The sequence below is a fragment of the Castor canadensis genome, chromosome 7 (genome assembly GCF_047511655.1).
Source record: "Castor canadensis chromosome 7, mCasCan1.hap1v2, whole genome shotgun sequence".
In the NCBI taxonomy this organism is placed as follows: Eukaryota; Metazoa; Chordata; class Mammalia; order Rodentia; family Castoridae; genus Castor; species Castor canadensis.
Window position 1 is genome coordinate 9,272,302 of NC_133392.1, and position 1,057,774 is coordinate 10,330,075.

Below are 1,057,774 nucleotides of genomic sequence, written 5' to 3' on the forward strand. Positions count from 1 at the left end.
ACCCTTTACCTCCACCCCGTGGGCCTAGAGAATGTCCAGACTATACACTGCTTCCTGGTCTCAGATCCCAATGGTTTTCATTCTGAAGAGCCATGATGGCCTCAGTAGCCACTGATACCCCCTGTTCATGACCTGCACAGACAGGCCAAGGCTTAAGTCCAGGTCAGTTACTAGAGGAATGACTCAGTGCCTCCTGTGTCGGCTGCTGAGAGTGGGAGGACATGGGCTGGGCCCTGCCTGCAACCCTTCCAGGAAGTAGTTCTAGGAGTAAGTGTGTACTCCTTGGGACCGCTGGCAATGGCGCAGCCCCACAGCTGCTCTGTTCTCACCAACATCTACCCCTTCCATGGCCAAACTGACACGTTTCCCTAGAGGTGGCCAGGAAGCTTATGAAACCAGATAGTTATGAAACCCAGAGAAGTATAAAAGCCTGCCAACCAGTCTCTGGGGCTCACCTTGACAAAGATGGAGGTCATAAGAAGGCTCATTCTTTTGGCCCTGTTCATTGCCTACTGTTTGGCAGAGCTGAATCCCACTGAGGGTGAAGGTAAGAAAAGTGAATGAGATTTCTCAACACAAACAGGGAAGACCTTTCGCCAGGGCTCTTCCAAGAATTTTCAAAGATTTCTACCTGCTATTGGCCCCAGAACAGAGAATAACTTACCCAAATGCCAAGGGTGGATTTTGGTTTAGTACTAATGTTATTCAAGTGGATGTGACAATGTACATTGAAATACAAAAAATGAAATTTTACTGGGTAATTTCTTTATGAAGAGTTTGTTTTAGGAAGTAATCATAAAAGTGCACAAATCTATTTGTATAAACATATGCATTTGTACATAATTTAAAAGCAACATTAATTTCCTTCATTGATTTTGCTATGGTACATCCATATAAAGGAGCATTCTTTAGCATGTTTTAAAAAATATCTATCTATAAATAAAGAATTATTAAAGAGGATCTGCTTTAGTGGGAAATACCTTAAAAGTTTGCAATATGATAATGTTTCTATTTAAAACATATGCATTTGAGCATTTTTAAAAACTGGAAAGAAGAGAGGAAAGAATCTAAGTACTTACAGCAGGGTTTTAATGATGTGTTCATTCTGGGTGGATGGAATTCCACTTTTCATCTCTAATTGCTCTTGAGTTCTGATTTTTTCCTATAAACATACTGTTATTCTTAGGTGAACATAAATAACAGACTTATTACATAGGCATTTTCACTCAGTTACAGATGAAAAAGAAAATAAAACTTTGTTTCTATATACCTGGATTTTTTTTTAAAACTGGGGTTTGAACTGAGGGCTTTCATGCTTGCTAGGCAGGCAGTGTAGAGTTAAGCCTTTTGCCCAGACCATAACTGGAGTTTTTTCCTGTGGTATGGGGGGGTTTGAACTTGGGGGCTTGGTCTTGTAGCGCTGTACCATTTAAGATATACCTCTAGCCCTGTAACTGGAGTTTTTGATCATTAGATCTTTTCTGGAAATGTGTCTATCTGGTCCTTTGTACATTTTTAATTGGATTCTTTGTCTTTTTTCTTTTCCTCCTTCTTTTTTTTTTTTTTTGCAGTACTGGGGTGTGAAGTCAGGGCCCACACCTTGAGCCACTTCACCAGCCTTTTTTGTGATGCATTTTTTTGAGATCGGGTCTCCCGGAACTATTTGCCTGGGCTGTCTTTGAACTGGGATCCTCCTGATCTCTGCTGTCTGAGTAGCTAGGATTATAGGCATGAGCCACCAGTGCCCGGTGGGTTATTTGTCTTTTAGTTATTGAATTTCAAGAATTCTTTACATATTCTAGATATAAAAAGCTTCCTTTTAAAACTGACTCTTTAGGCCTTAATATTTTCTTTTTTATGAATCACATGTGGATACCAAATAATTTCTCCTGAAGGGCTCCAAAAAAGTAAAACTCATTGCTTGTTACTTGATTTGGAGTGAAGTACTACTCACAATTAGCTGCATGCTTGTATGAATATTATGTGTGGGAGGCAGATTCTCAGTCACTGCTGGAGGGGATAAGGGCTGCCAACTTTCCTCAGTGACAACTGTGGCCTCTACCAGCCAGATCAAGCTGCACGGCCAATCTGGGAGGGTCCAACCAGGGAGAAAATCATAAAAGCCAAATTCTGCAACTCAATGATGATGAGAATTGCACCTGGACAATAGAAATACCAGAAAACAAGAACATCAGAATCATCTTTTCCAATGTCCAGTAAGTAATGGCTTCAGTTTCCCAAAGAAGGTGCTTAACCTCTAGCCATATTGGGGTGAGGGTACAGTCCCTGTGGAGAGAGTTGAGTTACTGCAAGAGGTAGTGGTCACCTCCATGATGATGATGACAATGACTACAATGGCTGACAGTTTTGATGATGATAGTGCTGGTGGTGGTGGTGGTATGATTGGTGATAGTGGATGATGATGGTGGTAATAGTGGTGATGGTGATGGTGATTATGGTGGTGGTGGTGGTGGTGGTTGTTGGTAGTCACTGATGGTGACCACATGCCCAGCACAGGATCACAGAGGTCCTGTGAGCTCAATACTAGGATTACAGACACAGGGAGGTTGAGAACTTGCTGAAGTCACACAAATGAGTGGAATGACCACAGTTAATACCCAGCTAGTCTAGTTCTAGACTCTAGGCCTTAAAACTACAATTTGGTTCCAAATTCTACAATTTGTTTCCAAATTTTGGTGTATATTAGAACCATCAGGACAGCTTCAAATATCCCAAATTCCCAAGCAGTCCTCTATACATTTATATTACAGTCTCTTGTGGTAGGAAGAAGACATCAGTAGTTTTTATTTAAACATTTTTATTTTGAAATAACCATACAATCATAAGTGAATCTTGCAAGGGCTCTGATGTGCAGGAAAGCTGAGAACAAGCTATTGGTCTAGGCACCACATTTTAAGAATCCTGGCCCTATATACAGAAGTTGCAATAGACTGATCATCAATGAAATAAAGAAGGAAATTACAGACTTCTTAGAAAGGTAAAAATTAGGAAACACAGACATTATTTTTGATGTGTAAGAAGTGTGGGTAGAACAAATGTAGGTAGACTTTAAGATTTCACATTTATTGGACACTTCAAAAAAGGAAGTTGTAGGTGTTTCACATTCAGAATACTGAAAAACCACATAGCATTAAAAACATTCTCATTTCACAGAAGAGAAAACTGAGGTAAAGAAAAGTACAATGCTTGTTCAAAGTTACACAATAGATAAGTGCCTAAGGAGAAAGAGGACATGGTAATGAATAGAAGGGACAGCTAGAGAGATGTTAACATTTTCTTTACCTTGAAAGAGCTGGCTATACAAGAAGAGTTGCTTAACAGTCTTGGATGTCAAGGTCAATGAAGATCAATTCTAAATTAGAAGGTTGTACAGCAAATAGTCACATGGGCATGGGAAACAGTAGTGATCAAAGCAGGAGAAGCAACAGAATCCTGGCTTCCAGGCCTATATTTACTATTTGATATAAGGTATAGGCAAATCAGCTCACCTCCTTGAGCACATGAGGGTTGTTTCGCTGCTGAAGATGATGGGGATGGTGATAGGTCTTAGAGGCTTAAAGGGAAGCATATGTCAGCCACTTAACACATGGCCAGCCAGTATGAGCAGACGGCTCTGCTCTTTGAAACCCACTTTGCTAGTGGCTCTTGTCCCGTCACAGGTGTGTTCTGTCCACAGGTTGAATCCAGATGGAAGGTGTGAAAGTGAAAACATTAAAGTCTTTGATGGAAGTTCTACCAGTGGGCCTCTGCTAGGGAAAGTCTGCAATAAAAATGACTTTGTTCCTGTCTTTGAATCATCATCCAATTCATTGACTGTTCAAATAGTCACTGACTCCACAATAATCCAAAGAACTGTCTTTGTTTTCTACTACTTCTTCTCTTCTGACACCTGTAAGTTGTCGTTTATGCACCATTTCCCTGCCCCTTCTGAATGCACAGGTCATAGCTGCTTCTGCCCAGGTTGTTGTAATCTTGAGTCTGAGTCTGCTTCCTCAGAGACCTCTCTGCAAGAGGAGCAGTCTTCTATTTTGAGTGTGCATAAATCACAGAGTCCAAGATTCTGATTCCTTGATTCTGGGGAGCCCATAAATTTCCCTTCTAACCAGCTCCTGGTGAAGCAGAGGGATGGAGCTTTTTGGATGGCTCTAGGTTGAAGGATGCTGTGTTAAGAGTCTAAAGCAGAGACTCCATGTTCAAACCTAAGGTTTTTTTTTTTTTTATCAACACTAAGGTTTGAACTCAGGACCTCATGCTTTTTAGGCCTGTGCTCTACCACTTGAGCCACACTTCTAGCCCAAAACCTGAGATGTTTTTGAAAGCCTGTTCAGAAACCACACATCCCCATTGTCTGATTGATTAGATGTGGATTGGGGCTATTCATCCTTTATGCGTATCTAGTCCCAGGGTGATTCTGAGAAGACCAGAGGTCATGGGTTGAGAAAAGTTGACAGCTGTTTCATGGTTCTGCTATCTCAGTACCTACATTCCATTTTTACCCACTGCCAATGCCATGAACTTGAGCAAGTGAGTTCATGAGGAAAGCTCCACTCTAGTTTTCTCTCCAAGGTGCAGAGCTGATCTTGACACTCTTCTGCTCCAAGTACTGATTTCTTGATGCATCAAATCTCTGGAGTGGAGTAATCAATAGTTTTAGAAGCTGGACCCAGGCCATCTTTTCAAACCTGATATCTAACCCTCATCTGAAAGGCATCTATTATTTACTGGATCTAAACCATTTTTTATGTTCCTAAAAAGAGCCTTTAGTATTTCTTCTTCGTGTGTGTGTGTGTGTGTGTGTGTGTGTGTTTTAATCTCTTTGTTTGCCTCGCCTACTAGGGCACGGAGGAAGAGCGCATTCCTGAAGGTTGTGTCTTAGCTTAGCTTTGAATAATAATGCAACTAGGGTAGGGAGAGGTGGAAGTAGCGAGGACTTTGCTGGAGCCAGTAACCCTGAGCCTGCCTGGGAAGAAATGACAGAGTGGAATAGAGGGTCACATTTTAGTGGTCCTCAGATTGGATAGCAAGACTGGAGTTTGGTGAGGGAGATTGGTGAGTAAGAGTGACTTTATCTTTTATGGCTCAGTCCTGAGCCATAAATGAAGGGTCTCTATAGCTGGGACAGGTTGTTTTAGTTTCATTCATTTGGCAGCAGTAGACAGATTCACTCTCTGCCCTGCACCAAGGGGCAGAAAGAAGGATAATGAAGAGAATGAAAACTTCATATGTGACTCATGAGAAAGTCAGAGATGGGATAATAGTCAGCAGAAACATTGTGCATATCTCCATGCACAACAGAGCTAGTACACGAGTTCTCTATTTTGATTTGTATTCTTAATCACCTCCATATCCCTTTCAGCTATTCCGGACTGTGGTGGCTACCTGAGCACTTTGGCAGGGTCCTTTACCAGCCCCAATTACCCAGAACCACATCCTGAGCTGGCTTATTGTGTATGGCACATACAAGTGGAGAAAGGTTACAGGATAAAGTTGGATTTCACAGACATTTTGTAAGTACTAAGGTCCACTGTCCCTGGAGAAAATGCAGTGAACTCATCTGGCAATTGGGGGACCAGTCTGGGAAAGAGAAATAGTCACACACAACCTCCACATGTGAGTACTTTTCAAAGCATTAATGCAGAAAAGCAAACACTTAACAATACTATTGCATTGAAGTTGGTTATTTTTTTCCTGAAGATTCTGAGGTTGCATCAGGGACTGAAAAAGTCCTGGGCTTGTGATCATAAACCTGAGATGCCATTGTAAGGAAAAATTCCCAATCACTTAAAAAGGGTAAGAGAAAACAGAACTGAATTAGTTTGAAAAAATTTTACACCAGTGGTCCTCATTTGTAGCCTGGAAGTAGATGACTACTGCAGATTTGATTTTATCGCTGTTTATGATGGCTCTTCCACCAACTCTGACCTGATTGGACAAGTCTGTGGTCGTGTGACTCCCACCTTCAACTCTTCCTCAGACTCCTTGACTGTTGTGTTATCTACAGATTATGCCAATTCCTACCGGGGCTTTTCTGCTTCCTATACTTCCATTTATACAGAATACGTCAATACTAGTAAGTCACATTTTATGATCCTTGCCTATTTTGAGCTGTGTGAACACTGCATACATAGAAACTGCTCCTTAATTCTTAGCATGTCAGTGGTTATCCCTGTGTGTAATATTGTCACATATACTTGGGAACATAGTCATAACCAAGGCTTGAGAATCAGTTCAGTACATTGTTTAATCGAAGAGGAAATAAATGGTTTATTAAACTGAAAAAGATTTCTGTAGAACACAGGAACTGGTTCCCTTAATGCCTTCTGCAAACCCACAGTTTAAAATATTAGATTTATAGGTTCTAGTCCCAAACAAGATGGCAGTGAACATTGTAAAAAGTGCATCAACTGGCTGACTATCTCAGGCTTCTAACTTCCATTTAGGGTAATATGAGTTTTGGCTTTTTATAGATTGTCTTCATATGGAAGTTTTTATTACCCAGGGTTTCTAGCTGTCACAAACATGATCATATCTCTCCCTTTTTTCCTGACAGCATCTTTAATTTGTGTCACTGACAAGATGAGAGTTATCTTAAGCAAATCCTACCTAGAGTCATTTAGTTCTGATGAGAATAATTTACAACTAAATGATCCAACTTGCAGACCTGAAGTATCAAATGTTGTGGAATTTGCTATCCCTCTGGATGGATGTGGTACAATTAAAAAGGTATAGTGAAACTCTGACAGCTGAGTTCTGTCAAATGCCAAGTGCATGCTGGTGATCCATGAGTGTAATGTTTCCTAGTCACTTTCACAAACTGCTGCCATTGCTCAGTCACACATCATGTGTGGACGTGTGACAGCATATACTCATTCACACACACATGCCAAACTGTCTTATTTATTTTCAGGCTAACTGGAGAGTGGTTATCATTCCCAGAAGGTAAAGAACTCTGAAAGCTCTCTGGAGAAAGTTTGAATGTCAACATGTTAGGGGTTTATCAGCCCATCAGGAATGCTTGTGTGGAAAATGTTTACAACTAATAGTTAGTTATAAAGATAGAAGGTGAAATATCTTTATTTTAAATTCAAAGAACTTTACTGTAACTGTGATTTGATCTACACATTCTAGAAATCCCATGTAAGATCTCAAACATTTTAAACTTGTAGGTCCCTGCAGGCTACATCCTGTGAACTTTTCACTCAGGATGTTAAACAACAGTCTAATTTAAAAGGATGGAGGCTATACCAGAGGAACTGATCAGCACAGAAGTGCCTCATGTTTTCTGTCAAAAATGACTACACAGACTTTATTACATTAGGGAAGAAGTCTGGAGAGCACCTACCTCAAGTTTTGTCTACGTACACACTAACTTGGTACTCCTTATGGAGGGAATGTGTCATAGGGGTTAAAGTTTTTATAGGGCTGAGAACTGGCATCCAAAATTGATTTTAATGTAACTGAGACAAAATTCTGTCCAATTCTCTCTTCAGGTCTCTCTAATAGAAGCTGTATCCTTCATCTCACATTTTCTTTCTTCCTTTCCAAAACATTTCTTTAAGAAAGTACATTTAAGGTTTACAGTACTTGACATGAAAGCTGTTAACTCATGAGTCAAGGAAATTTTGTCTCTGTCTACAAGTGTTATTATTATCTGTGCTCTAAAACATTACTAGACTTCTAAAAAATTTGAATTTTGTCTTATTTTACAGGTAGAAGACCATTCAATTACTTACACCAATATAATCACCTTTGTTGAGTCTTTGACTTCTGCAGTGATCACACGTCAGAAACACCTTCAGATTATTGTGAAGTGTGAAATGGAACATAATTCCACAGTGGAGGTGATGTACATAACAGAAGATGATGTAATACAAAACCAAAATGCACTAGGCAAATATAATACAAGCATGGCTCTTTTTGAGTCCAATTCATTTGAAAACCCTATCGTAGAGTCTCCGTATTATGTGGAATTGAACCAAACTCTTTTTGTTCAAGTCAGTCTGCACACCTCAGATCCAAACTTGGTGGTGTTTCTGGATACTTGTAGAGCCTCTCCCACCTCTGACTTTGCATCTCCAACCTATGACTTAATCAAGAGTGGGTATGTATTGAGAGAGTTCGTGTCTGATCTTTCTTCTCAGCAGTAATGATTTTAATAGAGTAATATTTTTGTATGTATCTCTGTATAAATTTTTCCAAGTTCCACTATCATGGAATTTTATTAAATTTATATCGATTATTTTATAAAACACGGTATCTGTATAATAGTTGCAAATAATTAAAATGAAAACATTTATGTAGATATAACCCATACCCTCTAGGATTCTCCTTTTCTTTTTTAAATCTTTTGGGATTTGAACTCAGGACTTTGTACTTGCTAGGTAGGTACTCTATCACTTGAGCTACACTTTCAGCCCTGTTGGTTCTGGTTACTTTGGAGACAGGGTCTTGCTTTTTGCCTAGGTCAGTCTGAACCAAGATCTCTCTATTTTATGTACCTGCTATAGCTGGAATGACATGTGCATGCCACAACCCCAGCTTTTTTCTGTCTATATGGGATCTCAAGAACTTTGCCCTGGCTACCTTGAACCATGATCCTCCGAATCTCAGCCTTCCAAGTGGCTAGGATTATAGGCATGAGCCACCAGTGCCTGGCTGCTCTAGAATTTTAAGTGTATTTCTAAAATATTTGGTAGTGGAAAATGAAATTTTTTTGTGAAGTCTCTATTTGCCTTTTTAATTTTTGTACATTTTGGCTATTTTCAACAGAAACCTGTAAGGTTGCTTACAGGTTTGTGTGCCATCTTTAGAACATAATGTTATCTGGAAAATATGTGTAGCAGTCTTTAAAAAAAGTGTACATTTTTTTTGGAAGGAAAAGTTTCCTTCCCCTCCTAAAAGCTGATGGATTTTGAGTAAATCAGCCTTACTTATATATTGATAGCAATCATGTAAGGAAAGATATTTGGTGTTTTTTTTGTGGTACTGGGTTTAAACTCAGAACCTTACAGTTGCTAGGCAGGTGCTGTACGACTTGAGCCATGCCCTGTCCCTAGGAAAGGTATTTGAGTCCCAATACATTGGTATGGATTTTCTGATTAGTTCACATACACAGGAATTTCAAAGCAAGAAGGAACCTTACTATTTCACCCAGGAATCAGACCTATAGCTTTAGCTTCCTATAGTCTGAACTACAGATGTCTTTCCAGAGAGACTTCTAATTCACAAATTAGACAATTCAGCAATAGCCGAACTCTTTTTATCATCTTTTTAGTATAAAAAGACTGAGGTGGTGTGCTTCTTCTCAGTGTGTCCATAAATTCTGTTCTAGATGTAGTCGAGATGAGACTTGTGAGGTATATCCCTTATCTGGACACTATGGAAGATTCCAGTTCAATGCCTTTAAATTCTTGAGAAGTCTGACTTCGGTGTATCTGCAATGTAAAGTTTTGATATGTGATAGCAATGATGATCAATCTCGCTGCAATCAAGGCTGTGTCTCTAGAAAGAAAAGAGACATTTCTTCATACAAGTGGAAGACTGATGCCATCATAGGACCCATTCGTGTGAAAAGGGATCGCAGTGCAAATGGAAACTCAGGTAAGACAAAAGCTATTTCTTTTTTTTCCTCCTTTTATCATTTTTACATTTACTTACATGTGTAAATACTGTATGTGCTACCTCCTCGCTCACACCCCCATCCCCTCCAACACTCCCTTTCCAGGCAGAACCTGCTCTGCCCTCTTCTCTGATTATGTTGAAGAGAAAACATAAGAGATAATAAGAAAGACATATCGTTTTTGCTAGTTTGGGATAAAGATAGCTATACGGAGAGATTCCTGGCATTGCTTCCATGCACTTGTGTATTACAACCCACACTGATTCATCTCTGCCAGACCTCTTCACTACTTCCTGGTCTCCTTCCCATAGTGGCCTCTGCCAATTTAAGATTACTTTATTCGCTCCTCAATAGGGAGCACATCAACCACATTCAAGTTTGAAGTTTCCTTTCCTTTCCTTATTTCTCCCATGCATGTTCTCCCCTTAGCGTGTGACCCATGTCCAATAATATTATTGCATTTGTTTTAGGTCTATAATCCATATATGAGGGAGAACATGCAATTTTTGGCCTTTTGAGCCTGGCTAACTTCGCTTAAGATGATGTTCTAGTTCCTTCCATCCATTTACTTGCGAATGACAAGATTTCATTCTTCTTTGTGGCTGAGTAAAATTCCATTGCATATAAATACCACATTTTCTTGATCCATTTGTCAGCTTGCACATCTTGGCTGTTTCCGTAGGTTGGCTATTGTGAATAGTGCTGCAATAAACATGGGTGTGCAGGTGCTGAAAAAAAGCTATTTCTTCATCTAAGAATATACATCATGGCTCAGAAAATGCTGCTCAAATCTAGTTGTTCTTATGTACAGTTTAGAGAGTTATAATAGAAGTTTTATCAAGTAAGAGATGAGTTTTAAGCATGCAGGATAAATGTTTACTTCCATCAGTTTACAATATGCACACCCCTCTGGTGTTAGCATGTGATCCATGTCACACTTTTATTCATATGACTTTTGGATATATGTGTAATGTCCTCATTTCTAAAAATAAATTTCTTTTAGCTTTCTAACTCAGAAGCAATGTATTTTAACTCCTAAACAAGTAAAACAAAATCAATCAGCATTCCATAGGATAGCCTGTTTGAAGAAAAATTGGTTTTAAAAAATATTCAATTATATTAACACAGTACAATGTAGTTTCTTTTGAAAGGATTGAAACCTGAAATCTGGCAGGTTACATGGGAAAAAGGCAATAGTAAATACTCAAGGATAGTCCACAAAGAAAATGGCCTAATATAAGCCATAATGAAATGAGAACTCCTGATGTAAGTGATTTTGGCATTAGAAAATCCTATCAAGTATGTCTTTTAGTAGTAGTAGCATGGACTCTAGGGAGTGATTCTGGTTCACAGCAAAATATTTCTATTGAAAAACAAGAGAGTGCAATCAAAAATTAAATTCAGCAATCTTTGTAAACAGATTCATGACAAGGCTTGCATGGCAAATCTATAGATACTAGTTCGAAATTAGTTGAAAATTTGTGGATGGAAGTCATAATGGAAATATCGAGGTATTTGAAAAGTATCTGTTTCCTGTTTCAAGAGACTAAAAAAGTTGTTTCCTTTAGAACAAATGTATATGACAACTGTGAGCTTTAGTGACCATTAATAAATGAATACTCACTTCCATTTGACAATTTTGTTTGAATTCCACGTTTTTTCCATGTGATATCAAGGAACCAAACTAAATCAACTATTTGAAAGAAATAAAGTAAAATGAACATAAACTAATGCAAATATTTGATAATCATTCCTCTATATCATGTTGCAATTGTGCATTAATTAATTCATAGGGTATAGAGAGATGTTGCAAATGTTACCATGATTTTGTAATACTAATTAAAAAATTATTTCCAATTACAGGACTCCTGCATCAAGCACATGCAGAAGAAGCTCAGAAACAGCCTTTCAATAGCTTGCACCTATTTTCATTCATGGTGCTTGCTCTGAATGTCGTGATTGTGGCCACTATCTCAGTGAGGCATTTTGTAAATCGACGCATGGACTATGAATACCAGAGGCTGCGGGGGCGCTACTAACTGTTGGGTCTCTCCTGGTAGTTCATTAGAAGACATTTCCCCTGGATATGGAAAGAAACGGTACCTTGTGTCTACATAAGCTTTGAATAAACAGTGATACACAGGCCTCGTGTTACTGTGACAGTGTGTTTCATTGAGGACTGAAAGAAATGAATATTATACCCATTAGCTCTCATCTTAGGAACTGAAGGCATCACATGAATTAAAACAAGCATCTCTTCACAAACATAGAACATCTGAACCAAGCATTAGATGAAAAGAAAAAGTTATTTTACTTATTCAGATCTGGTGGTGGTACACGCCATCTATTTAGGAGGCAGGGGCAGAACTGAAATTTCAAGGCCAGCCCAGGAAAAACTAGCAAGACTCTATCTCAAAAACAAAATAAAAACCAAAAAGACTGGGAGTGTAGCTCAAGTGGTAGAGCATTTGTCTAGCAAGCACAAGGCCCTGAGTTCAAACTCCAGTACTAGAAAAACAAAAGTCAGGTGCCTTTGTCTTTGAGATGCTAAATGAAACTTTCAAATATAAAATGTAAACAATAAATGGCAAATACGCTATGTTTTGAAAAGTCAAAAGTTCTCGTTTGAAATTCAAGTGCACCACCACCTCCTTGATTCCCATGCCTTACTCCTGGCAGACCTGCTCAGTGTTTCTCACCTCGAGCAGTTTAGAAAAGGGCTTTAGACAGAAGAACCTGACAATGAGATGCTGCATACAGTTACTGGGTTAATGAGATGGGAACATTTCTCTTCCCATTTAACAGGAGGCTGGAAAGATATTGTTAAAGACCCTAAGGTGGACTGATTTTATATCTGCCAAGGATTGAAGCTAAGCTAATTATGTCAGGTGAATAATACAACTCAACCATGCTACCTAACAACACTTTTAGGTTCTAATATAAATCTAAGCAGGAATCCACATTCCAGAATACCCAAAGACTTTCTTTCTTTCCTTCATGCTTCCTGTCTTCTTCTTATCTTCCTTCTTCCTGTCTTCCTTCTCTCTCTCTCTCTTTCTCCCTGCACTCCCACATAGACATGTATTCACACAGAGGACACTGGAAGTAATATAAGTGGATGTGGTAGAATCTTTCACAGAACAAGTCCTTAGGGGCCTGGTGGTTTTCCAGATCCAAATCAAGTCAGATCTTCCCCATTTTCTTTTCAGTAGCTCATGTAAGGGTAGGTGGTGGTACATGCCTATAACCCCAGCTACTCAGGAGGCAGAGGTAAGAGGATCATAGTCCAAGGCCTGCCTGGGCAAAATCATCAGACTTTATCTGAAAACAAACTAAAAAGGATTGGAGGCCATGACTCAGTGGCAAAATATTTGCCTAGCAAGCATGAAGCTCTGAGTTCAATCTTAGGTACCACAAAAAAAAAAAAAAAGACTCAGGTAGATCTTCCAAATTCTTCCCCAAGCAGACATGCAGTGACTCTCTCCTCTATATTTATCCATATGATCTAAATTGTGAACTTTTTGGGGCTTGAACTCAGGGCCTCACACTTTCTAGGCAGGTGCTCTAGCACTTGGGCCACTCTACCAGCCCACAAACTTCTTTTTAAACCTAATATAAAATACCTAATATTTTAATTAGAATGGGCAGATCACAGTAAATACTTAAGAGAGCCCAACATCTGGTTTGGTCTCTACACTTCAACCATCTCTCCATCAGGAGCTGACCAGATGTTCTCTACTGGCTACCATGGCAGGTAGTCAGGGGGATATTATAGTTTCAGGCACCAAAGTATAATTCTAAGAAAATTATCAAATACTGTGACTCACTAGATATTCATATTAGCATGAGTCAAAAAATCCTTTGTAGTAGAAATAATGAAGTATTCCAATGTGTTATCAGTACACAGACTCCCCCCACCTTGAGGAAGAACTCCAGTGAACGTCTTAGATCTAGAGTTGATGGCCTAGGTTCTAGTTCCTCCACTTTCCTGGTCAGGTATGCTATCTAAAACACCTTCAGCCCTCAGTCTCCACAAGTTAAAATAGGGGATGTTAGCAGATACCTCCCTGGGGGGTGTGGGAGGATTAGGAGAGAGAATTTATTAGTGATTGGGTCATCCGTGTTCTGCTTACTGCCAGTGAAGGACTCTCAGTTCTTATGCCAGAATCCCATGTTAGAATCTGCTTCCTTGGGACACACCTACTACTGTCACAGGTCAGGATCCCAGGACACAGAATGTACTCAGGGTCAAGCATTGTGAGGTGTGAGGGAAGTAAGACCTAGGGGCTGATGAACTAGAAAGTAGCTGCAATAAACAGGGCCAGTCAATTCTCTGGGGTGTCCTGGGGCTGAGCTGGCTGTTCAGAGATGGCCCACTGAGGCACAGGGCTCAGTCAGACCTTTATTTACCTCTGTGGTTAGTATTTGAATGAAAGCTGTACAAACTGGGGCTGTGAATTTGGATAACAGCTATCTTGGGCTGAAGGAAATTCCTGAGGAGAGGTGTCACAGAAAGCCACCAGCCACTAAAACTCCTAGCAGCTTAGCGAATGAGTGACTTCATCTTAGGGGCATCTGGGTGTAAACCCCAAGCACTTACTACCTCTACTTCCTAAAAGAGCAGGATTTTTCAGAATGTCTTGCAAGGCAAAATCTATCTCTGTGCTATATTCAGGAGACTTGCTTAGCAAAGCATTTCAAAAAGGCTACAAACAAGCTGGGCACTGCTGGCTCATACCTGTAATTCTAGCTATTTGGGAAGCTGAGATGGGGAGGATCATGGTTCAAGACCAGCCTGGCCAAAAAGCTTGTGAGATCTCAAATTGGGGGGAAAAGCTGGGTGTGGTGGTGTGTACCTGTCATCCCAGCCATGGTGGGAAGCCTAAAAAAATAGGAGGATTGTGTTCTAAGCCCGCCTGGGCAAAAAACCAGAGCGAAAAGGGCTGGAGGCATGGCTCAAGTAGTAGAGTGCCAGCCTAGCAAGTGCAAAGCCTTGAGTTCAAATCCCAGTACCACACACACACACACACACACACACACACACGAAAGGCTATGAACAAAGGAATGGGTAATGGAGCACCAGACACATGAAAACTAGAGGAGCAGGGGTAGAATCAGGCTACTCACACAGTCTCTGCTGCTTTGATTGGGCTTCATCTCATTACTGCCAGGCAAGGGTGAAGTCCTGGCTCTCCACTGGGCCTGCTCTGACTAGCATGGAATGAAAGGATTACCCATCCTCTGAAAGGGGTGGAAATGAAAGTCCAGGCTCCCCATCAGGTTTGTGCCTGACAAAAGGGTGCAGGTGAGGTCCTCACTACCGTCTGGAAGTTACAAGCAACCCTGTCTCCATTCTGCCTTCACCCTGGTGAGGCTGAGTAGGAGAGAACAGGGACTGAGGGGAGGATGTGAAACTGAAACTAAGCTCCCAGTCAACCTTCACTGGCTGTGGTAGAGCAGCACTTGTGTTCTCTTGGTGTTTTGCTGGAGCAGGACAGTTTTCTGTCTTGGTAGGTCATCCCCTTACAGAGAGAGAGAAAGAGAGAGAGAGAGAGAGAGAGAGAGAGAGAGAGAGACAGGAGAGAATGTGCAGGCTTTTCTTGGGTCTTGTTTGGTTTGCACCCTTGGTGTTCCTTGACTGCAGGCTTCTCCCTCTTCAGGGCATGGGATGCTGAATAGTGGTCATGGCTTTTAAGCTTTCTTGTCCTAGGAGTCACTTGCAGTATTTTTAGAGAGGGCTGCCTTCCAGATCCAATCCTTTGAACCACACCAAGAGGAACTGACCTAGAAGTGTGTTTGGACTCATTTATTTATTTGAATATTACAGTTCCTTTATAATTAACATTTTTCACACCAGGGATTTGTTAAAAGTCACAACATGGTGGATTTTGGTAGCTGTTAGTTTCTACCTCCTTGACATGTTATGGATAGATACAGTTAAAGACAGACAAACTTTTAAAAGTAGAAACTGTAGCCATCTACGATTCCTTGGGAAAACCTCATTTTCCTTTGAAATATTTGCATGAAGTAGTAGATGGCCTAGGCTATTGTCACTGTTTTATGTGACTAAAGATGAAGCTACTTGGGGGCAAATAAGTAACTTTGACTTAAAGATGTCTTTTTCACCAAACCAGCCACTGGTCACATTTCGTCAATTTCTATGTATAAGTGGGGAACTTCATCAAAATAAATATTAGCATCATATTTTTATCAAGGCAGTTATCAATGAAGGAAATATTTATAATGACACTGAAATGCTCCCCTTGAGGCAAGACCCTTTTATGTCATTTTCACCACCCAGGACCTCAGGGTTAGCTCCTAGTTTCCACCAGACTCAGCCCTCCTCACTCTGCCACTTGACAACACTGTAGTCTCATCTCCTACACACTGTTTATTTACAAAGATCATAATCATTTATTGGAGATGGGGACTGAGATTTGAAATATTGCTACTGAATATATCTTGACAAGTGAAAAGAAAACACCCATCTGACTATGTTCAAGACTGGGCCTTAGAGATGACTTTGAGGATAGTGAGTCTAGCACAGGCCTCTTCCTGGCAAGGTAAAAAGGGAGATTGCAGAGATGCTATCCTCTTTTTCCAGGAACACAATGGAATATTCCAATCTGCCTTTGTTTGCTATTCAGGTTTCTGGTGCACTTTTCATGTTTCTCAGATGCACTGAGGTCTGGGAAACAGGCCTGGGTCAAAGAAATCTCAAGAGAACAAGATCACATGAGTAACAGTTGGTAGCTCAGAGGGCAGGCACCCTGGGTTCTTGATATTATGCTTTAGGCTCTCATTTGAAAGGTGAACTCTAAACCCAAAACAGTGGGGCTCTGCTTTGTTTCTGTTGAAACAAAACAGTTAAAACTTGTTTTGATGAATCAGGGACATATGTGATTCAACTGTCCTGTCTTAGAGTTTAAAGAAAAACGAACAGTCACTTCCTGATACAGTTTATTTTTCACAAGACTCTTGGCAATATCTGGAAATAAATTCTCACACCACCAGAGGAATAAAACCCTATCCTACCCAACTATCAGGATCTGAGTAATAATATCTAATATTTTGTATACTGTAAGACAATGATCGAGTTCTTGTGAAGCATTAGAAAATTTTTTAGCTTAGGAAGAGAGTAACTGCCTTAGAAGCTTAGTAATCAGAGAAGATTTATTTAGTAGCAAACCTCAGAGAAGCAATCCCCTCTGACTCTTTTGCCTGTCTCTACATGGATAACTTCTGCATGTATCAAATATCTTTTCCTTGAAAGAAATAGACTTTGCTTCCTAATTTCTAACAGGTTCACTTGAAAGTTGAAGAAATCACACCAGGGTCTTGCTGTGGCCAGATGCTCTGTGGATCTCCAGTGTCCTCACTGTCTGGAAATGCTCAGAATGTTTTTCCTTGGCCTCTGCAGAGACTGCACCTCTTCTGTTCCACCCTGCACAGCCCTGGGAGCAGCGAGAAGAATAGTCCCCTACTCTGCACACAGCAATCTTACACTGCAGATATACCACATCATAGCTGTCAAGAAAGCTGAAGGCATTGAACTTGAACTGGGCCACATTCTTCTGTGGGGAGTGGAGGTTGGTATAGGTATTGTCTTTGATGCACCTGGTGGGAAGAAAAGCCACAAGTCAAAAAAAATTAAAGTCTGTGCAAATTTGCCTTAACCAAAATAATCAGGCTTAGCCACAGCTTCTGAATTCCAAAATGTAATTCTTTCCTCCAGTCTCTCTTTCTTTTATAATGGAACAATTACTACTATGGTCTTAGCATTACTATGAGTGGAAACCCATATTCCTGGCCATAAATAGAAGGGAACTGTAAAATAAATGCAATGAAAACAAAACATGGTTTTGCCTTTAGAAAGCCTACTCTATTTTGTTCAAAGGCAAGATTATATGTGGTATTATTATTTATATGTATTGTTTGAAGGCGAACTTAGATTATTTAAAATATGCATTGTAAACCCCAGGGCAACCACTGAAAAAGTTAAAGAAAGATGCCTAATTGATACATCAAGAGCAGATAAATGGAATCATACAAAGTGCTCAATTAAAACTAGAAAAAGAAAGAAATGTGGGGGAGAAATGCAATGAATAGGTGGTAGATTTTAATGTAGCTAAATGAATAATCACTTCAAGTATGCGTCTAAATATACCAGCTTAATCTTTAAGCTGAAGAAGAGTAGATTTAAAAATGTATAATTATATATTGTCCATAAAAACCTACTTTAAATATAAAGGCACAGATAAATTAAAAATAGAGGGAAGAGAATGATATATCATGCTGATACTAATCAAAAGGAAGTTGCAAGTAGCTCCAATAACTTTACACAGCAAAAAACTTCAAAGCCGGGATAATTATCAGTGACAAAGTAGAAGGACACTACCTAACAATAAAGAAGTCAGCCCTCCAAGAAGACATCCTCAATCAAAATGATCAAGGTAAGGATTAACCTTTAATATGGTATAACAATCTTTAAAGTATACCTACAAACAGAGCATCAAAATACCTGAGCAAAACCCAGCAGAACTGCAAAGAGAAATTGACAAGTTCACTATTATAAGTGGATATTTCTGAGTCCTGAGAAAGTAGCAGGGAGGTAGGGATGGCATAGCAGAGAGATAAAACCTGAGAAATCTGAACATGAGGAAGGTCATGTAACACCAGGGAGGGAAAAGTCACGTAGCACTAGGATAAAGTAGCCAATAAAATTAAATATAATCATATATGCTTTTTTCTTCTGTTATCTGCTTGCAAGGGTATATAAGGTAAGGCCCCTTTGTTCTCAGGGCTCAGTCTTTGGACATAAGTCCTCTGAGTCTGTGCTGGCACAGTAAAGCATTGCTTCCTGCTATTTGACTCAGAGTCTCGTATCTCAGCTAGGAAACTCCTGCAACATTTCTTGGGGGCTCATTATCCAGGATTGTGGAGATGGTGAGTTATTACTTCTTGTGTCACCAGGGTGCAGCCCCCTGGACTGCCAGGAGGAGATCCCTGCAGGTATTAACAGACAGCTTGATCCTGAGGGGGATTCATCCTCCTGGTGAATCAGGGTGAGGGCCTTGGATGTACAATGGAACCCAGTGAGGTGCAGGAACCAGTGAGGGGAGGGGAATACCACTCATCAGATTGGTAAGAACTTGGGTTCAAATTCAGGCCTGTCCCAGGAGGCAGAAGGGGAGACTGATCACCTCCCTATGAGAAACCCTAGTAACTGCCTTTTTTGGAGTGAAACCGTGTTTCTCAGGTTCAGGGAACAGGGTGGAAGTGCTGTGGTATGTGAGAGTATATGAAAATGTGAGCTGAGACGCAGCCCAGCTGCAAAGTGAGTGACACTTTCCCCACTCTGTGTCTGTCTGGCAGTCTGGTAACAGGAGGAGATAGGTGGAAATTAGAGTAAAAACACTCCCTTGGAGTGTATCATTAATAACTTTAAAAAGGGATTTAATGGAGACTATGGAGTTAACTCAACTCCTAACAAGCTAAAGGTCCTTTGTGAGGTAGATTGGCCTGCTTTTGGTGTAGGATGGCCCCCCAGAAGGGTCACTAGATAAAAGTGTGGTTAATGAAGTTTATGGAGTAATTGTAAGAAAACCCCTAACACCCAGCAAAATGGGAAAAGCCAAGAGGCTAAAATTGGTCCTCAAAAACCAGACTTTGCTGTTTATTTAAATTCAGGTAGCAATTTATTGGGTGAGCTAAGGAAAAATCAAAGTCTTTCAGTCTTGATGGGTAGCTTAGGTGCTCCAGTTTGCACATCTTCACCCAAAATGGGCATCCTGAAGGAGGACTGAGGCTCAGCACTAACTGAGCTCTTACAAAAATTAACACATGAAGGATGGACTTGCACTGATACATAAGATCTGGTCAGACTTAAAAGAAAATGAATGTTGCAGAAGGGTTGTGAATGTAGACAGCGGGAAGTGGAGGAATTGAAACAAAATTGGGATGAGCTCTTCATGGATGAAGCAAAGAGAGAGCGAGAGAGAGAGAGGGGAGACAGAGAGAGAGAGAGAGAGAAAAGAGAGAGGGAAAAGAGAGAAAAAGTAAAATGTCATGAAATGTTTGGCGATAGAAAGGGATAAAAGGTTTACTATACTCCTTCAGTTGAGTTTTTATGTCTTAAAAATAAAAAGTAAACAAAAAAGTTAAGATTATTAAAATATGCCAGGAATACTGATATTGCTGGTACTTTTACTTCTAGGAAGCATAGACAGCGAGAACCTACCTAAAAGGGTGAGAAAAGGAGCAACTTTGACTGTTGCTTGTAAAAAACTGTTCTAAAAGGTTGGTGCAATAAGCTTGGTCTGTTATTGAGACAGTCATGAGATGCTTATGTTTCCCTTGCTATGGCTGGTCAGATTATACATCCATCTAATGGTGTGCTCACAGTGTGCGTGTATGTGTAAGCATTTTCAAAATGGTTCTTAAACTGCAGCTATAAGGTTGATATGATACTCGAGGTAACAAAAAATGAGGGTATTTGTTTTACAGATCTCTGTTATAAACTGCTTAGGCTTTTTACATATAAATATGTGAACATCTTGAGAACAGTTGTTATTATAGAGTCAATGTAAAAAGTTATTACTCTGTTCTACTGCTACTTTTTAAGAAAAACAGGTTTTCAACCTTATTTCAATCAGGTCTCACTAGGATGCAGGCATTCAGGGGTTAACACTATAGCTCAGGCAAGAGGGGGGAAAAAAAGAAAAGAGGGGCCACAGCCTGCAGTAGGAATCTTGGAATTTGAGTATTTAAAGAAATGACCTTCACATGTTTCATTCTGTCATAAATACAATCTGGAATTTAATTTTCTCTTATAATACATGGGTCTATTAACAAATGGGCTTTCTACAAATTGCTTTTATACAAAAATAATTTCAAGGTTGCTTTCTTTCTTACAAATGTAAGGCTCTAAGTTAAAAGATTTTATGAGTTATTCTCTGTTTTGTTTTTTTCTTTTTGTTTTCTTGCAGTGCTGGAGATTGAACCCAGGGCCTTGCACATGCTAGGCAAGTGCTCTAGCTCTGAGCTACATCCCCAGCCCAGTTATGAGTTATTCTCGACAAGCAACAAAAATATATAAAAAGTATTAAGGATATGGTTTTTAAAAAGTAAAAGGTAAAAAAATACTTTAAGATAAAAAAACATAAAGACAAGCTCCCCCAGGGGATACAAAATAAGTTGTCATAAAGGTACAGAGTAAGTTGTCATAAAAGATGGAGCTTATAGATGCTTATGTAAGTGATTAACTAAAATCCAGTTGCATAAAAGGTTTTGTAAGGTCAAAATTTAATGTACTGATGTTAAACTAAAACTTAACTCTCTAAGCTCATAACAGCAAGGCTACCTTTAAAATATTGTATTGTTCTTGATATCTTTTACAAAAAATTGTCTTAAAATGGTTTTTGTTTTGTAAAGATAACTGTCAGTAATTTTTGGTGCTACAGGTTAATCCACAAATTTGTCAAGACAAAAAGAGTTTATTAAAACAGAGAAACAAGAGGCAGCTGAGCACAGGGAATACGGCTGCACTGATGTGAGGGTTAGGACAAATTTACTTATGTAAAGCCAAAGTGCACCCTCAAGATAGGATAAAAAAAACTCAAAATGGAACACAACACTGGAAGTCAAGACCTCCAGTTTTTACTGGAATCAACAGAGTGGAGATGTTAGTCCTACTCCTTCCACATGTTGGATGGAGGGAATCTTTGCCCCGGGATGGCCAGATCGGGCTGTTATTTTAGGGCGGCTCCATGGGGTACAGGTTGGTGGGCTCCTGCTGTGTGTCATGAGCCATCTGTTAATGTCAACAATCTGGGATGTGATTCCTTATCAACATCTGAGTCATGATTCTTGGCCATTAGGTTTCCTAACTCCATACTACATACTAAGTATGTGCTCTCTGGTGATTTTTGTCGGGGTTTTAACTACTAAGGTAACTGAGTCATGTTCATTTAAGAGTGGTTTATGTTGGGGTAAACAATGAAGACAGCCATGTCAGGACTAGATCCCCTCCCTTTTGCTGATGGCTCACCTTCATCTCCCTGGATAGATGCCAAGGACAGTTGGACAGACAGTGACCTAACTACAACTTATCTTTCTTGGTTGCCCAGCATATCCCTTTGACCTTCCTGGTACTTTTCCACTAGCCCCCTACATCTAGCCCAAGCCTGTGTATGGCAATGGTCTCTAGCTCTCTTGCTGGGGTCTCACTCCACAGGGTTCCTGCCTAAACAATAAACCTTGTACTGGTCTCTCTGCCTCTTCCATGCCTCTTATTTTCTAATAGTTTATATAAAACTTTGTAGATGACCTCATGGTTAAACAACTGTTATCTTGTGTGATTCTAATACATTTGGCACCCTATATGTGTCTGTGACTGTGCTATTTGGGTTTACTAAAACGTTCTTTCCCCCTACAATTGATAAAAATCTAAGGTTTTACTTCAAGAACAACTAAACTAATATGTATATATAACCTCTATAGAGTTGTAATGCTGTTGCTGGTTCCTATATATTAAATATATTTATGTTTTTCAAGTATATCAAGCCTTCTAAAATACAAAATTTAGATAAACATGGTAACAAAAGTTAATGGTACTGATATACTGTTCTGTTAGTTGCTAAATTGTCCATCAGAATTTCAACCATGACTGTTAAGTTTTTGTCATTACAGTTCTGATCCTTCTGGGGAATTTACAATCAAGTCCATAAAAAAATGACTCTAATAACTACTTATGTGTCAACCAGGTTAGCTTTTTAGACATCTGCTTTTGTTAGATTTTGTTTTGCATTGTCCTTATCTAGCCTGCTGCCTAAGAGCCACCCCTTCTAAGCCTCTATGTTGCTTAAATTTGGCCAAAAGGGTCAAGTTGGCACTGAGTCTCACCTGATCTGTTCGTTATTTCCACCCACCCCCCAACATGCATGGGACCAAAACTAACCAAGCACACAAAATCCAGAAAAGAGCAACCAGTCAAGAACGATCTTCAGTCTGAGCCCATATCACCCTGAATGTGCCTATCTTGTCTGGTCTCAGAAGATAAGCAGGGTCAGGCCTGGTTAGTACTTGGATGGGAGACAAATCTTCAAAAGAGACTTCTCAGAGACAAGCAGTTTGGAGACAAAGGGGGGAATGCCATCAAAGTTCACATGGAGTCACTCATGCCAGACCTCTCAAAAGTAACCAAGGCCGAGAAGATTTAAGAAATGGTTTTTATACATGTGTGGCTATCTGGCATTAAAGGCCTTCCAGACACAAACTCATATTTTTAGACAGGGTCTTCTACTTAAATAGAGACAAAATAACTATTTTTACTGAATCTAAACATGCTCTTTGATACTTAAAGACAAAGGTTTTAACTTTTGTTTTTTGATTTCACAAACACAAATTCAATGGGAAGAAATCAAGCCCCAAAGAAAATATATCGTATAATTCCACTTACATAAAATCCAAAATCTTCTAAAACTAATTAAAACAGTTATGATAGAAGCTAACTTTGGATAAAAGGGAGTAGTGATTGGGAGGAAACAACAGGAGGATGTCTGACGGTATCAGTGATGGTGTAGTTTTGAACAAAGCCCTGAGGTTTGAACTCAGGGCTTTGTGCTTGCTAGACAGTTGCTCTACCACTTGAGCCACACCAGCCACAGCCCTTGGTTTTAACTTTTTTAAAACAACACGTTTTCTTGGACAAATATACTGATAATATATTGCTGCCATGGTAATTCTACTCAGTTAAAAAAATTGTCTAAAAAAATAATAAATAAAATGTCCACCCATTAAAACCCCATTGGAAGGGCCCTTTTGTTGTCATCTTGTCTACTACTCCCACCACAGTTAAAGCAGCAGATATTGCTCCTTGACTCCACTGCAGTTGAGTCAAGCCAGCTTCTCTTGAGTGAAAATGCATCCCTGATCCAGCTTCACCACAAAGGATCACCCTCCAGAACCCGAACATCCTCCCTCTGCAGGACTCCACTTCCCTGGAGACAACAGGGGACCAAGAATGTAGGGGCAATAGCCCTGCTCTAGTCACTCTGGAAGCTGACTAGTCTACACATAGCAGAAGCTTGAGGAGTCAACTTTCCAATGGGACAAACGGGTTGATTTTCACACCAGTTATCTCACTGTACTGCACTGTCATCTCTTGTCTGTATCTGTTGCTGTAGTTTTCACCCTGGTTGTTGCCATAAGCTTGGCAGAAACTGCCCCCACTGATTGGTCTTATGGTGAAAGGTTTTTCTTTGGTCCCTTCTCTTTTGAGCAGGATGCATAATTTTTATTGTTACTGATCTGGTTTAATAAAGGACAAAATACACAGCCCTCTTTCACAAGAGAAAAGCTTCCCTTAATTACACCTGTGACACCTGTGACTCTGTAAATTTTACTGTACTTAAGCTATCTGATTAAACACAGGGAAAAGTAATTAATATAAAAATAGATAAAAAGGGTCTTGACCCTGAGAGTCTGATGCACCTCAAATTAGTAGCTGTTACCCATGGGAGTTCCTCATACCAAGTTTTTCACTCCTTTTAGAAGGAAGAGTGAATTTTCCATCTTTATCAAAGCTAAAAACTTGTTCCTCTCACTGGCTGAGTCTATAGCCCAGACACTGAATGTCACTTCGTGCTATGTTTGTGAGGGAGCCAACATGGGAGACCACTGGGCTTAGGAAAAAGATGACAAATGGCCTCCTGATCGAATCATCCAGTACTATGGTCCTGCCACCTGGGCAGAAGATGGGTCCTGGGGCTATTGCACCCCTATATATATATATGCTTAACCACATCATCAGGCTGCAGGCTGTTGTTGAAATTATAACTAATGAAACTGCAAGAGCTCTCGATTTGCTGGCAAAACAAAGGACTAAGATGCCCAGTGCCAGCTATCAAAACCACTTGGCTTTAGACTATTTGCTTGCTTCTGAGGAAAAATAAGTTTATAAAAAATTTAACCTAAACAACTGCTACTGACAAATTAATGATAAAAAAGTTTATAAAAGGGATCACAGACAAAATAAAAAAACTTGTCCATGTCCCCGTACAGACTTGGAGAGGATGGAATTGCAATAATCTGTTTTAAGGATGGTTTTCTGCCTTAGATGGATTCCAAACCCTGATAGGGGTAATGGGCCTAATTCTAAAAACATGCTTAATACTGCTCTGCCTGGCTCCCCTGGTGCTGTGGCCTATCAAAACTATCATAAAGGCCATTATAAAAGAAAAACGGCCACACATGTAATAATGCTATAAAAATAAACTCCTAAATAAAGATAATGCTCTTTGACCCTAGGTGGGTCCAAGCATCAAAGGGGGGGAACAGAGGATCAGAAAAAAGCAGACTAGTCCTGAGTCCTGAGAAAGTAGCAGGGAGGTAGGGATGGCATAGCAGAGAGATAAAACCTGAGAAATCTGAACATGAGGAAAGTCACGTAGCACTAGGATAAAGTAACCAATAAAATTAAATATAACCATATATAGATTAGGCCTTGTTTTTTGCTTCTGTAACCTGCTTGCAAGGGTATATAAGGTGAGACCCCTTTGTTCTCAGGGCTCAGCCTTTGGACATGAGTCCGTGAGTCTGTGCTGGCACAATTGTTGCTTCCTGCTATTTGCCTCAGAGTCTCCTATCTCAGCTAGCAACTTCTTGCAATAATAAGATACACCTTTACAAATTAAAAGAATAATATTCACACAAAACACTCTCAGATAACAATGGGTTTAAATGAGTAATCAAAGAAAGAAATACTTGTGGAAAATTCCCAAATGTTTGAAAAGTAAACAACACACACACTTTTGAATAACCCATGAGTCAAAGAAGTCTCAAGAGAAATTTTTAAATATTTTGAGTAAGTGAAAATGAATATCCAACTTATCAAAATTTGTGGACGCAGCTAAGGTAGGACTTAGATGGAAATTCATAGCATGGTGTGCCTATATTAGAAAAGAAAGTTCTAAAACTCAGTAATTTAGCCTTTAAAAATTAAAGAAGAAAAAAATTAAACTTAAAGCAAGCAGAAAGAAAGTGTTGGTTGTTAAATTCTATCAGCAAATTGAACTTCTTGCCTTAATATATTCAGAAGGAGAATTGAAAGGGAGGAACTTTCTTTCTTTGGGATTCTGGGCCACTTCTGTCCACTCCTCATGGTAGGCTCACACTATCTGTGTTTGATGCTGTCCTGCTCCTTTGGAAGGAGGTACCATAATGATTTTCATGGGCTTTAGGCTGCCATGGCCCTTACTGTGCTAAAGCTGCCACTGAGGGAGTAATGAGTTGTTTATGATCTGGTTGCCAGTTCCTTGTTGTAAACATTTGGCTCCTGATAGAGAACCAAAGATCTATAATGGCAAACAAGGTGCCAACGTCCTAACTTAGCAAAACCAGTTGATTAACCAAAGGAACCAGAAGAAATCTCAACTAGTACTACTAATGGGGAGGTCATCAGCCTCTAAAGGTAAGCTCAGAAGGCCTGCACCATGAGTGGGAAGTCTAATAAGGTTCTCAAACTAGAAAGGAAGGGAGGCATGAGCTATAAAGGAAGGGTGGGCCTGCAGGATCCAGGGCAGCAAGGGTCCTGTCAACAAGGAAGGGCCTTCTGTTTTCCTTACCCTTGCCGGATCAAATCGTATGTGACAGTTGTAAAATCACTGGGATCTGGAGAAGCCACACAGGTATCCACAAAGAGCCTCAGGTTGGGATCAGAGCTCTGGAGGGTGGCCTGGAGGAAGACCTCTTTCTTCTGATTAGCATAGTGAGGCACCATGCCTCCTACATGCTGGGACTCAGGCATTTGGAGGAACAAAATGGACACATCATAGTCAGCACCCTCTGTCCGGGCATCAGACCCATGAAGGATTTCAGCTTTGGATGAGCCGTCCACTCTGCAGGTGAACTTCACCTGGGGCACTTTATGCCTCACGATGACTTGGCCAGGGTGGCCTCGCACTCGGCCTCTGATGGAGTTGGAGTAGCTGAGGGAGCCAAGGTGCTCCTGTGAGGATGAGAGGAGAGTTGGTGGACAGTGCTCTCAGTCCCCTGATAACACCTCCTCTCTTGAGTGGAGACCTGGCTTTCCTAGCTCCGCTTAGCACCAGCTTGTCAGTGTGCTGGAGGCCAGGTGTCTCTGGCTGACCTCTGTGATGCTTAATTCCATGAGGGGGTGACATCATGTGGGAGTGCATGTGAGGAGGCCTCAGTAGGTGGAGATCCTGCCTCCTTTCCTGCAAGGACCAAGCTGTGGAGCTATGAGCTAACTGCCTGGAGCTCCCTCTGTCTTGGATTTCTGCATGCATTCTATTCCCTCAGCTACCCCCAGGTCCTCACCCTGCCCTTGACTTGAGGCCTGAGGCTCGTTTCCCCCAGGGCTGGACCTTCTGACCTTGGCTACCAGCCTTGCTCCTTCGACTCCAGCATAACTTGCAGGAGCTGAGGGGGAGCTGATGGCCTAATGGGCAGGAGCCACTTATTACTACAACCTGCTTCCTGTGGTATGTTGGACACACAGAGGATCAGCCTGACCAGGGACATTTTCTGGATGAAACAACAGCTTATGTGGTCAGACCCTGAGACTTTCTGTCTCAACCCTTCAAGGACTGCTCTCTCAGCTGAGACCAGTGATTCTCAAACTTTTTCCATCATACCCCTTGAACACCTTTGTTGATGTTTTCTTTCCTAGTCATCTTGCTCTCTCTCCAGCCTCGACTATGAAATTTTAATACAACAAATATGCTGTTTCTGTACTATATAAGGATTGCAGTTTACCCATAAAGAGAGACTCGATTGCTTTTCCCCCCTAAGAACCAATAGCTCTCTCTCTCTCTCCTCACTCTTGAGGGTGATCTTGCCTTAGTGAGAACACACAGTTTAGAATGAAAGCCAAACTCCGTGGCCACATGGCCTCATCCTTCTCCTGGTCTGACTGGGGACTTCTGGCCTTAAGTCTCTTCCTTAGCTCTCCCACCTTCAGGCTTGAGGTGGCCTTGGCCCTATGCCAGTTGATGCCTTGTATGGAGCTCTCTTCCTCCCCTCTACTTGGCTGCCTGACCTTACAATTCAGGCTTGACTCCTTAAACCTCCCCCCACCACACACATTCTATTCAAAATGGCTTCCTTTCCATCACAAATCACTCTCTCCTACCCCATTCCTTGGTTTAGGATTTTCTTTACCCTCTTTCCTATAAAGGAGACCATCATCTGTGTTTTTGTTCAGTGCTTATCGACCTCTCTTTGAACATAGGTGCATGGAGCAGGGACTTAGGATCTTGTCACTCACTTATTTGACTCCTTCCTATAACAATGATTTTCCTCAGGGTGCTCCTGATTAACTGTTATGACCTCTGACCTCAGCATTGTGAATGGCATATGGGTCTTTTTGACTGGGCTGGCTAAGGTCAGAGAAGACATTTGCTGGGTTCTCCCTATGGCCTACAGTGTCCAGAGGCTTCTCTCCTCCAAGACACAGGGGGACTTCTAGCATGGCCTCTGGGACAGAAATCTCTGAGGCACAATGTGGTAGTTTTAGAGCAAAAAAGAATAGGAACAACCATGGTCTGCCCAAACAATTACCAGACAAAAAACAAAGCACGTAGTTAGAGTGGACCATCACGTGGAGCACATTTGAATGAATATGACCCCTAACAGTGTCAAGTAGGCTTTCGTGGGTATCTAAACAGGGATGCAGAAGAGTCACACCTTGAAACATGTCACATTGTTAAATATGCTGGGCAAAAGAATGTCATGGTTATATTCTTCCTTCTCTTTGATGTTCTTGTACTTAATTTTAGTGCAGTTGTTTTGTGAAATAAGCAGGTGGTGAGGAAAAACTAAATAGACACATATATTACATTACTCATAAATGTCCTAAAGGTTTGCTTTTCAGACTGTGGTTAGAAACACAACAATCAGACAGACAGACATACCCAGAGATTGCACATGGTAGGTGTGCCCTAATGCTCAGTCAAGAAGCATATTGTAGCCAGGCATGGTGGCACATGCTTGTAATCCCAACACTAAGGAGGCAGAGGCAGGAGGATAGTGATTTCAAGGCTAGCCTTGGTAACATAGTGGGTTCCAGGCTAGTCTAGGCTATGAAACCTGCCTTTAAAAATTGACAAAGGAAAACAAAAACAAAATGAAGCATGTTGTGAGAATTTGTTAAAGCACATCCCATGTTCAACTTGTGTCCTAAAGTCCCTGAAGGAAGTTTCCAGACATATTAAGAAGCTGTTCTTGGTTTCACCAAATTCAGAAATGAAGTCAAAGCTTGTGTCCTTCCTCTGTCCCTATACAGGTGTTTAGCAGACGGTTGACTTTTTCAAGCCTCTCCTGTCAGCCTCCATCCACAGAAGGGTACTACTGCTTTGTCAGTTTCTCACCTGCTGGACAGTGCCACAGTGGCCATAGGGAATGTTGAAGATCAGGTAGCGCCCAGTGACTTGGGGGCGACACATCTTATCATTTAAGTGAATGTCCCAGGAGGAGTAGCCCAGTCTCCGGAGATAGCCTCGGTCAATGACAGCTTGGAAGAGGTGAGGCAAGCAGGAGAGCTGGGCTGCAGAAGGGGAGGAAGGGAGAGCTTCACAAAGAGAAGCTGGTGCACTGGACGTGTAGGTCAGGGTGGGGGTACGTTCACTATCTAAAGCACCACAGGAAGTGCTCTGGACTGAGGCTGCCTCAGCTCTCTTCAATCTACACCCTTGACATGACTTCCTTTGACTTTATTCTCCAAAAAGGCTTTGAAGTCTCAGACTACATCCATAGGGAACCTGACTCATGGCACATGTCCCATGGGCCGTGAGCCAGAGGTTTGCCCAGGGATTTAAATGGACAACAGCTCATTCCCATGTTGAGAACACCAGTGCTTGAACACAGTCAGCTGGAAAAAGTGGAAACAAAGTGGGAGGGAGCCTGGGTGAAAAGGGTCTTCTTTCCTAACCCCCAAACCCCACAAGTGAATGGGAACACAAGAGCTCTCAGTGGGACCTATTTTTGGTTCTCCACTCATCTGCTCTTAGCTCCCGCTTTGATGAGCCTCAGACCCCAGAAGGGAACATGACTTTACCATTGTCCTTGGGTACAACAGAGTCAGCTGGACCTGTGGAGGGAGTGAGATGATGAAAAACACATGTCAGTGTTTCATGAAGAGGATGATGTAGCTAGCCCTAGACAAGGTATCAGCCCTGCAGTACAGTGGTCTGAGGCTATTCCAGGGCATGCAAAGGAAAGGAGGGCGCTGGGCCTTCTGGTGGAGCATGTGTCAAATAGTGTTGTGAATATTGATGCCATCAACACAGAGATTTTTGGAGCAAGAGAGTAGTAAACCAGCGCTTCAAAGGTTATAAACACCATCACGTGTCTGCCATCTTGGCTGGTGTGGCTTTCCAAGCACACTTGGGACCTCTAGCTGGAGAAAAATGGACTTTGTGGCTATCAAGGGCTTCTCCAGCTCAAAGTCAAGACAGAACAGTGTCCCAGGGCCAAGGCTCAGCCCATGAAGTGCTGATCACTTCATAGTCCAAAGAGATAACCTCTTTGGACACTCAGGACCCTAAACCACTGGTCCTTCAGACACAGAACTAGATGAAAGAAAGTCCCGTTGGCATGGAGTCCAAGAATGGAAAATGGACTGTCATGAGAATGGGTCCTCTGACATGGCAGGAACTGCAAACAGACAGAACAGAGGAGGCGCTGGGGAGAAGCCTCGGGACATCCCCAGGGACCTGGAACCGTGTGCGGGGGAACCTGGTACCTGCGCAGATCACGCCCGCATCCTCCTCGTGGTGGGGGCGACAGTTGTGTCGCGCCCAGCCCGCATGAGCGCAGCGCTCCAGCGCGTCTTCCGCGCCGGTGCAGCGCACGTCGTCCAGCAGGATGGGCCCTGAGCCTGGGCCGAAGCGACTGCGACCCGGGGCGCCCAGCGCGCGGCCGCAGCCCAGCAGGCGACACACGACGCGGGCGTTCCTGATGTTCCAGAGGTCGTCGCACACCGTGCCCCAAGCGCCCTGGTGCCGCACCTCCAGCCGGCCCTCGCAGCGGCTCCTCCCGCCCACCAGGCGCAGCGGCGGGTCTGCGGGGCAAGAGCAGTCGTCAGAAGTCCACAGTCACCATGGACATCATCACCATCTCAGGGTGTCACTTGCCATTTGTAATAGGAAGACTAAGACTGGAATGAGTTTCATTCCCAGTTTTACTGTTCTCTCTCTCTCTTTCTCTCCCCCTTCCTCTTTCCCCCTCCCCTCTCTCTCTCCTGCTCTAAGTGACTCATCAAAATATGTCTTATGAAATTACTTTTTACTCTTGATGAATAAGAGGAATATTTTAACTATAAAAGCCATCAGATAACCTGTCTGTTCCACTCCACACCATGCACTCAAGATACATGAAAACCTAAGTCCACAGAAAGATGAGGGCAGGCAGGATTCCCCACAAGAGCCCCAAGCTGGAAACAACTCAAAGGCCCATCCACACAGTGGATAAATTATGGTATATGCACACAGTGGAATATGGCTAAGCAATAAAAGGAGCATAGTCACTAATTCATGGGAGCACATGGACAAGTCTCAAAAGTTACTTAAGTAAAAGAAGTCAGATACAAAGGGTATGTATTATTTAATTTCATTTTTCTGGAATTCTAGAAAAAGCACATCTAAACTATAGGGGAGGATGAGAGAATTACTGCAAGGGGGCATGGGGGAACTTTCTTGGGTGATGGGAAGGGCTTGCATTTTGAGAGGTTGTGGTTACCGAGTTGCATACATTAGACCAAACTCATAGATATATGCAATCTCTTGCATATAATTAATGCTTCATGAGAGCCAGTTTTGAAAGTAAAGACAGTAAGAAGTAAAACCCATACAGTCATGTGTTTCTTAACAACGGGGATACCTCCTGAGAAATGTGTCACTAGACAGTTTCATTGTGCCACATTGTAGCGTGTGCTACAAAGGAGATGGCTGCAGTTTAGTGAGCAACATAATCGTAGGGTACCACTGCCTGTGGTTGAGCAAACCATCTTTATGGCACGTGTGATTGTGTTGTGTTGACAGTGCCAATCCCACAGACATGTGTAAAATGATTTTTCTTCATATTAGTTGGTCTGTAGTGAGTGTACCTTTCAGTTTCCTGCACTGTTTGGCACATGAAAGAGGCTTAGGGAATGTTAATAAACTCACTGGCATTGGCTTCTCTGATTTGCAGCCTGCTGGTCTAGGATGACTACTATCTCTTGGCCTTAACTGGGCTGCAATATTGGAAGCAAGGTAACTGTGCTTGCATGAACTATGAACATGGGGGGAAAGTGTAACTCAGTAGTAGAGGTCTTGCTGACATGCATGAAGCCTTGGGTTCAATCCTCAGCACTGGGAAAAAAATGTGATATTTACAAGGCCCTGGGTTTGATGCCCAGCACTGCCAAAAAGGAATAAGAAAAAGGAGGAGGAAGAAAAAGAAAAGGAAGAGAAGAAGAAAAAGCATGAACTCTGAATACAGGTAAATGGCTTCTGAGTGACATGTTGGGATGTAAATTTTGGGTGATTTCCAGCCCACAGACTGTGTTTCTCTTCACCTATATACTTATAAGCCCATAATTTTTTTCTGTAAGGAATAGGAAATTTAAATGAAAATGACATCTCATCTCAATAATATTTATTAATAGATCATTTCAGTAATTAGAAACAAACAAAAATTACCAGGCAAAGGGACCATTTCTTCATCAACTGAAATTGTAACTGTAAGAAAAATAATAAAAGCTTTAAAATGAATACCCTCAAAGTCATGTATTTCTGTTCAAAGATGAAGAACCAAATATTTAGACACCAATGATTTTTTTTTTAAGTTTTTACTTTGGTTTGAGTGCAGAAATACTACCCATTAAGTTTTATTTTCTTGGCATCAAAATGTAACAAGTGGTGTTATATCCTATTTATTCTACAGAAATAAAAGAATTTGTTAAGTAGTTGTAATAGAAGTTTCATAAATATATTGTTTTGAGAGAAAGAATAAAACATGATCAGATTTTATAAGAAATATTTTATAGGACTGAAAATGAATTGAAGAAAAGTGAAGTCAGACTTCTCAGACATATTTTTAGAAGAGAGGCATAATAATTCTACATTACACTATGTAGAGGGAAGCCAGGTAGGAAAATTAGCAAGACTTCATGATAAAAATATGGTGGTATAAATGATAGAACTAAGCTTTAATCTAGCAACAGCATGTGATCATTACCAGGTAATGGTGTCACTTTTGTCCAATTTGGATCTGTGGCTGCCAAAAAAAAAATAGTGAAAAAAAACCATTAAAATTTGGCTTCACTGAAATTTTACACTGTAGACTAAAAGCTTGTGAGAACAAGTCTCTTTCATAAGAGCTATGCATTTATTTCGTCGATAAGCACTTGCAGGCATGAAATGGTGCATGACAAATTGGCATTTTCCAAGATGATCAAGATTTAAACAGCTGCAGTGCATCAGGTAATTGACATCTCTAATCTTTACAAAGCCTAATCCAGGTAAATATTGTCACTATGTTACAGGTGAAGAAATGGAGACTCAGACGGATTGTATGGCATGCCAACCAGGTCATCCACACTTCACTCAAAACACATATTCTTTTAATTTCTCTGCTTTCAGGAGCATAAAATGTGAGAGTTGCATATATCCTGGGCTCAGGGTGGTGAAGCAGAGATGAGGAAAGAAGGTAAGGGTTTATGGCCACCACACCTGTCTTCACACTTCAAGAAGCACTTTCTGCAAAAACAGGAAGTGATTTGGGCTGTTATGCTTTTATAAAGGAAGTAAAACATATGAGTGCCACCTAATCTGTGTAAAAAGTACCCAGTGACGATCAACAAGGTCTACAAAGAAAAGTTCGCCTTGTGTGATGTTAAGATCAAGTAAGAATTACAAATAAATGAATCTTCTGGCAAAAAATGGATTCATGGTGGAAGGCAGAGAGAAGGAAGAAAGTGAGGAAATGAGGGATGGAGGTAGGGAGAGAAAAAAATGGAGAGAGGGAAAGAGGGAGCAAAGGAAGAAAAGAAGGATGTAGGTGAAAAGAGATGACTAAACTTTGGTTTCATTGAGTTTTACCCTAGTACATTTAGAAAAAGAAAGAAAAGAAGTGAAGTAGAAGAAAGCAGAGCCTTGTTATTGAAGACTTCACTGTTAAAGGGACTGGGAGGAATTACACCAGTGGATTCACCAGCAAAGCCTGAGAGCTAAAAGGATCTTGGATGGGAATTGCTATACCCGGTTTTGTGTTTCCCTAGCTCTGTGACCATAGGCAAATGTCTTTCTTTTCTGGGCCTCATTTCCCCCCAGACAAGGGTGGTTCAGGTCTTTAATCTTCCATTGGGACCCATGACCAGCAGCACTGGCGTCACCTGTGAGCCCGTTATAAATGGTGAGTTCAGGCTCCACCCAGAGCCAGTGCATCCATATTTGACATGTTCTCCAGGAACATGTGCGTTCATGAGCATGTTAATACTTGAGAATCTCTGGCCTAGATCATCTCTTTGTTCTCCTGTAGGGACTACATTTGAGGTTCCTTTATCCTGTTCATCCTGTCCCCAGCATCTGCCTTCACTGTGTTCAGTTTCATAATTAGTGGTGGGGGAGTGGCCTGAAATCCTCTGGGGAAGTTGGCTGGCTTCTTCTGACCTTTCCTGGGAAAACAGGAAGTTTTCTTTTGGGCCTGTTAATTCTTGTTAGGCTGGGGGCACTCAGAAAATAGCTCCAGGGACTGTAAAGACCAGAGGGTGTACCTGGTGAAGAAGGTGCTTCATCTGAAGTGGGTGTTGTATCTGCAAATGGAGAAGAATGATTTGGTTGGAGCAACAGTGTAGTGGAAAACAAGAGCAAACAAGTAGAGTAACATGGTACAGTAGTTCTCTCCTCTGTGTGTGTGTGTGTGTGTGTGTGTGTCCTGGTGTGCTGCCTGGGTCAAAGCATGACCTGAGACAACACACATAGCCAAGCAGGTGAGGTGTGGATCCCCAGCCCTGCCCTCCCTCAGAAGACATATCTGATCAAGACCAGGGCAACTGGCAGAAGGCACCTATATTGAGGGGCCACTCCTCAACAGAGGAGTATGGCTGAGTGAAGGGAATGTGAGCTTCATCTCTGTGAAAAGAATGCTGGGCTTTCTGAATCCATTCGGGCTTATACCATAGACAAAGTATACAGAACTTGGGTTTATTCTCCAAATACAAAGATGAAAAGTTGATCATATTTTACTTAACAAACACAGGCAGAAAACATTACCAGAGGGACTGTCCTCTTCTGCTGAGGTTGAAGATGCATCTGTGTATAAATGAGAGAATAGCATACTTAAAAATGAGTAGAAGAGTTGGAGGTATCTGCAAATGTGTAGCTCAGTGGTAGACTGCTTGCCTAGCATGTGCAAGGCCCTGGGTTTGATCCCCAGCATCACAAAAAGAAATGAGTAGAATGATACTGGGCACGTCTGCTCATTGATCTTTACTTTGTGGCCAATATGATCATTTAAATAGGCTCATTTTCTAAATATAACATGACAAACAGAAGCTCATTTCATTAGTTTAAACAGCGCACAAGGAGAGACTTTACCAGTTGGAGAGGTTGCTTCTTCTGAGGTTGAAGAAATGTCTGTGCACAAAGAAAAGAAGAGACTTAAATACCAGTGGAGGACACAACCATATTTCTATTTTTACCAATGCTATACTGGGGACAAAGTATGAAACAGCCAACTTCCATAAATGAAATTCCAAGATGCACTTAAGAAATTAGCAAACTGAGTTGTACCTGATGTGGAGGTCACAGCAGCTGAGAGTGAAGCTGCAGATGAACAAAAAAGAGAAGGCAGCCATTACAGTTATGTCAGACATGCATCTTCTAAAAGATACAGGAGGTGTTTTGTTGGTGCCATAGATCAGCACAACTAGACAGGCTTGTCTTCTTGCTTTCCAGACACTAGTGTGGCAGGCTGCTTCCAGGTTCTCAAGCCATTCCCCCCTATCTCCTTGGGTCTCCATTCCTGTGACCCATCCTTTCCTTCTTCACATGGAGGTGGAGATTACCTGTTTCTCAACCATATGGAACTAATATAAGAAAAGTTCTGTGTAGGGACTAGTTTTTCCCAGTGTTCTTTCTCTTTTCAAATGTGTGGGAGGCAGTGACTCAGGAAAGAGTCAACTCTATGGTTGGAACTTTCTCTAGATGGGCTCAGGGTGGGGAGGGAGGGCAGGTCCATTTGTCTTTTATACTAAGTGTTCCTCCAAACCCTCACTGATACTTTATCAGTAATAAAAGCCATATTTTGGTGCTGAGAGTGATATTCTATCTCTCATTTGCTATAGCACCTAGAGTGGGGGGAATACTCTCTATTGCACCTTTTCCCCACACCAAAAAAACACCTTCACATTCTATTTGCAAAATTTGATCCTAAAGTCATGTTAGGAACATCAGATAATTCCACTGGCAACACTCAAAATCTATTACACAAGAAGTGAGTTTCTTGTTATCTTAGTTAACTCTGCATCCTCATTGCCTTGGTGCAGATCTGGCACATGGTCATCCTCACTGAATGATGGTGAAAGGATTACTGAAAGCTATGGCTTGATGTTTCCCTATTTTGAGAGCACCACTCAGTGACTGATCTCCAGGAGAAACTCCCTCCACATTTGAGTAAAGAATTGTGTTAGAACCCCAGTTGATTAAGTGTATGTTTTCATAGACTTGGCTTAACCAGGCTGAACAAATGTTTCCTCTGGGCTATACATTTTGCTGGACCACCCAGAAGTCCTTCACACCAGGGGATCAAGAGATTGGCCTATATGAGTCAGACCAATACAAACACATCTTAAAAACTCAAAAAATTTACTAAATAATCAGAGAATTTGTCCAAGACATAAATGGTTAATTAATGAATTCACTGAAAATTAGTAAAATGGAACCCAAAAGAACATTTAAATTACCCGTTGAAGTGGTTACAGTAACATCCAAAGATTCTAGAAATAAGAAGAGGCAGTTGGTCAAAACCTACCAAATGCCTTTATCATTACTTTGCTTTCTTCTCTCTGACCCTAAAGCACAGAAACCTGGCTTTCCTTTATAAAACTGATACATTTTGATTGCCCATTCCTCTATACCAGCCAGTGGGCTGGTGCTGGAGTGAAACAGTCAACAAAACTGCCTATGGTTCCTGTCCTCACAAAGACCACCATGTGGGAAAGACAGGCCAAATAAAATGTTCAATGAGTAAATGTACAGCTCAGTGGTGACAAGCTCTAAGAAGGAGAGACTCGTGATGGTATGAGAACCTTGGACTGGTGATCTGACTTGGCCAAAGACGTATCCTCTTTATGCCTGGCACAAGGTCTGGCCTGGACTAGGTGCTCCGCTGAAAGACAATGACAATCTGATACTATACCACCTCTAGGCTTGTCCTCCTTTGGGCCCCAGGGGCATGAAGACTACCCTGCTGTTGTACATATTCAGAGTACAACATTACCAGGTGCATTACCAGGTGAAGGAGTTACTTCTTCTGAAGTAGAAGTTAGGCCTGAAAATGAAATACAAGCAGGAATGCTAGTCAATTGATCAGAATGCTTCTATTCATTTTCTTGTAACACTCAATTTTACCTTTGCTATGTTCTCATAGACCAGTCTATGTTTTGGAAAAATTCTAATATGAAGACTAGTTATTTCCTGTCTTTCCAAAAAGAGTTTAATTATCAAAATTATAAAACACACTCACTGTGATATTATAAATGAAATCTTTCACGAAACAAAGCCTGCTTCCTGTTCTTTTAAACAAAAGGTTCTGATCATTTTTTAACCTTCACCATTGAGATTCATTAGGAAGAATATCATTGTTTATGTTGGAATATGATATAGCGGTATCTCAAAGGACAGGGAGGTAAGTGGGCATTTTCGTTACATATTGTTATTTGGAAAGTCTGGTGACCCTGAATCATGTTTTTCTGAGCCTTTGTGGCTATCAGAGCATCTGCTAGCATTTTCTACTATTGCTGATATGGCTCCACTATCAGATGTATCTTGTTCTGCCCCTTGCACACCATTTCCAACCTATATTATCCCCTAAAATACAGTCAGTAGGGAGGTCAAACAAGCAATGCTACATGTGTGTACAAAGTAAGAAGGGCAATCTCTGAGAGCCTCTCTGGAATGCCTCCATGTATATTTAAACACTTGAACATGAATATTGGTGGTCTCAACTTGACTTCAGAGATCCCTCCTTTGACTATTTTTGGAATCTATTTTCCACAGGACTAATTCAGGCAAATGACTCCCAAATAAGAATGTAGCTTGTACTATCTTGGTAGAATTCAGCACAGAAATATCCCTGAGATAGGTAGTAAGAGGACAAATGAACAGAAAATTTCTTACCAGTTGTAAGAATGAAATCTGTGGCTAAAATTGAGGTAGGAGCTGTCAAAACAAGCGAAGTTAAGAAAATTATAATTAAACACCATCCTTGTCAATTAAGTTCATTGGTAAATAACTTTTTAAAAACATGACCCTATTTTAAAATGTGCTCTAATACATTTAATTATGCTTTGTTCTTGTTTGATTGTTCTAGTCTCTATTAAGTAAAAGGAAATGAATAATAAGGGATGTGACTGGAATCCAAAAGTCCTGGCTGGGTTTTAGTCACTAGTCTTTGTGTAATGGAGCATGTGACCTTAAGCAAGTCCTTTTGTGTCTTTGAGCGTTAGCTGCTGCACTGAAGGGCTACTCCATGGACCAGCAATCAGAGTCTAGTTGTTAGAAATTCAGACTGTTGGGATGCAATGAACCAGATCTGTATTTTAACAAGATCTCCAAGTGAGTTGAGTGCATGTTAAACTCTGAGAAACAGGCAAATGGAGATGCCTACAGGCCTGGATAAAAATGGCATGGGCCAGGAGGAAATGGAAAAGCCCATATAAAGCCCCTCCCTGCTCAGCCCCAGCCAACTGCTGGGATGATAGAATTTGTGCTACTGCTGACCATTTTCAGATTTTTCAATCAAAGCAGGAAATTTTGAGCAAAGGATGTATCTCAATGGCAGAACACATGCCTAGGATCCACGAAGTCTTGGGTTTGATCCCCACAACACACATACACACACACATGCATACACAAGCTGGAAATCTGGATTCTTCCGGCTTTAAAAGTGGGGTTAAAGATAACTTAAACATGCATAGGTCAGATTGGGTTGTCTGAATCTAAACTCATTGGCGGGTCAAAACTGGCCCTGGGCTGCCCATTTGTGTGTGACTTCTGGCCTGAGCAATCTCTAAGGTTTCTTACAACTCTTGGAAAAATGTCACACTGGTATGGTGCCATATCTAACTTGTCCTTGCTTAGAAGACTTGGGAGGCAATTCTCACAGATCCAACCACAAGAAAAGAAGCACATTTCATTGTCTGATTTTCGTTACAGGTTGGTCTCCACTAAGGTTGGCAGAGGGCTGGTGTTTTGGAAATATGGACCACAGAACACTTTCATAACTGCTTAGAGTTGAGAAAGGTTGAGTTGAGCTGCCTTCCATCGAAGTGGGATTTCTCCAGTTTATGTAGCTGTATGGTGATCAACTTGAACCCTAAGATACCCCCAAGTGTCCAGAAGAAGGAAGTTTACAAAGGGACACACAGGCTGCTTATACAGAGCCAACCAGGTATCTGTGGGCAGCGGCTCACACATCCTTAAGGAGTGTGATTGTGAAGCTCTCAGCAGTGTCCTACACAAGTGTCAGCTACTTGGTCCCTTGAACATAGCTTTGAGGTGACTGTCTTTATTCTTCTGCTATCCAGATGAAGAAATGGCAGCTTTGTGAGATAAGGGGATTATGGACCATAATCCAGGTGGCTACTGCTGGAGTCAGAACTTAATCCCAGGTTCTCTGGTTCTGAATCCTGCTGAATCTTGAATCCACTCAAAAGGTGATCAAAGAAGTTTGAACAAAGTTGGCTTAAACCAAATTTGGAAAAGATCGCTTACTGCAGGACTTGCCAGAGATTTTCATGTGCTAACAGACTGTGAATCTTCAAGATAGGGATATGGTTGTCCTCAATTTATCTAGCCATGCAAATCCTTATCACTGGATTAGTTTCCTGCGCTGTGAAACACACTTGGGAGATGTCGTACTCCTTTATTTCTGAGACTGTAGATTAGAGTTTTGATTGAGATGTCTGAAGTCCTGTAATGATTGAAAATAAAAACAACAAAAAAAGCTGACTGAAAATCCCACGTGTGGACACTGGTAAGAATGTGAGTCACTCAAACTTGATTCAGAGACCAGCTATTGCACCGAAGAAGGAGGAACGAAGTGGATATGCTGTATCCCTCCTACAGAAGGCGTGTCATCTGTTCAATTTACTGCATCACTCAATGGATAGAGAAACACCTCACAATGGTATTTAGTTTCATAGGAGGTATAAACTACAAGTATAATCACATGAAAGGCTGTCTCTATGTATCTAATTTATAAAAAGCAAGAAGGAAAATAAAAATTACCTGGTGAAGTAGTCACTTCCGTAGCTGATCCTGAAATTATAAAACAAACAGGAACTGAGAAGATACTTTTTTGTTTAAAAATTTGATACCTCACCTACATTTAAATTAGATAAAACAACTTCTGAAATGCAAAACTAACAAGAAGAAAGGTTTCTAAGCTGAGACTAAAATGGAGACAGGGTGCATGAAGACAGACAGTGAAAAACTTTCACTGGTGTGGGAACAATGTAACTTCCCTGGAAGGATCAGAAAGGCTATTTCATTAATGCAATAAAAGAGAAGAATTTTCTAGAGTGGCAGCATACCAGAACCCTTTCTCATTTGACCTTAGATTTCTATCACTGATTTCTCATTTTTACCAAACTAAGTTTCTAACACATTACCAAGTTGTCTGGACAGTAAAGGAAAGTGGTTCCTTAATATAATAAAACATTATGACCCTCAAGCATTAAGACCCCCGATTCAGAATTTATTTACATCATTTCATGGTCTCTCACAGCTGAACTGCAAAGGTGACTCCAACCTCCTACTGAATGCAGGAGCCTATGCTGTTGTGTTCAGTGCTGCTCACCAGTACCTACACTTGTGCTTGACACACAGAAAGTTCGTATGTTAACATATGTTAAATAAACAGATGAATATGCTGGGCACTGGATATTTTCATTTCCTCTGATTTCCTTTTTCTATTCCACTTTTTTGGAAAAAGAAAGGAGAGACAGGTAATGCACAAACTGTGCTGAATTAAATATAAAGGAAAAAAAGAAGAAAAAAATCTCAAATCAGAGGCCAAAAGGAAATAGTGTGGAAATAGGTGAGAGGAATTCCCAAGAGCAACACTACAAAGTCAGCTTTAAAGCTCAAAAAAAAGCAATTTAAAGACAAAATCTAGGAAATTGCATTACCCCAGTAAGTGGTGGACAGATGGTCTCTGGTCAGTCCTTAAAGACAGCAGAGCCTGAGGGCTCTATGGTGAACTCATGGACGTTGGGTCAAGAAGGAGGTGATCAGCACATAAAGGGAGGCTAAGAATGGTAGGCCTCCTGGAACCGAGGTCAGGGAAGGCTGTGAGGTTATTGTACTGTACTTATTAAATATCTGATGCTCCCATGAGTCTCAAGATCTTGAGATCCCAATGGGACCCAAACTTCCCTCATGTCAATTTCCATGTCCTTCGCCTCTGGAGAAAGCTGGGAGTGAGTACCTGAGCAGATGACCCCAGCATCTTCATGGTGGCCACAGTTGTGGACAGACAGGCCCCGGTGGCAGCACTGGCCTAGCGAGGTCTCGTTGCCCCGGCACTGCACATCGTCCAGGAAGATGCTCCCCATGCCTTCCCCAAAGTGGCTGCTCCCTAGTGCACCAGTGCCTTCCCCGCAGCCCAGCTGCTGGCACACCACGTGCGCAGCCTTGATGCTCCAGAGGTCATCACACACGGTGCCCCATGTGCCATTGTGGTGGACTTCAACACGCCCTTCACACCGGTTCCTCCCATCCACCAACCGGACAATTGGCAGGTCTGGGGAATACTCAGAGGTTAGTGGCAGGCAACTTATATTGGATTTTTTTTAGTTCTTAATATAATGCACCCAGAATTCCAGAGCCATAGGGTCTTGCTTCCTGCTTCTATGCCTCACAGAACTAAGTCAAATGAGTGCTTATGAATGCAATGACTGGTTTCTTCCAGGCTGTTTTTGATTTCTGATATTTCATTCCCATCTTAGGATTGGAAATTTGGTAAAGATAAATGTTTATTTTGGAGCCAAGCAATCAAACTGATAAGAAACAGCACTGGCATAGACCAAACTCAAGTTTTCATTATTTCCTTTAGGCCAAGCTTGACAGTTGACCAAGTTCAAAGTCAAAAACACCTTAGAAGACCCAGAGAGTAGAGAAGTAGCAGTGAGCCCTACTCATAGCCTCCATTTCTGTTTTAGCTCTATTTTCCCAGTCCCAAGGAAGTGTGGATCTAGGTAGGCTCTGGCATCACCAGCTATAACCTCAGGGTGTTAATCCAGTAAGCTTCAAGAGAAACAAGGGGAGGCTTACCAACTGTGGGAGCTGTTTCTGCTGGGGAAACTTCAACAGCTGAAAGAGAAAACCCCAGACATGCTGGTTACTGGAGGTGAACACTGAAAAGATGCCACAAGGTGAGTGGGTGCTGAGTCCTGATCTGAGAGGTCTGGCAGGTCAGTCCGCACAATGTGGTCATAGCAGGCCAGCATGTTCAGAGATCCAGCCATCTAGATAGTGTGTCTGAGCTGCCTTCCCCTGCCTGGCAAGACTCCAACTTACTGGCACTCAGTGTAAGTGTGTTTCCAAATCTTACAAGGTATTGTCTTGGGCATTACTCAGGGAATTAAGGCTACAAAATAGGACAATGAACATTGGATGCCATTTTAACTCAGGGTTATCCCTAGACACCATGAAACAAACAGTAAATCTTCAGATTAAACGAAACAAACTGACAGAGGGGAGTAGAAAAGTCCTTTCCTCATCTTCACCCCATCTTGGAATTTCATCTCTGCCCCTCCCTCTGAGGAGGTAGAGGTGGTGCTGGGCAGTGGAGCAGTTGTTTGGAAATAATTAGTAACAAAAGGTAATAAAACAGGGGTTTGACATTTTTGTTGAACTTTTTTGAATGGTTGCCTAAAATTACTCCTTGTGGTAAGAGAGTCTCAGTCAATCAGCAATCAGGAGATTATTCATATGATATAGCTTTCTTTGGAAATATATTCATGAGAAATTTATGAGGTTGACATATATAGGAAAACCATTCTAGAAGTTAGCATCTGTTCTAGGTATAATTTTTTTTCTCTTAAGGTCAGGAACAAGCTGAGATGTTGGGCAGGAGACCTTCCTTTCCTGACACTAGAGTGACCAATGCATGGGGGCTCCTGGGATGTGGGAGTTTCAATGCTAAAGCCAGGACAGCTCCAGGCAAAGCAAGACAAGTTGTTCACCCCATGGACCCCATGCCATTCAGAGTTGGCCTGCCTGGTAGGCACGGCTGTGCTGTTTGGAAGGGAAACACAGAATTGACAGAGTTCAGTTACCTGAGCAGACGACTCCAGCATCCTCACGGTGTCCACAGTTATGCACAGACAAGCCAAGGTGGTGGCACTGCCCCAAGTTGGTCTCATTGCCCATACACCTCACATCATCTAAAAAGATGGGGCCCGAGCCATCGCCGAACAGACTTCCCCGGGGGGCTGCCAGGGCTGTCCCACAGCCCAGCTGCTGGCACACCACCTGGGCAGCAGGCAGGTCCCAGAGGTTGTCGCATACTGATCCCCAGGTGCCGTTGTGGTGGATCTCCACGCGGCCCTCGCACTGGCTTCTCCCATTGGCCAGCCTCACCACTGGCAGATCTGCAGGAGCCAAGACACAAGTCAGCGTGAGAAGGCTCCTTCAGGGCTCAAAGGAGACAGTGCTTCTAGCTGGAGAATTCTTCCAGGCATGCAGTCTGCTGTTGGGATAGCAGACTCCAGTCCAGATAGGGCTATGCTAATGTGGGAGCCTTGTGTATGTAGAGAACAGTACGACTGTTTTTGAACCTGAAATTTGGTGCAGCCCTTACAAGGGTCTCTGCGCTGGGCAGTTTCATTGTGGGAATGCAGACCAGTGCAGGCTTTGTGAACGACACTGAAAAATAACATTCTGCTTTTACTCTGTTTGAAGTATTATTTTTCATGTCGTTTTTCTAAAAATTCAAAACAACACAGCCAAATGTTTGGAGTTTGGACTCTGCATTTCTAACCCAGGTCTGTTGAAGAACGTGTTGAGATCCTCAGAACAAAATGATCTTTGGTTCATTCCTATTTGGAATATTGTAAAGTATTTATTGGGGATAATGGGGAAGGGGTGGGAAATCCAACAGAGGAATGCATGGTGCTGCTGTGGCAAGAAAGTAAGGAACCTGGTCAAGTAAAATGCCCTTTGAGCCCAAAGAAAATGAAGTTGACTTCCCAAGACTGGCTGGTTTGTGGGTCCCCTTTTGGAGGCTCTACAGAACACAATGTGCAGCCAGGTTTCTAACTGGCCCTTGGGTACTGTGGCTGAGAAGAGTGGGGAGTTGGCTCTGTCCTTGAAAAGACCCCCACACTAGCAGAACTCACCACATTACCAGCTTGCTTCTCCTGAGCCTGGCTTCTTTTCCATACAGCACCAGGGTCACAGAAATAACATTCGCTACAGTTTTTTGGTCACAAATGGAGGGCCCCCAGACTCAGAAAAACAGTCACACAATGTAAGAATGGGAAAAGTACCTATAGGTTGGAAAACATATGGATGCCCCCCAGGAGACGGAGAAACTATAGGCATAAAAAAGAAAAATAGCCACCTGTAAGTATGTTCTAAACAAACACAATACAAATTCATATTCTTTCAAATACCATCTAAATCACATAAGTGAGTTTGCCTTTAAGCAGCCCCATCCAGCTGCCCCAGGCCCTCCTGCCCCCAGATCTATCTACCCCAAGTCCTTCTGTTCCAGGTCCTACTGGCCCCAAGTCCACCTGCTTCAAGCCCTTTGACTCCCAGGTCCATCAGTCCCCACGCCCACCTGCCCCAAGTTTCATCTGTTCCCAGGCACACCTGACCCAAGGTCCACCTGCCCCAGGTCTAGTTGCCCTCCAGGTCCAACTTCCCTCCAAGTATGCCTGCCCTCCCTTGTTCTGTCAAGACCTCTGTTGCACGAGGTTCCATTTTTGGTCAAGGGCTGGTGTTTCAGAGTCCTGTGGATATTCCTGGGTTATATGCAGAAGGATGACACCTCAGCCTAGTGGAGCAGCCTTTCCTGCGGGTGCATAGTAGGAACCCAAGGAAATGGAAAACAGCCCTGAACCTTCATCTTCTTAAAGAGTGTGGAGCTCAGGGCACTTCAAGGAGAGTTAAAGCTTGGAAGAGAGACCCGGTATGGGGACCCCTGCACTAGATGTTATTACCAGCCAGCAAATACAACAATGTGAACTCACAGACAGTTGAATGTCCAGCATCTACAGCAACTGCAGAGTGAAAGGAAACATGAGAGAGGTGGCCATTAGAAACAGGGTGGTGGAGTGGTTTAAAGGTCATTGTCTCTGTTAAATTCGACTCAAAAAAGGTGGATGTAAACACTTGTTCGTAAGCATCTGTGGTTTTTCCCCTGGTGTGGGTTATTTTTATCTGCTTCAAAACTCTTGAGAAAATTGTTCTGAAAGAACTAAAATAAGAACAACAGATTAGCAATATTTTTGTGTGCTTATAGTTGTTAAAATTTTGACCAAATGTCAGTGTGGGTTTTCTCACTCCTTCCAGCAACTCTATGACATAAATACTATTACTTTCTTTGTTTTACAACTGATTGACCTCTGCACACCCTCAAGTTGCCACCCCATATATTGCATAGTGGGCATACATTTTTAAGCACTGGAACAGAAATCCACTACATCCATGGATGTAGGGGAAGGCTCAAGGCACGGAGGCATTTCCAGATTTATCAGTAATTCTGGGTTTGGCTTGGGTAGCTATATGACAGGCCATTGTGGACCCAAGCAGATGACACCAGCATCCTCATGGTACCCATAGTTGTAAGGAAACCAGTCCTGGGAGGGTGTTGACCCAGGAAGGACTCCTTCCTGTGCAGTTAACATCATTGAGGAGGATGCTTCAGCTGGCTCCTGGGAGGGCAGCCATGGCCAGACCACAGCCAGGATGTCTGTAGACCACCTGGTACCTCAGGTATTGGCATGGTGGACCTTGACTCAGCCCTCATACCTGCTTGCCCTGTTCAGCAGCCTCAGGCCTAGATCTTTACGGACATTCAAAGCCTCCATGAAGGTTCATCCCCAGAGGTCACCAGAAAAGCCAGCTATTTCCTGGGAATTGTGCACTGAGAGCCAAGAACAACAACTCCACAGGCCTGTTTGTTCTGTTCACCTCATTTCAATTTTTGCCTTGGGTCCAGTCAGTGGGTTTTTCAAGGTTATGACTGGTTAAAAATATGACGATTGTTCCTTGGCCAGCTGGGCCAGTGACATAACCCACTATATAGCTGTCCTTTCACTGCATGTTGTAAAGTCTTGGTTTCTGACACTCACTGAGTTTGGTGTAGTTTTCATGGGAAGCAATCAGATACATGCTAACCGGTGTGTGTGTGTGTGTGTGTGTGTGTGTGTGTGTGTGTGTGTGTGTGTGTGTGTACTACCTCACTTGTTGCTCAAGTGAGGATAACAGTAGTTCCAGTGTATGTTGTTTCTAGGATCAAGTGTGACCCACGTGTAAATATATTCCAGGGAATATGAAAGGCAGTTATTGGAGGCTGCTGCCCATGTTTAAAGGGCAGCATGTCACAAGGGAGTAGAAGTTTTGTATACTCTTAAAATACAGCCAAGGTGAGTTTCTAGGGGGACTGGGTAGAGATTGGGAGTCAGCAGGAAATTCTGAGCCTTTCTAGGAGCCAGCTTCTCAATCAGTCCCTATAAGCCATTGTTATACCTTACAGCTTTTTCTTTCCTCTCATGTCTAGTCTCAGATTTTCTAGGTAAACCCAGAGAGTCTAAACTCTTATTCCAGAAGCAGTCACTTACAGGGTCAGCCTGAGGCCATGCAGGAAGATGGAAATGGACACTGTCTCCATGATGGAGTCTTTTGACCTCACACTCTACAAGGCAAGGCAACTGAAGAGGGAAAAATGTGTTACCTGTTGATAGTGGCACTTCTGTTGACTTTGGAAAAGATGCTAAGGGCAGACACAAAGAAAAGAAGAAAATTATACATCTTGATTGTCAGACACATTCTTGGTCAATTGTCAATGGGCTCTCCAACTTCTGGATTATCTACAGATAGTTTCTGGCTCTAAACCAGTTTCCCATCTGGTGTCCTTACTCTGTAGGGGGTACCCCCTTCATCCTCCAACCAGTGTGTGCACAGTGAATGAGAGCCAATTCATCATACAAGCTCAAGAAACCAAAGCTGGGGGTTGACAGATTTTCATTTTTAATGGGATTTGAACTCAGGGCTTCACACTTGCTAGGCAGGAGCTCTACCACTTAAGCCATTGCACTAGTCCTTTTATTGTGTTGTGTATTTTTGAGATAGGGTCTCACAAACTATTTGTTTGGGCTGGTCTGAAGCACAGTCTTGGTATTTGTCTCCTGAGTAGCTATGATTACAAGCATGAGCCACTAGCACCTGGCAGAAGACCTGTGAAATAGCAGCTCACAATGGTGAAATAGAACAACCTCTGGGCCAAACAGAGTCAAGAGCAAACTAAAAAGTGATACTTTGGACTTTCTCATTCTTAACGTTGCCAAGTACAAAGCAGTGTACAGAGATAAATCCCTGCAGTGTTCTGGCCTTGGACAAAGTCAGAGATAATGGATGACGTCAAGTTAGCATGCCCTGTTGTACATCAAGCACTGCTCTAGTCACTCTTTACAGAGAGGGCTACCAGATCCCAACATGGCTTTAGGAGGTAAGTGATCCATCTCAGCCTCATCCAGCATAGGAAACTGAACTGTGAAGCTGTTCAGAGATTTGCTGGAGGCCACACAGCTGGTAAATGAGGAACACAGGGCATTTGTCCTGTAAACTGCTACTGACTGCCTGTGGCGGTGACTTTGTGAGGCAAGTTATAGCCAATCAGTTAAGAACAACTGAAATTACCTGAAGTTGCATAATTCACAGCAGCTGGTGGTGTAGGGTGAGGCAGAGAGGCTACGAAAGACACAAGGTTAAGTAAGACACCTAAAAAATTAGCTAGCATTTGTTGCCCTTAACGCAGAGAAACTAAAGCAGATACCGTAAAAGCAACTGAGGTCAATAGGAAAAGGGGACCAGGAACTAGAGAAAAGGTGAGATCAAAAAGAATTAACCTAGAAGGTAACACACACGCACAGGAAATCAATGTGTGTCAACTCCCTATATAGCTATCCTTATCTCAACCAGCAAAAACCCTTTTTCCTTCCTGTTATTGCTTATACTCTCTCTACAACAAAATTAGAAATAAGGGCAAAATAGTTTCTGCTGGGTATTGAGGGGGTTGGGGGGGAGAGGGAGGGGGCGGAGTGGGTGGTAAGGGAGGGGGTGGGGGCAGGGGGGAGAAATGACCCAAGCCTTGTATTCGCATATGAATAATAAAAGAAAAAAAAGAAAAGAAAGACACAAAAAGTGTGGCTGGTTATCTCCCTTCATTCTTCTTAAACCTTAGTGGTTTAAGACTTGCTTATTCAAATCAGAAATGTATTAAGTCTTGTTTGGGGGAAACCCCAAACCAGATACACCCCATCTAGGCCCTGAGTTACCATGGTAATTTCTGTCTTGCTGCCAGATACTGTAATGTTATTTTCTTTCATTTTGGCAAACTGTGGCCACTATGGTGGTCACCTTGTGTGGGATACTATCTTGCCAGTTGGTTTGTTTTTGTAATTCTTCCTGCTTGTGTGGGTGAGGGGTGGGGGGCAGTTTGCCTCCCTGAGTAAATGTCAATTTGTAAAGGGCAGGACTGCATTTGTCTTAAGGATGGAGACAAATAACAGCACAGGGAGAGAGGTATGGACAGTGGAGCTGGGCCAGGTCTTCCATGAGGACATGGTAGAGACACAAGAGAAATCAGAGCTGCTCCTCGGTGGCCCTTGTAGGCCCTAACAGCTAAGGGCCCTGGTTCCAAACTTCCTGGCTCTATAAGCCACAACCTTGTCCTCTGATTCCACACTGGGTATATGTCCTCAGCTCCTGCTTTATTTAGAATACTAATTCTGTCCCTCTACTTCTGTCTTCTTCTCTCAGAACCTTCCAGTAGCTCCATCCTCCTTTCCTCTTCATCCTATCCTCTCTAGCTGATAAACCAGTTTACCTCTTCCTAGCCAGCCCAGCAGGATGCAGGATAGGTGGCAACTTTAACTCCAACGACTGAGTTTATTTGCAGAAACCCAACTGAGAAAAGCTGAGGAATAAGGTCCCTGAGCCAGGACCTTGGCTCCTGAATGTTAGGAAAACTCTCTGAGTTACATGTAAAATGAGTGGCCTTGGTTCCATCTGGGATTCCCCTCCTGCTTTACGTGCACTTACACAGAAAGCTCCAGAACTGGAAGGTCATTACTATCCCGCCTACTACCTTACCCACCCCCCAGCTCAGAACTTGGCTCACGTGAGCAGATAACACCTGCATCCTCATGGTGGCCACAGTTGTGGGAAAACCAACCACTGTGAAGACACTGCCACAGCTTGGTTTCTGTCCCCATGCACTCCATGTCATCCAGGGCTATGGGACCCATGCCTCGCTTGAAATGTGCCCGTCCAAGGGCTGCCACAGGTCCACCACAGCCCAGCTGCCTGCACACCACCTGGGCATCACGCAGGTCCCAGCTGTCATCACACACTGTGCCCCAGCTGCCGTTGTAGTGCACCTCCACGCGGCCCTCACACTGGTGGCTGCCACTGGTCAGCCTGAGGGCCACACCTAGGGAAGACAGGCACACTTGGTCACTACCCTCAGGTGGAATGACATTTGTTAATACCACTGTGAATGAACCAGGCTTGGAGACAGGGTTGTGCATAGTGTAAAGGCACTCTAACCTCAGAAGATGTATGTACACGCGTCCAGGGCAGTCTGGGTGCTCAACCAGTTTCTCCAAGTCACACTGGGGAGCTGTGACTCCTAAGCAGCTTGGGAAACTCATGCTCAGTGGAGTGAGTGGTCAACCAAGTTCACCATTGTCACCAAGCAGGGTCAGGGGCTGAAATGATTGAAAGACCTACCTGTGTCATTCTCATCTTGTACCAGAGACTCATAAGATGCATTAAAGCCAATGTTGGTGACAATTTCATCACTGTGGAACACCACGGTCATGCAATTTGACGAGGAGGTAAATATTGGGGTTGTTCCAGAGCAGAACCTCCCCAGAGAAAAAGATTCATTTTGTGGCCCATCAAAGATTTCAATGAAGTCATAGGGACAGCCGTAGAAGTTTTCCATTCTGTGAAGTGAAATGGTGTCATTCAAACTCAGTCCATTGGGCTTTTCTTCAGTTAGCAATTACCCAGATGAGCCCAGGAAGGGTTGGGAAAAGTTACCCAAAGCCTACACCTCTTCTTGTGGGTTGGAGGAGGGAGTACCCTGCTGACATGGGCAAAAGGTACTCTCCTGTTTCTAAATGTCTTTCAATTTTTGAAGTTTTAATTCAATGGTATTTTATGGCTATGTATTAACAAGCACATGTAATAGAATTTAAAATGGCATTCATGTCTTATGTAAAAAGTAAAATTTTCTCCTGTCTCTTACTAGTCCCCCCCACTCCACTCTCCTTCCCAGGAGCAGGTCCAGTGAACAGTTTCTTTTTATTTCCTTCTACAGAGTCCTAGAACAAAGGGCATCAGAAAGTACTATTGACCACGGTGTTCTTGCAGCTCATCTGTGGCAATTCCCACCATGCGTGGGACGGGATGTGTGCATACAAATCTGTTTCACTGATCCTCTACTGATAGACAGCCACTTTAGTCCCAGTCTTTGCTGCTATATGAACTAGGTCTATGCTACCATAACTATCCTCAGTGCATTTGAGTTTTGTATTTGTAGACAAAACTCATGGGACTGGAATTTCTGGGCTACAAGGTCTGTACATTTAAAATACTGATCACTATTACAATGAACCTCCAGGCCAAGCTCACATTTGAAAATTCAGTAGGGAAGTTTTTCGGAGGACAGAGGAAGGGAGGCAGTAAAATAGAGGGAACACAATAGGACAATCAGGAATAGCTACTTACTTGATCACTTCAAATGTAAGTTTGACGTGAGCTCTGGTATCCACTTGGATGACCCAGACACATACCACATTCGTAGGGTATTTTTTAGGATACCAAGGACTGGAGAGAGATCCTGAATCATTTGTAAGCAAACCACCACAATGGAAATTCTCATCTGTAAGAGAGTGAGGAGATCCCCTTAGAAGGGGACACTGACCACTGACCTTCTCTGTCTTTTTTTTTTTTTTTTTTGGTGGGGTCCATCAAAATGGAATACAATGAGAACAGAAGTGAGGAAAACAAGCCAGGCGTGGTGATGCATGCCTGTCATCTCAACACCCGGGAGGCTGAGTCAGGAGGATTTTGATTTGGAAGCCAGTCTGCATATAATGAGATCCTGTTTCATAAAACCAAACCAGAACAACCTAGACTACATAGCAAAGATCTGTCTCAAAACAAAAACAAAAAACAAAACAAAACCAACAACAAGAAGAAGTAAGGAAAACATGTCAGGACTGCATTTGCTAACTAAAAGGAAACTCCTAAGTTCCCAGCACGGTCCTCCTGAACAAATCATGTTCAACACATGTTTTGTTTTGTTGTTGCTTATTTGCTTTTTTGGCAGTACTGGAGTTTGAATTCAGGGCTTCATACTTGCTAGGCAGGCTCATTACATGTGTTTTTGTGAAGAGAAAGTGATAGTGTACGTGGTTGAACGTGTTCTATGAACCCACATTCACAGATAGGCATACACATGCAAATGCAGTACAAGATACAGTACCCTTTCTTAGTACAGTGTGATGTAAAACAGCTCACATTAGAAGATCCCTAGTTGAATTTGTTAAAATAATTAATTGGAAGGATATTAAACTGACCCAGTGCTCTGGGTTCCTACATAAGCAAACTGAAACTCAACTCACTGGGAACCATCTTAAGTAATCAGAAACTGCCAATTGACCTCTAGCTAGGGACTTTCACTGAAATGAGCCAAAGAAGTCCACTGCTCCACTTTCACCTATCAAACATTGTCTTTCCAGGCTCCACATTTACTCAATCTTCTCTGCTCCCTCGGTGAGGTCTCAATTCAAAATTGTTCTCCACCCAAATGAATTCTTTAAAATTTTAATGTGCCAAAGTTTACCTTTTAACAATGATGTACAAATCCTAGCTGAAATCAAGGCCAAAATTACTTAAAGTATCCAATTACAGCTACAATATTGGATTTGGTGTGGGGTTGGTTAAAATCTCCCTGTGTGGCTTCTTCTCATACATAAAAGGAGAAAAGAATATCCATCTAGACACAGAAAAGGTTAAAATGGAAAACAAAGCACATACAAAGACCACACAAAGAGCTTAAGCAAAGTTGAAGTACCTGTAAATGTGTTATCATCAGTGCTGCCTGTGAAAATACCGAAAAAAATACCATGAGCAAGAACTTTCATCCAGAGCATTTGTTTTAAAATACTTAAGAACACTGGCCCTCAAAAGTGATAATTCTCTGTGCCCAGTGGACAGAGATGACTCTGGCTCCCTAAGTGTGTGGACAGGTGTGGCTCCACCCAACTCTTGCTGAGGATTTTTAATTCCTGGGACTTTTAATTCCTCACTGCCCCCACATCTCAAGGCATGACCATTGCTCTAAGTAGATGCTGACTTGGGGAGTAGCTGCGATGAATCTGAGCCTCCTTTCTTCCTACCTCTCTTCCCACTCTCAGTCCCACCATCTTGTCAGCCCCAAATGGGCTGCATTTCTCTTGTTAATTACCAAAAGAGAATTTAATTAGGTTGTGCCCCAACCTCAGAACTATAGCCAGGTATTAGGGATCTGGCAAATAAATAAATGAACTGTATGGACAAATGGTACCTGTTGGTCCTCCACTTGGATTGCCTTTGATACCTGTTCCAAGACAGGTGAGAGGATAAGAGGTGGGTTGAGTAAGGTGATCACATAATTCATAAGAAAAATCAGGTATGTTGTTCAGGATAAAATATATTTCTCTTTGGGTCATTGGGAAAGTAGCATCAAGTTCTATACAAGTTGGTTGAGATCAGTGACATCTGGGTGGCTCAAATGTAGCATGGCATTTATCTGCTTTTGGTCAGTTATTGGGGTGATTGACTTCATGTAACAGAGTCAAGCTCAGTTTTTGACACTGAGCTGAAGTTCAGTGAGGCAATACTTTTGGAGTGCAGGCCTGCATGTGATCTTGGATATGCCTTTGGTGCCTTCCCAATGAAGTACAGATGTGAACAGCTGACATTATTAGAGGTCGTGAAAATTAAATGAGAATACAAATGTACTGGTTGCAGAACAGGGCTTGGCATGGGTTTAGCACCCATTGGGAACTAGCTACTGTTCTTACTCAAGAAAATGGATTATTACCAGTGCTTGGGCATTCCCTGCCAGGAATACCATGTTTGATGACACTAACCCTCTATTTCATCATAACTCTTTGGATGGGATCTTGAGCATTAGTTTTCTAAGAGAAAGAAAACTAACTCTTTAACAAATGGACCTAAAATACTGTCTCAAAGTCCAGAGCTCATTACTCTGGACTGTTGGTGTTGAGGCTACAGGTAGGTGAGTCTCTCTCCCACTGAGGTGTGCTACGTGCTCACAGTGCTCACCTGAGCAGATGACGCTGGCATCCTCTTGGTGGCCACAGTTGTGGGCAAACCATCCATTGTGTGTGCATTGCCACACCTTGTCTTCATTCCCCGAGCACTGCACGCCATCCAGCATGATGTGACCAGTTCCTCCATCAAAGTAGCTCTGAGCTGGGGCTGACAGAGCTTCCCCGCAGTCAAGCTGCTGGCACACCACCTTGGCATCTGTTAGGTCCCAGCTGTCATCGCACACAGTACCCCATGTGCCATTGTAGAAGACCTCCACCCGGCCCTCACACCGGTGGCTGCCATTTACCAGTCGCAAGAACATACCTGGAGGACAGGAAGACAGGGACTTCTGAGCAATGGAACTGTTCTCAAACTCTAGGACCTTCTACAGGTTGAAAATGCCCTCCAGTGCTCGGGTACATTTTGCCCTATTAGACTGTTGGACCTTAGGTAGGGTGGACCTGTGTCCAGATTTCCTAGGATAGTCCTGGCTGAATTCAGCAGGAAGCAGGTAGACTGATGTAGTTAATTTTGTGATAGCTTTGTTCAAGAATGATTTTTCCCTTTTCTTTGGGAAAGGAGGCTCTCAAGTAGGTTCTCTATCAACACACACAAACAATGTAAGACAGGAGATGTCAGCCACATGTGTTTTCAGTGGAGATGCTGTGGTGGACGAGGGTGACAGTTGGTGAGAAGGGGTAGGGATTGGGACTGAGGGCTGTTTAGTGTCAGGGTGGATGCTGCTTGGGATACCATCAATAAAGCACTTATCAGGTCATATTTAGAAAGAGTCTCCTCTCTTGAGCTGGGCATAATGGTGCACAACTGTAATGCCAGCACTTGGGAAGCAAAGGCAGGAGGATTGCCAGTTCGAGGCCAGCCTGGGCTACATTTGAAAAAGAAGAAAGAGTCTCCTCTCTTAAAAGGACACAAGCTAGACATAACTACCCATCAAGGCACATGTTAGGATACCCACCACTCTGCCTTTCAGCTTGCTGAACTGCATTGTACAGAGCATAAAACCCTGTGTTGGTGACCATGGCATCACTTCTAAACACTGCAGTCATGACATTTGAAGAAGAGAGGAATGTGAGCTCTGTCCCAGCACAGACTCTGCCCATGGAGAGCGAGGCAGCTTGCCGTCCATCGAACACCTCCAAAAAGTCATAAGGGCACCCATAAATGTCCTCTAGTCTGAAGGAATGAAGGAAGGCACCATTAGTCTCCCTAAGGGACACAGCAATCATCCATGCCATCAACTTTCAATCACATTCCCACTCATCACTTGAGTGCTTCCCTCCTGGGACTACCTTGTCCCCTTCTCACTCAGCCAATTTCAACTGCTTCTCATTTGGAATCCTGGCTTCCAGTCTCTCCCACCCTCTTCCTCTCTACCTTGAGTGTCCCCATAATGCCTATGACTTCCTGAGGTGGTGGCAAGTACCCAAGAAGGTCTCAAGAAGTAAAATGTTCAGGACCCTGAGCAGAGAGAAATGATGACAGCTGTAAGATGCTCCAGGGCCTGGTGGGAGGACTCTCCAATGTTCAGATTGTCACATGTGTCATCTAACCTGGATGACCAGAGGTGTTCCAACCTTCCTACCTACTGCTGTCTCCTTCTCTTCAGTGAAGCATGATAGGTTTCTACTGTGTTCACTTCACAGCACTTAGCAGCTTATCACGTTCTGAAATTACCCTGTTGAGTTAATGGTTTATTCTGATACTACTTGTCTTTCCATTTAGAATGTAAACTTGCAGAGGCAGACAGCTTGTCTGTTCATTCAGCACTGGACTCTTCACTCTGAGTGAGGGCTCAATAAATACATGTGGAAAGCACACCAACAACTATCTAACAAAATGTGAAATATGCATCAAAGGAGCCTCTGATGCCTACATTATAAAGTCTCACCATGTGCAGTGGGGACAAGTATCTGCAGAGGAACTAAAAACTGAATTTGGAAACCCACTGTTGCCGAACACACTTATTCCAGTGAAGTAGAAGTCAATCTAAAAATAACCATTTTTTAATTTTTAAGAGAAAGTGAGTGATAATATTTGTGTGTAAGGTGCAACAGTGTAGCAGCATCAGGCCTTAAATTAAAATGGAAACCAGGTCTGAAGAATCTCTGAACAGACAAGCCAGCTAGGACACTCATAAGTGACCTCATTTGATTTACAAATGTAAGCAAAATTCAACTTGAGCTATTTCTTATAAATGTCAGTAGCAAAGAAAACCAAACTTGAGCTCAACCAGAAGCGGCTAACAAACTTAAAATTACATAATATGGACTTTCCAACAGGATAGACCAACTGTCCATCCCATCTGTAATCAAGCAGATGTTTTCCTTGCTTTACTTCTATGTGCCCTATAAAGGCCTTCTCCTCACAGGCCTTGGGTTGGAGCTCCTGAACCACTTCTGGTTGGAGCTGCCTGATTCATGAATCCTTTTTGTCAAATAAATTCCCCCCAAATTTTATAATACATCAGTTTACCCATTTTCACATAGATGACACTTCAGTCTGAAAAATTATTTCCTCAGAAAGCAGGATATACTTAGGAAAAATGAAATGGCCTTATTTAAATATGGATATAATATTAAAAGAAATTGAGTGTGAAGTAAAGTTCTATAGGAATTGAAATAGAAAAAACAAAGTAATGTTCAGTGTCGATCAGGGTTTCCTTAATCTCAGTACCACTGACATTGGTGCTGGGTAATTCTTTGCTACAGAGGGGAAGGAAGGGGATGGGGCTTGAGTATTGGAAGACTCTTAGCAGCACCCCTGGCCTTTGTCCACTAGATGGCAGTGGCGCTCTCCAATTGTGACAATCAAAAATGTCTCCAGACGCAGCCAAAAGTCCTGTAGGTGGTTATAATCACTCCTTGTTGAAAACTACTTTGTAAACAATAACTAATTTTATGTCCTGAGAAACAAAAATCAAATATCAATAAATTTAGTCTTAAAGCTTCCTCCACCCCCCAAGCAGTGACTATCCTCTGGTTTTAGCCAACAACTTAAACAACTCCTTGATTTGTGTACTTCAAAATTATAGTAGGAATTTATGTTGGGACACCAGTCTTTAGATTACAGGTGGGTGTGGGCCATTACAGATGTTTGGAATAACTGTTTTCCAGAAGTGTGGAAATAACATTCTGTGACCCAAATATTAAACTGTGAATTTCACAGATTTGAAATATATGGTACCAAATCTTCTCACATTGTTTTCAACAAATTTATGTGTGATGAATGAATGAATGGTAAATATATTTTGCTCTTAATAAATAATACCTCCTGACATTAGGTTGTGTCCTCTCTATGCAAAAGGAATTTAGACACAGGTTAATGTAGTTAATCTACTTCACTCCATTGCCTACCCTGTTTACACCTTTGAAGGCAGCATTTATAAAGTTAGACTCTTGTGGCCAATAGCACAGATGGAAAATAATGCAGCAGTCTGGGACATACTGTGCACAGGACAAAATCAGGAAGAGAGAATGACCCAGAAGTGACCCAGTATTGAAAGAGGAAACCAGGGTTAAGTGTAGTCCAGAAAAAGTAATTTTTCCATAAAAATTATTCATGCAAATGAATGCATACATGAATATATGCATGTGTATGTAGTTAGCCCTCTATCTGCAGGTTCTGCATCTGAAGATTCAACCAACTGTGGATCACAAATATTTGGAAAATAAATTGTGCCTATACTGAACACGTACAGACTTTTCTCTTGTCATTACTTCTTAAACAATAGAACAGTTATTTATAAATTATTTATATTATGTTACATATTATAAGTAATCTGAGATGATTTAAAGTATACAGGAAGATATGTATAGGTTACATGAATATAATATGACATTTTATAAAAGGAATTGAGTGTCTGTGGATTTGATAGCAAAGGTGGATCCTAGAACCAGTCTCCTACAGATAGCAAGGGACAGCTGTGTACACATACATATAAATATACATGGAAATTGAATGAATTCCTTTAAAAAATGGGTGATGGTTAGAGAAAGAAGAAGGAAGTACAATGTACATACATGATGGGAAGAATGAATGAACCCTGTAATTTGTAGAGGAAAATTTATGGTAGAGACATGACAGAAATTCTTGAAGGGAAAGGAAGCAGATTTGCTTTTGTAGCAACCAAGGGAATGATGAAGAACAGATCACGATTGAGCAGGAGGAAGAAGCTGTGTTTCCCATGCAGCTGGGTGAGGGTGCAGGGGTGAGGTCTTCAGGTGTGAGCCACCCCAGCAAGGGCTCCACGGCCTGGTGTCTGGATGCTCATAGGATATTCTCTCATTTAATAGAAAGTTGAGCTAGATGACTAAAACACTGCCACAACTTAGATGACTAGACCAATTCTCACCTAAAACGTGTAAGGATGTTCCATGGAAAGGCCACCACTTTGAGGAAAGCACAGACTCAAAAGTAGCCTGGTCTTTAAGGTAGAGAAAATCAAAGCTGCTTACTTCAGGCTTGGGATCATCAGCTCTATGTGGAACTTCTCAGCCACGTGTATCACCCAGATGCACTCCACATCAGTGGGGTAGTTCATAGGATACCAGGGGCTGGAGAAGGAGCCTGAAAGACTGGAAATTACTCCCCCGCAAGAATTACTTCCTTCTGTGAGAGTAGACAAGAGATCTATGGTTGGTTTTGCATGCACCTTGCATTTTCCCAGGTGTAGAATCCAGAATTCCAAGTTCAATGGTGGAATATTGGGAAGGGATTGTGCTGGTCTGGACATAGTTGTGGCTTGGCATAGTGAATGACTGTTTTTTCTGAAATAGCATAAGACAAGATGAAATGTGTATAGCTGGCAGGCAGGCCCCCTAAAATTGATTGTGAATGAGACTGGAAATGAGATTGAACAAGTGTATGTAGCATGTGTGGGTATCCAAGCTATACTTCTTTAATGCCCTCTCCATTTTGCTGTCTTACAAAGAGTTTGACTTCAGTGTGGACAACCCACCCCACCCATTCCTTCCCATCATAGCAGACAGGACAGACAGAGGTTCACTCTGCTTGGATGAATTACTAAAATGAACCCACTCAATATAACACTTTACAGGTCACACTTTGAATATTTAGTTACCTTGTGGTGTAGGGGCTTGAGAAATGGAAGCTGCAAAAATCAAAACCAAAGAAAATCAGGAGAGAGCTTAGCATCACGAAGTCATTTTATACTTAAGTACAAACAAATGAACATACTACAACTCTAGTTTTAATAAATGGTGTGGAGACACTCATTTCTCTCTTATCTGGTATGCAGCCTCCCACTTCTTTTAGTTGATTCATCAGTGAATCAGACAATACACAACTACTTAATTTTTTTTCTCTTACATGCTAGGGCCACCAAGTCAAGGGCTGTTTTGAGACTGATCAGTCACTAGGAATTACCTATGGTGACACTATTGGATTTGTGAACATGCCACTGTGTCTATAGAAATGTACCAAGTGCCCAAAATCCAGAAGGTCAAAAACTAGAAACCTTAGAGCCAAGATAGGGAAGGGTAGGCTGGATAAGGGCTCCCGTGAAGGAAGATGGGCCTGAAATGGGGAACTCCAGTGATGCTTAAAATCCCTTCTTTTTCCTCTCATGTGCTTTGTTGGTTTTGACTTTAATGTGGCACATATTTCAACATTCACTAATCTGCAGGTAGTTTTGAAAGCCTGACCATTGGATTGTTGATACCTGCTTGAGCTTTACATGAAGTGTTTACAGGGGAAAGAATTTGAAGCAGACAGGTAGGATGGATTGGGAATTCTTAACCTCATTGTCAGCCAGCTCTGCTGTGAGAGGAGAGCAATGAAGGAGACAAATGCTCCACTGGCCGTCCTTCTCAGTCCTTGTCAAGGACAGAGTTGTCTATCAGTAGAATGAATTTTTTTTCTAACATAGGTGTCTCAGGAGCAATTTGCTTTGGTTAAAATGCTTGATATACAATATTGCCCTTACATGTCATGATTAAATGCCTAAGCAGATGTATCATGTTCTATCAATAAGTGGTTTTCTGAAATAATGTTCACAGAGGGATTCTGTTTGTCACAAAAGTTCCATTTCTTCCTACAGTTTCTTTTATTCCATGACCCATTCTCTTCTCTAGCCAGCTATACCTATGACTCAAAAAAGGAATATTATATTAGAGAGAAGAAAGAAAGGCTTTCTGAGATTTGAAATTCCAGGCACCAAGGGATTTGGGCAAAGAGCTAGCTGATGAACAAAAAGCCATGCCCTTCCTTCTCCTATCAAGCATTCCTCTTCTATGGCCCAGGCTAAAATGGATCCTCCCTGGAAAAGAAGCGGAAAGCCAGAGGCAATCAAAAGGGGCTTAGCCACTTTTTAGATCTTCATAAAGGGTTCTGTGTGCCCTGCCTCCTTTTGTGGGCTACTACATAATTTGTGGGTTCCAGTTCAAAATGAAAATGTGAGGTCTCAGCCAGGTGGCTGCTCCATTCCACAGCAGATGGCAACCCTCATGCATGGTGACCTCCACCCTGGGATGCACTCAGGACTTAGATCAAAGTGGACAAGAGATCATCACCACGTTTCTATTAAATGTACCATAGACAGGGGTGTATGCCAGCCACCTTTCTGGGCCCTGAAACACTAAGGTACACTGTCAACTTTGACATGTTACTGGTGCCCAGGCCCTTACTGGGGCAGAGGGTGGTCACCGGGCAGGGTTAAGGAAGAGCTAGTATGAGCCCCTGGAGCAGGGGCAGGGAGGAAGGCAGCTGAGAACCCATCTATGAGAAGAAGAAAGAGGTAGAAGGAAGGATCACATGTGTGCTGCATTTAGATGGAATCCTGAGTTTAGAAGATTATTGCTGCACACCAACTCTGAGAATGTTACCAGAAATTTCTCTGCTGTGTTGGCTTAGTCAGGAGGCCCACAGACGAATCTCAAAAGGTTTACTTCTTGCCATCAGTCTGTTCTTGACCCACTGGGAGAGTTTGATTGAATACATCTTCGTTTTCCTGCATGCTTTCATTTTCTAACTCACATCCCCAAGATGCAACCTTTCTACCTTCTCTCCTTTCCACATCGACTGTCTTCTCAGGCAGGGATTGAACATTTCCCCTCCTGTCCTTCCTTGATTTGCCATCAGAGAGGAGAGTTTGGGATCTAATTCCATTTGGGAAATATGACTGTTAGCTTCCAGCTGAGCCACTGGTTTTTAACCTTGGCTGGACATTGGAACCACATGGGGACCTTAAAAATATTACTAGTGACTAGGAGTGACTCCAGAGATTCTGATGTGACCAGTCTGGGAAACAGCCTGGACACTGGAATTTTCAAAAGCTCCCTGGGTGATTCTAGTGTGCAGCCAGAATCAGAAATCACAAGTCTGGTCATTGTTCCCCCATTGTCTAGGTCAGGACACAGGTTAGATTTCTCTTTTACTTTGCAGAGATGGAAACTCACAGTATTGGACCTACCTGGGGGTGGAGGAATCACATCTGCAGCCCAGTCTCCAGCATCTGCATGCATGAAAAATGAGTAAATTTAGAGAATCTAAATTAAATTAGATGAAGACAAAGAAGTGGTGGTTTTCTAGTGAGGGTGGGCCTCGAGCAGGCAGACTCCCCTCCATGTTACGTAAGCAAGCAAGCCACTACAAGGACATGATTTTATCTGGAAATTCAGCTCACACCTGGGGAAGATGCAGAGAACAAGACCACCTAACTGAGTGACCCTGTTGTGTTTGTCCGAAGAACCATCAGGCTGTCAGCATTCTCTGCCTACTTGGCTGAAGTGACATTCATCTGTTGACCACTGTCCTTAGGTCCCTGGCCCTGCTCTGGGCATGGCCTCCATCCATCACTAGGATGCCTCATAGAAAGAACCAACCATGGAAAGAGAGGATACCTGAGCAGACAACACCAGCATCTTCATGGTGGTCACAGTTGTGGTCTAACCAGCCGGAGCTGGGGCACTGGCCAAGGTGGCTCTCACTTCCAGAGCACTGAATATCGTCCAGGAGGATTTCTCCAGAGCCTGGGCCAAAGTGGGCCTCTCCTGGAGCAGCAATGGCATGTCCACATCCCAGCTGTCTGCACACAACTTCAGCTTCATTCAGGTCCCAGAGGTCATCACACACGGTACCCCAGGTCCCCTGGTGGAAGACCTCCACACGTCCCGAGCACTGTCCAGAGCCACCCACCAGATGTAGTACTGGTTCACCTTTTAAACAGAGAAGGCTTTTATTTTTGAGTTTGGGAGGTTTTGTGTAGGATGTGATTTTTGATCCAAGCTATGGACAAAGCTGTCATACAATAGCAAAAACCTTAAAACTGTCTTGATTCTATAACAGGCTCAAGGAAGTTAGAGTGAGACAGAAACCAAGATGAATCCTAGTTCTACTGCTTCCTAGTTCTGTAATGTTTGACAAGTTATTTTGTCCCCCTGGGCCTCAGTTTCCTCATCTGTAAAACGGGGACTCCAGCAACATTAATCAGAAGGTTATGGGAATGAGTTCACGAGTGTGCATTTAAGGCTCACATCCTGACACCCAACACATCATGGTTACTGCCGAACTTGTGTCGTTATCCGTCAAAATGCTAGTTATTGGGAAAGTGGCTTCCCAGCTGTTTTCTGGGGGGTGTATCTTGGATAAGTGTATATTTGTGGCACTGAACCACAAAGGTAACCGTGACTTCATTGAGCCCAGGGGCAATGGGTCAAAGGGCTATGGCTAGTTAGAATTATCTGCTCTCTCCTGGAGACACTGTAGGGACAGTATCCTCTTCTTATGCCCATGGGCTCTGCCACTCTGACCTTCCTTCTGTTGCTCCAATATTTCCAGCTCTTTCCCCATGAAACTCTTTGCATTTGCTGTTCTCTCTGCCTGGACTGTCCCTCCATTGTCAGTCATCACATGTCCCCTCCTCAGAAAGGTCATCTATTCCCAGCCAGTCCACAGTAGCCCTTTCTCTACCCAGGCATGCTCTACTATGCCTCCTGCCTTTTTACCCCTGCCATTATCTAACTATTTACCATCCTTGCTCCTACACAAGCTCATTATTTGCTTGTTTCTTATGCTTTAATCCTTCCTCACTGACTCACATCCACACTACAGTACAAGGCCAGGAGCTGCTGGAGTATTCGCTTTGTGTCCCCACACTTAGCTGGGTCTGGTATATAGCAGACCCTGTGGCATGTAACCATTGTGAGACAAGTGAGTGGTGGTCTTGAGACAGTGAGTGGTCTGGATTTCAGATGCTGGAGCTTACTTAGCTTCCCCAGGGCAGGATCTTAAACATAACATTTAGGATCCTATACAAAGAATTACCCTTCTCAGAAACAAACTCAAACTTCATCCAAGGACTTGCTAGCTGGTTTTCTGGTGGCCTGAAAAAATTGCTGGGTTCCTGAAGGGAACCCCAAGGATCAGAAGTCCTACAATCTGCCAGTGGTGTGCTTGCAGGGTGAAAATTTGACCTGGCTTTGCAATGACTGCCTACAGGGTCAAGGTTAACAGGAGTCCCCAAGCCTCTCATTTGGATGAGTCTAGGAACCAGTGCATGGAAGGAATGAAACGGGCTAGCTGGCAGAGAGAAGTGCAATCTCCTGAGTGTTGGGCTTCCATGTGTCAGCACTTTGGACAGTTCCCAATGTGCTGGTGATACAACCTCAAAACCCATGTAACATATAGCTTTCCTACAGACCTTTTGAGCAGAGATGACGGAGCTAAGTATGGAGGTCCCAGACCTCTGCTAATAAAGATTCTCTCAAGTCAGAAGCTGTTCTCTTTTATAGATCAAAAGCTACTTGAAGCTTCCTACCTGACTTGCTTTCACCCTGTGGAACTGCATTGAACAGAGCATAGAAGCCAGTGTTGGTTATCATATAATCGCTTTGGAACACCACTGTCATGATGTCTGAGGAGGAGAAAAACATCACAGCCACTGGGGCACAGAACCTCCCCATGGAGAGTGAGGCAATCCTGGGACCATCGAAGATTTCAACTGAGTCATAGGGACATCCAAGAATATCTTCCAGTCTGGGAGGAAGGGAAGTGGGGAATTAATGGCAGGTAACAAACATCCTCAAAATCAATGCCAAAAAAGTGACAATCAGAACTCAAATATTTAGATTATAGTTTAATTGCACACTAATAACTGAATATTAATGAGCTTTTTCAGGTGCTTTATCAGAACTCTATTTTCCTTACCTGAGGAACATGTGAAGATTATGGTCACAACTTTCTATCAGAATGCTTAAAATATTAATAGGTTTGGCCAATTGCAACATACACAGGGTTTCAGTCAATAAAGAAAGATATGGTTTAGGACTTTTTGTTTTGTTTTGGGTGAGCCTGAACCCAGGACCTTGGTATAGTCATGATTGAAGAATAATTCAATGCCTGATGAGGCTGGTTTATCATGGAACTCCATGGCCTTACTGTTTTGTAAGATGACATGTGTCATGTACAACAAGAAGAGCTTTATACAGGCGCTGCTCAGAGAATCACGTATGCATGTATGAAAATGCCATAATGAAACCCATTAAAATCAAATCAGAGTTAAGAAGATGCAGTTAGCATCACTGATAAAGAAATTCAAATGAAAAGCAAAGAACCACTTATTGGTGAATGGCTGGGGCTTTTGATATCTGGCAGACGTACATGGGTTGTCCTTGAGCAAGTGAGCTATCCTTTCATCTCTAATGAAGGTGACAAGGACACCTATCTTTGGGCTATAATTACCCTGGAATGTGACAAAGCATAAAAGCATACAGCACAGAGTCTGGGCATTGAAAAGTGTCAGCTCTTGTTTATGTCATGGAGATAAAAGTAGCAGTGACTTTGGAACATCTATTCTGTGTATGTCAGAGATGAGGCAATGGTTCTTCTCTCCCCTTTCACTTTGTGGAACATTTAGAAAATGCACAGCCCAAGGCTGAAATAATTGTCTAATGTATGTATAAGGGAAGTCTCTTACTGCTTGTTTAAAATTTGAAGAAAATCTAAGAGGACAAATATTGGTACCCAGTGTCCTACACAGGTGAACATGTTGAGCACTTTTGTGAAAATTTTAGAAAAAATTATCAAAAGGGAAACTATCAAAGTAAGGTTAAGTCAAATATGTTAATAGCTTATTGAGTTTTTCAGGCTAGAAGTGACTCACTGGATATCACTATAAAATTAACCCAATCTGAACTCGGAAAAACTGTAGAGTTTTGTGTTCTTCTGTTTATATTCTTAAATGTTTCTCACTAGAAGAAAATCTTTATTATAATTTCACAAAACAATATTCTTATTTAGATAGAATTTTCCTTTCAAAGTTGTTTTCTTGGCCTATAATTCTGGTTGCTTGGGAAGCAGAGATTGGGAGGATCTCAATTGGAGGCCAGCCCAGACAAAAGTTCTCAAGACCCCATCTCAATCAATAAAGCTGGGGGCGGGGTGCATGCCTGTCATCACAGCTACCAGGGAACTACAAATAGGAGGACCATGGTTTGTGCCAGCCCAGGCATAAAGCAAGAATCCATCTGAAAAATAACCAAGCAAAAAGGGCCATCAGAGTGGCTCAGGTGGTAGAGCCTAAGATCAACCCTCTGTACTACCCCCCCACAAGGCATTTTCTTACTTCAAACTTGGAATTATGAGTTCTATGCGAAATTTTTTATCCACATGGATCTCCCAAACACATTGGATGTCTGTTGGGTAGTTTTCTGGATACTGTGGACTAGAAAATGAGCCGGAGAGACTAGAAATGACTCCTCCACAAGAACTGCTTCCTTCTGAAACAAAAGGGAAAAGGATGTTAGGAAGTGGCCACATGAAGTCCCTGTGTGATCCTAAGAATGACAGCTCATAGCCAGCGGTCAAGTGTTGTTGGGTAACAGTCAGTCTGGGTGAGGTGTGACTCATACAGCTATCTGAGCAGATAATTTAACACCTGAGGAGAGTTCACACATTCTGATGGGTCAAAAAGTATCATCAGCCAGGTGCTGGTGGCTCATGCTGTAATCCTAGCTACTTGTGGCTGAGATCAGGAGCATTGTGGTTCCAGCCTGGGCAAATAGTTTGCGAGACCCCCATCTCCAGAATAGCCAGAACAAAATGAACTGGAGGTGTGGCTCAAGTCAGAGTGCCTGAATTCCTACCGAAGTCCTACAAAAACCAAAAAGGTATTAACATGTGAGAGTTCCCTGTCTTTCCCTCTCTCTCTACTACATGATAAAGAAATGTTATATTTGTCCTCTCTGCTTACTGCCTCCTCCCCCTTTCTTCAGTGCAAGGACTTTTGCTTGCTGGAAGAGAGACAAAATAGACCTCCATAATGAAAAATTTTAAGGTAGAGACAGGCTGAACATGGAGAGGTTTGGGGAGCAAAAGGCTGTAGAACAGCTCTGGGGTCTGATGAGTCAGACATGGAGGGAAAGGGACACTGTGCATTGTTTTGGGATGTTATGATTGGGATCTCCTCTAAAAACTTTTCCACACTTATTCTGAGTAGATCATGTTTCCTTTAACTCAGTATACTCAGACTGGAAGTGGCAGGTTTGGGGACTTATAAGGGTTTAACAAAATATCAGTGAAATTTAATTCTTTCACATTAGTTGTCATATTGTATAAATATATATATGCATATACATGTGTTTAAAGCAGCATGCTACATAAAGAAGTGGAAAACTATGATGGAAACATGAAAACATAATATCCTTTATTGACCTTGTCCCTAAATATTATGAAGTTGCTTAATTTTTCTCCTTTCTGTCCCTCCTAACTTGTAATTCCCCCAGAGGCCTTCAGTCTCCTAGTCTTTGCTGAGATGGATGGTGGGCGGTAGCAATGCTCTCAGGAATCCTGTGATTCTGTCATTGATCACATTTGTAGCTTACAGTAATGGGGGCAGGTCAGACTGATGCTGAGTCCCTTGGAGTTGAACTTTCTATAATCCCTCCACATGCATGGCAGGGATATGGACTGTGCCTTAATGAACGCTTGCTAGGACTGTGCTCAAAGAAGGCAGGGTGAGTGGGGGCCAGGGTGAGTGTGGGGACTGGAGGTCACATTCGCTCATTTTTTGTCACTCTCCTGTCTACTCTGACCTGGGCAGATCCAACTCATTCCTGCCCAGCTTGCTCCTCCTCTTAAGAAATCAGAAGTCAGCATTTACATAGTGGCAGCAGAGAAGCAGATCCTTCATCTGCTTTGTGCTACTCCCCAGGCATACTGCCTGGTATCTGCTGTGCTGCTTCTTGACATGGAGTTATCATTTTAACTTAAAATAAGTTAGAAATTACCTGTTACATGATCTTGAGAAGCTGTAGAAGTACCTGAAAGTAGAGGGGGAGGGAAGAAGATACTAATGACATCTGGGGAAAAATATTTAGTCTCATAGCGAAGTGTAAAGAGTTTTCTTGGAAACATCAATGTACTTGGTACAAACTGAGAAGAGGAGAAGTCTGAAGCTGCTGAGTGAATATTCTCTATGGTTTTGTGGCAAGATCAAAGCAGGCCACAAATTCTTGAACATGCTTCCTGTCACCAGATGAGGTCTAGATTCCCTCCTTGAAACATGAGTAGGCTCTGTGGCTGCTTTGAACAATGGCAGAAGTGGTCTGTGCCTTAAGGGACCAGTGGCTTCCACTTCCTGTCTCTGAGGCTGCTGACTTGCTCATGAAGTACTGAATCACCTTGTAAGAAGTCTAATCACACTGTGGGAGAGATCATGTGAAGAGGCCCTGAGACCATCTAGAAAGGAAGATGACCCTGGTTGAGCCCATCTTCCCAGCTGTCATCACCAAGGCAGAAAGCAATCCTTCTCAGTGCTCTGTGGTGCAGAAGAATCTTCCAGCTGAGCCTTGCTCAAATTCCTGATCCACAAAACCATGGCATATGCCTAAATGATGGTCGTTTTGAGCTACTAAGGTTTGGGGTAGCCGTAGATAACCGGCATGGTTTCTTCTACTCAACATTGTTTTCCTCATTTCTCTATCATCTATAAAATTTATATGAAATGAGAAAACTACAGATGAGCCTTCATTTGAATATTGGCATTGAAGCATAACTTCCAGTCAGCAATGAGACCATGAAGGTAAACACCAGGTACTTTTGGTGTGCTATGTTGCTAAGCTATGAAGTTCAGAAGGCTAGGTGTATGAAATGCATTTTTTGTCCTATATGATATTTTAAAATTTGCAGTCTGTATAGGGACATAACCCCATAGAAAGTTGGACATCTGTATATATGTGAAAAGCTGGATCTTAGCATTTATAAGTATTTGTTATTATTAGTAGTAGCATTGTATAGTTTCCTGAACTAGGGAAAAATATGGACGTACCTGGAGGTGTGGGTGGAGGCGGATCTTTTGCATCTGCAAGCAATGAGAAGATGGGTAGATGAATGGAAAATTCTACCCATGAAAGACAGTTTCAGATGTCTTCAACTGTAACATCAGAAAGTGAATACCTGAGCAGATGACACTGGCATCCTCATGGTGGCCACAGTTGTGCTCCGACCAGCCTGAGTGGGCACACTGGCCCAGGTATTGTTCTATCCCAGAACACTGGAGGTTGTCCAGGAAGATGTCTCCTGAGCCTGCACCAAAGTAGGCCCCCCCAGGGCCAGAAACAGCCTGACCACATCCCAGTTGCCGGCACACAACTTCAACTTCATTCAGGTCCCACAGGTCATCACACACAGTGCCCCAGGCCCCTTGGTGAAGGACCTCCACGCGACCTGAGCACCGACTGGAGCCGCCCACTAGCCGCAGCTCTGGCTGGTCTCCTGCAGACAGAGATGTAGTGTGTGACTCTTCAAAGCCCAGTCTGGCTTGGAACAGCACCTGACTCAGGGGCTGGGCTGGGGAGGGACATCCCTAGCCTTGAGTCTTGGAGCTTGTTCCTTATACTTCTCATGGGCTCTTGAATTGCAGGGTGTGGGGACTGCAGTACACTTATTTCAAAATTATTTATTGATTGTCTCCTATGTTAGGCTTTGTAGGAGCCATAACACATGAGAAATGGTTTCTGTTCTCAAGGAGTCCAAGTCTATTAACTAGTAAAATACAGACACCAGTACAATGCTATGATAAATGCATAGAAGGGAAAGAACAGAGTGCTATGAAGAGAATGACAGAGAGGAGGAGCCTGGGAGACACCTCTTTGAAAAGTGAGAAGGAACTAGCCAAGGGAAGAGGTGGGGAAAGTCCTTTGAGCTAGCAGGAAGAGCAGATGAAAAAAAAAAAAAACACCAAAACAAAACCCTTACAATGCCTCTTCACTTTTTGCATGAACTTTTTTCCTTAGTGCTATGATTAAGTGAAGAAAATCATAGTAAGAATGATCAAATATGTAGCCTCTCTGTCACATAATATGCAAGTGCTTTACAAGCTACATGCAAAAATATAGAAATAGGGACATACATGTGACAGCATACATGAACATACAATGCCATTGTCACGTGAAACATCAGAAGTAATTCCAGTAAGATTTTTCTAATGGCATCTCAACAGTGTGACAGTTTCTGTACTTTGGAAAAAGTACAGAACAAAATAGCTCAAGGACAAAGTCAAGTACAGCTGATATTTAACTCCCACCAAACACAAGGTGCTACCAACCTGAACTGTTAAAGTGAGATTCTTTAGCATCTGTAAATGGGGAAAAGAAACAGTCAGTATTTTTGGGAATTGCTGACTTTATTTATTTATTTATTTTTATTATTCATATGTGCATACAAGGGGAAATGCTGACTTTAATAAGTGAAGATGAGGTTCAGTTATGCCCTTATACATATTTACCAATCCAATATGGGAAAATTAGTCCCTCTAAATAACAGCACTGGGAGAAACAGATTCATCTATGGTCACAAAAGTAAGCTTCTCTCTGTGCTGGTTTGCTACTGTGTTGTGAGAAAACACCCACTTGTGAAAGGGTACATCTGACTCAACTATTGATTTTGTGGTGGATGAGTGTCACTTTGGATGTCTTTGGGGGAAATCTCAGGTTAGACAATCATCTTCTAGAACTTGCACTGAATAACATGTGCAGATGAGTCCGTGACTAGGTTGTAGATGGCACATACAATAAGATGCCACAAAACCAACGGATGAACAAATGACTACGCTAATACACAAGACAGCACTTTATTGTTTCATTGAGTTTTTGATACAGAGCCTTGGTATGTATCCTAGGCTGGTCTCCAACTCTTGCTCCTCCTGTCTCAGCCTTCTGAGTGTTGGGATTATAAGTGTGTACCACCATGCTTGGCTTAGACAACACTTTTAAACATAAGCCTTAAATGAAAAGCCGCAGGTAATGAGGACGGACATACAATGGAGCTGCTGCTCACACGGGCAGCTCTGTGGAATGAGCACCAGTTCAAGGTACAATTACCTGATCGTACCTGATTCTTTCGAGTCATGTCAGAGATTGCAGTTGTTAGCTCATCAAGGTCATCCCATTATCAGAAAGTTATAATAAACATCCCAGAGTTGAGCAACCTACTCCCAGCTGTTTGCACATGGGTAAACACAGGGTATTAAAATTGTCATAAGGCAATTTTAAAATTGGTGACTTTAGTTCACAGGTTTCCTTGTGTTATGACTGAATGAGGTAAGAATAATTAAATATGTAGTCTCATGGTCAGGTACCATGTGAGTCCTTTGCAAAAGACATCTCTGCTGCTTTCAGCGATCCTGCAAGAAAGTAACTTGTCTCCTAATTTTATAGACAAAGAAACAGATTCTGAGAGTTGAAGTGCTGCCCAAATACAGTCTGGATATTTGCACAGCTCTGAGACAGAGCCGCAGGGCTGCCCGAGATTACTGCATCAGGCTGTCTCCTTCAGCGAGCTTTCTATCAGCTCCTGAGCACATCCTCTGTGTGCATCACTAAAGCACACACACTTTTGGTGATTCTTAAAACCCTGTGTATTTAACCAAGTCAGAAGACGTATGGCAAAAATCTGTGTCACATGTTTGAGGATCCTGTCCTGTGGCTGCCTGACTCTAGATCTTAGCAGGTAGTCTTGGGATACTGTGGCACTGGTGGTGCCCACCTGAGAGGGGAGGGGTACCTGAGCAGATGACTCCGGCATCCTCGTGGTGGCCACAGTTGTGCTCCGACCAGCCTGAGTGGGCACACTGGCCCAGGGAGCGCTCCACCCCAGCACACTGGAGGTTGTCCAGGAAGATGTCTCCTGAGCCTGCTCCAAAGTGGGCCTTCCCAAGGGCAGATATGGCCTCACCACACCTCAGCTGCCGGCACACAACTTCGGCTTCTTTCAGGTCCCACAGATCATCACACACAGTGCCCCAGGCTTCTTGGTGAAAGACCTCCACACGTCCTGAGCACCGCCCAGCACCGCCCACCAACCGCAGCTCTGGCCAGTCCCCTGCAAACAGAGACCTGGTGACTATTGTCCTCAGGGAGCATGACTCTCTTCCACAAGCTGGTTGTGCTCCCATCCCTGCACTACTACTAGAGATAGAGAACCAATTAGAGTCAAACAGTCAACCTCAAATTGAAATTTGATATCATTAAGATTACCAATAGCATTTAGTCTGCAAAAAAAATCCATCAACTGAGCATCTATTTTGCCAGAGGTTATGTGGCAATCTGTTTTGGCTAAACAAGAAAAAAAAAACAAATAATTTGCACAATGCTTTGTGATTTTGTGAAGCACTTTCACGTGTGTGTGGTCAACTTTATAACTTAAAAAGATATAGTGGGATAAAGAACAGAGCACTGGTTATTATTCTTATCTATAAGGGAGCTGAAAGTTGGAGATGTAAGATGATTAACTCCAAATCTAAGATCTATCTGAAGTCCCCTTAGTCAGAAGTTCCCTGTGCTTCTCTGTTATTCTGTCCTACTTTATCTCACTACACCTGGAATGGCTCTAACACTCTGCCCACTTTGGAAAAGTTGATTAGTGGTGCAGATGTGAGGCTAAAGAGGATGGAGACTGGCTTGAGAAGAAAAGAGAAACTCCACGGAAGGCATCAGGCTTTGAGGGCTTTGAAAAACACCAGGAAAAAAATGAACTTTGATCCTTCTGGAACACTAAAACCAGTAGATTCTAAAAGTTTTGGATAGCCCTAAAAGCTTGAGTGCACTCAGCTGGCCATCTGCAGATAGATGCACGTCTAGTGTCTGCACACAGAGCAGGTGCAAATGCAGATGGCAAAAGGAAGGGGCATTTGGTACACGAGTGTGTACATTCCATGGCTTACCTGGTCTTGCTCTTATTGACTTGGGTGCTGCTGTGGGGATGGCTATGGAGACAAGAAGACACCTTGAATAAGAAGGGAGGACTTGGGCGAGACAAGAGGTAGCATTCCAGGATCAGTCTATTAAATGCTCAGACTCCAGCTGATTCTTTCTCCCTTACGTATGTATAGTAAGTGACCTCCCAAGTCAAGTTCTCTTTTCATGTGGGTCTTATGTTTCTCTGGTATGTGGGGGGCAACTGCAATAATTTCTGCTTGGTCACTAAAAACACCACAATATTTAAATTGTGAAATTTTGTGCTAAAATGCAAACCTTCACAGTCAGTGTCCTTTTGGGGAAAACAGTTGCTTTTCTGCTTGCCTCTGCTTTGTTAATTTTCCCTAGATGTGGAATAGCTGATTAGGTGTGTTTCATTGTCTTTATAAAAACAAGGAATTAGGAAATCAAATAGAACCATTATCAACATACGGTGACACGAGTGTGGATAGGTGTAACTTGGTTCCAGTATGAATGGGCATCAGACTTGTGCAAAGACCATGCAGACAGAATCCCAGCTATGGTGAGTTTGTACAGGGAATTAGAAACACATGAAAGAGATCAAATGATGACAGTGAAAGCACCCAGAGAGGGGACAGAGGAAGAAACATGAGCTAGGGATGAAGATTAAGTAACAGCATGAAGGTCAACTCACTGATCAGATGTGGGGTCTGTGACACTGTCCCTGTAAATACAAGGAAGCTTTTGTCAGTGGCTGTTTGATGCCAATTATGGTGATTCCTCAGATCTACTTTGTGATACGGAAGGTCCCCTCAGTTTTATAGCATGTGTCCACAGCTTGCTCACTGAGTCACTTGGTACTTGCTAAACCCACTGGAGACCATTCTGAACAGTGAGCTGGACAAAGCAGACCTGAAGCCTCAGCAGTTCTATGAGCTCTGCCTGTTTGTTCTCAGTGGTTAGCAGTGCAAGAACTCAGATGATTACTGAACCTCTTAAGCCTCAGGTCTCCCACATATAAAAGGGAAAGAACCATGGGTTCATACGAGAATAAAACATGCAGAGAGCTTAAAATGCTGCCTGGCATATAATAGACATTCAACAAACATCAGCTGTTATTTTGAGTATTGGGATCACTGTTGTATTATTGTTGTTTCTAACTTGAGTGCACTGCACTTCATATAAACCCCTGCCTTACCTTCCATTTGCCTTCCTGGCACATGCTTTCTACATCCCACTCTAGACTCACACTGTTCTTGCTCCTCTTTGTTTCTCTACCCAGCATTAAAGCCAAATCCAAGGCCAATTTCCCCTGAGGCTGCCCATATTAGTGTCTCCCCTCCTAATATCTTTTGCTAAGATGTATGCATGGGCCAATTAGCACATACAAGTAATGTTCTGTGCCATTGGTTTTTCTCAATCCAGTGTATTCTTTTTGTCCTCAGTTATGCTGTGTGCATTTCTCTTGAACTCCCTCTAGTTTCTGCATGAGCCTCACTTAGGTTGGGGCCTCATCCTCTGCAGGCCCTAAACACCCATCTTGGACTAGATTCAGAATAACACCAGGAATGACTTGCTAATGAGCTGACTGTGATGAGACATTTATATGGAATTTAAAAGCCCAAGATAAAGCTGTCAACTGTAGGATGGGTCACCACTTTGCTAAATGCTTTGATTGTGTCATTGCATGGAACTCTCATGGCAAGCCTAGGAGGTAAGGTCCTTCTGTTATCCCCATTATACAGGGAGGAAATTGAAGGCAGGAGAGATCAAGTAACTTGCTCAAGGTCACAGAGCAAGTGATGGTACTCAGGAGACAGTCCAGAACTCTGACTCCTTGCCAACCTTCTTACCTTTGGTTGCAGAATAATAATAAACAATAAAGTTTTTCCCTATGTTGTTGAAGTTTCGGAAGTACACGAGGGTCATTGTGTTGGAGGAGGATGAGAAGGTGAGGTAGAAACCAGAGCAGATCTTCCCCAGGGACTTTGTGGAGGATGGAGGGCCATCCAGGACTTCAAAATATTCATTGGTGCAGTCGAGGCTGAGGAGGCAAACACCCATGCATGCCTCTTTGTTTCCTCATCAGAAGCTATAAGAGGTATGCAGTAAAACGGTCCTTATTTTGTGACTATAAGAATGCTGGGAACAGGTTAAAAGACGGTCAGTCATATAGACACAGCAGGATCTTTTTACCCTGCTTTTTTCTGTGTGAAAGACACTTCCTTCAGGGGGTGGAATTTTAACTGAAAGAGCAGAGAAGGGGCTAGCTCCATGTGTACCCCCTGCTGAGGGGTACAATTAATCAAGGTAATTTTGCAATGTGCAGTTCGTGGTGACTGCAGCAGGGATGGGGAAGCTGTCTAGAATGACGGACAGGCTGATGGGCCTCTCTAGGCCTGATAGTAAGATGTGGCTCTAGGTTCCAAACAACCCAACCTTCCTAGAGGGAAGTAGGCCATGAATCTGCCCTGCTCTCTTTGTGGAAGTCATCCAGTTTCGTCAGCTGTTGTGTTTCTCTGTGAACTTTTGCACAGCTGCCACTGGTGCTAGAAACAGAAGCTATTCCCACGCCACAGTCCAAGAGCTGCCTGTTCCAAGGTATCTTTCGATGGCATAAAATTCAAGAGTAATAAATAATTTGGAGTTTTCCTAGGGATTAAATTCCATATGCTTTTCATCTATGAATGACCCCAATCTTGAGTATTTACAGTAGTAAAATAAAAAATTTCCTGACTTAATAGGTCTGAAGGTATCCTAGAATCTGCATCTTTAACTAGCTGGTTAGAACATACATAGTCTCTCTCTTTCTCTCCCCGCCTCCACAAACACACACACCCCTACCTAAAGCTATAAGGCGAATTTCATTTTAATTAAAAATTCGTGGAAATATACAAAATCAATCACATTTCTATATACAAGCAATAAATATGTGGGAACAAAACTGAAAACTGTATCATTTATAATCACTCAATAACAATTAGAACAGAAACAAATACCTATATAAAAGTCCAACAAAATATATGCAGTATTTGTATTCAAACAACTAACATAAAAATAGTATTAGTTGCTGGTGGGAACATGAATGAAGTGGCAGTCACTCTGGAAAACAGTCCAGCATGTTCTAAAAAGCTAAGCGTGTACTTACCACACAATCTAGTAATCACACTCTTGGCCATTTATTACCAAGAGATGCAAACTTCACACAAAAACCTTATGTGAATGTTTATTTATGATAGCCAAAGACTAAAAAAATGACTCAAAGGCCCTTCAAATGGGGAAAAATGACTAAACTAACTCAGGTACAGCTATATGAGAGGAATGCTTTTTAGTAGTAAAAAGAAGCAAACTGTTGACACTGCAAAAACCTGGATGGATCTTATGGACGTTGTGTTGAATGAAGAAACAATCCCCCAAAGCTACAGATGGTACATTCTCAAATGTCAGACTGTAGAAATGGAGAACAGGTTATGGTTAGGAGAATGGGAGGGGTCAGCCTGAGAAAGCAGAAGGTAGAAGGGCCATTCCTTTGGGTAATGAAACCGATCTCTATCTGGAATGTGGTAGTGGTTATGTGGGGTAAAACTGTGTGGCACTACAGACACACACACATAAGTACATGTAAAAATTGGTGGAAATTGAATAAGATGTGTAGTCTAGCTAACAGTATTGTGTCACTATCAGCTTCCTGGCTTTGATATTTTTCTGCAGTTACATGCAAATGCTACCATTGGGGGAAGTTTGGCGAGGGGTGCACAGACTCTGAAATACTTTTGCAATTCCTACGTGTGTGTACTATAGTTATTTCAGAAAATAAAAGTTAGAATGCACTAAGGACTCTTGCTTATGTGAATCAACCAAAGGAACAAATTATTAGAGTTTTATACTGCATGGTGTATGTGTGTAATTACTGTACTTAGTACCTACTTAAGGTATGGAAATGCCAGCAGTATATGATCAGATGCATTTGTCTTGATTTCCCACACGCAGGTTATGTTGTCGTGCATTTCATTCTTCGGGGGATTCCTAATCCCTCCAGATGAGTTGGTGATAATGCTGCCACACTGAGATTTTTCTAAATGCAGAGAGATATTTTAGAATTTAAGTTTTCTCATTGTTCATTTTACTACTTTCATGATTCATACTTTTTTCCTTTTTGCTTTTTCCTCCAAAATTTCATCAGTCATCACTCTGAGGTTAACTAGTCTAAAAAGTATTGTAATCTTAAGAGTTAGGGCATAAACATATCTGAAGTTTGAAACATCTCCCACCTCTTTGGAGACTTCTATCTTTGACATAAGCTTTCTGGGAAGAGCTGGCCTCTAATATTGGCCAGAACCTTTCCCTCTGGTTACTTCCTAGTCATGAGTCCTATAGCTCTGATTTTTGTCAGTCACTAGAAGTAATGAGTGAGTCCTGCTTCAGTTTTCCCAATTAGTGCTGAGCCAATGTGGACCTTCTGTGTATGTAATGATGGCAGTACCCCACACCATCAGTTGTCATTTCTTATATGATGTTCTTAAAAATCTATTAAGTAGAAAGAAATTGCCCTGAGTCATCCACCCCTCCAAGGCTGATAATATTTTATGTCCACCTGTCCATCCATCTGTCTATTTGTTTCTTCATCTGCTTGTCTGTCTATCCATCTGTCCAACATTTGGTCTAAGATCAAAGGTGATGACAGTGGCAATGGAAATAGCTGACTACTCCATCAGATTACCTGACTATGTGGGAACTGGACCAACACTTGATTGGCCCTGGCCATCATCTACCTGTGTCTGTTCTCTAGAAGGACCAGCCAGGCTCTCTAGACATCAGCATTATTTTATCCCTCTATCCCCAAGTGGTACTAAGAAAAGTCCAGTGGAGTTTCTGAAAACACAAAGCATAAGAGAAAAATGCAGATGAAAAAGAAAGTGTGGAGAAGGAGGAGATTATTGGAGAACAGGAAAAGATAGAGAAGGAAAACGTGCTCATTGTGGTGGGCACCCTTTAGAATCATGGCCTTGGGTACCACCCTGGCAGCATCTCCAAAAGTGGTTGTGTGTCTTCCCTTCAGTCACAGTGTCTGGGCTGGGAGTCTAAGAAAGCTGGCATCATTTATTATTTGGACTTCCTTCTTTGATTAACTAGAAGTGGAATTGGAGCCCCAGGTTTATTGGCCTTCATTATTGGGCTCTTCACCCAAAATACAGTTCAAGAGGGGTGACCTAGACTGAGCAGTAGCATTTTAGCATAATTTACTCAAAACACCACTTCACAGCTTGAGTTATAAGACAATGAACAGAGCTTCCAAGGACACACAGTTCTCACCTGTAGCCATTGTCTCTTCCATGCCAGCCAGTGGGTAACCTGCCAGATACAAAAAGGACATGTGTACCAGAAGCTGGTGCTGAGGTCCATAACACTGTCTGTTCATGAGAATCCTGAGGAGCTGGCACCAAACATGCCATCTCAGCTCCTCCCAGAACTACCAAGTCAGAGTCTCTTGGGGAGAGGTCTGAGGATGGAGGGCATTTTGGTGCTCATAAATCAAGAAGCAGCAATCTAGATCCTTCCTAGACTTTGATACATTTTTCTTTTGTCATAGATGAAAATGAGTTATTTTTTAACTTGACGGTTTTAACAAAACTATAAACATTAAATTCTGACTTTTAGAGCCTCTACCAGTAGCCAAAATGGTTGGGGTGTAGGAACAGGAAGACACACTAACTGAGATATCCTTTGACTTGGTGTTGCTCAGAGATGTGGAGTCAGGACTGACTGAGCTCCAGGTCCCCAGTACCTCCCCATGAGCAAATACTCAGCTCAGTACCTTCCACTGGAGATTTTCTTCATGGATCAATTCATTCCCACCTGATAGAGTTGACAACCCAGGAAGGGATATGAATGAAAATTTACCAGACTTTGTCATGCCAGCTTTGTGATGGATAAGAGCAGGGCATCATGGGACTTTAGGCTTTAATGAGAGCATAAGAGGGCACAAGCATGGCATACCCCAGGTGTTGGGACTGGGAGTGTATGGGAAAGCCAATAGCAATTGAAGCTCTGTGGGGCTGGGACTGTGCCAGGAACAAGGCAAAGGCAGAGGGCATGAAAACGGGTTGACTTACCTTGCCCTTGCCCAGATCTGTCCTATTGGCCATTTGCCACTAGACAGGAGATATGCTTAAACATCTTTCATAACTTAACTGTCTCCTACCCATTCATACCTCATTCTATGCAAACCTCAGAACCAACAGAGCAAAAGAGCTATGTAGAAGTCTGAGAAATCAAGGATCTGTTTCTTGTGTGTAAGGCGCACAGTGGAGGAGGTGGAGGAGTAGCAAGTAAGACTGGGCTAAATTATTTCTAAGGCATTTTCTACCTCTCCCACTGGACAGCCAGGTGATTTCTCATCTCTTAGCTACTCCAGCAGTTTGGAAAATAAAACATATCCAGTTTCCAGCAGAGGCTTTTCCCTGAATTGTTGATAAACTTCAGGGAAATGTTGCCTTCCCTACCTGGTGTTGTGCTCATTGAATACTCAGCATCTATAAACATGAGAAACGAAAACATCTGCTGTTAGTGAATGACATACTGGCTCACGTTCAACAGTTCTTCTTGCACTGTTGTGTATATGGTATTCTCTTGGAAGAACCGAGGCTGGGCTTTGCAGTGAGGGGAGCCGGGGTTTACCTGAACAGATCACACTGGCGTCTTCCCCATGACCACAGTTGTGGGAGAACCAGCCAACATGGGAGCATTCCTCCAGGTGCTCCTCATGTCCCTTGCAGTGCACGTTGTCAAGGAGAATCTTCCCAGTACCTTCTCCAAAGTGGGCTTCACTCAGGGCTGAAATGGCCCGGCCACACCCCAGATGTCTGCAGACGATGTTTGCTTCTGGTAGGTCCCAGAGGTCATCACATATGGTTCCCCATTCTCCCTGGTAGAAAAGTTCCACACGCCCTGCACAGCTTCCATGGGTGCCTACCAGCCGCACAGGAGCCCAGCCTCCTGGGGAAGAGTAAGAGAGTGGAGGGGTGATAGCTTCTTCCTCTGTTGATAACAAGCTATCATCTATACAACCTCCTTGCTGCCTTATTTTCCTTATGCTGCCCCAAGAGAGCTCATGCCATCTGCCCAATGTATCTGCTCTAAGTAACCTATGATGGTTTCCTTACCCTCACCTTATTTTAAGATTTCTTGGATTGATTACAGAACTGGCCCCAGTTGTCTTCCCTATATCCTCTCTTTTTACAATGTGACATTGAGGTCTTCCCATTGAGAGGTTAGGCTTTTTTCCTTACAGCATGATGAAGGGCTGGAGGTTTTTGGCTCACCTAGGCTGTGATTATATGGCAGAAGTACTGTGCACCCACAAACAAGAAGACTATGAGAGATCTCTCAGACTGCAGCTCACTCTATGGGCAATCTGAAAGTACTATATGGATGACCTTGAACTAGCTGGGTGATGAAAGACATGTGGCTTTGTCATCTCTGTCCCTCAGGTAATAGCTATAGAACTGCCAGACATGTGAGGGAGGCCATCCTAGACTAGGAAGTCTTCATCTGTCCTTCCAGCTAGCCACAGATGGATGAGAAAACCCAGTCAAAGTCAGAGAGCCTTGCCCAGATCAGCGGAAGTGCCCAACTGACTTGTAGACTTGTGAGCTATTGCAGAGGGTGACTGTTTTTAACTCACTATGTTTTGGGTGGCTTTACATGGCAAACAGATAATTTACACAGTTCTTTACCTATACTCTCTTTTTAGATAACCTGTTCTACCCACAGGTAAGAGGGGGAATGCACTCCAAGATGGAGTCTGCCTGGTCAGGTTCAGAGGACTGGAGTGAACATCTGATTCCAGAGGAACCAATCCACAGCTGGACTGCACCAGGTTCTCTGTTGAATATTTGGAATTAGAAAGAGAACTGGACAACTTAGGTCCTGACCTTTCCATTTGGGGCAGCCATGATAAGCCACATAGGGGTGGCTAAGTGAATAGAGAAGTTGCTCAGAATAATGACTCATGAGAGGCAAGAAACAAGGAGAAGGGAGATCTAGGGTTTGAGAGAATGCCTCCACCATTCTGGGTTCTCATACATCCTGCTGTAGACTCCTTTCAATTAATCTTGCTTGACTGGGTATTTGTACTAAGAAACCAAATGATCATCCATTAAGAAATGACTCATATTTCCTCACATTCACTTTTTTAAATACCATTAACTTGACTTTATGTACACTGTCCCAGTCTTGCTCACTGAAATCTTTCCATGCTTCAGATTCCATCCCAAGCCCTTCATTCCATGAAGCCTTTGTGATCACTTGGACTAGAACTGATTTTCCTTTCTCAGCCCTTCGCTGTGGTCCTCCTGGGTTGGCCACACTATCATGTATAGGACCAGTGATGTATCTGTTTCATCAGCTTTCATCTGTTTCAGCAGATGACATGGGAGACAGGGAGATACAGTGGAAAGAGCAATGGATGATGGGTCAGAGAGATTGGACTTGAAGTCCAGCATCCCTGATGAGTTCTGTGACCTTCAGGATAGTAGTAATTACTTCATAAGCTGCCATGAAGGCAAAGAATGTGAGAGCACTCAGAAGAGGGCTTGTTCAGCGATTGTACTTGTTTTATAGGTGAGTAGGGATGAAGAAATGGGTCAAGATCTCAGCAGTTCAGGGTGAGATAGACTCATGATGACAATGGGTGTGGTCATGACTGCTGCAGAAGTGTATGCAGAGAGCATTCCCCTGGGAGCACAGAGCATATGAACCCAGATCTGAGGATGCAGGAAGAGCATGTCAGGGCCTCTCTCCTGTGGTACAGACCGCTTTCTCCTGTACCATAGCTTTCTGTGAACAAGACTCATCTCCTTAATATACCACACATTCCCTGAGACTTGGGACTGTATCTGAGTCATCTATGTATTCACTCCAGGACAGTGCTCAGCACAAAGTAGGCATACAAGTTAAAAAGTGGTTAAGCAAGGTGAAGAAAAGAAAGATGTACAGTGTGAATTCAGGTGAATAAAATTCATAGAGCCAGCAATGGCACCTTTTGTGCTTGCCATGTTCGCAAGGCCATGATCAATGGCCAGAATCTACAGCATCTGCTGGACACTACTCAGCCAAGGATGTTCTCAGTCCCTGGGGCAATTACAGTGGCTCCTCTGGGTTTTCCCTGAATTTTTTTGATATACAGATAGATTAAGGGAGTCATCGGGTCCAATATTTTACACCTGCTTTATCTAGCCTCAGACTGAACCTAGCTTGTAAAAATCCAAGACACAACTCATGGCTCAATACTCCTAAAAATTACTCATCCCTGATCACAGCAGAAAGCTACCTTAGAGGACCTGAGCCACCTCACTCTTTCTGACTGTGTGGTTACTGACCAGCCCTAAATTCCAATCTGGAAAGTAGATTAATGTCTGTCAGTCAACAGCCCCTAAGGGGTCTACCCATCTGCCTTCTCTTTTGTCTGGTACAATTCCACTGCCCCCCAGTCTTCAGGTCTTCTATAAGGTTGTGTTTCCTCTTGCCCTGACTATTCAAATTTGGATAGAGACCCTCTTCTGGGCACCCAAGGCACCTGCACTCCCTCACCACAGCATTCATTACATTGTTGTAAAACTGCAGGGGACTTAGCCTGCATGAGGGCCTGCTTTGTTCATTGCTCTGCATGTTCTCAGTGACCCATGTTTATTCACTCGTTCAATGTCACATTGTAAAAAGACATGGCCCTACCTGGTGGTGCAGAAGAAAGTGGCTGTGGAGCTGTTGATATCGATATCACTGGTGACGTGGTAAGCAGATTCTTATGGAATACTGATGGCAAAAACAAAGACCTGTCATCAGGGAATGCTCACAACATTGGGAGAGGAGACACAGTTACTTCAAGCCTGTGCCTATGTCCTGTCAGGATTCAACAGGAAAAATGATGACACTGCATTATAAGACCACTGACCTCATATCCCCAAGGTCCCTGGTTAGGGCAGAACATGGCATTGCTGCTGTTGACATACTTGCATGCATCACGTGGCCACTAGAGAAAGCAAAGCTCCTAGGGAGCTGGGTCTAATTGATCTGCTATATGAGAGTCCATTCGTTGGCTGCCATCTCTTTTTTCTGCCTTCTCCTTTCACATGCTAAAGTTATGACCTCACCTGAACAAAGCAAGGAAGGTCACACAACAGATCCATGGGGGAGAGGGTCAGCTCTGACCTCTTGCTGGGTGAGAAAACTGCTCCCTGCCCTGACCGTGGAAGTGGTTATGCAACTATACACAGTTACTAAAATTCACCAAACCGGAGCTTGTATGGCATACAAATCAAACCTTAATAAAAATGAGATGGATTGACACATGGAAGGATGATAAATAGGTTTACAAACTCATCACAGAATCTAGGTAGAAGTTTATTGTTAAGATTTTCAGTTTGTTGTAGTTTTGAAAATTCTCATAAATGTTGTGGGGAGGGGGAGTGTCCTTTAATGTCTACTATAAGACCTATGTCTCTGGTTTTTGATGATAGCCCCTTGCTTTCCACAGGGGGACACATTTCATTCAGCCAGTCCATGTGGCTGCTTATGGTCTCCTTGTTAGTCACAGAATGTCAAAGGCATCAAATTGTAGGGAGCATGGAATCCAATGATCCTTATCTAATGATAAGAGGTTGATGGCCACCTTCATTCATGTGGTGAGAGGTCAACTGGGATCAGACTCCTGCAGCTTGGAGCCCTTTCCAGCCTCCACACATTGCCTCCCTCAGGTCATGAGCTGCTGGGTAGGTGCCTATCAGGTGGGAGGTACTTTTAGGCACTGTCATATTCAAATCCCCATTTCATCCTCTATATTATATACTACACTTGATCTTAGCCAAAAGGCCAAGAAGTTTGCTGCACAAACTTGTGGTTCAAAGATAGAACCACTAAACTGTTCTACTAACTCACCTAGCTTATAATTCTGGCCAGTCGCTACTATATTAGAAATGAGAGATTGATTGAGAATCTGTAGAAAGCTTTGATTTTCCCCTACCCAGAAACTGGAAATTAATTCTCTGGAGAATTAAATCCCAAAAGTCAATTCTTGCAAATATCAGGAAAGACAAAAGTAGAGTTGAGACCTGGATATGTCACCTGTCTTTTCCCACTCTGCTGTTGAAAAACCAGCAGTCAATACATTACCTCATCCCATCAGATCCTTAATGCCTCATTCTTAAATCAAACACACAGCCATTAATGCCCAGATCTTTAAGAAAAGTCTTCCACTCCAGAGACATAATGGGAAGGAATAGGATACAGAGGGAAGAAACAGGGACAACAGAAGAAATTTTGAGTAGAAAGCTATAAAGGAGATACTGAGTTAGAGAAAGTACCACATCTGTGAAACAAGAGCAGGAAGTTATGAAAAAGGAAAAGTCAGGCAACAAGAAAGTGCTCTTTCTAGAAAAGTTATTTTTCTTGTGATTTCCCATGTGAAAAAACAGGAGGGTGAGGCAAGGGTAGCTTGCAGATTTCTATGAGAAGGGAATGAATTGTTAGTTATGCAAAAATATCTGATTCTCTGCTCTTCATACTTTAGTTGTTCCATAAATGTTGGCTCCTTCTCCCTTTTTCTTGAGGACTTACCTGACAGGGGTGTGGACGCAGATTTCAGGGTGTCAGGCTCTGTAGTGACTATGGTTGTGGATAGTCCACCACCTGGCATAGGGACCAACGGAGGCATCCTAGTAATTCGAACATAACTAAACACATCTTTGAAAAGACCAAGTTTTGGAAACAGACTCAGTCTGAAGGTAACAGACAAATACGCAATGCCAGTTCCTGATTCAGCTATTTCAGAAGCAAAGAGTCCCTGCAGTAATACAGCCAGCGCTTTGTGTGGCTTCAGGGCTGGACAGATGGCTCCCTCTCTGCATCTCCCTCAGAGCAAAAACCAACTGACCTGCTGGGGTGGAAGTTGGGGGAAGCACAGAAGACTCCATGATGAACATAGTTGCTGATAGTGCCTGACCTGTGAACATAAAATGAAAAACACATACAGGCCTTGTTCTTTGCTGAATATGGCCTCACTGCATGGGGAGAGTAGACTAGTGACAACAGCCCAGAGAGAACGTCTGGGCCCCAGTCTGCCGTGCCAGTGTTCTGGTCGGCTTTTCCTCCCACCCTTTCCCCTGCCACACTCATCTAGCAGTAGATGTTGGGTTGTTCACTCTTTTCCTTTTGGCAGCAATCTAGGTATGTTTGTAGGGGACCATGGCAACTGGAGGAATGAATGGATGCTTGTTTTCCACCTAGGTTTTTGGTGGCTGTGTCTCAGCTCTCAGGAGCCTTAGCCACATGAAGTTTCCACAGGGCATGAGCAGCCCCACTTTCATCTTACCAAGTCCTAAAATGATCAGGCATTATGTTACCTTTAAAAATGCGTCCCAATAATTACGGCAAAACATTAGGATAGGGTAAGACTTAGTAGTGGGATCTCCAAGCTTCATCTACTCTTCTCAAAATTTGTCAGAGAGTTGGATACTTTTCAAAATATTCCTTTATATATGCAGGTAAACAAAACAATTGAATGGCCACTTCATCACTGTGATCAGTTTAACTAATTTGGGACTAGACTTTCCAAAAGTAGCTAAACCATCAAACTGGTGGCTTAAGATGGGTTGCATAGAAAAAAGACACAATTGTATAGTCACACTTTTCAATTGGCCCACATGGTTCAATGCTGGAAATGAACAGTTTTTTTCCTGATGGTGAAGTGACTGAGGTAGTGAGCTCTTGTCAGGGTGAAGAGAAGGTTATGTGTGTTTCACTGGCCAACTGATGGGCACACTTATTGCCAATTCCTCATTTTCAATGCAAAATAAAAAGCAAAGAGAGGCCTTGTTATTTATGCACTGGAAGGAATGGGTGTCTGTCATGGCTATCCTACCAAATTTGTTCTCTGAACTCTCTTTCAATCACTTATTTGATTACTTCAGTATTTTCCAGATTCTCTAATGTAAAGGGTGCTAAAAATGACGATACAAATGTCTACCGATTTGTGAATCTATAAGTATCTTTTAGAATGTATTTGATCACCCTAAGCATCATTTGGGAATGTTAATTCATTCCTATCTGAAGGAAGGAAAATCTACAAAGCTCAAGAACCAAGTGAAGATTGGACTAACCTGACAGTGTAGATGACAGGGTGGCAACTTCGGGCTCTGTTGTTTGAGAGGGGCCTGATGAATTGTCAGTACCTGGTAGTTGAAAGAAATCAACATATTAAGGTCTATAGAACTATTCACACTATGATTTTCAATGACTTCTGAGAATATAAGTTGAATATTTCTGAAAAGACCTTATGCTTTTAATGCATTGGTATCTGGAGAATAGTGCTAGCCCCACATCCCTGCAGGCAGTGCTAGAGTTTCATGAATAATATCAGAGTGCATTAATTACTTAGAGACAGTCAAAATATTCTAACAGCTTGTAACAAACAAAAAACTTGACAATTCTTAATAGATCTCATTTGATGTAATAAATATTCCATTGCCTAAATGTCTTACTCTCTGTTTATTCTTATCTCCTCACCTGTCAGGGACATCCTTCTTTGTGATGTGGAGTGGATTTTTTACTCTACTATTCTAGAAAGAACACTACCATGACTCCACAAGATGAGTTTTGGAAGAGAAAGTTCACCTGAAGCAAACCACCCAAAGACTGCACCAACCTGGGAGCACGTGGGATGGTGGTGCAGCTTCAGGCTCTGTGGTGGGCATGGGGACTGAAGAATCATCAGCACCTGATGGTTGAAAGAGCTCAATAGACCAAGATACATGAGGCTATTTGTGTGTATTATTCACTGTTAGCGTTGGCTGAGTGTGACAAGGGTGAAGTCCTGGGAGACCAACAGCCCCTCACCAGAGCACATGACCTCAGCATCCTCCATATGCCCACAGTTGGGTCCAATTTGGCTCCCATGCATGCCCTGCCCTAGGTGGCCCTTGCTGCCTACACACCGCACATCATCGAGCAGGATCTTTCCAGAGCCTGCCCTGAAGTGGGCCCCTGGGGGGGTTGCCACCACCTGGCCACAATGGTGGCCATACAACGGTGGCCTCGGCCAGGTCTCAGAGGTCATCACACACTATCCCCCATAGTCCCTGGACAAGGACCTCCATCTCCCTGTGCCATTCAGCAGCTTCACCTCCATCCAGACTCCTGGAGGGACACAAAGGATAGGGACACTAAGGACTGTCTTCTGGTGACAGGGATATTTTCCTTCAATCCTTAGAACAATAGGGGGGTCATGATTTCATTTTATAAAGATGCTCATAGTAGGGAAATGTTAAATTGGCCCTGCAATCCTGAGCTTACAACCTAGGTGAGCAAGTGCATACTGATCAGACTAAGCAGAAGTGCTTGGAGAACTCTATGGGTGATATTCACTTGCTTTTGCAGCCAGGAAAGCCTTCCTGAAGGAACTGCACATCCAATAAATAAGAGGAGTTTAAAAGTAAGACCTATGATCCCCAAGAAGGGCCCAGCTGCACTTTCTCACTTTATGAAGTGAGAAAGGATGGAGCCCTGTTCACAGGGGCAGGAATGGGTTCACCGGGATCATGGCTGTTCATTCTGGGCAATCAGGAGAGAAGGCAGGAAATGTGGCAAAAATGCAGATGGTTTGGAAGGTCCAAGGGAGAAGGATCTGGAAATCCTTTAGTGATTGCTCCTGTTTTATTGCCTGGACCTGTGTATCCCTTAAGAAAGATCTGTGCAAAGCAGTTGCTTTGAGACAAACAGTTTAGTCCCTTCTGGGGCCTCACAGTGTTAATTAAAATATTAAAGGGTAAGAAAAGCCCTACACTAACTCATGTTTAAACCTGTTTTTCCCAGAATAGCTCAATGCTATGATGACTCTATATGCACAGTACATTAAGTTTTGAAGAACTTCCACTTCTATTTGGAAAGATTGTCATCTCCTACTTACCTCCTCATAGAAAAAGAAAAAAGCCTTTCACATTGTCCCTAAGACTGTTGCAAGACCAGGAAACAGAGAATGATCCGTGTCCCATGAAGCAGCATCCTGTGCTGGGGAGGGGAAGAGTGTGGAGGGACACCCTGTGAGCATGCAGTAGCTGAGGCTGGGAAGGAGCTGGGACACTGAAGTCCTCTCACACTGCAGCCCCTGCAGCAGGTGTCCTGTGGATCAAACCTTTTGATACCGCTGGTGTGACAGTAATACCTAAACCCACCTCAATTCCTGACTAGATTGACTCAGTCTGTAACACAGCCTGACAGAGAAGAGGTATGCCTATTTCTGTGTGTAAGTACATACGGTTTACTTTAGTAACTATTGCTCTACACGCGAGACTCACAAAAAAGCAAACAACCTCTCCCACAAAAACCAAACAGCCCCTTATCAAGAAACACAGCAATCAACACAGACTGAAGGTGACCCAGATGCCACAATAATCGGACAGGAACATTAAAATAACTACGATGAACATGTTAAAGAATATGGAAAACATGAACAATATACATGACTAAATGGTAACTTCAGAAGAGAAATAAAGGTCCAGGCACACACCTGTAATCCCAGTTACTTAAGAGGAACAGGTAGGAGGATTGAGGGCTGAGGCAGGCCCAGGAGAAAGCATGAACCCTATCTGAAAACTAAACTAAAAAACAAAAACAAAAACAAAAGAACTGGAGGCATAGATTAAGTGTTTAGAGTGCCTGCCCAGCAAGCATGAAACTCTGAGTTCAATCACTCCCTAAAAAAGAAAAATATAAGAGAGTCGTATGGAAGTGCTAGAAATAAATAATACAGTATCAGAGATGGAGAATTCCTTCGGTAGACTCATCAGCAGACTCCACACAACTGAGGAAGGAATCGTTAAAGAAGCAGATAGGTAAATAGGAATCAACCAGGCAGAAATATATAGAAGATATTGATAAAAAGACCCAGGAATTCCAAGTGTGGTGTGACCGTATCAAAGATACTGGTCAAGAATCTTTAAAAGTAATAGATACGTTACACCACAGGTCCAAGGAGTTCAAAGAACTCCAAGCAGGATAATCAAACTGTTGAAAACCCAACCTGAATACAAGGAGAAAAATCATGAAATTAGTTAGAATAAAAAAAGAAACATAACATGGAAAGGAACAAGGATAAGAATTACAGCAAACTTCTTTTTCAGAGGCTATGTCCCAAAATACAAAGGCGCTTATATTTTAAAAAACAGACTTGTCAATCCAGAATCCTATACTGAGCAAAAACATCTTTCAAAGATGAAGGCAAAATTAGGGCTTTTTTCAGAAAAAAGGAAGCAGATCTGAGCTCTAAGAAATATGAAAGGAAGTTCTTCAGGCAGAAGGAATATATATACCAGATCTGTATAATATAGATCCAGAAATCTGATCTACCCAGAAATATCATAAATGTTAAAAGTAAAGGTATACATAAAAGACAAGTTTTTCATGGTTAATCACAAAAGTAGTAACAGAATATTGTGGGGGCTATAAGGTAAATACAATGAAAATATATGGCAATGATAGAGCAAAGAATTGGGAAGGGGGCTGAAAATTTACTATTGGAAGGTTCTTACACTGTGCATGAAGTGATTCGATATCATTTGAAGGCAGATGTAATAAATAAAGGATGCATAGTGTAAACTCTGAGTCAACCAGTCCATAGGAAAGAAAGAGGGAAGTCAGCTCAATCCTCAAAAAGGTAGGAATGATAAAAAGAGAAATTAGTGTTCACTAAAAGCTTCTTCCATGGTCTGTTATCAGACACTGGGAGAGGGGAAGAGAAATGGGGAGGAGAGATTAGTCAAGGGGTACAAAGTTACATTTGGAGGAGGAATACATTCTGATCTTTGCTACATAGTGGGGTGACCATAGTTAACAATAACTAGAAGAGGGAATTTTGAGCATTCTCACTATGAAGAAATAATGAATGGTTGAGGTGACAGATATGCTAACTATCCTGATTTGATCACTGGTTAACATATACATGTATCAAAGTACCACTTCAGACCCTCTGAATCTGTACAAGTATTACATGTGGATTAAAAAACAAAATCTGAAAAATATCTCCAGGAAAAAGACAGACGAAAAGCTTGTTCCCCAAAGCCAGACAAACCAGATTTGTGACATTGGTGGCAGTTTGACTTTTTAAGTTTCTATGTACTGCCCCCACCCCTCTCTCTCTGGTTTTTTGAGACAGGGTCTTGTTATGTAGCCCAGGCTGGCCCCCAACCCATGGTGCTCCTGCCTCAGCCTCCCAGGTGTTGGTCTTACGTAAGGGCGTGCTCTGTAGTAGGCTCCTGAATGGGGCAAGTGAGTCCTTCTTCTCTGGGGCACCACAGAGAACGTATACTATGAGTGCCTTGCTGATACAGTCCCCTTTGCTCATTTTCTAAGTGCAAGCAGGCATCAGTTAGGACTTACCTGCCATTGTGACTGTGGAAGGAAGGCGGGAAGGCCCTGCCGAAGTCGCGGTGCCTGTGAGCCAGAACAGAGAAGACATTCCTCATGGGCTGATGTTTTCCAAAACCCACAAAAGAAAGTACAATGAAAACAGAAGCTACCTAAAGAATGTAGTAAGCACTCTCCATCAAATCTTTTTCCCATCAGAAGCAAATATTCAGACGAACACTCCCTTACCCACCTCCCCTTTGTTTTTCAAAGCCACAGACCTTTCTAGTCACCAGAAAGGTCCTCTGGGTTAGTGCATTCTGATGACTCAAATGTCCACGTAACCAATTTTGGAATTTCTTTGGTACCATGCTTGTTCTTTCCTCACAGAGACATTACATCCAGTTAAACCACCAAACCTCTACATTTCCAAATACATGCTTGTGAATTTGCTTAGGTTCTGTTACCTAAATACTGTGGCACTCACACAGGACTTCTAGGCACTGCCTTTTCTCTCCTGTCTTCTTTTATTATCTCATAAAACTTAAAGTATCTTAGAACTCCTGTTCAAAGTAGCCACTAGACTCTCAAACAGCAGGTGGCTAAAACTGTTTGGTTGATTGTGGAGGCAGATCAAAGACCAATTCACTTGTTTGAGTTTTTTTGATTGGGGAAAGAGAGATTGGTTGTGTTGCAGTTGGCCACACAGTGACTTGTAGAATTGTCTTTAATGCATAAAAATATACAACTTGTCCCACCTGTTGGTCATGCTGAGGTCACTTGCTCTGATTCAGTGCCAGGAAGACCTTAGTGTGAATGTTACCAACCAGGGCTTTCCTCATTGCTTCTTTCCTGGGCCATTTTGTCATCCATTTGAGGAAACAGCATTACTGCGTCCACCCTGATGGGAGCGCACAAAAGGAAGAAGCTCTCCCGCCTCCTCCCTCTCCTTCCTCCATCCTCCTCTTCTCATCCCCAAAGAATCCACCTGTCCTCCCTCATCTAGTGTCTTCAGCCCCTCTCAGGTGTGTGAAATTAAAGCAGAGCCAATCATGACGCAGCCAGTGTTCCTAACATGAGAATCTGCAGGAGATGCTTTACTTTTCTTTGCCTATAAAAAGAATCCACTTGGTGATCCATTTCCCGTTAACTGCTGCCATTATTTCTGAGCTCCTAAGTCAGCTTGATACTATAAAACTTTTCTGAAGTTCATTATTAGCAGACAAGAAAAGGAATTTGGGTGGGGGGCGGTTTGAGGTAGGGTATCACTGTGTAGTCTAAGTTGGACTGGGACTTGCTGTGTAGCACAGGCTGGCCTTGAACTCACAATCTTCCTGCCTCTGCCTCTCAACTCCTGGGATTATAAGCGTGAACAGCTACACCTGGCTAAGGAAAGGAATTTTTAAAGAAGTCTAAGTGATAGGAGAGACTCTTATCCTCCAAAACTTTGCACCTCCATTTTTATTAACCTCCGGAACCTATTTAACTATGTGCTTCTGGATATGAGGAGGAATTGCTAACATAGTTTCAGAAAATAACCATCCCAATCCATAGGACCCAAAGATCTGAACAACCTGGCAGTGTGTGCACCATGGCAGCAGCTTTAGGCTCAGTGATAGAGATAAAGGTTGCAGAGCCATCAGCACCTGAGAATTACAAAATATCTTTTACAATTATAGTGACAATAAACTGTCCAGGGACTTCTGAGAAAGCTGAATGAACGTATTTTTAAACACACAAAAGCAGCAATGTCCTGGAAGATGACAGCCCTCACTTATCCCTAAAACATAAGCATGTATGTGCTTGACTGCACACACACGTTAGCAACAACAGATGCAGTGGACAGGGAACTGTGACTTTTCAACCTGCACAGACAATGCCATGTTTGAGCAAGCGACTTAGGGATGCCCTTCTACAGGGACAATTGAGATCCCAGCATGAGGACAGAATTTGTGTAGCTCAAAGCTCAGTCATGACTCCACCTTTAATCACATCTGAATCTCACGCTCCTCAACTGTACGATGGGAATAACATTCTCCCTGGCTAGCAACAATGTTGTAAGGAACATATGATAAAATATGCAGGCAAATTTGGCAAGACTGGTTACAAGAAGAACTTATGTGCTGATGAGTAGGTCTAGGTACACTTGAGATCAATTTTGCCCAAATGAAGCAGTGAGAGGCAAAAATGGACAATCCAAATTAACATTTTATCTTTCATCCTTGATTATAATAAATCCTCTGTTGTAGACAGACAGCAATTAACACTTCCATATAATTTTCTCAGATTTTCTTGCCATGAGAAGCTGTGATCCATGTCACCTGGAAAAGCTCAGTGAAACCAGTGATCCTAAAGTCAGACAGGTCTGGATGGATCCAGCCTTTGCCACCTACTGGTGGTGTGGCTGTAGTCATATGACCCATGTCATCTGCTCACCTGTTTTCTCTGAGCCTCTGTTTAACCATTTGTGAAATGTTAAAAATAATACCTTCCTTCGAGGCTGGTATGGAGTCACAGTATTGTGACAGCACTTAACTCTCTTGTGGCACATAGTAGGAATTCAGAAATTCTCACCTAATGCTAGCCAAGTCAAGGAGGCATTACCTGCTGGCAGAAGGATGGAGCGAAGGCTGGGGATGTCTGTCGTGGGTGCAGGAGATGAGAGTCCATCATCTGTGACAGGTACAAAAGAGACATCACTCATGGCCAGGGTCCCCTGACCCCAGGGAGGAAAAGATGCTTTCAATGGGAACTTTGAACAGCAAGACTCAAATACAGAATCAGATCTTCCCTGGGTTTCTCCACCAAAGTTTAAGGCAGGGAAGCCCTTACTTCCCCCTGCTTTTCAGTTTATTCAGTCTCCAAAATGAAGTTCTAGAATATTCTATATGGTCTGCCCATTTTACTTCTCTGAATGCCCACAATCCCATCTCCTTCTGCCACCTCTTTGTTTCCTTTTGGGAAACAGCCAACCCTGTGGAATCACATGACAGGACATTCATTTCTGACATTCATGTAAGTGACTGAGCTTTTCAGGATGTCCCTAGGTATTTGGCAAATTTATCTAGACCAGTCATTACTTAAGCGATGTGAGATGTGCCCAGCAGCTAACTTTCCTTGTTTTGCCTCAGAAAACGCCTACCCCAACAAACATGCATACAACCACCTCATTGTGGGGTCAGTTACACCAAATTAGACCTTAAAATGTCACATGGCAATTGTTTGGCAAGCTAGTTTTCCAATGTGGAGGACTGATTAGTGATATCATTTTTAGGTGGCAGTCATGATCCCGGACAGAGCTGGCTTTAACTTTCTGTAAGGATTGGCTTGTGTCATGGGTGCTTGGTGGAGTCTCAGCACAGGCCAGATATGACGGTCTCGGTGCCTCAGCTGTGTGCCTCCTGAAAGGAGCTGTGCTCTTCCCCATCCCTGGGCTCTGGAGCACCCCATTTGAGGGCACTTGCCTTGTCACCTTGTCTATATCTGATTGGTGTACAAATAGCCAAGGTGTCATCTGCTTTTTCATAATGTCATTTAACACTGCCTACACTTTTCCCCTAGGGACACATCCATTAGAAAAGCAAGGCTTACTCCACAATGATGATATTAGGCCAATTGGTTTGCATACCAATATGTAGATCTTTTGCCTTCTTTAGACACTTTTAATACAGCTCCAATAACAATGGACTAAGTCCATGAATCGGTGGGATAGAACTTGGATTTACAGTAATAACTACTGACAGAGGAATTCTTTGAGAATTTCACGTGATGGTGGGCCAAGTGCAGTGGTACATACCTGTAATCCCAGCTACATGGAAGGCAGAGGGAGGAGGATCAGGGTCAAACAACAACCCAGGGAAAAAGCACAAGATTCTTAAAAAAGTAAGCCAAAGCAAAAAGAGCTGGGGATGTGGCTCAAGTGGCAGTGTGCTTCCCAAGCAAGCACAGGCCTTGAGTTGAGTTCCAGCCCCACTGCCTGTCTTTTTTATTGGGTTTAATGCAGTATTTCCTAAACTATAGGACCACATGTGTGTGTGCACAACTGACCCTAACACCTAGTGTTTCTAGAAGCTCATTCTCAAAAACACCTTTATTTCACTATTTCAAGGACCCTAGCAGGGCTAGGGATGCCTTGCAATATTTGTTATTAAATTTCTATTTTTGTTCCTAAGTCTCATAAGCATTAATAAATATATAGAATATATGATTTTGATGTAAACTAAAAAGCAGATGTATTTTGTGTACCTGTTAGTGTTTGCCCTTCCACATAAGTGATGGGTTCAATTGTTACTTCAGCATCTAGAGTGAAAAGGAAACATCAATTAGTGATGGACCTCACCCAAAGAGACAAACTAAAGCTGAGTAAAGGGAAAGCTATGTGGCACCCAAACCAACGTCTAGTGCTTTTTATGAAAATGCAGGTCTGGTGTGGGTGTGGTGTCATACGCCTATAATTCCAGCTACTCAGGAGATGGAGGAAAGAGGATCATGGTTTGAGGCTGACCCCAGGCAAAAATGTGAGACTCTATTGAAGACAAACTAGAAGCAAAAAGGGCTGGAGACGTGACTCAAGTAGAGAGTGCTTGCCTAGAAGGCATAAGAGCCTGACCAGAAAAAAAAAAATGGGTTCTAAAACACTTTGTGAGTTTCTAGACTAAAAACATGATTGTTTTAACTTGTGATCTAATTCTTATTCTGTCATGTATTACACATAAACTCCAGTTTCTTGGTCTTAAAAACTTGGAATGAGATCTGATAATGAATAGGAAAGACATTTATAAACCAATATGAAGCAAATAAATTATAATGTCCTTAATTCAAGAAATACTTCATTAGTTTGGAAAAAAAACTCACTAGGAATAAAAACTTGATATTGAAATTAAACTTTTAAAATGTCTTTTACCAGAACATCAGAACTAATGAAATTCTTATGGCTGAGTTTAATAAACACATGTGAGCCTTGCATGCAGAAAGCTGCAGGATATTGATCAGATAATGGTCTAAAGAAATGAAGAAATGACCCGTGTTGATGGGTTAAAAACACTGTTAAGAAGTCAAATTTTCCCAGACTTACATATAGACAATACAATCCAAATTAAAAATCCCAGAAGACATTTTGTAGAAACGTATGATTTTTGTGGGAATCATTATACAAGGTAAACATATATCAAAAGGACATGTTATATATTTAAATATATATAATTTTTGTCAACTTTCCTCAAATTAACATAAAAATTCAGAAGAATCCAAATAAAAAATTTATAGACATTTATAAGCTTTTTTTGTGGGAATCATAACATAAGGCATACACATATCAAAATAACAAGTTAGATACCTTATTTATACATTATGTTTTTATTTGTCAAGCACACATCAATAAACCTGGGAAAATAAAATTTACGTGAAAGGCAAATAGGTTAGTTATGCAAACAATTCTTAAAAAGGAGAGAAAGAACAGTCAGAGGACTCACACCTTCTGATTTCAATGCTACTTTGAGGTTTCAGACAACAGTCCTGAGTCAGTGGGACAGGGGAGAAAGGAAGCACAGCCATGTGTGCACAGTTACTGAATCCTTAGTGAGTGTTAAGGAATTTCAGTGCAAACAGGAGAGTCTTTCAATGGATGGTGTCGAAGTGGTTAGACATTTAGATGAAGAAAAGTTCTTTGGGCCATATGATCAACCAAACACAAAAACCCACTAAATGGGTCATAAGCTAAATGCTGTCTGAATGCACTCGATACATTTCATCTGTGTGAATAGCTTCCTTTTGCATAGAAACACAGTTTTAAAATGTGTTACTGTCACCTATTGTGTTAGCATTGAAGTGCCACACCCAGGAAAAAACCCACTCTTCAAAAATGTGAATGTTTCTTCACTGTTAAGAAATCTAAAAGAGAGGAATTTCAAGATGGCGGCTAGAGGGAGGAAGCAGAAAGCGTGTCTCCTATAGTCAAATTTTGGAGAGACACTGGAGACACACCTTGCAGGCAAAACCACCGAGAAGAGGCAAAACTTTGACCCCTCCGCACCTCCAGCCAGCACAGAGCATCTCCACTTCATGTTGAATGGAGAAACCAGGAGGGCCCTGGGGCCACCAGTCACCTGCACCCAGATGGCTTAGGAAGACATGGACAAGGTGAGCTAAGTGGTATGCAGTACTCCCACAGACAACCCTGGGCCAGATCAGCATAGCCCCCTGGACAGACCAACCCCCACCTGGGGAAAAAAGAGAAACTGAGTAATAAGCAATAAGAACAATAAAGACATGTTGCAAAGAGGGTGGGGCACCCTGAGTGCCCAAGAGGGGGGGAGGGGAAATCCCTCATCAAACTGTAAATAAACAAGCTAGGCCAGGCTGGAGAGGCTCTGGTGGGAGCGGGGGTGTGCGCCCAGCAACCAGGAGCAGGAAAGCTCCACTCCACAGGAGAGTGGGGAAGATCCACTTCCCACATGAACTGTAAACAAACATGCAGGACAGAGAAAGCGAGTGCAGTGTCACCTCTCCCACTGCTTGGAAAGGGGAAAAGCTTGTAGCAGAGGCTCCTGCTCAGGAGAACTCTGAGTAAACAAAGCCTGCAGGGCCAGGTAAGTGTTAAGCTCACCCCAGAGATCTGCATAAATAACGCCTCCAGCAACAGCAGGCTGACAGCAGTGGACAGGCAAGCCACAGCCACTGATAGCCATTCACAGACCTGTCTCCAGACTCTATTTTTCTCTCTCCCTACCTTTGATGAGAAAACAACCAAATTACACCTGCATGCTGAAAAACTTACTGAACCTGTATTGCATTTGAACTTGGGACACTTTGTGGGATTTTTTTTTTGTGCAGTTTTGTTCTACTTTATGCGTCCCCTTTGATGAGACAACTACAGAACAACATCTGAGGCACCCAAATTATTAAGACTGAAACTTGCATTTGAACTTGGAGGTTTTTTTTTTTTTCTATTTTTCATTTTGTTTTATTTTATTTTATTTATTTATATATATTTTTTCTTTCATTTACTTATTTTTTATTTTTATTCTTATCTTTATTCTTTTTATTTATTATTTTCAATCCTCTCTCTGTCTCTCTAATGCCTTTTCAGCTTATGGTTGATTAGTACACTGTCTCTCCCTCTTTATATCTTTGAAACTTCGTTTGTTTCTTTGTTTTTTTTTTCTTTCTACTTGATTATTTGTCTTTCTCTTTTCCTTTAACTTCTTTGCTTTCCATCCCCTCTCACCCGTCCATTCTAAATATCACTAGTGCTATTATTACAAGCCAGAAAATACTTAATTGAACACAGTACAGGGACAATAACAATACCAAGGGCAATGATGGGAAGACAGAAAAAACTAGGAAACCAGTTTCCCAACAGCAAAAAATTAGTACAGGAACCAGAGGGAAATGAAGAAAACAATACTCAGATCCAGACTCCAACAAAATGAAGATAAACTATGCCAAAGAACCCAATGAAGCCCACAAGAATAATTTAAAAGAAGACATAATACAGGTATTCAATGAGAATTTTATAGAGATGATACTGGTTATGGTCAACCAAAATGTACAGGAGACACTCAAGAAATTCCAAGACAACAAAAATAGAGAATTTGAAAAAGCAAAAGAAGAAATAAAGGAAACCCATAGAAGTACTGTATAAACACCAAAGTGAAACAGAGAACACAATTAATAAAGAGATAAATGAACTCAGGACAAAAATAGACAACATTAAAGAGGAAACCACCCAGGCTATGGAAAACCTCAGAAGAAAGAATGAAACAGAACTGCAAAACAAACTGGAAGGCCAATCCAGCAGAATAGAACAAACAGAAGACAGAATCTCAGAACTTGAAGATGAAATGGTAATTAAAGGAAAAACCGAAGAACTATTAATTAAACAACTCAAGACCTGTGAAAAGAAAATGCAAGAAATCACCGACCCCATCAAAAGACCAAACTTGAGAATCATGGGCATTGAAGAAGGAGAAGAGGTGCAAGCAAAGGGAATGCGTAATATATTCAACAAAATAATAACAGAAAATTTCCCAAATCTAGAGAAATCTATTCCCATACAGATGCAAGAGGCCTCCAGGACACCAAACAGACCAGATCAAAATAAAACTACCCCATGACATATCATCATTAAAACAACAAGTTCAGAAACTAGGGAAAGAATATTGAAGGCTGTAAGAGAGAAAAAACAAATAACATACAAAGGTAAACCCATCAAAATTACAGCAGACTTCTTAACAGAAACATTAAAAGCAAGAAGAGTGTGGGGTGAGATCTTCTGGGCACTGAATGAAAATAACTTCAACCCCAGGATACTCTACCCAGCAAAACTATCATTCAAAATAGATGGAGCAATAAAAGTCTTCCATAATAAGCAGAAACTAAAACAATATGTGACCACAAAGCCACCACTACAAAAGATTCTTCAAGGGATTCTACACACAGAAAGTGAAACCCAACTTAACCATGAAAAGACAGGCAGCACCAAACCACAGGAAAAGAAAAAGCAAGAAAGTAGGGAGTAACCTCAACTTAGGTACACACAATCAAACCTTCAAACAACTAAGACAACTAAATGACAGGAATCATCACATACCTATCAGTACTAACACTTAATGTTAATGGACTTAATTCCCCCATCAAAAGGCACCGCTTGACAAAATGGATTAAAAAGGAAGATCCAACAATTTGTTGCTTACAGGAGACCTATCTCACCGACAGAAATAAGCATAGGCTTAGGATGAAAGGCTGGAAGAAGATTTACCAAGCCAATGGCCCCCGAAAACAGGCAGGAGTAGCAATACTTATCTATGACAAAGTAGATTTCAAACCTACATTGATCAAATGAGATAAAGAAGGACATTCCATGCTAATAAAAGGTGAAATAGGCCAAAAGGAAATAATAATTATCAACCTATATGTATGCACCCAATGTCAATGCACCCAATTTCATCAAACATACCCTGAAAGACCTAAAAGCATATATTAACTCCAACACAGTGGTTGTGGGAGACTTTAACACCCCATTATCATCAATAGATAGGTCATCCAAACAAAAAATCAATAAAGAAATCCAAGACCTAAAAAATACAATAGATCAAATGGACCTAGGTGATGTCTACAGAACATTTCATCCAACTTCTGCACAATATACATTCTTCTCAGCAGCCCATGGAACCTTCTCCAAAATAGATCATATCCTAGGGCACAAAGCAAGCCTCAGCAAATATAAAAAAATAGAAATTATTCCGTGCATACGATCAGATCACAATGCAGTAAAACTAGAACTCAACAACAAAAGTAAAGACAAAAAACATGCAAGCAGCTGGAAACTGAATAACTCATTACTTAATGAACAATGGATCATTGATGAAATAAAAGAGGAAATTAAAAAGTTCCTGGAAGTCAATGAAAATGAAAACACAACCTACCAGAACCTATGGGACACAGCAAAAGCAGTCCTGAGAAGAAAGTTTATAGCCATGAGTGCATATATTAAAAAGACTGAAAGATCCCAAATCAATGACCTAATGATACATCTCAAACTCCTAGAAAAACAAGAACAAGCAAATCCCAAAACAAATAGAAGGAGAGAAATAATAAAAACAAGAGCTGAAATCAACGAAATAGAAACCAAATAAACCATACAAAGGATTTTTGAAGCAAAAAGTTGGTTCTTTGAAAAAATAAAGAAGATTGATAGACCCCTGGCAAACCTGACTAAAATGAGGAGAGAAAAAACCCAAATTAGTAGAATCAGGAATGCAAAAGGGGAGATAACAACAAACACCATGGAAGTCCAGGAAATCATCAGAGACTACTTTGAGAACTTATATTCAAATAAATTTGAAAAATCTTAAAGAAATGGACAGATTTCTAGATACATATGATCATCCAAAACTGAACCAAGAGGAAATTAATCACCTGAATAGACCTATAACACAAAATGAAATTGAAGCAGCAATCAAGAGTCTCCCCAAAAAGAAAAGTCCAGGGCCTGATGGATTTTCTGCTGAATTCTATCAGACCTTTAAAGAAGAACTGATACCAACCCTCCTTAAACTGTTCCATGAAATAGAAAGGGAAGGAAAACTGCCTAACATGTTTTATAAAGCCAGAATTACACTTATCCCAAAACCAGGCAAAGACACCTCCAAAAAGGAGAACTATAGGCCAATCTCCTTAATGAACATTGATGCAAAAATCCTCAATAAAATAATGGCAAACTGAATTCAACAACCCATCAAAAAGATTATTCACCATAACCAAGTAGGCTTCATCCCAGGAATGCAGGGGTGATTCAACATACAAAAATCAATAAATGTAATAAACCATATTAACAGAAGCAAAGACAAAAACCACTTGATCATCTCAATAGATGCAGAAAAAGCCTTTGATAAGATCCAACACCATTTCATGATAAAAGCTCTAAGAAAACTAGGAATAGAAGGAAAGTACCTCAACATTATAAAAGCTATATATGACAAACCTACAGCCAGCATTATACTTAACGGAGAAAAACTGAAACCATTCCCTCTAAAATCAGGAACCAGACAAGGATGCCCACTATCTCCACACCTATTCAACATAGTACTGGAATTCCTAGCCAGAGCAATTAGGCAAGAAGAAAGAATAAAAGGAATACAAATAGGTAAAGAAACTGTCAAAATATCCCTATTTGCAGATGACATGATCCTATACCTTAAAGACCCAAAAAACTACTCAGAAGCTTCTAGACATCATCAATAGCTACAGCAAGGTAGCAGGATATAAAATCAACATAGAAAAATCATTAGCATTTCTATACACTAACAATGAGCAAAGTGAAAAAGAATGTATGAAAACAATTCCATTTACAATAGCCTCAAAAACAATCAAATACCTAGGTGTAAACCTAACAAAAGATGTGAAAGACCTCTACAAGGAGAACTCTAAACTTCTGAAGAAAGAGATTGAGGAAGACTATAGAAAGTGGAGAGATCTCCCATGCTCATGGATTGTTAGAATCAACATAGTAAAAATGTCAATACTCCCAAAAGTAATCTACATGTTTAATGCAATTCCCATCAAAATTCCAATGACATTCATTAAAGAGATCGAAAAATCTACCGTGAAATTTATATGGAAACACAGGAAGCCACGAATAGCCAAGGCAATACTCAGTCAAAAGAACAATGCAGGAGGTATCACAATACCTGACTTCAAACTATATTACAAAGCAATAACAATAAAAACAGCATGGTACTGGCACAAAAACAGACATGAAGACCAGTGGAACAGAACAGAGGACCCAGATATGAAGCCACACAACTATAACCAACTTGTTTTTGACAAAGGAGCTAAAAATATACGATGGAGAAATAGCAGCCTCTTCAACAAAAACTGCTGGGAAAACTGGTTAGCAGTCTGCAAAAAACTGAAACTAGATCCATGTATATCACCCTATACCAAGATTAACTCAAAATGGACAAAGGATCTTAATATCAGGCCCCAAACTCTAAAGTTGATACAGGAAAGAGTAGGAAATACTCTGGAGTTAGTAGGTATAGGTAAGAACTTTCTCAATGGAACCCGAGCAGCACAGCAACTAAGAGATAGCATAGATAAATGGGACTTCATAAAACTAAAAAGCTTCTGCTCATCAAAAGAAATGGTCTCTAAACTGAAGAGAACACCCACAGAGTGGGAGAAAATATTTGCCAGCTACACATCAGACAAAGGACTGATAACCAGAATATATAGGGAACTTAAAAAACTAAATTCTCCCAAAACTAATGAACCAATAAAGAAATGGGCAAGTGAACTAAACAGAACTTTCTCAGAAGAAGAAATTCAAATGGTCAAAAAACACATGAAAAAATGCTCACCCTCCCTAGCAATAAAGGAAATGCAAATTAAAACCACACTAAGATTCCACCTCACCCCTGTTAGAATAGCCATCATCAGCAACACCATGAACAACAGGTGTTGGCGAGGATGTGGGCAAAAAGGAACCCTCTTACACTGTTGGTGGGAATGTAGACTAGTACAACCACTCTGGAAAAAAATTTGGAGGCTACTTAAAAAGCTAAACCTTGATCTACCATTTGATCCAGGAATACCACTCTTGGGGATATACCCAAAAGACTGTGACTCCAGAGGCACCTGCACATCCATGTTTATTGCGGCACTATTCACAATAGCCAAGTTATGGAAACAGCCAAGATGCCCCACCAGTGACGAACGGATTAAGAAAATGTGGTATCTATACATAATGGAATTTTATGCAGCCATGAAGAAGAACGAAATGTTATCATTCGCTGGTAAATGGATGGAATTGGAGAACATCATTCTGAGTGAGGTTAGCCTGGCCCAAAAGACCAAAAATCGTGTGTTCTCCCTCATATTCGGACATTCGATCAAGGGCAAACACAACAAGAGATTGGACTTTGAGCACATGATAAATCTTTAGCACACAAGGGATGGGTGAGGATAGGTAAGACACCTAAAAAACTAGCTAGCATTTGTTGCCCTTAACGGAGAGAAACTAAAGCAGATACCTTAAAAGCAACTGAGGCCAATAGGAGAAGGGGACCAGGAACTAGAGAAAAGGTTAGATCAAAAAGAATTAACCTAGAAGGTAACACACACGCACAGGAGATTAATGTGATTCAACCCTGTATAGCTATCCTTATCTCAACCAGCAGAAACCCTTGTTCCTTCCTATTGTTGCTTATACTCTCTCTACAACAAAATTAGAGATAAGGGCAAAATAGTTTCTGCTGGGTATTGAGGGGGTGTCGGGGAGAGGGAGGGGGCGGAGTGGGTGGTAAGGGAGGGGGTGGGGGCAGGGGGGAGAAATGACCCAAGCCTTGTATGCACATATGAATAATAAAACAATAAAAAAAATAAAAATAAAGATCCAGTCAAAATAGAAAAAAAAGAAATTGAAAAGATAAGTCACAGATTGAGGGAGAACGTGTAAAAGCATTTATCTGATAAGGCCCTTGTTCATAACATATAAATAACCATCATACAACATTAATAAGACGAACAAACCAGTTTTTTTTTAAAAAGATAGAAGATTTGAACAAACACTTCATCAAAGAGAGGCAAAACAGCAAGGGAAAATGCTCAGTATCATTAGTAATTAGAAAAATGAAATTGAAAACCATAAAGAAGCACCAGAATCTTATTATAATAGTAGCACTGTAATGATCAAACTTAAAACAGAGAATCCAAAGTCTCGGCAAGCATCAAAACAACTGTGATTCTCATACATTGCTGGTAGGACGTTTAGTAGCTTTATTCATAAGGATAAAAATCAGAAACAAACTTAATGTCCATCAAGGGGTGAACAGATAATTTTGCTACTTTCATACAGCGGAATATTGCTTAGCAATAAAGAAGAACGAATGACTCATTAGCATTGTGCTAAGGAGTGCAGTACAAAATGCTAGGTAGTGTCTAATTGCATTACTTGTGTTCTGGGACAGGCAGAGCTACAGAGTCAGAAATCCCATCTGTGGTTGGACAGAGAGTCAGGCTTAATGCAAAGGGGCACTGCACGACACAAACAGTGAGAAGCATAAAATGGGACGTAGAAATGAGTCTTACCTGGTGGGGAGGGGCTTGCTGTTAGAGAACCTGTTAGTGTGGCGAGAGAGGCGGTCAGCCTCTCAGAAGGAGGTCACTGCTCCAGAGCCACTCAGAATGCAGAAAGACCCCTCACCGGAGCACAGGACCCCCGCGTCCTCCTCGGGCCGCAGTTCCGTGAGAACCAGCTGTCATGGGCACACAGAGCCAGGCGGCTCTCTGCGCCTGTGCAGCGCACATTGTCCAGCTGGACCTTTCCAAAGGCCAAGCCAAAGTGGGAGCCAAGAGGGGTAGATGTGGCCAAGCCACACTCGAGCTGCCTGCACACGACCTGTGCCTCTGGCCCCAGCCTTCACCACACACCGACCCCCAGGTGCCCCGGTAGAAAACCTCCACCCTGCCAGAGCATCTGTCCCAGCCGTTCACCAGCCTCAGCCCCCGCCAGCCCTCTGCGGAGACAGAAATAAGGCGAGCCTTGGAAACCTATAGAACTTTCCTATAGAACTTTCCCTACTTGCCTGGCTCACAAATTGAAGTGAGTCCTTTAATTACCTCAGAGGTATAAAAGCATTATGGAAAAAATACTTCATAATTATGCCACAATATGCTGTGCTCTTTGTCAATCACTAAACAAAGCAGATTAGGTATTTCTCAAGCACTGGAGCGTTGCCACTTAACATCAGCAGGGGAGATACGAAATGTTTTTCTGACCTTGTGGAAGTAGATTAAATTAAACAGTATATTCCAAAAATGGAATATTCTATAGCCGTTAAGAGCAGTGAAACACACCACACACAGACACACACACACACACATCAAATGGATTTATCTCAAAAATATCACATTGAAAATGATATATAGACTAATATAATTTGTGTGAAAGCAATATGAAAAAAACAGCATATATAGAAATCATGAAATTCCTATATGTAAAAGTATTTTTTAAAAAATGAAACCTAAGGACCTATACAAAATTCAAAGGAACGTTTGTCTATGAGGAAGGAGGGAGGAGACACTGAGATTGGGGTCTTTAGGGACTTCAAAATTTTTTATTTTTATTTTCTGTTTTTAAAAGTTTTTTTTTTATGTATTTGCTGTGCTGGGAATGGGACTCAGGGTGTTTCATATTTAACTGTTCATTTCTTGATGAGAATGGACAAGCAGTACAACAAAATGTAAGTATGGCTCAGAACCAGGGGGGCATGGTTTTGGCCTTCTTATTCTTTACATTTTCTGAACTTCACACTTCTCCCCCAGAAGAGCAGATGACCAGATACAAAAGGTGTCTGGAAGGACCGGGTAATCAGCCCAGGTCTGAAGGCCAGTGACTGTCTTCCCTTACTACAGTGCTTCTCCCTGTGTCTCAGCTGCCTCCGGCTCCTTACTGGTCATGGTGGTTCACAGCAGTAAGGTGGGTCCCTGGGGAAGGCTGCTTACCTGAGGGGCTGGGCCCAGGCACACTGGCTCTGCGCCTGGCAAATGCTGAGTCAGCCATGGGTGGACCTGGAGCAACATGCAAAGGGAGATCAGAACTGGTTTCCTTTCTTGGGACAGACACGGGACACATAAAAGGACTCAACTAGCAGCTGGCAAAGAGCTAGCAGCTTGGCCACACCTTAACCTAGACATCTGGAGTGACCACGAACTCCTAATGAACTGAGTAATTTCTGATGAGGTTGGAGTGAAGTTCAGTAGGCTGGCAGCAAGCCCCTCAGCATGATCCCGCTGCCCTAAGTGCCTTTCCTTTTCATAAACCTGCACCAACTCCAGCTTCTGCACGATGGTGCAGCAATAACATAAGTCATTCAAGAACTGGGCAAAAGCTGTAAAACTCATGGTATCTAGAAGGATGCTGATTTTCGTTGATGACCCCACAGAGGACATTACACAACCTGGTGATCTGTCTGATGCTCGTTCCATCTGGATGGTGAAGCTCGGTGGACTAATTGTGTTTACCTGATAAGATAGTTGGCAGCCTGTCATCTGTTGAGACTGAAATATGAGTGATATTTGTTAGAAGCATCTGGCTTCATTAATTTACTCTATGTGAAATACTAACATTTCTCTCTGAGGAGGGAAAGTCTTGCAAGTAGGGGCCACTGGCATTGAGCAGAGTGATGCCTGTATTTCTCCAGTGGAGGGATTTGCCTCCATGACTCTGTCTAGCAGGATTATAGTTGGTTTTTATGGTTTGGATCCAAAATGTCCCCCAAAGGCTCATTCATGTGTTGAAAACCCCAATGCATCAAAAGTTGGAGTTTTTGGAAGGTGATTGAATCACTAGGACTCTGACCTCATCAGTGCATTAAGCCATTGAAGCCCTCATAACCTGCTAGCATCAGTGGGAGGCAGTAGAAACTTTTGGAAGTGGGGCATAAGTGGAGAGCAGGAATGCTGTGTAAGGGTTTATCTTGTCCCCTGCCCCTTCCTCTCTTCTTCTTTCTCTGCTTCCTGGCCACTTTGAAGGGGAGCAGCTTTACCTTACCACATGTTCTCCACCATGATGCTCTGCCTCAAAGAAGCATCAGAACCAAGTGACTGTGAACTGAAACTTCTGAAACCATGAACCAAAATAAGTCTTTCCTCCTTTTAAGTTGTTTCTCAGGTATTTTGTCACAGCAATAGAAAACCGACTAACACATTGATCAAGACTGAAGCCATCCCAAAAGGAGTCAGATGTCCTGTCTACTCATGTAGTAAGCACATTCTTTCATTTATGCAATGAAATGCTTGCCTCATGGGGTTAAAGTATGGTGCCACAGGTGACATGGGTCACCACACATTCTCCTTACATTCTTTGTCAGTGACTTCACTCTTCATCATGAACATCAACTCATCCTTTCTATGGTCTTAAAATGCCAGAAGTGGCATATATAATGAATCATACTTAGTTTTTGTTGTTTTAACTCCTAGCTCTTTAGCCTACCTGATATGTTTGGGTGGTTAACATCTTCTGTGGTGGTAGAAGCTGAGAGAGCTGTTGGAAAAACAATATAAGAAAAGTGATTCCTAATATTTAATATTGAACAGAAAGTAAAGGACCCTCTTCATTTGTTTCACATTTCCTGGAAAAGGATTTTATTACTTTCACACAAGCATGTTCAAATTGGAGAATCTTAAAAGGAACCAGCAGTCTTAAAAACATTATGCCAGACACGAAAACAGCATCACCTGTGGTATGGTTCCATCTTAATGAAATATCCAGAGTAGACAATTGTATAGAGACAGAAAATAAACTGGTGATTGCCCCTGGGGGAGAAACGGACAAGGTGGCATGGACAGTAGCAAGGAGCAGAAGCTCCATGCCTCTGAGCAGAAGCCTAGTCCCTGAGCAGTGTCACTCAACAGGACACACTGTGAGGACAGACAGTCACACTCATGGAGTGCTGACTTGATCAGACTGTCTGCAAAGTGCTTTACTGACTTAACCCTCATAACTCCTTGACATAAGCGATTGTCCAATTTTTCAGAGGAAACAAATGAAGCATAAAGAGATAAAGAGACCTCACAGAGGTAAAGAGAGGGTCACAGGGTAGGAGGTAGTAGAGAGTGGGTTCAACCATCTGAGCACTGTACTGTCTGCTGGATGGAGTTTTCCTCTTAGACTTAGCCCTACTCTTATTTCGTCATTTAGAAGAGCTAAGAATGTTAATGTGTTTACGCTCTCTTTTGTTAATGTTTAGAAATGAGCGTAAGTGTGTGCATTGGCAACAGTCAGGTAGTCTTCTTTTATTCCAGCATTTACTTTTTAACTCATTTAACTAGCCCTGAATGTCCAGCAGAGAGTAAGCATTTCTTGAGATTCTCTGTGTGTAGGGTGTGTGTGTGTGTGTGTGTGTGTGTGTGTGTGTGTGTGTGTGTTGGACAGGGGCAGAGACAAAATCAAAATGACAAAGATACAGGGTCTTCTCTCAAGAAGCCTACAATATCATTGGGAAACAGTGGGTTCAGACTTATTGTCTGAGAAGCAGGAAGTGAGGGAAGTGAGGGTCAAAGAAGCACTGCAGCTACACTGCAGGCACGGGTGTGTGAGACAAGGAGAAATGCGAGAAAGTGAGAAAATCAAATGCAGGCTACATTCAGAGATGAGCCCCTTCTACTCAAGCATCCTACATCTCAAAGGGGTCCCCTAATTTCTGAATGGCAGCATGACTAGTCATTTTTAGTAGCTGATAGGATTTTAGTGTGGTTTAGTGAGTTTAGCACAGTTCAAAGATTAAACTCTAGGGCTCCAAAGTCGGATTGCTAGTGTTATCATTCCATTGACCTTAGGGACAATAATTGTCCTATTTGAACATGAGTCTCCTCATTTGGTAAAGGGACAGTAGAGGTTCCCTTATCTGACTGTTGGAAGAATCAGATAAGAAAACCCACAAAAGCACTCAACATAATGATTGAAATGGTGTGAAGCAATGCTGTGCAACAGAAATTACATTGGACTTACGCATGTAATTCGACATTTTCTGGTGGCCACATTTTAAAAGGGGGAAACAGGTGAAATTTATTTTAATAGTGTATTTTACTTAATCCATTGAACCTAAAATATGATAGTAAAGTTCAATATGCTATCAATATAAAAATGTCAATGAGCAATTTTACATTTTTATAGTATTATCTTTTAAGACAACTTCATTGAGGTATAATTGATTTGCCAAACTCTGTACATGCTTAATGTACGCATTTTGATGAGTATGGACGTGTGTGTGTGTGTGTGTGTGTGTGTGTGTACCATCACCATGATGAAAGGAATGAATACACGTATCACCTCCAAAATTCCCTGTGTCCCTTTGATGTATATAGTAACAACATTTAATGAGATACACCACCTTAATTTTTTTTTGTTTTTGCTGTGTAGATCAAGGTCTTACTATGTAGCCCAGGATAGCCTCAAACTCACTATTTTCCTGTCTCTACCTCCCAAATGCTGGTATTACAAGTGTGTACACACAAATTACAAGTATGTAGTACCTCCTTATCAAAACTTGAAGTGCACAATACTGTGTTATTTACTATAGGCACTAGTATACCACAGACCTCTAGAATGTATTCATTGTGTATGACTGAACAGCAGCTCCCCACTTCCCTAAGTCTTCAAAAGATCCGTGTGTATTTGACACACACAGCTCACCTTGGTCCCACTACCTGTGTCTCAAGTCCTCACAGCCACACGAATAGTCAGGAGAATATGATTGAGATACATTATATGCACGTGTGAAAAGGGTCTGGTGAAACCCACTTAAAAATTTGCAAGAAATATTTGCAAAAGGGAGTAGGGGATGGATGGGGATAAGAAAGAGCAATAGAGGGGGTGTTCATGATATATACTTACATACATAGATGTATATATTAATGTATGTAAATATCTTAAAGAAACCCCCCACATCATACTAGCAATCAGACTGCTTACCAACCATAATTAGTATGTGCTAATAAGAATGTGAAAACAATGCAAGTAGAAGAGCTCACTACAGATTACCATTGGCCTTGTCAGACTGTGATGGCTCATTGATGGTGCAATTGAAATGTCAGCTGTTACTGATGATGGAGTACTGGAGACAGCATCAACTAACATGGTGATAAAATGAAATGGACCACAATGGTGACCACTGCTCCCTGCAACTAGAAAGAGACAGGCCCTCTCCATGTGACTCACCACTTTGTGAAAATATGGCCATCTTACCAGTTGGACACTTTACAGACATTATGCAGATACTATACTTTATATCTTGAAATGATATCAGGTGATCCTTTAAAATTTCCTCTTTCTCTAACACACACACACACACACCTCTTTACATTTGTGGAAGCATACTGTGAAATGAGAAGCTTGAGCTGCCATGCTCTTTGATAGTAAAGTTACAGGTAGTCAAACATAAAGTGAAGTTAGACAGCGTGAACTGCAAATCATCTCAGTCCTTTTTGTCTCAAATCACTTGATCTCAAATGAAACATTGTATGTATCTGTTGATGGTGGCAGAACCACTGGCTACCACAGTGTACAACTTAGGAACCACAATAACTTTGGTAATGGTGGTGGTGGGATCCTACCTGATGAAGTTGACCGTGTAGCAGTTACAGGAGACAGTTGAGTTGAGATGGCAACAGGTAGAACTGGAATAAAGAAACACGTGTTACTAGTAAGTAACTTTTCACAATCACTCAAGGGTTGCATGGCCATCCAGGGGCTCCTCATGATTCTGCAAGATATAGTTTTGCCTCAATTCCAAAGTGATCACCACATAAGTGATAGAAATGCTAACCTACTTCTTAGCTCCCAATCATCAATCCTGCTGAACTCAATATTCTCTGTCCTGGCTCTGCCAGACTGAAAGTCCAAGTGGCAGGTGTTCAGTGTCTTGTGGTGAAAATTATACAATTAGCCTGATGACCTGGATTTTCAGCATCTCCTATTGCTTTTATTCACTTGTTAAGCTTACTTTACTCCTAAGCTTGTTTTTACCACTGACCATTGTTTGTAGGTATTGCACTGTTTGTAGATCAACACTTTTTGCAGGTGTTCCATGTTCTCTCCTACCCACTAGATTGACTCCATGCCATATCTGGCCTTGGGAATTACTTGCAGTACCTACAAGGAACCTTGACAGAGGACACTACAGCCAAAGACACCCACATCTTAATCCCTAGAAAGTGTGAATATGTTAGACTACAAGATAAAGGGGGAATTAAGGCCACAGATGGAAGTAAGGCTGCTAATCAGCTGCCTTAAAATAGGGAGATTATCCTAGATTATCCAGGTGGCCCAGGGTCCTTAAGATTGGAAGTGGGAGATAGAAGAGTCAGAGATTACAAAATGCCCAGCCGATGGCTTTGAAGATAGAGGACTGGGGCCAAGAGCCAATAGACGCAAATTGCCTCTAAACACTGGAAAGACAGGAAATGGATTCCTCTTTCCCAGAGCTTCCAGAATGAACACAGCCTGGCTAACACCTTGGTTTTAGCTGAGTGAAACCCATTTTGGACTTCTCCTTCAGAATTACAAGGCAACAAATCTGGGTTGTTTAAACATCAAGTTTATGGCAATTTGTTATAGCAACAATTGTATGAGTTCATATAATAAGTAAACATTACATGTGAGCAAATGATTCTTTTCCAAAGAAAATGTGAAACCTCATTCATCAAAATTGAGAGAATTTGGATACTTTCAGAGCAGCTGATCAGACTGAAGCTTCAAGACAATTACAAAACACTTATCTTCAAACTGGTTTCCAGTATTATGTTTTTTCAAAACAAAGGTATCGTTCTCTAGAGAGAGAATACCTCTCTGCCTCTCTCTCTTTCTCTCTTTCTTTCTCCGATGTTAGTAAATCTATTGTAGTGACACCCTAGAAATTATTGATGAGTCACCCAGTGAAATAACTCAGCACCCACTCTTTCATCTACTTCTCTCCTGCATTTGGATGAACACACAGACCTGTTCAGGGGTAAACAGCACAGAAAGCCTCTCTTACCTGATAATGTAGTTGCTGAATTTCCATCACCTATTGGTACAAATTGAAACATTTCTTATTCAGTTGAATTGAATAACTTTTATTTGACCTACTTATTCATTTTCAGTAAGTCTTTAATCTGACAAGTCTGAAATACAAAATGGAAAATAAAGTAAAGCGCCTACACAGACCCTAAGGTGAAACTACATTATCTATTTCCAGGACTAGAAAAGATATCAGTGGTGGAAGATGAGGTGTTTCCTGATGATCAAAGACAGAGACAAGGATTAGGTTATGTGGGTTTAAGAAGTTATGGTAACTGACTTGGAAATCACTCTAATACAATGGAAAACCTTTGGAAGGCTTTGAGCATAGGGGATTGATCTGATTTACAGTTCACCTGCCCCTTCTAGTTTCTATGACAAAACCAGATTATGTGTGTGTTGGGGAGGATAAAGAAGTAGATGGCTGTTTAGAAAATTGTCATCATAGCAAAACAGATGAAAGATGATGGGCTTTGGGCGATGATAATTAGTAAGGTTGGGAGATGCAAGTGGGTTTTAGGACATATTTTGGAAGTGAGGACAGAGAATGTTCTGATTCATCAGTTGTGTGGAGTGAACAGGAAAGAGAACTATGAGATGGCTCTGATGAACAGGAGGAACAGATGCTATCTTTAGCATCAGTTGTCTGCAAAAGCCAAGCTAGGTACCATAATATCTAATAGACTGGTGGCTGCTCCCCTGGGTAGCTACATGATTTGAGATGAGCTCATTAACTTTTATGTGATTCCCTTTCATCATCAGTAAAATGGAGATTACAAGAGTACTTACCTCATAAGTTTCTTGCAAAAATGAAATAAGTAATACATGGAAAATGTTTAGAATTAATTAATTTACTTAGGTCTGGGGTCATGAAACTGAAGTCTGTTAATCAATTCTAGACCAGAACCTGTTTTTGTAAGAGAAATTTTATTGGGACATGGACACATCCATCAGTTTATTTTTTCATGCTATCTCAGCAGAGTTTGGTAAATGCCATGATACCATTTGGTCCATGAAACCTGAAGTATTTATTATGCAGCTCTTTGTGGTAGAGTTAGAGAGTTAAACAACTAGTAACTATGGAGGTAAAGTTCTTAGAACAGAACCTGGAAGATCATAAACTTCAATAAAAACTGTCTCTTTTCTTCATTCCATGTCTGTGGTCTCCCTGGACCCAGATGGAGCACTCTGGGTAGATGTTTTTATTCCTCTCCTTGTGAAGAATGTAATTAACTCGCTTGGGCCACACTTAAGTGGCAGAGTTGCACTCAAACTCATAGACTTCTTGTTGACAAACCCATTGCGTTGGGTTTGAACCCACTGAATCACTGGCTGAAGGATGTATCAGCTTTCTAATACATTCAGAAATCGATACAAATATGACAAAATATGTCATCTATTTTCTCAAATTTGACTTCACAATTATAAAAAAATTGGGGGAGTTTAAACCAAAAGGAAAATTTCCTCCAAATAAGGATTACTGGTGGACCTTCACGGAAATGCCTCCTACCTTGAGGTATTGGCAGTGGTTCTTTAGCATTCTCTATAGAGAAGGGTTGAGAATTCGATGCTGTTAGAATGTAAAAGAGCTGATAGCGGTAAGGTCACATCCCTTCCCTGCCACCTTGAGTTCCATACAGTGCAAAAGAACATTTACTAAACAGTCATAAGAACTACAAAAACAATTTACCAAGCTTTTTCCTGAACATGGTGGTAGGAATTCTTTTAAAAGCAATTCCATTGAAAAATGAATACAGCAATACTAGAGAATAACTAAAATCCTCATGATTGAAATGAAAATTATGCCAATTATTTGGAAGGGAGAAACTGACACAACCGCATTTTCAACTTAATGGTAAGATTATCTTAATGGCCCAGGAATGCGAAAACGGCAAGTGGTGACCATTGAAAAATAGTCATAGGATTCCTCCTACCACTTATTCCCTCATTATCATCCCTCACAACCTGCCAGGCAGATGTTAGAATGGAAAGTGTCCTCCATCAAACAAAAACATGAACTTACCTGATGTGGGCTTTGAGAAGTCAGCCTCTATTAACAAGTAAGAACAGATCTATTTAAGAAAAGTGTAGTTATTGCTAGAGATTCCTCAACTAAAAATGAATTTTAGAATGAAAAAATATAATTCTCAGGAGTAAAAATGTTGACTTTCTCCATGAGGTCGGGTGACTTCAATTAACCATAAATGATCATTGGCATAGTATATCTAATGACCAATGTCAGATCCAATTGTGGCTATTCAGTGTCCACTGGATTAATTCTGTAACACTCCCAAATGAGAGTTAAACACTCATTTCACCTGCGGAACAGTTCAGTGGAACTCAGTGGCTTTATATAGCTGACTGCTTTAATTGAATTCTATACCAATACCCCAACTAGATTTTAAAAAAAATCAACAGGGGAGGGGATTAAATAAAAAAAAAAAACAGCATACACGCACATCAATAATGGAACTTCTTGAATGAATTTAAGAAACTAATTCATCATATTAGTATCTTGTAGGTCTTTCTGGTTGAACGCAACTGGAAATTTTGGCAAGGGACCAAGTTCATTGCTCTAGACACATTAAATGAGTTCCTTTCCCGACACCAGCACAAAAATGTGTATCTTCAGCATTGGTAGATGCTGAAAATTAGTCATCTGTATGGTGGAAATTTGTTTGTATCTCTATACCAGTAGCTCTTACTTGGGGACAATTTGCTGACATGTTGGAAGACATTTTGGGGTATTACAACTAGAGTGAGGATACTACTGTCATTTGGTGGGCAGAAGTCAGAATACTACAGAATAATCTACAATGCACAAGGCAGTCCACCCACCACAAAGAAAGACTTAGCCCCAAATGTCCAGAGTGTTGAGATGAGAAATCCTGGTCCACACTTATTGTGGTAATTACTATTTGGTCAAAGACTTGAGATTTGATCAATAGGACACCTAGAGCTGTTCTAATTTATAAACTCTTCCTTTCCTTACCTTTGTTAGACTACATACTTTTAGTGGGAAAAATCTTTTCCTCTTCCTTCACCACAGCATCCTGGAGTGATTGACCTCACTGGTGATACATGCTGTCTCTTCATGACACATTTTGAAATCTAGTTCTTGTAATGGAACCATCATGTTTTTCCACTATTTTTCTCTGTATAAAATCTATTTTAACATCTTGTGGCCAATAAATTTCTAAACCCACGTTGAAACTCTCAAATCACTAAAATCTCTTTCCTTTTCGCTCGTGCAAGTGGCAGACAAGGTCTACAATTACATATGTGACAGTGGGGTTGGTGGAGATACAATTTTAATAATGAGGTGTGCACCCTCAAAGGCCTTTACCTGCACAGATGACACTGGCATCTTCTCTGGGACCACAGTTATGCAGGTGCCAGCCAGCATGAGGACACTGCCCCAGAAAACTCTCACTTCCGGTACAGTCAATATCATCCAGCAGAAACTTGCCTTTGCCATCACCAAATTTTGCCTCAACTGGGGCTTCAAGAGCACGTCCACAGCCCAGCTGCCGGCACACCACCTGAGCTTCACGCAGGTCCCAGTGATCATCGCAAACCCTGCCCCACTGGCCATGGTAGAAAACTTCCACTCGCCCAGAGCATCTGCCTGACCCATTCATGACTTGCAACTGTGGCCAGTCTTAAAGATACAAAACTATCACATGTTAGAAGGAATAGCACTGGCGACACTGTGGTTAACAGAGCAGGCCTCATCCTAGTTGCTGCAGAAGTTAGAGTTTAGTTTGAGACTCTGGAGCAGTAGTCACATCAATCTAGAGTTAGGTAGAGATTTACAACTATGCCAAGTACCAAGAATCAAAGGGATTGGGGGCTTCTTAATGTTTTGAGAGTGCCTAATGGGAGCCAGGAGTTGGGGATGAGTTCCATAAGAAGGGAGAATGGAGCCAAGGCTTTGAGAGGAGTAGGAAGTAGTCAAGTGGACAAAGAAGGGAGGGAAGAAGGAGACCTTCCAAAGATCATTAAGTAAAACAAGGCAATCAAAACAAAACCCACAGTTTTATGAGCAAGGTGAATGCATAAGGGTCTTGGGGTGAAATCATGCTGTTTGATGGTATTTGTACTGTTAGAGATCACAGGGAGTTTGAAAACCTCAACTCACCACCAGGAAATGGTGTTAAGATTTCATTGTCTAAAAGCAAAGAGAAATAAATAATAAGTCACTGCCTGTCCAAAAGTTCAGCCAAGTTTACCGGGTAAGCCTCCCCGTGTGTATGGAGCTTGCTTTGGGGGAATATATCCAGTAGATTCTGGTCAGTAGAAAGTGAGAGATTGTGTGTTCAGGCCGTTGAAAGTTGGGTACAGGTTTCTCTCTTAAACTGGATTGTCTGTGCCTTCTACAAGAAAGGTGAAAAGGTCAAGTGCTTATAGGAGAGTGCTCTCATGGCACTCGCAAAGGGACTTCAAGGAAGGACACTGGAGGCCTCAGATTAGTAAGTAAGCATAGGCAGCTCTCCATTAATCTCTGAATTTACTACATGGTGACAGAAAGGGACACAGTGTCCTGGGGCTACAGTCACTGCCCTCCCAGCCTCAGACACATTATTCAGGTATCTGAAGCTAGGATTTTCTTTAGTCAATCTGGGTTCAATTATATTTTTGAATGATAATTTTCTAATCTATATTCATATCCTCACTCTATAATTTTCTGAAATACATTTGGGCAAGAAGAACAAATTAGGTTGGGGAGGAAATATTTTCTGCATGGTTAAAGGCAGGGAAAGTACCTTTTCTTTTGCTTTCCTTTGTGTAGTCCTTTGTGTTAAATCCATTCTCGGTCTTCTGTCCCTTTCCCACCCCCTGCTCTGGTTATGTTGATAAATACAATCAGAGGATAAGGGTGTGTTGGTGGATGTTCTGTTAAAGACATACTTGGGTGACTCTTACCAAAAACTCCCGAAGTGTCATGCTCAGATTCTATGAGAAAGAAAAGGATGTGGAATGTGACTTGAGTCTCTTACAGATGAGACAATTCTATAATGCCTTGCAGTTGTTGAAAAGTTTGCTGCTATCCCACTGCTATGACCCAGGGGAAAAGTTCAGCCTGGAATTAGTCTAATATAGGAGTATTCTGAAAAAACTAGAACTTTTCCTGGAAGGAAATCTCTTTCAACTGTGTTCAATATTTGCTGAAATGCAAACAAAGTAGCCTATACTCCATTTTGAGGAATAACTCATTTCTTTCAATGAGGGTTAGATTCCCAAGTTTCTCAAACAGAGATTGGGGCAGGGGACACCCACAAGCTCTTTAGGGGTATCTGGTTTCCCCATTGGAAGTTTTCCTCTCACTTGCTGGTTTCCCCAATGAGCATTCATTGACTTTCTGCCAATATCAGAGGGTCAGAACACTTAAGGAGACAGACCGAAGGAAGTGTGTGTTTTGATGATGAGGGAAGGTGGTTCTGAGGGCTCCAGGTTATAAAAACTGGGACTGATCAGCAGTTCCATACATCTGGGTGCTTGCGGGGGCTTAGAGTGTGTGACTGAAGTTTGTGAGAAGGGTGAAACTACTAGCAGAGCATCAAAACAATTCTGAATATTTGCAAATCTTGCTGAGGTTCAGGGCAAGTTTTCCGAAGTGTAGACATATTTGTGGGGAGACAGAACACTGGATATGGGGTATACAGATCGGATTATTTGCTGTGTAACTTTGGCCAAAGCACTTGACCTTGACTTAACTTTGACTCTGAACCTCAGATTCCATATTTGCAAAACAAGAAGCCTGAAACAATCCCACCTGAGTTGTTGTGAGGATGGAGTGGGATGATGGATGCAAAGTACTAAGCAAACTAGAAAGTACCAGGTGACCAGGTGGGATTGAGGCTTTGAGGCAGTCTCTTAGACAAACCCATTCAGAGATTTGATTCCCCTGACCTTGAAACAAATGGCATGCTATGATTTCAATTGTAATTCAGTTAATCTGTCATAATAGCATGTAACAAGAAATTATATTACCACTCAAAAAAAGAGGCAAATGTAATCAACTTCAATCAGTAGAGGAGACAATCCAAGGAAATTATTGGGGAAAAACTGGATTGAGACTAAAACTTGAGGAAGGAGCCATAGACAACTTAGCTTTTACTATTAAAGGGATTATTATCGATTATCAATTTATTAGCTAATAAGAAGTCATTAAGCACATTAGAATACATCTAACTGTCTATTCTTGATTCTAAAGCAGCGTTTCTCACCCTCAGCACTATTGACACTTGGGGCTGGAGCATTCTTTGTGGGACGCTGTCCAGATCATTATAGGATGCTTAGTAGCATCCCTGGCCTCTACCCACAGATGCTAGTAGCAACCGCGTTGTGACAACCAAAAATGTCTCCATACATTGCCAAATGTTTCCTAGAGGACAAAATTGCCATGCAAAAAATATACTTTGAAGTGCTTTTAAATTCCCTGAATTGGGATTTATATTTAGAATAATTTGCTAACTGGACTACTCTCAGCTCCTCCCTCCTTGTTTTCCTCCTTCCTAGGTCTCCTGGCCCAGGTACATGCTGCCTTAGAAAAGACAGAATCTTCTTTCCACCCACTCAGGTCCCCTTTGCCAGATAAGGCAAAGTTGAATTCTGCTCTGTGCTACCCTGGCTGAGGACTCATAAGAAGGGATTTGGGATGTGTCAAGGAGGCTGGAGGGACTGGGGCTGCCAGCAGGCTTGTGAGATGTCTTGCAGATGGTGGTTTCACAGACAAGAGCTCTCTTCCATCCCCTAAACCTGCTCCCAAGACAGTACTGCTTACTGTGGGAGTCCTAGCCAGGGCAAGGTTCATGTCCTCACAGTCACCAAGAGAGGGATCTTCTGCTTTCTGACTGAAAATGGCACATGCAGGAGTTTGTAAGACAAGCCTATGGAGCAGGGACATTGCTCACTGCTGGGTCTCCAAACTTTCCACAACAAAAATTGTTGGCTCTTGGCCACTGAAGGATACTTTCTACCATGTAGGATTTGGAGGAGTGAGCAGAGGAGTCAGGGAGAAATGACCTCCAACTCAATCAGAGTTGGCAGATGAGGAGCAAGGAGGGGACTTCCTCCTTCTTGTCTTCCTCCTGACCATATGTCTTGCTCCATCACCCAAAGTTGTTTTATCAGAATCCCAGCTACTCTGTCTCTAGGAGACTGATTCTCCAAAAGGAAAAAAGCTTGGCACAGCGCCACTGGCAGCCTGTTAGGTTTCACAGAATATGGAAAGACAGGTTAGCGGAATAGCGTGAGTGGTGGTTGTTCTCAAGCAGTACTATGAAAGATAATATGATTACTGTTAGGACAAGCACTCTCATTTGCTTAGAAAAGGGTTAAATGATGTGCAAAAAGCCACATTAAGCCCAAGGGATGGTGTGGGAGAGGATTGTAGAGAGAGACCCCATGGAAGCGAGTTTCACTGCAATTGCACAGGGCCCATGATCAGAAGGGGTTCACTGGCTGTCATTCTTTTGATGCTCTGCTTGTCACTTCATAGTTCTTCAAAGAGGAGATCTGCATTTTTGTTTTGCACAGGGATGCACAGGTTGTGTAGTGTCTTCTACCACTGGACTGGATATTTTCATTTCAAATTTAGAATTCTTTCCAACGTGGGTACTGTTGGGTCTTCAAGTAGACACAAGAGGACTTGGGTAATATGGGGTATCCAGCTGCATCCTAAGCCCTACAGAGGAGACGTGCCACATGAGTATCTTTTTTGGGAAGGTGGCTGAGGCTCTGAGCAGACAAGGCTTTTGTACCAGTCAAATGATACATTACAAGCTATCCTCTTGTGTCAAGTCACAGGGAATGATTGGATAAAGTGAAAAATCAACTCAGAAAGATGTAAAGCAATTTACCCGAGCAGATGACACTACTGTCTTCCCTGTGCCCACAGTTGTGGATGAACCAGCCGGCATGGGAGCACTGTCCCAGGGAAGTCTCGGTCCCAGAACACTGCACATCATCCAGAAGAATGGGCCCAGAGCCCTGGCCAAAGTAGGCGTCTCCAGGGGCAGAGACAGCTGTCCCACAGCCCAGCTGCTGGCACACGACCTGCGCTTCTTTCTCGTCCCATAGGTCATCACACACCGTGCCCCACACACCTTCAAAATACACTTCAACTCGGCCAGAACACCTGCCAGAACCTTCCACGAGCTGCACAGGAAGCCAGTCTTTGGGAGAAAGGCAGCCCCACCCCCATTTGAGTGTTAGTGAGAAGAGTCATCTTCCCCACCATCTCCCCCATCATCCTGAACGCCATCTGTGATCCTAGCACTGGGTTAAACTCTTTATAATGACATCTTTTTAAGGCTCACAATTACCTTGTAGGGTATTATGGCTCCCATTTTACCAGGGAGGAAACAGGATGACAACAGCAGCAGCTTTCTGGATTTTACACTGTTAGTTTGTGAGGGAGAAGAAACAAAACCCCATCATATCTCTATAGAGTCCCTCTGTTTTGGGTGGGATTATCCAAGGGCCAATTTAGGTCATCCTGTAGTGAGACATCGCAGGAACTTTGCTTTGTTCTTTTCAGAGGCACTGGGTCCTCCCACCTACTCTGGCAAGAATATTGACATCTAAGAAGACAGAAACTTTCCAATCTGCGTGTCTTGATATTGTAGCCTAAGAACTCTCCCCTGGATTCTCGGATAACTCACTGTGTCACTGTTGGTGTTGAGTCAAGGGCATTGGAAATACAAGTGCCCAGCAAAGGCTCACTGTGTGTTAGTCCCAAAGATGCTGTTAACCTCTTTTGTCACCTGGTGACTACATTTCACCTCTCCCCAGTACTTTGCTGGCCAGTATCTTACTGGTTCTTCCCATGATCTCAGGGGTCAGCAAACCTTACTAGGACAGAGGGTAATGAGGCACCTAAGGTGTGGCTGGAGCAGGGGCCACAGCCACTGAGGTTGAGTTTGCTTCTCAGCTTGGCTGCTTGCTAGCTGTGGGGGTTGTATGGGCTGCTGAAGCTCTCTTTTCTCCCCTGTAAATGAAAGCAGAACCTACCTGAAAGCAGATTCTGAAGCAAATACAGGTAAAGTGCCTGTCGCAGAGGCAGCACGCAGGAGGTGGCAATTCTTATTATATCCATCTTAATTAGACAGATGAAGGGACAGTTACAGATTCCTAAGACTGCTGAGAGAGAGCTATGAATGGGCTAGGCCCCTGTCTTCTCTCTTCCTCCTGGTAGCCAGAGGGCCTTCAAAGTGTGGCTCTCAAAAGCCTCTGTTCGCATCTCTGGGGAGGCTTGCTAAGTGTGCATATTCTTGAGGTACACAGCATAAGAGAGTGGGGCCTAAGATGTTTGCATATTCAATAAGCTCTTGGGTTGATTACCATACACTCCAACATTTAAAAACATTTGAAATCGAGACTTTTAAGCCATTGTTTAATGTATAAGAACTGTGAAGACAGAGAAAGAGCTCTGTCTTATCAACCAGAAGTTAACCTGGAGGGTCTTTATTTCTGGAGATGACTGACTCACCTGCTGAGTTCACACTGTCCATCTGCAGGGCCTTCATGTCCTTCACCATAGTGGTACTGCCTGCTCCAGCCCCCTCCTCCTGCAGGCCAAAGGCATTGTCTGACTGGGACTCACCTTCTTGCTGCTCCACAGATGTGGCTTGGATGGAGCTTCTCTTAGGACGTCCCTTCCCCAGCCTTCCTCTAGATCCTCTGATGTCTCTCCTGTAGCAAACTGAGATTCGTCAGCCATGTTAGAGCCCAGCAGGGACACTGAGCATAGCCTGGCCCCTGACAGCAGCTTCTTGGGCTCAGCTCCAAACCCACCAATTTGCAGGTGCATCAGCTGGTGCCCGGGAATTTGAATTTTTAATAATTCACAGCAGGGATGCCAACAGGAATCTATTGTGGAGTCAAGTGTGAGGACCCGTGTTCTGCATTCGCTTTTCTTTAAGCTCTTGCCTTGGGGCATATGTGGTCTTACAACTCTCCCTTTTCATCAGAAGGTGTTTGTACAAGTTATCTCAACTTTTTCCCAGCCACCACATTTCATTACAAATCTCCAGCTATCTATAGTTAATCTTGAAGCATATTTGTCATTATTTAAAAATAAGAAATATCCTCCACAGCAGCCTCTTTGATGGATTTTGCACTGTGAGTCCATCTGCACTTCATTTTACATCTGTTTCAGCCATTGCATGGTGACGCCCTGCTCTCTAGACAACTAGGAACATAGGCCCATGATGCTGTTGGGCCTGGATGGATTTACAATAACCCATTTTGCCTTCGGGTCTCTGGTGAGGAGGGCCTCATACACCCTGCCACTGGACACACCCTTGGAAGTATCAAAGGCATTCAGAGCCTGGTTCTTTGTGCCCACTCCACCAGACTAAGCCATACACATTCAGTGGCCAGAGGTGTGGTCTGGGCTGCAAGACAGAGGAGAGGTCTCTTAGTGGAGGAGGGGGGAACTTGTGAAGTCAATGAAGTTGGTGCTGTTAAACCTTATCAATGCCACAGTGTGCCAATAAGGAGCCAAAGTACTTTCTACTTCATATTGCTTTAACAGAAAAAAAAAAAAAGCCAAGAAATGCTCCCAGACCACACAGTCTTGTTTCTTATTACAAACAAGATTTGGATCCATTTAGCCTCTGAACCACCTGGTCTCCCTAGCCTGCACCCCTCCTTACATTCCTTGCACTATGGCTTCTTCACTTTGACTTCTTTCCCTTCCACACTTCTCATATGCCGTCACCATGTCAGATCAGTTCTTCCATTTACACTTTATCCACTCTTATTTTACACTGATGTGCTTGAGACAGGGTCTCCTTGTGTAACCCAGACTGGCTTTGACCTTGTGATCTTCTTGCCTCAGCTTCCCAAGTGCTGGGATTACAGATACGTGCCATTTCACCTGGCACCCATTCTTTTTCATGAATAATATTAAATCCTATGTGTACATAGAACCTCATGTTTTTTGGAGAACTTTCATAACCATCATCTCATTTGATTATCAGAGGAACCCTGTGATGTGTGCTGGTCAAGTCCAGCAAGGTGACCTGGTTGGTCACTAAAAATTACAGAATCTCTACTGCTGCCTTCCAAATCTACCCTGTCCACCTTGATTTAGGGTGTGTGTGTATGTGTGTGTGTGTGCATTACCATTATCATGCTTCTTCAGTTTCCTGATTCAATCTTTTTCCTACTCTAGTCCATGTCACCTGCCTTCTCATCTGTAAAAGCCACTTTAATGTCACTTCGGTGCCTATCGTTGTTACTCATCATCTACTGAGTAAAGATCAGCGTTCTTAGTCTGAATTTCAAAATCATCTGTATTCTGACCACTGCTTCCTTTCCAGCTCTTCTCTCATTGGTAGACTCTTCTCCCTCCTCCAAGGAAACCTTGTCCTGCCCACTTCTAGAACTTTTCTTTGGCTATTAAAGTTCCTTGGAATGTCACAGCCCCTTCTATGAATGTGGCATCCAGACATTCAGATAAGACCGACTCCAAATCAGAAACCTATTTCCTGCTTTCTTTATCTGAGAGCATGGCCTTCCAAAATCTTGATGGTCATTTAAGTCTGACAAACACCACTGAGCACTTAATGTACCAATTCCTGAAATCCAATGGCAAATAGAGTATCTCAATAACTCATGGGTACCACTGACTTCGCTCATGTTTTCTCTCTCCAACCAGACTGGAGGGTCCGAAGTTGAATGGCCTGTTCTCCCACCACAGAGCCTGGAATGTACCAGACGTTCACTAAATGACTAGCAAATCAATTAATGGAGTGAGATGTGGCTAGGCCTTAACCACTTGGACATTTACTCTGAGATAAGGCACAGTCTAGGGTGAGGTAGTGTAAGGTGGCACATAGTGGTTGGATTCTGGTACAGCCAATAAGATGACCTGTTGATAGAATGTGGGATACAAGAGAAAGCACAGAGTTAAGGACAACTGGAGGATTTTGTCCTGAGCAAGTGTATGGGTGGAGCCATTATCACCATCTGGATCATGAGTCTGAGTGCAGTCCACAATTATAATTTTGTATCCTTCAAGAAACCCTGCAAATTAGTCCTCTCACTGTCCACATTTTATCTGTGGGGAAATTGAGACTGTAGACAGTTAACTGACTTACTGTGGTCAACATAGCTTCTTTTTTTAAAAATTATTTTATTATTCATATGTGCATACAAGGCTTGGGTCATTTCTCTCCCCTGCCCCCATCTCCTCCCTTACCACCCTCTCCGTCCCCTCCCTCTCCCCCTCACCCCCTCAATACCCGGCAGAAACTATTTTGCCCTTATCTCTAATTTTGTTGAAGAGAGAGTATAAGCAATAATAGGAAGGAACAAGGGTTTTTGCTGGTTGAGATAAGGATAGCTATACAGGGAGTTGACTCGCATTGATTTCCTGTGCATGTGTGTTACCTTCTAGGTTAATTCTTTTTGATCTCACCTTTTCTCTAGTTCCTGGTCCCCTTTTCCTATTGGCCTCAGTTGCTTTTAAGGTATCTGCTTTAGTTTCTCTGCGTTAAGGGCAACAAATGTTAGCTAATTTTTTAGGTGTCTTACCTATCCTCACCCCTCCCTTGTGTGCTCTTGCTTTTATCATGTGCTCAAAGTCCAATCTCTTGTTGTGTTTGCCCTTGATCGAATGTCCGAATATGAGGGAGAACATACGATTTTTGGTCTTTTGGGCCAGGCTAAACTCACTCAGAATGATGATCTCCAATTCCATCCATTTACCAGCGAATGATAACATTTCGTTCTTCTTCATGGCTGCAAAAATTCCATTGTGTATAGATACCACATTTTCTTAATCCATTCGTCTGTGGTGGGGCATCTTGGCTGTTTCCATAACTTGGCTATTGTGAATAGTGCCGCAATAAACATGGGTGTGCAGGTGCCTCTGGAGTAACCTGTGTCACAGTCTTTTGGGTGTATCCCCAAGAGTGGTATTGCTGGATCAAATGGTAGATCAATGTTTAACTTTTTAAGTAGCCTCCAAATTTTTTTCCAGAGTGGTTGTACTAGTTTACATTCCCACCAACAGTGTAAGAAGGTTCCTTTTTCCCCGCATCTTCGCCAACACCTGCTGTTGGTGGTGTTGCTGATGATGGCTATTCTAACAGGGGTGAGGTGGAATCTCAACATAGCTTCTTAACAGTGGAGCTGGTGCTAAATGCAGCTTAAATCACATCTTAACCTAGAAAAGGAGGAGTGCTCACTGATGGGATTTTCCAGCTCTGGGAACCAACCTATCTGGACTAAACTTTATTTACATTTGAGGACCAGTAAATTTCTAGATCCTGTTCTATCAGGTTGGAGCATCTACAAAATTCAAATCCCACAGATACATAACATCAGAAAGAGATGAGTTAATTTGATATGTCATTAGACAAGATCACAAAGCACTTGTGTATGTGAAAGAAAGAGAGATTAGCAACTGATCTATTAAGGTTTGCTTTGTGTATTTAAGCAGGTGAAGAATTAACTTTCCAAAGACCATTTGAAGGGAAGTTGGATGAGGACTTGTCACAGAATGACAGCAACAGGTGAATGAGTTATTGGAGTTTAGTGGTGGACCCTGTTTCGGTAACTCTTTTCAGAAAAGCCCATCACAATCACACACATGCACATTTCCATGGGCTCTTTCTAAATGTTTGTTTAACATCCTGTAAACAAGTAAATCCTAAACTAACGTAATGAATATGACCAATGTTTGCCTAGAGGCCTGTTTGCCGATTGTCTCTATGTAGGGCTGTTTCCTTTGCCTGTGTTCCAGTATGTCATTCATTCCTCTCTTCAGATTCTTGTTTTACAGTCTGGGGATACAATGAAATTCAAAGGATATTTACCACACAATTTTTGGTAGCATGTGTAGGAGTAAGACCCAAAGATGAGTAAGATAAGATATCCTTCCTACTTTTCAGGTAGGATGTATAAGGCTGCTTACTGTGGAAGATGCTGTTGTCAGGATGTGTAGGAGAAACAGGAAGACAAGGAGAAAGGCTGTCCACTATAGGTATGTGCTGAATCTTGTAAACCAAGACTGTGCCAGGGTAACAGGAAAAGCAGATTATGGCCAGAAGGACTCTGTGTAGAAGCTCTGGGGTGTGAAATCAGAGTATGTTCAGGAGATCATCAGCAGTGAGGTGAGACTTGGGTTGCAGGTAGAAAGCTAGTGAGCTCCCAGCACAGTGAGGGGGCTCAAGCAATCAGAGCCAGACCACAAAGGTCATATATATCATGCATGCGAGCCTAAGTTCTAGGGAATAAGGAGAACAACGCAGAAGCTGAGGTTGCAGAGTAGAAGGAGGTTGGAGTAGGGACTGAGTTGAGGTGACTGGACACAAGGAAGCCAGTCATGAGGTTGTTGGAACTGCCTGGGCTAGACCTCTCAAGGAGGAAAACTAAGGCAGAGTCAACAGGAACATAGAAGAGGGCATGAAGCTACATTTGGAAAGTGGCCTCTGTGCAGTCCTTGCTGGGCTCTGAGCATGAAGGAGACTATGAGGGAGTCACAAAGGACTTCTAGACATTTTCCCATAAGACAGTCAGTCCCTGAGGGTGGGTTTTCCATGTTCTCAGTGGAATGCTACTGACTGCTAGGCTATTGTCAAGTCATGCACAGTAACTGTTAGTAGAGCACCTGCTTTGCTGGTCTCCCTAAATCACATATACGTGCACCTTTGGGCAGCAAAATGCATTCCAAGCTTATCCTTTCTCTTCAGTAATTTCAAATTTAAGAGGGAAAACTGCTTAAGATACCGTAGTGTAAATTATCCTATGTGAAACATGCATGTGCTGCTCCCCAGTACGAAGAGTTCATTACTACAGGCATTGCAGATGGGAAAGCCCAGTGCCAAGCTCCCAGAAGTGCCACTGGCACAGACATCAGTCTCTTTCTGAGACAGTCAATGAGGCACGTGGTTGAAGGACCAGGGAGCAACCTCCCCAGCAAGCTTCCAGAAGACTGAATGTCGCCAAGTGAGGCAATTTGAAAAAGTGGCTGTATATCCCCTAAAATGGATGAAAAGAAAGGAGAGAACCAAGCCCTGGTCAAGTAGTAGGAATGGGAGGAAGACTGAGAAAGGGTGTGACAAATATGTTGCATGTAGACATGATGAGACTGGCTAAAGGGGGAGGAAAATGTGGAGGAAGAATTCAAAGTGCAGCCACAGGACCAGGAGAGGCAAGCCTGGGGTAAGAGGGTCATCAGGGGTAGAGACGGTCATCTGGATGGCTTGTATGACTGAAGAAAAGGATTGGTAAGTCAGGAAGCAGATTGGATCATTGAGAAGAAAGTACATAGAGGAGGGCAAAGAGTTCAGGTTGGAAGAGATGATGGGTCAGCAAAGGTGAGGCCAGGAAGCCAGGAACTGATGAAGAAAGCCATGTCATGGGGCCAAGGAGGAGTGAGGATCTGAGACAGGGACGCTAACATGACTGAGGCCATTGGCCTGACAATTGAAGGCCAGTGGCAGCTTCAGAAAGGAGTTGGGGTGGAGTGGGACGCACAGGGCTAGGAAGTGAGGAGTAAGAACAAGGCCAGAGAAAAGTGATTTTCCAAGAGGGGCAGCAACAGGGAGGAGTGAACTCAACTGCTGGCTGTTTTGTTTTGTTTTTGAGACAGGCTCTCACTATGTAGTCCAGGCTGGCCTCCAACTCAATCCTCCTGCCTTGGCCTCGCAAATGCAGGAATAACAGACAAGCACTACCATGCCAGGCTTTGGTCTATTTTTTTTTCTTTGTTAGGGGTCCTGGGGGGTTGAACCCAGGGAAATGCACATGCTAAGTGTGTGCTTCCCTTGAGCCACACCAACTGCTGGTCTTTGAACAGAAAATTGGCATTCTCTGTCTTGAGTAGGGCACTTTGGAAATAGCATGACGTCTCCCCAGTCTTCCCAGGCACTTTTGTACAGAATGTCAGGGTGCCTCCTGCAGGAAGGTGGTATCTTGTCCATTCCGTTTGGAGTGTTTAGGGAGTGTTACTTGTAGGTGTATGGTAAGGAGCCAGGAAGAGGAAAGACTTAAAACTAGGCAAGTAACAGGATGCAGTGGCTCATGCCTGTAATCCCAGCGACTTGGGAGGTGAGGATCAAGGAGATTGTAGCTCGAGGCCAGCCCAGGTAAAAAGTTAGCAAGATCTCATCTCAACAAATAAGCCAGGCATGGTGGAGCTGCCTGTCATGCCAGCTGCACAGGAGACAAAGGTAGGAAGATCACAGTTCAAGGCTGGCCTTAACCATTACTGCCTTCCCCTCAAAAAAAAGACAAGGAAAGGAGATATCTGATACCCTAGTGAGGAGAATGGCATTGAGGAGAGAGGACGAGGACAACAAGGCTTCTTGTGGGATGGGAACAAGGGAAAAGTGAATGGAACTTGCTGGTCATGAGTGGTGAGGGTGTGTGAATGAGTGAGTGTGAATGTGAACGAATGCGTATGAATAGAGGTGTGAATGTGTGAATAAATGAGTGAGAGTGTGTGTGTGAGGGGCCCTTAGAGTAACCAGCACAGCAGGGTGGCGTGACATCTGCCTAGCATCTGACTAGAGATGCATGGGATGACAGAGCAGCTGTGCACATCCGGGAGTCGCCATCTGACCTGGGTGAGGAGGTGGAGTAGACAGAGGTCAGGTGGGCCTGTTGGGAATGTGGGAAAGAGGGGCTGTGATCCCTGCAGGCCTGGTGCAGAACCCTGAAGCACTACAGCTGGACAAGTGTCAGCTAATCGTATGGGGTTCACAGAGGCTTTTTAATGACTTAGCTTGGATAGTGTCAGACAAATGCTACCCCAGGGAGCAATCACATTCCCAGAAACAGTCCTTCTTTCCTGGGGGTGTTGGGGGGCAGACAACAAGTTTCCCTTTGTCTTCACTTCTCATGTGAATTGACCTAGTATTAGCTGAATTCCAATGGTCTGCAAGTTCCCCAAATCCCTTCTTGTGGCATGTGACATGCAGGAGGCTGCAGTGTCTCTGGGTGGTTTTTTCCTGGAAGGTCACACTGGCCCCATTGTCTGTGAACCTCTTGTGAAATCATTAGGAGGAGGCTGACAAAGCCTGTTTGGCCATATCACGTCACTAATCATGGGCTCCCTGAAGCTGAAGAGCACCCCCACTGGAAAACTGTAGGGCGATATACACAGCCTGGGGGAGGAGGATGGGGACAGTGAGGTATGGACAAAAGGGCAGCAAAGGGGGTGAAGATAAAGGAGGCTCCCAGGAACCAGGGGACAAATGGCCCCACTGATACCGGAGACTTGTAAATAGCATTTATTAGATGTGTTGATCCTGTCAAATATCTTTAGATTCACAGTAACTCAAAGGCAACAACGTCATAATCCTCTTAACTTTTTATTTTGGGAGAGTCTTGGGGCAGACCAGTCAAGGGTGTGATATTCTTGCTCTTTGTCTTTCCATTCACGTATGCAAACGGTTTATGCAGTGCAGCCCCCACCCCAGCCCATCACTATTGAGCAGGGAGCTGTGCTGAGAAATGGAGCCACTGCAGAAAAGTACAAGCCCTCAGCTTGGTCAACAGCCCTGGTACTTGGCAGAAAGTTGGCAAATTTCAAAGAAGACAGAAAAAAGCAAAGAAGACGAGAGCTGACTTTGTAACTGGACCATGGAAGTAACCCATCCAGTGTAATAGCAGCCTTCTCATTTGGGCTGATTTCCCCCATTGGAATTGGTTGATGGGCGGTGCAGGTGGGGCTCTGGGGGGTGGGGACCATGATTGAGGCTGACTCTTGCTCTGAGGGACCCACTCTGCTGTCCCAATACATTATCATATAACTGTCAGAGTGTAGACTTAGGAGAATCATTGAATTTGGGAATTTCTTTTTTCCAGGTCTCAGAAATCACTATACACTCGTCACAGACTGGGATTTGTCTCCTCATTTCCCACCCCCACATCTATATCCTAAATCCTTTGGGGGCTCGGTTCACCCTAAGAGCAGTCCCAGACTGGGGATGGGGAGGGAAGCAGAGCTCATTGAGATTTCCGGGTTGGTTCACAAGTCACTTTCAACCATGCTTATAACAACGCTCCCAAAGCCAACACTTTGTCAATTTGAGCACATCAAATTCAGCATCATCTTTGCTGTGATGGAACAAATATGATCAATTTGAATTTTGAATTCTCTCAGAAATTTCCAAAAGTTGTTATGCATCAGAAAGCCCTGTCAGTTTCATATGCAGCTAGTGTAGTTTATAGATTCACAGAGTACTTACTGTCATAGAAAAGACATACTGGAAGGAAAAAGTTCCTTTCCTTTCGCAGGGCCAAAAAGTGACCAGCTGGGGCCTAAATGGCCCAGACCAAAAGCCCATGATTCCAGGCTCAAACCTCATAGGACACATAGAGGAGAAAGAAGTCAGAGGAACAAAAGTTTCAAGAAATCATTAAGTTCTTCTTGATACCCTAGTACGTCTTGATAAATATGTTTGAATATTGGACAGCAACATATTTGTATAATTACTAATAATTACTAATAAAATAGAGTTTGAGTATAAACTACACTAAATCCTTACTCTGTGGTTGGCAAGTTATGGTTCTCCTTTATTGTTAGTAAGAGTTATACTCAAGCTATTTGTTGGTCAAGGCTGGTGGCGTGGCTCAAGTGGAAGAGTGCTGCCTAGCAAGCACAAGGCCCTGAGTTCAAATCCCAATACTGCCAAAAAAAAATATTTCCAAATTTCTATTTGTTATTACAAGTGGGAAAACTAAGTACTAAAGATCTTTAATATCCCTCCTCAGCTTCAAAATAATGAAAAAAATCATTGAAATTATGTAGATGTTTTAAATTAGTTTAGTTCCAAATTAAAACTTCCTTAAGAGCACTAGATGTAGAATACACAATAAGACCAAGAATATCAAAGTGATCAATCTGTTTTTTATAGAAAGGTATAGATTTTCAGATTAGAAGTCTTCATAAATCAAGTCCAGATAATTTTATGGAATGCCAAGTATTTCATGCTAAGATATGATTTTAAGGTGTATTTTCCAGTTCCTTTCAACAACAATAAAGAGATCATAACTATAACTTGATAACATTACTGGATTCTTTTATAACCAGGTATTCCTTCTTTATCCATTTCTCTCCAGAGCCCTGCAAAAAGAGCCACATTCTACAAAGCAATAACTTGGTTAATGCTTTGTTTACACAATTCAAATCTTATAGAAAATATTTGACCCATCACTCCTAAAATTGGTCATGATGATGTATGGTTGATAACCACAACAGTATCTCATCAGAGGTTGGATTGCACTAAACAGAGCAAAAACTCCCTTTGTCTGGTGTGCTAGTGGACAAGGTGCAAATAACCACACTTTCCCTTTCCAGATTGTAACATAGCATGAGCAAAACAGCCCCAAGGCATTAGCTGAGTTACCTGCTTCAGGTAGAAGAGTGGCAAGGAAGAACAACAGCCAAAGGAGGCGGGAGTGGCAGCCCATGTTGGCAGTGCTTCCAGCTACTGGCCAGCCTAGAGTTTCAGCTTTATATGCTCTCTGCGCTGCCCTGGTGGGGGTGGCTGGGCAACACGATGCTGTTCTTGGGCTTGGATTGGCAGGAGTCCAGAGCACATTTACTATGGCATTGTGAGTATATTTGCTATGGGGAGAGAGGGTGATTCCACCTATTAGAAGCATTTCATGGGACAATTGGAAGAGAGAAGAAAAGCTAAATAGTGTGCTGGCTAGGCAGGTGGGACCCTCTAGCCCCTTGGGGGAAAGAGGTCACCAGGAGCCCCAGATCTCATTGAGGACATCATTTTCTGTAGCATGTGGCTGTTCCCAGTGGAAGAGGTTGCTGGAATTCTGCTCACCTTTCAATGCCTATGCCCTACCACTTCTTTCTTGAAGTTTTCCTACTTAGCCCCAACTACATGTTTGTCCTATTCTCTGGTTCTCACAGTGCCCACTTGGTCCCCTTCTAATTCTTCCTTGATTGTCATTAACTAGCATTGTAGTCTTATTTCTTCCATTAGCTTATAAATGTTTTAAGGGCAGGACTTCTCTTTAGGTTGTTTGTAGTTTTATTTATAAATATAGCTTACTTCTAATATGCTTAGCATGATACCTTCTACTTAAATATTTGTTCAACTGAATTGTGCAGTACATATGGATATCTAATGTTCTTTAAATTATTGCTTCTGTCACAGTGGTTTCTCTCTACCTAGATCATTGGCTTGTAGTAACAAATTATCCCATAAACTCATAGAATTCTCTGCACTGAGCCTGTGTACAACAGTCAGTCTTCTGATAGAGATCACACTTCTAGAGCTTATATCTATCTCCATGAGCCTTTGAATGAAACAGGGAAAAGGACAAGAAAGTTTTCTAGACTCTTGGAAAATGGTTGTGAAAAAGGAATTGCAAGAAAGCATTTCCAGCTGAACAGTCTAATCTTAGTTATCAAGACCACTCTGCAAGGGGAGTGACACCAATGTGTCCATCACCACATCCAACGAGAATGGCTACTGGGCCTCTATTATGTGTGGAATAGCTCCACACCTGGTCATAATAGCAAAAATAGGCTATGGGTAGAAGGGTGTAAGAGTTGGGACTTGGGTTTTAAGTGCCTGGGCTTTTTCTATACGTTGTTGTTTGAGGTAATCCACGTGGCTTCAAAGAGTCTTAGTTTCCTCATCTGAATAAGTGAGATAACACCATATGCCCTACCTACTTTAGAAGACTGGATGTTGGGAGGATAAAATTAGGTATATTATGCAAGCAAGATTACTATTTCTCAATAGATATCAGCATATAGAGATATTTAGCTTTTCTGATGATCCTTAATGCTATTAAATCATAGAATAAATTTAGTCAAATTTGACCAAGGTGGAAAAAATAAGCATCAAGGGAGAGGGTATATTACATAAACACACATAACTGTAGCTAATAACTTCACAGACCCAAAGTGAATCTCTGCTTATTTTCCTATGACTCAGCCTCTCTGTGGAGGCCTATGTCCAGAAGTAGACTGTAGAGTTATGTAATGATAAGTTGAAGGAAGCTCAGTCATGCCAGGCCTACTCTCCTTACAGCCAGGATTTCCCCTTCACTCCGTCAAACTACCTAGAAGCCTCAGGCAGGTCATGGCCCACAGTAGGGGAACCCCTGGTTCTTGGATGTTAGTTCTGTTCACATTGAAATCTATGAGACACTTGCCTAGTCTTGTCCTGTCTTCAGACAAGATTGTCCCTGGGTACATGCTGAGGTGTTGGTGTCCCTATGTGGTCCCAGGTGATAGGGTTCTTTTTGCTTTCTTCAGCATCTCAGGTTCTGACTATTATATCATCCCACTTTTGGTCCTCCAGTTTCTTCACTCTTCCTTCTTTAACTTCCCAGATCTTTCCAGGGAGATGAGCCAGTCCAGGGACTACCTTGGCTCTATGTCTCTCTTCTCTCATCTTCTCTCTGCAGGGCAATGGGGAACTCTTAAGGTCTGATATGGTGAGAGGGACACAAGTCTACTTTAGATTCCACAGTCCCCAATTTATCTATGTGTTCTATAGTCCTGTGGCCATTGGAGTCCCACCAGTGGGGGCAGTCTCACTTCTGCCCCTTTCACATTTCAGAGGACCAGATGAGATTTCTTTTAAATATTTTGATTCTATACCCCTGAACAGTAAGTCCATAATATGATGCCTTTACTTTCTAGTGCCATTGGCCCTGGAGGAGATAAATGGCAAAATGAAGTAAGAGAAAGTCCATAGATAATTACTTCACAATATCATCTTGTCATATAATGAAAGAGGTGAATCATCCACTTAGAAATCATCCTGCTGGTGAAATGGAGGAAGACTGTAACACCAGGAAGGGCATTGATTACAGACTCTCCCAGCTGTACTGCTTCAACTCTCAGCACCTCTGTCCTCCCACAGAAGAACAGTGACATGCATCTTGCAGGGTTGAGTGTGTCTGAAGAGCACCCAGGAGAAAGGCAGAATGGTAAATGAGAGCTGTTGTTCCTAATTGCTATGATTAAGAACAACCCCCCACCAACTCACCCCACCCATTCAGGCAATAGAAATCTACTTGAGATGTCATGTGAGGAAGGGATTTTGAGGTATTTTTTATTATAATAAATGTTAAGAAGTCGAATTTTACATACAATAAACTAGTCTGAGTCTTGGGTAATCCAACAATGAACACAATGTATTACAGATAAAATTTATGTTCTCCCAATATTTTAACATCTCCTCCTCCTGTTCCTCCTCTTTCTGGTGATACTGGAATTGAACTCAGGGCCTTGGCACTTGCTAGGCAAGCTTTACCAATTGTGCTACACTCACAGCCATTTTGCTTTTAGTTTGGTTTTCAAATAGGGTTTCATGCTTTTGCCCTGGGCTAGACTTGGGCTTTTGGCTCTAAGGAGCAGAAGCATTAAGTGCTGAAGGAGGGTGGAGACAGATCTCTGTGAGGGAAACTGCTCCTGGAAAGGGACAAGAATGAGCAGGAAACTCCCACTTTCTGGTTATTTACCATGTACAGAAGTGATTGATTTCTCCCTAGAATAAAATACAGTTGAGTTGGCTTATGCTGTTGTTTAAAGAAATCAACACTTGCTGTTCTTCATAAATCTTCAGAACACACACACACACACACACACACACACACACTTTCCCATTGGTCACCATTTCAGATCAAAGCTCCATATGTTCCAGTAGGTTTGTGCTCAACTTGCAAAACTTAACCTCATTCAGGAAGTTAGATCAAGGTGGACAGCAGTGTTTGGTCAGATGGAGTTTTGTGGGGTCTGGGCAGCCTCTTGGTTCCTGGGTCACAGGTGGCCTGGCGAGGCCTGAGTCTGCTGAGGAGCTAACCTGGAATGGCTGACATTCACTGAGTGCTCCCTATGTCCCCACACATGTTTTACACACACATCACTTGATTCTGCCAGTCCTCTAGGAGGTCGATGCTGTGCTATTGCATATACGGGATTTGATGATATACTAATTTGCTAAGGCAGCTATAACAATGAATGACAAACTGGGTAATTTAAAAGCAGAAATTTATTGTTTCACAGTTCTGTAGGCTTGAAGTCTAAAACCTAGCTGGTTTCAGCAAAGTTGGTTCCTTGAAAGGACAGGGATAAACAATCTATTCCATGCCTCTCCCCTAGATTCTGACCATTCATTGGCAACCTTTGGTGTTCCTTGACATTATGTCTGCTGTCTATGTGTCATCTTTAGTTGGCATATTCCCCGTGTGCACATATGTCTCCAAATTTCCCCTTTTTATAAGGATATTAGCAATATTGGATTAGGTTTAGCGACCTTTATAAAGACATTATCTCCAAATAAAGTAACATTCTGAGAGGTACCAGGAGTTAGGAGTCCAACATATAAATTTTGGGGAACACAATTCAACCCCTAAAGTATGACATTTGCTGAATGTTCAATTCCCATGGGCAAGGCTGAAGTGTTCCTCTTCACAGTCAGCATGTAGAATAGCAAGCAGAAACTCCTCAGTTACAGTGAAATTCATCCAAGGCAAAATGGATGGCTCCAAGTCAGACTCAGTTCCCTCACTGCTGTATTCTGGCTCTTCCTTCACTCCACCTGCTTCTGCCATGTCGTCCTCATGCGTGTCTTTGGAGGCATGGTAGGTCTCTGCAGATCATAGGAGCATCAGTGTTCTCACCTATTCCACTATCAACACGTGAACACATGTCTCTTGGTGTCACCATTCTCAATGCTTTTACTCTGTTCTCCTCATCCTTGATACTCCACAGCTAATGGTTTCTTGTCAAACATTTTCATTTCCTTGTTATTGCATCAGACATGTTGAAAGAGTGCCTCACACCTCAATTGCCCAGAGGCAGCGACTACAGTCAGGTTGTAGTGACAGCAAAAATGGCAGACAAGAGTGAGTGTGCCAAGGTGACCGTGATGACAAAAAGTGGCTTCAGGTGTTGCTGAGGTACCCACATCTGACCTAGAGGAAGGAGCTGAAGTGATGGTGGCAGTAGTGATGCAAGTTGCTATGAGGACATATCAATGCATGGTAGTGGCTAAGGAGGCTGCAGCTACAAAGTCTTGCCTGTGACAATATAAAAGTAGGTGGCGAACCTAGCAGCCACCATAGCATTCCACAGGTAGATCTTTTGTTTTGACCACTACTATTAAAAATGTTGCCTGCTGAAAGAATTGAAAGAAACTGAATGAAAAAGAGGCAAAGTGTTGCCCAGTTCATGCAAGAGTTCAGCAGGTCATTTTGAGCTTCCCAGAACTGACCATGCAGGGCTCTTCCCAGGACTTCATTCCAAGGAACACACTTGAAAACTCATGTAAGCATACTCTCCTTGGCATTAGATCCCAAGTTAGATATACCGTACGTCCCTCCCTCTCACCCACATGATCACCAATATCCTTAGGAGAGGCCTTGCCAACCACGGTTTTAAGATAAGATGGTTTCATGTTTGTGCAGTAAAACTCATCTGATCTTTTTATGCATGCTTAATTTAGCCTTCTTGGAAAACATGACTCCTTTCCTGGTGATCCCTTGAAGGAAGAGGGATCTATGCAGAAATTCAGAGCGAGACTAGGCCTTTGTACCACCCTCTCACTATAATGAGAAGCCCAAGTCCTAATAACCCTTAAGTTCCACTTCCATTTGTAGAAAAGGCCAGAGTGTCACACAGGAATTTCCAAACTCTGGAAAAACAAATAGGGTTGCTTTCAGACAGGTAACACATCACATTTCTAGGCAGAAAGAGATGGACAAGGGAGGTACATTTGTATTTGGTGAAATACATGGAAAGCACTACCTCAAGATAATGGTGATAACAGGCAAGGTTTCCTGAAAAAGTGAAGGTGAATTGGTATTCCCTAAAGACTGGTATTCAACCAGTACGTACTGCCACAGTTGTCCCATTGGAAAAGGTTACACATCTTTCCCACTGACGCATAAGAGTCTCAGAGTACCTCTGTGACCCCTGGATCACCAGCCCCTCTCTGACCCAGACCTCCCCAACATAAAGCACAAACACAATATTAGCCTGGTCCTTGTCCCTGCTGTGCCCTGTACCAGGCTCCAGTATTTCCAAAATCACCTGCCCCTGGCTGTTGTGATAGATCATTAATGCTGTTAGTCTGGTTTGTTTCAGAAGCAGGTATCTTCCAAGAACTTTCCTTCACATTGTTCTATGAATATATGTTTAAATGAGTTAATGCCTATGCAGTTTATAGACTGGTGCCCATTGTAGTAAATAGTCAATGTATGCTAACTATTGCTATTATTAATTTCAATGGTGTTCTTTGTTTCAGACTAAAACCTGTCATTTAAGAGTGGCGACAGTGCTAAGCCCTTGGCTATCAATATTTTCCTGTGTGAGGTTCCTCAGCGTCATATTCAATTTCAGCCTCCTAATCACACTGCTTTGCATCGCTCAGTCACCACACCATTTCCTGGGGGAACTGACCTCAGATTATATTGAGATTGGTGGAGATTTGTTTTGTTTTGCTTTCTCTAATTTAAAATAGTTGTGACCTTGGCAAATCATTGGAACTTTTCCTCAGTCATTGGTTTCTTTTTCTGCAAAACTTTCTGAACTAGAACTCCTGAGAAAGATTGAGTAGGAAGGTTGCCTTGGGGACCCCTGCCCTGACACAGGGTTTGATTGGGAGAGGTAGCCTTGGCTTCAGTGCAGGCTCAGCTGTGACCAGGTGCTGGCCTGCACTTCATCCATGCTACCTGGGTAGCATGAGCTTCTGTAGTTTCCTCTATCCAGTCTTGTCCATCCAAACGCTGCTTTTATAGATTCACAGATGGGACCAACTAGAGGTCCACACCCTGTAAAGGCAAGATCACTCTTCCTTTTTTTTAAAAAATGAGGTACCATTTATTAGGCTCTGATGGAACAGGCACTATGGTGGGTGCTGAGGGGCTATACCAATGACAGCGACAATGACATTGCTGTCACTGTTATTTGAGTGTTTAATATGTGCCACACATTGTACTGAGCATCATGACATTTCAATTTCACCATGAATGGTGAGACAAACATTTTTCACTTTAAGAGCACTCCTCTAATTCACAGTCCTCCTTGAACTGTGAAGTAGTGGGCAGGGGCAGAGGGGACTTGTTCTCTTTTGAGAAGTCTTGTAATTCTAAATCTAATACAGTTTTCTCCACCATTTCTTCCCTGCTGTATCTTAACCACCTGTTCCCTTTGTCTTGTGTAAGATTTGTAGCAACAGAGTTGTGACTTGAACCCAGGAGAAATCCCTTCCCCTGGAGGCTATGGTTTTCCTTTGAAAATGGAAAGGCCTGACCTCTCTCTCTTCTTCCTCCTCTGTGTCTCATTTGTGTGGATTGTTCTTGGGGTGGCCAACAGTCTCACACCTCTGAGATACCCTGTTAAAAGTTAAGGTCACGTTACCACGTTGACCACATAGGGTTTTGACCACTGATGGGCACAGCACCTAGATAGATGACTAAAATGGTTTGTTTCTTTTATTTGTACTTTAACCTTATAGCTTTTTTTTTTTAAACTAGCTTGAGTCTTTGTGTTTAGTCTGTAGAACATTACCTTTTATTCTCACTTTCTGGAATGCTATCTCTTAATTAGACATTAGAGAGAAATATGTATAGGTCTTAAGTATTAGAAAAATTACTTATCCTGAAGCATTGTGTCAAGTCTTGAGAGAATAAAATAAAGTTGTCATCTCAGTGTTTGTGTGGCAATTTATGTTGACTATCCCTTTGGCTGACTTCAGTCTTCCTTTTCTCCATTTTGAGTTGGCAAACTGGTTCCGTATAACTTTACAAAATTGGTTTTAAATTTTATTCAAAAATTAAGCATAAAAACTACTTTCAGTTGTAGAAACTTACTATAGTATTTGTAGAATCAGAATAACAAAATGAACACTTTTAAAAAATGTTTATTAATTTCAAAGTGCCCCCCAAAGTAGACCAGGAATTTAAATTCAGTGACTGCACATGAAAACCTGAACAAAAACTTGGTGTTTAGTACTTTCGGTCTATTTAAAGACTGACAAAGTCAGGTAAAGTCAGTATTCATTATACACTTAAAAAACCTGGTTTGCTTTAATTTTCCTAAAACCAACATCCTTCAAACCATAAATGACCTTTTCAATATCTAGAAAGGAATTTGTTAAGCTTTACTAAACAAAAGCTTCGATATAAATTGTGAAAGTTTGTAGAACACCACCCACATATATTGTTTGGCATACAAAGAACAAATATTCTTTTTCTGTTTTCTTATCTTTTAGAAGAGTTGAATATATCTCCCCAATAACTGCTATATCAGGTCATAGTACAGATAAGTATATATTCATTAAGAAATTTGCAAAAAATTTAGCCATACATATAAAATTTCTCAAGGAAAGGAATGCCCTGGTAACATCTGTGTGACTTTTACATCTACAATTTGTTTCCTTTAATTTTTGTTGATGTTGAATCATAATGCAGGTTGCCTGGGCTTAAGCTACCTTAGGCTATACTACGTGTTTTCAGGTGTAGTTATTTTTCAATAGTTTTTCTCTAAATTGTGTCCTCACTCTTCCCAAGAAAACCTATTTGTACATAGTAAATCGCAGCAAAAGGCCACATTGCTGAACAATTACTGGGAAAGTGCAAGAAAGACTTTACGGAAAGTTAGCGTTAAGGAATGTTTCACAAATGTGTGGAAATAATCATCCTTAGGAAAATTCTTTATAGGAACCACTCATATTCAGCCTGAAAGGACTGTGATCGAAACTTAATATGAGTTGGAAGTGAAAGTGGAAAGAAAGGAAGAAAAGACAAACTGTAACTACAGAATAAGTCACACTACAACTTCAACTACAGCCTAAATATCAACATTTAACAGCAACGTCTGTTGACTTCTTACTTGTAGTTATTCAAATAAATTTGGGGAATAGTTTGTACTTTTGAGGTATCAAATAACCTACCTATTGTATTCAACAGCTCAATTCTACTATCCAAAAGTTCATTAATACTAGCTCAGTGTCTAAATGCAAAATAATACAGACCTGTACAAGAAAGAAAAGGATCTTGTCTTTTTGGAAGTTGTACTCTAATAGGAGATGAAAGAAACTGAAGTCAACACATAAAATGAATAATGCATGATGGCCCAATGCAGATTAATCTAGGGATACAAGGTTGGCTTAACATTTGAAAGTCAATCAGTATAATTCACCATAATAACAGAATGTAAGAGAAAAATTAATCATCTCAACAGACACAGAAAAAACATTCATCAAAATTCAACACCTGTTTTTCATAAAAGAATCGCAATAAAGGCAAAACACTAAATGTGTTTCTCCAAAGAATGGGAATAAAACAAAAATGTTTACTTTCACTTCTACTCAACATTTTATTGGAGGTCCTAGCCAGTGCAATTAGATATGAAAGAGAAATAAAGAGCATGGAAATCAGAAAGGAAAGATTAAAATTATCTTTACTTTTAAATGACATTATCAAAAATTAGGAAATCTAACTGAAGCTCAGAGAATAAGAATAAATTTTAGAAAGGTTGTAGGAATTAAAGAAAAACTGAAAACCAATGGTGTATCTATAAATAATTGGAAATAAAAGAAAATCACCCCATTTACAATACTATAAACAGTCATAAAACACAGGGTAAAATTAACGAAGCATGTATAAGAACTATACATTGGAAGCTACAAAACATTGCTGAGAGAGATTGAAGAAGATCTAGATAAATGGCACATCATACCATGTTATGGATTGGAAAGCTCAATATTATTAAGATATCAATCCTTCCCAAAAGACATCTGTAAATTCCATGTGATTCCATCTGGAAGTCCTTGCAAGATTTTCATAGACACTGACAATTTCGGGGCTGAGGATGTAGCTCATTGGTAGAGCACTTGACTACCCTGTGCAAGACCGTGGGTTCCATCCCCAGCACACAAGAAAGCAAAAGAACTTGACAAATTCCTTCCAAAATTTATACAGAAAAGCAAAGGAATCAGAATAATTAAAGCATTTCTGAAAAAAAAAGAACAAATGTGGAAGGCATACATGGCCTGACTTTAAGACTTGATATAAAGGTTGTTATTATAATGTGGTACAGACATAAACTAGACACACAGATCAACAGTATATAGAGTTTCCAGACAGATCACGATGATCATATATGATCATTTACTGTTTTTGTTTTTTTTGGTGGTACCAAAAAAAACCAGTACCATGATAAGCAAGTGCTCTACCACTTGAGCTATGTTCCCAGCCTTTTGGTTCTTATTGTTTTGTTTTTGAGATAGGGTCTTGCTACATTTGCCTGGGTTGGCCTCAAACTTGGTAACCTCCTGCCTCTGCCTCCTGATCTGGGATTACAGGTGTGTACCACAAAGCCTACCTGATCATTTGCTTTTTGACACAGGAAATTCATTGAGAAAAGGACAGTCATTTCAAAAACTGATGCCGAAACTAGTGCAAACAAAACAAAACAAAACCACCTTGGTATTTTCTCTACCATATATAAAATTAACTTAACGTGGTTCATAGAAGTAAGCAGAAATAAAATGGGAATAAGAGTCAGGCAGAATCTCTTGTACTATTTAAATTTTGTATCTTTTTTCACTGAGTGTCAGAAGTTGAATGCACATTAATTTTACATCTGGTAAGTATACATATACTTTTTAAAAGCCTATTTCTATTTGTCACTTCTCTTCAATTTTCACTTTTTTAAAAGGCCACTTTGAAGAGTATTATCTGGGTGATATCTGTACAAAGGGTCCATCCTCATCTTGGTCCATAGGGACAAGGATTATAAATTCTGCTAGAAAGGTGTATTCATGAGGTTTGCATTGGACCTTATTCTGTCATTGTTCCTGACCATCCAGACCTGCTGTGTCCCACCCACACTCTAAGCCACGAACAATTCTCAAATGTTCCTCAATGTGTCAAGTAATCTGTGCTCTTCCAACACGAAAGCTAGCATTGTAAGCCAGCCCTCTTTTTACATTTAAAACATTTCTTTTTTAAAGGTGATGCTAGCACTTTACTATCCACCTAAATTAAATTTCAGAGTGATGCAGAATAAGAAAATTCTAAAACAGAGACAATGCTGAAAAGCTGGGAGTGCTGCAAAGGCTTTTGGAGGTCTTCCTTTGTCTGGTTATAACTTGTTCCAGGCTCCCCTGGTCCTCTTTGGGTTTCTGGCATAAAGTCATATTCCAGACACAAATCAGTGGGACTTGCCCATCCTTTATGTTGGGCTGGAACCAAAAAGTTCAGTTGTAAACCCTGACCCTTAAGGAGTCCACTGGAGGGACAGGACAGGGAAGAAGCTGAGTGTCTAGAGCTGGGCCTCTTAGCGAGCGCCCTCTGGTTCTGGGGTTTAATGGCAGTGGAGTCGCTCAAGTGAGGCCACTGAGATGACAGAAGGCTCAGGGATTCCAGGATGAAGGAAAGCTCCATGGGATAATAGCAGACTTAATTCCTTGCTCCTTGTTGGCAAATCTCATTTATAGCTCTGCTCCATTGCAAGAGAGAGCTGCATGTGAGTGATCAACCCTCCCTTGCATAAACTTCAACAGCCAAGTGAAGATTCTTCCCAACAGAGGTCACTCATTTGGAAAATTTCTTCACCCTGGTATGTTCACCTATTTCTTCTTCTGCTGCAAGGCCAAGAATTTGTATGGAGTCTTCTCAGTGGCAAAAATTCACAGTAAACAAAGCATACAAACTTCCCTAAAGTTTTCTCTGAACACCCTTAGTTTTACACAATAAGAGGTTTCTCTGAGTCCCTAGCTCAGAGTTGCCACAGTACCCCCTTTCTTGCATTGTTACACTCTGCATTATACTGTACACTTCTCTTGCATCTGCCTGTCTCATCATATCTTCTGGAAGGGAAGGACACTGTCTTTATCTCTGTGTCTCCAACATCAAGCATAAAGAGTTGAGCTCGTGTAAATGTATGAGTGCACACATGAATACATTGATGAATATGTAAATCTTAAATAAAGCAGATCTAGGGGAAAATATTCTCCCTTACATAGCATTTAAAAAGACTAGTGTCCTACTCTAAACCCTGCAGAACAAGCTGCAAGGTTTTGCCAGCAATATCAATATTTATAAAACATAACTGTTTAATGGTTAGTCCATCCCCCATGGTGCTTCTGTAAATATGGAAGAAAACTAGTGAAATGTTTGCCCACGTACCAAATACTGAGCTCCTTCCATCACTATATCCCACACCTACATGTGCTTGGTCTTTGCCTCTATATTTGGAGATATCACATCACTCTGGAGATCCTGATCTGCTGATCTCTCTTCAGTATTTTCTCTTTAAGCCTCCACAGAGCCAATGCACCTCTCCCTGAGCCATCACCTGGTGAGCTACGTGAGATGCACTTCCCAGAGATGGCCAATTCCTTTACTCCCATGTGCAGCAACCCATATAGGAGACAGAGATGAATGGGATGGTCAGTGGGGCACGGGGCATAACAAGACAAGAGTGGTTCTTGGTCCCTGCTAACCCTGCCTTTCCCCAGGCCATTCCCATCCCTCTCCACCATGGGAGGAAGTGTAACACCACATCCTACTGTCTTGACCGGGTGTGGCCCAAGGGGGGTGTCTTCTCTCCTACTTTGTGTTCAGATGTCACAAAGACTGACAGGCGAAAAGAGGTGTTCTAAATACAGGGAGGCTGCCCTACTCCCCCACCCCCTATCTCCTGCTTTGTCTTGTTGTGGTGGGACGGAGAGAATCACAGTTCTCCTTGCCTGGCACCATCTTCCTGCCAGGTTAATGCAGGAAGTTTATTTAAAGATAAGGGAAACCACAGTCAACACCCTTCCTCCATAATCTGATGGAGCCTCTGAACTGTGTCAGCCTATGGAAAGTTAAGAGGCTCTGCAGCCAGGTTGTCCAGAGAACCAGAGGGTTTGTGAGCTTAGGTATTATCACAGCTACAGGCTCAGGCTTGACCCTAGACATGCCTCCTATGGCTACACAGGGACAAGAAAATATCCAACTGACTCTGCTGCAGGAAGCCAAGGAAGAAAGGTATCATTTAATATCATTTAAAAATGAAATTTGAAGACAGAAAGTAAACTAAGGGTTGCTTGACAATTAACTAACTGTAAAAGGGGAAAAGGGATCTTTATGGGTTGATGAAAGTGTTTGAAACGGAACTGTGATGCTGGATGGACAATTTGGTAAATTTATCAAAAATCATTAACTGCATGCTTAAAATGAGTGACTTTTATGTCATACAAAGTATACCTTAATAAAGTTGTTCTTTTAAAAAGGAAAATGTTTAGCATGACACCTCTTAGTTATGCAGGTCTTACTGCCCCACAGGAAAAAGCACCAACTCTTCAGCAGGGCCTAATAGGCTCTTCTAATCTCTGCCAGCCTCTTTTGCTAGCCTCACCCCCACCTCCACACTCCCATTCCCTCTGCAAACCAAACTGCTTTCGGTTCTTGAACACATCTTATTAGAGTGTTCATTGGGAGGACCTACAAAGAACCCAGCAGAAATTCTGGTGGGGAAAAGTAAAAAAAATGTGCTGTCAGGAAGACATCATGGATAGATTCTGAAGTTGGATTAAGTCCCCCTTCCAGGTTTAGTTTTCAGAGATTATAATCTGTTCCCCTCACAGAGACAGAAATGAATCAGAGATTGTGTTTCTGACACCTGGGCATAGATGAAACATTTCATGCTAAACCTGGGCATAGATGAAACCTGTTCCAAAGGTCTAAAGGTAAATTGGCTTTCTCTGTTCCTAGGACCCATTCTTCTGGGTTGATCTCCCCAAAACAGCATAGCTGACCCCATTCCTCTGTAGCTATTTGTAACAACTCTGCCTGAGTATCTCCTCAACCCTAATGCCTAAAGGAAGGAGACGATGTTTACCACAGAGGACCCTTTGATTGCTAAGAAAGGAGGCTGGGCCTGCAAACCAGAAAATCAAAGGCAAGTGGGTATGAACAGCATAGAATCCTGACCATGCATGGCCAAGTAACCCCCTAGCCACCCACGAGGAGGTTGTGCATTGTTTGGTTCCTCAAGGGTGTCAGCGGAGGTTTTGCCAGAGCATCTTTCTTTCCCATTGTTTCCACATACGTGATTCAACTGGGGAACTTGGTGAAATTTAGATTGAGACTCAGTAGTTCTGGGGAGAGCCTGAGAGTCTGCATTTCTCGGGAGATGTTGCTGCTGACAACAGGACATGCTATGCCTGACACCTCTTACAGAACAGCCCCATGTACAGAGTCACAGCTTTGTTTTTCCTGGAGAAAGTAGCCACTGGCCTCACCTGGGAACTTGTTAGAGGTGTAGAGTTTTAGATCCCACCTCAAACACACAGAATCGGACTCTGCACCTCCACAAGATCTCCAGACCTGTACGTACCTTAACTGCAGATTTATATGGCCATTAACATTCAAGAAGCACTGACTTGGAAGGTACTTCCTACAGCATGGACTGCTCAGAGCCAACTGCAGAATGTTGTAGAGGAGACTGTGTTCATCAGCTTTTCAGTTTTCTCTGTGACAAAACAAGGGAGTTCATAGTTTCAGAGGTTTCAGTCCATGATTGCCTAGCTGCATTATTTCTGGGCCTATGGTATGAAGACCATCGTGGCAGAAGGGTGTGGGAGAGCAAAGCTGCCTACCTCATGTGCCCAAGAAAGGGAGATTCTGAGAAGGACAGAGAAGAGGCGGCCAGGGCCAAGATATAGTTCCCAAGAGAGTGACCTTTAGGACCCATTCCTTCCCACCAGGTCCCATCTCCTAAGATTCCATCCCTTCCCAATAACCTATCATATCCGCATCAATGGATTAATCCATTGATGAGGTCAGAGCTCTAATGACCCAATCACTTCCAAAGTCTTACGTCTAAACATTGTTGCATTGAGGACTATGCCTTCAACACATGAGAATCTTGGAGAGATTTTAGACCTAAATTATAACAAGAGCTATGATTTTAAAGTACACAGCTCCTCATGTAAGCTCTGTATATAATGCAATATTAAGAAGAAGCCCATATATCATTGATTTATTATATAGACTTAGTCTTGCAGGGGTCCTTGTAAGTTATACTTTAATGAGCTTTAATATTCACCCATAGCCCAGAGCCCCGGAGGGGGGGGTGTCCACAAGGACAGCTGTGGAGAGGGGCAGGAGAGTCCTCAACTTTTTGTGTTTGGCTTACACACACACACACACACACGGAGTTTCTAATAGCCATTGTAAATAAGTTGGAAAACATATTTTTAAAAAGATGGAAAAATAACAGTAGTAATTATAATCATATTACTAATAATTATCATAAAGTGAATTATATATGTGTAAGTAGGAGACAGTATCATTCCTACTTGGGGTAAGAGATAATTTCTTAAACAAGACATGGAAAGTACTAACTGTTAAAGGAAAGGTAAATTGGAGTGCCATTGGCCTAGAAATGAGAATTTCCATTCACCAAAAGCCATCTTGAAGAAGGTAGAAAGGCATTCACAGATTAGGAATAAATATTTGTCATATGTTTAACTAACAAAAATAAGAGTTCCTCCATGTCAACAACAAAATAAAAACTTATTAGAAAAAATGAGCAAAAGACTTAAATGGACATCTTGAAAAGGGTAATATCAATGGCCAATTGAAAAAGTGTCCAACTTCATTTGTAGCCAGAAAAATGCAAACACTCTCTCTCTCTCTCTCTCTCTCTCTATATATATATATATATATATACAGGCAGAACTGGAGTTTGAACTCAGGGCCTTATGCCTGTTAGGCAGGCACTCTTACCACTTAAGTCACTGTCACTCCTCCAGCCCAGAAAAATGCAAGTTAAAGCTCTGTGTGATAGCACGACATGTTGACAAGATGAGTAGCATGAAAATTCCCAGATCTCACTAGTGGACTGTAAATTAATAGGACACTTTGGAATATAGGTGAGAATTTTCCACTAAATTGATGCTACACAGACTCTGTGACCCAGCAGTTCCACCCCTAGGTTCACACTCAACAGAAAATCATGCACCTAACCCTAAGGAGACGTATAAAAATGCTTCCCAAATCAGAAATGACCCAAATGTAAGCAACAAGAGACTGATGGAAGAATTATAACACAATCACACTAAACAACAATGAAAATAAGGGAACTAAAGACAAAACCAAACATGTCAATAAAAGGATATTAAACATTTTATAAGCAGAAATGAAACAATGCACATTTTATGCAATAGGTTATGCATACTGTATAAGTCTATTAAATACAAAGTTCAAAATCAGGCAAAACTATGTGTGAAAACTAAAAGCTTGGTATTAAAAATTACAAAAATACTAAAGCTAATCATGAAAAAACAAATTAATATAAATAGGTATGATTAATTTTTTTGTGTCAGCTTGATTGGGCTACACTGCCCAGATATTTGACCTGATCTGTTATCTGCACGTTTGCAGGTTTTTTTTGTTGAGTTTACCATTTAAATGGGTGGACTCTGAGTAAAGCAGATTGTCTTCCATAGTGTGGTTGGGCCTCATCCTAGTCATTTGAAAGCCAGAATAGCATGAAAGATTGCCCTCCCTGAACAAGAAAAAATTCTATGAGATAGCCTTCATACTGGAATGTTGACAATGACTCCTCCCTAGATCTCTAGCCTGCTGGCCCATCCTGCAGATTTTGGGCTTGTCTGTCCCCAAAATCACATGGGCCAATTCTCTAAAATTAATCTGCCCCTGACTAATGTCATAGGCAAAAGTGCTTTAAAATAGTAAGAATAGCAAGAAGCCAAAAGAACAAAATAGACATGAAAGTTAAAGATACAAGATTAAAATGAAAGTCAGGTAAGAAGGAAAATTTGAAAATGAACCAAGAGATAAGGCTGATGAGTATGAAAAAAAGTCAAGGCAAGACCAGGGAAAGTCAAGAATAAAACCTAATGCAAGAATCATGAGTGAAAGATCTCTACAACTCAAAAACGAAAGCAAAGTACCTGAGAATGGAAGTGAGAAAAAGAGAATGAGGCAAGGAAGCGAGTTAAAAGCGAGGTTCCTGGAACTGGGTGTAAGATAAATTGACTTCCTAGTGCAGAGATGTTCCTAGATGCACCCTTTCTCCCTTCTCTTCCTTGAAGTCTGGGGCACTCAAACCTCCATGGCATTCTTTTCTTTCTTAAAATATGTTTTTGTTTGTAATGGGCATGTGATAGTTGTCCATATTTATGGAATATGGCATTCCATATTTCAATATGTGTCCAGTGTGCAATATCTGTTGTAACAAGGTCATAGCTTCTCCAGGTGGACACCTGGAGTTGACAGTTTACATCAGCCAGTAATGCCTCCATAAGCCCACAGCCTGGAGTAAAACTGATGTCTTTGTGTTTCCTTTCCCCCCTCTTGCACATTTAATATACTTACAGCATCCAGATCAAACTCCATGTGTTTTATATTCTGCCTCTTTTGTATCAAGTTATGTCATGAACATATCAGTACAATTTTTAAAGACTTGATTTTTGATGGGTACATGATATTCCTTTGTGTGCATTCATTGACTTATTGACTGTTCCACAAATCCTTGTTGCATGCATTTGATGAGTCAGGTGTTGTGTGGCTCGTCTGAGGTCCCTCTTAGTGGCTGAGTGTGGAACAATTGGAAAGACAATGAACACAGTATGAGAGGCATTTGTTTTTCTGCTTAGAGGCCCTCTGCTGAGTTCTGGGTTAACTGATGGCCCAGGTAACTGAATTTGCTTGCGGGCAGGAGGAGCACTTCTGTATTTCAGAATGCTACATGGGTCTGAGCTCTGGATAAAATGTAAATATTCCCACTGAGGGTTTCTGGAGGAATCAAAGAAGTTTCAAGACCAGTACTTGTCAGAGACATTACACCATCTTCTTCTATGAGCTGCTCACTCATTTACTTTTGGAATTCAACTTTTTCAAATATGTAATACATTCAGATGGTTTTATTTTTATTATTCATATGTTCATACAAGGCTTGGGTCATTTCTCCCCCCTCCCCCACCCCCTCCCTTACCACCCACTCCGCCCCCTCCCCTCCCCACAACCCCTCAATACCCAGCAGAAACTATTTTGCCCTTATTTCTAATTTTGTTGTAGAGAGAGTATAAGCAATAATAGGAAGGAACAAGGGTTTTTGCTGGTTGAGATAAGGATAGCTATACAGGGAGTTGACTCACATTAATTTCCTGTACGTGTGTGTTACCTTCTAGGTTAATTCTTTTTGATCTCACCTTTTCTCTAGTTCCTGGTCTCCTTTTCCTATTGGCCTCAGTTGCTTTTAAGGTATCTGCTTTAGTTTCTCTGCGTTAAGGGCAACAAATGCTAGCTAATTTTTTAGGTGTCTTACTTATCGTCAGATGGTTTTAAGTTCAAGACAAGAATAAGTCTCATTCCTACCACTTCTTCTGCTGATGCCTGTCCAAGGTGACTGTATTGTTTATGTGTACTATTCCATAGTTTCTTTATACAAATACACATGCTTATTTTCCTCCCCAACACAAAAAGTTAGTCTACAATTTATGCACTTTTTCGCCTTGCTTTTTGCATTTAGCAATAATTCTCAGAGATACTTGCACATAAAGATCTTCCCCCCTGAACTCTTATTCCTGTAGTCTTGTTCTCCTATGCAGTATTCCATCATACAGCTAACCAAAAACTCCATCCAGTTCCCTATCAATGGACATGGGGGTTTTCATTAAGCTTGTTATTCAAACAAGACTGCATTAACTAAACTTTTACATATTTGATTTTGCAAACGAATTGGGTCAAAGAATATGTTCACTTGTAATTTTGACTATATATTGCCAGATTGCCTTCCACAGGAGTTGTGGAAATACCCATTTTAACCAGGAACATTCTTGACCCCACCTTTGACCCATGACCCAGAATGGTTGTTTATTGAGCCAACAAGCTGAGCCCTACCAGAGACTCCATGATCAGCAACTGAATGGCAAGAAATAAGATGCTGTTGTTACCCGGCTTCCAAGTACAGGGATAGACAGACTCCTTGGACAATCTAGCCAGCATGAGGCAAAGCACCACAGCAGGGTACAGAAAGTGTTACAACAAACAGACAAAGGGCCGATTTGTTTGGCCAGGAGGTCTTCAGAGGAGGTACCAAGCAAATGGGGCCCTGAGCAACAAGCTCATTGCCAAGGAGCAGCGAGGTTTTCCAGATACAGTGACTGAGAAGAGTACCCTAGACATTCGTTCCCAGAGCCATGGACAGAGGGGCACTGATGAAACACGAGGCTCCTGGAGAGGCAAGTAAATACCAGAAGAGAGACTTTAGCTGACTGCAGTCTTTTTATCCTGGAAGAACGGAGCAGTCAGATTACCTCCAGGCCCCACTCTCTTCACGGAGCTCCAGGCCTGGAGTGTGGGAGTATGTGCCTAGTTCACCCCAGGAGCATTTGAGGCTTTAACCGCAGACCTCACAATAGCCCCCAGGTAGGCCTGTTATGATGCAGTGTGCTTAACTGTCCCTTGGGCTCCCAGCAAACTGTCTTAGAAACAAACTCTAGGCCTTAACACCTCCCATCAAGCCTATTTCCAGAGTATGATTGGAAAATGGGAGAATGGCTGCCAGAGGACTGAAACACAGAGGGCTGGACATTCAAGGGCCCAAGAAAGGAACCCTGCACAGGGGAAGTCAAATAAGAAAAATATAAAGTCAGATAGAATCCTTAGTGCCAGCTATTCCTTCCCAGACCGAGAACCCCCGTACTGCCAAGAGAACCTATGTACCACATCACCATTGGGGTAAGTATTGTTTGGGTTTCCAGTCTTTTCCTGGATGGCCTCGGTTTGGCTAATGTAGAACCATCCTCTGTGAATTTCTCAGTCTGAGAAGGAGAAATATAAAGACCCTTCCCAGAATTCTAATTTGCCTACTTCTCTACCTTCCAGGATATGGACCAAATTCTACAAATCAGACCCTCGCATTGCCCTTGGGAAATACTCTCCCTTGGAAAAAGAGATCTTAGTAAGTGTCCCGAGGTTTACACATGGAGAGGCCCCTCAACTGCGTACGTTGAGCTAGGGGGAGCCCCAGGTCAAAACCCACTAATGAGAATGATAGAGCATCAGTAATATCATAGACTGTAACATCTGTGAAGGTAGAAGCATATAAGAAAGCATATTGAAAGCTGTTGAAAAATGGGGGATGGGAGGTAAAGGGGTAAGGGAGAGTAATGGAAGGGGTTGAATGGACCAAAGTAAAGTACACTCACAGTGGGGATACACTGAGAAACCCCTTTGAACATCAACTTAAATATTAATAACAAACGACAGGACTGTAAAATAGGTACGGTGTGTGTGGGGGGGGGTAATAGTGGGAGGGGGAGGGTGGATGAAGGAGATTAAGGTGAAGGTATATGGTGGATGGACTTCATATACCTATATGAAATAGAACAAAGAAACCTCTTGCAATTCCTTTAAGTGGGGCAGGGAAGGGGTTGAGGGGACAAATGATGGGGGCAATGTAAATAATGTACAATAATAGAAGCCTAATCAGAATTGTCACTATGAATCCCCCCCCATAACAAATATACTCTAATCTAAAAAATTTATAAAAAAACCCACCAGCCATAGAGAAGTCTCCCTAACAGTGTACTCCAGTTGTCTGAGTCTACCAGTGGATTCCATACTTGCACAGCAAAGTACTGTCTTACCTAAAAGTCCCAATTAGGAATAACAGCATTAAGAGGTAATGAATGATGAAAACTGCTCTTTCTTGAGTTCTTCTTATCTTGTGTTGGTTGCTTTCATGTACACTGACTTGTTGAGGTTTCCAAGTAACACTGTAAGGCCATTAAAATTCCTCCATATTCATAATAGATGAGAGAGGGTCAGGATTTAAACCCAGGCCTGTCTGACCCCAAAGCTCTGCCCTCTTTCCCCAGTACCAGGGACTCAAATGGTGTCAGCAGTGGAGGAAGACTCAGCCATTATCAGATTCTGTCTGCAGTGGCTGCCTACCCCTGTGCAGTGGGTTGTTAACAATCCCCTTTCATTCTCAGCGTCTAGGTGGTGTTCACACTGTAGCAGCAAGAAGGTTTTTGGCTGATAAACAAGAGGAAGAACGGAAAATGCTGAAGGAACTCCAGTTGATGTCTTCAGACCACAAACAGATGATAGAATGTAAAAAACAGTCCTCCCCTCCCCGCACTGTGTGTGGACCCATAGAGAAAATATGGACAGCAAAGGTGGTGGTACCTGCAGAGGAGTTTAAAATGCCCCAGCGAGAGAAGGTCAACATCAACAAGCACATAGAGCGGATGCAGCTGGCACGAGCCCTGAGAAACAACCAGCTGCTTCCATATGTTAAAAGATTCAGGAACTCTTCTTTTCTGTCTGGAACAGGCCTGGGCCTAATAACAAGAGACAAGGCCAAGGAAGAGGAGGATAGACATGATAATGGTTACTGTGATAATTCCAATCAGAAGGAGGAGAAAGGGGAGTCGGAGCATAAAACCACAAAAAGACAAGAAATAAAAATGAATGTCAGTTTCAAGTCAGAAGAACCCCCAAAATGTATAATATGCCATCCAAATGAATGCAAACCATTCATTCACTTAAGGAAACGGGAGCGGTCCATCACAGGCTCAACAAACCGAAATCTCTTTTCCTTAGCTGAGTTTCCTGGAGACCTGATGCTCATGCACCAGGATTTTATATCTAGAGGAATCCACCCCAGTGTTGTGACCAAGAACTACCTACTGGAAGAAGAGAGCACCTGCAAAGAGCGCTTGCACAATGACACTCCCTATCCATATTAAAGCATTATTTATTCCCCAGGCAACCAAGTGTCCTGGTCCTTGCTTCTTCTGCACAATGTGCCCCAAGCTCCTTTCTTCCTGTCTTCTTTGGAGAACTTGGCTTTCCCTGCCCTGTTTCCAGGAGATCCTCAAAGTGAGACCTACTTCCTGAGATTTTCTGGGTTTTGGCAACTCTTGGCTCTCAGTTCCCACCCTCACCAAAAATCCAGGCCTTCCTAATCTCACCTACTCCCACTGGGAGCAGCCCTCTGCCTCCTCTTTCTCTTCTGGAGCCTGTATCAGTTATCTATTTCTGCAAAACAAATCAACCACAAACTTAGTGGCTTAAAACACCAACCATTAAACTGACTTTTAATTCTGTGTGTCAGCAATTTAGGGTCAGCTCAGTGAGGTGAGCCTTCTGGTCTCAGCTGGGTTTCTCAGATATCTGAAGTCAGCTACAGGTCAGTGAATGTATCTGGGCCATACTCTTCCTTCCTCCTGGCTTGTACACAGAGTTAGTTATTGTAGGGACCACAGGGTAAATGGAAGTTGGCAAGACCTCTTGAAGCTAATGTTCAGCCACATTCTGATGGCCAAAGCAAGATGTGAGGTTGCCTCAGATGCAAGGATGGGTTAGTGAACTTTATTTCTTGATGGGAGACCATGTTGCAAAGAACATGAACGCAGGGAGACAGGTACAGTTGGGATCATCATCATAATCAATCTACTGGTGTCCCTTGGGCTGGGACCAGCCTGTATTCTAGATGCAGAAAAGAACAGTTTTCAAGGAAAAGACCCATAAAAGTCTGTTCTGTGCTCTCTACTTCCTGCCCAGGCATAGAGCGTCTGCCTTGGAAGGCAGAGCCAGCTCATTCCAGCCTTATTTCTTTGCAACCCTCCTCTTCAAGGGAGCCAAGTGATTCATGCCCTTCCCAGCAAGTTAGATGTAGCTTCAAGGAAGGCATGGCTGTAGCATGCACAATGCCTTTGGGCATGTCAGAAGGAGGTGCCAGAGGCCTCTGAAGTCAGCTTTTGTGACTCGCATTTAGGCCTTGCTCCTGCCCCGAGGTGGAAGATCTGGGAGATGGCAACTGGAGCAGTAGGGCCTTGCCAAGACTTGCACTCTTGGTCCTTTTACAGATGTGTGGTCATCAACAAAGAGGAGGGCACAGAAAAGGGATGACCCTTTCGGGTATACTATGAGATACAGAGATGGATTCTTAGTGGAGAAAAGAAAATAAAGCCTCTTACGTGTACACTGCCTCCTCTATGCACACACAGAGATACACACACACACACACACACACACACACACACACACACTGCCATAGTGCCCTGATCATTGTACAGTTCCTACACCAGTTCTCAGCTCCTCACCAATGACCCTCACATCCACTCTAAGCCATACTCACAACCAGCCACCAAGTCAAAGTCACCAGACTCTCATGGCTAGCATCGACTTCTTCCAGTCAGAAGCATAGAATAGCCCATATAGAACGTGAATGCTTCTCCTCTTTCCTTCCCAGTGATCAACACAAAAGATAGCTGGGCATGTGGTATATACCTGTAATTTCAGCTACTTGGGAGGCAGTGGTAGGAAGATCATGGTCTGAGGTCAGCTGAACAAAAGCATGAGACCCTATCTAAAAACAAACAAAAGCAAAAAGAAAAAGGGCTAGGGGATGAGGTTCAACTGATAGAGTGCTTGCCTAGCAAGCAGGAGACTCTGCATTCAAATCTCAGTACTGCAAGAGGGAAGGAGAAAGAGGGAGGGAGGAAGACAAGGCAAGACAGAAGATAGCTGACCACTGTCCATAAGCTCAAGTAACTTTTCCAAATTGTGGGCTTGTCTCCAAGATGAGGCCATTTTCTTCATCCTGCGCTGTTTAATGAAAATCTAAAATGTCCATTAAACATTGAGCTGTGGGACTGGGGAGATAACTAGAGCCTGAGTTGGACAGAGAATGAATTCTCAGTTTCCCAACTATCTTCTGGGTCAAACCTGAGTGCCAGGTATGGATAAAAGGTGCAGCATCTGGGAGCATCTAGAACAAATGAGGATTTTTTTTTCCTAAAAGGTAAAAATCTGATGCTGAGTCTAAGCCAGGACATTCAGCATTTGAGGACAATGACACATTCATCTATCCCTTCATCTGAAGTGCACGAGAATCCCTTAGTCATGCTCTGTCCTCAGAAGCATCTCACAGAGGGGGAAACACCGAGCTTGTCCAATAGGTCCTATGGCACTTGGGGACAAGCCAGGCTCCTTCCTGGCCTCTGTCATGAGTGAGTTTTGCATCGCCATCTCTTTTAGAAGCACAATTCCTCCCAAGCAGAAGACAAGGCATGAGCAGGAGACTGCATTTTCTCAGTTTCCAGAATAACTCTGTTGACCAAAGCTACAAGCAAGGAAAAGCATTTTTATTAATTTATTGTTAATTGTACAAAGGGGCTTCATTGTGATATTTCCATACGTGCATATAGTGTACTTTGATCAAATTGACCCCTCTGTTACTCTATTATCCCCTTCTCCCCCTTTTAAACAATTTAACAGGTTTCATTGTTCTATTTTCATACATGTGCATGAAGTACTTTGATCACATTCACTCTCCCCTTCACCCTCTCCTTTCGTCCTCCCTCCACCCACTGGTTCTCTCCCCCAAACAGTTCCCCCATTTTACACTTGTGTCACTATTATTTTTTAGGCATATGAGAGAAAATATGTGATATCTCAGTTTTGATTAGCATGAAGATTTCCAGTTCCATTCATTTTCCTGCAAATGACATAATTGCAATCCTCTTTATGGATAAGTAATACTCTATTTTATATATATCACTTTCTTTATCCACCTATCAGTTGATTCTATAACTTGGCTCTTATGAACAGTGGTACTATAAACATGGATGTGCAGATATCTCTATTATATGCTGACTTACATTTCTTTGGATATTTGCTCTAGTTTTTTAAAGAAGACACTCCTAGCTATAAACTTCTCTCTTTGCTGTGTCCCAAAGTTTCTGGTAAGTGTGCTTTCATTTTCATTTGGTCTTAGGAATTCTTTTGTTTTCCTCCTCATTTCTTAGATAGGAAAGAATATCTGATCATTCAAGAGTGAGTGTTCAATGTCCATGCATTCACATATTTTCTGTGTTATTATTTCTAGTTTTATTCCATTGTAGTCTGATAAAATACAGGAAATCTTTTCAACTTTGTTGTAGTTGTTAAGGTTGACTTTATGTCAACCCTATGATCTATTTTGGAGGAAGTTCCATGGACTGCTGAGAAGAAAGTTCGTTTCATGGATATTGATTGGGTAGAATATTCTGTAGATGTCTGTTAAATTCATTTTATCTATAGTGACATTTAATTCTGAAGTTTCCTTGTTAACTTTTCATCTGCATTACCTGTCTATTGGTGAGAGTTGAGCATTAAGGTCACCCACTATTTTTGTGTTGGATCTATCTGTGTTTTTATGTCTAGTAATGTTTGCTTTATGAAATTAGGTATCCTGTCACTCAATGTGTATATGTTTTAAACTTTTATCTTCTCCTGCTGGGTTATTCTATTTATTGCTATGAAGTGACCTTCTTTGTCTCTTCAGATTAATTTTGGTTTGAAATCTCTGTAGTCAGATATGAGTACAGCCTACAGCCATCCTTGCTTGCTTTTAGACTCCATTTGCTTGGAAAATCTTTCCCATCCTTTCATTCTAACCTATGTTTGTGTTTGCAGGTGAGGTGAATTTTTTTGTAGGCAACAAATGGTAGGGTCTTGTTTTTTTAATTCAATCCACCAGTATGTCTTTTGATTGGAGAATTGAAACCATTAACATTCAGAGTTATTACTGAAAGGCATGTAGTAATTCCTGCCATTTTATTGGATTTGTAGTGTTTGGTTAATTCCCTTACTCCTCATTTTTTTTCTACTCAGCTAGTAAGATTTATTCTTTCCTGTATTTTCTTGGTTGTATTTATCTTCCTCTTCTGTGTGTAGGATTTCTTTGGGTATCTTCTGTAGTGTTGCTTTAGTGACCTTGACTTGCTTTAGTTTTTGTTGGTCATGGAAAATTTTCACTATCCCTTCAATTATGAAAGATATCTTTACAGGGAACAGTAATCTAGGTTGGCAGTTATTTTCTTTTAGGGCTTAAAATACATAATTTCCTGCCTTCTTTGATTTTTAAGTTTCACTTGAAAAATCTGCTGTTATTCCAGTGGCTTTGCCTTTATAGATGACTTGGCATTTCTCTCTTGCAGTTTTCAATATTCTTCCTTTGTTCTGTACGTCTAATGTTTTAGTTATAATATGATATGGGCAGGTTCTTTTCTGGTCTTGTCTTTTTGGAGTCCTAAGAGCCTCATGTACTTGGATGATCATCTCTTTCTCAAGACGTGGGGCGTTTTCTGCTGTTATTTTACTGAATAAGTTTTCCATGTTTTTAGTTTGCAACTCTTCTCCTTCTATACCCATGACTAATAGGTTTGATCTTTTAATAGTGTTCTATAGGTCTTGCATATTCTGTCTGTATTTCTTTACTTTTGTTCAAACACACATACCTTGTCTTTAAGCCCTGTTATTCTGTCAATTTGATCCAGTCTATTGAAGAAATTTTCAACTGAGATTTTATTGACTTATTGAACCTTTCACTTCCAAAATTTCATTCTGATTTTTTCAGAATTTCTGTAGCTTCATTGAATTCCTCTTTCAAGCCCTGCATTGTATTCTTTATTTCATTTAGCTCTTTGAGTTTTCTTAGAATTTATTCAGGAATTTGTTCATGTCTTCTCTAATTTCATTGATAATTCTTAGAATCATTTTTTAAATTCTTTGAGATTTCATCCACTTTGCTATAATTAGTGTTTGTTATTGTTGAGTTGTTGAATTATGAAAAAGTCATGTTGTATTGTTTTTTCATATTTATTGTATTTCTATATTGGGATCTATGCATTGGAGACCAAGTCATTTGTTGGAAGATTTAATTACTTGTAATCTGTCAGTTGAAATATTCTCAATGTTCAGATAGGATAGAGCAGTGGCCAGGTTGGGGTGCTATTTCTCACCATGGGACTAAGGGTATTGCTTAGTAGCCAAGCATTCACCCATTTGATCAGGGAATTGGACCTGATCCCTAGCACTGATTTGATTGAGAAAAACTAATTGGAGTCTCTTATAGAAGGGCTCATTGTCTGCTTCTGGGCTACTTTCTGTATAGAAAGTGTCCTTCTTTGTGTATTCGGATCTGGTGTTGGCTACAGGGAGGTTTATGGTCTGCTATCCAGGCAGGTTCCCACTTGCTCCACAAGACCCCAGTTCGTGTCCCCATAGATAGCAAATGCTCAAGCCTCAGGGTGACCCCCAAATGCATCAGACAGTGGGGGAGGCAAACAGAACACTGAGTTCTTCACTTAGTGGAGGAGAACTGAGAGACCTTGGCACTCTGCCTGATGTTCTCAATACTTACAGACCCTTTCCAGCAGTTCACCTCTATATGGGGAGGAAGAGGCTGTGGAATTCATGTGATTTGGCAGACCTAGGCTTGGAGCCCTTATACCTTCTTGGCAGGAAGCACCTGCTAGGATGCAGTTCCTGGAGGTGGACCTCAGTGCTTTCAGATCTTACCCGGAAGTTCACCTCCCTGTGTGAGGAAGGAGGCTGTGAATATCACATAATTCAAAGTGTGATATTCAGACCTACCTAATAGCTCACACACGTAGGCAGGAGGTCTAATACTATGCCAGCTATAGGTCAGTACTTTGTTTCCACCACATTCCCAGGAGATGGGACTTCTCCCCAAAGAGGGCGGGGCTTCTGCTCTTTGCTGCTGGACCTTCCTGCTGCTTGAACTTTTCTGCAGGACCATGTCAGACCCTTTCCTTCTCTATGATCACCTCTCATGGCCACTTCCCACCCAGACCCTGTGTCAGGGTGTTCCAAAACTTCCTAGTGAGTTTAAAACTCTGAGTGAGTTTTAAAACCTCACTCTTAAACAATAGGCTCTTTCTTAAGATGGCCTCTTGCTACAGCTCTCAGAGATGAGAATGTCTTTCTTTACTGAAGCTAGCCTTCCACAGCAGTGCCGTCACCGTCCCATAAATCCCCACACTGGGCTTAAGACATGTGGGAGGTATGGGCTTATTTTGCATTTCAAATTGCCAATCTGTCACCAGGGCTTTCGGGGTTACCTTGTGTTGCTTCTTCAGCTTCTCTTTCCCCTCCTGGGAGTATAGCAGGGAGGAGGACCAGAAGAGAAACAGACAGGCTGTGTTCTAATAATGAGGCAGGGGAAAGGGATGGCAAAGCAGAGAAAGAAAACTTAAAGAATTGAAACATGGAGAACATCACAAAGCACTGGGGAAATGAAATAGCCAATGAAGTCACATGCAGCCATATGTGGGTTGAGCTTTGCTTTTGCTTCTGTAACCTGCTTGCAAGTGTATAGAAGGTGAGACCTTTTTGTTCTTGGGGCTCAGACTTTAGACACGAGTCTGCTGATTCTGTGCTGGCACAATATAACTTTGCTTCCTGCTAAACTGCCTCAGTGTCCTGTATCTCAGCTTGAGATTCCTGCAACAGGGCTTGGGATGGGACTTGGAACTTTTTTCTGCTTTTCTTTATTGTTCCATTTCTAAATTCTTTTTTACTGTTCTGTCTCCTCTTTCATGATTGCTGATGGTCTTTATCTCTTCAGAATATAGTATCTCTGTTGTTACTGACTCTTCTCATTCCTGAAGTCAAAATGATGAAAGTTTCTAATCTACCGTCTTGCCCCACCTCTCCCAGGGAAAGCATTAGCAACTGCAATGGCCAAAACAGTGATTTGGGGAAATGTAGCATTGTTCAGAATCATCAGTGGATTCTAATTAAAGAATAGGTATAAACAAAAATATAGGTTGATTTTTCAATTAAAACAGTTATAAATTGGGGGAAAGGAAAATATTATATTCAATATTGTATTAATTTCCAAATATGAATAAAATCATTAATATCAAATCATCATCTGAAAACTCAAATCAGTTTGAAAAAATTAAAGACTAAGTTAATCCTAAAAGTTCCTCAGATATACAATGTAGTACAAAGTTCTTTGAGTTAGAAATGAGATCAGGGCTGGCATTACAACTCCACTGACAACTAGTGGTATGTCATGCATAAGCCACTGGGTTCTCTGTGACTTGACTTCCCTATCAGCTACACGAACACATTAAATTATAACTAAGGCCAGTTTCCTCAATGCTTTTAATTAGATGTTTTCAGTGAATTTAGTAGTTGACCAAATTCTTTCCCACTCCCTCACTGTCTGCTTAGTATAGACATTTAGAACCCAAGTTAAGTACCATGTTACAAGAAAGCCAAGTGGTGCTGGTATAGAGATGTTTTCACCACATTAAATTCTCTGAGATTCTGAAGCCATCTCTGAGAAAGGGAAGGGGATAACAGAATGCCAGGATATTACCCAATTGGCTCTTGTTATTAAGTGCAATATTCATTACAACAAACATCAACATACATTACACCAGTCACCCAGCTGTTTGTTCTAGTCATCTGATCATGAATGAAGACCATACATCACTAGAGAACTTATCATAGTCTCTCTCCAGAAAAACTGGTCTAAGTTCACTTTGCCTTGATCAGGATGAATTTCTCACCTGGCTCTTGGAGGGCAGCCCCAGTGGCACTAGGATGAGCTACTGTTTGCTCTGCACGTGGTGTTTGACATTGAAGTTGTTCTGAGCCATCTTTATTAAGAAACTTGAAGGCATTAAACTTAAACTGAACCACTCTGGAGTTGATGGAAAGGTGAGCAGAAGAACTTGAAAATAATATAGATAAATGGATGGACAGATAGCTAGATAGATGTATGGATGGATGGATGGATAGATAGATAGTTAGATAGGTAGATAGAGGTGTATGTATAAATAAGGACTCTACTTTCAACAAGCTTATTGACAATTAAAGAGCGAGACAAATACTTCTAAATAATACTAGGAGCCTTATCTTCCAATCAGTCTCCTTCTCTGTGCCATAAATCTCTAGTTCCAGTAGCAGGTCTTCAGAGTGCCCTGAAGCAGCATGCTGGGAGGTGATCAAGAGCCTGGGCTGTAGCAGTTGTAGTCAGACCTGGGTGTGAGCCACTGTTCCATTATGTGTCAAGCCAAGTTCCTAGACATCTCTCAACCTCAGGTTCCTCATCAGCAAGTGGGGATGGTAACAGCATCCCCCTCACAGGGATGAAAGAGCAGTAAATGAGATGAGCCATGGGAAATTCAGGAGGCCTAGCAAGCACTTCATAATGACTTCCTATTGGCTAAGTGTTTACCATACCTGAATCTTGCTTAGTATTATGGATTTCAATCTGGTAGTTCCCACTAAGTGCCTTGCATCCTGCCTATTTCGCAAGACTAGGGCAACGCCCCTCTAAGCAGTCATTTCTTTCCATCCTCACAGTCACTTCTGGGTCCAAACCACTACCATCCCTTACCTGAACTAATGCAAAATGTTTCTCCAAGGACTCTTTTAAAACTCACAACCCACCCAGCAGCCAGAGTGAACATTTTAAAACAGAAGTTATGTCACTTCTCTGTTTAAAATTGTTAAGGCTTGAGTTGTGTTCCTCCAAAAAAGATACGTTCAAGTTCTAATACACCAGAACATGACCTTATTTAGAAATAGGATTTTTACATAGGTAATTAAGTTAAAACCCAGGGTTGTAGTCCAATGTTAGAACCAGAAGTATTTACTAATGTAACCATAGATTTTTCTCAGCATTTAGTCAGTTTGGAAAAGGGGTTTATAGAGTTAGAGAAATATATTGGTTTTATATAGAAATAAATACTGGTGGTACTTCTTGCTTGAATCATTACCGTTCTTTGGAGCAGCATGACAAGTAGCATTGGGTCAGAATGGCCAGCCAATCTGTTGGATCACTAACATAATATAATATTAGCTGTTGTATAGTTCACTGAAACACTGAACTTTCATATCATTAGAAGAGAATGTCATCTCAGAGTTACCACAGACATAGAGAGGAAGTCCTCAAAGTTGTAGACATGAACCAAAGAACAATTGGAAAAAGTCACCAGCCTCAAGTGATGAGTGAGAAGACAGGCTCCTGCCTAGAATATCTAAGACAATGTTTGAACTCAAAGCAAGGAGCCTTCAACTGCTTCTCTTCTTCATAAATGTCGTGGGAAGTTCATTTTATATATGGCAGAAACTTAATGTTAATACATTTGTAGGCCATCTACTGTTATAAGCAAAGCACAACTCTGGGTTTTGTGCAGAGTTGACTATGCATTTGGGCATGGTGGAAAAAATTTCTATCCCCTACTCTCTGCACTTCAAAGACAAACCCTAGCTGGGATATCCAAAGGAATGCCAACGCCTGTTCAAAATGCATGGATGATCCGAGAGTGATCATCTCCAGACAGAGTGACCTTTTTCATTTGCTGTTTTCAGAGCTTTTCAAGGGACTCATAAGTGTGTCCAATATAATCTATTTTTGTTTTGTTGTGCTAAAGATGGAACCCAGAGTCTTACACATGCTAGGTAAGTGTTTTACCACTGAGCTACATCCCCAGGCCCTATAATTTATTTTTGACCAGTGGAAAACTTTAACATTCCCTCCCAAAAGCATGTCATCACCAACCATATTGCCAGAATGGACAGCAAAAAGCCATTTGTGTGTCTGTAGGTCCTTTCCTGGTACAGAGGAAATAGCAAAAGACAACCCTCTTATCTCAGGAAAGGCCTCAACATATGAGAATTCAGTTTTAAATCTTTTGTGTTTATTTGGATTTTTTTTTTTTGAGATAAGGTCTTGCAAAGTAGCCCCTGCTGGCTTGGAACTCATGACCCTCCTATTGCAGGCTCCAAATGGTGAGATTAGAAGTGAGTACCATCATGCCTGGTCGTCTATCTTACTTAAAGATAGGTCAAAGGGACTTCAAGGTCACTTTCAGTGATGCCTGTGATTCCAACTTGGTGATACTAAGACTATCAAGTAAAAACAACAACCACAACAAATTATGACTTAGCTAAAGAGTTTATTCGAAAGGATTATGGCAACAAATAGAATGGTCCAACCACAGGACTAGCAAGTACCTCAGGGTCAGGGAGAAAGGAACCTCATCTTCCAGGGAAGAGGACAGAGGCTGCAGGACTGAGGAAGAGAGAGAGAGCAAGCAGATGGTGTCATCACTGGTTGACCAGAAGGGTCTTCAGGAGGGCTGCCCTGCTTTGCAGTGTTGCCCTGAGGGGTGAGAACCCAAGATTCTGTCAGGAAGGAGGAACTCCATTAAAGCTTGGTTAGGCCAGCTGAGAAGTGATCCATTTGGGAAAACAGAATCATTTCAGAAGAAGAAAAAAAGAATGTGAATTTGGCAGAGTGTGTTTAGGTTGTTCTAGGAAAAGGAGGAGACATCCCAGTCTTCTTGAAGCCATATGGAGAAGGGTGGTTCTTTACAGTGAGCCTTTTCTGGAATACAAAGGGAGGGGGTATTTCCGTCACACCCCTATTTCCCAATATCACAGGGCAGAGGTAAAGTTCAGCCTTTTCACCACCCCACTGGGGTGCTGTAGGATAAACTGTGTTCTAGCTTGTATCAGGCTCAGCTCATAATTTGCTCCTGACTAAGCACAAGACAGATAAATAAACTAAAGTCAATTCTAGTCTGCATCCTCAGGCTGCCTTCAATGGTCTCATTTCTCATTCTGAAGATGGAACTGCCCTCAGCTCCTCAGACCTCCAGGTATTCAGAGGAGATTCCACCCTCCTGTGACACAGGCTTTGTGCAGAGGTGGCTCCTTCCCTGCCCCGTGAGGCTGGGCAGAGGGGTGGGTGTAGGAGGCTCCCTGGGGTTCTCAGAGAAGTGAAGACGGATGTAGATGCAATGAAGCCTTGAAAAGTTAAACTGGAAAAGAGTATGCAGAGATTGTTAAAGCTGCTGCAGTTGCCACTTTTGGGGGGCCACAAATGTGCAAATGGTGAAATAATTTTAGAAACTTACCTTTTCTCCTGGCAGGTAAACGAAATGCTGCTGAAAATTTGCATAGACAGAAAAATCAGATGAAACTGATGTTAATGAAGGACAAGCTCACTGTAGAGAGGAGCCTGAGCGCAAAGAGCTAAAGATGAGCAGAGAGAGTAGGTGGCATTACTGTCCCCATCCCTGAGAGCAATCCTGGGCCCACAGAGGGGAGAGTGGGAAGCAGGCCCAACTCTCAGCATCCAAACACCAAATCATTCCTGCCTTTCTCCTTTCTTTGATTCTACTCAAAGTATAATACCTTCACTCTAGAGCCACAGTGAAGAAGTCCACTGCGACGAGTGAACAACCTGTCCTGATTTTAGTGCTAAGTCTCATGTCCCAGAAAACACTCAGCTTTAGGCAAACCAAGAGAGTTGGTGAAAATCACTTTGACTTAAACATGCCCTCTTTAAAATTCTGTAATGAGATCAAGGTTCAATTTGGTGTTAGGGAAAACTGAATGCAATTTTATAGAGAGGAAAAATCAGTGATCTCAGTTTAGGAAAATTACACCTTTATCTGGGGTCTAACTACAGTACCTAAAATGCACAGAACTGAATGAAACCCATGGCATCTGAGGTGAGATATCAATGTTGCTTTTCCTCATGATCTATTGTGCAAAATCACAGTTCAAGATCCAGGTGACCCTGGGTTTGAGACCTAATCAGCACTTAGTAATTGTGTGGCCTTACACAAGTTATTTACTCGTTCTGAACATCAGTTTCCTCATCTGTAAAGTGAAGATAATAATACCAACCACACAGAGTTCTTTGTGTGTGTGTGTGTGTGTGTTACTGGGGTTTGAACTCAGGCACTCTACCACTTGAGCCACACCCTCAGTCCTTTCTACTTTTAGTTATTTGTTTCAGAGAGGACCTTATATTTTTGCCTGGGTCTGGCTTTGGACTTTGATCCTTCTCCCTATGCTTCCCACATACTGGGATTACAGAAATGTGTCACCATGCCTGTTAGGAAAAACATCGCTCTCAAAGAAAGCTTACTAGAAAAGTCTCACATCCGTAGAGCAAAGTTTAATGGCAGGCTCAAACTGCCGGGCTGGCCGGGGGAAAGATGGCGCAGCCCAGAGTCTGGGCAAGCAGTGGCTTTTATAGAAGGGGGAGGGTAAGGAAGTTAGTACATGTGCAGTAGTCTCTGGTAGGGGTGGGGCTGTCTTAGAGCTCAGGAATTTGTTTAAGGGCAGGGCTGCCATTTTGGCTGATTCACAAAATGGCGACATTATTGTTCTATCATTCCCCCATTTTTTCTTAATAATGATGAGGGTAGGGGCTGAGGATCAGGAATTGGGGCGAAGCATCGATCTCTTTAGCTGCTTCCTGCTGCTGGTAGGGGGCATTGTATGGGGCAGGATCCTCAGGCTCCTGTGTCCTGATGGGGGCCCTCATAGTAGTCCTCTGGACGGTTTTGGAGAGGTTGGTAGCAGTGTTTTTCCTAACATTTGGTGCCAAAACCCAGGATCGGGTTGAGTTCCCAACACTGATCTTGCTCTCACAGCTTTCCTCTGGGATCTGAGCTGCTTTACCGGGACCCCCGATCCTAGAAAGCACCACTCTCTCACTAGCTCACAGGGAAGTTTCTCCACCCCAGCGTGCCTCCAACTGCCATCCACCACCGGCCAATCTTCCCTTAAGGTCCGCTCTCCCTCAGTGAATCCTCCTCGCACTCTGAGCTGTGGTCTCTCTCTCATTTCCTCGAAAACCCTAGCACTAGATCGCAGCTCGCTCTCATCCTGGGAACTGGGTTTCCCACTTGGGACTGTGGACCCCCTGTGGTGAAGACGTTCCCTCTGGGGGTTGTGTTCCACATTTCTCTCTCTCTCCTAAGGACTGCCATATCTCTCTTCAGGTCAGGCCTTCACCATGGGAATTGGACTGTCCCAAATTCCTTCAGGCTCCCCAATGGGATGTCTCCTGGCCAACCTTGGGCCCCTCCACCTAATGCCTGTTCTTAAGCCAGGAAAGCTCACTTTTCTCTGTAATCAGGCCTGGCCCCAATATCCATTGGACAATGCCTCCAAATGACCACTTAATGGCACTTTCAATCCCAATATTTTAAGGGATCTACGCAATCTCTGTGAGTATGCTGGTAAATGGAAGGAACTTTCCTACATCTAATCCTTTCCCTATCTCCGCATCAAACCCTCCCTCTGTACTTTCTGTTCCCCTGCATAGATTCTATCAGCCTGTAAACCAGTTTCTAAATCAACCAATTCCTCTCCCAAACCTCCTCCTTGCCCATGTAAACAGACTTCGTGCACTGCTTACCATACCTATCTCCTCCTATCTTCCTGAAAAACTTTCCCTGTCATGGAGTTAAGCAAGCCACTCCTTGCCAACTCTGGCCTCAAGGCAGTTCCAGCTCTGGGAGAGCTCATGCTCCCTCCCTGTGGGCTGAGACCAAGCACTGGATCTATTCGGCAACCAGAGAGTGGAGGTTTTGTTTTGCTGAAAGCCTGCTAGTACCAATCAATGGGAGCAACCTGGAGACACAGGTGATGGCTAATCCCTTAAGTGTGTGTCATGCCTCCAGGCTCTGCCTTCCCCTCCCTTACCTAAGATGTCAGCTCACCTTTCTGCCTCCTCTATGGTCTCACCATGTGTCCTCTGTCTCTGTCTGCCTTCTCCTCCCTGGGCTTACTGGGACCCTGCCTCCCATGAAAACCTGTAGCATGGTACCTTATGACTTAAGTTATTCCAACTAGTTTGCCAGGCCTCTCAGTCTAAAGTAGCTTTAAGTCAGGTGCTTTACAAAAGCACTTACAAAAAACTGCAGCTGCCACGCTTACACTCTAACTCTGCCCCCACAAGGGGAGGAGGGAAAACAAACAGGTGCACCTGTGCACAGGATGCCGGCTTCTGGACACAGCAAAAATGCCTGCCATAGCTAAGAAAATCCATAGAGAGGACCCAACACATCCTGGGCCGCCAGCCACATGTGGTGATGGCTGTAGCCCGCCGCCACTTCCCCTAGAATAAATGCGTGCAGAGTACACAGGAAGGGGGGAAGGGTGACAGGCTGCAGGATCAGGCCTAAGCAGTCAAGGTCATTTGTCCCAGGTGTGTGTGGAGGGAGTGGCGCCTTGCACAAGTCCTGCTCCTAGCCCCACCTCACACCTCGGAGCATCAGACCCTTGTAAGTCAATTGTTAGCTCAAGGTTATAGTTCCAGAAATAACTAAATAGACATTACTGTGGTCTCTAAACTTCTCATTTAGAATTTCCTACACCTTTGACCTCAACATAAATTTTTCCCTCCAAATATTAACCCTAGTTGTCCCGTATGGCACTGTTATTGGCCTGAAATGCCCTCTGAATGCCCTTCTCTAACTTTACAAATGATTTCTTTGTTAAAAAGGTAGCCTTTATTAAAGAGGCTGCCTGCTGTTAGCTAAAAGACAGGATCCTAACTTTTTGTTCTTTCTAGATGGGACCTGCATCTTCCAGTCTTCTGTCTGGTGGATGTTGGAAGCTTTGTACTGAGGTCAGCCTCAGTATGCCTTGGGTGACCAAGAGAAGTGGCCTTCACAGGGCTCCTTAAATTACAATAGACCTTTTCTATAAAAGTAAAAAAGTAAACTGAGGTCCCCTGTACAAATTTCTACCTTCTAAGCCACACAATACTCAGAACCTCTTAACGGGTGCTTCCCTCTTCAACAGGCAATGGTAGGAAGAGGGCAAGTCTTATGTCCCCTTCCAGTTATCAGATCTAAGAGAAATTTAAAAACATCTAAACAGCTGCACTGATGCCCAAACAAATACATTCAAGTCTTTATCTCTTTGATCCAAACTTTTCAACCGACATGAAAGGATATTATGCTTCTGCTAGACCAGACCCTTATCTCATTAGAAAAGCAATGGGTTCTGGCCCAGGCCACTCAGGCCACTGCTTGATTATGTGGCTCAAGCAGTAGAATGCCATTTTACAAGCATAAAGTCCTGAGTTCAAGCTCAGTACAGCCAAAGTAAAAACTAATAACAATATTTGGGGCTGAGGAAGTAGCTCAATGCTGAGAATGTCTGCCCAGCATGTGCAAAGCCCTGGGTTCAATTCCCCAGCATTACTAAAAAAATAAAAAATAAAAAATGGTAAAGAAGATAAGTGGCATTAATGTCACTTCAGCCATCTCATAGTGGAAAAATGTAGTTTAACCTAGACCAGATCCCTCATTCTTCAAGTGAGGAAACTGAGGCCCAGAACAGTTCAGAGACTTGCTCTCCAGAGTGTCAGGTGTCAATGTAAAATAACAACTTTACTTTACAGCAACAACTTAAAAAGAAAAAAATCCTCTTACCTTTCTACAGCATCTTAAGGATGCTATCAGAAAGCATATCATGGTGGACTCAGAGTCACAGGTGAGAGAGTTTCTCCTCAAAGATAAATTTCTAACAGTCAGCCCCAGATATTCGTAAAAACTCAGACTGTTGCTGAAGGGAAAAGTCACTGAACCAAGTAATACAGCTAGCCATGTCTGTATTTATAGCTATGTCTGTATGTCCAGGACCTTACTAACAGGAGAGAAAAAGCAAGAGACACAATGGCCTCACTGCTGCTCTCAGAGAGGGCCCCACCTGACTAGGGCCAGTATCCTGAACTTGCTACCATGGTGGACAGGAGGGGCACTTCTGCAGAGAATGCTTAAGGGGGGACAGCCTGGGAGACAGCCCTGCCCCCAATCGGGACACTGCCCTCTGCAAGGGTAACCACTGGAGGTCTAAGTGCCCCCATCACCAGATGGAAGGTGAGGTGCCACCTCCTATGGATTCATGGGTGATGGGTCCCAGCCTCCTGTCCACTTCTTGGCATCAATGTTGAGGAGTCATAATGGCAGAAAAACAAAAGGTCATTTTCCTCCTAGACAGTGGAGCCCATTTCTCTGTTTCACCTTTTTCTCCTGGTCCCCGGTCCAATGACAAAAGTTATCATTCGGGGCAAATCTGGCTAGCCCCTAGAGCACTAGTTTACCTGGCCTCTGGCCTGCTCTTGGGGAGACCTCCTCTCTGTCACTCTTTCCTCATAGTACCTAAAACTCCAGTGTCCCTGCTGGGACAGGATTTACTATCTCAATTAAAAGCTCAAATTCTCCTCCCCCCAGGCAACTATCTCTGCTGCCCCCTCCTTCAGGAACAAAGAGATTCCACAGTGTGAACTGATGGGATGAGTGTAGGGTGAGCCAGGACGGCCCTCCCTATTCAAATAAAACTCAAAATCCCTCACAGTTTCCACACCTAAAACAATATCCCTCAGGCCTGAGGGACATGAGGCCTTATGCCTATTCCTAAAAACAATAAGGGCTACTAATTAGTTGCTTCAGCCCCTATAATAAATTTAAAATTCTTATAAAAGTTAATTTTAAAATACAAGTTACAAAGTAAACAACTGGAAAGGATATGGATAGGTTATAAATGTATTTTTTTTGAAAAGTTAAAGGAAAAATAAATGTTTTTGGATAAGAAAGGATTTTGTAAAAAAGGGTTTATCCTAAAGATTGTTTCAAATAGGAGGGATAAAAACAAGCCATCAAAGGGTTTAGTATGTTATATAAAGGTCTCAGTAAGTTTTAAAAGTGCATAATAAAAAACTTTGGTGTGTGATAAAGTTAAAGTTGAATATAATCTAAGAGTTGCCTAAAAGATTTTTAGGGTCATGTCAAACTAAAATCAAATCCTCTATGTCTATAAAATAACAAGGTTATCTTAATATTGTTCTGCTCTGAGTAACATCTACAAAAAAAGTTACAGAGAAAGATTTTATTAGAGAAATTATTTGTTTTTTCTGCTGATCTTGTCAAGCTTTAAGTAAAATAATGAGCTAAAGCTCTCTTTTATCCAAGAGTGTTACCTTTAAATCCTGACAGCCCTTGCCTCCCACAGGTCACCTACCTAAGTGTGGCCTTAAAGAGACAGACTCACTCCCTGAGTCATAAATGCATCAACCCAATCTTCCGTTTCCCAACCCCCATACCATTAGACAGCTTACAGCTTTCCTGGCAGTTATAGGATTTTGCAGAATTTAGATCCTTAGGTATGCAGTCCCTGAACAGACACCTTTTAATGTTCCTCCTAATATTCCTATTTGGGTCTTAGATAATGTATGGCCACCCATTTCTCTTAGAAAACTTGCCTCCAACAGACTCTGCTCCTCTGGCTGACTACCTGCCTTACCTTAACCTTCTCAGGAAACTTCTCAGAGAGCATGCAGACCAGATCCTTCCCCACCCTATAACAATTTCTGTTAAACCAGGGCATCTTGTTCTCCAAAAGGGATCTTCTACCCTCTCCATTGGGACTTCAATGGACCAGCCCTCATCTGGTCATTCTCATGACACCCACTGCTGTCAAGCTCAATGGGTCCCCCAATGGCCGCACTGCTCAAGAAACAATTAGAAAAATGGAGAAGGGAATTGGCGGACTCTTGAAATTGTCTAGGGAAGAACATTTCACAGTGGTTCTCCTGGCCAATGTCCATCCTAATGCCTATGTTTCTTGCTCTCCTATTCTTAAGCTTCCTCCCTTGTATCATACTGCATGTCTGCTACTGCTAATCAAAAATTTAACCAGTTGTACCTCCAGGGATACCAACCTCTCCCTACACAAGGATAGTTGGCTGATACCCACCATGCGGAGGTTGGAGGATTGGCTCAAGACTCTTTACGACCTATGGCTACAAGGGACCTTCATCAACTTCAGGGAAGAGGAAATCTTCATTTTCGGAGCCTGGGTGTACGCCATCATGAGGCTCACCACCCCAACATTGTTTGCCAACTAACCCTCCCTTCCCCTATACCGCCCCTTGCCAGCTTGAAGAAGCCAGAGCAAACACAACGCCCTTCTTCCTTAACAAACAAAAAAGGGAGGAATGTTGGCAATAATGGTGCAGATGGGTTTCGGTTCTTACTGCACCCTTAAGTTTCTGTTTCCCAGGGTCATGGTCCTGCCTCAAGTCTAGCTTGAATTCTCCTTCTGCCCCAACCTCCAATCAGCATGAACCATAAGATTCTAACCAATCAGATCATGCCAAGTCTCACTGAGGAGTATTTAAGCACCTGCCCTTCTCTCTCTCCCTCTCTTGGCTCTCCCCCTCTCCCACCAGCAATAAAGAATCTCTTGGACAGATCACTCCTCTCTGAGTGGTCACTTTGGGTCCTACAATGCCTGGCTCCCCCAACCACATAGAGCTCATTTCATAAAATAATCATTATCTAAAAGTTGTTATGTATTGCTGTTGTGGCAATATAGTCAGAGGAGAAAACAAGTGACACTCGGAGGAGTGGAGAACTCAGATTTTAATTTTATGCTAGTGGGCCTAGACTTGTACCTGTGTCTGAGCACTGAACAAAGGATTCACAGGATATTTAAAAGGCAGTACAGGGCATCAGGTTACAAGGAATGTGCTCTCCCATAAATTAGGGGCTAGTAGTGGAATAGAGACCTAAGGTTTAGATAAGAACAGCAGGGGAGTCCTGCTTTTGAAAGTTTATTTACAAGTGCAAGTGGAGAAGAATGCAGGAATTAGTGTTTATCTCTGCATGGTGCCCTTCACCTGGATCCTGAACTTTTGCATGGCTCTAATGGGCAATTCCTCATGTTTTACAGCTTTGTCTGAGGTTACAGGTTTTAATTGACAGTTTACCATGTTTTACAACCCTGTTTCAAGGCTATCTTCCTCTTTATTACCTACAGTACTATGCATACTATGCACTGTTTATGCCACACATCATGTTCAAATGCATGAGCTAGTAAAGACATGTTATAATAAGACCAATAATGATAAAGGATTATGTATTCTGAAGATTATATGTCCATCATCTGAATGAAAGTACAATTCAGAAAATACTTTTAATAACAGGTTTACCCAACCCAGAAAGCCTTTTTATGTTGAATTGTTGGGATAAGACCTCTCCACAAAACAATAGGACCTGTGTATATTTCTAGAGAAGGACCAGAATCATAGTGACTCTCCCCCACCCAGTGGTGGCCCAGCAGCCATTCCCCTCAACCTTATTTCAGTAGTCACACAGCCAACCTCATACCCATGATGCCACACAGAGATGATTGGGAAGGTGAGGAAAGCATCAGCAGTTACTCCGCCCCACCTACCTTTTGAAGAATGATAGAAGTATGCATCTACGTGAATGGGAGGATGGATGGGATTTCAAAAGTAGGAGCTAGTAAACTACTGGGAAAATGGCTTGTATGCAAAATGGATGCCATTACAGATTTTTGCAAGAGAATACAATCCAAGAAGTCTATTTGACCCTTCTTCTTCTTCACTTACACAGGTGAAGCTGTTGTGGAGTAGAAGAAAAGGCAGACATTAGCATATGGAATCCTTCCTCCAGCCTATAATCTTCCTCCACTAATGACCAGAAGCCAGGACGTACTAGCTCAGCTTGTGAGATGAGGAAAAGGCCACGTGTGTGTGGGTAAGGGAAGAAAAGTCTCTCAGTTCTTTGGGACAGAAGACAGTCATCTGGAAACTGCCCCCCCGCAGGAACCCTCCCCCATTCACCAGGTCTGCAAGTTGCTAACAGGTCTCATGGTTTCCAGTCTCTGGGGGAAGTTCTGCCTATGGCTCTGGGATTCCCACACAGAGATTTTAGTTTTAAGGACTATACTGTACTTCAGGCGTGCTCATACATCAAAACAATCTCAACCAGTGGTAAATTTTCCTTGTCCATGACCCGAACATTAGGATGAGAAACCCTCAACGTGACTGTGGTATTCTGGGATTCTACCTTCCCTTCCTATGGCCGATGAAGCAGGAAGTGGAACAATATGGCCCAGCAGTTCAAGCTTACTCTCCCTGACATGGGCACAGGAAAGAGTTGCACCTCCCTACACGGTGAGAGACAAACTTCTCTCAGACCTGGAAGGTCTCCTCATTTCTCCCTCCACCTTTTACTCATCCAAAGCAATCTTTCATTCCTCATTTTTATGTACCCATCTCCATGTACAAGACAATAGGTGGAACCTCTTACCAGGGCACACATATATGACATCTTTTATACTAGTTGTGCTCTTAACCGAGCCTGGATTCCTCCTTGGTGCTAAAGACAGGCAGATTCAAAAGCAATCTATGAAAAATACATTTCAAAACAGTCCATACTCTAATACTTATTTCATGTCTAAGTGTCTCATAAATCTCTTTCTCTCTTATGTACAGAAACCTGGTCTTCCTCATGACACATTTTCTTTTTCCAGAATCTCTGTATCAAGATTTAGTAGATGAAGGCAGCTTTAGTTTTGATACAACAGCTCTACGTTTTCCTTCATCCCACAGAGCACTTCTGTAACCTTACTCCTGATGTAAGTCTGGAAGAGCAGGGGCCCTCTGCCACAGGGATTACATCATTTGTAGCCCACCACTGTGAGCTGTTGATCCCACATTAAAATGGTGAAGACTGTGGGATATGCATGCTGTGAGTTGCATTGAGAAAGTCTTCTGTGACCTCAAACTACAGCTTGCCTTCCTCCCTTCCTTACTTTCTGTGGATTTTCCTTCCTTCTTTCTTTCCTCCTTCCCTCATTCAAGAATTAATCCTTGATCCCAAAGATAGATCCTCTATTCCATTAGAAACAAACAAAGAAATAAGCAAAGACAATTGCATGCTTTAAATTCTACATAGGGAATTTAAAGGGATTCAGATAAAGTACAAAGAAAATGGAGCATGATTTACCTGGAGAGAGAATGAGGAAGACCTTTGGAAGAGTTAGAACTGGATCATGAAACACAAACAGAGGCTCTTAAACATAGAATAGATGCGTCTGGTAGGGGTACAAGGATGCATTTTAGGCAAAGGAGACAGACTGAGAAAAATTATGGACCTGTTAAATGGTTTGTGTCCATAAAACTCAGTGTATATTAGCTCAAACACAGAAAAAGGAGGCTGGGGTGGAGGAGAAATACAGGAACCAGATCATGAAAGACTGCAGAATATTCTAAGTAAGGTTTATCTGGAAGACAGGTAATCATTGAAAGGTTTTCAGCAGGGAGTTGTTGGAGACTAGGCATGGACCTTGGACTGGGAAATGATGGAGCTTACAAAGTCTCTCCATGGTAGGAGCTTGCAGAGCTCTCCTACTTTCATTCTTCCCAGCACCTGGTGTCTTGACCTTTTTTCCCACATCTCCCTTGAAGAAAACGACCTGTTGTGACCACATACCAGCCCCCTGATGCAAACTAGATAAAGTACCAGAACTGTTTGAAGACTCCTTGATGCCAGATTAATCAATACCTTAGATAAGGTGTCCTGTGTGCCTTGACAATTTCCAGAACAAATGTGTTGTAATTAAGCTTCTATAGCCTTAGGAAAATTAGCCACCAGACCTCATTCCTTTTACCTTAGATCTAAGAATTGTTGAAGTTTGATTTTTACCTGATTCATTTCCTTGTACTGACCTATAAAATAAACACTCTGGCTCAGGTAGATGCTCACGTATCCCATCAGCTTCATGTGTCTATGTCTGTGTGTCTTATTTCTCATCCCGCATCACTCCCAGTCAGATTCAGCAGTTCCCCATGCAGGTCATGGCAGGGAGTCAAAAAGTGAGTCAGGAGAGTGACACAATGAAAGATGATGGGAATTGCTCCCTGTAGTGAAACAGTGACTGAGCCTGTGAGGTCTTTCAGAAATTATTATGTCAGGGTGATGGAGTCTACTCAAACTGTAAAACCAGGGAGTACTTGGTGAAGAGAGAGGCTAGCATTAAACAATAGTAAGTAGAGCCTAAGGAATCTATGAAATATCATAAAGCATATCAAGACATACATCATGGTAGTCCCATAAAAGGAAAGAAAGAAAAAATAGAAGAAATAAGAAGAAAACTTTCCAAGTTTGATGAACTATCTAAATGTACACATTCTAGAAGCTTAACTCAAATGGAACCCACAAAGACATATTACAGTCAAACTGTTAGTAGCCCCAAAACAAAGAGAGGATTTTAGAAGCAATGTAAGTGAATCAATCTGTGATATACAAAGAATCCTTAAGATTAAAAGAGAATTTCTTATCAGAAAACATGGATATTGCAAGGATACAAGATCATATAGATTTAAAATGCTGTCAGCCAATAAATTACAAAACACTAATGACAAATTGAAGAAGATACAAACAATGAAAGACATCCCATGTTCATAGATTAAAATATCCATACTGCCCAAAGTGATGTGTAAATTCAACGTAATACCAGTGGCATTCTTATAGACCTAGGAAAAAAAGTCACAAAATTCATACGGAGCCACAGAAGATCCTGAATAAGCAAAGCAATCCTGAGGGAAAAAAAGAACAAAGCTAGAGGTATTACAATGCTTGACTCAAAGATGTGTTATAAAGCTTTAAAAAACTAAACAACAGGTACTAGAAGAACAACATACACAAAGACCAATGGAATGAAACAAAGAACCCAAAAGTAAATCCGCATATTATAGCCAACTGATTTTTGACAAAGCCAGTAAGCATATACATTGGAGAAAGGACAGTCTCTTGAATAAATGCTGGAAAACTGGTTATTTATATACAGAAGAAAGATATACACCCCACCTCTCACAAATCAAGGCAAAATGGATCAAATTGTTAAACATAAAACAAAAATCTTGGAAACTCCTAGAGGAAAATGTAGAGGAAGTGCTTCAGGACATCGATCCATGCAAAGAATTTTTGCTATGACTCGAAAAGCACAAGCAACAAAAGCAAAAATTGACAAATGGTATTTCATCAAATTGAAAAGCTCTGGGCAGCAAAGAAGACAAACAACAGAATGAAGAGATAACTTACAGAATGGGAAAAATATTTTCAAAGTATTCATTTAACAATGGATTAACTGTAGAACAAATAAGGAACTTAAATAACTCAACAGTGAAACAAACAAAAGCTTCCTACATATAATCTGATTTTTTTGACAGGTTAATGACCCAAATACACATTTCCAAAAAGAAGATAGACACATGGCCAACAGGTATATGAAAGACTGCTGATCATCACTAATCATCAGGGAAATGCAAATCAAATCACAATGAGACATCATCTCATTCCAGTTACAATGCCTATTATCAAACAGTCCAAAAAAGGGGGGTGGTTCTGGGGAGGATGTGGAAGAAGGGGAATTCTCTACACTCTTGTAAAAATGTAAAGTAGTATAGTTATTATGGAAAACAGTATAAATGTTCCTCAAAAAAATCAGAACTAAGGGCTGGGTTCATGGCTCAAAGTATAAAATACCACCTAGCAAGCTCACAGCCTTCAGTATTGGAAAAAATAAAAAAACAAATACCACAACTAGAACTACCACATGATCCAGCAATCCTGTATATACAAGGGAAATGAAACCTGTATGTTAGAGAGACATCTGTACATATGTGCTTACTGCAATACTCTTTGCCACAGCCAATAAATGGAAACAGCCTAGGTATCCCTCGATGGCTGACTCAATAAAGACAGTGATGGTAGGTATGGTGGCACACACCTATAATCCCAGCACTGGAAAGGTGAAGGCAGGGGGATAGAAGGCTAGCCCCAGACTACATAGCAAGTTCATGTCCAGCCTGAGCTATATCAAAAGACCCTATCTCAAAAACCCAAGGACTAGGGATATAGCTCAGTGGTGGAGCACTTGCATAACACATGCAAGGCCCTGAGTTCAATTCTCAGAACCATTAAAAAAAGAAAAGAAAATGTACACATGCACAGTAGAATATTATTCAGCCATAAAAGAACAAAATGTTGCCACATGAAGCAACATGGATTGAACTGGAGGATATTATGTTAAGTGAAATAAATGGTGTATATTGAAATTACACACCATACTCCCATCATACATAGTTAGCATCTATTAGACATACATATTACATTTAAAAAATAAGGAAAGGCATCCAAAACCAAATGGCACATCACTGAACACCTATAAGCTAGCTATAATTTTTTAAAAAGCAAAGCAAAGAAACAGGTGTTGGCAAGAATGTGGAGAAATGGTACCAAGTATGGTTGTAAAATTGTGTCACTTCTATAGAGAACAGCTTAATGAGTCTTCAAAAACCTAAACAGAATTGTCAATATGATCCAAAGATTCCACTGTGAGTTTTCAATTTAAAACAAGGACTTAAGCTGTATTTGCTCATGAATGGTTATAGCAACAGTACACACAATAGTTAATGCTAGGAACAACCCACAAGCCCCTCCAGCAAGAGATGAACACATAAGCCATCTGTGGCATGTCCACACAATGAAATATTGTTATTGCTATTATTTATAATTCAGTAATTATTTGGTTTTATCCCCAAAAAGCACAAAAATATGCTACTACCTATATGAACCTCAAAAATACTGTGAAGTGAAAAAAGCAAGACACAAAAAAGTCATATATATATATATATATATATATATATATAGAGAGAGAGAGAGAGAGAGAGAGAGAGAGAGAGAGAGCCTCATTCCCTTTACATGAAATACCCATAGAAACAAAAGCAAATTAGAAGTTGCCAGGTAATGAGGAGAAGGGACAATGGGGAGTGATTCTTAACGGGTACAGCTATTCTTCGCGGGTGATGAAGAAATTCTGAAACTAGAAAGAGACAATGGCTGCATAGTATCACCAGTATACTAAATATCACTGAATTACAACACTTTAAAATGGTCAACTATTGTGTTTTCAGTGCTTCAGGGGGTTGGGTGAAGGGTGAACTGAAAGCCCGAGAAGGGTTCCTTCCTTGAAGATGACAAAGTCAGTGAGCCAACCTGAAAATGTGTACACTCACCTGTGCATGGGATGTGCCCAGATGTCCCCTGATGATTTGCGAAGGATGCTCCAGACACATATGATCCTGGGCCCAAAGGAGCTGAGGTACCTGCCTGAATAATGTGTGAGGAGGTCACCACAGTCTCCAGGCCCTGAAGACAGAGGACGAGCACATGGAGGGGTTCAGAGCAGGGCCAGCTTCCTGGGACGTACCATTCCTGATCCTCCTAACTTCCTAGAACTCAGAGAAAAACAGCATAGATGTCCAGTTCTGGCAGTCCCCTGACAGTGGGGAATTCGTTGCTTTTCTCTTGTTATGGATTTTAAGGAACCTGTACCCATAAGTAGTGCAGTCTAAATTTTTTGTTTTTATTGTGGGGGTTTTTTGGGGGGGGGTTGGTTTTTCAGTACTGGGGATTAAATTTAGGGCCTTGTTGCTAGGCAAATGCTCTATCACTTGAGCCACACCCAGTTCTTTTGCTTTTAGCTTATTTTTCTCACAGGGTCTTATGCTAACCTTCCCTAGTTGGCCTTGAACCACAATCCTACCTCTGCCTCCTGAGTAGATGGGATAACAGGCATGCACCACCATGCCCAGCCTTCAGTTTGTTTTGATAAGTTTAAGTAGAAGAAATGCAAAGTCATTTCACCAGAACATTCTTTACAATCAATCCCTGTTGCCAGGTTGGTGGGCAGAAAGTTGACACAAACACCTCACTTCTGCTTCCCAAATAGCTTTCCCTGGAAAGTTGGAGAAACAGCAAATAGGTAGCCCTTGTGCCCCAAGAGAGGCCTGACTCCTCAGACAAACAAGAGTCAGTATCACTGGCAGTCATGTAGGAGGGGACCCACCAGCCTGCTCAGGGCTGTCTCCAGCTCCATCACTGCTATGATAATAGCCCCTTCTTCAGGTATGTTCCAGAACTCACTGAGCTCCTGTTTGTAAAGTGGGAGGCCTGAACTTAGCATCTCAACCTCATGAGATCAATCAATAAGCAAGTGCCTACACCAGAGGCAACCTCCCTGCTCCATCCCACATCCTCAGGTTGTCCCTTTGCCATCAATGCTCTCATTTCTCACCCTGAAGATGCAGCCACCCTCAGCTCTGCAGAGAGGGTGCCTATAGGAGGCTCCATGCTCCCCTGACACAATCTGTGCATAGGCAGCTGCTTCCCTACCTTGAGAGACTGGACCGCTGGGAAGGGTGTGGGGTTCCCTGGGCTGTGGAGGAGCTGTGGGCGAGGTTGGGAGAAAGAATAGGGAAGGAAGCCCTGAAAGGTGAGGAGAGAGAGATTTAGGGGTTGCAAAAGATGAAGCAAATGGTCAAGAATTTATTTTTGGTCAAGAAACAGGAACATCAGCTACCAGGTGAGTCATTTGGACTCTAATTACAAGACATATATTTTCCATCCAGGAAAAGGTGACGTCGTTTTGGCTGTATTTACCTCTCATTCATGATGGTGACTCAATATCCTCTGAAAATGCACCAAGAGAGAAGAACAAATGAAAATAAGAAGTTAGACAAGTGAAGGCTTGAAAATTGTATGCGAACGCCATACTGAAGAGGAACCTGAGGGCAGAGACAGGAGATGGCATCACTTCCCTATCCCTGGGAACAATCCGGGGTCTCACAGAGGGAAGGCAGGAAAGAGGGAATGCTCTCAGTATTCAAAGACCAGTTCACTCTCTGCTTTCTCCTTTTTAAACAAACAAAATCCACTTCATTGAAGTTCAATCCAATTCACAGTCAGAAAAGTGAAGTCTAACCAAGTTTGCCAAATTTGGATCCATTAGTCCAAAACAGTCACACTTTTAGCATGTAGCCACCTATGTCCCAGGAAAACCATCTGTCCTGGACAAAGGACAGTTGCTTATCTTAATTCTGAACTGAACATTTCTTGTTGTATGTTCTGCAATGGTTTCAAAAATCAATTTGATGTTGCAGATTGAGCAGGACCTCAATTTCAGAGAAATGGACAATCTGAATTTACAGAAGTTTCACTGTTTCAGAGGCTTGGATTAAATGCTTGGCTTCCAAGTATTTAATACTTGAGTTATCCAACTGTAAATGTAAATGCATGGCGTCCGTGGCTGATATGACACTATGACTTCGCTCCCAGATCATGTAGAGAATTTGGACACAGCTTCAGAATAAGACAGCTCTATGTCAAGTCCTTGTACACTTTAGAGCTGTATGGCTTGGGGCAATTATTTTCTCTCCTCTCTCTGTCTCAGATTCCTCATCTGTGAAATGAGACCATCATACTGACCACACAGAGTTTTTTTCCAAGATGAAATTAGACAGCCTATCTAGAACACTGAATATAATACCTTGAGTACCCTAGGTGCTAAAAAGTGTCACCTGGTCATTACCATGATTACATATTTAATGTTATCAATCAGACTTTTGCCCCAATCTGTAAATGACTAAACTAGATGTTTATTTGTTTGTTTTATGACAGGATTTCTCTATGTATCCCAGGCTGGCCTTGAACTTTCAATGTGGCCCAGAACTCTCAAGCATCACCACATTTACCACAGAAAACTAGATGTGAAAAGATGAAAGTTCTAACCTGTACCTGGCAACTGTGTTCCAGACTGAGACTAGAACTCTTGTTGGTTTTACCTCTTAAACATTTCACTTGAGTTTGATGGGACCCACTGTAATCAAAGACCATAAGCTCACTGAAAGGAAGCTGGGATTTAGGGGCTGAACAGTTGGGAACAGCACACACCAAAGCCCATCCTCATTGTGTATTGTCAACCAAAGCCATGGCACTGTGTTTATGTGAAGAACAGGAGCAGCAGTCCTGAAAAGTGAGGGCTAAGACTTGTTTTTCTTCTTTAAAATGTGACTGAGCTTTAGTCACATGCAGATTCAAATGAAGGAAAATGGAGACTGTTGCCCACTTACCTCGGGAGTGACTGTAGAGAGATGCATTGAAGAGTGTATACTGTTGGCTGGGATTTATAGAGTATGAGACAGTTGTGCAATTAAAAGTGGGTCCATAGATGAAAGACATGGTTTTACAAACTCTCGCAATGGACTTGGATCCTAAAGGCCCATTTGGGAGCTGAGGAAAAGGCAGGTGTGAGCATTTGGAGTCTCTCTTGGTCCACAGGCAGAGATTGAACCAGCAGCATGTGCAAAGAGGGAAACCAGTGAGGACAAGGGAAGGAAAGGCCAAGGGTTCTTTTGATAAAAGAGAGTCAGCCCAGGCACCATCTCAACCCTGGAAGGGCTCCCTCCTCCTGGGATGTGGCATCTTCCAGGGCTTTCGGGAGCTTTGCCTCTATCTCTGAGATTCCAACACAGGGATTTCATCTCAATATCCAAATGTGTTTGGGTCCCAACAAATCTCAAAATACAGTGGTGAGTTTCATCAGACCACAAAATCTGCATCAGGTTAAGACTCTGACACAATTGTGTGATTGCTACTTCCTGGTTTCTGCCTCCCTCTCCCCTGGAAGATAAGGCAAGCCTTGGGATAGCTCACCACACTCCCAGCCTAGGCTTGGGCTCCCTGACACAGGGCAGAGAGAGAAGGGCCTTCAGCTCCATCTAGTGAGAGACCAGCTATACATGGAGTTCATTCAGTCCTGGGAGGTTCCCCACTACTCTCTTCTCCCTGTACTTTTCAAGTCCTGATCACCTACCCAACTGCTCTCTTAGGACCCAGCATGTCTTGTGATTGCAGGAGAGGGGCCTTAACCTCTCTGGGGTATACAAGGAATCACGGGGACACACCACCAGGACACAATGACTTCCTTTAGACTAGTGTTGCTCTTAGCCCAGCCTGAGTCCTTCCTTGGAGCCAAGGACATTGACATTCAAAGTCAATCTTTGAAAAGGACAAAAAGACAGCATGGAGAACTATTCATGGTCTGGAGGGGACAGGGCATTTAGCTACATTCATTCTATCATCTGTCTTCTCTGCCATTGTGGGCTGTGTTTGGCTGTGTCTGGAATTGATGGAAATGTGGCTTCCATGCAAAAATCTGTGAAGAATTTCTGACAATAGAAATGCTGCATTTTATGGATGCATTGGAAATGTCATCTGTGGTGTTATCCTTGCATTCATTCATTGATTGAGTCACTCATTGAAAGTTAGAGCTTCTCTTCTAGTAGACACACAAAAAAAACTTAAGCAAATATATTTTAGGTTTTATATTCTACCTAGAGGTTTCCATGGAATACCTGAGAAGGCATAAGGTAGAGAAAGATCTATCCATCTGAGGAAAGAGTCAAGAAGACATTCCAAAAAAGGTAAACTGCAAACTGAATTTTAAGACACACACAGAGAGAGGGCGAGAGAGAGAGAGAGAGAGACTTAAGAAAGGGGGAGATTCATCTGGTAGGAATTAAAGGAAGTGTCCAGGCAGATGGCACAGCCTGAACAAAAGAAGACAGATTCTAAATAGTCCCTCCAAGGGAGGGAGGCTTCAAGAGAGAGGCAACTAGAAGGAAGAGAGACAAAGTCATGACAGATATTTCAAAGCCATGTCAAGAACCACCTGAAGGTTTTCAGCAGGGAGTGAAAATGGATTTTCAGGTTTTACTTTAAATGCCTGTTGTGGGTGGGTGGATGGGTAGAAGGTGAATCGGAAGAGACCAACATGAATTCTTCCCTAGGGCTGAAACTCCCATCCTCAGTACTCACGTGAGCAAGGGCAAGGCCTGCAAGCCCTTCTGAGTTTGCTCCACAAACAGAGACTGCTGTTCTTGATGGAGCTGAACCAGCCTGCAGGGTCTGTGAGAGGCCGTCACACTCACCAAGCTCTGAAAACATAAGGATAGACCTTGGGACTCTTCAGGGCAACTCCAGGCCTGTGAGGGGCTGTGCCATTTCTGGGTTCTCTTCTAACAGGAACTGCACACAGCATAGAGAACCCATGTTTGATGATTCCACAAACAATGTGGACTATTAATATTTGTTCTTCTCAGAAATGTTGAAAGGACTCTACTTAACTGTGAAGTTCAGTTTGTTGCTGATCATTGGGGAATAGAAGAAATTCAACATATCTAAAGTAAAACATTCTTTATATTCCCTGAATTGCCTGATTGAGGAGCAGAAAACCAGTGCCAACATGTCATTGGTGCTCCCTGGAGTTCTCTTCCTGGTGTAAGTCAGAGATAGGGAAGGAGCCAATTCTGCCTCCAGAGAAGCCAAACCCCTCAGGAAAGAGATTCCTTCACCTTATGCTAAGGATACATCTAAATGGGCTCCTGTCACTCTCAAGCATGGTGTCTTTTGTTTCCAAATTTCATGATGAGGACAAAAATATCAGTTTTCTCAAGAAGTGTTCTGGGATCATCTGTGTTCATATTTGTAAGGATTTTTTTTTTAACTGTAGCCAGCACATTCTAAGTACTGGACAAAGAAATTAGAAGGCCCTACATGCCCTCCTGCCCTCCAGTCCTCAGGCTGGCCTTGCCCCTCTGCCTTCAATGCTGTCATGACTGACACAGAGGATGGAGCTGCCCTCAGCTCTGCAGACTCATCTTCCTGTGGAGACTCCATGGCGAGGTGGCTGCTTTTCTGGCCTCCTGAGGCTGGGCAGAGGTTAGGCCAGAGGGACTCCCTAGGGCTGTGGAAAAGCTATGGGTGGAGCGTGGAAGGTGGCTAGAGAGATCTTCGGGATGTGGGGAGGGGGTATTAGGGATTGTGGAGGCTGAAGATGATTGTACAGAAGTGCCAAATTCTTTTGGTCAAGATCTGTCCCCCCCCAGTGCATGTACTTCTCAGTGAGCCATTTAGAGTCTAAACCCAAGGCATATATTCTCTGTGGAAATAAGATCATCCATATTTACCTTTTGCCTTTGTTGCTGATATCATCAAAACTGAAAAGACACCAGAACAGAAAACAAAATGAGAAGTTGAAGTGACTAAGAGGTCAAGGCAGGATGAACAAGGAGCTCACTGTGGAGAGGCCTCTGAGTACAAAGGGCTTGGGGTGAGCAGAGAGATGAGGTGGCATCTCTGTCCCTATGCTTGAGAGTAATCATAGGGGAGGATGCAAAGCAGACCCAGCTCTCAGCATCCAAACACCAGCTAACTCCCTGCTTTCTCCTTCTTTCTCCAAATCTGCTCACCGAACTGTATGATTCCTCTTCTCCACACATAGCCAGGAAAGTCATTAATGATGAGGGCAACCAACTGCCCCAAATTCCCTGGCACTTTCCTGACCTGAGCACTGAATGTTCCATTTCCCAGAAAGCTTCCCAGCCCTGGCCTTACCTGGAGAGCTGGCCACCTTAACTCAGACCTGAATGTTTCTTGTTGTAAATGCTCCAGTAAAATCAGTGATCCATTTGATGTTGGAGTAAACTGGTTGGATAAAGTTCTCAAGTAAGCAAAACTGAGCAATCTCTTTTTTTAAAGAAAATTTACCATTCAGGGACTCAAGAGTGCAATCACTTGGCACCCGATGGTTGACGTGGCCCTGTGGCCCATCCTCACAATATCACCTAATGGGCACAGCCTGTGCATCGGAGGCCTCTGAGTTACAGTCCTAGCTGGCAATAGAGCCCATGCTCTCCTAAGCTTGCTTTCCTCATCTGTTGAATGGGCATGCACTCACCCACCCTACAGAGCTGCTTCCAAGACAGACTGCCTGACCCCTCTGAAGTCTCTAAAGTGGGTCTCAAAACATGGCAAGTACAGTGTAAGTGTGTTAGTTGTCACCACTATTGTGTGTTTCATTGTTACTTTGTTCTTCATCCAATTTATAAGTGAAGTAAACCAAGTTAGAAAGGGTGAAATGACTCACTTAAAGCCACTTGGCAGATAGGTAGCAGAACAGAGGCTAGAACACTGTTACTGATCCATCCCTAGCTCCTTGTGGCTGCAAGGACTCTTTTAGCCAAAGACCAAAGCAAGCCATCCAGAAACCAGGACTGAGCTGATGTAAGCTGATAGAACATTATATGATTTGGTATCAAGAGTTCTCCTTGGAACATCAAAATTTCAATGACTATACACTAAATCACATGCTTATTTTGTGCTTCTAGCTTATATAAATATTTCTATCTACACACAGACACAATACATATATATATGTATGTAATTAAAAAAATGTATAAATGAGCAGGGACACACATATGTAGAGTATGTGTACATTGTACATGTATACAATACACTAAGTATTATGAATAAACTAGGAAATGTGAACTGATATAACACTGTTGATAAAAAGAGAAAAAATTATATTTTCTGAGGAATTCATACCCAGTCAACTGGGCAAAAGGAATACTTTTTCTTCTTTTTAAAAAAATTATATTAGGATAGATTGTACAAAAGGGTTTAATTATGATATTTGCAACTTGCATATAATGTACTTTGATCAAATTCACCCCATCTGTGTTACTCTTTCTTAGCTACCCTGCTTCCTCCTCCTTGTTAACAGTTTTTTGTTGATTTCATCTACTTCTATAATATACACTTCCTGTCACCGCTTTTTTCCCCTTTTCCTGCCTACTGGTCCCCTTTCCCACATAGCCCCCAAAAGGAATATTTTTGAAAACAGGTTTCATATTGGCTCTATCCAACTATGAAAATCCGTGGGCCTTTGGAAAAGCTGGGGTCAGTACATCCATAAAATGTAGGACTGGTGTCTCTGTCAGGAATCTGTCTCTTGGTCACAGTCTCCCTCATTCAGTCATGGTCCAACAGAACATTGGCTTAACTTTATGTGAGCTAGTCACACAAAGAGTCATGTGTACATGATGTTACCAGAAATTTAGTACAAGTGTATACCTGGCTTCTCGTGTCCAGCAAGAGAGTTTAGGTCAGACGTGACAATGATAGTAAAGGTAATTAAGAAAGGAGTACACTTTCAATAGACTGAAAGCAGGTTGTCTCTAGACTGAGAAGACAGGTATCAGCTTTTGGAGCTTATTGGAGAATTCTGAGCTCCAGATCTCTTTGTCCCTAGGATGAACTCCTGGGCCTGGGCCTTTGTATTGGTAAGGTAAAGAGTTAGCTGTATGAAACTCCCAGCTCCAGGTCTAGCTGATGTTTAGGGTGTGGTTTCCTCTTGAGTAAAGAAAGGATTAAGCTTGAGTTGCGTGGCTGACATCAAAGCATCCTGTGATAACCCCTGAATGGACTACTGTTATCTTAACAGATACAGGTCACCTGTGGCATTGGGAAGTTTAATTACAATGGTTTTTTTTCCTCTTGTGGCCATCACTTATGTTTAACTGCTACCTATCAATGTCACAAATTCAGGAGCGAGGAACACATAGGCTATTGCCTCACTTACCATCTGGGTCTCCATAGTAATACACATCGAGAAAAATGTGTGGTTGGCTGAAATTTGAGGAATATTTGATGGTCATAATGTTGGAAGTCAATTTGTAGACTTGACAAACTTTCCCAAGGAAATTGGACCCTGGAGTTCCATCCAGGATTTCTAGCTGCTCACTTATACAGTTGAGGCTGCCAGGGCACAGGTGAGGCAGGTATGAGTGTTTGGAATCACCCTCCCTGCTGCAGCCTCCTTCTACAATGGCTGGAAAGCAGATCACACCAGCTTTGCTTGTGTGGAGTGCAAGGTCAGCTGTGGACAAGGGAAGGAAAATCTCTCAACTCTTTGTAAAAGGAAAGTTATTCCAGGAACTTCCATCATGCATGGAGGCCTTTCCTCCATCTGAACAGTAGGTGACTTTCAGAAGAGCACAGGCAAGGAGCAGCCGAAGGGATCACTCATCCAGGAATATCAGAGTGTTAGGACTCAGCACAGAAAGGTGACCAGAGAAAAAGGTTACTCTATGCAGGAGAGATGAAGTAGTCAAAGTAGGAAGGATCTTGCAAAGTCATGTTTTAATAGAACAAAGTTTACCCAGAAGGCAGGGTACTATGGAAGGGTTTACAGTAGGAAGTAATATGGAATTAGACCACCTAGAAGCCTATGGTGGAAGGGTAGAACATGAACTGGAGGGCCCAAGGTGACTCCTTCCAGAAACTACAACACTGTTGGCAAAGAAAATTCACTCCCTGAGTACTCACTTGATTTTGGGCAATTTCAGAATGACTTAATATCGTGGTTTCAAAATTATGATCCAAATACAGCTGGTGCTATTCTCTGGAGGGATGCTAAAACTTCCAAAGGGATCTGTGAAGCAGCCCCGACATTTGCCAGGCTCTGCAGAAGGACAAGAATTCAGGACAGTGCAACAACGAGCTATGCCATTTGAGGGTAGACTCCTTGTTGCTCATCCTAGCTTAGAAGTTAGCTAAGAAGGCCGGGCATGGTGGCCCACACCACTGGGAAGGTGGAGACTGGGAAGATCTCTTTTTAAGGCTATCCAGAGGAAAAAGTTATGGAGACCCCATCTCAACCAATAAGCTAGGAGAGGTGACACTGCCTGTCATCCCAGCTATGTAAGAAACATAAGTAGGAGTATCTCAATCTAAGCTGGTCCAGGCAAAAATGCAAGACCCTATTCCAAAAATACCTAAAAAGCAAAAAGAGTTGAGGGAGTGGCTCAAGTAGTAGAACATCTGCCCAACAACCATGAGGCCCTGAGTTCAAACTCCAGTACTGCCAAAAAAAAAAAAAAAAGTTGGCTAAGAAAATGTAAAGTGGATGACCGGAGGCTGCTGTCCCACACTTGGGTAGAGTTTTCACATTCTGTATCTCTCACTGATTTTCAAGGAGCTCTAGTTACTTGTCCTACAATTTACTTTTGACCAGTGGAGAAAATACAAAATTTAACACAACGCCATCAGAATATTCTTTATCATCAACCCAACAGCCAGGCTGGTGGGCAAAAAGTTGGCACAAATGCTACACTTCTTTCTCCAAAATAGCCTTCTTTGCAAGCCAGGGAAATAGCAAATAGGTAGTCCTCATGCCCCAAGAGGAGAGGCCTGACCCCTCAGATAAATGAGAGTCCATGGCATCGGCAGACCTGTGGGAGGGGACCCACCGGCCTGCTGGTTCCTACACTGGGTTCCAACACTGGGATGACAATAGCACCTTGCCACTGAGTTCCTGTTTGTGAAGTGCCAGGCCTGTACCTGACATCTCATAAACATGAGGTCAATCAATCAACAAGCAAGTGCCTGCACACAAGGCAAACTTCCCTTCCTCTTCTAGCCCAGATCCTCAGGCTGCACTTGGCCCTCTGCTTTCAGTGCTCGCATTTCTCCTCCTGAAGATGTAGCTGCCCTCAGCTCTGCAGCTTCAGGTGTTCAGAAGATGCTCTGTCCTCTTTGACACAGACTCTGTGTAGAGGGGTCTCCTTTCCCTGCCACCTGAGGCTGGGCAGATGGGGGAGGGTACAAGGGGCTTCCTGAGCCCAAAGGAGTCACAGTGGGTGAGGAAAAAGGCTGAGAAGGTTGGGTAGAGGGTGTGATTCTGGAATTGTGGAGGTTTAAGCAGAAAGCCAAAACTTAGTCCATATTCCCTTGGCCAAGAATGCATCCCGGTACCTGAGTTTTCCCAGTGAGTTTTTTTGCTATCCAACCAGAAGGCTTATGGTCCCTGGGAGAGGAGAGGGAAAGGGTGAAGCGACGTTGCCTGCATTTACCTCTTGTCATTTTTGGTGAACTGCCTTCGTCTGAAAAGACAGAAAAACAAAATGAGAAGCTGAAGTTACTTACGGCCAAGGCAGGAGATAGACAATTAACTCACTATGAAGAGGAGCTGAGTGCAAAGGGCTGGGGCTGAGCAGAGGGAGATGGCATCACTGACCCCATCCCTGTGAGTAATCTTTTACCTACAGAAGGCAGGGTAGGAAACAGGCCTGGCTCTCAGCATCCAAACACCAGCTCAATCCCTGTTTTCTCCTTCTTTCTTGACTCCACTCAAAAGACAAAGTCCCCACTCTGGAGCCACAGTGAGAAATTCCACTGTGATGAGGGTGACAAACTTGTTCCAATTTGCCCATAACTTTACCACTGAAAGTCCTCAGTCACGGATCCCCCACAGTCCTGGGCAACCCAGAGTAGCCAGCCACTCTAACACTGACCTGAACATATCGTTTTAAATTTTGCAAATACCATGTACCAATCAAAAATAAATAACTAATTCTGTGAGGAGAGCAATGATTGATTTAATGTAGAAGTAAACTGAGTAAACTTTTCACATGAGAAGAAATGATCCATTTTAACTCGTGAAGTTTCATTATTTCGGGGACTTGAGTTAGCATGTGGACATAAGAGTCCTGAGTTCAACCACACGGCATCCTACTGTTGACGTGGCACTGTGACAGTCCTTGTGACATGATGTAATGGGCATAGCCCCTGCAACAAGTGGCTCTGGGTTACAGTCCTCGTCAGTGCTAGAGCTGAATGACTTTGGACAAGTTATTTTCTCTCCGTAAGTCTCAGGTCACTGGTAAATTGGGCATATTAAGTCCAACTGCAAAGATTTCTTCTCAGGATGACATTAGTTACCTATTTTAGGTTCTTTTACTACCTAGAGTTCATTAGTGCTGTATAAATGTTGGCTGCTTTTTACCGTTGTTATCTATTAAGCTATTACTTGTTTCTAGCTCCAAATTACAACCGTGGTTGACAGAGGTGACAGGACCCACCTAAAGCTACATGGCAGGTCAATGGCAGAATGGAAACCATGTACATTGTTTTTATTTTCTCTTTGCCCTGAGTTTGACTGACCTCTTTGTTAGGCTGCTCCGTCATCCTGACATGCTCCTCCATGGAACTCTTTCTAATCAATGGTCATATGCATGCTAACTAGAAGCATGCAATTAATCTCATTCGATCTCAGATGTTGTCTGGGGATATCAAAGGTCTGAAACTGTTCCCACTAAGTTTCTGCTTTTGTATGCTATGAGGACAAGGTCCCCCTGCAGGGGACTTGAATCTTAGGAAAACCAGAATGTTCAGTAGAGCTAAGATTTATTTTTCTTCTCTAAGCATATCAGTGAATTTCAGGTGATCCTTCAAGTGCTAAGTCAAAGTTTCAGCTAGAATACAGATGGAGGAAAGTGAATCTCAATGGTGTGATTTATAGAAACCAGACACCCATTCCTTCTTTGGAATGTGCTTTTCATCCAAGGGCACATTTTATAAGGTCAGCTCAGGAAGGTTCCTTGACTCTGTGTCCATCTATCTCTCTCTACATTCAGAGATGACTGCATTTCCTCAGGGTCTGCAAGCTTCCTGGCCCATGGAAGGCCTACTGCAACCAAGAATTGAGTCAAACTCTCATTGTTACCCCAGACAGACCTCACCAATCATAAAGAAAGAGCAAACCAGGCCAGCAATGGGCCCAAAATGCCTTCCAATGCTCAATCCAGAAGTTCTGGTCTAAACAGGCCCTCATACAAGTTCCTCTCTTCTAGGAAAGCTTGGAGGAAGTATTGAAGAAGGGATTAGATGAGAGTCAGAATCCAGAAGCCACACATGAAGGATTTTGCAAGGCCATACTACAGTGAGTAAATTTTACCCAGAAGATAGGGAAGCCACTGAAGGGTTTTCAGCAGAAAGTGAAAGCATGGAAGTGTGGTTAGATACCACTAGAGGTTGGGTGAAGGGCCAACAGGTAGAGGCCAAGATGGACTCCTCCCTAGGAAACTCTGGAGAGCGGATTATGGAAAGTCCATGAGAACTGGACATAAGCAAGGCAAGATGCAGCTCACCAGCATTGAAAATCACAGCCTGAGCCCTCACTTGGGGTCAGGAAATAAAAGTTGGATTCCCCATGTTCAATTCACCAGGATGGTCCAGATGCAGGAAGTTCTGTGACTGAAAGCATTGACAATCTTGCCCTGTTCACCTGTGATGAAGCCTCCATAATCACTATTCCCTACGAGCAGAAGAAGAACATGTTGGTGAGTTCCGGGGCACTCTGGGTACTTAAGGGGTTTTCCCATCTGTGGCACCTTTAAAGTTGTGGGTCTTCAACTTCCTAACTTCCCTCACAAAGAAACTCAATGTAGGTAAACTGAGTCTCATGGCCCCACAAATAATGTGGACTTTTTTGTTGAATTTTTTTGAGTCATCTGGAGTCTAACCACAATGTACTTAGTCACTGTGTGAAGAGACAGAATGGGTGAGATAGTATTGTGTCCATTTTCCTTGTATCCTTTCAGGTGAACTGATTAGCTCTGAGTAGATGGGTGGACAGAAAAGCAAAATTAAAAAGCTGAAGTTGCTGACAGTTCAAGGCAGGATGGACAAGGAGCTCACTGTGGAAAGGAAAGGGCTGGGACTGAGCAGAGAGAGGAGGTGGCATCACTGTCCCCATCCCTGTGAGCAATCATGGGCCCACAGAGGACAGAGTGGGAAGAGGCCCTGCTCTCAGCATCCAAACATGAGCTCACTCCCTGCTTTGTCCTTCTTTCTCTGATACCTCTTAAAGTGCAATGTCCCCACACTAGAACCACAGTCAGAAAAGTCAGTGCTGATGATGGTGGCCAATGTGTCCTGGATTGACTGGGACTTTTGCACTTTTGGCACTGATACTCTCTTGTCCCAGTCCTGGTCAAGCTGGACAGTCACCTTAACTCTGATCTGACCATTTCTTATTGTACATTCTGAAATGACACAAATGATAAACTTGATGTTGGGACAACCTGACTGAACAAAATTTCCTTGTAAGGAGTAATCAATCATTTAATTTATGGGAGTTTCATCATTTCAGGAAGCTGAGCCAGGTACGTGGGTCTAACAGACCTGAATGCAATCATGTGACATCCTTCTGTTCACATGGTACCATGACGTGTCCTCAGGATGTGCACATTTCAGGGCATGAGAACAGAAATCTACAGACCTCAATGATCTCCCAGCTGTGTGCTTCTGAACAAGCCATTTACCCTCTCTAAGCCTCAAGTTTCCTGAGTGTAAAAATGGAAGATCCAAGATGAAATTTGATAACTCTCCAGAGTTTTGAAAGGAGTGCAGAATAAATGTCAACTGGCTATTACTATGATATGTATTTGTTACTTTGTAGCCAAAAAAAAAGTGAAATGACTTATCTATGGCCATGTGGCAGATAGGTAGCAATACAGAGACTAGAACACTTGTCACTGTCCTCTGCCTAGCTACTTGTGGTCAGTTTTGACTGAATTCTTCTAACCAAACAGCTGGGATCAATACATCCATAACATAGTAGGACATGCATCTCGTCAGCAGAGGGGGCCTCTGGGTCACACCCTCTCTCAGTCATAATCTGATAGAACACTGGCTCAACTTTATGCCAACAGTCCCATAAAGAGCCACATGCACATGTCACAAATTCAGGACAGAAGAACAAAACAGGGTATTGTCCCCCTTCCGGATCTACAGAGTAATGTCCATCAAAGAAACCAGAGAAGTTGCTAGATTTTGTAATGTACTTGATAGTCATGAAGTTGGATGATGATACATAGACCATGGAGAAGCCTTGACAAACATTCCCAAGGGATTTGGACCTCAGAGGACCATCCAGGATTTCCATCTCTTCGCTTGCATGGGTGAGGCCATTGGAGCAGAGATAAAGGCATTCAGAAGTGTCTGGAATCACCCTCCCTCCAACCAACAGACACTGGAAACTGTTCCCCATGATGTTTCATATGAAGGCCAAGGGTGGACAAGGAATAGTCTCTCCCATGCTGTCCACTCCCAGGAGGAAATTCAGAGCCACCTGGCTGCACTGCCTCCCAGGTCCTCCAGGGAGCCCTGCCTGTGGCTCTGAGAGTCCAACATAGGAGTTTTAATCTTGGGGACCAGACTATTTCAGGCCTCCCAAGAACATCATAATACATCCAACATGGGCCCAATATCTCCTTGGGCCACACAGTGGTGTCAGGCTGAGAGGCCCAGGCATGAGTATATGGGTGCTACTCCCTGGTGTCTGCCACCTTCACCCCAGAAGTGTGGGACAGGAAGTGAGTCAGTACATCTTAGAAGCCCAAGTTTGACCTACCTGACTCAGGGAAGAAGGGAGAAGTGCATTAATCTCTCTCTATCTTAAGATGTTTAGCATGGATGCAACACTCCAAGGAGGTCTCCTCACTCCTCTCCCACCTCTACTCTTCAACCTGACCTCCTGCTTCTCCTCCTCACTTAGCTCCCAGCACATCTCACACTCACTGGAGAAGGCCTGAGTTTCTCTGGGCTATAACAAAGCATCTCAAGGGAACATCTCACCAAGACATACTCACACATCCCCTCTTTAGAACAGTTTTGCTCTTGGCACAGCCTGAGCCCTACCTTAGAGACAAGGATAGTCAGATCCAAATACCTCCAAAATGGATAAAAGACCATTACACAGAAATTTTACAGAAGTCTCTCCCTCTGACTACTGAATAAAGTGGTAATGCAGCTAATTTCTATTGACTGCATCCCTGTTGCCCTCCTTAGCCTCCTCATCTCCTCGCCCATCTTTATAGCATCCCAGACACTCTCCCTTTTCTTAAAACCCTGGGGCATGCTTTGGATAGATGGTCTAATCCCTGAAGTCTGTGAGGTAACTTAGTGGAAGTATACACTTAGCATGTCAGAAGGAGTCAGGATTCCTTAATCACACCGATTCCATCATTTCTCTCTTCCCCTGTGGACTGTGTTTGGTTTGTCTTGGAATTGATGGAAATGTGGCTCCCTTGTAAAAAAAATCTTTGAAGACTGCCCTGGGGTGGACAAGTAGTAGATTATTGCCCAATTGCTAATGCTGTCTGCACTCTTAACTTTTCATTCATTCATTCATTTATTTTGGTAAAACAACTTAGACCCAATGTTGGAGTTTCCATGGTAGACCCAACAAATAAGCAAGTGATACTGTGTGCTTAAGACCACAAGTAGATGGGGCAACTCATGGGGCAAAAAAAGAGAGAGAGATTGTCTGTCCATCTGAGGACGTCAGGAAGATGTCCTAGAAGCGTTGGTTGTCCAGGATCATGAGATACTAACAGAGGACCTAGCAGAGGGCAGTGCATTTGGCAGTGGTGGAAGGATTCGTGCCTGGCATGGTATGATGTAGCAAAGGCAATGTGTCTAGAAAATCTGTGTGTTTTGGCTCATGAACAGAGAGGGGCCTAAGCTGAGCAGTGGTTAGAAAGCTGGAGAGATCAAGGGTCAGTACCAAGAAGGATTTTGCAAAGCTGAATGAGTACAATGAACCTTATGCAGAAGGCAGAGGGTCAACGAGGATTTTCAGCAGGGAGTGAAAGTAGAGTCAGATTGTGGTTAATTTTCTTGTGCATGGTAAGTGGGAAGAGGCCAAAATGGGCTCCTTCGTGAGGTTACCTTGAAGAAAACTCGCACTCACTTGACAATCGAAAATGCCATAATGACCAGCTGAGGTGGTGGCAACATGACAGTCCTGATACATACAGGTAGTGTTTTTACCAGGAGGGGTGTTCAAGTATCCTGAAAGTTCTGTGAAAAGGCCCCCACATTGCTCAGGTTCTACAAACAGAAGAAAAGGAAACAAATTCTTCAGAGCTCTGGACTCATGAGGACCTGGACCATTCCATGGTCCCACATCATCAGTCTTCCCAACTTAGCACGTGACAAGCAAAATGCAACGTGGATGACCCACCAGCAAGCTGGCTTACTTTGTTTTATTTCTGTCTAAGATTCTTAGGGTAGTTATAACATGTGTAGCAGTGGGAATGAGAAATTTAACACCTGGCTGGCTGGTGAGCAGAAACTTGGCACAAACACCTCACTTTTGCCTCCCCAAAAGCTTTCCCTGACAAATAAGCAGTTCCCATGTCCAAGAAAGGTGTAACCCCTCAGACAAGTGAGAGTCCATGTTATCGGCAGACCTGTGGGAGAGGACCCACCAGCTTGCTCAGGGATACCTCCGGCTCTAACACTGGGAACAAAGATGACAGTTGTCCCTTTCTCAGGGATGTTCCTAGTTGTAAAGTTCAAGGCCTGTACCTGACATCTCATAACTGCGAGGGTGATCAATAATCAATCAACAGGCAAGTCCCTGCATTATGAGGCAACCTCACCTCCCCCCCTTTAGCCTGCATCCTCAGGCTGCCCTTCTCTCTCTGCCTTCAGTGGCAGATTTCTCATCATGAAGATGGAGCTGCCCTCAGCTCTGCGGACCCTGGGTGTTCAGAGGAGACTGTGCCCTCCAGTGATACAGGCCGAGGCAAACACTTGCCTTTTGAGTCAGGCTATACCAACTCAGGGTGGAGGAGCCCTCCTTTCTGGAGCAGAGCTAACAGGGCCAGGGTGGATGTAAGTGGAAGTGGATCCCCAAGAGGGTCAGCCTTGTGTCTGAGCACCTCCAATACTCCATCTGGCACTCTTGTCCCAACCTGGTCACCAGGCGTACTTCTCTGGGCTCAGAGAGACTACAAGGAAGAGCCTTTCCTTGACTTTCAACACAACCACCTTTGCTGACCATCACCTTGGCTCATATGGCGCCTGTGCTCAGAACCTCTGATGCTTGATTATCCTAACCTGCTTAGGCATCTCCTCACTGGGACCCTCAGGATCACTCCAGCTGGGGAGGAAGCCGCAGGACCACGCAGCTCTCCCTTGCCTGGGGGAGGTGTCCTGGGCGTTGCTTTTTTTTTTTTTAACATTTTAGTAGCACATATTAGTTGTACAGGGGGACTTCAGTGTATCTTAATGAGATTTGTCCCTTCATCTCCTTCCCTCCTTCTTGGAAGAATTTTGACAGTTTCCGTTGTTCTATTTTCATATACAAAGTACATCAACCATATTCACCCTCCTTCACCCTATCTGTTTGCCCTCCCCCCTCCCACTGGTACCCACTTCTAGACAGGACCCATTTTACCTTCCTGGCCTTCAATTTCTTATGTTCATATTAATTGCTAAATGGGGTTTTGCCATGATATTTAACACATGTATATATCTTACTTTAATTAGATTAAGCCCCCCTTTATTATTCACTCTTTCTCTATCGCCCTGCTCCCCTATTATTCAAAGGCATTCCTTCTTATGCTACAAATTTGTCTCCTTTTTTGGTGGTACTGGGATTTGAACTCAGGGCTTCACACTTATTAGGCAGGTACTCTGTCACTTAAGACACATCCCAAACCCTTTTTCCCCTTAGTTATTTTTCAGATAGGGCCTCATATTTTTCTCTGGGGCCAACTTCAGCCATGATTCCCCTGTTTCCACTTCTCAGTAGCTGGTATTACAGGCATGCACCATGCCTGGCTAGTTGATTGAGATGCAGTCTTGCTAAAATTTTGCCAGGGCTGGCCTTGAACTGCAATCCTCTCATCCCAACCTCTGCCTCCCAAGTAGATGGAATTTTAGGCATGTACCACCATGCCTGGCCCCTGAAATTTGATCTTTTATGTATGGCTTCAGAACCTAACATAATTATAACCCTCTTAGAGGTAAAGATTGTGCATTGTAGTACTGTCGGTGTCTCGAGTGGTGAATTAAAATGTACATGAGTTAATCCAGGCTATAATCACATGCTATGGGTCTCTTCTTTGAAAGAAGAAGACGTGAGTGTGTGTTGTATAATTATGTGCACATTCATGCATAGATTTATACACATACATATTGATATATAATATCCTAGTTATATAAAACACCATCCATACTCTACACTATGTACAACATACGCTATGTATAGAGTTGGAAGAAAATGCTGAAGGGATCAACATAAGATCAATAAACACAAAAAGATTCCAGAGCTGGGCATGGTGGTTCAAGTCTATAATCCTAACTATTTGGGAGTTAGATATTTGGAGGATTTCAGTTGGAGGCCAACCCAGGCAAAAAGTCCAGAGCCCCCATCTCATCCAATGGCTGGGCACAGTGGTGTGTGCCTGTCATCCTGGCTATGAGTGGAAGCACAAATAGGAGAATCCAGGCTAGACTGAGTATAAAGTGAGATCCTATCTCAAATAAATAAATAAATAAACAACACAAAAAAGGTTCACAGAGTGGCTCAAGTGGTACAGCACCTGCTTAGCAAGTGGTGCAAGGCCCTAAGTTCAACCTCCCCCACACACCAGTACCAGAAAGAGAGAGAGAAAGGGAGAGAAAGAGGGAGAGGGGGAAGGAAGCAAAGAGGAAAGGAGAGAGAGAAAAAACAGATTCTATTTTCAGAGAGATACAGGCTCCTTGTTCTAGATTCAAAGTACAATTCGGAAAATAGCTTTCATATCAGGAGCACCCAGCCCCAAAAGGTCAATTACAGTTCAGATGCAGAGATGGGACCTCTCCACAATAGCACAGCACCCATGTATGCTACTGGAGAGGGACACTGGGTCACATTCACTGTCCCTTACTCAATGGAAGTCCACTCTAGGAGGTTCTTCCTCTTTATTTCAGTACTGCCACAAAGCTCTACCTTCCTGATATGTCACATAGCCAGATGGGATGGAGGGGAGCAATGTCAGCACCCCTTCCCCACATACCTTATAGTTTACTATGGAAATAACCATCGAAGAAGGAGGATAGGCTAGAGGAAGTTCTATTGTACAAGACAGTCATGATGTTGGAAGAGGAGTGGTAGAGTAGAAACATTTTCTCCAAGGACACAGAGCCTGGAAGCCCATCTAGGCTTTCTAACATCTCACTGTCTCAGTTGAGGCTGTTGGGCAGAGGGAAGGGTAGGTATTAGTGTTTGGGATTGCCCTCACTCCAGAAGACACCCTCCCTCCCTGAGCAGCAGACCTCAACACCTTTACCCATATGAAGTGCAAGTCCAGAGGGAAGGAAATGCTCTCGGTCCTTCTGGACAGGGGACAGTCACTTTCCACAAACTCCAAACTTCTCTCCACCAAAGCTGCGGGTGTGTCCTGGAAAGCCCTCTCCTATGGGCTGGTATTCCCACTCAGATTTTTTGGGAGCAGGGGGCAGATTGAACCCAGAGCCTTGCACATGCTAGGCAAGCATTCTATCACTGAGCTACATTCTTAGTGTGCTCCACACATGCACGGGAATTTTAATCCTAGGCAACCTGCTGTGTTTCAGGCCCTACATGCATCAAAAGCAGGGATTCCAGTGATGGTTTTTCAGCCACAAGCTCTGTGTCTGAATGTGAGGCCCCAACAGAAGTGTTTGCTTGGATGTTACTCCCTGGTTCCTGTGGCCCCCTCCCTTGGCAGATGGGGCAGGGGGTGGGATCGCATGGCCCTGGTTATCCAGGCTAGGGTGAAATTTGAGAAAAATTAATTAAGTCCTATTTTTAAGCAGTTGTTAGGAAGGTGTTCTTCCTCCCAAGAAAGCCTCTGGGGCTCCGACCCATAGGAGGTATGAGGGGCAAGGACCCTTAGTCACAGAGACGGCATCATCTGTTTCTTCCACCACTGAGCGCTGCTTGGCCTGGTCTGGAGCCCATGGAAATGTGGCTTTGGTGCTCAAGTCAGTAAGGACTCCTTGGGAGTAAATCACGCACGTCCCCTGCATTGGAAATGCCTTCTCTGACCTTATTGCTATAGCCATTCCTTTAGCCCTTCCTCTATGTACTCATTCATTCCAGAGATTTACCTTGAACCCCAAAGTTAGAGCTTCCATTCCAGTAGAGACAGAGAAGGAAACAAGTGCACATGTACAGTGCAAATCCCCCTAGGGGTTTTCTGAAGGTATCCAGTAGGGCACCAAGAAAGACATCCATCCATCTGGGAAGAGCCAGGAAGACATCATGTAAGAGTTGGCTCTCAGATGAATCATAGAACATGGACAGTGGACCTGAGCAGAGGGCAGAGAAGCCATACAAGGCTGAAGGATGCTTTTCTGTCAGAGTATAGTGTGAACAAAGGCAGGGAACTACAGAGCAGCCAGCTGTGTGCAGAACACTGGGAGTGTTGCTGCTCAGCACAGACAGGGCCAAAAGCAGAAGTGATGGAAGGAGGGAAGATCTAGCAATCCTACAACATAGCACGTTCTAAGCCATGCTAAGGGTGCACTTTACCTGGAAGACAGGTTGTCTCTAAATGGGATATCAGCCAGGACTTAAAAGGTTGAATATTGTTCTGGACACCTCTGGGGATTGGCTGGAGAGAAAACTGCTGAGATGTTCTTGTGGATTTCTTCCCTCAACTTCACTACTAACCACTAACCAAGAAAATTGCACCCTGAGCACTCACTCTGGAAAGTAGAAGGACAGCTGGATTTTCTGTGTGTCCTGCATATGGATGATCCAGACACAGTATGTTCCATTCCTGACTAAGTTGATCAGCCTTCCAGAGGATTGTTTGAGGACACCCCCACATTGAGCAGGAGCTACACCTGGAAAAACAAGAGACTATGGGGCCTTGGAGCAGTTCCTGAGCTGAAGGGGCTTCCCCATTCTACAGACAAGTAGTAATAGATTCCCCAAAATTTGAGGTCCGCTCTGGAAAAACCCGTGAACACATAGGCATGTCCCCAAACCAAGGATGGCTTGTTTCACACTCAAGAGATTTTGGGTTTGCATTCTCACTTCTAGTATAATTTCTTGTAGATGAGGGGAAAGAGAAGGAGTCTCACATCCTTCCTGAACATTCTTTATCATGAACCTATTGCAGGTAGAGACAGAAAGTCAGCACAAACACCTCATGTCTGCTTCCCTGAAGGCAAGTTCCCAGGGCAGACCAAATAAAAGCAAACAGATGGTTCTCTGTCCTGGAGAGACCTACTCCCTAGGACAAAGGAGAATTCAATTTAGTGTTAGACCTGAGGGACAGAACCTACCAGTGTCACCTGAGGCTCCAAAACAGGGGAATGATAACAAAAAATAGCACTCCATTGAGGGAACAAAAATGCTCCCGTTTAGGTGTTTCTCGGCAAGAACCCAAAATCACATTATCACTAGGTCAAAAAGTCAATGAACAAGCAAGGTCCTGTCTCCCTCCAGTCCCTAACCTCACACTGCCCATTGTCCCTCTGCCTTCACTACTGTCATTTCTCATCCTGAAGATGGAGCCATCCTCAGTTCTAAGGTCTCCAGGTGTTCAGAGCAGGCTCCATTCTCTCGTGACATGGAGGAGCAGAGATGGCTCCTTTCCCTGACTCTTGAGGTTGTGCAGACTGGGGGCGGTGTGGACTCCTTGGAAGAAAAGTCACAGGTGGGTGAGGAAAAGAACTGGGAGGGTCAGGTGGACACGACGGTTCAGGAACTGTGAAGGTTTTAAACAGACAGTCAAAACTTAGTCCACTTTCTTCTGGTCAAGAATGCATGCAGTACCTGAGTTCTCCCAGGAATCTATTTGCTATCCAAGCTGGAGGTACATGGTCTCTGAGTGAGGGGAGACAAAGGGAACATGGTGATGTTCCATTTACCTTCTGTCCTGTTTGATGAACGAGCGATGTCTGCAAAAACACAGTAACAGAGAAAAAAAAACGAGAAGCTGAAGTTACTGAATGTCAAGGCAGAGGGTGGACAACGACGAGCTCACTGTACAGAGAAGCCAGAGTGCTACGGGACAGAGAGTAGGTGACATCACTGACCTCATCCTTACAGGCAATCCTGGGCCCACAGAGAGGAGGATGGAAATAAGGCCTGGCTCTCGGCACCCAGACACCAGCTCATTTCCTGCTTTCTCTTTTTCTGATTCTCAAAATACAACGTCTCCCTCTGGAGCTACAGTCAGAATTCAGCTCTCAGGGGGGTGACCAACCTTTCTGGTTTGCCCACAACATTCACCCTTTAAGCATCTCTGCATGAGATGGCCCTGGTGTACTGTCCCTGTGTTTACAGATGGGCATGTCACAGTGTATGTCCCTCAATGAGATGTTTTCAAGTTCTTTACTTTCTTGAAGCATGAATAAATTAGGGCTAAGAACACCACCAGCACGAGCTTCTTGTCATGATACACCGAATGCCCTGTTTCGAATTATTAATGCTGTAGAGTAGGACATTTGCTGAATAAGCCTGAACTGATTTTTAACATTATAATCAATGTCCATTTATCCATTCCTGTCCCCAACTTATAAATGAGGACTCTGGTGGCAAAAGGTGAGAGGAGTTACTTAAAGTCACATGTACATTAGGGGCAGAATGGAGACCAGGTAGGTACCCTATCATGGTTACCTTCCTGGTCCATTTTTGGCATCAGTGTGCTACCAAAAGCCAGGAATCTGCTGGCCACAGAGTATTCCCTCTCCAGGGAGCTCTGGGGACATTGGATGTCTGACCTGTTTCCACTAAGTCCCATGCTAGCGGGTGTTGTGAGACACGGCAAGCAGATAAGTCCTCCCTGCTGTGGAGTCGCAGGAAAATCTAGGGAAGCCAAAGGGTCAAAGGGAGCATTTGCTTCTCCCCTGCAAACGTGTCAGTGAGCTCATGTGACGCCCAAGCTCCAATACAATGCTCCAGTCAGAACGCAGATAGAAGGGGAGTCAGTCTGACTTCACGTGTTTTAGGGGGACCAGACACCCTTTACTTTCTGGGTGGATGCAGGAACTGTAAGACCATTCAGAAAAGGTGCCTGACTCTTGTCCTTTTCTCTCTCTTGTCCACCCTTATGAAGATCTGAATATCCTTGCTCCTGCCCTGTTTCTCAGAAGCAAAGATGGGCCCAGCAAACCAAGATAGCGAGTAGAGACCTCCTCTGTCCCCAGACACTGCGCCAATCACCAGAGATGCAGCAGCCGATAGAGCACTGTACTAGACCTGTCCCTGTGCTCAGTCAGGATAGGTCCCCAATTCTGTGGGTGAGAGCTCATCTCTTCCCAAAACACTCAGAGGGGCCCTAGGAAAGCACATTTCTCTATGTCCTCTTTGTTCCTAAATTTACCCCCTTTCTTGACCCCTCACCTCTGCTCACATGGTATCTAGTACTCAGAACACCCACAATGACCTCTAAACCCCACAGGTACTGAAAGCCATGCTACAGCACCACCTCATGAGGAAGCCTCGAGCCTCGCTCATGGAGCAGGAGCCTCCACACCTCCCAGTGTCAGCAACTGGGCCTCTGCTTGGCAAAAGTGCCCTGGGCATCACTTTCTACCTCGCTATTTCACTTTTTATGTAAAAGGTTTTTTTTTTTTTAATTCTCAACTGAATGATAAGCTCTCTAAGGGTGGAGGATATGTATTGTATGTTTCAATGTGACTGAAGAGGTGAACGGCTGATAGTGCTATCCCCTGTGTGATATATACAGATAAATGTTTATAGGTTTATGTATGTGTGTATATATGTATGATGTATATCTTCTCATGAATGCCTATGTATAGAATATATATTAATATCTGTATATAATAAACTTTGTATCCTTTACATTTAACATAAAGAAATCACAGTAAGGTCAGTAAAGAAAGATGATACGATACGTTCTTACAGATACATGCTTTATCATCAAGGTGACAGGTACAAACCCATAGATGTGTGTATGCAGAAGTGCTGGGACAGATCCTGGGTGTGTATCAGGATAGTCACACATTCACTCTCACCTTTCTCAACCAAGGGTGGTCTAGGACACTGTTGGCTCAAGCATATCCCAGCAGTCACATGCATCCACTGTGTCCAACACCCCACATAGCTAGGTTTGCATATGGTGGGGGAACATCATCAGGAAGTCCTTCCACCACTACCTACCTACTGGATAACCAAAGTAATGTACATTGAAGATGGAAGGAGGGTGGCTTGGTTCTCTGGAGCACTTGATGGTCACAATGTTAGTAGTGGATTGATAGTTCAGTTGAGAGCTTTCACAAAACTTCCCTAAGGAATTCAACCCTGGAGGTCCATCCAGGATTTCCACCTTCTCATTCTCACAGGTGAGGCTGTGGGTCAGGGAGGAAGGGACATCAGTATTTGGAAATTTCCAACCTTCAGCCTGCAGAGTTCTCAGGAAGCCCAGCATAGGACTCTAGAATTCACACTCAAAATTTTAACTCCAGATACCTTATGTGGTTCAGGCCATCCAAAGTATAAATACAGAAACACAGTAGTACATTTCCTTGAGCTATATAGCCACTGTGTCAACTGGACAGGCCCCACACACCTGAGGTGATGCCACACCTGGGTTCCTGCCTCCCCATCCCCACTCCCCAGCCAGATGAGGCTGGAAGTGGGGAAGCATGTAGCCAACCTAGGCTTCTCTGACCCAGAACAGAGAGGGAGGGGACTCTGCTCAATCTAATGAAAGATCAGCTGCACATGCATGGTCTCTTATACTGGGAGTTACTCCACTTTCCTCTGCCCACTATACTTTTGAAGTTCTGATCTCCATTCTCTCCTCTTCACCTCGGCACAGCACATCTCATGCTCCCAGGATGTCTGGGATATAACAAGACATCAGTAGGACATTCCACCAAGACACAAACAACTCCCTTTAGCATTGTCCTGGTTCCACTCTGGGATCTGTCCTTCCTTGCAGCTAAGGACAGTCATTTAAAATCAGTCTTTGAAGAGAACAAAGTGACAATGGGAAAATGTTCATAGGTGTGCATTTGTGAGGCCAGAGGGAATGCCAACTTCTTGATCCAGGTTCTCTCCTCATCCACCTCTCCTAGTTTTCCCGTCATGGACTCCTGGACCAAACTCACTTGTGAGACCCTCTGGCCACAGTGAGTACTTCACTCAAACCCAGTTTTGAGATACTTACTGCAAGATGTTTTTCATCTCATTCAATACTCTCCAAAGGCATGTACCCACCCCACAGCACACCAGGAGAAGCAGGGACCTTAGTCACACAATTTTTCCTATGTCATCTACTACCACAGACTGCACCTGGAATTGATGGGAATGTGGCTTTCATGTGCACATCTGGGAAGAATGTCTGGGGAATAACATGTGTTAACATGTACTGGACAGGTAATGCTTTCTGTAGTGTTATCACTTCCTGTCCAGAAGCCATAGTGTGTTATGCTCAGTACAAAGACAGAGACCAAAGGGGAGAAGTGATGGGAAGGGAGCAAAGGTCAAGGTTCCAGATCATGAAGGGGTTGCAAAGCATGACAAGATTAAACATTAACCAGAAAGCAGGGCACAGAAGAGTTTCCATAAGGGAGGGAAAATGGAGTTAGATTGTAAAAGGTGCCTGTGATGTAGGGGGACCATGAATGGGAAGAGACCAAGATGGACTCCTTCCTAGAAACTATGCCACCACCAGTCAACGTATTCACAACTTCAGTACTCACTGGAGAGCAGGAAATGTCATGGCTGTTCAGTGACCGATGGTCATCACAATTGTCCAAACACAATGTTTTTTTTTTAGCTCAATGTAGTTTATGATCTGGCCTGCCAATTCCATGATGAGGCCCCCACAATCATAAGGTCCTGGAAAAGAGGAAAAAACCCAGGACTTCAAGTTCATGACAAGCTGTGTCATTCCTGGACTCCTAACTTCCTATCAAGCAGGTGCAGCACAATACTGAGGATCCCACTCTGATGATCTTGTAAGATGGGAATTTTTAGTCTTTACAGAAATTTGTAGAGGGCCCACACCCCTTGTAAAGTACCACTTGTGTTTGACCAGTTGGAAATAGAGGAAACAAATGTCTCCTTCCTAAATATCCTTTTTCATCAATCCCATTGCCAAACTGTGAGCAGAAAATTGGCACAAACAACTCATTTCCGAATCCCTGTAGGTATCTTCCTAGGATATGTTTGAGAAACAGCGAAGAGGCAGTCTTCTTGCCCCCAGAGAAAACTAACTTCTCACACAAATGAGAATCCGTCTCATCCTAACGCCTGAGGGGGAGGCCACCAGCCTAACAGGGTTACCTCTGGCTCCAACACTGGGAATGAGTATGAAAATAGCTCCTTCCTCAGGAACCATTCTAGGATGGGATGGGCTCAAATTCATTCAGATCTCTTCTGTACTCTTCCTGATCACTAAGGATATGAATCAGTCATGCAGCACCCACATCAGAAGCCACCATCCTCAGGCTGCCCATGTCCCTCTGCCTTCAATTCTGTCATGTCTGACACAGATGATGGAGCTGCCCTCAGCTCTGCAGACTCTTGTGATGCAGGCTGAATGGAGAGGCAGTTCCTTTCCCTGTCTCTTGAGCTCTGCCAACTGGAGGGTGCAGGGGGCTCACTGTGCCTGTGGAGTAGTCACGGTAGGTGAGGAGAAGGGCTATGAAGGCTGGGTAAACAGGGTGATTCAGGAACTGTGAAGGTTTTAAACAGACAGTCAAAAGTTATTCCATTTTCTTTTGACCAAGAATATATCCCAGGACTAGAGTGTTAGGACCGGAATCCTATTCCCCCGAGAGACAGAGAGCCAGGCGTGAATGCAATCAACAAAGCAGAGTTTATTGGGCTGGCTAGCCAGAGTCGAGCTCCCACACGGACACGCAGGACCGGTTAGGAAAACACGACCCTGAGCCTCTTTAGGGGAAATCTTAGATAGACCGCGGTGGCGTGCATATTTTCGTTATCAACATTGGGCAAGCAGGCAGAGCACATCTTGCACGTACCTCACATCTTGCACGTACCTCACATCTTGCACGTACCTCACATCTTGCACGTACTTCACATCTTGCATGCACCTCCCGCTCACATTCCTCACATTCTATATGCCCTAACCGAGCCCTGCCGCATTGCTTATCTTATCTACACGGGGTGTTTGGTACTGGTTTCTCCAACAAGGGGGTTGGGGCCCGCTGAGACCTCCTATTCCTTTCATTCCCCCCTTTTCTTACGGCCTAAATTGAGGAATCATTCTCAAGGGGATGAAGAGCCTGATATTGTTGGCGGAGGACCAGAAGTTGGATAGTCTTAATTCGACTTTTGACAAAAGTCATAAGTCGGTTTAGAATCCAGGGTCCTATGGTAACAAGTAATAGGATGATTATTATTGGCCCTGCCAGTGCAGATAAAAGGGTAGCCAACCATGGGGACTGGTTAAACCAAGACTCGAACCAGCTCTCCCCTGCCTCTTTTTCTCGTTTTCTTTGTTCCAGGCTCTTTCGGAGTTTAGACATGGAGTCACGAACAACTCCGGTATGGTCAGCGTAAAAACAACATTCTTCCCCTAGAGCAACGCATAGTCCCCCTTTTTGGAGGAACAACAAGTCCAGACCTCGTCGGTTTTGAAGTACTACCTCAGACAGAGAAGTGAGGGATTTTTCTAGGTGGCTAATGGAGGTTTCTATTCTCTCTATATCTTCGTCTATGGCTGCGCGCAGCGAAGACATCCCTTTATGTTGAGTAGCCAGGGAGGCTATGCCGGTCCCTGCCCCAGCCACCCCTAGGCTAAGTAGGGTAGCAATGGTTAGTGTAGAAATAGGCTCTCTCTTCTTTCTCTCACCTGTTCCTATATTCCAGTATGAATATAGACTTTCCTCCGAATGATAGAGGATGCGGGGCAGCACAACCACTATAACACAGAATTCTTTAGAGCTGTTAAACACCTTAGTTGATAGGCATGGGGTGAGTCCGGACCGCGAGCATAGCCACCACCCATTGTCCTTTGGAATTACCCATTTAATAGCATTTCCCCAGGTAGAACTGGCGTTAATAACAGTACATAAGTCCCGTCTGTTCTTTGGCACTTTTCCTAAGCAGGTTCCTTGGCCGTTTACCTGCTGTATGGTCAGACCTCTCTTACGGTCTCCCCAGGAACATTGAGTAGGGTTTTCCTCAGATGAGGTATCGTGAGTGGTGTTTAGCCCTATTGCCTCATAGAATGGGGGCCTCACATCATAACATAACCAACAGAAGTTAGTCATGTTAGGGTTGGTGTGGTTTAACGTCAGGAATGCAGTGTCCACTAGGTCCCAGAGGGGGTCTTTAGATCCGGTCATGAGACTGGGTCTCACCAAGGGAGGGCTGGTTTCTGATGGTCTTGGAGTTGTCACATTAGCCCGAGCTACGGTTGAGGGAAGGTGGTGAGTCGTGGAAGGTTGGGGAGATGGCTTTACATTGGGCGGCCTAAGTACCTTATTAGGGCCTACTGCTGTGGACGGTGGCCCTATGGGCTCAATCTTTAATCTGACCACTATGGTCGAGCCAGCATGTCCACCATATTTATAAAACACAAGTCCCCATACCTTACCTTGTATCCACCCAGGGGTGTCCTTCTTGCCAGTTTCAGTGAAAGTGACCTTGATTCTATCTAGATCTGTGGGCTGGCATTTATGGGTGGGTATTGGAATTCTGTGCCCCCTTAATATCCCATTTACAAAGGCAAATTTGACTAGGTCTGGTTTTGATATCCCCCATTTCCATTCACCATCATTGGATGTGACACATGCCCATGACCTACAGAAGGAGTATTGTATCCCCCCACATTCCTGGTTCTTTTTGTGGCCGGGGCAGGCATAAAACCCATAACGTCGGGCTGACTCCGGGGCAGTAGACTTGTAGGCAGGATTGATGTCTCTGAAGCAGAACTGAAGCTCCGGCCACCAAGTTCCTATGGGGGCAGTGCGAGTAGTCTCGTTGAGGGTGGTATGAGTCTCCCCATCGGTGAGTATCCAGGTTTGCTTATAGGGCTGGTGAGGGTTGGTTTCTGCGAGGCTCCCGTTCTGGGCATTGAGCAAGATCAGAACGATCAGCCACCCCATCCGTGGCTGCTCCTGAAGACTCTGCATGTTCCCGGGGCCACAAAAGCTTTAGCTTTAATGGGTTGTCTGGGTGCCGCCGTACAGTCCACTCCTTGACCCCTTCTTGTTTTTGATGATTGGCTCAACGCACGTGGGAGTAATGGATCCAAGGTCCGATGCCATCAACCTTGAGGGCGGTAGGGGTAGTAAACAGTACAACATAAGGTCCTTTCCATCTAGGCTCTAGGGTTTTGGACTGATGCCTTTTAACCCATACCCTGTCACCCGGGACTATGCCATGTTCCGGAGCCGGGACCCTCTCAACAGCGTGGTATGCTTGAATTAAGGGCCAAATCCATTGTTGTACCTTAGCTAGAGCCTGTAACATGGTCAGGTAATTTGGGGCCAGATCACCTAGTCCCGGGCTTAAGGTCCTCTGAATGATGGGGGGTGGAGCCCCATACAGGATCTCAAAGGGAGTTAGCCCGTGGACATATGGAGAGTTCTGGACTCGGAAGATGGCCAAGGGAAGGAGCGTCACCCAATCACCGCCAGTCTCCAGGGCCAATTTGGCTAAGGTCTCCTTTAGTGTCCTATTCATCCTTTCTACTTGCCCTGAGCTCTGGGGGTTATATTCACAATGTAGCTTCCAATTGGCCCCCATAGTCTGGGCTAGTCCCTGCAGGACTTTACTAACAAAAGCCGGACCGTTATCTGACCCAATTGCCTCGGGCACCCCATATCTGGGTATGATTTCCTCTAGCAAAGCCTTTGCCACTACCTGACTCATCTCCTTCTTTGTAGGAAAAGCCTCCACCCAGCCTGAAAAGGTATCTATAAATACCAGCAAATGTTTGTACCCAAACTTTCCCGGTTTTACCTCAGTAAAATCCACTTCCCAACTTCTTCCCGGAGCCCTCCCCCGTTCCCGAGTACCTGTATGGTGCCCCTCCCTTCGTCCTGGTTTCATGATTGTGCAGCTGGCACAATCTTCCACAATTTGGCGGACTGCTATGGTCTGGTTCAGAAATCGGAGCTGCGCAGATGTCAACAAGTCTAGTAATTTTCTCCGCCCCAAATGGGTGGACTTATGTAAGTTAGCCAACAGGAATCGTCCGAGTTTTTCAGGCAGAATTAACTTGCCTTCCAAGTTGCTTTTCCATCCGTCTTCCCCTTCTCTAAAGGGGGAGTGGGCTCTCATCCAAGTGAAATCCTCTGTGGAGTATTCTGGTCGGGGGGGTAGCGGAGGGAGCTCTGGGACCGGCACGTCTATCACCGCAACCGTGGAAGGTTGCCCTGTCTCCATGGGAGGACTCACCATTGCTACTCTCTTTGCTTCTTGATCTGCTCTGTTGTTACCGACAGCTTCCGGCGTCTTGGCAGACTGGTGGCCTGGGACATACATCACTGCCACTGCCTTCGGTTTTTCCACTGCCATTAATAGACGCTGGACTTCGGCTAGGTTCTTTAGATGTTTTCCTTCTGCTGTGCGGAATCCTCTTTCGCGATAGATGGCCCCGTGGACATGGATGGTACCGAAAGCATAGCAGCTATCGGTGTAGATATTGACTCGCTTTCCTTTTGCCCTCTCCAGGGCCTCTGCCAAGGCAATTAATTCTGCTTTTTGGGCTGATGTTCCGGGTGGGAGGGCGCTGCTCCATACTGTATTTCCTTCTTGGTCGACTACAGCTGCCCCTGCCCTTCGGGCTCCATCTTGGAAAAAACTGCTTCCATCCGTGTACCAGTTTAATTTGCAGCCGGACAGGGGGGTATCCTTTAGGTCACCCCGTACCTGTGTAACTTCGGAGAGGAATTCTTTGCAGTTATGGACAGGTGTCTGCAGTTCCGGGTAAGGCAACAAGGTGGCAGGGTTCAGGATTACGGGATCTGTGAATGTGATCCGAGGGGAATCCAACAAGAGCCCCTGGTAGTGGGTGAGCCTGGCATTCGTCATCCATTTCCCAGGGAGTTGTTTAAGGATTCCCTCCACCGGGTGAGGGGCCGTTACCCAGAGGGCCTGTCCAAAGGTTAGTTTATCGGCTTCTCTTACCAGCACGGCAATGGCCGCTATGATGCGGAGGCAGGGGGGCCATCCTGCCGCTACTGCGTCTAATTTCTTGGGAAAATATGCCACTGGTCTCTTCCAGGGACCTAGCTGTTGGGTCAAGACTCCTTTGGCTACCCCCTTTTTCTCATCTACAAACAGAGTGAATGGTCTTGTAGGATCTGACAAGGCTAAGGCAGGGGCCTGCAAAAGAGCGTCTTTTAGCTGATCAAAGGCCTGTTGTTCTCTCTCTCCTCAACTCCAATCTGGAGCTTCTTTGGTGGCCTCATATAGGGGTCTGGCTATTTCCACAAATCCTGGAATCCAGAGTCTACAGAACCCCACGGAGCCCAGGAATTCTCTCACCCCCCTAGTGGATGTCGGGGATGGGATAGCCAGAATAGTCTGTTTCATGGCATCAGTCAGCCATCTTGCCCCATCTGCAATCCGATAACCCAAATATGTCACTGACCTTTTACAGATGTGAGTTTTCTTGGCACTTGCCCGATACCCCAGCTCACCTAATTCTGTTAGCAGGTGTTCAGTAGCCTTGATGCACTCCTCTCGGGTTTCTGCCGCTAACAGTAAGTCATCAACATACTGTAATAGAGTGACTCGTGGGTGGCTCCGGCGAAAAGGTTCCAGGTCCTGGCTCAGGGCCTCATTAAACAGGGTGGGAGAGTTTTTAAATCCTTGCGGCAGTCTGGTCCAAGTGAGCTGTCCGGATTGGCCCCCATCTTCTTGCCATTTGAAAGCAAATAGCGGCTGACTAATTTCTGACAATGGAATGCTGAAGAAAGCATCTTTCAAATCAAGGGTTGTATACCATACTTGCGAGGGGGGTAGGTGGCTGAGCAAGGTATAGGGATTCAGAACGGTGGGATGAATGTCCTCCGTCCGCTCGTTTACCTTTCGTAGGTCTTGCACAGGCCTATAGTCCCCGCTTCCTGGCTTTCGGACGGGGAGCAGAGGAGTATTCCAGGCAGACTGACAAGGCCGCAGTACTCCTTCCTTTATTAGCCTGTGGATATGAGGGGCTATGCCTCTTCGGGCCTCCTCAGGCATAGGATACTGTTTCACCTGAATGGGGAGAGCGGAAGCCTTCAATTGTATAACTACGGGCGGGAGGTGTTTGGCGAGGCCGGTTCCCGCAGTCTCTGCCCAGGCTGTGGGAAATCTTTTTACCCAATGAGTCATGTCCCCTCCTGGTTCCTGTTGACTCTCAAACAGACGATGCTCGTCAGCCAATGATAGGGACAAGACATGAATCGGGCTCCCTTCTCGATCAGTCACAATTATTCCATCTGGTTCAAAATGGATATGGGCCCCTATTTTGGTGAGTAGGTCCCGTCCGAGCAGGGGAGCGGGGCTCTCAGGGACGACCAAGAAGGAGTGTGTGACCTGGTGTTTTCCTAAGTTCACCTTTCTTTTGGTAGTCCATGTACATAACTGCGTACCGGTGGCCCCCTGAACAACACTTGTTCGTGCCTTGTTCAAAGGTCCATGTGCCTTGTTTAAAACCGAATATTGGGCGCCGGTATCCACCATGAACCCCATCGGCTTCCCCTCCACATGTATTGTTACCCAGGACTCGGGGAGGGGGTCCGAGCCCCGTCTCCTTCAGTCCTCTTCTCCGGCTAGGAGGACTCTGGCCTGCTCTCCTGCTCGTTCCCTTTCCCTGTTTTCCCCCGGTCTCCTTCCAAACCCTCTTCTTCCCTTTAACTTAGGACATTCTCTCTTCCAATACCCCGTTTCCTTACAGTAAAAACAGTGTTCCTTATCCGGGGTCCTGGCGTGGCCCCCTCCCCTGGGTTGGTCCCGGACACCCGCTAGGAAAATACGGGCCATTTCTCTCTGTTGCTTTCGGTTTTCCTTAGCCTGGAACTCCCGGTCCTCCTTTCTCAATTTCTCCTGGGCCTCCCTGTCTTCCTTTCTCCGTCTTTCCTCCCTTTCTTCTGGAGTTTCCCTAGCGGTAAAGACCTTTTCCGCTACCTGTAGCATTTCCCTTATAGTCATCTCCCCTAAGTTTTCCTGTTTATTGAGTTTTCTCCTAATGTCTGGAGCTGCCTGATTAATGAATGAGAGTACCACAGCAGACCGGTGGAGGTCCGCCTCAGGGTCAATAGGGGTGTACTGACGGTAGGCCTCATAGAGGCGCTCTAAGAAACCGGCCGGGCTTTAGTTTTCCCTTTGAACGACTGCTTTCACTTTTGCAAAATTGGTGGGCCTTCTAGCGGCCGCTCGGAGACCGGCCATAAGAGTCTAGTGGTAGATCCGAAGACGCTCCCTACCTTCTGCGGTCCCGAAATCCCAATCAGGGCGGCGTAGGGGAAAAGCCTCGTCTATGGCCGGTTGGAGAGTTGTGGGTCTCCCATTATCCCCCAAGACGTTCTTCCTTGTTTCGTTGAGGATGCGCTCTCGTTCCTCCATCATAAAAAGAGTATTGAGCAGCTGATGACAGTCATCCCAAGTGGGACGGTGTGTATGCATGATGGACTCCAAGAGATCTATGAGACACTTGGGGTCTTCAGAAAAGGGCGGGTTCTGCGTCCTCCAGTTATATAGATCACTGGAGGAGAAGGGCCAGTACTGAAACTGTTGCCCTCCTCCCGGTCCCCCTTGGCCCACCATCCGGACTGGAAGTGTAGGGACAGTTTCCTCTCCCTGTGTTGATGAGGAGGGCCCGTCTTCCCCCTCCCTTTCCCGGATCCCTCGGGGGCGAAGTCTTCGACCCATTCCTCCTCCTGCTGCCAGTCCTGTTGAGGAGGATGAGGAAATTTCCTCCTCCGGGGCACTGGCTTGGCTAGGGGGAGTCATATATGGAGGCGGCCGATCTTCCTCTGCCCCTGCGAGGGATGGGTAAAGGGGGGAACTCTCTGGTAAGACCGGAGATGGTGAAGGAGATGCCCTAATTTGAGGACCGGTCAAGGTGGGAAGAGGAAGTTTTTCCTCCTCCTTTATGACCAAGGCGGGCGTGACTGGGGTTTTAGCCCCGGGGGCCGAACTGGAGGGGTGGGTCAGAAAAACTGTTAACCAAGGGGGAGGGTTCCTCACCAGATCCTCCCAAACCAAAATGTAAGGAACTTGGTCTGGATGGCCTCGATTGTCTGGCTGAAAAATGACTGCTTTAACCTTAGTGATCATGTCTAGGGAGAGGGAACCTTGAATGGGCCACCCGACTCCAAAGGTGGGCCACTCTGTAGAACAAAAGGTGTCGAACTTACCTTTCTTGATGACCAGACCCGCATTTAAGGCCCTTTCTTTAACTTCTGAAAAGTGAGAAAGGATCAGAGACTTTGGGGTTGTTTGTCCCTGTCCCATTGTGGAAGGAGAATCAAACACCAAGAGAGAGAGAACAAAAAGGGTGAAGACAACAATAATTCCACACACACAAAACACTCTCCAGCACTCGCTCGGACCGGTCCTTCTCTCACACTGGTGCGCACCCCATTCAACCTCCTCACCGTCCAACTGGGATATCAGGCCGAAAGGCGTCCACTTGACGGGTGGTCGGTCGACTAGTTCAATTAGTTCTTCACCTGGTGCCAGGGTTCCTAAAATGCTCGAGCCCAAATGAGAGGAAAGCCTCTCCCAATAGGACCCTGTGGTCCTCCTTGCAAGATTCCCAGAATGAATCTCCCTGGGGATTGGCCAAATCCCCGCCGCGGCCCAAATGGAACACTCAAGTTCCTCCAAATGAGGGTCTGGGATCTCCTCCCAACGCCTAGGACTTGGGATCGCCCCTGCTTTCTCGCAGGCAGGTTCTGTCTCTCGAGAAAATGAAATCTCGGTGGAACCTCCAAATGTTAGGACCCGGAATCCTATTCCCCTGAGAGACAGAGAGCCAGGCGTGAATGCAATCAACAAAGCAGAGTTTATTGGGTTGGCTAGCCAGGGTCGAGCTCCCACACGGACACGCAGGACCAGTTAGGAAAACACGACCCTGAGCCTCTTTAGGGGAAATCTTATATAGACCGCGGTGGCGTGCATATTTTCGTTATCAACATTGGGCAAGCAGGCAGAGCACATCTTGCGTGTACCTCACATCTTGCACGTACCTCACATCTTGCACGTACCTCCCGCTCACATTCCTCACATTCTATATGCCCTAACCGAGCCCTGCCGCATTGCTTATCTTATCTACACGGGGTGTTTGGTACTGGTTTCTCCAACAAGGGGGTTGGGGCCCGCTGAGACCTCCTATTCCTTTCAGAGCTTGCCCAGTGAACTTTTGGCCACACAACAAGAAGGTGTATAGTCTGTATGAGGAGCAGGAAAGGGTAAAATTATCTTGGCCATTTTTACCTCTTGTCCTTTATGGCATTGCAGATTGGTCTGAAAAGACTGGAAAAATTAAATGAGAGGTGAAGTTACTGTATGTCAAGGCAGAGGGTGGACAATGAGCAGAATGTTCCCATTCTGCCAGCGATCCTGGGCCCACAGATGGGAGGGTGGAAGAAAGTCTTGCTGTCAGCACCCGGACACCAGCTCACTTTCCTGCTTTCTCCTTCTTTCTGGTTCCACTCAGATTAATGTTCCCCTCGAGCCACATTCAGAAAACTCAGCTCTCAGATGGATGACCCATCTCTAGTTTGCCCATGACATTCATACTTTAAGCAGTAAAAGAGCCTCGTCTCAGAATTGCCCTCAGTCCTGAACAAGCCAGGACATTCAATCCCTTTAGGTAAATTAGGTCTAAAACCACCACCAACATAGGCTTCTTGTCATAACAAGATCAGTAAACAGAAAGATGATGTGTTCTGATATATATGCATATATATATATATATATATATATAATGTTTTCTCATCAAGGTGACAGGTACAATTTCAAAATGACTTTCATATCTGATCCACCAGTCCAAGATGTGGGTATGCAGAAGTGCTGGGACAGATCCTGGGTGTGTATCAGGATGATCACTGAATCGCACCCTTCTTTTTCACCCAAGGATGGTCTAGCAGAATGTTGACTCAAGCATATCCCAGCAGTCACATGCATCTCCTGTGTCCAAAATGCCACATAGCTAGGTTTGCATAGGGTTAGGGAGAATCATCAGAAGCCCTTCTACCACTACCTACCTTTCTCAAAAGTATAGAAATACAAATCAAAGGAAGTAGGTGGTTGGCTCGGGATTCCGGAGTACTTCACAGTTGCAGTTGGTAGTGGTAGTGGTTCAAAATACCAGATAAAAGCCTGAACAAATCTGTCCAAAAGAACATGACTCTGGAGGTCCATCCAGGATTTCCGCCTTCTCATTCTCAAAGGTGAGGCTGTGGGTCAGGGGGAAAGCAGGCATTGATGTTTGGAATTTTCCATCCTTTCAGCCTGCAGTCTCCTTCCACCTATGATCCAAAAATAGAATCTTATAGCTTTGCTTGTGAGAAGATCAAAGTTCAATGTGAATAAAGGGGAAAGTCTATCAGTTTTTCAGAAATGACAACAGTCACCTCAGGCCCTTCTTATGTTCCTGACTCATCTTGGCAGGAGGTGGTTTCTGTTTGTTGTGGATTGCAGAGCTCTCTGGAAGTACAGCCTAGGGTTCTGGAATTCCAGCTCAGAATTTTAATTTCAGGTACTTTGTGTGGTTCAAGCCATCCAAAGTGCAAATACAGAAATACAGTGGTGCATTTTTTTGAGCTACAGCCCCTATGTCAGCTAGACAGGCCCCAAGACACCAGTGGGTGATGCCACCTCTGGGTTCCTGCCTCCCTCTCCCATTCCCCTGCCAGATGAGGCTAGAGATGGGCAGCATAGGGGCAACCTTGGCTTCTCTACTAAGAGCAGAGGGGTAGAAGCCTCTAACTCCGTCCAGGGAGAGAACAGCTGCACATGGGTGGCTTCAGTCCTGGGAGATCTTTCCTTCCCCTGTATTTTCAAGTTCTGATCTCCATTCTCTCCTCCTCACCTAGGCACAGAATACCTCATGCTCCTAGGAAAAGGGCTGACAGTCTCTCTGGGGTTTAACAAGACATCAATAGGACATTCCACCAGGACACACACAGCTCCTTTAGAGTTGCCCTTGTTCCAGCCTGGGTTCTTGAATATAGGTTCTCAAAGTAGTCTCTGATGATTTCCTGGACTTCCATGGTGATTGTTGTTATCTCCCCTTTTGCATTCCTAATTCTACTAATTTGGGTTTTTTCTCTCCTCATTTTAGTCAGGTTTGCCAGGGGTCTATCGATCTTGTTTATTTTTTCAAAGAACCAACTTTTTGTTTCATTAATTCTTTGTATGGTTTTTTTGGTTTCTATTTCATTGATTTCAGCTCTTGTTTTTATTATTTCTCTCCTTCTATTTGTTTTGGGATTTGCTTGTTCTTGTTTTTCTAGGAGTTTGAGGTGTATCATTAGGTCATTGATTTGGGATCTTTCAATCTTTTTAATATATGCACTCATGGCTATAAACTTTCCTCTCAAGACTGCCTTAGCTGTGTCCCATAGGTTCCAGTAGGTTGTGATTGACTTCCAGGAACTTTTTAATTTCCTCTTTTATTTCATCAATGATCCATTCTTCATTAAGTAATGAGTTATTTAGTTTCCAGCTGTTTGCATGTTTTTTGTCTCTACTTTTGTTGTTGAGTTCTACTTTTACTGCATTGTGATCAGATAGTATGCACGGTATTATTTCTATTTTCTTATATTTGCTGAGGTTTGCTTTGTGCCCTAGGATATGATCTACTTTGGAGAAGGTTCCATGGGCTGCTGAGAAGAATGTATATTGTGTAGAGGTTGGATGAAATGTTCTGTAGACATCAACTAGGTCCACTTGATCTATTGCATATTTTAGATCTTGGATTTCTTTATTGATTTTTTTGTTTGGATGACCTATCTATTGATGATAATGGGGTGTTAGAATCTCCCACAACCACTGTGTTGGCGTTTATATATGCTTGTAGGTCTTTCAGGGTATGTTTGATGAAATTGGGTGCGTTGACATTGGGTGCGTACAGATTGATGATTATTATTTCCTTTTGGTCTATTTCCCCTTTTATTAGTATGGAATGTCCTTCTTTATCTCGTTTGATCAATGTAGGTTTGAAGTCTACTTTGTCAGAGATAAGTATTGCTACTCCTGCTTGTTTTCAGGGGCCATTGGCTTGGTAAATCTTCCAGCCTTTCATCCTAAGCATATGCTTATTTCTGTCGGTGAGATGGGTCTCCTGTAAGCAAAAATTGTTGGATCTTCCTTTTTAATCCATTTTGTCAAGTGGTGCCTTTTGATGGGTGAATTAAGTCCATTAACATTAAGCATTAGTACTGATAGGTATGTGGTAATTCCTGTCATTAAGTTGTCTTAGTTGTTTGAAGGTTTGATTGTGTGTACCTAAGTTGAGATTGCTCTCTACTGTCTTGCTTTTTCTTTTCCTGTGGTTTGGTGCTGCCTGCCTTTTCATGGTTAAGTTGGGTGTCACTTTCTGTGTGCAGAATCCCTTGAAGAATCTTTTGTAGTGGTGGCTTTGTGGTCACATATTGTTTTAGTTTCTGTTTATCATGGAAGACTTTTATTGCTCCATCTATTTTGAATGATAGCTTTGCTGGGTAGAGTATCCTGGGGTTAAAGTTATTTTCATTCAGTGCCCGGAAAATCTCACCCCACGCTCTTCTTGCTTTTAATGTTTCTGTTGAGAAGTCTGCTGTGATTTTGATGGGTTTACCTTTGTATGTTACTTGTTTTTTCTCTCTTACAGCCTTCAATATTCTTTCCTTAGTTTCTGAACTTGTTGTTTTAATGATGACATGTCATGGAGTAGTTCTATTTTGATCTGGTCTGTTTGGTGTCCTGGAGGCCTCTTGCATCTGTATGGGCATATCTTTCTCTAGATTTGGGAAATTTTCCGTTATTATTTTGTTGAATATATTACACATTCCCTTCGCTTGCACCTCTTCTCCTTCTTCGATGCCCATGATTCTCAAGTTTGGTCTTTTGATGGAGTCAGTGAGTTCTTGCATTTTCTTTTCACAGGTCTTGAGTTGTTTAATTAATAGTTCTTTGGTTTTTCCTTTAATTACCATTTCATCTTCAAGTTCTGAGATTCTGTCTTCTGTTTGTTCTATTCTGCTGGATTGGCCTTCCAGTTTGTTTTGCAGTTCTGTTTCATTCTTTCTTCTGAGGTTTTCCATATCCTGGCAGTTTTCCTCTTTAATGTTGTCTATTTTTGTCCTGAGTTCATTTGTCCATTTATTCATTGTGTTCTCTCTTTCACTTTGGTGTTTATACAGTGCTTCTATGGTTTCCTTTATTTCTTCTTTTGCTTTTTCAAATTCTCTATTTTTGTTGTCTTGGAATTTCTTGAGTGTCTCCTGTATATTTTGGTTGACCCTATCCAGTATCATCTCTATAAAATTCTCATTGAGTACTTGTAGTTTGTCTTCTTTTAAATTATTCTTGAGGGCTTCATTGGGTCCTTTGGCATAGTTTATCTTCATTTTGTTGGAGTCTGGATCTGAGTTTCTGTTCTCTTCATTCCCCTCTGGTTCCTGTACTAATTTTTTGCTGTGGGGAAACTGGTTTCCCTGCTTTTTCTGTCTTCCTGCCATTGTCTTTGGTGTTGTTACTGTCCCTGTACTGTGTGCAATTAAGTATTTTCTAGCTTGTAATAATAACAATGGTAATATTTAGAATGGAAGGGTGAGCTGAGATGGAAAGCAAGAAGTTAAAGAAAAGGGAAAAACAAATACACAGACAAGAAGGAGAAAACAGAACAAGGTATCAGACAAGAGAGTTTCAAAGGTATAAACAGGGAGCATTAGTGTACTAATCGACAGTAAGCTGAAGAGGGATCACAGAGACAGAGAGAGGATTGAAAATCAAAGATAAAAAAATAAAAAATAAGTAAATGAAAGAAATATCTATATATAAGAATGAATTAAAATAAAATGGAAAATAGAAAAATTTAAAAAAAAAACCAAAAAACGTCCAAGTTTATATGCAATGCAGTTTCAGTCTTAATAATTTGGGTGTCCGTCTCAGTCTCCAGTCCTGGAGATGGTGCCTCAGATGTTGTTCTGCAGTTGTCTCATCAAAACAGACACATAAAGTAGAACAAAACTGCACACACACACACACCCAAAAAAAAAAAAAAGCCCCACCAAGTGTCTCAAGTTCAAATGTAATACAGTTTCAGTAAGTTTTTCTGCTTGCAGGTATAATTCAGTTGTTCTCTCATCAAAGGTAGGGAGAAAAAGAAAAAAAAAGAGTCTGGAGACAGTTCTGAGAGTGGTATCTGCAACTGTGGCTTACCTGCCCACTGCTGTCAGCCTGCTGTTGCTGGAGGCATTGTTTATGCAGATCTCAGGGATGAACTTAGCAATCACCTGGTCCCACAGGCTTTGTTTGTTCAGAGTTCTCCTGTGCGGGAGCCTCTGCTACTGGCTTTCCCCTTTCCAAGCACTGGGAAAGGTGACACTGCCCCCACATTGTCAGGCCTGCGTGTTTATTTACAGTTCATGTGGGAGGTGGGTCTTCCTCCCTCTCCTGTGCAGTTTTCCTCCCACCGCCACTTTCACAAGCTTTCCTGCTCCTGATTACTGGGCGGTGCTGCTGCTCCTGCTGGCCGCCATGTTTGTTTACAGTTCACGTGAGAAGTGGGTCTTCCCCTCTCTCCTGTGGAGTTTTCCTCCCTCCGCCACTCTCACAAGCTTTCCCGCTCCTGTTTGCTGGGCGCGTGCTTCACTCCCGCCAGAGCCTCTCTGGCTGCCCGGCTTGTTTATTTACAGTCCCGGAAAGGGTTCCCTTCCCCCAATCTTCAGCGCTCAGTGTGCCCCACCCTCTTTCCAGCGTGTCTTAATTGTTCTTATTGCTTATTACTCAGTTTCTCTTTTTTTCCCTGGGTGGAGGTCAGTCTGTCCAGGGGGCTATGCTGCTCTGGCCCAGGCTTGTCTGTGGGAGAACCGTGGTACCACGAAGCTCACCTGGTCCGCGTCTTCCCAAGCCGTCTGGGCGCTGGCCACTGGCGGCCCGGGGCCCTCCTTGTTTCTCCGTTTAACGTGAAGCGGAGATTCTCTGCACCGGCTGGAGATGTGGAGGGGTCAAAGTTATGCCTTTTCTCAGTGATTATGCCTGCAAAGTGTCTCCAGCATCTCTCCAAGATTTCACTATAGGAGGCTCACTTTCTGCTTCCTACCTCTAGCTGCCATCTTGGAATCCTCCAATGCTAAACTTCTTGATCCGTACTCTCTCCCCAACCACTTCCTCTCTTAGTTTTCCCATATTGGTCTTGGGTCCAACACTCTTCTCAGAATCCCTGAGCACATTGAGTAATTTACCCAGCCCTATTTTTAAGGCAGTTCACTGTAGAGTTTCTCAGCTCACAGAACACATGCTTCTCCTAAGTCCACTCCAAAGCACACCAGGAGTGTCAGGGACCTCAGTCACACATTTTGACATGTGTCCTCTTCTATGCTATCTGTATCTGGAATTGATAGGAAAGTGGCTTATGGAAGGTCTGGGAAGAATGTCTGGAATTAGCATGTATTGACATGTACTGCATTGGGAATGCTTTCTGTGGTGTTATCACATCATTCATTCAAGATATAAACTACAGTCCTCTGAGATACCCTCTTTTTCTAGTAGGCATGAACATGGACTAGCAAGAGATGCAGGCACTTTAGACTCCACTGGTATTTATAAAGAGAGAGTGGATTTATAAACTAGAGAAAAGTCTGCTCAGTTCAGCAGTCTCCCAAGGAAAGGTGCTTGGCTGTGATGGAAAGTTTACTATTAGCAGAAGCATGAAATACCATCCAAGGATCCTGGCAGGGGCAGCTGAATTTGGCAGGTGTGAAGGGCACATCCAGACAGAGAGTATGGTGGGAGCAAAGGCAGGCTGCTGGTCAATTCTGCAGTGTCCAGAACTGTAGTGCGTTATGTTCTGCACATTGACAAATGCCAGAGGGAGAAGTGGCAGGAAGGGAGCCAAAGTCAAGGTGCCAGTCATGAAGGAGTTGCAAAGCATGACAGGTCACTTAAACTTTATCCAGAAGGCAGGGCCACTGAAGAGTTTCCAACAGGGCAGAAAAATGGAGTTAGATTTTGGTAGGTGCCTGTGATGGAGGCAGGTAAGGTGAACAAGAAGCCAAGATGGACCTGTTCCTAGAAACTACATCACCATCAGCCTACATGCTCACAACCTCACCACTTACTTGAGAACAGGAAGTGATATTGAAAGATGTTGATTGAGTTTCATCTTGATGACCCAGACACAATATGGTTTTGGCCCAACATAGTTCAAGATTCTCCCCACTTGTGCTGTGATGAAGCCTCCACGGTCACTATACCTTGAAACACAAGAAGAAGGACCCAGGACTCATGGCCCTCCAGGACCATGACAGGCTGGACTCCTAACTTCCTATCAAACAGGCGCAGCGCAACACTGAGGATCCCACTCTGTTGATCCTACAAGATAGGAATTTTTAGTCTTTGCAGAAATTTGTAGAGGGCCCATACCCCTTGTAAAGTACCACTTGTGTCTGACTAGTTGGAAATAGAGGAAACAAATGTCTCCTTCCTAAATATTCTTTTTCATCAGTCCCACTGCCAAACTATGAGCAGAAAGTTGGTACAAACAACACATTTCTGAATCCCTTAAGGTATTTTCCTAGGATACATTTTAGAAGTAGCAAAGAAGCAGTCTTCCTGCTCCCAGAGAAGGCTAACCACTCACGCAAATGAGAATCCATCTCATTCTAACATATGGAGGAACCCTCTCTCATCCTGCATGAGCTTGTCCTAAAAACCTAGCTGGGGGCGATGGGAGATGCAGAAAGGACAACAGACAGAAGACCAAACATTCATAAAGCTGGGGCCAGGTAGGCTGTGTGCTTGGATGGAGACACACCAACCCCCTCCACCTCCAGTGAGTTTATTATATGCAGTAGCAACACGAGGTGGAGAGCCATTTCTTGGGGGAGAGGGTGGGTGTGACATTGCAATCCTTGTGAACAAGAGGAACCTGTGGCAGTTTCTCTCTGAATGTAAACATTAAAGGAAAAAGCAGCTATACTGCATCTTGCCCACTTCTGCAGCTGAGGCTGTGCCAATTCAAGTGTGCAATTTATTGGACATAACTATGTTTGCTCCTTTCTGCGGTTTGGGGCTGTGCCAAACTCAAACCCACAGCTTATTTGATACCCCTGTTGGCTCCCCACAGGACAGTCTGGTTCCAACACTGGGAATGAGAATGAAAATAGCTCCTTCCTCAGGAACCATTCTAGGATGGGATGGGCTCATATTCATTCAGATCTTTGCTGTACTCTTCCTGATCACTGAGGATATGAATCAATCATGGAGCACCTGCATCATGAGCAAATCTCTCTGCTCCAGCAGCCACCCTCAGGCTGCCCATGTCCCTCTGCCTTCAATTCTGTCATGTCTGACACAGAGGATGAAGCTGCTCTCACCTCTGCAGACTCTAGGCATTCAGGGAGGCCTCTATCCTCTTGTGACAGAGGCTGTATGTATAGGCAACTCCTTCCCCTATCTCTTGAGGCTGGATAGAACAGAGTGCAGGAGATGCCTTGGAGCTTTGGAGGAGTCTTTGGTTATGGGTTTGATGGGAGAATTAGGGATTGCAGGGGCCGAGTAGGTTTTTGGGTACAAAAATATCAAGTTCTTTTGGGCAAGAAATGTCCCATACAACCTTTTCCCATTAAGCAATTTGGAGCCCAACCAAATAGGTGAAATTATAGTATCTACATTTACCTCTTTGTCTTTTTTTTGTTGAATTGACTGTGTCTGAAAAACATCAAAACAGAAAACCAGCATGAGAAGCTGAAGTTACTGATGGTCAAGGCAAGGGGTAGACTGTGAGCCCCCTATGGAGAGGAATCCAAGTGCATCAGGCTGGAGTTCAGCAGAGAGAGGAGGTGGCATTGCAGTTCCCATCCTTACAGGCAATCTTGGGCCCAAAGAAGGAAGAGTAAGAAGAAGACCTGGCTCTCAGCATCCACACACCAGCTCATTCCCTGATTTCTCTTTTCTCTGATTCCAAACAAGCTGCAATGCCCCCACTCTGGGCCCACTATCAGAAAATTCCCCTGTGATGAGAGGGACCAACCAATTCCAGTTTGTTATCACTTTAACACTCTAACTGAGCAGAAGTCTGGAGTCCCAGGATTCTGTGTATTTCTGGGTAACCATGGAAAAGCTGCCACCCAGAACTGACTTAAAAAGTCCTTTTTGTAAATTTTGTAAGAAACCAGTAATTAATTTGTTGTTAAAGTAGACTAATTGAACAGATTTTTAAAGTGTAGAGAAATGAACCAACTGTACTATTTGAAATTTCAGTTTTTCAGGGACCTGAACATGGTACCGTCATCCCCAAGAATCCATGGAAGATTGGTTCTAGTGCTTTCACACAGATATAAAAATCTACAAACACTCAAGTCCCTTATACCATGTGGTGTAGTTTTTGTATGTGATGTATACATATCATCCTGCATAATTTAAAATCAACACTATACTATGTATCATATTTAATACAATGTAAGTTCTGTATGAATAGATGTTAAACCACATTGTTTGGGAAATCATGACAAGAGAAGTATCTGTTCATGTTTAATGCATACACAAGTATCACATAACTAACTACATAATATATAGTCTGCATATGGTTGAATCCATGGAGGCAGAACCCATGAATATGGAGGGCTGAGTGAATTTGGATCCAAGAGACACCTGAGTGAAATAGGAGCACTGCTTTGGAATGAAATAGTCCCAGCTTATGGTCAGTCCCATAGGCAGTAGAACTGAATGGCGGAGGACAAGCTATTTACTCTTCCAAGGCCTTGGTTAGGATACCTGTAAAGTGCGTATATTGATAATAAGTATCTATTAGGGTAAAGAAGGATGGTCCACACAATACTAATTGCACAATGCCCGGCACAGAGTAGCTGGCCACCAACCTTCGCTGTCACTGTCATATTTACAGGAAATTCACTTTATTCCCAAATTAAATGAGATTTCTTCACTGGATGAGTTAGAAATCATCATAGGGCCTTAGAATCTATTACAGCACAGGTCAACCAGGGTATTTCTGAGTACAACTTACCCAATAAGCCTTCATTGGCTTCCTTTCTGCCCTACCTGAGGCTGAGTCCTTTGAGGTGCAAAGGAGAATCTCCTCCCTCTCCCCGTGATAGATTCTATCACTTTGTGTGACCTGTGGGGAGTGAACCCATATCTCTCTGCTCTCCTCTGATCTAGATTCTTAGGTCCAGGCCTTGAAGCATGGAGAACAGATTGCCACTAGCTCCTCAGCTCTCCAAGCCACCTCCAGGTGCATGATCACCTCAGGGATTTCCTTGGAGAGAATTAATAATTAACTCAGCCTCAGTTTGCCTCAGTGCAGATTCATGGTTCATAAATTCCTTACATCATCGCTGTTAAGTTCTCATTATTCTACATCTGAGGGTCAGAGAAGGTGAACAATATAACTAAGCTCACATAGCCACATATTAGCTTCTGACTGCAAAAATCAGAGCTGGCCTATCCTCCTGCATTTAATGAAACTCAGCATCCAAGCCTACAAGAGAGCAAATGCCTTTGCTGTTCTAGGGCATCTACTCCTGGTGGGGAATTCCTGTTTATTGGTGTTCCTCAAGTTACTGCAGATCCCAGGTGACAGTCCTCTAGAGAAGAGGCAAAGCCCCTGATGCTGCAGTCTCACCTAGGTGCCCCAGGCTCCCTTGGGATGTCACACCACTGGGACACCTCTGGATCAAGACATTCTGCTCCATCTCAGCCACACTCAGACAAGCAAAGATGTTCATCTCCCAATGTCAGCTGCATGGACAAGAAAGAAGCTCTCAGAACACATGTCAAGACAGGGGACCAGGAGCCCAGAAAAATGTTAAAAAATCAAGCTGGGCATGGTGGTTCATGCCTGTAATCCTAGCTATTCAGGAGGCAGAGAGTGGGGTGATTGTGGTTACAGAATGGTCCTTTCAGGATCATCTGGGCGAAAACTTTGTGAGAACTCATCTAAACCAATAAAGTTAGAAATGGTGGTACATGCTTCTCATCCCAGCTACGTGGGACATGTAAATAGGATGACCACAGTCCAGGTAAACATGGGCATAAACAGGAGACCCCATCTCAAAAATAACCAAAGCAAAAAGGACTGGAGGAGTGGCTCAAGTGGTAGTGGAACAGGGACTTAAAATCTGATTTGTTGAGGAGCACTGACTCCTTACTTGGGCCCACAAATTAACTAAAAGCAGGAAACACTTAAATTATGTCAATGCCTCCAAATGCCACTCCACAAGATGCAAGGGCCTCAGCATATTGGTGCTAATGGCATGGTCCAACCCAGGCACTCTATCCTCCATTACCAGCCTTTTAGTACAATTGGCCTCTTAAATTGGAGGAACCACAGACTGCCTTATTCAGAGAAGCCCCAGGTCATGATCGATCTCCTAGAATCCATATTTCAGAACCATCAACCTACTTAGGATGACTGCTGACAGACCCTCTTGACATTTTTCAACACGGAAGAACAACAGCGAATCCTGACAGAGGCCTGCTGTGGCCTCCAAGGGCAGGCCCCAGCAGGAACCCTAGACACAGAAGCTTGGGCAAGAGAGGCAGCCCCCAAAGCTCAGCCTCCCTGGGACTTCAATACAGCAGAAGGATGAGTACTCACCCAATATCATACTTATATGGGCTCAGGGCTAGAACCAGAAAGCCAACCAACATGTCCAAAACTACAGCAGTTACCCAGGAACCAGAGGAATCACCAACTGATTTTTATGAGAGACTCTGTGAGGCCTTCCGGGTATACATGCCCTTCAATCCAGAAGTACCAGAAAACCAGTGGATGGTCAATACAGAATTTGTGACCCAGTCATACATTGACATTCACCAGAAACTTCAGAAACTTGAAGGCTTCACTGGAATGAATGCCACCCAGTTATTAGAAGTGGCAAACAAGGTCTTTGTAAATCAAAACCATGAGGCAAAATGAGAGGCTGGTAAACGAATGAAAGCTGTAGCACTGGGGAAGCTGGACCCGACTAAGTAGTCAGCTCCACCATGGAAGGGAGACCCATGGAAGAGCCCCACTTCAATGAGAGCAATGTGCCTGTTGCAAGGAGATTGGCCACTGGAAGAATGAATGCCCCCGCTACAAGGAACAAACATCGGAGCCTAACAAGACTGATCCAGGAAAGAAGATAGGATGGCAACCTGAACCTGGGGCCCAGGATCTCATTGGCCTAGCAGGAATTGAGTCAGACTAGGGAAGACCAGGCTCCTTACTACTAGGCCCCCAAGAGTCCACAGTCAAAATGAAAGTTGGGGGGCCAACCAATGATCTTCATGGTGGATACTGGCACTTAGCATTCTGTAGTCACTAAACTTGTGGTCCCACTCACCGAGCACAGGCTACAATAGTTGGAGCCACTGGCACCCAAACTGCCCAGCAGTTCTGCTGACCCTGGACATGCCAGCTAGGAGGGCACATGGTGACTCACAAATGCGTGTACCTACTAGAATACCCAATTCTCCTGCTGGGAAGGGATTTACTAACAAAATTCAGAATCCAAATCACCTTCCCCCAGGGAGAGACCACAAGCCTTACAAGTGAGAGAACCAAACTTCCTCATCATGACAGTGACTACACCTATATAAGGTGAATGGCAGTTTTACTTCCAGGAAAAGGGGGACCTGATGAAGCCCATCTGCCTGCTGGAGGAGTTTCCTGATGTCTGAACTGAAAAAGGGATGACTTGCAACCATGCGCCCATAATGGTAGATCTCAAACCTGGGGTTCTCCCTGTTAGACAGAGGCAATATCCAGTGCCACAGGAAGCATGCCTGGGAATTCAGGCCCACCTACAGTGGCTAAAGGACACAGGGATTTTGACCAAATGCCAATTGCCATGGAACACCTCACTGATACCCATCAAGAAGGCAGGAGGAAATTACTACCGGCCTGTCCAGGACCTATGGGCAGTCAACAATGCCGTTATCACATTGTAGTAGTGTAGTCCTAACCCCTACACTCTCCTGAGCCTTCTACCACCATGGCAAGCTGGTTCACCTGTCTGGACCTAAAGGATGCTTTCTTCTGCCTCTGCCTGGCCCCTGTTAGCCAGCCTCTATTTGCCTTTGAATGGGAAGACCCCCATATAGAAAGAAAGACACAAATGACCTGGATCAGACTGCCTCAAGGATTCAAAAACTCACCCACTTTGTTTGGGGAAACCCTAGTGGCAGATTAATCAACTTTGCTGGAAGAAAACCCAAGCTGTACCTTGCTCCAATATGTGTATGATTTTCTCCTGGCAAGTCACAATCAAGGGAAATGCTGGGAGGGGATGAAGGCATTGCTAACCTGACTCTCTGAGGCAGGCTACAAAGTTTCCTGGAAAAAGGCCCAAGTTTGCCAGCAAGAGGTCTGATATCTCGGGTTCATCATTTCAGAAAGACGACATGCCCTAGGTCCAGAGAAGAAACAGCATTCCACAGCAAAAGACCAAAAGGGAGGTCTGAAAATTCTTGGGAGCAGCAAGATCCTGGCCAAACCACTTTACGAGGCCACAGCAGGCTCCAGAAAGGACCGTCTAAACTGGGGACCAGACAAGAAAGGGCCTTCCAGGAGATAAAGAGACTGTTAACCAACGCCCCTGTGCTAGGGCTACCAGATATAATACAACCATTCAATCTCTTCATTTGTGAGAAAAATCACATACCTCTGGGGATCCTCATCCAAACGGTGGGACCATGGCAATGGCCAGTGGCTTACCTGTTGAAGCACCTGGACCCAGTGGCCTCAAGGTGGCCTCCATGTCTTTGGGCCTTGGCTGCCACAGTAACCCTAATCAGGGAGGCTGACAAGCTCACCCTGGGACAGGACATTAATGCTAAGGCCCCCAATGCATTAAAGTCATGGCCCTAATGAATGGGCAGGGACATAATTGGCGACAAGTACCAGAATGGCCCATTACCAACGACTACTATGTGAGAATCCTTGAGTCAGACTTGAAACTGTACAAACTTTAAATCCTGCCATTTTCCTGCCAGAGAGGAAGGGCCCCCAGATCATAACTGTGAAGAGGTAATGGATGAGGTGTATTCCAGCAGGCCGGACCTAATGGATGCAGAGGCCCCCTCTTGGATGCAGAGCTCGAACTCTTCACAGATGGAAGCAACTTTGTCCAGGATGGATGGCAAAAGGCCAGGTTCACAGTCACCACTACTAATGACATCATACAGGCTAAAGCCTTACCACAAGGATGGTCCACACAATGAGCTGAACTTTGGGCACTGGTCTAGGTGTTGTGATACACAAAGGGAAAATGGGTGAGCACCTACACTGATTCAAAGTATGCCTTCACCACCCTACATGTGCATGGAGCAATGTACAAGGAAACATTCTCTCTGCTGACAGCAGAGAGAAGAGAGATTAAAAACAAAGAAGAAATCCTCCAACTGCTGGAAGCAGTCTGGGAGCCGTCTCAGGTGGCTATTATCCACTGCAGAGGCCACCAAAGGGGCACAGACTATGTTAGTAGAGGAAACTGCCTGGCTGACCAGATGGCAAAGAGGGCAGTAGAAGAGCTAAGCTCCCCTGGAGTGCTGGAGCAAACTGCTCCAGAGCTACCTCCCACCCCGAATTACACCAAGGAGGAAGAGCAATGGGCAAAAGAGGAAAAAGGAAAAAAAGAAAAGTGGGGGGGTTGTGGAAGTTGCCTGATCAGAGACTCTTTGTTCCCCGTGCTGCAGCAGCCCCTCTGGTAAAACAACAACACGAGCTAACGCACTTGGAGAAAATGGCCCTGGAAAAATACTATTCCATTCCCAAGCTCCCCATCCTGTGTGCTCAAATAAGTGCTAGTGCATTACATGTGCAGAAAACAATGCAATTCAAGGGCCTAAGCCAAGCCGTGGGCTACAAGCAATGGGCATCATGCCTTTTGAGGACCTGGAAGCAGACTTCACAGAGGTCAAGCCCTGTGGAGGATACCAGTACCTCCTGGTCCTTGTCTGCACTTACTCAGGGTGAGTTGAGGCTTACCCTCCGCCCTCCCCCCCCCCACACACAGAAAAGGCACAAAAGGTAATAAAGGCCTTCTTGAGAGAAATTATCCCCAGATATGGGCTCCCCTTTTCTATCAGATCAGACAACGAACCAGCCTTTGTGGCAGAGATAGTCCAGGGCTTGGCTAAAATTTTGAAAATAAAATGGAAGATCCACACAGCATACAGGCCTCAGAGTTCAGGGAAAGTAGAGTATATGAATCAGACCCTCAAAATCACCTTAGCCAACTCTGCCAAGAAACACAATCCCCCTGGATAGACATGCTACCATCTGCCATTGGCCCTGCTCAGGGCCCGCTATACCCCTAGACCCTCTGGCTACTCACCCTTTGAGATTCTTTATGGCAGGCCCCCTCCTATACTAAACAGGCTTAAAGGGAACCTCAGGCAATTGGAAATCTAGACATATCCTGACATCTCCAGGCCCTAGGAAAAACCCTGTGCCACATCTCCCAGGAAGTCTTAGAAAGGACCCCAATCCCCATGCGTAACTGGGCCCATCCCCACCAACTTGGGGATATGATATGGGTAAAAAATTGGAAAAAAGAACCACTCCAACCCAGTTGGACAGGTCCCCATCTAGTAATATTAGCAACTCCCATGCTGTTAAAGTTTCAGGTATCACTCCCTGAATTCATCACTCCTGGATAAAGAAGGCATCAGCCCCTACAGACCCTAACAACTGGCAGGCTGTCATGATCCAACTTAACCTCCTCAAACTGAGGTTCCAGAGAACATCACAGAAGCACACCCTCTTCGGAGAGAGCTCCAGCCCTGCTCCAGTCACCTCCCAGAAGCTGATGGTTGGTCAATGCACAGCGGAAGCCTGAGGATTTGCCCATCAGGACATAAATATATTCCCTTTTCTGCCACCCTTACTGCTCCTGCTGATTAGCATTGTTGCAACACTGTTTGCACTAGGACTGGCTGTCACTGCTCCCCAGGATTGGAACATAGGCCAAAGGGTACAGCTGGCTTCCTGTCATCTCCTCATAGTAGGAAGCCTTACTGCTGTTCGGTGCTATCCGTAGCCCAGACCCCAATCTCTGGCATGAGGCCTCTGATGTGCTTTTGCCTTCTGACTCTATTACATTTTAAGGTGGTCCCATCTAGAGCCTGGGATGACTGCTCAGCTTATGTAAAACCTCTCTCCTTCCAGGGAAAACCACGATATGCCTTCACCTATTACCAATACCTGTCACCAGCATGCAGCACATCAATTTCTGAATGTACCGGGAGGTGGGGGGACTATTTACTATCAAAGAAAATTGACAGGCCTGACAAGGTCCTGCAAGAACAAAGGCACTATAAGGCAGATGGTTTCCTGGAAGAAAGATGGGGAACACTTAAAGGCATGGAAGGACAAAATGACAAGTGGAGGAAATAAACCTCATTATGTCTGGGCATCCTCCCCAACCACACCATCCCCATGTCAGTCTACAAAGGGAAAAGCCATAAATACACAGAGGCCATCCAGAGATGATTACCTAGATGACTATGAGCCTATAAAAGACATTGATCTGCCACCACCATGACCCCCATTAAGGCTTCCTTCTGGGACAGGGAAACTTAACTTGGAACCTCAACTGTACAGGCTGTTAAAGGCAACTCACCACCTCCTTAATCTTACAAACTCACCATTGGTGGGTGATTGTTGGCTCTGCCTATGCTCAGGTCCCCTCAAATATGTAGCAGCCACAGTGAGACCCTTAGCCAGGGCATGCATGATGCTCCTCCCAATTCTACCAGCACGAAACTCAAAGTAAGCAATATACAGGTATCTCAGAGGGCTTCTAATTATATCTACAATTCAGGAGGAAACTATCCAGTGGAAGACCTAGCTGCTAGCCAATGTGCCCAAATTCAAAACTGTACAACCACGACCATTAGCTGTACAGTTGACAGACCATGGTACAGCAGCCCAAGAACTTTCTTTGTATGTGGGACCCTTGCTTATCAGTGCTTGCCAGCTAACTGGAAGGGCATTTGCACGTTAGCATTCCTCACCCTCTAGACAAACATAGTGCCTAACAATCAGACCCTCCCTGTACCTTTGACAGCCCACACATGGACAAAGAGAGCTATACAATTCATACCTTTAGTAATTGCATTAGGGATAATGGCTGGAGTAGGAACAGGCATAGGAGGAATTGCCTCATCAGCCTCCTATTATAATCAGTTATTTTCAGACCTAACAAATAATATAGAACAAGTGGTTAGGTCCATAGTGGCCATGCAGGACCAACTGTACTCCCTAGCATCAGTGGTCCCCTAAAATCAGAGAGGGCTGGACTTACTCACTGCTGAAAATGGGGGACTCTGCCTCTTTCTAAATGAAATATGTTTCTTTTATGTGAATCAATCAGCAATCGTCAGAGACATGGCCCAGTAATTACAGGACAAGGTTGCACGTAGGAGACAAGAATTAGCAAATTCCTAGAACAGGTGGAACAGATGGAGTGACATCTGGAATTGGACCTCATGGCTTCTCCCCTTGGCTGGTCCCCTTTTCATGTTCTTATTGGCCTGTTTACTTGGCCCTTGAATTCTCAACACCATAACTCACTTCAGTAGCTTGCAAATGGAGGAAATAAAGTTACAGCTCTTGGTGACCCAATACAGACCCTTGGGACAAGAGGAGCCTGATAGAATCCCAGGAAGTAAGGGAAAATGCTTGTCCACAAGTAGGAAAAGCATTGAAAGGGGGGAATGAACAGGAATATCACCCTAAAAGCAGGTTATGAGGACATGAGAAGTTGCTAGTTAAGCCATAAAATGGGTCCAGGACCAAGATAAAAGGCCCCATGAGGATCTAACTACCCATTCCTGCCTTTCTTTGTCTCCTTCTGTAAACAGACTTCCCAACTCAGGTCCCCTGTTGCTCCCACCTAAACCAACCCCGATCCCTAACCCCCAATGTGAGCCCACCTATTAGTGACCAGCACATTCACCCATAACCTGATCCCTTACACGTCCTATAAGAATCCTGTAATTTCACTGCTCAGGGCCCAGAATTTTGAGTATGAGCTCATCTGGGACTGCTGGCATCAGAGTCTGAGTTCTCCTACTTCTCTGAGTGACACTTGGTTTCTCATTGGACAATATTTCTACAACAGGTCAACCTTCTGATTTTGCCAATTTTTTAAAATAACTTGATCAACTACGTAAAAAATAATACCTAATTTTTAAAAGGTCTACTTCCTCCATTTCTGGTGGGCTTGGCATCTTTGCAATGATGCCAGTGATGCTGCAGCTCTTTTGTGAAATGTCTGGTTCCATTTTCTGGTCGCTTTCCCATTACATTGCTCTTCTTCCTCCTGTGGACTGTAGAAGCCTCCCTTGTCCTTTCCAACCCATCGATTTCTTTACCCAAGGCGCTAATGGGTTCACAGTGTGAGGGACCTTCACCCTCCTTCAGAACATGGTGAAACTGCTGAGCTCTGTGCCATCTGGTCACTAAAGCTGTTCTTGCTGAAGAATGGAGGCAGCAGCAAGATTGGGAAATTTTCTCCCTGTTTGGCATTCAATGCTAATTCTATTTTAGTCATTAACCCCCAGGGCATTGCTAATATAATGCATCACACTTCCTCATCCTCTTAATCCAGGAATGCTTCACCAGACCACCCTCTTCACCCTACTGCTGCCCCTAGGCTGGGGAGAGGACAAAAGTCTCCCCAGTTGGATGCACTGTCTAGGTGGACCAAGTGCTGGAGCCCATGGAGAGAGTGGAGTACCTCCTCTTGAATCCCAGCCCAAACATGGTGCCACCACTCCACAGATCAAGCCAAATATCTTGAAATAATTTTCAATCACAGCTTTTGACAATTTATCTCATCCTCCCATCAGGGGTTGTTTCAGCTATTTTTGATGTAAAGTATATATTATATTTATATAAATATATAAATAATATAAGATATTCTTTCTGCTCAGAGGGGAAATTTTTCCTTTTCAAACCTGAAATGCTCTCAAAGAGGAGTGGTAGTGTCTTTCAAAAGTTACAAAGCATTCCTGTTTTCAAAACTATGATGGTATTCAGTTGCTTCTAATGTGTGGGGAAAGTTTAGCCACTTATATTTTCTTCTTAATGAGTTCCTGGTTTATAACTATCAAAAGGTAACACTGTAACTTTAGAAAATATCCCTCAATAGGAAAACAGGGCAACCTGACTTAGAAACTGATGATTGTGCACATGTGTCTGGGACCACAGACATCTGTTACTACAGTTCTCAAGGTTTTCCCAACTCAAACCTGTATTTCCACTGAAGAATCTGTTTGTTTAAACAGGATGGGGGTGATGTCAGCAAGATGGCAGAAAAGGACATTTCCAGCACTCCTTTCCCCAGTAATTTGGTAACCATCCACAGGCATATATGTCTTTGTGGGAACTTCAAAGGCTAACTAGGTGGTTGTTATATACCCTGGTGAGCTAAAGACCTATGAAGTCCACTTTGAGAAGTCAGGCCTACAACCCATTAAGAGGGCCACCACCACAGGACCAGACCATACCCCAAAGCAGCCTCTCCCTGCTCTAGTCCCTGCTATTCTCAGTGCAGGGACTTCTGCCCATAGGCCCAGTAGATGGCATAACCACTCACACCCCTGATAACAGGATCATCAAGCACAGAACTAACAGCAGATAAGGAAGAAGCCACATGACCAGTAGCAGCCCTAATTGACTGCACTCCCATAAGCAATCCTTTCTGTCTTCAACCTAGCACAAGAAGGTCTTTACCTGCCAAATTAGCTAGCCTGTAGAGATCAGAAGAGGGGCTGTTCCTTTAAAAACAGACACCAATGAAAGGCTACAAAGATCAAGAACAATCAGGCAAATATGATCCCACTAAAAGAAACCAAAGTAGCTCCAGTAACCAATCTTTAAAAAATGGAAGCCATGAGCTGGGGGTACAACTCAGTGATAGAATGCTTGCCTAACATGCACAACACTCTGGGTTCAATCCTCAGCACAGAAAAAAAAACCTAAAGAAAGAAGGAAGGAAGGAAGGAAGAAGGGAGGGAAGAAGGGAGCAAGGGAGGGAGGGAGAGAAATTCATTGACAAATCAAAATAATTATCTTAGGCTCATACACAGACTACAAATAGACTACTAAATTAAATCAGGAAAGCAATAAATGAACAAAAATAAGTTCATTAAGAAAATAGAAACTATAAAAATGAGCAAAGTAGAAATCTTAGAGATAAAGAACACAGTGACTGAGTTGAAAAACACAATAGAGAGCTTTAATAGCTCACTCGGGCAGAAAAATCTGTGAACTTGATGATCAATTATTTCAAATTATCCAGTTAAGTAAGCAGAAAGAAAAATTTAAAAATGAGTGAAGAAACTCTATGGAATTTATGTGACAACATCAAACTAACCAATGTGTACATTATGAGAGTTCCAAATGCAGAAAAGAGAAAAAGGGAAAGAAAATATACTTAAAGAATGACTGACAACCTGCCAAGTTTATGGAGAAAAAGGGAATTCATATTCCTGAAACCCAAGGTTCCCAGTAGGTTAAATCTTAAAAGCTTTATACTGTGACACAGTATCATTAAATTTTCATGAGTCAAAGAGAGAATTTTGAAAACAGCAAATGAAATGTGAGTTATTATATATAAGAGAGGCTCCTTAATACTATGAGCAAACTTCTCAGCAGAAACTTTGCAGGACAAGAGAAAGTGGATGTTACATTCATGTAACTAAGAGAAAAATAAATCTGCAACCAAAAGTATTTTGCTCAACAAAACCATCCTTTAAGAATTAATAAGATTTTCACAAATAATCACCTAGGAGTTTGCCACCATCATTTTCAAGATAATAGTCAAATGGAGACAAAATATAGGAAATGATACTTTGGGGCTCTATTACAATTGTTTTTAATATAATTTACTAAATTGTAAGTCTCTAGAATTTAATTTTAATGGTTGTTTAATGGCTGGCTTGCAAAATATCTGAACATGTAGGAAATCCTGCCGTTGAGTCTCCCCAAGGTAACTCTCCCTCTGTCAACACACACCTGAGCTTCCTCTCCAAGCACATATACTCATACTTTGCTTCTGGACAAACATAGTCAATTGGAGGAGATGCTAAAATCAAACCCATCTTGGCCCGAAGCAACCAACTATGAGATAACATTAATCAGCATGCTCTAGAAGCCACACTGATGCCACCAAACCTTTCAGCATGAGTGCCCCTCTGGGAAGAACCCCATGATGACCACTCCAGGATCCTTTATCCAGAGACAAGATGGAGGGGACAGCATCTGCAGAAGCTTCTGGGAAGCCATCTTTGGTCTGAGATTGGAACAAAGGTGTAGAGTACCCAATCAGGACCAGTCTGTTGTGAAAGAACACAATAGGATTCCCTTTCCTAGGGCTGGAAGAGTGGCTCAAGTGGTAGAGCGCCTGCCTAGCAAGGGTGAGGCCCTGAGTTCAAACCCCAGTACTGCAAGTGGATTCCCTTCCCTTAGAACAAAAGAAAGGGGACAGCAGTGGCCCTTCCAGAGTCATTTGCTGGAGATGAAAACCATGAAACAGATTCCTGTACAAGACAACTATGAGCACTCCAAAGAGAATACCCAAGAAAAGAATGGCACTAAATTTGACTGTAGCTTCCTCTAGGTCCACAAGTGAAATAACAAGAGGGTGATGCTCTGCTTAGAAGGGGCACAACTCAAAACAGGTGCCATGTGACCTAGCCTTGCTGTTCTTTCCACTCCCCTCAACCCCCAGGGGACTGGGCTTAGGTGCCTGTCATTCTCTGAGGATGTAGCCCAACACAGAGTCACATCTGCTTAGACCCAGCCTCAGGCTGGTGCTTATATTTCACAGCATTGCCATTGCTGTTCAGGGCAGTCTTTCTCCCAGCGGGTGACTGACCCTCAGGGTTTCCTCAATGCCCCCAGCCTGGGAGGGCAAAGACAAGTGGACAATGACCAGGAGAATGGAAACCTGCAAGAGAGTCCTGGGACCCCTAGCTACACTGCCACCCTAGCAGGGCTCAGGAGCTTACCCTACATTTATGCAGACTGAAGACTTTTCACCACAGCTGGTAGCAGGAAGCTCTAGTCAGAGCTGGCAGTTGTGACTGAGTCTTGATGGAATTCTCTGTCCCTTTGTATTCTGGCCCCCCTTCAGCTGCTTCCTGGTTGGGGTTTCACCAAACTCAAGTCATACATCTGGAGTTAGGCTCATCCTAGCAGCCCCATCTTGGATTAGGGTTTCTGCCCTTGGCTGGAGGGACAGACATTGCACTGCTTTTGTATCTCAAAAGCTCCAGTTCCTACAGAGCTGACCTAGGGGCATGAGGTCTGCTGCCTTCTATTTTCTGGAAAATTCATTACCTCTTTGGGAACTTGCTCCATTCCTTCATCTCTTCTGAACTACTGGGTTTACCTGTTAATCCATTTCTCCCTAGAGACATCCTGAAAGCCCTTTTGTGACCTAGGAATCCTGAGGACTTTGTGACCTTCCCTGGACTCTCCCCAAGCCCACAGCTCTGAAAATGATGACACGAACAGAAGATGAAGTGGAGACAATCATTAATTTTAAATCACATACACCACAAATTATGACATTCTTATCTTTCTCTAACTTTCATCCCACATATATTTTTCTTGGCAGAACCCAAACATGCCATGGATACTTATCCATTCTCTGAAAGGTTCTGAAAGTCACACAGAGCCCTGTGCCTTCTAGCATTCCTGCTAACATCCCACCATAGCTGTCTGCTTATTTGAGGGGATCCAGTATATAGATGAGCTTCTGGGAAAAAAAGATCAGGTGAACACTTGCCTTGAAAAACAGTCTTTATTTAGATTTTCCTATGACAAGGAAAGGCTAAGACTTATATTGCTAAGACTTATACTGCAGGTCAAAAGCCAATTTATAAAAGATCACAGAGGAAATTCTACCTAGAGAAAGCTTTTCTGCTACTAGTGCTTGACTCATAGTTGCACATGGGATTGTAGAAACCGGCACAGTTTATCTGAGGTTCTGCCCAGTCTTGATCTTGTGGATCTGATGAAAACCTGACTCCTACCTTTCTTCACTGTCACCTCAACACACCCTACTGTACACTTGGGCCAAGGGAAACAGTCAGGTTGTAGCTGGGTGCCAAGCTGTATACCCTCATTTCCTCCATCTTCTTTAGGAACCTGTACACATGGATCCAATGTCTGAGAGCATTCTCCTGGCTTTACATCCTGGTGCTTGGAGGGCCACTCTTCGTGGTGCATGTCCTCCTTCCCAGAGTTAAGGCTGCCACAGCCAGAACCACAGCCAGGAAGACCCCCGCAGAGATGGCAGCACCATGATAGCTTTCCTGGGAGCTGGCCAGCTTCTCTGCATCCACTACTGCCAGGTCTAGGAAGAAGAGGACACCAAGATAATACAGCTGGGACCAAAGGAGAAGGGAAGGGGAGAAAAGTAAAGGTAGTGGTCCTCATCAGAACAGTTCAGTGAGAAAAGATAAAGAAATGGAATAGGGGAAGCAATGATGAGGAAACTGAGACCAGATTTTAAGGAGCAGTTGTCAGACTAGAGAGGTTTATTTCACATTATCTTGTCAGCCAGGGGAGCCAGAAAGGGTTTTTCAGTAGGAACTCAAAGCTGGCTTTTGGCAGAACAATTTTTCTTAGGCTTCACATGGCAAGAGAGGAGAGAGGGCTTTTAGACCAGTTGGGAAATGGTAGTCAGGACTTGAGCTAATGGTAGCTGCAGGGAATAAAGGGAGAAGAGAAGTGGGCACAGTTCACCCCTTCTTCCTTCCCCACTGTCCCTTTCTCCACACTTCTGACTCCACTGGATATATCATGCACTAGGCTTATTCTTACTGCATCTCGCCCAGCTGGAGCACGAGCTCCAGGGACGGGATTCTGATCTATATTTCCTTCTGTATTTGCCTCCTGACACATGATAGGCCTTCAATACGTATGAATTGAGTAGATGAAACAGTGAGGAGTCTCGAACCAGCTGGCCATAGAGATGGGCCTACACAGAGCATGAGACGAAGCTGCCAAAGGGACAGCTCCTCCAGGGGTGGAGGGGTTGTGACCACTACTGCTGCCCGGCCCCTGCACCGTCACCATGGCCACCACATCTACTGTCCCAGCCCCCAAATCCTGGGCTTCCCATTGTGAAGCTTCCCTTGTCCTTACCCACAATCAAATAGCACAGCAGAAATCAACTCCCTGCACAAGATGGGGAAAATGGAAACAGTGTGTGCAGTACCAAGCCCACATCCCACAGCCCACCCAGATCCTGATTTCAATATGCCTGGTGTTATAGTTTGTTTTCATCATTATGGTGAGGAACAATGTTATCATAATGTTGTTAAATCTGGTGACAATGACAATAGTAACTAAAAGTACCATTCACCAAGTACCAGGCAAGGGCCAAGGGAGTTTAATTAACATTACTTTATTTAATCCTCTCAACAGCCCTAAGAGGTTAGTGGTAGCATTCTCACTTTACAGATAAGAAGTATAGGGGTTCTGGGAGTACAGAGTATAAAGGCTTCAGGTCCATCTGCCTTCCACCTCAGAAATCTCTCGCCCATGCCTTGTGCATGGTTGCCCAGAAACCTTGAGCCTTGGGGAAAAGCAGGAGCCAGGCCTAATTCAACTGTGTGGACAGGCATAGCACAGAGTAGGTGCTCAATTTGGGGTAGAACATGACAGCGATGCAAGTGTCCAAAGTCCCCAAGAGTCATGGTCCTGGGCCCTAACGGATAGTGGGGTCTGAAGTTGACCACCTACCCAGGCTCCTCTTCTCTTTGTGGGGGTCCTGCAGCTGAATGGGTCCCAGGATGACATCCACCTTTTCCTGGTAGGAGCCCACATCCCTCTTGGATCTCACCACACAGCCTCTGTAGCACCGGGAGGAGTAATCATATGCTCTGCACACCACCAGTTTACACTGCAGGTACACTGAAGGGAAGCGGTTCAGGAAGTGGAAGGAATTGAACTTAAACCGGGCAATACGGGGTGATGGCTGGGAGTAGGATTGATAGGTTTCATCCCGTACACACCTGGAAGAAAAAAAATGCAACCCGTTAGCTCTCACAAGACACTGAACTTGTCATGACTCAGTTGTGTCAGGTGTGGAACTCCATGGCCAGCCCATCCTGGCAGTCCTCATCTCCTACACCACCTCGTCTTCTTTCCTTTACTTGCTGTAGGCATGCAGACAAATTCTGACAGCTCTGGTATGTCACCAACATCTTTCTGCAGCAAATTCCCTCCCCCTTCTAGGGTTTCCAGAATAACAAACAGGTCCCATGGCTCACAGTGGATTGGGACCCAATCCTACCATCACCATGAGCTCACTGGCCCCAGGCAAGCCAGCTAAGTTGGGGAGGTGGCTTGAGTTTGGAGCCCATGATCAGGCCAGAAATAGGACAGGAAGGAAGATGACTTCCTCTCTTTCCTGGTTCCAGGGCCAGAAGGCAACATCTGTTTACATGTTGAGCACCTTCGTCACTCCCTGGTCTGCTTGGCCCTCACTCTTCCAGTGCTACTCTCTACTGAGTCACCTAGGCCTGCCATGAGCCCTACCTAGGCGGAGCACCTGACCTCTGCATCGCAACAGCTGGACTGGAGGATTTCCATTCCCAGCCACTGGAGGGCGCAGGGACCTCCCACTGCCTTTGGCACAACGATGGACCATCTGCTGGGTAGGTTCTGTGCTCAGGGTCCATCTATTCTTCAGCATCTAATCTTCCCAACAGCCTTAATGATGTTAATGATGTGACATCAACTGGTGTCACCCTCCCCAGTTGATGAGTGAGGAAACTGCTCCCAAACCAGTGCTTTCCTTTCTATGCATACAGGTCTTTTTAACCCTAAAGTTAGAGATCAGTCACCTGGGATCTAATCCCAGTTTACAGACAACCTTCTGAGGCACCACTAAGAAGCTTTCCATTCTTCCTGAGGGATAACTGGAGGTGATGCATGATAACAGGCCCTTCTCATCAGGGATGTGGTCAAGGACACAGTGTGAAAGCACCTCAAAAGCTAAAAGCCACAGGCTATTATCACTGGTAGAAAGGGATCTGACTAAGCTTGAATTTCTAGGAACTTCAATAAACTAAAAACCTGCATTTCTCAGGCTTTTTGGGGCTACTCGTATGAGAGTTCGTTATAAGGCAAAAGTCTAAATTTGTCCCATAAAATCAGTCCTTACCCGCCTCGGATGAGATCATAAGTCAAAGATGAGAAGTCATGGGGGGATGGTGAAGCCACACAGGTGTCTACAAACAAGGCCAGGGAGGCATCGGAGTGGAGGATCTTGGCCTGAAGGTATAAGTTCTGGTCTAGGTCCACATAATATGGGCTGCTGGTCACAGGGTATGAGAAGGAGGAGGATGTATAAAAGGAAATGTTCACATCAAAGTTGCCATACTGGACCTCCTGAATCTCGATGGTGTCATTGGTAATGTACATGGTGTTGACCCAAGTGTTCTGGAGCATTTTGCAGCTGATGTGAATGTGGAGGTCCTTTTTCCTTTTGATGATGCCATCTAAAACAGCTGCTCTGAGGAAGTTGGAGTAGTTGATGGTGTCATTATCTACCTAAGAGAGGCAGGCAGGAGAGCAGAGTTGGGCATTGCCAATTTGGGTTAGAATAGGAAGCGTCTCATCAAGACTTCAAACCCCTCCTCAAACTGCACAGAGATGGCACCTGCCTACTCCCCTGGCTGCTATTTCCTTGGCTGGATGCCAGCTTATCTGAGCAAGACCCACCACACACACACACTCCCACTTCCCCCATCACATGATGGGGCTATAGTGTGGGCCAGTTGTTGCTCCTCCTTGTGGCAAGTTGGGTGTCTGGAGGGTCCCTAGTCCCAGCATCAGTGTGAATTCCCCATGGTTCAGCATTCAGAACGGAATGTTTTGTTTCATTCTGATTGTTGCTGGGGGTTTCAGGGAGGTAGCCACACACTTGTGAGAGGGGGCATTGGTGAGATCAGCATTGGTTGCTTTCTGTTTTGGTGGACCAGTAACTACTGCACCATGGTTACTGACACTGAGAGCTGGAAGCACAGAGATTCAATTTATAGTTGAAGTGGTCCTGACCTCTGGAGCTGAGACTTCCCCAGAGGCTCATAAGGACAACTGAGTGGGTCATGGCAACCCTGGCGGCATTCCTGTCCCACTTCCCTGTACCACAGGAACATTTGCTAATGTGCCTTCCGTGAAGCAGAAAAGTCGTAACAGTGTTGGTGCCTCACGCCATTTGATGTGCTTATCATATCTTAAGTGACCTGTCTGAGGATGGGAACATTAAACTTGGTGACTGTAATCATGTCAAGGAAAGAGTAATGTCTAAACATGTCTCTTTCCTCAGAGCTTCGCTCAGTGTCACCAACAGCATCATTAGCATCTGTAAATTTTTATGAGATAAATGAAAGGAAAGGGAGGGGGGTCAGTGGCCTGGCAGAAGTACAGTGATGAGTGAAGGACAGAGCAAGAAGACATCAGTCCAAATGGCCAAAGGGACACAAGTGAACAGTGCACCCCTGGAGGCTCCATGATTACAATCATCTGACCCCACCCAAGCCAAGTGAGCACCAGTGTGCTGTGGCCTATCTCGGCAGGGGGTTGTGGGAATTCTGTGATGATCAGAAGGAAACCTCCCCAGGGCTATACAGTAGGAGGCTCAGCACCACACAGGTGGTTTTACAAGAATGGGCAAGAAAATAACACCACAGTGATCTAAGCACCATCAAACTCCATTGCTGGCTGGTTGGGACATTGGACAAGGTCTCTCTAAAGCCAGTACAATATAATTATTCTTCAGAATGGATTAGGTTGGAGAGTCTTCCATCTCTTGCCTACTATCAAGCACTCTATTCTGAATGTATTCCTTCCAGAAAAACAAAAACAAAACTTGTGAAACAAGAAAATGAAAGTACTTTTGCCACATTGTCTTCTTTCATCTGCTCTCTCCTTGCCCTTTCCCCATATTGACTGAAGCCTGGAGCTGGGTCATCTTGGCCAGCAGAGGTCACCAGAGCTGGCACTCCTGGCCCAGGTCTCGGGAAGAACCAGAGGACTAGTCTCTGTGCTCTCCATGGGCTCATAGAAAGCACATTGTATTTTCTACCTTCAACTCCCTATTTTTTAATTTTATATTTAAGTACCAATGGTAGTCATAATAAACCAGATGAATTTTGTCACCTTACTTTTTCAGAGACAAGTTCAAATGCTTTCGATTTAACCATACATAACATGAATATATTCAAGGAACCCATGTTCATCTATGGTTTCTATGGTCGAGCTCAATTCTGAATCCATTTCAAACAATGGACATGGAATATGGACTTATTTCTTGATCAGAAGAAGCAGTTTTAATTCTAGATTAAAATCAATGTTAGGTCTCTGCTCATTTGGGGAGGGGTCAACTTAAAACGTAATGTAATAGAAATTCTTGCAGAAAAGTTGGCCAATATTTCCATAGAGAACTGGACTCTTCCTGTCTTGGGATACCACTCACACTGGGCAGTTCCATCTGTTCAATGACACCAGCCAACATATGTCACCCACCCAGTAAGGGGACAGCCAGATGGAGCTGGGGAAACTTCCAGTTATAGATCACATAGTCCCACCTTTGTGTCCTGACCAGACAGTTCATTACCATGTGGCCCTAGGCTACTGGTTTAACTTCTCATCCACTGTAAATAAAAATAGTATTAAGTTTCAGATTTTACAAAACCTAGAACTGTCCCCGAGAGCTGCTCTTATTTTGCAAATGTGAGTGGCAGTCTACTACGAGGTGCCTCTCTGCCTGACACAGCTGGAGAAGCTGCCTGCTGAGCCTCCTTCTTTCCTCCTCTTCCCTCTTATTTGGGAGTAGCTATAGCTTTCTCGGGATACCAAAGACATCTGTGTTTGTTTACAGAGTTGTAATTTCTGGATCCCCAGTATTCAAGAAGCATAGTGTCTCCCAAGAGAGTATGCTCAACAGGAAATAGAGCAGCAGCTCCAGGCTTACCTGCTTGCTAGTGCCACAGCCTGAATAGGGAATTGTGAATATCACCTGGCTCTGTGTTATCTGTGGCTTACACAAGGAGCTCCAGTTCCAGTTGGGAATGGCAAGGTCCCTGGCAGAATAGTGCAGGGATTGGAGGTAGCTCCTACTCACACTGACGTGCATGTGATTCGGCAGACAAAGCAGGTCTGAGGAACAAAAGCAGATAATGTGCTCAGTCAGCACTCACAAGCCCCATAGCCCTACTAGGTTCTCTCCCCACATGAAGGTGCACAGATCAAGATGGCAGATGGGGATAGTCAGCGTATGCCTACTGCTCCAGTGAGCTCCATTGTCATGAAAGCCCAGTGAGGCCACATGGGCTTAGGATTTCTCTGATGAAGAATTGGAGACAGGAGTTTAAAAAGTAAACTGTTTTTCCAAGTTGACATGTATCCATAAAGTACAGTAACTCTGCAGTTAAATTGTAGAGATGTCATGAAATAAGGTCATTTAGCTATGGAGAAAGTCGATGCTACAAACAGTGACTGCATAGGAGACCTTGGACATCACTTTGCTCAACCCTCGGTCAATGTACACATCAGCCCATATAGCATCTCAAATTGGGGTCATATCGCATCTGCTGGAGGTGGCTATGGCCAGCTCTGTCAGTCTTCAGATAGAAGCCAAATGCATTAAATCTCATGACATAGCTAATGTCCTATACTTTGAGAAGATCACCAAGTTTCAAGTCAGGTGGTGACCTCTGCCTTTGGCACTGACTTCTATCTATCAAAAGTATCACCTTACACTTTCTACTTATTCTCTGCTGACTACATTAAGTCCAACGCACTTCCAATCAACCAGTGCTGGCCTTTAACCTTGTTTTGGGCAGCAAGGGTCCCCATGGCCCATGCTTATGATCCCTTTCAACAGGAAATCAATTATTGGGATCTTGATAGTGCTGCTTTAATTTTTAACTTCACGACCACAGGACAGTTGAGCAGCAGCAGGCACCCAGTCCTGTCCAAGCGTTTTCACAAGGTAACTTACTGGTGGTATCATTGACAAGGCCAGAGTAGAATTCAGCCCGGAACCCTTTCCGTGTGATGCTGCCATCACTGATGAAGCGAATTGACATGAAGTTTGATGATGAGGTGAAAGAGCCCAGGGCCCCATCACAAACTCGACCGATGAGAGGGGAACTGTGGTGGGGGCCATCAAAAACCTCAATGTAATCATATTTGCAGCCTCCTTCAAGCCTGCAGAGACAAAACACACAGTTTCAGCTTCACTTCTGTTCAGAATATGATACAGAGGTCAAATCGGAAGAGGTCTAACCTTTGTGCTAGAATCCCTGACAAAGAACAGATTGAAAAGAATAGATGATTTCCCTAATCGAGGGGGATTCACCTTCCTAGGACTGCCATGCTAGGTCTTGATTCTGCCTTTTGAGAGGGCACACATAACAAGTCTGTAGCCTCTCTCCCACTCACTTCCCAATTTAGACTATTCTATCTCAGAGTCTAGTTTTCCCCCAAAATAAAATAAATAGCCATGGGTTCATAGTGAGGAAATAAGTAAGTATTGCCCAAGTCAAATAACCTCTTGGACACTCAGCTTTCTTAGTTACAAAGTGAAACAAACCTGTCCATGTATATGAAAGAGGGCTGTTGTGAGGCTCACCTAAGAAAATGCATGGAAAAGTGATGTGTAAAATTTCACAGATGGGGGTGGGCACTGTTAGTGGTAAGTCATTTAAAGAACCAGCCAGGAGCAGCCTTTGCCCATGGGATCTCATGCCTTTGTACTATAGTGACAAGGGCACTCAAATACTGTATCTTTTGCAAAACCCCAGATGAATTCATAAGGCAGAGACTTCCAAGACCACTGCAAACAGAAGCCAAGAGAGAAACACAGGATTCCAGGAAACATTGGTGCTTCCTCACAGTTGGCTTGGCTACCCTCCTCCCTGGATAGACCATGTACAATGCACTTTGGGACATGTCTCCTGTGCTTAAGGCACTGATTTCCACATGTAAGTACATGAGGAAGGGATACCCCAAGTTCTTCAGGAGAGATAGTGGCCAGGAAAGGTACCAACAAAACAGGTGCAGTCATTTATAGGATTGTTTGCATTATTCCTAAAACTATCATTATCTCTAATCCTAATGGCTTTCTCCCATTGGGTAACATTTTCCAAGTGTTTTCACAAACTCTGTTGTCTTCTTGGTAATCAAAGAGATAAGGAAACCAGGCATTTTGTTCCCTTCTTTTAACTGAGGTTCAGGAAAATTGAGTGACTTCCCATGGTCACACAGCAAACTAATGACAGACCTGGGACTTTAAGCAAGAGCCCTTGCCCACTTCAGGGCTCTTAGTCCTAATCTGCTCCTTTGGTCCCCAGGGACTGTTGCTATGCTAGGTTAAAAATTGAGCCCACATTTTAAAACATCACCTGAACAAATATCTTGCCTGAATTTCTAAGCATCACACAAACTTTTTCTAAATCTCTCTGAGGTCCCCAATACACTCTGCTTTCCACCCACAAACTTACTGCACGTCTCTGAAGATGACAACCACACGGTAGTTGTTTGGGACCTTGATGTCCCACACGCATCTGGCATTGTTCGGATAATTCTCGGGGTAGAACGGGCTGGAAAACTGCCCTGACTGTTGGGACAGGAAGCCTCCACAGGAATAGTCTGTTGTCAGACAAAATGGAAATTCTGGTGAACCCCAGAACACACTTCACAGTCACCTGGGGGGAATTCTCCACACAATTTCCAAGGCAGAAACCCAGAAGAGGTGGCCAAGACCCTGAGAGTCAGGGAGGACACCCTCTGGGGGGTTTTGCTTAGGGAAGCCACCATCATTTTCGTCAAACCCCCACAGTATCCTTGTCACTGAGGGGAAGGGAGTGGGACTTTCAGGTATCTCTGCCACAGACTTGTCAAGGAGCTCAGAACTTACAGTTTGGGTAGCCGGTGCTGAGAATAGAAGCTGTTGACAAGGAGACAAGATCAGAATGAGTTTTCTGGAATCTGTGACAAAATTGTTGAATGTTGACTTGTCTGTACCTGACATTGTGCCAATCCTGAGTTTATAGTGAGGGGCTGGACCCAGGCCTTTCCCTCTGGACTTCATAGGGTAGAGGAGAAGACAAAATGTCATGGAATGAGCTGGGATGGAGGGAAGTTCAGAGAAGGAGGGGAGCCAGAGGCTTGGCTCCTGACCCAGACTGAGTGGGGGAAAAAAGGGCAGATAGCCAGGGCCTGACAAAGAGAGAAGAAGGGCTGTTCTAAGCAGAGGGGTCTAGGTATGACAGGTGTGGTGACTTTAAGGCAGATAGCAAGGAGGCAGTGGAGGCCCTGAAGGATTTCTGTGCTAAAGAAAAAAACTTAAAAGAAAGGCCATGTGTGGAGGCTTATGCCTGTAATACCAGCTACTTAGGTAACAGAGATCAGGAGGATCATAGTTTGAGGCCAAGTTGGACAAAAAGTTAGCAAGAACCCATGTCAACAAACAAGGCAAACCTAGAGGTTCACATTTCCAGCCCAATCCCAGCTACTCAGGAGGCATAGGTAGGAGGAAGCTATCAAAGGCCACCAGGCAAAAACAAGAGACCCTACCTGAAAAATAACTAGTGCAAAAAAGGGCTGGGGACATGGCTTAAGTGGTAGAGTGTCTGTTTAACAAGTGCCAGCCCCTAAGTTCAAACCTCACTACTACAAAAAAATTGAGAAAATGTGAAAGATTTAGTTGTAAAAATATTCATCACAGAATCATTTATAGTTATAAAATATAAACCACTTACATGTCTAACAATTACACATCAAATAAATAATTCATGGCATAGCTATACAATAGAAAAAAATCCAAGCATTTTAAATGATGGAAAGAAAAGAATTAATGGCACAAAAAAGTGCCATTAGAAAGTTTAAAACATAGCCATACTGAAGAATTATACAGAAAAGTATCAAAACTTGTGAAATGATTCACTTATTATCTTATTCACTTAATTATTCACTTCTCTCGTCCTTCTTCCATAGCTTTGGAATGTTCCAGATATCAAATTCTTTGAGTCTATTACACAAGTTTATGTCTTACTGATTTAAATGAAGATGACATGGAACACCTTCCTGAAAACAAGGTCCTCCCTGCAGGAAGGACATGATAGGTGTGTGTGCAGACCAAGTACACTGGGCACACCAGGAGTAGGTCATATGTGAGGACTGAGGAAGACTGGGGGTGGGTCCATTTTATGGTGGGCCAGGCTGAGGGTCTGAGGTAAGTGTGGTGGCACACACCTGTAACCTCACTTAGGTGGTGGAGATCAGGAGTATGGTGGTTTGAGGCAAACACAGGCAAAAAGTTAGTGAGACCCCATCTCAACCAACGAACTGGGCATGGTGACAAGATTCTGAGATCCCAGTTATGTGTGAGGCACAGGAAATAGGACCATGGTCCAGGCTGTCTCTTGGCAAAAATGTGAGACCCTACCTGAAAAATAACTAAAGCAGAAAGGCCTGGGTATGTGGTTCAAGTGGTAGAGTGTCTACCTAACAAGAGCAAGGCCCTGAGTTCTAGTGCTAGTACCACAAAGAAACAAAGGAGGGAAGAAAAGGAGGGATAGAGGGAGGGAGGGCAGAAGAGAAAGAAATCCGGGTCATGTACTTGGGTGAAAAATGTGAAACTTACTGGCAGTTGTCATTATCGGAGGCGACAATTCTAGAAGTCGCCTAGTGAAGATGTTTTAGGATTTTAACAGATAAAATTTTCATTTCATGGTCATTAGTTTAATAGACCTGGCTAAATCCTTTCCCTGAGCTGAGAAGGGCAGTGCTCACCTGCACTTCAGCACTTGGAAGGCCGAGGCAGGAGGATCAGGAGTTTGACATGAGCCTGAACTACCCCACAAGCCCTGCATCCAACAAACTAAAGATCCTTTCCTTCCTACAAGAATTCTCAGAACCTTCACCACTTCAGGTGACACTGTCACATTATATAGTGCATCCCAACATATTTGACCCAAAATATTTTCATCATGTCACAGAGAACACTCTGGGGATTACACCCACCACCTGAGACCATTTTGTCTCTCTTTTTGTTTTGATTAGTTTGGTTTTCTTTGAAACAGGGTGACTAGAACATTTGATCCACCTAACTCATCTTCCCAAGTACTGGGATTACAAGAGTACACCACCACCCCAGTCATGAATGGATTCCTTATTAGACAATTATATGTTAGAGGTACACAAGTTTTACCAGGTCATGTTTCTAAAAGGAAGATCACTAAGCCCCATAATCTAATTCAGGCACAGTTTTCCATCTCCCATGAGTGGGAGCCCAAAGCATCCTTCTACCTGGCACTGCTGGGAACAAGCACCATCAGTGGTAAAGACAGCAGCCACAGGACTCCTCGAGGCTGAGCCACAGGCAAGATTGAGGGTGCTGGGAACTCAGCTAGTCATCTGAATGGATTCCCAAGGCTCAGAGAGCAATCTCTCCTGAGAAGACAGCTTACTTCTCTTCCTTCCAGTCAGGAGAGAGAGCAGAATCCCAGGGGGAAAACATTGCAAGGCTAGGAAAGACCAGACTCACCTGGCATTGTGTAACTTGGAGAAGCTGTGAGAGAGAAGGAACGTGAGTCAGACTCTGTAGGACCAGCCACTCAGAGTGATGAGCAAGAGAAATGTGGGAGGCCGATTCTCTCCACACCATTCTAAACGGCTCCCTGAGAGGTACTTGGAGAGCCATGTAGCAAACATAAACCCCAGATCTAGTCTCCAGAAAAGGAGTTGAAGACAATGATTCTTACATCCTTAAGGTCCGTTAATCCCTCATCTCCTGTAGGACCAGCCCAAGGCCTAAGAGGCACACAGGCCCCAAATCCATACAATGGGGACAATTGGTGATGCCAGTTCCCTGTGGAGGTCTCAGGGATATCCATTTCCTAGAGAGGCTTGGGGGTGGGGAGAGGAGCACTTTTTGATGAAAACACCCACTGTAATAGACACCCACTGTATGTTCACCTGAGCAGATAACACAAGTATCTTCCAGCCCCTATCTTAGCCCCTCTCTCAGGAAGTCTGCATGGAGTGTGATGTACTGATGAGCCTTGGCTCTCTCAGAGACTGTGAGCCAGAGGGCGATGGAGCAGTGAATATAAGGCTGTTTCTGCCCAACCTCGGTGGGGGAGAATCCCAGTCTTCTTGCAAGGCCTTAGTGCTACGGCTTGAATCAGAAGTGTCCCTCAAAAATCCCATGTGTTGAAGGCTGGGGCCCCAGCTGGTACCCAACCACTAAGATGTTACTGAGCCTCAGGACTCTGACCTAATCAATGGAGTGATCCATTCAATGGTTCCTTGGGTGCATGCCTGGAGAGATATATATATTCCTTGTACTCAACATCTTTGTGCTTCTGTCTGTCTCTTCTATCTATCTCTCTGCTCCATGCTCCTCTCCAGGCCATCATGAAATGAGCAGTGCTGCTACATCAGGCCCTTCCCCATGATATTCTGCCTCAATATCAGGCCAGCCTCAGTGGTACTTGAAGAAATAAAATCCTTTAAGTCTATTCTTTTTTGAATACTTATGTCATTGAATTAAATGAAGCAGCAACAGACACCTTAATGAAAACAAAAGTCAACCTCTTTGCAGGAGGGACATGAAGAGTAAGCGTGCAGACAGGGAAGGTTGTTTGTGTGGACTGAAGACTCGTGAAAAGGGGTCTACTTATGATAGGCCAGACTGAAGGTTTAGAAATCTAAGTCCCCAGCGCTCTCACCTGTAACCCCACTTACTCGGTAGGTAGACATTGTGAATATCACAATTTGAAATGAATCTAGGCAAAAAGCTAGTGAGACCCCATCTCAAACAACAAGGTAGACATGATGACAAGCTTCTCATGTCCCAGTTATGCTGGAGACAGAAGTTGGAGAATTGTGATCCAGGGTGACATTGGGCCAAAAACATGAGTCACTATCCGAAAAATAACTAAAGCAGAAATGGCTCAGTGTAGAGTGCTTGCCTAGAAAGCAAAAGGCCCTGAGTTCACACCCCAGTAACACCAAGAAAGGAAGGAAGGAAGGGAGGGTGGAAGGAAGGAAGGAATGAAGGAAAGAAAGAAAGAAAGGTGGGAGGGAGGGAGGAAGGGAGGAAGGGAGTAAGAAAGGAAGGAAGGAAGGAAGGAAGGAAGAAAGAAAGAAAGAAAGAAAGAAAGAAAGAAAGAAAGAAAGAAAGAAAGAAAGAAAGAAAGAAAGAAAGAGAAAGAAAGAAAGAAAGAAAGAAAGAAAGAAAGAAAGAAAGAAAGAAAGAAAGAAAGAAAGAAAGAAAGAAAGAAAGAAAGAAAGAAAGAAAGAAAGAAAGAAAGAAAGAAAAAGATCCAGCTTCTGTGCTTCAGGTAGAAAACGTGACACTTACTTGCAGTGTTGGGATATGTTGAAGTGAACTGATCTAGAAAGAAAATGAACGATGTTTTAGGATTTTAGTGAATAAAATTTTCCTTCTGTGGTCAGTAGTTTAGAAGGCTTGGTTAAGTTCTTTACCTGAGATGGGGATGGTGTGCTCACCTGCATTCCTTCATCAGAAGGCTGAGGCTAGAGGATGGACAGTTTGAGGCTAACCCCTAAAACCCCAGTAAGTCCTGCCTCTCCCAGCAAAAAATTCAGCTGAAGGTAGTACTCAAGCCTATAATCCAAGCTACTCAAGAGGTAGAGATCTGGAGAACTGTAGTTTGAGGCCAGCCTGAGCAAAAAGTTCACCAATTCTGTATCAACCGATCGTGGGCGTAGTGATGGGTGCCTGTCATCCCAGCTACTCAGGGAAGCACAAATACAAGGATCTCAGCCCATGCTGGCCAGAGCATAAAGCAAGACCCTATCTCAAAAATAACCAATGCACAAAGAGCTGCCAGATTGGCTCATGTGTAAGAGCATTTGGCTACCATGTCCTTTTCCTTACTATAGGATTTCTCAGAACCTTGAGGATTCCCATTGACACTGTTAATGTCCAGTAAGGTTAGAGTGTGTGGCTCATTCCAAAATGTTTGACACAGAATATTTTCATTATGACACAAAATACAACAATTTTTTCCATAAAGAGATTCTTTCCTTCCTCCCTCCCTCTCTCCTTCCTTCCTTCCTTTCCTCTTTCCTTCCCTCCCTCCCTCCTTCCTTCCTTCCTTCCTTCTCTCTCTCTCTCTCCTTTTTTTTTGAGAGCTTGTTTGGAGGTTCTAGCTAGCAGTGGAGTGCAGCTACTCATATACCCTTGACAGAAGAACGGTCCTCCTCTATCTGGGATGGTCGTCCTCTTTGACTGAGCACACAGCTTCGAGAGGGACGCACATGGCGCAATAAGTAAGGGAGGAAAGGAACACCCGCCTAGCTAGCCCGATCAGCCAAATCAACCCTGGCAATCAATGGGGTGACAGATGTCACAGATTGCCCTCACATCCTCTTCTTTTTTGTTGAGATAAAGTCTTGCTGTGTAGCCCAGCTGGCCATGAACTCCTGTCTCAGCCTCCTGACAGGACACCAGGAAGAGGAAAGGTTCCTTCTAGGGAGGGTCAGAAGGAAAATTGCAGCCAGCAACCAGCAGAGAGAAAAAGAAGGAAAGCAGGGCTATGGCTAAAGAATGCTTTCTCTGTCTTAACCTCCTGTTCTGGTTTTTATTGAAACAGAAACTCTCATTACTATTTTTAAAAATCACGAAAGCTCTGTCCTATAAAGACAACAGGGAAATAAGAAATACAAAAACCACTCAGTGAGAAATTCAAAATACAAGTACTTTCTTTCAGAACAAAGCCCACACCCATGAGAGCCCAAGTCTTGACTGCCCACCTGAGCAAATGACACCAGCATCCTCATGGTGGCCACAGTTGTGAATGCGCCAGCCACGGTGGGGACAATCCCACAGGTAGGACTCGTGCCCAGAGCAGCCCACGTCATCCAGGAGGATGGATCCTGTGCCCTGTCCAAACCAGGCACTTCCTGGGGCAGATACACCATAGCCACAGCCCAGCTGCCTGCAGACCACGTTGGCATCATTGGTGTCCCAGAGGTCATCACACACTGTGCCCCAGGAACCCTGGTACAGGATCTCCACACGGCCCTGACACCGATCTCCACCATTCACCAGCCTCAGGGCCAAGCCAGAATCCGTGTCTAGAGGGAGAAATCACCAGTCTTTAGGGACATGCTGTGAAAATCATAGTGAGGTATCATGTATTCTCTGGTGAGAAAGAGCTTTCCCTGTGTCTCTGGACTTCACTGACTTGTACACTGTGGTTTCCAGTCTCTCAGTCTGGTCAGGGGTCTGGACCATGGAGATAATGGGATCTTTCAGTCCCCACCTCAGCCTTTATCTCAGCAGGTCTTCCTAGAATGTGTGGAGTTACTCATGAGCCTTGGCTCTCTCAGGAGCCCAAAAGGAGACTGAGCGGTGACTCTGGCTGTTTCTGCCCAACCTAGGTCACTGAGTCCAGGCACCCCATAGGGTTGCAAGGCCTTAGTGCTATGATTAGAAATGGAAGAGTCCCACAAAAGTCCCATGTGTCAAAGGCTTGGGCCCAGCTGGTATGCAATCATTAAGAACTTACTGGAGCCTCAGGACTCTGACCTAATCAATGGAGTAATCCCTTGATGGATTATTGGAAGATGGGGCCTAGCTAGGGGAAGTAGTTCCTGGGGGTGCATGCCCTGGAATGATACACCTTGTTCTCCATCCCTTCCTGATCCGATCTCTCTCTCTTTTTCTCTGTCTCTCTCACACATACAATCTCTTACACTCTTGCTCTGTCTTTCTCTGTCTCTTTCTTGCTTACTGTGTCTCTTCTTCTCACGAGATTAGCAGGCCTGGCTACCAGGCCCCTCTGCCATGATGTTCTGCCTCTGTCCCTGGCTCCTGAAACATGCAGCCAGCTGACATGGACTGAAAACTGAAACTGAGTGAAATGAATCTTCTTCTTAAGCTATTTCTCTCATTTTGTCACTGCACTGAAAAGTCTGATGAACACACACAGTTGGGGTAAGCTTAGAATCTGCTAACAACAACCTACAGCCATGTTTAGAGGACAGAGTGAGGGTTTTGAGCTCCACCTTGGACAATCCACTCAGCCCAGGCTATGACCCAAGGTAACAACACATATAGGAGAAGACACCAAACATAGAAAAGTTCCACTGAGGGAGAGGAGGGGATCACAGCAACCAGCAACCAACAGAAAGAAAAAGGATCCTGATAAAGATATGTTTGGATAAAACCAAACATAACCACATCACTTTTAAGAGCATCAGAAAGCTTTTAAATATATCTGTAGTGTGAAGTTATGTAGAAAAGGATGATTGTGTGAAATTATCCATTGATTATGTCTCTATTCTTCCTTGCAAAACTTCAGATATAAATGAAGAAATAAAATCTTCTAAGTCTATACTTTCTTGAATCCTTACATCATTGAATTAGATGAAGCAGCAGAAGGCCTTAGTGAAAACTAAGGTCATCCTCCTGGCAGGAGGGATATGGAGGGCATGTGAAGATCGGGTACAGACTGTGGTTGGCACAACCGGGAGAGGTTGTTTGTGTGGAATGAGGGGGGCTGAGGAGTGGGTTCAACTTTATGATGGGCCACGCTTAAGATTAAGAAATCCAGGTCTTTGACTCTTGCCTGTAACCCCCATACTCAGTAGGAGGAGATTGGGAGTGCTCTGATTTGAGTTGAAGAAAGGCTAAAAGTTATCAAGACCCCATCTCAACCAGCAAGCCAGGTGTCATAACAAGCTCCTGAGGTCCCAGTTATGCTGGAAGCAGAGGTAGGAGAATTGTGATCAGGCTGGCACTGGGCAAAAAACATGAAATAATATCTGAAAATAACTAAAGCACAAAGGGCTCATTGTGTGACTCAAGTGGTGGACTGCCTGCCTAGAATGCACAAAGCCCTGGGTTCAAATCTCCAACAAGACAAACAAATAACAAGAAAGAAAAAGCACAAAGAAATGCAGATTCTGTGCTGCAGGTGGAAAATGTGACACTCACTTGCAGTGCTTGGAGATGTTGACGTGAACCAATCTAGAAAGTAAACGGAGGATGTTTTAGGATTTTCATACTGTAATCAGCTTAACAGATCTGGCTAAATCCTTTCTCTGATCTGACGATGGGTGCAAACTTGAATCCTTCATCTGGAAGGCTGAGGATGAGGATTGATAGTTTCAGGCTAGCCTATGATACCCCAGAAAGCCCTGCCTCTCAAAGAAAAGAAAGAAATCAGCTGGGTACTATGGTTCATGCCTGCAATTTTAGCCCCAGGAGTGGGGAGATTCATAGAGAATTGCAATTTGAGGTCAGGCCTGACAAAATTTTCATAAGACTGTATCTCAACCAAGGCTTGGGCACAGTGATGCATGCCTATCTTCCAGCTACACAGGGAAGCATAAATGAGGCTCACAGTCCATACTGGCCAGGGCATAAAACAAGACCATATCTCAAAAATAACCCTGCACAAAGGACTGCCATCTGTCTAGCATGTTAGAGGCCCTAAGTCCTCTTCCTTATTACAGAGTTTCTCAGGTACTTGAGAGGTCTGGATAACAAGGTAATATCCAGAAGTGGTGAGAGTAGTTAGCTCATTCCACCATATTTGGCACAGAATATTTTCACTGTAACATAAGGAACACTCTCGGGATTGCTCCATCAAGTGGATTCTTTTATTTATTTTTCTTTTATTTTTAAGACAAAGTGTTACCATGTAGCCCAGACTGGCCTTGAACTCCTGCTTCGGACTTCTGTGATGACACCAGGGACAGAGAGGTTCTCCTTCGGGAGGGTTCGATCCAATAGAGAGCAAAAGAAGGAAAGCAGAACTAAAGAGTGCTTTCTCTGTGTCTCAACCTCCTTCCCTGGTTTTTATTGAAACAGAAACCCTCATTCCTATTTTTAAAAAACACAAAACCTATATCCTATGAGGTACAAGAAGGGACAAGAGCCTCATCCTCCTCCCACCATGTCTTATGAAATATGAATTAGACATATAACTCTAGTTGGGCCATGAGGTTACTCAGATGGCTCTGAAGAAGGCACCTGTGGCCAACAGGATCAATTGAGTCTCCCCAGGCCTTAACAGCCAGAGCTATGGGGTCAGATAAACTCTTTTTCATGGGGAGATATAGACTTGGGGCCAATAAATGCTATATTCCTCCATGCACAAAAAGCAAGATGATGGAGAAGCCTTCCACACAAACAGTGGGCACAGAAATGTCTGGAAGTATTGGATCTTTTGGATGCAGTGGTACCTGAAGTTTCTGATCCAACAATAAACACCTGATATGAGAGTCAAAACTTCATTTTTAGATAAGACTTTGGGTTCCTATCACTTACAAATAAAAGCAACCTGACAAGCTTATTCCCTTAGAGTACAATTTCAGTGGTCAGTAAAGAAAACCCTTGACTTGGATGAGGCCAGAGACTTCACACAAGACCCAGGAAAATTCCCCAGACTTGTTGTTTAGCGTGCTGAAGGCTGAGGCTTTGTCTGAATCCAAAGATGCTTACCATAGATAATAGTTGTTGGATGCCACCAATCTGGAGGGGAAAATAAAACTGGATTAGAAGGGAGGGGCGTGGGTGACGATGGGTCCATGAGCCTATATCTGGGATCAGGACAGAGGATGTGGAGAAGGGCTGTGTCTGGGGAAGCAAATTCGTTTCTAGAGAGCCAGTGACAGGAAGCCATGCCCTTGAATGTCCACCACATTGAAAATGAAGTGGCCCAGTTCCCAGAGGGTAGCTGCGATTCTCCTGAAGGACGCATTTTACAAAACAATCCCTCCGTCTATAGTCAGGGCATATGACACAAAAAAGTGTCTGTTGTCCCCACCCTGTGGCTCTTGAACAAGACAATGCTTTCTAGCAAAAACGTTCCAGGACAGTACCTCATTCTCTACCAAAAGGACAGGCTAAGGGCCATTTAGCAACCCAGGTCAGGAGCTGGGACTTTCTTTATCCCATTGGGCAGAGAGAATGAGCAACACGCCTGTTGTGCACTCAGCATGTGCCACCTCTATCCCTTAAGGAGAATGCCAAAGTTTCTGGGACAGCCAGAACCCTCCATGGTTTCCTTCTGTAGCTACTGGCTGAGGCTGTGTAGCAGAGAAGGGACAGAAGGAGAGGGAATACACAGCAGATAGAGAAGTAGCAGGACTCACCTGTTGGGGGCCAAGGAGTAGACTTCTGTGGGGGAGCTGTGAGAAAGAGAAGGCCAGGTAAGATGCATTGCACTAAAGGAAGCAAAACTTGGATATGGAGGATACACTCAGCAAGTCAGGCATTCAATCATTCTTGTCTCTTGCCTTCAGTGAGGGTTGTTTGCTACCCACACTGCTAGAAATGTGTGCCTTACAAGGGGTCTATATTGATCGTGTCCCCTTCCCAACCTCAACGTGAGAAAACTTCTGCATTTGTCCCACCTGTCCTCACACAAGGTGCCCCAGGAACCCTGATACAGGATCTCTACACGGCCTGACACCGATCTCCACCATTTACCAGCCTCAAGGCCAAAACAGAATCTGTTCCTAAAGAGGACACACGGATTTCTCATTCAGTGATGCTTTCTGTGTGGATGGTCCAGGTCATGTGGTTTGTATGTAGCCAAGATCACATCCCATTGGCCAACCACCCTCATGCAGTTTGAAGTCCATACAGCATATGGATTATGAGCTTCTACCCTTCCTGAACCTAGGGCACCCTGTACTCATCCCTGATACTTCATTTTCCCAACTTCATTAACATGTCTACACCAGCTCCAGACTTTAAATGTGACTGTCACCAAGATGGCAATGGCTCTGCCAACAGCCATGACCTGGGCTAATATGCTCTGAATCACAGTCAAATATCCCTGCTTCCATCTTGCAATCAAGGCCTTGAGTACAGATGGCCAAGTCAGCTAGACTTCCAGGGACCACAAGAGTTGAGATGAGACTCAGAGCAGGACCCCCAAAACAATATGGGTTCCACTCATGTTTTCCATGCCTGGAGGCCCTTCTTGAAGATAATCTTTTACTGTTCCTTGTAAGCCCAAAGTTTGATCTTCTCAACAATAATCCTAGACATCACAGATTTTTGTGACTTTAGTACCTGTTGATGCTGTGGTTGATTCTCCAATAAGTGTTGTATCTGTGAGAGAACGGAAAGAAGGGAACATGTAAAGAGAGATCTCACTGGGGAAGGTGTTTGTACTGGTGGCAGCCTGACAAGGCCACGTGACCTTGTTTTGTTTATATTTTGGATGCTGGACAGCTCTTCCCACTAAACTGAGTGATGAAGAGAGAACATGTTTTTCTCTGGAAACTGCAGGGTAAGGACTGGATGGCAGTCTCTGTTACAACAGTTCTCAGCGTGGCATTGACCAAGTTCACTTGATCTAGTTCTTATTGAGTTTTACAATCAGAAAATTAAAGATCAGGAGCCCAAACTCAGAAAAGTCAACTACAGGTCTGGTCCTCAAAACTTCTCCAATCCAAGCTCCCAGCAGTATTATCAAGATCTCCAGGGCTCATCTTGAGTACCTGGAGAAGCTCCTCACACAGGATCCCACTAGACACAGGTCATCCCCTCCCTCTCCCAGCCAACCCAGTATCATACCAAGGACTTGGCCTTCAAAGACTCCATCTTCACCACCCAGCCCACATGGACCTGGTACAGCAGGGACCCACCTTCAGCCTTATCCCATCATTTGCAATGCCTAATTATTCCAGAGGTAGAAAGTGAGCTCAGGCCTGATGGAGAACAGGTATGGTTGTGGTTGGCCATGTGCCAGTGGATAGCAATGAAGAGAAAGGCTAAAATTAGACTTGAAGGGAAAAGGCCAAAACCAAAAGTTTTCTGCACCAGGAAAGCTTCATGACATTTCCATGTCTGTGTGTCTGCACAGGCTTCTCTTTCTCAGGTCCTCAATGGGACAAAGGCTCTTCTGACCATCACACTGGCCCTTCCATCTCTTTCAGTTTAAGACTTTTTCTCTTAGTTAGAAAACCTCTGCCCCTTTATCCACTGATCATGACCTCACCGTCCCACCTTATCCACTGATCATGACCTCACTGTCCCATCTGTTATCATTGTCCAGACTCCATTTGGAGACAGAGGCTGAGGCTCTCCAGAGAGTGGACCAAAGAAGAATCAGGTTAGTGGTGACAAATGCACCAGGAACTTTCATCATGTCCTTCCCAGGCACCTGCCTGGGCCTCTCTGGAAGCAGATGTGTGTGAATCAGGATGATTCAAGAAAGATGAGGGAACCAGAGCCATTCCTACTCCTAACACACAAGAGTGCACCACACACACATGCGTGTGCATCTGCATGTAGCCAGCCATACACCAGCACTTCAACATAGGAGAAGGAAAATGGATGCCCTGAGGTGAGAAAGTCCACCTCAGGAAGGGATGAAATAATGAGCCCCTAGGCAGAAGAGAAATCCTCTGAGTCTCTGGCTAAGTCTGTTGCCATGTGCTCATACAGGAGAGGCTGGAAGCTCTCATCAGACATCCCTTTTCAGGTCCAGGCACAAAGTGATTTAACTGTGAATAAAAGCTCCTATTCTTCATCCTTCAGAGCAGGGTGAGGTGGCCACATAGATTCATTTGCAATCTGCATTAATGTCAGAATGCAGGCTATACATAACTTCAGGTTTTGTCATTGTTGGTCCCCTGGACTATGCTGAGGCTAACAGCTCAGTAGAGTTCAGATTCAGGTACCCAAAGTGTTTAAGCAAGCCTACTGTCAGCAGAGCTTCTGCCCTGGCCCAAGCTTCTCACTCTTAAGGCATGGGACAACTAAGCTGACTAGGAGCAGAACATCCTGAAAAAACACTGGTTCCAAATCCTGGACACCTTTCAGAAAGATCATCTGAGCCAACACTAACCTTACAACGCAATGATTTTTGTGATCTTAAGAGAGAACATGGGGGATATTATCTGCTTCCACTGTGGTTAACTCTTCAACAAGGTTTGCACCTGGAGGAGGCAGAAAAGAAGTGAGCAAGTGCGGGGCACCACCAGAATTATGTTAGGCCTTCAAGTGGTAGAAATTACTCCTCCTAGATTGCATCCAAAAGAGGCTAGAGACTGTCTATAGGACCCTCTAGTGGCTCACAGGCAGGGGCCCATTTCCTTCAACTGGGGAGCCATGTGGCTCTCTGCTGAAGTTAAACCTGCTGACAATAGGATGTCCTGTGAGGAACTCTAATATTTTCTGGTGGTCTGGGCTTTGCTTAGAACACATTTTGCACTTGTTCCTCCTGGAATTATATCCAGGGACAATACGGTTGGGTGAGTACATTTACAGCGATAAAAGGTTGTCTCTGAACTGGAGAATTGATCCCTCTGATCTCTGCCTCAAAGCCCCCATATTCTTGAAGACTGACTCCTTAACATTTTAAGCAAAATAATCATGCTTAATCATGCATAATCAGAGCATATGACACAAACGTCTCTGTTGTCTCCGCCCTATGGCTCTTGGATAAAACAACGCTTTCCAGGGAAATGGACCAGGAGAGTACCTCCATTTGCCACAATAGCATTGGCTAAGTGCAGTTTAGCAACCCAGGTCAGGAGTCAGGATTTCTTATCCACTGGGGCAGACAAGAATCAGCATCCATGGTGTACGCTCAGCATGTCCCACCTCTAACCCTTAAAGAAAATGAGGAAGGTTCTTGGAGAGCCAGAACACTCCTCACTACCTTCTTGTAGCTACTGGCTGAGCAGTGCAGGAGAGCAGGGAGAGAGTGAACACACAGGCTGAAGAGGTGGCAGGACTCACCGAGTGTGGGCGTAGATGGCTGTGGGGCAGCTGTGGGACAGAGAAGGCCAGGTCAGATGCGTTGCACCAAAGGAGGCAAAATGGGCTGCAGGAGGAAGGTGCTTAGCAGGGCAGGCATTCAGTCCTGTTTGTCCCTTGCCTCAGAGTGAGGGTTACTTGCCAAAAATACTCTAAGACAGATGTTCATTTTGGGGGTCCAAGCAGAACCTGTCATCTTCCCAACCTCAAGGTGAGAAACTTTTGCATGGGATGACCATGCTGAACCAACCCCCTCCCCACATACACACTACAACCTTTCACTTATAACTGTCATGTGACTCCACTACATGGGAGCCCAGCTCCAGGTCAAATTCCTGCGTGAGACCTTCTAGGCCTCAAAGGATAGATACCCCACATCAAACTTGGGGCACACACAGAGAAGTTGGTCCCCTGCAGGGAGCTGTAGGCAAAAACAAAGGCACTCCAAACATGAGACAGACACGCATGTACACCCTCATGCAGTTCAACCCAATGAGCCTCCATTTTGAGCCCTTGGCCTTGGGGGCATCAGCTGAAGAGAACCTTCCTCACAAGAGCTTTTTTCTTTTTCATTTTTCTGCAGTGCTAGGGCTCAAACTCATGACCTTGTGCATGCAAGGCAAGTATTACACTACTGAGCTATGTCCAGATTCTCAGTTTATTCAGATGAATTCTCCCAAGTAGCCCAGACTGACCTCAAACTGATGACCTCCTGCTCAGCCTCTTGAGCGCCAGATTACATGCAAGCCCTACCTCTCCAGCCTCCATCAGAACATTTGGTTCAGACTCTTCTCAGTGATATCAGTATTTCCCTCAATCTTAAGCTTTATCATTCTCACCTAGCACCCACCCAAAGGGGAAAGGCAGCTGAGAGGCCAGAGTTTTCTCCTTGACTCGTGGTTGTACTGCCCCAGTAGGGGTCACATGCTACATTTCTCTTTGGCTTGGTGTCAAATAGGAGTGTTTAAGAACTAAAATGGACTCTTAGTGAAAAACTAAAAAGACTACAGGAAAAGAAGAAATACAAAAACCACTCAGTGAGGAAATCAAAATACAAGTACTTTCTTCCAGAACAAAGCCCACACCCATGAGAGCCCAGATTCTTGACTGCCCACCTGAGCAAATGACACCAGCATCCTCGTGGTGGCCACAGTTGTGAATGCGCCAGCCACGGTGGGGACAATCCCACAGGTAGGACTCATACCCAGAGCAGCCCACGTCATCCAGGAGGATGGATCCTGTGCCCTGTCCAAACCGGGCACTTCCTGGGGCAGATACACCATAGCCACAGCCCAGCTGCCTGCAGACCACGTTGGCATCATTGGTGTCCCAGAGGTCATCACACACTGTGCCCCAGGAACCCTGGTACAAGATCTCCACGCGGCCCTGACACCTGTCTCCACCATTCACCAGCCTCAGGGCCAAGCCAGAATCCGTGCCTAGAGGGAGAAATCACCAGTCAGGTCAAAAATGCTTTCAAGTCATAGTGAGGTATTATTCGCTAGTGAGAAAGACCTTTCCCTGTGTCTCTGGGCTTCACTGACTTGTACACACTGATTTCCAGTCTCTCAATCTGGCCAGGGGTTCTGGACCATGAAGATAATGGGATCTTCAGTCCCCACCTCAGCTAGTATCTCATGATGTCCTCCTGGAGTCTGTGGAGTTACTGATGAGCCTTGGCTCTCTCAGGAGACTGGAGCCCACAGGGTGATGGAACAGTGAATTTATGGCCGTTTCTGCTCAACATCAGTCAATGACACCATGATCTCTGTCTTCCTGCAAGACCTTAGTGCTATGTTTTGGATAGGTTTTGTCCCCTGGATGTTGAAGGCTTGGGCCCCAGCAGGTATCCAAATATTAAGAACTTACTGGGACGTCATGACTCTGACCTAATCAATGGAGTAATGTCTTAATGGCATTATTGGAAGATGGGACCTAGCTACAGGAAGTAGTTCCTTGGGTGCATGCCCTGGAATGATACACCTTGTCCTCCATCCCTTCCTGGCCGTCTTTCTCTCTTTTCTTCTCTGACTCTCACAAATGTTCAGTCTTTCACGCTCTTGCCTCCTCCCTTGTCCTCTGTTTCTCTCTTGTTCTCTCTGTCTGCCTCTGTCATGAGATCGGCAGGCCTACTCTACCAGGCCTTTCCCCCATGATGTTCTGCCTCACTCAGGCACAAAACATGGGACTGAAAACTGAAACTGTGAGTGAAATGAATCTCCACCTTAAACTGTTTCTCATGGACTCTTCACTGCAATGAAAGTCTGATGCACACGCACGGTTGGGGTAAGCTTTCACTCTGCTAACAAGAACCTTCAGCCGTGATAGTGCTCACAGTGAGTGCTCTGATCTCCTGCATAGACAGTCACTCAGCCCAGCCCCTTGTCCAAGGTGACAGGAGAGGACACCAGACATAGGAAAGGTTCCACTGTGGGAGAGGAGGGGATCACAGCAGCCAGCAGCCAACAGAAAGAAAAAGGATCCTGATAAAAACCTATTAAAACATAACATAGGCATATCACTTTTGAGAGGAGTGTAAAGCTTTTAAAACATATAAATAGTGTGCAATTATATAGAAAAGGGTGATTATGTGTGAAATGATCCATTCATTAATCTCTATTCTTCCTTGCAAAGCTTCAGAGACACTTGAATTTAAAAAATCTTCTAAGTCTATTCTTTCTAGAATCCTTATGTCATCGATTACATGAAGCAGCAGAAAAAGGCCACATGCAAAGCTAAAGTCATCCTCCTGGCAGGAGGGACAAGGAGGGCACGTGAAGATCGGGTACAGAGTGTGGCTGGCACAACCGGCGGGGGGTAAGGAGTGAGTTCAACTTTATGATGGGCCACGCTTAAGATTAAGAAATCCAGGTCCTTGACTCTTGCCTGTAACCCCCATACTCAGTAGGAGGAGATTGGGAGTGTTCTGATTTGAGTTGAAGAAAGGCTAAAAGTTACCAAGACCCCATCTCAACCAGCAAGCCAGGTGACATAACAAGCTCCTGAGGTCCTAGTTATGCTGGAAGCAGAGGTAGGAGAATTGTGATCCAGGCTGGCACTGGGCAAAAAGCATGAAATAATATCTGAAAATAACTAAAGCACAAAGGGCTCATTGTGTGACTCAAGTGGTGGACTGTCTGCCTAGAATGCACAAAGCCCTGGGTTCAAATCTCCAACAAGACAAACAAATAACAAGAAAGAAATAGCACAAAGAAATGCAGATTCTGTGCTGCAGGTGGAAAATGTGACACTCACTTGCAGTGCTTGGAGATGTTGACGTGAACCAATCTAGAAAGTAAACGGAGGATGTTTTAGGATTTTCATACTGTAATCAGCTTAACAGATCTGGCTAAATCCTTTCTCTGATCTGACGATGGGTGCAAACTTGAATCCTTCATCTGGAAGGCTGAGGCTGAGGATGCATAGTTTCAGGCTAGCCTATGATACCCCAGAAAGCCCTGCCTCTCAAAGAAAAGAAAGAAATCAGCTGGGTACTATGGTTCATGCCTGCAATTTTAGCCCCTGGGGTGGGGAGATTCATAGAGAATTGCAATTTGAAGTCAGGCAGACAAAATTTTCATAAGTTGTATCTCAACCAAGGCTTGGGCACAGTGATGCATGCCTATCTTCCAGCTACACAGGGAAGCATAAATGAGGCTCACAGTCCATAATGGCCAGGGCATAAAACAAGACCCTATCTCAAAAATAACCAGGCACAAAGGGCTGCCATCTGTCTAGCATGTTAGAGGCCCTAAGTCCTCTTCCTTATTACAGAGTTTCTCAGGTACTTGAGAGGTCTGGATAACAAGGTAATATCCAGAAGTGGCGAGAGTAGTTAGCTCATTACACCATATTTGGTACAGAATATTTTCACTGTAACATATGGACACTCTGGGGATTGCTCCATCAAGTGGATTCTTTTATTTATTTTTCTTTTTTTTTAAGACAAATTGTTAGTATGCAGCCCAGACTGGCCTTGAACTCCTGCCTTAGACTCCTGAGAGGATACCAGAGAGAGAAAGGTTCTACTTGGGGAGGGTTCGAGGGTAAATGGAAGCCAGGATCCAGCAGAGAGCATAAGAAGGAAAGCAGAGCTAAAGAGTGCTTTCTCTGTGTCTCAACCTCCTTCCCTGGTTTTTATTGAAACAGAAACCCTCATTCCTATTTTTAAAAACCACAAAAGCTATATCCTATGATGTTCAAGAAGGGACAAGAACCTCATCTTCCTCCCCCACAATCCAGTGAAATATGAATTAGACATATAACTCTAGATGGGCCATGAGGTTACTCAGATGGCTCTGGAGAAAGCACCTGTGGCCAACAGGGTCAATTGAGTCTCCCCAGGCCTTAACAGCCAGAGCTATGGGGTCAGGTGAACTCTTTTTCTTGGGGAGATACAGACTTGGGGCCAATAAATGCTGTCTTCCCCCATGCACAAAAAGCAAGATGATGGAGAAGCCTTCCACACAAACAGTGGGCACAGAAATGTCTAGAACTCTTGGATCTTCTGGATCTAGTGGTACCTGAAGTTTCTGATCCAACACAAACACCCTGATATGAGAGCCAATAAATTCATTTTTAGGTAAGACTTTGGGTACTATGACTTACAAAAAAAGCAACCTGACACACTAGTTCCCTTAGAGTACAATATCAGTGGTCAGTGAAGGAAACTCTTGACTTGGATGAGGCCAGAGACCTCACACAAGAACCAGGAAAATTCCCCAGACCTGTTGCTTAGCGTGCTGAAGGCTGAGGCTTTGTCTGAATCCAAAGATGCTTACCATAGATAATAGTTGTTGGATGCCACCAATCTGGAGGGAAAAATAAAACTGGATTAGAAGGGTGGGGCTTGGGTGACACTTGGGTCCATGAGCCTATATCTGGGATCAGGACAGAGGATGTGGAGAAGGGCTGTGTCTGGGGAAGCAAAGTCGTTTCTAGAGAGCCAGTGACAGGAAGCCATGCCCTTGAATGTCCACCACATTGAAAATGAAGTGGCCCAGTTCCCAGAGGGTAGCTGCGATTCTCCTGAAGGACGCATTTTACAAAACAATCCCTCCATCTATAGTCAGGGCATATGACACAAAAAAGTGTCTGTTGTCCCCACCCTGTGGCTCTTGAACAAGACAATGCTTTCTAGCAAAAACGTTCCAGGACAGTACCTCATTCTCTACCAAAAGGACAGGCTAAGGGCCATTTAGCAACCCAGGTCAGGAGCTGGGACTTTCTTTATCCCATTGGGCAGAGAGAATGAGCAAATGCCTGTTGTGCACTCAGCATGTGCCACCTCTATCCCTTAAGGAGAATGCCAAAGTTTCTGGGACAGCCAGAACCCTCCATGGTTTCCTTCTGTAGCTACTGGCTGGGGCTGTGTAGCAGAGAAGGGACAGAAGGAGAGGGAATACACAGCAGATAGAGAGGTAGCAGCACTCACCTGTTGGGGGCCAAGGTGTAGAACGCTGTGTGGCATCTGTGAGAAAGAGAAGGCCAGGTCAGATGCATTGCACTAAAGGAAGCAAAACTTGAACATGGAGGGATAGACTCAGCAAGTCAGGCATTCAATCATTCTTGTCTCTTGCTCAGAGTGAGGGTTGTTTGCTACCCACACTGCTAGAAATGTGTGCCTTACAAAGGGTTTATGTTGATCCTGTCCCCTTCCCAACCTCAAGGGGAGAAAATTTCTGGATTTGTTGACCCAACTGAACCAAACCCTCCACTCCCTACCTTGCATTCTGTCGCTGACCAATAATTCAACTAAATGGGAGCCAATCTGAGGTCAAATTCTTGCATGAGACCTTCTAAGACTCAAGGGGCTGCCTACCCCACACAAGATGGGTGCACAGACAGTGCACTGCATCCTCTGAAGGGAGCTAAGTCAAGCACACAGGTCCATCAAACCTGAGCCAGCCATGCAGGTATGCATGCCTGCAGTCCTAGCCAATGGGCCTCCATGTGAAGACCCTTGCCTTGGGGGCCTCAGCTGAAGACAATCTTACTCAACTGAGCTTAACCTTCTTTTTTTCCCACAAGGCTATGGTTGTAACTCAGGACCATGTGCATGCAAGGAAAGCACTCTACCACTAAGCTACATCCCCAGTCCTTGGTTTTTTGAGACAACTTCTCCCTATGTAGCCCAGCCCAACCTTGAATTCATGATACTCCAGCTCATCCTGTTGAGTCCTAGATTACAGGTATGTACCACCATGATAGACTCAAACAGAACTTTTTCATTCAGGCTCTTCTCAGTGATCTTAGGGTCCTTCCTTCACTCTGAAGTGTATCTACCTCACCTCTCCTGGCACTCACCCCTGGGGAAAAAGAAGCTGAGAGGCCTGGGTTTTTCTCCTTGGCTCTTGTTTGTACTGCCCCAGTAGGGGTCAAATGCTACATTAAGCTTGGGCTCAGTGTCTTCTTTACACATTTCTATAAGTAGCAATGTTTTAAGAACTAAAATACACTGTTTGTGAAGGACTGAAAAGAATACAGGGAAATAAGCAGTGTAGAAACCATTGAGTGAGAAATCAAATTGAAAGAAGGACTTTTTTCCAAGAGGGAGCCCTAGGTTCCTGATGGCCCACCTGAGCAGATGACTCCAGCATCCTCCTGGTGGACACAGTTATGAGAGAGCAGGCCACGGTGGGGACAATTCCACAGGTAGGACTCGTACCCTGAGCAGGCCACATCATCCAAGACAATGGGCCCTGAGCCTTGACCAAACCAGGCATTTCCCAGGGCAGATATGGCATAGCCACAGCCAAGCTGCCTGCAGACCACATTGGCATCATTGGTGTCCCAGCTGTCATCACACACGGTGCCCCAGGAACCCTGGTACAGGATCTCTACACGGCCCTGACACCGATCTCCACCATTCACCAGCCTCAAGGCCAAAACAGAATCTGTTCCTAAAGAGGACACACAGATTTCTCATTCAGTGATGTTTTCTGTGTGGATGGTCCAGGTCATGTGGTTTGTATGTAGCCAAGATCACATCCCATTGGCCAACCACCCTCATGCAGTTTGAAGTCCATACAGCATATGGTTTATGAGCTTCTACCCTTCCTGAACCTAGGGCACCCTGTACTCATCCCTGATACTTCATTTTCCCAACTTCATTAACATGTCTACACCAGCTCCAGACTTTAAATGTGACTGTCACCAAGATGGCAATGGCTCTGCCAACAGCCATGACCTGGGCTAATATGCTCTGAATCACAGTCAAATATCCCTGCTTCCATCTTGCAATCAAGGCCTTGAGTACAGATGGCCAAGTCAGCTGGACCTCCAGGGACCACAAGAGTTGAGATGAGACTCAGAGCAGGACCCCCAAAACAATATGGGTTCCACTCATGTTTTCCATGCCTGGAGGCCCTTCTTGAAGATAATCTTTTACTGTTCCTTGTAAGCCCAAAGTTTGATCTTCTCAACAATAATCCTAGACATCACAGATTTTTGTGACTTTAGTACCTGTTGATGCTATGGTTGATTCTCTAACAAGTGTTGTATCTGTGAGAGAACGGAAAGAAGGGAACATGTAAAGAGAGATCTCACTGGGGAAGGTGTTTGTACTGGTGGCAGCCTGACAAGGCCACGTGACCTTGTTTTGTTCATATTTTGGATGCTGGACAGCTCTTCCCACTAAACTAAGTGATGAAGAGAGAACATGTTTTTCTCTGGAAACTGCAGGGTAAGGACTGGATGACAGTCTCTATTACAACAGTTCTCAGCATGGCATTGACCAAGTTCACTTGATCTAGTTCTTATTGAGTTTTACAATCAGAAGATTAAAGATCAGGAGCCCAAACTCAGAAAAGTCAACTACAGGTGTGGTCCTCAAAACTTCTCCAATCCAAGCTCCCAGCAGTATTATCGAGATCTCCAGGGCTCATCTTGAGTACCTGGAGAAGCTCCTCACACAGGATCCCACTAGACACAGGTCATCCCCTCCCTCTCCCAGCCAACCCAGTATCATACCAAGGACTTGGCCTTCAAAGACTCCATCTTCACCACCCAGCCCACATGGACCTGGTACAGCAGGGACCCACCTTCAGCCTTATCCCATCATTTGCAATGCCTAATTATTCCAGAGGTAGAAAGTGAGCTCAGGCCTGATGGAGAACAGGTATGGTTGTGGTTGGCCATGTGCCAGTGGATAGCAATGAAGAGAAAGGCTAAAATTAGACTTGAAGGGAAAAGGCCAAAACCAAAAGTTTTCTGCACCAGGAAAGCTTCATGACATTTCCATGTCTGTGTGTCTGCACAGGCTTCTCTTTCTCAGGTCCTCAATGGGACAAAGGCTCTTCTGACCATCACACTGGCCCTTCCATCTCTTTCAGTTTAAGACTTTTTCTCTTAGTTAGAAAACCTCTGCCCCTTTATCCACTGATCATGACCTCACCGTCCCACCTTATCCACTGATCATGACCTCACTGTCCCATCTGTTATCATTGTCCAGACTCCATTTGGAGACAGAGGCTGAGGCTCTCCAGAGAGTGGACCAAAGAAGAATCAGGTTAGTGGTGACAAATGCACCAGGAACTTTCATCATGTCCTTCCCAGGCACCTGCCTGGGCCTCTCTGGAAGCAGATGTGTGTGAATCAGGATGATTCAAGAAAGATGAGGGAACCAGAGCCATTCCTACTCCTAACACACAAGAGTGCACCACACACACGTGCGTGTGCATCTGCACGTGGCCAGCCATACAACAGCACTTCAGTATAGGAGAAGGAAAATGGATGCCCTGAGGTGAGAAAGTCCACCTCAGGAAGGGATGAAATAATGAGCCCCTAGGCAGAAGAGAAATCCTCTGAGTCTCTGGCCAAGTCTGTTGCCATGTGCTCATACAGGAGAGGCTGGAAGCTCTCATCAGACATCCCTTTTCAGGTCCAGGCACAAAGTGATTTAACTGTGAATAAAAGCTCCTATTCTTCATCCTTCAGAGCAGGGTGAGGTGGCCACATAGATTCATTTGCAATCTGCATTAATGTCAGAATGCAGGCTATACATAACTTCAGGTTTTGTCATTGTTGGTCCCCTGGACTATGCTGAGGCTAACAGCTCAGTAGAGTTCAGATTCAGGTACCCAAAATGTTTAAGCAAGCCTACTGTCAGCAGAGCTTCTGCCCTGCCCCAAGCTTCTCACTCTTAAGGCATGGGACAACTTTAAGCTGACTCGGAGCAGAACATCCTGAAAAAACACTGGTCCCAACCCTGGGCACCTTTCAGAAAGATCATCTGAGTCAACACTAACCTTACAACGCAATGATTTTTGTGATCTTAAGAGAGAACATGGGGGATATTACCTGCTTCCACTGTGGTTGACTCTTCAAGTGTTGTATCTGAAAGAGGCAGAAAAGAAGTGAGCAAGTGCGGGGCACCACCAGAATTATGTTAGGCCTTCAAGTGGTAGAAACTACTCCTCCTAGATTGCATCCAAAAGAGGCTAGAGACTGTCTACAGGACCTCTAGTGGCTCACAGGCAGGGGCCCATTTCCTTCAACTGGGGAGCCATGTGGCTCTCTGCTGAAGTTAAACCTGCTGACACTAGGATGTCCTGTGAGGAACTCTGATATGATCTGGTGGTCTAGGCTTTGCTTAGAACACATTTTGCACTTGTTCCTCCTGGAATTATATCCAGGGACAATACGGTTGGGTGAGTACATTTACAGAGACAAAAGTTTGTCTGTGAACTGAAGAATTGATCCCTCTGATCTCTGCCTCAAAGCCCCCATATTCTTGAAGACTGACTCCTTAACATTTTAAGCAAAATAATCATGCTTAATCATGCATAATCAGAGCATATGACACAAACGTCTCTGTTGTCTCCGCCCTATGGCTCTTGGATAAAACAACGCTTTCCAGGGAAATGGACCAGGAGAGTACCTCCATTTGCCACAATAGCATTGGGTAAGTGCAGTTTAGCAACCCAGGTCAGAAGTCAGGATTTCTTATCCCACTGGGGCAGACAGAAGAATCAGCATCCATGGTGTACGCTCAGCATGTCCCACCTCTAACCCTTAAAGAAAATGAGGAAGGTTCTTGGAGAGCCAGAACACTCCTCACTACCTTCTTGTAGCTACTGGCTGAGCAGTGCAGGAGAGCAGGGAGAGAGTGAACACACAGGCTAAATTGGTGGCAGGACTCACCTGGTGCAGGCGTAGATGGCTGTGGGGCAGCTGTGGGACAGAGAAGGCCAGGTCAGATGCGTTGCACCAAAGGAGGCAAAATGGGTTGCAGGAAGACGGTGCTGCACACACAAAGGGCAGCACAAGAGTACAGAACACTCACGAGAGGACAGCAGGGACAAGAAAGGTTCCAATGTGGGAGGGGGCATGTCACAGCAGTCAGCAACCAGCAGAAAGGAAAAGGATCACGATACAAGACCTATTAACACCAAACATAGCCATATCACTTTTAAGACACCGGAATATTTTAAAACATATGAATAGTGTGAAATTATGTAAAAAAGGATGATTAGGCGTGAAATGATCCACTTGCTAAGTCTGTATTCTTCCTTCTAAAGCTTCAGAGATACCTGAAGAAATCAGAATAGGCTGATCCTTTCTGGAATGTTGACGTCATTGAATTAAATGAGCAGCAGCAGGCCTTCTTGAAAACTAAAGTCATCCTCCTGGGAGGAGAAACATAAAGGGCATGTTTGCAATTGGGCATAGAGTGTAGCTAGCACACCAGGGGAGGTGGTCTGTGTGGATAGAGGTAGGCTTGGGAAGAGGGGTCACTTTATGATGGGCCAGGCTTAAGGTTAAGAAATCCAGGTCCTGGGTACTCACCTATGATCCCACTTACACAGTAGGTAGACAGTGGGAGTGTCACCTTTTGAGGTGAACCTACCAAAAAGCTAGTGAGACCCCATCTCTATCAACAAGCTGAGCATGAAGACAAGCTCCTGAGGTTTCAGTTATGCTGGAGGCAGAATTAGAGAATTGTAATCCAGGTTAGCATGGAGCAAAAAACCTAATACTCTATCTGGAAAATAACTAAAGCAGAAAGGGCTCAGTGTACTGCTCAATTGGTAGAGTGCCTTCCTAGAAAGCACAAGGCCCTTGAGTCCAAACTCCAGGTATACCAACAGAAGGGAGATGGGGTGGGAGAGAGAGACAGAGGGAGAGAGAGAGAGGGAGGGAGGGAGAGAGGGAGGGAGGGAGGGAAGGAGGGAAGGAAGGAAGGAAGGAAGGAAGGAAGGAAGGAAGGAAGGAAGGAAGGAAGGAAGGAAGGAAGGAAGGAAGGAAGGAAGGAAGAAATTCAATTCCTGAGATTCAGTTCGAAAATGTGACACTTACTTGCAGTGTTTGGAGATGTTGAAGTCAACCAATCTAGAAAGAAAATGAAGGATGTTTTAGGATTTTAGCAGGTAAAATTTCCCTGGTTAGATGCTTCCCTGGATGGGGGTGGCCTCCTGCCTACCTCTCTCAGAAGACTGAGGCCCAAGGATTAACAGCTTGTGTCCAGCCTATTATACCCCATGGAGTTTTGCATCCTACCTCCCCAAAAAGCAAGTTGAGTTCAGTGACTCAAGGCTGCAATCCTAGATACTCAGGAGGCAGAAATCTAGAGATTTTGAGGCCAGCCTGGTCAAAAAGCTCACCAACTGCATACATCAACCAATGGCTGGGCATGGTGGCGGGTGCCTTATTTCGGCTACGCAGTGAGGCACAGATGTGGATCTCGGTCCATGCTTCCTTCCTTCCTTCCTTCCTTCCTTTCTTCCTTCCTTCCTTCCTTCCTTCCTTCCTTCCTTCCTTCCTTCCTTTCTCTTTCTCTCTATCTCTATGTCTCTTCCTCCCTCCCTCCCTCCTTCCCTTCCTCTCCCCTCCCTCCTTCCCTTCCTCTCCCCTCCCTCCCTCTCATCTTTATTTCTTTCCTTATTTTTCTTACTTTGTTTTGAAGAAAAGACTTACTATGTAGCCCTGTCTGGTCATGAACTCATGTCTCAGCCTCCAGAGAGGACACTAGGGAGAAGAAAGGTCCCAACTAGGAAGGATTGGAGGGTAAATGACAGTGAGCAACCACAGGAAAAAAAATAAGGAATGCAGAGCTCTGGGTAAGGAGTGTTTTCTCTGTGTCTAAACTGCTATCCCTGGCTTTGAATGAAATAGAAACTGCTTTTAAAAACCACAAAAGTATGTCCTATGAGGTTCAAGAAGAGCCAAGTGCCTCATCCTCCTCCCCCTCCCCGATTCAAGAGGATTTGGACATATAAGTCTGACTGAGCCATAAGATCACTCAGATAACTCTGGAGAAGGACTTATCAGCCGGATCTATGGGTTAAGATGAACCCTTTCACCTGGGAGATATAAACTTAGGGCTGATAACAACTGTCTTCCCCACTGTACAAAAAGCAAGATGATGGTGAAACCTTCCACATAAACAATGGGCAAAGAAATATCTAGAAGTCTTGAACATTCCTGATCCAGTGGTACCTAAAGACCTTAATCCAACAATAAACACCCTGCATATAGAGCAAATGAATTCCTTTCTAGGTCCGACTTTACATTCCTTTCACCTAGGAATAAAAGCAACCTGACAGGCAAATCTCCTTACACTTCAAATCAAGTGGTTAGTGAAGGGAACCCTTTACTTGGAGGAGGTGGTACACAGCCAGAGATCTCATACAAGTCCCAGGAATTCCCCCAGACCTGTTGTTTAGCTTCCTGAAGGTTGATGCTTTGTCTTACTCCAAAGATGCTTACCATAGTTAGGAGTTCTTGGATACCACCAATCTGGAGGGAAAAAAAAACTAATTAGAAAGGAGGGGTGTGGGTCAAGGTTGGGTCCATGGATCTATGTAGGGATCAGGGACAGAGGATGCAGAGAAGGGCTGTGACTTGGGAGAACAAATCCTTTTCTAGAGAGCCAGTGATGAGAAGCCACACTCTTGAATGTCCACTCAATGACAATGAGGTGGCCCAGTTCCCAGAGGACAGCTACAATTCCCCTTGGCAGGATGGTACTTTACCAAAACAATCACCCAGTATAATCAGAGCATATGACACAAAACGTCTCTGTTGTCTCCGCCCTATGGCTCTTGGATAAAACAACGCTTTCCAGGGAAATGGACCAGGAGAGTACCTCCATTTGCCACAATAGCATTGGCTAAGTGCGGTTTAGCAACCCAGGTCAGGAGTCAGGATTTCTTATCCACTGGGGCAGATAGAAGAATCAGCATGCATGGTGTGCACCCAGCATGTGCCACCTCTCTCCCTTTAGGAAAATGGGGAAGGTTCTTGGAGAGCCAGAACACTCCACAGTACCCTCCTGTAGCTACTGGCTGAGCAGTGCAGGAGAGCAGGGAGAGAGTGAACACACAGGCTGAAGAGGTGGCAGGACTCACCGAGTGTGGGCGTAGATGGCTGTGGGGCAGCTGTGGGAAAGAGAAGGCCAGGTCAGTTGCATTGCACCAAAGGAGGCAAAATGGGCTGCAGGAGGAAGGTGCTTAGCAGGGCAGGCATTCAGTCCTGTTTGTCCCTTGCCTCAGAGTGAGGGTTACTTGCCAAAAATACTCTAAGACAGATGTTCCTTTTGGGGGTCCAAGCAGAACCTGTCATCTTCCCAACCTCAAGGTGAGAAACTTTTGCATGGGATGACCATGCTGAACCAACCCCCTCCCCACATACACACTACAACCTTTCACTTATAACTGTCATGTGACTCCACTACATGGGAGCCCAGCTCCAGGTCAAATTCCTGCGTGAGACCTTCTAGGCCTCAAAGGATAGATACCCCACATCAAACTTGGGGCACACACAGAGAAGTTGGTCCCCTGCAGGGAGCTGTAGGCAAAAACAAAGGCACTCCAAACATGAGACAGACACGCATGTACACCCTCATGCAGTTCAACCCAATGAGCCTCCATTTTGAGCCCTTGGCCTTGGGGGCATCAGCTGAAGAGAACCTTCCTCACAAGAGCTTTTTTCTTTTTCATTTTTCTGCAGTGCTAGGGCTCAAACTCATGACCTTGTGCATGCAAGGCAAGTATTACACTACTGAGCTATGTCCAGATTCTCAGTTTATTCAGATGAATTCTCCCAAGTAGCCCAGACTGACCTCAAACTGATGACCTCCTGCTCAGCCTCTTGAGCGCCAGATTACATGCAAGCCCTACCTCTCCAGCCTCCATCAGAACATTTGGTTCAGACTCTTCTCAGTGATATCAGTATTTCCCTCAATCTTAAGCTTTATCATTCTCACCTAGCACCCACCCAAAGGGGAAAGGCAGCTGAGAGGCCAGAGTTTTCTCCTTGACTCGTGGTTGTACTGCCCCAGTAGGGGTCACATGCTACATTTCTCTTTGGCTTGGTGTCAAATAGGAGTGTTTAAGAACTAAAATGGACTCTTAGTGAAAAACTAAAAAGACTACAGGAAAAGAAGAAATACAAAAACCACTCAGTGAGGAAATCAAAATACAAGTACTTTCTTCCAGAACAAAGCCCACACCCATGAGAGCCCAGATTCTTGACTGCCCACCTGAGCAAATGACACCAGCATCCTCGTGGTGGCCACAGTTGTGAATGCGCCAGCCACGGTGGGGACAATCCCACAGGTAGGACTCATACCCAGAGCAGCCCACGTCATCCAGGAGGATGGATCCTGTGCCCTGTCCAAACCGGGCACTTCCTGGGGCAGATACACCATAGCCACAGCCCAGCTGCCTGCAGACCACGTTGGCATCATTGGTGTCCCAGAGGTCATCACACACTGTGCCCCAGGAACCCTGGTACAAGATCTCCACGCGGCCCTGACACCTGTCTCCACCATTCACCAGCCTCAGGGCCAAGCCAGAATCCGTGCCTAGAGGGAGAAATCACCAGTCAGGTCAAAAATGCTTTCAAATCATAGTGAGGTATTATTCGCTAGTGAGAAAGACCTTTCCCTGTGTCTCTGGGCTTCACTGACTTGTACACACTGATTTCCAGTCTCTCAATCTGGCCAGGGGTTCTGGACCATGAAGATAATGGGATCTTCAGTCCCCACCTCAGCTAGTATCTCATGATGTCCTCCTGGAGTCTGTGGAGTTACTGATGAGCCTTGGCTCTCTCAGGAGACTGGAGCCCACAGGGTGATGGAACAGTGAATTTATGGCCGTTTCTGCTCAACATCAGTCAATGACACCATGATCTCTGTCTTCCTGCAAGACCTTAGTGCTATGTTTTGGATAGGTTTTGTCCCCTGGATGTTGAAGGCTTGGGCCCCAGCAGGTATCCAAATATTAAGAACTTACTGGGACGTCATGACTCTGACCTAATCAATGGAGTAATGTCTTAATGGCATTATTGGAAGATGGGACCTAGCTACAGGAAGTAGTTCCTTGGGTGCATGCCCTGGAATGATACACCTTGTCCTCCATCCCTTCCTGGCCGTCTTTCTCTCTTTTCTTCTCTGACTCTCACAAATGTTCAGTCTTTTTCACGCTCTTGCCTCCTCCCTTGTCCTCTGTTTCTCTCTTGTTCTCTCTGTCTGCCTCTGTCATGAGATCGGCAGGCCTACTCTACCAGGCCTTTCCCCCATGATGTTCTGCCTCACTCAGGCACAAAACATGGGACTGAAAACTGAAACTGTGAGTGAAATGAATCTCCACCTTAAACTGTTTCTCATGGACTCTTCACTGCAATGAAAGTCTGATGCACACGCACGGTTGGGGTAAGCTTTCACTCTGCTAACAAGAACCTTCAGCCGTGATAGTGCACACAGTGAGTGCTCTGATCTCCTGCATAGACAGTCACTCAGCCCAGCCCCTTGTCCAAGGTGACAGGAGAGGACACCAGACATAGGAAAGGTTCCACTGTGGGAGAGGAGGGGATCACAGCAGCCAGCAGCCAACAGAAAGAAAAAGGATCCTGATAAAAACCTATTAAAACATAACATAGGCATATCACTTTTGAGAGGAGTGTAAAGCTTTTAAAACATATAAATAGTGTGCAATTATATAGAAAAGGGTGATTATGTGTGAAATGATCCATTCATTAATCTCTATTCTTCCTTGCAAAGCTTCAGAGACACTTGAATTTAAAAAATCTTCTAAGTCTATTCTTTCTAGAATCCTTATGTCATCGATTACATGAAGCAGCAGAAAAAGGCCACATGCAAAGCTAAAGTCATCCTCCTGGCAGGAGGGACAAGGAGGGCACGTGAAGATCGGGTACAGAGTGTGGCTGGCACAACCGGCGGAGGGTAAGGAGTGAGTTCAACTTTATGATGGGCCACGCTTAAGATTAAGAAATCCAGGTCCTTGACTCTTGCCTGTAACCCCCATACTCAGTAGGAGGAGATTGGGAGTGTTCTGATTTGAGTTGAAGAAAGGCTAAAAGTTATCAAGACCCCATCTCAACCAGCAAGCCAGGTGTCATAAAAGCTCCTGAGGTCCTAGTTATGCTGGAAGCAGAGGTAGGAGAATTGTGATCAGGCTGGCACTGGGCAAAAAACATGAAATAATATCTGAAAATAACTAAAGCACAAAGGGCTCATTGTGTGACTCAAGTGGTGGACTGTCTGCCTAAAATGTCCAAAGCCCTGGGTTCAAATCTCCAACAAGACAAACAAATAACAAGAAAGAAATAGCACAAAGAAATGCAGATTCTGTGCTGCAGGTGGAAAATGTGACACTCACTTGCAGTGCTTGGAGATGTTGACGTGAACCAATCTAGAAAGTAAACGGAGGATGTTTTAGGATTTTCATACTGTAATCAGCTTAACAGATCTGGCTAAATCCTTTCTCTGATCTGACGATGGGTGCAAACTTGAATCCTTCATCTGGAAGACTGAGGCTGAGGATGGATCGCTTCAGGCTAGCCTATGATACCCCAGAAAGCCCTGCCTCTCAAAGAAAAGAAAGAAATCAGCTGGGTACTATGGTTCATGCCTGCAGTTTTAGCCCTGGGGTGGGGAGAATCATGGAGAATTGCAATTTGAAGTCAGGCCAAACAAAATTTTCATAAGACTGTATCTCAACCAAGGCTTGGGCACAGTGATGCATGCCTATCTTCCAGCTACACAGGGAAGCATAAATGAGGCTCACAGTCCATAATGGCCAGGGCATAAAACAAAACCCTATCTCAAAAATAACCAGGCACAAAGGGCTGCCATCTGTCTAGCATGTTAGAGGCCCTAAGTCCTCTTCCTTATTACAGAGTTTCTCAGGTACTTGAGAGATCTGGATAACAAGGTAATATCCAGAAGTGGCGAGAGTAGTTAGCTCATTCCACCATATTTGGCACAGAATATTTTCACTGTAACATATGAACACTCTGGGGATTGCTCCATCAAGTGGATTCTTTTATTTATTTTTCTTTTTTTTTAAGACAAATTGTTAGTATGCAGCCCAGACTGGCCTTGAACTCCTGCCTCAGACTCCTGAGAGGATTTCACAGAGAGAAAGGTTCTACTTGGGGAGGGTTCGAGGGTAAATGGAAGCCAGGATGCAGCAGAGAGCATAAGAAGGAAAGCAGAGCTAAAGAGTGCTTTCTCTGTGTCTCAACCTCCTTCCCTGGTTTTTATTGAAACAGAAACCCTCATTCCTATTTTTAAAAACCACAAAAGCTATATCCTATGAGGTTCAAGAAGGGACAAGAACCTCATCTTCCTCCCCCGCAATCCAGTGAAATATGAATTAGACATATAACTCTAGATGGGCCATGAGGTTACTCAGATGGCTCTGGAGAAAGCACCTGTGGCCAACAGGGTCAATTGAGTCTCCCCAGGCCTTAACAGCCAGAGCTATGGGGTCAGGTGAACTCTTTTTCTTGGGGAGATACAGACTTGGGGCCAATAAATGCTGTCTTCCCCCATGCACAAAAAGCAAGATGATGGAGAAGCCTTCCACACAAACAGTGGGCACAGAAATGTCTAGAACTCTTGGATCTTCTGGATCTAGTGGTACCTGAAGTTTCTGATCCAACACAAACACCCTGATATGAGAGCCAATAAATTCATTTTTAGGTAAGACTTTGGGTACTATGACTTACAAAAAAGAGCAACCTGACACACTAGTTCCCTTAGAGTACAATATCAGTGGTCAGTGAAGGAAACTCTTGACTTGGATGAGGCCAGAGACCTCACACAAGAACCAGGAAACTTCCCCAGACCTGTTGTTTAGCGTGCTGAAGGCTGAGGCTTTGTCTGAATCCAAAGATGCTTACCATAGATAATAGTTGTTGGATGCCACCAATCTGGAGGGGAAAATAAAACTGGATTAGAAGGGTGGGGCTTGGGTGACACTTGGGTCCATAGGCCTATATCTGGGATCAGGACAGAGGATGTGGAGAAGGGCTGTGTCTGGGGAAGCAAATTCGTTTCTAGAGAGCCAGTGACAGGAAGCCATGCCCTTGAATGTCCACCACATTGAAAATGAAGTGGCCCAGTTCCCAGAGGGTAGCTGCGATTCTCCTGAAGGACGCATTTTACAAAACAATCCCTCCGTCTATAGTCAGGGCATATGACAAAAAAGTGTCTGTTGTCCCCACCCTGTGGCTCTTGAACAAGACAATGCTTTCTAGCAAAAACGTTCCAGGACAGTACCTCATTCTCTACCAAAAGGCCAGGCTAAGGGCCATTTAGCAACCCAGGTCAGGAGCTGGGACTTTCTTTATCCCATTGGGCAGAGAGAATGAGCAACACGCCTGTTGTGCACTCAGCATGTGCCACCTCTATCCCTTAAGGAGAATGCCAAAGTTTCTGGGACAGCCAGAACCCTCCATGGTTTCCTTCTGTAGCTACTGGCTGGGGCTGTGTAGCAGAGAAGGGACAGAAGGAGAGGGAATGCACAGCAGATAGAGAGGTAGCAGGACTCACCTGTTGGGGGCCAAGGTGTAGAACGCTGTGTGGCATCTGTGAGAAAGAGAAGGCCAGGTCAGATGTATTGCACTAAAGGAAGCAAAACTTGAACATGGAGGGATAGACTCAGCAAGTCAGGCATTCAATCATTCTTGTCTCTTGCTCAGAGTGAGGGTTGTTTGCTACCCACACTGCTAGAAATGTGTGCCTTACAAAGGGTTTATGTTGATCCTGTCCCCTTCCCAACCTCAAGGGGAGAAAATTTCTGGATTTGTTGACCCAACTGAACCAAACCCTCCACTCCCTACCTTGCATTCTGTCGCTGACCAATAATTCAACTAAATGGGAGCCAATCTGAGGTCAAATTCTTGCATGAGACCTTCTAAGACTCAAGGGGCTGCCTACCCCACACAAGATGGGTGCACAGACAGTGCACTGCATCCTCTGAAGGGAGCTAAGTCAAGCACACAGGTCCATCAAACCTGAGCCAGCCATGCAGGTATGCATGCCTGCAGTCCTAGCCAATGGGCCTCCATGTGAAGACCCTTGCCTTGGGGGCCTCAGCTGAAGACAACCTTACTCAACTGAGCTTAACCTTCTTTTTTTCCCACAAGGCTATGGTTGTAACTCAGGACCATGTGCATGCAAGGAAAGCACTCTACCACTAAGCTACATCCCCAGTCCTTGGTTTTTTGAGACAACTTCTCCCTTTGTAGCCCAGCCCAACCTTGAATTCATGATACTCCAGCTCATCCTGTTGAGTCCTAGATTACAGGTATGTACCACCATGATAGACTCAAACAGAACTTTTTGATTCAGGCTCTTCTCAGTGATCTTAGGGTCCTTCCTTCACTCTGAAGTGCATCTACCTCACCTCTCCTGGCACTCACCCATGGGTAAAAAGAAGCTGAGAGGCCTGGGTTTTTCTCCTTGGCTCTTGTTTGTACTGCCCCAGTAGGGGTCAAATGCTACATTAAGCTTGGGCTCAGTGTCTTCTTTACACATTTCTATAAGTAGCAATGTTTTAAGAACTAAAATACACTGTTTGTGAAGGACTGAAAAGAATACAGGGAAATAAGCAGTGTAGAAACCATTGAGTGAGAAATCAAATTGAAAGAAGGACTTTTTTCCAAGAGGGAGCCCTAGGTTCCTGATGGCCCACCTGAGCAGATGACTCCAGCATCCTCCTGGTGGACACAGTTATGAGAGAGCAGGCCACGGTGGGGACAATTCCACAGGTAGGACTCGTACCCTGAGCAGGCCACATCATCCAAGACAATGGGCCCTGAGCCTTGACCAAACCAGGCATTTCCCAGGGCAGATATGGCATAGCCACAGCCAAGCTGCCTGCAGACCACATTGGCATCATTGGTGTCCCAGCTGTCATCACACACGGTGCCCCAGGAACCCTGGTACAGGATCTCTACACGGCCCTGACACCGATCTCCACCATTCACCAGCCTCAAGGCCAAAACAGAATCTGTTCCTAAAGAAGACACACGGAGTTCTCATTCAGTGATGTTTTCTGTGTGGATGGTCCAGGTCATGTGGTTTGTATGTAGCCAAGATCACATCCCATTGGCCAACCACCCTCATGCAGTTTGAAGTCCATACAGCATATGGTTTATGAGCTTCTACCCTTCCTGAACCTAGGGCACCCTGTACTCATCCCTGATACTTCATTTTCCCAACTTCATTAACATGTCTACACCAGCTCCAGACTTTAAATGTGACTGTCACCAAGATGGCAATGGCTCTGCCAACAGCCATGACCTGGGCTAATATGCTCTGAATCACAGTCAAATATCCCTGCTTCCATCTTGCAATCAAGGCCTTGAGTACAGACGGCCAAGTCAGCTAGACTTCCAGGGACCACAAGAGTTGAGATGAGACTCATAGCAAGACCCCCAAAACAATATGGGTTCCACCCATGTTTTCCATGCCTGGAGACCCTTCTTGAAGATAATCTTTTACTGTTCCTTGTAAGCCCAAAGTTTGATCTTCTCAACAATAATCCTAGACATCACAGATTTTTGTGACTTTAGTACCTGTTGATGCTATGGTTGATTCTCCAATAAGTGTTGTATCTGTGAGAGAACGGAAAGAAGGGAACATGTAAAGAGAGATCTCACTGGGGAAGGTGTTCATACTGATGGCAGCCTGACAAGGCCACGTGACCTTGTTTTGTTTATATTTTGGATGCTGGACAGCTCTTCCCACTAAACTAAGTGATGAAGAGACAACATGTTTTTCTCTGGAAACTGCAGGGTAAGGACTGGATGACAGTCTCTATTACAACAGTTCTCAGCATGGCATTGACCAAGTTCACTTGATCTAGTTCTTATTGAGTTTTACAATCAGAAAATTAAAGATCAGGAGCCCAAACTCAGAAAAGTCAACTACAGGTGTGGTCCTCAAAACTTCTCCAATCCAAGCTCCCAGCAGTATTATCGAGATCTCCAGGGCTCATCTTGAGTACCTGGAGAAGCTCCTCACACAGGATCCCACTAGACACAGGTCATCCCCTCCCTCTCCCAGCCAACCCAGTATCATACCAAGGACTTGGCCTTCAAAGACTCCACCTTCACCACCCAGCCCACATGGACCTGGTACAGCAGGGACCCACCTTCAGCCTTATCCCATCATTTGCAATGCCTAATTATTCCAGAGGTAGAAAGTGAGCTCAGGCCTGATGGAGAACAGGTATGGTTGTGGTTGGCCATGTGCCAGTGGATAGCAATGAAGAGAAAGGCTAAAATTAGACTTGAAGGGAAAAGGCCAAAACCAAAAGTTTTCTGCACCAGGAAAGCTTCATGACATTTCCATGTCTGTGTGTCTGCACAGGCTTCTCTTTCTCAGGTCCTCAATGGGACAAAGGCTCTTCTGACCATCACACTGGCCCTTCCATCTCTTTCAGTTTAAGACTTTTTCTCTTAGTTAGAAAACCTCTGCCCCTTTATCCACTGATCATGACCTCACCGTCCCACCTTATCCACTGATCATGACCTCACTGTCCCATCTGTTATCATTGTCCAGACTCCATTTGGAGACAGAGGCTGAGGCTCTCCAGAGAGTGGACCAAAGAAGAATCAGGTTAGTGGTGACAAATGCACCAGGAACTTTCATCATGTCCTTCCCAGGCACCTGCCTGGGCCTCTCTGGAAGCAGATGTGTGTGAATCAGGATGATTCAAGAAAGATGAGGGAACCAGAGCCATTCCTACTCCTAACACACAAGAGTGCACCACACACACGTGCGTGTGCATCTGCACGTGGCCAGCCATACAACAGCACTTCAGTATAGGAGAAGGAAAATGGATGCCCTGAGGTGAGAAAGTCCACCTCAGGAATGGACGAAATAATGAGCCCCTAGGCAGAAGAGAAATCCTCTGAGTCTCTGGCCAAGTCTGTTGCCATGTGCTCATACAGGAGAGGCTGGAAGCTCTCATCAGAAATCCCTTTTCAGGTCCAGGCACAAAGTGATTTAATTGTGAATAAAAGCTCCTATTCTTCATCCTTCAGAGCAGGGTGAGGTGGCCACATAGATTCATTTGCAATCTGCATTAATGTCAGAGTGCAGGCTATACATAACTTCAGGTTTTGTCATTGTTGGTCCCCTGGACTATGCTGAGGCTAACAGCTCAGTAGAGTTCAGATTCAGGTACTCAAAGTGTTTAAGCAAGCCTACTGTCAGCAGAGCTTCTGCCCTGGCCCAAGCTTCTCACTCTTAAGGCATGGGACAACTCTAAGCTGACTTGGAGTAGAACATCCTGAAAAAACACTGGTCCCAACCCTGGGCACCTTTCAGAAAGATCATCTGAGTCAACACTAACCCTACAGTGCAATGATTTTTGTGATCTTAAGAGAGAACGTGGGGGATATTACCTGATTCCACTGTGGTTGACTCTTCAAGTGTTGTACCTGAAAGAGGCAGAAAAGAAGTGAGCAAGTGCGGGGCACCACCAGAATTATGTTAGGCCTTCAAGTGGTAGAAACTACTCCTCCTAGATTGCATCCAAAAGAGGCTAGAGACTGTCTACAGGACCTCTAGTGGCTCACAGGCAGGGGCCCATTTCCTTCAACTGGGGAGCCATGTGGCTCTCTGCTGAAGTTAAACCTGCTGACAATAGGATGTCCTGTGAGGAGCTCTGATATGAACTGGTGGTCTAGGCTTTGCTTAGAACACATTTTGCACTTGTTCCTCCTGGAAATATATCCAGGGACAATACGGTTGGGCGAGTACATTTACAGAGATAAAAGGTTGTCTCTGAACTGGAGAATTGATCCCTCTGATCTCTGCGTCAAAGCCCCCATATTCTTGAAGACTGACTCCTTAACATTTTAAGCAAAATAATCATGCTTAATCATGCATAATCAGAGCATATGACACAAACGTCTCTGTTGTCTCCGCCCTATGGCTCTTGGATAAAACAACGCTTTCCAGGGAAATGGACCAGGAGAGTACCTCCATTTGCCACAATAGCATTGGGTAAGTGCAGTTTAGCAACCCAGGTCAGGAGTCAGGATTTCTTATTCACTGGGGCAGACAGAAGAATCAGCATCCATGGTGTACGCTCAGCATGTCCCACCTCTAACCCTTAAAGAAAATGAGGAAGGTTCTTGGAGAGCCAGAACACTCCTCACTACCTTCTTGTAGCTACTGGCTGAGCAGTGCAGGAGAGCAGGGAGAGAGTAAACACACAGGCTGAAGAGGTGGCAGGACTCACCGAGTGTGGGCGTAGATGGCTGTGGGGCAGCTGTGGGACAGAGAAGGCCAGGTCAGATGCGTTGCACCAAAGGAGGCAAAATGGGCTGCAGGAGGAAGGTGCTTAGCAGGGCAGGCATTCAGTCCTGTTTGTCCCTTGCCTCAGAGTGAGGGTTACTTGCCAAAAATACTCTAAGACAGATGTTCCTTTTGGGGGTCCAAGCAGAACCTGTCATCTTCCCAACCTCAAGGTGAGAAACTTTTGCATGGGATGACCATGCTGAACCAACCCCCTCCCCACATACACACTACAACCTTTCACTTATAACTGTCATGTGACTCCACTACATGGGAGCCCAGCTCCAGGTCAAATTCCTGCGTGAGACCTTCTAGGCCTCAAAGGATAGATACCCCACATCAAACTTGGGGCACACACAGAGAAGTTGGTCCCCTGCAGGGAGCTGTAGGCAAAAACAAAGGCACTCCAAACATGAGACAGACACGCATGTACACCCTCATGCAGTTCAACCCAATGAGCCTCCATTTTGAGCCCTTGGCCTTGGGGGCATCAGCTGAAGAGAACCTTCCTCACAAGAGCTTTTTTCTTTTTCATTTTTCTGCAGTGCTAGGGCTCAAACTCATGACCTTGTGCATGCAAGGCAAGTATTACACTACTGAGCTATGTCCAGATTCTCAGTTTATTCAGATGAATTCTCCCAAGTAGCCCAGACTGACCTCAAACTGATGACCTCCTGCTCAGCCTCTTGAGCGCCAGATTACATGCAAGCCCTACCTCTCCAGCCTCCATCAGAACATTTGGTTCAGACTCTTCTCAGTGATATCAGTATTTCCCTCAATCTTAAGCTTTATCATTCTCACCTAGCACCCACCCAAAGGGGAAAGGCAGCTGAGAGGCCAGAGTTTTCTCCTTGACTCGTGGTTGTACTGCCCCAGTAGGGGTCACATGCTACATTTCTCTTTGGCTTGGTGTCAAATAGGAGTGTTTAAGAACTAAAATGGACTCTTAGTGAAAAACTAAAAAGACTACAGGAAAAGAAGAAATACAAAAACCACTCAGTGAGGAAATCAAAATACAAGTACTTTCTTCCAGAACAAAGCCCACACCCATGAGAGCCCAGATTCTTGACTGCCCACCTGAGCAAATGACACCAGCATCCTCGTGGTGGCCACAGTTGTGAATGCGCCAGCCACGGTGAGGACAATCCCACAGGTAGGACTCATACCCAGAGCAGCCCACATCATCCAGGAGGATGGATCCTGTGCCCTGTCCAAACCGGGCACTTCCTGGGGCAGATACACCATAGCCACAGCCCAGCTGCCTGCAGACCACGTTGGCATCATTGGTGTCCCAGAGGTCATCACACACTGTGCCCCAGGAACCCTGGTACAGGATCTCCACACGGCCCTGACACCGATCTCCACCATTCACCAGCCTCAGGGCCAAGCCAGAATCCGTGCCTAGAGGGAGAAATCACCAGTCAGGTCAAAAATGCTTTCAAATCATAGTGAGGTATTATTCGCTAGTGAGAAAGACCTTTCCCTGTGTCTCTGGGCTTCACTGACTTGTACACACTGATTTCCAGTCTCTCAATCTGGCCAGGGGTTCTGGACCATGAAGATAATGGGATCTTCAGTCCCCACCTCAGCTAGTATCTCATGATGTCCTCCTGGAGTGTGTGGAGTTACTGATGAGCCTTGGCTCTCTCAGGAGACTGGAGCCCACAGGGTGATGGAACAGTGAATTTATGGCCATTTCTGCTCAACATCAGTCAATGACACCAAGATCCCTGTCTTCCTGCAAGACCTTACTGCTATGTTTTGGATAGGTTTTGTCCCCTGGATGTTGAAGACTTGGGCCCCAGCAGGTATCCAAATACTAAGAACTTACTGGGACGTCATGACTCTGACCTAATCAATGGAGTAATGTCTTGATGGCATTATTGGAAGATGGGACCTAGCTACAGGAAGTAGTTCCTTGGGTGCATGCCCTGGAATGATACACCTTGTCCTCCATCCCTTCCTGGCCGTCTTTCTCTCTTTTCTTCTCTGACTCTCACAAATGTTCAGTCTTTCACGCTCTTGCCTCCTCCCTTGTCCTCTGTTTCTCTCTTGTTCTCTCTGTCTGTCTCCTCATGAGATCGGCAGGCCTACTCTACCAGGCCTTTCCCCCATGATGTTCTGCCTCACTCAGGCACAAAACATGGGACTGAAAACTGAAACTGTGAGTGAAATGAATCTCCACCTTAAACTGTTTCTCATGGACTTGTCACTGCAGTGAAGGTCTGATGCACACGCACGGTTGGGGTAAGCTTTCACTCTGCTAACAAGAACCTTCAGCCGTGATAGTGCACACAGTGAGTGCTCTGATCTCCTGCATAGACAGTCACTCAGCCCAGCCCCTTGTCCAAGGTGACAGGAGAGGACACCAGACATAGGAAAGGTTCCACTGTGGGAGAGGAGGGGATCACAGCAGCCTGCAGCCAACAGAAAGAAAAAGGATCCTGATAAAAACCTATTAAAACATAACATAGGCATATCACTTTTGAGAGGAGTGTAAAGCTTTTAAAACATATAAATAGTGTGCAATTATATAGAAAAGGGTGATTATGTGTGAAATGATCCATTCATTAATCTCTATTCTTCCTTGCAAAGCTTCAGAGACACTTGAATTTAAAAAATCTTCTAAGTCTATTCTTTCTAGAATCCTTATGTCATCAGATTACATGAAGCAGCAGAAAAAGTCCACATGCAAAGCTAAAGTCATCCTCCTGGCAGGAGGGACAAGGAGGGCACGTGAAGATCGGGTACAGAGTGTGGCTGGCACAACCGGCGGGGGGTAAGGAGTGAGTTCAACTTTATGATGGGCCACGCTTAAGATTAAGAAATCCAGGTCCTTGACTCTTGCCTGTAACCCCCATACTCAGTAGGAGGAGATTGGGAGTGTTCTGATTTGAGTTGAAGAAAGGCTAAAAGTTATCAAGACCCCATCTCAACCAGCAAGCCAGGTGTCATAAAAGCTCCTGAGGTCCTAGTTATGCTGGAAGCAGAGGTAGGAGAATTGTGATCAGGCTGGCACTGGGCAAAAAGCATGAAATAATATCTGAAAATAACTAAAGCACAAAGGGCTCATTGTGTGACTCAAGTGGTGGACTGCCTGCCTAGAATGCACAAAGCCCTGGGTTCAAATCTCCAACAAGACAAACAAATAACAAGAAAGAAATAGCACAAAGAAATGCAGATTCTGTGCTGCAGGTGGAAAATGCGACACTCACTTGCAGTGCTTGGAGATGTTGACGTGAACCAATCTAGAAAGTAAACGGAGGATGTTTTAGGATTTTCATACTGTAATCAGCTTAACAGATCTGGCTAAATCCTTTCTCTGATCTGACGATGGGTGCAAACTTGAATCCTTCATCTGGAAGACTGAGGCTGAGGATGCATAGTTTCAGGCTAGCCTATGATACCCCAGAAAGCCCTGCCTCTCAAAGAAAAGAAAGAAATCAGCTGGGTACTATGGTTCATGCCTGCAATTTTAGCCCCTGGGGTGGGGAGATTCATAGAGAATTGCAATTTGAAGTCAGGCAGACAAAATTTTCATAAGACTGTATCTCAACCAAGTCTTGGGCACAGTGATGCATGCCTATCTTCCAGCTACACAGGGAAGCATAAATGAGGCTCACAGTCCATACTGGCCAGGGCATAAAAGAAGACCCTATCTCAAAAATAACCAGGCACAAAGGGCTGCCATCTGTCTAGCATGTTAGAGGCCCTAAGTCCTCTTCCTTATTACAGAGTTTCTCAGGTACTTGAGAGGTCTGGATAACAAGGTAATATCCAGAAGTGGCGAGAGTAGTTAGCTCATTCCACCATATTTGGCACAGAATATTTTCACTGTAACATATGAACACTCTGGGGATTGCTCCATCAAGTGGATTCTTTTATTTATTTTTCTTTTTATTTAAGACAAATTGTTAGTATGCAGCCCAGACTGGCCTTGAACTCCTGCCTCAGACTCCTGAGAGGATTTCACAGAGAGAAAGGTTCTACTTGGGGAGGGTTCGAGGGTAAATGGAAGCCAGGATGCAGCAGAGAGCATAAGAAGGAAAGTAGAGCTAAAGAGTGCTTTCTCTGTGTCTCAACCTCCTTCCCTGGTTTTTATTGAAACAGAAACCCTCATTCCTATTTTTAAAACCCACAAAAGCTATATCCTATGAGGTTCAAGAAGGGACAAGAACCTCATCTTCCTCCCCCGCAATCCAGTGAAATATGAATTAGACATATAACTCTAGATGGGCCATGAGGTTACTCAGATGGCTCTGGAGAAAGCACCTGTGGCCAACAGGGTCAACTGAGTCTCCCCAGGCCTTAATAGCCAGAGCTATGGGGTCAGATAAACTCTTTTTCATGGGGAGATATAGACTTGGGGCCAATAAATGCTGTCTTCCCCCATGCACAAAAAGCAAGATGATGGAGAAGCCTTCCACACAAACAGTGGGCACAGAAATGTCTAGAACTCTTGGATCTTCTGGATCTAGTGGTACCTGAAGTTTCTGATCCAACACAAACACCCTGATATGAGAGCCAATAAATTCATTTTTAGGTAAGACTTTGGGTTCCTATCACTTACAAATAAAAGCAACCTGACAAGCTTATTCCCTTAGAGTACAATTTCAGTGGTCAGTAAAGAAAACCCTTGTCTTGGATGAAGCCAGAGACCTCACACAAGACCCAGGAAACTTCCCCAGACCTGTTGTTTAGCGTGCTGAAGGCTGAGGCTTTGTCTGAATCCAAAGATGCTTACCATAGATAATAGTTGTTGGATGCCACCAATCTGGAGGGGAAAATAAAACTGGATTAGAAGGGTGGGGCTTGGGTCACACTTCGGTCCATAGGCCTATATCTGGGATCAGGACAGAGGATGTGGAGAAGGGCTGTGTCTGGGGAAGCAAAGTCGTTTCTAGAGAGCCAGTGACAGGAAGCCATGCCCTTGAATGTCCACCACATTGAAAATGAAGTGGCCCAGTTCCCAGAGGGTAGCTACGATACTCCTGAAGGACGCATTTTACAAAACAATCCCTCCGTCTATAGTCAGGGCATATGACACAAAAAAGTGTCTGTTGTCCCCACCCTGTGGCTCTTGAACAAGACAATGCTTTCTAGCAAAAACGTTCCAGGACAGTACCTCATTCTCTACCAAAAGGACAGGCTAAGGGCCATTTAGCAACCCAGGTCAGGAGCTGGGACTTTCTTTATCCCATTGGGCAGAGAGAATGAGCAAATGCCTGTTGTGCACTCAGCATGTGCCACCTCTATCCCTTAAGGAGAATGCCAAAGTTTCTGGGACAGCCAGAACCCTCCATGGTTTCCTTCTGTAGCTACTGGCTGGGGCTGTGTAGCAGAGAAGGGACAGAAGGAGAGGGAATGCACAGCAGATAGAGAGGTAGCAGCACTCACCTGTTGGGGGCCAAGGTGTAGAATGCTGTGTGGCATCTGTGAGAAAGAGAAGGCCAGGTCAGATGTATTGCACTAAAGGAAGCAAAACTTGAACATGGAGGGATAGACTCAGCAAGTCAGGCATTCAATCATTCTTGTCTCTTGCTCAGAGTGAGGGTTGTTTGCTACCCAACTGCTAGAAATGTGTGCCTTACAAAGGGTTTATGTTGATCCTGTCCCCTTCCCAACCTCAAGGGGAGAAAATTTCTGGATTTGTTGACCCAACTGAACCAAACCCTCCACTCCCTACCTTGCATTCTGTCGCTGACCAATAATTCAACTAAATGGGAGCCAATCTGAGGTCAAATTCTTGCATGAGACCTTCTAAGACTCAAGGGGCTGCCTACCCCACACAAGATGGGTGCACAGACAGTGCACTGCATCCTCTGAAGGGAGCTAAGTCAAGCACACAGGTCCATCAAACCTGAGCCAGCCATGCAGGTATGCATGCCTGCAGTCCTAGCCAATGGGCCTCCATGTGAAGACCCTTGCCTTGGGGGCCTCAGCTGAAGACAACCTTACTCAACTGAGCTTAACCTTCTTTTTTTCCCACAAGGCTATGGTTGTAACTCAGGACCATGTGCATGCAAGGAAAGCACTCTACCACTAAGCTACATCCCCAGTCCTTGGTTTTTTGAGACAACTTCTCCCTTTGTAGCCCAGCCCAACCTTGAATTCATGATACTCCAGCTCATCCTGTTGAGTCCTAGATTACAGGTATGTACCACCATGATAGACTCAAACAGAACTTTTTGATTCAGGCTCTTCTCAGTGATCTTAGGGTCCTTCCTTCACTCTGAAGTGCATCTACCTCACCTCTCCTGGCACTCACCCATGGGTAAAAAGAAGCTGAGAGGCCTGGGTTTTTCTCCTTGGCTCTTGTTTGTACTGCCCCAGTAGGGGTCAAATGCTACATTAAGCTTGGGCTCAGTGTCTTCTTTACACATTTCTATAAGTAGCAATGTTTTAAGAACTAAAATACACTGTTTGTGAAGGACTGAAAAGAATACAGGGAAATAAGCAGTGTAGAAACCATTGAGTGAGAAATCAAATTGAAAGAAGGACTTTTTTCCAAGAGGGAGCCCTAGGTTCCTGATGGCCCACCTGAGCAGATGACTCCAGCATCCTCCTGGTGGACACAGTTATGAGAGAGCAGGCCACGGTGGGGACAATTCCACAGGTAGGACTCGTACCCTGAGCAGGCCACATCATCCAAGACAATGGGCCCTGAGCCTTGACCAAACCAGGCATTTCCCAGGGCAGATATGGCATAGCCACAGCCAAGCTGCCTGCAGACCACATTGGCATCATTGGTGTCCCAGCTGTCATCACACACGGTGCCCCAGGAACCCTGGTACAGGATCTCTACACGGCCCTGACACCGATCTCCACCATTCACCAGCCTCAAGGCCAAAACAGAATCTGTTCCTAAAGAAGACACACGGAGTTCTCATTCAGTGATGTTTTCTGTGTGGATGGTCCAGGTCATGTGGTTTGTATGTAGCCAAGATCACATCCCATTGGCCAACCACCCTCATGCAGTTTGAAGTCCATACAGCATATGGTTTATGAGCTTCTACCCTTCCTGAACCTAGGGCACCCTGTACTCATCCCTGATACTTCATTTTCCCAACTTTATTAACATGTCTACACCAGCTCCAGACTTTAAATGTGACTGTCACCAAGATGGCAATGGCTCTGCCAACAGCCATGACCTGGGCTAATATGCTCTGAATCACAGTCAAATATCCCTGCTTCCATCTTGCAATCAAGGCCTTAAGTACAGATGGCCAAGTCAGCTAGACCTCCAGGGACCACAAGAGTTGAGATGAGACTCATAGCAAGACCCCCAAAACAATATGGGTTCCACCCATGTTTTCCATGCCTGGAGACCCTTCTTGAAGATAATCTTTTACTGCTCCTTGTAAGCCCAAAGTTTGATCTTCTCAACAATAATCCTAGACATCACAGATTTTTGTGACTTTAGTACCTGTTGATGCTATGGTTGATTCTCTAATAAGTGTTGTATCTGTGAGAGAACGGAAAGAAGGGAACATGTAAAGAGAGATCTCACTGGGGAAGGTGTTCATACTGATGGCAGCCTGACAAGGCCACGTGACCTTGTTTTGTTTATATTTTGGATGCTGGACAGCTCTTCCCACTAAACTAAGTGATGAAGAGACAACATGTTTTTCTCTGGAAACTGCAGGGTAAGGACTGGATGACAGTCTCTATTACAACAGTTCTCAGCCGTGGCATTGACCAAGTTCACTTGATCTAGTTCTTATTGAGTTTTACAATCAGAAAATTAAAGATCAGGAGCCCAAACTCAGAAAAGTCAACTACAGGTGTGGTCCTCAAAACTTCTCCAATCCAAGCTCCCAGCAGTATTATCAAGATCTCCAGGGCTCATCTTGAGTACCTGGAGAAGCTCCTCACACAGGATCCCACTAGACACAGGTCATCCCCTCCCTCTCCCAGCCAACCCAGTATCATACCAAGGACTTGGCCTTCAAAGACTCCACCTTCACCACCCAGCCCACATGGACCTGGTACAGCAGGGACCCACCTTCAGCCTTATCCCATCATTTGCAATGCCTAATTATTCCAGAGGTAGAAAGTGAGCTCAGGCCTGATGGAGAACAGGTATGGTTGTGGTTGGCCATGTGCCAGTGGATAGCAATGAAGAGAAAGGCTAAAATTAGACTTGAAGGGAAAAGGCCAAAACCAAAAGTTTTCTGCACCAGGAAAGCTTCATGACATTTCCATGTCTGTGTGTCTGCACAGGCTTCTCTTTCTCAGGTCCTCAATGGGACAAAGGCTCTTCTGACCATCACACTGGCCCTTCCATCTCTTTCAGTTTAAGACTTTTTCTCTTAGTTAGAAAACCTCTGCCACTTTATCCACTGATCATGACCTCACCGTCCCACCTTATCCACTGATCATGACCTCACTGTCCCATCTGTTATCATTGTCCAGACTCCATTTGGAGACAGAGGCTGAGGCTCTCCAGAGAGTAGACTAAGGCAGAATCAGGTTAGTGGTGACGAATGCACCAGAAACTTTCATCATGTCTAGCCAGGCACCTGCCTGGGCCTCTCTGGAAGCAGATGTGTGTGAATCAGGATGATTCAAGAAAGATGAGGGAACCAGAGCCATTCCTACTCCTAATGCACAAGAGTGTACCACACACACGTGCGTGTGCATCTGCACGTGGCCAGCCATACACCAGCACTTCAACATAGGAGAAGGAAAATGGATGACCTGAGGTGAGAAAGTCCAAGAGGGATGAAATAATGAGCCTCCTAGGCAGAAGAGAAATCCTCTGAGTCTCTGGCCAAGTCTGTTGCCATGTGCTCATACAGGAGAGGCTGGAAGCTCTCATCAGAAATCTCTTTTCAGGTCCAGGCACAAAATGATTTAATTGTGAATAAAATCGCCTATTCTTCATCCTTCAGAGCAGGGTGAGGTGGCCACATAGATTCATTTGCAATTTGCGTTAATGTCAGAATGCAGGCTATACATAACTTCAGGCTTTGTCATTGTTGGTCCCCTGGACTATGCTGAGGCTAACAGGTCAGTAGAGTTCAGATTCAGGTACCCAAAGTGTTTAAGCAAGCCTACTGTCAGCAGAGCTTCTGTCCTTGCCCAAGCTCCTCACTGTTAAGGCATGGGACAACTTTAAGGTGACTCGGAGCAGAACGTCCTGAAAAAACACTGGTTCCAAACCCTGGGCACCTTTCAGAAAGATCATCTGAGTCAACACTATCCCTATAGTGAAATGATTTTTGTGATCTTAAGAGAGAACGTGGGGGATATTACCTGCTTCCACTGCGGTTGACTCTTCAAGTGTTGTACCTGAAAGAGGCAGAAAAGAAGTGAGCAAGTGCGGGTCACCACCAGAATTATGTTAGGCCTTTTAGTGGTAGAAACTACTCCTCCTAGATTGCATCCAAAAGTGGCTAGAGACTGTCTACAGGAACCCTTAGCAGATCACAGGCAGGGGTCCATTTCCCTCAACTGGGGAGCCATGTGGCTCTCTGCTGAAGTTAAACCTGCTGACACTAGGATGTCCTGTGAGGAACTCTGATATGATTTGGTGATCTAGGCTTTGCTTAGAACACATTTTCACTTGTTCCTCCTGGTCTTATATCCAGGGACCAAAATCGTTTGGGGTGAGTACAGTTACAGAGAGGAAAGCTTTACTCTGAACTGGAGAATTGATCCCCCTGATCTCTGCCTTAAAGCCCCCATGTTCTTGAAGACTGACTCCTTCCCATCATGGGCAATGATGGAGGTCCCTTAACTCAAGTCCTCATGTTCAGAATGCATCTCCCTCTGATTTTTATTATTATTATCTCCATTATTACCACATCTACTTGCCCCATCTCCTAAAAGTTAAACACATGATAGCCATCATGACTTACAGAGAGGGACTCATACTAAATTGTTCTCTACCTGATTTAGCAGTCTCAGGATGTGTTGTGGTCACTGCTGCATATTATAATTGTAAATGATGAAAAGCAAACAGAAGAAAATAAAACACATAATGGTAAGTCTACTCTAAGAAGCATCAAGACTTGTAAACTGAAATCTGTTCAGATGATATTCCTGCTCTAGATTTTGTATTGCTTTTGTGACTTTGGAAAAGTCAATAAATCTGTCTTGCCTTGAGTTTTTTAATTCAAAAAAACTATTTGGGGATTAAAATATTTCTGCATCAACCTACTGACTCTGATTCTGTCATGTCTACATGTAACCTATGAAAGGTTACAGGGGATGAATAACTTTTCCTATCCTTATACTTCTAATTGATTTTTCTTATCTAATTGCATTGGCTGGTATCACCAATAAAATATTGAATAGTGGGGATTGGAGGGCATACTCACCTTGGGTTCTTTTCAGTGTTTGTTTGAGACAGGGTCTCAATGTGTAGCCCAGGCTGTCCTCAAACTCTCAATCCTCTTGCCTCAGCCCATTGACTGCTGGGATCATTGGCATACACCACCATGCCTGGATAACCTTGTTTTTTATATTAGTGGGAATATTTCTAATATTTCTCCTTTAAGTAAGATACTGGCATTGAAATTGCTCTTAAAACCCTGGCACTTGTCCAGGTCACCTTCAAGAGTGGACTGAATGCTGGGGCTTGGATAGGAGATTACTGGAGAGCTATCCCCAACCCCCTGTAACAGGGCACTCAGCTTCTCTCTGAGTGACCAGCTGGACTTCTTCATAAGGCCTCTGGATGTGGAAGAAACTGACCCTTCCCCATTCTGGAGGTCCTGATAGGAACAGCTCTAGGAAAGTCCTATCTGCAGCCCTGTGTCACAGGCAGATCAGCCAGGTCCACCCCCTCACTCCTGACTGAAGTTTACCAGTTACAGCAAAGGACTTGTCAGGCCCTGCTGCTATTTCTGCTACCAAACAGTACCCTCAGGGGAAACCACTACAGAGGAGAGAACAGGTTCTCCTCTTATAGATGCTGTAAATAAGAAAAGTTAGTATCTTGGAAAGGGACATGGGTAATTTAGAATAAATCCAATGCCATTCTCAGCTCTTGTGACATCTCTTTCCTTAACTATAGAGAAGAGAAAGAGAAGGTAAAATCAGGGATTCCCTTCCCAACAGACCCATGACCAGGAAACTTGATGTGGAAGTTGCCCTTGATTTTGTCCCAGGGACTTTTGTTCCCAACAGTTCCTATGGGAAAAGGGAAGTGACTTCCTTTCCCAACAACCAGGCTGCCAGAATCTCAGGCTACATTGACTGCATCTCAAATCTTTTACTGGAAGTGCACCAGGGGGAAATGGAGGATGTCTGGTGCCCCAGGCTGAAGGATGATGATTTCCAGGGTGGCTTCACAAGGGTTCAGGGAAAGGGAAGGGGCAAGGATGCTACCTGGGCGGGTTTGTACCTGCCTCTCCAGGTACTGCAGCCAGAGACCCAGCTCTCTAGACTAGCCATGGGTCAGCATGGATGGGCAAGGACCTCAGAGGACTGAGCTTGTGCTAGGGACAAGATCCCAGGCTCCACCTTGGAGCTCCTTGGAGAAGCCTCCCCATCCCAGGGACAAGATCCATGGGAGAGATGCTTGTTCAGAGCTGAGGCCTCCTGGGGAGCTGAGCATCCCATCTCCTATGCTGTATGCCCTTCTTCTGGATCAGAGATGAGCCTATGGGTACAAGGGGACAGTGAGCCCACAGGGATCCCACACAACAGACATTACCCTCACTGGGTGTGAATAATGCCTTGGAGGAAGGCAAGGCAAACTACCTACAGAGTGGAGAAAGGATGAGGTCATTTGATGTCAGGCCTCATATGAGAAGGGGTGGTCCTCTGCTTCCTCAGCTGGGAAGCAAAGACTGGAAGCACACCCCCAAATCCTCCTCCATTGCTGAAATACTATGATTTTTCTTTGTGAAACCAAACACTGAGTGCTCTTTCCCTTTGCCACTGGGATGCCACCATGAGCATCTTTTGTTTCTATCACCATCCTCCACCTCCTTTGCTTCTAGTCTCCATCAAAAAATACTACGCAATTCATTCACAGCCTCATCCTAGACACCAGATTTTATTTCAAATGACATTTGGCGATTTCTGCTACCAAATGACACCCTCAAATGACAACTCTTTGCCATCACTGACATATTCCTAAAAAGGTATCCCCAACCAGGAAGAAAGGACATTTCCAGAGATGCATTCTGGAATGCCAAAGTAAACCCACTCACAAAGTGGCTGCTTGAAAGACCACACTACCTCAGTTAGCCATTTTTGATGGAGGTTGGAGTATCATAGTCGCATCCCGTGCATGATGGCATGCGCTCAGTCCAGACCACCTGGCAAGTATCAGTGGACAGTTTCACAAAAAACCCCTCTTTGTGGGATACACATAGGCTGCATTCTGGGGGCGTGCTTTCTCTGTAGATTGAAGGACACCTTGTGTTCAAACACGTACTAGCACCATTAGAATGGATGCCAAACACAGCTTTGGGGTTCACTGGGTGAAATCAGGGACAATTCCTCCTTTCCACTGACAATTTAATGTCTTTTGCTTGTCGTTTAATCCCCAGTACAGAGAACACTAAGTAGTAAAGGCCAGTAGTTGCCTCATCCTCTTCCACCTTTAAAGGAAGAGAAGCTGTCACTTAGGCCAGGATGGTCCCAATAACACTCCTTAGAGACAGCCCACTGATGATGGCATAACAAGCTTGGAGGGGAACAAGGCTTTGGACAATAGGCAGGTCCCTTGACCTCTCTGAGCCTCAATGCCTTTGTCTGTGAAAAGGGACAGCAATATCTGTCCTATAACATCAAATAAGTCATGTACAGCAGAGCAAGTAAACTGCAGTATGCGTGCACACACACACACACATGATATTCCCTTGGCATGCACATGCAACAGCAGGAAGCAATAGCTGAGCTACCTGAGCACACGACTCCAGCATCTTCCCTGTGGCCACAGTCATGGTTGTACCACCCGTCGTGGCGGCAGCTTGACAGGTAGGGCTCTCATCCCGAGCAGTAAATGGCACCCAAGAGAATGTTCCCTGAGCCCTGACCAAAGTGAGCCCCACCCGGTGCTGACAGAGAATGACCACAGCCAAGCTGTCGACAGACAACATCTATATCTTGGGTATCCCAGTTGTCATCACACACAGTGCCCCAGTAGCCTTGGTACAGGACCTCCACCCGGCCCTGACACCGGTCACCGCCATTCACCAACCTCAGTGGCAAACCTGCATCGACACAGTAGGAAGTCCTCATCTCTTACCCTCTGCTTGGTGGCTACAATATCCAGGGCTCCCCTTTTCCTTCCTCTCAACCCCCTGCACTGTCTCCTTCACCAATTCTTCCCCTAAGGATCTTAAGGTCACAGTCTTTGCTCTTTTCTCACTCCCCCACCACCCCACCAGAGAATTTCTGAGGACCTTCCAGACAGAGAAAACCATCCCTCCAGTCCTGACTCAGCTCTGAGAGTCCCAGCCTATATTGTAGTGGTTCTGGGATGTCCCATACTCACTGGTGCTGTCCAAACTCTACAGTCTGTTTCCTCCATTGGGATCCATGATACTGCCATGCGCCACAGCAAGAGGGCTAGAAATTTGGCCATTGTGTTTGGTTCCTGCTTCCCTCCATCTCTCTACCCTATGTATCACCAAGGCCACTCATTCTTTTTTATTTCCACTGCCATTTCACTAGCTGAGATCTTCATCCTCTTGAACCACTCTACTCCAAGGGCTCTTGATCTATCTCTGATTCTCCCTTCTCTAAATGCATCTACATTCGTTGATCCAACCAGCCTTTAGGGGGGCTTATTCTGCACCATTCCCAACCTATAAGGATTTATCAGTCTCCACCAGTGGCCCCCAAGTTTTACCTTTTCAAAGTTCAAATATATACAAGTTACTTCCTTGTTTAAAATGCTTCAATGGACTCTACCCCCATTAGGGTCAAGTACACAATGGCATTCTTCTGAGAGTGGGCCTCAACCTACCCTTCCAACCTCCTCCCCCTCCGTGAAGATGCCAGGGCTGGGGAGTCAGCAAGCGCCATGCTTCTGCCTGTCATGATGCCTTACAGTCACCCACAGTGTAAAGCTACCCTGATTATGCAAGGAAATCGACATAGGTCCTGGGGATCCAGCCCAGCATCCAAACAGCAAGAGCTGGATCCTGCTTGTGAATTTTTAAAGGTTAATTTGGGAATGAGAAATCTGTGGTCAGAAAGTGACAGTTTGGAATGGGATGCAAAGAAGGGGGCAGGTGGTTGCCATTGTTGTGGAAGGAGGATTCATGGGAAGAGGGAGCAGAGGCTAATTTGATCATTTTCGGGGTATTCCCAAGGTATCTTCTGGGACTGCTGAGCCCTTCTTGCTACTTCCTTCTGGTTGCTTCCACGAATGTCCCTCAAGAAGGGCTCTCAGTCTCCTTGCCTCAGCCTGGTCAGTGCTGGGGGTTCAATCAATAAGTGACCCTCAAGTCCCTCCCAGGACATTTCTACATCTTTCAAGGTATGTCCTGGAAAAGGAGGGATTGCCCTCAACATTCCTGGGACCCAATGCCAAGTCAGTTGTCCTAGTGACACTAACATGTCACACTTGGGCACAGAGGTCTACACACTCGCAGTGCAGAGTGCAAGAGGTGGTCTTTGTTAAGAAGAGCCATAGATGGTAGACCAGTCCTGTGTTCAAATCTCTGCCCTGTCCACTGGGAAAAAAATCTCTGCCCTGACACTTACACCCATGAGACCTTAGACATATAAGTATTGACAAATTACCTAACCATGCCCTCCTTTTCCTATCTGCAAAATGGGCCCAATGTTACGTACCCAGAATTGTTGGAAAGATTTCATGATAATAGCACTTACTACTTGCATTAGTTGAGCACTTAAGATATGACAGGCAGTATTTTAAAGTTTCTATATATGAACTCATTTTTTTGGTGGTACTGGAGTTTGAACTCAGGGCCTCACACTTGCAAGGGAGGTGCTCTACCACTTGAGCCATACTCCCTGCCCTTTCTGCTAGTTATTTTCTTGAATGGAGTCTCACGTTTTTCCCTGCATGGTGATCCTCCTATTTACTCTTCCTACATAGCTGGGATGACCAGAAGGTGCCACCATTCACTGGCTACTGATTGAGGTGGAGGTCTCACTAACTTTTTTCCTTGGCTGGTCTCAAACTATGATTCTCGCAACTTCCATCTCCCAAGTAGCTAGGATTACACATGTGAGCCACCGTGTCTAGGCTAAATTAACTCCTTCAATGCATGAAAATAATTGTGCAAGTACATAACTAGTGCTTGGCAGGTGGTGTTCACCTTTGAGAGAACTGTCCTTATTGTATGGAATACGTTTTCAACTATCTCTTCTGACGCTAGGCTGAAACTAACTTCATCTACCCAGTGATTGAGAGACAGAGAGAACTAAGAAAGAGAAGGACAGATGAGATTGGCCTAGTGTACGCTGTGGCATGCCAGGGGCTAGGCGCCCACATCTCCTGTCCCCATTCTATCTGAAAAGCAGGCATTTTGTTCTGCTGCCACATAGGATCACCACAACCAGTAATCAAATCTCTGAGAAAAAGAGCAGAAGGGAAAAGGTCTTATCATATGCTGCAGACCGTGAGATCTGTTCACCTAGACAGAAAACAAATTCATCTTAGACAAGAGGTCCTCAAGAAAAGTAATCTCCTTAGTATAGGTCACAGAAAATGGCTTCCACTTCCCCTGCAACGCTGCCAGGGGGCGCTGTGGTTCAATCTTGGGTATGTGCACCTCCAACATTACTGTTAAAAGTGCTTTGTATTAACAATTCAAGCAAATTGGTTGGAGATGAGGTGGTCAATAATTTTAGACATAATAAACAAAATTCCAGGTGCCAGTGGTTCACACCTGTAATCCTACCTACTTGGGAGGCTGAGATCCGGAGGATGACAGTTTAAGGCCAGCCTGGGCAAATAGTTCCCAAGACCCAATCTCCAAAAAGGTAACCAGAACAAAATGGATTGGAGGTGTGCTCAAGCGATAGAATGCCTGCTTGGCAAGCATGAAGCTCTGAGTTCAAACCCCAGTGCCACAGAGATAGACAGACAGACAGACAGACAGATAAAAATACATAGCACTTAAAATATGTCCACAGGGCCAGGGGTGTGGACAAATGATAGAGAGCCTGCCTAGCAAGCATGAAGCCCACTTCAAACCCCAGTACCATGCCCATAAGAAAAAGCATACATATTTATCCCTTGTCATTTTCTTTGGAAAGTCTTAGCAAAGTAGTGTTTCCATAACTACATCAAGGAGTCAAAGTCAGTACTGGGACAAACAGGGGAGTTTCCCAAGGTGATGTGGGCAGTCTAGCCCTGTGGACCTGAAGAACGTCAGGTTGCTGAGCCCTATCTTAGGTCCCCAAGTCAGGATCTCTCGAGGCAGGGAGGTGAATGCCAAGGACCTTCATTCGAATTCTCTACGTGGTTTTGATATACACTGAAATTTTAGGTACAGGCAAGATAAAATTGATGAAGAACATGACTCTGTTACCACATGGTCCACTTATTGCCTTTACATTTCTAGAAGGGATACGAATATACTTTCATGCAGTCCTCATATTGTTCATTAAAGTTCAATGGGGCAGCATCTACTTCTTGATGGGTTTAGTCATGACATTTGAATTATCCTTAAGATAGAAATAACTGAGTAAGGTGAAAAAATAAAGTATAAATCAATGCAGTTCTTTTCAAAGTACTTACTGATCATGGAAGTTGATGCAGTACCTATAAAGGAATAAAAACAAAATCAGACATATGTGTGTTTCACCCACAGAAATCCTGAGGAGAAACCCCTTTGTGAAGCAATACATTTGATTCAGATGCAGAGACGTAGCAACTATGCATGGATCAGCAACTAACACCTGAGGTCAAGTGCGGTGACCTCTCAATGCCTCTGCTATTCTGCCTCTTGAAAAGCCAAGTTAAAGCAATGAGATTTCATTTTAATTCATCCAAAATAGCAAAACACTCTAAAATAATAAAACAGTCAGTCTTCAGTATTTACAGGTTCCATGTTCACAAATTCAACAAGCAGTGGACGGAAAATATTTGGGGAAAACATTGCATCTGCACTAAACACGCAAAGGCTTTTTCTCTTGTCATTATTCTCTGAGCAGCACAGTTACAACAATTTACACCGCAATTTACCTTGTATTAGGTGTGGAAGTCATCCAGAGACAATTGAAAGTACTCAGGAGGGTGTGTGTACACAGGAGGGTGTATGCAAGTTATACATTATCTTACATAAGAGACTTGAGCATCTGAAGGTTTCTATATCTCACAGGGGTCTTGGAACTAATCTCCTGCAGATACTAAGGGACACTGGATTAATATATTGTTCCTGGATTAGTGTTTATCCCCCAGGTGAGGCACGAGGTCAGGGCAGCTCACAGACACACCCTCTGTCCTCCCCACCGTACCAAAGCCTGGCACCAGAGCTTCGGGCTGCTCCACTACAGTCTTGCAAGCCAGGCATTCTGATAGGTTCTTGGTAGTGCACAGCTGCAAACTGGGTACCAAAAGAGCAGAGATGGTCCCTGCCCTCCAGGACTTCCAGCATAGCAGGTACCCTGCAGACATCCAGTCTAGTACCAGGGGTGAATGCTGGCCAAGATCCTTTGAGAGAATGTGAATGGCAGCCACAGGAGGACACACAGCGTGTGTGCATGTCCGGGTGTGTACCTATGTATCCATGCACAGAGACATTAGTGTGTCTCTGTGTCTGTGTGTAGGTGTGTATATATGAGTCTATCTCTGTGTGTATATCTGTGCATATCTACCTGGGACATATGTTTGTGTGTGAGTATGTATATGTATGAGTGTGGCTCTCTGTGTATCTCTGTGTGTCTTTGTGAGTTTATGTATGTACCCTGTGTGTGTCTCTGTGTGTCCTTGCATGTATCTGTTTGTATGTACATGTATGAGTGCGTCTCTCTATATATGAGTATTGTGTAAGTGTGTGTGTCTAAGTGTGAGGCACATAAATAAGGGAAAGATTTCTGAATGGGACAGTGCCATGGTACTTAGATGAAGCTGGGGAAGACAAAGGTGACAATGAGGCTGGCCCAGGCAGTAGGAGCAACATGGGTGAGGCAACCATGGCTAGAGGTGGTGTTGTAGGAATGTGGGAGGTGGCTAGTACAAGTCCTTTCAGGTTATGATATAGTGAGCTATCTGGGAAAACAGCAAGTTTAAATAAAACCAGGAGGTGAGCCAGGCATGATGGTGCACACCTGTAAATTCCAGCACTCAGGAGGCTGGGGTAGGAGAAGCCTGAGTCTGAGGCAGTCCAGGCTGGGCTACACAGCGAGACCCTGTCTCAAAAAGGGAAGGGAAGGTAGAAAACAAGGAACATGTGGGAGCTGAAAGACACAGTTTCTCCATACAGGGATGGGACAGTGGGTTCCTGGATACCAGGCTGCAGCTTAAACTTGGGGCCAAGGTGAAGCCTTGGGCAACTCCATATCTCACAGTGTTCTGCAGCTACAGCAGATGAGTTCTGTGTGCTCGCACACGAAAGACAAGGTCAAGAAAGGAGCACTGCCCTGAAGAATAATTAGACAGCTATGTGGCCTGTTAATTGAGTGACTCAGAAAACACCCCCCCATCCACCCACCCATCCAGCATCTCTGTTAAAATATCCTCACAATGCCTGAAAGTCCCTCTATCAGACTGTCTCCTTCTTCTCAAAGTGTCACAATGTCAGCCACAACTCCAGTTAAATTGAAGGAAGGGTAAGTATAAAGATGGGAATGAGCCCATAAGCAATCATTACTCTGTCATTTTTGCAAAACATTGACCTTGAAGAAATGGGACCAAAGCAAGCAAGGTTAAAAATTTTGGGACTAATTTTAGATTAAAAAAAAAAAAGTAACAACGATTCTACAGAGAGTTCCCATCTATCCCTGTCTCCCCTAACACTGACCTCTTACATTCTCATGGTCTGTTTGTCACAATTGACAACCAGCATTGGCACACTCCTGCTTTCTGACTACACTGCAGGATTTGTTTGGATTTCTCCTTTTCCAGGAGCCAATCCAAGAGCCACGCTGCATTTAGGAAGTTGCATTTGGATAAAACATTAAGAAAATGCCTAGAATAGGAACACTGGCCTCTCCAAGACTCCTTCTATGACGTGCCAGCCACTGCCTGGGTGACCTCGTTCCTTCCCAACCTTGTGTAGAACAAGGAACATAACCTCACATACAAATGAGTAAACTGAGGCTTGCAGTGGCCCCATAACTAGTCAACAGATTTAAGGACAATTGCTGGGACAGCAGTGGGTGCTATGGCCTCTCCCGCCCAGCACACCCTGGCCATGCTGAGTTCAGAACTTGTGAAGAGACAGGGTTCGGAAGATCACCTGCAAGGCAGGGCCTGTGCTGAGCTGAGTGCACCAGCTCATCTCTTTGCCCCCAGCAAGTGGCATCAAGGATTAACAGGACATAACTGCTGTCCCAATACCAGCAAGTCTTGCTCCAGGGTCACATCCTGGCTCAGCCACCCAAAAGCTGCTGTCCTAGGACCAGCTTTTGTCATGGGACAAGCTGCAAACCTTTGTGAGCCTCAGAAACTGGTTGCTAATGGTCCCTAACATTGGGGTGGTTGGCAGGATCGAATTGAGAAGAGAGGTACACTTGGTAGTGGGTTAGGTCACACCTCTGAACTGCAGCTACAGGCACACAGGTGCAATGTGCATGGCTATGCATAAGCACAAATGTAGCAAGTGGTAAAATGACAAATTCCCTGATCCCAGAGCATTGCTGCCTTTGTCCTTTTGTAGGTAAGGACAGGGCAATTTGCAACCTGTCCGCTAGGGCTGGCATGACTCCCAGGTTACTGTTCAGAACCAGAGAAAGTCTGTCCCAGTGAAAGGTGAAACTGAGGCCCTGACTCCCATTTCATACTCACCAAGGATACAGTCTGTCCAGCCCTCACACTGCCCCAAGCAGAATCCCAAGGCCCTTCTGACAAGAGGGGACAATAGGTAACCTCATGATGGGTACATGCACACTCACCACAGCCTGTAAGAGCCAGGCCTCAGTTTTGGGTGCTGCTCTCTCAAAAGCCATCTCCCAAATGGACCTGGATCTTTAACACTCCCCCAACCAGACTGGAGAGAGCAATTGTTCTGGAAGTTCTCTGAAAATTTGGTGATTTTTAACCATGTCTCCTGAAATTCATGAATCTAGCCAAAGGTGACACTGAAGAGAAAATATGAGAGGGAGAATGAAAGAGAAGAAGGAAAGCAGAAATGAAGGGGGAGAGGGTAAGAAGGAACAAATAGGGAGGAACAGAGGAAGCAAAAAGGAAGGAAGGAAGGAGACCACAGGTGCTAAGATGAGAGATACACACAGGGAGAGAGACAGGGAGAGGGAGACAGAGATAGGAGGGATTGAAGGAGAGAGAAACAAAGAAAGAGATAGAGACAAAGATAGAGTGACAGAGACAAAGATTCAAAGAAAGAGAGACAGAAAGGGAGACAAAAGGAGAAAAGGAGAGGGAGAGTCAGAGAGACTAACAGAGCCAGAAACTCAAAGAAAGAAGCAGACAGAAAGAGAAAAAGACAGAGAGGAGAGAGAGGCAAAGACAGAGCAATTCATAGACACACAAAGAGCGGGACAGAGAAAGAAAGAGAGACTGAGATAGAGAGACAGAAAACAGGCAGACAGGCAGATCATCTTGCTCATGCAACATCTTTGTAAAATAACACTGAGATTCAGTAATCACTATGATTCGCCAGTGGCCCTTCCATGTTTATCACTTGACAACTGAGAAAACATAGCCATCTACAGTGGCAGTGCTGCGAAGTCACTTGTCTGGGCAGTGACTGACCGGCAGAGTTGGAATTGTAATGCTCTTGCCTGTGTCAGTTACTTGACCCAATTTTGCTCAGCAAATTTTGGTCATGGAGCCAGACACACCTGCAGAGGGAAGCCACAAAAGAGCACTCACATAAGAATCTTTCCTGCCTCCCATCGGGACTGAGGGATTGGGATTCCCAATGGGAGTCTTTCCTGTTTTCATAGCACACAAACCATGTGTTTAGCCCATTATGCTAAAGTTTTTGAGCTTTTTAATAACTTACCTACACCTTTCCGGAACTTACCTTTTGTAAGCCCCATCAATCATTTCTTTCACTGAAAGTCTCCCTGAAAACGCTGACAGCATGGTTAGCTTGTTCTAACTACAACCATTTATATTTCTCAGCGGGAAACAAAACAAAAAAAGAGGCATTTCTTCTAAACACTTGCAAGTATTGACAATGATCAACAAAGAAACTCCCCATGAGATGAAAACGGATGGATCTTAATATAACAATGAGCCACAATACCTTGACCCCATAAAAGACACAGTGCAAGGATGACCAGGGAGATCTCCATTTTGCTGGTTCCTCTCAACTGGAGTAGAAACTCCTTGCCATTTATAAGTTCTCAGTTGAAAAGGGGTGTGTTCTTCAGTGGTGTATTTCTATTGCTGCCATAAATCAGTATGAAGGAAGTAAGGGACTTTGTTAATCTGTGGGAACAACTTAGGTGTGTTTGATTGATTGCCATGTGAACAAGCTGGCCATCACCCAAGCACTGACATTAGTGATACAATTTCCAGCTTCCTTCTAGGTGAACCTCGAAGACTCTCAAGTGCTCCCTGAAAATGGACTTGATTTTACTCTTGGAGAGTGTGAATTAATCTGTGGGAAGCAGGATGTGGGCTACTGTGCAAATAAGAGACATGGTGCCAAGGGGGAAAATATCTCTTTGAGACAGTTTGTCCTGGTAGGGCATTCTAGAGTTGGCCCTTGTGGGCATAACCTAATCTCAGAGGATTGAGAATGACATTACTGACCAGAGAGTAGAAGGCATGAGGGATGATTCCATAGAGACCATGGACCAGCTTGCATGAGGTGGGCCACCATCTTCTGGATCTCACATGGATCCCATAACCCAGGAGCTGAGAAACACATGTCCTCAAACTGAACCACCTCCAATTATCTCACAGGGCTTGGATTTCTTGTCTTTGGCTTTCACACTATATGACCCTCAGAGTTTGGCAAACCCACAAAACCTCCCCCAACCGCTGGCTACCTCTCATAATATCCTTCTCCTTGGCTTTGTGATGCAAATGCCACCTCAATCTTTGGGATCCCCAGGGCTGCATTCTCACTCTGATAGTCCCCATGTTCTACAGAGAAAGTTGCCTGTTATTTGTTTGTATCAAGATACTCTCCATGAGGGGTGAGGATAGGTAAGACACCTAAAAAATTAGCTAGCATTTGTTGCCTTTAATGCAGAGAAACTAAAGCAGATACCTTAAAAGCAACTGAGGCCAATAGGAAAAGGGGAACAGGTACTAGAGAAAAGGTTAGATCAAAAAGAATTAACCTAGAAGGTAACACCCACGCACAGGAAATCAATGTGAGTCAATGCCCTGTATAGCTATCCTTATCTCAACCAGCAAAAACCCTTGTTCCTTCCTATTATTGCTTATACTCTCTCTACAACAAAATTAGAAATAAGGGCAAAATAGTTTCTGCTGGGTATTGAGGGGTGGGGGGAGGGAGGGGGCGGAGTGCGTGGTAAGGGAGGGGGTGGGGGCAGGGGGGAGAAAGGAACCAAGCCTTGTATGCACATATGAATAATAAAAGAAAAAGGAAAAAAAAAAAAGATACTCTCCATGGTGGGGAGTCCTGGTGAAAAAGCAGCCATTGCCTGTGCCACCCGGCCTGGTGAGCCGAGCCCCATCTCTTAGCTGGGACAGTGACACTAGCAACAATATCTTGACTCCCTCTCCATGCACTGTCCACCTGCAGTCTGTGTGCTGCATTCTAGGACACCGTGAACCCAGCCTTATGTCAGTCCAAATCCAGGGCTGAACTCCACCTCTGGCTTCATCCAGACACAGGTTCCACTCCAGCTTTGATTTCTGTCCTACCCTACAGCTCTTCCTGATGTTCACAGTCTCCTCTTCACTCCTTGAAAACAGTCACAGGTTTGTAAGTCAGGCCCACTATGCTTCTCCTCCTATCATTCACCTAACAATCGGGAAGTGCCAGGTGACAAGAACAGGATGGCACACCTACTAGACAATGCTGATGGCCACATACATTGCAGCCCCTCTTATGGGGCTTGTGACCACTTGGTTCCTGTGACAATTATTGTGAAGTTGGGTCTGGGGTCATCAAAGAAGTGTGTCATGATAGATTAGCAGTGTCTGCTGGAGCCCGGCAGGGGAAGTGGTGGGAGGGAGGACGGGAGAAGAGCCCTTCCCACTCAGGAGAATCCTGCCTGATCTTGGAGACAAACATAGCAGGGGTAGTGTTCATCCACACTGCTATGGGGACATACAGGAAAAAAGCATCTAACCAGATGGCAGAGGAAGGTTCTCAAACAGGACAGCAGCTAAACCAAGTCTTGAAAAGACAAATAAGGATCAGCCCAACATGAAAGAGAGAGATGGGAGGGGGGGACTCTATGAGGAGCAGGAACAGAAGCGACTTTGTGACTTTTCCAGGCTGTGTAAGAATGAGGGAAGGGAGGCACCTTGCCCAGAGCCCCAGGTTGCATCAGCATCTACTCATTAGGAACATCTGTCTTCCTCCTTTCCTTTTTTCTTTTTCTTTCTTTCTTTCTTTCCTTCTTTTTTTCTTTCTTCCTTCCCTCCCTCCATCTCTTCCTTCTCCTTCTCTTCCTTCCTTCCTTTCTTCTTCTCTCCCTCCCTCCCTCTTCCTTTCTTCTTTTCTTCTTTCCCTCCCTCCCTGTCTTCCTTCCCCTCCTCTTCCCTTTCCTTCTTTCTTTCTCCTTCCTTCCTTCCCTTCCTTCCTTTTCTTCCTTCTATCCTCCCTCCCTCCTTTCTCCCTCCTTCCTTGTCTTTTCCCTTCCTTCTTTCATTCCCTCTCTCTCTTCCCTCTTCTCTTCCCTTTCCTTCTTTCTTTACCCTTCCTTCCTTCCTTTCCTTCTTTCCTCCCTTTTCTTCCTTCCACCCTCCTTTCCTCCTTTCTCCTTCCTTCCCTGTCTTCTTCCTTCCTTCCTTCCTTTCTTTCAGCCATTAGCACAGTCTTCATTTACACCATAAGAGTAATGAGTGTGTGATGTGGTACAAAACACTGTACTTCCACAAGGTGGAAATAGGTGACCATCAGAGAAAGACACTGTTGGTCTATGAAAATCCACCCATACAAAATGAAACAAGAATGAGAAAACCAAAATAAGATCTCCAACTTACACAAGAACTGAACACAAGAACGAACTGTAGGGAGGTCCAGTCAAAGAGAAAACAGGTTCAGTTCCAAAAGCAAACAGTGGCTCACATGGAACCCACACAGGGATCAAGTAGGGTCCAATACAATCACAACTATTTCTAGCACACATCTGTAATAAACTCTTGCCTGAGTGAGATTTAAGTAACCTTTATGTATACATGCATACACACACACACACAAACACACATATTTCATTCTCATAAATTGGAAAATAACACCTCCACTCTGGAACACATACACCTAAGTAAATAAATAAGCCCAAAACAAAAACCAGAACCTATTTGCTTTCTTTTCTTTTAATAGGAGACTTTTGATCCTCTGACCCAAATCATTGCTCAGCCCTAAGGCTGATACAACTCAGCTCCTGGCCACACACCATCCAAAAGTCATGAAAAGCCAATATGGCTGTGTGGGAAACTGGTCTTGAGTACTCTGCACAATTTTCTCAGCCATACAACTTTCCCATTTCTGTTATTTTGGTGCTCTTGTTCTTCCTCTGTGATAGTCAGCAATAAAGACCCCAAGACAACAAGGACTTGGGAACTTCTTTTTCAGGGGCTACAGAAAGAAGGAAAAGGAGTAAGCCTGGCTGTCAGTTCAAAGCCAGCCCAGGCAGGTGTCCCAGGTGGGAAATGGGTGATAGCAGTAGATCAAGAAGGAAGTAGTGGTCTTAGAAATACAGGAAGACCATAGTAGGGTCACAGCCACCTGGTACCACCATGGGGGTCTTTGGACTTCGTGATCAGGTATATCCTTGTCTCAAGGCCCTTTTGGTTCATAAACCATGCTCAGGGTGGAGGCATGGTTCAAGTGGTACAGCGCCTTTCTAGCAAGCACAGTCTTAACTTCAAACCCCACTACCACCAAAAACAAACAAACATGTTTTTTTAGAGAGGTATGAAGAGGAGGGTCTCGGGAGACACAGCCTCAGGCAGCAACTGCTTACCCTCTAAAGAACTTCCTTTCCCCTCCCACTGCTTGGAAGCATCTGCTCCAACCACACACATGTGGAGGATCACAGCGACAGCCTTCAGTTACTAAGGCAAACCAGGAAGAATAACAGGAAAACAGGGGAGCCATTAGAACTTGAGGAAACTTGGCACCTGGGCCATTGGTTGTGCCCTTTCCCCCTGGAAAGCCAGAGCCCATGACCCCATTCATATGAATTCACCTTATTTGGTAAATATCATCATTCCCATTTTTTGGATGAGGAAATTGAGAAGTTGTGGAACACAGACTGATCAGTTCACATACACAGCAAAGGAAGGATTCAAATCCATCTCCACCCGGATCTACCGGATCATCTCCGCTCTGATCCGGTAGATTGAGCAATGCTACACCCAAAGGTAGAATATGACTGGAGAAAATTTAGCAAGTCATAGTAATAAAACACGTCTTTACCAGGCAGACCAAGCCCTGGAGTCACAGTTCCCCAGGTGTGCCTTCAAAGGGAAGAGACCCTGTAGGAGTTTTACGTGGGGTGGGGTTCATGCATGTGTGACAGAACACTTTCCTAAAAGCAGAACTGTTCTGACCTTGCTGGGGGTAGCCCCATCCCCCAGCTCAGGTACTCTTCCTGTTTCTGGCCCTCCATCCCCACCACCACACCCCTTCCATCCACCAAGCTCCTCCTATCACTGGCAAGACAGCTAGTTAGGTGAGGTCCCTGCGTTGCTCTGTCCTGAGGGCTGGCCGGGGTCCTGGCTGGGAACCTCCTCTTCTATAGCTTGTCTCCACCCAGACAAGTGCCTGAGGAGGCTGGAGCAACCTCTCCCACTTCCTAGGATCTCTGATTTCTAAACCCAGGAGCCATGACACCAGCCAGACAGGGCCACCAAGCTAAGAGTATGAGAAGCAGGTCCAGAAGCCTCCATGGGAAGTGTCAGAAAGCTGTGGCTCCTTCAGCCTTCTAGTTACTGGATCACAGAATGCCATATAATGGTGGCCTCCCTAGGTATCAGACCCTGGAATCTAATTCTGCCTTGTTGCAGCATACCATAATTGTTAGTCATTGCTGCCATTGTGACAATCTTTTGGTTCTGTGGCATCTACAATGTCCCTCAGTTTTGCCCACAGAGAGCTTATCTCCTCAACCAGGTCACAAGGACCCCTACCCCACCTATCACTACCATGCTTGGAGGGACAGATGAGTGTCCTTGTCCTGGCTCTTCCGTCATTGCAGTGCCCCATATGTAGTAGGTGCTCACCAGGCATTGGGCATTGAAAGTGATCTTCTAGAGCATCTGGTCCCTGTTTTCCAGGGTCACCAATGTGCAACCTCCAGTTGGGATCTCTGAGGCCCAAAGAGGTGACGTGGCATGCAGAGCTGGCATGGTGTACAGAACAACGTTTAATGTAGAAACCACCTCCCATCATAAGGATGGATAAGTCCAGTGTCCACCAGGATGCAACCCAAGCACAGAATCTTCCAGCAACAAACCTAGTGACCCTGAAAAATAGAAGTGTGATTGCATCTCTCCCATCTGTCTCAGAGTAAGGCTGAAAGCCTTCACTATGGCTATTGGGCCCTGTACAACCAGATCCCATGGCCTCCCCCACTCTGCACACTAGATAGTCCAGCCTCGGGGCTTTTGCACTTGTGGGTCCCTCTGCCCCGATAGCTGCAGGCTCATTCCCCACTCCCTTCAGATTTTTTTTTAGCACACCATCTCCCCTATGCAGCCTTTCCTTACCCCAGTCCCCAGCACTCTCTAACCCCTCTCTCCATCCTTCTCACCATCTCCTCCTTGTATGGTACTTCTTGATTCTTTTTGTTTGTCTGCTCCCACTGAAATGCAAGCTCTAGAAGACTGGAAGTTCTGCTTGCTTTGTTCATTGTTATAGCTCCAGAACCTAGCACAATGCTTTGGCACACAGTAGGTGCTCAAGGAATATCTGCAGACTGGATCGATTGAATGTGAGCAAATCTGGAAGAAGAGAAGCAAGCGTCTCTGCGTGGATGGTTTGAGTGAGTTCTACATTCACTGAGCGCTGGCCACAGACTAAGGATCACGGCATTCATCATCTGTTCACTCAGCAAATAACACTGGGCTCCAGGTGAGGGGTACAGACCAAAGCCAGATGGACAAGGTCCCTGGCCTTACTGTGTTTACGGACGAGGGCAACACAGATGACAGACATGAAACAGCTAAGTGGGGAGAAGCACTTCAAACAGGGATAGGAATTATGAAGGAACTAAACCAGGTGGCTAGAGAGGACTTGGGGTGGGGAGGGACACTCTGATAGGGCAATGGAAACATCACATTAACACAATAACTTCCCCAAGGATGAGGACCTGAGGCACAGGGAGAGCAAATAACTTACTCAAATCACACAGAAAGTGATAGACTTAGTTTGAATGGAAGTCTGACTCCAAAGCCTGGTGTTTTCCCACTAGACCCCAATGTTCCTCTTACCCCCAATGACTGCGTTTCCATTCAGATGGTGGGCCTGGGGCTTGAGTTCCCTCCACCAATGGATGTCTTGCTCTTCAGAAACACACCCAAGCAGAATGGGAAGGAAAGAACCACACCCTGGGCCACTGGAAAAAGTCCAGGCTTGCTTGTCATGAACCCTGTAAGACACCAAATGGCCTAGCCCCAGAAGAGCAAAGAGAGAATATTTTTAATGGAACTGTAGGTCTAGACTAACATGGTTGGGGTCATAAGGCAGCTTGTGGCCCCAGATCAGCTTGCAGCAAAGTGGGAAATAAAAGATGGCAGCTGTGACTCCCTAGCCCCTCTCTGCTGTCCTTGGTTCCCTCCCTCTCTCACCCTCAGGTCCCAAGATCCATTTTTCCTTCCCAGACAAGCACCATCCTCTGAAAGTTATTTTATATCTCTTTCCCATTAAGGCACATGAGGTTGGCAAAGCCCCATGCACTGCCTGTTCAAGGAGCTACTCTAACTGAGCAGGTAACCCCAAGAGTAAAGACCTGGGGATAAGAGAAGGGAGCACCAGCCAGGGACTGGGGACAGTGGGGATGGCTGCTTCAGGGAGATCCTCATGGGGGATGGCAGTGTCACCCATGTCAGCCTTTCAGATCCAACTTACCCCAGGGCAATCAGATGATAGGAACCTAGTTGCGCTAATTACACTCCCCAGACACTAATTGGTAAACCAGGAAATCAATTCATCACTGACAATAGCAGTGTATTTTGGCTCTAGAACTAGAGACCAAATTATATATCAATAGTTCACTTGGGAGCAAAGAATGAGAACAAGGAAACTGAATGGTATCCAAAAGCAACTTTTATCAAGATAAAGGAGCCTGTCATGGTCCTTCCTTGGGCAGTTTGTGCATAAAGAACTGTTCTGGGCACCTCTGAATGTTTGTCCTCATGACTTCCTGCCCCACTCCACCCCCAATTCTGGACATATGGTCCCTGGTAGGCAAGAGACACAAGAGACTTGAACAGACCACCTCCAAATCAGAACACAGCTGAGCTTGGGCACAGCCAATTCAGTTCCCTTCACAAGGATCAGTATTGAATTTCACTTGGGTCAGATGGTGGCTTTTGCTGGTGTTTGAGCTGAATTTAGAAAAGGGCTTGGTTCCTCATGCAGAAATCTTGTAATCTAGAGGGGATGCCAAGATGTAGGACCTCCCTCTTCCCTTTCCATCTCCACCTGTGACTGGGAAGGACATTGGGGAAGGATGAACAAGAAGCAAAGACAGCAGTAGTACGCATGGGTCTAGAAAGATAGAACTATCTAGAAAAATAGAGCCAGAATGTGATTAAGTGTACCCCAAATTAGATCTGTCTTTGAGTCTGAAAAGTGGCTGCACCACTCTTTGACAGTGGAGGCGGTAGAGTGTGTTTTACCAAGGCATATAGGAAAATAGCTGCAGGACTGCAATTCACTGGAGTCCTGTGGAACAGGCTACCACAAAACAAACAAACAAACAAGTGAATCACAGGGTGTTCCAATCCTGCAGGGGTCTCTGAATGAGGAAGAGCCACTTCCCTTTGGAGGGATCAGACCATACGTGGAATACCCAACTTAGGTGCCTCCATTTGCTAAGCCCCTGGTTCTCATAGTATGGGCTCTGGACCACCAGCATCAGCTGAGAGATATTAGAAATGCAAAACCTGAGGCTTCAGAGTGAGCCCCTGATTGTGTTTCAACAAGCCTTCCAGGAGATGGTGAGGTTTGCACAACCTGGAGAACACCAGTGCTAAAAAACCTGCAAGTGAACCTGCCTATGTGCCAAGCTTACTATGTCTCCAGGGACACAAAGGCAAGTGAGACATGGTCACTGCACTCCAAGGATGAGGCACAGCCAGAGGCCATGGGAAGAGTTAAGAAATGGCAGTAACATATCCAGAAACATAAGCTGGAGGCCAATGATGTCAGAGAAGCAGGGACAAGGGAAACACAGGAGCTTACAATGACTTCCAGCTGGGCTGTAAGTCATTGCCACCAACTAAAGGTGCCACCAGGGTTAGCATTGGGACAGAGATTATCTTCCAGGCTCTGTCCCAGCCTTCTCTTTCTCCTCTGAAGGTCTTCATCTACTCCCACAGCTTCAGTGGACCCCAAAGCCCTCTTCTCTCCAAGCCACTGCTATCATCTGCCTAGAGGGGAGGCACAGAGCTGGGTGGTAGATGGGAATGGGCCACAAATAAGAGGGGCCCACTGGACTGTGGTCTACTGTACCCACACTCAGATCCCTGCAAAGGAGGGTGGGAAAACAGGGCCAAGTGGTCCCAGAGCTGTAGGTCTCAAAGGCAGAAACAGAAAGGTCAAGGATGTAGCAGAATAGGACCACAGTGAGGCTGGGTCAGGGGCTGGTGATTGAGGCATCAGGAAGATGAAATGAGGCAGAGGAAATGTAGGTCCTTTACCACCCACATGACGGGACCAGGGCAGAAAAGGGACCAGGGCAGAAAAGGACCAGGAGGCTGTGGTCTTGGAAGTGGCCATTGCTGAGGTGTGACTTTGGGCCAAGAGGCCAAAACAGAAGAAAAGGATACTGGGCGAAGGTCAGATAACTAAGAGGCTCTTTCTGAGCTCTACACTTCAGGTGTGAATTTTCAAATTAATTTCACTTCCGAGACAACACAAGGCTACCATTTCTAATTTGATAAATGGAGAGATAGTTAAAGCCTATTTTCATCACCACCATGTCATAAACTCATGGATGTTTAAACAAAATGCAAGGGGAGTAATGTAAATTCAAAATCAATGTGGACCTTGGGGAAAAGGAGGTTCATGTGGTTTTTCCCCAGACCAGTGCATCTTCATCTGTGAACATGTCTGGGTGAGTGATGGAGATCGTCAGGAGCATTCCCAGCACTGACGGGGCCAGGGGGTGGCCAACAAGGGCTCCATCTTTCCATAGCTAGTCCCCGCCCCCTCATTAGCCATTCCTAATGCACCCTGTGTGTGTCCTCCTCCAATCCTGCTTAAGCCTTCAGTGGCCACCGCAGTGTGTCTGCATGAAGACTGAGCTCCATAGCAGCCTCCAGGCAGAGACCTGGGGTAGTCGGTGTTCCTGCCACTCCTCTCAGGGTCATGAATGCCAGAGCCCACTTCCCTTACACGTACTTGGGTTGGGATTATTATATGGTCCCCTCTCCCAAGGCCATTCCCAGGGTTGGCTTTAGCTGAAGCTGTTACTTCCTCATGCTGGACTTTCAGGCCAAGGCCATCCCCGGTGCACATCTGGCCCCTAATCCTCTTGACTTCCTTCCTTTGGGGTCCAGAAGGTTCTGCTCACCTCCCTTTTCTACCTTTGACAAAGAATACATGACTTTCAAGCCCAAGAAGCCATGGGCAGGGGGCAGAAGCAAGAAGCAGTATGAGAATGTGTGGGAGAAACACTGGGGTAAATGACTTTGCATCTGCCCCAAGGTTAGAGGCATGAGAGAGCCCAATCCTCAGCAGGACCCCTGTCGGGCTCTGGGCAGAGCATAGCCGATGCCATGTACACTCCAGGCCTGGACCGGCCGTCTCCCCCAGCCCCTCTGAGGACAGAAGCAGTGGTTCAAGACTTCTGGCAGAATGGACCACACAAAGAATGACCCAAAGGACCCAGTACCCAAAGGAAAGCCTCAAAAAGAGGGAGCAAAACCAGCCACTGTGGTTCATGTCTGTAATTCCAGCTACTTGGAAGGCAGAGATAGGAGGATCTCCATTGGAGAACAGCCTGAGCAAAGCTCAAGACTCTAGCTGAAAAATTACTAAAAGCATAAGGGGCTGGGGGCAGGCTCACAGGGTAGAGCACCTGCCTAGCAAGTGTAAGGTCCCGAGTTCAAATCCCAATACTGCCAAAAAATACCACATTACCACAGAGCCCATCATAGCCCTGGAGACCCAGAAGCCACCACCATGGTCCCTCCGCTCCAGAGGGCTGATTCACACAGGGTTTAAGGCAATGGCTTAGCCATGCTGGTTTGCTCACCAACAACTACCAAGTCAGCCTTTATCTTGAGCTTGGCAGGGGCTGTTGAAAACCACAACAAATACTGTCACTCTAAGGAAATTGGAACAAAGGAAAAGTTTTAAATGTGTATGGGGCAATGGCAAGTACACAACACTCAGCCAAACCAAAGAAAACAAAAGTGCCACTGGTGTCACCAAGCTAAAGGTCAGCACAGCTATAATGGGGCTCTTATGCATCGCCAGTGAAGGGGTAAACCGCGATGGCGGCCTCCTCAGAGCTCACTGACACTAGGGCTGCTTCCTTGAGTGGAAGCCTTATTTTATTTGTATTTCCTTCTTCCTCATCACAACACCAGACCCAGAGAGCCAGCACTTAAGTGTGTGTATGTGAACACATGTGTGTGTTCGTGTACACATATGTATGATATCTGCCTGTCTGTGCACATGTGTTTGGGAGTACATTGTGTGCTTAGGTGTAGATGCCTATGAGAGGCAAATGTGTGTGCAAGTCTGTGTGTCCACTTAAGAACCCATGTATGTGTGTGTGTGTACTTGTGTATATTCATTCACATATGTGTGCACACAGACAGTAACACACAGCAAATGCATTACCAACACAAAGCCAGCTTGGTGGTTGTAGTTGAACAAACACATGTTCATCCATTGCCTTTAGGCCACCTGGCTGGTGACTTTGATCAGACTGCGTCATCCCCAGGGGTCCAGCTAGCAGGTAGCTGGCCCCAGCAGGGTGGGGACAGCCCAATGGGATGAACTGCTCTTTGCTCTTTCCCGGGGCTGAGCAGTTGTGCTCTTCACTGCCTCCAGGGTCACTCCCAAGACCCTAAGCCCAGCAGCTTGGGCTCTGCCCAGAGGCTCTGGACTGGGAGACCTGCCAGTGTGCCACAAGTTTAAGGGCTTCAGGAGGCCTTGAGCCCTTTTTGCCCAACCAGAAGAGACTAATTCAGAGTCCTCTTCCCTCTTTTTGTGGCCACAGAAAATGGATTTCTTCCTCTGCCTCCTTCCATGACACCTGTCCTCTCTCAGGCTGTAGCATAGACATAGGTAGCCTCACTCTCCTCACACTGCCTCACACCCACACCATGCTGGCTGCCCCATAGGTACACATGCATCCTTTTAGGGTCCTCCTGTTGGGTCTGGAGACCTAAGGCAGATAAGTGAGTATCCCATCTCCCATGGAGAGCACTATGATTCCTGCATTCTGAGAAGGAGTTGTAAATCTGCATTTCTGCATCCTGAAGAGGAGATACAGGGTCTGATAGATCTGCCACAGGGCTGATGAGCAAAATGCTCTCAAGATTGTTTCCCCTCCCCCCAATAAGGGGCAAACAGACCAATTCATCTTAAGAAAGACTGTGAATCCACAGCCAATGAAAAGAGCCCACCTAACGCAGAATTAAAACGTCCATAAAAGCCCCAGCCTTCACCTGAGCAGGGAGCCACTGGTTTCCAGGCTCTGCTGCTGCTGTACTGCTCTAGCTATAGCCTTTCCTTTTTCTCTAGTAAATCCTATTTCATATTTCAGCTTTGGCTCACAAGTCAATCAGCTGTCTCATGAACCAGTTCTCTGGCCTGTGAAGGCAAGGACTCTCACCACAGGCCCACAACACTTCAAACTGGCACATAACACTCCTGGGAAGCCAGAGACCACAGCATCTACTCCCAGCTCTGTGATCCAAGCAGGCTTCCAACAGGTACTGAGGAGGCCTTAGAAACACCACCATCTCTCTACACTCTGCCCTTCATGGCACAATTTCATGTACTCTGCCCAGGCAAGACTTGGAACACACTAGGGCAACCACTGCAATCACCATCTTCTTAAGAAATTGAGGCTCCAAGAAGGGAAGCAATGATTCCCAAGATGGAGGCTGCCTCAGGAACTGAGCTGTGACTGCATAACTCAGACCCTGTATGCCCCTGGTGGTTCTCACTGCTGCTTTCAACTGAGATTCCCTGATTGGGTTTGGGTTTTTGATCCTTGTTTGTACCCTGACTTGTTCCAAAATAATTTATTGTAATTTTCAAAACCACATACAAAGCAATAGCAAAGAATGAAGTGGTTAAGAAGATCACATAAATAAAGAAAAATAATGGTTGACTAGGAAGAGGATGCCAGGATAAAATTAGAACATAAAATTAAGACATATCATAAGGTCCTCCCTAAAGGAACTTAGCTTCTAAGGATCAACTGTAGTTGTAGCTTTATGCTTCCTAGCAGTCAAAGCAAAGAAGGAAACGAGATCTGTGTTCTTAAGATTTAACACACTTCTTGTTCTTAGAGGCATCACTTCCCCTATTACTCCCAAAGTTTTCTCCCACACAGTCTCATGGAGGGCTCACCTGGGTGGGAACTATGGCTTTGAAACAGTGTCCCCACATCCCTCATGCAATAAAGGGAAAGATGTGAGCTGACCATATGCTGTATTTCAATTCACAACCCACAGACATTTTGACTTTGGCTTTATTAAAATCTCTTTTGTCTTATTTTCTAGCATCCAAGATTCCATGGGGCCAGCCTTCCCTTTTTCATAAGAACAGAGCCCTGAGTCACACCTGTATCTAGTACGTATCTCCTCTTCACTGCTCACAATCACAGTCCTGGGTGAGGGCCTCAGGCCTCACTGGAACCCCAGGGACGGTAGTTTTTCTTTTAATATTGTTTGTTTCTGAAGAATTCTCCTCAAGAGCTTTTGTCTCGTCCCTCTTCAGAAGACAAGGAATGTTTGTGCAAAAGGTGTCCCCACAAACATTCTGAACGTTCTAATTATAATACACCATAGGTTATATGTAAGTTAATAACCACAGTGGGGGAGTAAAAGAACAAAATGGCACATTAACAGTGTATCTCGATGAGGAGGAGGTTGAGGGTGCGATGAATCCCCCCTTGTACAATGAATGTGTATTAATAAATATGAAAAAATGTATCTTAATCGTAAGACAACTCCCAATTTCAGATATGTAAAAAATGGAACAAAGCCTATATGTGGTAGACTCAAAAAAGGAGATGTATTAGAAAGGACTGTGTGCTGATGTTTCTCCCCAATCTAAGAAAAATTTTAGAGTCCCTCTCATCCATGCTGCTTCTTTTCCAAGGAGGAAATTAAGCCTGAAAGGTTAGGACTTTCCTACCTCTCCTTGTTAAAGGCCTCGATTTCACCTGCTTCCACCTTATGGCCTTCTAATGGTTTTTCACCTGGTAGCTGCTTAGATTAAACCCAGCCTCTCTAGTAGCAGCTGTAAAGAAATCTAGTAAATAAGTGGAGATAAGATAGTGGCAAAGAGAGCCAGATTTTTCTGCATTGGTTTCCTGGTTCAACCAGGACCTACCTTCCCTCTCTTTGCCTTATGGCTCAAAGGTTAGGAGGACTTCTCTAGCAATGGGGAGACAAGAAGCCATTTTCTCCAAATCCTTCTGGAAGCCGTTTTAAGTCAACCAGAGAAACTTACACAGGGTAGGAGCCATTTTAGAGTTGGCTTCATTTCTCTATGGTGCTAAATGCCGTGGCAGAACTATGAGGTCACATGGTACTGGTTCCAAACTCAGAGGCCACTGAGCTGTGCTGGGTGATTATAAGAATTGTCAGGAGTCTTCCTGAGCCCTGTGTCACACAGGCTTGGATGCACTAAGGTTAATATTGCTCCTAGATGTAACAGGTACTTAAAATCTGCTTTTGCTGAGGAACACTGACTCCTTACTTGGACCCAGAAATTAACTAAAGGCAGGATAAAAGCTTGGCACCCCACCCTCAATTTTGTGTGATGTCTTTTCCCCTGAGCTATTCTTTCCTGCAGTCTTCTATGGCTACCTCGGAATCCAGAAGAGACCAGGACAGCAGGCAAAGACCACCTACCCAGCAGCAATGACTCCTATTGTAAGGAGACCCCACCTGATCAATCAGGAGACCTGCTAGACCACCTGTGACCACTGGAACACATCTGTGACTAAGACTATTTCATAATTATGTGCCTCTCTGCCTCTGCCCCCAGTTCCTCCTCCTACTTCAACCTAAAGCAATTGTCTGTTTAGGAGGATGAGCTGAAGCTTTCTTCCTACAGTGTGTCCCATGTCACATAATAAACCTCCTCTCTCTGCCCTTCACTATTACTTGTCTCTTTATTTGGCATGTGGGGGCAAATGGTTGGTCCTGACCTATGAACCTTGAGAGTTTTAGCCTGGAGCCAAAAATCTCCTATAATGGATACTTTTCAATTTAAGATTCCCAGATGACTTTTTGAGTGTCTTGGGGATCAAATCTAGGACCCTGTGCGTGCTAGGTAGTTGCCCTACCACTGAAGTACACCCTCAGCCCTAATTTGGTAAAATTGACACAATTCCCAAGTGACTTCGATGCCCGGCCGGGTCTGGGAGCTGAGAGACATAGACCCTGAGCATAGACCCTGAGCAGCCCACCTGGCTGCAAACCAGGGAGGAAATTCAGATCAATGCAGCATCAGCTTCATTCCAAACACAGTAGTCCCCCTTACCTACAGTTTTACTTTCTAAGGTTTCAATTACGTATGGTCAACAAAGGTCCAGAAATATTAAAAGGGAAAATTCCAGACATCAAGATTTCACAAGTTTTAAGTTGCACAGTGTTCAAAGTTGCATGATGAAATCTTGTACTGTCCTGCTCCATCCTCCTGGGATGTGAACTAGCCCATTGTTCAGTGTATCCATGCCTATATGCAACCTGCCCATTGGTAACTTAATAGCCATCTCAGTTACCAGATCCACTGTTTCCATAGTGCAGTGCTTGTATTCAAGTGACCCTTTCATTGCAGCCTATTGCTACATCACAATACCTCTCTCCTCAAACAGGTACTAAATTATCTCACATCAGTACAGAAGGATAATGCAGTATCACACTTAGAAGAGAGACCACGGTCACATAACTTTTGCTACAGTATGCTGATTTTATTAATAGTTGTTAACCTCTTACTGTGAACTAAACCTCATCATAAGTATTTCTGCATAGGAAAAAACACAGTATGTCATTCATGGTTTTGGGCACTCTCTGAGGGTGTTGGAACAGATCCTCCATGGATAACATTGAGGTTGCAAGGCAGTAGCCTTAAATAGCTCAGGAGAACTCTGGCTTTACTTCAGTGGGAAATGGGGAGTTCTAGCAGGTTTTTGAGGAGAGGAGTGGCAAGAGATGAGTCTTACAAAGACAGACGATGGAACAAGAAATGGCAGTGTGCCTGTGTTGGGAAGCAGGAGATGCACAGACACACGTTGTGTCAAGAGGCTGGAGAGTTATGAGGAAGAAGAAAACAATTCTGCCCAAAGGAATTTACAATCCAGAGGGAAGAAAATCTCTGGATATCAGAAAACAACCAATGGAAACCACTCAACACTTCAAGCCCTTTGAATCAAATCTGCACTAAAGAAAGCTCTGTAGACCTAAGATCTCTGATTCTAAGGAAAAAGACACGGGTCTAATCAAATTCAGCAACCAGCTTCCCATTTACCTACATTGAAAAGACCAGCATCCACCACTCTTTGGGGGTCCTGCCTCATACCAGGGTCCCAGGCTACAGATGTGCCCCACCCTGTCTCCTGCAGGTAACTGGTGGCATTTGGTCCTTGTCCTCCCTACTTCCCTATCACTGTAGCTTTGTCAAAACAGGTTGTCCAGCTCTGACCCACATTTTGCCTGGACCCACTGCTCCTCCAGGGACAGATGACTCTTGTATCCAAGCCCCTGGACATGATGTCAAGTATTTGCTGGTGCCCAAAATTCTGGTCTGTGATTTAAAGTGCCCATAGCAGTCTGACGAACCACCTGCCCAAGTTTTCTTTTATGATCAGGGAAAACACCCCCACTGTCTAAATTTTTGAGACAAAGACAGAAACAGATTTGTGTTTTGATTATACCATGGATTATATTCATTCAATGTGTCAATTATATGAGCAAATTTCTAAAGGAAAATTTGTTAAATAAGTTACAATAAAGTTTAAATAAGTTACAACTTTTAAATAAGTTACAAGTACTAATATGACTGGTTTCCCATAATAAACAGGCACCCACGTGTTCCCAAAGGATTCTTGTTCATGTGCCATCCCCGGAAAGTCTCTTTTTTACATGAAAGATGTGCTCCTAAAATTTCACAGGAAGTGTGAATAAAACCCTGTTCATCAGGGAATGAGAGATAACACTAGGTCCTTGAAGGAATCCATCTGGACTCCCCATGTAGATTGACAAATGTTTGAGTCAATCTGTCTTCTTAAGCTCAGTTTACTCACAGAAAAGTTTAAACTTTGCTTTCCATTTTGGCTAAGAAAATGCAAGTTAAAGTGGTAGATTGGTTGGCCTTAAAGCCAGAGAGCTGAAGCACCCAATCTTACACTACAGGAAGGCCCAGCTCCTTCGCCCAAGATTTCAAAGCCCCTTTGTCTGCCTGGAACTGCCATACTCAAAGTTAAAGCTTCTTATGAGTCATGGGACCCTAGACCTACAAGGACCTCAGTGAACATTTAGGTCCAGCCCTTCTTCTCTTTCCCCCCAAACGTAGCTTTAGAGAGGTCAAGGCCACATGCCCAAATTCAAACACAAGGTCCTGCCTCCAGGCCATCTCTCGGCCTCTGAACCATTGCCAGGCCATGCAGGGGCTGCTGGACATTCCAAAGAGGAAGTCCACTGTAGGTCCCCACTTTCTTCTCCTTTGCACCAAGTTCATGGGGGACATCTGTGATGGGAAAGGGAAGAAGAGGCGGTACAAGGCCACCATGGGGCAGGGGCACTTACTCAGCCTCTGAGCCTCCCAGCAAGAGGCTGTCAGTAGGTTCCAATGTTCCAGAAGGAGGACTGAGCAAAAGGTCTGTGGCCTATTGATGGATGTCCACCACAGCCCTGCCACACCCCAGAAATCCTGGCACACAGTGAAGTTATCTCAGCTTTCTTTGTGTGGCAGTGACTGTGGCCGAGACTGCATAGGAATCAACGGCAACTTCCTGCTCGTGCTGCCAGTGCAGATTGCTCAACTTCCCTCTGTCATCCTCAGCAACAATGCCACACACAGTGGCTTCCCCGAGCTTCTTATTCCATGCATGAGGTCTTCATCTTTCCAGTCCACCTCCCCTCTTTCTCCTTGACATGCTCTTCTGCAGCTGACGAGGTAGGTTTCCTCTTCTTTGCAATGCCTGTCTTTCTTCCAGGACCTTCTTCCTCACCCCCTCTCCACATTAATCCATGTTCAGCTGCCTCACTCAAAATGTAGACTAGGTATTGCTGAGGCACCCTGAGGCCTGCCTGCACCATGGGCACCTGCCTGTCTCCATCCTAATTGCTTTCCTGTTGGCATGCAGCTGGAGCAAGTAGCTCTCCCTCATGCCTCTTTCACAGCCTTCCTGTGCTGTTCCCACTCTGTTTTTCTTTCCCTCCAGGATAAGGGCAGAATGTTGCAGCCATGTGTCATCACTGACTTGTGCAATACCACTTAGAGCTCCAGGTGTGCATTTCAATGCTGTCTGTTAGGGCGTTTGGCCAGGGCTTGCAGGCCACAACTGTATTCATCACTGAAAATGATATGTAAAGTCTGAGGATCTCTGAACAACAAGGGGCTTGCTGAGACGCCAACTTGTCCACCCCATGGTCTTCCAGCTAAAATCTCTCTTTGAGCCACCCCAGATGGCAAAGCCTACCCATTACAAGACATCCAAATGAGGCTTCATGCCTGGTTTATTTGACTTAGCATACTGTTCTCCAGTACTATTTATGGTGTGGCCACTTCCAGGACCTCATTCTTTGTCAAGGCTGAATAATATTCCATTGTTTATATATACCACATTTTTTTTAATCCACTTGCCCATCAATGGACACCTAGGCCGTTGAATGTTTTGGCTACTATAAACAGGGTTGCAGTGGACATGGGCATGGACTCTCATCTTCTTTGGACATGTACGCAGAAGAATTGTTGGGTTGTATCAAGGTTCTATTTTTAATTGCTTTAGGAGCCTCCATCTGTTTTCCATAATAGCTGCACTTGTCTATCCCCAAGGGTAAGCCAGAGTTGCCTTTTCTCCATGTCCTTGCTTACATTTGCCGTCTCCTATCTTTGATAAGCCAGACATGGGAAGAAAAGCACTGCATGATTTCACTTAAATGTTGAATAGAAAAAAAAAAGAAAAAGAAAAAGAATCTAGGCATGGTTGTGAACACCTGTTATTCCAGCATTCATGAGGATGGTGAGTTTTGGGCCAGCCTGGACTACATAGAGAGACCAAATACACTGAGATGAGACTGAAAACAGAAATGAGAGGTGGACAGTGGGGAGGAAAGGAAATGAAGAGAGATAGGCCAAAGGATACAAAATAGCAGATATGTAGAATAAACACATTTGGAGAGCTAATGCACAAAGTCTAAAGTAAATAACACTGTATTGTATTTAGAATTTTTGTTAAAAGGGTAAATTTCAGCAGCTCTTGTCACAAACAAAGTAATCAGGTGAGATGATAGATATGTTTGTCTCCTTTACCATAGTAAGTATTTACTCTCCACATGTATCCCATAATATTGTGTTGTAAACTTCAAATGTACTCAATAAAATTATACTCAAGCAAACACCAAATGTACTCAAGCAAATCCCAAAACTAACAGAAGGAAAGAAATACTTAAAATAAGGGCTGAAATCAATGAAATAGAAACAAAAAAATTACAAAGAATCAATGAAACAAAAGGCTGGTTCTTTGAAAAAATAAATAAGATTGACAGACCCCTGGCATACTGACTAAAATGAGGAGAGAAAAAATCCAAATCAGTAAAATCAGAAATGCAAAAAGAGAAGATAACAATAAACACCACAGAAATCCAGGGAATCATCAGAGACGACTTTGAGAGCCTACACTCTAATAAATTTGAAAATCTCGAAGAAATGGACAGATTTCTAGAAACTTACAACCACCCAAAACTGAACCTAGAGGATATTAGTCACCTGGATAGATCTATAACACAAAAAGAAATTGAAGCCGCTATCAAGAGCTTCCCAAAAAAGAAAAGTCCAGGACCTAATGGATTCACAGCTGAATTCTATCAGACATTTAAAGAATTAATACCAACTCTCCTTAAACTGTTCCATGAAATAGAAAGGTAAGGAACACTGCCTAACTCATTTTATGAAGCCAATATTACTCTCATCCCAAAACCAGACAAAGATACCTCCAAAAAGGAGAACTACAGGCCAATTTCCTTAATGAATATCAATGCAAAAATCCTTAATAAAATAATGGCAAACTGAATCCAACAACACATCAGAAAGATCACACACCATGACCAAGTCAGCTTCATCCCAGGGATGCAGGGGTGGTTCAACACATGCAAATCTATAAATGTAATACAGCAGCACAGCAATAGAAGCAAAGACAAAAAACACTTGATCATTTCAATAGATACAGAAAAAGCCTTCAACAAGATCCAACACCACTTCATAATAAAAGCTCTAAGAAAACTAGAAATAGAAGGAATGTACCTCAACATTGTAAAGGCTATGTATGACAAACCTATAGCCAATATCATACTTAATGGTGAAAAACTGAAGCCATTTCCCCTAAAATCAGGAATGAGGCAAGGGTACCCACTATCCCCACTCCTATTCAACATAGTACTGGAATTTCTAGCCAGAGCATTAGGCAAGAAGAAGAAATAAAAGGAATGCAAATAGGTAAAGAAAGTGTCAAAATATCCTTATTTTCAGACGATATGATCCTATACCTTAAAGACCCAAAAAACTATACCCAAAAACTCTTAGACACCATAAACAGCTATAGTAAGGTGGGCAGGATACAAAATCAACTTACAAAAATCACTAGCTTTTCTATACACCAACAACAAACAAACTGAGAAAGAATATATGGAAACAATTCCATTCACAATAGCCTCAAAAAAAAATCAAATACCTAGGAGTAAATTTAACAAAGGATGTGAATGACCTCTACAAGGAGAATTAAAAACTCCTGAAGAAAGAGATCAAGGAAGACTACAGAGATGGAAAGATCTCCCGTACTCATGGATCGGTAGAATCAACAGAGTAAAAATGGCTATACTACTGAAAGCAATCTACAAGTTTAATGCAATTCCCATCAAAATCCCAATGACTTTCATCACAGAGATTGAAAAATCTACCCTAAAGTTCATTTGGAAACACAAGAGACAGTGAACAGCCAAGGCAATACTCAGCAAAAAAAGCAACGCTGGAGGTATCACAATACTTCCAGGAAATACTCTGGAACAAATAGGTATAGGCAAAGACTTCCTCAACAGAACCCCAGCAGCCCAGCAACTAAGAGAAAGGATGAATAAATGGCACTTCATAAAATTAAAAAGCTCTGCACAACAAAAGAAATGGTCTCTAAACTGAAGAGACCACCCACAGAGTGGGAGAAAATATTTGCCAGCTACACATCAGACAAGGGACTGATAACCAGAATATACAGGGAACTTAAGAAACTAAACTCTCCTAAAATCAATGAACCAATTAAGAAGTGGGCAACTGAACTAAAGAGAACTTTTTCAAAAGAAGAAATTCAAATGGCCAAAAAACACAAGAAAAAAATGCTCACCATCTCTGGCCATAAAGGAAATGCAAATCAAAACCACACTAAGATTCCACCTCACCCCTGTTAGAATAGCCATCATCAAACACATCACCAACTACATGTGTTGGTGAGGATGTGGGAAAAAGGAACCCTAATCCACTGCTGGTTGGAATGCAAGTTGGTGCAACCACTCTAGAAAAAAAATTGGAGACTTCTTAAAAATCTAAACATAGATCTGCCATATGATCCAGCAATCCCACTCCTGGGGATATACCCAAAGGAATGCAACACAGGTTACTCCAGAGGCACCTGCACACCCATGTTTATTGCAGCACTATTCACAATAGCCAAGTTATGGAAACAACCAAGATGCCCCACTACTGATGAATGGATCAAGAAAATGAGGTACTTGTACACAATGGAATTTTACTCACCCATGAAGAAGAATGAAATCTTACCATTTGCAAGTAAATGGATGGAACTGGAGAATATCATTCTGAGCGAGGTCAACCAGGTTCAGAAGACAAAAATCATTTGTTCTCCCTCATATTTGGACTTTAGATCTAGGGCAAATGCAGCAATGTGGTTGGACTTGGATCACATGACAAGGGGAGAGCACATTTCAGTGATACAGGAATAGGTAGAAAACCCAAAACATGAAAGTGTTTGATGTACCCACTTCAGAGGAACTAAGACAGAAACCTTAAAGCAACAGAGGTTATCATGAGAAGGGGATCAGGAACCAGTGTAAAGATCAGTTAGAGTTGAATCAACATGGGTCGTAACACATGGGCACACGAAAGCAATGTTAGGAATCTCTCTGTATAGCTATCCTTAACTCAAGTAACAAAAATGCTTTGTCTTCCTTATTATGCTTATGTCTTTTCTTCAACAAAATCAGTTATAAGGGCAGAACGGGACCTGCCTGAAACTGAGGGCAGGAGAGGAGGGGGGGGAGGGGGACAGGGTGGAGAAATGACCCAAACAATGTATGCACATGTGAATAAATGAATAAAAAAAATAAATAAAATTTAAGAAAAAGAAAAAAATATGTAAACAAGGTTCCATGACTCTTACTCATCCCCTGTCATGGGAAACAAAGCACAAAAGACAGAAAAAATGTTATTAACACTACCCAAAATGCAGAAGAGAAAATATCCATCTCCCTTTGTCCCCATTCTGCCAGGAACAAAGCAGTAGGATGAATTTCCCCATCTTCCTCAGAGACCTGAAGATACAGGAAGCTGTGTGCAAACCTTTCATTTTCTGTCTGTCTGAGATAACAGCCTTTCCCTTGTAAAGCACACCTGCTCTGTATGCACAAACACACACAGAGAACCAAATGAGATTTGGATGGAAAGCAAGTATTAAATCCAGCCTGTCACACAAACTTTTTTCAAAATTCATTTGAACTTCATATTTTAGCATTAGCGTCTCTTAGGCAGACAGGCTCCTTGGACTTGGACTTACCTCTTGTCACATAACATGACTAGTGTTTCCTTTCCTTGTTCTAAATGGACTTCAAAGAACAACTCTGCTTTATCATTTCACCATCCCTGATTTTATAAACCTTTCTGTAATCACACTCCAGCTTCATCTTTCTATTCTGAAGTTTCTTGCTTTGTCTTTCTTCAGATGGTGACATCTCTACATGCACAAAATGCATTCAATTTCTTGACTGTAGGATTTAGGTCTGTTTTTTCCATCCAAGTAGCTTAACCAAACCACTGCCATCTTGAATCAGTATCCATTTTAGTTTCATAAACTTCAAGTTTCATTTTCTTAAGCTTCATGTTCCTGGAACCTTGAGTTTCATTTCTTTGCTAAGCTACACGTCACTCCTCCCCTACTCCAAATGATAGCCAATTACAAAGAATTGTGAATCCTTCTGAGGGGCAGGGTTGTGTTAGGGATAAAACCCAAGTGGACTTCCCACTCGGTGTGCTTGCTTACCATACTTCTTGTCGGTTGCACACCCTTCTACAGAAGTAAACTTTTGCCTTGCTGAATGACTCTTGAGTGTTTCTTATTATTACTGTTTGGGAATCCCAAGACCCCATACTCTATTTCTATCATTGACCATGCCCAGTCCCAGTATTCCTTGAAGATCACTGATGACAAACAATGATTACAGTTCTCTCTTCTGGTGCCTTTCCTAAAGATCTTAGTGGCATGCAATGCTTTGCCTTCTGAAGGATTTTATTGCTTTCTTTCTTCACTGTTTTCCATGGTGGATGGGAGAAATACTACAGACAGTATTCATGCCATATTTCACAGTATCTGTTAAGAGAGAGGACAAGCCCTCTTTCTTTCTGTTCCTATTCAAAAAAATCAAGAAAGGAGTTTCATCGGCCAAATTAGGTCACATGCTTACCCCTGAGCCAATCAGCCAATTTTTGCTCTCCAAAAACATGGCAACTCCTACTCAAATGGATGAGGCAGCTTCCTGAAGCATTGGGAAAGCTGCTGGCAAAATAAGTCAAAACAATAGACACCCACAATAAAGTATCGGTAAGTCTCTGTGCAGGTATAATATCCTATGGTAATATCTCTGCCTTAAGACAACATGTTCAAACATCATAAATACATTGAAAAGAATGTACCAAAATGCCAATAGCTATTACACTAACATGGCAGAGTCTAAACACTGAATAATTTTAGATTTTTATAGAAAAAGTTAGGTATTAAGTTTATACATTTAAGGATAAGAGCTAAAGTAAGAAATGTGTAATTTATAGCTTCCACATTAGTAAAGAAGAAAAAGGAGGAACATTAATAGACTCCGTCATCTGAATGAAGGCAGAATGGAAAAGAAATGCAAACAAATCCGGATATAGTGACACATGCCTGTAATCCCAGTGCTCAGAAAGCTGAGGTAGGAGAATTGAAAGTTTGAGGCTAACTTTGGTTTTCTAGTGAGTTCAAGACCAGTCTGAGCTGCGTAGGCAGACCCTATGTCAAAAACAAAACAAAAAAAAATGATTAATCTTGATTGTCACTTGATTGGACTGAGAAGCACCTATGACATTAGTAAGGCATACCTCTGGGTGTGTCTGTGAGGGCATTTCCAGAGAGGATTAATGAAGGAGGGAAGACCACTGACAAAAAAGATTACAACAGAGTTTTTGTGCTGGATGTGAGTGGCACCATGCTGTAGGCTGAAAGCCCAGATAGGGTGAAAAGGCAAAAGATCACTAATGAAGCTTTCCAACTCTCTGCTTCCTGACCACTGTGTTATGAGCTGCTCTGCTCTGTCATTCCCTCCCTGCCATGCAGCACTGAAACCTCTGAAACCATGAACCAAAATAAATCTTTCCTCCTTTTAAGTTACTTCTGTGAGGGATTTGTCGCAGTGATGAAAGTCTGACTAACACAGAAATGGAAATAAAAAAGATAATAAGCAGAAAACATAAAGTAAGATCTTTAAAATAAGTTCAAATATGTAAGAAATCACACTAAATGTAAACAGATTAAACTCACTTTTTAAAAGAAACAGAGTATCTACTTGTATATTTTTAAATCAAACTACATCCTGTCTATAAAAGCCCTGCCTAAGACATGACAGAAAGATGAGAGACATACTCTGCAAATACTAGACAAAACCTTCCATAATGATATTTTTTAATTAGATATGTGATTTATAGCAAAAATCACTAATAAAGAGGGATAATACATAGTAATAAAAGAATCATTCTACCAAAATTTGATTTCATCTACTAAAATAATCTTCAAAAACAGGAAGCAAAAACCACTACCATCATCAGAGATTTTAGCTCAACACTGTAGATCAAGTGAGAACACAATTGATGATTACATAGAAGAATTACAGGATATTAAAGGGAGCTAATCACCAAATCATGACTAAAATCTCACAGCTGGTACAATTTCAGGCAAATTACAAGAGGCAGAAGTTTCATGCTGTGATTTCAACATTCCATCTTGTCAACATTCTTTCTCTTATCACTCTGAAAATCATTTACCCTTGAGTAGTATGGCCAAAAACTTATTGCTACTGGGGAATGATTAAATAATGCCAAATACCAGACATAGTTATAAAACTTGCCAAAGGGTGGCATTTTCATTAAAATGCAAACAAGTCTTTCATTTTTTTTAAATCACGTTATGTCATCATTTGAAAAATGACAGCAGGCTTAGGGAACAAAAAGGTTACTAATGTCCCCCACAGGCTTTGGCCCCAGGACTTGTGGCCTAAGGACTGGTGACCTGGTCACTCTAGGGCAGTGGTAACCATTTAGAATCTCTGCAGGAACCAGAAGAATAAAACCAAAAACAACACATTACAGCACATGCCTGTAATCCCAAGGATTACTGTATAGCCAGCCTGGCTACACAGTGAGATCCTGCCTCCAACTTAAAAAATTACAACAAAATTTTCATGCTGTCTGTAAAGCATCTAGCATTAGTGTGGTATCCCTTTGGCTACTCTTTACTGCCATGTCTCTGACCAGGAGTGCTTACTGCTCTGACGGTGCTCCCTCATCCATCCACATCCACATCTGTCTCTGACTCTGTTGTATGCTAAGCCTTTTAACTCTTCCTTTGAAGAAAGTCACAAAAATAATTATCTCACTTCACATGTCCAGCGTTTTTCAATGAACCTGTGATTGCCACCACCATAACCTTACATATTTTATTATAATAAAAATGCATTGTTGGTATTGATCCAAATCCACTGGCCCTCTTGAGAAGAGTTCACAAAACACTTAAGAACGACAGTTCTTGGTTTATAGCACTTCCTAAACATGACACTTTTCTTTAGTATACACTAGTTTTAGGAAGAAAGAAATGAGTAGCTAAGCTATCTCATCCACTGAGTAAGTACTTGCAGAGAACCTACTCCATGTCAGGTCCTGGGCCAGGTATTGCGAATCAAAATGAATTAAATTAGGCCCCTGCCCTTGGAGAGTTTATGGTGCAAAGGGGGAGAGCTATATAAGCAGACAATAACACTGCAGAGCAATAAGGCAGCCAGGGGGTGATAAAGGCACCTAGGAGAGGCTCCTCACTGGGGGAAGTGGCTCTGATTACAAGCACCAAGTCATAAAGTCCTGGCCAATTTGTGAAAGTAGAATAGGGAGGAGGGCTAGAGAGTGCAGAAGAGGAGGTCATGAGAGCAGAGTGATTAGTGTGTTTAGGGTGTGAAGATAAGAACAAGCACCACTCACCGGGAGAATGAAGGGCACAGCATGAAGTGGGAGGAAGCAAGGGGTGAGAGATGGGGCGGCAATCAGGGGCCAGGCAGCAACCTTGTGTATGCGGCTTAACAAGGAGCAATGCATGCTTGACTATGCAGGAGACCCAGCTTCATCTCTACAGCAGAAACACAAATTCCTCATGGATCTGAAGACCTGTAAGAGGCCACCTCTTAGCCTTGTCTCTTTTGGGCTTTGATTCATCTTTGGCTTTTTGGCCTCTGTTTCTCACTACCATTCGATGAATCTTTTAGAAGGCTTTATTGCTCATGTCTTACAGAAGAGGCTTCCACATTCAACATCACGGTCTGTCACCAGCTCCACCCAATCTACGTGCTGTTCCACAAGCTTTCTCCTCCTGACCAACCTGTCTCAGTAGCAACGTTCAAATTTCTCCAGCTCTTTTCATTTACTTAAAACAGCCCATCTGTCTCTCTGCAGCCTTCTCTACCATCTAAGACTCAGCTTGCACTGTTCACCAAAGGGTGGTAGAGCAGAAGGAAAAGTCTGCTCAATGACATGGCATTTAAAACGTGCCACCAGCATTGTCAAACTTTTTCATATGTTTATTTCTCTTCTCTTGAGCTAAACTATAGGCTGCTAAGGCAGAGAATGTGCTCAAAGGGACTCACTCTACTGTTCAACCTGACTTCTGTGCTCTGTCACTGTGGAAGGAAGACCCTTGGTTGCTAGAGTGTTAAAGACCACTACCAAACTGAGACGTCTTGACATAACAGACAGAATGCAGGACAAAGTGCAAGGACCCACTTCCTCACTTAGAGATAAAGACAATTTCACACTGGGTCCTCCAATGACAAGATCATCTCCCAGCTCACCAGTTATATAAGCAAACGCTGACATCCACATAGTTCTAGATCACTGAACGGCAGGATAGGAAGAATATTTACCTCTGAAAGTGGCAGTGTAAATTACTAGGAGACTTCTCCCTTTTGTTATATGAACTTTGACGTCATTTGAATGAGTAAAAACACCCTCATAAGCACAACAATAAATTTTTGAATGCAAATAATCAGAAAGCTCATAAAAAATATGACATAGCAAATTTTGTGTTCTTTTCTTTTCCTCTGAGCGCTTCAGAGCTTACGCAGGTGTCAAGGAGACAGACAGAAAGAAGAACAAACAGAATATCAGCCCTGCCACCATAGAGATCGGTGTGCATGTGTTTGAGTCGTGAATGTGGATAAAAGGAATCTGAGGTAGGAGAAGAAGACAGAAGTAGCAAGAAGCAGACACCAGCCAAGCCTAGTACATGGAAGTCCTGCCTCTGGCCCGCAAGAGAAAACACCCATATCTTGGAGCAAGAAAAGGCTGGAAGAAGATGAAATGTCAGTCTCTGAAGGAAGTTTGTGTATCTAGAGGGGAGAAATGGAGGTAGCACAGGGTAGATGTCCGAGAGAGACAAGATAACGCACGAGCTAGGGAGGCGTTTTCTGTCCAGTCTAGAGTTTCCATTGGGTTGCTGATGAGCATGGACTCCCAGTTCTGCATGGTGTTGAATCTCATGGGAAGACCATCCAGCACCTCACAGAGCTGGGTGATTTCTAGAACCATCTGAGGCCATCTGGCATAGCGGAGCGCACTCAGCTGTGTACCTTACTTCCCATGTACAGTCCCTGGGCCAGTCCTGTTGGTGCCATTGCCAAAATACGTCCCAACCAATCTAGTGCTCCCATCTTTACTGCTGGCATCTCAGTTCAAGCCAGCATCTCCTCCCCTAGACAACTGCAGGAGACTCCTCACTGGACCTGATCTCAAAATTTAGTCCCCCGCCCAGCTGGTCTCACAGCAACAGCAGCCTCAGTGATGTTTTGTTAGTGTGTGTGTGTGTGTGTGTGTGTGTGTGTGTGGTGTGTGTGCACGTGCCTGGGTCTGTGTGAGCAAATACTTACTGTTTTAAATGACTGATACATAATTATACACACACATATCATCTGCAGCATGTTGTTTTGAAACATATATATTGTGAAATGGCTACCAAGCTAATTACTGCATGCATTATGTCACATATTTACAGTTTTATGGTAAACTTTAGAATCTACTCTTGACAATTTTCAGGAACACAATACATTGTGGTTAGCAATAGTTGCTATGTTGTACAAGAGATTCCTTGAACTTATGCCTCCTACCTAAGTGAAATTTTGAACCCTTTGAGCAACATCTACCCAGTCCCAGGCCCGGTAACCACCATTCCACTCTCTACCTTAGTGAGTTCATTTTATTTTTTACCAGTCACCTTTCACTGGGCACTAGTTCTCCAGGATATGCAAGGGCTCAGCCATGACTGAGTTCCGCGTGGAGGGAAGCGGGGTCATGGTCAGGAGAGTGGTGTGCCCTCCACAGCCCCTCTTCCATGGTCTTTCCATCACCCTGGTCCTTTGTGTTTCTTGTAAGAAATGCATGACTGAAAGGCACGTGAGCTGCCTGCATGTTCCATGCCATGATCCTGTCTATCTTCCTGTTGATATACTTTTGTAATACTGGTCTCTGAGATGTTCCAACAATGCTGGTAGGGTTAGGAATGAAATCCGGCATCAGTACAGAGCACCACAGCTCCCCTAGTTTGACATCCCTGAGTTTCTTCTCTTTCATTCATACCACTGACACCATCTTGGAGTCCGGCCATACCAGGGCAGCTGGAAATACTTTTAAAATTCCACAAATAGGGCTAGGGGAATGGTTCAAGTGGTAGAGTGTCTGCCTATCAAATGTGAGGTCCACAGTACAACCCCGCTACTGCCAGGAAATAAAAATTCCACAAATAAGTAGATCATGAGGTAGCTTATTTCACTTAGCAGGTGCTCAACCTGTCCTCCAGGGTGATTTGTATTGTTGCAAATGACAAGATTTCCTTCTGTTTTCAAGGCTGAATAGCTTTCCATTGTGTGTCTGTACCACATTTTCTTCATCCATTCTCTTGTTGATGGACACTTTAAGTTGATTCCATATCTTGGCTACTGTGAATAATATTGTAATGAACATGGCAGTGCAGATGTCTCTTCAATATTTAATTTCATTTCCTATAGATATGTAAGCAGTAATGGGATTGCTGGATCATATGATAGCTTTATTTTTTTATTTTTTGAGGAACCTCCAAACTGTTTTCCATCATGGATGTGCTAACTTATATTCTTGCCAACAGTAAGGGTGCCTTTTTCTCCACATCCTCTCTAAAACTTGTTACCTTTCCTCTTTTTGATAACAGCCATTCTAATATGTATGAGGTGACATCTCATTGTGGTTTTAATTTTCATCTCATTGGTGATCAGTGACATTAAGCATCTTTTCGTATATCTGTTGGCCATTCATGTATATTCTTTTGGGAAACATCTATTCCGGGTATTTTTCCCTACATTTTCACAGTACTGGGCCATTTTTTGTAATGGGGTTGTTTTCTTACTATTGAGTTGTTTGAGTTGCTTATATATTTTGGATTTTATCCTCTTATCAGATGTATGATTTGCAAATATTTTCCCCCATCCTTTAGGCAACTATTTTCTCCCAGTGAAGGCTCTCTCTTCACTCTGTGGATTGTTTTCTATTTGGGCACAAGCTCTTTGTGGGGGGAAGAAATGACACAAACAATGTATGCACATATGAATAAATGAATTAAAAAAAGAATTTTTAGGGTATGAACATTTTAATAATAATTCTTCTAGTCCCTAAACAAGGCTTATTTTTGTATTTGTGTCTCCTTTAACTTCTTTCATCAGTGTTTTGTAGCTTTCAGTGGGTAGGTCTTTCACTTCCTTGGTTAGCTTTATTACTAAGTATTTCTGTAACTATTGTAAATAGACTTATTTTCATGATTTCTTTTTAAACTAGTTCATTGTTAAGTGTGTAGAAATGCTACTGACTTTTGTATATGGATGTTCTGTTTTGAACTAAAAATTAAACAACAAATAAATCATAGGTTTAGCAAAGTCTACTAAAGTAAATTGACCATAAAAATCATAAAGTAAACATTTTTGTTAGCATTAGCTATGTTAGCCTTCTTAGAATTTGTAAGGACTTTGGGGAAGATACATTGAATTATTCACTGCAGTATATGAACCTCTGACTTTTCTCTCAATAAAATTTTCTACTTTCCACCTGGAAGTGAAGGGGGGAAGAGAGGGGGGAGGAATGGCCCAAAAAATGTATGCACATGTGAATAAATGAATTTTAAAAAAGATTAGCTAAAAAACAAATAAACAAACAAAAAACTGGAGGCATGCCTCACATGGTAGAGGTCTTCCCTAACAAGCATGTGGCCCTGAGTTCAAATCCCAGTACTTCCAAAGAAAGAAGGAGGAGGAGGAAGAGGAGGTAGAAGAGGAGGAGGAAAAGGAGGAGAAGAAGAAAGAAGGGAAAGAAAGAAGAAGGAAGAAAGGAGGAAAAGGAAGAAGTAGGAAGAAAGAATAGAAACAATAAAGAACAAACTCTTCCCAAAGCTGTGACTTGGCTGTGTCCTGATTCTTCAGCATCCTTTCTTTATCCGCTCTCTTCACTGTAGCTACAGCAAATCATCAAATTCCTTACCACTCCATCAGGTTCATGCTGCTTTCCTGTCTTTATGTACATGCTGCTCTCCTGGTTCCCCTGGTGATAATCTGAGACCCTGCTCTGGTGTTACCTTTCTGAAGTCTCCCACAGAGTCTTCAGAGGAATTCATCACAAGTAGACCCTCTGTGAATAGTTCTTAAATGAGCCAACAAATTAAAATATATATTCTCAGCTGCAAAAAAATTTTTTTTTCTACTGCAATTAGGTCAAAACCATTCCATAGACTTTAGGTCCTTCCAACACTTATGGAAGCACCATCTACTGCTTGGTCTCAGAGTTTCTCCCATGGAACAACATTTTGAGAATCAGGGATTATCATTTTCTCCATAAATATTTATCATGCCTCTTGTGTGCCAGGCCCTGTGGAATGAACAAAGAACTCAGGTCCCTCCTGGGACTTCCAGAAAGTAGAGAAATAATTAAATAAGCAAACATGTAGAAAAAAAGAACTGAACCAATGCTTCTCCCTCTCATCCTCCCTATTTAGTAATCAAGCAACTTATTTAAACTTACTTATTAATGACCACTAGAAAATTCAGGATTTGACTCATTCTTCCTCTTAAGGGGTTCTTTGGGCTAGCTCACCTGAACCTGAGCACAGAAGTGCTTCTCATTTGAGTTGGAATCCATAAAGCAATTGTCATTAGTACAAGTGTCCTAATCTGACCACTCAGACCTTCCACTGGGAAGCTGGGAAGACAGTGGCAAGATGCTCTTCTCCCCTGAGGACCTAGATTATGACCCTGAAAGAACTATGGCTCAAGGAAGAGGACTAGGGTCAGTCCACAGCACACTCAGCTTCCAGACAGCAAAGTCTCATGAGAAGTATTTGCTGCTGGTGTGTTTTGTAGTCTGTGGATCTTCAAGTGTGGTGCATTATAAGTGTTCCATTATTCCTTTATTAATAATTTCTTGAGTTGGGCATTCCAAAACCTGTCTCCCAGACATATGGGTTTCAGGGCTTCATGACACTTAAAATGCAGGTGGGATGTATATTACCTATGCGTAGAGTTCATGGCTTTTATCTTACTCTCAGAAGAGTCTGAGTTTTATAAGGTACTGTTCCCATTTAACTAGCCCCTGTGAGAGGAAGCCCATGTGTAGAACGCAGCGCAGTAAATCCATGTTCTGCAGCCACATCACCCACGGGATGGCATTCAACACCACTGTGGAAAACCAGAGGACAAGGAGAGCAATAAGCTTTCTGAGGCTCCCTGCCTGGTGTTGAGCAGGGAGCTTAGAAGACAAGTACCAGCATTATCACACTCACCTCACAGATGAGGAAGCTGAGGCGTGGGAAAGTTCAGTAACTAGCATATTATTACAACTCACACATCACAGAGCTAAGATTCAATCCCAGGACTAACCATGTTCTTCCTATGGCCAGAAGCACTCATCAAATCTCCTGGGAACCAGAGTCCTAGTATTACAAAGAGCTTCTAGCTACCTCCTGTGCTGTTCAAACCAAGTGCTTCTGACCCCAGAAGGCCCCACAGGTGTGTCTCTGGAAAAAAATCTGATAAAAAGTAAGTAAATAAAAGAAAAGGAAAGGAAATCAAGACAAGTTCTCAAGCTTTCTCTGTGCTAGAAGCATTGATGCCTGGTGTGTGTGAACTTCAAAGAACCACTGTGCATCTTAATTACAGGTAAACAGAGGGACATAATAGTCTCTGTTGATTCATTTCAGGTATAACCACTTAATGGCGCTTTGTTCAAAGGGGAGAACCCAAGGTCCCCACCCCCTGTAAGACTGCTTGGCCTAAATGTATAATTCAGCTTAACTCACCCATAATCAGCGTTGTACCTACTGCAAGGTAACAGGCCCCAGGCACCTGTGGGAGGAAGACTGAATAACCCACTTCATAATCCCCTCTGGAAAGAAGCAAGGATGCATTTAGTGTAACTGATGCAGTCCAAAACCCTGGGTGCAAATCATTGCATCATCATCATCATCATCATTACTATTATTATTATTACAGCACCAGAATTAAACCTAGGGCCTTGTTCATGCTAGGCAAATGCTCTACCACTAAGCTACATCCCCAGCCCAAATCACTGCTTTAAATGTGTTTAAAGGTCAGATTGAAAGTTGATGATAATGACTGAGACCATGGTTGTCACCTTCAGTTACGAAGGACTGAATCAGGCCTGGCATTTTACATGCAGTATCCCCACAAAAATTCCAAGAAGCTGGTTTTTTTGGCCCATTTTACATTTGAAATAGTGTTGGGGGAATCACACAATGACACATGGCTAATAACCAAGTGGCTGAAGCAGAGGCTGAGCCCTGTCCCATGGCCTCTGCAGCTCTCCCTACTTCCCACTGCCTCCTGCTGAGAGCCCTTGGCTGCAAAGTGAACTCAGTTCTGAGTTTACCTTTTATCTACTGTTCTTCCAAGAAGCATATTCAAAATACTGACCTATGAAATACAATGAATTCTAGATGATTAGAGCATAGGCTATATGAATTTAAGTTTGCAAGTACAGACTTCCTTTTCAATGTCATTTTCAAGAATTCTACCATCCACTATTTTCTACTCACTTATCCACGTGCAATTCACATCTTCAAACACAAGCATAGCCTAGTGTTCCAGGTGCCTTCTCACCTCCAGGATTGCCTAACAGTAACTGATGGAGCTGATTTCCTTTGCCTACGATAAGCATGAGAAGTCATAGCAGCTTCCTGTCATCCCATGTGGGGATCTATCAAGTGACCATCTTTTCGTTTACACTATAGTTAATCATTTGCAGGATTTCTTCACAGCTCAGACAATGGCAGTAATGTACACCACAAAAAAATGACCTGCCAGAAAGATTAGTTTTCATTGCTTCATTACGTTGTAAAACAACCAGATTGCTGAGAGGAGGTTATCAAGCACTTGGGTTGTGGAGAAAGGCTTTGTGCAAGAGCTGCTTTATTGTTAGAGATAGCTCTGATTCCCAAAAGTTGTCTAGGCAAAGTCCAGCAAATTCTTCTTTCCCCTATCAGCAACTAAGAGCCACACACTTTCAAGTACTATACTGAGTATTGCATAAAATCTGAGTGATGTGTTGAATGGAACGATAATGAATTTTAATTGACTGAAGTTCATACATGTTGGTGATGCCATAAAACACCTGCTATCATTACTCCTAATAGTTGTTAATAGAGGGTAATTATGAGATACCTTTTATCTAGACTGATCTGTACAATATAGAAATCTAACAGGGAAATTAACCCTAAGAATCTTTTGGTTCAGCCTGGGCGCAAAGTCCCTAAACTTAGTGCTTAATTAACTAAGCTTATAAAATTGCTAAGGTTGTTAATATTTTGAAATCTTCTGTCTAATCAAGACAAAAGTTATTCTGTTCTCACATCTTGGGTGACATCAGGAATGGGTTCAAGAGTCCTAACATGTGCTCCTGTACTCTGGGGCAGGGGAGCTCTGACAATCACGTGTTAAAGGGATGCAGCTGGCTTACCTAGGATGGAGCAAGCCTTCCCCTAGCTACCCATCCACGATGACCGGGGCCCATTCCCACTCTGGTGTCTGGATCAGTAATTATAATGGGTTAGTCCTTGTCTTCTACAGCTAAAATATAAAGATAAAAGCCATTTCAACCTGGGAAAGTAGCTAATTTGTTCACTTCAAAGGGAAGAATGAGAGATCATAACTCACAGAGCCAGGATTGTAGAGCTGTTTGAGCCCTTCTTCATCCCAGAATTCCCTGACCTCTTGACATCTGCTGTCTTCATCTTTTAAAATAAATTTTTTTGAGATAGGGTGTTGCTATGTATTCTAGGTGAGTCTCAAATTCATGCTTCTCCTGCCTTCGCCTCCATAGTGCTGGAATTATAGGCATGTACCACCATACTTAGCTGCAGTCTTCATCTTATTCCTCCCTCCAGCCTCTCATCAACTCGCCCTATCCTTTACATCTCCCAAGATCCAGCTGTCTGTCCTTCTCCTTGTTTTTCATCATTTGAAGTTAAGTTTGGAGACATTTTTTTATCCTTACTTCCATTCATTTAAAAACCAAGGGGGTTGGGGGTGTGGCTCAAGAGGTAGAGTGCCTGCTAAGCAAGTACAAATCTCTGAGTTCAAACTCCAGTACTACCAAAGCAAACTCAAAATCAAGAGGTTCCTATTTCTAGTTGCATTTATAAAAGATCACTAAATTTATGGGGGTTTTTTTGTTTTGTTTCTTTGTATGACCTTCAGTCACTGACTAATCACACGTCATTTTCATACAAGGTTTTGGGTTGAATCTTCTAGAATACAAAAACTTAGACATGTTTTCTTGATGGCAAAGGGCACATTTTGTTCCATAAAGGTTGTGTCTGTAAAAGTATAGCAAATGATCAAAATATATCTACTAACCTAAATTAAGTGTATCTAGCCAGCAGAACTTCCATTTTGGCTGGAAGATGGATACAGAGGCAGAATAAGAAATCACAACACAGACTGAGTTCTCCGTGGCTCCAGTAATAAGTCACAACAAACTAAGTGGCTTAGTGTAACACACATTTGTTATTTTACAGTCCTGGAGGTTGGAAGTACAAAATGGACCTTCCACACTAAAGTCAAGGTGTTGTCAGGGCTGCATCTCTCTGGAGCCTCTCAAAAGAAGCTATTTTCTTGCCTTTTCTAGAAGCTGCTTGCTTTCCTTGGCTCATGGCCTCTTCCTTCATCTTCAAAGCCTATCACTTCAACCTCTGCTTCTGTGACCACATCTCCTTTATCCTTCTGATTCTCCTGCCTTCTTTTTGCAAGAACCTTGTGATCACACTGGGCTTATCAAGTAATCCAGAATGTTCTCTGCATTTTAATATCCTTAATTCAATTCAAAAGTCCATTTTGCCATATGGAATAATATATTCATAGGTCCCAAGAATTAGGATGAGAACATATGGGGAGATGGGCATTATTTAGTTTAGCCCACAAACAAGTACAGAGCTAGGAACCCAGAAAATAGGACTGGGGAATGGGAGCCCCATTAAGTAGTGTCACAGGAATGACTTTCTCCAAGACAAACTTGTCAGCTAAGCCATGGAGAACAGGTCAAGTGTGGTTACATTTTGGAGTCAGGGAAACTTGACTCAGTTTACTTATTATAGGTAGATAATAGAACATCTATCTCACCTATTATGAAGAGTAAGTAGGATAATGTACATAAAGGTACATACAATGTGACTAATACATAACACAGAAGACAGAGGGCTTTGGAGACATCAGAGATGACATCAGGAGCTCATTTCAGACTATGTCCCTTGAGGCTGAAAGGACACAGTAAAAGAAATAGCCAGTGAAAAATATGGTGTCCTAAGAGTGACCACAAAAAACACTGTGAGGTTCCAGTCTCCTTCCCAGAAATTGTAACTTCCACATCCAGTGGTCAAGGTGTCCTGCCAAATTACTTGGCTATTTCCATTGAGAAGAAAAGGAAGTGAGTATGTAGTCAAGCCAAAGGAAACACCACTTCCATGCAGCCCAGAACCAAGGTGGGGTTCTTTTAAAGCACCAGGCTGGGTTCGTGAGAAAAATAAGTGTGACAGGTACATCAGTTCCAATTCCAGTGGAGGGGGGCTGGCTGCACTGTGCTGCTCAGTGACTGCCTCCTATACAGGCAGAGCTGGTGAGTCTGGAATTTGGCACTGCTATAGGCTGGGTGTCTCTGTCCCCTCAAAGTTCACAAGGTGAAAATTAGTCCTCAATGTCATGGTCTTGGGAGGTGGAGTGTTGGGAAGTGATTAGGTACTGATGGCTGCTGGCTTAATACACTTGTTAAAGAGGCCCCAGAAAGATTTCTTGCCCATGCAAAGACACAGAGAAAAGATGGTGGCCTGTGAACCAGGAAAATGGCCTCACCAGACACTGAATCTACCATTGCCTTGACTCTGGCCACACTGAGCAGTTAGAGGTGGGACAGGGAGGGGAGTGGTATAGACTACCTTCTCAGGTGGCACAATTTTTGTAGCAACTGGATATGAGTGATGGAAGCAAGCCCAAGCATCAGTGTATTTCCTAAAGTCTGGGGCTGGACAGTTCTCCTGGTTGCATAACTCACAAGATCAGTTCCAAGCACAGGTGTCTCCTATCTGGGAGCTGATTTCCTTCTCTGGCACAGGTGAAGTGGTGGAATGGTGTCCCTATCAAGATTGATCCTTTTAACAGGGTGGTGACTTGAACATTGAGTTTCCCCTTTGGCGCCTACATCTTATTGATTCTAATGTCCTGCTGCCTTCAAGTCAGTAGAGTAGCTTAAGATAAAAACACATTTCAAAAATGGGCATTTGAAGACAGCAGAATAGAAGCCATGGGGGAGAACATGAGAAAGCAGATGCAGCTCTGGCATGGGTCCGATGGCCATTTTTAGCAACGGAGTTGGCACGTCTCCGTGTTCACATGAATCAAGACTGTCTCTTGTGGTTGCAAGAAACAGAAACTTAACTGGAACCACTCAATCAAAAAGAGGTTTGTCCAGGACATCTCATGGTCCCCAAGGGCCAGAATGCAGCCAGTCCCCGGGAGTGGATGGGAACTAGGGCCAGGCCTCCCTCAGCAGGCCATTCCCTTGTCTCTGCTCCTTCAGCGCTCTGGAACTCTCCTCTTGCCCACACTGCTTCCCTCCCCTTCTCCTCCACCTAGGTTTTCTCTGCTGCTTAAGGAGAACTCAGACTGCCAGCAGCTCTTGGGTTTATGTCTGTTCCTTTCAAGAGATGAACAGTCTTGAGCCCAGAATCTCTTACTTTCAACCTAAAAGGCTCATAGTTGGAAAAGCAGTCTTGACACTGCATTTAAGTGACAATTTACATAGGGCGGAGAGACCTTTCATTGTGTCTATCAAAGAATTGGGTTCAGGACTGACAGGGTGACTCAGGCTGTAGAGTACCTGTCTAGCAAGCATGAAACCCTGAATTCCAACCCCAGTACCACACATAAAAAAAAGAATTGGGGTGCAGAGGCCAAGGGAGATTGAAGAACTAGGGGAGGGAGTGTGTGCATGGAGGCTTTAACTTCTTCTGGAGCTGCCATCATCCTGGTCCAACCAGCTGCTCCAGGAGGCAGGGCCACATGGGAGGAAATGGCTGAGCCCCATCATGCTTTCTCTGTGAACTGGGTGAAAGGACAGTTCCAAGAAAACTTGGAACTGTCTTGGACAAACTATCTTGGAAAGAGCACTAGACAGAAAGATGAACAGATGCTCAGCACAAAGATGCTTGCACCAGGCAGAAAGCTTCCACAGAGGGTGCCTCGTGTTTATTTCTGTGGTCCCAAACATTTCAGCTGGAACTCACCAAGCAGGAATTCACCACCTACTATTGGAAACAGAGCCCATTCATTCATTCATAAGACAAACAGGATGGCCGGGAAGGGGAGCCCACATTCTAGGAAGGTTGCGTTTTTTTCTTAAATGGTGGCCCTTTAGCCTAGAAAATGAAGACAGGACTAGGGAAGTGCATAGCTCCCTCCTTAAATATGTGACATGCTGCTGTGCCAAGGGATAGAGAGAGGGACTCTGTATGGTCTCAGCAGGTGGCATGAGGCAAAAAGAATGGAACTTACCAAGACCCAGATTTTTGACCCAGTTATAATATTGAGCTGCTTTTGGGGACCGGGAGTCCCAGGTCCTGGAAGTGTTGCTCAGGGGTGGGCAGCAAACAGGGGTAACTCGTGAAGGAAATTGAATTAGATGACCCCCAAAATTCCTTCCAATCTTAGAGCAGTGCCCCAAGTGCAGACCTGTTTGCTGAATCCCACCCCTCCTGTCCAGGACCAGCTAGAAAGGCTGCCATCACTAGACTTGGGGAAAACACAGGGCACAGTGTATCCTGTATTGTCCTCATGCTGGGATCTGGAGAAACACTCCCTGTGGTAGGTCCTGAGAAGGATCTCTGGCCAATCACCATGTGCAATGTGTTCACCTGTGTCCCTCACAAACTCTCTACCGTGATGCCCAATCTTCAGATCATTGCACAGATCCCTGTCACCACAGGACTTCATCACTCAGGAAATGGCAAAACGAATTGTGAAATACTCATGTGACAGAGTGCTATGCAGAGGTGAACCGGAGTAAAATATAAGTACATATCTGAATACCGACATGCAGATGTGCATAAATACACAGGTACATATGTGTTACACCATAATTGGGCTCAAAAGAAAAAGTTATAGGATAATACACACTATAATATCACTTATGAAGTTCTTAGAGCTACATAAAGCATATGTATTGACCATGGATATGTATATCACACATAAGTATGAAAAACCAACACACCAAATGAATAGCAATGGTTGCCCTGGAGTGGGAAGACAGGAAGAATGGGATTAGGTGGAGGTGATCAAAGGAGGCTTCCTTTTTATTTATAGAAAAGCAAATAATCTGGGTATTGTGACACACACCTATACTTCCAGCACTTGGGAGGCAGAAGCAAGAGGACTGAGAGTACGAGGTCAGTTTCGACCACATGGCAAGACCTTGTCTCAAAAAAAAAAAAAAATGTTAAAAGGAAGAAAAGGTTTTTTTGGCTCACAGTTTTGGAGGTTTTAGTGCATGGTCCTTCGGCTCCATGGCTTTAGGCCTGAGACAAGGCTGAACCTCATGGCGGTGGACAAGGCTGTTCCCCTCATAGCAGTCAGAAAGCAGACAGAGACAGAGAAAAGGCAGGAACAAGATATGGCCTTCAAAGGCATAGCCCCCAGTGACCCACTTCTTCCTCCACCTAGGCCCTACCTCTTACGTCTCTACCACCTTCCAATAACACCATCAAATTATGACTTCATCAATGGATTCATCTACTGATCCTCAGCTGGTGACCAGCTTGTTGGATCCGTCAGCTGGTGACCAAGGCTTGAACACATGAACTTTTGGGGGGACACTTCATATTCAAACTGTAACAATGGCCCATGTTGCACACTCCTTTGGGGCTTATATTTTAGCAGGAAAAGCTAACAATAAACAGGCAAGTCAGTGAGGCTGGGGTGCAGAAGAGGTGGGTATGGCTGGTGCAGAAAAGGGACAGAAGGTGGTAAGTGGGCTCTGAGCCCTTGCCACAGGACTGACAGTGTTGTCCACTGTGGGGCTGGAAGGCGCTGCCCACTCCTGCTACCAGACTGCATGTTTGTTTTCTCTTCGTTGTTTCCTTCAGGCATGGGTCCCTGTCACACCCAGGTAGCCAACACCTCCCTGGAGTTACGTGAGATCAGCTCACCCCCCTAGTGGACTCATGTCCACTATCATCATAGCCACAACTGTTAATGGGTCCCTTCTGTCCTCCTTATCTAGAAACAAATATTTTAAGTGTTCTGGACCTCAGATGAAATATGCCTACCTTACTATATAAGTCAACATTCTCTACAGAAACAGAACCAACAAGATACATAGAGTTATACAGAAAAAGATTTACTGTGAGGGAAAGACTCACGCAAATACAGTGCTCAGTAAGTCCCACAACTACATCTTTAAGCTGAAGATCCAGGAAAGCAAGTGGTATTATTGCTGTCCAAACCTGAAGGCCCAAGAATCATGAACACTGATGCCTGAGGGTCAAAGATTGATGCTGCTACAGAGAGAGAGAGCAAGGGAGAGAAAGCATAAATGTACCCTTCTGGTGCCTTTTTGTCCCATGGTGCTTGGTGAACTGGCTGATGCTCACCTTCCGTGGTAGGGGTAAGCTCCTTTACCTAATCTCCTGATTCAAATGTTAATCTCCTCCAGAAACTCCCTCAGAAACAATGCTTCACCAGCTGATTGGGCACCCCTTAGCCTACTCAAGTTGGCATATAAAATTATCCATAGATAAAGAGGAGGGACTGGGGCTATAAAATGAACCAATGAGAGGAGGCCCTGTGTGCATAAAGACCAGTCTATACCAGATTTCGTAGCCCAGGCATTGCTAAGAGGCCTTGATGTAATAAAAGTAGGAAGGGAGGTGAATACATTAGCCAGGCAGTTGCACCTGGCTAGGTGAACAAAACAAGGAGGCAAGAGGCACCACATAAGAGCCTAGGAGAGGAGGGAGGTGGCTACATGGAGGAGGCAGCTTGGGTCTTTGTCACAGGACAGGTCACTTCTCCCTTCCCCACCACAGGAGGGGGTCTGTGCACCCAAGGCACAATCGTATGTCTACCTCCCCCTGGGCCTTATTAGCCCAGAATAGATTTTCTTTCTTAGGAACGTGTGTTTCTATCATGGAAAAAGGCTGGGTCGGAAGCACTGGCAGGTCAGGTTGGGAGGAATTCAGTTTGGAACTATGTGGGAGCCCTGTGAGTGCTGTTTGCCATGCTTCTGGCAATTGAAATGGGAGTCTTCATTTTTATTTTAGGTCAACTTGTGGGCTTGAGCCTGCTGGGAGAGTCCCTTCCTTTGGGAAGTTCTCTGTAAAGGGCACTGTGCTCACCTTTAGACACCTGTCTTAGCTCTGCAACCTGGCCCAGTGCAGGCTGCTGTGGGGGTATCATGACAGAATTCTCCCTTGTGGATCAAACAGGTCCTTCCTCTGACCCTAGGGCTTAATTGTGTACCTCATATCATTCAGTTTTAATATTTTAAATTATTAAACTTTATTTTTTACAGCAGTTTCAGGTTCGTAGCTAAATTAAACAGAAGGACAGAGAATGCCCATATAAGCCTCTGCACCCCACCGCCCCCCCACTATCCACATCCCAGACCAGAGTGGCACATTGGCTACAACCCAATAAGCCTACAGGGACACCTCACTGTCACCCACATTCCACAGTCTCTAGTGGGGCTCACTTTCGGTGTTGTACATTCTGTGGAGTTGGACAAATGTGCCCTTCGTGCTGTGTCTTTCATTGCAACATCATACAAAACAGTCTTAATGCCCGGAAACACCTCTGAGCTCCACCTACGCATTCCTCCACCCCAAGCCCTAGCCACCACTGAATTTTTCACTCTCCTCTGTAATTTTGCCTTTTCCAGAATGTCTGCTGGTTGGAACCATCTAGTATATAGCCTTTTCAGATTGGCTTGTTTTACTTAGCAATAAGCATTTAATTTTCCTCTATGCCCTCTATGGCTTGACAGTTCATTTCTTCTGGGTACTGAATAATATTCCATTGTACACATATATTGTAGTTTGTTTATCCGTTGGCTACTCAAGGTCACCTTAGCTCCTTCCAGTCATTGGCAACTATGAAAAAAGCCACTGTAAACATCCATGTCTATGTTTCTGTGTGGGCATGCATTTTCTGTCCAGAAGTACTTTCTTACACATTTGTATTCTTTGTGGATTTTCAGCCCAACACACTTTTAAGGTAATTTTTACTGATGAGAAAACTGGTTGATGAATGTTTACTTCCACATACCACACAAGTCCAGGATGGGGGCGGAGCTCTGTGGCTACAAGACTGCTGAGCCACCCAGGCAGCTGTGCTCGGCAATCTGGCTCACACACTTGGCAGCTGTGCTCAGAATCAACTTAAGGAGACACACACAGGCTGACTTCCACCCTCTGCTCTGACTTAAGTAGCTGTGCATCCTTGAACAAGGGGAACTGCTTCTCTGAGCTTTTGCTTCCTCCCCTGAGAAGAGGACCTGCAGCATCGACCGTGCCATCAAAATTCAATGGTGTGGTGATTTAGCACAGTGCAAAGCACAAAACTGGTGTTCCAAAACGGTTCACAGGAATGGAGTAAGACTAAGGTTAAAAGCAGGAAATGACCTGGGCCAGCCCTCAACTCAACCACTGCCTCTTAAAACCCATTCACTTTGCTCCACTTTCCTTAGACTAAGAGAGCTGCCTGTTTTCTTGCACATCGACCCCATCGTTCTCAGTTTCAGTCATCAAACCATCAGCGTGATTAATAGATGAGGGAAAGGGCAAAAATAAATAAATAAATAAATAAATAAATAAGCCAGCAAGCCGGATGCTGGTGGCTCACACCTATAATCCTATATAATTAAGAGGCTGAGATTGGGAGGATTGTGGGGTCTGGGCCAGCCCAGGAAAATAGTTCAAGAAACCCCATCTCCAAAATAAGCAGAGCAAAACGGACTGGAGGTGTGAATCAAGTGGTAGAGTGCCTGCTTTGCTAGCACATGCTTTGCAAGCTTGAAGGCCTAAATTCAAACCCCAGTCCTGTCTAAAAAAGAAAAGTAGCTGGAAAGTGAGGAGTCTTGACGTGGGAGTCTCAGAGGAAGTTGGAGCCCTATGCAAATGACCTTTCTGTCTGCTCTTCCTAGGACCCTTAGAACACCTTCTGTAAGTTCAGCATCAGCACAGGGCCTGTTCTTCACCCTGGGTTTCACTTCAGACTTCATGTCCAGGTCCAGTGATTCATCAGAAGAGAACAGAAAGATGAACAGGATAGCTTGAGCTCACACAGTCTGGGCAGCTGTGTGGGAAGAAGGTACCCACCCGCTCTCTCTTACTGCCCACAGAGGTGATGCCTGTGAGACATGGTGTGAACTTATCAGTCTTGCAAAATCCTTTTCATACACCAACCTCTGAGCCTGTGTCCGGTCAGCTTTTCTTTACTGTTATAGAGATGCCTCAGTGGAACGTCACCAGGCACCAGACAAAGAGATTAAGAGAAAGGGCTCTGGAGCCAGACATCATGGTTTCCAACATGTCAGTTACTCCTCCTGACTTCAGACTCCCACTTAACAGCTCTGTGCCTCAATGTCCTCTGTCAAATGGAGATTCTAACAATATTGGTGTCACCAGGAGACTGTGAAGTAATACCCAGCACATTGTCCCAGTGGTTGGTGACAATGACAAAAGTGGCGGGTGTAGAGGAACACATAGGATTACAGAGGATCAGTTGGTATTCATCCCCAGCTTACCTGACCCAGTGAGATACAGGGAACAGAAAACAGTTTCAACCAAAAATTGGAGACACTTTTACTTTGTCCTAAATTAAAAATGAGTTTGTTAATGTTTATTTCATTTGATCTTTGCTGGTTCCTGGCAGGGGTCCCACACTGAGACAATCACTTTTTAAAGTTCTAAATAAAACAACTTCCCGGTGGCAGGAAGGCCCCTCCTCTGGTGAGCTCCACCCACATTTTAATGGAAGCACCAGAGAGCTGTGTGAGTCAGACCAGCTGGGTCACAGACAAGATGAAGAAGGTGGGCAGCCCTGCTTGGCTGTCCCACAACCAGGCTCTGTGCCCTGGAAAGGCTGGGGCCTTCTGATGTGTGTTTCCAACAGGCTGACATGACTTGATTCCAAGAACTGAAATCTTGCTTGGCATCTGGTTTCCTTTCTGTAAATGACATCACCCCTCTGGCAGGTCCCAGGCCTCACAGCTGGAGCGGAGTCTGCTCACCTGGGACCCTTCTGCATGGCTGAGTGAGGCACCCAGGAGAACCGTCATGTCCAGACACACCACGAGGTGACTTATGCAGTTTTCCAAGGGGCATCTTGGATGCCCAGTAGCTGCCATGCAAACCAGACCATGCTTGTGAAGAGAGAGAGAGAGAGAGAGAGAGAGAAAGCAACGTACTTTTAGAACATTCACCAGCCTTGTGGCCATTCACACATTGGCAGTTTCCAAGCCTCAAATGACCATTACTTCCGTGGTTTTCTGAAGCCAGATAATTACAGGGACAGTGAAGCAGACAGAGGCAGATGTGGGATCGGATCTGGTCCTGCCCCTTTGCAGTTCTGGGCATTTCTGTTTTCCCATGTGCAAAAACAAACACTTGACATAACTTCACTCACAAGACACCTGGAAGGAGGGACACAGGTTAGTGATGGTAGAGCTGTTACCAGTGGATGGGTGTTCCAGATGTTCCCTGGTTCTTGGGTACAACACCTACAATTAGGATGCTGTCCTAGGTATAGCAAAAGAACCATGAAGAGTCAGAACATAGTAAAGAATAGTAAAGAGTGATATTTATTAGGAAAGCAGAATTGCACCTGGAGGCAGGTGAGGCGAGCAGTTCAGGAACGTACTGACCACATGGAAGCTGTGAGGCTTGGGGTGTTATCCAAGGAGGTGAGGTTATTAGGTGGCACAAAACTGAGGGTCCTCCTCTTGTGGCCCTCTCCAAATAGTTTGGCCACTACTCAAGGCTACCTGAGTGTGGGAAGGCATACATCTGCACATTTGATCCTCTTTATCCTTTCCTATTTAGACTTAATATGGGAAGTGGTCTCTTTGGGATATACTGAAGAGGAAGATAGCCTTGCAACAGGGCCACAAGGCAAGGTAAGCTGCCAGAGCATGAGGAATTACCCATTAAAGCCATACAAAAAGTTCAGGACTGAGATAAAGGGCACCATGCAGAGATAAGCACCCATTCCCGCCTTCCTTTGTCTCCACTTGTAAATAAACTTTCCAAAGCAGGTCTCCCCTGCTGACCTCATCTAAACAACCTTAGGTCTTTAACTCAACTTTAGGTCTCTAACTCACTGTTAGCCCCAATAACCTGAGCACATTTTTGTAACTTGATGCACTGCACTGCCTTTTAAATATCCTGTGAATCTTTTGTTCAGGACTCAGACAGTGTAAAATAAAATGAGTTCTCCACTCTTCTGAGTGTCGCTTGGTTTCTCGGTCTGTCAAAATATTCTCCCAATAATACAACCATTATTTTATGATTAGCCCAGGTGTGGACCACTTGGAGTCTTAGAATGGAGTCTCAGCCAGGCACCAGTGGCTCATGCCTATAATCCTATCTACTTGGGAGGTTGAGATTAGATAGATCACATTTTGAGGCCAGCCTAGACAAATAGTTCATGAGCTCCCATCTCCAAAATAACCAGAGAAAAATAGACTGGAGGTATGGCTCAAGCAATAAGAGTACCTGCTTTGCAAGCTCAAAGTCCTAAATTCAAATCCCAGTCCCCCCCGCAAAAAGAAAAAGGGAGTCTCATAGCCCAAGGCATTCCACTCTTCCTGCTCATGCCTACCTATCTATCTGCCTACAGTAACAGAGCAGATGATGAAGAACAGAAGCCTGTGTCTGCACCTCTTGTGTTATCATTTGGGGCTACTTAGACCAAAGCAGGTGTCACACTAACTGCTTCTTATGGATGAGGAAACAGCAGCCAAGAGAAACTAAGGCAGTACTGTCATGTCACTCTCCACACACCGCAAAACCCAGAGCTGGGATTTGAAGCCATGATTTTACAGGATGCTCATGCCATTGGGTCTGTCCAGGAATGTTTATGAGATCAGCAGAAACCAAGTGCAGACTAGGAGCCCCTCCCCTCTCTCTGTACCCAACTCTGTCCAAGGCCAATGTTTGAGGCCCTTCATAGTCTGTATCATGCATTCCTCACAAACCATACACAGGCACCAACCTGAGAGAGAGACCTCCTTCAGTGTGAACTTCCCAGGACCCCTGCTCACCTCATGCTAGTCTGGGTCCTGCCCCCCACCATACCCTTCCAGGTCCCCACTCCCCTTGTGCCCAGCACAATCCTGGGTACACTGTGGTCACTCAGAAGGTTCAGGGAAAGTGTGTGCCAGGGTGATTCTGTCCTAAGTAGACAGAGGACATCCACAGTGATGCAGGGTACCTTGTCTCTCTAGCTCATGCACACTGATTCACATCAGCTTTATCCACCAGTATGAGGCCTATGGATCCGGCAGTGGAAAAGGCTCTCTCTTACCTCCCTGACCAACCAACTGGCAACTATCTCTTATCACCTTTGACTATGCTTCTTTTCACAAAGTCAGGGAGAGGCTCTCTCTGAATTTCTGGAAATCTCCCTTATCTGAATAAGGGCAGTTCCTTTTCCAGAAGGAGTTCAAGTGTTAGGGATGTTGATAAATAACTAGGAAAGATTAATCAGGAAAAGAGAGGATTAAGGGTCAGAGTCCTCACCACACTCTACAGACTTCTCATCTACTCTCTGGGGGAGGCTCCAAGAGATTACCTGAAAGACTCCTTCTGCATAATAGACAACCTTTCTCCAAGTGCAGCCCCAACCCTACCTTTCAAAAACTTGTCCCAGAATGGAAATGAACTTTGTCCTTGGCCACTGGCTGTAATTTGGCTCCTCGTTTCTCCTAAAAATCATTTACTACCCTTTTAAGCCTGTCAACAGCACCATTCCATTTTTCTCTCCCCTGTGAATTGGATATTTAAGCTTCAACTGCCTGACTTTTTCATTGAGTTTTCCTGTTTTATACAGCTTCAGGCACAGGTGCAGTTAATACATTGGTACGCATCTGCCCTAGAAGAAATTGTTGAATTTAAAATAACAATTCATTGGAAAATGTTCAATTTTCTCAATCTAAAGAAAGAGAAAGTAAAATTTTAGAATATTTTAAGGGGGTGGGTGGTGGGTGTCTTCCTTTAATGTGCACCACTAGAAATGACTTGTCAAATTGTGTCCTCTGAACAGCTTTCTCCAGAATCCAGGAATGCAAGCTTGAGCCCAGATGTCATGTATCAGGTGATCTGTATGAAAGTTTGTTACTGTAGTGGAATAGTGTTTGTACAAAGGCTGAGAAGGAGAAGGGCGATTATGACTACAAAAATAACCCCTAAACAGGCTTGTATTGTTTGGATTGCCTCTGCAAATGGGGCAATTAAGGATTAATTATTTAGGGGTGATATCTACAGGAGGGGCCAAGTGTACCAGGGGGGCGGGTGTCAGTTCATTTGGAGGATAAACATCAATAGGAGTTAGCCCCACACAGAAAGAAGACTCTCAGTGTCTCTAAACAAAAGTTTAACACCATTACAAAGCAGAATATAAGAAAGGGTAAATAACTCCATGAGCATGGACTATTAAAAGGAGATGTCTGGAGCCTATAGAAATAGTCATACTGCCTCTGCTTAAGCAGAAGGTCCTGGTCAAAGATATGAATTCACTTTCTGTAAGAGATGCCTGGAAGGGATTTAGCTCCAGGAAGGGATTTAATTCCAGATAGCCATATGTGCATAAGAAACCCATCTTTAAACCTCTTGGCTCTGGTTACTTTTTGAAAGGTGACTCCATTTGGATTCTGACAATTTATCCCATATTTGAACAGTTTTTCTCCAAACTTGTCTCTGTACAATCTTCTCCAAAGATTTTGCTGATTAGCTATTCTGGTCCCTTATCACCAGTCTTAGCGTTCTCCCAGATGGTCTGATCTGGTCCCACATTGAAGGGGAAATAACAAACAGGTCACGTGGGACCCAGTGCCAATAAAACCATTTTAGTCAAATTTAAGCAACAAAGAAGCTTAGAAATGGCTCTTAGGCTGAGCCTACCAAGAGTCCATTTTTAAATCTAATTCTGACTGTATTACTGAAGATGTAGCATCTGAAAAATGTTTAGGCTGTCTGTTAGAAGGTGTAGTTTTGTAGAATCTCAACAGACAACAGTTACAAAGTTTTGCAAGGACAATACAAAATAAAACCCAATAAATGTAAATTTTTAAAATGTCTGACTCAGTTGACAGATAAGTACTTGTCATTTCTATGGGTTTCATTATCAGTGTTCCAGAAGGATCAGTAGTATGACGACAAAAAAAAAAAATCCTTAAAATAGCCATGGTTAAAATTTTGAAAAACAGTTTCACAATTGGCAGAACAGTCTAGTTATTACCACTGTATCCAGCATTTAGGACCATTAAACTCTCCTTATTACAATTAGGAAACATGCATGCAAAACTGCAAAAATGCAGCATCACTAACAGTTTTAATTTGTAAGATAACATTGTGGTAATGTTTTCCTAAACGTTACACTTTAGAAGGCTTATATGTTTGAGAATACAAATACATTTGACATACAAAGCAGACAACAACAGTTAGCATCACAATTTTACAGATGTCATACATGCGTGTTAATTTAGTCTGGTTTTTTTTTTTCTTTTACTCTTGGAGTAAAGCCTTGAGTTTTTGGATAGGTAAGGTAACAAGTGTACGTCATTGACAAAAATCAGAACCCTAGATCTCCCACAAGTTAGAGGAACAGTACAAGTGCTCTTAAACAGTTCCCCTTTTTAATATTAAATTGCATCTCATATATATAAAGCAATATTTACCTAGCTGAGATAGATTTAGTGCATGTTCTAAATAGTAGGATTTCCTAAATAGAAGGCCTCTCCCATCTGAATTGGCACTGACCATAAATAGCAGAAGTCTCAAAGGGACCATCCTATTGATCATTTCATATGTAGGAAATTTGATGCAATGCATCTTAGATAAAAGAGAACATTACCTGTTCATTTTACATGTACTAAACTTACACACTTCTAACTCTGCAAATGTTTGTACAACATTTAAAGTTTAAATACACAGCTCCACATATCTTTAGTCACAGACACATACAAGGCACACACTGCCTGTATTAGAATAATGAAAATAATAGTAGCTTAACCACAATTATGAAGTTGTCATTAAAAAAGAAACAGTCACTTAAAAGAACTTTCATTCAGTTTAGACTCAGTTTCCTCAATAGTCCAAACTCTGACGAAAATCAACAGAGAACATAGCAATTATTTTGATAAAATGCAAAATCTTTAAGCCAGTTTCTTACAAATGTTACTAAGAGCAGAACAATATTAAGATAGCCTTGTTATTATAGACATGGAGAATTAGGTTTCAGTTTACATCAGTGTATTAAATTTTGACCTTAGAAAATCTTTTAGGTAACTCTCAGATTACAGTAAAATTAATCACACACATAAGCTTTTATATGATCCATCTTTTATATAGTTTCTAAGATTTTTTGTGCACCTTACACAACTTTCTGAACCTTCTAAGATTTGTCTTTATCCTTCTCTTTCCATTTTGGAGCAATCCTTTAGGACAAACCTGATTTTACAAAAGCCTCTCTCATTTGAAATAATTTTTTTTTCCCTCTAACTTTCTTTTCCTAAAACCTTCCTATATCTTTCTTATTTGTTGATTTTTTTTCTGTCTCCTTTTTTTTTAACTTGTAGATTAAAATAGCTTTTATAAAATCTTGGCAGCACTGGGGTTTGAACTCAAGGCTTCACATTTACTAGGCAGGTACTCTTGCCACTTGAGCCATCCCACCAGCAGCTTTTATAAAACTTTGGAACTTAGAAAAAATTGTTTTTGCCACCAAAATAGAATACTCTTAGTAGCCTTATATTTTCAAACCAGGGTTTGAACTCAGGGCCTGGTGCTGCCAAAAAATGTAAAGGTCCTGTAAATAAAAAGTAAAAATATGCCCTCTAAGCATGAGCCACTCATTGCTAATAGGCCCTGGACAGAGAGGAGAGATGGAACTGGTGGAGTGACTCAAATGGTAGGGCACCTGCGTAGCACTGTGCAGGCTGCCTGGGCCAGTTGCAGCAGAGATGCAGGGAGCTACTTCCGTCCTCCATTCTTCATGATTTTGTCTGCTAGGGAGGAGGAGGAGTTGGAGGGGGGATAATTGTGGTTAGGAGCCAGTGGGTGCTCACACGGAGAGACAGATGTCACTCCCTATAACAGGAGATCATTTCCACATTTGGGGCTTGAGGGATTCCCTACAAAGGAAAGCGTCCTAAGATAAGGCTATAAAGGCTTGGACATATGGCACCTTGGGACATTTTCCTTATCTCTTTCTCAGGTTAGCAGGATCAAAGTATACCCAGTTTTTAAGTGTGGAGAGTGGATTATGGAAAGCCTATGAGAACTGGACACAAGCAAGGTGAGATGCAGCTTAATTGCTTTTACCTGTAGGCTGAGGTAGGCACAGCCCCAGCCATGAAACAGAAAAAAGTAGAACAACTGTGTCTCTTAAGTTAGCATTCAGAGAAGCAGGAACGCAGGTTTCTCCTGTCACAATGTCACGCCCCTCCCCAAGAGCCTCTGCCTCACCCCGTTTGCCACTGTTTATAAAAGAACTGCTGAAGGAGGACATCAGGTTTTTGGGGGGATTGGCTTTTGGCTTTTACTTTGGGCTTTTTTGGTGTGGGAAGCTTTGGGAAGGGAAAAGAATTACTGAAGGAAAAGAATTACTAAAGGAAAATTGCTGAAGGGAAAAGAATGGCTAAAGAGGGGTTGATAGAAAGTGTACACCAATGGGGAGAAATGGCCTAAACAATGTATGCACATATGAATAAAGAAAAAAAAAGTCTACACCAAGAACTTTAACATAGGCCTTAGAAAAACTAAGCTAAAGAAAGAACTTTAACATAGTCTTTAGAAAAGCTAAGCCAAAGAAAGAACTTTATAGTGCAAGTCTGAGCACCAAGGCTTTAAGAAAGCTAAAGAGAGATGGGGCAGTGCAAGCCTGGGGTCAAAAGACTTTAAAAGTGATTAAGATAAGCTAAGAGAAAACATGGGACAGTGCGAGCCTAAGGAAGAGGTTTTAAGCAAGGTTTTAAAGAAGTTTTTAGAAGCAAGATTTTAAAGAACTGCAAGGAGTAAGGCCGTAAAGAATAAAGATAGAGGGGAAAAGCAATGAGGGTTGGGTGTCTCCACCGGAGCACCCAACACACCTGACCCCACTTTCTGTCTGTCTATCCTATGTCTTTTCTGAATCTCTAGTCATCCCCGTTAGCTCCAGTTAGGTTCAGTAATAACCAGGAGTGAGAGAGAACACTCACTCCACCAAGGGAGGGAGAGAGAAAACAGTGCCCCCTCCATTTAATAATACAGACAAGTGGAGAATCCATTGGTCAGGGTTACCCCACACACATCCCTACTTACTTGCTAAAAAAGGAGACAGGGTCTACCCATGGAGATGGTGGGAATTTCAGGAAGCTTCAGGGTGCCTCCTTAGGTTTTTAAGGAATGCTGGGGTCTGGATGCATTCCTCCAATTTACCCTGACTATGGCCAGGTATCTCTGACTCTGTCTTGGGCACTAGCACTGCTTATACTTTTGGCTTCCTCTAAGGGCCATGTCTATTCCCTGTTTGAGGAGTTCTGAGGTGAAGGGCTCAGTTTTGATCACTGACCAAATTATTATATTTTTCCCTGATCCAAGATGCTTGGTGAAATGAGGTTAGAGAAATGTGTCAAATGACCAAAGTAAGCAAAGGTAGAATTATCAATTTCCCCCAGGAAAGGGAGACATAGGAATTACTTTAGGATCTAGTCTTGGAATCTCCTAGGGAATCAAGTTTCCACCCCAAAATCATTCTGTAGAATTTGGAGAAGGGCCTCAAAGGACCTTCATGGCACCTGGAGAGAGGGGGCTAGCAGGGAAGGTGGCTGAGACTGAGGCCATGGTGCCTATGGCTTCCACTTCATCACAGTGTGACTGCCCTGCATCTGCCATTATCCCCAAAACTCAGAAGGAAGGAGTTGCTTCCCCACTCATCAAATTGCCAATCAGACATTCAGTTCCACTATGGGAACAGTTGTCTAATACAGCAGAGGACAAAAATATCACAGCCAAGGTTGTCAGGCTCCAGTTACACTCTGAGCAAGTTCTTGTGCTTGTTGCCAGTGCTTCTGAGGGGTGGCTCAGCCCAGGGAGACCACTGCAAGCTTGGTGTTCAGCATAAACTGCAACCATCAGCACAAGATATGCAGTGGCTGCCTGGACAAAATAAAGAGAAGGAAGCATTCCCTGGTATCTCCCAAGCCCAGTCTAGTTTCCCATTCACCAAGCCAGGCTTGGAGAAAGGGGGCAGCTGCTGGGTTGGTACTGGCATCAGATACTGGCTTTGCTGCCTTGCAGTTGGTGCTTCCTGGTCCTCTTCCTCTTCGGTTTCCTACTGGGGCATGTCTCACATGTCACGTATGGGATTGTGTCGGGTAGTCACCCCTGGAGACAAGCATAAGACAGTGGCAATCAAAAGATTGATGGGACTGGTGGTACATGGTGTCCCACAGAGAAAGAAATTCAGTTCTGTGAATGCAGGCAACAGAGAATGTCATTTTGAATAGAAGGTTTACCTCCTGGTCGGCTCGCCAAAAATGTTACCCATGGGCATCTCAGAAGATCTCAGTTTCTTGCATCCCTTCAACAAAGAAAAAGATGGAGAACCACAGATTACAAAGTAGGAGAAAAGTTTTACTGAAAAAAAAGGGTATAGACAGGAAGACACACCACAAGGCAGAGAGTGGTGAGCTTTGGGGGCATAGAAGCCCCCAGTCTTTGTTCAAAGGGCAATTTATAAGTTGTAAGTGCAAAGGGCAGGAAAAATCTAGGCAGAAAGATTTTAGGAGAGGCTAGGATGATTAACAGGTGTGATTGACAAGGTCTTGTTATATAGCATGGGGTGTTCTGCACATGTGCTTATGCTGATTCCCAGGTTTTTTAACATATGCATGAGATGTGAACAATATTCATAAGGTCTTAAGTAGAGGGCTTTACCTGAAAGGTCAGATTGAGAACAGATTTCCCTTTACTGGACAAGCACCATTTTCTGGTCTGAACCAGCCAAGCGACTCCTTGTCTTTTGGGGGAATTTACAACTGCAGAGGAATTTACAACTGTAATCCTGACCATAAAATGACCATTAGAGGGAATGTTTGCGCATGGTACTGGGTGGGGACACGAAGGAGTTCAACATGGAGTGACCTTTTTCTAAGGAGGGTTGAGTCCAATGACATTTTTTTTTCTTTCCCTGTTACTACCCTGCCTCAACTGGGCTTCCTAGGATTTCTTACTTGAAGTACAATAAATATCTACAGAGTTTTACAAACTACATGACATTTTCCTGTTAATCCATCTACTGGCAGTGCTTTTCCATGAACTTCAGAAATTTTCTAACACCCCACAGCCCCAGGAACAATGGCACTTTCTGTATACAGTGGACAAGAGAATGGGAGGTCACCATGCACTCAGAAATCTCTGTGGGTTCCTGGTGAGGAGCAGCTGGTACCTCTGCTCTTGGAGGAGAGATGAAACTGTGCCAGGCAGGAGGGAGCAGAATGCTTAGTTAGGGTCTGGAGACATAAGGAACAGCATGTTGGAGGAATGGAAATGATATCCACATTACGGAAACATCCGTGGATAATTAGAGTGGTGACATGGAACATGATCAGCTTTTGTCCTTAAACTGGGTCCCTTTTCCTTCTTAGAACTGTGGAACCAATAGCAATAAGGAACATCAATTGAGCAGTAAAAGAGACTTTTATTCTTGACCGTGAACAGGAGAAATAAGAAATAAACTTACATATCAACTTCTTCGGGTTGGGAGGCTATAGATACAGAGTAAGAGAAAGGATACAGAGTAAGAGGAGGAGGGGGCGGCCAGTGAAGGGGAGGAGTATTTGTCTTTTCTGGGAATGGAAGGGGATTTCTTGGGAATTTGAGAACCACTTATTTTTGATCCTTTTATGGTTCTTTCCAGTCATCACTATGACAACTGTCAGCTGTCCAGGGACTGGAGGTGTGCCATTTAACAAGCAGATGGATTATAATGAAGTTAGAGGTTATCTGGCAGTCACTCTGGCATCTTAGGTCCAACCAGTTGTGGATAACCCATTTGAAAAGGGGCTTCTGGACTTCAAGCATCCTGTCCTCGAAAATAAACAAAATAAGGGTGGGATGGAAATTCAGGTTAAGTCCCCTAGGCAGCACTCAGGGTACAGGAAGGAAGGTCAGGACAAAATCAAGAAGAGCCTCATGGGTCCCAAGAACATATTCAGACTTGCTCCTCAGAGCCTATAGACTAAACAGGGCTCAGCTGTGTCCTCCTGACTCTATCTCAGAAAGGAATGGGACCCCACTGTCCCCTCACTGCTCCCTACCTGCATACTTTCCCACGAGGACTCATTCCACCTCTGCTGGGGACAAGCTGGATGAACTTGGGCAAGTTACTTCATGTCTCTGAGTCTTACATCCTCATCTGTGATACTGAGTGATAGTAGCTCCTCTTCCCTGGAGTTACTGAGGGCTAAATGAGAGATGTGTGGGAAACGCCTGTACCAGGCTCAGCACACACTTCCTGGCTGTAGCTTTGCTGCCAGCCTCCAGGTGCTGCATTCTTGTTCATTTTGGAACAGTATTTGCTGCCTTTGTCCTGTGTTCCTCTTACTAACATTACTGAGTCTTCCCTCTATGGGCCCACAGACATGAAGCTCACTTTTCCTGTCCCTCTTTTGACCATGTTAGGGGCCTGCTGAGCCTGGCAGGAACCCCAAGAATGTTTGTCAACACCAACAGCTGCCCATCTTCAACAGCAATGGGATGCACAGATAGAGAATGCTCAGAAAGGTAACAGGTGTCTGCAAACAGGGAAGAGCTGGTTCTCTCGGGTAGAGGGCAACAAACCAATTTATCCTGAGCTGATTCCAGCATCAGGGAGGCCAGGCTTTGGCCATACCCAGAACATTGCCAAGGTAGAGTGGCTGAGAGTGGGACTGGACATCAGTTCTCCCTCATTCTGAGATTACAGCACTCAGCCCAGTGCTCCAGGCAGCTCCTACGATGGTCAGAGTTGGCAGGGCAGACAGCAGAAAAATTCATCATGGGGTCGTCAGAGTTCTAGCCTTACTGATAGCCACTTTCAGGGGGAAGGAAGCTTCCATGTAACCTTGAATCTAGAGGGTCTGTTCACTAGACCCAAGTCCTCTGTCACACTGCAGCAAGGCTTGGCCGTGGTATTTGCCAAAATGGGGCCAGCACCCTTACAGGCCAACAAAACGCTATCATCCAAGACTGCCTGCCTACTGGGTTAACCAGGTAGGGACACAGGCTAGACAAGTTCCAATAAAAACACTTGCTTCTCCATGGTGGTCAGTGTCCCTTACAATTTGGCAAAAGCTGGTAGCAGAGGACTGGAGTGAAAGGAGCTGAGATTAGAAGAGGCATTGGTGAGCACACCCTTGGCAGTCAGAAGGGGACTCCTCAGGAGACAAAAAAGGGGTAGCTGCTGGTCATCAGCCAGGAGGCTGGGAAAGGGACACTGGAGGGGTCTGGAAAGGCCAGGAGGAACCAAAACTGAGCAGAAGCTAAGAGTCTTTGACCCCATGGTTACTTTCATAGATGTGGAGAGGCACCAGGCAGGGGTGAGGTGGTTTCAGGGTTTACTTGGTACCAGGAGTTGTGGTTTTAAGAAAGTGACAATGGGCCAGTGGCACCATCAGAGGCCATGGCACAGAGCTCCTGGGTGCAAGCCAAGGCTCTCACTAGCTGTATGGCTGCAGGTACCTGATTTCTGAGGTCAATTCCTTTACCTGATGAAAGGGGGTAAATATGGCTTCCACCTCAGAACTGCTCTGAGAATTAAACAACCCTCCAAGTGTTAAATGCTCAACATGGCGTCTAACATACAGAAAGCACCCAACAGTTGTAAGCCACTGTGACTGTCGCTGAAGACCAGAACCACAGCAATCCAATAATAAAAACGAGGGTACCTGTGTTTATCTCAAGCTCACATCCCACACCAGCCCCAGGGAATTATTATTCTTCCTCATTTTACATGGGGGAAATAAAGCTCAGACACTAATTAAAACGGACACCATAAGATGCAGGAAGTAGGTACTATTGTCATCCTTGTTTAATAGATGAGAAAGTAGCACAGAATATCTGACCACTTGCTCAAAGTGGTCACAAAGCCAGATACTGTATTGAAACACAAGTTCATTTGGCTCCAAAAGCCAAGTGCAGTGCCTTCTGGTTTTAAGATTACTTTATGTTGCAAAATTCTCCATCATAGCCTAAGGCAAACAGAAGAAACAATGGTCCTGAGAGGTCCCATGACGGACTTCAAGTTATGGAAACAGCCAAGATGCCCCAGCACTGACGAATGGATTAAGAAAATGTGGTATCTATACACAATGGAATTTTACGCAGCCATGAAGAAGAACGAAATGTTATCATTTGCTGGTAAATGGATGGAATTGGAGAACATCATTCTGAGTGAGGTTAGCCTGGCCCAAAAGACCAAAAATCGTATGTTCTCCCTCATATGTGGACATTAGATCAAGGGCAAACACAACAAGGGGATTGGACTTTGAGCACATGATAAAAGCGAGAGCACACAAGGGAGGGGTGAGGATAGGTAAGACACCTAAAAAACTAGCTAGCATTTGTTGCCCTTAACGCAGAGAAACTAAAGCAGATACCTTAAAGCAACTGAGGCCAATAGGAAAAGGGGGCCAGGAACTAGAGAAAAGGTTAGATCAAAAAGAATTAACCTAGAAGGTAACACCCACGCACAGGAAATCAATGTGAGTCAATGCCCTGTATAGCTATCCTTATCTCAACCAGCAAAACCCCTTGTTCCTTCCTGTTATTGCTTATACTCTCTCTACAACAAAATTAGAAATAAGGGCAAAATAGTTTCTGCTGGGTATTGAGGTGGGGGAGAGGGAGGGGGCGGAGTGGGTGGTAAGGGAGGGGGTGGGGGCAGGGGGGAGAAATGAACCAAGCCTTGTATGCACATATGAATAATAAAAGAAAAATGAAAAAAAAAAAAAAAAAAAAAAAAAAAGAGCAAGTGAGGGGTTCCAGGACAAGCAGCTGCCACAGAACTCAGTGTCCCCAGGTCAGTGTAACCATGCAACCAAATTTAAGTACCAGTGATGTGCTGAGCTGCCCTTTTCGCTGCCTGTGACTACAGGCAGGACTCCAATCTCCCCGAGTCCTGTGGACCCCAAGGGAAATGTGGCTAAGTGTTCAGATGACTCAGCCAGAGTCCCCAGGCTGCTTCAAGCAGAATCAGCTGTGATCTCCCAGATAACAATAGGCTGAAGACAGATGGGCTCAGGCCAGAGCTGGCTCTGACCTGGCCCAGTACTTTCTTGCACACCTGTGGCCATAGCTCAACTCAGGGACCCCTCAGAGGGCCAGGGACACATGCAACACATCTGAGGATGAATCTGAAAGCCACAGGCCATTTGAGTCATTATCTTTTTCTTTTCTTTTTCAGTCCTGGGGTTTGTCAGGGCCTAGAGCTTGCTAGGCAAGTGCTGTACTACTTAAGCTATGCCCCAGCCCTCTAGTTATTATCTTTAAGGGAGAGGGAGGGAATGCAAAATAATGCCAAGAGCCAAAGGACTTGTTGGCTCCTTTCTGACTCTTCAACGTCATCCAAACAGAGCACAGAGCTGGCCTGGGCTACAGCAGGCCACAGCTGCTTGGCACCGATACTGATGTAGGCTTTGCCGGACAGCATTGCACTAGTATTTAACTTGGGCCTTTGGCCTTCCACAGTCTTTCCAGCTACAAAACAGACCTTATGGATCTGTTGGTGGAGGAAGGATTAAGACATCAGTCTGGACAGTGAGACCCCCTCCAGTGCAAGGCCCCGCTTCCCACTGCTGAGGACTCTCCACAGCCTTTGACCCCCTGGCTCTTGGCATCAACAGCCTCCCCTCTGGCCTGTGTGCACACAGGGACATAGGCCCATGTACACTTCCAAGCCAAAGTTTTGCAACAGCCTTTTTGGGTCCAGCTTCCCAAACTCTTGGAAAGCTTTCCTGGAGAGAGAGGCGCTCTCAGCTGTGGAAGGCTGCACCTGTTGCCCCTGTTGGAAGACAGGTTGAAAGAACTCTACTCTAAACTCTGTACAGCTTGAGACCTCGCTCTTATTTCACACCCCAGACAAATGAGATCAGCTGCAACCTTGTGCATTCTGGGGACTTAGACTGGGCCAGTCCTGGGGCTGCATCCCAATCTCCTCATTGGCCTTTTAGAAGGAGACCTGGTTTCCAGCAGAAGCTTGGGGGAGAGAAGGTCTGTGTCTGTCCTGCTCTGGCTGCCCTCCACACTTGGCCCAGTGCCTGGCACACAGTAGAGGCCCAGAAAAATCTTTGTTGACTCACTGCATGATATATGGGGGGGGGGGTCAACAGACTCTTCATAGTTTGAAAAGCTACAGATGCAAGGAGAACTGTCCTTGAGCCCTATTCATAAAGTCAGGGTGGCCAAGCATGAGTGACTGTCTAACCGTGGCAAATCCCATGGGTGATTTTGAAATAATGCACACACAATATGGTTTAATAAGGAGCCTATTGACATCATGATCATTTAAAAAAGATGTTAACATTCAAATGAAGCATGCCAGAAAGCCAAGTATGAAGAAGTACTTTAATAGCTCAAATTCAAAGTCATCGTGCTCCCAGTTCGGAAGAGATTCCTAAAAGAGGCAACTTTGGCCATCTTGGAAGCCAGCGTTCCCCACCCATGGTCTCCGTGCGTCGACCTCATCTGGGTGCTGACTCAGAGGAAAGTGTCAACAGACTCAGGACCATTCTGGTTCCCAGGGGCCTTCCTCTTATCTATGCATTGTGTCAACCACATTAGTTGGGCTAAGATGACAACTCTGTTAAAGGAAGAGACAAATGTTGACTGTCTAAGCAGGAACAGCCCAAGCTGGCAAGAAAAAGCACGCTGCATACATAGGCTACAGAGGGCGAGCTTCTGCTTGCACACCTGCAACACTAACATTTGTTTTGCCTGCAAACTATCAAGAAGGATTCTGTAGGCCAGGGCATTTCCACCAAACAAGAAGAATGGCGGTCAAAAGTCCTCCGTGTCCCACTGGCCCAGAGTCCTTGTGAGTCATCCACTGGAGAGGCTTTGAGGGAAACATGAAGTCCAGCTCCTGCCTTTGCCTATGGGTCGACTTCTTCTGGAATCACTGTAATCATAATATCTTCATTGCCCCTGCGGACAACCATGTTCAGGATATTTTCCTTTTTGATGACGTCGCTAACATCATTGGCGGAGACCACCGACTGTCCGTTGATGCTGATTATGACGTCATTTTCCTTGAGACCACCACTGCAACACAAAGGGAAATACACTGGTAACATCTCCGTTCTTCCTGCTTATTGAGAGAGGCACAGTTTAGAATGAAAAAGCCTAAAGCAAATGGGGTCGGGGAGGACGGTGAACTCAGGAAAGGGTGACTGAAGCCATCCATTGCTGGCTCCTTTTCAGATTGTTAGGTCAAATCCTCAAGTGCTATGGCACTTATAACCTTATGGCAGACTGACCACAAAGGGGACGAGGATATACCAAGCACAATGGCTAATACTGTGACTGCAGCCAACTTGCTTGCAGTAGGAATTGTGACTCAGACGTCAATTCCTCTGTGAGTGGGTAGGGCACTTCTTTTAGGAGATACTTCCTTTATGTTGCTGTGGCTGTAACTTTAGCTCTTTTGTGTGACAATGTCAATATGCGGTCATGAATCTTCATGGTCTAACACCTGCAGTTGCAGGATTTTTCCGTAAAAGGCTAAACAGGAAATACTTTAGGCCTTGTGGAGTACTTGTTCTCTGTTCTAGCTACTCAACTGTGTCCCAGCAACAAAAAAACTGCCACAGACACTCTGTAACGGAAGGGACGTGGCTGAGTTCCAATAAAACACGTGTAAACGCTGAAATTTTCATTTCATACTACTTCATTATTTTGGAATTTTTTTTAGCTATGTAAAAATGCCAAAATTATTCTCAGCCATGGATCGTACAAAAGTAGGCGGCCGGCCAGGTCCAGTCCCCAGGGTCTCGCTTGCAATCCTTTATCCAACCCTTGCCTCTGGATATATGTCAACACAGGTAACAAGCCCTGATTGCTGGCTGAGCTACTTCTTTCATGCTTTTCTGATGTCACTCAGGTTGTTTTTCTAAAAGTGTTGACAGATGTGGCCTAACTGGTCACAGACATAGAGAAGGCTCTAGCGAGAGATGGGTCCTGAGGTGTTGGGGACACTGATCCATAAACCTCTCTTCCCAGTCTGGCCTCCTGACGAGCCTGCTATTGCTCTTCCCTTCTGCATCACCCTGAGTGAAGCAGTACTTTTGTGTGTGTGTATGTGTGTGTGTGTGTGTGTGTGTGTGTGTGTGTGTGTGAACAACAAATGTTTATTGCTTGTAAGTCAACCAGTCTACGGAAGTTTAGTATAGCTGCCACAAAAGACTAAGACAAAACTGGAACTGAGAAAGGTGGTAATGCTGTAACACATCTCTAAAGTGTAGGAGAGGCTTAAAGCAGGATTTTTAAAGACAGGAAATGTCCTTCTATGTATCAGCCCTGGGTCCAACTGGTGGGAAGATCTGGCTCACAGGAAGTGACCAGAGATATCCAAACACATGATCCTCTGAGCCAGTATAAAAAGTACACTGGGCCAGATACAGTAGGTCATGCCTACAACCCCAGCTATTCCAGTGGTAGGGATAGGGGGTGGGTCATGGTTTAAGGTCAGCCCAGGCAAAAAGCTAGTGAGACCTCCATTTCAACAAATAATTGAGGCACAGTAACTCATGCTTAAAATCCCAGTTGCACAGGAGGCACAGGTAGGAGGATTGTGGTATGAGGGCAACCTCAGGAACAAATATGAGACTCTATCTGAAAAATAACCACCGCTCTGTCCTCCACTCACTGCCCTAGGATCAAAATGAATATCAGGAGACGGAAAAGCACTTGTCACTCACACTTCTGCTGGGGTGTCAGGAATTACTTCAATGATATACGCTCCTGAAAGGACATCTGGGAAGTCTCGGTGGCGGTCCTTCAGCTCTTTGGCTTTGCTGCTCAAGAGAAAAGCCCTTCTGTTAATATTAAGCACCACAAGCTTCCTCTGACCACACTCAGCAACCACCAACTCACTTCTCCCCAAATCTAGTATAAAATTCCTCCACAAGTTCTGATTCTACTTGAGAACTGCCTGTCTACTGGAATCAAAGGTTTATTTCACAATAGCAGGGAAGTACTCTAATCATTATTACTATTACTAATTTGTTAATTACTTAATAGCAGCTACCACCAAAGGAACAATACTGGCCTGTAATGGCTGGCCTGGTTTGCAGCCCCAGCTCTGCCATTTGCTAGCTGTGTTACTTTGAGCAGTTGCTCAGCCTCCCTGTACCTTCCTTTCCTGAAAAATGGGGTTAGTAAGAGTGTTCTACAAAGTGGATTGTTAGAAGGATCAATGAGGTCATCTGTGTAAGGTTCCCACCCAGTGCCTGGCACACAGTAAGCATGTGACAGCCAGTATGATTGGGGTTCATTGCTTCTCCCTAACCCCCAACCCACGTCTGGCTGCAGAGTACAAATGCCACTGCTGTCCTCAGCCTGGAGGGGAGCCACTGGACACTGTAAGATCATAAGCCATCTGGGAAGCATCGGAGCTGTCCCCACAGGCTCCGCTCATTCCCTACACTTCCATCTCTCCCTGTTCCAAAGACAAACAATGGATGTGATTTTAGTCTTGGCAAATCACCCCATCTTCTGGGATGCTAAGAAAGGTATCATCATCCATAATAAGTATCAAATGGCTCAATGTTTTGACAATTACTAAAAATTATAATAATTTAGCAATGTATCTGTTGCTATATCCTCCTCTTTAGCTACTGGACCTACAACAGATTCAACAGATAAGTCAGTTCCTGGGACTGTGAGCTCACTCCCCCCAACCCTCATTGGTTTTCAAACCAGGCCATGTTCCAGTGTGTCATGAGCCTGGCAACCACAGGCGGCAACATCCAGCGCTAGGGAAAACAAGCCCATCCATCATCTGTGGTCCGCAGAGGGACCTGCCCCAGCATTCCTGCAGCCACAGCTCATAGCTCAGGGCGAATGGGAGGCAGGTGCTCCAGGCTGGGGCGGCACTGGGGCACTCCTGGAATGTGGGTTTCAACAGAACAAGTGGTGAAAGGAAGGCATGAGTGAGAGCAGGAGTGAGCAGAGTGAGCCAGCCCCTCTGCTGTCCAGGCCTGCCTACAAAGAGGAGGGCAGGCACTTCCAGATGGTCAGAGGCAAAAACAAAGATACCCAGGCTAACAGCCCCTCCTCTTCCCCAGTGTGAGTTAATTTTAAGCAAACACTGAGTTGTCCAAAAGCAGCTGAAAACTTCCCTTCAGAGATACCAGTGACAGCCTTGTAAGATTCAGATTTATTTAAATGTCAGGCAGACTCGAGTCCTGTTTACCCACCTGGATGTGAGTGACATCATTCGGATGCCTATATACTTCTTCTTGGTAATGGCTTTCCCTGGTGTGACAAAGAGATAACAGGTCAGCTCAGTAGGCAGGAATGGGGACAAGGGAGCCAGGAGTCCAATGCCCCAGTGTGTAGTGTGAAGTCAGGACCAGAAGGGGGCACACTGAGGCTGTGGTTCAGTCCTGGTCTGGACCCCCACCCACTGGAGGACCTTCAGAAAGTCCCATCATTTCAGCTACTGGCCAAAAACCTAGAGTGATCCTGCATTCCTCATGGCCTCAGCCTGGCCTCTGGCCCTTCCCCATGCTGGCTCTGCCCCCATAGATACTGAAATGGGACCCCTTTGCTCTATGTCCACTGTTGCCGCCATGGTCAGAGTTCCAACATCTCTCCTGTGAATGACTAGCAGAGCCTCTTAACTGGCCCCTATCTTCCACTCCCCTCCAGCAGTCCCCTCCTTCTGCCTTTTCCTCCAAAGACACCAGTCACACGGTGAACTTTCCTTTCCCAATGCAGCGAAAATGCAACCTAGGCCCCACCACCCAGCCTGCTGTGAACCTCGCTCCTGGCCCAGCTTCCTACCTGCCCTGTGTAACTGCATGTGCCCACTGTACTGCCGCCCAAGGGCCACTCGAGGACTCTGTGATCACTGGCTGTGTCCAATCCATTGTTCCTGTCTGCAATGCTTGCCGCCCCCTCACCCTCCACTTGCTGGCTCCTTCTCACTCAATCTCAGCTTAACAGATAGTTCCTACCCAGTCCCCCAGCCTGACTCAGAGCAGGTGGGTCAATCACTGCTCTGAATCTGTTTTCTCACCATTCAAATGGGACTGGTAATTCCTACTGAAGGGGCAAAGAAAGTCAGCAAAGTAAAATACTGCATTCTAAATCACATATGCTCGTGCATGGTACATATTAGATTGAGACCATGAGAAACTTCCATGATCATGGGACAAAAATGGACAAATGTCTGTGGTCTAACACCAGGGGCCTATCATGTACCTTCCCTTTCAATTCTTGAAAGGAGCTGACTTGGCTGGTGGTAGAAACTGTCATCTTCCCCTTCCCTGAGTCCCCAAGGTGCAGCTAAGTCTCAGGACCAACTTGAGGAGTTCCCAGGCTGCCTCAGGTTACCTTTGGCCTTCCTTACCTTTGGCCTGTCGGTCGTGGGACTCGGTGAGAAACTTTTTGATCTTATCAGATGGGATGGCAAAGGAGATGCCTGCTGTCACCTTCAGGGTATTGATTCCAATCACCTCACCATCCTGAAAAGCAAGGCGGAAATGGTATTGCGACACTATGAAGAAGAGGCAGGTGCATGCTGGGAGAGTGGAGGACCTGAATAGAAGAAGTCTTTGAAAAACATTTAAGGAGAAGGGAATGTCAGCTATCCTGATGACATCATTACATTCTGGCTACATATACTCAAGTATCATGCTGTATCCCATAAATCTGTACAATTAAAATTATCAGTAAAAAACATGTCCATGGGGTAAGTCAGAATGACAGGGGACTGGCGGAGGAAGTCCCGGGATGGTGATGGTAGAGGCATCGGGATGCAGGGGCAGTATCAGCCAGGCTCAGCCTTGAATGGATCGAGGGATCCTTCTGATCAACAGGTGGGAACTGTCACTGCCTCATTGCATGCACAGATAGCTTCAAAATCCACAATATTTGCTCCTTTCACATGGAAAATGGTTCCAAAATCTCTGAATTGCTAAGGTGGCCATCCGTCCTTCCTGCCTCTCCCATTTCCAATGACTTTGAGGTAATTGCAGATGTTGGGAGAAACTGCCGTTGGGCCTTGGCTGGCTTCACAGCCAGGAACGTGTGTCTCCAAGGGTGCTGTAAGGGCTGGGAAGGGCTGAGGGCAGCTAGGGGCACAGCTGCACCTCCTCCTTTCCTCTGCTGGAGAAGAAAAGCTGACAAGAGAGCATAAATTACTCCTGATGCACTTCCCACCAGTGGTAAGATTTTAGTCCCTTATGCCCAGACACCCTGCAAGAGGCACTGCCACCCAGGGCCTTGCTAATGATCACGATTTCAACCTTTGTAGGTGACACCCAGGCTGCTCACTAGCTCTGATAGTCTGTGACCTGAAGGCTTTGATTTTATGCTGAAGTATTTAAGGATACACTGAGCTAGATCTTTGTGAGCGGGTGACTTCCCACCACAAAGGGAGCCAGGCCAGCTCCTCCCTGCTTCATCACCCTGGAAACTTGCTCAGGAGGTATCCTTCTACAGCAGGGAGCACAACTGAGACCCTCAGCATGACACTCCTCCCTTTCTGCTTCACTGTGGCTCTGCACAAACTCGTCTTCTGACCTGAGGTTCCCAACCCACAACTTCACCATGCCTTACTCCTTCCAGAAAAGGAACATTACATCCACACAGCACTTTAGAATAATTACATAACATGTCTTGGCAAGCTCATGCTTAAAAGGAAAGCAAAACAAAAGCAGTATGTGCATACATAAAAACAAATGTTATGACATAGGTATTAAAAGACCTTACCAAATTCACTAACGGGCCTCCGGAGTTTCCATACTGAAATTAAAATAGAATTGGAAAGGTTAGACCTGTGTCATAACATGCTCAATCTGTGTCCCTGCCTGGCAGCTTTCTGAGCTCTGTGCCTAGCATATGGAGCATGGTCCTCTCCTGAGATCTGTTACTGTTAAACTCATATTTTGCCAGAGAAAAGGACCTTAGTGATTTTCACAAAGTCTGAGATGTGCCACAATCAGGAAATTTTTGGCTCTGAAGCCCAGAGGCCCACTGCACTCACTCTACAGCCCCTAACCAACCCACTTCTTCCTCCTGGGATGAGACTGGCTGCTCACTCACTCACTCCAGGATCACACAGTCCAAACCTGTACAGCCCCTCAGTGGAAACCCTGCCTCGCTCCAGGCTGGAGTCCATATGGTTTGCTCTACTTCCAGGATTTCACACATTTTGCAAGAAAGTTTGGGAATAAAACCTGTAAGAGGCAGCGAGTCCACAAAACATGCTGGGTTTCTTATTTATTAGACAGGTGTGGGGAGAGAAAAACCATCACTTTTCAGAAATACCAATCCTCCAGGGAGAGAGCTGAAGTAGAAAAATGTGATGATCAAGAGATTCCATTTATGAGCCCTGACCCTCAGCTCAGGAGGGAGCAGCATGGAATGCTGGAGACCTAATGCTCAGACTATGGTCAGGCAGAGCTTGTGCCTCCCCGAGGCTACATAGCCTTGCACTGAGTGTCCGTCCTGCAGGAAAGGGAGGCGCCGTGCATCCACAGTGTGCTATAGGAGCCACAGGACAGGGGAGCCGCCGACCCTCTTAGTAGGACAGGGAGCTCCTCTCTGTGCAGTCCTTTGGCAAATCCAAAGGGCCCTTTGCAGGCACAGGAATGATCGCTAATGGGGTGCTGACCCCTCAGTCTTCTTGGCTTTAGGAGTTCAAAGAAGAACCCCTTGAACAACGCTATGAGAACCCTGACTTGACCCCTGCTTCCTAAGTCCAGCATCCTCTGGCATAAACCTGCCCCAACCTCTAGCCAGTAGCAGGAAGTGGGGGCAAGTGGGTGGCTCACATTGATGATGGCGTCTGTCTGGATGTAGTCCATGTCCGAATTCCGGAGCCCAAGCTCTTTGCCACCTCTCTGGGTGGTGCTGACAATCCCCGTGGTGACTGTGTTCTGGAGGGAAAAGGGACTTCCGATGGCAACCACGAACTCTCCAGGCCGCAGCTCTGAGGAACGGCCGAGCAGCAGGACAGGCAGCTTTCCCTGAAACCACAAGGACAGCATTGCTGCATTCATTCAATTTAGCAAGATAGAGAAATGCAGAGACACAGTGGAAGAGCAAGCAGTGACCCGTCACTCAGAAACATTAGCTCAGGTCCTGGGGGAACTGAATGCAGGCCTTACACCACTGTCCTGGGGTCTGAGCCCCTGCTGTAATCTATACACTACATGCTCTTATGGAGCCAGTGAAGTGGGGGGCAGGGGCTGCATGCCAAGGAAAATGGGAAGATGACAGGAGACCATTTGGGCATCTAATCACATCTTGGAGCTACAACAGACTTGCCCTAAAAACTTCAGGGTAGAGGACTGAAGGAAATAACATAGACTGAGGATCTGGAGTAGGACCGTCTGGATAAATCTTAGAGAGCAAAGGCCCAGGGAACAACCCTGAGCCCAAGGGGCCTCGGGAAAGCAGTGAACCTGATCCACTTCCTACATGCACACCCCTCCAGTCCTGAGGATGTGGGTGGCCGGCAGGCAGGGACTCAGTGCACTCTGTGCTAAGCACATGACAGTCCTGGGGAGGCACCAGGCTGGGCAGAGGAGGCAAAGCCTCCCGGAACTAGATACCAGGCCCTGAGCAGTAGCTATCTCTCGTCCTGAGAAGGTCCCCATCACCACCTCTGCTTCCCAGCCTGGGTTGAGGAATGAGCCCAAGAAGCCCCATCTCCATCACCCCATGAAGGCTGTGCAGTCAAGAGCCCCAGAGAATTCTTTAGAATAAGACAGACCCAGTGGAGTTCTCCCCAGAGTCACAGGGCCAAGGGGCTTGAGGTCATTCCCACTCTGTTATGGAGGGCTTCAGGTCCTTCCTCTCACACAGCCCAGGAACCTCCTAAGTTCCTTCAGCTTTGCTTACTGAGTCCAACGTGGACCAGGCCATAAATCCAAGAGCTGTACCAGGCCTTGTGCTAAGAACAACTCAGGAGTCCTCATGTCTGTCCATCCTGAAAAAAGAAGGTGCTAAAGGGATCTGGATGGGGTAGAAACAGGGCAGGTAGAAACCAGTGGCTACTTCAGCCTCTCCTCTGCCAAAAACAGATAGAAACCTACTGGTGAGTGGGGTGATCAGTGTGCCCTTTTAACAGGTGAGGACAAGAAGCTGAGGGACCAGGTGGCTTAGGACACAGCAGGAAGGAATTTATCCCTGGGACTGAGACCTGCAACCTGATTCTCTTGTCCCGTGCATAGCACCGTGACTAAGATTCCACCCCCACATATGCATCCCCTAAGAATGATGCTGGCTAAGAACTCAGGCAGGAAAAAGGAATGTGGAGGACGGAGTGCAAGACCTAACTGATCTGAAGATGTGAGGAGGAGGGGAAAGAGCCCTTCAGGTCACAGACACCGCTCCACCCCACAAAAAGCTGTCTGTAGTCAAGAGCATAGGCCTAGGCCAGGCTGCCAACACTAAGATCCTGCCTGAACTTATAACCACTCAGACCTGTGGCTGCCTCATCTGAGAAGTAGGAGTAATGTCATCCACCAATCTCACTGGCCTACTGTGAGAACCAGGTGACTTAGGGTCTGAACAGTTCTGAACTTGGGGCTGGAGTGAGCATCAGCTAAGTACCGGCTACTGTTTCCAGTATTCAGGTCTGTGCTAACTCAATAGGAGAAGAGATCCACCAACTGTGCTGCCACAGGCCACTACATGTCACCTCATGAGACACAGTTCTACCCTGTGACTCTTCCTGCTTGGGGTCACCTGAGGCCAGAGCCTGTGGCATTCCCTTCACAGTCCCACACTCTATGCAGCAAGCTCAGTGTGGCGTGTTTACCCTGGGCCTGCGCCAGCAGCCCCTGCCAGGAATGACCTCAGCAATCATGGCAGGGTGGGGCAGGCGTCGTGCTGGTGATGTGCACCCAGCCACACTGGGGGAGGCCCATCCAGGACAATGGGCCTGGGGCTGGCTGGAAGCTCTATCTTTGAGCCTTCAGGACTGGCCTCAAGGGGTAGCCAAAGGATGGTGGCAGAAGCTGCTGGGGCAGGTCACACTGGCAGGACAAGTAAGCACAGTTATAGGCAAGAAGTCAAGCTCAGACTCAGACTGGTGGGCCCGTCCATATCTCAGCCACAAAGTGGAGGCTACATCAGAAGGTTGAGGTAGGTCTTGCTGTGGATAACTTAATCAGCATTTAGCATGTACCCTTTCCAGGCCACCCACTATACCTCCTGGGAAGGGAACCAGATGTAGCTCCAAGTCTTGGAGGACTTAGATGGCAGAGACCTAAAGACAACCCTGTCTAGCTCTTTGTTCCAAAGTCTGAGCTCAAGCCCAGAAAATGTTGAGAAAAAGAACAATTTGGCAAAGCTGTGAGGGCAGAGGGGAAAGAAGCCCACGAGATCAGTTGATTGAGGCCTGCATGCTACTCATCATGTACCCTGGGAGAGTCAGGCCTCCAGGAATACTGCCTGCCACCACAATGAGCCCAGAGCACTATGGACAAGCCTGGTTCTAGTACAGCAGACTTGTCCACTGTCATCACTGGGATGACTACATGGGCTTAGACAAAGTGGACACCAATGATGAGAACTGAGGACCCAGGGTCTCCGCAAGAACCATCCCCACTCAAACACAGAGGAGGAAACATGGACACACACACTACTCTCATTGCACCTGCCCCATAGGTGGCACCAATAATCAGAGTCCCCTTGAGTTTTTATTCACTCAGACATATCTATCATAGATTATAAAAGGTAATGGGAAGACAGAACTAAGGAATATACATGGTGGGGTGGAGAGTGGAGTTTTATCCTAGAGACCCTGAATTTATGTGAAAGGAACAAACCTTTTGCCTGACAGACAACAAAGCACATTTACGGCAAGTAAGCACTTAGAGCATAATTTTTCCCGTTTTACAGATGTGTAATCTGAGGCTCAGACAGAGGGACTTCTCACAGAGTGAACAACCTGGCTAAACAAGAGAATAGGCTCCCCAGCCTTGGACCTGAATCCCCGTAATGCAGGAACTCCTGGACTTCTAATTATAGACGGAAATCCTTGTGAGGGAGTGACATGGTGCCGAGATGCCGGCCAGGCCAGATTTATGGCTGTCCGTGATGTCAAGTGCCTTTGGGGGCCATGTGGCCCCTGACCACCACAGGTGCCAGCTGTCTGCACGAGCTGGCTCTTCAGCCCATTCAGATCCAAGTGGAGCTCATTCTCAGCCACAGTCCTCATCCCGGGCCCGTCTGCTCGGTAGCTACACCTCTGCTGGCCAAATTCCTGCTCCGTAATTGAGCTTTTTACTCCATCACTGTCTAGACATACACTCCATGGGGGACAGGGGGAGATGAAATGCACATATGGCTTCAAGGCACAGCCACGTTCTGGCCCTGCCCTGCAGATTCTGAGCTGCACTTCAGGGTCTATTCATACCCAGTCTAGCACTCTGCTCTGTGTCCATAGGCTGCTTCCCGTGGTGCTGCCCACATCAAAGCTGCCTCCAGGCTCCCAGCTGCAGACACTCTGTCTGAGGCTCCCTTTGAAGCAACACCAGCACAGGCCATCTCCAAGACGCCAGCCCCTCTCCTAACAGCCACTTCACAAGTCTCCCCATCCTGCTGGGGCCTCACAGCTCTCCTAAGAAGTACCCAGGGCAAACATCCATCCTCTTCCTGACACCTGCGATGGGAAGGCCGAGAGGAAGATGGGGCCTTGCAGTCCCTTTGCACATGTCAGAGTCTCACACTGAAGGGCAGCACGTGAAAACACAATTTGGGGATGCACAAAAGTTATGAGGTAGAAAAGCAGAGCTGTAAGGCTTCAGGTCACAGAGCCAAGAAGGAGACCTCAGATCCTACCGGGAGGGCCAAGTTCTTCTAGGATAAGGGACATTCCGTAGCGAGTCTGATCTCACTCACACTGGTGGAAAGCAGGAGCCTGGGGGCTCAGAGCACAAGGCTGACATCCAGGAAAGTGCCGCTCTGTGCTCCGGACACTGCACGGGGCAGGTGATGATAGCCAGTGTAACACAGAACAAAGCAATGGGAGCATCTGAGAACACTCAGAGACCAGAAAATGGGAGGGACAAGAGGTCATACTCAAGGTAAAGGACTGGCCTTTCTGTTTAGTGCATGGTTTCTCCACAGGAGTCTGTCTTATCCTCAGGCAATCCCTGGAAAGGGGGTGAAGCCAGGCATGCCCACAGCCTTGCTTTTGTAGGCTCTAGATGTGGCACAGCTTCTACATCTGAACAATGAATGAACCTTAGCTGCCAAAATTCCCCAGCCAAGAAAGTTAAGCCTGTTCCGAGGACTGTCCTGCTCTGATGGTGTGCCTTGGGCTCAGCGTTCAACACCGACAAACCAGTGCAGAAGTGAAGACAGATGAAACATACGTGTGTGCACACACTGCACCCTGGGTTCCACTAACCCTGGCCTAACGCTCTCCCAGGCAGCAGCACCTCTCGGTGGATCTGGATCCTGCACTAACTTACTCTGTGACCCTGGGCCACCCGATTGACTTCTCTAGGTCTCAGTTTTGAGGGAATTGAGTCTGTTGAATGCCGATGTGCTCTCAGCTCTGACAATTAGGGTTCTTTCTAGAAGACCTGGATGTTTCCAGAAATTTTATTAGTAGACAAGAGTTAAATGGGTAAGATAGAAAAGACACCAGGGGGCTTCAAAAATCTCTTTGTATACAACTCCCAGTGGGGTCAGATGTTTCTGCAAGCTTCTGTAGCAATAAGATGAAAGGAAGTGTCTAGAACCCTCCAGATGGTGGCTTGGCCAGTTGTCCTCTAGGGAGGACCACAAAAAGCTATAACCCATCACTAGTTCAGTTTCTGCTAACAGCCCTTCAGTGCTCACTTCATTGCAACCACATTCCCTAAAGCTTGGGGGAGGGAAGGAGGAGCAGTAAAATAAACCAGTAAAACCAAAATTAAGGGAAAGGTGGCAACTTTTTTTTTAACCTAATGAGCCAAGTCAATCACTTCTTTCTCGCCTTTGAAAACTATAAAGCACTTCTCAGTTACAAAAATATTTTTGTTGCTGAATCTGCAGAATCTACTGTATCTGCCAGCTGCCCAACACACTCGTGTTCAAGGGCTGGGGTTTCCAGGCTGGCCCAGTGCTGGCTGAAGTTTGCTTCAAAGGCTAATGTTGCAGCCACTGGCTGCAACTCAACTGAATGATTCAATGTGCCTTCTGGAAACAGTTATGCTAACCTTTCATTTTCTTTTAAAAAAATGTGCAATGGAGGAAATGCTGCGTCCCCCATACCCACCATGGAACCTGCATGCCTCCTAAGGAAAACAGACTGTGTACTGGAGAGTCATCAGGGACGTCCGCATCTACGGGCTTGCTTAAGGAGAGAGTGCTCCAGCCTGGGTAAGGAAGGATGGAGCACATGCACAGGTAAGAGGAAGTGGAAAGGTGGTGGAACTATGGAATGTGGATCAGGTAAGCCAAAGTTTAGCTGAGGACCAGTTACAGCATCCACAGGGCCCAGTGTGAAATAAAACGTATGTCCCTTCATCACAAAGTGTTTTCCTTTATTCTATACACACACTCTCTCTCATTCTAGCTTGATGCTTTTGTTATTTGCTAGTCATGGTCCTCTGAGAATGAAGACATTCCAAGAGTGGCAAGTAGACTCCCGGTTGGTCTTACAAGTCAGCTATAGGACCCATGCAATGTGCACCAATTGGGATAGGAAAATAGAGCCCAGCACCTCTCCTTTCTAAGATCCCACTTCCCAACCCACAGAACAGACACATGATGGCCACAAAAGCACTGCCACTTCTGTGCCAGGAAACATTAGGTACCTAGATCAGAAGCTTACCCCACCCAGTGGCCTACAGGACACACTACAGCATGGTCAGCCTGAGCCCTGCACATGTACGGCCTTGAGATGCTGTGGGATATGACACCCAACTCCCAATCTCCCCATGCCCACACTCTTCCCGGGATGAGATGTAGTTATGATCATTACACAGAGCAGGAAGGAAGGTCATGCAAGGACAGAGGTCCCTGGAGACAGGGGAATAGGAAGGCTGGGAACCCACTCTGAGGAGGGGGAGGAGGAGGAGGAATTGTGACTGAACCAAGGCTCCAAGCCGTCTGAGCATACGCCATTGTATCACTGGATGTTTAGGACAAGATACAAATTCAAAGATAAAGTTATGACAGTGGCCTAGAGTATGGGGCCTTTCTGAATCCATGGCCAGTAAGTGTTCAGGCCACATTACAGGGGAGGAGGTAGTGAGCCAAGAATAAGATGTCTGACATTTGGATTAGAGAAGAAGTTTATGAGTGATAGCAAGACTAAGAATATGACTGTGAAAAGGTCAGGTACTGTTGCAGTGAGTGGAGGGGTGAGACCAAGGAGCCAAAGGCCAAGATAGGAGGGGTGTGATATATCGCCACTGACCTCTAACCTATCCAGGTCAGGAACATTGTGTCATCCAGTCACCAGCATTCATTTCCCTAGCCGACATGCATTTTTGCTGTCAAGAAGTGGAGCAGAAAAGTAGGAAGATGAGAGGATGGCAGGGAGGGAGACGGGAGACATGAGGGAAAGAGAGAAAAGAAAAAGAAAACATAGGATGGTTGTGCAAAAACAGAGAAAGAATGCAAATGAAAAAATAAAGTCATCTTCCTCCTCACTGTTTGTGAACACCACCATAATATTTAGTCTCCTGTAAGATATATCAAGGAATGTTTGCCATTTCAAATATTCTCCTACTTTTGTTTAAACCACAAAATGTCAACAGCTCTATACAAGGAGCCCAAGCAGCCAGTGGTTGTATATATTCTGTGGCACTCAGAGGAGGAAAAACATGGTCAAGTCTAACTTTTGTCTTCTCCATACATCAGCCCCCTTGATCCAAGCCCTTCTGTCCACTGACCTGAGCACAGCTGCTGCTGCTACAGGGTCTGGCCATGGTGACACTCAATAAATACTTCTGAAATCAATAGAAGAATGAACGAGACAGATCTTAAAAGCTCTATTGGGGTCTTAAAACTGGGTAATACTCAGGTTAGCCAAGGTCTGACATTTTAATCAGAGTAGCTGACTCACACGTGACCTGGTTTGCAGGTGGCAGGCCAGGGAGCAGCTGCTATCTGAGTTGTGAGAGGTGGGCATGTGGTGTGGTCCTCCTGTTCAGTAAGCTCTGTGTCCAGCAAGCAGAAGCCCCTCCATGTCCGCCAAGCTAAGATGAAGATACTCAGGCCTCTCAGCACCCATGACCACTTAAAAGCGTGTGTGGCAATGGACTTTAATCAGCCATAAGGAATAATGACAACATGTAGTTTGAAGGTAAAGGGATGCAATTGGAGGACATCATGTTAAGTGAAGTAAGCAGGGCTCAGAAAGACACAGGCTGCATGTTTAAGATAGATCCAAAAGATAAACATATATACAAAAACAAACATGAGCATATGCAAACTCGTAAGTAGAACATGTCTGTAATAGTGGAACTGCTCTGTGGAACTCGGGGAAGGTGAGAAAAGAAAAGAGAATGCTAGAGCATCAACAATATCGTAAAACACATCTGTGAAGGTAGAGGACATAAGTTTATACATTAAAAGCTGTTGAAAACTGAGGGGTGGGAGGTGAGGGGTAAGGGAGAGTAATGGAAGGGGCTGAATGGCCCAAAGTAAAGTATACTCACAGCAGGGATACACTGAGAAACCCCTTCGAACGTTGACTTAATAACAAAAGACAGAACTGTAAAACAGGTATAGTGTGGGGGGGTACTTGTTGAGGGGGGAGGGTGAATGAAGGAGATTAAAGTGAGGGTGTATGGTTGATGGACTTCATATATGAAATAGAACAAAGAAACATCTTGCAATTGCTTTAAGTGGAGGGGGAGGGGGTAAGGGGGAGAGGTGGTGGGGGTGATCTAACAAATGTACAATATAAACCTATTTGGAAATTTCATAATGAATCCCCCCCTGTACAATGAATATATCCTAATAAAAATATTTTTTTAATAAAAGAGCCTGTGTGGGCCTCATATGCAGGGAAGTTGCTCAATATATACCATTTTAAAAATAGTTTAAACGTTTTAAAGATACATACCTTCCCCTATATAAAAACAACTTGAGATGGTCAATGACAAAGAGCGTATTGTAATTAAATATATATCCATAACATAAAATGGGGATGGAGAGATAGCTTTTTGTGAGCTGTTTGGTAGACAAAACAAACCAGGAAAATACCAGGTATTTAATAACATGTTCCTGTTATCAGATTCTGGTGACTTGTTAATTAACACATTTATTGGAAGAATCAGTCCTCAGTTCACCATGAGGTCTTGTTCTCCCTTGCTACAGAAAGAGGTCTGAATGGTTTTAAGAAAACAGCTATGAGGAACTGAATCTTCCTGCCATGAATAAGAATCTATGGAATTCTCTGCGTTTTTCAGACTCTCAGGACCTGACTACAGAAGACCTTGTAGCTTCCTGGTTTATGGGCAAGGGCCCCAAAGAACCAAGGTCAGTAAGAAACACAGACAATACTCGGAGTAATCAGCCATGCAGAAACATGGGCAGAAATGTTCCTGAAGGTTATCATAAACTCACTGGAAAATAACAATTTTCCTCCCAAGTGAAAAGGACAGGAAATATTCTCAGTGGGTGACTGCAAACCCATGGTCCAAGTTCTCCAGACTGGGCAGAATAGAAGAAATTAAGCAACTTCACTAGTCATCTCTCCTTCTGTCCCTGTGGCTGGCTCTCTCTGTCTGCCCTGTCTCAGCTCATGTCACCTTCTCAGGCGAGCTCCCCTGCCTACACAATCTGTGGATGCCTTCCACCCCTGCTGTCATCTACCTCTTCTTCTCTTTGTCTCCTTCATTGTACTTACTGCTGCATTTATTCCATTTCTCCTGCCTTCCACTCCAGGTCTTAAACTCTATGACTTTTATTCACTGTTGCTATATCTTCAGCACCTAATAGAGTATTTGGCCAAGACAGATGCTCAATAAGCATTTATAAAATCAGTAAATGAATAATGAAAAATAGAAATACATGAAACAAACTTTGGAAGATCCAGTAGGATCTGCAAGTTGGATAACTAAAACACTTTTGAATTCTGGAAAACTCCTTTCTACCAACATCACAGAAAAACAGGCAAATATAAGGCCTCTCTCTGTTTAATCTGGCAAGACCAAAGCTTGATCTTCAGCAAAGTCAATCCTTCCCAAATGATATCCACTTGTCTGTCCCCATTCCCCTTGGTCCCTTAGAGTTTCACCTGGTTTGGTTCTTATGAGTATATTCTTCCAGCCACTTCAAGCCCCTAGGGTTGGCAAATTCTTTCTGTGTAATGCCAGAACAATTTTTTTTTTTTGGCTTCACAGGCCATATAGTCTCTATTCCAACCATTCAAATCTGCTGGCGCAAGATGAAAGCAAGCATAGACTCTACCTAAATGAATGGGCATGACTGTGTCCCCCCAAAAATTTTATTAATAAAAAAAAGTTGGGCTACAGGCTATATTTGGCCAATCTGGGACTTTTACACACTGTCACACACTTACTAAACTGTCTCCTCTAAGTGAGAAGGACAGAAGACATTCCCACTGGGGCACCTATAAATTCACTCCCGATGACTTGGGAACTGCCTTGTCAGAACCATCCAATTCCCTGCAAAAAGTGCCAAAGTGAAAAAAGACATTACCATATTAAGAGAAAAATGAAGCCAAAGAATTTCCTTAATAATCAACGAAGTTCTTGAAATAGGGCCAGAGAACACACGGGGCTCCAGTGCTGAGAGTTTGAGGAACTGAAATATTTTCACATGCCAAGAGGAGCTGCAATCAGAACAATGAGGAACCATGGCCCCATTTGCCTCTGGGCAGAAGCTGGCTGAGCAGAATGCCAGCCAGCTTCCACTTCAGAGTCTAGATTTCCATTCCCTCGTGAAATATGGATTCCCACCTCCCTAAAAATGGTTAAAAAAAATTAATCCAGTAACAGGAGCCTGATGATATCAACAGGGTCTGCAGCACCTTTAGCAAATGCTGAGCTTTGGGAAAGAAAGAAGACCACAAAAAGAGAGGCATGGAGAGAATGAGGAGAAGCATCCAAAATGGAAAAACACCAAGCAAAATGAGAGGGGACAGTGTGTGTTCTGTGCTCCCTGCAAGCTGACTGGAATGAATGACAAGACTCCAAGGATATGCAGCTGGCTCCATGTTATCTGATTCACTTTTGGACAAGCCCAAGTGTCTTAGTCAGCATCCTCTGACAATCAGGTTGCCTGAGGAGAACTCATGAGTCACCATGGCCACCTCCGTGGAGGCTGCCTGGACCCCCCTCACTCAGATTCACTACAAGTCCTGCAGATTCTGAGAGCCAGGCTTGGTGAGGCTTAGCCATGAAAGGCCAGGGCCATTGCTGCCCCCCCACCCCCACCCAACCAAGTGACCCTGCTCTGAACTCCATGATCAAGTGTCAGCCTCTGGCCTTGTCAGCAAGCTCAGCAGAAAGAGGACCCTCTGCAAACAAGGCAACCCAGCACCCAGAGTCTGTATTTCAGCCACTTCAAACAAGTGTTGGGGGCCACTGAGCCAAAGGTGGCTAGGGACTAGCACAGGCCAGGGTAGGAAGAAAACCACCTCAAGCCTGGACAGGCTATTTCCAAATATTTACCTGATGGTTGGTGTCAGGGAAAAGCTTCCTCAGGAGGCCTCGGGGCCTCCTGAGTAACAGACCTACGGTAGCCCCAGCTCACTTGACCTCATGTCTACCAAACTCCAGCAGTAAGGCAGGAGGCAGGAGTGTGTACAGGAGGCAGGAGTGTGTACAGCCAGCCTGCTGCACCCTCTCTCTATAGCAGAAAACAGAAAGGGGCTGGGGCAGCAGTCCCTGGTACCCTCTCCACCGAGCAGTGAGTCTGCCTTCCCTCTGGGAAGGTGCTGGATAGATGCTCTAAAATATGCACTCAGTACACTATTGTTGGCAGCTACTACCTGATGTGTGAATGAGACAAATGTGTCCCTCACACTCAAGCAGCAGAAATAAAGTTGAATCAAAGCAAGAAATGAATCAGGGCATAGTGTTGCATGCCTGTAATCCAAGCTACTTTGGATGCAGAGGCAGGAGGATTGCTTGAGCCCAAGAGTTTGAGGCCAGCCTGGGCAACGCAGTGAGACACCATCTCAAAAAGAAGAAAAATAATAATAAGTAAAGAAATAAGACAATGATAAGGACTTGAGAGGGCGCAGGAACATTGGGATGGGATGGGGATGGCCTCTTGGGTTTTGCCCCACAGTGAGGGTGGGGTTGAAGGGACTGGGCATGGGAGCGACCTCATCCAGCGGGTCAGGGAAGGGATAACCCCAAAGTATGAGGAAGGATATGACTGCAGCCCTAAAGGAAGATAGGGAGGTCAGTTACAGGAGGGCCTGGAGGAAGATGCCCCAGGGGAAGGGAATGCCCAAGGTCCCAGGGGAGGTGAACTGAGGAGGGAGTGGCTGAGCAGAGGGAGTGAGGGGTGGGGAAATAGAGGAGAGCAGGGAGAAGATCTCTTTATGAGAACAGTGGAAATCCATAAAGATTTTCTATAGAAAAGGCAGCACGCCCTCTGAAAGAATCAGCACAGCTGGAAAAGCAGCTTTAACAAAAGTGACCTTCCCCTCCACCTTCTCACCTCGCCTGTTATTTCTGCCCTGCCCTCTGGCCTAAACAAACCAAATGGGCCACTTTTTTACATTTCTCTCCTTATACCCCCATGTCTCTGTGTCTCTCCAACTTGCTCAGGAAAAAAGAAACTTCATAGACAAAAAGCTCCCACCAGAGGAAGTTAAAAATACTCTGCACACATAGCCAGGGGCTCATGCTAAACACATCTGGAAGCAGTCTGTATTCAAAGCTGAGCTTCTTTGCCCTCAAAGCTGCTTTCTATTAAAATGTTTATATGCGCAATGTCCCTACTTCCTGCAGCTGTACCCTTCCCCACCAGGCTAACACTGGCCCCACTGAGGTCCATGGTTCCAGTCCTAGGATTAGGAGACCAGAAAGCACTGGCCATGTTGGAGGGATGGGATTGCAGGAGACACCAGCAAGGTGGGCACGGAAGGCCAGGAAAGAAGGGGCTGCTTGGTGAGCTTCCTCCCAAAAGTTCTCCAGGGTCTCAAAATGCAGCAAGGCAGAGTGAGTGCACATGTGTCTGCTCAGCAGAGAGAAACAAAAGAGAGTCTTTTGGTCACAAGCCCAGAAACATCTCTGGCAACTGCAAGGCAAGCAGCTTTAAGTCCCTGGAGACATGAGAAAGCGTGAGCACAGCAGCTCAGAACAGCAGGAGCTCAGGCAGGGCCCGTCTGCAGCAGAGGCTACAGTCTTTCTGTGGGCAGCATGCCACCCTTGCCCTACCACCATGTGCCCACACCTTGGCCACAGGGGTAGAACACCAGGACTAAAGTTCTCACTCAGGCTCTCTAATGGGGCAGAAGCAGATCCCCAAATGAAATGCTGGCTGCTGCTCCCAGGAAAAGGGGGAGATGGATAGCAAGTGGACAACAACAGATGTCCACCATACCTCCCATGTCAACAAAGGTGTCAAAAGGGCCACATTCAGGAAAGACAATGTCAGTAAATCCATGGTACTGGGGAGGAACTGGGCCCACTAGCTCCAAGCTAGTCACTGGGCCTGTGGACGTGGCAGGTAGCCACACTAGCTTCACCCGGGTTTTCTTAAATGGCCCTGGGGAGGTTGGGGTCATAGTCTCTCACTACAAGGTGCCTCTGGGAATGGTTTTCCTTCCTGGAAACCAACTTTTGCAGTCCTATTCTGCCTTCTCTGAGTTTCCCTGATCTTTCTGTTGTTGCCATTGTCCGTAAGATGTCAACGCCAGGCAAGCTACACCCCACAGCCTGTCACACAGGGTGAGGGGCAGATCTGAGCTAGAATTCATTTTCCTGGAAGCTGGCTTCTTCCAAATTGAGCCTCATTACAGGAAAGACTCTTCTCCCTAAATAACTCTCATTTAAAAAAAAAAAAACAAAAAAACACGGGACAAAATAGAAACAGCTGGAGAGAGGCTTTCTCTCCCTGCTTCCAGCTATCAGCAGAAAAAAGACAGTTTAGTCAGTGGAAACCAGGCCTTTGTGTGGGTGTCTACTGAAATTTAATATCCTTTCATTTCCGTTTCCATTTTGAAAAGCCACATCAGTTCAAATTTGAATTTTGAGGCACCCTTTTGTTGGGCATGCAACACGTCAAACAGCCTGTTGCTGGCTGAAGAGCAGTGAGTCTAGCAAGTCCAAACCCTCCGCACAGCTCGTCTTTTAAGACCTTCCGCTTCTTGCCTGGACATGCCAGGGGTAACACGAGGCTGCACTTTGGTTCATAATCTGAAAAGAATATCCCTGGGCCAGAAGCAGATGCACGGTGTGCACCCACACATTCCAAATACAAAATTACTCCGTGGAGACAGTGCACGCACCGCAGGGCCAGTGCCTGGCTTACAGATGGCCGTGGGCCCCAGGCTGGCTGCCTTCCAAGGACTCAGTGGAGGCTGAAAGTCCCACATGTGGCCATGGGCTGTGCTATTCTGGCCAGCCTTCTTCCGGTGTGACTTCCACATCCTCGACACCTTTCTAGCAGTGTCACTAAATGAAGATGAGCCAGCCTTTCCATGGGCTATTTAAGGTTAGCCTGTCCTATCGCATGCAAAGGCCAGGCTCTGTCCCTGTGTAATGACCACGGATTTGGACACCTGGAGAACTGAAGTCTGTCTTAGGACTAGGGGTATTAGGTATAGCTGTGTGGCCTCAGACAGGTTACTTAAGTTCTCTGAGCCTTGTTTTTTTCCTCTGTAAAATGGGGGATAATCCAGCTATCTTGCAGATTGCTGATCATTAAACACATTTTAAAAGATGAGCTGTTGCTAGAAATTCCACAGTAACCTAACAGAAATAACACACGTTTGTGATCTCACTAAGGCCAATTACCACATAGGCAAAGAGCCTATATTTACGAGGAGCCTCTTCAGCTTGTACCTGGCCACATAGCTTCACACACAGTAAGGGAACATGTAGGGGGTATGTGTAAATGTTTCAGCCTGTGGTTTTCTGAAAGGCTGGCTGTGAAGGAGCCTGGGATTGAACATCAGCTTGGTGCTGTTTAAAAAGAAGAAAAAAAAAAGAACCTAGAATCCAGGATCTTACTGTCCAAACCATAAACAGAGCTGTTCCCATCCAACAGTCAAACAGCCTGGAGAATAGACAGACAGACAGCGAGAGATGCCACAGCCATCTGACTTCCTAGCTGCTACCCAGGAGAAGTGAAGCAAGCAAGAGAGCTGGACAAGAAGACCTCCTGGCTGCCAGTCTAGGGTCTTTTCCTGGGCCAGCATCAGGACTGCAGCTGACCCTGATTCTTCCTTCCATCTGAAGTCTAGAAAATCGTAAGGTGGTGAAGAAACCACAGAGTGCAATGTCACTGCACATCCACACAGCAAACTAAACCTCTGCAACCAGAATGATAAGTGTAAATTTCTGCTGATGGTCCAGTAAGAACTGGATTTAGTTTCAGGCACAAAGACTTTGCTGAACAAATTAACAGAGCAAAAATGACTGCAAGGAGAATACTCAAACAGAAAGCATTTTCTTTTTCTTTCTTTACTTTTGTTGTTGTTTTACAGTGCTGGAGATGAAACCCAGGGTGTTATCCAAACTAGGCAAGTGCTCTATCTACCACTGAGCAATCCCACCAACCCTGAAAGCATTTTTAAATGTAACATTTCCCAAACTGAACTCACTGTGACTTAGTTTTGTACCTCACCTTCCCCCCGCAAAAAAGTTGTATATTTGGAGAATTATAATTTGGGCAAATATTGCAGTATACCCTCTTTTGGAGGTTAAGTTATGTGCATATTAACGTATCACACTCTGAGAAGTGCTATAAAGAAGAAATCCATTGACTTTAATTCAAGGTTTCCAAAACTTGTTTAAGTATAAAAGGTTGTTTGAAAACACATATAGTCACCTGAAATACACCACCAATTTGGGAGACCGAGTTGGATAGCTCATTCTAAATCCCAGCACATTCCATATACATTTTGAACCCACAACATTTCTGAGGAGATGAACAAAGATTGTAACAAATGACTCAGAAACAGGTATGGGAGCAGGGCCCAATTTCTACCACTTACCTACTAATTTCTTTACAAACCTATTGCTTTATTTTATAAACAGTTAAAACGCTATTTTAAAACTTTCTGATCTGATACCCAGCTTCTTCCAGAACCTACCCTGAGCCCCTTCCTCTCCCTCATCCAAGCCATACTCCTTAGGCCCCTCTGTGGTGAAGATTTGCTGGTCCAGGGCTTCAACACTCTCCCTGAAGACCCCAGGAGACCAGAGAGCTCTGCTGCCTCTGGGTAGACCCAAAAGCCTGACCAGGGCATATGAGAGTTCTGCTCTGCAGATGAGGGCAAACGTGCACAGCACCAGAAGCTGGCTCACCTGGTGGTCAATTTTGATAAGTGCAATGTCTGCCTTTTCATCCACATCCTTGATTTTGGCTTCATAGGTGGCTCCGTTCTTCAGTTCAACCTTGACACGGTGCTTGTTGGTCACCACATGAGCATTTGTCACAATCAATCCATCTTCTGACACGATAAACCCGGACCCACTAGCCACGGGCACCTCCCTCTTAGAAAAAGGAAGCCTGGAACCCAAGAGAGCAGTTAAGCCTGAACCACCTAAAAATGAACACTTCAACCCAGTGAGTACTGGTTCTGCAAGGGCGACGTGCTGCCTTTAACATTTTAAAACCAATGTTAAGTCAATTTTTGCAACACATCAAAAAATTCCATTTAGGAAACATTCTTAGGAAATCTCTTCAGAGCCAAAGATTCTTAAAACATCTGAAGGGCCAAGAATGTAGGTTTAAATAGTCAGATGCAAAAACGTCCTACGGGAGAAATATTTGTCATAATGTGGGGATCTATTCAGTGACGTTTTGACATTTTAATATGTCTCAAAAATAGCTCTGATGTTTTGCATTTATTAGCAAAAGCTTCAGAAGTTACAGAAAAAAAATTAGAAAGTTCTTTACTTTCGAAACAACTCGATGTGAACCACGGCAGGAGCGATCTTCTCCACCACGTCAGCAATAAAGTTATATTTATGGCGTAAACTGTTGGGATCTTCCTGCCCTAAGAGCAAAAGCAAAGACAAGGCAGTCAGTGATACCGGGCTTCGTGCTGTGGCCCCCTGAAGACAAATATGATCAGAGGGAGCCAAAATGTATCACAGCACAAACATACACACTCACACATGCACACACAAACACTTGGCCATGCATACTCACTCAGATACATAACATACACAAACACACATGCACACACACTCATACACAAACTCAAACACTACACACACTTCCACATGTGCATACACTCACATGGGCATGAACACATTCACTCACATACACACATACACACTCATGTACACACACACACATCTCCCTTAGTAGGAGGAAAACTGCCATGGCCCTGGCTCTAGGCTGTGAGTAAGAACTGGGACATTTCCAAGCCCTCTTGTGACCCACCACAGCTGCACCTCCCCAGGGTCCCCTGGCAGCAGCAGAGCACCTGTGGATTTATCTGCTGTGTGTCCAGGGACTGCAGTAACCCACCTTGACACTACTGGACACTAGGACATCAGGGACCATCTTGCTTCTCCCAAGCTTCCCCTGCCAGCAGTGAGCAAGGCTCTGTGAACGAAAGCCCCCTCTGGCCTGACTCCCCACTCTAAACTGCTTCACTGCAGGGTTGGAACCTGATCTCTTTTCGCATAGCATGATGAGCTCAGGTTCAGAAAAAGATCTGCAATTTCTAGGGAAAATAAACTAATTTGATAAATTCATGATAGCATCATTTTATTTTTTCTGTTTTCAAAACCCCTTCCACATGCTGCCTCATTTTAATTTGTCTACCTTCTTGCAGAATAGGAAAATCAGGTATGTTACCATATTATGTTTGGGGAAACTGACACTCACAGACTTCGAGCGATTTCTCTACGGATATTGAGAGTTCTTAACAGACAGTAGAAACAACAGGAAAACCTGACTCATGGTTCACCAAACCCACAGCCTTTCCACTTCAGTACTGGCCCGGTCCCTACCTGCCACCCTCCTGGGTTTCAGGTAGTTGTGATTAATTGGTGTCTCCCTGAGCACTCCAACAGAGATGGAAATAAGAGTGGGGGGGCAGGAACGTTCCTTCCAAACAGAGCCTGGTGGACATCACCCAGAGCCAGCTGGAAACAAACTGGCAACTGAGCTTCCTGGGACCAGCTTCCTGGGCATGGACCGAGAGGAGGTTTAACTCCAGCAAGGCAACCCCAGACAGCACGTGGTACTCCTGAGGCTCTCACCAGGGGCACACTACTAGCGTCTTGCCACTAAGGATCATTAACTCCTTCTTCTGACTTCCCAAATCAGGTGTGGGGAATTTGCTCACATGAGGGCAAACACAAACACGGGTTTTTCCTGGTCAAATGAGAAGCGGTTACTTTCTCACACAGGAGATAAAGTGGTTCCAGGGACTGTTGACCAGGAGAGCCACAAAGAGCATCTGGTCTGGGCACATCCTCAGTTCATGGGGTAGCTTCATTTCTCTCCTGTAAAATGGGGCCACTGTCTCTAGAACGAGCTATAGAATCTGCTCTGGCTCTAACACTCTACTGTCTAATCCCTGTCATTTGCTCTCACCCTGACAAACTGCAGCAAGAAAAAGAACAGGTAGGGTATAGGGCTCTCTGAATTCTGCAGATGAGCACATAGAACAGAGGAGCAGTGAGAAGACAAAGGGTGATGAAAACCCCAAGTGACAAGACTCGGGCCAGGAGCAGTGGTTCACACCTGTAATTGTGGCTACTGAGGAGGCAGAGATTAAAAAGATAATGGGGGGGGAGGGGGGAGGGGTGAAGTTAATGGGACCCCTTATCTCAAATATTAAGCCAGGTGTGGTGGCCTTGCTTGTCATCCCAGCTACAGAAGAGAAGGATTTTGCAGTCCAAGGCCTACAGCAAAAACACAAGACCCGACCTGAAAAATAACTAAGTCAAAAAGGTAGAGCATCTGCTTAGCAAACTCAAGGCCCTGAGGTCAAGTCTTGGCTCAGATGGAAAGGTGACAAGTGACCTCAATTTCCATCACTTGGTGGACCAGTGTCCATAGGGAAACTAAAATAAAGCAGAAATACTAAAAACAAGGAACATCAACAAAGTGTTCGAAGAGGGACACAATGTCAATACAAAGAAGAAATGTTTCGCTTCTCCAAGTGCAATTTCAGAATGAGGATTATGCCTGTCTCTAAAGGCAGCCTGCTCTGGTGTTCCGTTTCTGTTCTACTCTGTCTCCTGACCTAGAGCGAGCTGCTGCTGCCTTCAGGTCATACACACCCTGGCTGGCCCTGTTTACTCTGATCGCAACTGCTGGTCCACTGTCCTCTTTGCAGTGGGGTCAACCCAGGTGGAGACATCCTGTACATGAGGCCGGGTGGCTCTGCCAAGACCCACTGTCTGAGTAGAGGAATGGAGGCTGCGGTGTCCAGGCTGTTCAGCAAGGGAAGAAAGCTCATCATGGGCTCTGCCCTCAGACATAGCAGAGCTGGCACTGGGCATGGTGCCTTCTAGCTGTGTGGTCTCAGCTACAACACTAAGCTCTCCAAGCATAGCCCCTTGTCCAGACACTGCAACGGTAACAGCACCTACTTCGCTGTTTGGTACACTGCATTTATAGCCTACTGCATGGGAAGCACTGGACCGGGCAGTGGCGTGAGTTTAAGAAGAGAAGCAAAAGGACTGGCAAAGGTGTCGCTCACAGGTGGCTCTGGGCAGGTGTGAGCATCTCAGATGTCAGGGGACAGCAGAGGAGAGGGAGAGGTGGATACACTGCCTTGGCAAACTCACATGGGTCCTGGAGCCTCCTCATAGCACTGACATCATGGCCACCCCTGCAGAGACCTGATTAAGGGGAGACAGTGAGACTGGCCCATTTTTCTGGCCTTAACTTGTGCTCACGAGGTCACACCTGCCACTGCAGAAGGGAGATGGGATGCTGGTTGGGTCAGCAGATAATGTAGCCCAAACTGCAGCCCAGCTGCGTGCTCAATCCTGAAGGAACCAACCAGAAGCTTGGACCTGCACCCTCCCTGCATTGTTCCCTTAGGCTAGAAGTGATGTGAAGTCAGGAGGATGGAAGTCCTGGCAAAGTCAAAGCCTGGTCCTCATAACTGCTCCATTAACACACTGAGCAGAAAGTGGGCATTGGCTGCTGTTTGGATTAGGCCCACATAATAAGCTAAGAGAAAGTCATGGAGGTAGGAAAGGAGAACAGAACACTGCCTTTATTTTCAGATGGCATGACAGTTCTGGAAAATTCTTAGGAATCTACAAATATAGGACTAGAATCAGTGAGTTTATCAATGTCACAGGAAAACATCAATATTCACAACTAGTTGGATATCTATGTGTTTGGCAATAAATGATAATGATCGGAATAAAAAATGTGAAAATACCAATTATAATAGCATCAAAAATATTATTTAGAGAAGTTTTTAAAACATATGTGCAATATCTGTAAATTGAAAGTTCTAAAACTCTGTCAAAAAGAGAAGATGAAAGTACAGGCAGAGACACCGTACTTAGGGCACGAACACTACCCACTGTTAAGCCCAAATGGATCTGTACATCCAAACATACTCCCCACAGGAAATCCCAGCACGAGTTTTTGTAGCAATTGGTAGAAGGTAAAGAACCTAGACTATTCCAAACAGTTCTCACAAAGAAAAAAAAAACAGAATGATTTACACTATGGAATTTCACTTTTAAAGAGAAAAATTCTAATTAACTTGGATCAGGAGAAAGATGAGTCACAGCAATTTATAGAGATGGATCTTTCTGCTTAACTAATAAATATTTGTCACTACTGGTTTTTAACACAACAAATGGCCCATCAATTCTAGCCAACATTTACTATAGCATGATGAATCTAGAGCTGCCAGGATTTCATCCCAAGATAATAAATGATCCATCCTGAGTCTTTATAAACTACTTGTCAAGCAAACAACTTCGTAAGCGTTACTTCCTTGGAGCCCATCATCCCTGGAGGTTTACAGATAATATTTACTCACTACTTCCAAATACTGCTTTCTAGGAGGAAGGAGAGAAAAACAACACAGTGTAGAGAAGTTTCAGTAACTGTTACCCATTACAGAGTGTTTATCAAAAAGAGTAAGGCACTAAGTTCAGCTGACCTTTGGGACTGTAGGAGACTGGCACCAGGACCCTCGGCAGAGAGCAAAATCTGCAGATACTCAAGTTCTTTCTAGAAAAGGGCATGGTATTTGCACATAACCTATGTACATACTGTAAACCATGTCAAGATTATTTGTAACGTTTGTAATACAATGTATAATGCTATGTAAATAGTTGTTAAGTCTGTATTGTTTAGGGAATGATAAGAAGGAAAAAAACTTATACATGTTCAGGAAAGATAAAAAACCTGTACATGTTCAGGAAAGATGCAATTGGCTGCATCTTTCTGCATACAGAAACTGACTGTATTTCATACATTATCATATTTAAGAAAATTTGTTGCAATGAAAATAAAAATCACAGTGCAGGAGTTAATCTGTGTTTCTCTCAAAAGAATAAGCGTGCCATTGAGTATATGCTTTAAACACATCAAAACATATGCTTCTTTCATCTTTAAGGCAAAAAAAATGTCAGGTAAAGATTAGAACCAAGGCAAGAAGAAGAAAGTCCTTGTGATCCTAATGCCACTGTTCTCAGCATATGCCCCAAGACACCCCAGAACATGCGGCAAGGTCACATCTGATTTCTCTGAGGAGACACAGTGACACTATCTATTAGACCCCTTGGAAACTAGCTCCAGGTCCTTCACGTTTTCAAAATCAGAGGGCACCACGTTCCTTTCGATGAGCCCCTATCTTCTGAGACTGGATTTCTAGTAATTGCTATAATAAAAGGAACACACCACCAAAAAAATCACTCAACCTAGAATCAGGGGTGATTGCATCCAGTCTGATTCCCATATTTGAAAGGTCACATGGGACAGGTGCACACATCCCATTCATAGGGATGGTGGTTATGAGAAATAAAGTTAAATGTAATTTTTTCAAATGACTACTATGTTGTCAGAACACAATTCAATTTCTTAGATATAACTATTTGATAATGGAACTCTTAGGTATTCTTTTGGCCTGTGGGTACCATGGAAAAATTATTGTGACACTAAAAATGCCATAAACCATGAAAGTTTGGGAGTCAAAGAGTCCATGACCAAAATACATGGAGCAGGGGGAGGGATATTTTTAAAGTGCAGGTGTATCTGACAGTTAATACCAGCATCACAGTTTCTTGGATTTTGTGATGCTCATGGTATTTCACTGAAATTTGTTGTCTTTGATCGTTTCTTTTTTTTCTAAATAATCACTTTATCCTTAATGTTACATTAATAATATTGAGTTTCCTGATCTGTACAAGTTTGACATCCCATAAAACCTAGCCTGAGGGGAATGGTCCGTGTTCCTGCCCAGGTCACAGGTCCCATCCCTCCCTGCATCTCCCAGCACATGGCTGACTGGCAGGGGACACCTGAGTTACACCTACAGGACAGCCTGTCTCAACCAGCCAGCCAGGACCCCCAGTCACAATACTCCTTGGCCACTGCAGGAGGGCCATGGGGTCCACTTCAGAGGACTAGGGCAGTGCCCAGGTCCTCCCCGGTGTCCTGGAGACTCCCAGTCCAGTCCATACTCTGCACTAGCCAGCTGCTCTCCCAGACCTGGCCACCAGTCATTCCAGCACCATCTGCTCTGTTCCAGATCTCAGCTCTGCCCTTCGTCCTTCTCCCTACAGAGCTGCCCTCCCCCTCCCATCATCTCCAGGATGATGGACTGCCATCCCTGTATTCCCAGGGACAGCCAGGCCATAAAAGATCACATGCTCCTAGTGAGTGCCACAGTGGCTTCAGAGGCAGACCTAGCATCAAATCTCTGTCTGCTCCTTGTAGCTGTGGCACTTTGGGCAATGGTTGTCCCTGTCTAATTAGGCCTCAGTCTCCCTCCCCAGAATATGAAGACATATAACATGTGAAGGGCAGCTGGGGCTCCTAAGTGACATGACACACATAGAGCACTAAACCTCATGCCCTGCCCTCAAGGCCAAGGTCTTATCAGCTCCCAGCTGTCAGCCCAGCAATGGGTCAGTGCATTTCAACACTTCCAAGTGGTTCCTCTCATGCTTCTGAAACTTCTAAGAATCTCGAATTTCCTTCAGCCACCAAATACTGTGCTCCACCCAATCCTTGCAATCACACCTATTTTCCTTCCTGCCTGGAATTACTTTATTCTCTTCCCTTACCAGCAGTCAAGTCCCACCCAATCTTCGATACTGGCAATAAAATACACCAGTGACAGCACCTCTTTATTGAGCATTTCCTATGTACCAAGCACAATGGTAGACACAGATGTGATCTCTAATTTTTCCTGCAAGCCTTCAGGATGAATTTTATGCTCATGTTACGGAAAGGTGGGAAAAATAGAGGGTTGGGGAAGAAAAGCACATTGCTGAAAGCCTCATTGCTGGCGAGTGGCAGAGGCAGGAGGCTAACCCCATCCATGGGGAGCTCCTGCACTGGAGCTCTGTGCTGCCTCTGTGGCCTGGCCTCCTTTCCCGGCCCCAGCCCTTTCAGCCCCCTGCAGCCCACATCATTGTGAGAACTTGCTTCACACTTCCGGACCAAGAGATCAGGGCCAGGACACAGGATTAACAACCCAATCTTCCCTTCCAGCAAGAACAATCCCGCCATCCAATTTTTCAGCAGAATTGATAAGTACAGCTAATTTGGAAAACAGAACGCAGTGTATTCGAGGGAAAAAGAAATGAATCCTCTTTTATTCACAGGGAACAGTGCGTTCCCCAAATTCAAATCAGTTGCAAGAACAGACTAATCAAATCCCTGGCATTTTAATGCACTGTCCTACATTTAGGACTGGCCACATAATTTGTAGAGCCAGGGGGCAAATGAAAATAAAGTTTTTGTTCAAAAATTATGAAGCATCTCAAGATAGTATCAGCAGAGCACTAAGACAAGTGGGACACTTCTGACCACAGCATCCTGTGTGAACATACAAATCCAGGCTGTCCTACCTACACAACATACAGATTAGCTGCTCTGGGTGCCGCTGGAGGTGTGACCTTAGTCTGTGAAAACCAGGAGCCTACATCTGTCCTCCGGGTTTGCATGTGCATGCACGCGCGCACACACACACGCACACACAGCCCAGGCAAGCTGTGCAACCCCAGTCAGGCCCTCAGGCTGGAGATTCCTCAATGAAGGGATTTGGCAGGCTGCCCGCAAGGTCCCTCCCTGCTTGCAAATTACTTGTTATTTTTCACCTAATTTCTTCAAATACCAGCCCTGACATTCATACTTAAAAGACTACAAATGAGAGCACAGGCCAGTTCCAATAGCTACCAAGAGTCGGGGGAAGGAGAGCTATGAAGTCAGCCAGAAAAGTGGCAAGACTGGACCAGGTTCTGCTCAGCAGGAGGCCAGGAGGAGCACAGGTGCTGGCGGGTCAATGGGAACAGTTTGTCCTCCTCTCTGACACTGCCAGTTTTGTGTGGCTTCCTTCTGCCTGGTGGGCCTGGCTATCAGTGACACAAGCAAAATCAGTACAAGTTCTTTCAAACACAAGGGCACAAAATGCATTGTGCAGAGGTTAGAAACGTCAGTCGAGGGGAAACATGCCCATTCACACTTGCAAGGGCCACAAAGCCACCTGGAGCACCTGAGGACCACAAGAGGTATTTACCTGGGAGACTTCCTGCTGGAGACCCCACTGCTCTAAGCCCAAAATCCTACCCAGGAGTTGGGAAAAATTTCGCTGGCCTCTGTTCAACACAAGTGAGCACTCTCACTTTCAAGAAAAGCATAAAGATGGCAAATCCAGCAGGCCCCAGCAGGGTTGTAAAGGAAACTGGGAGTGACCTTTGGAAAGGGTCCTATGTTTAAGAGTAAGACACTCTCCTTGGTTGTAACAGCACCTTCCCACAACCAAAACCCCAGGCAGCAGGCCCTGTATGAGGCCCAGCCTCTTGTGCCCCATCCTCCAGGGGCCAGGGGCCAGCGGCCACCTAAAGGTCTTGAAGGCAATGACCTCTCCGAATCAACTGCGAAGAGGGTGCGTGCAGAGGTGTCCTCCTCATCTATAGCCCATCCAAGAGCCATACCTTGCATTTCTTTGATATTCCTGACTGTCCCTACTATGGCCAGATGAAAAGTAACTAAAAGAGCTACTAAATAAATTCAGGCTCAAAACCAGAGAGGACCACCAAGGGAAAAAAATATCACCATACTCCAGGGACTTGTCTGCAAGTGCTTATGTGACTGCTGCACTCACCACCCAGAACCTTCACAGGGGCCCAAGGTGAAGCAGGACAGCTGGGCCTGGACCAGAAGCCTAGTGCCCCAACCCCAGAGCTCTTCCTGCTGCCCGGGCATCACTGCCTGAGCCAAAGACCCCCACCCTCCGGCACTTCTGATGGTGGTGTGTCCGCTACAGAGGCATAACAATCAGATAAGAAGCAGGTTGCAGCCCCAGGTTAACTAAGACTGAGTACCTGGGCTGGTCACTCAGTGGGCTTCAGGAAGAGAGGACCTGAAATACTGATCTTTATGAAATCTAGGCCCCACTGCTAGACTTTCCAAGTCAGTATGGAACTCGGGCCCCGCCACTCTCACCAAGCATAGTCATCAGAAGCCTGGACAGCACACCTCTCCCAGGTGTGGGTGGCAGGTTGAGACAGAACCAGAACAGATGGTTAACTAACCTGACACCTGCAGCTGGGGAGGATACCCATTCAGGGAGGACAAGAGGGATGATTTTTCCCTAAGAAAAGCTCCCTTTGTGAGATTTCTTGCTGAATTTGAGAATGGTCTAAGAAGCATAGAACAGAAGGCCAGACAGGCTGAGTAGGGAGGCAGAGGCTAGGAGCTGCAATGAAAGGGGTGTGGACTGCACAGAAACTTTGCAGGGCTTCCTCCTCTTCCAGTGAACTTGAACTGTCCAAGAGAAATCAATTTAAATAAGTTCCTACTGCTGCTAATGAGGCTTAAAGGACAAAGGAGATGGGTGTCCTGCTTGCAGGAGGGTTTTCCTGGGAAAGAAAAGAGATGCATAAGCCATGAGCAAAGATGCCCCACCAGACTCATTTGCTCCATGTGTTCAGTTTGGGTGGCTGTGTTCTGTCTGCTCCACTCCATAAAATTCCAAGGAAACCTGTCAGCATTAGCCAGAGCCAGGCTCAGCACTGGTCTGCAGCACGGAGGCAGCGGAACAGAAGTGAGACCTTGCACATTCCAGGAAACCAGACCCCCATTCTAATTAGTGCTGCAGCTGCAAATTCCAGGGAGCAGGGGGCACGGGCAGGTGCAGAGGGACCTGGGCAGAGGCTTCCTTGAATCCTGCAGAGAAAATACATAGGAAGGACAGAGGCCAAGTTGTGGCCAAGACAGCCAGCAGAGGTTGAAAATAAACCTGAAAAGCCTGTGCATCACTTGGGGCACTGTTTGCAGATCGAAGGAAGAAGGAAATACAAAAGACACCACCATCCTTGGTGTGTCCTTCGTGTGAGCTTCCCAGGCGTTCACAAATAGTAACAGTTGTTTTTTTCCTAAGATTAAACATTGAATGATGGACTCAGCCATTCTCTCCCAAGCTTTTGCATAGAAATAAAGAAAATTCAGGAGGGATTCATGTGACCTCTTTCTTTCCTTTTAATGAATAAAGGAGGAAGAGGTGGTGGAACCAGGGAGCCTGACCTTGATTTCCAGCCCACACTGGCACTTCCAAACACTGGCAACCCTTCTCTTTCCGGTACAGTCTCCCAGACGCTCAGAGCGGGAAAAGTTCACCTGATGCCAGACCTCAGGCTGTGATGCCCAGGGGTGGAGCTCTGAGCTGTGACTGTTTGCAGGGGCTGGAGCAACGCTGCAGTGGTTGGTGGAGTTGAAGTTCTGGATCACCCAAACAAGTCTAAGGCAGTCTCCCTCAAACAGGCCAAATCAGGACCCAGCTTTAAGGGGCACCTGGCCAGCTGGCCTCAAGCCCCTAACTGTGCTGTGACTCACCAGCTCAGCCTAGTTCTGCAGCTTTGGCTTTACTGGGGGAAAGGTGCCTTTTCCAGAACAATGTTTAATAATGCCTTCATTGAAATATTACTTTCCAGTCTCAACGGCAAGGAAAAAAACGATTGTAATCCTTTATTGCATGCTGGTGGTGAATGTATGATTGGTCAGTGTGCTGGTATTTGATAGTCTTCTCTCGCCTCTCTTATGTACTAGAGGAAAGTTTCCAGTCAAGCCCACTGCACAATTTCTCAGAAGACTCTGAATGGCTGGCATGATGTGTCTATTATTATCTCCAGGGAAACAGCTGACTGCTCGGCACACACCACCATCAACTCTCCTCCGATAAGCATCTGACTCCAGTCCTGACCTTCACAGATTTCTCGGCTGGGCCCTCTTCCTGCTGCGACTCCTCTGGATGTTTTGTCTGGGGCTTGCTGGGCTGTTCAGCCTCTGACCCTACAGATGGGAGGCAGAGCAGTGGAGGCTGCCCTGCTACAGCTGGAGGGGAGAGGGAAAGAATACTCCAACAAGATGGAATATTCTTTGGTCATAAAATAAACTGAAGCACCAGCACATGTCACAATGCGAGTGGACTTTGAAGGCATTTATGCTGACCCAAAGAGGGGGGGAGGTAAAGAAAGGCCCTGTGTGTCCAGAGAGGCCAGAGCAGCCCCCTAATCCCCACTTGCTGATGAGCTGCTGTCCTGCAGTAAGTAAGGACAGTAAGGGGAACTTGTAAACCTGAGACCGATGTCAGAAGGAAAGTTCGCCTCAAGTAAAAAGTGAAAAAGTGGGCCTGACACCCCCAAAACCAGCTGTTTCCCCTTCCTGAGCTTCAGTTACTTTGTCCATCAGATGAGGGGGGGAAGGTAGAGCATTTCCAACATCCTTTCCAGCTCCCCAAAACAGTTGCATGACCTAATAAATCTGAAAAGTGCATTTCCTGATGTTTTCTTTTCAATGTGCAATTCCAATCCACATAGAATACTCTTATTTTTAATGCTGGCTTTCTGTGGCTCCAGTTTCTTCTGACAGAATCATAAGCACTGCCTGGGCAGTTTAGGGTTTCAAAGTGACTTTTATAGCTGGGGTCAGGATTTTGCAGCAGGGAGAGAGGCAGGGTCTTCCTATAACCACAGGATGGAATATTCTTTGGTCATAAAATAAACTGAAGCATCAGCACATGCCACAATGTGAGTGGACTTTGAAAGCATTTATGCTGAGAGAAATCAGTCACAAAGGACCACATATTGTATGGTTCCACTTACAGAAAATGTCTAGAAAAGGCAACTTCACAGAGACAGGAAGTGGATTGGTGTTAGGCTAGGGCCAAACAGAGGGAAGTATGGGGCGACTGCTAACCGGTATTGAGTTTCTTTTAAGGATGGTGATGGGAGAATGTTCTGGAATTAGGGGTGATAAGTTCACAAGTCAACAAATACATAAAAACACTTCAAAAAGGTAAGCCTTATGGTATGTAAATTATCACTTGTAAATTTACATTTGTAAATGCCTCCACTTGTATCCTGGACAGAGCTGGCATAGGAAGGTTCCATGTGGCCAGCCCTGAGCAGGGCACCCAGGAACTTAGGTTCTCTGTCGGGTCCTGGCTGTACCCTGGGACTTTCATGCTTCCTTACTCATTCCAGGCTCCTCCCCTAAAATACAAGTGTTGAATGATGACCTAACAGCCACACAAGCTGTTTTAGGCTAGACAGTCTGTGATAACAACTGACCCCATCCCCAAGTAAATACAAATTTCGAAAGTGCTCATTGTACCCCAAACATTGCTTACCTTTTGCTTACATTTTATTCTGCCAACTGAGCAGAATGACTGCCTCGGAGCCACCATCTTCCATTTATCCTGAAGGATTTCTTTGGCAGAAATTTCCTGTTGCCTTTCAGTGATTTACTAGGTCGAAATTCCATAGCTGATGACAACGAACATTGTTACAACCCTTTTGGAAAAGTAATTTGGCAATATACATGAAGGACCATAACAAATCCATATCCTTCTATCCAGTTACTGCACATCTTAGTATCTATCCTAGGAGAGGAAACGAGGCACAGAAACAGCCATGAACATGAAAATGCTCATCTCAGTATTGCTCACAGTAACAACCTTAGCCCAAATGGACATGAGCAGGGGCGACTATTAACCCTGGAATGCTTGGGACAGAAATGAAGCTGCTGGAATGATGGTGATGATATAATCGTGAATCTTTTCATCTCTTTATTTTTGATGTGATTAAATTATATCTGAAACTTTAAAAAACTGATACAGTACGATACAATATCAGACACATAAGTGCATATCCCATTATGGCAAAGCAATATGAATAAAAGAAACTAAAAATAGCCTCATGTTAACAGGAAAACCCTGGTAGGTTCATCCCAAAGAAAATCGAACCACAGGTTAAGACACTGACACATCTCAGCCCTGGTTCATCAGGTGCTCACTGTGATATTTACGCACATTTTCCCTGCATGGAGAGCATCATAATCACCATGCAAGGGTCCTGACTCTTGAAGGGAGAAGCCAATCATCGTATGGATTGTTGTGTGGCTATCTTCCAAACCGAGGAGAAAACTTTTTGGAAAAAAAAAATGATTACTTCAACATCATCTTGAAAAGAAAAGCTAAGGGGCTGGTGTAGTGGCTCAAATGGTAGAGCACCAGCCTAGCAAGCATGAGGCCCTGAGTTCAAACCCAATGTCACTAAAAAAAAAAAAAAAAAAAAAAGCAAAGAAAAGCTAAGTGAAGTCACCCACTATTCTTCAGGTCATAGGAGAAAATCTCATGTGTGAACCCCAGCCTCTCACAAACACCTAACTGCTCTAGCAGAAAGAGGTGAAATGGGCTCATGGAGTCTGTCCTGAGGCAGACTCCACGGTGGCTCACTGATGAGCTGTGCTTGCTTGTGAGAGTAGCGTTGCCTTTGGGTGTCTCAGTTTCCCCATCTGTAAAGTGAAGGCTTGGGCTACAGGACCTGTCAAAACTTCTAGTCTCAGGCCTCATGTTCTGGTATACTTCCTACAAGTCACTTGGTGCTTTGGCTAGCCACCAGTGTCTCTGTAGGGAAAGTGGTGTCCTCTCCCACAAGACTCAAGAAAACATGCAAATGAGGAGTTAATGTGGTTAGTGATACACTGTGGAAAGTAATAGGAGATATTTTCCAGAGGATGGAATGCTGTGGTGGCCAGGGAACCGACTGCAGACGGGAAGTATGCGAGACCCCTACAGACAGAAAGACATCAACAGGCCTGGGTCCGCTCCAAATCGTCTCAGCCCTTGCCCATCTTCCTGACCTCCTGGATTGAGATCGGGCTTTTCCTACTGAGTTTTTTCCAATGGGGTGCAACCATATTGGGCTACATTTTTTTCAGAGGCCAAAATGTCAAACTGGAGAATCACCAGGCTAGGATCTAAGGAAACTTAGCTCAGGCCATTTCTTGATCAGCGAACGTTGGGCAGGAACTCAGCCTGGGAAGAACAGTAGACATAGACCATAGCCTCCCCAATGAGGAGTACATGCCCTACTTCATAAAGACACAGGAGTTAGCTGTGCACTTGGTATAATAACTAGGATGCTGGTATTTTGTATTGTTTTATTTTTGGCAGTGCTGGAGTCTGAACTCAGGGCCTCAAGCATACTAGGTAAGCATGCTACCAACTGAGCCAGGCCCCCCAGCCCTTTTGCTTTGGTTATTTATTTTTCTGGTGGTACTGGGATTTGAACTCAGAACCTCACGCTTGCTACGCAGGCGCAGTACTACTTGAGCTACTCCACCAGCCCTTGATGCTGGTGTTTTGGAGCAGTTCCACCCTTTACACAGACTGAATTCAATTGCCTTGGCCAAGAGCTACTACCACGTCTCAGTGAGACAAGAAAACGTCCCTGCTATGGTTTGAGCATGTTTGTGTGTTGAAGTGTGGTCCCCACTGTGGTGATGCTGGGAGTTGGGTGTGAAACCCTTCAGAGGTGGAGCTTAGGAGGAAGTGACTGGGTGACTGGAGGCAGTGATCTTTGTAAGCATTAAGGTAGTTCTCCTGGAACCTGAGTTAGTTCTTACAAGAGGGTTACTGTAAAAGAACAAGCCTGGCCATCCCAGTCTCTCTCTTGCTTCCTGAATGTCATGTTATCTCTTTCTCTTGTACACACTCCCACCACTGTGATGGCACCCACTACAGAGTCCTCATCAGAGTGGAGTATATGCTGACATCATGCCCTTGAGAACTGTGAGCTGAATGACCTATTTTCTTTTTAAAATACTCAGCCTTGGCTATTTTGTTATCATGACAAAAAACTGACTATGACAGTAGCCAGAGGAAATCCATGCTTTGACTCCAGGAAGGATGAAAAATCCTTTTCCATCCTTCCAACTCATTCTTGGTGCTGGTTCTACCAGGAGTCCTAAAAGAGTCTGGAATTGCTATGTAAAGGTCCCAGTTCCTTGTGCTCTCAATGCTTCAGTATGCCCAGCTGACGAAGTTCATTCATGCTCATTAAATTATTTGACCTCACAGTGTCCTCGTGATGTCTCTCAGGCCGCAATCATTGTCCCTATGCAACATATGAGGAAACTGGGGCAGAAAGGAGTTAATACCTCATCCAAAAGGTTCAAGCAGGGCAAGACTAGGTGTTCTAATTCAGATGGTCCATAATGGAAACAGTTCAGTGTTTCAGCACAGACTCAACCTCCCTGCCAGACTCCCTTAAAATCCCTGACAGATCAGCAGGCAGAAAAATGAGTGAGGGTCTAGTTGACCTGGGCAGTGCTATCAACCCACTGCCTCTAACTACAGAACACACCATCCAACAATAGCTCAACTCATGTTCTCCAACCCACATGGAACAGTCACCATGACAGATCACACCCTAGACCAGAAAACACATGCCAATGAATATAAAAGAACAGAAATCACACAAGGCATGCTCTCAGACCACAGTGGAATCAAACTAGAAATTAATAGCAGAAAGATTAATTCTTTTGGGAAACCTTCCAAATACTTGGAGATTAAACAACATGCTTTGAAACACTGTGTCAAAGAAGCCTCAATAGCGGTTTAGGAGAAAGGCAGACTTGGGTTCAAATCCTGCCTCTGCCTCCTCCTACTGCGTGGCCTTGGGTGAGTTATAAGTAACCTCTTGGAACCTCACCTGTCTCCCTGGAAAGCCAAGAGGTAAGAAGCATGTCACAGTTAGCGCAGTGCCAGCTCAAGAAGACACTAGCGGTGGTAGTTCCTTTGGTCACTGTTGTTTGGTTATATTTTCCCCCATCTTAACTGTCGTAGGAATGAAATAACCCCTCCCCAAGAAGCTCCCTCTGCTAGAGAAAAGCAGATGTGACTACTAAATGCTGAGCCTTCCCTCATTGACATCCAGCTGGCAGCCATCTGTCCAGGCAGCCCCGACTAGCAAAACTCTGTATCCATCTGTCTTCATCCAGTGGTGACTGCCACTTAGAATACTGGCACCAGGAGAGAGATCATCTTAGTCATAGGGTGTGAGATGCCATAAGTGTTGGATAATGGGGTGAAATCTTGCCCAAGACTGTATGGAAGGGATTCTACTTGCAGGCCTCCCCCATACCGAGAAAAACACAGCTCATCACACAGGCGGTCCAGCATCTCCTTCTGGCGATCTATTGCACAACCAGTGAAAAGATGTTCCTGAAGGGTGAAATATTGCACAAGGCTCTGACTCATTAAGACAGAACTTACTCAAATACAGACATTATCAGAAATTCCAGTCCCAACAATATACCCTCAGAGACTTTCCAGCACAGGGAGATGTGATTCTCCTGTGGTAGGGGCCAGCTGCTGTGACACGATGCTGTCTGTGCAGAACTGTGTTTATGAAATATGCTTACTCGACAATTTGTCCCAGAAATTAAAATAACAGGGTATTCGTGGACTTCCAAAATTTTTTTCCTATACTTAAGATGTGACAAATCTTTTCCTGGGGAACTTCCAGAGCATGGAAAGCAAATTAAGGCATTGCTCAAAAAGGTCCCAGGGGTTGTACCAACTGCCATCTCCTGGGTGTCACAGACTCCAGGGAGGGTTAACAAGATGTCAGATATAAAAGTCCCTAACATGCATTCCCTAATTCAAGGAAAGCCATACATCTCAGATGACAGGGGAAAGGGGAAGGTGGCACCCAACTTCCTCTGCCCAGGAAATCTCCCCAACATACTCATTGGTAAACTCCAAATCAACCTCAGGACACATGCTCATGTCGCTTGTCCTTCTCCGTGAAGACTTCCTAACCCACCCACGCACCTCATCCCAGGGGACAAGGACATTTCAGAACCTTTTTCCCTGAGCTGACTTCATTATTAGCACCTTGATGTCGACGACAACGATGAGTAGACTTGTCATTGCTTTGACCAAGGGACAGGGCTGAGCATGTCATGAAACAAGGTCCTTCCTTCCATCCTGCCACACCCTTGAGAAGTGTGACAAACACAGTATTCTCTGCATTATTATTTTACTAATAAGGAAACACAGACTTAGAAATTAAGTCACATCCAGAAAAGGGTACTCTGACTCCAGAATCCCAGCCAGTATACCAGGCATCGTAAGACCTTCTTCAAGTACCTTGAGTCAGGGGCCACCAAGTCTTACTCATCTCTCATTCTCAATATCCAGTGTACTTCTGAGTACACAGCAGTTGTTCAACAAGTGCTCTGGATGAGTCTGGAAGAGGAACTTACATCACTGGTTCCAAAAGTGGAACTCTGCACCCTTCCAGCATGATAAACACACCTCTTTATTGCCAGTCATGTCTTTCCTGAGGCATGTTGTCCTGGCTAATGTCCCCAGGGGTTATAGACACACGTCACCAAATAGAGCTGAATCACATCAACTTCCCTACCATTTCCAGGAGTCTTTTGGGAAAGTATTTGTAATGGCTACACTTCTCAGTTACTCTATTGACAGCATTTTTCTTTTTTCTCTTCTAATGGCAGAGAAGGGTAGAAAAGGACAAGAAATGGCTCTGCTGGAACCTCAATCCAGAGGACCCAGAGGCAGCCCAGCCCCAGGGCCGCAGGGAAGAAACTATGGGTGACATACATCAGTTGCTTGACTTTGAATCCAGGCTTGCTGACAATCAGCTCTTGGGATTGGGTATATGGCCCCAGAGTCTCCCAAAGCCTTTCAGCAGCCAGCACGAACCCAAAGTACCAGGCAACCAAACTCAAGATGGGCTGCATCCGTTTAACTGCCAACCTTGGCTCTAACCATCGTAATTTAAGAAAGAAGTACTCCTGGAGCAGCCAGTGCAGCCTTCAAAAGAGACACAAGGACCACAGCCTCTTCAGAGACTGGTTTTCTTACAGAAATCACAGCCCATTCTAGCTAGAAGAGACCTAGTCCAGTCTTCTTATTACCAAGGCCCTGGGAGCCCAGTGGGAGTTGATCATTCAATCAGGTAACTGACTACACAGACCAAGCCAGATGTCAGCAGTCTGGCCTCTCCACTCCAACTGGCCTTCCAAGGAACCCTCACCCAATGCCAAGTGTGATTTCTCCTTCACATTTAGCCTGACCAGAGGTATTTATTCACTAAAAATATAAGCTCATGGAAAACCTGATTTCTGAATCCAAGGCACGGAACTTGTCCAGGATCACACAGCTCCAAGCAGATTCTAAATCCAGCCCCACTGGCCTGAGGCCTCTGGCTGCAGTTAGTTCATGGCTCCCCGGCATCACTTCCTGAGCACAGTTATTTTAAATCCCATGTTCTGGATGGAATGAGAGAAATCAATTGCTTGGCTTTTCATCGTGTGAACTTATTAATTTTACAAATCCTTAATATTTCAATTATTTAGCAAAAGCAAACAGAGGGAGAATAGCCTTATAAGCAGCTCAAAAGACCTAAGCGTTTGCAAGTTCCAAATGACTGAAACCTAGTGACACACTCTTTCAACCTTGTCCTAAGAGGAAAGCTGGTACCCCACACTTATTTTTATAACAAAAGATATATTTGAACCACCAATAGTGGAAATGACTTCCTAGCAAGTGCTGCAATTGACAAAGGACAAAGCACCTATGGGTGATGAATGACTGTTTTTTTCCCCACTGTCTTAAATATGGGCTCCTTGGGGCAGGGACTTTGTCTTGTTCCTTATTGTCTCCCACTGTCAGCAGTGCAGCAGTGTGCGGCACTCAAACAAGCAATGATTACTTGAGCAAGGATCCCATAAAAGAACCACCTAAATAAAGCAGATTTTTTAAACAGCCCAAGCCTGGGTGAGGCCAGGACCCAGGGCTCCTGAAACACTCCAGCAGGGAGTTTCTGGATGTCCTCTATGACCCCCGCCTGGGACTTGGAGTCCTCTAGGCTCATCGGGGGTGTCTCTGAGGCTGGATGGACAAGGCTTCTCCTCTCTGGGGAGTCTTTCTCAGGGCTCTATCCTGGCATCTTGTCCACGTTTTTAACAAAGATCTGCAGTGCCCCTGGCTGGTCTTTTGGATTCTCTGGGGATCTGGAAGAGCCTTTCTCTCCTCAAGAGCAGTCTGGGGTCTGAGAAACTGGTATGGAAACATCTTTACTATGGCCCACCTCTTCTACTCTTTTCCTCTTTCTTGGCAGGACTGCATGGATGGCAACCTGAGGCAAACTTGTCCTCACACTGTGCCTGTTGAGTGAGAGCTGGGATCTGCCCTGCTGGTCTCAAGGTCATCGATGGCCATCTGGAGCACTGTTTACTTCAGTATTAGCTGCAGATCAGCTGGAGTTGGCTTCTAATCTCTGTTGCTGCATCAACAGCACAGAGTAGTGGTGGGGAATGGAACTCTGGAACCAGATGCATGGATTTGAGACCTGAAAAATGTACTTTTCTGTGACTGCCTCCCATCCATAAGCCGGGAGGCTTACAGGTGAGCACTGTTGGGAGGATCAAAAGAGTTGGTAAATACAGGCTTGGTGCTTAGTAAGCATAAAGTAGATGTCAGCCCTTACTGTTATTATCCTATTATTAATTGCAATTCCTTCCTTCTTTTTTGAGACAGGATCTTGCTATGTACCCTGTGGCTCAGGGTAGCCTGAAACTTGAGATTCTTGTGCTTCAGTCTTCCAAATGCTGGGATTACAAGAGTGAACCACTACACCAAGCTTTTTTTTTTTTTTCATTCAACAGCATGGATGATTGAAAACAGATCTTTGTTCTCTGGTAGAACTGTATAGTTTCCCAATCAAACTCTGCCAGAAGAACTGATTTCTGAAATCAATAATTTGTCTTCATTTCCAAAACCACTAGTATAGACATTCTCCAATATCTTCATTAAACAGCTTATAAACAAAAGGGTTTTATTTTGAATGGTGACATTTCCTCCACTGAAAGAGCCACCATGACTCCAAAGTATGGCTCACCTGCCTGGGGACCTCTCCTCCCACAGCATTCCCACTTGTTCCACCCACCCACCCACACACACACACACACACACACACACACACACACACACACACACCTCAGATTTAGCCTCAGGCCTCAGAATCTCTTTGCTCTCTGTCTGCTCCTGCCCTCATCTTCTACTGCTATGGCACCTCCTGAAAGACCTCTGTGTCCACCCAGCTAAAAGGGCACTCTACCAACCCTTTGCACAATAGCAGGCAGCCAAGACTCCTCATTCAACTATGATGACAGGTGACCTGGCTTGCATACCAGCTGCTAAAAGATGGAGCAGGCTGGGGCCAAACAAAGGCTGCTGGCTCCCTAGTTCTCTTCCAAGAGATCCCTCCTCCAGCAAGTCAGCACACAGCATCAGATGGGAGGGAGCACGAGGTGCAGGAAGCAATGCCTTCTGCTAAGGAAGGACAGAACCTCCTGCTTCTTCATTCATTCATTCACTTACTCACTCATCTACCCACACACCTATTGCATGCTTCCGAAGTGCTCCGCAGACCCAGACACAGTGTCTGACACACTACAGAGCTCAATAAATATTTGCAAACTTAGGCGGGATGGATGAGACCAGCGGCCACACCCCCTCCCTCTCCCTCCTTTCAGGGCTGCCATGTTCATTCTTCTGTGGTTGTCCTCACACTGGCACACCTGGGGGCCACTGGAAGTCTGATGGCCAATGAGGAACCTGTTTATCTCCATAAAGCAGCTGAACCAGTCAAGCATTTGGCCTACTAACTCCAGACCTCACTGGTTTCACTGGCAAGAAATTAGGCGGTTCCCATAGTGCCCGGAACTCAGAACCCCATGCAGCGAGACTACAAACACTAACTGTTGCCTTGTTTTTGACCAAAATATGTTTTCTTAGTGCTGTCAGTGCACACTCAGATTCTCATAGCAGCCCAAACTCCCCGCCCTCCTGCATTCTGCCACAGGTTGGTCCCGCATCAGTCTTCCTCTGAGCTGTTCCCACTCAAAACCATCTGCACACCCCACATAGCCCTGCTTCCTCAGCCCTGGGACTCTGAGCCATCTGCCTGGCTGGCTCCTGGCCCTCCCCAAATGTCCCCCGCAACATGGATCTATTTCCCATTCCCCCAAACAAGTCTTGAGCTCTGCTGTGTTGTTACCCCACCCCCAACAGAACCCACTTTCCAGTCCCTCCAAAATCTCCTCTCCCAACAGTCTTGGGGTAAGGCCAGACTGAATAAAGCCATCTGGGTTTCTTTCCAGTTGAGTGACCTTGGGCAAGTTACTCAACTTCAGTTCCACTTTGTATAAAACAGGAATGAGAACAGGAGCTTCCTCCTTGTGAGGTTGTGAAGATGGAATAAGGTCACAGGGTAGCTCACCTGGCCTGCAGGCTGTTGCTCAGTTGTGCACCTTCTGATCTATCGTGCCCATTCTGCGGCCTCTGGATCATTTCTCCCTGGAAAAACTCTCCTCTCCCTAACTAAGCCGAGCTTCTAGAGGCCAGGCTCTGGCTCCCCCACTGAAGGATACCAACCTCCCATCTCTACCACTCTGCCACCTTCCTGCCCATGTAAGCCAAACTGTGCCAGGCCTGGGTGGTCAAGCTAGACCATACTCAGATAAAGAAAAAAGTGTAGACCAAGTCCCTCTGGGTTAGGCTCTCCCATTCCTGTCTCCATGCCCTAAGAGAGTGGTGCTGGGTCTGGGCAGCAGCTCTGTGGCAGAGACTAAGTGCACTGCCAAGTCCAGCTGGCTGGTCCCCACACCGCTAGACTGGCCAGGGCTGAACTCCGGGTTGTTTTTCCACAGGGCATCTCTGCATAAAGGCTGAGCATCTTTCCCAAAGGTCCCGCGAGTGAACTGGGCATCTCTCCACCCTCCTTCACCCCCTCACCACCACCTCCCTGCCAAAACTGTCTTGTTGGTACAGAAACGCTGCTTAAGGAGAAGGGATACATTTCTTCCAAATCCCTAACCTGCCCCTCCTCTGCCTCTTCAAATTTCGTGGTCCAGCGCCCGGTTGAGCTTAAAAGGAGCAACTTTCGGCTTTTTGTAGGGTTGGCTCAAAGAAAGGGAAGCAAGACCGGCAGCGATGCCGCCGCTGAAACGTCTACCGGTCCCCGCCGGGGGGAACCATCTGGAGAGAGTGCGGGCCCGGCGGTGAGCGCTGTTCCTTTCCTTAAAAAGTTAATTTTCATGGAGAAGATCCTGCCTGGTAAACTTTATAAATGGGAGGAAAGCAGAGACGTAGAAGGAAGGGAAAGCAACAGAAATGAGTTCTTGGGGTCCCCAAGCCTGAACTTCTCTGCTTCCTCTAAGTCTATATTCCCATCCTGTTTTTTCCCCGGGGTCCCTGGCGTTATGTTCCCAGCCGAGCACCCAGCGGCCACCGCTAGAGATGCGGTCACCCCCTCCCCGGGCTGCGGGGCGAAGCGCGCAGAGCACCCGCCAGGCCGTGGAACCGGCTCCCGGCTGGACGCTGCCCAGTCGGTTCCTAAGAAACTGCCGCCCCACGAGCTCCCTGACACCCCGCAACGCTTCGCTGCCCCGCTGCTTGTCGGCTGGTCTCTGGGAGGCAGGTCATGGCGGGGATGGAGGGCTGGGGAGCCGCCCGGGACGCAGCGCTGGCGGAGTACCTTGGCCGCAGGCACCGCGCTGCAGGACGATGACCGGCGGCTGGCGCAGCCTCTCGGAGCGGCGGCTGGCGGCCCGCAACTGGCACGGGTTGGCGTAGGTGTTGGCGTCGCTGCCGCACACCGGCTCGTTGCTGGCGCACACGCAGACGCCGGCCTGGGCGCGCCGCCGCACGGTGGCCGAGGCGGGTATCCCGAAGGACACCACGCACTGCAGCCCCTCGCCGCACGGACCCTCCTGCAGGCCGCACGCTGCGCCCTCGGGCGCGCCGCACACCTCGCAGCAGCCGCACGCGTCGCGGACGCGGCCGCCCTCGCAGTCGGTCGGTGGCGGAGCGCAGCGCGCCAGCTCGCACCGCTCGGGGCAGCTGGCGGCGGGGCCGGTGGCCGCGGGCGCCGATCGGCCGGTCCGGGGCGGCAACGCCGAGGCGGGCGCCGCCAGCAGCAGCAGCAGCAACGAGAGGAGCGCGGCGCGCGGGGACTGCATGGCGGCTCCGACGGCTGCGCGCTGGACGAGGGCCGGAGAGCAGCGCCGGGGTGAGCGCGGGAGGGCCTCGGGAGCAGCGGGTGCGAGTGCGCGCGGCCGAGCGGCCCAGCCCATTGGCCTCGCGGCGGTGACGAGCCGACTTAGGGACGGGCACCGCGGCCGCGAGGGGGGCCGGCCCGAGGGCGGGCGGCGGAACCGGGACCGCCCGCGGCGGGGGCAGGACGGGCGCGCCCGGCGCAGAGCGGCGGGACTCACAGATCGCGCGGGCGGGGCGGGGCGGGGCTCAGTTTCCCAGTCGAAGCGCCCCACGCGTTCACCTTCCACGGTTTTGTTTTGTTTTTTCCGAGACCTAAGACCAACAATCTTCCAATGGGGAACCTGCCACGGCCTCGCACGGGCGCCCGGAAAAGTTCCCGCAGATCGCCCAGCCCGGGAGCCGCCCTGGCAGCGCGGGTGGGACCGGCCTCGGGCGGGAGGGGCCACGACTGGAATGTCCCCTGTGTCCGGCATGTAGGACCGTGACAATGGCCCTGATGCAGCCATAGGAAGGCGGCGTCTGCGGGCTGGCCGATAGCCAACGCCCAGACCTGCTGTTAAGTGAGGAAAGCTTAGGGCAGACGCAGTTACAAGAATCCTTCGCGTGGGATTCTTTTTAAAAGTCGTTATCGGTGGCAGGCGTTCTAGTACCGCATCGCCTATGTCAGGAAGGACACTCAGGAGCCAGTACTTGGCGGGGCTGGGGACAGTCTGTGGGAGAAAGGTGTTTTTACGGTTTGAATTTTCACAAAGTTCGTGGTTGTCTTGTAACATTTTGTTATGGAATGGAAGAGGTCCGCGGGTGACACGCGCGCCTGTAGTCCCAGCACTGGAGAGGTTCACGCTGGAGAATCGCTTTGACGTCAGCGGTCTTCAGTGCATCCTTTGGGACAGAAGCGAGTCTAAGAATCACTAGGAAGGGTGGCCTTTCAGGCGTTTCCCTGTGCCTGGCAAGGTCTTTGGCCAACATTGAGCAGATGGGCAAAGCTTGTATCCCAGGACCTGGGAAGGAGGCGGTTTGCACACGCCCTGCCTAAGCAGAGGCACCCAAAGGCTGGTAGGCAGAGTGCTGCTGACCTTGGGACAGGAAGGAAGCTTAGGGACTTTTCTTTAATCTTTTCCATTTTCATTATTCCTTTGTGCACACAAACCTTTTCCAGTAAGAATAGCTTAAAAGATAAAATCCAAATACAGCTTCCCTCAAAGTGTAGCAAGGAGGAGGACCAAAAGAGAAACAGGCTGTGTTCTGACAATGAGGCAGGGGGAAGGGATGGCAAATCAGAGATAAAACTTAAAGAATTGAAACATGAAGAAGGTCACACAGCACTGGGGAAATGAAACAGCCAATAAAGCCACATGTAGCCATATGTGGGTTGAGCTTTGTTTTTTGCTTCTGCTTGCAAGGGTATATAAGGTGAGATGTCACTGTGCTCGGGGCTCAGCCTTTGGACACAAGTCCACTGAGTCTGTGCTGACACAATAAAACGTGGCTTCCTGCTAAACTGCCTCAGTGTCCCGTAACTCAGCTTGAGATTCCCACAACAAAAGCATGGCCCAAATGTGAGCCTTGTTAGCATCTAGATCCAGAGACTCCCACCACCCTCTGGGAAACAAGGGTCCCAGCAGCCTGGGGCCTGAAAACTACTTTGGTGCCCTAGCAAGACTCCTCAGACCCCACAGTGACATTTTACAAAGGTAGACCTTCCCCCTTGAGAGGGAGGCCTTGGCTCAGAATGCAGGAGGGGCAGGTACCCCTGCTAACTAGAGACCCTGAGAGTCCTGCTAGTTTTGACTAATGCGGGATGGGCGTCGGGGGGATGACACGACCAACTAACAAAGCTGATCAGAAACAAAAAGACTCCCAGTACACAGATGAAATAAAAGGGGATGTGGTGGTGAACAAAGTAGCCAAGCTTCTGTTTTTCCAGTTCCCTTTTTTACATGATAAAACTGAGGGCCAGAGCGGCTGACCTGTGTCACGCCTCAGGTTAAGAGTGATGGAGGCAGAACACCTTCTTAACCTTCCACCCTCCACCCTCCAGCCAAGTGGCCAGACTGCTGTGTGGCCAGCTGATTAAAGGCACAATTTGACCACAATTTCCCACTGCTTGCTGGGGTGAGTCACCATTGCCTCTCCACCCCATTCTCCAGCCTGCCTCTCACCACACGTACCCATCTCTGGTACTGAATAACTTTCCTGAGCATACCTTCCTACTTAATGTCTCTACCTTTGCTCCAGCTCTTCCCTCTGCGGAGAACCCCTTTCCTCCCCTTCGTGTGGACTAGGGTCATGTGTCCATAAGCCCCACGTGCGTGACCATTTGTGTGCACACGCGGGCATGTTATCGACCTTCCCTGTGTCCTAATACCTCCTTACCCGCAGGTAACACTTTTCTCTTTGAGATTCTTCCCCACCTGCTGCCTTATGAAGACAGCTTCTTGAAAGATGAATTTTTTGCATCATGAGAACTCATCAAATCTTGGCACTGTTTCACAGAGAGGATTTTTCCAGAGAAAAGGGGACTACAGGCGAGTTCCCTGCATCCTCTCTGCAGCCCTAATTTACAGCATTTAAGTTTTGATTCTGAACAGTCACATCTATTCATGAATAATGAATGATGAAATGCCATGACTGCCAAAGCTTTAATCAGGAAATGAGGCTTCTGAGTTGGACCCAGCAGCCATGGTGGCTGCCCAGTAAAGATCTGCCACCCACTTGGGGCATTCGTTCTTCCAAGAGCACAAAGAACCCAGAGTGGTTGGGGGCTCACATTGCCTGTCCTAATTCACAGAACCTAAAATCTAAGAAGTTATATTTATAATTTTGACTTCCTACTCTGTCATCCCCAGGGGCTCTCGGTCCCAGTGGGATGAAGTCCAAGCTTCTCTACCTGACTTCCAAAGTCCTCCATGCTCGACCCAAACTGCTCATCAAGGCAGGCTGTCACGTAGTCCCACAGCAGTATCTATCCTCCCATAGCGACAAAAGCCTGGCTGGGGACATGCCACCATGTAAGAAATGACTTCTAAGCTGGCCTGGGCTCCCCATCTCCCGAGTGCCAGGTACATGCCCCTCCCTCATACCACCTCAGCATCAGAAGGTCATAAGCTTTGGCATCAGGGACACCCTGGCCATCTGTGCTGGTGAGAGGCCCACATCTGCTCAGTTTGGTTTAGCTTGAGAGAAACTTCTGGAGCATCTGCAAGCTGCTGGAGATGCAGCGTTGAATGAATGAGCCTAGGCTCCGTGGAGCTCCAGGTCCAGCACTTTCTTCAATGATGGAAATATTCTCTCTGCTTGTGCTGCCCAAGAGGGTGGCTACTAAGTACGTTTGGCCACTGGGCATCTGAAGTATGGCCAGTGAAAAGGAGGGACTTGAACTTTTATCTAATTTTAATTAACTTAAATGAAAATAACCACCTGAGTGAACCCCACTAGGTATGTGACACTGGTGTCTACCACACCACAGAGAGGGAGGGGTAAGAAACCAGGTACAAGGTAGATTGGCGGGACTCCATTTGGCGGGGGAGGATTCGCACATTAAGTGTACGTTAGCTAAGTGAAATAAGCCAGGCATAGAAAGAGAAGTATGGCATATTCTTACTCATTTGTAGGAGCTGAAACAAATCCATCCCATACAAGAAGGGAGTGGAATAGTGGCCACTAGAGACGGGTAACATAGTCGGCTAAGGAAGAATTAATTCTGGTCTTCTGCAGCACAGCCAGGTAACTGTGGTCTACAACAATCTATGATATATTTAAAAATAACTAGAAAAGAAGAACCCAGAGTTTCCCAACATAGAAAAACGATAAATGTTGGAGGAGATGGAAATACTGTTTACTGTTGGTTTTATCATTACATGTCATATGCATATATTGTGTTATCATATTGTGCACATACTATGTATCAATTAAAATTTTTTTAAATAGATTGGGCTATAAATTGAGGGGAGGGGAGGGTTTGGGCAGGCAGGCAGAAAAACAGAAGCCAGAACTTGGGGTGGATATTATGAGTCTACCCAGGGAGGGAAGCTCTGAGTTGTGCAGTGTGGGGTAGGCAGGTAGCCAGGCCAGGGTCCCCAGGCTAGAGAGGTAGCTAAAGGGGAGGGGACCTTGAACCAGAATGTGAAGGACCCTGGCTGTCCTCCTAAGGAATCTGGACTTCACAAAGGTTCTGATGAGAAGTTCTAGTCTGATGTGTTTTGGCAGAATCACTTTGCTGCAGTACGGATGATAGGTTGGAAGAAAAATGGGCGGAATATATTTATAAATGTAGATACAGTGTTATATTTTATTCTTGCAGTACTGGGATTTGAACTCAGGGCCTTGTAAACGCTCTACTTCTTGAGCCACACCCCAGCCCATATATTTTAGGTGGAGGTGCACTCTGAGCTAAATTGAAGATGTGGTTAATGTAACCCAGCTGGCTAGGAAGGATTCCATTAGCTTTGTAATAATTCTTTTCAGCATGACCTCTTTAATGTCAGGTGAGGACATTTTTAAAGAAAAATACTTTAAAATATTTTTGAGAACTTCTAAAACACCTTAGAAGTACTGCCATTTCTAATATGAAATCATAAAACATTCATGTCTATTAACTAAAGAAACACCAATCCAGGTCTGGCTGCTGCTCTGAGTGTCCCTTTAAGCCTTTTATTCTATATATTTTCAAAATCTGTAATTCAGATCTTTCATTACTCTATCCCTTCTTCTTCTTAATCAATTGCCTAAGACCAACAGTCTCATCTTTGCACTGACTGGATCCTTTCAACATATTTGCTTTAGGAAATTAAAATGGCGTGTGACCAACTCTTTACTCTCAATGATGATCAGATAGACACAAGTTCCAATGGAACCACAGGCAGCTGCCAAAATGGAATGTATGTCAACTCATCAACGTTCTGTTATTTAGGAACAACAGGTAAAGCATGAGCAACATTAGGTTTAGGGCATGCTGCCTTTAAGCAAAATTGTTTGACTTTGAATCAAGGAAATTATAAGCCAGAATTTTAAATGTGTTAATAAAAAGAAGTTTTTCATTGTCTAGTTATATAGCCACTACAGTAAGCACAAAGGGCCAAAATTCTATAAGCATGAAAAAATATCTGCCAAGCTTATTTGACAACATCATGTGAACATTTTGAACCATCTTGACCTTGAAGGCCCAGAATCTTCCTCTACACACTTGCACTGCTATTTTCTTATACATCCAGCAAAGTATTTTTCTAACCCCTAAAAGAATGGGAACAATGAACCATGTAAAACTGTGAGAATACAGAAAGAGAGACAGCACCCTACAGACCTGGAGATAAGCAGGATTACGCCTCCTTCAGGAGGACCCCTAGCCTGGTCCACCTGTTTGAAGTCCAGTCCAACAGCATTCTGTGGGCCCACCCAGTCACCCTCTTTTACCCACTGTACCTTCCTGTTTTCCCTTGCCTGGCACCTAGTAGGTACATTGAGGATGTTTATACATATTCCTAACTCCCCAGCTGTAGAGAACATGGGCTTTGAAGAACTTGGTGCACAGGAAGACTACAGACTCCAGCCCTGCCTGGGTCTCCCTGCCACCACTGCAACTAGCCCTGAGGTTGTCAGACTGAGCATGCATCAGAAGCACTGAAGGGCAGCTTAAAATGCAGATCCCTGGGCTCCACCCCCAGCTTTTCTGGCTTAATAGGTCTGGGGTTATACCTGAGAGTATGCATTCCTACAGGTACCAGTAATGCTGGTTCAGGGATCTCACTTTGGGTACTGAGGCACCAAGATGAGTCATCTCTGTCCCCTTCCCATCCCTTGTCTACCTCTGCCTTGTTCTGGATCCTGGGGGAGCCGCCAAGGGGTTTCCTTAGAGACTTTTAGAGACTTAAATCTTGAAGAGTAAGAGGGGTTGGGGGCCAGAAATAGGGGAAAGGCTGAGCACCATTCATTGAATCTAGAGGAACCTGGATTTGATATAGGAGATTCCTAGGTGGGAAAGACCACCAGGCCCCTGGTGGAAGTTGGTCTGAGGGAGGGAAACCAGGAAAGAGGGAGACTCCAGGTTCTAGAAGGAGAGAGAGGGGGGGTGGTAGGGTGCAAATTTTAGCAGCTGCCATCAAGGAGTGCAGCAAAACCACAGTTGTCACACTGCCTGTCACCATCTCTCTCTCTTCCCATTCCAGGGCCAAGCACAGACCCTCCCAGGATGGACATGAAGGGATCTTACCACATTGTCCTCTGCCATCCCAGGTTCCCAGGACCTTCCTGTCCTTCTTCCTCCTGCCCCTTCTCCTTCTCAGTTACAGCCCACTGGTCCTGGAAGGAGAAGGTGCAGTGTGCTGGAGGCATGAAGCAGAGATGAAAATGCCAAACCCTTCTAAGCCAGCTGCCCATCCCAGCATGAGATGTCCTTCCCTAAGTCACATAAAGGGCCCTACTGTAAATCGTTGGGGGCCTGCCGAAGGGCATCCTCCCATCCTTGTCTGCAATAGGAGGTGACAGAATCATTCATGAGCCAACACCCACCCAGGAATTTAGCAAACCTGACTAAGTTGAGTTTGAACATAATACCAAACCGATGATGATTTTCTGTTTGGATCATGTTTCTGTGGCTGGATAAGAGAAAGATTTTGGGGTTTGATTTTTAAGAAAAAAGCCACTGAAATATTCAGACCTGCATGTCTGCAATTTAAATGCTTCAGAGGAAAGGATGAGGTACCAGTGTGGTAAAGGTTACCATTTGGGGAATCTGCACTGGGGCAAATGGGAGTCTCATATTGTATTTGCAGCTTCTTTCTTAGCCTAAAATCATTTCAAAATAAAGACAAATTTTAAGAAAGGACCAAAAAGTACTGTAGGTACCTGAATCAAAACTATAGGGGAACCAATGGCACATGAAAAGATACACATCACTTGTCATTAGCAAATTAACAAATCAACACCACAACCAGGTACCTTTCACATGCGCGAAGGTGGGTAGGACCAAAAAGTGAAGTAATGACAAGCATTGGCAAGAACATGGAAGCATCGGAACCCTGATACACCGCTGGCAGGAAGGTACAATGGTGCAGCTGCTTTGGAAGACAGTCTGGCCATTCTTCAATTAAACAAAAATCCTATGCTATAGGATCCAGAATTTCCACTCCTAGGTATATACCCAAGAGAAATAGAAACCAGCGTCTACACAGAGATTTGTATTCAAGTGTCTGTAGCAGCATTGTCACAATAACTAGAATGGGGAAGCTACCCACATGCCCATCCGTGAACTGATGAATGGATAAACAAAATGTGGCATATCCACAATGGAGTACTATTCAGCTATACCAAAGAACGGGGTACTGACATGTGCTACTGCATGAATGAACTCTTAAAGCACTATGCTAAATGAAAGTATCAGATCCAAAAGGCCACCCATTGCATGAGTGCATTCAAAGGAAGTGTCCCAAGCAGAGGCAGAAAGATTGGCAGCTGCATAGGGATGAGGTAATAGCTCAAGATTTAGGGCTTATTTTTGAGATAAAATGTTTTACAACTGGGTTGATGGTTGTACTACCTAAGGACCTTTTAAAAGTCGCTGAACTGTGAGCCTTTGGTGGTGAATTGAATGCTACTTGAACCATATATCAACAAAGTTACTTGAAAGTCTCTGGAGGTGGGGAGGAACTTAGCATCCTGGTGTCTCTGACTTGAGGAGTTTGCCACACCCACACACGCTGGGATTCCCATGAGCAGCAGGGCTAAAACCGCAGATAGGCCCTTTCTGTGTATCAACATCATGTAAATAGGGATTGCAACCATCCAGTCCTTCCATAGCCAGGGTAGTGACCTTAGAGGTCTAAAACTCAGTGATTCGGGAATTTCGTTTCACTGACAACCCTATTACTCAGCAAATCTATGTCCCAATGGGCCACCATATTGTTCTCCCCCAGCAGGACAGGCATTGCCTGACACAAGAAGCCTGACTTCCCCATTGTGCCTGACGGTGCCAACCACATAGCAGGTTGTGGTCTCACGGTGCTCTTGTTGACAGATAGTGGCAGCTGCAGCCAGGTACGGCACTGAGGGAGCACATTTTTGTCTTGATTTTCATTTGGTTTCTTCTCTTAGACTTGGTTCCATTTTTGATGTGACTTTCAGCTGTCAGCTGTCTGCATTCACAGACGGGTGGTGGCACGGCACCAACAAGGCATCATCCCTGATGAATCATGGCCAAGGTACTTTTCCACTCAGCCAGCTGCCACAGTCCTTCTCCATCCTTCCAGAGCCCTGTCACCTTGCATTGTGGAACCTGAGTCTCTCCCACTGCAGAGAGAGACTGGAAGCTCACTCCTAGTCCAGCACTTAGTACTGAGTGATGAAATTAATTTTCTAGTCCTTTAAAAAGAGTAATTATGAGTTAGAGAAATCAGGCCCCTAAAAGCTGCACCCCATACCCTTCAGGAAGACCTGCAGCTTGGAAGGAGGGGAGAAATAACCTGATCCCCCAAGCTTTGGGAAGACCATGCCCAGCCACTGTAATCATTCCAAGAAAACTCAGGAAATTTTCCCGAGTGGCAGAACTTTCCTGGTCTGAGATTCAAAAAGAAATTGGATCCTGGGTAATGCTTATACACTAAGAGAGAACTGCAGGATTCAAACTGTGTGCACTGTCCTTCTGATTCTTCAGTGAAACAACTCTCAGACTCAAACCTGGAAGGAACTGAGTTGGACCGTGGTTCATTCCAGGAGAAAGGCTGATGGAGGTATTTTCTGCCTTTGATTCTCTGTACTAACCATTAGCACCAGCAGAGATGTCAGTAAAAACTAGAAGGAAGAAGTAAAGAAAGCCACAGCCACTCTACCAGGGGCCTCACAGGCTGGCCCTGGGCAGGCCCTCCTTGAAGCAGAGCTCCTCTCTGTGGTTCTGCAGGACAAGACCTTGGTTAGGCTCCTGCTGGGTCACTCTTGTTCCTCTGGCACTTCAGACACCTGCCTCTGGAGCTCAGCACCTGGGCTGCTCCCACTGGTCTGTCTGCTTCCTCCCTCTACTTCCCTCAGTGTTGGCCGTAAGTGGAGGGTGCACCCAGTGCTCAGCACCCACGATGCCAAGATACTTGAAATCTCTGTTTTCCAGCCGTTCATCCTGGGGAGACAGCAGGTTCTTGATGATGTTTTCAAATGATGCCTTTTCTTTCTTTAATCCCTCTCACAGCTATGCTTCCTTTAAAAAGAACATTGGGGTCTTTAGAAAAACTCTGTGTCTGACAAGGCTCATTTGCTCTCTCTTCTATTTGGCCCCATTTCACCTTCACCATCGTGGCAGGTGCTTATTTCCTGGCACAAGAAATGGCCTGACAAACTCTCTGTAAAGAAGTGGATACCACCCCCCCCAGGATGCTTTTGAAGAGGGTGTCTAGCTTTCACTGCACAAGCTGACAATAACAGGGACAGTCAGGTATTGGCACATGGATAAACAAACCAATAGAATAAAAAGAAGCAGACTCACACATACCTAGTCACCTGATTTAACAAAAGCATAGCTGCAATTCAGCAGGGAAAGGGCAGTCTTTTCGACAAGTGGTGCTAGACCATTCATGAGGAGAAAAAAGATGAACGTTTATCCCACACCCACACTGCACACAAAAATGAACTCAAAGTGGATCATAGACTTAAATTTGAAAAGCAAAGAAAATAAAGAGACCAAGAGAAAAGGATCCACATAGAAAAATATGATTTGGGAGGTAAGCAGGAGATTTCATAAACAGGACACAAAATCACCAATCAGTAAAGAAAATAAAAGACTCCTAATTTTGTTTTCTCTGGTAGCACTGGGGTTTGAACTCAGGGCTTCATGCTTGCTAGGCAGGCGCTTTTACCACTTGAGCCATACTGCCAACAAAGAGTCATAATTTAAATGAGGAATTTGTGTTCGTCAAAAATTAAAAAACAAACTGGGAAAAATGTTTATAAATGGTGTCTGAGCAAGAACTTGCATTCAGGACATATGACTCAAAAGTAAAAAGGTCATAATCGACTAAGACAAAGTCTGGGCCAAAGACTTTGCAAAAGGAAATACAGAAATGGTCAATGACACCAGGAAAATTCAGCTTAAAAAACAACAGGCTACACCCACAAGAACAGCTGAAACTGAGAAGACTAAGCTCCATGAAAGGCAGAATCCTAAAGTAGCCCTGGAGGTTCCTTAACCCATAGCAGCCATGCCCCGTATGGAGTCCTCTATGGAATTCTCCCCCTTGAGTGTAGACAGGACTTTTGGAGAGCATGGATGTCACTTCTGTGCTAAGGTTACGTTATATGTCAAAGCTGGAGTGATTTTGCAGAGGTCATTAAGGTCTATAATCTAACTTGAAGTTCATCAAAAGGCAGAGAACTCTGGGTTGGCTCAGAAGAGCCCCTCAACACGGCAGGACCTGCCTGGACCTTAGTGAGGCTTTCCTGCTGGCCTTGAAGAAGCAAGTTGTACAGCTACATGGAAGTGAACTTGGCCAGCAATCCTGCATGTCTACTAGATGTACACCTCAAATGCCCATGACCTCCCATCCCCCATGCCACCTTCTGCAAATCATCTATGCCTGACAGTGGGACAGCAACCAGATCTGCTCCCTGAAGACAGGCACTGTATCTGCCAGTCTCTGTCACTGCCTCTCCTAGAATCTGGCACAAAGCCTACCACATTGCAAGAACTCAACACATTTTAAATGCATGGTGAGTGCCACCATGCCAGGCTTTTTTATTTATTATGGGTCAGATATAAATTATTCCTGAAGAAGGCTCATGTGTTGAAGACTGGGTTCTCAGTGCAGCAGTGTTCAGAAGTGGGACTTTGGGGAAGGGATTGGATCATCACTGGATTAATCCTGTGATGGATTTGTACTATGGATGGCATTCATGTGTGGTGGAAAGGATGAGGTGGGGCCTAGGTGGAGGAAGTAGGTCACTGGAGGCGTGTACTGGAAAGATACACCTGTCATCCCATACCCTTTCTTTCTTCTGCTTCCCAGCTGCCCTGAGGTGAGCTTCCTCCTCCACCACACACTCCTATCACCATGCTATTCTGCCTTGCTTCAGGCTCAGAGCAATAGAGCCAGCTGACCTTGGTCTGAAACCTCTAAAACTCACATGAGCCAAAATTATTCCTTTAAATTGTTTACTTCAGGTATTTTGTCACAGCAATGAAAAACTGATGAACACAGAAACTATTGATACTTTACAGTTTTGCTGGTGCCACTATGGAGTACATTGCATTGTTCAAATAGTCATTGCCCTACTTATAGGATTGTATCAGGTTAAACCTTACGCATTTGCAATTACTTGATCATTTTTGACTAGTAAAACGCCAGTCTCATGTGGTTCAACCTAGTACTCCCCTGACCCTTTGATGTCCAGCTTGACTGGCCAACAGAGAATATGAGCTTAGCGGCGTGTGTCACTTCTGAGCAGATTTAGGAGTATTGCTTGTTGGCCAGCATATCTTTCCCCTCTGTCATGACCATTAGACATTTCCCAGATAAAAGCTGCTCACTGCTAGGGTCCCAGGGTGAAAATGACAAAGGGCAGAACCATCGCCCACCCACAATGGATATCAAGCATGAAGATCAATGAGCCTTTGTGTTGTAACCTTCTGAGGCTTCTGTTACTGCAGCACAACCTGGCATGTTCTTCCAGTGAGCTCTGGTAGTCTTCCTTGCAACAGAAGTGCCTTGTGTGGTTGTGTCTGCCTCTCTTATATCCCAGAGTCCGGCAAAGTCCTTAAGAAGGTGTGGAAAAATATTGATTGTATTTAATTAAGCATAGTGTTTCTTCTGCTGAGCACAGCCACAGACATTTGTGGCACTCATTAGTGCCTGTCCTACTTTTAAGCTTAAGAACAAGGATCAACCATGAGCCAAGCTGTGTCAGGTCGGCAAAAGTCCCAGAACAATTAAGACTCCCTTAAGGGAGCTGGCATGGAGCTGTTCCCAGAATCAGAATGACCCCAGTTTTAGCATGTGGGTGCTAGCTGGTCTTCTTTGAGGGCCCTCCCAACACTCTAAGCAGGAGAATGACACCAAACACAGTCATCAGGAAGTTGGAAATAACTAGAGCTAGGCCATGGACGGTCTTTATGGCCTCGGCTCCAGTGCAGCAGAAAACTATCGATGGAAACTGTCAGAGGCGTTTATGCAGGAAAGGGACAAACCTGGTATTTCAAATGTTGTGAGGCCTTTTGGTGAGAGAATGGACTGTAGAAAGAGTAGAAACAGAAATGGAATAGAGTTTTTCTCAGAATCATAAATAGTGGCAAAAGAAAAACACTTTAAATAAACCAGTATCTAGAGAGAAAAAGAAATATTTAAGAACAAGATCCTCTTCTGCAAAAAATTATGAGGCCAAATGGTTTTGTGGTGAATTCTTTGAAAATTCAAGTGAACAGACATTCTCATGTTCTTTCAGCTGACACAGAGAATTTGGGAAAAAGTGAAAAACTTTCCAATTCATTTTACAAAGCAGGTTCATCCCAACATTAAAACTTGTCAAAGATAATAGCATCCTTTCTCACCTGCAAAAAAAAAAGGTCTGCAAATCAAAATCACTCATAGGTACAGATACAGAAATGCCACAGACAATATAAAACAAATCACAGACAATATAAACAAATTACCTTAAGGAATAGACTGTGAATGGAAGAATGGCATACTATTAAGGATGGCATACTATTTATTATAAGATATATTAATATAATTAATTGATCATATCATCTCATAACGTGCCAAGAGGTCTCTAGCAGAATCTCATAGCCATTTCTGAGGGGGGGTTATTTTTGATAAACTAAAAATATACGGAACTTCCTTAATGTGGTAAAGAAGACTCCAAGTCAATAGTCAGTCATCACACAAAATAACAATGGACTAGACACATTCCCTTTAATATCTGGACTATAGCAAGGATGCACAGCACTAGAAATTCTGGCCAATTTAGCAAAAAAGAAATACCAAAAATAAACATTAAGAAGAAGGAAGCAAAAGGATCATTTATTATAGATGATACAATTTTATTGCTAAAAGTACAAAGGAATCGACTAAATAATTCAATATGGTGACTAGTTTAAAAAATTAATTTATAGGAGCATCCTTTCCTCTATAGAGCAGCAATAAGTGGTTACAAAATCACATTAAAAAAACACCATTCAGTGGAACTAAAAATATAAATAGAAAAGTAAAATATAAATAAATATAACAAAAAAATTTTTGGCAGTTCTGAGGGTCTGTGCTTGCCAGGCAGGTGTTTTACATTGAGCCACCCCTCCAGCCCTTTCTGCTCTGGTTATTTTGGAGATAGGATCTCACTGTTTTAAGCTCCCCACCACAGCTGGGATGATGGGAACGTGTCACTGTGCTTATTATTTTCTACTGAGGTGAGGTCTCACAAACTTTTCTCCTGGGCTGGGCTTGAGCCATGATCCTCCTGATCTCAGCCTACCAAATAGTTAGGATTATAGGTGTGAGCCACTAGTGCCGAACTACAAAAAAATTTTTTTTAAATAAGATAGAATTACCTAGAAATTTACTTTACAAAAACATGCAGGAACTCTATTAATATAATTACTAAAAGATTAAAGACATGGCTAAATGAAAGACATATGACAATATTACTAGATGAGAAAAATATTGTGTGTGCATCTGGAACTTTCCATTTCATCAGCTCATGGGCCTGGAGCTCGTCAGTGGGTGCAGGGCCTTGCCCCACCTCACAGTCTCCGGATTCTGTCTGATAGTGCTAAGAGTGTTTCTTGCCACACATGAGCAAGCAGCCCCTTCTTTGTCTTTGCAGCAAGCCGAGCCAATTGTTGGTGAGTCCTCTGGACAAACTCACCTTGCCCTAGGACCAGTGGGATGTGGGTAAGGGAACTGCTTCCCTGACCAGGTGGCACCAGAGCCCCACTCCCCTGCCCCCCAATTTTTAAAACACTTGAAGCAGTGCTGTGCTGGTACGTGTTTAACGTCCAGATCTCTAGGGGGAGAAAAGCTCCGTGTAAATTTTATTGACAGGAGGGTTATGTATCCTGTGATTTACAAATATAATGCTCGTTAAATCTAACGTCATTGTTCTCAGACCATCTGCAAAAAAAAACATGGCTTTTATATTTCTGGATAGTTGAAAAGCAAGAATAGTGTTTCAGGACATTAGAAAATTATATGAAACTCAAATTTCAGTACCCACAGATAGTTACACTGGAACACAGCCTTGCTCATCCACTGACAATTGTCTGTTTGCTTTTGTTCTGTACAGCACAATTACTAGTTGTGACAGAGACTGTATGGCCTGCAAAGCCTAAAGTATTTGCTATCTGGCCCCTTAGAGAAAAAGTGTGCCAGCCTCTCACCTACGCAATCATCAAAACAATGAATCATGCCCTAATTTGTAGCATTTTCTGGTTTTCCGGAAATACTCCCACTGTGCCAATGTCAAGATAGCAATGTGACATTACTGAATGAGGGACTAGAAGAGATGTGCCATGGCACATTGTTCTGCACCTGTGACAAATACCTGAGAAGAACAGTTTAAAGGAAGAAAGATTTGTTTTGCCTCACAGTTTCAGAGGTTACAGTGCATGGTGGGCCTGAGGTGACACTAAACATCATGGTCAGGATTGTGGTGGAGCAAAGAACTCACCTCATGGCGGACAGGAAGCAGAGAGAAACAGTAAGGGACCAGGTGTAACCTTTAAAGACACTGTTGTCCTAGTGACCGACTTCCTCCAGCGAGGCCCCCAGCTCCTGAAGTTTCAATCACTTCCCACAACAGTGCCACCAGCTGGGGACTAAAGCTTCAGTACATGAACCAGTGTTTCAGATTCAAACCATAACTCTATGTTATAGAGAGAACTAGGTGCAAATCACCTCCAGAGCACAGGTAACAGTAAGGTGTAGTAAAATAACTAGGACGTGATGGGTTGAGTTGTGTATTACCTTTGCTTTAATACAATTAAAGCAAAGTTTAATTTTTAATAATGCCTCCACTTAACAACAACTTACAAAACTCCTGAAAATTTAACTGGCTTTCACAGGTCAACTCCAGCATCCCACTGATTTGGAGTGACAAATGGCATGGCAGGATCTCAGTTCGTGTGGTTTTTGTCTACACCAGGTTCCACAGAAATGGGGCCAACACCCTGCTCTGTGCCACATTCTGCCCCTGTGGTCCTGACACCAGCACTTCTTGCCATCCCCACCTTCAGTCTGCAGATGTCACAGTCCTGTGAGTGGAACCCCGACCCAGTCTTTCTCTCCCTCCATGCCCACAACCTCCTCGAGTTAAAGCTCTTCCCTCCAAGGCAGACAGTCACCTGGGAGACCCCTACGTGGGAGAACCATCTGTCCCATCAGCAGACAGCTAGGAATATGTTGGGTCCTAATGCTCAGTGTGATGGTATTAGGAGACAGGACCTGTGGGAAGTGATTACATCTGAGGGCCCCACATCATGAAGGAGAATAGTGCATGCAGAAGAGAGACCTGCCCCTGGCAAGGTGTGAGGACACAGTGGCAATGGGTCATCTTGGAAGCAGAGAACCAGTCCTTACCAGATTCTGAGAATGCTGGCAATTTCATCTTGGACTTCCCAGCCTCCAGAACTATGAGCAAAACAATTTCTATTGCTTAAAAATTACCCAACCTAAGGTATTTTGGTATAGCAGCCCCAAATGACTAAAAGACCATGAAACAATACATATAGATAGCATGGCTCCAAATATGTTAACCTGCCTGTACCTGTGCAAGCACAGGGTCACTCAGAACAAAGCGAAGTGATTAGAAATCAGGAAATTTTAATTGTTACTGTTTTGTGTGGTATATGATGTTTGGCTTGTTTACAAAGACGTGGAACATGTTTATATACACACACACAATTGGAGCTCTTTACATTCACCTGTAGTAAAAGACTGGGAAATCTTACCACTGAAGTGCCAACCCAGGTCATTCTTTGTAACAAGATGAAAGGTTATTTTCATTTCTTTTTGCTTACATGGATGTGACACAATAATATGTTCACTTTAAAATCAGAAAAAAAGTTAAGACTATCCTTTCTAAAACAAAACAACTATCCTTGTGTGCATCAGCTTATTGTCTTGCAAAAGAAGAACAGAACACAACAAAATGTGAGACAAAAATGTCTACAGTGGCTGTGTGTTCACAGGAGCATACCCCAAAGGGAGGGAAGAATGGGTCAGCATGAGCGGGGAAGGCTATGCAGACAATGTCACATGGATGTCACAGGAGGCAACAGGAGTTTCCAAATGGACCAAGAGAAGAACAAAGGGTGTTCAAGCCAGAGGGACATCATTCCCACAGAATTACGCTCAGTAGACTGTGCTTTGTTCTAAGGGTGAATATGGAAAGTGAATATGGAAGACTAGATGATTCTTTTTTATCTTCTGAAAGAACTGTTCAGGGCATTGGTCTCCATGTTACTCAGCCACTTGTAGCACAATCCACACACCAAGTTTCTATATATTTCATGCACAAAATGTTCTCTAGCTCAAAAAGGCCGTATGTTTCATCCCATTAGAGGGCATTACAGGGCTAGGGGCTTCCCCATTCCATAGCCAGGGGCTAAATTGGTGTTTATATGCCAGTAAGCACATTTCCTCAGTTCCTCATAAAATTTTCTCTATACGGATATTAAATAAAGGACACTTTTTATTCCAACCTGTTTCAAGTTTAATTGCTCAAAGCAGGTCCATGCATATAATCTTCATTTGAACCACAAAACACAATGGTTTGGTGACTGTTTTCTCAGCTGCCCTATAATGCTGTAACTAGTGCCATTGTAGATGCACTGAGGGGAAGTTAATTCATGACATAGGATGGATACCTTAGGGCAGGAGATCTCAGGCTTTAAGGGGCATCAGAATCACCTGAAGGGCTTGTTAAAGCACATATTACTGACCCCATCTCCAGAAGCTGTTTCCATAGAAGTGGGGTGGGACCAATGATTCGCTTTTCTAGCAAGTTCTCAGGTGATGTTATTGGTCTTATGGGACACACTTTGAGTACCACTGCCTTAGGGAAGTAGAGTTTAATTTCCCTCCCTGCAGGCTTAGAGGAGCCCATGAAATTGAAGATAAAATTAAACGCACTTGAGTGTGTAAAGGGATCCATGATCATATAAGACTTGCTATAAGCCTGTGTATAGCAGACTTATACAGAGGGACCATTACCACTAGAACCTGTTTGAATTCAGCTTCCTATTTTATTTATTTCATCTGGGCCAGTTTAATCAGTGAAGAGCTGGATTTGGACTACTTCCATTTTCTAATGTCTTCCAGATTTTGCAGTCATTGACTTTTAAAAGGGACTGCCGTGGAGAGAAGAAAGATATTGAGTCAGCCCCATGTTTAAGAGCAAAAGCTTAAGGAGAATCCCAGCTCCAGTGAGGTGAACTGGCACGGGGAGGGGGAGGAGTCAGGTCAGGGTGTCTTCATGGCTGTGTTGTGAGAAAGAGGAGACGGCAATTCCAACATCTCCAGGAAAAAGTTACATTTTGGTGAGAATTAAAGGGTAAGTGGAATTAACAGCAATGATTATTAGGATAGTGGGTAGCATTCCAGGCAGAAGGTGCAGCAAGAATGGCAGGCAGGTGGGAAAACCAGGAAACAAAATTATCTGATGACTATGCCTTTCCACCACAGATAACCATGTGTGCGAATGAAAAAGCCAAGACCAAGCCCTCTACTGTACCCTACTTCCCATGTCACCTCATCCCCTCAAGGACCTCTCCAAGTCTCCTGTCTCCCTCATCAGTCTTTCTTTTGCTGCTGGGTCATTCCATTAAGAATAAAACGTATTCCTTCTATCTTCAACAGCAAACAACAAAGAAGGCAGCTCCTATTTCAATGCCAGCAATCCTCCCATTTCCCTGCTCCCCTTGTGGCAGAATTCAAACATTTTATTTGCCACCAGTACTTTCCCTGAATTGCTCATTAAGATCCCCAATGACCTCTACACTGGCAAAAGCCATGGGCATTTGCTGCCTCTTAGCTTGACCCATGCCCAGCGTTTTGCACATCTGATCACCCCCTTCCTCCTTGGTTCATTTTCTTCACTTATCCTCCAAGACTGTTGGCAACCTATGGACTCAAGGACTCAGTGGTCAGGCCTTCCCTGCTACTGCCTCCTCTTGTCCAAAGCCCTGTCTTCTTCTTCCACCTTCTTCGCCAATGGTGATTTCATCTAATGTCATGACTTTAAATAGCATATAGTATGTTGAAGACTCCCCAAATTTTTATTTCCAATAATGATTTCTCTGAATTCCAAATTTGTAGAACCAACTGTCTGCTCAACATTTCTTCTCAGATGTAGAGCAGACATCTCAACCCTAACACATGGAGTTCTGCAACCCTGACCTTTCCCTCCAGCCTGCTCAACCTGCAGATTTGCTGCCTGAGCTCATGGTTTCTCTATGCTTCTAGTTGTTCAGGCCCCAAACATTAGCTGTTACCTTTACCATCTCCCTTCTTCTCCCTAGCCATGGAAATTCTTCCATCTTCAAAATATAAACAAGCAAAAGGAAGGTGGGAACAAAGAATGAGTGACAGCAGGAACCAACACCATGAGTGTATGTAGGTAAAGGTCACCAAGAACAGATGTCCCTGGGACCAAAGAAAGTACTAGTAAATAAGTTTCCAAGGCATTAGCTTATATTCCTATCATGAAGGTACCACAGACGTGAGAAAAAAGGCTTGATAGTGCAAGTTCCTGAATCATGGGAAGTTCCCCTCGTTGCCTACCTTACCCCATCCCTACCCCTAAAGAAAACTAGAGTGAGAGCTGTAAGCACCATAGCTTGGAAGTGAGAAAGATATCAATGAAACTTCAGGAGACTGCTTTAAATTTTATGTGACAATTTGGACCCTTCAGATTCCAAATAGACACTTATGAATTCAGTCATGGCATGCAGCTGACATTCAGAAGCACCTTTTTCTCTCCTGGGACTTTGTAAAGGCCCTGTCTACCACCCTCTGGCCATCTGAGTCTCTGGCTGCAGAGCTTTCTATGCTACTGCAGTTTTCCATGCTAGGTCTGATCACACATTGTACTTTTTATTTCTTTTGCCAAATTCCTTGTGGAGAGCTTCATCATCAGCTTTCATCTCCTATGTATAGCAAGTTGAACTCTAAAAGAAATGGAGGATCTGGCTTGAAGGTCAAAAGCTATTTCACATAGGAAAACAGCTTGCCCTTAGCCAACAGCAAGTGCTTATCTATTTCCAATGCAAGAATTTGGCATTTTAACCTGATTATCTTACTTACTGGTAACATTACTCCCACAATATCAAATGTCAGCTTGAAATCTTTCAAGGTGGTTATGATAAAGTCATCTATTTTTTAATTGTTTTATTATTCATATGTGCATACAAGGCTTGGGTCATTTCTCCCCCTTGCTCCCACCCCCTCCCTTACCACCCACTCCGCCCCCTCCCTCTCCCCCCCACCCCCTTGATACCTGGCAGAAACTATTTTGCCCTTATCTCTAATTTTGTTGAAGAGAGAGTATAAGCAATAATAGGAAGGAAGGACACCTACTATTGATTCTCAAAAGTTAATATAAAGGAATGTCTTTTGACTCTGGAAAATGTTGAAAATTTACCTCAGTCATCTGGAGATAATATAAACAAAGAGCAGTTTTCAAGACTCCTCCTAAGGTAGAAATACCATAGGGGTTAAGGGCTCAACATTGGTGTTGATAGATTGCATTTTAAATCTAACATGACGGCACAAGTGACTGAGTCTGTTCCTAAACAGCAGATGGATGTGACAACAGGGCAACAATGAGGGCTCCTCAGAATGATGGACTTGTCCCATGCCTCACAGTATCACTGTCAGTATCCTAGTTAGAATATTGTATGATCATTTTTCAATGTCATCACTGGGAAAATCTGAGTAGATTGTATACAAGTTCTCTCGCATTACTTATGTTCTTTTTTGAGACAGTCTCCCTATGTAACACATGCTGGCCTTGAACTCTCAATTCTCCCGCCTCAGCCTCCTGTGTGATGGATTACAGGCATGTATCACCATGCCCAACTTCTCCGCACTATTTCTTACTATCACATGTGAAACTACAATTAACTTCAAATAATAATTTTAATTAACAAGTCATTTGTAAATGATGGTTTTACTAGATACTAAGATGTTGGGCATGTTGGAGCATGACATTATCCTAGCTACTTCGGAGACAGGACAAAAACTTGAGACCCTATCTGAAAAGTAACTAAAGCAAACAGGACTGGAGGCATGGCTCAAGTGGTACAGCACTTGTCTCAAAAGCACAAGGCCCTGAGTTCAAGCCTCAGTGATGAAAAACAATATAAATTTCAAAGCTATCCTAGGCAAACACATCTTCAATTTTCTTTTGGGTCAGTTACGTTAAATGTAGCAAAGAGATGACCAGAAGGTGGCGCTATTATCACATGGACATCAGTAGTAAGGCACTCCCCATTAAAAACTGTAAGACTGGACTACTAGGATTTCATCAAGTGACATTGCAAATGCTAACCTGAGTTCAGCAATATTTTCAATACATGTCTTGATGTTTGGGAAAAATACAATTTTATAAATAATTTTAAAAAGGACAAATCAGGTAGCACCTGGAAAACACAAGCACACCTAATTAAGTGTGCTTTCAATCGTATCTTATAAAGACGCCAAAAAGCTCTGGTATTAAGTTGTTATACAAAATCTGTTACTAAGCCACCAAATCTTTGCATTTTTATGTAACTATTTCCTGTCTCGACTGTTACCCGCTTTTGTTGTTTGAAATGGTCCCAGTGATCTTCCTTCTTCAGCCTCCTGACTAGCTGGGACTCCAGGTGTACACCACCACTCCTAGCTTGACAGAACTTTGAGAACATTTAAACTCCAGAGAAAATTCCTGAACTGCAAGAAGTAAAAGGGAAGCAAGGGGAAGGGCTCTCCTTTTTGTTAAAGAAAAAAATCTTTAGAATTTTCCTCCTTAGTTTGGGTTTCTTTAAAATTTAATTCTTAAGGAAAGAAACTAAGTCGTATTAGTTAATAACATTACCAAGAAAGGTATCTTTTGTCATTTTACACAACGTAGAAAGTGGAACTTACACTTTAGACACATGCCTAAATTGAGATGGTAGAGCTGAGGCTGAATGCAAGCCCCAGGATGCCCAGTGTAAGACAGCCATTGTAGACAGAAGCATGAGAGGAGACGCTAAGGCAAACAGAAACATTTAATGCAAGAGGCAGTACTTTTGTTTCCACTGAGTACCACTGGGTTAATTTTAATTCAAATTGGTCTCAAGGAGGTTTTTTAAAAATGGATAAAATATAGCTGTGAATAACTTTAAGTAAAAATTACTTATCTATAAAACACTGCTACTTATTTGGAGGACCCAGAGAAGAATCAACGAAACTACAGCAGCAGTAGACAGACACAATGGTAACAATGAGGTGTCTGTCACCCAGTGGGACACAAAGGACCACTTCGGAGGAGGGGGCTTCTAGACGAATGTAACAGTGCTGTCCAGGTTACACTTTGACCCCATGGCTGAAGCAAACAAGGAAACATGGGCTATGCATGCAGTAGCACTTTGATAAGAAAATCTTGATCTTCTAGAAAAACAAATTGACAGGGAGGACCTTATAAAAAAATTAAAACCTCTTTTGCTAAAACCCAGAATTAAAGCTCTTTCCACACAGTACCAGTTTTAAATATTCTCCCTTTTTTGGGAATCACTGAACATGCTTACATAGGAGTGTCAAATATATCCATGGCATAAAAGAAACCAGAGCTGGGTGTGGTGGCTCACACTTGTAATCCCAGCTATTCAGGAGACAACGGATCACAGTTTGAGGCCAGCCTGGCCTCAAAAGTTAAGCAAGACCCCATCTCAACCAACAAACCATCTGTAGTGGTGAGTGTCTGTGGTTCCAGCTATACAGGAATCATAGGTAGGATGACTGTAGTCTGAGGCTGGCCCCAGACAAAAAACAATTACAAAACCTATAGGAAACCCAGTAAGAGAAACCGGTCCAAACATCAAGTTCTTTGCATTCTGGAATAGGTAACGTTCCACTGCAGGAGGGACAAATGGGAACAGACACACTAAGCAGTTAAGCAGAAGTCATTTGGAAGAGCAGAGACCTGAGGGCCTATGATGAAGAAAGCGTTTCAGAGAAATTGTGAGGAAGAGTTGATGAGTGAGTGTCTGGGAGAGGTGGGGAAGAACTCCCATAGCACAGCGGGAGCCAGTCTAGTACATCTGACCAGGTCACCCTAGCCAAGCCCAGGGTGAAGATCCTCATGATGACTCAAGTATGGTGGGAAGCCAACAGTTCCAGTCTTGCTGCTACCTTACCCCATGGGCCAGTACAAATCCTCTTCCTTCCTGAGGGCTCCACTTTTTTCAGTCAGCTAGTTCTCATGGTGGGGGCTTGTACTGGCTGATCTTTAAGATGTCACAACTTTGTGAAAAAAGCAACAAATGCCTGCCCTCACTGTGCTAGACTCTGAGCAGTAGTCACCATGGCAGCTAAGTACTGTTTACTATCAGAAGGAAAAGTTGAAGGCTGGATGTGTAGATTTTAGGAGTGCATCTCAGCCCACTGGGGGCCCAATGCCTTCTGCATCCGGCCTTCCACCACACCCAGTTTCAAGAACCAAGCACTGGAAGCAGCCCAGACCACTCAAACATGCCCCACAGACAATACATTTAATTTTGATTCTGAGAAAACCATTTTTTAATTAAGTAAAATATGCAAGCCTTCTTCCCCTCAAAAAAAAAAGCCACATCTTTCCTTGTACAATTTCACATGAAGTTGTGTCTTCAGAATTCACAGATTTGAGGTTTTTTATTCTTTCAAAGATTGCCAAATAATGACGTTTCTTAAATACATTCAAGTCAGTTCATCAAAAAACACCCCATACTAATTCTATGTACTTTTTCATGCAAGAACTAGACCAAGCAAAATGAGAAGGTAGAATGAATTCTGAGCAGTTTATTCTCAAGTCATTACAGTGTTCAACCAGTTTGACACAGAAAGAAAACAGACGTAACAGTAAACATTGGGAGGTGCACGTTCCCATTCTGAAAGAAAACATGGCATGTACACAGAAAAATGCAGCAAATATGAAGGTGACACTTCAGATATGACATATTTACAAGAAAAGTATAAGTTTTAAAATAATTAAATAATTTCCAGAAACTTATAAAAGAATGGAGATAAATATTAAGAGACCCTGACAATCACAAGAACATTTTTCTATGCTATTTGAATAAGGGTAATTCTATAAAAAGTCCCCAAAACAGAGCTAATATTTTGCCACCATGAAATATATCAAATTACCAATAGCAAAATATGCTAAAATGAACATGCAATGTGGAAGCTGTACCAAAGAAAACAGCAGTAGGCTCTTGAATTGTTGCAAGTTTTTTAGGTGTGTTCATGAAAATGGGACTTTCAAAAGAGCCATTAATGGGTAAGTCAGAAGAAGTGAAAGCTACTTAAAACCTTTTCATTCTATTATTTTCTAATGTAGGTGCAAAACAGAAAAATCTAAACATAACTTTAAAAATATTAGCTTATGAATAAAAAAGCTGAGTGGTGCATTTTTATGCATATGGATTTTTAAGCTGATACTGTGTAATTCTAATATATTTTAACCTCTGGACCCTACTGCCCCAGATGCAAATTCCTCTCTCTCAGACAAGAAGTCATCTTAGAAAATGAAAAGGAGAAACAGCGATATGTATGCTTCAAAACAAAACAGTACTGTACAATGTTAAAATATCATACAAATAGCAGCATGTGAAATTCAAGACTTTTCTTAAAGCAAATGTTTAGACTGAATCACAAAACAGTACTTTCTAAAACTGCTCTATCATTCAACACCTGAAACCACGGATTCTTTCAAGAGGTGCTTACATTTATGATATCCCCAAGGTTAAATGTACACTCAAATTTGTTTTTTTAAAACATATATATTGCACAGGTAGTAGAATACCAGCATTCTGGTATCTCTAACGTAAAATGCTATCTTATTTAACACATTCAATCATGCTACTGAAAATTAATTTTATTCCAATGTTTAAAGCCAATCATATAGGATTTTTGAGCACACTCCTAAACAAGATGAAAAAAGCACAGGCACTTGAAGACAGGTTAGTAACAATGAAAAAGTCGAGGTCACAGCAACTGACTCAGGGCAGTTATGACTTCACATATAAATTTGAGGTCTTTACTGATCCAAGTATCAAAATAAGAACTATGTACAAAACTTTGATAGGAAAATCAGGTATCTCCCAAATTTCTGACTAAATAATTTTTACTGAATAAAGCACTGACAACTGCAAGTCCTGAATAAGCTTTTCCAAGTGTCTCAGATACAGTTGCTTCAATTCTGATTTTCCCCTTTTCTCCACCCCTGTACAACCCACCATTCTTACCAACAGACTGACCGCCTCTTCCATGCAAAACTTACACTCACCTCGAGATCCAGAGTATCAAAAATAGTCCACCTTGCAGTATAAATTTTGCAGCACCACAGATATCATGGGTTTAAGAATCTTAGTCTGACAATATTCCATTTAATATTAACCAATAAGAATGTGTAAATATTGAACATTTAGAAGTCAAAGTAGTATTTTTAAATGACCAAAATAATTAATGAGCATTTTTATGTTGTTAAAACATTTAAACTGTCAAAGTCACTATGAAAAACAATCACACATTTTTACCACCCAAATAAGAACACTCAAGGTCTCAGACCGCTGACATCAAAATGATTAGGGTTTTTTCTTTCTTCCTTAAAGAAATTAATGCTTAGTTTGGCCATTCCCTAGATTCTTGGTTTACAAGCTTATAAAGAGGACATCTAAGACACAACATGTGCACAAAAAGCCATCTCACTTTATCATCTTTGGCTAGAAGCCTCATGGAAGGACACTGAGGGGCGGATGGGGCAGGTGGACCCCACATGCTTCCACCTCACACATCACTGACTGGAAGGCTTGCGTCATCCAGGTCCACTGGGTCACCATCTTTTTCCTGAGGGCCATTTTTACTTTGAGGTTTTAGCAGAGCTTGTTCAGTCACTTTGGAAGCTGGTTCTCTTGGAGAGACAGTCTGGACCTTGAAGTTCCCTGGCTTGACCTTGGCAACAGATTCGTAAAATCCTCGCTTCTCCATGGTAAAGCTTGAGACCAGAGAGTGGCTGCGAGAGGCTGTGGAATGTGAGGTGGCTGCGGCGGCACAGGCAGGCCGGACAGTGTATTTGGATTCTGAAGGACAGCTGGAATGCTCCTGAAAAGAGGAGTGGTGGTCAGACACAGTTAATCATTAACAAAAAGGTTAGTAACACAGTGTGAGACTTGGATTCTCTGAAAAACAAACAATAGGCACACAAAGCAGAAGCAGGAGCCATGCAGCATAAATGTGCAAGTTCTTTCCCAAAGCAATGCACTTTTAGAGGTAAGTTCAAAGCGATGACAGCCAACAACCCTCTCCACTAAGAAAACTACTTCTGTCTCCAGAACTGAACTTGACAGCTTATGACACTTGGAAGACATCGCTGGCCTACACTGGGAAGCAGGGTTCCAACCGCAATTGAACTGTGTTTTGCAAGGAGCCTGACAGCATTACCTTTTTATTTAAGACTATATTCTCAGTTGACAATGGGAACTGTCATATTTTAGAAAGGTAAAAATGCAGAACATAAAAATGGAAGAGTTCTTTACAAGATTTTTCAAACATTCTTTTTGTCTAGCAGTCTGGCAAAAATTAGTTTTGCTTCCCTGAATTTCACTGCAACCAATAATAACACAGCCTTTGCACTTACTCATTATTTAGTTTTGAATGTGCCATATATTCATATGGTTTAAGATTTTAAAGGTAAGAAAAGAGTACAACTGAATCAGTTTTAAAATTTTTGTGAAGCAGTATCAGTTGTAAATGTTAGCTTTACCATGCTTCTAACTAGGTCAGGTCTGAAGGTACCTTCAAATACAACTATTCTAAACACACTGCCCTATGCAGCTCCTAGCATACTGGGTCCGTTTATGCCATGAGTGCCTTTGCAAACAAAGTGCTGTAAGTCACCAAACACTGTAAATCCTATTGCATGTCCAAATTTCACCAGAGATTTAAAATTCGATGAAATTACAGTAATCTACAGCTTACCCGATGTGAGTGCGCACATGAGTTTGCATGCATTACTAGAACGATGGGGCATTTCAAGTGTTGTATTCAAAGAAAATCTCAAAATACATAAAATATAGAAATGAAACTCTTGCAGCAGTTTGGTAAATTAATTTTTAGAAGCTAGCTTAATGTCTCCTAGTAAATTTGTATTTTTTGTCTTTTTTTTTAATTACACATATTCAATCTGATGACTACAGTGAAATAGTTGGCGTTAGTGTTGACAAAACCAGTTATGACAACTGCAAAAGGCAGTTTGGTTAACTCAACTTTCTATGATCAGCTGTAAGTAGTGAGTAAGTCCGGGCCCTCTACTAAGAAGGCACGTTTGCGTGAGAGCCACATACGTGCTGCATTCACCAGTTCTTGATGTATACCTCTGTATACAAGGGTTCGACAGCCTTCTGGCCTGCCGCATCTGGAACACAGTGCAAAGCTAAGATTAGAGTTAACCTATACTTAGGACAGGGAGGAAAAGAGAAAGTTCTGCTGAAAGTCATAGCTAGGTAGTCCAGTCTGCCCCACCACAAAGCACAAAACACAAACACCCTTCTCCAATTTTTCCTCTTCCCAGCGGACACTGTTTTTGCAAAGAACCTCATATTTGGCTGCTGAAAGTCACATAAAGTACAGGAAGTTACAAAATTGACACATAAGGAAAGTGACTTCTTAGATATCCCAAAAACAATGTAAGGAGAATTATGATTAAGAAATGAGAAAAACAGATTACTATTTATTGATCTGTAATTATCACTTCTAGGAAACTACTAAAAGACATTACTATCAAAAAAACCATTATGAGTATGGAATATCTCGCGTAAATAACGGCTCTAGATAACAAAGGCTGTAACATTACTCTTTAGACTATTTTCCGCTAATGGCAGTGCCACATCTTCTCAATTCTCAGCAGGATTTGTATTTTCCAAGGAAAGATGGGCGGCAAAGTACCCAAAGAAAAGCTAATTCTTACGATGAACTTGAACAAAAATATAATAAAAAATATTTTCTTAGTATTTCTGAGTAGAATGTTTAGTTGTTTCAATTTTATTATCATGCTATCACAAATTACAGTAGTTTTTGAGAAGGCTTTTATATTAACCAACTAAATTAGAATAAAAACATAAAATAGAAAATACTGAATGAGAACCTAAACTGCACTTAAGTCTATGCTTGGTCAGTGGTCTTATGACACTAGTAAATCAAATAAAGCTTAACTGAGATGAAAAAAGTAAAGAGGAAATTGGAAAGTCACAAAACTAACACTAGAACTGACCAATGCCTTACACCATTAGGTCACATACCACAGTGTCAAACTGTACCAAATCGAGAACTAAACAGTAAGAACTGCTAAAACAAAGCAAGGAAACATTTATTCTTTAGTTGCCCTGCTTGTGCATTTAACACAATACAATGCACAGAAAGTTACACTACAAGGAAGCATTAAATTAGAAATGCATTATTGTTTTTGCAAGTCCAACTGGTATGAAAGTCAACATGCAAATAAATCTAAACAAAGGGAAAAAACAGAAGGATTAGAGGGGAGAGGAAGGAAAGAACTCGACAGGATGGGGACCCTTGGGAATATGACCCCAGAGAGCAGGAAACTTACAGAAGATGCTGATCTGCCAGGTCCCCGCTGTGCTACAATGGCGCCAGAGACTGCTTTAATCCAACTGTGCATCTCTTCAGGGCTATCAGCCTACAGGAAAAAGCTCATCTCAGTCAATATGTCCTCAAAATTACCTTCCACTACTATAAATCCAATGTACTTATTTCTGTAACTTCCACTGTCACGAACAAAACCACTCTAAGGTAATGGTATTCAAACAATTTTTAGAAGCACAAGTTACTATACCAAGACCTAAGCTGTGCACTTAATGTTTTAAGATGAGACACATCAAAAAATATTAATAATGAGAACTTCTGGAAAGAAAATAGGAGAGAAAGAAGTCAAAGAAAGCCCTTCTTATTTTGCTCTATCAATGCCATTGTCTGAATCCACAACAAGAGTATGTATGCAGCTGTCATTAAAAAAAGATATAATCTTTTTTTCTTTGTGGGACTGGGGTTTGAACTTGGGGCTTTGCACTTGCAAAGCAGGTGGTCTACTACTTGTGCCACACGTCCAGTCCATTTAGCTGTTTTGCTTTTTTGCCCAAGCTGACCTTGAACCACGATCCTCCAGGATCTTAGCCTCCCAAGTAGATAGGATTACAGGCATGAGCCACCAATGCCCAGCTTATATAATTTTACAGACCACTTTTCTAGAAACAATGTCTAGTAGTATCCTGAATTATTATGGATGTACTGGTAGTCATATTCCCAAAGAACCCTACTCCTTGATAAAGACTGGCTTCCAATGTGAATTTAAAATCTTACTTTGAAATTAATCCAATTAAAAAAGGGCTTAAGATGGTATAGAGTAGCTTTTTACTTCTAGATTCTAGCATCTAGATGGTCAAAAAATTTAAAGATACAGAATGTTTTTTGAACCAATGACATTAACAAAGACTATAAGGAAAAACTAAAAGTACACAAATGTAGAATATACTTTCATTCATTGCTAATAAGAACACAACTCAAGAAATCAATTTGACAAAGTAAAAAGGTTCATGCTCTGGTGGTTAAAACTTGATCTAGAAACTTTCCTTAAAAAAAAAAAACCATAAATTCAGCTCAGGCTTGTAATCACAGCTACTTGGGAGGCTGAACTCAGGAGGGCTGTGGTTCAAGGCCAGTCCAGGAAAAAAGTTGACAAGACCCCATCTCAACCAATATCTGGGCTCAGTGGTATACATCTGTCATCCCAGTTACAGCAGGAAGCCTAAAATAGGAAGATCACAGTCCAGGCAAGCTTGGGCAAAAAGTAAGGCCCTATCTCCAAAATAACCAAACAAAAATGGCTGGAGGCGTGGCTCAACGGATAGAACATCTGCCTAGCAATCACAAATTCCTGAGTTAAAACCCCAGTACCACAAAACAAAAAACAAAAACAAAAAAACCACAGAAATTCAGTAATATCAAAGTACATTTGTCTATGTATGAAGATGGCATAATGAAACTCACTAAGAGCCATTAATATGGGGGAGGGAGATGGGGAAAGAAAGAGCAATAGAGGAGTTAACTGATCAAAGCATAATGTATGCATGCCTGGAAATACCAGCAAAACCCCTTAGTACATTAATACACACTAATAAAAAATAAAACTGATGATAAAAAAATCAGAAATTCAGGCAAATTTTTACATGGAAGTTATTACTCATTACCTGTTACAGTAAATGTATGGAAACTGTGCAAATGAACGTTCAGTCACAGAATAACAGCAACAGTTTACTTGTAAAACACCCATATAATGGGTTTTCAGAGAACTTTTAATAACATAAGAAAAACTGACAGTACATTAAACAAGTAGGATTTAACACTAAGTATGATTTGACTTGTTGTAACAAAGGCAGTAAAAAAGTAAGAATGGTGGCCTGACTGTGGGATTGAGTGTTTTATAAAACACTACTTTCTTCATTTTTCTGCAATAAGCATATATAACTTGCAAAAAACAAAAACACATGTGCTTTGAAAAACCTTTCTATTTAAATAATTCAATGTAGTGAGCAAAAAGTACATTTTAAACTTAAAAGCAGGATGTCTAAAATACAGGAAATTATAATATCTACTGCCTATTTTTGAGTCTCTGGCTCCCTTTTTATAAAAAGACCAAAAATGATACAATAGAAAAATTAAGGACTGGAAGTGTGGTTCAAGTGGTAGAGTACCTGCTTTACAAGTGCTAAGCCCCGAGTTCAAACCCCAGTCCCACAAAAAAACAAAACTTACGAGAAAAATACAATTCTAAAATGTGCAAAAATAACCCAATGTGAGGGTACACACAAAATCTAAGTTAAAATAGTACTTCCTTTCCTCCATATAAGACTTAGTTCCATTTCACTAATTCATAACAAAATAATCCCCATTCCTGAAAATATCTCCTACCATTAATGTTTACACAGTATCTGTTAAGCTTGTGAGTTATAGCTGTTGTATTTTACCTTGGAAAGCAACAGGCTTTATTTATATTTATTTTACCTCTAATGTTACTATTTCCTTGTGAGAGGATCTATCATCTCTTAGGAAATCTTACCTGCACATAGAAAGTTCGAGATGTTGTTACAATTTCAAACAGGTTATCCCTCATCATTATGTCACTGTTACCAAAAAAAAAAAAAAAAAAAAAAAAAAAAATCCAATTGTACTTAAATAGCAGTTTTTCTTTCACTTGTTTACTCAGTACAAGTATGAATATTAGAACTAAAACAGATTAAACAAAACTATATTATCTTTGCCCATTTTTTAATTAATATTTAGATATTTTATGGACTTGGCTTTAGAAAAGATTCATAAAGCAACTTTAAAGTTCCAAGCTTCTAAATGTGAAGAAATCAATTTATTCAAGTCAACACTAGCACAGTTAACATGCTTTCATAATGCCCTGTTCTGCAGCGCCTTTTAAATACTAAGACTAATACATCAGGTTGTCAAATCTGGTAGTGTTAAGCTTTTCATATTATTTTTTTTCCTTTTCACTAATGAGCTATTCCTGAATTTTGAGTTTTTAAATAAATAAAAGGACTCTATTTCCTAACTTTTAGTCTTCAAATAAACTCTAGCATATCCATTCCAACTCTGGAGAGTTGCAGTGACACTAGAACAAACAGGGAAAAGCACAATCTGGAAGCACATGGATGAAGCTAAGGTGCCGTCTGCAGTAGGAAATGTGCCAGTTCCTCACCTCTGCTTACACTCCTGGACTCTATGAACCTCTTTAAGTGGTATCACACGGAGAGGTTCCTTTTCCTGGAATAAAAAAAAAAAAGCAACAGATTCACGACATTTATTCTTAAAATCCTTTGAAGGGTCAGTTGTCTTACCAGAAATCTGTGTGAGAACCGTGCTTCCTTCTCAAAGCACATCTGTGACTTCACTTTCTTAAACCATCCAGCATCGGAATCGCTCAAACTCCACACCCTTACCTATGCTGCTGCTGGGAACAAGATTTCTGGCCTTAGCGACAAGGCAGTTTATTAAAAGTCATCAGCCAGCAGATTTGGTCCTCAGTGGACCCCTAATTCAGTAAGCGTGCTACTTCCTCTTTTAGAACGTCATTTTGACATACAAGGCACACAAGCTGCTGTCATTTTATGAATATCACTTTCATATAAAAAACATTATTTTAACAGGTGCTGGGACATCTGCTTCATTTTAAATGTATTATTTCACCTTCCATAACCCTACAATACTAGATTTGTAGGGTTAACTTAAATCATCAGGGTTACAAGCCTATAATTACTCACCTAAGAAAACTAACAATTTGACATGTAAGAAAACTAAATATAAGATCCAAATATAAGATATAATGGTTCCTAATACATTAACAGTAGTACTGTACACTGTGGATCCCATTAAATACTATATTCCTATTTCACTAAAAATGCTACCATGAGATTAAGACATATTTTATGTACTACCAAGAAAAAAAAGTAAACCATGACAGAACACCATTCTTTTAAACACAAACTTAAATTTTACAGAAAGGTTTTATTTTAAAATAACTCCAGATTACAGGAGACTTACATAAAATGGTACACAGTATTTCTACATACCCTGCACCTTGTTGTTTAAGATGTTGATATTTTACATTTGCTTTATCACTGTCTGTGCATATGCACATAAATATATGCGCAAATATATTTATTTTTCCTAAAATGTTGGAAGGCAAGTTATAGATATGGTGTGTCTTTACTACTAAACACTTCAGCATACACTGTGTAAGACATGGATAGAGCCTTATATAAATGTAACCATAGTGCAGTTATGGAAACTAGAAACTCAGCATTAATGCAATACTATTATCTAATCCACACACCTCATTCCAATTTCATTAACTGTCCCATGAGTCTCCTTTACAGCAAAAGAAAAATGATCTATTTTCTGCTCAGTGTTCAATCAGGATCAGACCTTTTTAGCTCTCCTCTTTCAATCTCCTTTATTGTGAAATAGTTCTTCAGTCTTTCTCTTCCATGATCTTTAGAGATTTTAGATGTCTAGGCCAGTTATTTTATAGAATGTCTCCCAGTTTGGGTTTGTCTGATGTTTATTCATTCTGAGATTCAGGTTATATACACATTTCTGACAGGAAACCACATACGTGACACTGTGTTTTCCTCAGTGCATCATCACTAGGAGACACGTGGTGGGCCTGGCCCATTACTGGTATGTTATCTCTTGCTTAAGTTGCCACTTACTGTAAAAACTCTTTTTCCTCTCATCATTGTTAAGTGTTTCGTAGGGAAGATACTTGGAGCTTATGTGGTGCCCAGTTTCCCAACATAATTTTGCCTACTAGTTTCAAACATTGAGAATCTGGCTGCCAAATGGCCATTTTTCTAGACCCAAGGGTCCATGAGCAGTATTTAAGCTGGAATTAAACTCTAAAGAAACTCATTTCCTTCCCCACTTATTTATTCACGGCTCACTCTATCCTATGCACTATAATCCACTGTCATCATTATTTTGCTGCTCCATTTATCTGAGTTTTGGCCATTGGATCCCCTTCGAGTTGGCTTCTGTGTCCTTCTAACATGCCTATATTCGTATCTGAGCCACTTCCTTATTTTCTGGTAATTTTAGATGTTCTAGATTCAGCTTTATTTTACCTATCCAAGCTCTGAAAGCAGACAGTTCTCCAAGGGGCCCTGGCTCTTTGCTTAAAGAATGGCAGTGAGAGTTGTTTGGACACATGAGTTTGTGGCTCTCTTCACGCTGCCACAGACTTCTCAGGATAGATGAGAAGTAATGTCAGGGCAGTTCTGATTGGCATTTCTTTCATTATATTTCATTTTTAAAAACCACTCAGATTTCATTTTTTAATCTTCTAGTGTTGAAGACTGAACCAAGGGCTCTTACACCCACTAGGCAACTGATCTACCACAGAGCTATATCTGCAGCCCAATTTCTTCTTAAGCAAATTGTCTGTTGTCTTTTGCTCATCTTCCTATCAGATACTTTTCCCCAATTTTTCCCCTTCTCAAAAAACTGAAACAATCACAAATTCACACAAAGGCTGAAATACAGCACAAAGAACTGGTTTTCCTGAGCCATTTAGAGTTGAGTTACTAACCTGGCCATACTACCCCTCAATAGTTTGGTGCATATTTCTTATAAAGACATCCTTTCACATTACAACCACCAAAGTCAGGAAACTGCCCCCAAACTGCCTTTTATTATTGTCATTTCTCTTTTCCTTCCTTTAGGGTAGGACAGTTCCTCATTCCTTCCTTAACTCACAATCTTGAAGTTATTTGCAGGCGGCCCCTCATTTGGGAGTGTCTCCTCATGGTTAAGTTGACTGTGTAGAGTGATGCTGCATTCTTCTCACACCACCCTGTCAGGTGGTATGTGGTTTCCATTTTCTCACCACTGTTGTTCATTTGGACCATCTGACTGCCTGATGAAAAAGTTGTCAGCCAGGCTTCTTTGCTATAAAATTATTCTTTTCCTCTTGTGCTTAATATCTGTTTCGCAGGCAAGTATTTTGCAACTATGTGAAAATCTCATTCCTCCTATAATGCACACACTCATTCACCACTCAGTCAGTACTTATGCCTGTATGAGCTTATGAATTCCTACTTTATTCAGTAGGCTTTTATTTATTACCATCATTATTTATTTTGATGTTTGTGCCATCCCTAGTTTAGTGAGGGGAATGTTTTCAAAGTGCCTTTTTTGTCTTTTTCCCTGTCCTTAGTCTATAAGCACTTCCTTGCTTTCTGACACAAGACATTCCAGTCTCATATTACATCTTTACCTCTTGTCCCAGCTCTAGAATCTGCCCTTTCTCCATATGGTCCAGGTTTCTTTCAGGGGAAAATGTGAATTTTCTCAGGAAACAGAGCTAGGGAGCCTATTACATATGTATAAACACACACACACACAAAGATAAAAATGCATTTACAGCTTCATTCATGTCTAGCTATCTGTGTATGTTAAATTTTATCAATATACCCAATTCTAATCTAATACCTAAACTTTCTCCTTTTCCCTATTTGTCACTCCCCTATTTTACAGCAAGAAACTTGGCTTCAATTACACCTAATATATCTCCTTAGTCTATCAATAATTATGTACGTAACCATTCTGTCATCTCTGCCACCACCCACTTCCGGTGTGCATGCCCCAACAAGAACAGCCTCCTCATCCCACATGGGCCCTGTCTGCCTACGTCAGGCTTCAAGCTTGTTCCTGCCCCTCCACTACCACAAACGCTTCATAAAAGAGCTAACACCTGAAATTAATTTTAAAATATTCCCTTCCTATCGTCCAGTGTTCTCTTCCTTTCCTGTGTTTAATATAGTAGCCACTATGCATATGTGTAACTATGTAAATTCAGATTAATGAAAATGAAATAAAATTGGTTTTAGCTTTAAAATTAAATAAAGCCAATTTCTCATTCACACTGGCTACATTTCCAGTACTCAAAAGCCACATGTAGCCAGTGGCACTAGAACACTAAATATGGAGCAGTTCCACCAGGGCAGGGAGTTGAACTGGACAGTGTGGTTCTGATGACTTCACTCAAATAAAGGATATGGTTCCTCTCTCCAAGCTCCCATACAACAAGAAGAGGTATAGAATTGCATTAATTTATACAACAATCGATTGCAGGACTCAGGTCACCTGAGGATTCTAACTGGATAAGTGAAAGAAGAAATCTCAATTTTTGATTCTATCTTCAGAAAGGACAAAAACATCTCAAGTGAAACAGCTTGAGATCAATTTGATCTAGAAAAAGAAACAGTCAAGAGAAGACAGGGAAGAAAAGGCAGAAATGCAAAGGGTTAACTGTGACATTTAGAGACTGAATTCTTAAACCAGCTTTTCCAATGTTCCTATGAAGGGAATTTACACATGGGGAGATGCTGGTAACTTTAGATCTTTTCAATATGGAATGTTTTAAAATTTAAGATGTATTTAAGAAAAATACGATTAACTAAAAATATCACAACAAAACAAGTTGAACTGTAGGTGCTCTCAAAACTAAAATTGGATTACTCTAAACATGGAGAATAGCACAAAATCATATAATCAATCATACAAGGTAACACTTCTCAAGCATTTTTAAAGCATTATGATGGGGCAACATACCAGTTCAGATTTGAAATAGCCTATTGTGTTTTCATCCAACTGAAAATATCTTCTCTTCCAGTTTTTCATCTACCAAAGAAGAAAACGGACTTAAGACTTCTTTTTCTAAGAATGTCAAATGTTAATCACTCCAATATGAACCCACAGTCAGAAGTGCCAAGCACTGAGAAGTCTTGCTACCCTCCCTCAGTGAGGCAATAAATGAAACCTTGTCTCTTTTGCTAACCAAGTCTTGAACTCATGGTTTTGGTGGCTGGCTTTCAGATTTTATTAATAATTTTTATGATATTTGATATTCTTAATGCTCAAAAAAAAAAGTTTAAAAAAAATACAGTACTTCCCTTTCCTCCCCACCACCTCACCCCCACAAAGTAAAGAGCAAGCACAGGAAATGTTATTAAACCACATCAGGTCTCTCTATCTATAAAATTTATGAATTCTTCAAGTACTTTATACATAGGAATATATAATAAAGTGAACCTATAAAGGAAATACTTAAACATTTTATACAAACACTTTTGTCTATGTAGTATAGTTTTTTTGAGTGCACTAAAGTATCTCTACATGATTGATAATTTGGACATAGGAAGAAATACCTCCTTAAAAACCCTAATTAACACACAACTGAGCATCACAGCCTGGTAAGAATTCTGACTCCACCTGTGCACATGCTGTAGTGAGAAACATCTGGTCCTTGCGTAACATTTCCCTAGACCAAAGGTCTACAGGCCAGAAGAACTTTCCCAGGCTGACCTAACTTGCCAGCTGAGAGCAGGGTTTGAAGCATTTTATTCATGGCTTCATGATATTTTTTCCTTTTTTTTCAAACTTTAAACTTTATTTTCTCATGAAATTATAAAACAATTTAGTTCACAGAAAAAGAAAACTTTAAATTTTAGAAAAGTACTTTCTTTTTTTTTGAAGACCAGGTCTCACTATGTGGCCAAGACTGGCTTAGAACTTGTAATCCTCCTACCTCAGCCTCCTGAATGCTGGGATTACAGATGCGTACCACCACATCAGGCAGGAAAGTACTCTGGATTCTTAGAAATACTGGTAAATGTACTTATTCTTGCAGAAATCCCACATCATGGAGCTGACTATGTGGGACTACCTGGGCTCACCTATAAGGCTCTTATTGAGTACCAGGTATTGTGCCAAGGGATACTCTTTCTCATTTATATCTTTCCAAAAAACCTGGACCATAGGTTTTATAAAATGTTTTTCTTTTTAAGAGACTCTGGAAGCCTGCAAGGTTAAAAGGCCTAAGCTCACAGAACTTTCCATGGAGGTCAGCTCAACACCAGTACCCATTCCTCTCCAAGCTCTGGGCCTGCCATCTCCTACTAGAGCTCCTACCCTGACCCATTACTGAGGGTGTGAGGAATCAACAGAGAAACTTTCTGGAATAAACTTAAAAACTGTAGGAAAGCTCACGTAAACTGAAGGTCAGTGAAAACAGGGAACAGCAGCACTGCATTATAAACAGAGTAGCCCCGGCTCTGGGTACTGACACCCTTCCCAGCATTCTGGTCTCCACTTTGGGTCTTTCATAAAGCAAACAATTTGAATGTTAACTTGCAAGTGTGCTAGTACATACTCACTTTTCATTACTTTACATTTTGTTAAGTTACTCACCACTGCTCCTTGTTTAACACAATATCCAGCTTTGATAACTGCACTATCTGGGGGTGGTTTAGGAGCAAAGTAAGGAAGATGGCTTTGTGACCGTTTCAAATTATTTCTGTCAGTACTTTCACCACATTCGTTTACTTCTTCTTTCTAAAATGAAGCAAAAGATAAATTCTTGCTTGTTTAGCTTCGAAGCATAGTTTTATTTCATGTTGTTATGCTAGCAGAAAATTTTAAAATATTAGTGCAGTCAGGAATATGGATTTTGAAGTGAGTTTTCCGAAGAGGGAAACGGCCTATCTATAGAATACATTACCAAAACTAAGAAAAGCAGTGTTAGTGCCTCCTGGAAACCATATTCAGACTTCAGTAGTTTTACATGAAAACTTTTCTTTTGTCTATGTGACTATGCACAGTTCTATGCAACGTATCGCATGTGCAGATCCATTGGGAATCACCACAATCAAGACCAGAACTGTTCACCATCACCCCGTCAGAGATTCTGTCCCATTAATTTGATGTCTGTCTGCAATTCTAACATTTTAAGAATGTAAGGAGAAGCACACAAAAGGTAATCTTTTGAGACTGATTTTTTTTTTTCCTATCAGCACAATTCTCTGGAGATTAATGCCGGATGTTCTTTGTGTCAACAGTTCATTCCTTTTTAATGCTGTAGTCCATGGTCTAGTTATACCCAGTTATTACCCATTAAAGTGCATGGGAGTTGTTTCCGGTTTCTGGCTATTAGAAATAAAAGTACTAGCAACATTCACACATAGGTTTTTATTGTCCATTTCTTTAAGATAAATACCTCAGAGTGCAAATGCTAGGTTGGACAGTAAGTGCAAATTAACTTTAATTTAAAAAGAAAAAAAAAATCCCTTCCAAAAAAGTTATTCAGCATGGCTGAACTATTTCACATTTCCACCAGCACTAAAGGAAAAGTCCAGTTTCTCCTCATTCCTGTCAGTATTTGCGTTGCCATCACTTTTTAGTTGAGCTGTTCTGACAGGGGCCTTAATTCACATTCCCTACAGCTACCAGTGGCAGTAGTCTACATTTCATCTTTTGGTAAAATGTCTGCACATGGATTTTATTCACTTTCTAATTCAGTTTTTTTTTTTCGCTTTTAGACATTGGGTTTTGAGAGTTCTTCAATGTTCTAGATACAAGTCCTTTGTTAAATAAGTAGCTTACAAATATTGTCTGCAAATGTGTAGCTTTTCTTTTCATCCTCTGAACAGGGTCTTTCATAGAGTAGACATTTTAAACTTTGATGAAGTCCAATTTATCAATCTTTCCTTTCATGGATTATGAATTTGATGTCACACCTGGAAGCTCTCTGCCTAATCCTAGATCCTAAAGATTTTCTCCCATGCTCTTTTCTGTTGTGCTGTAGTTTTTGTTTTATGTGTAAGCCTAGTGCTTTTAAAAAAAAAAAAAAACTAACTACACCCAGGATTTCATGTCCCACAAAGCACTGACTTCCTATTTACTTGTAACATCTGACAATCTGGAATCCCAAAATAAGCCAAAGGATTATTTTCCAGAATTAATAATCAGGAGAAAAACTAAGTCATAATTGCCATATATACCTTGAGGAATTTTCAACTTGTTTTATATTTAGACTGGTCAACAACACTAATTATGTACTTCACTTTGTACTTAACTTGTACTTTGTGACATTACAAAGTTATTCAGCAACCCAATAGCTGCTGAATAAATTAATCAAGCGAATAAAATTTATTTAACATTTCTCTTGATAGTGTATTTGTCTAAATGCTTTCAAAGTGAGTAAATAGTACTTTATAATTTTTAAAAACCTGTACTACTGGATTTGGGGGTGTAGCTCAGTAGCAGAGCACTCACCTAACATGCTCTTAAAAATGGCATTGCTCATGGAATCCAAATGAAAACATCTGCAAACTACTACAGTATCATAATAAGACTACAGAAAAATAGTTTGCCCTGATGGCCCTGCAGGGCATTATGCAGGCGAAAACTTAGTTAGCTATGTGTTCATCTAGCTATGCATTAACAGATTAAAATAATTACTTTTGGAAAAAGTAAATATACATTCATATTATTCTTTTTATCCAACTTTGGCGGCAAAAAAAAAAATCTTTAAGCTCCTACCAGAGTGAGATTTTGTTCATTAATATAAACTTTACAAGCCTAAAAAGAGAACTTAATAATTAATACTGTAAGATTTCTTTGTACAAATCACCTTCCCCTGGCAAAAGACTGGGGAAATATGGTATGTAATGCAACTTAAAAGGTATCAAAGTCTTTTAAGTTCAAGAGACACAAAGTAATGAAAATGCCCAACACTAACAATAACAATTACTTTTAAATTCTTGGTTTTTTAACTACTAGTAATTTATTTACATTACAAATGCATTCTCTCAATAGCAACACAAAAATTTAAGTTCATACAAAAGTTTTAATCTCATTTTAAAAAGTTTAGAATTTATCCTTTACAAAATACCATCTGTATCTCTAAAGTTTAAGATAGAAGAATGTTCCTTACAGCACTGTTCAGAAAAGAGGAAAGAAAGGAGCTACGGGAGGAACCCTCTACCCCCTTTGTCCAACCACAAAGGTTTGTAAATTACAGTAAATTCATGGTAGAATTACTCTTGCAGTTGTTAAAAATGAGGTAGAATGCTGGGTACCTGTGGCTCGGGCCTGTAATCCTAGCTACTCAGGAGTCAGTGATCAAGAAGATCAAGATTTGAAGTCAGCCCCAGCAAATAGTTCATGAGACCCTATCTTGAAAATACCCAACACAAAAAAAGGACTAGTGGAATGGTTCAAGTGGCAGAGCACCTGCCTAGCAAGCATGAGGCCATGCATTCAAACCCCAATACCACCAAAACAAACAAACAAAAAAGAAGATGCAGAGTAACTTTTGATTACTAGGAACATGTTCATGATGTAAGTGAAAAACAAGACTAACACACAACTCACAGCTCCATACTGGAAGGAAAAGTACATAGAAGGGTCAGAGAAACATGAAAAGCATCGAGTATTTATGTGTAATTTCCAATGCTTTAACAATAAACATACTTTCATAATAAGAAACAAAAATAACAGGTCTTATAGTTACTGAGTATTAGAGTAACTCAGTAAAGATATACTATTTTAGTTTCGATGACAGTATGAAAAATCAATTATGAATGAGATCCTTGTATAATGGAAAAATTAATTTATTACCTGAGTTGGAGTAATGATGGGTACACCACCAACAATATCAGTTCTGTAAGACACTTGCTTCTTCCCACATTCACCTTGGCGACTTAGGTTGTCAGAATTAGGCTGTGAGTCTGACTGCTTTGGTACCTAAAACAGTAAAACGAATCATTCTGCAACCAGCATTACATATATAACCCTCTTTTATCATAGAATTTGTAACTATCTGTTTATATATAGTCAACAAACATATAAACTATTATTTTTAAGTTCTCACATTAATTTTCTGTTCTGGTATGCTTTACGAAACAGTCATCACTTACTGAATACTTACTTGCACAGGTACTATTTCACACATTTCCTCATTTCTCCTTTTACCAACCCTAAGCATAGAGGTAGTGCTCGGGAAGAAAGGAAAGAGCTGGGTGCAATGGCTCATGCCTGTAATCTCAGCTACTCAAAAGGTGGACATCAGAAAAATCATGGTTCAAGGCCAGCATGGGCAAAAGCTAGTGTGATACGCCATCTAAACAAATAAGCCAGAGAATGGTGGTGCACCCCTATAATCCCAGCTATGTGGGAGGCATAGGTAGGAGGACTGAAGTCCTAAGGTGGTCTGGGCAAAAAGCAACAACCTATCTAAAAAATAACCCAAAGCAAAGAAGTGCTGGAGGCATGGCTCAAGTGGTAGAGTGCTTACCTAGCAAGTGCAAGGCCCTGAGTTCAACCCCCAGTACTGCCAAAAAATGAATAAAAAGTAATAGAGGAACATAGGTTTAGATCCTTCCTGGACAAACTGCATTCTAGCCAAGTTTGTAAAACTCTCTGCCAAACTCAACCACTGTACTCTAACCCTGCTTATTAGCATTTAGCACTGGATTATAGCTCTCCTTTGGTCTTCCCTTTCCTCCTTTCCTATTCATGATTCTGCAAGGCCCTTCAGACAGGAGTCATGACCTGGTCATCTTTACTGGCTTCAAGACACTAAGGATTATGAGACACACAGTAAGTTTTCAATAAAGGTTGAAAGACTGATTCAATGAATGAATCCAAAAATCAGCAGGAAAAAAACAGTAAGATTCTTAAAATATATCAAAAACCAAAATGTTTAAAATAACATAAAACTTATTAGGAATTTAAGGGAATTCCAGTACTTGGGTAATGAAATATCACTCACAAATATAAATCAATTATGACTGTGACAATAGCAGAATCTCATATATCAACAGCTCACAAAAGGCAAATCAAAGAGGCACAAAATCACAAGCATTTAATATATATTTTAGCTTAATAAAATGTGACCTAATCAGAGAATAAGGTACTCAAGACAATCATTATGTTTGTCTATAGACTGTTAACCATTTAGACTGTATTCAGATGATAATTTTTCTTTTTTAAGACACAGTCTTGCTAGGTAATCCAAGCTGGCCTCAAACTGTGGATCTTCTTGCCTCCATCTCCTAGGTGCTAGTATTACAGACATATACCACAGTTCCTGACCCGAATTACACATTTTTAAGGCTATGAGTAAAACATACCAGAACATAACTCATATCTGATATAGTGTTGAACATAATTTAATTTCTCTCCAATGACATGGGATCTTACAATCTTTCAGAAGCATTATGAATATTACTACTGACAATCACAAAAGTAGTGACATAAAAACATTTCATTTAAAATTAAATTCTGTTACCTAATTAGTAGCTGTACACAGAGTACTGATGGAACTACAGAAGACCCTGTTCACACTATATTCAAAGACCCTACCATGTCATAGTGTGATCCAAAGCAAGGTGTGTTCTCTAGCTGTAGTGTGCGTAAGTTGCACCCAGGAACATCATCAAAAACTTAGATTCCCAGACTTCATACCCAGAAATTCTAATTCAATAAATCTACAAAACAGCCCTTCTGAACTGTACTTTGGGGAACAGCAGCTGTTCTTAAACAAGATGTTTCACAATCCACACTTCAACAAACACTGCTCCAAAACCTGTGCTCTCATTTTATATGATGCTACCCTCACCGGGTTTGTAGAAAAGCAGGTATACAATGTAGACAAGAATTCATAAAGCTTTCTGCAAAATACCAAGCAAACAGACTATATGCATATGAGAGGATGCTAAGCTGTAGCAGATCCAAATCCACACACAATTTATGAACATATAGGTTTATAGATACTTGTCTCTTCAGTGACTTCAAGACTCCTTTTGCTCCCTCTTCCTGACTCTCTTACAATGCTTCCCCTCAGGCCTCTGGCTGAACCCTTCAGTCTCTCTGCATCCTCAAACTACAATGCCGGTCCTAGTAGAAACAGAGGAAAAAGACAGAAACTGGAAAGGAAGAGAAGGGAAGTAAATCCTAAATGCCTGTGGAATTATTCTAAGAGGATATACAATTAGGAGCACTTTCTAAAGACAGTACAATAGTGGACAGAATTTTACCATACCCTAGAACAATTTGCCAAGGAAGCCTATTGTATTTTCTAATGAACAGCATCCTGTATTTAAATTACTTCAATAGTGAAAATGTGGCCCTATCATCTCACTGAGAACAGAAAGTAGCATCAAGACAATCTGAAACCACAGAGAAAAGAACCATTCAACTCCATTAGGTGAGCAGTATTGCTGAGAAGTGACCCATAAGAACAGTAAGAGCAGTAGTTGTGTTCTTTCTTGAAGAAGTTGTGAGCTTAACAACACATAGGAATTTCTGTAGAAAACCCTTTAATAGAACCCTTAAAAATATACTGAATTTTACGGGTTTTCCATTTTTCTTCCAGAAATGACAGTGTATTAAAAACCCTTGCCTATGCTGTTAAGTTCAATGCTTCAAATGTGTCCTTATAATAAAATCAAGATAAATATACCACTACTTCCAATAAAGTCAAATAATTAACTTAGAATTGCATTTTACAATAAAAGCAATCTAAATTATAATCATCATATTCCCTAAGAACAAGAAAAATACAAGCAAAATATCTGTGAATAAAGGTAACTCCCCTTAAAAATTATAGGTAACTGAAAAGTTAAGTCTACATTCAGCCATCAAGATGAACATTTTAGGACACCCGCATATATATCATGTCCCCAAATCAGTCAACCGCTAATGAGAATCAGAAAAATGATCCATCTTACAGGGCAGAGAAAGCAAGTGTCAGAAACTGAATATGCCTGGGTTTCTTTGACTACTGCCTTTTCCCCTTTGCCCTGTTTTAGTTTATCTCTTTTAACATGACTGTTTTTTTATGAGAGATATGAATGTATTCTTAGCAGACATTTGCATATGACCCTAATAGAAAATTCTAGAATAGGAAAAGAAAAGGTAAAAATGGTAAGAGCATGTTCATGACTGAAATAAATGGAAATGGTGCCAGTTTCTTAAAAGTTAAAGGGAAGGGTGATGTTCGGCTCACTGGGAATGATAACAGTGCTTGAAGGTGGAAAGCTGAACTGCTCAGACACGTGCTCTACACCTGACTTGCTGGGTGTGAAGCAGAAGGCCTGGCTAACACTGCTGGGCACGCAGGCCATTCCGTCAGGACCCAAGGCCTACATTCAGCTTACTCTTCTCCTTGCTCCCAGATACCATTAAAAAAAGAAAAAAAAAAAGTACGCAGGTCTTGCCACAACTTCAAAAGATTAATTTTTACATTAAATATCTAATACTGATTTTTAAATTAAAAAGACACTTTTAAAGCAGCACATTGCTGCTTAGGAATATACCACAGCCATCTTGGACACTCTTTAATAATTAATAAGGGACCAGAAATCACCATATTGATGTTGTTATTAATATAAATAGTTGAAAATATACTTTAAATTTTAATTTAAAATGCCAGCCACCAATCCATCTCACACAAACTTAGGGAAAATAAGGAGGGACCGTGGTGTTAGAGAACAGTGCATTAGGATGGCAGCTACCATAATTAGGAAGCTGTTAATCACCATTCTCTTACACACTCCCCTCTAACCATCTCTATGCTGAAACCACATACTCTCACACTCTCATTTAGGATTTATAAAAATTTTAAATTTATGTATCACAGACTACTAAATTGCAGTTGACCAAAGTGTCATTTAAAATTAGTCCATAGGAAAGTAAACTGAACATGTATTAAAATGAAAACTACATTTTCAAAGAATCTACATATAAATCATCAGCAATTTCCATAGGAAAGTATGAAAAATTAGACGTCCCACTCTCAATACACTTAAATGTGTGAAATGGATATGAAATCAAACTTGTAAGATTTGCGTAAGAAAATAAAATCAACATAAAATATATCTGATTAATAAAAACATGGGAAATTCTTTCATCGCTATCCTGTAAGTTAAATGTGCATCTAAGTAAAATTGGCTTTTTAGTGGTATCAATATTCATTTTATGTAATTATAAACACTACTGATGAGCAAAAGATTTCTGTATCTTATGTATTTATTTTTTATGCATGTGAATTATAAAAACATGAAAATCATTACCAACACATTTATTTTAGACCGTAAAAATTTCAACAAGTAAAATAAAGCCCCAAGACCACAAGAGCTCACTAAAAGCAGTACTTTTAAAACATTACCCGATCCCTCATCAATTTCTCCTTCATGCTAAAAACTAAAGTGTCACTTGAATAAGACTTGTTTCATTAAATGAATAAATCAGACACAGCAATTCAAGACCCCCCCAAAAGCCTGACATCATTCACTACTTTTTCTCTTAGAACACTAAGAAACCAGTTCTAGTTACTATTACAAATTGCAAGAAATTAATTCAGTTAAGTTACTATATATTTTCTTTCTAAAGAAATTTTACAAGTAGGGAAATTTTCCAAGTAGGCAATAGTTACTGAAAGTATTTTTTAAGAATATGGACTTCTGAATCAGCTCAAAATATTGCTTTCCTGAAACTGAACAAGCCCAAAATAACTTCTGCTTCATGGACAGATTAGATGCGGTGTGTGGGCGTTTTCTGTCATGTGGTAACAAGCTGCTCTGGTGTAAGACAAAAAATCTGACCTAACCCTGAGAGCTTTAGCTATATTAACTCTTTATTGTGCTATGACATGAACATGAAGTCATTTATTTTAGATAGAAACTAACAAGTATCTAATATATGGAATTTCAGGGCACATATTCTTTGAGGGTAAGTAGTTTAGAGCCAATAGTAGGCATCTGCACTTTAGTGAAGCACTTCAGTTGACAGCCCCATATAAGAACCCCTTCCCAAGCCCTTTCACACAGCTTCCACCATGCTCTTCTGTGAGTATGTAAGGAGAACGTCTAGCAAGGACCAGTTAGGGAGTACACACATGTACTCATTCAGCAGCAGCAGCACACTTGCTCAGAAAAGCTTCATTTGACTTTAGGAACAAAAGCATCAGGAGGAGGCCCTTTTGCATACTGTGTTTCAGAGTTCAGGTTTTAGAGCAAGACAGGCTAGCCTGGGCTCCCAGCCCCCACAGCTTACCAGCTTCAAAACTATACAAGTCATTCAAGTCTTTCTAAGCCTCAGTTTTCCAGAGATTAGGAAAAACCTACGGTGCAAAGCCTGGCTCAGTGCAAATAATCAGTAAATATTAATGTTCATCAGAAAAACCAAACAGAAGAAAGGTTGGAAGCAAGGATCTGTATAGCACTGAGAGGAAGGGAAGGGTCACAAGCTCTGGAACTTAAGGGAGAAGCACAGGCCAGGAAAGAAGCTCAGAGCCTGAGACAAACTCCACAGGGCCACACTGGTGGACCCGTTGTCTGCCACAGCTCTTCAGACCGGACTCTAGTCCTGTACCCCATTTCTCAGCTCTTAACCTCCCTTCGCCCTCTTCCCATATTTAACTGCAGCCCTATCTTAGTTTTGCAGATAGGAGTGCTTAGGCCCTGTCATCCAAGTAGGTGGCAGCAAGGCTCTTTCTCTAGAAGTAAGTACCATGCCCTCCAGGGAGAACGCTATGTGCTAAAGCACTTTTCCCTAGAAACACTATTGTGAGCAGTGCTGGAAATCTACACGGACACACACTTAGTAAGTATATAACGGGTGAAGAAGGTGTCCATGGGCTGATGAAAGGGCTGATAGTCACCATGTGCATGAAAGTTTCTTCACATTCCTTGTCTCCTAATCAAAGCTTGAGTGTGCAACCTGTTGGTAAGCTGGGGACATTAAGGAGATGTAAAGATTACTTCCATATATTAGACTTTTTCAAGAAAATACTTACAGTAATTTTTATAGCTTTGTTCAAAACGTTTACCCATTCCACTAGGTCTTGCTGATCATTGGCTTGTAGGAAGTATTTCCTCATTCCTGCATTCATAACTATTGAGAAGAAACAAACACATGAAATACTGTACTTATTACCTCTAAATTTATGTTTGCAGAAGCAGAAAAATATTGAATTCAATATGGTAACTCTTTGGGATTTAACAAAATATATTAGGCCATACAGAGTACTGCTTTTACTATTGAATGACATAGATAAAACTGGCCACATTTGCATTCAGTGGATATACCACTGTATAGTGCGTACATTCCCCAATGACGCACACTTTGGCTAACTCCAATTTTTGCAATTAGATAAACTGGCATAATGAAACATCAAATATCTATCTTTTTCCATATCTTGACTAGCATTCTATGTGATAATTTTCTTGACAGACTTACTGAGACACAAAGAATTCATATTTGAAATTTTTGTAGGTATTAGCAAATTGTCTTCTCAAAGACTGATCCATTCACACTTTTCCAACTGCACACACAAAGGTCTCTTTCATTTAGTACCCTCACCAGCACTGGTTATTAGCACCTGTGCTAGTTATATGCCTCTTGTTCTCAGCCCCAAGGCTCTGTGACAGGGGAACTGGGAATCTGCAAACACCATTGCCTAGGTTTCCTTGCCAGCTGGGGTCATATTCTGCAAGCAGGAGGTAGAGGTGGGAGCCCATAGGTGGGAGTGGGAGGATGAGAGAGGCGTGCTAACTCTGAGTGTGGTAATCTCCCTCCAACAGCAGCATAGGACTATCTACTACTGTCCCAGGCCTTCTGGTGCTCCCTACACAGCCTTGCAGGGTAGTTGCTCTTCCACAACACTATGTTATGTACTGCTTCTTCTCTCTAGCCCTGGATGGAAACTGCTTTCTGCAGGTTCTAATTTCTGGGTTACTTCAACATTCCCTTTGTGCTCTTTCAGCCTTCCAACACCTGAGTAACCAATTCCCTATAATAATAGGGAATAGATATTTGGATAGAAATACCTCATGTGGTATTTTCTTGACTGGACCCTGACTAACTAATACAGCACTCTTTGACAACCTAACTAGTGGACAATTATATCCTGTTTAAATCTGAATTTCTTTGATTACAACAACAAATTAGTTCTGTATGTTTATTAGCCCTCTATATTTGTTTTGTCAGCTTTGTATATTTTCTTTACTCATTTATCTGGAGCTGTTCATTTATCTTTTATTAATTTGCAGAAGCTTTTCTATTAATCCTTTCTATTTTATTATATGCACATTCCCTAGTCTGTCATTTGTCTTTTCACTTTATTCATGGTATCTTTGATCAAACAGAAATATTTCATCAATTTTTCCTTAAATGCCTCTAAATTTCATACCTTTACAAAAAGTCCCTAAATTAAGATTACAAACGTCTTTATTTTCTAGCCCTAATCAGTTTTATTTAAATTTACAATCTTAATACTCTTGGAGCTTTTTATACATCTTACATATATCCCTCTAGGGACTGGATCTATCTGCTTTATAAAGCAAACCACATCTGCACATGTAGTTATCCACAAACTACCACAGTCAGCTCCTGAATGAAACCTATTTACTATACATAATGTGCATTTATTTAAAAAAAATACTATTCTAGGAGCATCTGTCTAGCTCTACTGTTACAATTATTCAAATATAAAAACTTCCAGAAGACTCTACCAAAACTTTAAATAAGCACTAGCATCCAGCTAAATATGACAAAGAAGGTGGAAATGAAAACCCCCAAGGAAAAAAAGTTATTTCTCAATCATACAAGATTTGGAAAATGGTACTACAACCAAGGTACTTTACGCTAGAGCTTCTTTGACTGAGATGAAGGTCTCAGAAAGGAAATCAAAATGTACCTTGTAAAGTGCCACAAACAACTAGACTGGAAAGTGAAGAACTTTATCTTTTATTTTTGTAGAGAAGGAAGAAATTACAAATACATTTTAAGATAAACTAGCCACTCACTAGGACGCTACACCTGTCAATAAACAAATTCTGTTTTTAACTCCTAGCAATCGGGCAGTATGCTTCTAGAATCTTTCCAACTTGGGCTCAAGGTGAGTTCTCCTCATAATGGCTTCTTGCCCTTGATGCCCTGGTTTGGGCATCTGTTCAGAACACTGAAGAGTTTGAAAAGCTAAGCATTTACTTACACAGTATACCTGGTACTAAGTAAATGAATAATATACATATTTCTGAATAAATAATATTTATATAACGACCTCTTTTAAAAGAATGTGGAAAGAGCTCGATTAAAACTGTTTTAAAAACAAAAAAAGTGTGTGTGTGTAGGGAGAGAGAGAGAGAGAGAGAGAGAGAGAGAGAGAGAGAGAGAGAGAGAGAGAAGAGGCCAATACACCTCTAAAGACTCTTGGTGACTGGGGATGTAGCTCCACAGAAAAGCACCTGCCCAGCATGCATAAGCTCTTGGGTTCAATTCCCAGGGTGGGCAAGTCAAGGAGACTCTTGACACATATTTTAATCTGAATAAAAACGCATGTGCTTTTATTATTTCATGGCAAAAGGGGCACAGAGGTCTACTGTAGGAAACAGAGCCTGTAATCAGTCAGACCTTCTTAGCTTATGGTCTAATAAGCACTATTATCTCATAAATATCATCTATCTCTCTACATCCTGTTTTCCTTATCTAAGAAATGGGAATGCCACCCACCCCTTCCTTCCTTGAAAAGTGGAGGTAATATATATGAAAGAAAGTAGCAAAGTGCTTGGGAAAGCAAATTCCTCTCCATCATCCTCTGGAGATTGCCAAGAAATATGTAAGTATTGTGGAAAATTCTCAGCACACTACTGAAAAGTGGTCTATTTGCAATGGGAAGAAGTGGAAGGGAAAGGAAGAAAAAGCTTTGAATATTAAAAAAGACAGAACTAGGACACCTTTAAGTTGCCACCCTTTTCAGCAAGGATTTCATCATGAATAATGAGCATCCCCAGAGGCTTGTGTATGTTCTGCCTTTCCACTTGAGTTAACTGCTTTATTTCAAATCTTTACCACCAAAGCATAAAACAAGTGGATAAAAACTAAAGCACAGTTATAAGGATGTGAGATTGGGAGGACTTCGGTTTGAGGCCAGCTTGGGCAAAAAGTTAGTTAGGTCCCCATCTCAATAAAAAGCTGGGTGTGGTGGTAAGGGCCTATAATCCCAGGTATGGGGAGACAGTACGTAGAAGAATTGCAGTCCCTGCCAGCTTGAGCAAAAAAAAAAAAAAAACCTGCAAGACAAAAAGGGCTGGGGGTGTGGCCAAGTGGTGGAACTGCCTAGCAAGCATGAGGCCTTGAGTTTATAAACTCAAAAAACAAAACAAAACAAAAACCCACAACAAAAAATCTAAAGAACAAAAAATACAAACAAAAATCTCGCTACATAGAACTAGCTGGTTATGGCTCAAACATGGTTATAAATCAAACAGCTGTAAGACACTGTATCACATTCCTTGTCCATTTCTCTATTCTTTGTCTACCATTTCCTTCTATTTTAGGAACTTCCTTGATGAAGTGTCTAATTTTCTTATTTCTCTATTAACTCTCTTTACCTTTGTCCCACTTATAGATTTTCTTACTCGTTCTCCTGAGTCTGGCATTGCTTCATGTTTCTTTTCTTGCTAATTCTGTCTTCAAATATTAGGTACTCCTGGGCTGTCTATTCATACTTAAAGAGGAGGGACTAGAAAGACTGACTGGGCACTTTCTTGAGCTGTGGGGTTGGGATGCTGATTGGGAGAGTCCTCTGTACAGCAAGCTCTTCTAGTAACAGAGTCTACATGGTAGCACCAATGCGGCTGCTCTTGAGGGTATTCAGGCTCTATGCCACCAACATGTGACTGCACGTTCTCCAGGGCTGCATGCTCTGTCCCCAATGTACAGAGCCTCACTGATTCTATTTCTGCAGACACCACATATCCCATTCCCTGTTGGGATGGGGAAAGGGTGGCTACCACCTAAACCAGATGGTTATTTCCAACACATTCAAACAAAAAACCTGTTTGCAGTCCCTCCTCACCTTTACTTCCCCCTAAAGTGTATCCAGTTACTTAAGCCTACACTGAGTCAGCATGGGGCAGGACACTGAAATGGTTAGCTGTTCATTAGCCTCTTAGGCTACTCTGCCAAGTTATCCACACATTCCTCCATCTACCTTCCATATTTATACACTGAGGACCACCTACATGTCTCCTACTTCATCAAACATGGTTTGACTGTTTCTTGTTCTCACTGTTTTGGGACAATTTGAGAGAAGGTACAATGCCACTTTGAATGGAAGCTGTGGCTCTATTTTAGAAGGCAGTTCATTCTCATTTTCTCTGTCTCTCTGTCTCTCTCTCTCTCTCTCTCTCTCTCTCTCTGAAAGCAAGCATTTTATGAATCTCTTGTTTACTCCCACTAGCAGGAAAGAACCATAAACTATAGAAATATCATTAAAGATTAATCTTAATCTTTGATTCCAACTAAAATCACCCATTCTAAATATCTTAATAATTATGAATGCTGAGTCTGTTATTTTACACTATTTCTTCAAACTTTAAGTTTGAGATTTTACCCAAAAAGATATGTCAAAAGTAGGTGCATGATATATCTAGAATACAAAGTTCTTTGTTTCTTGGCTTGCCCCCCAACAGCCTCGGAGGCATTTTCTTACTTAGTAACCAAAATTAAGATTTATAGCAAATGTGTAAGTTTTTGTTTCTTAGCGGTGACAAATGAGCTATAGAGGATTCTCTGCACAAGTATTTTCAAGATGGATACATGTGACAGGGTATGTTTTCTAAATGGATCCATATATTACTATTAGATGCTACTCCAAATATGAGCGTGCAGAAGAAAGCTTCCCTTTGCAAAAGAGCAATGGACTTTAACATTAATTCTACCCCACAAGTACCTACCTGTTCCACTTCAATGAAAAACACTCTCTTTTCATGCCAATTGGTGTCTCATGATTTCTGCCCCTCACCTTACTAGTGTTCACTAATTGACAGGGTACCAATCTCCTGGCTTCAACTATCACCCACTACCTTAACAGACTCCAAATTTCTCCTTTTTAAATTATAATTATTAATGGATATTAATTGTGCAAATTAATGGTTTTTCACCATGACTCTGCCATAGGTATATATATATTGTGCCTTGATCATATCCACCCTCCCTACAACCCTTTCTTGAGTCCCATCCTGCTCCCCTTCCCCTTCCCTAATAGTTCCTCTTCTACTTTCAGGTAGCCTTTTCTTATCCAGTAGTGTCTACATGAGAGGAAACATGCCACTCCTGAGTATGCACCCAAAAGAAATAAAGTCAGCACACAAGAGAAACCTGCATACCATGGTTATTGTGGCACTATCCGCAATAGTCAAGTGGAATAAGTTAGATACCCATCAACAGATGACTAGATTAAAAATATACAGTATTATGCAGCCATAAAGAAGACTGCAATCATGTCATTTACAGGAAAATAGACGGAACTGGAGGTCATTGTATTGAGCAAAATAAGCCAGACAAAGAAAGACAAATTTCTTCATTCTTGCCCTTGAGTTCCATCTTTTCTCAATTTCTACCACCAGAACATTCCCACTTGGAAATTCCCTCACCCCTTTGACCTCCCTGAAAAAATACTTCGCCTTGTCTGCCCAGCTCTCACTCATTTCTTTACTTGAAGCAGATTTCCCTACTACCTCTTTCATCCCATCTCTAAGTCACTACATAGTCCCTTCTGATATTTGTCCAGCCTTCCTCTTTCTCCCATTAGTTCCATTCGAACTCTTAACTACAGTAGTTCAGAAGCCACATAACTAATCTATCAGCAACAAGACTCGCCTCCAACCTCCTTCACCTTAGGTCTGCTTCCACATCTCTATTTTTCTCCTTCCTTTTTCAAAATGACAAAATGACAAAATATATTGCTTGTCAACACACTTTACCCTGACTCTGCCTGCCTTTTACTTTAGCCTCCCATAATTGCTTGCAGCTCCACACGTACCACATTCTTTTCCCCTGCACACCTCTCTCCCCAATGGTAAAGGGTGTCAGGGATTTTCTCGGCCCCCCAACATAAAAACCTTCTCACCCCCTGTGGCTCCCCGGACTCCAGAGCTTGCCCAGAAGGACATGAGGCTCTTCCTTGGTGCTTCTTTAATAAGACTGTACCCCTCCCCCTTATCTGCTGACCATGATAAATGCGATTATAATAACCCAACACTGTATCTGTCTGTGAGACATCTACCTTACAAGATCCTTAAGGGCAGCAACTGTTCCTTATTCCCCCTCACGCCCCAGTACAAGGACAGCACTCACTAAACATTTGCTCATCAAGTTAGTCCAATGCTCAACTACTCCTGCCTCCAAACCCACAAGCTGGAAACCAACTCCTATTTATAATATGTTCAGTACAGAATAATACAAGGTACAAAGGCATCTGAAACACTGCTGAAGATGATCATTTTAAATGCCAAGACAACAGTTACATTTGGGTGCAAGGAAGAGGTTATGACTAGGATGAGACACACAAAAAAAGTTTTGGGGTTCGGGATGAGGGTCAAACTTTTACCTCCTGGCCAGGATGACGGCTGTAAGGGAATTTGCCCTAGAATAATTCTTAAAGCTGGAGGCTTGTTTTCTGTAATTCAATGAGTCTAATTTAAAATAACTAACATAAAATATGGTTACTTACCAAAACAGAACTCTGCCTTTGGCCTCAGTTTAGTTGCATCACTAACCTACAAGAAAAAAAAAAAAGAGAGAGAGAGATGAGTTACTCACTTCATACTCTAGCATCAACTTTGTAAATACTGCATCAACTTCTACAGGTATGATTTCCCAGTAATCATACACATTTAGTATACAGATAAGAAATTAAACTTCTAGAGCAACTGAAAAACTGCAAAGTAAATATAGGACCTGGATCCCAATTATAATATGTTTAAAATAAATGATACTTCCATGCATTCTTTGAGCAAATTTTTCTTCTTCAAAGCAAATGTGAAGAAGCTGAAAATATAACACTAGATTTTGTCACACATATAAACAATTTTAAATTTACATAATCTTCAAAATGCTCTCAATATATCTATTTTGTCAATGAGAATGAATACCTCTCTGATATGCTGATAACAAGTATTTATAAAATGTATCTTCTAAACATTGGCACATTTTTAAGTTAGTGTTCTACTGAAGTGATCTGTCTTGGCCAATAGATCACAATATACACATATCAATACATATTTTATTTACTAGTACTGTGCTACCTTCTGCATCTCATATTTTAAGTCATCAACAAACTTTTATGGCTTTTGTGTAAAATAAAGCAAAGAAAAAAACAAATAAAAACACAGGGCTGGCACCTCAGTATCTCTATCTCAGTTTTCAAAACACGAATAAAAGAAAAGGAAAAAAGTTATCTGACCAATACAAAATCCAAACTTTTGGGGAAAAAATATTGCAAAACACCAGAAAAACATCAACAAGAAAAGAGAAATTAATAGAAGCAAAGTAAAAAGAGAAATCATCCTTTCTACATGAAGATGGTCCACATTTTCATCAAAATATAAAAGGCAATGGAATTTCAAAGTTAGAAAAAACCTAAAAAATATATAATATAGATTTAGAAGTTCTCAATATGGAGCCTATTAACTGATTTCTCCTTTTTTTGTGTGTTGTTGTTTTTTGTTTTTGAGAAGGTTCTAACAATCATCCTGCCTCAGGATTACAAGTGCTGGAATTACAGGCATGAACTACCACACCTGGTAATCTCTCCCTTTTCTGGCATTCATGTAGCTAATCATAAAAGTTCCTGATATTACCTTTTGGAATTCACCATATCCTCTACGTTAAATCCGTGTTTGTTCCAATTTAAGGAACTTCTTAATCACAGTAATCAAGTACATTTTCACCATGGCATGAACCTGAACCTCAACTGTTCAGTGATATTGCAAGGAAGCTGCTACTTCTGCTCTCACATCCAGCGAGATTTTAATTCGCTTTTGAAAGTAATACCATGTATAGAGATTACCTTTGAGATGTAGGTAAGTTTAATGGCTCCAACACGTGACGATCCCGAAGGTAGGTTCTGGAAATAAATTATTAATATGTGATTACTACCCAACATTATGAATTCATTTTATAACATCTCATATATATTAAAAAGGAAAGAAATTCAATGTTTAATATCACATTTTACAAATCAACTTCATTTGGTTTAAGTATATACTAGGTCTGACATGGTAACAACTTAGGACTGGGGGTATGGCTCACTGGTAAACTACTTGCCTAAGGTCTGAGTGTGATTCTCAGTAGCACACTTAAAAAAAAAAGACAATCTGGATAGCAAAGCTAACTCTTACTGTTTTATAATATATTCTATACCTAAATTAAGGCTACTTTTATCATTGTTAACTAAACTAATATTCTTTTTCATGAGCTTAAAGAGCCACAAACAAGATCAGATTGTTCCTGAAAGCAATGGGAAAAAATATTTAGAGACATACAGCAAACACAATTGTAAGACATTTTAAAAGACTATATGTGTTACTTTGTTCCAGTAAGAGTCTTTAGTAAGTATATCCCTTGAAAAAAAATACTAGATTCCTCCCTCACTTAAATGATTTAGTGTTTATACCATACTTAATCTACACTGATATCTTTTTTCAAATATATTAACCCATTTTCTTTAAATCACATGCAGGGAATGTCTATATTGAGAACTCTCATTCAAAATATTTTTATTCTTAACAAGTTTGGGATGTGGTTTGTGTCATAAAAGAGCTCATGTAAAGAATCATGAAGAGATTCATTTCTGGCTGAAGCTATCAGGAAAGACTGTGAAGGAATAAGCAAAACTTAAGCTAGACTCAAGGCAAAACTTTGAAAACACAAAGAACAGGAACGAGACTATTTCAGTCTGAGATAAGCTTCTCAGCAAGCAGCTGACAAAGCACAGAAGCTCTACACTAGAATGAAAGGTGGTGGTGCTGGCAGTAGTAGAAAGTGGTCACTAAGGGCCGGGGATGTCGCTCAGTGGTAGGCATCTGTCTAACATGCTCAACACAATGGGAGAGCTCTCCAATACCACATACAAAAGAAAAAGAACAAGAAAAAGAAATGGTAGTTTAGGACCATGAGGTAAGAACCAATCATAGATGATCTAAATTTTTAAAAAAGCAAGTAATTTACACGGTCAAGAACTTGAAAACAATGAAGAAGCTCGTGTGCAGATCCATAATCAGAATTATGCTTTTATTAATTAAGATATCTTGAAATACAATAAACTAGATAGATTATAGAAGTAGAAGATGGATATAGTAAATCCAAATAAAAGAATCTGGGAAAAAGTAATAAAATTTGTAAATTTAAAGAGTAATTTTAAAAGATATTCTTACTCATGAAGTTCAAGTATTTTGGTTCTTTAAACATTTTTTGGAGGGTTAGAAAAAAATTGGGTATGGAAATAAAATATGAAAATGTCTTCAGGAATCTCAACTACTACCCAGGTGAATTCTTTGAATACTGTTACACTTCCATTCAAGAATACATTTTTTAAGTCTTCTATAAGTCTACTACTTTAACTAGCTGGGAAGAGCTCTAAGCCTCTGTGTGAAGAAGAGAAATGAAAAACTAAGCATGACATATAGGGTCCCACAGCAGAGAGAAATACAAGTGATAGGAGGATTTTTTAAAAATTCAGGATACCCAATTTCTGTAGACTGGCATGCCTGCTGTCAAGCTCAACTGGAAAAAAAAAATAGGTTTCAAATTGTGTTACCTGATAACGAACAAGAAATATGAAATTTAAGATAAAAAGGGAAATAAGCTATATGTTACTTATTAGTTCCTCAACTCATTTTGCCAAATACTTTTTCAAGTCTCTTCAAATTCACTTCCTAGTATAGCTACTTATTTAATTTTCTACTACTGCCAACTTCCACAACAAAACAAGAAGCCCCAAAATGATCCCTCATAATAGACTAAGATGGATTTTTAAATAATAATTAGTGGCAAAGAAAGCAGTAAGAGGAAGTGGCTCCCTAAGGACAGGCAAATCTTTCTTTCTTTCTTTCTTCTCCAGGGTTGTCATGACCAGTCTAACCAAGCTATTGCACTTTGACATAAGCAACAAGATCAAACCGTTTGAAAATGCCATTTTTCAGTAATTCAAAAAGGCTATAAATGGGCAATTTTGCATGCTTTAACCTACAATCTTATTAGCAAGAGGTTGTAATAAAATTTTCATGAGAAACTGTACCTTTAATATTACATTTAAAGGTGAAACAAAGTTGGTATTAATGGCTAATCACTGACTGACAGAATCAAGATTTTAAAAATTTCTTGTGAGTTAGAAAGAGGAGGTAAAAATAGTTTAAAGAAAACCTAAAAAAAGATTTACAATTCTTCACTATGTTCAGCAAAATCAATGCATTAATGACAACAGGTACACATGGCTTTTAAGAAGCTCATGTGAGGGACTAGGGGTATAGCTAGGTGGTAGAATCTGCACTTAGCACGCTTAAGGCCCTGGGTCCAACATGAGAAAGACCTGGCTTGACACCCTCCCCACCAAAGTGAACGATTATCCAAACACGCCATGGATTCTCCAGCATTGATTCCTTTCCGCGAGCTACTCAATGAGCTCTGGAATCCCCACTTGCCTACCTCTCAACAAAGATCATATCCAACCTAGGTCAATTTCGTTTGTACCAAATCCAGGAAGACATCAACTCTGTCTGCCACCTATAATTATAATCTTCCTCTGAATTATAAATTCATGTTTCATTCAGGGTAACAAATCTATTCTATTTTGCACTTATCCTTGCTTAGCTCTGTTAAAAAGAAAGTTTTGATAAAAGGAAGAATTATGAGAAGAATCTATGATACATGAAAACAGAAAATTAATCAAAGAGTCTTAAGCAAAATTAAGGAGAAAATATATGTAAGTCACCCACACCCTGAGAAGAGGAAGACCAATCAGGGAGAGCACAGGCCTGGCTCTGTAAGAACCAGGAGCTGGGATTTGGCACACAGAGATTAAGGAAGTCAAGGAGGAGTCAGTTTTATCTTGGGAAAAGGAGTCAGTGAGGGAGGGACTGTGCCCCAGATAAAAATACGGGAGTCATACGAGAGGAATATGATTTACACAAAAAGAAAACACAATAAGCATGAACTTTTGATTCATGCTGATCTGCTGCTCTTCCCACTGACTCTGACCGAGTAAATAAAAGTAATAACCATGTGGTTGCAACAACCATGTGACTAGCTCCCAAGAAAGGTAGTTACCCCCAGACATAAGGGAGTAAAACAAGGTGTCAATACACTCTGTAAGGACAGTGACAGAGAAGAGATGGTTCCCAGCAAAAAGTCTCATACCAATTCAGTACTCAAATAATATAAACCCAATTAAAATACAACATCCTTCAAAATTTGAAAGGCTGCCTATAAATAAAGGACTAAACTTACAAAGAATCAGAGGGCAAAGTAGGACTGATGGGCATCTAGGGATGCAAGGAAATAGATTTTGGCTCACAGACAAAAATAATAATTGATACTATCCCAATACAATAAATACTTTTTAATAATATGTAATTTAAACAACATCTAATGTGAAGACCAGGGAAAGATGAATTTCTTATGTTAAGAAGGAGATTGAATTAATAATAAGGTCCCTTACAACTCAAATTCTATATAAATAAATATTTATACATTAGCATATAATATCTTGTCTAGTCTAAAGTGAATGCTGGGTAGTAAAGAATACCAGACTAGTTATCAAGGGATCTAGTTCCAGCTCTGGACAGAATGGAACCTCCTGAAGTCCCTATTCCTCCCTAGACCTTATGTTTCCACCTACACAAGAAGCACACTAGGCAAGAAGTTTGCTACGGATTCATCTCTTGCTTTGTACATACTTCCTTGCAACATACAAAATCTCCATTTTTAACTTATAGAGCATTTTTTATTTGAAAAAAATAAAGCAGTTTAAAACTACTCAACAGGTGATTTCTATCAGGTCTCTCAAAGGTCTTAAAGCCAGGATTTTAATTCTTAATTTATGACATTTATCCCAATGATTTGCAAGGCAACAATAAGATCAAAATGCATTTAAGTTCATGGACAGTATTACAATGACAAGTTTGACACTACAAGATGAAAAACTACATATGTTCAAGAATAGCAAGTAGTTTATCAAAAGGTAACTCTCTCAATCCTAGATTCAGCATCTCAAATCTAAATGGGTTAAGAATTTTCTACCAGAGATAACATTTCTCTCCCAAGAAGGGAAAAAATACATATAGGAATAAATTTTAATCAAACAAACTCAATTTCACTTTCTGAAATTCAGACAAGATAGCATGGGGCACGGGTAGAGAGAATGGAGCCAAGGAAGCCAATTTTTGTAACTGTTAGGAGAAAAACCCTAAAATCTATACAGTATATCAAGTGTTTTAGTAAATAAAACTTCTATATACTCTTAAGGTAATCACTGGCTTTTACAAACCTGTGGATTATCCATGTACCATACAAAACTGTCTTCTCTGGTATCCAGTATAAAATACCTTCGAAGAAATTTCCCACTGTTTTCATTTTCTTCAATGTCTAGAAAACCACAAATTCGATTCTGACGATCCACATAAGGCATTTCTGGGCTTGACCATTACACTGTAAAATAAAAACAATAGTAAGCCCCCTAGGAAAAAGAAGTAGACTTCAAGATTAAATTTGTACAGTATTAGTACAGTCTGTTCAACAAGAAGCCTTCCCAATATTAGGAAAGCCCAATTAATATGAACTCAGACCAACAGCTGAAGCATGGGCAAAAATAACGTTAGAAATTAAGTTAGTATGAGTGCTTACTAAATGAATGCACCTGTTCACATTGATGGAAGACAAAGAAGAGCCACTCCACGAAGTTGAATAATTTACTTACTTTTCCTTTAAAATAAACTCAGGTAAACCAAAAATTAAGTATCCAAATTATCTTACAAATCAAGATATACTACCTTTTAGATTGTTTCAGAATATGTTTAAATTCACAAGACAATAACAATAGCTAATTACCAATCACTTACTCTATGTTTAGTTTCAATGCATTACATCATTTAATCTTCAACCCTATGAGTAGGCATCATCACCTCCATCTCCCAGATAAGGCAATTAACATTGGCAAGGGAAGTAACTTTCCCAGATTACAGAATCTGTTGGAAAAGAATCAAAACTTAATCCCAGATTCTTAGGTCCCAGAACTCCTATCTTAAACGCTACACCCTTCAGCCTCTCTAAAATCCTTTGTTAAAACTAAACTTAGTTTAATAAAACAAAAAGAAATAAGAAGGTATCATATGCCTCCTGATAGAAGACTTGAAGTGAATATACAACAACAACAACAAAAATGTTTACCTAAATCTGGTCAAGTTACTAAATTCCCCTATATTCAAATACAGAGCATAGCGGAAAACATTAAACTACACCATAGCAATCCAACCAGCAAAAGCCAGACTATAGGAAACAAAAGGACAAATAACAGAAAGGAAAAAGGAAAGGGAAGAAAAAGAGGAGTGACAGACTAGAAGAGACTTAAAAGGCAAATCAAATTCTGATTCTAAAGTACTGAAATTTTTGTTGTACCAATTAAAACTAAAACCTGTGCATGACCTGGGTAAAAAGCTGTGTTTCCAATTATTTTTTTATCTAGAAACTATGTAGATATGTGATTTCCTAATGAGATATTCAGTCTAAACATGTAGACAGCTGTTCCTGTCCTGGCACTTCTATCACCAGTACATCTTTTGGCAGGATTAATTTATGTAACTTCTTCTTCATTTAAAGTCTCAAGGTAACTCTAACCAGCAATGAAAACTGAATTACAAAGTACCCTGATATCCTGTATATCTATATCACTTTTCTGTATGCAGTCAAGAGAAATGGTGAAACACACCAAAAGTTTTTAGAAAATCACCCATTAAGTGACAGATAAATCTGCACTTTTCAAAGAAAGACTTCTGTTCGTTTGCTTTTGCATGCTGAGGATGGAACACAGAGCCTTGAGCATGCTAGGCAAGTGGTATACCACTGAGCTATGGCCCTATCCCTTAAAAATTATCTAAAATATGGCTGGGGATATAGTTCAGTAGTAGAAGACCTGGGTTCCATGCCAAGCACAAAGGAAAAAAAAAGTATCTAAAATATAGAATATTAAATTTCAAACTTTGACTATATTAACATATACTACAGGAAGAAACTATCAACTTGTGTATGATACTGCCATGAAGATAGATAAAGACCAATGAAACAGAATTTGAAAGCCAAGAAATAACCTATATATCTATGGTCAACTGACTTTCAACGTGGGTGATAACACCATTCTTTCAGTGGGGAAGTAATACCCTCTTCAACAAACGGTGCTGATGTACTGAATATCCACACTTAAAAGAATGAAGCTGGACCCCTATCTCACACCATATACCAAGATTTAAATTGAAACTGGGTTAACAAACCAAATATAAAAGCTAAAAGTTGCTCGGTGTGGTGGTATATGTCTATAATCCCAGCACTTTAGAGGCTGAGGAAGGAGGATCCAATTCAAGGCCAGCCTTGGCTACATAGCAATTATTGTTGTTCTTTTCCTTTCTTTGATACAACAGCTTGATTGATAAATATAGAGCTATGTGGGTAGACTGCATAAAAGAATCAACAAATAGCCAGTATTAGGAATTACAGAGAAATAACACTATACCATTTATAGATGCTAAATGGATAAGAATATTGCTGAACAACTTTATGCAAACAAATTTGACAACTTAGAAGAAATGAACAAATTATTTAAAAAATAAACCTATGAAAAAAATAACACAAGATGAAAAAGAAAATCTGAATTGCCGTATATCTACTAAATCAGTTGAATTCATCACTAAAACCTTCCCCAAAAGTCCAAGACCAGAATGTTTCACAGGTGAATACTATCAATCACTTATGGAAGAAAGAACACCAATCTGCAACAAACTCTCCAGGTAGACAGAACAATTCCTAACATGTTCGATGAGACCAGCATCACCAAATACAAAATCTAACAAGCTATTACAAAAAAGGGAATGGCAGACCAATATCCTTCATGAACATAGAAAAATCTCTAACAGAATATTAGTAAATAATACTCAACTATAGATAAAAAGGATAGTACATTGTGATTAAGATTTATCCCAGAAACACAAATTGACTTAATACTTGAAAACCAGTATAATTTTAAACAAAAAAGGACAGAAACTATGCTTGTCCCAACACATGTAGAAGAAAAAATGACAAAATTCAACACCCACACATGACAAAAATAATTCTCAACAAATGAGTACTTGAAGAGAACTTAATCCAATAAAGGGGACTTAAGAAAAATGCAGTTTCATCATACTTATTGGTGAAAACTAAATTGCTTCCCCCAAGACCAGAAAAAGAAAAGATGCCTGATTTATTGCGCTGTTCAACATTTTACTTGCCATATAATAAGCTCATGAAAGGAAGAAGTAAAACTTGCCTCTATTTGCAGATGAAGTGATTACTCATTTGTAGAAAATCCTAACAAAATCTATGAAACTATTAAAATAAGTGAATTTAGAAAGGTTTCAGAATAAAAACCAACCACATTTTTTATAAGCAACTAAAACAATTTGAAAATAGAATTTTAAAACTTTGATTTAAACTGAGTGAGGTGTAGTAGCAGACACCTGTATTACTAGGGAGGGGCTGAGGTAGGAGCATTACTTAAGCCTAAGAGTTCCAGACCAGCCTGGGTTACATAGCAAGATTCCATCTCAAAAAAATAAATGATCAAAAACATAAATGAAATCGGGTGCTGATGCACATGCCTGTAATCCTAGCTAACTGGGAGGCTGATATCTGGAGGATCATGGTTCAAGGCCAGAATGGCAAATATTTTGAGAGATCACATCCAAAATAATCATAGCAAAATGGACTGTAGGTGTGGTTCAAGCAGTAAAGCACGTGATTTGCAATCATGAAGCTCTGAGTTCAAACCCTAGTCTCACCAAAAAATATAAACACAAACTATAAGTGAAGGGTTATACAATGCTCAGGGATTGGAATGCTCCAAATTAAATGAAAATTAATAAAGATAAAAGTAAACTTAGAATATATAATTTTTAAAATTAAAATGTTTATTCTCTCCAAATTGGCCAAAAGATTCCATTCAATCCAATCAAAATTCCAACAGGATATTTTATAAAATAAGGTTATTTTACAAAACAACCTAAAGACAAGGTTATTATCATATATATTAAAATGCAAGTGACCTAGAAAAGTCGTCTTATTTTTTCAAAAAAAAAAAACAAGAAAGACTTACGTTACTTAACTTCAAGACTTAACAATAAAGTTGTACCAGTAAAGACCTTGTAGAATTATGGAAAAGACACAACAGATCAATGGAACAAAATATTATCCAGAAACAGATGTGTACAAATGATGTCAACTGATTTTCAACAAAGATGCCAAAGCAATCCATACAGAAGAGACATTCTTTTCAACAAATGGCACTAGAATATCTGACTATCCATATGGAAAAGAGTAACTCTAAATATACTGCAAACAATGAAAAAGCCAAAACTATAAAGTTTCTAGAAGAAAACGTAAGAAAAAATCATCTTGGGGTTAGGCAAATATTTCTTAAGGTAAAACATAAAAAGTGGGACAATATAATCAATATATTGAACTTAAAATTTAAAATGTCTGCTCTTATGAGGGGAGGAAAGACAAAAGAGAATGGTGGAGGGGGTGAATTCAATTATGATATATTTAATATGTTGTAACTTTTGTAAATGCCACAATATACCCTCACCCAACACAACAATAAAAGAAAAATGTCTGCTCTCCTCAAAGACGAGCCAAGAAATGGGAGAAAATATTCAGTACACCTCTAGCTATCAATGACAGATATCCAAGAACATGTAGGTAACTATTACAATAAGACAAACAGCTAAATAGGGATATAGTAAGCAAAAAACTTGAACAGAGAAGCCAACAAAGAAGATAAACAATAAAGAGGCACAAAAAAGATGCTTATCATTGTCCCAGAAAGGTAATACAAACTATTTTTTAAACTATGAGATAAACGTATCTACTAAAATGGCTAAAACAAAAACAAACAGAAAACCTAAATACCAGGGCTGGCGGAGTAAAAACCCTAATACCAAATGGTGTGAAAGATGTGGGACAAATGAAGTCTCATACATTGCTGGTGGGGATGCAAAATGGTATACTAACTTTGCAAAGTTTAGCAGCAGTTTCTTATGTCAAACATACTCTTACAACACAACCCAGCAACTGCACTCCCTAGGTATTTAGCCAAGTGAAAAGGGAGTTTGTTCACACCAAATTCTGTATGTAAATGTCCACAGCAGCATTATTCACAAGTGGCAAAAACCAGAAACAAACCAAATGTCCTTCAAATGAATAAGCAAACTGTGGTGCATACAATATGATGAAATATTGCTTGGAAAGGAATAAACTACTTACTGATATACAAAACAATGCATAAAAATCTTAAATAAATTTAGCTAAATAAAAGTAGACAGACCAAAAGACTAGGAAAGAAAAGAACAAATCGCTGGGTGGGGGAAGAAGTTGACTTCAAAAGGGTATTTTGAGGGTAATGGAAGTGTTTTATATCTTGACTGTGGTGAGATACAATACTAAGCACTTGTCAAAACTATCTGCATACAAACAACAACAAAACCCGAGAGTGTTAGAAAACAGATAATAGTTGTTAGAGCTTGGGGGTGAGGAAAAAGGATTGACTACAAAGGACATGAGGGAATTCTGTGTGCGTGTGTGCTGTGACTATTGTGTATCTTGATTGTGGTAGTAGTTATGCAACTGTATGCATATGTCAAAACTCAAATTTACTATATGTAAATAATACCTCAACTATCCTAAGTTTAAATAAAAAATACCATGGACACTCACCAGAAGAACTAAAAGTAAACAGACCAACATAAAGTATCACCACCTGGACCATCTACAGTCTATACACTGCTGAATGAAGCCTAATAAAACCAAACATACACCTATCCTATATAACCCACCCATTCCATAACTAGGTATTTACCCAAAAGAAATGAATATATGCACACAAACTGACAGGTGTTTGTAGCACCTTTGTAAGTCTTAAGCTAGAAACGGCCCAAAATGCGGTGTATCTATACAATGGAAACCCGTCTACAGTAAAAAGGAATTACTAACACATGCAAGAATATAAATCAACGAATCTCAAAATCCTTATGCTAAGTGAAAAAAAGCCACACGTGAAAAGCTACACACTGTATGATTTAATTCTATAAAATTCTAAAAACTGCAAATCAGTCCATAGGGGCAGAATGCAGAGCAGTGGTTGCTTAGAACTGTACATACAGAGGGGAAGATTAACTTTAAAAAGTAAATTAAAATATAGCAGCAGCCAGGTACAGTGGTTCATGCCTTTAATCCTAGGCATGACAGATCAGGAGGATCATGGTTAGAAGCTGACCCATGTAAGAAAGTTCATGAGACCCCATCTCAACCAATGGATGGATACAGTGGCACTGCACCTGTCAATTCCAGCTACACAGGGAAGCACAGAGTAGGATCAAGGTCTAGAAGAGCCTGATCATAAAAGCAAAACCCTATCTCAAAAATAACCAACACAAAAAGAGCCAGAGAGTGGCTTAAATGGTAGAATGTCTGCCTAGCAAGCACAAGGTCCTGAGTTCAACCCCCAGTAATGGGGAAAACATTTTTAAATACACACACACATATATAATAGTAATTCAAAAATTATTACTAAATTACTACAAATAAGGTTTTTTTTTTTTTCTTTTTTCTTTCTTTAAAAAGTGGGGTTTGAACTCAAGGCATCAAACTTGTGCTTGCTACACCATCTGGGGCATGTCCCCAGCCCTTTCTGCTTTTATTTTTCAGATAGGGTCTAGCATTTTTCACCTGGGGCTAGCCATGGACCAAGATCCTCCTACCTGTACCTCTGGCTTAACGGGCCTCAAAACACAATCCTCCTACCTATGCCTCACTGCATAGCTGGAATCACAGATGTGCACTAACCATGATTGGCTTGCTGGTTGAGATGGGGGCCTCACTAACTTTTTGCCTGGGCTGGCTTCAAACCATGATTATTCAGATCTCCACCTCCCAAACAGGTAGGAATACAGGTATGCACCACCACATTCAGCCCCTACAAATAATTTTAAAAAAAAAAAAACTCTTAAACATAGTCAAAGCAAAGAGAAAAATTTGAAACTTATATAACCTCCTTTGCCAAAAAAAAAAAAAAAAAAGGAGAAAAAAAAGTAAAGGAAAATTTATCAAGGGTTCAATAGAAAAACTGGTAAAAGAAGGTGGGTGTGTTGGTGCACATCTGTAATCCCAGCACTCAGGAGGATCACGATTTCAAGGACTGTCTGAGCCATACAATGAGTTCAAGGCCAGCCTGAGCTACATAGTGAGACCCTGCCTCCAAAAAAAAAAAAAGAATGAGCAAATTATACAAATAGACATTGTACAGAAAAAGACATAAAAGTGGCTTTTAAACATATTAGATATTCAACTTATTTCATAACAAATTTTTTAAAAAACATAGAAATGTAGGCATTACCATCTAACATTGCAAAAACCAGCAACCAGACTTCTTGTGCTAACTCACAAAAGAGCATGACACCCTCTATGAACACTCTGGGGGTGGGGGATGACAAACAAACACAAAAGGAATGCATCTGACCAGGCCTCTAAATGCAACATCAATTTATGGAAAATACAAAAGACAGTGGAAGAACATAAGAAACTATACCACAGGGCTTCCAACAGCAAGATCTAGAGTGTAAGGAATTTCTTAGGACAGACAATAGTATCTTTGAAATTAAATTAAAAAGCAGCAGGTGAAAAGGAACAAGACAGGAACTTAAAATACAAAGAGACTTTAAAAGACATCTGAACCAATCACAACATGTGCATCTTATTTAAGAACATGTGCATCTTATTTAAGAACATGTGCATCTTATTTAAGTACTATTTTTTTAAAAACTGACATACTTAAGAAAATTGGAAATCTAAATATTGCCTAATGATATTAAGAAGTGTGTGTGTGTGTGTGTGTGTGTGAGAGAGAGAGAGAGAGAGAGAGAGAGAGAGAGAAGGGAGGGGAGGGAAAGAGGAAGGAGGAGAGAGTATGTAGTTGTTACCAAAGAAAAATCTTTTTGAGATATTTCATGATATAGAGATAAAATTAAATACATCTAGGATTTGCTGCTGCAAAATAATTTGGAAGGAAGGAGTAGAGGAGGCATGGCTTGAGTTTATGGTTATTGGGACTAAATGATGGGCACGTGAGGTTATAATACTCTGTCTACTTTTGTGAATATTCACAATTCTCTACAATAGAAATGTTTAAAAAATCTATACTTCACGGAAATACTATTTCTCATCAATAAGACTGACAATTCAAAAGCTTAACAACACACTGTATTGGTGAGGTTGTAAGAAATAAGAACTCTTTTACATGGCTGGTGAGAATGTACAGTGTAAAACCCTACTGAGGCTAATCTGGAACTATTTAACAAGATCACATATGCATAGATCCTATATGCAGCATTCCTTCTTAGTATTATAATCTGAAACGATTTTACATATGTGATAGGACTTAACGTACATGACAGGTTAATGTAAATATATAAACACTACTGATTATATTTAAAATAAAATTAGTAAGATATAAGAAATGTGTTATTAGGAAGATTTTCAAAACAAGTGAAAAGAGGTATAAACACAAAAGAAAAAGCTGTTCAATGCATCTGAATTTGAAATACTATCAACTCATGATCTTTGAAAATATGGCAACAGAAAAATACTGCAAACCCAATGTAATCAGTGATTTAAGCAAGCATTTTCAATAAACACTAAAACCACCCAAAGAAGTACTGTGAGGGAACAGAATATTCACGTAATCTCAAAATATCACCGATAGTTTTCTTACTGATTACAAAGAGAATGATGTATCTCTACAATGGAGAGATCTACTGGCCCCCCACTTTACCAGATGATTTAAAATCTAAGAAATCTGGAAGCTAGGTTCTAATGGGTACCACTTCTCCTTCAGTAGACCACACTTTGTATGAAATATCCAGAATGGCAAATCAATAAAGGCAGATAGTAGATTAGTGGTTATTTACTGATAAAGGATAGGAGAGAAATGAGTTTCCTAGGGATAGGAAGGTATGGGGTTTCTTTTAGGAGTGATAAAAATATTCTAAAACTGATTGTAGTGATGGCTATACAACTATGAATACACTAAAAACCTTTGAATTGTACACTTTAAATGGGTGGATTGTACTGTGTGGATTATATTTAAATAAAGCTGTTTTTAAAAGCTGAAATAAGTGCTATTGTCTTTCATCCTAGAGAACATCAGAAACAGAAGGAGGCATTTCATCTCCTAAACTTCTGAAAGGGGAAGTGTCCCAGGTAATGTGGTCTGTGGGCCCCTTTTCTATATGCACTCGGTCTCTTGTTGAGCCTACTCATTCTCACTGGTCTAACTAGCAAGGGTTCCAAACTGGTATTTCCAGCGCTGAACTCTAGATGCATGGCTACCACTGTCCATTATACACATCTATTTACTTATCTAAATTCATCTTGAACTTACAGAACTGAGGCCCACATGTTCCTCACATAAACTTGACCCTCTGGTCTTCCCCAACTCATAAAACTACCTCCCATCTTCCAGTTATTCAAGCAAAACATATTTCTCTATGTGCAATCCATCAACAAATCCGGCTGGCTCTATACCTAGCATCCCACTGCTTCCCCTGCTCGCCGCTACTCCAAGTGGCCATCGCCTCCCACCCAGATCATTGCAAGGACCTCCTTCCTTCTGCTTTTGCCCCATTTCAATCTAGTCTCAACAAGGCAGTCAGAATGCTCTCATTAAAACACACACTCAAGTGTTTACTGAATAAACACATATATATAACCACTTTCCAAGTATTCTAAATATTTAAAGATTAGTTTAATCCTTATAATAACAATTTTAGCTGGGGGTGTGGCTCAAGTGATACAGTGCTTGCCTTGCAAGCATGAGGCCCTAGGTTCAATTCCCAGTACTGGGGAGAAAAAAAACCACTTGTATAACAACAATTTTTTGGCGGAGTGTCGGGGGAGAGATAGGACTGGGGTTTGGACTCAGAGCTGTGTACTTGCAAAGCAGGTGCTCTACAGCTTGAGTCACACTTCCAGTCCATTTTGCTCTAGTATTTTGAAGATGGAAGGTCTCGTGAACTATTTGCTCAGGCTGGCCTCAGACCACAATCTACCTGATGTCACCTCCCAAGTAGCTAGGATTATAGGCATGAGCCACCAGCCCCTGGCAAGTTAAGGATCTCTGATTTTTGTCTTGTTTTCTTGTGGTACTGGGGTTTGAACTCATAGCTGTGTGCTTGTAAGTCAGGCGCTCCGCTGTTTGAGCCATGCCTCCAGCCTTATAATAATAATTTTACAGATGAGAAAACTGAACCACTCACCCAAAGGCACATGGTTAGGAAATAGCAGAGCCAGAATTCAAACAAGGAGAGTCATACTCTCCAACACTATGTGTTGAAAATCTTCAAAGCAGTGAATATCAACCTTAGCTGCTTATTAGAATTACCTTGGAGTTTCTGAAATTACTAATAGCCAGGATTTCCTGATGCACCCCAACCAGACTAATTAAATCAGATATTCTGGGATGGGGTCCAGGCATCAGTACTTTTTATAAGCTCCCCAAATAATTCTAATGTTCAGCTAAGGGTAAGAACCATTATTTCAATGGGATCCCATCCCAGTCAAAGTAAAAACCAAAGTCCTTATAAACACCCAAAGGCCTCACCTCCCTACTCACCCCATCCCAATACACATGCTCTCCTGGCTCATTTCTCTGGCCACTGAACTCATCCACAGGGCCTTTTACTCAACTGTCACTTTCTACTTCACTCTTCTCTTGAGCATTTTATCAATATCTAACAAATGGGCTGGGGCGTGGCTCAGGTGGTAGGGTGCCTGCCTAGCAAGTGCTGCTGGGCCCTGAGTTCAAACCCCAGTACCACACACACACACAAAAAAAATCTAACAAATGACAACGTTTTATACTTTTATTTGCTTTCCCATACTGCAATGTAGGCTCCAGGAGAGCAGAAATATTTTCTTTTTATGTTATTCACCGTTGTTTCTCCAATGCCTACAACAGCAGCTAATAGATGGAAGGCACTCACAAACTATCTGCTGAATGAGGTATTAACTAACCCATAATTACTGCTCCAAATACTAATGTTGAAGTTTCCAGATACAATGTTTTTTCCTCATAAGAAATCACTTAGCAGATTTAACTGGCTTGTTTAGATGACAGAAAAAGGCCCAAACACTACATTCCTATTTGAATTTCTATTCTTAGTAAAATTAGCATTAGGCAAGAACAGATAAAATTAAATTATTAACCCCTCCTCAAATTTATCCTTTAGATTTCCATATGCTCTAAGACTAGTTAGAGCTTACAAATCAGTCATAAATTAACAGAATCAGTTAACATTTCATCAGTCAAGAACCAAGAAATAAAGCAAAACACAACAAAAATCAGAAAGAAGGAAAAATTAAATTCTGCAGTAAAAATCCCCTCACAGAACTTCACATTATTATATGTTAATTAGATTTTTCATGGGCCTAATCCTGTTACCCTAGAATCTGACAAAAATAAAGCTAAGGAGATGCAGTCATCCCCTCCTTATTCACAGGAAGGAGTTGGTTCCAAGACCCTCCCCCACCCAGATACCAAAGGCTGTGATGCTCAAGTGCCTCACCTCAAAGGGCTGAGCACTTGCACAATCTATGCACATCCTCTCTATAATGTAAAGCATCTCTGGATTACTTAGAAATTACACAATATAAATGCTATGTAAACAATTGTACTGTATTATCAGGGAATAATGACAAGAAAAAAGCCCAAACATGTTTAGCAAAGATGCAGTTTTTTTAGAATATTCTCCATCTGTGGTTGGCTGAATCTGTGGACACAGAGGGTAGATCATACAGACATTAAGGATCAGACATCTCTAGTCAGGCACGGCCCCCCACCTCCCTCCCACACATACACTAATCACCACCTTACCATCCTTGCCCTCTGCAGAAACAATTGACAAAAAAGAGGAAAAAATTAGAAGTATCTCAAGTCTTCAGGGAGAACACAGGTGAAGGAAGAAGGCACTCACCCAAAAACAGTGGCAGGAGCTTCCAAAGACACTATTAACCAAGATCTGAAGTGCTTAAATGACAGGGAGACTAGCATCACATTCTTTCAGTAGACTGTATGACTGATTCTGCATACTTGAGCAAGGGGACAAAGAACTGATAAGAAGTAGCAAGAAAAGTGGGAAAGTTAAGCAGCCACATGCTACCATTTGGCATCAGAAGGAAATGAGTTGCCAGTGGCTTAAGTGGAAACTGCAGAAGTACCTGGACTCAGTGGTCTTGCCATTATCAAAATATCTGGCTGCAGAGAGAAAAGATTCTTACCCCAACTCACTCCATACACTCATGGAAACAGGCAAGCAATATGTGGGTTGGAAAAGATTCAGCCACAGAAAACTTCATATCCTGGAACTGTGCAGTAAGGAGTCTCCCTGCAAGATGTCACCAAAAATGCCAGTTTGGCTGTCTAACAGTGGACATGAATGGGTTGTAACTGCTAATCAAGAAGGGCTTTAGAAGAACCAGATAAATTTTTCCATTCCTCTTGTGAATAGCCCCTGTCCAAATAGATCCCTGAAAAGGCAAAAGAAAAGAGGTATTCCAGAATCATACCATAATCCTCCCTACCCCAAATGCATGAGGCAGTAAGTGACCTGATCCTGAGGAAAGGGAGGAAAGGAGTTCTAAATTGAATGTGAGATTGCTGGTTTAAACTGGAATAGATAGACTAGAGCTTTTAATAGCTGTAAATGATAGAAAGGCTATGATGTCATGAGGCAGTGAGGAGGAATGGAGAGAAAGAATCTACAGAGTTGAAAGCAGTGAACGATGAAAATTAAAACTATCATGTGTTTGTTCTCACCAAGCTTGGAATGTTCATAACCTGACCATGTGGGAACTGCATGACCACCCTTAGTAATGGCAGAGAACACCTGACATGGAAATTCTTAAGAAGGATTTACCATTAACAGGTAAGAAGCCACACTAGAAATCCTCCTAGATCACTTCCCCATCCACTGCTTGTAACTGTCGTTTCTTCCAGAAGAGACAGAATTGAATCCAGAACCTAGAACTCAGTGGCTAAACTATAAAAGGTGAGGCTGCCCAAAGGGGTAAAACCCCAACTTATTTGAGAGTGAAGTTACGAGATTGACAAGTCCGGTAACAGTTTCATTTGAAAACAGTATTTTACTCTAAAACATAATTAATTTTTAAAAGAAAATCCTAAATTACTCAAATTTTTTTTACATTCAAAAGAAATTCCAGTTCAAAGATAACTTGATTTAAAATCCTCAAAATACTAGCTTCCCAAATCAAAGTTATTCAACTAGTCAAAAAGCTTACTAAAACAAACAGCAAACAAATGCTTGAGTATCTTCTAGGAATTCCAAACCCACATGTTCTTTACCACACAGTACCTACAAGCAAAAATATTACTGAAGGTTAAAGTTTAAAGGTACTAATTGTAACAGTGCTACTGCTTAGCAAATATTAGCAGGAAGCTTTATTTTTACATGAAAACATCCCATATGTGCTTCTGAAAATAATTAAGCATTACAGGCAAGTATCTAAAGCTACCAAGCATCTGCCCCACGAAGTCCTTTCAGATACCAAGTCCACAAATTTCCAAATGCTGTGTACTCACAAATGGTCCAAAATCTTAGAACTAAACTTTAATATTCATCTCCTACTGAATCTATTTTATTATACTACTGCAGATCTGAAATGATCTTTTAAAATCTTGAAATTTAAAATAAAGTCTAAATATTACCAAAAGTAAACTGCTCAAGGTGAAAAAAGTAATTATTTGTGTATTACCTTAGCTCACAGCTAGAATCAAATGAGGGAATTACTTGAAATTTTCTTTCTAATAAAAGTAGAGTGTGAGTAACTAATGTCACATCTGAAGTTACTAGATTCTGCTCAGAAAACTATCTTGCTCATTCTTAAATGACAGTTAAACAGGAACAAGAATAACATCAATATGTCAATGTCAAAATCTGACTTAAATCATACTAATAAATTATTTCTTAGATTTTATTATGGGTTACAAATTTTAATACAGTCAAGGTAACTGTGAGGTTTGCAATATGACTTAAGAATAATAGTAAAGAACTTTCACCCTTAGGTCAAAAAGTCACTTTTTTAAAAGTTCTGTTAAGGACAAGAGACATGGCTCTAACAGGAGAGCACCTGCTTTGCAAGTACAAAACCCCAGCCCTCCAAAAATAATTTTTAAAAAACCTCTATTAAATGTTTTTAGGAAAAGGTCCCAATAAAAATGTAAAATGTTCTACCTTTCCCAAGTATCTTCCCAGGAGTTTTCAATAACATTATATCCCATATTTTATCAACCAGTACTTGAATATTACCCACAATGACTTTTTAAAGAAAAGAACCCAATGCTATTCTTAACATCCTTAAACACTTCTAAAAAGGTCCTTCCGGCTTATGAACTCAGGCAGTTTCCTCACAATTGTACACTTATCCTGTTCCACTGTCTCTCCTAGTCTATGACAAATTTACACACCACCTCTTTCCTATTTTGCTACAATGCTAAAACTAGAAAGTAAAAGATACAAACCTGCTACTCTACCCACACCCAGCAACAATAAAATTACTAATGAAAAACATAAAGAGATAGAAAGCAACATATATATCATATATTCTCAGTGTGGCAAATGTGGCAAATGTTATCCCCTGCTTACCCCCAAAGACAAACACAGCCTGCTACCTTGATCAGCACATGCTCTTCAAGAGAAACCTGTCGACAGACACACTGTAGGTTTATGGCACTATAAAACAAATTACCTATCAACTCAAATTCTTTCGAGCTTAATATTCTCGTTTAAACGCACCAGTGCCCTAAAATGTAATTTCCCTTGGGATGATTTGGCCAAGATAAGAAATATCTAAACAAACTTATTTGGGGAAATATTTTTTGGTACAAGTGTGTCAACATGAAAAATTAAGATTATGAAAGTGATAGACAGCACTTTAGTCAGAACAAATCTTACTATTTTTGAAGTAACAGTTCTTCAAGTTCTCCAGAAAGTGAAGAAAAACAGTTTTACAAAACTATTCTTTTTTCAAGTTTTTCTCTGAATCACATAAGGCTCACTCAAACTTTGCTGTAAATTCTTCAAAGGCATTAAACATAGAAAGGAGGCGAGCTGGGTATGTGGGGGAAATAAAGCAGACTGCTCAGTAAAATTCTAAGACAGGTGACAGTGGTACAAACCTCAGAGTGGGCTATTTGTTCCAGTCATTAAGCACACCGGAAATAAGATTTTCTAGTTAGAAAACGAATTCACAAAGGGCGATGACTTCATTAAAGCAAAGAAAATATTAAAGCTGGCAAGCATTACAGAGGGTTGGAAAGGGAGATGGAAGAGGAAAATAGCATGACCAGCCTGAGTATCTGTTCCTTAAGGCGGTTCTAGGACCTGTCCCCAACAGGGCAATGGGGTTTCAGTGTTTACACGGACCGTGATACATGCTCTGCTTCGGGGCGCAGCACACCCAGCGGCTTTCATTCTGACACTACCACTTTCCCTCCGATCATCTTCCCGGGAGGGTCAACAGAAAGCATCCGAAACAAACCACAAACCACCCAAGACGGCCCTAACAGCTGCGCTCGGCGGCATGCCTCGAAGCCCAAGCCCCGCGTTCTGGTGCCCCCGCCCCGCCCCCGGTCCCGGTCCCACCGGCGTGATCTTGGGCAAGTCACTTCCACCCTCCCACTGGCCACCCGCCCGCGAAGGTGCGAGGGGACACCATACACACTGCACGCCGGCTGTCCCGGCCGGAGCGACAGCCATCTGGACTAGGCTGCCCACACCGCCGGCCCGTGTGGAGCCACCGGGACCGGCGTCGCCGCGGGAATCCCCGGACGGCGGGCGGCACGTCCAGGGAGGGCCCGCGGGGGGAGGAGGGAGGGATGCCGGCAACCTCGGCGGGGACAGCCGAGCAGCGAGCTCCTCCGCCCCGCGACCCACCGCACGAGCCTCGCCGCCCCGGCAGCCCAGTCCGAGGTCCCGGCAGCCCTCAGGGCGCAGCGGGTCCAGGACGCCCGCGCGCAGGGACGCCGGCGGGTGGCCTCGACCAAACGCCGCGCGCGCCTGGCGGACGCGCGGGGAAGGGGCGCGACCCCGCACTCACCACCGCCACCGCCGCCGCCGCCGCCAGCCCCGGGGCGGACGCACCGACACCTCTCGCCCGCTCCCAGAATGCGTCCTCCCGCCGCTGCCGCCTCACAGTCCGCGCCCGGCCTCACCTCCCCGCCCCGGCGCAGCCGTGCGCCTCACGCCCCACTTTACTGCGGCCTCGGCCCGGAGCACCCGTGCCGCCGCGGTCCAGGATCCCACAGGCACCCAGCTGCCAGGAGCGGCGCCCACGACGGCCCGCCCGCGCACTGCGCACGCGCGCACGTACCGACTCAGCCCCCCCCCCCCACCAGACGGCGGCTGAGATTCCGTAGCGGACACTCCCAGCCCGCCAGACTACAAGTCCCGAAAGGCTCCGCGCGCGCCCGGCGGCGTGGCGGGCCGAAGATGGGCGTCTTCCTGATTCCTGGGTGGTGACCCCAGGTCGCTCTGGGTGGGAGGGTTGGGGGCGGGGGAGAACCGCGCGCAGAGCGCCGGGTTCCGGCGCCGCGCTGCATCCTGGGAAACGTAGTTTTCCAGGACCACGAGGCTTGGCTGGGTGTTGGAACTCCGGGTTCTCTGATGTCATCGCCCAGAGTCGAGGCGCAGGAATCTTTAAAAATAGGCTTGGTTCGTTCGCAGATAATTTGTTTGCAAGCTGTCCCACTATCGTTCCCAGCAAGCGCTTCAGAGTTCTGTACGCCAATTTTAAGCACCTAACCATTTCTTTCTCCCTGGAAATGCATCTCCAGCTTCCTCCTTAGGAAGGTGTTTATAGTACAAGACGCTAAGAGACACTTGAAGGATTAGTCGAAATTCTTTCAGGACGGGTGTGTTCACATAAATATTTAGGAATATTTAACGTATTTGTTGAGCAACTACAATGCGCCAAGTACCTGCCCTCGTAGAGCTTGCATTCAATAGGAGAGCTAGCCCTTGAACCAATTGTTACAGATTTAAATGTGTTGCAGAAATGGGCAGGCTCCAGAGAGTGTCAGGGCAGGCCTCTCTAGGTGGTTAGGAACAGGTCTCTGAGGACGTGATATTTGAGCTGAAACCCGAAGATGAGAAATATTCAGCTGATATTTTCATACACAGTATGTAATGCACAGCACACATTAGGCTCTCAATAAATACCTGTTCCTCTTGTGCCCTTCCTTCCCTCTTCCTGCACAGCCTTAGATCACAAGCCCTCCCCCTTCAAAACCTTTATCAACACCTTTAGGAATATCCTTCCTATGAGAAGATGTACATGAGACCATCAATGTCCAGAGATAGGTCATGCAGTTCTCAGAGTTGGATAAACTGATGGAGGTGAAAACACCTGCATGGAATACTCCCGTGCTGGCTTCCAGACTGCTCACCTTCAGCTGCTTTTCATCCAAGGTGATTGTTTGGTTACCTTTTGAGAAACCTCAGTTGTGCAGCCTTGCTGTACCTGTCTCTGGGGTCTCATTTCCTCCTCTGTATGATGGTTTGAAAGAGTTTAGACTCCCCAGAGTCTATAAATAAGCCAGCCAAGACTGTTTCCTTTGATCCACAAAGGATTTTTGTTGATTTAACTGATATGTGGCCAACATTTAAAAATAAAGACTTTTCACATAAAAATCCAGATATCACTTGTCTGATTTTTCTAGGCATTTGAGCTGGCCTTTCCTGGCCCAAAGATCTGGAAGGAATCCCTAGCTGTTCAGCTCTAGAGCCCTAGAAATTTCCATCTGGGATATTTGAGACATACTTAACAGAAATTTCCTGTTTATCTGTAATTCAAATTTAGTACCTTTTATTTGATCTGAAACCTCTAGCCCTGAAGTCAGCAGACCACTGAAGCAGGAAGCCTCTTACTTCTTCTAGCCTAACCCAGAGGAAAGCATTCCCTGGTTGTTATTTACCATTTGACTCCACTGACTACTGTGAAATCATTCCTTTGCTCTTTTTTGTTTTGTTTTGTTTTCTTAATGAGCCCTAAATATTGTTTGACTTTGAGAGCCATGTCTATATACAATGAGGTGAGCCAGAGAAGTGATTAAATTTGCTCAAAGACACACAGCAAAGTAATCCTAGAGCTACTCTGAGGTTGGGATATAGCCAGAACTTGATAACTCCTGATCAGCCAATAAGTTCAGAGACTGGGGGAGAGGGGAACTCTCTCTGCTTTTCCTCAGACTTTTTTTGGATGGAGAGGTTTTGTTACATAACAGTGCTTTCAGTGTTATTTAAAGAAAAAAAAAGTATGTGGAATATTCCCCTGTTGAAATTACAGTCTGAGAACAAACCAAGAACAGTCAAAGCCCACTGAAGTCACTGGAGCATGCTGGAATATTCCACGTATTCTTGTCATCTGAAGAAAGAGGAGGAATCTGAATTCAAGGGTTGCAATTTAACTTTAAAACGTCAGGATTACCATCATCATCATGCTTTGCATGTGTAAAGTACTTTGATGTTCTGTTCAAAGGTGTTTCTTGAGCCCTTTCTACATGCTTAATGCTGGGCCCTAGATCGTCCAATATGACACCAGCCCCTTTGAAAAATTCTCCATTTGACAAAAGTAAGTAGAGAAGCATAGAGAAGTCATGTGACTGATCGAAAGGCACACACTATTACTGAGTCCTAGTCACCCCTCTAATACAGTACTTGACTTTCCTTCCCCCATGGACACTTCATAGCTCAGTTCTCTGCTTGATTTTTTTCTCCTTAACAATGGTTACATATTACTTATATAAATAAGAATATAAATTACATATATGTCTTATTTATTTTCTTCCCATCTCAGTATAACGTAACCCTACACACATACAGGGACTTTATGTTTCGTTCATCTCTGTGTCCTTAGTGCCTTGAAAGAAGCTGCTGAACAATGAATGCCACAAGCCCCCCTTATGGAAAGAGTCACAATCAGCAGTCAAACAGGAGCAATTCCAGAAGTAAATCCTGGCCTAGCTAGAAATCAGAACCAAGATAGGACAAGAACTAAACATGAATCAAACACTCTCTGAATCCAGCTTTGTTTTTCTGTGTCCACTCCAGAAACTGGATAGCAAAGAGTTAAAAACAGCTTGTTCCTCTTTTTCAGTGTAGTGTAGAGCCAGAGAGAACATCAGGGGTTGCTTCTGTAACTGTAGTCAGGTGACTGGGAAGCCAGCTGCGCCCACACATCTGGCAACAAAATAGTGATGGGGGAGGATGGTCCTTAGTAATTACCCAGGGCAGACCATGTAAAGGGACCTGCCCAGACTACAAATGAAGTGACTAGCATCTCCTTTTGGAGCTAATTCTTGCAACCCAGAGCTGAGCACAATCTTCTGCCAGGAGGAGCAGGAAGGAGTATCCACAAGTCATGCTTACCCAGGTGCAAGAATAGTAAATTTCTGAACAGCTCAGGAATCAGCCCCGATCCCAGGCCGGCAAGAGGACAAATAAAAGGTCAGGGCCTCTAAGACCTATAGAGGGCAGAATCAGGTTTTTCCTGCCTTCTGATCATCAGGCAACAAGGAAAGTTTCCTAACCCTGACTGATTGATAAAACCTCCTCATGCTACTGGAGCCCTAAAGGTCCTCAGCAACTCTATGGTCTCTGGGGTCTGGGAGGTGCCAGGCATATCAGATACCCTGGTTAGATCATACTCTAATTATTCTGACCACATATAGCAGGCAGTTCTGGGATGTTGGTAAGCCCTAAAATTGAGAGGCACAGATTACCTGCTATCACCCACACCTGTGGACTCTTTGCTCCAAAGTGTCACTCGCACTTGAAAAGAAAGGTTTTCTGAAGTTAAGGTGATCATTCAGGGCCATTGCTAAGTTGGTAATTGCAGCATTAAAGTGGGGAACATTCTAGAAGGTGAAGCCTCTTTCCAGACAAAGCTGGGAGAGGCTCTGGGGATGGTTTCATCTTTGTTTCCCAAGCTCCTCAGCTTATTAGAATTCCTTTCAGATCCCTGCTACTTACCTGTCCAAATCCAGCCAAACTCCTCCTTTAGTTAAAGCCTAATGATTTCTCTCATCCATCTCTCCATTTACCAGAAGATGTAATTAACTTTCCACAACAAGAACCAATGTCTCAAGTGTTCTAGAAGGGTGGCTGTGAGCCATTCTCTGACCATCAAGGAAGAGAAGCACAAAAATCACAGTTTTCACCATGAAACTCTGTCTGTCATGGGCTCCATCCCAGGAAAGGAAGGCAAGGGCAGGGGCTCTGGAGTCTATCTGCACTGGCCAGCTGGGTGACCTTGAGCTGGCACCTTATGTTTCTGAGCTTTAACATTTCTTCATCTGTAAAATGGAGATAAAAATAGTCCCTCCTTTGCGGCCTCATCATGAATCTTAAATGAAATAGTATCTACAGCTCTGGTACATAGAACAGCACTGCTAGTGCCAGCAATTGCATTAGGCAGGTAGCCCAATTTCTGAGCCTACCTGCACAAGGCAAAAGATAACACATTCAGCATCTCTGGCCCCTATAGTAGGTAGATTCTAAAATTCCTTTAACTGCTACAGACCTCACACATACTAAGGTGAGTAGGATGAGATTGTGATCTAGGGTCTGAGTTTAGGATGGCTGGAGAGCAGGGCCAGAGCAGGAAGTAGAGTCCTGTCTTGGAAGGGCTCAGGGTAACTGTCTACAGTGAGAACCTTGCTGTGTCTTCTCAAGTGCACCCCACCCCCTCTCTCCTGGCCACAAAAATAAGTAAGTTGCAACAGGTAGACAGGAAAAGACTGATGGCTTCATTGTGTTCAATCCTCTCTGGCTCCCTCAGAAACTTTCTGCTTTCACCTAAAAGGCTGCTCCATCCCCTCCACAACTGCCCCACCCCCTGCAAACAGCAGAGGCAGCTCTAAAAATAGTGTGCCTTCTCTGGCCCCCTGGCATGTTAATACATCTTTGTTCCCGAATGGCATTTAATAACTGTACTTTATAGTGAAACAAAAGCTGTAATCAGAGCCCAACAATGGAAGCTGCAGTCAGCACTGAACAATACTCAGAGTTCCCATGGTGATCTCCCCCATCGCAGCTGTGAGAACCAGAAGTCTCAACCATGAATTCCATTCACAATTATTCACCCAGCCTCACTGTGGCTTATTTGAATTACGGCTTCCCTGCCTCCTCAGCGGGGCTTTCGAGGGTCTGAGAAGGGATGCCAAGCCTGGGCTCCAGCCAAGAGCAGGTGTACGCAGGGGCTGGCTGGGAGAAGCCTGCACGGGGGTGGCTGGGTGACAGAGACAGATTGTCCCAAGCTGGAGATTTCAGCAGACTTCTCTGCACCAGCCCTTCATGCAAGACTTCCTTCAGATAAAAGAGAGCTCGGCACTGATTTCCTGAGCCGTCACCGCAGTCTGTGCATTCCAGGATAAGCCCAGCAGCTGGCCTCTGTATCAAATCCTGGAACCTTGGAGAAGGAAGGTCTTTAAGGGGGACACCTTCAGGGCATGTCAAGCTCTGCTGCACACTAGAGTTATTGGAGGTGCTTTAAAAAAAATCCAATCAGAATCTCTGGTCATAAGAATAGCATTGCTATTGCTTTTTCCCCTATTTTTTATTCTGTATTGATGTATATCTTGAATATGAAGTCTACAACTCTTAACTATAATGTTCCATTTACTGTGTATCCAACCCCCAGAGCAAGATATATTTCTGACACCCCACAAGACTTCCCTATGACAGCCAGTCTCACTTTCCTAATTTTTATCATCTTAGATTAGTTTTGCCTCTTTTAAACTTCATAACACAGTATGTTACATACTCTTTGGGTTCTATATTTCTTTTGCTCAACATTGTATCTGTGTTATTGTGTGTTGCTTATTGTGTAATATTTCATTCTGTGAACAAACACAATTTGTCTATTTTTCTGTTGGTGGATGTGTGGGTTTCTAGTTTGGAGCTCTTCTGAATAAAGCTGCTGAGAAATTCTTGTGCAATTCTAGTGGATATTTGTACTCTTTTCTCTTGGATATCAAATTGTATTGGTATGTCATAGAGTAAGAGTATATTTAACTTTATAAGAAACAGTAATACTGCTTTCCAGAGTGGTAAGCAATTTCACTCCCAGCAGCAGTACATGAGAGTTCCAGTTGCTCCATATTCTCACCAACTCTTGACATTGTCAGTCTTTTCATGTTAGCCTTTTTGGTAGATGTATAATGGAATCTCATTGTGGTATCAGTGTTTTGAAAGATCTTTAGGTGATTCTAATGCACAAAGGGCTGAGATTCAAGGATCTTATCTGCCTTGGTTTTTAGATACGGAGACCGACCATAAGTGAAAAAACCAAAGTCAAACATGGAGCTCCCCATACCTGATTCAAGGTTCTCTCTGTGACACCTCTCATTGGTGCTTGGGATTTGCCTGCTTTCATGTCAGAATGAGAGCACATCTGGGTCAGCAACTGGGTATGACTTTAGCATGTCAGTACCACAAGGAATATGGAGGAAATGAAGCTTTTCAAGAGCTGGGAGAGCCAGGAGCATATGAAGTGCCAGCCCAAGGGCAGAGAAAACTCCCAGAGGTTCTTAGTACCTGGAGAAGCCAGGAAGACAGCCATCGGCATCATGGGCTTTACCAACAGAACCAATCTCCTGTGTATTCTAATTGTGTCCCACCACCTTCTCGTCTGGTCAGTAAGAGAAGTCTGGGGGTTGGAGTCCTGGTAAGACATTGAGCTCCATCTTGGACACTACTACATAGCCAATTGCCACTCCCTTCCAAGTGGGGCATTTGGATCTGCCCAAGAAGCTGGTGAGAGGAGGCCATTCTGTAATTCATTGCAGAACCCCTTTTCTCTGATTTCTTTCTAATCATTCATGTAAGTCAATGAAGTAAGTCCACCCATACAGTTCTCAAGCCAATATAACCCAACAGCACTACCAGGAAAGCTCGACACCGTGGATCAGCAGGTCTGCCTCTAGGATTATGCTTTTTTGTCATAAAGTGATTATAAGTATTGTTTAGGAAAACTACTTTAAAATATGAAAATGACTGGCCTTTTATGAAAACCTAAATGATAATCTCTGTGATCTAAGATTTTTGATCCATAATGCTGAAAATGCAGAGAGATGTTGTTGGTGCCAGACTGACCTGAGTTGGATTCTGTTGCTTGCTAACTGTGTGGCTTTGATCCACTTTGCTGAAGTATTCTGAGCTCGACTTTCTCACTGGACAAATGATCCCTCTGCCGCAGAGAGGTTGTGAAGGTGGCTGTCATGTTGATGTCTGTTTGGTCATTATAGGAGACACTCTCCCACCCAGCCCAGTTCCCGGATTCACCATCTTTGTTTCCCAACAACAAATGAGCTTCTCTCTGGAAGCTCTCCTGCTTATCCTGAAATGCCCTCCTGCACTTCATTCCAGTGCCCACATGCTGCCCGCCAGACTGTTTGTTTTGGATGCAGGAGGCCAGCCAGGGAGTGGCGGGCCTGCCCATGCGGTTCTTTGAAACAAAAGTTGCTCCCTGAGTCATTGCTGGGAGAAGCCAGTGCATCTGAGCTCCTACACAGACATGTCAGCGGAAGAATGCCAGGGCTGGAGGAGGATAGAGTGACAGGGACAGAGGGCCCTGAAGCCAGGCAAAGGATGTGGGCTTTATCCTGGGGAACTGTAAAAAGGGACATTGAAGGACTTTAAGTAAGACAGAGCCAGAGTCAGATCTGTGGGGAAAATATGTCTCCTGGGCTTCTTTCAGGAAGTGAAGGCCCCACCCACATTCCAGCCTTGGTGTCCTTTGTCTAGTACAGGTGTCCTGCTCTGGCCCAACTCCTGGGCAGCCCCTGCCCTTTTACCTCATTTGGAGTGCTCTCCACTGACCACACTGCCCTCTGGCCTTTAGGCCTAGTTTGGTTCTGCCTTCTTCAGAAATACTTCCCTGACCCACCATATGATCATCGCTCCCTATCCCACATACTGCATGGACAGGGCCACTCGGAATTTAGCCCTATGAGGGTAATTCTTAGAGCACAGAAAGATGTGCAAAAAGTAAAACATTTTCAGTCAGAAGACCTGAGCTCAAATTTGGAATCTGTCCTTAGCAGCTGTGTCTGAGCCACACTTTCTTCATTTGCTTAGTGGGTGATACAGTGCATCTTCTAGGATTTCCCATTCAAGGGAATGGAAAAGCACTCTGTAAATAGTGACATTAGAAAAAGCTGGAAAAGCATGGTTGAAGTGCCAAGAAGATCTAGCATGGACCCCTGGCTCTGTCTCTACTGGTTGACCATCTCTAGATAGGTCATCTGGTTTCTCTGGACCTAATTTCCTCCTCTGTAGATGGGGAACCTAATACCTGTCTCTCTGTCTCTGGGACTAATGTAACAGTCAAATATGTTATGAGGTCAGTACCATATCTGAACATATGGTAATCTGACAATGGATGTTAGTGTTCTTCCCCCTCACTGCCAAAAGGCAGAGCTTTGGCACATATGTATCTGTCTGGCTAATTTAATTACTGACTGGCCAAATGAAAGAATGAATGGATGGGTGGATGGGTGAGAAGTGAATGGAGGGATGGATGGGTGGAGGGATGGATGGGTGAAGGGATGGATGAGTAGATGGATGGATGGATGGATGGATGGATGGATAGATAGGTGGATAGATAGGTGGATAAGGAGGGTGGAGGTTAGAGGGTGGACAAATAGGTGGATAGATAGTTGAATGGATTCATTGATCTAACTGAATATATAATCAATCAATGGGTAACCAAACTGATAGCTAAATGAAATCAAGGAGCCAATGAATGACTGAATGAATGAACAATGACCAAAGAGAGTAAGTCACTAAAGGAATGACAGGAAGGCATCGTGGCCTATGTCCCAGAAGCTGACCTCCTCCTTCTTCCCACCTGACCTTTGTGGTATGAGTTAAGCACTGGTTACCTCCAAGGCGCTTCCTTAGATGTTCCTGACTGGTAACCAGGTTAATAAGGGATCAGGTCTGAGTTCCTTTGAAAGTTCATCTGAGCCTATTTCAGCAAACAAAGGCCAGCATTCTGAGGGTATGTGGACAAGAGAAAGTGCCTTCTCTGAGCTGCCATGGAGAAGCCCAGCGTAGGTGCTGTCCCAGCCTGAGGTGGGGTGGTATCTTTGGCAGCCACTAACCTCCTCCTGTGGAAGGAGGGGTACTATTTGCCTCATTGCAGAGGATACACCCAACATCGGCAACAGGGAAGCAGGTTAGAATCCCAGGAAACAGGAATCTGAGATGGGACACGGCTCTTGAACTGCTGCTTGAATCTGTGAGTCAGGAGACCGCTCTGTCAACTAAGGTGTCTGTCTCCCTGAGCACAAGGAACATAGACCCATCTGTAAAGGTGCCCTGGCTGAGGAGCCCCATCATAAGTCCTGGACTCTTTTTCAAAGCCAGTCTGGGAGGCAGCCAGGCAATGCCCGCCCTTCTTCCCACCCCATACAGGTAAGGAGGCCCCTTGCCCTAGGTTTGAATGTTTCCTCTAATACTCATGTTGAAACCACTCATGTGGTATTTGGACTTGGGGTGTTTGGGAGGTAATGGGGATTAGAGAAGATATCAGGTTGGGCCACCCATGAAGAAATCTGAGCTGGTACAGGTGCTCTGTCTCGCCACGACACTCTGAACATTGCGCTGCAGCACAAAGGTCCTGACCAGAGCCAAGCAGATGATCCTGGGCTTCCCAGCCTCTAGAACTGTAGGCCAAATAAACTTCTATTCTTTAATAATCTGCTGGGTCTCCAGCTTTGTTGTAGCAACAGAACACAAACTAAAATACCCCATATGGGAAGAGACTCTCCCAAGGGCTGGGAGCAGCAGCAGAGCAGAGGTGAAATGAAGTTTCCTGGTCCTCCCATCCTTTCCTTCAGGCTCTCAGCATAAAGCTAAACCCCATTTCAGCTCAACTCAAGCTTCCCATCACCCCCCTGCAAAAATCAGTCAGCTCTGCCAGCTGTATACCTGCACTGTTGCCTCATTCTCTCCTCTAGGCCCTTTTGCATCTTTGCACTTAGACTTCTACCATTTCTTTAAGGTGATGAAGCTGCTATGGACTTGTCATTTCCTCTTTGCTGATGGGCACACAGGCAGGCAGGGCAAAGCCCAGCTACCACATGGGCCATATCCTGTTTGAGACTACGTTGAAGATTACTTTACAAAGTTTGTCTCACTTAGAGCTTACTCAACCCTGCCAGGTGTGCGTTCCATTTTACAGATGAGGAAGGTGGAGCAGTTCCTAGGAAATGGAAGGGCAGGAACTCAAGATTCATTTCCTGCCATGCCAACCCTGACTGTGTAAACAAATGCAACAGAGTGCTGAGCTGAACAGAAATATACACATGTGCACATGCATACACACATACACACGGTTCATTTTAATGTCATATTCCTGCATGTATGAATTCCCCAGTGGGAAAATCAGAATTAATCCTTGCTCATCAAAACAAAGAACAATGTCACTGAATTTATGTTGTAAAAATACCCTTGTATTATTGTAGAAATACAAGGGTATTTGTACAATTAAGATTTCATTATAACATTGCTTAGCACATTCGGGGCTCAAAAATTATGATTTCACCCAGAAATGGAGGTACATCTCTATAATTCCAGCTACTTGAGATGCTGAGGCTGGAAGATCAAAGGTTTGAAGCCAGCCTAGATAACCTAATAAGATCATGTCTCAAAATTTAAAAATTACAAAAAACAAAGGGCTGGGATGTAGCTCAGAGGCAGAGCACTTGCCTGCATAAGGCTCTGGGTTCAGCCCCTGACACCCCCAAAATTATGATTGTAACATTACTATTGTTGTCACTACTTGGGGTAATTAATATTCACCAGTTCAAAAAAATCCAGCAAGATCTCTATTGACTATTTTCTTTCACATTTAAAACTAAATTTAAAAATTGGTGGCTTAACTGGGAATTTGAAATTGACTGAATTCAGAGACACTCTCAAGGGCATGGTGAACAGGGCGAAGGGATGAAATTGATTAACTCCGTAGGTCTCTGATGGATGATCAAAAAGGCAATTGGTGCTGCTTTGTTCCCTTCAGAGTGGTTGTTCAGAGGCAAGGTTCCCTCCCAGGGCTAAAATCCACCATTAGCCGTAGCCCATGCTACAACCCTCAGCCCAGTCCGTGACAAAATGGCTGTGCTCTCCTTTCTATTCCCTTCCTCTTCTCAGCATCCACCAGGGCCCTTTCATCTGCTTCATATTTTAAATAAAAAATAACTCAAACAATGCATAGAACATGAAGAAGGAAGATCACTCCCAACTGCCACCTTTCAATAATGAACTCAAAAACTTGGTGAATATCTTTCCTTACTATAAAGCTGAGTAATTTCATGAAATGACATCATGTTCTACACACTTCTTTTCCAAATTTTATTTTGAAATTACTAAAGATACATAGGAAGTTGCAACATTAGCATAAAGAGGCCCCCTGTACCATTTACCTGGATTCATTTGGTTACATCTTAAATTATAGCACAATATTAAAACCAGGACCTGGACATTGGTACAATGTACACTTGTCACTCTCTATTCTGTTTTGTCACACTCTATGTTCATGTAACAACAATTGAGATAGAGAATTATTCTATCACCATGAAGATCTTCCTTGTGCTACCTTTTCATAGTCACAACCACTCTCTTTTCTCCCCACCCCAACAGCCCTCTTTTATCAAACAATAATTTGTTTTGTATCTCTATATTTTGACATTTGGAGAATGATATAGGTAGCCTTTGCAACTGACCTTGAGATCTATCCAAGTTGTTTTGTGTATTTATAGTTCATTCTTTTTCATGGCTGAGTTGCTCATCAAGGGACAATTTCATTGCTTCTAGTTTGGGACTATGAAAAATAAGGCTGTTATGAACAGTCAGCTGCAAACTTTAGTGAGGATCTAGTCTTTATTTCTCTGAGGTAGATAGATGCCTAAGTGTGAAATTGCTGGATCACATGGTAAGTGTAAGTTTACTTGTTCAGAAACTGCAAAATCATTTTTGAGACTGACTGTGCTAGTTTGCATTTGCATCAATCACGTCGAAGAGATCCAGTTTCTCTCCATCCTCACCAGCATTTGGGCTTGTCACTGTTGTTCATATCAGCTGTTCTAATAGGTGTATAGAGAGATCCAAAATTTCTTTTATTCATCTCTCTGTTTAATGAACTTCCTTTAGCCATTCTTTTGGAGTATGTCTGCAGGCAACAAATTATCCTAGTTTTCCTTTATCTGAGAATTTCTTGATTTTCTCTTCATTGTTGAAAGATATTTTCACTGGATATAGAATCTAGGTATATGGTTCTTTTCTTTAAGCACTTGAAAAGGCATGCTATTTCCTTTAGACCTCCAAGGTCTCTGATGGGAAATCTGCTGTCATTCAAATGTAGTTTTGGTTTGTTGTGTGTTGGTTTTCTTCCATTACAGGTTATTGCTCTCTGATTGCTTTTAAGATATTTTACTTGTCTTTAGTTTTCAGAAGCTGGCTATGAAGATTCTAGGCATGGATTTATCCCATTTGGGGTTTACCTAGCTTCTCAAATATATAGGTCTATGTCTTTTGACAAATTGGGGCACTTTCACTGTTATAGATGTAATGTCTTTCAGTCCCATCCTCTTTCTATCATCTACCAGGGCTCTAATGATATTTTTTCAGTACTGAACCCAGGGCTGCTTGCACCCTAGGCACTTGAGCCACGCCCCAGATCTCTTGTTTGTATTTTGTTTCTAAGATAGGGTCTTGCTAGCTTTGCCCACATTCACCTCAAACTTGCAATCTTCCTACTTTTCCCCCATCTCTCAGACGTGTGCCACTCCTGGCTTCTTTCTGTTGTTGTTGTTGTTGTTGTTGTTCTTCTTCTTCTTCTAATGGGACTTGGGTTTGAACTCAGGGCTTCACACTTGCAAAGCAGTTGTTCTACCACTTGAGCTTCATTTCCAGCCCTACAATTCTTTCTTACAGTCCCATGAGTCCCTCAGGATCTGTTCATTTTGCTTTTTAGTTTATTTCCTCCTTCTCTTCAGATTGGGTGGATTCTATCTTCAAAGTCATGATTCTTTGTTCTTTTCATTCTGCCATTGAGACCATCCATTGAATTTTTAATTTGTGGTTATTGTGTTTTTTAGCTCTAAAATTCCCACATGGTTCTTCTTTCACTCTTGCATTTATTAGCTGAGATTTCTTTTTCTGTGCTGGGAATGTTTTTTTCTTTCATTTATTTCAAGCATTTTTGCAATTGTTTATTGAAGCACTTTGGTAATGGCTACTTTAAAATCTTTGTCAGTCAATTCTAAGTCTCAATCATCTCAGTGTTGGTGTCTGTCAATTATCCTCTTACAAGCAAGTAGAAACCTTGGTTATTGGTGCGATGAGTGATTTTTTTTATTGAAGCCTGGGTATTTGAATATACTATTATGAGACTCTAGATCTTATTTAATTCTCATGCTTTAGCAGGTCTTTTATAATACCAGTCTGGCAGGTAACAAAATGCCACCCATGACTGTTAGGTAAGAGTGGATTTCCAGGTTCTCTACTTGGCCTTATTGCCCCTGGTGGGGAATCCTTGTTATTGCTGGGCAGATGTGTAAGTTCTAGAGTCACACTAGAGCCCAGTTGATACCACCCTGGTGTTCCACCTAGTTGGGAAGGGCAGGGGTGCTCATTTTGCTCCCTACATTGCTTCCATTGAGACTGGGGATAGCTTTGTTATTAGCGAGCAATTGTGAAAGTCCTAACTTCCCATTAGCCCTCCTCTGACACTACCCCAGTTAGAAGGGGGAGAGGGACTTCATACCTCAGTCTCGGATGGCAGTGGAAATCCAGGCTCCTGGACTTTCTCCACCAACACTGTGTGGTGAGAAGGTGAGAACTTGTTGTTACAAGTCCTATCTTCCCACTTGGCCTGCTGTGACAACACCCCAGCCCATGGGGTGGGCGGATGAGTGTGGGATTGGAGCACCTCGTTAAGTTCTGCCAATGGTAGAAGTCTATTCTGTCTGCTCAGCATTTTTCTCTTGAGTGGAATGGGGCCACAGTTTCTCTGTGGTGTTTAGCTGGAGTAGACTGGCTGCTATCTAACCTTTGTACTGGCCAGCTGCTCCTTTCTTAATCCTTTAATTAGAGTGAGAGGATTTTCTTGGTGCTTTATTTGCCTGCACACATTGTGTATCCAGGTTGCCCGGTTCTCCAGGATGGAACATAGGAGGGAAAAAAAAAAGCCAAGGAGTCACTGCCATGTTATTCCTTGGGTCCTGAGGCCTTTACCCAGTTTACCTTCTATCTTATAGTTCTTCTTATTATGTCTGTTTTTTATATAATATGTATTTAGCTGTACTTAGAGGATATTTATATCCTTTTAAAACTTGACATAACAAGGCTATAAAAAGGCTATCTTTTTCCATATCAGTAAATAAAGGTCTACTTTATTGAGTTCAGTTAAACAGTTGTCCTGAAACTTGCTTAGTCCCCTATTAAAGGACAAATTGGTTATTTCCAAATGTTTTGTGATAAATAATATAAAAATCATATTTATATATTCCTGTGTGTTTTATTCTGGTAATAAATTGCTTATTATCATAAAATTCCAGCCAAAGGGTGAACAAACTTTGAAGGCTTTTGATTTTCTAGAAAGTTTGTGGCTTTACCCTAGACCCAAAGATCCCATATCCCCCACTTTTACCAACACCATGTCTTTCTGCCCTTGAAGATCATATTAACCTTGGAGTTACCATGTTAACCCTTCCTCTTTTTCCCCTTCAAGTCCCACCTTTCTCCTCACAAACACCAAATTCAGGTATACCCAAAGCTGGTTGGGGATGTGAACCACTTGGTGTGACCTTCAACCAGAACTCCATGGTGGTAGCTGGCCTCCACACCTGCTTTGCTTGGGATAGAGACATTGAAGGGAAGGAATGAGAAGGGTTCAAAGAATACTGGAGGTCTCTCCAGAGACTTTCACACCATAGCCCATGTGTGTTCACTCCCAGGAATTCTCAGAAAGTAGAGAAGCATCGACACAGACTTTTCCTTAGAACCTCAGTACCAACAGGAATGTTCACAACATCGTGGAATTGTACGGCAATAATTAACTTCTGACTCTCACCCATGTCGATCCTTTCTCCTGAGTATTTAGTGTAATGTTTAAATGTGAGATATTGCTATGTTATAAATATGGTCTGTCTCCACCAAAAGCCACGGTCAGGCTTGGTTCCAGTATAACAGAATTGAGATGTAGTGGATCCTTCCCTCCTGAATGATTAATCCTGTTCATGGGGAAATAGAACAGTTTTTGCCAGAGTGGGTTATTATAAAGTGGGTTAGCTCCTTGGTGCCCTCCTTCTCTCCCACAAATGTTCACTTTCCATTCTGCTTTCTCACCATGCATGGAGCCAGGAAGCTTCATCAGCATCCCAGAAAATGCCAGTGCCTTCCCAGCCTCCAGAACCATGACCCAAAATAAACCTTTTTTCTTTATAAATTACCCAGTCTTGGGTGCACTGTTATAGCAACACAGTTACTAAGACAAACATTGTGTAAAAAGGACTTTCAAAATTTTATAATTTTGTGCATGTCTAGGGAACTAAATTAATTATAGCTACTTAAAAATTCCTGACCAGGCATGGACATACACATCTGTAATCTCAGCCCTCAGGAAGCTTGAGGCAGGAAGTTCTAGGCCATCCAGGGCTACACAGCAAGACCTCACCTAAAAAACAAAATCAACCAACCAATGAACAAACAAGAGAGCAAAACTTCCCTTTGATATGCCTTCCAGTATTCACCATCATTTTCTAATGATAAACAATTTATGGGAGTTTGTCTCTTCTTCTAACTCAAAAGTCCTCTCTCTGCCCTTGAAACCCAGTGAAGCTATCTAGGTCCCGAGTTTTCAAAGAGAAAACCTTTCACATGCTGAAAAAAATCTAGTATGGGCAGAGCCTGCCCTGCTTCTGACACACACAAAGACTGAGAAGCCCTTCCCCTTTTAACCTTGATTGGCCAGTGTCAGAGTCCAGCATTTAATCCTTTTTGCCAGTCTCCTCTGAACTGCTTACCCAGAACACAACCCAGGCGTGTCCTGGCCCTTGAGAGGGACCTCAAGGAACAAGCCTGCCATCTGGCTCAGGCAGGTACCTGCTGGGGTGACAAGGCCCCTGGATGGCCTCTGCTCTGCTTCTGACCCCATGGGGTTCTTTGCATCCCAAGTTCACCCTCCAAACTCTTGTTTCATTCAGCCCTCCCCCACCCCTGCTCTCCTCATACCTCAACACAACTCAGAAGTGTCATTGCAAGTTAAGAGCATCTGCTGCCCTGCCCCAGCCAATCACCAATAAAAGGTTCAACATCTACCTTTGCTCTTGGTCTGCTCTCTGAGAGGCTGGGCCCTCTCGTTAGCATAGGTTCTGGGGGCTTCTTCTTACTGACCCCCTAAGGACCGTGGGTTCAAGTCTCTAGGAAATCAAGTACCAAAGCACAGATCTCCCTGGAGCCTTCTGCATCTTCCTGTCTACAAGGTGACAGGCAACGAAACAGAGGCATTGGGACAGCTGGAATGAAGCCTTTGCTTGGACAGCAAAAGAAGGCCAGAGAAGGTTCTTCAGAAGAGAGTTCATTTGCAAAGGTGGAGGGGGACTCTGTGCTCACCTCCATATGAAAATCAGTCATTCTCTGGCCATGCCTAAAACTTTGCTTAATTCTATGCCTGGATCATCTCAATTAGCTAAGAGTCATCTGTCTCTGAAGCCTCATGTCACTTTGTACATGTCTTTCATCTTGTAAGTCCACATCTTATCTCTGCCACTAGGTTGTGAGCAACTTGGGGGAGAAAACCAAGTCTCTACCATCTCCATGACCTCCTCCATGCACACATGTAACATGAAAGGTCACACAGCAGGACAGAAGTTTGCGAAAGAGCTAGGCAGTCCAAAGATACACAGTCAAATAAGACAGTTCCTTTTGCAAGAAGATCTGAAAACAGAAGTCTTCTAGAAACAGTTGGATTTTAACCCAAAAGAATGGATTTGCAGTAGTAGGATTCCAGGATGGAGGGTGCAGATAAGTTGGCTGTCTTTTTCTGCTTCAAGTATTTTGTTTTCTGTTTTCCTTACAGCAAAAGTACTCTTTGACATAACTCCATTGATTTTTGTTCAAGAACATGGGGCAGAATTATCCATTAATTTTACCGAGAATGCCTTTTACATATGTCACCTAACTTGGGCCAATTAGGAAGATAAAGACTTTTTGCCCTTGTAATGCTGGAGCAAGTTACAGTCAGGATGAATTTAAACACCAGCTGTGACAACATATGAATGTCAGCAATCCCAAAGAAGCCATTGGCCTTCCAAAGCCCAACTGTTCTCCCAGTCTCTTTCTCTTTCTCTCTCTCTCTCTCACTCTCTTTTTCATTTTTGGAACTCAGGGCCTCATGCTTGCTAGGCAGGTACTCTAACACTGAGCCACTCAGCAAGCCCTCAAGTATCTCTTACCTGATTCAAAACCAGCCCCAAACACAGTTGCTACAGGATAACAAGGGACTCGGGGGAGCTTCGTCTCTAGTGAGGCAGTGACTAACAATTCTGAAATCTACAGTCCTAGGCAAAAATCCTGGCAGGCTCTGCTGCTTTGCTGTGTGACTTAAGGACTGCTCCCTAATCTCTCTGTGTCTCCCTTTCCTTGTTTATAAAATGAAGATAAAAATAGAACCTGGAACTTCACAGGGTTATTTAAGAATTAAACAAAATGATGTTTGGACAGAAGGCACTTGTTACAGGGTACATTACATAGTAAATTCAACACATCTTAGCTATTGTTACTAATCTAAAAGTGACACCACTTTGTTGTTCTTACTGGGGTCTCACACTACATCATGGCTTCTCTCTCTTCCTCTGTCCCCCAGTTGTGCTTGGGTTTCTTTGTGGGATGAGAGGAACCCAAAAATGTTCCCTGTTGAATGAGTTGGAGGAGGAAGTTGGAGAAAGGACCATGAACTCCATGGAGCAAAACAGAAATAAGATGTGTACTGGTGAGTGTGCTAGGAGCTCAGCTACAGGACTCCCTCCCTGGTATCCCAGGGCACCCAGCTCAGAGATTCTGTAGAAGAACCCTCCAGCCCAAGCACGAAGTACACCACTGCCCACCGAGGATCCTGGGTACTGTGCCAGGATATATCCAGGACACCCAATGAAGATGGCAGCCTTTCCAGACCCAGATTACTGACCATTCTTGAATGGCAGGGGAAAAACTTAATTCTTAATATTCAAACAGGTATGCCTGAGATGGCCTAGAAGGCAAGGTGATGATGACTTGAAGATACATTTCAATGACACAGCACATATGTGGGGCCAGTTCAGAACCATGGCCTCTGTATGGTCAGGGTAGTCAGAATGGGCTGCTACATGAAGCCTCAAGTGAGCTGTGGGGAGTCCAGGAGCCAGGATCTCCTTGGTACTTGCCATCTGACCATCAGGACCACCTCTAGGTCATGAATGCACCAGGTGGCACTAGGAGGGACTGGACCTCATAGTTCCCATCTAAAGCCATCTTGTCCTGCAGAAACCTAGTTTTGAATTCAAGTTCTGGTAGGTCCCAGCCATAGGACAATTCACTGTGCCTGATCCCTGGTTTCCTCATGAATGGCACAGACTAGTAGTTTGAGCAACCTTCTGGGTGTGGTGGGGGAGGGAATGAGACACTGTTTATACTCATGACCATTTATGGGTCTTGATATATAATCAAGAGAGGAGCCTGCATTGTGACAAAGAGTATGAGGCTGTAGAGAGTGGTAGTTAACCCTCTGCTCACACCCTCCCATACAAGATGTTGGTCTATCACTCATTCCTTAGAGGCCTGACCAGGCTTCCCACTCCAGCCTTGGTCATCAATGTCCAGGTATCAGGCACAGAACTCCTGCCAATCGGTCTGTCTGTCCTGCAAACTGTTCTGTCTGTCTGAGCACTAGGCATCTTTGGTGAAAGAGGCAGGTCACAGACATGGGACCTTTTACTGAGATTGACCAAGCTCATAGGAACCCAAGGTGTGCATTCCACCTTTGATGTCTGGCTCCATGCTATGTTCACAAGATTCACAAGGGCCAGCTTTCCACCGTATTCTCCAGCACCTGAGCTCCCTTGAGTTCTGTCCTGGGTGGGGCCTTGATCTGTCAAGTCAGTGTCCCCTGGCTAGCAGAGGCTCCCTCCTTTCTCTGGGTCCTCTGCTCCTACTCTCCTCTGTTGCTCCTTAGTCTCTCCCTCAGGGCCCACCTTCAGTGTGGGTGATGGGTCACTCCACTCTGTTAACTCTACTTCAGGTTCTGGGGTACAAGGTCTAAGGAGGGGGGGCCCTCAGTGTGGGATGCTCAAACAACACCAGACCTTCCCTAGCTTGTAGTTGGCAGATCTCCCAGATATTATTATACAAAAGAAGGCCCTGGCTCCTTCCTGGCTTCCAGTTGCATAAAGAGATACCCTCACTTCATCTTGACCTCCAGGTACATTGAGATGTGCTTTTTTATTCAACATATTTATTGAGTGGCACATTTCTAGGTACATGGGACATATTGGTGAACAAAACAAAGCTGAGTCCTCTTGCATCTTATGGTCTATCTGTGTAGATAGATAGGGCAGAAAGACATAATGAATGAATAAATTATATGATACATTGAAGGTGAAAAGACCAAGCTGGGCAAAGGTGATTACAGATGCCCAGGAGGGAAGGGTGTGGCTCTGGTCAACTTCATGGAGCAGGTGATGCTTGGGCACGAACTTATAGAAGGTGAAGGAATGAGCTCACAGATCATTACAGGAGAGGTGCCCAGTTGGGACTACTTACAAGAATAGCATCTTCATGGCGTGGGAGTAGGAATATTTTAACTTTTAGATACTAAAAAGCCAGGGCCTGGTCCTAGGAAACTTTGAAAATGACTAAAAAAAAAATGACAGAAAATGACAGAAAAAAAATCTATTAGCTCCAAAATAAAAAATGGTAACATTAGAGTTAATAAACATTTAATTAAACATCCACACATCACATAATATTTGTCAAATTCCAATTGTTAAAATGAGTGTTTCATTACATTTAAAATAGTATAGATTTTTCTTTCACTTTACAAGAAGTTCCCAAATGTACATAATTACTAAGAAATGATGGGTAATTGTACAGGAGACATTCCTGATAGTGAGATAACTTCAAAAGCAAACTATAAAAATACTTTCAAATCTGATATCAGAGCCAGGAGCTAGTGGCTTACACCTGTAATCATAGCTACTTTGGAGGCCGAAATGGGGAGGATGGTGGTTGGAGTACAGCCCTGGGCAAAAAGTTCACAAGACCCCATCTTAACCAATAAATGGGCATGGTGGCATGGGCCTGTCATCCCAGCTATGGCAGGAAGCATAAAATAGAGGGATCACAGTCCAGGCTGGCCTGGGCAAAGAGTGAGACCCTATCTCAAAAATAACCAGAGAAAAAAGGGCTGGAGATGTGGCTCAAACATTAGAGCACCTGCCTAGGAAGTGCAAAACTCTGAGTTCAAACCCCAGTACCATAAAAAAAAAAAAATCCAAAACACTGATAACCAAATAGATTAGGTCTGCCATGGCAGGAGCTGAGTTTTCATGTCTGATGTAATGTGAAGTGGAGCCTCTGATCAGGTCCAAGATGACCCCAAAATAATAGTTCTACCTGCTGGGTCTAACGTCCCAATGTTACACAGAGTGGTTCATTTTTCAGGCCAGGTGAATCAGCTGCTCAGAAAAATGTGATGTCACCTATCATGTGCAGAATTGCTTTGTTTTTTTCCCCAGGGTTCCAGGGTCTCACACATTCTAGGCAAGAGCTCTGTCACCATCACTAAGCTGCCCTCTCAGCCCATATTCACTCCCCACTGAAGGAGTGCCCGATTGATTTCTTCATTTTCTTGCATTTTTCTCTCTGGGATCTCATTTCCTGATTGCCTCCCCTTGCCATTCTGGGCTCAGTCAGCACATCTCCAAGGCTGAAGGTGAGTAAGATTTTGAGCTCTTCCTCCCATTCATGGGGTAACCAGATGTCACAAGACTTGGTAATCAGAGAGACTCTACCTGGGCATTTAGCAGATGCCTGCTGTGTACTCTGGCCTGGGTGCCCTGATGCAAGGAGACATTAGAGCACATGCTCTTGAGTCACCATGATCCTAACCTCATGGTGTGTGACTATACTGGTTTAGAGTCTGGTCCTTCAGAATAAACTGCCAACAGAAGGGGTTGATGGGAAGATCCTTGAGTGGACAGAAGGGTCTTCCTCCTTTCTCATCCCTCCTCCCTCCTCTCAGGGAGCAACAGTCCTATTCAGAGAGCATCCCCACCCAGTCCTACCTGTCTCTGCACCAATGGTCAGTTCCCAAAATGTGAGCCAGGGAGCAGTAGCCTCACCATCACCTGCTGCTTTGCCACATGCAGATTCTCATCTCACCAAATCTACTGAGTAGACTAGGGTTGGGAACCCAGAAGACTATGCTATAATAAGACCTCCAGGTGATTCTCATGCACAGTCAAGTTTGAGAACCATCACTCTAAAGGAGATCATTTGTGTGACTGAGTTCTTGTTCTCAGTTTCAACACAGTTTGCCTTTGACTCTGGGGAACTCTGTGCCAGGGAATCTTTCTCTTAAGAGTCAAAAATAGCCCCTCTTATGGACTGGGGAGATGGCACAGTACTGTAGGTAAGGAAGCTCTAAAGGCAAGTGATTAATGTTCCAACCCCACGTCTGTCCTCACCAGCTGTGCCTCGTGAACACTCTGACTCTAAGAGATCAGTTGTCTTATCTGTGAAGTGCTGGTGACAGCAATGAAACAATCTAGTAGGGTAGCTGGAGTTGATCCCTTGAAAGCCTGCCATGTACTGAACATTCAGGCCATCCTAACCACCAACACCATTTTGTAAATCAATGGTAGTCACAACTTTGGAATCCGGGTACAAAGTATTCATCCTGTGCCTCAGAGCTCATGTCCAGTAAGGAATCTTCTTGCGCGCGCCAGCATCACTGCTAGGACAGGTGGAGAGACAGGGCCATGTTCACAGTCCCTGAGTCAACTCTACCTCCAATCTTTCCTCAACACCTGAGTGTAGCTCCTTCCCTTTCTTGACCATCCTGGATGACCCAATGAGGCCATTTCTGCCTCCTGGCAGAAAGTCAGTGGGTGGCTTTGGTGACTGTCTTTTTGGTGGAAGGAGCTTGCTTTTTCCCAGAAGACCAGAGTGGGTAGTAATCCAGCAGAGTTTTCTTTCCCCTTGTCTGTTGAGAACGTCTTTGGCTACAGATTCATATACCAAAGAATAAGAACACTTGGATTAGCCTTGAACAAATGAGCATCTGTCCACTGATCTATGTCATGCCCCGCAAGTGTGCTTTGTGGCTGGTACCAGGGCCCAAGCATTTATTATTTGTCCTCAATTGATGCTTGCAGAAATGGAGACTAAGCCTTGACAAGCAGTTGCAGTGTTCTGATGTTGCCACTTGCAAATGCCTGATTGGTGATTGTATTTTAGACCTTGTTTTTCTAGTTACTTATATTTCACAGACGTGTCATTCTGAGATGGATTGGGTGAAAAATTGGTTCCCATCATATACAAACATTGTCTTTGAAGGCTGTGAGTGGCTCAGAGATCAAGAATTTTGGGGACTTGGAGGACTTACTTCAAGAAGACAAGCCTTGTGTAAACAAAGAAGTTCTCTGTCTCTTTCTCTGCAAATCCTCTTCTCCCCACCCTTGGCACTACAACATTTGAAATTCTAGAATGACTTAGGACATCCCATCCCAAGAAGAGTGTTTAGAGGAAAACTTATGGTGATGCTTAGATCTGTTTTAGACATTTTCCCAAGCACTGGGGCAACCATGAGGAACTTTCCTAAGGATCCTTCACTCAGGCTTGGAGCAATCAAGAGAAAGAAGGGACAAGGGGCAGGTCAAGGGCAAGATGGGAAGATGTGGTCTTGTGCCAAGGTCACAAAATAAGGCCAAGAGAGAGAAAGAGGGAATAGACAGATACCAAAAGAGGTTGCCAGCACCCGTAGGGAAGAGTACTCTGTTTTCTGGCAGGAGCATCAGGTGGGCTTTTCTGGAGCTTTCCACTGACCCCCTCAGCTGCCAAAATGGAAAAATCCCTTTATGGGCTTCCTGCATCTCTTCTGCTTGGCTAGTTTGGGAGATTTTCCAGCCCAGCGAGCCGTGGTCTGAGAGATAGACTGCATGTGGCTTTCTCGTCTCAAGCCTCCACCCCTAGGTTCAGTCACGATGCTGGGGGCATTGGCTAATTAATTAGGCAGTCTTTGAGCACTGCTGTGTGCTGTACGGCACTATGAATATACACATTCCCCAGGCAAACAGCCAAAGCCCCTGCTGGAATGAGCAAGCCAACAATAAGCAAGCTTCACCCAGGCTGGCAAGCAGCAGGAAGAAAACCAAGGAGGGAAGAGACAGAATGAGCACCCTGGTGGCATGGAGCGCTCACCTTGCCACAGCATCTTCTAGCTCCAGGTACTCCCACAATGCGTGAGACAGAGGAAGAGGGATGAGAACTGGAGAGCCTTCCTCTTATACAATCACACATTGAGTGCTTGTGAACAAGCTATTCTTTGCAAAGGGTAAGGTATGGTCACAACTGTGCTGATCCTTCAGGTCAGTGGATCTGTAAGGAACAGGTGTCCCAGAGAGAAATTTTGGTGGGCACCCACACTCATGCCCTGAAGAGGCCTGAGGGTGTCAAGGCCTCACTGGTAGGCGTATACCTGAGTATGCGAATGTCAAGGGCCTGTTTACCCTGCTATGTAGTACCCTTATTAGTTGTTTGGAAGGAGCTGCAAGAGAAGTTGTTTCTCTTGGTGGTGCCGGCTGCCTTCAGGGTAGTGTTTCTCCATGGCCACCTGGGCAGTGACCAAGGATGGGGTCTGCCACTGGTCTTGACACAGAGCCTTCAGTGTACAGAATATGCCAAACAATGTTCACCAGGCTGTACCCAGGCTGTGTTGTGTGTGGGAATGGGGCCCCTTTTGTGTCCTCCCATGTCACCTGGTTGGCAAAGCAGCACAGCTTGTACCCATGAAGCTGTAAGAGTCCCTAGGAAAACAATTCTCAGCTCTGCCCACAGAGCTGCTCCACACTGGGGCTGGGGCTCCAGTCTGGTGACGAGGCCAGGTTAGGCAGGAAACACAGCCCAACCACACAGTCACTCACAGCCCTTCCTGGAGGCACCTTTACCCCTGAGAATGAGCTCTAGCAAATGGACACCTGCAGGCTGACACCTGGCTGGCTCTTTAGACACACCCACACCTCTGGTTTCTCTGTATCACTGGATCTGGCCACATGACAGCAAAACCTTCTATTTTCACAGCACTTTGCAGCCTGTATCAGTTACCTGCAGCTGCTGTAACAAATTACCATCACTTGGTGGCTTAAAACAACACACATTCATTCTCTTACAGTTTTTGGAGATCAGAAGATCTTGAAATCAGAGTCACTAGGTTAAAGTCAAGATATTGGCAGGGCTGGTTCCTTCTGAAGCCTCTAGGGGAGAATCCTTTTCTTTCCTCTTGAAGCTTCTAGGTATGGCCTACATTCCCTGGCTTGTGGTCACATTACTGCATTTCTGCCTGTTATGTCATCATCTCCTATCTCTCTGGTCTCCTGCCTCCCTCTTATAAAAATCCTTGCTCTCATATCAGGTACACCTGGATAATCCAGAATAATCTCCCCTTCTCAAGAATCTTGATATAATCATATCAGCAGAGACCTATTTGTTGTATAAGGCAACACTCACAGGTTCTGGGAATTAGGACATGGGTATTCTGACTACCATAGGTCCCCATTCATCCCTTCATTCTGTCTTCACAGTGACTCTGAGGATCAGAAACTGAGGCTCGGTCAGAAAGTGGCAGGGAAGTGACAGCAGAATACACCGAGTAGTCACAGAGCAAGAGGGGGACAAGTCACTGTAACACCAAAAAGGCCTGCTGCCTCCCTCCCTCCCACTTGCTGCCCCTCCAACAAGCCATAAGCAGGCCTTTGTTTCTGCTGCCTTCTTTCAAGGGTTAGGAGCTGAGTGTTTGTCTGAGTACAAAGGGAACACCTGCAGGCTGTCCTAGTTCAAGAAGTGACCCACATTCGAAGAAAGAAGTCAAGCAGGCCACAGCTGGGTCCAATTGTCCCTCCCTGTCCCAGCCTTTATGGAAGTCCAAGGGTTGCTTGCCCAGCACTCTCTCAGCCGTTTGGTCAATGATTTTCTTAAATAACTCATGAGTTAATAACCTTCCTGTTCCTTAAGGAGCTGTCTTGTATCCCAGGGACCTGTGGCCTGATCCAACAGCCAGGAAAAGGGGAAAGAAATAGGGTCTTATCTCTTTGGCACTGAGTCAGCCAAAAAAGACTCTCTGATCAATATTTACTTGTTTTAACTAAGGCGCTGTTGATTCAACCTTAATTGGTGCTACAGGGGACCAACAAGCATTATGCACTTCCTGGGCACCTCAAGGGCATGTGAATGAACAGTTGCACCTGCTGGAATCAAAGCTGCCTGGGCTGCAGTGAGATGTGGGGTGACTCATGCAGAGCTGTTCAGCGTTGTGGAGATTAAAGAGAACGTAATCGCTGTGCTCAGGCTCCACTGAGCCCTTCCTGATACACTCCTGACAGCCCTGCTCCCAAGCTGTCATCCTGTGCTGCCCTCCATGCATGGCTTCCTGCTGTTGTTCATGGTGCTACAGGAAGTTTCCTTCTCCTTCAGGAGCCCAGGGGCCATCAGGTCTCTTGAGGGTAGTGAGAAATAGGTCAAGGAAAGGCGTCTCTGGGTGACCAGGGGACCAGGAAATCCTGGTAAGTGAAATGAAGGTGGAAGCCACTTTTGCTTTGACTCACACCAGCTTAGAGAGTGGACTGACCTGCCTGTCAAATGCATTAGGAGAGGGGTCTGCCCCCATGGTGGTAGGGCTGGAGAGAAGTGACTGGGACATACAGAAGCAGGAAGGTCCTCACTGCGGTGGGAAGAAAAACTGTCACACCCATTTAGAGAGCACTTTCAATATCAAACTGAAGTTGTACGTGCCTTTGGACCCATCCATTTTACATTGAAATATATTTAAAGCAACATAATGGGATCATAATTATATACTTTAAGATGTGTTTTCTTTTTCCAATTAACAGTATATTCTGGAACTATTACCACTAGAATGTACCAGTGGTAACTTTAATTGTTGCCTGATGTACAGAAATACCCCATTCTGTCTAATTCCTTCTGTCAGATATCCAAGACTGAAGTGATATTTTGTATTATAAACAATGGTGCAAGGAACGCCATTGTAGCTAATGCCACAGCTCTTTTCTTGATTTTGTTTTTACTGGTATAAATTCCTAAAATAAATTTTATTAATCAAAAGAGTACATATTTCAGTTATCTCTGCTGAATAGTAAAACACGCCAAAACTTATTAGCTTAAAACAACAATGAATTATTTATGACTCTGTGTTGGCTGGAGAAATCTTTTGCTGGGTTTCTCCTGGAATCACACTCCATTGGAGGTGGCTGGTCTGGAAAGTTACAGATGGCCTTACTCACATGTCTGGCAGCTGGTGCTGGTGGTTGGGCTGAGGCCTTCGTTGTCCTCTGCGTGACCTCTCAGCCTCCAGCAGGCACTGTGTGGTCACAGGGCTCCTCGAGGACAAGCAGAAGTTGCAATTCTTCCCTCTCAAGTCCAAACTCCTGGACTTCATGCATTAGTACTTCCCTCACACCTATTGGCCAAAGCCAGCCTCTGGCAGCTCAGACTCAAGAGGGCATGAAAACAGACTCCACCTGTGGATGGGGTGGAGCAGAAGAGCTCATGGCATGGACTCAGGGCCAACAGATGAAGCCACACTGGCCTCAGAAATGCTGCTCTCTGCCTCAGCTGATCCTGCCATCAGCCAATGTATTTCTGGAATAGTTACCTTCACACAGCCTGGTGCAACCACTTCTGGAAGAGTGCGTGCAATACGTGATAGCAGAGAGGCATTCTGTTCCTAAGTGGCCACAGTCACACTCCTGTGACAAGAGCAAGCTAAAGGATCTTGCAGGGAAGTGAGGGCTCCTCCCTCACTTTGGACTGAGCCAAAGGGTGTCCAGAGCTAACTGGGCCACTCATTTGGACTCCGTTTTTTCCTTCTCTGGTCTTCTTCCCATTGTTGACTTTGAATCTATCACAGCTTGTTCACTTCACATCTGCCCTACAGCTGTCTCTCCTGTCCCAGCTTACCTTACCTGTGTTCAGATCTCCCCAACCCCCATGCCTCTTGGTGCTGCTCACTCCCACTCTTCCCCCTGCACTTCTTTTGTGCATATTATTCAAAGTTCAAGTTTCATAAGTGCAGACCAAGGCTTAAAACTCTTGAAGACTTATTGTTCTCAAGAGAGAAACCAATCCTAGCGCCTTCCTGGCCCAAGAGATTCCAGTCACTGGCTCTGCCAGCCCTGACTACATAGGCTTCTGTGTTTTGAATGCACCAGGCTCCCCTGCATGCATTGTCATCTGGGTTAGAATTTTCTCCTGAGCTCCCAACATCCTCCTCTTTTTTTTTCCGCAGCAGCTTTATTGTGGTAGAATCCATGCACTGATCCCAATTCATTCACTCACATGCACAGTTCGGTGGTGTCAGCGCATCCGGAGTTGTGAATTTATGGTTTCAGAGTATTTTCATCGCCTCAAACGCAAACTCTGTTCTCCTAGTTCTCACCACTTGTCTCCCTCTCCCCTCTTTCCCCAACCCCAATACAACTCTAATTTGCTTCTGTCTGGAGAGTTCCCTCCTCTGGACATTTCCTATGAGTGGAATTATATAAAATATGATTTTGTGTATTCAGTATATTTTCAGGATTTCTTTATCAATGTAGAATAGGTCAATCCTTTTTTCCTGGGAATTAAAAGCATTTCATATGATCAACACGTGCTCTGTCATTGAGCCCCCTTGCTTCCTTTTTAAGGCTGAATAATACTCCAACTAGCAGTGGATCCAATTTCCCTACATTCTCACCTAAGCCCATTCTGATTCCCACTCGTACTTCAGTGCTTAGCCACTGTTGTCCCCAGGGAGGTCCCTGCACGGGACTTTGAACTCCCTATGGCTGTCTGGGACAGCTTTCTTTACTTTATGTCCTCAGAGCTGCCCTCTCATCAGGACACTCAGGCATCCTTCAGTGCAATTATTCCATTAACAGTTGTCTTTCTCCAGCACTGTGGCTCCACAATGGCAGAACTCCTTATTTTACTCACTTTTGAACCCTAAATCCATAGCCTGGCCCATAGTAGCAGCTCACATGGATTGGTAGAATGAAAGGAACCAAGGAATAAACACGCAAAGGTCACGTAAGTCAAAGTCATGAAGCTCAAAGTCTCAGAGAGGAGCGACGTCACCTTTTGTCTTATATCTGCCCTGCTCTACAGTAGCCGTTAGTCATGGGTGCCCACTGAGGGCTTAAAATGTGGCCCATGTAACCAGGAAATGAAGTTTTTGAATTTGCATTTCATTGGAATGTGTTTAAATTTAAATAGTGAGAATAGAAGGCACAGAGTAACGATGGTGATACCACCCCCACCCTGCCCCATGATACAGAGCTGAGTTCTGTTTCCCTGGCCTTAGAACCTTCCTTTTCCCCAACACAGCAGCTCCTGGAGTGGCCTTTTGCCAGCAGTCCAGGCAAATTTTGGGGGTGGCCACAGGCTAGCCTCAGGCATGGCTGGCTGCTGATGCTCCACTTTTGCCTCTCCCTGGCAAAAGACGGAGAAGTTCAGACCCTGGAGAGTCTGCAGAATCAGGAAGGACTAGTCTGTGTCCCACGCTGGGCCCTCTGTCATCCTGCTCCTTCTACCTGCACTGTGGCTACTTAAATTTGCAATCAGTTAGATGAAATAAAACTACAAACTTAATTTCTCTGTTGCACTAGTCACATTTCACACTCTCAGTGGCCACACATCCGTGGCGACTAGCATAACTGGCAGGGCAGATATGGGACATTTCCATCATCACAGAAAGTTCCATTGGCCCACACCGCCCTCAGGTCTTCCTCACTCTGTTGGTCCCATTTCTGTCTCTTATGGGAGAACTTCTTTCTCCACTCACCCTCAGCTTTCAAGTCCTTGAGCTCATGAGCCACGCTCTACCATATTCCACACCTATCCCCCTTTGTGCAAGTGGGGCCCACTTGCACCAGGAAGCCCACACTTACCCCTAACAGCTTGCAAGGCCAGAACTTCCCTTCTTATCCTAAGGGCAAGAATGTCTTCACTTCTCCCCACACTGCAAAATGCATTGGTCTCCAGGATGCAAAACCTCTAAAAAGAGAGAAGATAGAGTCTTTTACTTTCTAATGCACTCTTGTTCTGATGAGCCGATGGGAAAATAAGACATGGTTCACTTCCTGGCTGATTCTTCCTGGTTTGCAGGCTCATCTGGTCACTCTGCTCTTCCACTCTCAGAATTGGGATCTGTGATTGCAGCTGGAAACACCTACAGAGAGAATCTGGTCCATCCTTCTCATTCTGCATAAGAGGAAGCAGGTCCAGAGAAAAAGGACTTTGTCTAAGCCTACACAGCACCCATCTGGACCTTTACTGAATGCTAAATTACTCTAAGGAATGAGTGAGGGGCAGGAATTAACTGTATTAAGTGCTTATTATATGTTAGGTGCTTTACAAATTACATCAACTTCTCTAGTACTTAAACCAGTTTGATTGTCAGTTTCAGATTAAGCTCAGAGAGGTTAGACGTCTGCCCAGGGCCACACAGCTATGAAGGAGTAGAGCTAAGGGTCAGCCCAATCTAGAATCCTACAGTTGCCATACACAGAGTGAATCCTGGGCCAACTTGACTGAAGTGGAGTGTCTGGGAGTGAGGTATGGGAGGAGCAAACAGAGAGATTTCAGAGATGGCACACATAAAATGTTTCATTGTCCAGCACTGATGGCCACTGCTTCCGGCATTGTGACTGTGTCTCTCAAAATTCTAGTCTATGAAACTCTCATCTGTAAACAGTTTTATTTCATGACTTACGCTTTCCAAGTTCAGAGATTTTGTGACGTTCAGTCTGGATATGCAGCCATCATCCAGGATGTACCAATTTCACTTTCAACCACTAAGCAAGGAGAAATGGTGCTGCCAGATCAGTTTTTAAGGTTGCAAATTTCAGCCAGTGAAATTCTGGTTCCCATTTTGTGCAGTGGACTGCGGCCTCTAGTGGAGAAGGATGTTTTCTCAGCATTACAACAAATAATGAGGCCCCTACAGGAGGTCCCTCATTATTAAAATTCCGTTTATTTCATATTCAAGGAAATTTGGAGGCTTATTTTTACAATAGCAGGTTTGTTGTTGCTTGCATTTTTTAGCACTGGGTAAAGAAGACAAATGAGTGTACCCAGCACAGCAAGAAATCCTGCTGTGGATCCAACGCATCCAGACTGGTGGCCTTTCTGGGGTGATTCACAAAACTCCTGCTGCAGGATCCCTCAGGAAGCCTATTAAAGTGCAGGTTTCGGGTGTCAGACTGCAAGATCAGCCCCTCGGTCAGCCCAAGGTCTACCTTCACATGAGGTCGGGGTTCCTGATGCACCTTTAGTCCAAGAGCCCTGGGCCTGGAAACCAGCTGCTCGCCAATGTATGACCATCACTTGTGTATGGTTTCCCTCCCATCTTCATCCTCACCTGCAAGGACACTGCCCATCCTTCCGGGAACATTTATGTGCCACCTCCTCAGTGAGAACACCCTCAATTCCTCCCACTGCCCCCCATGGAATCTATGAGAGTCCATGTGACAGCACCCCGCACAGTGTGGACTTGCCTGTGCAGGTGCTCTGCACGTTTCTGTCTTGTGGACAGCAGATGCTCAATAAATACTTGAATTAAGCACCCAAAACCATTTCACCTCTTCTCAGCTGGCCATGCAGGAAATAAAAACAGACTGACCTGTGGCCGGGCCACTACCAGCTTCTTCTCTTAGCAGATGTGGAAAATATACCTGCCTCCTGAGGGATTGAAAGAATTCAGTGAGATGGTGTGTGTGCTGAGTGCCTGTTAGAGGTGTCTAGAAAGCATTTTCCAACCAGAATTGTCACTCCAGATTCCTGTGCCTCAGTTTCCGCCCCCTCCCTTTTTGTGGTACTGGGGCTTGAACTCAGGGCTTTCACCTTGAGCCACTCCACCAGCCCTATTTTTGTGAAGGGTTTTTTTCAAGATAGGGTCTTGCAAACTATTTTCCCGGGCTGGTTTCAAACCATGATCCTCCTGATCTCTGCCTCCTGAGTAGCTAGGATTACAAATGTGAGCCACTGACACGTGGCTCAGTTTCCCCTTTTGTACAAAGAGGAGGAAAAAATGATGTCAAAGGGCCCTCTCCCTGTCACCCCAAGTCTTGCTGCCTCTTGTGCTGTCCTGGTGCTGGGTCAGGAGGGAGGTATGCAGCCCTACCCTGCAGGCCCTTGTCCTGTCTGTTTTGGGATTGTCTTCCTCCTGTGTCCCACCTCTTGGGTCTCTCATAGTCTTACTGTCCCTGTTGTTGCTGGTAGTGGTCTCTTATGTCCTTGCAACTCTCAAACAAAGAACTGGACAAGAGACACAGATTACAAAGCAGCAGTAAAGGTTTATTGAAAGGAAAGGAAAGTATAAGGCACCATAAAAGAAAGAGTGGTGGGCTCTGGCCTGATGGCACAGAGGTCCCCATCTTTGATCAAAGCGCAATTTGTAAGTTGTAAGGGCAAATGTAAGGGTGGGAAAAATCTGGGCGTCTTTGCAGGAGGGGTTACGGTGATTGACAGGTTTGATTGACAAGGTCTTGTTACAGAACATGGAGTGCTCTGTGCATGGGCTTATTGTGGTCATTCCCAGGTTTTTCATTGTATATATGAGAGGTGACCAATATTCATAAGGTCTTAAGTAGAGGGCTTTACCTGAGAGATCAAATGGAGGAGGGAGGAGATGTCTGAGGACCAGGAGGCATTTAGCATGGAGTGAGCTTTTTTTGAGGAGGGTTGAGTCTTTCCTCATGACCAGCCTGCCTCACTCTTAGGATACATTTTCAGCATTGTTGCTTTGCACATTTCTCCCACCCTTGCAAACTCCTGAGGCATGGGCTTGTATACACCAAGTACCTAACAGTTACTTTCCTAGGAAGTAACTAGGAAGGTCAGCAATCATTCACATTTCAGTGATGCAGAGATGTTTTTCAGACTTTTTTTTAGCTGTCACCCCCATTATCCTATAGAACTGGAGTGTCATGCTCCAAGGCTACACTTCATCTAGCATAGGTAGTACTAAGAGCCCAGATGTCTGCATATAGGCTGGTCCAACAAGGGCCATTCTGTACAGATCTGAGAGGAGGCAGAGAGACAGGTTTATGCCCTTCATATAGACAAGGAAGGGACATTCACAGATGGGATTTTCTGATGTTGCACAATTAGTCCATTTTGAAGTAAGGCAAGCACTGTGCTACTGATTAAAGAAACCATCCCATTGAACCCTTGAAAGAGAACAGGGCCTGGGGTGTAGCTCAGTGGAAGAGTACTTGCCTGGCATGAACAAGGTCCTAAGTTGATCCCCAGCAATGGAAGGAGAGAGAGAGAGAGAGAGAGAGAGAGAGAGAGAGAGAGAGAGAGAGAGATCAGAACCCAGGGAAGCATGAAATATTAGAAACAAGTATTAGAAAACTCTAAGTGCACCCAAAAATCATACAAAATGATGCCAGAGGGTCACCTCCCAAGGTCCTCAGTGATACAGTCCCTTTTATTTTACTTTCTTCTTTACATTTTTCTTCAACAATCTCTTTATTACTTGATAGAAGTAATGTTCACTTTTTAAAAATAAATTAAAGTACAATGTGTATCTGAAAATTGCCTACAGCTCCCTACAACAATATGAGGGAGTTGCTCAAATGAGGTGGTGAATCAAAGCAGCCCTGAGGAGTGCATGAGGCATGGTTGAGTTTGTAAACTATTCACTCAGTAACCAAGGTAGCTAGTGGTGAGGGGAGTCCAGAGAATGTCTGCATGGGGATGGATGGAGGGTACCTTCAAGGGGGCAGTTGGGGCAGGACCATGTTCTGTTTGGTTTTGATCTGAGTGCTGGTCACATGGGTGTGCTCACCTCATGACAATTTATCCAACTACTTAATAGCGGGGTTTTTTTACACTGGTCTTGTTTTTTTTTTTTTTTTTTAAGATACTGTATTGAAATATTATTTGTCTGGTTACTGAAGTATCTTGACGCTGCATAGATTTTGTACCTGAGCACGTAGGCTCACCCCAGTCTCAACCCCACTGAACTTCATCTCCAAGTCACCAGAGCCTTTCTACAAGATCCTGTTATGTGCCAATATGAAATGTTGTGGGCTGGTATCAAGGGTCCTTGCCTTCACAGGCCAGAGAACTGGCTTGTGAGGCAGCTGATTGACCATGAGACAAGGCCAGTATCCAAAATAGGATTTATTAGAGAGAAGGGAAAGGCTACAGCTGGAGCAGTGCAGCAGAGCCCAGAAACTGGTGGCTCCCTGCTCAGATGAAGGCTGGGGCTTTTTGTGGATGCTTTAACTCTGGGTTAGGGTATGGGTTAAGTGAGTTCTTTCCATTGGCCATGGATTCGCATGCACAGGCTCTCTTAGATGAGGTAGTTGTTTGCCCCTTTTGGGGGCGGTGGGGAACAACCTTGAGAGCATTCTGTTTATTGGCCCTGTGGCAGATTTATGAGAACCTGTATCTCCTCCTCAGAGTGCAGGAATGCATATTTATGAGCTCCTTAGGGTGCAGGGCCCATAGTGCTCTCCATGGGGGATGGGATAGTGACTCACTCATCTGTCCCCAGACCCAACAAGTCCCCCTCTGAGACAAGTACCCAACTGCTGTTGGGGAGAGAGGCGATGACTCATCAATCTGATTCCTGCTGACAATGGGGCGATGGGGGGTAGGTGTGGTGGTACTTGTCTCAGGGGTTGACCCGTGTAGTCTCCAGAGGCCCCCGATAGAACTGGATGGAGGGCTCACACGTAGGCAGAGGTGAGTATTCCTTGACTAAGAGCTGGAATTTGATCCATTGGACCTGCTGAGATATGAATCTGGAGAGATCATTTATTATACAAGGCCCAAATAGGAGTATTAGAAGGAGCATAAAAAGGGCCAGCTAGATGTAGTGCCCATGGAGCCCAGCTCCATGTTTTTTTTAGAAGGACCGTGAATTGTCTAAGTCACTGTTGTGAGGGGTTAGTGGGAACTTTAAAGGCAAACAGAGGCTGACTGTCAGGATGTAGAGGAATGTAAAAGAAAGCATCCTTTAAATCTATAAGAGTTATGTTGGGCTTTTGAGGGTATTTGAGCCAATAGAGAATAGGGACTGGGAACAATCCGGTGGAGGGGAATGACTGCTTCATTAATGAGCCAGAGGTCTTGAACAAGTTTTTAATTATCTGGTCTTTTTTGAACAGCAAGAATAGGAGAATTGTAGGGGCTGGAGCAACTGATTAGTGGCCCTTTTTTTTTTTTTAAGGAATTTCTGATAGGTAGAGGCCTTGTCATCCCTCAGGCTTGAGGGGATACTGTTTTTGATGTGGAAACTGTGAGGGATCTTTAAGTCTTATTTGAATCAGGAGGGCTGTTTTGGCTTGCCCTACAGTCATTCCATCAGTCCACACTATGGGATCTACTTGTTCCTGAAGGAGGGGGCAACAGAGATAGTTGCAGGGGGGAGGAGGATTTGAGCCCTTAGTTGAGATAGTAAATCCCATCCCAGCAGGGGCACTGGAGTCTCAGGAACTATGAGGAAAGAGTGACAGAAATGGAGGCCTCCCCAAGAGCAGGCCAGAGTAAACTAGCACTCTAGGGGCTGACCAGATTTGGCCAGAATGATAACCTTGTCATTGGACCAGGGACCAGGAGAGAAAGGTAAAACAGAGAAATGGGCTCCACTGTCTAGGAGGAAAATGACGTTTTGCTTCCTACCATTATGGCTCCCCCAAGGCTCAACATTGATGTTAAGAAGTGGATCCTGGACAGGAGGCCCAGGACCCATCAATCTATAGGAGGTGGCACCCCGCCTTCCATCTGGAGATGGGGGCACTTAGACCTCCAGTGGTTACCTTTGCAGAGAAGGCAGGGTCCCGGCTGGGGGTGGGGCTGTCTCCCGGGCTGTCCCCCTTTTAGGTGTTCCCTGTGGAAGTGCTCCTCCCGTCCACAATGGTAGCCAGCTCAGGATGTAGGCCCCCATGAGGTGGGGCCCTCCCTGAGAGCTGCTATTAGGTCATGGTGTCTTTTATTCTTTTCTTTCTAGTGACATCCTGGTTTTCGTATACAGACGTGGCTAGTTGTACTAGTTGGTCCCAATGACTTTTCCCCTTTGGCCACAGACTTTTGGAGTTTTCTAAGGATATCTGGGGCTGACTGAATAAGAAATTTATCTTTGAGGAGAACCTCTCCCACCTGTAACTCTGGGTCCACTGTGGTATGCTTTTGGACAGCATCCTTAAGATGCTGTAGAAAGGTAAGGGGGTTTTCATCAGGGCCTTGTTGTACTATAGTTACCTGGAAATAGTTTTGAGTTTTAACTTTGTCCTTTTTTAGCCCTTCTATTATAAGATGGATGAAGTGATGTCAATGCCATTCATGCCCCTTATCATTTTGATCCCAATGTGGCTCTGCCAAGGGGACTGCCTGTGCCTCTGTGGGCATGGGCATATTTATTCCCTCATTTCCAGGTGTTATAGGTATTGGGGGTCATTGTAGATGGAAATCAGCTTCAACTTGAGTAGCCTGAGCTGGGACCTGTTGCTTTTCTAATGAGGAAAGAGTCTGGTCAAGGAGCCTTCCATTCCAATTCAAAGGTTTGGATCACAGAAATAAAGGCCTGGATATATTGGTCTGGGGCATCAGTAGAGCTACCCAGATCCTTTTTAATCTCCCTTAGATCTGATAACTGGAAGGGACATAGACTCGCCCTCTTTTTACCACTGCCTGTTGAAGGGGGAAACACCCATTAGGAGGTTCTGAATATTGGAGTGGTTTAGAAGGCGGGGCAGAGGGTGAAGCTGTAGAGGGAGCAGTAGGGATGGGGGCCTTGTCACTGATAAGGGGCTGTTTTTGGTCCTCCTTCCCCATGTTTATCCTGTGGCTAACAAAGAACAGCCAGTGTTTGAGTATCTACATAGCAATTATGGAGCTATTCTGGGTGGTTCTAGAGATAAAAGCTGCATATAGGGAAACTCAGTCCACTTTTCTTCCCTTTTACAGAAAAGGTCTAATTGGAGTACGGTATTATAATTTAAGAAGCCCTCTGAAGGCCACTTCTCTTGGTCACCCAAGGGATATTAGGTCCAGGACTCAGTACAAAGAAATATGATGGTTTTTTGGTTTTGTTTTGTTTTTTGAGATTATTAGGATCAGTAGACAGGCCAACAGAGACTGCTTGGGTACTGAGGCTGGAAGACTGGAAGGGGCAGGTCCCATCTAGAAGAACTTGTCAGACTCCCCTTTTGTCCATGTCCCAACTGGGGATCACCCTGACGAGAGCAAGTGTCCCTGTCTCATGACTTCCTTCTGCCGTCTGTGGCCATGACGGAAGGAAATGTAGTGACTGGTAGGACTGCAGCCACCCTTACCTATGCAGTGAAAAACCTCTAGGATCCTGCCTTTTAGCCTTATATTGCCAAAAGCAGGCAGCCTTTTCTTATAAAAGGATGCATCACCTGGAGAGGTGCCTGTAAAGTCAGAGATGGGCATTCAGAAGGGGGTCCCAGGGCAATCACAGTGCCACAAAGGGACAACTAGTGTCAATATTTGGAGGAAAATTTTTTATGTTCACCAAGAGTGTAGGAAGGTTTAAATGACGTCCAGAAACATCCATTTTTGCTGTTCCCAGAAGGTTACATTAGTGCTTTTTGGGGACCATAACTTTAAGACAAGAATTGGCTCCAAGGACTGACTGAGCTGGTCAGGTTCGGGCATGAAATGGGGCAAGTGACCCTGTCCAACCAGGCCTGCCCATGGCCTGTCCCTCCTCCCCCGCCATGTATGCACGCCTGCATGCGTTTATTTTTCCTCTCATCCCTTTTTGGGGGGGTGGCGGTGGGTCACAGTCACCACTGTGTATGGCCAGTGGCTTTGGATGTGTGCAAGGCCCTTTTTATGGATTGCCTTAGCTGTGGTGGGCGGAACGGGCTAGCATCCCCATGCATGCTTGTGCTTTTCCCTCCTCCCTGTGTGGGTGTGGCACAGTGGGAGGCCTGTGTCAGTCCTCAACCCCACCAGGTCCCCCTCTGCGGCCTGCTGCTCCTCCTCCTGCATGTGCACATGTGCATTTATTTCCCTTCTCATCTCTTTTTGGGGGAGTGGTAGTGGGTTGTGGTTACCACTGTTCAGCTGGCGGTGGCAACGGCTCTGGATACCAGCCAGGACCTTCTCATGGATAATCTTGGCTGAGGTGGAGGCCACACCTGAAGGGTGGGGTTTGGGTGCACGTGTGGTACAGAGGCCCATGTCAGTCCTCACCCCTGCTGGGTCCACCCCTAGGGCCACAGTTTCATGAAGCACCTTTGCCTCCGCTGGTGCCCAGCAGCCAATTTAAAGCTTGTGTGGACTAAGGGGCATGACAAACCAGGTGTGGGAGTAACACAAGAAAGTCATAAGAACTATGGTACAAGTTCCCCATGGGAGGCCAGGGTCCCAGTAAGCACAGGGAGGGGAAGGCGGACAGAGACCAATATGGTGGCAGGACCAGGGAAGGGAGTGTGTGAGTAAAAGAATGTCTGCTGCTTCTGGCAGGGGCAGAAGGGGCAATCTGACATCCTAGGTTGGGGAGGGGGAACAGAGCCAAGAGAGTGGATACACACTTGAGGGATTAATGACTAGGTGTGCTTTCAGGTCTTTCTGACTAAGAGGTACTGGAACACTGTCAGCCACACTAAATCTCTACCCTCAGGTCGCTGCCAAAGGCAGATATCAACAGATGGGAGAAGAAGATTGCCAGGTGTCAAAAACAGACAGGTCTCTTCCAATGCAGCATAAGGCGGACCCGAATCAACCCTGGGCTCGGCCTCGGCTTGCAGGAGACTCACGGTGGCACCTTAGGCAAGCTCCTGCTGATTTGGCCCTCAATCTTACCGATCTTGGTCTTAGAGAGATGTCCCTTCACGTGGTCACCAGAAATGTTATGTGCCAGAGGGTGAAATGTTGCGGGCCAGTGTCAAGTGTTCTTGCCTTCAGAGGCAGAGAACTGGCTCATGAGGCAGCTGATTAACTCGTGAGACAAGGCCGGTGCACAAAGTAGGACTTATTAGAGAGAAAGGAAAGGCTATAGCTGGAGCAGTGCAGCAGAGCCCGGAAACTGGTGGCTCCCTGCTCAGGTGAAGGCTGGAGTTTTTTATAGAACTTTAACTCTGGGTTAGGGTAAGGGTTAGGTGGGTTCTTTCCATTGCCCATGGATTCACACCCATGGGCTCTCTTAGATGAGCTGTTCTGTTTGCCCCTTATGGGGGGCAACAACAACCTTGAGAGCATTCTGTTTACCAGCCCTGTGGCAGATTTATGAGACCCTGTATCTCCTCCTCAGGGTGCAGGAATGCAGATTTATGAGCTCTTAGGGTGCAGAGCCCATAGTGCTCTCCATGGGGGATGGGATATTGACTCACTCATCTGTCCTTTAAGTCCCCAGACCCAACAATCCTAACCTGGAAAAACAAACTATCCTGGAGGTTGCAAGCATAATTAATATAATACAATACAGCACAACACAACACAACACAACACAACACAACACAACACAACACAACACAAAGAAATGGTCACATGATAAAGCAAGACTCAAGAAGCTAAATGGGGGGAGAATGAGCCAAGCTGGCAGCAAGAGACACAGGACAGGTGTAGGTATTAGAGAGGTCAGGTGGCAAAAAGAAGTGCCAGAGCAAGTGGGAGCCAACGAGGAGACAAGCCACTGCAGGCAAATGCCCTCCTTGCCCAGGCATGAGAGCTGCCTGGGCTCGTTTGGGCATCTTATCTTCCTATCTCCCATCACCACTCCCCATTGATTAGCTGCTGGCTAGGAGCACCAGTGAGGGAGATGGGAAACAGGGTTTACAGGAGGGAAGACCTGCAAAGGCTCCCATTGCAACTCCTTTGCTCTGATTCTTCTCCCAGGTCACCTTTCCACCTTCCCAGCCCTTCTTCCTCACAGTTTCCTCTGGTGGGAAGGAGACTCCATCAGCCTGTGTCCCACTCTAAGGTGACAATTAGACCAAATTTACCCACCTTGTCACCTCCCTATCACTTTTCCAAAGAATACAAGTGACACATAGTGGTGCACACACCCTGTGATGACCCTTTGTACAAGCCTCTCTCCGTGGGTATGAATGGAACATATGACTTACTCTAGCCCACAGAATGAGAAAGAGCCAAAGGGTATGGGATGTCACTCTTGTGATTCTGGTACACTGTATAGGATTCTGTTTTAGTGAATCAGAGTGAGAAATTCTCTTGCTGGTTTTGGAGAAGCCAACAACCATGCCTTGAAATGTCTGAAAGAGCCATAGGGAATACAGGGACCACTAGGAGCCGAGTGACCTTTCCCCAACAGCCAGTAGCCCCGGGGACCCACAGTCAGAAAGCCGCAAGAAGGTTAACCTGCCAACAACCTGAATTAATTGGACATGGATTCTCAGATGAGAACATAGACTGACTGCCTCTTAAAGTGGATGTTTGAGATCCAGTGAATCTCTGCCTGGATTCCTCTAGTGTGGAAACTGTGAAGCAATGAGTATGCAGTGAGTTTACGTTGCTACATTTAGAGTACTTTGTTACACTGCAGTAGAAAATCAACAGGCAATATGGACAAAGTCCCATTTTAAAAGGTGGAATAATAAGTAAGTAAAGTCTCTCTGGGCCTTGTTATTTCCTCCCTTCTTACCTCTTGTTCTGGCTGAGCCAAAGTTGCCAAGACAATTGTCAGATGCATAGTTCTGGGAAGTAGGTGGAGCTGTGGCATAGGGAAGTAATGAAGCTCTCAGCTGCAGTCTGTTGATATGAAGGTGCTCCCATTACACCCCGAGAGGTTGAACTTAGGGTACTTTGTGGCTAAGGATGGCAAGTGGACTTGGGGCTCTGGCTCCTTTCATAGTCGAGTGACACAAATGTGGGCAAGAGCTCTAATGCACCATGGCATTAGACAGGCAGCTGAACACTGGACTCCCTGTTTAATGTCATTTTATTTCCTTTTATGCAAACAGGTAGGGAGTTCCCATAGATTCTTCTGGAAACTTTCAAGATACTGGAAAGATGAAAGCAAAACTTACATAGATTGGGGTGCCCACAGTTTGGATTTTCAAGGCCTAAAATATGAAACAAAAGAAAGCAAATGGGACTTTTTAGAACCCAAATTATGTCCCGCAAAAGGAGGAAGAAGAAGGCCTGACCAGTGCATCAGCCAGTGGTTCCTGGCCCTGACTGCACTTCAGAAACACTTAGGTAAGGGTTTTAAGTAAACTTAGCATTTGGGGTGTGCTTAAAATACAATGAAGCACACAAATCCCAAGAGTGCACACAAAATAAGTATGCCTGCAAAGCCATCACAGGAAGTCTCCTTCTCACCAGTGTCTCAGCCCCTTCCTCCACCCGGCAAAGGAAATTGCTATTCTGATTTCCAGCATCACTGGAAGTAACCTGGAGCTTTTTATGAACCCAGGCCCTTCCAGGGAATACCTGGTCTCTAGACTGGGTAGTCTCGACTCAAGAGTGTCCCAAGAGCCAGGGTGATTCTGATGTGCCACAAGGACTGAGAAGGACTCCTTTACAGCCCAGTCTCAGTCCCTGCAGAGCAGCAGGGGAGACCCCAGTGCTCCTTGAATTCACAGCCCAAAGAGTCCTTCCTGGGCTCTCTGGCCATTTCAGGGTTATGGCTATTGGAAGCCAGGGCAGACACTCAGTGTGCTTGAATCCTAGCACTGCCCACTGAGGGAGATGAGTTCTGCCTTCCTGGATTAGCCAGAGGGTAGAGGGTGACCTGGGCCAGGATTTGGAGGGAACTGATAGGTACAAGTGGAGATGCTGGTAGCAAGTACACCGCCCCCCCTACTGAGCCTCCCACCTTTACACAAAAACTTATAAAAAAGGATCTGGGGTGACTCAAATCAGGTAATCTGATTCAACTTCTCATTCTAGAAGGTTTATCTTAAGCATTATTTGGAGGCATTTTCTTAAGAAACTGAGTTCCTTCGGTAGATCACTGGCAATTTGAAGTTGGGGATCTCTAAAAAGAGGCAAGGGAGAAAAGGAGCAAAAAGGAAATAGAGAGAAGCAAAGACAGAGGCAAGGAAATGCTCACATGGCTTTTGCAGCATGGCCTGAGGAGCCCGAACTTCTGTGTGATCTGGTTTGTCCTGAATTCCTGCCACCTGCCGTCCACCAGGGTCTGGGCTCTGATTTCGTATTTCATCAGGCGCTCTGCTCTCAGGCTGATGGCACTGTGCTCACAGACCATAGAGGGGCACTCCAAATCTGTGTGTCTTATTCTCTGCAAAGAGAGTGACCCATCCTAGGTGACCTGTGACTGGGCTGACCAGAGCTAGTGAAATGTGATTCATGCCACACCCACCTGTCTTACGTGTGTGAACAGCAAGAGGACATTTCCCAAATGTCATCATTTTCTGAGGGCCACTGCTGAGTCCACTAGCATTTGAACCCTCACCATACACAAACCACTGGCCAGTGGACTTGGATTTAGCCAAAATAGCATCAAGTCTAGCTTTGATACCGCTTTGCTGGAATTAAAAACTCCAACATAGTATTCATATGGCCTTTGACTGGTGGTCAAAATTCATCTTTCATCTAGTAAATCCATTGTGTAGGGAAATACCTGAGGGGCTGGAAACCAAGAATGGAGGCCTAAGGAAAATTGACTTGTTCAGGTTACATTAGAAGGTAGTGGCAATGCTAGGACTAAAACACAGATTTCATCATTGGTTCATTCATTCATTCATTTATCCATTCATTCAGTCAGTCAGTCAGCCAGTCAGTCAAGGTTCTGTTATGTTCCAGGTACAGTGACTACAGTGGAAATAAAAGGATAAATAAGATATGGTTTTTTCAGAGAGCATGCCATTTAAAGAAGAGTGACATCTGAGCAAATGCTAAGTGGGTCATAGCAGTCCTTTGCCATCATAAACATCACCACCACTGTCGTCATCATGGTTGTCATCATTGCTAACATGGGGTGCAGCTCAGTGGTAGAGTGCATACTTAGCTGCATGAGGCTCTGGGGTCATCCCCAATGCCAGGAAACAAACAAGAAAAACAAAAGAAAAAACAAATACATAAAGCACTTTCTATGCCAGGCTCTGTTCAAAGTCCTTCATGTAAATTAACACTTTCATTACTCACCACCACCCAGTGAGGGAGGTCCTAGTACCCTCCATCTTAAAGGTGGGACTCCCCGAGCTCATGCATCTCACCAGGCAGCCCATGCTGCAACTCTCTGCCCTCAAATGACTTTCTCCTGCCTCTCCTGTGGGTCTAGCAGGAGCACTAAGAAGTCACCCATCTTCCTAGTTCCTCAGGTGTCCCGCCCATCACCTTGCTGTGCCACTCTCAACAGGTTTGTCCCCTCTCCCACTTGTGGGCACTGCATGTCATCTCCATTGAAGAACAACCATCTGCCAAGTGTTACCCAGCACATAAAAACTGAACATGAATTGATTCTCAACACAGAAGATTGGGACTTCAATCCTGGCTTATCCAGTAGAGGTCATATGAACAAGAAGTCACTCAGGGTTGAGAGCTCCATCTACTACCAATACCTACCTCCTGAGGTGTTGGAATGACCAAATGGCATTGTGGGTATGAGTGTGAACAGCACTTACAACACAGTCCATATGATTAATTAATAATAATTAATTGGTTATTATTAATCCAATATGAGTTGACTGACTGTAAATGACTGTTTCAGAGACATACCTTATCTGTACTCCATCTTTCTTACCTGCATGGAAAAACTGTAAGAGGTAGTGCCATGTTTATTTCCCCTTATCTCAAAGAAGAATCCATATATAGAAATTATTTTTGAACAAGTGGTAGACTCCTATGTTGGGAAAAACAAACAACAAAGTGAAGAGGGAAAATCTTCAGTATTGAAAGCAAGAGGACAAAGCAAAACTCATTCTAGTGGCAACAAAGGTAACTGATTAGTATTGTCACTGCTGTAACAAAGACTAACTTCTACTGACTGTTGTGATTGTCACTCTGCATGTTCTTTTGTGGGGAAAAGAATGAGTCAAGTGTGTTCTTAGATGGCTGTAGTCTGCAGATCTTTGAAACAAAACATTTTGTCCCAACTGGGTGGGCCTCAGTGATGTTCTGTACTCATGGGACATGTAAGAAATCCTGACCACTGTGGTCTACTGTGTGCTCACTTGGGTGGGTCTCTGCAATCCAGGCACTGACCCAGAGGATCTCTTGGATGACAGACTCAGGGTCCCAAGTTCCTGAAACATGAATTCTTTTGAGATCCCTGCTGGGTACCTTTAAAGAAGTCAAAATAGAGCAGCCATTTCTTGGAGAACTCTGTCTATCAGAGCAAACCCAAACTCCAACCCCAGACACTGCCTGTGACTGAGCATGGAAATGCCTGGCACTGGGGCTCCTTAAAGCACAGCTGTTTGATTCTAGGATCCATCAGAATCCCAGAATGAGTTCAACCCTTGCACCCTTCAACATGGACTTGGAGAGAGAGAGGAGACTTGCTGAACCTGTGGTAGCTGTCAATGTTTGTGGGGAATAAAATGACTAACTCATCATTGTTTTCCCAAGCTGTTCTTGATTTTAAAGTCTCAAATCCCAGGAAAACTCCTCTATCCTGGGAAAATGAGGGCAATTGGTCACCGTAGTGGGAAAATGTGGGGTGCACACAACAGATTGCTGAATGGCAATCTGATGACAGGCAAGGGTCTGCTATCCCCTACCTTTGTCTTGTGAACTTTATTTCCTAGGAGCTCCCTGACCTTTCTATCAGAGGTCAGAGTGATCACAAGCTACCCTACAAAGGTCCTTAACCAAGCACTTGGAGGGACAGTTCTTCCCCTTGTTCGGGTTCAGTTTTCAGTACCTGGGTAAAGAGAAGTCCAAATCTCACAGCCTGGGTGGTAAGGTCTTTCAGGTGGACCATGTCGCCCCCGCTCTCCAGCTGGAAGGGAAATGCACATAGCTCACCACGAGCCTGGTGCACAGACAAGAGCACCTGTCACCATCATCACATGTGTGCCTGCATCTAAGCCCCCATGGTACTGGGAAGAGAGGTCTGTCTCTGTACCCTAAATTCAGTTAATCATCCAGCCACAGCATTTATTGAAAACCTACTATGTGCCAGGTACTGTGCTGACTTCTTTCAGGGGATGCAGAGAGAGGATAGAAAGAAAAATGCAAAGCAGTCTCACTGGGGAAATATGCCAGGAGCCCCATCATGAGGCAGAAAATGACCGTAGTCATAAAACAGAGAACAAGCAAGGCTCCGTAGGGACAGTTGGGGAGGGCAGCGAGTAGATATCAGCAGGATGACATTGGCAGCAGGGGCAAAAGGAAAGGCACGGGCAGGGTCAGAGGACAGGAAGAGGGAGATGGGGGGGCTTCCAGAGGTGTCAGCCCCAGAGACTGTCCCTTTAGTTCCTCTGTTGGAGCATAGTTCTAAGCTATGTCCCACAGAGGCAAGCTCTGTGGGGTCACCAGCTAAGCGTCAGGGAGCCAGAGCGGGAGCACTGGTTTGCCCATCACAATAGGTATTTGTGGAGCTGACTGAATTTTAACTAGTGACTCATGCTTCTTCAGAATTCGAACACTGCCCTATTTCAACTGCAAAAATGCATGATTGGGAACACATAAGAAGCACAACAGTTTGCACAGACAATTCACAAAAGGGACATGTGGGAAAAATTACGATTTACTAGTAATAGATGAGAGGCATATTTTACAATGAGATGCAATTGTTCCCTTCTCAATTAACAAAAGTGATTTGAAATTTAAATGCTCTACGTTGTTTGCATGTACAAAGTAAGATAGCTCATTTATTTCTGGGGGAAGAGTAATTTGACCCCCACACTTGCTAAGATGTATTAAGAATAAGACGACATGGCTGGGCGCTGGTGGCTCATGCCCTCATCCTATCTACTCAGGAGGCAGAGATCAGGAGGATGGCAGTTCAAAGCCAACCTGGGAAAATACATCATGAGACCCTATCTTGAAAATGCAAAACAAAACAGGGCTGGCAGAGTGGCTCAAGTGGTAGAGAGCTTGCCTAACAAGTGTGAGGCCCTGAGTTCAAATCCCAGCACCTCAAAAAAATAAATAAAAATAAAGACATTCCTTTTAGTGCCAGTATTTCTACTGTTGAGAATCTCCTGTAAGAAAATAATTCGAAGTATAGCAAAATGAACCATTATGTGAAAATATGTCTCATACTGTTGTTTATAATAGTGAACAAATAGAAACACCATGTATTTTCTACAATAAAGGAAACTACAAGGTAGCATTGGTATGGGCAATCCTCCTGGTGGGAGAAGTTTGCAGCCATTAAGAATGGCTTAGGAAATGCATCTAATTGAGTGTACTGTATATTTTCAGAATCCTAAGAGGTAATAAGTACAATGAAATGTTAACAGAGGTTGTCTTTGGGTGATGGGTATGAGGATATTTGTTTTTCTTCTTTTTATTTCTCTGCATAAAAAACATTTTCGAAAATAAGGATATAACATTTGTCTCTGGTGGGTCTGGGTTTGGAGGGCAATGTGACCGGATCTCTTCCACCCCATAAAACTCTCCAGGGCAACATGGAAAATGCATTCCAAGGCTGGGCCTCCCATTCCCAGGTCAGCTCTCCCCCCGTCCCTGGAGGAGGATCCAGATATGACTAGAGGTCCAGGGGTTTCAAACGTGAGCACATCCCCAGAAAAGCAAAGTCAGAGAAGCGATAAATTTCTAGAACTGCTTCCTTGAGAAGCTGACTCACTGCATGGTAGTGGTTGGCTGTCACCCGGACCAGCCAGGACTCGGGGAAGAAGTTAATGTGCCTTAATTCCTCCAGATCCCTGCCTGGAAGAAGCACAAAGAGAACATGTTACCGTTTTGTTCATAACAGTCTGACTTACAAAAGGAAAAAAAGGAAGATACCAGGAGCTGAGGTAAAGGAGGGGGAAGGAGTTGTTGAAGTTTTCGGTGATAAAATGGGAATAAGACATCTCAGAACTGCTGTGGTTGAGTGCAGAATCTGTTTCTTTTGTGCTCTAATTTTTTTCTTAAAAAAAAAGAAACATATACAAATAAACTACCAAAGGAATAAATGGATTCACTCCAAATTGGAGGGCAATTTCAACTTCAGTAGGAAATTTTCTGTGCTACATATTAGTGCTTTTAAATTTAACTTATTTTAAAAGAGACATTCTCAACAATCCTGCAAGAAGACATTGCTGCCAGTGAGCTCTGGAGATGACCTGGAGAACTATGTTAGCAGCAAAGTCATCAACGACTCTCGAAAGTCAGCCTGAGCTTTGACCAATTGACAAAACTCCTCCAAGATTCTTCTGTTCTCTTGACATTACCAAAAAATATTGTAAAGAAAAGGGAAGAAGTATTTGGGCTGTGCATTGGCCCAGTTAAAATCTGCTCCTGTTTTAAATTTTCTTCCCATTCTTTTCCCTAGGTCTCTGTTCCCAGGGCCTCAGGAATCTATAAGATATGTGTGAATTACAAAATCCTCAAATGTCCAGCCTCCAGCTGCTATCCTGCCTGACCAGGTAGGTTGGAAATGAGATGATCAGTGTTATTGGCATATCTAGAGGCAACTGGAATGTCCATCAACATCAGCCATCCCCGAGTTTTAGAGCTACTTATTACATCTGGATAACTGGAATGGCTTTAAAAAAGTTCTCAAGGTTAGCTGGGCACAGTGGCACAAGCTGTAATCCTAGTACTTGAGAAACAGAGATTGGAGGATTGTTGTTTGAGGCCAGCTGGGACAAAAAAATTGTGAGACCTCACCTTAATCAGTGGCTAGGTACAGTGGTGTACTCCTGTTAATCCAGATAGGCAGGGAAGCACAAAGAATAGGATCACAGTCCAGGCAGGGCCAGGCATAAAGTGAGACCCAATTTCAAAACTAACCAATGCAAAGAGGGCTGGTGGACTGGCTCAAGAGGTAAAGCACCTGCCTAGCAGGTGAGGCCTTAAGTTCAACCCCTAGTACCAGTCACATAGTTCCTTTCAGATACAATGATCTCACCAGGTGGCCTCCTGGACTGGCCAGACATACACTCCAATATTTCCCTGCTTTTTGTAAGTGGCAGTTACTTTCCCTGTGTTCAGAGCATGAGGCCTAGGGAACACAGGCCTGGCTCTGGGGCCCAGACTTGGAGTTTTCAGGTCACTTGAAAGAAGACAGTTGAAGAATCTGTCCCTGATGTATACAGCAAAGGAGATGTCCTATTAGCTTATAGGGAATTGTTCTGACATACGCAGTACAGGAGAGTGGAACCCATTCTGTCAAAATCTGTTAATTCAGTCAATTACAAGTCCAAAAAATTATGGCAAACTCCTCCCCTGACCTTGCACTTGGCTTTACATTTCTTCTAATAGAACTTGAAGTTCTGGGTGCGCATGCCAAGAGGTGACAGGAAAGGGAAGTTAGGATGACCTGAGCATGTTGGAAACCAGAAGAGCCTGGATGTTACCATATCCAGTCTGTACATTGGCTAAGGGCAGAACCAGGATGAACCATGCCTTGTAAAACAGGCAGCCATCTTTGAGAGGAAGTTACCAAAAATTTCCAAACAACCAATATCTGGTTGATGGAGATTGTCTTCAATAGTGAACCCCATATTTCCTTCTGCAGAGAAGAACTTGAAGAATTTGAACTGTAGTTACATTGATTCAAGTTTTCTTCTGAACTGCTAAGCAAGTGACCTGTGCTGAGGCAGGCCATGCAATAGGATGGCAATAAAACAGCCCCTGGCATCTGTGTTCTGCTTCACAATAGATAAGCCCCTCTCCCTTCATCTTTATTCACAGCACCTCTGATAGTCCCCATCTTACAGACAAGGAAACTGAGACCAAACGGTTATGTGACTTTCCAAAGTCACAGAGCTCTGAAATGACAATGCCCAATCTCAGCTGACTCCTTTGGCAACATCTGGTAGGGCTTCTGGGGCAGTGGCTGAAGGGTGGGGCAGATCTCCAACAGCTTTCCCGAGCATGGTCACATGGGCGGTACTTACCGCTAGTGATGCCGTGCAGACGCAGGCAAAGGAAGAGTGGAGTCCAGCTCTGTCCTATGTCCCGGTCCAGAAAGCAGCATTTCTTGGGGAAACTTAGCAGAGACACAGAGAATAGAAGCCTTCAAAAAACTGCTTTCTGGAATGAGCTGGGGCTAATGAAGGCCATGTCATAGAGACTGGCAGTTTCCCAGCAGGGCTCTGTATGTAGTACATGTGACACTCTGGGTGACACAAGTGAGAGGAACCAGGGACAGCTTAGATTACATTTGTGAAGCTGAACCCCAGAGACTGTAATGAGACAAAGGGTGACATTCCCCTCCACATCCACCTTTGAACTGTGTATACAGTAGGCATCCAGCAAACACATATTAAGTGACTGATGGGAACACGTGATTTACAGAGGATTTCAATCTACATTTTCTCCCTTGAGTCACACAAACTTGCTGTGGCACAAACAGCACAAGTATTATCAGCTGCAGTTTTTATGATGAAGGGTGGAGATTCAGCTAGAACTTGAATCTGGGACATCTGACTTCTCCTTTACAGATGCTGTCCTTGCAGTGAGCGACAAAATAAGCCCTTCAAAAGTGCTGTCTGGTAGAATTAGGAAGAAAAAAAGAGTGACTCTGTGGGTAACTCGTATCAGCGGCTGGCTTCACCATCCATTCTGCCAGTGTTGATGCTAACACAGACTGAAGGTCAGAACCAGCTGAAGATCAGATTCCCTCAAGAGGACATGAATACACAGACATCTGCCACCCCCGTTTTGAAATAATTTGCTTTCTAAAATTCTCGTTTTTCACAAATGGGGACAATGGGGATAATTTTTCCAAGTCCCTTTGGAAATGCAAAGTCACTCTCCTGAGGCAACCAAGGGCTTTTTTAGATTATTTTTCCATGAACCAAGAGTCCAAATCACACCCTGTCCCAGCTAGACCGGATGCATTCTTGGCCCCGTGTCCTGCCTCTGTTGGGGATCCTGCCAACCTGCCCAGAACTATCAGTCTCCATGAGATCTGGGAAATCATGGGACTTCCCAGCTCCTCTGCATGTCAGGGGTGGCCCCAGTAGCTAGGTCTAGGGGTACTGAAGAGCTGCAGAAGGGGAGACAATGTAAAGCCAAATGCATTCTGATTTGGTTCCAGGAATATGTATCAAAACCTACCATGTGTCTACCTCTGGAGGTGAGTGATGAGGCATAAATACAGGAAGGTTAATACTTTCAGGTTATTATGCTACTATTCCTGGAAGCTGCCTTCCATCACTCAGGGCAAATGGAGCTGCTAGCATAGTGGTGTCAGTGTCCTATGAACACAGGTGTCTTAGGGTGACAAGTAACACTGGTTGCATCCTTCTTACCTATTGATGTGGATGTCTGCCTTCTAGGCCTTTTTCACCATTTAGTAGAGGAACAACTGAGGAGACCTCATGGCCAAAAACAGGTGTCAAGGAAGTAAGAAGGGATTAAGCTGGTGCAGTCCTCTCCAGCCTTGCTGAGTGCTCTGGAGAATGAGTCAGTGCCCATGGCCAGGGCTCCCCCAGCCCAGGCTTCCCCTGAGCAGTGAGAACCAGCTGAATCTGCAGCTTAACTTCAATCAGATGCCACTAGAGCAGGGACAGCACAGGTGTAGAAATGTTTCCCCTCTGATTCAGAAGCCACAAGACACCAGCTCCACCGTTCTGCATGGAGTGGGAAGGTAACTAGGAGAACAGGAGGACTTAAAGCCCTGATCCTTCCTTTGAGAGGCACTCAGACCTGGAGGATCATAAGCCAGAACCTCTCTGGATAGTCTCCTATCCCAAAGGTTTGGGGGGAGAGTTTTTGGGGAGAGTGTCAGACCTCATGGACCTTTGGAGAAATGGCAAGGATGCCCACTGTGATAGCTGACCTGGAGAGGTGGACTCACTGACAGCCAAGCTAGGGCCCTAGAGTCAGACACACATTGGTCACATGACTGAGTCTTTCTGAGCTTCACTCTCCTTTTCTGACAAGTGGGGACAATAGCCACATGTGTCTCCTTGGGTATACGAGAGAAGTCAAAGTGAGAGTGCCTGTGAAATGCTTGGCACAGCTTCTGGAACCCAGTGAGTCCTTAGTACCTTTTGAGTGCCACTATTGTCCTCCTATGCCAAAGTGACCTGGACTCAGGCTGGTCGGAAGCATGGACTTGTTCCTGGTGTCAGTCATCATCGCTGCCACCCTCGAAATCATGGAGAAGCCATGGGCCATCTCCAAGGAAGAAAATGGTGTTCCCCATCTCTGATTTTTCTTAACTCTCAAGGGACCCAAGGGTGCATCCAACTCCAGGGCCAATCATTTGCACCCTGCTCCTAGGACCCAGCAAGATTCCTGGTCACAGAGCCAGTATTCTATGCAGGATTCACAGGTCCAGCCCAGCACCTTTTCCACCTCACCTGGTGGCTCTGACTGCCTGGATGAGGAAGCATTGGCTACCCTCTGCACAGATGGTGAGGGAATTCATCCAGCATCATGCACAATGGGAGCAGAGGACTGCTGAGTCTTGGGACTTCTGTGCATGGCTGTGTTGGTAGAATCGAGGCCTAGGCTTGGTTTCCCAGATGCTGAACTCTGTCACTCACTTGGTTTAGCACTTACTTTCTGTGAATAACCCGAGGCTTTCTAAAGCTCCCTGAGAAATCCTCAGGGCGTGAGTCCTTTAGGGGAGACAGTCACAGTTCCTTGATATGAAAGACACCCCCAGGCTGGCTCTGGGTCTAGATGTCCAAGCAAATTCCCTCACAGACCTCCTGAAAGACAGCGCCTGGGACAGTTCTTCCTTTGAGAGTGCAGAGTGTAACTTTAGAGGTCATCTGGCCCACAGCTTCCTTGCTTCCTCTACTCTGTCATCTGCTGGGGTCTGTTACCCTTTCTGCTGAGTGTGAGACCCACAGCTCTGTCATCCCCAGCTCTGATGTGAGCCATCAAATAACACTTGGGTGTTCTGACATACACTGTGATACTGATGAACCTTGAAGACACTGTGCCTCCCAGCACAGGGCCTGGTAGAGAAATTCTAAGGAAGAACAATTTAATGGCACCAAGGATTAGGCGTCATGGGACAGTTCAGAAATGAATGTTGTAAGAGATCGACGCTGTCACACCAAGGGTGCCCTGTTACATTACATTCTGTCTCTGTGGCTGCCTCTGCAGATGCCCTCCAAGAATCACAAGAATGTGTGGCTTCTGCCCATGATGGGGACATATCACAGATCATTTCCCTCAAGAAGTCAGCAGGCTGGGCCCCCAGGATGCAGAGCATGACTGGGCAGCTGTCCTAGGTGTGTGTGGGAAGGGTGGGGAATGTGCCATTGGGTTTTTCAGGCTGGCACACACCCATGCAGGCACATGCTCTTGTTCTCTCTGCAAAGAGAAGTTCAGAGGAGGAATCCACTGAGTGTACAGGGAAGATGAGGAAGGCTCCCTGAAACTATCCTTAGTTAGGTCTGTAAAATCTGGGTCAGATTAGGACAGAGCACAGGAAAGAGAAGACTTAGCTGGAGAGGTCAGTGAAATCTAGAAGTTGGGGTTGTATGGGGAATTGGCTTTGCTGCCTGCTTTCAGTGACCTCCTTCCAATGAATGTCTGACAGGGACCCCTTCAACCATTAATAAATAAGCTAAAGACCAGAATTACAGGTCCATCATGATTTGCCACAACCCTGCTAACTCCAAGCGAAATGATGTGCCAGGAGGCCTAGAAGGGTCAAGTACAGCTCCACCACAGGTTGGCCAAAGGAGCCTAAGCAAACCCCTTCCCTTTCTTGGGCCTCAGATAACTGTAAAATGCAAGGGCAGGGCCAGCTCACCTCTAAGGGACACTCCAGCATCAACCTTCTTTGTTTTAGTAAGGGAGCAGTTTAAGAACTGGTGTGAACTTCACACGTTTTGTTGTCCTGGACCTTCTGAGTTCACCATGGATCCCAACTCGTGTGATCATAAGGAAAGTTCTACCCTGTTCTACAGAAGCGGGGTCATCTTCTCTACTTCTAATTATTATGGCCAAGTACACTTGGCCATATATGGCCACGTGGGATGGATTCTTCACCTTTCCAGAGGTCACTCAGCTCTAGCTCTGTCCCAAGCACCAAGAATAGGACACCTGGGGATAAGAAGAATGCAGGGGCTGCTTTCTAATCTCCTGCCCACCCTGAGCATACACAAAGCCATGTAGAAACTGAAGAGTCATTCCTAACCTTGGGGAGAGAGTTCCAGTTGGAATGTAACACACACTGTCACATCTAAGGCTAAAGGGAGAAAGTTGCAACCCAAAGTCAGATCCACACACAGCAGGACTGAAATCATCCCCTGTCCTGTGTACTTCATGCAACGCTCTGTGGGCCTTGCAAATACAGCATTTGTTTTTGTGTCACAGCTGACAGAACTATCACTACATTCCTCCTTACAGTATTTCTGTGGCATTTAATGCAAAGTAGTTTTTGGAATTGAAGTGAAATATCTCCAAGGTCATGTCTGGGGATTGGCACCAGTGAGAGGGGGGAGGATGTAAAGAAAGGGTGTGGGAGGGTGAATGAGGTGGAAATAGTGTGTACTCATGTACGAATACGGAAAAATGAGACCTGTCGAAACTATTCCAGGAATGGGGGGAGGGAGAATAAAGGAGAATGATGGAGGGAGTGCATTCAACTATGATATATTGTAAGAACTTTTGTAACTGTCACAACGTACAACAATAATAAAAAAGATTTTAAAAAGGAAATGAAAATATAAAAATAAAATAATTTTTAAAATAAAGTTTCCAGTAAAAGACATTAAACCATCATTCACTCAATACTTAGTGAACATCTATTAATTATTAGGGGCAGGAGTATAAAGTTAATAAGACACAGTCTGTGCTGAGAATGGCCAGTGTGGGAGCTGTACTTAGGAACAGAAAGTCCCAGTGTATGTTTTAATAAACATGTGAGGAGTTGTGTAGAGGTGTGCATGGGACACTTGGGAGTCCAGTGAATGGACGTGTGTGTTAGCCGGTGGGGAAGGGAGGTGCCCTCAGTTTTCCTTTGGGAGATCTGAGCTGAGGGGGAAAACACAGTAGGCCAATCATCCCAGCAAGATGGCTTTTAAAACCCCAAAGCTCGGAACTCTCAATAAGTAGGTTGAGATCATTAACTCAAAACAAAATCATTGACCACAGAAGCTATATTTTTGTATAAACTTCCATGGATTCCTAACCACGGCGGGCTGCTTCTCCTACCTTTCCTCCTTCCTCTCCCCAAACAGGTGGACCAGATAAATGAATGAATGGCCAGTGGCCATCTTTGCTCTAGCAGTCATTCTTCCCACTCCTTCTCCCTGGTACCGCCAGACAAACAGTGGCAACAGCTTCCTTGGCCACCTCCCTTTCTCCATCCAGTCTGTCCCCACTCCACTGGCAGGTAGAGCCTCGCCCACTGCTGACCCAACACCATCCACCTGCATTTCCTATCAAAGCCTGTGAGCTGCAGCTCACAGAAAGAAAGGAAGCCTGGGAGCCAATTATCTATGTACCTAGCTTAAGAACTCAGAAAAAGAATCACCGAGAGACAAAGGAAGTAGATGTAAAGAAATAGTGAAGATAACAATTCATAAACAAGTATTTTTAAAAATCAACAAAACCAAAAGGCTTTCTTTTAAGACACTAATAAAATAAAAGAATACCAATGCTGCTCAAGGACAATAAAAAATGAAATGTACAAATTACAAATATCACATAGGAAAAAGGGGGCTATCACTACAAATTATAAAGTATTAAAATATAATAAACATGTTACCACTTGAGCCATCTCTATGATCCAAAACTTTTTTTAAAAAAATAGAATTACCCAAAACAAATAAACACAATGATCATTTATAACAGAGACCATATTTGGGGCCATAAAATAAGTCTCAATTTTAAAGTATTGAAATCATGTGGAAAATTTCTCTGCTAACAATAGAATTAAATTAGAAATCAGCAACAAGATTTCTGGAAAATCCTTGAAAGTTTAGAAGACAACATACTTCATAGCTCTCCGGTCAGAGGAGAATGTAAAGAGGAAATTACTATTTTGCACTGAATGAAATTTAAAATGCAACATTATAATTTGTGAGAATGCAACTGAAGCTACAGTTAGAGGGCAACTTAAGGCAATAAACACTTAGAAAGAAGGTTTTACACCAAAGACTTAGGTTTCTATTTTATGAAACTAGAAAAGAACGAATTAAACATTTGACATAACAAATTATCTATTCTAATTTAAAAAACTCTCACCAAACTAGGAACAAAAGGAACTCCTTAAATATGGTAATGTATGATAAACATCTCACTCAATGGTAAAAAATTGACTCCTTTTCCCCCTGTAATCTAGAACAACACAAAACGTCCACGTTTACCGCCTCTGTCCAACACTGTCCTGGTCATTCTAGTCAGGCAAGAAGAGAAACAGACATAAGTATTAGGAAGGAAGAAGTAAATCTGCCTTTATTCACAGGTAATATGGCTGCCTGTATATGAAATCCTAAGGAATCTACAAAACAGCTGCTAGAAAAAAATCTACTCACTAATAAGTAAGTATAATAAGCTTGCAAAATACAAGGCCAATATGCAAAAAAGTCAACTGATATCTGTATATCTGGAAAACCAGAAATCAAATTAAACAACACCCTTCACAATAGTGTCAAGTATGAAAACCTTATAGAACAATTTTCTAGATGTGTAAGACCTACTATAAGACTTAAATCCCAGCTACTTGGGAGGTGGAAATTGGGAGAATGCAGGTTCCAGGCTAGTGTAAGCAAAAGGTTGGTGAGACCCCCATCTCAATAAACAAACTAGATGTGATGGTTCACCCCTGTTGGTAGGAGGATCACAGTCCAAGTCTCACCCTGGGCAAAAGTGAGACCCTACTTGAAAAATAAACTCAAAGTAAAAGAGCTCAAGGTGTGGCTCAAGTGGTATCTCCCTTGTCTAGCAAGCACAAAGCCCTGAGGTCACACCACAGTACTGGCCCTGCAAAAAAGTATAACCAGTTGTTAACAAATATATAAAAAGTAAATCAACTTTCAATTTACATTAAAAGAAAATAGGCAAACTAGTTCCATTATCCACCTATCAGAGTAGCAAAAGATTGCAGATACTAATTGCTGGCAAAGGTATGGAAAAACCAGAATTTCCATGCACTCCTGGTTAGGGAGCAAGTCAGTACAGTCCCTTTGCAAAACTGTGACAGTATTTCCTGAAGTTGATCTAATTTATGATGTATGACACAGTAATTCTACTCCTAGGTTTGTATACAACAAACACATACTTATATATACAAAAAGATATGTTCGAGATTGCATAAAATAGCACCATTTCCTGTAAGCATGAATGTCTGTCAATATCAGAAAAGATAAATAAACTGAGGTGGGATTGTGCAATAAAATAGCCATGGCTTATGCAACCCCATGGATCAGTTTACAGATACACTGCTGAATGAGAGAAGTCAAGACATTTGGAAAGCATATACTATGGGATCCTGCATATATAAAATTCAACTGCAGGCACGCTGTATCAATAGTAAAAGTAAAAGAAGTCAGGGTACTGTTCACCTTTGGGTGGGGGGTAGCAGCTGAGATGAGGTTCATGCTAAGAGGCCTGAGTTCCAGATACATAGGTGTGTCCACTTTGTGGAAATTCATGGAGCTGTTAGGCACGTTTTTGTACATATTTTACATTTGATTTTTTGAAATGACCCAAGCCTTGTATGCGCATATGAATAATAAAAGAAAAAAAAATTTGATTTTTTAAGTATTTTTAAAAGAATTGAGAATTTGCCTGCTTTAATTTTTTTTTTTACAGTTTTCCTTATCCTTAACCTATTGAGTGGAAATAAATTATTTTTCTTCCATGGATGAGGGTATCTGTTTTGCTTACATTTTTTTTTTCCTACAAGGAAATGTTAAAATGAATTCTGAACAGTGTATTTGTTTTTCTGAAATAACCACTGGGAGGAAAACAGTCTGTAGGTGCCAAGGTGAGTGTGTGTGAGCGCTAACTGTGAATGTGCTTGTGTGTGCACATAGGTGCATTCTGCATATATGCGTGTGTGTGTTCACATGTGTGCATCTGTGCAAGCACATGTTCCCATCTTAATCTATGTACTTAGCAACAAAAGTCAGCCTGAAGATGTCCCAAAACAGCTATCTGGGTAGAGAAACTTTCCATCCGTGTTCTGGGCACACAGTACATATTCAATAAATATTTGTTGAATGAACCAAAGGAGTGGAAATGGGGTAGAAAGGCTTAGACATGTGTCTTTATTCGCTCCAGGTTTGTCTGCTTGTCTTAGCATGCAGCTGGGACAGACAGGGAAGGGATCATCTGAACTGTCTCACACAGTCGCCACTTTCAGCCCTCCATTCAGACACTGACTGACCCAGCGGGTCCATCCCAGAAGACTCACAGGCCTTTGCTGGCTAGAGTTTGTGTTACAACAATCTAATTTTGGAGGTCCCCATAAAGTAATGGCCTCCAGCTGTCCTCTTTACCTGCTGTTCCTCCTCCCCAAGAGATGGCTTATAGAATACTCTGTCACTTCGATTATTTCATCAATATTTGCAACTTTAAAACTGCCAACTAGCTCCATTCTTACTCCCAAACCTGCTTCTCATCTCCAAGGACCTGCTCCTGTGTCTTGCCTTGAAGGGCTTCTAGCATGTCTGCCATCGGCCACTGAGACAACCTCAATTAGCCATCCCCATGGCCTCAACACCCATGTGGACCCAGTTCTGGCTCAGGCTGGCTGGGAATCCCCACAGGCGCCATTCACCTGGGAGCAGTGTCTGGTGGCCAGCAGCCTTGCTAGGCTAGAAGCTGCAAGACCCTGCACTATGGCTTGTCAGCATGTGGGTCATTGAAGAGAGAGGACAAACATGGAAGCATTGGTGCCACCAATCTCATGTCCCGGACAGATGCTCCTCACCGACCAATAGGCATTACCCATCCATAAAAACAGAAACTTGTCTGCAACCCTTCTCACCTCAAGTGGCGACAGGCACAGTGTTCTCTGAATTTTGCACCAGCATATTGAGACCCCCTTCTTTCAGGGGAACTGAGCACATAAAAGCGTTGATGGACTCATCAGTCAGTAAGCTATTATTTGTCAGGCAAGGTGCCAGGCAAGTTGGGGGTAAGGAGAAGGCTCATAAACCCTTTGTCTTTTTAGAGTTTTTTGATACAGGGTCTCACTCTGCAGCTCAGGCTGGCCTGGAATTTATAATCCTTGTGCCTCAGCCTCCTGAGTGCTGGGATTATGGTTCTGTGCCACCATACCAGCTCATAAATCTGCTCAAGCACTTGTAGAGACAGGATGTGAATATGAACCAAGGGGCTTCTCTGTGGCTGGTGAGACAGCTCTTTTGGAGTTCCCGCCATGGACAAATGGAGAAAGAAGGCAGTGCAGGCACGGGTGGGGCGGGCAGAAGGAATGAGAGCAGATACCTGAGTGAAGGAGACTCATTTGGGGATGGAGACCCCTGTCGAGGGCTCACCTTAGAGATGCCACTGCAGTGGAACAGAAGAGTGAGCTGGGAGGAGGGGGACCAGCCACAGTTTTAAACACGAGCCTCAGGGTCCTCTGAGCTGGAGGCCATGGGCAGAGTGAGCCTGGGTAAGGAACTTTTGCTGGAGAGAGTGGAGGTCAGGGCAGAAAGGAAGGTGAGGCAGAAGGGGCCCAGGGCAGGCAGTCCTGTTAGCTGGCTGTCTGAAATACCGGCACCACCATCATGGTCTCTGACCTGCCCGTCACTGCAATGGGATGACTTATTGGGGGAATACTGCGTAGAGGTGGTGGGGTGCAGATCAGATTTGAGCCAGTGTGGATTCAGAGGGAAAGTGAAATACCTCTGAGGGTGAGCAATCCCCACCTGCATCGTAGGCTGGGGAGGAACCCTGAGGCTCAGAAGCCCCCAGAATACCACCCTTGGTGGAGGGGCCACACCTCTCAACCCCCTCCTTCTCATGTGTCTCTCTCCCAGCAAAACCACAGCTGCAATGAATCACTCCACACTAGTGCTCATTTCCTATCCCTAGTGCCAGGACAAGAGCTGACCTGCAGCCAAGAGGCAGTTTCTCTTGGTGTGCATGACTCATGTCTCTGGGCTATTAAAAAGAGGGGAGGATGGGCTAAAACATCTAGGTTCAAAGCAAATTATATAGAAGCTAAGCACAGCACGTAGAACACTGGCACTGAGTACCACTTTCTCCAAATAACAAGACTGAAAAAAAAAATGGGCTTTTCACTTAATGTGGTGCCAGGATGTTCCAGGAATGGACTAAATGCCTCAAAACGATATAAATGAAACTTGGCTTAACCGGGCCACCTGCTGCTTGCGATGTGAAGACGTGTTTATCTGCTTACACTCATGCACAACAGGACTGTGCCTCACCATGCCTGGAGTCCCCATTCCTGCTTCATATGGGGACAGAAACATGAACCTGATGAGAAAGCTGATGCTACCAGTGGTTTCCCATCAAGGGCAGACCCTCTGAGGGCTGTCCCCACCTGGGACTGTCTCTGGCTACAGGGCCCCCATCCTCCCCAGCCAGCTCGGATGACGTGGTGTGACTTCACAGTTTCCATAGCAGTGTTGTGGTCTGGTTCTTAATTGTGCCCCTAAGGCACAAATGTTAAAGGCTTGGTCTCCAGCCTGTGGTGCCACTGGGCAGTGGTGGGACCTTTAGGAGGTAGGGCCTAGTAGAAAGAGGTTGGGTTGTTGAAGCTGGTATTGGGATCCTGGTCTCTTTTTTTTTGCTTCCTGGCCACCATGAGGTGAGCAGGTTGGTTCTACCAGGAGCTCCCATGGTCATCTTTTGCCTCACCACAGGCCCAGAAGTCAGTCAACCATGGATTGAAACTGGGAGCCCAAATGAACTTTTCCTACTTAAAAGTTGATTATCTGTGCATTTTGTACCATGGGTGGAAAGTGACTAACACAAGAGGCTAAGGAAACACAAATGGAGCCTTATAGCCAGCACTCACTCCTTCACCCCATACTGCCCCATGTCCCCCAAACAGCCACAGCAGACCTTGCTAGTGTGGACGCTCTAGGAGTGAACAGACAAAAGACACTCATAGGCAGAGGGGCACATGGGAAGTGGGAAGATAGTGCCTTACAACATAGTTTTAGAAGTTCTTGGCTAACAAAAGAGAGGCAGCCTCAGGACCTTGCTAAACCCGGTGCCCAAGAAGCTGGGCACAGAGCCTGCTGGAGTGGACATAAGACAGGAGTGGGCAGCAAAGCACTATGGGCTTTGGCAGATCTGGGTTCAAGTTGGGCTCCATCCCACATCATGTGTGCTCTCTGACAAGACACTTCATCTCTACCTCACTTTCCTCATCTGGAAAATGGAAATGCTGATACCAGCCCCTTAGCATTACCTGAGGTAATGAGTAGAAATGAGACTTACTTCAGAAAGCATATTCGAAGGGTGCCCAGGGTTGCCACTGTAATTACTTTTCACTGATATGTTGCAGTCTATGGATTTTAGATCTTTTAAATTTAGAAAATATAAGAAACTAAATTAATGGCTAAGAAGTCTTTACACAGTCAGGCATTATTTTTTTCATTTATCCCCAAACTCCAAAATTCTATCTGCTAAATAGTGAAATATAAGTGTGAATACCTGATCTGATTTAGGTATATTAAAAATGAACTTTTAAAAGTCAATGTAGTATGGTAATTCTCTCCTCAACAAAAGGAGTGCCTTTGTATCATGCTTGTGACTGGACACACAAATTCTCAGGAACAATAGCTCCTCCTTTTCTAGGTAGCTCAGTGGTTTGAAGGCAAAACCACGTAAGGAAACTGTCTTTTATCTCCTTTGGATGACACCGTGAAAATCGTATCATGGACACTATTCCTCATGACATGAACCCACAGGGTAGTACATTTCATTAATCAACACTAAAGTCGCGTTACCTCTTGAAAAATGCCAGCATGGTCTCGTGGATGGGAATCACCTGAAGCTTGGTATTGAGTTGCAAGTAGACCCACAAAAGTAAGGTTTTCAGAAGATGGAACTCACTGAAGGTAAACAAACTGGTCAAAATAAAAGGGGGAGAAGAAGTATTAAGAATAACGAAAGAGCCCACACCATCTGTAAGAAGATGAAAAGTGAACCTGGCCACAAGATGATGCCAGCCCAGTGTCTGCAGGCGACCTTACACAGTGAGAAATTGAATGACTTGCTCAAGGTCACTCCAGGGACTTGAACCTCAGCAACCTGACACTGGGCCCTCACTTTCAGCTACCCACTGTGATGCTGCAAAACGATGTCACCATTTAAAGAGCTCTCACTAAGTGCTAGGTGTTCCCAAAATGTTTTCCATAGATTTTTAAGATTAATTTCACACCACAGTCCTGTGAAGTTGGGATACAGACCTTACTTTGATGGGTGTGGAAATTGAAACCAATCCTATGTTTGTTTAAATGTTTAATATTGTGTTCGTTCTGATTTTTTTACACTAATTTTGATTTTAAAATATTGCACAAAAATATACTTAATCTTAATGAGTTATTTTAGTGCCTCCTTTAATTTTGTGCCCAAAGTGATTGCTTCATGGGCCTCACCAGATCCTGGCCTGGATTGAGAGCTAAGCATAAATAATTTACCCCAGGTCATATGATCCTGGGTTCAGGCCCAGGGATGGGTCAGGAACCTCTCGGATGTTGCTAATCTGTCCTGTAGTCGTGATTTCCTTGGCTATGAAAGGACAAAAACAGCAGCTGCTCCCAGAGAAGCTGCGAAAACCAGAGGCGGTGACTCAATGTATGAGTTTCCAATTGTTGCTGTAACAAACTTTCCCAAGCAGAGAGGCTTAAGACAACATAAGTGTATTATGTTACTCTCCTGGAGGTCAGAAGTACAGAGTGATTACACTTGGCTTCCACCGGGATGTTGGTGGGGCTGGTTCTCTCTGAAGGCTCTAAGTAGAATGACATCCCTACCTTTCCCTGAGTCTAGAAAGCATCCTCCTTCCTTGGCTTGTGGGGCCCTTCTTTGAGCTTTGAGCCAGCAGCACAGCCTCTTCCAGTCTATTCTCCCTCTGGCTGTGACTCTTTTGTTTCCCTCTGCACATTTAAGGGACCCTTGTGTCAGGGTGCCAATGCTCAAACCTCTACTCTTAGCTACTTGGGAGGCTGAGATTGAGAGAATCATGGTTCAAGGCCGACCCCAGTAAATAATTTGAGAAACCCCATCTCCAAAATAACCAGAGCAAAAATGGACTGCAGGTGTGGCTCAAATGGTAGAGTGCCTGCTTTGCAAGCATGAAACCCTGAGTTCAAAACCAATCCCACCAAAATATAAAAATAAAAAGGATCCACGTGATTATGCTGAGTTCACCCAGACAATCTAGGGTAAACTCCCATTTTGAAGTCAGCTAGTTAGCCACCTTCATTCCACCTGAAACTTTAATTCCCCTTTGCCATAAAGTCTCACATATTCACAGGTTCTAGAGATTAGGTTGTGGATATCCTTGGGGCCATTATTCTGCTGACCACGCACAAACAGAATGCTTAGCCCAGTTCCTGGCACATCAGAACACACTAATGGCTGCTCTCACTCAAAATGGCAAGGCTGGGACCTGCTCCAGAACCCACACTGTGGCCTCTCCTCAACAACCTATGATGTCAGCTGCTTCATGAGGTCAGCTCTGTAAAGCAAGGACAGTTTCTCCAGCAGCCTCTACTGACTTGATTGTCTACGGAGCTTCTTAAACCCATTGATATTTTTAGTCTCTCACCATGGATGAGGCACCTTGGCTATAAAATATGTCACAGCCTCTTTGTTCACCACTGTAAGGGGTCATTGTGGGTGGAACCCAAGTTAAGTGTTACTCTAAAGTACAATGGTAACGTCACCTGCTCACCTCTCACACTATTTTTGGACAGAGTAGAACTGTTTCATTCTTCTTATTTGGTTTTCAGGCTACCTGCAGATGCATGGGGTTTGAGCTGGCTTGATGGGACCGAGTTGGTCACTGTCTAGGCCACAAAATTAAGGCAGGACAGAGAGACATTACGCAGAGCCACTGGATACGATGTTCCCACAAAAGAACTTGTCACTTGGGTAGAGGAAACTGTGTGACTTCGAGAATAGACTCCACGCTTAAGGTCCACACTTGACTTCCTTCAGTTTCTTGGAGATTGTACAGAGGAGGGGCTAATGCCCACAGGCGAAGCCACTGGGCTCCATGGCTCAGACCCTGGTTTTGTTTATGCAGAACAATTATTGAAGGAAAGTGATCTACCTTTAAACCAGTGACAGTCTCCAAAAGTATCAGTTTCTGCAGAAAATAACCATGCCAGGACATTCACCTAAGCGCTCTGATGGCCTCCATCAAGAGAAGACAGACCTCATAGTGACTGCCAACAGTCACTGGGACAGAATGCCTGTGTTGTGCGTGTTTACTGGTGCTTACTACGGCCCCTGCAATGTAATTGAGGTTTGTTCTTTAGGAGAAAATGAATGCTTTTCACAAGGCAATGACTTTTTATTTTTAATGAAAATGGCATATGAACAATGAGCCTCCTTTCTGATTATAGACCATAGAAGGGACAGCCATTGCAACATTGACCACCATATCAGAAATCAAAAGGCCTTTAGGAAAGGAATGAAAAGACATTGCTGTGTTTTCGTTCTGTAGAGCTGTGCACAACAATTAAAATTTTAAATGCTAATTAATTACATCAGCATGAACAGGGTGAGAACAGGAGGCATGGTCTTAGTGACTAAGTCATAGAATTCTCATCTCTGTGAGTTGATTGATCTGCAGGTTAAACCCTTACAAGACAACATTACGCACTGTTCATGGATGCACACGACTGCAGTGAGCACTTAGTCACGCAGGTCAGCTCCACGCAAGTTCCTGACTATGGTTCTGTAGTCTTTAGGAAGGGAATAGGACTGGGGAGGGGACTAGAGGTGACCTGCTTCATTGGTAATGTTTAATTTCTTAATTTTTGACAAAAAGCTACTATTTGTTCATTTGGGGAGGTGAATACATTTGTGTTTTGCATAATCCTCCCTACCTTTATAAAATTTTTACAAGAAAAAACACTAAGATCAATATATTGATTGATTGTGACCATTGATAAGGAAAGAGCAGGCTGTAATGACCACAACATGAAGGCCACTCTGACCTAGCTTCAAATCCCAGCTCTCCTGTTGCATGTGGAGTGAGGTTAGCTAATCTTTTAATTTCCTGCAGTCTCCCTTTATTATTTTTTTTTCCTTTTTAAATTTTTTCTTTTATTCATATGTGCACACAATGTTTGGGTCATTTCTCCTCCCTTCCCCCACCCCCTCCGTTACCTACCCTTCCACTTCCCTCTGCCCCCGACCCCCTCGATACCAGGCAGAAACTATTTTGCCCTTATCTCTAGTTTTGTTGAAGAGAGAGTATAAGTTATATTAGGAAGGACCAAGGGTTTTTGCTGGTTGAGATAAGGATAGCTATACGCACTCTCCCTTTCAACAGGTGAAAAGTGCAGGTGACAGCCCCTACCCCACTGGGTTGCTATGGCAATAAATAAGTCTGGATAGCCCACTCAACAACGCTCAGTAACTGGTAAGCATTATTACTGTTCACCAGAGAGCATTAGCTTTCAGAACTATTGGAGCCTACTGCTGTTCTGGAAGGACAGTGGGGACAGCTCACCGTCACACCCTGCAGGGAAAGCTTGGGACAGGCGTGACAAGGACCACAGAGGTGCCTTTTCTTACGGATTCTTGAGAGCAGATACTTGGCTCATGGACAGGAAGTCGGGAGAATTGAAAAGAAGGACACAGGCCCCCTTGGCAAGACAGGCCTGTGGAGAGAGGAACTAGATGGTCCCCTGAGGTCTCCTCCTCCCCAGTCCCCAGGAGGTGGCTTCCAGGAAAACAGAACTTGGAATGAAGTTTTCATAAATTAGAGTAATGAGAACAGGTGAACCTGGTGGTGACCTCTGAGGAAAAATTTAACTGAAAACCAAATAGCTAGGCAAATAAATTAGAAACAGAGGTCCCAGAGGTCAGGAAAACCGTGTATTTGTGTATGTCTTGCCCCAAGTTGTTCATTAAAATGGAAAGCAAATTCCAGAAAAAGATGACGTCAAAGGCCTTTGGACGGGAAAGGCTGAGTGGTCCAGAAGTTGAAGCATATGCTAAGGGAGGGTGTTGTTCCAAACACCTGCAGCCACAAGCTGGGAGTCAGGTGACAATGGTGGCTGGTGAGTCAGTCAAGTGGGGCTAAGGGATGAGCCATCCTGACCTTGGGGTTTGGCATTTCCACACTGCCCACTCTGGGGCCATGAGATTTCTCAGGACACCAAGTCTTCCATGAGTTCTTCCCAGGTGCCGGGAAACCTCAGCTTCCATGACGAAAAAGAAGGATGCAGCATTCAGGGAAGGATGGGGACTCCGAAGCCAGTGGAGGCCCTACCTGGCCCTTCCTTAGCCATCTTATCTCAGGGAGAATAACTAACCGTGCCAACAGTGTGGAGTTGTACAGACTGAAAGGGACATTCCACTTAGTACTGCACACACCAAAAACTGATCCTTTCACAGTTAGCTGGAGGAATGTTTCATTTATATTACATGGGGGCCATGGTGCCAAGTTCACCAGCCAGAAGCCTGGACCTCAGCAAGGACCCAAAGACAAGGACCCCAAGGCTGGTTAATTCCTATCATCACCCTTCTTACACACTCTGCCTTCCACCTCCCACAAGCTGTAAAGCAGGTGGCTACTGCAGGTCATCCTTGGATAACGTGACCATTTGAGGTGCTGTGGGCCCCAGTCACACACACCCTGCCCACTCCAGGGCATGTGGACTGAGGGCATGCCTCAAGCCACACAGGCTCTTCCATCCTCAAGCAGGATAGCTCTGGTCTGTGTGTACAGATACCTCCTGCACAGGGCCAGAGGGGCAGGACCCAGTTTCCACCTCAGTCACATTTGCCAGACTGGAGTCTAGACATCTGACATGTAATGCTTTTGACCTCTTTTCCTGCCCAGTAAGCATTTGTCAGAACTGTGCCATCACCAGTTTTCTGGTTGTGGTCAGACGTTTTTTCATCTTTTTTTTTTTTTGGTTAAATGCTAGCAGGGTGGGACAGCTCAGCCTTTCCAAGGGAGGGACGCCATGTTTATCTTCAATTGCATGACTTTTGCTCTTTTGGAGGCTGGGGCAGAGGGTGGGGGTACATGAGTGAGAAAGCAGAGGGGACCAGAGCCCAGTGCCCCACGCTGTTATGAGCTCAGATTAGATAATGTGCACATGGGAGCTGGACAGTCCTCTGAGGCATCTCTCATCTCCACCTCAACTCCAGGACTCTGTCTTGCCAACCTCACATCTCTGTAAATGTGAGGATATGCATACCACTCAGTAATTCCAAATCCATAGAATAGGGTATTTATTTATCTAGGAGAAATCTTTTTAAATCTAATTTCTGAAACAGGACACTTACTGCTACAGTAACACGAACAAACACTTATTTTCTAGTAAACCACTAAGACTTTTAATAGAATTTATCTACTTTTGAAATTCACCCAAGGGGAACACAATCTTGGAAATCCTTGACAATGGGTGCCAAGAATTATTTAAATAATAGTCTCAACTAAATAAAACTAAATATAATATGTCATCCTAAATTAAACAATCCTGTGCTAGAGGGGAAAAAATGCTAGTGAGTGCAGTGTTGGGTCAAAATACCAAAGTATCCTAGTGAAGTTGATAACTGCCCTGTGTTTATATTAGACAAATTGCTTTTCTTAGGAAATAATTTTTGAAACATTTGGTATAAAAGAGTATTATGTCATGCAACTCACCCCCAAATAATTCAGGAAAAGTACATGTATGTGTAGCACACATATAGATGTAAATGATAAAGCAAACAGGACAGGAATTGGGGATTAGGGTGACTCGGGGTATACAAATGGTCCCCAATTTATGATGATTGGATTTATGGTTTTTCAACTTGGTGATAGAGCAAAAGTTCTACCCAACAGTAGAAAGCAAAGTTGGAATTTTGAATCTTGACCTTTTCCCAGTTTAGTATGTTCCGTCCTTCCTTGTGATAATGGGCAGCTCCCAGTCAACCACATGACCACAAGGATGGACAACTGCACCCTATGGTGTGTTGGGTTGCTAGGCTGTGATGTGCAGTTCAGGTGGTTAGGTGTGTTCTGTGAATTTTCAACTTAGGGTCTTTTCAACTTGAGATGGTTTTGTTGGGATGTAAGTCAAAGAACATGTGTTGGACTGGCAGAATAGCTCAAGTACTGGAGTGCATGCCTAGCAAAGAGCATCTGTACAGATACTGTTTGTACTGTTCTTGTATTTCTTTAAGTTTGAAATTATTTTCAAATAAAAATTTTTTTGAAAGACTAATAAAAACAGAGTTGGGTAGGTGGCACATGCCTGTAATCCAGTAGGACCTCCACTAGGGAGGAGCATGAGTTTAAGACTAGCCTAGACTATAAAATAGTGAGACACTGTCTCAAAACACCAAAAAAAAAAAAGAAGAGTAATAAAAACAAACAGAGGGGGCTAGATGTGACTCAAGTGGTAGAACAACTGCCTAGCTAGCACAAAGACCTGAGTTTAAACCCCAGTACTGCCCCAAAAGAACATGGAAAGTCCTTTGGATTTAGTAATTTCTCTTCTAGAAATTTCAATGCCAAGAGATAAAGATGAATGATGTACACTGAAGCATATTCATTGAGGAGCCATTTGTAGTAGTAAAACTCTGGAAATAAGCTAGAAGTCAAGCATAGGAAATGGTTCTGTGAACTATTTGAAGGGAGGAGGAGATGGAGCCTGCAGGGACTGGTGTTTCAGGCAGGAGGACCTGCACATACAAAGGCCTACTTGGGGAAAGCTTACCAAGGGAACTGAGGAAGGTCCCTGTGGCTACTGCATGGTGCCTGACATAAAGGAGCTAGCCACGACTGAAAGGGGTCCAGACCAGAAGTAAGACACCAAGGTAGAGGGACACAGAGACACAGAAGTTTGGAGGTGGGTGCCCAGGGCGAAAGGCTCATAGGCATGAGATCAGTTTGGAAACAGAATTGGCCTCCTGGTCAAGGTGAGGCCAATGTGGTGTCCAGAAGACTCTCAAGGTTCTAGCTTGAGCAGCCTGTCAATGGTCTAGAACACTTGGGGTGCAGTCAAGAGCAGGGAGCACTGAGAGTCAGGTTTTTGCCTTAATTATCAGAGAGGTACAGGTTGTCCACCTGGCTTAGAATTATTCACAGAAGAGTCATGGCTGCAAATACAAACTGGTTTAGGGTGAGAGGTTTCATTGTCTTTTTTCTGCCTCTCCCTCTTTTCCAAATTGTCCAGGATTCTTTTTTAAATTACTTGGGCAACAGTCTCACTTTTCTCACCCAGGTAGATGATGAGACAGTTGGCCTCCAGAAGGCCCCTACCTAAAAAGATCACGAAGGGGTCTCTCCCCTCCCCAGACCCACACACAGCATCCTGAGTATTGCTCCTACCTGAGGCCTGGCTGACCAGGATAGCAGGAATTCTGGAGTCAAGGGTGACACCCCCAAGACCATGAGAGGAGTATCTCCCATTATGAACCACCTCCCTGCTTCCTCCCATGGCCACCCTGGGGTCAGCACCTGGGGAACCAGCTCTGACCTGGGGGACCTCAGCACCTTGTGGAGCAGATCCTGAGGGATTTGCCGGAGGTGGATCTGCGTCCCCATCAGAGGGACCAAGTTCATTTCCAGCCACTTCTCACAGGCAGTGGTAAGCTGCTCTTCCTTGTACTGACGAGACAAAAGCAAGGCTCTCAGCGCCCTCTGCTGGCTGGCAGTGATGCTCTACACACACACACACACACACACACACACACACACACACACACACACACACACAGTCATGCTGCAGATGGGCCAAATTAAGCAGGGGATGTTTAGGATAATCAGAGCATTCAGTGGATTTGAACCTGTCCTCACTGCAATCCCGTAAGGGGAGTTGCTAATTATTCCTGTTTTACCAATGGAAGAGAAGTTGAGGCTCCAAGGTTTCTGCTCTTTCTGTGGTCACACACCAGTGAGGCTGAGCTAGAAGCAAACTCAGGTGGCCTGACCATGGGCCCTGCCTGCTGAGATGTCTGGGCTGAGGTCAGTGACTGATCACAGGAGGCCTGGGAGGGCGACCCATGCCGAGCTCTGTGACACACTTTAGAAGTAAAAATTCAAGAACAGGGGAAATGGGGAAAGCTCTCTGGAGTCAGGGATCTTGAGAGGGTCTTAGTGTACCTCATAGCCTGGGATTCTTTTGGGACCAAAGACTTGCTAAGAAATGCCAGCCAGAATGCAAAGATGTCTCCAAGAGTGACTTTCGAACACCGTGGAGTAAAGGTGAGGACCACATGGTTCTTTGGCAAATAGGTATCCAGAACATTCTTAGATGAAGTTTTAAGAGCACTGTGATGTGCTGGCTTGGGGTGAATCGAAAGTTACCCTGAAACAAGTCTGTCTCATGGTAAATGTGGCTGCAGGGAGGCTGGAATCAGGAGGCCTGAGGCTGGGACCCAGCACTGTCCCTTGGCTGCTGGTCACCCTGGGCAGTTTGCTCCCTTTATTGAGTTCCCATTTTCTCCTCTGATAATGACAGCTGGATTTGTTCCTAACATCTACTCTGGTGGGGTGGGGGCAAGGGGTGGGACAAGATGTCCTAATTCTAAGAAGACTCCTGGAAGGTTTTGCTGTTTTGGTGAGAAAGCCTGTGCTGTTCACCCTGCCCCTTCAATTCCCAAGACTAAGGCCATTCTACACTTTTGCTGCTAAAGCATCTTTTCAAAAATATATGTAAAAAAGCAGATGTGCTCACTTAGCAAAATAAAATATTACTACCCTTAAATTGGAGACTTTGAATAGATTTTTTGTTCTTGTGTTTTATTTTGGTGGTTCTTGGAATTGAACCCAGGGCCTCTTGCATGCTAGGCAAGCAAGCACTCTATCACTGAGCTACATCTCTGGCCCTTGAATAGATTTTTTTTGGAGCTGGGTCTGGTGGGTGAAATCCCAAAGTCTAGACTCCCTTGAAGCCCCCGTGCCTCAGGGTCACAGGACCCCTCCAGGTGTTCTCACCTTGCAGCCAGCCAGGTAGAAGTTCTTGATGGTGCTCGGTGTGAGTCCATTCATCATCATTATCACACACCTGTAGAGAGAGAGCTGCTGATTCTGGGAAATGATCAGGTTGCTGTCAGAAAAGTGGGGGCCCCAGAGGATTTCAGTGAAGTCCAGGATGGCAGTGGAGACCTCTCATAAGAAGAGAGCCTTGTTTTAGGGGTAGGGACATTTGTCCTGTGTGGAGAGCAGAGTAGGAGAAGCCTATGAGGACATAAGCACAGCTGTACTCAGTATTCTGCAGGCTGAGATTGGCACAGCCTCAGCCACATAATAGGGTGAGAATAAGATGCAGAGCAGCTGCTTTTCCTAAGATGTTTATGTCAAATAATCTGTAGGCTGAGATTTGGCACAGCCCCAGCCACAGAAGACAGCGAGAAGGCGAGATGCAGCTCAGCTGCTTTTCCTAAGTTGTTTACATTCAGAGAGGCAGGAAGGCAGATTCCTGTTGTTACAATGTCACGCCCCTCCTGGAGAACTGTTGCTCCACCTCCTTGTTTACCACTGGGTATAAAAGACTTGCTGAAGGTGGATGAGAGGCTTTTTTGATGAAGGGAGGCTTTTTGATGAAGGGAGGCTTTTAGAGGAAGGGAGGATTGATGAAGGGAGGATTGTTGAAGGGGGAAATACATAACTGGTTGAAGGGAGGCTTGCTGAAGGGAAAAGAATTGCTGAAGGGGAATTGCTAAAGAGGGGTTGATAGAATTGGTTGGAAGCTTGCGAGGGAACGGCTGGCTGCTGTTGATTGTCTGCAAGTCTGAGGGCTGAGACTTTAAGAAAGCTAAAGAGAGGACATGGGACAGTGCAAGTCTGGGGGCCAAGACTTTAAGAGGGATTATGCTAAAGAAAAGCTAAGAGAAAACATGGGACAGAGCAAATCTAAGGAAAGAGACTTTAAAGAACAGAAAAGAAGACTTTAGAAGTGAGTCTTTAAAGACTTGTAAAGGAGTAAGGCCTTAAAGAATAAAGATAGAGAAAAGAAGCAAAGTAAAGAGAAGAGATTAATAGAGATAAGAAGCAATGAGCTGTTATGTGTCTCTGTCTGAGCACCCAACACACCTGGCCCCAACTTTCTGTCTCTGTCTACCCTGTGTCCTTTCTGCACCTCCCATCACCTCAGTTAGCCCCAGTTAGGTTCAGTAGTAATGAGGGAGAGAGAAAAAGCTCGCTCCGGTCATGAGGACAAAACCAGCAGACCTGTTACAGAGAGCTCCGAGCTAAGGGAGGTAAGACCCTAGAGAAGACCTTTCACTGAGCCATGTGTGGGGACAAAGCCTCTGCCAATGTGAAGAATGACATTATAAGATTTACTGTGCACTTTCTCTATCTATTGTCGATGACATTGATTACTGTGTGTTTTGGGGTCATCTGAAGCAAATACTGGTGGTTTTAATATCAATACTTTCTGTGTGTCTCCTAGGTGAGTTTTTAAGTATTTTTATCTGATTTTTATTTTTATCGCATGTCACTGATCAAGCTTTCTTTTTCCTTTTAGCTGCTAAGAGGGTCAGAATGGGATGTGCGGCCCACCTATAGCCAGTGTAGGTTGTTATAGTATACAAGTTTTAGCTTCTCCATTCTTGTTTTTTTTCTCCCTTAAAAAAAAACTTGGTGTCCTGCTGTTTTAAGTATTGGTTTAAGCCATTTAAAACCTATTCTAGAACAAGGTACGAAATAATGAATAAATAAATAACTTGTTATAGCTAAGCATCCTACACCCTTGGATTCCAGGATTGTCTCACTACTATAGTGAGACCAGTTATTCCTTTGATGAGTCTTGAATACAGGGGAACTGCTTGCTGAGTGAACTCCAGGCACTGCAGCATCTCCTGGGCAGTTGGCTCCTCAGACAGCTGAACCCACAATTCTCATCTTCATGTTTCTTGAGCCCACCCCTCCCCTCCCCCTGCCTAATTCAGACCCTCCACATCTCTCGATTGGGTCTTAGTCACAGCCTCCCAACAGCAGGCCTCCCTGCCTCCATGGCCCCCTTCACACTGCAGCTGAGAGACAGTATCTATACCACACAGGGACTCATGCCACCTCCCCTCCAATCCTCAAGCTCCATCCTCTGCTGACTGAACCAAGTGGAACTGCTCAAGTGGCCTCCAAGGTCCCACACACCTAGGACTCATCCTAGCCTCCTGACTTCCTGCCTCATTTTCCTCTTCAACTCCAGTCACCCTGGATCATACCTGTAACAGATGTGATCCCAGATGTGCAGTCATCTAAGGGCCAGTGCATTCACTGCTGTGAGAGCCAAAGCCACAACACCTGGTGGCACTTACATGGACACTGCATCCCATAAGGACAGGAGGTCTCAGAGATGTATGATTCAGGCCACTGCAAGCATCTGAGTGATTTTGCACTGACTAGGAGCTCAGCATGGATGACCTTTAAGTTCTCACCCAGCACCTGCCATGATGGTGGCATCAGGGTGGCCTCAGCATTGCTGCTCTGCTCATACACAAGCACGCACACTCACTCCTGCCAACTGTACCACCAACCTCTCAAAAACAGGTAAGACTCAGCCCAGCTGTGTACTGTGTCCAGTTCTACCACAAGTGTCTGCAGAATCTTGGGCAGGTCCTCCTGCCTGCAACTCACTTTGCTCATCAGTAGGATAATAAGTTTGGCTCACTACCACCAGTACCATTTCTGCTCTGCAAGCAGCGCAAGGCAGGCAAGGAGGAAGGAGAACAGAGTGCCTACTCCATCACAGTTCATCATGGATAAGCCAGGGTCAGCCAAGCTGAGCTTGAGGCTGGGCAGTGGAGGCTGAGAGACAGAAGGGGACTGGAGCTGCACTTCATGAGGGAAGCCGCCCTCTCACCATGCAAGACACCCCCAACCTGGCCTGGCCTGGGTCATCTCAGGTGTCCCTGGAATGAGGTGCTGACTTAGAGACATCTGTGGGGTGTTTATTCATTTGCTCATTGGTTTGCTCACTCAGATAAAGAAACTGAGATTTGAGTGGGTAAAACCAGCAGACCAATGATGGCTGCCATAAATCTCCTCTCCATACTGAATCAGGTTGGTAGTTAGAAAACCAACAGGCCACAAGACACCACACTGGTGTCTTCAGGACAACATTGGTGCAGTTAGGGACACATTCCTGAAGGAGCCCAGGAGAAGGAGCAAAATGCTCTAGAGAGATGAATGTCACTAAGGATTGTCCATTTGGCTCACTCAGCCTTTCATAAACATGAAGGAATATTTACAGGACTCTTAGAAGTGGGTGGGGGGAGTCTAAGAAAAGCTTTTTCTTATCATAGGCACCGGGTTTACTAGAAATTAATCATACACAGCACAAATGTTCCATTTGGGAGTCCCTCCCCTCCACTCCACCTGTCTTGACTCATTTCCTGTCTTGGGGACTGTTGTGGAGGAGGCCTTTGCAGACAGCCATTAGCCCATCTGTTCCTCTCTGTCTCATTGGCATCCTGGAGAAGCCCAAAAAATAACTCTTGAGAGAACTGAAGGACAAAAGAGGGTCTGATTGAACAAGCAAACCCCACCTGGTCAAGACCATTGAAGAAAGGGGTCCAGGGAAGATCAAGACCCCAAATGAGCAAATGATAACACGAGCACATCACCTGAGCAAAGCAGGTGGTGGTGCAGGTTTTGGAGCCCCTCAGATTCCCTTCAGGTCCTGGCTCCTCTACTTGGATGCTGTGTGGCCTCAGGCAAGTTATGTACCTCTCAGAGCCTCAGTCTCTGTATCAGTAAATGTGTGTAGTTGTAGCACACCCTCTCAGGTCTGTGAAGAAGAGAAAATGAGACAGTCCCTACAAAGAGCTGAGAAGAGTGCTTGCCCATTTCAAATGCTCTAACTCAAAGCCCTTTGCACAAACATTCGCTAGCAACCAGCAAAGTTCTGGGAAGCACTGAGGACAAACACCATGAGCCACACTTTGTGGTGGAGACTGCTGAGGTACGTGGAAATGGAGGGGCAGTTTACTGCACTGCTTAGCACAGACCCTGCATTGCACATGTGTAGTTGCTCTGGTCTCTGCGGAAAAGTTCAGTGATAACAGGGAGTCTCTGACTCCACCCCAGGCTGCATTGCCATAGCTACCTGGATGTAGGCAGAAGCTCTGAGAGTTGCCTGTCACTCCCTCAAACTTTCAGTGTTCACAAGCACTAGGTGCCTCTGTGCTCTAGGTGTCCAGGTGGCTTGTCAGGATGCAGAATCTTTAGCATTGAATCCTTTCAAATGCCTTCTGGTCCCCATGCCACAGGTCCCCCCACTAGATGCCACATGAGGCAGAGCAGGCTCTCAATGTCCAGCTGAAAGTCTATGCCTCAAAGTGGAATGGATAAGCATCTGTGATTTAATATTTGCATTCATTTTTCTCTCTTCCAAAAGATTTACAATGATGTGAATCACATTCATAATAATAAAAATATTATTTACAAGAAAAACAAGGCCGTATCTGAAATTAGCTGAAAAACTGAGGCCTGAAAATGATGGAAAGCCAGCTTATACTCCAGTGGCCAGTATATGTGTGGGTGCACTCACTGGAGAGAGAATTCTTTACCCAAAAATGAACTTGGTAAGCAAGTGTGGTTGGAGGGCTCCTGGGAAGTCACTTTGCACAATTGCAAAGTCTCCCCCAGTGGTAGAAAGCCCGCCACCCATCATTTGCATTTCTTCCCTAACTAGTATGAGCTGCTGCTGGTTCTGGAGACAGAGCTGTCAGAAGCTCATAATGACATTAATGTGGATTAGTGTCTTGTTCCTTTCTAGGTTCAAGGTCATGCTTGGAGCCAGATGTTGTGACTCACGCCTGTAATCCTAGCTACTCAGGAGGCAGAGATTGGAAGGATCACAATTCAAGGTCAGCCTGGGAAAAAGTTAGTGAGACCCCATCTCAACAAAAAACTGCTGATCATGGTAGTGTACAACTGTCATCCTCAGCTATGCAAGGAAGCACATATAGGAGGATCATAATTCAGGCAGGCCCACCCAGGCAAAAAGCAAGACCCTATCTCAAAAATAACCAACAAAAGAAAGGCTGGAGGCATGGCTCAAGTGGTGGAGCACCTGCCTAGCAAGGGCAAGGTCCTGAGTTCAGCTCCTGGTACTGCCAAAAAAGTCATGCTTGGTACAAAGAAACCTATGGTGTCTTTGCCCAGGGAAGAGGAACATTCCATGGAATGGACCAGAAAGGACCCATGCCATGCATGGGCTGACCCCAGTCCCTCCCGTCTCCTTACCTTTGAAACAGGTGGCTGAACTGGAGGATGTGAGCGGAAGCCAGCACCCCTAGCATGTCGTCCACTTTCACTTCCACCTCATTCATGTAGAGGTTCTTCAGGGCCAGGGCAAATGCTGGGGACAACAGCCAGGGGAAAGCCATCAGCACAGAGCTTTGCCTAAGGATACCACACTATGGCTTTTCTGTTCCTGCAAGTGACCACCTTAACTCTCACTTCCCAGAGGAGCTGAAGATGAAGCCAAAGAAAGGTGAACCCTGCTGAAAGGATCTTCTTTTGAGCCTATCCTCAGTGTCTGTGCCTTGGGCCATCTTAGGGCTGAGACAGCTCAGGGGGTCTCTCCTAACCTGGGGTCCTTGGCCTGTGTAGGAATGTGACTGCCTGAACTTGTGTAGGATGCTGTGTGTAGGTCTATCGTGTTTCCTTTGGAGATGACATATAGTTTACAGTGGATTTTCCTTGGAGTCTGGGGGCTTCAGTAAAGGTCAAAGTCACCTGGAAACAGCCAGCCAAGAAGTAGACTGCTTGGCCTATTCCAAGTCCCACACAGTCCTAGACAGTGCCACCATGCCTGTTACAGTGTTCTCCGCACCAGTTAGAACTGTCATTAGTCACTGACCTAGCAATTCACAGAGCTGTGTCATTCACCACATGACATTAATCATGTCACATTAATACAGAAATCTGTGGCCGAGAGGTATAGGGTGCTGGGTGAACTCAAGAGAGCATCCTAGGAGTGCCTTCTGCCCCTGGAAGGCAGAGGGAGACTGCGGGGATTGGTAGAGGGAGAAGAAGATCAAGTGCTTCTTGGGAGCAAGAGAGGGGGTGAGGGGATCTCTGGGCAGGTGTAAGCCTGGGGAAGGCAACTCCTTTTCCCTGGGTCTGTCTGAGAAGTCCACTTCTTCCTGCCCTTCCTGTGTCCTTCTTGCCCCTTCACAGTGGCAGCATCTCCTCCTTCTACTTCTTAAGTGTCCTAGCCTCCTTGTCCCTTCTTTCTTTACACTCTTCAGTGTTTTTTTGGGGTTTTTTTGGAGGTATTGGGGGTTGAACTTAGGGCCTCATGCTTGCTAGGCAGGCTGAGTCATGCCCCAGCCCTGTTTGCTTTGATTGTTATGGAGAAAGAGTCTCCAGTTTTCACCAGCACAGGTCCTCCTATTTGTTTACTGTGTAACTAGGATGACAGGCGTGCACTGTGACGCCCAGCCCTTCAGCATTTTTGATCAGGAATATGTACCACTTGATTGCTGTGTTTTGTTTGCATTTGTTTTTGAATCCGTTCAGTGAAGGTGAGTGTACATTACCAACTCTGCTGACTGCTGGATCATTGACCTTCAAGGAAATAATTATCTTCTTTACAGAGGGCCTTTCTTTGATCTTCCCAGGTGAGTGATCTAGTGAAGAAAATCAGATAACAGTTTGCCACTGTGAAGCTACAGTAGGCAGCTCCTCACCACCCACCTCACAGACTGGATCTTGACCTGCATCACTCTGTATTTGGCTTGCTATTTAGTGGGTGCGTGTTTACGATAACAACTTATTTGGAAAGAGTTCAAGACTCACAAGTTGCAAAAATGGTGCAAAGAGCTCTTGGTTTCCCTTGCCCAGCTTCCCCTACTGATCATAACTTACGTAGCTATTATGGATTGTCAAAACCGGTAAATAGATGCTTGTGCTGCATTTTAAATATTTATTACTGTCACACATCCCCCTTCCCTGTCTCTCCCTCCCTCCGTCAATCTCAGGCCTTTGTCTAATTAGGCTGGGAGCAGTTGGGCTGAGTGGGCCCCTGCAGTGTTTCTGCATCCAAGCACCAAGAGCAGGGCAGGCATCAGTGGGAACTGAGTGACCATCTGCTGGAGGATGCATGTGGGACTGAGATGTCCACCCAGTGCCTCTTGACACTTTTCCCCATAGGTGTCCAGACTTCAGAGCTCTGCTACCAAGGACTTTCAGGATAAGGAATGTGACATCCCAATCCGTTGCTAGCCAGTACCACCCACTTGGAATTGGTCTAAAATGTGGCTCTTTGGTCTCCAGTAAAATCTCACACCGTTAGCCCATAAACCAAAGCTCCATCCATGGTCCCAAGACCTCCATGTGGTGCAACCTCCTCCCACTGCTCTGCTCCTCCTCTCCAAACTTACCTCCTCTGAGCTGATTCCCAGGACAGTGTGGGACTCCCTCCCTTCCTCTCCTTCATTGGGGCCTCCTCACATGTCCCCTTCCCTGGGAGGCCTTTCCTGACCCCACTGAAGGACATCACCACCCTCCTAACCTATACCTAAGACCAACCTCACCACAACCTGCTATTGCACCCCAAGTCTGTAGGGCTGTTCTGTATTGGGCAGGCACATTGATGGTTTACTGGTCACTCTGTCCCAAGGATCCACCGGCTATGTAGTAAAATCTGCTGAATTCATGAAATGAATAGATTCCATCCCCAGTGGTCTCAAGGTTCCAGGTGATAAAAAATAGTACAAGCTGGGAACCAAAAAGTGTGTCATACTGCAGAAAAAGAGCTAACAAAGTCCCTTTTCAGCATCCCCTTCACTGTCTTCTGATGCTTGGCTATGTTTAAGCCCTCATTCAGCAAATATTTATTGAGCAACTACTCAGTTTCAGGCCTTGTCCCCAGGTTTGAACATTGCTACATTTCTCTTGGGCATTACTACATGGACTCTTGTCTGCGCCGCCCTGCTGTCAACCATTCACCTCCCCCCATCACAGGAAGTAAAAGAGATCATGCCCACCAGGGCCAGACACACAGTAAGCATGCAGAAGGTTCTGGTTAATATTATTACCATGCTATTTATCTTACTTTGTCATAATTTTGGACTTATTTCTCTGTGCTCCCTGCACCCTCCCCCTTCCATGGCAAGTTCTAGCACAACTCCTGGCATAAGCACTCAATGTTTGTGGAAGAAAGGAAGGGACAGTGCTGACTGGGCCGCAGTAAATACAAGACAGAAGCTCAATCTTCCCTCAGGTTAAGTGAAACTCCAAATTGTATAAGACAGTAAACATTTGCTCTTATACCTCTGAGGTTCTCTGAAACCGTGGTCCTGCTCAGGTACAGCTGTACCAGAGAATTTGCTGGGAAGAAGCCAAGTGGTGGCGGGAATCTGTTCATCTCTACTACCTTCCCAGTGTTTTTCCAGAAAACTCCTCCGCTCTGCCTCTCCAGGACCTCACACAGATGGTCCCAGGGGCATAAAAGCCATAGTTGTGAAATCACTGTACAAACATCCTTGGGAGATATGCTCTGTACAGGAAGAACCATGACTGTTCCCATGGAAGTCCTGGAGACACAAATCCTGGGGCCTGATTAGCTCATGGTGATTGAGGTGGTAGGGAGTCCTGACAGTCAAGAGCACTGTACCTTCCCTGACATCTCCAGCTACAGAACCTCTAGCTGGGAGGCTTGGATCAGAGTGGCTGCCTTAGCATGGCCAACTCGTTTCTCAGTGACACCTTTCTAGAACCGTCAAAGGTCTTAATGTTAACAGTGTCCTCCCATCCTCTTTCAGATTCTTGCTTTCCATGTACTCACTTCTAAGGCACCAGAGCCTTCCACGGATGGCCTGGTGAGTGCCCTGACCTGGGCACAGGGAAGACAGAAGAGTCCAATCCACTCACTTAGGAGGGGCAAAGGGACCACAAACAGGAGCCCAATTGCTAGGGCTCTGTGGGAAAGCCACAGCGGCTCCCACTGCCAGCTCTGCATGGAGGGCTGAGTCAGAGGCTCTGTGACCCTACGGATCCCAGCAGGCTGCAGGGTGTTCTCCAGGCTCAGGAATGGGCAGTAACTGGGGGTTCTGGCTGCCCGTATGGCTTTACAGTAACAGGGCTTTGCTTCCCACATCCTGGAATGCAATCCCTGGCTGGCATCAGGGACCATGATTTCTCCATAGCACCAGCCTACAGGTCTACCTGAGGTGGGGCTAAGCTGTTGTCCAAAGGAGAAGTTGACAGTATAGTTGAAGAAGACACAGGAAATAGGTAAGAGGAAGCTGAGGGTGGTTAGGATTTAAAAAGAAAAGGAAGGAAGGAAGGAAGGAAGGAAGGGAACTGAATTCTTTTGGAAAAGGATGGGAAGGAATGGAAAAAAAGAAAAAGTAGATATACATTTGTAACCCTCTACTTAGCATACTTAAGGCAAACAAGTCACAGATTTTAGAACTGTGCCTTTTTTCCAGAAAGCTCTTCAGAAGACTCAATGCAACCCATTTTCTCATAACTCATAACTCAAGACAAGATTGGGGTATTGCCAGGATAACTGAGTCCTCACTGTATGCCAACCATTGTTCTACAACCCACACCATTACCACATGATAAGGACAATTATCCCCACTTTGCAGCTGAGGAGACAGAGGATAATAGATGATGAGTTCATACCAAGGAGCCTTGCTCATAACAAGCAGAGTGAATAACCATGGTCTCAAAACAGATAACCACATGTCAAGCTGGGCTCTCTGAAAGCAGAGGGCCTTTGGGGCTCCAGTTCTAGCCCAGTGGGAAATTACCTTGCACAGTCTTACCCAGTTCTCTCGTGGGACTCTGAGTTCTTTGCATCAAGGCTGCCAAGTAAAGCTTGGCCAAGGTTTCAGACTGGAAAAGCTGGGGCTGATGGAGTTCCCATTTGAAGCCTAGGCATTCGAGAATCACATCTGTGGAGAGAAAATGATGGTGACCAATGGTTCAGTAACATCCCTACACAAAGATAAATACACTTTTCCCCATATTCCTTCAGTCAATCGTAGTTATTAAGCAGACAAAGACTGAGGCTTCTCTAGGCCTCAGTGATTGTGTGGGCCTCAAGCAGTTTGTTGGCTTTGAGGGACAGATGATCAATATCCCACAGAGCTGTTGACAAAGCTGTAGGACCTCAGAGGCACATGGCCGCCCTCCAACTTGGGGACGCCGCAAAAGTTTCAAAGGAAACTTTCAGGAATACTCTTTGGGGGACTGCATCTTGCCTTCCTCTATTACCATGCGTCTCAGCCTTGGCACTATTGATATTTTGGGCCAGATGATTCTCTGTGATGGGGACAGTCCTGTCCTGTACATAGCAGATATTTAGCAGCATCCTGGGCTTCTACTTACTGAATGGCAGAGACACCCCCTTCTCCAGCTATGACAACCAAGAATGTCTTCAGCCCTGGCCAAATGTCTCCTGGGGAACAAAATCATTCCTGGCTCCCTGTTGGAATGGCGATTCCTAGCTGTTCCCCATATAGATGGCAGCAGCAAAGGACAGCACAGTGAAAGATCCATCAGAGAGGGCAGGGTCTCAAAGTCCCTCTTTTCTCTAGGAAATAATAGACTTTCTTGTCTATTATTTCATCAGTAAGTATGACGTAGGATGACTATGTGAAGAAGGCCCTTTGCAAACCATAGGCTTTATGTGGGAGAGGATAGCCTGTGAACAGCAGAGATGGTTTAAAAAAGAAGAGACTTTGATTGGAGGGTAGGTAGATTCTAGAATGTCAAGCCAGGCAAGGCATGAGAGATGTGGGTGAGAAGACAACATGGCACAACTCCTATGTTAGTACAAAGGCAGGGCAAGAGCTGGTGCCAGGAACAATCTCTTAAAACCCTAACTTGCAGGATCAGACAAAACCGGAAAGGCCACTAGCCCCATCTAGTTATTTCTTGGCTTGCCTATTAGTTTGACTGTGTGTCTGTGGGCATCTGTTTTCTCTTCCTGTTATGTTACTTTTATTCACAAACTTTATGATAATGTTTGGTGCCAGGGTTCACATCTTAAATCTTGGATCACCTGAGTTGATCTGGTTATGCTGATTTAGAAAAACTCCCAAGTGAGTTGGGTGCCGACAGGCAGGAGCGGAATTCCAGATCAAGTACACTCCCTTTCTGTACATTAGTTTCCATGGTGAGGATGGCCAATGGCAGACATGGTTAGTCCATCCCAGAGCTCTTTCTTCCAGACAGAAGATGGCCTCAGACTGCCCCCCCCCATCACAGTTGACAGGTGAGAAGAAATTTATTAACCTGTCCTTGTAAAGGAGGCTGGCTCTAATCTCTGCCAGCCATTCCACGGGGTCACGTTTATCCCAAAAGGCTCCTTTAAAGAACCGACACTGACTTAGCTCAATGGTAGTGCATATACGTAGCATGTACAAGGCCCTGGGTTCAGCCCCACAAAAAAGAAAGAAGAGGAGAAAAGAGTTGACCTGTGCAGGCTCTCATGGATCTCAATGACCATATTTCTAGCTGGACAGTCCAATTCTGACCCTCCGTTCAATCTCAGAAGAGTCCTCTTGGACAAGTGCAGATGTGAATGTCCGAATCGTGACTGACTAAAGCCTAAAGTGACAAAGAACAGCTGCTCTGTGCTTGGGGTTCTGTTTAGTCTTCTGATGCAAAGGCCATTTATTGACATTAGTGCATTTGCCTTTACTGTGGTCATCATATGAAAATGTGTGTGCTAAGCTTGGTTTCACGCACCAGGCCTTTGGTAAATATTAATGGGCACACCAGTTAACATGTTAGACATTGTGCAGTGGACAAGAATTACAATTCACATATTAGTGATTTGGCCAGAGACTGGCTTCCTGCTATGAAGGCTGCAAGGGGCCCCTGAAACCAACAGAATTCTGATTAGATTCACCAGTGACAAAAACTCACCTGCCTCCCCACTTTGGGTAGCCTTGTTCTTGAAATTCTCAGAGAAAAATTGCTGAATTTTTGACACGCTTAACCTTGAGGAAAAATACAAACAGAAAAATTGGGGAGTTAATAATGACATTTTTCTTTAAAGGTAGCATGTGACATTCTAGTCTACGTGACCCTAAACATCCCTCAGTCACCTTATCACATTCCTCCTTTTGGGAGAGTTTCCTCAGGTCACTGTTGGTGCAAGCTGTCTCACAGCTGGCCCAAAACACTGATTCCTGGGCTGGTGGAGTGGCTCGAGTGGTAGAGCGCCTGCCTAGTAACCGTGAAGCTCTGAGTTCAGACTTCAAATCCCAGTATTACCAGCCCCCCTCACTGCTCAAAAAAACCCCAAAAAACCAAAACAGACTCCTGCTTCCACTGCATGGGCAGGCCTTACCACCGCAGTATTTGAGGCTACCCCTGGCTGCTTGAATGACACCTTCTTTGGTCAGTGTCTAAAACAATGGCATACAGTAGGTATCAATATTACCTGCTTCAGAAAAGAATAGAGTGATGTGTCCATTTCTGGAACATTAACTCACCAATAATTTTGGTTAGAAGTCACACAGTCCCCAGGACTCAGTGTGTCCAACCTAATGATGTACCCTGAGCCCTGACCTGCTCCTACACCCAAGTTCCTCCTTCAGGAAATGGTGCCACCGGTCCCCCATTGCCCAAGCCAGCCTGTTGGACTGATTACTTATGTCAATCGAATGAAATATTCTTTTGGAATTGTCCTCGTGTCTTTGCCTTTATTGCTATGACCTTTGCCCAAGCCCATCAGCTTCTTTCACCAGTCACTGCCAGCCTGCCAGCCTGCCAGCCTCTAGTCCTCCTCTGCCTGGACGCCCACCCACACAACACACAGAGCTGGTCTTGCCTCTCTCTTGCTGAGAATCCCCAACTGCCTTCCCAATGTTCCTGGGGGCCACCCAAACTCCTTGACATAGCAAGCAAAGTCCTGCTTTACTCTACAGCCTTATCCCTCCCCATCTGCCTGAAGATCACTCCTGCTTGCCTCTGGCATGCTGCACTCCCCCTGCCCCATGCTCTCCTGGTGGCTTTTTGCCTTAAGGAGCTCCTACTGCCCTCCAGGGTAAGCTTCCTTGTTGCTTTCTTTAGGGAGTTCGGGATTCTACAGTAGCTTGTGCTTCCTGTCCCCTTGTGCACCCTTTGCTGTGGCCCTGGCACAAACCCTCTTGCAGGTACTCAGTAAATGTCCACTGAATAAATGAGTAACAAGAAAGAAAAGATGCTTTTTCCATAAACACTGTATAAGCATGTTGAGCAAAGAAATGAAACAAAATTAGTGTCACATATTCACAGTTTGAAGATGGTCATTCCAAGAAAACCAAGCAGTTTAGGGATACTGGATGACTACATGTGGTCTGTGTCATGCAGTATCCACTTGGACATGCTGGTTCCCAGCCATCCCAGGATCCCTCACAGGTGCATGGAGACGGTGTGGGCGGGAGCCTGTGTCTGGAATAATATTGACTACATGCTGCCCTTTGCAGGTCAGAGATGGCTGCAAGTGACTCAACCTCAGGCGCATGGAACCTGAGTTGTTTACCCAACAAGAGATGTGAACCAAACCCAGTCACCCTCACACCCTCCCTCAGAACCCCCTGGTGACTTGGGTGACACATCTGGGAAGAGCTGGGTAGGGTCAAGAGTTCAGACCATGATCTCGAAAGGGAGCAATGAGCTTTGGAAAACATGGGGCAATGCCTACATGAGCTCAGTCACTTCATAAACATCCCTGTTGCCGACAGAGCCAGGAGATGGCAGATGACAAAGTGGCCCCACTGCCTCTCCTGGGTGTGATGACTGCTTGTCAAGAATGCCATACACCATGTAGCAGGCTCTGCAGACCCCAAGGCTGGGCTCATGTTAGGACTTCTGGTAGAGTGAGTGGGTAAATCTCATTTCTTCACTCTTGGGGACTAAATGGCCTACAGTGACACGGTAGGTGGGGATGTTGGGAATGAACTCATAGGTACATTCCCCCAGGTCATGACCATGATGGAGAAAAGGAGAGGGGAAGAGGGAGGATTTCTATGTTTCTCATGAACACAGAGTCTCCTGCAGCAAGACACACACAGGGCAGGTGACTTGACACTCGGAACATACAAAACTCCAACCTGACTTACTAGGAAGAGTTACACAGACCTGGGGCTGGATCCCAGTGCTTCCATTGTTTGGTACAGGACCTTGGGCTAGCATCTTGGTCTCTGGACTTTCCTCTGTACGGGAGATGACTGAATGGAGGAGAATGTCTGAGATGCTCACCACTGTGTCTGCACTCAGCTGATGTTCACTTTTCTGTTTCCTTACAGAGGATCCTCAGTCTCTAGTCCCACACTCCCAGAGCTGCCCTCTCTGAAAAATCAAGGGGTCCCACCTTGACATTCGCCTATTTGCATGACCTCCTTCCACTGCACAGTGGCCTTGGTATCACAGGAGGATGAAAGGAAAACAGTGGGTAGGACCACCAGCCAGGGAACAGAGAGGGCCTTTTCCCAGCACCTTGATGAAAGTGGCCCTTCCTTGGCCCCAGCCTGAGCAGTGCGTGCCCTAGGCTGCATCTTTGGGTTTAGGGGACACAACAGACATCCTTTGGGATGTGCCTAATGTGAGCTTATTTCCATAAAGGTGTCATATAATTCTCATGGCAAGCCCATAAGAGAGAATATCCAGTTTGCAGATAAAGAAACTGAGGCACAAAAAGATAAGGTTGCTTGACAGGAAATGAGCATTTCCTTATCTCTCAGCACTGCACACACGCTCTGTACCCTGGCTCCTGTGAAGGAGACCAGGACAAGAAGAGTCAGCAACCTGCAGGTCCTTGTGCATTATCTCTGTGTAACAGGCCTGAGAGCTCACTGCATCATGGAAACTCATAGACACAATCTGCAGTGCTGGTCAGCCAGGCAACACCCAGGGCACTGACTGTACGAGGCAGTTACAGACCTGAAATAAAAGGAAGCAGGGAGCTACTTACCTAAGGTTTCCAGGTGACCCTTCACCCAACTAGTAAACTAGAGAATGGTCCAACTCCTGTTACAGTAGACAGAGCCCCCAAGTGGGAGACGCAGCAATTACAACATCAGAGGTGTGGAGAGCTATGGGTGCTTAGAGGGTAGGGGGGTTGTATATCTGTTGCATGGTACAATTCCAGACCCCCATCTGCCGTAGGACCTGACATATGATAGCCGCCTGGTGTCTGAAGGTACACAAGTGTCACCAGGGAATAAGTTCTTAATTTTATTACCTGAATTAAATAATTTATCAAAGTAATAAATAGAAAAAAATTAATGAAACTTTATTGTGCTTCCCAAGAAGTTTCTCAGTCACATGGAATAAATTTTTATTGTGGAGATAAAGAATTGTGATCTTTGTGTTTATTTTTAAAAATCTGATAGGCTATATCCATGGCTCTAATTCTTCACTCTCTGCCCCCATATCCACACCTTTTATCTTAGCACTGCAAAGTTTCTTTAGTGAGGAGATAGAGTTTATTCTCTGTCCCTTGACTTTGAGCTTGGACGTGTGACTTGCCTTTACTACTGGCAGGTTAGTGAACACGATGTGGCAGGAAAGCACTCCTGCAAAGGCTTGGCTAGCTTGTCTTCTGCCGTCACCACGATCAGCACATGTCCAAGCTAGCGCACTGTCTCAGGAGGATGAGGAGAAGGTTATGGGACATAGTTGAACTTCCCAGAGGAAGTGAGCCCAGATCAGCTGAGTGGCAGGTGCATAAGTGAGCAGCCTGCCCGGTGCCTGCGGGCCAGCTGCCTCTGGCCTTACTCTTCCAGCATCATGAAGGAGCAAACAGTTCTTTCATGCTAGATGCTGCCCCAGGGGTACAGCCCATGCTCAGATAGACTTGATCATGAGCTCAGAAGACAGATGCTTTCATCCCAGAGGGCAGTAGCATCAAGCCCTGTCCATGTTGAAGGCATGATCCCAGCAGGAGGCTTCCTTGCAGATGTGCCTATAACAGCTCCTCCATCCGGTTAGAGAAGCCCAACCATCAGTCACGATCCCTCCCAGAAACCCAGGGATGAAGGTTATCCTGAATGGCTGCTTCCTGTCATGGCCTTTGATTCTCCCTACCTGTCTGGGTTCTTCAGAGCTTCATCAAAGTCTATGCTCAAAGTCTTGCACATCTGGGAAAGTGCCAGCAGGTCCCCAGAGAAAGGCCGCTTGGGGAACCGCCACCGATTTGTTGAGCCTACAATCCGGCGCTCTAGGTGAGCTTGGCGCTGCTTAGTAATCAAAGAAAGAGAGAAAAATCTCTTAACCTCACCCAAATGTCAGATTTTCCAAATTGCACAGTAGAAAGAAAATCAACACAAAATTTTTAAATGGGTTAGCTTTTTGATGCAGCTAACATCGCTCACAGGGCATCTTCTCAAAGGAAGGATGCTATATTCCACAAACCAAGGATCTCGAGCTACAAAGTTGTCTGGAATTTATGGCAGGAAGTGCCAGAGCAGGTCAAGGAGAACAAAGGTCTTTGTAGGTAGCTCTGAAGAATCCACAAGCAGGAATATGTCATGCTTCAAGTATTGCTCTTTAAGTACTCATCCTAGCGCCATCAGGCAGATGCTAAATGGCAGAGATCTTGGGGAGGGACATGGTTTTTGGTGGTGGTGGAGAATACACAAAATGTAAAAGTTACAATTTTATTCATTTTATAGTGTACAATTTAATATGTTTACAGTGTTATGCAAGCATCTCCATTCTCTAGTTCTAGAACATTATCGTTACCCTCCAAAGAAAGCCTGAATCCATTAAGCTGTTACTCCATATTCCCCACTCCTGGCCCCTGGCAACCACTAACCTTTTCAAATCTATACATTTGCCTATTCTGGATATTGCATAGAAGCAGAATCACATAATTTCAGTCTGGCTTCTTTCAACTCAGTATAATATTTTCAAGGTTCATCCATGTGTCAATACTTCATTCCTTCTTAGGGAGGAGTAACAGTAAATTGCGTGGCTTTACTACATATTATCTACTTATCCATCGGTTGATGGACACTGGTTTGTTTCCACGTTTTAGTTATTTGTGAATAGTGCTGCTAAGAATAATCATGGATGAGCTTTTACTTGAACACCTGTTTTCAAATTCTTTTAGTTTTATACACAGAACTGCTGCATCTCTGAGAAGGGGCTTTTACTTAGAAATTTTCTTGAGGCCTCAAGGAGCTTCATCCACTTCCCTGAGGGAGCAGGAGAACACCCAGTATGGAGATAAGGCTCAGAGTGATGACTCAAAGAAAGCTAGCAAGAGACACTCACAAGGAATGGAATGGGTATAATTGATCCTAAGCCACACAGGCTTAGTATTTGGCAACTCTGGGCAACCTTGAGCCTCTTAGTCCACATGTAAAATGGGACTGACGATGGTGCTGACCGTGATGGGGATGGTACTGACAGTGCAGGTCCTGATGATGGTGGCAATGGCTATGGTAATGGTGATAGTGGTGACAGTGATAGTGGTGATGATGGTGGAAATGACAGTGACAGTGATGGTGGTGATGAATTATCTTACTCTCAGAGTTGTCAAAAAGATGAACTAAAATAAAGTTTGGGGAACGTGCCTTAGCACAGTGCCTAAAATATGGTGAGTGATTGGAAACTGTGGAAAGTGAGTCTAGATGTCGTCCTCATGTCATGTGAGGTGCGCTCAGTGGTTGGCCCAGCCGTGGGGCTGTTTTCTAGTTTCTGGATGGCACTGCCTCAACATCTTCTTTCAGCAGAGTCAGACAATAAAGTTTGAGGCCCTCCGTGGTGCAGAGCCCGGGCTCTCCTGGGAACTGAAATACTGCTGTAACCCACTGCTGTCCCCCTCTCCAGTGCGTGCTTTCTTGTGAAGCAGAGCTACTTACCGAACTCAACATTTTCATGAATGTAGTGGAGATGGCACAGCAGGAACAACTAGAAGACAAAAAAGCCAAAGTTGAAATTTTCAATAAATTCCTTAAGGATCTCCAAAATATTATGGCAGAGACTGGCCTAAAGAATCTCTTCTTTTTTCTTCTTTGGTAATGCTGGGGTTTTAACTCAGGGCCTTGTGCTTGTCTATGCTCTACCCCTTGTGTCACACCTCCAGCTCCAAAGAATTTATATGATGCCAGAAAAGTAAAATTGAGTGAGTCTCAAATGTGGGTTATTTATCAAATTAAGAGTATAGTCAATTTTTATTATTTATTTTATTTCAGTGCTGGAGATAAAACCCAGGGCCTTGTGCATGCTAGGCAAAGTGCTCTACCACTGAGCTACACCCGAGCCAGATATCTAGTTTTTTAAAGGTACATAAGTAGATGGCAATTCTCTGCCATCTTGTTGGAAGAGCAGCTCAGATAAAGCAACACAGGAGCTAACCTATGGCTCTTAATGTTTGGCCAAGGGGATGAAGACCAAAGGACAGCTGAAAGTAGGTCGATCATGTATTCACATTTGGACCAGGAGACCAAAGGGGTGATATTATCGATAAGCCTAAACAACAGGTATAGCCAGGGACTGACCTGGACAGTGGAATTCTGGCCACCTTGACTTAGAGGCCATGAAAGAGGATGAACAGAAAGATTTTCCACTGTCTCTGAACATGATCAGTGCAGTTTACATGCACTGTTTATGTTTGTGTTTATTACCTTCCCAAAAGTTCTGGCTATTTGCATTCCCACATTCCAGCACTTTCCCCCACATCTTCTCAAGCACTGGACTTTATCATTATGTGTATTTTTGCTGATCTGGTGAGTGACAGATGGTTTCAGATTGTTCCTTTAATTTGAACTTCCCTGGCCACCAGTAAGGTTGAGCATTCTTTTATGTATTTATTGTTCTTTTTCTTTTCTTTTCTGCAAATGACGTATTCATGGACTTTTCCCATTTCTGTGGAGCTACTAGTTTCCTGAGCAGCTCTGAAGCACTCTCTATATACAGAACTACGATCACTAATACATGCTATGAAAGCTCTCCCAGTGGAGCACTGATTTTTGACTTTATCTATATTATACAAATTATTTAATTGGAAATGAAATATATGTCAAATGTGTGCATGTGTGTATTTTCTTTGATCATATCTAATTTAAGAATTAGTGTCAATAATGCGAGTCTACTCCCTGTATAGCTATCCTTATCTCAACTAGCAAAAACCCTTGTTCCTTCCTATTATTGCTTATATTCTCTCTACAACAAAATTAGAAATAAGGGCAAAATAGTTTCTGCTGGGTATTGAGGGGGTGAGGGGAGAGGGAGGGGGTAGAGTGGGTGGTAAGGGAGGGGTTGGAGGCAGGGGGGAGAAATGACCCAAGCACTGTATGTACATATGAATAATAAAACAATAAAAAATTAAAAAAAAAAAAGAATTAGTGTCAAATCAACCTGGACTGCTCAGTGACAGAACACCTGTTTAGTAAGTGCAAGGTCCTAGGTTTAACTCCCCAGCAACACACACACATCAATCTATTTTTCTTCATAGCTAGGTTTTCACACTGCACAAGGAGGTTATTCCCACCCCTGGGAAATATATAGTTACTTCCTTGACCCTTTTTCCACACAGGGGACAGAATGACTTTCAACTATCCAACTTAAAACCTTTACCTAGCTCCCCATTCTCTTAATATGACCCCAACTCCTGATTATAGTGTAGAAGAATCTGAGGAGGAAGGAGAGCGCTCCATGCGATGCAGAGCTGGTCAGCTGGTGGAGCACACCAGCTAGGACTCTGACTCCTACAGGACCAACTTCAGTTTAAAGGATGCTGGGGTTCACCCTGAGCTACCCCCACTCCTGAGTCCTTTGACTCCATACCCAAGAGTCTTATCAACTCATTATGAACCCCAGGGATATCTCAGTGGCCTGGAAATGTATTTGTCTTTTTCTTTCTACCAGGTAATATGCCCTTAAGTGAGTTTTAAGAATTGGTTCCTAAGTCCTTCTGGAGGAACAGGAGCTGCTTATGATAGTCCCTTAGCTCCAGCACCCCCTGCTGCCCAGCCAGGATTCCCCAAAGCTCCTTCTTGCCACTAGACCTGATGGAACCAAGTCAAAGCAGAATCTATCCATCACTATGGTGCCCCTGTTTGTCTCCAAAGTGGATGAAAAGTACCAGTCCTCCTTACAGTTAGGAAGCCCGTTAGCCTACCATGTAGTGTTCACAGGGGAAGTGTATGGAAAGGAAGCGCTCCCATTACACTGGTCTCTGAATTACAGGAGAGCTGGAGGCTGGTCACCTTCCGAGCTTGAATTCTGAAAGTGCTCATGACATCTGTGGCTCACCCTTTTCTTCTTATAGGCCAAGGTGCTTTGGTGAGGGAGCTTGCCTTTAGTTTCCTTGGGTCATTGTGGGTACCATGGCAACAGCAGGGAAGGTTCCAAGCACTTTCTGTTCCAGGTTCTGGTGTCAGCACAGCCTGGGACTGTTTCCGAGGATCCACTTGGTCATGAGAGGGGAGGCTAGGCTCTCACTGGAGCACAGGCCAGACATCTCATGGAGTCAAACTGGGGTACCAGGTACTTCCTCCCCAGCCTCTCTCCTCAGGGAATGGTGCCATTCCTGTTTCTCAGTGTGGTGCCATGTTTCATTTCAGTACCTGGGGCCATCTGTGGGGAGTCTCTAAAAGGGCCTCTGTGAGGATCCATCCCCAAATCCTCAGGCCTCAGCTGCAAATGAGTTTGACTAGAAGGTTCTCAGATATCTCCCAGCTCTGGCATTCTGTGGTACTTTATTTCTAGCTTTCTGGGGTATTTTGTTTGTTTTGTTTTTGTGGTATTGGGGTTTGAACTCAGGGCCCCTTCTTGCTAGGTAGGCATTCCACCACTTAAGCCATGCCCCAACCCTATTCTCCAGCCCTTTTTCTAGATTTCTGTATCCCGAAGTGTTTTAACAGAAACATTTCAAAAAGAACTTTTACATTATTGAAAGCTATGCCTAATGAAATCCTTTGTTGATGAGTAATTTATACTCTGTCCTCTCTGGGAACTAAGAATTGCCTAAAGGTCAAAGACAAGACCAAGAACCTTCATGTCAGAGGCCAGAGTGGAACATCCCTGTGTCTTTTAGTGGAGCCTCTACCTCAGACTAGGAGAGGAGGAGATGGAGACCACATCAGTCACACCTACCAGGAACCTTGGTCCACAAAAATCTGGACCACTACCCCTGGGCTCACAGAAAGTCCTGGTACTCCAGTGGGAATGTGAAATCAGACAGCTTGTGAAATCAAGGACTGGCTTTCTCACTGGCTTCATTTGTAGCCTCTCTTGAGTCATGTAAATTCTAAAAGAAAAGGAGGGTGGCTGCTGTGTCTGCCTATAACTGTGTTCTAGAAAATATAAAACACTGCATAAGTTGAAAGTACCTCTAAACTTACCTCCCTCCTTGGCCCCACCTTCTGTGATTCTGCCCCTCCTGTTGTCCACATTCTCTTTGCAGGGCAGTTGACATGGAGTCTTCTGTAAATGGCTTACTCATCTCTGCATTCTAAGAGCTGGACAATCAAACTTGGCCTTTAGAAAGTGCTCCCCATGTCTCTAGAATTGGTTCACTGGATGTGTCACTCAACCACCACTAGTCTTTTGCATGTGGGTGAGCATTGCCTTTGTTCACACCTGTTCATGCATGTGTACCATGCATGCACATGTATGTGGTGTCTGTGTTTGTGTAGGCCATTCTTTTGGTGTTTGTACCTAACTTCCAAGCCCTCATTTGAGATTGCATTCATGTGTACATGCATGTTAGGTACATCTTTGGCTGTTCAAATAACCCTCAGGGGTACACTTTGGTTCAGAGCAGTATCTCTGGGTGGTTCATTGGATTTGGGATTTGGGAGCAAAATGGGAAGGGGTTCATGGTAGCTCACAACTGACCCTGCTGCCTGCCACCCAGCTGGAGAGCAGCAGATGCTCCTAAGCACATAACTAGTAGAAGCACAGATTTGAAGTGAGGTCTAAAGGAATCCACTACTGCTTACTTCACAACCTAGCACCTCTGGAGAGGTCAAGAGGAACAGGGAGGGGTGCTTAGGGGGAGAACTTGGTGGGAGAAGAACAGGGATGGCAAGGAGCTGAGGACACTGACTTTATTTCATTAGGATCCCGTTCAGGGCCAGCCTGCTCTCTCCTGATCCCTGGATGCAACAAGAGGCAGGAATCAGGCTTCCAACAGCTGCTGCAGGGGCCATGGGAGCCAGAGGCAGGACCTGTTCTCCTGAGCCAGGCCATGGAACCTCTCTCACATGTGAAAAACAAAGAATTATTGGATATTTTCATTTACAAATGCAACACATCTATAGCACGAATTCAGAGGCAAAATATTTTTACAATAAAAACAATTTGAATTTCATAGCCAAAATTAATCATTAATGTTACATGACATTTTGTGCACACACATACACACACACACACTTAAATGAAGTCTTACTCTACTTACTTTTTCACCAGAATTTTTCACTTAATGTGTTATAGACATTTCTCCCACATTCTGCGTGCAATTGTTAATGGTGACATTGTGTTTCTTGGTGTGGAACAGATGGTGGTTCTGTGACCAGCCCCTCAGATGGACATTGGTGACTCAAGTTCCGCAGTCAGGTTGTGTTCCTCAACACAGGAATGACAGAACTCACATGGATAGCCACATGGTACACACACTCATCTTGAATCTTTACTCTTCCGTAACCATCATGGTGTACTCTGCCCCTCCCCCCGAGTCTGGTCCACTGCTTCCCTTCTAGACCAGTGCCAGGACCATGATGTGTGTGTATGTTTGTAAGGGGGTTTCTAAGCAAAAGTCTGCACAAGTTAACAGATTTGCTCTATCTACACTGCTTCTTCCCTCTCACCCCCAAACCTTCCCCAGATAATTGATTGTCCCAGGAATGTAGGGCCTTACGTAGGATTTCAATTAAGTTTGAAATGCATGGCCCTGGACCATCTTGACATCTTACCTGCCCTCTGGGGCTACTAGCCACTTCTGGGGCTACTAAGAAGGTCCTTGGGTTCCTCCTAGTGGCCACTCTCAGGAAGAGTCCCAGTGTACGACACTCCCCACAACCCCTAAGCAGAACCCTTGGCTTTGACTGGGTCCATCACTTTCTGCAGCACCCGAGCTCAGGGATCCAGAGCCTTCAGCCCACTCCTGGACTCCTTAGCACATATACCCCCAATGGAGATCTCAGGAGCTGAGCTATAAGCCAAACTCAAAGACAACAAATATACATAAATGGAAATTGCTCTAGCACTTTCCCTCAAAGCACCTACCCGGTGATGCACAGGGTGGGAGGGAAAGAGAAGAGGGCATGTATAGCCCATTTTCCAGCTTTTGGGGGGTACCCAAGGGACTTTCTGTCTCACCTGACTGGGGACACTGATGCAGAGCTGGCATATTTGGCATTCCTAGGCAGCACTAACAAAAGACAGTTGGTGTCTTTTAGGGGAAGGGGACAGTACTGGGGTTTGAACTAAGGGCCTGGTGCTTCCTAATCAAGCACTGTAACACAGGAAGAGCTGTCTTCTTACTGCAGCACTTGCAGGGCTACAGACAGACATAGGGGAGCAAGAGGTTGCAAGCGCCTAAAGGGAAACCGGCAGCCCTTTTAAATTGGGGAAATCATGTGCACAAGCCCAGAGAAGACATCATCCCTGAAGAAGATGGTGAAGTCCCCAGAATCATTAGTCAGGATGATTGATGAAGATTCTTCCCCATATAAAGCTAGTCTGTAAGGACTGTGAAGAGGTGGCTGCTTATTCAAAAGAATGAATAGCAGAAAAAGAAAAAGAAAAATAACCAAGGAGGCACATGGAGAAATAGAAGCATATAGCTCAGTGTAAGGAATAAATGAACCTCCAAAAACTGACCATAAAGAAAGGGAGATGAGTTACCTGACAAGGAATTTAAAATAACCATATTACAGAAGCTCAGTGGGTTACAAGAGAACACAGATAGACAAATAAAAAAATCAGGAAAACGCTGCAAGAACAAACTGCAAATACCAGGGAAGATAGAAAAACTATATAAAAAAAGAACCAGGGCAGGGGGCAGAAATGGTCCAAAAACAATGTATGCATATATGAACTAATGAATACAAAAAATAAAATTAAAAAAGAACCAATTAGAAATTCTGGTGCTGAAGAATACAGTAACTGAATTGAAAATTTCACTGCCATTCAGTAGCACATGTGTGTGACCAAGGAGAAGAAAGAATCAGTAAACTTGAAGACAGGTCATTTAAAATTACTGATTCAGGGAAAAGAGGAAAAAAAAAAGAATGAAGAAAAGTGAAGAAAGCCTAAGGACCTCTGTACACCTCAAACAGACCAATACAAGGAGGCTGGAGGTGTGTCTCAAGTGGTAGAGTTCCTGCCTAACAAGCTTGAGGCCCTGAGTTCAAACCCCAGCACTGCCAAAAAAAAACCAAAAAAAAAAAAAAAAACAGACCAATATACATATTATGGGAGCCTCAGAAGACGAAAAACAGTAGAGAACTTGTATGAGTACATAGTGCCTAAAATCATCCCAAATGCAAGCGAGGAAACAGATACACAAATTCAGAAAGCAGAATGGTGGCTCCAGGGGTGTAGGGGATTGAGGAAAAGTGGAGTGGTTCAGAGGGTATAGAGGTTCAGTTTTTCAAGACAAAAAAGTTCTAGAAATCTGTTATACAACAATTTCCATGTAGGTAATAATACTATAATATACTTTAAGAATGGTTAAGATGACACATTTTGTTGTGTTCTTTACTATAACAAAAATATAACAATGTTAGAAGGAACAGAAATTGTTAAATAAATGCTTTCATTTAGATTTCAATTTCAATGAAAGAAAGAAGGGAGGAAGGGAGGGATGGAGGGAGGGAGGGAGGAAGGAAGGAAGGAAGGAAGGAAGGAAGGAAGGAAGGAAGGAAGGAAGGAAGGAAGAAAAGAAGGAAGGAAGGAAGGAAGGAAGGAAGGAGGGAGGAAGGGAAGGAGGGAGAAAGGTATCTCAGAATCTGCCCAAGGCCAAGGATTAAGTGAAAGGAGCAATTCTTACAGTTGATGTCACCTCCTCCGCTTGTCCCATGCAGAGGACTGATGGCCTGCCTCTCCTGGAGTCAGCAATCTGGGATGTGAGGTATCTGCAGGGGTGATCCTTGACTTGGCTTTGGGTTCCTCAGATCTCACACCCAGGGGCCAAGCCCCAAACTTGAAGGGAAATCTCCCAGGACTTCCCCCCGCCCCAGTCATCAGTGACTACCTCCATCTTTTCTCCCTCCCCTCTCGTCCACTCTGTCCTCAAAAGGTAATCTTAGGATTGCAGTAAAGCACCTCTAACTTCAGAGCCCAAGGATGTGCTGAGCTGAAAAAAAAAGCTTCAGATTCCAACTTACTTGGAAAAATGAGGTTCCTAACAGATGCTGATATTTTACAGCTGCTGAGAGCTTTGGATAGGGTCAGGTGCCTATTCCTTTTGCAGTCTCACTGACCCAGCAAAACAAAATGACAGTCCTCTGTAGACAGACATCCAGCGAGTGAGCAAGTGTGATAGGAAGTAAATGTAAAACCCTTGAGGAGTCCTACAGGCCATGTTCCTTCCACAGCCCTGCAGTAAGTACAGGCATGGAAATGGGCCCAGAGAGGGTACATGACCTACCCTGAATACACAGCCAAGACATGGCAGAGCTGAAATCCTGGGGTCTGACTCAGTGGGTACTGGGCGTGAGCTCTCCTCTCCACCTCCCTGCAAGTCTCCCACAAGCAAATGGAGAAGGCAGGAGGCAGTGGACATCTCTGCTCCAACCTCTTCTTGTGGGCCTCCCTCTGCCTCACACCCCTGCCTCACCTTGACATACCTTCAGGATTTCAAGGAAAAAAGCCAGGTGAACAGAAAAACACACTGTGCAGTGCCCACAGTAAGGCAGCTCAGCTCACAGACAACGGAGCCGCATCCCCAAGGACAGGACCACATCTTGGCCAACACCAGGGCAGCAAGGAAGCTGAACATGAGGTGGGCCTGAGGTTGTGCCAGGCCTAACTGACAAGCAGAAAGACAGCCTCGCAGAGGCCAGATTGGGTAACTCATAGGGCGTACATCGCCAAGGGCGAGGAAAACAGGTATGTAGGGCACAACCTTAGAGAAAGGTCATCTGACACTGGACCTCCCTGATCTTAATGGAGTTCATATCCTGGGCTGCAGGGGAAAGCACGCCATGACATCCTTTAGAACCTGGAAGCTGGCCTGGCCCTCACTGCTGGGCCTCGGTCATAAACAATGTCACAGGACCTCAGAGTCAGGTCACTCCAGTTGTGGATCAAGAAAAAACAAGCTGGTGGAGTAGCTCAAGTGGTGGCCTGCCTAGTAGCACCAAAAAAAAAAGAAAGAGAAAGCAAAACAAGACCACCCCTTCAGGACTAAGGTAGAAAGAAGAAAAATAGAGGAGATGAACCAATTCGGGTTATAATACATATATACACGGAAATGTCACAAGGAAACTCTCTGTACAGCTATCTGAAACAAAAATCAGATTTTTTTTCTTTTACAAAATCGGAGAATTAGGAGGGGGACAGAACAGGTCCAGCCCTGGGGGGTGGGGTGGTACCAGTTGGCGGGGAGGTGGAGGAAGGGCGTGGGAAGGTGAGTATAGTACAAATACTGTGCACACATGTGTGTGAATGGAATAAGACCTGCGGAAACTGTTCCAGAAATGGGAGCCGGGATAAAGAACAATGGAGGGGGTGAGTTCAAGGATGGTATGTTTGATATATTGTAAGAACTTTTGTAAATGCTACAATGTATCCCCAGCACAAGCCAGCCCTTCAGTGTGTCTGAACACAGAACATAAACACCATCTAAACCACAGGATGCCAAATTCCAACCTGTCCTGGCTGCTTGTCCAATGCAACTCTGCCTCACTCTAGTCCTCTCTCCCTCTGGAAGATTCACTGAGACCTGATCTCAGAATCACCCTTGTTGTCCCTGTCTGCCCCTCACAGCATCCAATTTGGAGCAAAGCTCTGCTTGCTTAACCCCTCCCCAATCACCTTTTCCAAGCTCAAATCCTACACTCCACCTTCCCCAGACCCTGCTTCCAAGGTTCCTTGTAGCGCCCCTTGGCGGATGTCCTGCCTCACCACAAGGAGCAATAATCCAAGTGTTCCCACTGGAGTTTGGCTAAAGCACAGTGACACCTTTAGCCCAGATGATCTTAAGATTTCAGCCAAAAGGAATACATTCATAAGAGTATATAAAGACACTCACACAGCATGCAGAACTATAAAACTCTGAGCACGACTCACCTCCCATGGAATGCCTCTATGGCCATTCAAAAGGAATGGCCATAACTGGCCACAACCCCAGTTAGCTGAGAGGCAGAGATTGGGAGAATTGATTTAAGGTCTAGTCTAGGCAAATGTTACTGAGACCCCATCTCAGTCAAGCTGGATGTGGCAGTGTGTCTGTAATCCCAGATATGAGGAAGGAATAGGTAGGAGGATCCAAGTTCAGGCCAATCCTGGACAAAAATGCAACTTTATGGAAAAAATAACTAAAACAAAAAGGGCTGGGGGTATGGTTCAAGCAATAGAGAGTATGCCTAACAAGTACATTGAGCTCCAGAGACGGTGCTGGGGCAAGTGACAGCTATTGGCCAACAAGTGACTGTGTTGCTGAAGAAAAATAACTGGATGGGGCAGAAGAGATTCTTAGAAGCTGAGAAGCAAAATGTCCGCAACAGCACTCTTTGCCTGGATTAACACAGGAAGCACTCAGAAGCTTTCAGCAGCTGGGAGCCAGTGGCTCACGCCTATAATCCTAGCTACCCAGGAGGCAGAGATCAGGAGGATGGCGACAAATAGTTCATGAGACCTGTCTTGAAAATACTCAACACAAAAAAGGGTGGTTCAAGTGATAGAGCGCCTGCCTAGCCAGCGTGAGGCCCTGAGTTCAAACCTTGGTACTGCCAAAAAAAAAAAAAAAAAAAAATCTTCCAGCAGTTCTCAGTTTCTAAGCAGGGCTCAGAGAGGTAGAACATGTCTGCTAAAGAGAAGGGATGGAAAGACATGGCCAAGGTGCCCAAGGCCCCTAAGGAAGAACTGAGCACCTAGAACCCTTCTACACAGAAAATAAGAAGTGCTAGGATCCCAGTGTACCCAAGGTCCCCACCCCATCCCACAGAGCTGAGGCTGCCCAGGGGTGTCCAGGGTGGTGTTGGCCCTACTTGGCAGAGCAGCCCTGTGCCTGGGGAAAGGAGAGACGACCAAGCAGAGAACCTGAGGACTACTTTTCACACTTTGACCCCACACCACACATTCCGCTGGCACACACATGTCCCTCTTCCCCAAAATATGCCCATATCCTAATCCCTGCTCCCTGTGAATGTGACCTTATATGGAACAGGGTGCTGGCAGATATAATTGTGGACACCAAGATGAAATCATTCTGAATTTGTATTGGGCTCTAAGGTGGATGATGGGTGGGTGACTGGAGACACAGAAATACAAAGAAGGGCACGTGAAGACACAAGCTACAAGCCAAGGGATGCCAAAGACTGCGGTGACCACCAGAAAGCTGGGTGAGAAGCAGGAAGATCTGTGCCATTAGAGGGAACGAGCCTCACTGGTAACTTTGAACACTGAGAGAATAGTGGTAGGTTTGTGGGAGGAAATGAAGACCCCTTTCTACCTCATCATTCCCTCACCTGTCACCCTGTGCCCTGAGGTTCCTGAACTGGTCAGGAGACCAGAAGGAGTCCAACAGCAGGCCCACTGCTAAGTGGCTAATTACTGCCTCATTATGAGAGGTTTCAGAGTTGATCTTTACACCCCAGGGAATGGGGCAGGAAGAGTGACAGCTGTTACTTCCTTCACTCAATGGAAGGAAATAGATTTTGCCTGTGAAAGACAGGCTTTGAAAAACAAAAATTCAGTGTCTCCACTTAATAATTTAAGCAGTGAGTTGGTCTTTCTCATTAGCGTTATCTTACAAAGCCACCATAATGAAGGAAATGTCCTTTAAATCAATGGATAAAGAAATGAGCTCAGACAAAGAAAAGCAGAAGGTCAAATCTGATAGTATTTCACAAAGGTGAGGTAAGACTCAACCCTTCCCAGAAAATAAATCACAGCCACACTCATTGCCAAGATCCAAAGAAAAAACTTTATTTACAGTAGAGAATTTTGTTGGAAACATGCATTTTTTTTAAAACAAATTAGCAAATGCAGGTCAAGTTTACACTCCTTAAGGCAAGAGTCCCTATGCACGCTGTACATGCTCATATGAAATCAAATGCTGCTCACCCTGGGAATCCGGGTACAAAGGGCAAGGCCAAGGTCAGCAATTTGTCCTTTACTAGAGAATCAGACAATCTCCCTGATACAGGAACTCTGAGGTCCACTTGCTATGAATCAGACTAGGAGAATGCAAACCAATAGCAAGACATCCCAACAGCCTCCTTGGTTCTGCACACAGCCAGATCAACCCTATTTAGAAAGGAAATACAGTAGTGCATACAAACATGAAAACAACCTGTCCGTGTAACGGGAAGGACAGCTGACGGTCATATTGCACGCAACGGTCAAGTCTGAGCATTTGGTTCAAAAGTTAGCTCTTTCCCATTTTGGCAATCAGTTCATCACAAATCTTGGTGAGTTCTTCTATCTCCTTATTCTGAAAATGAAGACAAGACATTTATGGTGTTTGAAATCAAGTCAATCAGGAGAGCTCTTTGGGGGATGAAGTCTATCCAGCCTCTAGGTCTCCCCCAAGTGACGAGAGAAATGACTGGGAACCAAGCAACATAGAATATAGCTCAGCTCTAGTTGGGTGACCATGGGCAAGTTATAGGACCTCTCTGAACCTTGGTTTCCTTATCTTGAAAATGTAGGTGATAATGTCTGAGGATTAAATAAGGTAAGAAATATACAGTCACCTGGCACAGTGACCAGTACAGACTAGAGGCCTAACTAGTATGTCTCTTGTTCCACTCTCCCCCTCTGAAGGATGCGGTCTGGGTAAGGATGGTCTGGACTGAGAGCTCTTTGGTAGCTCTTAAGAAATGGCACAAGGAGAGTTAATCCCTATGTGGACATAGGGGTTGTGGAGAGGCATGGCAGGTGCAAGGTGGCTTTGAGGTGTTCTTTGAGCCACACCTTGACCTTGTCCTGGAAGCCCAGGTGAGGGCAGCCAGTCATATGTTTGTCCAGCTCTGTCCTGTTAGAGAGGATCCAACAGGGAGAGATGTTCGTCTCAGTAGACATGGTTCTGCTCAGGGATGCTGAGCCCCAAGGCTGCCCTTGTTCAGCCAAGGGGGCTGGGTCTTTCTGGCATTCTGGGTATATTTTGTAGCCAGCTTTTCCTGAGGGTCCCTGTGGGAGGGGAATCTTCACCAAAGTCTGTCCCTGAGGCAGAACAGAGACCATTCCCTGGAAACCTTGGGACCTCCTGACCATGTTCCAGGCTAGAGCCACTGCTCTGTTTCTGGGACACGACTCCAGTGCCAGCATCACTATGTCTGGGAAAGGAATAACCTTCTGTAGTGGAGGGGACACACATCCCCACCAGCAGCTGTCCCAAAGCTCTGCCTAAACACTGCCTTGGCCCACAAGTCACTCTCTGAGGCCACAGCCCAAAGAGTGAGATGGCCTGCGGGAAGATGAGGCTCTGAGTCCTGAAGTCACTAGTACTGCCACCACAGTCCTTGTTGGGCCACCAACAGTGAGTTCGCATCTGATTGACAGCCAGGTACCGTGGCTTCCTTTAATTCTCAAGACTGTCCTTTAAAGGAAGCCATTTTTATTCCTATTTTCCAGTGAGGAAACTGAGTCTTAGCGGTTAGGCACTGTGCTTAGGATCACACAGCCAGTCAGCTGTAAGCACAGCTGGAGCACAAATTCAAGTCAGCCTGGCAACTACAGTCACCCCCTGTCCACAAGAACTAGCAGACATCTGGGCCCTTCTGGCCCTGACATTGCCCATTCTTTGCCTCAGCCAGGTGCCTCTGCCAGGGTCTGGGGCAGAAGTGGGGGGGGTGTTCTACGCCCACTGTCCAGTAAGCACATTGAGTGCAAAGGTTCAAGTACAAAATGCCTGGCACATCACAAGTGCTTAACAAAAATATTTGACGAATGAATGTTGAAAAGGAATGACAGATGTAAATAAACATGTATGCAGGCTACAATTCCAGGAAAGGCAGAAAGGAAATCAATTTCAGGGCTGGCATTGAACTGGATCTTCCAGAGGGAGGCTGCGCATGTACACTCATGAATATGAGCTTGTCGAGACATGCCACCATGGTGCTGGTGCTGCTCTGCCCAGTCTGCCTCCATTATGTGATGGACTGGCCTCAGCCTGAGAGCACCAGCCCCACCCGCCTGGAAACCCCACCCTCATCCTGTTACCTTCTGCTCCAGTGTTCTTTCCAGAGCGTCCACTCGTAGCTGCTCCTTCCGCAGGCTGGCCTGGTAGGCAGCCTGCTCCTGCTGGGCTTTGCCTCGAACCTGGGCAATCTCAGCATTGGCCCTGTGGGAACAGGTAGCTCTAAAATTATACCTTCAACCATAGGTAGCAGTAGCTCATCACAGGTGCTTCCCACTTCCCTCCTCCCAACTATGGGCAGGGAGCGGGAACTAGCTCCAGCCCCACCAACTCAAGCCAGAGCACAGAAGCCCACAAGAACCCCACAATGGTGAGGTACTCTGGGTACCCTGGATGTTGCCATGTGTGGCCTTCACTTATCACAACGGATGCTCACGGAGAGTGTGGCCCTGGCACGAGTCACACTGAAAAATGTGCATGGACCAGCCTTCCCTTCTAAGCCAGTGTTGGAGTCAGACCTCCCAGCTGGGTGGGGGCTGCATTACCTGTCCAGTTTCTCCTCTGCGTGCACCTTCAGGGCCTGGTACCTCTGCTCCTCTTTCTTTACTCGGGACAGGTACTCCTGTGCACATTTCTTTAGCACTTCTTCATTCTAACATGACAGGGGATGGGGTCAGGCCCATGAAAAGACATGACTACGATTGAGTGCAGGGAAGCCCACAAACTTTCTGATGCAGTAGAACCCCAGACACTGACATCTGATTCCCTAACCTTGGAAGAACCCCCTCCTCAGTCAGTTCAAGAAGGACTTCTGGGGCCCCCACTCCGAGGACCCATGGTCCCTCCCAAACTGCTCCTGCTTGTGCACCCCACACGGCCCACCTCCTTCTCTGCCGTGAATGCAAACACACCTTGCGGAAGCCTTCCAGGACTTCCTTCATCTTCTCGTATCTCCTAAAGAGGTCAGCCAGAGACTTCTCCACAGAGTTCAGGTCAGCCAGGGCTTGCTCCTTCTCCAGGACCAGCTGCTGTACAGTTTGGTGGGAGACTGACTTCTCTCTCTGTTCATCCTCTGGCAGGAGAGACAAGAGCCAAACACTGGAGTCCATGGAATCCAAACTGGGTCTCTGTGGCCAGCTGAGGCCTCAGGTACAACTTGGCCTAACCAGTGAGCCAAGCCCTGGGTTTTTCCCTGGAACAGACCCACTTCCCAGAATCCTCCCAGCTGGTCTCTAAAGGGACGAAACCCACAGCCCAAGTATCCCAGTCCTGGACGTGTGCAGTCTCATGTAGGGGAGAAATTAGCCATTATTCTTTAATCAATACAGTCCCTTACAAATCTACATGGAGATCCTAGAGATTCTACTTTCTCTGCACCAAACAGATCCTTTGGGTGAAAAAAGGACATCTAAGAAGACACCATTACTGCCTTTCGTGGGAGGGCAAGGTGAAGGGTGCTGTGGCCTGCACTTCAGGCAAGGCCTTTCTAAGTGTTATCAAGACAGACAAAAGGTCATTGGCGAGGAAAAAAAGAGCTCTTCAACCCTAAATCATCCAGAAACCTAACGCCCACAAACCTGTCTGCCCTAAAGTTCCATTTCACACCAACCCTGACAGCTTCTTGACTGCAGAGAGTGTAACTGAAGGCAAAATATAGCCATTTCTGCAAATGCCTTTCCCAGAGATGCCCAAGAGAACCCAACTGACCCAGTTTGGAGTACCAATCCTGGTGAGAGGACCAACACTGCTGCCCAGTCCACCTCCACTCTCTGCCCTCCCAAGTCAGTCTCCTAGCTCGGTTCACAGGACAGGCTCTCTGACCACCACGCTGCTCCTGGCCCAAAGGGCACCCTGCAGCCTCTGTGTGTTGACCTCAGGTGGGTGAGCGACCCTGTGCTCTCCAATGACAGGGAAGGTCCCCACTCAGAACTCCCAGGAGAAGCACCTCAGCAGACCTCCCTGTCACGGGGGATCACTTCTGGCAATGACAGCAACAGTGGTCACCAGTGCTCCTGCTTCTTGGCTCTTCCCCTGCACTGTTTCTAGCTAGTTACCCTGCACCTACTCCCATTGCAGACTGAGCACCCTGAAACATGAACTAGGCAACCTTGCTCTGCTCAGAGCCCCTCAGAGACTTGTACTGGGAATAAAATCTAGACTCCTGCAACACATGCTCTGCCTTTTTGCTCCAGCCCCGATGGCTTCCACGCCCCAGGTGACTTCTGCCCCAGGTCCCGTCTCCCGCCCCCACTTGCTCAGGTCTCTGATCCTGTCACCTCCTCAGAAGTGTGGGAAATGCCTCCTTTCCACTGCTTAGTCCTTTATTTTCCTGTTCACAGTGGCATCTCCCCTGTACCACTACCCCAAACATGTGAAAAAACACACCTGTATGAGGACGGGTGTGTGTGTTGTTGTGTAAGCATATGCAAGGCCAGCTGTGGGTTCCAGTTCTGCCATCGCCCAACTTCTCCTACCTCAGACTCAGGGCATGGAGCTCCTGACTGCTACGTCCTTCCCCAAAGTGACAAGGGCGCATTCTGCATGGGCAGACACCAGAGTCTGTTTTGTCACTGCTCTGTCCTGGGCACACAGGACTCTTCCATACAAGTCCATGCAGTGTACAACCAAGAGAAGCCTCACCATGACCCAGCAGTGGGTTTTTATTTCTTCATTTTAAAGAAGGGGAAACAGAGTTTGAAAGCTAAGACACTCATTCTCTCAGAAGCCTGGATCAAAACCCAAAGCTATGATCATGACATTTTTGCACACACCTCTTGTGATAACTGACTGACCTCGAAGGATGCAGCACCTATTACAGTAGGGAGATGTTTGTTTTAGGATCTTTTCCTTAGGTTTCTGATAGCTGGGCATCTTGCTGGGTCTCAAGTTAGCGGTAATCTTACGGTACAGGAGGATGGGACCATGTCCTGAAGTTGAACACCAACCCTGACACGAACTTGTTCCAAAGCCCTGACCTGTTGGGGTTGCAGGGCCTTGTGTTCAAATGGAGACTAGTTTCACGTGAGCATGCATTCAAGTCAGCTGGAGGGCTTGTGACACAGACTGTGCATCCTACCCCCACTTGGCTGGGGAGGTCAGCATGGGACTAGGAATCTGCCTCTGTTACAAGTTGCCCAGTGACACAGGTGTCCTGCCTGAAGAACCACTGGCCAAGAAGATGCCCCATGTCCCTCCCTCCCTGCCTCTGTGATCCCAAGGCTCTTAGTGTTTTTACTCCCAGCAGCCTGGAGCCTCCAGGGCAGTGGCCAAGAGACTTCTCAGTCTGGCAGCCCAGCTTTGAATTCTGGCCCTGACATTTCCCAGCTGTGTGACCTTTGAACTGAGTCTCAGCCTTCTCACCAGAAACAGGAATGACAGTGTTTCTATCTCACGGCATTTGGGGAAGATTAAATGAGACTGAATACAAAGCCCTCAACACCTAGGAAGAGGTCGGTATCAGTGACTATCAACGGTACCACTGCCCAGAATGAGCCCCCTGAATCTGTGTGACAGCGCATCACAGACTCGTGCAAGGCAGACACGTTAATACAGGCAACAACATAAGCAGTGATCTACTTGCTTCATCTATACTCCTAAGAGAGTGGCAGGGCGTTTAATCTCACTCATAACCAAATGCTTATTTTTAATCTTTGAATTTTAGCTGCTTCCTTAGTTCCCAAGATGCTGTACAATTTATATTCCTGGCTGATTCGAGGCCATATATGCGCTCCACGGGGTGGGGTAAAGGAGTCATTTATCAAAAGTCCATCTGATTTCCTGCATCCAAGAAATCCTGCCTCAGGTTTCCTTTCCTCCCTTTTAGAATTGCCCAGTTCCTAGGAAACTGAGGCAGTGAAAATGCTGCACAAATCTTTTTCTACATGGTCAATGCAGTTAGATTCTTAAAATCAGGAAATCAGCCTTAGCCCAAAGACACACTGGACTCCACAACAAAACAACGCCCCTGACAGGTTGATTTTTTCAGGCAAAACCTTATCAAATCAGGTGGGGAATGCAGTGCATACACAAAAGCCAAAATAACAAAAAAAATAGAAAAACAAAACACAAACAAAGGGTTGCAAGGGGTAGGTGTTAAATTAGGGAGGAAGCATTTACTTACCAGGCTTGCCTGTTTGTTTTGCAAGCACAGGGCAAGAAGCAACAGAAAATGGAAGCAAAACAGATAATCAGGGCAGTTGTTAGGAAAGCAGAAAAAAAAAATTAGTTGCAACAACCTGGAACGCAGAAAGCACAGAAGTCTCCTTTTGTTCTAAGTTCGAAATAGCCAATATTTGAGCTTAACACAACACTTTCTCTTTAGGAAGATCTGAGAAGTGACAACGACAGCAGAACTGATGTCACCTGGCTGTGGGGCATCTGTGAAAGCTGTCTGGGAGCCACAGAGACAAAAAGAGCTAGCGTGGGTGGGGTGAGCTGGTGTCAACTTTAAAATGCTTTGATGTTCACTCTGATTCTGAGCCACTAAGCTCTCAGGCCTGAGTTTCCTTTACCCTGAGAGACACTGAGGTAGGTGAGCGGGAATGGGAAGAAAAATATGGAATCCAGATGAGGCTCATGGGCGTGTTTCCATATATGGAAAGACACTTTCCCTGAAAGAAGGCACCTGTGCAAACAACTGTCAGTCCCCGTCATGCTTCAGGCTCCTGCCATCTGCTACAAGGATATAAGGACCTTGAAATGTCTGGTGGCCTTAGTCAATGGCCTGCAATAGTGACTAAAGAATAACCACCACAGACATCCCACCTTTCTGATGAGAAAAGCTCTGGAAAAGTAAATGATGAGGGGATGGTGAACAAGGATGTGGAAGGGACATGGTGAGATGCCACGGTGAGTGACAATGCTACCCCAGTAGGGAGATCAAGAGGTCCCACAGAGCCACCAAGACAGCTCTCCCAAGAACAGGGAAATGCTCAAAGTGTTGAGTATACATTTCCTGCACAGTGACCCTCAGGTCAAACACACCCGGTGTACTTGGGGAAGTAGAGGACACATGTGGCCATGATCCCTGGCTTCAGGGTTGAGAGGGAGACAAACAGCCTTCTGTTCAAGCCCAAACTGGAAATAGAATGGACACACTCTACAGATCATCTCAGATTGAAAATGTTCTGACCTACAAATAATACATGAGGAAAGCAACAGGGTCGCAGGTCACTCCTGCCACACACAGAGCGTCTCACTCTGAGTTCCCAAGTGGGAACACTTGCTCCCATCAACATTCCCAGCTGAGCACTAAAGCTGGCCACGGGCAGCCTTCTCTCAGGAGCAAAAGCTCAGGCCCTTTCACCCCATTTCGACACCTGCTGAAGGGTCATGAGCAAGGGCAAAAACATAAGTGTATGACTCAGAGAGGGAGCAGGAGGTTTCTCGATGAGCATGGTAGGCCTCCGACATTGTCTCACATCCCAAGGCTCCAGGATACCACAGTTGTGCTCAACTTGTGAGACACTGCAAGTTGGAAGATGTAAATCTTCCCCCCACAATGCTTTTTCCAGCACTTTCAGTCCCAAGAGTTACAAAATTTTTATCTCATCCATATGTATTCATAAATTCTTATAGCAGTGTGACAAAGAAATCTCGTTCTGATGGAAAACATGTGCCTGACTCAACAAAATTGGCTTCTCCTGGAGCTCTGGGTAAACAGCCTTGATTATAATAAACCACAATTAATGCTCTTTGTGTGGAACGCACTCCTGTTGGCAGCCTCACCACGCCTGATGATACTGTTCTGTTTACCTTGGGACCAAGCTAGAAGTGCGGTGTTTGAGCGAAGGCTCATTTGCCAGCACAGTGTCAAGCCTGAATGCACAAACCTGGTTTGCAATGATGTGGAGATTTTACTCCATACATCCTTAGGAGAAAAAAGATTCTTTAACAACTGATTATCATGACTGTATGTGAATAAATAGTTAGCTAGACAGATAAAGAAATATTGTGACCCCCAGAGTCATAAAATCATTTCTTTTTTATTTTGCAGAACTAGGGTTTGAACTCAGGGCCTACACCCTGAGCCACTCCACCAGTCCTCTTTTGTGATGGATTTTTTAGAGATAGGGTCTTGTGAATTATTTGCCCTAGCTGTTTTGAACTATGATCTTCCTGATCTCTGCTTCCTGAGTACCTAGGATTACAGGTGGGAGCCACCATTTCTGAATAGTGATCATTAGTGTAAAAACATGGGCTTGAAATTTCTGCAAGATCTTTTCTAACTAGTTAAAAAAAAAAAAAAAAAAAAAAGGGGAGGAGGAGGAGAAGGAAGATAAAAGAAGAGAAAGACCCAGTTGTGTAGAACTTGTAACTTAGGGCCTCTTTATTGTGGCTAAAGCAAACTCAGCACTAGCTGCCAGGGCACTGTGTTAAGATGGATTCTGAGGTAGTGCCCAAGATCAGTGAAGACAGTGCTGGGAGCAGGTAACAGGCTCTGCCACGGTACAGGAAAAGGGCAGTGACAGTCACCACAGGATCTAGACCTGTGGAAAAAGGCTGGGAGGGGATTTTGTCTAGATTAAGTCTAAACTCAGGGTTTAGGGTTTACTCCCCTAGGAGAGTAAAAGGCCCCAAGCATGCCAGGAGGCAACCCCAGTCTCTTTTCCAATGAGGTGGACAGTCCCTAGCTGGGTCAAGTGTGACTATGGAGGTGACTGTCACGCTCCTGCATGCAGGAATGTCAGGCATATTCTGGTGGGTGTTTCCAGGGCAGAGTCACATGCTGAGTTGCTCTGGTCTTCGCTTCAGTCCCTCCGAGGGGCTGCCTCTGTGCCTCTACTCACAAAGGCCTGCCCTTATTTAGAAACCTCAGGGTGGCCCTAAGCCCATCAGGACACCTACCTATCATCTGTGCAATGGTCTTCTCATACTCTGCCACGATTTTCCTGGAAGAGAAGTACAAACAGGTTGGACCATGACGATGGGCCAGTGTTTGATCTCACATAGGGACTGGGAGCTAGGTTTCCACAGTGTGACCCACGAGCAATAGGACAAACCTTATCTGTCCAGGCCGGGATCAGATGGTAGGGACACCTCCACCTTGGGCCTCCCCTTGCACTCCCAAGCAGGTTCATTTTCCTAAAAACACAGCTCCCCTGTGCAAATCCTTCAACTCTCCTACTGTCGGCTATAGAAAAGATATAGGGCCCGACCTTCAGCCTGATGACTGAAGCCTTCAGTGACCCACGGCCTGACCTCCATACATCCTGCTAACCACCAAATCCAGGACCCTGGCGGCAGAAGATTACAAAGACCTGGATAAGGAGGCCTGGGCTCCACTGGCCTGCCTCTGACAGCCCTGTGACTCTGGACAAGTAGCTCACAGAAGCCAGGGCTTCACTCACTCCTGGTACTGGAGGATTACCCTCACTCCTGACATCATTTGGCTGTGGGGGAACTCCTCCCCCACACACACATGACGGAGAGAGGGAGCGAGAGAGAGGAGAGGGAGAGAGGGAGTGAGAGAGAGGAGAGGGAGGAGAGGAGGAAGAGGTTAAAAATAATGCAACTGCAGATGGTCAGAAGGTTTTCTGTGGTCAATGTGAGTCAATGCCCTGTATAGCTATCCTTATCTCAACCAGCAAAACCCCTTGTTCCTTCCTATTATTGCTTATACTCTCTCTACAACAAAATTAGAGATAAGGGCAAAATAGTTTCTGCTGGGTATTGAGGGGGGGGAGCGGGAGGGGGTGGAGTGGGTGGTAAGGGAAGGGGTGGGGGCAGGGGGGAGAAATGGCCCAAGCCTTGTATGCACATATGAATAATAAAAGAAAAATGAAAAAAAAAAAAAAAATAAAATAAAATAATAAATAAAACGCTGACAGATAGGGAATTAAAAAAAAAAAATAATAATGCAACTGCAGATGGTCAGAAGGTTTTCTGTGGTCCAAAGGTCTCACAACTGCCAGATATCTACCCCTGGCTTCTCAATCTTCCTTCCAAGGTCAGTGCCTCACCCCAGGACAGACGCACATCAAGAAAAGTGAGCAGGACAGGAGTCCACTTGGTTCTTTCCAACAACTACACAGAGCACTCCTGTATTTCCTGATGCCTCCTCGCATCCCAGAGTCAGAATCAAGGCTGCCATGGACCTTTGGGTTCTTTCAGAAGGATGGGGGAGACCACACACCTAGAAGTGCTTTAGTGGGCTGCATTGCCATCTTATCCTCACAGAGACCCTAAGACACAGTCCCTCTCCCATTGTCTCCAGCATGACTGATGAGGACACTGTGACATAGATTGAGAAGCTTTCCCAGGATCCCAGGGTTACAAAATGGCAGAGATAGACAGAACCCAGGAGCCCCTGTCCACAACCCTATGCTCTACTGCCTGGAGGTACTGTTAACCGCTCTTACAGACGAGGAAAATGAGGCACAGAGTTAGGTAAGGAGCTCAGAAGGTTTTCACCTGGTTGGCTCCAGGGGCTGACAGTCATCAAATGCCAGCGTAGCTTGGTGACATCTTGAAATCCTACTGCATGGGTTAGTAAACAGCACGCCCTGGGGACCTCGTGGTACAACTTCTCCCCAAGAGACAGGGAAATCAGAGACAGAATTTCCACCCTTCTCATTCTCAGTGTTCCCTACTTACTTTCAGGGCAGGTAAAACACTAGAACTCCTCTCCACACACACACACACACACACACACATGAAAAAGAGAGAGGGAGAGAGAGAGAGAGAGAGAGAGAGAGAGAGAGAGAGAGAGGAGAGGAGGAAGCATCAGGGGATATGTGGAACTAACAGAACTCTCAGGAAGATAGGACTGTGGCCTAAGGAAACAGGCTGTGATTATCCTTGTGGTTTGTTTGCTACTTTAAATGGCAGCCAAGAACACAACTGACTAGTCAACTAGCCTCCGCCATTGTAATTAAGTGCTCTGCACACTACATAGGAGCTATTGTATTTCTACTAGAATGGATAACAAATAAAAATAAGTCACTCAAGTGAAAGGTGGACTGTGGAGTGGAAGGGGGTGGAGTTTTATATTTGATTGCATTCTTTAACTCATGTGCAGGCTATTTTAATAATAGTGGTATAATACAGATACTCCTATAAAATATGAACCTGCGCAATAAGGAAGAGAGGACCTCATCTGTAGAAGACAGTGTTGGGGTCTGCACCAGCACCAATCATTATTAAATCACAGGTTAGCATCTCGGGCACCCAAGGGCTGTGATGCACAACTTACCTCATTTCCATGACCTCCCGCCTGCTTTCTTCATATTTATCTTTCCACTCTGAGACCTCCCTCTCCTTGCTAATGACCTAGGACAAGGGAGAGGAAGAGGGAGCTTAACCCCAAATGAGTGAATTCAGACCTGCCCAAATCAAGGAGACAGCAAAGAAACGTGAAGTCACAACTGCCTACGCCAAACCCTGATTGCGTTCAAAGAACTTCCCCGAGCAGCAGAATCTTCAGACTTCCTGATGACCACTGGGGAGCGACTTAAAGGAGAATGCTTTTTATTATAAATCAAAGCCATCCATGCCCGTGAACATGGGGTCTAGGAAGATCTAAACCTGTAGTTTGCAACACATCTTGCCTGCAGTGTTCAAAGAAGAAAGTCTGTCTCCAAAGACACTGGCTTTGTCAGTAAATATATTTATTTACACATGACAGGCACTGGATTCTCTCCCAAGGCCACCAGAACAGCCCTTCCCCACACCACAGGCCACAGTACCTCTGCTCTGGCCACCTGCAGCGCAGAGTCCAGGTCCGACTGCTGGAACAGAAGGCCTGTGGGTTTCTCAACCTCAGTGGTTCCAATGCGGGAGTACAAGGCGGTTTTAGAGATGGAGACATCTGGAGTGTGAGCAGCCTCTCTCTGAAGAATGGTTTTTCATTACAAAACAAAACAATAACAAAAAAACGAGTTAACCTTAATCGTGTGACAAAAAAGATCACATTGTCACCTTCACATTCATACTCTCAGTTGCATGATTTTAAAGCAAAGAATACTAAAAGCATAAAAAAATGCAAAGACTAATGAATGGGGAAGGCCAGGTACAATGGGTGGGCATCCATCATTTGGCATCTGCACAGGCAGACAAAGGGATAATAATGGCAGGAGCCTCAGTAATTAGGAGCAAACCTATCTGGTGTCTGCTTATCACCACCATTTATCAGTCACTGAGCCACTCGGGCACAGTGCATGAAGACTAGGGTTATTATCCAAGAGGCTCCACTTCCAAATAAAGTCTTACCAGGGACCCATATTGAATTCTAGGCTACATTTTCCTAGTTTTGAATAACCACAGATTTGATCATTTTTGTAAGACTGGCCACATTTCAGTTTGGGGGCATCTGTGAAGCTCCATTTGAAAGGATGTGATTTGCACAAAATGTCAGGTCTACCACTGGTGTCAACCCTGTGGGGTTTCTGGATTGAAGAGTTATGTTGCCATTATATAATAAGAAATTGGAAAGTGGGTCTATGATGATATCCATATCTGCTGATCAGACTCACAAAAAATAGGATTCCCCACTCCACCCGGCTGACATTAGTTTGAGGCTTTTTAGCCTCAGAAAGGTGAGGAAGGGAAGGGCCCAAGGTTATTCTTCCCTTTGCACAAATGCTTGGTAACTTGCAGCACAGTTGAAAACTCGAGGTTAGGAGCATCATCAACCAGCACAGCCAGGCTTATCAGCCTACACTATGACAAGAGAATACCAAACCAACTCCTCTCAGTCCTATTCATTAACCTCATGGTGCTGTCATGACTGCTAAGGCAGCTTCCGTCCTAGTTGCCAGTCCAATTCAATGTGAGGTGACAGTGGCCTTACAGGCAGAGTGGGACTGTTCCTTCCTTGGGAAAGTAGGAGAACAAGCTGAGCAGTGAACAGACCACCACTGTGGAGTAGAGAGATTTGGGCACAGGAGGGTAAAGACTTCATAAGATTGAAGAGCCAGCAGTCATGGAAGAGGGTGGACCTGAAGGCCGTGATCACAATGTCTGGTCACAGGAGCAGCTGTGTGTGCCTTACCACAGCACCAGGGCAAAGGGCCTGGAGAAGGGCCTGTGATTAGAAAATGCAGGTGGAAGTGAAATGGATAGGACTGGAGGTCAGAGTTAGGGCCAGTTAGTAGAACACATGCAAGGTGCACTCAGTACTTTAGGTTGTCCTGAAAGAGAATCTGTCATCTGGATCTCACTGCCCCTGCCTGGCCTCACATCCCCGGGCTCACCCTGAAGTAGCGCCCACATGAGTGGCTGCTCAGAGCCACCAGCTTGCAACTTCAGGGACACACTCATACATCAAATGCAGTGCCATGACCTTCCAGACTCCAGTCCTCAAGAGATCTCCGTTTCCAGGACAACTGACTAGGGCACAAGTTAGCAGCCCTCTGCAGAAGGCAAGTGGACCTCAGAAGCAGCCCAGGCCATAGATGAAGCCTCCCCATGGAGGAGGTCATCTCTGCTGTTTGAAATAGTTTTCATGGTCCTATTTGTCATAGGGTAAAGTAATTTGCACTTAGAAAGTTCATGAACACAAAATTCTGAAGACGACTTAAGAAGAAAACTCTTCCTGTCACTTTTAAATGTGTTCTTTCAAAAACCAGAACAATAGATGTCAAAATCAAAAGAACATTAGAGCCACCAAATTCAGCTTGGTCTTTCTGAAGATGAAAAAATTTAGGATTTGAGAGATTTGGTTTAACTCTGACCATCTCTCTGAAGAGCAAGAGAAAATGACTTTAATGAAAGCTAACTTTCATCACACTGTGTAGGAGTTACACCTAACCAATGAAGAAATTAATGTTTTTAAAGTCCTTCATAAAACAAAGAAGGAGATGAAAAAATAAATAAAACCATGAGGTTTCTAAATAAATGCAAAGGAATCTGACCCCAGGGAGTGGTCATCGGCACCTTTCATCATGGCCACTGATGTCTTCCACGAAGGACTGAATGAATTCAGGACCCATGTGAATCAATTACTACCCTTATCAAGACTTTGAGGCTTGGAGATGTGGCTCAAGAGGTAGAGTGCCTGCTTTGCAAGTGTAAAGTCCTGAGTTCAAATCCCAGTCCCACCAAAAGAAGAAAAAGACTCAGTATTAATTAAATTCATGGTTCATAGTCTGGTTTTTCCTTACAACCAAGGGTTGTTATCAACTGAAATTAAAAGGTTGGTTTTCAGATCAGATATTTTTAGATTAAGCTTTATTTCTCTCACATACTTTAGAGAGGCTAAAAAAAAAAAAACCACTAGAATCACAAACTGAAATGTGACATGGACACTACCTAGAAGGCACAGACCTCAACTTCAACCCTTCATTCACTCCTTAATTCCTGAGTCCTGTGAGAATTCCCAGACCTCTGCCTCCCCTTTCAGACCTGCAGGCCTTGGGCAGGTCTGAAAAATCTGATGATTTTGCAGTTGGAGGATGGGATCCTCTCACCCACCAGGGCTCATAGTCCTCCTTCTGGCTAGTTCCCTGTTGCCAAGCCTTGGGGACAAGCACCAAGCTGAATCTGGATCCCTAAAGCAGTCAGAGGCCCACTGTATGTGGAGGCGTGCAGCTCTGAAGCTGAAACAACCATGAGGAAGGGCCATACAGGGGTGAGGACCAAGTCAAGAGTCATCACAGGTTGTGGGGAGGCGGGGGCGGGGGTGGGGTGTGGGGGGGAAGCAAACTGAACAAAGGCCACAAGGTGTTGGCTAGATTCTCATGGGGTGTCTGGGTAGAAGACAACCCTGTGTTGCCCCATTTAAGTCTGACACCAGATAATTCAAGTCTAGGCACGGAGGTACTCAGCCCTTGCCTTTGCTTACTCCGTAGAAGCACCACTAGGCACCATGCCGAATGACCCAGCCAACACTTGGTCCCAGTCTTTAAAACACAGGCTCAGGCAAATGACTACTGATTCTCAAAACTGGCCAATAAGCTGTGCCCACGAACTAGTAATACTCTGCTATTCCTCTTCAGACTGTCCTCATGACTTCTAGACACGTCTTCCTCCTTCAGACTCACCATCAAATGAAGGAGGGAGATGGTGGCTACTGTGTGTCCCTCAGAGTGTGGGAGGAAGAAACACAGACATGACTGCAGGCTGCTCACTGACAATACAGGTTGCCCCCACCCAAATTCCTGCTCCAACTCATGTTAAATTCAAGTGCCTGCACATCTAAGCCAGGACTCTTGGAGGAATCAGACACGGGATTCATGCCATATCTCTTGTCCACAGTGCTCACTGCTAAGACTTCACTCCAGTCTTGAAACTTGTCACTTGTATGATCTTTTTCCTAGATACCCAGACACATCCAACTGTCCTCCTAGTGGGTGCTTTTCATTGAGAAAGGCCAAAAGCTACAGGGATCACAATCAGTATGTCTCACACACAGTCTAAACCAATGCCCCCATGCCTCGCACCACTTGGAAAGCCAGACAGGCCACTCAGGTTCCATCACCCTGGCTTAGTGTTAACTCAGGGATGCTGCACCATGTATTCAGATACATAGTCAGACTCACCCCTTTCCACCCAGGGGACACACCAAACTCAGTTCCATAGGGATGTGTGGGAGGAAGGTAATGAAGAAGCTACAGCTGGACTCCCAGCTCCTAGGGACTTTTCCTCATCTCTAATGGTTTCTAACTAAGGAGACAGAGAACTTCCAGCTGTAGTTCCTCAAAAGTCAGCTTAGTTCTGTCAGTCAAAAGAGAAACATAAGTTGAAGTGACTCTAGGGAGCAACCAAACACACACACACACACACACACACTCTCTCTCTCTCTCTCTCCTCTCTCTCTCTCTCTCTCTCTCTCTCTCTCTCCCCTGATTTTCATCCCTTCAGTATGATATTCTTGGCTCCAGGTGATTTCACTTTTGTGTTAGTAACAGCTTAAGGTCATGCTGCAAGATGGGACAATGTTACCTGGGGCTGAAATACAGGTGCAGAAAGAATAATGAATTGGACACACAGCCACTGTTTTCTGTCTATATATTAGCAGTTTCCAACACAGCCAGGGGCCATGACATATTTATATAAGAAAGAAATCCACAGGGACTTACTTGTGTTGAGGTCAAGGGAACGCCCCTTGGGCTGGTTAGCCATAACAAAAGCATCTACTTTTCAAGGGCCACAATCACCAGATAATGGGTTTTCCAAAAGCAATAGAAGTTACTATGGTAGAGAAAAGTGTTTCTTACACTCCCTGACAGTTCTAACCCAACAGACCACTCCTTTTAGCATCTGAAATGCATCAGGACATGGCTTAAGCTGCCTCTCCAACCATACTCAGATAAGTCCATGTGACATTACTCATCTTGACACACGCTCTGACTGACATGAAGTCAGCCGTCTGCCTACTTGCCAAGAACCTTCTTTGGCACTCTCAGAAGAAAGAGTTGGGGGTTCTCTAGCACCCCAAAACATTTCACTCTCAACCTGAATTACTTATCAGAATGTGCTCAATACCTCAAACTTTTTCTGGAAGGAATACAGCATATTGATAGCAGCTAAACTTCAGGCAATGCACTCTGAATTTAAGCTGTTCCGCAAGGATATCAGGAAGTAAACCTAGTCAGGGAAAGTCCTCATTGCTTAATGCTTTTTAAAAATCTCCCTTTTGCGGAAATTCAACCCATGTTGAATCTGAGGTCTCTACATGGGACCCTGCAGATCTTGCTACTTATTACAGAGTCTCAGTAAAGTTAGATGTGAACTTGTAGAATTGCAAATTACTTTTTTTCCATAGAGAGGCAAATTATATCTGTAAGAAAACAGGTAACCTCAAAGGCGACGTTACCTGTCCTGTTGAGCCAGCACCACCCAGTTTTATTTCTAATTGGTTCGCCACTTATTCTAGTCTTCATTATCCTCCCTCCCCCTGATGCTATACACTCGCTTCTCCAATTGTCCACTCATCCAGTTGAACCATGTGCTGATTCCTGCATTCTTGAGCTAAACAGACCTCCCCAACGTGCTCAGTGTGTGTTTATGCAAGAGTTATGAGTTCAGCCTTTTGAAATCACTTTGCTGGACACCCACAATGCCTGCCTGGCCAATCGTTAGCAAAGCACCCCTGGGAGCATGTGGTACACACAGCATTCCCAGGAGGCAGCACACTGCAGTGGCAAACAGGTACCTTGGTGTCCTGGCGGCTGCGGGAAGCCAGGGCAATCTGCCTGGCCAGCTTCAGGGCTTCGATCCTCATGATGGCAAGCTCTAACTCCTCCTGCCCAAGGGGTGGGGTGTGAGCAACCCACAGCGGAATGCATCAAGACAGACATAATGCCTCCCACATCCAAGAAATGAATGTGCCACATAAATGCACCATGACAGGTACTCAGGGGGAAAAAACACACGCTCGGCTTTCTCTCACAATGAACACCTCAGCAGATCATGAAATAAGGGCTTAATTTCCTTTTCTGAAAAAAGTCACCCTTGCATGTCGGTCAGACAGTATCATGCAGTTGATTATAAAATGATTTTGAAATAGTATCAGAATTTTTACTCTTGTATTCTTGGAGTTCTTTTCGTCTGTTTCTTATAAAGTTGGCCCCTGCTTTCTATGAATGGCTGTATGTCTCTCAGATGACTTGTTAATGAGCTCTCCCTAGGTTTGCTCTGAACATCCTAGTCCAGGGGATATCAAATTAACTTGTCAAACTGTAAGAGATAATGATTTTGGTTCCAGATGTAAGACTGAGTCCAGATGTTATCTCAATGGGAATCCGAGATCACCTTGTGTATACAAATAGCCAGGCTTGATGAATCATAGACACTGCCTTAGGGGCCATCAATATTTTTGAAAAATGACTGTTTTGGACCTAATTTCCAAATTGAAGTAGAAATGATTCATTCAATATGCAGTCACACAATTTATATAATTTTAGCCTTGTGGATAAAGCACACCACATATATCAGTGTTTGAGAGGAAGCTATTTCATCTGGAACATTCTCAGCAGTTCCTCACTAAGTCCTGCCTCAGTTCATTTGGGGGTCAGGGGTTCATTCTCTACTGAGGTTTTGACAAACTCCCAAAAGGGCACACGTTGGCTACAAACCTGAAGTTTCTGAGCAAATACTGGGGGGTTCTTTTCTGCTAAGTCGGGTTCCAGATAGTCAAGCGCACCACAGAGAGAGGCAGGATGAGCCAGCCTGCTGAGGAGGGCATCAGCAGAGGCAAAGGCAGCCTCCGGAGCTGTCTGAATATGGCAGAGAGGAGGACAAGGAAGAAAAATAGAGGAGAGGAGAGTGATACCGATTCCAGGCAAGGAGAAGGCATCCATTAGCTGGACATTGATGTCTTAAGGCTGAAGAGTATCAATTAGCTGCCCATTTTTGGCCAGCCATCTGGACAAATTCCCACGTGTTGACAATGGGCAGATGGAGATTAGCAGGCTCAACCTCTTTCCCAAAAGCAGGGCCTTGGGTGCCCTCCCCGCCCACAGGCCACCCTCGCCCCCTAGCCAGTGGGTAGGAGCCACGACACTGTTTGCTTTTTTATTTCAAAATTTCATTGAGTGGAAGGCAAGCTAGTTGATGGGTTTTCAAAACAGAACACAACCATCAAGGAAATGGCTCTAAGTATAAATACCAAAGTCAGGAAAATTTTGGAAAAGGTCATTTTCTAAAAAAAAAAATGGAAAGATAATTTCAAAAGAAAAAGTATCTCCTGGTAGACCGGAAAGTCTTCAGAATCAGAAGGCTCCTTTGTAGAAGGAGAACCACAGACGAGTCCTTCACAGTAGTTATCTGTGAGACTGTTTCACATCTACACCCTCTTTTTGAACACTACTATGTTTCCAGTACCCAACCTAGCGCCCAAGTGCCACACACACAGTAGGCACTCAAAAATGTTTCCAACATGAGAATGAAATCTCCTAAAACAGAACAAAAGTAACACACTGAACTAATGGTTTCAAACCCAGATGAGGACTGCGGAATAAATAAAAAGAAAATTCACCTAGAGGGTTGGTCCACCTAAGATGTGTAGAAGACCCTCCCTCCCATGTATGTTGCATACTCCAGGAAGACCATGTGTAACACATGGGGAGCTGGGGGGGTGGGTGACACGATGCCTCTGGCTCAAGGCCATTGGCTCTACAGGGCCCTGGCAGGTGATAGGGAGATGAGAGGTCAAAGTCCTACCCTACAAACAAGAGAAATCTCCCATCCCTGGTACCCAGAACAAGTAGTTGGTCCCTGAAAGGAGCGTGTCCCCTGTTCTATCCTTCTCTGCCCTACCATAGAGGTCAGAGAGACACAGAGTGACTGGCCATGGCTCTAAGATGCCCATGTTCAAAGGGGGAAAAGAGGAAAAATAAATAACCCTGGGCAAATAAAGCACTTAGGTGAGAATTACATAACCACCCTGGTGGGAACAGAGAGCCTTTTCCTTACTATAATGATGTAAGGATCTCCTAGGCTGCTCCTGTAGTCTGGGAGCCAGCGTGGGACCCATGGCAGGTGCCAAGTGAGTGGTGAGGTACCCAGAGGGCCCCAGCTTTATCCCCAGTGATTCTGGGCCCCTCTGACTCCACTTACGATTTCAATTGCCTCTGAAGGGGTACCCAAGGCCATGGCCTCCAGCTCCTTCTGGGATGATTTCTCTGGAACCTGCAAGTGAGGCTCCTGGTTGGAGGCCAGTCCACGTGCAACAGGATGCTGGATTTTTGCTGCAGCATTCACAAGGGCTTCCATCTCCTCAAAACTTGACCTGAGGAACAAAAGGATATCTTCAGGGTCCTCTCAGACATCTCACTGAAACCAACCAGAAGACCTGGTCAATCAGGGCACATTCTAAGGTATCATGGACTTCCAGGACTGTGTCCCCAGAGGGACATGGGCCAGGCTTCCAGTGGCTACTCAACCTCTATACTGGGCAGAAGGAGGGTATGGCCCAGTCCCATTCCAGAGCCAACTGACAAGGGAGAGGCAGAGCACGGATGCCATTAACTAATGGGAACGAGTCTGGAGTTAAGCAGACAGCCTATTGCTTGGTTGTCTACTCTAGGGGAAGAGTTTCCCTTCCTATAAGACAGAGGCTTGATTGGTACACTGGTGCCATCATTGTTACCATTATCACCACTACCGCCTCACCACCTGGGCAGATTCCAGTCTGCAGGGTCCCCAGTAAATGTGAGAAACCAAAGCAAGAGCTTTTGTCACTGCTCAGTGAACGAGCAGACAGATGACAGAATGGTCCAAATCTTAGAGCAATGCCCCACACTCACATCGTGAGCCCTGACAAATGCAAACATGGACACCATGTTAATAACACATGTTTATCAAGCGTTTGATATGCGTCCAGCACTCTGGTGAGAGCTGTCTATATAGCTCGTCTATGTGCTTTGGAAGCCTGGCACCCTGCCACCATCACTCAGCTGAGGACTGATGATCTCCTTTAACCTCCCTAAATCCCTGTGAGGTCAGTTTATTATTCTCACTACACTCAGGGAAACTGAGGCATAGGAGGGTCAGATAACTCCCACCAGGTCACACAGTCAGTAAGAGGTAGAGGTAGAGGTAGGATCAGGCTCTGAATGTGGTACCACACTGTTTCCTACTGGACAAATGACAGAAGGTTGTTCGTGGATTGAGGCACTGGTGGGGGTTCCTAAAACCAGCTATTAAAGGATTTCACTTTAGTTCAAAGGGTCCCCAGTAACAGAATCAGTGCATATGGATCTGTGTGCAGAGAAAATGAAATGTGGCTGCCCAACCCCACACAAATGGAATGAAGTCAGCACAGCAGAGGTGCTTAAAGGCTGGAGGCCTGTGGCTGCTAGGTAACTCTCCCATCACACAAGTCCTACCCTGAACATGGCGTTGGGGAGTCGGACATCCGGACTGGAGGAGACTTGATGGGGCTCTCCTGAGAAGCATCAAACATAAGATACAACGCCTGCTTCTTCGGGGCGTCATCGTCCTGCTGCAGGAATCAAAGTCACGTGTCAGCCTGAACATGCCACCCAGATGAAAACCAGAGCACTCTTCAATAGGGAGCAAGTGACTCTTCAGGGAAAAGCCTTGTGTCTCAAGTGACCAGAAGAGAGGAGCACACAGGAGCTGGCTAGGAGAGGGACGGGAAGGAAGGAGGAGGCAGGGAAAGAGAGGCAGGAGGGTAATGTGTGGTAGGTGCTGCTGTGTGGACCCAGTTCAGGCATCAACATTCACTGGCCACACCCCCTGTGTCAGACAGCATGCAGACCCAGAAGGTTAGGGTAGTGAGCTCCCAGTCCTCACAGTGGAATCGGGGAGGGCAGCGCGCTGACCCAGTGTGGTGAGCACTGAAAAGAAAGAGCAGGGGCTCAGCCTGAAAGGACAAGGGTATCTCTCACTGGGCTCAGGAAGGAGGGGCCTACAGAGGAGTTCTGTTGGACGGGGGCACAAGGGGTGGAGGTCCAGTGTACAGTTAAAGGGTACGACATGACTGCCCAGGGGCCTTGACTAGGCCCCCCAAGGCCTTGAGTAATTAGCTAAGGAATGGGAATCAGTATTTGGAGAGAACAGGAAGTCCCTGAAAGGTCCTTACGCTGCCCTGCTGGGGTCTCCAAAGAAGCCCTTGCGAAGGCCAGTGGGTACACAGCTGTGCAATGTCTCAAAAATCCCTGGATGGCCTGCGATTCCTGGGCAAGACCCACATCGTGAAATTCATCCACAACCTTGCCAGCGTACTGGTCAGCGTGAGAACCAATGGCCCCTATGGTTTCATTGCCCTTAAACCAACATACATAAAAGTTCCACTTCTGTGGTGACAGTACCATGCATGTGGTGTCAACTTATCGAGAACACATCTGTGACTGCAGGGGTAAGCAGACACTCTTTGAGCACCTCAGGTAGAGATGGTGCCAAAGCCCACACACGTTACTCAGGAAGCTGTGATTTTAGTCTGGGTGCTCACAGAAACGCTTTCCTGCCTGTCTACTGTAGGCTAGAAGCAGCAACCCCAGAATCTACATTTGACAAGGAAAAAGCTAAGCAACTATGTCCACGGCCATTTAATGCCAGAGCAAGCCCTCCATAGCACTCATGGGTCTCCAAGAACATTGCTGGACGAGAGCACAGAAAGGGGTCAAACCCAGAACAAAATGCCAGGGCAGTTGTTACTAAGCAGGGGAGACAGCCGCCCATCTTAACTACTTAAGATGCAAGGAGGCGGGGTCCTACCCGAAGAAGTCATCCCTCAATATCCAGAGGGTCCAGGAACCCTGCTACCCAGGTCCCTCCTATAAAACGTCACAGTGTTTGCATACAACCCGCATACCCTCCCCATGTGTGCCGAACCATCTCTAGGTGACTTCTAATACCTAGGTGGTGAATGCTTTGTAAGAAGCTGTTAGACTATATTATTTAGGGTATAATGACAAGACAGTACATCTATACATATTTAGTAAAGACGTAATTTTTTAAAAGAATAATTTTAATCCACTAGTTGGTTGACTTCATGGATGAGGAACTCATGGCTATGGAAGGTCAACTATAATTTGCAGAAAACAATAGTGCATTTTTAAAACAATCAACTCTGCCCCACTTTTAAAGAAATTCTGGTTAGCTCTCTCTCTCTCTCGGTCTAGGGAAGTAATTCCATGGGAAGCTTGATCTTTTTTGTCCCTGAAAATGCCAAACGAGGTGACTGGGTACAAGCTTCAACTTCCCCTTCCCCCACTGTGCCCCAATTTATCATCCATGTGTGCCCAGGATGCTGTGGGCACAGAGGATGCTCAGTTTGGGGTCTGAATGCACAGAGACACTCTGCACAGGAGAGGAGGCACAGCCTGCATGCCTACACTGAAGGGCAGAGCAGGAAGAACTTACAGGTAAGGAAGAGCCAATCTTTTCCATATATTCAATTTCATAGGAGCTTCTGTAATCCAACTCTGCAAAAGAAACAGAAAGTGAGATTAGTGTTGGGAGGGTGGGCTCTGCACTTTTGGGAAACACACAGCGAACTAAAGAATTCTGGTAAGGCTGACAGTGAGCTGATGGCAGCTCAGCTATTTTCAGACAGTCGGTGAACTTCCTGCTGGCAGGGGCTTCTGCTATTAGAGCAACTGAGGAGTGACACGGAAGTGAAATGGTGTGACCATGCACAGGTTTGGCTGTGGTGAGTTTCTAGATCACAGCACATTTGTGCTTTGGGCGTTGGTTTTCTCTGTAACTCTCAAATGTAGTATATGGATGATACGTCTGATGACATCTTAGAACTAGACCTGTACTTATTCCCCTCTGCAAATTCAGCTCCAGCCCCACTCTGAAGCAAGGGAAAGACAGATACCATTCCTCCAATGTTGCTTGGAAGAGAAGCTTTGCAAGTCACCTGGACATTTCCCAAAATTCTACCGGTGCCTACAGGGCTGGTTCAAATCAAATTTTCAAATGCAAAAACACATCAAGTCCAATTAGGTGGAGAGATTACCTATTTCAAATTGATTAGTGACTTTAGGCTGCAAAGAAAATTGCAGACACCAATGACAGACTAGAAACCCTACCACCTGCCTCGGGCACTGGGTTGGTTCCATGTAGAAGCCAGCTCTGCTGCATAACTGAACGCCCTGTCCGGCACACAAACTGAGCACCTACTTGTGCCTCACTCTGCCCTGGGCATAGTGAATAAAGTGATGGTGAGACCAAAAGGGACTGACTGTGTCCTGGCAGAAGCCACCATGTACAGCTACCAGATGCCTGTCTGCTTAAAACCAAGATGACAAGTAACCTCACTGTGCGAGAGCAGCCCTAATCCGTAAAGCTAAGGACCCATTTTTAAGATGAAAATAAATCTTCGTTGTGTAGAGCTCTTTATTTCTGCACATTGCTGAGGGCATGATTCAAATGAGCTTTAGATGACATACATCCTGGAAGACTTTCCTGAGACTGCAGACGTGTGGTGGAGGTAGAGCCAATCCAAGCCCTTGAGTGTGTGGACTTCTGGGGAGTCTCTGAACTGCCCTGGTGGAGAAATCACATCTTTTCAGCAGGCACGGCCGACTCACACGATTGAAGCTGGTTTTGTGGATGAATGGCCAGGATTCCTTGCCTCCTGAGGGTCCACACCAAAAGACACTTTTGAATGAACCACACGCTGCTGGGCTGCAGCTTAGAAAGTGTGTCTCTGGGGGTCATTGGAGCTTGTTCTGACTCAGTACCCAGAAGCATTAGCTTCTAAGGACTTGATATCCTCCTCCCCTTAAAAATGAGAAGCAGGTGGAGGCAGTGATAGGCAAAGTCACTAGGGCCTCTGCTGGACTGATTGCTTTCCAGGTGTGAGACCCCAGGAAATCATTTTACTATCCTCTCACACTGTTTAACAAGGTAACAGTGAGTCAGCTGCTTCTTCCAAGGTATCATTAGTGTTGCTAAAGCATTATATAGCCCTAAATTATTCAACAGAAATCCCTTAGAACACCCCAAAATGGCACAGAGCACCCAGGATGCACCACACAAGCAAGGAACTACCACAAACTTTTCCAGAGAGTGCCTGGCTTTGGTCACCAGGCCACCTCAGTTAAAGAGTCCCACTTGGAAACTTAGCTCACACCCTAGCACTGAATCTGGGGGAGTTTCTGTCACCAAGCTCACTTACCTGCCTCCTGTCCTGCCTGCTGAGAGGGCTTCCCTTCCCATTGTCCAGGGGCCCTCAGTAACCTCTTTTGTGGTGGCCAACAGTACAGAAACGGGTTCTGATCCCTGAGAAATGTTGCACCTGTGACATGCCTGGTTGCAGGAGACCCATCTCAACCTGGGAACCTTGCCTCAGGTGAGTGATGGAGGCCTGGAGAATACCCTGACAACTTCCAGCCACAGCCACACACGCTCGCATTCACAACTTACAAAACGGCCCAGACAGAACATTTCCTTACTTACTAGATTCTCCCCGTCATCAGGTGATCTCTGATATTCTAAGGAAACATCTTACAGAAATTGGTTTAAGACCGCACTCATCTGCTTTAAATTCTGAGCCTTACGTGGTAGGTGTGCAGGTGAAGCCTAGTCCGGTATCAACCCCCTTTTTGCAACAGGCCACATGCAGGTGGCAGGCCAGGAAGGGTCATGCCAATGACACCAGGTGGTACTTTGATTATCTTTACAACTTCAGGAGAAGCTAACTCTCTCAAGCATGTAGATGCTTCAAGCTGATGTGGCCCCAGCTATTCTAAAAAAGATGCTCTCATCATTGAAGGACTGCTTCTGGTAATGAATTCATACGGGGACATCACACACCAAGAGGGCTTCACTACTGTCTTCCTGAATCTAATTGCTACACCTTTGCTGTCCTGGGCAGATTCCAGAAGTTCCTGCATTTCCAGGATCAGGGAAGCCAACTCTCCTGACCACTGGGTCCTACTGGCTCATCGATAAAATGGAGCTCAAAGCACCATATTGTGCTGGAGATGGTGAAATTGTGTAAGATAAGAGCCCTACAAATGTAAGGGACTGTGATCAGTCCTTTTATCATTCATTACTTCTGGATCATTTAACAAAGTGACATTATGTTAAGAAGAAAAGAAAATGGCCCTTTGGAAAGGGATGGGAAGACTTCCCCAATTTTCACCCCATCTCCCTTCTGAACATCTGTTGTAAGAATGATGTCGGACTTTGTGTTACAACATATACCTAGTGTACCTGAGGCCCTGGGTTTGATCCCCAGCACCACAAAAACAAACAATAACAACAACAACAAAAAACCCCTCTAGCTAAATGTCTACCAAGTAACTAATGGTGCCCACTATGTAAATCAATCAGGCTCCAGAAAAGGATACTTTCCCTTCTAGAAGCCGTTGTTGGATGTGGGAAGGAGGACCTGATGCAGCTGAGTACAGGGAAAACTGAGTGACCATCAATGGCCACCCAGAGTCTCTTGAACCAGAGGCAAGTGAGAGCCCAGAGGCTGGGTTGCCCAGTGGAGGGAATGTATTAGGTTTGCTCCCATGGCACCACGTTTGAAAAGACTGCATGAGAGAAGGGCATTCGTTAAACAGGTGTGCACATTTATAATTGGCTATCCAAATCTTTTAACCTGTGGCCTGAGGTTATCAGAGTCAACACAGGAAGTTGATGTATTGCAGCCAAACGTGGCATTGTAGTGTTATGGGCGTCCTGCTCACCTAATTCATTTCAACTTCCTTCAGGTTTCTGAAATAGCGAAGTCACCTGGAAGCTCTTTATGTGCACCCAGGTAGGGGCATATGGCTCACACCTCATCCTGCTGATGAAGGCCAGAAGCGCGGCTCATGCTCACATCAAGAGCAGAGTGGGGAAGAGCATGGGGTTAGGTCGGGCAGACCTGGTTCTCCATGGGTCACCTGGAGCCTTGACAGCACCAAGCCTCTCTTTCCTCATTCTTAAGTGGAGATTTGCAGGAATTCACCCCAGAGCTGGGAGGAGGAGATGAAACCATGCATGCAAACTGACAGTTTCTGCTTTACTATTCTCTCCTATACACACAATATTACAGTGAATGTGTGTTCAGACAGTAATTAGTACTTCTAACTCGACATCAGCTGCAGTCCTACACTGATTCATTCTGGTGATCCAATCAACACCCTGCACATGTGTCTGGTATTGCTGAGCTTGACCTTTTTTTTTCTCCCCCCAGTACTGGGGTTTAAAGTCAGGGGCCTTGCACTTGCTACACAGATGCTTGACCATTTGAGTTGAGCCACTCTGCCAGTCCCCTTTTGCATTGGTTATCTATCTATCTATCTATCTATCATCTATTTAATCTATGTGTCTATCTATTTTCTATCTATCCATTGAGTTTCACCATATGCCCAGACCAGTCTGGAGTGCAATCCTCCTAGTTGAGCTTCCCCACATGGCCTGAATGAAAGGCACACACCACTAAGCCCAGTCATTGGTTGAGATAGGAAATCTCATGAACTATTTGCCTGGGCTGGCTCCAAACCACAATCCTCCTGACCTCCGCCTCCCAAGTAGCTAGGATTACAGGTGTGAGCCTAGTACTTTTGGCTGAACTTGACCTTATTAAAGAAACAAGAGGGCTGATCTATTAAGAGGGTATATTACAGAGGTGCATGTGGTAGGGTCAGTGCTTCCTAAAACTCTAGTGTCTTCACCTTGGTGATAGACTGCCAATCACCTAACAGCTCAAATTGTACTTGTCACCTCCTGAATCCTTATAATTATTTTCTAAAGAGGCAGGATTAGCAGAGTTTTCTTTCAAACTTACATATTTCCTGATTTGTTGAATTTTTGCAGAAACAATTATCAAATATGTCACTGAGCTAGTAAGTTGTCTGTTTTATCTTACCATTAAATGCTGCACCTCTTAGCTAGACAGGCCCTACAGGGATTTTTATAGTTTCTAAGAAAAAAGGTGCATGTATTTGGTTGCTGATGATAAAACCAGACACCCAGACACACCCCAAAATCACACGAATTTTGATTCTCATCTACAAACCCAAGCCCAAGTTGGTTTCTAAATGTTTTTCTCTGACATTTAAATGTTTCCTATCTATCTGGAGACATGAGCTAAGGAAAGCATAGGTGCTATCGAAATACCAAGTCCAGTGCTTGTCCCCAATGTCCTTGCTGCCACTGGAGTGCTAAACCTCTCCCCTTTTGGCCCCACACCTCAGGCAGGTGATGTCTATTACAAAGGTCAACTCAACAGAGCTTTACTATTCTCTCCTATAGACTTAATATTACATTGAAAGTGAGTTCAGATAGTAATTAAGCTGTTTTATCTGCCTGACCTTGTCTTTCCTTTATCCCAATCCTGACTTTAGCCCCATAATCTTCAGGGTGCTGTGGGGACACAAAGATGAATGAGACAGAGCTCCTGTTTCAGAAAACTGTCTGGCTGCAAAACGAGAAATGCACATGCATCTTCATCGCGGTGTTAAGGGCATCAGCATGGCCCGGCCAAGCACTAACAGCAAGCAGAGCAGGGAGTGGAATGTCCAGGAAAAAGCTGAGGCAGCCAGGGGTGGAACCCAGGGAGTGGGGCACAGAAGGAACAGTAACCACAGCAGACATGGCTGAGCAAGGGGGGTGGGAGGGCTATCCCAGTAAAATAGTGATTCTGTTCAGTTGAGACTCATGGCACAGACACAGATGCAGGAGAAAACAAGGACCAAAGGGAGGCTGAGGGCAGGTCCCATGGCCTGTAGTGTTAAGTTGGAATGAGATAGTCACTTTGAAGTCTTCCAAACCCCAAGCCAGAGGGCCAACCTGACAGCTAACCAAAGGCTCAATTTTTCAGAAAACAAAATGCCCCAAAATCCAAGTACATATAATTTGGATCACCTTTTCATTTCCAAGAAGAAAGGGCAACTCTGTGTAGGAAGATAAGTATCCAGAATTCTGAAAAACCTATCTCTATTATGAACTAAATCCCCTACATATGCACACTGGTACCATTCTGAGACCTGATGGGCCCCAAGCAACCCACCAAGAGGCCTGACCACAGGACAGCCTCTAGAAGCAATGAATTACAATGAAAACCACCTGTGTCTCCATTACATTGCTGCCCCACCCCAGCTGGAGGGAGAGGACTGTTTAATGCAGCTTTTGGTCCCTTTATTAGCAGCAAAGAAAAGGAGATGGGATGTTCATATGTGATCTTCCTCACAGAGATTTCCACTCAGTTTTTTGGGGTTTTTTTTTTGTTTGTTTGGTAGTACTGGGGATTGAACTCAGGGCCTCACACTTGCTTGCAAGCACACTACCACTTGAGCTATGTCTCCAGCCCTTTTTAGTTTGCCTTTCAGATAGGTTCTCACAACTAACTGTCTGGGCTGGCACGGAAACTTAATCCTCACGTCCCAGTCTCTCGAGTGGTATGAACCATAATGTCTGCCCTTGATTTCCACTTAAGTTGTAAAAGTTGGAAAAACTTCTAAGAAAACCATGACAACAACAAAGAACATAGCAAAAGCCAGAACTGAAATGCCAGCCCAAGAGTAGGCTTGCAGCCTCACAAGATGGCCAGAGGAGGAAAGGGACTGTGAGGACTGGGAACACAGAGGACATCAGACCAGGGAGAACGGTTCCATTCCACTGGCAGAGGCTCTGGTTTGCTCTCTCAGTAGATTTTCTAAGACAGGAAGTATGGAGGCCAATGTTCAGATGCAGAAGAGTCAAGCTCAGCCTAGGAGTAACCTTACCAAAGCATCAAGCCAAAGAATCAGACAGAGAGCAGGAACTGAGTACACAGGAAGGAAGATACTAAGATAAAACAAATGCCTGGGAACCCTTCTAAAATAAAATCAAGTCTTCATTAGCAAGCCTGGGGTGAATCTCTGGCTTGGGCTTGATTAAAAGATGTCATTGTGTTGTCTTACCTCCCACGGGGACTGTGAACAATGACGGCACCAAAAGACCCCCAGGTGGGTTGATCTACACTGACAGTTTGATGTGAATGATGCTTCCTTGGAGCTGTTTTCCAAAACCACAGAAGGAGTATAAGCCATAACAGCCAAGAATATGCAGGTGAGATCTCAGGACCTGGATTAGAGGGCACTGGACTGGTTCTCAGCAGGCATTGTTGGGGTTAAGGAGCAGCTTGTTTCGGGTCATTGGCTGTTTTAAAATGCAGACTTGGCTCGAGTGTACTGCAGGCGTGCAATACCCGGCTGTGCAGTGTCTTTCCTGTGCTCCCTGGGGACTGGGGACAGTATTCTCCAAGGCAGGATGGGGGGCTGGGTGGTCAATGCCTTGCTTACCCTCCGTGGGTGAATTGAATTTGGTTTCATTTACAAAGGTGGACAGGTCTGAGGGCTGTGGGAAGTCCTGTTTGTCAGCCTCCAAGTCCACTGTCATGCACGTCCACTTCTGATTGGTGACTGCCAGCTTTTCTTCATCTGTTGCATGGACCACCGTGGCAATCACAGGTGGTGCTTCTGGTGTTGAGGCTGGAGTGGGGTCCTGCAAGGGAAAGAGAAGACATCTCTTATTCAGTCGTGGTCAGAAACTTCACTTGCCCACAAGTCTGGAGCCCTGTTAACCAGAACCCAATCCCTGTTAAAACCCTTTGCCTGTTCTACTCAGACTCTGCTCCCAATGGCCCCTCAAGGAAATTCTTCTTTACTCTATGAACCTCCTTTTCTGATGACTAGCATCAGAGAGTGACCATGGGTTTATAATAAATAAATAAATAAATTTAATTAAATCGGGATTCTGTGTTTTGGTAATCTGAGACGTTCCTCTAGCTTTATTCTTACAACTACTGTTTTGCTCATACAAGCTTCAAGTGTGCATGAAAATATCAATCCTGCCTGACAATCCTTATGCCAGTCCCTGGGAGGAGAAAGGCCGACTTACTGCCATTCCAGGGGACAGGGTGGAGTTCAGCAGGGCAGGGTGGGGCACCCAGAGACACAAGAGGCAGACCTGAGACTGGGCCTGAATCTCCTGTTCCTAGGGCTGGGGTCCTGGTGCTTCCCACAGTCGCAACCTGGCCAGGGACTGTGCTTTGCTGATTTGGATTTGGAGGGGCAGGAACGTTAGCTTGTTTTATGACACAGGAGCTGTACGGCAAACCTGCTAGAGGACAACCTTCCCCATTCTATAGGGAAGATAGAATAAATGACACAAACTGGTAGATGAACAACTAAGAGGCAAACAGGGACTCGCACAAATAAAGAACTACCCCCCTTCCTTAGGAGACACGGGTCCCTCATCCTTTCACTCTGACTTTGGAGGCATAATTCAGTGTCCCTGACACATATTCAGCTTTTTCATTTTCTCACTCTACTTCATTTGCCAAAGACAAGATTTCTCACCTTAATGGTTACAGGTTCCCCGTAGTTTAGATGAATAGAATGGAACAGAACTGTTCCTCCCACAGAATCAACTATCATTTTCCTGAACTTCTTCCATGTCTAACAGGCTCTGGTCTTTTCTGAAGTGAAGGGATCAAAGCAATCTAGCCAACCAAGGGGCCCTCCGTATGGGAACAAAAGGGTCTTGGGCCCATCCCCAAGAGTAAGAAGGAAAGCTCTGTTGTGTCAGAGATAGAAACACAGCAAAGTCAACTTCCCAGGTAAGGATAAAATCAAATAGCTCAAAGAACACTGTACCTGAGAAGGTGGATCAGAGAGAGGGGACCGTTTTGGCGACTTTTTCACCCTAAATGTGTCACTGGAAACAAAATGGAAAATGTAAACACATGAACAGAACCTACAGATGACTCAAAGCAATATAGTAGGTTGAAGCTGCGGCCTCTGCCCAGCCATCTGCCCACCCCAACGCCAGCTCTACTGTCTACACTGACAACTCATTTGGACTTTTTAATGGGTATTATTTTTGCCCCCAAGGGAATGATCCATTAAGACGGAAGTCTTTATAAAGAGATGCCATTTTGGAGAGCTGACCCAGAAAATGAAGCTAAATTTAACTTAATGTTCTTATTTTATAAAGAAAAATTTTGGTAAGGAGATTAATTTTTCTGGATTCTTCCAGGAATGTCTGAACCAACTAAGGCCAGGGGAGGGGCTCTAGGCTCATGACACCAATTAACAGCATCCAATTTTCACATGGTCAAGGTGACACAGCTCTTAATGAACAGCCAAAGCAGCCCTTTGGACAAACAGAAAGTTCTGGGCCCTCAGGGAGAATTTGCAGAATCCTTCCAAGTCAGAGGAACCTGGAATTTACTGGACTCCTGTGCTCTGAATGGTTCTAAGTGGGATTCTGACCAGGGCCAGAGTGAGATGATTTTTTATGTCTTTTCCTAACCATGGTTAACAGGCAAGACTTGTGACTTTTTCCTCTGCCATTCTTTCTCTTCATTTAGATAACTGTGTGAGTGGGGGCGGGTGGGGGGAAGAGGGCAGGGGGAAGAGGGCAATAGTACTGCTAGTCAAAATGGAGGCCCTCTCCATTCTGCAGACTGGCCCCTCCCCGCTGGTATGGTCCCACTCCCAGCAAAGCAAGGGTTGGTGGCGGGGGGTTGGAAGGGAATGTTCCTCACCTTAGATCCCACCACCCTCTCCTGCTTTCCATGTTAACTGAGTAGGCAGAGAAATTTGGCACCCAAGTTCCTTCCTTTTGTTCTCTCAAACACTCCAACAATGGCATTTAATCATAAAAAATATATATAAATGGTTACAGCATTTATGGCACTTGCCATAAAAACAACACAATCACAGCTTAAAGCATATATTTATTCATGCATATAAATATATAACTGAGTATTTTGGTAATAGCTTGACAATACTAAAGAAATCCCTTGGGCAGGAAAGAGCTGAGAGACTCCATGCCACCCTGGGGCAGCCAGATGCCTGGGTCCAGGCCAACTTCCCTTATGAGGGCAAGGAGAAGGTGCATGTCTTCAGAACCCTGAGTGCTACCCACAACTTCCCTCCTGGCCAGGAAGGCAGAGCAACAGAAGCACACAGGTAGTCAGCTGCACTGACCTCTGGCAGGGGGGACCCACGGATGGCTGATGAGGCATGCTGATACCCAGCCTGGACCTAAGTGACCAAGGACATGGGCCCAGGGCAGGCTGGCGATGGCTCTCAGCCATGACTCCACTGTGAGCTGACCCTGTATTTCAGGGGACTCCCATACACCTCAGTTTGGAATGGCCCAAATAGTTCTGTTTCATATGTTGGCAAGAACAAGCGTTGGGAATATGCCTGGTCTTCACTGGGTGGTAGATGGGAAGCTGTGGTGCTTCTGAAGGCAATCGCCAGATAGCCCAATTTATAATGAAAGAATGGAATGAGGAGTTAAAAAAAAAATGCATGGGTTTTAGATGAAGACATCCAATATTATTGCAAGGGAGAAAGGTTCCATTCCTGACAAGCAGGGAGCTGTTAGATAATCACGTTTTCATAGCCGAGCAGTTGTACTTATGCTAATCAGGATGAGACAGAAAAATAGCCTCTGCTACTGGGGAGCCCTGTGCCCTGTCATTCCCAGGCCCACGATAGAAATGCATCAGCAGCAGCCACAGAGCAGAAATAAAATGGGTTGCAAGCAGAAACAAAAGGCAGCAAAAAAGCACATTTGGCATAAGCGACAGACTGCATTAAATTTACTTACAACAGAGAACACACAGACATCACATCTTCAACCATCCTAAGACAAGAAGACAAAGAAAAAGAGAGACAGACAGAAGGAACTGACAAAACGATAAATCTGCAGACCCTGGTGACTAGCAGGTTAGGATGGGGCCACATCCACTGCAGACTTGCTTGGGGACAATGGCCCAGTGTTTTGGAAAGGCACAACTGGAGAGAAGCTTCCTCTCTAGGTTCTGACCATCCAGAGTGTTTGTGACCCCAAGTTAGGGTCTTCCAAGCCACCATACCCATCTGCACAGGATGCGGGAGATCAGCTTCCCTGACCTTTGTCAGATCTGATGATCGAGAAAGCATCCAGGAGGGATGTAACCAGGCTATCTCAAGGAAGGAGGAAGTGACGGCTACAAGGTGACTTATTCCAAAGATGGGATGACATGGCTTTGCAGTGTGGGCATTTCTAACTTCTACTCTAATCTTAAACTAAGTTTCTCACCCAAGTACTTTGCTATCTCTAGGAAAGGCCTGGTTGGAGAACTGATCTGAGTCTACCTTTTAGGCCTTCCCAGATGATGAGAGAGTGACTGAAAGCCAAAGCCTGCTACAGAACCTCTTCTCAGAAGCCTTGGCTTTTCTCAGATGTTCAATGCTTGGGGGGGGCCCAGATGGGAGGTAAATGGGTCACCCTCTCTGTCTCATTCGTGCCATGAAGACCCAGAGGGGCCAACACCATGACATATTCTGTTACAATGCTCCAGAAGACTAGTCCCCTCAGTCTTGTTAAATTATAGTTGATGCTTGCCATGACAGCAAGAAAGTCTGCAAACAGCCAACCACATGGTATGTGGTCCAGAGTTCTAAGAATGGACCAACAGCCATCCAAGTCAGAGTTGGGTCTTGGGATGAATGCTGGAGTCTTGGACACATGGTATTGAGAGTAGCTCAGCAGGTGTTTGTGGATTATTAAGTTTCCTGGCAATTAGATGGTCTGTTATCCCCTTCTAGGTTCCACTGATCTCTTATGAACTTACAGGGTCTTTGTACTCTTGTCTACAAAAGATGAGCAGAAAAAGGGAAGGAGACAAAGAGTCTGTTTCTTATGGGCTGGTTGAGGTACAAGGAGCACCTCTCTCTCATGGGCCCCCTGGAACCTACTACTTACTGTGTTGGGTTCCTGGGCTAAAGTTTCATTAATGGACAGAAACAAATGCTATAAAGTTTAACAGGGTGTATAATTTATAAGATGTATATTTCTGGCTTTGCCAAACCAGGGAAATGGGTCACCAATAGGAAGGTGGCTGAGTCTCTCATGACTTCTCCCTTTCTCTAACATTTCCCTGGAGTTGAACATCAGGTCTTTGACTAAGCAAAAAACCTTAAATCACTGACATTTTAAGACAAAAAAATCAAGGCCCCTTCACTCCACAGGGGTCCATAGATGAGAACATGTCACCACTGTGGCCGCAGAGAGGAAGGGAAACACGTATCTTGCCTGTCTGGAAACAGGTGCAAACATGGCGTCATTACAGCAATAAGGTTGAAGGTGGGGCAGGTGAAGATTAGCCAGGCACGGGACCAAGGTCACAGCAATGCACACCCCCACCTCCGATCCTCACCACCTCCACCCTTAAACTTACGTCTTGAGGGGCGTCTTCTTCTTCTTGGCGGGCTTGTTCAGCCCATCCCCATCCACTCCATTGGCTTCGATGACACTGGCTGGGATCTCAAAAGAGGCTGGGGATTTAGAAGGTGAGCTGGGGGTCTTAGAGGACGTCTTAAAGGGGTCAAGGGAATCATCACAGGCATCTGGGTCAAAGTTGTATGATTGCTGGGGCAGTTTGGGAGACTCCTGCATTTTTGAGGTGGAAGAAAAGGGGTTAAAATTGGGGTCGTCCCACTTATCAATATCAAAGGTGTAGGTACCTTTAGCAATAGGGATGTCATTGGGTTCAGCAGGGGATCTGGTAGGCGAGGCAGGGGCGTTGTCAAGTTTCTCGGGTGTCTTTTTCATCTTTGGCCTCCTTAGGGGCATTTTGGCAACTGGCTTCTTGCCTATCTTTTTGGTAGGAGGGGGGTTTTCTTGCTGATTGTCCCAACCACTCTTATCCTCAGAATAGTCGAACTCCAGCCTCACCGACAGCCCTTTGGCTGGGGAATCCTCCTGTCCCCCACTATCCAATGGGGTCACCTCCACAGCCTCGGGGGCCGTGGTAAGAGGCACTGTTTTCCTCCCAATGGGGGGTGAGTTCTGCACTCTGGCACCTCCGGAAACTGGAGGCCCAATGTCCTCTGCAGCCTCCAGGTCCAGAGAACAGGCAGCTTTGGGCACAGCAATGGGCTCCAAGGGTGTCTCCTCCAACAAGGTGGACCCAGAACCCTCCGCTGTGGCCAACTCCGTCTTTGTCTCAGAGGCCAGGTGCTCTTCGCTGGGGACTGGACTCTCCTCGGCTGGCTCTTGCTGGGTCTCCTTCACTGGGGGGGTTTCTGAGGGTTTTTTGCTGGTCTGTTTCTTTTTTAAGGAAGGTGGCCGTGGTTTTTTAGTTCTCTTAAGGGTACTGGATGCACTGCTGGACCCCGTGCTGCATGCATCAGGGGCGAGGGCCACGGCCTCGGGACTGCCGGGGCAGGAAACACCATCAAAGTCACTGGCTTGCAGGCTGAGCGATCGGGACAGTGTAGACTTGGAGGGTGGCACAGACTCCGTGGACTTCCTCCGCGTGCTCACCTTACACTCCTGACCCTTATTACAGTCTAAGGAGCGGGGCTCCAAGCTTTGCAAATTATCCACCAGCTCAATGTTGTCAAAATCTAGGTTGTAAGTCCCGCTGCTGGCTATCGGCTTGTCTTCATCAAAGACGGCAGAGGTGGAGTGGGAAGGTCGGAAAGGACTTCCTTCCACTGAGTCACTGCGTGGGCCATCGGGGACGGCAACCGTCTCAGAACTGCATCCTAAGGAAATGGAGACAAAGCTGTCACTTGAGGACACAGGACATTTGGGAGCATTTCTCATCTTGTGCCAGACCCTCACCCTCCAAAGCAGAGACTGACAAACTCCAGTCCCCAGGCCCAACGATGGGCGCCTTGCTTGATACAGATCCTAGCTCCCTCCTTGACTACCTGCAGATTCTGGTATTTACCTCAGTTTCCTCATCTGTAAAATGGGAGCCATGAGAGCTGCTGAAGGAAGAACTCAGATTACTCATTCAAAACACAAGTCCGAAGTGCCTGGTCTGAACCAGGCACCATGCAGGGGTTCAACAATGAGATGGACAAAGAAGACATACTTCTTACCTTCCCCAAAACCACGTTCCTCCAGAAGAAGACAAACGATAAAAGGGACATAACGGTGAGATGATGATGTACATGAAGGAGAAAAACAGCCAGGACAGGAGAGCTGGATAAGAGCTCTCCTGAGATTTAGATAAGCAAGTTAGAACCGCATCTATTTGTTATCAGAGATTCAAATTTAACTGGGTGCCCTGCATTTTTACTTGCTAAATATGGCACCTTGTCCCTCATTCCAACAAACAGGGTCTGGAAGCTGCTCACTTAGACCCAAAGTACTCTCTTACTTCAGATTTCCTGATCCATCCATGCTCCCTCCTGTGGTCCAACAGGTGGGGAGTGCCTTGCATGGTACTTCCCAGTTGTGGCTCACAAGCAAGCCTTGCTCTTAGAGCCTCAGTTGATGAAGTGGGAGATCACAATCCAAAGAAACTTCTAGACTCTTGAGTTTAAGAACTGGTCTTATTTACCCTTGTTTCCTCCTTGATTGGTCATACTTTCATGGGCTCAATACATGCCTCTTGGGATTCAGAGCACCTTCTGGAAGCACATCTGTGAGCCTGGTTTCAGGCATTTCCCTCTCTTCTTGCCCAAAGCCATCCCAGGTCCCAGGAGGAGCATCTGTCCTAAATATGGAGCACCTGACCAGACCTCTGGACTCAGCACCTCCCTCTAAACGATTTCTCCACCACTATCCAAACACTCCGCTGCCTTCTCAACTCAAACGAACAGGTGCCCCTGCTTCTTCTTTCTGAGATCAGCTCCTGGGTACCTCGTATGCTCAAGCACCTCTTCCTTCCCTCAGCAGCAACCTGGTCTTCATGTCCTGTAGTCACCCCTGGACACATGGTACAGAGGGCAGAGGACCTGGAATGCTGGGGAGGACCAGGTGCTCTCAAGTGGGCTGTGAAGAGGGGAGAAGGGGCCACCAGCATTCCGTCACTTCCAAAGCAAGGCCCACCATGCCAATCTCCCCTCTCGCAAGCTGCCACAAGAGCCTCAGAGGCCTTCAAATGTCAGTGGTTTTCCCTGAATCACCAACAATCAGCAGATATTCAGCTCAACCATCTGCTCACTGATTTCCCCAGAAGATCTTCCTGCCTACTTAACATAGCTTTCCTGTTTAGACTTGGCATTTCCTAACCAAATCATGGGCCGGCCTGTTCATTGTGGAATGCTTTACAGCATCCTCAGCCTTGACCCTGCAGTAGCACCTCCCACCCCAGTTGTGACAATCAAAAGTGACTCTAGATATTGCCGCACATGCCCTGGGGTCAGGTGGGGACTGCCCCTGGTTGTGAGCCGCTATCTCATGGGCGGTTAGCAGAGCAGGTTGCACCCCAAGACCCATCACAGTGCTGGGAGGGCCCTGCGATGGGAAAGGTCACGGCCACGTGCAGGCTCAGGTTTCTAAAGCAAGAACGCTCCACCTGGGTTCCCAGTGAATTTCTAAATGTCCACATGTCTCTTCAGAAAGACTATTCATTCCACAAATAATCCGGGGTTCCTCCTATATGTCAGCCACTGTGGAGTAGGCCATGCGCATTCTGGTGTCTCTTCTTACAGGAACACCACTTGGACTGGATTAGGGCCCAACCTCTGATACCATTAAACCGTAATTACCTCCCTTCAAGGCCCTATTTCCAGCTACAGCTGGGGGTTAGGGTTTCAACATGTGGGTTTGAGGGGGACACATTCAGTCCATAACACCAGTGCTGGTCAATATCACCCCAAGTTAAGGAAAGAACAGATGTGTTTAGAAAGAGAGGGAATTCCGAGGAAAGGGAGAGTTCATTGACAACTGCTATCACCCCACCTTCTCCAAAGGCCACATATCTTACTCGTGCTGGACTCTGTCTCAGGGGACCCCCCCCCAACACTGGCCTGATGCTTCTCCCCTTCTTCCCCCGAAGAGCTCACTCTGTGGAGGTGTGTCCTGGCCCAGAGGAGCAACAGTGAGCCCTTGGTGCCCTGGCACAATCAGACTCTTTACTGACCAATAAATCAAAGGAAAGTGGTCTTACACATGGGAGCATCACTGGACATCTTCCAGTTATATGAATAATCATCTTCGGCAAACAATGCTCACTCTGGGAAAAGGCCTCTTTTTTAAGGAGGCTGTAAATTGAGCACTGCTTAATCCTCTCAGTAGATGTGGGCTATGCAGAGCAAGACCGTGATGAATTCAACATTTCTTAAACTTGTCTAGCCTAAGACACACCTGGGACACGCATCAAAATTCCAGACTTCCCATCTGTCCACTCATCCATCCATTTTTCTGAGAAGCAGATCAGCAAGACTGGAGCTCAGGATCCCCATTTTTACAGGGGTTCAAGTGAATGTTCCAATCAGGGAAGCCTGGGACTAGGCTGGCTCACTGTACCTGCTTCCCTTCTGGGCCTAACTCCAGAGGACAATGCTCCAGAGGACTCCTACTTGAGTAGGAGAAATGAGTAGGAGCTGAGGGCAAGCTTGGATAGGTCTCGAGGCCAACTCTGACTTCCCCTAGGGGTCTGCTTCGGGGAACAAGGCATCAGAGCTGATTGGGAAGGGGCCATCCTCCAGTGCTTGCCCTTTTGGATAGGATCCAAAATGCAGAGCTACAGAGCTCAAGAAACTAGACCCAAAACTGGCCCACAAGAGCAGCAGGTGGCCCTGCCAAGGCACCTTCTCTCCTTAGACAAGTGGTTGTTCATTCTCTTCTGGAGACCCTGCTGAGTCCCAAGAACCACCCCCTGAGGTATCTGTGCTCCACTGCTTCTGGGTTTTGGTCTGTTCCCAAACCTCTATTCCATTCCCAGAGGCTCAGGAGGAATGGAGGCATTGTGACTAATAGCAACCACTGACCACGACACTTTCCACCAGAGTCCACTTAGTGAGCAGCTAAGAGACAGGCCTTTAGTTAGAATGGGGAGACCCTCGGGGGAGGCAAAACTGGTATCAGCCATGGGCATCCAGAGAAACTGCTGGGGAGGCAGCCTCACTGTAGGTGGTCACAGAGCCAGGACCTGAGCAGCCCTGTCTGGGTCCCACATACAAAGAACCTGAAATATCTCTACCATGTATCAGCTGGGTGCTCTTGCCAAAATTCTTCAGCCTTGCTGTGCCTCATTGTCCAGTCCCCAGCACCCCCACCCCCACATGTTACTATTGTCCCATTACTATTTGATAATCGAGTGTTCTCAGTAACAGTATCACACTTATCCCAGGGGTTAATGGACTGTGCCACCTGCCTGGGATCTGGGGGAGGCCTGGGCATCCCAGGTACACTCACGGCTCACTGAGCTGGCAGATATCTCTGTGTGGGTGTGAACAAGGAGTGTACAGAGACCCTCTAGTGGGATCATTAGGGAAGTAAACGTGTATCCACAGAGGTCAGCACCCTGCCAGGTTATTGGAATCCCCACCTAAAAGTCCCAGGGCAGTGTGAACATGGCCAAGGTAAACAGGTGTAGTCACCATCATCTCCTGCCTCTTCACCTGCCTACAGCCCCTGACTTTCCCATTATCTCAGGTGAATGGGGCTTTGGATCTGGTACCCAAGGGCCCCATTTGCCCCTGGCTCAACAGTCCAAGTCCTAGGGTACAGAGTTGACCTCTGCCTGGGCAGTGTCCACCTCCAGCTGAGACTAATGTGCCCCACCCGGCACTTCTTACACACAGGGTCCTTATGCTTGGGTGTACCTCAGGATTCCCAGTAGCCTCACCTGCTCCTAAGACCTGAATACATACAACACATGGTGAAGGGCGGCAGCCAGCCAAGGAGGGCCTGACTGCTTGTGACAGCCAGACTTGGGTCTGAAAAGCTCTAATTCTCAACTCACTGTACGCTATGGCCTGAATATCTGTGTCCCCCTAAAATTTCTATGTTGAAACCCTCATGCCCAAGGTGGGACCTCTGGGAGATGATTAGATTAGGGCCTTAGTCCTCAGGAATGGGATTAGTGCCCTCACAAAAGAGACCAAGGAGAACCCGTTTGTCCCTTCCACCACATGGGGACACAGAAAGAAGGTGCTGTCTATGACCCTTGAATCAGACCCTTACTAAACTCCAAATCAGCAGGTGCCTCGATCTTGAACTTCTAGCTTCCAGAACAAGAGCAATAAGTTTCCCTTGTTTGTTAACTACTCACTCGATGGGATTTTGTTATAGCCACCAGAATAGACTAAGACAATGTGCGATCCTTGGAAGTTATCTGATCTCTCTGTGACTCAGCTACAAATTGGGTATTCTTATGAGGATGAAGTAAGAAAGCCACATGGGCACACTAAGTGCTGGGATATGGCAGCCACTGGCTCCCAAATCTTGCCCAGGTGGTGACGCCTACTCCTGTTTTCCTGCCCAAGGTTGGGAAGGGCCCTCACTCAGTGGGCCCTCACTCTGGGATGAGCTGCCTAACACCAGACTTCCTGTCTCTATGGCAAACACCCATACATGACTTCCTCAGAGGAGATGAAAGCAAGTGCCACCAGTGTCTACGGAAACACAGACACTGTGATGTGCCCAGTGATGGTGGAAGCCACTAGGTGGCCAGGTCAGGCACTGAACACCTTTCCCAGTCAGCATGAGAGCAGCAGTGCACAGTTGAGGCCCAGTGCCACCACTTTCTGGGAAGAGAAGGTGCAGACACACACAGTACTTACTGGGGGGGCCCCAGTTGCTTCCAAGGCATCAATAGGGCCTTTCCCAGGCTTAGCAGTGCCCTGGCAAGAGTAAGTGAACAAACTTTGTACCAGAGGACAATCATGTCCCCACCATGTGCCCCACTGACCACCTTTTGCTACCACCTGACAATCCTTTCCCTTGGGGCATGGCCCAAGCTGCAGCTGTCAGATGAGCTTGCACAGAGCTGCTCCTGTACAGGTCTGAACATCAGCAAACACAAGGACAACAGGTACCTATGCAGAGCCAGCAGCAGGCCAGCAGCCCATGTCACCTGCACGGGCAGCTGTCTGGCTTCCAAATGGAAGGGAGCCATGCTTGGCGGGGGGGAGGCCAGAGCTCCATCTCAGAGCCCTCATGTGCTGCTAGACTGCAGGGAAGGTCTGTAACCTCACAGAGGGGATGCTGAGTGAATGAGGGGTAATTCACTCTCACCTGAGCAGGAGACGAAGCACGGAGAGGTCCTAGCAAAAGCCTGATATAGGGCAGATCCTGAAATCATGTGACACTTAACTATGTCCCTCAGTGGCCCAATTTGAGTTCTAATAACACAGTCACTATACAATAGCCTAGTGTTCCACTCACAGAACCGCAGAGGGCAGAGGGCAGAGATATTAAAGGACTCGCAAGTCACCGTCTTCATTTACAGATAAGAAACTGGGCTCTGGCCCACCCCAAAGAGAGGCAGCTGCAAGGTGAGCCCCCAGTGCTTTGTCCCTCTGTCACACAGATCACAAGCATGCTGACAGGACCCAACGTATGGTGAGTGACTGTTTTGTAAAATGAGGTTTCCAGGAGGAAACAGCATGTCTTTATTCAGAGCCACAGGTTTCATCTATTTATTCCATGGGGTTCCTCTGGCATTGTTAGTAACATGCCAGGCACTGTGCAGAGGAAGACTAAACAATAGACTTAGGACAAACCTTTCTTTCCCCGTGGCCACCTACGCAAGCAGCAAAGCTGTCTTCTCACTCCTTCGTAATACCCCATGCGGGCCTGCAGAATGAATGAGAAGGTAGGGGACACTTTCCAACAAGGACAGAAATCAGATGGACCTTTGGACAGCTTAAGCCAGTGGGGATTTGAGCAGACAGTCCCACGCTCATGCCTCCTATTGTCCTCACATGTCAGCCTCACTAGATCACAAAGAAGAAGCACAGTCCCTGTTCAAAGACTCCATCAGGTGAAACTGGGGGGACTGTGACTCAGTGGAATTCACACGTTCAACCCCCTCCCTGTGGGGTTATCTCTTGAGCCTCCATCATGCTATTCTGTTATTAACTGCCATCTAAGTAAGAAGTGGGTGCTGTGTGTTTGTTTTTAAGAATGGAGATGGCTCTCTGCTTTGTTGAAAAGGAAATCAGGTATAAAGGACAAAGGAGGAAAGAAGTGGCACACAGTCCCCAAGAGGCACCTGCAGTCACCCATACATCTTAATCACGTGTTTGATCTAGGGATTATAAGGTATTTGTCATTCAGCCGCTTTCCATTAAAAACTATATGTAATGCAAAAATAATATGGGAGATACTTTTTATATGCATCATTATATTAAATAAAGGAGGGGTGCAAATATCCTTTTGAGAACTGTAACTAGGCGTCAGGCTCTTCTCCACATTAAAATCAGATAAATACCCATCATTCCCCTCTCAGAGCCCAGCATCGATACTGACTCAGTCAAACCCAGTCTCCTGCTGGCTGACAAGCTATCAGAGAAGAGATCATGAACACTGCAGGCTCAGACCTCAGTGAAGGACGTGCTTGGTGCTCTCCCCTGGCCCAAGGCTGCCTATCTGTTTAGGGAGTCTGTAGCTTTCTAAATCAATGACCTGCTTGAACCCACAGCTTTGTAAATGAATTATTCTCATGTTTTCCTAAACCAACATCAAGGTCAAAATGTTATTTTTATTTTATAACCCACTTGGTCTCTGCTATAGCAGAGTACAAATGGAAGCCCAGCCTGTAGCCTGCCTCCTTCTCCTCGCACTGTCAGCTCCATCCCTCAAACCCCGGGCTACCTCTAGTCAGGCTATGGATACCCAGCCTACAGAGCCCAGTCTCATCTTTGGTTCCTCCACAGGCACAGTCTATCCTTGAGAAGATGGACTGGGACTAGGGACTGGGCAAATCCTCCAAGTGGCTGCTCGCAGGCATCCAGGACATAGCCTGGAGGGCACTGGCTCTGCAAACATGTCATATGGGGGGATCTGGGGCCAAAGGAAGGTCAGAATGGGGTTCTCTAAAGTATGGAGGCCAAGCTGTCCAGGTCTAAGGACAGCACCATCTGACCCCTGACCAACCTGCAGGGCCACTTCTGGCAAGCCTTGCCACCTTCTAGGCCTCATATTAAATTTCCATCACAGGTGGCCCCATACCTATGGTGAAGGGATGAGGATCTGTCCCCATGCTCAGGAATCACATTTAAGGTGTTTTAACTCACTCTGGGGAACGAAGGATGTGGGGAAGTGATAAGCAATCAGGTAACCCAAGGGTTCACCCAAGTTCAACTGGTGGAGACTGACTCAACTTTGCCATGCTCTTCTCTCCTATCTACTGTCTTCCTTACGAAGTCTATGGCACTACATTCTCAGAATACAGCTGCAGAGTCACACAAGCTGTCCAAAAACAAAGTCTGTAAGGGGACAAGAGATCAACTACCAGAATCCAAGACCCAGTTGCCCCAGGCCTCAAAGCCACCCAAGCCTGCAAGTGAAAGGCCCCAGATCTACAAAGCAAATAAAATAACACACTCACAGCCCAACCTGCTGTACCTGCTCACCCTAAAATTTCATAAAAAACTGTGAAACACAAATCATAGCTCTGGGCTGGCAGAGTGGGTCAAGTAGTGGAGCACCTGCCTAGCAAACGTGAGGCCCTGAGTTCAAACCCCAGTACTGACAAAACATAGCCCAGAGTCACAGGACCCAGCACCTATGGGCCATGCATTGCCTAGGAAACCAACTCTCTCCATCCCTGGGGGTGGGCGGCCACCTCCAGCCCTGTCCTTCATGTCTCCCCAGAGGCTCCTAGATCTTGGTTACCTGGTTCTTCCGGGACTGGTGGTGCGATGACCTCAGGTTCTGGGATGACGTCGGGGGGCGGTGGGGGTGGGGCGGGTGGAGCTTTGACAGGGGTTGTGGACTCCGGGGTCTCAAATGCTTCTTCAGAATCAGAACTCCTAAGGAGAAAGGAGAGAAGCACAGATTAGGCAGGCCCAGGGGTGATTTTCTGAGGAGCGTGTGGCCTTCTGACCCTGGGACTAGTGGATTCGGGCTTGCTGCTCAGTTCAACTATTAGGAAGAGATGAAAGGAAAGTCACATGTAGCATGATTCCCAGTACATATTATTACTACCCATCACTGTGCCCCAATGATGGATGTAGTCTTTGAACTTAGTCCTCCTCAAAACACATATGTCTCACTTCACTGGCAAAACCCAGTGAGCTTCAGCAGCCACTATTTGGCACTGATTCTGTCTAACAGATACAGAGACAGTCTTCATGCCCAAAGCTGTGGTTCCCACCCACCCCTAGAATCCCCATCTTAAAAACTCAATCTTTGTTCACCCTCTTCCCTTCCCTCCCCATCATTCTCTCTACTTCCCTGCCTTCCCAGCACTTCTTAGATCATCTAATTGTGTTTATCTTTCTCCTCACTGGACTGAAAATGTCACTTGGGCACTGACCTTATTTATTATTGTGTCATCTCCAATCCTAAAGCAGGGGGAGTGAAAGAGCACTTACCTATTGAGTGAATGAATGAAAGCCTAAAAGTCACAAGCCACCAATGGAGGGTGGACAGACTGAGCAAGTCCCTAGGATGGCTGTCCAACCCCAACAACATGGAGACAGCCCTGCCAAAAGATCTACTAGCAAGGAAGATTCTTCACCTGGAGTCCTCAGAGGGAAGCTCCCCTCAAAAACAAGGGAAGCCCATAGCCAAAGCCTGGCCTTGGGCTGAACAGAGCCCCACAGATGGCCTTCTTCCTCACCTGCCTCCATAAGCCTCTCATGTTAGGACAGAAGAAGGAGGTACCCCAGTCACTGAGCTGGCATGCTGCCTGCAGGCCGGATGGCAGCTGCTCATTGGTTCACAATGCCCCTTGGCCGAGGCCCAATTTCGCCTGTGAGGACAGCAGGTGTGGAAGAAGTACCATCAGGCCAGTTCCCATCTCAAAATAGTTTAAATAGACCCAGATACCAACTGATACATTCGCAAGGAGGAGGCTAACTATCAAGGAGGGGGGTACTTAGGATTGCAGATCAGCACAAACAGTGCCAACAGGTGAATCTGGTGAAGACAAATAACCAGAGGATGACGTGGCAGGTGGGATGGAACATGACACAACGGATGAACCTGGGCACAAGGGTGAACTCTGTGAACACTCACACTGCAGAATTCCCACTGTCAAAGGACCAGTGACCTCAGAAGAGGTCAGCTGTCAGCCAGCAAGCAGAGCACCAGGAATCAACCAATCCCTCCAGTATTCACCAGAACCAAAGAAAGGAGCCATTCTGTGAGATCCCTTTAGAAAATATAATCCCTATCAAAATTCCAAAGACATTCTGCACAGAAATAGAAAAAACATCGTGAAATACATATAGAAACACAAAAGACCTTGAATAGCCAAAGCATCACTGAAGGTATCAATACCCAACCTCAAACTATACACAGAGCCATAACAATAAAAACACCATGGCATTGGCACAAAAACAGGCAGGAAGATCAATGGATCAGACTAGAAAGATCCAGACATAAACCCATGTGTCTGTATCCAGTATCTTTGATAAAAGAGCCCAAAACTTTACACGATGGAGAAAAGATACCCTCTTCAACAAATGCTGCTGGGAAAACTGGATAGCCACATGCAGAAGACTGAAACTAGATCCCTGTCTTTCACCCTGTACCAAAATCAATTCAAAGTAGATCAAAGACCTTAATATAAGGCCTGAAACTTTGAAAAAACTCCAAGAAGCAGTAGGAAATACACTGGAACAGATAGGTATAGAGAAAACTTCCTAAACAGAACTCCAAAATGTCAGCATCTAAGAGAAACAATGAACAAATGGAACTGCATCAAACTAAAGAGCTTCTGCACAGCAAAGGAAACAGTCACCAGACTCAAGAGACAGCCCACAGAATGGGAGAAAATCTTTGCCAGCTACTCATCTGATAAGCGACTAATAACCAAAATCTACAGGGAACTCAAAAAAACTCACCCCCAAAGAATCAACACTCCAGTGAAGAAATGGGCAGATGAATTAAACAGAATTCTCAAAGGAAGAGGTACAAATGGCCAGTAAATACATGAAGAAGTGTTCAAGTTCCCCGGTTATAAAAGAGATACAAATCAAAACAACACAGATTTCATCTCACCCTAGTTAAAATGGCCAGAATCAAGGGGTAAAAACAACAAATGCTGGTGAGGATGTGGCAAAACAGGAACCCTATACCTGCTGGTAGGAATGCAAATTAGTATAACCACTATGGAAAGCAGTATGGAGATTCTTCAAAAAACTAGAGATAGAACTGTCATATGATCCAGTGATACCAATCCTGGGCATCTACACAAAAGAACATAAGACAGGATACGGTAGAGACACCTGTACACTGATGTTCACTGTAGCACTACTAGTAAAGAGCCAAGCTCTGGAAACAACCCAGATGCCCTACAACTGATGAATGGATCATGAAATTATGGTATATACACACAATGGAGTCTTAGTCACAAGGAATAATGACATGGGGTTTGAAGGTAAATGGATGCAGCTGGAGGACATCATGTTAAGTGAAGTTAGCCAGGATCGGAAACACAAAAGATGCATGTTTTCTCTCACATGTGGATGAGAGATCCAAAGATAAACATATACACAAAAACAAAAATGATCACATACAAACTCAGATGTAGAACATGTTTGTAACAGTGGAACTACTCTGTGGAACTCAGGGAAAGGAAAAGAGAAAGATAGAATATCAGTAATATCACATAGCATAAGATATGGAGGTAGAGGGTATAAGGAGTGTACGAAAAGCTGTTGAAAAATGGGTGGAAGGTAAAGGGGTAAGGGAGAATATTCGAAGGGATTAAACAGCCCAAAGTAAAGCACACCCACAGAGGGCATACATTGAGACACCTCTTTGAACGAAAACCAGGATAGTAAAATAGGCACAGTGTGTGTGTGTGTGTGTGTGTGTGTGTGTGTGTGTGTGTGTGTGTGTGTGTGTGTGTGTGTGGTGGGGGCATTAGTGAGAGAAGGGAGGGTGAAGGAAGGAGATTAAGGTTGATGGACTTCATGTACCTATACGAAACAGAACTAAAAAACCTCTTGCAATTGCTTTAAGTAGAGTGGGGAGGAGGCTGAGGGGGAGAGACGATAGGAGAAATATAAATAACGTGCAACATAAGTCTGATTGGAATTGTCACTTTAACCCCCCCCCCCGTATAATGAATATATCCTAACAAAAAAATTTATAATAAAAAAAAAAAGAAACCCTACACCAGTATTGCTCTTACAACTTATTGAGGGTGAATCATTTCATCAGTATCAAAGAGCCTCCCATTCCTGGCCCCTCAAGGACCTTGGCTCCTCCAACCAGCCACCAAGCCCTCCAGGGACCCAAAGAGATCAACAGAAACATGAGAGCTGCTTTTGATGGATACAATGAGTCAAATCTGGTTTAGCATTAAATTTTATGAGTAAATACTTAATGCATGCAAACACAATAGGAGAGACTGACTTTTTACACACACATTAATATTAAAGAGCTTAGCTTTTTTTTATGGGGAGAATTTAAGATCCACCCATACTTGAGATCTAGATAGGTTTTGCAGTCTATTTATAGTACAAAAAACACAAGGAGCCAGGAGCTGGTGGCTCACAGCTGTAATCCTAGCTACTTGGGAGGAAGAGATCAGGAGGATCAAGGTTCAAAGTCAGCCTGAGCAAATAGTTCACAAGACCCCATCTTGAAACTACCCAACACAAAAAAGGGTGGGTGGAGTGACTCAAGTGGTAGAGCACCTGCCTAGCAAGCATGAGGTTCTGAGTTCAAACCCCAGTACTGCCAAAAAAAATAATAAAAAACCCAAAACACCAAGGAGCAGGGCATCAGTAGTTCACACCTGTAATCCTAGCTTACTTGGGAGGCTGAAATTGGGAGGATCCTGGTTCCAGGTCAGCCAAGGTAAAAAAAAAAAAAAAAAAAGATTGTGAAACCCCCCCCCCATCTCGACGGAAAAAAGCTAGGCATGGTGGAGCACACCTGTTACCTCAGTGACATAGAAAGCATAAATAGGATTGCTGTCCAGGGCAAAAAGTGAGACCCTATATCCAAAATAACCAGCGTAAAAAGTGCTGGAGGTGTGGCTGAAGTGGAAGAACGCCTGCTTTGCAAGCACAAAGCCCTGAGTTCAAATTCCAGTACCACCAAACACCACTCCCCCCCACACACACACACTCACACACAGCAAGGTCACACAACTGAGCAGCAAAGAGGAATGAAGAGTTTGACTCACATTGCTGGGCCCAGCAGGTAGCTTTGGAATCCAGCATCCCTTCTCCCCCCTCCCAGCACCACACACATCAGGGAAAACATTGACAAGACACACTTGCCTCTTTACAGAGCTTCCTTGAGGGGATTCCCCACTGCTGCTCACCACTGACCACATCCACCGGGCCCATTCCACTGGGGACCACATCTGCCAGGAGCCAAAAGCCATGTCTTCTGAGGAACAGCCTCTGCCCCCCAAATTCCCACTTCTAATGCTGTTGCTGGTATCTCTGAGATCTAAATCTCTTTCACTGCCACCAAAAAAGTTATCTGTACCCCAGTCACAGATCCTGTGAGCTTGTCCAGTGTCCAGACACCCTAGCCTGCCCAATCAAGCTGAGACACAGAGAGAGTGACCAAGTTGCTTCTGCATCCCTAGGCACTGGCAGCTTGAGGCTCTGGAGCACAAAGGGTCCTCGTCTCTCTCAACATAAATGACAGGGAAGGCCGGATGCTCTGGGGTCCTAGCTGCTGAATTCCAATGAGGTCTCTGCTGCTGCAGCTGCCAGCCTGCACACCTGCTCAGAGGGACCGCCATTCACCCGAGGCAGTGTGCAAGGCAGTACGAGGGGTGGGCAGGGCAGTGTGCTTTCTTGCCTGTTTACTATGAAATGTTTCTGCATCAAAACACGAGGGGCCACCATGGACCAGCAGAATGGCATTCACTTCCAGTGCTGCTGGCCTTGTTTTCAGGTTTCCACGCCCTCTCCCGGGAGCAGAGAGCAAGGTAATCAGAGGAGGCGGATGGCAGCTTGTTTAATTAGTTCTCTTTTCCCTATTCAGTTTCCCAAAGACTTGGAAACATTTCCAAGAGCAAGCATTTCTGCAGTCCACCCACAAAGAGTCTGTACATAAAAATAAAGCAGCATTTTGGAGTCCCAATGCTTAACAGCAATTGCCATCGGCTGTTGGAAATTTTTTTTTTTGTCTACTAGAAGAAACTAAAGTACAATAAATTATTCTAAGGCTCCACGCTATTTAAAAGTGAAAAAAAGAGAAAAAACTAATTTGCCACAAATATGTAATCGGAAAGAGAAGTGTTGTCACTACAATCTGCTAAAACTTCTCCAAATTTCAGGAAAATATATTTGCCAGGATGTACATATGCTATGTTCAATATGTAAGTAAATGCAGGAATACAATAAAATAAAATATCTGTATTTCTAAGGTATAAACAGAAAGTGCTTAATGGCTGGAGAGGAAATCATGGCAGCAGTAATTCTGACATGAAAAGCATAACAGATACTTCGATGCTTAACAATGTGTCTGTGTCGGGTAGCAGACTGTGCCCACTTGTACACTTTTCTATAATCTCTAAGACGACCCACCCTGCCTGCTGGACAACAGTTCCATTTTACAGATGAGGCCACTATGGCTCAGGGAGGCACATTTACTACACCCAAGGCCATGTAATTAGTTAACCACAGGCGCCAGGGCTCACACCCAGAACTGTCTGCCATGAGATCTGGGTCCTTTTCACTGCATCTGTGACTTCCCGACATTTTCAGCAAGTTCAACTCATAATATGTTCTTTTCTACAAAGTCTAGCATGGAGAACAATTAAGCTATTTGGATGAACTTGAAAACTTGACACTGGGGGTTGAGGATGCTAATGGTAATATTATGTCTGCTGATTTCTCTTCTGGTTGCAAAAACGGTAGCAAAACTGATAACATTCCGATGAGTAATTACAAACTGCCCATTTTGTAACAGCCTGTCCTGTGCTGACAGGATTTTCTTTAACAAGGCAGCCGAGGCAGGAGAGCCACCTAACTGCATAAACCAATTAATCTATTAGCACGATGTGGGTGACATCCAACGCCACAGTGTGGCGTGTGCAGACGGGAAGAAAGATGGAAATGAGTGTCTCCAAGCATGAACAGACTGTGCTAGCCATGGAAACCCAAACCTGCAGGGCCTCCCGGCTGTGTTAATACCGTTTAAAACCAGTTTTCAAGTATTTTCTTGGATTTTGGAGAATTTCTATAAAGCTCTAAGGTCCCACACCGCACACTCTGAAAACCTCTGCTCCCACACAATGCAGGATTCAGCCCCTCCAGTGACATGCTATGTCAAAACAGATTATGGAAACAGTCGAATGTGACAGTCAGGTAGCTGGAAAAAATATAGGGTTTATTTCCCTTTGTTTGTGACTTGGTTTTCACGTGTATGAATTACAACCACAAAATAGTGCAGCTAAGAGACACACATACACATAATACACACACATTTGTACTCATTAAACACTAAGGCATCTGAGCACATGAATTTGTGTGCATACAACTAAAACAAATGGGTATGTTTTAATAGGGAGCTATTATAAGTGTAGTTTTCCAACTGTAGTTTATAGAATTTGCCAACATGTCATTAAATGGTTACATTTTGCCCAAGTCTTACTGGAGACAATTCAAGAGCTTGGGACAGTAAATTGCAGAGACCACACAATCTTCCAACTTTGAAGCTAGAAGAAAAGTTAAAAGATCACATCCACTAGCAATATGCTTTTGAAAAAGGCAAGAAAACAGGCCCCAGAGAACTGAAGTGACTTACCTAAGGTCACCGACCCATTCTGGGAAGCCACAGCTAGTAACTCCATAGAACTGGATTTTATTATCACTGCCTCCAAGCAGGGCCTTTGCTCTGAGTACCATGCCCGCCCTGGAAATCTCAAGTCACCTATACTTAAATGCTACCTTAGTATTAAGAATTAGTTCTTAAGCATTGCTGGGGGGCGGATGAGGTGGGGGAGACACTTCCATGCATATCCTAGATCAATTCCTCAGAATGCCAGTTCCCATTTCCCAACAGTGAAGTGACCCAGGTCACCTACAGATGAGGGCTTCCCAAGACTTAAGCCCCACCCTCTGAGCTCTGAGCACAAAATCCTTGAGCTGCCTCAGATCAGCCTGAAGCTCCCCTTTCTACCTCCCACTCCTTTCCCCTTGAAGACCAAGGTAAAGGCTGCAGCTCTGCCCAAAAGCCTGCTTTGTGGCTCATTGGTCAGCATCAACCAGACCAAAAGACCATCTGCCATCCCTAAAGAGAGACAGAAACCTTCCAGAAACAAAACTGAGCTCTCAGCAGATCAGACAGTCTCATTCATCTGCATCTCATGTGAGTAGAGTTTGATGAATTTGTAAGTGGGTATTTTTGAAACTGCTGCATACTAGATTCTTTAGGCAACTTTAGACAACTTTAGGCAGCCTTGTCAACAAGCTGGACCAGTCAACACACACACACACACACACACACACACACACACACACACACACACATGGAGCAGTCCTCCTGTCTGAAGCAACATGGACAGACTGAAAGGGTCTTTCACTTTATGTTGCCCATCCTGGACACAGTGGAGTAGTTTTCTCTGACGTATCACTCCTCAGTGTAGAGGTAAAAGGAAAACATGGTTTCAACACAACCAAATGCTGACACCCATTTTGGGCGGTTGGGTGCCTGAGTAGCAGCCAGTCAGGAGCTTCTGAGAGCACAAAGTCAGTCATGGCAAGCCAAGCTGACAGACTTTTGCAGGATGACACCCATGATCATGTAGGGAAAAATCAAGGCAGGTAAGAGCGCATTTAGCTCAAGATTCCCAGCACTGGGAGCCTGTTGGGCTTATTTCAGGTGCATGTATTTGTCACTCAGTGCTATGCTGATCTGTCACAAGGGTTTAAAGGGCCAAGGCCATACAGCTGCTTCTAGGGTAGAGAAGTGTCCTGGCCAAGGGACAAAGAAAAGAGATCCCAGGTCCCACAGACCTGGTTACAGATGGTTCTAAATTGAACATAGCTTCATGAAACAAAACCTAGTTCTGGATAACTAAAGCAGAACAGAATTTATTATAAGGCTATGAAGGTCAAGGATTCTGATTTGGACAGAGGAATGTAGGCTCCTCAGTCCTCCCAACTATTTTTCAGATCTAACACTTTAAACTCCAGGGAGAGACCCATCTTGGGTCATATGTCCATGTCTTAGCTAGTAAAGGGCAGGAAGCCTTAATAAACAAGCAACCCAGTGGAACGGGGCAGACAGAGTTCCTCCAAAAGCAGTCAGAAGGTGGAATGGATGGCAGGGAGTCCGCACACAGAGTCCCTCACAAGTACATCACTCACGCGACAAGGGTCTGACAAGCCAGTTGAGCACCTGGGCCCCCAGACTGTTTTTCCAATTAATGGGATAACAGCAACTGTAAGGTTAAAGCCTCCCCTTAATGCTGCAGCTCTGATTCTGTCCTTGGTCTCCTGGCATTAGAAACTGGAGAATGTGATTTGTTAACCAGCTGGCCAGGTCTTCTATTTTAATTGGGCAAAGCTATTGAATTTGGCATGAAAGAGAATGTGAAGGCCACACAGAATGTGTCCTGGAAAGCGCAGGAGCTCTAAATCACTTGAGTTCAACCTCACCCTTTCTGAGGAGTGGATACAACTCAGCCTCCAGACACAGAGCAGTGTTCCAGAAGAGAGGAGGCTCAGTATGGCACAGGGCACATCCCACTTTTGACATTGGCTTAATTGTGACTACCCCAGGAGCTCCCAAAAGACAAGCAAGATTTTAGTGGCTGAGGACCACACTGGAGGAAACATGGAATGGCAGTGAACTGGCTCTCCAGCTCGCGATTCCAAAATCCATATCTGGATCCTGTTAGGCCTTCCTGAGAGAAGTCTTATTATGAATTGAGCCTTGGGAAAACCAAGGAAAAATGCACTCCAAATGCCTTTTATTTCTTTGCCTTTGCACACTGATGTTTTGGAAATCTCATCTTTGTAGCTGAGCTCCTTGCCTGAATAGCTGAAGTTGGAATCTTTAAAGTCAGATTCCATAAGAGTCTGACTGGAAATAATGTATTCCACGGGAAGAGAATGTACTACACTGAGTTCAGGAGTCATAAGAAGGAGCTCCCAGCAGGCAGTCGTTAAAATTCCTTCTCTTCTCTCCAGGGAGAAGGCAGTAATGCCTGACCTAGTCAGAAGCCATCCTCACCCACCTGAGACATGACTACGACTGTCCCCGCTCGGCCAACTCACACGCACAGAACTTGCACTAAAAGTTCTCCTCCATGTCTCTCATCCCAAAGCTCTTCCGGGTCCTCTCTGGAAACACACTTAGCCTTCTTCTATGCACTGATCTAACAGGTCCCGTATCTAGATTCAGAACCCGTATCAAATGAGAAGGAGAGGAGTGATGCACGTGGGCAGTATTTATAAAGGGTACATGATGGTTTGAACAACGAACGCACACTTTAAAACACGAAGGAAAGTAACGTAAAGCAGGTCCTGTCTGGGAGTGAGTACTAAGGGGGCAGGGGGGGAGGGTGGAGGTCAATGGAGAGGGTGAAAAAGGGCAATATGACTGATGTACTTTATATGAAAATAAAACAATGAAACTGTTGAAATTGTCTTAAGTGGGGGAAGGGAACGAGGGAGAATGATGGAGGACGTGAATGCAAGTAAAGCACATTATAACTGCATGTGGAAATGTCACAAGGAAACCCTCCTGTACAACTAATATATTCTAGTAAAAAATGTTTACAAAAGAATAGTACATGATGGATGAAACAGAAACTACAAAAGAGGAGGGAAGAACTCAAAAAGCAGTAATTCTAGGGCTTCCCCCAAACACCTGGCAAGTAACAGACCTGTCCCCACTGAGAGTGAGCAGGATGGGTTTCTATGTATAGTAAGGAGAGCCCTGCATTAGGTGCTGTGTAGGAAAAAAACTAAACAAAAAACGGCAAATTTAAGGAATGTATGTCTAACATGGGCTTACTCAGAATAAGATGATTATAAAGCACACCCAAGTGTACATAAATGCATGTGCATATTAGCATACATGTATTCTACGTACAGATAGAAATGTACACACATAGGCAGAATACATGCTGTTTTTGTAATTCAGAGAGGAAAGATTTAAACACAGGTACCGGTACAAGGGAGGATGCCAGGGGATCCCAGCAGGGAAAACCACCAGAGGCCTGCTGGGATTGCTCAGGAGTTCTTCCACATCCTGTCAGGTCCTGGTCATGACCAAAGGGACCCACCTGGGATCTGAACAGCTGGATTATGTTCAGGGCAACATGGTTCAAAGAAAAGGAACTAGCAAGGAGTGGAAAAACAAGGGGGTGAGCTGAGCATGGTGGTATACGCCTGTAATCCCAGCACTTGGGAGAATGAGGCAGGAGTATCAAACCTGGCGACACAGCAAGACCCTGTCTCGAAAAAAAAAATGCGTAATAGGGGTGACAAGAATGTGCTCCCTCTGCACAGGCTACTCCAAGCCCTTCTCTCAGGGGCACACTGGGGCCCTCTCCAGATGCTTTGTCAACCTTCACCATGCCACCACTCCTGTAATGGCTTGTGGTTCCAGGGAATGACCCAGACCTCTGGGGCTGGCCAAGTGATCTCTGCAGGAGAGTCAGGTGGCCCTGAATTCTCCTGTTCAATCCTGTCCTGGGCAAAGGATCCTGGGGAGGCAATGAGGATGACAGATCTCAGAAGACGCTCCCAAAGAGCAGCTGGGACCAATGAACCTGATTCCCAGCTCTTTCTGTCTAATGTGACCTCACCTACATGTGTCTCTCATGTTGAATCCGTCACTGCCTGTAAGGCCTCTGCATCTTGTGCACTTGCCTCCAGCCCTTCCCACTCCACATCCTCCCCTTAACTCTCTGAGTTCCTCCAGTTCTCTGTGGCCTTATCTCACTCACTTCCCCTAGTCAAAAGGAGGAAAGGCACATTCGTCCTACTGATGCAAATCCTGCACTTTGTGTCAATAATTACAGCTTTTTTTTTTTTTTTTGAAGCACTGGGGAATGAACACAGGGTCTCCTGCTTAGTTCTATTCCCAGCTTTTTTTTTTTTTTTTTTTGAGCTAGGTTGCCCAGGCTGGCCTTGATTTCTTAATCAAGTCCTCCTGGGTCACAGGGATTACAGACACGCACCACCATGCCCACCTGAAGCTCAGGTAGTCGCTTCTAACTTTCCTTTCAACTGATACTTCAAAGCCTTGCCAATTACTATGACTGACAGTAAGGGGAGGGGATTTGTGGGCTCCTGCTGCATGAGACAATAATATCCCTGCTGTTTCACCAGTGTGAACACACAAGTGAGGAGTCACTGTTTTTTAACCAACATGTCCACAACTCACTGTGCAATTTAGGTCCTGTTTTCAGTTGCCTCACACCTCCAGCTACCCACCCTGCCAAGGACAAATCAGCCCTGAACGAGGCTGTCAGAGACTCTGATGCTTTGCCCAGCTTGGAGAGAACATGCTTCCAGGACCAGCTTAGTTGTTATATTTCATTTATCTGAAAACTGGTCATTCTCAGGCCCTGCTCAGAAAGGAAGATCAGCAAATTTCCCCCTCAGCGATTCCCTGCTGATCTCAAAATACCTCTTGGCCTCCAGGAATGTCAATCACGAGTGCACACATCGAATCAAAATAAAACATCCAAACCTGCACTTGGAATGGAGTGGACAGTAAGCATAAGGGAAAAGCCCAACATTTACACAGTTTTGAAAGCTCAGTCTGCAAACAGGGCCTTTGTACAATAAAGAAGAAAGAACTTAAATCCTTTGTCCCTTTCCTTCCAACCTCTTTACAAGATAAAAAGGAAAAGAAGGGTTTATAAGCAGCGCACCACCTGCAGCTGCTCACACGCCTTGCTCAGGGAAACACACCTTCTTTTAAGGCACCATGCTGTGGAATGTTTCACACTGCTCTCTCACTCTCTCACACATAACACAGCAACGTCAGCTCAGTCTTTGACCCACTTATTACAAATTCTAAGAAGTCTAAATTAAAGGCACCTTCTTTGCCTACACTACATGAATTACATGATCCTGACAACTTGTAGAAGACAACACATGACGTCAATCAAATATAAAATTGAGCATCAACAGATCTGGTTCCAAATTCAAATTGTCAGACTGCCAGTAGCTCTGGGGCCTCAGTTTCCTCATCTGCACCATGGGTAGAAGAAGGTGGGGAGATGACAGGACCACACGTGGGGCCACTTTGGGAACTGCATTTATACCTGCAGAGTGTCTTGCACATTGCCAGGAATTTAGATGGTGTTCACTCACTCACACCAGTCCTTAATAGGTTAAAATTCTATCTCTGAAATTACTGCATCCTTACCCCAACATACCAGAGAACCCCACAGCACAGTCAGGCTCTATTTTCTCTAACTGGAACTGAGTACCAATGATTCACGAGTGTAAAGCACACACCTGAATCACACACACACACACACACACACACATACACATAGTTAAAATAGCTGTGGGTGAGGAACTGCAAAATTAAGCAGTAAATTTTCACTTGAATATTTACAGATTCCCAGCTGCCCTGAGAGGCTGGAACTGCAATCAGCCAGCCAGAAATGCTGATAAGTCTATCATGGGCTCAAGGAGAGGCTGGGGGTTCTCCTTCTTGCATTTCTAGCCCAGATATGGAAATCCCAGGGGCCAGTCACCACAGAACTGGGGCAGAAGGTTCAGGCAGTGGGAACCATGCAATGAAGTGCCCTGAGGTGGAAAAGCAGTGACCAAGGACAAGGAACGGCTTCAGGCCACTTGGGAGAACAAGGTGGAAGGGGAGGAGAAAACCTGCCAGGAGGCCTGAGAGGTGGGCAGTGATGACAATGGCCTGGGCCTTGTTGGGACACTTTGAGGAGTCAGGAAGCCACTGGAGGGCTTGACGCTGGGGAAAGACTCAGCTTGAGTTACAACAACACTTTGAGAAGCCCATCAGAAAGCTCTGCGAACAGTAGCAGGGACAGGAATGAACACAACGTGAGTCCAGAGGAAAGAGGGTGGAACTTGGGGTGGAAAGGGCAGGCAACAGCCAGATTTCAGACACACTGGGGAGGTTAAGGTGGCAAGTGTCAAGAGGGACAACGTGATCCCAGGTTATGCTTTTGAAAAGTTTTGGACAAATAAGCAATTATTTTTATTTGCATTATAATTGACATAGGGAAGAAAATTCCTTTCTCCCTCTCTCCCTCCCTCCCTCCCTCCTTCCTTTCTTTCTTTCTCTCTCTCTCTTTCTTTCTTTCTTCTCTCTCCCCTTTGTAGGACTGGGGTTTGAACTCAGAAGTTTGAACTCAGGGCTTCACTTGCAAAGCAGGCATGCTACCCCTTGAGCCATGCCTCCTGTCTATTTTGCTCTGATTATTTGGTGGGTGGGGGTCTCATGAACTATTTGCCTGGAAGGGTCTCAAATGTGATCCTCCCAATTTCAGCCTCCCAGGTAGCTAGGATTCCAATCGTGAGCCCAGTTAGAGATTCTGAATCTCTTACACACTGGTTGACTTAGTAGTGATGAAAACATCACAGCCATAATCAGTGGCTTAAATATGACAAAGCTGATAAGAAACACTGGATTTCAATTACATATAAGAAAGCTGCAGAACAGATGCAATTTCCCACATCAAACAAACATTGCTGTCTCAAGGCTAAGGGTTTTGTGGCAATAATCCAAATGAGTCTAAATAGACTCTCAGAGCTGACCTTCTGGCCAAAAAACTACTCAGTTGTTATGATAAAAAGAAATAAGGAATAAATCTGAAAGTAGTCACCTGGCTATTTCTCTCCATCATCATGCCTCTGAGCCCTGTGACTTATGAAGAGGCTCCAGCTTTCTCTCTTATGTTTATGACGAGAGGTCAAAGGCCAGCTCTGTACTTTGTGTTTTCAAATCTCTTACAAAGGCTCAACAGTCTTGATGTGCCCGCTATTTAAAAGTTAAGCTCGGGGCTCTCCAAGAATTTTAATGTAAGTTGAGTTAAATAATTAGAGGCTTATCTCTTTTTTCTTAATTCATTACAGAATGTGTTGATTGATCAAAAGAAACAAGAAAGGGACTCAGGTGGGAGAAATGGGAGGCAAGAAATGGGAGGCTCATGGTTTGAGGTCAGCACAGGCCCAAAAAAAAAAGCAAGATGCTATCATAAGAAACAAGCTAAGCATGGTGGGACATGTCTGTAATCTCAGCTACTTGGGAGGTGGAGATAGAAGGATCACTGTCTGAGGCTGGCCTAGGCAAAAGCTGACCCTATCTGAAAAACAAATCAAAACAAAAAAGGTTGCTCAAGCAGTAGAGCACAGCATGAGGCCTAGAACTCAAAGCCTGGTACCCGCCCTCTCAAAAAAAGAGTAAGAAAGAATAGTACCTGCTCTAACATGAATGCAGAAGCTGACAAATTTGGCCCCCAAAATAAAATGGCAAAGCTCTTACCCTTAATTTCCACATCACTCTGCTTCAAATGCCAGCACTAAGGTGCTGCATTTTCAGGACTTAGCTGGTAAGGATGAACAGGCCTTATCCTGTATCCACGCCACGGTCCTAACGACCTCCACCCAACAGGCAGTCGAAGCCCAGAAACTTAGGTCAGTGGAAGCTGCATTATAAAGACAGCAGTGATGGTGGGGGATGTGAGAAAGCAAAAATGCCCAGATACCAAAAATAATCAGAAACTTCTTAAATACCATTTCAGGAGTGAGGCTCCCAAACCCTCTACTTCCTCCTTTGACATTTTGTCACCCCAGGACAGGGCAGAAAAGAGGGACAGGTATGTGAGTCCCAGGTCAGAAACACTTGACTCTCCACCCTTAACGGTTGCTGGTAGGAGGGCTGCTTGTAGGAGGGAACATGGCTGTGGTCTGAATTTTTTCACTCTCCCAAATTTGTACACTGAAATCCTAAGCTCTGAGAAGATGGGATTTGGGTGGAGCTTTTGAGGGGTGATGAGGATATAAGGGATATTTATGTCCTTAGAAACGACCTTCACTCCTGCCACCACTGTATGAAGGTACCATCTATGACCCAGCAAGGGAGCCCTCACCACACCAAATCTGGCTTGGACCTCCAGCCTAATTCAGGACTATGAGAAGTAACTTTCTGTTGTTTATAAGCCTCTCAGTTTGTGCTATTTTCTTATAGCAGCCCAACAGACTAAGATAGATGTCCACAGGTGAGCTCTACACCCCATTGTTCTACACCAGATATGCCCACCTTAGATTCTCGTAGACTTGCTTCCTGACACTGGGCCCATGGGGGTTCCCCAAGACATGAGAGGGTGCTCCTTTGCTTCCTTGGGGAATGTGGGTTACCCCAGGGCCTGAAGCTTCCATCAGTGACCATGGCAGCTCTGGAAGGACCATGCCCAAGTCTGTCCTCTAGACCTCTCTACCCCACATTCCCGACTTCCCCATGATGTGCATGCCTGCCCAGGTCATCCAGTACCTCAGGCCTTATCTCCTCTTCCCCTCTGTTCTCCTGCTGCTTACAGCCTTCCACCCCCAGAGGCTACTCCCTGGGCTACCTCTGCAGTTTTAAAAGACCCTGTACACTTCACCACCTTGTCCTTCCCCACTGCAGGTGCTCTTCTCTCTGTTCTGCTCCTTCTAAAAAGAGAGTGCTCTCTCTGAAATGTTGGGACCCAGCTGTTCCCTTGCTACCTTGTGTAAGTCATCTCATCCACATCTGGCTTTCTAGGGCCACACCAACCCTCTCTACATGGCTATCCACAAGACCACACATTTCTCAGAGGGAAAAATATCTGTTTACATGGAGCATGAAGTAACACATTGTTGCACTTCCTCCTAAGCTGGGATGAGCTGGGAGCATGGCATAGGTCCCCAAGTCCCCTATAGCCTGCCCCACACCTCCCTGTTGGGCAGCCTCTTACAACCCAACCGTGGTCCCTAGAAGGCAGATTTCATCTTTTATTAACCAGGGAGGACCTCAAGAGAGAAGAAGGTCAGCTTCCAAACAATCCTAAAAGAAATGGCAGTTCTCAATTCTAAGAGTAAGAGCCAGGCTGTCCAATCTCCTTTGTCACAAATGTGGGAAGTGCCAAATAGGGGAGGTCTGAAGGACCACTGGGCCACACTGAGCAAGATAAGGAAACAAAGGTGGGCTCTTTTCTCCCCCTTTTTAAATTTTGAACACAAACCTAAATCAGGTCCTATGACTTCCCTTTTAACTCCCACCATTATCCAAGCTTTGTCCCCTGCCATTTCCTCTTGGCCCACCCCCACTCCCATTTCCTATGTAACCAGTGCCCAAGTTAAGCCCAACACTGCCTCCCCTATGCCAGCCCTCCAGGCCCCTCAAAGGTCCTGTCCTCGCTCCCTCTGTCTAGAGCACACCTTCAGCCCAGCAGAGTCCTTTGGAGACTCTGCGGAAATGTCACTTCCTTAGTGCGGCCCTCCCATCCTACTCTCTTCATTTCTTAGACCTTATGAATGCCGTCTCCCTGATGCCTACAACCCACATGCACAGTGCAAGTATGTGACACCCACATCTCCCAGGAGACCACGACCTTCCCGCGGGCCAGGCTGTGCTCCCCATCAGTCCAGGTGCACAGGACCTGGCTTCAATTTTTTCATCTGTATCCAGGCCTTTTCTATCTCACTTGACTACTCCAATTTCATCTCCCAGCATTTTTTACCAATAATGTGACATCTGAGTACGGTAGTGAGACTTTTCAGGGCCCCTGAGAAGCCATCTCCAGGAAAGCCTGCACCCAGAAACAGTACCTTTCATTCCCTCCACCTGCATTCCCCACAGTTAAGTCCAGAATCTTAGAAGGCATGGTCACATTTGGAGGAGACAGGAGGAAACACACATAGGAAATGACAGTCATAGCAATTTGGGCCTATAGTCTGGGAAATGGAGTATGTAAATCTAGGAGAGAGTGAGGGAGAGGAGCACCAAGAACAGAACCTGCAGCCAGAAAGAAACCCAGTCTGTGCAGGCTGCTTTTTGGAGCTTAGCGCCAATCCTTTCTACCTCCTGGGCATTAAGGGGTTTCTTTTTGTTATACACAGCTCAGAAGAGCTTATCCCTCCCACAATCTATCAGCAATTCAGTGTTTTTCTTCACCAGCCATCATGCTACATTAAAAAAAAATTTAAAGAAACTGTAGAAGCTAAAGTAGTTAAACTCATAAAAGCAGAGATAGATGTGGCTACCAAGGGCTGAGGAAGGGAGGAGGATGGAGAGATACTGTTGAAATGGTACAAAATCTCAGTTAAGACATGAGGACAGTCAAGAGAACTGTTGTACAATTTGGTGACTGCTGTCAGTAACTGTGGAGCACACCTGCTCTCCTTACCTGGAGCTGGTCCTGCTGACCCCAGAACCAGGCAGACAGGCTCCAGGAATACTGGTGGAAACCACTATGGCCACAATGCTCCTAACCCTGCCCCTTGGCCTCTCAGTCACTTCCCTCAAGCTTTGTGCTGGCACCTGAAGATGCTCATTCCAAGTACCAAAACCTGGCAGGTGCTCCAGGAGCAGCAGGTCTCCCATAGACCCATAGTTCACGCAGGAAACGAAAGCTGGACTGTTGAAGGGCACTGATACACCAAGCCAAGGCCTGGGACCTGGAACAGGCTGCCTTCTGGGGGGTCCCTACCTCCCAACTGAGCTCCAGGTAGGGTCCTCTGCACATAGCACAGAAGCTGTCAGCTCAGAAGCACAACAGCAACTGGAAGCCTGTTAAAGGGGCCGGGAGGTCACAGACAGGATAAGGTGACCCCAGGAGGCCTTGGGAAAGTCAGCTGAGGTGGATCAAAGGTGATTCCAGATACCATGATGCTTGAGTGCTTGGGTTCCTTTGGGGGGTGGTGGAGATAATTTTTGTAAAGCCATCCTGGCAATTACCTCCAAAGGAACCCCACCTATCAGCCACAAGACACATTATCTCTTTAATTTAGTTTGCATTTTATTTCTATTTGCAACAGAAGGTGCACAACCAGGGACATAGCCAAATCCCATCCATGATTTGTTCTTGTTTTTGTCTTTTGAAATTTTTATTTATTGACTTTTTTTTTTTTTTTTTGGTGAACTTGAGGCCTTGTTTTTGCTAATCAGGTACTCTACCACTTGAGCCATGCTCCCAGCCCAAAACCCATCTGTGAGAAAGGAAAAGTCTGGGTATAACTCTGTCCAGAAACACCCCAAAGACCAGAGCTCTTAGTCCATGACCTGTCCTGCTTTAGGCACACAAACTCCAACATTGGCCACTGGAATAAGTCAAAGCTCACTGGCTCCCCACACTTAGGCTGGAAGGGAAAGGGGCCCGGACCTCCCGCCTGCTCCTCCCCAGAAGCCTCTGCTCACCCTCTTGCACTTCTGCAAGAGATGGTCTGTGAATGATGAGCCTCACTCCCTCCACCAGTCCTACACCCCCAAGAAAGCATCTCAGGGCCACTTATAAAAGGAACTGAACAGTCAAAGATCCTCTCCTAAAAGAGTCTGTCAGGATCTACATGTGTGAGTTGTTTTCCCTAAAGTGAAGCCAGTCTCTCCCGCCTTCTTCCTGGAGGGAAAATGTTTCCAGACCACTCCTGGCGCCTCTCTTTAATGTAGAACAAGGAACAATTAACAACTTCCATTCCCCAGGGAATGCTCAGGGCAGAGTTTGATTTCATTGTTTCTGAAATTGCAAGGACCCAGATCTGATCCACATCAGAGGAGGTGCTTACTCTAAAAACACAGCTCTTCTCAGAGTGGCCGGCAGCAAACAGGTGAGCAACTCCCCCTGCTGGACTTTCTCCCCTGGCCAGGTTTCAACCTACACCATCAGCCTGCTGTCACCATGGAGTCAGAATGTGAAAATTAAGACCTAGCAGTCTCTGGGCCTGTTCCCGTGGCCTTGACTTTCTCAGTTCAGCTTTGGGCCTCTGTTGGAGCTTGGGGCATTAAACCTAAGTCTCAACATATGTCAGTTGAGACCACAGTTTGTCCACCGTTTGTCCAAACACTGCTGGGCTTCCTGGGCCTCAGGAGAGACTTTCTCTTGAGATTTCCCATTAGGATCATCAGTCAACACCCACCTGCCTTAGAACTGACCTCCCCAAAAACCCTGAGGAGACAGAAAGAGTCAGAAAGAGAAAGATCCTACAGGGCAAAGACCAGAGCTGAAACTCAAGGCAGGTCCTGGACCTAGGGCCTAGGACTGATCATTTTTATCCCCAAATAAACTACCCATGACATTTCACTGCCTGGGGAGGATACCTGTGACTTAAGCTTGCCAAATGATACAGTCCATCTCAGTGCAAATTGCAAGTTAAAGACAAACCATTAAAATGACTGCCTGTAATCCCAGCTACACGGGAGGCAGCATAGGTAAGAGTATCACAGTCCGAGGCCAGCCCTGGGCAAAACTGTAAGATCCTATCTGAAAAATAACTAAAGCAGAAAGGGGGTTGGAGGTGTGGCTCAAGTAGTAGAGTGCCTGCCTAGTTCAAACCCCAGTACCATCATAAATAAGTAAGCAAATAAATAAGTAAGATAAAATGATTACCTGACTCACCGTGAATTAGGAGGACCAGGGGAGCCTAGGTGATATCAAACGAATGATGTGTTTGTGAGATTAAAACGCCATCTGCTAAAGAAAAGCCCTCTGAGGACAGGGATGCTGCTCAGTAGCAGAGAGCTTGCCTCTGCATGAGGCTGTAGGTTCTGTCCCTAGCACCATAAAGAAGAAAGTCCTCTGTGATTCCTCACTTAGATTGTGAGTTTCCAGTTCTAAAATCCTCAGGCACTGGGACTCCACAACACCCTGGAGTATGTCAAGCTGGGAAGCTGATGCAAAGTTGGTCCAGAAGGACACAGAGTTGCTGTCCTCCTCGCTCCATCCCCCCAGCCTCTCACCCTGCTACTCTGCTCCTGCAGGTTCCTCAGGCAGAAGCAGTCAGCACCCACTTCTATTTCAGTAGAAAGCAGGAGAAACCAGCCCTTCTAACTAAGGAGGGCTGGCAGGTACAACCCCCAGCCCAGGGAGCATTGTACAGCAAGCCCACCTTCGCTGAGGGCCCATGACCACTTTTCTTTTCAAGGCTAAGAAGGCAGAGACAAAGGCAATGTGCTGTTTACAGGCCCATGCCAGCCTCCTCTGCAGCACTCATCCAGATGCCTGGGCTACCCAGCAACAGCTTGCACAGGTGGAAATAGATGAAGGTAGGGACGTAACAGATGCCCACAGAGGGGAGGGAAGAGAATGGGAGGGGACTAAGGGTGCTGAGCACAGCAGTCTGGGAGAACACAGAAATCTAAGAGCAAACATCCAGGAGCAGAGAAAAGGGGAGAAAGAGAAACAAGTAGAGCCATGGTGAGTGAAAAGGGAGGGGTTGTAGCCTATGTTACATTCTTTCCTGGGATGTTCAGAACATTAAGACACAGGGTCCCTTCCCCATCCACAGGCAGGAGGGTGTTCTGATGCCATGCCATGGTGCCAGGCAGGTAGTGCAGAACTCTCTATGGCAACGGGTCAGGTCCACAGAACTGATAGCCAAGGAATCCAGCCATGACCTCACTCTCAGACTGCGAGCCCCTCCCACAGCCCAGAAAATAGCAGATGGGGTTATGATCCCTTCCTGCTGGTAAGACACCCATTCATTTGTCCATGCACACACTCATTGACAGATACTTGTTGAGTGCTATGTGCCCAGCACTGTCCCAGGTGCTAGAGATAGAAGCATAAAAAGGAAGGATGCCCTCATGTTTCCCTCATCTCATTCTGCTGAGAAGGGTTAAATAAATTAAAGAATTACAAACTGTGCTGAGTATTACGCAGAACCCAAAAGAGAATAATAGAGAGCTCTGATATCCAGTATAACAGCCACTTGCCACATGTGCCTATATAAATTTAAATTAATTAAAATTAAATCATATTAAAAATTTGGTTTCTGTGTTGCACATGTGCAGATTACAGGACCCTTCTGTGGCCACAGAGATTCCGTTGGACAACACTGTTAAGTGCTGTTTGAAAGCCTGTCAAGAATCAGAGCTAGGGAAGGAGCCTGTCGTGGCAGCATGGGATGGAAGGCTTTCCAGAGTCTTCTAGCATGTGCAAAGGCTCGGAGACAGAAGAGCGCTGCACAGTTCAAGAGCTGACAGATGATTCATGTCAGCCTCAGGCAGGGAAGGACTGTACAGCATGCAAGGGGTTTAGATTTTAGACTAAAGCAATGGGAAGGAGACATGGGGCTTTAGGGAGGGAAGATCCATGACCTACGCCATTCTAGGAAGAAGGGAGATAAGAGCAAAAGAGAGAACAGGACTCTCTAGCATATGTGCTAGGATGGGTGGGCCATCCTAGCCAGGGTGGGCCTGGCTTAGTTTCAATGTCATATTCTGTTTCTGGTTTTGTCCTTGAGAGAAGGAAGGTCATCAGAGCTCTACCTTGGCCGTATTAAGAACTCCAAGAGGAGAAAGGAAGCTGGAAAAGGAAGCAGAGGGCAGGGAGGGCTACAATGGGTGTGTGTCGGCACACATTGTTACTGAAGTCCATGAGCATAGAGGAGACATCTTAGAAAGAAAGAGAAACACAAACAAAAGGCGCCCAGGCCAAAACCTCCAAGATTCCTGTGCTGATGGACAGCCTGTGGTCATCAGTGTAGGGGATATGAGTCTGAGTCCTGTGCCAACCAGCTGTATGACCAGGGGTCAGCAAACTATAAGCCAATACCTAGTCTTGTAAATAAAGTTTTGTTGGAACATATTTTCTACAGCTGCTTTTGCACTTGTCCACAGCCTAAAGTACTTACCATCTGACACTTTCAGAAGGAGTTTACAGACCCTATGATTTAAACCACCCAGAGGACTAGTTTCCCCATCTATAAAATCCACCCACTTCCCAGGCTTAATGGATGTAATATTTGTATAATAAACAAGCCTGGCAGACAGAGACAGTGCACAAAATTTCCACTGAATCTGAGTGTGCTGAGCAAGGCTAAGGGAAAGCTTTTACTCCCGACGGTGAGGCTGTGGCACCAGCTCTGTTTCCATGTTTGGTAACAGCAAACAGCACCCACCTGCTCTCCAGAAACAAATGCTAATGAGAATTCGTAAATATAAACAGAACCAATATCATGGGAGTGATGGCAAGCCAACAAGGGTGGGTGTGTGAGAGCAGTTCTGACTCGGTCCGTCCTTTGTGCTCAACCAGCACCCCCGTCCCAATCTGTCCCCACTGAAACAAAAGCAGGAGTCCATGAACAACTAGTTTTCACGGAACAATTGTTCACAATGCCTAAGTCGACATCATTAATCTTAAGGGACGAGGAGAGAATTGTTCAACATCCTCTACTTACACCCAACGCTGTCCTAGCTTGAGTAATCCATCTGGCAAAAGCAGCCAATCATATCTCAGACTAACGTAGTTTCCTAGGCAACCAACAGTATAGCCACAGAAACAGGCTCAAGACTGTGGAAAGAAACAGAGCTGGGGACAGGCAGGTCAATGGGCAAGAGTGACCAGGATCACCAGACCTGGATGTGATGGTCACTTACAGAGTCATACTCAATACACGAGTCCTATCAATAGTGAAGTACCCAATTCCAGGAGCGCAGCAGAGCAGGAGGTATGACTCCTTGGATGGTGGGAACTACCTGGAAGCTCAGAATGTTCTTACCTTCAGCTCCTCAGAGAAAGTCTCCAGAAAAGCCCCACAAAGTAGAAAGTAAAGGACCAGAATCTTTGTGGACCCAGGCACTGAGCCATGGGGCCAGGCTCAAGCTATCTAGAAAAGATAGCAAAGGAAAAAGGTACCCACAAAGAGCCATTGGGACTCAAGTCCACCCTTCCATTCAACATACGACTTTGTAGCTTATTCTGTTTGTTGGGTTTTTTGAGGGGTAGGGGTCTATTAATTGTTTCCAAGAGTAACATTCAAAGTAAAATCTGCTTCCAGAAAGACAGAAACTCTCTGTAGCCCATTGTCATTTAAGCTAACTGACTTAGCCAAGGGTCACCTCAAGAAACAAGGCTTTGCAAAGGATCTAGTGAGGGTTTAAAGAAAGATTACTGCTGGAGCCCAGCAGCCTCTCCAACCTCCTCAGTGACTGAGCAGCTGGCCACTTTAAGGCAGTGTCACTGCCTTTGCAGGTATCTGGCATTTTTATCATCTCAAGAGTCATTATAGACGCAGAGTCTCAGCTCTGAGAAAACCTTCAAGGCAGGAGAACAAGATCAGAATCATGGAACTGCTCAACAGCTCCTAGGCTAAAACAAAGCAAGGGTCAGGAACCATACCATGGAAGGGACCAGAACCCCACATTCAGGTCTGTGACCACAGATGGGTGAAAAGTTCCAAGCTACACCATCTAGTAAGGTGGTGCCTAAGATGTCTCTCTCTGTCTTGGCCACTGTTCCAGCAACCTCTGATCCTACCCACCTACTTCTCAAATCCTGGCCCACACTCATCCAGTATCTCTCAAACTAGCTGCAGTTTTCATGTCTTGGCATGTAAAACCTCTACTTTGTATTTGCCCCTGTCTTCACCAGAGTCTGTGGCTTCATCATTCCTCGCTCCTGGCACACAGTGGCATGGCCTTCCACATTTGCCATTTGGTTTTTGGAGCCAAGGCCCATGTTCACTGGAGAGTGGTGCACCATTCTAGCAGCCTGCCCTGAGCAGGTTCTCAGGTGGTGCTGGCTCTCTGTGGCTGCAGGAGGGAATGAAGGGGGAGAGCTGGAAAAGCCCCAGGACTGGGGTCTCCAACTACAGGAAGGACAAAGTACTTAATGCTGCTTTACTTAGCAGAAGTGGAGCCCCCAGGGGCTCCATCAAAAGAAGGGATGAACATGGTCTCTAATCAATAGACCCCATTCTCTCAATTACTTCCTGCCTCCTTCCTGTGCTATGCTCCCCATCCGTGCGCGGAATTCTCCCTCTTTCCACTACCATTTTTGATTTGGAAGGGGCTACCGTTACTAGGAGAACTTCTTTTCCAGACAGGAAAGGAGCAGCTGAAGAAGTGGCCAGCGGTTTCACAAGGACCTGGGTGAAGAGGAGACATAACTAGCGAAGAAGGGCTTCTCAAACTTTGACCTGCCCCCAAATCACTGGCTACAATGGAGGTTCTCATCCAGGCAGTCTAGGGCACGGCCTGACTCTCTGCATTTCTAACCAGCTCCAGGGGAAGCTGATGCTGTACTTTGTGGACCATCTGGGAGTAAAGTCACCTTGAACCTTCATCCCCTGCCCCATTCGCCCATTCCATGTTTTCTGCCCCTCCAGTCTCCCTCCTTCCCCATCCCACTGCTCTCCTATACACAATAAAGCTGTCAGCAAGAGGCTATAAAAGCTGCAAGGCTTCCAAATCTGAAATCCAAAAAGAAGAAATCCTAAAACTAAATAATAATAATTTTTAAAAATCCTTAGTTACTTTCAAACCCTCACTTGGTTCCACTCTTACACAGGGTGCTCCACAAACCCAGCTGTCACAGGAGTGAAAAAGAAATGTTCATTCTAGATTCTGGTTGTCATGGGCTGCAACTGGCAGCAGGTGAGCACCCCATGTGGTCTCTGTCCCCACAGCCCTGACGGCATCATCTTACAATAGAAGCTCTTTTCTGTCACAGTCCCTGCATACCATGCAGTCTCCGGTATTATTCACATGCGTGTATTTTTAGGTGCGTGGAAATACATACTATCATGAAAGACTCGTGCCTGTGCAGGGAAATGCTGCTCTCTTAACCTATCTGTAGGCGAAAAGTAAGCCCCAGTCACTCAGGGATGGGCTTCAAAGGAGATAGCTGCTAGGAACAACATCCCCCCCAAATGTTTCCCCCACCCCATCTCCAATTTTGTAGACCAAGTATATTAGGGAACAGAGGGTGGGATTTTGTGAACGAGAAAACACACTATCTTAACGATTAGATTCAGAGACAGTACGGATGTATCAGGTCCAGGGAGAGAAGCCTCAGGTGGTACATATGACCAAGTAGACCCTGAAATATTTGATAAGCAGTTCCCATCACAATGTGACTATTCAACATCAAATTTTACTTAAAAGCCACTATCCTCACAAGGCAGAATTTAAGGATTTTATCCAAAAAGGCAACACCTATCTAACAGAATCTCTCCAGACTCAGCACTCAGCTTTCAACTGGGAAAGACGGCGGGGATGTTAGGGACAAGTGAGCTGAATTTCCAATGGCTGAGGAACACATTTTCCCAAACACACGGTCACATTATCCTTTGGAGTCTCACGTGCTTTGGTAGGTGTGAGCTGCAATAGCTAGCGAGCTTGTGCCTGCCACTGATTAACTGATTGCCAGTTAAGAGGTTTCTAAAAAAGTGGCTGAAATTGTTCCTAAGTCCCACCTGGCAGTGTGCATTTCTGCGCACCTAACAACACTGCACCTGAATGAGAAATAGGGCAGCGTGGCGAAAGGTTCATGCCACAAACAAAACAAATCCTCAAACATGATGCACTCCATTGTAAGATGATGGTTTCTTGAGTTTCAGGGATGAAGACAAATGATGGGTGCACACCTGCTTCCAAGAATGAATGACTTGCTGCTCAAGAGCCAGAGCTTGGAAAACCCATGTGGTGCTTCATCCCAGCATTACATCACCAACAGGCATGGGGACCTGGAAGAAGCCCCCCCCCAGCTCCCATGGGGCACCATCTCTACTACAACACACAGATCAGTCCTTGCTAGCTTTTACCCTACATATCAAAAACTCCTAAGAACCACAGCTTTCTCGCCCCCCAGTCCCACAGTCCCCAGAAATACTCTTTTCTGAAATACATTCTTCTCTTTGGAAAAGGAGAACAGGCCTCTGACTCCACTCAGAGGCCCACTTTGGACACCAGCCTGACTTGCTGAAATGTGACCCAGCAGGCAGACCTCATCAATAACCCCATCCTCCAAATATCGTAATGGAGACGACCATAACAAAAACGGCAATTGTATTGAACACTCATCCAGGATAAAGACCACTTCTGAGCACATTAGCTCTGTGGTTTAGAGGAAAGACCGGATTCCTGGATCAATGCAGTCAAGTACTGCCTCAACCAATGACAAGGCTGTTCCGCTGTCTTTACTAATAATAGCAAGCGGCCTTGTCCTCTGGTGCTCACCAGAGTACAAGGGTGATGCTTAGACTAACTGGACTGTTCGTCCACTAGTGAGCGCCACACCATCTGCCCAGCCATGCGGGTGGCTGCCTATATACTGTCTCCATGGAACGAAACTGCCACACTCCAGGGTTTTCCTAGGAGGAGGCCTTTCTTAATGCCCGGCTGTTCCCTTGCAGGAAATACCACTGTGGAGGGGGTGCAGAGGAAAAGACGCTGATAGAGCAAGAAGCCCCCAACCATGCACCCCGCTGCTGAACAAACAGAATTCCAGGGGGTTATTTCTGCTCCCAGCAGTATCTTGGGGCTGTCAGATGCTCATTCCAGCCAGGGCATGAAATGCTACAAGCAGCCACCAGGCAAAGCCTTGCAAGGCTGCAGAGAACCCCAGGCCAGCACGAGCATCAGCAGAGGAACAGTAACAAAGCCGGGCAGCCTGTCCTCCTCCCTGGGAGCTCTGGGCGGCGAGCACTGCACTTACATGGCCTCTGAAACCTCCTGGTTCAGGTCGCTGGCTGGGGCTAGCTGCAGGGACTGCGACCCTCCCATCCTCGCTGCGCCCTGGCGTGCAGGCTAGCCGTGAGCAGGGCCAGCGTCCTGGCGCCGTTCCTCCAGCCGGGAGCCCGGGGCGGGCCGGCCGGCGGCCGGGGCTGCTGCACTGCAGATGGGAGCAGCTGCTGGCATCCGTGGCGGCGGCGGCTGGGAGCTGCGGCTCGCAGCCGTAGCCGGGGCCGAGGGGGCGAGCACCGAAGAAGTGTGTGCGCGCGCGCCTAGGTGTGCGCGCGAGTGGGCTCGGCGCGCGCAGCTCTGTCCCGGACGCGCGAGTGTGAGCCAGAGCGCCGGTGTGGTCTGAATGGATCTTCCCCTCTTACAGCCCCCGGCAGCCCGGATCCTGTGTGGGACACGATGATGTCATCACCACGGAGCAGCCCCGATGCCAGCATCTTCACAAAGCTCCATCGCGGGCTCCGGAAACAGGGCGGAGGAGGGAGGACGAAGACCCTCCCTCTGCACGCATGTCAAGCCCCAGCCTCTCCAGCGTCCCGGAGACCGCCCGCATTGTGTGGTTTTAAGATGTAAATGCATGGTGGGGTAAGCAGCCAGGGGCCCCAGGAAGCAGAGGCGTGGTGGTTCGGGCTGCTGACCACCGACAGAATTGGAGGATAGGAGGTTGTCTCATCAAGGCTTCATCCCCTCCAGGAAGAAGGAAATGGTCTCTCCCTCCTGAGGGCTGGGGAAGGCTGGAGGAACAGGTAAACAGGCTGCAGTGGAAATTGAGGTCTGCCCACCTCCGCCTCCCTCTGGCGGTCTGCCGAAGGGGCTAAAACCCCTCCCAGAGGAAGCCTGCTGGCCTAGCACCCCGCTGACAGCCGGCCAAGGCCTGGCCTCCAAGGATACCACCTTTGTTCTGCAGACTTTGGAGAGGTTGGGGTAGGCTGAGGAGAAAGCGGCACGGGGCCACCTGCTGGGACTGGATCAGCAACACCATCTTTGTCCACCAGAAGAGTTTTTTACAAAGACAAGCCCCCTGCAAAGGCTCACCTTAGACAGAGGCCAAGCACTTTGCACTGCTCATTAAGCCCCTCATATAGCAACCAGAGTGTGTGTGTGTTGGGAGGATGGGGAGGGACATGCAGCTCATAGTGACATGCAAAGAGGAAAGACTCATCCCTGATTCTAAACACAGGCTGCCCTGCAGGAATGTCTGTGACACCCAGTGCCCAGCTGTATTCCCCCCTGCCTCTAAACTCCCCACCTCCTCCACCCCCAGGCTGGAGCTCCTGGGTCTTCTCACTGGAGGCTCTAGACAAAGATTCCATCTGCTTACAGGCATAGCGAGTTCAAGGCCACACCTGTCCCTCCTGCTCTGCATTTAGTGCAACAGCTCTCTGAGCTCCAAACACAAACACAGACTCACAACTGAAATCAAATGGAACTATGCACAGTTCTACATTTTCTCGGCATTTCTTCACCTATAGGGCTGTTAGCCTAAAATGTAATCTAAATTGTGACCAAAAAGGTAAGATAAAAATAAAACCACTCAACCTCTTTTAAAATTTCCTTTAATACGCTGAATGCAAGGATGCTAAGATGGGCACATCTGGGATTGCCACTCTAGAGCTTCATGGTGGGCTGACTTTCCTCCGCTCACTTTTAATGTCAGTGTCAAAGAAAACACCAGGCCATCAAAATTGTTTCCTGAGACTCAATGACGTGGACTTTCCAGGAAACACTGAGAAGGTTTACTTTTGCATTTATATGAAAATAGCTAATGAGTATGTCAGTCTCTTAGAGAAGATGACTATCACAGGGTGGCATGAAGAAGCCTGCTTTGGAAAGCACCTCCCAGGGAAGCCATCACTCACTTCAATGCTTGCTGTCATTTGGTGACAAGGATCCTGTAACTTGTTCATTCTATCACCATTCTTAGCACCTGGGGGTTTGTTTCTCTGTCAGAAAATGTCTTTGGGACATCCAAAGAACCTTACCACGTGGAGCTGAGAAACCCATAAACAATAATCTAGATCATTTTGAAGACAGTGACCGTTTCCCTGGGCATGCAGAGGACAGACTTGAGCTAGGCTTGGCACTAGGGAAATACCTGGGCAAAAATGAGGAACCGAACAAGGGCACCAGTCACTTGCCTACCTAACTACATTTTATTCTTTTCTGGCTCTATTTTTGACTCTTTAACTTTTTTTCCTCTGAGTCTATTTTGCAGTTTCCTTGGATTCCAGGAATGACAGGATTGACTGATAAACATCTTTATGACAAGGGACTGAAACTACCCCAAAGCAATAGCAAGGCAACAGGAGTGATTACCCCCCAAATGAGGGCAATTACCCACGTGGTGAGTCTGGACTAGGCATCTCATGAGAAACACATGGCTCCCCTCCAGTGATGACAGTGGTAACAATGTCTCCAGAACCCCTGGCAGAACCAGAATTGAGATGATGATCAATCACACCACTGGTCTCACCAAGATCACACGCTCTGTCAGCTACCCCCTTTTCTATAAAATCTCAAAGTTCCTGTCAGCCCCTGGAGGACAGATTTGGGTCACTGACTCCCTTTATCTGTTCTTCCTCACATGACCAGGTTGATTAAATCTCCTTCCTCTGCTCTTCACCACCGCTCCTCAATTTGATTGGCATATTGGGACAGATGGTCAGGCTTACTCTGTTGGGACTCCCAGAGCTGGGCCTTTTGCCCTAAAACTTCAGTAACGGAGCCACAATTAGAACTGGTCTGCCAACTTTTGTTTTATTTTTTAAATGACATAGAGAATCACAGATCCATCAAACTGTCTTTACCCGAAGGAGGGATTTTCCTATAGTTACAAGAGAGGGCTTTGGCCTGGTGCTGGTGGCTCATGCCTATAATCCTAGCTACTCAAGAGTCAGAGATCAGGAGGATCGTGGTTCGAAGTCAGCCCAGGCAAATAGTTCACGAGACCCTATCTCAAAAACCCTTCACAAAAATAGGGCTGGTGGAGTTCAAGCCCCAGTACCACAAAAAAAAAAAAAAAAAAACAAGGGCTTTGAATGAAACCAGAGTTCAAATCTTAATGTTATGTGCCAGTTTGAAGTGTTGCAGGACGGTGTCGAGGGTCCTTGCCTTCACAGGCCAGGGGACTGGCTTGTGAGGCAGCTGAATGCTGAGCCAAAGCTGGAATATAAAGTAGGATCTATTAGGAAGGAAAGGCTACAGCTAAGGTACTGCAGCGGAGCCCGGAAGCAGGTAACTCCCTGCTCAGGTAAAGGCTGGGGTTTTTATGGACGTTTTAACTCTGGGTTGGGGGGTTTTCTCATTGGCCTTGCATTTCAAGGGCTTTCTTAAGTGAACTGGTTTGGTTAGTACATTTATTGGGGGAAGGAAATAATCTTGAGAGCATTTTGCCCATCAGCCCTGTGGCAGATCTGCATCTCTTCTTTAGGATGCACGAATATAGGCCTCCATTTCCTCAGGATGCAGGAATGCTATTGCTCTGGGGGGGGGTGGGTGGGGGAGGGGGTATGGGATACTCACTCATCTGCCTTAGGTATTCAGACCCAACATTAACTTCTCCCTCTTTAGCTGTGTGACCTTGACCAACCACCTAACCACAGCTAGCCTCCACTTCTTCCGATGGTGAAGGGGAAAGAACATCTAATTTGCAAAGGTATTGGAAAGGTTAAATTAAGTACCATTTGTGAAAACCCAGGGCCAGGATTCTTCTTTAAGAAATTTTGTTCCCTAAGTGTACTATTATAAAGGACAAAAGGCAACATTAAATCAAATGTTTTTATTTAGTATCTCAACAGCCCAAAAGTTACTATGTAGTGACATATTACTAAGTGGGATGACACCATCTCACTGATGTTGAAATCATGGTCAAGAAACCAGGGCAGAAACAAATAGAATATGGATACTTCAAAGTCAATGCAACTAAAACCCACGTGTGAGGTAACTTCCTATGGGAAAAGCCTTTCAGACCATTCATTAAGACTTTTTGAAGCTGACTTTACACACAAAACAAACTTGGTTATTTCATAATTTAGCCTACAGAAAAAGCACAGCTGAGGAAAAGGGAAAGAGAAAGAGTTGTGCTATGCCTTGACTGTGTCATCTGAAAATACCTCTGCTGAAACCCTAGTCCCTGATGAGATGGTATTTGAAGGTGGGGCCTGTGGGAGGTAATTGGGGTTAGATAAGATCATAAGGGTCCCTCATGATGGGATTAATGTCCTTATAAAAAGAGAAAGAGGGCTGGAAGTGTGACTCAAGTATACAGCACCTGCCTAGCAAGTGTGAAGCCCTGAGTTCAAACTCCAGTACTGCAAGAGAGAGAGAGAGAGAAAGAGAGAGAGAGATTCTCCACCCCTGTGAAAATAAAGCAAGAAGATGGCCATCTGCGAAATCCAGGGAAAGGGCCCTCCCCAAGACCCTGGCCATGCTGGCATCCTGACATTAGACATCCAACCTCTTTAACGATGAGAATAGATATCTGCTGTTTTAGCCACCCAGTTTATGCTCTTTTTGTTACAGCAGCTGAACTAAGACAGGCTGCTTAGGATACATTGATAACACCAAGAAGAATAGGTAACCAAAAATAAAAAACAGAAAAACTATTAAGTGAGACCAAGGAAACCCCAAACTACAGCAGTCAAGGGCTGTTGAACACCAGCATTCCAGAGACCTAAAGAGGCACAGCCTGCCCCATCTTAAAATTCCCACAACTGCTGTTAACCCCACATCCCTACTTCCTCTTCCTCCCTGCCTCACCTCACCCCAAATCATTCCACAAAGGTTAAATCACAGATTTTATAATAAGAAAGCCCAGATTCGTCTAGAAGTATCAAAATGCAAGCAGTTAGCATTCCAATCACTAATTCTCTTGTTTATCCCAACATGCTCACTTGGGCCACCTGGCCAGAGACAAGGATTCAGTCATGATCCTGGCCCCACAGAGCCCATACCAGTTATCCAGAAAATCCACAAGGGAGACTCCTTGCCCTCTGCTTTCCCGGACCTTTCCATGCCTGGCTCCCTTACCACTGGCACCCCCAGCCCAGGCTCCAAAGCTGGCCACTCAGTGATAGACAGGGGCTTCCCCAGCAGAGCACATTCTCTCCAGGTCACACCAATAGTGCCCACTGCTTCTAAGCATAGCCCCAATGAGACTCTGACCTTAAAGAGCCCCTCTGTGGGTCCCCAGTGTACATAGTCCTGGGCCTTGAATGTAGGCCAAGCTCACGCCAATGGGATCCACTGCCACCTATCTTACTGATGTCCCAAGACTCCCTAGAGAGCTGGATAAAGCAAGGGATGCCCCATGATTTCTAAAACCCTTAGCAATTCAATGTATATTAATGCACCAGTACCATGTGCCTGGCCTATGCATGAAGACTCTCATGAGAACATTCTCACGTTACTTTCTGGCACATACTAGAAAAATCCACAAGCCTGACAAATCCCCGTAACTAAGAGATAAACCATGTGCTGCAAGCTCTTAGATCCCCCAGAGGAGAAAGGGACTGAGACCCAGTCACACATAAGGAAAGCTTGAAGCCCTTCTGATGCCCCAAGAAACACAAACGTGAGCGCTCCAACCTGCCCTCCAGCCTCAGGGAAGACTCCAGTTGCCATGGCAGCGAGACTCTTCCAGCTCTCCTAGTAGACCCCTGAGTTGCTCATTACCCAGGCACATGCTAAAGGAAAGTAGGTCAGATCACAAAAAAGCCCATCTAGAGAGTGCTGAGTTGGTAAATACAGGTGGAGAACGGGTACATCTTATTCCTTTCAGTGCCTGATCTTCACCACCCAGCACACCATGGCGGTGTGGAGAGACTGGGTAGATCCTCTCATTCCACAAACCTTGTCTCCAGGGAGCTCCACACAGGTCCCAGCTTGATGGTGCGACTGCTACTCAGATGCCGCTATCTCTGCCCACTCACAACTCACTCCTCCACTCGTCCCACACATCCAGCCCCATGGCACACAACTGTGCCCAGCACTTTCTGAATACCCATGCAGTGTGCTTCACATGTTCACTGCCTTGCCTAAAACTCTTGAGAGTTGGGAAGCTGTGTGGCCTAGCACCCACGTGCACACGTGAGTGGGTGACCGGTAGAACAGAGCAGGGACAAGGAGACTCTTAGTTGTGGTCAAGAACAGTGTGTTGCTGGGCTTCCTCAGGGCAGGTTTTACAGATCTGAGGTCCTCATTCCTGGGCTTTGGGAAACACGCTCTTGTGTCATTCAGTCTTTCTCCAAAAGTTCCAGAAGCTGTCTACCACCTTCAGATACAGGTTACAACTCCACCTTCTGGCTTTGATCTGTCACACAGTGCATCCTGCATCCTAGAAGGACCACTGTGGCCTCACTGCTGAGGGGCCACCGCCTCCCCAACTTCTCCATCTGTCTCATTTCCCCCACCAAGCATGAAGGCCCAGCTCCCAGCCAGCTCCTGGAAGGGTTCTGCTCCACACCGGGCCCCCAGACTCTTTCTTTCCCTTCTCACAACCCAGCATACTTTTGTCTTGACACTTCCTTGCCTTGTTAGTCTCAGGCTACCCACACGTGTGCGCCCAGTGTCTCCGCTCTTGAGCTACGCATGGTGCCCTGTGGTCAGAGCCCCCTGGATACACAGCAAAGACGTGAAGTCCTCAGCCTCGTGCTGACTAGAGAAAGGGTGGGAGATGGGTCAGTGCTTGATTCCCAGGGCTATGGATTTTCTCTTCACCTCTCACCCACCAGTGTCACCTCTCACCATCGGAGTCTCCGTGGCTTTCTTGGACAGAAGCTCAGGTGTAGTCCCATCTTTTTCCAGAAGGTTCTCTTATTCTGTCCTTAAAGAGGGCTGATCTACCATATGTCTCCCTTAACCACCAGCTCTACATTTACACTTGAGACCCTTCAAAGTTCTTTTCAGGTAAGAAAAGTTCCATGAAGGCCATTCTTCATGGGGAAAACATTCTTTTAATACAATTATGACAGAAGTTGAGGGATGAGATTTTACTGTCAGACCAAAATGTGCTACAAAAGAAGTCAGTAAGGACAGGTTAGACTTTGGGATACAATCTTTGACAGCTGTAGGAAGGGAGGAAGGGAGGGAGGGAGAGAAGGAAGGAATGTCAAAAGGCTGGCTGGCCCTGAAAATCCTAGGACTATGCAAAAAGCTAAGTGTTCAGAAGTCATGTCGCATTTGAAAAAGAAATCGGTGACACAAATACCTTGAAAAACAAGAATAGGATTCTCAAAACCCTTCTTTCTTTACCAAATTAATTCAGCTCTTTTGAGATGCGAAGGCTGAGCACCACTCCCGATATTGCAGTAAAGAGGTCTGAACTCAGGACCTCATGCTTGAGAGGCAGGTGCTCTACCACTTGAGCCATGGCTCCAGCCATTCCATGGATGAGCAGCTTTTCTTGTGACTGGTATTGTTAACACTATCTCTCCTGGTACGTTCTCTATCAGGATGATTCACTCCTTCCAGGATATCCTTCCACCAGGCCAATATTTGATCTCATATGCTCCTTCAGCAAGCACATCAGGACCTACTCAGCTCCCCCAGCATCAACAACATTGAAAAACTATGAAGTTCCCAGGGGATGTATGCCTAGTTGCCCCATCCTCCACCGCGGTCTCTACCTTCCTTGTCTCCAAGACAAAAGGTTCCGTAGGGGAAGCAAAGGGTAGCGTTAAGATGTTTATCAGCAAAATCACTTATAGATGTGATCACCCCTCAAGCACGCCATCAGTCTTTCTGGTCAGTCTCTTGCTGACTGACAGGGCAGATATACACTGCCACTGACCATAAGTCAAAGCCACAAGCCTGGCAGTAGAGACAGGATGTCATGAAGTCAATGAAAATGAATCTGGCAAACAGTTCAAACCCCACCTGAAGCAACTGAGAAAAGGTCACTGGCAAAGTCAGACCTCTGAGCAAAGGAAGAGGAGGCTGACATGGAAGGTGGCTTCAAAGAGAGGACAGAAACATCAAAGAATGGTGAAAAGCACTCAGTACTGACTGTGGGAAAGTACCTCTGTGTGAGCTGCAAAAGTCAAGGGGGAAACTTCGACAGAAAAATACAGCCCAAATTCCTCATTTGCTCTAACCATTAACATGTGGTTAGCATTAAAACTTACATCTTAACATAAAAAAAGTCATTTTCATAATTTTCATTTCCTTCTTCAAGGTAAACTCTCAAACACTCTCTCCACTTACTAACCATAAAATTTTGATTAAATAGATTCATCTTAGATGGCCTTTCTCAGGTAACAGAGTTCTTCAGATTTCAACAGACACCCCTTCTTGTATCTAACTTTATAATTTAGGTTTAAGGTCATAGGTACATCAGACATGGTGTCAAATGCCTGAGGTAGGCATTTGGTCAAATAAAACTCCAACTTCCAAAGTTAGGCTTCTACCTAGAAATAGTCAAGTTCCATTTTGAACATGGAGAGAGACAACCAATGGACTCACCTGAGCCAGGTAATTGCTTCTGTCTAGGATCCAAAACATAACCAGTGCTAGCCATCTTTCTTCTCAGAGAACTACTTCAAGAACAACAGAAAATTCCATATATACTCTAAAAGGGCTCAGGTTCTTGTTAAAAGGGCTTTAAAGAATTTGGGTTGAATGTGCATGTGTTAATACCCTGCATTCCTCCAGAGCTTAAGTTTACTGGTTTTAGAAGCCACTCTGCACTAGGAATAAAAGGCCTTTTAAGGAGAACATTGGGTTGTAAACAGAGATGGGACACGGGACTCTGCCAAAAGGACTCAAAGCTGGTTCCCCCAGCCAGACTGGAGAAACAGGTTGAGAGAGGCCACCAGTCCACTTGTAGGCGAGGGAGTTCTCAGAGGCCAGTGAGGCCCAACCTAGGGTGGAAACGCTTCCCAGTGAACAGGCCAAACAGCAAATCCAAAAGCTCCAAACCTCTTGGTCTTCCCCTCATTGTGAGCAGAGAGAGGGGGTGCCTGTGACTACCCTGGCCTAGGCAGCAGCCTGTTCATTTAGGCCACCCCTTCTCAGCTGCTCAGGTGAATTTTGTTCTGGGCCTGGTCAGCACAGCCTGACAGGGTCTGCCGCCCTATTTGTGAGTAAGGCAGTGAAACCAGGCATCCCGGCCCACAACTGCTGACTCAAGGCTCCATGAAGGAACAGAAATCCAGAACACCAGACTAGAAATGGCATTCAGGAGCATCTACTGATAGTATGTCTCAGGCAGAGGGAGCAAATGAGCAAGTCAGAGTGGGTATATGGGTGTGTGCCTGTCTGTGTGTCTGTGCACACGTGGGCATGAACACAGGCCTATGTGCTACCAAGCCCTAAAAATATCTCCCTCCTTCCATAACCATCCCAGAGGCCCTGCCTGTAATCCCCTCTATACCCTGCCTACCCATGGCTTGCAGCAACTACCATATAATTGTCTGAGGATGCGGGATTTCCCCAAGTACTCAGATCTTTAGGAAATAACTTGTATACATTAAGACAATCATTCTGCAACCCTGCCTTGTCTTGCAGACTTTATGGATATGTCGTGAGAGATCCCCTAAACACAGACACACCAAGTTTCCTAATGGCTTGCAGGGGCTGGCTCCTTGCATAAGTTTAGGAAAAACAAAAGCATGCATGACAGATAGATAGATAGACAGACAGACAGACTGACTCACTATGTAGCCCAGGCTGGCCTTGATCCTCCTGCCTCAGCTTCCTGAGTATTGAGATTACAAGTGTACACCATGACGTCCAGCATATACATGTATGTGTATATGTATAATACATGTGTGTGTGTATACCTTTATGTATCTCTTTAAGCTATCAATCCAGAAAGACCTGAAAGGTTCCAGCTCTCTGTGAGCACTCTGCTGGACAGTGGCTGCTCTGCCTGGGGAACAGACCCCAGCAGGCTGTGGCAATTTCATCCCGGAAGCTGCAAGGTCAGCTCCAAGATAGCACTCAGCCAACATCAGGCATATGGGAAACCCACAATGACTAAACAGATGTGTGGATGGACAGATGGACAGACAGACCTGAACTTACAAACACAAAATCATTTCCAAATGAGGCCAGAGCTTAATGATACCCAATGAAACCTAGGTGAGGCTTGGCCCAGCTTCCAGAGAGGAAAGGAGACCCAGGCATCACATACCAAGCCCAGAGCCCAGGCTTCCCTCCTCACTCTCCCAGGGGCAGGGCTCAGTCTTGTCTCTGTGATCTGGGTAGAGGGAGGCAGCAAAGGTTGGATTAGACTCCCTTCTTCAGCCACCTAGTTCAAAAAGATAAGGAACAACACAGGAAATGTTTCGCTCACCCCCATCCTTAATCTGGCCTGAGAAGTTTCTTAGCCCCTCTGTGCCTCAGTTTCCTCATCTGTGTAATGGCAATAGTAACAGTACCTCTTCCACAACAGAGACATTGCAAGGTTTAAATGAGACACAAACAAACAGCTTAGCCCACCAGGGCCTGCAGACAGCACACGTTCAATACACGCAGCTCAGCTGCTTTGTAAAAAAATCAAGAAATCACTTTGGCTTGGGGAGGACACAGTGTACCTGCTTCACTGACTCTCACCAGCATCTCTGGAACGCCAGAGCTCCTCAGTCAAGTGGCAGAGTTATAAGCTAGCAGCTTCCTGGAGGAGTCTGCAGAAGCAACCCAACCCAGAGGTTCTCATCACAGCTTTGCCTTTAAAGTGTGTGACTCTCAAATCCCTGTTTGGCTATCCTTATCTCAACCAGCAAAAACACTTGTTCCTTCCTATTATGGCTTATACTCTCTCTTCAACAACATTAGAGATAAGGGCAAAATAGTTTCTGCTGGGTATTGAGGGGGTGGGGGGAGAGGGGAGGGGATGGAGTGGGTGGTAAGGGAGGGGGTGGGGGCAGGGGGGAGAAATGACTCAAGCCTTGTATGCACCTATGAATAATAAAACAATAAATAAATAAATAATAAATAAAGTGTGTGACTCTGGCCAAGGTCTTGATCTCACTGGCCTTCTATCTTCCCACCTATAAAGTGGGTGTGATAAAATAATCTGCTTGCCAGGACTTCTGTGGACATTACAAGAGATGACATATATACCTAACACACTTCTCTCAGTGCCCGGTACCCAGAGAGTGTTTGGTGAAGGCCAGCTGCTGTCATAAGAAGCAAGAAAGCACCACCACTTGGTTGATTAAATGTGTTCTCATCAAGCCACTTGTTTCAGATACATTTACTCTTCACAATAACATCTATGAGCCAGCCTCATTTTAAAGATGGGTAAACTAGGGCTCAGAGTGGTCAGGTAATTTGTCCATTGTCACACAGATCATAAATGAGCCAAGGGGCTTCTCTCGCTAAGTTTTTGCTACTTCCCCGCACCATATAATACATACAGTGTGACAGAATTAACCCAGGATGTATCTGCTGGATGGATGGGTGGATGGATGGATAGAGAGATAGAGAGACAGATAGATAGGTAGGTAGGTAGGTAGGTAGGTAGATAGACAGATAGATGAACGAATGGATGGATGGATGAGTGGGTACGTGGGTGGATGGGTGGATAATAGATGGATGGACTTAAAAGTGCAAAGAAGGCAGAAGAGAACATCAGAGAGCCCTTCAGGACTCTACTCAGATGCAAGCACTCATCACTTCCTGCTCCAACAGCAGCAGCCTATGGCTACTCATGGGCCAAAGTGTTACAGAAATGGACTTGCCAGCAAAGGCAGCAGCACTCACACTGGGTGGCGGCCTGAGCTAAGCGTGTTCTGGCCAAAGCACTGTGTTCTCCCCACCTCCCTGCCTCTGTCCCAGCTCCTCCCTTGGTTTGGGGGTTAGTTCTCTACTTCCTTTGGGCTGTTTTTGACTAGGCCTCTCCTGGAAACCCTACTTTCCACATCTTAGCTGGATCTGAGGGCTCAAGGGTGTGCATTTGGCTTGGAAGAAAAGTATCTTCTGACACACATAACGTGGGCCAAGGGCTATCACTAGGCAGCTGTGCTGCAGTAGAGAGTGGGCTCCTGGCCTTAGGTGCTTCTATTAAGGGCAAGAAGGGGCCCTGCACTGCTTCCAGAGCTTCCAATTTCCCTCCCTGACTCCTCCAAGCCCCACTGCACCATCTCTTTTCATGAGCCTACTCAGGATCAGCTTCTCTTCCAGGCTGGTCCAGGGCCTTGGGACCTCAGCCCAGGAGAGGGTCACAAGGCAGAAGCAGCTGTGCTCCAATGAGCAGAGCCAGGGAGCCCTGCCCGCCACTGCTCTGCTAGCTCCAATTCTAGTCCCTTCCTTGCATGCTTGTTCCCACCCAGAAGGAGGAGGCCGTCTTCTATCGGACTCCTGGAAAGGGAAGTGAAGCCTCTCTCTTTCCCAAGCTTCCAGCTGAAGCCAGCAGGGCTGAGTGCTGGGCACCACTATCCAGAGAACACCAGGTGCCCAGCAGCCGCCCCAGTACTGGCTCACATGCAGGAGATTGAGCAGAAGCCTGTAAGCCAGGACAGACTGTGCTGTGGGTTCATGCCTAGGCTTCCCTGGAATAAGTGGGTCTTAGTGCAGGGGAATGACTGGCACCTGCCTTATGTAACACCTCAGTAGGCCCCAGTCTGGTAGGCATGGGGTCTAGTCCACAGAAACCCTCGGTCCCAACAACCCAACCCCTTTCCCTGGCAAGGGAGAACCACACAGCTCTGTTATGGTTTGGGTATGACTTATTTCCCCAAACTCATGAAAGAGTTTAATCCCTAAAGCCACACATTAATGGTATCAAGAGGATAGGAACTGACCTGGCTACAGTGTTTAGAGGTGGGGCCTTTGGGAAGTAATTAGGTTTAGATGACATCATTAGCATGAGTCCCATGATTGAGTCTTGGTGGCTTTATGAGAACAGGGATAGAGATACACCAGCAGTTGTCTCTTGCCACAGGATGCTCTGCGGCCATACACCACGAAGTGAAGCAGCCACGACTGAGCCTCACTGGAGTCTGTGCCATGCTGTTTGGACATACAGCCTCCAAAACTCTGAGCTAAATAAACTTAAAAAATAAATTAAGTTAGTCTGCCTCAAATACTATGTTACAGTAAGGAAAAATAAACTAATACAAGACCCCACCTCCAAAATGAACTGTTGGGGCAGGGTACTGGCAAAGCCACTGTCAGGGCTCCTTTCCCTAACTTGGGGGGAGAAGTGAAGGGGATATTTGTCCTCCTTCTCCAGCCTGGAAAAACTCTTGCATCTCAGAGGAGCTTTGGTAGAGAGACAATTTGGGACACATGAGGACATCTCACCAGACAACCTGGCAAGCCTGCTGGCCCTTGCAGGCTGCAGTTCAGTGCAGCATTTCTCGAGAGATGCTGTGCCCTGGGCCTCCTGCATCAGCACCAAGGAGCAGCTTCCTCCCTGCACAGAACTTGGCTACCTCCCAGCCTCATTTCTTCTGGGTCTAACCAGTCTTAAGCCAGGTTTCCAAATTACTCATTCCCAAGAGACAGCTGTCCCCAGTGGGGACAGTGGGAGGTCAGCTCAGAGCAGGAATATAGTTTGCTTGGGCTCACGTGCCACCTGGCCCATGTGCCAACACACCAAGCTCTTTGTCTCACACACACACACACACACACACACACACCCTCAGCAGCCAGCTGTGGCTACACCGGTGTGAATGAGGGCCTTCGACTTGCATTCCTGGAAATCTTTAGCCCCAGTCTTCCTGCCTAGCTGCCTCCCAGCTTCCCCCAATAGCACTGAAGGTTAGGTTCAAGGGCTGAGATGGGCCATGCTGGAGGAAGATAGGAGCTTGGCCAGAAGCTAGGCCACGCCAGTTAACCACCTCCCTCCCAGGACAAACTCATCGCACTTCAGGAGAGTTTGAGCAGCAGACTGCCAAGCCCTTTCTCTGCTTGGCCTCCCTCTCTCTAAGCATGATGAGACAAAATGTTCATCTGGTCACTGTTGAAACTTACACTGAAGGGTCTGGCATGGTGGTATACACCTATAATCCCAGGGATTAAGAGGCAGAAATTGGGAGAACTGAGGTTCAAGACTAGCCTGGGCAAAAGTTAGCAAGACCCCCATCTCAATCAATAAGCCGGGCAGGCTGGTACATAACTATAATCCCAACCATGAGGAAGGTGTAAGTAGGAGGATTGTGATCTGAGGCCAACCCCAGGGGAAAAACATGTGAGACCCTATCCAAAAAAAAAAAAAAAAAACACCAAAGTAGTATCTAAAGCAAAAATAGGTCAGGGCCTTGGCTCAAGCAAGCATGAGACCCTGAGTTCAAACCACAGAGCCATTAAAAAAACAAGAAAGAAAGAAAACAAAAAGAAACTAGCCTTGAAAACCTGCAGGGACCCGTCAAAAGGGGAAAGACATGATTTACTTGGACCTGGATCAGGCCACTGCACCTTGACTAAAGGCAAGAACAGGAGTGCAGCTGGCCTGTACAGCTGCCCCCACCCCCTCCCCACCCCCCACTCCTTCCCTTGCCCCCAGTCCTGAAGCCCCAGGCTAGGGCTTTGAAAAATGCAAATCTGACCACATCACTGTCCTGCTGTGGGGCTTCTGCGGGGCTTCTGGATACTCTTAAAAGGAAACCTAAGAAGCCACTGAGCGAAGCTCCAATGATCTACACAATAAAATAGAGCAGTCTTGGATTACAGCCCAAAGTACAAAATAAATACCCATGAGTCCACACTGACATAAATAAATGATTGAATACATTAATAAATGGGGGAGAAGAGACAGACCTCCTGTACAGAAGAATTGTAAATAATTTATGCAGTGCCCATCTCTAACAGGAGACATTACAGCTCTCCATGGGAAAGTGGGGCTGAGGCCAGTGACTTCCTTCCAGAGACTGTAGGATGGGGAAGCCTGAGGACACCACGTCAGCCAAACAACAAAGGTCAAGACCACAGTCACCAGTCCTGCTGACGCACCTCCCTAGCATGGGATGAAAAAGGACATTTTGCCTCTATCATCTTCCCCTCAAAACCCATAATCCAGGTCCAGTCATGAGAAAAACATCAGACAAGTTCCAACAGCGAGGCACCTGACCAAACACCCAACCAGCACTCCTCCAAGCTATCAAGGCCCCCAAAAAGAAGGAAGTCTGTGCAACTGCCACAGCCAAGAATCGTCCAAGGAGATTAAATGCGTGCTGTGTTCTGGATGGGATCCTGAACCAAACAAAAGACATCAAGGAAAAACTGAGGAAATCCAAATAAACTGTGGACTTCACTTAATGATAATGGATCCATATTGGTTCGCTGATTGCATCAATTACCGTTCTATTGTTAAGCTGTGAACAGAGGCAACTATGTGCCCGCATGAATGGCAGCTTCCCCATACTATCTTCTCAGTTTTTCTTTAAATCTAAATTATGCTTTAAAAAATCTACTAATAAAAAAAAAAATCTACCAAAAGAAACAAAAGATAAAACTCCCAATCTTAACTATGATCTGCCTAGTCTGATCGCCTGGCCCAACCTGTTGGGTCACCTACTGTTCCCTTCTTTCCAGGCTTCAGCCACTACAGGTGTCTTCAGTTCAGGTCCAGTGCCAGTCCTTCTCTGTGCCCAGGGGCCTCACAGGTCCAGTGCCAGTCCTTCTCTGTGCCCAGTGTTCCTCCCTGGGTGACACTTATCCTGTCCTAAGGGTCCTCTGCCCACGTGTAATTAAAGCTGCTCAGCCTTCAGGTACCCTGGGAGGGGAGTCCCACTCCAATTGCTGTCTCCATGTCTGTCTTCTCAGAGGCCATGAGCCACAGGAGAGCAGGCAGTGTGTGCCTTCTGGCCTCTGTGCCCTGTCCTTAGCATGGTGTCTGGACCAAACAGGCCCAGACGCATGCTTCTAGCACTCATGTATAAGTGAAGGAGATTCAGAAGCAGCCAGAACTGTGCAGACTCGAGGGAACAAACTCCCCAAGGCATGATCACCCAGTGCACACCATGTAACAGGCTGGGAGCTTTAAGGCCAGGTGACTTCACCTGGAACAGGTGGGCATCACTCATGTCAACTGGCTCTGGGAGGGACCAGGGACCTTGATGCCCTCCAGACTGTATCAAGGAAAGCTGGGGAGGGTGGAATTCCTTCAGACTTCAGCAAGAATCTACTGTAGCCCCATGGATAAGCTTGGTCCTTTTTTCAAATAGAAGCATAATATACAAATAGTAAAATTACTCTTTCCAGTATAGCAGTGCAAATTTTGACCAAGATAGAGTCATGTCACCACCACAATCAAGACACGGGACTTTCCATCACCCCAAAATCCCTCCAGCCCAATCGTAACGAAGACACTCTTCCAACTCTGCCCCAGCAACCACTCATACAGTTTTGCCTTTTCTAGAACGTGAGGTAAATGGAACCTACAGGATAAACATCCACACACAAGCTATTGGTTCTGCCGCTCTGGAGCTCCGGGCATCCCTAGCTACAGGAAGAGCTACTGGTAGGGGGAAGTCTTAGACCAGCTACAGCCCAGACATGGAGTGACCGGGCTCTCCTCCCGCTGCAGAGGCACTCGTACAGTACCTGCTGATGTCCTTGGGCAGATCCTGGTTGGAGGTGGTGGAGGCTTCTACTCCATGGCCAGCTGGGGTGGAAGGCGAAGCTGCGTGTTCTGAGGCTGCATGTTCTGACCCCGCATGGGCAGCCGCTGGGGAGGTGCTGGGGAACACAATGGGAGAATTATTCTACATGGATCTCAGCTCATTAGTGGCACATTCATCAGGCTCCACTCACCCCACACAACCCACCCACCCGCGGACTATTAAAAGACCCAGCACCCTGCTTCTCTGGGCTCCCCACAGGGGCCTCTTGTACACATAATGGAGACTACAGCCATAGCCAGGCCAGGCCCTCAAGTTCTTCACTCCTCAGGCTCCAGCAGAACTGGGGTCTCATTAACAACTCAGGTGTTTGGGACCCTCTGTGTGAGTTTCCTTGTTTGATTTGTGTTCAGAGGAGAGGAATTTTGTAGAGCAATGAAATTCTGAGTTGAAAACTAAACACAACTTTACAGTTCTCCAGGATTTGCCCCAAAATTCCAAGGCTGAGAAAAGTCCAAGTGAATAGGCTGATGGGTAGCCAAGGAACCTGTGCGGGGACTTGGTGACACCTACCCGCCCCCCCCCCCCCAACCAAGAGCTCCACAGTAGGGCGCTTCCCTAATGACTTAGCACCCCCTCCTGGACAACCAGGGAGCAGCACCTGAGAACACAAGCAGAAAGCAGAAAGGCGCAGGTTTGGAGCTCAAAAAGAGGTTCTATTGTCCCCTTTGGCAAAAAGCTGGGCTAGCAATGTCATCCACAGTCTAGCACAGTTTTCAGGGTAAGAAGCCCTCCCGCCTTTGCGGCCATCCACTCTGCTGTGCCAGGGGACCTGGCGGGCTGAGGGACTCTCAGAGGGGTCCCGGCTGGAATTATATGACTCAGCGGGAGGACCTGAAACTCAGCTTGTGGTGGCAGCTGGGGTTTGAGGTTTCACAGCCTTGTGCTGCAGCATCCCTTCTTCCCTGTGGGTCAAATACCCACAGAAGTGCTGCTCACCAGCAGTCTTGCAGGCTGTGCCTGCACAGTTGCACCCTGACCCTGGAGGACAGACAGTGGCTCCCACACCCATACCCTGGAAAGGGAATTCTCAGTCTGTCCCAAGCTCTGCCTCGACCTCGCAGGGGCCTCATCCCTCACTACACGACCTCATGGCTCTGCCTCACCAGCGAGGCTGTCTTTGGTTCCCAAAATGCCTTCTGCCTTCTCAGCTGGCAGCCTCTGCCCTCCTCACTCAGCAAGGCCTCCCCTTCTAGATGTGTGGGACACTGTATGCCGGTCACATCAGGACCATCATGCCCACTTTCTGATGGATGGAGCTTCTCCACTCCCTGGTGACACACATTTGTCTCAGGGCTGCCCTACCCCAGGGAGAAGAGCCTCAGGAATCCAGGGGACACTCTTGTCTCATGCTCCACTGTGACCTAACATCCAGCCAGGTTGCCCACAGGAAGCATCAACACACAGGCAAACAGAGAGCCCAGACTGTCCCACTGGCTGTAACCAAGTGTCAGGAGCACAGCCTGAGCTGGAATCCATGTTGTCAGATCCCCTGGGGCCCCGCAGAAATGGGGAAAAAAAGAAGAGCCCAGAGAGTATGGATCCTGGTAGGCCCAAAGCAGCCAACCCATAGTGAACAAAACAAGTACTTGGAAAGAACCAGAAAATGCACAATGTGGTTTACAGGGAGAGCAACCCTGCAGTTGTCCAACTATTGTTTATCTGCAATGTGGACAATGGCAGAAATGATTTGTTTTGGAAAAGAATGATTCAAGCCAGACATGGTGGTACACACCTGTAATCCCAGAGCTCTAGAAGTTGAGGCACAAGGATGTGCCAGCCTAAGCTACATAGTGAGACCCTGTCTCAACAAATAAGAAAAAAAAAAAAAACGCAGCATAAACAAGTCAAAATACTGAGGGTAGTTTAAGCTCCTGAAGAAGGCATTTTCACACTTTGGACGTCCACCTTTATTTATTTTCATAGCTCAGCAAATAGACTACGTACAAAAGCAAAGGAAAATTTAGCTCTCTCACAAGCTTAAACTGGCTAAGTTCCTCCCCACACTTACACATATCCCAGAAGATTTAACTTAATAATGTGAAAATTGAGGAAAGGTAGATAGTTTGGGGTTCTGTTATTTTAAGGCTACTTCATCAGAATAAGAGGAAAGATCTGTGTGTTTGAAATACTGGCAGAGGCAGCCTTAAGTCTGGGACTCCATGACAGCCCACAGCTTGGGATCGGATGAGGAAGCCCCCAACCTACAAATCTGAGAAGATCCCAGAGCAGCACAGCTAGCTCTCAACACCAAACTCCCCTCCCTCAGCTCAGTGACCTGAAGATCCAGGCTGGCCTTAGGTCAATCTTGTTCCCAAGGGGCCACCTGATGGCTGCCTCCTCCCTTCCCTCTGTTGGCCCTGGACCTCCAGGGCCACACCCTTCCTGCCCTGGCCTGGTCCCATTAGCCAAAGGCACCAAACAAATGACTCAACAGTCCAATTAAGAATGGCGCCTCCCTCCCCCTGCAGCCTGCTCTTGGCCCATCCCCAGTGGCTGAAGGTTGGGCCCCAATAGGGACTTGATGACTCACCACCAAGCCAGGACACCTCCCCGCCCCAGGAGAACTCCTCCCTGGCCTTCCTCCTCCTTCAACCTCCAGAGCCCGGCCAGGCCCTGCACCGGAAGTCAGGGCTGTTGGACGCTTCAGTTCTCTCACTCCCAGGGCCCCTCATCCCCTCCTCCTGATGAGTCACCTCCTTCTCCCAGAATCCATCCTCTCACTCTGGCCACCTCTGCTGCCCCAGGCTTTGACCCTCTTGGATTAGAACTCCTGGGACATCCAGCTGTGCCTGCTTTTGTCTCCTGAGGTCTACAACCCCACAGCTACTAGCTCAATCCAACTCCAATTCTGGTCAGGTGCTTAAAACCCTCCCCAACTTTTCATGGCGTTTGGAGTACAGGGGAACCCCTGGCCTACAGAGCAGCTCTCTAGACCAGCTCTGAGTCATACCCAGGCCTGTCTCTGATGCTCCCTGCTCCAACCTCACCTGTCCCACAAGTTCTTAGGATGTGCTGAGCAGTGCCTTTGCTCTGGTAAGCCCTCCCCCTGAAGGGCCCTACCTCCTTCATGCTGACCCCAGACAAGGAAGCCCTTTTCCAGGGGGTAACAGTGCCCAGCTGGTGCTGCCAGGCTGGGCTGGGACTGCACCATCTCAGTTATTTCTCCAAAACACCTCCTGCTAGACCAGAGGCCGAGAGCAGGCACGAGGTTCAGCCACTGGCACAGAGCCCCCACCGGCACAGACCCTGGCACACATGCTGGTGCTCCACAAGCAGCAGGGCCCTTCCCTGACCCCCCCAAAACTTATAGGCCACTGAGAGCAGGGCAGTTGTCCTTCCGGGACAATTCCTTCTGGGAATGCCAGAATCTAAGTGCTGAGGTAGGACCAACAATTTGCAGGCACATTGGAACTCAAACAAAAGCAAAGTGAAACTGCAGGGCCTATATTGCCAAAGTATCAGGAATTCAAGACAGAAACTAGCTGGGCACAATGGTTCACACCTGTAATTCCAGCTACTCAAAAGGCAGAGGTCTGGAGGATCGAGGCTCAAGACCAGACTGGGTAAAAAGTTAGTGAGACCCCATCTCAATTGATAAGACAGGCATGGGAGTACATGCCTGAGATCCTAGCTCCATGGGAGGCCATAAGTAGGAGAATCATGGTCTGGTACTTGAAAAACAACTAAAGCAAATCAGGACTGGGGCTGTGGCTCAAGTGGTAGGCACATACCTAGCAAGCAGAAAGCCCTGAGTTCAAAATTCCAGTGCCATAAAGTAAATAAATAGACTGCCTGGGTCACACACCCAGAGGGCCAGCCCTGGACTTGAACCTGAGGAGGACCTACTCCTGACTGCAGAAGGCACCAAGGGAAAGGTCTTTGATTGGCTCCTGTGTCCACTCAAGGTCCCCATGACCAGCAGGGACTGTTGTAAAGACATTATTTTCAGGAAGGGCTGCACTTCACAATGCCCACTGCTACTCTCAGCCAATGGGGGGACCTCCCAGGTAGCTACCAAATCCCACACAGAAAGGCAGAGATTGAGGCGGGGTCCTTATCCTCTGTTCTCATGCCACCCCTGTTCCCCGCTGACCTCTGAAAACAGGCTGAAGCCTAAGGTGGGCAAAAGCCCTGCTAGTTGCATTGATCACATATTTTTTTTTGGTTGCACTGGGGTTTGAACTCAGGGCCTCACGGTGGCTAGGCAGGCACTCTATACCACTTGAGCCACTCCACCAGCCTCCTGCTAGTTGTAAATGTCCAGGATCCTATTTAAGGAGTTGATCAATATTTTCCAAACCTCACTGAACTAACAAAGAAGCAGGATTTGAATTCATGCAGTGTTTATATTTTTGGAAGGTGAAAGTGTTGATTTAAACTTTTTTCTTTTTTGTTAGGATGGAGTTCATGAATAGCAGCTCAACTGTCATACTTTTAGCAGATAGGCATTACTTGTCAATCAAGGTACTCGTCTGTTAAACCCTGTTAGGCAAGCCCTCAGAATCCTTCTCAACACAGACCCCTAGGGGACCAGTTTGCTATCCCTGAATTAATACCTTGCCAAGATCCTCACAAACAATGATGGTCCCACTGTCCACTCGGCCACAGTCTCCACCCACAAACAACAGAGCAGAACGCAGCTCTGGGACTTCCTCTCAGCCCAACAGGCCTGAGTCTGCTACAGTTGAGAGGCTGTCAGCCACGGGCGCCCTCTGATTCCCTGCTCAGGGCTTTGCATCCTTCTTGGCAGAGTTCCCACTGAAATTTCATTCCAAAGATCAGCTGGAGTTGCCAAATTAAGCCCCTTTCAAAGGACAAAGAGCAGAGTGACCCAGGCTGTCACAGGAGGGTGACAACGGCCCCCAAGGTGCAAGCTGAACATATCAGTCCTGTAAGGCCAGATGGACTGGCAGCATCTTATCTCTCACTTTGTATCACCATCTGGAAGACATTTAGCATAGCAGCCCTTTCTCCTCCGCCTCTTGGTTTTATTTCTCCTTGAATCCCCAAGTGCACACGATCACGTAATAGGGCAGACGTTAAGTCCAGAGACTCAGCTCTGACTGAAATCGAGACGCAGCTGAAGAAAGTGCTCTGACATTGCTGGCTTGCAGAGGATCCCACAGAGGCCTAAGGTCAGGAGGGAGAGCAAGCACCTCAGAACCTCACCCCTGGAAAGGCCCAAGCCAGATGACAAGGTGCTGAGCGAGGTTTGCAAATTGGCTGGAAACCCTGAGCCACGCACGTGCAGACATTTCTAGTCCCTAGTGAGCCCTGCCAGCATGCGAGCGCCCGGGCCATGAGAGCCCAAACTTGCTGACCTGCAGATTTGGGGGTCGGAGGTGGCTAGTTCCTGCACAGTTAACCCTGAGTTGGCTGGTCTGTTCTTCCCAGCACCTCTTTCCCTTCATAGAGCAAGTCTGCATCCAGAAGAGAGAAATTATTTTTTAAACAAGAACTAAGGAAAAAGTCATTGACACCACCCCAAAACTACAGGAGAGCCCTTGAGTTAGGTTGGGGTATCCAGGTCACCAATTCCCTCCAGCGATTCTGTGGGCTCTCGGCCCAGGTGCAAGATTTCTTACGTGCCTTGGACACCCAAGGGACAGGTTACAAAAGATACAGGGAGGAGACACAGAGAACAAAAGGTGGCAGATCTCAGATAGCCAAGTCTTAACTATTTATTCACAAAGCTCAAACCTACCCTCCCAATTAAAGGAGTTCAAGAACCACAAAAAGCCAAAGGAAAAAACAAAATCTTCTGCTAGTCTGAGCCATATGAAATTGTCAGTATTTGACAGTTGCCAACATGGCAAGCCACGTTTAAACTACCAGGAGACAGGTTACAGACAATCACAGGGCACCCCGATTACCCAGCCCATCAGGCATGGTGGAGACTTGATTCATGAGGTCAAAGGAGCTTTTACATGGTACAAAGGAGCTCTGTTACTCAGAACTGGGTAATCCCTTCCCTAAACTAAAGAAAAAATTCCTCCACTTGACGGTTCCATTTTTAATTAAATACCTGCTTAATTAAGTAGATAGCTGAACCCACTCAAATACAAAACATCGTATTATGGGAACAGAGAAAAACGAGAAGCCCACGTTTTGGGGGGCAAAAGGAAAAAACAGACTCTGTTAGTCGGTACGAATTCCCTGCGCTTCTCCTTCTGAAAGCTTTAAATTCTGCATCCACATCTGGAAAATGCTCCAGTGAGGCCATGATGCTCAATGGGGTCATCCAGTGCCTCTACACCACCCCCACCCCCACCCTGACCCCCACCCCACTCTCACTCTAGACTCCAGGCTCTTTTGTCCAAAGTCAGAAGCTCCAGTCACCAGCTCCTGGCCAAGCCATCTCCAGTCCTGAGAAGCTGCGACCAGGACAAGGTTGCCTCCACCCAGTGGTGCTCCACGTGTGGGCCCCAGACCAGCAGCAGGAGCATCCCTGGGGACTAGTCCGAAATGAGAAGTCTTGGACTGTCCTCAGTCTGCAATCTGGCTGTCACTAGGTTATTCTGATGCAAACGAAACTAAATTAAAGAAGTCTGGCCCAAACTAAACTAAACTAAAGTCTGGCTCCTGGCAGGTGTCAGGTCAGTAATTTTCCACCTGTGTTGGTGTGTGTGCTCAGGGTCTAAGGTGACCACTAGTCTGGATTCCTGACTCTGGAAACAGCACGGGAGGTTCCGGATATAACCAGAGCACCCATTTCAGTGACAATGCAACTGGAAGGCTGCATATGGAAAACCATTCTGGCTTAAAAAAAAAAAAAAGAAAAAGAAAAAAGAAGAAAGAAGAAAGAAAATATAGGATAAATGAGAATACAAATGGTCTTGGGCAATCTAGTCACTTGTAGAATATTCTAGATCTGAACTCAGGTTTTGGGTCAGCCAAAGGAAAATGGATGCAGGAAGCAAGCATGATGTCCTCAGAAGGGGCACCAAAGTCTCTTTCCTGTCACCTGAGAAATGCCGCAGAAACAGAGATATGTTCTCTCTTTCTTGAAGACCTCTAGGAATTTAAGGATTCAAAAACTAGCAGGTGACGGGGAAAGATGGACAGAAGCTAGCTGGCTGTTTCCCTCTCAGGTGGCTTATAGCAAAAGCTCCTGCCCCATTTTTTTAAATAATAATTAAAAATTAATTAAAAAATTAAAAATTATTTTAAAAAAGGAAACTTCTTTTATTTAAATTTAACTTTTGAATTTAAAGTCCAACATTGCTTCAGCAGGGAGACAAATTTCTCACAAGGGCTATGGCAGCTGGGTTTTCTTCCCTTCTCCTCCCTATCCCTGTGTCCTACTCCAAGCTGGAAGGAGGGGTCCTCAGAACAGGTAGGGAGGCAGGGCCACTTCTGAGATTAAGACTATCACCACTGCACCCCAGGATGCCCTTCTTAGCTACTCCAACAGATGGGAGAGTTAAGTCCAGTTGCTGCTTGCTGTTCACAAAGTACACAAATACCGAACCACTGCTCCAAGGTGAAGGACAGGGTAGGTTCCCATGAGCCTCTGGGCATACTTTCAGCAGCCAGTCAATTAAAACCTAACCTTGTGTGTGTGTTCTGTCCAGAAGCATCCTAGTTCACACACACACACAGAGTCTATTCACTAACGCTGAACTCCCCACACGCTGCGCCCCGTGCCAGACGAAGCTTTTCCCCATTGGGCATATAGATGCCTCCTTCACTAGGACAGCCCAGGATCTCGGTGCCTATGGGTCATTTTAAACAGAAAATCACCAACGAAAGCACAAAGAGGTATCAAATATGCCACAAAAAGTACACTTGTCAACAGTATGGGAACCAAAACTTTAAGAAGGCAGAGCGCCACCTTGTTCCACCTTAGCTGAGAATAAGCGTGTAGGGCAAATCCAAGTTTTCACAGCTCTGCACATGACAGGGGATTGAGAAAGAGCCAGGAGTGTTGATCCTGAGGTTATAAGTAAATATCAGGGAGTAGTCAAACTCACACTTAAGGAATCTGTGAATAATGAGGGCTGACTGTGTTTTGTGGCCACTTAGAGTGACCAAAGTCAGACTGATCAATCCCTGCTTCTATCAGAACTGCCTCTTTGCCACCAACTCAGCAGAAAGAGCAAGACAGAGGGACTCTGGATGAATACGCACCAGCTCTGGCCAGGGACCCAGGCTCCTCCCCTAGTGGCAGACTCCCCAGTTTCTGGCCCCAGCCTCCTAGTTTGAGTCATGCCTTTGCCTGCCCCAAGCTTTTCCTCTGGTTCACAAAGCCAAGAAGCTGCCAAGTCCTCAGGATGGAGAGCATCTATGCTCTGCCACCAGACCCTGCCTGCATTTTGTGGTCATTGTTGGTCAGGGCCACTGGTGACATAAGTTTGTCTGCCAGGGGAGGGGTTAGGAATTGGGTTGGGTGGCCAAGCCCCACTACTTCAGTCTGGTTCTGTCACCTACCACTGTGTGAGCTCTAGCAAGTTAATGTCTCTGAGCTCAGTCTATATAGTCAGAATGGCGCCCTTACTTTCACGGCTACTATGAGGTCCTATCCAGCCACTCAAGGTGGCATGCTCTGCACAGCCAAGTGTCCAGGCCAAAGGGGCCTGGGACAAAACACAGTCCCAGGATAGGGAGGGGACTTCAGAACTACCATCACATCCCCAGATGGACTTCAGTTCTTCATCTTCTGCTCAGGGTGCTCCCAAACCCCTCAGTGTCCCCAACTATTAAAGGACAGCAATCAGAAGAGGGGAGCTCAGCTCCCTCCTGGAAGGGTGGGATAGTCCCAGGTTCCAGCCAGAGGACGCCAGGCCTTCCTAAAATGCCAGAGGTCTGGGAGTCAACTGGGAACACCACAGGGAGAGGGAGGCAGAAAAGAGGGAAGCAGAAGGGGAACTCAACTTCCCATTGGCACCTTCGGAACACTGAGTGCTGTGGACCTTTAAAAAGTCAAGTCCATACATGAGTAAGAACTCTGGCTGACTCCCACCATGAGAGGACTTTAATCCCATGCCCCATGCCTTGGGGTCTCTGTTTCTGCCTGCAGCTTCCTGACTCTCTAGCATCCTCTATACTTCTCCATCAGAACCCCCCTGGTGGATGAAGGGGCCTCCATGCTGTCACCCATCACACCCTGAAACAGGAGGCAAGGGAAGGGTCAGCTCACACATGCCCCAGGCAGGCCACTGTGGAGGCCTCCCTGCCCTCTCCTCTTATCCAGTTCAAGTCACATCTCCCTCATCCATGCCAGGCTGGGTACTACAGTTTCACAGGTCATGGTGACCAGTTTCTTTCCTCTAAGACGGTGGACACAGGTAATTTACAGGTGTCTGGGAGGAGCAGTGACACAGGGGCTCAGGCAGCCACAGAGTTCAGAGCACTGCTCCTCTCAGCTTGGGAGGAAGGCTGCCTGAGGAGGTGATGCTGGGCCATCTTCCAGGAGAGAAAGGACTACCTTTGTCCTGTTCACCAGGGCTTCCCCAGCGCCATGAAGGATCTGGACAAACAGCTGCCTACTGACATGTGTGTGTACACATGCATGTGTGCTGTGAGTGTATATATGGAGACAGATGCAGAGCATGTGTGGACAGACACAAGTACATGAGCTGAGTCCTAAGGCTAATGCTGAGCAAGTCTGAACCAGGTGCATGGCTACAGGTTTAGGCAAGGCTGAACCCAGGCCAAACACAGAGTAGACAGAGCTAGGATCAGCATGGGGCCACTGGGGTGTAAAAGGCAAGGAGAAGGAAGGCTGGTAGGAAGTGACAAGGCAGAGGACAGGGCCAGGATCCCAAGCTCTTGTGCCAAACAAAGGTGCTGAGGCCTGGTTCCTCTCCCTGGGAGTTGTTGACTCTTCTTTCCTTTGACCATCACCAAAAGACAAAAGAAAACAAGCAGCTGACCCAGCTCCAGTCCCAGGAGGCCAGCACAAAACTACCTACACCACACTCTGAAACAGGAGAAGGCAGCTCTCTCTCTCTCTCTGGACTACTTTTGTTTAAATGGGGACACTTGACAGCCATAAAGGGAAAAAAAATCTGTAAATAGAGGTGTGTGTGTGTATAGAAGGGGGTTCCCTAGTGTCCCCTTAGATTACTCCTAAGGCCACAAGAAGAGGCAGAGCCCTGCCACGCACCTGTTGAAGACAGGCGTGCACACTCCCAAGTGGGGAGTGGAATGCTAGATGAGAAGAAGGAATAGTCTCAGAGTCTGTACCCTGGATCCCATCAGCAGTTCTAGCCTTAACCCCACCCTACCTCTGAGCTGTCAGGTCTGTAGGGACCTGGCTGGCGGTGTCACCTTGGTGGGAAGCGGCAGCTAAGGGTGGGTTTCCCAGGTCTGTGGAGTCCTCACACTGGATGATGTCATGGGCTACTGGTAAGCTGGGAGAGAAAAGGAAAAAGCCAACATTCAGAAACCATCCTAAAAGTTGCCAATTTGCTTTTAATAGCACATTTTATCTGGCCCAAGCAGGGAGCGGGGCCTGCTTCCCTTCCTGTGAAGGAAGGGTCTGTGCTGGTTCCCATCATGGGGCTGGTCCAGGAGAGGTCTGTCACTGGTCCATGACATGTTAAGTGCAGAAGTCTGGAGGTAGGGTTTAGAATCCTTGACGGCAGTTTGAGGGGAATTTTATGTCTGTTGAATCTAAAAACAAGAGTCAGGCTTCTGTTTTGCATGTATTGATTATGTCTCTCAACCAGGGGAGGTGACATTTGCCGCCCCCATCCTTTCACCCCACCCCCCAGGGACACCTCAATGTTTGGAGACATTTTTGGCTGTCACAGTTGGGGTTGGGGTAGAGGCTACCAGCTGCAGTGTGCAGGACAGTCCCTACAACAAAGAATAATCTAACCCCAAGTAATTCATTTCATTGTATTTTCTAAGTTTGGATCTATGTGAATTAGATATTAAACGTCACTGGCCCTTCATTGATTTAAAGACTGGACAACCTTAAGAGGAGGCTGGCTTCAGAAGTCCGGAGACACCCGGCTGACCCCGGGGACCATCTCACCCTCAGCTATCAGGGAGATCCGTGTGCAACCTTCTCCTGATAAAGACACTGACTATGCTGCCCACAGCCATATGCAACAAGACCAGTCTCTTCCTTCCTTGAGCAGGTATGTACTGAATCCCTGCCCTGTGCTGTGAGCAAGAGCTGTGTCCTCATTGGAGCTATAGTCTTGGTCAGAGGCAGACATTTTTAAATGCCTATTTATCTAATAACAGTGGTAGCAACTGCTAAGAAGGAAGGGACAGATGGCCATAAGAGCATGAACTAGGAGTTCCTGGCCCTAAATTGGGATCAGAGAAAACTCCCTTGGGAGTGATGAGTAGGCCACCTCCAGGACAGTGAGTGTTTACTGATGCTCACTGTGTGCCAGGAGCTCTTCTAAGAGCTTACAGACATTACCATATTTAGTCATCAAACAATCCCACAATAGGGTGGGGAAGGGGGTACCATTATTATCCCCACTAAGGCACACAGAGGATGAGTAACTTGTACAAGGCTGCACAACTGCGAAGTGGCAGAACCAGGGTACAAACCCAAGGCTGACCTCAGGAGCCACACCTCACCACTACACCTGGCTGTGTCCCAAAAGTGGAAAAGTAAGACCAGGTAAGGGCACATCAGTGCAGGGAGCTATGTACTATATTTGAAAGCCAAGATCAGAAAGGAGTTTTGCATCCTTCAGGAACACCAAAATGTCACTGCAATTAGATGCAAATAAAGGAGGGAGATTAGGAAGAGGAGGGAGGACAGGAGCCAGATCAGAAGGCCGAGTGGAGGAGCTGGGACTCGGCCCTAAGCCAAGGGCTCAAAACTTCTACTGAAAGCTGAGTTGCTCAGTCACAAATCTCTGCTCTTGACATGGAGATGAATGCCTGAAGAGGTCCAGGGCAATCTCCCAAGGCTATACCCTGAATACGACTGCACTGGCCCACATGTGGCTATACACTTCTGTTCATGCCACACACCTGCAAGTCAGGAGGTAGAAGTAAAAGGACCAAGAGTTCAAGGCCAGCCCGGGCTACATAGCAAGACCCTATAACTCAAAAGAACAACAACAACAACAAAAAAAAGACAAGAAAAAGAAAAACCTAAGGCATAGCCATAACAGACTTTTTTGCAACAATTTTTTTGTTTTGTTTTTGATTTTTTGGCAGTACTGGGATTTAAACTCAGGGCTTTGCTCTTGCTAGGCAGGTGCTCTTACCGCTTGAGCCACACCTCCACCCCAGTTTGCTTTTAAGGTAGATATTTACGCACTTGGACGTAAACATGTCTATTATTAACTGAAGACAGGGTAAAAGGCATTGGCAGCATGATCTGACTTTGTCTGTGTGCAGTGATGTGTATGTTTCTATAAATACAAAGAAAGCAGGCGACAGATTAAATGAGCCAGTGAGCAACACAGGCTCTGTGCCAAGGTTAATAATCTTTTAGAAGAGAAATGGTGAATGTCTTTTCTTTTTCGTGAACTTTAATCTCTATTTTCTAGATCTCTGATGAAGACCTGCAACTTGTATAATCAAAAAACACAAGAAAAAGGATTTAAGAAAATCTGTGTCAGGGAACAACCTCAATTCATATCTCAGTGAAATTTTACAAGTGAGGGACAATCAGAACAAGGTCGCCTTCCCCCACCTCTGCAGTCAAGTTGTCCCCTGTGAGGACCTACACTTGCCAGCCTCGTTCCAAGGCAGAAATGCATCCACAATCATTCCTGAAGCATCTCAGGAGAAAATAAAGGTCCCAAAGCAGAACCTATCCAAAAACAGCTATCCGCCTGCAGCTCGTATGGAGTAGTATTTTTATTAACCCCTTGGGATGGGATTATTTTTAAAAGCATATTGGACACTTCCTTGAGTTTTTTTGAACGGAGAAACTCAAACATAACTAAATAGTTTCTCGATGACATTTGGTCAGCTTTCTGACCAAGTGTGATGTGAGCAAGGAAGTACACTATGGTACTAAAAAGCGATTGTATATGAAACCAGTAGGGCTGAACTCCAGACCAGCCCCACCTTGGGATCTCCGCCAGGTGACTGCTCAGGGCTTTACCTTCTCCATCTGCAGAAGAGAAGGCACTGGGCTACACATCAGCAAGAACTCCTTAATTCAGCCTTGCTCTGCATGCTTAGGCTGTCAGCTATCCCACCTCCCTCTCCCTGCTGCTTATCTCAGGCTGACATTTTACAGACTGAGAGACACAGCAGAGGATGTTAGAACAGTGTGTAAATCAAGACTTAATAAGCTTTAAGTCAATACCTATCAACCCCTATAACAAAATAATCATAATTTTTAAAGTGCATGTATGTGTGTGTCCAAATACAGTAAGACGAACCACAGGCAAGTAAGTGCTAACTATTGCCATTGTACCATCAGCTCTGGGACTTTTATTTCCCAGCAATCCAGTCATGTTTCAGATGGCTAAGGAGAGGGAGAGTCTTATAAAACAACTCTTCTCAGACCAACTGTCAGAGGTTATAAAAGGCTTCGAAATACTACAAGCAGTGCCACTGGGTGTTGAGTGACTGACTTATTTTTCAGAGGGAGGAAAACTTCAGCCAGCGCTTTCAACTCCCAGCTGCTGGGCCAGCCTACTGTAAACTCAGCCAGGCAGCAAAGGGTTGACTGGCCATGGAACGTAAGGGAAAGCTTATACCTACAAGTGTCTCTGCATGGACCATGAGTCACCGCCTCAGAGACACGGTGAGAGGGGTCTGCCTCAGAGAGGAAGATGCTCACAGTCTTGTCTAAAAGGCACCAGCCCCGCAGGCACCAGCATGAATTACACAGGACCGCGCACTGCAGGGCTGGCGGCTAATCAAGAACAAGGCAAGTTCAAAGTCTAAAGCCAGAACTGTGAATGGAGGTATCTTGGTGTGTGTCAGGGCACTATGACAAATTCCCAGAGACTGGGTGACCTAGAACAGACAGCCATTTCTCACAGCCCTGGAGGCTGAGAAGTGTAAGATCAAGGGCCAGCAGATGCAGTGTCTGGCGGCACCCTCACTGTGTCCTCAGTGGTGGAGAACTCTCAGGCTGGTTTCCTAGGCACTAACCCCATTCCTGAGAGCTCTACCCTCAGCTCCTTTGATTACCTTCCAAAGATCCCACCTTCTAACACACCAACACTCAGACCATAGAAGATAGACCCAGAGTGATCTGTAAAGGTTGTGAAGGTTCTGCAAGTGACTGAAGAAGACAAAGGGAAGCAAAGGCTGGTGTGCACAGAGGGCCTTCAAATGAAAGTCTCTCCGGCTGGGGACACAGCTCAGTGGTAAAGTACTTGCCTAGCAAGTGTGAGCCCTGGGTTCGAACCCCAGCATGGGGTTATGGTGGAAAGGAAGGAGCGATGGCATGGAGGAGACCAGTGTCCTACATGGAAAGGAACCAAAAAAAACCCCACAAAACAAGTCTCATATACAAAACATGTTTGTATATATGTATACATATATATGTATATATAAAATAACCACACCAAGGATAACAGGAACCAGGTTCTCACAGCCAGGGAAAGATGTGCATGTACAAAAAGAAGCAGGTGAAAGGAACCTCCAGGGCTGGGCTGCAATCAGAGGTATCAAAGAAACACAGGATAGATGGGTAGGATGCACACATGCATAGTACACAACACAGAGCTAGCTCCCGGCTCTGCCTCCTGAGAAGGGTCATGTTAAAAGAAACACCTCAAAGGCAAAGGGGCTGCCACTGACCAAAGCTGAGACTATTTGGGCCTCAGGGAAAAAAAACTACAGACAGTAATGGATTATAAGCCATTGAATAAAGTAACGATCCACGAGTCCTTACAGATAGAAGGGAAAACTCCCCTTATAGTACAGTGCCAACTAGTGCATGCAGGAGGAACAAAGACAAGATTGTCATCACTGCTGGGCATTGGTAGCTCACAGCTATAATACTAGCTACTTGAGAGGCTGACATTGGGAGGACTGGAGTTTGAGGCCAGCTCAGGCAAATAGTACACGAAATCCCCATCTCCAAAGTAACCAGAGCAAAATGGACTGAAGGTATGGCTCAAGCAATAGAGTCCCACTTTGGAAGCTCAAAGCCCTGAGTTCAAACTCTAGTCCCACCAAAAAAAAAAAAAAAAGCCACCACTGAGGAACCACCACAGAGGAGGTGAGCACGGGCAACAGCCATCAGAAGATGCTAAGGCAGCAGGTGCAGTGGCTCTTGCTCTAATCCCAGTTAACTATTCAGGAGGCAGAGATCTGGAGGCTCAGGGTTTGAGGCCAACCAGGGAAAAAAATCAATAAGACTGAATATCAATTAACAAACTGGGAATGGTGGTATGTGCCTGTGGTCCCATCTATGCAGGAGATTGTACGTAGGAGAATTGAGGTTGGAGGCCAGCCTCGGCAAAAAAATGTGAGACCCTACCTAAACAGTAAATAAAAGCACAAAAAGGGTGTGATTCAAGCAGTGGAGCGCCTGTCTAGCAAGCGCAAAGCCCTGAGTTCAACCATCAATACTGAAAAACATTTTTTTAAAGACACTAAGGCAGGTGGGTGGAGGGTGGATAAGAAAAAGTAGTAGAGAAGTAAATTTGATCAAAGTACATCATATGCATTTTAAAACTATCACAATAAAACCCCTTTGTACAATTAATATATACTAATAAAATATTTGGGAAGCTCAAAAAAAAAAAAAAGTAAATAGTCGTGTGGTCATGGAGCATCTGCCACCAAGCATTGACTAGCTACAAGGCAGGGGAGATATCCCAGGGTGGAGGAGGCTGGCAGGGACCAGCCCAGCCAGTTGGTACTCAGGACCCCCGTGTATGACAGGAAGGCCCAGCCTGAGTGCTGTAGAGCCCCTACCTAAACAGGACAGCCAGGGGTCTGCTCATGAGAAAACTAGGTGTACACAGTCTGAGAGACCTCTTCCAGCACAAGAACTTTGCTCCTAAGACCAGAAGAAATGGGGAAAGTGTTCCAGATTGAAGGAAGGTCCGCAGGTACAGCACAGCATGCATCTTTGTGGTGCTGGGGCTCGAACCCAGGACCTTGCACATGCTAGGTGAGAGCTCTAGCACTGAGCTACATCCCCAACCCCTCTGGACCCTAGACCTGATGGAAAAGAGGACAGTGTTGGTGAAATGGAACAGGTTCTGAGGACTGGGTGGTAACTCCCCAAGTGGATGGTTGTACTGGCGTTGTGCTGCAGGGTAGCCTTGCTTAGGGAAAATGTACAGTGGAGTTCGAGTGGTTTGTTTTTGTTTTTGGAAGGAGGCAGTTTCATGTCTGCAACTTGCCTGCAAATGGTTCAGGATGAGAGTAACGATGATTTGTATATGTCCATATACACACAGATCACATATATACAAAGAGAGAGGATGGATGACAAAGCACATGCGGTAAACTGTCAGCAACTGGGGAATCTGGGTAAAGGGTTCTTTACACTATTCTTACACTTTTTCTGAACACTGGTGTGTGTGTGTGTGTGTGTGTGTGTGTGTGTGTGTGTGTGTGTGTGCACAGCAGCAAACAAATAAAACCTTCCTGAGCAAATGCCTACAGCTGTGCCAGCACCAAGGGGTTCAGTCTGGCTCTGGAAGACAGTGTGGGCTTGTGGTTAGAGCAGCATCTGGGTGGCTCTGAGACCCACACCTGCATGGCCAGGGGCAGGGCCAACTTGGAGAGGTCTCAGAACCTCAGGAAGTCGGACCATGAACTTGTAGTCTCAAGGTCCATGAACAGGCCAGGGCAGAACTTTCTATTCAGATTCTATCACGCAAATCACCACTGAGAGTAAGTGCAGGGGGAGGAACTGCTGGTGAGGCGTGCAGCAGGAGCTAGGGAGCTGCTCAGAAACCACATGAGGCTGGAGGGGATTCAGGTCCTCGCAAAGAAGGGGCTTCATGACATCCACTCAGGGTGGAGGGAAAGGATATAGGGAACGACCAGAGACCATTTGGGTTTTGAGCACCTAGGGGGCTGAAAAGTCATATTATTAACTACATACCTCACACATAAAACCTTAGACCTCCTGTGTTATTACTTACTTATCTTTAATGACGGCTAAACAAGACTGTGTACTTATCTTTAAAGGATGTCAGGATTCAATTGAAATAATTTTATATCGTTCTGAATAATAACAGGTATGAGTGTCTGGTTTTGTGGCGTTCCTTCTCCTCTTTCCTAACAGAGACTAAGTAATACACGGTTTTGTTTGTCTGTTTGTTTGGGATGAGGTCTCGTTATGTTGTCCAAGCTGATCTCAAACTCCTGGGACCAAATGATTCTCCTGACTCAGCCTCCCCAGTAACTGGGATTATAGGTACACGCCACTGTGCTTGGCTAAACTATAACTCTTAAAATGCAAGTCCCCCAAACTCAGGGCCAGGCTCCCCAGAAATTGCACGCACACTAAGAAACCCTGGAACAGTTCTCAGCATCAACAGCTGACAGAGGGCCCTGCACAGCCAAGTCAGAAATCAGCAAAACAAAACCTTCTGAGATCTGGAATCTCCATGAGCAGCTGGTGGGTTCCAGGCTGGGTGTGACCGAGCTAGGGAAGGCTAAAGCCAGACCATGGGCTCTGTAACACCCAGCACACATGTGGGTGGCTTCATGTGCTGACCTGGGGATCCTGACACAAACCCTGCTCCTCCAAGGTGTGGAGCACACACACAGCCCAGCGCCGCTCTGCTAGAGTAGGTGTGCTCGCCAGGTATGCAGCTGTGGCCCCGTGATGACTCAGGCCAAGCCAGGCTGTGCTTTTCCCATCACGATGAACAACTCCTCCGGTGGCCTGGCGTCCCTGTGGGCTAGGCTCAGGGAAGGGGGTGGGTAGATAGTAAGACTCCTAAGACCAGAGAGGTCAATTCTCCCACGAGCAGAGAACTTGAGACCTGATGGACAAGGGACTTAATAAGTTCTAAGCAGGTTGGGGGTTTTTTTGTTGTTGTTGATGATAATACTTTAATGTGTACAAAACACTGTAACAAATTGACATAATTATAATAAAAGCATGACTCATAGCAGTAGTCATGAAGAGCAGCTGTCACTGTTGAGCTCTTATATTTGCAAGGACTAAGGGCTGTAAGAAGAGTGTCACATGTCCTCAACTGCTCGGCCCCTCCCCTTGGAGAGGATGAGGAAAAAAGTCAGGATTTGGACCCAGGTCCAAGGGCACAGGGGCCAGGAAATCCCACGTAAGCTTTGGGCCTGGCTGAAGGAAGAACAAAATTCCCACAGGGCTCTGGAGAAGGCAGCTTGTGACAGGTTCTGGAGAACAGAGAGAGTTTTCCTACTCTCAGATAAGAAAGTCTAGCCAGTTAAAGATTCCCTCTTCAGTTAAAAATGAATAAAGAATTCTTTTTCTAAAAAATATAGTTACTTAAATGTGTCTGGTATCTTAGAGCTTTATCAAATCTGTGTAGGCAATCCCCCAGGGCTCCTGTGAAGAAGGCAGACAGGTTACTTCATAGAGCAGGAGTCTGGGACTCAGGAATTAAGTGACTTGGCAAAGAACCACTGGACAAAAACACAAGCCTAGTGGGGAGCCCATGCCAGCTCCCCAACCCCCACCCCAACCCAGGATTCCTCCCCTGGGAGAGCACAGCCATACAACCCAGGAGTGGCTTTCCTGCAGGAAGCAGGAAAGGCTTCTGGTGGGACAGACAGAGGCATCAGGGGTCTTGTGACCCCAGCAACAGAGGAATCCTAGGAATCCTGCAGAGGATTCAGCCCAGAATCAGCCATGCAAAGGTCTACTGGAGTGAGAGAGTGAGTGAGTGAAATTCAGCCCCAGGGAGCCCCGGAAGGAATACAATGTGGTGATTTGCAGATACTTCAAATTGAACATTTGTCCATTTCCACCATGAGCTATGCTTTTCATATTTTGTAGTTAAATTTTTTAAGGTCTCAAATTTCTTTTGAACACCTCCAAGAAGCTCTGGGCCTCAGTACTGGGCCTTTGCAGATGAAGAACTAAAATGCCACCTCAGCTCTATGACCCTACTTGAGAGGCAGGATGGGGAGGGTGACAGGAGGCAGATCTGGGACCACACTGCCCGCACTGAAACCCCCTCCAGCAATAAGAGCTGTGTGGCCTTGGGGGCAAGTCTGCTTGGAGCTTTAGTCTCCCCATCTGTCAGAGGCCCATGGCAAGCCCCTACGTGAAAAAGGAGTGGAGAGGCTCAGAGGCTCCGGAGAACGCTCCTACAGCAAGAGCATGGCAACTGCGAAGCATGAAGCACTCCAGGGAGACAATGCAAATGTCATCAATGCAAAGGCATTTGTTTCCAAACAAAATCCTGAACACTCTAAGTCGGAAGGCTGCTCCCTCCCTCCTCTCCTGCCCAGGCATGCTCCTCCTGCACCCAGGCTCTTTGTAAACACCAGTAGGGGTATGGATTAAGAAGGAAGAAAGGTGGTAGCAAGTGAAGGGGACCAATGTATATGAGCACAAAGTATGTGCCCAGCACCTTACAGGCCCTTTGGCAACAGCCTTGAGCAAGGTGACAGCATTTCACAGAGTAAATGGAACCTCCAGTGGCACTGAGGCTTGAATATGGTTGTCCCCTCCCAAATTCATATTGAAATTCAATCTTCATTCTGAGCTATTTAAGAGGTGACACAAGGTGGGACCTGTGGGGGGTTATTAGGGCTCTGGTGTCGAGAGTAGATTAATCCATTCATGCAATTAATGGATCAATGGGTTATCTTGAGAATGATCTGATCTATAAGCCACACACACTCCCTGTCTTGACCAGTGATCCTGATGCTGTCACTGAGACTCAGTCACCAAGGCCATATCCAAATGCAACCCCTCAACCTCAGACAAGAACTAAACCTCTTTTTTAACTTCCCCAGTCCATGGCACTGTGTTATAAGCAACAGAAAATGAACGAAGCTGTCCCTCTCCCCAGGTCACATGGGGCTGAGTTCCATCCCAGCTGCTCTGACTCCAGATCTCAGACCCACAGGACCAGGTGGTCTTTCTCCCCAGGAAGCACCTGATATGGGAGTGGCAGTCACTCCACTGAGGACGGGGTGAGCAGTCAGTCAGGGCCCTGGCAGAGGTTCTAACCATGGGAAGACCCCTCCCCTTTATATAATGAGGATTTGGACTATTTGGTCTCCAGGGTCCCATCCAGCCCAAAGATGTGCTGATCTGAATCCCTGAGGCTCCAGGGGCAAGCCCCGTGGCAGCTGGGAGCAGGCTAGGCAGTGCTCACTGTGGCCCAACCCCAAGAGTTAGGGCTTAAGGATGAGAGGCAGAGGTTGACCTACTGACCAAGGTCAGTCACCCAGGAGACCTCACTGAAGGGAGGACATCAGAAAAGACAAGAGCCTTCTCCTCAGATACAACTTAACCAATCACCTCTTAAAATCCAGCTACCATTGTTCCTACACCTATAAGAGTAATGAGCCCCAAGACGGGTTTTAGGACAAGCTCAGAAAAGAGGAAGTTACTACCTCAGCCACCATCTTCTCAAAAGACAAAGAAAGAAGCCCTTCTAAGTGCTAGGAGGAGTCACACTGTTAGGCGAGTGACGTTGTAGCTGTCCCCTGGATCAAAGCAACACAAAGGCAAGGGACATTGCCTGCCCAGTGGGGCAGTGCTCCAGGTCAGGATCTCATCTGAGGGTGCCTGCCTCAGTCCATGGGTGTACAGCCTCCCCCAGGAATTCAAGCTGAGACATCCTCAGGATAGCCAGGCAGGAACAGTGAGTACAGTGCACACAGCATGGACTCTGGACACAGGTCCAGGCCTGCACCAGCCAGGCTGGATCCTAGCCATTTATAGGCAAGCTCATTAAATTCTGTAAGCCTGTTGCTGAACCTGCAAAATAGGGATAAAATGCATTACTTGAAAAATTATTAGAAGAAATAAGAGCAAAAAAACATGTAAAAGTCATAGAAACAAAAGTAGAATGGTGGTTGTCAGGTGATAGAGAGAGAAAAGGAATTGCTTAACACATACAGTGTTTCAGACTGGCAAGATGAGTAAATTCTGGAGATCTGTTTCGCAACAATGTGGATACACTTAACACTACTGTAAACTAAAACATCTCAATGATAAATTTCATGTTACATAATTTGTTTAATCACAATTTTAAAAACATAGGTAAACCAGGAGTGCATGCCTATGATTCCAGCACTTGGGAGGCCCAAGCAGGAGGACTGTACATTTGAGGCTAGTTTAGCCTATAGTGAGATCCTGTCTCAATAAACTAACAAGAATAACAAAATAGGTAAAGCAAAGTGTCCCTCACTACAGGTCCTCAATAAACAGCAGGTATTCAAGAAATATTGCATGGACACATGGAAGTAGCAATAACAGAACGACATTAATAACTGCTGCCACCAGATCTGCCTAGCTGTCACTTAATACAGATCAGAACCAGCTCCCCTGACTTTCAAGCTGAAAACAGTCAGCCAGCCCACAAATAATGAACCGAAGCCTCCACAGATGCCTCCAGTGTTTTTACACATTTTTTAAATAATAAAAAAAAAATACCTCACTGAGTCTTCAATATTTCATCAGAGTCACAGATTATCCCTGATTCCAAACCACACAAGTAGCAAAACTACCTCCACAAGTTCTCCCTACAATGCAATGAAGTCTAGACCTTGAAACAGAGTAAAGCCTTATTCTTGAAGTTCAAGAGAGGAGAGGATTCATTCACTGATCCAACAAGAAACTGCTAGAAAATATCCTGTCAAGCACAGCCCTGAGCACTGAGAATGCAGGGAGAAGTGAGGCAGGGTCTTGTCAGTCCTGGAGGAAAGAGCTGACCACAGAACTAATGGGGACTTAAGGCTGCTTTTGCTCAAAACACTGATTCTCCACTTGGGCCTGCAACTGTGTCATTTGCTACTTTAGCCTTTGGGTCAGACTGCTAAACTCTGTGCACAGGAGCCATGTCACTCATTTAAGGAGCACCTGTCTAAAAGCTAGTATTACAAGGTTGACCAGTCCTAAATTTACCTAACTTCTCTTGATCCCCGCCCCCCACTTCAATGCTGAAGACACTAAGAAAAGAGAACCAAGATAACTTCAAGATGACAGGAACAGTGAGCCTTGCAGCAGATCACTCCATGAAGAATGGCCCTAAAAAGGAGAAATCACTCAAGTCAAGAACCAAACTGCCCCCCTCAAGTAATGAGGCCTCCAAGAAGCAACCCCAAGACAATGATTGATCAGACCTTCCCAATATAATCCCAAAGACAGGGTTAGGAGGCGAGTCCCCCATTTCTTCCCAGTGCAGCCACACTGAAAATATAAGTTCCTTTCTTGGTTTGCCATCACTCATGTGTACTCTGGAGGCACCCGGTGGTCTGTTGGGATCTGCCAGAGTCAAGCCTCTAGCTTAGGACTCCAGTAACATAAGCAGGAAGTTCTAGAAACTGTTTTCTAGAACTGTTTTCCCAAGTCAGGTAACTTGCTGAGATGAACCAGCTTCAGTCAAGGTAGGAGAGGTAACATCAGGACTTTTCCTTGTTCTGTGATGGAACAGGAAACCACAGGAAGCCCAAGGGTTGGAGGAAGGGCTGTCCTGGCAATAAGAGGAGGAAGGGAAAGGAAGCTATCCACAATGCTCTGATGACAGGACAGAATTTCTTACTATGGCTTCTCCATTTGGAATGTGCCCAACTGACATGAAATTAACCCCCAGGCCCTCCAGGGGCTGAAAAGCAAGAATGCTGATCAGGAGTCTTAGATCCTAAGTGACACAAAGGGATAGCTCCTGGACCTCAGAAGACAGAGCAAAATAAGGGACTGAAAAGAGCCAAAAAGGTGAGGCAACAGAGTAAGTGCTTTCTCTTTCCATCTGCTTCTTCCTAGCTGCACTCTCTGTGAGCTGTATCAACATGAGTGACATATTCTTTACTGGTATTTGTTCTCTAGGGAAAATGCAAACTTGCAATTGAAAGGGAAGGTGAGAAAGCCAGGAAGGAGAAGCAAAAAGACCTTGGTTATCATATGTGGACATTAGATCAAGGGCAAACACAACAAGGGGATTGGACTATGAGCACATGATAAAAGCGAGAGCACACAAGGGAGGGGTGAGGATAGGTAAGACACCTAAAAAACTAGCTAGCATTTGTTGCCCTTAACGCAGAGAAACTAAAGCAGATACCTTAAAGCAACTGAGGCCAATAGGGAAAGGGGAACAGGTACTAGAGAAAAGGTTAGATCAAAAAGAATTAACCTAGAAGGTAACACCCACGCACAGGAAATCAATGTGAGTCAATGCCCTGTATAGCTATCCTTATCTCAACCAGCAAAACCCCTTGTTCCTTCCTATTATTGCTTATACTCTCTCTACAACAAAATTAGAGATAAGGGCAAAATAGTTTCTGCTGGGTATTGAGGGGGGAGCGGGAGGGGGCGGAGTGGGTGGTAAGGGAGGGGGCGGGGGCAGGGGGGAGAAATGAACCAAGCCTTGTATGCACATATGAATAATAAAAGAAAAATGAAAAAAAAAAAAAAAAAAAAGACCTTGGTTAACCAGAAGAGGCAATCAGTAACTTCTAAATAAAGAAAACAACATTTATTAGAAGCTCTCCGTGTTTACATTTAACAAAACTCATAACACAAGTAGACTGAAGGAGGTATTAGGCAGTCTTGCTCCCCTAAATAAATCCTTTTAATTGTAAAAGAGGTGAAAAATATTAACACACCTGACTTCATTTGCATAGTACTTTACTGAGTACCTTCATGCATAGGATTTCACTGGCCTCCACGGGAAAGGCAAAACTATCAGTAATGAGGATAGTGACTCAGAGATGGTTCAGGACTCGTTCAAGGTCACACAGATGGTAAGGGCTGGGGCAGGACCTCAAAGACAGAATTTCTGTCTCTAAATTCTCGCCCCTCCCTGCCCCAGGGAAATACATCCTGGGAATGTTCCTTTCTCTTAATTGGCAGCCCTGGATGCATTTGCTAAAAGACAGACTGAAACCGTGCAGCCTAGTGGACGGTGGACAGGGAGAGGGAAATGAAACTGATGCTCCATCATTCTCAAGTGAAACCTCATCACAGCAGGTCGCGCCACTTTTCCTAGAGAATTTCCTGGCTCTGTTTTTAGAGACACTGCTCCACAAACTTTTGCTTCCCAGCTCTTGGTTTTCATGCCTCTGCTTTCCCTGAAATGATTCCATAATTCTCAGGGTGTTTTCTCATCCTGGGGTGTTGCTGTGGAAATGATTATCGAGGTTATAAACCAAGAACTGTGACCTCATGGGGGAACGGCAGGGAGAACTCAGGCACCAAGATGACTTCACAGACCTTGGTCATGACAGTAGAGACCATGGGCCACCATTCCTGTGGCCTTTGTTTTCTTAGATTTGCTCCTCTGGCCAGCCTCAGTCACTGAGACTATTTCCACCTTCCTAAGCCTTCTCCTGATTACCTGTGCAAAGGTGCACGGGTCAGTTTGCCAGACCCACCAGCAATGTAAGTGCACACGGTGCTCTCCACCAAGCCCTCCTTCTCCACTCTCCTCATGCACATCAATAGGCTGGAGCTCGGAAAGCCCAGAGACCTCTTTCTCTCATCCGCCCTTGTAGTACTGCGCCTCTCATTCCTAAGACCATGGCAGAGTCCTCTACGGGACTCCACTGCATCCTGGTGAGGCAATTCTGAGTTGTACAGGACTGTCCCATGCATCCCTGATTCTTGTCCACTAGACACCCGTAGTGTGCTCTCAGGTCCTGAGGCAACCAAAATGTCCTCAAACAATTCCAGACACCCCCTCCCAGGGCGTTATCCCCACCCTCATACACACACCAACTCTGTGTATGCTCAGATCTCTCTCTCTCTCTCTCTCTCTCTCTCTCTCTCACACCTCTCCTTGAAGGCAGGGGTGGTATCATTTTCAATTCAATCACCATGAAACCCCCCCCCAGGTCCCTGTCACTCTGGTGGAGTAGTACTGTGAACCAGACATGTCCTCCCTCAAGCAGTGCCTGTCTCCATAGAAGCGACAAACAAATAACTAAGATGCAAAGAGGAATAAAACCAGAGGCCCCTGGGGGACCTGCACCAGAGCATCAGAGCAGGGGCCTGGGTGTTAGGCTGGAATCCCTTCTTGAGTCATGACCCTGGCTGAGACCCCAGGTTTCTTTCAGTCTCCCTTCTCATATCTGTTACATGAAAGCTTGATCCTGAAGTTTCCTTCCAATAAAACATTCTAAGCGCTCCAGCACTAGGGAGATAAAGACACCCTGGGAACAGAGGAACTCCAGGCTAATTCTACCTAGGTTTCACAGGGGGCAACATTTGACCTGCAGTAAAGCCTGTATGTAAATAACCGGAACACATGCAGGCTATACCCTGTGGGTCAGATTCCTGAGGCTCAGGACATAACATTTTTACTTTTCTTTTTTTTTTTCTTCCTTTCGTCTTGTCTTTCAGTTTTTTGAGACAGATCTTGCTATATATCCCAGACTGCCCTCAAACTCTCCATCCTCCAGTCAGTCTCCCAAGTGCTGGGATTATAGATATCCACCACTGCACCTGCCTCTGGACATAACTTTTTTTATTTTTTACTTTTTTATTTTATTTTTGCGGTACTGGAATTTGAACTCAGGGCCTACACCTTGAGCCATTCTGCCAGCCCTTTTTGGTGAGGGATTTTTTTTTGAGATAGGGTCTCCTGAACTACTTGTCCAGCTGGCTTTGCACCACCATCCTCCTGATCTCTGCCTCCTCAGTAACTGGGATTATAGACATGAGCCAGCAGTGCCTGCCTTAGACATAACTTTTGATGAGGGACTCGTGACAGCACAGAGCCGAGGAAGAGGCTCTGGTGGCTGAGTTGGCTGTGGTGTCAGCATCAGGAGGGTGGCCACTGGCCTATTTCCTGCTCCAACTGTACTCAGGGAAAATGTCCAGGCCAGGGCAGGGCCTAAAGAAGGATCCCTGTGGGAATCCACTCTCTTCCATTTACCCACTCAACACGGCCAGTCCCCTTCTCAGGAGGCCTTCCACCTGACCTGGGATCAGCCAAACACCCTCAGAGACAACTCCAGTGCAATTCCCAACAAAACCCTTCTTCAGAGTTCCATCAACTGTCAACATAAAATCACTGGTGAAGACACAACTTCGAAATCTACATGTGGATCAGAAAGGATGAAAACCAGAGGAAACACAATCTCAGGTTATAACCTCAGCCAAGGTCATTTCCAAATACAAAGGAAATGGCTTTTGAAATGTGGCCTGAATAGGGAATCAGAGAAATGTGAATGGTGAGAGCTCCCTTCCTGGTAACATAAGTGCACTTCCTTCTAGCATAAAACACAGGAATCTGCTCTGGGACCCTTGGTTCCCCCACCCGTGCTGTGATGGGTGGGGCGGGCGCAGGTGCGCAGGAGCGTCTGCACCAACCAAGCCTCTTCTCCCCGCTCCTCTTCCTCCTCTGTAGGCTCCTTCTGGTTTCCCTCCACAATGTCCGTTTCAGTTGCAGCTACCGCATATCCCTGTCTTTGCATTTGCTAGAACCAGAGGGTAACAACAATAATGACGATGATGAAGCCATTTTAGGAAAACACCAGCATAGGGGAGTACAACGAGTTGGAACAGCATGCAAACAGCGTGATGTATTCAGCACTCTGAGCCTGCTGGGAATCACATAACTTCTGGCATTTACAGGACACCGAAAGTCAAAGCAGCACTGAGCTGCGGCGGTGGCGGCCAGTCGGGGGAGCCAAGGACGCCCAGGGGAAGCTCGGCGGGTCACGTGCCGTGCCGAAGCCCCGAAGTGCGCTCTGCCCCGCTGACGTAACTGTTGGAGAATTTAAAAGTCCCAAACTCGGAGGAAATCCAGTGCAGTTTTACCGCTCATCCATGCGCCGCTACGGCCACCCTCCGCAAGACCTGGTGGGACCACACGAACTCGAAAAGAGCCCAGCGGGGATGACGCACAGGCCGCCCATGGGTTGGGACCCCAAACCAGGCGGATCTCCAACCCCGGGGCGGGAATCCCACCTACGGGCGCGCACCCCGCCCACGGGCGCTGATGCCGTGGGGACCCACCCGAGGGAACGAGCCTCCGGGGAAGACGCCACCCTCCTCTGCCAGCAGGGGACACAAATGTGTATTTAGCCACTTTTCCACCCTTTACCGGTCCCGATTGGGGAAAGCCCAAGTAAGCTTCGCTACCACTTCCAGCACGCCTTTGTCCGGAGGCCAAGGTCCTGGAGTAGCCTGTCTCCTCCCTGACCCTGGGTGACCGTCCGCCCGCTTCCCGGTGGCCGCGGCGCACGCACTTACCGGCCCGGGACGATCAGGGATGGCCCTCACGGAGCCGCCCTCCTTAGGGGACGCAACTGCCAAAGAACCCCAGTGTGGCCAAGTTTTCCGAGCCCGGCGGCGACGCAGAGTCTCCAGCGTTCTGTCGGCCCGGGGACACAAACTTTCCCGGGGCAACGGGCGCGCGGGGCGGGCGCGGGGACAGCGTGGCTCCCCGAAGGGCTGGGGAAAGTTGCAGCACAAAAGGCCAATGACTGGGAGCCGGCGGCCCGGCCAGGCTCCTCCCCCAGCTCTGGGCGCTCCGAGCCCGGCCAGCGCGCAGCCAGCTGCTCGCCAGGGCGCCCGCCGCGCTCTCCTCCCCGGCCAGGAATGCGCGGGGCGCGGGCGGCGCCCACACGCACCCGGGGGCCGCGCGGAAGGGCAGATGCCAGACCCGAGGGACCCACCGGCGAACTGACGCTTCTGAATATCCCGCCGATTTCTTCCAGGAGTCTTTGAGTCATGGCAACTCGTTACCGTTCTTCGTTTTTCCCCGGCGCTTCCCACTACGCACCAGAACGCGGGGAAGGCATGGGCGTGAGAACTGGCGGAGAAGGCTAAGTGCAGGCCGTCCAGGTGGCCCACGCCTGCCTGCCTGCTACCCCCCGAAAGCCTCAGAAAGAAGTTGGGAGTGAGATGGTGTCCAACTTGTTCTAGAACCAAAGTCTGGCCTTCCTTTCTTCACCTACCTGTCCTAAGGCCACTTAGTCACAAAACCTCGGGCGACTGTGCTCTACTTTACACGCTGTTGGGCCTGCATTCTCTTTGGCTCTCGCACCCTGTGAAACAGTCAGAGGCTAAATTCAAACCACTTCCCGCTGGTATTTCTAGGCAGCACGTATATTTCTATTGGCTTTTGAAGCCCCCCCCCCCCCCCCCCCCGCCTTTAGGGCTGGAAATTAACTCATTCGCTTACATCCACTGCCCACCCACAAGTGGTGCTTACCTGCCATATCACTGTAGATCACCTTTCCTCTGAAATTTCCTCAGCTACCCCCAAGTTGAGAGGAGCATGTGGCTCTATGTGGATGCCAAGTTTCCTATTCTAAGTTTACTGTCAAAGAAGCATTAGTATATTTCCTATACTCAGGGGCAAAGGACAGGAGACTCACAAGTGACTCAACTTCCTTTCCTCCTCTTAAAGAAACAGATGCCCAAGGATTAGGGATCTTAAATGAGGATTTGCTATAGGATTCATGGAATTTAGATCCACAAAAATATTGTTCTTTTAAACGCCATGCTTCTAAGAGTCACATTTCTGGGGGCGGGGAGAATTTAAATAGATTCCTGGTTCCCATGCTTATCATGGCATAGAATTATTATGCCCCCTTCATTTGAAACAGCTAAGACCCAAAACAGCTTATTTGGTGAAGTGAGTACTGGAACACTCAGTCTTCAGTGTTCCTGTGCCCTCATCCCAAGCCACACCTGCATATGGTAAAAATATACCCACCCACCACATCATAAACAGAGCACTCCAACTGGGTAAAGGACCAAGTGGAACTTGAGGTGCCAGTCCTTTCATGCGAAACAGTCCTCTCCAAGTGACAGCTGCGCCTCCTGCATGGAAGTAAGGTACCTCAGTGCTTTGAAACCTGTTGATAGGGCAGTGTAGTGGGCAGAATGAAGAACCCCCCCAAAGATGTCCATGTCCTAGTCCCTGGAGTCTACAAATAGGTTGTGTGAATAAGACAAAGGGCAATTAAGGTTGTAGATGGAATTAAAATTGCTAATCACCTTGCCTTAAAATAGGGAGATTTTCTTGGATTATCCAGTGGTCCCAAGGTAATCACAAAGGTCCTTCTAAGCTCAAAAGGTGGAGGTGAGGGGTGGGGGGAGGTGTCTTCTAGAAAACATGTTGAAAGACAGGCTCTTGCTGGAGAAGTAAAAAGCGGGAGTATAGAACCAGCAGACACCAGGTGCCATCTGTGTTGGGAGCAGGAAGAACAGTAGGCTGTGGAGCAGGAGTTCTTACAGGAGGCTGAAGGCTGAAGGGAGCCTCTTTTCTATTCAAGGACTTGTTTCTGCCCCAATAGACTGAGGTCCTCTCCCTGGGCACCTCACCTTCATCCCCACCTCAGCCTGCCAGTGCCACAATTTCATAAATAGAGAAATCCTGAGAAATGAGGCCCGAGTTTGGAAACACACAAGGACAGACAGGGACTATGTGATGGCAGACAATGCCAAGCCTCCCTAGACAAGAGCACATCTGCTCCTTGCTGGGGGCTGGAGTCTAAATTGAAGTTCACAGATCTGATTTCTTGATGGGCACCCAAAAGGAAGCTTAGGGGTCTGAGTTAACAGCAAATTGGCCACAGAGAATCACAGGAATCTGGCTAGGAGGACCCACACACGACAGACAGCATAAACTTCCCTTTTCTAAAGGGGCTCATCCCATCACTCAAAACCATTTATTGACCACCACTGTGTTCCCAGCCCTGTGCAAAGTGCAAGGATTAAAAAGGCAGAGGCAGAGGCAGAGATTAGGAGGATTTCAGTTTGAGGACAGCCAGGACAAAAAGTTATCGATACCCCATCTCAACCAACAAGCTGGGTGTGGTGGCACTCCTGTCATCCCAGCTACATGGAAGACTGTAGGTAGGAGGATCTGGGTCTAGCCCTGCCTGGAGAAAAATGAGAGACCCTATCTGAAACATCTAAAGCAAAAAAGAACAGGAGTCATGGCTCAGGTAGTAGAGGGCTTGCTTAATGAGCTCAAGGCCCCTGAGTTCAAACCCTAACACTAGAAGAAAAAAAAAAGTCAGATATAATGAGCCTGCTGTGTTTTGCTGTGCTCACTCTTATAGTCAGGAGGGAGCACTGCCCCAAGGCGGAGACAGAGAGTAAACACTTAAATCAGTCATGGAAGAGGTGTGGGAGATTTTCCAGAAGAGGAAAGGCAGGCTGAGTTTCAGAGGACAAGTGGGTGTTACTGTATTAGGATTTCTCAAGTTAGAGTATTTTAATGGTTATATATTTCAAACATATTAGGAAAAAATACAATTAGTGCCCAAACCATAACTTCACAGACATCACCTGGGACAAATCTAAATACGTACATGGAAGTAAAAAGTTAGCAATAAAAAGAGTAGGTGAGCATGGTGGCCCATGCCTGTAGTTCCAGCACTCGGGAGGCAGAGGCAGGAGGATAGCAAGTTCCAAGCCAGCCTGGGCTACATATGTAGGAAGACCCTGTCTCAAAAAAAGAAAAAAAAAAAAAAAAGGCTGGGTGTAATCCCAGCTACCCAGAAAGTGAAGATCAGGAATATCTGGGTTCAAAGCCAGCCTGGGCCAAAAGTTAGGGAGACCCTCCCCCATCTCAACAAACATACCAGGTGTGGTGGCACATACCTCTCATCCCAGTTTTTTAGGAGGCCATAAGTAGGAAGAACCAGGTCCCAGGTCCACCCCAGCAAAAATGTGAGATCCTATCTGAAAAATAACTAACACAAAAATGGTTGAAAGAGAGACTCAAGTGGCAGGGCACCTGCCTCACAAGCACAAGATCTTGAGTTCAAACCCTAGTACTGCCAAAAAAAAAAAATCCAAAAAACAAAAAGGAAAGTCAGTAGATACTAATAAAGTGTTACACAGATATGGTAAAGGCCATGAAGGTGGTATGTGAGTGACTAACACTGGTGAAACACTGAGCAAAAAGAGAAGTGGCTGTGGGCCTGGGAAAAAATACGAAGATCCATGGAGTAGGAGTTAAATCTTCTTGAATACCCAATACCCTGTGATAAGGAAGTACACGATTAGTCACTCAACAAATATTTCTTGAGCATCTACAGAGTGGTAGATACTTCCAGATGCTGGAGAGATAGATGGCTGCAAAGAGAAGACAAACCTGGCCCTCAGGGAGAAAGCCTTCCAGAGCAAAGAGGATCATGCATGGCTACCTAGCCAAGTACCAAAGAAGAGGCAAAGCCCATGTGTTTGTGAGCTGTCTTCTTTATGTCTGTATACTGACCCAGGCGTCCTCTTTGAGGGCAGGAAATCAGGCCTCTGCAATGTCCACCAGGCAGCCATATGGTTTGGGCCTCTATTGTTTTGACTCCTGGTCCATCCATCCTTTCTCCATCCTTCCTCTTCCCTGGAAGATGTGCTCACTCTTCCAGGGACCAACATCCCCTGGCCCTTCCTCCCTGAACCCTGAGGCCTTTCTTTAGCACAGCAGCGTCCTGGGTCTCCAACCAATCTTCAGGACCTCACACCACAAGGACACTTCTGCCTAGGAGATCATCCCTCCATCTGCCAGCTTGGAAGAGCAGCAAAGCACTGTCCACATTCACGCGACAGCTTGCACTGTACCTTCCCCGTTAATGATCGGGTAAAGAAACCCAAAAAGGTAATAAAAGAATTTTTTAATATGCTCCATAATATTAGGTGACCTTTGTGTGAGCACCGTGTAGCTGGCACTCTGGCAGGCAGCTTCCCCTCTTCTCTCCTTTAATTCTCACAGTGAGCCTACGTGGTAGGCACTGCCATCACCCTTGATGACAATGGATGAAATAGGCTTGCAACAGGGACGTCACAGTGCCACACAAGGGTTGTATGTCTGCAGAACCAAAATTCCTACCCAGTCTACAGGGATCAAGGCCCACATTTGCAACTTTTTTGTGTACCCAAGCACGTCAGGAGAGGAAGATGCCATGAGGATCCCAGGACCAGTGGGAGGGTCCCTCGTTGCATGGCATTCAGTCCTTAAACTAATGGCACAAGACCATTTCACTAGCAAACATTCAGGAACTTTTTTTCTTTTTTTCTGGAAAGAATCACTGCCTTGGGCATCTGAGCTAAGTGCTCACATTCCATGAAGGCCTGTACGGTAGCAAGACGCATTCCTGAACTGCCACCCAACAAAACTTGGTTGTAGAGCAGAGAGAAATATTTGCAGGCAGGGTTCAGGTGTCCCAAAAATCCAGCCATTATCTCTGCCTATGCTAAGATGAAATGCCAATTTTGAACCCCAAATACACACACACACACAAAATACCACATGAGGGTGGCTTTCCACACAGCTGCTCAGCCTCCTCAGAAGTTCTAGGTGTGATCGTGGGGTTTTTCCTTGAGGGCACACAAAGCTCACTGGTCCTCATGTCCTCATTGCTTAGATGTGTGGTCAGAGCCAAGGTGCTAGACCACTGTCTCTCAGGCACAGTACACCCAGCCCAGCTCCTCCAGGGCCAATGTGCTCCTGGCCTTGAATTTGGCCTAGTCTAAATTTTAAATACATCTTTGACTGAACAGAAAGCAGAGCTCTGCTTGCTGTACCATCTTCCTTGTCAGAGACAACCTCCTCCAGAACAGAGTCAGATGTCCAGGTGACATCAGAGCCAGGGTGGTAAATAAAACATTTGGTGAGCAGTAACAGTGTCGCAGGAGCCTGGCAGGACCAGTGTGAGGGTGCTTGCAGGGTTCAGCTTGGTCCACACAATGGTAATGAGCATGTAGGTGACAAATAAGCATGCAAAGGGCGTCTTTGTTTGATTTGCTTCTGTGCTCCTTAGTCCAATGCTTCTATTGTGATGAATAACCTGGGGAAATTTATAGTCCCACCCAGCCGGACTGCACCCACATTGACTGACACAGAAGCTCTGGGGGTGGTGCATAGGCATCAGTATTTTTAAGGTCCCTGGGAGATGTTGGGGTGCAGTGAATATTGAGAACAGAGCCCTAGATCCTTGCTACTTAAGGGGTAGCCCATGAACCTAACAGGCATCTCAAACTTTGCAGGTGGAGCATCACCTAGTACCTTGTTAAAATGCAGACCCACTCAGTAGGCCTGGTAGCACCCGAGACTCTGTATTTCCAACAAGCTGCAGCTGATGCTACTGCTGCTGCTCTAAGGAAGCCCATCTTGACATCAGTGCCCTGAGGTGTCACTCTGCAGGGAGCAATTTTACCCCTAGGTAAATGTCTCCATTTCGCCATCCTGGAGACATTTTCGACTGTCATGATTTGGGGGATACTACTAACATCTGGTGCTGCTGCCCATCCTTCTGTGTGCAGGAGAGCCCCCCACAACAATTAGCCAGCCCCAAATATCAGCAGTGATGAGGACAAAAAAATCCCAGCCTAGAGCACCAACCCAGGACCTTCATGAGCGAGACTGAATAAATGAATGCATGAAGAGCTATAACCATATGGTTTTGTTCTGTTGTTTGTTGAACTCGCCTGGCTAACAGATTCTTATTTCTCCTCTGGAGGGAAGTTCCAAATAGACACACCCTGTATCTATTGGAAAAGGCACAATCGTTCTACAAGCATTTGGAACTACTATGTGTGGTCCATTGTGCTCAAGACTAGGGACCAGGTCCTGCCCTTGGAGGACTCACCTGCAACAGAGACAGACATTCACAGAGCTCTTGTCTATGTCAGCCCTGAGCAAGCACTCCTTGTGCACTGCACACCCACAAGGTAAATAGTAATTTTAAACCTATTTTACAAATGAGGTTTCAAGAGACTAATGACCACTGTTCAACAGTGAATAAGTGACAGATTTAAATATAGATCTGTCCAGCTCAAAACACTTGAGCTCTTCTACAAAGAATGAAACCTCCTTCAATAACCCATAATACATCTTAAAACTCTAGTCAGGCTTCAGAAGGGTTCTCCATACTTGGGCAAGGCGTCAGAGGGACTCCTAAGGAGTTGGAGAGATGGAAGGGCTTCACAGGCACTATATTTGTCTGGGCCTGTCCTGTCTCTTCAAGCTGCTAGTAGGAGAAGGGGCAAGGCAGGCAGAGGGGTCACCCAGAGATGAGGGTGTGTGGCTCTGGCCAGCTGGATCTCCTGCTCCAGTGCCTTTACAGTCTGGCCCTGCCTCTGCCTTTACGCATTTCTCCACACTGTTATAAGGATTCAGGAGAGAAGACATACACAGGCTTTGTTAGACTTTACTGCCAGTGGCTGACTTACCTATTTGTGTCAGTCCTGGTACCCAAATGCAAAATGCAAAGGGAGTTCCTGAAAGCAAAGATTTCAGGGACCATTTCTCTGTTCTATTTTTACAGATCCCTCTTCACTGATAATAAAGCAGGAAGCAAATAGCTCCCAGTTCCACAGGGAGCATGGTGGTTTCTCACAGATAAACTTCTCATGATGGAGCAAAACCAAAACTAAACTCTTCAATGACCATTCAGAGTGTTTTTCTCTCCCAAGGATTCATGACCCAACTGCTTGTGAGGAAACCTGACCCAAACAGTCATGTCCTCTGAGAGTTTCCTCAATGGATTGCTCACATAGTCACATGGGCCAGAAGGAGTAGAAGCTCGAGTTTCAGCAGAATATTCTCCTGTTGGACTCTGAGACTGTCTGACCCCTCAATGTGCACCCCCCACGCACAGATACACATCGCCGGAAATTAGAGGCCCTGGGAGCACTTTTTGCTTTTTATAGTGGTTTTCCTGCAATCCTCCTGCAAATGCTCCCAGACACAGTGGAGGAAAGCCTGCCATACCACACAGAGGCTATGACCTGACTTGTTTTGCAAAAAAAAAAAAAAAAAAAGGCAGAAGCCTGCAGATGCAGCTTCCTAGACACAACCCAAGGTCAAGATCACCTTAACCCAGTACCACCTCCAGAAAACAGTATAGACCATCAGTTCTAGAACATCACCCTGGGGGTGCTCCCTGCTCACTGAAGTGCCCGTGGGGCAGTTGGAGAGAGCTCTGGTCTTGAGGCCAGAGAACTGTATTCAGTGTGATTCACACCAGTGGTGCCCTTGACAGGCTGTGTGGCCTTGAGGAAGTCACAAGACCCTTCTGGCTTTGACATTTGATGGCCACCAATGCCTCAACCAGGCATGATGCCCATCATTTCAAAGACCAGTGTCCCTATCACCCAGCCTCAGGAGCCAGAGTAGCATTTGCCCAAACAGCCTTTAAAGGCAGCCAGGAAAGGCATTCCAGGTTAAGGCTGAGACCTCAAACCCAAGCGTGGTATCCCCACCCTCCCCCAACATCTCACCGTCTGCCAACTCTGGCCATGTGTGTTTAAATCCCAGCTGCTTGGTCACCTGCCAGGAAGGGTCTATTCCTCCAGCAACTGTGCAATGGCGTCTGGCAGGCTGGGCCAGACAACTTTCCATCCTGCCCCTCCCTTAGGAGGCTTGGGATAGGCTGGCAGCCCCAAACATTGGGCCAAGACACTTGAGGCTGTTTGTCCCAGAAGACAAGCTCAGTACTTGCTTCCTACTGGTGCGCCTCTGCTCACTCACACAGGCGTGCACACTCCCACTAATGTTAGCTTTCAGCCTTTCGCAGCCACTCGTGGCGGGAGGTTAACCCAAAGCCCTAGTTTCCTCAAGGAAGAGAATGCATTCCCCATGAGTGCCAGACGGTTTGACCTTGCATCCAATACAATCTTGCAACACTGAGGCCACCCCCGGCGGGAGGCTGCGGCTACAGGATGAGAGGGCATTAGAGGGTGCTGGCACATTCCAAAGAATCCAGAGCAAAATGCATGTGAACCTCAGCAAGTTCCAGTTAGCCACTGTGTAAAAACACAAATCTTTGCCACTCACCTACCTTAACAATAGTGTTATCATTCAAATGATGGTGATGATAAAAGCAATAATAATAATAAAAATATTAACCCCTGATAGTTATGTGCATGCTGCAAGCCACACTGGGTCTCTGATAAGCTTCTTATACATATTATTTTTGTATAATGTCTATGGTAACTCAGAGATGGACTGTAGTATTACACACACATTTTTTTTTTTTAGGCAAGGAAACTGAAGCTTCAAGTGGCTAAAGAACTTGCTTGAAGTTGAAGAGTCTAATAGCAGAGCCAGAAGTTAGACTCAGCGATCTGCCTGACCTCATTTTCTAGGACAGGAACCCCCAAACTCATCTGATAGCTAGGTGTGTTTAATTATTCAGCAGACAATTATGGAGTCACATAGAGTATCAGGTGCTGGGGACCCAAGAACCATGCCCTGTACATCTAACGTTCCCCAGGAAAGAAGAGTGTAGCTTAGTCTCTTGGCTGGAGGCAGAGACACACTCCATATGCAGGTGACCACCAATATGTATCCAAACAAGCATTCCTACATAGGACCTTGATATCCAACTTCCTGATCTTACATTGGAGGTCACTAAGGATCAGACAGGTGGAGTCCCTCAGAGGGAGCAGACAGGTGCCATTAGCAACCTGACTCCTCATGCACCCCTGACCTACAGCTGTCAACCCACCTGCCTGCTGGACCATTTTCCTGAAGCTCTTCCCAGCGGAGGAGCTTGCACCTGGCATGGCCTCAATGCCTGTCTCAGTTTCCCTAATGGGAGAGACCCTGGCTTCTGCTTCTCTGCTCCCAATGTACTCTCGCTGGGACTGCTTAGTTGGATGTGGGGATGGAGCTGCCCAGAAGATGACCGTGGTCGGGGACCTTGTCCATGAAGCCTCCAGGAGCTGATGGTCCCTGCTCTGCCACAGTCAGTCACTATTTATTGAACGCTGACTTCGTGCAGCATGCTCCCCATTTCAACCCTGCTCCCTACCCCCAAGACTTCATCAGCCCTGTTCACCAGCAAAGACATCAAGGCTTGGTGTAGCCCTGTGACCAGCCAACATGATACTGATAGTGGGAGCTGGAATTGGAACCCCTGACTCCAGCTCTATTGCCTCATGTTCAGCACCTCCCGCTCCAGCTGTTCCCGCTCACCTGCAGAGCCAGGCTCCCCGTCTCCCAAGGTACTCCTGGCCTGACAACTCAGCGCTGACTCAAGCCACTGCACACTGGGGTCCTCTCTGGCCCACCTGCCCACTCATGGGCATAGCCACACCTTCCCCTGGAATTTTATTCCCAAACCCCTTTCTACAACCTTGCAAAAGGAAAGGGCCTTAAGAATGTCGGTAATCGAACCTGTTCCTGTGTCTTCTTTGCAAAACAGAGATACTTTCCCAGTCTACATTTGAATCGGCAGGCTACTAAAATATTTAACAGCAGACAAGTTAGCAGGCATTAAGAGAGAAGAGAGGAAAGTCAGGTGAAGACGCTGTGCGTTGGAACCAGTTGATTCAGCATATTAAGCTTCTTTCTCACACTTCAGTTTCTCAGGACAAGAAGAGAACAGAGACCTCAACTGAAAAACAGCACCTCCTGTCCAGGCCAGTGAGGGGCACCTGGGTAGACACAGCCACTGTGAGGCGTGCAGGCAGGGAGGTTCCTCTAAGTGCTGCTTTTAGAAGCCAACTGACTGACGGCCAGGGGCCAGCTGAAGTACAGGCCCATCTCAGGCCTAGATATGAGGTAGTCAGGCAAAGTCAAGGCCTTGGTGGGTCCAGGGTGTCTTTTGGCTCGGTGCAGAAGGATGCCTCCTGCTGGCCTGTGTTATTGGACGGTGGTGCCAAGAATAAGCCTCAGACTCCACTCTAGAGCCACACCATCTGGGGCTTGGTGGTAGAGCGTTTACCTAGCATGTGCAAAGCCCTGGGTTCTATCCCTAGCATAGAAAAAAATCAAAACAAATGAACAAAAAGCACAAAAAACTCAGACACAACCACCTGGTTTTCCCACTTACAGATCAGCAGCTCAGGGGAAAGGCAGTGAGGAGGAATCTAATGTTCACTGAGCCCCACCAGATGTCTCAGAAACTTCCAGGCCTCATACACAGAACCTTACCGTGAGGATTAATCTCTTATGTAGATGTGAAGAAAACATGCCTTCCACTTGAGCTACCCTATACAGAAGCATCCAGCCCCATGTGGTTACGTCAATGTCAATTTTAATCAGCTAGAATTAAACCAAATTAACGATTCAGTGTCTCAGTGCTCCTAGCCTCATTTCAAGTGATCAGTAGCTACACAAGGCTTGTAGCTACTGTGTGGGATGTAGGAAACACAGAACAGTCTGTCCTGCAAGAAGGCTGTAATGGACAGCATGGCTGCAGAGAATAACCTACCCAAGAGTCCACAGGGCAGGTAGGTCAAGGGTCAAGGTTCTAAACATGGACTTGAGGTTTAAAGAGCTTTCCAGAAGACAGGTTCCAGTCCTTGCTCTGACTCTTATTAGCTCTCTGACCACATCACCTGTCGGAGCCACCATTTCTCATCTGAGAAAGGGGGACACAGACATCACGTACCAAAGGTGTTGAGGTGAAAATGAAATCTAATGCTGGATATGAAAGTGCTTTGGCCCTGAGCAAGGGAGAGTGGAAGGGAACTTAGACGGAGAACTTGGATCAGGTGGTCTTTTAGAGTGGCTTCTACAATCCCAAGCATGCTGTAAATCACACCACCTGCCCCATTTTACAAGCGAGTAAACAAGTTCTGAGAGGGTGATAACTGCCCCCAAGGCAACAGAGCCCTGGACCTCAGAGTCCTGGTCTTTCCCAAAAGTCTGGAAGCAGAGGTGGTGGCTGGTGCTGGTGGGAGAAGTTGCCTCAGTACAGGCAAAACACCATGTCAGGGACCAAGAGGGTCAGAGTCTAGCCTAAGCTCTGTGGCTAGTTGGCTCCCTAATCACTTCCCCATTTGGAGCCTCTGTCTCCTTCCCTGTAAAGTAGGGGTCCAACAAGATAGCACCCAAGTTCCTTTCCACTTCTTTTTTTCTTTTTTGGTGCTGGTGAACTCAGAGCCTCACACTTGCTAGGCAGGCACTCTACCACTTGAGCCACTCTGCCAGCCCTGTTGTGTTGGTTTTTTTCAAGATAAGATCTCACAAACTATTTGCCTAGGCTGGCTTTGAACCATGATCCTCCTGGTCTCTGCCTCCTGAGTAACTAGGATTACAGGCATGACCTCTTTCCAGCACCCGACTCTTTCTACTTCTAAAATATTCATTTTCCAACTCTATTGCTGAAATAACCTGGAGTCCAGATCAGAGATTTTGCTTCCCCCAGCGACAGTAATGACAAGCTCTAGGAAAAGGAGCCAGACCAACTTGTACACATTCAACTTGCCCTGGCGATCAAGTACAGTGTGGACACAGGCCATAGGGCAGAGGGGCTGTAAACTCAGAAGAGGTGGAAGCCAAGGTGCGGGCATCCTCTCTCAGCCCCCTGCAGACAGAGAAGCCAGCGTCCGCCACAGAAACAAAGGCATATTTTGTGCAGTCGCCTCATAAACGGGCTTGCCAAAGACATTTGGCATCTTTTCAAGTGACAGATCCACCTCTCCGGAGATTGGTTTTAATTATGAAACAAAAGCTTCAGAACTTACAGGCTACGTGTTAGAGGGCCCTTTGACCTTTATGTAGGATGGTTTACGATGATGCTGTTGATCAAATGACACAAATCCACCTCCTTTGTAGTCCTTAGTTTCCTAAGGACTTTGGAACCTCTGACCTCATTCCTCGTACCAGCTCCTGTGGGCCAAGCAGGGTGGATAGAGCCCCACTGGACAGACAGCAACCAGGGCAAGGAGAGGCAGAATGGGGGGGACAGCCTCCCTCCAGTTCCTGTGACCCCCATTCCTGCAAGAGTACTAGCTAAACATTCTTACCATGTTCTGACCATATACCAGGCCTTATCCTGGTTAGTTGTATCCTAACCCTATCCAGGAGGTGTTGTGTTTAGTTTCCTGTCTTATAAAATCAGAAACTCAGGATTGAAAAGTTAGGCAGCTCACCCAAGGTAGCCAGTCAGGAAGAGGTCAAGGAGATGTGAATGGGTCTGTCTTCCTTGATGGACTCCCTTTAGGGGAGAATGTTGCTATAAAATCAAACCCAGAAGGCTCTTGGCAGTTGGGGACAGGGAGGATCTGTTGCCCTGGCTTTATTTGCTAAGAGAACTGTGTTGGAAAGTTTATTCTCTCTTTCTTAATTTCTATGGTTGTAGACATCTTCTAACCTTACTCTTAAACTTAAAAACATGGTGTCAAAGCTGGTAATTTTAGAAGGGGGTGAAGAAACAAGAGACAGCGTGGGAAGATGGCGTGGGAGGGAGGAAGAGAAGCTGCTCCAGTGTGGCTTTCAGGTCCAGCCAGGGTTTCCTCGGCATGAAGCCAACTGTCTCTCTCTATTCGTCCCTCAACTTTTCAACCCAACTTCCCTTGGTTTAGCAAGGACTGCATAAAGACCCTAAGCATCTGGGAACAATTTAATTCTCTGAAGATGCACTAATAATTGAACGTGATACCTTCACAATCATTTTCCCGAGTGAAAAATAGAGACCCTCCCCCTTTAAATAAATATTCAGTAAAAAAAACAACATGGTGACTTCCAAGATCCATCGAGAGCTACGTATCTGAGCATGAGCAGTGGGTAAGGCACAATGCCAAATGCTAGGTTTGCCACCAACACGAAAGATGATCTACAAAGGTGAGATCTGTTCAAGTACCTTCAACAAGGAGTCCTAGACTTCTCCATAGGGAGACCACGCCACGCATAGAAATGCATCAGGAGCCATCTATCAACACCTGCTTCTCAGCATGTGACACCCTGGCTGGAGTCACAGACTCCATGCGAAGTCACAGACTACCCATGGCGTATCACCAGCAGTATCAATCGGGTGCCATGAGTTGGGAAATAAAGCAGTAAACATATTTGTGCTACCTGTATCTATATGGGTATGAGATTGGGTTATCAAACCGTACTGTCACCAAGAAGGCAAAAAAAGACATTTCTTAGATATTGAATTTTATATGTGCTATCAGCTTGGCTCCATAGAAGCAAGTCATTTGATCACTAACAGGATCGGGGGCATTAAAAACTTTGGGTTTGCTTTGCTACTCTTGTGGCAACTTCAAACATTATTTTGATGGTGATATACAATACTACAGCACACACAAAGAAAGAAACACAAAGTATCATAGTAAAATACAATCTCAAAATGCTTAAATTTTGTGACAGATCACTGTGGATTGCACAGTGGAAAGTATGAACCTATGCTCTCTCTCTTTCCCTCCCTCTCCTTCCCACTCCCCCACCCTCTCTCTTTCCCAAGTTCTCTCTCTCTCCCCTCTCTCAGCCATTAACGTATATTAGCAGGCAACAAATTCAGTTCCAGAAAAGGAAAATAGCCAAGCCTCAGCCTCAGCCTCAGAAGAACAAACTGAGATCCCAGAAGCAGTTTCCACACTGGAAGGAGATGTGACAGCTCAGCTCACTGCATCAGGAACCTCTCCCCCATACACACACACACACACACACACACACACACACACACACAACCACAGGAACCTAATACCCACCAAGCACCAGAACACACAGTGTGGAGAGCTTCAGTCAGTAATCTCATTGAACTCTCGTGGCAATGTGATGGGGCAAGGACTCTTGCTTTCATCCCACTCTACAGATGAGCAAACTAAGGTTATAGATGTCACCAGTAAGGAGCAGACCCTGGTGTTTAGCTTCATCAGACCCCAGCTCCTGGCAGCATCCACTGGAGTCTGGCCATCCAGCCTCCCCCAGATAGAAGAGGATTTGACTTTCATATGAAATACCTCCTCCTCCATGCACACACCCCCTGGCCCTCACAGCTTTTCTCTGAGACCTGCTCAGGGCCACACACACAACTCCCTCGTGATGAACAGGTCACCAGGAAGAAGTACTGAGTCTCCTCCCCAAAAGAGAGTTGACACCATTTGTGTTAAACTGGTAGGAACAAGTTTGCTGGGAAGAGGGACAGAGGCTTTAGGGGTCCCTGGGAAGGTGTGGCCTTCTGATTAAAGGTGGAAGTCATTAGAGCTCCAAGCCCGGAGTGTTCAAGCCCGCAGCCATTGCTACACTCAGCTGTTGAGTGCTAGGACTGGTCCCAATTACCATGTGCTATGATACATCACACACCAGATTTTAAAGACTTACTATAAGCAATAAGAATGTAGCATATCACCTTAATAACTGTTAAATCAATTTCATATTGAAATTGCAATATTTTTGATATACCATGTTCAGTAAAAATCATTAAAACTAATTTTCCCTGTTTCTGTTTAATTCTTTAATATGGCTATTAGAAAAATAATTTTTAAATCACAATATTTTTTGGTGTGTGTGTGTGGAACTGGGGTTTGAACTCAGAGCCTTGTGCTTGCAAAGCAGGTGCTCTATCACTTGAGCCACATCTCCAGTGTTCATTTTGCTCTGGTTATTTTGGAGATGGGGTCTCGTGAACTACTTGCCTGAGCTAACCTTGAGCTGCAATCTCTCTGATCTCAACCTCCCAAGTAGCTAAGATTACAGGTGTGAGACACCGGCCTCAGCTCTATTAGACAACATAAGATAACCTTTGTGGCTTGTGTCACATTCCTATCAGGCAGAGCTGGTCTACACCCTTCCAGAGACCTTTGATAGTCCTTTAAGCCTAAAATGGAATCCTGTGGCCTGTTTGCTTATCTTCCCTGTAATTCTCCTTAAGTGAGCCGAGCCAAAGGTCACCCCACCTGGCAGGCTGGGGGAGTCCAACCAGAATTGTCTTTCCAGAAGGCCTCAACCAATGCCGAGGAAAGGGTGGGAGGTCTTCTTCTGCCCACCAGCGCCTCAAATACAGGGAAGGCCAACCTTCCAGGGCCAGGGAAAAGCAGGCTCTGAACCCAAATGATCTACATAGAAATTGGGTCATCATGCAAAGGCCACTTATATAATTAAAAAATTTGGAGAAGCCACATGAAAAATACTAAACAGAAATAAGTGCAATTAATTTCAACAATACATTTTAACTCAGTAGATTGAAGATACTATCATTTCACATATAAGCAGTATAAAAGTGATTAATGATGTATTGCATATTCTTTTCTTCATACTAAATCCTCAACATCTGGTGTGTATTTTACACTTCGTGTATACACATACCCCTTCCCACGGGGCCAATGGCTGCCATATGGACCATGCTGTTTCAGAGCAAAGAGAACAGAACCACTGCAGAACTGGGGACCCAGAACTATGAAGACTGGTCAGGCACACATTGGCCACCAAGATTCTGTAAAGAGGTTTGGTGGCAGGAGAAAAGAAACAACTCTGTAAATATTTAAACTGAAAAATCTGTGCATGAAATTATCCTACAAAGCTAGTCACTAGGTGATATGACTGCAGGCTCCTCTTTCCTTTATACTTTTCTATACTTTACAAATGTGCGAGAAAAATTATAATTTCTAATGCAAATTGAGAAATTGTAATTCAAAAATTCAAAAACATGGAGCCATGAAGTAATTACTGGATGGGCATCAAATGCAGATTAGATCACATCCATTGGGCAGCACAGCCCCGCACTGTGCTGGCCCAGAGTCACCAGAGACACGGTTGTGAGGCAGAAGAGGCAGCTGGGAGTCAGGGGAAGTGTTCAGACTGGAAAAACAGGTGACCACGCATTCTTTCCACATGTGCAAAATATGAATCAAACCATTTATAAAACGCCTACAGCTGCTGGTAGGAGACACAGGTCTGAACTGCCCCTCTCTCTCTTTCTCTCTCTCTCTCTCTCTCTCTCTCTCTCTCTCTCTCACACACACACACACACACACACACACACAGCACTTCAAGGTCTGGGATGTTGCAAAGCTTATGCACAGTGTTCATGTGTGCAAACTCTCCTTAGCTACTAAAGGATGAACCTTAAACAGCAACTTCTGCAGGACCACAGGTGACACTACACTTAGCAAATGCCGGCCCCCTGTGAGGGGGGCGGTGGCTCAGTTTAGTTAAGGCAAAGGTCTGTCCTCACCTTCCTAATCTGGAGATCTCTGTGGAACATGGTGCTGGGTGATGAGCCCTTCCTGCTTGAGACATTAAATTATTTGCCTTGAAAGGTAATAAGCTAGACTAACATGTGTCTGGGGCTGAGGATGCAGAGGGTCTGGGAGCACCTAAGGATGCAGGGCTTCTTTTGGCAGGGGAGGTGATGAAAATGTTCTAAAATCAATTATAACTGTGGTTATTCAACTCTAAGTACTCCACAAGCCATGGAATTGTACACTTTTTTTTTAGTGCTGGGGATTGAACAAGGGCTTTGAGCATGCTAGGCAAATGCTCTACCACTGAGCTCCACCCCCAGTCTGAATTGCACCCTTGAGCGAATTATATAGTGTATGGATTGTGTCTCAATAAAGCCATTTTGTCTTTTTAAAGGTAATAAGTTCAAGTATGAAAGCAGCTCACAATGATGGCTTTGAGTCATCCAGGCGCCACTTAAGTACATATAGGACAGCAGTGGCTATCTGCCTGCCTCTTAGGAGAGGGCTTGCGTATGACCACTACTCTTCTTTGTAAACATCCAGTACATCTGTGTCTAAGGAAACCGCCCAGGTCTTCCAAAGCCTGGAGAATGCCATTGACCTTTCTGGTCCTCCCGCACCTCTGGACTCATCTGAAGTGACTCTCAGAGCATCTTTCTCAGGAACCAGAGGTGGCTGGGCAAGACCCAGTGTTCTTTCTGGGACAATGAAAGAAAGCAATTGATAAGATAATGTGGACAGTAAGGATGGGTATCTCTTGCCATGTCCTATTGGAAAAGCATATTACCCAATGAAAGCTGTAAGTGGCCACTATACCAAAATCCACAGGGAGAAATGAGCTTCGGGCAGCTAATTGCTTGAGCTGCTTTAAATCATTTAGGCCCCCTCTCTCTAAACAAATCCAGCTTCAAAAGCAGCTATATCTGCACTCCCAGAAAACACATGACTGACCTACCTGTCACCCAACCATGGGGGACCAGTACACACTTCACGCAATTCCAGAGACTTAAATAAACTAAAGAACTTAAAAGAAGGTGGGACTGGTGGTGCACGCCTGTAAACTCAGCAGTTGGGAGGATGAGGCAAGTTTGAGGCCAGCCTAGGCTACACAGTGTGACCCTGCCACAAAAAATAAAATAAATAAGAAAAGAACCTAAGGAAAGGAAGAAAACATGTCAAACACACAGCTCCCATACCTCCAGCCATTTCTCTCATATTTTTCAGAATCTCATCACATCCAGAGATGGGAAACAGTATATTTGTGCCATAAAATGAGCTTTATCAAAACCCCCCACCTATTTGACTGACTTTTAAAAAATCAGGGTGCACATCACCTTTGAAGCTGAGCCCATGAGAATTTAGTTTAAGTACCTGTCAGTGCTGAGCTCTCCCAGAGCCAAGAGTTGCAGCTTCCGGTCTCCAGCTTCACCAGTCTCTGGAGATGAGCAGACACACACTTTCCCGTTCCCGACTGGAGCAGGGAGCTCAGGCCCTGGCTGCTTCTTGGCTTGCTGGTGCCCAGCCAGACTGTCCCTTTGCAGGGTGGCTGTGTCTTCCATCCCCTGAGCCCTGTCAGAGCAAACTGGGTCCTGACAGCTCCCTGGAAGCACTGAGTCATGAACCACACCAGAGAGTACCCTGGTAGTACCTGTTTCAGGCAGGTCACCAGAGGCACGTGCCCCTGTCTCAGCTGTAATCCATCTGATGTCACCCTCTGCTATCCCAGCAGCTCCTGCCACCTTGCCGGGCCCCAGGGAAGCTTCTGACACTTCTGCAGGTGGTGACTCAGGGGTGCCCTGGTGACTGGGGACATTTTGCATTTCTATGATGCTGGCATCAGCTTCAGGTTTCTTCTCTCCCCCAAGGGTACTAGGGGTCCAGGGCTCACTGTTAGCCTCAGGAACAGTCAAAAAATCCCCAAGTGGAGAAGAGAGGTCAAGGGCACAGGTAGATCTTGGCACATCACCTGAGCCTTCTATGAGAACAAAATTCCTGGTATCATCTCTGTGTTGAGTGTCACAGGCCAATGTTTCCAGCTGCTCTTTTCCAGAAGGAATTCTGTGACCTTGAATCATGGCCTCTTCACCATGGCTCTCAGGAGCCACCTGGAAGTCAGCAGCTCTCTCTACAGACAGCCCATGGGCAGCCACGGGTGAGGAAAGCCCTGAAGCTAATTCCTGCTCCCCTTGTAAGTGAGCCTGGCCTCCTAGACCTGGCCAGGCCTCCCCGGATTCCTCTAGCCTCTTGCTTCTACTCGCTATCAGTGGGACACAGGTCACTTCCTTTTCAACACTGGCACCTGGCAGGTTCTGCCCCAAGGCTGGCCCCATAAGACCTGGCAGCTTGTCTGAAGCTGCATCCTGGGAAACCAAATGGAAAGTCTCAGCCTCGATAGCCAGCTTTTGCTTCTTCTCCACCCAGAGTCCAGCAGGAAGTGCAGGGAAAGGGGCAGTGGCCACTCCTTGTGTCCCATCTAGAAGCTTCTCTTGCCTTAGCATTAGGGTGAGGTCCTTGCCCACTGCACTCCTCCCCACTCCTACCTTTTCACCAGGTTCACTCTGGGGCCGGTCGGTGGCCAGGGCTCCGAGCACAGACTGCTCAAAGATCTTTGTGATGTGCTCCCTGAAGTCAGGTAGCCCAGAGATGGTGCTGGTCTGCTTGGAGCTTGCACCCACACCACCTGATGCACCCCTCCTTGGATCTGGGGAAAGCTGCACTGTTCTCTCCCCACTACTCTCTGTCTCTTGTGCTGTGTCACCTGCCATGCCATCCTCATTGGCAGGGCATGCTGCAATCTCACAGGGCTTGGTGCCTGCATGTGGAGGTGGAACTGCCTGTTCCTCCCCTGTCATCTGCTTACCATCGGCCATAAAAGCCATGCTGGCCAGATAGGATGTGGAGTCCACTGGTCCCTCAGTGGTTCCGGTTTTGGGGCTTCCACTGTGGGCTTGCACTTTAGAGTTTTCCCCACCTGCAGTTCTTGGTGGCAAGAGCCAGCTGAGGGAGCCAGCAGACAGCTCCACAGAGGTGGCAGTTTCCTCTGTGGGGCAGGGGTTTTTGCCAGGTGCCCTAGGGTCCTCACTGGAAACACCTTCCACCCCACTGGCTTCTGCTTCCCTCCTGACAGCACCATCGATATGCAGGTAAGGGCAGTCAGGCACAGCTTCTTCAGGTGGCCCAGATGGCAGGAGTGTCTTTGAGTCAGGGACAGTTCCACACGCAGAAATGCCTGCAGTGCTTCTGAGAATCCCACCCAGCTCTCCAGCTGACAGCAAGGGATCCTGGCTCCCAGACACAAGCTGCTCGGCTTGGCAGGGCTTACCCAGGGCTGAGGTGGAAGTTTCTTTCCTGGAGGTAAGGCAGTGCTCAGTCTGAAGGAAGCTACCACTTAGAGAGGCTGCTGGTCCCTCTGGAGCCTGCTGCATCCCTGGCTCTCCTTCCCTGGTGTTTTCACCAGTCTCAGCAGCCCCACATTCAGCTACTTGCTCCTTGGCTGATGGGAAACTTCCAAGAGGCTTTTGAACCTCTGCATCCATCGTATCCAAGCCATCCATTTCCTCCTGTGAGGCTGGCCCTGGTTGCTGCCTGACTTCCTCGGTTTCATCACATGCTTCTCTCTCTGGGACATCCTGGGTGGGTGTGACTCTGGGGCTGGTAGGTTCTGGGGCTGATGGCAGGCAGTGAGCTGCATCCAGGAGCGCTACTGAGTCAGGTAGACAGGGCGGGGCCTCCACTGTGTTTCCACTTGCCATCTCTGCCTTACCAAAGCTCGGGGGTGGAGGTTGTACTTCATGTTGGCTTTCTGCCTTCAAAGCATCAACCAGCTCCAGCTGGGACTTGTTCAACCCCTGCCCAGCACAGCAACTTTCCTTTCCACCCAGGTTCCCTTCAAAGGAAGAGTCTTTTAAGGTGTCAGCTGCAGAAGCTGTTCCCTCTTGCCCATGCTCTCCTCCAGCAGGCAACTTCTGTTCTGTTATGGTTGACCCTTCTGGCTCCTCTGACGGAGTACCCCCCAGCACCATGTCCCTGGGAGATGAACTTGGAGACTCAGACAGACTGCCTTTGGGGAGCTCACATTGAAGTTCTGATCCAGAAGCCTGCTCCTGTCCTCCCTGAGTGGTCAAGTTCACATCCCGAGGTACATGGATTTGGGGGGAATCTGCAGCCTGGCTCTTAACACCTGGATCTCTTGGATAAGCCTCCTCCTCATTTGCAAGTGCTTGGGTCTTTTCCCTGAGCATCTCAAACAAGGAAGCTGCCAGGTGTGATTGGGGTAGCCTGAGATGGCTCTCAGAATATAGTGGGGGCTTCTCGGATGCAGATCCTCTTGCCAAGCTGTCTCCTGGGCAGTATGGTTCCCCTGGACAATCTTGCTTCCGACTGAGCATCGTGGGCCCACAATCCACTGCAGAATTCTCCCTATCAGGGGGATATGGCACATCACCGTGAACTTCCTGTCCAGCTGCACCATGCCCTGGCCCATGAGGCTGGCCTGGGGATGTCAGCAAGCCTTCCCCATCACAGCTGCAGGGCCCCTGTGGGGATGGGTGGCCCATTGTCTTTAGTTCTAGTGTGCTCTCCACTTGCTGGGATTTGGGTATGTCTGCATCAGGCATTTGCGGGAAATCTGATTTCTCAGATTCTAAAGCAGGAAGAGACTCCTTTCTTTCCAGTCTACCCCTGTCCTGAAGTGTATCGGGGCATTTAGTCTGCAATCTTGGCCTCTCATAGGTGGCTCCTTCAGGAACAACATGCTCACCAGTTCCACCTGGTGCCAGGGGCAGGACAGGTTCCTCGTTGTGGTGTTTGTGCAGTGAGGTGGCTGCATGGGCCACATGGGATTCAGGCATCACCTGCCATGCTGCCTCTGCTAACTGAGAGTCTGGCCAGTCCTCGTGCCCAGCAACCCCCTTTTTGGGTGGTTGTGCTGAGTCTGGGGTGGGAAGAATTCTGCTCTCTGCATTGCTACTTGGCCTTGAAACTCCATCTTTGTCCACCGCGTCACTGGGCTTGCAGCCGAAGGCCTGAGACTCCTCTCTCTCTAGGCTCCTCAGATCTGCACCATTAGGTGCTCCTGTGGCATCTTCCCATCCCCTAGAGCTATCTCCAGGTGATCTTTCCTCTCTAGCCACAACAGGGCTTTCAGTGTCCTTAGGGGCCTCAGCTCTATCATTTGGCCCCATGTCATCCTTTCTGGTACTTTCACTTGAAGCTCCGAGTTGAGGAGAGGGACTTGCTGTGTGGCTTTGCTCCCTGTTCCAGAGTTCTGCCCTCTCCTGGGGGGAAGGAGTAGGAACCTCTGTGAGGCTCCCTTCTGAATGCTCTCTCTCTCTTCCAAGATCTGATGCCTTCTTCTCCCATCCCACCAACTCTGCATCTGCAAGCTCTGTGGCCAGGTCTGCAGAAGCTGGCATCTCAGCCTCAGAAACCATCTCCTTGGCCAACCAGCTGGGTCCCTCTGTGGCAACAGAAATTTGAGCTGCTGGCTGTGCAGTGGGACTTGCAGGAAGACACAGTTCCTCCATTTGAGTAAGTGGGGTGGGCTCCATGCTCAGAAGCTGGCTCCTGGAATCTGGCTGGCTGCCTGCTGCCACATGGACAACCTGACTGGACTTGGTTCCTTGTGTCTCTGTCTGTGTGTGCCTCCGAGCATCAGTGCCATCCAGAGCTCTGGCAGGGCTCAGTGGGTGACATGGCAGCTCTGTGTGCAGCAGATGTCTTCCCATTTGCTGCTGGCTGCTCTCCCAGGGGACAGCATTTGCTTCTGCTTCATGGGCAGCCCCTGAATTGCTGCTGGGGGGATGATAGGCCCTGAGAAATCCCAAGTTGTCTGCTAAACACTGAGGTGCCACCTCCACTTTTTCTCTGTCTGCGGCTCTTAGAACTGGATCTTGTGGTACCATGGTCTCGGGTTTTGGAGGACACTCCTCCAGGCCAACTGAGCTCTCCTTGCCCAGCCAGGTAGCAGTTGAGTCCCTGGTGGTGGGCCCTGGAGGGAAACAGCCATCTGCACCCTCTTTCCCTTGGGACTCGAGACCGCCAGGCTGTCCACCCTCTCCACGAAGTGGCCTGCTCCTTGGCTCCCCGGCAGGCTCTGGGGAAATCCCTGGCAAGTGGTCAGTGCAACTGGACCAGTTGTCTTCTCCAGCAGTGGGGATGATAGTGGCCATATTGTGCTGCGTAGAGCTGTCCCCTTCAGGGGTAGGTGCTGCCACCAAGTCCCCTGGGACATTGGGGTAAGGATCCCTCCTGGGGTACTGGGTGAGGGCACCATGTTCAGATGCTGCTCCTGGACAGGCCAAGCCACCTTCAGGGGGACACTCGGCCAAGGGCATAGAGGTCGAGGGGCACGCCTGCTCCCAGGACTGTGGTAGGCCGGGCAGAGGAGAATCTTCTGGCCCCTTGACTTCCTGGGGGTGCTTCCTTGGCTCAGTCACTTCCGGGGACACGATGCCTGGATCCCGACTAGCAGCACTCTCAGAAGCGGAGTGGGAGCATCCAAACCCAGCACTGCCAACAACGAAAATATTTCATGTTTCATTGGTTCACAAGGATGCAGAGGACAGAGCCACATCACAAGCAGAGTCACCCCACCCACAAAGGCCACCAGGAGCTTCCACCACACTCACATGCACATCAAGGCTCTCCACGAGGAGCCTCCTGCTCCCCCTCCCACAGTCAGTATACATGCCCTCGCTACCTCCAAAAACCAAGGCAGGGAGTCACAAGCATTCAGTCTGGAGCATTTCACGCTGGTCAGCAGGGAAACACGAAACTCATGTGAAAATGCAGGACACCCAGGAAGTTTTTTATAAAACTTAACCATAAAAGGAGGATTTGGCCACTCTGGGGAGATTACAAGGAGGGTCCAAGCATGCCTTGGGGGAAAGACACAAGTTGGCAAATCTGTGCTTTGACATAGAGAGCTATTCTTGAATATAGTTAACTTGATTCTTCACACTTAACAGGTGCTACAGTGCGAGGTGTAACCCAAAACTCATTTCTCTTTAATGTGGAATTTCTGCTTGTCACCAATACATGCCACTTGAGAGACCTTATACCTTCATGCCCATATTTTTTTCTTAATTGAACACTCTTAGCCTGGCAATGTATGAGAAAAAAATTTAAAACCTATGAAATGTGCAGAAAATTTGGAGGACTTTGGCTCAGATTATGGAGCTGTCTCATCCAACTAACCAGTTATTGTAAAATTACTTATCACATGCTACATTTGACTACGTGACTCAATCCTATTTAGATTTGATTAAGTGCATTTTTATTTTATAAATAACATATGGCCAACACAAAACATGGAGAATGAAGGAAAACCATTCCATATGTGCTTGTCATTTTCAGTATTCTGATGGCTTTCCTTCTTTTTTCTATACAATTTCTTGGGGGTGCAGTTTTTGTTATTTTACACGCTTATGAGTCTATATACTTGTTATGAGTATATTTTTTCTTAAAGGTTTCATAGGCAGGAAAAGAGCAAAGGAAGTTTATGGACTCTTTCTATAACTGTTACATGTATACATATTCATGTGCACACAGACCTACGGGGTTCTGGATATGGTCAGAGGATTCTATTCTCTATATCAGCCACTGAAATCCCCATCTTCCATGTAAGGCAACTCATATACAACGGGTACATACGGAGGGACAGTAAAAATATGTCTATGGACTGAGTTGTGTGCCCCTCCCCTTAGCCTCAGGTTTATGCCCCAGCCCCCAATGTCACTGTATTTGAGACAGAGCATTTAGGAGGTGAAGTTAAATGAGGTCAGAGGGCGGGGGCCTAACCCAATAGACCTGGTGTCCTTACAAGAAAAGGAAGTGACAGCAGGGATGCATGCACAGAAGACACCATGAGAAGGCACCTTCTGCAAGCCAGGAAGAGGGTCCTCACCAGAAACCAGCCCTGCTGGCACCTTTGCCTAGGCTTGTAGCCTTTAGAACTGTGAGAAGTGTTGTCAAAACCACCCAGGCTGTGGAATTCTATTATAACAGCCCAAGCAGACTAATAAAATAGGCATATGGGTATCCACTGTCCTAACCTTTCAACATTTTGAGGTTTCAAAATAAAAAGTTCAGGAAACAATGGGTAAAATCAGTATCAGCACTTGTTAAAGATTCTATCATCAAACCCTGTGACAGCTGAACATGATGGGTATTTCTGCTGCCTTTGCAGAAGAGAACAGGCAGAGCAGAAAGGCTAAGCTTGGGCCTCAACTGAATGTATTCCTACTTATTCTGTACACGGCCTCCTAGAACAAAAACGTCCAAGGAAGTCATGGGTTTTACCTGCCCAATCCAGCCTCTCTACTAAGTCCCTTGCCACTGTAGAAGACATCACTTGACAGCCTTCAAAGAGATGTGTACATGTCACCACAGCGGTTATATGACAAAGGACTGGTGCCTTAGGGCTCAAGAGGGAGCTGGCTATGGTCTCAACCAGCTTCACATTTTCTGATCCAAAAGCAGAATTGACAAGGGCAAAGAAGAGAAAACCCAGGGGGTGAGATATCCAAACCCCTATAATGGGCACTGAGGGCAGACAGGTACCCGTCCTGGCCCAGCACTGGTCGATGCATGCAAAGCCACCTGGGGTTTGGTTAAAGCTCATAGGCCTGGCCTTTGAGTGGTCCAGGAGAGAACCCGAACTGCCATGGTCTGTTCCCAACACCTCTTCACTCCCCACCTGGCTTGCTCTTCTTAACAAGTACTTTATAATTCAGCATGTCCCACCCATCACTGGGTTGAGCAGTTCAGCAGGTGACAAAATGAATGAAGTGCTCCTACTTATGTCAGACAGCTCAAGGATTTGGGGATACGGCCTTACCAGCCCCCTTTAACACAGTGGAAATGAAATAAACAAAGCCACCTCCTGTTGGTCTCAGACAGGAACTGCCACGTTGGGGAGAGCATAAGGGCTTCCCTTCAGGCTGACTGAAGTCATTATCAACTGGGACAGGATGACGAATTCACTCTGTTTTGGCACCTTGCAAACTTGTTTGTTCTTATCAGAGAGCAATCAGAAGTGAATTTTCCACTGAAGTATGGGCCACACAGCAACTTCTCCCAAGTAAGAACCCAGACACTGAGCACCAGCAAACTCTTTGATTTTGCATCAGAAGCATTTTTTAAAAACCAGACTAAAGTCATTCACCAGGAGCAGATTTGCCTAAGGGCAGGAAGAATTCTAAGAACTGGTCTGTTGAGGGCTCGGCATTAATTAAGCTTACATAATGTCCTTTTATGCTTCGAGATTGAGTGGGATAGACGGTGCTCACAGTCTGAGGGAGGGTGCCCAGCAAGAGCCCTCAGTGGAAGCCTTTCAGCCCTGGGGGTGCTGCCTCTGAATCTGAGGTCAGGAAGGACATGAGGACCTCAACCTACTTTTGGTGCAGACCCTCCACACACAGAACCCTGAAAGGAGCAGCCTGGGGAGTGGAGGCCCAGGAGGAGGGGTGATTTGCTGAACACATGATGGGGATGCAGAAAAGGCCCTCCCCACTGCTCTGGAAGAGATGACCACATTGAGATGGACTCCTAAGCGCACAGTTCTAAAAACACACACAGCAATGCTGAACTGGAGGAAGGAGGGGCTGTGAAACACAAACAAGACTGCTGCCCTGCTGGGGTTTAAGGAGACTGGCAAAACTGAAGCAAAGTGGTAAAGGTGGAGTCACCAAGTTCTGAATGTTCATTAACGCCAAGGGCATGGTAAGCACTTCAGGTTATGATTGCACTAATCCCCACAGCTGCCTCGCAGAGGGGGTGTCTTCCATGGCATGCGTGAAGAAATATTCCCAGAGAGGTTCAAGACTGAACTGTAAGGAAAGAGGTGCTGGTACAAAGCAAGATCAAGGTCTGTGGTGGCTGCTGGCTCCAGGATCCATTTTCTGTGACTGCTGCCTGCACCAGCCTCTCACCTGGACAGGTGTAGCACCCCTTCTCCCATCCATCCTGTGCTCACTCATTCTAGTCTACAGGCTTCAGCCAGAGCAATGGCTTAGAAATATCATCCTGGAGACCTCACCAATGGGCTGGCTTTGCTGTCAGCTATGGCCTAGTCTACCTTTCCTGCCCCACCTCCCACACATAGCTCACCAGCTCTGCATCTGCCTGGAGTCCTCCTGTTCCTTCCCAGCCCTCACCTCTCAGCGCCTCTCCAGCCTTGGTTCTCAGACAGAGCTCTTTCACAGTCCCACCTAGCACTAGGCACCGTGTCCGTCCACATGGTGGTGGCATTGCCCTACCTGAAGCTTAGTCCTTGTCTTTTTTCAATAGTGAATCCGCAGTGCCTGGCATATTTCGAACGCTATGTTATTGAACATAGGAATGTATGAGTGAATGCAAAGATGGATGGATGGGTGGACGGATGGACAGATGGATGGACAAGTACAACTGACTCCAAATACTAAATATGCATCAATGCTCTCAAATCATGGCTTAGGAAAAGTCTTTCCTTTTCTTCCATACAATCAGCATCTCCAGGATCTATTAGCCCATATCTTACAGATGAGGAAACTGAGGTCCAGAAAAGACAAAGTTCTTTTCTTCTATTACTTCTGTAAACAAATGTGGCAAGGCAGTACCTCTGAGCTGTAGCCTCCCTGCTCCTTGGCATGTCTCATGGGTTAAGAGTGCATGGCAAGTAATCTGTTACTAATTATACAGCACAGATGTCTGTGAATGGCTTCTTTTCATAAATTACTCTAATTCAAAGGATTAGATTTTCCCACATAACATCATCACTATTGCTCATTGCATTTTGATGCACTTTCCAGAAAATGAGAGCCAGGGCAGAGTGGCTTCGGGTGAGTTGGAGCAGCCCTGACACGTGCTAACAGTGGGGGCCACCATGGTAGATAAGGGGTGTTCCCCTGCTCCCCGAATCTTCACTTGGCCCTCAAAACCAGGAACTTTCTTGATACTTCTCAGCTTTCAGTAGAGTATGCTGAGGCTGTGCAGGACAGAGCCCTAAAGGAGCAATTGGTAAAGACATTTCAGGTGCCCTACAGAGTCTCCTAAGGGAGTCCAAACACCTCTCCTGGCTCAATGCCTAGGAGCTCACTAACCTTGGCAGCACAGCCACCAGACTGGGCCTTACATTTTAATCCAGTTCTCGCTCTCTTTGCTCATTCTGTGATAGAAAAACAAAGCAAACAGGCTAAAAGAATTTATTTGTAGAATCTAAAGTTATTGGGAAAATGTGGTGTGAGTGTGTGTGTGTGTAATGAGTTAAACCCACAAGTTCTTGTCATTCAGCTTACACTTTGCCATATTCACATGTCACTTTCCTTTAATTTTTTTCCCTTTCTTTTTTGACTATACTGGGATTTGAACTCAGAGCCTCACGCTTGCTAGGCAGGCACTCTTACACTTGAGCCACTCTGCCAGCCCCTCCTTTTTTATTATAAGACAGGGTCTTCCTATGTAGCCCAGGTTGGCCTTGAACTTCAACCCTCCTGCCTCAGTCTCCTCAGCACTAGTCTTATAGGAATGCACCACCACAGCTGGTGACCACACGAACGTTTATGCCACTTCAAGCGCAAGGTGTCATTTGAGAATCTGTTAACTAGCATGGTGCAGGGAAGGGGGGCTGGCAAAGAAAATTCAAAAACTGCCTTTGAACAAGTTTTGCAGCAACTCTCCTGAAGGATCCTAAAAGACAGCAGAGTGATCCAGAGGCTGGATTATTTATTGTACATGGAGTTCCCCAGGGCTGGAATGAACTCTGTGTCTCTCATGTCTGCCTGCCTGTCTATTGTCCTTCTAAGTATCGAGATAAAATACAAAAACTAAAGTTATCCCAATAGAGACCATACCTGTTTTTACTCACAATAAACAAAAATCTTTAAAACTTTTATAAGATCAAATTTTAAAACTTGGTAGAAAGTTTGCCCATATATAAACATTCCTTAATTTTAAGTTAAACCCCCACTAGTCAGTGGTTATAGAATTGGATTCTAAGCCAAGTTCCAGTGGCCCACACCTGTCATCTCAGCTATGTGGGAGGCTGAGATCAGAGTATCATGGTTCCAGGTCACCCTGGGCAAAAAAGTTTGTGAGGCCCCATCTCAACAGAAAACAAGCTAGGCGTGGTAGCACATGGTTTTTGTCCCAGTTATGGTGGGAAGCTTAAAATAGGAAGTTTGCTGTCCAGGCTAGCCTGAGCAAAAAGCAAGACCTTAGATCCAAAATAACCAGAACAAAAAGATGTGAAGGTGTGGCTCAAGTGACAGAGTGCCTGCCTAATCAAGCATGAAGCCTTGAGTTCAAAACCCACTACCAGCAGAAAAAGAATTGGATTCCAGTAGTGTGTGTGTGTTTTGTTTTTTTTAACTTTAACACCATAAGGATATTTTGAAAAAGAAATAGTGGTAACTGTGTTTTTGTTATATTCCTTCTTGATAAGGCTTCTAGTGTGTATTGAAATATTTTTTATGCCACAGTCAACACAGTATAAAACGAGGATCATAATGGAATCATCCCTTGGTAACTGAAAAATTTTTCAGAGAATTTGGAGCATCCTCTGAGCAATAAGATTCATCGGTGTCACCTGTCTATGGGTACTGAGCTCTAAAATTGGATCAAGGATTTCTTTTTAGACTAAATTCTAGTCACCAGTCTATTTTGTTGAGCTCTGTCTCTGTATAATCCTATCTGGGGGAAAGTCCATGAATCAACATTACTGGGAACCAATCTGGTTCAATGTCAAAGACATAAAGAGCATTCTAGGCTCCTTCCCACACTAAGGCAGCTGCAGTGACAAGTTTAGGAAGATTAACTGTTGTCAAGGATGATATTTGAGGCCATAAAAAGACACGAGAGACTGCAAGTGTCTGTGATGCAAGGGGCTCTTAAGTGAAAAGAGAAACAACTTTTGCCTACAAAATCCCCTCTTACTCTTTTTCTAGAAGGCTCTCCTAACCTCCGGCAAAAAACAGATGCCAGGTGCTTTGCTGCATTTACATTTAAATCAACAACAGGAAACTTGACATGGTGATTTTTTTTTAGTGTTTTCAGAGAGCCTAGGTTGGAAATCTCATAGGAAGAATTATTAATTACAAGAGGGGCTGGAATAATGGGGGTGATAGTGGCTACAAAAGCAGACCTGGGAGAAAAAGGATGCTGGTCCCTAGAGATGCCAAGCAACAAGGGAAACCCAGCCTGAGGAAAACATAGCATGGGAGGCTGGGAGGTGATGGAGTTTGACAGGCTTCCCGACTTGAGGAGATGGTGCTAGGTATACAGAGACCAAGGCAGTTAAATTCCTCAGGGCAGAGTCCCAGAGAGGAGGGGGCTGAACAGAGAGAACTCCAGAGACATGTCAGGTCCTGATGAGCATTTGTGTGTGCAGAAACCACCTGTGACAAGGTACAGAGCAGCTGGGAGGTGAGAGGAGCAAACCTCACGGCCACTCAGGGCTGGAAATAGTCCTGTCCCTCACCTAAACATTGCTCTGGTCTCACCTATCAAAGCAAGACCCCCAAGGATTAAGCTGCCCCAAATAACTGTGTCCTGGAGCAAAGTTCAACAATATATATAGGAGCACAAAAATATCCAGAACCCAAAAGCTTAAAGTCCACAGTGTCTGGCATGCAAGGAAGCAAGACACATGATACACAGTGAAAAGAAAAATCAAGTCCCCAAAACAGCCCAGAATTATACAGATGAGAAATTTAGCACCCAAGGACATTAAAAAGCATTACAGATCCAGAGATGTAGCCCAGTGAATAGAGTACTTGCCTAGTATACACACAGCCCTGGCTCAATTGCCAGCACTGCAAAAAAAAAAAAAAAAAAAAAAAAAAAATTTAAATTAAATTGTATTCAAATGTTCAGAAGGCTGAAGGAAAAATTGAGCCTGTTAAACACAGACATGGAAGGTATAAAAAGAGCCAAATCAAACCTCGAGAGATGAAAACTGCAAAGCTAAAAAACCCCCCGAAAACAATGGTTAAGAATAATGACAGACAAACCGTAGCAGAGAAAAAGATTAGCGAACTTGAAGACATAGCAATGAAATGCTCCAGAACAAAGCAGAGAGAACAAAGACTGAAAAAGAAATGGACAACTTTCAGTATCTGGAAATGTGTAATTGGAGTCCCCCAAAGCAAGCAGGAAAATTAAAAAAAAAAAAAATCTGGAGAACAATGGCTGAAAAGTTTCCAAATACAATGTAAACTATAAACCTACACCTCCAAGAATCTCAGCTACAAACATGGGAAACCTATACCATTGAATATCATAATCCAGTTGCTTAAAACCAGTGAAAAAAGAAGAATAGTAAGAGTAGCTAGAAAGCTGGGCTCACGCCTGTCATCCTAGCTACTCAGGAGGCAGAGATCAGGAGGATCACAGTTCAAAGCCAGTCCCGGCATAGTAGTATGTGAGATCTTATCTCAAAAAAAGCCTTCACAAAAAAAGACTGGTGGAATGGCTTAAGGTGTAGGCCCTGAGTTCAAGTTCCAGAACTGCAACAACAACAACAACAAAAAGTAGCTAGAGAAAGAGAAGAAGAACAAAGGAACAAAGGCAAGGGTGACATCAAACATGTTTTTGGGAATAATGCAAGCCAAAATACAGTGGGATAGTATCTTCAAAGCGCTAAAGGAAAATACCTACTGAGGATTCTTTGCTCAGAGAAAATACCTTTCCAAAACAGGTGAAGTAAAGATTTTTTTTTTCTTTTCAGATACACAAAAGCTGAAAGAATTAACTCTCAGCAGACCTATATTTCAAGAAATGTTGATCCCCGTATTCAGGAAGCTGAGGCAAGAAGATTGAAAGTTCAAGACCAGCTTGGGCTATTTAGTAAGATCTTGGCTCAAGACAAACCAAAGCAAAAACAAAAAAACATAAGAAATGTCAAAAGTCCTTCAAGCAGAAAGAAAAGGATACTAGATAGTGATCAAACCCGTCACAAAAAATAAAGAGCACCAGAAATAGAAATGATATAGCCTTTCATCCTTAATATTGAATCTCTTTGAAAAAGATAATCAACTATTTAAACCAAACATGTCTATTGTGGGGTTTGTAACTTATGCAGAATAAAATATTTGACAACAATAGCACAAAGGCCACGAGGGAGGAAATGAATACTTACTCTCCTAATAAACACAAAATGAGAGCAGATTGTGATATGTTAAACACGTGTTTTATAGTTCCTAAAGCTGCATGAAAATAAGATTCATACAGTTGTAGCTAATAGGTCAAAAGGGAGAAAAAATAGAATCATAAACATAATGCATTTAAACAAAAAAGCCAAAAAATAAAAAGAGGAACAAAAAATATTAAACAGACAGAAACAAACAACTGTATTTATTTATTTGTAGACTGTTGAATTAAACTAACCACATTAATAATCTCTTTGGGGCTGAGGGTGATAAGAGTGCTTGCCTAGCATGCACAAGGTGCTGGGTTTAATCACCAGCACCAGATAATTTAATGTGATAATAATAATCACATTAAATGTAAAATGTTATAAACAATCCAGTTCAAAGGCAGAGATTTTTCAGAGTGATTAATAAAACAAGATCCAACTTATAGATGCTGCCTACAACAAAGGTACTTAATTAAAAAAAAAAAAAAAAAGAAAGCACCAATAGTTTAAAAGTTAAAGTCTGGGGTAAGGGAGATCCACCCATGTAAACCCTCATCAAAAGAAGAATCATGTTTATTTTATGTCAGACAAAGCAGATTTTGTAGTAGAGTATTGTTTTATAATGATATAGAGTTTAATTTACCAAGAAGACATAAAAATTCTAAAAGCTTGTGTACATAATAACAGAGCTTCAAAATACAAGAAGCAAAGGCTGGTCGAATGGCTCACAAGGTTGAGTGCTGCTTAGCAAGTGTGAAGTCCCAAGTTCAAACCCCAGTACTACCACAAAAAAAAAAAACAAAAAAACAAGAGGCCAGAGAGGATAAATAACAATTACAGTTTGATATTTCCGCACCCCTCCGAGTAATTGATTGAACAAATAGACAAAAAATCATTATGAATATAGAAGTCCTGAACACTGCCGTCAAGCTGACCTAATCAACACTTACTAAACACCATCCGGTAACAGCAAGACAGCCTTCTACAGAACCAAGACCAAATCTGTGATGAAAAACAGGCCTTAATCAAATTAAGATAATTCAAATAACACAAAGTATTTTATCTGGCAACAGTGGAATTACATTTCTGAAAGATACTCAGAAAATCCCTAACTATTTGGAAACTAAGTAGCATACTTCTAAATAGCCCATGGATCAAAAAAGAAGTCAAAGTACAATTAGAAATATGTGAACTAAAAATGAGAACACGAATATCAAAATCTGTGGGGGTACAGCCAAAACAGGACTCAGAGAGACATATATAACATGAATTTGTCTAGATTTTTAAGAGGTGTCAAATCAATGACCTCAGCTTCTCCCTTCTGAAACTAGAGAGACATTGGTTGCAGAACTGTCACTGAACTTCATGCTTAGAAATGGTTAAGAGGGCAAATTTTTCATTCAGCATTCTTACCCAAGAAAAAATAATTAAAAAACAACAGGTAGCAGTGTATAAAAGAAACCAAATACACTGCTTAATACCGTTAATATGAAATTCAAGAGTTAGTAAAAATAAGTGAGTCACGGCACTTCAGAAGATCCAGGTCATCCTGGGCTACTTAGTGAGACACTAGCTCAAAAAAAAAAAAAAGTAGCAAAATTAATCAGTGGTGACAGAAATAAAAATGGTTGCTCTTCTTGAACAGAAAGAGTGAGAAGAACATGAGAGAATATTTCAAGGTTGCAGAAATGACTCGGATCTCGATTTGGCTGCGTTAGTTACACAGGTACAGGAGAGCCAAACATTCACCAAGCTCTCGGACTTAGATACCATATGGCATGTATTTTGTACCAACTTTTTAAAGTAACAGAAAAAGAAAGAAATTATAGAGACAGGTTTCTGTTTGTTTGTTAGGCAGTACTGGAGTTTGAACTTGCTAGGCAGGTGTTTCTACCACGTGAGCCATGCCACCAACCATATTTTGTGTCAGGTATTTTTTGAGATAGGATCTCACAAACTATTTGCCTAGGAGTGGCTTCAAACAGCAATCCTGATCTCAGCCTCCCAAGCAGCTAGGATTACAGGCCTGAGCTACCAGCACCGGCCAAGACAGCTTCTTTACACAGCAGAAGATCAGTGATCATCGTTTTTGGGGGAGGGGAGATAAATAGGGGGAGCACAGGGGTTTTAAGGCAGTGAAACTATTTTGTGTGAAATTGTAATGGAGGCTTCTTGACACTGTGTATTTGTCAAACCCCTAGCAAGTTCAACACGGCAAACCTGAATGCAGATGACAGACAATCTGGCTCACTGGCTGTTACAAATATACCATATAATGTAAGATATTAATGATAGCAGAAACCCTACATGTTGGAAATGTAGGCCCCAAAAGTGACCACGTGGAGAGGAGTGATCTGGCCAAGAGATTCTTTATTGCTGGGTGGGAGAGGGAGAGAGCCAAGAGAGGGAGAGTGAGAGGGCAGAGGAAGGAGGGGCACTGTGTGAACTCTATACTATCTGCTTAATTTTCCTGTGAACTTCAAGCACACACATACATATAGAGTGTATGTGTGTATATGTAAAGATGTAAATGTGTGTGCATCTATATAAAAAAGGAGCTATCTCACAATCAAGAACAGAACTAGAAAACAGAAAAAAGTAAGCGAGACACACTAAGATTTTGAGCCCAAACGTCTATAGGTGGTAGGAGACTTGATTCACCCCTCTGCTTCCCACTTTTCCCTGTTACAATAAATAAGTATTATCTCATGATGGGAAAACACTCCTGTTTGCGCTTTTTAAAACTTAAAATGTCCTATTGAAACCAGCTAGGCTAAAGTGGACGCACATGGAATTGTCCCCCATCAGCCAGTGTCAAGGGCCAGGTGCTCCTTCTTCCTCTCCCTGTCCTCTGTTGACTTCCAGCCAGAGGTAAATAATGAGTCAGAAGCAGGATGGGAGGAGGTTCTGCTGACTGGCTCTCCCCGGCCCAGCAGGAGCAGGGGAGTAGACATGGAGGAGTCTTCGGAGAACTTAGGGCAGAGCTGTGGCCAGGGGCTCTGTCCTTGACAACTGGTCCCACCACTGCTCATTATACAGGTCTGATCTGCTTTTGTTTTCTTTTCTCTTTCTAAGAACTGGCCTTGTTTACAGGAAGATTAAATTTTAAGGACAGACTGAGGTTTGCTTTCTAATTATGGAGACTCCAACATGAAAACCCTGCAAGAAGACCCCTGTGAGCTGGCATATGGTCATGAGTTTGGGTTTTGGGGTGGCACCAGACCAAGCTGCTGCATTCTAATCCTCATCGTGCCTCATTCTGTTGTGTAACCCCTGGCAAGTTCTGTGACCTCTCTGAGCCTTGATTTCCTCCTATGGCCTGTCACAATCTGTACATACATGACCCAAAGCTGCTGGGCTGGGGAAAGTGCTTGGCCCTGGGCCCAATGCCCAGTGCACAACAGATGTCACCCACCGAGGGAGGATAAGACTCACCCTCGCCTTCACTCAAGGGCCATTATTCATTTTTTAAATAAACCTGCTACCCTTCCCCTAACACCTACTTTGTTCTATGTAGGATTTTGTCTTCTGAGCAAACCGAGAAAACAGTGTTTAACTGGTGCCTAGGTAATGCCTTTCACTGCTCAGAAGACCTGAGTGCCATAGAAACAAGATTTCTTCATATCCAGCAAGGCTGCTTCTGGACCGAGAGGGGGCTTGGAAATCACATTTACCACCCCCCACCCCGCCCACGACCAGGAGAATCTTATGACCCCTGCCTCCGTTCACTGTCATCCACTCCAACCCTGATCTGTCCCTCTACTCTTCAAAACAGCTTAAAGACACAAAACTAAAAGCACTGGAATGAGCTGGCCTATCCAAGTGGAAACCACCCCAAGGATGCCACAGGATTTGGGACCACAATCACCCCATTAGTCCATCACTTCCCCCAGCAGTCAGGGGCCTGCTACAGAAAAGGCTGCCTCCCTTCCCCCACTTCCAAGCAGGGGCACTTGGTCTTTCCTTCAACATGTCTAAACTGGTCTCTTTCCCCAGGACCACTCTCACTTTGGATGGTCCAGTTTCTAGTGTGTGGTCTTACTTTGGAGCTCTCTATTCTAGCATCTTCTTTGATTCCACCTTTCTGCTCACCTCCAGGTGGTCACCAAATTTCCTGGTTCTACCTTGGCATGGTTTCCTGGCCACCAACCCTCCACTACAAGATGCCCCTCACTGTCCCAGCTTCTGCCTTCAGTGCACCAATCAAATGCCTCTAAATTAACCTTCAGAGTCTTTCTTTGTATGCCTAAGTCCTTTGTAAAAACAAACCAGGGCCAAGTTTAATGGTGTGTACCTGCAATCCCAGGTAGGCAGGAGGCAGAGGTAGGAGGATCGTGGTCAGAGGCTGGCCCAGGGAATAAACTTCAAGATCCCATCTGAAAGAAAAACTAAGGCAAAAAGGACTGGGGATGTGACTCAAGTTGAGCACAAGGCTTTCAGTTAAAAAAAAAAACAACCCACAAAAACAAAACAAAAAACAACCCACAAAGCACTTTGCTGGCTTCCTGTTAGTTACAGGATAAAATCTCGACCTTCATCTAACCTACAAATTCTTCCCCATCTGGCCCCACTCCTCTAGCTTTGCATTTAGGGAACACCCCATCAGACTCTGGAGGAGAGAACCAGAAATCTGCATTGAACCAGCCTGGCAGGGAATCAGACACCCACTCAAGTTGCAGAACCCTGGATAATGGTGGAGACCTAGGCAAGAGAGTGGCCACTCGCCCTTCATGACAAAGATGCCAGAAATTCCCTGAGGGATCACATGGCGTCCTTCCTGTGAGAAAACCTCTGAAATGCCACCTGGGCTGTCCTTAGAGGAATGTGCAAGCCTGATGTCAAGGCACAGGAAATGGTCAATACCCAACCACATTTGACCTCCTCATGTAGCCTAATAACTCTGTTATCTGGGGAAAGTTTCTATGATCAGGTCAGCTGTGTTTTGAAGGTTAAAGGAAAAGGCTGTGTGCCATCCCTGATTGTTGGTACCCAAAGAGGAGGACCTGGAACCAGTCCAGCTGCAGGCATCCAGGTATGTGGGATAGACACCTGGGTGTTAACTGAGGTTAAGCTAAACTTCACCCTGGGACAGGTCCTCCCTTAAGAACCCAGGTTTAGGGGTGCTGGGCAGTGGCTGACGGAATGGCACAGGCAGTAAGAGCACTGGCCTAGCAAACGTGAGGCCCTGAGTTCAAACCCCAGTGCCACAAAATAAATAAATAAGAACCCAGGTGGGGCCAAGGATGGTCACAAGGGAGGCATCCCCCAGCATCTACGGGGTTGGGACTATGCAGGGCCAAGTTACAACAGCGACATCCTGTGGCAATCAGAAAGCAAGGCAATTGAACTGATGGGGCCCCCCACTCCTCTTTTTTAATGCAATACTTGGGTTTGAACTCTTGCATTTGCTGGGGAGGCTGTCTGCCGCTTGAGCTACATCTCAGCCCCAGGCCCCGCCTTTCCTCTTTAGGTGAATTTAATGCCTTCAGGGATGTGTAAACTCCACATTTTAGCACAATTCAGAGAGGGGGAAGACACTCAAGGAAAAACAGTGCACTTTCTACCACCAAGGCGGGTTATGTATTGCCCTGGACCTCTATTTCTTCATTGATGACATAGCACATCTTCCCAAGTACTTCCAATCATCTCTATTTGCTATAAGAACTAATACATCGCAATAGCTGTCGTATGTACTGTTTAGGGAATAATGGAGAAAAGTCTGCACACTTTCAGTGCAAATGCAACTTCCTCCAGCTATTTTCAGCTGGCAGTTGGTTAAATGCATGGATGCAGAACCGAGGATGCAGAGGGCCAAGGGCCGACTGTGTTCTTCCTGTGCCTCCATGACCAGCAGGTAGCCACTGCAGGTCCTTCTGCATTTTTCCTCTGGAAATTTTGCAAATAGAAAACAGAAACAGTTTGAGGTCTGTCACTTCCTACTTGCTATAAAATCCTATGTCCTTTGAAGAGTAAGTGCTGGTTGTTCAATGAAGCCACTGGAGAAGGCAAATAAATGCCTTGAGGATAGAGAGCAGACAAAGGTAGGGGTGTGTTAGGGTCCCTCCCTGGCTTCCTGACAATGTCTTCAGGCTCAGAGCTGGATGAGCAGGGAGGAGGTGGCCCCAGGAGGGATGGCCATGGGCTCCCAGCCTCAGCACAGATTTTCACACACAAGCACATCAGGGAGGCAGATGGACAGTGTGGTGGGACCAACAGGCATCTCAGTGCTTGTGCTGGGGGTGGGAGGGGCCAGGTGACAGCCTCAATACACTGGGCTTCAGCAGAGGGGCGTCCCAAGGACAGCTGCTGTGGGAATTCTCACAGCCTGGCAGAATAAGGGCCTCAGAATCAGAACTGAATTGGTTCAAAGGCAGCAAAATTTAATTTTGTATGCATAGACCATTTGGCATGGTATCTGGCACCCATATGTGAAATGAGTGTCATCCTTCGGGTGGATGCCAAGGCTGGTGTGACTCACACAGGGGCTGGTGTGCTCTTCTGCCTCCCACAAACATCCTGACTCCTTGAGGAATTCATCCTAAACCCCTGGAGAGGAGGGGGTGGTGGAGGCTCCCCGTAGTTTCTGAGTTCATTAGTAGAAGGCCCTGAACTATGAACGTGCACACATTTATTGAGGACAATCCTGTTTTTAACTGTGAACAGGAAGTTGTTTCTTTGGGCTCATTCTTGGAAGACACCTCTTTTATGCTCAGGTTGCATGCAATGAGAGACAATTCTTCAAGGGAAAAATACCGATTGACTAACGCTGAGGACCAGGCAACAAAAGACCTTTGAGCTGCTGTTATTCAGCCCAGCTGTGACACAGGCCCCGAACAATTCTCCAAGTCTCATAAGAGATTCCAGAACTCAACTAGAATGGGGTGGGAAGAGCTAGAGTTGGGTCTCAGCCAGCAGTGGCTTCCCTGGCATGGGATTCCAGAAAAGACAAATCCATCCATCGTTCCACATTCACTGGAGCCAATGTCAAAGTCTGGTTTTGTCCTATTGCACTGATAAGAGGCTTGTGAACATGAAATAGCTCACAGGGATCTGGGGAGACAAGGAGGCTCCACTGTTAGCAGAGGACAGTTCCCGGGTTGCAGGTGTTGGTCAAAGCATCAATCTGTGATTCCTTCAGCAAAAAACCCTCTGTGCTCCGTATGGTCGCAATTTCCCTAAAGAAATCTAATAGTCATGCCAAGAGCTTCCCAGTATTTCCTCTGGAAACCACATGTAGCCCAAAGCCACCCAGAAAAGAATAACCTCCCCGCGAATCCCGGCACAACAATTCCTGCCACCAGGGGTCGCTGTTACATGCCCAAAGCAAAAGGTTGCCTTGAGTCTTCAGGTTTTGAAAAGCTATTGTGAAGCATTGCTGCCACCCAAAGTTTCACTGTCTGTGACAGGGGTTGATGAGTCAATTCTGCATTTTTGTTGCATGGAGCTCCTGTAATTACAGACTCCTGGAAGCTGGGCTTTCATTGTTCATGAGGGTTATTTTAACCCGATCCAAGACCTACTCATGAACTGACCCACAACTAGTTAACTAACTGGCTCCAGTGTACTTGGCTGTGTCCATGGCTGGCACTGAGTGCCCAAGTCTACTGTGCTCTGCTTGGGGATGCCTCAAGACTGTGAGTGCAGAGCACAGAATAGGAAGAGGTCCAGTACAGAGTCATGGAAACCAGGGTTTGGCCATGGGTCATGAGGACTCACTGACCACCAGGCCATGTGCCACTGTCCCAGTGTGGCTTCATTGGCTTCTGGAATGCACCACCAGCCTCCCTGGTGGCTTTAGGACTTTCTCTTTGAATTCCCAGTGCCTATAATGGCCTCTACCCTGGAATACAGACCATGTAGCAACAGATTAAGCCCATGGAAGCCTTTCCTACTTTCAGTTCTGACCATGAGGCTAAACAATTTGGAGTGTTGCTGGAATGGAAATCTGTAATTGTTAATTTCATTTGTGGACAGAAATCTATTAATTTTCTACACATTGCAGCTTATCCGATCACAGATAGGTGTATGAATCCCTGCGCCAACTGCCCCACGTGCTGTAGGGTTAATCTCCCAAAGCAAACAGAGCAAAGCAAATACTGGAGCAGGCAGTAAGCAGGCCTTGCCGTGGGCTTCATCCATCCTCCAGAACTAGCTCCCTACCTGGATAAGTTCCCACCGTCAGGGCTTCTGGGTAAGTGCTCTTGCTTCCTTTGTATGCTCTGACTGTCTCCAAGTGGTTGCACAGATCTTGAACTCGGAGCTGATGAAGTCCTCTGAGCCAGAAGAAAGAGAAATTGGAAGAAAATCAAGTAGGACTATATGAAAACACAGAAACATTTATCAATAGGCCCCTGAGCACAACATTCAAGGTTATGGCTTTATTGTGCAGCAGAGCACCCAGAACTTCAAATCATGGGACGCTGTGATTTAAACACTTAATTCAAATGATGCTCAGTGAGGTATAGTATAAAAATCAGAAGAGGGGAAAAAAGCTTCTGTAAATCCCAAGCTGTATTTACAAAAGCCAGTGGTTGTGTCTTATTTTGTCTTCCCAAGAGTAGCCCTAAACCCCCATAATAAATAACAAATAAATTTTTTCCCACCACCTCTATTTCTTTCTTTTCCCTTTTTAATTTTTTTACAATGTTTAACAGGTTTGATTATTCTATTTTCATACATGCATATAAAGTCCTTCAATCATATTCATCTCCCTGACACCCTCTCCTTTCACCATTCCCCTCTCACCAGTCCCTCCAACAATCCTCCTTTTACATTCATGCTTTTTAAGGTCTACATTCCAAATGTGAGATAAACCATGCAATATTTACATGGCTGAGTCTGGTTTATTTCGCTTAATTCCATCTATTTTCTTGTAAACAACACAATTTCATTCTTCTTTATGGCTGAATGATACACCATTGTGTATATATACATTTTTTAATCTATTCCTTGCTTGTGGGGCACCTAGGCTGATTCCATAACTTGGCTATTGTGACTAGTGCTGTGATAAACATGGGTGTGCAGGAGCCTCTACTGTATGCTGACTTAATTTCTTCAGGTATATACCCAAGAGAAGTATAGTAGGGTCATAAGGTAGGTCTATTTTTACTTTTTGAGTTACACTGATTTCCATAGTGGCTGCACTAATTTACATTTCCATAAGAGTTCCTTCTCCTGCCCGCCCCCCAACCTCCTCCACCCTCTCCAGAATTTGTTAATATTTGTTTTCTTGATGACAGGTAAGATGGAAACTTCGGGTCATTTTGATTTGCACTTCCTTTACGGCTGGGGATGTTGAACACTTCTTCATGTGTTTATTGGTCATTTGTACTTCTTCTGAGACCTGTCTGTTCAATTCACTTGCCCATTTATTCATTGGGTTATTTGTCCTTTGGTGTTTAGTTTTTGAGCTCTCTATATCCTATATATTAATCCTCTATCTGATGACTAGCTGGCAAATGCTACAGGCTATCTCTTCTGGTAATTGTTTCCTTTGCTGGGTGGAAGCTTTCCACTTTGATGTAATCACATGTGTCAATTCTTGCTCATAATTCCTGAGCAACTGGAATTTTTTTTAGAAATTCATTGTCCTAGATTTTCCTCTTATAGTTTCAGAGTTTTGGGTTTTGCATTAAGGTCTTTGCTCACTGTATTTTGTTTATTTATGTAATTTTGGTGGTACTGGGATTTGATCCACTTAGTTTATTTTGTAGTGGTACTAGGGTTTGAACTCAGGACCTTGCACTTGTTAGGCAAGTGCCCTACTACTTGGGTCATACCCCTAACCCTCTTTATCATTTTGAATTGATATAAACACACTGTTTAAGAATGGATCTGTCATCTTTTAAAAGAACTGTTCTACCTCTGCCCTCTGTCTGTGAGGGTCTCATGGAAAATGCCATAGTGCCCCATGCCTCTGCCTACTGGAATGGAAGGCTCAGGACAAGCCTGGTCTTTCCACAGAATTCTCTGAAGGACCACAGCAGTGGGAATCTGGTGATGGGTTCTGCAGAAACAAATGCAGGAGTTACCGGCCACCTTGTACCTAGTTATTGAGGACGAAGGGAACCTATAGCAAGAGAGAGGTGAGCCAAATGTAGAGAGCAGTGAGACGAGAGACGGAGGGAGAGGGTCCCGGTAGTGTCAAGGCATCAGTTCCAGTGGGCTCCAAGATCCAGTCTCATTGTGCCCCATCTGTTCAGAGGTTCAATGATGAGGCCTTGAATTCCTCTTTCACCTTACCTGGTATAAGTTGGATTCTGTCGCTTGCAACGGATAGATGGCACTTATAGCTCACCAGGTGAGCTTTGAGAGAAATGAAGTGTTCTAGGGTCAAGTAGGTCTGAGATGTGCTACATTTCGGTGTTAAGTCAGACTTTTCATTGCTGTGACAAAATACCTGACATAAGAGAAGAATGGTTTATTCTGGCTAATGGCTTCAGAGATTTCAGTCCATAGGCCTTGGCTCTGTGGGTTCTGGGCCGAGAGAGAGAGAGAGAGAGAGAGAGAGAGAAAGGGAGGGAGGGAGGAAGGGATGGGGGACCAGGAATAACCTTCAAAGCCACCCCCCAGTGACCCACTTCCTCAGCCAGGCCCCTTCTCCTGAAGTTTCTACCACCTCCCAAAATAGCACCACAAGCTGGGGACCATGAGTTCAACACATGAGCCTGTGGGGACATTTCATATACAAACTAACAACCTCATAGCCCTCTTTTAGAAATTCATAATGCACAGAAATATCTTAAAGGTTCTGGGAGGTTCTGCAGTAAAATAACTTACTGAATTTTAACTCTAAATTCACAAAGTTTCTTGACCACCAAACACTTCGTGGTTCCTCATGGAAACACTGCTACGTGGCACACTTCCGAAGACAGTTCACCCAGACCTCACTTCTTTCTAGCTTGCTTAAGTCTATCAGATGATCCAAAGCTGCAGAACAGGACGTTCCTTGGCCTGTGGGCACCTTTGTGATACTGGATGATGGCACTTCAGGGTCGAGTGCACTGCTTGACAGCTGACCATGCCTCTGTGTGTTAAAAGCCACTTCCCTTTCCTACAGGGATGCAGCTCAGACAGAAGCACATGACTTGTTGGATGCTTGGATGAAGCCGAGAACCCTAAGTTCTCATGACTTTGGGGATTTCTCATTCTTATGGGGGAGTGCAGGGGTGGTAGGTGTCAAGTGCCAGGCAAAATAAGCTTCTCCAGGCTCTTCAGGCTCCCTGCTCCTGGTTGGTAGAAATTTCTCTCCCCAAAGGGGCACTGTTCCCTGACATGGCCCAGAGAGAGACCTGTTCTGATCCTGCCCATCATGGAAGCACTTGCAGACCAAAACACAAAAAATTCTCCTGTGGACCAACCAATTCACCAGGAGAAACCATGGAACCTGACACAGCCAAAGTATTTGATGAGTATGTCATTTCACTGACCTTCCAAAAACTAATGTTTTATTCACTGATTTGTCGACTCACTTACCCACCCAAGAAACTTCCATCCAAGCCTACCACGTGCTAAAAGTGAAGGCCACAAAATGAGTAAAACTCAGTCCCTTTCCTTGGTTGTTCACAGTCTAGGATAACAGACCCCAATATCATGACCACAGGGTGTAAACACAGGAGCAAGCCAGGAGGAGACTAAGTGGGAGCTGGCAGACACCCTCCCAGGCCAGGGAAGACTGGCTCTGCCTGTGTTTCCCCACCCAATTCATTTCTGAGTGGTTGGCCATTTGTGTTCATCCAATTGTGTCCAGGGGTAACTACAAAAGATGCCTTACCTCTCAGGGGTCCAGACAGCTCAGCACCAACAAGAACACTACAGTGAGTCAGAACGAGGGGGGCAGGCAGTAACAATAATAATAACTTCTGCTCATTGAGCACTTACTAAGGACCAGGGTCTTTCATGAACTGTCTCCTTGTTAGGAAGATACTGTTTGCGTCCTGTTTTAGAGTTGACACTGTGGGAGGTTAAATAACTTGGCCAAGGTCACACAGCAGTGGAGTCTGGATGGACCTATTCTGATCCCAGAGCTGGGACAGGGCGTTTTTCTTCGTGAACCCTTCAGCAAAGAAGTGTAGGAGGAGGCAGAGACAGCTGGGGCTGAGTCCTTACCTAAGAGGCTGGGTTCCCATGATGGCTGAGCTATTCCTGTAATGAGAGCTCTTTCCCTGCCCTGTGGGACCACAGCCTCCTATCTGTGCTTCCAGGAAAGCAGCCACCCCTAGGGGATAGCAGCAGACTTTATTTTTTTGGGCAGTATTGGGTTTGAACTCAGGGCCTTGCAGTTGCTCTACCAGTTGGGCCACACCTACAGCCCTTTTTACTTTAGTTATTTTTCAAATAGGGCCTCGCATTTTGGCTTAGGCCAGCCTGAACCGTGAGTCTCCTATGTATGCCTCCCAAGTAGCTCGGATTACAGGTGTGAGCCACCATGCCCAGCCAGTGCATACTTTGAGTAACCTTAGGTTGAAATTCTGCAAGGTGTCCTGGCCTCTTCAGTGCAAGGTTCTTCACCAAGGTAATACCGCCACCTTTGGATGCATGGTTTTCATTTACTATGATAACTTGAGAATCACAATGAAGATTGGATGGCTTTTTTATATCAGGGTCCTGAATTTTAAAAAGTGTAATACAAGGCTACTTGTCGAACTGTCAGGCAAAATCAGCTCCTAACACCTACAGCTGGGCCTCCCTCCCAAGGCCACAGTGTCTGCACCTGACATTCTGCAAATAACCTAATAGATAACTCTGCCCTGTGTGCTATGATCAAGGTTTCTTAGAAGTAATTCTGGAAAGATATTAACACATCTAACGGCACAGACGGATGCCACCAACAGACAGGAGAAGAAGGATCTTCGCTCTAACTAATGGGGGTAAGGGACCCCGTGCTGCATTCCCTCAGGTGCAGAGAGCGCACAAGGGCTCGGATTCATCTCTGAAGAAGGAAAAGAGAGGGCCTCCCTCCTGTCAACCCTATGCCTCCTCTACGCTGCTTATCTGTTGTCCCCTGCCCAGCAACTCTAGATGGAGTTAAAATAAACGCAATAGGGCTGCGATATAGCCCAGAGGTACAGTGCACACTTAGCATGTGTGAGACCCTGGGCTTAATTCTCAGTACAAACAAAATAAAATAATACAATAAAATAAATAAAATAAGCAGCAGAGCGACCCACACGAGTGGCACGTTGCGCTCTTGAAAGGGCTTTGACTCCATCTGATCCTCGCAAATGGCTGTTTACTAAGCAGGCAGGTGAAACAATCCTTTCCATTTTCCAGATGAGAAATGGAGGGGTTAGATGCTTGCCCAGGTCTTCTGCTTTGATGTCCAGGGCTCTCTCCACAATTACAACAGCACCCACCCAACACTTATGTAGCAAATGTACTCCTATAACACTCTCTGTGCCAAGTACCTCCCAAGCACTGTTCTCTTTTTTAACATTGGTTGAAATGGGTTCTCAGAAACTTTTTGCCTACCCTGGTCTCAAACTGCAATCCTCCCAATTTCTGCCTTTAGTATTTAGACTCATTTAATTCTTACAACCTTCTTTTATAGATAAGAACACAGATCAGAGCACAGAGACAGTAAGCCACTTGCTCAAGGTCACACAGCTTGGAAGTAGTGGAACCAAGATTTGGACCTGGGTGGTTTGACCCCAGAGTCTGTGCTTTGACCCCCTACTTTATGCTGCGGTACTGAGAAAGAAACCAAGTGACCTGGATCAAGTATTTTATCCATCTGTAAGCTTATCATGGTTTTGAGGAATTTACACCGATGTGTTATGTATGACATGGGTAATTCAACACATAAGGACACCTTGTTGCCGAGGCTGTCTCCCTTGCTTCATTTACACAGCATGGCTCCCCATGCAATGAAAATAGTTGCTTTCTGGTCTCTGCCATCTTGTTGCCACACTTCAAGTAACTAAAACAACTGAACATTTATAAATACTGTGGCAAAAGAGGCAGGATCTGATGCCCAGAACAACACCTGGCACAGAAAAGGCAGTCCACAAATGTTTGCTGAATGCATGGAAAAGAGACAATTCTTATTTGGTTTGGTACCCACTTCTGCAAATCGAGGGGTGAAGCCTGGATTCCGCCCCACTCCCTACACATCTGCGAGACCTCCTCCTCTTTCCAGTTTCCCCATCCTAGCAACAGACACTGAGTCCTGTTGCTTATTGGATTCCCGTGGTGTCAATAGCACGATTTCTAAAGTCATCCTTAATGCTTCCAAATGGCATACTGGAAAAACCACCGGCCATCTCACTCACGTGACAACCCCTCTTGCCCAGTTGCTTTTTAAAATCTGTCCTGCACTGTCATCGCTTGAATAAACAAACAGCCTTTCTTGGCTCGGGCATGCTCCAGAGCCCCGAGTGTAACTTAAAGTAATCTTCAGACATTGCAGCAACTGAAATGAAAAATAGCTCTGTCAAGAGCAGAAGCGTTCCACCATTTACAAAAGCACTTTCACTGCCCTTCCTTACCTCTTAAACGGGTTCCTTCTCTAGACCATATCAATAAGATTATTCAAAGTGTGGCCGAGTCAGCGAGGCCAGGTAATGACCAGAGATCCACCCAAGTCTGCTCTTGGAACTGGCTTCTTGGAGCAGCAGGAGTGCAGGTGAATGCTGGGAAGGAGACCAAAGGTCGTCCCCATGGCACTGGGAGTCGGATTTCAGAAACAACTGCCAGGATGGCCAAATATGGAGGATGAGTGCATGTTCTTTGCTTCAGCCAGAGGGCTGCCCATCTGTCCATCACACAAAGGTAACCATCACACCAGACCTGCTGGGTCATCCCACACCCTTCTTCACCTCTACAGCCAACACAAAGACAGAAGAGGCTCTCTCCCCAACACAGGCCTAAGCCAACAAGGGAGAGGCTATAAGGCTCATGTGGCAGAGTGTGGTGCAGTGATCCAGAGTCAGAGAGAGCAGGTTTCGAGTCCTCACTCTTCCCTTAAAATATGGAGGCCATAACAGCATGGGGCCTGCAGTGTGATCTTGGTAATGACTCATGTACAGTAGGGACCCAATAGGTGCTAAGTAAACCCGGATCCATGCGAGGAAAGGATGGCCGGTTGGAGAAGATGGAGAAGCTTCCAGATGGAGGAGTCCTCTCTGTACTATCTTTGCAACTTTCTGTAAATCTAGAAAGGTACTAAATAAAAAGCTTAATTAAACAAAAACAGTTGGGCGAGGACATGGCTCAAATGGTAGAACAAGGGCAAGGCCCCGAGTTCAATCCCCAGTACTGCCAAATAAATAAATTAAATAATCCCTTTTTCCTGCAGACCAAAGTGGTCAGAACATGTCATTTATTATGTCGTTGAGTTTCCTGGGTCTTTTCAAGACAATGCCCACCCTTGAGAAAGGGAAGACAGGTACGGTCTATTGATATTGTCATTGTCTATCACTCGTTCATTCACTAAGCCTTCAGTACCACAAGGGAAGGAACCATGCCCAGTAAGGACGTTCTGAATGTAATACATGCAATGTAATAGTAGCAATGTAATAGAAGGAGGGCTGGACCAGGTCAGAATCCCAAATCCACGTGCCCTTGGGCAGACCAGCTCACCTCTTCACCTGACTCTGTCCTGAAAATGGGGACCATGGTCCCTGCCTTTCCTCCCTCAGTGGGTGACAAGGGCCCCTTGTAAGTCTGGCAAGGGAAAGAGTGGGAGGGGCATCTGACTCCTGATTCCAGGAGTTGAGTCTGTCAGGTTGGCCTGTGACGTGCTGCAAGATTTCCTCCATCAGATGTGAAAAGCAGACAGAAAATCACTGTCTTTGCCCCTCTCCAGTTCCTACACCCACACAAGCTCACACTAGAGCAGATGTGGCTGTAAGCCTTGGGTCTTGTGCCTCTAGGATCCTATCAGTAAAAGGGCTGTTGTGAAGGTTAAATAAAATGGTACTTGGGTATCACTTAGCACATGGCCAGACCACAGTGGACACCCTACATGCTAGTGACTAATATCAGAAGAAGAGATGGATTCAAGTTGGGTGCCAGTGGCTCAGCCTATAATCCTACCTACTTGGGAATATTTCTGTTTGAGGCCTGCCCAGGCAAATAGTTCAAGACCCTATCTTCAAAATAACCAGAGCAAAATAGACTGGAGATGGGGCTCAGGAAGTACAGCACCTGCTTTGCAAGTGTGAAGTCCTGAGTTCAAACTCCAGTCCATGAAGCAAGGGGGGAAACCAGGGAAGAAAGGGGGATGGGGGATGGGAGGAGGAAGAGAAGTGGATTCAAAGGTCATTAACCTAGAGTCGGTGGCTACCTCGCTTACAGCCAGAGCAGTCAATGAGACCCTTCAGTAGGGACATCTTCCCTGAACCTGATGTCACACCACTCACACACATTGGTGACGATGCTAGTGAAAATTAGCCCTGCCTCTGGGCCAGGTAATCCTGACACTGAGCTGTGGCAACAGATGGTTCTGATAGATAAGCCCTCCATTGTTACAAACATGAAATTCCTGCTGCCTGTTTGTTTCTTCACTCAATTTCTTGCCTGTTAAACACAGTTAAATCATCCCAGACGCCCACCTACTCCCAGCATAGTCTCCTGCTGTTGTAATGTCAAGTTTCTGAGTTCCACAGAAACCGAGCAGGTCCTTCCAATCAACTCAGCCATTTGTAGCTGGAAATATCACACATACTCACAGTTATGGGTCAAAGGCCAACCTCAGCCTGCAGAAATGAACTCCATCACTTTCCAGGTGACCAGGTCCAGGACATGGCTCGTGTGACAGAGTTTCCTGTTCTCCTGATCCTTGGACAGCAGAGAGTTCACACCTAAGCCCACAGTGCTGAGATATCTCCCTGGGAACGCAGCTCAGGCCTGGGCTGCACCACTCTCCCTGAGCGAGGACCCAGGGAGATGTGCCCAAGTGAGGGCTGGGCTGGACAGGCTGCACTCAGAGCTGGCTCGAGATCCATCTGCTCTTGCTGACTTCCAGCTCACCATCAGCACTGAGCAAACTACAGCTCCAGGAGAGCCTTCCTTGTCACCTAGGCCAGATCAGGGGACTGTCTTCTTACTTCATGACATTGATCCCAATTTCTATAGTTGGGAGCCATGTTTTCTGGAACTCTAGCTGCAGAAACATCCAGGCAATGGCATTGCTTGACAGGAGTCATTTACTGATCATTTCGTATTTTTAAGTTAGGCCATTGTAGTAATGGAATTGAATGTCTTTCTCTGCCTCCCAACCTTGTCAGAGCCATAAACAGGGATCATGACAACCCCTGGCCAAGGAGAAATCCAGAAGGTAATGTGATAACTCAGATGGATTCAGGTGTTGCCTTTCTCCTGTTCAGAGTTTGGGTGCCCACTGTAGGGTTCCCTAGAACTGAACAGCTTTCCCACCCATAGTTTTTGTTATATATATGGCTTTCTCTTCATGTCTGTGCAGGAAGGCAAGTACACATGAAGGAAAAGCTGGGTCCTGGGTTCAAGTCACAGCAGTTCACTGTGCTGTGGCTGAGGTTGCTTAGTGCTGCCTGGGAGCAGCCCAACAAACGGGACTGAGTGAGTCAATCAATCCCTGGAGGGAAGTTGCGGGAGTAACAAGCAGGGCTTGGCAGGCAGCAAAGGCAACACTGAGGGGATCTTCTGAGGCCTGAAGACCTCAGCTCACTAGGAGGGACCTTGACAGACTGATAGAGCAGGCTGCTGGCTGAGTGTGGAAATTTCCTCTGCTGATGGCTTCTCTTCCCTCAGAACACAGGACAGAAACTAAGGTCATATTACTAAATTTCAGTTTAATGGCATTGGTGCTGATGAAACAAACAACTGTGACCGCTCAGCAGGGTTTGAAAGCAGGACTTTTGTGATGTTATTAAACTTGACTTTGTGGATAAGATAAAACGGTCAGAGATTGATTCAACAAATTAGTTGTTGCCCAAAAATTTCAAAAGCAAAAATCCTTAAGAACATTTGTTGGCCCGCTGCCCAGAGGCTCTGAGGAGAGGCTCTCTCCTGCTGCTATCCCTCTTCTGTCAGTGGCTGCTTGAAGATCTGGCCCCTCAAGCACATCCCTTACCCCAAGCCTGTGCTGCCCCATGCGCCTCCTGTCTCCTCTGAGCTCTCCCCACCCCCACCTTTCCTTGTCCCCCAGCTGGCCATCCTCCCCTCACCAATAGCTTAGACTCGTGAAAGAACAGACTCTTGACCTTCCCACCTTACCCATGCCTAGCCTGACTCTGAGAGCCACTAACTTGCCACCCTTTTGAGGGCCAGCAGATTTTCTTCCACACCTAGAACACCAGTGCTTGGCAATAGTCAGAGGCATCATTGCTCTCTTCTAAGTCATTTCATTTTCCCCCATCTGCAAATAGCAGCACTCCTGTGATGCCCTGAGGCCTTTACCCCCCTCATGGACGTGCCACCCCTGATACTCAGTTCCTCCCACCCCAGGCCTCCCAGGCTTCCTCGTCTCTGTTGCCCAGGATCTCTGCACTCAGCTACAATGATGAACAACAGGACCCAGAACCCTGTACTTAAAAATGGTGACTATGGTAAGCTTCATGTTCTATGTTAGCACAATAAAAGAGAGGAAGGAAGGAAGGAAAGGAGCGAGGGAGGGGGGAAGGGAGGAGCAGCTGCTGACCCCAGTTCCTGGAGGAAACGATAGGCTGTGTTTATTTGCCAGGGAGCTCATTGTGTCTTTGTCCCTATGGAAGAAAAGCTGTGTTAAGGCAGATGTGGTTGAGTAGTCGTTCAAGTGCTAGAACAGTGCCTGGTAAACAACAGACGTTTTTGTCTATAAGTGCTTTTTTATTGATTAAATTTATTTTTAATTGACACATAAAACATAAAATTGTACATATTAACAAGGTGTCATTTGATGCTTCAAAATATGTACTCATTATATAATGTTTAAATCAGAGTAAACATATCTATCTCCTCAAATGTCTATCATTGCTCTATGATGAAACATTCAAAGTCCTTTCTCCTGCCTTTTGGGATGTACTGTACATATTTATTATCTATAATTACCCTTTTCAAGTGACAGCACCCCAGAGCTTCTTACTCTAACTGGAACTGGACTGGAACTAGCTTAACCAACCTTGCTCAGCCCAGCCCAGCCCCATTGCCTCCCCAGCCTCTGGCAACCACCACTTAACTCTCAGCTTCTATGAGATCAGCATTTTCAGATTCCACCTATGAGTGACATCCTGTAGCACTTGTCTTCCTGAGCCAGGCCTATTTCACTTAACATAATGATCTCTACTTCTATCCCTGTAGAATAAAAGTATTTTCTTTACTAGTCGCTTGTCTATTTGTTCATTTGATTGTCTGGCTCCCCAAATGGACATCAGTTCTATATGGCTCGCCTTTGGATCCACAGTACCTAAACCAACCCAGTGGTAAGGAGTTCCATGAATGCGCGAATGTTCCCTGACCGCAAGTGTGAGCTCTTCTCAAGAGTGCTGTGCAGACACAAGGGAGGGGTGAGGATAGGTAAGACACCTAAAAAACTAGCTAGCATTTGTTGCCCTTAACGCAGAGAAACTAAAGCAGATACCTTAAAGCAACTGAGGCCAATAGGAAAAGGGGACCAGGAACTAGAGAAAAGGTTAGATCAAAAAGAATTAACCTAGAAGGTAACACCCACGCACAGGAAATCAATGTGAGTCAATGCCCTGTATAGCCATCCTTATCTCAACCAGCAAAAACCCTTGTTCCTTCCTATTATTGCTTATACTCTCTCTACAACAAAATTAGAAATAAGGGCAAAATAGTTTCTGCTGGGTATTGGGGGGGGAGAGGGAGGGGGTGGAGTGGGTGGTAAGGGAGGGGGTGGGGGCAGGGGGGAGAAATGACCCAAGCCTTGTATGCACATATGAACAATAAAAAAAAAAGAAAAGAAAACAAACTTAATAAAAATTTTAACCCATCTTTTAAAAAAAAAAAAAAGACTGCCGTGCAGAGTCCTGAGTAGGACCAAGGGCTCCTCCCCTGGCAGTGGCACCCTTAGGAGCCCAAACTAGGAGCTGCCAAGACAGCCTCCAGTCCTGAACCTGTCACTGACTTGTGGTACTGGGCAAGTGCCTTAACCTTTTCATCAACCACACAAATTGAAAAATATGGGAGGGGATTAGATCAGGGCTTACTTCCCACTCTGATTCTAAAACCTTTTCTCCCAGAAGCCTTAAAATATAAGACCACATCAGGCAAGTTGCACTGGTGATGGAAGGACCAGTGATCTGATTCTCTCTTCTCAATTTCCCCTCTAACCCTGGGTCAGTTCTTGAAGCAATGCTGGAGGCCAGGAATTCCCCAAACCCAGTTTGGAAACCACTGGTCTGGTCACTCTTGGTGACCCCCCTGGAGACCAGCTAACTCTTTACTCACTCAAAGGCCCCAGACTGAGTCACCACCCTAGTGAGTGTAAAGTCACCACCCCAGTAAAGTGAGAGCGATCAGCCTAAACCTGCCCACCTAGTGAGCCCATGAGGGAAACAGATGAGGTGCAGACATGGACAGGCTCACAACACTCTCGCAAGTCTCTATGTTATTTCACAACCTCAGACATACTGGGATATGCAGAGAGACAAATACATGAAGCACACCTACTTGGCAGTCACCTTCAGGGGTGGAGTGGCTCTTAAAGCAAATACCACCTTACCTGGATAACTAACACACCTGGACAGGTACAATAGGGACTTCAAAGCAGGTCAGTGAGGCGCTTTCCTGCTTCCCCTGATCACACCCATAAGCATGCACCAATTCCAATATCCTCTCCAGAAAAATCCATTGTCGAATGGAGGGGACAAAGCTCCTGATTTGCCCCCTCCCCAGTCAATGGCAAACCTACGGGGCAGAGCTAAAACTATAGACTCATGTGGCATCATTGCATAATGGAACTGCAGCTGATGCTGATTTTAATATTGTTTTTTTTTTTTTTTACGACAAATCAGTTTGGCCACTGGCAGCAAAGGTGGGGCCACCATGTCCTTCCCAGCCACACTCTAGGACAAAGGAAATCAAAACAGAAGAGCTTGGAAGGATTAGCATTGGCTCCCAGTGTCTGCATTCCGTTCCATTGATGACATAGACATAAGCCTTATTCAGCATCTCACGGCATGCAAACTTAGCCAGTTCTTGTTCAGGCACATCAACAGGTTATTTCTAAAAACTCTAAGCATGAGTTGCTGATTGTTACTGTGTTTTACAACTTGTTAGGTGAGGGAGGAGGAGCGAACCTCAGTATTTGAGTGCACATGTTAGGTCTATCATCTGCAGCCATCTAGATGCTAGGGAAGGGGCAGAAAGGCCAACCATGCAGAAGTGCACGCCCTGTACCTGCAGAGGTTCAGGCTTTGGAGGCCACAGGATGACATTATGCGAGCCGACATCCTCCTGCTGAAAGCAAAGGGGTCTCACTGTTAGGACAGGTCGTGGGGAACAGGGACCTCACAGGACCGCTGGTTTCTATTCCCAAGTTGAACCTGTGCAATGTGGTTCTGCCATGCCCATGTCTTCCAGGTGAAATCAGACAACAGTGGGAGAGGAACCTATAGCCTGAGGGTGTAGGAAGCCGACCAGAGCCAGGCCTGGGCTGACTTATCCCTCATCCTTTGCCCTGGGGATATGGCTGGTTTTCAAGGCCTGGTTGTAAATCTATGAACAGAAGGTTCCTTCAGAATTGCATCTTTCCTTCCAAGAGTGCACTTTTAAGCAGAATACAGGGACAACCAAGTGCACCTTCACAGACAGAAGCCTGGGTGGGATATGGTCGTGTGTGGAGGCAGGGAAATCAGTTCAGAGGTGTTAGTGATGGTCCAGGTGTGAAAGGAAAGGATGGTGGGGACAGGAAGGGGAAAAACTTATACAAGATAACATAATGGATCCGTGTTTCTGTCCTATGAGAAACTGCTCCAAGTTGCGCCCACCTGTGTCCCATAGGGGTGCATGACTTGAGCTGGCTGTCAGACTGTCCCATAGTCTGGGCACAGTGCAGAGAGGGCACAGGTCACAATCAGTACTGGTCTGATTCCATCATGGGGCAGATGGGGCTAGACCATTGGCTGTGAGAAGCATGGCGTTTCCAGGGCACCCTTTCTTTTCTATCAGGCTGAGGGCACTTCCTTCCTGGACACTGAGGAATTACAGAGGAAAGTAGAGCAAGATCCAGAGAGGAGAAACTCTGGACTCAGCCAACATTACAGCTAGAGCCAATGCGTTTCACAATTCTATATGTGAATAATCCCCTTTTCTTCCTATGGTCCTGGAGATGAGCTTCTGTCTCTTGCAACCCTATAAGGTCCGAATTAAACAGAAATTCAGGAGGCTAAATGTCTAGGCCATTAATTAAACATAGGAGGTAGCCATGGGCAGTCAGGTGTCCCCCAGGTTTTGGTCTTGGATGGCGAGATAGATCATGGTACCCAGGAGGGGGAACACAAGAGGAGGAGCTGAGTCAGAGAGAGAAGCTGAGGTAGGTTTAAATACTCTGGTGGCTGTGTGTCACCCTAATAGAGATATCCAGGGGATGTGGAAAGCTGGGCCTGGAGCCCCAGCTCCATGGGGTACCCTTAAGTCTGCAGCCAAACACACCCATACTTTGTTCCTGTTTGTTTTGCTATGGAAGGCAAATCCATTGACTAAGACCGGGCTGAGGTTGGAGATGTGAACCTGTGTAGAGCAGGAGAGCATTCCCTGTGTGCTCCAGGAGGGGAGAGACTGAGCATGGGCTGGAGGTGGCAGGACGACGTGGGGAGTAAAGACAGGTAAAGTGGGACCAGAGTGTTTAATCCCTCCCTCCCCCACACCCAGCATTTTCACCTTTGTATTTAGTAAAACCCTGAAGCGTTAACATAGACCTTTCTGTGAGGTCACAGTGGGGTGGCCCTCATGCTTTGGTGAGCCAAGTGGAAGTTGGCTTTGCCTCTCTGGAAATTATATAGCAACAGCCTTCAGGAAGCCCTCACTCTTCATTTGACACAGCAATTCTATTCCTAGAACCGTGCCAGGTGAACAGTAAGCATTCCATTCTGGACAGTGTGGTTTAGTAACGGCGAGACAGCATAAGTCATCCTAAATTTTGCCTGAATTGAAGTTGAAGTTCATTTTGGGTCAGGGAGGTTTACCCACCACTCCTAAGAGTTCTATTAAAGTAATTAAGGCCAATGTTCCTCTGTTGTAGGGTTTCTTAACCTTGGCACTGTTGACATTTTAAACTGGATCATTCTTTGTGGGAAGCTGTTCTGAGAAACCCTGATAGCTACCTACTAGATACCAGCAGAGCCTTGCATCTCAGTTGTGACAACAAGAAAATGTCTCCAGACATTACCAAATGCTTCCTGCAAAGCAAAAAATCACCCCAGATCAGAACTACTAGTCCATCCTGTGTGTAGCAAGGAGTGACCTGCAGGGAACTTGGGGTCCAGACAGATCTATAAGACCTCAGGGAAGGGGTTGAAGCTGAGCTGTTTGGTTTCTTAGTGAGGAGGAGTAAGGCCCAAAATTTGTCCAGTCCTTAGTAGAGCCTGTGAAGGGCTCTCAGCCGATGGCCGTGACCTCTTCCACTCAAGCACACTCAAGCACAGAAGGGAACATTCCCATAAGGGGAAATTCCAAAAAGGGTGGCCTGAGCTGACCCAACAGCAGGCAGCTTTGTTGGGTCCCCAGAGTGTTTAAAAATAATTGAAGTTGGTTGCTAGTATCTTTTAAAATGCAAGATTTCTTTTACACAATCTTCTAGAAAGTAGAATAAGCACTTCTCAACTCATTTTGTGGGGCTAATATTATCTGCATACCAAAACCAGACCAAAAACAAAACAAAAAACAATAGAGCAGTATTTCTTAAAAATTTAGGACAAAAGTCCTCAGCAAAATATTACCAAATTGACTTTAACGAGGTGTCAAAATAATTATATACTGTGACCAAGTGGGATTTATTCCAGGTGTGCAAGGCAAGTTCCACATTTGAAAAGTTGATCAGCATCATATTAATGGGCCAAAGAAGAAAATATATTATTATAATGACTGATGCAAGAGAAAGCATTTGACGCAATCCAACCCATTCATGATTTTTAACAATCATAAGCAGACTAGAATATAGAAGAACCTCCTCAACTTGATAAAGGGCACCTATCAAAAGGAAGAAACTAGAGCTAATATTTTACTTAATACGAGCTTTCCCCTTGACATTGGGAACAAGGGAGCGTGTCCATTCCCACTGCTCTTAATTAGCAGAGCAATGGGAGTTCTGTAATAAGGGGAAAAATATGCAGAATGGAAAAAAGAGAAATAAAGTTGTCTTGATTTGTAAATCCCAAGAAATTAATGACAACAAAACACCTTGGAACTAATAATTGAGTCATCAACGCCATAGAATACATCAGCACACAAAGCCCAAAGTGCTGACCAAAATAACAAACACATACCACTTATAGTCACTCCAGAGAAAGTGCAACACCTAGGGATAAACTTGACAAGATACATGCAATATCTATTTGCTAAAGATTACAAAACAATGATGAAAAAATTTAAAGATGACCTAAATGAGTGGAGAGACATACTATGTGTTCATGGACTAGAATTCTCAACAGAGTAAAGTCAGTGTTCCTTGAATTAAGCTACGGATTTAATGTAATTCCTATCAAAATCTCAGTAAGATTTTTTTTCGAGATGTAGGTTTATTCTACATATAGGAAAACCATAGATTCTAGAATAGCTAAAACAATTTGGAAAAGAACAAAGTGGGAAAAATTACTCTCTCTGGCCTCATGACTTATTATATAGATACAGTAATTGAGAGAGTCTGTGGAGAGAAGCAGGGAAACCAGAAACAGACCCTCACAAATATGCCTAACTGATTTCTGACAAAGATGCAAAAATGACTCAGTGGAAAAGCATTCCAGGGGAACAAGAACAGTCTTTCCAACAAGTGGTGCTGGAGACGTGGACATTAATGGGCAGAACACCACCAAACACCAAAAAATGAACCTCGACCTCAAGACAATGAAAAGCCAAGCCACAGACTGGGAGAAAACATTTGCAAAAAGCACCATCTGAGAGAGGACTGCTACCCAAAATAAACAAAAGTCTCTTACAACTCAACTGTACTAATGCCAACAACCTGACTGAAAAATGGGCCAAAGATTTTGCCACCTCATGGAAGAGCTTACAGGGGCAAGTAGCATATGAAAAGCTGCTTCCCGTCGTATGTCATCAGAGGAATGCAAAATGAAGCAACAGTGAGGTATCACTGCACACCTAGAAGGATGACCATGGACCATACCAAATGCTGGTGACCAGGTAGACCTGCAAGGGTCATTGTTGGTTGTGAGAATGCGAAAATGGGACACTGCTTTGGCAGGTTCTTACAAAACTAAACACACCCTTACCATGTGACCCAGAAATTGCACTCTTCAGTGTCTACCCAAAAGAATGAAAACTTAAATCCACACAAAACACTGCACATGAACGTTTGTTGCAAGTTTGTTCAATACTTAGAAGCAACCAAGATGTGCTTCAATGGGTAAGTAAACTGTGGTGCATCGAGAAAACAGAATATCATTCAATGCTGAAAAGCAATGAGCTGTCCAAGCATGAAAAGACATAGAGGAATCTTAAATGTGTATTGCCAAAGGAAAAAGGTCAATCTGGAAAGACCACATACTGTATCATTCCAGAATGGGACATTCTGGAAAAGTTAAAGAGTAGGGGGACCATGAAAAGATTTGCAGTTGCCAGGGGCTGAAGGATGAGTAAGGGCTAAGTACAGAGGACTTTTCGGTCCATGAAATTATCCCATACAACACTGTAATGGTGGATACGTGTTGTTAGTCACTTGTCAAAATCCACAGAATATACTTCAAGAGTGAAACTGGCTGGGTGTGAGGGTGCATGTCTGTAATCCCAGTCACTTGCAGGTGGAGGCAGGAGAATTCCAAGTTTGAGGTCAGCTAGAACAAAGTTAGTGAGACTCTGTCACAAAGAAAGTAGAGTGTGTTGGGGCCATAGGTTCAAGTGGTAGAGTGTTTGCATAGCAAGCACAAGGAACTTGGTTCAATCCCCAGTGTGCAAACAGAAAAAAATAAAAAGACTAAAATTATGTAATGTATGGACATTGGGTGATAAGATCTGTCGATTTAAGTTCATCAGTTGTAACAAATGTACCACAGTGGTAGAAGGTGCTGATAGTAGGGGTATGTGTGTGTGGGGATAGAGAACATAAGGGAAATACCTGCACTGTACTCTTAATTTTGCTATGAACTTAAAACTACTCTAAAAATAAAAAAAGTTTTTAAAGAAAGAAAAGTCATGAACACCAACCAAAATCTTATACCCTACACAAAAATTAACTCAGAATGTAAAACTTCAAAATTTTAGATAAAGCATAAGAGAAAATCTTTAGGATGTAGGAATAGGCAAAGAGTACTTGGTACCAAAAGTGCTACCCATAAAAGGAAAAGCTGGTCAATTGAACCTCATCAGAGTTAAAAATTTTTGTTTTTTAAAAGACCCTGTTAAGAAGATAAAAAGGTAAGTTACAGAATGAGAGAAAATATCTGCAAAGCACAATCTGACAAAGGACTGCTATCTCTATAAAGACCTCTTCGAATCCAACACTAAAACAATAGCAATATGATAATACAATTAGAGAACGGGCAAAGACAGGAATACATTTTTCACCAAACAGCACCCTCGCCTCATCCACAGAGGATAGGTTGCAAGACCCCAGCTGATGCCTAAAGCCATGGGTGGCACCAAACCCTGTATTTATCATGCTTTTTTCTATATGTATGTACCTAGGATGAAGTTTAATTTAGAAGTTAGTCAAATAAGAGATTAACAATAATAACGAATAATTAAATGTAATTAGAGCAATATACTGTAATAAAAGCTATGTAGCTGTGGTTTCTCTTGGTCTTGAGTATCTCATTGTGCTGTCCACACACTCTTGCTTGTGACAAAGTGAGATGACACAGTGCCTAGGTGATGAGATGGAGAGAGGAGAACAACACAGGCATTGTGATGTAGCCTTAGGCTACTGAGTAAGGGCTGCTTGAACACAAGCTCTTCAACACTGTGACAGTTGATTTGATAACTGAGACTGTTCCTAAATGACTAATGGGTGGGACTAGTGTGGACAGCTGGATCTAGGGTGATATTCACCCTGCCCTGGACAGAGCAGGATGGTGGGAGAGTTCATCACGCTACTCAAGACAGCACATAATTTACAACTTACGAATTGTTTAATTCTGAAATTTGCCATTTACTATATTCAGAACACACTTGGCCATGAGTAACTGGACTTCAGAAAGAGAAACCAGTGATGTGGGGGAACTACGTCAAAGGCAGCAGATAAGCACGTGACTGTTTTTCAGCATCATTATCCAGAAGGCCAAAAATGAGGCATCACAACACATCTAACAGCAGGCGACATCAAAGACAACACCACCAGGTGGTGGCCAGGGCAAGGGGAACTGGATCACGTGTAAGTTGCTGGTGGGAATGTAGCATGGTCCAGTGATTGGGAAACATTTGTCAGTTTCTTATGAAACCAAACATGCAACTATCATTTGACCCAACAATGGCATTCTTGGTGTTTACTTCAGAGAACTGCAAATGTACAGTCACCAAAAAATTCTGTAAAAAAAAAGTCTTTTAGATCCAGTTTTCTCATTCATAACAGCATCATTTGTAGTAACCAAAAATTAGAAACAACTAAGATGTGCTTCGATGGGTGAATGATTCAGTGTGCATATGATGGAAGCCATTCCACACTAGAAAGGAATGAACACTGATGAACACAATGATTTGGATGTGTCTCACAAGAATTCTGCCTGGGGAAGAAGACCAATCCTAAACTGCCACACACTGCCTAATGCTATCTAGCTATATAATATTGTTGAAATGACAAAATTACGAATGCCATTGGTTGCTGGGGTTAGGGGTAAGGAATGAGAGGGATGTGGGTGTGGCTATAAAAGGCAACCAGGCATCTTCCTGGTGATGGAAATGTTCTGTAATCTTGACCGTCTCAACACCAGTGTCTGGGGTGTGATAATGTAGAAGACTCTTACAAGATGTTGCCCTTGAGAGACACAAGGCAGAGGGTCCATGGGATCTCTCTGTGTTTTGTTTTGTTTTGTTGCAGTGCTGGGGCAGAGCCTACACCTTGAGTCACTCCACCTGATCTTTTTTGTGATGGGTTTTTTCGAGATAGGTCTCACGGAACACTGAACTATTTGCTCGGGCTGGCTTCCAACCACGATCCTCCTGATCTCGGCCTCCTGAGTAGCTAGGATTATAGGTGTGAGCTACCGAGCCCGGCAATCACTGTTATTTTTCAAGTGCATGTAAATCTACCATTGTCTCTTATTTTAAAATTTAATTTAAAAACCTCCTATAGACCTCATAGAAAAATATAGGTTTCTGACTTCTTTTGGAGAAATGAGAAAATCCTGTGGCATCGGTCCACTCTTCCACACAGTGGCCAGGAGGTGATGGTGGCCTCCTCCTTTAGACCACAGCCATAATTTGGCCATAGTCCCTACCTCTCCCTATAGTCCCACACCCACAATTACTGCTTCTTGCCTGCCTCTAGAATCCCTGGAGTTTTGCCACCTTTTCTTTTGGTGATTTCTGTTTTCCTAATTGAGAAAAGAAGACCACCAGGGAGAAAAGGGAAGTGAGAAAACGAACTGCAGTTGACTGCTTTTCAACCCAATTTCCTCATTCAAAGAACTCAGTACACTGATCCAAAATCTCTGTTGTGTGTGATATAAACGGGAAGGTGTTGCCCAACTTCATCCACCAGGATATCAAGTTAATATCCTCAGAACTTAAAGTGGATACTGACAAAACTTGGGCATGTTTTATTCTCCCAGCTCTATTGGTGCACAAAGAAGCAGTTAAAAGTCATTTGTCAGCAGTGAAAACTTGCATAAAATGAGACTAACAGTTCACATTTAATCTGCTCAACACTGATGATTTTAAATCATTTTAAATGACCATAACTTTATTTAGGGGAGAAGCATGGGAAAAGGTCTTATTTTAACCTCCTCTGCTGAATTCATGGGAGTTGATGGTGGGTGCTATCTGGGGAGAAAAGGTGCCAAATTCTCATAATGTCAGTTTTTAAAGCACAGATTAAAAAGTAGTGTTCATGGTTTATAAAAGTAGAGCCAGCTTTAATCTGAAGAGAATTGGGACACAGGGAGTGAGTGCTTCTCAGGTGCGCCATGCTGCATGGAGGAGGCAGAGGCTATCTTCCCTGCTCCTTCCAGGGCAGAGACCAGATGTTGGGGAAGCAGAGGGAGAGTGCAGTCAAGGTCAGTTAAGAGAGCTGAGCAATTGGAGGTAGACATTTCCTGACACCCACCTGGTGGTCCGAGGTGCTGTTCTCATTGCCCATGGTGACTCAGGGGTGCCCAGTGTCCCTCAGAACGTTGTCAAAGTCGACTGGAAGAAAAGAAAGTGTGCAAACATCTATAAAGTTGAAGAGGATTTGAGGCTTTCCGTCTGCTCATTCCTCCAGCTCAAAGCCGGGTGATGGTAAAAGCTTATCCCTGCAGCCACATCAGGGGAAACTACTTTTGAAGGGGTTTCATTTGCAATGTGCCACCCAGACTTCTTTCCCAATATGGGCTGGTGTTTTTTACTCCCCGCCCTGGGGTTGGCAGACTCTCTGGAAGGCGAGTTTGTTCCTGAGACTGGGTTAACTCAGCCAGCGTGCACAAAGACGCATGTACACAAACAGAGTGACAAAAGGGGGCCATTTGCCAAAGCCCTTGGGAAGCGCTGCTCCCCACAGTATTTTCTGTTTCTAATTGTGCTGAGCTTGGAAGCTCAGCGTGGCTGGCTTCTCACTGTTTGTTGGTGACAGCAGAGCTCGGTGTCAAACATTAGAAGGCGTGAAATCTACTTTTCTTCAACAACATATGGTTTTCATATTTTTGACTCTAAACACTTGTTTCATCAAATCAGTTTCACTGCTGCACATGTTTTTGTGAATGCAGAAGAGTTTTCTTGCTGAGGAAAATAGGTAGCTGCAGCCACACAAGGAATAAACCATCACAAAAATCTGCCAAGACAACTAGAATCATTTGGTGATGCTGCTTATTAAGGACTGTCATAATTAGTGTGCTTCCCACGCCGCTCACGGACAGACCTGCCCTTGACTCACGGCATGCACTTGAGTTCATGAGACTCTATAGCACAAGCAGGACCCAGCTGTTACTTTCACTTTTTCTACATGGAGCAAATAGAAAACTTTAAAAACTATAGCCTTTCAGAGGTGCTGCAGAGATTTCCGGTCTAGTACAATAGGGAAACTGAGGCTGGAGAAGGCAAGGAGTCTGCAAAGACTCAATTTGGGGAGGGCAAAAACTGGAAATAGATCTGTCTCCTGCCTTCTAATTCAAGATTTGCCCCCATGGCATAGGGATTTTAACATAGTATGTCTTCAGAATACTTGAAATCCACCCACTCGCTTATTCACTCAACCAACATTGATGGAGTAGCCAATATGTTCCAGGCATACTGAGCAATCATTGGAAAAGAAAATGCAAATATTTGAGCAGTCCTAACTAAAATGCCTCCAAACTGAGAAAACTGCAAGTGATGTCACCCCAATGTTCAATTACCTTGTCCCTAACTCCTTAATATTTTCTCACCATTTTCTGTAGATGCACACATATACACATTTACACCCCTCATGCTCACTTGTAGAACTTAAACTCTTCATTTATTTAAAAGCGATCACTTCAGTTTATTTTTTCTGTTCATTTAGAAGATAATTCCTCATTGGAAAATTATGCTGAGTGTTACAATCACTGTGCCCTTATCAATTATTAACTTCCTTGTACCTGCCAGGTTGAACCATGTGACATTTCATGTCATATGGTCCCATGTAATGGGAAATTTTGACACTCCTTCACCAAATAAATTGTAATTCCATTAAAAATCAGATCATCTGAACTACCTTTTTGAACAGACTAAAGAGAATGGCAAAACTGGGGAACCGTAAGTTTCAGTTCCACAGGGGAAGTCCTGACTATGTGGGAGCCCAGGACAGAAACTCCCACCACTCAGCTTCCCGGGACCAGAAAGGAAGGTGTGCCCAGCTCTGCTTCTCCTTACCTCTGGGGGCAGTCCTGACGTTGGAGGCTGCAGCACACGGAAAGTCTGCTTTTCAGCAATTGCAATTTCTCCTCCTCCATCTGAAGGCATGTGAGCTCTAAGCCCAAGCCCTGCCCCGCCTTTGCCAGCCAGGCAAATAACCTGTCTGTCTCCACCTTGGCGCTAGCACAAACCAGCTCTGCCTCATACCTGCGCTGAGGTGATGGGAATCTTCCTGCCCACTTGTGGTCTGTATCTCCTAGCCCATTGCTAGGGGCTTTTCTTTCACACACAGGGGGTTTGCCTGGTGTACACCAGCAGGGCTCTTTCAGAAAAGGCTTATCCCCACTAAAGTGGCCCCTGCACTCTGATTGGTTGAATCTAGCAGGACCATCCTGGCCCAGGAGCTCAGTGCCAAGAGTCTCTAATGATCCTTTGGTGTGGAGAACAAACCTCTCTTTCTAGAAAAGAGTCAGTCAAATGCCCACAAGGCTTCTTGTGTGCACCTGGGAAAATTCCACTGCAGATACTATGGAAAGACAAAGAGGACTTGTGGAAATACGATGACCTGTCGAGCTGGCACCTGTTGTTGTGTGCAGAATGTACTCACCCAGGCGTGGCTGGGGTTTCAGCAAGTGAAGTCATAAAAAGTAGCAGGTGTGCCCTGATTGCTGCTAGATGACCTACCCATCCCTGTGAACTTAGGAAGACTGTTGGCACCCACCCAAAGACCCTCCTGCCTCCAAGGAGTCCTCCAGTTGAGAGAGAGAGAAAGAGAAAGGGGAGGGGGGTAAGCCTTTTATTTAATGGAATCTCCTGCAGAAGCCCTTGGCCCTGCAACCAGGTGGGACCACTCAGTGAAAGAAATCAGCATTTCATCAAAGGCGCAAAGGTTTCCTAGATACTGGCACAAGTGGCTCATGCCAGTAATCCTAGCTACTCAGGAGGCAAAAGAGATCAAAAGGACAGGATCACTTTAGTGGGCATAAACCTCTTCTGAAAGAGCCCAGCTGTTGTACAACAGACAAAGCCCCTGTGTGAAAAGCCCCAAGTGATGGACTGAGAGATGCAGACCCCACACGGGCAGGAAGGCTCCAGGTCAGGCATGACCACTACCAAGGTCATGTCATGGACGGGCCTGATTGGGCAGCTACCATTGCTGCCTCCACAGTGCCTACTGGCATCACTGTTGGTCCCAGTACAGGCTCCTGGGCACAACTGTTAGAACCACCATGACTGTGGCTGCTGGACACTGGTCATCACCTCTGATACCTGCCCCATATCTACTGCACTGGTTTCTTATCTGGCACCACAGACTGCCCCTGCTTGCAAGGAGAAAAGAGCAAATCAACATGCAGACTTTCAGCTGCCATCCCAGGTGCTGGGGCTGTGTTTCTTATGATAGATTGACCAGGGACAGGGAACAGACAGATCCAGAAGCTGGGCACTAGAGAATCCAGAGTGCTCCCACTCCTCAGCCATGACCCCCTTTCCAATGGCAGTACCTGGATGGGACCCCAGCATCAGTCTCTGTGACTTACCACTGTCTACATGGATGCATATCGATTCAACTTCTTCTACATGTGGCTTCCTGTAACCTACCATCATGCAGCCGACCAGCTCTCCATCCCTCCAGTGGATGGGTCAGGACGTGTGTTTGTGGATTTACTCACTTGTCTTTGGGGACAGCCTCATTTAGAAGGCAGCAGAGGGCTGGGATTATGAACCAGACCCCAGGTTCTGCAGTGTGAATACCAACTCAACTGCTCGCTTGGTGCATAAACTCTGGCAAGCCCTTGAATTTCTCTGTGCTCAATTTTGTCAACTCTAAAATCATAATATCTACATGGATAGATGAGTTAATTTCTCCGAAGCTATTGGAAGAGATCAGATATTTCATAAAATGTTCGTTGTTATATTATTGCTGACAGGGGTCTCTTGGAGTCTACAAAAGCAAATTCCTCCATAAAAAGTCTATAACTTCTGTTTTCCCCTACAGTAAAATCATGAATTTCAGATGCTATTAACTAGAAACACGTCATATCTACAATAAAAGCACAGCTAACGGATTTGTGCACTGGCAGAAAAAAAAAAGTTTGAATAAGGACATTAATAGCATAGACCAAAGGAGTAGAAAGTATATGCTTTTGACAAACCTTTTTCATTGAAATACTTGCTGAGCTAGTGGCACATCATTCTAGTCCAGACCCTCAACGTGGTTACTGCTGGATGTCAGGTGTTAGCTTAGAGTTATCCAGAGTCCTTGGAACAAAACTACATTTAAAAAAGGACTTATGCATTTAATTAATTCAAGATGTTTGGCCACAGATAAGGCTGAATTCCCAGATTTATTGTTTGTTCCATAGCCAGCTAAAATAGAACTAGTCTCTCATCTTAATCTTAAATCAGTCTTAATCTTAGTTTTAAGTTTTAATTTAAATTTCGTTTGTTTCCTGTTTTAAAAGACCATCAGTTTTATTCTCCTCTGGGTATAAACGAGGACAGTCTTTGATTCATTAATTTACTTAATAGCTTCCATAAATACAGTGATCTTTGTATGTGCCAAGCATGGATAGGTGGTCATGCTTTATTTCATACTTACAGCAAAACTATGGGGCAGAGTTTTTTGGTTGCTGCTTTGTGGATGACAAAAGCCAAAGCCCAGAGAGATTAAGAAGCTGGCCAAAGTCCCACAGAGAGCAAGATGAAGGTGCCACGAGCAATGGGATGCTACTGTTAGGAAGATTTTTACAATGAGTTCAAAGCTAATTTCCTGTCTTTATCTCTTGCTCCTTTAGTTCATAGCAGAGCATGGGTTTTCTGCTGTTGATATGCAAAGCTGGTTTGGAAGGTCCCTTGATCAGGGAAGAGGTAGAAGGCCCAGGTTTGAGCCAGGAGACTAATCATTGGGACAGTGACAGCCTGGCAGGGCTGGGGAGCCAGAGCTATAACTGGAGAGATGGGCACGTCTAGAAGAAGAAGGGTCATGGAAACGCAAGAGCTGGCACAGCAGCCTGACTATGCAGGAGCTGCGTGTGGACAGGGAGGGTGAAGGACGTGGCTTAGACCGCAGACTCTGAGGCCTGGGCAGATGTCCCATTTCTCATGCTATGCAGGGGTGGGCGGTGCAGGCCACTGGGGAATCAGAGACACGATGATATGGGTGCCATTTCAGCAATGATAAAACATTAGCTCAAGGAGGTTTTGCAATTTGCCCAATGTCTTTACCTGACTCTGTCCTGCAAGAGCAGCCTAATAATGGTCTACTGGGATTTGTCAATGTGTTAAGTAATCAATTACATTTCCTATTAGATTTTTATTCTGTGTAGAAAAAGAAATTCCTCTTGATGATGTGATAGAAATATATCCGTTTCAAAAGCTTAATACATTCTGCTTTTTATTCTGTATAGAATAATCTAGATTGCTCGTGCTAGAAGAAACTTGAAGGTTGTCTTCTCTAAAACATCCCTTCACAGATGAGAAGCTGAGGCCTGGAGGGTGGCAATGATTTACCCAGCATTTACAGCACCAAGAAAGGACCGGGCCATAACAAGTCTTGCACAGGCTGGCTCCTAACAGGCAGCCCCATCCCTCCTAACCCTGAGGGCCTTGGAGGTGCTTCTTCTGCCAGGCAAGCAGTTCTGATCAGAATTGGGTGTCCTGCCAGGAGGCCTCCAGCAGTTGGCTGAGCACCAGTGGAGAGTGGGTGGTGCTGCCTCATGGCGTGCAGGTCAGATTGCTCACCAGGGTGAGCTCAGGTTCACCTGATCCAGCCACTCTTGGGCTGCTTGACCAACCCAGCCACCCAAGCCAGCTGTGACAGTCCTCTTCCTAGGCAGGCAGGAGACCTTGGCTTCTCCCTCCAGGGACTGAATTCATTTGCTCCAAGTCCCCTACCTGGCACAGCTGAGCAAGGAGCCACTTATAGCTCAGCTATCATGTTCCTGTTTTAATACAAACAAGCAGCTGTTGCCTGGGAAAGAGATTTGGTAATTGATGTTGCTCACTTTCTGCTCTGGCAAGGAACATTCGTCAGCACCGAGCATCTGCTGCTTGGCAGGTCTGAGTGGAAGGACAACTCTTCTCCATGCCCTCCCCTTAGCCTCCTCCCTTCTTCCCTTCTACCATTTCTGAGGCTATCTAGCACTATGGACGTCAAAAGCCCATTCTTGTACAACATTACAACCGGGAGGAATTTGGAGAGCCCCGGCTCTTGGGACCCAGAGTTCAGAGACAAGACCAACATATCCACCCCTCTGCTGGAAAGGGCCGGAGTCGGGGTCAGCCTCACATAGGCTCGTCCCAGGAGACCAGGAGGTGCCCACCAGCCACAGGATCAGAAGCACGTGTCTGCTGTGGTGTGACCCTTCAGCCACCCAGGCCTCTGGCATTCAGGTCCACATCAGTGGTTAGAGGCTTAGCCAGCTAGCTTTTCTCAGTGCCAAACCCACACATTCACTTTGTCTTGTTTTGGTTTGGTTTTGGCAGGAGTTGAGGGCGGGGAGGACGGAAGAAGGGGCTGAGTTTTACTAATATCTGCATGAAGCAGGAGCCTGAAGGCAAAGGAGGCCAAGAGGGGAGGATAAGCCCTTGAAATTCACTGAAACCTTGGGGTGGACTTCAGAGATCTCCAGGTAAGAAACTGAGTGTAAGGGGCAGGGCGGCCCCAGGTGACATCTGGGTAAAAGATAGACAGATAGAGATGTGTGTGTGTGTGTGTGTGTGTGTGTGCATATAATGCATAAATTGATCTATATATTTTTGTTTTTGCAGTGTTGAGGATGAAACTCAGGGCCTCACACATACTAGCCAAGTGCTCTATAACTGAGCTATACCACTAGCCCTAAACCTACAAACTTAAAACCTACAAAAGCAAAATTGGGACAATACATACTGTGCATATTCTTTTTGGGATGGCTGAAAGCCATTTCACAGCCACAGGGCAAGCACACCCCCCAAGCATGTCTAACAGCTGCGGGGGACACTAGATTGATGCTCAGGTTTCTCTGTCTACAAACACGTCTTATTTTCTGTAGTTTGTCAGAGATCGTTGAGGTGGTTGCAGGGTGAAGGAGGCAGGGTCGGCCTAGACCTACCAATGGTTAGATCAAGCCGGGAGGTATTGAAACCAGGGAATTGAGAACAGGCGATGGAGCCTGGTGTAAGTTCAGGCTGGCAGGATCAGAAATGGACAGGAAATGAGCCAGCACAAGTAACTGAGGTGGACAGCAGACAGAGGGCTGGCAAACAGGACAGGGAACTTGGGAGGGAAGAAGTAGGGCTGCGGTTAGTTAGGGACAGAGTCTAGCTCAGAGGCTGCATTTTAGCAGTACAGGACGCAGATGTTCAAGACAGGCCTGAAAAATCTGGTTCAGTTGGAATCCAGTTCTTTGGAGACAGAGGCCAGGCCCCTTTAGCAATGCTATTTGCTAAGTCATGAACCTCTAAAAGGGAACCTGGGATAGTTGTGAATCTCTAGCTCTGATTGACTATTTCCAGTGATGGGAAACTCCCACCTTCTGATGATGTAAGCATCTCATCTGGAGAGAGTTACTCTAGATCACTGGAAACTGATTTCTATTGCTCCACACGGGCTCTGAACAACCATGAACAACCATGTGCATAGGCTTGACAGTGATCAATGGGGAAGCCTGAAGACCAACAAGGGACAATCCAGCTGAATTTGTAGGCCTTCATCTTTAACTAGGCCGTAGGCCCAACCTACACTGGTCTTGCTCAGGGACTGAACTGAGTAGCATGCTCCCCCATCTTCATGACTGATTAGTGGTAGCTGACAGCTAAGCAGCCCCAGCTGACCACAGACACATGAAGGATCCCAGCTGAGGCCAAGAGAACCACCCAGAGTGGCTGAGTCCAGCTCAAAGTGCTAACCCACAGAATCAAAGTTAAACAAATGGTTCTTGTTTTAAACCACCAAGTGCTGGGGGTAGTTTGTTATGTAGCAAAACCTAACTGATCGGATTTCTCCAGAGGCAGTTAACTTCCCTTCCCACTAGCCTGCACCCAACCTGGCTGGCCATCAGGAAGATCCTGGCAGAGAGAGCTGAGAGGTGGGTCAAATGCCTCCCCACAGTTCAAATGGCAGTTGACAAGCATGGGCCTTAACCATTGGTCAACCAGTGTCAGTTGGTCTATGTTAGACTGAGGCCTGGAGTGTGAGGTTCTGAGTGTCCCATTCTGTAATAGCAAATGTGTTATGAGCCATACAGAGTCCCAGAATGGAAACATGAAACTACATTTTGATTTGCAGCAGAAGGGTCTCTGTTTTCCTGCTAAAACAGACCCTTGATGACACATTCAAATATGTGGTCCCTTTATTCACAATTTCCACACTGTCCTTCTCTGCAGATGAAATTAGCAGAAACCATATTTCTTATGAAAACAAGCTGTTGTAACCCTCAAAAATTCAGACATTGATTTAAATCCAAAAACTGAATGGTGCCATCATTTTTGGAAAAGCAAAGACATTGTGAACATAATGGGGAACTGTGGGTGAAGGGGGGAGGGGGTAGAGGCAGGGTGGAAAGGGAGATTGGACCATTTTGGTGCAAATAACACAACAGGGACCTGAAGTGGAGGAGAGACAGAGTCAGCACCAATTACATTACAGCCAGAGATACCACTACTAACCAGATGTGGGTGAGAGCCAAACTAAGAAAAGGAAGCTATGTGCCTTCCAGGGACATCATGGGATGTTGCACGTGCAATTTTTGTGGCTCAGAGGTTTCACTAATACCAGGCAATTTTTGAAATAGAAAATAGCTTTTTAAAACCTCTGTTTTTAAAAAAAACAAGTTTCTTATAAATTTATCTTTAAAAAACTAAAGCTAATAATCATAGTAAAAGTCCTATGTTAACAGGACTTTCTTTGGTAAGTACTATTCAGCTAGTGTATGCTTCTCCCCAGACAGAACAAGAACAGCATCTTAACCATGTTTGCCTGTCTTTAAATTGGCTTTGGGAATAGCTGAAAATAATAAAGCCTCCTAGCTACTTGTGTCTAGTATTTTCTCCCAGTGTGATGTACAGTGATGAGAAGGGAAAAGTGAATCTCCACAAAAGCAGACGCTTCTTCTTCAGGGAAATGGCAAGGGCAGGTGGGGAGGAGGGTGGGGTTAAGCACTCTTCAAAGTACCTATGAATTAAAAAAGCTAACTCAGAAAATCCTCAGTGTAATGTCTCATGCCGGCCCTCACCTCCCATAAATGTCTGTAGGGAACAAAGGCCGAGCTGGCTCCCGGGAAAAACTGTGGAGAAGGTACAGAAGCTAAGAGTGGAGTCTAGGTTGAAATAGAGTTCATGCCAGGTTTTTTAAAAAAAAAATACCTGAGCAGGTTAGAGAAGGGACTTCAAAGCATAGGAAATTTAAAGGGACAGGCACAAATTAACGGGATAATCTTCAAAATGCATGGATTATGGGAGAGAAAAAGAGGCAAGAACAACTGGAGAAGCACCCTATGGTGACAAAGTGTTGAATGGAGGAAGAAAATTTAGAGTCCTGCAAAAAAGAAAAGAAAGCTGCAAAATCAAAGGACTCAAAACTCCTCCTGGCACCTGATCACACTGCTGCAAAGACAGAATTGGGCTTTGTCATATCAAGAACTCTGAGAAATGTCCCAGGGCTATAAAAATGGATAAGAGGAAGGCAGAGAGAGATCCAAACAGAACTACTGAAGGAAATCAGGAGACACTAATTCACTGATGTCACTGAGGAAATTCTTCCTCATGTTCTAAAACCAGTTAAGAAAGGGGAGGAAATTGTAAGTCCACACTCCAATCAGAATTCTCAACTAAGTATTTGAATATATGTAAAGTACCTTGAAGGAAAAATTTAAAAATGCAAATGGAAATGAACAAAAATCAGGGAAAAAAAAAGATTATGAAGTAAATTCAGGAAAGAAAGAAAAGAGAAAGGCAAAACTATCCCAGAAATAAATCACAAGGCACCCAAGGGGGAATAGATTCAAATAAAAAAATTAATAAAAAGCATGGGAGAAAATCAGGAAAACAGTGAAGAGAATGAGATATGACATAAAGAAGTGAGTAAAAAAGGATCAGAAAGAAAGAAAACAGGAGACAAACAAAAAGGGGATGATATGCCTTTTGTACAAAATAGAACAGAGCTAAAATTTAAAACTTTGATCAAAAAAAAACTCCAGAAATACAAAAGTACTGTATCAAGACAACTAATTCTAAGACATACCTTAGGTTAACTCTTAGATTTCAAAAGTAAAACCTCCAGAAAAATAGATCAAATAATTTACAAAGTCACAAGTATTAAACTGACACCCTATTCTTTATAAAACAAGGTAACAATGGAACAGAAATTCAGGGGCTAGGATGTAGCTTGGTGGTAGAGTGTGCCTAGCATGTGCAAGGCCACCACAAAAACTGAAAACAAACCCTTTAGTCAGGTATAGCAATAAGCGTCTATAATCCCAGCTACTTGGGAGGCTGAGGTTGGAAGATTGCAAGGTCAAGGCCAGCCTGGGCAACATAGTCAGACCCTATCTCAAAAAACAAAAGCAAAAATGAAAAACAACTCAGTGAACTAAAGTGTGAGCCCAGGATTATATATCCACCCAAGCTGTTCTTTATGTATCAAGGACAGAGAACAATTTTCAACAAACGGAAATCTACTGAATTTTGCACCCATCTTGAAGAATCTACTAGATGATGAATTTCATCTAACCACATAATGACTGAGAGAACTTTAGCAAAAGGATCAATGACAAGGGCTTAAAAATATGTAAATGCACACCTAAGACTAAGGCAAGGGTGGTAGGGAAAAGAGAGAAGGCTGATGTACAAACATGACTTGGCTTAACAAATATAATGCATCTAAAAAATGGGGAGAGGGAAAGAAACTATAACAAGTTCATTGTTGCAAAGCCAATAGGCAGGTGTTATTGAGGGGAGTGAGCAGAATCCAAGCACTTGAGAGACTGAGGCAGGAGGATTGTGAGGTTGAGACCAGCCTAGGCTATACAGTGAGACCCTGTCTCAAAAAGAAAAAAAAAAAAAGGATATTGGAAGAAAAACAACCTGATAAACCAGATAATAAAAGATTGCCTTATGTAATGGAGACTCAGCATGATAAGAAAGGTTTAAGAACAAAACCACTAAAGCAAAAATACAAACCTTATTAAAAGTGGAAGAGCCGAGTGTCTGTGGCTCACACCTGTAATCCTAGAGACTCAGGAGGCAAAATTCAGGTCGATCTCAGCTCAAAGCCAGCCTGGGCAAATAGTTCTCGAGACCCTATCTTGAAAATCCATCACATACACAAAAAAGGGCTGGTGGAGTGACTCAAGGTGTAGGCCCTGAGTTCAAACCTCAGCACCAGAAAAAAGAAAAAAAGAGAGACAGAGAGAAAAAGAGAAAAAAACAGAGCAAATATAAGAAAACACATAAAATTTTTAACCACCATGACAGAAGTTGATCATATTAGTCACTGCAATAAATATGAATGAACTTAACTGACCTACAAAAAGGAAAATGTTCAAGGTGGCTCACAAAACAAAACCTAAATATATGCTGTGTCAAAAGATACCTGAAACAAACTGATTCAGAGAGGCTAAAAATAAAGAGATGGATAAAGACATACCAGGGAAATGGGAACAGAAGGACAGTAAGGGTCATGGTTCTGAAATTAGACAAAGTAGAATTCAAGTCTGATATGGTTTGGATCTTGTATGTTCTCCAAAAGCTCATGTGTTGAAGGCTTGGTCCCCAGGGCAGTAGTGTTCAGAGGTGGGGTCTTTGGGAGGTGATTGGATCTATAGCTTAACAGAGCTAAAAAAAGGAATGCTGGCTCTCTCTCTCTCTCTCTCTCTGCTTCCTGGCTGCCATGGGGTAAGCAGCTTTGCTCCACAACCCACTCTTCTCCATGTTGTACTGTCTCACCACAGACCCAGAAACAACAGACTGAGCCAAAATAAATCTTTCTTCCTTTAAGTTGATTTTCTCATGTATTTTGTCATAGTGATACAAAGCTAACTATCATGAAGTCCAACCACATTACATATGACAAAGAAGGAAACTTTTTTTGTCGGAAAAGTCAAAATTAGCAATGAACATTTAGGAATATATATCTACTAATACAGCAACTGTGTTTACAAAGTAAAAACTAAAGAAAATGCAAGGAGAAATAGAAACACAGTAATAACAGGGGCTTTACTAGTACAAGACTCGTTGAAGTAGACAAAAACTAAGAGAGGAAATAGGCATAAAGAACATATTCAGTCATATGAATATTTATTAAACTCTACATCCTGAAAAAAAAGAATGCATCTTCCTCTCAAATCCTAAATAGACAATCGCAAAAATTTATCATATATCAGGTCAGTGAAAACATTAGTAATTTCCATAAGGTAAAACTATTGCAAGCAACACTCTCTGTTCACAATTCAACAAAACAAGAAATTACTAACAACAAAGATGATAACTACACCAGAACAGCCCTTCCACCTGAGAAATTTTAAATGTTCTATAAACTATCTTTGGCTAAAAGGAAAATACAAATTTAAATTATAGAATTTAAAAAATCACAGCAATAAAACACTATACGTAAGAGGCAATGCAGTATATTGAAAGTGGTGATCAGAAGAAAATTCATGGCACAAAACATACTTACCCATGAGAATGAAAGAAGGAAAAAAATGAACTGAAAGCCAAAAAGATTGGAAAGGAGAAACAAAGTAAACCAAGAAAAGCACAAAGAAGAAAAGGGTAGAGTTAAAAGCAAATCAATGAAGTAAAGCATAGAAAAACAAGTGGAAGTCAAAATCCTAATTCTTAAAAATTAAACTAGAAAAATCACTAGCTACTTGACCAAGAAGGGAGAAAACAGGAATGCACAAAATGACAAGAAGGAAACAATCACTCTCAGAAAGAATTTTTAAAATTAAAAGAGACTGCTTTGCAGACCACTGTACAAATACGAAATGCGTGAAATAGATAACGACCTCAGCTTACCAAAATTGGGCCCACTAGAGTTACAAAGCTTAAACATAACCATTTCCATAGGAACACAACAGAGACATTTATTAAGGAGCTATACTTCAAAAAAAAGAGCACAGGCCAGGCGATTCATTCTACTAAACTTTCAAACATCACATCATTTCAATGCAAATTAGCCCTACAAATTATTCCAAAGCATTGTGAAGGCAGAAAAACCTCTTAGTTGCTTTTATAAACTGATTCTTAAATCAGATAAAGATCACACATACATAGACACACACACACACACACACACACACACACACACCACACTGTAGAACAATATCACTCATGAATATTAATGCAAAAATACTGAAAAAATACCAGCAAATCACTAGTGTTGCAGACTACATGCTTGTGGTTGCCCTTCCCAAAAGTCACACGTTGAAACCAGAGTAAGGATGTTTGGAAGTGGGACCTTTGGAAGGTGATAAGATCAAGAGGGCTTCACCCTAGTTGATGGGTTTAGTGTCCTTAGAAGAGGAGACATGAAAGAGATGGTTCCTTTCCCTGCCATGGGAGGATGCAAGAAGAAGGTAGCCTCTGCAAACAGGGAAGAAGTCATCCCTAGGCTCTCAGCTAGCACCTTGATTTTGAACTTCCTAGCCTCCAGAACTATGAGAGATACATTTGTGTAATAAATTTCGAAACACCCATCTTCAGTCTTCTATCACAGCAGCCTGAGTTGATCAACACAATGACCTTCAATCAAGGGGAAAGTAGCCAACAGAGGCAGCTACACAGATGGTTCACAGGTTTGAGTTAGCAGACAAGGACTTTAAAATACATCTTCTAACCACCGCTGACACCACAACAGCAAAAAGAAAGAATTTAAAGAAAACATGGGAATAACCAAAGACACAGGAAATTTCTGGAGGATATAGCGTGTACAATATGGGAAAAATATTGTGGGCGCCTTAAGAGACATATCAACAAGAAGCAACTTGTGGATCTTGTTTGAATCCTGATTTAATGCAAGTGACTGTCTGGATAAGTGAGTCAATCAGGGATATTTGAACACAAACAGGATTTTGAATATTAAGGATTACATATGATAAGGAGACTGTGGTTATACACATACGAAAAGAATCATCTCTTAGAGACACATACATATTACTTATTGAATTATTTGCTTTAATACAGTCTGGCAGTGAGGAGGAGGCAGATGTTAGTGGAAAGTGGGGAAATAAATAAGACTGGCTATGTGCAGATAGCTGTAGAAACCAGCAAGGAGCATGTGAAGGTGTTTACAATATTCTCTCTACCTCTGTGTGTGCTTGGAAAGTCCATAATGAAATCTTATAGAAGGAAAAAAGTGATGTGAGGATGGAGGAAAAGAAATCCTCTCTCTCTCATTTATGAGTGGGCCCCCCTCCAGTTCCTGAGCCAATCCTGGCCATGCTAATCTTTGTCCTGTCAATGGTGGCCTGTGGACTTAGGTCATCCCTTCCTAAGCAGACATCAAGACAATCTGCCAGAACAGGTTCTGCCTGGAAGCAAGTGGGGCAGGGGGCAGGGGGAGGGAATGACCCAAACAATGTATGCACATGTGAATAAATGAATAATAAAAAAAAGACAATCTGCCTGTAATTGAGGCTACTGCAGTCAGCTACTTTTGATTTCCTTTTGCAAATTGAATTTCCCTATTGCACTTAGAACAAGGGACCAATGTCTCCAACAGACCTTGAATCTAAGTGTGGCTTCCCAACTTCTAGCTTTAGCCCTTCTCTCCATCCGTTCTCTGGTTTGGTTTCTAGTACCATGTGTCTGATCACTACACCTGATGACTGATCTTGCAGGATAAGGAAATAAATTCACTTATCCTAAAGGATAACTTCCCAAATTCCCTCCTCCTGGGATCTGCTAAAGTACTAATGGCTGATCTCCCTTGGACATTGTTCCTTCTCTATCTAGCTGCTTCTCCAAGGCTGGCATCTGTGACTCAATATATATCAACCTGAATCTCTTTGGTTAGGCTAAATGAGAAGGCACTTGCAAAAACACTGACAATCATGGGGCAGTAAGGCAAGCTGGTATTGAGAGGGGGAGGCACTCCTGACAAATGCCACATAGAGAAACTTCCACTAGGCAGAACAAGCAATATTACCAACATGAACAGATCTTGTGACAGATCAGGATTCAAGGATTGATTATCTCATCTGTTTGCTATGAAATGTGAGACATAAAACCATTTTGTCGGCTCCTACCAACTTCAGCAGAAGCATATTCCCAGAAATAGTTTTCTCAATGACAGAAAGTGAATACAGAGCCATGTTTTTGTGTTGTTTTGTTTTGAGATAGGGTCTTGCTGTGTAGCCAGGCTGGCCTGGAACTTAGGATCCTCCTGCCTCAGCCTCCCAAGTACTGGGATCACAGGACTGAGCCACCATACCTGGCCTGGCCAGAGCCATGTTTTCTAAATTCACAGAGTCACCTAAAAAGATTATGTCCCCTCAATTCTGCCTGGAAGCAAGGAGAGATGGGGAGTTGGAGGGGAGGGAGGAGGAGGGCAGGGGAGAGAGGAGCAAAGGGGAGGAGGGAGAGGTGGAACAAACAATGTATACACATATAAAAAAATATAAAAACAATAAAAAAATTATGTCCCCTCAAAATGAAAATCTTGGTCTCGCTTAGAAATGACTTCAGTTTCACTCATCCATACCTTTAAAAGTCTTTTCACATATAAACGAGCACACTCAGAAAGAAATACATCTTTCATGGCCTAAGTCTTGGCACTCAGGATTAGTAAGTAGCAAAGTCTGTTACTCCGAGAAGTCCAGTCCTTGACTGAGCCTGGATATTTCTTTGCAGCCCCAAATAACTGAGACACAAGCAGTACCAGTCACTCCTTTGTGCAGATGTGGGAGCTTGATTTCTCCTCCTGATTCCTTGGCACCAATTCTAGCATGGAGCAGTCTGCCAAGGCTGTTCCCTGACTTGAGGGCAGCGAGAGTTTACCCTTTTTAGGTCACAAACTCAGAGACTTCACTCATCACAGCCACTCTCTCCACAGTGTCAATTTTAAACACTCCTATTTGTAACATTTACAAAACATTGACAAGTGGTAACTTGCATTTCTCCTGATAAACATGGTATTTCATAAGATTGAAACTGCAGGAACAAATTTGCCTCTGCAGATTAGAATTATAAACATACAGGTACCCACCTCTTCTAAACACAGATGAGTTCAGAACCCAAGGATAAGTTCAGTTACTGGTCACACAAAAAGCATGCAGACTAGCTCTGCAAGAGCAGGCTTCCTGTGTTCAGTTGTTGGGTAGTATCTAGCTGTTCTCTTGCTGCCCACCATTGGAAGTCTTGGCCCTCTATTTTCTGCCCTTGGGGTTGGGTGGGACCTCCTGTACCCAGATGGGCCACATTGGGCAATCAGCATTGTACTAGGATCAGCACTAGAGTGAATTTGGTTTCCTTCTCGCCTATACTCCACAGTCCCAGTGATTCTGTTTGTCCTGGCCCTCTCCCTTCCCTGTCAGCCACTAGGTGCTGTGCTGGCCTCTACCCCAGCAAACCCCTGGTCATGGAAAACATACCTCTGCATGCAGTTAGGGGCACTCACCGCTTGCAGCCCAGCTTTTAATTCTCTGCTCCCATGAAACCATACACTTGAGCAGCAGCTTTTGAAGTCTCATCTTTGCCGTTTACTCTGAATACATCCTCACCCTTCCCATCCCTCTCCCCAGCTCATCCTCCCTCACCCCCTGCCATGGACAAGTGGTCTTGGTCCACCACACAAACCTCCTCTGGACACTACTAATTGCTCTTGGACTAGATTCTAACTTAAACTGAGTTGATGAGATACTCTCTCTTGATGGTTGATAGGGACCCTGAAAGTCAGTCAAGGGAGACCCCTAAGTGACAAGGCAATGAGGAATGGAGTGGATATCATGGGCAGAGAACTCTGTGTCTTCGGAGACCAGGAGACTGGTCCACCCTCAGATTAGAAGGAAGTGGTGCTTGCTGGGAAGCCAGGGTGAAAGTCACTGCAGTCTAGAGCCAAGGCTGCTCAACAAATGTCCCCTCCCTTTTTAGAGCAGGTTTCTGTTTCTTTGCACCAAAATGTAGGTGATTGAAACCATACCCAGAAGTTGCCCGTGACCCCCAGAGTCTGGCCTTGTCTGAGTGCTCATCCTGTCTCAACATCTCTGCAGCATGTTCCCTGACTCTTCCACTTGGGACTTTCTGAACAAGGTGTAGCAGAGTCCTGCTCTTCCTGCTAGAGTTGCTCCTCCTTCCCTCGTGAGAAAGCTGTTTCCTGAGCCTTAGGACCTGATCTTCTAGTCTGGGCTACTCCTTGAAGAGTCCATTGGTCCCCATGGACTTCTCACTCCTACCCCACATGCATTTTCATCTCCACTGAACATCCTTACCTAGATTATTCAGTCAACTCCACTTTCAAAACAAAAATTCACTATATTTCCCCTGAAGCCCAACCTTCTGTTGCTTTCCCCTCTCCCTGTAGAGGACTTGTTCTTTCAGTCAATGGCCTGGGACCATCATAGTAATTCTACACCTAAGGAGGTTGCCTGCTTGGTATCTGCCTCCCCACTAGGCCAGGAGCGCGGTGAGGGCAGGGATTATGTCAGTGTGGAGTACCACTGTACCCTCTGTCCTGGAGGTGAAGATATCAAGCACTCTAAGTCACTTAGAAGGTGTTTGCTGAATTAGATGAGCCCTCTGCTTCTTTCCTCTTTGTGCGCACATAATCAGTCACGAGACTCTCTGGATTCTTCCTTCCCAAAGTGTCTTTCGTTGTCGCTTTCCTCATCCTTCCCTGTGCTTGGGACAGACCTCCATCTACCCATCAGAGCCACTGCAGTCTGTTTTCCCTGTGTGCAGTCTAGGATCTGACTAGTAGACTTCTGGAGAGAGGGTGACTCTCTCCTTGAGAGATTCCTAGTGTGTGTACATGCATGTGGGTGCACGTGTGCATGTATACACTGGTTTTCACCATGCTCGTAAACCAGGAGGGCACAAACTGAAATTCTTTATCTCATTTAAACCTCTTCTAATGTATTGTTGGAAATGTTGTCCACAGGTTTCTGGGTTTTCCATCTAGTTGCTGTCTGTTTATCACGATTAAGTGCGATAAAAAGGTGTCCTCAGAGCCTTCCTGTGCAGGCAGAAGCCCAGGACAGCAATGGGGCACTGTCAGTTGGACTTGAGAACAGCAGAACCCCGAAATAGCCTGCAGATACTCACTGGAAAGGACAGTAGGCTGATTTGAAAGCAGCAGCTAAAATTGGATGTTTTGCCCCTTGTGTAAAAACATATGATGATACTACACAATAGATTATAAGTGTTTTAAGTGAGATAAAGAATTTTAATCTGTGCCCTTCTGGTTTATGATAAAAAACAGTGCGCACACACACACACATACAGACACACACACACACACACACCCTCCTCTGTTTAACTGAACAGACGGATTCTCTCAGGAAGCATAAATTCTGCCTTCCTCTAGCTTTGACCTGACAATTCAGTTTTAACTGACACCAAGTCAAACCCAGAAACACAGTCTCGTCCAGGTCACATGGCAGCTCAAGTTGGCAGCCATAACGTCAGAAACAGGTCTAAAAAGGTATCTGTGAGAGTCTAGAAAAATACATGTGTAAACCTATCAAGGTCAACACCATTACAAGTTTTAAAATAACTTTATCCCACAAAGTCTTGGTATATTAGAGCCTTCGGGGCTCTTCAGTTATTATTTTGCAAAATCACAAACACTTGAAAATATAATCTGTGTTGGAGAGAACCATCTCAGAGACCAGAAAAAAATTCAGAAATGTGTACTCCAACCCTTCATTTTGGAAATGAAGAGCCGAAGGTCTAGATTAATGGGACCATAGTCTATCAAAAGTAAGCAGTAATGTATTAGAAGAAATGCATTTGGTTTGGAGACAATGTGGAGAGGAGAGGAAGAAGCAAGATAGCCTTTTAATTTCACTTTATAAGGCAAAAAGAGAGAAGTGAGTGTGTTCCCCTAATCTCAGTAGCCGAACCAGTTTAAAGGCACACACTGCTCAAAGGAATGAAGCCATCAGTCCGAGACTCACCTATCCAGTGTCCTCTTACTGTGGAGAGCAGCAAGGGGCGAATAGGCCTCTCTCCTGAGGTCACAACTTTTCAGCACTGCCCTCCGTCCGCGGTCTGCCTTCCTCAGGATCACATGGAATTGTTCTATAAATGTGCACTGGCTTAAGGTTGGGGACGCTGGTCTGTGAAGCAGTGGTGTGTAAGCAATCTGACCCGGCCAGGCGGCAGCTTTCCAAAAGGCTCTGGCCCAGGGGGAGGAAAACAGAGCTGGAGGCTGGCAGTACCTGCGAGCTGCCTGCTCCCTGTTATCTTCCTCCCATATTCACCTGGGATCTGGAGGCAGCAATTTTGTGTACATGGAGCAGTTCTAGATTTTGGCTGGGACCACCCCCTTTGAAAAACAAATAAACCTTAAAATATAGCAATAAAATCAGAATTGCTTCTAGTAAATGGAACAGGTCCTTATCAGCTTCAATTGACTTTATAATATCAAGTCGTTCTTTCTGAAAATGTCAATGTGCTCCCCTAGAAAGGAACAGCGTAATTACTGTTAGATCAATTCTAAAAGCAAGTTACCTAAAATTCCATTGGTCATTAATGAATTAAAGCTTGTGACCACACAATGGCAAATTAAGCAACCGGTAGAAAGGGTTCAGAGGTCTTTATGTACCAACACTGAAAACTCAGCATGATCCATCATTAAATGAAAAAATTAGGGGACAGAACAGTGTATATAATGTGCTCTAGTTGGTGTAAAGAGAAAAGAATAGAGGGTATAAAGTAATGCGCATATACTACCTAGTATTTGCATGTAATTCTAAGATTTAAAGTTAGCCATACATTATGTATAAATGACTGGAAATTTATACAAGGGACAGGGAAGGAAGAAGTTTCCTCTTGTATTTCCTTTTCTAATCTAGGAATTTTATCCGATGTAAAGGTAATTTTTTTCAAAGGAAATTTAAAAGATAGTCTTATTTGCATTAGAAATGTTTCAAAATTATTTTATTATTCAGAGTGCAGAATTCAATTGACCATCACTCATTTTTTCACAGATTTAAAAGTTTCGGTTGAGTTGTCTTCCTTAAGAAGACAGTTTTGTTATAACTAAAACCCTATGATAGCAAAGAATCTACCAGCAAGTGTGAGTGAGGAGTCTGAAGGCTGCATCTTAGCCCTACCCTAGCAGTGACTTGGCTCAGCTCCTCACCTTCTAGGCACTGATCGCACGCCCCACCTCCTTCACAGGCCTAGGATGACCTAAACTGGTCATCCTATATATATTTTGTAAATATATTTACAAAAATGCTCTGAAAGCAGAAAGTCTCATTTGACAAGAGAATTGTTCAGGGCAATCAGATTTTATTAAAATGTTTTCTTGGAGTTCTTGTGTCATTCAACATTTAAACAATGTAAATCAAATTTTCCAGCAGGAAGAAGCATAAAAGTAACAGGGATAACTTCTGAGGCCCCTCTACAACCATGTGTGTGCTGACTTCTCTTCTCTCAGCATCACCTCTGATACCATACAGACTCTTCACCTTAATGCCTGGCACATCATGGTGGGCCTTTGAGGCCTCCTACAAGACTTTCTATCATGTCTAACTTTTGTTCCCAGTGTGTTTACCCAGGAACTTCTTTTTTAGGTCCTCTCACTAGAACCATCACATAGTACATGGGTGACATTACTTTGAGATATAAAAAAGGTTTTTAGTTACATCAAAATCTCTAGCCAGGGCTCCGATGCCTATAAGCAAGAGCAGTTTCCACAGTTCTGATGAAAACCCCCAGGCATCTGTTTATGACTTTTGATCTGAAGATTATTAATGAAATTAAATTATTTTTAAAAACTTTGCTTAACTTGGAGAGATTTTAACTGTTTCAAAATTTGCTCATAAAGTGGGGTTTTTGTCAATTTTCTGTTTCATATTTACCCAAGTCAAACTCATGTAAACAGCCTTGCAGAAAATTAGTAGTATATGTTGGGAACACAAAGAAAACAAAACATTTCCTAGGGAATGCATAGAACTGCTGATTATTTAAAAGTTTTGAGAAGAAAATAATTCAAAGTAATGTTTAGTAGGACAGTAAACAGGTGGATTTATACAAATAAATAGAGAATGTTTAAGGTTCATTCTCTCTGTGTACAGTGAAGAAGAGGAATAAAGAAGATGGAACCACAAATTTAATTCCTTTCTTTCAAGAGACTTTGTTAAAGTGGTAGCAAAGTTTGCAAAGACAGTAATGGAGCAAACTGTAGAGAGCACCTCACCTGACCAGAGGCTCTCCCTGCAGTAGATGTGGAAAGTGGGTAGCAGTCTGGTGACAGAGGCAGCGGGGCACAGGAGTCTCAGCGTAGGGTTGGACTGAGATCCAGCCTGCCCTGCAGACCCAGGAGAGGCTCTGAAACCCTGGTGGCAGCCCAGTGAGCAACACTTAGGGCTGAAAATTAAAAGTGTAAGTAGCACCTACCCTTTTGTCTTGCCCAATGTCTACCCCAATGCCTACTAACCAGACAAAAGTGAACTCAAAGACAAAGCCTTTTCTACATTCCGAAACAAACAAACAAAGAAATTCAATGGGAGATCGAAGGCAAACTTAATAAAATATCTCAAAAAAATAGAATTAAAGAAAGATTTAAAATGTGAAAAAATATTAGTGGCTTAAAGAATCAATCCATTACCCTTTCCATCTAATTAATAGGTGTTGACTAAATTACAACAAATCTAGTTCAAAGATCTTAATTGACTTTTTTTTTAATTTTAAAAGAGGACAACACTTCATACCATAAAATAGAATGAATGCTCTGATAAGCTGAACAGAGTATACTGGTTTATGGACAGATAAGAGCCAAAGACAGCAGAAACACAGTACGAAAAGCAGTTTGGTCATTTGAAAGTTCCTTTCTTTGTAAGGCAGGAGCACAGAAACTGAACAGTGACTGATTGGTTGATATCCGTTATTCCTGGTTTCTTTCTTATGTTGGTTGAAACAGGCCCATTAGACAATGTGGCTTTATGTCTCAATCTCCTGATTTCTTGGAAGGTTAGAACTGCTTAATTCTGGTTTGGTGACTTGGGACTTTAGCATGAGTGACTCCATTTATTTTGGTATGTTGAGCCTAATGCATACTCGGTGCAAACCAATGGCCTTGATTTTGTATAACACAAGAGATACAAACGAAAAACAGTAAAGGAAAAGGAAGAAAGTACCAAAGAAGTAATAAAACAACATTTCCCAAGGTTGAAGGAGGCAAATCTCCAGATTGAAAGGGCCCCGTGTGTGCCTAGCACAGTAAATACAGATTTTGCTCGTGATGCTGTGGGTTGCCTGGCTCAGCATGGCGGCCCGTACTTGGGGGCAGAACTTTCGGCAGCTGGTATCAGACGACTGTGATAGCTAGAGTCACCTGAAGGCTCAGCTGGGCTTGATGTCCACAGTGGCTCACTCACATGGCTGGTGAGTGACATAAGCTTTCGGTGAGAGCTTATCTGTGGCCTATAGGTGGCCTCTCCATGTGTCTTGAGTTTCTTACAGCATGGTGGATGGGTTCCAGGAATAAGTATTCCAACAGACAGAGAGTAGAAGCTGCCAACCTCTTACAGACTGAACCCAAAAACTAGCACAGTGTTGCTTCTACTGTCGTTATCTGTTAGTCACAGAGCCTGGCTGAAAATGGAGGAGGTATGGAAAGAGTGTTGAAGAATTTGTGGTCATCTTTAATCTACCACCTCTCCTAAATGTTTCCAGAAAACAAAACAAAACAGATCACTTGTGAGATGGGATCTAGAATGAACCACAGTGGCATAAGGATGATTTTGAGCTGTGACATTTGAGGATGAACAAATGTAGGAGAAGGCTTTCACTTAACTTCCATGGTCAACCTGAAAGCAGACTCTAGAAAAAGCACCATGTGTCAGTCCCCTCCCTGCCACCAACAAGGGGAGACTGGCTGGCCAGGAGATTAGAGCTCATTACCATACTCAGACAGGCATGGCACAAACTCTCAAATCTCCCATGGATTCTCCTAAGGGCCTGAAGAATCTCTAAAATCCACTGACTCTCCCTCTCCAAGAGGCCTTTCTCCTCTTCCCTTTTCTCTAGGATCACTCTTGAGTGTTAATCTCTGTCTTTAATGCCTCATTGCATACAAATTTTTTAAATCAATAAGATTTGGACATCTTTTCTCCTCCTTACCTGTCTCTTGTTGGTTTAATTCATAGCCCCCCATCATAGAACCTAAGAAGGTAGAGGGTAAGTTTTTCCCTCTCAGCACTTACAGAGCAATGAGAATCAGAACCAGATTCATTTCCTAGCACTCTTTACTCTCTGTAGCACACTTAGATGCCTGTGCCTTCCTGAACTTTCTTGAATGTGCCCTCAAAGGCTTTCCTTTGCTAGAAAGGCTTTTGACGGGAATACGATTTCCCTGTATTTTCATATAACTCACTACTTCTCACAGATCAAGTCATCTCAAATGTCACAGCCCCAGAAAAGGTGTTATTGCTCGTCACGTCAAAAATAGAAGTCCCAGTCAGCATCTAAACACTTAGCCTTGTCTAAATTTTTCATAGCACTTTTGCCAAATTGTGTTTCTGGTCATTTCTCTTGTTGTTTATCTTTCTTCTTCTTCTTCTTCTTGTTTTGCAGTACTGGAGTTTGAACTCAGAACCTCACACTTCCCAGGCAGGCAATCTATCACTTGAGCCACTCCACCAGCCCTGATTATCTGATTATCTGTCTTCTTCATAAGAAACCTTATCTTACACACCATTGGATCTCCTATGTACAAAGTATACCTGGAATATTTGTTGAGTGAATGTTGAAACAGAAACCACAATTACTGATGAAAATTTATTTTCAACTAAAAATTGTCAATCCCATCAAACCATCAACCAAATGGGAGAGTGGAATATAGACATTTTTCAGACTCTTAAAATCCATCCTCTTAAAGCAGGCATGGTGATTCACACTTCTAATGTTAGCACTTGGGAGGCCAAGGCAGGAGGATCAAAAGTTCAAGCCTGCCCTGGGCTACACAGCAAGACCTTGTCTCTAAAAAGCAGCAAGACTGGGGGTGTGGTTTGAGTGGTAGAGTTACCTGTCCTGAATTCAAACCCCCAAACTAACAAAAAAAAAGAAAGAAAGAAAGGCATTTGGCCTCCTTTCTCCCCCTTTTAAGAAAAAAAACTTCAGCAAAGCCAGGCTATAAACTAAACAAGGTTTTAAATGTGAAATCCAGAAGGAATGAACTTAACAGAGGCAGGTGGGAGAGGGAACCCAATGGCGACCTCTGTAAGAAGACTGGAAGGACATTCACACTGAGGTGGCAGGTGGAGGGCCCTGGGATGCAGATCTCCAAAACAAAAAGGGTTTCAGAAGAACAGTGGATTGGATGATGATGTTGGAAGCAGTTGCCATATATTTTTTTAATTCGTGCAATTAAGTTAATCAAGAAGGGTAGAAGAATCCCTGCTTCCTGCCCTCCATGAAATGGACAGTTCTCTTCCACCATGCGCTCAGGCCTGTGACTAACTTTGACCTTTGTACTGCTTTATGGGAGGAATTTGGAAAAGTTTAGAGAAGCAGACAAGAGAAAACCTAGGATTTTGTAAGCAATGTTTAGTGAGCAATTCTGATGGGAGCTCAGAAGACCAGAATGCCGCTAGAAATGCAGACAGTAAAGACAGTCTACGATTTGTCTATGTCCTAAGACTTTAAGACTGAACTCAAAAGTAACAGACTGATTGATTTGGCAGAAGAAATTTCAAGAGAGCATGGCGATTGCTGGCTGCTTTTAACCAGGTTTTCAGTAAGATTTGTGAGTAAAAAGCAGAGCAGAAAGATTTGAAAAAATGTGCAGTTTGGGCAGAAAAAGAGGTTGTTTAGAGTCACAGGCAAGGAGGGTATGGCTGGAAGTGTTAAGATTCTGAGGACTCTTGAAGACGGACAAAATGCATTTTGCTTTAGGAAATGGCCCTGAGCCATGTTACAGTTTGAATATGCAATGTTCTCCACAGACTCACATGATGGGGACTTGGTCCCCAGGTGATGGTGCTATTTGGGGAGGTGGAAACTTAGCAGGCAGGCTTATCTGGAGGACGTGAGTCCTTGGGGTTATCCTATCTCATCACTTCCTGTTGCATCCTCTGCATCCTGTTCACCACAAAGCAAACAGCTGTCCTCTGCCACAAGCTTCTGTTGCCATGACGTTCAGCCTCATCATAGGCCCAGAAGGAAAGGAGCTGGCCTTGATGGACTAGGAGCTCTGAAACTGTGAGCCAAAATAAATTATTCTTCTTTTAAAATGAGAGAGAAAGAAAGAGAGTGAGAGGAAGGAAGGAAGGAAGGAAGGAAGGGAGGGACAGAGGGAGGGAGGAAAGAAGGAAGGAAGAAAGTAAGAGAAAGTATAAGAAAGAAAATGTAACTAGTAATCAGATTGACCACTGTCTTCACATTAAACCATACTCCCAGAGACTCAGTAAGAAATTATCACTCATTGAAATTTGAGAATGGACCTACAGATGATGGAGCGCGGATGATTCCCTGTGGTTACAGAATGCCTTGCAATGTTGTGATGGAGCCTGTGATGTACTCGCTGTCCAGATAAAAAATAACTTATTCACCCAGGTGCCGGAAGTGCCTCCGGGCTAATGGTCCCTTTGGGGGCTGCCTTCACTGAAGAAAGATGCAAGATGTGAAACTCAGCTTCCTGTGTCCATTCTGCTTCTTTCTTCTCTGAACTAGTGCAGTCTAACAAACCTCCTGCAAACCTCCTAAATGCCCATCTGTTGTACTGGCTGCTTCTGGAGTATCCACCTGTGATGACTGGTATAAGAAAAGGGTACCAGCAATAGCTGGTACTGGAAGAGGATGCCAGCGATGGTTGGTACTGGAAGAACATGCCAGCAACAGTTGATACTGAAAGTGGGCTCCAGAAACACAGACAATAGGATGGGATTTTGGAGCTGGACCACTTGCTACCTGGCTGGCCATCACTGTGACAGGTACACACAGATTGTCCCTGGTACAAGGTATCAGTGCAACTGTGAAAACTTTCATGGTGGTATCGCAGATGGTACTTGGAAGAAGGAGCTGTGTTAACTGCAATGTATCAGGCATTAGAGACATAAGGGAAATGTTAACTGTAAGGCTATGCCAAGCTTGATTAACATTGTGCAGAAAGACAACAAATAGCTCAGTGATTCATCAGCAATTATAGCTAAGTGTGAAAGCCCAAGAGCTCTGCACAGAGCAGGAGGATTAGGAAAAGAAGGGAACACATTGATGATAATCGGAAGCAGACTTCTCACTGTGGAGAAGGAATTTACAATTATGGAAAGAGGATGTATTAGTCAGGACTCTCCAGAGAAACAGAACCGCTAGGCTATTCATAGCCTCGTGAGGAGATTTATCACGGGCCATGGCTCACACAATTAGTCCCCCAATATGTGGTCTGGAAATGTATTGAATCTGAGTCTGAAGGCCTATGAGCTAGGTGTAAGCTGATGGTGTGAGTCCCAATCCAAAACCAAAGACCTGAGAACTGAGTAGCAGGGGGAGGCCACAGAACTGATGTAAGGCCTGGAACTGGGAGTCCAGCATCGGAGGGCAGAAGATAAATGTCTCAGTACAAGAAGAAAGAGAGAAATCTTTCCTTTTCCCTGCCTCCTGTCCTACTGAAGAGGCATTTGGTGGACTGGATGATGCCCGCCCATGTCAAGGAGGGAAGATCTTTTTTGTTCATGCTATTGATTCAAATACTAATCTAGAAACACACTCAGACACACCCAGAAATTGTTTTTGCCAACTTTCTGGATATTTCTTAACCCAGTTGAGTTGACACTTAAATAATACTTACCATCAGTAAACTTATTGATAATAAAATTCACCACCGCAAGGGGAGAAAAATCCTGGAGGTGCTTGCATTGGAATTGGAGGTATTGCTGTGAACTTCTATTTTACTATTATTAGTGCATTTTTTTTTGTGATCTTGGGGATCAAACCCAGGATCAAATGCCCCACCACTGAGTTACATCCCATAGTGTATATTAATTATAAAAATAATGAGTTTCATTGTGAAAACTTCATACATGCATATAACACATATCATATCCACCCCATCACTCTCCTTTCCATGATCCCCTTTCTCTACTCCAACATGAACTTGTGTCTTAAATCCATCAATCAATATAAAAATGTAAAATAAACTGTGTGTTTCTATATGTGTAAGCATGTCTCTGCATAATTTCCTAGCTCTGCTTCCTAGGAGGGTTTAGAAGCAGTGATCCACCAGTAGCAATGAGCACACTGAGCACCAGATCTTGGTTTCTAAATTCACTCTCGTCTAAAAGAAACCAGTACTGTTGGAGAAGTAACTGATTTCAGGGCTGAGGCCAGGAAAGCATACTGTTGTGTGTATACTAGAAAAGTAGGAAGTGCTGGAAGAATGAAAGGTCTATGATAAAAAGATGGAGTAGAGGCAGGACATGATAACTCACACCTGTAATTCCAGATACTGGGGAGGTGGAGATTGGGAGGAGCAAGACTGAAGGCCAGCCTGGGCATAAAAGTAGCAAAATCCCATCTCAACTAAACAAGCTAGGTGGTGCAAGCCTGTCATTCCAGCTACAAGGGAAGTGTAGGTAGGAGGATTGCTATCTGAGGCCAGCCTCAGAAAAAAAGGGAGATCCTATCTGAAAAATAACCTCAAGCAAAAAAGGTTGGAGATGTGATTCAAGTGGTAAAGCACATCTTAGCAAGCACAAAGCCCTGAATTCAAAACCAAGTACTAAAAAAAAAAAAAAAGAGTAGACACTTGGGAGGGACTCCAACTAACCAAATCTAGAAGAAGTTAGGTACCAAGTAAATGATGGCAAACATACTACAATCCAGTCCTCACTTAAATGAATGACTGAATAAATGAATGAATGAGTGAGTGAGTAAGTAGGAGTAAGTATGTAGGGAAAGCTCTTCCTTGCAGCACAATGTCAATTAATACACGGATGGGAATGGTGGACCATAAAAACACCATTGGGGCAGTCATCACAGAGGAGGGTAATTAACGTGTGAATCATTAATGGATGCCATGGCAGGTGAGTGAAGATTTTTAAAAGCAGGAGATCTTGGCATAGTCCTGGAGTATATCCCCACAAAATGCTTAGTGATTGCAAAAGGAAACAACTACTTTATGGTGTCAGACACCAGCATGACCAGCTGCTCAGGATTCCCAACACCACGGTGGCACAGAAAGACATCTCACTTCTTCATACAAAGGGAGAAGAGCATCACTTTGTTTCTGTGATATTCCTGCCAAGAATGTACAGACAAAGTGATGAAATATTAAACTGACCTCAGGTTGAGAAAGAACCCACAGAATGTATTCCTTACTGTACCACAGAGGTCATGAAAGACAATGAAAAACTGACAAACGATTTCAGGCTGAAGGAGATAAAGAGAAAGGCATAAGTAACATTGACTCTGGAAGGAATCTTGGACCAGAAATGTCAGGACATTGTTGGGATAGACGTCAAAACTTGAATGAGGCCTGAGGACTGGATGGTAATGCTGTACAGAGTTGATTTCCTGACAGAGATGGTTGGTTTGGGTTCTGGGCTAGAGCACTGCTTGGGAAGAAGGTACACTGTGAAGGAATGGCTCCTTCACATGTGGACAACTTGATCCCACGTGAAGAACCATGCTGATGGGGACCTGTAGAGAGTGGAGGAGGGGATTGGTCACCTTGAGTAATGAGGGACACTGAAGTTCTCTGTATTCTTCCAGCAACTGCTGTAAGTTTGAAACAATTCTGAAATAAATTATTTTTTAAGTGATGATGCTAGTACTCTCAGACCACCTGACCGAATTATATTAAAACCAAGTGTGGTGAAGAACTGGGTGTCTGGATTATTGAGGAGCATGTGTCCTTCCCAGTTGGTGGCTCCCCTGGGGCAGATACAGACACTTCTCAGACACCACTGCCCTTCAGAGAAAGTGCAAAGAATTAAGGCCCTTTGCATAATTTTTAGATAGGGTCTCACTATGTTGCCAGCTGGCCAATCTTCCTGCCTCAACTCCCAAGTGCTGGGATTATAGGTGTGTACCACCTCATCTGGTGCCTTTTGTACACTTTTTTTTGTTTGTTTGTGTTTGGTGGTATTGGGGTTTGAACTCAGGGCTTCATGCTTGCTAGGCAGATACTCTTCCACTTGAGCCACTCCACCAGCCCCCTTTTACACTCTTGAAAAATGATATCATAGCAACTAGGTGGAAATGACAAATGCCCATGAACTGATGAAGTTTTAAAAACTATTTTATTTGAAATATGACGGATAAGCCTTGAGAACCTCGTGCTAATGAAAGAAGCCAGACACAAAAGACAATATATTGTTATGATTTTGTTTATACAAAATGTCCAAAATAGGCAAATCTGTAGAAACAGAAAATAATGATTGCCAGGGCTTGGGAAGAGCTGAGGGAATGGGAAATGATAATAGGTATGGCTTTTTTTTGTTCCTAGAGTGATGAAAATGTTCTAAAATTAGTTGCAGTGAGGATTATGCAACTCTGAATATAATAAAAACCACTGAATTATATACTTTAAAAAGTATGAATTTTTCTGGGTGCCAGGGGCTCACACCTAGCTACTCAGAAGGCAGAGATCAGGAAGCTCATGGTTCAAAGCCAGCCCTGGCAAATAGTTCAAGTGACCCTATCTTGAAAATACCCAACACAAAAAAGGGCTGGTAGAGTAGCTCAAGTGGTAGAGCACCTACCTCACAACCATGAGGCCTTGAATTCAAACACCAGTACCACCAAAAAAAAAAAAGTATGAATTTTAGGCCAGGTATGATGGCTCATACCAGTAATTCCAGGTACACAGGAGGCAGAGATCAGGAGGATCACAATTGGAGGCCAGCCTGATCAAAACTTAATAAGACCCTATCTTTGTTTTTCTTTTGTTTTGCTTTTTTGGCAGTTTTTGAACTTTGGTAGTTTTGAACTCTGAGCTTTTGAACTCAGGGTTTCATGCTTGCTAGGCAAGCACTCTATTACTTGAGCCATCTCCCCATCCAGGGCAGCAAGACCACATCTCTACCAACAAGCTGGGTGTGGTGGCAAATGCCTGTCATCCCAGCTACTGGAAATATAAATTGGAGGATGATGGTTCAGACCTGCCTGGACAAAAACTTGAGATCCTATTCTAAAAACAACTAAAGCAAAAAAGGGGTAGAGGTGTGCCTCAAGTGGTAGGGTGTCTGTCTAGAAATCAGACGGTCCTGAGTTCAAACCACAGTACTGCCCCCTGTCAAAGTATGAATTTTATGGTGTGTGAATTGCATCTTAACAATAGTAACAACAAAGGAAAGCTCTCTCACTCTGGCCTTCAGAGCTGAGGTAACATTTAAATTGCTGTGTGCCTCCTAAGACGTGCAGTTCAAAGTGTGGGCCAGGATCAGAACATCAGTAGGACCTGGAGCATCTCAGAAATGTACAATGGAAGCTCCATTCTGGATCCACTGAATCAGAATCTGTATTTTTTCCAAATCCCCAGGTGATGAGAAGGTATCTTTGTGTCTGAGGAGCAGTGCTCTGTAGCAGTTTTGAGGAGATACAGTCTGGGTTGGGGTCACAAACACTTAGCAGGCATGCTCCTTACTATACCCTATTTTATTGGTATGAGGGATATTAGAAAAGTGTATTACTTCATTGATTCAGTGGGGGCTTAAGCATGCTACAGGTATCCTTTTTTTTGTCCAGTTGGAGATCACGAAAGTGAAAGAAACTTCACCGCATAGCTGGTCTTTCTGTGACATGCACTGTTGACTAGCACAGGAGCTCGTAGGCTGCTCTCCTTTCACCTGGGCCCAGTTCAACTCTTCCTCCTACTCCTTCCTTCCCTTGGCTTAGTGGCCTTGAGCTAGCCAGCTAAGTCAGAATTCTTTTTTTTTTTCTTGTGGTACTGGGATTTGAACTCTGGTCCTACATCTCCAAGCCACTCCATCAGCCCTTTTTTGTGAAAGGTATTTTGAAACAGGGTCTTGAGAACTATTTGCCAGGGCTGGCTTCAAACCTCCATCCTCCTGATCTCTGCCTCCTGAATAGCTAGGATTACAGATGTGAGCCACAGGCACCCAGCCTAAGTCAGAATTCTTGCCTAGCACCTCACCCTTCCCTGGGCAGCCTTTAGCACAGCAGGAACTTGATGCTCCCTTTGCTTTCTTTGTTGACTGGCCCACTCCTTCCCCAAACTGGAGTCCATGAGTACAGACACCTTGTCTGCTGTCTGATATCTTAAGTTACTTAGAATAATGAGTGAAGAACCCAGAAAGGAGGCAGATTGTCAGCATGGACTCATGTAATCACTAGACAGAGATGCTTTTTAATCCCTTTCAACTTTTCCTCTGAGAACTCTGATATCTCCTTGACACAATGAATTTTGAATTATGCCAAGGGACATGCTTGTGACACTTGCCACACAACACACTGTTGATGCCCTAACTCAACGCTGGTTGGAGTGCGCACAGCTACTGTACAGAATTCCTAACACTTAGTTAGACTGATTTGAAACCTGGAGTGTGTTGTCCCCCCTAGAACTGATGTTTCCAGAACTATTACTAACTTTGTTCCCCACCTAAGAATTGACATGTTTTCTGTTTTGATCTACAAGAGACCTGCTAACAACTGCAACCTGCCAGGGACTTGGTGACATCAGGGAACTCATTCCCTCCAGTCTGACCCAATCTCAACCTCTTCTCCTGCATGTCTCTGCCTGGTGATCACTAAGTCCTGGTTACTAGATATTCTCTGTGATCCTGGTTATCTTCTCATTTTAACTGGTAGGATAATCCAGAGACTTCATCTTTCTGGACAAGGGGATGGAGTTTATCCAAACAGCTCTCACTCTTCATCTTGCAATGTTCTGGATTCCTCATTTTCGTTTGTGATTCCCTAAGCTAACCAGTCTTTCCCATTTGGAACAGAGTTTCTATTTCCTGGAACCACCATGTTGCACAGAGAGAATTCTTTACTTTTTGGTACCAGGAAATTTAAAGCAAATAGTCTCACATAGAAAAGAAATGCATGGTTTGGATGGTTTTGTCTACAAGAAACAGAACACTCAACGAAAAATGGTTAAGCAATAAGGGTATTACCTCCCAAGATAAGATGTCCAGAGGAAAGGCAGGTAGAGCCTTCCTGCAGCAGCTTGGATAATGTCATCAGGTACTGGGCTGTTGCTGCCTTGTAGTCTTAACTTGCTAATTTGTCTTTTTTTTTTTTCATTTTTCTTTTATTATTCATATGTGCATACAAGAATTGGTTCATTTCTCCCCCCTGCCCCCACCCCCTCCCTCTCCGCCCCCTCAATACCCAGCAGAAACTATTTTGCCCTTATCTCTAATTTTGTTGTAGAGAGAGTATAAGCAATAATAGGAAGGAACAAGGGGTTTTGCTGGTTGAGATAAGGATAGCTATACAGGGCATTGACTCAAATTGATTTCCTGTGCGTGGGTGTTACCTTCTAGATTAATTCTTTTTGATCTAACCTTTTCTCTAGTTCCTGTTCCCCTTTTCCTATTGGCCTCAGTTGCTTTAAGGTATCTGCTTTTGTTTCTCTGCGTTAAGGGCAACAAATGCTAGCTAGTTTTTTAGGTGTCTTACCTATCCTCACCCCTCCCTTGTGTGCTCTCACTTTTATCATGTGCTCATAGTCTAATCCCATTGTTGTGTTTGCCCTTGATCTAATGTCCGCATATGAGGAAGAACATATGATTTTTGGTTTTTTGAGCCAGGCTAACCTCACTCAGAATGATGTTCTCCAATTCCATCCATTTACCAGCGAACGATAACATTTCGTTCTTCTTCATGGCTGCATAAAATTCCATTGTGTATAGATACCACATTTTCTTAATCCATTCGTCAGTGCTGGGGCATCTTGGCTGTTTCCATAACTTGGCTATTGTGAATAGTGCCGCAATAAACATGGATGTGCAGGTGCCTCTGGAGTAACCTGTGTCACAGTCTTTTGGGTATATCCCCAAGTGTGGTATTCCTGGATCAAATGGTAGATCCATGTCTAGCTTTTTAAGTAGCCTCCAAATTTTTTTCCAGAGTGGTTGTACTAGTCTACATTCCCACCAACAGTGTAAGAGGGTTCCTTTTTCCCTGCATCCTCGCCAACACCTGTTGTTGGTGGTGTTGCTGATGATGGCTATTCTAACAGGGGTGAGGTGGAATCTTAGTGTGGTTTTAATTTGCATTTCCTTTATTGCTAGAGATGGTGAGCATTTTTTCATGTGTTTTCTGGCCATTTGAATTTCTTCTTTTGAGAAAGTTCTGTTTAGTTCACGTGCCCATTTCTTTATTGGTTCATTAGTTTTGGGAGAATTTAGTTTTTTAAGTTCCCTGTATATTCTGGTTATCAGTCCTTTGTCTGATGTATAGTTGGCAAATATTTTCTCCCACTCTGTGGGTGTTCTCTTCAGTTTAGAGACCATTTCTTTTGATGAACAGAGGCTTTTTAGTTTTATGAAGTCCCATTTATCTATGCTATCTCTTAGTTGCTGTGCTGCTGGGGTTTCATTGAGAAAGTTCTTACCTATGCCTACTAACTCCAGAGTATTTCCTACTCTTTCTTGTATCAACTTAAGTGTTTGGAGTCTGATATTAAGATCCTTGATCCATTTTGAGTTAATCTTGGTATAGGGTGATATACATGGATCTAGTTTCAGTTTTTTGCAGACTGCTAACCAGTTTTCCCAGCAGTTTTTGTTGAAGAGGCTGCTATTTCTCCATCGTATATTTTTAGCTCCTTTGTCAAAGATAAGTTGGTTATAGTTGTGTGGCTTCATATCTGAGTCCTCTATTCTGTTCCACTGGTCTTCATGTCTGTTTTTGTGCCAGTACCATGCTGTTTTTGTTGTTATTACTTTGTAATATAGTTTGAAGTCAGGTATTGTGATACCTCCAGCATTGTTCTTTTGACTGAGTATTGCCTTGGCTATTCGTGGCCTCTTGTGTTTCCATATAAATTTCACAGTAGATTTTTCAATCTCTTTAATGACTGTCATTGGAATTTTGATGGGAATTGCATTAAACATGTAGATTACTTTGGGGAGTATCGACATTTTTACTATGTTGATTCTACCAATCCATGAGCATGGGAGATCTCTCCACTTTCTATAGTCTTCCTCAATCTCTTTCTTCAGAAGTGTATAGTTTTCCTTGTAGAGGTCTTTCACATCTTTTGTTAGGTTTATACCTAGGTATTTGATTTTGTTTGAGGCTATTGTAAATGGAATTGTTTTCATACATTCTTTTTCCGTTTGCTCATTGTTAGTGTATAGAAATGCTAATGATTTTTCTATGTTGATTTTATATCCTGCTACCTTGCTATAGCTATTGATGATGTCTAGAAGCTTCTGAGTAGAGTTTTTTGGGTCCTTAAGGTATAGGATCATGTCGTCTGCAAATAGGGATATTCTGACAGTTTCTTTACCTATTTGTATTCCTTTTATTCGCTAATTTGTCTTTACACGATCATAAGACAACTTCTAATTTTTTTTTTTTTGGTGGTACTGAGGTTTGAACTCAGAGCCTAATTCTTGCTATGCAGGAGCTCTCCCACTTGAGCCACTACCAGCTTTTTTTGGTGTTGGATGTTTTTGAGATAGGGTCTCACTTTTTTTTTTTTGCCTGGGATGGCCTCGAATTGCAATCCTCCTGATCTCTGCCTCTTGAGTAGCTAGGATTATAGGCATGAGCCACTGGGCCAGGCATGATTACAATTTTGAGTGTGGACATGACATTTGGTTAAAGAGGAGTAGCTCCTCTTAGTGTCTATTTTTATTGGAGAGAAAACTATTTCTGAGGAAACCTTTAAAAGATTTCACCTTAGTCTCATTGGTCAAGACTGGGCCATACTCTATGCCACAGATGCAAAGGAAACTGGGCAGAGAGGTAAGTTTCTGACTTTTGGGGGGCCTCTATAGTAGAAAGTGGACTCCTAAAGAGGAAGGAATGGGGAAACAGAGAATGCTTCCCAGACTCCCTTGCAGGTAGGTGGAGCTATAGTACTGATGTGACCAATAGATTCAAAGTAGCAACATGACATTTCTGGGTAAGGCCATTAAACCAATGCACTGTGTTGTGAGAGAGCTATGTCAGAAACAGACGTGTTTGTGTCTTTCCACAAAGTTAGAGTTTATTGACTAAAAATAAATTCACGAGCTATTTCCATTTTGTTGGCTTTCATTTACCAAGTCTTCCTGATTTCACTTGGTATTTGTGGCACTGGTGATCACAGGTACTTTTATTCCATTCCAATTTTAATTGCTAATAAAACTTTCAGATCACATATTTCACACAATAATATATGTAGGTTACAAAATGACTAAGAAATGGTTAAAGAACTAGAGGGTTCAGTAGGGCTGTGCTAAAGACAAAGGCAGAGAGATGATGTAGATGCAAGAAAAAGGCTCCGTAAGGGACCAGGGAAAAAGTTTTATGAACAGCAGATGCAGAGCTGTTCAGGACACAGAGTTGTCAAATGCAGGTCTGGGTGGTAGGAAGTTTCAAGTGTCAGAGTGAAGTGGCTGTGTGTCACAGACAGGAGAAACTGAGTTGGAGCCTAGGGACAGAGGCAGAGGACTTTTGCTATGGTCATTTTCCTGCACAAGATTCATAGTGACCAGGTGATGGGTTAGTGTACCTGCTACCTGTCAGTCTGGGGGTGTTCCTCCTTTTATAGGTGGAGGTGCTACAACTGGTGTGATTGATAAGCTCGTGTGTCTAGTGTTTCTCATGTTATTTGGTATGTTCATAGGTGTAAGCTCTCATTGGCACAAAAAAATTATTAGTTTGTGCCTCACAGTGTGCTGGCAGATGGTAGTTGTTTGCTTGTATAAACAAGATGTAGAGTCATTCTACCTTGGCACTTGTACTAAAAACAGGGTCAGTTTGACTCAGGTCAAAACTGTTGCTTTATAACATAGAGTAACACAGGGCTGGGCTCAGCCTGAAAGCTGCAGTTCTATACGACATAGAGTAACTCAGAGCTAGTTTACTGCTGTCCTCAGCCAATCCTGCCTGCCTAATTCTAGATTCTAGGTTCACAAGAAAAATTCATATTTTGACCAATGCACTCTAGTGAGATATCTATTGTACTTACCTAAATAGGCTCTGCTATCTACAATGCTGGCTTTTCTCCATCTGTTCCCAGCTCTACCTCAAACCCTTCTCAACCTTTCTGGCTGCTCTGTCCAGGGACTGACCTATAGACTGTAACCTACAGGTTCTTTCATTCTCTGACATCCTGTGGGCTTCAGCCAATGATAGGAAGAGAAGTTGGAAAGGCAAGATCAGGGTATTTCAGCCATTACTCCTTCTTCGCTTAGTACTGAGGTCCTGACAAGACTGCATTCCTTAGGATCACAGCTGCTGTCTGGTGGCCCCTTCTCCATGGTTTTAGCCCTCAGGGGGCTCCACTAACACTGTTTCTTCCCTCTGAGCCTTCTGGCCTGGGAATAGTAATGTCTTCCCATGTTGCCTGTCCTGGACACCTATCTTCTATGGCTACGCTAATAAATTACCATAAACTTGGTCTCTAATTTGTGTCTTTTTTTCTCACTTCCTGGTGCTTTTGGTGTCATACCTAAGAAACCATCACCCCATCCAAAGTCACAGATATTCACACCTATGTTTTCTTCTAGGAATTTTATAGGACAGTTCTTCCTTAGCTTCAGTTTCTCTTTTTGTTGTTTCAGTTCTCAGTGCTCGACTGTGATGTGAAAATATTAAGTAGAAAATCCTAGGAATAAGCAATTGGTAAGTTTTTAATTACACAACATTCTGAGTAGCTGCCCGGTTCATGAATCATCCCTTTGCCCAGCATATCTGTGCTGTATGCACTCCCTACCCACTACTCACTGAGCAGCCATCTCAGTTAGCAGTCCCACGTTATGGTATCATAGTGCAGTGCTCAAGTAACTCTAATTTTATTTCATAAGAATAGTGATGCTGGAAATTTGGACATGACAAAGAGAAGCCATAAAGTGCTCCATTTAAGTAAAAAGGGAACAGAATAGTCAGATGTTGAGGTTGCGAAGATGTACACAAAAAACTTCTCTGCATGGAATTGTGAACAAGAAGAAAGAAATTCGTGCTAGTTTACTATCATATCTCAAACTGTGAAAGTTATGGCCATGGTGCATGAAAAGTGTTTTCATATGATGGAAAAAGCATAAATTTGAGTATTTATGCATGACTGTATGTATAGAAAAGCAGTGTATGTAGCATTAAGTTTCAGGCATCCATTGGAATGTGTTCCTCCTCTGATGAAGGGGTACTGCTCTATTAGCTCTTATATTAAGGTCCAATTCATTTTGAGCTAATTTTTTATATGGTGTGAGGGAGAGGTCCATCTTCATTCTTGTGCATGTGGTTATCTAATTCTCCCACTGCTGATTATTGAAAAGACTATTCTTTCCTTATTGAATTGCCTTGGCACCTTGTGGGAAATCAATTGGTCATGGATATAAGGGTTTATTTATGGACTTTCAATTTTATTCCCTTGATCTCCACGCCTATCCTTATGCCAGTACCACACAGATTGATTACTACATCTTTGTAGCAGGCTTTGAAATGGTGAAGTGTGAGTCCTTGCAACTTTGTCCTTTTCCAAGATTGTTTTGGCTCTTCCAGGTTCCTTGTACTTCCATATAAATTTTAAGATCAGTTTTATGTCTGTTTCCTGGTAACAACCTGGAAGGCAAAGGCAAGTATTTCAGCCATCTTTGTGACCTGTTGGACTTTGCAATTGAATGAGTTGGTGGTTTCTTTTTTTGTTCTGGAGTGAATTTCTACCTGGAAGAATGGTTAAGTGTTTGTTTCAGTTACGCTGCATTGAGTTGCAAGCAACAACTACAATTAGCAGTGTCTTAAACCACAGGATGGTTATGACCAAAGGAATGTGAAGGCGGGTGGTACATTCGACATTTTAGCCAAGACCATCCCTTCTCTTCACTGTCTCTACACTGTTCTGATTTCCTCATGCTTGTCATTTCCTGTATAGTAGATGCCTGCCCACATGGCAGGCAGCATGTTCTTATGTCAGCATTTCCAAAAAGGACGCTTTGTCATCCAGATTGGAAGCTTTCTTATACCACACTGACCAGGTCAGGATTACATGTTTATCCATAGACCAGGCACTGGGGAAGGGGAATAAGATGACCAGACACATTTGGAGCAACCATGCTGTACCCAATGAAGAGAGCCAACGGTGTACCTCTCCTGAAGGCGGTCGGGGGGAGAATCACCTGCTGGGCAGCAGTGAGTAGTGCTACCTCAAATCTGGCACATGTGATGTACAAAATGGTGTTTTGTAGTCTTGTACACCAACCCAGCTTACAATGTTGTTCCTTCGAGAAAGTAAAACGTGTTCTCAAAACCAACAGAACTTTTAAGAAACTACACTTGCTTGCAATCCAATCCAAAATACATGGAACGAAATCCATCCATTTGTCTTTGAAACTATACTGCATGCAATTCTTTTTCTTGGGCACTGTAAGGGTACTTTTACAATCGTGTAGTCTGAGAATCACTTTGTGCATATACTTAGAAGAGCGGTTAAGAGAGTTTACTACAAGAAAGTCAAAGAACCGTATTAATTTTGTTTGTTCTTGTGTCCTCACTGAGTCCTGGGGAGCCAAAGGGACTCTGAGGAAGATGGAGGTCTAGTGGGATGAGCACGGGGAACCAGAAAGCCAAGATACCAAAGGCCCTGCAGTGTGGGGCAAAGGAGATCTGGTTATACCAGTGTCCAGGGAACAAAAGGACGCAGGACAAGACCCTCGGGTGCACCGGGTGGCTCCCAGACCCCGGCCTTCCCGGCTGGTGCAGTGACCCACCAGGCCGTCTCGAGCCTCCAGCCACAGGCGTCGCTGTGCGCTCGCGCGCAGGCCGGGGAGCCGCGTTCCGCCCTGAGCCCGCGCTCGCGCAGAGCAGGGGTTTCAGTTTCTGGCGCGAACTTCCGCCGTTCCGAAGTTGCAAGGCGAATTGGCGCGATGTCTGGGGACAGCAGCGGCCGCCGGCCCGAGGGCCGGGGCCGGGGCCGTGACCCGCACCGGGATCGCACCCGTTCTCGTTCCCGCTCGCGGTCCCCGCTGTGCCGCCGCGGCGCCGCGCCGGAGCGCAGGGAGGCCCCGGAGCGCCCGAGCTTGGAGGACACAGAGCCGTCAGATTCCGGGGACGAGATGTTGGACCCGGCCACCTTGGAGGCGGAGACCGACCATGGCCTGTGTCGCCAGATCCGCCATCAGTACCGGGCGCTTATCAACTCCGTCCAACGTAAGGCGGCGCCTGGGGCGGCGCGGGCCGGAGCCGCGTCCCCGCCATGCGCCCGGCGGGTGGGGAAGGGCGTGGGCAGGTGCGGGCGCAGGCCCGGGAGGCGCGCCTTCGTTTGTTTACATTCGCTCGCGCCACCCGTTTGGTCACTGGTGCCGCGCGACCTTGGCGGGGTGGGGCACGCAGGTCCCCGATCGCAGGCTGGAGCAGCTGGAGGCCAGATCTGGCCGGCGACTCTGCCGAGCGCAGGACGCGGGCGCCGGCTGCCTTCTCTGGCACTCAGCCGCTCTCCGCGTGGGCTCGCCGGCCCCGCAAGACTCGTCCCGTGGAGCTGCCAGAAATGCGCGTTCCCCGCCGCACCCGGCCCAGGCGGGCTCTGCAGGGGACCCTGCTGCCTGCAGAGCTTGACGATCGCCCTATAACCGAGCCCTCCGGAGGCTGCAGACGAGGGGAGCCCTGTGGGTTAGGGTTGGAGCGAGCCACGGGTTCCTGTTCGAGTTCAAGCTGCTTTCGTGCCATTTTGGCTAAAAAAAATGACGTTTTAAGTAATTGCTTAAAGCAGGGAGCAGGGTGGGGCTTGGCTTTACTACTGCAGGTGATAATTTTGTCCACTCTTAGTGAAAGATGAGCGCACTTCCCAAAATTCGTTTTTTTTAAATAGAAAACCGGGAGGATATATTGAATGCCAGCGACAAATTAACAGAGGTCCTTGAAGAGGCTAACACTCTGTTTAATGGAGGTAATTTATTGTTTTATATATGCTGTCATACCTTTTCTGATCATTTAAATTAGTTTTAAATGAGGCAAATTACTGTCATTACACAATTCGCTCCATTGTTGTAGTGCTTTGCCAGATTCGGAACATTTTCCATTGCAGCAGAAATACTACTTTTATTGTGCACTTACCATTTGCTAAGCACATACCAAGCGCTCTACATGAAATTCTGGGGGCAGGTCTCCTGTAACAAGCTCTCTGCCCATGTTTGAGAGGTTGACATATATGTATCCCATTTGTTGCATGGATGAATTAAAGAAGAACTGAGCTGGCTTCTGACATCCGTCCTGTTTCTTTTCCTGTCTTCTACTCCAATCTCTCCCTCAACTGTTGCTTCACATGTAACCCAGTGGAGGTGGCCATGTCTACACAAGTACTTGTTGGCCTCCGGATGGGGGAGAGAGAAAGGAGTGCGCTCAGAGCACTGAATTCTGGACCATAGATACTTTTACAAGTAATCTTAGTTTGAATTAAAAGCAGCAGTGACTGTGGCAGCAATGATCTAGTGTTCAATGATAGAGAACAGGTGGGTAAGTCCATGACATGGGTTCTGGGTCACAGAGCCCTGGGACAACTACCCAGAGTACTGTCCCCTGCAGGCCTCTCTCACGCTTCTGTAGAAACAGAAAGGGAGAATGCAGACAATAAAAAAGTGTCAACAGAACTGGCTGTGTCCTGACATTACAATTCTTCATATTATTTGAGGCCTGGAATGTTTATTTCTAGTCATTTCCTAGGATGGCCACTTGTTTCAGTGTTGTCAGCTTTTAACACCTCCTGCTTACATGCTGCCCAGTTTCTGTCTTTCTAGCGGTGACCGTGACCTGACCCATTTACTGTCTTGATTTTTACTTATTAGCTCTGTATCCACATGTCATAATCCCTCCTCCCGCTATTTTCATTGTTTAAAGCAGTTTTAAGATGAAATTATCCACCAAACTGAGCCCTAGAACTTGCTCTGCAAATGGAATTCTAGCTGCTTGATGTTCATGGATGTAACGTCTGTTTTCATTCTTCAGAAACTGTAGTCATCTGTGACATATTTGCACTTTCCTTGCAGTGTGCGGTGGGGCTGATGGGTAAGGGGGAGGTAGAACAGAGCCCAGGAACATGTCTACCCAGGAACCAGCATCTATGTCCACTTTGTTCCCTTACTTATCATCACTTCCACAGTGATTCTCCTAAATTATGAGAACCTTTCCCTCTGGGAACAAAAATGATGCATAAAAACAAAACCAATTTAGTCTTTGCTGTTTTTGTGAGGATTGTTCAGGAAATCAGTGCTTGAAATGGCCTTGAGGGGCAAACTGGGCACAGTCATTTCTGTGTTTGAACTTGGCTGGGTTGGTCTCTTCTTGGTATTTCTAAAAGTTCTCTTTTACAAGTGTTCCCAGACTACTTTTTGACTCCCTATTAACTACCTGGCTCCTTTGCAGATGTTCCCAAACTACTTCTTGACTCCCTATTATCTACTGGGGTTTATTAAGCCCAGCCTCCTCAGGCCTGAGGGGTTCCTCCAGTTAGTTGAACCCTTCTTCACTTCCCTAAACTGCATACCATCCCTTTCCCACATGTAGTGGACTTTTGACTGACTTATATCAACAGAGGTGAAAAAGGAATTAGAATGGGTTCATTGAGTCAAAGGAAAAAACAAGTGTTACACATGGTAGAGGTTTTGGTACACTGGGGTGATGAAGAGATTGTGGTTCAGTAACCAGGAACATGAAAACTGGCTTTTAAGAAGACTGGTCAGCTCTGATTGAAATTTTGAGGACGTGAAGTGGAACCAGTTTTAGAGGATGGATTTGCTTCCAGCCTATTGAAATATATATTTTTTCCTAGTAGAAGATCCTAGTAAGTAGCTGGAAATGTAGAGAAAATGTATCTATGGCTAATGTGTATTTTGTGACATGTATATTTTCCTTCTTTGCTTGATAGTGTCCCGGGCACGAGAAGCAGTCCTGGATGCCCACTTTCTCGTTCTAGCTTCAGATTTGGGCAAAGAGAAAGCAAAGCAGCTGCGCTCTGATCTGAGCTCGTTTGATATGTTAAGATATGTTGAAGCTCTAGTAAGTTCAAAGCTATAGAATTTTCATTAAAAATTTTTTTCTATTATATTGTATAATTATCTACTTGCCTGTATCAGTTTGTAGATGATTTTACTTTATTTTCCCTTTTTTTTTCTTTTTCTGGACTCATATTCCTCTAAAGAGATTAACGGATAAAAGCTGACTATGTGGTGGGATTTGGGGTGGGAGCTTAGAACAGTTTGAAAACCTCTTAGCTTTCTGTTTTAAGACCCTGGGTGCTATGGTTGTTTATAAATGGCCATTTTCTCAGTCACATCAGAAGTGTTCTGAATCATTCTTGGTGACCTGGCTGGGTGGGAGCCCACACTGGTGGGGGGAGGCAGAGCTCAGTTGATGAGTTAGGCCTAGTAAGGAGGCATATTTTGGTCTGTCTTTGAGAGTACTTTACAACTATACAGATATGATTGTGGCTTTGCTTTTTTTTTTAATTTTTATTTTATTCACATTCCTTTGCCTTTTAACAAATTTGAATAGTTGGTACTAGAAATTTAAAAATTTTTCCTGATGGATATGTCAAAAAAAAAAAAAAAGTGCAGACTGACCTTGTATGGTACTCCATTGTCTTGTTTCATTCTACTGAGCCAACTGTCCTAGCACAGAGAGATGCCCCTTGGTATGAACACTGAATTTCAGACTGGATGTTTATGTTTTATGGTTATTAAAATGATTTAGGTTGGGTGTGGTAGAGTAAGTCTGTAATACTAAGTACTCAGGAGGCTGAGGCGGGAGGATTGCAAGTTCAAGGGTAGCCTGGGCTATATATTGAGACCTTGTGACAAAATAAAAATTACAAAAGGAGTAAGAGTAGAACTCAGTGGTAGAATGCTTGCTAAGCCTGTGTGAGGCCCTGGATTCCATCCCCAGCACTGCAAATAAAGAAGAAAAAAAAAGAAAGATTTTGTGCTGTGAGATCTGACCAGATAAAATGATTATTTTGTAAAGTCATTTAAACATTATTTTAATGTATAATATATTTATGAAAATACACACTTATGTACACATGTAGTTTTGTTTTGTTTTGTTTTGGTGGTACTGGGGTTTGAACTCAAGGCACTTGCTAGGCAGGTTCTCTCACACTTGAGCCACTCCACCAGCCCTAAGTTTTTTAATTACTTTTTAAAATTAGGTAAAGCTCAGTACTTTAAATAACATACCAAAATAAATTCCAGAAGTCTTAAAGCAGTAAATATAAAGCCTTAAGTGAATAGCTGTCTAGACTGTGCTTGGGGAAGGACTTCCCAAGTATAACATAAAACATAGACACTCTAAGGAAAAGGTTGGTAGATCTGACCAGACAGAAGTTGAAATGTCTCCTGTGCAGGTGCAATGGCAGGAGTGGGCGGCAAGAGAGTGGAGTGAGTAGTCTTGTACTGCTCTGCTCAGGCCCCTGAAGCCTTTCAAAGTTTGCTTGTTTTTAATAAGGTTAAGCTCCTGAGGATTTGGTGGTTATTATTTTTATATATATGTAACCCTTTTAATTAATAACTTCTAGGCATTTTGCAGGATATGTAATAAAAGTGTTCTGTCATAAAACTAAATTCAATATGATGTATTTTCTGTAAGTTAGTTTGAGATGAGAGAATTACCAGTGTTCTCAGGAAGATGAACAGTTCTCTCAGTGGTGCCTGGCCGCTCTTTTCTAGATACACTGAGATATGAGCTGAGTACAGACCTCCAGGAAGTTTGCCAAAGATTAAAATTTGAAAACCAGCTAACTTCCCTGTTTTGCCTTGAAGCTTTTGATTGGGGATCAAGTTTTTATACTGGTACAGTTTTACTGTTAACTGAAGTGCTTATGATGTAACCATCCCCGTGGGCTTAGCTGTTCTGGTATTCTTGAACTTCTAAGCCTGCCAGGGGGCTAGAGCAGGGTTGCTCAGCCTTGGCTCTGTTGATGTTTTGGGCTGGGTAAGTCTTTGTCTTGGGGGTGTCTACCCAGTAGAAGCAGTGGCGTGTCAGTGTGACAACCACAAATGTTTTGGTATTGCCAGAAGGTGCCTGCTGGCAAAATGACTGTAGTTGAAAACCACTGGTCTAAATCATCTGACTTTCTCATCCAAAGTTCTCAGTACACTGAGAAGTATTTTCTATCAAAAACAAGGTACCTTTGAATAGGAATTTATATGTAAAATTACTTTTACAGTAAGAAATTTAGCCAGCATATTAAGTCTCTGAAGCAGGCTTTGCCTCTGACCTCTTAAACGCTAAGTGATACACAGATTATTGGATGTGGAGAATGACTGCTTGTGGCCTAACTGGGGTTTTTTGTTTTCCTTCATTTTTGTAGCTGACACATATGGGTGTAAATCCGCTAGAAGCTGAAGAACTCATCCGTGATGAAGATAGCTCTGATTTTGAATTCATAGTCTATGACTCCTGGAAAATATCAGGCAAAACAGCAGAAAACACCTTTAATAAAACCCATACATTCCACTTTCTGTAAGATTACTTTAAAACTCCAACAGACCAGCCATTTGTAAACGTTAAACCGTTTTATTGTAGGGATAAAGATTTATATATGTATCATAGGGGTCACAGTCATGAAGCCATTGTGTAGACATCTAAACTTTGATTTCGAAGTCTGTAGACTCTTTATGTAGATGGAACCTTAAAGGATCTCTCATCCTATGCCAGCAGGAAAGGCCATGGATCAGAGCCTCCTTAATAAGGTTCTCTGCTGGAGTATCTGCATTGTAGCCCATCAGATTTTGGGTCTATAGCATATTTTGGTTTTGTTTTATCATCTTTGAAATCCTTATCATGTAGGAGAATGATACCTCTTACCTGAGGGTCTCCTAAGGTTGTAGCAATATACGTGAAGGGCCATTTATTATAGTATCCTGTTGGATGATCACGTCTTATATATTTGAATACTACTTGAGTCACTATCACATAAGCTGCCTGGTTCAATGTTTGGATGCAGTTCTACTTTTAAGAAGTTTTTATTATCAAATGAAATTGGCTTCTGTCTTAACTTTGTACTTTGGTCCTATGGAGAAGCCAAGAGCAGCCCTTGCAGGTTCTTTTGTAAGATAGCCTTTGTCCTATTTTTTTAGCACAGACCTTCTCTAGGGTTACTGTCCAAGTTGTTTCAGACCTTTGTTCCTTAAGTGGTATAGCTCCTGGACATTTGTCTTTTTTGATTCTCCCCTTTAGACTTCCTGAGATTGATAGTTTCCCATTTAGAAGGCTTTGGAGATCCAGATTGTTGTGGGTCTGTGATACAGGCCCAGGCATCTATAGCAAGCCTTCAGGCAGCTTTGGTACCCATTGAGCCATTGTGTAAATTACACAGTAAAGACTGTACTTCTTTACTGCAGGGTAAAGTCAATCTTTGATTTTACTATTCATTGCTAAGCTCTGTCATAAGTCCTAGCATCTAAAGATTAAGCCTTGAATCGTATCTCATTGTGTAGCCTAATTTCTAGCCATCATGAAGTGCTTATAACTCTGCGCCCCTGCACTTGCCATTCCCTCCACCTCCCATGTCTTTGCCCCCTTTTTCATCTGGTAAGGTTTACTTGCCCACAGATCCCAACCTGGAACCTTCCAGTAACTTCTCCAGAGGAATTATCAGTGTAGCACTGGATTTCCCAACTTGAGCTCTCCCATATTTGGGTAGATATCCTTGCTTCAGTGCTCTCATAGCACTTGAGTAGCCCTCTCCAGCAGCATTATGGGATCTTCCATATTATGCCAAGATGGATCTGTGTATTAATCTCTATCCATCTACACCACATACTTTGATCTCAAGTATAGGGAACTCACGGGTCTAGATTCTTGGGGCCTTTTCTTTATATGATACATACATTACTATAGCTGGAGACTATATATAGATTTTTTGGGGGGGAAGATGGTGAGAGAATCCTATGACTGCTTGGCTGTCATCCCGATAGGTGTGTCTGTAGTCCCAGGCTGTGAGCCTCTGCCCTGGCACAAGGCTTTTGACCCCATGAGAGCAGTTCTTTTCCCCTTCCTCAGATGCCCATCCTTCCCCTGATCTCAGAAGTTGGCTTTGTAAAACAGACAATAGGCTAGCTGCAAAGACTTCACAATTACATTCACTGGCCTATGGAACTTAGCACCATGAGGGAGTTCGAGGAGGTATCTGGCTGAGCAAAACTCAACAAGTTCTTTTAGAAGTGTAGATGGAGCAGAAAGGATGTCACATACCTTACTAGAGTCCTAGTCTGACACCAGCTCAAACATCACTGATGCCTGGTCTGAATTTGACTATACCATGCCTACTGCTTTTAGTTAGTGAAATTTGTTTAAAAAACAAACAAAAAAAGACATGAAAGCGTATTTTTCATTAGATTGGGTTCAATAGAAGGAGAGTTCCCTGTGCCAAAGCCACGAATCGATCGTCCAAGAAAAGAGCGTACGATAGAAGAGCAGCGGGCAATGCCTGCTCAGGTTTGTTTCTTCAAATGCTGCTTTTTAAACTGCCATTAATATAATGGAAATGCAATTGACCATCTATTGTAAACTTTAGCATCTGGAGTCAGGTTCTGTTATTTAAATAGTCATCTTAAGTCTTTCAACATTTTGTTGGATTGGCCTCTTGTTTTAACTCATTTCTATGGTTTTGATCTGATCTCCACTAGGAGTCTCAACCTCAGTGCTGTCATTAAGGCTGGCTAATTCTGTACTGGGGGACCTGCCCTGGGCTTTGTAGGATGTTTAGCAGTATCCGTGGCCTTTACAGACTCGACATCAATAGCAACCCTCACTCTAGTTGTGACAGTCAATCAAAAATATCTCTAGATGATGGGCCGGGGGAGGATATACAATCGCTTCCAGTTAAGAACCAGTGTCCTAAGCTGCCCTTTTTTTGTATTTTGCTACTGTATGGTCAACCTGAAAATGGTTGATTTGGTAGTGTTACTCTTCTGCTAAGAAATTCATATAAAAATGTTACTGAAACTAGAAAAAAAATTAAATTACAAATTCTAAGATTGCAATAAAATTGCTAGATATTTCAGACAAAAATCATTTTGAGAAGTTGGGGTGTTTAAGAGAGAAGAAAAGATTGTTAACTGACAAGTGAGGAGGTCAGTCATCTTGATTGTGGCTTTATCTTTTCCAGTTGAAAAGCATGGAAGAATCTCATCAAGAAGCAACAGAAAAAGAAGTTGAAAGAATCTTGGGATTACTGCAAACGTATTTTCGAGAAGATCGTAAGTATGCCACCAAATTAAAAACAGCATGTTGTATTTATCACCCGTGTTACTTTAATGAGGTTATTTTTATTTAAAAGACATTTTCAATTGTATGCAATATTTGAATGCTTTTGATTCTTGTGATGTGTATTTAATGAGGCTTCTCCCCTTTAGAAACCTCATGAGAGAGTGCTGGTGAAGAACTTTTTATCTTTAAAAGACAGAATTTTTTCTGTTATAAAACTTGCTCCAATAAGTGGAAAAGTTAAAAAAAAAAAAAAATCAAGTACCTAACCTACTTTCCGTTGCTCCCCAAAGATAGTCATTTGTGAAACATGATCTGTGTGTTTTCACATTATTTTCTGTTTGTTTCATCATATAAAGATACATGTAACTGTTTTTTGGTTTTGGGGTTGTTTTGTTTTTGCTTTTTTCAAAACTAATCATGATACATGCTTTCTTCTGCAATGTGACTTTTCCATGTGAACATTCTTCCATATCAATACACACAGGCAGGTCTTTCTTATTCCTGTCAGTGATTCCCTGGGGTGACTATATTATAAATACACTTAAAAATCTCTACTACTGGATAAATTCTTTATTGCATTTTACTCTTGTATAAGCTTCTGACATGAAAATCTTGAGTATGACTGTGTGTTTTTGCTAATATTTCTTTGATGGCTTTAGAGGGCTGATAGATAGGTAGGCACCTGTGTTTGACCTTTTGTTGTTTCTGGAGAATGCTGGAAAGAATAGGTCTTATTGATAAGCAAATGACCAGTTCCCATTCTGAAGAATTTTTTCTCTTTTTTCCTACAGCTGATACTCCAATGTCCTTTTTTGACTTTGTGATTGACCCACATTCTTTCCCCCGTACAGTGGAAAACATCTTTCATGTTTCCTTCATCATACGGGTAAGATTTGAGATTTCTTTAATTGCTTTTTTATTCTTTTTAAAGGATACATTATAAAGGCTGTGGAGGAGAGCTGGCAGAGGTATTTATACAATATCTAGTTTAGATCCAATGTAGCTAAACATTAACTGGTATATTAGGTAGAAGAACTAGCTAAACTTTTGTGTGCTTGCTTTTACACTGTCAGAAATTACAGGTTGAGCCTCTTTAATCTGAAAATCTAAATGCTCCAAAATCTGAAAGTTTTTAAGTGCTGACATGATGCAACAAGTGAAAAACTGCAGATTGGTCTCATGTGATAGGTCACAATTAAAACCAGCACACTAAAACAGTTACCTTTAGGCTATGTATATGAGGTGTTTATGAAACGTCAGTGGATATCATGTGTAGACTTGGGTCCCATCACCAAGATATCTCTCTGTATATGTACATATTCCACAATCTGAAAAAGTCTGAAACCTGAAATACTTCTGGTTCCAAGCATTTTCAATAAGGGATACTCAGCCTATATTTAGAGGAAGAATTAGTAAAGTTGAATATGAAATTATAATGGTATATATAATTATATAAAATGTACACACACACACAGTGGTAGGAGGCAGGTAATGGTAAAGTAAATGTGACAAAAGTTTAACAGTGAATATGGGTAAAGGATATATGGGAGGTCTATACAGTAGTTTACTAGTTTTTTAAGTTTGGCATTTTTCAAAATGGGATTTAAGAAAGCCCTACTCAGTGTCCTGTGGATGTTTGCTTTAGACTGTTTTTAGTCTAAATGTGTGGCATTCCAACACATGTAAGAAGAATTTGACCAAAGCTTATATTGACCAGAATATTTTCTCAAAAATAAAGGAATATCTTGCCAATGATCTCAGTGATAGAATTGTGTACATAAAATATGCACAAGTCAGTTAAAGAGACATGACAGAATTTCCCTTAAGAGAGTCTCGTGAATAAGGATATGCTTGGTAAAAAGTGATTAGAAACCTGAGCAATGTTCTGTCTCATCTCATTATACTTAGGGTACATTTTGACTGTCCAAGACACAGATTTTTCTGATTTAATAATAGTTTTCATTCATAGGTTTGAGTCTAGATTTTAGTCATCTTCTCAAATCATGTTTTTGTTTTAGGATGGTTTTGCAAGGATACGACTTGACCAAGACCGACTGCCAATAATAGGTAAATGATTCTAGGGAAAATTTAGTTTTAGAGAAAACATATTTGTTATTAGAGTATATGAAACATATTTTACCAAATGCAAATAAGTTTTAATTAAAAAAAATTTTTTTGAGATAAAAAGAGTCTCACCATGTAGGCCAGGCTAGCCTTGAACTCATAGTCCCCCTGCCTCAGCCTCCTGAATACTGGGATTACAGGCATGCACCGCCATGTGAGTTTTCATTTTTAATGAAATTTGTAAAACCACACTTTTGCAATGTTGTATCTTGCCCAGCTAACTGAAGAGTCTGAAAACATGGTCATGGTTTCAAACTTTGATGGATTTGTCTATATCATTCATTCAACATCTGTTAAAAAGATTAACAGGGTCAGTGGAGTGGCTCAAGCAGAAAGAATGACTGCCTACCAAGCGTGAGAACCTGAGTTCAAACCCCAGTGCTGCCAAAAACAAAACAAAACATGATTACCAATAAAATGAAAAAACTTCCTTAAATTTTAATTTAGAAGGTTTGTAATTGTAGTCATTTTGTCATTTCCTTTTGCTAACCATGTCTCTGGATGTCAGCTCCTCCCATATTGAGGTCCTGTGAATCTTTCCTTCTTACTTCAGTTTAATTTCACTCTATTATCTATGTCCCTCTAAGGTCTCCTATAAAGAAATCCTTTCATTGTGCTTGTTACTTTGGATGTTCTCAATTTCGTACTGGACTCACTAGGGTTTAGCTTTGTGGTTAGTACATAGATATGCAGAGGCTTTTGTTTTCTCAAATGAAAGCAGATGGGATTACTTGCTTCTGTAACACTGCAGCAACTTGATAATATGTGAAATCCTAGTAAGTACGTAATAAGTATCTTCTCAGTACAAATTTCATTCCTGTTAATAGTTGCTGTTCTTATTACCTACTCTGATTTGATAATCTTTGAAAAATTTGTCTTTCAAACAGAGCCTGTTAATATTAATGAAGACAGTGAAGGAATTGACCAAAGCACCCAAATTAGGAATCAAGGAATTATAGCTCTGAGTTACCGTGACTGGGAGGTGAGCGCTGCATGTTTCCTGTGTGGTTCTGATGCTGACTTCCTTGACTGCAGGCCTCTGCCCAAATATTCTTTGCTCCCTCCCAGGAGATTGTGAAGACCTTTGAGATTTCCGAGCCTGTGATTTCATTGGGTCAGAGCCAGCAGAGGCTAAGTGCTTGATACTAGATGAAGGTAACATTTTCTACATGACAGCTTCATTATAGTTTATTTGCAATCCAAGCCATTCCAGTGAAATGTGGGTTTTTGCCTCCCCCTGGTGCCTCATTCCTAGAACTGTAACCCTGAGGTAGTTAGGTGGGAGTCCCTTCTCTGAATTGGTTACTTCCATGTTAAAATCTGCAGCTGAAGAACAGCGTAGGAGAGTTTGTTCTTGGTTTGGATTATTTTGCCCTAACAAATTGATAGATTAGATAAGTGAAACACTGAATCCTTCCTAGTGTTGTTCACTCTCCCATTAGATTTGCTTGTCTAATAAGTACAAAGCAGGGAATGCTGTTAGTAAATGGGCATTTCTGAAACTTGAATTATGCTGTGAAATATGCCTTTGTGTTAATAAAGGAAGATACCTAGGAACGTGCTAGTAATCATCTGGTACTTTGTGCTGCAGACAGCTGTCAGTGGGAATCAGCAGACCAGAATTCTGTCTGCTACCCCTTACTTTAAACCCTTGGGCAAGTCAGTCACTTCATCTCACTTAGCTTCATTTACCTTAGGTATACAATGGGAGCACTTTTAAACCAGACAATCACCAAGTTTTGTTTTTTTTTTTTCCTACCTTCAATTTTCTCTGAGTTTTTAAAGCACTTAATGTAAACTCTTATTCGCTTCAATTAATTGAACTTTTATTCCATAATTTACTTCTGTAAAGAGAAGAATAGTCATAGGTAATATGGGTTAACCTGGGCCATACTCACTGAGGAGGGGTTAGTTGTTAGATTTCATTTATCAACTGTTAACCAGCTCTTTTTTTTTCTCTTTTTAGGACTCAAGTGGATAGTGAAATCCAAAAAGAAAAGCAGCATGTATTGTATATATTGTATGATTAAACATTTTTAAGGACAGGTTGTTTTTAGTAAAATGTAGCTTTTGATAGTTAATGAATTTGTCATGGTTGTCTTTAATTAAAGGAATTCCACTGCCATATTCACAAATAATTGTTATTTTTATTTTCTTTTTATGGGAATTTTCTCTTTTCTCAGTCGTATATCATTGAAAGTTTTACTTAGGTTGTTAATGCCCTGTGGATCACTATAGTTCTTTTAGTGACTCTTTTAAGTTGTTAGTCAAGTCAACAAATAGATTGTACCATATGAAATTGTTAAAAATGGTCAAATAGCAGCAGTTTCATGATTGAGCCTATGATTTACACATGAGGAACTACTATTAAGTCCTCTGGGATAAGCCAGGCTGGATACTTTCCCCAGCAACAGCAGCCCTGGATCTGTCCTACCACATGCTGCTCCAGGTGTCTCATTTCTGCTGGACTTCCTAGTCTGCCCTTGGTGTTTTTTGGGATTCCTTCTCCCATCCTCCAACTCTCTATTTTCCTCTGTTTTCCTTTCCTCTCTCTGATTTCAGAAGTAGTGATACCTTTACCTTGAAAGGCTCTGGATTCTTCCTGGGAGACTGAACTCACTCAGTCATCCCCTCTACCCACATCTGGTGTTTTCCCTTCAACTCTGTTCATCTCCCCTCTTAAAACAAAAGTTCCTGTGTCCCTTGTCAGGCTACTGTTCTCCCTCCTTTTAAAATAAGAGTTATTCAGGGTCTCCTTTCTGTCCTCACACTGTGACAGCATAGGGGCAATCTTAACCAAATGTATAAAACTGTTCCCCACATTTTATTTTATTTTATTATTATTTTTTTTTGTCCAGAGATCACTCACTGTGAAAGGTCTGAGCCTTTCCCATCAACCTGTGTTTTCTTTTTTTTTTTTTTTCATTTTTCTTTTATTATTCATATGTGCATACAAGGCTTGGTTCATTTCTCCCCCCTGCCCCCACCCCCTCCCTTACCACCCACTCCACCCCCTCCCGCTCCCCCCCCTCAGTACCCAGCAGAAACTATTTTGCCCTTATCTCTAATTTTGTTGTAGAGAGAGTATAAGCAATAATAGGAAGGAACAAGGGGTTTTGCTGGTTGAGATAAGGATAGCTATACAGGGCATTGACTCACATTGATTTCCTGTACGTGGGTGTTACCTTCTAGGTTAATTCTTTTTGATCTAACCTTTTCTCTAGTTCCTGGTCCCCTTTTCCTATTGGCCTCAGTTGCTTTAAGGTATCTGCTTTAGTTTCTCTGCATTAAGGGCAACAAATGCTAGCTAGTTTTTTAGGTGTCTTACCTATCCTCACCCCTCCCTTGTGTGCTCTCGCTTTTATCATGTGCTCATAGTCCAATCCCCTTGTTGTGTTTGCCCTTGATCTAATGTCCACATATGAGGGAGAACATACGATTTTTGGTCTTTTGGGCCAGGCTAACCTCACTCAGAATGATGTTCTCCAATTCCATCCATTTACCAGCGAATGATAACATTTCGTTCTTCTTCATGGCTGCATAAATGTTCCCCACATTTTAAATACACTGTTCCCTCAGACTGAAGCTTAGAATTTCTTTTCTTTCCCCACAACCGTTAACCTGTCCCTAATTCCTACCCAGTCTCTTGACTTTCCATCTTGTCCAAGTAGGTGTCACAGACTCTCATCTATGGTTTCCTATCTGTGTCCTTCAGTTCTATTCCACACACTTCTAAACCACTTATCAGTCTCTCAGTGATTGCCCACTGCAGTAATTACTATAAAAATATGCTAGTCTAGAAAGAAATATGATAAAGAAAATAATTTAAGCTTTATTTTTTTTCTAGTTGGCTTCTCAAAAATGGTGGTACACACAAGAGCTCCCTTTGGAGTGGCTTTTGAATTTTATTCTCTTTTGACTTTTCCATCAGAATACTCACTTCTATACGTTGTTTTGGGTAAGGTTGGAAGATAGGATAAGTTGTGACTCTTTCAAACTCTTTCCTTTCCTCCTTTTCCACTTGAGATTTTAGGCTAGGTGGAACATGCCTAGAGGGTTTCTTAGCATCTCTTTGATCATTTCTCTGCTCTTTTATTTTTCTCCCTCGAATCATTCGGCCTTGATGTCCCTTTATCTGTTCCTTTGCCCATGCCACCTTGTGCTTTTTGGGTTCTGTTTTGTGTATTTTCTGGACATACTCATTCTTTTCATCCTCCATTGTTAGTATTTTGGGAAAAGGTATTTTATTTGGTGTTCTTTGAGGGAGTAATTGATATGTGTGGTCTCTAAGGCTTCTAGCTTGTGCAGCTTTGTGTATGTGTTTCTCTATATGTTTCAGTTCCCGCTCAGAGACTAGATAGTTCCATTTTTTAGCACCTTCTGAATTCTTACTTTGTGACTTCTTGTCTTCCTCTATTCTAATTTCCCGTTCTGGAACCACTTCCTGGTACAATGCTTTTTCCATCAGCATTTCTCTATATCGTTGATAGTAGTATGCCTCTGCTTTAGCAAACTGGAAGTCAAAAGACACGGCCTTAAGTTTGTTAAGTGTTTCATTCTCGTGTTGGAACTCTTGGGTTAATAGTTTTCTCACTCCCGAAGAATGGATGCCACCTAAACTCTTGTCAAAGGGAGTAATCAGAGCTTTTTAAGTTGGATGTCCTTTATTCTAACTTCATGGTACAGATCTCAAGTGGGCTATTAAGCTGTGCCAGCACTCCTATACTGTGCCCCAGTCAGGAGGGCCTCGGACTGTGGTTCAAACTTCCTACACTCCCCTCTCCCAGTGTCCCCTCCTAGTTGGGGACTTTGCCTTCACCTAACTTGACAAAATGGAAGCAGTCACTTAGCACATTCCTCCTCTTCCCACTGCCAGAGCCACCTCCTTGCCTCTGCCCTAGACTCTGCCTGATTGCTTTTACAGTGGAAACGTTGCCTTTTTTCCTATCAAAAGCCAGTTCGTCCACCTGTGCTTGCTGAACATGGAGAATTTCAATTTTGTAATTATCAAATCCCCTTTCCTACATTATTAAAATCTACTGGATCACTCCCATCGACATAAAAGTATGCTCCAGTGTATATCATCTTTAAAAGAAAAGGGACAATCTTCCTTAATACATATCTATCTCTGACTTTTACTCCTCTTTTTGCCCCGCTACCTCACAGTATACCCTGAAGTAGCCACCTATAATCCCGCCCATATCTCAACTTGCTTCAGCTGGATTCCAGGCCCCACTGCTTCTCTGAGATGGTTCTCGTCTAGGTCACATGAGTGGTCTCCAGATAGAAATTTCAGGGATCCTGTTTCTGGCCCTGCCTTATTTGAGCTCTCAATGTATTTAATAGAGACAACCACTCTCTTTGAAACTTTTCCCTTTCTTCTGGGTTCCAGGCTATTGCTAAGGGCATGTGACTAGACCCCTTACACTATCCTGGCCATCTGCTGAATATCCTTATTCCCATCTTATAGCTGCTCCTTCTCCATTTGTCTTTGCTGGTCTATCTTTTAAAATGCAGTGTAGAAAAACATAGAGAAAATAATCATTTAAGATAGAGCATGGTCACATTTAGGCTTTCTTGGATATGGGTGTCTCATTCAACAACATGACCTTCCATGTGTCAGGCACTGCTCTAGGGAATAGGGATAAATGAGACAGACAAGCCTTGCCCTACCTCTCAACTTGAGACTTGGTTTCTGTCTGTGTGACCATTTATTTCTTTCTCCAGTTTCTACCTTCTCAATCCTGTCACTTCAAAATGCCCCTAATATCCATGTTTTACTTCAACACTGCTGTCTCCCCTGCACACACACACCAAGGTGTTAACTCTACTAATTCTCTGAATCCACATCTCTCCCCTTCTGCCTCCATACCCACCAGACCAAGCACTGTGGCCAGAATGATGTTTTTATTAGGCAAATCTATGCATGTCACTTTCATGCATAAAACCCTGGGATAGGACCCTATTGATTTTAGGCAAGAATCCAAAATTCCAATATGGCATCTATAATCTGGCCCGATTACCTCTCTAGACAAGTATTTCAGCTCACAGCTTGCTCTCTGCACCAGACATCCTGACTTCTGTTCTTCCAAACAGTGTTCTCTCTCCCATGCGAGTATTTCACGTGCTTTTCCTGCTTCTGCTGCCAAACACAAATCACAATCCTGACTTGAACTCACCCCTACAGTCTTTAGATCTGGGCTCACAGGTCACTTCCTCAGACCTTCCACATATCTTCAGAGAAAACCCGATCCTTTCATGACACTTGTGATAATCAGTGACAACGAGCTGTTCAATAGTAGTGTCCCTCAAGACAGGCTCTGAGGGCATGAATGGTGTTTATGTTGCTCAACACTGTCCAGCCAGCACCACTGGTGCTCAAAAAACCAAATGCTGAACTAAACACAACAGGCAATACACTTTCCCTTGGAATACCTGGGCCCTTTTTACATGTCTGATAACCTTTTTACAATCCATTAGTGGATACCAAAGTTCATGGAAAATATATTTTCTCACCTTAATCTTCTTTTCTAGTGGAGAAAGAGAACCTGCTGCAATCCGAGGGTCTTGAGTATTTTTGGCCCAGGCCAATCTAAAAGACCAAAAAGAGAAATTATTCTAGGATTTGCAGAAGGTGTCAGGAGACATGATCTGGAATGAATTACATTAGAGAATTGAGTTGGCACTCACTTTCCATATGGAGCAGAAGGCATTTCTCTGTGCCAACAGGCTGGAGCAAGGAAAGAATGCATTCTAACAAAAGCATAAAGAGTTCTATCAGCAGGGCACCAGTATCTCATGCCTGTAATCCTAGCTATGCAGGAGGCAGAGATCAGGAGGATCTCAGTTTGAAGCCAGCCCCAGGCAAAAATCCATCACAAAAAAGGACTGGTGGTGTGGCTCAAGCAGTAAGAGCTAAGAGTACCTGCCTAGCAACTGTGAGGCCCTGAGTTCAAACTCCAGTGTCACAAAAACAACAACAAAAAACCATATTATGTTGGGGTTGTAACTTTAACACTGGAGAGGAAAAACTAAGTTGCTATTTTAAATATCACAAACCATTGTTTTTCTATTGTTAGTAGAACAAAAAACTTAGTTTTGATAAATTTTTCCAAGTTGTTAGTTCCACTTTAAGTGGAGCTATGTGTAAAGTTATTAATAACTTCTCACAGCAGTTAGGTAACTGTAACATGTTTCATGATTCTTGGCAAAGATTTGCATTTTAAATAATGGAATTTATTTTATCTAATGTAGAAAAATAGAGCAGGGAAATTTGTGCCTTAAGATCAAGCAGTCACATCCTGGAGATTTTTTTTTTTTTGGTGGTAATGGAGTTTGAACTCAGGGCTTCATGCTTGCTATCAGGCACTCAGGACTTGAGCCATGCCCCCCATCCCTTTTTGCTCTGGTTATTTTGGGAATAGGGTCTCACTTTTTGCCCAGGCTGGTCTGGACTGCATTCCTATTTTAGGTTTCCCACCATAGATGGAATGGCAGGCTCACTGCCACACCCAACTCTGTTTTTCTTACTGAGATAGGGTTTCATTAATTTTTTTTTTTTTTTTTTGTCCTGGACTGGCCCAGAACTGAGATCCTCTCAATCTCAGCCTCCCATGTAGCTAGGACTGCAGGCATGAGCCACTGGCACCTGCCAGACATCTCATTTCTTAACCTGATTAGTAAGCAAATAAGTTCTATGTTTAGCAGCCTGGTTGTAAATATTGTTTTCTCTAGCTTCTCTTAGCAACAGAAGAGAAGGGTTTTATAATAGACCTGTAGAAAACCAACATTTGTGATTTCATTTCTTAATAAGACTCATATTTCACTGGGCACCAGTGGCTCACATCTGTAATCCTCGCTACTTAGGAGGCAGAGATCAGAAGGATTGAGGTTTGAAGCCAGGCCAGGCAAATAGTTCATGAGACCCTATCTTGAAAAAACCCATCACAAAAAAGGGCTGGTGGAATGGCTCAAGGTGTAGGCCTTGAGTTCAAACACAGTAATGCAAAAAAAAAAGAAAAGACCCATCACACACACACAAGAAGGGCTGGTGGACTAGCTCAAACTGTAGGCCTGAATTCAAAGCCCAGTACAAAAAAAAAAAAGACATTTCTAATACTGTTTGAAGTTTCTTATGTTGTTTCCATAGCAACATTTCTTGAGTTTACACTAGGCACTGCTACAAGCTTAAGTGGATTGTTTTACTTAATCTTCCAAACAACCTTATGAGCCAGGAACTCATTATTCCTCATTTCATCACAAAGAGAACAGAGCTATGAGAATGACTCCAGGGTTAGTTCCATAGGTGGTGAGTCCTGTTTGATTCCAGAATATGTTTCCAGATGTGGACATTCTCTTGCCTATACCCAAAGTGGAAGGAAAATAATACCTACTGTTCCTCTGCACTCAGACCCAACCACTCAGAGTCTGTCACCATAGGAGGCTCTGAGTGGGGGGCCCACACTGTGCCTTGCTGCTGTGGTAGTCCCCTACAGGACCTTCTCTGGACAGCCTCTGTGGCCACTTGTGTTGCTCTTGTAGCCTTGTACTGTTTCATCTCAGTGTTTTTGGCTTTAGCCACTGCCCTGTCAATTGCCAGTTTCAGGTACAGCACCTTTGATCTTCATTCTTGTGCTCCTCAGTTCTCTATTCTCTGTTCTCACATTCTCTATTTTACAAAGTACTGGTTGCCAGCCACTAAAGTTTCTGGCCTTCTTGCAGACTTTCAACTACCTACTGTTTTTTGAGGATGATTTGGGTTGATTTCTAAGGCAACCAGAAGCAGTCACAACTTTCTGTGTGTCATCACTATCCCAGATGGAGACTACTGTGAGGTGGTGTGTGAAGACATAGTCCATTGGCAGGAATGGACTTCCCCCCCATGTAAGCTTGGCTCAAGTGCCCCAGACAGAGACCGGAAGATTCGTTTCTCAGGCACAGGCACTCGTCAGACATAGCTTCTTTAAGCATAGTGAGTGTTCTCTATGCATACATATTCTCCATGGAGCCAGTAGACAGTCTTGGAGTAGATCCGTTATGCACACAATTCTAGCTGGTGGAGGCTGGATGAGTGTGCCACTGGCCCATTCAAGTGGTCTCATCGTCACTCAGCCATATACTGCTGGCAAGGAGGTTTTGAGTTTTAATATAGTTCAATATATTTTAGTCACACATTATTTAATTTATGCTCATAATTAGGCAGTAAAGATAGGGAAGAAGAAAATATTCCAGTGTTGAAATACTAGTGAAAATAATTTCTCATGTTCACTTCAAAATACTCTTCATATGTGTAAGTTCCATTTGTCCAGGCATACCATGTGTGTAATCTCTTTTGTCTACCGAGATGTCTCAAGTTCTTAAAAAACAAATGTGAACAGAAGACAATATGGTTATTACTTACAACCTGTCTTGTTTTTAAAATCTGTTTTTTGTTTTCTTGAGGTGCTGGGGATGGAACCCAGGGCCTTCAGCATGTCAGGCAAGTGCTCTATAACTGAGCTACATTTCCAACCCAAAACCTGGTTTCTTATTAGGAATAAAATCCGTCCCTCTCAGAAATGTGCAGTATGCAAAGAACTGCTTGAAATTGTAGCCCCCAAATAGTATCACTTAGAAATGTTATATAAGTAAATACATGTATTTTATGCTTTAAAAATCAATGAATTTCAAATAATCAGTTCATAAAAATTGTATTTTCATACTAAAGCACTGAATTGAACTTCAATCTACATTTTAGTATTTACTTGCTCTCTAAACCAAACATGATACCATTTAAAAATTGATGAAAAGCCAATCCATTTAGATGTCAGTCATGTGATATTAATTCAGCCAAAACCTTCATACAACTGACCCGAGAGCACTCTATTACCACAAGTCACATGTTCACCATGACCCCAGCACTGTGTGAAGTGCTGCAGAACAGTGTTTTATTTAAGCTCATGTGGGAACAATAAGAGAAGTTTCTTTTTTGATAAAAAATGTGCAATTCTGAGTATAAGCCTCCTTTTAAGCAAGTAATCAGCTTAAAGTAAAACTTAAGAAAAACACATGGACTTTAAACTAGTTCTTATTTAAGCACTATGTTTTAATATTTCTTTCCAGATGAGAGAAACTAGAGGGGGGGAAGAATATAAGCTAGAGAAGTAGCCTGTGTGGTAGTGAATCAGGTTGAAACATATGAGCAAGACTAGATTTTGCTCACACATAAGTGAAGGATGCCTTAAGTTGTGTTTTTCTTCAATAATTATAAAAAGAAAACACCACTGGGAACAAGTGTTTTATCATACTCCCTACTTTTTAATGCTTCATAGAAATCATGAAGTGCATTTAATTAGTTATGACAGGCCCTGGCTCATGAAGATGATGATGGTTCCTGAATGGAAAGTATTGTTGACAGCTTCTTATGTAAGATGAACTTCATGATATATAATCACAATATAATCAGAGTAACATCTGTTGGGATGATTTGTATGCACCTATTTCTGCGCTCTTTATTCAGTTCTACTGATCTATTTACCTGTTCTTTCATAAATGCTATTACAGTGTCTTGATTAATGATAAGTCTTGAAGTTAGTTCTCTTAACTTTCTTCTCTTTAGTATTGTTTTTATTATTCTGGGCTTTATGGCTTTCCATTATAAGCTCTTCAATCAGTTTGTTGATGACCATAAAATAACTTCTGTGACTTTGACTGGGATTTTACTGACTCTAAAGGTCAAGGGGAAAAGAACTGCCATCCTGACAATATTCATCTTCTTTCAGTGAACATGGGTCATTCATTTATTAAGATCACCTTGATGTTTTTCATTCGAGGTTTATAGTTCTCCATAGTAAATCTTGTACATATTTTGTCAGACTTATACTTTCTATTTCTGGTGCGAATGTAAATGGTATTGTTTTTAATTTCACATTTTCATTGCTCATTTCAAATATGTAGGAAAGTGATTGGCTTTTGTACATTAATCTTGAATCCCACAATCTTTTTTTTAATAATTGGCTATTAGTTCTAGGAATATTTTATTTTTGTTGACTTTTGGCAATTTTCCACAATCATATTTGAGAATAAAGTTTTCTTCCTTCATAGTCTATATCTCCTGTATTGTATTTTCTTACTACATTTAACTACAACTTCCAATGTGATATTGACTAGGAATGGGGACATCCTTGCCTTGCTAGTTTCTCACCATTGAGTAAGTATGATGCTAGCTATAGTTTAACTTTTTGTAGTTGTTTTGCAGATATTTTTTATCAAACTGAGGAACTCCCCTTTGTTCCTAGTTTGCCAAGTTTCATCATTACTGTTGATTTTATCAAATTCTGTATCTATTAATATAATATGATTTTTTTCTTTTTTTCCTATTGATATGATGGATTTATTAATTGCTTTTCTAACATTGAGCCAGCCTGGCATACTGAAATAAATCCTAATGGTGATGGTGTGTAATTCTTTTTTTACATGTTAGATTTAATTTGCTAGCATTTTGTTGAGGATTTTTGCAACTATGCTCATGAGAGATATTGCTCTGTAATTTTCCTTGTAATGTCCTATGTTCTTGGTTTTGGTATTAGGATAATGCTGGCTCCATAGAATGAGTTAGAAAGTATTCCATCTGCTTCTATTTTCTGGAAGAGTCTGTAGAGACTTGGTATAATTTCTTCCTTGAATCTTTGAAAGAACTTTCTAGAGAATCCATTTGGGACTTCTGTAAGTTAGCTTTTCATTGCTGAGAAATACCTGAGAGAAACAGTTTAAAGGAGGAAAGCTTTATTTTGTTTCATACTTTTAGAGGTTCCACTCCATGTCTACTGGACCTGTGGGAAGGCAATATGTCATGGCAAAAGCCGTGGTAGAACAGAGCTGCCAACCTCATAGCAGCTAGGAAGCAGAAAGAGCCAGGCAGGAAGGGGTTTACTTCTAGACAGGTGTGATGGTAAACACCTGTACCGGCATGATTCCAGCACTTTGGAGGCCAAAGCAAGAGGAAGGACTAGGCCAACCCAGGTTACAGAACAAGACCAGCTTAAAAAAAAAAAAAGTTTACTTTTGTTTTTGTTTCATGATTTCACTTTTTAAAAACACTGCAAAAAAATCAGTTTAGGTCAGGCATGGTGGTACAGGCCTGTATCCCCAAGTATAGTTGGAAGGCAGAGACAGGAGGATCATGGTTGCAGGCCAGCCCAGGCAGTTTCCGAGACCCTATCTGAAAAAGCTAAAAAGGAAAAAGGACTGGGAGTATGGCTCAAGTGGCAGAGTGCCTGTGTAAAACAAGCAAGCAAAAACAAAACAAAAACTCCAGCTTTATTGTAGACTGGGAAAACTATGAGACCAGATAGGCTTAAACTATCTGTGCATATAGAGAAAAGACTAAGGAATATTAGCCTGCTGGTGTTCCACACTCATTTCTATACTTTGCCCTGACTCTTTAATCCCTCAGATATCCTCTTTAAAATAGCGATTGCAGACTGGATGCCCATGAGCTGAATTTGACCTATATAAATGTTTTGTTTGGCCTGTAGAATTAAAAAAAATTTTTTTGAAGTAATATTTTATTTACACATAAAAAATGTACATCTCTAGCTTCTCTTTAAAAGTTATAAGGTATGTGGCACCAAGTTTATACCATACCTTGTTGGAATTAAAGACGCTCTGGTGCCAAAAACACACAAGAGACAGAAAATCTTGACAAGGCAATTTCTCTTGATCAAGAGGGTGCAAGCGTGCGCTCACTCCCGCTAAGCAACACACAAGCACAAAATGGCTGACAGTGGCTCCTCCTATATCCATGATACAGTCATACCTGCCCCTCACCTGGGATTTATCCAGGTCAAAGGTTCACAATCTCCCTTGATTGGCTAAAAGGCTTGGGGGATGGATTAGGGGATACAGTTGGCGGGCAATGGAGTCGTACAGGAATCTGGAAGAAATAGCAAGTCACCCAAGATGGCGACCTGAAGAATTTCTAAGTAATTTAAGAGGGTAACAAATGCTTTGATAGAAAAGATCATTTTTCTTACAACCAGACAAACAGCTCTAGCTGGTAGCTGCTTCCTTTAAAAATGGTATTCTTAGCTGGGTGCTCTGCACCCTGTAATCCTAGCTTCTTTGGAGGCTGAGATCTGGAGGCTCTCAGTTTGAGGCCAGCCCTGGCAAATAGTTTGTAAGAACCCCATCTCCAGAATAACCAGAACATAATGGACTAGAAGTGTGCCTCAAGCTACAGAGCACCTGCTTTGCAAACGCAAAGCCCTGAGTTCAAACTCGTCTCAGCCAAAAACACATAAATAAATAAATAAAAATAAGACCCGTGTTCTTCAATTCTTGATCCACTGTAGAGTCCTGTTTATGATTCTCTACCTGTCTGGAAGCAGCTCTAGGTGTGAGAATCAACTAAAGCCAGGTCTTTTTTGTCAAAGAAGTTACTGTATAACTATCACTGTGTAGAAGCCAGCCAACCTCCCCAAATTGCTGCCTACATGTTTTGTGAAATGTTGCTTGACCTTGCAAGGTTCTTGAGGTCAAACAGAGCTGTTTATTGCCAGATGTCCTAACCTCAAACTGCTACTTAAACATGAATATTGCCCGAAATAATTTTCTTGTTCTCCCTGCTTCAAGGTCCCCCTTACCCCATGTGCAAAGATTGTGAACCCAAACTAGTCCATCAGGGTGAGGGGCAAAGACATAAAAACTGAACTGACTCCTCACTCAGTGTGTTCTGCCCATCAGACTATGGTCTGTGACTGCACCCATTTGCAGAAGTAAAACTTTTCTTTTTGCCTTGCTGAGCAACTCCCAAGTATTTCTTTGATCACATTCCTAAAAATTTGGCACCCAACATGGGGCAAATTTTGTTGCCACAGGGATCACAGGGACCTCTTTCTCAGAGGAGACACGACCTGCTGCCTAGTTGCTGTAGCCTCAGAGAGGGGAGATCTGCCATCCCTGGGCCAACACTGGACCCAAGGTTGAGAGACACTCAGCAACGTGGGGAAGGAACCCTTATAAAAAGCACTTCAGTGGCCAGGGCAACTTTGCACAGACCAAGGTGAGGATATTTCCTTGGTGGCCTGGACATCCTGGAAGCTGTGTGGGTATGACTGGGACTTGTCTCAGACACAAAACAAGTGCTAACTTTGGACGAAAAAAAAGCACTTTGGGTAAAATACAAAAAATCTCCAGTACTGGGGGACTGAGCTTTTCCCAGGGAAACAGACACAACCAATGTTAAGGGATGGGTAACAAAAATTCAGTTCCAAAGAGGGAGAATCACAAGAGAATAGATGCATCATCCACCATTCCACTGATAGCCCTCTGAATATGGTTTAAAAAGGTTTTTGCCGAGAGTGCACTCTAATTTTTTTGTGTGTCAATTTGTTTACAGCATTGAGCAAAATTTAATTTGCTCCTGGGATTCCAGCTCATCTTATGCGCACTTAAATTGAGTTTTTTTCTGGCATGCTTAAAGATGCATGCACGTGCGTGTTGTAAGCATCTTCAAAATGGTTCATCTTCAAAATGGTTCATTATAACATTAACGTGATATTCAAGGTAACAAAAAATACAGGGTGTTTGTGTTAAAGACTGTTTAACAGGGTGTCTCTGTTATAAACTGCTTAAGCTTTTTACATACGAATGTAAACATCTTGAGGATGGGTTCTTATTGTAGAGTCAATGAAAAAAAATTGTTACTTTCACTCTGTTCTACTGTTACTTTTAAGAAAACAAGTTTTCAAACTTATTTCAATCAGGTCTCACTAGGATGCAGGCATTCAGGGGTTAACACTCCAGCTCAGACCAGAGGAGAATAAAGAAAAGGGGTCCACACAGCCTGCAGCAGGAATCTTGGAATTTGGGTAGTTAAAAAAATGACCTTAGCCTATTTCATTCTATTGTAAATAAAATCTGGGATTTAATTCTCTCTTATAATACATGGATCTATTAACAAACGGGCTTTCTATAAATTGTTTTTATACAAAAAATAATTTTAAGGTTACTTTCTTTCTGGTTTTTCCATACAAATATAAGGCTGTAAGTTAAAAGGTTTTATGTGTTTTCAACAAGTAACAAAAAATATAAAAGGTATTAAAGATATGGTTTTTTAAAAATAAGAGGTTAAAAATACTTCAAAGTAAAAAAAAAAGGCTTATATAAAGAAAGGTTTGTCCTCAAAATTGACTCAAAATAACAAAAGAAAGGATAAAGACAATCTCCCCCAGGGGTTATAGAGTAAGTTGCCATAAAGGTACAGAGTAAGTTGTCATAAAAAGATGGAGCTTACAAATGTTTATGTAAGTGACTTAGATTTTGACTAAAATCTAAGAGTTACATTAAAGGTTTTGTAAGGTCAAAATTTAATATACTGATGTTAAAGTAAAACTTAATTCTCTAAGCTCATAACAAGTCTGTCTTAAAAATATTGTTTTGTTCTTGGTAACATTTACAAAAAAAAAAAAAAGCCAAAGTGCACCCTCCAAATAGGATAAAGGGAAAACTAAAAAATGAGCACTACACTGGAGGTTAAGACCTCCAGTTTTTATTGGAGTCAACAGAGACGTATTAGTCCTACTCCTTCCTTCCACATGGCAGGCAGAAGGAATTTTTGTCCTGGGATGGGCAGATTGGGCCTGTTATTTTAGGGGGGCTCCATTTAACACAGGTTGGTGAGATCCTGCTGTATGTCATGAGCCATCTGTTAATGTCAACAACCTGGGATGTGATCCCTTATCAACATCTGAGCCCTGATTCTTGGCCATTAGGTTTCCTAACTTCACACTTAGTCCCCATAATATTTATCTGTGTTTTCTGTTTTGTCAGGGTTTTGGCTACTAAGGTAACTGAGCCACAACTTAAGAAAAAGTTCACTGAAGAGTTGGTTTATGTAAAATCTTCTAGATGACCTCATAATTATGTTGAACAACTGTTGTCTTGGGTGATTCTAATGCAGTCATTACTTGTATGTGTCTGTGACTGGGCTATCTGGGGTCATTAACACTGTCCCCCTCTCCAACTGATGGGAAAAATCTAAGGTTGTACTTCAAGAGTAATAACTAAATTATATACATACATATATATGTATATATGTGTGTGTATATATATATATATATATATATATATACATATATATATATATATACATATATATATATATATATATATATATATATACATATATATATATATATACATATATATATATATATATATACATATATATATAAAACCTCTATAGAATTGTGATGCTGTTGCTGGCTTCTATCTATATCTATCTATTTATCTATCAATCATTTGTGTTTTCCAAGTATATCAAGCCTTTTAAAATACAAAGTTTATATGAACACTGTGACAAGAAGTTAATGGTACTGATATACTGTTCTGTTAGTTGCTAAACTGTTCCTCAGAATTTTAACCATGGCTCTTTTAAGTTTTTGTCATTACGGTTCTGATACTTCTGGGGCATTTACAATCAAGTCCATAAAAAATGACTCTAATGAGTACTTATGTGTCAACCAGGTTAGCTTTTTGGATTTCTGCTTTTGTTGGATTTTTATATTGTCCTTGTCTAGAAGCACAGTGCCTAAGAGTTACTCCTTGTAAGCCTCTTTGTTGCTTAAATTTGGCCAAAAGGGTCTAGTTGGCACTGACTCTCACCTGATCTGCTTGTTACTTCCACATGGGACCAAAAACAAAAAAAATCTAGGAAAACAAATCCTCATAATGAGGGACAAAAATAACAAATTGAGAAAGATCTTTAGTCTATACCCTAACACCCTGAATGGCCCAATCTCATCTGATCTCGTAAGCTAAGCAGGGTCAGGCCTGGTTTGTACTGGGGTAGAAGGAATCTTCAAAGGAGACTACTCAGAGACAAGGGGGGAATGCTGTCAAAGTTCAAATAGAGTTACTGGTGCCAGACCTCTCAAAATAACCAGTTGAGAGAATTGAGGAAATGGTTCTTATGCATGTGTGGCTATCTGGCATCAAAACCCTTCCAAGCACAAACTCATATTTCTAGTTAGGGTCTTCTAAAATAGAGACAAATTGACTATTTTTACTGGCTCTAGATATGTCCTTTGAAAAAGATGTTGTTTTAAATTTTTTTAAACAATGGTTTTTTTTTTTGTTGGACATATATAGGCCCCTCATTTAAACTGTCATGAGACAAAGTAACTACTGATAATGTATCGTTGCCATGGTAATTCTGCAGACAAGAAAAATGGCAGGTTCAAACATTAAAAAAAAAAAAAAAAAGCGTACTACAGCCAACACCTCCTGCCACAAGTATGAGAAAAAAAAATTTAATTCTTGACTACTGTTTCTAACCTGGTTCCTCCCTCTACTTAGCCCCTGGTCTTTTAATCTGCTTGTCTAGTTTGTTTCTTCAGGGTTGGAGACAATCAAGCTCCAGATGGTGATGGAGACAAAGCCACACACACCAGAGATATCTTCCTGATACCATGGACTCCTTGACAGATCCTCTTGATATCCCAGAAGAGACACTGACTGACTGTTGAGGGACCCTTTGAGTCAATGCTCCCTTTCCTGACAGAAGTCAGGGTTACCTCTGGAGGGGGAGAATATAAGGAGAAAAATATAAGACAAAATAAAATGACAAAAATGTCCCTGGGGATATAAATGTAAAGGGACAAATGACAAAAGTAACTTTGTTTTAGGTAAAGGGGACAAAAGGACAGACTTAAAAAGAAAACGGTTAAAAAGACATGAAAAACCAGCTTCGCACGCAGAAGCTGAGGCACAACAAACTCTCCCAAAATAAACAAAAAGGGGTCTCACCAAAATAATGAGTAGTCATAAAATACAAGTAAAAAGCCTCCAGAACAGGATGGACTAATGAGGCCCTCTTGGAATGTCCAGTCTGATATGGCTAAGGGCAACTTTTGGTTAAGTGACTTAACCAAAAGTCACTTAATACTAGCTAAATTAAAAAAAACTGTAAATCAAAGGGTGGAATTGCCAGAATTAACTAAATTCATGTCTTTTCTGTCAAAGGAAGTTAGTGTCTAATTATCGTCGTGTAGAAGCCAGCCAACCTCTCCAAAATTGCTGCCTACGTGCTTTGTGAAACGTTGCTTGACCTTGCAAGGTTCTTGGTCAATGAGCTGTTTGTCCCCAGATGTCCTAATCTCAAACAGCTGCTTAAAGATGAATATTGCCCAAAAGAATTTTCTTGCTCTCCCTGCTTCAAGAGTCCTTTTTACCCACGTGCCCCCTTTTCTAAGTAACCAATGGCAAAAACTGTGAACCCAAACCAGTTCATCAGGGTAAGAGGCAAAGAGATGAAAACCGAACTGACTCCCCATTCAGTGGTTCTGCCTATTGGACTAGGGTCTAGCCTGCACCCTTCTGCACAAGTCAAAGTTTGCCTGGCTGAGCGACTCCCGGTTAGCTGGGAAGGGCATTTCCAACACAGGTAGTTACCTCCAGAATGGTCAGGAGCAGGCTTAGGGGGATAACTTTCGACCTGGGACCAGGAGGAAATGTCTGGGAGAACCACAGCCTGGGAGCCTCCGTTTGCACATCTGTGAAACGGGCAGACGCCCCGCGGTGTGGCAACGTGCAGAGGGCTGGGCGAACCGGCCTGGGGGCACGACGCCCACCCACGCTGGCTCCCCGGGCCGCGCCCCGCGCCGGCCTCGCTCCCCAGCCCTCCCGCCGCGGGCCGCCGAGGCCAACCCCGGGCGCCGAGAGGCGTGGCCGGCCCGCAAGGCCTCGCGGCAGCCATGGCCTCGGTGGTGGAGTACAAGGGGCTCAAGGGCGGCTACCACTGCGGCTACTGCGACTCCAGGGAGGGCAAGGCATCGTGCGGTGAGTGTCCGGTCGTCGGGACTGTCGCCCATCCGTGGCAGGCGCCCGCTGCGCCCCGGACGGCCCTTTGCGAGTTGCGGGGGGCGGGAGGGGGAGAAAGCGGCTCCGCAGCCCATTCCTGCTTCACTTCCCCACTCGTCTCTTCCCCGCCAGTTTCCCCTCCCTTCCCCTCCGTCTGGCAGCCTCACTCTCACGGATGATGGCAGCCCCTCGCAGAGAAGGAACGGAAATAGCGGAAAGCCGCCCTCGGTCAAGATGGCGCGGGCGGCGTCAGCTGCGAGAGGCTCCCTACCAGGCTGGGCCAGCGGGAGCCCGAGTGGCTTCGCGCGAGCTTCGGAGGCGCCCGGGCGCAGGCGCGCTGCATTGTGGGGCGGCGGCGGCGGCGGCGGCGGCGGCGGCGGCGGCGGCGTTGGCGGCGGCGTTGGGCCGGGCGGTGGAGCGCTCGCCGGGCTGAGGCCATGGCTTCGTGGAACGCGCTTTCGCCCAGCATCGTTGAGTATTTCGAGGGCGAGGACTTCTACCGCTGTGGCTATTGCAAGAACGAGTCGGGCAGTCGCTCCCATGGTGAGCGAGCCGGGCCGGCGGGCGTGGGAAGCCGGGCGCCGTGGCCCCCTGTCCAGCCCCGAGCCTCGGGGACGCCCTCGGGAGGGCCGTGGCCGACAGGGTCGAGGCGGACTCGCGTCTGACTCGGAGGGAAGCTCCTCGGTGCCTGTCTTCGGGAAGAGCGCTCGGGTCTGCAGGCGGATGCCGTCACTGGGACACGCGGGTCCCTAACGAAGGTTTTGGGGATCGCCGTGCGTGGAGTCGGGAGTCGCCGGCTTGCGTCCCCGGGAGTGCGTGCGCCACTCGGGGTGCAGGACGGTCGGGGTGTGCGGCTGTGAGTGGGGGGCGTGAGCGCACCTGCGCACCATCGGAAGTGGATGGGGTGTGTCTGGAAGGGGACATCATAAACTGGTGGCCCTCGTCGTGGCCAGCCAGGGGACCCTGTTGTCCGCATTTGTTTTGTTTTGTTTTAAATTAGATTCTCACGCTGTCATTCCTACGCCCACCTCGCCGGCCGACCACAGCTTGAGCCCATAGTTTTGTTGTTCCATCGTGATTTAGGTCTCTTTGGGAAGATGTGTTGTTTGTAAACAAAACGCATTTTATGTATTTCCTGCTGTGTCATGCTTTGGCAAAGAGGCAGTGTTGAATCTGTTCTTTTAATAGAATAATCCGGCATCGTGGGAAACGGGATAGCCAGGGGAATGTAAATTTAGATTAAGCGTTTTTCCATTTTAGACGTCTCGGTAAGTGGGGAATGGCCTTGTGGACTATGGTGTGGCCATGTGCTTACTTCCTTCAAAGTGTTTGTGGGATGCTGCTTTCGGACAGCGGTCCTGGGTAGACAGTGATGCAGTCATTGGAAGTGTCGGTTATGAAGAGCAGATAAGTGGGAAAAGGCTTATAGGATAGGGTGAAACAGAAGAGGACAGGGCACAAATGCGACAGTTCTGAGAGGAGCAGGGCCCGGGAGCCGCATGTCAAGTAGTGACAGGTTGCCCGGGAGTGATAGAGCCCTTCCTCCTCTTTTTCAGAAGTTTTGTATGGTGACTCTAATAGCTATATGATCAGAAAGATGTATTAAAATAATATTTTAATAGAATTTTTTCCAGTAATTTTAGTAAGAAAATTAGCTAAAATAAGTGTGTTATAAGTTTTGTTGAAGAAACCTGCCTTCAATCTTTTCATCTAGAGAAGTAAGGATAAATTTCTGTCATTTCCATTTTAATTTTCATAATCTTTACTATATGGCACCCATCGATTGTGTAGGTATGACCCCAAAAAAGTTGCTTTCTAGTTCTCCCAAAGAGATCAGTTTAGTAGATCAGTTATTAAAGTTTGAAGGTGTGATGCAGTCCAATTGCAGTGAGGATCTAGATTTCTGATGTCATAAGGACTATTGACTAATCCTTGATCAAATGTAATCACTTTGAGGTATTTGAATTTTTATTTAAATATATTTTAGTTTTCATTTGTGTTGAATACTGTGTCAATGTAGCAAGTGTGAATATAAAATTTTCATTTCTCCCATGTGAATGTTTTAGAATATAGCCTATTCATTTTTCTAAAAACAGCACTTTGAAGTTAACAAAGAAGAAAACTCAACTTGCTATAATTAACAATAGCACTTATTTTTTTTAGGAATGTGGGCGCATTCCATGACAGTCCAGGATTATCAGGATCTTATAGATCGAGGATGGCGAAGGTAAACCTAGACACTTTCTGCTGTTGGTCGGTTTCTTGTTTTATTTTTCGCAGTGCTGGTGATAAAACCCAAGGCCTCATACATGCTAGGGCTCGGGTTCTTTTTTTGGCAGTACTGGAGTTTGAACTCAGGGCCTTTTGCTTAGTAGGCAGGTGCTCTACTACGTGAGCACTCTGCCAGCCCTTTCTGTATTGGGTTTTTTTAAGATAAGGTCTTGCTTTTTCCCTTAGATAGGCCTCCTGATCTCAGCCTCCTGAATAGCTAGGATTATAGACATTAGACACTGGTGCCCAGCACATCAGCTTCTTCTTATAATTGGAAAATTAGGTTTGCTTTTAAAATACTTTCTTGTGTTGCAAAGAGGTTGAAGAAAATGTTTATAATATTCTTTCCAGGTATAATAGGACATACTTGTAAGTCCAGCATTCAGGAAGGAAGGTCCTGAATAAGGAAGATCAAAAGTTCAAGGCTAGCCTGGGCTATAATAGGGAGACCCTGTTTCAAAAAAAGAGAGATTGAGAAGAGAAAATGTTTATTATGTTCTTTTACATAGTGATTTTTTTCTCTTAAAAATTTATTAGGAAGACTAAAATATATGCAGAAGTAGAGAATACTTTATAATCAATCTTAGAGCCAATCACTAATCTTCAGCAGTTAGTAAAATTCTGCCCATCTTGTCTCATTGATTCTCCTTGCCTTCCCTCATCTCCACTTCCAAAGCGCTTTACAACAAATTACATCTGTAAATTATTATTACAGATAGCATATTGATAAACTTGCAATAAGTATGTATCTCTAAGAGTGAAGGAATCTTTTTACCTTCTTTTTTAAGTGGTGCTGGGGATTAAACCTGCTAGGAAGTGCTCTATCACTACGTCTCAGCTCTCTTGTTTCTTTTTTAATGTGTCCATAATCATCTTTATCATACATTATGAAATCTATAATAATTCTTTGATGTTTCCTGTTACGTAGCTTTGGTGAGCGTTTTCTGGATTATCTCAAAAATCTTTTTTTTTTTTTTTTTAAGCAGTTGGTTTATCAATTCCATTAAGGTCCAGGCATTGCCTTTTTTGGGTAGTTATTTTTATAAACACAACTATTATGTAACCCTTAAGAAATCTTTTTTATGTAAATATGAGCAGTATTAAGTACTTTTATGCCAGTATTCTCCAAAACATACGGGGTGGAGTGTACCACTCTAAACTGTTAACAAGGTTCTTAAATTTAATAGTGAGGCTCAAGGTGTAGGTATAGGCCAGGTGTTGAGGACTTTATGTGCCATGATAAGGGACTTTTTTTTTAAAGGTAAAATGTAGCCATTGAAGGATTTTATAAAAGAGAGAAGCATGACGTAATTTGTTTTGGAAAGTATGGTTTAGATGGCAGAGAGATATATGAGGGGGTATCCTGGAGTTAGGAGGACAGAGTTCCAGAGATTATTGGTCTATCCATGATATGAAATGATGAGGACTGATGTTTGAGTGACAATGATGGTAGAAGGGGGGAGAAAAATGTAAGATACATTTTACGTGTGGAAATCTTGCTGATAAGAAATAGAGTCTAATTAGAGGAAGTGGTCTAAAATGACTCTTAGGTTTCTGGCTTGAGAACTGAGATCAAGACTGCCTAGAAAGAATCAGGCTAGTCTGTGGTACTTTGTGCTAGCACACGTGGATATTCCCACAACAGCATCCACAGCGTCACTGGCAATTTTTTTTTTTTTTTAACTGACTCCATGGTATTGGCGTATTGTTGGCTGGTGAGGCTATGAAGGGGTTGCAGATGCTGGTGAAAAGGTAATTGAGAGGATTGAGTTTGCAGTGATATATGTCAAGGTTTAGGAAAGAAAAGGCTAGGAGTGGTCCTAGCTTGCCAGTTTATTGAGGTTATAAAGAACAGTTAAACCTAAATGTGTTTTTACACTATTGATTAGGTTTTTACCCTTAGTTTAGTTCTTCTCTACTGATCTATTTTGGAATATGTGAAAAGTGTGTAAAAAAATTAACGAACTATTTTTATAATTTTAGAAGTGGAAAATATGTGTACAAGCCTGTCATGAATCAAACATGCTGTCCTCAATACACAATAAGGTAAGGCTTTCAGTTAATTCAAAGAGGATCTGTAATATGAGGATTGTGTATAATTTTAAAGTGAACCTTACACTTACAAATGTTAATTTCTATTTTAATTAGGCGTTAGAAGCAAAAGAACACGAATTGTTTTTTTCTACATACTGGTGCTGTATTCGTATGCTGATAAGTAGCAGTCCCAGAACGCTCTTTTCCTTTTCTATTTTCCAGTCGCAGTCACCTTCAAAGCTTTTGATTCCTGTGGTTTTTCACCTATCTTTATCCCTGGGCTTCTCCCAATGAAAAACTAGGATTTAGTTTTCTTCTATTCCTGTTCTGCTGCCACATTCAGGCTCTTTTTTTTGTCCTCATCCTCAACTACCCATCTTAGAAGTATTATGATTTTGGATGGATGTATTCCCATCATTAACCAGAGTGACTGTGCTTCACATCTCAGCCATGTGGTATTATATGGTTACTTTCCTTGGGCAAGTGTTTGCTTTTGCTGGAGTTAATAATAGTCCTTTTTGTTTGCTTCATCTTTTGTGTATCTATCCCCAGTTTATTTTGAAACCCTCTCTCAGTTGTTGAGTTTTCTCCTAGCATGTATACATGTGTTAAGTACTCCATCACTTTTATCTTCTTCCTGAAACTCATGGATGGAGTCTTCTTACCTGCTCTGATCTGGACAGTTTGCCCTACACACCTGACACATCACTGTTGTCCTGTGTTCTCTCTTTATTATCATTTTGGGAATTGTCTTTGTCTCTCAAGTTGGATGTCTGTGTCCTGTGTCTTCTGTCTTCTTTCTTGGGTTATTCCTTTGTTTTAGGGACGCACATCTCCTATTAGCTTCCTGAGAAAAAAATGCATGGTAAGTACATTTTTTGAGATTGTTGTATGTCTGAAAATGTGTTAACTGCTGAAACATAATTTAGAGTTTAGGTATAGAAGTGTAATTTGAAAGTAAGTTTTCTTCAGAATTTTGAAGACTTTGCTCTGTTATCTTACTGTTGTTTAGAAGTCAGGTGGCATTCTGTTCCTTGTTCCTTTGTCTAAAAATGTGCCCTTTGGATGTTTTTTGTCCTCAGTGTTTTGATATTTCATAATTTGGTTATGTATCTTTCCATCCATCACATGTGATAAGGGGTCCTTCTTGTTTGGAAGCTCCTCCCATTTTATCCTTTAGTTTGGGAAAATGTTTTTGAAGTATATTGCTGATTTTCTTTCTTTTCTTTTCCTATAATGCCTTTATTCAGATATTGGACCTTTTAGACTGGTCCTGTAATTTTTCCTTTTCAGCTTTCCATCTCTTTATTGAATTTTCTGGGAAATTTCCTTTATTTTCTAACCTACATAATTTTTTATTTCCTCTGTTGGTCTTTACTTCTTGGCCTCTTTTAGGAGGCAGCCTGTTTTTTTGAATGGCTGTAATAGTTTTAGAGAAATGAGATTTCTGTGAAGAATTTAAAAAAATGTAAAAAAAAATTTTTTTAAAGGTCTCCTCTTCCTGTATAATCTGCATCCTTCAAAGCTGAAGAAATTCAGTTTGTTTGGCACCTGTGTATAGCAGGGGCTCTCCTCAGGTGTTTAGTGATTCCACATTTTTATTGTCCTGCTGTGCAGTCAAGTGGGTCTTATTTTCTGTAGGCTTTGGGCAGAATAATCTGGCCGGGTATTCTGTTAAGGAATCCGTGATGTTAACAGTTTTAAGTCTGGCCACATTTTGGAGAGAAAGTGTAGTGTGCTGGTGTCATGGCTGAGCATTCAGTATGTAGACTTCATTTAAGCTTCTTCCTGTTTTCAGTGCAATGCATTTGCCATGTCAAAGGCCCTATCTTTTGCTCTTTCCTGAGGCCAGGTGTTGGGAGTCAACTATGCAGAGTAGGGTTGGGATCTTACATCTGACTGTCTTGGAGACAGATATTACCTGTGTTTTTAGACCCACCTTCACTTATATTTTCAGAGTACCAGGTAACATCAGCCTCTAAGAATTTTAGGGGTAATAATAGAGAAATTGTATCTTTTTGGCTTTTTCCATTGTTGGCCTAGGATTCAACTTTCTTTGGTGAGGTAAGTTAGTTATTACTTGTACATCTGCTTTTCAACTTCTAGCATGTCTTCCCTTGTCTTTTTCCTATGGCTTATGTATTTTTATTTTCTTTATTTCTTTTTAAATCCCTTAACTTTAGTTTTAGTGAGATTTGGAGTGAGGTGAGGGACTGCATTAAAAGCCATCTTTAATCAGAAATCCCAAGCATGAGATTTGCCTCAATGTCCTAGATACTATCCAGAACTTATTTTATTTAAAGCTTTAGTTCACTTTAAAAATATTTGTTTTCTTTCCTAGGTGCCGACCTTTACAGTTTCAGCCATCAAAATCTCACAAGAAAGTTTTGAAAAAAATGTTGAAATTCCTGGCAAAAGGGGAGATTTCAAAAGGAAATTGTGGGGGTAAGATGAGACCAGGTCTAAAAAGTATTTTCTTTAAATTGACATTTCTTTCCAGGGTTCCCACTTTCACACATCTCAAGTGAGGTTGGGGAATTGGGGTCACTACCATCCTGTAATTAGGACAGATGACAGCAACTACTATTGACACTGCTGTTATTGCTGCCACAGTCCCCTGGCTCCCCAAATCGAGGATATAGGGAATATGTGCAGGAGAGTCTTAACTTGGAAAGAAGATACAACATAATTTTAAAGATGTTATGATTTCTTGGGGTTTATTGCAGTTCTCATTTTTCCAAGTGCTTTAACAAATCTTCCTCAACTCTAGTAATGTCCTTATGAAGTAAATAGAAAATGGGTCTCTGGAAAGACAGATGCTTGGATGCAGTGTGGACAAGATTGAGCAGTCACTATGAATGCTGAGTTAGGGTCAGGTTTTCTGTGTTTGCATATACTTTACTTCAGTAAATTGCATTGTCTGAAATTATGTTTCTTAGTTGTCTGATAAATTTTGAATTATGAGTGACTTTCCTAAAATATAATTAGTAGCATTTAATTAACTCTGGTTACAGATACCTTGCTTTTTCAGACTTCTTTTTACTGACTTTTCTCTTTTTAAACTTATCTTTAAGCTTTCCCATAAGCAGTGCTTCACACGTAAGCGTAAGAATTAGGAATGCCAGCCATTCTCAGGGCTCTTTCTCATGGAAACAGCCAAACTGAGGAGCCTTTTGCTCTGGCCTTATAACTCATTAATTCATTCTACAAGTGAGGTTTGAATACTTACAGTGTCCCGGTGACTTCTGTGAGCAATGGAAGAGCAGGTAGGAAAGTTCTTTGCCTCCATGCACAGCCTGGAATGGACTGGCATTCAGGACAACTTGGAGAAGAGTTGACAGAGCTGGGGGCAACAAAGAGGTCAGAAGATTTAGTCAGTGTCTTTTGGAGCATTGGAACTAACCAGAATTTTGGTGTGGCTCTGATTAATATTATCTGTACATAATCTTAAAATCATAAATTGATTTTGTTTGCTAGTCAATATACAAGTTTTTGGTGTCCGGAAGTCATGTTCTGATGTCTGAAAAGTAATGTGCAGATAAGTTTTGAGGATGCATTCCATTTGTAAATTGATGGTTGTCTATCTTTTCATGTTTGGCTCTTTATTTGACTCATTATGGGTTTCTAATTCTTTGTATCTGGAACTCAATTCATAGGAGTGCCATCCTTATTGGGGTAAAAGCATAAGTAGGTGTAATAAAGACTTCAAAATGCAATGACTAACTGATTGGTAACAGTCTGTTTTTTCCTCACATAACAGTCCCGGTCAGCCTGCAACCCTGCTCCCCTGAGCCATTCTGAGACTCCTCAACTAGTAATTTCAATGGTCACTATGTTTTTTCTTAACCTGGGCAGTGAGGAGGGGAAAAGGTGGAAGTCCTAGGCCATAATTTTTCTTTAAAACAAGTGAGACAAAATCAGGCATGTCAAGTGTGGTATATTCTGTTGTGAGGACTGGCTGTGAATTCAGCCTGGGTACCACAGGCTCATGTGTAGCTCTCTTGAATCGGAAAGCAGGAAGGTGGATTTGGTGGACACACAGCAGTCTCTGCCACAATGGATCATAGGACACTATAATCTGATACTTACCTGGACTGTGTCAAATAACCTGGCTGATGGGCTTTCATCTCTTCTGATTTGTAGATGAGCCCATGGATTCCACAATGGAGGATGCTGTTGCGGGTGACTTTGCATTAATAAATAAATTGGATATCAAGTGTGATCTTAAAACTCTCAGTGATGACCTCAAAGAAAGCTTAGAGAGTGAAGAAAAGAAGAAAGAAAAAAGCTCAAAGAAAGAAGAATCTAAAGAATTGAGTCATTCACAAGCCATAGAGGAAAAGCTGGGCTCTGGTGAACCATCATATTCAATCAAAGTTCCTACGGTTCCTAAGCCAGGTAGTGAGTGTTTTATATCAAGTCATATTAACTGCTTTTCTTTATGTGAGAGTCACTATAATTTCTAGGCTCTGTCATCAGCCAAAAAGATAACCTGCTCATGAAATCTGTAAAATAGAGCCCTTCTTATACACAACTTACTGTCACTCAGTTGAGGTGGACAAATCATGTCCTTTTTTTATGTTGTTATTTTTTGAGACATGGTCTTGCCATGCAGCCTAGGCTGGCCTCAAAATTTAGGATCCTCCTGCTTTAGCCTCCTGAGTGCTGGGAATACAGGAGTGTACTCCCATACAGCTCCAATCACATCTTGTATTAAAAAAATCTTTTTTTACTGCTTTGTATTTGTGAAGAGTTTTGAATCGGATAAAGGGATTTCATTGTTATACTGCCATAATGCACATAATAGACTTTGATCTAATTTACTCCATCTATTATTCTTTCTTATCCCCTCCTTTTTAAAACAATTTTTAACCAGCTTTATTATTCTGTTTTATACATGCAAATAAAGTATTTTGATCATAATCACCCCCCGCCTTCACACTTCTTCCTACTGCTGGTTCTCACCCTCAGACAGTCCTTCCTTTTCTCCTTTTTTACACTCATGCCATTTATTTAATTTATTTTTTTTTAGCTCTAGTCCAGTCATGTCTTTTAAAACTACTATGCATAGAAAGCCTAGAATAATCGTCTTATTTTCTCAAAATAAGTCCTTTTTCCTTAGACCTTAGTGATTTGAGAATCAAATTTTTATTAGTGAAAAGTTGTGATAAACATTGTTATTGTTGGCATTGAGAGACATTATAAATTCCAGATATGTCCAAAATACAGACATTGTAAAATTCTTCAGTTTATCATTAAAATTTTAAATGTACTTACAATAAATTTTAGTTTTAAATACCCACATTTTAATGTTTACTTCATCTTTAATATGGTAAGATTTTTTCTGTATTCTCACTTATAAAAGAATTAGTCTTAATTTTATCCACCGTTAAATGTATATATATATATGTATGTGTAATGTGTGTATTTGTGACTTTTTCAAAATTACTGTATAAGATGTGAAGTTGTGAATACTTCTTACGCTTCAGATTTTGAATTAGTTCTTATTTATTCAAAGTGGTACAAGGGAGAGATTTTTAGTATTTTAGTTTTTCTTGTCTTAAGTTGTGTTATGTATCTTATATAAGTTAAACTACACAATATTTTTCATATATATATTATATATATATATTCTTTTGCAGTGATGGGGCTCAAACCCCAGCGACTTGTGTATGCTAGGCAAGTGCTCTACCACTGAGCCACGCCCAGTCCCTGAGTAGTTTTTATACAAGGCTTTCATGGTATTTAATTAGATACTGGTCTGAAATTTCTTCCTAATTCATAAGAATATTCAACAGAAATACTGCGAATGATTTAGAGAATTTCAGTTCTTACTCTCTTGTGTGATGGAGTCAGTTCTTTCATATAGAAATCACAGTTTGCCAAATTAAAAAAAAATCACTGCTGAGAATTTCATATACAGACAAGTGCAGATTGAATACTATAATTAGCTTCTCTTTGTCCGGCTTTCACTTCAAGCATATTTATTTATTTTTGGTGGTATTGGGGTCAAGCTTGTTAGGCAGGTGCTCTGTCACTTGAGCCACATCTCCACGTCTTTCTTGCTTTACTTATTTTTTAGATAGGGTCTCCTGTTTTTGCCCAGGGCCAGCCTCCACCCTTGATCCTCCCACCCGCTGTCTCCCAAGTACCTAGTATTAAAGACATGAGCTACTGCACATGGCCCTCAGTTACTGACTTTGATAGCCACTTTTGATTTATCTCTGCCTGAATATAGTTACCCTTCTAGTCTAAACAGAAGCAAATTCCAGTTATTTCCCATGTTATATTTCAAAACGCATGTCTAAAAGGTAGGAACTTTAAGCAGGGTGTGGTGGTACATGCCTGTAATCCCAGCACTTGGGAGGCTGAGGCAGGAAGGTCTGGAGTTCAAGGCTGGCCTGGGCTATACAGGATGATCCTATCTCAACAACAACAAAAAAAAAGATACAAACTTTAAAAACATACTTAGGATATCATTATTACACCTAAATAAAGTTCCTTAATGCCACTAAATATTCAGTGCTCAGATTCCAGTTTTCAAATATTTGTTTGTGTAAGTTTCACTTCCTTCATGCCCTTTTTTTACTTACACAGTATTGTAAGAGAACAGTTGTTTGTCTTATTCTGTATGTGACTGGTTACATCTGCAGTGCAATTTAACCTGTTTGGTTTTTTTTCTTTTTCTTTTTTTTGCCCTACTGTAACTTGATAGTTGGATCTAGAGCCTTTGATCAAATTCAGAGTTAAATTTTTCTTTTTATTTTTTTTTGGAGAGGGGCAAAGTCTTAATCAGATTGGGGAACTATTTGAGGACAGTTAAGATTACTTCATGGATGGCTGAGTCTCTTTCAGGAGATACATAATATCTGGAAGACTCCCTTTTTATTAGAACTAATAATAAGGTGCTCAGTGGCTAAATCGTTTTAATTCTGTCTTTCATTCCTTAGTTACTGGCTGGGATATTCCCATCAAGAAGCTTCCTCTATTTCTCTATTTCCTGTCAAAGAAAGGCAGGATACATTCCTGATGCTTTTTTTTTTGGTAGTACTGGGATGTAAACTCAGGGCCTCATGCTTGCTAAGCAGGTGCTCTACTCTACCACTTGAGCCACTCCATCAGCCCATTCTTGATGCTTTTTTAACCATTTTTCAAAATAACATCTAACAGTGAGCTGTTAGGTTTCTGTGGTATCATTGTGAATTCATGGATCTGAACATGTTTTCTTTGTGACATTTGATTGCTCCTATGACAGTTTTTAAAAACTGACTTTTGTGTTTTTTTGACAAAATCCGCAAAACTGTCTTTGACAGCTTCTTTGCCATGATACTATGCTCCTGGATCATCTTGTACCTACATTTCCTTAGGCAGCCCTGGCCATTTTTTTTAGTGGGAATGGCATGTGGAGATCACAAGACTGAACTGGAAGTATGCATTGGTAGTGGTGTGGTTATTGTTTCCTGTCTTTTTAGTGAATGGACTTACAGACTCATGAGTTTATTGATACTTTTTTCTAAATTCATGACTGTAATATTGCATATTTTACATTTTTGGTATGTTTGTGTCTTCTATACTGAGAAACCTGGTTTTCAATGACATTGGGAACAATAGAATTAGATTGGAATATGACACAGCTACTCATTTGCTTTATCACACATTACACAATGGTTTTAGAGTAACAGTAACCTTACCTCTAGCAACGTGATTACGAAAATATTAAAAACATTTTTTGTCAGATGTGTGGGGCATGCTTGCAATCCCACTGCTCTGGAGGCTGAGGCAGGAAGATGGTTAGTTAGAAGCCATTCTGAGTCTTTGACTTAAAAAACAAAAGCCAAAATAAAACAAACATGGAAACAACAACAACAAAAAAAACTACCATTTTTTGTAGTTTTTTTCTCCCTTAGGATATCTCTTACTAAAAATCAGACTATCTTAACCTATAGGAATCTTCAGAACCTGCAGTTTATTTGTTATTTAAAAGATATTATAAATACTTTCCTTCAGACTTAATTAGAAATGATGCAGGTCTACTAGACTCTGTTCAAATCATTTGAGACTAACCCAGACTTCTTGAGGTGCTGTATCTCTGTAAGTGGTGTGCTGATTTTTCATTGATGGTCTGTTTCCACTCTGCCAAAGGTGATCGGTCTAAAATACCTGTGTCCCCTAAGTAAGCTGAAATCCTAACTCATTGTTTAGTGAGTAGCGTGGTGCAATGTAAATGTAAAGAAAAACAGTGATGATAACAATTGCTTAGTCCAGTGAGTGAATTAATGTGAAGATGACATAGGTGGTTTTTCAAAACAATCCCAAAATTTTCATTTCTCAGTTCACTCTGTATAATTTTATGATTTGCTCATAATTTCAAAACTTTGGTAGGTAGTATAATTTGGAGTAACTTCAAAAATGCAGGGTTTTAAAAAATTACTATTTATGGAATGCCTACATGAGTAAAAACTTATTTTTGGTACTGATGATACAAATAATAGGTAATAATAATAAGTCACCCTAATTGAATGGTGGATAACTACCTTATGAGCTGCAATGAATTAACTGTTTAATCCTCACAGCAACTCCATAGGTAGGTAGACTGATTATTACCTTTCTTGTACAGAAAAGGAAACTTTCCCAAGGTCACTTAGCAAAATGAAGAGCTGGTCCATGACCTTAGTCTTAACTGTTGTACCTCTCAGAACAAATCTGAGAAATGACATAGTCCAGAACCTAAGAAAATTAGTTCTAAAGGCAATAAAGTAATGGTTGGTTTCAGAATTAACTTTTTATTATCTGATTATTAGACTTATTAAAAGTCTTTTATAGGTAAACTTTGTTTTTAGTTAGAAAACTCATTAGGGAAATTGTAATGTGATATTACTGTTTGTGAATTTGTTATTCTCTCATTGAATTCATTTGAATTTCTTGGTCAATGAAAATTCCCTTAGCCAATCTAGGTCTTACTTTTCTGTATAAAAACTGAATTTTGCTGGCAGAGTGACCCAAGTGGTGGAGCGCCTGCCAAGCAAGTGTGAGGCCCTGAGCCCCAGTATCAACCCTCCCCACTTCAAAAAAAAAGAACTTGAATTTGGTGGGCATGATGACAAACACCTATCATCCCAACACTTGGTGAGGAGAGGCAGGAGGATTTAGAGTTCAAGGCCAACCTGGGCAATATAGTGAGACCTTGTCTCAAACTCTGCCCACTCAAAAGCCCCTAAATTTGCTAGTCTTCTAAACTTTTCTACTAATAACTTTTTTTTGTGTGTGATTCTGGGGTTTGAACTCAGGACCTACACCTTAAGCCACTCCGCCAGCCCTTTTTTGTGATGAATGTTTTCCAGACGGGGACAGCGATCCTCCTGATTCTCCTACTTACAAAAACAGAAGAGTGGGTAGATTTTCTTTCTTCTTTCTTATTGTTGAAGTAGGGTTTCACTACATAGCCCAGGCTGGCCTGGAACTCAGGATCCTTTTTCAGCCTCACTAGTGCTTGGGTTATAGACAGAACCACCGTGCCTCGCTAGTGGTTGGATATTTTAAACAAATAAAGATTGTGAACAATAAGAATGCCTTGAAAAGTTTTTCTCACTATTTGTTTCTTTGGCAACTCCTGTCCCTAAGGTAGAATTTTAAGATAAATTTTGGGCTTTATACCAGGACCTTGTGAAAATTGACCCCCGGAGCTAACCTAACTGTTGGAACTCTTTGGACTTAACTCTGTAGGCTCTTTGAGACTTGAAAAAAACCTTTCTAGAACTAAATGTCATTGGTTTAATATTTTGAAATTCCTTTCAGGCAAAGGGGCTGATTTGAGCAAACCTCCATGTCGAAAAGCAAAGGAAATCCGGAAAGAAAGGAAAAGATTAAAACTCATGCAGCAAAGCCCAGCTGGAGCATTTGAGGGTTTCCAGGCTCAAGGTCAGCCACCATCTCTGTTCCCACCAAAGGCCAAATCCAACCAGCCCAAATCACTTGAAGATTTAATTTTTGAATCTTTACCAGAGAATGCATCACACAAGTTAGAGGTACTTTGGAGGGTTTTTGTTACTTGTTTTGTTTGTTTCTTATTGGGTCCCTTGTTTATTTTCTTTGAAGTTGTCATTATTTGTTGATGTTTTTCTGTTTAAATAATGAGAAATTGAAGAGAATTGGGATGGCATAGTATTTGCATTTACTAAGTTAACTGCTACTTGACAAAAAAAATCCTGTTTTTTTTTTTTTTTTGAAGAGTTTTGTATTAGGCAACTAGCTATTAGAATTGTAGTAGAAAATAATTCCACTTTTAGCATGTTATTAAGAAGGATGCTCTCGGTTTTTGTATTTCTTGATAGTTAAAACAGACAACATTCTTTATTATTTCATTTTAGAAAGTTAGGTAATAAAGATGGTTTGGGTAATGAAAGGCTAGGCCACACTGGGTCGATGACTATTTTTGCCTGTTGTAATGTTCCGATGTTGGTCAAGGCAGCAGCTAGTGTCACATATGCAAGCCTGCCAGGTAGGAGTTAACTAAATGCGCTAAACCACACCACTAATATCCCCTCTCACTAAGTACTTCCAACAAGTGTAGGCATGATATAAATCTTTTAGAGCTAAGTACTTTTTTTTCCCAAATTGATTTATATTTCTAGATTAAATCAGATTTTTCAGTATAATTCTTCTCTTAAACATGAACAGTAATGATTTTAAAGTATTCTTACACCTGATAAGTAACTTACCAGTCTTTGAATTTATAGCTTAATATCATCTAAGAATATTAATGTTAATCTTTATACTAAAAATTAACTTGATACATTCTAAGTCTTAGGGCAATAGGTATATTATCAGACATAGATTTTATTTTAAGAGCTACTCTGATTTTTGGTATTTGACTTTTCTCTTTCCAGAATTGTAAAGAGAGTTGAATGTACCAAACATATTTTATAAAGAGGCTTTTATCTTTTGATCTTAAATTGTAGTATACTTAAAGAACTAGATACATGTCAAATCAATAGGCATTGATTTTTTTTGCATGTGTGTGGTGGTGATACTGGAGTTTGAGCTCAGGGCTTCAAGCTTTCAAGGCAGGTGCTTTATTGCTTGGGCTATGCCTTCAGCCCTTCCCCCACTTTTTTTTCCCTAATGTAATGATAGAGATGTGTTATCCATTGAGTATCAGTCTTTCTTTGCAGAGAATATGCAATGGAACACAAGAAGTGTGCAGTTATGCCTTTATTGATTTTGTTTTACTATTCTGTTTTGCTAATACATTGTAACTGGTTAGTAAGTAATTATTGTCAAAAGAAATGTTAGCCATTACTGTGTGCAGTTGCCAACTTTATCCTCATTTTGCATACAAGCAAACTAAGGCACAGAGATGTTAATTTACTTGACCAAGATGACAACATAACATCTGAACAAAGGAAATCCAACTTCATTTTTATGCTGTGCTATGTAGGAACACTTTGTGAGGGCTTTTTTACACAGATGTAAATTTAGAGTTAGGAATGATGAATAAAAGTGTCCCAAAAATATATTCACATTTTTTATTTTTTTCTGACTTATGACCTACTGAGGATGAACTGCATACTTCTAAAATTAAAGAGGATATATTTGTGTGTGTGTCATTAGTGCTGGAAGGGTCCTGCCATTTAGCATAGAGTTAGACTTACTTAATTCAGTCATCAGAGGTGAGGCTTAGAATTTGGAGGATGTAATTTCTTCATCTGCCTATTGATTTTTAATGTTACAGTATTTTATATGCTGTACTTTAATTATTGAAACTTGGTTTTTTGAGTAGGATTTACTGTTAATGCATATTCCACAGAATAAATAGTATGAATTAATGATAATTGTTTTTTAACCCCTTCTGAAGGTGAGGGTGGTGAGATCATCTCCACCAAGTCCTCAGTTCAAAGCCACATTTCAGGAGTCTTACCAGGTTTATAAACGTTACCAGATGGTTGTTCACAAGGACCCACCTGATAAACCAACTGTGAGCCAGGTCAGCAGGCCAATTGTAATTTTTCTGTACAAACAGAACTTTCCTCTCAATTTGCTATCGTTGTATGAAATCTTGGTTTATTTGTGCTACATTTCATTTATATTCAGTCTGCAGCATATCTGTACAGAGACAGGAGTCTGAGTTAATGGACATTCTGAAAGTGCAAATTTTACCTATTGTCATGTTAAGTGCCAGTCATGTATAATTGCAAAGTGGAAATTAACTTGTAAAGTTATTTGTATATATGGTCTATATCTGGAGGATTCATCTGAAAGTTAGTAATAGAGTTCCAAATTTAAATACCTGTGAGAAATCTTTATATTTTTTATGGTAGGCATACTTTGCCCAACATGGCCAATATGCTTTATTCATATTTAAAAGTCATATCTAGAAAGAGTTCATAGCAACTAAATTATTCTTAATATTCTACTGATGCACAACTAAGGGGGACTAGAAAGGTAAGATAGTAGAGTGCTTTAATAGATATCCTCCTGTGCTTATAATTTTATAAACCAGATGACCCAAGAAGAATCTGGAAGGGAAAACACCTTAAACCACTTAGTGCAAGTAGAGGTTGCAAAAGTAATGGCCTTGACCACAGTTAGCAGCAGTATTCCTTAGTACATGCAGATAACCACAACAGGTAGATAGAGGGAAAAAAAATAGAATAAAGCAAAAACAAAATATCCTGACCCTTGTGAGTTTAAGTATTGATGAAAAGTTAGCACTTCGGCTGTGTGCCAGTTATCCTGTTCCAGGGTTTCTTCTTCCCATGACGCATTTCATTGCTGAGCTTTGGAAGTGGATTTGTGGAGATCTTACTCTAGCCTCACCTTCAGAAGCATATCATAGGTAGAGTTGTTTCAATAGCATTTGCTTGTGTTTCCCTTGCCCTGAAGGTGAGGTTAGTACCTGTCTCCTTTGAGGACCCAGAGTTCAAGTCGTCCTTCAGCCAGTCCTTTTCTTTATATGTCAAGTATCAAGTGGCTGCACACCAGGATCCACCTGATGAATGTGGGAAGACTGAGGTACTGTGTGCTAGCGTGACTTTGTTATGTCGATGAGGTTGTGAAGGAGTGCGGTATACAGCCACATGACATCGTTTTGCCTGTTAAGTAGAGCCATGACACTACCAGTGTGCAACAGCTTTTGTGAAAATGACTCATACATGTGAGCATTTAAAGTCCTTCAGAAAAAAGGATTACAAATTCAAGATTTACTCTTACACATTGTTCTTTCATGGAACCTGAATGCAGAGTGTTTATAGGTTCAGTGTCCAGCCTATGTCAGCAGACATTTACTACTGCCCGAAGGGTGCCAAACTATGCTACAGAGCAAGGGGAGTCTCTAAGGAATTGATGATCAAATGAGATAGAGAAACCAATAAAGCAAAAACAGCAAGAAGCTAATAGGAAGGGATTAAATACATTGAGATCATTATATAGAGCATTGTTTAATAAGCACTTATTAGGCCTGTATTTCTCGGGATATGTAATAGATGAGAAGGTGCATAGTTGTCGCACAGTAGGACAGTGATGTGTTTGAACAAAGGTACTAGCAGATGCAGAAGAATTAAAAGTTTTGATTTTTTTTTTAATTGCTTTCATTTGTTTTCTGTTTAATGACATAAAATGTGTAAGCTAAAGAGAAGATTAGTGAGATGAAGTTAATGCTACATGTTCCCTGAGAGAGGACTGACTTCTCAGGCTCCCAAACCCTTCTAATTAAAAGAGTATGGTCTGCAGACCAGCAGCATCAGCATCACTTGGAATGCAGAGTTTCTGGCCACCATAGCCCTACTCAGTCAGGATCTGCATTTTAAACTGAGTCTCCCGGTGATAGATGTGCACAGTACAGGTAGAGAAGTGTTGTTGTAGGTTACCTGTTGTGGGCAACAGCTATGGTTGACACCATTTACAGGGAATAAGTATTCTGCCAGGCCCTGGAAGTCTTTTTGATATTTTCAGTGGTCTTTCTTTTTTTCTGAACTTTACTCTTTCCTACTGCTCTGGAAGTTCAGGCTTTGTATCTGCCTGCTTAGCAAGTATGACTTAGTGGACAGAAATAATCTTGACATGGTCCAGTGTGTTCACTTGGAGACTTCCCCAGAAGTTTCTCTGTAAGCTTCACACCTCCGTGTAGTCCATTCATGCAGGCTTAGTGCAGGGCTAAAACCATTCCATAGTCTGATTGAGGAGACAGGTGAGTAGGTCCAGTGCTGTTAAGAATGCAAGCTTAGTGTCAGGACTGGGGGTTAGAGAGGTTTTTCTGAGGGACATGACAGCTGAGCCAAAACTGGATAGAGGAATACATGTTTTTCAGGCCAAACATGTTCTGAGCAACAAGACTAGGTGTGGAGGTTGAAAATGTTTGAGGAGGTACTACGTAGTTAGTATGGCCAGAGTATTGGTTATGTTAGGAGGTGGTAACAAGTATGAGGTTTTGTAGATTTGGGTAGGGCCAGATTTTTTGTGGTACTGGAGTTTGGACTCAGGGCTTCACACTTACTAGGCGGGCTCTTTACTGCTTGAGCCATGCCTTCAGCTCTTTTTGCTCTGGTTATTTTTGAGATAGGATCTCGCTTTTTGTCCAGGCCAGCCTGGACTGTAATCCTCCTATTTATGCTTCCCTCTGTAGCTGGTATGACATGCTTACGCCACCATGGCCAGCTTGTTTCTGTTGAGACAGGGTCTCTCCATCTTTTAGCCTGGACTGACCTGGAGCTGTTATCCTCCTGATCTCAGCCTTCCACATAGCTGAGAGGGCAGACGTTGCTCTCTTGCCCAGCTATTGGTTGAGATGGCCTTGAACCTCGATCCTCCCAGTCTTTACCTCCTGAGAGGGCAGGACTACAAGTGTGAGCCACCACACCCAGCTGCAAATACCTGTCACTAAGTCTTCAACAATCTGCAACATGCTGTCATTTTTATTTATCTTTCCATACTTCTTTACTGTTATTATGCTGGATAACTTTATACTAAATCTCTAACAGCCTATCATTCTATCTGTAAGCACTTTTGTATGCACCCTAACTCACCATCCTAATGGTGCTGGGTATTGAACCTAGGGCCTTGCATATGCTAAACAAGTACTGTATACTGAGCTATATCCCTAGCCTTTAAACTGATTTTTTTCAGAGGGAATTTTACTTGTATATGCAATTTAGAACTTCTGGCTTTATTAAATACTGGAAATACCATCAGTTCTTTATGTACTGCTTGTTGCCTCCCAGCACCAGTTTCTCTGTAATGGCTTAATTTCAGGCAGGCTGGTGGAGGTAGAGGAGGGTGAGTCACTTTAGGAGCCATTCTTCTCACAACTCTGAACATGTTTCTTTCCTCATGGTTTCAGTGAAAAGTCCCAGAAGGTACTGGTTGACCCAGCTTGGGATACATCTTATCCCTGAACCAGTGACCGTGACTGGGGTGATGAGGAACCCTGGTCATGCCCCACCCAAGAGTTTAGGTGGAGGAGGATCTTTACCTGAACCACATGATTACAAAGTGTGGAAGAGGCTCCCCAAAGCCCCCTCAAAAAAAGAAAAAGAAAAAAAAAGAGTGTAGAAGACCAGGTGTGGTAACTCACCTCTCTAGTCCCAGTTTGTTTGTAGAGATTGGGAGGATCATGGTTCAAGGCCCCAAAAAAGTTAGTGAGACCTCATCTCAATCAGTAAGTCAGGTATGGTGTTGTGTGTCTGTCATCCCAGCTATGCCAGGAGGCATAAATAGGAGAGTCATGGCTTAGTACCCTCTATCACGTGATATGTGGTCTCTCTTTTACATTTTCCTTTTTTTTTTTAAATTAACATCTTTTCAGGGCTCATGCAGTACATTCTATTATTACATTATTTTAGGCTCTATTCTATAAGTTTTTGTCTTTAAGATTTTTTCATATTGACTTCTTTTCCCCAACTTTTTACTTTGGAACTTTAAAAAATTTTAAGCAGAAAAGTTGAAAGCATGCAATGAACATTCATTCACAAACTTCACCAAGGGTCATCAGTAAACAACTGTGTCAGACATGCTTTCCTTCTTCATTTGAAGCTTTTGAAGTTAGGTTGTGGATATTGTGACACATCACCTATAAGTGTTAAGCATGCTTATTCTAAGAATAATTGTTCTAGATCACAACCTTATCTAGCAGTCCTTAAAAATTAACAGAAGTTCTTTAACATCACAAATTGGATTTTCATGTTCCCAATTATACACAATACATTTTATAGTGTTTAAGAAAAATTGTAGGATCCAGGCAAGGTTCATACATTGCATCAGTTACTATTTCATGCAATGCTTATATTTTGACTGTTAGGGGTTAGGTCATCTTTTTGATGACTGATGTATTTCAAAGAATCTAAGCTAATTTTCATATATTTTTATTATTGTGTTTATTATTATTTAAAATCATGGCTTACCACAATGCCTGATGAACAGTAGGTGCTAATATATATTGGTTAATATAGGTTTTTCTTTTTTTAGTTGTTGTTGTAGTGTGGTTACTCTTGGCCCCATACATGCTAGGCAACTGCTCTACCACCGAGGTACATTCCCAGCCTTGACTGAATTAGTTTTCCTTCTTTTTAAAAAAAATTAATCGTACAAAGGGGTCACACCATGACATTTTACACATGCATATGTTGTACACTAATCAGATTAACCCCCTCTGTTGCTCTCTTTTCCTCCCTCTGTCTCCCCAGTTTTTCAACAGCTTTCACTGAGTTGTCTTGTGTCATCTTCACACACAGACACAATGTAGTTTGAAAGCCGGCTGTCTTTGTTTTTTTTTAAATTTTTTAAATTTTTTTTTTTGTTGTTGCAACAGATGAATCTACATTGTCACCCTTCTTAACCACCCAAAATACATAGTTACGTTAGTGTTCATTCTTTGTGCTGAACATTCTGTGGGTTTTAATAAATGCAAAATGACATATCCACCATTATAGAATTATGCATACAAAATATTTCACTGCTTTAAAACCCCTCTGTGATCCACCTACTCACCACCACCCCTCAACTTTTGTCAAACACATTTATAGTTTTGCTTTCTCTACAGTGTTCTATATTTAGAATCATACAGTCTGAAGCTTTTCCACATTGGCTTCTCTCACTTAGTAATGTACATCCAAGTCTTCTCCACTTCTTTAGCACTGACTAACTCTCCATTGTCTGGATATAACATAGGTTATCTATCCACTCATCTCCTGAAGGAAATCTTTTTTTTTTTTAAATTAACTCGTACTTTTATTTCCTACAGAATGATTTTGCTACTTCCTTAATAATGACAACTTTTTGGCATTAATTTTATGCTAAATACAGCTTTGGCCATTTAAAATATGGACACATAGTGTTTTCATTTTCCTAACAAATTTGCAATACTGTTAGCTTTCCTTTTGAATCCAAAGTCCTTTAGAAAAAGTTTTGGTTCTGTTTTTTTTGTTGTTGTTGTTGTTCATTTATTAACATTTGCATACATTGTTTGGGTCATTTCTCCACCCAGCCCCCCTCCCCCACCATTCCTCCCCTCCCCCCCTCAGTTCCAGGCAGGTCTTGTTCTGCCCTTATCACTGATTTTGTTGAAGAAAAGACATAAGCATAATAAGGAAGACAAAGTGTTTTTGCTAGTTGAGTTAAGGATAGCTATACAGAGAGATTCCTACTATTGTTTTCGTGTACCGGCTGTCTTTAGAATGCTCTTTATTCGGGATTTATTTCCCAGTAATTAGATTCTTAATCTTAAATGTGCTAAAAGTTTGAATGTTTTTAGTTGTGAGATTTAATGTATATGATAACATATGTGTGTGTGTATATATATATATAATATATATATACACTATATCTAATATATATGTAAAAATACACATAAAAAAGCATAAAAAAGCATACATATATGGATATATAGAAAATGTATACCTAGAATGTATATTCTATATGTATATATAGAAATAATGTATATATAGAAAAATATACATGTATTCAGATAGATGAAATTTTTCACAAACCAAACTCACTTGGGTAGCCAGCTCTTTTTTTTTTTTTTCCCAGTTCTAGGGTTTGAACTTAAGACCTAATGCTTGCTAGGCAGACTATACCATGTGAGCCGTGCCCCCAGCCCTTTTTGCTTTAGTTATTCTTCTGTGTAGGGTGTCACATTTTCACCCAGGGCTGGCCTCAGACAACAATCTCTACCTATGGCCTCTCATGGAGATGGAATCGCAGGTGCAGCCCACCATGCACGGCTTGTTGACTGGGATGGAGTCTTGCCAACTTTTTGCCTGGGGTGGCAAAAAAACTGCAGATTAATTTTAGTTTTGCCTGTTTTATACTTTATGTGAGTAGACTTTTGCTCTTCTGCATATGGTTTTTTCACCCAGCATTGTTAGTGCAAGTCATCAGTAGTAGATTATTTATTCTCATTGCTGTATGTTGTACTTTGTATGGATATACAAATTTTTAATAGTGTGTCTGGTTTATCCTTCTGGGGCTTTTATGTATTTATTTTGTAATAACAAGCAGGCACATATGCATAGTCTTATTTTTTCCACCTTTCGCCAAGAGAAACTTTCTGTGCATGATTTGTTGTCCCTTTTTTCCTTCAAGCATATGCTAAGTTTCTTATGACATTGAGCTCCCCATCATTCTTTGTTTCTGCAGCCACATAAGGTTTCTTTCTTTCTTTTTTTTTTTTCCTTGTGGTGGCACGGAAGTTTGAACTCAGGGCTCATGCTTGCTAGGCAGGCACTGTTACCGTCTGAGCCACTCGCCAGCCCCACATAGTGTTTTTTTTTTTTAATTTTTTTTTAATTTTATTATCCATATGTGCATACAAGGCTTCGGTCATTTCTCCCCCCTGCCCCCACCCCCTCCCTTACCACCCACTCCACCCCCTTCCTCTCCCCCCTACCCCCTCAATACCCGGCAGAAACTATTTTGCCCTTATTTCTAATTTTGTTGAAGCGAGAGTATAAGCCATAATAGGAAGGAACAAGGGTTTTTGCTGGTTGAGATAAGGATAGCTATACAGGGAGTTGACTCACATTAATTTCCTGTGCGTGTGTGTTACCTTCTAAGTTAATTCTTTTTGATCTAACCTTTTCTCTAGTTCCTGGTCCCCTTTTCCTATTGGCCTCAGTTGCTTTTAAGGTATCTGCTTTAGTTTCTCTGCATTGAGGGCAACAAATGCTAGCTAATTTTTTAGGTGTCTTACCTATCCTCACCCTCCCTTGTGTGCTCTCGCTTTTATCATGCGCTCATAGTCCAATCCCCTTGTTGTGTTTGCCCTTGATCTAATGTCCACATATGAGGGAGAACATACGATTTTTGGTCTTTTGGGCCAGGCTAACCTCACTTAGAATGATGTTCTCCAATTCCATCCATTTACCAGCGAAAGATAACATTTCGTTCTTCTTCATGGCTGCATAGTGTTTCTTGATTGGACAAGCTTAACATTTCACAAACGATCTCCAGTTGGTGGGCTTTTGGGTTGTCTAATTTGCTGTCATATGTAGTATGCCTTTGTTCTTTCAGCACTTGTGTGAATGCACACCTTTATGGTCAGCTTCATGTAGTGCTGTTCTAAAGACAAAAGGGAAAAGTTCTTACAGTTTTGGTAGATGTTGCCAGTGCCCTCCATGGTGGTTGTGCCCTTTTGTGTTACAGTGTGAGAGCCTATTTCTCCACAGCCTTCCTAACAGTGTGCTATGAAACTTGGGTTTTTGACAGTGAATGAAAATATATCCTTGTTTAATTTTTAGATCATTGAAAAGAGGTTAGGAAGAAGTATCTTATTTTGATAGATAATTTCTTGGCTCACAGGCTGAAGGATTTTTGTTCACATTTCTGCTTCATACAGTTTTATGAAACAGGTGAGAGACTGTTGAGGGTAGCAGAATGAGATGGAGTAAATATTATCAATCAAGGGATGATGAAAATGACACATATTATTGGGAATGTTACTAACAATGCAAATTATGAGTTTTCAAAATTGTCTAATAGTATCTTGAATCAGTCATAACATTCTTCTCAGTAAGACTATGAATCTGTATTATTACATTTAGTGACTAAGGTATTGCTTTAATAACGTGTTTATGCAACAAGAAGTTATACATTGACCAGTTTATAAGAAGTGTTCTATTTATACTAAATAGCTAGGCATACACTGGGCTCTTCCCCCCTCATTGTAGGATAAATATGTGTTTTTAAAATTAGAGTTTATTATATTTTCTCTTTTATTAGCATATAGTAATTGTTCAAAGGTGTTTCATTGTATATTTCTGTATATGTATGCATGTATAATGTGCTTTGACCAAATTCACTCCCTAATACTTGTGTATTCTGCAAATGTGTCTGTACTATTTTGATCACTGAATTAGAGAATTAAAGGCAATTTGATTTAAGTTTTAAGGGGACTATATATTCCTTTTTTTTTTTTTTTTGTGAGGTAAGTCTTTCGCCTGGCTTGACTAAGCTGCTTACCTGTCACCCTGTGGTTATATGTTGGAGTATACCTGTTCTGAGCAGAAGGTGTCATTGTTACATACCACTCTTCATGTTTCTGACTCCCGGGTATGGGGTCAGTGGACGAGCCAGCTGCTGCCCTTGAACTGTGGTTCCTCTGACTACTCTCTCCTTCCAATGGTGCTGACTAGAATTTTTCTGGAGCCATTTGTCCCCTGGCTTTGTTATCTGCTGTGAATACCTGCAGGCTTCTAATAACTTCCTGTGAGAGATCTATACTACAGTAGGATCTCCTTTTATGAGCATGTGATTTCCTAGCCAGGTATGTAGAGTCAGGTCCTCAGGCTCCAGAGTGACCTCTGTTCCATGTTTTCATTCTTCTATGGTAGATATTCACAAGTTAGCAGCAGGAGAATGTAATGGAAGATGAAAATAGCATGCCAGTTGCTAGCTGTGTCCGTTAACACTGGAGCCTTTCTCTGCATGGACTGCAAAGTACACCATCCTTGCTACTGTTCACATTGTTTGAAGCGCAGCGTCCTTCAAATCCCTGGATGAAGCACGTGTGCTCAGTGGAATAATGTCAGGACCACTTTTTCTCCATTTGTCTGTAGATACAGCATCATGGTGTTCACCATAATGGTTTTTAAAGGGGTGTTTAAAAAGGCTTTTAAAAAAATAATAGATTTTATTTTTTAGAGCAGTTTTAGGTTAGAGGCATTTTTGAAACAAAGTTCACATTTTATGTTGAAATCCCTAGGGCTAATAAGTAATTCTGAATTACATATTTTTACTTTAATTAAAAAAATTAAAATAAAAAAACTGAAACCTTCACAAGGGTGATGATGTGGTGAATCCCTAAATGCCTAGCACTCTGTTTCAGCACTGTCCATACTTGGTCAGTCTCATTTCCCTCGCTACTTTTTGTTTGTTGGAGTCAAGTCCCAACGTCATGACCCTTTACCTATAAATATTTTTTTCTTGTTATTTATTTGTTAAGCTCGTGTGTGAATTTAAGATTTGTAATGATTGGGGTTATTTCCAAGAAAGCAATATTTTAAAAATTAATTTGTAGAACTTCCTATGACAGACTGAACTATAAGGTGCACTCCACTTCTAGGAATACTTATTCTGGGGAAAGTTACCTTATATTCAAGCATCTTTTCCACAGTCAGGGTGGAAAAGAAAGGGTAAAAGGTCCTTGTGGAGTTCTGTGGAGAGAGGAAAGGGGCCTGAGGGATGCTGAGTTGTTGTCGCTTTCTAGCCACCAGGTGGCAGTCTGGGTCTAGAACACCTTTCTTTCATCCTGGCTTAGGGCTCTCCCTCCCTGTGTGGGATGTATAGCTTGTCTTCACAGCCCAAGAAATATGGATAAATGCTTTTACCACTTGTTAGAAGTAATTTGCATTCAGTCATTAAAGTGGTAATTAAAAATGATTTTTTGCTTGTTAAAGATTTAAATATTTCTGGAACTTAACGTAGAGAAGTGTTCAGCTTCCCCTTTTTTCCTTACTACTTTTACTCTATATGTGAAAACAATAAAACTTATATTTAGAAAATAATTCAATACATTAAAGAACTGACTTCTTTCAGTTATGCAAATAGACTGATCACACAGGTAGCTACTGTTTTACAAATATTTAACACTGGTATATAATTAACTGAATTTGTAGGATGGCAGAATCTGAGCATTTTGAAATGTGTGCATGCACATGTACATATTTCCCTTGTATCCAAATACAAATATATACAATATATTTGTATTTATGACACATGCATAAATTTTGGGGGTACTAGGGATTGAACTTAGTCACACATGCGAGGCATGTGCTGTACCACTGGGCTATATTCCAATCCCACATGCATATACTTAAGGCCAGGCTAACTTGAATAAAGTAGAGGGCTTAGGCAATTATTTGTATAATTTAATCAAAACCACTTTTTATGAGCTACCCCTAAATCAGGGCTTATTTATTGTAATCTGTCTCATGGTGTGCGATAAGACATTTATTTTACTGATAGTAGTTAAGTTACCAAAAGGCTTGAGTCACTTACTTAAGTTAACTGGGGCAAAGGTACTATTGAATTCCCAGCATAACATTACTTTTAGGGCTGATTTAAAGGGGGTGGAGTTGAAGTTCGGATTGGGAATATTTTTCTTCAAGTTTAAATGATAGCATCATATAACATGAGAGATAAGGTAACTATATAGATGAATTTCACTTATTTAGGGAGTTAAAGAACTTGTTCAGTTTGTTCAAGAAACCATGAGTGATTAGTGGCGGGGCATTGTCTGGAAAATTCAGTACTTTTTTATGCTTGACCATGGGGTTGCCATGTGAAGTTGAAGTTGGCTCAGATAATTCACATAGAATAACTGACATCACTGAATGAAGTATTTGACATAATCAAAATTTCTAGATAATTAAAGCATTTTTATTGCTAAGATTTTTTTGATTCTAATAATTTAAAATGATAGTCTTCCCACAGTGTTACTGTGTTCTCCTCTGGGTTCTTAAAAAGAATGCTAAGCAGGTTCCTGTTGATAATGGCTCTTAAATTCCTCAGGAATATTATTCTGCTCTTGCAGTATTTCAGTGTGCCCCATGCCCTTGGCTACTGCCATTTTTCTCCAAAGTAAGTATTTTATGTAAACTTTTGTCTTTTCTTTCTTGGTGTTAATTCTTTTTTTAATTTGTCTAGTATTAGATTTTGTTCCCTTTCTAATTTGTGGTTTCTTGATGGGTTTGTTAAAATGCCTATTGAGAACCTGCTATGTGTCAGCTGCTGTTCAAGAGGCAGTTGTTAAAGTTAGCAAAAACATCAGATAAAGATCCCTTGCTCTTCTAGAACTTACATTGTGGAGTGAGGGTAAGGATGGTCAGAGATAGTCATTAAACAATAAGCATTGTAAGAGGGTAATTAGTAGGTTAGCAGAGTTTTTATGGGAAAAGTAGAGCAGATGTAAGGAAGGATTGGAAGTATTGGTTATTATCTTTGACACTAGATCACTGAACTTATTGTTAGTAAAGTTATAGTTAACAAAATGGGAACAGGAGCTTGAGGGATTTTTCTGTGAGTTGGGAACATAAGCATTAATTTCCTCATTTTAACCTTTTGTTGTTTTCTCTGTCTTTGGTTGAATGTCTGAAATTCTGAAGTAGCTCAGTACTTGACCTCTAGTTAAAAGGTATAAAATCAATATAAGTGTAGCAATAACTATTGCAGCTAATCTGTGCATGCTTAACAGTGTTTACTGAAAGTTGAGGAATGAGATGTTGAAATGAAGTGCCAGGTGTCATATGGAGTCTTTGGTATGAGAAGGATGCCGATTCTTGGTGACTTACCTGCCTGAGAACAAATGTGCACAGTGGTAAATTATTTGAGTGTAAAGGCATGAAGGTGATACTATTTATGATTCCATACTTTTTTAGTCAGAATATTGATGATCTAAAGGCAGAGGAGCATCACTGGTAAGTGTGTACTCGTGTCAGTCATTTCTGGCTTCCATCTCAGCTTCTCACTTACTACCTGTTGGCTTTAAGCAAGGTTCCCATTTCTTAGCTTTTTTCACTTCAGGCCTCCTTGGCCTGGCCTCATTCCTAGCCCGTGTTTTAAATTTTAATGTTAAATTTCAAAGGGAAATTACTTTTCCCTTTGAAAGGGAAAAGTAATATTGGAGCTACTTGGTTCATTAACTTGTAATTTTAGTCTTTAAGAATTTTTAATTTGACTCATTGTGTTATACCACATAAAGCATGTAAGAAGCATTATTTGGTGAAGACTTATATATGTATTTCTTAACCTCTTAGGATGGGTTTTTCCTTTGGTAGTAGATTTGCTTACATGTGGTGTAGGTCTTTCCTTTTTGATGAATTTGCTATATTGAATTAGTGAAAATCACTGGCATACTTTGTGCTTGTTACACCAACTTACAAAATTATTTTTCCTGAGTTGGAGAAACACACAACCTGTAGAGTGCCTGGAATGGAGTAGAAGGCCAGAGAGCTGCTGTTGAGTGAGTGAGCAGCAGAATGGATGAGTTTTAGGAAATAGCTGAAGAGAGAAAGAACTCTGCTGTTGGTAAATTTTAAGTGGATAAATATTAATTTAGTGTTGTGACTATAAACTGCTCACAACAGTGCTCTCAAACCTGTGATCCGAAGCAAAAGAGATAACTCCAGTGACAGCAGAAGCCCTCATAGTTGTCCTTCTATAATAAGTAAAGGCTGATTTTACGTTTTCTGAGTGAGTGTTGAGAAACTTACCTCCAGTGAGTTAAGCACATGGTAGTGAGTGTAAAGCTCCTGTGCCATTTGTCTTTGGCTTTTGTATTTTGGGTCTGTGTTTTTCATTAAATCTGAGGAGCATCAGGTTTTATGACCTCCTGGTAATGACTTGTCAAGTGAACAATACTACCTATTGAGGGCTAGTCTAAATAAGGAAAGTCTGTAATTCACTTTATATGCCAAATAATTTTAGGTAACTGCTTGCATGATTAAAAAGCAGTCAGTTTTCTTCGAGTCAGTAGTTAGTTGCAAAAATAAAAATATATATTATAGATGATTATCTGGAGAATAATACTACCCTAAAAATGTGTAAAATAGGGGAATATATATTTGTGTAGGTCTATAAATATTGACACATTTTCATTGGCTTTTATATGACAATCACTCCAGAAATAGTTCAAAATTTCCTCCTTAGAATGATTGCTGTATTTCTTTCCCCTGGGCTGTAGAGGAAGTGATTCCTCTCTTTATCCAATCATATAAACATTTAATGCCTAGCACGCCCCAGTCATAGTAGTAGAGAGATATGTAGACAAATAAGACACAGGTCTCACACATAAAAATGAACTTTAAAACTTCCTTTCATAGGCCTGCATTAATGCTAAAAATGTTGATGTTAAAAAATGGAAATATATGTGCCTGGAGTGATATGGGAGTATTCCATCTTGAATCAGTTGTTCTGATAAGTGTGTGAGCAGTGCCTGTAGAGTCACTATTCATATATTTATGTTAGTATAATCAAGTGTTTTTAACCAAATGCTGATATTATATTTAATTTCTTAATATTTAGGCAAAGTAGCTTTAAAAACAGATTTTGTCTTGACCAGTTTTCTGCTAATTTTGATTTGTAGGTTTTTTGCTACTTCTACTTACCTTAATTCATGCTATCCCTGTTTTTGGAAGGCTCCCAGTTTTCCAAGGTCCATTTGAATTCTTTTACCTAAGCTAGGTTGAAGTGACACCTAATTTTATCTCAGTATTTTGAGTAGTTGCTTCTTAGAAATGATACGTGCAGGAAGTTAAAGGAGTGCCTTGAGAATATACATGCTCCTAAGAAGGTCTGATGAGAAAGGAACAGTTTGGGGTTGTTGTTTTTGTGGTTTTTGTGGTTTTATTCTGACAAGGTCTGGCTGTGTTGTCCAGGCTGGCCTTGAACTCTTGATCCTCCTGCCTCCACCTTCTGAGTGCTGTGATGACAGCAGGCATGTGTTACCATGCCTGGCTAGACCCAGGTTTTATTTCAGGTGTACCAGCTGTACTGGTGACTGTTTCCCTCCGTGTATGGCATGTCACTTTGACCATGTGACCTGACTTTGTAAAGACATGGAGGAAAAGGAAATGAGAATATTGATTTATTCATTTATGAATTAATTCCACTCACGAATGAATGCATCTATCCATTCAGTTCATGAGTGAGTGGTTGAATGCATATAGACTTACATCAACAGCAAATGTTTATTCAGTTCCTACCACAAGCCTATTTTAGACTCTGGGGATGTAGCAGAGAGAACAAGACAAAAGTTCTTGTCCTCAGGGAGATGAAATGCTGGTGAGGGAGGTAAATAATATATACACGTACAATAGAGTATCAGAGTGATAAGTATTAACAAGGGAAGGGAAGAGGCGGTGAGAGGTAATGGTAGTGATCAATGATCAAAGCTAAGGATGCCAGGAAGAAGCTCTGTTTAGAGGTGCCCTGTGGCAGGCACTTCAGTAAGAGCCTGTACCTGTGGGTACCAAGGTGTGGATACCACCTGCTTTTTAGGTGGATAGGAGAGTACAAGAGATGTTCATGGAACAACAGAGACACTGATGAGGCAGGAAAACGAGAGATGGTGCCTTTCTTTTTGATGATTTTATTGCTGTGAAAGATTTTTTTTACCCCTCCTTTTCTTTTTACTACTTGTTAGATGAATTCTTCAGCATCATAAAAATTGTGTATTTTGTTGTATAGGTTTGTTGATTATTTCCTTGTTATCTGAACACCTATTTGTCACCTTAATTTAGTGTTATTTTAGTTAAATTGAAACTCTTGGCATTGGTATCTCTGGATTTTGTTGTTTTATTATTATGTTCTGGTTATGGTTTTAAATCCTTAGGATAATGAAGGGAACCAGGGATAGAAAAGGTTTCTAGTTCTAAACCTAATTTTGCTGTTAACTAGAAAATGGTGTAACATTTCTGGACCTCAGTTTATGTAAATGTAAAATAAACGAGTTGGACTGAATAATTTCTAAGACTCCTTTTAGCTGTCATATTCTGTGATTTTAATAAAAATTCCCTGGATAAACTTAATATGTTTTCCCTCCCTTCATTTTTTTTTTGGGTAGGACTAGGGTATGAACTCAGGGCTGCATGCTGCTCTACTGCTTGATCCACATCTCCAGTCCATTTTGCTCTGGTTATTTTGGAGATGGGGTCGCTTGAACTATTTGCCCAGGTTGGCCTCAAACTGCAGTCCTGGTGATCTCAGCCTCCCAAGTTGTTAGGATTACAGGCGTGAGCCACTGGTGCCTGGCTTTTGTCTTATTTTTACTTCCTTTGTTTTTAAAAATTAAATTTGAAATTTATATGTAGTAAAGTGCATAAATCTGAGGTATACAGTTTGTTGATTTTACTCATGTATACACTATTCTAGTCCACATTCAGACTGAGAGCGAGCATTTTGAGCATCTGAAGTCTCCCTTGTGCTCCTTCCTAGTCAGCCCTCTCCCATCCAGAGGTTAGCTGTGTTCTGACTTCTCTTATTGTAGGATGATTTTAGTGACTGGGGTCTGTTATCAGAGAGGCATTTTGTTATTGTTCTTTGTGATGTTGGTTAGCCCATTCACCAGTCCAAATGGCTGACTCTTACAAGGACCCCCTTGGAGGATATCATTGACTAGGAACTAGAACGAACTCTTAAAGGGCAGAGACAGTTTGTAGTGGATTTTCCTGACGCTGTTGAGAGCCACAGAGGGTCATTTCAGTGAGCATTTCTAATAAGTAACAATTGGGAAAATTGGGTCAGAGCTGGCAAGGACCAGTGTTTTTTAGAATAAGTTTTGTGGAAAATTGAGTCTGTTGAATGTTAATAAATCTTCATGAAACTAAAAACAAACAGAAGTCCCTAGTCATGTAACTTTGCAAAGCACTCAATTAAATGAGGTTGAGTTTCTTGTTTGCAAGTGCAGGAATTCTCAGAGCCTTTGATATAAACATTGCAGTTCTCTGTGGTGAGGAGAAGAGGAGGCAAGGCAGCTGGAGCATGTAGCATTCCCAGAACATACTTAGCCGTGGAATTATTTGCTTAAAAAGTGTCTCTGGAGTCTGTCATGCCAGGGGACACCAGATGGGGAAAGTAGTTTGGCTGAAGTAATTTTATAGATAAAAACCAGGGCCCAAACTGGGCACTGGTGGCTCACACCTGTAATCCTAGCTACTTGGAGGCAGAGATCAGGAGGATCACAGTTGGAAACTAGCCCTGGCAAATAGTTTGAGAGACCCTATCTTGATAATACCCATCACAAAAAAGGGCTGGTGGAGTGGCGCAAGTGGTAGAGTGCCTGCCTAGGAAGCATGAGTCCCTGAGTTCAAACCCCAGTGCCACCAAAAAAAATAAAAAAAAAAGAAACCAAACAAGGCCCAGTAAGTTAAGTGACTCACTTAAGTAGATGGAGCCAATAAGATTCCAGACTGTTGAAGTCTTAGTTCACTGCTGCTTTTGCCATTGCTTAAATTCATTGAAATGTAAATAAAATTTCTGTTGTCATCCTTTTAAGATTTATTGACAGTTAATACCTTGTGCAAGGTTCTAGGTCTAATCTGAGCTAGTACAAGCAGTTGGTCCTTCATGCTACATTGCTAAACACATGGAATAGAGAACAGCTATAAAAAAAACTGAATTCAGTCACCTGGATCAACAACATCTCATAGTTCTCAGACCTTAGTTTTGCCTCTTTGTTAAGTCCACATTTAATTGTGTTTGTCCTGATGGAGAACTTTAAAAATGGGTGGTAGTGGTGTCTTGGGTTCTTTCTGAAGGTTTTATTTTTCTGAAGTGAAATGTGAAACAATGAAATTTTGTTCCTTTTGTAGAATCAAATTAATTTCTAAGAATTTAAGAGATTTAATGATAGCACATTCTTTGCATAAGTTTTAGTTTTTCACTAAGAGTAGTCAATTTTTTTATATTAGGATATATTCATTATATGGGGAGATTCATTGTGACAATTCCAATTAGACTTATATTGTACATTAGTTACCTTGCCCCCACCGTCTCTCTCCTTTAACCCCCTCCCTGCCTCACTTAAAGCAATTGCAAGAGGTTTCTTAGTTCTGTGTCTTATAGGTAGATGAAATCCATCTACCATGTACCACCAACTTAATCTCTGTCATTCACCCTCCCCCTTCCACTAGCCCCACCCCCACACTGTACTTATTTTATAGTCCATTTTTCATTATTAATATTTAAGTTAAAGTTCAAAGGGGTGTATCAATGTATGCCCACTGTGGGTATACTTTACTTTGGGCCATTCAACCCTTTCCATTAAAATTGTGTAAATATGTACCAGAAATTATAGGTGGATGGAAAGGGAGTCTAAAATGTTAACATAATTTAGAATCTTACCTGAGTTGAGACTTCCAGTTTCCTCATGGAAGAGCTTGGAGTTTTATACTAAGGTGTGGTTTAGATAGATAATTGCAAAATTCTAAATAAATATTTGATTATCTAAAATAGACCTGTCCCTTAACAATTTATAAGACTGAATACCATGTGATAATTGAAAGTTCAAGGATATATGACCAGTAGTTTTGTTAATGCAAAGAAATTCTGCATAATCAATATGAGCAGTTACAACTTTGAATTCCACATTCACAGAGACACCTCACCTGTGTTCCTTGCTTTAGAAGAAAAATCACATTGACAGAGACACCTCACCTGTGTTCTTTGCTTTAGAAGAAAAATTTAATGTAGCTTATCTTTGTAAAAATTGCCTTTTCTTTCTAGTATCAGAACTTAGGGCTTGGGATGTAGCTCAGTAGTAGAGTATTTGCCTGGCATGCATGAGTCCCTGGGTTTGATTCCCAGTATTGCAAAAAAAAAACAAAAAAAAACAAAAAACAATTTAGCCATGATTCCTTATTAGACAGGACATTTCAGGAACACAACTTAAATGACATATGTGGGGTATTTCATAGTATAAAGACAAAACAGTCAAGAATAGTTTTAGTGGGATCTTTTGGCAAAAATGAGAAATGTGTATTCCTCAGTTCTCCCCTCCAGTTATTAACCTTGCACGATTAATAGCAGTCTTAGAAAAAGAAAGAATTTACTGAGTATAACTGATAAGAAGTCAGTTTTGTGTAAATAGAATATTGTTTAAAAAACTTTCATAAGCATTAAGTGCTTCTGTGGAGGGTGTAAGGAGGTGTTATAAGACAGGCTACCAGAGACCAGCAGATAACGTACCACGGTGGCAAATGAGAACGAATGTTCTGAGAGAAGCCAGGTGGGTCAGTAGTGAGCGAGGAGGAGTGCTAATCCATGTTTCCTGTGGTTTTTAGAGGCTCAAAGGATTTCAAAAATAGCATTGCTCTCCCAAATTGGTGGTTTCTAAATGCAGACCTCAATCTGAGTTTTTTTTTTTAATTCAAAACAGAATACTTACTTGACTGCTAAAACTTGTAAATTTATCAGATGGGTTAAGTTAGTAATGTTACTGTTAGGGTGAACAGAGGGTAGAAGAGTTACCTAGATTTGAAAAGCCAGGTGTCAGGCAGGTGTTTTTCAAAAGAAGTTTTAAAAATGTATAGATAGATAGGAACATAGTGATGTTTGTATCCAGGTGTTTCTGTAATGATGAAGAATATTCCTATCTGTAAAATCAGATATTTGTATAACATGGTAAAATCTTTTTTTTCTCATTACATCTAAATATCTTGCATAGGATTTCTTTTTTTTTTATTTTTTTTAATTATTCATATGTGCATACAAGGCTTGGTTCATTTCTCCCCCCTGCCCCCACCCCCTCCCTTACCACCCACTCCGCCCCCTCCCTCTCCCCCCACCCCCTCAATACGTGGCAGAAACTATTTTGCCCTTATCTCTAATTTTGTTGTAGAGAGAGTATAAGCAATAATAGGAAGGAACAAGGGTTTTTGCTGGTTGAGATAAGGATAGATTTCTTAAACCATTAACTATACCTGTTATTTTTTGTTTAATAGCCATGTTAGTATAGCCATTTAGAAAAATGGTGTTAAGGTAATTATGGATTACTCACTGAGGCCATAGTCTTTTTTAAATAGTCATAGTCTTTTCTTACCCTGACCAGATATCATGGTATTTGCTTAAAGGAATCTATATCTGCTGTCAGTTTCAGGGTATATACAATTTGTATTTTGTAATCATACTTGCTTTTTTATAATTGTTCTTTTTCAGGGTACCAGCATTTATGCTGAACATAATATGTATAATTTCATTTTTAGAGATTCAGTAATGAACTAAAGTGAGACGTGGAATAGCAATGATTTCAGTGGTACACTGATAGAAAAGAAGCATTTTTTTGGAATCTTTTTCATGTCCCAAGAACAGTGTGAATGTGTGTCTTCTGATTCAGTATGCCGTTTTTACCGCTTCAGGATTGAAAACTTTTGTGTATTTCAGATATTGATAGCCCAAACAAGACATGTGTTTTTAGCTCTGTTATTAAAACACTTTGACACAAATGTTACACAAACACATGCCAAAGATGTATATCAATTATTGGAGTTTAAAAGAGACATTAGTATTTATATGTTTTATTAGTATTTATATGTTTCTCTTGTGTTGTTTTAAATAACTTCTGTCTTAACTGATATATCAATTACCACCGAACCTGAGCTACTTATAAGTTCAAAAGTATATGTGTAACATAGTTAACCTGGACTTACAGGAATAAAACATAGAAAACCCTACAATATCAAATTTCTGATTTTAAAATAAAAGGTTTACCATGCCTCATTTTTTTTCCCACTGCTGAAATTAGTTAGTATTTTAGCTGGCACTTCATTTTTGGAGGAATGATAGGGATTATCTTGGCTGCTATAAAAGAATCCAGGACCATAAAGCATGCATTTTCAATTTCAATAAAATTACTTACTTCATTATGAAAACTTACAGTTTGGTAAATACGCACTTTCAGAACGTTCTCTTGATAGTTACTATAATAGTATTGTGTATTATACTTAAAAAACATTCTTAACTATCCATATTTTAGTTTATTATGGCACTAGTTAATTGCATAGTTTTGACAGGCACTAGAGATTGTAGTTTAATATCACAGACAATCTTGATTTATCTTCAGACTTCCTGCAGTGCTTACCTCCAGTCTTCTTCAGTGATGTAGAAGGAAATCCCAGATATTACATAATTTCACTGATAAATAGTTCAATGTGTATTTCTAAAAGAGAATATAAATTATTTGTATATCCTGTGAATACAAGCTGATTTGGTTATGGAGCGGGAGTTCAAGAGTGCCTGGATACAGGCCTGTCATTGCATTTTATAATTGTAGTGAATTTGCATTTAGAAAGATGAGGAGTTTATACTACGTGGGTATTTTATTGTTACAGTAAATCTGAGACGATTTGGAATGTTGATTCTGTAAGTAAATCTATGAAAACATTATGAATTACTCATCATGTATATGTATGAAGTTAACAGTGACAGTCCTCATTTCAGAGATAACTTATTTATGGTTTGCTTTGTCTTTTATTTATGTTCCTTGTCCTCAAAATTGTTTATTTACATGCTGAGAGACAAGCAGCATGTAACACTTGGTTTCATGTGGCATTCTGTAAGCCAGGGTGTGTGCATCAAAGAAAGGGAGAAGGCAGAGGGAGGAAAAGGGAGAAAGAAAAACAGAAGGGAGGTAGAGAGAGTGTGGGTCTGAGGAAAGAGACAGGGAGATTAGGGTTACCTCACAGCAGAGGTGCCAAGTTGTGGAGATGTAACTTGCCCTTTGTTTCATTCTCCTCTTGGTTTTGACTTTTCTGCCTCTCCCATTTCTTGGTTGCCCCTTTGGTTTACATCCTCTTCTGCCCATTTTTATTTTAATTTCAGACAGGGTCTCTGTGTTAGTCAGAATTTTTCACCACTGTAACAAACACCTGTGGAGAAGCCACCCCTGAACTCCATTTAGCAAGTCACACTAAAGCTTTAAGGAGGGGGTCTGAACCTAGAGCTTGACCATGTTTGCTGGCCCATCCCTCACCCCACCCCCATGGATGGCCACTGGCATTAACTGGACTTTGCCTATGGCAGTTAGGGTCTGGAAGATTGCTGATTCCTCCCTTTAAAAGGTGTTTTTATGATCTTCAGAGGTTGTAAGGTAAAAAACCAAAAATCTTACAGGGACAGTTGTTCTGCTTTATTTGCTTTTATACAGGTATTAGGAGTGTTTATTTAAACTAGTTCAAACAGTTGTATGCCTACTGTGGGCTAATTTGAACCTTCCTGTAGTCTGTGGATGAATCATACATTGTATGAAAGCAGTTTTATATAGACTTGGCTTTACTTTAGATGCTGTTAATGAACATTATATAGTAATTTTTCCTTTTTTCTGTGTGTTCTCTTTTGCTGCCCATTTACTGGATGAAATTGATTCTGTTCATATTTGGCTCTGCAGTTCACAAGATTCCTTTGCAGCTCACCTTTGGAGGTAAGTTTGCTCACTGGCCTTAATTGGAATTGCTAACTTAGCATCATTATTGGTACCTTTCATTAGGCATTTATTTAATAACTTAGGAGTGACCATTTGAAGTGATACGTGGATTTTTCAATAACAGTAATGGATTATATGCAGCCCTTTTGGGTAAATTTTGCTGAAAGTTGCAACTGTTCACCTTTGTAACTGCTCACTGTTTCCTTTTAAGTATTTTTACTTTCTTAGTGAATAGAATGAGTCCTTCCCTTTAAAGAGCCTTGTTGTATCTCCATTACTCCTGTAACTATATTTTTAACTTTGTATAAATTCCCCTCATGTTAAAGGAAAGTTGGAGAATCACAGGCAAAGACTGTCATCAAGAAAGTTCCACTTGGTTTGAGAGACCATTTTAAAATTGCAGGAGAAGAACAAAGGACTTGACTGATTTTGAGCTCTTGTAACATAGGCACTGTTTTGGGTGCTTCGTTGACTTCATTTAATCCTCATCTTGGTTTTCAATGTAGAACTGAGAGTTCAGTGATAAAATTATGAGATAAAGAAAAGTTGTTGGATACTTAGGGAACCAGACATCATTGTGAGCTACGGTTGTAGAGAAACTTGTAGATGATTGGCAAGACCTGGACAAAGAAGTAGAGAAAGGGAGGAACCAGAATATGTGAAGAGAAGATTGGACTTAGAACCAAACCTGGATTCAAAAGCGTGTCTTCACTTGTTAGCCACATGACACTGGGTCAGTCACGATTTCCCTGAGCCTCAGTTTTCTCATCTTTAAAATGTACATAATTCTTACTTTCAAATAAGGCAGCCCAAATGGAAGCAGGTATAAATTGTGTTATTCAATTCCTATAGTTTTTTTTTTTGTATTCTTCTTTTAGGCTATACTTCAGCTCCACAAGCTCTGACTCTGTTCCTTTGTCTTTCTCTTTGCACCTATTGTTTATTTGACTTTAAGTCCCCTTTCCCACTCCCACCTTGTTCAAATCATACTCCTCTTTGGGTTGAGCCTGTTATATCCTCTGTGAAACTTTGACTTCTTCACATCGATACAGTTATTCCCTTTTTTGCTTCTAAAACATCATATTCATTCAGTTATTGAAAGTGTTATTGTTGATGATGAGTTGTGGACATCATGGCACATTGAACATGCTGGAGAGTAGTTCTGAGTGATCACCAGGAGAATAGACCTGGCCAGAGAGGCCAGCATCCAGATTTGGTCACATTTTCTAAGCATTCATTGTCAAGGGCGAAGCAAAGTGATACAAAGGAAAGTTCTGGGCTTTGAAATAAGAGAGACTTGGTGGCCCATGGGCAAGTCATTAGTCCTTCTGAGTTACTGTTTTCTAATCTAAAAATGGAAATAATACTTAAGATTATGAAAATTACATGAGGTGATTTGTACTAACACTGAGCACAATGACTGAAACATAGAATTTTAAATAATTCAGTGTAAATCAAAAAAATAACCTTAAGAATCTTGAAGACAATACAGATTTTATTATCTGCCCTTGAGTTGGAGAAGTACTTCCTAACCAGAGAAGCAGTAGGAAGCATCACAAAGGAAAGAATGACGAAATTAATTTGATTATATAAAGGTACATAATTTTGTACATGAAAATAAATATAGTTGACAGACAGTACGGGGAAACTATGATTAAAGTGTCATTATGTTTAATATATTGATCCTTTAGAATCAGTTAAAAATACTCTCAATTTTTTTGCATAAAACTTGGTTGGATCTTATCAAGTAGTTGATGAGATAAAATATAAGTGAGAATCAGTGTGTTTTAAAAGTTTATCATTAATCAAAGAAATACAGTTTAAAACAATAGTGATGCACAATTTTTTACCTGTTGAGTTTTTTTTAAGTGAATGCTTGAAACAGATGCACAATTTTTTACCTGTTGAGTTTTTTTTAAGTGAATGCTTGAAACAGTGTGATGAGATGTTTATAAACTTTATCCTTTAAGCGAAGTTGTTTGTCATGTGCATTAAAGGCTTCATATGCATTAATGACTTGTTGTCGAGTAATTATATTCTAAGAATTACTACCATAGGCATAATCAAAGATGGGGACAATACCTGCATACAGTTTTAATATAGTATTATTTATAATGGTAAAAATCATAACCTAAATGTCCAACAGTAGTAAAAGGGAATAATATAACATACGATAGAACACTGTACAGTATACCCTACAGTATATGCTGATGAGTATATATATATAATATATGCTATATTAAGAGTTAAAAGCAGGATGTAAAATTATAGTGCAGATCTTAATTTAAAGATAGTTTAAGTGCACAGAAATTAGAAAGGAAATACATGAAATATTAGCACCATCTACAGAATATTAAATTGTTTTACACTTTACTCTTCCAATAAAAGACCCACAATGGATAGAGGTACATTGCTAGTTTTTGGCAGTAGATCTTGTCACACAATTTCAGCAGGATCTTAGAGGTGTTTCCAGGAAGAAGGGCTCTTAGCAGAAGGCACCCTTGCACAGGGAGCCAATAAGAAGGTTAGATCTGGATGTCCACTTCACTGGACAAGTAACCATTTACAAAAATGCTTCAAAGTAAATCTCACCAATAAATTTCTCTGAAGTGTAAGCTCTGTAAGAGAGGACCCTGTTCTTACTTCCTTTTGCTTCCATTCTTGATATAATAATAAATAGTGTGTAGTAGACACTAATTTAATAAATACTTGTTGAACAAATGAATGGATGGACAGATGAAGAAATTAATGAATGAACTTGGTAAGACTGAGGCTGACAGTAGCAATCCTTTATCCATAGTTTGGCAGGACTCAGGTAGTTAGCAGCCATGGGTTAGCATTTATTGTTTAATGTGGTTGACTGTCTTCCCAGCTTGCTTGTTGTTGATTAAGATTAGGAGTTTTGTCTTTTCATCTTTGGTTGCTGTCAGTTGTAGATTAAGGGCTTGGATCTTACTCACTACACTTATAGGGAACCAAACATATTTTTTCGTTGCATCTCACTACTATGGTTGCACACTGAAAATGGATGTGTGGAAGCTTTAGTTTTTGATGAAAAGTACAAAGCAAAGTACTGTGTTTTAAAGTTTGGTGATCGTTTCCATCATTTTCTGTCAGTTTTCTCCACTCAAATGATTTGAAGTTGTATTTTACCTTGCCTAAGTTCATCATTTTTATTAGTGGTCTAAAAGACATGAAAGAGGAAGGTGAATTCAAAATGATCAGTATGATTTTCTTTTTTTTGGTGTGAAATACTTTGAGGGTTTCTGTTAATATTTATTTTATTTTTTGTTGTCAGTACTGGGGTTTGATCTCAGGGCTTCACGTTAGCTAGGCATGTGCTTAATACTTGAGTCACTCCTACAGCCTTTTTTGCTCCAGTTATTTTAGAGATAGGGTTTGGTTTTTGTCCAGGCCAGCATGAGCTGTTGCTTCCTGCCATGATAGGCACATACTACCACATCCAGCCATTGGTTGAGATGGAGTCTTGTGAACTTTTTTTTGCCTGGACTGACCTCTAATCACTGTTCTGCTCTCCACCTGCTGAGTAGCTAGGATTATAGGCTTGGGCTCCCACACCTGGCTGATGCCCAGTTTGTTTTTTGAGATAGGGTCTCACCAATTCTTTTGCTGAGGCTGGCCTCAAACGACATAGTTGAAGTTATAGGATAGCACCACCATATTCAGCTCTGTTGGTATTTCTCTGACTTGGAATTTCCTAGGAACTGCCTGGTGGCTTAGTGAGTGGCAGCTACCTCCAGGTCTCCCTTAGCAGCTCTGAGCTCAGGACTCTGTTCCTTTCCACCACACAGTGTCTCAGAGTCAAAGCAAAGCCAAGGCAAAAGAATGTTGGATATCTCTGAATGTTTAATTTTGCCATTCACCTTATGTTTTAGCTGAAGATGGAAAATTATAAATACAGTAAATACTCAGAACTTTCCCTAGTTTTGAAGAAAAGAAAAATAACTGTGATAGAGACAATAAAATAGTGAGACTTGCAGTTGAAAAATAAAGATGACTTTAAACTTCACTTTGTCCACAAAACTCCTGTGAATGAACCATGTCCCTTTGTTGTAAGTCTTACACATTTAACTGCCACATGAATCTAATGAAATTGTCAGGTTATAGTAATTACATCAGTAATTTGATATGTTGTCATTTGAATGGACCATGTGTGGAGAGTCAGTTACTTCCCTCTGTGGTGCTGACCCTTTTACATTCCTGTAAGCTGAAGACTAATAGCACTCATTAAGCTTTATGGGAAAAGAGCTTTTATCACCTCGTCAAGTCAGGCAGCATATTTCCATTATATTGCTAATTTTGTGTGGCTCTGTAGCTGCGGATGTGTGTTCCTCTGCTAGTTTTACATTGGACCTCTGCCTTACAGACATTTTTATTGACATTTCTGAATCTGAATTATATTTTGTGTGGCACCACTTACAGATGTCTTCAATTAAATGTAGGTAAATAAAAGGGATTATATATCAGAGGCCAAAAGATTCTTGAAATTCTCTTCAGAGTCAGTTTGCCAGCCAGTCTTACAGGGTATATAGTCTCATCATCATTTTGGAGGGCGGAGAGCTATAGGAGAGGCATTTGTAACAAAAGTTAAACCATGTGTGAATGTGGGCCACTTAGGTTTCTCTTCAGGTATGTCCTCCTATTCCTCCATTTCAGATCAATTAAAACCTTCTGTTGTAATAGTTACAATTATTGAGAAGTTAGCACCTATGGCATAGGAACTGTGCTTAGTACTTTACTTATGTTCTCACAGAATGCCCACCTCTTACGAAGGAAATCGAGCCAAGAGGTAGATTAAATTAGCTACATGCTCAACATCACAGGTAATGTTATCGACATACGGTGTTCTCAGAAGATCTTGGTCCTTGAGCTCCAAATGGAAGAGTTCAAGCACGTAGATGGGGTGAGGTAGAATAGCTTTATTGAGAGTAGGGAGTCACGCATTCTGCCAGGTGAGGGACGAGAAGAAGAAGAAAGGGCTGGGGGTCTCTTGGTAGGTTGTTTATACACCTTGAACTTGGAGGTGGGGAGACAATACGTCATCACCCGGCTCCTCTCGCCTGTGGGCTAAGGGGAAGAGCCCTTGAGCCAAGGGGGAGCTGTCCCAGACTATCCCTGACCTAGCCTGCCTCAGTAATAGTATGTGGCAACAATGACAAGGTAGAAAGGAGGAAATGGGATGGATGATAACTGCAGTAAGTTTTTTTTGTTTTGGTTTGTTTTGTTTGGTACTGAGGTTTGAACTCAGGATCTTGCACTTGCTAGATCCTTGAGCCACATCCCCAGCAAGATTCTTAAATTACATGAAGAGATAAAATATTATTATAAGGAAGCCAGTGGTAAGTTAGATGTTTATTTAGTAAACACCTGAGCATGATTTCTCAACTTCAGCACCTCTGGAATCTGGGGTGGATAATTTTTTTTGTGAGAAGTTGACTGCACATTGTAGGAAACTTGCTGTACCCCTGCCCTCTACCCACTAGGTGCCAGTAGCACCCTTTTCCCCTCTTGCCTCCAGACTTACACAGATATCCTTAGGGATTAAAACTGCTTCCTGTTGAAAACTACTACCCTAGAGCAGCCTTAAAAAAAAAAAAGTAGAGTTAATATGCCAATAATAAAGATAAAATGCCCTGATAAAACATTTTCATTGAAACAAAAGACAAGGGTAAGAAGGAACAGTGAACAAAAAACAGGTGGGACACATAGGAAACAAATAGCAAGATAGTTTTTAAATCCAACCATATTGATTATTGTATTAAATCTGAAAGTTCTAAATCAACTCTTCTACATGGAAATGTTCAGTGCTTGCACTGTCCAGAACAATAGTGAGTGTTCATGCACAGCTGCAGAGTTCTTTAGGAACTGAATTTGAATTTTCAAACAAAAGTACAGTTAAATTTAAGTAGCCACATGTGGCCAGTGGCTATACTATTGCACACTGCAGGTCTACACACTAGTTCAAAGCCTGAGGTGGTCAGACTAGATAAAAGAAAAAAGTCCACCTTAAATATGAAAACATGGACTGGTTAAATGTACAAGGCTAGAGTAAGACCTTGCAGTGCAATAGTAACTGTGAGAAGGCTGGAGTGGCTCTATTCATATCAAAGTAGGCTTCACGACAGAGACCAGAGAGAGAGAGAGGCATGTTTCATGGTGCTAAAAAAGCCAGTTCCTTATGTGAAGACTGAGTGATCTGGATGTGGTCCACTAGACACTGCCTCAGAATACACCAAGTAAAAACTAATGTTGTGAAGGGAAAATAGTCAAGTCCACAGTGATAGTTGAACATTTTAGGACAGCTTTCTCAGCATTGAGAGAATGTTTAGACAAAATTAGAGTAATGTAGAAGACATGAACAGTACTATGGATCACACAGTCTATCAAACATGGTACCCCACATTGACAAAATAGATATTTTTTCAATTACTTAGGGAGAAATTACCAAGTCAGATCATATTCTGGACCATCATACCATTCTCAGTAAGCTGAAAATTAACAAAAGAAACTCTATATATAGTAAGTGCAATAATAAGAAAAGCTTAGTTTAAAAATGACTTGATTGTAGTTTCTCCAAAGAAGCCATACAGATGTCTAATAAGCTCATGAAAAGGTTCCCAGCATCAGTATCCATTAGGGAAATGAAGTGCAAACCTCAGTGAGAAGCCATCACAAGCCCACCAAATGGCTGTCATCAAAAAGGCAAAGAAGTATTGGAAAGATGTGCAGAAATTAGAACTGTCATGCAGCACTGATGGGAACAGGAAATGATACAGCTTCTATTTGGCTAGTTCTCCAAATGTTAAAGTTACTGTCTCACTCAAATTCTACTCTAGGAATATACCCAAAATGAATTGAAAATATGTATCCACACAAAGACTTGTATGTGAATGCTATAGCAGCATTTTTCATGATAGCCAAAAGCTGGAAGGATTTCAAATATGGACAACTAAACAAAATGGGTCTATTCAAATAGTGAAATACTATTTAGCAATAAAAAGGATTAGATTACTGCTACATGCTATATCATTGATGAACCTTAAGGATGTTATAATAGGTGAAATAAGACACAGGAGACTATATACTGTATGTTTCCATTTGTGTGACATATCCAGAAAAGGGAGACTTACAGAGTCAGGAAGTAGATCAGTGGTTGCCTGATACTAGGGCCAGATAGGCTTGGGTATTTTGGAGGGTTCTAAAATTGGATTGTGGTAATAGTTCCACAATCCCATAAAGTTGCTGAAAAATCATAACATTCTATATTTAAAATGGTCAGTGTTATGTAAAGTATATCTCATATAGTTTTTTCGCCTCTTAGTTTCTCAAAATATCGTAGAAAGATCTGACTCAATTTGACATCCTGCTTCTTCACTGCATCCTTCATTGTAGTGTAAGTGTTAAAAAATGCATAGTTTTAGCATTCACCAACATAATACTGCATATTGAACTAGATATGTTTTTGTTGCTATTTTAAATATTAGCCTTTTCATCAATATTCTTAATATTAAGAGCCATTAATATTCTCTATAGCTTCTAAAACCCTTTTTTCTAAGGTGTTTTTGGAGTGAGGAGCTGCTTTTTTTCTCACCTGAAGCTTGGTGAAAGACTAGAAAACACTATGTGTGCGCTTTTTTTTTTTTTTTTTTGGTGTGTGTGTGTGTATGTTTGCATTGACTGCAAGCTGCAAGTGCCAGGATTGGAGATAATCACATTGCTGTCTTTATAGCAAGTGATAGAACTTATTTTGCTGTTACGAGCAAAAAAGGAAGAACCTCACTACTTGTCAGCATATGAAATATCATTGCTTAAGGTGGCTCTGTAGTTATCAAGGATCTCCAGTGATCAGGATTTGAAAGGAGTGGTTTTTACCCAAAACTGGGTCCTGTAGAAATGGAGGAAGCTTGCTGTAGAGATGAGGTTGAGTTATTGGGCTGGAGAAAGGAGTTCAAATAACTTTACTGAATGTAGACAACACTGAGAATCAAAGAGCTGCTGTGAATTGGAGAGCTGTGGAGGGGAGGCTAGGAAGAGGGTTGAGCTGGTGAGTTGGTGGAGCTTTTACCTACTCTCTGCTCCAGTGTTTGGTAGGCCCACCTGTGTTTAGAGCTCGGGACAGAGCAGAAAGAGATGAGGAAAGTGGGGCATAGACATTAGTGGAAAATGGTTAGCAGTCTGCTCTTGGTACTGAATAATCAGGAAAGGCTTGATCCGCTGGGGAAAAGCAGAACTAGAAATATGTGTTGCTCTTGTTCTCCTAGCTGTATAGGTTGAGAATCAGTCCTGCAGTTTTCAGGCTGAGCCTGATGCTCTTGAAGTAGAAGTTAGCAGGTCTTTGGCTAGAAACCCCAACTATAATTCTGGGGCAAAGTCCTTGAGATTGTCATGTGATTGCTGTCCCGTTCACTTGGGTCTGAGGGTTGTTGGGCAGTTCTGGCTGGGAAAGGTCTGTTATTTGGGCCAATGGCAAAGAAATCCATAGAACTTAAGACTTCCTTCCTTTCCCTGAGTTCACTTTAGTAAATTGGCCCGTGAACATCTCTCATGTGCCAGACATAGTAGTGCTCTGCAGGCTTGTGGCTAGTTAGTAGGTGAGTGAACTTACTTACAGTTAGTTTTGGATATCAATTGATAATTGAGACAGTGTAAGTTGAAAGTGTATGTTTCATAGTGAAATGTAGCAACTGGAATTCTTTCTCTGGAAACCAGCCCATATGATAAAAATACCATTATCTATTCTGAGAATGAAAGAAAACACTCTTGGGATAGAAATCCAGACATTAAGTTGAAGATTTGTTGGTACAAGCTGGGGTTAAAGAATGTTAAAATCCACATCCACTGAGGATATCCTCTTGTTGGGTCAGCCGTCATTACTCCATGTAGTGGTCTTCATCATTACTCCAAGGACTGGTCATCTGTGTTGGAAATTAGGGTCATCTTCCCTGACAGTTTTCATCACCCATTAGATGTGCATGACTGCTTCAGAAAATGTTTGAATAGTAAATCCTGGGGTGGATTAGTTTCCATGGGGACATCAGTTTTGTTTGATCTTGGCATTCATTGAGTTCTCAGTGTAGGATGTCACCATGGGGTGTATTGCCCCCTCCTCTATAAAAGACTGGAAAAGCAGGAGTCTCACATTAAACTGACATTAAGTAAGAGCTCACATAAGGATAGTAACTCTGGATTTTAAGTTGTGTGTTGTATTGCTCTGCTGTTTTGTAGAATTGAAAAGCTGAGTATTATGTCAGTTTTTGTGAACCATTTTAATAGTACCTTACTAAGTCTTTTTATTGGAGAGTTAGGGTTTAAAATAATAAAGAAATGTCAGATTAAAGAAAATCACTTACCAAATTAACAACTTGATTTATATCTATTCTGCAGTAAAAATGCAGGTGTAAATTTTTTATTTTTGTTAAATTTATTAAAAACATTTACTATAAATCCTTCAATTCCTTAAGCTTTGTGAAGTTCAATTAAAAGTTTTTCCATTATAGTGCTTCTAGTCTTAAGTTGTAGGTGTTAGAATAAACCTTTTTTCTTTCTTTAAAACATTTAAATTCCTAAGAATTATGTATTTATTTTTACTTAGAACCTATGTAGTATAAATAGTCTCAGATTCCACTTATATAAGTGCATAGAATAGTCAGAGTCATAGAGACAAAGAGTGATGGTGGCTGGAGGATGGGGAAGAGGACAGATGGAGGTTAATTGTTCAGAAGGTAAAAACATTAAAACATTTGTCAGATTTAGTTGAACACAAATTTACATTTTTTGAAACTCTTAAGCATTATTCAGGAATAATGTCAACTTTTTAGACATAAACCAGTGAGTGAGCAGTTTTAGAAGTTCAGTGACGTGTTCTTGTTAGAAACAACCTACAGATTATTTCTTAAATCCACTGATTTATTACACTTATTACTAATAAACCTGGTAAGAGATACAACCTTTTCTTACTTAGACCAAAAATTTTAGATCCATTGGGTTTATCCAAAGATTTACCTTAGTTATATATACTTGGATTCTGAAAATGTTTCTGAGCTAGCAGTTTGTGTGAAGAATTTATTTTCTATAAATTTGGAGAAATATTCTATTTGATAGTTATTAATAATTCTTCAGCTTTTAAAAAAACCCATTTTGATAACACTAACACGTCACTAAAAATGTTGACAATAAAGAATAAGAAAAAATGTCACTCAATCTCCTTATAATAATGTGATATGTATTTTCCCCTGCCCTTAGTGTACTGATTGTCTGTTAGAAACTTAGGAATCAGTCACATTTTCTTTTTAAATTACTTAGGTAAAATTATGTGATATATCAACAATAAATACTTTTTGCATTTTCCAAACTATTTCTTAGAGTATGATTTCTAATTTTCAAAGTTAGTTTCTGACATTTTTAAGAATATCACAGTGGCTTAGCACATCTTTATTTGTAATTGGTACTGGAGTTTGAACTCAGGGCTTCATCATTGCAGGCACTGTACCATTTGAGCTTCACGTCCAGCCCTTGTTGCTCTGGTTATTTTGGTCTCCCTTTTTGCCCAGGCCAGCTTAGATGTCAATACTCCTGTTTTATGCTTCCCACCATAGCAGGGATGGTAAGTGTGTGCCACCACACCCAGCTTTTTTTGCCTTAAGATGAGATCTCAAAAACTTTTTATTGCCCAGGCTGGCTAAGATGCTCCTGATCTTGACCTTCCGTGTAGCTGGAGTGACAGGTGCATGCCACTGCATGAGCTGTTGGCTGAGATGGGATCTCTTGAACTTTCTGCCTGGGCTGGCCTCGAATCAAGATCTTCTCCATTTCTGTCTTCTCATTAGCTGCGATTACAAATGTCACCCAGCCATGCCCAGCCTACGTTTTTGTTTTTAAACTGAATATAGACTTTGGTACAGTATTTCATGACACTGTTAAAAGGCAAAACAATAGCAGGAATAATATTTTAAAATAATACGGTGCTTTCAAATCAGGTGCCTAAAATTATTACTTTTCAGGCTCCAATAAACTGGTATTTACTAAAAAATTGAGAACACTAATTATTGTTGTGTTGTACAGGTACCGTTTGGGAAAGGTATTTTTGGCTGCACTGCAAGGGAGGACAACTCAGGTTCTGTTCTCTTATCATCCCAGGAGTCTTTCACTCTCTCTGTCCTTAACCCTCTTTGATATGCCCTCAAATGATTTCTTTTTGCTTGTTCTTCTGAGTCTTAACAGTGTGTATTTTGGGCATTACAGAGGTACCTGGAGACAGGTAAGTGAGGAGACAGGTGTGTTTTGTCTGAGTAAATGTGCACCTCTTGGGGAGCAGTTGGCTGGAAGTGAGAGTTGGCCTGTTAATGTTGATGTTGTCTCTCCACAGTGCCTTGGGAATTGCGCTGCATAGCTCATTAATCACCAGAGGCGTGCCATCCTCCCCCAACATTTACAGGGGTTTTTCTTTTCTGTAGCTAGACATGAGCTTTACTATGTTTTCCCATTATCAGATAAATCCTTGAATTGAGGATTTCCAAAAAATTACTTTGTTGTTTAATTCTTTCACATATCCAGAAACTGTGCAAACTGCAGACTTGAAAAGGAAAACTATTAAATATTGCTTATCTCATCACTGACTTATTGATGGGAAAATTAAAGATAGCTGCTAGTAGCTTAATAACTTTGCTTTTGAATGGGCAGCCAATGTAATTTTATAAACACAGTCTTTTTGAATGTGCTATTCAGACCCCTGAAAATCCAAAGCAAAATCACCTAAATTTGCTCATGGTCTGCCTTATTTGTACATTGTCATTTGTTTCTCACAACCACCATTGAGGGTGAGGAGTAGTATGAGTCCTCTTCTAAAAATATAGAAATGTACTGAAAGCATACAGTAGAGTTACAGCTCAGGTCCAAATCTTTTGACTATAAGGTTATAGTTAAAAGCCTCTTGTACTTGTATTTTAAAATACACGTTTATTAGTGGTCCTCAGAAGTATACTCCAGCCATCCCTGAGGGTCTCTGGGGCCTTTTGAGAGGGTCCTTGGGATCAGCATTATGTTCCTAATGTCATGACACTGTCAGCCTTGTGGACTCTGGCTCTCACAAGTGTGCAGGCTCGTTTTCTAGAGGTTCCGTGAATGGCAGCAAATAAAGGCAGAGGCAGACAGGAGAAATGGACCATCCTCTCTTAATCTAGGCATTAACAGCATTTGCAAAAATGTAAAACAATGCTTAATGTTCTCACTGAATTGTTTTTTATTTTGGAAAATAGGTTTTTTCCCCTTATAAAATGTATTAATTACATTGGGTTTATTATTATTTTGAAGTGAATTAATAGATATGTGTATTTTAAAATCTCAGGAATATGGTTTGTTCTTTGCTAAGTAATCATGATTGTGAGGCAGCCCACATCTATATAAAGTACTTTGCAGATGGGGAAAACCCCCAGTTTCACCTGAACAGAGAGATAGTACTAGGGCTTGGGGTAGGACAAGCTGAATGTGACTGGACTCACTGAAGAACAAACCTGTGAAGTAAGTGAACCAGGTTATCAACTGAGAGGTCCAGGAATGAGAAACACAATGAAGATCAGAAACCGGGCAGGTATTTGCACTTGGAAAAAGTATTTCAAGCTGGTACAAGTACAATTCATTTTTATTTAGGGTTACTAGAATGCATCACTCATTTATTCAGAATATGCTCATTGGCTTATGCTTTTGATAAATGCAGGTTTTGAATGAACAGATGGATTAATGAACACACAGGTTAGGTTTAATGAGTCCAAGAATGTGACACTAAACTGGAATCATGGTAGAATTTAGATTCATTTCAAAGTCTTCTAATTAGCTTTTGACATGTGACAGGCACCCTGCCTTCCATATCACAAACTGACAGCTTTTCTCTGTCTGCATGTCAGTGCAGTGGCTTCCTTCCTTCATGTGTATTTTTAAAGATGGAGCTGCATAAGCCTCGGGACTTACATTTAAAAGATGGTTTTTAGAAAATTGGGTGATGTATATGAACTTGCTTTTTTTTTTGTCACGTAGTTGAAGCATTCTAATTGCTGAGACAGGCTTCAAGTCCATTAACTCTTTCAAGCACTGATGTCACTTGAGATGTTGTAGTTACAACAAAGGTGGTATCCTTTCCTATTTCCTGTTGGTACTTCTGATTATTCACCTGCTATATCCTTCAAACTGTACCTATCTAAGGAAATAGTAATAACTTTTTGAAGAGTAATCTGTATGTGACCATGCATACTAAAACCAGGTTTTGGCACAATTTATTATTGTAGTTGGTGGAAACTCTTAAAAGTTATTGCTCAAGCAAAATTTTAATGGTAGCCATGGAAATTTTAGAGATCACAGCTATTGCTTACACCTCAGTAAATTTCTCCTACTTGTTGTGGACCTTGATTATCTGTACACTTTCCTCCTCTGTACTGTACTCTTTGGAAGGGAGCTGTGTGCAGCCCACACTGAAGTTCTGAGGAGTTATGCTCTCCTACCCTCAGGGCAGAGCATCTGTATAAATGATGCTTCTGCATGGAAGGTTTCCTTCTTCTCCTTTTATTATCTTTTAATGATTTATAATAGTAAGAACTCATAGGCATTTATTTTATACTGGAGTTGGAAATCAATAGTTTTTTTTTTTTTTTTTTTTTTTTTTTTGCTGCTCAAATTGTTCCAACTTTAGATGTTGGGAGCTCTTTCAGTTGACCCCTGTGTCCCTTTGACATACTTTGTTTTTTGAGTACTACTTTTCTGATATCTCAACATAGACCAAACCCATATTGTAATTTTATGATTTCTGCCCTGTCCTAGAATCAGCCATTTCTGTGCTAACCCTGGTCCTTTTATCGCAGAACGGTATTACGCACCAGGATCTGGGCACTAGGTGTGCTCATTACTGCTGTGGTACTGTTTCTTTTAGGCTCCCTTAGCTGATAGAAGAAGAAATATGTATCAATACTAACTCATGAGGATGCCCATATTTTTAATAGGCATACTTCCATGTGGAACCATCTAGTAAGCTAAGCATGAGTTGGTACATCTTTAATTCTGATCTGTTATTACTTGATCATTCTAGCCTTCTTCCCTTACTTATCTGTAACTGTGAGAAACCTGGCTCTTAGAATCTGCTACCCATTTATTTAATTTTTCAGTTCTAGGGTTTACATGTAGCGGTGTCATAACTGTTAACCTGCACCCCATGGGAAGCAGCTTTATCAAATGCAGTACAGTGCTGCATGCTCTCGTTCTTACAGACCTATTCCAAAGTTCATTTCCAAAGTTGCTTAGCTTGTCACCTTTCCCTTGCCCCAACTTTTTCTGTAAGATTCTTTCATTCATGTGTAATACAGTTAGGCTCTCTTGTCACAGACTGTGTGCCTCCTTGGGATCATACAATGTCCCAAATGACTTTTTTACAATTTTCTATAATTTGTTCCTTATGTTATAAAATTCTGTGAGTTTTGATGAATGTGTAATATATATGTACTGCTATGGAATCATACAGAGAAGCTTTATTACCTGAGACCCTGTGTTTCATCTATTCATCCCTTCTTTGAGTTCCCAGAACTCTTGCTGACACTGATCTTTTCCTTGTCTCTATACTTTGACCTTTTACGGAAAGTGATTGGGTTTGTACAGGATGCCTTTCAGACTGGCATCTTTCACTTAACAATATGCATTTAAGGTTTCTCGTGTGTGTGTGTGTATGTGTGTGTGTGTGTGTGTATTCACAGTTGCTTTTTGTTGCTGAGTAGTGCTCCATTGTATGGATGGACTACGGTTTATTCACCTATCGAAGGATATCTTGGTTGCTTCCAGTTAAGAAAAAAAAAAGTTATAAACATTCACTTGTGAGGTTTTGAGGGTTTGTGTGTCATAAATTTTCAGATCAACTAGGTAAATAACTAGGAAGGTCTTGCTGTTTTTGTATGGTAAGAGTGTGTTGGGTTTTGTAAGAAGCTCCAGAAGTGTCTATATCATTTTACATTCCTGCCATCAATGAATGAGAGTCCCTGTTGCCCTACATCTTACCAGCATTTGATATTCAGCTTTGGGATTTCAGTTATTCTAATAGTTGTGTAACTCTACCTCATTGTTGTTTCAGTTTGCAATTTCCTGATGAAAAGTGGTAGTGAGCATCATTTTATGTGCTTATTTGAAATCCATGCATCTGTTTTGTTAAAGTGTCTGTTTAGATCATTTTCCCATATTTTAATTGAGTTGTTGTTATCATAGTTGAATTTTAAAAGTTTTTATATATTTTGCATACTGGTCCTTTACCACATAAATCTTTTGCAATATTTGTTTCTAGTTTGTGGCTTTACTTTTTATTCTTTTAACAGTGTTTTTCAGAGAGAAGTTTTTAATTAAAAAAAAGTGCAAATTAGAAACTTTTCTTTCATGGATTATGCTTTTGGTATTGTATCTAAAAACTCATCACCAAAGCTAAGTTCACTTAGATTTTCTCTTCTAGATATTATCTATTATGTAGAAGTTCTATAGCTTTGAAGTTTACATTTAGGTCTGTGATCCATGCTGAGTTGATTTTTGTGCATGTGGGTTTTATAGTGCCATTTGTTGTAGACTGTCCTTTCCCTTTTGAATGTCCTTCACCTCTCTGTCAGGGATCACTTCACTGTACTTGTGTGGATTTACTCTATTCTGTTGACCTGTTTACCTACTCTTTTGTCAGTCCTACCGCACTGTCCTAATGCGTACCACTTTGTTCTTTAGTTTTGAATTGACTAGTCTGGATCTTTTGTTAATATTCACTAAACAGCTTGCTGTGTTTGTTTTGGGGCAGTACTAGAGTTTGATTGCTTTAGTTATTTTTTATAGATGGTCTTGTGCCTTTTGCCCTGACTGGCCTTGGATTACAATCCTCCTACCTACACCTCCCTTATAGCAGAGATTACAGATATGTAACACCACGCCTGGATTGTTTGTTGAGATGGTGTTCTCCCTAGGTTTTTGCCTGAACTAGCCTCAAACCCCAATCTCCCAATCTCTTAATTCTTGTGTAGGTGGGATTACAGATGCAAGCCACTCTGCCTGACCCAGTTTGCTTGATTTTGATGAGGATTGCATTGTCTATAGATAAACTGTAGATAAAGAATTAACATTTCTTTTGGCAGTACTGGGGTTTGAACTCAGGGCTTGATGCTTGCAAGGCAAGCACTCTACCAGTTGAGCCACTCCACCAGTCTTGAGCAAGAATTGACATCTTAACAATAGTGGATTTTCTGATCCATGAACACATATTTGTCATTTATTTAGGTCTTCGTTAATTCCCTTCATAGAAGTTTTATACTTTACTGCATATAGATTCTGGAAAAGTTTTGTTACATTTAAATCTAGATATTTATCATAGTAATGGCTTGCGTTTTTCATCTCCCATTCTAGTAATTGCTGATATATAGGAAAACTGTTGACTTTTGTACATTAGCCTTGTATTCTGAAAACTTGCTGTAACTGCTTATTAATTCCAGTTTTCCTGTTGGTCCTGTGGTACTTTCTGTATAGACAAGTCATCCACAAAGACAGTTCTTTTTCCTCTGCTCACTCAGAATGCCTTTATCTTCTTTTTGTTGTTGGGGGGAGGGGCAGTGCTGCAGGTCTAACCCGGCCTTGTACATGGTAGGCGAGCGCCCTACCAATGAGCTACATCTCCTAACCCCCTTTATTTCCTTTGCTTGTCTTATGCTACCTAGGATTTAAGTCTGATGTTAAATAGGAACTATGAGAATAGGATATCTTGCCTTGTTCATGATCTTAAGGGGGTAGGGGAAGCATCTAGTTTCTTACTGTTAATTGTGATATTAGCTGTAAGGTATTTGTATATACTTTTTATCAAGTTGAAAGTTTCCCTCATACCTAATTTGTTAAGTTTTTAGTTATGAATGGCTGTTGGATTTTGTCATACATTTCTTGCATCAGTTGATAGAATTACATGATTTTTCTTTTTATGGCCTTACGGATGTGGTGGATTATATTAGTTGCCTGCCTTCTTTCCCTCCTTCCTCCTTTCCTCCCTCCCTCTTCCTATGTCCTTCCCTTCCTTTCTTGCTTTTCTCATACTAAACCAGTCTTGAATACCCAAAATAAATCTCTCTTGGTCATAGTATATAATCCTATTTATACATTGTCATTTTGATTTACTAATACTTTGTTGAGGATTTCTGCATATAAATCCCTGAGAGATACTGTGCTGTAGATCTTCTTACAGGGTTCTTTTCTTCTGATTTTGATATTAGCAGATCTGCTCTTTTAATTTTTCTCCACTCTTCCCCAGCTTTATTTATTTGTTTATTTATTTTTTTGTGCTGGAGATGAACGCAGGGCCTTGCACTTGCTAGGATAGTACTCTGGTGCTCTGCTGCTTGAGCCATGCCTCCAGCCCATGTTTTGCTTTTTGGTGGCACTGGGATTTGAAGTCAAGGCCTTGAGTTTGCAAGGCAGGCAACAACCCAACCCTGTTTTCCAGCTTTTGTCCATATACATTTTCTGTCATTTTTAGCTGTGTGAAAATCATGTACAGGTTGTATTTGTTCGTTAATATTGTTAATTTCCAACATCCATTCAGTCTCTAGCTGTACATTTTTTGTTCTGCTTTATAAATTTTATTATATGATATTCATTTATGTTCCTTAAATGTTATTTATATTCTGAAGTCATCACTATCATATATGGTGAGTACTTATACTTAAAGTCATGTTGAATTTTAAAATGAAAAATGTCCTTTAGCTGAATTTGTAAAATTACCATTATATGCTAAAATCTCTAGATTTCTCTTCTGGAATTATAGTTGTGTTATGAGGATAATGAGGAAACTTTATTTTCCACTAGCTAATAAGAAGTGTCGTAGCCCTTTGTACTAGGTGTGAATTTTATTTTGTGAATTATTTTTAAGTTATATTGTGGTGGCACATTGTAACATTTACAGAGGCTCCAGCCTGGGGGAGTGACTCAAGTAGCAAAGACCTGCCTAGCAGGTGTGAGGCTCTGAGTTCAAACCCCAATACCAAAAAATAAGTAAACAGAAAACAAAAAACCAGCCAAACAACCCCTCCCCACACAAAAGTTCTTATATTATGTCATAGTTGAATTCACCCCCTCCATCATTCTCCTTTATCCCTCCTCCCCCATTCCTGAAATAGTTTCAGCAGGTCTCATTTTTCCACTTACACACATGAGTACATAATATTTCTACCTCATTCACCCTCTTACACCTTCCTCACACTGGTACCAAACCCTCAGACTTACACAGAAATTTACCTGGAAAAAATAATGGGATCGTGCATTCCATCAGTGGTGGTGTAGTCATAAAATGGGGCCTGGCTGGCAGGAGGGGACACTTTTTTTTTCACTCAACCTCCTCCTTTTATGTTCTCTGTCTTTCTCTAACTTATTATTTCTTTTCAATCTTTGTGTGAACAGAAGAACATAGTGATTAAAATGTTATGTTTCTTATTGTCAAATACTAAAACAAGTAAGTTGAAGAAAGTATAAATTTCTCATTTTCTTTTTTAAATATGTTATTTTAATAGACAGTAATTATATATATTTATGGGATACATTGTAACATTTCAAAACATGTATACAACATATAATGGTCAGATCAGAATAACTGGCATATCTGTCACCTTAGACTTTACCTTTCTTTGTGGTGGGATCACTCAAAATCCTCTGTTGTAGCTATTTTGAAATATTCAGTTAATTGCTGTCAAATGTAATTATCCTGTTGTGTATAGAATTTTACAAGTCCATCTGCAGCCCTCTACCTGTTACCCTCCTCCCTACCCCTCCCTCATCTCATTTCCCCTTTTCTTGTGTTTGGTCAAGTAAAAAGTTTTACAAGTTAGCATTGGATGTGACTAGCAACAGTGATTGGCAACAAAGGAAATTTTAGGACTTACTATCTTGAGTAAAATAGAAGTATATAGATTATGATTTTTTAATATAAAAATTCTGTTTGCAGAACAGCAAAGTGTTCATGTTTTTGTGCCTGCTGTTTCATAGGCAGAGAATCCCCCTAATGGACCAGAGTGTGGGTTTGGCTCCTTTCATCAGCAGTACTGGCTTGATGGGAAGATCGTCGCCGTGGGGGTGATCGACATTCTTCCCTCCTGTGTTTCTTCTGTGTATTTGTACTATGATCCTGACTATTCATTTCTGTCTTTGGGCATCTACTCTGCATTACGGTAAGTTGCTTTCTGCACTGGTAATGGTTATGTAGAACTTTAAACAGTTGCTCAGTTGTTGTACTCCATTATGTTGCTGAAGATTATCATAATTTGTTGCTGTAGTCGTAGCCTAGTTGTATGTTGCTATCTAGAACTCATGCCATTGTTGGGTAGTAACTGTTAACTTACGTTCCACTCATTCTAGTGTATAAAAACTATTGTTTTTGGAGATGTTGTTTGTTGGTTAGTTCATACATTTATTTAAACATCTCCATCAGAACCAATGTGTTCCTTAAATGTTAGTTTACTTATATTCTTGTCATCACCATCATATATATTCTTTCACTGTTCATTAAAACTTAAATTAATGTGGTGTAAATTAATTGAAGCAGTATGAGTCTCCTGGAAATAACCCAGTTTTGTAGTTCTGCGTTGCTTAAGGAAAAAGACCCATTTTGAGAAGTGTGTCCCTGGGTAATTGTGGTTGGATGGCCATTGTAGAGCACACTTACACATACTGAGATGGCTACTGCATCTCTAAGCAGTCAATTTTTGGAGGACACTGTTCAACATGCAGCCCATTCCTGCAAGCATCATTATGGGGCCTGGGACTGTCTAAATATGTCTGATGGTCATGTTTTCACATTGTGAGAAATATACTGCAGGTTATTGTTTGTGTTTGTGCTTTTTTCTGAATTATGAAAGTAGAAAAATTGATTTTTTAAAATTATTTTTTGTTGGTATGGGGTTTGAACTCAGAGCTTTGTGCTTCCTGGTCAGGTGCTCTTCCATCTGAACCATACCTCTAGGCTTTTTTTGCTTTAGTTGTTAGTGCTGTTGCTTGAAGCCACCTTGGACTGGCCTTGGATGTGATCCTTCGAATCTCCACATTCTGAGTAGCTGTGATTACAAGTGTGAGCTACTTTACCCAGCTTATTGACTGAGATACGATCTTGCTAGTTTTTTGCCCTGGCTGGCCTCAAACCTCTAATCTCTGTCCCCCAAGTAGATGGTATTATAGCTGTGTGTCACCATGTCAGGCTGATACATTGTGTTATGATTTATCTGGATAGGGCTGGAGGTGTGGTTCAAGTGGTTAGCAAGCATGAGGCTCTGAGTTCAAACCCTAATATCACAGAAAAAAAAAAAACCATTTACCTGAATATAAATGACAACCACGTCATGTATAACCATTGCAGCGAAAGTACTAATAGTTTCTTTGCTCAAGCAATGCTGGCCTCTGCCAACAAATAAAGAAAACCTGGTGAGATAACAGGTGTGCTTTTTTTTTCCCCCCCTCTTTCATTTAGGGAAAATATATATTAAGCTACAGGGACAAGTTATGTGTCAAAAATAGAAATTGTCATAGTAATAGATGTTCTCCCTAAAGTTTTTCTGCTATTGTTTTCTAAAATTTAATGTACTGTTTTCAGCCCATTAACAGCCAAGATTCTTTGAGAATTCTGGGACAGAATGAATTTTAGGCCAGCTACTTTGTCTAATAAAGCATAAAATATGAACCGTAGAGGCCCTTGCTTAAAATAAGTGAGGGAGGTTTTAGATGTCTTTTTAGTAAAAAGCACCTTAGTGTTTTGAAAGTTATTTTTCTCTCAAGAATATGAATGTAACATAATTTACTGTACTGTAATATGTTGTTGACTATTATGGGATCATGGTGATAGAAAATGAGCAAGTAATAGCAGGGTTAATTTGATTAACGCACGATATATATAAAAAAGGAACTGGGTTTTTGATACATAACATCAGATTTTATTTGTTATGCAATTACATAGTGTTTGAAAATTGGAACCAGAATTAATTGTCCCTTCTTCTTCCTTTGGCAGAGAAATTGCTTTTACTAGGCAGCTTCATGAGAAAACATCTCAGCTCAGCTATTATTACATGGGTTTCTACATTCATTCCTGTCCCAAGATGAAATATAAGGTAAAGTCGATTTTCATACATGTGTCCATTTTCATTATAGAAGAGGAATCTTTAATAAAGTATGCATCTCATGGCAGAGGATTTGAGTTTTTGGGGGTGGGGGGTGAGTAGGTTAAAAAGAAATCTCTTGCGTGTCTCAGAAAGTGGGCTTTCTGTAATAAGAACCATAGCCTCAGCTGCTCTAGCTTTGTGATCTGTCATGTTGTTGTGAGATTTAAGTATATTTCAGGATTTCCCTTTGTAAAACAGGTTTTATGACTCTCTTTGGTGAAACCCTTTGATGCTTTCTAAATACTAGTGGAGACTACCACGAGCACCTCTGCTTCACTGGCCAACGCACTCTGATCTCTGAAGATGCACAGAGGTGCAGGCACCAACTTTCCATTTAAAATTTGTTCCCAAGCAAAGCTGGGCATTTTACATAAAATCAGGTCATGCAGTGGTTGGTAAGTGGCCTGGGAGAATTTGGGGTTTTCCTCCACAAAGTATGGAAAAGGAAGGAAGGAGAAGGTCCAAGAGAAGAGTAGGTGTGACAGGAAGCTCATTTTGAGGTGATAGTACCTGCAATGTCTTCACAGGAGAGCAGAAGAACCTTGAAAGCTGGTCTCAGGGACTCAGGTAGTTGGAAGTCATTGTTGGGTTTTAGAAAATATAAATCTTTTCCAGTGTATACATGTGATTTTATAAATAATGAGAGAGTCTTTAAAACATGCCAAAACAAAGAAACAAGTATACGTGAACCTTTATTTCATCTATTCCTTTACCCCATATCACCTCCATCCCCTTTGGAATTATTTTGGAGTAAATCCAGGGTATCCTTTCATTTGTAAATGTTTTAGTGTATATTTCTGAAAGATTTTTGAAAACCTTACTGTAATCTCATCATCACACCTTAAAGGTATTAACAGCATTTCCAAATATCATCTGATACCTAGTCCACAGTTCTCTGTTTCATAATCTTTTTCATAATTTGTTTGTCTTAGGATCCAGTCAAGGCTATGCATTGTATTTGATTGATATGCCTCTTCAGTCTCTATATTTCACTTCCCTCTTTTTGCTGTCCTAGAAAGGAATAATCCACAGGACTTAGTAATTAACTAATTGTGTGAATGATCCTGGTTTCAAAGCTTTAAGTCTGAATACTGAGTGGCTGATGTGTCTATTTTCAGAAATTATGGATTCTAAAGGTAGGACTGAGTGAGAGAAGTGTCAAAATGTAATGCTATACCTGACTGGTTTTATGTGGACAATTCCAGGTAGTCTGATCAAAGTGTCTTGTGGGCATCTGGAGGCTCTCTTTTGAGTTCATATTTAAGCATACATTGTAGATAATTGACTTCTGAATATGATTGTCATAAAATTATCTTTATTCCTGAATTATTCATTTATTTGATGGGCCTAACCATATGGTGTGTACAGAAGGAAAGCATGAATGTATTTCTCTTTATGGTCAAACATTTACTTGGTACTGCTTTTACTAGTGTGTTCCTTTAGCTCCTTTTCCTAGTAAAAGCAAACAAACAAACAAAAAAAACAAAAAAATTCAGCTGCAGTTGGCAGAATAGCTTCTGCAAAATCATGTGCTACTGAAATCCTCAAGCTTCTGAGCTTCTCAAATTCTCCTGACCAGACAAGCTACATTCCTTTAGTCCAGCAGCCCAGGGTGATGCACATGGGGACAGGAGGCACCAACTTTGCTACTGCTGGCCTGAAAGGAACACAGATGATCTCATCACTTACCCACAGCATGGAGCGAAATATTGGATTCTTTTGATTCAGCATTTGGAGTTTTCTTTTTTGTTTATGCCACATGTCCAATGAATTAGACATAGTAAAAAAAAAATACCACAGAATATTTTTACTAAGAGGTTTTTGATGCCTCCTAGAGGCAGTGGGAGGTAAAAGAATTCTGGTATTCATCACAAATTTATTTCTAAAAGTGTCACACGTGAAGACATGTGCCACATCAGAGTCAGAATCATTTCTTTAGGGGTCATCTGTTCTGAGCTTCCCATTACAGATGAAGAAATTGAAACTCAAGATGATTTTGCATTGACTCACATTTTAATTTTAGCAACCTTTAGGAGAATTTGAACTTAAGAATTGGAATTCGCATGACTAGTATTGCTTATCAGATTTAGAATAAAGTATATATAACTTTCAATCTTGGAGAATCCTTAAGTGCTTGGCTTATTAATTAATGTTAACTGGTAAAAGGTAAAAGTACATTTAATCACGTGCCATATTTTTCCCATCCTTTCCTTATCTCTCCACAGTGAAACAGACACCTTGGGATAGTACATGATTTTTAATCTTTGAAAAATAGCAATCATCTGTGGAACTGTTGAAAAATACTAATTCCTGAGCTCTACCCTGACCTCCTGAGAGAAAAGTTTGCTTTCCTCTCTTACATGGTTCATTCTCTGGCAACTAGCCACTGCTTCATGTTCCTGTGAACTTCCTTCCTCGACATCCGCACTGCCCGTTGAATCTGAAAGTCTGTCACTGTCTCTGCATGCACAGCTCAGAACTTGCTCTCCAGACCAAGCTCATGCACCATTTGTTCTGGAAAGTCATCGCACTCTCTCTCTCTCTCTCTCACTCTCTTTCTGTCTCCCGCTTCATCTTCAGCAACTACTTCCTGCATACTGAAGCTGGTGGTAGTCTATCTGCTGTTGAGATTTCTTCTCATTTTTTAACTGTTTTATCCGGAGCTCCCTTTGGGCTCTAGCCCAAAATGTACCTGACTAATCCGGAGCTCCCTTTGGGCTCTAGCCCAAAATGTACCTGACTAGTCCGTGTTTATGGAGGGCTTGCTCTGTGCAAAAAACCATGCTTGATGCCAAGGCAAAAGGAAGATGGTCAGACATGTTCCCTGCTTGCCTGTCTTTGAGCAAACCATGTTTTGTCTGTCACTGTCCCCAGAGTCCAGCACATTAATTTAGCAAGTAGAATGTGCTCAGTAGGTTTTTTTGGCATTCATTGCATATGAAAGTTGGAATCTGTTTGCATGGGCATAACAGGGGAGTGAAGGAAAGTAGTAGTAAGTACTGCACACACACAGGGAGGTTGTAATTAAACTTCGGATTTGGTAAAAATTTAGTCCGCTGTATAGTTTATGTTTTCTGTGAACTCTTTTCTTTCTTATCTACTTTTTTTAAAACAGTCAACTTGTTATTTGCATGAATGTATATATGTATGCATATGTATATATATATATGTATGCATGTGTATATATGTATGTATGCATGTGTATATATATATATATATGTATGTGTGTGTGTGTATATATATATATATATATATGGATGGATAAAAGCTCATCAATCTTGAGTTTACAACTTGATAAATTTTCACAAAGTGAGTGCACCTGTGTAACCAGCACCAGAACCAGAAACAGCATGAGCAGCACCACCCCCATAAGCCTCTCAGACTCTCCTTGATTACTGTTCCAACACTAAAGATGATCAGTGTTCTAACACTAGACCAGTTCTGCTGTTTTTATACTTTACAAAAAGGGAAATGCTTAATACTTTGACTGGCTTGTTCATTCAACAGTGTACTTGTGAGATTTGTCCATGTGTTGTATGTAGCATTGGGGGTTATTGTCATTGTTGAGTATGGTGTTCCCAATTTATCACCACCTCCTTCCACTTAAATACTTTATTCACCTTTTAAGCAATATCATTTTCAGATTAGTGAAAAATGAATTGATAATGTAGTATTGAATTATTCCCTTTATCAAAACAATCACACCATATTTAGACTGGAAATTGAAGGTTAGCCTGTCATAGGAACTATAGCTTCATGCTAATTAGAGTTGGCATAATATTATTGTGTTAGTGCTGTGTGATTACCAATTCAAGTTCAGTCTTTTTAATATGTCACTATCACTTCAAAGAGCAATTCTACTTACCCGCCTTACCTAGATTCTACCCATCATTGTAAGTCATTTTTTAACTTTTGTGATTTAAAACAAGTTTTGTGGTTATATCTATGTGTCATGTATGTATATTATATGTGATGTGACTTAAGTGAAGAAAATCAATTAGACTCTTAGATATCCATGAGTCTTCCTATTAAAGAAGTTCTAAGTCAACTCCTTGAGTTATGTGTATCTTAAGGCCCTTTGTCTCACATTTACTATTGGTATCTTCTTCCCACGATAATAAAGTGAGCTGTGTTTTGAACAAAGGTAAACCTTTAGGTGAAATCTATGTATTCATTTAAAAATAAAGGATACAATTTTTTTGTTGTTCACAAATATTCATTGACTTGCTCTGAAGATGGTAAAATTCAGATGGCACAATTTTGCTTGTTTGAGTATCTGCCTCTGCCAGGGGACTTGTTGGTCTAAATTGATTTTGAGGGGAGTATTTTAAAATTTACTGTTAAAAATACTGAAATTACTGAAATGTGTTTTGCCAGAACCTTGCTTGTTACTCTCAGTGTTAGTATATGATAACTGAATAGCCAGTACCTCAGTACTGACATTTAACAGTTAACTTAATGTTTCATTCTTCCCAAGAATTAAATTAGTTTTCAAAGGGGAAATTAAAATTTTAGTTGTAGATTTTAAACATCTAGGGATTCATGTGAGACATTTTAAATTCCTTCTTTACTTTGTTTTAGGGCCTTGTGGTTAGATCCATCCTTGGTACTGTTAGAAGAATCTACTTTTGGACTTTTGCTGCGACCTCTCCTCTTGTGCTTACCCCTCTGCTCATAGCTTGGTTCTCCTTATCCTCCTTTTACTTCTATTCACCTTCCAAGATGTGTCTCAGGTTTCTTCCGCTGAGAGCTCTCACTCAGCTCCTTGACATAGTGTGTTGTTCTCAGTGCGGCTTCCGTGCTGTTATCAGCATGAGTCCTTGTTCTCCCATGTGTCTGTCTCATTACCCTGCAAGTATCTGGGAAGGTGGAATTGGAGCTTATTATTTTCTTTGGCAGCAACCCCTGTTTTATAGTAACTGTTCAGTAAATCTTTGGATGGGTGAACGTAGATAAGAGGATAAATGAGTCATTTGGCCACTGGTCAGGTGGAAAATGCATGTCTGTGTCAAATAAAGTTGCTTTATTTAGCATATTTCTACAGTATAACTTTTTATAATTTTCAATATTAATCAAAGATAAGTTTACTATAAAGGTGTTTCTTTTTAAAGTAATGAAAAGGCTGTGGTGTTTGAGTTGTCAGATAAATGAACAGTGGAGATAGCCTTGCCTTTGCATTTTTCTTTACATTCTTCTTAGACATTGCAAATAATTAATTTAGAACATTTGTAATTCTGAAACAGTAGTCCTGCATAACATATGTGATGTAATTTAAATTAAATGTTTATTTTCAAATAGGTTAATTTAGAAGTATTTCTTAGTCCATTTGTACTACTATTATAAGAAACACTTGAGACTGGGCAATTTGAAGACAACACTTATTTCTCACATTTCTGGAGGCTGGGAAGTTCAAGATCAAGGTACTGGCAGTTTCTTTGTCTGGTGAGGACTATTTGCTCTGCTTTCAAGATGGCAGGCACTTAGAATACTTATGTACTTACATGGCAGAAGAAAGAGAAGGACGAAAGGGGACTGACTCTGTATCACATGATTAAAGAGCAAAAGGGACCCCAAGCTAGTTTCCTTCAACACTCCCTCCCTTTTTTATTTGTTTTGAGACAAGGTCTCATATGTAGCCCAGGCTGTCCTTGATCTGGCTATGAACCCAGGTTGTCTCAAACTCATTATCCTCTTGCCTCAGCCTCCCAACTGCTGGAATTACAGGTGTGTGCATCCACATCTGGCTTCTTTAGACCCTTTAAATGCATTCATGAAAGTGGAGCCCTCATGACTTAATCACTTCTCAAAAGGCCTACCTCTTCATATACCACAGTGGGGATTAAGTTTTAACAGGAATTTTGGAGCAGGACACATTCAAACTCTGGCAGTATCTAAATAAGATTCATTACAAGTAAAACCTTTGAAATAATTACTGGGATACAGTATAAAATATTTCTTTGGGACTATGACAATAGTTTTATGTAATTGTGTAAAATAAATCTGCAATCTGAGTACCATTTTAACAAAATAACATTAACTTGTTTCATGTTCTAACATAGCTGTAGAAGGGCAATGAAGTGAGTCTCTGAGTCTCTTCTTGCCCTCAAATAGTGATTATTCTATTGGGAGCACCTTACCTCCCCCAGTGTCCGCAGCCTGCCACAGCTGGGACTGTTGGTGATGGGTATGTGCTACTGACATTTAGTGAGTAGAGGCCAGAGGAGCTGCTAAACATTCTACAGTACACAGTACACCAGCAGCAAGGGATTATCTGGCACAAAATGTCAGTAGTGCCAGCATTGAGATATCTTGTTTAAAGGATTACTGACTTGTCATTGCAGTCTGCAGAGCTTTCTAGTTGTGGAGTTACTGTAGGTAATTTAACTCTTCCTGTCAAAAAAGGAACTTAACAGAAAGATGAATTTTGAGTTCACCATAACAACTGGAAATAAATTGTCCTATATGACAAACTGAAAGAAGTTTCCTTTGTCTTAATTCATGACTCTGTGCAGCTATAAACTCATTGATTACCCTAGGACTACCTTCAGTTTTCTTTGGGAGGGGCGATTTATGTATGACCTTTACTTCTACTTAAAGTTAATTGATGTCTCTTTGCAATGAATTCTGGGTAGCAAGTCTTGAGGTCTTTTAAAAGCAGCAGTAGCAACAAGAAATACCAAATTCCCAAAATGTGATGTTTTCATTTTCCAGTTTTGATGTGCATGGTAGGTTCTGGTCTTAGCATATGAGTCCTTGTCATTATAGAAGTAAAAAGAAATTTGACAGCATCATCATAAGGAAGTGAGTTGGATTGCTTTGATCCAAGCAGTTAAATCCAGTCCTTTTTTAGTACAAAGAGCATCGTATTGGCCTATACATAGTGTAGTGTGTTATACTCATCTTCAGCTTTCTTGAGGCAGAGATGTTGGCACATCTTAAAGTCAAGAGCTTAAGTCTACCATGGTTAAAACTTAGCTGATTTTGTGAAGTACGGGTGTATATATGCGTTTAACTATTTTAACTTGTAGTAGTCCTCCCTTATCCATGGGGCATACGTTCCCAAACTCAGTGAATGTCTGAAACTGCATAGTCCCAAACCCTATATAATATTTTTTCCTAAGCTTATATACCTATGCCAAACTTTATAATTATAAATTAGGCACAGAAAGAGATGAAGAACAATTTAAGTAATAATAAAGTAGAATGATTATAACAATATACTATAAAAAGGATGTAAATGTGTCCTCTGTTTAAAAATATCTTACTGTACTTTCATTTTTTTCTAATTACAAGAAGCACTTTATGCATTTTTCTTTTGCAGATTTGAATTGCCAGCATCACTACTCCTATGGGTTAGGGCCTTTTTTTGTAAAATCAGGGTAACTTGAAGGTAAGCACTGTGCTATTGGGACAATCAGTCTGATGACAGACTGTTACCTGTGACTAATGGGCAGAAGTATGTTTATGCCACGCAAGATGATTCATGGCCTGATTAGAGTAGAGTGAGGTGGCACAAGTTTCCTCATGCCACTCAATTTGAAATTTATGAACTATTTCTGGTATTTCCCATTTAATATTTTTTGGACTTTGGTTGACTATGGATAACTGAAGTTGCAAAAAACAAAACCATGGATAAGGGGGGATTGCTGTATAGCACTCTACTTTGCTGTTGATGTTAGGATGAAAGCCAGTTTTTCTTTCTCCTCCCTGGCTCTGTCACAGCTTAGAGATACAGAGATGATAGATAGATAGATACATACATACATACATACATACATACATAATGTCTTACATCTTCATCTTCCTTCCATAAGAATAAGATGCCTGTGAGTGTGAGGTTTTTTCATACTTGATACTTTCAAATGCCTCATTCCAAATGCTTTAAGTTTATGGAAGTAGCTGTTGAGAAGTGACTGAGTAGCATGATTATCTTGGAGTGGAACAAAAAGTTGGAAATGACAATACTAGAAAGTCACAGTGAACTTTGTCATGACTGTTGCGGTTCTCTTCATTCCTGCCGTCCTTTGTCTGGCCTCAGCCAAGAAAAGGATGATTTACATAGCAGATACATGTGTCTCTTCAATCCAGCAGTATGGGCCTAGTTCCACTAAAGAAAATGTTTCTCCAACTTGAAAACGCTGAAAGGAAGATCCAAGATGGTGACTAAGGCACAGAAGCAGACAGTGTGAGCTCTGTGAATCAAAAATCTTGCTGAGACACTGAACCACACTTAGTGGAAATAAAACACCAAGGAGAATCAAAACTTCGGCACCTGAACCCCTAGCTTGTAGAAAGCTTCTCCAGCCACATTACACTGAGAAAACAAGAGGGTTCCCGCCACCACCAGATGCTGGCTCCAAACCTGCTTGGGAGACATTCGGTAGACCAACAAGTGAGCCCCAGGAATCATGGCAGTATTCCCCTGGGATAAACCAGCATAGCCCCTGGGCAGACTGACACCCCCTCCCACCCCCAACCCCACAAAAAAAATGAATAAACAACAACCTGAAAACTAGCACACAGCAGCGGGGGTGGGACACCGAAAGCACACCAGAGAAGTGGGGAGGGGCAAGGAGCTGATCTCCACTGGAACTTTCAATAAACAAAGGCTGGAAAAGCAGAAGGGCTGACAGCAGACCGGTGATAAGCTGCTTCCTGAAATAGGGCAGGAATTGGTCCAGAAAGCTTGTCTCCAGACAGTGAGCAACATCCAAAGTCAAAACAACACTGTAAAATTGAAAAACAATCAGCAAACCGTCACAACATGCTGACAGCAGGGGGCTGGCTGATGGATCACTGACCTTGGCCCAGAGAAAGGGGGTGAGTCAAAGAAACAAGCCCCCAGTAAACCAGCACAGCAAAAACCCAACTCCAAAGCAGAACAGCTGGTGAGCTACAGAGCTGATCTCTGGAACCTGAGGACAACATACAAAACTTAAAACTGCCACACCTCACTGAGGGAGAACCTGATTAAGCAGCTACTGCTGAAAGAAGAAGAAGAAAAAAAAAAAACTACCTAACCACCTATTGAGACTACCACAGAGCTTCTGCTTAAATACCAACACCAGGACTGGATGCTGGAGGAGTAACACTAGAACTTAAGCTAAGACTGAAATTCTATTGTTCCTGAACCTGGAGGGTTTTTTTTGTATGTTTGTTTGTTTGTGTTTGTTTGTTCATCTCTCCCTATTGATTTCTTTGTTTTTTTTTTTAATTTTCTTTTGTTTTGTTAGTTTTACTATTGTGAATTAGTTAATACTAAATTACACCCAGACCAGGGACAGAAATAGTACACACACATTTAAGCTAAAAACCCAATACAGCCACAAAACAAAAATAAACCAAGGGAAAAAAAAGCACATGAAAAAATGCTCACCATCCCTAGCAATAAAGGAAATGCAAATTAAAACCATACTAAGATTCCACATCACCCCTGTTAGAATAGCCATCATTAGCAACACCACCAACAAAAGGTGTTGGCGAGGATGCGGGGAAAAAGGAACCCTCTTACACTGTTAGTGGGAATGTAAACTAGTACAACCACTCTGGAAAAAAATTTGGAGGCTTCTTAAAAATCCGAACATTGATCTACCATATGATCCAGCAATACCATTCTTGGGGATATACCCAAAAGAATGTGACTCAGGTTACTCCAGAGGCACCTGCACACCCATGTTTATTGCAGCACTATTCACAATAGCCAAGTTATGGAAACAGCCAAGATACCCCACTACTGACGAATGGATTAAGAAAATGTGGTATCTATACACAATGGAATTTTATGCAGCCATGAAGAAGAATGAAATCTTATCATTTGCAGGTAAATGGATGAAACTGGAGAACATCATTCTGAGTGAGGTTAGCCAGGCTCAGAAGACCAAAAATCGTATGTTCTCCCTCATATGCAGACTTTAGATCTAGTGCAAATACAGCATTGTTGTTGGACTTGGGTCACACGCTAAGGGGAGAGCACATACAGGAGGAATGGGGATAGGTAGGAAACCCAAAACTTAAAAGTGTTTGATATCCCCATTGCAGAGGAGCTAATACAGTAACCTTAAAATGACAGAGGCCAATTTGGGAAGGTGACTGGGAAGTAGTGAAGAGGTAAGGTAGAGATGAATCAATTTGGGTTGTAATACACTTGTGCATGGAAGCAATGCTAGGCATCTCTCTGTATAGCTATCCTTATCTCAACTAGCAAAAATGCTATGTCTTTCTTATTATTGCTTATGTCTTCTCTTCAACAAAATTGGAGAAAAGGGCAGAGCAGGTTCTACCTGGAAGTGATGGTGGTTGGGGAGAAGATGGGAGTGCAGGAGAGAATGGGGGTGGGGGACAGGGGGCAGAAATGGCCCAAACATTGTATGCACATTTGAATGAATGAATTAAAAAAAAAGGATGATTTACATTGAGTATGAGAATCATTTTGCTAGAAAATCTGGGGAGTCTCACAAAGTTCTCTTAAATCCAGATCCCTCTGCTTGATCCTTGAGGGTTCTCTTCTCTTCCTGATACTTGTCTTTGCTTTAAGATACACCATTGCACATGAGGTGTGCTTCCTCCCATTCTTCCCACTAGTTCATTTTTCTTCTCTCTTTTAAAATGAAATTTCAGGCACTAATATTCTGTCCTATTTCACTTTTATTGTCCTCGTTTTGACTTTCCCATAGCCATTGTTTAGCCATGTATGTGAGTGTTTATTCAGTGTGACATGTGCTGATCTGAAATAAGTTTCCTTTTTTTTCGTGTGTGTGGTACTGAGGTTTAAATTCAAGGCCTTGTTCTTGCGAGGTAGACAGTCACCACTTGAGGTGTAGTCAGTCCTTTAATTTTTTTTTCTATTCGTGAAATGCCTTTGACTCAGATGTCTGCTGGACCCGTAAACCTTTTCTGAGAGAAATTGCTACCCCCATGACCTGCTGACAAAACAGATGTGTATATATATATATATATGCTGCCTTTGATTTTAGGTTATCATACTTAGTACCATGTGACCCTACCATCTCTTTCTTTTTTTTTTTTTTTTTTTTTTGGTTGGGTTTGAACTTAGAGCCTAGTGCTTTCTAAGCAGACCTCTCTTGAGGTCAGACTTTACATGGCTAATATCTTTGCCCTCACCTCCTTATGGGCCTGCCTGTAATGTTAGGCATTATATGGGATCACCTGAGAGAATTTCTTTGCGTCTTTAACTCAAAAAGCCATTAAAACAACCTCATTACCAGTAGTACGAATGAATTGAAGAGGTTAGTGACTAGGCCATTAGCACCTTGTTTCCCTTTCCTGAGTGCCCAGTTTTGTGGCCAGTACCACTTACCTGCCCAAGGTTGAGATGAAGGATGAGAAAGAAAAACTCGTGAGATATTCTCCAGAAACAAGAAAGTATAAGATCCCTTCCCAGACAGTAAGATTTCTGATAGAAAATTTAGAAGAGTGTTCGACGGACCTTGTTTGTATCTGGGCTGGATTTAGTGTTTAGTGAGATAATGCCACATAAAAACATCGACTTTAATTGATGTGAGCAGATGGTAGAGAATATTATAAGAAATTTAGAATACGGAAACAGTACTGAATTTGAGGGTTTTCTTCCCTGAGAATTCTGAAAAACAAAACCAACAGCAAACAGAATGTTGCTTTTTACACGTGGTCTATGACCTTCAGACCTTAGAGCAGAGGCCATCTCAGGTCTGTTGCCCTAAATCTTTGAAAACTGAGACCAGATTGTGTACAACAAGTCTAGTTTATACCTCTATTCATCTCTAAATTTTGAGGAGAGGAGAGTTTAATTGCTGCGTGGCCACCTTGATATGCCAAGAATGGTAAATAGCTAGAGGAAGTCCTAAGGGCCTTTGCTTTTCCTCCACCTCTTCTGCTTCCCTTCTCCTTTTCTTGGAGAGTGGTATTTAAAAACCAAGATCTGGATGCTGGGCACATTCACTGTTACTACCATGTTATAGTTCTAGGCCCTGTTTGTGGGGCATAACTAGATGACGTGTATACATACTAATCCCTATAAATATGCATGTCAATAACTGATCTGTATCTTATCTCTTTATATATTATGCTAAATATGAACCCATACTGATGTCTTCAACTCCAACTCACTGTTAGAGAATTTATTCTAACCCTTCTTTTTCGCTTTGCTGTAACTTCCTTCACCAACAAGGGAGAAACCTGGCTCTACCATCCTTAGCGTACATGCAGAGCATTTTCAGAATGGTTAACCTGTATCCCAATGAAAAACAAATCTCTCAACTAGGAGTACCGTATTCACATACAGGTCCTTTAAGCTGTACTCTTGCAGTTTCATGTGAAAACATGATTTTTCCTGTGTTCCTTACATAAGCTCCATTATTTCCCACTTCCCTTCAGTGCAGTTATATCATATATCTGTTATGCAGTTGAATTCAGTTGTTAAAATCAGCATTTTATCCTACGATCCTCCAACGTCATGGTCAATGGTCCTTTTTCAGGGTAATTTTTAATAGGTTTTCACACAATGAATTTCCCTTTTGATGATGTTCAAGTCTGTGGCTTTTCTATCTAATAGTATAGGTACTGAACAGAATTGTTCTTCACACTAAAGTTCCCCTGTGCTTCTGCTTTGTGGTGAAAAAAATGTCCCCTTTCTCCAATCCCAATGTTATCAGCAAACAGTGTTTCCAGAAGATCTCGGTCTTTGCGTTCTGGGTGGAAGAGTCCAAGCAGAGCACGTGGTTGGGGTGAGGTAGAAAAGCTTTATTAAGGGAAGGGGAGTCACGGTTCTGCCAGGTGAGGGAAGAGAAGAAAAAGGAGGCCAGGGTCTTTTGATAGGTCGTCGCTCCCCACTTGGAGGTGGGGAGCGAATGCATTATCACCTGGCTCCTCTCGCCTGTGGGGTAGGGAAGTCAAGAGGGGGAGCTGTCCCGACTCTCCCTAACCTAGCCTGCCTCGCCAGCAACCATGGATGTGACTTCAGTCCCTATGCTTTGCCTTCTGCTGAATGTTCTATGAGTGGAATCATGTAATTTGTAGCCTTTGGGGATTGGGTTCTTTCACTGATGAAATTCACTTCTAATACATTCATGTTGTGTGAATCAACACCTTGTGCCCTCTTACCTAGCAGTGTCCCATAGAATGAATGGGCCGTGGTCTCCTTATCCATTCTCCTGTTGAAAGACATCTTGACTGCTTTCAGTTTTGGGTGATTATGAATATAGCTGCTATAAGCGTTCCTATACAGGCATAAAGTTTTCATATCACTTCAGTGAATACCTAGAAGTACAATTACTGGCTTGTATGAAGTCTGCATTTAACTTTATCAAAAACTGTCGAACCATTTTCCATTCCTATCAGCAATGAGGGAGAGTTCCTATTGTTTTACATTTTGCTGGCATTTGTTATTCCAGTGTTTTGAATTTTAGCCATCCTAATAAGTATGTAATAGTATGTCATTGTGTTTTTAATTTGTATTTCCTAATTGACACTTGATGTTCAGCATCTTTTCACATCCTTTTTTTTTTTGGCCATCTGTGTATTTTTGGTGATTCAGATCTTTTTGTCCATTTTTAATTTGTTTCCTTATTCTGTATTACTAGCTCCAAGGGATAGAGGGAGAGGGTATTACATTTTACTTAATGTTGTATACCTGCTTGAAGACAGTCATTCTACATTTTCACAAATAAAATGCATAAAAGTTCTGAAACTGTATCTAAACTTCTTTTACTGTTTGAGGTTGTATCATTCCTGAGGTTGTGAGAATTATTGATGTTGATCAAGTGGAATAACTTGAACAAGTGCAGCATTACCTTCCTTAAGATAATTATTCCCTTTCCTCTATTTATCCTTTTGTAATCTATCCCATTTTAAAATTTAAGAATAATTCTTTTTTTTTTGAGGAAGGAAGTAAATAAAGGGAGTGCTGAGAATAAAAATTGCCTGGAGTGCTCTTACACAGGCTGATCACAGTTGTTTTGTTGTATTTCCTTAAGCTGTTTTCCTCACATTTGTTTTTAAATGATACATACAGTTTTCTTTTCTTTCTTTCCCCTGTATCGAATTTCCCTTAATTCTTTTATGTGCTCATGATTTTAAATGACCATAATGTTGTAATATTATGAAGTGTCTTACAGTGTTTCTTCTGCTTTTTGTTGTAAACAACATGGTAAATATCTTTTTGTATGTTTCTTTCAGACACTTTATCACAGAGTTAGCTCTTTTCTAACTGGAAGAAATCCATTCTTATGTATCTACTCATTTGAGAAATTTGCTTCTAAGGAAAGTAGAAAAAATTTCACAATAGATACTACTCAGAATGCAACTGGTGAACATACATAGGAATATAACAACAGCCACTTTCTGTTTTGAAAACATAAACCAGTTGATTTTCTGTTTTAGCTTTTATGCCTCTCTTAAAATTTTTACATGAAAATTCAGATAATTTGACTGCCTTTAGTTCTTTTTATAAACTGATAAAATGTAAGTCTATCTCTCTGTTCCTAGAAATTTTTGGATTTATTCAGATACTGATAAACTTTGCACTGCTTTTTAGGAGCCAATAGCGCTGATCTCTTGTGGCTATTTTAATTATTGAGTTGTACTGAAAGGTTACTTTTGTTCTCTCAGTACTTCCCAAGTTTGGTTTGCAAGTTCCCTAGAGGATTATAAGGAAAATTGAATAACTCCTCAACGTCAGCCTCTTTCTAATAGGGAAGTAAAAGTTCTTTTTAAATGGTTCTCTTAAGAGGACAGTTTGGCAAGAAAAATGAGGAATACCTCAAAGAATATGAAACTAGGGAATTGTCTTTGCCATTTTTATTCTTCTTCCTTCTTCAGCTTTATTTTCTCTTAGTTGTCTAGTGTAGCGGTGGCTCTGTCTTGACTTGTTTTCCATTGTTTGCTTTTAGCCCTAATTAGGGTCATATAATCCCTTGCAGATGCACCTTGTCAGCTGTGAGTCCCTGTCCCTGAAATACAAGAGCCTTGTAGCTGTGCATGGAGGGTCATCTTGGCCCTGGCTTAGCTCTGGCTCTGCGTGGCTTCTCCCTGTCCTGTGCCTTGTGTATTCAGTGTCCTCTGTTGGTCCTTCCTTTCCCTTTGTTAAGCTCACCCATCATGCCATGGCAATCTGCATACTGAATTCTTATGATTGGTAGGCTGCACCTTAGTAACCCTGCATGTCTGCTTGCATTGTTACTTAAATTGTTGGTTTCACTTACAGTGATGATATAATTCAATTAAATACTAAATAAACTAGTGAAAGATTTTTAAAATTTATTTGCATTAAAATTAACTTTAATGTTTTGGAAAGACTCCAAGAAGAATAAAATACTTGCTGAATTAGTTGTGGATGAAAGAACTAAGAGTTTGGTGTAACAAAAATCTGAAAAGATGCTGTACTTTTCTGAGTATCTCAGTTCTCTCTGTGCTTTAACAAACCACTAACTAACAGTCACATCCTGCATCCTCACATCCTTATCAGTGTGATCCTGAACAAAGATTAGCTAATGAATGTAAGGTTATGGCTTAACTGAAGGCATTAAGGTATGTTTCTGGCACGACTTTCCCAGATACTACCATGGTAGGCATTTTCGATTTCACCGATGTTTCTGTCGTTCTCATTGGATTAAGGTGACTTTTGCTATAAATTATATTGTAGTTGAAGGTACTCAAGCAAGCTGTGCTATAGTAAGTCTGACTAGTGTGTATTGCTGAGTGGTGCACAAGACTTCAATCTTTGCATCTCAGTGGGATTTGAGAACAATAGAAGCTGGCTTTGTGCTCCCCTTCCATAGTTGCTACCGCAGCGCTAAATCACTTCTAATTTACCTCATTCTTCAGTGCTCCTAAATCTTTTGGCTCTATATTGTACTCTTTTTGCTTGCGTTGGAACCTGCTGTAACTGTCTACTTGCCTGGACTGCTTGCAGTTGTTTTCTGGAACCTTCTCTAAATGACTTGCCCAATTAATTTGTGTGGTTTCTGTATCTGGCCATCTATAGTCTAGACTCTTTGTCACAAGTTAAACCTAGATTCTGACAAGGACTTTAAAAACATTACTGTTTTACATACTTAACTGAAAAACATTGTGAGAAGCGTTAGCTCCTTTGTACATCCTTACATTTGCAATAATAGGAGGCGTTTAACCAGTCTTTTTATTGAGACACACTGTATACACTTAGAAAAGTGTGTGAAAGTATAGATCCTCATGAATATCACAAGACAAACACGTACAAGTGTGTTCCTGTTGTCTTCTAGAAATCGAACTTCCTTTTGCTAGTAGTCACATTCCTTTATACAGAGAATAGCAGAGTTTCTCTGTAAAGGATCATATAATAGGTATTGTAGGTTTCACAGGCCATTGTGACAAAAACAGCCATAGATAGTATGTAAGGAAATGGCGATGGCCTGTGTTCCAGTGAAACTTTATTTATGGACTTTGAAATGTTATCACAAAATTTTCATAGCTCAAAACATTAGTCTTTTGAATTATTTTCAACTATTAAAAAGTGTAAAAGCCATTCTTAGCTTGTGAGCCACACATGAACAAGTAGCAGACCAAATGTGACCCAGGGGCCACTAACCTAGTTTTGGTTTACTCCCCTGCCAGTCCAGCCTGTGCACTTCTAAATTAACATCCTTGTCATTGGCACTGCATATTGCATTCTAGCCATTCTCTTACACCCACAAAACCAAACTGTACAGGCAGTTGCCATGTGAATTGCCTGGTGTTTCTAGAATGAATGTTACCAGCTGGCATGCAGATTCTAACATGGATGGTCATCTACATGGATTAAATTTACATGCTATGAAGTGATAAACCACGAGTTTTATTCCATGATGCTTACAAACTAAACAGAATAGCAATCAGTGACCTTTGCTTAGTCTTCTTTCTTGTTTAACTTTCCATATGCTTAGCCAGTTTAAAATTACTGTAAATTTTAAGGAACAGAGCTGCTCACTGACCTCATAGAAGCTAAGGAAGCAGGTGTGGAGGCTGGGACAAGTTACAGCCCCCAAAGACACACTCCAGTGACCAACTTCCTCCTGGTAGGCCCCACCTCCAAAAGTTTCCATCACCTCCCAGTAATGCTGTTAGTGAGTTAATCCATTGATTAGGCCAGAATCCTCATGATCCAATCTCCTCTCGATGATTGCATCTATCTTTTGGAGACTAAGCTGTTAACACATGAGCCCTTTTGGGAGGCACACCAAACCATAACAAGAACAAAATACTCTGGGAACATGGATGTGGTTGTAGATTGGTTAGAGAGGTATGTATTTAATCTAAACCCCCTTCAAAAAAAATTTGAAAATTTCAAACCTATAGGAAAGTTGACAGAACAGTACAGTGACCCACCTATACACCCACACGCAGTTAGTCAGCAGTTATCACATTTGCCAAATTTTCTTAATCTCTTTGTATATATTATATATGTGTGTATGTGTGCACATGCAAGTGCATTTTGGGGCTAACCCATTTCAAAGTAGGTTTCAGACATGACATTTCACTCCACGTACTTCACTGTGGGTCACATAAGAACAAGCACGTTCTCATATTTACTACATCCTGATTATCACTCTCAGGGAAGCTAATGTTCTCACAGTAATACAACCAAATACACAGACCATGTCCAATTTTTTCAGCCATCCCAATGGAATCTAGTCAAGAATTATGTATTTCAGTGTGTATTTATGAAGATAGATGGCATCATGAAACACTGAAAAGCATGGGGTTTTGGGGAATATCTTGAAGGGGCAAACTTGTTCAAATTACATTGTACATATCCATGAAATTGTCACATAGTAACTCCCTCATACTATTAATGAGTCCTGAAATTAGAAAAAAGAATGACATATTTTGTTTAATTTTTATGGGGTTTTTGGTGGGGGTTGCTATATTTATTTATTTTTATTTATTTATTTGGCTTTGTATCCAAGGCTGGCCTCAAACTTGAGATCTTCCTTGTCTCAGCCTCCTGAGTGCCGGGATTTCAGGTATGTGTTACCATACCTACCTTTTTTATTAAAATATTATTAAATCTAGAACTGTAACCTTACTTTTGTGTTTTCGCAACGCTGACATTTTTGAAGTGTTCAGTATCCTATAATTTGAATTAGTCTGATTTTTTTCTTGATAATCTTATTCAGATTAATCATCTTTGGCAATCAGTCTCAGGACCTCATATCAGGAGTGCTTTCCTTGTAGTTTGTCCCAGGATGAGCACTATTAAATTAGCTCACTTGGTTACAGTGGCTGCAGCCAGGTTCTCCACAGTGACCCTGCTTTTTTCCTGTTGCCGTGAGTCATTTGTGGGCTTATACTTTGAGGTGAATATTTTGTTCCCTGCAGCCTTTTGCCCAGTGGTGGAATGTTTTTCAGTCTCTTCTGAATATATTTTTTTAATCTAGTTGTTTGTAAATATTTAAAATGTAACCTTTTAAGCATTCTCAATGATAGCTGATGAAACTTGTACTATAAACACTTTTCCTTATAGAATTTAAACATTTTTAACATTTTGAATTACTGTTTTACTGGAAGACAGCAAAGATCTATTCCTGAAAGACAGGAAAGATCTATTCCCCAAAGACAGAATTACTGAGTTCAAATTTTGCTTTCATGCCTTATAAGTACAGCCTTTACAAGCCTTCAATTTTATCTGTAAGATGGAGACCATAGTCAGCACTCTGTCTGAGTCTTCGTGAAGACTGAAGTAGTATGCCAAGATCAGCTAGGGTAGTGCTCAGCTTATAGGAGCCAGTAGATACTAGCTTATTATTTCTGTTAAACTAAAATTACTTAGTTATAGCTAATGTTTTACCAAAATTTATAACTAAGCTTTAGAAAAAAAATCAAACGTCTGTTTATTGTCTTCAGATTTCATGCTTCCAGTCTATTTGATTTATTCCTGTTTCTAGATGTTTTAAGCACCTTTGTAAGGATACATTGCTAAAAGTGCTGTGGAAAGCGTGTGTTTGATTGTGTCTTGGATGATTCTTTGTAGTTGTGGTATAAGTGCTTCCTGCTGTGTCTGCAGAAAGAAGAGGCTCAGATGCTTGTAGATTGTACTGCTCCCCAAGACTAAAGTTAAGTAACCAAATGCATTCTTGGCTTATTTAGTGGGTAGATCTTCAAATCCATTGCTCACAACTCAGTGACGTCAGAGGGTAATTCAGACTCCTTTAATGAATAGTCTCTGAAGATAAAAAGAAGTTGATGATACATGGAAGCTATCATAAACTACGACGCTTGTGTTGGAAACACTTGGGAGACAATTAAAATTGGCTCCTGACTGGAATGTGGACCACTGGAGCATCAGAAAGGTTAACTGTGGTAGATTCAGACAGATTGAATGTCTTCAGAGCAGTGAGCTCATCATGACCCTGAAAATGTGGCTAGAATGTGTGCTGTGTGCCAGCCGATGTTCCTTAGCTGCTGCATCACCAGAAACTGATAGACTAATAGCTGATAGATCAGCAGCTTCCAAATGTAGCCAGTGCTCCAAACTGCTAAGCTCAAAACCACAACTATCTCTATGACTGATAAAAGCATGATTTCAGGCCCTACATAATAGTAACTTCTCACAGTTACACTTCCCATATCTGGAAGTTGTAGATTTCAGATTCAATTTTATTCATGCTGTTTCTAGAGAATTCTGATAATTATGTTTTTTTTATTTCTGCAAATCGTTACTGGGTGGAAAGGTGATGGCTTCTTACATTTTAAGGAGGTACGTTTTTTTTACAGTCCAAGGTAAGGTGTCATTATAGAAGAACTTCATTTCCAGATACAGGCAATATTTGGAAATATTTACGATCCTTCCATTTGAATTTTTTGTGTGTTTAATGCACATGCAGTTTTGTGCTGGCCTTACAAATGGACGTAACTGATAACTCTGCGGAGACGGTCATTACTACTGTGCTCTCGGGGCTCTGTGCAGCCCTCAGTTCTGTCAGTGCTAACAGTGCTGTTAATTGAGCTTGGATGAATGTGAGGCTTTAGGCTGACATCTCAGAAGAAATGAGAGGTAAGGTGTCCCACATTGTCATCTAAGATTCTTTGGTATTTTTCAGATAATTTAAAATTCTGTGAAGTAGAGTTGATTTACTTATCCTGTGAATAACCATGTCAGTGAAAAGTGGTCATTTCCTTCGGAGCGGTCATTTAGAAGGGAGGAAACAGTCCGTGCTGTGTCTTGAACTCCACCAAAGCTGTCGCATCAACTTTCCACTGAGTCTTTCCTGCAGAAGCACAAAGAATACTGGTGGCACACAAGGGAATGGGATGTAAATAGTACCAGGACCCCTACTGCTGCACAGTTGAGGGAAAGAAGGTTACCCTTAAACATGAAGCATGTAAGTCATATGTGATAAGTTTTCTATCAGGCAGAAAAAAACAAATGATTACCAAAAATCATTCCCCCGGGATAAATACGAGTTTGTGGTTAACTTCTCATTCTCCTCAAGGGTGTAGTTAAACAGGCCTTTATGATGAAGGCTTTCAGGCACTGCAAAATGTTTACTGTTTTCATGTTCTAGAGAAAAATAACTGCATCAATTAGAGATGTAATCAGTTAGACATAGCTTGTTGACTCTGTTAGAGCTGTGTATTTCTTGGGAGCTGTTTTTTGCTTGACTCAGAGCATATTATTTTAAGAGAGAATGTTGAGAGTTGGTGGTGTGGCTCAAGTGGTAGAGCACCTGCCTAGCCAAGTGGGAGGCACTGAGTTCAAATCCTAGTACTGCCTAGGATGAATATATTTCTAAGGGCTGGGGCATGTGGCTCATGTCTGTAATTCCAGCTCCTTGGGGAGTGAAGAGCAAGAGGATCATGATTCAAGGCCAGCACGGATAAAAAGTTGTTAAGACCCCTGTCTCAACAAATAAACTGGGTGTGGTTCTGCATACCTGTGATCCAGTCTACATAAGAAGCTATAGGCAGGAGCATTTCGGTTTGAGGCTAACTCAGGCAGAAAAGTTAGTGAGACCCCATCGCAGCAAACAAGCCATGTGTGGTGATTCACATTTTAATCCCAGCTACTCAGGAGGCACAGGTAGAAGATAGGATGGCAGTCTGAAGCTGTCCCTGAGCAAAAATGTGAGACTCTATCAAAAAAATAACTGAAACTAAAAGGGTCGGAGGTGTGGCTCAAGTGTTAGAGCTCCTGCGTACCCAGCCTGAGGCCCTCAGTTCAAAGCCCCACAGCACCTAAGTGGATGATCGTGAGTGGCTCTGCCCTAGGCTGAGCCTTCAGAGACATGAGCGCTGAGCACTGCTGACGCCATTTAGCTTTCGCACTTACCCTGATATTTGCTTGACAATTTTAACAGAAAAAGAATATTAACACCAAGGTACTAATCTTGACTTTATCAGAAATTGCCCTTAATCAAGTACTTAATTTTTCTCTTCCCCCTTTCCTCTTTTTTAACACTAAAATGAAACTCAGTACTAACTCGGGAGATTTGAGACCCGTCTGTTTTTAAGATTCTCTGACTCTCTTTTTAATTCAGTAAATATTCAGAAAGTGTTTATTGAGAACTCAGTCCATACAAGGAGTTCTAGGCGCAAGGAATGCAAAGTAATGATGTATGATGTACTACAGCTTAGGACACTCCACACTGGGATGCATGGTGGAAGGCTGGTGCTGCAAGAGCCAGAGGGAGGAGCCCATCAGAGAGAGCCAAGCTCTGCATGAGGCTGATCTCATGTCACCTTCACTGTTGTACTGATGCTTTGTCTTCACAGCATTTGTGTTCTTTGTACTTGTTTCTGTGTGATTATGTCTGTAAAGTCTGTCTCCTTCTTTAGACCAGAAGGCCCCGAGAACTAAAACTAGCAGTGTAGTTGTTGACCATGGCATGCGTAGGACCTTAGCATGGAGCCTGGCAGATGGTAGGCATTTTACAGTGGCTTGTTGAATGCAAGGATGACAGGGCAGGGTTCAGCCTGGGACAGGAGCAGATGTGGTGAGGTGAAGCTTGGTAAAGAAAGAGTAGGCAGTACTTAGGTTGGTTTCAAAAGTAGATGGGGCATTTACACCAAATGGGAAGCCCCAGGCAGAAGATAGCCCGCACCCGGCAGTAAGGGCCCTGTGGTGTGTTGGGGCAAGAAGCTAGACTGAGACCATAGCTTGTGCCGTGCACTTGGGTACATCCCTGGTATGTGTGCATCATCCACGTGTACATAATGAGTAAAGACTAAAGAACACACGTGAGCATAGTATTGTTATCTTACATACACCTAAATTCTGTTGTGATGAGTAGGTCCAGACTCATTTAAAAGCACTGTTGAATTTGTAGTGGCTTGCTTTGTCTTGTGTAATGTCCCATCACTGTAACTAAAATCCCAACACCGTCCCATAAAGGCTGTGAGATATTTTACTTTAAAAAGAGATCCTCCTACTTTACTGTGGATGTTGGAGAGCCGTAAAGGGCCATAAATTGGGGCTTTACACAGTCACTTCTTTCTGGTGGCAGTGGGAGGATGAATTCAAGGAGGAGGACTTGGGATCGGCCCTTCCACTGTTCTCTAGACAAGGATGGCCTCAGCTAAGCAGTGGCGGAACCAGGGCTTCTGAGTACTGTTTCCAGGCAGTAGCCTTTAATAAAGACCTGAACTGAACTCACCAGCATGGTGAACACAAAATTTATATTTTATATATACCTATATATGTATACACATACCCAGGAACATTCATATGTATGTTTTAACAGCAATTAAAGAAGCTTTGGGTTTTACTTTTTTTGCTGTATATTTTTTTCTTTGTCTTCATCATTCATTCTTTTTTTTTTTGTCCTTTTCAACTTATGACCCTTCAGTTTGAAATTAAATTTGGGCTGTAAGTTGACTCCCTGAATCCTTTCTTCACAAGCTTTCTTTGTATTTTCTAGAAGAAAATGGATTAACTCAAGGTTTCCAAAATAAAAGCAAAGATTGTGATTAAAACTGAGTCAGTCTTTATTCTCCATTATTTGCCAGTAGTAAAATAAATAGCTCAGTCTTAAAGAAGCTTTAAAGTAAGTCCTAGAGCCTTTGAGGACTCTCAGATTTTAATTAAAGAAACACAGAATACCATCACTTTGTTTGTCAGTGGAAAAAATATGTATTTTTAAGTTTTCAAAGCTTAGCCAGCAGCACATGGAGTACATCTGTTGGCATTCGGAATTTGGGGAACACAAATGGATTCAGATGTTTAGGCCCTTTGTCTTTACTGGTCTCGGCTCACCTCGCCAGCTGAGCGTGGCACAACCCAAACACAGTTTCTGAAAACAGAGCAGCTAGAGTTACTTCTAAAGCACTCTCTGGGGGACAGATACAGTCAATCTCTGTTTATGTAATGAAATCAGGAGCAAGGGTCTGCTGCAGCACTCTGCGGATGGGGTTCCATTGGTGTTGTCTTTCAGGGAAAGGACTGGATTTAATAAACCTGTGTTCCGACTTGCTTTCTTGGGGGGTACAGCCCACTTGAATGGATCATTTTGAACTATTTTTGTTTAGGTAGTGTTAGAGCTTCTTTTTAAGCAGTTGGTTTTGGTAAAATCAATAGATTTATTGTGGAAAATGGGACACTGATATCAGCTACTTGATAAACACTTAAATGTCTAATCTTTCTTTTTTGTTCATTGCTACTGGTATTCACTGGGGGTGTGTGTATGTATATTTAAATAATTTTTATGTACTTATTTAATTTAACTTGAACTTTCAAAACAAACTCTGCTGGTTTAGCCTCCTCTCAAATACTCATGAAATCCGTTCTATTTTACAAAATAGTTATAAAGTCTTCTTGCAAGTAAAATCTCATAAAGATGTTTGATTCAGGACCAGAGTTCAAAGGAAAGTCCGTTTGGTTTTGATTTGAAAACTGTAAAAACAAAATACCCTCAAAATGGCAGGGTGTGAATTGGTAACTTCAATTTTATTGAAAAAAAAAAAAATTGGCCAAACCCATCCACAGATGTTTCCAATTAAAAGCCAAGAACGCCAACTTGGGTGAGTATCATAGGAAAGCATTTCTTTACTTTTCTGTAAGAAAAATATAGTCTGAAATCCTTAAACTTTAATTAAAGAAATAATATGTCATTTTCATGTTGTTTAAACTTACACAGAGAAAAATGTAATATTCAAAGGAAATTCTTAAATGTCGGCTTTGCAAACATGTATACTCCTGAATACATAGGAGTTCACATATTTCTTACAAAAGCTGAAAAAAGTAAAAAGATTGTTAAAAGCTGTTAAAGCCTATTATAAGTTAAAAACATGTATTTCTGGATTTACTGTAATGAAAGAGTGGTCCTTTTAGCACTGAATTTATTCAAAAAAGGGATGATTAGTGTTTTCTTCAGGATTTTTATCAACCACTTTCATTATAATATAAATAGTAAAATGTGTTTTATCTCTGATCAGTTCAATTGTAGGAAGTACTTTGATGGAAACCGACAAAGCCAGGAGGTGTCATAAAAATTTTAAAACCCATATGTAATTTGAAAACAATCCATAGATTTCATAAGATTTCTCCAGATTATAGCGAATCCATTCGTGAGCTTGAAACTTGCTTCAAGTAGAGAAAAGACACTTAACAGGTAATAATTGCTCTGTATGGAAACTGGCATTTGTTCAGAGAATAGATGGTTACTCTGTATAGCTAACCCAATCTTAACATTTCTAATGTAAAGTTAAATTAAAATTTTGAAGCTTCCCCAAACTCTGAAGAGCAGGACCACATAACTGGCTGTAAAGATGAAACAGTTTACTCTCTTCATCTCCCATTTGGTGAAGTTTTGATGAACAAGTGTTCGGGAGTTCTGGAGAGAAACAGCTGTTTGGTCTTGGGTCTGTATTTACTGTTGGTGAGTGCTGTCCACCACCACTGCATGGTGTTACTCAATCTTTAAGATGCACTGGAGAAGGGACCTTTCCTGCTTCTCCAGAGAAAGCTGATTCTTTTACCTTTGACTTCCTCCACCTGCTTGTTTGTAGTCCTTGCTCTGATGTGTTGTGCAGTGCCATATGGTGCGGGTCCCTTGTGCCACCCTTTTGCCTTTGTGCTGACAGTGAGACTCCCTGGACACAACTGCCTTCCTCCCTCCCAGGCAGTTAGCATCTCCCAAGGCTCAGCTCATCGTCTTGCCCCAGATGTCAAGCAAGTCCTGGTGCATATTGAGCTGAGCTTTATTTTTTAAGACTTGAAGTTATTTTGGAAATACTTAGAAGAATTGTGAGTATGTTTAGACTTAAGTATCAAATGAGAAGGGGAATCGAGTCTAATTCAGAGTTCATCACTACCATATTTTATCTGTACAATAAGAAATAATGTCTGCATTTATCACTTTTTAAAGTTATTACAAGACTTAATGGGGATGATACTCAGAATTGGTATGGAGACTGTGTTCCTAACAAACACAAGGTGAAGGCATCATTGTTCTGTCCGATGTGGCGCCGCTTAGCTCTGCTAGCTGAAGATGCCCTTTCTTAAGTCATACTCCCCTTTTAGTAAAAGTTAATATGAAAAGCCATATTTAAAAAAGAAATGTATACCATGAAATAAAAAAAAAAATTTCCAGCTTTGAGGAAAAAAAATTAAATTGAGCAGGTACTTTCTAACATTCTTGACTTCAACCCCCCCTTTTTAATTTTAGTAATTCTTGTGGATCCTCTCATGATAATGCACAGTCTTGAAATATAATAAAGCCTAAGTTATATGCTGTGAAAGGGTGACTTATGTTATATGAATTATGTCAATAAAAACATTGCAGAAATTGACTGCCAGGGCATGTTTTTTCTCCATACCATCTTCATAAATATCCTTTGCCTTAGAAAGTTGAGATTTCTAACTGAGGGGAGATGTCTTAGTACTGCTTGCCATGTTCTCATGAGAAGTAAAAGATACTCTTTTATTTGAGAGTATGCAGTAAGATTACAACTGACAAGACTCAATCTGTCCACATGCATGCACACTACTCATTGTCTTTTAGGCCCTTGTGCTTACTCTTCCTCAGTAAGATACAATAGATGTTGTTAACCTCTGCCTATCAAAGTCAGTCATTTTTTTTTAGCTGAATTCTATTACGTTTTGCTAAACTTAAGATATTTTGCATATAATTTATTTTGTGATTCTTTTTTATAGGGTAGAAAATTAGATCAATATGATGATGCTCTTCACGTTAAGGTCAAAAGCATGCAAGTGAGAAGAATGCCTGTGTTTTTTCCATTGAACAAAACCAAAACTGTAGTCTCCCTCCCAAGACAGTCTCTCTAACAGAAGTAGAGTAGGAAATGTGTTTGTCTAGGGTTTTGAGGGTTCTTTCTTTCAGTATTTTCAATTTAACTTTGGCATTTCCTAGGCTTTTATTCTATGACAACTTAGTAAAATTGATTGAACTATTATGTGACCATATTTTAATTTTTTTATCTCACATTTTGCTTGGTGGGAGGACATGTAGTATAGTTTGGGCTTTCCAAATCATCTTAGTGGTTTTCATTAAAGAAAAAAATTGAATGTTGCAGCTGTACTTTGAGCAAATCATTAACTCCTCTTTGGCAACTCAGAATTTAGAGGCACTAATTTCTTTTTTGTTGTTGTTGCTTTGTAGACATCTTAGGATCTGCTCAACTTATTTTCCCTTGAGGACTTTGAACTGAGTGGCTGTCTCTCACCTAACATGTTTAATTAATAATGACAATTAAACTTTCCATCTTGTATTTGTGGGACTTTTTAAAGCTGGATCTTAACTTTGCAGGTGTCTTATTCTTGAGCTGGGCTGTCCTGTGTGGTAGCCCTGCTCTTGAGGAAGGCAGTTCCCTTTGGGGTAAGGTTCCTTTTGTTCTTGTTGGGATTGTGCAGAGGCCCAGAGGGAGTCCAGAGCCCCTCTTCTAAATTGTTCATCACATTAAAAGAACTCTGTGAAAAATTGTGGGGTAAGCCCTGTCAGACCAATTATGTTTTCAAATTTTCCAGTACTTAAAAAAAAATCTGTGGTAACTCAGATTTTCTTATTTACAGAAAGTGGGCGCCCTAGGAAAGAATTAATCCGCTTTTACCTCATTGTTCCAATGCGAATGATGTACTTAGAGGCTGATTAAATATTTTTTCTTCTTACCAGAGGAAAGTATGTCCAAATCCTTAAGTAATTATATTCTTAATACAAACATTTCTCATTTTTTACAATAGTGAAAAGGCAGGGTAGCTTTCAAATCCCTGTAGTTCTCACTTGTATGACAGTGATTCTAAATCAAGCTTCAAGTACTTTGGCCACTTAACTCCCAGCCAGTTCAGTTTAGAGGATATAACATTCAAAGTGGTTTAGCTCATAAAACTGCATTCTTTAAGGGCTTGAGAGCATATTTGAACTACTGAATTTTAAACCTATACTTTGGAGAAAAATGTTTTAACCTTATTTTCAAATTTGATTTCAGATGATTCACATTTTAGAAATGTGTGTATTTCTGATCTTTTAGATACATATTTACAAAATTAAATATAAGACACCACCTAACTCATTGTGTGAATAGGCATTCATTGTAAAAATTTAGGAACTTTGAACAGTTTACACTTTCATGTTTGTACAGCTCTTTCCAACCCATTGGACTGTGAGTTTGTTACTTTCTGTTTTGTGACTACCACCTAGTGCCTGTCACATAGTGAAGATTCATTTAATGTTCATTGATTAAATACTTTTTATTGTCACTGTCATTGTTAAATTCAGTCACTGGTTTCAGGTGACTATTGATCACCTGCATAGCTACATGGCAAATGTTTATAGGGAAAATTTGGTTGTTTCAACCTTTAGGACTCAAGGTTGAGATCTGATCACTCTACCCAAACCCCAATATTGATTTCCATCTTATATTTAATAGAAAATGGTAGGGCTGGCGGAGTGGCTCAAGTGATAGAACGCCTGTTTAGAAAGTGTGAAGCCCTGAGTTCAAATTCCAATTCTACCCTCCCCACCCCCCCCAAAAAAAGAAAGACAATGGTGTCATTAATACTTTTGGGATTTAAAATGATGTGTACATTCTTTTTTTTAATACACATTCTTGGATTTCTCTTCTTTTATGTTCTGTCTTCATAATACCAACATGCCATTCCATTTTTATTAGTTTCCTTACTCATGTTGGTAATATTTTTCCACCAAACAGCAAACTCTGAAGTAATTAAGCAAAAGAGCCAGAAATTTTTACAAGTAGAAAGTAATGAGATTAGATTTACAAGATATTAAAATATAATCTAAAGCTTTAATAGATAAAACTATGTGGCACTGACATATGATTACACTGACAGATCACTGTGGATCCCAGAAAGGGCTCAATGTATGTAGGCATTCAGCAAGTTGTCAAAGAGGCATTTTAAATCAGTAGAGGAAGTAAAAGATTGTCCAAAAAATGATGTTGAGACCACTGAGTAAAAACATATGAAATAAATGAGATTGGCACTATGAAAAACAGTAGGAAGGCACCTCAAAAAACTAAAAATAGTACTACCATATGATCCAGCAGTAACATTCCTAGGCATATATCTAAAGGAATGTAAGTCAGGTTATAATAAAGACACTTCCACACCCATGTTTATTGCAGCACTATTCACAATAGTCAAACTATGGAAACAGCCAAGATGCCCCACAACTGATAAATGGATTAAGAAAATGTGGTATTTATAACACAATGGAATTTTCTTCAACCGTAGAGAAGAATGAAATTTTGTCATCTACGGGTAAATGGATGGAACTGCAGAACATCATCTTACGTGAAGTTAGCCAGGTTCAGAAAGACAAAGTTCACGTTTTCTCTCATGTGGAAGATAAATTCAATACAAATACAAGCACTTCCATACATGCATATAAATACATACTGAACATGTTCCAAAAGTGGGACCATTAGAGGAAACTAAGAGAGGGGAAAAATATGGAAAGAATGATAGAACATGAGTAATAAAGAATACAGGATAGGGGAAAGGGTGAGAAGGAGTGGTGGAGGGAGGCTAGACTGACTTAAGCACAAAATATTTACAGGTAAGCTAACAAGCCAAAATCCCCCACTGAAATGTAAAAAAAAGGTCATGTTGAGGAAAGGGCACTAGTGGGAGGGGAGGGTAAATGAGGAAAATAAAGACAGTGAATATGGTTAACATACTTTCTATATAAATGTGAATATGGAACATTGAAGTGTATTGAAGTCACCATAAGGGGAGTGGGGTAAGAGGAAGAATGATGGAGGAGATGAACCAATTCTTGGTATAATACTACATGTATATATGGAAATGTCATAGCAAACCCCCTGTATTACTCTCGTAAACTAACAAAAATGTTCTTTTTTTAATAAATGAAGGACAGGAAGGTAAAACAGGTCATGTGTGTGGGTATGTACCAGTAAGAGGGGGAGAGCATAAGGAAAGGGTAAAGGAGGGTGAATATGGTGGAAGTATTTTGTACTCATGTATAAAATAGAACAATGAAAATCTGTTGAAATTGTTCTAAGAAATGGGAGAGGGGGATAAAGAAGAAAGATGGAGGGGTGAATCTAATCAGCATATATTATAAGCACTTATGTAAATGTCATAATGTATACCCTGTACTACTATAATATGCTAATAATAAAAATAAATAACAGAGAAAGATTTAAAAAATGAAATGAGACTGAATCTTTTTCTTGTACCTTTATACCAAAATAAATACCAGATGGACAAAACTTCAAACTTTCTACCCAGAAATTATAATTCCCAAGTGATACATGTACAAGAATATGTGTGTTTTAGCAAATGGCTCTACCATTTTAAGCCAGTAAAATCTAAGTTCTAGACTGCCCAGTCCTTGCCAGCATAATCTTTCACTCTCTTTACCTTTGAGCCATTTTAGTCAGATGCACGGTAGCAACTTGCTTTGCTTTTTTCCATTTCTGGTAACTAGTGATGTGGAACGCCTTTTCACGTGCTTGTTAGGCGTTCGTGTATCTTTGATAAGCTGTTTAAGTGATTAGTTTTAATTTTTTATTAAAATTCTTTATATGTTTGGGATATAAGTCTGTTGTCTAGTATATGTTTTGTGAGTATTTTCTTTTCTAGTCATTGGCTTGCCTATTTTCCAAATACTTTTTCTGAAGACAACAGTGTAACTTTTAGTGAAGTTTGACTCATTGGTTTTTCTTTTGTCTTTTGTGTACTAAAAAAAAAAATCTTTGTTACACCCTAAGGTCAAAAAATTTACTCCCTGGGCTGGGGTGTGGCTCAAGTGGTAGAGTGCCTGCCCGCCTAGCAAGTACAAAGTCCTGAGTTCAAACCCTAGTGCTGCCCCCTCCAAAAAAATTTTTTTACTTTTTTTCTACAATTTTTATATTTTTAGCCTTTATTTTAGCTTTTTTTTCCCAAAATGATCTGCAGTAAAAAAAAGCAAAAGAAAGTTTAGAACTGCTGCTTTACTCTGCTGTTTAGTCTTTTAGATTCAATAGTATGTATAGCAGCACATCAATGATCCCAAATAAAGCAGTTTCTGAATTAATGAAAAGATGAACTGCTTTTGGTTAAAAAGAAAGGAAGGAAGGAGGGAAAGGAAAGGAAAGGGAAGTGAAGAGAGGGAGGGGAGGAGAGACGGAGGGAAGGAAGGGTGGTTTTTAATAAGATAGGTAGCAGTGGAATATATGGCTTTTACATAATCCTGTTATGAATTTTAATGTTAAATAGGAATATAGACCACCTGAGACTGCTCCTTACAGATGACCTTTGACTGACGTAGGGGGCAGTAAGGCATTAACAGTGCAGTGTACACCCAGGAAAATTAAGAGCTGGAGACTTGAGTTCTAGTCTTCACCCTGTCACCTGCTCCTGTTGAAAGGAAGATAATACTGGCCCTCGGCCCGCAGGTCTTCCTACTTCATCTGGCATGAAGTCCAAAGCACATTCAAGGCCTCAATCTCATCCCAGACTACCTTTCTATTGCTGCAGTGCCTGCCCTTTCCTCCTTCACAGTTACCTGCTAGTGGGCCAAACTCTGTACCTCTGTTGTCCTGTTCCCTTTATCCAGACTCTTCTCTTTCTTTTCTGTCCTGCCCTAGACAGTCAAGTTTTTAAGGCCCTATAAAACTGCACATCCTCCCTGAACCTTCTTGGGCCTCTCAAGCAGGAAGGAGTGTTGCCTTGTGTTTGGTTTCTGCCCAGCCTCCCCGTTAACCTACAGATGGAGTGCTGTGTGTGCTGGTAGGGCAGTGCCTGTGCTTCGCAGCTGTCCGTGTGCCATTTCGTCATGGCTCACACAGTGGGCTTCTTTGGATGCCTTTCTTTCTCTTTTTTTCTTATTTTCGTTAGTGAACATTAATCGTACAAAATAACGGCCTCATTATGACATTTTCACCTGTACACGATGCGTTTTGATCACATTCATTCCCTCACTATCCTCTCTTCTCTCCATTCCTGCTTGTGCCCTTCTCCTTTCTAAATAGCTTGTAAGTGCCTTTCTGATGGAGAGCAAGTGACGAGTTCTTGAACAATATTCTTTGTGGTAAGTTTTGCACTAGGTAGTGTTTTATCAAGCTGTGGTGTGGCCACTGGCTAGGTGCCAGTGGCTCACGCCTATAATCCTGGCTACTTGGGAGGCTGAAATTAGGAGGATCATGGTTCAAGGCCAGCCTGGGAACTAGTTCATGAGACCCATCTCCAAAATAACCAGAGCAAAATGGACAGGAAGTATGGCTCAAGCAATAGAGTGCCTGCTTTATAAGCAGGAAGCCCTGAGTTCAAATCCTAGCCCCACAAAAAGTAAATAAATAAAATACTACGTTGCACAGGTAAGCGTTGTCTAACAAAAGTTTTTGTTCTACTCATTTGCTTATATGTTTACTGTGTTATGATGTAAAATATATTTTTTACTATGAGTTATATTAAAAACTGAAAAATATTGCCTAAGTTTTTAACTGCTATGTGAATTTTCAATTTTAATATTCAGAGAAGAGATATTTGGAATTTCTCTGTTTTTATGTATGCATTACCCATTACTGAATGATTTTTTTTCTTCATCATTTATTAGATAGCCTTTTTTGGTTTGGGGTATATGGTTGAATTATAAATATGTAGAAATCATTTTTCTGAAATAGAATTTTTGAAGAAACCTTGGAGGGAAATTTCAGTTTTCCCTGAAATTTCTATTATTTTTTTATTGTACATTTAATAGTTTAGATTGCTTATAGAAGTTTGTTGATAAGACAGTACTTTTTAATACATCAGATTGGAATGAGTGTTATCAGCTGAGTCTATAAATTAAAAAAAATTGTGACTGAGGACAGTGAAATTCCATTTGGAAAATAAGTTCATTTTATTCAGTTCTCTGACATATGAAGAAAAGTTTTACTTTGTTATTCACTAGCTTTTAAAAACTTGATTTTAGCTATCTTAAACAAGCAAAAATGTCTTTTTAAAAAAAGAACAAGAAGGTAAAACAGGTCCTGTTTAGGGGTTGGTAAAGTGGGAAGGAGGAGGGTATAAGGAAAGGGTGCAGGAGGTGAATATGTGGAAAAATTATGTACTCATGTATGAAAATGGAAAAATGAGACCTGCTGACACTATTGTAAGAAGGAGGGGGAGGGGAGATAAGAGGGAATGATGAAAGGGTGAATCTGGCTAAGATATATTGTAAGCACTTTTGTAAATGTCACAGTGTTCCTCCAGTACAACAATAACATGCTAATAAAAATGAAATTAAATTAAAAAATAAAAACTTGATTTTGAAACTAGGTATTGTTAATAATCAGTTTTGCAAGAATTGTGTTAAATGTTTCTTACAAAAAAGAGTAAAACTCAAATCTTCAAAATCAACGTAGCCTAAAGGACACAGTGACTCCTGAAGGGCAGCTTGTCACTTTAGAGAGTCACACGTACATTCTCAAGATGGGACAGTGATCTCTAACAGGCCGCATAGTATTTACAGTCAGGCTCTTTCTGGTTGATGTTAAGTGTGTGACTCAGATCTTTCCTGGTGCTTAGAGCCTTGGAACTCAGGAGTTGCTGTGTCAGTAATGCTTGTGCCTTTTTTCCTTTACTTCTCCTTAGGGTCAATATAGACCTTCTGACTTGTTGTGTCCTGAGACATATGTGTGGGTACCCATTGAGCAGTGTCTGCCTTCACTGGAAAAATCCAAGTACTGTCGTTTCAACCAGGACCTAGAAGCAGGTATGTTTGGAGCAAAGGTTAGCTGGAAGTCATTGACTTTGTTTTCACAATTCAGACTATGGCTTTTTGCAGGGACCGACTAACTTTTTATAGATTATAGAGTGTACATGAGTACATTTGCACTTGTGTGTGTAAGATGAGAAGGACACTGAGTTTGCATGCACTTGCATGTGCACACATACATACACACAGTTGGCACATATTTAAGAAATCTCATTACTGTGCCATTTGCTGTCCTGGCTTTTCCAGTTGGACTAGGTTTTACATGCTTTGCTGGCTGACACCATTATCCATTTCTTTTACAGATATTAGAGTGCTTAAAAATTGTCCACTAGATTTATTATTTGGCCAATGTAGAGAAGATAGAAATACTGACCAGTTGAATTGAATAAAATTGTAGAATACTGTCATGGAAGCAAACAGGCTGCGATAGCTTACTTCTTACATTTCTGGTATGTTCGCTTTTCTTATCCTGTCCTTTGCTTCCTGCCTAGTTTTGTTTTACATTATTCCAGTTTGGATGTTAGTCTGAACTAATTTGTACAGACACTAAAAGTTTGTTTAGCCTTGGACTCAGACTTCCTGGATTCAGATTCTGGCTTTGTTCTCTGCTGGTATACTGTGTTCTTGTGCAGTTAGAAGATCTCCCTGCCCTCAGATTCCTCCTCTTTACTATTAAGATAATTTTAAGACCTACCTATTTGATCAGAGTACATCATATGCATGTAGGAAAATGTCAGAATGACCCATTATTTTCTACAATTAATGTATGCTGATAGTAGTAATGATAATAGGACCTATCTTATTGAACTACAGTGAGTACTAAAATAAGACAAACATGCCAAAATCTCCCCCTATTGTTTTTTGTTTTTTTTTTTTTTTGGTGGTTGTACCCAAATTAGAATGCTGCATTGCATGCATATATGTCACAATTTTTGGTCTACATTTATTTTTATTTGCTCTGTATCTTCTCTCTAGAGAAGTGTGTGTTCTGTTTACCTCTCTATAGTCTGAGTACCACTAACAGTTTAAAATAGTACTGATCCTAAGGTATTGGACTGAGGTTTTGTTAGCTTGACATGAATTTGATGCTCTGGGAATGGGATGTATTACATTGACAGATGTGGCTTCCCCAGACTGAAAATGCTTGATGTTCCAAATTATGCTTAACTGAGCTTTGAATCCTCACACAATCCACCACAAAAGAGATACTGAAACATACTTCTTAAGAACACAAACATTTTCTGCTACCCTCCTGTGATCTAAAAGAGAAGAAAGTTGGGCACCAGTGGCTCATGCCTATAATCTTAGCTATTTGGAAGGTTAAGATCAGGAGGATTGCAGTTCAAGACCAGCCCAGGAAAACAGTTCTAGAGCACCTATCTCCAAAGTAACCACAGCAAAATGAACTGGAGACATGGCTCAAGCAGTAGAATACCATCTTTGCATGCATGAAGCCCTGGGTTTCAAACCCCAGTACCACTGGGGGAAAAAAAAAACCCACAAAAACAACAACAAAAAAAAATGCAAAGGTCTGGTGGAGGAGAAAGGAGTAGATGGAGAAAATCAAATGGGAGGAAGCAAGGAAAGAAATGTAGTAATTGCTACAGTTCTAAGATGTTCAGTTTTTCCTTTTTAAAAATTAGGTCATATAATGTATTTTGTGACCTCCTTGAAAAGCTATTATAAAATCAAGAGTGGTACTTCTTACCCATGGTAAGACTTTAGAATCTGGTGAAGAGTGGCCTCAGGCACCCTGGTGTTGGTTCCAGGTTTTCCAAATATTCAGGTTTTATAGCATAACCAGGGCTTTATCTTTGCTATACCTTAAATTGCTAATCAGAATGGATTGTTCATTCCAAGTTACACCTCACTGATCACAAAGTACAGTGCTTAAAAATAAGCATCATATTTGTCATTCAGCATTGGAGTCAGGCACATAGCCAAAGGTAATAGTGTTGTAGATAACAGCACATAATTACTCCTCTCTCCTCTCGAAGACAATAAAGAAATAAATAAACTCTCCTCTTAGCTTTATGGAGCCAGTACGTTATGGTGAAAACTGCTAAATATCTTGAATTATTTTATATTCACATATACAAGTTTATAAGTTTCTCTGAGTAGTGTTGTGATCTTGAATTTGTTCTTAACTTCCAAAATTATGACACATTTTCACCTCCTCTTTTTCCTTTTAATCTATTTTAAAGGTTGCTTCTTTTCCATATACACACTTGGAGATTAATGAAATTACAAGTCCTTGCTTTATAAAGTTGAGAATGTGACTGAGTAATTTCCATGCACTAAATAGACATGCAAGTAAATACTCATACAGTTTCTAGACTTTAGAATTCTTTTTCAAAATAAGTGCCAACAGCCATTTCATGGAAAAGATTTAAAGTCTGATGTAGACCATTTTTATCAAGAACACACACTCTTCTGACAAGTGATGAATACATAGCATGTTCTTTCCCTGTAATCTAGTTAATTTTCATAGCAGTGGCTCTGCCTCTTAGTACTCATTGGTTAGAATTCATGTACAAAACTCAGAGTAAATTTCTTTAAGAGTAATGCCTCAAAGAAAATGAAGATCCTTTTCCATCTGCAGAGTCTTTGGAACTTTCAAGAGAATACTGTACAGTTCTATCAATATTGAATATCACATTCCAGACACTTTTTGAATTCAGACTTACATCCTGTGGTTTTAGGAAATTAAAATGCAGTTACATGCTGGAATGTATTAAGCCTGCTGTGAAACATGGCCATTGGAGGTTTAAGTGGCAGTCTGTGAGAAACTTTCCTCTCCAGGGCCAGTTTTACTTTTACATGACCCGAACTCTGACTCAGAGAAAATCCAGAGCTTAATATGGGTAATTATTGTTCATCCGCGTGGTGATTGTTTTTCCTCCCAGCTGTAGTGCAGTTGCTCTATGGAAGGCACAGCTGATCACCATAGTCCTGTAAAACCAAGTGTGCCTTCAGGTGCAGCAGTGGCCAGTTGTCAGGAAAATCACACTTTCTCCCTATCCTACACTGCTGTAAGCCTCTGGAACCCCCCCCCCCCAACACACACACACACACACACCCCAAATACACACACACAGCCCCCTGGAACCCCCCCCAAACACACACACACGAATGACCCCCCCAACACACACACACACACACACGAATATCCAGTTGTGCTCAGCCCCCTCTCTTTACAGATTTGGAATCTTTGGTTATTTGCTCAACTAATAAGTCTGTGTAACAGTAAAAACCTTTTGTATTTACTACTTAGTGGTACTACATAGGGAGGGATTGGCAAACTGAAATAACTTGCGAAAGTCTAAAAAAATTATCTTGTTCCTAAATAGGTCTTTACGGTGTGTATTAGGTTGGGTTTTTGTTGTTGTTGTTTGTCTGTTTTGTTTTTTTGGCAGTACTGGGTTTTTTGTTTTTTTGGTTTTTGGTTTTTGGCGGGACTGGAGTTTGAACTCAGGGCTTCGGACTTGCAAAGCAGGCACTTTACTGCTTGAGCCACATCTCTAATCCTTTTTGCTCTGTTTTGGAGATGGAGTCTCTCAAACTATTTGCCCAAACTGGCCTTGAACCACTATCCTCCTGATCTTAGCCTCCCAATAGCTTTGATTACAGACATAAGCCACCAGCGCCTGGCAGTACTGGGCTTCATCCTTGGTAGGCAAGTGCTCTACTGCTTGAGCCATGCTTCCACCCTTTTTGATCTAGTTATTTTGCAGGTACAGTTTCGCTTTTTGCCCAGCTAGCCTGGAGAACGATCCTCCTATTTTATGCTCCTATTTTTGCTGGGATGACAGGTATGCACCACCACACACAGCTTTATTCTGTTGAGATGGGGGTCTCATTGTCTGTGATCGTCTTGATCTTAGCCTCCTGTATAGCTTGGGATGGCAGGCACACACCACTATACCCAGCTATTGATTGAGATGGAGGTCTCACGAACTATTTGCCTGGGCTGAACTTAAATCAGACCTTACTAGTCTCAGCCTCCTAAGCAGTAGATTTAGAGGTTTAGATTGTTTTAGATGTAAACACCTGCTGTTAGACTGTTTTAAAATTGATAGTTGGATATGTGTAGATTTTAAAAACTCTACATCACTGTTACATCTTCCTTTTTTTTTTTTTTTTTTGCTTAAGTTATTTTTTACAAAAAATACTGAGAAACCTAGTTGAAAATTTACCAAAGTATGGACTTAGTGGTAGAGTGCTTGCATAGCTTGTACAAGGCAGTGGATTCAAGTTTAGAAAAAGAAAATTTGCACATGCATAAAACCACTACTCAGAGGAAAAATAAAATGATGTATAATTTTGTGATGTAGCATTGTTAACATTTTATGCTCTCCTCTGTGCTTTTTTCTCCTGTGCATACATCTGTACACAGATATACATGTAAAAAACAAGACATGCTGCATGATTTTGTTGTTGCGTTTACTTCATACTTCGTGCTACTTCACTTTTCATAAGATTAAAACTTTTTTAGTAAAGTAAAAACTACTTGGCCATTCATTTGATCATTCAGCATACAAGTGTTAATACTGTGTGGCAGGCAGTGTCTAGCATACATACTTCACAGAAAAGCATCATGGAAGGGTTGTCCATATGTTTGGAGCGGGTTTTAGAGCCATGATAAACTATGATTTGATTTGATTTACAATTTTGGACAAACAGTGTATATTATTTCTCATTGGTATAAAATCCTTCGTTCCAGATTTAGAAGTAAAATGAAACTTTATTGAGCATATGATATTTCCCATATGATATTACTCATCTTATTCTTAGATCATAAGTGACCATTTTATCATTGAGCCCTGAAATACTTGTTGCAAAAATACATGTAAAATTTCTTGTCTTAGAGGATTAAAAAATAATTTTTATTCCAGTTTTGTTCTATAATTTTTATAACTACAGTATTTTTAGTATTTATTTCAAAAAGTCTAGTTAGAATAATTTTATTTCTGTTTCCACTTACAGTGGCATATACATTTTAGCACAGTTTAGTCTAGATTTTGTTCTCCTCTGTATATATTTTGAAATAACCAAGCCATACATTATCAGTAAGGCTATTGAATTTAAGTTTACTATAAAAATACAAATTTCTAATTTGGACTAAGTGTTTTGTACTTTTTTCCAGGATAGACTCTTTCTAGTACACCTTAACTCTTGCTAGCAATTGCCGAAAATCTAAACTAATATAAAGCTTTTTCCTAGTATGATCCCCTGACGCTCTGAGGCTTGAATTTGTGTTATTTTCTCATTGCCTCTCTTTACTCATTCTTTTTTTCTTAGTGGCATGGTTCCTGGCATTTTTTTTTCTATACTTGTGTAGTTTCTGTAGCATATGTCCAAGGAAAAAGCTAGTCCCTTCTGACCTTGACTACCTGTGGAAAAGCCAGGCTCAGAAAGTACACCCTATCTTGTGCTCACTGAACCTATTTCTCCAAACCTGGCATCCCTTCCCGAATGCTGGATTTGTGTTCCCTCAAAAGAGAATATCAAACCAACATGTTTTAATCACTGGAAAACAATGCCTAATGAGAAATCAAATTTGCCACAACTTCCTAAGGCCTCCCCAGATGCACTGCAGTGGTTATTTACAACTAAGTGGATGGTATCTTTCCTAACAGCTATAGATGCAGAATTGAACTTCTACTCTTTTTCATATTTCTGAGAGTAAATTATCTCCAAATGCACATTTGAAGTTGAACTTCTTGAAGTTGCAAAATGAATGATATTGCTTGCTGGATACTTTAGTAAACTTACTCTTTTTTATCACTGAAGATGGTAGTGCTTGAATGTAGGTAGCTGGAGTTACAATCAGCTATACTTAGCCACATGTCAAGGAAGTGGGTATCAAAACAAGAAAATTGCTGGGTGCCTGTGGTTCATGCCTGTAGATCAGGAGGATCATAGTTCGAAGCCAGCTCTGGGCAAATAGTTCATGACACCCAACTCGAAAATATCCAACACAAAAAGGGCTGGTAGAGTGGTTCAAGGTGTAGGCTCTGAGTTCAAGCCCCGGTACTGAAGAAAAAAAAAAAGAGTATCCTGGAAATTGGGCTCACATATTTGGTGAATCTGGAGAATGTATGTTAGTATGGAAAATGCAGAATGTTACTGTCACCTTAGTCTGCTTCCTGTCTGTTTAAAAACACCACTTTAATATATTATTATTATCTATTTTTATTTTTTAAAATCTCCTTTCCAAAGATACACTTCCTTTTTTGTTTTTGGCAGTACTGGGGGGTTGAACTTAAGGTCTCATACTTGATGGACAGGCACTCTACCATCTATTTTGGCATTGGTTTTAAGGTAGGGTCTCACTTTATGCCTGGGCTGGCCTCCTATTTATGCTTTCCAACATTCTGGGGATGACAGGCATGTGCTTTTAATTGGTTGAGGTGGGGTCTTAAGAACTTCTCACTCAGGCTGGCATCAAACCACCATCCTCCTGATCTCTGCCTCCCAAATAGCTAGGATTACAGGCTTGAGCCACCATGCCAGCCTCAAAGATACGCTTTCTTTTTTTTTTTTCATTTTTCTTTTATTATTCATATGTGTATACAAGGCTTGGTTCATTTCTCCCCCCTGCCCCCGCCCCCTCCCTTACCACCCACTCCACCCCCTTCCTGTCCGCCCCACCCCCTCAATACCCAGCAGAAACTATTTTGCCCTTATTTCTAATTTTGTTGTAGAGAGAGTATAAGCAATAACAGGAAGGAACAAGGGTTTTTGCTGGTTGAGATAAGGATGGCTATACAGGGCATTGACTCACATTGATTTCCTGTGCATGTGTGTTACCTTCTAGGTTAATTCTTTTTGATCTAACCTTTTCTCTAGTTCCTGTTCCCCTTTTCCTATTGGCCTCAGTTGCTTTAAGGTATCTGCTTTAGTTTCTCTGCGTTAAGGGCAACAAATGCTAGCTAGTTTTTTAGGTGTCTTACCTATCCTCACCCCTTCCTTGTGTGCTCTCGCTTTTATCATGTGCTCAAAGTCCAATCCCCTTGTTGTGTTTGCCCTTGATCTAATGTCCACATATGAGAGAGAACATACGATTTTTGGTCTTTTGGGCCAGGCTAACCTCACTCAGAATGATGTTCTCCAATTCCATCCATTTACCAGCAAATGATAACATTTCGTTCTTCTTCATGGCTGCATAAAATTCCATTGTGTATAGATACCACATTTTCTTAATCCATTCGTCAGTGCTGGGGCATCTTGGCTGTTTCCATAACTTGGCTATTGTGAATAGTGCTGCAATAAACATGGGTGTGCAGGTGCCTCTGGAGTAACAGTCTTTTGGGTATATCCCCAAGAGTGGTATTGCTGGATCAAATGGTAGATCGATGTCCAGCTTTTTAAGTAGCCTCCAAATTTTTTTCCAGAGTGGTTGTACTAGTCTACATTCCCACCAACAGTGTAAGAGGGTTCCTTTTTCCCCGCATCCTCGCCAACACCTGTTGTTGGTGGTGTTGCTGATGATGGCTATTCTAACAGGGGTGAGGTGGAATCTTAGCGTGGTTTTAATTTGCATTTCCTTTATTGCTAGAGATGGTGAGCATTTTTTCATGTGTTTTCTGGCCATTTGAATTTCTTCTTTTGAGAAAGTTCTGTTTAGTTCACGTGCCCATTTCTTTATTGGTTCATTAGTTTTGGGAGAATTTAGTTTTTTAAGTTCCCTGTATATTCTGGTTATCAGTCCTTTGTCTGATGAATAGTTGGCAAATATTTTCTCCCACTCTGTGGGTGTTCTCTTCAGTTTAGAGACCATTTCTTTTGATGAACAGAAGCTTTTTAGCTTTATGAGGTCCCATTTATCTATGCTATCTCTTAGTTGCTGTGCTGCTGGGGTTTCATTGAGAAAGTTCTTACCTATACCTACCAACTCCAGAGTATTTCCTACTCTTTCCTGTATCAACTTAAGAGTTTGGGGTCTGATATTAAGATCCTTGATCCATTTTGAGTTAATCTTGGTATAGGGTGATATACATGGATCTAGTTTCAGTTTTTTGCAGACTGCTAACCAGTTTTCCCAGCAGTTTTTGTTGAAGAGGCTGCTATTTCTCCATCGTATATTTTTAGCTCCTTTGTCAAAGATAAGTTGCTTATAGTTGTGTGGCTTCATATCTGAGTCCTCTATTCTGTTCCACTGGTCTTCATGTCTGTTTTTGTGCCAGTACCATGCTGTTTTTATTGTTATTGCTTTGTAATATAGTTTGAAGTCAGGTATTGTGATACCTCCAGCATTGTTCTTTTGACTGAGTATTGCCTTGGCTATTCGTGGCCTCTTGTGTTCCCATATAAATTTAACAGAAGATTTTTCAATCTCTTTAATGAATGTCATTGGAATTTTGATGGGAATTGCATTAAACATGTAGATTACTTTAGGGAGTATCGACATTTTTACTATGTTGATTCTACCAATCCATGAGCATGGGAGATCTCTCCACTTTCTGTAGTCTTCCTCAATCTCTTTCTTCAGAAGTGTATAGTTTTCCTTGTAGAGGTCTTTCACATCTTTTGTTAGGTTTACACCTAGGTATTTGATTTTGTTTGAGGCTATTGTAAATGGAATTGTTTTCATACATTCTTTTTCCGTTTGTTCATTGTTAGTGTATAGAAATGCTAATGATTTTTCTGTGTTGATTTTATATCCTGCTATCTTGCTATAGCTATTGATGATGTCTAGAAGCTTCTGAGTAGAGTTTTTTGGGTCTTTAAGGTATAGGATCATGTCGTCTGCAAATAGGGATATTTTGACAGTTTCTTTACCTATTTGTATTCCTTTTATTCCTTCTTCTTGCCTAATTGCTCTGGCTAGGAATTCCAGTACTATGTTGAATAGGAGTGGAGATAGTGGGCATCCTTGTCTGTTCCTGATTTTAGAGGGAATGGTTTTAATTTTTCTCCGTTAAGTATAATGCTGGCTGTAGGTTTGTCATATATAGCTTTTACAATGTTGAGGAACTTTCCTTCTATTCCTAGTTTTCTTAGAGCTTTTATCATGAAATGATGTTGGATCTTATCAAAGGCTTTTTCTGCATCTATTGAGATGATTAAGTGGTTTTTGTCTTTGCTTCTGTTAATGTGGTTTATTACATTTATTGATTTTCGTATGTTGAACTACCCCTGCATCCCTGGGATGAAGCCTACCTGGTCGTGGTGAATAATCTTTTTGATGTGTTGCTGAATTCGGTTTGCCATTATTTTGTTGAGGATTTTTGCATCAATGTTCATTAAGGAGATTGGCCTATAGTTCTCCTTTTTGGAGGTGTCTTTGCCTAGTTTTGGGATAAGTGTAATACTGGCTTCATAAAATGTGTTTGGCAGTTTTCCTTCCCTTTCTATTTCATGGAACAGTTTAAGGAGGGTTGGTATCAGTTCTTCTTTAAAGGTCTGATAGAATTCAGCAGAGAATCCATCAGGTCCTGGACTTTTCTTTTTGGGGAGACTCTTGATTGCTGCTTCAATTTCATTTTGTGTTATAGGTCTATTCAGGTGATTAATTTCCTCTTGGTTCAGTTTTGGATGATCATATGTACCTAGAAATCTGTCCATTTCTTTTAGATTTTCAAATTTATTTGAATATAGGTTCTCAAAGTAGTCTCTGATGATTTCCTGGACTTCCATGGTGTTTGTTGTTATCTCCCCTTTTGCATTCCTAATTCTACTAATTTGGGTTTTTTCTCTCCTCATTTTAGTCAGGTTTGCCAGGGGTCTATCGATCTTGTTTATTTTTTCAAAGAACCAACTTTTTTTTTCATTAATTCTTTGTATGGTTTTTTTGGTTTCTATTTCGTTGATTTCAGCTCTTATTTTTATTATTTCTCTCCTTCCATTTGTTTTGGGATTTGCTTGTTCTTGTTTTTCTAGGAGTTTGAGATGTATCATTAGGTCATTGATTTGGGATCTTTCAATCTTTTTAATATATGCACTCATGGCTATAAACTTTCCTCTCAAGACTGCCTTAGCTGTGTCCCATAGGTTCCGGTAGGTTGTGTTTTCATTTTCATTGACTTCCAGGAACTTTTTAATTTCCTCTTTTATTGCATCGATGATCCATTCTTCATTAAGTAATGAGTTATTTAGTTTCCAGCTGTTTGCATGTTTTTTGTCTTTACCTTTGTTGTTGAGTTCTACTTTTACTGCATTGTGGTCAGATAGTATGCATGGTATTATTTCTATTTTCTTATATTTGATGAGGCTTGCTTTGTGCCCTAGGATATGATCTATTTTGGAGAAGGTTCCATGGGCTGCTGAGAAGAATGTATATTGTGTAGAGGTTGGATGAAATGTTCTGTAGACATCTACTAGGTCCATTTGATCTATTGCATATTTTAGATCTTGGATTTCTTTATTGAGTTTTTGTTTGGATGACCTATCTATTGATGATAATGGGGTGTTAAAGTCTCCCACAGCCACTGTGTTGGCGTTTATATATGCTTTTAGGTCTTTCAGGGTATGTTTGATGAAATTGGGTGCGTTGACATTGGGTGCGTACAGATTGATGATTATTATTTCCTTTTGGTCTATTTTCCCTTTTATTAGTATGGAATGTCCTTCTTTATCTTGTTTGATCAATGTAGTTTGAAGTCTACTTTGTCATAGATAAGTATTGCTACTCCTGCCTGTTTTCGGGGGCCATTGGCTTGGTAAATCTTCTTCCAGCCTTTCATCCTAAGCATATGCTTATTTCTGTCGGTGAGATGAGTCTTCTGTAAGCAACAAATTGTTGGATCTTCTTTTTTAATCCATTTTGTCAAACAGTGTCTTTTGATGGGTGAATTAAGTCCATTAACATTAAGCGTTAGTACTGATAGGTATGTGGTGATTCCTGCCATTTAGTTGTCTTAGTTGTTTGAAGGTTTGATTGTGTGTACCTAACTTGATGTTACTCTCTACTGTCTTGCTTTTTCTTATCCTGTGGTTTGGTGCTGCCTGCCTTTTCATGGTTAAGTTGGGTGTCACTTTCTGTGTGCAGGATCCCTTGCAGAATCTTTTGTAATGGCGGCTTTGTGGTCACATATTGTTTTAGTTTCTGCTTATCATGGAAGACTTTTATTGCTCCATCTATTTTGAATGATAGCTTTGCTGGGTAGAGTATCCTGGGGTTGAAGTTATTTTCATTCAGTGCCTGGAAGATCTCACCCCATGCTCTTCTTGCTTTTAATGTTTCTGTTGAGAAGTCTGCTGTGATTTTGATGGGTTTACCTTTGTATGTTACTTGTTTTTTCTCTCTTACAGCCTTCAATATTCTTTCCTTAGTTTCTGAACTTGTTGTTTTAATGATGATATGTCGTGGAGTAGTTCTATTTTGATCTGGTCTGTTTGGTGTCCTGGAGGCCTCTTGCATTTGTATGGGAATATCTTTCTCTAGATTTGGGAAATTTTCCGTTATTATTTTGTTGAATATATTACGCATTCCCTTCGCTGGCACCTCTTCTCCTTCTTCGATGCCCATGATTCTCAAGTTTGGTCTTTTGATGGAGTCAGTGAGTTCTTGCATTTTCTTTTCACAGGTCTTGAGTTGTTTAATTAATAGTTCTTCGGGTTTTCCTTTAATTACCATTTCATCTTCAAGTTCTGAGATTCTGTCTTCTGTTTGTTCTATTCTGCTGGATTGGCCTTCCATTTTGTTTTGCAGTTCTGTTTCATTCTTTTTTCTGAGGTTTTCCATATCCTGGCAGTTTTCTTCTTTAATGTTGTCTATTTTTATCCTGAGTTCATTTATCCGTTTATTCATTGTGTTCTCTCTTTCACTTTGGTGTTTATACGGTGCTTCTATGGTTTCCTTTATTTCTTCTTTTGCTTTTTCAAATTCTCTATTTTTATTGTCTTCGAATTTCTTGAGTGTCACCTGTACATTTTGGTTGACCCTATCCAGTATCGTCTCTATAAAATTCTCATTGAGTACTTGTAGTATGTCTTCTTTTAAATTATTCTTTTGGGCTTCATTGGGTCCTTTGGCATAGTTTATCTTCATTTTGTTGGAGTCTGGATCTGAGTTTCTGTTCTCTTCATTCCCCTCTGGTTCCTGTACTAATTTTTTGCTGTGGGGAAACTGGTTTCCCTGTTTTTTCTGTCTTCCCGTCATTGTCCTTGGTGTTGGTACTGTCCCTGTACTGTGTGCAATTAAGTATTTTCTAGCTTGTAATAATAACAATGGTAATATTTAGATTGGAAGGGTGAGCTGAGATGGAAAGCAAGAAGTTAAAGAAAAGGGGAAAACAAATATACAGACAAAAGGGAGAAAGCAGAACAAGGTATCAGACAAGAGAGTTTCAAAGGTAAAAACAGGGAGCTTTAGTGTACTAATTGACAGTAAGCTGGTCCGCGTCTTCCCAAGCTGTATGGGCGCCGGCCACTGGTGGCCCCAGGGGCCCTCCTCGGTTCTCCATTTAACGTGAAGTGGAGATTCTCTGCACCGGCTAGAGATGTGGAGGGGTCAAAGTTATGCCTTTTCTCCGTGATTATGCCTGCAAAGTGTGTCTCCAGCATCTCTCCAAGATTTCACTATAGGAGGGTCGCTTTCTGCTTCCTACCTCTAGCCACCATCTTGGAATCTCAAAGATACGCTTTCTTATGCACAATTTAGTATTGTCAGGCTCTGTATCTGTGGATTCAACCAACCATAAATCAAAAATATCTGGGGAAAAAATGTCTGTACTGAACAAACACAAGTTTTTTTCTTGTCATTAATTCCAAAATGGTATAGTTCAACATCTACTTAAATAACATTTAAGCTGTATTAGGTATTATAAATAAACTGAGATGATTTCACGCATTCATGTAGGTTATATACAAAAGCACTATGCTATTTTATATAAAAGGGTTAAGAATCCCTAAATTTTGGTACCTGGGAAGAGTCCTGGAAATAGTTCCCCAATGCCAATGAACAGTGAATGGTGCTAATTCTTGATCTTAAAATTAAAAACTAGGTTTTCCTAGTTTGCATGACACCAAGGAACAACAAACAGCAAAAGTCTTTCTCCCAATATTTGTACATAGGACTGAGGTACATTTTACTATTTACTAAGACAAAGTAAACTTTAACAATTGTCAATGATTGTTCTTATTTTTATAAGAGTTTTTTAAAAAGTCTTAGGACTGCGAATAGCCAAGGCATTACTCAGCAAAAAGAGTAATTCTGGAGGTGTCACAATACCCAACTTCAAACTAAATTACAAAGCAATAGCAATAAAAACAGCATGGTACTGGAACAAAAACAGACATGAAGACCAGTGGAACAGAATAGAGGACCTGGATATGAATCCACACAGCTATGCCCACCTTATTTTTGACAAAGGCGCCAAAAACATATGATGGAGAAAAGACAGCCTCTTCAACAAATATTGCTGGGAAAAGTGGATATCTGCCTGCAAAAAATTGAAACTAGATACATGTTTATCACCTGTTCTAGTATCAACTCAAAATGGATCAAGGACCTTAATATCAGACCTGAAACTCTGAAGTTAATGCAGGAAAGAGCAGGGAATACTCTGGAAGCAACAGGTATAGGCAAGGACTTCCTCAGTAGAACCCCAGCAGCTCAGCAACTAAGAGAAAGGATGGACAAATGGGACTACATAAAATTAAAAAGCTTCTGCACAACAAAAGAAATGGTCTCTAAACTGAAGAGACCACCCACAGAGTGGGAGAAAATATTTGCCAGCTAGTCATCGACAGATGACTGATAACCAGAATATACAGGAAACTCAAAAAACTAAACTCTCCCCAAATCAATGAACCAATAAAGAAATGGGCAACTGAACTAAACAGAAATTTCTCAAAAGAAGAAATTTAAGTAGCCAAAACACACATGAAAAAATGCTCACTATCTCTGACCATAAAGGAAATGCAAATCAAAATCACACTAAGATCCACCTCACCTCTGTTAGAATAGCTATCATCAAAAACACCACCAACAACAGGTGTTGGCGAGGATGTGGGAAAAAAGGAACCCTCATACACTGCTGGTGGGAATGCAAGCTAGTGCAACCACTCTGGAAAACAACGTGGAGGCTTCATAAAAAACTAAACATAGATCTGCCATATGATCCAGCAATCCCACTCCTTGGGATATACCCAAAGGAATGTGACTCAGGTTACTCCAGAGGCACCTGCACACCCATGTTTAATTGCAGCACTGTTCACAATAGCCAAGTTATGGAAACAGCCAAGATGCCCCACTATTGATGAATGGATTAAGAAAATGTGGTATTTATATACAATGGAGTTTTACTCAGCCGTGAAGAAGAATGAAATGTTATCATTTGCAGGTAAATGGATGGAACTGGAGAACATCACTCTGAGCGGGGTTAGCCAGGCTCAGAAGACCAAAAATCGTATGTTCTCCCTCATATGCAGACTTTAGATCTAGTGCAAATACAGCAATGTTGTTGGACTTGGGCCACACATTAAGGGGAGAGCACATATGGGAGGAATGGGGATAGGTAGGAAGCCCAAAACTTAAAACTGTTTGATGTCCCCACTGCAGAAGAGCTAATACAGTAACTTTAAAATGACAGAGGCCAATTTGGGAAGGTGACTGGGAAGTAGTGAAGAGGTAAGGTAGAGATGAATCAATTTAGGATGTAACACACCTGTGCATTTAAGCAATGCTAGGAATCTCTTTGTATAGCTATCCGTATCTCAACTAGCAAAAATGCTATGTTTTTCTTATTATTGCTTATGTCTACTCTTCAACAAAATTAGAGAAAAGGGCAGAGCAGGTTTTGCCTGGAAGTGAGGGGGGTCGGGGGGAGAGGAAGGGGGTAGGGAACAGAGGGGAGAAGTGGTCCAAACAATGTGTGCACATATGAATAAATGAATAAAAAAGAGTCTTAGAAATTTTAAAGCATTCTATTTCAAAAATTTTTAGCAGTTCATCCTTGGTCAGTAAGTCATTCATGAGCGGTAAGCCAGCAACTGAAAGTCATTAAGAGCTCTGGCCACAGACAGACTGCAGCATTTCTTTAAAGATTTAAAATGCACACTTAAGATTTCAATTTAGCTGTTAATGAAATAGTTCTCTGATCCCTTTCTCTTTTCTTGTGGAATAGATTTATAGAATTGAAAATAATAATTCCTTTTATAGTCACCCAGCTTGAATTTTATTTAGTCCTGTAATAAATAAAAAATCACTTTACTATAATTCCAACAAACATCATGATGCTTCATGTCTATAAATACTGGTTACCTGGTTCTGCTGTGTGGCACCTTAGAGTGCTGCTTTATAAGTTTTATGCAAAAGTAACATTTTTACAAAATGAAGGAGTTGTCAAAAATGCTATTTTCAGAGTAAAAATGAAACCCACACCCACTGTTGAAGTACTGACTGAACTATGATATTCTTTTGAATGTAAGACATCATCAATTTTAAGTCTAATATTTTATGTTCCATTAAGAAAGAGTTGCCAATTAGACTGTGACTCCTTCCTTTATATGATATATGTGAGTTCCAGAGATGCCAAAATGAGTAAAGAAATGTTCAGTCTGAATACTATACAATCTGGCAGGGCTATGGAGTATTTGGGATACTTGATTTTATATGTTAGGGAGCTTTATAACTGTTTGGCCGGTGAGCAGCCACCCCATGGCAATCAGGGACTCTCTGCTCACTTTCCACTCCATCCCCTCCTTCCCTTCATGATTACCATGGCAACTCCTGCTGGCAGGCAATGGGTCCTGACCTATCCTACAGATCCATATTACCCTGAGCTCCTCCCCACCAAACCTCGACCTATCCCGATGCCCCATAATACCTTAAGCTCTTAACTTAACCCAGGATATAAAAACTGGGCTGCCATTTCTCTGGTGCGACTTCTCCGGCCCTGCTCTTTGGGGACAGTGAACCTCACCTGAGATTGCGCTCTCAATAAAGCCTGCTTAAAGCCTGCTGCTTGCTTTATTATTTGGCTCCAACTTGGCCTTCCCATCAGCGTTGACCTAACAATAACATCTTAATTCTAAGCATTAAACATATTATAGATGGAGCATGCTTGTATGTATCAGAGTGCGAGGGCATTGGTTTCACATATTTTTATATAAAAATGAGATTACCAGCCAGTGGGCACCAGTGGCTCATACCTGTAATCCTAGCTACTTGGTAGGCTGAGATCTTGAATCTCTTTGTTCAAGGCCACCCTGGGCAAATATTTCTTGAGACCCTATTTCCAAAAAAATAGCCAGAGCAAAGTAGACTGAAGGGGTGGCTCAAGCAATAGCGAGTCTGTTTTACAGTCATGAAACCTTGAGTTCAAACCCCAATCCCACCAAAACAAAAAGAGAGACTACCATTATTGATTGATAATTAAATTCTTATAATAGTCTCATGTAGGTACTTTAAGTTTTTTGAGTAGGTATGTAACTACTTCACAAGGATATTTATTGTAATGGAAGTAAAATAATTTACTACCTGAAAAGTATTAAAATTCTATAAATAATAATGATCTCAATGCATTCAGGGTATTTTTTGCAGGGAGGGGATTGTTTTGTTTTGGTTTTGGTGAGACTAGGGTTTGAACTCAGGGCTTTGTGCTTGCAAAGCAGATGCTCTACCATTTGAACCACACCTCCAGTCCACTTTGCTTTGGTTATTTTGGAGATGGGGTCTTGTGAAGTATTTGCCTGCGCTGTTTGCCTGTGTTTGCCTCAAACTGAGATCCTCCTGATCTCTGCCATGAATCTGTTTTAAACAAATTTCAAATTAAAAAAATAATAATTGAGGCTGGATGCTGGTGGCTCATGCTTGTAATCCTAGCTACTCAGGAGGATTGCAACCCTGACCCCAAAAAAACTGAGATCCTGTCTCAAAAAAATACTCAACACATACCAACAGAGGGGCTTGCGTAGTAGCTAAAGTGGTAGAGTACCTGTCTAGTAAGCATGAGGCCCTAGTTCAAACCTCAGTACTGCCAAAAAAAAAATCGTTATAAAGTTTTTGCTTAGCCAATAAATTCAGCAATCTCTGACAACCAGTGGAATAGTTAAGTATAAACACAAAGAAGGGGTGAAAGATGTTACCCAGGATATCATCAAGCTTGCCATTAGCCGTGAAACGATCTAAAATTGATTGAACATTTTCATGCAGTGAGTTACTAGTAAATATTCTTGGTTTAACTGTGGCTTTATAGTAGTAAAACATGAATCATTAGCTTACTGAGAAAAATTCTTAGAGGATACTTGATGGTATAGTTTGAAAGTTGCATCATTTGATATTCAGCATACTGTCTGTAGGAAGAACTGACCTAAAGACAGACATAAGAGTCTAATGATTTCTTCAGTTATTCACACTCAGCTTCAGTGTAAAACGGGGTCTGCATTTTTCTTCTGCAAAGCATTTTTAAACTATCTGGATTCTCTTTTGTGGATGTTAATATACAGTCTCTGCAGAGAAATAAGCTTCAACATGAAGTTATGAGAAGGTGTATTTATCTTATAAAAGTGTTCTTTTATGTGATGCTAGCAAAATATTTTTATTATAAATATGGAAACTGGGGTAAAATTCCTGTTCTTGAAGACCTATATTTTCCTAGCTTGAAATAGACACAATTTAGGAGAGACTTAACTTGTTCATATGTCTGTGAACTGTTCACTGATAATAAAATGAAGTTTCTCTGAAAATAAGAAGGGTATGTTTACAGTAGCGAAAAGGTAAGGTTATCTGTTTTACTAACCCCTATCAAAATAAAAGCATGGTAAAATTCTGAGCACTTACAGTGCTATAAGGGGGACTGCCTTAGCTTAGTTTCTCTCCAAATGCAGACTTTCCAGCATGAGTTCGCATTCAGGAAGTGAATGAGGAAGTCAGTCCCAAGGAACGGGAACAGCGATTAGGGAGAATAAACCAAGGAAGAAGGAAGAAGCTGCAAGAGAAGATGTGTTGTAGGGTGGCCACCTCTCTGAGAACTGTACTTTAGCCCTTCTGAAATGCCTACTGGTGCACATCCCAGAATAGACCATGCGAGGGACTAAAGGAAAAGCACAGTCTGCTGGCTTCTGTTTCCTACTGCCTGGTGGTTGTTCCACTGGGTATTAGTGCCTCTGCAAATGCACAGCTGCAGAGCAGACTACTACGTGCATATTACCTGTGCATCAGAAAGGTAACAGGCAAGAGAGACTGACCTAGTCTATCCTTCACAGAACTAGACACCACCGTTGTGGCATGAGTCAGAGTTTAGGCCAGAGGATGAGAGGCAATACCTAAGAGGGTCCAACACAGAAAAAGTACAGAATGACATAGCACGTTGCCTGGTGTCCGTTAGCTGTTATGTCCATTTTTAGAGAAAAGAGGAATGCATTAGGAAGGCTAGCTTAAGTTCAAGTAGTTACAGGAGACAAGCAAGAATTAGAAGCATAAATGTGAAGAATTCATAAATGCATTCACTCAATAAGTACTATTGAACCAGATATTATACTTTATAAAGGGGGATACCAGCCCTCAGGGAACCTATTGGAAGAGATAAAAAAAATTATTCAGCAAGTTGAATGCAGGTGAAGAAAAACAGAAGACCCAGTTAGTCTTCACAGGATGGTCCTCCGCCCAATTTTCAGTAGGATGTAGGTCAGGGAAAGCTTCTTGAATGATGAGGTGGTTTAAGTTAAGGTCTAAGCAGAGGAGGAGTCACAAGTGCTCTTGGCGGAGAGAAGACCATATTCAGAAGGTCTGGGACATAGAGCCCAACTGGACTGTGGAGTGGGGGCAGATGCAGCTGGTTAGTGAAGGGTTTTGCAAATTATGGTAAGGAGTTTAATTTTTTTTTTCTCTCCTGAAAGCAGTGGAATACCACAAAAAGATTTTAAGCATTGAGGACATTAGCTGGCTTGTCATTCTCATTCTGCACTGTGGAGAATTAATGGGAGTTTGTTACAGCCAGGGGCAGGAAGACTATGTAGAAGGGATTTACATGCAGTAATCTAAGCAGAAAATGATGACAGCCTGGACTGGGATGATAATTGTGAAATGGCACAATAGATGGTTGCAAAAAGGTTACGAGGTAAAGCCAGAGTGCTGGTGGTTAACTGTGTATGGTGAACAGGGAGTGGGGGGAAGAGAGAGAGAGTGAGTGAGTGAGTGAGTTAGTTAGTTAGTTAGTTAGTTAGTTAGTTAGTTGTTAAGGGAATTGTGTAGGTTCTGACCCCAGCTGCCACCTTCATTTCTGAAATGGGAAACATGGAAGGCAAGGCAGGTTTGGTAGAGAAGGAGATGAACAGCAGGTTCCATTGTAGACACAGTGACTAACAGTGCTTAGGAGAATCCAACAAAGGTGTCCAGGAGGCAGTTTGACATGTAGTTCTGAAACTCTGATGAGAAAACTGGGAAGGAGACATTGGGAAGGTTTGGGAGACATTGGTGCATGAGTTGAGAGCCTTAAGAATAAATGAGTGGCCTACTGTAAGAGAGAATGATAGAGAAAATCTGCAGAGCCCAGCATGGCATGATTGTGTAGATGAAGAACCCAGTTAGAGGCCAGAGAGAAGGTGGCATCAAGAAAGGGACAGGAAACATTTTCAAGAAGAGGGCAGTGGCAGGGTCTGATTCTTCCGAGAAGATCAGAAATGCACCTATTGGCAGTTGGGGCAAAGACCTGCTTTGGTAGAAATGGAGTACAGCCTAAAATAGAGTGAAGGTTAAGAAACAGACCTTTAGTGAACTTTGGACTTTGGAGACACTGGCTGGAGAAACAAGTCAGACAGAGGAAGAAAGAGAGAGGTTTGAGCAGTTTCAGTGGCTAGTAGGAGTCAGGGGAGGGAAAGATGAAAGATAGAGAGGCGAGAATCAGGACATGCAGTTCTTTGAGAAGAGATGAAGCATAAAAAGGTCAAGAGCACAGATGGGAAGATTAGCCTCATACGGGAAGGACCCTTCGCTGGAGGCAGATGGTGAGGAGGGCAAGTGTATGTGAAGGTAGTGTAGTAGTGTAGCAGTCAACAATACCCTCACCTGATACCTTGTCTCTTCTCACGGAAGTAGGTGCCAGCAAAGAGGAAAGTGGCAGTGTAAGAGACTTGAGCAGGCATGTTTAAGCGACTGCTAAAAGGGACAGGAGATGGAACTGATTACCAGGCCTTGTTAAATTGGGTGGTGGTGACATCTTGTGTATGTGATGCTTCTTCCACAGCCTGGCTGCTGTGGTTGTATGGTTCCAGAGTTGGGAATTTGTCAGGTCAGTGAAAGGGCCTGGGCTTCTTACAAAGAAATGGTAGAATATGGGAAGGAACTGAAGATCAGGTGGATGTGACAAAGTGTTATAGAAAGAAGGGGTTGAAGGATTGGAAGCCTGTATGAGAACTGGGGCAGTGGGGTAACTACCAAGCTGGAAGGATAGGAAATGGTGCTCAGAGCAGCGGTCTGATTGACTTTCTGTTTCGGAGCTGTGGACAAGCTGTGCCTAAGTTAGAATTAAGGTGAAAGTCACTGAATGAAACTCTGAAGCAGCCAAGACAACAATCAGTGAAAGCTGGAGATGTCAGGGAGACTTCCATTTTGTTTAGATGTAAGAGTAGTGATGTCCTAAATGAAGCTCCTTTTCAGTAACCACAACCCCCAGTGAACACCGATGTAGAATAAAGTGTCTCTTGTATTATATGGATACATTAAACAGAATAAAGCTTTTACAAAATTTGGACCGATGGTGATTGTTAGGACTTCTTAGTGTTTTTCGGTCAGTTTAGCTACAACTTACACAAAGAAATATATTTTATACTGCTCCACAGTACTTGTGCACATGCTTGTGGGCAAGTATGTTACATGCATAGATATAAAACATGAAACCAAAGCTTCATATGGTGGTAAGAGAATGTGCCTAGCAAGTGTGAAGTCCTGGGTTCAAGTCCTGGTGCTGCAAAGCTTCATATGAAATAGTTCTTACCCTCATTGTCTTTGTTATTCTTGGCCCACTAAATTGATTTCACACTCTACCTAAAGATCACATCTGCAATTTGAAAGACACTGGTTTATCTCAACCAATAAAGACATATTTTAGGTTTTCAAATTTATGGACATACAAGTGTTAACTGAAGCTTTTGGTGCCCATGAGATGATTTTCATTTGCAGAAAGAGGATTCCAAGAAATTCTTTACTTTTAAATATTAATATTCAGTTCATTAATGTAACAGTGTATTCCTTTTCAAGATTCGAATCAGATTATAAGTAGTATTTTCAATGTATAAGTCTATCAAACTTTAGTAACTAAGAGGCTTTTGAATGCTTGATTTAATTTACAAAATACTAATTAAACTTTTTAAAACATTTTAGATTTTCTTTCCTAAAAATAGTGCATTCATTTTCCCTCTTAATTCAATTGTCTCCCAAAGTAAACTTAAAAACCTAATAAAATTTATGGACACAATAAACCTAAATGTTTCACTTTAAATCGTAGACTAAATCAGTTATTTAATTATGCATTTCCTGTTGGAGTCACATTGTTGATTACATAAAAAAGTCTTCAGGAGTCTCCTAACATCAACTGGAACTAATAAGTGAATTTTAACAAGACCCAAGAACATAAAGTTAACATACAAAAATCAATTATACTTTTTCATGCTAGCAGCAAACAATTAGAAAATGATTTTTTAAAAAGTCCACGTACAATAACATAAAAGGATATGCAGTTCTTAGAAGTACATTTATCAAAAGTTATCCAAGACCTCTACAAAGCATCACTCAGATTGCTGAACCATGAAGAGATTTACCTTGTTTGGATCTGAAGACTCAATACTGTTACCATAACAAATGAAGTCCTGAGTGGGAACTATTGTTATAATGTACCCAGTTTATCAAATAGTATAGGTACATAACAAAGCAAATAAACCCAGGTTCCTTGACACTATTGTTAATGTCATGTATTTATTCTCTTAAACATTTTCCTTCTTAGTTCTGAGTTTTTCCAGGTTGAAAGACACAATGAAGCCTGTGGTTACATAGCTCATGACCATGTGTTTCCCTGCCTAATTATTTGGTCTGCCCAGAGAAGCTTGCATCTTTTAAGCCCAACAGGTCATATCTTGAATAGCATTTGTATTTCTTTAGCACTTAAGATGTGTCCTCATTCCCATCTAACTCTGAAGATTTTTCAACTTCATAGAATCCTGCATTGGTCATATTCTTATAATCACCCAAATTTTAGAAATACTGGAATGTTGTCCATTTGAATTTTAGTTATCTCTCATGTTTCTAACCTTGTTCACAACTTCCAAAGTCATTCTGTTCACATTAATATACTCATGCCTAACACTTAACCATTGCTGTATAATAGTAAGTAACTGGAGCCTACCAAGGCACATTGTTTTAATATTTAAACTAGAAATGTAGATAGCTTCTCTAGTTCTGCACTCATTAGCTTTGTGACTTCACATAAGTTACAAGTTCTCAGCCTCGGTTTCATTACCTGTGAAGTGAGAAACTCAGACTACATAAAGTAATGGTCCTCTTGTTTGGTGACCTCGGAATCTTTAAGACTTCCTGTGGGGATGAAACTGCTTAAAAGCTAGAATTCATTACACAAAGGCAGTATGGTCCTGAAGTACCCCCAAGTTAATTTGGACCCAGTTGTGCCATTTCCCACAGTTGGGCTGAATTCCACAACATGGAACCCTTTCATCCACCTTCTCTCTTCCTCACTATTGTGATTAAAGTTGCATTTTTAGGTAAGGCCATGTGATTTAGGATAGTATTTTCCAGACTCTTGACCATGAGCCACCGTAAGAAATCATTGTGTATAGTGATAGTGCTGATGGCTGTGATTAATATTTATTGGTGTAAACATTTGTACTAAATGTTTATTGTGTATCTTATTTCATCCCTCACAGTGATCCTATCAGTCTTCCTCTATATCCATATTCATGAGGCAAACTACTGATTAGAAACAGAAGGGGGTTGGGATGGGATGGGAACTTTAGATTATTCCCGTCACTGGAAGGATCTATGTAAATTACTAACTAGACATCTCATAGTTTTGGCTAGTGAGAGTCCTTTGCCACGTGACGGGAATTGTCTGTGTATAATGCTTACATCCAGCCCTGGACCTGCAAGCTGAAGGTGAACTGAGGAAGGAGCTGATGCAACCTAGTTCCTATTGCTGAGTGGTCATATTTAAGTAACCAGTTATTAATTACCCTAGACAGCCTGTGGTCAGCTCCAGATTGGATACTGTGAGTCTGTGTGGTGAAATTCAAGTGTTTGAAATAATGGGCCCATTCATCAAAAGTCCAAATTGTGCAAGTCAAACCTCTATATTTAATAGTACACTTGGACTTTTTCTGGGCTGTCCGTGGTCGGTGCTAACAGGTCTCTCTTTTTGTTGTTTTGAGGCAGGGTCTCACTAAAATGTCTGCTGTCAATCTTATTCAAGATGTTAATACTTTGTAAGTCTTACTCAGGTCTAGTTTTGGAATTTTATTGACCAAATATATCCAAATATTATGTCCCCAACTAGATATTTTACCTGAAAAATATTCAAAACTAAATAAAATTCTGTTCTGTAGGATCATTATCATCTGTGTTTTGGCAAACTATACAATACTTTTAAAATAACTCTTTGCTTTTGTTTTTTTTGTCTGCCAAGTGTCTTGATCCTCTGTGTATCTGCCTTTTGAGACAGGTGTGACCTTGTACGCCTATACTAGGACAAACTTTGAACTGAAATACCATGAGTATTTATGTTATTATATAATCACAGATACATTTAAAAATATTTTACTCTAAATGAACATTATTTGAATGTGTTAGGGAAAGTTTAAATGCATACATTTTTTTTTCTCTTGTTGATTCACTTCATTGTAAGTACACAGATTTCTTTGATGTGACAGCAGCAGAAAAGTTTAATGCAGTAGTCTGAACCTTGGTGTCAAGAACTTTGAGCTCTGACTTCACATTTAGATTCAGGTTTCCTTTTTCTAGCTTTTCTAAAGAGTAAGTCGTGAAGTGTGACAATTGCTTAAGAAAAGAATGTAATGAAAGTGCTCTGTAGAGATTTGTAGTAATAATAGTGCTATTTGAACTTTCTAATCAGCATTTTTCTCACTTGTTGCCTGTACCAGTCTTAGAACCCAAAGCAAATTATTGCTCAGATGGGAGCTTTGATCTTTACTTTAAATTAATGCCATGTAATTCCTCAAACTTCTAAATTAAACAAAAATTTTTTTCACGTTAATAACATTGTTTAATTTTTGATCTTGACCTGTGCATTCTTTAAAGTTAAGAGAATATTAGGAAGATGGGTGAATTAGACAGCATGATATACTGACTAATGCAAATTGGTTTATTTGAATGAGTTTATAAATTTGCATAATTCTTGTCATTTAGAATGTGTTTTTAAAAGTTATATGTAATCCAATGATTATAAATTGAACTGGATTTTTAATGTCTTTTTAAAAAATCCTTTTGTTAAATCCATCATATGAAACTTCTGATAAAATAAAGGTTCTTTTTCAGTGTAGCTTCATTTTTGAAATTAGGGTTCCAAACATGTTTTCTTGAAGTACTTAAACTGCTTTGAATAAGGCAAGAAAATGCCCAAGGAACCATTTAGTTCATTTGTACTTTTTGAATGTGCCAGTGATACTGGACTTTGCTTTTGGACAATAGTCCTGGCCTTAAACTACAAGCTACAACCATTTCCTTTATAGTTTCACACTTTGAAAGTGTTTTCAAAAATGAATAGTGCTTTAAAACTTGTGGTTTTCAAGAAAGAAGGAATATGCAGAGGTTAAAAACAGTGCAGTATAGCACTGCTTTGCTTTTTAGTCACAATATTTTGTTTATTCAAAATCCATTAGAGGAATACTTCAGGTTTTTAAAGAATATTTTACAGAAACATCTGAACTCAAAGAACTGAGAAGCACTGCTGTATAGAAGGGCCTCCTGCTTCTGTAGATTCCTAGTGCTGTCGCACAATAGGCTCCAGCCCTACAGGAAGGGCTGCAGCTATAAGACAAGTTCTGAAAGATAATTTTAATTCTGAAAAGCTGGAATTTAGAAATGTGTGAGTAATCATGTAGCTGAGCACTTTGAAGACAGAACTTCTTTTGCTGTTGTTATTATCCAGAGGCTGTCTGTATTAATGGTAAAATTTCACCTTGACTGACTTGGTTGCTGCTTAGCTTATTTCAGGGTAAGAAAGGACTGTTAGTATTCTTATTCCTATGATAGTGCCCTTTGTATGGTTTTATTATGAAAACACTTTGTTTCAAAGTAGACATGGAAAGTGCCAAGTAATGAAATAAAAACGAAAGCCTAGAACTTGAGGTCATTTGAGGAGATTTCAATCGGCAGGTAACAAATGAATCTCATCACAAACAAAAGTGAATTATGGAAAGCACAGCAGAAGCTCTGAAGTACGTGGAGCATGCCACTGGACTGCTGGTGCACAAAAGAGAGTGGGAGGGTGTGATTAAAAAATAAGACAAAAACACCAAAATGTGGTTTAAAGAAGACCTTCCTTCCTCTAAGCAGGAGAGCATAAGGTACCAGAAGACACATGGTCTTGCAGTACTTTTTGTTTATCACTTTGGAGGGAGGGAATTTGTTTGCAAAAGTGGATTTCACATTCCAATCCAGTGTCCAAAGGGAATGGAGTCACAACTCCTAGTTAATTATGGAATGTTGAATTTGGGACTAATAACCAATCCTATATTGGAACAGCAGCAAAGCATGTATGGTCTGTGCCTGTCTCAAAAGTGTCCGTAAGTCTGCTCAAGCAGTTGACTTTGGCTATGGTTTACTATCAGCCCAAATTCTCCTTCAGAGAAAGCATCATCTGAGCTTTACCAGTTACTGGAAGATAGGGAGCCTGGGTACAGAGCTTGAAGTGTCTTGGTTTTGGGAATTCTCACCTTACTAGAGACTAGTACAAGACATGAATCATGAGACAGGGCCTCATTCCAAATAAGCATACAGTTTTTGTTTTTTTTTTTTTTTTTTGGTGGGTTATTTGCATTAGATCATTGTTTTTTGGGTTTTTTTTTTTTAACATTTCATTGTGGTTAATTGAGTTTTATGAAAATTTTTGATATCATCCTTGATCTAAAAGTGGATCAATGCAGTACAATTTAAATCTAAAGTGACCTGATTAAATTCAGTTTGTAACACATTCAGGAATGAAGGAAAATAATCCAAGAATGATTTAATTCAGCCATTGAGTAATAAACATGTGGTACTAACTAACAAAAGGTTGATAAACAGCAGGGTAATTGGCCCTGGCACTGTCTTCTGTTGCTTGTCTCTGATGTACATGATAGTAAAAATGGTCACCAGGAGCCACCACTGCTTTTATCCCAGTGTGACATACATCTTTGCATATCTAATGTCTAGGGAACGGGGTATTGGGCACTGAGGGTACCAGAGTATAAAATTCAGGTCCCATCCTCAAAGAGTTTACTGTCAGATTGCAAAAGCTATCCATGTAAACAATGACAAAAAAGCAACCAGAATGTCCAAAAAAAGGTTTTCTGTTTTGTTTTGTTTTGTTTTGTTTTTTTGCATTAAGAAGTACCACTATGCCAGGCACCAGTGGCTCACACCTGTAATCCTAGCTACTCAGGAGGCGGAGATCAGGAGGATCATGGTTTGAAGCCAGCCTTGGCAAGTAGTTCGCAACACACTATCTTGAAGGAACCTTCTCAAAAAGGACTGGTGGAGTGGCTCAAGGTACAGGCCTGAGTTCAAGCCCCCAGTACTGCCAAAAAAGAAAAAAAAGAGAGAGACAAGAAAAGAAGAACCACTTTATTTTTTTGCAGTACTGGGGTTTTTAACTCAGGGCCTCATACTTGCTAGACGGGCACTCTATTACTGGAGCCACTCCACCAGCCCAAGAAACACCACTTTTAAGTGATCATAATAAAGGGGAAGAAACAAAGTTAACAGTAGTTGCTTCAAAAAATAGAATTGCTGAGATGTTAAAATGTATTTTCCAGTCTACTGTGACCAAAGTGTAAAATGAATGACTTGCTTATTTTCCTTGTTGCTGTTTTTTTTAAAGTATTGAATGGTTCTGCTCATTTTTTAGTTTCTAATTTGTGGAAGCAGATAGAAAAATAATAGAAATGTAAAATATTTGCCTCTTTAAAGAGGAAATATGAGACATTTTTTCTAACTTGTTTGCATAAAAGATCTTGGAAACATTAACTCTGTTTATTGGCCTTTGGGATTAAAAATAAAACCTAAAGTATAGTTCAGTGTCTTGAGGAAGAAGAGGCTTTAGTATCCAAAGATAACTGGATTCTGCCTGTGAATCTGGGGTTAGGAGGAGGACTCCCTCTGGCTCCAGGGTGAGCAGAACCTGTTTGTAGAAACGAGGCTCTGCAGCAGAAAGTAGCAGATTGTTGTTTTCGTAGTCAGAAAATCACGATTTATAGTAGAGATGGGTGTGTCGGGGAGGGAGATAGGTGTACACCACATTTTGTTTATCCACTTATCTATTGATAGACTCGTGGATTGCTCCCACCTTTGCTGTTGTGAATAATGCTGTGATGAACATGGGTGCACAAATACTTGTTTGAGTCTCTGCTTTCAATTCTTTTGTATGTATACCCGGAAGTATTAGTTTATGTACTGCTGAATGTCTTGATAAACATATACACATTTATGTTCATACACAGGTTCTAGGTTTTTGTTTCCTTTTTTTGTACTCTCTTTGTCTGGTTTAGATTCTCTCTTTTATTTCCTGAGTGAATCATGTGAACTTGGTGTTAATTCTTTAAATGTTTGTTAGAATTCTCCAGTGGAACTTTCTAGGCCTGCAGATTTACTTTTTAGAAGATTTTTAATTACAAACTCAATTTCTTTAGTAGTTATAATGTTACCAATCACCTGGCTGATATCCTTCCATTCTCTCTGGGCAGGAGTCTTGAGCAGGTCAGTAGAAGCTCCTCTAGTTATTCCATGCCCTTGATGGGTTTCTGTAGTCCTTCGTGAGCAGCAACAACAGATGACAACAGGCAGTAGCAGGTGATACCCTCTAGAGGTATCAGGACCCTTAGCCCTACAGTATTGTGTTACAGCTCCCGTGCCTCCAGTGTCAGGACCCAAGACTCCTTACAGCTCTGCTCATACTGCTGTTGGCTCCAGTAGGCCAAGGTGTCAGCACTGTTCTGCTACTGCCACTACTGTCTCCGATCAGTTGCTGGTGTTAGAACTCCAGCTGCCCACACCACTGCTACCATCTCTTTTCTTCATGTTAGCAGCCTAGCTGCTCTACTAGTGATGAAAATGAAAAATAGGCAAGAAAGACCACTTGAGAGAATCCTTTACTGGACCTAATGTTGGAACACCAGGGGCAGCACAAGACAGTGTCTCCCAGATGATTCACACAGTGAACTGAACAGCCTGCTTATTCAGTCAGAAAGGAGGTATGAAAAGAATGTCAGCATCAGTATGTCTGTCCCTTCATGCAAATGAAGAACTGTGTTTGCACCAATCACAGGTCTTCTGCTGGGCTACCAGGGGAAGTGTTCTCTATCTGGCTTGGTAGAAATGGCTGCAGGGGTCATCAAGAGTTTGCCAAGACTGGTGATGGCCAGAAGTTGGTGCAAGCTTTTTGCTGGGACAATGCCTTCAAGGAGCCTGAGCAGTAAGCAGCTGCGATTGTTGTGTTGCTTCCTCAAGGTGTCCACGGAGTTTTCAAACCAGCTGGTGCTGGTATGAGGGCAGCCCACTGGCTACCTGGCTGATAGTTGGGGTCTAATAGCTGTAAATTAGGAAGTCAAATTGTCCAGCTGCCAACATCTCAGCACATTCAAAGGCAAAAATAATCATTATAATACAATGATTATTGTAATATAATAATGATATTGTAATATAATGTAATAATCATTGTAATAAAGGCTTACCATTAATTTTAACAGTGCTTTAACAGGCTTTAACAGTGCTCTTAACAATACTTAGCTTCTGCCCTCTACGCTAGGAAAGGTGGGTCCCTACCATCAGCTCAGGTAGGATTATTATCAGTTTTATATTGGGTGAGTTATGTCAGTTAGTGTTTTTTCAGGTTATATCTGACAGTTTTCTTTTATTATTAGGTCCCTTTCATTTGTACTTTGTCTAGAAGGACCCAGCTTTTCTTGGGACATGTTTGGGTCTGTTTGTGTTGGCTTTTCAGAGTTGCAAGCTTCTCTATGAGGCAAAAAAAGAAAAGCCAGGGAATTTCCACTGCAGGTCTCAAGAGTGTCTCACCGGACTGCCTTCCCCTCACTTTTCAGTCTCCTAAGGTTCATTTTATAGATACTGTCCAGGGTTTTCACCTGTACTTACTAGGAAGAATAGGGAAATACAGTTAGTTTCATCTTCATCTTCCTAGAAGTAGAAGCTCTCCTGTCTTAGTTTCTTAGTTTAAAAAAATGAAGTACTAATTTTCTACTACTTAGGAATGTGTATCCTTTTGTCTTAGTTGTGCATTTCTGACTATACGGTGAAGAATATTAAACACATGATAGGTGGTTAATATGTGATAAATATGTGAGTTGTTGAGAAAATCTAAATTATTGGTTAAAAAAAAACCTTATGAAATCTAGTCCAAGTTTTATAAAAGACTTATCACTGTAGTGTTACTAACTACAATAAGCCTGCCTTATTCAGTTTTTTGCTAAATTCAGTTTGTCCAAATGCAGCCCAAATAAATAAAGAAAAAGCAATTTCAAAAGCAAATACTTTAAATTCCTACATGTACATTATGTAGCTCAGTGGGTGTGGAGAAGCTCTCAGTCAGTTGTGTTTAAAGCATTACATGATCTGCTCAGTCTTTCCCTGCCCTTAACTTTGTGAAAATTTGTCTCCCTAAAAAGTAAATGTTGCTTCCCCCAAAATAAACAAGATAAAAGTTATAGTAATCCATCCAATGTAAAAAATGGCACATAATGTGCTTAATTTAAGTGATACAATGAAATTTTTAGGTTTATTGAAAAGCAGCATGTCTTTAGCAGAAATGGGGCAGCCTTAGGGGAAAAGTGAAACACACATGTGCGGTATTATTTGAGCATGAAATAAGATGTAGTTTTTGTTGAGCAGTGTTATTGCATACAGCAGTAATTTTGCTATGGTAATGTAGTCCACTCCATGAAGTTTTAAGTTGCAGGTGCTCAGACCTGCTTATGTATGGCCTAGGTAAATCTGAGTAAGAGTACCGAACTCTGCATGCTGACTATTTGTGGGTTTTCCTCAGCGGCAGTCTCCTTAAAACCATATATCTGTAGATACCAAGGTCTACTATATAGTAACTTTCAGAGAAATTATAGCAGCTAGTTTTAGGTTTAAAAGTCAGAAAAGAAAACCAAATTTTAAAAGAATAAAGCTGTCATAGTAACAGGATAATTACAATATATGACAAAACGATAGTTTTAATGTTCTTAAATTGGTGTTTAAGAGACTATCAGTATGCATCTCCCTCTTTCTTTTTCTCATCTATTGTTAGTTTATTGGATTTTTAGTCTCTATAGGTTGACCTTACCAAATTACAAATGAAATTAAATGGAAGTCTGCTAACTTCTAATGCAAGAATAGTGAATCAGACGTTACCGTAAAGCCAGGCACACAGTAGTGTGACTGTAGTGACTCACACCTACAGTCTCCCAGCTAGTTGGAAGCGGAGATTGCAAGATCACAGTTCGAGTCCAGCATGGGCAAAGTTAATGAGACCCCCATCTTAAACAGCAAGCTCGATTTGGTGGCATACACCAGTGATCCCAGCTATATGGGAGTAGGTAGAAGAATCAAGGACTTGGGAGTGTGGCTCAAGTGGCAGAGTAAGTACCTCCAAAAAAATATTACTGTAGTAATATGTATAACATATTAGTAAGATGTAGTAAGATATATAACATAATAGTGGAGCTTATTTAATATGTTCTTGTACTGTCACTAAGGCATGCCTGAGTGTCACTCTCTCACACTGAAGCCTTAATGGGAGAAGTGGAAAATGCATCACTGATGTAACGATGTGGGAGTTTTCCTGCCACATTCTTAAATCATGTAACACTTCTCTCGCCTGGACATTATTTTTAAAGCCAAGTGGCAATAAGTTGTTAACACACCTTCAGATTCATGCTCTTGATTTTTTTTTAAGGTTGTGTGTGTGTGTGTGTGTGTGTGTGTGTGAATACATAATAAGGGATTGTTTTGTTTTGTTCTGTGGTACTGGGTTGTGAACTCAGGGCCTCACGCCTGCTGGACAAGTGCTCTACTGCTTGAGCCACTCTGCCAGTCCTGTTTTGTGTTGGGTTTCTTTGTGATAGGGTCTGGTAACTATTTGCTCCCGATTGGCTTCTAACCGTGGTCCTCCTGATCTCTGCACCTGAGTAGCTAGGATTACAGGTGGGAGCCACTGACACCTGAACATAATGACAGTTGTTCCACGTGGTTATCTTAGGCCCAGCTCTGTGATGTTCTGCAGCTCTTGAGCTTCCCAGTGAGCTGGGAGTCGCTAGAATGAGCTCACTACACACAGTACTGGGCCTCCTTTACAGTCTGCTAAAGCTATTCTGCCACCTCCTAGACCATTCATTTGTCCTCCTGGCCCTCAGAAGGACTTGGGGAGAAGGCAGGTCCAGGTGCACAGCACCGCCTCCTTGGGGGCAGACCCTGCCCATGCAGAGGCTCTGTTCTGTCTTTTGCAGCAGGAGGTGAACTGAGGGAACGCAGTAGGCAGCACCCTGCCACCTTTCCGCCCTGACAAGGCCCACAACAAAGCTTGAAATAACAGCTTACTGTCAGAAGTGGGGCCTCTAAAAACAGTAGCCCTGCTGTGACTGATCAGTGTAATTAATGGCCACTGTTACCGATAGCACCCACCTGTGCTGGGGCTTCAGCTATACTCCCAACCTTTAATTCTCTGCAGCTTCTTTGTATTTAAAATTTTTAGTAGCTCTGATACATGATTGATAAAAGCTTGTTATTAAAAACATGAACCAAGTATGTGGCTCAAACCTGTAATCCTAGCTACTTGGGAGGATGGTAGTTTGAGACCAGTCCAGACAAAAAGTTCACAAGACTGCATTCTAACCAATGGCTGGATGCAGTGATGCATACCTGCCATCCCCAGCTATGCGGAGAAGCACAAATAGAACTGTGGTCCAGGCTGGCCAGGGCATAAGGGGAGACTGTCTCAAAAATAACCAGCACAGAAAGGGCTGGCAGAGTGGCTCAGTTGGTAGAGCACCTGCCTAGCAAGCATGAGACCTTGAGTTCAACCTCCAATACTGAAAAAAAAAAATGTGATGTGGATCGTGAAGGCCCTACTCCACATCAGCACCCAGGTGCATAGCACACTCATCCGTGGCCTTGCTTTGCAGCAAGGAGCACTAGTGAGCTTTGACAGGAGGCTCTGGGGTCCTTTGTTGTGCATCTTTTAATTTTACTTTTTTATTATGTCAAACTGTACTTGAAAATAGTTGTAGATTTATAGAAAAATTGCAGATAGTATGGAGCTTTCTCTTAGGTGCCACACCCAAGTTCCCTGTTGTTAATAGCTTACATGCTAAGCATGTACTCTTCATTTTACTGATAGACTGGTTTTTTTTTTTTTTAGCAGTTTTAGGTTTATAAAAAATCTGAGTAGAAAGAACAGAGTTACCATGCCTTCCAACACCCTACCCTAGCCCCCTCTTTTATTAACATTTTGCATTGCTCTTAGACATTTTGTTAGAATTGATGAGCCCATTATTGATCAATTAACTAGACTCAGTAGATTACATTTGTGTTGTATAATCCATGAGTTTTGGTATTATATAAATGACATGGATGACATGTATGATACAGAGTAGTTTCACTGCCCTAAAAATGTCCTATGTCCCTTTCCTCATCCATTAATCCTTTAAACTGTCTGCATAATTTTGGCTTTTCTAGTGTGTCATGTAATTGGAAATAAACAGTATAGCCTTTTCAGACTGACTTCTTTCAATTACATTATGCATTTAAGATTCCTCCATGTCTTTGTGTCTTTTTGTGGTTTGACAATTCATTTCTTTTCATTGCTGCATAGTAACCCATTGTATGGATATACCACAGTTTGCTTACTTGCCTGTGGAAAGACATCTTGTTTGCTTCCACATGTTGGCAATTATGAGTAAAGCCAGTATAAACATTTGCCTTCAGGTTTTTGTGTAGACATAAATTTTCAACTCATTTGGAAGGGCAATTGGTAGACATTTAAGTTAGCTTTTTATTTCTAGAGGAGGGAGTATTTGCTTTGCTGTTACAAACAATGCTACAACGTACTTTTAAATATGCATTATTTTGTCGCCTATTTCTGTCAGACAGATCCCCCAAAGTAGGATTGTTGTGACTTAGATATGAATTTGCCTTTGAAAGGCAAACTGTACACTATTAGCTTTGCATAGTATTTGTTAAGTGTCCTGAGGCTCAGCAGAAAACTTCAGGGTGTATGTGAGATGGTGATTGAATACATGGACAGAGGTGAAATTTCCTTGGGAGAAAGTGTAGAGCAATAGAGAGGATTCTCTAGAACAAAACACTGTAAATTCCAGGTTTTAGTGGCTAGGTAAAGGAGGAGAAATGAGCAGATTAGAATAGATTGCTGTGGGAGGTAAAAGAAAAACCAGGATTAATGGTGTCAGGAAAGCCAGAGGCAATGTAAATTTTAAGGAGGAAGAAGGGGTCCTCTGAGTTTACCCTTGGCTGAAGGTGGTGAAGTCTGAAACATATCCATTGTATTCAAGAACAAAGAGACCCTTTGACCTTTGTGAATGGAGTGAAGGAGTATGGGCCAAGATACACACTGAAATAGATCGTGGAGTGAGTGGGAGGTGAGGAAATAGCAATTAAATAAACACTATGGGACAAAGGAAAGAAAAGTAGAATAAGGGAACTGGAGGGTAATAGAGTGACCCAGAGTTTTGTTTGTGTCAGGTGACAGAGTAGAATGTTAAACATTTGTGAGAGATAGTGGAAAGGAACTAAATGAAAAATTGATTACAGGAGATGTGTGATCCATAGCAATTATATCCAAATGGGAAGAGGATGGATTTCTGGATTGGGCCTTTTTTTTTTTAATGTTACTTTTGCTTTTATTAAGATCTTATGAGCAGTGATAGAATGAATATACAAATGAACAATGGAAAAATCACACATAAAAACAGAACTTTGGCTCAAAACATTCAGCAACCTACTCAGAAAACTAATCCTTTCATTCATAGCAAATAACCCAGGTAGCTAGCCTGTTCAGATTATCATCTTTAGTAATAATCCAGGAAGCCAAACACTAATGTCCCCCTTGTGGCTTACACCACAGATGTGCACCACCATGCCCTTTTTGTTTTTGTTTTTTATTGTTTTATTATTCATATGTGTATACAAGGCTTGGGTCATTTCTCCCCCCGCCCCTACCCCCTCCCTTACCACCCACTCCGCTCCCTCCCTCTCCCCCCACCCCCCCAATACCCAGCATAAACTATTTTGCCCTTATCTCCAATTCTGTTGAAGAGAGAGTATAAGCAATAATAGGAAGGAACAAGTGTTTTTGCTGGTTGAGATAAAGACAGCTATACAGGGAGTTGACTCACATTAATTTCCTGTGTATGTGTGTTACCTTCTAGGTTAATTCTTTTTGATCTAACCTTTTCTCTAGTTCCTGGTTCCCTTTTCCTATTGGCCTCAGTTGCTTTTAAGGTATCTGCTTTAGTTTCTCTGCGTTAAGGGCAACAAATGCTAGCTAATTTTTTAGGTGTCTTACCTATCCTCACCCTCCCTTGTGTGCTCTCGCTTTTATCATGTGCTTAAAGTCCAATCCCCTTGTTGTGTTTGCCCTTGATCTAATGTCCACATATGAGGGAGAACATACGATTTTTGGTTTTTTGAGCCAGGCTAACCTCACTCAGAATGATGTTCTCCAATTCCATCCATTTACCAGCAAATGATAACATTTCATTCTTCTTCATGGCTGCATAAAATTCCATTGTGTATAGATACCACATTTTCTTAATCCATTCGTCAGTGCTGGGGCATCTTGGCTGTTTCCATAACTTGGCTATTGTGAATAGTGCTGCAATAAACATGGGTGTGCAGGTGCCTCTGGAGTAACCTGTGTCACAGTCTTTTGGGTATATCCCCAAGAGTGGTATTGCTGGATCAAATGGTAGATCAATGTTTAGCTCTTTAAGTAGCCTCCAAATTTTTTTCCAGAGTGGTTGTACTAGTTTACTTTCCCACAAACAGTGTAAGAGGGTTCCTTTTTCCCCACATCCTCGCCAACACCTGTTGTTTGTGGTGTTGCTAATGATGGCTATTCTAACAGGGGTGAGGTGGAATCTTGGTGTGGTTTTAATTTGCATTTCCTTTATTGCTAGAGATGGGGAGCAATTTTTTCATGTGTTTTTTGGCCATTTGATTTTCTTCTTTTGTGAAAGTTCTGTTTAGTTCACTTGCCCATTTCTTTATTGGTTCATTAGTTTTGGGAGAATTTAGTTTTTTAAGTTCCCTATATATTCTGGTTATCAGTCCTTTGTCTGATATGTAGCTGGCAAATATTTTCTCCCACTCTGTGGGTGTTCTCTTCAGTTTAGAGACCATTTCTTTTGATGAACAGAAGCTTTTTAGCTTTATGAGGTCCCATTTATCTATGCTATCTCTTAGTTGCTGTGCTGCTGGGGTTTCGTTGAGAAAGTTCTTACCTATACCTACCAACTCCAGAGTATTTCCTACTCTTTCCTGTATCAACTTAAGAGTTTGGGGTCTGATATTAAGATCCTTGATCCATTTTGAGTTAATCTTGGTATAGGGTGATATACATGGATCTAGTTTCAGTTTTTTGCAGACTGCTAACCAGTTTTCCCAGCAGTTTTTGTTGAAGAGGCTGCTATTTCTCCATCATATATTTTTAGTTCCTTTGTCAAAGACAAGTTGGTTATAGTTGTGTGGCTTCATATCTGGGTCCTCTATTCTGTTCCACTGGTCTTCATGTCTGTTTTTGTGCCAGTACCATGCTGTTTTTATTGTTATTGCTTTGTAATATAGTTTGAAGTCAGGTATTGTGATACCTCCAGCATTGTTCTTTTGACTGAGTATTGCCTTGGCTATTCGTGGCCTCTTGTGTTCCCATATAAATTTAATGGCAGATTTTTCAGTCTCTTTAATGAATGTCATTGGAATTTTGATGGGAATTGCATTAAACATGTAGATTACTTTTGGGAGTATAGACATTTTTACTATGTTGATTCTACCAATCCATGAGCATGGGAGATCTCTCCACTTTCTATAGTCTTCCTCAATCTCTTTCTTCAGAAGTGTATAGTTTTCCTTGTAGAGGTCTTTCACATCTTTTGTTAGGTTTACACCTAGGTATTTGATTTTGTTTGAGGCTATTGTAAATGGAATTGTTTTCATACATTCTTTTTCCGTTTGCTCATTGTTAGTGTATAGAAATGCTAATGATTTTTCTATGTTGATTTTATATCCTGCTACCTTGCTATAGCTATTGATGATGTCTAGAAGCTTCTGAGTAGAGTTTTTTGGGTCTTTAAGGTATAGGATCATGTCGTCTGCAAATAGGGATATTCTGACAGTTTCTTTACCTATTTGTATTCCTTTATTTCATTTATTTCTGACATTTATTTATGGTGATGTAAAGACAGGAGGAGTTTGGCAGTGGGAGAGAACATCCTCCTTGGATATTAGAGCATCCTGAATTTCCCAGAAAATTGGAGTTAGTGGGCTGTGGGAGAGGCTCAAGTGGGAGAGCGGCTGTCTAGCAATCGCAGAGCCCTCAGTTCAAGCCATGGTACCACCATAAAAGGAAAGAAATCTGAGTTACTGTATGTCCACCACTAGATCCATTGGGAAACCAATACTGTTTTTTAAATGAATTTGTATTTGCTCATAAATTTAATACTGTAATTCCTAATTTGATTTTTATCCTGCAGGAAATTCTCAAAGGTATTGCTGCTTAAATGAACTTTTGGAAGTCTCTAGCTTAATTCCCTTGGAAAGAATCAAAGGTCAACCCAATGCCAAATTCACTGTTTGGAATTTTGTATATGGTTACCTTTCTTGTAAATGGGGATTTGGCTTTGTGACCAAAAGAGAGTTCCCCTTAATTCAACATCCTGGTGATACTTTCTGTGACCTGTCAAACATGGTAGAATTTAAAGCTATAAAGCAAAAAAACACCAAAAAAGATTTCTCAAGCTAACTTAACATAACAGATCCTAAAGTGAGCTTACTTGGTGCAATTGATAATTTTAAATGTCAGCTACCCACATATTCACTGTATTAATATAGTATTATTTTTCCTTTGCCTTTTTTCAGAATTCTACCCTACTTAGCTTTTTTATTATCTTGAGAACTAAATTTGTAGATACTGTGGAGCTAGTAAGGATTTCTAACATGTCAGAAGAGAAGAAGCAGAATATGGAAATATCTCAGTAGGCTGGGATAATGGGAATTTGTCAGAACAAAACTTACAGTGGAAAGAGCATGAATGCAGAATACACGCAGGTATGAATGAAGATGATGGGAGGCTGAAGTACATAGTTCAGCATTTGTTAATTTTTTCTTTTGAAATAATTTCAATTTACAGAAAAATGCAAGAGTAATGAAAGAGCTTCTCCATACTCCTCACTCAGATCCCTGTTGTTAACATGTTGCCAATCTACCTTATCATTTCCTTCTTTTATCCCGCATTTTTGAACCATTTGAGAATAAACTGCATAAAAATTGCACCATTATCTTTAAATATTTCACCATATATTGCCTGAAAACAAGGACACCTCCTATTTAACCAGACATAGCTGTCAAAACCAGGAAGATAGCATTGATACAATGCTATCATTTAATCCACAGGCTATCCAAATGTAACAGATTTTCCCAGTAACATCCCATATAACACACATAATACATGTGTACGCATGCATGCACATGCATGCACACACAAACCTACTTTCATCTTTGCTGCTGTTCTTTCATATCCAGGTTCAAGTCAGGATTTTTGTGGTTTTAATGTCACGTGTCTTCAGTTTCCTTTTATCTGGGACGGAAATATATATCCTTGTTTTTTGTTACCGTAACTTTCTTTAAGAATATAGTCCAGTTACTTTGAATATTCCTGAATTTGTGTTTGTTAAGTATTTATAATTAGATTCAGGTTATATAATTATGGCAATAGAAGCACTGCTGTGCTTTCATTGCATTAGATCAAGACATGCACAGTATCAATGATTCTTACTGCTGAAGACTTGAATTTTATCACCTGTTAAAGTGATAATGTACCTAGTCTCCACTGTAAGGTTAGTATGTTGTTTAAGTTAAGTAATTAATATTTTATAGAAAGATATCTGGAGGTGATGTAAATATCCTGTTGCATCACATTTACACCTGCTTTTACATCTATTGATGATTTCTATCTGAATCACTTAATTGTTGAGATGTTGTTAGTTGCCATTCCTACTTTAAGGAAGAGCCATCCGTCTCCTCTTCTGTTTGGGCATGTTGGTGGAATCCTGTGGAATTCTATTTTAGTCAGTATGTTATGCCATTACTTTCATTGTTTGTTGAATGTTCAAATTGTCTGAGGTTTAGCCAGTGGGAGCCTTCTCAGGGCGACTCCCATATTGTTTGATATGGTCCCATCATTCCTTGGGTACTTCCTTCTTATTGTCACAAAATATTCCAGACCCATACTGTACTTCTCTAATGAGGTACTTCTCCAGAGCTCTTGCTCATTTCTGTGAAGATTAAGATGTGGCAGGAAGTGTGCTCGTTGCTGCTGGGGTTTCATTGCCTCTAAGCCCTCCCAGCAGATGGATTCAGAAAATGCACACACACACACTGATTTCTACTTTTATTGTATCTGTATGTCTATGACAGTGTACAAAAAGTGTAAGTTTTCACCACTACTTCCTATTATAATCCAGCACAACAGAGTTTGTTCTAGTCTTCCTTCCCATACCTGTACCTCCCTTCTCTGGCTTTCATTTTTCTCAGTATATTCATTTATACATGCAGTTCCCTTGCATGTAGCAATCTCTCAGACACACAGGCCAGAAATGTCCCAGTCCTGTCAGCCTGAGCTCATAGACTGCCTCTTGGGCTACAGACTCAGTACAGGACAGTACTGTACAAACCAGCTTTTCCAGGGCTTTGAGACATTCTATAATGACATGTTTAATTTACATTTCTCTCATTATATTTTTCTGGTGAGGTTTTCTTTCTTTTCCTGATTATTGATTTTTCTTATGTATGGTTCTCGGGACCTCATACTTGTGAGACAGCTGCTGAGCCCCTTGAGCCACTCTGCCAATCCTTTTGTGTCAGTTATTTTTCAGATCGGTCCTCCCTTATACCCAGGCTGGCCCAGACCATGGTCCTCCTATTTGTGCTTCCTGTGTAGGTGGGGTAACAGGTCATGCCAGAATGCCCAGTCATTGGTTGAAAGGAGATCTTGTGAACTTTTTGCCTGGCCTGACCTCCAACTGTGATCCTCCCAATCTCTGCCTCCCTAGTAGCTAAGATTATAGGCTTGAGCCACCACACTTAGCAGTTCTGTCAGTTTTGAAATATAGCCTTTATTAGGTTAAAGATTGGTGGTAAAGTAGGAAGTATTTAGAGTAGAGTATTCAGGGGTCAGAACACATAGAGTAGAATCTTGGGAGTTCTTACTCATCATCATCAGAGAGTTGACCAGCACCTTATATAGAGAGTCACTGTCTACCAGTCCTGCCAGCAGTGTACTTCAGACAGAATTCAAGTTGCTATTATTATTTTTATACATGATTGACTAGATTTTGTCTTGTTTTTCTGCTATCCTCTTGTGACTTTTTCTAGGATTCTAATACCAAATGCCATACTATAAAAATAGCTCTGGGATTGTCTCTGGTGCGTGTTATCTTGAGGAGCTGCACACCTTGTGTTTGCTGCATTTTCTGGGCGCCAAGGTTACTTTTAGTTACCGTCACACTAGGAGTTTAGCAATTATACAGGGTTTTTTTTTCTTTAAAAATTATATTTTAGCCATGTCAGATAAGAAAATGAAATAAAAGTTATCCAAATTGGACAGAAAAAGTAAAATTGTCTAATCTGCCAGGTGTCAGTGGCTCATACCTGTAATCTTAGCTAGTCAGGAGGCAGAGATCAGGAGGATCTCGGTTCAAAACCAGCCCGGACAAATAGTTCACGAGAACCTGTCTCACATACCCAGCACAAAAAAAGGGCTCAAAGTGTAGGCACTGAGTTCAAGCCCCAGTACCACAAAAAAAAAAAAAAAAACAGTTCCTAATCTTAGATGACATGATTTTTGTGTGTAGGAAATCCTAAAGAACAGGAAAAAAAATCAAATATAATACATAAGTTCACTAAGTTTGCCAAATAAAAGACCAGGACACAAAAATCAATTTTATTCTTACACATTTGTGATGCGCAATTATAAATGCAGTTAACTATTTTATGTATGAAAAAAGCATAGACTTAAAGGAAAAAAGCATAGACTTACAGGAATAAATTTAACAGATTAGTACAAGCACTTATATTCTGAAAAATACAAAATATTTATGAAAGAAATTACAGAGGCCCTAAACAAACGGAAAATATCCATGTTCATGGCTCAGAAAACTTAATATTGTTAAGTACCTCTGAAATTGATGTACACATTCATTGCAGTCCGTATTAAAACCCAATTGTCTTCCCCACAGAAAATGACAGTTGATCCTAAAATTCATATGGAAATTAAAGATAGCCAAAACAGTCTTAAAAAGAAGAAAGTTCAATGTTGTATGTTTTTGGCATACACTTAGACATATAAACAAATGGACCAACATTGAGAGTTCAGCAACAAACCCTCATTTAAATTATCAATTGATTTTCAAAAAGTACGCCCAGACAATTCAGTGTTGTAAAGAACAGCCATTTCAACAAACAATCCTGGTTATCCAAATGCAGAAAAAGAAATTGGCTCCCTATTCACACCATATGCAAAAAGTAACTCAAAATGGCTTGGACCTAAATGTAAAAGCAAAAATTAACAAAACTCTTAGGAAAAAAGTGCATTGGAACAAATCCTCATGTCCTTGAATTAAGCATTACTTTCTTAAGAATGACACCAAAAGCACAAACAGCAAGAAGAAAAAAATTGATAAATTGGACTTCATAAAAATTAAAACCTCTATACTTCCAAGACAGACATAATCAAGAAAGTTAAAAGACAATCCAATCCACAGAGAGTGTATTTGCAAATCAGATATCTGATAATAGTCTGTTAACCAGAACATGTAAAGTGTTCTTGCAACTCAATACAAAGTCACATTTTAAAGTGGGCAAATGATTTGACTGGAAGCTAATGAATGGCCAGTAAGCACTTGAAAAGATGCTGAGTGTCATAGCCATCAGAGAAATGCAAATCACTGCATCATATCCCCTGCAGCTGTAATGAAAATGGCAGAGTAACTGTGTCTTGGAGCACGTGGAGAAAATTCCTTGCACACTGCTGGTGGGAATGTAAAATGAGGCAGCACGTGGAAGACAATTTGGGGGTTCTTCTGTATGTTGACTGCTGGTAGGTAGGGAATTTATTTCACAGATGGTGAAAGTGGCCTCATTTTGATGCAGTGGTTGTACAACTCTGTAAATTCACTAGTCACTATTGATTCTTACTGTTGAAATGGATGAATTGTATATTTGAATTATGTATCAATGAAATATTAAATGGCATTTTATAGAGAAGTTTGTTTTAGATATTTCGCAGTTTCCATTCCTACTAAAAAGTATTCAAAGTGAAATTACTGACAACAGTATTCGTTACAGAATATAACAATGTATTACGCTCTCTTGGATGCATTCGCAAAGCAATTTTTGAGCATCCTGCCAAATGGGTTTGAAGGCAGAGCTGGTTGAGCTTGGTTATTTCTAACAGAAGTGCTGTGCTTGCATGGCCTAGCACTTCACTCTGCTGAGCCGAGCAGCTGCACTGTATTCCTTCCCCTCCACATCATGACTGAAACACACACGTCTCCATATGTGACTTCGAACTTCCAGAGTTGAGTTTTTGTTGAATATTTCTCTCTGTCATACATTTGTTCAAAATTTCAGTTGTCCCGTTGTATCACTTTCCTTAGTTACAGTTAGCTGTGTCTGCCATTTGTAGAGCTATCTTTAGAAACTGTAAAGTATGCAACTTGTTTTCATGTTTATGTAATAATACTGCAGTAGTAATGAAGTTTAGAAAATGGGCTCTTGAAACATTTTTTGAAAAGCCTAGAAAATGTTGAAGTCTCTTAAAGAATAACAAATGAGTTACATCCCTGTAAGCAGAAGTAAAGCTTTGATCTCTGAATTCTTTTGATTTGAAAGCACCTGTGATGTGCAGTTCATCTCCTGAGTGTAAAATGTTGGGGGGGGGCGGGGGGGGCACATCAAGCCCTCAGTGCCCCTCGGAGTTTCTGAAAGATTAAAATGTAAAGTTGATGGTGAATTTGTGTCACTAGTGATCAAATGCTCATCTCAGAAAGAGTTTTCAGGATTGCCTTTGGTTTTCATTTTATGGAGTTAACTTGTGATACATACAGGAAAGTGAAGTAGTTCTTATTGGAACATATTTCTAAAACATCTCAAGAAACTGACAGCTTTCCTTAGGTGAGATAATAATTATCTTTCCTATCAAAAGAGCTTATTTTTCTTGATCTTCAAGTTCCCACCAAGAAAAAGCCTGTTGTGCTATATTGGTTTAACTCTGTAGAGTTTTATCTGTAAGCACTGATGACATTTACCAAGCAAGCAATATAAAACAGTTTTATAAAAGGGTTTTGTAGGGATTTGAGATACATTTTTCCTTTAGTAGGTGAATCACTTATTTTCAGTGTTTTCAAGTATCTGGTAAGATTTTTTGGTTTGGGTTTTTAATTGGTTTTGATATTAATTATATAGAATATACAGAATCAGAATCTGCCTTCCTTGAGGATTTAACAAAACAATTATAAACCACAGACTGTGAAGCCCAGTAAACAGAAATGTGCTTAAGTCTCTAATGATAATCTCTGGTTTCTGAGGTTAATATACTGTGCCCACTGATGGGTGCTGTAATTTGATTTTCTCCCTTCATTTAAGGTATGGCTAGAATATGATACAAAACTGTGCCTTTGAATATTTAAATGCATTTCGTGAAATTGTTATAACACCAGTAACTTGGATGGGGGTTGGTAAGGAACCAACCATGTATGGGTGGAAGGGCAGTGTTAATCTTTCTACTTTGTTTCTATGAGATTTGAGCTTTACAACAAACATTACTTTTATTATTTTAAAAAGATATAAAAATGAATGCTTATTACTAAGTATCTATTAATTCATTGATAACTAATTCCTAGGTAATTTGTTGAGTTCAGTTTATTGAAATAGCAAGAGTTTAGAAACATACTTTATCTGTCCTTTGTTTCTGTTACTTTGTATTTTGTTGATTTGTGTTCTCTTTTTCTAAAACACTGGCAGTTTTAGATTGATAACTTCTATTTAGGAAGGCAGAATTCTAAGTTTACTTTCCAAGTTTGTTAATAGCTTAATATGTCTTCTTAGTTGAATAAATTAATTGCTCCTAAGAGAATGTGCAAATCCTGTTTTAATTGCTATGAGTACAGAGCTAACAGTGTGATCTTACCTGGGTACTGAGGGTGGGTGAAGTGTGGGAGCCAGTGACTGGGCATCATGAGTACCAATCCAGGGAAATAGGTGAAAAAAAAAAAAAAAAAACAGACAGGTGTGGGCAGCACACAGGATCCAAGTGTTTCAGTGCCTTTTTTATACCTGAAGTATGATGATAGGGCTATTAAGAAATTAATTTGTGTTTCAATAAATTGGTACAGATCATTTCTCTTAAGTCTCAGCCTAATCCTGTATGTTGGTGATAGAACAGCTACCACATTCTTTGGAATATGGTCTGGGATGTAGCCCAGCAGTGGAGCGCCGGCCTAGCACATTTAAGGCCCTGGGAACATCCCCAGCATCAGGAAAAAACAATCTCACAGGTTTCAGGGCTTCTAGTACATTAATAGTGTAGAGAGTGAAGAGAAGATTTTAAGATTCATTAATGCCACTTTTTTGTAATTAGGTATGTTTCTAAATAGTGAATAACTTGTTGATACCTGCTTTACCAATATATTATGCATTTGACTGCTTTGTGCCTGAGTGAGTCCAGGCCTCAAATGTATTTGGAGTAAAAAAAACTGTTGAACCTGAACCACAGCTCCTGATAAGGGAGTGGTGCCATAGAAGATGTTCACCACTTATTTTAAAGTACATGGGGTTTTTGTTTCAGTTGGCTAAAGCAATTCGTAAGAAATAACACATATTTTGAAATTGGCATGTGTTATAGGATCTAACCAAAAATACCAAACTTGCTGGTAGAGCACCTGCCTAGTGTGAGGCCCTGAGTTCAAACCCCAGTACCACCCAAAAAAAAAAAAATCCAAACTTATATCAAGTATTTAGAACAGAGAAAAGTTAATACAGAGAGTTGGTGATTATAGGCAATGGTGTTGCTGAGAGCCACACAGGCACAAAGAGGTGACCAGAGATTAACAATAATAGGAAGCTGTTGCCAGCCCTGGCTAGAGAGGGGGCTCAGGCTACCTGTGAGAGACTGGAGCCATATCAACTCCACAAGCAGCTAGAGCTGCTGCCAAAAAACAAAGCCAACCTGTGATCCCAGCATTTAGGAGGCTGAGGCAGGAGGATTGCAAGTTTGAGGCTAGCTTGGGCATATAGGGATCCCTGCCTCAAAACAAAAGAAACAGTCAAAAGAGTTTTAGGGAGAAGGGCCATTGCTTCCCTCTCCTCCAAGCCCAGCCTTCTGTCTATGGCTGGGTCCAAATGGAAACCAGCTGGCCCTATAAAGTCAGCCTCCTGCAATTCAGACAGAGCAGGCCAAGAACAAACAGGCTCAAGATAAGACAATAGTCTTGAGGAAGTCAGTTCCCTGCCCAGTCTGAAAGGAAAGTGAAAAAGCCAAAAAAGAGAGATACATGGAGAAAGAATCTGTGACCTTCACAAACAGTAGGTCTTTATTAGGGAGAGGAGATCTGAGAGGGACCCTTGGCCATCAGAGTAACACTCTGAGAGGGGTGAGAATATGCCTATCTTACAGACTGGGGTTTTTAAGCATCCTGTGGTGGGTAAAGGGAGGCTGGAGGGAGATGGACATTAGGTAAGATGCTTGGGAAGGAGGGTGAGGGGAGGTGCTGGACATTAGTAGGAAGGTCACTGGGGTTGGGCAGCTGTGCTTGTTGCTTTCTCCAGCATTTGCATTGTTTCAATGTTTCTCAACATTTCAGCATTATAGGCTCTTTGATATATATACATATACACACACACACATATGCACATACATAAGTGGCACGGGGGTGCTGCCTGTCTTCTGGCTACTTCCTGCTGACTAGGGATGATGGGGGTGGTTGTCGAACCTGGAGAGTTTGTAGAAGCATGATGGCCTTGAACTGCTCCCCTGAGGTAACCCGAAAAATGGCGGTAATAAATTCCTGTAAAAATTTTTGGAGGATATTAATGAGGCATGGTAGGAACATTATATCCAGACAAATAAGGATGAGAGGGACCTCCAGCAGCATAAGCCGTGGGTACAAGGAGGAAGGAATATTAGTAGACTGTAAGGATGTTAGCTGTTGTGCCCTATCCCTGAGTGTTTTCTTTATCCCGTCCCTAAATACGCCAGACTTACTGGTGAAGAAACAACAATCCTCTCCTAGGAAGACACACAGCCTGCTTTTTCAGCTGTGAGGAGATCTGAGCCCCTCCTGTTTTGAAAGCAAGGTCACAATGGAAAAAATAAGGGGCCCTAGCAGAGGGAAGACCCATCGTATCCATTTAGCCTAGGAAGACCACTGTTGCCAGCTGTCCGTTGTTCATTATTAGAGATTGGCATCAAGTTCCTGAAGTCTTTTAGCAGCATCATGAACAATCCTGGAGTGGCTGACATAAGAGCAGCACTGACATAAAAACAGCATTCTTTGGACATGGTTTTGAGTGGCAGCCTTTATAAAGGAATGTAGCCTTCAGGAGATAAAGTGAGACATGCAGTTAAATACACATGAGTCAGTGGTTATCGGCATGAGAAGAAAAACCAAGGGACCTTGGGGTACAGACCTTGGCTACAGGTTTAAGACAAAAGAACTGGGGACAGGGGACAAGGTATGTATAGTAAATGGTTCCAATCACAGATGTGGCCTGGTTGACCATTACCTCAGTCTTTGTTTTGGGAGAGATTCCAGAGTTGTTATCTGGAGGGTATTCTGTAAAAGGAGTTTAAGTCTAAAAGTAGAGACACCTTTATCAAGTTGAATACAGAGGGAGTAAAAGTCAGAATGCTCCCTGTTAAATAGACTGCCTAAGGGAAAATAACTCCGTGAGCATGGACTGCTAAAAAGATGTTTGGAGCCAGCAAAAATAATTTATTTTTTACTTAAATGGAAGGCCTTGGCCAAAAATAGGAGTTTGCCTTCTGTCAGAGGTGCCAGCAAGGGCTTAAATGTCCAGTATAATAGTATGCTGTAATACTTGATTAGCTGTGTCTCCTGTTAGAGACTTTAACTAAAGGACAGTTATTGTTCTGTGCCCCCCCTTTTTCTTGAAGCCTTTTCTCCTTTGTCTTTTTAATAGCTGTGCCACATTTTGCTGTGAGGGTATGTGTAATATAACTTAATTCTGTAGCCAGTTCTTCACTGGTGATCACTCAGGGTGTTTCCAGAGCACTGCCATGCGAAGTCTTGAGAAGGCCCAATAGCAGCAGTGACCAGCACATTGCCATGGCACCCACGGAAGCAGTGAGAAGCTGCCCTCCTACACAACGCAAGCGCTAGGACCTTCCTTCCTCAAACCTGCTAAGTTGGCTGAAAGCTTCCTTATAGTGCTGAAACTTCAGGCAGGATGCCAGACTCCGGAAAGATGCTGGAGAGTTATAAAAGTTTACTGTGCCTCAGAAAACAGACACCAGTTTCTCAGTGGCATGGAATTATTTGTCTCTGTTTCAAGTTCAGCTGTCGTATTGCAGGATGTTTATTACTTTCCAGTAAGGTATTTACCGTTTATTCTCAATGAATACTCTGAGCCAAGAGAAGCTGCTGATACATAATTTTTATATTTCAAATTGCATGTTTTAAAATTAAGACATTCAAAGCCTTTGATACGTGACTTTTTGATCAGCATATTTTTGTCATTGCAGTGGATGAAGGTCGCAGCAAGGATCCTGACCGAATGCAGGTGTTTTACAAGAAAGCCATCATGCCTTATGGTGTTTATAAGAAACACCAAAAAGACCCTAGCGAGGAGGCTACCGTGTTACAGTACGCAAGCCTGGTGGGGCAGACGTGCTCCGAAAGGATGCTGCTGTTCAGAAACTAAAGCAAGCTGTGCCCTCAGCCTCCTACCCCGGCTCTGGCCTTCCCTGCCGCCATAGTCAGTGCCTGGGGGACACTGCAGCTGTCCTTCAAGCAGATGTTTTCATTTTGACTGTCACAGCTTTTTGAAATATTTTGTGGCAATGTATTTGTGAGAATACATGGTTAATATAAAGATTTTTAAACTATGCTATGACCTAACCTTAAAATTGGGTTGTCGTTTGGGAAGTTCATTTCTGGTATAAGATAATGCTCAGCTTTTTCTAGTTAATGTCTTGGGAAGTGAAAATAAGAATGAATCTAAGTAATTTAATCACAATTGCGTTGTTTAGTTCTAGTAGAGAAATTTCAACAGACTGTTTCCTCCAATGCAGTAGGACACTAGTTCATGCTGGGAAGCCTGCGTGTGTGGGCAAAATGGAAGGAGTGCACCATCACTGAGAAATGCTCCTTCTCTAGAGAGCCACGCTGTGCTCTCCCAGCACATTACTGCCGGTGTCACGTTGTGTGCTTTAATAGTGCAAAAAGAAAGTACAAATGCTAAAGGACAGTGTTCACACTCTAGTGTCCGTTTGTCCAAGATGGTCCTGCTCCTGTCTGTTGTCTTGGCATCATTTTTCCTCCTAGAATAATTGTTTCTTGTACTCCCTTTTGTTCTCAAAGTATCCCAGTTTGGACAATAAAATAATTACTCAAGTGGCATATTATTCGCTGTATTTCAAAAAAATCTAAGAAACAGAGGTTTTTAAGAAAAACATTAACTTCTGCCTTGCTATAAGCCTCATCCAAAGGAAATAGACACTAACTGTTCATTCCTAGAAGTCAGGACCCTTGTCTGGCTATTGGCGAAATCTCCTTAATATCTGATTGCTCTTATAGCTGTGCCGTTAGCCACATTTAAGTCAGCAGGAGTCACTCTAATATCTGCATTCCTTTTCTGGCCCTCTGTTTGTGAGTTGGAAAATAGGTGCTGCTCTAAGTATTTTGAGGCATCTGCTAGCCCCCCTTCCCTCTTGCTGACTTGGTGAGCCCTTTGCCCCTTCCGCCAATCCTGCTGTCAAGGGGAACATTAGCCATTGGAAACAGGTGAGAACTGGGGGCTGCTTTCCGGCCCATTTTTCTCCACTGGCTCCTCTTCTGCTGCCAGCTGTTCAGTTTTCCAGCTCTTTTCACTCCCATTTTGTCCATTTTCTGCTTTCTGTTGATCATCTTGTTAAAAGCCATATTGTAAAACTTCATACTTTGAATCCCATTACTAATTTTAAACTTCCCTCCACTAAATTTCAATAGAACATTAAATAATAACCTTCAGCTAGTTAGAATAAAAGAAGTGTCATAAAACAGACCTTAAAAATCAAATGTCTACAAATGCAACATCCTTGTAAACCATCCCTGTTCATTCTGCCACATGCCAGGTGCATTGTTAACTGAGGACAGGGGACTGAAGAAAGCCATTTCCTCTGATGGCGAAGATCCTGACTCTTCTGGAATTTTGACCTACAAAATAGTCTCCCAAGAATATTTAAGAGACTGACTTGGAACCACCTTCAGAATCAAGAACTCTTTTTTTTCCCTTCAGAATCTTTAGAATTTTTTTTGTTTTCTCTCTAAAATGAAGGTGGCTCCACTTCATGATTTTTTTATAAAAATGATACTCACCGTAAGCAATTAAAACATTAAGGAAAGTAAAAGTAATCTGAAATCCTATCCAGAGAAAGAAAAAGGACTGTTTGTGTGTGTGTATATGTGTGTGTGTGTGTGTGTGTGTGTAGAGAGAGAATGTGTGTGTATATATATATATGCAAACTTTAATATAAATAAGATTATGCTCTATGTGTTGCTTTATTTCCTCAATGGAAACTATGGTCTATGCCTAAAACTTGAGAGAAATTTCAAAATAAAACTGAAGAAGGTAATCTCAGTGCTACTAAAATAAAAGGGGTGGGTGCCCTCCGTGTTGGTTGGCCAGGTCCTCATCTGCAGTTGCATTGTGTCCTGTTTCCCCCTTGGTGGTTAGGAGGTAGGTGGTGTGCTCTGGGCTTTTCCTGCAGAGTTCAGTTCAGTTCCTTGAGAGGAAGGTGATTAGCCGTCCCATCTCTGCCCTGATGTGCTGCCTAGCCTGGCATTCTAGGTTGGCTCCGTGAAGCTTCAGTAACCTGAGTGTGAGCTCTTCTCCTCGTTGCTGTGTTCATGTGTGTGTTTTTGAGAAATGTGCTGATCTAGTGGTATATGTGGCTTCGAGCAAGCGTATTTGCTTTTTTAAGCCCTGACTAAGTGGATGTCCATAGTGGAATAGAAAGGACAATCAAGAAAGGTGACCCAGCTTTGTCACATGGCTAGCAGTGTAGCTGAGACACCTGACTTCATGCAAATGACTTTCATCTAAAGAACAACACGTGGGAACCAGACCGTTTACATCTTCCAAGGCAAGAAGCTTTGCATTTTCAGTCTTAGCATTGTAGTCCTCTTCTGATTTCAGATAAAGTCACACCTGCCTCCTTGCCTTGGAGCAAATATTTTGCTACCATCTTTATTGAAATTATTTCAGTTATTTGAGATTTTCATTATCCTATTGTTTAATGTAATCTGGGCACTTTTATATTCTAAAATATAGAAGCTATATTATCAGATGAGTATATTCATTTGATTGAGGTTATTTAGGGTAAGAGATTATGTTTTCTTTCAAGAAGTACATCCTATTTTTTATCTATTTACAAATGCCAGTTTTGTGTGATTTCTGAACATACCAAAATCTGTTATGTAAAAGAACCTTTCCAGATTTCTAAAATAGTGATTTGATTTTATAGACATTGTATTATTTCAGTGTGAATAAGAGTGAGAGAAAATATGAACAGGTAACCAAAATGTATCTATTGTTGCTACCTTCAAAGAAAAGAAAGAAATAAAGTGGAAAGAGTTGGAAAATGTTTGGATTACAAGTTATTCAAATGTGTCTTCTTTTCCTAATAAAACCAGTGACTATATGGCAAACCACGTTTGTTTGTGATGGTTTTACTCCTGTATATGCTTTCTGAACAACCCATTTGAAAAAATAAAGCTGTTTCTATCTGCAGTGGCTCTTACTGGTCATTATTTAGGAAATACATTTTCATCTTTAAAATTCTGGAATACATTTCACCTGCAGTGAATATGTAAAAAACAAAGGCAAAACACTGACTATGTGCATTACAAATTTTAATTTTCAGCAATTGAAGTTCTAGACCATTTGGTTTCCTAAATCAAAGTGTGGTGGATTCCTTTCTGGAGACTAAATTAAAATCTCACCTTAAGCAAAATGCCTACATTTTCATAAGTTAAATTAGGAAACAGTTATTATTATTTTTTTTTACCCAGAGGGATTTACCCGGGTCAGATATAATTTTTTCTTTTAAAGTTTAATTTCCAGAGAAAAATTTTTAAAAATCTCAAAAAGCAAAAGTGTGTTGAAATTGTTCTTAATAATCTACAATATATTGATAGAATACATTTGCTGGTGCTTTGCCTTTTTATAATAAGGAGGATCCTAGTAGATTGGTGATAAAATGAATCCTATTTTCAAGTGATTTAAGTAGTTTTAATCCCACTGACATCTCCAGAATGAAAATAATTTTATTGTTTATCTGACTTGAAATGGACAGTGTTCATCAGAGACCACTTAGGCAACATAGGAAAAACCCTGAAGAAGATAAGTATCAGTTTTATTCCCATAACCACTACTGGTCTCATTCATGTTTTGGTGTATATCCTTTCAAGTATTTTCTATCTAACATATGTATGTCTTGTTTTATTTTTAAAGAAAAATGAGACCATGTATATTGTTCCATATTTTTTATCTGTTTAATGTATTGTGAACATGAAAATAAATGCTTAATATTCCAGTGTGTCTTACTATCTTTTTGGGAAAGAGGGTGTAAGACTTTGACCTCTCCTGATGAGTAGCAGGAATTCTAGTTCACCAGCATTAACAGTTTTTTTCTTTTTTTAGTCTTTGCAACAGTTGGTGCTGTAGACTGTGTCCTTCCAGAATTTATATGCAGTGTTGATCCTTACCTTCACTGTGATGGTGGTAGATGGTGTGGCCTGTGGAAAGTAATTAGATCATAAGGGTAGAGTCCTCATAAATGCGGATTAGTCCCCCTCTACAAAAGAGGCCTTGCCACTTCCGTCCTGTGAGGACACAAGAAGATGGTATCTGTGAATCACAAAGTGTCCTCCCCACTCACCAAATCTGCCAGCACTTGATTTTGAACTTCCTAGCCTCCAGGACTCAGAAATGAATTTCTTTTGTCTTCAGCCACCAATCTATGTATCCAGCTATGCCAACCTGAACAGACTGAAACTCTTAACATTATTCTTAAACCCCCTTTCCCAGTGCGCTTTGCTTTTCACTGGACAGTAAGAATTTCCTCCTTACCTGAAGGTTCAGAACACTTGGAGCTTTTGAGACTTGTCCTCCTCTCATTATCCCACTAGGTATTTTCTGGAGACCTCTACTACTGTTTTAAAGTTTGCACACCTCTAAAATTCCCATGTGGTGTCTTACTTAAAAGCTTAAGGTAGCTGGGTGTGGTGGCTCATGCCTGTGAGCTCCTTGGGAGGCTGAGATTAGGAGGATTGTGTTCAAGGCCAGCCTGGGGAAATAGTTGACAAGAACCCATCTCCAAAATAACCAGAGCAGAGTGGACTGAAGGTGACTCAAGCAGTAGAGCACCTGCTTTGCAAGCAGGAAACCCTGAGTTCAAACCCCAGTCGCACCAGAAATTAAAAAAATAAAGGCTTAATGGGGGTATGGCACAAGTGGTAAAGTCCCTGCCTAACACATGCAAGACCCTGAGCTCAAGTCTCAGTGACACAAAACAAGACAAAACAAAACAAAAAAGCTTAAGGTTATTTAAAACAAATTAAAATTCTGAATCGCTGATTCTTTAGAAAACAGATGTCTTTAAGCATTGAGTGTGCCGGAACGGGTAGACCCATGTCCTTATTAATTCAGATGAGCTTTCTACTTTTTTAAATACATTGCCTGCTTATTTCGAGAATTAATCTAAGTAAATTTGTTCCTTTATATCAGTTGGTTGTCAGAGTTGGTATCTTCTGCCATGTTCAAAAAATAGACCATCCTATGAACTATAGACCAAGAATCTCTCCATCTGCAATATGAAGAAGCAATTCCAAATAAAAAAAGAAAAAGAACTAGTGTAGCAAACTGGCTGTAAAGCCGCACCTTGTGATGCCCTCAAGAGTGTTCCAGCCACCTTAGAGACAGAGGCGTCCTTCACGTGTCTGTCTTGCATAAATCAGACTCTTGGTGACTAACACAAATGGGTTTTGTTTAATGATCAAAGGATCACTAAAGTTTGGTTAAATGCAGTATGAAAAAGAATTGATTTTTAAATTTTATCTTAATGTTGCAGGCTAGAGATGTTCACTACAAGAAAAGACAAATATTGTACTCCAAACTTGTATCATTAGACTGTGATTTTGGGTCAGATTTTTCTCTGAACTTTAATTTTCCATGCTTGTCAGTCTGAGCCAGGGTCTTAAAATCATTTAACATAGGCTCCCCTTTTCTTTTAATTAGCGTTAAATGAGAACTCATGAATACTTCATGAGGCCAATTCATCACACTTTGTGAATTCAGTATTCAGTAAGTCTGAATAGCATCACTCCACTAATGGAGCTTTTTGATCACAAAACAAGAAAAACAACATTTTAGCTTTGTCATTTCGGTGCTCAAGGCTCTTAGCTCAGTTATATACAGACAGTTCTAAGTGCTCGTCCAGCACACTTTACAATATTGCGAGATGACCAGACTGTAATTTGGGAGTTAACCATTTGCTGCTGAGAGCTATTTTATTAACCTTTAAAGCAACGATTCTATATATATTAATATTATATGGTGAGATAAAGTGTGTGCTTACCATTCTCTAGTATTCTTAGTTTTAATTCAAAGACTCAACTCAATACAAGCCTCAGGATTATCACTCTGGTAGGAGTCACCATTGATGAAGCCACCCTGCCAGTGAGCTCGCCAGTAGCCACATGTGTCTGTTTCATGAAGATTCAGTTGCACAGTCTCTCTGGCCCCATATCAAGTGCTGCATCCCATATGGCTCACAGCTACCTTGTCAGTTTCCTAAGGCTGCTGTAACAAGTGACCACAGCCGGGATGGCTTAAAACAGAAACGACTCTCCCAGATGTGGGTACAATGAATGTGGACCTCACTTAACCTGTATGCTGCTTATCAACCACTTCACTAGTTGGAGCATTGACAGGCACAAAAAAGAAGGAAACAAAATTGCCCCTTAGCGGCTAGAATAAGCTGGGTCCTGCTCACACTAATTCCTCTCAAAGTGAGCATGTGGTGTGGGAGGAAGAGCATGAAGGGCTTTGGAATTTCTCCAAAATGAAAGGATAAAATGAACCGGAAGTGCCATGCTACGGGAAGGTGCACATCGTGTCCTGGCCAACTCCAGCTGTGTGCATGACCAACAGCATCAACACCACCTGGCAGCACACGGTTTCCTGTGGACACCTGTGGGTGGGGGGAGGCTAATATCAGACCTGCAGTAACCGACTGCATTCTACACCTAACCTTAGGAAATTTAAAGAAAAGTATGTGTGAGGGGACCTGGACTGGAGTGGCAAACCAGATGGAGTTTGTGTCCCAAGAAAATTAACTGTGACCTGGGACAAGTGTTGTAAGGCCAGCAAACCTCAGCTTGTTTGTGAGCCAGGCAGACTGGTGGTCAGCAATAGGAGCCAAGGAGACTGCTGCCACAGGGGCTCTAAACATGGCATTGCAGCAACCCTGTTCTTGCCTAAAGCAGGTAGCTCCAAAATGAAAGGCATCCAAAATTAAGTTTTAACAATGTGTATAAAAAAAGAGCAAGTGCACCCTACCTAGCAAGGCCTGGAGCCTCTTGTGCACCCATTTCAAGCCAGATGGATAGTTGACTTTGTGTGAAAGTGTCCAGGAAATGGTTAAAGTACTTTCAGTATACGCTAAGAAAACATGCAATGCAATTTAAATATTTCTGTTCAAAATTGTGAAAGCAATAAAAAGGACTGTTGCTAGATAAATTCTCAGGATCGAAACAGGTTCTCAAGACCGAGAAATTCAAATTCATTTAAGTGGCCATCCACAAAGGACACTTTAATGTTAGGAGAATAAGAAGGCTAATGGCTACCTTTCCCTAACAGAATGGCACAAGCAATTATTCACAGGCCCAGGCTCAGACCTCCCTCCAGTGGTGCCCCCGGTTCTGGAGCTCCTTGGTGTAATGGGGAATAAAATGAGTTTGAGGCCTTGGTACAATTATGCACATTTTTGTTTGTTTTTTTGAGGACAAAAGTAAACAACAGGGTATCTGGAAAAGCAGCCACATTTCACAGGCTGTGCAGATTGCCTTGCTCAGCAGGTCACCATATCCAGTTACATTTTAACTGATAAAGACTATTTCCATCTTGCCCCCAGCTGCTCTCGCTGTTCTTCCTCCGCCTCCTGCATTATTCCTCTGTGTGCAGGCATATGCTGGAGGAGGCGTTGCATCTTAAAATTGCCGTTTCACAGAGCTGAGAGCAATGGTAAATAGGCCAGGCAAGCAAGTGACACTTTTTGGAACAGAAAAGAAGTGACATTGTGCAGTATCGCATGATGCCAGAGTGGATGGAAAAGTGAGGTGGAAGATCATACTTGGAAATGGGGTTGTAAATGTTACCCCCAAAAAGAGAAGTGCTTCTATTTTTGTTAGGAGTTTTCTACAGTCTCGTTCCAAGGGAATTCTGCTGTGTGCAGAGCTGTGCATCCAGCCTGTGGGATGGCAGGAGGGCCCAGGGAGGCCAGCTGTTCTCTGAATATTGTCAGCAATGCCCTGCTCCCAGGTCATGTCCCAGCCACCACTTCCAGAGCCAAGTGGAAGCCCAGTTAGACACTCAGTGGCAGCCACTGTCCAGTTGGGAAGTGGACAGAGCCAGCAACCCTGCCTGGCAGAGAAGTCACAGACTGAGCCTAACCTTGATAGGGTGAGCTGCTGTGGGGATGGGGCCTCCTGGCCGTTTCTGGTATTGTTGAGAGAGGTGTTGGCTCAGTTGGCATTTGGGTACAAAGAAGAGCCATTAATCTTTCCATCCTTTCGCTTAGGTTTCCTGGCAGCCACTAGGGGGCAGGAAACGCCTCCTTGATTTGTTTTTTTTCCCTGACTAAATACACATGAAAGGCTTACTCTTCTTTGAGTCCATTGGACCGGTGTTTTTGATAAAATTCTATATCCCCTTCCTTGTATCTTTGACTTTTTTCTGATTTGATTAAGTCTGAATTAATTCTTCCTCTTCAATTAAGGCAGTGGTGAGGGGAATCTCTGTTGGTCACGGATTTAGCTGGGATCTCAGTGTGACACAGACACAGTCTCCCAATCTCCCGCACAGGTCTCTGCTGGACTAGCCTGGGTGCCTGTGGTTTGGATTACTGCAGTCGTGTCCTTTCAGCCCGTGTCCACTCTGCCTCCTCAGCCATGGGACACAGTGGCCACCCAGTTATCTCCTACCACGTCAGCCTGCGGCCCCAAGTGTCCACAATCCAACATCAGGCGGCCTCTCATTTCCTACCAAGTGAGGTCCAAATCACCCTCCTGGCAAGCCCTGATTTACCTTCCAGCCTTTTTCTATCTCATCCCTCCACGCCCTCCAGCTTGCTTTCATGTGCCTTGACCTCTGGGCCTGTTTCCTTGTCAGTCACACCAGCATCTTCAAGTGTCACAGGTTCAAATCCCCAAGGTCCACATCAGGTGTGTCATCCTCCTTGGGCATTTCTTTCCTAAGGGTCTAGAATGCCAACGCCACATCAGGGCCACGGGAATGATTTAGGTGTCGGTCAATGAACCAAAGACTGGACTCATCGGAGAACCTCCTGGAGAAAGCGCTCACGTGTCGTGTGGTTGCTGCCTCCCAGTATCCAGGACCCCTGCCTGGACTGCTCCTCAGAGTGTCACCGCGCTTGGTGGGAATGTCTAGGAAGCATTCCTGGGAATCAAGACCAAATTGGACCACATGGAACTCTGCAGGCTCTTAACACATTAAGAACAACAGAAACACCCAGAAAGGAGAGTTGTAAATTTGAGGTATGTTGTATATTTTTTGCTTCACCCCAGGAAAGTACAGGTCTGTCTGCTTTTAAGGATGCAGTTACTAAGGATTAGCAGAAAGAAATGTATCCTTTGTCCTGCCTGCTTGTACTGTCACTTGACATGAGTAGACAGGTAGGTAGGCGTGGGATGAATAGGTACATGGGCAATGTGTGGACATGTGTACCTAGGCAGGTGCCTTCGCGGTTACTCACTCCAGATGACAGGGAGAGAACGGAACAATTAAAGGATCCCCACAGACAAGAGGGGGCTAAAAATCTCCTATGAGGAGGAATTATCTGGGGATGTTTGGCTGTTGGGAGAACAATGACTTTGCATAGTGAATTCCTAGCCTAGTGGGTATGTAAACCCCAGTATTTGTGGCAGGCTTGTTTTGGCTTGGTGCTCATACCCAAAAGAAAAAAAATTCAACGCGAATTAAAAATTCTTAAAAGGGATCAGTGTAATCCCTATTTAATTTGGACTTTTCCTCTTAAATTCGCTTCATGAATGGTAAGACATTCTGGAAATGGATACAAAAGCATTTTTACACATGCCGAACCACTTCACCCTGGGAAGAGTCCAGCTGCATCTAACTGAGGTCCCGAAGAAGAAGAAATCTTGCAAATCAGTCTCTCTGAGAGTACACACCAGAGCTCCCAACACCACTCAAGTGGGGCATCAGTCATAAGATTCCCCCTTTCTGTCAACATTTCTCACACCCATGATTCCTCGGTAATTGTGTGGAAGGGGAGCCAATGGAGTGGGGCTGACTTTAATGGCAGTGATTTTATTGCCATTGGCTTTACTTGCCCTCAAATTCTGTTAACTCTTCCTAAATTTTATGAGGTTGCCACTTTTCCTTGAAGCTAGTTAGGCATTCTGGAGCAGGCGCAACTGTGTAAGACGTGTGGTTTATCTCATGGAAAATTCTGCAAATGGTGGCATTTGCAGAAAATCACCTGGTGACACTACACTCGCATTTCATCTGGCTGGTAAGAAGGGGTGGTTCTGGAGTACACGGAATGACACTTGCAACCCTAAGCCAGCACACCGTGGGGCCATAGACCCTTCCTCTCCTAGAGACCTGGAGCTCTCAACCTGCTTGCTGTAACTCATACGTTGACTTCTTCATTGAAACATTCATCTGACTGTCTGAGCATCTCTCTGAGCCAAGAGTTGTCCTTGCCATGAGGTGAGTGAAGTAGATTGGTGTTACATTCTAGGGAAAAACACAATTTGCAGGTGAACAAAGAAATAAGGAAGCATGCTGGACTGTGCTCAGTAATGTGAAAGGCCACTTTGAACAGGGCGGTCAGGGAAGGTCTTTTTGAAGCAGTGACAATAACTGGGTATTGAGTGAACGAAACCATGACTATGTGAGCATGTGGAATCCTTAGAGGTCCCGATATGGAACAGCCACGTTCTCTGCTCTTTAGAAGTTCCCAGTCTTGAAGGATGGACTCGAAGCCATGAGTTGGAATGAGAAGAGTTGTCACAGTGCAGGAGACTTCTGCACGCTCCTAGGAAGAAGGCAGAGGGCGTTGCTGACAGTGCTGATCTTGGACCTGAAGCCAAATTTAGCAAAGAAAGCAAAAGGTGTTCTAGACAGAGGGAGCGTAGCTAGGCTTACACCTTGGGTGCTATAGCCAGACAGGCCAAGGGGTGCACTACACAGAGGGTCAGCCTGGGTGGCAACCCCAGGCAAAAAGTAGCTATGGCTGGAAGGATTGATGGATTCTGAGGAGCCTGCCCCATGTTCCCTGCCAGAGCAGAATGTGAGACTCCCAGCCTGGTCCTAGGGAGCTGGTCTAAGGAGGAGACCAGGCAAATGGGCTGAGACTCCCACGAGGATAAGCCTCAGGATGACAGTGCAGAGAGGTCGGGCCAGGGAGCCCTGAGGGGTTGGCTAACCAGGAAATGATGGTTACCAAAACACTTGTGAGAAAAGCATGAAGAAACCTGATGCTTTCATGATCCCCCCCAGTTTTGCTAGATGCTTTCCAGCATGTACCTCCCACAATAGTGTGGAAGTCACCAGCTTGTCCCCAACACCCTCCAAACAACCTGCTCCTTCATGCAATGCCTTCCACTGGGCCACACTGGCTTCTCCACAAACCAGCACTTTCCTTTCTGGACTGTCACCTCCAGGAATGTGAGTACAATAACTCAAAAATTGATGGAGATGCAAATGCAGAGAAGGACTGGCTTTGTGGCAAATCTTCATAAGAGATGTGCTCAAATGAAAAGAAAGAGCAGAATGCAAAGGTCCCCACAGGTGACTGAGGGGCACAATGATGCCACTTTCACTTTCTGGAAAGTCTGAGGGTGGATTTAAGGACCCCTGGTGCTCCTTGTGAAACAGGCCTCCTCTTGGTCATCTGTGCTCCTAACCTCAAAGAGCACAGAACCTGGTCTTGAGCCTGAATTGCAGTGGAGATTCTGAGTCATCTGCCTGCCTTGTGACCTTGAGGAGGCTCCCTGCCCTCTCAATGCCTCAGTCCGAAAGAAGGTCTTAGGTCATCTGTCCTCTTCCTCAGAGGGTGGGACAGTCAGGTGAGAGTGGACATGGTGAGAGAAAGAACCACATATTCTCTTCGGTGGAGTCCAACTCGGTGAGAGGCAGGTGGACTCAACATCCCACAACAACATGGCAGACTCCAGGGTTAAAAAAGAGGGAGTGGACTGGACCCACTACCACCACCCTGAAAATTGGTTCCTACTCTCAAATCCCTCCATAGAACATCTGGAGGCAATCTTATGTTTTGCCACTTTTTGTTTAAACTTTTAAAGCTATGTAACATGTGTTAAAAAATGCATAAAACACAAGTAGCCTAGCTCAGTTTAGTTTCTACAAAGTGAACAGAATATAGCCTTGTATCCTGCACCTGGATCAAGACAGACACGATCAGCATCCACCCATGCCTTTCTCAGAAGTCTCTCAGTCCTCATCCCATAGATCAGCAGCCTGTTTGTGTTTGGGAACTGTACAGGAAAGGAATCATATAGCATGTCTTTCTTATGTGCCTGGATCCCTCCCTTCAATGCTGTGCTGTGACACTCATTCGTCTTGTCGGTTATGGAAGAGCTTTCCTCATTAGCATTGCTATGCAGAGTTCCATTCTACCACTGACCGGCACTTGGAACCCTGCTCTCCCCTTCCATCCTGCTGTCCATCCTAGTGGTCATACCTTTGGACTGTTGTGTATCTTTTGGGGGATGAAGACTTGTCAAGAGTGGCATTTTGCTTGTGAGAGCCAGACGGACATGTTGAGACAGGTAGTACGGGTGATCTGGAATGATGGACTCAAGGGAAGACCTTAAAGGACAGCTTGAGAAAAGGCGTTGGGTGACACAGGAGTTAAGGAATAAGGCAAGGCTAAGAAAATTGACAGGAAAAAAGGAAATGCACATAGAGACACATAACAAAGAGAGAGGTGGGTCGGCCACCCAGGGCCAAACTGGAGAACAGAAAAGAGAAGAATGCCTCATTCTCTTTTTGGTTCAGTCACTACAAAATCATGGGACTTGGACAAGTGTCCTATTCTCTGTGACCCAGCCAGAGGAAGGACATGACATTCAACCACTGTGCTGGTTTTTACCCAGAGTGTTCTTACTCTGGCTCGCTGGCTTCTCCTCAGAGAGCCCCTTCCTGCCCTATTTAAAAGAGCTACTACCCACTCTTTCAACACCACTGTAATGTGTTTGAATTCCCAGCATAGCCCTGCTCTCTGTGGACCATTTCTCTTGCTGGTTCCCTGCTGATATGTCTCCCACGCCAGAGTGTTAGCTCTACGAGAAGAGGGACTCCAGCCCTCTCTACTCCTCGGGCCTGAGCAGACCCATGATAGAAAGCTCTCAGCGAGTACTGGCTGAATGATCAGGTAGGATTTGCCAGAGGAAAAAGGAAGATCAAATGAGGAAGGACTAGGGACAAATTTAAACTATACATGCATGTGACGTTGCTAAGAGAGCGTTCTCAGCCAAGGACACACTTTTTCTATGAGAATATATATGGCTATCTATTTTATTTATTTATTTATTTATTTATTGGCAGTACTGGGGTTTGAACTCAGGGCTTCATGCTTCCAGGCAAGTGCTCTATCACTTGAGCCTCTCAGCCAGCCCTTTTTTCTGTTGGATATTTTTGAGATAGGATCTGTGAACTGTTTGCCCAGGGCTGACTTTGATCTAAGACCCTCCTGATCTCTGCCTCCTGAGTTATAGGCTGATAGATAACTATTTTCGATGTTTTTCTCCCCTTTAGTGTGGAATTGTGAGAATCAAGGCAATGGTGTAGGCCTCATGATTTTATATATATATATATATACACACATACATATATACACATACACATGTATACATATATACACACACACACACATATATACATTTATAAAATGATTGTATATGTATATAGTCTTTAAATTACAGCTCTGGTTTCCCCTCCCCATTCTCACCCTCTTTGCAAGGAGAAGATTGGAAAGCCCCCACCTATGCTTTTCTTATGTGTCTGGCCACTTCTGTCTTCTGCCTGCGTCTTAATTTTCTCTGAGCCTGTCTGGCTGAGGCTGCTCCTGGGGGTCGTGAGGCATCCCTCTGCTCCATCCCTCTGCTAATATGCTGAGACGGGCCTGGCACGGAGAGCTCACATCCAGACACTTCCCACATTCTTCACCCACTTCTTCATGCTGATGTCTGAATGTGTCCCCAAAGTTCACGTGCTACCCCAATGCAACAGCGCTGGCAGGTGAGGCTTTGGGAGGTGTTTAGATCACGAGGGCACTTTCCTCTTGAATAGATTATTGTCACTAGAAAAGTGTGATGGAGAGAGGATGGCCTCTTTGTTTCACCATTCCTCCTCCTGCCATGTGAAGACACAGCCTCCAGAACCATGAGAAGTAAATTTCTGTTCCTTATAAACACCCAGGCTTAGGGTCTCTGTCACAGCAGACAAGTAGAATGAGATCCCATGCTCCCATCTTAAATTTGTAAGTGACAGGGAAGGTCTCTGGGACATGGATAACCTAGCAAGTCAACCTATACCAGGCTGATCCAGAACAAGTACCTTGCAATGTATTGGCCACATTAAGAAGTCCATTTCCAGTACCCCATTTCCTCAGAGAGTTTTGGGGCCACGCATTCCAGACTCTGGACACAGAGCTTCACAACAGCCATTGACTTTATTTACTTTTTACTTTTTTTTTTTTCAGCACTGGGGTTTGAACTCGGGGCCTTGCACTTGCTAGGCAGGTGTTCTACCTCTTGAACCATGCCCCAGCTTTTTTTACTTTAGTAAAAATAAAATTGCCTTGGGTCTGTCGCGGACTCCTCTTTGCTTTGCGTCTCATACAGGGTCACTGGAGACGCTCTATCAATTTTACTACTACACAACTCAAGCAACTGTACTCCTGCCCTGACTCATCTTAAGTTTGCCTGGCCTTAGCTCACAGCTCCGAGACTGCAGGAGGCTCCTTGCAGGTCTCTCCAACCTGGGTCTTTCCTCTTCAAACCAGCGGATGCCTTGCTGAAAAACAGGAAAAGGACAGCCCTTCCTAAGACAGGACAAGATTGTACCCTCCTGGCCCTTCCATTGATTCTCGATACTTCTTTCACCGAGTTAGCTTTTTATTGTATGATTAAATGCAAAACTTAAAGTTTTAACCTAACACTCATTAGTGTGGCCGCTCTCACTCTCAAAAACCCAGAAAATAGCAAGTGTTGGTGATGTGAAGAAACTGGATCCCTGTGCACCGCTGGTGGGAAGGTAGAATGGTGCAGCTCAGTGGAAGACAAGGATGACGGCTGATCCTCACACAATTGAAAAGAGTCAACCCCACTTCTCCGTATATGTCCAAAAGAATTGGAAGCAGGGTCTGAAGAGTTATTTGCACACCCACGTTCCCGGCAGCATTATTTCTACAGGCCAGGGGTGGGGCGTCCCAGGTGTCCACGGAGAGATGAGTGGATGAACAAAAGGTGCTCTAGCCGTACAATGGAAGCTCATTCAGCCTTAAAGAGTAAAGGTATTCTGAAGCATGCTACCACATGAGCACGTATGCTGAATGAAATAAACTAGTCACAAGAAGACAAGGACAGTATGACGTGAGCCATCTCGAGTAGTCAAATCCATGCAGATAGAGAATAGAATGGTGGTTGCCAGGGACTGAGGGGAGGTGGGAAAGAGGAGCTGTTTAGTGGGGATACAGAGCTTCAGAATTGCAAGATGAGAAAGCTCTAACAATCCGAATACATTTAACACCACTGAACGGTTACAAAGTCAGGTGTGGTGGTTCATGCCTGTAATCCCAGCCATGCCAGAGGTGGAGAGAGGAGGATCAGAGTCTGAGGCCAACCCAGGCAAAACTCAAGACCCTATCTGAAAAATAAAAGCAAAAGGGTTGGGGGCATGGCTCAAGTCGTAGACACCTGCCTAGCAAGTGCTGCTAGGCCCTGAGTTCAAACCCCAGTATGCTCCAAACAAAAAAAGAGAAAAGAAATAAAAAGATTACAATGGTAAATCTTATGTGTATTTTACTACAATTTAAAAAATTTTAATTTAAATTAAGCTTACTTTGTGGCATGGCAGCCTTGGTTGTCTGCTGTTCTGTGCTGTGAAGATGAATTTCAGTTCAGGTCAAGTGCACCTTGTCTGAAATGTTCGGGAACCGGAGTGTTGCCAAGTTTTTGGATTTCAGGATATTTTTATATATGCGATGAGCTATCTTCGGGATGGGACCCAAGCCTAAACACAAAAATCATTTATGTCTCATGTACACATAGCCCGAAGGCAATTTTACGAGATATTTGTAGTGTGCCTGTGTTTCGTCTAAGACCTGGCACAGGTGGTCAGGTGTGGGATTTTCCTCTCGTGGCATCGGGTCTGCATTCAAAAAGTTTCACATTTTGGAGCATTTCGTTGTTTGGAGTTTTGGTTTAGGGATGTACAACCTATATTTGGCAGTTTACAAACATAGAACGTGTGATTTAAACATGAATAAATTCTAAGGGCAGAAACTGCAATTTTCTTCCAAGAAGGAAGAATTAGATTCTATGTATAAATTTATAATATTTGAAAGACCTGTGTAGACAAAACTTTCCAAGTGAAACTTTGTTCTGTTGTTAACAAGACCGACTGTCCATGTGGGGTGGGAGACCAGAACTGACTTTGAAATGGGACTTGCAGGAATCCATTCTGGTCCCAGGGCACAGAAGGAGGGGACAGTGGGTTCCAGGCCTCTGCCACTTGTCAGGACACTTTCCATTCCCATTACAAAGGAGAGGAAGTAGGACTCGACTTGGGTCCAGATCATTTTAATAAACAAAGTTCCCCAGAAGGCCTACTGTTCCAGACCTCGCAGCTCCTGCCAAATCCTGTGAAAATAAAGATTAAACTATACACACTATTTGTTTTCTGATGGCTGTTGTTTGGTTTTGGTAACAGAAGTCCCCAGGTACCTCTCCTAAGAGAGTTTTCATGACTCTTTAATGCCTCCCTTCACGCACCCTTAAAGGAGTCACTTCTGCCTGGCTCTGTGACACTCTCCTGTTCCCAGGCACAGGCTCCACATTGCTCATAGGGAGGATTACCCATGCTGTCCTCAGCTGGCCCACCCCAGGGAGCAGAAAGCACTCAGCTGCCATACGGATGTGCTGGGTTCTAGGGCCAGCAATGCCCCGCTCAGATTCTTCATCCCTTTTTTAAAAACTTTCACTTTTAAATCATTTCAAGCTTTTGGAAACATTTCAAGAATTGCACAAAGAATCACTATGTGCTTTTGGGAAATTAAACTGATAGAATAGTATAATCCACGGACATCAAATTTCACTGACTTTCTCAATATTGTCTTCTACTGGCTAGTACCAATCGCTGGGTGTGTTTAGGTGCTATGCTTGGATTCATTTCTGACCACCAAGTATTGTAATGCACCCTTCCCATAAGTTCTCATTTTTCATTAGAAGAAACTGATGATCAAGAATTGCAGAACAATTGCTCAGTTGCAGTTGAGCACGCCTATAATCCAGGCTACTTGAGAGACAGAGATTAGGGGGACTGCAGTTCCAGGCCAGCCTGGGCAATGTTGGAGAGACCCCACTTCAATCAATAAAAAGCTGGGTGTGGTGGTGTGCACCTGTCATCCAGCTACTTGGGAAGCACAAACAGAATATCAGTCCAGGCCTGAACATAAGCAAGAGACCCTCTTCAAAAAATATCTAAAGCAAAAAGGGTTGGGTGTGTGGCTCAAGTGGTAGAGTGCCTGCCTGGCAAATATGAGACCCTGAGTTCAAATCCCAGCACCACACACACACACAAGAAATGCAGGACACAATTAACTGGTGAGCAGCCTCTATGAACCCATTCCTACTTATCCTTTACAATAAGATGATTTGGATGTACCTTTATATTATCAGCCAATACCCTGTAATTTTCAAAAATAGCTGCAGATGAAAGAGAACATTCTTTGCTTCTATGCTGACCTTCGTTTAAATAGCACAGCTTCACAGGTAGTGGAAGGTGCAAATACCTCAGCAGTCACAACGGTTTCTTATTTGTATCCTCAAATTGCTGCTGCATCGCTCCCCAAGTAGCTAAGCAAGCAATACCCTAGGAACACAACAGCAACCAGAGACTAGAGAAGGCGGCCAGAATGGAGGGTCGCCGTGTGAGGGTGGACAGAGAGCCTCTGTCCTGCAAGCACTGTCATACGAAGTGGATATGCACAGGTTGAGAATGCTGTCTTTCCATGACTCTGGAACATGCTGTGTTTCTCTAGGGACAAACGCTCCTGCAGGACAAAGGGGTGAGCTTTTAGAGTGATGGTGAAAAGGAGTGTGTTGGATTTAGCATCCGAGCCTCCTTCTGGTACAGCACCCACACTTGTCCTGGAGAGGTGTGGGGGTGTAGGGGTGTGTAGGATGGGCTCTCTCAGGGTATCTTTGGCCAGAGTATATTTCTTGGTGTCAAAGAAGCTTTATAAGGGAATAGCAATCGTCTGTCTCACTGCAGAAGACCACCTCAGGGAACTGGGAGTAAAAGCTTCAAATAACACCACCTTCCAGGGGTTACAGAAATGGTGTCAATGGGAGCCTTGGAGCCTCAGCGTCAGGTCAGAAACAGATCCTCTGGAGGTTCTGGAGGTTCTGGCTATTCCATTAAAAAAGAAAGTGACTTTTATTATGAAAAATTTAAGCAGACAAACTAGAGAGACTCATAACAAACCCCACATAGCTCTCACACAGCCTCCATGGTCATCTCAGGGCTGTTTCATCGATTCCCTTTGCCCAGCTCCTCTTCCTGTCCTGAATGGTTTAGAATCTAACTCTGACATCACAACACTTTGTCAGCAAGATGGCAGTTGTGTCTTTAAAAGATACAGGCTCTAGGCCAGGCGCCGGTGGCTCATGCCTGTAATCCTAGCTAGTCAGGAGGCAGAGATTAGGAGGATCAAGGTTTGAAGCCAGCCTGGGCAAATAATGAGACCCTATCTTGAAAAAACTCATCACAAAAAAGGGGCTGGTGGAGTGACTCAAGGTGAAGGCCCTGAGTTCAAACCCCAGTACTGCAAAAAAAAAAAAAAAGTACAGGCTCTTAAAGCAACCATAAAATCACTGCAGTCCCCATCCCATCTCCATTCCTACAATCATCAACAATTCTTCACTCGAATTGAATAGCCATTAAGGGTTCACATTTCCTCAGCTGTCCTATAAATTTGTGTACAAGATTTTCAGATTTGGATCCAGATGCGGTGCTCACATTATAGCTAGTTAATATGGCTCTTAAGCTGATTTTAGCCCTTGAGTCTCTTGTGGACCTCATTGGTTTTACTTGCAAGTTATTCACTGAGGAGACCTGGCAGGTTCTCCCGCCTAGCTTCCAGATGTCGTGATTGTATCATCATGGTGTCATTTAACATGTTCTTCCTTCCCCTTCTTGTACTGTTTGTAAATTGCTGGTTAACTCTCAAGCCTCAGTTAAATTCAAGTTCAAGGTTTTTTTTTTTTTTTTTGTGGTACTGGGGATTGAACTTGGTACTTGAGCATGCTAGGCAGGTGCTCTACCACACGAGCCATGCCTCCAGCCCTCAAATTTTTAAATAAGATTCTTTAATAAGTGATAGTATAATCCTCCAACTGCAGTCAAGAAATGTCTGGTTGTTTCTCTTTAATATGATATTAGCACCCTTTCTTGATCACTGTCCATATCCATTAATTAAGGGTTGAAATGTTTTGAGGTACTGGGGATTGAACCTAGGGCTTTGGTTTACAAACACCACTTCACAGGCATTGAGTCTAAAAGGAACTGCACATTTGGGGAACACCTAGGCCAATCCTCGTATTTTACAGGGAGCTCAGCTCTCACAGAGGTGGGGCATGCTTAGGCTGTCTTAAATGCATGCACATGAGGGAAGGAAATTTTCATTTGGTCACTTTTTTTCTAATTTGGGGAGGAAGAAAGTTTTAAGTCCAAATAACTTGCAAATTGTGAAAATACTTTTATTATAAATTAGGTTATAGCTAAGAAACCTACTGCAGGGATACACTTGCTCTGTGGACTAGGATGTTCACTTCTGCATGCTATGGTTGAACAAAACTGCAAGAACTTAAATGGTTATCAATAAAGGACTGACTAAAGAAATGATGAAATAGAAGGATCATATTGTATTACTCAACATTTAAAAGAACAAGGTAAAAAAAAAACGAGTTAGAGCTACATGTGTTAAAATTGAAATTTCCTCAAATATGTAGAAAAGGCGAGGGTGGTGTGCATACAATGCAGAATGTGTGGGAAAATAATTCTGAAGAATATGATATGTATGCTGTATTTGCGTAAATTTTGTTTGAAAGAACTATATACGTGACTACATGTAGTTCTGGTTTGGAGGCAGAGAAACTGGAAACAGACTTTGATTTTCATCTTAGGGCATTTTTTTGTTAGAAATTTTCATATGCACAAATTAAATTTATTTCAATTCTTTCTCAAAGAAGCTTAGGACCTTACACTGTCACAATCAGTAAATATAAACAAATGTTATCTTACCTGGATATAGAATCAGGTTACTTGATCATGAGCAAGTGTCCTGGTAGTGTCCTGGTAGTGTGAAGAAGGAAGCGGGACAAACCCTCTGGGTTTCACATCTCACTCGCAGAAGGTGGAAGTGACGTGACCAAGTGTGGAGAAGTTTAGGGACAAGGATGCCGGTGGTGGGACAGGATCACGGCTGTGGATGACAGGCGTTTAGTGGGCGGAGTTCTGAACTTGAGTGTCCTTACCTGTAAATGGAGGGGCTGGATTCCATCTGACCAGACTTTTGAAATTTCTTCTTGATCTTGGGCTGGATGTAGCCACTTGGTGTCTTTTGCATGGCAGCCGAGCTAGGGGATGGCAGGGCACCCTGGCATGATCCTCACAGATGAGGAAGCTCCTTAGCAGGTGCCTCTTTAAAAAGAAAGAAAAAGAAAAAGCATAGTCAACTATAATAAGGCAAACACTTGTATAAACCCCATGCAGGTCAAGAAACAGAACTTCTCCAGCCACTCTGGAAGCCTTTGCCATCCAGTCACAAGTGCCTTCCTCCCCAGAAGTAGCCCGTCTTCTGACATCAGTCACACCCCTGCCTTCCCAGTCTGTAGTTTTCTCCTTGTAACTTTCTTTAACTTATTGGTTCCCTGGCCATACTTTTTTTTTTTTCTTCCAATTCATTTGTTGAAGAACAATAGTCAGGGACTGCTCCTTAGAGTTTCTGAAGTCAGGGTTTTTGCTATTCACCCATGTGCTCTGTGAACCTCCGTCGTACTTGAGTTCCATCACTTTGATGGAATTTCAGGAGACACAGATGACTTATCTCTGTTTCAGCAGACTTTAATGCTCTATGCCTGGGTCCATAAATTCATTGGGGGGAAGAGCTACAAAATGGTAATATTCTAATACTATCATTTATCAACTAGGATGATATTACAAGGAAATGCTTCTTACCTAATATTTGGTTATCTTTCGGTTTAGATTATATAGGAAATAGAGGATAAAGGCTTGGTCCCTTCCCTTTATTTACCAGTTTTCATAATAGTGAATTTCCCCCTTATTCTCTAAAGGTGACCAGTTAGGTACACACATACATATTTATTCCTATATGTGATTGTAAACCCATGGATGAAATATATTGATTAGTTTTGATCCATTTTAATTATAGTCTTTATTGACGTATGTAATGCCTCATCTATGACCAGGGGAGGTCAATGAGTACATCCTGCTAATAAATAATTCATTCATTTAATGGATACTTATTTTACCTACCACAAGTAAGATGTAGAAATGAATAATGTATAGACTTTAAAATTAAAGAAGATTTGATCTTTGTCCACAAAATTTCACAGTCTGTAGGAAATAAAATATATATAAATTGTAACATTCTGGTTCCCAGTATATAAAAGACGTAGAAATAAAGAAGTGTTGTAATTCAGAGGTGAAGCTAGTATGATAAACTGCGAATCGTTTAGGAACTAGGGCCTCTCTTTTGCTCATCTTCCCTGGTGTGGGGATTACAGTTGTGACTTAAGATGGCTGTTCTACCTCCTGCCTGCAAGAAAGGGGAAGTGGGGAGAGGAAGGCAATCTTCTTCCCTTTAAAGGCAAAATCTGGAAATGGAGTACATCACTTTTGCTTACCTACTAGTGACCAGAACTTAGCACTTGGCCACACCTAGCTGCAAGGGAGGCTGGGAAGGATGGTCACTGCGTGACTTGGGCCTTTTCACTCATTTTGATTCCACAGACCTGAGTGGGGATGGTTAGAGTGTTGCCATTCTAACAAACTCCCAGGTGCAGCTGATGCCGTCAGTTCTTGGACCACACTTGACTCCCACCCTTCCAGATTGATGACAGCCACTTGGGAGAGTGGGTCTGCTTAGGGTAGACGAGCAGGCCACCCCAATCTTCATTAGTCTGCTCCTTCATCCATTGGGACAATTACATTTGGAAGAGAAGCACTTACACACTAAATACCCAGAGACAGGACCAGTGTTCAAAGTATAAGAAGGGTCTTTGCTTAAAGTGATTTTTATAGTATTTGGAACTTGGAGTTTTCTCTTGGGATCAGAAAGTCTGGGTAACAGTATTACTAGCATAATAATAAAAAAGTGAATTATTTTCTAAAGCAGAAAACAAATCAGCAGCACGCAAATTTCTCAGCACTATAAATATTTGATTTGCGGCCTTCGTCTAATTTTCTTCAAACCCTTTTGAAAGTGTGAAAAATTATTCTTTATGCCAGTATAAATAGCATTTTTATTTTCTAGAGAAATCTAAGCATTTTCAAGTCCCTTTAAGTATGTTATCTTTTCAATTTTGTTAATGAAAACAGAAGTGAGCATCCCCAGGAAGCATGCCTGGCCTCGTCTGGCCTGGGGTGGCCAGCCCTGCTCTGTACTCCTGTTGTGTGCCCTCTGTCTCCCCAGTGATGCCCTGAACTGACACCCACCAATGGCCTGTCTATCACAGTCTCTATCACCCTTGAGTCTCTTAGCCAAAACATCTGGTCTCCAGGGCTGGATTTGGGAGTTTGGATTTTTTGTTTTGTCTTGTAGCCAGTGACTGGACTTTTCTTCCTGGCCTGGTACTGCTTGGGGAAGGGGCTTTGACCTCCCTGCTCGAAGCAGCTACTGCACCACAAGAGTAGCACAGGACGATTACAGGCAGGAAGAGAGGGGTCCGTACCAGTACACCAGCACTACTCTGTGTGATGATAGTTATCATAAGCTGGGTGTGGTGACACTCCTGTAATTCTAACCACTTGGGAGACTGAAATTGGGAGGATCGAGATTCAAGGCCAGCCCAGGGAAATAGTTCGTGAGACCCCATCTCCAAAATAACTAGGCCAAAATAGACTGGAGGTGTGACTCAAGAGGTAGAGTGCTTGCTTTGCAAATGTGAAGCCCTGAGTTCAAACTCCACTCCCACAAATAATAATAATAATAATAATTATAATTATAATTTTGAGCACTTTTGTGCCAGAAAGCAAGTGCTTTACTTGATCCTTTTTCTAATTCTCTCAACAATCACACCAGGTAGGAGCACTTCTCAACTCCATTTTACAAACAGATAAACTGAGTCCCCAAAAGATTCAGTCAGTTGGTGGGCACACAACAGGGTGACATACCAGACCCGGGATTCAAACCCAGGTCTCTGATTCCAGAGACTGGGCTCTTAAATTGAACACATTTCAAGTTGATCCCATTATTGGATAAGAACATAGTTGAGTATAAGATTTTAAAATCACAGTTCTATTTTGTTTCTTTAGATAAGGGCAGAGCCTCTGGGCACCTTTCAACTGCTGGCAGACGAGGTGCAGTCTTGATTCAGCCTTTCTATCTGTGTCGCAGAGATAGGCACGGGCTGTGCACACTGTGAACTCAGCACTGCATTTGTGGGTGATCACAGCCTCTGTGCTCCTGGTTTACACTGTGGGCCAGAGAGGAGAAAGGAACTGAGGGCATGCAAGGAGGAGGCTAGAGGCAGGAGCCAGGATGCCTCCCGACCTCGACCACCAATTGGGATCCTGCAATCTGGCGGCCAGTGATCCCACACCAGCCTGTGTGTTTTTACCCAGATAATGTTTACTTCCCCCTCCCTCCAACTTTGAAAATCACTTACCCTACAGTATATAAAATAGGAATGCTGTGTGCTTTTGAAAGATGCGCAAAAATGGAAAGGGAATTTACCTTACCCCCTTTGGGCATCTCAAAGAGCATTTTTAAAGCTGCCTAATGAAGCATGGGGTTTCTTTGGAACTGACTGACTTGCAAGCTGCAAGTGCTGGGACTTTTCTTCCCCACCCCCTGAGCCCAAGCAAGAGCTCTCTTCTGTCTTCCCATCCCAGCTCCAAACAGCTCCCATCTCCTCCCCCACCCAGGCTGCACAGATCCGAGGCTCCCTCCCCCCAGCACTCTGAGGGGCAGAAAGAGGCTTTGGGGAGTGTGACCTGAGCAGTCAGCTTAAGCAAAATGTGCACAATAAACTTCTATCTGGACTGAATTGTTCTGTAAAGTGGCAATCACTTCCCAGACAGACAGGCCCGGGAGGACCGCCATTCTACCTCGGGTAATCACCGTTGCTATGGAGAAAGCCACTATTTCATTAGAGAAAGCGCCTTAACGCAATTAACACATAGCTCAGTTGTTCTCCATCCCTTTTGGGTCCGGAGGTGGAGGGGGTGGTGGGGGTTGCTTTCCTTGTGCTACCCCCACCACCCCCAAAAGAAAGAGCAGGCCAAACTGGGCAGGAAGGTTCCCAGGATGTAAACCCGCAGCCTAAGGCTGAGGATGGAGCAACGTCAAAGGCAGGAATGTGTTCAAAATTAACAGAAAACTCAGGGTAGGGGTCAAGGGTTTTAAGGAAAGCAAAACAAAACAAAACAAAGAGAAAGCCTCTGCTGGGTACTTTTTGAGTTTGGAAATACACTAAAAAAACAATCTCTACAAATCCTCTGGTGAAATCCATTGTTCTACTAACCCAGTAGCCTGGCCCCAGTGTAGACAGGACCTACCACTCCTGTTACCCCAAGCCTATCCTGCTCCTGGATGGCGGGGTTCATTTGCAAACCAGAGACAATAATATTTTCTCCTCAACTAGGTCATCCCAAGAAACATTCCCCAGGGTGCCTGCCTGGCTAGATAAAGGAAATGCTAATGGAACGAAGAGTTTTGATGGTTATGAAATGAGGATTTGAGGACAAGTTTTCTGAATTTACTAAATTCTGGGCATCTCCCAAGAGCGAGTCTGGAGCTTCCTGCCTCTTTTTCTCTCTCTTCTTTCTTTGGCTGTGTAGAAAAAGGCTCAGTCAACAATTTAACTCTCAATGAACAGTATTTTTTTTAGAGAAGGAAAAGAAGGTATACATGGTCCCCTTCTAAGAAATCCTTCTGGAAAGAGGAGGGTGATAGGAAAGTTGGCCAACAAAGCCCGGCGTAGCCTATGGGTCTTGTCTGTGGATGTTTTGCATGGCCCCTAATTAGCTAATGTATTTCTTTCCGCCCTACTCTTGGGGGAATTCTCAAGCATGTCCCCTGCTGCTCCTGGAGACCGTAGAAAAGCAAATGACACCAAATTTTCCCTTCTTAATTAAAATGTTAAACAGGGGTAAGATGCCAAGTTTCAGCAGAGGTATTTGTTCCCCTGGTGAACCCGGAGCCCTGCCGGGGTTCCGTTCAGTGGGAGTTATTTGAGACAACACGTTATTAAGTTTCCACTTGTAATCAGCCCAGATAGTTTAATGGAAACTTTCTCCTTTCTTTTAATAAGCATGTGGTTTGGTTAAAAAAAAAAAAAAAAGCACTCAGGTTGGGTGCCCTGCATTGCCCTTCCGTAACCAAATCACCATAGCAACAGGCAGCTGGTCTCTACAAAGCCGGGTGACGCTGTGAGGGGGTGACCCACAGGAGGCATAAATATCTTCAATGAGATTAGAAGGTTGAAGGGGCTCTAAGGGCTGTGGGGACACTTGTGTGCCATATTCATCTCCTCTGCTGTGTGTCTTAACATTTCCACTCTGGGCAGCATGAGATTAAAAGTAAGAGCAAATGTTTTGATGGGTTTATTTTGAATCATGAATTCATGGATCTACATAATCGCCTGTCAGCATGGACCTGCTTCTGACTGGGAGCTCTGAGAAGCAAAGGATGGGTGGGTGGAGAGCAGTGGGAATTGGCACCGGGGACTAACTTTGGCATGGAGAATTAATTACATGGGTGGAGGGGACAGACTCTTGGTATCTTAGAGACACATTTCAGTCTTTATTTTTTCTGACTGTTGGCTCATTATGGAGGGAAGACAGTTAATAACCACTTGGTTCTTATGTGTGCATCTCCTGGTGTGTGTGCTCTACGTAACCTAGATAGGATGCTGTGTTTAGGGCCATGCACAGTATTTTCGTCATTTGGGCAGAATTGTGACCACCCCCTTTATAAGTTCAAGTCCTAACCTCTAGAACCTCAGAATGTGTCTGGATTTGTAGACAGGGTCTATAAAGAGGTGATCATGTTGAAATGAAGCCATTAGGGTGAGTCATACTCCTATCCAAATGGTGTCCTTATAGGAGGAGGAAATTTGAACCCAGAAAAAGACAGCAAGAATGTGTGTGTGGTGGTAGGGAGGGGCGGGAGAGACAACCTAATGATGCCTCAAGAAAGGGCCAACTCTAGACCAAGGAGAGAGACCTCAGAAGAGACCATCCCTGCTGATGATGCCTTGACCCTGGACGTCCAGCCTCTGGACCTGCAGAAAATCAGTGTCTGTTGTTGGAGTCACCCAGTCTGTGGCACTTTGTTATGGCAACCCCAGAAAAATAATACAGCCCCGAAACTGTTTCTCCACTCTACAAGTAGAGACACTTGTTGACAACCATGTGTCAGAAGAAGTTATGAAGTCCCTAAAAAGACAGCCTACACCCTCAGCTACGATATTCTCTTTGGTGAAAATCAAAGTCTCAATCCTAAACTTAAATCACATCTGGTAAGGCAAGGCTCGCAGGTATACCTCTCACCCTCCATTGCCTGGGGCCCAACCTCCTCCATGTCACTACTCTTCTAAGATTCCTCTTCCAGAGATTGACAGGGTTAATGGAGCAGATGTTGAGTTAAGCAAGTACTTCTGTGTTGAAGATGATCAAGGCAATACACTGGTTCTTACTACGTGTCCTGTGAATCCCAAAGGAGGAGGGCCAGGAGCGTCACCCTGTGGACCCTACACTATGTTCCACCCAGGCCCCCAAACCTGAGCAAGTGAGCAAGGGAAATCCTCGCTCTGCCTGCCATGAGGAGAAGTGAATTTGAGGTGGAGAGGGTAGGCCTGGTCCAATTGTAAGCAGACCCGAGATATCAAACTTGAACTTGAAAACTGTTGATGATTTGCTTATAGAAATGTGTAGGTACATTTGGAATTGGACTCAATGCACAAAACCTGATTGGTTGGGGATTGCTTTTTTTCAGAAACATTTGCATGAAGCAAGGTCTGCTTGTTAAGCAGATGAGGCACTGATAAGACATCAAGGTTGCTTTCTCTCACTGGTTAGCATGAGGATGGGTGAAGTACAGCCTAACAGTTGGCTATGTATGACATACATAAGTGCATGCACTCACACATGAAGGAATGTATTTACACATCCAGTTGAAATCTTCATTCAAGAAGCACTTATTGAATACTTGCTGTTTGCTATTGTGCTAGGTACTTAGACTACAAAGAGACCAGCTGGTTTCTGCTCTGCCCTTAAGGAATTCCCAATTCCCTAAAAGAGAGCTGGAAATAACCAGCTGTAACCCAGATGATCAGCATTTGGTAGAAGTCCATGCAACTGCCAGGGAGCCACATGCTCCCAGGCTACAGCTCATGGGCTGTCATATCCACTGAGGCAGCACAGATCAGGGAAGTTGAGGCACAGGAAACAGCAATCAGGAATTCAGAGATAAACATTGAATTAATAGCTTGATTAGAAGCACACAGGCACTATTTTCTTTGCTTAAAATCTTAAGCTGCAACATTTAGTAACAAGGGGAAAAAAGGGAAGGAGAGCAGCTCTCTCCCCCTGACCTTGCCCATTTGCCCCAAAATAATTAGTGTGCTAATTGTTAAGATATCCTGAGCAAGGATATCTTCAGGAAAGACACTTATCCTGGGAAAGAGCTCAGGAAAGTGACTCTTCTGGGCACAAAAAATGTCTACAAAGAAAAATACTTATCACAAAGATGGACACCTGTCCTGGAGGAGCATCTAGCAGGACCCATCCTTTGTTTACAGGGATATTCAAACATCTATGTCATACTGACTTAAATTTAATAAGTGGGTCAACCTTGAAATCTTTGGGCTCAATTGATAAGATAGTGTAACAGTAAAAATGACTAATTATACCAGGTGTCATGGCAAAGGGAAGCACTTTTTCTAAGGTAATTCAAGCCAATCCCCCCACCTACTTTTTCATCATAAATACCTCTGATGTTAGGGCATTCATTGCACCTGTTATCAGATATGCCCATACCCATGTCTGGGTATTTCTATCTTTCCTTTGTTTTGCTTTACTAATAAGCTTGCTTGGTCTCTACCTCGATGTGTCCTAAAATTCTTTTTTTGTGATAATATCGTGAACTCGGTACCCAAAGGCCAGGAAGAGACCTCCTCCCTTTTGGAGACCTCCTCCCTGGTATGTAGCTGGTTCCAGTCATACCACCACTTGTAAGTGTGTCAGGGTCACTTTGCCACCTGTCCCCAGGTTGAGGGAGGAAGGAAAAGAGAAGATGTGGCCCTATGGAGATTTAGTCTGTGTCCTATAGGTATAAATTAAATGTGACATATTGCAAATTTGTCTTAGGATAGTAATGTAAGTTTCTCTTACTTGAACGTGATCTCAAAGAGAATCCAAAAACCAAACAAGAAGCAGTTTGATTTTATTTTCATTATTTACAACTCAAAGTCTTTGATCATCTCTTGGTTCTGGAGTCTGGAAATGACAATATTTGTACAGCTTCCTGGAGAATGCCTCTGCTTCCTCTCCTATGTTCTTTCAACTCCCCTACCCAGACACACCTTAATTCGAATTCCCATACCTTCCCTCTCAAATGTCAATGTCTAATGACCCTCTGTCACCTACCTGGACCATAGCCTAATGTGAAATCACAATGACACCATTGCCTTGATCAAAAGCCACCAGCACTTTCCCATTTGGGGGCATCTGACAAGTATTAGCTGACCTCCATCTGTGGGGCAGTGTGTATATGTGTGGCTGACAGAACGGAGTCCTGACGGCTAGACCAGGCACTCGGGGGCTCTCAGTCATTTCAGTCATGCCATGTGGCTGGCCAGGCCAACCAGGGCTTTGTCCTTGCTGAGTCCACTCACCTGTCCTGCCCCTGCCCAGTCTGGAACAACTTACAATAAATGAAAAGGAAAATCACGAACAATTCATGGAAAAGAACAAGAATTGTGCAATGAACAATAAGTATAAAAATGATACTTTTCAATAAAAATTTTTTTAAAGAAAAGCCACTAAAATATTCAGAGTGGTAGTTTTTAGGTAGTGGGGTCATACGTGTACTTTTTTTTTCTTCCTTCTACCTCTGTGTTTCCCAAATTTATAATGTTTTGGTGAGGAGAAGGAAAACCAAAAAATAATTAAAAAGTAATAAAGTCTTCTTATTCATCAAGTTCTGCTTGGAAGGGTAGAGAACAAAATGAGCTTTATTTTTGGTGGTGCTGGGGTTTGCACTCAGGGCTTCACCCTTGCTAAGCAGGAGCTCTACTGTTGAACTAAGTCTCCAGCCCTAAATGTGAACTTTGGAAATTCAAAGTAAAGTTCAGACCTTGTTTCAGACAGTACCTAGTGGCCATGTGATCCTTGGGGTACACATCTATAATAGGGGGCAGTGACATAAAATGTGTGGGATGAAAGACCCAGACCATCAACTACTTAGTATATTGCTATGTAGCAGAGGGGTAATACGTTCTATTCCTTTTCCTTCCTTGTTCTTCATGATGTCTAAAGCCTTGCCAAGGAATACTCTCAGCTGAACATGGTGGCACTCAGGAAGTTGAGGCAGGAGGATCACAAGTTCAAGACCAACACCGGCTAAATAGTGAGTTCCAGGCTAGCCTGGGCTACATAGTGAGACCTTGTCTCAAAAGAAACAAGTAAACAAAAAACAAACAAAAAAAGAATTACTCCCTTCTTACCTTCAGTGTTTATCACGCCCCTACTGTACACTAGTACAGTATGCCTAGTAACTCATTGAATGGATAGAGAAATCTAGAATATTCCCCCTCCCCCTCCTCCCATCATAAGTCCCTAATGAGTGTTTGTGAACTGCAGTTAGTAACCAAACTCTGTACAGAAACGCAGAATGCACCAGAAGAGCTCAGAGAATCTCAGATTCAATGAGAAACAGATTCAGCCAGAAAAAAACCAAAACCAAATGAAAGAGAGTAGCGATGATAAACTCACTTAAAAGTCATAACTTTCAGAATTATGACTCCCTCTCCCACTGTAACCTTTTCACATCACACATATGTAATGGAGACCATAAAAGTTAACCGGGTGTTCGGTAGTGCACATTACAAACAGATTGCATGATGTGGTTGTAGGGCAGTGGGAATCCTAACTTCGAACTCCCTCCCTTGTATGCCTTTGTGACAGCATCAGCCACAACTACGCATTAGGGGCTCTGTGCTCTCAGAACCACGCTGTATTTAAGACCAGAAGGCAGGGCAGACGCTACCACTGAGTAACAAGGCCCTGGAGCTGCCTTTGATCTCTTGGGATTTGCAGGTCTTTATGCAAAGTTTCCAAGGGACCATCAGAAAGGTGGTGGGATAAATGAATTATTTCCCCTTTAGCACAGCATTCTGTTTCAGTTTAGCAAACACTATTTATTTTCTATTAAGATAAATGCCTTCAGCCAGGGGTGACATCATGGTAGCATTGGTTATGGTTGGTGCCAGGAAGCTTGTAGTAGGAAGCTCTGAATTTGGGTAAAATTGGGCCTTCACACAAGGTGTCCATTCAATACTGTCACCCCATGTTTTCAGAAGCCCACACACATTGCCTCAAGAAGCCATGCACCCCCATGAGAGGAGCGTATTATCCTGGACTGGGAGGAGAACTGGAGGAAGGTGGACTCAAGCAGAGCTGTCTCCCAAGACCCTCCCCCTGGTTCTGGGGCTCTCAAGGACACTGCTGGGCCTGCAGATGGCCTCTGCTCTTTAAAAGATGTGTGGAGAAGAAACCAGGGTGGCCTTTCTCAGCGCTTGTCCCTTGACTAATGATTGCACGGTTGCTGGATTGGTTCCTCCTCACCACCATGTACCTTTGTGCTCTGAGCCTGTTACAGTGTCCTCTATCAAGGAGGAGAGGGGTCAAGGACTCCTATCTTTTCAGGAGGTCTATGAACCTGCCTGAGTTCGTCTGGCATCCCTGGAACCCTCCTTCCAAGGCTCTGTGTTCTCACCCTTGGATACCTGTGACCATGTTCTGTTGAAAGATGACACTCTCTGGGCATAAACACCATGGCGGGGTAAGAGGAGCAAGCTTCAAGACTGAACTCTAAAGTCAACCTGAGCCTGTGGAAGAACTTGCCATCGCTCTCAGACAAGCATTGGTTTTTCTTAAAAGCCCAGCCTCTACTTACATTTGTTATTAGTGTATATTACACAGAGGGTTTCTTTGTGATATGCCCACGCATGCATAGAATGCACTTTCATTTTTAGCCCTGTTACATTCTGACACCCCCATTTTTTGAAAACAATTTTAATGTTTCATGATTCTATTTTCATCCATGTATAGAATGTTCTTCAAAGAAGTACCTTTTAAGAGCATTTATCCAAATCAGTGTTGACAGACCAAAAAGAGCTTCTTACACATCCTCTCTCTCTCTCTCTCTCTCTCTCTCTCTCTCTCTCTCTCTCTCTTACACACACACACACACACACACACATGGCTATTTTACTGGAGGGTGGTGGAGACAGTGTGCCACAGGAGGCTGGGTGCAGGTTTGCTGTCAGAGCCAGCGCGAGAGACATAGCCACAGCTCTGGGAAAGTTTTACGTTTATTCTTTCTATTTTCTATACAGGTTGCTTTGGTGACTATCATTTGGTCATTCCTGTCAGGGTTGTGGCTTGGAAAATACCTCCTTGGCCTCACTTTAGAATTAAAAAACTCTGGGTGAGGACCCATGATGAGGACCAAGCAGCCTGTCCCTGTCCGGGTGGCCTTGTTTGGGGGCAGCCAGAGGCTCACAGTTGCTGTTAAGTAAAGTGTCCTTGATATTTGCAGGAACTTTAGGAAGTACATGACCTTTTTCAGTAATCCCAAACCCAAGTAGAAATGGGGGTCACTTCTTGTGCTTTGTTGGTGCGTCACCAGATACGTGGATGGAAGGGCAAGTCCGGAAAAGAGCACTGAGATACATGACCACCGACTTTCTTCACCCTCAGGGGTGGCCCGAGCAGCAGTAGTGTTCTCCACAGGGTAAAGAAGAAGGGATGAAATGGAAAATATTTTCAAAGTAATCTGATGAAGCTCAACTCTTCTCAGTTGGTTCATCAAGGATATTTAACGTGTAAACACCAGGCCCACAAAAGTGTCTGAACATCTTGGCTAGGGTGGTTTGGTTCTGTTTGGGGTAAAGATTGTCTTCCAGGCTCTGCTGCTAATCACTAATTCTGGAGGGGCTACAGGCCTCTGAGCCAAAAGGGCTTGTGGTCTTGGCAAAGGAACCCTCCTTGTCTGTTTCTGTAAGTACTGTCAAATCAATCCCTTCCTTCCTTCCTTCCTTCCTTCCTTTCTTCCCTCCCTCCCTCCCTCCCTTCCTCTTTCCTTCCTTCCTTCCTTCCTTTATTGGGGTTTGAACTCAGGATCTTGGGCTTGCCTCACAAGCACTTAACCACTTTAGCCCTTTTTTTGCTTTAGTTATTTTTTGGATATGATTTTGAGTTTTTGTCGGAGGCCTTCTTCAGACCAAGATTCTCTTATTTGGGAAACTGAGAGCAGGAGGATCACAGTTCAAGGCCAGCCCAGGCAAATAGTTCACAAAGCCCCCATCTCCAAAATAACCAGAGTTAAATGGATTAGAGGTGTGGCTCAAGAAGCTGAGCACCTGCTTTGCAAGCACAAAGCCCTGAGTTCAAACTCCACTCCTGCCCCCCCCTTCCTCCCCTACCCCCCTGCAAAAAAAAAGACTGCCCTCAGCCCTCCTTGGCAGATCTGCTCTCCAGTGGAATCAAAATGGAAACACACCTGCTCTCCACAGCGCCCCCTGCAGCTCCTCTCTTGAAGCATGACCTCAGTTCACCATGTTGTTCCATCCTCAGTTTCCTCTTGAATAAAAAGTTCCCAGTAACGCTAACCTCAAAGGTACATGAATGACCTCCTTCATCACCCTCACCTGCTAGGGGAGGAACTGACAATGACAATAAACACTGGAGTCTCCAGGGTACAGGTGCCCTGGGAAGCCCTCCATATCATCCACGTGGTTGTCCACGTGTGATAGAAAGGACCTGGCAGGTGAAAAAGATTAAGAAACATCACCCAGCTGGACAGTGGCAACCAGGACCTTCCAGTGACTTCTGGAGCCTGGGAATCAAAGTTCTCCGCTTAGCTAGAAGTAGTGAGACTTTGGTTAAAAGTCTCTTCTCACTTTTCAAACCTGAAAAAATTCTCAAAGCTTTCACAATTTTCTCAGCTCCACTTGGAAGTAATAAAGAAGGTCTTACTGTCTTCTAGAGCATATGGCTGGGTGTGTTCGTGGCTTAGGATGCTGTGATTATAAATTCAACAACTGGGAAATTGACAAGGATAATTATTGCTTTTCTTTTTTTGTGCTTTGATATACTAATTAAGGAGAGGGAGTCACTTTTTAAGGGAACCTGGCTATTGTGTGGTCCTGTTTCCCAGTACCACTGGCTGCTCCCTCCATTAGCCAGGGAGCACAAGCATCTCTCAGGCCCTCCCCGACGGTGTGAAGGGCCATTGTCCCCTGGGCCTGCTTTCCTCTGCTCTCCCCTCTGCAGGCAGGCATGGGGCAGGTTTGCTCCTGCCCAGGAGTCCGTCTTCCCTTCGACGGTTGGCATTAGGAATGCCTGATGTTCTAGAGGGAAGCATTTCTCCCACACCCATTCTCCAGCTAGGCACGGATTCCTCCCGATCTCAGGAATCTGGCTGCAGAGACAGAGAGGGCCCTTGGGCCATAGCTGGGGGGAAGATGAAAGGTGCCCAAGTTGGCACAAAGGAGCCAGTGAAGCAGAGCCTACTTGTAGGCCAGATGGTTGTTTATTCTAATGTTAGCAAGCCCTGGTGGCCACAGACTTCTGAGAAGGGTGCCCTTCACCGGGCATTCTGTTCCAATGCAGGAAAGTAAGGCACGGGGGAGAATGTCTTTGCTTTTTTTTCCGTTTCTTTCTTTCTTTTTTGGGGGGGAGCAGTACTGGGGTTTGAACTCAGGGCCTCATACTTGCTAGGCAAGCGCTCTGCCACTTGTGTCACTCCAGCATACCTGTCTTTGCTTTCTTGTCATGGTCCAATAGCGCCATTGGAAATAAAGGCAGACAAGCCCTAGGGTACTTTGGTGGCCCTCAGTTCTGGTCACTAACAATCAGAGAGCAAGGTCTTACCACGCACACAGTCCAATGTCCAGCTGCTGTCTGCAGCACTGCAGTGAACGTGGGGTGTGATGAAAGAACAAGACAGGAGCTGGGCAGCTTCCAACTAAGCCAAGACTTTTCTGAATGGCTCCAAGATATCTCCCCCTCCTCCCAGATCCTGCCTTCTGCCAGAAGGCAATGGTACCTTAGCGCTGGGGCTGAATATCTCTGGATATTTTTAACTTGTTCCATCCCTTCCCAGCCTTTCATAACAGAGCTGTTACTGGCCTTGGAGCCCTGTGGTCACATCACCCTCCCCACACAAGGGCAGTGTCATTTTCTTCGTGAGCATCTTTTTCAGAGATGACCATGTTTAGGGTGAATGTGCCTAGCAAAGGTGGACTCCAAGGCCAAGGCATCCTGTCCTCATCACCTGGCTTTGCCACGCTAGTCCAATGACTAAGCGCAATTTACTAAGTTAATTCTAGCCTCAATGTCTCCAGATTAAAAATAATAGCACCCATCTCATAGGATTACAGAAAGGAATCAATGAGTTTGTGCACATAATGGGCGGACCATGGTCCTTAGTTCATAGACAAACTCATACAATGACCACACTGCTTACCCGAGTACCCATGGGAAATCTGATCCCTGGTGACCAACCAGACGTGTGGTTAGCCTCCAGTAGGCTTCCTTGGGAATTAAGAAACCCTGGCAGATTCTAGGACTTGAATCCTTACTAAGGACCAAAGATGAAATCAACCCAATGCTGGGCTTGGGCTGATGGAGCAGGGAGAGGGCTGGGAGCAGGACACATGGCTTTTAGGCTGACTTTTCTCGTTCATTCATTCACTTAACACATATTTATCGAGCCCATGTTGGGGGCCAGGCACTGCGTTGAGTACTGGGGATACTGTGAGGAGCAAAAGAAATGTGTTCACAGAGTCTGTACTAATTGTGGGGCTGGAGCAGGTGGAGGCAGCATGAGTAAGTCTGTGGATAGACTACAGATAAGCAAATTTAGAAATAAGGTCATTTCAGGTAGTATGCTGGTTATCTATGGTGGTATAGCAAGTCATTCTAAGACAAAGTGGCTTAAAACAACCATCACCACTTACTTACTTGCTCTTGAATCTACAATTTAGGGAAAAGTTGGTGGGGAGAGTTTGTCTTTGTTCCATGCATCAACTTAGAAGGGTCTGGAAGATCAACTTCCAAGATGGCTCCCTTCCTTGGCTGGCAAACTGCTGTGGGAGGGTTGACCTTGGTTCTCCTCCATGAGGCCTTTCCATACAGCTAGATCAGGCTGAGGATAGACTGGGGTGTTCTAAGAGAAGTGTTAGGGGACAGGAAAGTGCCAGAGGGTTCCAGTCAGGTGAGCCATGCAGTTTGGTGGGCAATCAAGAACCTTCTCTGTCATTCTAGGTTATCATTCACAAATGAGAAGCTGACCTGAGCTGCCTTTGGGACCTTCTAACTGATTTTCTCAGGAGAGCCCAGCTCTTTGGCATCTGTGGTTTCTAGATTTGGGTCTTCTTTTGTCATTTTGCACCCAGATAGCTACGACAAAGCAGAAAGTTTCCTGGACATTTTATGAGAAAAGGCACCAAACCCATATGAAGGAGTGGGTGACACATTCCCCAGGGTGAATTGTGTGCCTCTTTGTCAAATCCATCCTGCTTGAGAATAGACGTGAAAGGCAGATTAAGCAAACAGTCTTTTGAGAAAGAAGAAAGAATATCAGGCATCAAGAAATCTTACAAGACACACTTCTTCCAGTCCGGGCAAGTTCAGCACTTAAACCAAATTCCAGTAAACCACAGACCTGAAGCTCAGTGGCCTGGGGGAAGGGACATCAGAACAGAAGGCTTCTTTGGAATTTAATTAGATAAAGATGGTTGATATGCTCCTTCAGGAGGGAGCTGAGCATTTAAAATGATACTAAAGGTATTTTTCTCCAGGTATCTGTTGGGGGAGCCATGACCCCATCAAGATGTGTGATAAGGAAGTTACTTGTGTCGTTTTGAACTAGTTCCAACCAGCTAGGCTGTTCTCTCCTCTGAGCTGCTGGCGATTACTGTCATCCAGCCTGGATGTGAGACAAGCAGGTGGGTAAGGGAGACATCACCTCCCTAGCGGGTGCAGGAACAGGCAGGCAAGGTGCCTATCATCTGCACATATCTCCCAGGCAGGCTCGGGCTCAGGCTCCAGCACAAAGCACCAGCTTCGATGGGCTTTTTCATTTAAATGACACTTTTTTGGAAAGGTTAGAATCTAATCTTCTGCCAGGATAGAGTTACTTCAGTTCCCACTGATCCTTCCGATAAAATGAGACAGGGTTTCATTTTTCTTGCTACCGAGGTATCTAATTTTATAAAAGCCTTCAACAATGTCATAATTTATTGTAGCAACAGGATGGCTGCATGTAAGGACTTGTCTACTTTCTATTAATTTTCTAAATGAATCTCTTCCTTGGCCGGGGAGAAGTTGTGCATGCCTTTCTCTGCGGGTTTCATTAAGGCTGTTTGAAGTTTTGCTTGTAAGAGTATGATGATGTTTTTGAAAGATTGTGCGTTTCAAAGAGTTGTATTTAGCAGACTTAAGCCTCATCTTCTTAATTCCTGTCCTTTGCTACTTTTTCGGAGCTATGATCTGGTTATGTGGTAATTGGTATCATTTTTCTTCACAATTTCACCTCCACTTTCATTGTTCTCATGACTCCTGTCCCTTTTCTAAAATGGCATGTGTAATAAGAAATCTAAAAATAATTAGAGCCTACCATCTTCCAAAGAAAGCAGACCCAATGTAGAAATGCCTGCATTTGTGTGATTTAAAAAAAAAAAAGATATTATACGCATTCTTCCAGAGGGGGAAACTGAGGCAGAGGATCTTTGTGATAGGCATTCTAGCTTAAAACACTGTTTCCTTGTTTCTGTTTTTTAACTAAGAAAACAATTTCTTGGAGTTGTGCTGTGACAATGCCAGGAGTAGGACTAGTGTGGTCATAAATTAGACATGAGTATATGAGTTAGTGAAAACATTTGGAAATGTCCGGCTTCAACGAATAGAGGAAAAAGGAGAAAAGAAGTCTATTTTGATCTTGAGAGGCAAGTTGGGGCTGTGTGCTAAGATGGAGGAGAAGGGAAGTGGGTTGGAATGGAGCAGTCTTAGGAACAAATAAATTATTCTAACAAATTCCTAAACTTGGTCTTGATTTCCAAGGAAGTGTTATATTTGCATTATAATCATTTTCTTTTCAACTTGCAAGAGAAACTTCTAAAGTCTCCATTCTGTAGAATAGTAAAGTCAGAACTGGACGGTGCCAATCAGCTTCTCTGAGCGCATAAAGACAGAGCACAAATTAAGACAGAAGTTGTGATAGTCCTAGAACTTCCTTAACCAATTGAGTCTTGCTGCCTGTCCTGGCTGGCCTTCATGGGGCCCCTGTCCTGCTGGACCAATGCATAGATCACATCCAGCTGTTCTGCAGGAAGTATTTGCTTGGTTGAGCCAAGTTCAAACCCACTCAGGTGTATTCTTTTAGAGCTTTGATAATGGAATAGACTCAGCTCACCTAGCCAAGTGTGTTACTGAGTTCTTGTAAAGAGAGTTAGGATGATTTCACTGGGGACGTGGGGAGAGATCAGCCTTTTGGAAAAAAATAGTATTTTGACATGGTATAAATGAATCATTAAAGACATACAGAGAAATTTCTGCTGCTCAGGACTTTTTGATTGAAAGTGGTGCCAAGTGGTAGAGAAATGTGGTTGAGGAGGAGAGGCATCCACCACGCAGCTGTTCTTAAAACCTTTCGTGCCCTTTTGGACCTACAAGACACGGAGGCTAGTGAGGTTACTCAACCCAGTCAGTCAACTCTGTCCACTTGGTCAATTGCTCTTCCACCCAAACTCCCCTCTGAGGAAGGCTGTTTCATTTGTTTCACAGCACGGCGTAGCTGTCTTTCCCCAGGCTTCTCTTAGAAGCTGCCACTCGTAATCAAGACTGTGTGCTATGCAGTGGAAGTGTCTCCACAAAGTCGGAAACCATCGGCCTTTCATTTGGGGCACTGGAAATTTCTGATTCAGGAGAGTCCTTTCCTAAAGTGATAACATTTCCTGTTAAAGTAAGTTGGAAAGAGTGTTTCCAATGAGAGAAGGTAAAAGACACCATGTTGTACAGTGTTATTTTCCCTTTTTACTTTTTATTTATTTTTTTGATGGTCCTGGGGTTTGAACTCAGTACTTTGTGCTTGCTAGACAGGCACTCCCACTTGAGCTGCTCCACCAGCCCTATTTTTGCTTTTTAAAACATGCACTCAGACACCTGTGTCAGACTATTCTAGAAACACATGAACTGAAGTCATAGCCAAGGTTTCTTTGGGTAGGAACCCTTCCTGCCTGAAGGGGACCACTTATTAATAGCTGTATTCATGGACAGGAAAATTGAATTTCTATGTGTTGATATAAAGCCAGCTTTCTTCTCAGGGCTATTTATTTTAAAAATCAAAAATAGTAAGGGCCCACAGCATATAATAGACCATAAGCGGAATGGGGCTGTAGCCGGAGAAAAGCCTCTTTGTCCTTATCTCTGTGATTTACTGCCCTTCAGGAGAAACCTGGCACCGGGCTGCTTTCGCCCTGCAACAAGTGGCCATGGCGCAGGTTTTCAACTCACCTGCAAGAGCAGTTGTTCTAGACTTTCCTATCTGGAGGCAAAGGCTGTAGCCAAAGTGCTGTCTGCATGTGCCACCGTGGGCGGGTGTGGGAGAGCTGCAGTGGCAAAGGTAGTCTGACCCATGTGAATGTTTTTGCTTCTAAAATCTAAGGGTCCATGTTGCCCTTAATTTTTTTTAGTTCAAAAACATCAAAATTAAAAAAATATTAAAAAGCAAAAAGGACACCATTTCACATAATGTCAATATATAAAGTTAGAGTATGTTTCATAAACTTACAAATGCAAAGGCTTAAAATTGGTATGGTTTGACTGTGTCCCCCAAAACTTATGCATTGGAAACTTGATCCCCTAATGCAGTCAGTCATGCCAGGAGATAAGGCTTAAGAAGAGGTGACTTGGGCAATGAGGGCGGTAGCTATAATAATGTCGTGATCCCAGAAGTGGGTTCCCCATAAAAGAACAGGTGCAGCCTCCTTTGTGTCTGTCTTATCCACTCTTGCCCTTTGGCCTTTCACCATGGGATGTCAGCAAGGATGCTCCAGCTGGATGCCCGGTCCTCTGCCTTTGCAGCCTCCAGAACCAAGAACCAAAGTGACACATTTCTGCTCATTATAGTCACAGGAATCCTGCTAGGACAGCACAAAACAGGCTGAGACGAAAGTCTCACTGTTTAACAGTAAGTCTTACTGTTTAACAGTAAGTAGAAATTGAGGGCATTTGTCTTCTCAGCTTCCTTGATTGGAGTAAAAAAGTAGGCAAAAATCCTTAAAATGTCTTTGAAAGACGCAAAGGCCCTTTTAGCTATAGAGTCGGCAGCAGTGAGGAGCAAGATCTGTCTAGTACCCATTCCTCCCACACAATCCCAGGATGCCTCACAGACTCAAGACTCAATTTCTATGCTTGGACTTTTGATTTTTACCTAGGAGAAACCTGCACAGCTCATGATAGGACTTGCTTCTGTCCCTTCTCAGAAGCCAGGCATGTTTCTTTCTCCTTTGGCAAATACTAGTTAAGAAGTTTAACAGACAGGATGTTGGGGATCAGGCAGTTTGAGAAGAAACTATTCATATAGCCAGGAGTGGTGGTGCACATCTGTAATCCCAGCACTCGGGAGATTGTGGCAGGAGGATTTTGAGTTTGAGGTCAGCCTGAGCTACATACCAAGACCCTGTCTCAAACACACACACACACACACACACACACACACACGAGTATTGCTGAGCAAATGCAGAATGCCTTCCTCCTGTTGGTGAGAAGCCCATTTTATTTTTTTCTGGAAGAATAATGTTGAATTTTTACCATCCTAGTAATAACTGAATGCTGACTGTATTCTTCAATTGCCTTGACTCTATATGATCGTCCGTGGCTTCTCCCTAAAATCCTTTAGTGATGCACATATGTAGAAGATGTACCTGTGCACCAACCATCAACAGTGTCCCCAGCTGCATCCTGGGTAAGGAGTCTATGAAGGACACTTTCTTGGGATGGTTGCCTTGTAGGACTCAGAGCTGCTTCCTGGGTTTTATCCAGGTCTCTACAGCTTCCAGGACAAGAAGAAGTGACAGGACTGCCGGGTTCCCATTCCTTTGTTCTTTCTTCTCTGGAATTCCACATTAATCAGTACATCTTACAAGAGAGTGACCTCCACTTCTTTGGGCAAACTGAACCAAGTTGGGGCTATAAAAGCCGCTTCTTGAAAGCGGGTCTTCATTCCTCCTAGTTAATGAACAACGAGGTAGAGCCTGGTGTTGACTTGGTGGAGGACAAGTTAGAACCAGAAGAAGGATATGTGAATCAGTCACCCAGGAATATCTAAGCCATCCAAAGACGTACAACCAACTCCCAAGGCCCCTGCCCTGTCTGCACCATGCTTTGCTGGCCAAATGCATGTAGGAAAGCAGGGGGCGGGGGCCTGCCTGTACCTCACTATTTTATGCATGTCCTACAGAAAGGGATTTTCTCTTAAAAATTGCCTTTAGGGCTGAGGGTGTGGCTTAAGTGGTGGAGTTCCTGCCTAGCAAGTGCAAAGCCCTGAGTTCAAACTTCAGTACCACCAAAAAATCCCCAAAATGTCCTTATAACTTTCCCTTGAAGTGCTGAGTGGATTCTCTGTGACATAATTTGAAATTCACCTCAGCCTCCTCTTCTAAAAGTCTGGAGGGCTTTGTGCCCTCTTGCTTTCTATAACTTTCTATGGCTCTTAGGTGTGTTCAGAAAACCTTGCTTTGGCAACCGAGGAGGGGTGAGACCCCTACAGGTCTTCATAGTAGATGGAACTAACACAGATTCCTGCCATTAGCCTGAAATCTTGTCAGAGATTCTCTTGCCCTATGAGATGGGGGGCCCCAAGCCTCTGAAACACAGGAAAATCAAATTAAAAAACAAGCACACAATCCATGTGATGTAATGTGTTTGAGAGACTTTAGTTTATCAGTCTTTCCTTCCACGTTTGTTTTGTAGGCTTATGTATGGACCATGTAACTTCAAATTCCTCACTCTTCTTTCTAGAGTGAGTCATTTTGTGCTATTTAATGGGTTGGGCACGCAATACACCACATTTTCCTCCCCCATGCCATCCAATAACATGGAGATTTTTTGACTGTTCTGGAAAAAAAAATACCAAAAGTGTACCATATTTGAGAAAATGTGTTTACCTAGAGGAGTATTGATTTAATTATAAAAGTAGATGGTCCATAGTTTTACCTCTTAAAAAGTCTAACTCATTTTCTTTGAGTCAAAAACATATTCAGTCACAGATTTCCTAGGCAAAGAGATGGTCAGGGTTGTATGAGAAACCCAGGTTTGCACACATGCTCCATTTAGTGGGGAGCAGGGGTCTCCTGACAGGCATCACAGCTCCTCTGGCAGAATAGCATCTGCTGTCTTTGTCTGCAGGAGCCCCTGGTGGTGCAGGAGCTGCTGGGGCTCATTCTGAGTCCCAGCAAGGTCTGAGGTCCACAGCAGAAGGTGAAGATGAAGTTCACATGGGAAGGCAAGCTCTTCCCTTGTCCTCCTTTTTATTAAAGTGATATTTTCTTACTCAATTCTGCCCAGAAAGGGTCCTGCTTGGTTCTGTGCTGAGGCTGACAGGCCAAAGTGGCCTCATTGACTTTGGTTTCAAGCCAGGGTGTTTCTGTTCCTGCCACACCTGACTACCATGTACTGATGGATGTGGTAGCTGCTGCCTTCCCTTTGAGCTGTTCTCTGCTTAGATCATCAGAGGAAAGTCTTAGCATTTTCTCCTTTTCTTCCCATCCTTGTGGAAGAGCTTTCTCAAAACTCTGTGAAGAATCCAGGTTGGCACTCTGGAAAAAAATTTGGAGGCTACTTAAAAAGCTGGACATCGATCTACCATTTGATCCAGCAATACCACCCTTGGGGATATACCCAAAAGACTGTTACTCCAGAGGCACCTGCACACCCATGTTTATTGCGGCACTATTCACAATAGCCAAGTTATGGAAACAGCCAAGATGCCCCAGCACTGACGAATGGATTAAGAAAATGTGGTATCTATACACAATGGAATTTTATGCAGCCATGAAGAAGAACGAAATGTTATCATTCGCTGGTAAATGGATGGAATTGGAGAACATCATTCTGAGTGAGGTTAGCCTGGCTCAAAAGACCAAAAATCGTATGTTCTCCCTCATATGTGGACATTAGATCAAGGGCAAACACAACAAGGGGATTGGACTATGAGCACATGATAAAATCGAGAGCACACAAGGGAGGGGTGAGGATAGGTAAGACACCTAAAAAACTAGCTAGCATTTGTTGCCCTTAATGCAGAGAAACTAAAGCAGATACCTTAAAGCAACTGAGGCCAATAGGAAAAGGGGACCAGGAACTAGAGAAAAGGTTAGATTAAAAAGAATTAACCTAGAAGGTAACACCCATGCACAGGAAATCAATGTGAGTCAATGCCCTGTATAGCTATCCTTATCTCAACCAGCAAAACCCCTTGTTCCTTCCTATTATTGCTTATACTCTCTCTACAACAAAATTAGAGATAAGGGCAAAATAGTTTCTGCTGGGTATTGAGGGGGGGAGCGGGAGGGGGTGGAGTGGGTGGTAAGGGAGGGGGTGGGGGCAGGGGGGAGAAATAAACCAAGCCTTGTATGCACATATGAATAATAAAAGAAAAATGAAAAAAAAAAAAAAGAATCCAGGTTGGTTTATATAAGCATTCAGCAAGGGTAGCTCCCCAGTAGAGGTAGTCTTTACTAGGAGACCCTGGACCCTAGGAAGTCCATGAATGGTTACTAACATATTTGTTATTCAGTTTTTCATTGCTGTGACAAAATACCTGAGCAAAACAACCCAAGAGAGGAAAGATAGCTTATGGTTTTAGAGACTTCAGTCCATCGTGGTAGGGAAGGATTGATGGAGTAGAGCTGTTCAATTCATGGCAACCAGGAAGCAGAGTATAGATAGGAAGGGGTCAGGTAAGATATACTCTTCAAAGATATGCCCCAGTGATTTACAACCAGGCCCCACCTTCCACAGTTCCACCACCTCCCAAGATTCTGTCCAAATTTTGAATCCATCAATCTATTAAACCATTGATTAAGTCAGAGCCCTAATGATCTGGTCTCTGGAAATGACCTCATAGGCATCTGAAGAGGTGTGATTTACCAATCTCCTAGGTGTCTCTCAGTCCAATCAAATTGACAATCAAGATGAACCATCACAGGTAACAAGTCACCCCTGAGACCATCTGCACAGTTTCACACACACATACACGATTTCGGAAGGGAGAGGGCTTATAGTTCCCAATGGATTGTCAATGGGGTCTGACACCTGTCTGAAGATCACTGCCATGGCCTTAACTGGGCTCCTCCCTTCAATTGCTTTTTCTTTCCAGTCCATGCTGTGCATTATATTGGTTTGGTCTATTTGAATCCATTTTTCATGTCTTGTACCATCCCCCCCCTTTCTGCAGGATAATGTATACTCTTGCTTCTGTTGTCTTCCAGATTCAGTCTCTCACCCTTCCTCTATACACTTGTTACTCCAGACTTCTCTCTTTGTGTCTCTCCCCATCATGCCATGCTTTCTGCATCCTCACCTGCCTCACTCCTCTCCTTCTCCATGCTGGTCTTCCAACTCCTTTAAAGTCAAACAAACATCTCTATTAGGCTTTTTTTCCATGAACCAACAACATCATGCTTGTCCCATCCATACACACTTGACTTTTAATTGTAAACTGCTTGATGTGTCATATGGTTAACCTTTCATGTTTTTTATTTTGTATTTTACCACCTCTTCCCCTGCCACCAACCTTTCATGATAGTTAACCTTTCATACTTTGCCATCCAAACTGAGCTTTTTCTCTTTCTTTCTTTTTCTCTTTCTAATTCTCTCTTTCTTTTTTCTCTCTTTCTTTCTTTCTTTTTATCTTTCTCTCTTTCTCTCTCTTTTTTTCAGTATTGGGGTTTGAACTTAAGGCTTCATGCTTGCCGGGCAGGTGCTCTACCACTTGAGCCACTCTGCCAGCTCATTTCTATGTTAGATATTTTTGAGATGGGGTCTCCCTTTTTTTTTTTTTTTGGCCCACCTTAAGACACTATCTTCCTGATCTCTGCCTCCCAAGTAGATAGGATTACAGGCATGAGCCACTGGCTTCCAGTTGGACTGTGAATTTCTTGAAGACAAAGTTCCATTCATTCATTCATTTGGTCAACAGATATTGAGACAATGTCTTATTCATGGGATACTAGGTCTGGTGCTGAGTTTGGGTTTCCTTTACTCCTAGACCAGTTGTGCACACAGAGAACACTGAATGAATGAATTCTGGTCAAGCCAGAATTCACTGGTCACTGGTCACTGAGTAGGGCCTCAGATCCCTGAATATACAGCCAGGGTTTCTCTGGGTTTCTGGGACCAAAACAGAGCATGCAGGCTCTGTTTTCAGAGGCTCAGGAAATTTCCAGCATTGACTTCTCCCACATCCAGGGGCCTGCTCCCTGCTGACTGCACCATCCATGGCAGATGATTTTGCTGACTCTAATGTGCCTCAGTGACTTTTCCTTTCCCATGGATCGCTGAGTGAGGGCAAAATCGAAGACCACCTTTCATCAGAATTTGTAACCCACAGTGGGGAATAAAAAAGAAAACTACACTAGTGCTTTCTTTCTCCTGAGCTTTCTGGAATCCTTGCCCCTCAGGCCAGCACCTAGACTACATCCTCGACAGTATTCTTTCCATAAGAAGCCCGGCTCCCTCGGGTGTGGTAGAGAGAGGTGGGGGAGCATCTCTCCAGGTGCTGGGTGGAGTTCTCACACCTCCAGGTGGGCCCAGGAACTGGGCCATGTGCACAGGGCTTGGAGCTGCCTCAAAAGCCCTTGAGCTGCTTGTCTTGGCTGCTTGGTGGGCAGCTGAGCTCCTGCCAAGCAGAGCTGGGGCAGAGGGAGAGGCCAGGCCTTAGCATGGTTTCCTTACCCTGAGCTTGGTTTGGGATGGATTCTGCTGCTCTGGTCCCTTCAAAGAAGAGGAAATAGAAGCCCCCAAGGCTGACAGGGCAGCAACAAGTCTGAGCTCTGTGAGCTACATCCTGAAGGCTTCCGGCCTGGCTCCACTGCCCAGGACTGTCTTCTCCACCATGCTCCAAACCAGAGTGCTGGCTGTGCCCAGGAAGGCCCCTGAAGTCTGTGTTATTCTTTCCCACCTCCTGCTCTCTCCTGCCAGGAACAACAAGAGCGGGAAACGGCTTTGGTGCTGGACCTCCCTCCAGGCAGCTCTGGGAGCTGCTGCACACTGCATACCTCTCCTGAGTGTATCACAGCACGTGTGTAGGCTACCCCTTAGGCATCAGTGCTCTTGAATTTTGCAGGAGAAATCTGCAGAGGTTCTGAGAAAAATAACAGATTTAAAACCCACCATCGCACTGTTTGTTTGGGACCACCAACTGCATTTTCCAAGGTGGAATGGCAAAAGTCAGTCTGTACTCACTATGAAGTGGAACAGTATGGGTGTATTAATAACCATTTTTTAACACATATACTATAAATGTTACCACTTTAGCTGTTTAAAACTGAATTCCAGTGACGTTTAGTACATTCACAATGCTGTACAATCATCACCACTATCTACTTCCAGAATATTTTGTCACCCCTGAAAGAAACTCTGTACTCATGCACCAGTCCTCCTTCTCCCCAGGCCCTGGCAACCATTAATTAGCTTTCTGTCTCTGTGGATTTTCCTGTTCTGGATATTGTAGCATGTGTCAATACATCATTCCTTTTTATGGCCAAATAATTATCCCTAGTTTTGGGTTTTGTTTCCTTTGCACTACTGTTCCTATCATTATGTTCATTCGGTTCAAGACATGGTACGGTCTTGACTCATCTGAAATTGATTCCTCTCAACTCTATCCTCCCAAATCTATCCAACACCCCTCTGCATCATACCTGAGAAATACCTACACCAGGGTTTCTTGACCAGCTGGTTAGAATCATAGCTGCCCAGCCCTACTTCACACCTACAGAGGAGTCTCTGGGGATGGAGGCAGGGCATCTGCGTTTCTGACGAGCTCCCCGACCACTCTGAGGTGGGCATTTTCTCCTACCACAGCCCAAGACCTCTTCATTGACTGCCCACCACTGGGCTTCATTTTTGCCTCTACCCACCAGGATCCAATCCAACTTCCAAATACAACTCAAATGCCGCCTTCCCTATGATTCCTGAAATGATCCTCAAGTCTGGGCCAGGGCTGTCTCTCTTGGACTGTGAGCACCATGAAATCAGGTCCTGGTCTTCTCTCTGTCCCTAAACAGCACTCATTCGCAGGCGAGAGCACTGTGTGTGTACTGCCGTGTAGGCCGTGCTCTGGGGGTTCTTATCTACCGACAGCTTTGACCTGCTCGGTGTGAATGAAAGCGACATTAGATTCCCAACACTGAGGAGTCACCCTGTGCAGGAGATGCCACGTGGTTCTGCTCAGTAAGCCACAGAGGTTGACTCTGCCTACATCCTGACGTGGCACACAAATGAGTGAAGTTCAAACAGCTGTCTTATAACTCAGTGGGGAGGGCAACACCAGACGTGCAGATGGGACAATAGTCATTTAAACACAAATATTAGTAACTTCTAAGAAGCACATGTGTCTACCCTAAGCTAGCTTGTGAGTTGTGCCAGAGGACCCTTTTCATCCCCACTCGTGCTCCCCACAAGTGCTGGGCAAGTCCCTTCCTGCCACACCCCCTTCACTTTCTCATTCTCCATCAAAGCAGAAGATAGGTGCTATTGACTATGACAAAGACACAACATAGCTCATAGGATTGAGTTCCACAGTGTGGCCTGCATGGCACATGGTCCACGTGGCTCCTGAAGAGTGGGCAAGGACTGGCCTTAGTCAAGAAAGCAATGCTTTCCTTACCACATGAGCCAGCAACACCACTGTATGCCCAAAAGGATGACTATCAGAACTCCATGTCTCTGTGCACCAGTACTCCTCCAGCACTAGCCAAAGGTAGAACACACCCACGCTTTCAGAGAAGAGTGCATACACAAACAGTGGCAAGCACAAATATGCCGTTGCATATTATTCAGCCTTAGAAAGGAAGAAGTTCTGACCATGCTTCAACATAGGCTCCCCTGGAAAATAGCCGGCTAAGTGAAAACAGACACAAAGGACAACTATTGGAAGATTCCACAAATCTGGAGTACACAAGTCCATAGAGACAGAAAGTGAGTTAGGGTTTCCAGGGGTTGAAGGCAGGAGTGATGGAGAGGCAATTCTTTATCAGGTAGTGAGTTTCTGTTTGGGGTTTTTGGAAGCAGACAGTGGTGAATGTCTGCCTAGCAGTGTAAGTATACCTCCTGCTGCTGAACCAGACATGTGAGAGTGGTTAAAATGGTAACTTTTATGTTATGTTTATTCAAAAAAATACTCAGATTGTCTTTCCAATCACTATACTAAAGTAGGGAATGCTTGAGAATGTCCCCTTGAATGTGGCCTTTTAGGAGCTCCTGGATGCTGTGCCCATAGTCAGCTGAAACTTCCATTTCTCTGTTCCAGCTGCCGTGGTGTAGGGACACAAAGATTTCTGGCTTTCCCTGAATGGCCCCAACAGCTCAGTAAGTCTCAGTCAGCAGAGGTGTTCCAGCCATCAGAGTGCTGCTGGTTGCTCCGAGATGGCCACAAAAAGGGATCCTCACTTCACTGCAGGGGGTTCTCCTATAAGGTTCTGTCTGGGTCTTTCTCAGGTCCTGCAGAATCTTGAACAACAAAATGAGGGAGTGCAGCTATTCCATGCCTTGACTTAGGATGGGACTGTATTCCGAAAAACCCATCAAAAAGTCAGAACTGTTAAAAATCAACAATGCATCTAATACCAGCCAGGTAGGGTGGTACATGACTGTAATCCCAGCACTCAGGAGGCTGAGGCAGAAAGATTGGAAGTTTGAGGACAGTGTGGACTACATAGCAAGACCCTGTCTCAAAAAAAGGAATTTAATATACCTAATTCACTAATATCACAGCTTAGCCTAGCCTGCCTTAATTGTGCAAAGAACACGTATATGTTAGCCTATAGCTGGGCAAACTCATGTAACACAGAGTCTACTTAAAGAGTGGACTGCCTCCCGTACTTTATTGACTACCATACCAACAGTGTCTGGGTATATTTTTGTCTGATTATAAAGTCAAAAAATTACAAGTTGAACTATCCTAAGTTGGGAACCTTTTGTAACGAACAAATACCCAACTCTAGCCCCAGCCTTGGGATGTGCATGCAGACTTTACAGACCCCGAGGAAAGGGGGGACCTGGCAGAAAACCTGACTCACCAAGAGGCAGAGCTGTGCTTGTTCTCAATGCAATCGCTATTCAAAGTGTGTGGTTAATGGCCTTCAATCAACTCCAGTGTATTTGCGTATTAAATCAATTTCACATGCAAAAAGCATTCCCCCCATATAAATTAAATGCTCTATCAAAGACCTCCGTGTTTCCCCAAAGCCTCATGTACTCCAGGCTATTTGGGAAAAATTTAGCACTCCCTCCATTATCCTGTAAAGCCAGTTATAGATATTTTATTTTTAACATTAAGTTGTCAAACATATATGTACAGTTATTATGTATCAGGCATGTTCCAAGCCTTTTAGAAATACTACCTCACTGAATCCTACTAATAACCCTAGGAGGTAGGTTCTGTTGTCCCCACATTACAGATAAGAAAACTGGGGTACAGGCCCTTCTAAAGGGGATTCAGACTCAGGATGTTTGCTAAGGGGGCAGCAAGGAGACAAGGCACTTCTCACTTTGAGGAAGTTCAGTAACCCACTTCCCCCATTTGCTCTGCTCCTATAAGGCCCAGGTCGGCCCATCCTAAAGACCTGGCAAGAGCAGGTAGCCCTGCGCCTGGCTGTCTTGGGACTTCCCCTCTTCTCTTGTCACCATTTCCTAGGCTTCTTTCTGGCTGTGGTCAGGAGGAGATGGCAGAGAGGAGGTCTCTGAACAACCCCTGCATTGATGAGTGCGGTTGTGAAATCACTCTTGAGCTTGATTTTCACAGAACCATCCGCGCACATGGCAAATGCATAGCTGTAGTGATTCAAGTCATTTCCTCACCTTGTTTCCATGTTTGCACTGTACAGCTTGCTTGTGGCTGGAGCAGAGCTCTCTGTACCTCTTCTGGTTTTGAAAGCTGCCTGATTCATGAATCTGTAAATGCTTAAATTAATGAGTTATATTGATTTTGCCTAAAGCATTTATTTTAACAGGACTGTGTTGAAGGGAAGTGATGCCTGCACTGGATCAGAAGCAGCAGTGGCCTCTAGTCTGGAGCTTACCCTGGGTGTCCTGAGGCCTGGCCTTGGGAATGGCTGGCTCTGCTGGTGTCAGGGACCCAGGCTGGGAAGGCTCCTGTGCAGAGGGGTGAGTTTGGAGGGTAGCAAATTGTCCAGGATTGGAGGCAGCTTGGACAGCCCAGCCTTCTCTGTCAGCTCAGACCAAGACCAGAGATACACTTTATGGTCATACCAGCACAATTTTTCACAAGTGAGGGGGGACCCAAAATAGTGGGGTACAGCAGGGCCATCAGATTCCCATGATTAATCTGAAGGTTTATTGGTTGATCTGTGTGCCCCAGCTCGAGTCCTGCTCAGATTTGGAAACCACTTGAGATCTTGTTTTACCCTCCTGCCCCAAATGCATCAGAAGCTAGCTTCATAATGACACAGTGAGAGTTTAAACTAGAATCTTCCACCTTGTTCTGAGAGAGGGGCTTCTGCATTCCACCGACTTTATACTAAACAAGGAGAGTTTTGGCACAAACTCGATATTGATGTACATTTATAGGCTTTGGGTCATATTTATTTTGCTGGCCAAAGAAGCCTAGGATTTCATAGCTTGAGCTCATCTCTGCTCTCCTGTTTTTCTACCCCTCGAGAGTAGTATATTGAAACTTCCCTCTCACCACACAATCCAATGCAATAAAGTTTTCAAAGGAGAATCCTGGGAAGTACAGAAGAACGTGCACACCCACCTGGGCCCAGCTCCCCTCCCAGAGGCAGGGACTGCTCCCAGTAATTTGGACTTTTCACCCACACTCAATTGCAGTGCTGGAGAGCAAACCCAAGGCCTCATGCTAGGTAAGCAGTCTGCCACTAAGCTACACCCCGAGCCCCCACCTCCTTTTTTCTTTGGATGGTAGAATAATATACTGACTATATTGCACTTGATTTATTGAGAACAAGCCTCTTTAATGGCCTGTGTGGCCCATGATGGGCTCACCATCCTGAAATGGACACTTCGGTTGTCTTCAGCCTTTTTGAGTCTAGCTAATATGGAAGGTGAAATGGAGTATCTAATAAAATTTTCAAGATGGAGCATCTCTACATTTAACCCATTGGTGTGGCACTTTCTGGGCATCTGATCTCAGCTATTTGGGTTTCCATATTAAGGCATGCTAAGGAAGCATGCATAAGACCATCACCTTCCCTCCACACTGACGACGTTGGTGTTCAGATGTGTGTTAATGAAGGTGTACAGGAAGGTTGGAGAATCACCTGAGTTGGAAGATGGTGTCAGAGAAGCAGGAATGGATTACCCTTGGCAAGATGGTACCATTGGCAGTCTCTCTTTCACAAACAAAATTATTTCCGGGTCAAGTGTGGTAATGCATACTTGCAGTCCCAGCTACTTGGAGAGCTCATGGTATGAGCCTGACCTTGGCAAGAATTCAAGGCCCTATCTGAAAAGCAACCTAAAAAAGCAAGAAGACTGGGGTTGCTCCACCAAACCTGGAAAGCCCTTCCTCTTGTCTCTGGATGCTCCCATGCTATCCTTACTGTGGGTCCCAGCCTGCCACAGACCATGACCTCTTTAGGTGGGCTCCTGTTTTGTTCAGGAAATGAGCAGATCTGAGTGGAAACAGGAGAGGTCAAACACCAGAGATGCAGAAGGTCATGGCAGACACTGCTGATTGATTACTATTTTGTTCGAGGAGGCAACAAGCCAGCTAAAAAGTTGTACTCCCCGACTCCTTTGCAGCTAGGGAGAGCCATACATCCCACACCAGATCAGTAAGATCTAAACACAAGCATGGTTGGGACTTTTGGGGAAACTGTTTAACTAGGAAAAGAACCATGATGCAGCAATCCTAATGACCAAAATCACATAGGAAGGGTGGCTGGAGAAGGACCGGAGGGAGCCAGGATCCCCTTGGGCTCTGTGAGCTGCCCTACTTGTCATGTGGTCATTTTCTAGGACAGAGCCAAGTTCTGTGGAGTCTGATGTTTATGCCACTTGGGAGGCCTTCTTTGAGAAAAGGAATACAAAATCTAAAATAAAATAGCTAAAACTTAGCTGGGATCCTGAAAGTCTAACGAGATCTCTGCCAGGCCTTCTATCTGCATGTCTTGGAGACAGGAGAGGAAGTGTCATTTGGTTAAGCCGTGGTTCTCAGAGCCAGCCACAATTCTTGACCCCCAATGTGGTGTCACTAGTGTTCACTAAGTGCTAGCTGTCATGCCAGCTCGGAACCAGGACCTAAATGAGGTTAGCAGTGCTTGGGAAGCATTTAAAGTCTTTGAGTTGAATTATATTCCCCTCAAAGTTCCTGTGTTGGAGTCCTCCCTTCTCCTGCCCCCACCTCCAAATGTGACCGTGTATGGGGATCAAGTGAAGCTGAGATTATTTGGGTGGGTCCTAATTCAATGTGATGGTATCCTTGTAAAAAGGGGAAAGGGAAGATTGGCATATAGGGAAAATGATATAAGGAGATGCTGGGAGAAGTTGCCATCTACAAACCTCCAAAGGCACATCTAGCACAGATCCTCCCTCACAACCCTTAGGCAGAGCCACCCCTGTGCACAGCTTGGATCTTGGGCCTCCAGCCTCCTACACTGGGAGAGGATCCATTTCTGTTTTGGAAGGTACCTAGTCCATAGTACTTTGATATGGCAACCGTGAGAGCCAGTCCTTACCCTAGAACTTCATTCAGTGATCTGCCACTGTTTGAAAAGTCCCCAAGGTGACCGCACATGATGGACAGAGGGAGGACCATTGACAGAGGATTCTAGAAATTGTCAGAGAGTAGATTCAGGTCAAACGGGCCTTGAAGAAGGATTAGGAATTCAACAGAGAAGCTGGGAAGGTATTCTCGCAGGACAAGGATGGATTGGGGTAAAGTTAGAATACAGGACCCTGCTGTAAGCTTCAGTCACAGAGAATGGCAGAAGGCCCAAGGTAAGGGCAGAAGGGCATTCTGGGCCAGGTAAATCAGTGCTTACCTGGCATGCTAGGGGTTTTCCTGGACAGCAGGAGTCAGCAGTCTTCAGATGAGCTGTCATGTTTTTGGAGATATCCTCCTCAGCTCCTGTATAGCATTGAACTTGACGAACCTGGACTGAGCTTCTGACAGTGTTGGGCACCTGAGGAACTGACAGTGGCACCAGTGAAAAATCACATACGAAAACCAACTTCCTTTTCTCAGATGAACCTGGTGGACTTTCTCAAGTTGTGGCCAGTGCTTTCCTTCCACAGAATGTCTTCCCCCCAAACTTGCTAGGCAAACTCCTATAGTACCTTCAACACCCAACTTCTGTCTCCCCTTGGAGCCTGTTCCCATTACCCACCATAGCACCTTCTACTCTGCCTTGCCATGGTTTGTTCTATGCCCTCTCTTCTCTGGTCTCAAGAGTGTAAGTATCTAGAGAATAAGGGCCCTGTCTTTCCTCTCCTTCATTTAAAAAGATTTGAGCAGCTTCTATCTGCCAGGCTCCGCACAATGTGAAGGGGAGCACGATTGACGCTCCACAGGTTGAATTGGTGGGACACGTGTGCATTTTGTCAGTTTGCAAAAACATGTTCATTGGGCAGCCAGAGGTCTGTGAGTTTTGAGAATTCAGTTAAATGTGTGAAATGCTCCAAGCTGGTTCCTAGTCTATAAAGTGAGACTTAAGAACCAGTTTTATTTGTAAATCATTTCAAGGAGACTTCGCTAAATAGACTGTATCTATCTGAGTTTGAATTCCTTTCCTGGGGCAGGTAGGATATGAATCTGTATGTTTGATTAGTAATTTATTGGGTTGTGTCTCATGCCTTCGGTCAGCCTGCCATCTCCATCTGCATCCAGGTTTCTGACATAAGTAGCCTGTGGACAAAAAGAAAGGGCAGATCATCCCTGCCCCTGTTTTGACTCACTGTACTGTCTCTCCCAGTAATTCTTGGCTTAGTAGGTTAAAGTTTAACTCCTTTTCTCCAACCCTGATCATCCTCAGCTGCAGTCACTAATTCACTAACACATACAGGGAAAGAGGGCCAGTGGCAAGGCTTGCTGGACGAAGAGGACAGGCAGTCTTAGCCCAGGCTGCGAGGACTCTGTTCATCAGGACACATCCCACTAGTGGTCCCCAGGACTTGATTCTCTGAGGTGGTTTCTGCCCAGGCCCTGGAGGCCTGGAGTAAGCAGATTATCATCAACATGGAATAGGGGGTAGCTTCAGAGGCAAGGGCTCAGCTCCCTTCTGAAAGAAAACCAGGTGCTCCCAGAGGAATTCTGCCATTCAAGAAATGATAAATGCCACCTTGGCACAAAGCCCGCTGCAGACGGGAGGGGTGGCTTCGGCAAAAGATTCATAATTAGTAGATAGTTCTTTGAGCCCAGCCCATGGATTATAGGAATGAGCTGTCATTCAGGATTGTAACGACTCTGAGGGTTGGAATCTCCTTATTCACACTGAACCTGAGCGATGAGGCTGCTGGACACAGAGGTGGCCTGAGGGGCCCACTGTTGGTTTACAACAGGCCTTACCTCATGATGGACAGATAACAGTGTTCAGAGACCTGGTGATGACTGTTTTGGAAGGCACACTGTTAAGTGCTCTGACAAGTCCAAGCAGAGAGCTTCCTTCAGCTGCTTCCCGCCATGACAGCCACACTAGTTCCACATGAAAGACTGGCAGGATGAGATGTTGTTACACATTAGTGAGCGAGGACATACAAAGTGGGGAGGTAAAGGAGTGGCAAGCCAACTGTGAGGACAGCAGCAAGACCCTGGAAAATGGAACTTCAGGCACTTCAGGATGGCAGTGAGTGGCCACTGCAGCACAGAGGACAAGGACACCATTGTCAGGCCTGCCCTTTAGAACCATGGTGCACCCTCAGCTGACTTGGGAGTCCCTTTGGGAACACCAGTGCCCTGGGGGTTGCTTCAGGAAAGGAAAAAGACAGGGAACTTGTGGGTAAACACAAGGTGCCATGCTCGCCTTTCTTCCCTTCTGGGTGGAGGCACATTCCAGTACAGGCAGAGTGTCCCTGAAACTCTGAACCTTTGGTTCATTGAACAAATGCTGATGACCATCCAGTTGGAGATCCAGGCCCAGGCACCTTTCCTGGAGGCTGCTGTACCTGTGGGGTTCTGGCTGTGCCTCTCCCACCCCTCTTCTCTCCTGCTCCCCAAAACTGTCCCTCCACATAGCCACTGTAGAAGGCACTGTTGGGTCACATGACTCCTTCACTTGGAACTCCTCCAGGGTCCCTCAGTCCTGAATCCTGGCTTTCAAGGACCCAAAGTAGCTGGCCCAATGGCCCTTCCAATGGTATTCCTCTATGAGCCTCACTGCTTGTTGGCCTCCAGGGGGCTTAGATACGCAGTCTTCTCCAACTGCCTCCCTGTCCTTGGGCACTTTCCTGCCTTGGGTCTCAAAACCAGTCCATACCTCAGCCCACCTCAGCCTCTGAAACCCCAAGTCAAGGCCATATCTAAGTCTTACTTTGCTCTAATTCCCAAATGGAGCCATGTCTCCCTGGCCCTGTGTTCACCATCATTGGCTGCTTTTCCCAACAGTATTTCTTATCCTTTATCCCAGCTAATGTAGAGCCCCGAAGAGGCATGGCCCTATGTTAAGCCTCTATTTCTCCATTCGACCCCTACTGTTATCCCTTGGGGGGCTTTAGAAGAATGTTGGGCCAGGGTCGCCTGCTCAGGAATCTGTTCTCATCGTGGGGTACGGCCAGGCTGGGGAGTTTAAAGAGCTCTCCAGGAGATTCTGAACAACGGCAAATATTTTGAGACCATCTTTGCACCCATGATGACAATCTTGGATGGAATCATAGAACTTGGGGGTGGAGGTGGTGAGTAAGGTTATAAACCAGCACTGACCTATGGGACCTAGCATGAGTCACAAATACCAGTCATAGATATAATTTTCACATGGAAAAAAGTACAAAGAAACAGCAAAATGAATTTTTCTTTGATATAATCCATCTATGTGAAAAATGAATTTTTCTATCTTTGCTTTTATCCATCTATGCAAATATTATAATCTCAATATGTAACCCATATAAAACTTATTAATGAGACGCTGTACATTCTTTTTTTTTTTATACCAGCTCTTTGAAATCTGGCATGTGTTTTACACTTGCAGTCCATCTCAAGTCAGACAAGCCGCATTGCAAAAGCTCAGAAGCCATAAGTGTGTGGCTCACGGCTGCCGTATTGGGCAGGGAGTGCCAGACCACGGGTCCATTGAGTCACAGTGTGCTTGGGCTGCTGGCTTAAAAGGTACCTGTATGTCAAGTGGCAGGCTTGCTGTGGAAGCAAAGGCAGCTTTGGCTGTTGTGATGAGAGAGGTTTCACGTTTGTAGCCCAGAAAGCTCCGACCTTTCCAGTTAAATCAGAGTATCTTCTTATCTTCCCTCATCCCCTCCTCCATCTGGGTCCCACATCCAAAACAAATTTCCTCCCATCCTCAGCCTCCTGCCGCCCGGCTTTCTAGCACCCAGCTGCAGACCTGCTGTGGCTTCCTGTCCTGCCTACTCCTTGGAGAGCTGGCTGCCAGGCCCAGCAGGAGGGCCGGGTGGAGGTAGGACCTAGCAATCAGGAGAGGTCCAGAGGAGACTTTGGAAAGCTTACTCTTGTTAACTTTCTCCTGCTCTGTCTCTGGGTCAGCACACCGAGTCCCTGACCATCTACTGTCCCCTGGCCTCAGGTACTTTCCAGCCCATGAGAGGCCCATAAACTGAGCAGATCTACCCATTAGAGTCACGGGCTATTTGTCAACCTTCCCAAGGGCAACCCCTGGTGGGGACATTTTGATGCCAAAATGTGCAAAGACAGTAAGAACAGGACTATTATTAGACTTTCCGGACATCCCAGTTACAGGCCACGTGACCAGTCCTTTGATGTCACAGTGGGAGTGTTGACCCTGGTCTCCAGCATTTCTGAAGATGCTTTCTCACTGGCACACAGGCACTGTGCTCTCCATTATTTTTCATTTCCATGGGCAATTAATCTTCTTTGTCTTTAAAAAAATTTTTTTTGAGTACATGTGGCCAGGCGGTTCCCAGTCTTTGTTGCTGTTTCAAATCTGTGAATCGTTTGGGAGCATGTGGAAGGTTGGCTTTTATGCTCTAAGATTTTGCTGAAAGCTGGGACAGCAGGGATGGCTAATGAGATTTTTTTTTCTTTTTTTTAGTGCTATAATTCTTAGACATGTAGCAAGAGGTTTCACTGGAACACTTGGAGAGATACATTATCAATGACCCAGTTTCATGGCAGTATAGAGCTTGTCACCTGATGGTTCTGCAAGTCCTTCAGTGCCCAGGACATGTGGTAGTTCTGGGAGAGATGCTACAGGTAACACAGTCCCTGTCTAACTGAGGAAATAAGACTGGGTGCGCAGGCTGACAGAGGGGATAAAGGTGACTAGACCATATATGCTAATGGATGTTCAGAAAAGCCATGCAAAGTGATACCTGCAGGCCACGGGAGGGTTGACCAGTGGAGACCCCTCCCAGGAGATGGGTGCTTCAGCTGAACAAAAGGGACAAAATGCCATAGACACTATGGCCAAGAAGCTCATGTAGCACCCCCAGCAGGGACTCTGTGCACCTGGACACTGTGCACCTGGACACTGTGCACCTGGACAGGGGAGTGCAAGGCTTACAGTGCTGTAGATTGTAAGCTGTCCCATTGCATGGCAAAAGTGGTGACTCTTAGAGTAAAGAATGTTAGCTTTTCTTTCCAGCTCTGCTGCTGTTTCCATCCTTTGGTGACTGGCTAGTCACTTAGCCATTTCTGGGTCCTTTCTGGGACTGGCAGGGCTTGCCATTGCCTTTCCCTGGTTTTGCTGTTTGGGAAAAATCAAAATGACCATCCACTCACATCTATCCAACCAATACCTATTTACCTATTCATCCATCCACTTACCTATACCTCAATACATTCATCCAAGTATTCATCCACTTGTCCAAACATCCATTCACCCACTCATCCAGTCATCCACCTATACATATCCCTATCCATTCATCCACTGATCTACCCACCATCCATTCCTCTAGGAAATCACTTGTGCATTTGTCTACTTCTTCAGTTGTCTTTTTCTGAGAACCTACTCTATCACAGAGACTGGACTAATTGCTAAAAAATGTGGAGCAAACAGTTATGGATCCTGTCACGAAGAGACAGGTCAAGGAGGACAATAGTACTTGCACAAATACTCATACTCAAATGACCAGGCTACTACCTTTAAATAGGAGAAAGCAAAGGGCTCCCGGATCATAAAAAGAAGGGGTCCTAGTGACACTGTGGACTCACCTCCACCCAAATACTGACCTCATGGAATTGTAGTTATCTGTGTGTCTTCCCTGTTAGACTGAAGGCTCTTGAAAAATAGGGTCATATTTTCATTATCATCCTTAGATCTAGGCAAAATTATCCCTGTTCTGAGACCCCATATAAGGGTCCTGCTATAGTCTTATCCTTAGATCTAAGCAAGATTATCCCTGTTCTGAGACCCCATGTGAGTGTCCTGCTATAGTCTTCTCAAACTGCACCCCACTCTGCAGCATAAGGAGCTGTGAGGCCAGATGACCATACCACCTGGAGCCCTTGTACGCCTCTTGTAGGTCATGCCACAGAGATCCAGGGCTCAACATTCCCAGCCCAAAGGACTGAGAAACCCATTTCTAGGTCCTCTACAGGCCCTGGTCCTTTGTGGGGCCTCCTGAGAGTGGATCTTGTCTCTGGTGTGTGTACCCCAGAGCCCATGCTGAGAGTCTTGGCATTTATGGGCTGTGGATGGCCCTTGGGAGGTCAGATTAGTATGTCCACTGATGTGCAGGGACAGCCCCTTGTGGTGTGGCCAGAGTTGGGAGGGGAGGAGAAGGGGAACAGGCTATAGGCCAGGGACAGAAACCTACTCTTTCCAAACTATCAAATCTTGCACAGTGGAGAAGTCGACATTCAAACATGACCTTCCAAGTTATTATGAAGGTATATTTATCAAGAAATGAGGAGGAGAACATACTAACATTTTTAATTAACCTTTGTATATTTAGACATTTGGTACCTGGACCTCTCTAGTGCCCTTGCCCGGGTCCTGTTAATATTAGGGGCAGAACTCCATGTCTTGTTTGTGGTTGAATCATAAATTCCTATGCACTCGTGGTAACCAAATGTAGCATATGACCTGGACAGGGTTCTGGATTGGAGGGAAAAGGGCTATAAGAGACATAACTGGGACAGGGAACCCAACTGAAACACAAGGAGTGTAGACCAGATAAAGTATGTCAGCACTACATTCTCTAACTTGCCTGCTGTTCTGTGGTTACCAAAGAGAATCTCCTTGCTCTTAGGAAACTCACATGGATTTATGAGGAGTCTGCAACTGAGAGAGAGAGCAAGAGAGAGAGAGACAGAGAGACAGAGAGAGAAAGAGAGAGAGACAGAGAGAGGAGAGAAAGGCAGAAACATAGAGAGGTCATCAAATGTCAAAGTCGATGGATAAGTGTAAAGGGAGAATGGAGGTCCTATGCATTATTCTTGCAATTCTTTTTTTTTTCCAACTGTAGTTTGAAGTGATTTCAGAATAAAAAGTTAAAAAACAAACAACATGATTTGAAACCTTGGGCAGAGTAGGCATGCTCAGTGTTTCCTGGATGACATTTTTGCTGGGGCAACACTTAAGCTGGCCCTTGAGCATGGCTGTGACCTCAACGTCAGCAACAGGGAAAGCTACAGGATTAATAAGCAGTGAATCCAGCAACTCTACATGATGCCTACACTGTGCTTCGGGCTCGAGGTATTAGCTCACTTATTCTGGGTGACATCCATGTGTGTCAGGTGCTATTTTTTTCTTCCCATCGTACAGATGGAAAAATTGCAGCCCAGAGAAGTGGAGGTCCAGACGTGCTCAGGAAGCAGAGGCAGTGCTCAGAGTTTGTGTTTTGCTGCCTCCAACAACTTAGCAAGACTTGAGTTCTCAGCATGAAGAGCCACGATTCCAGAATTTTCACATGTATCAACTCCTTTAATCCTTAAAACACCCCACGAGATCATCATCCTCATTTATGGATGGGAATGACTACCCAGAAAGGGAAAGAAGCAGGAGTAGAGAGCAGAGCTAGCCTCTGCAGGAGGGTTTCAAGTAGAGTGGTTGGAATTGCAGCCTCCAAAGGCCAGTGCAGGTGGAATGCTTAGCAGATGGCAGTAATTAGGTCCGCTTGGATTGGAGGGTGCAGTGGCAGTGTGGGTTAGTCTGCATGGGGTCCCCAGAGACCTTTGCCCAGGGCCTGACTTGGCCATGTCCCAAATGGATCCTCCACAGCAGCGCCTAGGCACCTGTGGGTCCAAGGTGGGGTGATGAATAGCAAGGAGGCAGAGTAGAGAAACTGAGGACCCGGTCAGGACCCAGACAGACCTAAGATGCAGCATGTACACTATGGATGATGACAATGTGGACAAGGAGAACAGTTGCAGGGGACAAAACAAGGCACTTAGTAGGATATGACAACTGGATTGGCACCAAGGAGTTAAATGCAGCAGGCACTTCAGGGGTGACAGACAAGATCTGGCAACAAATGAGCAGAGGAGGGAGCCAGCCATGGCTTCCAGCCTAAGCTGAGGATGTGGCACCATTCTATTGGCTCAGCTACCACTCCATGTGTGCCCAGCTTCACCTCCGACTCACCTTCTCAAAAGGCTGACCATGGTGTGTTCAGTGTGTTCGTTAGGTCCTCCAAGAAGCCAAGATGGGATCTGGCAGTCAAGAGGTTTCTTAGGAGTGATTCCAGTGGTAGAAAAGAAGGCAGAAGGAGTCATCATCAGCCTGGGGTGTGGGCTGCGCCTGGCAGGGAGGGCATCAGGCAAGCTGGGTGGAAGCAGACCAACTGGGGAAACTGGTCCTGCGGACAGGTGTATTTCAGAGTCCAGCAGTGGAACTGCTGGCCAATTATACTTGTTGTTTTCTAAGATGTGTATTTCCCATTGTGGCACCTCTACCTATTCAACGCTGCTGCCTGTCCTTCCCTCCTCTCCCGTTCCCAGAACCCCCAAGTCCCCTCACCCTAGCTCCACTCTGGACCCCTCTAGCATCATCTCCTTTAAACACACTATATAATTTACTTATGTTACAATCTGCTTATCTTCTCTGTCTCCGGCTGAAATGCAGCTCTGTGAAGGTGGTATGGATTTTATTGATGCTGCTGGCACACAGACGATGCTCAATAAGTGCTTGTTAAATCACTGCATGCGATCAACAGAGTTAAGGAACCACAGGAGGCATTAGTTTGAGGAGGAAGTCTCATAAGCTTGATCTCCCACATGGGCCACCTCAGCTCCCACAGCTTCAGGTTGCCTTTGCCTTAAACAGAAAGACCTGAGCTAACCTGTCCACTGGAGAGACAACAATTATTACCATTGAGAAGTCACTCGAATCAATGGATGTAACATTTTGTACCAGAAAACAACCCTTCTTTTAAGATGTTTCCCCCGGAAGAGATGGCAAATTTCCTCACCTGGCACCTGACACTCAGCATGACTCTTGAAGGGGCACAAAGATGGAGCTGTTCACAGGAAAAATCTGGAGCCCTGTGCCCACCTGCAAAGCCACTCACAGTGTGAGTTCACATGCTATGCTCCAAAGCCTCAGGGGTCCCCTTCCTGAGACCACGCCAGGACTGCTGCTGCTGACCGTGGCTAGATTCCTGATGCCCCTCTTGGTCACTTTGTCAGTATTGAGCTTGGCACACCATGCACTCTGGCTGCCCCAAAGGTTGGAAGAGGCACTTTAAGGGCTACTTCCATGCTTGGCTCTCCCTTCGGAAACTCTGGGTTGTTTCATACCACCAACCAGGCTGGCCACCTGCCGGGCCCCCCAGCATCTTCCTGCCCTGGGGGCCCTCCTTCCCGGGGACAACACTCACTCTGCAGGAGTTGAGGTCCACACTCTCCTCATCAAGTCTGAAGATAGGAACCATCTGGAAAGCCAATGACACCAGCCCCTGGAGGTCCCTCCAATAAACTGACCACCCCCCTGCTTGAGACTAGATGAGGCCAGCATAACCAAACAGACCTTCTAGAACTTTGGACAGGATGCTGTGGGGAACATTTTCCAGCTTACACTAAGACCTTCAGAAGCTGGCCTCCCCTGTGCCTCTGTCTCTCTCTGCCCCACCATTTGAGTTTCCCAACAGGTCTGACATGCACATCAGCCAGCATATGTGGGCACCCACAAAACAGGCATCAAGTAGATGCATTTCTCCCTGTGGGGGTGCACACTTTCTACTTCTCAGAACCCCATGCTCCTTCAAAGCCCACATTCAACCTCCCTCCTTTGTCTTCTCAAAGAAGAGAACTTTTGGAGCTCTTCCTCCCCCAGACGCTGCTCTCTGCTCTGAAGCAGATGTTTGACTCCCTGATCAGCCACATAGCACGTGCTTTTCACTCATTATTTTCAATCAACATGAATTGAGCTAGGAATTACCAGAAGGACGAGTGAAAAGTCTGAGAAGCCTCCCAATTCCTGCGCTTAGCTAAGTCTCCACAGTGTGTGGCGGGCCTGGTGGCTAATTTTATGTGTTAACTTGGCAGGGGATGGTGCCATACGTGGCCAAACAATGTTCTGGATGTTCCTGTGAGGGTGATTTTGAGATGAAATTGACATTGGCATTGGTAGACTTTGAGAAAAGTGGGTTGCTGTCCATAGCGTCGTGGACCCTGCAAAATCAGTTGAAGACCTGAGTGGACTTTCTCCACACAAGGAGTCCTGCCCACAGACAGCCTTTGGACTTGAACTGCAAAAAATGACTACTTCTTTGGGTCCTCAGACTGCCAGCCCACTCTGCAGACTGAAGACTTGCAGGCTCTGTAATCACGTGAGGGAGCCAGGTGAGTCTGTGGAAACTGTAAAGGGAGGACAGAGTGCCTTTGAGTACAGAGGACCCTGTCACCCAGGCAGGGTCAGGAACAGCTTCCTGGTGGGTCTAGAAGGACAGTTTGCCATCTATATATGAGCTGCTCCCAGGTGATGTGTTCTTTGTTCCTCCAAGGGCACTGGAGAGTCCCATCGTGCCAGATGCACGTGGTCATGTTTATTGATGGTCAATCACTCTTGCAGCCAAGTTGTTTTGCCCGTGTCATTCTCTACTTTGTTCCAAAGAGTCAGAGGATGCAACCAGCCTGCTTTGGGGTTGCCATTTGAATCCACTCAGCAGTGTAAGCCACTGAGTCAGCTCCCCTCACTGCAGCCAGGGGAGTCAGCAATGGCTTTGCAAGCTCCCACGTGTCTGCTCACTTGTGTGCCATGGGTTTCACTCTCCTCCTTCCCACCCCAGCCTGGTCAAGGCCCTTCTCAGAGGTGTTTTGCTGCTCTCTGACCTGTACCAAGTCTGAACAAATAGGCTAGTGTGATATCAGCAAACAATCTGCCTCTGGTTCTCATGACTTAGACCCAAGAGTTGAACCCTCAGCCTGTAGTGTAGTCCTGTTAGTTCTACCAACCTCCCTTATGTCAACTAAAGCTGGCTCCTGGGACTTGCAACCCTAGCATCTCATCGAGTCTTCCTTGTGAACAGAAATGAACATGGTGAGAATGGGATGGCGCAGGGAGAGGGGATCTCAAATACATCAAACACTCTTCCATGCCAGGAAGTGAACCAAGTCTTGTATTTCATAGATTTGGACACACATATTCCCCCAACATGCTATTTTAACTTGTAAAACATTGACATGACTTCATCCCAGCTGTCAGTCAAAAGGCAGGTGTGGATAAAGACTGCTCAGAGTGCGACATCCACACTTACAGGATGAGTGATGTGATCCAAAATTCCAGAAATGATAGCGTGACATTCATCTAAGAAAATCTGCATCACCCCCAGAATGAGGCATTACAGAAATGTCCCACCTCCAGCAGGCAAAGAGGACAATGTTTGAGGGAAAACCCAGATGAGACAGCCCTCATAGAAGGATGACTGAAAAGAAGAGTGCTCCGATAGAGTAGGACTTAGGAATATCTCAGGCAATGTAACTCACCTGTATTTTTCATTCCATGGACAACGCATGAGTGCCGTGGGTGAGAAAATGCTATGTCTTAGTAGGTCTAAAAGAGTTCTTTTAATGAGTACAAAATAGATAATCTAAGCCAGGGTTTGAGAAACGTTTCTGTACAGTGTCAGAGGATAGTACTGAAAGCTTGCTATCGGTCAGTGGAAGAGATTGACTGTGGCTGGTATGAATATTTCGGTGCACATTTCAATTTCTTAATATTCATGTCTTGTGAAATATTGTTTCATTGAGTTTTGAGCCATTTACAAATATAAAAGCCATTTGTAACTGATGGGGCCATACGAAAGTAGACAAGAAGTCTCTTGTTTGCCAGTGTCTCTCTCAAGTCCTGAGGAGGCCTTATGTCATTGCTTTTGAGTTCAATAATGGTAACTGTAGAGTCAAGGAGAGAAGCTTTACAGCAATCCTGTGAAGTAGGAACATTCCCAGATGGTGACACCAAGACACAAGTTTTGTTGCTCAAGATCGATTAGTAGGTCAAGTTAAGATTCAACCCTAGGTCGAGTTAACTAACAACAACAAAAAAAGCAAAGATGCTTCTTTTAAAGACAGTAAATCTGAGGTTTTCAGGGACTTTACTGTCCGCAGGTGAAACCTACAACGGGTCTGAAGATTCTGGCTGCCTTTCATTTGAATCTCCCTTACATATGTAGAGAAGTGTAGGAATTTCACTCTAGAATTTGGGCATCCACAGCAGAAAGGACCCAGTGGGGCCTTGCCCTAAAGTCAATGGCCTAGGTATGGTGATTGTCATCTTTTGGAGATTTTATCAGGCTCACTGTGCAGTTAAAAATATTGAACACATTTTTATGCAGATAGGAAGAATGGAATCCAGTGTAACTTCTTACATGCAGTGGTATTGGTGCCTTCCCAGTCTGTCCCTGTATTTGTCACTTCTGTCACGCAGGCAGAGAATTGCTGCTCTGCTTGGGTTCCCCCAGAGGCCAAAGGAAAGTATGGAATGAGCCTACAGTAGATGGAGCAGGGCCTGGCACAGCCAGGTGGCCCAGGGCCACAGAAGGAATTAACAAGTGTTCGGCTTCATTTTCCCAGGCGCCACACTGCTCACTGACCTCCTGGAAGATCCCTCAAATAAGTCTTGCTAATGGGCTTCCAAAATCAATAGGCTGCAAAAATCTATCTGGCTTGTGAAATCTTCCTTGGTCTCTTTCACATCCCCCAATGCCCCCTGCCCTGGCATTTGTACCCCCTCCACTCTGCACTGCTTGGTGACCATAACATAGGCCTGGGGGCTGGCAGGTCAGTTCATGGCCACAAACACAGGCAAAAGCTAAGGCAGCTCTTTGGGACTCAGTGTAGACATGCTGTGCTCATGGCAGTCCTAAGCCATCGAGAGCTGATCTCTCTTCTCTCTGTGTGGTCCTGGAGTGTGGAACAACTTTCAGTTACTTTTTGGGTCTCTGTCTGAAGTCTGGGTTGTCTTCATGTTACAGAAACAGAGGTTTTGAAGAGTCCATCGAAACCAAGGCGTTATGTTTTTGCTCACATGTGGAATCTAGACCTAAAGTAATGTTTAAATGTCTCATTTCATAAGGACTCGTATTTTTAAACTAACTGTGAAAGTTAGGAGACGCCAAGGAAAGATTTCAAAAGCATGGTGGGAACCCCACGGAGTGCAGGGCCTGCTTGGAGGAGGCAGGGTGTATCTGGGCCTCAAAGTTAGAGCTGGAGGATTCGGGTGTTGAAGCAGAGGCCAAGGGGAGTGGGAGACAGAGCGAGCCTAGGAGGAGCTCGCCCGCCTGCAGGCACATTTGACTGGGCCGAGCCTTTGCCTTAAGGAGTAGCGGAGGGGGGTGGGCATGAGGGGTGGGCCAGGAGACAGGATTTTGGCCTTTGATCTGGTGAGGTCAGGAGCAGACACCCCCTCCTCCATACTTGTTCCTCTCCCTGCTTCTCCTCCTTGGAGTCACCAGCCACCAGGCTGCTCAAGGGGATCCAGGGAGTCCTCTGGATTCCTCTTTCAGTCCTCCCCCACTCATTCCTTCAAGCCTGTTGGTCCTGCTTGTTTTGTTCTCAAAATATATTCCAAACCCAGTGCTTCTCCCTCCAGTTCTCATCCTGCCCCAGGCTCCATCATCTCTTTCTGTAATGGCCTCTCTACCAGCCTGTATCCGCCTATCCCTTCGCAGTCAAAGTGGGCTTTCAAACTGTGACTTAGATTGTATCACTTCCCTTCCTAAAATGCTGCAGTGACTTCCTACTACCTTTGAGATAAAACCTAGCTCCTGCCCCAGCTTGCTGAGTCCCACAGAATGAGTCCAGCTGACATCCCTCCTCCATTCCTATCCCCCAGGGCCACTCCAGGAACAAAGCCACATGCTCAGCTCAAACACCTCAGGGCCTTTGCATTTCCTTGCCTCTCACTGGGTCACTCATCCCCCTACTCTTTGTACAGCTCATCCTTAACATTCAGCTCTCAGCTCTCTGTCCAATGTCCTCTCCTCCCAGACCCTATCCCACCCACCCCAACAAAACAGTCCCTCTGCCCCCACGCACTCTATACCCCCATACATTTTCCTCACAGTTGTCATGACAAATGTTGATTCATTTGTGCCTGTGTGTATTATCTCACTGCCTGGGGTGCAGCTCTGTAAGAGCAAACTCAGCCTTGCTCCTGTGAGACTGAGATCCTAGGAGAGGACTGGGTCCTGGTGTTGGGGACCCCTGAGCCATCTGGTGCAGCCCATGGACCCCTTCTCAAAATAATGTGTTTTTCCTTGAATGAACCTATGGGGTTTTGCACTCAGGGCTTTGTGCTTGCAAAGCAGGTGCTTTACTGCTTGAGCCACACTTCCAGTCTATTTTGGTCTGCTTATTTTGGAGATAGGGGTCTCGTGAACTATTTGCCCAGGCTGACCTTAAATACCTCGATCCACCTTATCGCAGCCTTCCAAGAGCTGCCAGTGCCTGGCCAGAATAATGTCCTTAAATGCCTAAAGTAAAATACTAAAGATGGGAAAGGAAACCAAGAATATTGAAATGTAACAGAACCACTTGTTAAAATATAAAAACGTGTGATGATATGCACAGGTGTCTTTACTAATACAAAATAAGATTCAGTATAGGTGAATAACTTGTAATTTCAAGATATGAGAGCTGATGACATCTTCCCTCTGCTACAATTGTAAAATGATAAGAAATACCTGCAGTTTCTATTGGTGACGAAAGTTACAAGTACTATTGGTGCTACTGTGGTTGGGTCCATTTCATAAATGGTGAAAATGAGGGATAGTAATTCAAGGTTAGTAAGATTAAAGATGTAATTTTTTTCCCTTTCAAGTTCAGTGACCCCAGCTTGAGGAACTGTTGTAGTACTCAGTAATCAAATAATAATATAACAAATGAATGAGAGGATGAAGGTTTGGAGCAGATGAATCACACGTTCTAAGTTTAATGTAGAGAAAACAGATTTATGCTGCCTTAGAGAGCTAGGCTCAGGTCAGGTATGGTGGTGTGCGCCAGTAATCCCAGCACTTGGGAAACTGAGGCAGGAGCTTCTAGAGTTCAAGGCCAGCCTGGGCTACATAGTGAGACTCTGTCTCAATAAATAAATAAAAATAAAAATAGTAAATAGTGAGCCAGGCTCTGTGCTGGGCGCAGGGGATGAGCACAGCCCCGCCTTGAACACACGTGGTGCAGAAGCAAAATAATTTCCACACAGTACCTTGAGCCTAGGTCCTGACCCCGCCCTGGCTGCAAAGCAAATGCCTGGAGGAGAAATCCTGGAGCTTCAGACTACAGAATAAATTAAAAATGATGGTTGTCCTGACAAAGCAGGGCTGGGAAGGGTGTACCACATCCAGGGAAAGACATGAGTAGAGTTCAGAGTTTTAAGGGGGATCGGCTGTGAAGGGAGCAAAGTGCAGTGAGGGAAGTAGTGTGTGACTCCCTCCTTCCTTCCACAAGTATTTGTCAAGCACCTACTCCGTGCCCTGCTGTTCCAGGGACTGGGAGTTCTGTGCCAAATGAGATGGACAAATCTGTACTTCCAAAGAGCTTGTGTCTCAGTCAAGGGAGCCAGATGCAAACAAAGACTGTGCTACCACTGTATTGTGGTACATTCTGAGAAAAATCAAATCCTAGAGCACGGTGAGGTATTGTGTGAGGACCATAGGGTGGAGAACTCTGTAGACCGTGTTAATAAGACTTGGGAAAGGACAGGAGCTGTTAGTAGTGAACAGAGATGTTGTTCCGGATTGAACTGTGTCCCTAACCTCCAATGTGGCTGGATTTTGAAGTCTGGCCTTTTAAGAGGTCATTAAGGTTAGATGAGGTTATAGGATGTAGACCTCCTCCAATAGGACTGGGTCCTTATAAGAAAAAACAGGAGGGATGCTTGTGCACAGAGGAACAGCCGTGTGAGGACGCAGCCAGAGGGTGGTACCTGCAAGACAAGAGAGGCCTTGGGAGAGATTGAACCTGTGGGCACCCTGGTATTATATTTCCAGGCTCAGAACCGAGAAAACAAATGTCGCTGTTTAAGCCCCAAGTCTGTGGTGTTTTGTTATAGCAGCCCACAGCAGACTGAATCAGATGTGCAATGTCAGAAGGCACACGCTGGCATCTGGCAGAGGATAGACTGAGGTTAAGCAAGACAGGACAGAGCATGTGGGAATGCAGGTGTACGATGTGAGGTGACAACAGGGGTCCAGATGGGACATGATGCCCAAGACAGCCAGGGCTCCGTGGATGGCAGGGGTATGAGGGGCCTGTTGTGGAGTGTAATGGCAGGCTGGGATTCTGAGCTGACATGAGAGAAGGTAAGGCCCTGGCAGGTGCAGGATAGGTCACTGACATCTTGTAGGTAAAAACTTTGGGCTGCCAGGGTCACCGGACTCACAAAGACTTGAGAACACTAGAATTTCTTTTACCCACACATTTCCATGAAGACTGGGAAGTGGGTGTGGGGATGTCATTGTCCTGAAATGTCCTCTGTCTAGGGGGTTGAGTTCTTTGGGGCCCATTGTTCCCACACAAAGCAGCAGTGAAGTCCCGTTGGCAGCATTGGTGCCAGTAGGAGAGGCTGCTCCCCTCCCTGGCCTCCACTCCATCCTGGGGTACCAGATGCTGCAGGCTTCTGTGGGTGGCAATGCTACAGAGGAAAGGCTAGGCTTGTACTGAATCACAAGAGAACTGATAGGCTGAGGTAGGCTGGGGAGGCAGAGGGTGAAGCCGGGGGAGCATTGGGCTGGCACAGGCTGTCCTGGGCCTGTGGGTGTTCAGTCTCACCTCCTTTCCTCTCTGACTTCCTCCTGTCCTTCCTCTTCCTCACTAATCTCTTCTTCCCTTCCTCTCCTTATCTGAGCCCTTCAGCCTATTCAGCGGGTACCTGCCAGCCAAAGGCTCTTCCTCCAGGAGTCCTGAGTCCTCCCGCTAGCTCCTCCTTGACTGGGTGCCCACCCTCGTATGCTGTACTTCTTGTTCAGATTAGTCCCGCCTACCTGCCCTACACACCTGTCCTGAGTCCTGGGTCCTCAGAGCCCTGAGAGGGTGGCTGACCCCTGGCCCCAGGGATTGTAACTCAGTGCAAGTGTCTGATCTGATCTCTTTTGGCTAGATGCTGCCACTTGGGTTAGCATCTCTGTCTTCTGCCACCTTGTCATTATCAGGGTTCTTCACCTGGGTCCTGTGGATGGGGGTGAGGGACAGACACCCATGCTTTCTGTCTGCCTCGCTTCCTCACCAGGCAAAGAATCGCAGGGACCCAACCAGGTGTTCTTCCTCCTCGAGCCCAGCTGGCCCAGAGTGGTGTTATACCCCCTTCCTAGGCTGATTGTTGTGTCCCTGTCTTCTGGGCACCTTGTGTGCGGCTGCTTCTTACCTGCCACCTCCTCTTCCCTGGGTTAACTAGGAGTCTGATATGCCTGTTCACAGCATGGCTATGGCTTTGAGCATTTTAAATGACCAACAGGACAGTGCTGGTCTCAAAACAGCAGCATTTTGGCTAGCTGGGCAGGTGGATTGGTGGTGCCCTTGCTCGAGTGAGTCAATGTCACTCCACATCACAAACATCTGTGCTGCCCACGATGGGCCCTGCCTTGCTTAATTAGCCAAATGTTTGCCAGATGGGGGTGGCCTCGAGACCAAGTGGACTGAGTGATGGACAGGTGTATCACCTGTGCAACAGGTTGCTTGTTGCCAGGATCAGAGAGATTTGAGCCCATTTGTTCTGTTTCTGCAGCACCTGCAGGAGAGCTTGGCACAGAGTCGGCACCTCCACCTCCTTTTTGAATAACTGAATGCCTCAGAGTCCAAAGACCTGGCCTGGCTGCTCCTCCCAGGAGGATGGGGTGGACCCAGTGCCCTCTCAGTTTCCCGGTAGCATCGGGACTTACCTTGTGTAGGTTTCATCTATGATCCCTATCTTTTGCACACTTCTTGCTGTAATTACACCTAGTTCTTGGCTGGTCACTGCCCCATTTGCTCCTCAAGTCACCCGTGAAGGATACAGGGTGCATTACTATGTATTGCCCCTTTCTGCAGAGGGGAGACCAGGGCTTGGGGAGGATAAAAACCTTGTCCAAGGTCACACAAACAGTGATGGAGCCCAGAGCTATGCCCCAAACTTCCCTCTACTTCCCATTCCCCTTCTCTGCTCCTTCCCCTTCTTCTCCTTTCTCCTCTGTCCCCTCTCCCCTCTTCCTCCTTCCTCCCTGCCTTCTGAATTACTAGGGAGTCTGGAGAAGTTTCTAAACTACAGCAGGGAGACTTTTCACCCAAAGGGGACAAAAATCTTCTGTCTAAATCTGTGTCCTCTCAGGGGCTGGTGTGACTCAAATGGGAGACCCTGAGTTCAAACCCCAGTACTGCTCCCCTCCCAAAAAACTGTGCCCTACTGTTTAAAAATTGAAATTAACTATGTAAAAAGTATGCATTCACTGGGCACTGGTGGCTCAAGTTTGTAATCCTAATTACTCAAGAGGCAGAATCAGAAGGATCATGGTTCAAAGCCAGCCCGGGCAAATAGTTCTTGAGATCCTATTAAAACAAAATAATAACCCAGTATAAAACAAGTCTGGTGGAGTGGCTCAAGTGATAAGAGTGCATGCCAAATAAACCTAGCAAGTATGAGGCCCTGAGTTCAAGCCCCAGTATAGCCAAAAAAAAAAAAAGTATGCATTCAACAGTGTTTAATATATTCACAATATTGTGCTGTTCCCACCTACAGCATTTTCTAAAATATTTTCACCACTCCCCAGGATAACCCCTCACCCAGCAACAGTAAGGCCCCACCTAGCTCCTCAGCATCTGGCAGTCACTAAGCTACTTTCTGTGTGCAGGAAGTTGACTGGTCTGAGCATTTCGTATAAAAGGAGCCACATGGTTTGTGGCCCTCTGCGTCTGGCTTTTTTCACTTAGCAGGGCATTTTCAATTCATTCCATGGAAGCCTGGATCCGTGCTTCATCCCAAATAACATTTCTTTGTGTGGGTAGACGACATTTATTCTCCAGGCTAGTGACACTTCAAAAAGGTTCTGAGACATGGTTTTATGTTCTTGGGACATCATAGTCTGTGCAGTGGCTCTGAGAAGTAGCTCTGTACCTCGGTTCAGTTAAATTTTGCTTCTGCCCAAAGGGATCCCTATCATGGTCACGCCCCTCAGGACACTGATAACTTCCTTGAGGAGGCATAAGGAAGGTCAGAAATGGATAAAGACCAGCCACATCTGTGATCCCAGCACTCTGCAAGCTGAAGCAGGAGGAGCTTGAGTTTGAGACCAGCCTGGGCTACATAGCAAGACCCTGTCTCAAAAAAAAAAAAAAAAAATGTGGTAAAGATATCAAGCCAATGAGACTGGATCTGAGAGAGGCTAGTCCATCAGGCGATCTAACAGTCCTGGGACATCTTTGCACACAGGCCTGCAGTCACTGACAAGTTAGATGAGACACACCCCTCCGTTCCCTACCCATCCCCCACAGGCCTGTGAACAGGAAGTTGGGCCTCAGCCCAACTTTTCTAACCACAAGGTTCTAATCTCTTCATTCTGCAGTATTGGTCAGGATCTCCCAGCTTTGGGGATTCCCCTCCACCTGTTGCATGCCACTTTTTCCTTCCTTGAGGGGGGTAGAGCACTGGATCCTGACATGAGCCACCTGTGCGAGGAGAGAGGGTCCTGAGGCAATCACTGAAATGACAGGTGTTGCCAAAGAGGAAGAGTATATTCTCAAGGTGGCCACATGTGAGGAGATGGGAGTCACATATTTCAAGTCTGCCTCCCTGGGGATGGGTTTTGGAGACAGTGAAGGGATTTGGCATGGGAAAGGTGACTGAAGTTCGAGAGCAGCAGATGACACAGGTGAAGTCTAGAAAATTGTCTAAGGGCAAGTGAAGTCTAGAGCGTTTATTATGTAGGTTTTTCCTTTTTACTTGGATGAAGTTTCTAGCTCACGCTAAGCTTTCTGTTACCTTTGTGGTTACTACTATGAAAATAGTAGCATTAATTATTAATATAACTTAGTGAATTGTAGAAAGCCTCACAAAAATGTGGATGTTTGCTCCTGTCTGTGAGTGAATTTCCACTTCCCTGGGGGGAGTTGATGAGAACCAGGGTCCCGTCTTGTGAAGCGTTGAGCATCACCACGTGGCTGGCCACCTGTAGCTACCTGGTCATGACCTGCAGCCTTCCCTGCCTCCTTATCAGCCACAGGCGAGAAAAGGAGCTTTGGTTCTGCACGCCAGGTTGCAACTCATATTTACCTGCATTCAAACCAGACGCAAACCTTCCTCAGCTGTCCCCTCCCCACATCCTGTTCCCAAGTGACTTTGAGGATGAAGCCAACGTCTTAAATGATAGCACAGTGGGAGCGGGTTGCTACCTTGCCTGGTTTGGCTGAAGCAACAACCTTCATGCGTTTCCAAGGAATGTTTCTTCAACTTCTCTGTTGCTTACAAGTCACCTGTGGATCTTGTCAACAGGCAGAGGCAGACTCAGCAGGTCAGGGTAGGGCCTGAGATTCTGCATTTTTCACCAGCTACTAGGTGGGTCTGAGGCTGTGGTCCTCTGTCCCCTCTGGGGAGACCACAAGGTCCTTCATATATTTTTGCTTGCCTGACCTGTGATTACTGGCTTCTTGGGAACTTGTAGACCATTCCAACATGGCTTCTCTGCCTCTGTGACATCAAGGCAGTGTCTCTCGGTGCATTTACAAGGCATTCTGGCAGCTGAGACCAGCCTGGTAGACAAGAAAGGACCCACCATGGTCTTGCTGTGGGTGCTCTGTGGCTGTTAAACTTGTGGATCTGAGCTCATGAGTGCCACTCTTGTCTTGTGATACAGTCAGGGTTGCTGGGGACTCAGCCCATCTGGATGGGGAGCAGGCCTTTGCGCCCCTGGGGGCTCATGGGAAGAGTGGAGAGTTTGGGCCTCCTTCCTTCTGCAGTCTCTGTCTCTGCTCTCAGTCATATGTAAACTGTTAGTGTGACTGTGGGTGTCACATTACTGCCACATGGGCTGCACTGTGCTGCAGGGGACAGGAAGGGAGACTAATTCCTCTCCTGGGGCTGCCTGGGCCAGCTCCTGAATCAGCATTCCAAAATTGTTCCAGTGTGTATGGAAGGGCAGCCCCCTTATGGAGACCAAGTGCACTCAGGCGTCTGGAATATTCTACAAACGCCTGAGAGAATGTGAACGAGCGAGCTGCTTTCACTAGCTGGGCAGCGGCTGGAGTCCCTCTCTGTCACTCTGCCTGTCTCCAGGCCTTGGGGCCTCAGTGCTTTTCTGATAATTTATGGGGCAACCGTTTCCTTGAGGAAATGGGACAGAGAGCCAGAATGCCTATATTTTGTTCTTTCCCCTTTCCTCCAAGGGGAATGGAGCATCTTGGAAAAAGAGTCAAATGTACATCCCTATGTGTATTTGCAAGCGTTTCAGACACACCTTGTGGGGCGGGGGGGACTGAGATGTGACTGATCCTCTGAGAATCAGTGGGAAACCTTAAAGTGTAAGTGGGGGATAAAGGGGATCCACAGCTGAGACAACCAGTTTGAAGCATTTTTAAAAGTGGCCATGAGCCGGGCACCGGTTGCTCACGCCTGTAATCCTAGCTACTCAGGAGGCAGAGACCAGGCGGATCATGATTCAAAGCCAGCCTGGGCAAATAGTTTGAGAGACCCTATCTCAAAAATACCCTTCACAAAAAAGGGCTGGTGGAGTGATTCAAGGTGTAGGCCCTGAGTTCAAACTCCAGTACTGAAAAAAAAGAACAGAGGCAGAGCATCTGTGAAAACTGGATGAAGAGACAGCACTCGATGACCTTCTAGAAGCGTCCTGTGGATTCTTCAGGTGACTATCTTCTTCATGGGGACTAAGGCCAGCAGAAGGGTTTTCAAACTGCATAGAGCCAGCTTGTTGGACAGAGGTTAGCGTCTTTCTATTGACAGCAGATGGTGATTCAAGCTTGCAAAGTTTTCAGGCAGAATGAAGGCAGGCCGACAGTTTCTGTATTTACTAATGCTCCCATTTGGGTAGGACCTTCACCTTGGAAAGATTGTATTGACTGAGGGCATCAGAAATGTCTTGGCCTGTTGCTGTTTGTGACCTGAGCTGCGAGGGCTCTGAGCTAGTGCACAGGAGTTGATGATGGCTGCTTACTGAGTGCTCCCTGAAGGCTGGGGCTCAGTAACGTGCTTTACACAACTTGTCTCACATAAGCCTGTGAGGCAGGTCCCATTATTAGTGTATTTTATAGAAGGGGATGTTGAGGCCCAGAGAGACTTAGTAACTTTCTCTGGACCATACAGTAAGGGAGTACTGGAGTCAAGATATGATCCAAGCAGTTTTTAAAAATGTTTTGTTATAGAAAGTTACAAACCCAAAAATAGGGAGAATTGTATAATAAACCTCTGGGTGTCCATCACCTACTTTGAATAATTATCAGCAATCCCATATTTTATTTTCCTTCCTTACATTTGTTGTTCTTTCCCTGGAATATTTTAATCCTGATATCATTTCATCTATGAATATTTTAGTAAGTCTATGTAATAGATAAAACCTTTTCCTTTTTTATGTGACCATAACACTGTCCCAAAATAAATAAAAATGTCCCCAAAATTATTCCTTCTCGCCCTTTAATATTTGGTCTACACCCAGTTTTCCTGCTTGCACAAGAAATGCCTGTCCCCCCTTGGTAGGTTTGGATCAGGCAGTGACCCCTAAACATTCCATTTGGGTGATGGTTTTTAGAGTTTGAATCTTAACAATCTCTCACTTTTTCACCGTGCCAAATCATTTGCAATATCTTTTGTTTTCTGGACTTCCTATTTACATCTTCGTGGTGTCATTTTATGTGCTGCTCAGCAACCTGTATTTCTTTTAGAGTGGAGCTGGACAAAAGGTGGGATTCAATTCAGGAAAGAAACTTTTTTTGGTGGTACTGGAATTTGAACTCAGGGCCTCATGCTTGCTGGGCGGGTACTGTACCAGCCCTCAGGAAAGAATCCTCCATGAGCACTGCCCTTCCCGCCCATTGCACAATGTCCGATGACCCCTTTCTAATGATGTGCAGATCTCCTGATGGCTTCACTGAGTGCAGTCTAGGTCCATTTATCATCAGGGATGGCCATACAGTGACCTTCTAGTGTCATTCTATCTGTGCTAATTAGCTGACATCTTCTCTGAAGATGTTTTCCACATCAACTGCTTGCTACCCCAGGCAGTTGGGCTCTGGAATTTGCTCTCTAGGTCTGTGCTTCTCACCCTTCTGTACACATCCCCCTGGGTTCTTGTTCAGGGAGGATTGCAACTTTGGAGGTCCAGGGTGGGACCTGGGAGTCTGCATTCCTAACCAGCTCCCAGGGGGCACCAATGCAGCTCCTGGCTGATTCCATTTTCTTGTCTGGTACTCTGTTCTGCAAGAGTCTTGACTGGTCTCTTGTAATGCTCACCTGTGGTTTGGCCTTTTCCCTTGTACAGGTGGGGTTAGGGGCTTTTAACCATATCTCTCCTTCAGACTTTTCTTTAACCTATGCATCAGTGTGTAGCAGAGAAGGCAAGAGCAGGCAGCTCTGCAAAAAGTTCAGGGGAAGAGCCCTTGATTTTGGAAGGCCCTAAATGTCGCTTGCAAGCCTCATTGCAGAGAGGAGGGGTTACCATGACTCGCCATGTTCAGAAAGCCAATATGCACCAGCTGTGATGCAGGTGGTGGAAACCTTCAGACAGGACATCCTGTGGGATCACAAAAGAGAGATCTGACCCAACCTTCTAAGAGAAGGCTACTGGAAAAGCCCCCTCCTCCTTCCCCATCTTCTTCCTGGACTGGAGAAGTCAGTACAGTCCGTCAACAGACTGTAGTCCAGAAAACATCCAGTCCCAGACAATGTAAGAAAGGCCTCAAGGAAAATTCTCTGACTGTTTCAGAGTAAGCAGATGTATGCAGAGTTGCACTCATTAAACTTGAACAAGATAGCGAGACATGTTGTAATGATTTTGCAAACACGTTATACAGAACAGCAAATGAAAGAAAGGGACCATGACTGGCAAAAACAAAAAACAAAAAAAAAGATGAAGGGCCTATCCTGGCTCAAAACATATTCCAGGAGCTACCTGTGAATATTCTGGATGTAGAAGAGTTTCATGACTATGACTTCTGAAAATGAGACCTCCATGGTAAGATGAGATAAAACAAAATGTGACTTAGAGATTTCAGAACTAAGTAGACACATTGACAAGCATTAGAAAGGAATGCTCACACTTTAACTCATAAACTAGAAGTAAGGAATAATAAAGATACCACTGAAAAATTAAATTATTGACATAAAGGAATTGCTGATATCATTCTTGGTAAACACTCAAGGAAAAGGCAAAGATTACAGTAGGTCAGAGGCAACAATAGCTATGAAGGACAAAGATGATCCAATATGGTGATGACTGATGTCTCTGAATTAGGGACCCAATACATACAATCGAAAAAATTCACTCAGAATCTTCAGAAACAAGTTAGTAATCTTTAGATCCAAAGAGCATCAGGAACAGTTTGATGTGCCATGACCGATGTGAAGCTGTATCCTGGTTGAGATATTGAACTTGGAGGATACACAAAGACTTCTTTAGACATTCAAGCAGAAAAGGCCTGCAAGGGGAAAATATCAGGTGGCCCAGACTCACCAACTGAAGACAATGGAGCAATGTCTGGAGTGTTCTGAAGGAAAGAAAATTGTAAATGGTGCAGGTGTCACTCAGGTGAAGAGCTGCAGGTAGGCAGGGAAGAGCTCAGGATGCTGGTCCCTGTGTGTCCTTCACAGAGAAGCCCGGTCAACCCAAAGGACAAGTTAAAATGAAAAACTGGGAAAGCGATCCACTGGGAGGAGAAGAGAACAAATTTCCTCTTTCTTTAAGAAGTCAAAGTTAAAGCAAAAATTTGATAAAAACTTAACTACTGTATTCACATCATAATTTTTAACTAATAAAGTTTTTGTTTTGTTTTAAACTTGCAGGAATATGTTAGAAGTTTTTTTTTAAAATAAAACATTTATTTGAAGTTCAGAAATTCCTTCTGCTGTGTGTGTATGTGTGTGTATGTGTGTGTGTGTATGTGTGTGTGCGCGCACATGTGTGCGTGTGTATGTGTATGTGTGTGTGTTGGACTGGGGATTGAACCCAGGGCCTCAGGCATGCTAAGGTGAGCACTTAACCACTGAGCTACATCTAGACCTTCCTTCTGCTTTTTTACCTTCATGAAATTTAATTTGAATTTTGAAAAGAACTTAAATTCCTTTTATTCTAATATGGCATTATGGTAAGGTTCTATTTAGCTCATTTGTTCAACATATACACATTTTGAGCCCTCTGTGTGTGTCAGACGCTGTGCTGAACAATGAAGAAAGTGAAGAGAGAAAACTCCTTTGAACATTAACTTAAATATTAATAGGAAAAGACAGGACTGTAAAATAGGTACAGTGTTGGGGGGTGCTAGTTGGGGGGAGGGTGAAGGAAGGTGATGAAGGTGAGGGTGTATGGTTGATGGACTTCATATACTTATATGAAATAGAACAAAGAACCTCTTGCAATTGCTTTAAGGGAAGGGGGTGGGAGGGTTGGGGGAGAGATGATGAGGGTGATCTAACCAATGTACAATATAAGCCTAATCAGATTTGTCACTGTGAGTCCCCCTGTATAATGCATATATCCTAATAAAAATTTACACTAAAAAAGTAAAAGAAAAAGCAGAAATATTACAAAGAAGTTATTTCTACTCACCCCTTTCTCTGTCCTTACAGAAATTCAGAATGTTCCTCATCCAGGTATTACTGCTGTGATTTCTGGGTGGTGAGATTTGCTGTGTGTCTTTTTTCTTTTTTTCATTTGCTGTATGTCTTCAACCTTTTATGTCAATTAAATTTTTTTAAATAAAGCACATGTGCAACACTTTTTAGTTAAAATGATTGTGTTTTCCAATATGATGTGGATTTTTTTTACATGTAAAGCAGTTCTTTCAATTTAAATATACATGTGACATCCAAGTGTGTTTCCTTAGGTTCACTTAATAAAAATTTTTATAAATTGTTTTATATATTATGGAGAATTGCATCATTGTACATTAAAACTCAGGACTCCTGGATTTTGTTAAGTGACATAAAATAAATATCTACAGAGAGGAAAACAGAACACAGTTTTTTTTTAAAAATCAAGTATTTTAATTAGTTGGGTATTGAAAAGTTATTTCCCTTCATTTATTAGTTTTGCAGTGTTTTCACTACTGGTGATGGTGAGTGATTGTTCATCTTTGCTAACTGGGAATAAGTTCATCTCTGGCGAAATGTTTGTTACACAATTTTCCATTTCAAATGAATTTTCTTCCTTTGCTTTCTTCACATTGCTTCTGTGCTGCCAGTATTACTTCCAGACTTGACTGTGTATATATTTTGGTCATTAATCTTCTTGTTAAAAATACATGGTCATTGCAGAAAATTCAGATAATATAAGTAGAAAAAAAAGGAGTAAAAAAAAAAATCACAATCCTACCTATTGAGAAATGACACCTATTAACACCTCAGAGTCCATGTTTCCAGATGCTCTCCTATGTAAATACCAGTTGGGATTGTTTTTTTCACAAAAATGTCACCAAATCATACTGTGTTACAATACGTTTTTCTTCACTTTACTGTGCACATCTTTCCAAGTCATTAAACTTTTCTGCAAGTGCAGTGGTTGTATAGCTGGTTTTTTATTTTTAGTTAATTCACTGTAGGTCATGTAGATGGATTCCTGACTTTCACTATCGTAACCCATAATGCTGTAGAAATAAAATCTTATGTGCACACGTACTTCTTTCCATGAAACAAGTGCTAGGTGGAAAATGGGCTAGGGCAAAAGTGTCTAAACACATTTCATTTTACATTTTATTACTATTTTCATTATCAGTGTTCTTTGTGGTACTAGGGATTAAACCTAACACCTCGAATACACTGGGCAAGTGCTGTACACCTGAGTCACACCCCCAACCCTTAACACATTTAAAAAAAAATGTTTGACATATGTTGAAAACTGTTTCCTAGGAAAGTTGACCAAATTTCATTCCCACCATGGGTGTACAGGTATTTTTGTGCCTGCAACTTGCTAGAAATACACCTGTTAGTTTCTTAAACCTTTCTGGGGAAAAATATTTTTATTATTATTTTTGGTGAGACTGGGGTTTGAACTCTGGGCTTCATGCTTGCAAAGCAGGCACTATAGCACTTGAGCCACACCTCCAGTCCATTTTGGTCTTGTCATTTTGGGGATGGAGTCTTGTGAACTATTTGCCCAGGCTGGCCTCGAACCATGATCCTCCTGGTTTGAGGCTTCCAAGTAGCTAGGATTACAGGCGTGAGCCACCAGCACCCAGCTTAAGTAAAAAATTATGTCTGAAAGTTCTGCTTTATTGTGAAATTATTTAATGACTAGGATATTTCTTAATAAGTTCCTATCAGTCACTTTGATTTCTACATTAAGAGTTGCTTCTCTATGGTTTTATTTTTGCCATTTTAGAAAGTAAAAGCTGTATCTTGTTTCGGAATATTTATTAAGTGGAGGTCATCACCCTTTATTATATAGTTTATAAATCATTTTCCAGGTTGACATTGAATTTAGACAATGATCTTCTTTGTGCAGAAACCTTATTATTTTCTGCAGCCACATTGGGTAAAATTCTCATAAGAAGCATCAGGGCAGCCATACAGTACAATATGCCAATTTCTATTTCAGTGCAGGGTCACGCATGTGCGTTCTTCCTACCAAGCCCCAAATTTGACTGCAGGCCCTTGTGGAGGTCTCAGATCCCCTGGTTCCACTGCCATTGGCTTCATCTTTTCCCAACACCAGGATATTCGTGACCTCCTGTGGGCCACCTTCAAGTTACCAGGTCCTGTGGAGAGATAGATCAGCCAGATAAAAGCTGGGCTCTGGGGTCCCCAGGGGCCTGCTGACATTTCTGCAAACAGGCATGTGGTTCTGGGTCCAACCTCATCCCTGGAAAACCTGAGGACCTGAGGAGTCAGCTGAGAGTCCTGGCCAAGGGTCAGAGCTGGGGCCCTGCCATTGACAGTGAGGCCCAGGAGGGTTGATAGTGAGGAACAAAGCAACATCTCGGGCCCGAGATCAGGGGGTGGTCATACTGCTGTCAACTGCCCAAAAAGGACCCTAAAGCTGTCACATGGGAGATGCTTGTCGCTGCCCTCACTTCCCCTCTCCAAGTTGAGGGGTGTCCTCCCTTCTTGGAACCACCGAGCTCTTTCTCTCTGTGCTTCAGTGCCTTTTGCCTTGGGCTCCCATTCTTGACATGTCAGTGTCACCTCCCATCTGGGTTGCGAACCCTCTGAGGGCCAGTCTCATCTCTGGACCCCTTGAGTGCCTGAAGCAGTACTTGGCTGGCAGCTTTTCCAGAGGTCAGGGTTGTATTTATCAGGCAATTCATCCAATTTGGAAATGACAATGAACCCTAGTCACTGAAGAAATAGGGTTTTCTAACCATTGATCTCTGTCCAAAGATGAGGTTCATTGTAAATAGACTCTGTTACGGATTGTGAAAAACTGGTCCTCCATTGAGTCCGCCATTGGGTTCTCCTGAGGACTCTAGAGTCTGCAGCAGTGTCAAGGACTATAGTGAGGCCCTGATTCAATGGGAGTGGAGAGCCATGCAGCAGGCACCCTGTGTTCTACTGGAGCAGAGGCCTGGCAAGTGCTTCAGTGCAAGGATCCACTCTTCAATGTCCCGGAGACAAGGTCCTCCCAAATCACAGATGCCAAGTGCTTCTGAAAACTACCATACTCTGTTCGGAAGAAATTTGATTTCCAGGGTCCTGGGGTGGGAGGTTGTGAAAAGAAAGAGGTGGGGCCACCTAAGGGACACAACAAAAGGCAGCAATTCCTCTGCCCCTGCCATGTAGCCTGCTCCCAGCTTTTGAAGGACATCTGGTGAAAACAAGCCTGAACTGGTTCCCATCTAGTGCATAGCTCTGCTCACCCTTTACGTTGGCACCATCTTCAAATGCAGGATGTTGGCTGCTTTCAAACACGACACCAGCAATCGGCATTGTCCACATTGCTGAGCCAGCTTGCTTGAGGCCCCTTTGGGTCCCCTGCGGTGCTGGCCTGCAGAAAATCCCACATGGACAAGTTCTGACTTCCTGGGAAGAAGAAAGCCAGAATCAGCTGTTTGTGAGAGCCTGGTACTGCAAACCCAAGATCCCCTGGGCCAGCAGAAAGGAACAGAGCAGTGTTTGTTATTCTTTAAAATGTGTCTTTCACGCATCTAGAAAGCAAGCATATATAAAAGTAATGTGTGTTCCAGTGAGAGGAAGGTTCGCGTGGATGAAGCTGACTGTTCCCTGTCTGGCGGGTTTGTTTGACTTGAACGATAGTCAGAGGACAAGTACATACTTGACATTTCTCCTAGAGCACTGTGTCTAAAGCGTTGCCAATCCCGTCTGGAGGGTGGAAAGTGGGTAGAGACCTCCCCGGCGTTCAGCAGCAACACTGGTAACTTCTAACCACGTCACTCAGCATGCAGCCACTTTCAGTGGAAAAACTCAAGGGTCTGAACTTGACTCCTTTGTTCTCTAACTAAACTGGAGTATAAATGCCTAATTTCTGGCTTGAGTATGGCCCCTGTGTAGCTGTGTTACTCTGAACAAGTCTCTTGGCCTTTCTGTACCTTATTTAAAGCATTTGTAAAAAGTGGATGGTCAGGCTTGCATTCACGAAAGCATTTAGATAAGTAAGGGTTTTACAAACGATAGCCAGGGACCAAATTGAGCCCATCACCTGCTTTTGTACAGTCTGTGAGGTAAGAGAGAATATAATGTTTTTAATCATTGAAAGAAAATCAAAGAATAACATTTTGTGACACCATAAAAGGTTTTAAATCCGCAGTATGTTGAGTGCCATAAGCCAGATCCCAAAGGACAAACATGGTATGATTCCATGGTGTGAGGTCCCCTGGATTCGCCAGATTTACAGAGACAGGAAGTAGAAGGGTAGTTGCCAGGGGCCATGGACAGGGAAATGGGGGGTTGGTTTTTAATGGGGACAGAATCTCAGCTGGGAAGATGAAGAAGTTCTGGATAGTGGTGGATAGTAGTGACAATGGCAGAGCAATGTGAACACACTCGATGCCACTTACAAATTGTCAAAAGGGCAGCATTTTGTTATTTATGTTTGTCCACAATAGAAAAAATATATGTGAAATCCAAATGTCAGTGCTTGTAAACCACTCATGACCACTTGCATTTTGTCTACAAGGGCAGAGTTGAGTTGCAACAGAGACCAATGACCAACAAAGGCCAAATCATCTCTAATAGCCTTTGCAGCAAAAGTCTTCTGAGCCCTGGTTCAGAATTATAAACACCCTTTCAGTAAGGGAATGGGGCATGATTTTACAGGGAGCACCAATTCTTAAACTATTTCTTGGCCCATTTGTGGGAGAGCTAGGCTTTCAACATAACCATTTTTCTAAAGAGATGTTACTATTGTGCCTCAGTTCCCCCATCTGTAAATTGGGATGACATGCCCTGCCTCATAGGATAGAAGGGCGTGGATACAGTTTGGGATAATGAAAATGTTCTAGAGATGGACAGTAGTGTCACACAACAATGTGGGTGTACTCAATGCTACCACATGGCATACTTGAAAATGAATAACATCGTGAATTTTAGGTCCATCTTGCCACAAAAGTTAAAGAAGAGTGGGTGTTGTACCCTCTGCACTTAGGTTCCTAATTTATCACACATGGTCGGATCCCAAAAGGCAGAGTCAACCTGCCCTTCATTCTAGCACAGGGCTTCTCTGCAGTGGTAAGTGTTGGGGTTCACCTCCCCACTGGAGTCACCAGCTGAAGGACTTGCTTGAATTATTCCTGCCTGATGATAGCCAGGTGGCCATCACATCTTACTGCTGTGCAGCCCGCAGTAAGAATCAGTAATAAGCAGCCCCAGCAGGCCAGCACGATGGTTCAGGTGGGGTCTACTGCCTAGGCCTGGCTTCACTTCCTCCAGTGCTGTGAGCAAACCGTTCCCTTTAGAGATGGTTAAGAACATCACTGCTGTGTAATTAATTGTCTTCGAACCATCTATTCCACTTCAGAGATTGACTATTTTTAGTAAGAGTTTCTAGTCTCTGTCTTGTTTCCCAAATAATTGAGTTACAGCTAAATTAATAAGGCACGATCACTTCATTGTGCTGAGACTTCATCTTCTCACAGAATCACACGAGAAGCATCGGAGTCTTCTGCAGGCCTACCTTTTAAGCCAGTGGGTATCTTTGGGTATCAGTCCCCAAAGGAAAGAGCCCCCAAGCTTAGAAGCTGACTTCCATGAAAAGAAGTGTTAAGATGAGTTTCCCAATGCAAGAAGGCTTTCAGCTCAGATTTTGAGTCTTGGTCTTGCCACAGTCTGTGACCATCCGTTTGTAGTCTGGCTGTAACTTAATTCTGAAAGTCAGGGTTCCTCTAACTGAGACTTGTTTTAACCCAGGGGGGAGGGAGACAGTTTGCTGTGCCTTTTCTTGGCAGCCTGGCTTGGAAGTGGTGAGTGCCTTTTGCCCTAGTCAAGTCTGTAAAGACTGAAGTGAGGATGAGAAACTTTAGCCTGTTTAAAAGAAACTCGGTCCATATGTGGGCCCCTGACAAGACCCAGGGTGTGCTGGAGATTAAAATAAGTGATAATCACACTTTGTTTGGGACATGGGAGGGGGGAGTAGAGGGGAACTGGGTAATTTTTTAGCGAGTAGAGGCATGTATAAGCCACAGATCTGAGAGAAATTCTGTAAACACAATTTTACAAGCTGCATACTGAACTGACTCATGGGGAGGGGTTAGAAAAGCTTCTGTTATAGGTAAAACAGTTTTCAACTTCGTGTGCTGACTGCCCACAATTGCCAGGGACCAGAAGAATCCAGAGGCTCTCTGCCAGATGAAGTGGCAGAGGCTGGGGAGGCTGAGCACTGAGTAAGAAGCACTGAGGCAAGCACCGCAGGCTGGTGGGGAGAAGGAAGTTTGGAGCCACACATGCAGTGGCGTGCTGGTAAATGTTTATCAACTGGTTCTCAAGAAAGAAAGGAGAAAGGCTGGCTTGGCTCATACCTATAATCCTAGTCATTCGGGAGACGGAGATCAGGAGGATCATGGTTCGAAGCCAGCCTGGGCAGATAGTGCGAAAGACCTTATCTTGAAAATACTCAACACAAAACAGGGCTGGTGGAGTGGCTCAAGCGGTAGAGCACCTGCCGAGTGTGAGAGCCTGAGTTCAAAAGCCAGTACTGCTAAAAAAAAAAAAAAAAAAAAGGACAAACCCTGATTTGTAGTGTTTGCCGATTGCCCTGGTGCAAATACTTCCACCATAGCCAATTTGCAGCTGTCCTTGTGACCTCCCTGAACACAGCCTTAGCGAGAGGTGGGTGGAGCTGGCTTCTGTGACCCAGGAGGCACCAGCGCTGGCCGCACATATGAGATGAACGGTGATCCTCTTGGATCGGAGAGGGAAATGGGGACACAGCTCAGGACAAAGGACAGGGTCGGGGCGGGGGGGGGGGGGGGGGAGCAGACGGGACCTGGTAGGTATAATGAGGCCTGGTTACTGAGGAGTGCTGGCGGTGGACATTTCACTCAGCACCACACTCTTGGCCCTTTCTGAGTTTTCATGCCTCAGCAGGGGGACCTCTTGTCTACCACGTGCCAGATGTTGGGAACAACTACTTTCGGTGAGAGCGTTCATTCCTGACCCATAGCATACCACCCCTACATGCCAGGCCAGGCGCATGTCTCTCTGAAGAACTCCATCTCTAGAAGCAGACTATAAACAAGTAATTATTCTATGAGAGAGATGTGTAAGAGCAGTTACAGGAGACCAGGATGTCAGCATCTTGGGAGCTCCAAAACAAACACACTGGGAAAGAGGAAGGGTGAACTGAGAGTATGCTGTTGGGGTCACCGACACCAGATGCAGCCATCATTCCTGGCATAAGAAACTAGGTGGTGACATCTGTTTTTTCTTATTGGCAGTACTGGGGTTTGAACTCAAGGCCATGTACTTGCTAGGCAGGTGCTCTACCTCATTTTTTGGCTTTAGCTATTTTTTGGATTGGGTCCTGTACTTTTTTGCCCTGGGCCAACCTCGTATCACCATCTTCCTATCTATGCCTCCCATGTAGCTGGGATTACAGTCACGAACCACAATATCTAACATTTTTCAAGTACTTCCTTCTTCCCAGAGAGTGTGGTTTCTAAAAACACTCAACTCATGAGGATGTAGCTTAGACAATCTCAGGTCACACTGCCAGAACCCACACTCAGCCCCAGCCCTGCTATCTGAAACCAACGTCTCACCCCTCCTAGCCCCAGTCCACCATCTCAAGAAATATTTGTACAGTGCCTGCTGTTCTGTCTTAGACCCGTGGCTCAGCAGAGGTTTCCAGAAAGAAGTTCAGAAAAGCTCTGCATAGGAAGTTGCTCATAAGCTAGTAGCAGCATTAGCTGGACGGTGCCTCCAACACACGCTGGAAGGCGGTGCGTGTGCGTGTGCGTGGAGGCCCATCAGGCCTCCGTCTTGCAGTGAGCCAACAGGCTTTGCCTTTTCAACACAGTGCACTGGGGAGCCCAGTATAATCTGAAACATTAACTTAGGTAAAGCACCAATTAAGTAGGTGTGCAGTGCAGGGCGTGTTTCAGCTTGATAATTGTTCTTTATCCTCCACAGATGTGGGTCAGAGTCCCAGAGATGCCCAGGCCTGATGCCAAGGAAAACCAGGGAGAGCCACCAGGGGCTTAAACAGACAGCACAGCCTCTCCAGGTACAGCAGGTTTGCTTGACCCGGGGACTTTGAGATAAGGGAAAATTATCGGGTTTAGCTGGTGAAAGAATGGTGGGAGATGTCATGTCGGGTCACCCAGGGTCATTTGAGGAGCATCTCTGTCAGACGCTGTTCCAGTTTTGAGTGATGCTTATATGAAGACGCATCCTCCATGACTCCTGACCCTTGTCTTTGTAAACTCGGACCTGCAGAACCTTGAACCTCGAACCTCCATAGCTTTGTCCACGTTGCCCTGACTCTCAACCAACTTCCTGCAGACTTGTAGCTCAGGGTCCTGGTTTGCCTATTTCATGGTGAGGTGACCTCCTCCTGGCTTCTAGATCTGCCATGCTCATTTCATGGTCAACATCTGTGTCTACTTCTCCATAGGAGGGTACCACAAGGGAAGTGGGCGGCCTGAGTGGGACCACTCTGAGTGGGAGGGGGAGGGTGGGGACCTGTCAGGGACAGAGCTGGACTTGAGCACCGGGGGGTTCCCATGTACACACTTTTCATAGCACCCTGGGGACCTGAGGGCTCCCAGGGACTTCAGAACGAAAAGGGGAAGAGTCCAGAGTGGGTAAAACAGCTGGGTGCAGGCATACATTTCATGGTCCACCTCAAACCCACTTCCACGGACCATAGAACTGCCCTGTCTCAGCCGTGCTGCACACTAGCTGGAAGAGACCGTTTTTAATGCTAGAGGCAGATTTTTTTGGCAGCACTGGGGTCTCAACTCAGGGCCTATGCTTGCTGCTGGACACTTACCACTTGAGCCACTGCTCCAACCCTCCCTTTGTGTGTGTGTGTGTGTGTGTGTGTGTGTGTGTGTGTGTGGTTTAGTGTAGGTGTGTGGGTTTTCTCAAGGTAGGGTCTTGCGAACTATTTGCCTGGGCTGGCTTCAAACCACGATCCTCCTGATCTCTGCCTTCTGAGTAGCTAGGATTACAGGCAGGAGCCACTGGTGCCTGGCTAGAGGCAGATTTATTTACTTAAGTTTCCTGGCAGGGGGGTCCAGACACCTCTGAGCTGTACTGGGGCCCCCGTGTTGAGATGGGGGTGGTGCAGCAAAAGCTGCTTGATTGGGGCATGCACGGTAGATCCGCACAGCAGCTCAGGGTCCTGGGCTGGCCTCTGCCAGTGCTGGTGTTATGCAGTTCTGTGCAGGTCCCCACCACAGGGATGCTCAGGTGGTGCCATCCATGGGAAAAGGCCTATCACCTGGGCTCTGCCAGGAGCATCCTGTTCTGTGGCCACTCGTGACACCTGGGAGCCAGCTAGACACGAAGAATCTTGGGCCTCACATCAGAACTATGGGACCAGGCTCTGCATTTCTACATGGTCCCCTGCACTCTGTGCACACACTGAAGTTCAAGTGGACGAGGTCGTGGCTGCCCACCTACAGGTTAGAATCCAAGACCAAGAACGGTGAGGCCATCCTTTACACCTTACTTTCTCTTTCACTCTTGTCACAGTCTGGAGTTATCTTGTTTCTCCTTTTCTTTTCTTCTGCTGGTACTGGGGTTTTGTACTCAGCGTCTCACACTTGCTAAGCAGGCACTCTACTACTCGAACCATGCCCTCAGCCGAAGAAGCTTTAAGTTATTATTTGGATAGGGGCTCGTGTTTTTGCCCAGACTGCCGTCTTCCTTCTGCATCGTTACAGGCATGACCACCTTCCTCAGCTTGTTAGTTGAGAAGGGGGTCTCCCTAACTTTTCCCTCTGCACTGGCCTGGAACCTGATCCTCCCAATCTCTACCCCCTGAGTAGCTGGGATTACAGGCATGAGCCACCATGTCTGGCCTGTAGTTATCTTGTTTCTTTATTTACTTGTTTATTGTCTGTCTCCCCCACAATGTACAATTTGTGGGAGCAAAGATACCATTTCAGTGCTGGATCCCTAGCCCCTCGCACAGGGCCTTGCATAAGGTAGGCGTTCAAAAATATGAGTAGGTTGGCTGGTGGGCTGGATGAATGAATGAGTGAGTAAATGGCAAATGAAGATAGAAAAAGGGGGTGAGGGAGGAGGGTAGGTGAGCTAGCTGACAAGTTGGTCATCCCCTTCTTGAATTCCTAGGGTAGCTCTTATCATTCTTACTCCCTACCAAATCCTGTGCCAGGCCCACAACTGCCTTTGGTGGAAATGTGCCTGGAAAGGTGGTGGAAGGAATCTCTGACGACCTAGCACTGTGGTCCTCACATTTATTGTCACAGGGGAACTCTTCCAGAAATGTAATCTGTTACAGCAACCCTACCTAGATGACATGTGTAACCGGGTGATCATTGTCCTGGGGTTCTAGATCTGTCCCCAGTGGTGCTGCATGTGTGCATGGTCCTCCAGGGCCATCTGGGGGACCCTTCACCTCCATCCCTCTTGTTCATGCCTTCTCTAGAACACACGTGCAAGGCTCCTACGCCTCAGCTGGCTCATGACGGGGTTCCAGAGCTAATCAGAGAGATGCTGAAGACAGTTACACCCGTCTGACAGACCGGCCTCACAGGATGGGGCAGCATCTTTGAGCTCTCCCCAGCAGCCTTGCTCAGTCCACACGGCGTGAGCTTTTATCCTGCTAAACAGGTAGCAGCAAAAGGGTCCTAAGAACAGTTGTGTGACTGGGGACCAGCATCTGCTCCCATTTTGTCACTGCCTCTCCTGGTGACTTCTGAGGACCAAGTCCAGATGAGGGCTTGGCCAACCAACCCTTCCCACCCAACTTACAGATTGGAAACTCAAGCCAGAGAGGAGCTGTGACCTGCCTTTTTCCCTCTAGTGTCCCAGCTGGGGTGACAGTTACACCTCCTGGGAGACTCATGTCTCTGCCCCCACCTGGCTCTGTCTTTCCACAAAAGAAAATGCCAAGCCACAGTGAGTCAGTAGACTGATGTGCTCTTGGACAAGTGATGTTTTTCTTTGAGGTCAAGTGTCCATTTACTGATAACTCTTTAGTGGTCTGAAGTTTAGACAAATCTGTGTGTGATGTTTGGCTGGGTCACCACCCCAAATGTGGGATGGTGGACAATCAAAATGCAGTGGCAGACAGCTTGGGTATTTGAATCATTTGTTCAAAATATATTACTTTTTTTTTTTTTCTGGTTAGGGGCTGCAGCTCCTGCCTATAATCCTAGCTTCTTGTGAGGCTGAGATTGGGAAGATCGCAGTTCGAGACCAGCCTAAGCAAATAGTTTGAGCGATCCCATCTCCAATCAGAGCAAAATGGACTGGAGGTACCACTCAAGTGGTAGAGCACCTGCTTTGCCAGTGTGAAGCCCTGAGTTCAAACCTAGTCTCTCCACCTCAAATGTATATGTACATATACATACACACATACATAGGACTTTGGTTTCTAGCTGTAGAACCAAAGTTGTGATTTTTAATTGCCACATAGAATAGATGACATGATCATTTTTGCAGTAAGGACACTGTTCCCACAGAGTAGCAAGCCCTTCTCTCCCATAGCCCTCCTCGCACTTGTAATTGCTTGTTCAACACCTGTGCTCCCACCTGACCTCACACTCTGAGACAACAGGGGACATCTTGCTCCCTTTTGCGGCTGCCCCAGGTTCTGGCGTACCAGGTGCTCAAGAAGTGTGACTGAAGGAGTAAATAAACAAATTTATGATTCAGTGGAATTCGGCTGAAGCTTCTTGGTTATTTATTGCAGGTTTGTCTAGGCAACGTCTTTTTTATCAAGCACTCCCAGACATGCTTTGATGTGCAGACTAGCCATCTTTTTTTGTTTCATTCTGTTTGATTTTGCTTTGGGAAAATCTTGCAAAAGAAAGAAAAATGTGCGCCAACTGCCAATGGGCTGCGTGCTCATTAGCAGAAAGCAGAGATTCGGGAGGGTGGTGTCTGTCCTGCCCTCCTGGGCCTCAGACACGGCTTTGTCTTCACGTGCTCTGGGGATCAGCTTGGAGTGAGAAATTCCTTTCTGGAGATCTGTTGTGCTTTTCCCATTACTTGTTGGAGAGGCGTTTAAAACTTTTTTCTGACACCCACCTCCACCCCCCTGCTTGCCCAGGAATTGATAGAACTGGCCTTCTGGGGTCTTTGGGGCCCAACTTAAGAGATCCCTGCTGGTCTGAGGATATAACATCTGCAGTCTGTGTATGTGAAATTAGGCTGGGATAGGGAAAATGAGTTTAAAAAAAAAAAAAACCCAAACCAGGGGCAATTGTGATCTCTTTCCTGTGTGCTTTTTGTCTATGGAGTCGTAACTTACCACACAGGACTAAAGCCTAGGATTAAGCCCCACTTCATTTAGTTTACAACACTGTCACTTGTAGAAAACAGGTGGTGGCCTGTGTGTTTGGAGTTAGGAATTGAAAGGTACAGGGAGGATGTGTGTTTCCTTGTCTTATTTCACTGGCTGAACTAAAGTAAGAGCTTACAATCAATGAAGAATTCCTGTTTGCATCGGGAACTCCAAACTCGAAAGGTTGCTGGACAGGGTCAGTGGGGCTTCAGACCCTTTCCCCATCTCCAGTGGTGAGGGAAAGGTAAGGGTGTTTCAGGTTTCCAGGACTTTGCAACTCCAGGCTGCTGGTCTTCTGGCCAGTTTTGGCTGACTGATCCTTCTGCCCAGGCTGTTGTGAGTCCTCAGCTCACAAATGGGGGTCGTTAGCACCATAATTATGTGGTCCAAGTGGAGCGTGTTCTCTGCCCCTCATGCTGAGCACTGCAGTGGGGTGAAGACCTGTAATTCCTTGCCACATCTTCCATCAGGGCGATGTGTCACTCCCCTTGAATCTGAGCCAGTCTCTGACTTGCTTTGCTTCATTGAATGTGACAAAACAAAGCCATGTAACTTCCAAGGTCAGGTCTGTTGTCGCTTTTCACTCACTCAGAATTCTCCTGCTTGACACTGAGAACCATGTTGGGAGGAGATCAGCCCTGTGGAGAGGCATTTGGAGGGAAACCGAGGCATTCTATTGACTATAAGGACTGCCAGTTATGTGAGTAAGGAAGAGGATTTGTTCAAGCAAGATGATGGGTATAGTACCTGATGCCAGCACCTTAGAGCAGAAAACCACCCGTCTGAGCTCAGGCAAACACAGATAGTAGCTGGGTGCTAATGGCACACGTCTGTAATCCTAACTACTAAGGAGGCAGAGATCAGGAGGATCATAGTTCAAAGCCAGTCCAGGCAAATAGTTTGTGAGTCTTTATCTTGAAAAAAAAAAAGCCTTCACAAAAAAGGACTGGTGGTATGGCTCAAGGTGTAGGTCTTGAGTTCAAACCCCAGTGCCACACACACACACACACACACACAGTCTGATAGTAAGTGGTTGTTGTTTTAAGCCCTTGCATTTTGGATCACTTGTGATGCAACAAATGACTCAGAGACGGCTTTGCTAACAGGATTTCTGAAGGCAGAGCAGTCTGGTCTGATGTTTACCAACATCAGAGCTAAGTGCTTGCAGACCCACTTTCCCACCTTTTACTTCACAGGCAGGCAGCCTTTCTTGTCCCAGTGTCACTCGGCCAGCCCTGTCCTCATTCGAGAAGCCTTTCTTTCTCTTGATGATCTTCTCCTGCTATTTTCATAATACTGATTGCAGGATTTAGTGTGCAAGGGCCTGGGTTTAATCCCCAATATCACAAGAAAAAAAAGTGGGTTTCTTGCTGATAGTATGCTATGTTCATAGCTTCTCATCCCTACCTGCAACCTGCCAGCAATATCTGGATGCTTTTTTTTAAGCTAAATCTTGGTCTACATGGCTACAAAGTGACCTAGGTTGTCTTTATTCATCTTTGACAGGAAGGAAAGCTGAAGCAGTCTTGGAGTACCCAATCCAGGCTGCCCCCTACTTCTACATTCCCAAGGCTGCTCCCAGCTTTCCCCCATCTGGGAACCCCCTGAAAGTCTTTGCCAGTTCTAGAGAGGCCATTGTATCCTCAGAATAAAGGATAGATGTAAATCTACTTTTATGTCAACAAGCCCCCAGTCCCAGGCAGGAAGGGAGGCACTGAGGAAAAATGGAAGCTCAGAACGGGAACAGCTTCACAGGAACCCCACTTTCCAGCTGCTGCCTGCATGAGCCTTGCTTGATATCAGTGCACAGTGGAAGAGGCCTGAGGCTGCCAAACCAAGTTTCCACTTTCTACACAGTCTTAGGTTGGGTTCCCCAAGAAACAGACCCTAAGGCTGAGATTTGTACACAGAGAGGTCCCTGAGGGGATGTCCGTGGGATCTCCAGCCATGGAGAAGCGAAGGAAGTGGTGCTAGTTAACTGAGCTAAAGTCATGGATCAAGGACCCTCAGACTACCGGGGCTACAGTGGCCCTTCAGAATTGTCTCTTGCTGAGCAGAGGGCAGAAATTTCTGGGCCACACCCCTCCCCACAACTGGGGTGCCACAGGACTGAGAAAGCTCCTGGGATATGGGCTTTTCATTCTAGAAACTGGGACAGTCTGGGTATGAGTTGGTCATCCTGGCTGTGGGATGTCCCTGGAGGGGACATCTTGGGGAGGAGAAAGGTGTCTCTTCAGAAGAGGGCAGTTCCCTACGAGAGTCATTGCTGCCAATACTCATATTAGCTGAAGGCACAAGCCAGGAACCTCCTCAGTGTCTACTCAAGCCATGTATTCCTGTTCAGGCCCCAACTTCTTTCTGTGTGATGGGGGCATGGTGACCCCTTCTGCTTGGGGTATGTAGGGATGGGGAGGTAGGGTCTAAGGTGTCCCAGTGAGCTCTCCCCACCAGGTATCTCTGCAGGGCTGGGGCTGACCTCTAGTCTTTCAAGCCCCAGTGCAGTGTGTGGCTTGCATTTTGCAGCCAGATTGTCACCTTCAGGCTACCAGATGTTGGCACTGTGACAGATTCTCAAGAGACTGATAGTGACTCCCAGTTCCTGTCAGGAGCAGGTCCATGGTCAAGAATGACCGGGAAGTGGCTGTGCCACCATTTACACTGCCTCTCAACCTCTCCTGCCTCCCTTCCCCTCTTCTTCTTTTCCTCCCTACCCCCTCTCTTGGACCCTTCCTTTTCGTAGGCTCTAAACTAATGTGTGGATAGCATGCAACTCTACTGAAGGGTAGAAGACCCTCCACCTAGGAATCACCTACTAGATGAGACCTTGGCCAAACCCCCAAGACATGTCTGGGCCTCTGAGTCCCTGGACTGTCAGTCCTACCAGGCACCATCTTGCTCATGGTTGTGTGTCTAGTGGGAACCAAGAACAAGACCCTCTACCAAGTGGGCGCTCAGTGAACGAATGAATGGCTGCTTACTGGGCTCCCAGGGTTCCCGTGAGCAGACCACATAGGAGTAAGCGTGCTTTCTGTGAGGGCACAGGCGAAGGGAGGAAGGGGTGAGGCTCCCTGGCTGGCACTTCTGTCCAGCCTGAGCTGGGCAAAGGGTGAAGCCATAACCAAATCTTCCTGTATGTGTCCCACCAGGGGACAGGATGTGAGGTGACAAGTGCCCAGGCCACCTCCTGGACCATGTGCAGGTCACCTGCCTGGTACCCCTGTGCTGAACTTGAAGGACCTGATGCTTGGGCTCCCCTTCCCCGGCCTCACAAGAACTTCTCACAGCCCCAGAGGAGGGATCCATAAATGAGGTTTATTAACCAGCTGGAAGGCGAGCAGCTCAGACTGGGGCTGCAGTGCTAGGAAGATTCAGTCAAACATCACCACATTTGTTTATTTTTTTTTTAAGTTTCTGAGTGAATGTATATTTCTGCATGTTTAGAGATTGGCAGTCCTGGAAAATGAAGTTTATTTATCCACCAGATAGACATGATATAAACAGTTGCACATGGCTTCTGCTCCCTTGTGGCTGTGGCTCTCAGCTCTGACCTGCTATGCTGAGCAGTGGGTCCATTTTCTTGCACACACTGTGCTCAGCCAGACTATGGGTGAGAAAAGAGGGGTGGACAGCCTGCTTCTGGCACTGAGTGGGACTGAGACCAAGTCTCTACTTGTTGTAGGGGTAGCTTCCAGAACCTTCTCTGGCACCTTTGAATCATTTCATTGACCCGTCCATTCAACAAGCCATCATTGTTAATTCCGAGGCTGTGTTGGACTCAGTTGACGCCAAGATGGTCAGAGTGGTCCCTGGGAGACTGTCCCCTCCCAGGGGGAAAGCCTGGAGGAGCGGAGCCCTGAGGAGGCCTGCCTGTCTCTTCTGTTCCCCCAGCAGTGTCAGCTGTCGTCCTCCAGCTCAGCTCCCACGTATGCCTGGGGAAGGGAGCTTGAGGGATGCTTCCGGAAATGAGGAGAGATCAGGATGCTTAAGTGTCAGAAAGTCATTCCTCGCTCTCCACTAAACTCTGCCTGTGGCTGGGGACCACTCTATGTCTGCACGTGTTCTAATTTATTAAATGTGGATGTCCTGAAAACATGGAGTGAGATCCCAGGCCTGCTGATGGGATGTATCCAATTCTTCCTCCTCAGCATTCTAAGGCAGGCCAACATAACATCTGTAAATGAGCAAGGGTGGGGATCAGCCACTGTATGTCTCGTCTGTCATGTAGACCTCCAGGAGTTAGGGTCCCTGGAAGGCTACCTTGGCAAGAGGGTTCCGATGTTAAG

General features: G+C 43.7%; 11 protein-coding genes and 4 long non-coding RNA genes across 58 annotated transcripts; 6 read left to right on the top strand and 9 right to left on the bottom strand.

Annotated features, from left to right (window-relative positions):
- Window positions 1-465: 465 nt before the first annotated feature.
- On the top strand, window positions 466-11,679 carry Cuzd1 (CUB and zona pellucida like domains 1). Its single transcript, XM_020171784.2, has 9 exons — window positions 466-547; window positions 2,066-2,216; window positions 3,698-3,912; window positions 5,378-5,528; window positions 5,874-6,091; window positions 6,572-6,744; window positions 7,731-8,122; window positions 9,353-9,621; window positions 11,504-11,679. The coding sequence occupies exons 1-9, from the start codon at window positions 466-468 to the stop codon at window positions 11,677-11,679; spliced, it is 1,827 nt and encodes a 608-aa protein (XP_020027373.1).
- Window positions 11,680-16,965: 5,286 nt separating this feature from the next.
- Window positions 16,966-85,797, bottom strand: LOC109691646 (scavenger receptor cysteine-rich domain-containing protein DMBT1). Its single transcript, XM_074077988.1, has 27 exons — window positions 85,578-85,797; window positions 85,387-85,458; window positions 84,842-84,913; window positions 83,617-83,685; window positions 83,301-83,504; window positions 78,366-78,683; window positions 77,001-77,039; window positions 75,615-75,762; window positions 73,541-73,731; window positions 70,534-70,851; window positions 67,927-68,244; window positions 61,374-61,688; window positions 60,944-60,985; window positions 60,159-60,249; window positions 57,969-58,067; window positions 54,470-54,687; window positions 53,506-53,817; window positions 52,213-52,276; window positions 49,894-50,111; window positions 49,283-49,594; window positions 43,209-43,523; window positions 41,357-41,671; window positions 40,156-40,185; window positions 30,405-30,722; window positions 29,032-29,207; window positions 26,266-26,648; window positions 16,966-17,257 (listed from the first exon to the last, which is right to left on the bottom strand). The coding sequence occupies exons 1-27, from the start codon at window positions 85,795-85,797 to the stop codon at window positions 16,966-16,968; spliced, it is 5,469 nt and encodes a 1,822-aa protein (XP_073934089.1).
- A 62,863-nt stretch (window positions 85,798-148,660) lies between these two features.
- Window positions 148,661-150,881, top strand: C7H10orf120 (chromosome 7 C10orf120 homolog). Its single transcript, XM_074078151.1, has 3 exons — window positions 148,661-148,863; window positions 149,011-149,086; window positions 150,123-150,881. The coding sequence occupies exons 1-3, from the start codon at window positions 148,661-148,663 to the stop codon at window positions 150,879-150,881; spliced, it is 1,038 nt and encodes a 345-aa protein (XP_073934252.1).
- Window positions 150,882-233,836: 82,955 nt separating this feature from the next.
- On the bottom strand, window positions 233,837-301,837 carry Dmbt1 (deleted in malignant brain tumors 1). 12 transcript variants are annotated; one of them, XM_074078139.1, is made up of 37 exons: window positions 301,725-301,837; window positions 297,092-297,115; window positions 289,666-289,701; window positions 287,834-287,872; window positions 286,948-287,271; window positions 285,805-285,840; window positions 285,152-285,181; window positions 283,623-283,655; window positions 281,485-281,808; window positions 280,352-280,381; window positions 279,510-279,545; window positions 277,674-277,712; window positions 276,788-277,111; window positions 275,644-275,679; window positions 274,992-275,021; window positions 273,464-273,496; window positions 271,324-271,647; window positions 270,191-270,220; window positions 269,550-269,579; window positions 268,140-268,172; window positions 266,985-267,014; window positions 266,142-266,177; window positions 264,306-264,344; window positions 263,420-263,743; window positions 262,276-262,311; window positions 261,623-261,652; window positions 260,097-260,129; window positions 257,957-258,280; window positions 247,446-247,478; window positions 245,625-245,648; window positions 242,994-243,023; window positions 242,578-242,725; window positions 241,074-241,282; window positions 240,045-240,229; window positions 237,231-237,619; window positions 235,805-236,076; window positions 233,837-234,410 (listed from the first exon to the last, which is right to left on the bottom strand). In XM_074078139.1, exons 1-37 carry the CDS (start codon window positions 301,771-301,773, stop codon window positions 234,244-234,246), a joined length of 4,149 nt encoding a protein of 1,382 aa, XP_073934240.1. In that variant the 5' UTR covers window positions 301,774-301,837; the 3' UTR covers window positions 233,837-234,243. The 12 variants fall into 12 exon arrangements, with proteins under 12 accessions (XP_073934240.1, XP_073934244.1, XP_073934243.1 ...); XM_074078143.1 differs by lacking the exon at window positions 287,834-287,872; XM_074078142.1 differs by lacking the exon at window positions 264,306-264,344.
- A 50,670-nt stretch (window positions 301,838-352,507) lies between these two features.
- LOC141424604 (uncharacterized) lies at window positions 352,508-358,503 on the bottom strand. The gene is made up of 3 exons (XR_012449477.1): window positions 355,932-358,503; window positions 354,129-354,193; window positions 352,508-353,997 (listed from the first exon to the last, which is right to left on the bottom strand). It is a non-coding gene; the product is annotated as an uncharacterized lncRNA (long non-coding RNA).
- Window positions 358,504-360,202: 1,699 nt separating this feature from the next.
- On the bottom strand, window positions 360,203-406,578 carry Htra1 (HtrA serine peptidase 1). Its single transcript, XM_020171771.2, has 9 exons — window positions 406,023-406,578; window positions 383,890-383,989; window positions 383,295-383,499; window positions 367,653-367,847; window positions 366,589-366,621; window positions 365,225-365,339; window positions 364,068-364,125; window positions 362,568-362,663; window positions 360,203-360,912 (listed from the first exon to the last, which is right to left on the bottom strand). The coding sequence occupies exons 1-9, from the start codon at window positions 406,504-406,506 to the stop codon at window positions 360,744-360,746; spliced, it is 1,455 nt and encodes a 484-aa protein (XP_020027360.2). The 5' UTR covers window positions 406,507-406,578; the 3' UTR covers window positions 360,203-360,743.
- On the top strand, window positions 405,145-421,563 carry LOC141424737 (uncharacterized). Its single transcript, XR_012449598.1, has 4 exons — window positions 405,145-405,546; window positions 410,158-410,269; window positions 411,329-411,464; window positions 412,708-421,563. It is a non-coding gene; the product is annotated as an uncharacterized lncRNA (long non-coding RNA).
- A 7,947-nt stretch (window positions 421,564-429,510) lies between these two features.
- Plekha1 (pleckstrin homology domain containing A1) lies at window positions 429,511-508,074 on the bottom strand. 10 transcript variants are annotated; one of them, XM_020171770.2, is made up of 13 exons: window positions 481,523-481,680; window positions 465,485-465,645; window positions 461,009-461,065; window positions 459,671-459,716; window positions 452,948-453,045; window positions 446,767-446,892; window positions 443,557-443,700; window positions 441,919-441,987; window positions 437,507-437,571; window positions 436,859-436,922; window positions 434,333-434,422; window positions 433,101-433,141; window positions 429,511-431,829 (listed from the first exon to the last, which is right to left on the bottom strand). In XM_020171770.2, exons 2-13 carry the CDS (start codon window positions 465,623-465,625, stop codon window positions 431,619-431,621), a joined length of 1,152 nt encoding a protein of 383 aa, XP_020027359.2. In that variant the 5' UTR covers window positions 465,626-465,645; window positions 481,523-481,680; the 3' UTR covers window positions 429,511-431,618. The 10 variants fall into 10 exon arrangements, 8 of the variants coding, with proteins under 8 accessions (XP_020027359.2, XP_073934257.1, XP_020027358.1 ...); XM_074078156.1 differs by having other exon boundaries at window positions 433,071-433,141; XM_020171769.2 differs by lacking the exon at window positions 433,101-433,141 and adding an exon at window positions 466,056-466,181 and having other exon boundaries at window positions 481,523-481,655.
- Window positions 508,075-521,554: 13,480 nt separating this feature from the next.
- Window positions 521,555-566,979, bottom strand: Btbd16 (BTB domain containing 16). Its single transcript, XM_074078158.1, has 14 exons — window positions 566,797-566,979; window positions 562,648-562,721; window positions 560,538-560,666; window positions 557,301-557,390; window positions 556,000-556,114; window positions 550,741-550,810; window positions 549,281-549,411; window positions 541,568-541,687; window positions 529,610-529,701; window positions 527,350-527,432; window positions 525,457-525,534; window positions 524,335-524,433; window positions 522,682-522,870; window positions 521,555-521,689 (listed from the first exon to the last, which is right to left on the bottom strand). Exons 1-14 carry the CDS (start codon window positions 566,847-566,849, stop codon window positions 521,621-521,623), a joined length of 1,392 nt encoding a protein of 463 aa, XP_073934259.1. The 5' UTR covers window positions 566,850-566,979; the 3' UTR covers window positions 521,555-521,620.
- A 12,819-nt stretch (window positions 566,980-579,798) lies between these two features.
- Window positions 579,799-774,700, bottom strand: Tacc2 (transforming acidic coiled-coil containing protein 2). 7 transcript variants are annotated; one of them, XM_074078159.1, is made up of 24 exons: window positions 757,467-757,739; window positions 755,707-755,786; window positions 747,672-747,731; window positions 734,514-734,626; window positions 712,613-717,751; window positions 677,610-677,735; window positions 667,301-667,435; window positions 623,906-624,042; window positions 614,556-615,867; window positions 612,941-612,976; window positions 610,972-611,032; window positions 609,616-609,817; window positions 602,747-602,808; window positions 600,745-600,860; window positions 599,474-599,645; window positions 597,991-598,131; window positions 597,069-597,158; window positions 591,661-591,804; window positions 591,168-591,244; window positions 588,821-588,864; window positions 582,886-583,046; window positions 582,520-582,626; window positions 582,058-582,178; window positions 579,799-580,327 (listed from the first exon to the last, which is right to left on the bottom strand). In XM_074078159.1, exons 2-24 carry the CDS (start codon window positions 755,737-755,739, stop codon window positions 580,262-580,264), a joined length of 8,655 nt encoding a protein of 2,884 aa, XP_073934260.1. In that variant the 5' UTR covers window positions 755,740-755,786; window positions 757,467-757,739; the 3' UTR covers window positions 579,799-580,261. The 7 variants fall into 7 exon arrangements, with proteins under 7 accessions (XP_073934260.1, XP_020027355.2, XP_073934262.1 ...); XM_020171766.2 differs by lacking the exons at window positions 612,941-612,976; window positions 757,467-757,739 and adding an exon at window positions 774,542-774,700; XM_074078161.1 differs by lacking the exons at window positions 597,069-597,158; window positions 612,941-612,976; window positions 757,467-757,739 and adding an exon at window positions 774,542-774,700.
- A 19,824-nt stretch (window positions 774,701-794,524) lies between these two features.
- On the top strand, window positions 794,525-807,124 carry Nsmce4a (NSE4 homolog A, SMC5-SMC6 complex component). Of its 2 annotated transcripts, none has more exons than XM_020171800.2 (11): window positions 794,525-794,867; window positions 795,526-795,603; window positions 797,578-797,708; window positions 800,017-800,168; window positions 802,046-802,145; window positions 802,819-802,909; window positions 803,711-803,805; window positions 804,938-804,986; window positions 805,931-806,025; window positions 806,112-806,198; window positions 807,010-807,124. In XM_020171800.2, exons 1-10 carry the CDS (start codon window positions 794,585-794,587, stop codon window positions 806,184-806,186), a joined length of 1,149 nt encoding a protein of 382 aa, XP_020027389.1. In that variant the 5' UTR covers window positions 794,525-794,584; the 3' UTR covers window positions 806,187-806,198; window positions 807,010-807,124. The 2 variants fall into 2 exon arrangements, with proteins under 2 accessions (XP_020027389.1, XP_073934267.1); XM_074078166.1 differs by lacking the exon at window positions 794,525-794,867 and adding an exon at window positions 794,877-795,409.
- A 1,442-nt stretch (window positions 807,125-808,566) lies between these two features.
- Window positions 808,567-823,779, bottom strand: LOC141424720 (uncharacterized). Its single transcript, XM_074077989.1, has 4 exons — window positions 823,476-823,779; window positions 823,256-823,292; window positions 811,560-811,635; window positions 808,567-809,664 (listed from the first exon to the last, which is right to left on the bottom strand). Exons 1-4 carry the CDS (start codon window positions 823,777-823,779, stop codon window positions 808,876-808,878), a joined length of 1,206 nt encoding a protein of 401 aa, XP_073934090.1. The 3' UTR covers window positions 808,567-808,875.
- Window positions 823,384-966,326, top strand: Ate1 (arginyltransferase 1). 17 transcript variants are annotated; one of them, XM_074078171.1, is made up of 13 exons: window positions 823,384-823,467; window positions 826,047-826,110; window positions 828,138-828,200; window positions 830,530-830,633; window positions 832,332-832,586; window positions 837,984-838,213; window positions 840,043-840,171; window positions 841,071-841,199; window positions 861,559-861,591; window positions 880,630-880,811; window positions 882,638-882,737; window positions 915,793-915,913; window positions 963,079-966,326. In XM_074078171.1, the coding sequence occupies exons 2-13, from the start codon at window positions 826,049-826,051 to the stop codon at window positions 963,255-963,257; spliced, it is 1,587 nt and encodes a 528-aa protein (XP_073934272.1). In that variant the 5' UTR covers window positions 823,384-823,467; window positions 826,047-826,048; the 3' UTR covers window positions 963,258-966,326. The 17 variants fall into 17 exon arrangements, 16 of the variants coding, with proteins under 16 accessions (XP_073934272.1, XP_073934270.1, XP_020027348.1 ...); XM_020171759.2 differs by lacking the exon at window positions 823,384-823,467 and adding an exon at window positions 823,716-823,862; XR_012449602.1 differs by lacking the exons at window positions 823,384-823,467; window positions 963,079-966,326 and adding exons at window positions 824,253-824,426; window positions 888,087-888,208.
- A 37,097-nt stretch (window positions 966,327-1,003,423) lies between these two features.
- On the bottom strand, window positions 1,003,424-1,023,765 carry LOC141424605 (uncharacterized). The gene is made up of 3 exons (XR_012449478.1): window positions 1,023,581-1,023,765; window positions 1,015,898-1,016,046; window positions 1,003,424-1,005,466 (listed from the first exon to the last, which is right to left on the bottom strand). It is a non-coding gene; the product is annotated as an uncharacterized lncRNA (long non-coding RNA).
- Window positions 1,023,766-1,049,667: 25,902 nt separating this feature from the next.
- LOC141424606 (uncharacterized) lies at window positions 1,049,668-1,052,854 on the top strand. The gene is made up of 3 exons (XR_012449479.1): window positions 1,049,668-1,050,639; window positions 1,051,629-1,051,813; window positions 1,052,334-1,052,854. It is a non-coding gene; the product is annotated as an uncharacterized lncRNA (long non-coding RNA).
- The last annotated feature ends 4,920 nt before the right edge of the window (window positions 1,052,855-1,057,774 follow it).

Excerpts from the sequence above, each read along its gene's own strand:
- Tacc2 (XM_074078159.1), bottom strand. The coding sequence starts at position 755,739 with ATGGGCAATGAGAACAGCACCTCGGACCACCAG. Across the intron at positions 747,732-755,706 it reads ACAGCACCTCGGACCACCAG|CAGGAGGATGTCGGCTCGCA; the intron begins GTGGGTGTCAGG and ends CTTTGCTTTCAG. Across the intron at positions 677,736-712,612 it reads GGAGAGCTCAGCACTGACAG|CTTACCAGTAGCCCATGACA; the intron begins GTACTTAAACTA and ends TTTCTCTCCCAG.
- Btbd16 (XM_074078158.1), bottom strand. The coding sequence starts at position 566,849 with ATGTGCAAGACTTTGAGCATAGACTTTGATGAAGCTCTGAAGAACCCA. Across the intron at positions 556,115-557,300 it reads TCCAGCAGTCAGCAGAGTTG|CATTTGCCCTGGCCCTGAAG; the intron begins GTAATGTACACT and ends TGTTGTCCCCAG. Across the intron at positions 522,871-524,334 it reads CTTACAGTTTTTCCATGCAG|AGAATAAGACACACAGATTT; the intron begins GTAAGAAAGATG and ends CTCTCTTTGCAG.
- Plekha1 (XM_074078155.1), bottom strand. The coding sequence starts at position 465,625 with ATGCCTTATGTGGATCGTCAGAATCGAATTTGTGGTTTTCTAGACATT. Across the intron at positions 434,423-436,858 it reads CTCGAACTTTCTATGTGCAG|GCTGATAGCCCTGAAGAGAT; the intron begins GTAAGATTTCCT and ends TTTTTCCTGTAG. Across the intron at positions 431,830-434,332 it reads CTGGCAGATCAGCATCTTCT|GAGCATTCCAGCTGTCCTTC; the intron begins GTAAGTTTCCTG and ends TCCTCTTTTCAG.
- Cuzd1 (XM_020171784.2), top strand. The coding sequence starts at position 466 with ATGGAGGTCATAAGAAGGCTCATTCTTTTGGCCCTGTTCATTGCCTAC. Across the intron at positions 5,529-5,873 it reads TTGGATTTCACAGACATTTT|CCTGGAAGTAGATGACTACT; the intron begins GTAAGTACTAAG and ends CCTCATTTGTAG. Across the intron at positions 8,123-9,352 it reads TATGACTTAATCAAGAGTGG|ATGTAGTCGAGATGAGACTT; the intron begins GTATGTATTGAG and ends ATTCTGTTCTAG.
- C7H10orf120 (XM_074078151.1), top strand. The coding sequence starts at position 148,661 with ATGATTGGAAAATGGGAGAATGGCTGCCAGAGGACTGAAACACAGAGG. Across the intron at positions 148,864-149,010 it reads TGTACCACATCACCATTGGG|GATATGGACCAAATTCTACA; the intron begins GTAAGTATTGTT and ends TCTACCTTCCAG. Across the intron at positions 149,087-150,122 it reads CCTTGGAAAAAGAGATCTTA|CGTCTAGGTGGTGTTCACAC; the intron begins GTAAGTGTCCCG and ends TTTCATTCTCAG.
- Htra1 (XM_020171771.2), bottom strand. The coding sequence starts at position 406,506 with ATGCAGTCCCCGCGCGCCGCGCTCCTCTCGTTGCTGCTGCTGCTGCTG. Across the intron at positions 367,848-383,294 it reads TTATCAAAATTGACCACCAG|GGAAAGCTGCCTGTCCTGCT; the intron begins GTGAGCCAGCTT and ends TTGTGGTTTCAG. Across the intron at positions 362,664-364,067 it reads ATGATGTCACTCACATCCAG|CAAAGCCAAAGAGCTGAAGG; the intron begins GTGGGTAAACAG and ends TCTCTTGAGCAG.
- Ate1 (XM_020171758.2), top strand. The coding sequence starts at position 824,321 with ATGGCTTCGTGGAACGCGCTTTCGCCCAGCATCGTTGAGTATTTCGAG. Across the intron at positions 828,201-830,529 it reads TGTCCTCAATACACAATAAG|GTGCCGACCTTTACAGTTTC; the intron begins GTAAGGCTTTCA and ends TTTCTTTCCTAG. Across the intron at positions 841,200-861,558 it reads ATGAATGTGGGAAGACTGAG|TTCACAAGATTCCTTTGCAG; the intron begins GTACTGTGTGCT and ends TTGGCTCTGCAG.
- Dmbt1 (XM_074078139.1), bottom strand. The coding sequence starts at position 301,773 with ATGGAGATCTCCCTGGTCATCCTTGCACTGTGTCTTTTATGGGGTCAA. Across the intron at positions 285,182-285,804 it reads TACACCTTGGCCCCCAACAG|ATTGGTGGCATCCAACAACT; the intron begins GTGAGTGCTGCT and ends TTTCCCCTCCAG. Across the intron at positions 264,345-266,141 it reads GTCAACCACAGTGGAAGCAG|ATACAACACTTGTTAGAGAA; the intron begins GTAATATCCCCC and ends GTTCTCTCACAG.
- LOC141424720 (XM_074077989.1), bottom strand. The coding sequence starts at position 823,779 with ATGGCTGCCGCGAGGCCTTGCGGGCCGGCCACGCCTCTCGGCGCCCGG. Across the intron at positions 823,293-823,475 it reads TGCTCCTGACCATTCTGGAG|TTTTTGCCATTGGTTACTTA; the intron begins GTAACTACCTGT and ends TTGGGTTCACAG. Across the intron at positions 809,665-811,559 it reads CACTAGAAAAGAAGATTAAG|AGTTTAGGTGGCATCCATTC; the intron begins GTGAGAAAATAT and ends CCCTTTGACAAG.
- Nsmce4a (XM_074078166.1), top strand. The coding sequence starts at position 794,914 with ATGCGCCCGGCGGGTGGGGAAGGGCGTGGGCAGGTGCGGGCGCAGGCC. Across the intron at positions 795,410-795,525 it reads TAAAAAAAATGACGTTTTAA|AAAACCGGGAGGATATATTG; the intron begins GTAATTGCTTAA and ends TTTTTTAAATAG. Across the intron at positions 806,026-806,111 it reads TGAGTTACCGTGACTGGGAG|GAGATTGTGAAGACCTTTGA; the intron begins GTGAGCGCTGCA and ends GCTCCCTCCCAG.
- LOC109691646 (XM_074077988.1), bottom strand. The coding sequence starts at position 85,797 with ATGACCTCTGAGACCTGGCCGAGGCCACCGTTGTATGGCCACCATTGT. Across the intron at positions 70,852-73,540 it reads TTATTATTCTGCAACCAAAG|GGGACTGGCCAGAGCTGCGG; the intron begins GTAAGAAGGTTG and ends CTCTGTTTGCAG. Across the intron at positions 49,595-49,893 it reads ACAAGATGAGAATGACACAG|GTGTGGCCCTCAGGCTGACC; the intron begins GTAGGTCTTTCA and ends TGTCTTCCCTAG.